The 1142810-nt window shown below is 44.3% G+C and overlaps 6 protein-coding genes and 3 long non-coding RNA genes across 15 annotated transcripts; 2 read left to right on the top strand and 7 right to left on the bottom strand.

The window, feature by feature from the left end:
- Positions 1 to 193321: 193321 nt before the first annotated feature.
- Positions 193322 to 194346, bottom strand: LOC115468155. The gene is made up of 2 exons (XR_003941829.1): positions 193737 to 194346; positions 193322 to 193651 (listed from the first exon to the last, which is right to left on the bottom strand). It is a non-coding gene; the product is annotated as an uncharacterized LOC115468155 (long non-coding RNA).
- Positions 194347 to 255911: 61565 nt separating this feature from the next.
- On the bottom strand, positions 255912 to 260658 carry LOC115468154. The gene is made up of 3 exons (XR_003941828.1): positions 260574 to 260658; positions 260124 to 260230; positions 255912 to 256195 (listed from the first exon to the last, which is right to left on the bottom strand). It is a non-coding gene; the product is annotated as an uncharacterized LOC115468154 (long non-coding RNA).
- A 90649-nt stretch (positions 260659 to 351307) lies between these two features.
- CASK (calcium/calmodulin dependent serine protein kinase) lies at positions 351308 to 893138 on the top strand. Of its 4 annotated transcripts, XM_030202347.1 has the most exons (26): positions 351308 to 351530; positions 405843 to 405955; positions 429998 to 430103; positions 460399 to 460476; positions 475564 to 475636; positions 566876 to 566978; positions 601381 to 601556; positions 608308 to 608430; positions 614090 to 614173; positions 618248 to 618347; positions 669699 to 669820; positions 736503 to 736580; positions 738487 to 738567; positions 755528 to 755716; positions 762610 to 762688; positions 769570 to 769655; positions 774553 to 774621; positions 775781 to 775849; positions 781966 to 782001; positions 787945 to 788141; positions 795682 to 795797; positions 845844 to 845924; positions 846030 to 846110; positions 863432 to 863634; positions 868674 to 868757; positions 891650 to 893138. In XM_030202347.1, the coding sequence occupies exons 1-26, from the start codon at positions 351472 to 351474 to the stop codon at positions 891824 to 891826; spliced, it is 2763 nt and encodes a 920-aa protein (XP_030058207.1). In that variant the 5' UTR covers positions 351308 to 351471; the 3' UTR covers positions 891827 to 893138. The 4 variants fall into 4 exon arrangements, with proteins under 4 accessions (XP_030058207.1, XP_030058209.1, XP_030058208.1 ...); XM_030202349.1 differs by lacking the exon at positions 775781 to 775849; XM_030202348.1 differs by lacking the exon at positions 781966 to 782001.
- Positions 484333 to 487137, bottom strand: GPR82 (G protein-coupled receptor 82). Its single transcript, XM_030202351.1, has 2 exons — positions 487060 to 487137; positions 484333 to 485505 (listed from the first exon to the last, which is right to left on the bottom strand). The coding sequence occupies exon 2, from the start codon at positions 485459 to 485461 to the stop codon at positions 484463 to 484465; it is 999 nt and encodes a 332-aa protein (XP_030058211.1). The 5' UTR covers positions 485462 to 485505; positions 487060 to 487137; the 3' UTR covers positions 484333 to 484462.
- Positions 520591 to 529324, bottom strand: GPR34 (G protein-coupled receptor 34). Its single transcript, XM_030199714.1, has 2 exons — positions 529255 to 529324; positions 520591 to 521947 (listed from the first exon to the last, which is right to left on the bottom strand). The coding sequence occupies exons 1-2, from the start codon at positions 529322 to 529324 to the stop codon at positions 520758 to 520760; spliced, it is 1260 nt and encodes a 419-aa protein (XP_030055574.1). The 3' UTR covers positions 520591 to 520757.
- On the bottom strand, positions 855074 to 855969 carry LOC115469567 (arpin-like). Its single transcript, XM_030202353.1, has one exon. The coding sequence runs from the start codon at positions 855955 to 855957 to the stop codon at positions 855565 to 855567; it is 393 nt and encodes a 130-aa protein (XP_030058213.1). The 5' UTR covers positions 855958 to 855969; the 3' UTR covers positions 855074 to 855564.
- Positions 893139 to 941727: 48589 nt separating the features above from the next.
- Positions 941728 to 944310, bottom strand: NYX (nyctalopin). Its single transcript, XM_030202532.1, has 2 exons — positions 944307 to 944310; positions 941728 to 943471 (listed from the first exon to the last, which is right to left on the bottom strand). Exons 1-2 carry the CDS (start codon positions 944308 to 944310, stop codon positions 942045 to 942047), a joined length of 1431 nt encoding a protein of 476 aa, XP_030058392.1. The 3' UTR covers positions 941728 to 942044.
- A 43655-nt stretch (positions 944311 to 987965) lies between these two features.
- LOC115469564 lies at positions 987966 to 989264 on the top strand. The gene is made up of 2 exons (XR_003942030.1): positions 987966 to 987996; positions 989177 to 989264. It is a non-coding gene; the product is annotated as an uncharacterized LOC115469564 (long non-coding RNA).
- A 104-nt stretch (positions 989265 to 989368) lies between these two features.
- On the bottom strand, positions 989369 to 1107639 carry DDX3X (DEAD-box helicase 3 X-linked). 4 transcript variants are annotated; one of them, XM_030202342.1, is made up of 19 exons: positions 1107487 to 1107639; positions 1091393 to 1091447; positions 1083512 to 1083562; positions 1066956 to 1067012; positions 1051039 to 1051143; positions 1050266 to 1050389; positions 1049019 to 1049165; positions 1048844 to 1048943; positions 1048585 to 1048720; positions 1047770 to 1047855; positions 1032604 to 1032702; positions 1032224 to 1032384; positions 1031735 to 1031879; positions 1031510 to 1031654; positions 1023513 to 1023694; positions 1014339 to 1014456; positions 998353 to 998506; positions 991996 to 992165; positions 989369 to 991789 (listed from the first exon to the last, which is right to left on the bottom strand). In XM_030202342.1, exons 1-19 carry the CDS (start codon positions 1107526 to 1107528, stop codon positions 991713 to 991715), a joined length of 2154 nt encoding a protein of 717 aa, XP_030058202.1. In that variant the 5' UTR covers positions 1107529 to 1107639; the 3' UTR covers positions 989369 to 991712. The 4 variants fall into 4 exon arrangements, with proteins under 4 accessions (XP_030058202.1, XP_030058203.1, XP_030058205.1 ...); XM_030202343.1 differs by having other exon boundaries at positions 1083512 to 1083559; XM_030202345.1 differs by lacking the exon at positions 1066956 to 1067012.
- Between the last annotated feature and the right edge of the window lie 35171 nt (positions 1107640 to 1142810).

Genomic DNA, 1142810 nt, shown 5'->3' with positions numbered 1-1142810 from the left:
TGCGGAGCCCTATGCGGCCGCCTCGGCTTAAGACCGGCCCTGCATATATCACAACACGCCTGGACTATTGTAATCGCCTGGACTATTGTAATAGTGTTTACGCAGGACTTACAAAGAAAAATATTAAACGTTTACAGATGATACAGAACACTGCAGCTCGAGTTATCTGCAGGGCCTCTAAATACGACAGAGTGATGCCACTTTTATATCAACTTCACTGGCTTCCAGTTGAAGCCAGAATAAAATTTAAAATCTTTACATTGACTCACAAAGCACTATATTCACTAATTCCATCGTATCTATCGAATCTATCCTGCCATATTCGCCCAGGCGAACTCTTCGTTCCAGTGGCGTAGCCATGGGCCTGGGTGGGCCAGGGCCCACCCTATTTGGACTCTGGCCCACCCAAAATTGTGCACTCTTGCTATGGCTTGCAGAGGTCCTCAAACCCCGTCAGCTGAAGATTTCCTCCTTCTCAGGCAGCACTTGCCTCGAGCTGAAACCAACACCAGCCCCTCTTCACATGCTTAGTTTTCATGCATGCACAGCCTGCTGGCCATGGCATCAGCTCAAGGAAAGTGCTGCTGGCTTGTTCGGAAGAGTGCTGACTGTCTGAATAGGAGGGGATCTACAAACCCCGCCAGCTGAAGATTTCCTCCTGTTCAGGTATTTAATATTGTGGGCTTGCAGGTGGAGGGAGGGATGAAGAGCAGAGCAGAGGAGGGCTAGGGACGGTGGGGAGGGCATGAATTCCATGCCCACCCACCTTGGACTGAGGCCCACCCAAAATTGGCTGTCTGGCTACGCCCCTGCTTCGTTCACTTACAGATAACAGATTGATTATCTCATCACCACAGAAGGCTAGATGAGAGTCCACTAGAAATTCAGCATTTTTTTTCTTGGCCCCTCTCTCCGGAATGTCTCCCAAAACATCTTAGATTGGAAGAGTCCTACATTCAATTTCAGAAATTTTTGAAAACGTATTTATTCCAGGAGATGGTCGAAAATAATCTGTGATAAAACGGCAACACTACGAGAGAAACTACACTGGCTTCCACTTAAGGTATGCACACTAGTCCACAAGATCATTCACGGTGAAGCCCCAGCCTACATGTCTGAGTTGATAGACCTACCACCCAGAAATGCTAAAAGATCATCCCGAACATACCTCAACCTCCATTTCCCTAATTGCAAGGGCGTGAAATACAAGACGCTACACGCGTCAACCTTTTCTCACATGAGCACGCAGCTTTGGAATACACTGCCGCGCAACTTAAGAACGATTTATGAACAAGCTTCCTTCCGCAAACAATTGAAGACCCATCTGTTCGAAACAATTTACGGAAAGAGCCAAAACACATAGAGTCCACACTCACTGTTCATCAAAGCATCATACATCCACTTCTGACCCTCATCCCCCGTAATTCCACATCACTCATACACTTACTCACAGAAATATGTACACCATATGTCTTTGTGTCTTAATACTGCCTTTTAAGCTTCCCATTGTCTCCTTCCAATGTTTCTATGTTGATGTCCCATTGTTAAATTCCTAACGATACTTCGATGGTCTCGCATAACTTGTACAATGTAACCCATAACCAAGTTGTAACAAATGTATTTCCATTATTCATATCTTATTGTAAGCCACACTGAGCCCACAAAGAGGTGGGAAAATGTGGGATACAAATGCAATAAATAAAACACTAGGTAGTATTGATTATGCAGTAAATGTATATGTTAGTCGTGTATTTATTATGAATGGCTGTTTAGCAAAATTGATGTTTTATCTTTTAAGGATGGTCTGTTTTAGTTTGCTTTCCTATCAATTTGATGGAGTTATTTTATGTTTTTTTTATTACTACTTTTATATGAATATGTAAACTGTTCTTGTCTTGTAACGGTATAGTAAAATGAATAAACGGTAAAATGTCCAAAATCCGAATAGGAAAGAAGGTCATTTTCGAAAAAGGAAACACATCTATCTTTTTTTTTTTTCAAAAGTACCATTTTGAACAAGGTTTTGTGCTTTGTACTTTTTATTTTTTTATTTTTGGACCATTTTTGAAAAGATAGGGATGGGCTGGAGTGTAAATTTTAAGGGGCTTCGATGTTAGCTTCAGAACTTAGTACAAGAACAGTGCTGGGCAGACTTCTACGGTCTGTGCCCTGAGAAACGCAAAGACATATCAAACTCGGAATAAAGTATCATACCATGTAAAATGAGTTTATTATTATTATTTGTTGCATTTGTATCCCACATTTTCCCACCTATTTGCAGGCTCAATGTGGCTTACGTGGAGGGGCATAATTGAACAAAAACGTCTATCTCCATGGGCGTTTATCTCCGAGAACGGGTCGTGAAGGGGCGGACCGAATCGTATTTTCGAAAAAAAATAGACGTCCATGTTTTATTCGACAATTTGTGAGCTGGGCGTTTTTGTTTTTCAGTGATAATGGAAAATGAAAGCGCCCAGCTCAAAAACAATAAATCCAAGCAATTTGTTCGTGGGAGGGGCTAGGAGTCGTAGTGCACTGGTCCCCCTCACATGCCAGGACACCAACCAGGCACCCTAGGGGCACTTTTACAAAACAAAAAAAAAAGGTAAAAGAGCTCCCAGGTGCATAGCACCCTTCCCTTGTGTGTTGAGTCCCCCAAATCCCCCTCAAAACCCACTGCCCACAAGTCTACACCATTACTATAGCCCTAAGGGGTGAAGGGGGGCACCTACATGTGGGTACAGTGGGTTTGGGGGGCGGTGTGGAGGGCTCCCATTTACCAGCACAAGTGTAACAGGTTGGGGGGGATGGGCCTGGGTCCACCTGCCTGAAGTCCACTGCACCCCCTAACAACTGTTCCAGGGACCTGCATACTGCTGCCAGGGAGGTGGGTATGACATTGAGGGTGAAAATAAAAAGTTGTGAAACATCATTTTTGTGGTGGGAGGGGGTTAGTGACCACTGGGGAGTCAGGGGAGGTCATCCCCAATTCCCTCTGGTGGTAATCTGGTCATTTAGGGCACTTTTTGGGGCCTTATTCGTGAAAAAACAGGGTCCAGGAAAAGTGCCCTAAATTCTAGCTACAAACGCATACTTTTTTTCCATTATCGGCGTAAGGCGCCCATCTCTGTTCGGGTGTTAACCACGCCCCAGTCCCGCCTTCACCACGCCTCCGACACGCCCCCGTCAACTTTGTACACTTCCGCGATGCAGTGCAGTTGAAAACGTCCAAGTTCGGCTTTCGATTATACCGCGTTATTCTTTTTGGGAGATAAATGCCTATCTCCCGATTTAGGTCGCAATATAGGCATTTTTGTCTTTCAATTATAAGCTGGATAGTACCGTAACGGCATTAGCCAGTTCTGGTATGAACAATTACAAGGTGATATTGTGGTAGAATGTTGGGCAGACTGGATGGACCGTTCAGGTCTTTATCTGCCGCCATTTACTATGTTACTATGTTACTCTTTGGGGTTCTACATGGAATGTTGCTACTAATTGGGATTCCGGAATCTTGTAACTCTTTAGGATTCCACAATCTTCAGAACTTTTAGTACAAGAACAGTGCTGGCCAGACTTCTACGGTCTGTGCCCTGGCAAGGACAAATCAAACTCGGGTATAAAGTATCACATACCACGTAAAATGAGGTTATCTTGTTGGGCAGACTGGCTGGACCATACAGGTCTTTATCTGCCATCATTTACTATTTTACTATGAAAAAGAAACGTCCAAATGAAAAACAGAGAAAATCAAGCATTTGGGATGAAGGAGGAGCCAGCATTTTTACTAGACTGGTCCGCCAGACATCCCTAGGGGGCACTGCAGTGGACTTCAAATAAATGCTCCCAGGTGCATATCTCACCATTGTTCCCTCGTCTGCTGAGCCCCCCCAAAAAAACATAATACCCCCACCTGTACTTCACTACAATAGCCCTAATGGGTGAAGGGGGCACCTATATGTGGGTACAGGGTTTCTGGTGAGTTTTGGAGGGATCACAGTTTCCACCACAAGTGTAACAGGTAGGGGGAGGTAGAAGCCTGGGTCCACCTGTCTACAGTGCACTGCACCCACCACTAGACTACTCCAGGGACCTGCATGCTGTTCTAATGGACCTGAGTATAGCATCGGAGGCTGCTAAGTAATCACTTTGGGGGGGGGGGGGATGGTAGAGGGGTCAGTAAGGAGAGGTCATCCCTGATTTTCTCCAGTAGTCATCTGATCATTTAGGTCACCTTTTTGTGCCTTATTTGTTATAAAATCAGGTGTAGCTCAAAATGTCTTATGGTTTTGATTTGTTCTATTACGGCTGAAAAATTTCCAAGTGTTAGGAACACTCAAATCCTGCCCTTAACATGCCCCTTGAGATTTGGATGCACTGCAGACAGACAGCATAGATAAACATCCGAAAAATGAGTTCGAAAATACAGACGTAGACATTTTTGTGAGAAAAACGTCCAAACGCTGATTTATGCCACTTTTTAGACATTTTTGTCTTTGAAAATGAGCCCCGTGGAGGGGCATAATCGAACGCAAATGCCCATCTCCATGGGCGTCTATGTCCAAAAACGGGTATGTGAAGAGGGGGACAGACCGTATTATCGAAAAAAATGGGCGTCCATCTTTTGTTTCGAAAATACGGTTTGGACGGACCAAATGCCATGGATTTGGTCCCTTCTGAGATGGGCGTTTTTTTTTTTTGTTCGATAATGGAAACTAAAAACGCCCATCTCAGAAGGGACCAAATCCAAGCCATTTGGTCGTGGGAGGGACAAATGTACAACACTACCATAGCTCTTAGGGGTGAAGGGGGCAACTACATGTGGGTACAGTGGGTTTTAGAGGCCTCCCATTTACCACCACAAGTGTTACGGGTGGGGGGGGGATGGGCTTGGGTCTGCCTGCCTGAAGTGCACTGCAGTACCCACTAAAAGTGCTCCAGGGACAGGAATTGTTGCTGGTGTATAACCTTGGCACAGCAGTTGACACCTGAAGCCTTCGGAAGGCGGTAGAACGAAGAGGACAGGGAAGGCGGTAGAACGAGAGGACATGAAATGAGATTGAAGGGGGACAGACTCAAGAAAATGGCAGGAAGTATTTTTTTCACGGAGAGAATGGTGAATGATTGGAATGCCCTCCCGCGGGAGGTGGTGGAGAGGAAAACGGTAACGGAATTCAAACATGCGTGGGATAAACATAAAAGAATCCTCCTCAGAAGAGAAGAGATCCCCAGAAGCTTAGCCGGCGGTGGGGAGGCAGAGCTGGTGGTTGGGAGGTGGGGATAGTGCTGGGCAGACTTATACGGTCTGTGCCAGAGCCGGTGGTGGGAGGCAGGGCTGGTGGTGGGAGGCGGGGATAGTGCTGGGCAGACTTATACGGTCTGTGCCCTGAAAAAGACAGGTACAAATCAAGGTAAGGTATACACAAAATATGACAAGTGAGTTTATCTTCTTGGGCAGACTGGGTGGACCGTGCAGGTCTTTTTCTGCCGTCATCTACTATGTTACTATGTTAATCTCGCTGAAAACGTCCTTTATTTGAATAAGCACCTTTACTCACAGTTAACTGCAGATCAGAGGTTGTGCCCTACTGGCAACGAGTCTCGCTAGTACTGAGATTAGCAGTAGGTCCCAGCTGGCAGAATGGTGTACAATGCCCTCTTTCAGCAACATTCAAGGTAAGAACTAAGTGCTGTAACGTGGCTAACACATGAAAGGGATCTAAAAGTGTCTTACACAAATGGCCATTACCTCATGGACTACCGGAAACAAAACAGGGCACACTCTGACCCAGTAAGCAGAGGGAAAAGCACCATGGGAGTAGAGCCTACCAAATACCAACATCGTGAGCATTTAACACAAGCTACTGGAATCACGGAGCCCAATACCCTACACCCACCACAATGCATTGCTGATGTGACTCTGCAGTGCCCTTAACAGAAAAGGTGTCACACTCACCCGAGAGCCACATCAGAACCAGGGAAAGGCTGTCAGAGGATAGAACACATTCTGCTGTCATGGAGGCAGGTACGGAATTTGAGGCTGGCATACAGGCTGGGAAAAAAAGTTTGTAAAGTGGGTTTTTTTTGGTGGGAGGGGGTTAGGGACCACTGGGGGAGTCAGGGGAGGTGATCCCCGATTCCCTCCGGTGGTCATCTGGTCAGTTGGGGCACTTTTTGGGACTTGGACCTGAAAAAAAAGGGTCCAAATAAAGCGGAGAAAATTCTTGTCAAAAACGCCCTTCTTGTTTCGATTATCAGCTAAAGACGCCCATCTCTCCTCGGCCGATAACCACGCCCCAGTCCCGCCTTAGCCACACCTTCGACATGCCCCCGTGATCTTTGTTCGTCTCCGTGACGGACTGCAGTTCAGGACGCCAAAAATCGGGTTTCATTATACCAATTTGGGCACCCACGGGAAACAGATGCCCATCTCCCAATTTGGGTCGAAATATGGGCGTCTTTCTCTTTCGAAAATAAGCTGGATAGTTTACTAGGAATCTTAGTGCTTTGATAGGAAAAGCCCGCAGTACAGTACTTACGGTCAGGGCCGCCAAGAGGGGGGGGGCAGAGGGGACAAAATTCCCCGGGCCTCCAAGGGGGGCCCAGCGCCGCAGTCCCACCGCCTGCCCTTGGCTCCGATCGTTCGCCTACGGGCCGGGCCCCCTCCATTCAAATCACAGATCGCCTCCCTTCGGGCCTTCCCTCCCTGTGTCTCACCCTCGTGGAAGTTACGCCAGATGAGGGTGGGACACAGGGAGGGAAGGCCCGAAGGGAGGCGATCTGCAGACTGCCGCTGCTGCGCTTTCACATGGAGTGAAGTGGTGAGGCGCAGTGATTTGAATTCAGGGGGCCCGGCCCAGTGGTGGAGCGGGGGTGGGGTGGGGGGGCGCGCGACGGCGACAACCCCGGGGGGGGGGCAGCGATGACTTCGGGGGTGGCCTTGCCCCAGGCCCGGCCCAGTCTCTCGGCGACCCTGCTTACGGTCTTCAAACCAACAATTAGCATGCACTCAAGTGAAAATGATGCACCACATGCAAATTACATTTCAACACATGCACATGACAGTCCATGGTATGCGTCATTCATACATCATATTGCATGCACCAATCACAACGCTCACTCCAGGGTGGGAATAAAAGGTTAATGTAAGGGAGGGTCTTGGGGCAGCCCATCACTGGATTCACACCACAGGGCCCCTACAAAACATATAACTCATCTTGGTCCTCTCCCTTAATCGCTCTCAGCATGCACACTCTTCTAAGGGAGCAGGTTCTACATGGGGACAGGGCCGCCGAGAGGGGGGGACAGGGGGGACAAAAGTCCCGGGGCCCGGGCCTCCAGGGGGGCCCAGTGCCACCACCGCCTGGCCCGCCCTCTGTCGCCGCCTGGCCCGCCCTCCATCAGTCCCAGAACTAACCTAAAGCCTCCTTTCACTTCGCAGCAAGCAGCAGCAGGTCAGGCCACTCCTTCCTTCCATGTCCCGCCCTCGCCTGACATAACGTCCGCGAGGGCGGGGCACGGAAGGAAGGAGGAGAGGTCTGCCCTGCCGCTGCTTGCTACGAAGTGAAAGGAGGCTTAAGGTTAGTTCCGAGGGCCCGTCCCGATAGCGGGTGGGGGGGCCCGGCGACCTCGGGTGGGGTGGGCGGCGGGGGGGGGACGATCTCGGGTGGGCGGCGACCTCGGGTGGGCGGGGCCCGGCAATCTCGGGTGGGCGGTGACCTCGGGTGGGGGGGCCCGGGGGCGGCCTTGTCCCAGGCCCGGCTCCGGCTCTCGGCGGCCCTGCATGGGGAAAAGGGATAAGATGATAAGAGTAGCTATACTGGGTCAGACCAATGGTCCATCTAGCCCAGTATCCTGTTTTCCAAACAGTGGCCAAGACAGGTCACAAGTACCTGGCAGAATCCCAAATCGTGGCAACCATAGGCGCCCCATATAAGAGGCTTGGGGAGGCTAAGCCTCCCAGCCCAATCGTCGACTTGCGCTTGTGGTGCAGCCCACCCTCCCGCCCCGCGCATTCTCATCTTTTATTTCCGTGGCAGCGACGTCAATGAAGAAAAAGACTACAGGCTCGCCGCCAGCTTCTCCCTTCTCTCTGCACACAGTGTCCCGCTCTCACGGAAACAGGAAATGCATCACCGCAGAAGGCGGGACACTGTGTGCAGAGAGAAGGGAGAAGCTGGCGGCGAGCCTGTAGTCTTTTCTTCATTGACGTCGTTGCCACGGAGCGTATGGAGGTAAGCTCTGCCCCCTTTAGCCTCCCCAAACAGTTGGGCTACCGACCGTCTATGGTGGCAACATTCCATGTAGGACCCCAAAGAATAGCAAGATTCTGGAATCCTAAAGAGTGACAAAATTCCATGCAGAATCTCAAAGACTAGCAACATTCCATGCAGAACCCCAAAGAATAGCAAGATTCTGGAATCCTAAAGAGTGACAAGATTCCATGCAGAATCTCACAGAGTAGCAACATTCCATATAGAACCCCAAAGAATAGCAAGATTCCATGTAGAATCCCAAAGAATAGCAAGATTCTGGAATCCTAAAGAGTGACAACAGCTTCCTCCCCTCCCCCTCAATGTTCTCTCCCTTCCCCCTCATTTTCTATTCATATTTTAGGATTCCAGAATCTTGCTATTCTTTGGGGTTTTGCATGGAATGTACTCTTATGTATGCAGGTGTCTATGACCCCTTTATTATAATCAGTAGATAAAATAAATGGGTTTCTGGTCTCTGGGACAAACCATTCGTGCATAATATGGTCTATCAGGGTCTGAGGTTAACCTGTTCCCTGCTGGAACCATACACGGGTGGGTGGGGGGGGGGGGGGGGTTGATCCAGAAAGCCATGTGGTAGAGCCACACATTGATGGCTGAGCGTGCAGCTTCTACTGTGAGATTAATCAGTGAGCTAATGAGACGCAAATTCAAAGCACACAGAACTTGCAAAGCTAATCAGGGAAAGCCTGCCGCATACATGCACTCAAAGGCTTTGCAGTAAGGGTGGCTTCACTGTGCGAATGAATTGCAGTGTTGTTCTCCACGAAAATATTAGCCTCACAAATTTCATGCACGTAACATTTTTTGCGAGGCTGCTGCTTATGCGCAGAACAACATTCCGGTTCATGCTCAGAAGTGTGCTGATACCTGTATTATTTATTTATTTATTCTTGACATTTGTACCCCGCATTAGTCTGAAATAGACTTAAACGCTATGTGCTTTATAAACAAACAATCTAGTATAATAATTTGCTCCTCCAACGTTCCAATGTCTCTCACTGCGTTCGTAACCATCTCCTGACGTCACTCTCCTGCAGTAGAAGCCTGCTTGCCTGAAGTCAGGAGATGGTTACGAACGCAACCAGAGACATTGGAACGTAGCAGGAGCAGCTCCAGCCCTTCCTCCACACGCACCAACATCTCCACCAGGGCCGCCGAGAGACTGGGCCGGGCCCGGGCAAGGCCGCCCCTCGCCACCACGTCCCCCCTCCGAGGTCGCCACCGCTCCCCCTCCACCCCACCCCCCATGAGGTCACCGCAGCCACTGCTCCCCCCTCCACCCCCCCCCGAGGTCACCACCGCCCCCCCCCCTCTGTCTGTCACCGGGCCGGGCCCCTTAGGCAGGGGCGTAGCCACGGGCGGGCCTAGGCCCAGTCACTTTCCCTCCAGGCCCGCCAACCCAACACAGACCTGCCAAGTCTCCCGCGAAACACGCGGCGCCAGCTCCCATTTCCGGCCACTGCTGCTTCTCCTGTTGAGCAGCAGCGGCCGCTACAAAATCAAAAAGAGCTGATTAAACCACCAAAAATGTTTTTTAAAAAGCAAGCGGGGGACCGCAGGCAGCCATCAGGCATTGGCTGTCGGCTCTGCAGCCGCTCCTCTCGCCTCTCATGTCACTGCCCCTGGAGCAGGACCCCAGAGGAGCACAGCAAATGTGCAGTAACTAACCAGGGATTTGGACTATCTCAAGGACAAACAGATAATTAAGGGTGGATAGATGAGAGCATAATTAGGTAGGACTAGATGGGAAACGAGATTAAGAAAATTCAAATAGAGTTCTTTGTATTTTATTTATATGGACAGAGAGTTACCTCCCATTCTGTCTTTTAAAGTTATGGTTGCAGTAAAAAAGAAAAAAAAAACTGACAATCAGTCCTAAAAACTAGCCTTAAATTGTCTCAACTGCCCTTTCTACATTGCCTCAAGCCAGTGGTAAATTTCTCGTCTTGTGCATGCATTAAAACCCCCTGTTTACCTCTGGTACTCATTACCATCCATTTAATGTACTGTGCACCACGGGCGTAGCCAGACCTCGATGGGGAGGGGGGGGGGCCAGAGTACAAAGTCGGGAGCGCCGCCTCCTTCACTGACGCTGCGCCTGTGCTGCTGGACGGAGGTAAATTTAAAAGAAAAAAAAGGAAAGGGATGTTGGGGGTGGGGGAGAGAGGGCGGGCAGTTGGGACATAGGAGGGGAGGGCAGGGGAGAGAGGAGCATGGATGCGAGGGCAGGGTTCATGGAAGGGAGAGAGGAGAAATTGCTTAATATGGATGGATGGAGGTGGGCAGTGGACAGAGGAGCATGGATGGACATGGATGGGATTCCACTACTACTACTTAACATTTCTATAGCACTACTAGGGTTACGCAGCGCTGTACAATTTAACATAGAAGGACAGTCCCTGCTCAAAGAGCTTACAATCTAAAAGACGCATGAGCAGTCAGACCGATAGGGGCAGTCAAATTGGGCAGTCTGGAGTTCCTGAAAGGTAAGAGTTAGGTGCCGAATGCAGCATTGAAGAGGTGGGTTTTAAGCAAAGACTTGAAGATGGGCAAGGAGGGGGCTTGGCGTAAGGACTCGGGGAGGTTGTTCCAAGCATAGGGTGAGGCGAGGCAGATGAGCGGAGCATGGAGTTTGGCGGTGGTAAGAAGGGTAATGAGAGAGGGATTTTTCCTTGAACGGAGGTTTCGGGCGGGAACATAAGGGGAGATGAGGGTAGAGAGGTTAGTGAGGGGCAGCAGAACTGAGTGCATTTGTAGGTAAGAAGGATAAGCTTGAACTGAATGTTGTACCTGATTGGAAGCCAGTGATGTGACCTGAGGAGAGGAGTGATATGAGTATATCGGTTCTGGCGGAATATAAGACGTGCAGCAGAGTTCTGAACAGATTGGAGAGTGGATATGTGCTAAGTGGAGGCCGGTGAGGAGTAAGTTGCAGTAGTCAGGCGAGAGGTAATGAGAGCGTGGACGAGAGTTCGGTGGTGTGTTCAGAGAGGAAAGGGCGAATTTTGCTGATGTTAAAGAGAAGAAGCAACAGGTCTTGGCTGTCTGCTGGATATGCACAGAGAAGGAGAGGGAGGAGTCAAAGATGACTCCAAGTTGGCGGGCAGATGAGACGGGGAGGATGAGGGTGCTATCAACTGAGATAGAAAGTGGAGGAAGAGGAGAAGTGAGTTTTGGTGGAAGACGATGAGCTCGGTCTTGGACATGTTCAGTTTCAGGTGGCGGTGGACATCCAGGCAGCTATGTCGGATAAGCAGGCTGATACCTTAGCCTGGGTCTCAGCGGTGATGTCTGGTGTGGAGAGATACAGTTGGGTGTCATCAGCATAGAGATGATACTGGAAACCGTGAGATGAGATCAGGGAGCCCAGGGAAGAGGTGTAGATTGAGAAGAGAAGGGTCCAAGGACAGATCCCTGGGGAACACCAACAGATAGCGGGATGGGGGTGGAGGAGGATCCATGAGAGTGAACTCTGAAGGTGCGGTGGGAGAGATAGGAGGAGAACCAGGAGAGGACAGAGCCCTGGAACCCAAATGAGGACAGTGTGGCAAGAAGTAAATCATGATTGACAGTGTCAAAAGCGCAGATAGATCGAGGCGGATGAGGATGGAGTAGTGGCCTCTGGATTGCAGGGCCCAGGGAGAGAGGAGAAATTGCTTAATATGGATGGATGGAGGTGGGCAGGGACAGAGGAGCATGGATGGACATGGATGGGATTGCAGGGCCCAGGGAGAGAGGAGAAATTGCTTAATATGGATGGTTGGAGGTGGGCAGGGGACAGAGAGCATTGATGGGAGGCAGGGCTCAGGGAGAGAGGGGAATTGCTGGATAGGAATGAATGAAGGGGGCAGGGGACAGAGGAGCATGGATGGGAGGGCAGGGCTCAGGGAGAGAGGAGAAATGCTGGACATAGAGGGGAGGGAAGAAAGATGAAGGGAGATGAAATGAGGGAAAAGGAAGAGAGGAGAAAAACTGCACATGGATGAAGAAAATAGGCAGAAGCTGAGGACAGAATGAAGAAAGAAAGGAGGAAAGGAAAGAAATAAATGGAAAGGAAGCCCTGGAAACGGAGTTAAGAGGACAGATAGCAGCAGAATCAGATACTGGGCCAGCATGATCAGAAAAAGAAAGTCACCAGACAACAAAGGTAGGAAAAAATCATTTTATTTTCATTTTAGTGTTTGGAATATGTCCACTTTGAGAATTTACATCTGCTATCTTATTTTGCAATGTATAGCAATTTGTTTCTAAGAATATTGCTGACAATTCCTGTCAGTGTGGCAAGTGGTGAGCGATCATTTTCACGGGGGGGGGGGGGGGGGGGGGCGCCAACTGATAGTCCTGCAGGGGGGCGCCAGAGACCCTAGGCACAGCCCTGCGTATGGTGGTACCTTGGCTGGCAGGGGTCCCCAACCCCCGCAAGCTGAAGCATTTGTCCCGCGCTGGTTTCACGTTGCCGCTCACCATCTCCTTTCTGAGATCCCCATCCACACACAGAAGTTTCCAGTTAGGAACAGTTTCAAACACGGCACCTCCTGTACTGTCCAGCTCTAGAGGGAGGCTTCTCACTCCTGGTCCCATCAGACTGAGAGTCAATATGCTACAGCAGGCAGTGGGGTGGGTGAAAAGTGTGATCTGTTACATTCACTTAAGACTTGACACAAAACAAACAAACAAAAAAGTCTTCACACAAGACAAAACCATAGAAAGGGGAAGCCATAGGCTGAGCCACACACACTCCAACTCTGATTAGGGGTCAGACTCCTCACAGTTTACATCACCGCTAGAGAATGACACGGGGACGGGGACCTGCAGTAACCACGGGGATGGGGACAGGGACAGAGCCCACAAGGACAGGGACAAACTTTGCCCTGTGTCATTTTCTACTTTGAAGCCTGTTAATGAACTGGACTGAGTGATGCAGACAACAATATTTGATTTTTTGGAAAAACAAGCAAACATACTGGCCACAACTAGCAAAATCTGCATGGGGGATCCTGTACAACCTGCTACCAGAACATCTTCTGAGAAGACATCTCCTCTTGCAGGAAGGACTGTGGAAGACAGGAGAGCCAGATTGAATCCTGAGATTGTTGATGATTTCTTATTCATCCACAGATTAAGAAATCATAACAGTGCTTCATAGGGCATATTTCTCCCCTCTAGGGCTTACAGAATGGGTTGTATTTTGTACCCCTGAACATTTTAACAGGGTGGATTAGGATTCCTTGGGGTAGTAGAAGTCCGCTATTGTTGGGGTTGGAAGGGTAGAGGGTGGTGGTGGGAGGGTTTATTATAGTTGCTCTCTGTTATTATTGTTTTCTATTTATAATTTATACACAATAGTTGCACAGCATATTGTTCCTTTTTATACTTTAATATAAAGATTTAATATGAAATCATAATTGTTTGAGGCTTCTGCAGATGAAGACAGAGCCGACGGGGACAGAACCTCTGGGGATGGGGCGGGGATGGAGACAGAACCCACGGGGATAGGGACAGAACCTGTGGGGACAGGGCGGGGATGGAGACGGGGCCTGCGGGGACGGAGACAGAACCTCCAGGGATAGGGCGGGGATGGAGACAGAACCCATGGGCATGGGGTGGAGATGGAGACAAACTTTGTCCCCGTGTCATTCTCTAATCACCACATTATCCCATACTACACCACACATGCTCACTAGGGTTTCTGACTTACAAAGGGGTGGGCAGTACCCTTCAGCCATCCCTGAAAGGCAAATGCTGTAATCAAGGAGATTTGATGAACAGGAGATGGGATGATGTCACAAAGCTGAACCCGGTCCACCCAAGGAGGTTTTCATTCTCCCCAGTGCAGCCACCGCCATCTTGGTAAACCCAAATAATGTAATTGATAGGGCAACAAGCTCCGCCTATTAGCTTCAGGCCAGATAACGGGCCAAGAACGCTCCTGCCGTCTCCTGTTCATCAAACCTCCTTGGCTGTAACCAGTGGAATGCACTTTCTCCCTTCGCTGCCTTGGTATAGTCCTGGGGGCAGGAACATACAGGATTAGTGAAGGTCCTGCAAGATTCTAATGGAAAAGGCCACAAGCGAGGAAGAGTGTAACACACTACGTACGAAAGCTCCAAAGGAAGGAGCAGTGTAGTCAGCAAAGCTCTTCCAGAAGAAAAACAGGAGGACAACTTTATTCCTTGAAAGATCAGACATGGCACCGTGTTTGGCTTAATGCCTGCCTCAGGGGTATAAAGACAAAAAATGAACATACACTACAAATGAACTTATCTACGTGGATAAACATAAAGGAATTCTGTTCAGAAGGAATGGATCCTCAGAAGCTTAGTGGATATTGGGTGGCAGCACTGGTGGTGGGAGGCGGGGCTAGTGCTGGACAGACTTCTACGGTCTGTGCCCTGAAAATGGCAGATACAATCAAGGTCAGGTATACACAAAAAGTAGCACATATGAGTTTATCTTGTTGGGCAGACTGGATGGACCATACAGGTCTTTCTCTGCCATCATCTACTATGTTACTATTACTATTGTCACGTCTGTGGCCGTGCCCACCCTCATACTTACCCTGTTTCTGGGAGTCAGTGGCTGGGCTGGCTTCTGCTTGTCTCTGTGTCTGTCTCTGTCTTAGTTTCTCTCTGGCTCTGTGTGCTGATTGCCCTACTGAACCTCACCTGTGTGGGCTATGCCTCTTCCAAGATGGCTTCCGCCTCCTCCTCTATGCCAGTATCCAAAATGGCTCCAGTGTCAAGCCTCTGTTTGGATGCAAGGTGATTGCTGCAGCTGTGCCTATGGTGTTTGAAGGGTTTTTATTAATCACTTAGAGACTGCAGCCCTTACCTTTGCATTTCGTCTAAGGGCCCTGGTATGTAGAGTGCTCTGTGCACTGCCACATTGTCCAGCTCAGTGTGAGTTCCTAGTGTTTGACTAGTTAGCTTGGGCACAGCTTTGCTTGTTAGCCTGTGTACAGCTTACTAGTTCTCCTATGCTTGCTCTGTGTGAGTTCCTAGTGTATGACTTGTTAGCTTGGGCACAGCTTTGCTTGTTAGCCTGTGTACAGCTTTACTAGTTCTCCTGTGCTTGCTCTGTGTGAGTTCCTAGTGTATGACTTGTTAGCTTGGGCACAGCTTTGCTTGTTAGCCTGTGTACAGCTTTACCATTTCTCCTGTGTTTGCTTAGCGTATTGCTTTGAACCTGCCTATTGCCGGAACCCGGACATTCCCTGCCTGTCTGCCTTGCTTTCGCCTAGGTGCCTGGGGGCACTTCTGTATCCTGATTCCTGCTGTTCCTGCTTGCAAGTTCCAGTTCTGGTTTTTCCTGTAAGCCCTGCCGGCTGCCCGAACCTGCGGGCTCAACCCTCGAGGAAAGGTGGCTAAGCATAGGTGAAGCCTAGGTCCAGTGTGTTCCTGTCCCGTGGGTTCCAGTCCAGCGGGTTCCGGTCCCGTGGGTTCCAGTCCAGTGGGTCCACTCCAGTGTGTTCCAGTCCAGCGGGCTCCACTCCAGTGCGCACCCGTCCGGTACGTTCCAGTCCCATGTATTCCTGTGTAGAACTCCGGTCCGGGGTTCCGGTCCCAGTCTTGTTTCGTCTCTACCTTGAAGGTGATCTTGCCTGCCGCTGCCGCTCCACGGTAGTGGCCCAAGGACTCACGAACCCAGTGCTTCCAGGGAAGAAGCCTGACCGTATGCCAAGGTCCTCGGAAACGCGACAACTATGTATAAAATAAAAAGATTATAAATTTAAAATATAAAAGAGATGTACAATAATATCCATGTATGCTTCCAACTTTACTTTTATAGGCCCACAATTGTGGAATGCTTTACCCAAATCAGTAAAATGTACCCAGATCTACCTAAATTTCAGAAAATTATTGAAGGCCGTACTGTTTAAAAAAGCTTATTCTCCAGGTTCAACATACTTTTGTTCAACTTTTAGTCTTAACAAGGTCCAAGGACACTAATTATCTTTATTATCTTTTACACAATGTTGTTTTAAATGATATTTACTATCTTACTATCAACTGTATAATTGTACTTCATGCACTGTAGCCTCCCTACAGATTAGTGTAAACCACATTGAGCCTGCAATTTAGTGGGAAAATGTGGGATATAAATGTATTAAATAAATAAATAATAGTCAAAGTATATTATGGGAAAGACAAATAAAACAAATATGAATACATCCATAATTTTGAAAAAAGTAATTGATGAATAGAATAAAACATTATATATTAATGTCAATTTCAATTATAATCTATACGGACAGAAACAACCAGGAGAAAAATATGAGAATATGTAAGTATTAAAATGTTCTATTACGTATCGTGTCGACTGTAAAAACAAAAAAAGGAGAAAGAAAATGGTGAGAGAAGACACACCAGTTCTGGAGGTCACAATAGTATAGTGCCAGAGCCTATGGGGGGAGGCGGGGATAATGCTGGGCAGACTTATACGGTCAGTGCCAGAGCCAGTGGTGGGAGGCGGGGCTGGTGGTTGGGAGGCGGGGATAGTGCTGGGCAGACTTGTACGGTCTGTGCCCTGAAAAAAACCAGGTACAAATCAAGGTAAGGTATACACAAAAAAGTGGCACATTTCTTGGGCAGACTGGATGGACCGTGCAGGTCTTTTTCTGCCGTCATCTACTATGTTACTATGACCTACGTATGCGGAAAAAACATGCCGTCTATAAAAGAAAACACACAGGAATTTGAATCTGAGAGAAAAACATGCCATATTATAATCCACCCACATATACATGTAATGTATGGGAGGGGACCGGAAAAAACACCGCTGGAACGCTAAAAGCACGAAACGAAATAGAAAAAGAAAAAAAAAACTGCCAAACGTAATAGAAAACATTAAAATCAACAATAGTGGGAACAGCAGCATACAATTCAAAAGGAAAAAGGAAAACCTTCGGCTAAACAGAAATGTGGTTACCAAAGATATACAGCAAGAGACCAACGACATGTGGTATAATGCAATCCCACGGAACCTCTCCCGTCTCCAAGGATTTATTAAACAAATCTTTAAGAGGACCCGCCAGAACCTCTCTGAGCTCCCTCAATATCCTGGGGTGGATCCCCTTCCCTCCTCTCTCCTGGTTTCCCTGGTCCTTCCGTCCCTTCCCCATCCTCCCCATTATTCCATATGTAGGTTTATTGTTGTATTAGCTTAAATTTACTGCATTGGCGTTCCGCCTCTGCGGTGCGATGTAAGCCACATTGAGTCTGAAGCAGTTGGGAAAATATGGGGTATATTTATTTATTTATTTATTGCATTTGTATCCCTACTACTACTACTGCTATTTAGCATTTCTATAGCGCTACAAGGCGTACGCAGCGCTGCACAAACATAGAAGAAAGACAGTCCCTGCTCAAAGAGCTATGTAATAAAAGTGAGCCAAGTATAGGACAATCAAGCCATTGTGACATCACTGATGAGGTTGGCTCTTATTGGTGGCCTGAGGCATTATGACATCACAATATTAGCTCTGGTTACAAGAGACTACTACTACTACTATTTAGCATTTCTATAGCGCTACAAGGCATACGCAGCGCTGCACAAACATAGAAGAAAGACAGTCCCTGCTCAAAGAGCTTACAATCTAATAGACAAAAAATAAAGTAAGCAAATCAAATCAATTAATGTGTACAGGAAGGAGGAGAAGAGGGTAGGTGGAGGCGAGTGGTTGCAAGTGGTTACGAGTCAATAGCAATGTTAAAGAGGTGGGCTTTCAGTCTAGATTTAAAGGTGGCCAAGGATGGGGCAAGACGTAGGGGCTCAGAAAGTTTATTCCAGGCGTAGGGTGCAGCGAGACAGAAGGCGCGAAGTCTGGAGTTGGCAGTAGTGGAGAAGGGAACAGATAAGAAGGATTTATCCATGGAGCGGAGTGCACGGGAAGGGGTGTAGGGAAGGACGAGTGTGGAGAGATACTGGGGAGCAGCAGAGTGAGTACATTTATAGGTTAGTAGAAGAAGTTTGAACAGGATGCGAAAACGGATAGGGAGCCAGTGAAGCCAGTGCAGGCTCAATGTGGCTTACAATACATTATGGATACTGGAAATGAGAAGAGAATCTACATTTGGTTTTACAGAAGGATTTTGGGTTACATGGTAGTGAAATACAAGACAGTGGTATAGCTGAAGACATTAGGCACTATAAGACATTTCTGGGTATATTAGGAGATTTTTACATTTGTTGATCTTGGTGGTTAATCGTGTCAAAGAGATGAGTCTTCAGTAGTTTACGGAAGTAGGTCAGTTCATAGGTCACTTTCAGATTGCGTGGTAACGCCTTCCAGAGTTAATAAATAAATAAATAATCAAAAAAAGGGGGAAGAGAAGAACCCGCCTGTGCACAAAACAGATATATAATTTGCTCAGGGAACGAAAGTGTCACGTGGTAAAATGGAAAGAAGCAAAAAGCATAGGGACTTGCCCAGAGTCACAAGGAGCTACAGTGGGAATCAAACCCAGTTCCCCAGTATCAACCACCAGCAGAACACTAGCCCATAGTGGCCGGCTCCTCGCTCTGTCTAGGCCCCGTCTTCAGCAGAGAAAAGCTGTAGTAACTGCATTGAGAAAACAGCCAACCCACATTTTTTATTTTGCTAACTATAAACGAGTTTTATGAAATTCCCTCTCGCCTCCCCTATTTTGCATAGCACAGCTGTGGCAGCTTTTTATAGCTCTCCTGTCTAATGCCGACAGAATTCGTTACAGTGAGATTCATTTGTCTTACAGCTGGCATAATTCCTGCTTGAAAAGGGCAATGACGGGTCAGTGTGTTCCTTCTGGGTTTGACGATACATAAGTACATAAGTAATGCCTCACTGGGAAAAGACCTAGGGTCCATCGAGCTCAGCATCCTGTCCACGACAGCGGCCAATCCAGGCCAAGGGCAGGCACCCAGAACCTCAGCAGCGTTCACTGTGCGTGCTAATGTACCTTTTAGGTGGGTTTGACTGAACTGTGTGGTCCAAGGTTCTGCCGTTTTGCTTTTTCGGCATGGCAGTTTATGGTAACCAGAGTAACCGGCAGTGGCATACCAAGGGCGGGAGGGTCGGGGCAGCCCACCCCGGGTGCACGCTGCAAGGGGGTGCAGGGAGCAGCCGTGTGGCTGTGGGCTCCGCCGGTTCCCTGCTCCCGTCTGATGTTACTTCCTGTTCCGGGGCAGGGAACCAGCAGAGCCAACAGCCACATGGCTGCTCCCTGCACCCCTAGGAGGTGATGCACTGGGGTGGGTGGAGCCGCCTGGAGGTGATGTGCTGCAGGGGAGGTGATGCGCCAGGGGGTTGCGCAGTGGCAGTACATTCCGGGTGGCTACTGACCTAGGAATGTCACTGGTAACCGGTCCCCCAATGCTCTGGCACTAAGAGTGATTCCAAGAGCTGTTAAACAAGTTATTTTTGGTGTCTGTGGCTCCAGAAAAAGGAGGACACATTGATCCAGTCCGGGTTTTGCTTCCATTGAAAGCAATAGAAGTAAAACCCAGACTGGCTCAATCTGTCCTCCTTTTTCTGGAGCCATATGGTAACTCTAGTCCAAAGTCAAAGTCTCCACTAAAACCCTCCCCATTAGGGGCATAGCCACAGGGGGTTGGACTTTGGGCTTAAGCCCCTTCCAAAATTGTGACACCAAATGCCCAAACCCTGCCAGCCAAAAAGGTTCTTAGCCGAGCCCTTCCTGTGCTGTCCGAGCAACAGGAAGATGATGGGATGTACCAGTCGCTGATGCCAGCACTTCCGCACATGCTCAGTTCATGCTTTTGAACTGAGAATGCATGGAAGTGCCAGTTAGAGCTGGGGGTGGGGTGGGGGAGTAAGTGCCTATTTTTGAAACCAGGGATAAGGTCGTTGCATTTTGGAAAATGGCTGTTCATTTTGGACGCTCTCAGCACAAAAACGTCCATCTCACAGCCATTTTGGACAAGAAGATCTGGATGTTTTTCCTATTTTATTTATTTATTTATTTGTAGCATTTATACCCCGCTCTTTCCCGCTCGATAGCAGGTTCTGTGCGGCTTACAGAGTATGGTACAAAGTATCACAGATACAATGCAAAGTATATTACAAAGTATCACAAAGACAGTGCAAAGTATGGTTCAATGTATCACAGAGAAACATAGTTATATAGAGTGGGACAATAGTAAAAGATGTGGGGAAAGGATTGGAGTGTGGGTAGTACTGGTGGTGTGGTCTAGGTTTGAGGATTAAGTTGGGTTGTTTGGGTAGGCTTGTTTGAAGAGGTAAGTCTTCAGCAGCTTACGGAAGGGTAGGTGTTCATTGGTTGAAATTGGCTATGAGATAGACATTTGTTCGGACAGGACGTCCAAATTCTGACTTAGATGACTTTTCGAAGAATGTCCCCCCATGTTAATATGTTCTGAATGTAAGGCACAAATTGGCCTACAGACTTTCAAGAATAAGAAAACAAGATGGCAACCGGTCCACTACATCCAACAGAAAAGGAAGCAGACCGTTTGAAGAAAAGTAGTCTTTCATTGGTTGTTCAGAGCGCCAAGAACTCACAAACAAGTGACCGATATGACCGTGTTTTGCCAGAAGTACAAGCTGCATCAGGAGCAATGAAACCAGCTGGAAACAGGATGCTGGGCTTGATGGACCTTTGGTCTTTCCCAGTATGGCAATACTTATGTAAAACTACAAACTTCACCAATGCTGTTTACAGATGTGACTCTTCCTGGCTTTCCATTGCCCCCTGACGCAGCCTATACTTCTGGGGAAACATGGCCATGTCGGGTACTTGTCTGTCAGCCCTAGGAGCTTTGAATAACCCATACAAGATTATTTTCTTCAAAAGTTCTGCTTCCTTTTCTGTTCCCACTGAAGATTTTCAATGCAGAGACTTGAGAAGTTTAGTAACCAGCTTACAGGCTGCACCTTAGCCAAAATTGGGTGGCGGAGCAGGTGGGGGGGGAAGAGGGGTTGGTGGTTGGGAGGCGAGGATAGTGGAGGGCAGACTTATACGGTCTGTGCCAGAGCCGGTGATGGGAGGCGGGACTTGTGGTTGGGAGGCGGGAAATACTGCTGGGCAGACTTGTACGGTCTGTGCCCTGAATAAGGCAGGTACAAATCAAGGTAAGGTTTACACATATGTTTGTCTTGTTGGGCAGACTGGATGGACCGTGCTGGTCTTTTTCTGCCGTCATCTACTATGTTACTATGTTACCTTTGCAGCCTGAGGAGTAAATTTTCCAGTTCTCGTTGGAGTTTGTTGAAGTCTTCCTAGTTCACATCCCTTTTGATTGGATGAACATAAAAATTCTTCCAAGATAATGAAGTGTATGACTTTCAGGACCACCTGGGTCTTTTCTTTACAATCTGCAAAGAATCCCCCCCCCCCCCCCTTCATACAGGACCTATATAGCCTCTGGACTCTGTAATATGCTTATTGGAGGTGAAAGATTTGGCTCTAATAAACACAGCGTCAATGGGAATGAAATGACTAAAACCAAAGCACCCCCTCCCCCAATTCCAAGATCATTTCCTCTAGGGACCTTCTTTGGGTGCTTTACTGAGTTTCTCCTTTTCTTTATTTTCTCTTTTATCATTAATTGTATTTTTTTCTCCCTCTCCTTGAGTAGATGCCATCTCCATTCAGCCTTTTGCTTTATCTCTCAGGGCTCTTCTGCAGCCAATTACTTTCACAGCAGGGAAAATTAGGAGGCCCTCTATGCCATAGGGCTTTCTGAAGCCAGTAAAAGTAAATGGGTATTTTTTTTTTTTGCAAGAGCTCTGTTAGACAATGTAAAGCAAGGGTTAGAGTTTAACGGCAAGGAGACTAAAAATGCCAGACTTGCAGAGCAGATTTGTTCTGGAAAGGCAACTGATGAAAAATCGCTTCAGCTGCTGATGGATGCTGTAACTGCTGAGAGGATGACAGTGAAAAGGGACCTTGCTCTCACAAAATGTAAAACTTAAACAGAAAAATGTCTCCTGGCTTTAGTCATCCTTACATAGTAACATAGTAGATGACGGCAGAAAAAGACCTGCACGGTCCATCCAGTCTGCCCAACAAGATAAACTCATATGTGCTACTTTTTGTGTATACCTGACCTTGATTTGTACCTGTCTTTTTCAGGGCACAGACCGTATAAGTCTGCCCAGCACTATCCCCGCCTCCCAACCACCATCCCCGCCTCCCAACCACCAGCCCTTCCTCCCACCACCGGCTCTGGCACAGACCGTATAAGTCTGCCCAGCACTATCCCTGCCTCCCAACCCCCGGCTCTGGGACAGACCGTATAGGTCTGCCCAGCACTATCCCCACCTTCCAACCACCAGCCCCGCCTCCCACCACCAGCTCTGGCACAGACCATATAAGTCTGCCCAGCACTATCCCCGCCTCCCGCCACCGGCTCTGCCACCCAATCTCGGCTAAGCTCCTTAGGATCCATTCCTTCTGAACAGGATTCCTTTATGTTTATCCCACGCGTGTTTGAATTCCGTTACCGTTTTCATTTCCACCACCTCCCGCGGGAGGGCATTCCAAGCATCCGCTACTCTCTCCGTGAAAAAATACTTCCTGACATTTTTCTTGAGTCTGCCCTTGGTTTGGATTCTTTTCTGATCCTACATGTTGACCAAAAAAAAAGAAGAAATGATATGGGAAGAAGAGGTAGGTTACCAGTTCCTGGAATGCTGATTCAATCCTGCTTTTACTCCCTTGCATCACTAGTCTCAGTGGCCTTGACCCTTCCTAATGAACAGACCTCTCGGATTCTACAAGAGTAATTTCTTTGTCTTCTTGTGTCTGTATTTAACGTGAGAAACTTTCTAGATCTGGGAGAACGTAAGAACGTAAGCTCAATAAGAACATTTCAGACGAATGAAGTAGGAGTGATGTAGTGAGAGAGGAGATGCATCCATCTCAGTAGCACAGAGGAAGGAGATTTAAAAAGGGACTGTGAGAGTGTACTATAAACCTGGTTCCCCTAAAGTACACTCTCTCAGAGAACCACCTTAAGAGAGACCTAGCTGCTTAGCCAGGAGGGCATAGTCTTGTCAAGGGGAAGTAAAAACCCAGAGCAAGCAACAAGACAGAGAGGCCCAGAGCAGGAAGGGACAGCCCCTTTGGGGCAGGTTTCCATGAGTTATAGACAAGGAACCAGATGAATGACCAAGGTAGGAAAGTTCTCAGTTAAAACATTGTGAAATGCTAACATCGTAACTTAACAGAAACCAAGACCTTCCTTGACTGTCGAACGTCGAGCTTTAAGTTGATACTCTTGTTTACACAGTGACTAACTGTAGCCTGGCAGGAGCCACTTCTTTTTTATTGGCTGAGTTGCAGGAGCTCGTCTGGATGTATAATTGATACATAACCCAATAAAAATGGTTTTCTTGCACTTTACACTGTGGCTTGGCTGTGTCTGTGGAGAATCTCTACCCTTCCAGTCCAACCTGGTCTATCTACACCACCCACACTCAGGCAGGATGATTGTTTTGTTCTTTGTGAAAAAGAAATCTGACGTTCCTCTCCATTTCTGCTTTTAATTTGAGACTTGACTATGGGTCTTCTCCATTACAGAATTTGTTTTCAGAAAACCATGGCATTAACATACGAGCCAACAAACTGTCTCTGCTCCCCCACATCCTTTCATAAAATAAAACAATAAGAGTCCTGGTGACCATAGGGCGGGAGGGAACATGGCAAAATACCATCTATTCCTCAATCCTTGAGCCAGCCCAGGTGGCACAGAAATCCGGTGGTCAGCTGGTCAGTTTGGGGCACCGTTTTTGAGGCTTGGTCCGTGAAAAAAAATGGACCAATGTCAAGTTGACCAAATGCTCATCAGGGACGCCCTTCTTTTTTTTTTTCCATTATCGGCCGAGGATGCCCATCTGTTAAGCACGACCCAGTCCCGCCTTCACTACGTCTCCGACACGCCCCCGTGAACTTGGGGTCGGACCCCAGCAACGGTGCAGCGTCGTCCCCGCCCCACCCACCCCCAGTGCATCACCTCCATACAGGTACATAACTGCCTGTGAGTCAGTTTTGTACCTGCCCCTGAAGTCACCCTCTGCAAATCAAGGTAAGAGCTACATATGATCTGCAGAAACTGTGTGACACAGGTCAGATTGTGATGTTCCTTGTGTGAAATCGTTAAGATTCCACATCCATTCATAAAGTACAGCTGCCCCTTCTCTCTCTCTCTCTCTCTCTCTCTCTCTCTCTGTCTCTGTCTCTTTCTGTGTCTAGAAAGGGAGCTACATTGACTTGACTGAGATATGCAGATTCACATTTGCATATTTAATATGCACATCCATATTTAATCAGTGCAGTTGAGCCCAAAGTCATCATAACCATCTTAACTCTGGTAGATTTTGCCAGGCAACCAATAGAGACTGAATGCTGTAATCAAGGCTTTTGTTTTTCTTTCTTCTTTGGGGGCTGCGATGGGATAATGGGGAATGAACTAAAGATTTGCCTGTGCCAGTCTGTCTCTGGGGCTACTGAAGGGCTTTTGGTAGGAGATGTAATTACAAGTTGTTTGAGAACTTAATATATATATTGTTCCGCCATTAACACAGCAGAATGCAGACAAATTCAGTCATTCCGGCCATAACCGGTCTCTAGTTTTACTCCTCCCTCCCCACCACCGAGGATCATAAGTACATAAGTATTGCCACACGGAGACAGACCAAAGGTCCATCAAGCCCAGTATCCTGTTTCCAACAGTGGCCAATCCAGGTCACAAATACCTGGCAAGATCCTGAAAAAGTTCAATACATTTTATGCTGCTTATCCCACAAATAAGCACTGGATTTTCCCCAAGTCAACTTAATAATGGTCTATGGACTTTTCCTTTACGAAGCTGTCCAGACCTTTTTTAAACCCCGCTAAGCTAACCGCCTTTACCACATTCTCTGGCAATGAATTCCAGAGTTTAATTACACGTTGAGTGAAGAAACATTTTCTCAAATTCGTATTAAATTTACTACTTTGTAGCTTCATCGCATGCCCCCTAGCCCTAGTATTTTTGGAAAGAGTAAACAAACGGTTCACGTCTACCCGTTCCACTCCAGCTCTTCCCAGGCTTCCTGCATTCTGAGTCTCTTCCAGGCATCCGTCGTGTTTTCTGTGCAAAATATGGTTGCTAATATTGGATGCACCCTCCGGGCCTCATATCGTGGCCTGCTAGGCACAGCCTTTTACACCTGCTCGAGAGCAAGTCTCAATGTCCATGCCTGCTAGATAGGCGTGATTTCCAATGCTTATGTTAGTATTTTATAAGGACCTCAAAAACGGCTGTTCACACTATCACAAAGGATACCCACAATCAAACTACATACGGCAGACAGTCCCAACTTCTTCGAAACTCAGATCTAAGTCACGGATTTTGCAACTTTTGCATCAATATTGCTGCTGCGCTGGGTTTTATGTCCGTGAAGCACGACTGAATTGATGTGTGTGAAACACAGTATACACTCAAACATTAAGTTGCACCAAAAAATATTTTAAAAGTTTTCTAGTTATTGGCAAGCAGTGTTTTGACTCATGATTAGAGTAGTCGCTAAAGGGGGATCCAAGATGGCTGCCTGAACGGACGCGCAGGAAAGAGTTCCAGACACCTTCTGAAAGTTGGCCCAATTAAGAAGCCACGGACCCGTTATGGGAAAGCGGAAGGGTAAACTCGGAGTGCCTACCTCCACAGGCAGGGTTGATCCCCCTCTCGTGCGGCAGCTGACGCTCGAGGAGTCGGGACTCCAAATGCAGGGAGCTGGAGCGAGCGCTTTGGGAGGTCCGGGAGAGCATGTTGACCTAAGCGCTGAGGGAGTGTCTTTGAGTCCTCCCCCGATAACGGCCCCTCCAAGACCGGGAAGAGAAGCCGCGGGAGCGAGTGAGCAGCCAGCTGAATCCAGAAGTCGGTCCCCAGCAGCTGCGTGTGGAGACCCCGCAGCCGCGTCGACGCCAGTGAGTGTACCAGCTCAGACAGTATCGTCTGAAAGAAACCCTAGCGACTCTTCCATGACTCTTGGAGTTTTGAATAAGCCATCGACCGTTACATTGGATTCTCTGTGGGAGGCAATGCAGGGACTGAATACCAACCTGCAACAAATGTCAGGTATTTTGCGAGGTGAGGTAACGGAGCTAAAGCGAGCGCAGAATGACTTAGTAATGAAAATTGCAGAACACTCAACAAAGATGGAACTATTTGATAAAGATCTTAAAATAGTGACCTCAACTACACAAGTATTATTTTTTTTTTTTTGTTACATTTGTACCCCTGTGCTTTCCCACTCATGGCAGGCTCAATGCAGCTTTCATGGGGCAATGGAGGGTTAAGTGACTTGCCCAGAGTCCCACTAGCAACATTCCATGTAGAAGTCGGCCCTTGCAGATCACCAATGTGGCCGCGCAGGCTTCTGCTTCTGTGAGTCTGACGTCCTGCATGTACGTGCAGGACGTCAGACTAACAGAAACAGAAGCTTGCGCAGCCTTCTACATGGAATGTTGCTAGTGGAATAGCAACATTCCATGTAGAATCTCCAATAGTATCTACTTTATTTTTGTTACATTTGTACCCTGCCCTTTCCCACTCATGGCAGGCTCAATGTGGCTTACTTTGGGCAATGGAGGGTTAAGTGACTTGCCCAGAGTCACAAGGAGCTGCCTGTGCCGGGCATCGAACTCAATTCCTCAGGACCAAAGTCCACCACCCTAACCACTAGGCCAGGATAGCAACCTCCAAAAGCGGAAGACAAAATACTTAGAAAATCAGATTAGGGGAAATAATTTACGTTTCCTTAATTTCCCTAAGTCTCCCTTCATTCCAGCACTAGGTAATGTTAAAAAAAGTATTTTAATGAAGTATTAGGTATCCCCCCCGAGGGATACCCACCTATTACTAAAGTATTGTATATTTCTTGAGCTGGAAAGAGAAGATTGCCTAATCCCCAATCTGATTTAAATGTAACGGAATTTTTCGAGACCTCATTGGAGGTTATAACTAGAAATCAAACAAAATAAAACATGGAAAAGAAAATAAGATGAAACCTTTTTTATTGGACATAACTTAATACATTTCTTTATTAGCTTTCGAAGGTTGCCCTTCTTCGTCAGATCGAAAATAAGCAAATGTGCTAGCTGACAGTGTTTATAAGTGAAAACATTCAAGCATTACTATGACAGTCTGACAGGGTGGGAGGATGGGGGTGGGTCGGAGGTATGCATGGGGACATCAAAGCATATCATTGATATTCTAACAGGATGGGTGTGGGTAGGTGAGGGGAGGGTGATCAATAGAGACATACAGTTTTATGGTTTATAATGGGCTAGGAACCCCAGATCCTTGTTAAGTCCTTTCTGTTGGGTGTTAAAATATTCAATCATTCTGACTTCAAAGGTCTTACGTTCTTGTATGGTTTTAAAGTTACCTTTCAGTATTCTCACTGTGAAATCACTGATACAGTGTCCTGGTTCTGTGAAGTGCTGTCCCACCGGGGTGGGGGCCCTACTGGCTGTATTGTTCATGTGATGTCTATGTAAATTGAATCTTGTCTTAAGCATCTGGCCTGTTTCTCCAATATAGCATCCTTCGTTACATTTTTTACACTGAATGATATATACCACATTGGAAGATGAGCAAGTGAAAGATTCCTTTATGTTGAATATCTTTCCTTTGTGGATGACTGTGGGGTCCTGTGAAATGTTTTGGCATAGTTTGCAACTGGATGAATTACAGGGACGTGTGCCCTTCTGTTCCTTTTCAGTCTGTGATGGAAGTTTACTTCTGATTAGCTTGTGTTTTAAGTTGGGTGGCTGTCGGAAGGCCAGTACTGGTGGGGATGGGAATATCTCTTTCAGTAATTCATCCTCCTGGAGTATAGGTTGTAGATCTCTTATGATTTTCCTCAGTTTTTCCAGCTCTGGATTGTATGTCACTACAAGGGGGATTCTGGTTATAACTGAAAGAACCACACTTTTGGTCACTTTTGCTCTGCAATTAGATCGGAATAATATTTTCAAGCTTTACTTTCGTCACACAAACTCACCCTTCCTGGGTTCAAAAATTCAGGTCTTTCCCGATTTTTGCGCGAGAAACTCAAAGAAAAAGAAAGACATTTTGATGTTGAAAGAAAGAGTACTGCATATAGTAGGGACTTTTACGTTAAGGTTCCCCTGTAAATGTTACATTTTCTTTGAACCAGAGAAGTTAACAGATTTTATTTCCTCTAAAGAATAATTTGCAGTAGTTCTTGATTGCCAGCGTGTAGCCCAGCTGAGTTCCTCCAGATCCTGTCTGCTTGAATTTGTATTCATTTACTTTTATTTATTGAATTAAGAATATTTCCTAGTTCTTGGATCAATATTATGTGGCCTAATTAGCTAAAGTTTTTCTTCCTTTTAAGGGAAGTAATTCCCATTTTCATGATATTTTTTTTTTTTGCTGAAAGGTGTATTTATGTTGTATTTATGTTGAAAGGTGTATTTACATTGCATAAATGTAAATTGAATAAAGTATTAAAAAAAAAAAGAGAGAAGTCGCTAAAAGCTAATTACCGTAACCTGTCCTTGGCAAAGGCGCCGCGGTAGGAATCCTTTGCGACGTCTGAGGTCTTTTCCTCCTGCCATTATAGATTTCGTTTTAATTTTAATTTTATTAATTTCCATTATTAAACTAGCAAAAATACTTGTACAGAAAAGTTCGGTTAAAGTAAAGTATTAATACAGATCTAATAAAAAAAAATAAGGAAAATATTTGGTTTTAACTTCACTTAAGTCCACAGTTTCAGTCCAAGATTCCTAATAAATGGAGTTAAGGAAATAACAAACAAAGCTTTTACGGGTGTGCAGTGGCGTACCAAGGGGGGGGGCGGTCCGCCCCGGGTACACGCCGCTGGGGGGGGGTGCCACGCACCTGTCGGCTCTTCGTTTTCATGCTCCCTTTGCCCCGGAACAGGTTACTTGCACCCGGGGGGGGGGGGGGTTCTTTCACTGGGGGGGGGGGCATCGCGCTGTTCTGGGGGTCACTGCACCCGTGGCGCGGGGCACATCGGCGATCCGCCCTGGGTGTCAGCCCCCCCTAGGAACACCACTGCGGGTGTGCAAGAATCTAGTTATTAACAAGAGTGAATGCCAGGTAGTTCAACTTCCAGCATCTCACCAGAGACTTAAACAAGGGCACTATCACCCCTTTTTTTTCTCCTGCTGGTCATCCCTTTCCTTATGCACCCAAGCATCCTCCTGGCTTTGAACATCACCTTTTCTACCTGTTTGGCCACATTAAGATCATCAGACACAATCACCCCCAAGTCCCGCTCTTCACCCCCTATACTGTACCGTTCCCTCAGATATTTGTGACCCAAGTGCAAGACCCTACATCAGGGCCACCGAGAGACTGAGCCGGGCCCAGGGCTGCCGCCCCCCCTCCCCCAGGATCGCCACCGCCGCTGTCACCCCCCCCCCCCGATCGCCACTGCCCCCCCCCCCCAGGATTGCTGCTGCTGCTACCCACCGCAACTGCAACTACCTTGCAGGGGCGTAGCCAGACAGCCAATTTTGGGTGGGCCTGAGTCCAAGGTGGGTGGGCATGGAATTCATGCCCTCCTCCCATCCCTAGCCCCCCTCTGCTCTTTATTCCTCCCTCCACCTGCAAGCCCACAATATTAAATACCTGAGAGCAGAACTCTTAAAAAAATATTTTCTGGAAGTTCTGGACATTCCTTTAGAAAGTCACCCTTTGGTGACTAGAATGCAATATCTCAAAAAACCTACACCAGCAACGACAGTTCCAGAAACTCCACAAGATAATCTAACTGATTTTCTAGAACGATCTGAAATTTCAGATCGAGCAACTTTACTTGTCACGTTTGCATTGGAGACGGACAAAAATTTAATTTTGCGTTCTTATTTCAGAAAAATGAATGCTATTTTCATGGGTGGGAAAATTCGAACCTTTCCAGATTTAGCCAAGGAAACTCAGGCCAGGAGAAGGGAATTATTGGTATTTAAACCAAGAATCCTTTCCCTGGGAGGTACTTTTATTCTTCGATACCAATGCAGATGTATGAGTTCTTTAAATGGAGTGAATTACCTCTTTTTCTGTCCTATGAAATTACGTGATTTCATTATAGCTAAGGAGAGTATGCAGGATGTCCCTGAGATGGCATCCCCCAGTTAATTGCACTGTCTAGGCTGCAGGCTCCCGACATCCTTCCAGTCTATATGTGAGAAAATTGTTAAATTCTTTTTAGTAAAATTTGTTTCCTATTCTTGGATCCTCCCATTGTGGACAAAATAATAAGGAATGTTTCATTGTATTAGAATTCTTTAAAATTTATGTTTCAAATTCTTATACATTTTGATGTATTATTATCATGATGCAAACTATTGAAAAGTCATAAATAAAATAAATAAATAAATAAATAAATACCTGAGCAGGAGGGGATCTAAAACCCTGACAGCTGAAGGTTTCCTCCTGCTCAGACAGTCAGCGCTCTTCCGAACAAGCCAGCAGCACTTTCCTTGAGCTGATGCCACGGCCAGCAGGCTGTGCATGCATGAAAACTAAGCATGTGAAGAGGGGCTGGTGTTGGTTTCAGCTCGAGGCAAGTGCTGCTGAGAAGGAGGAAATCTTCAGCTGACGGAGTTTGAGGACCTCTACAAGCCATAGCAAGAGTGCACAGTTTTGGGTGGGCCAGAGTCCAAATAGGCCCACCCATGGCTACGCCACTGCTACCTTGGCTGATGGGGATCCCAAGGCCCCGCCAGGAGAAGGCCTGCCCCTGTGGCTGCTTTTTCTCTGAAGTCGCACATGCTTGGTTTCAAAACCGAGCACATGAGGCCTGAAGGGAAAAGCTGCCACTTGGTAGGCAAGGCGGCAAAGACTGTGAAGAAGAGCAGCCCCCCCTCGGCGGCCCTGCCCTACATTTCTTAGCATTAAATCTTAGTTGCCAATTTTCGGACCGTTCTTCAAGCTTCGTCAGATCCTTCCTCATGCCATTCACACCCTCTGGGGTGTCTACTCTCTTACAGAGTTTGGTATCATCCGCAAAGAGACAAACCTTACCAAACAGTCGTCCCACAATATCGCTCACAAAGATGTTAAAAAGAGACGGCCCAAGGACTGACCCCTGCAGTACATCACTTGCAGCATCCTTTTCCTCAGAGCAAACTCCATTTACCACTACCTTCCGTCTCCTTCCATTTACCCAGTTTTTTTTTTTTTTTTTACACTGGCAAAACATTTTTATTTTATTTAAGGTTTTTTTTTTAAAGTTTAAAGTAATTTTATTGATAACTCAATGTTAAACAACACAACACACAACATACTCAATAGTGCCAACTTACAAACAATAAGATACAATGCATGAACCATACAGCTGGTAAACTACCCAGTCCCCCCCCACCCCACCCCTCCCCTTCCCATCCCCTCCATCCCAACCCCTGTACCACTCAATTACCAAAATCTCAGGAACCTTCCTGTTGCTATCTGGATTAATTCAAGGAAGTACAACAGTACCAATAATCCAGAACTGTTTGGCAGCCCACAGATTATGCAGTTACCTCTGTACTCTAGGAAAAGCAGCTTACTACAGGGCAGAGAGGAGGTGGAACCCCCCCCCCCCCCACACACACACACACACAACCACTACACATCCAAAATCAACAAGCATTAATAAGTAAACTCCGACTCCTTTGGCTTAGAATCTGAAGATAAGGCATCCATATCTGGAGAAATTGTTTTCTACGTTTTGGCGACATTTTGGAATCTGTAGCCTCCCAAGATGCTAAAAGGTGCACCTGATTACGCCAATGCCAGTAGGCGGGCGCTTCCAAAGAGGTCCAATATTGCATTATACACTTTCGAGCTACCAAACTCAGCTTTCTGCATAGCATAGTTGCAGGAGTGCTCAAAGAGGCAAAAGCCCTTGGATGGTCTAGCAAAAACTGTCCCTCCGTGCCCTCAATTTTATTCCCCAGCTTGATCAGAAACCCCCGGACCCGCTGCCAAAATGCTCTCACCCCTGGACACTGCCACAACGCGTGGTAGAAGGAACTATGACCCCCCCCCCCCCCCCCACACACACACACACACACACTTAGAACAAGCAGCATTAACCGTCTCTAACACATGAGCCAACTGCGCTTTAGACATGTAACTCCGAAGAACTATTCTATACCCGCATTCTCTCAACCGTTCATCCGTTACTAATAGGCGAATGCCTTTTAAAGTAGTCTCCACATTCCATGAAGTCAATGAGGACCCCAGATCCTGTTCCCATTTATGCTTAAGACCCTCATATGTTCTCCGAGGCCTACGCTCAACCAGTGCCCCATACAAATCAGAGACCGAATGTCTAGCGGTTTTCATCCCTTCAAAAAAACCTCGGACCCGGTCCCCCAATCGACCCCTCAAAGAGGCCTGATGCAAGGACTTCATATAGTGCGTGACCTTTATCACCTTTTTGTTTTGACATTGGATCCCCTTATAAGAGATATTATGGAGAATCCCATGGTCACGAGTGTACGTGTGGCTGTGGGTCTCAAACGTTCAAGGTCGCTGCTTTTGCAGATGATCTTTTGGTACACCTCACGAACCCGAAGGAATCGTTAGAGGCATTGTTGGAGACATTTCGAGAATATGGGGATTATGCTGGCTTTTGGTTAAATTTGGACAAGTCTGAAGTTTTGCCTCCCCAGAAGTACAACAGCGGGATTGAGGACCTGAGTTCCCACTGCGGTGGGCTGATGAATCTTTCGAATATTTACCCAGTTTTTAACCCAGTCAGTCACTTTAGGTCCCATACCGAGGGCATTCAGTTTACTTATCAATCGCCTGTGCGGAACCACGTCGAAGGCTTTGCTGAAATCTAAGTACACCGCATCTAGCGCCCCTCCCACATCCATGGGGGGGGGAGGGAACCCCGAGACAGTTGATAAACAGATTGTTTGCACAGGAAATAATCAGTTCCAACAGTGCTCTACTTTTCAGCAGTCAAAAATTTTGGTAACAGTAGCGGAGAGCAAACCTCTGTAGCTGAAGTTCTGTCAGCTTCAGTTTACTCCAGTGCACTCAGTTTTATAAACCCAGTTGCAAAATTATTCCACTGCTCTGCTGTACAGAAAGGAAATCCCACAGCACTCGTAGTTCCAGGTATAAGGAACTCAAATCGATTCTCCCGTCTTGCAGATTTCAGACCTCCCGGGAGCATCACTGAATTGGGTTGTCCTGCTCCACTCTGGCTGCTGTATCCTCCTCTGTCCTCACTGCTCTTGCATGCTGTGGAGAATTCTTTCTTCCCAGTTTGGTAGGACTCTCATTTTCTTCTTTCTTCGCCATTCCTCTCCTTCCCAGCGCTGACATGCACCTCCACCTCTCATTCAGGCAGGACTCAGGGCCTGCCCAGATCACACGCGGGGTCTAGAGAGGTTTTGGCAGAGGAATAGTGGAAGTGTAGCTCTGTTATCTTATGTAGCCGGTAGTGGGAGGCGGGACTGGAGGTTGGGAGGCGGGGATAGTGCTGGGCAGACTTATACGGTCTGTGCCAGAGCCGGTGGTGGGAGGCGGGGATAGTGCTGGGCAGACTTATACGGTCTGTGCCAGAGCCGGTGGTTGGGAGGCGGGGCTGGTGGTTGGGAGGCGGGGCTAGTGCTGGGCAGACTTATACAGTCTGTGCCCTGAAGAGGACAGGTACAAATCAAAGTAAGGTATACACAAAAAGCAGCAAATGAGTTATCTTGTTGGGCAGACTGGATGGACCGTGCAGGTCTTTTTCTGCCGTCATCTACTATGTTACTATGTTACCTCTTTTAGTATTTATTGTTAACTACCGGGAAAGCCTTGATCAAGTTGGCAATATAGAAGATTTTATTCATTTATCACATTTATACCCCACATTTTCCCACTTAGTTGCAGGCTCAATGTGGCTTACACAATACCGTAGAGGCAGGCTCCGGTTCGGTAAAATACAAATACACAATATAGTAGCAGGCATATAAGAAACATAAATAAAAGCAACTAAGAAATAAAGAGGGGGTGGTGATAAAAGTCCAATACGGTCCACAGTTTTGCTGTGTCGCAGGAAGTAGAAAGTTAATTTGGGTCAGGGGGGTTAGGCCTTCTTAAACAAGTTGGTTTTCAGTGACTTCCTGAAGTTAAGATGGTTATGGATAGATCTCACGGTTTTGGGCAAAGCGTTCCACAGTTGTGTACTTATGTAAGAAAAGCTGGATGCATAAATTGATTTGTATCTAAGTCCATTGCAGGACTTAAACACCTTTTTTTATTTGCTTTTATTAATTTTTCAGTATCTCCCAACAAATGAGATAAACCAGAAATTAAGAAATATGCATCACTTAATGTAAATTTTAACCAAAAAGGAGAAAAATAATATTCCTTCACCCACAATAAATGCAAAAAAGGATCCAAGAATTAGAAATTGAAAATTAACAGAATAAACTTCCAAAAATAAATCCCAAGACTGTCATATACTCGTAAAGCCCTCCCCACCCTGCTCCAACAATGTGCGATATGAGACTATACGGTGACATTTATTTCCTCTTTAGCCATAGGAAACTGCTCTAATTGTTTGGGTTCAAAAAATTGAAATTGTTTACCCTGAAATATCACAATATAAACACATATTAATTTAACCTGGGACATTATTAATTTACTGTATGCTGTGATGTCTCTGCCATATCTGTGGTAAAGTGCAAGCATTGACCTCACAGTGAATTAGCGCTATGTTAACATTGCTTGGATTATTGCAATTTACTTCTCACTGGTCTTCCTCTCAGCCATCTCTCTCCTCTCCAGTCTGTCCAAAATTCTGCGGCATGACTTATTTTCCGCCAAAATCGTTTTACCCACACTAGCCCACTCCTCAAGTCACTTCACTGGCTCCCTGTCCGCTTCCGCGTACTGTTCAAACTTCTCGTACTGACCTTTAAATGCATCCAATCTGCAGCCCCCCATTACCTCTCCACTCTCATCTCTCCCTACATTCCTCCCCGTGAACTCCGCTCGCTTGACAAATCTCTCTTGTCGTCCTCCTTCTCCTCCACTGCTAACTCCAGACTTCGTTCCTTTTCCCTCGCGGCACCTTATGCCTGGAATAGACTTCCTGAGCCTGTACGTCTAGCTCCATCTCTACCTGTTTTCAAGTCTATGCTGAAAACCCACCTTTTCACCACTGCTTTTGGCTCCTAGCCACTACTCAATTGCCTTGTTCCTTCTCACCCAGTACTCCCTTGCCCTTAATTGTCTTGTCTATCTGTCTTGTTTTTAGATTGTAAGCTCTATCGAGCAGGGACTGTCTCTCTGTGTCAGGTGTTCAGTGCTGCGTGTGTCTGGTAGCACTATACAAATGTTAATAATAATAATAATAATTGCATACGTCAACGACTTTGATTGAACTCAACTGCAACACATCCTGGGATCACAGCCCTTCACCACCAGGGGGCGCCTGGATATGAGGAACAAGGTGCAGAAATCCTGGATTTGGTTCTGTGCGTGGACATCCAAGAAGGCAAGACATTATCTGACCCCATTTCTTAGAGAGAATGCCGGTGCGTTAGGGCCCTGCTAGCTGCTTCCTTAACCCCCTCAAAACACCACATATGAACATTTCCATCATAGGAGCCAACTTTTCAAAATTATTGGGGGTGCTAAGCCCAGTGGAAATAATCCTTCCTTGGATACATACAAGGAATATTCTCAATATTGGGGGTGCTCAAGCACCCACAGAGTCGGTTCCTATGTTTCCAGTGATCAGCTGTCTAGTTGCTCTGTTTTGTGACATTTGGGGGATGAGCAGGGGCAGTAAGGTCAGCTGGTGAAGACGTTAACGCTTCAAATTTATCCCCCTGATTAATGACATGCAAAAAGCCCAAAATTCTTATTTCATGAATATTTTTGTGCATGTTACAGGAAGAATCTCCCTACAAAACTTGAAAAATGGCCAATTATGACACTTCAGAAACAAATTTTTAAAAAAAGAAACTTTTGATAGGTAGAGAATTTGTGCTTTCAGTTCTCTGGTGAAATTACCCTCAGAAGTCATCCTTTTAAGCTGTTCCCAGTGTGAATTTTCTTCCTCTTTTTAATTCAAACACCAGCTCTGGGGCAGCAGGTGGCAGAAAAGAGCCAGGACTGTGCAAGGCTTCACTCCTGCCGCATCCGCAGGGCCTGGAGAGAAAACCCTGGTTAATATCGGGGCTTAATTTGTAGACGAAAAGGTAGTGGAACTGTGGAGCCAGGGAGGGGAAGGGATGAGCCAGGGCAGGAGCAACAGCTGTTCTATAAAGGACCACAGGTGCCTTCATTCCTTTAAAGAATATTAGCACAGCAGAACTAAATAAAAAATAGATTGTGCAGCAGGTCGGATCATACAGCCATAGGATATAGGCGTGAGCACAGAGGGCTCCTAAGTGTTGGAGGTACATGTGAAAGATGGTATTCTGTAAGTTAGGCATGTAAGCATGAGTCCTGCCCATGCTCCGTCCCTATGTACGTTCACCCTGTCAATACACACTATGCAAGATACACATATATTTACAGAATAGTGCTGAGGTGTGTCTTCAGCATATAAGCTCATATAAAGCTCACATATGCACATATATTCTCAGTGGCGTTCCACCCGGGGCGGATCGCTGCTGCGCACCCCCCCCCCCCCCGGGTGCAACCCTGGCGCAATGACCCCCCCTCCCCAGTGCATCAAGCCCCTCCCCCATGCAATAACACCCCCGTCTCCGGCGCATCAAGCCCCCCCCCCCCCCCGGGTGCATTCTTGGCTGCTGGAGGGTGCAGAGAGTAGCCGGGCACCTGTCGGCTCCGCTGGCTCCCTGCTCCCTCTGCCCCAGAACAGGAAGTAACCTGTTCCAGAGCAGAAGGAGCAGGGAACCAGCGGAGCCGACAGGCGCGCGGCTGCTCTCTGCACCCTCCAGCAGCGTGCACCCGGGGTGGACCGCCCCGCCCTTGCTACGCCACTGTATATTCTAGGATTCTAAACATTTACACATCCACTGTTCCCTCTAAGCTGAGTGGGAGTCCGCCACCTACAGTTCTGCCAGGAGGTGGCGCTGTTTCACTATCACATTTTCAATTTGAAGGACAGGCAAGCTCTGCAGGACTCCAGGGAACCTGTCTGTTCCTAGCAATTGAAAACACAATATCAAAGCACTGCCCTCTACTGGCAGCAATGCAGTGGTAGGACTCCCATTCAGCCTAGAGAGACGTATACATGCCTTACTGGTGTGTAAATATTGTATATTGCCTTGTTCTATTCATCACTCTGCTTTTGCACCCTGGTTCATAAGATAATCCACGGTGAGGCTCCAGGATATATGTCAGACCTTATTGACGACCTACCAACCAGGAACTCTACCAGCTCATCACGAACATTCCTGAAGCTCCACTACCCAAACTGTAAGGGACTGAAATAGAAATTAACATATGCATCCAGCTTCTCTTACATGTGCACGTAAATTTGGAATGAATTACCAAAATCCATAAAAATAACACACGACATCGCGACCTTCCGTAAACTATTGAAAACGTATTTATTTAAGAAAGCGTACAATAACAACTCCTCATAAATTCAAATTAACAAAACGCAATTATACAACATGTATTCTCTATATCTCAACTGTTTTGCTAATTATCTTGATTTCCAGTTTAATGATCCTAATTGTTCAAGCTATTTTTTTTGTCATGATTGAAGTTTAACCTATTACCTTTAGCTCTTATCATAGGACAAACGTTCCTCTTGTAACCTTGTAACTGAGCCCCACCACCCCTACTCATAAATCTGGCCACTGTCTTGATCTCGTCCTCTCTTCCACTTGCTCTCCCTCCAATTTCTGCGTTTCAACTCTTCCTCTCTCTGACCATCACCTAATCACATTCACACTTCAGCACCCTCCCCCTCAACCTCGCCCCACACTAACTACTACGTCCAGAAATCTCCAGGCTGTTGACCCCCCCACCTTATCCTCTTGTGTCTCTGACCTCCTCCCTTCCATCTTGTCTTCCAAATCTGTTGACAAAGCTGTCTCCACTTACAATGCCACTCTCTCCTCTGCTCTTGACACCCTTGCACCGTCCATCTCCCGTCCCACAAGGCGTACCAATCCCCAGCCCTGGCTGACCCCTTGCACCCGATACTTTCACTCCTGTGCCTGTTCAGCTGAACGCCGCTGGAGGAAATCTCGCACCCATAATGACTTCATTCACTTCAAATTCATGCTATCCTCCTTCCAATCCTCCCTATTCCTCGCTAAACAGGACTATTACACCCAATTGACTAATTCCCTCAGCTCTAACCCTCGTCGTCTCTTCGCCACCCTCAACTCCCTCCTCAAAGTGCCCTCCGCTCCCACTCCCCCCTCACTCTCTCCGCAATCTCTGGCCGACTACTTCCGTGACAATGTCCAGAAGATCAACCTTGAATTCACCACTAAACCTTCTCCTCCTCTTCATCCTATAACCCACTCTCTCAACCAACCTACCCAGGCCTCCTTCTCCTCTTTTCCTGCTATCACCGAAGAGGAAACCGCCCATCTCCTCTCCTCCTCGAAATCCACCACCTGTTCCTCAGACCCCATCCCCACCAACTTACTTAACACCATCACTTCTACTATCACCCCCACCATCTGTCATATCCTCAACCTCTCTCTCTCCACTGCAACTGTCCCGGACACCTTCAAGCATGCCGTGGTCACACCACTCCTCAAAAAACCATCACTTGACCCTACCTGTCCCTCCAATTACCGCCCCATTTCCCTTCTACCCTTCCTCTCCAAGATACTTGAACGCGCCATTCACAGCCGCTGCATTGATTTCCTCTCCTCTCATGCCATCCTCGATCCGCTTCAATCCGGCTTCCGCCCCCTACACTCAACAGAAACAGCACTATCCAAAGTCTGCAATGACCTGTTCCTCGCCAAATCTAAAGGTCACTATTCAATCCTCATCCTCCTCGACCTATCCGCCGCTTTTGACACTGTCAATCACAACCTACTGTCCTCCTTTGGGTTCCAGGGCTCTGTCCTCTCCTGGTTCTCCTCTTATCTCTCCCATCGTACCTTCAGAGTACACTCTCATGGCTCATCCTCCTCCCCTATCCCGCTCTCTGTTGGAGTTCCCCAGGGTTCTGTCCTTGGGCCCCTTCTTTTTTCAATCTACACCTCTTCCTTAGGCTCCCTAATCTCTTCTCATGGTTTCCACTATCATCTTTATGCTGACGACACCCAGCTTTATCTCTCCACACCAGAAATCACTGCGGAAACCCAGGCCAAAGTACTGGCCTGCTTATCCGACATTGCTGCCTGGATGTCCAACTGTCACCTGAAACTAAACATGGCCAAGACGGAACTTATTGTGTTCCCACCCAAACCCACTTCTCCTCTCCCTTCACTCTCTATCTCAATTGATAACACCCTCATCGTCCCTGTCTCATCTGCCCGCAACCTTGGTGTCATCTTCGACTCCTCCCTCTCCTTCTCTGCGCATATCCAGCAGATAGCCAAGACCTGTCGCTTCTTCCTCTATAACATTAGCAAAATTCGCCCCCTCCTCTCTGAGCACACCACTCGAACTCTCATCCACTCTCTCATTACCTCTCGCCTTGACTACTGCAACCTACTCCTCACCGGCCTCCCACTTAGCCATCTATCCCCCCTTCAGTCCATCCAGAACTCGGCCGCACGTCTTATCTTCCGCCTCAACCGATATACTCATATCACCCCTCTCCTCAAGTCACTTCACTGGCTTCCGATCAGATACCGCATACAGTTGAAGCTTCTCCTACTCACCTACAAATGCACTCGATCTGCAGCCCCTCCTTATCTCTCTACTCTCATCTCCCCTTATGTCCCCACCCGTAACCTCCGCTCTCTTGACAAATCCCTCCTTTCAGTACCCTTCTCCACCACCGCCAACTCTAGGCTTCGCCCTTTCTACCTCACTTCACCTCATGCTTGGAACAAACTCCCTGAGCCCATACGCCGCGCCCCCTCCCTATCCATCTTCAAATCATTGCTCAAATCCCACCTCTTCAATGTCGCCTTCGGCACCTAATCACTACACCTCCTCTCAGGAAATCTAAACTACCCCAACTTGACATTTCGTCCTTTAGATTGTAAGCTCTTCTGAGCAGGGACTGTCCTTATTTGTTAATTTGTACAGCGCTGCGTAACCCTAGTAGCGCTCTAGAAATGTTAAGTAGTAGTAGTAACCTAACCTAATCTATGTATTTCTCCTATCCGGAACTGGTAATCACCACTTGCGGAATTATGTAAGCCACATTGAGCCTGCAAATAGGTGGGAAAATGTGGGATACAAATGTTATAAATAAATAAAGAAAAATATATTATATGTGCTTGGGAAAAGCCCAATAACGGGTACTTTCACACCACTCCCTACCAGCTCGTCTTAGTTTTGGTTTGTTTTTTTCCAGCAAGCGTCTCATGTGCCTGACCAGAGACTGTCCAGAGAATAGCCTGCAGGGACTCTTTATCTTTGTTCAATGTGCATAGGAAGAGACTGGTGGAGTTTCTCTTTCGCTCTTTAGTTGTTATACCGCTCAACGGCAAACCATCTAGGCGGTTTACAATATCTAATAACAGTCTAAAAATTATCAAAGAAAGAAATACAATCAAAACAGGACAGAACAGAAGGAGCAAAAACCAGGAGCACGTTATTCCTCTCATGCATCAGGTCTTCGGGCATCAACAAGGAAAAAAATCAACCGCCATTAGCTTCACGGAAAAGGCGAGTCTTCAAAAGTTCCCTCGATTTCTTAAAAGAAGGCTGTAAACGTAGCACTTAAAGGGAGCTTATTCCAAAAGTCTGGTCCAGCCAACGAGAACGTAGAATCTCTGAATTTGTTATGAAAACTTGAATGGAACAAAGGGACGTGTTGAGATGAACGAAGAGGACGGGCAGCAGCATAAGGCATTAATAGATAAGACCAAAAAGACAGTATACCAGAAGACCTAATGGTATGTATCAATGTGAGAACTTTATATTGTATACGGCACTGGATGGGCAACCAGTGCTTGGACATCAACAATGGAGTGACATGATCAAATGTGGACAAACGCACATTGGAAAGAATAATCCGAATCCTAGTTACCTGATGCTAGGGTCCACCTTGGAAGTCAGCGCTCAAGAAAAAGTTCTGGGTGTCTTTGTAGATAATACGCTGAAATCTTCGGCTCAGTGTGCGGCGGTGGCCAAAAAAGCAAATAGGATGCTAGGAATTATTAGGAAAGGGATGGTGAATAAGACCGAAAATACTATAATGCATTTGTATTGCTCCATGGTGCATCCGCACCTTGAGTTCAGTTCTGGTCGTCATATCTCAATGAAGATATAGCGGAATTAGAAAAGAAGAGCGACCAAAATGATAAAGGGGATGGAACTCCTCTCATTTGAGGAAAGGCTAAAGAGATTAGGGCTCTTCAGCTTGGAAAAGAGATGGATGAGGGGAAATATGACTGAGGTCTACAAAATCCTGAGTGGTTTAGAACGAGTAGAAATAAATCGATTTTTTACTCGTTCCAAAAGTACAAAGACTAGGGGACACTCAAGGAAGTTACATGGAAATACATAGGAGGAAATATTTTTTCACTCAATGAATAGTTAAGCTCTGGAACTCTTTGCTGGAGGATGTGGTAACAGCGGTTAGTGTATCTAGGTTTAAAAAAGGTTTGGACAAATTCCTGAAGGAAAAGTCCATAGTCTGCTATTGAGATAGACAAGGGAAGCAACTGCTTGCCCTGGGATTTGTAGTATGGAGTGATACCATGATTTGGGTTTCTGCCAGGTACTTGTGACCTGGCTTGGTCACTGTTTGGAAAATAGGATACTAGATGGACCATTGGTCTGACCCAGTATGGCTACTCTCATGTTCTTATGTAAATCGGCCCACACCCAAGATAAGTTTGACAGCCACAATCTGTATAGGAGATTCTGAGTTTATAGCTACAGATACCAAAAAAACATATGCACCCACCCCAGCGGACTCCTTCAGACCAGCTACATACAAGTTTATCAAACCCCTTTTGGGGATACTGAGGTAGCCCTGGAGGCCTACATAAGAGAGAAAAAAGGGGCAGTGGGGTCTTAAATGAAGAGGAACAGATATTGGGAGAGGAAAGGCTGAATTGAGAAAGATATAGGACTTTTTTTGAGGGGGGTACTCAGTACCGGCACCTTTTCTATTGTCTGCTAAAATTGACCCATGGTCCCCGAGTTTTAATGAAAGAACTCAGGCTCTACACACCAATTCTGCCTTGTCCTAGATTCTGTGACTGGTTGCAGGGGAACTGGCTATTGTGGGGTGGGTTCCTCAGTGATCACCCCACCCTTGAAGGGTGGCCTGGCATTTGAGTACCGGCACCTTTTCCATTGTCTGCTAAAATTGACCCACGATCCCCAAGTTTTAATGAAAGAGCTCAGGCTCTACACACCAATTCTGCCTTGTCCTAGATTCTGTGACTGGTTGCAGGGGTCCTGGCTATTGTGGGGTGGGTTCCTCAGTGATCACCCCACCCTTGAAGGGTGGCCTGGCATTTGAGTACCGGCACCTTTTCCATTGTCTGCTAAACTTGACCCACGGAACCAAGTTTTAATGAAAGAGCTCAGGCTCTACACACCAATTCTGCCTTGTCCTAGATTCTGTGACTGGTTGCAGGGGGCCTGGCTATTGTGCGGTGGGTCCCTCAGTGATCACCCCACCCATGGCCTGGCATTTGAGTACCGGCACCTTTTTCTATAAAATCTTGAGTGGTGTAGAACAGGCAGAAGTTAATCAATTTTTCACTCTTTCATAAAGTTCAAAGACCAAGGGCATTCAATAAAATTACATGGAAATACTTTTAAAACAAAAATAGGAGTAAATATTTTTCACTCAAAGAATAGTTAAGCTCTGGAACTCATTGCCAGAGGATGTGGTAATGGCGGTTAGCATATCTAGGTTTAAAAAAAAAGTTTGGACAAGTTCTCGGAGGAAAAGTCTGTAGTCTGTTATTGAGATGGATATGGGGGAAGCCACTGCTTGCCCTGGGATTGGAAGCATGGAATGTTGCTGCTAATTGGGTTTCTGTCAGATACTTGTGACCTGGATTGGCCACTGCTGGAAGCAGGATACTGGGCTAGATGGACCATTGGTCTGACTCACTATGGCTACTCTTATGTTCTTATGCTCACATGGGCGGAGCATAGGCATGTCGCCAAGCGATGCCCACAGCTGATAGAATACTAACTGCCATGTGCATTGTATGCCGCCCTTAGGCAATGTGCTAACTTACATCAGACATTGATACCTGTCATAAGTGGGCATCTATATTTTGGCATGCCAATGTGACTTTGTGTTAGTAGAGTATATCAGCTTAAGTGTGCCTAAAGGCCACGAAATGATTGGTGCAAAGCTGTGGTGTATTTATACAAGGTGCGTGTGTTGCATACACACTAGGGTTACCATATGTCCGGATTTACCCGGACGGGTTTTGCCAGTCCGCCCGTTTGTCCAGATTTCTGGACAAACGGGCAGGCGGGCGGGTGGCGATGGGCCTATCCTAGCCTCCCCTCCCCTTACTTACTATCTACTGCCCTGGTGGTCTAGTGACCTCTTCGGGGCAGGAAAGGCCCCCTCTTTCCTGCCCGGAGCACTGCCCTTGCCCTGCATCCTGTTGCTGTGACGGTCTGCTCCGCTGTAGTCTTCATCCGGGCAGTGGCACTCATAGGCTGCCTGCGTCCTACACTGGGGCTTCCTCTCTGAGCTGTCCTGCCCTTCACAAAATAGGAACTATTGTTAGAAGGGGCGGGACAATTCAGAAATGAAGTCCCAGTGGGGAAGTCCCGGAGCTGAACAGAAGGACTTTGGAGTGGCCGTCTGCTAGAATCCTCTGACAAGAGGGCAGAGGGAGCTTGAGGTGGACTGAGAGAAGGAAGGAGAAAGATACCCCAGTCGGGAGGGAAGTGGGTGTGGAGGAGTCAACTATTGTTGCCTAAGGTCCCACCTTACAGCCAAGAAATATGGCCGCCTCCTGCACTATCATAAAATTTGGGATGTTTATAAGCAATGGCAAGATGGATCGATATAGATGTACTAGTTTTTCTTTATGGTTTGGATAGAACTTGCATATGGACCCTGTTGGAACTCTGAGGGATTTGGGGAGGGTGGGAGATGATATAATGCCGTTGTATCGCTCCATGGTGCGACCGCACCTCGAGTATTGTGTCCAATTCTGGTGGCTGCATCTCAAAAAAGATATAGTGGAATTAGAAAAGGTGCAGAGAAGACGACGAAAATGATAAAGGGAATGGAACGACTTCCCTATGAGGAAAGACTGAGAAGGTTAGGGCTCTTCAGCTTGGAGAAAAGGCGGCTGAGGGATGATATGATAGAAGTCTACAAGATAAGGAGTGGAATACAGCGGACAGATGTGAAGCGTTTGTTTACACTTTCAAACAACAACAAAACCAGGGGACACAAGATGAAGCTAGAATATGGTAGATTTAAAACAAACAGGAGAAAGTTTTTCTTTACTCAGCGTGTAGTTAGACTCTGGAACTCGTTGCCGGAGAATGTAGTGACAGCAGCTGGCCTTACGGAATTTAAAGGGGGTTTGAACAGATTCCTGAGGGAAAAGTCCATTGAACATTATTAATTTTTTTTTTTTTTTTTTTTGGGGGGGGGGGGGGTTGCCGGGTTCTTGAAGCCTGGATTGGCCGCTGTCGGAGACAGGATGCTGGGCTTGATGGACCATTGGTCTTTTCCCAGTATGGCGGTACTTATGATGGGTTTGGGCTATCTGTTTTGAAACATTGTGTTATACTTATCCAATGCACATGTATACGATCTGGTTATTTTGGAAATCAATAAAACTTTATGAAGGAAAAAAATAAATTATAAATTCCCGAAAAAAAAAGCTCCCCATTAGAATTGCTTTAATTGTTGAAAGCCTTTTGCAAAATTTCTTCCGTTCACTGAACAGCCTTTGGTTCTGTTCCTGTTGTTATTAGCCCTCTCTTCAAGACAGAATTAGCTTTTTAATAGAGTCACACAAGAACACAAAGGACATATTTCAGCAATTTGAAATTAGTCTGCAGGATTAACACTGACGGCAAGCATTATCTGCACAGGTGGAACTAAGAGTTAGGTGCTACATTCTTCTCGCTTGTGCTAATCCTCCCGCATATGACAAAATCACACCGTGCATCCGTCCTAGGTCCATTTAAATCCTGCAAAGAAAGGGGTTTTCCCCTGGACCAATACGACCGTGAAGATGGTCTCCTTTATGTGCTATGTTATAATGGCAACATTTTAATGATGTGGACACCTGGCCAGCAGACGAAGGACAGATCCCCAACCAGAGGGGGAAGTGGGGGACGTGAAGGCGGAGTATATATCATATATGATTCATTTGTGTTCCACATCACTTTGTATTTATTTGGTAAAATGATTTCTGAGTGTAATACACAGAATGAATTTATTCTCTCCTTCTCCGGTCACTAAATTTTGACTCTACATAAGAACATAAGAGTAGCCATACTGGGTCAGACCAATGGTCCATCTAGCCCAGTATCCTGTTTTCCAAACAGTGGCCAAGTCAGGTCACAAGTACCTGGCAGGAACCCAAATTGTGGCAACACTCCATGTAGAACCTCAAAGAATAGAAACATTCTGGAATCCTAAAGAGTGACAAGATTCCATGCAGAACCCCAAAGAATAGCAACATTCCATGTAGAACCCCAAAGAATAGCAAGATTCTGGAATCCTAAAGAGTGACAAGATTCCATGCAGAACCCCAAAGAATAGCAAGATTCTGGAATCCTAAAGAGTGACAAGATTCCATGTTGAACCCCAAAGAATGGCAAGATTCTGGAATCCTAAAGAGTGACTAGATTCCGGGCAGAATCTCAGAGTAGCAACATTCCATACTACAAATCCCAGGGCAAGCAGTTGCTTCCCATGTCTGTCACAATAGCAGACTATGGACCTTTCCTCCAGGAATTTGTCCAAACCTTCCCAGCTTGGAATAGTCTCCCAGCCATGCGTGCCAGATTCAAATCCAGCCTAGGCACACACCTTTTTCAGCCTCCTGTTAAAACATGAACCCAACTGTTCCACACATGGCCCTCCTTAGCTCATCCACAGGTGCCTTCTTCAAACGGACACTATTTGCAGCTGGCCCCGCCCACTGGTTTAACTCTGACTCCTTCCCTTATACATTTTCTCTGTGCTTCTTGTCTGCCTAACTTTATTATATTCAAAATTAGCAGAGCACAAAGTATCCTAAATACGGTTTACTTGCAACCTGACCTGAACTTGCTGACCTGAACATGTATACCCTGGAGGAAAGGAGAAACAGGGGTGATATGATACAGACGTTCAAATATTTGAAAGGTATTAATCCGCAAACGAACCTTTTCCAGAGATACGAAGGCGGTAGAACGAGAGGACATGAAATGAGATTGAAGGGGGGCAGACTCAAGAAAAATGTCGGGAAGTATTTCTTCACAGAGAGGGTGGTGGATGCTTGGAATGCCCTCCCGCGGGAGGTGGTGGAGAGGAAAACGGTAACGGAATTCAAACATGCGTGGGATAAACATAAAGGAATCCTGTTCAGAAGGAAAGGATCCTCAGGAGCTTAACCGAGATTGGATAGCAGAGCCGGTAGTGGGAGGCGGGGCTGGAGGTTGGGAGGCGGGGATAGTGCGGGGCAGACTTATACGGTCTGTGCCAGAGCCAGTGGTGGGAGGCGGGACTGGAGGTTGGGAGGCAGGGATAGCGCTGGGCAGACTTATACGGTCTGTGCCAGAGCCGGTGGTTGGGAGGCGGGGCTGGTGGTTGGGAGGCGGGGATAGTGCTGGGCAGACTTATACGGTCTGTGCCAGAGCCGGTGGTGGGAGGCGGGGATAGTGCTGGGCAGACTTATACGGTCTGTGCCAGAGCCGGTGGTTGGGAGGCGGGGCTGGTGGTTGGGAGGCGGGGATAGTGCTGGGCAGACTTATACGGTCTGTGCCCTGAAGAGCACAGGTACAAATCAAAGTAGGGTATACACAAAAGTAGCACACATGAGTTGTCTTGTTGGGCAGACTGGATGGACCGTGCAGGTCTTTTCTGCCGTCATCTACTATGTTACTATGAGGGGCATTATCGAACGTCGCCGGCGAAATAGGTCGCTGGCGATCTATTTTGGCGGCAGTGCAACAGCTGACCGGAACCATATTTTCAAAAAAGATGGCCGGCCATCTTTTTTTTCGATAATACGGTGTGGGCCGGCGAAATGCCTTGGATTTCGCCGGGTTTGAGATCGCCAGTTTTGTTTTTCCGCGATAATGGAAAAAACTGCCGGCGATCTCAAACCCGGCAAAATCCAAGGCATTTGGCCGTGGGAGGAGCCAGCATTTGTAGTGCAATGGTCCCCCTCACATGCCAGGACACCAACCGGGCACCCTAGGGGGCACTTCAAACATCTTTTATAAACAACCAAATTAGCTTCCAGGTGCATAGCACCCTTCCCTTGTGTGCTGAGTCTCCCAAATCCCCCCCAAAACCCACTGCCCACAAGTGTGCACCATTACCCTAGCCCTAAGGGCTGAAGGGGGGCACCTACATGTGGGTACAGTGGGTTTTGGGGGGTTTGGGAGGGCTCAACATTACCCACCACAAGTGGAACAGGTAGGGGGGGATGGGCCTGGCTCTGCCTTTCTGCAGTCCACTGCAACCAACAACAACTGTTCCAGGGACCTGCATACTGCTGTCAGGGTGCTGGGTATGACATTTGAGGCTGGCATACAGGCTGGCAAAAAAGGTTTGTATTTTAATAATTTTAGTGTGGGAGGGGGTTGGCGACCACTGGGGGAGTAAGGGGAGGTCATCCCCCATTCCCTCCGGTGGTCATCTGGTCAGTTGGGGCACCTCTTTGAGGCTTGGTCGTGAAAATAAAAGGACCAAGTAAACCCGGCAAAATACTGCTTATCGCCGGGTTTTATTTTTCCATTATCCGCGAAAGCCGGCCATCTGGTATCCACGCCCAAGCCTGCCCATGTCCCGCCTTTGCTTCGCCGCCAACACGCCCCTTTGAACTTTCGCCGGCGAGGCGAAGGGAAAGCGGCGAAGCTATCACAAATGTAGCTTTCGAATATATGCTTTTCGCCGCTTTTGCGAAATCGCCGGCCATATCCCGATTTGTGTCTTGCGATTACTTTCGATTATAAGCTGGTATGTAACCTAACCTAAAGTTGATCTAACTACAATAATTTCCTCAGGGGAAGTAGCTTCTTGCAGCTCAAGAGGTTTTGAGGTCACAAAGGCAGACAAATGTTGAGGTTCATGAAAAATATAACGCACTCTCTGAAATTTAACTAAACATTTACAAGGATAACAAAGAAGGAATATTGCTCCTGATACCCGTTAATGAGTGACCTATTGGGGAGCACGCATATATTTTTTTTATCGACTGCTTTCGATCCCCCGAAGCAGGTCATGGAGACCGAAATTCCCTTTTGCCATTAGCGAGTGTCGGGAGCCTTTCAAGAATTTCTCACCGCTGTCACTGTGTCCTCAGAAGTGGTTTAAGCTAAGTGGTCGTTATGTGTATTGCGTTCTATATTTGTGTAGTTGTTTTTTCCTTTGAGTATTTTATATGCTAAAAGCACGGTCAAAGATTTGTCCAAAGTTCTGGAGGCAAATGGTGGATGACATTGAAAGGAGCTCATTTAAAAGTGTATCTGATGCTTCCAGGCTTTTTGTAATAAGTTGTTTGGTTCTGCTGCCTCATAAAAAGTAACGCCCCGGTGGTCTAGTGGCCCCTCACCCCCCCCCCCTCCACCTTGTAGTAGTGACAGAGTAGGGAATAGTACTCCCTCCTTCTTCCAGCTCCGCCTCCAAAATGGTGGCACCCTGCCTTGTCCAGTGTATCCTGGGATGTGGTTTGGTCTCCTGATGAAGCTGAGGTGAAACATGGTACAAGTACTACTACTACTACTTAACATTTCTAAAGCGCTGCTAGGGTTACGCAGCGCTGTACAATTTAACATAGAAAGACAATCCCTGCTCAAAGAGCTTACAATCTAAAGGACAAGTGAACAGTCAGTCCGATAGGGGCCATCAAATTGGGGCAGTCTGGATTTCCTGAAAGGTAAGAGTTAGATGCCGAAAGCAGCACTGAAGAGGTGGGGTTTAAGCAAAGACTTGAATATGGGTAGGGAGGGGGCTTGGCGTAAAGGCTCAGGAAGGTTGTTCCAAGCATAGGGTGAGGCGAGGCAGAATGAGCGGAGCCTGGAGTTGGCGGTGGTGGAGAAGGGCACTGAGAGGAGGGATTTGTCTTGTGAGCTGAGGTTTCGGGCGGGAACGTAAGGGTAGAGAGGTAGTGAGGGGCAGCAGACTGAGTGCATTTGTAGGTAAGAAGGAGGAGCTTGAATTGAATGCGGTATCTGATCGGAAGCCAGTGAAGTGACCTGAGGAGAGGGGTGATATGAGTATATCGGTTCTGGCGGAATATAAGACGTGCAGCAGAGTTCTGAACAGATTGAAGGGGGGATAGATGGCTAAGTGGGAGGCCGGTGAGGAGTAAGTTGCAGTAGTCAAGGTGAGAGGTAATGAGAGCATGGACTAGAGTTCGGGTGGTGTGTTCAGAGAGGAGAGAGCGAATTTTGCTGATGTTAAAGAGGAAGAAGCGACAGGTCTTGGCAGTCTGCTGGATAAGTTTGTTTGTTTATTTATTTATTTATTAGGATTTATTTCCCGCCTTTTTGAAGGAATTCACTCAAGGTGGTGTACAGTAAGAATAAATGAAACATGAGCGATAGACAATTACAGCAGTAAAAATATTCAAATAGCAAGCAGATGAAGGAAGTAATGTATTGGTGTAACATCATTAACTCATATTCCACTGGAAATATATCATCCCAGCAATAAAGAGGCGAACTTATGTGGAAGGAAAGAACTTTGAATCACAAAAAGGTGGATTGTATAGTATATTCAAGAGACACTGAATAGGAGTGGATGGGTTGCATATCCAGGTTAGGTGGTTTTTGCAGATTTTATGGTATGTAAGGGTTTCCCGGGGTTTGATTAATTTAGAGAATTTTCTGCTGTGCTTGATATTTGACACTGGTTTGGGACAACAGATCATTCCCGGGGTTTGTTTGTTTCTGTGTTGTTTTATGAATGGGGTTTTGAAAGGGCTATTTTAATGGCAATATTTGAAGTATAGATTGTATTGAGTAAAGGATATTAAAGTATACATTATATTTATTTATTACATTTGTACCCCACATTTTCCCACCTATTTGCAGGCTCAATGTGGCTTACATAGTGCCATGAGGCGATAACCACCTACGGTGAAGAAACAAATATAGATTGAAGTTATTTACAATGAAATAGATATAAACAGACACATCAAGGGATCATAAAATGGGAAGTTATATAACGAATATAAAGTTCAATACAAGTTTGGATTTCTTTGTGTTGTTGGATTTAGGTAATTAAGTTGGGTCAGTAGGAGATGCTCTTCCGAACAGGTAGGTCTTTAGTAATTTCCGGAAGTTGAGGTGGTCGTACGTAGTCCTCAGGGTTTTTGGGAGTACATTCCAGAGTCTTGTGCCTATAAATGAGAAGCTGGATCCTTGAATTGATTTATACTTGAGACCTTTACGACTAGGGTGGCGGAGATTTAAATAAGAACGTGATGATCTGATTATCAGAGTATTTCTATAAGCAAGTCAGCAATTGCCAGTATGGATTGATAGAACTGTTGTTCTATCAATCCATATGTTTGTTGTTAGAGTTTAAAGAAAACACATTGAGATATTATATATTTATCGCACTTGTATCCCACATTTTCCCACCTATTTGCAGGCTCAATGTGGCTTGCAGAGACCTGTTATGGTTTCGCCATACCAGGGTGAAGAATACAATTGGTGTTACAAAGAAGTCAAGGAAAACAAGAGGAATTGGTCAAGCGGTTATAGATAGGTACATTCTGAATGAAGGTGGATAGGTGTTGTGTTATAGTTAGTTATGGGTTCTCGTGGTAGGCCTTGTCAAAGAGAGAGGTTTTCCGAGATTTGCGGTAGTTGCTTAGTTCGTTGATCGTTTTCAAGTGGGTTGGAAGTGCATTCCACAGCTGCGCGCCCATATAAGAAAAGCTGGCTGCATGTGTTAGTTTGTATTTTAATCCTTTGCAGCCAGGGAAGTGTAAGTTAAGAAAGGTGCGGGAAGATCTTTTAGCATTTCTGGGTGTCAGGTCTACGAGATCTAGCATGTAGGTTGGGGCATCTCCGTGAATGATTTTATGAATAATCGTACAGATCTTGAACGCGATACGTTCTTTAAGTGGGAGCCAATGTAGTATCTTTCTTAGGGGTTTTGCACTTTCATATTTTGCTTTTCCAAATATGAGTCTGGCTGCAGTATTCTGGGCTGTTTGAAGTTTCTTGATGGTCTGTTCTTTACAGCCAGCGTAGAGTGCATTGCAATAGTCCAGGTGACTTAATACCATTGACTGTATCAGGTTCCTAAAAATGGCCCTTGGGAAGAAAGGTTTTACTCTTTTGAGTTTCCACATGGAGTGGAACACTTTCTTAGTTGTATTCTTCACATGATTTTCCAGCGTGAAATTTCGATTGATGGTAACTCCCAGAATTTTCAGATTGTTTGACATGGGGAGGGAAAAGTTTGGGGTGGTTATGGTGGTGAATTTATTTCTATTGTGTTGTGAGGTGAATATAAGACATTGTCGGTCCAGAGGCGGCTACTAAAATCTTTAAGTCTGTCCCCAATCGTTTTATGATGAAGACGACTGACCATTTTAGTAGCCGCCTCTGGACCGACTCCATCCTGTTTAAATCTTTTTGAAGGTGCGGCCTCCAGAATTGTACACAAGAGTCTAAATTTGGTCTCAGCAGAGTCTTATACAGGAGGAGCATCATCACCTTCTTTTTCCTACTGGCCATTCCTCTTTCTACGCCCCCCAAGCATCCATCTAGCTTTCATCGTTACCTTTTCTACCTGTTTGGTCACCTTAAGATCATCACATACGATCACACCCAAGCCCTGCTCCTCTTTCGTGCACAAAGGTTCTTCACCCCCTAAACCCCTTGGGTTTTTGCAGCCCGAATGCATAGCCCTCGTTTTTTAGCATTAAAATCTAAGCTGATATTCACCAGGTACCCAGGGTTACAATTGCATAGCTTTGCATTTGCAAGGGGGAGGACGGTTACAGAAGGGGGAAAGCGTGGGTGGGATGAAGACATGTGAGTAATTCATAGAATACTGTTCATTACGCTTGGACCTGTGGCTCTTAAGTGCAGACAGTTATACCTGCTCTATGTCTGGCATAAGCGCTCATGCCTAAAGGTTAAGCATGTTAATACCTGGCTAGGTTAGCATTCTGTAAAGGAAATTAGGTGTCCAAATTCCATTTTAGAATAGGCTCATACAAGGCACCCTCTGGGCATCTATTTGTAGGCGCCATGTAGGTGGGACCAGGGGCGTAGCTAGGTGGGGCCACGGGGGCATGGGCCCCCACAGATTTAGCCCTGGCCCCCTCTACTTTCGACCCCCCCCCCCACCGCTGACCCTCCCCTTCCACTTTCGACCCCCCCTCCTTCCGCTGCCGCCGACCCTCCCCCACCGCCGACCCTCCCCTTCCACTTTCGACCCCCCCCTCCTTCCGCTGCCGCCGACCCTCCCCCACCGCCGACCCTCCCCTTCCACTTTCGACCCCCCCCTCCTTCCGCTGCCACTGACCCTCCCCCTCCGCCACCAGGTACCTTTGCTGGCGGGGGTCCCCAACCCCCACCAGCCGAAGTCCTCTTCAGGCTCATTCGCTGATCTGTTTCTGTGAGTCTTGACTCCTGACGTCCTGCACGTAGGAACGTGCAGGACGTCAGGACTCACAGAATCAGATCAGCGAATGCGCCGGAGACCGGCGCTAAAGAGGACTTCGGCTGGCGGGGGTTGGGGACCCCTGCCATTAAAAAGGTACCTAGCGGGGTCGGCGGTGGCGGCAGAGGTGGTGGGGGGTCGGAAGTGGCGCAGAGGAGGGGCAGTGGCATTGGGGGTGGGCAAAAGTGCCCCCTCACCTCAGGCTCTGGATCCCCTTCCCGCCGAGGTCTGGCTACACCCCTGGGTGGAACTAGAAAATGTTCAAAGAAGAGAGACTAAAATGATAAAGGGGGTGAAACTCCTCTCATATGAGGAAAGGCTAAAGAGGTTAGGGCTCTCCAGCTTGGAAAATATCTTCCGCCAGAACCGATATACTCATATCACCCCTCTCCTCAAGTCACTTCACTGGCTTCCGATCAGATACCGCATACAATTCAAGATTCTCCTCCTTACCTACAAATGCACCCGGTCTGCGGCTCCTCACTACCTCTCTACCCTCATCTCCCCCTATGTTCCCGCCCGTAACCTCCGCTCACAGGACAAAGCCCTCCTTTCAGTACCCTTCTCCACCACTGCCAACTCCAGGCTCCGCTCATTCTGCCTTGCCTCACCCTTTGCCTGGAACAATCTTCCTCAACCCCTACGCCAAGCCCCCTCCCTACCCATCTTCAAATCTCTGCTTAAAACTCACCTCTTCAATGCTGCTTTCGGCACCTAACCTTTCGAGAAATATAGTATGCCTTATCAGATAGACTCTACACTTGTCTTTTAGATTGTATACTTGTCTCTAGATTTACACTTGTCTTTAGATTGTACACCTGTCTTTTAGATTGTAAGCTCCTTGAGCAGGGACTGTCCTTCCATGTTAAATTGTACAGCGCTGCGTAACCCTAGTAGCGCTTTAGAAATGTTAAGTAGTAGTAAGTAGTAGTAGTAGTTGGAAAAGAGACGGCTGAGGGGAGATATGATAGAGGTCTATAAAATACTTAGTGGTGTAGAACGGGTAAACATAAATCGATTTTTTACTCTGTCAAAAAGTACTAAGTCCAGGGGACACTCAATGAAGTTACATGGAAATACTTTTAAAATGAAAAGGAGGAAATATTTTTTTCACTCAAAGAATAGCTAAGCTCTGGAACTCGTTAGCCTAAGGGTTAGTGCAGTGAACTAAGATCCTGGTGACTCGAGTTCAATTCCCATTGCAGCTACTTGTGACCTTGGGCAAGTCACTTATCCTTCCATTGCCCCAGGTACAAAAAACTTAGATTGTGAGCCCACTAGGGACAGAGAAAGTACCTACATATGATGTGTACAGCGCTGCGTACATCTAGTAGCGCTATAGAAATGATTAGTAGTAGTAGCAGAGGATGCGATAACAGCGGTTAGCATATCTCAGTTTTAAAAAAAGGTTTGAACAAGTTCCTGGAGGAAAAGTCCATTGTCTGCTATTGAGATAGACACGGGGAAGCCACTCTTGCCCTGGGAATCTTGCTACTCTTTGGGGGTTCTGGAATCTTGCTACTCTGAGATTTTGCATGGAACCTTGCTATTCGCTAGGATTCCGGAATCTTGTTACTCTTTGAGGTTCTGGAATGTTGCAGCTCTTTGGGTTTCTGCCAGGTCCGTGTGACCCGGATTGGCCACTGTTGGAAACAGGATCCTGGGCCATTGGTCTGACCCAGTATGGCCATCCATCTATAGATGCTCCCCAGGACCTCCAGACTGTCCATCAGATCACTCGCTACGAGCTCCAAAAATTGCTCTTACTGTAAACTGGAAAAAAATCTCTCAGAAAATAAATACCCTGAAACCTAGAAAGCGGTGAATCATCTGCCGGGATTGTTTCAAGTGACAGAGCACCATCCGCTTTCCTCTGACGTTGACACAATGACGGGAGCTTCTTTGCCCTGGTTTTATGCTAACACAGCAAATGCCTATTTTAATTACACGAAAGGACGCGTGACTCAAGCCTTCTGTGTATCTGAGAAGCAAAGATAAAAGCCAAAGGATGCTGCAGGATTCTGCATCATTATTTCGTGCAGGTTTTTCAATTAACAGAATTAGATAAACTAAACTGAGCATTTCCAATTAAGTGTTTAGCTGGTGAACTCCATAAAATGGCAACAGAGAATGGAGGTGATGAAATAATGAATTTTAGCACTCATTTGTGCGTGTGATAGAAATATTTGTGCCCGGGCTGACACGGAGCCACCTGGGAATGTTCACCAGGAGGAAGACTAATGAAATTACTAAAATATCGAGCTGAGCAAAAAGAAAAAAAAAAAAAAGAACACTTAATGAGGCTTTAAGTGAATAAGCATGGTAAGCAATAATGTGAATGCCTCAGACTTGCCAAGGTCTGCCTCAGATTTCCTGGGGGTCCCCTCGGCGTCTAATAACACAGTGCAGTTTTATCTCCAATTATGAAAAACAGTCATAAACAGCCTTTCTCACTTGAAAAAAAAAATGTATTCTTGAGAGATTCAGCAGGGAGACAGTCCCGGATCTGTCTACCTGAGCTCGGTGCTCACAGTGTTCTCAACTTCATTCTGGCAAGTGGAATCCGGCTTTTCCATTATTTCTAGTTCCCTTTTTGAAACAATGTGACCTTCCGTAAAGTTGCCCGGCATTATTCCGAAGGCAGCCTTCCAAGACAACGGAAGGGGCCTTGAAGCGCTCTTTAAAAAATTATAGTTAATTAGCTTCTCTTTTCTCCTCCAGCGGTGCTGGTCCGGGGATCCCACGCTTGCTGCAGACTTCCTGAATGCTCGGGTTCTCTGCAGGCCTCTAGGGAAAGTGCTAAGCTGTAGTTCTAATTAAGGACAAAAATCCATCTCCATTGCAAGGTTTATCTGCCTTACAGGTTTAGGCACTGATCTTGGTTCTCTGTCCCCTGTTCTTACCATTGCAGGTGATACTCATTAGCTAATCTTTTAATCCTTCCTACTACTACTACTACTACTTAGCATTTCTATAGCGCTGCCAGGGTTACGCAGCGCTGTACAAGTTTAACATGGGGAAGGACAGTCCCTGCTCAGGAGAGCTTACAATCTAGAGGTTGCAAACTGTGTAGTCAGTGTAGGTAACATGAATGGGGAAGGTGGTTAGGCACCAAAGGCAAGGGAGAAGAGATGGGCTTTGAGTAAGGACTTGAAGATGGGCAGGGAGGATGCATGGCGTATGGGCTCTGGAAGTCTGTTCCTACCACACACTGAGTCCAGGTGAACCTATACTGACCTGATATGCAGATGATCAGAAGCCCTGCACTGTTCCAAATAGCGCTCTAAAATTAGCGCTAGAACAGCACAGGTCATTAACGCCCTATGCCAGATAATAGCATGCTAATTTAAGCACGCTATTAGCTCTGATCATAGGGGACTTTGCAGGAGGATTGTGCCTGGGCATGTGCCCAAGGCACAATCCTCCCACAGTTGTTTGACAGGTCCGGGCTGTCAAACAGTACTACTACTACTTATCATTTCTAAAGCGCTACTAGACGTACGCAGCGCTGTACACTTGAACATGAAGAGACAGTCCCTGCTCAACAGAGCTTACAATCTAATCAGAACAGACAAACAGGCCAGATAAGGGATAAGGACAAAGAGTAGCAAGATTCCGGAATCCCAAAGAGTAGCAAGATTCTGTGCAGAATCCCAAGAGTAGCAAGATTCCGGAATCCCAAAGACTACTACTACTTATCATTTCTAAAGCGCTACTAGACGTACGCAGCGCTGTACACTTGAACATGAAGAAACAGTCCCTGCTTGACAGAGCTTACCATCTAATCAGAACAGGCTAACAGGCCAGATAAGGGATAAGGACAAAGAGTAGCAAGATTCTGGAATCCCAAAGAGTAGCAACATTCCAGAATCCCAAAGAGTAGCAAGATTCCGGAATCCCAAAGACTACTACTACTTATCATTTCTAAAGCGCTACTAGACGTACACAGCGCTGTACACTTGAACATGAAGAAACAGTCCCTGCTTGACAGAGCTTACCATCTAATCAGAACAGGCTAACAGGCCAGATAAGGGATAAGGACAAAGAGTAGCAAGATTCTGGAATCCCAAAGAGTAGCAAGATTCCGGAATCCCAAAGAATACTACTACTTATTTCTATAGTGCTATTAGACGTACGCAGTGCTGTACACTTGAACATGAATAGACAGTCCCTGCTCGACAGAGCTTACAATCTAATCAGAACAGACAAACTGGCCAGGTAACGGATAAGGACAAAGAGTAGCAAGATTCCGGAATCCCAAAGAGTAGCAACATTCCAGAATCCCAAAGAGAGTAGCAAGATTCCAGAATCCCAAAGACTACTACTACTTATCATTTCTATAGTGCTACTAGATGTACGCAGTGCTGTACACTTGAACATGAAGAGACAGTCCCTGCTCGACAGAGCTTACAATCTAATCAGAACAGACAAACAGGCCAGGTAACGGATAAGGACAAAGCATAGCAAGATTCCAGAATCCCGAAGAGTAGTAAGATTCCGGAATCCCAAAGACTACTACTACTTATCATTTCTATAGCGCTACTAGATGTACGCAGCACTGTACACTTGAACATGAAGAGACAGTCCCTGCTCGACAGAGCTTACAATCTAATTAGGACAGACAAACAGGACAAACAAGAGCAGGGATGGAGGCCCCCCATCCCATCTTACACCAACACAAGGCCTGACAGCCCCAGCCTCCCCAACAGAGCACCTGACACCCCCCCCCCCCCCCGAGCAAAGCACCACACACTTCCAACCCCCGACACTTCCATGGTGGTCTAGCGCTTCCCAACCCCCCCCCCCCTCCCACTGACAGAGCAAACCGTACACCCCCCCCCCCCCACGACAGAGAGGGCTCGGGGGCAGCAGTCGGCTCTGCCGGTCCCCTGCCCCCTCCGACATCAACTTCCTGTTCCGGGGAAAGGGGACCAGCAGAGCCGACAGCTGTGTGACTACTCGGCAAACCCCCTTGCTCAGAGGAGGAAGGGTGGGGGGATGTTCCTGGAGGAGGAGGTGCTAGGTACACCACTAACCCCTTTGCATTTATGTGCTACGCAAATTGTGCGCATCAGTTATAGAATGGCAGATAGGACTAGATTCTATATATTACGCCTAAAAAATCGGCATGGAAATGAAATGCGTCTAGGCATACTTTATAGAATAAGTCTAAATTTCTGTGCATTTTGTAGATTAAGCCGAGCACCCGTCCGCATGACTACAGTTAGTTGCGAGCGGTTACGCCAAGTAAAACTTGGTGTGAATGCCGAGGCCTAAATTACATGCGGACCACACGTAACCACACGCATAGATTTTAGAAATGCCCATGACCCGCCCATTCCACACCCATGGCCACGCCCCCTTTCCAACTCTGCGCGGCTTCAAGTTTACACGCATCGCGTAATAGAATACGCTTAAGACAGTTCTGCACGTAAATTCTCATTCATGCCAATTCGTGTCAATAATTGCTTAAGTCGCAATTATCAGCACTGACTGGCTTGCTAAGTAATTAAGTTGTGCACGCGAATCCCAGAATATGACTGGATTTGTGCTCCCAACTTAAGTCACACTATATGGAATCCGTTGGTTAGTGACTAACTACTATTTACGCACATAATTATACATTCTATAACTTGGCCGTCCGATATTCAGCATGTGTCTGAACCACTGGCAGAAAACAGCATACTGAAGGCGGGGCGGTGGGGGCGGTCCGCCCCAGGTGCACGCTGCAGGTGGAGTGCAGGGAGCAGCTGCACGCCGGTTCCCTGCTCTGTCTGCTGTTACTTCCTGTTCCGGGGCAGAGGGAGAAGGAAACCGGTGGAGCCAACAGCCGTACGGCTGCTCCAAGCACCCCAGCAGGTAAGAAGAATGCACCCGGGGAGGGGGGAGGCTTGGAAATGATGCACTGGGGGGGTGGGACGACGCTGCAACCGGGGGGTGTCATGCTGCACCAGGCGGGGGGGGGGGGGGTGCACAGCAGCAATCTGCCCCAGGTGGCAGCCGACCAAGAAACACCACTGCTCACAGCTGCAGGCTGAACTGACCCTAGATATAGAATGCCAGGGCATGCGCAGCTCCCAGGTCTCAGCGGTCACCCAGAAGTTAACTGGACACATGGCCAATATTCAGATCGGTACCCGGTTAACTTCACCACATCCAAGTGTCCAAGTTAATAGATTTTTGAGATACCTCTAATGGTAATGCCTTGGTGGTGATTGTCAATAATAAATTACAAAAAAAAAAGTCTTAGAAAAAAAAATTACATCTAAATAACCCCCAAATTCTATAAATAGTGCTCAAAATTGTGCATGCAAATTTAATTGAATAACAGGCCAATTAGCGCAAATAATTGGATGCTAATTATCAATTATCGGTGTTAATTAGCAAAAATTTGAATTTATGCATGCATCTTGCTAGGCGGTATTCTATAAATATGCATATGTACATTTTTAGCGCATAACTGAAAAGGGGATGTGGTCTTGGGAGGGGCATCCATGTGTCGGAGCATTTTCTAAAGACGCGCGCAGAGTTACAGAATCTGCAGGATCTGCGCCTAATGCAGGTGTGAGGATTTATACCAGGTTTCAGTTGATGTAAATCCTTATGCCCAAAGTTGAAAGCAGGTCGCGGCGTTATGCGCTATTCTAAAAATTGGTACCCAAGTCAGAGCGCTGTTTATAGAATAGCGATCAGCGCTCACTTTTCCAGCCCTCAAATTTGGGCACCATTTGCTGAATTTAGTCCTAAAAGTTGCGCACTGCTTAAGTTCTCCAGCCCCGGTCTGAGCCACCAGAACTGCATTCGCCAAATAAACATTTTTTAACCATTAAATGCATCTGTAAATAAATACACTTTAAGTTGTCTTCTGAATGACAAACATTCTAATCGTAGCTATTGAGATAGTGAATTCCAAGGGGTTGGCCCTGTAACACTAAAAGCAGATGCACGAATAGTATCCAGAAATATAACAGGGAAGGAAGAGACAGCTAGATGATTTTGTTGTGATGAATATAAGGTATCAGAAGCCGCCAGGGGCGGCCCAAGACAATCTTCCACCTGAGGCAAGGAATGAGCTGCAGCTTCAGCTGTTTCGTTGCCGCTCCTCCCTTCCCCCGGCCACAATCTGACTTCTCTCCAGCGGCGTACCAAGGGCGGGGCGGTGGGGGCAGTCCACCCCGGGTGCACGCCACTGGAGGGGTGCAGAGAGCAGCCGCGTACCTGTCGGTTCTGTTGGTTCCCTGCTCCCTCTGCCCCGGAACAGGTTACTTCCTGTTCCGGGACAGAGGTTACTTCCTATTCCGGGTCAGAGGGAACAGGGAGCCAGCGGAGCCCAGAGCTAGGGGGGGGGGGTGCACATCGGTGATCCGCCCCAGGTGACAGCCGACCTAGGATCGTCACTGCTTCTCTCCCCTTCCTTCCCCAACCCTCTTCCCCTGTGGCGTTCCTAGCCTGTTTGTGTCCCGGGGTGAGTTGCTGCTGCATTCCCCCCCCCCCCCAAAACGAATCACACACACACCCAGTGGTGTGCTGGAGCAGGCTCTCACAGGCTCTCGAGAGCCGTTTGTTAAGTTTTTAAGAATTTTGGGAGCCGGTTCTCCATGGCTACTTTAACAAATGGATCCCAAAATGTGGGCTTGGGCCCCTCCTGAATTCTCTTTTACTTTGCTGGCAAGAGGGAGCTCCCTGTTAACAATTTACCAGCACACCCCTGCAACACACCCCTGTCGCGTCACCTCCCCCTCCTCCCAAAGCACATCACACACATACACACACCCCTGGCACGTCATCCCTCCCCTGAAGTGCATCACCAGACCTTTCCTCCCATCAAGAAAGTGTACGGAGCAGGCATTCCGCTGTTGGCTCTGCCGGTCTCCTGCCCAGGAACAGGAAGTAACGTTAGAGGGGGGCAGGGGGGACCGGCAGAGCCGACAGCCACGCACCTGCTCCACATACCCCCTTACTGTCTGCACCTGGGGCGGGGCGGCCCACCTCCACCCCCACCGCCCTGCCCTTCTTTCTTTTCACAAAAGGTGGCAGTGGCAGCTACTCCCATAGCCTGCCCTGCCGCCGGTCCCGGACCCTTCTCTGCACAATGAAGGGAGGACGCTGAACTTCCTCCCTGCAGAGCTAGCGCTGGAGCAATTCCAGCCACGGATCTCATCAGCTGGCGGGGATTGGACATCCCCGCCAGCAAAGGTAAGAAATGCAACAGTGGCGGCAGCTGTGGGTTGGGAGAGAGGAAATGTGTTCCCCCCACCCCTCATTCACCTCTCGGCCCACCCAGAAACCCAGTGCTGGCTACGCCCCTGGTTATGAGAGGTGAATTAGCTGATCTGAGTTGACAGCATTCACCTAATTGAATAAGCAGTTCTCTTGAGGTCTCACCACTTGGTCTACCTGCGTTTTGTTCGAGAGCTGGGCGACTGCAGCTATAATTTCTCCAGCGATCATGGAGGCACTCCTGAAAGTGGAATTTCATTATGCCATTCACCATAAATCGGAGCTGCTGTCATTAATTCTGATTGAATTTAAACGAGTGACTGATTTTAAACTGTTTCCTACTGCAATATCCATTATTTCAACCAAAGGTCAGAAGTAGAACTGTCATGTTCAGGTTGTAATCGAAAGTTGTGGCATAAAATGATGCACCAGGGCTAGACTTCTCCCCACAGTGGTCCTGTAAAAGGGGTTATAGATCTGTTGCAGTAGCAAAATGCTGAAAATGTCTTCCTCCTTTGGGAATATTTATTGTGTACCTCTAAAGCCCATTAGTAGACTTTGTGCTGATCACTTCTATAACAGGCATTAGAGGGAAAAGAACAGGCAAAGAATGAAACACGGCAAATTAGACAACAGTATAGCATGGGTCAAAATGTTTTGACAAGTGAGCGCCTAATGGTTTTACCAGTCTCTTGACATTTCAGGGCTGTAGGTTACGAGAGGAGTGTGTTGAATCACTAAGGTTCTCTCTGGGAAAGGGTGCGGCCTAGCGGTTACCACAAACAATTGAGCCTCAAGGAAGAAAGGGTTACCTAAGTACATAAGTAATGCCACACTGGGAAAGACCAAGGGTCCATCGAGCCCAGCTTCCTGTCCACGACAGCGGCCAATCCAGGCCAAGGGCACCTGGCAAGCTTCCCAAACGTACAAACATTCTATACATGTTATTCCTGGAATTGTGGATTTTTCCCAAGTACATTTAGTAGCGGTTTATGGACTTGTCCTTTAGGAAACCATCTAACCCTGTTTTAAACTCTGCCAAGCTAACCGCCTTCACCACGTTCTCCGGTAACGAATTCCAGAGTATAATTATGTGTTGGGTGAAGAAATATTTTCTCCGATTTGTTTTAAATTTACTACACTGTAGTTTCATCGCATGCCCCCTAGTACTAGTATTTTTGGAAAGCGTGAACAGATGCTTCACATCCACCTGTTCCACTCCACTCATTGTTTTATATACCTCTATCATGTCTCCCCTCAGCCGTCTCTTCTCCAAGCTGAAAAGCCCTAGCCTCCTTAATCTTTCTTCATAGGGAAGTCGTCCCTTCCCTGCTATCATTTTAGTTGCCCTTCGCTGCACCTTTTCCAATTCTACTATATCTTTCTTGAGATGCGGCGACCAGAATTGAACACAATACTCAAGGTGCAGTCGTACCATGGAGCGATACAATGTTATTATAACATCCTCACACTGGCACACACTGGGACAGACCAAAGGTCCATCAAGCCCAGCATCCTGTTTCCAACAGTGGTCAATCCAGGTCCCAAATACCCGGCAAGATCCCGAAAAAGTTCAATACGTTTCCATGCTGCTTATCCCAGAAATAAGCAGTGGATTTTCTCCAAGTCAATTTAATAACGGTCTATGGACTTTTCCTTTAGGAAGCCGGCCAGACCCTTTTTAAACCCCGCTAAGCTAACCGCCTTTACCACATTCTCTGACAATGAATTCCAGAGTTTAATTACACGTTAAGTGAAGAAAAATGTTCTCCAATTTGTATTAAATTTACTACTTTGTAGCTTTATCGCATGCCCCCTAGTCCTAGTATTTTTAGAAACAGAAAAACAAATGATTCACGTCTACCCATTCCACTCCAAACTTTGCTTTTTAACAAATGTAAATGCCTGATCAAGCAAACAGATAAATACTTTGAAGTCTTTTCCCCTTCCTCTGGCTCTACTGCTTTCCTCCCCCTTCTGATGCTGACAAAATAAAATTACCACAGTTTGGCATATTTCCTTCAACTTTGCTTTATAATAAATATACAGTATATGCCTTATTAAGCTGTATTAATAAAACAGGTACAATTTGGTAAATATTTCTTCCTCTTCTACCAACTGTGGAATCCTTAGCATACAAAACATAGTTAGAATATTTCTTTTTACAGCTTTTCATAGAAAAATGTATTCAAATCCTAGGAGCATCTCAATAATACGAACACAAAATCCCTTCACTGCCAGGTACTTTTTTGAAGTAACATTAAATCCTGCAAAGAAGCTCCTCAGAGCTTATGTTGCAAACCTTAACGCCAATTCAGAACACGAATACCAATATTTTTATAAAGGCAGCAGAGAATACGCATCCCCTTGGAAAAGCCAGACAAGTCAGACTCATAGATCCCCACACAAACCACATGCCAGCAGAATCTCCCACCTACTCCGTCACATGCAAAACGCATACCAACCCTCATCAATTACAGACCAGAGGACCAAAAAGTAGAAATTGGCCTATAGCCCGGCATCAGCCCTTCCCCCACCCCCAACCTATGCACGTAGCCAGAGGCATAGCTAAATGGGTCACCAGGGGAGTCGCCGCTCCCCCAAAACGGACTTCCGATGGTGACGGCACCTATTTTTCACTCAATCTGTCGCATTTAAAATACGTGCCGGTGCCATCGGCAGACCATTCTCCGCTCTCTCCCCTTGCCCTCAACCTGGCTACGCTTCTGCCCTTAGCCCTGCATCAGCTCTGACCATCCCTTCCCCACCCCCATCCATCTCCATTGCCCAGCATCAGCTCTTCCCTTCCCTACCCCCCCCCCCTCACCCCAATCCATCCCTGTTGCCCGGCATCAGCCCTTCTCTTCCTCTCTGTACCACCTCCATCCCCTTAGCCTGGCATCAGCTCTTCCATTCCCCACCATCCATCCCATAGCTAGGCATCAGCCCACCCCCCACCTCTCCCTGTAATCTAGCGTCAACCCTGTCATATCCCCTACCCAAACCCCCCTCCCCCGAAGCACATCAGCATTAAATACAAAACCTTTTGTTTTTTTAATATCCTGGGCACTGCAGAGTCCATCCCTACCCGGAAACTTGCCCACATTTAAAATAATAATTTGCTCCGCCAACATTCCAATGTGTCTCACTGGGATCGTAACCACCTGCTGACATCACTCCTCCTACATTCTCCATCCCCCTCCCTCCCAGTTCCATGGGACCCTGGAACTGGGAAGGAGGGACATAGGGAGGGGGGACCCTGGAAATGGGAGGGAGGGGGGCCTGGAACTCTGAGGGAGGTGGAGGGGGTAGGGGAGAGATGCTGCACATGGATGGATGGAGGGGGCAGGGCACAGAGGATGTTACCTGCATATGGATGAATGCAGGGGAGGGAGGGGACCCTGAAACTCGGAGGGAGGCAGGGAGGGGACGACTCTGGAACTCGGAGGCAGGGGGGACGACCCTGGAACTCAGAGGGTGGGAGGGAGGGGGGCCCTGGCACACACTCTCATGCTCACATACACAGACACACTCGCACCCAGTCTCACTCTCTGTCACACACACACACTCGCACATTCACTCTCTCTCTCTCTCTCTCACACAGTCACTCTCACACACACTCTCTCAAACATACACACTCCAAGGAAAACCTTGCTAGCGCCCGTTTCATTTGTGTCAGAATTGAGCCTTTTTTACTAGTTAAATATAAAGCGTTTTTTTAAATTATTATTTTAATCTGAGCTCTGCAGAGACCATCCCTACTCAAAAACTCACCAACATTAAAAAATATACAACTTTATTTTATTTTAACTTGGGCATTGAGCCCACCCTACTCCCACCCAGAAACCTAACAACGTTAAATGTACCTTTTATTCCTGGGCAGTGAAGAGTCCACCCCCACCCAGAAGCCCACCACCAGCATTATACTGTACATTAAAAAAAACATTGTTAACTGGGCAGCTGGGCTTGCGTTTCCAAAATTTCTGTGCATGTGGTGGCAGGTATCTCAGAGAGCTCTGCAGACTGTTGTGCTCCATGTGCTGGCCAGGTCCCGAGTCTGTTTGGGGCCACAAGGAAGTGTTGAGACTTTGGGGACTCAACTAAAGGCTGAGTGAGCTCAGCAAAGGCCCAGTGGAGGAGACCTGGCTGGGCCAAGCTGCAGCAGAAAGGTTCGTGTGGCTCCGGCCTGTGTGCCCCAGGGGCACTGGGGATAAGGCAAGGCAAGTGCTCCAACTGACGGTCAGCATTGGAGCAAGAGCAGCAGAGGACTCAACAGCTGCTGCAGCGGCGGTGGTGCGGCACTAGAGGGGCTGATTTCCTGACCCCGACCCACACAAGCTCTTGTTTTTGCCTAATGTACGTGTCTGAGCTGAGCAGCGGCAGATTTCCTGAAAGGCTACACACTCCCACTGCAGCCTAACCAAGACCGTGCTGATTGGAGGATCAGGAGAAACTGGGTGGGCCTGAGCCAAGCATAGGTGGGCCTAGGCCCACCTGTAGCTACGCCCCTGCATTGTACCATATTGGTTATTTTTTTCTTCCATTTGCATCTTTGCTTTCCTGACTACTCTCCCATCTTCTTTTAGCTTTTCCAGATATTGTCGCCTGTCTTCCTCGTTCTGCAATCTCTTGTAGCTTTGGCTGACCTCATTTTCCTTACCTTTTCAGCTACTACTTTTGAGAACCAAAGTGGCCTCCTTTTCCTCTTAATTTTATTTAATTTCTTTATAAAAAGGTGCGTTGCCCTCTACGACATATAGCCTGCCATTCTCAATGGCACTCATGTGCAAATCCAGAAATATACCAAACTACCTCATAGCTGTCAATTATCATATCTTAGTTGTATGCCTAAGTATTGCCACACTGGGACAGACCGAAGGTCCATCAAGCCCAGCATCCTGTTTCCAACAGTGGCCAATCCAGGTCACAAGTATCTGGCAGAAACCCAGATAGTAGCAACTAGCAACATTCCATGTAGAACCCCAAAGAGTAGCAAGATTCTAGAATTCTAAAGAATAACAAGATTCCAAGCAGAATTTCAAAGTGTGTCAACATTCCATTTAGAACCCCAAAGATTAGCAAGATTCCATTCCAAATCCTAAGTACATAAGTATTGCCGTACTGGGACAGACCAAAGGTCCATCAAGCCCAGCATCCTGTTTCCAACAGTGGCCAATCCAGGTCACAAATATCTGGCAAGATCCCGAAAAAGCTCAATACATTTTATACTGCTTATCCTAGAAATAGTGGATTTTCCCCAAGTCCAATTTAATAATGGTCTATAGACTTTTCCTTTAGGTAGCCGTCCAAACCTTTTTAAAACTCTGCTAAGCTAACCGCCTTTACCACATTCTCTGGCAACGAATTCCAGAGTTTAATTACACGTTGAGTGAAGAAAACATTTCTCCAATTCATTTTAAATTTACTACATTGTAGCTTCATCGCATGCCCCCTAGTCCTAGTATTTTTGGAAAGCGTAAACAGACGTTTCACATCTACCCGTTCAACTCCACTCATTATTTTATAGACCTCTATCATATCTCCCCTCAGCCGCCTTTTCTCCAAGCCTATAAAAAGCAGAAAGGTGTGGAAAGACTCTGAGAGAAAAACACACCTTCAGCTGCTTCCAGAAACTCACTGTCTACATAACAGACCGCAGTGAGTGTGTTTCAGAAAGTCCAAGGTGTCTGGAAGTGAATGATTCCAAATTTCCACCACCTCCTCGTAATTACTCCACATCGAAAGGGGCCTGTTGCATAAGCTGAACAGCAGGAGGGTCAAAGACAGAAGCAGCATGAAAACACTTGTAAAAGTAAAGTAATTAAAAAGTGATCTGGAATTTAAGATGTTATCCTAAAAAACCTGAGAGAGAAACCAGGTAGAAATTAAATGTAACATAAAGACCTGCTTGATGCAGGGGCGTAGCCAGACAACGGATTTTGGATGGGCATAGGCAAGAAGTGGGTGGGCACCAAGTGTTCTCCCCCCCCCCCCCCCAAAAAAAAAATAAACCACCACTAAAAAATATCTCAGCTGGCAGGAAAATGCTTCTTTCCACCTTGGCAGTCTGCGGCAGGCAGGTGCTGAAAACTGAGCATGTGCAGGTGCCAGTACCATGGACAGTAGCGTTTCCGTTACCATCAGGGGGAAGTCTTCAGCTGGCAGAGCTTAGGATCTCCACCAGCTACTGCTAAACGTGTTCTACTGTGGCCCACCCAGGCCCACCTGTGGCTACGCCACTGGCTTGATGGGATGGATGTATAACAAATTGAGGGAACCCTAAAACTGCCATAGCAGAAAGAAGCATTTTGAACAAAGGGTTCTCAGATTAATCTTTCCAAGCTGCAAAGGACGAAAATACAAATCTACTCACGCATCCAGTTTTTCCTACATCAGCACACAACTGTGGAACGTTCTACCAAAAGCCGTGAAAACCACGTACGATCACCTCCAATTCAGGAAAAAAAAACTAAAAACTCACCTGTTTCAAAAGGCTCCCGACCCAACATAAATGCCTGAACTACGCGACACCACAACACTACAGTTCGTAATGACCACCAAACCATTCCTTCTGTATCTTGTTCTCCTTCATGTGGTCCCCACCACATGAACCTTTTCCTACCATAACTTAACCTAATATTTTTATTTGTTTACTCCGGAGTCAACCAACACCTCTCCAGCCACATTGAGCCTGCAAGCAGGTGAGAAAATGTGGGGTACAAATGTAACAAATAATAGAAATAATAATAATAATCTATTTGAAGATTAAATCCACGACTCTACCTAGAAACCTAGAAAATGATGGTATATGGCCTATCCAGTCTGCCCATCCATATCATCTACTATCTTTTTCTACCCCTAAGAGATCCCCAGGGCCGCCGAGAGCCAGAGCCGTGCCCGGGACAAGGCTGCCCCCAGGCCCCCCCCACCCCCACCCGAGGTCGCCGCCCACTGGAGATCACCGGCCCCGCCCACCCGAGATCGCCGGGCCCCCCCGCCGCCCACCCACCCACCTGAGGTCGCCGGGCCCCCCTCCACCCACTATTGGGCCGGGCCCTCGGAACTAACCTTAAGCCTCCTTTCACTTCGCAGCAAGCAGCGGCAGGGCAGACCTCTCCGCCTTCCTTCTGTGCCCCGCCCTCGTGGACGTTACGTCAGGCGAGGGCGGGACATGGAAGGAAGGAGTGGCCTGACCTGCTGCTGCTTGCTGCGAAGTGAAAGGAGGCTTAAGGTTAGTTCTGGGAGTGACGGAGGGCGGGCCAAGCAGCGGCGACGCCGGGCCCCCCTGGAGGCCCGGGCCCCGGGACTTTTGTCCCCCCTGTCCCCCCCTCTCAGCGGCCCTGGAGATCCCACATCCCTGTTCCATGCTTTCTTGAATTCTGATACAGTCCTCAACTCCGCCACCTCCACCAGAAGGTCGTTCCACACACCCAGCACCTTTTCCATAAAGTATTTCCTTAGATTACTTTTGAGTTTATTCCCCTTCAACTTCATCTTATGCCCTCTCACTTCAGAGCTTCCTTTCAACTGAAAGAGACCTGTCTCCTGTGTTTTTATGCCGTGGAGATATTTAAATGTCTCGATCGTGTCTCCTCTCTCTTGTCTTTCTTCCAAATTGTACATATTGAGATGTTTAAGTCTGTCCTCGTATACATTATGATAAAGACCACTGACCCTTTTAGTAGCCACCTGTCACATCCATCGCTCCCTCTGGCTGCTCCTCCGCGGGAAGCAGGAGCCGGGGTCCACCCCGACATAGGCCAGCTTTCTTGAGGTCACGGAGGGGAGCCGGGGCTTACCGTGGTAATGGCCGCCCAGTCCGGGGCCGAGGCCGGAGGCCGGCGATCGCGGCTGCCGGTCTCTCGATCGCCGGCTACGGGGGCTGTGTTCGCGTCAGTAAGGGAAATGGCACCGAGGCGCGATGGCCGGCGTCTTCTTCATTCTCGGGCGCGGGATCCCAAAGCTCCGCCTCAGAGGAGTTAGACTGGAAGGCCAGCAGATAGATCCGCCTGGAAGATCGGTCAGAGCCAATCAGAAGGGTTCTGTCATTAACCAAGTTCTGATTGGCCGGCTCTGTCTACGGGGGCTGGGCAGCTGACTGCCGAACAGTATTTAAGGAATGAGCCTGAGATGGGATATTGCTTCAGGTTCTTTTACCCGAGGCCAGTCTCCGTGGTTCCTGTGTTCCGTTGATTTCCTGGTGTTGCTGTTTTTGGACTTTTGGACTGTTTCCTGGTTTACTCTGCTAGCTGCCTGCCTTGACCTCAGGCCTGACTTTGACTACTCTACTAGCCGCCTGCCTTGACCTCTTGCCTGACTCTGACTACGCTGTTAGCTGCCTGCCCTGATCTGCTGCCAGTTTGTGGACATCTCTTTTCCACCTGCCCGCTTCTCTCCCGGTTCCAGTCCAGGTCAGTCTGTCAACCCCGCAGTTCCTGAAGTCCCGTTGACTGCCTGCAGCTGGGGGCTCAACCCTTGGTGAACGGCGGTCGCCGCGGGTGAAGACTTGGGGTTGCACGGCTGTCCTTTGAGGTCCTTCGGGGCCTTACGGGACCTAAGGGCTCACCTTCCTTGTGGACAAGACACCACCCTCTGGACCGACTCCATCCTGTTTACATCTTTTTCAAGGTACGATCTGCAGAATTGTTCACAATATTTTAAGAAGTCTCACCAGAGACTTAAACAGGGGCATCATCACCTCCTTTTTCCTGCTGGCCATTCCAATTCCTATGAACCCAAGCATCCTTCGAAATTTGACTGTCGCCTTTTCTACCTGTTTGACCACCTTAAGATCGTCAGAAACAATCACCCCCCGAGACTTTCTCTTCTTTCGAGCACATAAGTACTTCTCCTAACATACCAGTGGCGTAGCCACAGGTGGGCCTGGGTGGGCTGGGGCCCACCCAATTAAGGCTCAAGCCCACCCAACAGTAGCACACATTTAGCGGTAGCTGGTGGGAATCCCAAGCTCCGCCAGCTGAAGACTTCCCCCTGATGGTAATGAAAACGCTATTCTCCACGATACTGGCACCTGCGCATGCTCAGTTTTCAGCGCATGCCTGCTGCAGGCTACTAAGGTGGAAAGAAGCGTTTTCCCACCAGCTGAGATTTTTTTTTTGGTGGTGGGTGAAGGGGAGAACACTTGATGCCCACCCACTTCTTGCCTAGGCCCACCCAAAATCTGTTGTCTGGCTACGCCCCTGTAACATACAGGAAATAATTTCCAGAAATCTTAACGGACTAAGGCCTAATGACCTTAGATCTCCATTTCTCTTCTCTTCCCTAAGATATACACATTGAAGTCCTGGCTTGAGTTTCATTTCATAGAGATTTCTGATCATAGGCGCAGTGTGTGTTTGCATGTGGGCTATTACTACTCCCCCCCCCCCCACCCCCACCCCTGGCTGAAGATCAGTTCTATAAAGGGCCACCTATTTTTATGCCTATCTGTTCTACAGAGTTTGTTTATTCGACTTGATCCATCGCCTTTACTCTGAGGAGGTCAAAGCAGTGGCGTAGCTATGTGGGGCCAGGGGGGCCTGGGCCCCCGTAGATTTGGCCCTGGACCCCCCCTGCCAATGACCCTCTCGACCCCCCTCCCACCATCAACCCTCCCCCGCCGTCGCCGTGGGCTACCTTTGCTGGCAGGGGACCCCAATCCCCGCCAGCCGAGGAGGTCCTTTTCTTCCTCCGAACGCTTCGTTCTGTTTCTGACGTCCTGCATGTTGTACGCGCAGGACGCCAGACTCACAAAAACAGAACGAAGCCTTGCAGCTCAGCCAGGCTTTGTTCTGTTTCCGTGAGTTATTCATCAGCGCATGTCAGAGAATCACAGCGTTGTACCGCACACGCCTTCTCTGTCAGCCGTTTATCGGCTGTATTTCATCTGACCAACAAGGTATTCTTTGCACCAGATATTATTAGACCCCCTGACGCAGGCCTTTGTGGCCAAAACACGTCACGTGTCGGGTCATTTGTGCAGATTTGAAAATAAAGACCTTGTTCAGGAAGACACTCATTGTGAGAGGCCTTTTTTGGATCCACTGTGTGTTCGCTTGTCTTTGTTCTCCTGTGGAGAAATCACCTTCTGTGGGTATTTGCTTAGATGTAGAACCTACATCACTTTAATAACGCTTTACCGGACTGTCTCTTTCCCTTGTCCTTCCAGAGGTTTGTCCCAGGAAACAAGTAGGGCAAGCAGTCCACTAATCCCAAAAGGATGCTAGTCGTAGAAGCAGACACGGTTATGCTATGGTTCTATTATGATTTTATGTGATTTTGTGAGACTTATTATGGTTCTGTTTGTTTTAACAGTAATGTTTTGCCCCTGAAGCGGCCCTTGCCGAGCGAAACGTGGCCACGTCGGGCTTGGTTTTATATTTGATTCTCCAGTAAAATTGATTTATTTATTTATTTATTGCATTTGTATCCCACATTTTCCCACCTCTTTGCAGGCTCAATGTGGCTTACAATACGTCATGGATAATGGAAGTAAGCAGAGAATAGATATTTGGTATAACAGAAGGATTTTGGGTTGCATGCTAATAGAGTACATGATTGTAAGATAACAGTAGGCAGTATTAAACATTTCTGGATATATGTGGGGAGTTTCCCATGTGTTGATCTCTGTGGTATATCTTGTCAAAGAGATGGGTCTTCAGTTGTTTTCGGAAGTTAGTCAGTTCATAAGTATCTTCTATCCTCCATTAACCATGCCTGCTTCTACCATCCTTCCAGATGTTCGACCATCAGAACTGGATGTAATACTCAAGGCGAGGTCTCATCGATGAATGACCCGAGTGAAAAACCAATAATTTTGTGATTCAAGAAAGTTGAGATGGAATTAAAGCATGGTTCATTCCCATAATAAATGAAACTCCCTAACGCCTTATTTGTCCTGTTTGTTTGACTTGAAAAGATTGTAAACTCTGTCAAGCAGGGGCGGTCTCTTACATGTTTGTGTACAGTGCTGTGTACATCTAGTAGTGCTACAGAAATGATAAGTAGTAGTAGAAATAGACCCTGAAGAGGTCATCAGAAGAGAGATAGCTTATTCAAAGAGCTCTTTCGTACCCTCATTCATTGGTTGGTCCTATCACATATAGACTATTGCAGAGGAATTTATGCAGGATGCCGTGATTACATTCTAAAAAAAACCTCCAGACCGCTCAAAACACTGCTGCCAGGCTAATCTTGGGCAAATCGCGCCTTGACCATGCTTGCCCTCTACGTTTTCTTCTACACTGGCTTCCCATTATAGACCGTATTACCTTTAAAATCTGTTCATTGACTCATAAGATAATATATGGGGAAGCCCCTGCCTATATGCTAGATTCGATAGATCTGCCATCCAGAAATGCTTCAGTGTCTTGGTTTTATATTTGATTCTCCAGTAAAATTGATTTATTTATTTATTTATTGCATTTGTATCCCACATTTTCCCACCTCTTTGCAGGCTCAATGTGGCTTACAATACGTCATGGATAATGGAAGTAAGCAGAGAATAGATATTTGGTATAACAGAAGGATTTTGGGTTGCATGCTAATAGAGTACATGATTGTAAGATAACAGTAGGAAGTATTAAACATTTCTGGATATATGTGGGGAGTTTCCCATGTGTTGATCTCTGTGGTATATCTTGTCAAAGAGATGGGTCTTCAGTTGTTTTCGGAAGTTAGTCAGTTCATAAGTATCTTCTATCCTCCATTAACCATGCCTGCTTCTACCATCCTTCCAGATGTTCGACCATCAGAACTGGATGTAATACTCAAGGCGAGGTCTCATCGATGAATGACCCGAGTGAAAAACCAATAATTTTGTGATTCAAGAAAGTTGAGATGGAATTAAAGCATGGTTCATTCCCATAATAAATGAAACTCCCTAACGCCTTATTTGTCCTGTTTGTTTGACTTGAAAAGATTGTAAACTCTGTCAAGCAGGGGCGGTCCTCTTACATGTTTGTGTACAGTGCTGTGTACATCTAGTAGTGCTACAGAAATGATAAGTAGTAGTAGAAATAGACCCTGAAGAGGTCATCAGAAGAGAGATAGCTTATTCAAAGAGCTCTTTCGTACCCTCATTCATTGGTTGGTCCTATCACATATAGACTATTGCAGAGGAATTTATGCAGGATGCCGTGATTACATTCTAAAAAAAACCTCCAGACCGCTCAAAACACTGCTGCCAGGCTAATCTTGGGCAAATCGCGCCTTGACCATGCTTGCCCTCTACGTTTTCTTCTACACTGGCTTCCCATTATAGACCGTATTACCTTTAAAATCTGTTCATTGACTCATAAGATAATATATGGGGAAGCCCCTGCCTATATGCTAGATTCGATAGATCTGCCATCCAGAAATGCTTCAGTGTCTGCTCGATCCTACCTTAATTTACACTATCCAAGTTGCAGGAATGTTAAATAGAAATTACTCTTCACATCAACCTTCTCCTACGTCAGCACGAAATCTTGGAATGTTCTACCCAGACATCTGAAAGAGACTGATGACCACCAGCTCTTCAAGAAATGTTTTAAGACATTTTTATTCGAGACAGCTTATCCCACTGACAATACTAAGCCCTAACTTTCCTCTTATCGACTGTACCCTCCTCACCACCGATTGCGTCAACCTTGTCATGCTCCCTTGTCTTATCCTCATGATCTTGTCTCTCCCCTTGAACTGTACCCTCCCTGAACTGCACCCTTTTGTAACATTGTACACCACATTGAGCCCGCTCTTGTGGGATAATGCGGGGTATAAATGTACCAAAATAAATAAATAAAGCAAATTCATGTACTTCTCTCATAACGAGCATCATGTCTTAGCACCAACCTGTCCTGTTATCAGCATATAAATTATTTTAAAAACTGGGAAAGCATAAGCCTGAAGGAAAATCCCCAAAGAGAGCATTTATAGATAATATTCTGCATGCAAAGTATTTCAACAACTTGTGAATAAAACCAAGAAATTGTTTAAAAGGCTTGGAAATCAGACCTAGAGCAATAATGGACTCTGAGAGAGAAGAAATGAAAAGACAACGCTCAAAGAGATATTTACTCGGAAATGTTGCTGTTAATGAGAGAAGGCAGGTGAACCAAACCATTTCTCAGAGCATCCCTAGGACACAGAGCCGGTGCTAAGACATGCTGGGACCCAGGGCAAAAATTTGTGAGGGGGGGACCCAAAGCTCACCACTAGGCCACGCCTCCTTCAGCTTTAGGCAGGAATGGGGCCCCCAGGGCGATTGCCATGGTTGCTTATCCCTTCCCCCACCTTTAACACCAGCCTTGCTAGGACAGGAGGCAGTCTGTCCCTCTCTAACAGGCAGATGAACAAAAGCCCCGCGCTGTTCCAAACAGCGCTCTAAAATAGCACTGGAACAGCGCGGGGTGCTATTAGGCCTATGATCATAGATAATGCATGCAAATTTAAGCAGCGCAATTATCTCTGCTCGTGGGGTAGAAGTGCGGGAGAATTGTGCCTGAGCATGCGCTCAGCACAATCCTCCTTCACTTGTTTGACAGGTCTGGGCTGGAGACCAATGAAAAGAGAAGGACGCCCATCTTTAAATCGGAAGATGGACAGCCTCAACTGTCCTCTTGCAGGGACGGCCAAATTTCAAGGGGGTGTCGGAGGTATAGCGACAGGGCAGTTGAGGACGTCCAAAATTGGATGTTTCTATGAGAAAGACGTCTTTCTCATAGAAACATCCAATTTTGGACATCCTTAACTGCCCATTGCAGAAAAGTCCAAAGTTTGGACGTCCTCAACTGCCCTCGCTGGCAGGTTTGCTGTAGGGGGGAATGGGGGCCTGCCAGCATGCAAATGCATGCTGGACAGCGCTCACCATTCCTCCCCAATGATTTGCAAATCCTAACGCCAGCTCGGAGCTGGCGTAGGGTTTGTCGCGGCCAGCGACCCAATCTTTGGTGCGCTGGTCACTGATCATTGGTGATGAATGCGTTAAGCGCTGATTAGCATGCATTTGCATGCTACTTGGGCTAAGAGCCCTCGAGCGCGTTGTTTCACATGCTCGAGGGCTCTGATCATGGGGCAGTAGCAAACGCCGGCACTAGTATGGCACTAACAGCCTCTAGTGTCGGCATTTGCTTTTGATCATTTGCCTGTAAAGGGGTGAGGGTGGCCCTGGAGGAGGGATGTAGAAGAGTTTGGAATGGAGTGGAGGAGTGGCCTAGTGGTTAGGGTGGTGGACTTTGGTCCTGGGGAACTGAGGAACTGAGTTTGATTCCCACTTCAGGCACAGGCAGCTCCTTGTGACTCTGGGCAAGTCATTTAACCCTCCATTGCCCCATGTAAGCCGCATTGAGCCTACCATGAGTGGGAAAGCGCAGCGTACAAATGTAACAAAAATAAAATAGATACTATTGGAGATTCTACATGGAATGTTGCTACTATTGGAGATTCTACATGGAATGTTGCTATTCCACTAGCAACATTCCATGTAGAAGGCTGCGCAGGCTTCTGTTTCTGTGAGTCTGACGTCCTGCATGTACGTGCAGGACGTCAGACTCACGGAAGCAGAAGCCTGCGCGGCCACATTGGTGATCTGCAAGGGCCGACTTCTACATGGAATGTTGCTAGTGAAATAGCAACATTCCATGTAGAATCTCCAATAGTAGCAACAGTGGAGGAGTGGCCTAGTGGTTAGGGTGGTGGACTTTGGTCCTGAGGAACTGAGTTGGATTCCCACTTCAGGCACAGGCAGCTCCTTGTGACTCTGGGGAAGTCAGTTAACCCTCCATTGCCCCATGTAAGCCGCATTGAGCCTGCCATGAGTGGGAAAGCGCAGGGTACAAATGTAACAAAAATAAAATAGATACTATTGGAGATTCTACATGGAATGTTGCTACTATTGGAGATTCTACATGGAATGTTGCTATTCCACTAGCAACATTCCATGTAGAAGCCTGCGCGGCCACATTGGTGATCTGCAAGGGCCGACTTCTACATGGAATGTTGCTAGTGAAATAGCAACATTCCATGTAGAATCTCCAATAGTAGCAACAGTGGAGGAGTGGCCTAGTGGTTAGGGTGGTGGACTTTGGTCCTGAGGAACTGAGTTGGATTCCCACTTCAGGCACAGGCAGCTCCTTGTGACTCTGGGGAAGTCAGTTAACCCTCCATTGCCCCATGTAAGCCGCATTGAGCCTGCCATGAGTGGGAAAGCGCAGGGTACAAATGTAACAAAAATAAAATAGATACTATTGGAGATTCTACATGGAATGTTGCTATTCCACTAGCAACATTCCATGTAGAAGCCTGCGCGGCCACATTGGTGATCTGCAAGGGCCGACTTCTACATGGAATGTTGCTAGTGAAATAGCAACATTCCATGTAGAATCTCCAATAGTAGCAACAGTGGAGGAGTGGCCTAGTGGTTAGGGTGGTGGACTTTGGTCCTGAGGAACTGAGTTCGATTCCCACTTCAGGCACAGGCAGCTCCTTGTGACTCTGGACTCTGGGCAAGTCACTTAACCCTCCATTGCTATGTTTTTTGATGAGCAATCGTTAAGTATCAGACTTTTCCTCCACTTTCTTGAGAAGAAAAAATTAGAACACTGGGTGTCGCAATCCACAATTTACTATGTTTTTCAGACTGAAAGCCCACCTCTTTAACATTGCTTTTGACTCGTAACCACTTGTAACCACTCGCCTCCACCTACCCTCCTCTCTTCCTTCCCGTTCACATTAATTGATTTGATTTGCTTACTTTATTTATTTTTTGTCTATTAGATTGTAAGCTCTTTGAGCAGGGACTGTCTTTCTTCTATGTTTGTGCAGCGCTGCGTACGCCTTGTAGCGCTATAGAAATGCTAAATAGTAGTAGTAGTAGTCTCTTGTAACCAGAGCTAATATTGTGATGTCATAATGCCTCAGGCCACCAATAAGAGCCAACCTCATCAGTGATGTCACAATGGCTTGATTGTCCTATACTTGGCTCACTTTTATTACATAGCTCTTTGAGCAGGGACTGTCTTTCTTCTATGTTTGTGCAGCGCTGCGTACGCCTTGTAGCGCTATAGAAATGCTAAATAGTAGTAGTAGTAGTAGTAGTACTAGCACTCTTCAAGAAAGGTACGTTCTATTAATGGTGAACAACATTCGTCTGCAACGACTGGCCGTCCTTACTTTCACCCACTGGCTGACCCTTCTCCGTGGTCCCAAACCTTTGACTTTTGCTCCAATAAAGCTGAACTGCTGTCAGCACATAAAGAAAAGCAACACCTCAGTCTCTCTGAAATGTCACTCCCCAAACAACCTATCAAACGTCACCCCCGAAATTCTCAAAGACCCCATTACCACAAGCTACATACACAGCGCACCTGTAGCCTGATTGCACTACAAGTATCTGTATCGCCGGCAAACGTATTCAGGACGAATCTATTGCAGGGTTTCTCGACCCAGTCCTCGAGACACCCCTAGCCAGTCAAGTTTTCAGGATACTCTTAATGAATATGCACGAGATAAATTTGCATACAATGGAAATAATGCATCATGAGTCAAGTTTTCATGAAAGACTGGCAAGGTATGTCCCGAAGACTGGGTTGGGAACCCCTGATCTAAAGCTATAAAAATGGTATGGGATTTGCGTTATAAGACGTATGAGGAGAGACTTGCTGACCTGAACATGTATACAGTGGCGTACCAAGGGGAGGGGTGGGGGGGCGGTCTGCCCCGGGTGCACACCGCTGGGGGGGTGTCGCGTGCCTGTTGGCCGAATCCGCTTGTTCCCTCCCTGCTGCTCCCTCTGTGCGGAACAGGCTACTTCCTGTTCCAGGGCAGAGGGAGCAGCAGGGAGGGAACGAGCGGACTCAGCCAACAGGCACGCGGCACCCCCCCCCCCCCCAGCAGGTAAAAATGCACCCGGGGGGAGGGTGTAATTTCGCCGGGGGGGGGGGGGGCGCATCAGCGATCCGCCCTGGGTGTCAGGCAGCCTAGGAATGCCACTGCAGGTATACCCTGGAGGAAAGGAGAAACAGGGGTGATATGATACAGACGTTCAAATATTTGAAAGGTATTAATCCGCAAACGAACCTTTTCCAGAGATGGGAAGATGGTAGAACGAGAGGACATGACATGAGATTGAAGGGGGGCAGACTCAAGAAAAATGTCAGGAAGTATTTTTTCACGGAGAGAGTAGTGGATGCTTGGAATGCCCTCCCGCGGGAGGTGGTGGAAACGAAAACGGTAACGGAATTCAAACATGCGTGGGATAAACATAAAGGAATCCTGTTCAGAAGGAATGGATCCTCAGAAGCTTAGCGGAGATTGGGTGGCAGAGTCGGTGGTGGGAGGCGGGGATAGTGGCTGGGAGGCGGGGCTAGTGCTGGGCAGACTTCTACAGTCTGTGCCCTGAAAATGGCGGCTACAAATCAAGGTCAGGTATACACATAAAGTAGCACATATGAGTTTATCTTGTTGGGCAGACTGGATGGACCGTACAGGTCTTTCTCTGCCATCATCTACTATGTTACTATCAGGCTTATTTTAAAAAGGGATCGCCGGCGATCTTCCGACACCAAATCGATATTATCGAAAGCCGATTTTGGTCGGCCCCAACTGCTTTTTCGTCATGGCGCCAGCCAACCTTCAAGAGGGCATGTTGGTAGGGTAGCGAAGGCAGGATGGGGGTGGGACCGGGGTGTGGGTACGGGATGGCCGGCTTCACCTTATAATTAAAAAAAAAATGGCTGGCTCGAACGAGCATTTTGCCGGCCGGACCTGGTCCATTTATTTTTAGGACCAAGTCTGAAAAAAGTGCCTCAACTGACCAGATGACCACCGGAGGGAAGCGGGGATCACCTCCCCTTACTCCCCCAGTGGTCACCAACCCCCTCCCACCCCCCAAAAAAAACCTAAAACGTTTTTGGCCAGCCTGTATGCCAGCCTGAAATGTCATACCCAGCTCCTTGACAGCAGTATGCAGGTCCCTGGAGCAGTTTTTAGTGGGTGCACTGCACTTCAGGCAGGTGGACCCAGGCTAGGGTTACCATATGGCGCAATGGAAGTAAAACCCGGCTGGCTCAATCCGTCCTCCTTTTTCTGGAGCCATATGGTAACCCTAACCCAGGCCCATCCCCCCCCCCCACCTGTTCCACTTGTGGTGGTTAATGTTGAGCCCTCCAAAAACCCCCAAAACCCACTGTACCCACATGTAGGTGCCCCCCCTTCACCCCTTAGGGCTATGGTAATGGTGTAGAGTTGTGACGAGTGGGTTTTGGGGGGGATTTGGGGGGGCTCAGCACCCAAGGTAAGAGTGCTACACACCTGGAAGCTATTTTTTTAAGTGCCCCCTAGGGTGCCCGGTTGGTGTCCTGGCATGTGAGGGGGGCCAGTGCACTACAAATGCTGGCTCCTGCCACGCCCAAATGCCTCGCATTTCGCCGGGTTTGAGATGACTGGGCCCGGTTTCCATGATGGCTGAAAAATGAAGCCGGCCATCTCATCTAAACCCGGTGATCCTGTTCTAAATTTGGCGAGCGATTTGGCCGGCGCCGAGCGTATTTCGAAAATATGCTTGGCTCCGCCCCCTCGCGGAGCCGGCCCCGAAGATGGCTGGAGTCGTTTGATTATGCCCCTCTATGTTACTATAATGTTCCTGTCTGTGCAGTTGTGCAGGAAACGTGAGAAGCTACAGTCCCAGCAGTGGCCACCAGGGGTCAGAATCTTCTGTAACGATAATAATAGAATGCTGTGACCTCATGGCCACAGACAGGTAGAGTCCAATAGATGCGGAAAAACAGATCTCATCATTTGAAACGCGAAACCCCTAGGTGAATGTGTGGGGGGGAGGTTTCAGCTTGCAGCTGTGGTGACACCAGCCTCTTTTCCTGACACAGCAGCTGTTTGCCACATTTAGTGAGAATTATTTTTATTCAGGTGTTGTGGTAGCTCTTCTTAGTGTCAAATTTATGAGTAGAGGCATTAAATGCTTTCCAAGACAGGTAAAAGTAGTTTCTGTGTTTATTCCCCCCCCCCCACCCCCACCCCGCCATCCTTTTTTGATTTGATTTATTAACTTGGGAGCCCTTTTGCTAATGCCGCATAAGCGTCTACACGTGTCCAACGCCCGCCAACTTGGAGTAACCGCCTGATTCCCGCGTGGCTTTTGCCGTAATTTAATTTTTGGCGCATGTCCGATACGCCCAGATTCTTTACCGCTAGGTCAATGGCTGGCCCAAAATGGACGCGCGACCATTTTGATTTTGCCGCACGTCCATTTTTGTCAAAAAAAATAAAAAGGACTTTTTTACAGGCACGCTAAAAAATGGATCGGCACACGCCCAAAACCCACGCCTACACTACCGCAAGCCATTTTTCAGCGTGCCTTTCTAAAAGGACCCCCTGGTGTATTGCATTAAAGCACTTTACAATCAACCATTCCCCAAATCTGGGTGATCTCAACCTCACCACAGGTCCTATGACCCTTCCTTGGAGGCCCCCAACCAGCTAATAGCCAGAAGTGACCGTCCCTGCTTCTGAGATCTAACCAGTACAGGCTCTACCAGGCACAGCTGGGGCAAGTGTAGAGGACGCCCTAGATAAACCTTGCACCCCGCCAGCAATATTTTGATAATTAAGCTCAACAAGCATGATTATCACACAAATATCTTATTAAAATTCAGGTTAAAGTATCTGCTGATGGCAGTGGCTTAGGAAGGGTGGGGCGGTGGGGGTGGTCTGCCCTGGATGCACACTGCTGGAGGGTGCAGAGAGCAGCCGCGCGCCTGTCGGCTCCGCTGGTTCCCTGCTCCCTCTGCCCCGGAACAGGTTACTTCCTGTTTCGGGGCAGAGGGAGCATGGAGCCAGTGGAGCCGACAGGCGCGCGGCTGCTCTCTGCACCCTCCAGCAGCCAAGAATGCACCCGGGGGGTGGGCTTGATGCGCCGGGGAGGGGGCGTCGTGTTGCACCCTGGGGGGACGGACGCCGCTGCACCCGGAGAGGGGGGTGCGCAGCGGCGATCCGCCCCGGGTGGCAGCCGACCTAGGATCGCCACTGGCTGATGGTTCTTTGAGTTTGTGGCTGTCAGGATCTATTCCTTTGCTTTGACTGCCTCTGCTCTTTAGTGCCCCACCCTCATGCTGGTGCCCTAGGTGACTGCCTAGTAATGCCTAACATTGGGCCAGCCCTACTACCAGGCTAGTATTGCCGGGGGTGGAGTAAGTGAAAATAGTACAGTAATACCTCGTTTTTCGCTGACTTCAGTTATCGTCGGTTTCGGTTTTCGTTGATTTTTTCCGTGAAAAATTTGTCTCGGATTTCGTCGGCGTGCCCACGTGACCTCGCTGCTAATTTTGCGAAAACAAAGGGCGACCCACGCGATCTCCTGCTCAATGATTCATATGGAAATAATTGCCTCGGTTTTCGTCGGTTTCGGATTTCGCCAATTGTTTTCGGACGGATTATCGACGAAAACCGAGGTATTACTGTAACTAGAACAGCTACAGACTCTCTCCTTCCCAACACACTTGTACGTACATGTTTGACAACCAAAACATACACAAAAAATATCAAGCCAGAAGAGATGGGAATCAGGCTTGTGACCAAGTCACCTGCAACCCACTCCTCCCATAGTGCTGGGCAGACTTATACGGTCTGTGCCAGAGCCGGTGGTTGGGAGGCGGGGATAGTGCTGGGCAGACTTATACAGTCTGTGCCAGAGCCGGTGGTTGGGAGGCGGGGCTGGTGGTTGGGAGGCGGGGATAGTGCTGGGCAGACTTATACGGTCTGTGCCAGAGCCGGTGGTGGGAGGTGGGGCTGGTGGTTGGGAGGCAGGGATAGTGCTGGGCAGACTTATACGGTCTGTGCCAGAGCCGGTGGTTGGGAGGCGGGGCTGGTGGTTGGGAGGCGGGGATAGTGCTGGGCAGACTTATACGGTCTGTGCCAGAGCCGGTGGTGGGAGACGGGGCTGGTGGTTGGGAGGCAGGGATAGTGCTGGGCAGACTTATACGGTCTGAGCCAGAGCCGGTGGTTGGGAGGCGGGGCTGGTGGTTGGGAGGCGGGGATAGTGCTGGGCAGACTTATACGGTCAGTGCCAGAGCCGGTGGTGGGAGGCGGGGATAGTGCTGGGCAGACTTATACGGTCTGTGCCCTGAAAAAGACAGGTACAAATCAAAGTAGGGTATACACAAAAAGTAGCACATATGAGTTTATCTTGTTGGGCAGACTGGATGGACCATGCAGGTCTTTTTCTGCCATCATCTACTATGTTACTATGTATACTGTTCCTGGCTCCTGAAAATCCAATCCTTTGGGTTTAAAAAACATACACTCACCTCCAGGGCCACCAAGAGACTGAGCCAGGCCCGGGGCAGGGCTGCCCCTCCTCCCCCCAGGATCACTGCCGCCACCGGATCTAAGGCATGACCGCTACCCCCCAGGATTGCTGCTGCTGCCACCGGACCTGGGGCAGGGCAGGGCCTCCCCCCCCCCCCCCCAGGATCACCGTCACTGATGTCCCACCCACCCGCCGGAACTGTAAATATCTTGGCTGGCAGGGATCCCGAGGCCCCGCCAGCAGAAGAGGTCTTCCTCCAGCGTTGCTCTTTCCTCTGCCGCATTCCTTGCCCCTGTGGCTGCTTTTTCTTTCACATGCGCATGCTCAGTTTCTAAACCAAGCATGCGCGGCCTGAGGGAAAAAGCAGCACTTGGCAGGCAATGCGGCAGAGTGAAGAACAACGCTGGAGGAAGACCTCTTCTGCTGGTGGGACCTGGGGGGGGGGGACCCCCTCCAGGCAAACCAGAGGACCTGCTGTGTCTGCTCCTTTGGTTCCTCCCCAGCCTCCAATGGAGGCCCAGCGCCGGAGTTTTCTCTCTCCTGCTCCTGTTGGGACGCGATCACCCAAGTCCCGTCAGAAGCGGGAGAGAGAGAGAGAAAGGGACCCCAGCGCAAGGCCTCCCTTGGAGGCCCGGGCCTGGGGAATTTTGCCCCCCCCCCCCCCCCCGCCCTCCCCTCTCAGTGGCCCTGCCCACGTCACTCTAAATCAGGGGTTCTCTCCATTGTGGATATCTTAAAAACCAGACTGGCTGGATGTGTCCCAAGGAACTGGGTTAAGAACCCTTGGCCTAGATATATTATAGATCAGGAGTGGGCAACCTCAGTCCTTGAGGGCCGCAACCCAGTTGGGTTTTCAAGATTTCCCAATGAATATACTTGAGATCTATTTGCATACCGCAGATAAGGCTTACCCTATCGACCCAACCTAAGTACCTAAATCCTGCAACACAACAAAACCAAAGCTTGTTACAGACTCTGCATAACTCTTCCTCATGTGTCTACAACCCATGAACCTCAATCGAGCACAACAACTCTTTGTATCTGTCTCTCTACCGGAAATGGCGAACGCCTCTCCGGTACTATGTAAGCCACATTGAGCCTGCAAATGGGTGGGAAAATGTGGGGATACGAATGTAACAAATAATAATTACATTGGCTCCCATTAAAAGATTGAATTGTATTCAAAACCCGTACCCTGGTTTATAAAACTATTCATGGCGAGGCCCCGTTATACATGTCAGATCTCACAGACCTACTGGCAAGGAACACAAAAAGATCATCACGCACTTTCTTGAACCTCCATTACCCCAATTGCAAAGGACTTAAATATAAATCATTTTATGTATCTAGCTTCTCCTACATCAGCACGCAACTGTCGCATGCACTACCGACCAGGGGCGTAGCCAGACACCTAATTTTGGGTGGGCCTGGGCCCAAGATGGGTGGGCAGAAGTACTCCACAAGTGATTTGGTCTCTCCCTCTCTCACCTGCATGCCATATGGTCTCTCAAACATCACCCCCTCCACTGCATACCTTTTAAATAGCAGATTTTCACCGACAGCGAGCAGCAACTAATACACATTGCTCATGTTGGCCCCACAGCCTTCCCTCTGATGTGGCCAAGAATTCCGAGACAAAGACGATAACCTAGAGAGAGTGAGGCAGGTGGTTTAGCAGTGAGAGGTGAGCATTTTCCTGACAAACGATAGAAAGCAAAGAGAAATCTGGTTAATTCTGCATTCATAAGTTTCGCACAGACAAAAAAAGCACCACTGGGCCTTCAAGAAAGAGATAATAGCCGTCCTTTTATTGTGAAAGAGACCCGACACGGGCCGTGTTTCGGCGCACAAACGCCTGCCTCAGGGGTCAAGGTGTATCTTCACAACGTATAAGCAGAAATCCTAAGTGAATTGCCAGCTACCGCTGGACGTACTTTCAATCACGCTGAGAGCTGGCTAGATTCCAAAACAGCCAAAAAGTTCGTCCAGCGGTAGCTGGCAATTCACTTAGGATTTCTGCTTATACGTTGTGAAGATACACCTTGGCCCCTGAGGCAGGCGTTTGTGCGCCGAAACACGGCCCGTGTCGGGTCTCTTTCACAATAAAAGGACGGCTATTATCTCTTTCTTGAAGGCCCAGTGGTGCTTTTTTGTCTGTGCTGCAGTGGCGTACCAAGGGGGGGTGGGGTGGGGGCGGTCGGCCCCAGGTGCACGCCGCTGGGGGGTGCCGCGGCGCGCGCCTGCTCTGAGTTCGCTGACTTCGCGCGTTCGCTGCAGCTCCCTCTGCCCTGGAACAGGTTACTTCCTGTTCTGGGTCAGAGGGAGCTGCAGCGAACGCGCGAAGTCAGGGAACTCTGAGCAGGCGCGCGCTGTGGCACCCCCCCCCCCCGCGGCGTGCACCCAGGGGGGGTCTGCGCTGCATCGGGGGGGGTGCTGCACCCAGGGGGGGTCTGCGCTGCATCGGGGGGGGGTGCTGCACCCAGGGGGGGGGGGTCTGCGCTGCATTGGGGGGGCGGGGCGCCGCCCCGGGTGTCCGCCCCCCTAGGAACGCCACTGCGGTGCCGTATATTTGTATGCTGTATTACCCTCTCTTTTGTTACTGCGCATTCATAAGTTTGCCATTGACCCTTCATGGTAGGCTGAGAATCTCATTATCTATCTTATCAGCTGTAAGACTGTCCAGTAGACTAGACTGAAATTTGTATTTCATTTTCAATGGAATGCAAAGTCGTTTCAGTTTGGGATTTCATGGCTTGCCGGTGACAGGTGCTCACTTCCATCTATCCTGCTATACCCTAAACACCGAGCTGTACGCTTTCTCATCCTCAAGACCTACTCTCATAACATCTGCTGGGCTAGTGATCCAGGCTAATGAGGCTCCAGGGAAAGGTCATCGGGTTGACAGGCGTAAGTCATTGTCTGTCCCCTTCCATGCACTGTAACATGTGAGGATAAGAAAAAGGCCAGGATTACTGACAGATTCCTTTGAAGCTGCCACCACAACACTTGGCTGAGGAGGGGTGGAAGAGACAACCCACTGCCCTTTTCAGGCCCAGTCACCGCAGTTTTCGAAAGCGGTATGTCTGAGATTAAATGAACACCTTCTGGATGGTAAGGCCTGAGTTTAAGTTGCTCAGAATTTCTTTCTTTTTCTAGATAAAGCTGATTTTATTTTATTTTACTACTACTACTACTTAGCATTTCTATAGCGCTGCCAGGGTTACGCAGCGCTGTACAAGTTTAAACATGGGGAAGGACAGTCCCTGCTCAAGAGAGCTTACAATCTAAAGGTGACAAACTATGTAGTCAGTGTAGGTATCAAGAATGGGGAAGGTGGTTAGGCGCCAAAAGCAAGGGAGAAGAGATGGGCTTTGAGTAAGGACTTGAAAATGGGCAGGGAGGGCGCATGGCGTATGGGCTCGAGAAGTCTGTTCAAGGCATAAGGTGATGCGAGGCAGAAGGGGCGGAGTCTGGAGTTAGCGGTGGTGGAGAAGGGTACAGATAGGAGTGATTTGTTCTGAGAGCGGAGGTTACGGGTGGGAACATACGGGGAGAGGAGGGTAGAGAGGTAATGGGGAGCTGCAGATTGAGTGCACTTGAAGGTCAATAGGAGAAGCTTGAACTGTATACGGTAGCGGATCGGGAGCCAGTGAAGCGACTTGAGGAGAGGGGTGATATGAGAGTATCGGTTCATGCAGTAGATAAGACGTGCAGCGGAATTTTGGACAGATTGAAGGGGGGATAGGTGGCTAAGCGGGAGGCCAGCGAGGAGAAGGTTGCAATAGTCAAGACGAGAGGTAACGAGCGAGTGGACGAGGGTTCGGGTGGTCTGTTCAGAGAAGTAGCAGTGAAGGTTTGTGGAGCTCTGTGTCACCAGCGGGAATGGATCAGAAAGGCATTTTTATACCTTGCATGGTTCTCAAAAATCTATATCGGGGTGGGCAACCTCAGTCCCCAAGGGCCACAATCCAGTCAGGTTTTCAGGATTTCCCCAATGAAATGCACGAGACCTATTTGCCTGCATTGACTCCATTGTATTGTATTTATTTGCAGCATTTGTATCCCACATTTTCCCACCTATTTGCAGGCTCAATGTGGCTTACATTATGCCGTAATAGCGATCGCCATTCCGGAATGAGAAATACAGAATATTATTACATTTAAAGTACAGAAAATATAAAATAAGTTAGAAGAAGTAGATATACAGTTCAATTCAGGCAGTGGCGTACCAAGGGGGGGGGCGGTGGGCGCGGTCCACACTGGGTGCACGCCGCCAGGGGTGCCGCGGCGCGCGCCTGCTCCGAGTTCGCTAAACTTCGTCGCTCGTTCGCTGCAGCTCCCTCTGCCCTGGAACAGGTTACTTCCTGTTCCGGGGCAGAGGGAGCTGCAGCGAAGCGAAGTTTAGCGAACTCGGAGCAGGCACGCACCGCGGCACCCCCCCCCCCCCAGCGGCATGCACCCGGGGGGGTGTCATTTCACCAGAGGGGGGGAATGTGTCATTTAGTGGGGGGGGCGCATCGGCGCTCCGCCCCGGGTGCCATCCAGGCCAGGAACGCCACTGAATTCAGGCATTAAAGATCAAGGGTAAATGTAAATCATTCAACAGTAACAATGTGAATAAAGTAAACAGATAAAAAGAGTTCAATGTTGTCTTGTTTTGGTAACGTTTTGATGTCTGGTCATTTATGAAGGATCCTTTAGGTAAGTCTCTTTGAACAGGTTAGCCTTTAGTCATTTACGGAAGTCTGTCAAAAAGTGCATAGTTTTTATGGCACAGTGGCGTAGCCAAGGGTGGGCTCGGGTGGGCCCAGGCCCACCCATTTTGGGCTCAGGCCCACCCAGTAGTAGCACATCTATGATGTGGCTGGCAAGGATTCCCCAAGCTCCACCAGCCGAAAACTCCCAACAACTGTCCCTCCTGCATACCTTGGAAATACCAGATCTTCGCCTGCAGTGAGCAGCGACTGATACATACTGCTCGCACCAGCCCCACAGCCTTCCCTCTGATGTATTCCCACCAGCAAATGTATTCATTTTTAAAAGGAAGCAAAACAAAATTCAAAATGTGATCTCCAGGAGAGGCCAAGCTGCCCTCCAAACCTCTTACCGTTCTGATCTTTAGCTAAGGAATCATTTGAATTCCAATAGCTGCCAGCTTTTTCCCCAACAACCACATATCAACTAATCAAAATGCAGGGTTTTTCTTTTAATATAGACAATTATTCAGAAATGCATTGTTCGGTATAAAGAAAGCATTAGAAGGGTCGGGTTGACACTGGTTTCTGCAGGTTCCTTAATGCTCCGGAGATTTAATCAGGCTCCGAAAAGGTACTTTGCATGTTTTACTGCTTCTAATCTTATTGGAAAATATCCCACTTAAGTCGTGTCATATAATAAAAGAGAGCAATTTTTTAACAAAAGTCAGAATAATAAAGCTTCTACTTTTATCACTTAACAGTTTAGGTTGCTCAAAAGAAAGTTAATAAAACAGGCGTGGGGGAGAAGGGGGGGGGGGTCAGCTCAATACGAACGTACCAAGTCACTAGGAGTTATTAACTACCTGTGCTTAAAAAAAAAGAGCTTTTGAAATTTCTCCTTCCACTTTTTCCACAATGTTGCCAGATGGAAAAAAAATTCCACGCCCAAAACCAGCCCCCAAACCACGCAAAGTCATTTGCATATGAATGACATTGTTAATGAATATTAATGATGTCAATTTGCATATGAATGACATCATTAATAAATATTAATGAGGCCATTTGCACACAAATGACGTCGTTAAGCACGCCTCCGTGGGGCTTCTATTGGCCGCGGCCATGCAAAAAAACCGTGGCTGGCGAAAAAATCACGGCGGGGCAAAAAAAAAACGCCCAAAATCCCGCAACCCGCACGCGACAAGAAAAAGCCGCAGCGGGTCGCAAAAACGAGCCCAATTGGGCGAGAAACCCGCAGCCCTGGCAACTTGCCTTGCTTGTTTCGTTATCTTTTATATCACAACTCCACACTTACTCACCTCTGCTAGGCACCAGCCCAATCCTACAGCCTTCTACACCAATGGCATAGCTAGGTGGGGCCACGGGGGCCTGGCCCCCCCCCCAAAAAAAAATTTACTCTGGGCCCCTGGTTGGTTGGCAGGGGTCCCCAAACCCCACCAGCTGAAGACTTTGTGCAGCGCTGGTCTGCAGCGGCGTCGACGCATTGCCTGCCTGCTCGCTCATTCCCTCACATTGGGCGCGCTCCTTTTAGTGAAATTGAGCATGCTCAGTTTCACTAAAAGGAACATGCTGGACGTGAAGGGAGGAGAGAGCAGGGCAGGCAATGTAGCGGCGCTGGAGACCACTGCTGGACAAAGTCTTCAGCTGGCGGGGGTTGGGGACCCCCGCCAGCCAAGGTATTTGCGGCGGTGGTGCGTCAGCTGGCGGGAGTTGGGGACCCCCGGCAGCCAAAATGTACAGGGGTGGCGGTGGTGGGGCAGTGACCAGAATGTGACCCCCCCCCCCCTTGGGCTCTAGCCCCCTCCCACCTTGAGGTCTGGCTACACCCTACACTGAGTCACTCTCCCTGTTTATCGAGCAGGCAGAAGAGCAAGAGACCAGAATGTGACCCCCCCCCCCCCCTTGGGCTCTGGCCCCCTCCCACCTCGAGGTCTGGCTACGCCCTACACTGAGTCACTCTCTGCTCCTCTCGCTTCCATTTTCAACCACCCCGTTTATCGGGCAGGCAGGAGAGCAAGAGACCAGATCACCTGTGGGGCAGGGTTCTTCTGTCCACCTAACGTGGTCCCAGGCCTACCCAAAACTGGGTGTCTGGCTACGCCCCTGGTACACCAGTTAGATCCACTGGTTTGGTGCATGCGGTATAGCAAGATTTTAATAAAAATAAACTTAAACATGACTCCATGCAGCAACCTTTGCAGAAATGACAGCATATCAGACCTCAAAAATATATCCACTCATAAGGTTAAACCAAAATAAAACCGCAATCTCCCAACACAGTGGCATTGCAAGAGTTTTTATGTTAGAAAACAGTGCAACTTCAATCGGGCATTAAGTCCAAAAGGCTCCACACAGTATTTAGCCAGAAAATCCATTGCTGCTCAAGACGTAAGAGCTGAGTTTTTCAAATCACCACCCCCGTCAGGAAGAGATCAAATGATTTTCTACATTCTGGCAACTTTGGTAGAATTACCTCCTTTAGAAATTTGCATCATCAGATGCATTTTTTTACAAAAATTTATTTTGAAATTTCAAAAGTATGCTCTCTTGTTCTTGGAGTGGAGGAGTAGCCTAGTGGTTAGTGCGGCGGACTTTGATCCTGGGGAACTGAGTTCCATTCCCACTGCAGCTCCTTGTGACTCTGGGCAAAGTCACTTAACCCTCCATTGCCCCAGGCACAAAATAAGTACCTTAATATATGTAAACTGCTTTGAATGTAGTTGCAAAATACCACAGAAAGGAGGTATATCAAGTCCCATTTCCCTTTCCCTATTTGAGATTCTACATGGAATGTTGCTACTATTGAGATTCTGTTGCTACTATTTGAGATTCTACATGGAATGTTGCTATTCCACTAGCAACATTCCATGTAGAAGCCTGCCCTTGCAGATCAGCAACGCAGCCGCACAGGCTTCTGTTTCTGTGAGTCTGACGTCCTGCACGTACTGGTAAGTTGAATACTGTCAGAAATACTTGGGGGCGATGTGTGCTTATAACTAAGACTCCATTATGTTTGGCTGCCTATATGTTTGGCATGGTGGCGACCTGACAACCAATGTTTAAGCATGGGTGGCCAGGGACCCACAAAGAGTGGCAGGCGTGGCTCTGGCCAACGTTTGGGCAGACTGGATGGACTGTGCGGGTCTTTATCTGCTGTCATTTACTGTGTTACAGTGTATGAGACAGGTCCCCGCTGGACAGAGCTTACAATCTATTCAAGACAGAAACAGAACAAATAAGGGATCAGAGAGTTATCTATTTTAAGAATGATTAAAGAAACATGGATACTGAACAGGTGAATAGGTAGTGAAGAGATAAAAGCAGCGTCTAAAAGATGGACTTTTAGCCTAGATTTGAATAGGGCCAGAGGCTAATACTGTTAATTACATAAGTACATAGGTAATGCCACACTGGGACAGACCAAAGGTCCATCAAGCCCAGCATTGTTTCCAACAGTGACCAATCCAGGTCCCCATAAAGTTCAATACATTTTATGCTGGTTATCACAGAAATAAGCAGTGGATTTTCCCCAAGTCATTTTAATAATGGGCTATGGACTTTTCCTTTAGGAAGCCGGCCAAACCTTTTTTTAAACCCTGCTAAGCTAACCGCCTTTACCACATTCTCTGGCAATGAATTCCAGAGTTTAATTACACGATGAGTGAAGAAAATTTTTCTCTGATTCGTATTAAATTTACTACTTTGTAGCTTCATCGCATGCCCAAGAGTAAACAAACAATTCACATCTACCTGTTCCACTCCACTCATTATTTTATAGACCTCTATCATATCTCCTCTCAGCCGCCTTTTCTCCAAGCTGAAGAGCCATAGCCATTTCAGCCTTTCCTCATAGGGAAGTCGTCCCATCCCCTTTATCATCTTCGTTGCCCTTCTCTGCACCTTTTCTAATTCCACTATATCTTTTTTGAGATATTACTAATTGTTTCTATAATGGACAAATAGCTTTGAATATTAGATTAGCTGCTATTTGTATAGGGACGGACTATCGGGCTGCAGAGATGCCTCCTCCAAGGTGATCCCTCTCAGTGCTGCTCTGCACGGCAAGTGCCACAGTAACGAGCCCCTGGCCGTAATCGAGAGCATCAGGTCTGCAGCAACTCCTGACCTCATCCAGCCCTGATGGATGGCAGACTCGAACCTGAACCTGCTACTAAACCACAGCGCCTTGAAATTCATTTTCTAGTACAGTTAGCGGCTCATGAAGAATTAATTTTCTTCAAGTAATTATCTGGCTCTGTGATCCGTGGCATGCTCAGCGTTTCAGATTACAAGTTATGAGTCCACCACACAGCACAGACAATGTGCTGAAGGTGCTTCTGTAACAAACAGAATGCACTACCAAAATCCACAAAAACAACACACGACATAAACAATTTCCGAAAACTACTAAAAACCAACCTATTCAACAAGACGATACCACAATGATCCATCCTCAATACCAGAGACCGAAATTCATACCAGAACTGTACAAAATGGAACTCTCTATTCCTGACTGCTTAAGCTAATCTATCACGATTGAACTTTAACCCAGTACCTCTTCTTTCTCATTACGAAAATGAATTCTCTTTAATGATTGCCTAATCCGCTCTGTCTCCTGCATTATAACTATGCATTTCTCATTCCGGAATTGGTGATCGCCATTACGGAACAATGTAAGCCACATTGAGCCCGCAAAAAGGTGGGAAAATGTGGGATACAAATGCTACAAATAAATAAATAAACTGCATGGGAGGTGTAAGATAGATCGGGAGTCTATCTTGTACCCTTTGCTCAGTGTGCTGCGGCAGCTAAGAAAGCAAATAGAATGTTAGGTATTATTAGGAAAGGAGTGGCCTAGTGGTTAGGGAGGTGGACTTTGCTCCTGGGGAACTGAGGAACTGAGTTCGATTCCCACTTCAGGCACAGGCAGCTCCTTGTGACTCTGGGCAAGTCACTTAACCCTCCATTGCCCCATGTAAGCCACATTGAGCCTGCCATGAGTGGGAAAGCGCAGGGTACAAATGTAACAAAAATCAAATAGATACTATTGGAGATTCTACATGGAATGTTGCTACTATTGGAGATTCTACATGGAATGTTGCTATTCCACTAGCAACATTCCATGTAGAAGGCTGCGCAGGCTTCTGTTTCTGTGAGTCTGACGTCCTGCACGTACGTGCAGGACGTCAGACTCACAGAAGCAGAAGCCTGCGCGGCCACATTGGTGATCTGCAAGGGCCGACTTCTACATGGAATGTTGCTAATGGAATAGCAACATTCCATGTAGAATCTCTAATAGTAGCAACAGTGGAGGAGTGGCCTAGTGGTTAGGGTGGTGGACTTTGGTCCTGGGGAACTGAGGAACTGAGTTCAATTCCCACTTCAGGCACAGGCAGCTCCTTGTGACTCTGGGCAAGTCACTTAACCCTCCATTGCCCCATGTAAGCCACATTGAGCCTGCCATGAGTGGGAAAGCGCAGGGTACAAATGTAACAAAAAAAAAGGAATGGAAAACAAAAATGAGGATGTTATAATGCCTTTGTATCGCTCCATGGTGCGACCGCACCTCGAATATTGTGTTCAATTCTGGTCACCGCATAAGATATATTGGAATTAGAAAAGGTGCCGAGAAGGGCAATAAAAATGATAAAGAGGATGGGACAACTTCCCTATAAGGAAAGGCTGAAGCAGCTAGGGGTCTTCAGCTTGGAGAAAAGGTGGCTGAAGGGATCTATGATAGAGGTCTATAAAATAGTGAGTGGAGTTTACACTTTCCAAAAATACTAGGACTAGGGGGCATGCAATGAAGCTACAATGTAGTCAATTTAAAATGAATCAGAGAAAATATTTCTTCACTCAATGCGTAATTAAACTCTGGAATTCGTTGCCAGAGAATGTGGTAAAGGCGGTTAGCTTAGCAGGGTTTAAAAAAAGGTTTGGGCAGCTTCCTAAAGGAAAAGTCCATAGACCATTATTAAAATGGACTTGGTGAAAACCCAGTGCTTATTTCTGGGATAAGTACTTTTTTGGGGATCTTGCCAGGTATTTGTGACCTGGATTGGCCACTCTTGGAAACAGGATGCTAGGCTTGATGGATCTTTGGTCTGTCCCAGTATGGCAATACTTATGTACTTATGTACTAACTAGAAAGCCACGTTTTCAGCTGGTTCTGCAAAGAAAGGAGGCTGGTTCACTGCATTCTTTTTATTTTTATATAGGGTAAGAAAAGTGAGAGCTTCTTGTTTCCCTGGAAGCAGAGAATGTCATGTCAAGTGCTCTGAGCACCCAGCTCTGTACTCAACCTTTGTCACTCAATGAGTCACATTAGCAGGGAGTCAAGTTTCGAAAAGTTCCATCTTAATGTCTCTTGGATAACTTCTAGTCGCTCATGATGCAGAACCATGGATGTTTTATAAGACAATTTACACAGTTACAATTTCCTTCCCTTAAAGAGTCAATAAGGAGACAGAGGACAGTTTCCTTAGATGTACTAAGGTTTTGTAGGTAATAGTAACATAGTAACATAATAAATGACAGCAGATAAAGACCTGAACAGTCCATCCAGCGTATTCAGCAGCGCTAGCTATACATACAACGATAGGAATGTTGCAATAGGAATGACCAGATTACCACCAGAGTGAATCGGGGATGACCTCCCCTGACTCCCCCAGTGGTCACTAACCCCCTCCCACCACAAAAAATGATGTTTCACAACTTTTTATTTTCACCCTCAAATGTCATACCCACCTCCCTGGCAGCAGTATGCAGGTCCCTGGAGCAGTTGTTAGGGGGTGCAGTGGACTTCAGGCAGGTGGACCCAGGCCCATTCCCCCCCCCCCCCCCCACCTGTTACAATTGTGCTGCTTAATGCTTAGTCGTCCAACCCCCCCAAACCCACTGTACCCACATGTAGGTGCCCCCCTTCACCCCTTAGGGCTATAGTAATGGTGTAGACTTGTGGGCAGTGGGTTTTGAGGGGGATTTGGGGGGCTCAACACACAAGGGAAGGGTGCTATGCACCTGGGAGCTCTTTTACCTTTTTTTTGGTTTTTGTAAAAGTGCCCCCTAGGGTGCCCGGTTGGTGTCCTGGCATGTGAGGGGGACCAGTGCACTACGAATCCTGGCCCCTCCCATGAACAAATGCCTTGGATTTATTCGTTTTTGAGCTGGGCGCTTTCATTTTCCATTATCACTGAAAAACAAAAACGCCCAGCTCACAAATTGTCGAATAAAACATGGACGTCTATTTTTTTCGAAAATACGGTTTGGTCCGCCCCTTCACGGACCTGTTCTCGGAGATAAACGCCCATGGAGATAGACGTTTTCATTCGATTATGCCCCTCCACATATTCCTTTATTTCCTTGTTCTTTTTTGTACCCTGTTCACTCCAACCCTTATTTTAAATTGTATTTGTTTAACATCTACCGGACTTGGCGATCGCCCTTACGGTATTATGTAAGCCACATTGAGCCTGCTAATGGGTGGGAAATGTGGGATATAAATGTTACAAATAAATAAATAAATATCTGGCTTTGTTTCAATTTCAGTCAAAAACCCTGACGTGTTTCCACCTGAAACCAAAACTTTATGCTGTGTCCCCTGGCTCTCTAGCTTCCTCCCTCCCTCAAACAACAGCAGCCCCGCTCCCAGACTCCCCAACAACTGTCTGCTATCCACATAAGGCCACCCACCCACCCCCAAGCCTACTTCTACTATTACTACTTATCATTTCTAAAGCGCTACTAGACGTACGCAGCGCTGTACACTTGAACATGAAGAGACAGTCCCTGCTCAACAGAGCTGACAATCTAATTAGGACAGACAAACAGGACAAACAAGAGATAAGGGAATTACTAAGGTGCGGATGATAAAATAAGGGTACTGAACAAGTGAATAAGGGTTAAAAGCAGCATCAAAAAGGTGGGCTTTTAGCCTAAATTTGAAGACGGCCAGAGATGGAGCTTGACGTACCGGCTCAGGCAGCCTATTCCAGGCATACAGTGCAGCAAGATAAAAGGAACAGAGTCTGGAGTTAACGGTGGAGGAGAAGGGTGCAGATAAGAGAGATTTACCCAGTGAACGGAGTTCCCGGGGAGGAATGTAGGGAGAGATGAGAGTGGAGAGGTACTGAGGAGCTGCAGAGTGAATGCACTTATAGGTCAATAAGAGGAGTTTGAACTGTATGCGGAAACGGATAGGGAGCCAGTGAAGTGACTTGAGGAGAGGGCTAATATGAGCATAACGACACTGGCGGAATATTAGTCGTGCAGCAGAATTTTGAAGAGGAGAGAGATGGCTAAGTGGGAGACTTACTCACTTGTGGTCTGGTGGTGTAGTCAGGGCAGGCATGATCCCCAGTCACAACCTCTAGCTGCAGTTTTGTGAGATGGCTGCTAAAAGTCATTGGCGGACATTTTGACAGGCTTTTAGTGCAAACATTGATTCTCCCAAGAACTGACTATTGTAGTCTCGCTATTATAGGCCTGCAGTAAAACATTTATTAGACAGCGTCAGATAATTCAAAACACAGCAACTCGACTGATATAAGTACATAAGTAATGCCACACTGGGAAAAGACCAAGGGTCCATTGAGCCCAGCATCTTGTCCACGACAGCGGCCAATCCAGGCCAAGGGCACCTGGCGAGCTTCCCAAACGTACAAACATTCTATACATGTTATTCCTGGGATTTTGGATTTTTCCAAGTCCGTTTAGTAGCGGTTTATGGACTTGTCCTTTAGGAAACTATCCAACCCCTTTTTAAACTCTGCTAAGCTAACCGCCTTCACCACATTTTCCGGCAATGAATTCCAGAGTTTAATTACATGTTGGGTGAAGAAACATTTTCTCCGATTTGTTTTAAATTTACTACACTGTAGTTTCATCGCATGCCCCCTAGTCCTAGTATTTTTGGAAAGCATGAACAGACACTTCACATCCACCTGTTCCACTCCACTCATTATTTTATATGCCTCTATCATGTCTGCCCTCAGCCGTCTCTTCTCCAAGCTGAATAGCCCTAGCCTCCTTAGTCTTTCTTCATAAATCTGATTCAGTAACTCCTTTTTTTTCTTAAGCTACACTGGTTACCTATTCAAGCTAGATGACATTTTAAATTGGGTAAAATGATCTTTGAAATCCTCCATGGAGAAACTGCGTCATTTATGAGTTGTGTTGCTACATTCTTTTTCTAACCCAAATCCCTATAATTGATGTGACCCTTTATTACTGCGTTATCCGACAGTTAAAGGGATATTACAAATTTTCACTGCCTTATCAAGCTGCAAATCTGTGGAATTCACTGTCTTGTTCTCTCCCACCCACTTTCCTATCAAATTTTATAGTTCACTCCCTGTTCTGCCTCCGGCAGCCTCTTACACTAGTTTTATAACTTAGCCCTAAAATATTATTCTCACTTCTGGGGATTTTCACTCACAGCAAAGATATATGAGCAATGCATTGTGCGTAATGTAGTCTCACATAGGGTTACCATATGTCCGGATTTACCCGGACATGTCCTCTTTTTGAGGGTATGTCCGGGCAACCGGGCGGGTTTTGCCAATCTGCCCATTTGTCCGGATTTCTGGACAAACAGGCAGATTGCTAGCCTACTACTACTACTAACAAACATTTCTAAAGCGCTACTAGGGTTACGCAGCGCTGTACAATTCAAACATAGAAGGACAGTCCCTGCTCAAAGAGCTTACAATCTAAAAGACAAGAGAACAAACTAAGGACAAGTGTACAATCTAGAGGACAAGTGAACAGTTAATCTGATAGGGTGGATAGATTGGGGCATTCTATATTTCACAAGCGGTTAGGCGCCGAAGGCAGCATTGAAGAGGTGAGTTTTAAGCAGAGATTTGAAGATGGGTAGGGAGGGGGCATGGCGTATGGGTAAAGGAAGATTGTTCCAGGCATAGGGTGAGGCAAGGCAGAATGAGCGGAGCCTGGAGTTGGCAGTGGTGGAGAAGGGTACAGAGAGAAGGGCTTTGTCCTGTGAGCGGAGGTTATGGGCGGGAACATAGGGGGAGATGAGGGTGGAGAGGTAGTGAGGAGCCGCAGACTGAGTGCATTTGTAGGTAAGGAGGAGGAGCTTGAATTGTATGCGATATCTGATCAGAAGCCAATGAAGTGATTTGAGGAGAGGGGTGATATGAGTATATTGGTTTTGGCGGACTATAAGACGTGCAGCAGCATTCTGAACGGATTGAAGGGGGGATAGATGGCTAAGTGGGAGGCCGGTGAAGAGTAAGTTGCAGTAGTCAAGGCGAGAGGTAATGAGAGCGTGGACGAGAGTTCGGGTGGTGTGTTCAGAGAGGAAAGGGCGAATTTTACTTACAAGTGCCCTGGTGGTCTAGTGACCTCTTCCACCTTCGGGACAGGAAAGAGCCCCCTCTTTCCTGCCCGGAGCGCTGCCCTGCACGCATCCTTCCTGTTGCTGATCCTCGGCGCCGATTCAAAATGGCCACCGAGAGTTGACGTGACCTCACGAAGCCCCGGGATACATGACCGACCTCATAGACGTACCAACCAGAAACACAGTCGTATCAACACGTACATACCTAAATCTCCACTACCCAAGCTGCAAAAGACTCAAATACAAATCAACTTATGCATCCAGTTTCTCCTACATAAGCACACAACTGTGGAACGCACTACCAAAAGCTGTGAAAACAACGTAAGACCATCTCAACTTCCGGAAACTACTAAAGACCAACCTGTTCAAAAAGGCTTACCCTACCGACCCAGCTTAAGTGCCTAAACCCTGCAACACAATGTAACTACAGCTCGTAATGAACACTATCTAGCTTATTTTCGAAAGGGAAGGACACCCATCTTGTGACACAAATCGGGAGACGGACGTCCTTCTCCCGAGGTCGCCCAAATCGGCATAATCGAAAGCCGATTTTTTTGCGTCCTCAACTACTTTCCGTCACGGTGATGACCAAAGTTCAAGGGGGCATGTCGGCAGTGTACCGAAGGCGGGACAGGGGCGTGGTTACGAGATGGGCGTCCTCGGCCAATAATGGAAAAAAGAACGGCGTCCATCACGAGCATTTGGTCGACTTTACTTGGTCCCTTTTTTTTCACGAACAAGCCTCGAAAAGGTGCCCGAACTGACCAGATGACCACCGGAGGGAATCGGGAATGACCTCCCCTTACTCCCCCAGTGGTCACCAACCCCCTCCCACCCTAAAAAAAATAATTAAAAAACATTTTTTCCAGCCTCTATGCCAGCCTCAAACGGCATAGAGCCTCACAGCAGTATGCAGGTCCCTGGAGCAGTTTTTAATAGGTGCAGTGCACTTCAGGCAGGTGGACCCAGGCCCTTCCCCCCCCCCCCCCCCCCACCTGTTACACTTGTGGTGGTAAATGTGAGCCCTCCAAAACCCACCCGAAACCCACTGTACCCACATGTAGGTGCCCCCTTCATCCCTAAGGGCTATGGTAGTGGTGTACTGTTGTGGGGAGTGGGTTTAGGGGGGATTGGGGTGGCTCAGAACCCAAGGTAAAGGAGCTATGCACCTGGGAGCAGTTTGTGAAGTCCACTGCAGTGCCTCCTAGGGTGCCCGGTTGGTGTCCTGGCATGTGAAGAGGACCAGTTCACTACGAATGCTGGCTCCTCCCACGACCAAAGGGCTTGGATTTGGTCATTTTTGAGATGGGCGTCCTCGGTTTCCATTATGGCTGAAAACCAGGGACAACCATCTCTAAGGTTGACCATCTCAACATTTAGGTCGACCATCTCTAAGGTTGACCTAAATGTTGAGATTTGGGCGTCCCCGACCGTATTATCGAAACGAAAGATGGACGTCCATCTTGTTTCAATAATACAGGTTTCCCCGCCCCGTCGCCGGAACGCCCTTAGAGATGGTCGTCCCCGTTCGATTATGCCCCTCCACATAACTCTTCTTCTCTACGATTCCCAATGTGTCTGTCGTTATGAACCTTATTCGACTATAACATCACTTTGTATTTGTTTCTCTACCGGAGCTGGCGAACGTCTTCATGGTACTATGTAAGCCATATTGAGCCTGCAAATAGGTGGGAAAATGTGGGATACAAAAGTAACAAATAAATAAATAAACTCTGTCAATCCAGTGTAGAATTTTCCATGGGATGACCTGCAGTCTGTTGAGATGGAGACATCAGTCTGTTCACCAAGAATTGCAATCAGCTTCAAAGTGACTCATCACTGTTCTGTTTGGGTGGAGACCAGTAACCAGTTCAAAAACACAGACAATTCCACTAAACAGCAAAATTTAAGATGAGATGATCCGCTGTCTGCGTGCCGAGGTTTGTAATCGCAAAATCTTGTTCCAGGTTTTGCATTTGATATAGCCATTGTCCTTTTTTGAATCCTTCTGACCTGGCTACAATTATTCATTCTCTGGTTACATGTAGAGGAGTGTGGTAGCCGTGTTAGTCCACTTTTAAAGGAAATCAATAGAAATCAAACATGGAAAAGAAAATAAGATGATACCTTTTTTATTGGACGTAACTTAATACATTTCTTGATTAGCTCTCGAAGGTTGCCCTTCTTCTTCAGACAAAGAAGGGCAACCTTCGAAAGCTAATCAAGAAATGTATTAAGTTATGTCCTATAAAAAAGGTATCATCTTATTTTCTTTTCCATGTTTTATTTTGTTTGATTTCTTCTGGTTACAAGTAAATTTGACAACAGGAATTTATTATGCATAGGCTTTGCCATTAGTGAGTCGAAAAAGACTCACTAATGTCTAAAATGTCAGGAAGTATTTTTTCACGGAGAAGAGTGGTGGATACTTGGAATGCCCTCCCACGGGAGGTGGTGGAAATGAAAACGGTAACAGAATTCAAGCACGCATGGGATAAACATAAAGGAATCCTGTCCAGAAGGAATGGATCCTAAGGAGCTTAGCCGAGATTGGGTGGCTCAGCCGGTGGCGGGAGGCGGGGACAGTGCTGAGCAGACTTATACGCTCTGTGCCAGAGCCGGTGGTGGGAGGCGGGGCTGGTGGTTGGGAGGCGGGGATAGTGCTAGGCAGACTTACACGGTCTGTGCCCTGAAAAGGACAGGTACAAAACAAGGTAAGGTATACACAAAAAGTAGCACATATGAGTTTATCTTGTTGGGCAGGCTGGATGGACCGTGCAGGTCTTTTTCTGCCGTCATCTACTATGTTACTATGTTAGTTGTTGCAAAATATGGACACTAGATTGTTGCCCCAGTTCTGATCTCTTTGTATTGGTTACCAATTAAGAAACATTTAATTTTAAGGTCACTTGTTTAGTATATAAGACATTGTATTGGGATGTTCCTAAAACTTTGGCTAATTGTATACAATGGTATCAACCTAAAAAGGAAGATCCATTCGTCTCAGCAGAAGATATTGATCTTCCTTCATTGTCGAAGGTTAAACTGTCTTCAGCTACAAAGAATGGTTTTAGCTATATGGCATCTGAGATCTGAAATGAATGCCCTTTGGCTGTTTGTTTACTGACTTCTTTTATTCTCTTTAGGAGATATTTTAAAACTTGGCTGTTTACCTTTCAGAATAAGCTTGGTGTACATCTTAACTGCTTATTCCTTCATGAGTGAGTTAATAAAAGGTAGATATTTGGAGTATTCCTGGAAAATTTTATTGAACTATGGATGTTTTGTTTTGAATTTGTATTTGTGTCCTATGGTGTATTTTTTATTATGCATTTTTAATTTTTGTGATTCACCCTGAGGTCCTTGGATTGAGAGTAAGCAATCACATTGTTTAATTGATCTCTCCATTTGCAACGCTCTCCCTGATTCAAGAGATTATCTAACCCTCCACTATCCCAGTTGCAAAAATGTGTTCTACGAGTCAATCTACAATGTCAGTATTCTCTTACCTCTCTACCAAATGGTGGAATTCCCTCCTGAAATTTATCAGACGGGAACTTATTCCGGAAATACCTTAAAGCCTCTCTGTGGATGATCATAATTAATTTAAAGCCCTAATTGTACAATTATTCAATTTCTCAGTTTCATTCTAATTGTTATTATACATGGATGACTATAGATTGTTACTGCGAGGACGCCCTCATGAAAACTTGGGCGCCCCATTCGATTATGCCCCTCCACATGGACGATCATAAAATGCTTCAATGTTCAGGTTAATCTTTGAGTTTTAAATTGACCACTTAAGGAAAAGGGATAAAATGCTTTTAATCCAGATCTAACACTATACAGATTGCTTTTCTTCTGCACTGATGGAAAAGTTTCTTTCTCAGTTGTGAGATGTGAAGGTGTGAGTGGCAGGAAGGATCTGGCTGCACTTCCACGGTCTAAGGGACAGAGACGCTGGGTTTACTAACCAGGTGTTGTGATACCGTTTGTAAGTGGGAGACGAGGAATTCAAAGATCTTACCATAGCTTGTGTAGAACAAGATCAAGTAGAAACTGTAAAAAGGTCTATAAAAATAATTGGGTGGAGTGGAACGGGTGGATGTGAATCATTTAATTACTTTTTCCAAAAATACTAGGACTAGGGGGTGTGCAATGAACCTACAAAGTAGTAAATTTAATACAAATCGGAGAAAATGTTTCTTCACTCAACATGTAATTAAACTCTGGAATTTGTTTTAGTTATTTATTTGCAGCATTTGTATCCCACATTTTCCCACACACAAGCAGGCTTAATGTGGCTTACAAGTCAATAAGAAATAGGGTCAGGTAAGGGAGTATAAGGTGCAAAATAATCTATATATATAAATCTCACCCTCAACGTTCTATTTGCACTGACGTCACTGAAGCCAGGTTCGTAAGTTCGAAGCTCTGAAGCCACACAAAATCACAGTCTGTGGGCCCCACCCTCGCGTCAAACGTTATGACGTTGAGGGCGGAGCACATTCTCAGCTCCAACGTTGTACTGCACTGTAGCTCTCGCACGGAGGCTGCAGGGGGGCTGGCGACACACGGAGACACAAAGGGACGGAGGGGAGCCTTGCTGGCGCCCGTTTCATTGCGATTTGAAACGGGCCTTCGTTACTAGTAAGGAATAAAATGGTCCTTTGAGGCAATATCTTTTATCAGAAAAGATTATCTTTCAACCAATTTGGCCCAATAAGGAACCCAGTTTTGGGGAAAAATGCCACCACCTGACAAAGTTACCCCTAAAGGGGCAGGCCATGCTCCTTCAGCAGTGTGTTTCATTCTTGGTGCACTTTTCAGCTTGAACACAGTGTTGCCAGGTGGGCGGTTTTCCGCGACCCGCCGCGGGAAATTTTTGCCCGCGGTGGGTTGCGGTTTTTTGGGCTTCTTTTGTGTCTTTTGGGCGATTTTTTAAGCAGTTTTTTCGGCCGCGGGGGGCGGGGTTAGTGACATTTTGGGTGGGGTTAGTGATGTTCTGGGCGAGGCCAATGACGGGGGAGGCAGGGCTGATGACGGGGGAGGCGGGGCCGATGACGTTGGGGTCGGGGTTGATGATGGCGGGGGCGGGGTGATGACACGGGGGTGGGGGTGTCAGGGGCGGGGTTTGAGTTTGGGCGGGTTTTGGGCTGGATTTGGGCTCGTTTGGGTGGGAAAACATTTTTCCACCTGGCAACCCTGCTTCAACAGTGATGACACAGAGTGGGTGGGTCTAAGCCGTGTTGCCGGAGATGCTGCTGAAATAAGATGTCGTTCCATTGTTTTGGAAAGAGCCAGCTCCCCCTTCTCCTCTTCCGTGCTGAAATAAAATGTTACCAACAATCAGGATGAAAAGCACAGTTTCAAAGGGACAGTAGACTGTTAAAAGCCTTCCTTAGTCTTGGCACACTTTTCAGCTTGAACAAGCAGGAAGTGATGACACAGAGTGGGTGGGGCCAAGCCACACTGCTGGAGACACCGCTGTTTTCTTGAGATGTGTGAAGCCAGTAGCTCCTGGGAACTGCCTTTTTTTGACACAAAGCACCACAACGCTCTGAAACGCACAGAGAAAATAGCCGCCATAGTTTGCCTCATTCGTGACTTTGTTGCCAGAGAATGTGGTAAAGGCGGTTAGCTTAGCGGAGTTTAAAAAAGGTTTGGTTGGCTTCCTAAAGGAAAAGTCCATAGACCGTTATTAAATGGACTTGGGGAAAATCCACTATTTCTGGGATAAGCAGTATAGAATGTTTTGTACTTTTTGGGATCTTGCCAGGTATTTGTGACCTGGATTGGCCACAGTTAGAAACAGGATGCTGGGCTTGATGGACCCTTGGTCTGTCCCAGTGTAGCAATACTTATGTACTTATTCTTGCAAGATTTATTCAGGTAGTGTGATACTTTGTAATACTGTTTTCTCCTTTGAACATATGAACAGGGTATTTTTTGAGCTTCTGAATTGTTCTCCTCTAGCCACTATTTCTATGGATTTTTGTGCTACCAGTACATATGTAAGCCCTGACCTTTTGGGATCACCCTAGGCGGCTGCTAAGTGTGTGCTCTGGAACATGAGAGCTGGTCAGATGTACAATGTTTTATTTTTAGGCCCAAGGTCGGGACTGGGGAAAACCCAGGAGGCCGAATAAGGATTACGCTCTAAACACAGTCACTCGGTTCTCAAAAATAAAAGCAGACTACAGGGTTGACGTGCCCTGAACTTCAAAATTTGACAGGATTTAAACAATCAGGGTAATTAAGGTAGAAGGAATAACAACGCAGAGGTTTTAAAAAATATTTACAATTCTTTTTTACGGTGTTTCACTTTACTCCCAGTAGATGAAAGCAGGGTCATGCCAACACAGTAAGCGCAGTAAGCGTGGTAAGCGCCGCAGGGGGGCACCTGCCTTCAAGGGCGCCGTGCCGTCAAGTTGTATTTTTTAAAAAAAACCTTACTCCTCCGCTCCATCCCCGATTCCCCGGCGCTTTAAATTTATCTCTCTCCGCCTCCGGCTCCGTCTGCGCAGCGTCAGTGAAAGCGCTGCCTGTCTGACGTCGCTCCACCAGCCTTCCCTTTGCTCGTTCGTTCCCTCTGTGTCCCGCCCTCAAGGAAATGACGTCAGAAGAAGGCGGGAGGGAACGAACGAGCGAAGGGAAGGCTGGTGGAGAGACGTCAGACAGGCAGCGCTTTCACTTATGCTGCGCAGATGGAGCCGGAGGCGGAGAGAGATAAATTTAAAGCGCCGGGGAATCGGGGATGGAGTGGAGAAGTAAGGTTTTTTTTAAAAATACAACTTGAGAGGTAAATTTAAAGCGGGGGGGAGGCACGCACGCACCAACTGATGGTCTGCAGGGGGTGCCAGAGACCCTAGGCACGGCCCTGGACGAAGCTCTGGGACGAGTTCTCTCCAGCTCTCTCACTCTCTCTAAAATGTCTCCTCTCCAATCTTACATACAGCCGACACAATTTGGGATTAGCGCTGTACAGAATAATCGTAATCGATTCGGCCCCAGATACATTATTCATATGCAGCCAAATAGTGATTTAAATTCAAATAAGAATAATCCAGGGCTCTACTCTGCTAAATCTTACTGAAATAAACACTTGATCGATGATTTCACATTGCTTCTTTTGTTATTTGTTATGTCATAAGAACATAAGAGCAGGCATATTGGGTCAGAACAATGGTCCATCTAGCCCAGTATCCTGTTTTCCAAACAGTGGCCAAGCCAGGTCACAAGTACCTGGCAGAAGCCCAAATCATGGCAACATTCCATGTAGAACCCCAAAGAATAGCAAGATTCTGGAATCCTAAAGAGTGACAAGATTCCATGCAGAATCTCAAAGAGTAGCAACATTCCATGTAGAACCCCAAAGAATAGCAACATTCTGGAATCCTAAAGAGTGACTAGATTCCAGGCAGAATCTCAGAGTAGCAACATTCCATGTAGAACCCCAAAGAATAGCAAGATTCTGGAATCCTAAAGAGTGACAAGATTCCATTCAGAATCTCAAAGAGTAGCAGCATTCCATGTAGAACCCCAAAGAATAGCAAGATTCTAGAATCCTAAAGAGTGACAAGATTCCATTCAGAATCTCAAAGAGTAGCAACATTCCATGCTACAAATCCCAGGGCAAGCAGTTGCTTTGCATGTCTGTCTCAATAGCAGACTATGGACTTTTCCTCCAGGAATTTGTCCAAACCTTTTTTAAACCCAGATACACTAACTGTTGTTACCACATCCTCTGGCAAAGAGTTCCAGATCTTAACTATTCATTGAGTGAAAAAAATATTTCCTCCTATTTGTTTTAAAAGTATTTCCATGTAACTTCCTTGAGGGTCCCTTAGTCTTTGTACTTTTGGAACGAGTAAAAAATCGATTCACTTCTACTTGTTCTATACCACTCAGGATTTTGTAGACCTTAATCATATCTCCCCTCATCCATCTCTTTTCCAAGCTGAAGAGCCCTAACCTCATTAGCCTTTCCTAATACAAGATGTTCCATCCCCTTTCTCATTTTGGTTACTCTTCTTCGAACCTTTTCTAATTCCGCTATATCTTTTTTGAGATATGACAACCAGAGCTAAACGCAATATTCAAGATGCGGACGCATCATGGAGCGATACAAAGGCATTATAGTATTTTGGGTTTTATTCACTATCCCTTTACTAATAGTTCCTAGCATCCTGTTTGCTTTTTTGGCCACTACTGAACACTGAGCAGAAGATTTCAGCGTATTATCTACAATGACACCCAGTTCTTTTTCTTGAGTGCTGACCCCTCAAGGTGGACCCTAGCATCAGGTAACTAGGATTCGGATTATGCTTTCCAATGTGCATCACCTTGCATTTGTCCACATTAAATTTCATCTGCCATTTGGATGCCCAGTCTTTCAGTTTCCTAAGGTCTTCCTGCAATATTTCACAGTCCGCATGTGTTTTAACAAACTTGAATAGTTTTGTATCATCTGCAAATCTGATCACCTCACTCACTCGTCATTCCAATTTCCATATCATTTATAAATATGTTAAATGGCACCGGTCCCAGTACAGATCCCTGTGGCACTCCACTGTTCACTCTCCTCCATTGAGAGAAATGACCGTTTAATCCTACCCTCTGTTTTCTGTCCAATAATCAATTCCTAATCCACACCAGAACCTTGCCTCCTATCCCATGACTCTTTAATTTTCTCAGGAGTCTCTCCTGAGAACTTTATCAAAAGCTTTCTGAAAATCTAGATACACTACGTCAACCGGCTCACCTTTATCCATATGCCTGGCTAAATCACTTTATTTATTTATTGCATTTGTATCCCACATTTTCCCACCTCTTTGCAGGCTCAATGTGGCTTACAATAATACACCATGGATAGTGGAAATATAATCGAAAAATAGGCATTTAGTGTTACAGAAAATTTTTGGTAACATGATAATGATAAGACATGATGGTAGTATTTGACTGTCAGGTTACATAACTATGTATGAGATAGATTTGCATACAAAAAATGTGGATCTCCTGAAAACCTGGCTAGCAGAGCCTGTCCTGTGAACTGGACTGAGAACCCCTGATCCACTATAACAATTCAGACTGGTCAATATCTGCAGTTTCTTATGAAAACACTGTCCATCACATATCCGGCCCATCACTCATTAGAGCTATCTTACTGTCTGATTAAGATTTTTTTTTTTTTTAAGTATTAACAAGGATCTGTTCAAGGAATCTCACAGGCAAGAAATTTGGATCCAGAGAAAAAGAAAGATTTCACTGATTTGGCTATTCTTACTGGACGCCATTTATCTTCCTAAGCTTTTGTTTTATATATTAGGGACCTGGCTTTAGCGTCTGTGATAAGCCTTGGAGAACAGGGAATTCAACTCTGGCCTGACTCTGCAGGCCAAGCTGCCACGGTCGCTAGTAAACTCAGCCATGGCAGACAGGGGACCTGTTAAAGGGAATGTGTTTTCTTCCAGCGCTTATCAAATGAAGGCTGCAGTTCAAGCAATATAAAAACAGGCAACAGTTGAGGTCTTGAGACACAAAATAAAAGCCAGGTCCATCAGCAAACTTCATAAATATTTCAAAAGTCTATCGACTCATCTCCTAATAACAACCCTGAATTATTAAAGCCATAAAAAGCATGAGGCATGACCATATGCCATCCTGTGGACATTACAGCCAGAACGTTGCCTTTTTAACCTGAGTGTCCCACCCCGCTAAGGACCATAGGTGTGCTTACAGCAGGAAGGAAGTGGGGGGGGGGGGGGTTTCAGGTGGATTTTTACCTCATGAAGGCACCAGACAGATTACAACCACTGGATTGTGACTTCAACTTCAGTCATAATTGAACACGTCCTAAAGAGAAGTGAGTGGGGTCACCACATTCAATTTTCGAAGCCCAGAATATTGTGTTCAATTCTGGTCGCCGCATCTCAAAAAAGATATAGTGGAATTAGAAAAGGTGCAGAGAAGGGCGACGAAAATGATAAAGGGGACGAGATGACTTCCCTATGAGGAAAGGCTAAAGCGGCTAGGGCTCTTCAGCTTGGAGAAAAGGCGGCTGAGGGGAGATATGATAGAGGTCTATAAAATAATGCGAGGAGTTGAACGGGTAGATGTGAAGCGTCTGTTCACGCTTTCCAAAAATACTAGGACTAGGGGGCATGCGATGAAGCTACAATGTAGTAAATTTAAAATGAATCGGAGAAAAGTTTTCTTCACTCAGCGTGTAATTAAACTCTGGAATTCGTTGACAGAGAATGTGGTAAAGGCGGTTAGCTTAGCGGAGTTTAAAAAAGGTTTGGACAGCTTCCTAAAGGAAAAGTCCATAGACCATTATTAAATGGACTTGGGGAAAATCCACTATTTCTGGGATAAGCAGTATAAAATGTTTTGTACATTTTTGGGATCTTGCCAGGTATTTGTTATGCGGATTGGCCACTGTTGGAAACAGGATGCTGGGCTCGATGGACCTTTGGTCTTTCCCAGTATGGCAATAGGGCATCCTAGAGGGCACTTCATGAAAAGGCTTCAAAGTGCACATCTCCCCTGTGCTCCCTTATCTTGTCCCCTGAACCCTCCAAAACCCATTGTCCCCAACTGTACACCACTACAATAGCCCTTATTAGTGAAAGGAACTTATATATGGGTACAGTAGGGCTTTGGTGAGTTTGGGAAGAGTCAGTTTCCACCACAAGTGTGACAGGTAACATGGAGGGGCATAATCGACCTGGGCGCCCATCTTTAAGGGCGCCCCGGCGAAGGGGCGGGGCATCCCATATTATCGAAACAAGATGGGCGTCCATCTTTCGTTTCGATAATACGGTTGGGGACGCCCAAATCTCAACATTTAGGTTGACCATCTTGACATTTAGGTCGACCTTAGAGATGGCCGACTTCGATTTTCGCCGATAATGGAAACCGAAAACGTCCATCTCAAAAACGAACAAATCCAAGCCATTTGGTCTTGGGAGGAGCCAGCATTCATAGTGCACTGGTCCTCTCTCACATGCCAGGACACCAACCGGGCACCCTAGGGGGCACTGCAGTGGACTTCACAAATTGATCCCAGGTGCATAGCTCCCTTACCTTGGGTGCTGAGCCCCCCCAAAACCCACTACTCACAACTGTTACAACACTACCATAGCCCTTAAAGGGTAACGGGGGGCACCTACATGTGGGTACAGTGGGTTTGGGGTGGGTTTTGGAGGGCTCCCATTTACCACCACACATGTAACAGGTAGGGGGGTGGGCCTGGGTCCGCCTGCCTGAAGTGCACTGCACCCACTAAAACCTGCTCCAGGGACCTGCATAGTGCTGTGATGGAGCTGGGTATGACATTTGAGGCTTGCATAGAGACTGGCAAAAAAATGTGTTTTAATTTTTTTGGAGGGTGGGAGGGGGTTGGTGACCACTGGGGGAGTAAGGGGAGGTGATCCCCGATTCCCTCCAGTGGTCATCTGGTCAGTTCAGGCAGTCCACCCCGGGTACACGCTGCTGGGAGGGGGTGCCACATGCCTGTCGGCTCCGCTGGTTCCCTGCTCTCTGTGCCCCGGAACAGGTTACTTCCTGTTCCGGGGCAGAGGGAGCAGGGAGCCAGTGGAGCCGACAGGCGCGCGGCTGCTCCCAGCAGCCAAGAAGGCACCCGGGAGGGGGGGTGTTGATGCACCGGAGGAGGGGTGTTTGATACGCCGGGGGGGAGTCGTGCTGCACCCTGGGGGGATGGACGCCATTGCACCCGGAGGGGGGGGGGTGCGCAGCGGCGATCCGCCCCGGGTGCCAGCCGACCTAGGATCACCACTGGGTGACTACTGGGAGGGTATTGGGAGGGGGGGGGGTCACCCCTGATTCCCTCCACTGGTCATCTGGTCATTTAAGGAACCTTTTTGTGCCTTATTCATTCTGAAAACAGGTCTAGACCAAAATGTCTTGGTTTTGGTCCTGGACATTTTTGTTTTGTTCCATTATAGCTGTAAAACATCCAAGTGTTAGTTAGGCATGCTCTAATCCCACCTTTGAAATGCCCCCCCCCCCCCCCCCCCCCCCCCCGACATGCCCCCTTGTGATTTGGATGCACTGCAGACGAATTGCTTAGATAAACATCTTCAGAATTGGTTTCGAAAATACCATTTGGGATGTTTTGAGAAGAAAAACGTCCAAATGGTGCTTTATGAAACTTTTTGCACATTTATCTCTTTTGAAAATGAGCCCCAAAGTACCTTAGGGACCACTACGCAAATGATTTGTGCTGTAAAACTGATTTTCAGCCACATAAATCTTAATAGAAGGGAAGCCAGAACAAATTTTTGGGTTGGCTAATGGAGTGAAGGAGTAGCCTGAGTGGTTAGTGCAGTGGACTTTGATCCTGGGAACTGGGTTCAATTCCCGCTGCAGCTCCTTGTGCCTCTGGGCAAGTCACTTAACCCTCCATTGCCCCAGGTACAAAATAAGTACCTGAATGTATGTAAACCGCTTTGAGTGTAGTTGCAAAAAACCTCAGGAAGGTGGTATATCAAGTCCCAGTTCCCTTTCCCTATTTGAGATTCTACATGGAATGTTGCTATTCCAGTTGCTATTCCACTAGCAACATTCCATGTAGAAGCCTGCCCTTGCAGCCGCGCAGGCTTCTGTTTCTGTGAGTCTGACGTCCTGCGTGGCCGCATTGCTGATCTGCAAGGGCAGGATTCTACATGGAATGTTGCTAGTGGAGGAGTAGCCTAGTGGTTAATGCAGCGGACTTTGATCCTAGGGAACTGAGTTCAATTCCCACTGCAGCTCCTTCTGACTCTGGGCAAGTCACTTAACCCTCCATTGCCCCTGGTACAAAATAAGTACCTGAATATATGTAAACCGCTTTGAATGTAGTTGCATAAATCTCAGAAAGGCAGTATATCAAGTCCCATTTCCCTTTCCCTTAATATGGGTGGGCACTAGCCACTCCATTTCCTCTTCCCTCCCATCCCTACCCCTCTTAAAAATTAAAATTTCAAATGCCTTATCTGGTGGAGATCCCCAAGCCCCGCCAGCTGAAAACATCTGGAACCACCCAGAGTCTGCTAAAGTATAGCAGTCAGAAGCAGCACTTTAACAGCTGATGTTGGCATCGCGAGCCTGTTCAGGTCATGAACTGAGCACAGGGCCAGCAGAACACGGTAAGCAGGGTAAGCAAGAGTCTATTGCTTGTGTCAACTGAGAAACAATCTCTGCCACCCAAGCCCAGCTTACTGTCAAAGGCCAGGTCCAACGCTCTCTGCCATCTTGTCCACCTCTCTTTGTCGCAATCTTTCCTATATCCATCCCTGAGGCCTGGACGCCATAAAATCACCCAAATCGAGCACCCTCTGCAAAGTAACCGGGATAACACCGTGCAGCAGTCTAGTCTGGATAACGCCAAAAGAAGAGAGAACCGTTAAAAGTGAGGGTTTGGGGATCGGGGTCCGGAAGCTTGTCTCACTTATGCCTGCTCACAAGCACGGCATCATGTGACCCCCCCCCCCTCCCACCCCCCAGAGACTTTTTAAAATGTGGAAACTCAACATTTCAGGGGACCTTTTGACAATTCTGTAAATTTGGGAGAAGAACTTCCAGAAATTTGGTGTTTACCGCCACAGATGCTTAAAATTGATGGTGTAGCTGCCTCTGGGGTCACCCTCAGCCCCAGTTCTCCGAGAGGTTCGCTACCAGTGCCACCCATTAGCCACACACCTATGATGTGGCTGGCAGGGATTCCCAAGCCCCACCAGCTGAAAACTCCCAACAGCTGTTCCTCCTGCATACCTTGTAAATAGCAGATCTTCACCTGCAGCAAGTAGACTGATATATACTGCTCGCACCAACCCCACAGCCTTCCCTCTGACATATTCTCCACACTCGTCCTTCCCTACACCCCTTCCCGTGCACTCCGCTCCATGGATAAATCCTTCTTATCTGTTCCCTTCTCCACTACTGCCAACTCCAGACTTCGCGCCTTCTGTCTCGCTGCACCCTACGCCTGGAATAAACTTCCTGAGCCCCTACGTCTTGCCCCATCCTTGGCCACCTTTAAATCTAGACTGAAAGCCCGCCTCTTTAACATTGCTTTTGACTCGTAACCACTTGTAACCACTCGCCTCCACCTACCCTCCTCTCTTCCTTCCCGTTCACATTAATTGATTTGATTTGCTTACTTTATTTATTTTTTGTCTATTAGATTGTAAGCTCTTTGAGCAGGGACTGTCTTTCTTCTATGTTTGTGCAGCGCTGCGTATGCCTTGTAGCGCTATAGAAATGCTAAATAGTAGTAGTAGTAATATTCCTGCGTATGCAGAAACAGGAAGTTGCATCAGTGGGAAGGCTGTGGGGCCAACATGAGCGGTGTGTATTAGTTGCTGCTCGCTGCCAGTGAAAATCTGCTATTTAAAAGGTATGCGGGAGAGGGGGGATGTTTGAGAGACCATATGGCATGCAGGCGAGAGGACAGACCAAATCACCTGTGGGACGGGGCGGGGTTCTTCTGCCCACCCATCATGGACACAGGCCCACCCAAAATTGGGTGTCTGGCTACGCCCTTGTTCGCTACCATTATTTCCAGAAAACGAATGTGCTCCATCACTACACAACACTCCCTTCAAGTAAAACCAGTTATCAGGCCCAGTTTAATTGCTCTGTGGTACACAGTAACGATCCATTAAATACACTTAAATTCAGATCTCCCTCTGAAAGAGATTTTCAATCACAGGTAATGAAGATTTAGTCACATGCCGCTTTGCTTACCAGAAGATTACAAAGAGCCCTAGAGAAACGCTAGCCCTGGGTCCTTCTGGCAAAATACATTGCTTTAGAAGTACTGCTACTACTTATCATTTTTATAGCGCTAGTAGACATACACAGTGCTGTACGCTTAACATGTAAGAGACAGTCCCTGATTGACAGAGCTTACAATCTAATCAAGCCAGACAAACAAGACAAATAAGGGATAAGGGAATTACTTAAGGTGGGAATGATAAAACAGACAAGGGTACTGAACAAGTGAATAGGCGTTAGGAGTCAATAGCAGCCTCAAAAAGGAACATGCATTGGAAGTCAAATCTAATGCATGTTCCTGCCATGCACCTCACTTTATTAAGCTGTTAAACTTTTCTGGCCCACACTGAGCTCTGAATCATTCTGCATTTCAAAATTACCATTCCCAGAGCAGAGATTTATCACCACTATCCCTTCAATAAAAAGAGAGAGGGAAGCCTGAATAAAGATCTGATTTCCTTTCCTACCCTTTGACTCCATGATGAAGTTGTTGGATGCAGTACAGGACACGGGGGAGGGGGGGTTATTTTAGAAAGATTTCAACATCTGAATGGCGTTATTTACACGATAGGGTTGTATAAATAAATGACGATTTCAGAAAGCTGCTATGTACATGTGGAGACCTTCCCCACACAGATTTCAAGGGGGCATGGTGAGCGTGTGGGTTTTCGGTGTTTCCAAGATGGACAAAATTCTACACATTTACTCTCCATTTTACAAAAGGAATACATATTTTTGGTTAAAAAAATGTCCCCATGGGCCAGTGTTAAGGAGTGCAAACAGGCCAGCAGCCATGGGCTCCACAGCTCCAGGGGCTCCCCTGGAGCTGTCTTCCCCTTCTCTCCACCCCCATCTGACATCTCCCTCACTTTCCTGGACTACCTTTAAAATGCATTGTTCTTCACAGGGTGTCACTGGCATGGTAGTGATTCTGATATGCTGCCCATGGTCTCCTTGGTGCTTACCCTCTGCTGCAGTCTGCCCCCCTCTGATGTAACTTTCTGTTTCCACCTAGGCGGACTGCGGCAGAGAGAAAGCACCAAGGAAGCCATGAGCAGCGTATCAGAATCGCTGCTGCACCGGTGACCCCCTAAGAAGAACAATGCATTTCACAAAAAACTACACTGGCTCCCAATCAAAGAACGCATTGCTCTCAAAATCTGCACTCTGGTTCACAAAATTATCTACGGTGAAGCTCCGGGATACATGACAGACTTGATCGACCTACCAACTAGAAACACATCCGAATCAACACGAACGTACCTAAACTACATTGGCTTCCAATCAAAGAACGCATTGCTTTCAAAATTTGCACCTTGGTCCACAAAATCATCTACGGCGTAGTCCCAGGATACATGACAGACCTCATTGATCTACCAACTAGAAACAGACTCGGATCAGCACGATCATACCTAAACCTACATTACCCAAACTGCAAAGTACAAAACAACTTATGCATCCAGCTTCTCCTACATTAGCGCAGAACTATGGAATGGACTCCCAAAAGTTGTGAAAATAATCCATGACTATTTAAACTTCAGGCAATCACTAAAAACCACCCTCTTCAAAAAGGCTTACCCCACCGATCCAGCGTAAATCCCCACACCCAGCAACACAACATAACCAATGATCGTACTGGACAATAAACAATCTTCATTCCCTTCGACCCTCATGGTGCCTGATACACACCTACCTCACTCGACCTTGTATTTATTATCAACCGACTGGCGAACGCCTTTATAGTACTATGTAAGCCACATTGAGCCTGCAAAAATGTGGGATATAAATGTAACAAATAAATAAAAAAAATAATAAATAAATCTGCACTACCCAAGCTGCAAAGGACTCAAATACAAATCAACTTACGCGTCCAGTTTTTTCTACATAAGCACACAACTGTGGAACGCATTACCAAAAGCCTTGAAAACTACGAACGACCACCTAAACTTCCGGAAAACACTAAAAACTGACCTGTTTAAAAAGGCATACCCTACCAACCCAACATAAATGCCTGATCTCTGCAACACAACAAAACTAAAGACCGTAATGGACATAACACAACTCTTCCGTTGTACGATTCCCTAGTGTGGCTGTGCCACATGAACTTGATCTTACCACAACATCACTTTGTATTTGTTCGCACCGGAGTCGGCAAAGGCCTCTCTGGTACTATGTAAGCCACATTGAGCCTACAAATAGGTGGGAAATAGGTGGGATATAAATGTAACAAATAAATAAATAAAGGTAGTCCGATAATTCAGCATGTGTGGAAAGTTCTAGGTGTTGAGAACAGATATCATATTGCTTGCCATCCTCAGTCCTCAGATCAGGTGGAAAACGTTAACCAAACAGTGATTAATATACTTAAAAAAATATGTCCCCACCTCTGATAGAGACTGGGATATGAAGTTACCGTTGGTCTTAATGGCTATTAGGTCAACACCTCACTGTTCCACAGGGTTGTCATCTTTGAAATGATGATGGGTAGGGAAATGACTCTACCGATCCACCCGCTATGCTGAACTCAGGATGTCAATCTCATTAGCGGCACCTCCGCACATGAATACATCCCCCATTTACACCAACACTTGCAGGCAGCAAACTTCTTTGCGCAAAGGAATTTGATACGGCCGCTAGAGGACAGTACAAATAAAAAAGTAGCACATATGAGTTTATCTTGTTGGGCAGACTGGATGGACCATGCAGGTCTTTTTCTGCCGTCATCTACTATGTTACTAGAAGCTGTAGTCCCATCCCCGGAGACTTATCAGCCTCATTGGGATTACTTCTCTCAATATGCTACTATATATTCGTCCCAGAGTTGTATTTTCTTTTCCGGAACCTTATCAGCTTCCTTACCTACTGTTACTCTATTTTCCACTCTGTATATATTCCCGGAGTTGGTTCTCTCCTCTCCGGAACCTGTAAGCCACATTGAGCCTACTGCTGTGCGGGAAAATGTGGGATACAAATGTAATAAATAAACGTGAAAGAGTGTCATGTCTAACAGTAACCTCTGGGTGGTCCCATGACTAACCAATTAATACCCAGTAAAACACTGTTAGTGCCGTACTTTTAAGGATGGTATTATTGTTTTTCCCTTGTGTTGTTTTTTTTTTTTTTTTTTTGGTTCTGTTCAGCTGGTTCCTAAACCATTCTGAAGCAACATTTTGACCTTTCATTTTAAGATAGTGTTTGTGTCATGGATCCTGACAATTAAAAAAAAACAACGCAAAGTCAGTTGTGCCAATTGGCACCTCTTTTACCATTTAACTTCCACTTTGCCGTGTCTGTAATCACTGATTTTGTTATGCTTTAGCAAAGAAATAAACCACAGTTCAGTATTTTGCTTTTGCCTATGGCCATAGCATCTTTTGCCCTGTGCATTACTTTTGGTTTTATGATTTTGCCAGCAAACATATCAAGTCATAACTATTTTTATATCTTAAGGTTCAAAAGTGATAACGTAAAATGCTTATGTTTAAAAACTGTGGTACACCTTTTGAAATTGAAATTCCAATTCAATTTCAAAATTATATACATGCATTTCAAATTTATCATATCCAGAACTTGTGGAAACAGATTTCTTATCCTAAATATGTATGTAAATACATACCTCCCACATAAAGGGAAAGGGAAATGGGACTTGCTATACTGCCTTTCTGAGGTTTTTGCAACTACATTCAAAGCAGTTTACATATATTCAGGTACTTATTTTGTACCAGGGGCAATGGAGGGTTAAGTGACTTGCCCAGAGTCACAAGGAGCTGCAGTGGGATCAAAGTCCACTGCACTAACCACTAGGCTACTCCTCCACTCATTCCACCAATAAGAGCCAACCTCATCAGTGATGTCACAATGGCTTGATTGCCCGATACTTGACTCACTTCTGATATTGTGATGTCATAAGGGAAAGGGGGAAAGGGAAATGGGACTTGATATACCACCTTTCTGTGGTAGTTTGCAACTCCATTCAAAGCGGTTTATATATATTCAGGTACTTATTTTGTACCAGGGGCAATGGAGGGTTAAGTGACTTGTCCAGAGTCACAAGGAGCTGCAGCGGGAATCGAACCCAGTTCCCCAGAATCAGAGTCCGCTGCACTAACCACTAGGCTACTCCTCCACTCCACCAAAGGAGGGCATAAGGTACCAGTTTCCTTTCTACATTACCCCTTTATACCTATTATCATAACAGGTTTAGCTAAGGTACACAAACCCTTTACACCTATCTTCCTTAGGTAATACAGACTTCTTCATTATACATATGGTATCTAAATTACCCCCCCCCCCCCCCCCCCCATATACTAAGCCGTGCTAGCGGCTGCTGTGTGCTAATGCCGACACAGCCCATTCACTTTGTGTCAGCATTGCCGCACAGCAGCTGCTAGCACGGCTTAGTAAACAGGGGGGGGGGGGATAGTTTTCCTAAATAAAGGGGGGGGGGCTTGTGTGTTGGGTCACTTATATGTAGTCAGTATTAGGTAGTAGAAAGGTCATTTACTTTCATATCACACATCTGAGTATTTTTATATCATATTGTATTTGCTGGTTGGTTCCAACACTAGTTTTTGCATTTATATCAACACTTATACATAATTGTTCACCGATTACTTCATAGTATTGTTTTACGTATTGCTTTCATATTATTTACATTGTCATATTACATATTAAGGTGAGTTACTACATTCCAATGATGTTTACTGTCATTTTAGTGCAAATAAACTCTGTGGGTTTTTTCCGTGATTAGGTTTTTTTTCCCCCACGCTTACATAGTTGCTTGCAATGCTTATACACTATTGATATTTTGCTGTACCTGTACTGACTTATGACAAACATTATACATTTCTTTTGTTGCTTGGGTTTCTTGCAATGCTATTTCGTGTAGTATAATTTTCCTCCACGAGCTAACTGCTTGTGTTGTCAACGACGTACAAGTCTGAGTATCTACGGTACTGTGGCATGGACTTTCTAACTCACTCAAAGAAGCGTGTTGTATGCCACACTCAACTTCTGATACAACATTGTTTATTCCTAGTTACAAGTTTTAAGCATTAATACCCAGCATGTTAAGGATTGCATTCAATGAACTGTTTCGTATGGACTGTTTGGACAGCCGTACACTGCCTGCAGCCCATGCTGTGAACATTAAAGGTCACTAAAGTGATGTATCAAACACCACCTGCAACGTTGTGACTCATCACTCAGTTGCTGCAATGCTTTGCTACAAAGTGACGTTTTCCCATGAACTTGTCTCTTTTATGGACATTGGCTTATGCATTTCTAAGTCATTTAACCACATTTTTTTATGAACATCATCACGTCCAATTTAATATGCTTTGTTTCATTGCATAATCCTATATTCAAATATAATACATTTCCATACTTGTATGTCTAGTATTATTTTAAGCTATTGTTTGACGCTTGATTACAATGTTGTCTGCTTAGATGCATGAATGTAGTCTACCATGCTCATTGAAACACTAGTAAAAAAAGGCCTGTTTCTGCCGCTGATGAAACGGGCCCTAGCCGGCACCGGACTCCCTTCCCCTCCCCTTACGCTTGTCTCCATGGTGGTCTAGAGGTACCTGTTCGGTCGGGGCAGGAAAGAAAGAGCCCCCTCTTTCCTGCCCATAGCGGTGCTGCTAGCTTCCTTGCTGCATCGTGTGGGAGTCCGACTCTCGGCATTTCAAAATGGCCGCCGAGAGTTGAAGTCTCGTGAGGCAGCTTCAACTCTCGGCGGCCATTTTGATTCGCCAAGAGCCGGACTCAGACACGATGCAGCCGGGCAGCTAGCAGCAGCACTCCGGGCAGGAAAGCGAAGGTTCCTTCGTTCCTGCCCGAGCGAACAGGTACCGCTAGACCACCAGAGATAGTGGCGTAAGGGGATGGGAGGTGACAGGGGGAGGGAAGGTGATGAGGGGAAGAGTGTGGTACCGGGGGCGGGCCGGTACCTAGAAAGGGGCGGGGCGATGTGGTGAAAGGGGCCGGGGTGATGGGCACATCGTCGTTTGCGGCTGGGATTTGTTGGAAGGGGAGGAGTAGGGAAACACTGCTCCCCGTGCGTTGATTTGCCTTGTTTTCGTGTTCTGCCCTCGACGTCATCACGTGTGACGTGAGGGCGGGGCATGCAGACATGGTGAGTGTTGTGGCTTCACCACCATGAAGTTACGAACCGGTGTGTGAGTGCCTGCAGTGACGTCAGTGTCCTCAGAACGTTGAGGGTGCGTTTTATTATAGTAGATAATGACATTTGTTATGATTGAGTAAATACACTGTTGTTTATTCAGCTAGTGTTTCAAGCTGCTCAGCTCTTCTTAGAGCTGAACCCTTGAAAGGGGAGGAAATGTAGGAGCACAACAAGCACTACATACAGCACTATATATTCCTATGTAAGGAATGTATATGGGATTATAATACATGGCACCATCCAGCATTAATAACCTGACTTCAAAAATGCAGACTTAAGCTTATTCCATCTTTCACTGCAAAGCCTATTGTTTAATGAACCTCGATCTTGCATACGGACAAAAGAATACTGCCAAGGACACCCGTGTACCAGAACAACATTGTTATCAGCACTGACATCATGACCAAGCCAGCCAAAGACTCTTGGAGTCTCCCATGTAGCCAAAGAAATGCCATAGCTGACAAAATTATGGGTTTGGTGAAAGTCCACCAAGGCGGGGGAACACCGAGATCCCACGGAGAAACAACAGCAGCAACAGTGAAGCAGACCTGTGTTGCATCTGACGGACCATCTAAAGACCATGCTGTCACCTACTAGAAGTCTGCATCAGGTTGTATGTGCCATGTGCTTTGTGTAGTGCTATGTGGGAATAGAGTAGCCAGACTGGATTAGAACTCCATCTAGGGTAATGTGTGTTTACTCTGAGCTGTTTCTATGATAAGAGTTCCTGTGTCTTTATTCTTGCCTTCTTTGAATATTATCTTTGCTGCTTTTGTAAATAAATAAGCACTCTATTTTATAATATTGGTTGTGGAGTGAATTCTGTTTATTATTTGGGCGTTGTGAGCTTTGACCTAAAGATAAGAGGGAACACATTTGCTTCTGACACTACATGCTTATGTTGGAATGTTGCTAGAGACCTTTTCTTTTTATAATTAATACTAAGTGTCAGGCTTCCCAAATAACACGAGTCATCAAAAGGTATTATAGAATTGCCCCCAGAACCTGAATTCTTTGATGGTATTTAGAAGATAATTTTGTAGAGAGTCACCTAGATTCAGGTGGCAAGAATGGGCATGAATGTTGGTGTTCTAGACATATTTGCACATTAACGACAATATTCCAGCTACATGTAATCTGTAAGGATGCATCAATCTCAAAGGTACATACTTTGCAAATGGGAATTCACATGGGCGGAGTTTGGGCAGAGCATGAGTGAAGTCTGGACAGAATATGGGTGAAGTTTGGGCATTCACACAGGCAGAGTTTGGGCAATCACATGGATGGAGTTTGGGCAGAGCATGGGCGGAGTTTGGGAAGAACCTAGGTGAAGTTTGGGCATTCATATGGACGGAGTTTGGTCAGAAACAAGTACAATGGTGCCTAAAATACATGTAACACCCCATGGTATGGCTATTACTAATACATGTAACACCCCATGGTATGGCTATTACTAAGACAAGCAGTGTTAGACGTTTCCAGAGGTCCTGAGGGGAGGGAGGTCCCTGCCAGTGGGTTGGAGTGTTGGGATGTCCCTGGGTAGGAGGAAGCCCAACCCAAGGGAGTGGTGTTGGAACAAGTTGCAGGGAGAAAGGGTTTCCCTGTAGAGAGTGACAGCAGGGGTGGAGATTGAGTTTATTAAAAGGAGTTGGAAGGAGGTACACAAGGTCTTTGGTTGCCTGTTCCCTTGCCAGGACCCTTAGCAGTATTAGGGGATCCTGGAGTGCAAGAAATAAGTATAGGCTGGATAAGAGTCATTGCTGCCCCGATAAATGGCAATAGAGAAGGAAGTTGAGCTTCATGTGAACAAGGGGAGTCCAGCCTGGAAGTGGAGTGTAGCCCTGAAAAGTGCACTGTTGGAAGGACAGCCTAAAGAAGCTTAGCTGAAATTGGGTGACGGGGGGGAAGAGGGGTTGGTGGTTGAGAGGCTAGGATGGGGGAGGGCAGACTTATACAGGGTCTGTGCCGGAGCCGGTGATGGGAGGCGGGACTGGTGGTTGGGAGGCGGGAAATACTGCTGGGCAGACTTGTACGGTCTGTGCCCTGAAAAAGACAGGTACAAATCAAGGTAAGGTATACACATATGAGTTTATCGTGGGCAGACTAGATGGACCGTGCAGGTCTTTTTCTGCCGTCATCTACTATGTTACTATGTAAAGGGTCTGCACCTGCAAGAGCTCGGGTTCATACCAGAAGGAGTGGAAACAGCCTCGGATTTATTCCTGTCACGAAAAGATGGGTAAAGGACAGGAGGGTAATAAATATCTACAGCTGTAAATTACCTGGAGAGGGAGGAAGAGAGGTCACGATTATCACAAATGATCTTGAATAAAACTGTGTATTGACTGCTGGTTGCAGAAGTTCCAGTAAAGCTGATGCTGGATTTGATAAAACTACCCGAGTACAACACGTTCATTTGAAAAGAGAGGAGAGCGGGTACTCCCGGACCAGGGGCATAGCCAGTGGTGTGCTGGAGCACTCTCTCACAGGCTCGCAAGAGCCGGTTGTTAAGTTTTTAAGAATTTTTGGAGCCGGTTGTTAAAGTAGGGCCCTCCATGGCTACTTTAACAACTGGCTCCCAAAATGTGGGCTTGGGCCCCCTGCTGAATTCTCTTTTACTTTGCTGGTGGGGATGCTGAGCCCTGCCAGCCAAGTAAATAGACTACTGCTGCTCCCCGCTCCTTGTTTCCAGCTCTGGGCAGCAGGCTGGGATTTCTCGAGCATGTGAGAGAAGTTCTAGCATGCTGCTCAGAGTAAGACGTTGGGAATGGTGGCAGTCCATTTATTGGCTGCCAGCAAAGGTATGCCTAGCATGCCCGCACGAAGGGAGGGAGGAGAGAGAGGCAAGTGTTGCTCCCCCACCCCCACCCCCTGGCTGCCCCTGGCCCTTCCAACTGCAGAGCTGGCTACGTCCGGAGAAAAAGCCTGTTGTTAAAAATTTACCAGCACACCCCTGGGCATAGCTAGACATCCAAATTTGGGTGGGCCTGGGCCCAAGATGGGTGGGCAGAAGAACTCCGCCTTGTCCTACAAGTGATTTGGTCTCTCCCTCTCTTGCCTGCATCCATATGGTCTCTCAAACATCCGCCCTTCCCTGAATACCTTTTAAATAGCAGATTTTCACCAACAGCGAGCAGCAACTAATACACACTGCTCATGCTGGCCCCACAGCCTTTCCTCTGATGCAACTTCCTGCTTCCGCATAGGCGGGAATACATCAGAGGGAAGGCTGCGGGGCCGGTGCGAACAGTATGTATCAGTCGCTGCTTGCTGCAGGCAAATATCTGCTTTTTAAAAGGTATGCAGGAGAGACAGTTGGAAGTTTTCGGCTGCTGGGGCTTGGGAATCCCTTCCAGCCACATTATAGATGTGCTGCTACTGGGTGGGCCTGAACCCAAAGTGGATGGGCCTGGGCCCACCCGAGCCCACCCTTGGCTACGCCACTGTCCCGGACTGAGAGAAGCAGTACCCCAAAGTTTTTTTGCTGCTCCCAAATCCCTGAGCTAGTAAGGGGCAAGACCCAGACTACATACAAGTGGACATTTGACCTGTTTTGCTAATTATTCTATAAGCAAGTGTCTATATTTCTTTACAGTAGAGGCTTCAAATAGGACCTCATTACAGAATTAAAAACCTCCATGCACTTTCCTCTCAATGGCTGATGAAATTCCTGACCCTAACATCACAGAATCTAGAGCCGACCACAATAATATCCAATTCCGTACAGTTTGTAAGACAGACTGAACATATTCCTAACACCAAGTTTACATCATTTTACAGTAACGAGCAAACCATCTTCCTTCCGTCCCGTGGATATTCACACAGTTTCGAAGCTGTTGATGAGTTTTTGCACTTTCCCAAGCTGAGAGAAATGAGAGCTGTACAGAGCAGAGAGCGGGGTGCAGTTTTATAGTGAAAAGAGCCTCTTCTGACCTTTGTGAAATAAATGCCTTTTTAATCTACAGCTATTATAGTCTCTAATAACAAAAAATACATTTCCGCATGACTAGTGTTATTTCATGCAAGAGTCTTAGAAAAGAGGAACTATTTCTTGGAACCTCCTTCAACATAGATCCATTTGTCATTCCCTAACGTGACTGCCCCTGCATTTGTTTCTGTACCGTGACACCTGCTGTACGATCTTTGCACCTATGACATATGTGACCCAGGTACGGCTTGTATGTGCCTTGTGGATAACGGTGCACATTCGTTTTAATGCTTTTGTACGGGTGGAACGGCCCTGTAAGCAGCGTGAAGGAATAAACACCAAGGAATTTTCTAGCTGGGTAGCTAAATGGGATGCGCTCAGGGGAGGAGCTGGCTCAGTTTCATTAGCTTATTTAAGGCTCAGTTTTGGAGATAGAAGGAGAAATTCTATATATGGTGCCTGAAAAACTGGTGCAGAAATCTATGCCGGCTATGCGTATTCCATAAGCGGCGCCTAGATTTAGACACGGTATACGGAATATGCGTAGTTGATACCCCAGCACCTAAAACTGCGCATCTCCATTTACACCAACAAAAATGTAGCGTAAATCCTGGTGCATAGATTTAGGTGCACTGGGCCATATTCTATAACTATGTAAATAGGCATGTGTTAGTTTTAATTTCAGCGCACGCCTGTTTCCCGATGGTGGGAGGCGGGGATAGTGCTTGGCAGACTTGTACGGTCTGTGCCCTGAAAAAGACAGGTACAAATCAAGGTAAGGTATACACAAAAAAGTGGCACATTTCTTGGGCAGACTGGATGGGCCGTGCAGGTCTTTGTCTGCCATCACCTACTATGTTACTATGTTACGTGCATAAATTTTGGAACGGCCACGAAATGCCCATTTCCCCGCTCATAACAATGCCCCTTTTTGCCTGCACGCATTAGAACTTAGGTGCACTGCATTACAGAATGCGCTTAGCGAGTTGTGTATGTAAATTATTGCCAATTAGTGCTTGTTAATAGCTGTTATCAATGTTAAGCCAATTAAGTTCCATGCATTGTTATACAATACGCTTTGTTTTGGCGCGGATCTCTAGGTGCTATATAGAATCCAGGGTGGGGGAGTGCCTTTTCTGGGTCTCTTTTCTGCAACAAGCACTCCTAAGACTTGGTAGGCAGGCGCTCTCTGAACCATCCAGGTCTCAGAGCAAAAGAATACACCTAGACCAGAGGCGGGTGGCAAATCCCAGATTCCCGCTCAGAAGTAGTCTGAGTTCTGACTGGGAAAGAGAGCTACAATATCTGTGAAGGGGTTACCCTGTGAATCCACAAAAGGAAAGAACCCAGAACCAGGTGCTATCCAGAAGGAGACTCCAGAGGGCCACCAAAAAAGGAATTGAAGAAAGGAAGGTTTTACCCCAGGATAAATTCTTGTTGCCAAGTTTCAGTGAGTTGCCCAGCAGGGCAGGACTGGAACCCAACTGGCAGGCGGAGCTAACATAGCAGTAGAACGGGAAGAACAGTTTCCTCTCCAAAGTTAAGAAAAGCGTTACAAAGGGAGTGGGAGAGATCACATTGGAGATACTCTAAAGGAAGCTGATGACCTGAATTATTCCAGTTGACTTCCTATATAATAATTCTCACCTCCAACAGGATGTGCTTGGGACCGTGCCTGCCAGAAGTGGTCTGCTAGGCAGGCATGCACTGACCTCAGTGACATCAGCGACAGACAATTTGGCAAAGCAAAACAATCTGAGTGCTGGCCATTAGGACACAGGGTTGATAGGAGAGTTTTAAAAGACTGAAGGAACGGAAAGTGTTAAATGGGGGGAGGGGGGGAGTTCCTAACAACTGACAGACATGAACCTTTGGGAAAGGAAAACAATCTGAATGCTGGCCATTAGCACACAGGGTTGATAGGAGAGTTTTAAAAGACTGAAGGAACCAAAAGTGTTCAGGGGGGGGGGGGGGGGGGGGGCAAGTTCTGAATGAATGAAAGAAATGAAAATTTACGAGAGGAACACAATCTGAATGCCGGGCATTTGTACACAGGGTAGATAGGACACTTTTTTAAAAAAAATGAAGGACGTGAAAGTATTACATCTTGGGGGAGGGGTGAGGAGGAAAGCAGTGGGGTATCCGGATACTGGGCGTTAGGGCCACGGGGGTACATAGGCTTTTGAAAGCCTTAAGGAACCCAAAGTGTGGGAAGGAGGAGGAAAAGGAGGGGAGGGAACGGGGTGAGGGGCATTAGGAACAGGGCAGGGGGCCCCGTCACACACACTCTCATTCTCACACACACTCTCATTCAGGGGCGTAGCTACGGGTGGGCCTGGGTGGGCCCAGGCCCACCCAATTTTGTCTCAGGCCCATCCAGAATCCCTCGCCGTGTCTCCTCGCCGGCTCATCTTCTCCCACCCCCACCGTAGCGCTTGTAATTTGCTCGGCGACGGCGCTGCCTGACAGCTACAGACGCGGCGTGATGTCCTGCTCCGGGGCCTTCCCTCTGCCGTGCTGATTCAACTTCCTGTTTATGCAGAACGGAACGCACGCGGCAAAGGGAAGGTCCCAGAGCAGGTCGGAGGAGGCGGGAAGATCGAAAGCGTCGAATTTGAAGGTAGGAGGACGCGGGAGCGCAGCGGGGAATTTGAAAATGAGGGAGAGACGTCGGATTGTGGCGGGAGCAGGGAAGGAAAGACGCTGGATTAAGAATGGGGAGATTTGATGGACTGGAGAATGGAAGAGGGATCGCTGAAGTATGTGCAAATTGCAAGTGCTGCAGCGGGGGTGGGAGACTATGAGGTGCAGGGGGATGCAGCACCGATAGTGTTGAATACAAGCAAGGGGGGGGGAGGAGAGTGAGGAAGACAGTGGTCTCTGCTGGCACTGCAAGGGAAGGGAGATTTCTGGATGTGTGTTGGGGGGGGGGGGGTAAGACAATGGGGAGCTAGCCCTGCAAGGGGAGGGGGCTGAAGGGAAAGCTGATGGCCCTGCAAGGGGAGTGGGCTGAAGGGAAGGGAGAGGTGCTAGACTTGTGAGGGGCAGGGGGTTGGAGAGAACGGAAGGGAGAGAGGTACTGGACTTGCAGGGGGGAGGTTGGAGGGAAGGGGAGAGGTGCTGGATTTGCAGGGGGAAGATTGGAGGGAAGGGGAGAGGTGGTGGAATTGCAGGGGGGGTTGGAGGGAAAGGGGAGATGTGCTGGATATGCTGAGAGTTGAAATGAAGGGGAGAGGTGCTGGACATGTAGGGGGGCTGGATGAAAGGGAGAGAGGTGCTGGGCATGTAGGGGGGGCTGGAAGAGAGGTGCTGGATATGCAGGGGATAGCTGAAGGGAAAGGAGAGAGATGTGGACCTGCAAGGAGGGTTGGAGCAAAGAGAGAAAGGTGCTAGACCTAAGGGAGGGGTTAGAGAGAAGGGAGAGAGATGCTGGCCAAGGGGATAAAGGAAGAGGGAGTCAAATGCTGAACCCACAATGGGAGAAAGAGCCAGATGCATAAGGGGAAGGAAAGAGAGAGAAAGAGAAGCTGGTTGGGGTGGGATCAGAGAGGAGAGGAACACATTGGTGTGGAGGAGGGAGAAAGGGGACATAGGGAGGTGTACAGATACAGAAGGGAGATGATGGGCATTAGGTGGGAGTATGGGGAAAGACACACAAATGTGAGATACTGTATGGGGATGGCCATGGCATATGGGCACAGAGGGGGCAATGCCTGACAAGGGGGGGAGGGGGATATGGAATAGAATACAATGCTGGACACAGAGAGGGGGAGAGATGGCAGATAAGGGTACACAGATAGGAACACAGAAGGGATATGCTGGGCATGGGGTGCATAGGTGCACAGAGGAATGATGAGGGGATATGAACACAGGGGAGATACTGGACAAGGAAATATAGGAAAACGGAGATGGATGATGGACATGGATAAAGAAGAAATGTCAAATGGACAGGAGACCCTGGCAAATGAGTTAAGAGAAGACAGAGGGAAGCAGAAATCAGACACTGGGACCAATATGATTTGAAAAATAAAATGACCAGACAACAAAAAGGTACAAAAATTATTTTATTTTTAATGTTGTGAATATAATATGTTGGATTTGCACTGCTACCCTCATTGAAGTTATGGGGAGCACGGTAGGGACAGAGCATGGGTGCATCAGGTTGCTGTTTTTTCTCTTTCAAAAAAGTTGTAGTGCCCACCCATCCAACCTGTTGGCCCACCCAAAAATTGCCTTCTGGCTACGCCACTGCTCTCATTCTCACACAGTCTCACTCTGTCACACACCCGCACATTCACTCTGCCTCTCTCAAACATACACACTCCCAGGAAAACCTTGCTAGCGCCCGTTTCATTCCTTCCAGAAACGGGCCTTTTTTACTAGTTGTAAATATTTTGCTCAGTTTCTTTCCAGAAGGCACTGTACCCAGTTCAAGTTTCCTGACATTTTGTTAAAGTTGGATTTCCAGTTACACTTCTGCAGGGGTGTGCTGGTAAATTTTTAACAACGGGCTCTCTCTCCGGACATAGCCGGCCCTGAAATTTGGGGGGAGGGGGGAATGCATGCCTCTCTCTCCCCTCCCTTGTGCGGGCACGCTAGGCATACCTTTGCTGAGCCCCACCAGCCAATAAATGGACTGCCACCATTCTCTGCTGCTTGTTTCTGGCTCTGAGCAGCATGATGGAAGCTTCTTGCGCTTGCATGAAAAGCCCCAGCCTGACGCTCAGAGTCAGAAACAAGGAGCAGGGAGCAGCAGCAGTCTATTTACTTGGCTGGTGGGGCCGAGCATCACTGCCAGCAAAGTAAAAGAGAATTCAGGAGGGGGCCCAAGCCTACATTTTGGGAGTCAGTCGTTAGAATAGCCATGGGGAGGCCTACTTTAACAACCGGCTCCCAAAATTCTTAAAATCTTAACAAACGGCTCTCGCGAGCCCGCTCCAGCACACCACTGCACTTCTGTAACTCATTCTGGACCCTTACAGCAGCTACTTTCAGCTGTACAGCAAGCGGGGGACATTACGGAGCTGCCTCCCTAAAGTTATCTTCAAATTTAACTCTCTGAGAAAATTCATGGTTCCAGGACAGGACTAGTTAAATTGGGAGGCCTTTGGCGGCACACGAAACACTTCCTCCTCTCTGCACACATCCGATTCCACTAAAATAAAGTCCAGCCCTGGGAGTGTTCTGAACCAATACTTAAAATGAAGTGGAATGCCAAATATGAACAAAATGTACGTAAATCATCAGACTAGGGAAAATATATAGGTACACTCACGTCTCCTGTCTTGGAATTTCCCTTATAGAGGAGAGGACTCCTTTCTCATGGTTGGCTTCCAAGTCTCTTCAGACCTCAGACTGACCTCAGATGCAGGGCAGTGCCAACACGGTAAGCGAGGTAAGCACGGCAGGAGGGCGCCGTCCTCTGGGGGGCGCCCCGCCGCACCATGCTTACCTCGCTCTCCCGCTCCCATGTCCCAACTGCCCACCCTCTTCTCCCCCCCAACGATCCATTTTAAATTTACCTCCGTCCAGCAGCGAAGGCGCAGCGTCAGTGAAGGAGGTGGCGCTCCCGACGTCTCTACTAGTCTTCCCTTCGCTCAATGTCCCGCCTTCTTCTGACGTCATTTCCTTGACGTCAGAAGAAGGCGTAACACTGAGCGAAGGGAAGACTAGTAGAGACATCGGGAGCGCCGCCTCCTTCACTGACGCTGCGCCTTCGCTGCCGGACGGAGGCAAATTTAAAAGGGATCTTGGGGGGGAGGAGAAGAGGGCGGGCAGTTGGGACATGGGAGCGGGAGGGCAGGGGAGAGAGGAGCGTGGATGGGGGGGCAGCGATCATTTTCACAGGGGGGGAGGGGGCGCGTGCGCACCAACTGTTCGTCTGCGGGGGGGGGGGCGCTGGGGGCGCCAACTGATCTTCTGCAGGGGGGTGCCACATACCCTTGGCACGGCCCTGCTCAGATGTGACTGCGGATTGTCCCGTGGAACTTGGCTCTCCTTGTATCAGCTTGCAGGGTCCTCCGTCGTGTCCTCTCCTTCTTCTGTCTGGAAACAGTGGAACCCTTTTCCTTCTGGATATTCTGAAGTTCCTGGGGGAGAAAAGAAGAGGATCAATCCCTACAATAGAGCAAAGAAACACAAAGCAGCAGTGATGACCAGGAAAGGAAAAAAGGACTACAGATAGTACATAAGTATTGCCATACTGGGAAAGACCAAAGGTCCATCAAGCCCAGCATCTTGTTTCCAACAGTGGCCAATCCAGGTCACAAGTACCGGGCAAGATCCCAAAAAGTACAAAACATTTTATACTGCTTATCCCAGAAATAGTGGATTTTCCCCGTCCATTTAATAATGGTCTATGGACTTTTCCTTTAGGAAGCCGCCCAAACCTTTTTTAAACTCTGCTAAGCTAACCGCCTTTACCACATTCTCTGGCAACGAATTCCAGAGTTTAATTACACGTTGAGTGAAGAAAGATTTTCTCCGATTCATTTTAAATTTACTACTTTGTAGCTTCATCGCATGCCACCTAGTCCTAGTATTTTTTTTTTTTATTTTATTTATTAAATTTCAAAATAATACATTCACAATAATAAATGTATAGAAATCAGGAAATACATCCAAAAGAATAAAGAACCATCCATTACATTTCCATGGATTTTCAAAAGAATATCTTTCTTACTTAGTCCACTATAAACGATCAAGATACAAGGTATTGATCATAGGAAACTAAAAGAGTAAAGAAACTCTTACGATAAACATAAGGAGGACAGAATCACAAGTTTGCCTGCGGTTTCAGCTCCCTACTGGTGCCTCCGAGGCTTGAAGATCCCTGCTTTCTTTACTTATTAATAGGAGCTTCAATTTTTCTGGATCAAAAAAAACATAATGAACATTACCAAAAGAAACAAGACATCTGCATGCAAATTTCAGCTTAAATGATCCTCCCAGGGAGAGAGTTCGAGGCCTAAGCCCCAAAAATTCTCGCCTTTTCTTTTGTGTAGGTTTGCTGACGTCAGGAAAAATCTGTATCTTTGAGCCAAAAAATTGAGCTTCCCTAAATTTGAAATAAAGGCGGCGTATATTATTACGATCAGTCTCGAATGCAAAGGATACCAGGAGAGTAGTGCGTTCAGTCATAGTCTCTAATGATGTTTCAAGAATTTGAGTGAGATTTAAATCTGGAGCAATCTCCAGATTTGTTTTAATTCCAGTAATATAATAAGCTTTGACGATCGGAGGAAAAGCTTCTTTTGGAATCTTTAAGATTTCTAGGAAATATTTCTGTAACATCTCTAATGGAGGTAATAGAGGGCTTTTAGGAAAGTTTAAGAATCGCAAGTTACTTCGTCTAAGTTGATTGTCCAAAAATTCTACTTTCCTTTGGTCCCTTTCTTTCTCCATAAGAACATTGTCAACTAGAGTTTGTAATTGTTTTTATTGCAATAGAATTTAACTCACTTTTCTCCTCTTGCTTCGCTATTCTCGACTCCATTAGTTGTTGAGAATTTTTAACTTCCTTCACTTCAGCAGTCAATTCAAATGAAATCTTTTGCAGGGAAGCATTCATTGTCTGGATGGCATCCCATAGGGTATCCAATGTAACAGTTGCTGGTCTAATTAGTTCACTGAGTCTCGCTGGTGAAGGCGTCTGAATGGAAGCGGGTACACTCTCCACTCTTCCCGCCTTGCGCTCAGACGTCGCCGCGTCTGGCGTCGAAAATCCCACAGGGCCGCTGCCAACTTCAAAACTATCCAGATGAAGTTCTCCTGTAGGGTCCGTCTCTCCACCCGGTCTCGGCGGCGCAACTCTATTAGGCGGGCTCAGCGATATCGCCTCCGCGCCAAGATCTCCGGTAAGCTGTTGTTTCGGAGATCCAACCTGGGCAGAAACTTGTGGTCCCAACGTTTGTAGCCCAAAGACTTCTAAGGTAGGCTGCTTTAGCGATGTGGTATCCCCGGTGCTAGGAACGGCTTTAGCACCGATCTTTCCTTTCCTCTTAAGCATAATTAAGGCAGGGAAAGGAAAAACGCCAGGCAAGCCTTCTCGTGTCTCAGAGCCTCAAGACGCAGCTCCTCCCATGGACGCCATCTTGATCTCTTCTAGTCCTAGTATTTTGTTCCCTTAATGACAAGTGATGGTTATAATAGACTGTAAGTGCGTCCTTGAAAGTAAACCATGTCAGGTTCTGATAAACCTCTCATGCCAAACTAAGCTGCTTCCCTCCAGCCTGGCTATTGTATAATTATACTACAGCAAGAGGCCCTCACTGGATGCCCACCGGAAGGGTGGAAGGCCAGATTTTAGGACTCAGGCTGTAAAAATACCAGCTAGGTTTAAAAATCTATGACTGGCTGAGCAAGGACTTGCTTTTCCTGCAGGTTAATATGCGTTCTAGTTTAAGACCTATCCACTGGAATAGTGGTGGGCCAAGCTACATAACTTTAAACAGCTGAAGAGCACTGATTAGGCCTGATATCCAGCTGATGGCCTTATAGCAGAGAGCCTGCAAGAGCAGGACTGCTTGGTGAGTTCTAATGAAACCTGGTGCAACTTCCAAATAGAGTGTAACACACATAATGAAGAAATTAAAGACAGTAATGATAAGAAGATTGGTTCATAACACATAAGACTGGTACTCAGATCACAAGATGATATGAACCTGATATATCCAAATTTAGATATCTTCATAAAAAAAAAAGTTGTTTTGTTCATGTTTGGATGTTTGGATACCCGTATCTAAGGAAGTGTTTACAAAAAGGGAAATTGCGCAATCATGTGCAATAGCTAAAGCAGATATTTTTGTACCAAAAAAAACAAAGTGTTTACAAAGACGGAAATGTCTCAATCTCTTGCAATAACTAGAACGGAAAGGTGAGGGTACAGATGGACACCTGCCGGAAATGATTCAGAGGTTGGGCAATATTGAGAAAAAAACAGGGTCTTGCCATTGACTTGTATTGAGATCTGCGCCTATAAAAGAGATGAGATTTTGGCAGATAGTTGGAACATCTTCCAACTCTTCTCGGAGGGCAGAGCTCTGTGCAGTTGAACCCAGATGTACTAAATTGAAGACTTTATTTTGGTAAGAATAAACAGAACCTTATATCTGAAAAATATCTTTGTCTTTATTTATATTTATATTTATACTCTTTATCTATCATCTCCTCTACCAAATAATTCACACACAAGTGACACTTACTCCCTGAACCAATTTGGGTAGATTTTAATAATATATATGTGGGAACATAAATGGCCCAAGATACACCTAGATCCTGAAAGACAGAAAGCTGTGGTCATGGGAATTAGATTCGAACTGCGGCTTCTGATGGCTCCCCAGAACAGACCCCCATGGGATTGGGTGACACTGGAGGTCAAGGAAATAATTCAGAAACTTTTGGATGAACTAAATCTCTTTACCCCTCCGTGTAGAGGAGTCCAGAAGGGGTCTATAAAAAGGGAGCCATTAAAACCTGGAAGCAGTCATGTGGACTACACTGGGCATAGCTCTGAGTCAGGAGGCCGTCACACAGTCAGAGAATTCATCAGCTAGCCTGCAAACCCATCACAAAGTGTCACACATATCGTCTGCAGTCCGACAGAGCTCAAGTCATGACATCTGTTCAACTTAACAAAATATTTAAACACCTCTAACATTATAGTTCCCCAGGGAACTCCGTCAAAAAAGGAATTGAAAATTCTTTTGACAGAAAGGTTTCACGTTGCGAGTGGTTTTTTTTTTTTTTTTTTTTAATTACTAACTCGGTTGTCAAAACAGCAGTTTCTTTCCACATGCTCGCTGCAAAATTTACTGGCGTTTGACAAAAAAAAGGCCTGTCACTCTTGCATGCTTGGCTGTTACTATTCAGAAATCTTACTAGTAATTACTCATAGGATTCATTTGAAAATATGAAAAGTCTTGCACAGCTTTCTGTCCCTCACACTGAGGGGCATGAAGGACTCACAGCTGTATCTGTGTGTCAGGTTACACACTCCCACCGATATCATCCTCATTGGGATGGCAGCTGGTCCATATTGCCAAATTATTAAGGAAGGCGTGTTCCATGCCATTTAATTCCCTGGCTGAAGGAGGCTCTGAACTTGAGGTCTTGAAGAGAGACTTTGACCTATCTGCAGATTAACAACAGTAACAACTCTCATCGTGAACTTTCGATAAGGATCCTTTCAGGACCAGTGGCAGTGGCGTACCAAGGGGAGGGTGGTGGGGGCAGTCTGCCCCGGGTGCACGCCGCTGGGGGGGGGGGGTACCACGCGCCAGTCAGCGTCATTCGTTTCCATGCACCCTCTGCCCCGGAACAGGAAGTAACCTGTTCCGGGGCAAAGGGAGCATGGAAAAGAACGACGCTGACCGGCTCGCGGCACCCCCCCAGTGGCGTGCACCCGGGGGGGAGTTCTTTCGCCAGGTTGGGGGGTGTCCCTTCACTGTGGGGGGTTCGCGCTGCACGGGGGGGGGGGGGGCGCTGCGCGCATCGGCGATCCGCCCCGGGTGTCAGCACCCCTTGGAACGCCACTGACCAGTGGTGTAGCTACAGGTGGGCCTGGGTGGGCACAGGCCCACCCATTCATGGCTCAGGCCCATCCAACGGCAGCACCACACTGCTCTCTCTCCTCTTTCCTCCGTGGCATCCCAGCATCTGCGCTTTTGTCGCTGAACCCCATCCTTCCCCGGTGTACCATACAGACATCTTTGGCGCCTGCAGCAATTGATTCTCACTGCTTGCGCCAGCCCCGCAGGCTTCCATCTGCCGCGTCCCATCAGACAGGAAATAGGCAATGAATCAGTGAGGGTGGGACAAGGGGCGGTAGAGAGAAGCCTGCAGGGCCAGTGCAAGCAGCGAGAGTGAATCGCTGCAGGCTCCGAGGATGCCTGTATGGTACACCGGGGAAGGATGGGGTTCAGAGACAGAAACATGGAATCAGGGAAACCGCGGAGAACAGAAGGGGAAATGCGGGGTAGGTGAAATAAAATCTGTATTTTAAAAAATATCTCTGTGACGATATTTGAGGGGGGGTGGAAGGGCCCATCCAAAATACTGAGTCTGCTTCAATAAATCTTTTAATTATCCTCCTTGTGGGTTTCTGCATCCTTTGTCTGTGGCACACTGCAATCTTTTGCAGCGCTGCGTACGACTTGTAGCGCTATAGAAATGCTAAATAGTAGTAGTAGTTGTGCCTTTGGTTTTGAGTTCCTGGTTTAGGAAGTGGTGTATTATTATTATTATTATTATTACATTTGTACCCCGCGCTTTCCCACTCAAAGCAGGTTCAATGCGGCTTACATAGTAATAGGAATTACAGGATATTGATAAAGAAAATAAAAGTTAAGTATAGCAGAATAACAAAAGTGATAGGTAGGTAGAGAAGGACAGGGGTGAAGGGAGTAGGAGAGGTGTGAGCAAGGGTAGAGGAGGCGGGAGGGGGATGGGTTACAGGATGAACATAGGGAATTTTGGTGGAAAAGATAGTCATGATCATTGTCGTTGTCTCCAGGATATGTGATGGGTAGTAGGATTCATAGTTTGGGTTTTTAGTGATTTCCGGAAGGCTAGATAGTCACTGATTGATCTGATAGGTCTTGGGAGGGCGTTCCAGAGTTGGCTACCTAAGAAGGAGAAATTGGATCCATAATAGATTTTATATCCGAGTCCTTTGCAATTGGGGTAATGCAGATTGAGGTAAGTGCGTGAAGTTTCAGACATGTTTCTGGTGGGAAGGTCAATCAGATTGAGCACACAGCTCGGAGATTCACCGTGGATAATCTTGTGGATTAATGTATGGACCTTGAAGTTGATACGTTCTCTGATAGGGAGCCAGTGAAGTTTTTCGCGAAGAGGTGTCGCGCATTCAAATCGAGATTTGCCCAAAATAAGTCTTGCTGCTGTGTTTTGGGCAGTTTGAAGTTTTTTCCGGGATGTGGGTCTCGCAGCCTAAGAAAATTCTATTACAGTAGTCAACGTGGGTGAGTACCATGGATTGTACCAAGTTCCGAAAAGTATTCAGGTGGAGATAAGGTTTGACACGTTTCAGTATCCACATCATGTGGAAAGGAGCAACCATGGGGGGAGAGGCCTTGGGAGTCTGAGCCCCCTCCAATTTTTCAGGGTCCCCCCCACCCCAAATGGATGCGGAGTCACCTAGTTTGATGTCCCTTTAAGAGCATCATTTCCAGGAATGCCCACAGCCAGCCACAAACCAAAGCTTAGGAATTAGCCTCTTATGGTGGAAAAAAGGGCCTAGCTTCATTAGGTGCTCACGCCTAAAGTTAGGCATAAAAAGCAGACTTACATTACTTTACATTGGACTTATATCCCACTAATACCATTTTTTATATTCTAGGGCAAATTTGGAAGTTAAATCATTTGAAAATTCTGGTCCCACCCAGAGAATTGCCTTAACTCAGTAGTTAGCTGGCACTTGGGACTAAATCATTACACAGCAGGAGGTAAGGGTTGAGCTCTGAATAGGGGTCAAACCATTTCTAAACTTTACTCAGGTGCTGACCTCTCTGTACCTGAAGCAAACTCCTCCAAAGTAATAACAAATTTGGACCTTTTAAATTCCAAACTTCTCAACCTGCTGGCTAAGGTGAGATTCCTGATATTCTCTTTAATTTAAAGCTTAGTGCTTAATTAATTTCTTGCCCTGTGAAACCTCTTATTTTCTTTCTTCTCTTCCTACCAAGCTCTGAGAGGGAGGCTGTATTGTATTGGGGCTCTAAAGTGCATTTTACATTGTTGAAACTGATATAATTATTGGGAATATCTGGATTTATAGTACAACAAGGAAAGCTTATTTTTTATATTCTAGGGCAAATTTGGAAGTTAAATCATTTGAAAATTCTGGTCCCACCCAGAGAATTGCCTTAACTCAGTAGTTAGCTGGCACTTGGGACGTGCTATGGACGTCATCTACTTAGATTTCAGCAAGGCTTTTGACACAGTTCCCCACAGGAGGCTCTTAAATAAACTAGACGGCCTGAAGATAGGACCCGAAGTGGTGAACTGGATTAGGAACTGGTTGACGGACAGACGCCAGAGGGTGGTGGTCAATGGAGTTCGCTCGGAGGAGGGAAAGGTGAGTAGTGGAGTGCCTCAGGGATCGGTGCTGGGGCCCATTCTGTTCAATATATTTGTGAGTGACATTGCCGAAGGGTTACAAGGTAAAGTTTGCCTTTTTGCGGATGACACCAAGATTTCCAACAGAGTGGACACCCCGGAGGGTGTGGAAAACATGAAAAAAGATCTGAAGAAGCTAGAAGAATGGTCTAACGTTTGGCAATTAAAATTCAATGCAAAGAAATGCAAAGTGATGCACTTAGGGAGTAGAAATCCAAGGGAGACATATGTGTTAGGCGGAGAGAGTCTGATAGGCACGGACGGGGAGAGGGATCTTGGGGTGATAGTATCTGAGGACTTGAAGTCGACGAAACAGTGCGACAAGGAGGTGGCAGTAGCTAGAAGATTGCTAGGCTGTATAGAGAGAGGAGTGATCAGCAGAAGAAAGGAGGTTTTAATGCCCCTGTATAAGACGTTGGTGAGGCCCCACCTGGAGTATTGTGTTCAGTTTTGGAGGCCGTATCTTGCGAAGGATGTTAAAAAAATGGAAGCGGTGCAAAGGAAAGCTACGAGGATGGTATGGGATTTACGTTCCAAGACTTATGAAGAGAGGCTTGCCGACCTGAACATGTACACCCTGGAGGAAAGGAGGAACAGGGGTGATATGATACAGACGTTCAAATATTTGAAAGGTATTAATCCGCAAACGAATCTTTTCCGGAGATGGGAAGGCGGTAGAATGAGAGGACATGAAATGAGATTGAAGGGGGGCAGACTCAGGAAAGATGTCAGGAAGTATTTTTTCACGGAGAGGGTGGTGGACGCTTGGAATGCCCTCCCGCGGGAGGTGGTGGAGATGAAAACGGTAACGGAGTTCAAACATGCGTGGGATATGCATAGAGGAATCCTGTGCAGAAGGAATGGATCCTCAGAAGCTTAGCTGAAATTGGGTGGTGGAGCAGTTGGGGGGAAGAGGGGGGTGGTTGGGAGGCGAGGATAGGGGAGGGCAGACTTATATGGTCTGTACCAGAGCCGGTGATGGGAGGCGGGACTGGTGGTTGGGAGGCGGGTAATACTGCTGGGCAGACTTATATGGTCTGTGCCCTGAAAAGGACAGGTACAAATTCAAGGTAATGTATACACATATGAGTTTGTCTTGGGCAGACTGGATGGACCATGCAGGTCTTTTTCTGCCGTCATCTACTATGTTACTATGTTACTATGTTACTATGTTACTATGTTAGTGCTAAGCGGGTCACAAAAGTCAAAAGTCAAGAGTGAACCATATATTCAGACAGTACAAATCAGTCGCATTTACAAATACAATAAACATGAATGAGTTTTTTAAAACCCCAGTAATTATTCATTAAAATATTTCTAAAATAAGAAAGTTATAACAGTTTCCTAAAAAGCAAATAATTATGTAGCCTTCAAAATTCTACTGCCGATGGATTCCAGAATGTTGCTCCTTTATATGAAACAGAAGTAGACAACTATTTCTTCTGTCTGATGTTGTGCGCTGGCGGGTAACACGAACCTTACGCGACCACAACATCACATTGTACCTGCTTCTCAACCGGTCTTGGCGAACACCCCCGGTACTATGTAAGCCACTTTGAGCCTGCAAATAGGTGGGAAAATGTGGGGTACAAATGCAACAAATAAATAAATTAATTAATAAACATTGTTCCCTTAAACGACCAGATTTATAACTACTAGAGATATTTACCAGTTTCACTAGATAATAAGGAGCCTCAGCATGTAAGGTCCTACAAATTAAAATCCCTAATTGAAACTGCACCCGCAGCTCCACCGGCAGCAAGTGTAAGTAAATCCGACAAATATAGTGTTATTGAAATGTATTGAGCTGGAGAATAAATTAGCCTGGCAGCAATGTTCTGAATTATTTGTAAGCTTTGCTAAGAAGCTTCAGAGCAGACCGAAACCACACTATTTTAATAGTCTAGTCTGGAAAGGACTGGAGACTGGACAAGTAATCTGAAAGTGGAAGTAGCAAAATATCTACTATAATAAAACTCACCCTCAACGTTCTGAGGACACTGACGTCAGTGAAGCCAAGCTCTGACTTCCTTCATAAAGGTTCGAAGGTTCGTGGTGGTGAAGCCACCAAAATCGCTCCGGGCCCCGCCCTCGAGGGCGGAGCAATGGCAGAACAACGAAGGGGTTGGCAGGGAGGGAGGCAGGGAGGCGGGGGGTGGGAAATCACTCTGGGCCCCGCCCTCGAGGGCGGAGCAATGGCAGAACAACGAAGGGGTTGGCAGGGAGGGAGGCAGGGAGGCGGGGGGGGTGGGAAATCGCTCCAGGCCCCGCCTTCGAGGGCGGAGCAATGGCAGAACAACGAATGGGTTGGCATGGAGGGAGGCAGGGAGGCGGGGGGGTGGGAAATCGCTCCAGGCCCCACCCTCGAGGGCGGAGCAATGGCAGAACAACGAAGGGGTTGGCAGGTAGGGAGGCAGGGAGGTGGGAAATCGCTCTGGGCCCCGCCCTCGCGTCAAACGTCATGACGTTGGGGGCGGAGCAATGCCAGAACAATGAAGGGGTTGGCCAGGGAGGGAGGGGGGTGTTGGCGACGAAAACCTTGCTAGCGCCCGTTTCATTTGCTCTGAAACGGGCTTCTTTTACTAGTTTCTTAATATAATGCAACTTTTTTCAGCAGATGAAGAGTCTTCTCGATCGCAAGATTGATATGAGATCGCATTGTAGGCACGCTGTCTGGCTCTCCACCAAGCACCCTAGTTGACTTTTCAAAATGAAAACGGTCTGTCCCAACCTTAAATTTTAACAGCTAAAAAAAGGGTGGTCTGCAGATCCCAAGCAAAGGAATTTTGTTTTTTCTTTGTTTAACATAAGTCTATGACTCGCAATCCAATTTTTTATTATGGTGAAAGCAAAGCTTACAAATAATTCAGAACATTGCTGCCAGGCTAATTTATTAACTCTACAACAACAAAAAAATGTTCCACTCAATGTGGAAACTCAAACGTGTGAAACCACTCTTCCCGAGGGAAACATTTCCCAATTTGATACAATCAATGGTACTAAGCTACGGAGACTACTGCAATGGAATATATGCGGGATGCAAAGAACAACTCATACAGAAACTTCAAACCGCTCAAAACACAGCAGCCAGGCTTATATTTGGGAAAACGCGATTCGAAAGCTCCAAACCCCTCCGAGAAAAACTACACTGGCTACCAATCAAAAATTCAGACAGAAGGGCAGATTGGTAAAACCCGTCCGCTTCCCAGACATGCCCTCAAAAAGAGGACATGTCCGGGTAAATCCGGACATACGGTAACCCTAAGTGGATCAGCCATGCAACAAGAAGCTTTAAGCATCTGCAATGCATTGGACAACATTCATTTGAGAGTTTGCTTCGAAGAACCCTAATGGAAATCCCTCAGATCCACTGCAGTCTGCTTCCAATCTTGTATTTTCCTGGCCTCTCTCTCTTCTTGGATACGGATTTGCAAAACAGAGGAATGAAACACAGTTTTCAGTTTTTGTTATTTTTGAGATTAACTCACGATCCTTCCATTTTGTTGCTCAGAAAAAGAGCTAAAATCCTGGGCTGAAATAAGCCAGGCCTGGTTTTTTTCTGTCCTAGTCTAAAGCAGAAGATGCTCGTTTACTGCAATGTCTGGGAGTGGGGGGGGGGGGGGGGGGGGGGGGACAGATGGGATCAAAGAAAGCCATTAGCCTTACAGAGTTCGTTTGGAGTTGGCGTCTTTAAAAAAAAAAAATCGGATGCTGGAGCTGAAGACAGAAAGTGCTGACAGAATATGCAAATTTGAGACTAGCAGTCGGAACATTTTGCATCGCTAGTGAAATATGTGTCACATCATTCATATACACTGCTGTGTTCAGTATTTGGCAGCGCAGGTATCTGCTTCACACATCCATCCTGTTTCCAAAATAAAAAGATAAGCTATATTCTCCGTGGTTCTTATTCTATTACCACTCATATTGTTCTCCCTCCCCCTCCACTCACCCCAGTTTATGGGCTGAGACTAGAGTTCATCAGCTCCCCCACATAATCCGTAATGGTAGATGTGAATCGCTTGTTTACTCTTTCCAAAAATACATGGAGGGGCATAATCCAATGCGAACGCCTATCTCCATGGGCGTCTATGTCCGAAAACGGGTACGTGAAGAGGCGGGACAGACCGTATTTTCGAAAAAAATGGACGTTTTTCAGCTGGGCGTTTGTTTTTTTAGCGATAATGGAAACTAAAAACGCCCAGCTCAAAAACGTCCTAATCCGAGCCATTTGGTCATGGGAGGGGCCACGATTCATAGTACACTCGCCCCCCTGACATGCCAGGACGCCAACTGGGCACCCTAGAGGTCAGTGCGGTGGACTTCAGACAATGCTCCCACATGCATAGCTCCCTTACCACGGGTGCTGAGCACCCAACCCCCCTCTCCCAAAACCCACTACCCACAAATGTACAACACCACCATAGCTCTTAGGGGTGAAGGGGACACCTACATATGGGTACAGTGGGTTTTGCAGACCTCCCATTTACCAGCACAAGTGTTACAGGTGGGGGGGGGGGATGGGCCTGGGTCCACCTGGCTGAAGTGCACTGCGGTACCCACTAAAAGTGCTCCAGGGACCTGCACTGCATACATGCAGGCCTCTAGGACTTGTTGCTGCTATATAACATTGGCACACCAGTGACACCTGAAGACTAATCTCTCTGAAAATGTCCTTTATTGGAATAAGCACCTTTACTCACAGTTAACTGCAGATCAGAGGTTGTGCCCCACTGGCAATGAGTCTCCCTGGTACTGAGATTAGCAGTAGGTCAGAGCTGGCAGAATGCTGTACAATGCCCTCTTTCAGCAACATTCAAGGTAAGAACTAAGTGCTGTAACGTGGCTAACACAGGAAAGGGATCTAAAACTGGCTTACAAAAATGGCCACTACCTCATGGACTGCCGGAAACAAAACAGGGCACACTCTGACCCAGTAAGCAGAGGGAAAAGCACCATGGGAGTAGATCCTACCAACTACCAACATTGTGAGCATTTAACACAAGCTACTGGAATCATGGAGCCCAGTACCCTACACCCACCACAATGCATTGCTGATGTGACTCTGCAGTGCCCTTAACAGAAAAGGTGTCACACTCACCCAAGAGCCACATCAGAACCAGGGAAAGGCTGTCAGAGGATAGAACACATTCTGCTGTCATGGAGGTGGGTACGACTTTTGAGGCTGGCATACAGGCTGGGAAAAAGTTTTTAAAGTGGGTTTTTTTTGGTGGGAGGGGGTTAGTGACCACTGGGGGAGTCCGGGGAGGTCATCCCCGATTCCCTCCAGTGGTCATCTGGTCAGTTGGGGCACTTTTTTGGGACCTGTTCGTGAAAAAAAAGGGTCCAAAAAAGTGACCCAAAATCGCGGTAAAAACGCCTTTTTTTCGATTATCAGCTAAAGATGCCCGTCTCTCCTCAGCCGATAACCACGCCCCAGTTCCGCCTTCACCACACCTCCAACACACCCCCGTCAACTTTACCCATTTCCGCGACGGATTGCAGTTGGAAACGCTCAAAATTGGCTTTCGGTTATACCAATTTGGGCGCCCACAGGAGAAAGACGCCCATCTCCCGATTTGGGTCGCAATATAGGCGTTTTTCTCTTTCGATTATAAGCTGACTAGTAACATAGTAAATGACGGCAGATAAAGACCTGTACGGTCCATCCAGTCTGCCCAACAAGACTACAAGGACGAAGGGGCACACAATGAAGCTACTAAATAGTAAATTTTGAACAAATCAGAGAAAATATTTCCTTACTCAACATGTAACTAAACTCTAGAAATCATTGCCAGAGATTGTGGTAAAAGCAGTTAGCTTAGCAGGGTTTAAAAAAGGTTTAGATACTTTCCTAAAAGAAAAGTCCATTAGCCATTATTACAATGGACTTGGGAAAATCCGTTGCTTATCTTGGGATAAGTAGCATAAAATCTTTTTTACTGTTTTGGGGTCTTGCCGATACTTGTGACCTGGATTACCAATGTTGGAACAGGATACTTCATATTAGTCCCAGTACGGTAATGCTTACGTTCTTATGTTTTTATTGCCGTCATCTAGTAAGAGGTTCTATAAATTCAATCTGCAAAAACCTCTGGCATTCTAGCAGCAAGGCTAATTACAATACACAAATTAACTCCAGTGCGAATGGAGAGAAATATAGCCTGATCTCTATTCATTGTGGATTTCCTGGTAAAGATTCTGGAAAAAGAGATTTGGGATCCGGTGATGAGGGTATCAAAGCGAATATTACTCTGTATTCATTCACATCCTTGAGACTTGAGAGGGTTTGGACGTCTGACACCAGCTTGTCTACCTAGGTAATTAGGGCTGAAACGGTGCTCTTCAATACACAAGGATGAGAAAATTATAAGTGTGGGTGATGGAAGATAGAAAAGACTAAAACATGAGTGAGAGAGATGAAAAAATAATAACCAAAGCCACCTTCAGTCTTGGTACATAAGTAATGCCATACTGGGAAAAGACCAAGGGTCCATCGAGCCCAGCATCTTGTCCACGACAGCGGCCAATCCAGGCCAAGGGCACCAGGCAAGCTTCCCAAACGTACAAACATTCTATACATGTTATTCCTGGAATTTTGGATTTTTCCAAGTCCATTTAGTAGCGGTTTATGGACTTGTCCTTTAGGAAACCGTCCAACCCCTTTTTAAACTCTGCTAAGCTAACCGCCTTCACCACTTTCTCCGGCAACGAATTCCAGAGTTTAATTACACGTTGGGTGAAGAAAAATTTTCTCCGATTTGTTTTAAATTTACTATACTGTAGTTTCATCGCATGCCCCCTAGTCCTAGTATTTTTGGAAAGCGTGAACAGAAGCTTCACATCCACCTGTTCCACTCCACTCATTATTTTATATACCTCTATCATGTCTCCCCTCAGCCGTCTCTTCTCCAAGCTGTATAGGCCTAGCCTCCTTAGTCTTTCTTCATAGGGAAGTCGTCCCATCCCCGCTATCATTTTAGTCGCCCTTCGCTGCACCTTTTCCAATTCTACTATATCTTTCTTGAGATGCGGCGACCAGAATTGAACACAATACTCAAGGTGCGGTCGCACCATGGAGCGATACAACGGCATTATAACATCCTCACACCTGTTTTCCATACCTTTCCTAATAATACCCAACATTCTATTCGCTTTCTTAGCGTGTGGCTGGTGAATGAAATAAGACTGCAGTCTAAGGACACAGGATAATGATTACAAGAAGAAGAGAACCTTAAGAGTTGTACTAAGGGATATTTATGCCAGAATGTTAAAATTCGGAATTTTCTGGAGAGGGGAGGTTCTTTGTTATATGTGTTTCTTTTCATTCAAGTTAATCGGCCTGATAGTCAGATCATGGGAGGAAGGCCAGCTAACACCGCGGTCGGCAGCGAACTGGGAAATTCAATGCTAGGGCCCTATCCAGCGACTGGCATTTAATTTTCCAGGGGGGGGGGTTGGCTGCTAAGAAAATAGCCGGTTAAGTCGATATTCATCAGCCAAAGATAGACCTGCTATTTACATGATGGATCTATCTGGCCACTAAACAGCTGGTCAGTCAATGAATATTGGCGCTAACCAACTATGTTTGGTGACATAGTCAGTGACTGGACTAGCCACAAACCCCCAGATTCTATATAGGGTGCCTATAGATCTGCGCCAAAATCAGCACAGATTCTATAACAATGCGCGTACCTTAACAAGCTAATGAGCGCTGATAACAGCACTTAACAAGCAATAATGAGCATTCAGTGGCGTTCCTAGGTCGGTTGCCACCCGGGGCGGATCGCCGCTGTGCACCCCCCCCCCCCGGGTGCAGCGGCATCCGTCCCCCCAGGGTGCAGCACGACAACCCCTCCTCCCCAGCGCAATGACCCCCCCCCGCGCAATGACACACCCTGGTGCAATGAACCCCCCCCCCCCACGAGTGCAGCAGTGTCTGTCCCCCCAGGGGGCAGCATGACACCCCTCCCCAGTGTGATGACACCCCGTAGCGCAATGACACCCCCCCCCCCCCGGGTGCATTCTTAGCTGCAGAGAGCAGCCGCATGGCTGTCGGCTCCACTGGCTCCCTCTGCCTGAGCGAATCCTTCCGCACTTGTTTCACAGGTCTAGGCTGTGTCCTAGTCACTCTCCTGGCCAAATTCAAGCAAGAAATAGCCACAGGTAAAAGTATACTTCTCCAATTCGACATGTTGAGCGCATTCGACATGGTGGCCTAGTGGTTAAGGTGGTGGACTTTGGTCCTGAGGAACTGAGTTCATTTCCTGGCACAGGCAGCTCCTTGTGACTCTGGGCAAGTCACTTAACCCTCCATTGCCCCATGTAAGCCGCATTGAGCCTGCCATGAGTGGGAAAGCGCAGGGTACAAATGTAACAAAAATAAAATAGATACTATTGGAGATTCTACATGGAATGTTGCTATTCCATGTAGAAGGCTGCGCAGGCTTCTGTTTCTGTGAGTCTGACGTCCTGCACGTACGTGCAGGACGTCAGACTCACAGAAGCAGAAGCCTGCGCGGCCACATTGGTGATCTGCAAGGGCTGACTTCTACATGGATAGTGGAATAGCAACATTCCATGTAGAATGTCAAATAGTAGCAACAGTGGAGGAGTGGCCTAGTGGTTAGGGTGGTGGACTTTGGTCCTGAGGAACTGAGTTCAATTCCCACTTCAGGCACAGGCAGTGCCTTGTGACTCTGGGCAAGTCACTTAACCCTCCATTGCCCCATGTAAGCTGCATTGAGCCTGCCATGAGTGGGAAAGCGCAGGGTACAAATGTAACAAAAATAAAAAAAAAATATACTACTAAGACTCCTCCTTGGCCACTTCGGGATTGATGGAAATGTACTTAACTGGATAAAGGGTTTTCTAACCACTAGAAATTACCAAGTAAAATCAAACTCAAACATATCACCCCTGTGGAAAACTACCTGTGGAGTACCTCAAGGATCACCAATACTCTTCAACATGATGATGATCCCACTGGCAAAGTCCCTATCCAACCGAGGCCTCAACCCGTTCATCTATGCAGATGACATCACAATCTACATTCCCTTTAGTCATGACTTAACAGAAATAACCAATGAAATCAATGACGGCCTGAACATCATGGACTCCTGGGCAAACTCATTCCAATTGAAACTGAACACTGAAAAAACACACTGCCTCATCCTCTCATCTCAACATAACAAGTACAAACCCACAACCATAAACACCCCTGGACACACCCTCCCTACCTCAGACAGCCTAAAATACTCAGCGTCACAATCGACCGTAACCTTACCCTTGAGAGCCAAGTAAACTCCGTAATAAAAAAAATGTTTTACTCAATGTGGAAACTCAAACGAATAAAACCTTTCTTCCCAAGGACAATTTTTCGAAACCTAATACAATCAATGGTCCTAAGCCATACAGACTACTGCAATGGAATCTATGCGGGATGTAAAGAACAACTCGCAAAAAAAACTCCAGACCGCCCAAAACACAGCTGCCAGGCTGATATTTGGTAAAACACGCATCAAAAGCGCTAAACCCCTCCGAGAAAAGCTACACTGGCTCCCAATCAGAGAACGGATCATCTTCAAAATCTGCACCTTTGTCCACAAAATTATCTATGGCGTAGTCCCAGGATACATGACAAACCTCATAGATCTACCAACCAGAAACAGATTCGGATCATCACGATCATGCCTGAACCTACATTAACCAAATAGCAAAGGACTGAAATACAAAACAATTTATGCATCCAGCTTCTCCTACTTAAGTGCACAACTATGGAATGGACTCCCAAAAACTGTGAAAATAATCCATGACCATCTAAACTTCAGGAAATCACTAAAAACCACCCTCTTCAAAAAGGCTTACCCCACCAATCCAACGTAAATCCCCACACCCAACAACACAACCAATGATAATACTGGACAATATACAATCTTCATCCCTTCCATCCTCATGGTGCCTGATACACACCTACCTCACTTCGACCACAATATAACCTTGTATTTGTTATCAACCGATTGGCGAACGCCTGTACGGTACCATGAAAGCCACACTGAGCCTGCAAATAGGTGGGAAAATGTGGGGTACAAATGTAACAAATAAATAAATAAAAGCCCAGACCTGTCAAACACATGGGACCACCAGACCCCAAGTACCCCCACCCTGAGCCAAGTGACATGGGGTCTGAAGGTCCAGTGGACCTCCAGTCCCCCAACCCCCCAATACAAGTTTGGGGGGCTGGAGATCCAGTGGGTCTCCAGTCCCCCTAACCCCCTTTGCATCCCCTCGAATAGAGCCCTGGTGGTCCAGTGGGCTGCAAGTCAAAAACCCCCGGCCCCCTGACCCTCCCCAACACAGGTTCAGAGGGGCTGGAAATCTGGTGGGTCTCCAGCCCCCCTAACCCCTCCACGGCATCCCCTCACATGGAGCCCTGGTGGCCCAGTGAGCCATGAGTCAATTCCCCCCCCCCCCCTCGACTTGGTGGTCTAGCGGCCCTTCCCCACCCCCTACCTTTGTTGGAGGGAGGTGGCCTCCCTCCTCTTCCATCGGCACCGCCTCGAAAATGACAGTGCCCAGCCCTGCCCAGTGCATCCTGGGATATGCTGGGTAAGGCTTCACACCATATAAGACCTAAATTGGTGAAGGCTGGTAAATTATAAGCTGGGTCACAGAATGACCCAGAATCACATAAGGCAACCCAACGAATAGCCTGATGTATGGCCCCCACCTCCTAAAGATCCAGATTGGTTCTCAGGGGATTGTTTAGGTATGTTAGGATGCCAGAAAGGCAGTCCCAATGTAGGGACCCCCAGGTGGTCTCCAGGGGCTGTCACAGGTGAAGACGACATTCTTCTTGCCTTCAGGGCTTATAAGAGATGGTAGAAAGGAATCACTCACTTTAGGGACCTATGTTCAGTAGACAGGTAAAGACACTAAGGTTCTGCTCCCTTAAGGACTTACAGAAAGTTCTAGTGGCTCAACCTGGGAATTGTTACTTGACTTTTTGAATTTGAAATAATCCCACCACAGCTTCTGAAACAAGGGGTTATTTCTCTTGCCTGTGATTGACCATGGTAGGAAGAGACCCCACCTGAAGGGAAACTGTGCTGGTATAAATACCCAACCCAGTGAGCTGTTGTCACGTTCTCAACACTGGAAACTAGGTTGTGAGCCCTTGGGCCACTGCCGAGGAGCGGCAGTGGCAGGCAAAACCACCCCACGCTAGAAACAGGGCAAATCTCAGGCAAGCAGTTAGGCTTCACCTGCACTTGGCCACTTTTAACCCAGAGTTGAGCTCTGGGCTTCAGGTGGCCGGCAGGACTTGCTGGACAAGGCAGGACTGAATAACAGCAAGGCAGCACAGGGACTGAGGGTCAAAGGGGAAAGGGAGGAACATGGGCAGCAAGGCAGGAGACTGGGCAAGGAAGGGAAAGCTAAAGGGCAGAACAGAAAGCTACAGAACAGCCACTAAACAGGGAGCAAACACTGACTAACAAGACACAGAACTAAGAGCTGCAAGCAGCCCCAAAGCCAGAACACAGACAAACAGAAACTAAACACAGAATTACAAACAAGAAACCAGGTAAGGAAAGCAAGAAAAACCTAAACTAAACTAAACATAGACTAACTAGAAACAGGCAAGAATCTCAGGCAAACAACCGGACTAGCAGAAGTCCACTAAGCATCAACATACCAGGGCCTTAGACGCAATGCAAAGGCAAAGCAGCAAGGTTTCAGAATGGCTAATAAGCCCAGCAGCACCTGGAGCTCAGCTGCAACCATCACCAGGAAACTACGGGTGCTGTGTAGGTTCAATCCAAGCAAGCAAGTCTGGCAGCCCAGAAGATCCGGACTGCACTGGGCTGAAATCTGGAACGGGTGATGGTCCACAGCAGCCACCGGTTCTGGCCACCAGAGGGCGAGTGAACACAGACGTGACAGCTGTCTTGGCCGCTGTTTGGAAAACAGGATATTGGGCTAGATGGACCATTGGTCTGACCCAGTATGGCTGCTCTTATGTTCTTATGTTCCCCGCAGTGGCGTTCCGAGGGGCGCTGACACCCGGGGCGGATCGCCGATGCGCCCCACCCCCCCCGGGTGCAGCGCCCCCCCCCCCCCGGCGAAGGGACACCCCCCCACCCCGGCGAAAAGACCCCCCCCCACCCGGGTTCACGCCGCTGAGGGGGTGCCACGCACCGGTCAGCGTCGTTCGTTTCCATGCTCCCTCTGCCCCGGAACATGGAAACGAACGACGCTGACCGGCGCACGGCACCTCCCCAGCGGCGTGCACCCGGGGCAGACCGCCCCCCCCCCCTTGGTACGCCACTGGTTCCCTGGGTTCTCAGGCCACTGCACTAACCATTAAGCTACTCCTCCACTAAACCAACCCTGAGACACAATTCTCAAGAGTGGCTTATCACTGTACCAGCTTTCAACCTCTTGACACACTCATGCATTGACTCTGAGAAGGCTGTGGTGTGATGAAAATGAGGTGTCCTCCCTCAGCTGCTCACTATTATGTTCTCAGGAACCCAGCATTCACATTTAAAATGCAAACCTGCATTTGCGGCCTCCCGAGGGCTTCAAAAGACATCCGAAAAGCAGTCATCCAGGAGCAGTTCTGCCAGATCCTGCATTCCTAAACTGCTCTCTTTGGCTCACAGCTATTACATCGTGAAGCTGCAGATGGTAACGCTGCTGAAACTGTCTGCTTTCAGCATCGAAAAGGAAGATTTCCAAAATATTAACAGTATGACAGTCAAAGAAAAAAGAAAAACCTTCCATTAGCGAGGGTGGTTGTTATGAAAGTTCACTGCAGAAGACATTTCAATGGAATATCAAATATAGCTTTTGTCACCGTGAATGGTAACTAGGCTGCAATATGGAACTGTAAAGCATGATAAAAGGTACCGAAGACAGCCGTCGTAATTAACAGGAAGTGCTGTATCCCTGTTCTGCCCCCATACCTGAACCTCCACTACCCAAACTGCTAAGGACTTAAATACAAAGCAACCTATGCACCCAACTTCTCCTATGTAAGCACACAACTATGGAACGCACTGCCAAAAGCCGTGAAAACAACCTACGACCATCTAAACTTCAGGAAATCACTAAAAACCCACCTGTTCAATAAGGCATACCCAACTCTGCAACACAGCAAAACCAAAGATTGTATTGGAATTTGGACACCACATAACCTCCCCTATCTTCGACCCCCTAATGTGCCAGAAACATACCTACCTTATCCGACCTTAACATCACATTGTATTTGTTTCTCTACCGGACTTGGCGAACGCCTCTACGGCACTATGTAAGCCACATTGAGCCTGCAAATAGGTGGGAAAATGTGGGATACAAATTTAACAAATAAATAAAAATAATCACGGAGGCAAGGTTATTATTTTTTTTACATTTATACCCCGCACTTTCCCACTCATAGCAGGTTCAATGCGACTTACATATTATATACAGGTACTTATTTGTACCTGGGGCAATGGAGGGTTAAGTGACTTGCCCAGAGTCCAGAGTCACAAGGAGCTGCCTGTGCCTGAAGTGGGAATCAAACTCAGTTCCTCAGGACCAAAGTCCACCACCCTAACCACTAGGCCACTCCTCCACTGTTGCTACTATTTGAGATTCTACATGGAATGTTGCTATTCCACTAGAAGTCGGCCCTTGCAGATCAGCAATGTGGCCGCGCAGGCTTCTGCTTCTGTGAGTCAGACTCACAGAAACAGAAGCCTGCGCAGCCTTCTACATGGAATGTTGTTAGTGGAATAGCAACATTCCATGTAGAATCTCCAATAGTATCTATTTTATTTTTGTTACTTTTGTACCCTGCGCTTTCCCACTCATGGCAGGCTCAATGCGGCTTACATGGGGCAATAGAGGGTTAAGTGACTTGCCCAGAGTCACAAGGAGCTGCCTATGCCTGAAGTGGGAATCGAACTCAGTTCCTCAGTTCCCCAGGGCCAAAGTCCACCACCCTAACCACTAGGCCACGCCTCCACTCCTTGTGAGTTTTCCCTATTGGCTGTTAGCTCTGAGCTAGTGCCAGCCCTCTCTCTCTCTCTCTCTTTGCCCCTGTGTGAGAGAGCCCAGTCTTCCTAGCATGCCTTTGTGATCAGCAGCAAAGCTGTCAATTCGGCTGCACAACTGGGCGTGTTTCACGCCACCGCCGCTGTTTTCTTTGAAAGCTGCGGGTCACTGGATATTGGATGGTTTTTTTGCTGCCGTGGCCGTGAATTGACTGTTTTTTTTCCCGCGGACCAATAGAAGCCCCACGGAAGCAGGCTGCAGGCTTGTCCAATTGGACCAATAGAGGCCCCGTGGAGGCAGGCTGCAGGCTTCTTTTAAATGCCTGAGCTCGCCTGCGTGGCAGCGTCTCACACAGAGTCACTCTGTACCTCTTCAGTCTGCCATGTGCAGTGAGTTCAGTAAGTTCTTTTCTTCGTGGGGGGGGGGGGGGGTCCGTTATGATTGTGGTTACTTTATTAATATTTATTTATAATGTATTAAATATAATATTCATATTTACCTTATTAATATTGGGCTGTTTTTTGGCTGGAAACATTTTTGTCATTTGCCAACACAGCAGCTGTTCTGGGGGCTGATCCCTCCTTAATCTACTGTAATTCCATCAAGACTTTTCACCATTGCCCCAAGGCATCTCCCAGATATTTCCCAAAGACACCTTATTCCAAGTCATTCCCCATTTATTTTCTCTGAGTTCTCGTTAAGCTAGTGTTCAGCCCTTTCCTAACAAAAATGTGTTTTGCCCTTAAATTAGCTTTTCTACTTCCCCTGGATGTTTCCATCCAGCTAACTACTCCTTGAGGTAATCCCCCATCTTGACAAAGTCTTTTAAAGTCTAGAACCTTCACATTTGAATAAATACTCTCCGCGAGTGTCTTAATATCAAACCACATCATCCAGTGATCACACACTATCAGGGGCAGATTGACCATATGGGCGACCAGAGTGTGAGGGCCCAGGACAGTGTGTGTGTGTGGGGGGGGCAAGTACTTCCCTGCCATGTGTCCGACATCCCTCTCCCCCTTCCAGGACCGGGACTCCTCCTCTGGTGCTCCCATCACCAACCCCCCCCTTTTTTCTCCGTGCAGACAGGGGCACCATCAGCTATACTGGCCATCTACTACTGATGCTGGAACTTCCCTCTGCCACAGCCTGCCCCACCTCCTCTGATGTAACTTCCTTCTTCCACAATGGCGGGCCACAGCAGATGAAAGTTCCAGCAGGGGGAGAGGGATAGGGGGCAGCAGGACCGGTGAGGCCCAATGATCTTTCTTCATTACTCGAAGGCCAAGATCACTATCAGTCTTCCCCTGGTTCAAACACAGCCAATGGACTGAACTCTGTTACAATTGGGAAGGGCTGAGACTGAGTCTGTTATTCAACTTCCTGTGGGTTTCAATGACCTGCTCCAAAGAAATCTACTCCAGTCTTTGTGGAGGAGTAGCTAGTGGTTAGTGCAGTGGACTTTGATCCTGGGGAACTGAGTTTGATTCCCACTGCAGCTCCTTGTGACTCTGGGCAAGTCACTTAACCCTCCATTGCCCCTGGTACAAAATAAGTACCTGAATATATGTAAACCGCTTTGAATGTAGTTGCAAAAACCTCAGAAAGGCAGTATATCAAGTCCCATTTCCCTTTCCCTTATGACATCACAATATCAGAAGTGAGGCAATCCATTGTGACATCACTGATGAGGTTGGCTCCTATTGGTGGAATGAGTTGAGGAGTAGCCTAGTGGTTAGTGCAGTGGACTTTGATCCTGGGGAACTGAGTTCAATTCCCACTGCAGCTCCTTGTGACTCTGGGCAAGTCACTTAACTCTCCATTGCACCTGGTACAAATAAGTATATGTAAACCGCTTTGAATGTAGTTGCAAAAACCTCAGAAAGGCAGTATATCAAGTCCCATTTCCCTTTCCTTATCTGCCTACTGGCTGTACTTAAATCATAAAGGAAAGAGCTTTGCCTCTGTTTTGGGTTTTCATCCAATGTCAAGCTCCATCTGTGGTCACCTTTTTGTTCCTGCTTTTAACTCCTATTCACTTCTTCACTACTCATGTCTGTTTTGTCATTCCCACCTTAAGCAATTTCCTTGTCCCTTATTTGTCCTGTTTGTCTTGATTAGTTTGTAAGCTCTGTCGAGCAAGAACGGTCTCTTTAGGTTCAGTGAACAGTGCTGCGTATGTCTAGTAGCGCTACAGAAATGATTAGTAGTAGTAGTAGTCTTTGAGATTCTGCATGGAATCTTGCTACTCTTTGGGGTTCCGGAATCTTGCTACTCTTTGGGGTTCTGGAATCTTGCTACTCTTTTGGATTCCAGAATCTTGCTATTCTTTGTCCTTATCTCTTATTTGTCCTGTTTGTCTGTCCTGATTAGATTGTAAGCTCTGTCGAGCAAGGACTGTCTCTGTCATGTTTAATGTACAGCACTGCGTACGTCTAGTAACGCTATAGAAATGATAAGTAGTAGTAGTGGTAGTAACAAGGACAGGAAAACTCCAGAAATCTGGTAAGCTTAATTCTGAGTTCTTTGTAAGCTCAAGGGGATGGGAACCTCTTTTTATTTAGGCCCTCCTTCCACCTGATATATGCAGTGTTGGACAGTGGCAATAAGTGAATTGCCAGGTCTGTGGTTTTCCGCCCAATTGGGCTGGTTTTTAGTTGGTTGTGGGTAATTCCCGGTGGTCGCTGGCTGGGTCACTTTTAGCGTCTGTATGGGGTTTTTTTTGGGTGGTGGTATTCAAACGAGGCTGTTCTTTCCAGTTCCAGCTCTATCGCCCTCTGCATTTCAAGCCTCATTCTGGGGCTCCAATAGCTTCCCTCATTGCCCAGTGCCATTCTGGGGCTCCAATAGGAGAGAATGTTATAGGTGAGTCACGTGAAGTCACCATCATCAGCAGATTTGGCAGACATGGAGGCGAGGGGGGAGGCAGAATGAGGGCCAGGCCAGCTGAGCAGCAACAGCACACGGGCATGGAGGAAGAGGAGGCAGAGCATATAGGTGAGCAGGCCGAGGGGGGATGGATGGGTGGACGGACAGGGGTGGAAACGGATGGACACCCCCTCCCATTGTGTCACTATTTTGGGGATACGTTTTGGGCATTAGTTGGGCTTGGAAGACTTATGCCATCCCTGAGGCAATGGGAGATTATAATTAACTGCCCAAAGTGCCAAGGATTGCCAGCCGCAGAACCGGGATTTGAACCCTGGCTTCTCTGGTTCTTACCACATTACCAATCGCTGTTCCACATGATATTCTAAAACCAGGATTATGCACTGACTGGACCACATCCCCCAACTGAGTGGTCTTTCTCGATGACCAGAGGCAGCTGGTCCTTGTGCAAGAATACTGAACTTTGTTCCTGTTCCAGGGTTATCCCATATCTCAGCTTTTTCTTGAATTCCACGTATAAATAAAGATAAAACGAGGCAGAAGATTCTCTCCAAGCTCCTCAGCGCTCCTGGCGTGATCAAAGAGCAGCTCCCAACTGGCAGAGTCGACAACCACTCAGGCTAAGGTCAGTCATCACTAGGGAAGAGAAAACATTTCTCACTGCCGACAATAAAAGGAAGGGGGGGTGGGGGTGGGGAATGGGTCCTTCAGAAGGCTCAGCTTAAATCACAAGTAGTTGCAACAGAAAAAGGTCAAACGGGAAATCAAACTTGATGCCATTTTAGCATTGGCCACTCGGCCTGAGCTGAGGCTTTGGAATGCAGAAGCATTTTGGAGGTCATTTTCCTGTATCAGCAAACTGTTAAATAAACCTATCAATTAAAAACAATGCAACTTTCACAGGCTCAGCTTCCAGAAATCTATTCCCGAGTGGTACTTGTTTAGTTGCCATGGAAACAAAGGATGTTGGGTTTACAAAAAAAACCTGTTTGCAGCAGTCTGATGCTTCTAAGGAGCATCTTCCTGCTCCCAAATCATGGCTGTGTCCCTTCCTCTGACCCCCCACCCCCACCCCACACACACACACACCCACACACCTTCTTGTCCTGAATTATTGGTAGACATAATTCCTCCCCGTTCAGGTTTGCTGACTTTGACTTTCTCTTTGACAGCGCTAGGATGCCAGCACAGCTCAGATAGCCCCTAAAAACACAGGCATGAAAGGAGCGATTTAAAAAAAGCAGAGAGTGACTCAATGCAATTCATTTCATTCACTTCCTTCCAGCTGATAATGGAGAAGACAAATTAGACCTACAGCTCTTACAAGTGAACTGTTGAAACCGGCAGTCAGAAAGCCAAACGGGTTCAGAATGGGCAAGAAACTGAATGTTTTTTTGGCATGGCCAAGTAGGATTGAGAGAATGAAGAGGCCCCAACCAACAGAGAAGGGACATTTGAGCTAATTTAACGTTGCAACTGGCAGCTACCCAGTCACAGGGCGGTAGGACAATTGGCAAATAATGAATGGGGTTCATTTTTCCATTCTCAGGAAACACACACTTGCTAAATACTTGGAGACCGGGCAAAAACTGCATATTTTGTGCCAGTTCTGTAGTGCCCAAAAGATGAAGTAAAAAAAAACAAACAAACAAACCCAAAATCCCATAGTAAAGCTCATTGAAGAGAGTTTGCCTTTTTTAAAACAGAAAGCCAGAAATACAGACACCTCTTTCAAAATAGAAACCTGCACAGGAATGTGGTTCGCAGCAGGGGTGTAGCCAGATACCCAATTTTGGGTGGGCCTGAGCCCAAGAGGGGTGGGCAGTAGAACTCCATCTTGTCCCACAAGTGATTTGTTGTTGTTTGTTACATTTGTACCCTGCGCTTTCCCACTCATGGCAGGCTCAATGCAGCTTCCATGGGGCAATGGAGGGTTAAGTGACTTGCCCAGAGTCACAAGGAGCTGCCTGTGCCTGAAGTGGGAATCAAACTCAGTTCCTCAGGACCAAAGTCCACCACCCTAACCACTAGGCCACTCCTCCACTGTTGCTACTATTGGAGATTCTACATGGAATGTTGCTATTCCACTAGCAACATTCAATGTAGAAGTCGGCCTTTGCAGATCACCAATGTGGCCGCGCAGGCTTCTGCTTCTGTGAGTCTGACGTCCTGCACGTACGTGCAGGACGTCAGACTCACAGAAACAGAAGCCTGCGCAGCCTTCTACATGGAACGTTGCTAGTGGAATAGCAACATTCCATGTAGAATCTCCAATGGTAGCAACATTCCACGTAGAATCTCCAATAATATCTATTTTATTTTTGTTACATTTGTACCTCGCGCTTTCCCACTCACGGCAGGCTCAATGCGGCTTACATGGGGCAATGGAGGGTTAAGTGACTTGCCCAGAGTCACAAGGAGCTGCCTGTGCCTGAAGTGGGAATGGAACTCAGTTCCTCAGTTCCCCAGGACCAAGGTCCACCACCCTATCCACTAGGCCACTCCGTCTCTCCCTCTCTCGTTTGCATGCCATATGGTCTCTCAAATATCCCCCCCTCCACTGCATACCTTTTAAATAGCAGATTTTCACCGGCAGCGAGCAGCAACTAATACACGCTGTTCATGTTGGCCCCACAGCCTTCCCTCTGATGCAACTTCCTGTTTCCGCTTCGGCAGGCTGTGGGGCTGTTGCGAGCAGTATGTATGAGTCGCTGCTCACTGCAGGCAAAGATCTGCTATTTACAAGGTATGCAGGGAATTTTCGACTGGTGGGGCTTGGCGATCCCTGCCAGCCACATGATAGGAATGCTGCTACTGAGCCCAAAGTAGATGCCTTGGCTATGTCACTGGTTCGTGGGAATCCCCTCCAGGACTGCAGGACTACTGCGGAGATGGAAGCAGCTTTGCACGGTTCCCGCAGGGACAGAAGCAGTTCCTGCTGGGTTTCCGTGAAAGTGTAAGCTGCACCTGTCCCAGCCTCTCACTTACCAAGTGCCAAGTTCTTTGAGTGCCTCCTCCTCCTCGCTTTAATAGCGCAGATGTGGAAAGTCTTCCATTAACCCTCTCTGCTCCCAGACTGATGCACAGGCCTCAGCATCTGGCTCATGCATCTGGTGACCTCTCAGCGCATAGTGCCAGCAAATCAGAGACGAGTCTTCCATGTGTGCGCCAGAGTGTTTCAAGTTCCAGCTTCCGTTCCTTCCTTGCTTGCAGTGCTGCGGCTGGAACCCAGAGAGAGATTGAGAGAGTCGACCGGAATTTGTTTTAGGTATCATTAAATTCTTGCAGGGATCGGTGCGGATGGGTTAAATTCTTGTGGGGACGGGTAAGATTCCAGCCTGGATGGGTGGGGATGGGTTAGATTCCAGCGGGGATGGGCGGGGACGGGTTAGATTTCTGTCCCCATGCAACTCTCTGTTTCAAAAGTTCACAAGATGCCGAATGGATGCCGCTGTCAGTCTCCCCACATGCTTTAAGGTTTAACGGTTTTTATTCAGGCTCAACAAAAACCCAACAGCACACAACTAAACAACAAATCTAGGCAAACACATCAAGCAGTTAGATATCAATGCGCAAGCATGACAGAAAAATAGGCAAAAACATAAGTGATGCCACACTGGAAAAAGACCAAAGGTCCATCGAGCCCAGCATCCTGTCCACGACAGCGGCCAATCCAGGCCAAGGGCACCTGGCGAGCTTCCCAAACGTACAAACATTCTATACATGTTATTCCTGGAATTGTGGATTTTTCCCAAGTCCATTTAGTAGCGGTTTATGGACTTGTCCTTTAGGAAACCATCTAACCCCTTTTTAAACTCTGCTAAGCTAACCGCCTTCACCACAGCAAAAACTAGGTATCACATGATCCCTTTTTTGTTTGTTTACGATAACCCTCCCACCTCACAGCCCCATTTTCCCTTCAAGTTTGCCGAGTGTTCAGAATCATTCACCCCCCCCCCCCCCTTCCTTACCTTATCCTTTACCTTATCAGACAACTAAGATGGCCGGCATCTGGACTCTTATGACCCCAGGCTATCTTGGAAAGGATGACATCCAATACTCCAATTCCTTCCTCCCCTACCCAAGCTAACAACCCCGAACAGTCCTTTATATAACAGTACCCACTCAGGAAACACTCTGAAACCTATTTAGTACAGCGCTCCTAGCTTTATGGGAGATAGTATGCAAATAACAGTTCCAGATAGATACGAAAGCCCTTCGTCCCTTTGGGGAGCTAGTCTCCCACATGCGTTAAAATCATTCCTGCACCACCTGATTTAAAGAAGTAAAGAGAAAAAAAGATAAATTATTATTATTATTAACATTTGTATAGCGCTACCAGACGCACATAGCGCTGAACACATGAAACAGATAGACAGTCCCTGCTCGATAGAGCTTACAATCTAAAAATACAGACAAGACAATTAAGGGCGAGGAAAGTACTGGGTGAGAAGGTACAAGGATAGGGGAATTGAGTAGTGGTTAGGAGCCAAAAGCAGTGGTGAAAAGGTGGGTTTTCAGCATAGACTTGAAAACAGGTAGAGATGGAGCTAGGCGTACAGGCTCAGGAAGTCCATTTCAGGCATAAGGTGCCGCTAGGGAAAAGGAACGAAGCCTGGAATTAGCAGTGGAGGAGAAGGGGGACGACAAGAGAGATTTGTCCAGTGAGCGGAGGTCACGGGGAGGAACGTAGGGAGAGATGAGAGTGGAGAGGTAAAGGGGGGCTGCAGAGTGGATGCATTTAAAGGTCAGTAAGAGAAGTTTGAACTGTACGCGGAAGCGGACAGGGAGCCAGTGAAGTGACTTGAGGAGTGGGCTAGTGTGGGTAAAACGATTTTGGCGGAAAGTAAGTCGTGCCGCAGAATTTTGGACAGACTGGAGAGGAGAGAGATGGCTGAGCGGAAGACCAGTGAGAAGCAAATTGCAATAATCCAAGCGAGAGGTGACAAGGGTTTGGATAAGGGTTCTGGTAGCGTATTCAGAGAGGAATACACCTGTTTTCTTTGATATGCATTTTGAATGCAAGTACGTAGTAACAGCTGCAATTCTTTTATTCCACGCTGAATGAAATTTTGGCTCGATTGCATACACCGGAATCTGGTTGTCTGCACAAATTCTATTCAACTTGTGGCCTGATCCTAGGCAAAGAAATGAACGTAATTTAGCAAGTCAGTGCAGCACTGATGAGTGTAAATTACTGAGGGGCTGCTTCTCTCTTTTGCAAATGAAACCCTTGTAGTCTGTTATCCATCACGTGACTTCAGTCCAAAGGATCCTGTACCTCTAGGCGAGACGTGCTCTTTTAATCCCAAATTTTGAAATGTTAAATGGTTATACAATCAGCTTTTACCGGCCATTTACGGAAAGTAGGGGAGAGACATGTTGCACATGAAGGGAAAGGAAAGGAAAGGTAGAGCGGGGAGGTGCTGCACAGGAAGGGAAAGAAGATAGAAAACTAAATAGCTTTGAAGCAGAAAAATGAAAGAAAGCTGAACATGAAAAATCAGTGCAGGAAGCGAAGAAGAATGGAAGAAAGACAAGAAATAGCAAATGAACAGGAGGCCCTGGAAACAGAATTAAGAGGGAAGCGAAACCCGAGCATGAGAACAAGATAATTAGAAAAAATAAAATCACCAGACAATAAAGGTAGGAAAAATGATTTTATTTTTAGTTTAGTGACTGAATGATGTCACTGTTAAGAATTTACATCTGTCGGCTTTATTTTGCACTGTACAGGAGGACATGCATTTCTTTCTATTTCTGTGGTACTGTACAACCTACAGAGTCAGTTATGTCTGCTTTCAGTTTTTGTCTCCATTGCAATTTTTCTCTGCATGTTTTTTAGCGGTTCCCTATTTCGTATCAGGCGAGAGTCACGTCCTGCATCTGTAACTGAGGCTAAGGATTCTGCTGTCCTGTAGTGTCTGTGTTGAAATCTGTAACAGTCCATCTTGTTCCAGTTCTCAGAAGCAGGTATATTGGTGCTCTAGGGCCAAGTGCAATATTTATAGGACTGTCTTTTCAGAGGTAGGTTAGGGATATTATGGTTGGGTAAGTTTCCTATATAGGTTTTAAGTGTCTTTTGCCAGGGTTTTATGTTACTTTGCAAAGGGTCTGGCCTGTTTGAAAATTAAAAATGCCCAGACCTAGTGATCTCAACATCCGATAGAGTCACCACACAAATGAAAATCCGTCTGCATAAACGAAGTGTCGGGCAGTGGAAGGAGCGTGTACTGTTCCTGAGGCGATATTCGCAATTTGAATATTTTTTTGTGCGGTGAATTGTAAGGGGCATGACTTCATTGTTGGAGAATATGGAGTTTGTTTTGTATTCCTTACATTAGCAGCCTGTAAAGTACACGAGAACAATAATTTGATACACTTTATTGAGGCACTTATTCATTCATCAGCCCTTAATATTTTGGTGCATTCTCCCTTGTCGTTTCTCACTTGGATAATTGTAATGCATTGTACAAAGGCTTATGGCAAAAAGATTTGCGTCATATGCAACTCATTCAAAACGCCTCTATTAAGTTAATCACAGGATCAAAGAAATATGACCACTTCTCAAAAACGCTGATTGGTTACTGTAGGCGGATTTCCCAGATAATAAATTACCTGAAACAAGGTTTCCCCACAGAACTATCCGCAAGCAAAATATTCTGTTCTCTGTCTAGGGGAAGGGGGAAAACCTTGGCTATGGCCCTACATGCCACTATTTCGGTCAGAGAGAGAACTGAGAAATCAGGCTGATATGTATATTAGCTTTATTATGGATAATATAAAAAAAAAGATATACAAAATAGAAATTTGGCAAAGCTTTGGCTGAACAAAAATACTGGCAGTAATTCTTACAACTATATTCTCACACTACACACATTTCTTACTGGTTGCTAGGTAAACTTGCACAACTGATTAGAATGCAATAACTATGTTACGAGGTAGTATGGTAATTAGCAGCTTCTTTCCCGACCAAGGGTATGACTAACACCAGCCTTATGCTCAGGTAATCACCACTCGCTAACCCAGACTAATAGGAAATAGATCACTGTGTCTCTCACCAGGCTGACCTCCGGGGACGCCTCTCAGGAGTAGCACAGGTTACTTCCCAGACTCAAGCTGAGAGATCAGCGAGTCTTCGTCAGAGCCACGACAGGCACTCTGCAGCAGTCAGCAAAGGCACAGGTCACACCTTGTAGGTAGCTGAATCACACGGTACTCTTCCAGATACACAGTTGGTGGACCTTCTTAGGTCACTGGTCTTCTTTCCACCTCCACCTTCTTCCAAGGATTCCGACTCACTAACTCCCCAACTCTTCCCGCTCTTCCAGCGCCTCTCGGTCAGGTGATACCAATTATCCTCTTGTACCGTCCTGTGCATGGGCAAGAAGAGTTCTTGTTTTTTTTCCTTTGTGACCTTGGAAATGGTAACTTCTGGTGCCATGCCTGCCTCCCTTCTCATCATCTCCGAGATAGAAGGGGAATAATTGGAGCACAGAGTGTTCTTGGCTTCAGCAAGCCTGTCAGTGATTTTCCACAAACTGAAGCTGACTCTGACACAGAGATGTGCAGGTCAGAGGTTTGCAGCAGCCATCTTCTAGTAACAAGATGTCATAGGCTTGTATAGGCCAAGACCAGCAAGGGAGACACAGGGACATACCCCTACATTACCTTTCACTCATAGAATTACATATAAAATTCTTCTTTTGGTTTTTAAAATTAAAAGCTCAGAAACCCCTTCTTTTTTGGCTCGTACATTAACCCCATATGTCTTTTCCCTCTGCTGCAGTTCTCTCTCTCACCACTAGAGAGAGTTTTGAACAGGAAAAGAAGTGCTACCAAATTTGGAAATCGGAATAAAATATGATTAGAGCTTCTAATTTTAATTTTTAGCTGATAGGCAGCAATAAAACACAATGATGCAACATAAGAACATAAGCACCGCCATACTGGGAAAAGACCAAAGGTCCATCAAGCCCAGCATCCTGTCTCCGACAGTGGCCAATCCAGGCCTCAAGAACCTGGCAAAAAAACCCAAAACAAAACAAGCATTTAAATCAATAATGTTCAATGGACTTTTCCTTCAGGAATCTGTCCAGACCCCCTTTGAACTCAGCAAGGCCAGTTGCCGTCACTACCTTCTCCGGCAATGAGTTCCAGAGTAGAGAGTTGCACGGGGACAGAAATCTTATCCATCCCCGCCCGTCCCTGCTGGAATCTTACCCGTCCCCACCCGTCCCCGCTGGAATCTTACCCATCCCCACCCATCCCCGCAAAAATTTAACCCATCCCAACCCGTCCCCGCAAGAATTTAACCCATCCCCACCCGTCCCCGTAAGAATTTTAATGGTACATAAAAGAAAATTCCAGTTAGCTCCCTCAGTCTCTCTCTGGATTTGAGCCACAGCACTGTAGGCAAGGAAGGAATGGAAGTTGGATGTTGGAAGTTGGAAAACTCTGGTGCGCACATGTAAGACTTGTCTCCAATTCACTTGCACTGTGTGCTGAGAGGTCGCCACATGCACGCGCCAGTAGGTCAGGTGACATCTGATTCTCGTGCCTGTGTCAGAGCTGAGGTCTGTGCACCAGCCTGGTAGCAAAGAGGATTAATAGTAACATAGTAAGTGACAGCAAATAGACCTGAACGGTCCATCCACTCTGCCCAATAGTCACACTCATGATCAAGTCATCATTAAATCAACGAGTGTGATATTATATACTTGATTATGGTCTTTCTTCCGTGTTTCTGGAACAAAGACCACAGAAGTCTATCTGGCCCTATCCTTATGTTCCAACTACTGGGGTTGCCGTTGAAGCCCACTCCAGTCTATCCGTCTTCTCATTTGTGGGACACAGACCGTAAAAGTCTGTCCAGCACTGTCCTCATGTTCCAGCCACTGAAGTTGCTGTCTAAGCCCTTTCCAGCCCATCCTACACCAGATTGCCATGTATGAGACACAGAACATACAAGTCTGCCAGGTATCAGCTCTAGTTCATCACAGCCAGAGTCGCCATCTAAGTGTCACTTGACATATCCACACACATGCAGCCATTTAAGGTTAGGTTTTATATAACTTCCATTTTCTAATTAGATATCCTCTGTGTTCATCCCACGCCTTTTTGAATTCCGACATCATTTGTGACTCTACCACCTCCTTAATGGAAGACTTTCCACATTTGTGCTGTTAAAGCAAGGAAGAAGAAGAGAAGGAGAAGACAGCACTCAAAGAAATTGGTATTCGGTAGATGAGAGGCTGGTGCAGGTGCAGCTTACACTTCTACGAGAAGACCGCAGAACTGCTTCCATCCCCGCGGGAACCCCGCAGAGCTGCTTCCATCCCCGCGGGAACCCCGCAGGAACTGCCTCCGTCCCCGCGGGAATCCCGTGGGTTCCGCGGGATTCCCGCGAACCCCGTTCCCGTGCAACTCTCTATTCCAGAGTCTAACTACGCGCTGAGTAAAGAAAATCTTTCTCCTATTTGTTTTAAATCTACCACATTCTAGCTTCATCTTATGTCCCCTGGTTCTATTATTGTTAGAAAGTGTAAACAAACGCTTCACGTCTGTCCGCTCCATTCCACTCATTATCTTGTAGACTTCTATCATATCACCCCTCTGCCGCCTCTTCTCCGAGCTGAAGAGCCCTAACCGTCTTAGCCTCTCCTCATAGTACGTGCAGCAGTCATTTTTTTTTTTTTGTTATTCTTGAATTATCTATTAACCAGTTAAGTGCCATCTGGCGACACATACCCTGATGTTCAATTCCAGTGGCCAGACACAGCTCGACATTGAATATTTGGTCATAAAGCTGGCAGCGGAGAAAATGATCACCGGCAGCCACTGGGTGAATATTTACCCTTAATTACCATCCCCCAATGCAGAGATATAATTGTACAAGTATACCTTGCTTTCATTAGACACCAGAGCATCTGCCTCTCTTCCCAACTGTATCATAGCTCCTAATAATATTTAGGACACTTCTGCTAACAGTCTGTATTAAATGTTAATGAAGATGCTGATGGCTAGGAAGAGTGGAATTAATAAACACAGGCCAGTTTGTAGAGGACGCCAGAGGTCATCAGGGTAAAACTATGGAGGAGAATTCCAAGCAGTGACGTCAGTTTCACCCAAACAGCTCTGGCAGTGCCGGGAAGCGGAAGGCAGAAGGGAACTCACTTCGGCCACGCCTGGATTTTCCCGCCCGCAGAGACAACTCCAGACTCATGTTCCCTCTATGCGGAGCGCATGAACGATTGCTCATACATTTCAGGAGCCTCACAAAAATGTTGCTGTTTTTTAATGCTATATACAGAAATGCACTGGTGCACAAAAACGGATGTTTTTTTTTTTTAATTTGTTGCTTGCATGAAAAAAAACCATTTGCACACACCAGGCCACTCCTTAGAGGAAACGTGGCTCCAGACTAACTGGTGGGTGATATAAAAGCTCAAATTGGCAGCCCCTCTCCCTTTAGCGGTACTGCATTCCTGCACCGCATCCCCCATCTCTCCCTCTGCCCATTATTTATTCATTCGTTCATTCTTATATCCCATAATTATCCAAAAACAAGTTTTGGTTCAATGTGGCTTACAATTTTAACTGTTAGGAGAAATTACTGTGTTATTATTCGGTTCCAAGCGGTATGGAACATTAATGGCATGCAGTGGTGTAGTTGTGGGTGGGCCTGGGTGGGCACAGGCCAGTGTGTTTTTTTCAAACAAAAAAAGGTGCCGGTACTCCAAATACCAGGCCAACCTTCAGGGGTGGGGTGATCACTGAGGGACCCACTCCACAATGGCCAGGCCCCCTGCAACCAGTCACAGAATCTATGACAAGGCAGAATTGGTGTGTGGTGCCTGAGTTCCTTCATTAAAACTTTGGGTCCATGGATCAATTTTAGCAGACAATGGAAAAGGTGCCGGTACTCAGTACCCCCAAGTACCCCCTCAAAAAAAGACCTGGCACAGGCCCACCCATTCTTGCCTCAGGCCCACCCAGTCTAGTGGCACCCAAAAGCACCTCATTGGTGGTGCCTCACGCCCCTCTCTCTTTCTCTCTCACCCTCATGGCAGCTGCCTGTCTCTCTCTGAACCCCTGCCCCCGCCCCCCCCCCCCCATCCACCTTTGAACCATTGCCGGCAGCGATTCCTGTAAGCACCCTGTGCCAGCCTTTCAGGCTTCCCTTTACTATGTCCCACCCTTAATGACATCACTTCCTCTTTCTTCACTGGTGGGGACGCACTAGAGGGAAGCTTGCAGGACTGGTGCAGGCTGCTTACTGCAATCGCTTCCGGTGATGGCCTAGAGGTAGACCAGGGAGGGAGAGAGGAGCAGATGCCGGGGGGGGGGGGAGAAACAGGAGCAGCAGGGGCAGAGGGAAAGCTTTTTAATTAATTTATTTATTTATTTATTTATTTATTTATTTTAACAAGCCTTACATCTTGTAAAAGTAACACAGATTTAGAAATTTGTTTTAAACAAAAAGTTTTCCACAATACAAACATCAATATTAATTAATCTCTTTCTTACACCTCAAAAAATGGGGGTCGTTTCACGTAGATAAGGAGATCACATGCAAAATCATAAAGGAATCGACTTAAGTCAAATTCACTTTCTTAATATATTAATCAGCTGTTAAACTATTCACTGGGATCCACTGGAGAGCCTTTTTTGATCTAAGAAACTTTTAAGTTGTTCATGTTCAAAGAAAACATATTTAACATTTAGATATTTTACAATACATTTACATGGATAGGACAAGAGAAATGACGCTCCCATTGCCCTAGTTTCCTCTCGAAGTGCAAGGAATAATTTCCTCCTGTCTTGAGTATTTTTAGTCACATCCGGGTATATCCAAACCCGGGACCCACAAAAGATTTTCTTAGAGTTTTTAAAGTATAGTTTTAATATAGCACTGAGATCTTGTTCAAAAACTAACGATATGATCAAAGTTTGACGCTGAGTAACCACTGAAAAAGATTGTTCCAGAAACATTGAGAGATCTTGTATTTCTTGTTCACTCCCTCCACAAACGGTCTGGTCTCCGGTTTCTTTCACTACCCCATCTTTTTTTTTAGAGATAGGAATATAGTAAATTTTATTTACTGGAGGAATATGAGATGGGGAGTATTGTAAATTTTCAGTCAAATACTTTCGAAATAATTCCATCGGGCTCAGGCCGTTTATTACAGGAAAGTTCAATATCCTTAAATTAAGACGTTTATTAAAATTTTCCATTTGTTCAATCTTCCTCAGTATCACCAGCTTATCTTTAATGAAAGCCGTGTTAATCGTTTTCAGTGTCGCTACTTCCGATTGAATCGAATCAATTCTTGTTCTTGTATCTGTTTTTAAATTTTCCACAGTTTCAGTTAAGGCATTAACTTTACTCACAAGTAATGTGGTCTCCCGGGCCGAGTTCGCTACCGTCTTTGTGAGATCTTGTATGGCTTTCCAGATCAATTCCAGCGTCACCACCCGGGGAGCTTATAGCTCCAAGAATGATTCCTCTGCTCTCGTTGGGGGGGAGCCGGCGAAATGCTCTACCAGCCTGGCTTTTTTTCTCATTATTGGTCGAAGCAGGCCATCTCGTGAGCACGCCCCCGTCCCTCCTTCACTACCCTGCCGACATGCCCCCTTGATATTTCGCCGGCTCCGCAACGGAAAGCAGTTGAACCTGGCCAAAATCGGCTTTCAATTATACTGATTTGGCTGGGTTCAGGAGATCGCCGGCCATCTCCCGATTTATGTCAGAAGATGGCCGGCGATCACTTTTGAAAATGAGCTGGATAGTAACATAGTAAATGACGGCAGATAAAGACCTGAACGGTCTTTCTGTAAGGAGGGGTGCCAGCTCTACCTCCAATATTGAGCAGACTCCATTGCTCTAACTAGAGAGCTTTCATTTCAGTTCAGTTTAGCAACTCCAATCATTACGAAAAGTTGGCTCCTATGGGTGCCAGCATGACAGTTCCCTTTGTACCCAACATCCTTTGCAGCAGCACAAACTGCAGGTCACAAAAGCTGCCCACTCAGGTGGCCCTTTCTGAAACTGTTGCTTAGAGATCCTTAATTCAAACTTATGCTACAGATACCATTTATTTATTTATTTTCTGTATTTATATCCCACATTTTCCCACCTCTTTGCAGGCTCAATGTGGCTTACAAATACCGTAGTGGCAATCGCCATTTCCAGAATAAGAAATACAGAAGAATGTTCCAATCAGAGTATATAGAGTACACAGTAAATTAGAATAAAATCGTTAATCAATACATTTCAGGTGCTGAAATCAAGGGTAGTGAAAAGCGTTCAATAATGACAATGTGATAAAGTAACCAAAATAAGAATAATTCAATGTTAACTAATTCTGGTACCGTTCTGATGTCCTGTTTTTTAAGTTTTTTGATAAATCTCTCTGAACAGGTTAGTCTTTAATAGTTTCCGGAAGGCTGCCAGATCGTGTGTTGTTTTTATGGCATTCAGCAGTGCATTCCAACGTTGCGTACAAATGCAGGAGAAACTAGGTGCATATATTGATTTAACTTTAAGTCCTCTGCAATTGGGATAATGGAGACTCAAGAAAGTACGTGACAAACTTTTTGTATTCCTTGCTGGTAAATCGACGAGGTCAAACATATATGTCGGGGCCTCACCATGAATAATTTTGTGGACCAGGGTACAGATTTTGAATGCAATTCGATCTTTTAATGGTAGCCAGTGTCATTTTTCTCTGAGGGGTTTGGCACTTTCATATTTCGCCTTTCCAAAGTATCCGTGGATACTTTTTTAAAGACTTTTGTCTTCAGAGATACCCCAAGAAGTCACCTCTGTCAAGAAATTCCTCTTCCACCGATTGTGGATCCTTGCTAACTTCGCCCTGACTGATGAATAAAGACTTTAGCGTGTACAAGCTATTAATGAGAGTAAACTTCCTGATCAACATTGCAAATAAATGGTTTATTGCTTATGCACTTGGCTCAGAGAGATGTAAATTTCCTTGATTAAAAGAAAACATTTTAAGCTGCTCACCAGATAATAAATAATAACTTTGCTCACCAGAGCAAAATATTTCAGCCTGTTTGATGCCTTAATTATTTCTCGCACATGAACTGGATAAGACCGGTTTCTGTTGCTGCAGCAGATGATCCCTAAATCAGGGGCTTAGCTGCCATTGAGTGACCACGGCCAAAAAACGAGGGCTGCTCAATGGTAGGGGCTGTCTCGTTCAATCATTCTAGCAAGAATCCACCCCTCCCCCCCCCGAACATACCATACTGGGTCAGACCAATGGTCCATCTAGCCCAGTATACTGCTTCCAACAGTGGCCAATTCAGATCACAAGTACCTGGCAGTAACCCACATAGTTGCAACATTCCAGAACCTCAAAGAGTAACAAGATTCCGGAATCATAATGAATAGCAAGATTCCATGCAGAATCTCAGAGTAGCAAGATTCCATGCTATCAATCCCAGAGCAAGCAGTGGCTTCCCCCATGTCCATCTCAATAACAGACTATGGACTTTACCTCCAGGAACTTGTCCAAACCTTTTTTAAACCCAGATACGCTAACGCTGTTACAATATCCTCCGACAACAAGTTCCTCAGCTTAACTATTCTTCGAGTGAAAAAATAATTCCTCTTATTTGTTTTTAAAATATTCCCAGCAATTTCATTGAGTGTCCCCTGGTCTTTGTAGTTTTTGACTGACAGAAAAACCAATTCACCTCCATCCATTCCACTCCACTCAGGATTTTGTAGACCTCAATCATATCTCCCCTCATCCGTCTCTTTTCCAAGCTGAAGAGCCCTAACCTCTTTAGCCTTTTCTCATACGAGAGGAGTTCCATCCCCTTTATCATTTCAGTCGCTTTTCTTTGAACCTTTTCTAATTCCACTAAATCATTTTTGTGATACGATGACCAGAAAGGCAGCAGAAACAAAATAACAGCACAGGGTCTCGGAGCTTATGCCCATGCTCAGTGTCTGCCACCCCTGCCCCTTCCAACTTAAGATGTTGTCTCAGAGGGGACAGAACCAAAAGATTGGGTGGCAACGCTGGTAATTGGGAAGCAAAACCTGTGCTGGGCAGACTTCTACGGTCTACACCCTGATTGTGACTGAATAGATAGGGTGGGCTTCAGTGTAAATTTTAAGGGGCTTCGACGTTAGCTTCAGAACTTTTAGTACAAGAAGAGTGCTTGGCAGACTTATACGATCTGTGCCCTGAGAATAGCAAGGACAAATCAAACTCGGGTATAAAGTATCACATACCATGTAAAATGAGTTTATCTTGTTGGGCAGACTGGATGGACCGTTCAGGTCTTTATCTGACGTCATTTACTATGTTACTATGTTACTCTTTGGGGTTCTACATGGAATGTTGCTACTAACTGGGGTTCCAGAATCTTGTAACTCTTTAGGATTCTAGAATCTTCAGAACGTTCAGTACAAGAAGAGTGCTGGGCAGACTTCTAGAGTCTGTGCCCTGAGAATGGCAGGAACAAATCAAACTCGGGTATATAAAATAAAAATTGGCATGCATCCGTTTTGGATCTGAGACCTTACCACCAGCCATTGACTTAGCAGTAAGGTCTCACGTGTTAACTAGGAGGTCACGACCTAAGCGTGTAGAATGCCGATTGATGCGCATCAGAAAATAAAAAAATGTTTGCAGACGGACGTAGTGGATGCGCGTCAAAAATGAAATTACCGCCCAGGCCACGGGGTCGCCAGGCAGTAAGTCCACATTGGCGCACATTGGGTGTCCATAGGTGCCTTCGTGGCTTTAGTAAAAGGACCTCTGAGTAAAGAAACTTTAAAATGAGAATTAAATTGCGATGAGAAATGCAGAAGACATTTGGTGCTGGTGAGGGGAGGGTAATGCTGTCTTGACATTTCGCCACCATACGCATCCCTCCCAGTCGCTCAGCTTTCTTTGAAAGAGAAGGCTGCAGCTTTACTCACCTATTGATTACGAATGATGCTTTAACGTAAATTCAGCTTCTGGCTTGTACAACATGAGCATTCAATGCTTATTACTTATGACCTCGTTCTGTTCTCACAATGCGTTTCCATGCATCGTTAAACAAAGCCAACGTCCAAAGGAAAAAACTCACTTTCTTCATTTCCAACTGTTCATTGCAAAGAAGTGAAACAGATAATTTACCGCTGTACATAGTTCAAAACAAGTGTTCTGCAAGGGCAGGATGAGTCATTGAAGGTAAATGGTGATCAATTGGACGACAGACTGCCAGCCTGACGGAGTGGATGTGGAGTGACTGGAGAGGTGGATTCTGAATTATTGAAGAGGTGGAAGTTAAACTTTAGTGGAAAGGGGGGCGATCTGTCTATTTCAGGAGTAGCCTAGTGGTTAGTGCAGCGGACTTTGATCCTGGGGAACTGAGTTCAACTCCCACTGTAGCTCCTTGTGACTCTGGGCAAGTCACTTAACCCTCCATTGCCCCTGGTACAAATAAGTACCTCTCTCTATATATATATTGTAAACTGTGGTATATCAAGTCCCATTTCCCTTTCCCTATTTGAGATTCTACATGGAATGTTGCTACTATTTATTTATTTATTTATTGCATTTGTATCCCACATTTTCCCACCTCTCTGCAGGCTCAATGTGGCTTACAATACATCATGAATAGTGGAAATATATAATAAGATAAACAATTAGTATTATGGAAGGATCTTGGGTAACATGATATTGAAAAAGTATGATATTAGTATAACAAGCAAATATAATAAGACAATACTGAATATATGAGATTCTACATGCAATGTTGCTATTCCACTAGCAACATTCCATGTAGCCTGCCCTTGCAGATCAGCAATGCAGCTGCGCAGGCTTCTGTTTCTGTGAGTCTGATGTCCTGCACTGGAAGGTCAAGTGACTTGCCCAGAGTCACAAGGAGCTGCAGTGGGAATTGAACTCAGTTCCCCAGGATCAAAGTCCGCTGCACTAACCACTAGGCAACTCCTCCACTGGAGCTGATACTGTGATGTCATAATGCCTCATTCCACCAATGCCTGAGCCAACCTCATCAGTGATGTCACAATGGCTTGATTGCCCAATACTTGGCTCACTTCTGATATTGTGATGTCATAAGGGAAAGGGGGAAAGGGAAATGGGACTTGATATACCGCCTTTCTGAGGTTTTTGCAACTACATTCAAAGCGGTTTACATATATTCAGGTACTTATTTTGTACCAGGGGCAATGGAGGGTTAAGTGACTTGCCCAGAGTCACAAGGAGCTACAGTGGGAATGGAACTCAGTTCCCCAGGATCAAAGTCCACTGCACTAACCACTAGGCAACTCCTCCACTGGAGCTGATACTGTGATGTCATAATGCCTCATTCCACCAATGCCTGAGCCAACCTCATCAGTGATGTCACAATGGCTTGATTGCCCAATACTTGGCTCACTTCTGATATTGTGATGTCATAAGGGAAAGGGGGAAAGGGAAATGGGACTTGATATACCGTCTTTCTGAGGTTTTTGCAACTACATTCAAAGTGGATTACATTATATACAGGTACTTATTTTGTACCAGGGGCAATGGAGGTTTAAGTGACTTGCCCAGAGTCACAAGGAGCTGCAGTGGGAATCGAACTCAGTTCCCCAGGATCAAAGTCCACTGCACTAACCACTAGGCTACTCCTCCACTCATTCCACCAATAAGAGCCAACCTCATCAGTGATGTCACAATGGCTTGATTGCCTGATACTTGGCTCACTTCTGATATTGTGATGTCATAAGGGAAAGGGGGAAAGGGAAAAGGGACTTGATATACCGCCTTTCTGAGGTTTTTGCAACTACATTCAAAGCGGTTTACATATATTCAGGTACTTATTTTGTACCAGGGGCAATGGAGGGTTAAGTGACTTGCCCAGAATCACGAACTGCAGTGGGAATTGAACTCAGTTCCCCAGGATCAAAGTCCACTGCACTAACCACTAGGCTACTCCTCCACTCATTCCACCAATAAGAGCCAACCTCATCAGTGATGTCACAATGGCTTGATTGCCCAATACAGTTCCCCAGGATCAAAGTCCACTGCACTAACCACTAGGCTACTCCTCCACTCATTCCACCAATAAGAGCCAACCTCATCAGTGATGTCACAATGGCTTGATTGCCCGATACTTGGCTCACTTCTGATATTGTGATGTCATAAGGGAAAGGGGGGAAGGGAAAGGGGACTTGATATACTGCCTTTCTGAGGTTTTTGCAACTACATTCAAAGCGGTTTACATATATTCAGGTACTTATTTTGTACCAGGGGCGTCAGACTCACAGAAACAGAAGCCTGCGCGGCTGCATTGCTGATCTGCAAGGGCAGGCTACATGGAATGTTGCTAGTGGAATAGCAACATTGCATGTAGAATCTCATATATTCAGTATTGTCTTATTATATTTGCTTGTTATACTAATATCATACTTTTTCAATATCATGTTACCCAAGATCCTTCCATAATACTAATTGTTTATCTTATTATATATTTCCACTATTCATGATGTATTGTAAGCCACATTGAGCCTGCAAAGAGGTGGGAAAATGTGGGATACAAATGCAATAAATAAATAAATAAATAAATAAACTGCTTTGAATGTAGCAAAAACCATAGAAAGGCAGTATATCAAGTCCCATTCCCTTTCCCTTCAGTCCTTGAGGGCTGCAAGCAGACCAGCTTTTCAGGATATCCCTAATGAATATGCATGAGTGGGATCTGCATACAATGGATGTACAAAATAAAGCCCAACAACTTAATTCAGCTATTATTTATTATCATTAAAGCGTCTTCAAAATTACACATGTTTGAATTCCGTTACCATTTTTGGAAATGAAAACGGTAACGAAATTCAAACATGCGTGGGATAAACATGAAGGAATCCTGTTCAGAAGGAATGGATCCTAAGGAGCTTAGCCGAGATTGGGTGGCAGAGCCGGTGGCGGGAGGCGGGGATAGTGCTGGGCAGACTTATACAGTCTGTGCCAGAGCCGGTGGTGGGAGGCGGGGCTGGTGGTTGGGAGGCGGGGATAGTGCTGGGCAGACTTATACAGTCTGTGCCCGGAAAAGGAGAGGTACAAAGCAAGGTAAGGTATACACACGAAGTAGCACATGTGAGTTTATCTTGTTGGGCAGACTGGATGGACCGCGCAGGTCTTTTTGTGCCGTCATCTACTATGTTACTATGTTCAAAATGAATATAGTGTGCCCATAGGTTTTCACAGGACTTTCACAGACCAGCGGGTCCAGCTGTGTCCATTTGTTTCAATCATCACACATGGAACGGCAAAACCTTTTTCCCCCCCAAATTTTTCTGTGCTATTAAAGTGATCCAAAGTGAAAATAAATTGATTTAGCTTTTAAAAAAAAAAGTTCTGGGTCTTGAGACAGCACGTTTTGCAAAACATGGTCCATTTCGGGACCCAAAACATTTTTTTTTAAAAGAGCTCAGTCGATTTATTTTCACGTTTAAATTGGAGCACTTTAATAGCACAGAAAAAGGTTTTGCAGTACCATGTGCAATGATTGGAACGAATGGACCCAGCTAGACCCGCTGGTCTGTGAAACCTATGAGCACACTATATTAATTTTGAAAACACTGTAATGATAATAAGTAACAGCTGAATTAAATTCTGTTGGGCTTTATTTTGCGCATATGTGACACAATTTTCCCTCATCAGCAAAATTTGGCTAATTTTTTTTCCCCTCCTTTTATGTTTCAACATTTTATTGATGAATCATCAGAACAAGGTCACATTCCATCTTTTAAACATACCAAACACAATACTGAACACTAAACAATAAAAAATTATGCTTATTCTAGTCATTCAACTTTTATCCATTTTCTCCCCCCCCCCCCAGAACCCCTCCCTCTCCTTGTACTGATATCTTCTCCCCCCCCCCCCTCCTTTTTGTTATATATCCTATCCATTGATATTTCTGATCATGTCCACCCTCCTAATCAGTGCTACTATGCCCGTTTCATCAATATAGACAAAGTTCCACTCCCTTCCCCATCCTCCCCCCCCCCCCAACCCCTCAGAGAGCCATTCCATCACATTTTCCCCTCCTTTTAATGGATGTAATGGCATGCAAATCTTTCTCATGCATATTCATTACAGATTAAGGGGCTGGATCTCCTCTCATATGAGGAAAGGTTTAAGAGGTTGGGGCTCTTCAGCTTGGAAAAGAGACAGTTGAGGGGTGTAGAATGGGTAGAAATGAATCGATTTTTCATGCTTTCAAAAAGTACAAAGACCAGGGGATGCTCAGTGAAATTAGATGGAAATACTTTTAAAACAAACAGGAGGAAATATTTTTTCACGTCCTTCTGATTTGTTCACATTGAGCCTAAAGTCCGAAAAGGTCCCATATTCTGCAAAACCTTCCAGTTGCATTGGCAGGGACTGAACTTGGGAAGTTAAGTACACTAAAAGATCATCGGCGAAGGCCGAGATCTTAAATTCATGTATCCCCATTGCTACACTAGTAACCTCCGGGTTTCCCACTATCTCCCAAATCACTGGGTGTTGCAACCCTACCTTGTTCTTCTGGCAGCGACCATATTGGAGGGATCATCTGAGCAGCAACCATCTTGGGAAGATCATCTGAAGGGCAGCCATCTTGGAAGGATCGTTTGAGGAGCAGCCATCTTAGGTAGCTCACTAGGAGGCAGCCATCTTGAGTTCTTTTGGGAGTGCCCTATGGGAGCTCTTGCCTCACAGCTGAGACCCTCTGATTGGAGGCCTATTTAACAGCTGGCCTGAGCCACCACCTTTGCTTCGGCTTCTATGATTATAGAGGTTTGGTGCTCACATCGTGTATTTCACTGCTTACTTGTCTGCTGATACCTGACTACTTGGACTGGACCTGACTACCCACTGTGTTGCTGCCTGCCTTGACCTTTGGACCATACCTGACTACCCGCTGTGTTGCTGCCTGCCTTGACCTTTTGACCATACCTGACTACCTGCTGTGTTGCTGCCTGCCTTGACCTTTGGGCCGGACCTGATTATCCACTGTAAAGCTGCCTGCCTTGATCTTTGGACTGTACCTGATTACCCGCTGAGTTACGCCCGCCTTTATCACTAGCCAGGTCATTGGCAGCCCAACCCCGTCCGGATCCCGAAGTCCTGGTGGCCACCTGCACCTGGGGGTTCAACTCCTGGGGAACGGTGGCCGCTTCCCAGGTGAAGCTAAGGGTTCTCTGGCTGCCTGACTGAGTGCGGCGCTGCTCTTCATCCACCGTGCTCAGTCGTGGCACAAGGGCTCACTACTCAAGTCCTAACACTGGGTCTAGTACTAAGGCAAATAGTAAAGGAGACAGCGGGCAATCCTAATGGAGTTCCACCAAGCACCGGGAATGTTGCCAAAACACCAACATTCACCAAGACTCCGGCCGTGGGTCCCTCATATAAGTACATAAGTAATGCCACACTGGGAAAAGACCAAGGGTCCATTGAGCCCAGCATCCTGTCCACGACAACGGCCAATCCAGGCCAAGGGCACCTGGTGAGCTTCCCAAACGTACAAACATTCTATACAATCAAGCCATTGTGACATCACTAATGAGGTTGGCTCTTATTGGTGGAATGAGCCACTATGACATCACAATAGGTTAAATCACTGCTCTATGTAATAAAAGTGAGTCAAGTAGAGAACATAAATACGTAAGTAATGCCACACTGGGAAAAGACCAAGGGTCCATCGAGCCCAGCATCCTGTCCACGACAGCGGCCAATCCAGGCCAAGGGCACCTGGCGAGCTTCCAAAACGTACAAACATTCTATACATGCTATTCCTGGAATTGTGGATTTTTCCCAAGTCCATTTAGTAGTGGTTTATGGACTTGTCCTTTAGGAAACCGTCTAGTATTTGAAGAAGATAGATCCTAAAATAAGAGAAGCATATGCAGGTTGGAACTCCTTGGGTAGTTAATAGACCCTAAAGCAGGGCCGCCGAGAGACTGTCGCCTCCCTCTCCTGCTCTCTGGCTGCCGGCGCTGCAGTCCCCAGTCTCCACCCACCCAGCCAGCCCCGTCGACAGCCCCCCTCCATCCGCCACTGAGCCTCCTGCATTCAAATCAGCAGCGGCTCACCTCCGTGTGAAAGTGGCAGATCGCCTCCCTTCGGGCCTTCCCTCACTATGTCCCACCAGGGCCGCCAAGAGGGGGGGACAGGGGGGACAAAATTCCCGGGGCCCGGGCCTCCAAGGGGAGCCCAGCGCCACAGTCCCACCTGCACGTGCAGGACATCAGACGCACAGAAGCTCTGCAGAGTACAGCGAAGATCAGCTGAGAGGAGCACGTCTGTGTGGGCCGCGCATGCCGGAGTCAGAAGACAGCACTTCTGCTGGCGGGGGTTTGGGTGGAAGGGGCCCGGCCTGGTGGCGGAGACAGGTGGGACTGTGGCGCCGGGCCCCCCTCGAGGGGGGGCGGCGAGCCGGTGACAACCTGGGGGTGGTAGTGGGGGCGGGGCCCAGGGGGCGGGGCCAGGGGCGGTCTTGTCCCAGGCCTGGCCCAGTCTCTCAGCGGTCCTGTGTCCCACCCTCGTCCGATGTAACTTCCTGTTTCCGCGAGGGCAGGACACAGGGAGGGCCCAAAGGGAGGTGATCTGCCGCTTTCACACGGAGGTGAGGCGCCGCTGAATTGAATGCAGGGGGCCCAGTGGCGGATGGAGGGGGTTTGTCGACGGAGCCGAGGGCAGGCAGGTGAGACTGGGGACTGCAGCGCCGGCAGCCTGGGAGCAGGAGAAGGAGAGAGACCCCTGCGCTGGGCCCCCCTTGGAGGCTCGGGCCCGGGGAATTTTGTCCCCCCCTGCCCCCCCCCCCCCCCCCCTCAGCGGCCCTGCCCTAAAGCATCAATCTACCAGGAAGGTAAAGAGGCTGGGAGAGAAAAGCCTTTGGGAAAGTTATTGCAGGCCTTGGAAGTGGGGGGCTGGGAGAGAAAATATAAAGGATTTTATTGCAGCCTGGAAAGAGAACCTGGAAGAAGGTTTGGGCTGGGGGGAAGCAAAGCTAAGCTATAGTTGAGAAGAACCCTCTGAACAGTACTGGTGGGCTGAACTGGGAAAAGGGTTTGAGAGCCTAGGTGGGGCTCATGTTATATACAAGAAAAGGTGGTTTAGAGGGGGCACTGTTAGGCTGAACCTGCCCTCACCATATATGTTTGATGCCCTAATGTTTGAAAAGAGGAATTTTTTTGTATATTCTAAAAACCCTATAAGCCAATGCCAAGAATAGATGCGAGGGCTCCGGAGCAAATCGCATGTTAGGTATTATTAGGAAAGGAATGGAAAACAAAAATGAGGACGTTATAATGCCTTTGTATCGCTCCATGTTGCAACCGAACCTTGAATATCGTGTTCAATTCTGGTCGCCGCATCTCAAAAAAGATATACTGGAATTAGAAAAGGTGCAGAGAAGGGCGACGGAAATGATAAAGGGGATGGGACGACTTAAAGACTAAAGCGGCTAGGGCTCTTTAGCTTGGAGAAAAGACGGCTGAGGGGAGATATGATAGAAGTCTATAAAATAATGAGTGGAGTGGAATGGGTAGACGTGAAGCGTCTGTTTACGCTTTCCAAAAATACTAGGACTAGGGGGCATGAGATGAAGCTTCAAAGTAGTAAATTTAAAATGAATAGGAGAAACTTTTTCTTCACTCAACGTGTAATTAAACTCTGGAATTTGTTGCTAGAGAATGTGGTAATGGCGGTTAGCTTAGCGGAGTTTTAAAAAGGTTTGGGCGGCTTCCTAAAGGAAAAGTCCATAGACCGTTATTAAATTGGACTTAGGGAAAATCCACTATTTCTGGGATAAGCAGTATAAAATGTTTTGTACTTTTTTGGGGATCTTGCCAGGTATTTGTGACCTGAATTGGCCACTGTTGGAAACAGGATGCTGGGCTTGATGGACCTTTGGCTTGCATTTTGTAGGTGGCAGCTTTAAGAAAGGCCCTGACTCTACCTGAGCCTCAGGATTGAGTTGTGCCCCCCCCCCCCCCCCCCCTCCAGAGGTTAAAAAAAAACCTCAGGTTACATATGGGAAGCTTTCAAATAAATTAAAAAAAAACACACATAGGCAGCTATAAACCTCTCGTTTAATATTGATTTCAATAGTGTCTGTGAATGTTTGGGGGGTCACACAATATGGCGGCTGTGCAGGGGAGACGGCTTCAACCTTTGGTGTCATGCCATTTCCTGTTATAAAACCTCCTTGAGGAAGACAGCCTTGAATTGAAGGCACAAAATCTGCACGACTGTTCACAAAATTATTTACGGCGAGGCACCGGGATACACAACAGACCTCATTGACCTGCCAACCAGAAACACCACAAAATCTGCACGATCATACCTAAACCTCCACTACCCAAGCAACAAAGAACTGAAATACAAATCCACCTATGCAACCAGCTTTTCCTACCTAAGCGCACAACTATGGAACGCATTGCCAAAAGAAGTAAAAACCACGCTCGACCACCTACATTTTCGGAAAGCTGTAGAGACAGACTTGTTCAGAAGAGAATAGCCCTCCGACCCAACATAAAAATATCTGGACACTTGCGACACAATGTAACCAAAGACTGTAACGGACATTACCTGACTCTTCTTCCCACTTTCCCTCTCTAAGTTCCCCCCAAATGTTTCCTACCATACATATACCTCATTATAACACAATATCACTTTGTATTCATTCATACTATGTATTTGTTCAAACCGTAACTGGCTAACGCCGTTAACGGTAATATATAAGACACATTGAGCCTGCAAAAGGTGGGAAAATGTGGGATACAAATGTAACAAATAATAATAATAATTCTCCAGATTCTATATATGGCACCCAGAATTGGACACCCAAACTTGTGTGTATGCCCAAGATGCACGTACAAATTAATTGCGTAATGGGCTAACCAATAATTAGGTGTTAACAACCAATTGTTAATTGGCATTCATTAAAATTTGCATGTTTATCTGGCTGCACACTATTCTGTAAGGCGTGGCTCCTAATTCTACTAGCGCGTAACTCAAAAGGGGGCGTGGCCATGGGCATTCTGAAAGGTTGGGCATGGAATTATAGAATATGGCCTCAGTGCGCCTAACTTTACACCATGTTTCAGCAGAGGTAAGTCTGGCACCTAAAGTTCGACACGGCAATTCACGCTAAAGCTGCACGCCCTGTATAGAATTGTGCTTAGCGCCCATTTTTATGCTGAATTTTGAGCGCCATTTAGTGAATGCAGGCCCAGTATCTGCTTCGCTCACTGTTCGCAATCCCATGCTGCAATGTTTGCTTAATTGTGTCGTTCTTTTATGAGGGAAAATTTCACACTGGTCACCTTGGGGCCATTTTGCTAAGCTGCGGTAAAAGGAGCCCTGCGCTAGCGACAGCGGCGGGGGGGGGGGTTCCCCACACACTGAGGCCCTCTTTACTGCAGCGGGTAAAAAGGCCAAAAAAAGAAATAGCCACGTGGTAAAATTGCACTTACCGCGTCGCCATGTGGGGGGGGGGGAAGAGCAGGGCCGCTAAGAGACTAGGCCGGGCCCGGGGCAAGGCCGCCCCGCCTCCGCTGCCCCCCGCTGCTGCAGTCCGCGGTCTCACCTGCCTGCCTCCACGGCTCCGGGCCCCCTGCATTCAAGGCGGCAGTCGCAGATCGCCTCTCTTCTGGCCTTCCCTCCCTGTGTCCCGCCCTCGTCTGATGTAGCTTCCAGTTTCTGCGAGGGCGGGACACAGGGAGGGAAGGCCAGAAGAGAGGCGATCTGCGACTGCCGCCTTGAATGCAGGGGGCCCGGAGCCGAGGAGGCAGGCAGGTGAGACCGGGAACTGCAGCGACGGCGGCCTGACCCCCCTTGGAGGCCCGGGGAATTTTGTCCCCCCCCCCTGCCCCCCCTCTCGGCGGCCCTGGGGAAGAGCACTTACCCCCCGCCCATTGAGGTGATGGTAACGGCTCCCAAGCTAACCTGGCGATAACTGCTGCCGTAAAAAAATAGGGACCTATTTTCTCTAGCGCCAGAAATGCCATGCACCAGGAGCGGAACTACCGCTGGTGCCCGCATTGGACCCTACTTCTGGATTGGCACTCGGCGTGCTTACCGTCGCTCAGTAAAATGGGCCCCCTTGTACGGTCTAGTCATTTGCACGGCTTCGACCACACAGGTGCTAATTAGACAAAGATCCTCCAGCGTTTTGAATGTTGGTTTGATCGCTCAGCTTACGTTTGCCATCTACAACACCCACTACTTGTCTCAGCCACAGCAATTCCTTCATTTAACTCAGCCTCCAGGACGGACTTCTAAGGTTAGCAAAACAGCAAAGTCCAGAGTAACCTACTGAAAGCTTCGGGCAAACACCTACACGATAAAAACAACCGTCTGCTCTTTCCAGCTTCCTCCGTTACCATTGCCAGTGTTTCCTGTATAAACTAACTCCTTAGTCTCACTCACACACACAAGGATTGACTCGGGCTGCACATACTGCAGCGGGACATGTTTATCCACTCCTACCCCAGCTGAGATAACATTTAACCATTTCTCTGACCTCATGTGCAACTTTCTTCAAATCAGTCACCTTACTTTCTAACTCTTCCTACTTTCATACCCTTCTATATGTTACATCTTTGCTTTACCCTTCGCTATCACCTATAATGTTCTATTACGTATTATGTTGACATTGTAAGTAGTCTACCATTCCATACTTTGTATTGTTTTTGAATCTTTTTACTGCTGTAATTGTCTATTGCTCATGTTTGATCTATTCTTACTGTACACCGCCTTGAGTGAATTCCTTCAAAAAGGCGGTAAATAAATCCTAATAAATAAATAAAATAAATCTAGAAATACTTTGGAGTAGTGGCAGGACGTTTACAGCAGTGTATGGCATTCATTCAAGCAGGATCAATTTATCAATTTAGTTTGACAATGATCATGTTTAAGCCATGGTGCTATTGAGTATCTGGTCAATAACCCCTCGTCTACATCGACTGATTCTAAAACCCCTTTGAAACTGCAGTGACAGTGAAGTACTGCTTGGGTCAGGGGAGCATCCCTGCTGTTCTCACATAGGATTTCTTGGAGTGTTGGTGGCCATCAGATAAATATTGTTCCTTTTTTAGCTGTACGTACAGGGATGTGCTCAGATTGTAAAAATGTGTCAATGTTACCCAGAGGAATAAGTGAGGGAACCACAAAGTGTACATAAGTAATGCCACACTGGGAAAAGACCAAGGGTCCATCGAGCCCAGCATCCTATCCACGACAGCGGCCAATCCAGGCCAAGGGCACCTGGCGAGCTTCCCAAACGTACAAACATTCTATACAATCAAGCCATTGTGACATCACTAATGAGGTTGGCTCTTATTGGTGGAATGAGCCACTATGACATCACAATAGGTTAAATCACTGCTCTATGTAATAAAAGTGAGCCAAGTAGAGGACATAAGTACATAAGTAATGCCACACTGGGAAAAGACCAAGGGTCCATCGAGCCCAGCATCCTGTCCACGACAGCGGCCAATCCAGGCCAAGGGCACCTGGTGAGCTTCCAAAACGTACAAACATTCTATACAATCAAGCCATTGTGACATCACTAATGAGGTTGGCTCTTATTGGTGGAATGAGCCACTATGACATCACAATAGGTTAAATCACTGCTCTATGTAATAAAAGTGAGCCAAGTAGAGGACATAAGTACATAAGTAATGCCACACTGGGAAAAGACCAAGGGTCCATCGAGCCCAGCATCCTGTCCACGACAGCGGCCAATCCAGGCCAAGGGCACCTGGCAAGCTTCCCAAACGTACAAACATTCTATACAATCAAGCCATTGTGACATCACTAATGAGGTTGGCTCTTATTGGTGGAATGAGCCACTATGACATCACAATAGGTTAAATCACTGCTCTATGTAATAAAAGTGAGCCAAGTAGAGGACATAAGTACATAAGTAATGCCACACTGGGAAAAGACCAAGGGTCCATCGAGCCCAGCATCCTGTCCATGACAGCGGCCAATCCAGGCCAAGGGCACCTGGTGAGCTTCCCAAACGTACAAACATTCTATACAATCAAGCCATTGTGACATCACTAATGAGGTTGGCTCTTATTGGTGGAATGAGCCACTATGACATCACAATAGCTTAAATCACTGCTCTATGTAATAAAAGTGAGCCAAGTAGAGGACATAAGTACATAAGTAATGCCACACTGGGAAAAGACCAAGGGTCCATCGAGCCCAGCATCCTGCCCACGACAGCGGCCAATCCAGGCCAAGGGCACCTGGCAATTTTCCCAAACATACAAACATTCTATACATGTTATTCCTGGAATTGTGGATTTTTCCCAAGTCCATTTAGTAGCGGTTTATAGACTTGTCCTCTAGGAAACCGTCTAACCCCTTTTTAAACTCTGCCAAGCTAACCGCCTTCACCACGTTCTCCGGCAACGAATTCCAGAGTTTAATTATGCGTTGGGTGAAGAAACATTTTCTCCGAACACCAGAATCCCACGGGGAAAACACAACAACAACAAAAAAAAGAGCGGGAACTGGATCGGGCTCTTCTAAACAGACCACTGAGCTTCAATGTGAAGTGAAACAGTTTTATTGAGGGTGAATCAACATGGTAACCATGTTTGATCATTTATATTTGTACAGGCTCTTGATGCAGGCACGTATGTCCCGAAACATGGTTACCATGTTGAGTCACTCTCAATAAAACTGTTTTAACTTCACACCGAGACTCATTGGTCTGTTTAAAAGAGTCGGCTTTGTTTTACCCAGAGGAATAACACACTTGTTAATTCTTATGAAATGTACAAGTGGAGGAGTGGCCTAGTGGTTAGAGCACCGCTCTTGCAATCCAGAGATGGCCGGTTCAAATCCCGCTGCTGCTCCTTGTGATCTTGGGCAAGTCACTTAACCCTCCATTGCCTCAGGTACAAACTTAGATTGTGAGCCAGTGGTGTTCCTAGGGGGGGGCTAACACCCAGGGCGGATCGCTGATGTGCCCTGCCCCCCTGGTGCAGCGTGACCCCCCCTGGTGAAAGAACCCCCCCCTCCCCAGGTCCACACTGCTGGGGGGGGTGCCACATGCCGGTCAGCTTAGTTTGTTTCCATGCTCCCTCTGCCCCGGAACAAGTTACTTCCTGTTCCGGGGCAGAGGGAGCATGGAAATGAACTAAGCTGACTGGTGCGCAGCACCCCCCAGCAGCATGCACCCGGGGTGGACTGCCCCCCCCCCCCCTTGGTACGCCACTGTTGTGAGCCCTCCTGAGACAGAGAAATATCCAGAGTACCTGAATGTAACTCACCTTGAGCTACTACTGAAAAAGGTGTGAGCAAAATGTAAATAAATAATAAGTATATCCATGAACCAGCCTTGTTTTGAAAAGTTATATGCTGCACTTACTGAGATGCTAAAGTTTCCTCAGGGTTTCCGAACAGCTGTCACTTGTATACTGACCCCTGGTTGTTCTCCTAATCTCCACTGAACCAAACAAGCAAAGTGAACATTATTTAACATAAATACCTGCCTTTTTTCTTTAAACATTCGGTTTTACAGACTTCAGCATCTTTCTCTTTGTCCTTTTCTACTGGGTTTAATTAATATCACCAGCAGACTTCTATCTGCTTAGATCCACTGGTATTAATTAACAATAATGAGGCATTAGACCATGCATGCAAAATAAATCTCGGGTGTAAGCAAAGGGTTTTCATTTTAACCGGAGATTCTCGCTCCGAGGTCTCAAACTGCCGGCTCGTCTCAGCAGCAGTGAACAAGACTGTTTTTCTAAAAACTTTTCAGTAAAATACGACTTTGCCTGATCTGCTTTCAGTTCATCAGTTTCTCTCTTGTAAATACTCTACTTATTCTCCTGCAGCAAGGGTGGACAACCACGGTCCTCAAGGGTCAAAACCCAGTCGGGTTTTCAAGATTTCCACAATGAATATGCATGATATCGATTTGCATACAATGGAAGCAGTACATGCAAATCAATCTCATGCACATTCATTGTGGAAATCTTGAAAACCCGACTGGGTTCTGGCCCTTGAGGACCATGATTGCTCACTCATGTCCAATCCCTTCTTTGCAGCAGTGGCGTAGCCACAGGTGGGCCCGGGTGGGCCGGGGCCCACCCACTTAGGGCTCAGGCCCATCCAACAGTAGCACATGGTAATGAAAATGCTGCTCTCCACAATTCTGGCACCTTTGCATGCTCAGTTTTCAGCGCATGCCTGCTGCAGACTACCAAGGTGGAGACTGGAGAGAAGCATTTTCCCACCATCTTAGATGGTTTTGGTGTGGGGGGTTGGGGAGAAAATATTTGGTGCCCACACACTTCTTGCCTAGGCCCACCCAAAATCTGTTGTCTGGCTACACCCCTGCTTTGCAGTAACAGGAGGAACATTCTGGATCCTTGCTGCAGATAAGTGTCAATCAAACTAATGAAGGAGTGGTCTAGTCTGGGTCAAAAAAAATCACATTAAAATAACTCCAGATTTTTGCTAGGGTTATGTCACCACCCAGGAACACTGGGCTGCAAAGCCATGGGCTGATGCTCTTGAACCGACAGAGCAGGGTTCCCCGGCTGAAGCCCCACCCAAGTCCAAGCCACCCACTTCCACTTCCCCCACCCCCATTTCTAAGATAGACCTCATCCCCTCAAAGAGCTACTTTTAGCGCATTGGTGGTTCGGGGGGGGGGGTCTTCGGGCAGGAGTGATGCCCAATTGTTCTTGCCCAGTCCGACGCCAGCCACAAAATGGTGCCAGATTTCAGATTGGTTTCAGTGCCAAATCGGAAACCAAAATTTGGTCGGTCTCTAGGGGCTTCTCCAAATTTTCAAAGGAAAATTGTTCATATGATACTGGCCCCGGCAAAGAAATAAGGGAATATTAAAGTGAGGATGATAAAATAAGGGTTCTGAACAAGTGAATAAGGGTTAGGAGTTAAAAGCAGCATCAACAAGGTGGGCTTTTAGCTTAGATTTGAAGACGGCCAGAGATGGAGCTTGACGTACCGGCTCAGGAAGTCTATTCTAGGCATATTGTGCAGCAAGATAAAAGGAATGGAGTCTGGAGTTAGCGGTGGAGGAGAAGGGTGCAGATAAGAGAGATTTACCCAGTGAACGGAGTTCCCGTGGAGGAATGTAGGGAGAGATGAGAATGGAGAGGTACTGAGGAGCTGCAGAGTGAATGCACTTATAGGTCAATAAGAGGAGTTTGAACTGTATGCGGAAACGGATAGGGAGCCAGTGAAGTGACTTGAGGAGAGGGCTAATATGAGCATAACGACACTGGTGGAATATTAGTCGTGCAGCAGAATTTTGAACAAATTGAAGAGGAGAGAGATGGCTAAGTGGGAGACCTGTGAGAAGCAAGTTGCAATAGTCTAAGCGAGAGGTGATGTGTGGATGAGGGTTCTGGTAGTGTGCTCAGAAAGGAAAGGGCGAATTTTGGTGATATTACAGAGAAAGAAACGACAGGTTTTAGAAGTCTGCTGAATATGTGCAGAGAAGGAGAGAGAGGAGTCGAAGATGACCCCAGGGTTACAAGCCGATGAGACAGGGAGGATGAGAGCGTTATCCACAGAAATAGAGAATGGAGGAAAAAAAAACAAACGTAGCAAGAGTCAGCAGCTTACAACAAGCCAGAGTTGTAACAACGAAACCCATGCATTGTGGTGTTCGCAAGCTGTTTCATTTTCCACTGGTGCTGAGAGAAATAAAGCATATTCTGTGCCCTGTGCAGTAGACGTGAGAACCGAACACACGATTCCAACTGTAAATATAATTATAGCTCACACCGTTTCTTGCTTTGCAAGCCTGCACTGAATAGCCATCTGTTTTGGTTGCACCATGCCCACTCGGGTGTTACACCGGTCTCAGCAGAACATAAACACACCTCGCGATTGCTTAGAGGGTCCGGTACTGACTGAAGAATATGAGAAATGCCATCGCTTCTGCCAGAGGATGCTTCTGTTTACAAGCAATGCCAGCCCACGGCAATATGTTTCATTAGATAAGATCTCGTTGTTAGATGCTTGTCGGTATCTCTGTGATCCACAAATCATTTTCTATCGTATGGTAATTATTTGTATAGTTGGAACTCTGTGCGTTATTGAAGAAAAATGCTGTCGGAATCTATCATTATCCAAGACTACTAAAGGCTTTTTTTTTTTTTTTACAATTTTCTGTGCTTTAGAGCAGGCACTTTGTCAAAACATGGTCATGTCAGGTCAGAGTGAGGCTGTAGTGACATCATTATCCCCCTGGCTGTCTCCGCTTTGTGATGTATTGTGTATACAGAAAGAGACAATAAAATAGCATTGCTCACTCGGGGGTCCTTTTACTAAGCCATGGTAAAAAGTGGCCTGCGCTAGTGTGAGTGCGTTCTTTGGGCATGCACTGGGCCATTTTATACTGCATCTAGGAAAAAGGGCCTTTTTTTAAGGGGCCACAGAATGGATGTGCGCTAAAATTGAAACCAGCATGCATCCGTTTTGACCTGAGACCTTACCACCACCCATTGACCTAGCAGTAAGGTCTCACGCGCTACCTGCACGGTAAGCACACAGCACACGCCAACTACTTTTACCACCGGGTAAGCAGCCCGCAGTAGAAAATCGAAAATTATTTTCTACTGCGGGATTCCAAGTACACCAAATTCAGAAGTACCGCCCAGCTCACTTGCTAGCCGTTCAGTAGTGCCGATTTGGTGGAGGCCCTTACGTGGTTTAGTAGAAAGGCCGATCATTGGAAGCTGTAAACACTTCAATCTCTAAACCAGAAAAAACACTGGGTTCAGCACCAAGGACAGAGGAACAGCTTTTGAATTGGAAGGGGCAGAACAACCGCCTCTCTCAACCCCTCTATTTGCTGATGCTGCATAAGACAAAATATTGGTCAGGCCATGGCCCCATTATCTGGCCTCATTCTGCTTCCTATGATCACACAGCCCTGACAGAATTGCACAGAACAAAGATGTTGTGATCACCTGTGGTATTCCCATTCCCATCAACAAAAACCTTGATGCAAAAAAAAAAAAAAAAAAAAAAAAAATATATATATATATATATATATTTTTTTTTTTTATTTTTTTTTTTTTTTTTGTGTTGTTGAGGTGAAGGAGAGGAGTGGCCTAGTGGTTAGGGTGGTGGACTTTGGTCCTGAGGAACTGAGTTCGATTCCCACTTCAGGCACAGGCAGCTCCTTGTGACTCTGGGCAAGTCACTTAACCCTCCATTGCCCCAGGTACAAATAAGTACCTGTATACAATATGTAAGCTGCATTGAGCCTGCCATGAGTGGGAAAGCGCGGGGTACAAATGTAACAAAAATAAAATAAACCCAAATGACATTATTTGTAGGAGTGTCAGGAGAAGGTCCTAAAGAAAAGATCCTAAGTACCAAAGTATGTAATCAGAAACCAAGAAAATATGACAGAACCTCTCCATTGGCTTGATTAAAAAGAATTTCCAAGCATATCTTATGACACAGTAGCAGCGTCAGGACCCCAGGAGTCACAGAGGTTAGGAAGTAACTAGCTGCTAATACCCAGTTAAAACCCAAAGGTACAGGAGAAGAGCAGAAACAAAGGTTAAAATAAATCCTTACCTGAGAAATATGCCAGCTGCTTCCAGCAAAAATCCCTTTGCCCAAGCACAGGAGTCTTGGGGGAGGGATAGCTGGAAACCAGACCTGACCAAGAGGTTTAGCAGACAGCCTGGGGAGGAAGCTGTATCTGCTGGGAGCTGAAGTGCTGAACCCTGTTGCTTTCCAGGTGGGAAAGGCACTAAGCTAATCAGCACAGCAGTTCCAGGATAGAGGCTCAGCGGGCAGCCTGAGGAGGAAGCTGTGTCTTCTGGGAGCTGTAGTACAGAAGCCTGTTGCTTCCCAGGTGAGAGAAGCACTACCCTAATCGGCACACCAGACCCAGGAAAAGGGTGTGGCTGCAAACATACTAGTGCCAAGCAGCCTCAAGAGGTCAGGATGGGCTGACAAGAATAGAACAAGAAGTGGGTAGGGGGTTCCGGATACATCCATATGGAGTGAGGACAGGCTGGAGCTCCATGGGCTACTGTGGGTCTCTAAAGGAGCAAAAGGAAGCTTGTACCTGGTAGACTGACTAGGAGTTAGAGTCACCCTGGTTGTGTAAAAGGGGGTTAGAGCTACCCTGGGTTATAAAGAGAGTGTGATACTGCCTTGGAGTGAAATAAATGGGTTTACAATTGCCCTGGGTTCTAATGGAAACCCAAGAACTACCCTTTGTTTGGAAAAGGGGAATGTGTTTAAAGGAAACTGATGTGTAATGTTATTTGTTGGTAACAAAGAGTAAAAGTTTGATTGTCTATTATGTAATTGCTTGAAAACCAAAGGATACCTTGTTGCATTCCTACTCTCCGAAAGGGGAAGAGAGCAGCATTGTTCAGCTGAATGAGACTTGTGATGTCCAGAATAAACAATGTTTTGTTTATTTTAAAACCTTGTGCAGCCTTGGCTATTGGTTAGGCAGTTGCCTAGGCCAGGAAGGGTGACTGATACCTGAGGGGTTAAAGAAGTGGGCAGGGTAGCTCAGCCCTAGTACAAAGGGACATCCCTCAGGGCCAGTCCTCTCCACAAGCCGTCCTTAGCGCCACTGGAAGAATTAGGACTAGGACAAACACCCACTAAGAGCGCCCCTAGTGGTGACAATCTGGATATATTACACTTGGGCTTCTGATTTTAGGGTTTCACTGATAAAAATACCTCAATGCAAAAATATTAAAATAGATATTTTTTTATAAACACAGGGCAGGATTAGGACATAAACAAATGACTAGGCACATGCCTAGGGCCCAAATGTTGAGAAGCTGTCCTTCTCAGATGGTGCTAATGCAATGAATTTCACGGCAAATTTTTGACCTGGTAAATTAGCTGCTGACGGAAAGAGAGGGGCCTGAGGGGAACCTAAGCCTCTGCTGCCCACAGAGCTCTATCTATTCTCACTTCACCTCTAAATTATCCTGATGCTTTCTCCTCTACTGGGTTTCCTCCAGCGGCATACCGAGGGAGGGCTGGTGGGGGCACTCTACAGGAGGGGTACTGGGAGCAGCCCCACAGCTGTTGGCTCTGCTGATTCCCTGCTCCCTCTGATGTTACTTCCTGTTTTGGGGGCAGAGAGAGCAGGGAACAGGCGGAGCCGATAGCAGCATGACTGCTCCCAGCACCCCAGGAGGTAAGAACAATGCAGCCGGGGGGATTGGGGTTCCCTTCCAGCAGAGGTGGCTGACAGCGGGGGAGGGTTGGCGGAGGGAGGGGGTCGAGAGGGTCATCGGCAGGGGGGTCCAGGGCCAAATCTAAGGGGGCCCAGGCCCCCCTTGGCCCCACGTTGCTACGCCACTGATCTGCATCCTTCTCCTCCACTGCTAAACCCAGACTCCGTTCCTTTTATCTTGCTGCACCATATGCCTGGAATAGACTTCCTAAGCCGGTACGTCAAGCTCCATCTCTGGCCGTCTTCAAATCTAAGCTAAAAGCCCACCTTTTTGATGCTGCTTTTAACTCCTAACCCTTATTCACTTGTTCAGAACCCTTATTTTATCATCCTCACTTTAATATTCCCTTATCTCTTGTTTGTCCTGTTTGTCTGTCCTAATTAGATTGTAAGCTCTGTCGAGCAGGGACTGTCTCTTCATGTTCAAGTGTACAGCGCTGCGTACATCTAGTAGTGCTACAGAAATGATAAGTAGTAGTGGTAGTCGTTGGGATTCTAGAATCTTGCTACTCTTTGGGATTCCGGAATCTTGTTACTCTTTGGGATTCTGAATGGAATCTTGCTACTCTTGGATTCCGGAATCTTGCTACTCTTTGGGATTCTGAATGGAATCTTGCTACTCTTGGATTCCGGAATCTTGCTACTCTTTGGGATTCTGAATGGAATCTTGCTACTCTTGGATTCCGGAATCTTGCTACTCTTTGTCATTATCCCTTATTTGTCCTGTTTCTCTGTCCTAATTAGATTGTAAGCTCTGTCGAGCAGGGACTATCTCTTCATGTTCAAGTGTACAGCACTGTGTATGTCTAGTAGCGCTACAGAAATGATAAGTAGTAGTAGTAGCCACCCTAGGTGGCAGCCGACCATGGAACACCACTGGTTTTCTCTACAGTCATAACATTTATAAAGCGCTACTAGGGTTATGCAGCGCTGTACAATTTAACATGGAAGGACAGTCCCCGCTCGAAGAGCTTACAATCTAAAAGATTTATGGGCGTTGTAGACTACTATAAGGAGCCTCCACCATGTTTGTTCGCCTAGGCCCCTCCAAAGATTTGCTTCTGCCCTGGATAAACGCTTCAAAACACTATTTGCCCTTGTCCTCTCTCCCCTCCCCTGGCTTGCCTTGTATCCTCCATTCAGTTGTCCCTTTCCTGTGATGACATCTAATTGACACAAACAGATCTGATTGCACTGGGGGGGGGGGGGGAACATCCAGCAATGCCACCTGTGGCGTGAAAATACTGATAAACACAGATGTTTTTGTATATGAGTACATATGTATTGCCATTCTGGGACAGACCAAAGGTCCATCAAGCCCAGCATCCTGTTTCCAACAGTGGCCAATCCAGGTCACAAATACCTGGCAAGATCCCAAAAAAGTTCAATACATTTTTATACTGCTTATCCCAGAAATTAGCAGTGGATTTTCCCAAGTCATTTTAATAATGGTCTATGGACTTTTCTTTTAGGAAGCCATTTAAACCTTTTTTAAACCCCGCTAAACTAACTGCCTTTACCACATTCTCTGGCAATGACTTCCAGAGTTTAATTACATTGAGTACCCTCACCAAAACCCTAATTAGCTGGAAAATAAACACCCATATACATTTACAATGTTATCAAAAAATAGATTTGTCTTGTCTTGCTCTTAATCCTAATCTAGGAACGGAAGTCCTAATTACATCCTACAAACTCCAGAAAGAAGATGTCTTTTGTATAATGCCAAATATCAAGACAAGCACTAGCAGTAAATCTGGGAGACTAAGATTATATCCAACATATTTTGACTTAAAAGTGAGGTTTCTTCCACTTATGGTATATAGAAAAGTAACTCATGTAGAAACACTACCTACGCATCACCTCTGACACATCTGAAAACCACAGCTAGCAAGAGAAAGGGGGGCACATCCATTGCCTCACTACCAGTTTAAATGCAAACAATGGTCAAGTACATTTAGGAATTTTACATATCATTCTTGTTTTAGTTTTCTTTTATTTATTAAATTTATTAATCACCTAAGTTCCCAGAAGTTCTAGGTGATGTACAATAATTTAAAAAAACATTATAAAAAGCATGAATGAATTTTAAAAAATCATACAATGAAACTTAAAAGTCAAACATGAATAAAATAAATACAACCACAGAAACAAGAATATCAAAAGCATTAATAACAGCAACAGGAAAGCCAAATACTAATGGAATCAGTATCTCAGTAGATGATGGATGTACAGTAACCCATCTTCTATTCCAAATGGGTAAAGAGTATCACTTCAAGGCCCTGTTGACCATCTCTCAGTGTTAAATGGAGCTCCTTACGGTGAAAAGATGACAAACAGGAATTTCAGAAAGGCACATATGTTTGTCCAAGACACAAACTCCAGGCTCTGCCGTTGTGCACATCTTAATTATATACAAGAACCAGCTGAACAGTGATTTAAGAAGCATTAGCACTAGGACATAAAATATCAAGAGTTTGCTGAGTAAGCCAAAGGCTCGAGAGACATAAACGAGAAAGAAAAATAGATTTATTGCCATTCTTGGTGTTTTTCATTCTTTTTTCATCTCTGAGCTCCTGAAAATAGACCTTTGAGAGCATTTGAGAGCATAACTCCTCTTATTGACCTATAAGTGCATTCACTCTGCAGCTCCTCAGTACCTCTCCACTCTCATCTCTCCCTACATTCCTCCCTGGGAACTCCGTTCACTGGGTAAATCTCTCTTATCTACACCCTTCTCCTCCACTGCTAACTCCAGACTCCATTCCTTTTAACTTCTGCACCATATGCCTGGAATAGACTTCCTGAGCCGGTACGTCAAGCTCCATCTCTGGCCGTCCTCAAATCTAAGCTAAAAGCCCACCTTTTTGATGCTGCTTTTAACTCCTAACCCTTGTTCAGAACCCTTATTTTATCACCCTCACTTTAATATTCCCGTATCTCTTATTTGTCCTGTTTGTCTGTCCTAATTAGATTGTAAGCTCTGTAGAGCAGGGACTGTCTCTTCATGTTCAAGTGTACAGTGCTGCGTACGTCTAGTAGCGCTATAGAAATGATAAGTAGTAGTAGTCTTTGGGATTCCGGAATCTTGCTACTCTTTGTCCTTATCTCTTATTTGTCCTGTTTGTCTCTCCTAATTAGATTGTAAGCTCTGTACAGTAGGGACTGTCTCTTCATGTTCAAGTGTGCAGCACTGTGTACATCTAGTGGTGCTTTAGAAATGATAAGTAGTAGTAGTAACATTTCCCTCATCACCTGATAAAGTAAGTAAGGCCTAATGGCTAGTGCAGTAGGTTAAAAGCCAGGAGACCTGGCTTCAGTCCCCCCTACAGCTCCTTGTGACTCTGGGCAAGTCACTTAACTCTCCATTGCCCCAGGTACAAATAAGTACCTGGATATACTATGTAAAACACTTTGAATGTAGTTGCAAAAAAATCCCACAGAAAAGCGGTATATGAAGTCCTATTAACAAGATTCTAGGCACAATCTCAAAGAGTAGCAGCATTCCATGTAGAACCCCAAAGAATAGCAAGATTCCGGAATCCCAAACAGAAGAATGGAGGAATAGCCTAGTGGTTATTGCAGTCGATTTTGATCCTGGGGAACTGGGTTCAATTCCCACTACAGCTCCTTGTGATTTTGGGCAAGTCACTCACTTAACCCTCCATTGCCCCATGTAAACTGCTTGCAAAAGCCACAGAAAGGTGGTATATCAAGTCCCATTCCCTATTTGAAATTCTTGCTACTAATTCAGATTCTATATAGAATGTTGCTAGTGGAGGAGTAGCCTAGTGGTTAGTGCAGCAGATCTTAATCCTGGGGAACCGGGTTTGATTCCCACTGTGGCTCCTTGTGACTCTGGGCAAGTCACTTAAATCTCCATTGCCATCACCCCAGATACAAAGTACCTGTATATACTACATAAACCACTTTGAATGTAGTTGCAAAAACCACAGAAAGGCAGTGTATCAAGTCCCATTTCCCTTTTTGAGATTCTACATGAAATGATGCTAGTGGAGAAGTAGCCTAGTGGCTAGCACAGCAGACCTTGATCCTGGGGATTCCCACTGCAGCTCCCTGTGACTCTAGGCAAGTCACTTAACCCTCAATTGCCCCAGGTACAAAATGAGTACCTGTATATAATACGTAAACCATTTTGATTGTAATCACAGAAAGGTGGTATATCCCATTCCCATCCCTTCCCCATTCTATTAAGGACCTTGTTACACCTTGAATTCATCACTGAAGTTAACAGTTACCTGTAATATCTGTCTGTTCTGAGCACTCGCTTCTCATTTTCCTCCAAATTCCTGCATTTAAATGTTCTTTCCCATGGAAGACACTAGTGTACAGTGCCCTAATTTATGTCGCTTGCTCTCAGGACTGGACTGGTCCACCAGAAATAAGATATGCTGAATACAAAACATTTTAAGGGAGCCACAGAACTACATATGCTATGAGGGTGGGTGCTGTGTATTTCAGTGGGGGAGGGGGGGACATCTTAAAGTTGAATTTAGTAATATTAGTAATATTGTTGGATTATTGGTCTAATCGTGAATTGGGAATGAATGTGACTGTTGGACAGACTGGTTGGACTGTGGAGGTCTTTACTGATCATCATCCGCTACGCTACCATGTTATTATCCAAATTTATTGGCTCGTGGTAATAGATCTTGGGACTAAAGGTATACATTTTTTAATCTACTTTATTTTGGTTTTGGCCCACAGTAAGATATAATAATTGATTGATTAAAATTTAAACAGTCAAATGCATGAGAATGTAGCTTTCCCGAGGAAGAAGGGAATATTTCATGTGAATCTGTTAAAACGTGTGCTAATGTTGTTAAGTTCAGAGTGATATATTATCACATCATATGCAGAATTTATTACATTCCAATATGTCTGTTGACACTGTCAATGGAGGTTTGTTACAGCCGTTCTCCCTGCGTAAAATGCTGTTAAAGCTGATGGAAGTAATGTTCACTAGAGAGCTAATACTTTGTTGCTTAAACTAGATACACAATGTTGTCTAAGGTATCATTCAATAAATAGTTGTACTAAATTCATACAATATACTCAACAACTATTGCATTTATTTTTATCTTTATTACATCAATTAATCTCATAAACCTAACAATTATTGTCTAAAATCCCCATATATCTATCATTCATTCAATCATCCATTCACTCTAATTCACATTTATAAAACTAATATCAAAATATCAAACTCTATAACAATATAACAATAGAACACCCGGAATAATAGAATCACTTATGATCTTATAACAAAAATGTTGCTTTCAATAGCAATATTGGTGTAAAACTTGTAAATTATACTGACATTCAAAAACATTTCTTCTTCATTACGATCCTCTCTTAATCTATTGGTAACCTGCTGTAAACTTTCTGTTGCCCTGTGGCAATTAGTCCATTGATTAAGTCAATTGTCCATCACAGCAGGTTAAAACAAAAGGTTACATTCCATCGTAACCCACAACTGATAACTCTGTGCTGTGGTATTGAATGACAGTAGTTCCATTCACCGTGACTCCATACTTCACGGGACTTTTCCTTGAATTTCAAACTGCTTCACTGCAGCAGTCCTCTCATTTGTGTGCTAAAACAGTTGTACACAGACCCTACACGATCGTGTTTCGCAAATTTTGCGTCTTCAGGGGTCAATAATCTATGTAAACAACAATAATAACATACATTTGTATTTCACAAACAATATTACAATCCTTCTAAAAACCAATATTATAAACTCTTACCGGCTCTACAGGTGGCCAAGCATTCACAATCCTGGATGTGCTGGTGGTAACGCCTCAAAAGACGCCCACACATGCGCATACCAAGGCTTCAAGGAGACTGAGTTTAAATACCCTCTCTCCAATTTAACAATCCTGGATGTGTCAAAAACAACGCCTCAAAAGACGCTGACACATGCGCATACCAAAGCTTCAAAGGAACTAACTTTAAATACCCTCTCACAAGTTTAACCACTCTACTTCTTTATTTAACCCATAAGGGCTTACAGTGTTCCAGAGGTAAATTAGCCTTTGTTCTTTACGCAATAGCATGCGAGGCACATTACCTCCTCTTTCAAAACTAATTTGACTCAAAACTACAAAGCGAAGATCCTGAACTTCATGTTTGACATCCACCCAATGTGAAACCAAAGGGGCTTCCATTCGTTTAGTACGGAGATTACTAAGGTGCTGTGCTATCCTAACTTTAATCTTTTTAGTAGTCAATCCAATGTACCATAGTTCACAAGGACATTTTATGCCATACACACAATTTGTAGTATTGCAGTCAGTGTGAGCCTGCAAACGATATATTTTCTCTGAATGAGGAACATTCACTTCATTAACTTGCATGGCATACCTGCAATATACACACCGATCGCACCTCCCATGGCCAAATTCCTCATGTCTTACATTACATGCAGTGTTATGTCTTGCCAGTTGTTCACCTAAATTTCTACCTCGAGAGAATGCAAACCGAGGAAATTGCTGAAAAACTTTATGTATACCTAATATAGACCAATGACGTTTCATAATTTGTATAATTTGACTAGATGACTTAGTGTAAGGTAACACACAAGTCAACGGATCTTTTTTTATAGATCTATATTTCTGGTTATCATATGATGGATGCCATTCATTGTGATTGTTGAATGCTCTCTTAGCCGCTTTTTTTAAAATTCTATCAGGATATCCTCTATGTTGAAAACGTGAAATCATTTGAAAAGCTTGATAAGTGTATTCTTCACGAGAACTGCACAACCTACGGACTCGAAGCAGTTGACTCGATGGTATACTGTTTTTTAACCCAGAAGGGTGATGGCTACGATAATGTAGTATTGTATTACGATCAGTTTCCTTACGGTAAATCTTAGTAATAAATCTACCGTCATACCATTGGATATTTACATCCAAAAAATTCACCTCTCGACGACCGATACAATGTACAAATTTTATATGAGGGCTCACTGTATTCAAAATTTCCAACAGTTTCAATAAATTATCTTCTGTCATTCAATACCACAGCACAGAGTTATCAGTTGTGGGTTACGATGGAATGTAACCTTTTGTTTTAACCTGCTGTGATGGACAATTGACTTAATCAATGGACTAATTGCCACAGGGCAACAGAAAGTTTACAGCAGGTTACCAATAGATTAAGAGAGGATCGTAATGAAGAAGAAATGTTTTTGAATGTCAGTATAATTTACAAGTTTTACACCAATATTGCTATTGAAAGCAACATTTTTGTTATAAGATCATAAGTGATTCTATTATTCCGGGTGTTCTATTGTTATATTGTTATAGAGTTTGATATTTTGATATTAGTTTTATAAATGTGAATTAGAGTGAATGGATGATTGAATGAATGATAGATATATGGGGATTTTAGACAATAATTGTTAGGTTTATGAGATTAATTGATGTAATAAAGATAAAAATAAATGCAATAGTTGTTGAGTATATTGTATTGTTTAAACTAGATACAGTGATACCTCGGTTTTCGTCGATAATCCGTCCGAAAACAATCGGCGAAATCCGAAACCGACGAAAACCGAGGCAATTATTTCCACATGAATTAAAAAAGCACAAAAACACTGGAAAGCAATAGAATTGTTTGGCTAGACGCGAGAAACAACGCCGCACTGAGCAGGAGAACGCGTTTTCGCAAAATCAGCAGCGAGGTCACGTGGGCACGCCGACGAAATCCGAGGCAACCGACGAAATCCGAGACAAATTTCTGGCAGAAAAAAAATCAACGAAAACCGAAACCGACGATAACCGAAGTCAACGAAAACCGAGGAATTACTGTAGATTGGAACTTATGAGGCACCAAAGTATAATTTGTCTCAGCCACCCTATTTACCACTCAGCACAGTGGAGCCCAGGAGCTCTGAACCTAGGTTTCATTGGGCTTTGGAATCTTATGTTGCTGAACAGTGGCGTAGCCAAGGGTGGGCCCGGGTGGGCCTAGGCCCACCCGCTTTGGGCTCAAGCCCACCCAGTAGCAGCACAGCTATGATGTGGCTGGCAGATATCCCCAAGTCCCACCAGCTGAAAACTCCTAACAGCTGTCCCTCCTGCATACCTTGTAAATAGTAGATCTTTGCCTGCAGCGAGAAGCTACTGATACATACTGCTCTCACCGGCCCCACAGCCTTCCCTCTGATGTGTTCCCGCCTATGCAGAAACAGGAAGTTGCATCAGAGGGAAGACTGTGGGGCCAACATGAGCAGTGTGTATTAGTTGCTGCTCGCTGCCAGTGAAAATCTGCTATTTAAAAGGTATGTGGGGGAGGGGGGATGTTTGAGAGACCATATGGCATGCAGCTGAGAGAGAAGAGACCAAATCACTTGTGGGACAAGGTGGAGTTCTTCTGCCCACCCATCTTGGACCCAGGCCCACCCAAAATTGAGTATCTGTCTACGCCCCTGTTGCTGAACCTACACTTTGAAATCTGGTAAGACTGTTTCATTATTCTCCTCTTTTTGGGTGTAATGGGGAAGAAGAGGAAGATAAAGCCTGACTCAGTAGTGGCATCAGTGGCGTAGGAAGGGGGGGGGCGGGGGGGCGGTCCGCCCTGGGTGCACGCCGCTGGGGGGGTGTCGTCGTCTCTGTTGGTTCCTTGCTCCCTCTGCCCTGGAACAGGTTACTTCCTGTTCCGGGGCAGAGAGAGCAAGGAACCAATGGAGCCGACGCAGGTCCCAGCGACGTGGACTCGGGCGCAGATCGGCCCTCCCGCCCGCCCCTCGCTTCTAGTAGTAACAATGCGCTCCGGGGGGGGAGGGTGCGCGCCGGAGGAGGGGTGCGCGCCGAGGGGGGCGCCGTGCTGCACCCGGGGGGGTGTGCAGCGGCGACCCACCCCAGGTGTCAGCCGCCCTCGCTACGGCACTGAGTGGCATCGACCCCCAAAGTAGCTGGTCCTATGGGTAAATATCTTGTTGCTGGTCCCGTTCCAGAGATTTTATTAGGGAACTCCCAATCAGAAGGTGCTTCCCTAAGTCTTCCTGCCAGAACTCCTCCAACTCAGCCGTCTACATTATCTATTTCTTTAGCTTCAGGGGAGCGAAGTCCAAAGGAAGAGAATGTTCCTCTGCTTTTCCCTAAAGAAGTAATGTTTCCAGTTGATATGACACACTTTCCTCCCATTTCTAATAAGGAAACAGCTTTGAAAGAGGAGTAGCCTAGTGGTTAGAGCGCCAGTTTTGCAATCCAGAGGTGGCCGGTTCAAATCCCACTGCTGCTCCTTGTGATCTTGGGTAAGTCACTTAACCCTCCATTGTCTCAGGTATAAACTTAGATCGTGAGCCCTCCTGGGACAGAGAAATATCCAGAGTAGCTGAATGTAACTCACCTTGAGCTACCACTGAAAAGGGTGTGAGCAAAATCCAAATAAATTATTTGAGATTCTATATGGAATGTTGCTACTATTTGAAATTCTGTTGCTACTATTTGAAATTCTACATGGAATGTTGCTATAGTGGAGGAGTGGCCTAGTGGTTAGAGCACCGGTCTTTTAATCCAGAGGTGGCTGGTTCAAATCCCACTGCTTCTCCTTGTGATCTTGGGCAAGTCACTTAACTTTCCATTGCCTTGGGTACAAATTTATGGGCTGATGATCAGAAGACCCGCACTGTTCCAATCAGTGCTCTATAAATACTGCCGAAACAGCATGGGGCTATAACGCCCCTATAATCAAAGCTAATATCATGCAAATTTATGTGCACTATTAGCTCTGATCATATGGGTACCTCTGCGGGAGGATTGTGCCTAGGCAGACACAAAGGAATCCTGTTTGGAAGGAACGTATCCAAAGAAGCTTAGTGGAGATTAAGTAGCAACACCACTAATTGGGAAGCAAAGCCATTGCTGGGCAAGATTTTTACGGCCTGTGCCTGATCATGGCTGGATAGATTTGGATGGGCTGCAGTGGATCTTTTCAGGGGCTTCAACAACTTCTGATCAAGTCACTTAACCCTCCATTGCCCCAGGTACAAAATAACCTGTATATAGTAAACTGCTTTGATTGCAACCACAGAAAGGTGGTATATCAAGTCCCTTTCCCTTTCCTTTTCCCCTTTGCGTCTATAGCTTGCTTTGTATCCTCAGCCTCTGCTGATTCTTGGTCTTCTCTTATGCGACCTCTCCACCTTCACGTTTCTTGTTTTTTATGAATTATTTTCCTTTATTTGATTTGTTTTTTACTCCATGTGTGAGTCTTTCCACAGACTGTCTCTCATCTCACTGCCTTCTATTGTCACCCACCCTCTCATCTTCATGTCTCTTCTGTTCTCTCTTTCACAACCTCTTTCCAATCACCTTTCTTTCAGCTCCTCTTTCCTCAGTAAGTTGTGTGCCCTCTGCCTACTCTTCTTTCTCTCTCCCACATCCTGTCTCCTCCTGTCAGCTTCCTTTCCTCATCACAGCCCATTTTTCCTCTGAGCTCCTCTCACCCTCAGAAGCTGTTTCTTCTTCACTTACACAGCTTCATTCACAATTTCTGTCCCCATCACTCAGCCTCTTTTCCCTTTAAAGGCGCATTCAGTGACTTCAGCTTCTTACAGCAACATTCTGTCTCCCAACTAGTAACCCCTTTCAATTCACATCAGCTCTCCCTTATGACATTCAAGGCTTCTGTTCCCATTACAGCTGCTTGTCAGCTCTCCTTATGAGATTCAAGGCTTCTGTTCCCATTACAGCTGCTTACCAGCTCTCCTTTTTGAGATTCAAGGCTTCTGTTCCCTTAACAGCTGCTTGTCAGCTCTCCCTTATGAGATTCAAGGCTTCTGTTCCCATTACAGCTGCTTGTCAGCCCTCCCTTACGAGATTCAAGGCTTCTGTTCCCATTACAGCTGCTTGTCAGCTCTCCCTTACAGGATTCAAGGCTTCTGTTCCCATTACAGTTGCTTGTCAGTTCTCCCTTATGAGATTCAAGGCTTCTATTCCCATTACAGCTGCTTGTCAGCTCTCCCTTATGAGATTCAAGACTTCTGTTCCCATTACAACTGCTTGTCAGCCCTCCCTTACAAGATTCAAGGCTTCTGTTCCCATTACAGCTGCTTGTCAGCTCTCCCTTACAGGATTCAAGGCTTCTGTTCCCATTACACTTGCTTGTCAGTTCTCCCTTATGAGATTCAAGGCTTCTATTCCCATTACAGCTGCTTGTGAGCTCTCCCTTACGAGATTCAAGGCTTCTGTTCCCATTACAGCTGCTTGTCAGCTCTCCCTTACAGGATTCAAGGCTTCTGTTCCTATTACAGCTGCTTGTCAGTTCTCCCTTACGAGATTCAAGGCTTCTATTCCATTACAGCTGCTTGTGAACTCTCCCTTACGAGATTCAAGGCTTCTGTTTCAATTACAGCTGCTTTCTGCTACCTCCAGCTTTTCTAGCAGAATTCTCTCCCCAACCAATTCAATCCTCTTTACCTCTCCTCACAATTCCATTCTGCTTCTCTTCCAGCCTTTCCCAGCAGAATTCTCTCTCCTAGCTTGTAAATACTCTCTATCCCTCCTCTTCACCCCTTCCTTTCCCCTTTATTCCTCTCCCAGTACTTCTCTGTCTTCTTTAACTTAACTGCTAAATATATTTATTTGGCAACACATGTAAAATTGTTATGCCAATAAAGTTTATCTGACTCTGTCTCCTTTCCTTTTCTAATGGCCCCATGCACTAAACTTACAGGGCCAGCTCCATACATTTTTGACCAGCTCCTGTCAGATTAGCGAGCATTGTCTTTAGCAAGTCATGCACACAGGGGTTTAGTGAACTTTTTACCATTCACGGCAGCACACAATGAGAATAGTAGGCAAATTAGATGATTATAATGTAAACGAGTATTTCCAGCGATCCACAGCCCTTTACAGGTGATGCACAAAATGCAGCCTCTATCTTTTACGGCAGGTCAGGAGCTGTTGTTAATGTGACAGTGGTTTCTCTTGGCAGTCTTGTGCTCTGTTCTTGCAGAGATCAGCCCTTCAAATCCCAACTAGGGGGAATCAGGATATGCAAGAGAGTTTCCTTTAGTGGAGAAACCCTTGCAGAGGATCCTGGGCCCTGGGAAACAGGTAACCGATCTGCCATCTCCTGCCCCACAACCCGGAAAGACCTGAGGTAGCAGCCAGAGCAGGACAGTAAGATCTGATGATTAGAGGCTTGCCTGCTTTGGGGTGGGGGGGGAGACTTGAGAGTCCCAGTAGCAGGTGAATGCAGCTGTTCCTGCTGCCCAGGACAACACACATGAAAAATGCAAACCATGGGCTGGACTGCAGTGATTACCGGAGCTCCCTAGCCATGCAGACAGAACCCCAGTGCCCCTGGACTTTGTCCCTCCTGCATAAAAAAGCTACCCACAGCTTTCATACACTCGGCTTGTATGCGTGTATGAAAGCCACGGGTAGCACACTGAGCAGGCGCAGAGCAGCCATGCCTAGCGATTGACTGGTCTGCACTTATGCAGCTTAGCGACTGGCTTTTTCCCTACGGAGGAGCTCGCTGATTTTGCGAGCAACTCATTTGCATGAGATTTTTTTTTTTTTTTAGCATTGCTCACTATTTCCACCTGGATAGAAATAGCGAGAAGTGCTTTGCAGGGACTTTTGTGCATCGGCCTCTATGTGTCTAGCTACTGCTCTTTCCCTCTCCATTGGCAGCTACAGGTATAAAGAGTTTCCACCCTTGGTTACTACAAACCCTCCTCCCCTGAAACCCATCAGTCAGACACAGGCAGCCAATCAGCTGCAATAGTTTGGGTTTTTTTGTTACATTTGTACCCCACACTTTCCCACTCAAGGCAGACTCAATGCAGCTTACATATTGTATACGGGTACTTATTTGTACCTGGGGCAATGGAGGGTTAAGTGACTTGCCCAGAGTCACAAGAGCTGCCTGTGCCGTCCTTTCTCCTCCTCCTCCTTCTGCAGCCCACTGGTCAAACATGCCAGCCAATAGGCTACAGAGGGAGGCGGGAGCAGTAACTGGGATACAGAAACACTTCCTTCCTGCTCCTGCCTAGCAGCATGGAGATTGATTGATTGATTGATTGATTTGTTGCATTTGTACCCCACATTTTCCCACCTATTTGCAGGCTCAATGTGGCTTACATAGTACCGTCAAAGGCGTTTGCCCAGTCGGTGGATAACAAATACAAAGTTATATAGTGATCGTATACTTTTGACTCCTAACCACTACTCACTTGCCCTGTACCCTTTTATCCCCACCTCTCTTTAATTCCCTTACCTCCTAGTTGTTCTATCTGTGTGTTTGTCTTATCTAGATTGTAAGCTCTTTGAGCAGGGACTGTCTTTTCATGTATGATGTACAGCGCTGTGTATGCCTTGTAGCGCTATAGAAGTGATAAGTAGTAGAGGGTCGGAATGGATGAAGATTGCGTGTTGTCCTGTTCAATCATAGTCGTGCTGTGTTGGTAGGTGAAGATGGTTACGTGGGGTCGTTGGGGTCAGAATGGATGAAGATTGCATAATGTCCTGTTCGATCATAGTCATGCTGTGTTGGTAGGTGAAGAGGGTTACGTGGGGTCGTTGGAGTAGGCCTTTTTGAAGAGGTTGGCTTTTAGTGATTTTTCTGAAGTTCAAGTGGTCGTGGATTGTTTTCACAGCTTTTGGGAGCCCATTCCATAGTTGTGCGCTTATGTAGGAGAAGCCGGCTGCGTAAGTTGTTTTATATTTCAGTCCTTTGCAATTTGGGTAGTGTAGGTTTAGGTAGGATCTTGACGATCTGACTTTGTTTTTATTGGTAAGTCAATGAGGTCTGTCGTGTAGCCTGTGACTACGCCGTATATGATTTTGTGGCCTAAGGGTCAGATTTGCCAATGCAACTTTTCTCGGAGGGGTTTGGCACTTTCGAAGCGTGTTTTGCTGAATATCAGCCTGGCTGCTGTATTTTGGGCAGTCTGGAGTTTTTTTATATGAGTTGTTCTTTGCAGCCCGCTTCAAACTGAATAAAGCATATCAGAAAATATTGGGGATGCCCACTGCCCGGGCACCCACAGAGCTGGCACATATGGCACGCAGTACGATAGGTCTGACGGTTCCACTCTTCAAAAGGGAGATTTCCAGCCATGTTGAGTGAGCTGTAAATCTGTTGGGCAAATGGTTTGGAGGGATTCCTAATAGATGTTGGCGCTAACCTTCCTTCATTCTGTCAAAGCCCCAGTAGCGTGAGGGTACAGAAGGCCAACCATTTATGAAAAACCTGAACACCTCCACATCCCTTCCTCTCTCCCCCCCTCCCCCCCCCCCTCAAACACGCAAGGAGGCCTTCTGGAATGGAGACTGCATCGTGAGTTCATCTGAATCTAGTCAAATTTCCAACAATGGATTAAATTAACTGTAACGTTTAGATTATTCACACTGTTTGATGAAGAAACTTGAGTATTCATGTGTTACCTCTGTAGCAAAGAAGCAGCTGGATGCATGCTTATAGCATTATTTTTTTAACACTTCTAAAAGGTAATTATATAAAAGGCCAGAATAGAAGCCAGTTCTCCATAATTAACAATTTCAGTTTAGCAAAGTCTCTTAAGAAAAATAGGTTCACGTCTTGCATTTTCAGGTTAGTTAATAACACAACAATGATTTGTTTTCGAATCAAGTGCATTAGATTTTGAATGGTCCTGGCACTTTTCTTAAAGCATTATAAATTAGGCTTAAATATTGAATTTCTTCTTCAGGGGCTTCTGCAAATTTCTCTGTTGATTGATTAAGTAATTAACTTCTTTGCCTATGCAGCTGAGATTTCCAAAGTAACTCCTGCAGCCAAAATAGAGAGAGAGCCAAAATTAGTTCCTGCTCGGTACAGATATATCTACAGCCTGACCCTTTATCAACAGACAGAAATCTCCACTGCTGTTCTATCCTCTTCCGATGGGGGGGGGGGGGGGGTGGTGAGGCTGCTGCCTATGGTATATACCTGGAGTCTGTATAAGCCCATTACAGAAACAGTATTCAGGGCTGCCGAGAGGGGGGGGGGCAGAAGGGACAAAATTCCCCGGGCCCGGGCCTCCAAGGGGGCCCGGTGCAGGGGGTCTCTTTCCTTCTCCTGCTCCCAGGACGCCGGCGCTGCAATCCCCGGTCTCACCTGCCTGCCCTCGGCTCCGTCGACAGCCCCCCACCCCCTACATTCAAATCCTCAGCGCCTCACCTCTGTGTGAAAGTGGCAGGTCGCCTCCCTTCGGGCCCTCCCTCACTGTGCCTCGCCCTAACGGAAACAGGAAGTTACATCAGACGAGGGCAGGACACAGTGGTAGGGACTGGGGGGGGGGCGACCTTGCCCCGGGCCCATCTCAGTCTCTCAGTGACCCTGACAGTATTTATTTGAGCAGGACCAGAGTTCTCTGGAAGGCTTAAGCAGCTTCTCTCACTGTTTCCTTGTCTCTCAATAATTCAGGCCATTCCAAAGCTGTGTTCTGAACCCAGTGGCGTACCAAGGAGGGGGCGGTGGGGGCGGTCTGCCCCGGGTGCACGCCGCTAGGGGGGTGCAGCAGCACGCGCCTGTTGCCCTGTTTCAGTCCGATTTCGCAATTCGCATGTGTTCACTGCTCCCTCTGAGTCTGCCCCGGAACAGGTTACCTCCAGCGGCGTGCACCAGGGGGGGTGTCATTTCGCCTGTGCCTGAAGTGGGAATCAAACTCAGTTCCTCAGTTCCCCAGGACCAAAGGCCACCACCCTAACCACTAGGCCACTCCTCCACTGTTGCTACTATTTGAGATTCTACATGGAATGTTGCTATTCCACTAGCAACATTCCATGTAGAAGTCGGCCCTTGCAGATCACCAATGTGGCGACGCAGGCTTCTGCTTCTGTGAGTCTGACGTCCTGCACGTACGTGCAGGACGTCAGACTCACAGAAACAGAAGCCTGCGCAGCCTTCTACACGGAATGTTGCTAGTGGAATAGCAACATTCCATGTAGAATCTCCAATAGTAGCAACATTCCATGTAGAATCTCCAATAGTATCTATTTTATTTTTGTTAAATTTGTACCCTGCGCTTTCCCACTCATGGCAGGCTCAATGCGGCTTACATGGGGGAATGGAGGGTTAAGTGACTTGCCCAGAGTCACAAGGAGCTGCCTGTGCCTGAAGTGGGAAACCAACTCAGTTCCTCAGTTCTCCAGGACCAAAGTCCACCACCCTAACCACTAGGCCACTCCTCCACCTGAAGTTATCATATGTTCTGACTTGTACATATCAATTTGTGTTTTCGAACTGTTTCCCAAGTTTTCATAAAGTAAAGCCAGTTGAAGTTTAACTCAACGAATGTTGGTTATTTCTTTGAATGAGAGCAGACTTAAGGGGGCCCCAAAGGAAACATTACCCTTCAAACTACTGGGATTTAGCCCGGCCCCGGCTTGCGCCCAGGTTATCTGAAGTACAATCCGTTTTGCGGACCCTGGGTGCCTGGCCCAGGGAGCTTAGCCAGCGGCTCCCAACGGTGGGGCAAACCAGGGTTACGTTTATTATATGCATGTACTTTCTCTATCACTAGTAGGGTTTACAATGTAAGATTTTGTATCTGGGGCAATGGAGGGTTAAGTGACTTGTCCAGAGTCAAAATAAGCCACAGTGGAAATTGAAGACAGATCCCCAGGTTCTCAGCCCACTGCTCTAACCATTAGGCTGCTCCTAATATCAGTGAAAGCGCTCAGAAATGCATGCTCCGTTTCTTATAATCAGATCATTTTAATACATAGATATAAGTACTTAAGTAATGCCATACTGGGAAAAGACCAAAGGTCCATCGAGCCCAGCATCCTGTCCCAGACAGCAGCCAATCCAGGTCAATGGCACCTGGCAAGCTACCCAAACATACAAACATTTTATACATGGTTATTCCCGAAATTGTGGATTTTTCCCAAGTCCATTTAGTAGCGGTCTATGGACTTGTCCTTCAGGAAACCGTCCAACCCCTTTTTAAACTCTGCTAAGCTAACCGCCTTCACCACATTTTCCGGCAATGAATTTCAGAGTTTAATTACACGTTGGGTGAAGAAACATTTTCTCCGATTTGTTTTAAATTTACTGCACTGTAGTTTAATCGCATGCCCCCTAGTCCTAGTATTTTTGGAAAGCATGAACAGACGCTTCACATCCACCTGTTCCACTCCACTCATTATTTTATATACCTCTATCATGTCTGCCCTCAGCCGTCTCTTCTCCAAGCTGAAAAGCCCTAGCCTCCTTAGTCTTTCTTCAGAGGGATTTCTCTGATCTAGGAAGTGGAGTAGCTTGGCAAGGTGTGGCATGCGGGGGGAGGGGGGAAAAATGGAATACTGTGGAGCACTTGACAAGGAAGGGTCATAGGTTGGTCAGAATCTGTTAGTACTATTCCCTTGTTGCACTTTATTATGAGAGAGCCAGACAACCAAACAGCAGAAGCGATCCAAGGAAAGACCAACACAGCAAGTTTATCCAAATGTCAACTTTCATGGAAACAGGACCCAACCTGGCCAAGTTTCAGGAAAACCTTTGTCAGGGGTCACGTAGGTTTGCACAATACATTCACAGATTCAAAGCATGTACTGCAATACCTGCGTTTAAGAAGGAAAATGAGGTCCAATATCAAAACTTGAAGAATGCAGCCGACAGCATCTGCATAGAAAAAGCTCTGGTCCAGTTCCAAAAGTCAATACCACCAATGCCCCAACCCAAATTCAAAAAGCACAGTTTTTAAAATATATATTTGTTTATTAAAAAGATTTTGTGATGGTTTATGTTTGTTCTTTTCAGGGCTAACTGCGGTGATATGATACAGACATTCAAATATTTGAAAGTATTAACCCGCAAACAAACCTTTTCCAGAGACGGGAAGGTGCTAGAACTAGGGGACATGAATTGAGGTTGAAGGGGGGGGGGGGGGGGCAGACTCAGGCTTGATGTCAGGAAGTATTTTTTCATGGAGAAGATGGTAGGTACCCGGAATGCCCTGCCGTAGGAGGTTGTGGAGATGAAAACGGTATTGGAATTCAAAAGTGTGTGGGATAAACGCATACTACCTTTCGCTTTAATACCATCATCTAACCCAACACTCTCTGTATGTTCCCTTCCATTTCCCACATCCATGATGAATTGTAAGCCACATAGAGCCCGTAAAGAGATGGGATAATGTGGGATACAAATGCAATAAATAAATAAATAAATAAAATAAACGCATAGGAATCCTGTTTAGAAGGAATGGATCCAAAGACGTTTAGCAGAGATTAGGAAGCAACACCGGTAATTGGGAAGCAAAACCAGTACTGGGCAGACTTCTAAGGTCTGTGGCCTGATCGTGGCTGAATAGATTTGGATGGGCTGCAGTGGAGCTTTCAGGGACTTCAACATTAGACCTACCAATAAGAAACAGAGTCGGGTCTGCAAGATCCTACCTAAACCTACACTACCCAAATTGCAAAGGATTGAAATACAAAACAACCTATGAATCCGGCTTCTCCTACATAAGCGCACAACTTTGCAATGGCCTCCCAAAAGCTGAGAAAACAATCCACGACCACTTGAACTTCAGGAAATCACTAAAAACCAACCTCTTCAAAAAGGCCTACCCCAACGATCGTACGAAAACCTCTTCACCCAAAACACAGTATGCCTAATGATCGTACTAAACAACACACAATCTTCATCCCTACCGACCCCTCCACACATACCTCATTCGATCACTATACTACCTTGTATTTGTTAACAACCGACTGGGCAAAGGCCTCTGACAGTACTATGTAAGCCACATTGAGCCTGCAAATAGGTGGGAAAATTTGGGGTACAAATGTAATAAATAAATAAATAAATAAGCGTTAGCTTCAGAAATTTTAAAACAAGGACAGTGCTGGGCAGACTTCTACAGTCTATGTCCTGAAAATGGGAAGGACAAATCAAGACCAGGTATGCATATGAATTATCACATAACATATGTAATGAGTTTATCTTGTTGGGCAGACTGGATGGACCGTACAGGCTTTTATCTGCCGTCATCTATATGTTACTATATATTCAGTAATCAACAAGTGGTTTGGAAAACTTAATATGAAAATAGGTGTGTCACCGCTCTCAACTTTAAGATCCAAAAGCAAGATCTGGATTAAATTTTAACAAAAGAACCTCAAACCACCTCATGGACACCCATTGCTAATTAAGCTTGGTTTGCCATTCAAGTGCGGAGTAAATTACTATCACTGGTTCAGGTGGGGAGAATAGGAGAAAAAAAGCCAACCGAAAAAACTCGCATATAGTCGAGAAAACCGGATGGTCTAAAAACTCCTAACCTCTCCACTATTAACAAAAGTTAAGATAGGTGCATCTCCCCAATCATATAGACCCCTCACCTATTCTTCTATACCACCGCCTGAACAATTGACTCTCTGCCTGCTTATATAATGCTCACCTAGAACGGTTTCTTACGACTAGAAGATCACATCAAATAGCATAGAACTCGTTCTCTATTAATCTTTAAAGTAAATATTTTATAGATTCAACAGTCACTTATCTGGTTGCTATTAACGCAGGACTCCTTGGAAACACTTTTTTCAGGCTGGAGGTAGTCGAAAGTGGAGCTGGTACTAGTGCTCTACTGTCCAGTTACACGAAACACCTTCCGTGTCTCTTCCAGAGTTAAGAAACACCCTCCGTGTCTCTCTTACAATCACTCTTCCCAATCTTCCGACAAGTGCGCCTTGTTTCGCCACTATCTGGCTGCTTCAGGAAAATTTCATAGCTGGGATCCTCCTATGGACCTCGAAAAAACCGGACCTGTTCACAGTTTAAATCCTCAAAATCTCCCCACCTGAACCAGTGATAGTAATTTACTCCTCACTTGAATGGCAAACCAAGCTTAATTAGCAATGGGTGTCCATGAGGTGGTTTGAGGTTCTTTTGTTAAAATTTAATCCAGATCTTGCTTTTGGATCTTAAAGTTGAGAGCGGTGACACACCTATTTTCATATTAAGTTTTCCAAACCACTTGTTGATTATAGAATTTTAAATAGACGGGTTTTGGTTGTTCCCTGTATTTGAGTTCTACTATATATTCAGTACCATTTAACTGGATACTGCCACCGAATATACCCAGTTAGCACCTAAGGCAGTCCGGGGGCAGATATACAGCACTTAACTGGATAAATCGGACCCCATAAACCAGGCCTATCTTGATCTGGTTTAACTCATGTAGGAAAAGTTAGACGCGTGTGTTAGTCTGTATTTTAGTCCTTTGCAGCTAGGGAAGTGAAGATTGAGGAATGTGCGAGTTGATCTTTTGCCACCCAGGAATGCTAAAAGATCAGCTCGCACATTCCTCAATCTTCCCTTCCCTAGCTGCAAAGGACTAAAATACAGACTAACACACGCGTCTAACTTTTTCTACATGAGTACGCAGTTGTGGAATGCACTGCCACTCAACTTAAAAACAATCTTTGAACGAACTAACTTTCGTAAATCTCTAAAGACCTATCTCTTCAACAAGGCTTACAACAATGATGAATAACTAAAACTGTAACATATCACCACTCTACTTTATATTCTAAATGCTTTCTCACTATATCTGTCTGCTTAATTCAATTATGACACCCATGTTTCTATGTAATACCAATTGTATCCTTCACCCTGGAATGGCGAATGTCATGACAGAACATTGTAAGCCACATTGAGCCTGCAAATAGGTGGGAAAATGTGGGATACAAATGCAACAAATAAATAAATAAATAAATAGATAGAACCCCATAAACCAGGCCTATCTTGATCTGGTTTAACTTATCGCACTTAACCGGATAAGTGTTTTCTGACTATGTATAACCAGACATTCGATGCTGGTTCCTGGACATGATCCAGCACTGAATATCTAGGACATTGCCACCAGCGGCCAAGAAAACACTGACCACCACTGGCTAAATATTGACCCCAAAGTTGCTCTTGTCTCTTGGGTTACATAGAGGGAAGCTATGACAGCTGCCTTTGGGGGTTAGTTTTCAAGACCCTCATGAAGGGTTAGGTTATTACATCAATTCGATGTAGGCCAAGGTCTTGTCTTTCCTCAAGGGTCAGCTTTGATCTGTGATGCCTAGAACTGGAAAGCAGCTCCTATGACAGCTCAGTGCTTCATGTGGATGCGTCAGAAGAAAGTGATATTCCTAATGAATATGCATGAGACAGATTTGCATGCCTCTCAACTCCACTATATGCAAAACCCAACTGACCGGTGGTCCCCCAGGACAGAGCGCCACCATGAGAGGATACAGTACAATGTATATCAGCTTTCTTTGCATCCAGAGCACGTTACAGAGACCTCCTTGCCTCTCTTTTTAATTTAATTTATTTGGATTTTTTTTTAAATTTGGATTTTGCTCACACCTTTTTCAGTAGTAGGTCAAGGTGAGTTATATTCATCTCTGATACAAGAGGCTCCAGGAAGAGCAGCAATTCTCGTCCCAGTCCTGAGGACATACCCAGACAGTCATACTTTCAGGATATGACATTAAAATGCCTTTGTATCGCTCCATGGTGCGAATGCACCTCAAATACTGTGTTCAATTCTGGTCGCCGCATCTCAAAAAAGATATAGTGGAATTAGAAAAGGTGCAGAGAAGGGCGACGAAAATGATAAAGGGGATGGGACGACTTCCCTATGAGGAAAGGCTAAAGCGTCTGGGGCTCTTCAGCTTGGAGAAGAGACGTCTGAGGCAGTGGCGTAGCCAAGGGTGGGCCCAGGTGGGCCTAGGCCCACCCACTTTGGTCTCAGGCCCCTCCAGTAGCAGCACACCTATGATGTGGCTGGCAGGCATTCTTCCCAAGCCCCACCGGCCGAAAACTCCCAACAACTGTCTCTCCTGCATACCTTGTAAATAGATCTTCACCTGCAGCAAGCAGCGACTGATACATGCTATAGGGCCATCATGAGCGGTGTGTATTAGTTGCTGCTCGCGGGGGGAGGATGTTTGAGAGACCATATGGCACGCAGGCGAGAGAGGGAGAGACCAAATCACTTGTGGGACAAGGCAGAGTTCTTCTGCCCACCCATCTTGGGCCCAGGCCCACCCAAAATTGGGTGTCTGACTACGCCCCTGGTCTGAGGGGAGATTTGATAGAGGTCTATAAAATAATGAGTGGAGTGGAACGGGTAGACGTGAATTGTTTGTTTGCTCTTTCCAAAAATACTAGGACTAGGGGGCATGTGATGAAGCTACAAAGTAGTAAATTTAATACGGATCGGAGAAAATGTTTCTTCACTCAACCTGTAATTAAACTCTGGAATTTGTTGCCAGAGAATATGGTAAAGGCGGTTAACTTAGCGGGGTTTAAAAAAGGTTTGGACAGCTTCCTAAAGGAAAAGTCCAAAGACCATTATTAAAATGGACTTGGGGAAAATCTATTGCTTATTTCTGAGATAAGCAGCATAAAATGTTTTGTATTTTGGGGGGATCTTGCCAGGTATTTGTGACCTGGATTGGCCACTGTTGGAAACAGGATGCTGGGCTTGATGGACCTTTGGTCTGTCCCAGTATGGCAATACTTATGTACTTATGCACAATGAATATAATTTAGATAGATTTGCTTGTGTTACCTGAAAACCTGACTGGCAGTGTTTCCCAAGTCGGTCCTGGAGGACCCCCTTGTCAGTCAGGTTTTCAGGATTACAATGAATGTGCATGAAAGAGATTTGCATACATTGGAGGCAGTGTGTACAAATCAATCTCATGTATATTCATTGTGGATATCCTGAAAACCTGACTGGCAAGAGAGTACTCTAGGGCCGACTTGGGAAAAACTGATGTAGAGGTTTAGAAAAGAACCTTGTTGTATTATTTTGTCATACTCCTGTCTACTTTTATTAGAACACTAGTAAAAAAAGGCCCGTTTCTGACACAAATGAAACGGGCGCTAGCAAGGTTTTCCTCGGCTCCCCTACAGCCACACATGTCCAGCGACCCTCCTCTTCCCCTGCAGCCACCCATGTCCAGCGACCCTCCTCTCCCCCTGCCCCCCCTCCTGCCACCCATGTCCAGCGACCCTCCTCTCTTCCCTGCCCCCCTCCTGCCACCCATGTCCAGCAACCCTCCTCTCTCCCATGCACCCCCAGCAGCCACCCATGTCCAGCGACCCTCCTCTCTCCCCTGCCCCCCCTCCAGCCACCCATGTCCAGCGACCCCCCCTGCAGCCATCCATGTCCAGCGACCCTCCTCTCTCCCCTGCCCCCCTTCCAGCTACCCATGTCGAGCGACCCTCCTCTCTTCCCTGCCCCCCTCCTGCCACCCATGTCCAGCAACCCTCCTCTCTCCCATGCACCCCCAGCAGCCACCCATGTCCAGCGACCCTCCTCTCTCCCCTGCCCCCCCTCCAGCCACCCATGTCCAGCGACCCCCCCTGCAGCCATCCATGTCCAGCGACCCTCCTCTCTCCCCTGCCCCCTTCCAGCCACCCATGTCGAGCGACCCTCCTCTCTCCCCTGCCCCTCCTCCAGCCACCCATGTCCAGTGACCCTCCTCTCTCCCCTGCCCCCCTTCCAGCCACCCATGTCCAGCAACCCTCCTTTCTCCCCTGCCCCCCTCCAGCCACCCATGTCCAGTGACCCTCCTCTGGACATGGATCAGCTGTGAGGCATGTTTTTTTCCCCCCGGGTTCTGAAGTTGACATCATCATGGCTACGGTGATGTCAGCCTGATCTACGGAGCCTAGCAGACCAACTCGAAATGAGCCACGGTCCCAGGCAGCAAGTCAGAACGTTGGAGGTGAGAATTATTATATAGGAAGGGTGGGAAACCTCAGTCCTTAAGGGCCACAACCCAGTCGGGTTTTCATTAGCAGAAGGGCCAGAACGTATTTGTGCTGCAGCCCCTTGGTCAGAGCAGATGGCGGCGATCATTCCTGCATACGAGGGCAACACCCTACAACACAGTTGGAACATCTAACTCCAGCACAGCAAGGGAACACTGTTTTGACAGCTGCTGTGCATGGAGTCTAAGGGAAAATTTGCTGCTTGAACAATTTTCTGCCTACAACATTAACGTAACAATGGGATGCATTTTGTAAAGAGAGCTGAAGGTATGAGGAAAGATTTAATTGAAATATTATATGCACTGTTCTGTATAAACCATGAAAGATCAAGACTGGAAAATGTGTATATACCTGTTTTCACTTGTACAATTAGCTTCATGCATTTAACTCACTGTATGATAAGGCTGCCAACTGGATCCAGATTTGTAGGAGAGGGTTGATCCAGTCCTGGGTTTACCCTGGTGCATGCAGGGACTTGATGTGGTTCTGATTTCCCCATTGCGTTCCCTAAGAAAAGCAAGATTAAAAGTCATAAGTACATAAGTAATGCCACACTGGGAAAAGACCAAGGGTCCATCAAGCCCAGCATCCTGTCCACGACAGTGGCCAATCCAGGTCAAGTGCACCTGGCAAACTACCCAAACGTACAAACATTCCATACAAGTTATTCCCGAAATTGTGGATTTTCCCCAAGTCCATTTAATAGCGGTCTATGGACTTGTCCTTTAGGAAACTGTCTAACCGCTTTTTAAACTCTGCCAAGCTAACCGCCTTCACCACGTTCTCCGGCAATGAATTCCAGAGTTTAATTATGCGTTGGGTGAAGAAAAACTTTCTCCGATTTGTTTTAAATTTACTACACTGCAGTTTCATCGCATGCCCCCTAGTCCTAGTATTTTTGGAAAGCGTGAACAGACGCTTCACATCCACCTGTTCCACTCCGCTCATTATTTTATAGACCTGGGGTAAATCCAGGAATGGGATCAACCCTATCCTGTGAATCTGGATCCAGTTGGCAGAAAAATTATGTTAAGACATACAACTATGTAAAGGACTTCTGATTTTCAGTTATAGCTGGGAAACACAAATTAAAACCCTCTGATGAGGAATTTGGGTTTTACCGGTTACAGCCGAAAAAAAATCCCCAACCTTGTACTTGCTCGGATGCTTCAGTCATATCATCATTTGCTGCATTTGCAGCTGGATGTTATCATCAGGGTGGGACCTGCCTGTTTCCCTTCCACTCTGGCTGCTGCAGTAACAAAAACCTAAGCACTTCTTTTCATGGCTTGGTTTTTAGTAGGTCTGGCCATCTCATGTCTTATGAGACTTGACATCGTGAGGCCACAGCTCAAACCTACTAAAAGCCCCTGGTGGAGGAAGGGAGAGAAACGTTCTTATATGTAGCAGCAGTAATCGCTGAAGAGAGAGAGTGGTGAACAGTAGAGGGAGTGGGAATGAGAGAAAGAGGATGGTGGGGAACAGAAGGGGGTGAGATGGAGAACAGCCTGATAGGAGCTAGAAGGGGTTAAGAGGGAGATCGCTGGGGGCAGAAGTGATTTAAAAAAAAAAGAGAGATACTTGATATGGAAGATTGTAAAAGGGAGACTGATGGAGAGAGGGTGGGGGATGAGACTGAGTGGGGACTGGGGAGTGTGACGCTGGGGATGATGGGAGGACTGAGAGAGAGATTGTGACTGCCAGGGACAATGGGGGAATGTGAGTGAGAGAGAGAGAAGGTGGAGAATGTGAGTGCTGGGAATGATGAGAGAATTGAGAGGCAGAGAGTGGGTGGCCTGCTGAGGATGATGGGGGATAGAGAGAGAGAGAGAGACAGTGACCACTGGGGATGATGAGGGAATGAGAGTGAGAAATACAGGGTGGAGAGTGTGACTGCAGGAAATGATGAGAGAATTGAGAGGCAGAGAGTGTGTGGCTGCTGAGGATGATGGGGGATTGAGAGAGAGACTGACTGGCTTCCTGGAGATGATGGGGAAATTGAGAAAGTGAGAGAGAAAGAGACAGCTGGAGATGATGGTGAGATTGAGAAGAACAGAAAGATAAAGTGACTGTTACTACTACTACTACTTATCATTTCTATAGCGCTACTAGACGTACGCAGCGCTGTACACTTGAACATGAAGGGACAGTCCCTGCTCGACAGAGCTTACAATCTAATTAGGAAAGACAAACAGGACAAATAAGGGATAAGGACAAAGAGTAGCAAGATTCCGGAATCCCAAAGAGTTGCAATATTCCGGAATCCCAAAGAGCAGCAAGATTCCATGCAGAATCTCAAATACTACTACTAGTTATCATTTCTATAGCGCTACTAGACGTACGCAGCGCTGTACACTTGAACTTGAAGAGACAGTCCCTGCTCGACAGAGCTTACAATTTAATTAGGACAAATAAGGGATAAGGACAAAGAGTAGCAAGATTCCGGAATCCCAAAGAGTAGCAAGATTCTACTACTTATCATTTCTATAGTGCTACTAGATGTATGCAGCGCTGTAATTAGGACAAATAAGGGATAAGAACAAAGAGTAGAAAGATTCTGACTACTACTTATCATTTCTATAGCGCTACTAGACGTACACAGCGCTGTACACTTGAACATGAAGAGACAGTCCCTGCTCAACAGAGTTTATGATCGAATTAGGACAGACAAACAGGACAAATAAGAGATAAGGGAATTACTAAGGTGGAAATGATAATAAAATACGGGTATTGAACAAGTGACTGTTGCAGATGATGAGAGGATTGGCAGAGAGCGACTGATGCAGGGAGTGAGAGAAAGTGTGAAACCTGGGACAACAACCATGCTTTAATTTTTGGCCCCGCTGCGCTCTGATGTTCTGAGCCAGTGCCTTGCTGGCTCATCCTTTAAGCCAGCCCTGGCGTCAACATATAATATTTGAGATTCACAGGATTTAAATTGCACTTACTGTAAATCCTCTTGAAACGTCTTCCTGCTGTGTGAATAAATTTTGTTAGGATGTCTTCATATTGAACCAAGAGAGTCATCGGTGGGAGCTTTCGGAAAGAAAGGCATTTTGCCAATATTTTCTCTTCATTGTCTAATGACGTCGGTATTCTACCGAGATCTGACAGCTCATAATTTGGAGGAAGTTCTATGTTTCATGATAAAACTGCCTTTGCTGATTAGATGCTGGTGTTAATTAAACAACCTGCATTGTCTGTTGCATCAGATACAAGATTTGGTGCACTGCTATTAATAAGGACTGTTGGTTTAATTTCAGTGATTTTATTTCATCAACCATATCACCAGACTATCGAATCTGAAACTGACTTTGAAACACGTAATTGATGAATATATTGGGGTATCTGTGTTTTAGAAGGCTAAAGGCCCCGAGTGGGAATAATTTCATCAAGCTGCAGTTCTAAGAAACTTTGTCGTGTTATAATATCGCTTTGTTTTTCATTAATTACATTTTTTTTTAATTCCTTTGATTCTGAATTCTTTGGTGCATGACGCCTCACTCTGTTTTTCTTTTTTCCCCCAAATAAATCTAGATCCTTGATCTAGCTATAACACAGATTAGGCTGTGCTGTAGGGCAAGGCAAGAGAAGTAGAAACGCTAGTTCACGCCACTGCCACCCCGGAAATTGTGCGCTCCAGGCAGCTGCCTATTTTGTCTGGTGTTTCCACGGTCATGACAAGGGAGGGAATCCTGCACAAGCCGATGATTACTTCAGGCCCTGTTTACTAAGGTGCGCTAGCGTTTTTTAGCGCCTGCTAAAAATTAGCATGCGCAAACCATGTACACACCCATAGGAATATCATAGGCATCTACATGATTGGTGCACGCTAAAAACGCTAACACGCCTCTAGCGCGGCGTAGTAAACAGGGCCCTTCATCTTTAAGGGTGTTCTTCCTCTCTAGAGAAACTCCTGCTGTACCCTTCTCTACCAGCAGGGCTTCCACAGCTTGCAGACACTCTATGCCCTCTGTTCCAACTCTATAAGCCACTGGAAAAGACATAAATCCCAGCAAAGAAACGTCTCATACGCTCCCTCTTTCTATGAATCCTCTCCAGATTCCTTGTGAAACACTCTCATGAGCAGCTTCTGGAATCGTCTCCTGGAAAAAACCAGAGAAAATGGAAAAGGATGGGATTGGACAGAGACAGCGCTAAAACATTCCGAGTACCTGCTTTTATGTACTAATCACCTCTCAAAGCGCCACCTAGTGACGTGTGTCTGTAATATACTACATCCACTATGCTTCCGGTAACCCTGTGTGCAATCTAGTGCAGACATACAGTTCGCTGGCAAGGGACCCGATTGTATCGTTACACAAAGTTTTGTCCCCAAGCCCTAGAAAATTAGACAAAGGAAAAAGCAAAGACTAAAAAAAAAAAAAAAATCACTTTAATACATTTTCCTGAATTATGTTCTTTTATTATCATAAATTAATTAACGTAAGTTCTGCTGTGCCAGTAAGTAATTTTACCTAATACAAATTAATTTATAGTGTTCCGTTTGGGGGGGAAATATTCTGCCTGAAGTGTCGTTGTACTAATCACTCTCTCCAGGCTGGTGATAATAAACACAGTTCTTACTCACAGGCCTCCAACCAGGTGTCTGTCCTCCGAGTACCAGAAAAGCATTTCTGTCATAGTTATTAGAAACAGAAGATGTAGAGTGGCCTAATTAAACAAAGGCATAAGGAAAATGGAAAAGGGTGGATTAGCCAGAGGAGAGACGTACATCTCTTCTCTCTCTCAGGGCCCCTTTTACTAAGCCTCATTAGCGTCTATGCGCAACAAAATTGACTTACCGGCCGACTACTGCGTGGTTCTTGAGGCAATTTCATTTTTGGTGCACATCCGATACACGCGTTTGAAAAATAATTTTTATTTTCTGGTGCGCATAGCGGACGCGTGCCAAGTGGCATCTGACACGCGTAGGTCATTACCGCCCCAAATTCTTTACCGCTAGGTCTACGGCTGGCAGTAAGGTCAGAGACCCAAAATGGACACGCGGAAAATTTTGATTTTGCCGCATGTCCATTTTCGGGGGGGGGGGGAGAGGCCTTTTTTACAGGTGCGCTGAAAAATGGATTTGTGCGTGCCCAAAACCCGCGCCCTACACTACCGCAAGCCACTTTTCACCGCACCTTTGCAAAAGGACCCCCTCAATCTTTCCCCTCCCCATCATAAGGGTTTTGCTGACCTTGGGGGCACAGAAAAGATTCTCTGGATGTCATCCCAGTACCTCCTTTTACAGCTTCCAGTTATAATGAGGAAGAGGAAAGGACCCAGCCAAAAAATTATTGGGAGGGTCCCAGAGCAGTGCAACTGAAAGTGATTCTCTCCACACCCTTAAGTACCCAAACTGTTGTTCATGGCAGTTATAGCCCTATCTTTAATTCCTCAGCTGACCAGAGGCAGTTCTTGCACTGCCTCAGCAGGAGAGTCAAAATCAAGGCCACTTCCCTCCTTGGTAAATAGAGAGGTAGAAAGGGAAAGGTTCAGAACTAGGCTGCTCAAAGTTAAATGATGCGGCATCAAATGAGGGGAAAGCCATCACCCCCTACTGAAAGGCCCATGAGGAGTGCCTGAAATAAATATGTTGAGATATTATTACGCATGTCTGGCTTTTGGCAAAAGTATGCGGAGCCTGGTCCTTCTGGCCACTAGAGGGGGTTGCAAGATACTCTGGCACAGAAGTAGCCTCAAGAATCTATTCTACAGTCACTTTGGTTTACAAAGGTTAGATTCTTCTAAATTAAAACAAAAAAACCAGCATTAGGTTGCACCTGACCTAGAGTCCAATGTTTTAACTTACAATATGAAACATGGTATCAAAAGTAAATCAATAACTGAAGAAAACATACAGTAACATAGTAAATGACGGCAGATAAAGACCTGTACGGTCCATCCAGTCTGCCCAACAAGATAAACTCATTTTACATGGTATGTGATTCTTTATACCCGAGTTTGATTTGTCCTTACCATTCTCAGGGCACAGATCGTATAAGTCTGGCCAGCACTGTTCTTGTACTAAAAGTTCTGGAATCCTAAAGAGTTACAGGATTCCGGAATCCCAATTAGTAGCAACATTCCATGTAGAACCCCAAAGAGTAACATAGTAACATAGTAAATGACTGCAGATAAAGACCTGAACGGTCCATCCAGTCTGCCCAACAAGATAAACTCATTTTATATGGTATGTGATACTTTATACCCGAGTTTGATTTGTCCTTGCCATTCTCAGGGCACAGATCGTATAAGTCTAGCCAGCACTGTTCTTGTACTAAACGTTCTGGAATCCTAAAGAGTTACAGAATTCCGGAATCCCAATAAGTAGCAACATTCCATGTAGAACCCCAAAGAGTAACATAGTAACATAGTAAATGATGGCAGATAAAGACCTTTACGGTCAATCCAGTCTGCCCAACAAGATAAACTCATTTTACATGGTATGTGATTCTTTATACCCGAGTTTGATTTGTCCTTGCCATTCTCAGGGCACAGATCGTATAAGTCTGGCCAGCACTGTTCTTGTACTAAACGTTCTGGAATCCTAAAGAGTTACAGGATTCCGGAATCCCAATTAGTAGCAACATTCCATGTAGAACCCCAAAGAGTAACATAGTAAATGACGGCAGATAAAGACCTGTACGGTCCATCCAGTCTGCCCAACAAGATAAACTCATTTTACATGGTAAGTGATACTTTATACCCGAGTTTGATTTGTCCTTACCATTCTCAGGGCACAGACTGTAAAAGTCTGCCCAGCACTGTTCTTGTACTAAAAATTCTGAAGCTAACGTCGAAGCCCCTTAAAATGTACATTCAAGCCCATCCATATCTATTCAGTCACGATCAGAGCATAGACCGTAGAAGTCTGCCCAGCACTGGTTGTGCTTTCATATTACTGGCGTTGCCACCCAATCTCTGCTAGGATTCTGTGGATCCATTCCTTCTAAACAGGATTCGTACGCGTTTATCCCACGCATGTTTGAATTCCGTTACCGTTTTCATCTCCACCACTTCCCGCGGAAGGGCATTCCACGTATCCACCACCCTCTCTGTGAAAAAATACTTCCTGACATTACTCCTGAGTCTGCCCCCCTTCAACCTCAATTCATGTCCTCTAGTTCTACCACCTTCCCATCTCCGGAAAAGGTTTGTTTGCAGATTAATACCCTTCAAATATTTGAACGTCTGTATCATGTCACCCCTGTTTCTCCTTTCCTCCAAGGTATACATGTTCAGGTTGGCAAGTCTCTCCTCTTACCGTTTGCAACGCAAATCCCAGACCATTTTCGTAGCTTTTCTTTGTACCACTTCCAGTCTTTTTACATCTTTAGCAAGATACGGCCTCCAAAACTGAACACAATACTGCAAAACTGATGAGGAACTTCAATAATACAGCAATTGGTTATGAATAGGGTTACCATATGTCCGGATTTACCCGGACATGTCCTCTTTTTGAGGGTTTTGCCAATCTGCCCGCTTGTCCAGAAATCCGGACAAACGGGCAGATTGCTAGCCTCCCCTCCCCTTACTTACTAGTGCCCTGGTGGTCTAGTGACCTCTTCCGCCTTCGGGACAGGAAAGAGCCCCCTCTTTCCTGCCCGGAGCGCTGCCCTGCATGCATCTTTCCTGTTGCTGATCCTCAGAGCCGATTCAAAATGTCTGCCGAGAGTTGAAGTGACCTCGCGAGACTTCAACTCTCGGCGGCCATTTTGACTCGGCACCGAGGATCAGCAACAGGAAAGATGCATGAAGGGCAGTGCTCCGGCCAGGAAAGAGGGGGCTCTTTCCTGCCCTGAAGAGGTCACTAGACCACCATGGCAGTAGTAAGGTAAGGGGAGGGGGGTGACGGGGAGGGGGGGCGACGGGGTATGTGACAGGGGGGAGGGGAAAATGTGACAGGGGCGGAGCGAGGGTGTGACAGGGGGCGGGGTGGGTGTGAAAGGGGGCGGGCGGTGTGTCTGGTGGGGGCAGAGCATGTGTCCTCTTTTTGGGGGGACAAAATATGGTAACCCTAGTTATGAATATTAGCAAGAAAGATATGAAAAAAAGTGACTGAGGCCTGCAACCAGGGACACTTTTACCTCTCAGCAAAAAGGCAGGACTGCCAAGTTACCCAGTTCCAGGCTGAAGACTTTTTGCCAAGTCCTGGTTTTGAATTCAGATCCCAAATCAGTGTGGGATTTGTATTGCCTGATCCTGCCCAGTGAAATCAGTGCTGCAAATCCCATAATCCATCAGGTTGGGTGGTCAGAAATCCAGGACTGTCCCGAAGACTCCAGCCTGGACCTGGGTAACTTGACATCTCTTAAAAGGGCAACTGACCCAGGCCCCTGCTAATAGGGGTCCAGCTGCCCATTGGTAAAATGTAGCCCTAAACGTACAGGTTTGCATGGTCTTCCTCTTCCTCTAGACCACAGCTCTGCAGCTGCTCTTTTATTTCCGTGCTGCTCTGCTGCACGAGCGAAACGAAACCAGCAGCCACTGCGCAATTGCTCCAGCTCCAGCTTCCCTCAAGAGACCGGTTGTGCACAATCCTCCCCTGCACCATGCTGAGAAGTGCCGCTCGCACATCTCATTAAGACTACTACTACTACTACTACTACTACTTAACATTTCTAGAGCGCTACTAGGGTTACGCAGCGCTGTACAAATTAACAATAAGGATGGTCCCTGCTCGGAAGAGCTTACAATCTAAAGGTTGCAAAAACAGCAGAGAGCTTTCGAGTCACTCAGTTCCAGGAGGAAAATTGTAGGTCAGCCCTGGATTTCCGCCAACCTCATCCTGATGCATTATGGGACCCGCAGCACTGATTTCAATGGATAGAATCAGGGACTGCAAATCCCACATTGCTTTGGGATATAAGTTCAAAACCGGGACTGGCCAAAGAAATCTCCAGCCTGGAACCTGGCGGCCCTGAGACTGCGCCACTGGCATTCCAGCTACAGCCTAGGTCTAGCCACATGTGGTGAAGCTAGTTGTGAGATGTGCTGCTCCCTCAATCAGGGGCGTAGCCAGACGGCCAATTTTGGGTGGGCCTGAGCCCAAGATGGATGGGCATGGCATTCAGCCCCCACTCTGCATTCTGCCTCTCCCCCTACCCTCAAACAGAAAATATTAAACACCTGAGCTGGTGGGGATCCCCAAACTGCACCAGCTGAAGATTTCCTCCTCCTCCTCGGGCCGCCAGTGCTCTTCCAAACAGCAGGTGGCAGCACTTGACTTGAGCTGACACCGCTGCCAGTAGTCCGTACGTGCTGAGTGCTTCTGCCTGGTGAAAACTGAGCATGTGCAGAGGGGCCGGTGGAAGAGCATTGGCTGCCTGACGAGGAGGAAATCTTTAGCTGGTGGGGTTTGGGGATTCCCACCAGCCATAGCAAGAGTGCCACAATTTTTTTTGGGGGGGGGCCTGAGTCCAAATTGGGGGGGGGCACAGCCCAACCAGGCCCACTTGTAGCTACGCCACACTCAGGCATGTGACGGCCAGTGAGGCATGTGGTTCAGGCAGCATGCAGAGGACAGTGGGTTGGAGCTGAGCATGCTGTGGCCACTCCATGTGTGTAGCATTAGCACAGCCTAGTGGTGGTAGAAGGTTATAGCACAGCACTGTGCATTATGCAGTACAGTGTGTGGATAATTGTGCTGGGACCAGCAGAGCAAGAATCATCTAAATGTCAGAGCTGCCAAGTTACCCATTCCAGGAGGGAGACAGTTTGACTGGTCCTGCATTTCTGCCAACCTCAACCTAGTGCATTATGGGACCTGCAGCACTGATTTCAATGGATAAAATCAAGGACTACAAATATTACATTGCTATCACCTCTTTTTTTTCCCCCTGCTGGCTATTCCTCTCCAGCAGGAAAAAAAAAGGGTCATAGTGCCCTTCTATATGTCTCTGGTGAAGCCCATTTAGAATACCGTGCGCAATTCTGGAGACCGCACCTACAAAAAGATATAAACGGGATGGAGTCGGTCCAGCAGACGGCTACAAAACTGGTCAGTGGTCTCTTTCATAAAGCGTGTGGGGACAGACTTAACGCTCTCAATATGTATATTCTGAAAGAGAGGCAGGTACTTCTTAGCCAGGATCAGGTGACCCTCAGGGGGAGGAATGCTGGCTTCGGCCTAACCCCTGGTAAGCCTTTTCTTGGTTGAGAGGTGCCCAGCTCTCCCACCGGTTGCCTTCTCAGGTGCCGTGGAGGACTTGCAGCTCATCTGCATATCCTCGGAGCCTTCGCCGGAGTGACTCCCAGGTCCGTTCCGATCCACTCGGGGCCTCTGCTCAAGGTGCCGCGCGCCGGAAAGCTTTCCTTCTAATAAGTTCTGGGAGAAGAGGATATTTCTCTGGTAAGTGAACAAATTTTGCTTGTGCTTTCGGAACTTGAAGATTGGGGTTTAAAGGAGGAACTGTAAGTTAGTGATAGGCTGATATCCTTAATACTTTAGCAAGTTTTAAATTACGGAAAAACTCAAAAAACACTAAGATGGAGTCAGCAGTCCAGCAGCGAGAGGGGTGCTATCCAGTCTTTTGCATTGAGTGTCACATGTATGATTATCTCCCAATTGGTGAGGTGTCATACGTATGTGTGTGCCCGATGCAAAGAGCTCCTAGCTCTCAGAGAACGTGTACGTTCTCTTGAGGCTAGAGTAGCAGACTTGATGGAGCTGAGGGAGACAGAGAGGTACATAGAGGAGACCTACAGGGATGTTGTAGAGAAGTCCCACCTCCAGTCAGGTAGCCCCTGTGCTACCTTGGAGGAGGGAGGTCTCCTAGAAGGAGAGCATCACCCTGGTGAAGTAGGAAGTACTCCTGTAGCCAGGACCTGCCCACCAGGGGATGTATTATCCTTTCGCACCGAGGATATATCTCCAAATGTTGCCCGGGAGGGAAAGGTTAGGACAGCTGTTGTACTGGGTGATTCGATCATTAGGCATATAGATAGCTGGGTGGCTGGTGGACGTGAGGATCGCCTGGTGACTTGCCTGCCTGGTGCGAAGGTGGCGGACCTCACGCGTCACCTAGATAGGATTTTATATAGTGCTGGGGAGGAGACAGCTGTCTTGGTACATGTGGGTACTAATGACATAGGAAAATGTGGGAGAGAGGTTCTGGAAGCAAAATTTAGGCTCTTAGGTAGAAAGCTGAAATCCAGATCCTCCAGGGTAGCATTTTCTGAAATGCTACCTGTGCCACGCGCAGGGCCCAAGAGACAGGCAGAGCTCCAGAGTCTCAATGCATGGATGAGACGATGGTGCAGGGAGGAGGGCTTTAGATTTGTTAGGAACTGGGCAACATTCTGGGGAAGGGGGAGCCTATTCCGAAAGGATGGGCTCCATCTTAACCAGAGTGGGACCAGGCTGCTGGCATCGGCGTTTAAGAAGGAGATAGAGCAGCTTTTAAACTAGAAATGGGGGGAAGGCCGACAGTCGCTCAAAAGAGCATGGTTCGGGATAAGGTATCTTTCAAAGATATCACCATAACAGGGAAGATAGAGTATCCTGATAGTGAGGTTGCAAAAGAGATTGTAGTAGATCGGGTATCTTTAAATAACAATAAAAATCAGACAAAAGATTGCCAATTAATACTGTCAAGTACTAAGCATGATGTACTTAGGAACAACAAACATAGTTTGAAATGTCTATATGCGAATGCCAGGAGCCTAAGAAATAAGATGGGGGAGTTGGAATATATTGCACTAAATGAAAAATTAGATATAATAGGCATCTCTGAGACCTGGTGGAAGGAGGATAACCAGTGGGACACTGTCATACCGGGGTACAAATTATATCGTAGTGATAGGGTGAATCGGATTGGTGGAGGGGTAGCATTGTATATTAACGAGAGCCTTGAATCAAATAGATTGAAAATTCTGCAGGAAACAAAACACTCCTTGGAATCACTGTGGATTGAAATTCCATGTGCAAAGGGGAAAAGGATAGTGATAGGAGTGTACTACCGTCCGCCTGGCCAGGACGAACAGACGGATGCGGAAATGTTAAAGGAAATCAGGGACGCAAACAAACTGGGCAACACAATAATAATGGGGGATTTCAATTACCCGCATATAGACTGGGTTAATGTAACATCTGTACACGCAAGGGACATAGGATTTCTTGATGAAATCAAGGACAGCTTCATGGAACAGCTAGTTCAGGAGCCGACAAGAGAAGGAAAAATACTAGACTTAGTCCTTAGTGGTGCTCATGATCTAGTGCAGGGGGTAACGATACGAGGGCCGCTTGATAACAGTGATCATAATATGATCGGTTTTGATATTGGCATTGAAGGAAGTGAAACTAGGAAATCAAGTACGCTAGCGTTTAACTATAGAAAAGGTGATTACGACAAAATGAGAAAAATGGTGAAAAAAAGACTGAAAGGAGCAGCTCGCAGAGTAAAAAACTTGCATCAGGCGTGGATGCTGTTTAAAAACACCATCCTGGAGGTTCAGGACAAATATATTCCACGTATTAGAAAAAAGGGAAAAAAGACTAAACGTCAGCCGGCATGGCTAAACAGTAAGATAAAGGAAATCATTAGAGCCAAAAAACAATCCTTCAGAAAGTGGAGAAGAGAACCAACTGAAAGTAACAGGATAGATCATAAGGAATGCCAAGCCAAATGCAAAGCGGAGATAAGGAGGGCAAAAAAGGACTTTGAGAAGAAATTAGCGTTGGAAGCAAAAATACATAGTAAAAATTTTTTTAGATACATTAAAAGCAGGAAACCGGCCAAAGAGTCGGTTGGGCCGCTGGACGAAAATGGTGTTAAAGGGGCGATCAAGGAGGACAAAGCCGTAGCGGAGAAATTAAATGAATTCTTTGCTTCGGTCTTCACCGAGGAGGATTTGGGGGGGACACCGGTGCCGGAAAGAATATTTGAAGCAGGGGAGTCGGAGAAACTAAACAAATTCTCTGTAACCTTGGAGGATGTAATGGGTCAGTTCAGCAAGCTGAAGAGTAGTAAATCACCGGGACCTGATGGCATTCATCCCAGAGTATTAATAGAACTAAAAAATGAACTTGCGGAGCTACTGTTAGAAATATGCAATCTGTCCCTAAAATCGAGTGTAGTACCGGAAGACTGGAGGGTAGCCAATGTTACTCCGATTTTTAAGAAGGGTTCCAGAGGAGATCCGGGAAATTATAGACCAGTGAGTCTGACGTCGGTGCCGGGCAAGATGGTGGAGGCTATTATTAAGAATAAAATTGCAGAGCATATACAAAAACATGGACTGATGAGACAAAGTCAGCACGGATTTAGTGAAGGGAAGTCTTGCCTCACCAATCTAATGCATTTTTTTGAGGGGGTAAGCAAACATGTGGACAATGGGGAGCCGGTTGATATTGTATATCTGGATTTTCAGAAGGCGTTTGACAAAGTGCCGCACGAAAGACTCCTGAAGAAATTGCAGAGTCATGGAATCGGAGGTAGGGTATTATTATGGATTAAGAACTGGTTGAAAGATAGGAAGCAGAGAGTAGGATTGCGTGGCCAGTATTCTCAGTGGAGGAGGGTAGTTAGTGGGGTCCCGCAGGGGTCTGTGCTGGGTCCGTTGCTTTTTAATGTATTTATAAATGACCTAGAGATGGGAATAACTAGTGAGGTAATTAAATTCGCCGATGACACAAAATTATTCAGGGTCGTCAAGTCGCAGGAGGAATGTGAACGATTACAGGAGGACCTTGCGAGACTGGGAGAATGGGCGTGCAAGTGGCAGATGAAGTTCAATGTTGACAAGTGCAAAGTGATGCATGTGGGTAAGAGGAACCCGAATTATAGCTACGTCTTGCAAGGTTCCGCGTTAGGAGTTACGGATCAAGAAAGGGATCTGGGTGTCGTCGTCGATGATACGCTGAAACCTTCTGCTCAGTGTGCTGCTGCGGCTAGGAAAGCGAATAGAATGTTGGGTGTTATTAGGAAGGGTATGGAGTCCAGGTGTGCGGATGTTATAATGCCGTTGTATCGCTCCATGGTGCGACCGCACCTGGAGTATTGTGTTCAGTACTGGTGTCCGTATCTCAAAAAAGATATAGTAGAATTGGAAAAGGTACAGCGAAGGGCGACGAAAATGATAGTGGGGATGGGATGACTTTCCTATGAAGAGAGGCTGAGAAGGCTAGGGCTTTTCAGCTTGGAGAAGAGACGGCTGAGGGGAGATATGATAGAAGTGTATAAAATAATGAGTGGAATGGATCGGGTGGATGTGAAGCGACTGTTCACGCTATCCAAAAATACTAGGACTAGAGGGCATGAGTTGAAGCTACAGTGTGGTAAATTTAAAACGAATCGGAGAAAATTTTTCTTCACCCAACGTGTAATTAGACTCTGGAATTCGTTGCCGGAGAACGTGGTACGGGCGGTTAGCTTGACGGAGTTTAAAAAGGGGTTAGATAGATTCCTAAAGGACAAGTCCATAGACCGCTATTAAATGGACTTGGAAAAATTCCGCATTTTTAGGTATAACTTGTCTGGAATGTTTTTACGTTTGGGGAGCGTGCCAGGTGCCCTTGACCTGGATTGGCCACTGTCGGTGACAGGATGCTGGGCTAGATGGACCTTTGGTCTTTCCCAGTATGGCACTACTTATGTACTTATGTACTTATGTACTTATGATATGATAGGGACGTTTAAATACCTCAGTGGCGTTAATGTACAGGAGGTGAACCTCTTTCAAATGAAGGAAACCTTTGGAACGAGAGGGTATAGGCTGAAGTTGAGAGGTTAAAGGCTCAGGAGTAATTATTATTATTATTATTAGCATTTGTATAGCGCTACCAGACGGACGCAGCACTGAACACCTGACACAGAGAGACAGTCCCTGCTCAATAGAGCTTACAATCTAAAACATCTAAGGCATACTTTTTCACGGAAGGGGTAGTGGACGCATGGAATACCCTCCTGGTGGAGGTGGTGGAGACAAGGACTGTGTCTGAATTTAAGAAAGCGTGGGGCAGGCAGGTGGGATCTGTTAGGGAAAGGAGGAGATAGTGGTTGCTGTGGATGGGCAGACTGGAAGGGTCATTTGGCTCTTATCTGCTGTCATGTTTCTATGTTTAAAACCAAGACTGGCCAAAAAGTCTCCCTCTTGGAATGAGTAACTTGGCACATGTGTGTATGTGTGGGGGGGGGGTGTTTGGGGGGGGGGGGTAATAATGGCTCGTAAGATACCACTTCAAAACAACATGTTGTATTCGTTGTGAATTTCCTGAAAACCTGATTGGCAGCTTGGATATGTGTTTCCTGAGGACTTGCTTTAAAATATAGGTGCTGGGGAGAACATGAAGCGTGAGGGGGAGAGTAAAGAGAGGAGAGAGCGATAGAGCAAACGAGTAAGGGGGGGGGGGGGGGGGGGGACAGGCAATGCAACAAGAGAAGATTGTGTGTAGCTGTGTATGAAAGGAAGACTGACAACACAAATGCATCAGAACACAGCTCCGTACTGAAAATAGGAAATATGACCGTGTTATACCCCCCCCCCCCCCCCAACGATACCTATTGAGTACCTGTGTTGTGTCTCATCACATTATGTTCAAGCTCCTTCTTTTAGTTTTCAAAATTTGTGGAACCAAATAGCACCAATATCATCCAGTTCTGCCATGTACATAATTGGACCATGAAGGATGATTACAGCAGTGGGGGGCCTTGGCAGCCTGTGCCCCCCCCCAATTTAGGTTTGGGGCCCCCAAGGTCTGCTGGTTTGGCTGGCGGGGGTCCCCAAGCCCCTCCAACAGAAGCTCTCCTGTGGCAACATTTGCCACCATGCTGCGTGCCCTGCTTTGCCCCTCCCCCGTGCGTAGGTAAGTGGGGTTACAGAGAGGGTGGCGAGCAGCCTCCCTTGCCGCCTTATACCTTACAGTCCAGTCAGGACATTATATTTACTTCAACAGAACAAACTTATTGTCCCCTCATTCCGTGACATTGTAAATGCCTCCATCAGATGCTCCATTTTTTCTGTCCAGAGTCCAGAACTCTGGAATGCTTTCCCCAATCATCTCAGGCTTCACACCTACCACCAACTTTTTAAGGCACACTTGAAAACCCATTCTTGTGTTTCCCCTCCCCCCGTTGCCTTTTTACTGTCTTCGTCCTATTCTTCTCTATATTAGACTATAAGCTGCCCAGATATTTCCTTCGTGAGCAGGAATGCAAATCTTTGAAGAAACTTGAAATGTGTATGAGAAAGGATAGAGAAGAGAAGAGAAAGCTGGAAGGTGTTTGTATGTGGGGGAGGGGGAGGGAGAAGGGGAGTGAGAACAGAAAGCAAAGAGTTAATGAGGGTGGGGTGCAGAGAAAACATAAGAACATAAGAGTAGGCATACTGGGTCAGACCAGTGGTCCGTCTAGCCCAGTATCCTCTTTTCCAAACAGTGGGCAACCCAGGTCACAAGTACCTGGCAGAAACCCAAATTGTGGCAACATTCCATGTAGAACCCCAAAGAACAGCAAGATTCTGGAATCCTAAAGAGTGACAAGATTCCATTGAGAATCTCACAGAGTAGCAACATTCCATGTAGAACCCCAAAGAACAGCAAGATTCTGGAATCCTAAAGAGTGACACGATTCCATGCAGAATGTCACAGAGTAGCAACATTCCATGTAGAACCCCAAAGAATAGCAAGATTCTGGAATCCTAAAGAGTGGCAAGATTCCATGCAGAATCTCAAAAAGTAGCAACATTCCATGTAGAACCCCAAAGAATAGCAAGATTCTGGAATCCTAAAGAGTGACAAGATTCCATGTAGAACCCCAAAGAATAGCAAGATTCTGGAATCCTAAAGTGACAAGATTTCATGCAGAATCTCAGACTAGCAACATTCCATGCTACAAATCCCAGAGCTAGAGACTCTGGATGTGTGTGAATGTCTTTGGGATAAGTCTGCCAACAGGATCCTTCCACATTCACAGGACAGGGTTCATCCAGTCCTGGGTTTACCCCGATGCATGCAGGGACTTGTAGTTCTGATTTCCCTATTGCATTCCCTAACAAAAGCAAGACTAGAAGCCCCAGAATGCACTGGGGTAAACCCAGGACTGGCGCAACCCTGTCCTGTGAATCTGAGTCCAGTTGGCAGCCTTAGTATTGGGAGACTGTGGCAGAGAGAGGAGAGAGCAGTAGAGTCTCTGTAAGTGGAGGAGTCATAAGTACATAAGTGATGCCACACTGGGAAAAGACCAAGGGTCCATCGAGCCCAGCATCCTGTCCACGACAGCGGCCAATCCAGGCCAAGGTCAGTGAGCGGAGAGCAAAGGAGTGAATGAGGCTGAGGCATAGAGAAGAGAGGAGATTGTGTGTGAGATAGAGGAGATCAAAGAACTCCAGGGGACAGAGCGAGGGCATGAGTAATAGGGAGAGGGGGAGCCGAGAGCAAGAAAGTGGTATGTGAGAGCAAAAGCACGTTTAAGTGAGGGTAGAGCGGGGACACAAAAGAAGCAGGAAATTGCATTGACAATCTTTCTAATCAACGAGTATTCAGATATATAATGCACATTGCTTTAAAATAAATCTTTTGGTAGCAATATAGTATAAGGTATCTCTGTTCCTTACATGGGGGCTGGGTTAATTTTGGAAAACTAAAAGGGGGGCTAATCCAGAGATATTTGCCCAGGCCCCCTTTAGTGATTAGAGGAACGAGGCAGTAAGCCATATCTGTGGAGCTGCTGAAACAAACTGAGGAGCTGAAATTGCAAGGTAATTTCAAAGAGTCCTGGGGAAAAGTCAGCAAGGGCTCCTTTTTGACCAAAGAGCAATAAAGGCACCCGGATGTGTAAAAGAAGCCAAAGATACCGAAATGTTTATTGCTTGCTATACTGCCATTTCTGAAACACAGGTCAAAATATAACATTAATCAATTTTCGGAAGCAAAGAGAATGTTGCTGCAGCGCTGAAAAAGTTTGAGAGCTCCTATGTTCCAGGAAACAAATGTGATAAATGAGAGGCAGGTGTTTGCTCCCCGGGAGCAGAAAAAAAGACAAAGCTATTGTACATTACAGAGCCGAAACGGAGGATTCAGTTGTGATTCTGGTGCCCTGTCCAGATTCACTGGTGAAAGACCAGCTACTAAACAATGCCAAGAGTGAAAGAAATGTCACTTATTCATTTACTTTTTAAAAACATTTGTTGGCCTATCAAACTTTGTAAGCAGGTAACAAAACACATCTGAGGTTAATCAAACACATACGTCACAAAACATAAACACTATAAAGTATAATTAGTTTAATAAACCCCTCCTTGTAGTGGTGGAGGGGCTTCTGTGTTTCAGTGACTCAGAGGGCTATGCTGAAGGGTTACCCATATCAGACAGGCCTCTTAGGAGAAACCAAAGAGTGTCCCGAACTGGGAGAGTGATAAGATGGCGACCTGAAGTTCGTATGCCCAACAGCCCAGCTGCCCTCTGAAATTTCATCTTCTTTATGTAAATTTCCTCTCTGCAATTGCTGTTACCTTAACTGAGAGGAAGGGGACAACTGGCGGTCAGCCGCCGATGGCCAGCGTTTTATCCCCTGAGCAGCAAGTGCGGGACCGCTGCACGACGAACTGCCCACAGATGAAAGGGTTGGCAAGTCCTCTGATTAGCGCTGGTGAAGGAGCGTCGACGCTCTTGGACCTAGAAAAAACGACTCCATCGGTCCCGAATTATTCAACCACCATGTCCAAAGGAGTGGAGGACTGAGTTAGAGGCATATGCTGAAACAGAGGATGTTTACAGCAGAACACGAATCGGCGGAACCACTCCTAAAACACCTAAGAGAAATCAACTTGGAGTTTTTGGCTCCCGTGGAGGTTACATTGAATACCATCTGGCAGGCGCTTTGGCACCTAACGGTGGCAGTATATAATTTTGTTTCAGATATAATTTTATTAGAGAGTTACATGGACAATTTAACTGAACCCTTTGAGTGAAAAATTGATATAACAAATGATTCTACACGAGCAAGAAGTGGTTATGATTTTGAAAATGATAATAGACCAGAAACTTTGAATAATAAAATGAACATTATTATAGATGATTAATATCGAGATTATTGTTTTTCCCAGAGTTCCGGGTATGACTCCTAAAGTTTTCCTCAGAAATATTTCCTCAATTATTACTTTAAAAGCAGTGAAGCCTGTGAAAACTGGGATTACTTTAATCAGTGGGATTTGAATTAGAGACTTAAGTATATCTATTGTTAAATGACTTCTGGTTGTTAAAAGAGAAAGAATGTAATCAGATGTATTATGTCTAACTAATATTGGACAATAAGTATGTTTTCAATGAAATGAATTGACTATACACCGTATTGGCCTTGAAGAAGCCAACCAGATGATCAATGTGGAATAATGAATTAGACGAGTAATATCTGGGGATAATCAGGTTAATACCACGTTTTGTTTTCTGTTTACTGTTTAATTGATCTCCTTGTCTTGTTTCACTCTCCCTATTTAGTGGTCTAGGGAAGAGAATAGAATTACCTGACTGAAATAATTCCTATATTTCCTATATTTCTCTGTATTTCTGGCAAGTTGTTTTATCGCTTGTAAAGGTTTAAATGGTTATAAATAAAATTTTAAAATAAAATTAGTTTAATAAATATAACATCATACAAATAATTGGAGACAGACCTTAACTCAGGTAAAGCAACTTGATCACTTCACAGGTAAGGACTCAGGCCCACCTAAAATTGGCTGACTGGCTGGCTATGCTCCTGCTTTAACCAAGCCTTGTTGCTTCAGAAAACAAGCTCAGACAGAGAGAGAGGGGCATTTTCGAACGGGGATGCCCATCTCCGAGGACAGTGCAGCAAAGGGGCGGGGCCAGCCGTATTTTCGAACGAGATGGGCGTCCATCTTTCGTTTCGAAAATACGGTTGGCCCCGCCCAAATCTCGACCTAAATGCTAAGATCGCCGGATGTAGAGATCAACGCCCTCGGTTTTCCCCCATAATGGAAACCGATGGCTCCCATCTCAAAAACGAACTAAATCAAGGCATTTGGTCGTGGGAGGGGCCAGGATTCGTAGTGCACTGGCCCCCTCACATGCCAGGGCACCAACCGGGCACCCTAGGGGGCACTACAGTGGACTTGGCAAATTGGTCCCAGGTGCATAGCTCCCTTACCTTGGGTGCTGAGCCCCCCAAAACCCACTCCTCACAACTATACACCACTACCATAGCCCTAAGGGGTGAAGGGGGGCACCTACATGTGGGTACAGTGGGTTTCTGGTGGGTTTTGAAGGGCTCCCATTTTCCACCACAAGTGTAACAGGTAGGGGGGATGGGCCTGGGTCCGCCTGCCTGAGGTATACTGCACCCACTAACCCTGATCCAGGGACCTGCATACTGCTGTCATGGACCGGAATATGACATTTGAGGCTGGCAAAAAAGTTCTTAAAGTTATTTTTTTGAGGGTGGGAGGGGGTTAGTGACCACAGGGGGAGTCAGGAGAGGTGATCCCCGATTCCCTTCGGTGGTCATCTGGGCAGTTCGGGCACTTTTTTGTGACTTGGACCTAAATAAAAAGGGACCAAAAAATGCGGACCAAATTCTAGCCAGGGACGCCCATTTGTTTCCATTATCGGCCGCAGCCGGCCATCTCTTAACCACGCCCCAGCATGCCCCTGTCCCACCTTCGCTACCCTTCCGACACGCCCCTGAGAACTTTGGCCTTCCCGGCAACGGAAAGCAGTTGGGGAAAGGCTGAAGCGGCTAGGGCTCTTTAGCTTGGAGAAAAGACGGCTGAGGGAAGATATGATAGAGGTCTATAAAATAATGAGTGGAGTTGAACGGGTAGATGTGAATCGTTTGTTTACTCTTTCCAAAAGTACTAGGACTAGGGGGCACGCAATGAAGCTACAAGATAGTAAATTTAAAATGAATCGGAGAAAATATTTGTTCACTCAACCTGTAATTAAATTCTGGAATTTGTTGCCAGAGAATGTAGTAACAGAGGTTAGCTTAGTGGGGTTTAAAAAAGGTTTGGATGGCTTCCTAAAGGAAAAGTCCATAGGCCATTATTAAAATGGACTTGGGGAAAATCCACTGCTCATTTCTAGGATAAGCAGCATAAAATGTACTGTTTTGGGATCTTGCCAGGTATTTGTGACCTGGATTGGCCACTGTTGGAAACAGGATGCTGGGCTTGATGGACCTTTGGCCTTTCCCAGTATGGCAATACTTATGTACTTATCCCTTGTGGAATAGAGGACCATTGGTGAACCACAGTAAGACACAAGAAAGGATGAAGTAAAATCCTAGGAATTTGGCTTCAAGATTCTGAAGATCACCAACTCTGACATGTCAACAGTAGATCCTAGCTGCAGATCTCACGGTATTTCACTGGCTTGGACAACAGGCAATGGAACCTTCACCATGGAAGATAGCATAAAAAAAGTAATTGTCAGCCCTGGGGTAGACCTAGTACAGGGGCGTAGCCAGACAACAGATTTTGGGTGGGCCTAGGCAAGAAGTGGGTGGGCACCAAGTGTTCTCCCCCATCCCAACCACCACCCAAAAAATATCTCAGCTGGCGGGAAAATGCTTCTTTCCATCTTGGCAGTCTACAGCAGGCAGGCGCTTAAAACTGAGCATGTGCAGGTGCTGGTATCGTGGAGAGTAGTGTTTTCATTACCATCAGGGGGAAGTCATCAGCTTGCTGAGCTTGGGATGCCCACCAGCTACCGTTAAACGTGTGCTACTGTTGGGTGGGTCTGAGCCCTAAGTGGGTGGGCCCTGGCCCACCCAGGCCCACCTGTGGCTACGCCACTGACCTAATATTAGATATACTGGGAGCAACAGCAGAAGCTAAGCAGTGGACTTGGCCACTTCCGGGCAGCCTGCAGCTCTGCCTCTGTGACATCTCTCAGCTTTGCCAAGGGCTCTCTTCCTGGAGACTGGGCAGTTGCTCCGTGTGCTCCCACTTCTGACACCAGTTGTGTCATTCTTTAGACCTCTCTAACTACTGCTGTAGCATAAGAAGGAGTTGAACCTATGACAGATCAGCCTTGCAAACAGTGGCGTAGCCAGACTTACCATTGTGGATGGGCCCATAGTCAACACGGGTGGGTCCTTCCAAAACTCCCCACCCCCACACACCTTTTTCCTGTATCTGCTCCTGCCCGCAACTCCCCCTCTCTCTGCACCCCCTCCCTCCCCACTCTACCTTCATATCCACTGCTTGAGCCGGCCCAGCAGGTTTCCCTTTGCCATGTCCCGCCCTGGCGACATCACTTCCTGTTTCCTCTCTGATGGCACATAGCAGAGGGAAGTCTTTGGGGCGGTGCAGGTAGAGCAGGAAGGAGAGGGAAAAAGGGGAGTTGCTGGGCCAGGAAAAGGAAGATGCAGGATCCGGGGAGACAGGGGGGAGTGAGGCGGCAGCCGCTGAGGGGGCCTCATTGACCATCAGACTGGGTGAGCCTGAGCCAAGAATGGGTGGGCCAGTGCCCACCCAGGCTCTCCCATAGCTACGCCACTGCTTGCAAAAGCAGTAACTTTGCTTTCCTGAATGGCTCCTTTACTAGTAAGAGCAGAAGACGAGAATTGAACTTGAAAGTGGAAATTAAAAAAAAAATTGTGCTAATTTGTCTGTTTATATAATTTGCCTGTAATTATTCTCTCTGCTAATATCTGCAGCAATGGGGAATTGTGGAAAGTGAAAAAGGCAAGTGAATTCTTCTCCAATTATAATGTTGAAAGGTTTGGAATACACTTGAATAAGTACTCAGGTTTTTAATAGAGTATGGGGTGGACCCTGTTCAGCTGTAGCAGCTCTTAAGGATCATGGTGGGGGTGGGAATGAGAGTGGGGGAGGAATAAGGGCAGTAGCTTGCTATTAAACATGATTTATACTTGTCAGCTCTGCCCTCTGAAATCAAACCTGAGTCATTTAGGCAGTGGAAGTATGCAGATGTTCTTCCACACCACATCTGGGATGCAGGGAGAGCTTCCAGACTTCCTGGGCTGTCAGAATGAGCCTTTTAACTCTGCACTGAAAGGAGGGCTTTGTTCAGAGATGGAAAATGGAATTACAGCAGAGTGGGTCTGAGGAGACATGTGAATGACGCCCCGTCTCTTCAAAGGGTGAAAATATGATTTCCTCCTCGCAAAACCAGGGGAGGGTGTTTGGGACCAGTGTGAAGCTCAGAGTCTTTTTCCATGACAGGTGGTTCAAAATTGTAACAGAGGCTTTTATTATTACATACAAATATGTCCAAGTCCAGTATGCTTGTAGTCTCTGTCCCACCTTATGACTGCCTGCAAAGGCTTCTGGGAGAGCTCAGGTGCCATTACATAGTAACATAGTAAATGACGGCAGATAAAGACCTGAACGGTCCATCCAGTCTGCCCAACAAGATAAACTCATTTTACATGGTATGTGATACTTTATACCCGAGTTTGATTTGTCCTTGCCTTTCTCAGGGCACAGACCATAAAAGTCTGCCCAGCACTCTTCTTGTACTAAGTTCTGAAGCTAACATCGAAGCCCCTTAAAATTTACACTGCAGCCCATCCCTATCTATTCATTCAAAAGGGCAGAGCTCGAGTCCCAGGGTCCTTTTCTGATGTGGAATGTAACACAGTGTTTCAGGGCCCCAGGGGGACCTTTTACTAAGGTGCGCTGAAAAATGACCTGCGCCGGTGTAGATGCATGTATTGGACGCGCGCAGGTCCATTTTTCAGCGCACTTGCAAAAAAAAGGCCTTTTTTTTGGCCCAAAATGGATGTCCTGCAAATCAAAAATCAGCACGCACCCATTTTGTGTCCGAGACCTTACCGCCACCCGTTGACTTAGCGGAAAAGGTCTCACGCGTTAACTGGGCGGTAATCGTCAGCACGCATACACTGCTGAATACTGCCGAGTTAGTGCCATAGAAAATAGAAATTATTTTCTGCCGCACGTTTTGGACACACATAGAAATTAGAATTACCACTAGGGGCAAGCGGTAGCCGAGCAGTAGTTCCAATTTGATGTGCATTGTACGCATGTAGGCGCCTACGCATCTTAGTAAAAGGGTCCCGAGGGCTTGTACAGTAACCTCAGGCACTTCCCAGTAGAACTCCCCCTCCCCAACAAACTCACATAATTATTCCACTTTGGGCTTAAACCTGAGAAAACAGTTTGCTTGGGTACCTGATGTAGATGTATCCATACAGAACATCAAAATATAATCTAAATTAATATACAGGCAATGAACCAGTGGCGTAGCCAAGGGTGGGCCCAGGCCCACCCAGTAACAGCACACCTATGATGTGGCTGGCAGGGATTCCCAAGCCCCACAAGCTGAAAATTCCCAATAACTGTCCCTCCTGCATACCTTGAAAATAGCAGATCTTCGCCTGCAGCGAGCAGCAGCTGATACATACTACTCACACCAGCCCCACAGCCTTCCCTCAGACACAGGGCCGCAGGCCCACCCCCCCCCCCCCCCCCCCCCCCCCCCCGAGGTCGCCACCGAGGTCGCCACAGCCACTGCTCCCCCCTCCACCCCCCGAGGTCGCCGCCGCCGCTTCCCCTCTCCATCCGCCACCGGGCCGGGCCCCCTGCGTTGAAATCGCAGTCTCACCTCTGTGAAAGCAGCGCTGCAGGCAGCAGAACGCCTCCCTTCGGCCCTCCTTCCCTCCTTGTGTCCCGCCCTCGCTGAAGTCCCATCTTGAAGGGCCCTGGTGCTCTAATGGCCTCTGTGAGGGCAGGAAAGAACCACACTCTTTCCTACCCACTGCCGCTATTCTGCCCGGCGCCTCCAAGTTTTAAACATGGCTGCCGAGACTCCCTGCGGCTGTCTTGCGAGACTGTCAAGACCTGAGAGACTACCACGGGAAGTCTGGGCACCCATTTTGAATACACGGTGGCGCCGGGTAGAATAGCGGTAGTGGGTAGGAAAGATTGGGGTTCTTTCCTGCCCCCAAAGAAACCACTTTACCATCAGGTGCCTTCAACGTACGACCATGAAGGGCCCACTGATGCTATGGGGACTGTAGTGTGCAGAGGGAGGGCCACAGCTGCGGAGGGAGGGGGCTGTAGTGTATGGGAGGGAGTGGTGATGGCAGTGCGCCATTGGGGGGGGGGGTGGCAGACAGCTGTTGGGGGGCCCAAGGACCTTTATTGCTTGTGGGATCAGGTCACTGTCTTTCTGCCCCTGCTGTTAAATGCCACTCTACAGCGATTGCAGTCCCAATCAGTCTATGAAATGGAAGACCCTGACCCAGAAATTGAACGCCACACTGCCATAAATCACCAGCCAGCCCAAAGTGGTTTTTAGTAGTCAGGCTTTCAGGAAAAAGGTACCGATTCTGATCACATTATTTCAATTGGTGAATGTTTCTATGTCATACTGCATTAATGTCAAGGTACTGGGATTACCTGAAACAGCAGATTATGAGGGATAAGCCAAGCTGGCCCTTTGAGAGACATAGAGAGACACCTTGTGGCTGACCAAAAAGCATCAACAGAAGTAGCTCTAAAGTGAGCTGCATTTTGCCATGTTGAGCTCATCGTATTATTGCAGGGAGAAGCACTGGAGACCTATCCTGGTAGCCCAGGAGAGGAATAATGGGTGACCTTTTGAAGCCCAGCAGGAGAAGGAAGCGCCGGTATTTTTGTTCTCAAATGTGTCAGTATTGTACAGTGTTAAGCGATGGGGACCTCAATTCCAGAACTGCAGCGTGCTAGGAAAATTCTGCTGCTGCGGTGTCCAATTATGAACGGAAGAGTGGCTCCATAAGCAGCGTCCCTGGCATGGCAAAGGCTTCTTCAGCCGGAATCAAGTCTTTTTTCTGCTGATACCGAAAAGGGACATAAAAGAGGGCATTAGTTGACAGTTTTCTTCTCTCAAATCTTTGCTACATTTACTGGTCCTGCTCTACCCAGCTTCGGCTCAGACTGAACTACAAGACTCGGAGTTACTGTCTGAGGAAAAATCAGTAATCCAATATTCCAGCAAATACCATTACATTCCCTAAAAGGGGCTGCAAACAAAGCAAGCAGCCCGAGATGTACCTGCTTGTATGCTATTTCTGCCATGCAAGGGTGTACTCCCTGCCCATCTTCAAATCCTTGCTCAAAGCCCAGCTCTTCAATGTCGCCTTCGGCACCTAACCACTACACCTCTATTCAGGAAATCTAGACTGCCCCAACTTGACATTTCGTCCTTTAGATTGTAAGCTCCTTTGAGCAGGGACTGTCCTTCTTTGTTAAACTGTACAGCGCTGCATAACCCTAGTAGCGCTCTAGAAATGTTAAGTAGTAGTACTTTAAGAGGGCAAAAATCACCCAGATCTTTACCTCTACCCTGCTAAAAGAACTTCCACAGTGCAAGAACTTGTAGTTGGATTAAAAAGAGAAGTTCTGGGGTGTTTTGGGTCGGAAGGAATAAAACAAAATAACAAAATTCTAGAACCTCAAAGAATAGCAAGATTCCTGAACCCTTGGTGTGTTTGGGATTTACGATACAGTGAACCCTGGGCAAGTCATTAGGGGAGTGACTGGAGGACCCAGGAGGAGCTCAGAGGTTATTAAAGGGAAGTTCAAGGGGAAAAGATTTGTCCTTGGTTGCCTGAGGTCTGAGCTACCTATAGCCCCCTGCCAAGTGGCCCATTAAGGGGGAGGGGGTTCCTGAAGTGCCAAACCCAATGGATTGGATTCACAGACAGTAAGCTGTCACACTGCATTAGCCCTTTGAGGAGCTAGAAATTCGGCAGCTTGGGGAGTCTGGCCATAACCGGGGCTCGGATGGAATGCAATCTACCCATGGCTGATGTGTGAGACTTTCGGGCTGGGTGGCAGCCCGAAAGGAGAAGACAGTTATAAGGAGTCTAACCCGGATGGTATTGAAGTACATCGGGAGCGTGAAATCCACTTTGGGGTTCAATTAGGCCGCAGGACAGGCATAAGGGTTTTGCACAAGTGTTAACCCAGAAAAGACTATTGCTTGTGATCATCTTGAAAAGCAATTATGAGTTAAACCCGGTTTGCATTAAGATCAACACAGTGAAAATCATCAGTTCAATAAATGTTCCAGTTATTCTTAATCCTCTGAATGTCGTGTGGTTCCTGATTAGATGAGCTGACGGCACCTGGACCTAAGTGAAAACCAGTCTCTTGAGCCCTCTAACCCGGTGACTGGCTCAGGCTACACATGCAAATCTTTTTCATGCATATTCATTGTAGATAAACCAAAAGAAAAAAAGCAAATCAAAAAAGACAAAAAAATGGAACAGGAGGGTAACAGAAGAAGTGGTTTATTACAAGTTACCCGACGTGGCCACGTTTCGCCCTCAGGCTGCGTCAGGGGTACAAAAAACTACAAAATAAAAATACTTAATGAATAAAACATAAACATCACATTGTATATTTTATAATAAAACATATCTAAAACCACAATCAAATCATATAAGATAAAAACAGATCAAATCTAAAAACATAATACAATAAAATGTAATATCAAATCAATATCAGTTAAAAACATTCAGATTAAATATGCATGCAATAAAATAATCATTTTAATACAAGACATAAGATATCAACAAAAAATAATATCAACACAAAATATATATCAACAGAACTGCATAAGACAAATAGGTGGAGATATACAACACTAAAATAACTGAATGACCGTACATACTAAATATTACCTACCTAGTAGGGGTAAAAAGCAAAGTGAACCCCTAAAAGTAGTCATGCAACCACCTAAAAAATGCAAAATAAAATAAAATCTCACAATGCTTAGTGCTGCACCCTGGGGGGACGGACGCTGCTGCACCAGGGGGTGGTGCGCAGCGGCGATCCGCCCCGGGTGGCAGCCAACCTAGGATCGCCACTGCCTCCAGGAATGGCTTCAGAAATTGTTTTAGGTTAATTAAAAGCGCTACTCCATTAGCATGCTCTAACACATATTAATGCATGATATGTACTGTGGGTTCCTTGTCATGCAAAGGGAGCTGTTGATGAGTTGTGCACATTAATGGTGTCACTGTGTGCTAATGTGGTAGCACACTTCCATAAGTTTAGCCCTGTGTGTACTGTTGATTTTCAGAGGTATGTGGTTCTCCCAAAAATATTTTCCTCTGTAGTCTGCTATCTGTTAGTACAGGGAACTCTCAGGCTCTGGAGGGTTCCAGGTGATGAGGTAGATGCAAAGGAGGGGCTTTCCATTCTCCAAAGGGAGGGCCCAAAAGAGGATGGGGTAGTGATCCTTTGAGATGTCATTGACCGGGAACAGCAGAGAGGAGCAGTAAGAGGGACTGTGCTTTTCGCCTGTTGGTTGCTTTGGAGAAATGGTGTCTTGCCTGATGTCTGGAGAGAAGTATTGCTGAGGAGTCTTCAGCTGAGTTGGTGTCACAAAGGGGGAGGAGCCAGACACAGGATGGAGTCTTGCACAGGGTGTCTACAAAAAGTGAGAGTAGAATGTAGAGAAGGACTTTCAAAAGCTTCCTTGGGGGTGAAGGATGGAGAAAACCTCAGAGGGACATTGGGAGGCCCAAGATTCAAGTCGGTGAATGTCCAAGAAGACTGGGTGTAGGAACTGTTTTGGTAACTCTGCAACATCTCTCCCCCTCCTTCTTGCGCTGGAATTCTCGCTCTCTCTCTCTTCCCTCTGCTCCCCCCTGGCATTTCTCTAGCACCCCTGGTCCCCACCGGTCCTCAAAATGAACAACAGCGGACTGGCAGCAGAAGCAGTTGTGTAAACAGGCTGTTTCCAGGTGGCCCCACAGTGGCCTTTCCGCCAATGCAATGTCTTGTGGGTAGAACATGGCAGAGGAAAGGCCATGGCAATGAGGTTTGCCTGGTAGGTTGCGGGTACTGTAATAACTACAAACTCTACTCATACAGACCAGGGGCATAGCCAGACACCCAATTTTGGGTGGGCCTGGGCCCAAGATGGGTGGGCAGAAGAACCCCGCCCCGTCCCACAGGTGATTTCGTCTCTTCTTCGATCACCTGCATGCCATATGGTCTCTCAAACATCCCCCCCTCTCCCGCATACCTTTTAAATAGCAGATTTTCACTGGCAGCGAGCAGCAACTAATACACACCGCTCATGTTGGCCCCACACATAGATGGGAATACATCAGAGGGAAGGCTGTGGGGTCAATGTGAGCAGTATGTATCAGTCACTGCTCGCTGCAGGCAAAGATCTGCTATTTACAAGGTATGCAGGAGGGACAGTTGTTGGGAGTTTTCGGATGGTGGGGCTTGGGGATCCCTGCCAGCCACAACATAGGTATGCTGCTACTGGGTGGGCATGAACCCAAAGAAGGTGGACCTGGACCCACCCGGGCCCACCCTTGGCTACGCCACTGATACAGACAGGTCTTGCTGATAGGCTTCACAGAATACTAAAGCTGCTACTACTACTTATCATTTCTATAGCACTACTAGATGTACACAGCACTGTACACTAAGCACATATGAAACAGTCCCTGCTCTGCTACTACTACTTATCATTTCTATAGCGCTACTAGACATACACAGCACTGAAGACTAAGCATATAAGAGACAGTCCTTGCTCAACAGAGCTTACATCAATTGAAGACAGACAACAGGACAAATAAGGGAATTACTTATTGTGGGACAGACTAAACAGACATGGGTAGTGAACAGGTGGAGAGGAGTTAAAAGCAGTCTCAAATAGGTGGCCTTTTAGCCTAGATTTGAATATGGCCAGAGATGAAGCTTGGTGTACTGATTCAAGAAGTCTATTCCAGGTGTATGGTGCAGTTGACAGTGGAGGAGAAGGGTATATATAAGAGAGATTTACCCAGTGAACGGAGTTCCCGTGGAGGAATGTAGGGAGAGATGAGAGTGGAGAGGTACTGAGGAGTTGCAGAGTGAATGCACTTATAGGTCAATAAGAAGAGTTTGAACTGTATGCGGAAACGGATAGGGAGCCAGTGAAGTGACTTGAGGAGAGGGCTAATATGAGCATAACGACACTGGTGGAATATTAGTCGTGCAGCAGAATTTTGAACAGATTGAAGAGGAGAGGGATGGCTAAGTGGGAGACCTATGAGAAGCAAGTTGCAATAGTCTAAGCGTGAGGTGATGAGTGTCGATAATGGTTTTGGTAGTGTGCTCAGAAAGGAAAGGATACATTGTAGAGAAATAAAAGACAGGTTTTAGCAGTCTGTTTGATTTGTGCATAGAAAGACAAAGATGACACCAAGGTTACAATCTGATGAGACAAGGAGGATGAGAGTGTTATCCACAGAAATAGAGAATGGGAGAAGAAAAGAGAGGCAAAAAAGAGAGAAGAGGTGGGTTTAGGGGGAAAGATAAGAAGCTCAGTTTAGGCCATGTTCACTTTCAGATGGTGATGAGACATCCAGACAGCTATGTTAGACAAGTAGGACGAGACTTGGGTCTGGATTCTGGTGTGGAGAGATAGATCTGTGAGTCGTCAACATAGAGATGATTCTGAAAACCATAGGAGGTTTTCAGCGCACCAAGAGAGTAATTATAGATAGAGGAAAGAAGAGGTCCCAAGACCGAACCCTGAGATACACCAACTGATAGTGTGATAGCAATGGAGGAGGATCCACCAGAGCATACGCTAAAAGTGCAATGTGAGAGATAAGAAGAAAACCAAGACAGAACAGAGCCCTGAAATCAGTGGCGTAGCCACAGGTGGGCCTGGGTGGACCAAGGCCCACCCAACAGTAGCACACGTTTAGCAGTAGCTGTTGGGGATCCCAAGCTCCGCCAGCTGAAGACTTCCCCCAAAAACTCTGCTCTCCATGATACTGGCAACTGCGCATGCTCAGTTTCAACGCATGCCTGCTGCAGACTGCCAAGGTGGACAGAACCATTTTCCTGTCAGCTGAGATATATTTTTGATGTGTGTATGGGGGAGGGGGGAGAGCAGATAGTGCCCACCCACTTCTTGCCTAGGCCCACCCAAAATCCATAGTCTGGCTACGCCCCTGCCTGAAATCCGAGTGAGGACAGGGTATCTAGGTGGTGATCAACAGTGTCAAAAGCAGCATATAGCTCGAGAAGGATGAGGATAGAATAGAGTTCCTTGGATCTGACCCAAAAGTCAGATGTGTGAGCTATGGCTACAATATAACGTGTAGCTATTTCGGTGATTGAAAAGCTTTGTGGTCAGATGTGAGAAGGCTTGTTTGCTGGGTATGAACAAAGCAGAAGATTTTTATGATGATCTGCCCAAGATGGTAGAGTAGAAAAATGAACCAATTTGCAAATCCTGAACTGTAGACCCGGCATCCTTCAATTATTAACAGAGCACTGAAAATGGACTGAGCCAGACGGCAACATTTAGGTTCCAATTATACTGTCATCCTTTTATAGCCTTTCTACAAGACAGAGAAGAATGAAATTGAAATAAAAAAATCTCAAACACGAGGGTGATGTGAGGAGTAAAACATCAGTTATATGCTACCTAGGTCCTGGGAAAAGAGAATTTGAGCTGTGCAGCTCTAACTGGCAACTGTTCCGAGAGAAGAATATCACTGCACAGCAGCAAAACTCAATACTGCAATGCATTATTAAACCTCACCACTTAGGACTCAATGAGCTCAGCTACAAAGTGGGCAGCGATAAAACAATCCTCTTAGACAGTAGATCCCACTTCTTAAAAAGTTATGTAAACAGCCACTAACGCCCTGCAGAGGATGATGCACAGTCGTAGCCTATGGAACCAGAATAAAAATGGACCGGTGCAAATTTCACACTTCCTGATAGGCGATTCACAGTCCAGAAACTCTGTCTCACCTGTTTTCCATTCAGCCCTTTGATTCAGGGGTGTCCAACCTCGGTGCTTGCCAGGTCAGGTCTTCAGGATTTCCCCAATGAATATGTGTGAGATCTATTTGCCTACAATGGAGACAGTGCATGTAAATAGTAACATAATAAATGACGGCTGATAAAGACCTGAACGGTCCATCCAGTCTGCCCAACAAGATAAACTCATTTTACATGGTATGTGGTACTTTATACCCGAGTTTGATTTGTCCTTGTCATTCTCAGGGCACAGACCATAGAAGTCTCTTGTACTAAAAGTTCTGAAGATTCTGGAATCCTAAAGAGTTACAAGATTCTGGAATCCCAATTAGTAGCAACATTCCATGTAGAACCCCAAAGAGTAACATAGTAACATAGTAAATGACTGCAGATAAAGACCTGAACGGTCCATCCAGTCTGCCCAACAAGATAAACTCATGTTACATGGTATGTCATACTTTATACCCGAGTTTGATTTGTCCTTGCCATTCTCAGGGCACACATCGTATAAGTCTGGCCAGCACTGTTCTTGTACTAAAAGTTCTGGAATCCTAAAGAGTTACAGGATTCCGGAATCCCAATTAGTAGCAACATTCCATGTAGAACCCCAAAGAGTAACATAGTAACATAGTAAATGACTGCAGATAAAGACCTGAACGGTCCATCCAGTCTGCCCAACAAGATAAACTCATTTTACATGGTATGTGATACTTTATATGTATACCTGAGTTTGATTTGTCCTTGCCACTCTCAGGGCACAGACCATAGAAGTCTGCCCAGCACTGTTCCTGTACTAAAAGTTCTGAAGATTCTGGAACCCTAAAGAGTTACAAGATTCTGGAATCCCAATTAGTAGCAACATTCCATGTAGAACCCCAAAGAGTAACATAGTAATATAGTAAATGAGGGCTGATAAAGACCCGAACGGTCCATCCAGTCTGTCCAACAAGATAAACTCATTTTACGTGGTATGTGATACTTTATACCCGAGTTTGATTTGTCATTGCCATTCTCAGGGCACAGATCCTAGAAGTCTGCCCAGTACTGTTCTTGTACTAAATGTTCTGCAGATTCTGGAATCCTAAAGAGTTACAAGATTCCAGAATCCCAATTAGTAGCAACATCCTCGATCCCCATAATAATGGACACTATTTAACCTTCCCCTCCTCTACCCCCATTGTACCTATCTACATCTATCTATAATCAACTCTATCACCTTGTATTTGATTTTCTACCGGACTAGGCAAATGCCTTTACGGTATTATGTAAGCCACATTGAGCCTGCAAATACGTGGGAAAATGTGGGATACAAATGAAACAAATAAAATAAATTCCATGTAGAACCCCAAAGAGTAACATAGTAAATGACGGCAGAGAAAGACCTGAACGGTCCATCCAGTCTGCCCAACAAGATAAACTCATTTTACATGGTATGTGATACTTTATACCCGAGTTTGATTTGTCCTTGCCTTTCTCAGGGCACAGACCCTAGAAGTCTGCGTTCTTATACTAAAAGTTCTGGAATCCTAATTAGTAGCAACATTCCATGTAGAACCCCAAAGAGTAACATAGTAACATAGTAAATGATGGCAGATAAAGACCTGAACGGTCCATCCAGTCTGCCCAACAAGATAAACTCATTTTACATGGTATGCGATACTTTATATGTATACCTGAGTTTGATTTGTCATCAACATAGAGATGATTCTGAAAACCATAGGAAGAGATCAGTGCACCAAGGGAATAATTAAAGATAGAGATACAGATAGATCTCATGCATATTCATTGGGTAAATCCTGAAAACCCAACTGGATTGCGGCCTTTGAGGACCAAAGGTGGACAACCCTGATTTTAAATGGTGGATCAGAGCCCACAATCCAGATAGCAGAGACAGATGAAAATACAATACAGTACACGCTACACTGTTATATTGCCAACAAGGGCCTACAATGAATATGCATGAGACAGATTTGCATTCAATAGAGGCTGTGCATGCAAACTTATCTCATGCATATTTATTGTGGGTATTGAATGAACAAAAAACCAAGGTCTTGTGGTTCCGAAATCAGGGAGTTGAGGTCCTACCATCAATATCCTGGACCAATGGTCAAATCTTTACAGTCAAATCTGAAACCAGAGTATTAGGGGTCTTTCTTGACTCTTCACTTACCTTCGCTTCCCATGTTAACCAGCTATGGAAGAAAACACTATTCAAAATGAGACAGCTACGTCTAGTCAGATCATTCTTCGACCAAAAAGCCTTCGCACTACTAGTCCAAAATGTTAGTCCTACCTCACTTGGATTACTGTAACGTTCTATTTCTTGGTATTAAGTGTCAATATCAGAAAAAAAATTGCAAATCATACAGAACACAGCGGCAAGACTAATATACAGATTGAATAGATATACTAGTTTTCAACTCATCTAAACAAACTGCACTGGCTTCCCATAGCGGAAAGACTCAGGTTCAAAGCTGCTCGTTTAGTCTTTCAAATCCTACAGGGCTTCACCCCTGAACTGCTGACTAAGGGGCTGGTGGTTGGGAGGCGGGGATAGTGCTGGGCAGACTTATATGGTCTGTGCCAAAGCCAGTGGTGGGAGGCGGGGCTGGTGGTTGGGAGGCGGGGATAGTGCTGGGCAGACTTATACGGTCTGTGCCCTGAAGAGGACAGGTACAAATCAAGGTAAGGTATACACAAAAAGTAGCACATATGAGTTTATCTTGTTGGGCAGACTGGATGGACCGTGCAGGTCTTTTTCTGCCGTCATCTACTATGTTATTATGTTACTATGTATGTAAGACCACTTCACTATATCTGGTCCAGTCTAACAGACTGAAACAACAACTGATGCTAGAATCACCATTTCAAAAGACAATTCGAAATCAGAAGATTTTCAGCTCTGTATTCCCCGTTCCCGGAGTCAAAATATGGAACTGTCTACCTATTCTCATCAGAACAGAAAACAGCAACTTCAGGAAGAGGCTAAAAACCTTTCACTTCCCAAAGACTGCTTCATAATAATCCATCATGACTTCTACTTCCTTGTATCATCCATTATCCTTTCCTTAATGTTTTTAGTCTCATGCATTAACTCCAATGTTTCTCATACCTCACACTAACACTATCTGCTTTTGTCTCACCTAGAATGTAAATCGCACTGAACCCTGGAAAGGGGATATTAATGGTATACAAGAATTGATTTTAATTGAATTGAATATCCTGAAAAGCTGACTGGCTAGGTGTGTGCTGAGAACTGGGTTGAGAAACCCCTGGCCCAGGAGGTCTTAGAACAGTCAGCTGAGACCCAGGAAAGTCAGGGTTCAAATCCTGCCTCTCTCACTGACCCTCCTTCTGACCTTGGTCAAGCCTCAGTTTAGATTGTAAGCTCTCCTGGGCAGGGGAATGCCTACTGTACTGGTATACAACTCAACCTGTGTGTTTACGCTTTCCAAAAATACTAGGACTAGGGGGCATGCGATGAAGCTACAATGTAGTAAATTTAAAACGAATCGGAGAAAATATTTCTTCACTCAACGTGTAATTAAACTCTGGAATTCGTTGCCAGAGAATGTGGTAAAGGCGGTTAGCTTAGCGGAGTTTTAAAAAGGTTTGGATGGCTTCCTAAAGGAAAAGTCCATTATTAAATGAACTTGGGGAAAATCCACTATTTCTTGGATAAGCAGTATAAAATATTTTGTACATTTTTGGGATCTTACCGGGTATTTGTGACCTGGATTGGCCACTGTTGGAAACAGGATGCTGGGCTCGATGGACCTTTGGTCTTTCCCAGTATGGCAATACTTATGTACTTATGTTCTTGAATTTGGAAGGGTAAGTGATGGAAGCCAAACCCCTTATTTGTGGGCTTGTAATTAATGGAACTAACCAAGAAAAGATAGCCTGGTGGAAAATGGCAGCCTGTAAACTGCTGTTTAGAAATGGTGTTGTACTGAGGGAGCTTACTTCTGTGGACTCCTCACAGGGGTGCTTGGTCATAAGAATTACAGTATCCAAGCAATCAGGGCTCACTTGCTTTGAAACTTCCAGACACAGCTGGGCTTCTGACTGTGCCTAAGTCTTCATCTTTTTGTATTTTTTTCAAAGGGTGATCCCATTTAAGAGAAGTAAACCTTTGGCTGTAAAGATGAGTTGTGGCTCAGCAAAACCACAGCCGTGACAGAGGAGAGCTATGGGTGGGCAGTGGAGAGACCCAGCCCGAGAGCCAGGGAGTGCCAACGCTAAGGTCAAGTTGGAAGGAGATCAGACCAGGAGGGTCTAGACCAGTGGCGTAGCTACAGGGGGCCATGGGGGCCTGGGCCCCCCAAATTGGCTCTGGGGCCCCCGGTTTGACTGCCGCCAGCTAAAGAGTTTGTCCCACGCTGGTCTCACATTGCCTGGCGCCCTGTCCTGTTTTCAATCACTGTGCACGCTCGTTTAATGAAACTGAGCATGCACAGTGACTGAAAACAGAACAGGGCGCCAGGCAATGTGAGACCTGCGCAGGACAAACGCTTTAGCCCCCGCCAGCCAAGGTACCTTCGCAGTGGCGGGGGGGGGGTGAGCAGCAGCCAGGGGTCAGAAGCGGCAGCAGGAAAGCAGTGGCGGCCACGGGGGGGGGGGGGGCGGAAGTGGCGGTGGGAGGGCAGCGGTGGGGAGACAGGCCAAAATGTGTCCCCCACCTTGGGCTCTGGCCCCCCCTCCCATCGAAGTCTGGCTATGCCCCTGGTCTAGACCAGTAAAAGTGAGGAGCATAGCCTTCAGGACACTATAATTTGGGGGTAGGCAAGGACAGGAGTCTGTAAAAAGTGTAAATAACCCTGTTTCAGAGTACCTTATAAAATATACCCTAAATGAGGAGAATACAGGAGTTCCCTCAGTGAGTGAGTGAGTGAGGGTACGATGTAGTCTACCCTATGGGGGAGCTCCAGCCCGCTTGGACCCCGGATGCAGAACAGGGCAGGGGCGTAGCCAGACTTCAGCGGGAGAGGGGTCCAGAGCCCGAGGTGAGGGGGCACATTTTAGCCCCCCCCCCCCCCCCCGCCGCCGCCAACCTCCCCGCCATTGCCAACCCCCCCGCCACCACCACCAACAACAACTTTGCCCCCCCTGCCAACGACCCTCTCAACTCCCCCTCCCACCGCCAACCCTCCCCCGCCGTCGCCTACCTTTGCTGGCGGAGGACCCCAACCCCCGCCAGCCAAGGTCCAGGATGTCAGACTCACAGAAACAGAACGAAGCCTTGTGCCGGAAGAAGAGGACCTCGGCTGGTGGGGTTGGAGTCCCCCACCAGCAAAGGTAGGCGACGGCGGGGGAGGGTTGCCGGCGGGAGGGGGGATCGAGAGGGTCATTGGCAGGGGGGTCCAGGGCCAAATCTACGGGGGCCCAGGCCCCCGTGGCCCCACGTAGCTATGCCACTGGTACAGGGGCATTACTACATGCAAAGCTTTTTGGAATGCCCCTCCCATGACCACACCCCCTTTTGGTATACACATTATGGGAGTTAGGCACCATGCTTTATAGTTAGATGCATACCCAGTTACTGATGGTTAAGAGCTTGTAAACCAATTAATCTGCGCACCGCGCTCAGATTTGGGAAAACAATTTGGGGCAACATCTATAGACTCTAGGGGCAAATATATGTGACACCAATATTTTTGTGCAGAATAACTAGCATTCCTGATGTGTGCACGTGCACTCTGGTGCTGACACTGTTTTTTGTGCACAGATCAGTACACAAATTCATGTCTTCTCACTACCCAGTACTTCTGCTCTTTGTACCAACACCTCCCACATGCTCTAAAAAGGTGACATATCCTTCTGCTCACAGTAAGGGGATTTCAAACTAGGTCTGAAATCCTCACAAACACTACCACAGAATTTCCAAGCTAACCTGTGACACTGCCTCAGATCTGGCATTAAAGACTTGGCATCATGCTCGGCCTTCTGGTCTTCTGTACACATCTGTGCAGGGCCGTCGATAGGGGGTGCAGGGGGGACAAAATTCCCCAGGCCCGGCACCACAGTCCCTGGTCTCACCCACCCGCCCTCGGCTCCGTCGACTGTCCGCCACCAGGCCGGGCCCACCTCCGTGTGAAAGCGCAACAGCGGCAGATCGCCTCCCTTCGGGCCTTCCCTCCCTGTGTCCCGCCCTCGCGGAAGTTACATCAGACGAGGGCGGCACACAGGGAGGGAAGGCCCGAAGGGAGGCAATCTGCCGCTGCTGCGCTTTCACACGGAGGTGAGGCGCTGTGATTTGAATGCAGGGGACCCGGCCCGGTGGTGGACGGAGGGGGGCTGTCGACGGGGCCGGGGGTGGGCGGGTGGAGACTGGGGACTACGGCGTGGCGGCCTCTGTGGGGGGCGGCGGTGGTGGCCTCATGGGGGGAGCAGCGACGGGGGCCTGGTCCAGTCTCTCGGTGGCCCTGCATCTGTGTATCTGTGCTGAACGCGGCCAGTAGCTTCATTGCCATGAATTTAAATGAGAGATGCACTGCTGCGCTATGCCCGTAACAATTGTAGGCTGAAGTCGCGCAGATCACTGCATAAAGCCTAGAGCACTTTACTGCATTGGCCACTGTGTGAGAAATTAAGCTCATAGTCCGTATCATGACCAGGTTCCTCAGGTCACCAACAATCCGTGATCTGCAAAGACTTTCTTTATGAAACTTACTCATGCATTTTTGTACTTTAATTATAATCCATGCTTTTATAGATGCCTTCTATGTTAACATATTTATAATATTCTTTTATGATTATTGTTGTTTACAGTTTATAGTTATGTTTTATGTTTTGCTTTGTAGACTCCTGAAGAAGGCGCTGCATCGCTGAAACATGGCTGTGTCGAGTCGACCTGTTATAATAAACATTATACCTTTTTCAAATATACAGTGGGGGAAATAAGTATTTGATCCCTTGCTGATTTTGTAAGTTTGCCCACTGACAAAGACATGAGCAGCCCATAATTGAAGGGTAGGTTATTGGTAACAGTGAGAGATAGCACATCACAAATTAAATCCGGAAAATCACATTGTGGAAAGTATATGAATTTATTTGCATTCTGCAGAGGGAAATAAGTATTTAATCCCTCTGGCAAACAAGACCTAATACTTGGTGGCAAAACCCTTGTTGGCAAGCACAGCGGTCAGACGTCTTCTGTAGTTGATGATGAGGTTTGCACACATGTCAGGAGGAATTTTGGTCCACTCCTCTTTGCAGATCATCTCTAAATCATTAAGAGTTCTGGGCTGTCGCTTGGCAACTCGCAGCTTCAGCTCCCTCCATAAGTTTTCAATGGGATTAAGGTCTGGTGACTGGCTAGGCCACTCCATGACCCTAATGTGCTTCTTCCTGAGCCACTCCTTTGTTGCCTTGGCTGTATGTTTTGGGTCATTGTCGTGCTGGAAGACCCAGCCACGACCCATTTTTAAGGCCCTGGCGGAGGGAAGGAGGTTGTCACTCAGAATTGTACGGTACATGGCCCCATCCATTCTCCCATTGATGCGGTGAAGTAGTCCTGTGCCCTTAGCAGAGAAACACCCCCAAAACATAACATTTCCACCTCCATGCTTGACAGTGGGGACGGTGTTCTTTGGGTCATAGGCAGCATTTCTCTTCCTCCAAACACGGCGAGTTGAGTTCATGCCAAAGAGCTCAATTTTTGTCTCATCTGACCACAGCACCTTCTCCCAATCACTCTCGGCATCATCCAGGTGTTCACTGGCAAACTTCAGACGGGCCGTCACATGTGCCTTCCGGAGCAGGGGGACCTTGCGGGCACTGCAGGATTGCAATCCGTTATGTCGTAATGTGTTACCAATGGTTTTCGTGGTGACAGTGGTCCCAGCTGCCTTGAGATCATTGACAAGTTCCCCCCTTGTAGTTGTAGGCTGATTTCTAACCTTCCTCATGATCAAGGATACCCCACGAGGTGAGATTTTGCGTGGAGCCCCAGATCTTTGTCGATTGACAGTCATTTTGTACTTCTTCCATTTTCTTACTATGGCACCAACAGTTGTCTCCTTCTCGCCCAGCGTCTTACTGATGGTTTTGTAGCCCATTCCAGCCTTGTGCAGGTGTATGATCTTGTCCCTGACATCCTTAGACAGCTCCTTGCTCTTGGCCATTTTGTAGAGGTTAGAGTCTGACTGATTCACTGAGTCTGTGGACAGGTGTCTTTCATACAGGTGACCATTGCCGACAGCTGTCTGTCATGCAGGTAACGAGTTGATTTGGAGCATCTACCTGGTCTGTAGGGGCCAGATCTCTTACTGGTTGGTGGGGGATCAAATACTTATTTCCCTCTGCAGAATGCAAATAAATTCATATACTTTCCACAATGTGATTTTCCGGATTTAATTTGTGATGTGCTATCTCTCACTGTTATCAATAACCTACCCTTCAATTATGGGCTGCTCATGTCTTTGTCAGTGGGCAAACTTACAAAATCAGCAAGGGATCAAATACTTATTTCCCCCACTGTACGTCTCCCTTATTGATTGGATAGAGCCTGAGCCTATCTTCCCCCACTCTTCTCTTTTTTTTCACTTATTCAGCCACAGGCATCAACATTTCCAAATGATTGGGGTGACAAACACAGTACAAATTACCCCTCCCTGAAGAAGGAGAGATATGATAGAGGTCTATAAAATAATGAGTGGAGTGGAGTGGAACGGTTTGTTTGCTCTTTCCAAAAATACTAGGACTAGGGGGCTTGGGATGAAGCTACAAAGTAGTAAATTTAATACAAGCCAGAGAAAACTTTTCTTCACTCAACATGTAATTAAACTCAGGAATTCATTGCCAGAGAATATGGTAAAGGCGGTTAGCTTAGCGGGGTTTAAAAAAAGGTCTGGCCTGCTTCCTAAAGGAAAAGTCCATAGACCATTATTAACATGGACTTGGGGAAAATCCATTCTGGGATAAGCAGCATAAAATGTAATGAACTTTTTGGAGATCTCGCCAGGTATTTGTGACCTGGATTGGCCACGGTTGGAAACAGGATGCTGGGCTTCAGTGGCGTTCCTAGGGGGGGCGGTGGGTGCGGTCCGCCCCAGGTGCACGCCGCCGGGGTGGTGCCGCGCGCGCCTGTCCTCCGTTGTTCCATGCTTCTTCTCTGCCCCGGAGCAGGTTACTTCCTGTTCCGGCCGGGGCAGAGAAGAAGCATGGAACGGAGGACAGGCGCGCGCGGCACCCCCCCGGCGGGGGGGGGTTCCTTCGCAGGGGTGTCCTTTCGCCAGGAGGGGGGTCCGTGCTGCATCGGGGGGGCACTGCACCCGGGGGGGCAGGGCGCATCAGCGATCCGCCCCGGGTGCCAGCCCCCCTTGGAACGCCACTGCTGGGCTTGATGGACCTTTGGTCTGTCCCAGTGTGGCAATACTTATGTACTTATAATATTGGGGGTGCTCAGCACCACAGAGCCGGCTCCTATGTCTTCAGACCTAGGAAATCAGACTTCTTTTTATCTCATTATTAGCATCTTCTTGTAACCTGTTAATCACAGCACTATTGCAGAGAAACTCTGCTCTTCTTATGACCCAGTTCCACAACGGCATAAGCGAAACCCTCTGCGCAGATGAACTCTGCCACTTGTACAGCGGCAAGAACAGGCGACTACGTCATCCGCAAGCTGAAAACGTTGCAGCTCAGTTGATTTTTTTAAGCAGTCTAGATGGGTTTCGGCACGGCCTTTGCTTAGTGGTCTGCACTGATTGCCGGTTCAGGCATAGATTAGGGTTAAATTGCTCTGTCTGGCATTTTAGGCCTTGTATGGTGAGTACCCTGTTTATATTTCGGACACAGGACTGAATAAACTCTGTATATTGGGCCCTAGGCAAAAGTGCACTTGTGGGGCCTCCTACCATCGGTCTCTATTTGCTTCCACCCTTCCCCCGATCTTCATTCATGGCCTCCCACATTTCACCTCTCCAGAAGTAGCAGGGAAAAATGCCGAGTCGTGCTGTGGGCGTGGTGGTGGTGGTGGTAATTGTTTCTGAGTCAGCACTGGGACTAGGCAAGCACATGCTTCTAATGGAGCAGCTTAATGATTACAGCTGGAGAGCTGCCAAGAGAGATTTTACGCCAGCCCTGGGTTTCTGCCAACTCTATCCTGGTGCATTATGGGACCTGCAATGCTGAGTTTAGTGGGTAGAGTCAGGGACTTCAAATAGCAGGGCTGAATTAAGATACGAGTTCAAAAACAGGGCTGGCCAAAGAGTCTCCCTCCTGGAACTGGGTAATTTGGCAGCTCCGACGCAGTAGGCTGAGAACCAGGGACATTGGACATGTCATTTTCACCCTCCGTTGCCGTTGGTACAAACCAGAGATACCAAGGGTGGGTATCTAAAGAGTGAGACTTACAGGCACTGGCCCTCATTTTAGAAGTCCTGTACATGATATACACATGTCAATACTGGCATTTACATGTGTGTAGATCAAACACGTGTAAACCTAATTTTATTATTGTAGTGGAGGAGTGGCCTAGTGGTTAGGGTGGTGGACTTTGGTCCTGGGGAACTAAGGAACTGAGTTTGATTCCCACTTCAGACAGAGGCAGCTCCTTGTGACTCTGGGCAAGTCACTTAACCCTCCATTGCCCCATGTAAGCCGCATTGAGTCTGCCACGAGTGGGAAAGTGCGGGGTACAAATGTAACAAAAGTAAAATAGATACTATTGGAGATTCTACATGGAATGTTGCTACTATTGGAGATTCTACATGGAATGTTGCTATTCCACTAGCAACATTCCATGTAGAAGCCTGCGCGGCCACATTGGTGATCTGCAAGGGCCGACTTCTACATGGAATGTTGGAATAGCAACATTCCAAGTAGAATCTCAAATAGTAGCAACAGTGGAGGAGTGGCCTAGTGGTTAGGGTGGTGGACTTTGATCCTGGGGAACCCACTGTAGCTCCCCCAGGTACAAATAAGTACATGTATACAATATGTAAGCCGCATTGAGCCTGCCATGAGTGGGAAAGCGCGGGGTACAAATGTAATAAAAATAAGTATCCTTTTATTAATAGACTATAAAGAAAAGCAATGTGGGATACAAAGGTTAATACAAACACATTGATATGTCAACTCCAATTACATGAAGGAAAACCATCTCCACATTGCAATGTTATCACCCCACCCCCATCCAAAAAAACTAGAAAATGTAGCTGAACCTATGTTAAGTGAACAAATGGGGACTGAGGTATCTGAGGCAGGAGTGATCCCCACTCCTGTCAGTTTCCTCTTCCCCCTCCCTGCCCCCAATGTCTCCAGTCTCCCTTTCGGGCTATATAAAAGCCTGACCTCTAGTGGTAGTAGTGCGAGAATACTCCCAGAGCTCAAGGCAGCCATTTTAGCCGCTGGAGCAGCTAGAGGCAGAAGCGAGTGGGGATCACTCCTGCCCCAGATACCTCAGTCCCCACTCGCTTCTGCCTGTAGCTGCTCCAGCGGCTAAAATGGCTGCCTTGAGCTCTGGGAGTATTCTCGCACTACTACCACTAGAGGTCAGGCTTTTATATAGCCCAAAAGGGAGACTGGACACATGGGGGCAGGGAGCGGGAAGAGGAAACTGATAGGTGCACTTATGCGGGTACCAGATGAATATCAGGCAAGACCCATGTAATTTGGGTGGTCACTCACAGTCCATTCATATTTAGATATTCAGTGTCAGTGCCTGGACAAGGCCCAGCACCGAGTATCAGTCAATGTTTAAAATGGTTAAAAACTCACTGAATATTAAGTGGGCTGATCCTCTTTCCAGGGCCACTGAGAGACTGAACCGGGCCTGGGGCAGGGGTGCCGCCGCCAGGCCCAGGGCAGGGCCGCTGCCACCACCACCCCCCCCCCCCCCCCACACACAATCGTCATCCACTGCCACCTCCCCTGATCACTGCCACCTCCCCCCCCCCAATCACTGCGGCCTGCCTCCCCCCAATCACTGCCGCTGCTGCAACAGGATTAAAATACCTTGGCTGGCGGGGATCCCGAAGCTCCGGCAGCAGAAGACGTCTTCCTCCAGTGCTGACTGCCTGCCCCTGCGGTTGCTTTTCCTCTTAGGGCATGCTCGGTTTCCAAACCGAGCATGCATGCCTGAAAGGAAAAGCAGCCACTCAGTAAAGGACAGAAGAGCAGCGCTGGAGGAAGCTCCGGGTCCTCCCCAGCCTCCAAGGGGGGGCCCAGCCTGGTTCTGGAGTCGGGTCGCGATCACTCGGGTTCCATCAGGAGCAGGACAGAAAGATAGACCCCAGCGTCAGGCCCCCCTTGGAGGCCCGGCCCCTGGGAAATTTGCCCCCCCCCCCCCTCTTGGCAGCCCTGCCTTTTTCTTAAATATGCCTTTATCGGTGAACTTTCAAATTTAAATTTTTGTACATCAGAAAACAGGAAAAAGGGAAAATAATTCAATCACAAGATTTATTGCCAGACTCCAGATATTTAAAGGTTCTGTCCTCTCACACGGTCATAGTTCTCTCCCATTCCTGCTCTCCTGTGATGCAGCCTGGCAGGTTAACCTGCTGGTCAGTTACCTAACCCTTGGCTAGACTAGTTCACGACCTCAATCCACCTTCTTCATCTTGAGAAATGAAGGTCCTCTGCCTGATTTTGTTGTGAAAATCCAACAGGGTTCACTTGAACTGGTTCTTCAGAGCTTTTTCCGGCTTGCAGCAATTTTCCAAAATTCAGAAAATAATTCCATTCTTTAAAATTTATACCTCTGGGGAAAAGCACAGGACAAGTTATTCAAAAACTCACGAAATTCCCTTCCAGGTGCATGAAGTGTTCCCGGGTCCAGTCCCACACCATTGAGGGGAGAAGTTTTCAAGCTGCGTTAGGGCCTTAAGTTGCATTATTTGCCTCTTATTGTGACATAAAGGGCTCTAACTCGGCCTGTCTTCCCCTACTGTGGTGATATTTAGGTCACTGTGGGTTACGTGGAGGGGCATATATCGAACGGGGCGCCCAAGTTTTCCTGAGGATGTCCTCGCAGGACGTCCCCGCGAAGGGGCGGGGAAACCCGTATTATTGAAACAAGATGGGTGTCCATCTTTCGTTTCGATAATACGGTCGGGGATGCCCAAATCTCAACATTTAGGTCGACCTTAGAGATGGCCGTCCCCGATTTTCAGCGATAATGGAAACCGAGGACGCCCATCTCAGTAACGACCAAATCCAAGGAATTTGGTCCTGGCAGGAGCCAGCATTCATAGTGCACTGGTCCCCCTCACATGCCAGGACACCAACTGGACACCCTAGGGGGCACTGCAATGGACTTCAGAAAAAGCTCCCAGGTGCACAGCTCCCTTACCTTGTGTGCTGTGCCCCCCAAACCCCACTCCCCACAACTGTACACCACTACCATAGCCCTTAGGGATGAAGGGGGGCACCTAGATGTGGGTACAGTGGGTTTCTGGGGGGTTTTGGAGGGCTCACATTTACCACCACAAGTGTAACAGGTGGGGGGGATGGGCCTGAAGTGCACTGCAGTACCCCCTAAAACTGCTCCTAGGACCTGCATACTGCTGTCATGAAGCTGGGTATGATATTTGAGGCTGGCATAGAGGATGGATAAAATATTTAATTTTTTTTTTAGGGTGGGAGGGAGTTAGTGACCATTGGGGGAGTAAGGGGAGGTCATCCCCGATTCCCTCCGGTGGTCATCTGGTCAGTTCAGGCACCTTTTTGAGGCTTGGACATAAGTAAAAATGGACCAAGTAAAGTTGCCCAAATGCTCATCATGGACGCCCTTCTTTTTTCCATTATCGGTCGAGGACGCCCATGTGTTAGGCATGCCCCAGTCCTGCCTTTGCTACGCTTCCGACACGCCCCCGTGAATTTTGGTCATCCCTGCGACAGAAAGCAGTTGAGGATGCCCAAAATCGGCTTTCGATTATGCCAATTTGGGCGACCCTGGGAGAAGGACGTCCATCTCCTGATTTGTGTGAAAGATGGGCGCCCTTCTCTTTCGAAAATAAGCCTGTTAGTAATGAGATGCAAAATATGGAAATACACATAAACCTGCAAAAAAACAGAATAGAGCTTACTCCAGCCCCCAATAACCACCACTGGATCACCAGGGATTACGGTAGACCCAGGGGGGCCTACCTGAAATACGTAAAGGTGAGGGGTTGGGTGGTTGAGATGGGTGGCATTTGGGGAATGGAGAGTGGCCTGAGGCCATGCGTTGGGAGGGGAGGGGATAGGATGTGACCCCTTGGGGGCTGGGGGGCTTCAATTTAAATTTAAAAAAAGGTTATGCGGGTCCAGGTCTGGCCTGATATTCATCTGGGACCTGCAGAAGAACTCTTATGCAGGCTGGGTCTGAATTTTGGCTGGGCCCACATAAGCCCCACTGCCCAGCCCACCCATGTGTAGCCTCCAATATTCAGTGCCACAGTGCCTAGACATTAAAAAATCACTGATCGTCACTGGCTGAATATCGAGGGGAGGGGGTTATCTAGATCAGATCGGTGCCTCCACTGGCTTCCAGTGGGATACTATTTAAATGTTATTGTTTCTTTTGTAAGATTTTACATGGTGATACCCCATCTTATAAGTACGCCTTGTTTGAATTTCCCCCTAACTCAAGATCTTGGTCTCTGAGAGATAACGATATGTTTGTGCATCAAAGCCCGAGAGGAATACGATTCTCTCATCTGTTTTGAGTCCTCTTTCTCTTTTCAGGCTGCAAAACTCTGGCAGATTCTTCCACCTGAATTTAGATCTACCTTGGACTATAAACAATTAAGAAAGCTCTTAAAGTCAATTTTATTTCAGAAATATGTTATAGGTTAAGGGTTTATTGCTTGTTTGTGATTTATTGTTCTAATTGTTTCTGTGTATTCCCTGGGATAAACCTGGTTAATTTTGTAATTGTGATCCGCGTTGAACTATTGGTCTGGTATATGCAGAATACAAGAATAAATACTATGCTATAAGAACATGAGTAGCCATACGGGGTCAGACCAATGGACCATCTAGCCCAGTATCCTCTTTTCCAAGCAGTGGTCAAGCCAGATCACAAGTACCTGGCAGGAACCCAAATCGTGGCAACATTCCATGTAGAACCCCCAAAGAACAGCAAGATTCTGGACTCCTAAAGAGTGACAAGATTCCAAGCAGAATCTCAAAGAGTAGCAACATTCCATGTAGAACCCCAAAGAATTGCAAGATTCTGGAATCCTAAAGAGTGACAAGATTCCATGAAGAATCTCAAAGAGTAGCAACATTCCATACTACAAATCCCAGGGCAAGCAGTTGCTTCCCATGTCTGTATCAATAGTAGACTATGGACTTTTCCTCCAGGAATTTGTCCAAACCTTTTTTAAACCCAGATACGCTAACCGCTGTTACCACCTGCTCCAGCAAAGAGTTCCAGAGCTTAACTATTCGTTGAGTGAAAAAATATCTCCTCCTATTTGTTTTAAAAGTATTTCCATGTAACTTCCTCGAGTGTCCCCTAGTCTTTGTACTTTTGGAACGAGTGAAAAATTAATTTACTTCTACTGGTTCTACACCACTCAGGATTTTGTAGACCTCAATCATATCTCCCCTCATTCGACTCTTTTCCAAACTGAAGAACCCTAACCTTTTAAGCCTTTCCTCATACTAGAGGTGTTCAATCCCCTTTATCATTTTGGTCGCTCTTCTTTGAACTTTTTCTAATTTGAGATGCTGAATATTACTGCCTAGTGGCTAGCCCGGTCACCAGCTATGTCGCTCAACATACCCGGTTAGTGCCAATTTTCATTGGCTGACCAACTAAGCTTAGCAGCCAGATAGACCTGCGTAACTAGCAGGTCTATCTTTGGCTGCTATAACTTAGCCGTTCATCTGATGAATATTGGCTTAACCGGCTACGTTTTAGCAGCCCCCCCCCCCCCCCCCAAAAAAAAATGGAAATTCAATGCTAGTGACTGGATTCAGCCTCAGCATTGAATTTCCAGCTTCAATGATGACCGCAAGAGTTTATTTATTTATTTATTTATTTGTTGCATTTGTATCCCACATTTTCCCACCTATTTGCAGGCTCAATGTGGCTTACATAGTACCGTGATGGCGATCGCCAATTCCGGTGTGAGAAATACAGAGTGGTATTGCGTTAGAGTTCATGAGTGACGTGGAGGGGCATAATCGAACTGGCACCCATCTTCACGGGCGCCCCGGCAAAGGGGCGGGGCATCTCATATTATCGAAACAAGATGGGCGTCCATCTTTCGTTTCCATAATACGGTCGGGGCCGGCCAAATCTCAACACTTAGGTCGACCGAAATGTTGAGATCGCCGACCTTAGAGATGGGCGGCCTCGGCTTTCACCTATAATGCAAACCGAGGACGCCCATCCGAGTTAGCCGGGCTCCCTCCTATGGTCTCAATATCGGACCCGTAGACTTTAGGGCTCCCTGGCACTCTTGGCTACTAAGGTTGACCCTGTTTACAGGATCCTCTAGCATAGTAGTTTCCAAACCTGTCCTAGTGGAACCCCAGCCAGTCAGGTTTTCTGAATAGCTGGAATGAATATGCAGTGCATGCAAATCTTTGTCATGCATATTCATTGTGGATCTACTGAAAACCCCCAGGACAGGTGAAGCACCGCTATTCTGAAAGATAACTTGGAACGAAATACAGTACATTAAAATGTTTACCCTGCCCGTCTCCTGCATGGAAGACATAACTGGCTTCTCTGGTGATTTCTGTGCCTCCGCAGTAGCTGAATACAATTCATCTATGTTTTATACCTCCCAGTCTGCCACTGCATGGAGACAAAAACAAGTTGCAAAAATAATAATATTTTTTGAAAGAGAATGCTGAGATACAAAAAAAAAAAACCTTTTCATTTGCACCCTGAAAATTCCCATGTTGACCCATGAAAAACTCTCTGCTGGCACACATGATGTTCTCTCCAGATTTTTACGTTCTAAAAGCCATCAACGAATGAAATGTTCCACCATAGCCAGAGTGTAGGGAGAGGCAGAAAGAATAAGGTCACAGCTCCGACTCAAGCCATGGCCAAATTGCCTGGCGCAGGGCAGGTAACCGGAGCAGGTCTGACTGCATGGCTTCCGCCTTGTTTCATCTGGAGAGTATCTCCTCACCCTGCCATCCTATTGAAGGATCCGGTTTCACATTCGCAAACAGCCTTTCAAAGTGCAGATACCTCATTCGGTTTCAGAGCAATGCCTGGAAGACATATATCATGATAACCAGACAGTAATTACAGAATTTGAAGCTATTATGACCACAAAGATACAGTGAAGCAGTTCTAGCAATATCGCTGTGCTATGCTTTCATGTATGTGTGAAAATAAATTGGGACCCATCTCTCTCTCGAAGGGGGGGAGTACCAGTGGCATTCCTTGGTCGGCTGCCACCTGGGGCGGATTGCGCTGCGTACCCCCCCCCCCCCAGGTGCAGCATCATGTGTCCCACCCCTGGGTGCAGCATAACACCCCCCCCCCCCCGGGTGCAGTGTCCACCCCTGGCACATCACTTCCAAGCCCCCAACCCCCAGGTGCATTCTGCTTACCTGCTGGGGTGCTGGGAGCAGGAAGTAACAGCAGAGGGAGCAGGGAACTGGCACTCCTCCTGCGGCATGTACCCGGGGCGGACCACCCTCACCGCCCCGCCCTCAGTACGCTACTGGGGAGAGGGCTAAAGCTTAAGATAGGTGGGCACTAGGTAGCAAGCAACCTATTTCCTTGCCTTCTCCCCAGCATCGGTCACTTGCTTTCCTTTTCCTCTCCCCCCTTGCCAAAATACAAATAAAAAATACCATAGCTGGTGGGGATCTCCAATCCGGAGAAATCCGGAGCCCAGATCAGCTGAAAAATGAAGAGGCATAGCAGTCAGTGGCCGCACTTTACCACTAGCATGTTGAGTACTGGCTGGCTACCAATGCCCCATCACATAGTGGTCCCACAAGAACTAAACACGCTCGTAGTGCCAGCATCAGTGGCTCAAAGTGCTGCATCTGACTGCTGGGCTTCTTCGTTTCTCAGCTGACTTGAGCTCTGGATTTCATCAGCTGATGAGGCTTGAGGATCCCCACCAGCTATGAGGCTGAAAGCTTAGGGTTACCATATGGCTCCAGAAAAAGGAGAGACAAAGCGGGGTTCACACTCTCCACAGCAATCGAACACAACAGAAATAGGGTGGAGAGGGCCCAATGTCAAGAGATCAGTCACCACACACAAGGGTAAGATGCTCCAAAAAACTTTAATCCTTGTGTGTGGTGACTGATCTCTTGACATTGGGCCCTCTCCACCCTATTTCTGTTGTGTCCAGAAAAAGGAGGACACGTTGATCCAGTCCGGGTTTTGCTTCCATTGAAAGCAATGGAAGTGAAAGCCAGACTGGCTCAATCTGTCCTTTTTCTGGAACAGGTTGGGGGCATAGTTGGGAAGAGGAGGGAATTGGAGTGTAGAGTTTGATGTATGTTGTTGTTAAGGTTAGGGAAAGACAAAAGAGGAAGGGTCATTGGCTATTCTACTACTGCTACAACAACCACCTCTACAACCTACTACTAGACATATATGAACACTGTACAAAAACATGTAAGAGACAGTCCTTGCTTGACAGAACTTACAATCTATTCAAGACAAACAGGAGAAATAAGGGATTAGGGATTTCACTTATAATGGGAATGATTAACAAATAGGTACTGAATAGGTGAATAAGGGGTTAAGAGTTAAAAGCAGCCTCAAAAGGTGGGCTTTTAGCTTGGATTTGAATAGGGCCAGAGATGGAGCATGAGGATACTGACTCAGTAAGTCTATTCCAGGTGTAGCAAAATGGAAGGAACAGAGTCTGGAGTTGGTGGTGGAGGAGAAGGGTACGGATAAGAGTGATGAATGGAGTTCCCGGGGAGCAGTGTAGGGACAGATATGATAGAAGAGATACTGAAGACCTTCAGAAAACTCATGTAGTGGAATTTTGAATAGACTGAAGGAGAAAGAAATGGTTTAGTGGAAGACTTGTGAGGACCAAGTTGCAGTAGTGTAAGCGGGAGGTGAAGAAAGTGTGGGCAAGGGTTTTGGGAGTTCGTTCAGAAATGAAGAGATGAATTTTGGTGATATCAGAAAGAAAGAAAATGACAAGTTTTAGCAGTCCGTTGGATGTGTGCAGACAACGAGAGAGAGGAGTCAAAGATGATCCCAAAATTACGAGCTGAGGAGATGGGAAGAAATGCAGTTCAGTGATGCCTTTGATTAATTTATCGTATTCCTTACAGGTCTAGCTATCATTCTATACTAGCTTATTGTTGGGGGGTACTCAAGCAATGCACAAATGGTCTGGAAGTTTGAGAACACAGCTATAATTTCTTTTTCCTGTTCTATGAAGAGAGGATTTCTTTTCTTTTCATTTAATATTTTTTTCAACCTATATGTTTATCCACGTTTACCCTATCTGAGATAACATTTTATCATCTCTCTGACTTCATGTGCAACTTTCTTTAAATTAGCCACCTTACTTTCTAACCCCTCTTACTCTCTTACTTATCTATATGTTCCATCTTTGCCTATACCCTATGCTGTCTATAAATTTGCATGCTATTATCTTTGATCATAGGGGCATTATAGCCTACGCTGTTCCGATGCTATTTTCAGAGTGCTGTTTGGAACAGCGCGGGACTTCTGTAGTCCTTTACATAAAAACATAAGCACTGCCATATTGGGACAGACTGAAGGTCCATCAAGCTCAGTATCCTGTTTCCAAGAGTGGCCAATCCAGGTCACAAGTACCTGGCAGAAACCCAAATGGTAGCAACATTCCATGTAGAACCCCAAAGAGTAGCAAGATTCTAGAATTCTAAAGAATAACAAGATTCCATGCAGAATTTCAAAGTGTAGCAACATTCCATGTAGAACCCCAAAGAGTAGCAAAATTCCATTCAGAATCCCAAGTACATAAGCACATAAATGTTGCCATACTGGGACAGACCAAAGGTCCATCAAGCCCAGCATCCTGTTTCCAAGAGTGGCCAATCCAGGTCACAAGTATCTGGCAGAAACCCAAAGAGTAGCAACATTCCATGTAGAACCCCAAAGAGTAGCAAGATTCTAGAATTCTAAAGAATAACAAGATTCCATGTAGAATCCCAAGTACACAAGCACATAAATGTTACCATACTGGGACAGACCAAAGGTCCATCAAGCCCAGCATCCTGTTTCCAACAGTGGCCAATCCAGGTCACAAGTACCTGGGAAGATCCTAAAAGAGTAAAACAGATTTTATGCTACTTATCCTAGAAATAAGCAGTGGATTTTCCCAAGTCCATCTTAATAATGACATATGGCCTTTTCTTTTAGGAAATTATCCAAACCCTTTTAAAACTCTGCTAATCTAACTGCTTTTACCACATTCTCTGGTAACCTCCACATCTGAGTTTCAAGCATATCTTGTCATAAAAGTAGAAATCTCCCCCCTTGTCTGTATATGAAAGGGAAAAGTAAGAGGTTCAACAAGAATCTACCAAGAATATTTTTCTTGCAATGCTGCCACAAGGAGCAGGCTGCATGAAACAGCCATGGAGGGGCATAATCGAATGGGAATGCCCATCTCCATGGGCGTTTATCTCCAAGGACGGGTCCGCGAAGGGGCGGGCCAGATCGTATTTTCGAAAAAGATGGGCGTCTATCTTTTGTTTCGATAATACGGTTGGTGCCGGGCAAATGCATCGCATTTGGGCGGATCTGAGCTGGGCGGTATCGGTTTTCAGCGATAATGGAAACCGAAGGCACCCAGCTGAAAAACGAACAAATCCAAGGCATTTGGTCGTGGGAGGGACCAGGATTCGTAGTGCACTGGTCCCCCTGACATGTCAAGACCAGTGTTGCCAGGTGGAAAATTTTTTTCCCACCCAATCCAGCACAAAAACCGCCCAAAACCCGCCCAAACTCAAACCCCGCCCCTGACACCCCCACCCCCGCGTCATCACCCCCGCCCCCGCCGTCATCAACCCCGCCCCCGCCGTCACCGGCCCCGCCTCCCCGTCACCAGCCCCGCCTCCCCCATCATCGGCCCCGCCTCCCACGTCATCGGCCCCCACCCAAAACGTCACTAACCCCGCCCAAAACGTCACTAACCCCGCCCAAAAGCGTCACTAACCCCGCCCCTCCCGCAGCCGAAAAAGCCGCCCAAAAAACCGCCCTGAAGCACAAAAAGCAGCCCAAAAAACCGCAACCCGCCGCGGGCAAAAATTTCCCGCGGTGGGTCGCGGAAAACCGCCCAATTGGGCGGTAAAACCGCCCACCTGGCAACACTGGTCAAGACACCAACCGGGCACCCTAGGGGGCACTTGTAACAATTAAAAAAACAAAGCAAAGTACCTCTGAAGTCCATAGCTCCCCTCCCTTGGGTGCTGAGCCCCCCAAATCCCCCCCAAAACCCACTCCCCACAACTCTACACCATTACCATAGCACTTATGGCTGAAGGGGGGCACCTAGATGTGAGTACAGTGGATTTTGGGGGCGGTTTGGAGGGCTCCCATTTACCAGCACAAGTGTAACAGGTGGGGGGGGGGGGAGATGGGCCTGAGTCCACCTGCCTGAAGTCCACTGCACCCACTAACAACTGCTCCAGGGACCTGCATACTGCTGTGATGGAGCTGGGTATGACATTTGAGGCTGGCATACAGGCTGGAAAAAAAAGTTTTTTTAATTCTTTTTTTTTTGGTGGGATGGGGTTAGTGACCACTGGGGGAGTCAGGGGAGGTCATCCCCGATTCCCTCCGGTGGTCATCTGGGCAGTTGGGGCACTTTTTGGGGACTTGTTCGTGAAAAAAAAAGGATCCAAAAAAAGTGGCCCAAATTGTTGCTTCTGCCGCCCTTCTTTTTTCCATTATCGGCCGAGCGTCGCTATCTCTCCTCAGCCGATAAACACGCCCCAGTCCTGCCTTCACCACGCCTCTGACACGCCCCCGTCAACTTTGTCCGTTCCCGCGACAGATTGCAGTTGGACGCGCCCAAAATCAGCTTTTGATTATACCGATTTGGGCGCCCACGGCAGTGTTGCCAGGTGGGCGGTTTTACCGCCCAATTGGGCGGTTTTCCGCGACCCGCCGCGGGAAATTTTTGCCCGCGGCGGGTTGCGGTTTTTTTGGGCTGTTTTTGGGCTTCAGGGCGGTTTTTTCGGCCGCGGGGGGGCGGGGTTAGTGATGTTTTTTGGGCGGGGTTAGTGACGTTTTGGGCGGGGTTAGTGACGTGGGAGGCGGGGCCGATGACGTAGGAGGCGGGGCCGATGACGGGGAGGCGGGGCCGATGACGTGGGAGGCGTGGCCGATGACGGGGAGGCGGGGCCGATGACGTGGGAGGCGGGGCCGGTGACGGCAGGGGCGGGGTTGATGACGGCAGGGGCGGGGGTGATGACGCGGGGGTGGGGGTGTCAGGGGCGGGGTTTGTGTTTGGGCGGGTTTTGGGCTGTTTTTTGGCCTGGATTGGGCTGGAAAAAAAATTTCCACATGGCAACCCTGGCCCACGGGAGAAAGGCGCCCATCTTCTGATTTGGGTCGAAATATGGGCGTCTTTCTCTTTCGAAAATAAGCTGGATAGTGACTTAAGCCATGTTTGAGCTGGTTCCCTGCCATACCCATCATAACCTTCAGGGACGGTAGCTGTGTCAGGAGCTAGCAAGTCTTACATTTAAAAACCCTGTTCTCATTGGTGCTCCTGGGACCCTCCATTGTCTTCACATTGAAGGTCCAGAGAATCCCTTTTTATGAGAAAGAGGCTTTAAATTAATCACTGCAGTCATGTAGAGAATAAAACAATGAAAAGCAGTTGTACTGTGCTGGTAATTACTAATAAGGTTGATTTTCTAAAGCACGGAGATAAGGGAGATTTAATATTCCAGTTCTTCTCTGCATTTCTGGGCTGTAAATCAATGAAATGCTATTGTAAAATAAATCACTGGTTAATAATGAAACACTCTACTCTATTATCTTTATACTCTACAAGAGTTTATCAGAAGCCCAGGATGGCTCTGGCATTTATTTCTGAAATTTCAGAGTCTCTTGTTTTCTCAGCGAGACATCGCTGCATTCCTGCCTCATCTTCGGTTTCTTCCCATAATTTATTTATTTAACCATTTCTAATCCACCTGTTATCTAGGCAAGGTACATACTTAATATAAAAACATAAAAACAAAAGTAAAAACATACTGAGATGCCCCACCCCCATACCAACCAATGAAGATGCTCAACTGCCCAGAATAATCTCATTGACTGTAAAAAAAAAGTTTGAGAAAACTCTGAAAAATGTTGCAATCGTTCCGGCAACTGGATCCATAGAAAAGGACCAACAACAGAAAACACAGCCTCTGTTAGGTCTCCACAGCAGGGACCAGGTTAGTGAGCCCTTGGGCTACTGCCGAGGAGCAGCAGTGGCAGACAGAACTCAGATAGGAACAGCAAGACTTCACCTGCACTAGCCGCCCTTCCCCAGGAGTTGAGCCCCTGACTGCAGGCAACCGTCAGGACTTACAGGACAGGGTAGGAACTGGAAGCTGCAAGCAGCCACTAAAACAGGGAACAAACACTGACAAACACGAGACAGAACTGAAAGCTGCCAAGCAGCCACTGAACAAGAAACACAGACAAACAGAACTAAACACAAAAGACAGACAAGGAACAAGTCTAGGTAACAAACAATAACCCTAAGCAAAACTACACACAGACTAACTAGCATCAGACAAGGAACTAGAATAAAAACCAAGCTAGGCAGAAGTGCAACAAGCACCAACAAACCAGGGCCTTAGGCAATGCAAAGGCAAAGCAGAGAGTTTCCAAATGGCTAATAAGCCCAGCAGCAGCTGAGATTCAGCTGCAGCAATCACCAGGCAGCTACGGGTGCTGTGCAGGCTCAAACAAGACAAGCAAGTCTGGCAGGCTGGAAGATCTGGACTGGACTAGACTGAAGTCTGGAACGGGAAACAGCACACAGACAGTCCAATGCAGCCACCGGGCCTGGCCACCAGGGGGCGAGATGACTGAGAGCCTGAAACCAGGGCACGACCGTGACAGCCTCCCTCGTAACTGCATAGATTGCTTTAGAATGATGTACAACAGCAACCCGCATTCCTCTGAGCGGGACACCCTAACAGGATGACAAAGTTCAAGAGCTTGCTTGACATACGATGGAGTCAATCCAAAGACCAACTTTAAGACAATAGTCAATACAATTAAACTGAATTTGAAAATAGATCTGGCTACCAAAGCAAAGATATTAACAGTAATATGCTCAAATTTTCCCCTGTCCTGCAATCAACCTAGTGGTAGGATCTTGCACTAACTGCAAGGCCAATCATCGCACTGCAATGATACCAACATACAAAGAGTTACAATAATTATCTAAGTTAGACAACACTAAACTCGATACTTCCACACACAAATCGGTCAAAGGGCAGCATCGGTTTAATCTTGCTAAGGAGAAGCTTGAGCAGTCTTCAAAACTTGAGCCCGCATCATCAGGTCAAGTTTAACACCTGATCCTTAATCAGAAATGCTCTCCTTGTCGTCTTTTAACCAGCTTTCACTTTGCCACTCTGTAAACATGTACTCCCAGCCACGCCTGTGACTGTATTCAGTCCAGACGTCAGTTCTCTCTAGGGAGGCCCTTGATGGAGGGTGGAGTCTAATGATCAGAACTGTCCTCTACTAAGGATTAGTGTAGTGGACTTTGATCTTGGCAATTTGGGTTCAATTCCCACTGCGGCTCCTTGTGACCTTGGGCAAGTCACATAACCCTCCATTGTCCCAGGTATAGATTGTGAGCCCTCTAGGGATAGAGAAAGTACCGGCATATAATGTATACAGTGCTGCATATGTCCAGTAGCACTGTAGAAATGATTAGTAGTAGGCTGAAAGATTGGGTAAAGTTACATGAAGAAAGACTAAGGAGGCTAGGGCTTTTCAGCTTGGAGAAGAGAGGGCTGAGGGGAGACATGATAGAGGTGTATAAAATAATGAGTGGAGTGGAACAGGTGGATGTGAAGTGTCTGTTAACTCTTTCCAAAAATACTAGGACTAGGGGGTATGCGATGAAATTACAGTGTAGTAAATTTAATACAAATTGGAGAAAATTTTTCTTCACCCAACGCGTAATTAAACTCTGGAATTCGTTGCCGGAGAACGTGGTGAAGGCGGTTAGCTTGGCAGAGTTTAAAAAGGGGTTAGACGGTTTCCTAAAGGACAAGTCCATAACCCACTACTAAATGGACTTGGGAAAAAATCCACAATTCCAGGAATAACATGTATAGAATGTTTGTACGTTTGGGAAGCTTGCCAGGTGCCCTTGACCTGGATTGACCGCTGTCGTGAACAGGATGCTGGGCTCGATGGACCCTTGGTCTTTTCCTACTGTGGCATTACTTATGTACTTAAGATATTTTCAATATGATGTCTAAATCCGATTTTGGACATTTCATGGAAAACATCCAAAAATCCAGTAGTGAATATGGCCACTTTCAAACTAGAAAAACGTCTAACTTTTTGTTTCAAAAATGGCCATTTACTAGCTGTTTTTGTTTTCAGTGCACCTTTCTTTTAGGACTATTTTCAGAAAATAAAAAAACGTCCAAGGGGAAAAAGCACAAAACAAGCCATGGGGATGTATAGGGGGCCAGCGTTCTTAGTAGACTGGCCACACAGACATCCCAGCCATCAGGTTCACCTCCATAGCTCCCTCCTCTATATCTTGGTAGCCTCTTGCTATATGACCTGAAGCAGAAAGGGGGAGTATTTATTTATTTATTTATTTGTTACATTTGTATCCCACGTTTTATTTTATTTATTTATTTATTTATTGCATTTGTATCCCACATTTTCCCACCTCTTTGCAGGCTCAATGTGGCTTACAATACATCATGAATGGTGGAAATATATAAGAAAATAGACATTTAGTGTTCCAGAAGGATCTTAGGCAACAAGATAATGATAGAACATGATAGTAGTATAACAAGCAGAAATTGTAAGACAGTTCTGAATATCTGTGGAGGAGTTGTGTATATTCACATTGGTTGATCTTTGTGGTATGCCTTGTTAAAGAGATGGGTCTTCAGTAGTTTGCGGAAGTTCGTTAGTTCGTAAATCGTTTTTAAGTTGCGCGGCAATGCGTTCCTTAACTGTGTACTCAAGTAGGTGAAGTTTGACGCGTGCATTAGTTTGTATTTTAGACCTTTGCAATTAGGGAAGTACAGATTAAGGAATGTGCGGGATGATCTTTTGGCATTCCTGGGTGGTAGGTCTATCAGGTCTGACATTTAGGCTGGTGCATCTCCGTGAATGATGTGAACTAGGGAGCATATTTTGAACGTGATGCGTTCTTTAAGTGGGAGCCAGTGTACTTTTTCTCGTAGGGGTTTAGCGCTTTCATATTTTGTTTTGCCGAATATGAGTCTAGCTGCGGTGTTCTGGGCTTTCTGAAGTTTCTTGATTATTTGCTCTTTACAGCCGGCGTAGAGTGCGTTGCAGTAGTCTAGGTGACTGAGCACCATTGATTGTACCAGGTTACGGAAAATAGTCCTTGGGAAGAAAGGTCTTATTCTTTTTAGTTTCCACATTGAGTGGAACATCTTCTTGGTTGTGTTTTCCCACCTATTTGCAGGCTCAGTATGGCTTACACAGTGCCTTAAAGGCGTTCGCCAATTCCGGTATGAACAAATACAGTAATGTTGTGGTAGAATAAGATTCGTGTGTACAGACACATTAGGGAATCGTAGAGAGGAAGAGTTATTATATGTCCATTACGAGCTTTGGTTTCGTTGTGTTGCAGGGTACAGGCATTTAAGTTGGCTCATGCACCTGGAAAAAAGGGCCATGCTAGGTCTGTAGGGATAAGGGCTTCCATCGCTCCGACTCCTTCCTTGACCCCAGGCTTAGAGGGCAGTTTCTGCTCCCTCAGGGTATGCGGTCCAGTTTTCTCTCTTTTCCTCCCAGGACTTCCAGGTTGCTTCTTCCCTTTATAGGATTTGGACTTTGGCTGTGCCTGGTAGAAGGCTTTGGCTGGTTCTAATGAACTCTCTGGGGTCAGTTTGGGGTGCTGTCACACCCACTGCTTCACAGGTAGTGGTAATCCTTCTAGGAACTGCTCCGGACCTGTCTTTCCTTCCGGTTGCAGCCATCTCCAGGCGACCTTCTTGAATCGGTAAAAGAAACTCCGTGGGATTTCTTTGACTTGCAGGGAGCCCTTCCGGAACCACTGCTGATAGGCCTCTGGGGTGCATCCTGCCCTCTCCATTTGACTGCTTTCAGCTCTGCATAGGTGGCTGTCCCAGTGGGATTAACATCCTGGAAAGTCGTCAATAAATTCCCCAAATAAGCAGTCCATGACGCCTTTGGCCAACCAGCATAGTGGGCGGTTCTCTTGAAGTTGATGAAATAGTCCGGGTCATGCTCCAGCACCATTTTCTTTTAATATGGAAACCGGCGAAGTCGCTGACAGGCTGGGTGACTGGGCAACTATCCCTGCTTGGGCCTGAGAGCCCTGTTGTAGCTCTACGAGCTTCTGCAACACTTGCTGCTGTAGCTATTGCCGCTGTTCGAGATGCACCTGCATAAACTGCTGTTGTTGCTCTTGCTGCTGGTTCTCCACCAAGGCATGGAGCAACCTCAACATGATTAGCAGCCCAGACCATGCAGCACACTGTAAACCAAAAAAAACCCCTGCCTGTCCAGCACTAGCTATATGTCCCCCCCCCTTGGGTTACCATATTTTGTCCCCTAAAAAGGAGGGCACATGCCCAGCCGCCTCTCACATTTTCCCCTCCCCCCTGTCACACACCCCGTCACTCCCCCCTCCCTGTCACAGCCCTCCCCTTACTTATTACTGCCCTGGTGGTTTAGTGACCTCTTCGGGGCAGGAAAGAGCCCCCTCTTTCCTGCCCGGAGCGCTGCCCTGCATGCATCCTTCCTGTTCGTGATCTCGGCGCCGATTCAAAAGGGCCGCCGAGAGTTGAAGTCTCGCAAGGTCACTTCAACTTTTGGCGGCCATTTTGAATCGGCGCCAAGATCACGAACAGGCTCTCTCCTGCCCCAAAGGCAGAAGAGGTCACAAGACCACCAGGGCAGTAGTAAGGGGAGGGGAGGCTAACAATCTGCCCTTGTCCAGATTTCTAGACAAACGGGCAGGCTGGCCGTCCTATAGAAATCCGGACAAACGGGCAGATTGGCAAAACCCTCCCGGTTGCCCAGACAAGTCCTCAAAAAGAGGACATGTCCGGGTAAATCCGGACATATGGTAACCCTACCCCCCCCCCCCAACTAGGGCAGGGCTAACCCATTTTGTCTGCTGTCCCAGCATTGACAGGCCCAGAGGCCCAGAGCCCCAGAGTTCACGGATCTGGTTTCCTTAGGCAGGACAAGCTTCAGATCCCATCACTGCCACCACATGTGAGACCTCGGGTGAGGGTTGGGAGTGGGCTGGAGCAATAACGCAGCCAGACTAAAGGGATGAACACAAAACTAGTATTTATTTAAAGAATTCCCTGGACCTGTTCCTTCATGGAGCCCGAGACACAGTGTGCTAAACCTCTGCAGTTTAGCAGTGGCGTAGCAAGGAGGGCTGCCACCCGGGTTGGTTTGCCGTTGCACCCCCCCCCCCCCCCCCGGGTGAAGCACGATGACACCCCCCCCCCCCCCGACCCAGTGCCTACCCTCCTCAGCTCCCTCCAACCAGCTGAGCACCCTACCTTAAAGAAATTTCGGAAGCCGTGGAGAGGCGAGGCGCAGCGCCTCGTGCCTGCAAGTAAAAGAACCAAGGATCATCATCGGGCCTTCCCTCACGCGGTCTGTCCCACCCTTGCGGAAATAGGAAGTTGCGTCAGCGGAGGGCGGGACAGACAGCGTGAGGGAAGGCCCAATGACGATCCACGCTTCTTTTACTTGCAGGCGTGAGGCGCTGCGCCTTGCCTCTCCACAGCTTCCGAAATTTCTTTAAAGGTAGGGTGCTCAGCTGGTTGGAGGGAGCTGAGGAGGGTAGGCACTGGGTCGGGGGGGGTGTTGATGCGCTGAGGGGGGGTGTCATCGTGCTTCACCTGGGGGGGGGGAGCTGGCAGGGAGCAACCCCCCCCCCCCCCGAGCTGACACCCGGGGCATACCGCCCCTCCCACCCCCCCTTGCTACGCCACTGCAGTTTAGGAAACACAGTTATTATGCAGGCCTCTAGCGGCAGGCCTAACACAAAGTTGTGGCTGCCGGGGTTGCCATGCCCCAAACACAACCTATAGTTCTTGTTTTCCCTCAGAGGTCCAGGTCTGGTTCCAGCCAGACCTCAGTAAAAATTGTGAGTCTTAACAAAAGCACAAGGTTGGCTTACCTCAGCCAGGTCACAGCAGCTAGACGTAGTCAGTCAAGGCATAGACTGGGGCTTCTGTTCTTCCAGCCCTGGGCCTCCTTAATCTCAGCCTGGCCCTGTCTTTTATACTCCCCAGTATGGGTTCTGTCCTCCAGGCTCACTTCCTCCAGGGGTGGGACCAATGCTCTTAAGGTGGCCCAGGCTATTGGAGGGACTGTTCTTAAGGTGGCCCAGGCTATCGGAGGGACTTTTCCTAAGGGGAGAGGCAGTGTTCTATAAACCCACTCACAGGTCCCTAAACCTAAATTTGAACACACAAGTTCATAGAATTAGGGGTTGTGCTCTTTGAAGCAGAAATCATCTATACATATACTGTAAAGCACAAAAAGCTAGTATAGATAATGCATTTAAAAATGTCACATTCTCTCCCCTCCAAACATCCTTCTTTCAATGCATCTCCCTGAAAGGAGAGGTCTCATGCTCTACAAAATAATGGCCTTCTACCCACATGGGGAAATATCTGAGTGGGCCGTGACAAACTGGATTCATATTGTGCTCAGTGAAAGTAACAGAGACATTTGCTTGTATGTCTTGTTCAGCTGAAGGGACCTAACCCAAAATGAACACATCCAGAAAATGGAGACAGCAGGATTTTTGTCTACTGGGCACGGTTTGAATGGACCTGCAGCTGTTTTTTGTTTGTTTTGTTTTAAATCTAGATAATAAATAGAAATAAAATAAAACAAAACAAGAAAATAAGATGATAGCTTATATCGAGGGAAAGGGAACTCAGAGTCTGGGTAAAAGAAATAACACACAGTGACCTTTTTTTTCACATGTTATTTCTAATACTATGCAACTAAAGGTCACATTTTGTGGCCTCTGATAAGACATGCACTGGGTCTTCTATATTTAACATCTTTTGTGGCTACTGACGCTCTTGCTCCTGGGCCCTGAAATGTTTTCTGAAGCTTCACAACTTTGTACTTGAATCTTGATCAGGCAGCTCTAGAAATATTCACCCGTTATCTGATGCCCCCCATAGCCTGAGACACGGAATCTGGCCTGTCCTTAGCCTGGCTGCATTATATGACAACTGCATTTTTGTTCTTTTTCGTTATTTTGCTGAGTCTATTTTCAGATCCCATCTCTTCTGAGGTTGTCACCTGACAAGCATTCAGCACTGAAGTCAATTTAAAACTGAAGATAACCAAGGTAGCTGCTACTCTTTCTACCTAAGATGCCTTGATTTGCAGTAAACATAAAAATCAGTGAATACAAACAAATCAAGAATGAATGAAACCTTTAGGATTACGTTCTATATATAAGCACATAAGCACCGCCATACTGGGAAAAGAATAAGGGTCCATCAAGCCCAGCATCCTGTCTCCGACAGCAGCCAATCCAGGCTTCAAGAACCTGGCAACCCCCCCCCCCCCCCCCCCCCCCACACACACACACAAAATTAATAATGTTCAATGGACTTTTCCTTCAGGAATCTGTCAAAACCCCCTTTAAACTCCGTAAGGCCAGCCGCTGCCACCACATTCTCCGGCAACGAGTTCCAGAGTCCAACTACACGCTGAGTAAAGAAAAAATTTCTCCTATTTGTTTTAAATCTACCATATTCTAGTTTCATCTTGCGTCCCCTGGTTTTGTTGTTGTTTGAAAGTGTAAACAAACGCTTCACATCTGTCCGCTCTACTCCGCTCATTATCTTGTAGACTTCTATCATATCACCCCTCAGCCGCCTTTTCTCCAAGCTGAAGAGCCCTAACCTTCTTAGCCTTTCCTCATAGGGAAGTCGTTCCATTCCCTTTATCATTTTCATCGCCCTTCTCTGCACCTTCTCTAACTCCTTTATATCTTTTGCGGCGACCAGAATTGGACACAATATTCGAGGTGCGGTCGCACCATGGAGCGATACAATGGCATTATAACATCCTCATGTTTGTTTTCCATCCCTTTCCTAATAATTCTGTGCGCTTTCTTAGCTGAAAAGTCAGCGCCGAAAATATTTCCGCCTAGGTGTATTCTGTAACCCATGCCTAGATTTAGGCATGATTTATAGAATAGTACATAAGTATTGCCACACTGGGAAAGACCAAAGGTCCACCGAGCCCAGCATCCTGTTTCCAACAGTGGCCAATCCAGGTCACAAATACCCGGCAAGATCCCAAAAAAGTACAAAACATTTTATACTGCTTATCCCAGAAATAGTGGATTTTCCCCAAGTCCATTTACTAACGGTGTATGGACTTTTCCTTTAGGAAGCCGTCCAAAGCTTTTTTAAACTCCGCTAAGCTAACCGCCTTTACCACATTCTCTGGCAACAAATTCCATAGTTTAATTACACGTTGAGTGAAGAAGAATTTTCTCTGATTCGTTTTAAATTTACTCCATTGTAGCTTCATCGCATGCCCCCTAGTCCTAGTATTTTTGGAAAGCGTGAACAGACGCTTCACATCTACCCGTTCAACTCCACTCATTATTTTATAGACCTCTACCTCACCACCTCTCCCTCCACTAGTCCGTTCCCCTCTCTCTCCTTCCCCTCATTCCCTTTCCTCCTTTCCTGAAGTTACTATTGAGGAAACTACACTTCTCCTTTCTTCCTCAAAATGTACCACCTGTTCCTCTGATCCCATTCCCACCCACCTTCTTAATGCCATCTCTCCTGCTCTTATTCCTTTTATCTGTCACATTCTCAACCTCTCACTTTCCACTGCGACTGTCCCTGCTGCCTTTAAACATGCTGTGGTCACACCTCTCCTTAAGAAGCCTTCACTCGACCCTACTTGTCCCTCTAATTACCGACCCATCTCCCTCCTTCCTTTTCTCTCCAAATTACTTGAGCGTGCTGTTCACCGCCGCTGCCTTGATTTTCTCTCCTCACATGCTATTCTTGACCCACTACAATCTGGTTTTCGCCCTCTCCACTCAACCGAAACTGCGCTTACTAAAGTCTCCAATGACCTATTACTGGCTAATCCAGAGGTCAATATTCCATCCTCATTCTTCTTGATCTTTCCGCTGCTTTTGACACTGTCGATCACAGCATACTTCTCGATACCCTGTCCTCACTTGGATTCCAGGGCTCTGTCCTTTCCTGGTTCTCTTCCTACCTCTCCCTCCGCACCTTTAGTGTTCACTCTGGTGGATCCTCTTCTACTTCTATCCCTCTGCCTGTTGGCGTACCTCAGGGTTCTGTTCTTGGTCCCCTCCTCTTTTCTATTTACACTTCTTCCCTTGGTTCATTAATCTCATCCCATGGCTTTTCCTACCATCTCTATGCTGATGACTCCCAAATCTACCTTTCTACCCCTGATATCTCACCTTGCATCCAAACCAAAGTTTCAGCGTGCTTGTCTGACATTGCTTCTCATTTTCCCCCCCAAACCCAGCTCCCCCCCCCCCCCCCCGTTTTCTATTTCTGTTGATGGCTCTCATTCTCCCCGTCTCCTCAGCTCGAAACCTTGGGGTCATCTTTGACTCTTCTCTCTCCTTCTCTGCTCATATCCAGCAGATTGCCAAGACCTGTCGTTTCTTTCTTTACAACATCCGTAAAATCTGCCCCTTTCTTTCCGAGCACTCTACCAAAACCCTCATCCACACCCTTGTCACCTCTCGTTTAGACTACTGCAATCTGCTTCTTGCTGGCCTCCCACTTAGTCACCTCTCCCCTCTCCAGTCGGTTCAAAACTCTGCTGCCCGTCTCATCTTCTGCCAGGGTCGCTTTACTCATACTACCCCTCTCCTCAAGACCCTTCACTGGCTCCCTATCCGTTTTCGCATCCTGTTCAAACTTCTTCTACTAACCTATAAATGTACTCACTCTGCTGCTCCCCAGTATCTCTCCACACTCGTCCTTCCCTACACCCCTTCCCGTGCACTCCGCTCCATGGATAAATCCTTCTTATCTGTTCCCTTCTCCACTACTGCCAACTCCAGACTTCGCGCCTTCTGTCTCGCTGCACCCTACGCCTGGAATAACTTCCTGAGCCCTACGTCTTGCCCCATCCTTGGCCACCTTTAAATCTAGACTGAAAGCCCACCTCTTTAACATTGCTTTTGACTCGTAACCACTTGTAACCACTCGCCTCCACCTACCCTCCTCTCTTCCTTCCCGTTCACATTAATTGATTTGATTTGCTTACTTTATTTATTTTTTATTGTCTATTAGATTGTAAGCTCTTTGAGCAGGGACTGTCTTTCTTCTATGTTTGTGCAGCGCTGCATACACCTTGTAGCGCTATAGAAATGCTAAATAGTAGTAATAGTAGTAGTACTCTATCATATCTCCCCTCAGCTGCCTTTTCTCCAAGCTGAAGAGCCCTAGCCGCTTTAGCATTTCCTCATAGGGAAGTCGTCCCATCCCCTCTATCGCCAAGATGAGTTTATAGAATATATCTAGAAGCCATGTCTGCACCTAACTCTAGGCGTGTCCATTTACGCCAAGTATAACTTGCCATAAATACTGGCGCCTAAGTTAGGCAAGGAGCAGGTGTATTGTATAACCCTGCATGTAGATTTTGGAACGCCTACAGCCTGCCCATTCCTTGCCCATAGCCACGCCCCTTTTTGGCAGCATGCATTAGAATTTACACGCACCACTTTATAGAATATGCCTAGCAAGTTGTGTGCGTAAACGCTAATTAATGCCAATTAGTGTCAATAGTTGCTTGTTAAGTGGTAATTATCGGTGCTGATTGGCTTGTAGAGCAATTAAATTGAACGCGCAAATCCAGAACACGACCAGATATGCTCCCACAATTTCAGTCACGATATATATATATATATATATATATATATATATATATATATATATATATATATATATATATTCAGTCACCTCTACTTCAGGAAGCAGGTGAAAACCTGGCTCTTCAACCAAGCCTTTAACGGAAGAAGTAACTAACTTGTTAGTCTCACTCACACACACAAGGATTGACTCGGGCTGCACATACTGCAGCGGGACATGTTTATCCACTCCTACCCCAGCTGAGATAATATTTAACCATCTCTCTGACCTCACGTGCAACTTTCTTCAAATCAGTCACCTTACTTTCTAATTCTTCCTACTTTCTTACTCAACTACAGTGGGGGAAATAAGTATTTGATCCCTTGCTGATTTTGTAAGTTTGCCCACTGACAAAGACATGAGCAGCCCATAATTGAAGGGTAGGTTATTGGTAACAGTGAGAGATAGCACATCACAAATTAAATCCGGAAAATCACATTTTGGAAAGTATATGAATTTATTTGCATTCTGCAGAGGGAAATAAGTATTTGATCCCTCTGGCAAACAAGACCTAATACTTGGTGGCAAAACCCTTGTTGGCAAGCACAGCGGTCAGACGTCTTCTGTAGTTGATGATGAGGTTTGCACACATGTCAGGAAGAATTTTGGTCCACTCCTCTTTGCAGATCATCTCTAAATCATTAAGAGTTCTGGGCTGTCGCTTGGCAACTCGCAGCTTCAGCTCCCTCCATAAGTTTTCAATGGGATTAAGGTCTGGTGACTGGCTAGGTCACTCCATGACCCTAATGTGCTTCTTCCTGAGCCACTCCTTTGTTGCCTTGGCTGTATGTTTTGGGTCATTGTCGTGCTGGAAGACCCAGCCACGACCCATTTTTAAGGCCCTGGCGGAGGGAAGGAGGTTGTCACTCAGAATTGTACGGTACATGGCCCCATCCATTCTCCCATTGATGCGGTGAAGTAGTCCTGTGCCCTTAGCAGAGAAACACCCCCAAAACATAACATTTCCACCTCCATGCTTGACAGTGGGGACGGTGTTCTTTGGGTCATAGGCAGCATTTCTCTTCCTCCAAACACGGCGAGTTGAGTTCATGCCAAAGAGCTCAATTTTTGTCTCATCTGACCACAGCACCTTCTCCCAATCACTCTCGGCATCATCCAGGTGTTCACTGGCAAACTTCAGACGGGCCGTCACATGTGCCTTCCGGAGCAGGGGGACCTTGCGGGCACTGCAGGATTGCAATCCGTTATGTCGTAATGTGTTACCAATGGTTTTCGTGGTGACAGTGGTCCCAGCTGCCTTGAGATCATTGACAAGTTCCCCCCTTGTAGTTGTAGGCTGATTTCTAACCTTCCTCATGATCAAGGATACCCCACGAGGTGAGATTTTGCGTGGAGCCCCAGATCTTTGTCGATTGACAGTCATTTTGTACTTCTTCCATTTTCTTACTATGGCACCAACAGTTGTCTCCTTCTCGCCCAGCGTCTTACTGATGGTTTTGTAGCCCATTCCAGCCTTGTGCAGGTGTATGATCTTGTCCCTGACATCCTTAGACAGCTCCTTGCTCTTGGCCATTTTGTAGAGGTTAGAGTCTGACTGATTCACTGAGTCTGTGGACAGGTGTCTTTCATACAGGTGACCATTGCCGACAGCTGTCTGTCATGCAGGTAACGAGTTGATTTGGAGCATCTACCTGGTCTGTAGGGGCCAGATCTCTTACTGGTTGGTGGGGGATCAAATACTTATTTCCCTCTGCAGAATGCAAATAAATTCATATACTTTCCACAATGTGATTTTCCGGATTTAATTTGTGATGTGCTATCTCTCACTGTTACCAATAACCTACCCTTCAATTATGGGCTGCTCATGTCTTTGTCAGTGGGCAAACTTACAAAATCAGCAAGGGATCAAATACTTATTTCCCCCACTGTATATGTTACAACTTTGCCTTACCCTTCACTACCAATTATAATGTTCTATTACGTATTGTGTTGTCATTGCAAGTAGTATACCATGCCATATTTTGTATTGTTGTTTGAATATTTTTACTAGTGTAATTGCCTATTGCTCATGTTTGTTCTATTCTTACTGTACACCGCCTTGAGTGAATTCCTTCAAAAGGCGGTAAATAAATCCTAATATATATATATATATATATATATATATATATATATATATATATATATATACAATCTGGGGGTTAGTGCGGAAACTTTTGCAAGATTATAGGGTACAGGGCATTGTGGTGGATATTTGAGTTTTGAAATTATCCCTCTTTGCAGATGATTTGCTAGTGATATCAGGAGAACCTCCAGGACTCTATTCTGTGTCTCTCTCACCTTTCAATACGGAGCACAAGTTTCAGGGTTGAAAGTGAATTGCAAGAAATCAATGGGTGGGAGAATTCCCCCTGATGTGGGCAGGGGATGCTTTCAAATACAGTATTAAGGTTTAATGATACCTAGACAACTATCCTGGCTATATGCATTTACTGTTTCCTTTCTGTTAAGCGCCATGCAACACTTACTGGAAGTCTGGAAAATGTTTCCCATGACATTTTGTGGTAGAATACAGCTGGTCAAAATGATTCTATTGCCTAAATGGTTTTACCCTCCTCCATTGAAACACTATTTAACCCTACCCTCTGTTTTCTGTCCAATAACCAATTTCTAATCCAAACCAGAACCTTGTCTCCTTTCCCATGACTCTTTAATTTTCTCAGGAGTCTCTCATGAGGAACTTTATCAACCGGCTCACTTTTATCCGCAATTTTATTCACGCCTTCAAAGAAATGAAGCAAGTTGGTGAGACAAGACTTCCCTCAGATGAACCCATGCTGACTCAGTCCCACTAAACAATATGTTCTGTAATTTTATTCTTTATAATAGTTTCCACTAGCTTGTCCGGCACTGACGTCAGGCTTACCAGTCTGTAATTTCCCGGATCACCCCTGGAACCTTTTTTAAAAATCAGCGTCACATTGGCCACCCTCCAATCTTCAGGTACTACGGACGATTTTAAAGACAGGTTTCATATTATTAACAGCAGTTCAGCAATTTCATGCTTGAGTTCTTTGAGTACCCTTGGATGTATGCCATCTGGTTCAAGTGATTTACTACTCTTTAATTTGTCAATTTGGCTCAGTACATCTTCCAGGTTCACTGAGATTTCTTTCAGTTTCTCCACATCATCACCCTTGAAAACCATTTTCTGGTACAGGCAGATCTCAGCCAGCCTGTCCGCAAAACTGGACAAAAGGGCAGACTGAAAAAACTCACCCAGATGCCCCGTGGTGCCTCCAAAAAGAGGAGATATCCGGAGAAATCCGGACATATGGTAACCCTAACTGGAATAAACTTCATAAGTTTGGCTTTGAGGTCTGGCTGGCGCCAGACCTGAACTTCAGGGACGAACTGAGGACTTATCAGCTATGCTTGGGGTGTATCAACCCCAGCAGTTACAGACTGTGTTTGGCCTACCGACAGAGGCCGCTGAGACTGAATATGTTGAACTGCAGAAGTTCCTTATCCTAGGCCCTGTGAAAGGAACAGGCCTCTACACACATTACAGGAATAAGCACACAGCACTGGTACTCCTAGGCGAAGGAGAAAATTTGTATACTCTTAAAGAGCCCAGATGGAAAGATGTCCTGATGGATTTGATCCTGTGGTGAGATTAAAGCACATCCATCCTTCAAAACCAAGAGCTGCTGACAAGAAACTCATCAGTCAAAGAAGCTGACAAGCCTGGGGCAACTGCAAGCCTGCCAACTCAACTGTTAGTGCAATGTGCCAAAGAGAGCATGCTGGGGTCAACAATTAGCTCTCAGGGCATGGCTATAGGGGCTTTGGATTTCCAGCCAGCACAGAAGGGTAAGAGCTAAATATAACATCATTTATCCTCACAGTATTTCACAAGTTGGCTTCGTGTCTGCTTTTCCATTGATACAATAACTAGAATCACAGAGTCAGGATCCAGTCGTCACTGGAAAGTGAGAAAGAAGGTTAGAAATTGAAGGCTAAGTGCATGAGGGTAACAGAACATTTTCTCTGTGCTTAACTTCTAAATGCAGATGTAATAGAAAGAGAAAAGTATGTGATTGGCTCTTAAGTGACCCACGAACTACTGGAAAATAGCATTGTTATTAGACAGATAATGGGAAAGAAGCAGTTTTCATAGAGAAGGACTAGCATAATGACTACAGCAAATCCTGCTCCCTTCCTCCACCACTAACTCTCCTTATAGGGAAGCCACTTTAATTCCAAACATTTATTTATTTAGGTTTTGCTCATACCCTTTTCACTAGTAGCTCAAGGTGAGTTACATTCGGGTACTCTGGATATTTATCTGTCACAGGAGGGCTCACAATCTAAGTTTGTACCTGAGGCAATGGAGGGTTAAGTGACTTGCCCAAGATCACAAGGAGCAGCAATGGGATTTGAGCTGGCCACTTCTGGATTGTAAGACCAGTGCTCTAACCACTAGGCCACTCCTCCACTAGCAACATTCTCTGTAGAATCTCCAATAGTAGCAACATTCCATGTTCCACTGCACTAACCACTAGGCTACTCCTCCACTAGCAACATTCCATGTAGAAGCCTGCCCTTGCAGATCAGCAGTGCGGCCACGTTGTTGATCTGCAAGGGCAGGCTTCTACATGGAATGTTGCTATGGAATAGCAACATTAGCATTCCATGTAGAATCTCAAATAGTAGCAACATTCCATGTAGAATCTTGCTCACACCTTTTTCAGTAATAGCTCAAGGTGAGCTACATTCAGGTACTCTGGATATTTCTCTGTCCCAGAAGGGCTCACAATCTAAGTTTGTACCTGAGGCAATGGAGGGTTAAGAGACTTGCCTAAGATCACAAGGATCAGCAGTGGGATTTGAACCGGCCACCTCTGGATTGCAAAACCGGTGCTCTAACCACTAGGCCACTCCTTCACTACATTCTTCAAACCCATGTAGCACCAATTCCGATCATGACTGTCCATGGTGGTTTACAACATCAAAATACATGTGGTATATGAATATTAGCTATAACTAAATGCATACCGTATGCTACATAAATATTATTGGAATTATTAGGAAAAGGATGGTGACTAAGACCGAAAATACTATAATGCCTCTGTATTGCTCCATGGTGCATCCACACCTTGAGTATTGCGTTCAGTTCTGGTCGCCATATCACAAAAAAGAAATAGCAGAATCAAAAAAGGTTCAAAAAAGAGCGACCAAAATGATAAAGAGGATGGAACTCCTCTAGTATGAGGAAAGGCTAAAGAGGTTAGGGTTCTTCAGCTTGGAAAAGAGTCGAATGAGGGGAGATATGATTGAGGTCTACGAAATCCTGAGTGGTATAGAACGAGTAGAGGTAAATCAATTTTTTACTCATTGCAAAAGTATGAAGACTAGGGGGACAATCGAGGAAGTTACATGGAAACACTTAAAAAAAACAGAAGAAAATATTTTTTCTCTCAAATGAATAGCTAAGCTCTGGAACTCTTTGCCGGAGGAGGTGGTAACAGTGGTTAGCATATCTGGGTTTAAAAAAGGTTTGGACAAATTCCTGGAGGAAAGGTTCATAGTCTGCTATTGATACAGACATAGGAAGCAACTGCTTGCCCTAGGATTTGTAGTATGGAATGTTGCTAATCTTTGAGATTCTGAATGGAATCTTGTCACTCTTTAGGATTCCAGAATCTTGCTATTCTTTGGAATTCTACATGGAATCTTGTCACTCTTTAGGATTCCAGAATCTTGCTATTCTTTGGGGTTCTACATGGAATGTTGCCACAATTTGGGTTTCGGCCAGGTACTTGTGACCTGGCTTGGCCACTGTTTGGAAAACAGGATTCTGGGCTAGATGGACCATTGGTCTGACCCAGTATGGCTACTCTTATGTTCTCTTCTGTTCTGATATTCAGCCAGCGGCCGCCGCTGGGATTATCCCTGGACACTCAATGCCGGGCAATTTCTGGGCTCTGGCATTGAATTTCTGGGTATACGAAGCTGGCTAGACTAGAGCTGGTTAAGTGCGATATTCAGCACTTAGCTGGCTATGAGGCACCACATAAAGATAGGAATGACTTTATGTGTTCCTATTTATATGGTTGCTGACTCGACCCCCAGAACACCCCCAAATTAACCGGTTTCACGTTGGGCACTAACCAGACATTTTCAGTGGCACCATCTGGTTTAGAGCCGCTCAATATGACTTGTAACCCCCTAACAAGCAATCGAACTGGCCAGGAAACTTTTCTGGATGATTAAATCACTTTGAATATCAATTTCTACATTAATTATAAGTAAGCCTCAATGTGAGACCCCGAGTGAGGGTTGGGGAGTGGACCGGTAAATAACACAGCCTGACAAAGAAGTGAAATCAAAATAAGTATTTGTTTAAGGGAATTCTCGGGCCTGTTCCTTTCACAGGGCCTGAGAAATAGGATAGGGAACTTCTGCAGTTCAATAGTCTCAGAGGCCTCTGGCGGTAGGCCAAACACAGTCCGTAACTGCTGGGGATGCTACGCCCTAAGTGCATCTGGTTAGGGTTACCATATGTCCGGGTTTCCCCGGACATGTCCTCTTTTTGGAGGCACCACAGGACATCTGGGTAAGTATTTTCAGCCTGCCCGTTTATCTGGGTCTGCGGGCAGGCTGGCTGACAGGTGGGCAGGCGTAGGGTTACCATATTTTGTCCCCAAAAAGAAGGACACATGCCCCGCCCCCACCACACACCCCACCCCGCCCCCTGTCACGCCCTCGCTTCGCCCCTGTCACATTTTCCGCTCCCCCCTGTCACACACCCCATCACCCCCTTCCCCTTACCTTACTACTGCCCTGGTGGTCTAGTGACCTCTTCAGGGCAGGAAAGACCTCCCTCTTTCCTGCCCGGAGCACTGCCCTGCATGCATCCTTCCTGTTCCTGATCTCAGCGCTGATTCAAAATGGCCGCCAAGAGTTGAAGTCTCGCGAGGTCACTTCAACTCTCGGCGGCCATTTTGAATCAGCACCGAGATCAGGAACACAACGGATGCATGCAGGGCAGCGCTCTGGGCAGGAAAGAGGGGGCTCTTTCCTGCCCGAAGGCAGAAGAGGTCACTAGACCACCAGGGTAGTAGTAAGGGGAGGGTAGGCTAGCAATCTGATTTCTGGACAAACGGGCAGGCTGGTGGGCGGGTAAGACGGCCTGCCCACCAGCCTGCCCGTTTGTCCAGAAATCCAGACAAACGGGCAGATTGGCAAAATCCGCCCGGTTGCCAGGACATGTCCTCAAAAAGAGGACATGTCCGGGTAAATCCAGACATATGGTAACCCTAGGCAGGCAGGCAGGCCTTGGGGTGCTCTCCCCTCATGTACCTTATCGAGCCCTGGTGGACTAGCAGCCTCTTCGGAGCAAGAAAGAGCCCCACTCTTTCCTGCCCTGTGCTGCCGCTGACCCGCTCGCTGCCGGCGCCGCTTCAAAATGGCTGCGGAGACTTCAAGTGGCAGCCTCAGAAGACTTCTGCTAAGGAATGCAAATTCAAAAGCAGGACTAGCCAAAAAGTCTCCAGCCTGGAACTGGGTCATTTGGCATATCTGCATGTATGTGCCTCATTCATGCACCGCATGCAGAAACCTCACTTATATATTGTAGTAACATAGTAACATAGTAGATGACGGCAGAAAAAGACCTGTACGGTCCATCCAGTCTGCCCAACAAGACAAACTCATATGTGCTACTTTTTGTGTATACCTTACCTTGATTTGTACCTGTCCTCTTCAGGGCACAGACCGTATAAGTCTGCCCAGCACTGTCCCCGCCTCCCAACCACCAGCCCCGCCTCCCACCACCAGCTCTGAACCTCCCCGCTACTTCCTCCCTTCCTGCGACTAGATCAGCCTTCCAGTGCTCTGCCCCACTGCCTTCCCACTGGCAGGATTCTACCCACAGCTTTTGCTGCTAGACACGGGCATAGCCAGACCTCACAGTGGGAGGGGGCCAGAGCCTGAGATGGGGGGGGCACATTTTGGTCTGCCGCCCCGCCGCCACCCTACCCCCCCCTGTTGCCGTGCTGCTCCCCCACACACACACACTGCCAGAGCCAATACCTTGGCTGGCGGGAGTCCCCAACCCCCGCCAGCTGACGCATTGTTCAGCGCTGGTCTCTGGCACTGCCGCAATGTCTGCCCTGTCTTTCCCTCACGTCCTGCAAGTTCCTTTTAGTGAAATTAAGCATGCTCAGTTTCACTAAAAGGAGCGTGCTGGACGAGAGGGGAAGACAGAGCAGGGCAGGCAATGCGGCGGTGCCGGAGACCGGTGCTGGACAATGCTTCAGCTGGTGGGGTTGTGGATTCCACAGGGGCCTACAGGAAATTTGGTGGGCCCAGGCCCCCATGGCCCCCATTTTTCTACGCCACTGGAAGTAAACAAGGCAGGCTAGCTTATATAGGTGGTGAGGTGGGGAAGGGACTGGACAGCTGCAGATAGAGGTTCAAACTCTGAAAAATGTCTGGACACATTAACCATCCATGTAGCTTTTTGGCATTAGTGCTACAAAATGCTGAATCCTGAAAAAAAAAAAAGCCAGATGATTGTTAATTGTAGCCTCTTGAGCCCTAAGCAGATCTCACAGGACTCCCTTCCCCTCTAAAAGCATTTGGGTCCACAGTATGTGGTAGTTTCTCAATGCCTTAATCTGGCCCTACTCACAGCAACAAATATTACTGGGCAATTCACAAAGCAACCAGTAAGAAAACTGTGTGGTTTAGTCAGTAGTTTCATACATTGCAAAGTACTTAATAATTCTAGATTCCTGTGAACTGCAAAAATGAGAGAAGGGAAAAAGCCTCTGTACCCACAGTTCCACCCAATATCTAATATTTATAGGGTAGGAGAGTGACTTGGGAGAGTGACTGGGAGGTCCCTGGGTGGGAGGGAACCCAGGCCAAGGGGAGTAGTCCTATATAATAATTCTCACCTCCAACAGGATGTGCCTTGGACCGTGCCTGCCCGAAGTGGTCTGCTAGGCAGGCACGCACTGACCTCAGTGACATCAGTGACAGACAATTTGGCAAAGCAAAACAATCTGAGTGCTGGTTGATAGGAGAGTTTTAAAAGACTGAAGGAAACGAAAGTGTTAAATGGGGGGAGGGGGGGAGTCCTGAACCACTGAAAGACATGAACATTTGGGAAAGGAAAACAATCTGAATGCTGGCCATTAGGACACAGGGTAGATAGCAGAGTTTTAAAAGACTGAAGGAAACGAAAGTGTTAAACTGGAGAAGGGGGGGGGGGAGTTGTGAATGACTGAAAGACATGCAAATTTGGGACAAGAAAACAATCTCAATGCTGGCCATTAGCACACAGGGTACATAGGACAGTTTTAAAAGACTGAAGGAACCAAAAGTGTTCGGGGGGGGGGGGGGAGTTCTGAATGAATGAAAGAAATGAAAATTTACGAGAGGAACACAATCTGAATGCCGGGCATTTGTACACAGAGTAGATAGGACACTTTTTTTTAAAAATGAAGGACGTGAAAGTATTACATCTTGGGGGAGGGGTGAGGAGGAAAGCGGTGGGGTATCCGGATACTGGGCGTTAGGGCCACGGGGGTACATAGACTTTTGAAAGCCTTAAGGAACCCAAAGTGTGGGAAGGAGGAGGAAAAGGAGGGGAGGGAACGGGGTGAGGAGCATTAGGAACAGGGGAGGGGGCCCTGTCACACACTCCCATTCTCACACACACACTGTCACACAGACAGTCTCACTCTGTCACACACCCGCACATTCACTCTGGCTCTCTCTCTCTCAAACATACACACTCCCAGGAAAACCTTGCTAGCGCCCGTTTCATTCGTTCCAGAAACGGGCCTTTTTTACTAGTTTTGAAATAAAATGCAGATAGTGCTCTGAGACAGAAGAGTGACAGGGGGGAAGACATTGGAAGGAGGTAAGGAGGAGTATTTGCCCTTGAGAAGGTGTCTTTGGTTGCCTACATGTTTAAGTTACCTGCACATCCCTTGCCATTGACCTGAAGGAGAGAAAGGGAGTCCTGGAAAGCAGAAAGATCCTTTAAGTGGCTCCAGAAAGTGGCAACCAGGAGTGGAGTGTGCTACCAGTGGATAGAGGAAGGCCCAGTCTGGAAGCAAGGGAGCAAAGCTAGGGAGAGCTCGTCCCAAGACCAGGGTGGATCCTGAGTGGGGTCGTCGCTGGAGGAGGGTCAGACTAAGGGGGTCTGAGCCCAAAACAGAGAATTTATACTGTGAGGAGGAGAGCATCCTTTGGAAATAAAATCTCTCTACAGGATAGGCATGGACAGGAGCCTTGTAGCCCCAAGCTCACCCTGTGAATAACCCAAGAGGGAGAGTGGTACGGGAGCTCTGAAGCAGAGCAACAGAAGAAAATGAATTAGACTGGTTTGACAATAAGCGGATGTTTGCTGCCTCTTGAACTATTTTTCCAATAAAAGTTTCTATAAAGCCCTCAGAGTACTGTGTGGTTCCTGGACCGAAGGGCTGAGTAGAAACTGGGAACAGAGCAAGATTCTCTCCCAATCCTAGGATCGCTATTCTGGACCATTGACCCACTCCCAAGCTCAACTGCATGTGTGCTGGAACTGATAAGTGAAGGGAGATTGCTCCCGAATGTGAAACTGAAGATCTATGTTGTGATCCAGGGGCTGAAGTTAGCGCACAGGTGAGACTAAGTGTGATTCTATAAAGGATACATATTCTTTATAGAATTGCGCTAAGCACATTACATTTTTGGCACTGATTTTTAGGTACTTGTTAAAGAATATACCCCAAAGTGTATTGCTTCTGGATACAGTGTCCAGGGAATACTTGCACTAATGTGCTTTTCAGTCCGTCCGTCCCCCCCCCCCCCCCCCCCCCCAGCCAGGAGTAGCTTTTTGCTGCAATAAAGAGAAGAGCCAGACTCTTTCACAGCTGTGAACTCTATTGCCCAGGATCAGGGTCCAGAGCGTAGGAAGCTATTGGGTTTGCCTGATGCACTACACGTTATATAACTCAGACCAGCCTGAGGAAAACAAAGGGCAAGGCTTGAATACCTGGTAAAAGACATTTGCGGCTGATGGGAAAATGAGCTGTGTCTGCAAACGTTTTAAGCAGACTTGCTGCATTGTCTGGGAAATGTCTTGTCTCCTATCAGCAGAGTTTAGCACTCAAGAGTATGAACTTTTACTCTGAAGACGGCAGGTCTTTATTCATCTTGATTTTCGAATTTCGAGGTGGTTTCCTGTTAATTTGAATATCCTAATCTCTGCCACACTACAGGCCTTACTTATCTACAATTTGGCTCTCTTCAGAGAGCTTAAAACACAGGACCAACTACCTAACATTCCGAAAACATCTGAAAGCCCACCTAGTCAGGAAATCCCTTTCCGAATAAATCACATAGCCAAGGAAACCCCATCTATCACACCACACAATATGATCAGTGACTGAACTGAACCAGGACAAATCACTCCTATCTGTACCCTTCTCCACCACCGCTAACTCCAGACTCCGCCCCTTCTGCCTCGCATCACCATATGCCTGGAACAGCCTTCCCGAGCCCATACATCATGTGCCCTCCCTGCCCATCTTCAAGTCCTTACTCAAAGCCCATCTCTTCTCCCTTGCTTTTGGCGCCTAACCACCTTCCCCATTCATGATACCTACACTGACTACATAGTTTGTAACCTTTAGATTGTAAGCTGTTTCGAGCAGGGACGGTCCTTCCCCATGTAAAACTTGTACAGCGCTGCGTAACCCTGGCAGCGCTATAGAAACTCTAAGTAGTAGTAGTAGTAGTAACCAGGCTTGCGTCGCCACCCCAGTCTCCGCTAAGATTCCGTGCATCCCATTCCTTCTTATTTCATTAGTGCGGTTTAGTAAAAGGGGGCCTTAAATCTTCATTTACCTCATCAGTGAGAAATCTGAGACTAATCTTCATATCTTACCCTTCATTATCCCAACTGCAACGGCATCAAGTACAAGTCCACGTATGCTACCTCTTTCTCTTTCGTTAGCACTGAGCTTTGGAATTCTTTGCCGAGGACCATAAAAACCATCACAGATCATCTAACTTTCAGGAAATCTCTGAAGACCATGTTATTTGGAAGGGTTTATCCTGCGGCCTCTTCATGTGTCTCCACTGCTGGAAGCGCATCGATCTAGAGACATTTGCACACTTCCCCCTTCCCTCTTCCCTCAAAGTTTGCCTTCTCCTTTCGTCCATTCCTGCTCTTCCCCAGTATCTCTTGTAGGTTTTCCGCTGTATTAGCTTCATTTTACTGCATTGGCATCTGCCTCTGTGGTGCATTGTAAGCCACATTGAGCCTGACACTGTTGGGAAAGTGTGGGGTACAAATGAGATAATAAATAAATAAATAAATAAATAAAAAATTAATGTCTGGGAACAATGGGTCAATTTTAGTATGCGATGGAAAAAGGTGCAAGTACTCAGTACCCCTGAGCAGTGCCGTAGCGAGGGCGGCTGACACCTGGGGTGGGTCGCCGCTGCGCACCCCCCCCAGGTGCAGCACGGCGCCCCCCCCCTCGACACGCACCCTCCCCCCCCCGGAGCGCATTCTTACTTGAATTAGGAAGCGAGGGGTGGGCGAGAGGGCCAATCCGCCCCCGAGTGCACGTCGCTGGGAGCTACGTCGGCTCCGCTGGTTCCTTGCTCTCTCTGCCCCGGAACAGGAAGTAACCTGTTCTGGGGCAGAGGGAGCAGGGAACCAGCGGAGCCGACACCCCTCCAGCGGCGTGCATCTGGGGCGGACCGCTCCCACCCTTCCTACGCCACTGCCCCTGAGCACTCTTCCCTCTAAGCTGTGTGGGAGTCCTCCACCTGCATTGCTGCCAGGGGGGGGGCTTCAATATTGCAAGTTCCCTGTCCCTCGCTATTGAAAATGTGATAGTCAAACAGCACCTCCTACTGGCAGGGCTATAGGCGGAGGACTCCTGCACAGCTTAGAGAGAACAGTGGCCTTGAGTAGCACTGAAAAAAAAAGCCCTGTTCGTATCTCCCCTTAGCTGTCTCTTCTCTAAGCTGACGAGCCCTAACAACCCAGTCCTCTGGATACACCAAGCCAATCTGCTTGTCATCATATCCACAATGAATATGCATATAGCTTCCAATTAAGTAATATTTTGCAAAACCTATGTTTATTTTCTATATAAATATATATCACATTAATTTTTATTAATGTTTAGCATATCCTACTTTCCAGTGGCGTTCCTAGGGGCGCTGACACCCGGGGCGGATCGCTGATGAACCCCCCCCCGGGTGCACGCCGCTGGGGGGGGTGCCGCGCGCCTGTCGGCTCTTCGTTTCCATGCTCCCTCTGCCCCGGAACAGGAAGTAACCTGTTCTGGGGCAGAGGGAGCATGAAAACGAAGAGCCGACAGGCGCGCGGCACCCCCCCCCCCAGCGGCGTGCACCCGGAGCGGACCACCCCCACCACCACCCCCCTTGGTATGCCACTGCTACTTTCCCTTACCACACATCATTCATACCATACTACCTCATACTTATTTTCATTTATATTCACAAAACTTCAAGACCGTAAATCTCTCATCGGGATGCAGTTATATCTAGTACATTATTTCACTATTATCTAGTGGTTTATTAAATCACATATGAACTTTGTGTCTGAATTCCTCAGTTCACGTCCTTAACTTCAGTCTTTCAGTTCCACCAGTAATGATGTTTAAAACTAGATATGTTGTTCCTATCCTCCGTTTCACCGTATCCGACTATGTCCACTCCTTAGTTGTTCCACAATGGTGTTCTCTTTTCAATTACAAACCCTGCATAACAGTCTTGTGTTGTGACGTTATCCTCGTGAGCTATATCCTTATAGACTCACTATACTGCGTGCGTAGCCCTATATTCAACTGATTTCTTCCCAGGTCACTGCTGTTAAACCCTACGCAATCGATGCATTTCACCGCACTGGCATCTTCAGGGGTTCAACTTCATTTTTATCAGCAGGTCTCCTCAGGAGTCTGCATAAAATGGCGCCGCTGATCAAACAACGAATATGCATGAGACAAATTTGGACACACTTCCTCCACTGTATGCAAATTTCTCTCACGCACAATCATTGTAGGTGTCCTGAAAAACTGACTAGCTGGATGTGTCCTGAGAACATAACAGAGCAATAAAATTTATAACACCATGAAGCTCTAAGTGGATTGTAATAATTTAGAAACTTTAATAAGTCTAGGAATCAGGTCGAGAAATTATTGTGTTATCTCTAAAATAAACTGGATTGAGAAGCCCTTGTGAAGAAAGATGGGGGGAAGAATGGAAAAGAGGGAATAGAGCTGGGTAAGAGGGCAGATAGGAAAGTAACATAGTAACATAGTAGATGACGGCAGAAAAAGACCTGCACGGTCCATCCAGTCTCCCCAACAAGATAACTCATATTTGCTGCTTTTTGTGTATACCCTACTTTGATTTGTACCTGTGCTCTTCAGGGCACAGACCGTATAAGTCTGCCCAGCACTATCCCCGCCTCCCAACCACCTGCCCCTCCTCCCAACCACCGGCTCTGGCACAGACCGTACAAGTCTGCCCAGCACTATCCCCGCCTCCCAACCACCAGCCCCACCTCCCAACCACCGGCTCTGGCACAGGCACAGACCGTATAAGTCTGCCCAGCACTATCCCCACCTCCCAACCACCAGCCCCACCTCCCAACCACCGGCTCTGGCACAGACCGTATAAGTCTGCCCAGCACTATCCTCACCTCCCAACCACCAGCCCTGCCTCCCAACCACCGGCTCTGCCACAGACCGTACAAGTCTGTCCAGCACTATCCCTGCCTCCCAACCACCAGTCCCGCTTCCCACCACTGGCTCTGGCACAGACCGTATAAGTCTGCCCAGCACTATCCCCGCCTCCCAACCACTGGAAATTTTCCAGAGGCTATTTACCTGGATAAATGGCTGTAAGGACATGTTCTTTCTCTCCCCCGTCCCCACCCCAAGAAGATGCACCCTAGGCAGCTGCCTGGTTTACCTAATGGTTACGCCTACTTTGGAGAGGGTAGGCTCCTGTAAGGAAACATGAGTACATAAGTATTGCCATACTGGGACAGACTGAGGGTCCATAAAGCCCAACATCCTGTTTCCGGGTTATAAGTACCTGGCAAGATTCCAAAATAGTACAATACATTTTATGCTGCTTATCCTAGAAATAAGCAGTGGATTTTCCCCAAGTCCATTTTAATAGTGGTCTATGGACTTTTCCTTTAAGAAGCCAGCCAAACCTTTTTTAAACCCCGCTAAGCTAACCGTTTTTACTACATTCTTTGGCAACGAATTCAGAGTTTAATTACATGTTGAGTAGAGAAATATTTTCTCCGATTCGTTTTAAATTTACTACTTTGTAGCTTCATCGCGTGCCCCCTAGTCCTAGTATTTTTGGAAAGAGTAAACAAGCGATTCACGTCTACCCGTTCCACTCCACTCATTATTTTATAGACCTCTACCATACCTTCCCTCAGCCATCTCTTCTCCAAGCTGAAGAGCCCTAGCTGCTTTAGCCTTTCCTCCTAGGGAAGTCGTCCCATCCCCTTTATCATTTTCCTCGCCCTTCTCTGTACCTTTTCTAATCCAACCATCATCACAGAAAGAGTGTGGGGTCAGCAGTGAGGATCCTTAGCTGTGAAGGGATTAGTTGGGGTCTGGGCCATTGCAACAGAAAGCACGTTGAGCTGATTATATGAGCCTTATGGTGCTTATCTGCTGTGAGAGTCAATGTTTCCATAATAGCAAGCCTGGGACTCTAGTTCACTGTTTCTAAATAATTGCTTCAGCTGGCTGCAGATTGAATTACATAATAACATTAAATCTCCTTTTTGATAGAGATGCATTTACAGGCTTTGATTAAACACTTTCATTTTTTCAGCGATCTGTGATGTTCCAGATGTGGACATGTGGAAAGATTACTCGGTAAACAGCACCTCCGGAAAGCTTCTGAGTCTTTGAAGCTGGGTTTCTTTCAGCGGTAGGCTGTGTGTGTTAATTTCTTTGTTCACTCGCTTGAAATTTGGAGTTTCGCATTGTCTGATGGAAAAGGCCTGGGACTATATGCTGTACTCCTAGAGAATTACTACAGTGTAGCAAATTTAAAACAAATCGCAGAAAATGTTTCTTCACCCAACGCATAATTAAACTCTGGAATTCGTTGCCGGAGAACGTGGTGAAGGTGGTTAGCTTGGCAGAGTTTAAAAAGGGGTTAGACAGTTTCCTTACGGACAAGTCCATAAACCACGACTAAAATGATAGCGGGGATGGGACGACTTCCCTATGAAGAAAGACTAAGGAGGCTAGGGCTTTTCAGCTTGGAGAAGAGACGGCTGAGGGGAGACATGATAGAGGTATATAAAATAATGAGTTGAGTGGAACAGGTGGATGTGAAGCGTCTGTTCACGCTTTCCAAAAATACTAGGACTAGGGGGCATGCGATGAAACTACAGTGTAGTAAATTTGAAACAAATCAGAGAAAATTCTTCTTCACCCAACATATAATTAAACTCTGGAATTCGTTGCCGGTGAAGGTGGTTAGCTTGGCAGAGTTTAAAAAGGGGTTAGACAGTTTCCTAAAGGACAAGTACTAAATGGACTTGGGAAAAATCCACAATTCCAGGAATAACATGTATAGAATGTTTGTACGTTTGGGAAGCTTGCCAGGTGCCCTTGGCCTGGATTGGCCGCTGTCGTGGATAGGATGCTGGGGTCGATGGACCCTTGGTCTTTTCCCAGTGTGGCATTACTTATGTACTTCACAACAAAAGAACCCAAAACAAAAAACAATAGCTTGTGTATCTCCATGGCTTTTTTTTTAGGGGGTACTTGCAGGTACTGAGTACCTGCACCTTTTCCACTGTCTGCTAAAATTGGCACATGGTTCCCAAGTTTTAATGAAAGAGCTCAGGCTCTGCACACCAATTCTGTCTTGTAATAGATTCTGTGACTGATTGCAGGGGGCCTGGCTATTATGGGGTGGGTACCTCATCACTCCGCTCCTGAAGAGTGTCCTAGCATTTGAGTACCGGCACCTTTTTCACTAAAAACAATGCACTGTGTATCTCCAAAGAGTTTTCTGATTGCACCAACGGGAAACCAAAAAATATACTTATCCAAACTAATGCACAATAGGCTTAAGTTAAATTGACAATTTATTTTGAAAGCAGTAGCTCTCGTTCAGCAACGTGGTCAGTTTTCAGGGTTAAAAATTAATTTTGAGAAATCAGAGGCCATGGCAGTATCTGTGAACTGTGAGTGTTAATAGGTCCCATCTTTTAATTAATTAATTAATTTCTTTAAAAAGAAAATAATTCCACACTATCCACTGTTCTAGGCAGATTACAAATTTACATACATAAAAAAAATCACATCACAAATTATACATAGAATATAAACAAACACCACCTGCAGATAGTACTTTCCATTGACATGGTCCAGGGGTTCCTTAAAACACCTGGGAGCGTATCTGCATTTGAATGCTGCCATTATTTATAAGAGAAATATTAGGGAGAAATTGGATTCAATCAAGACCCTCTGTCATATCTGGAAAAATTTGCCTTTCTCCTTTTCAGGATGAGTGGCTTTGGTTAAGATGGTTCTTCTTCCATAGCTGCTATATCCCTTCCACATAGTAACATAGTAGATGACGGCAGAAAAAGACCTGCATGGTCCATCCAGTCTGCCCAACAAGATAAACTCATATGTGTATACCTTACCTTGATTTGTACCTGCCTTTTTCAGGGCACAGACCGTACAAGTCTGCCCAGCAGTATTTCCCGCCTCCCATCACCAGCTCTGGCACAGACCGTACAAGTCTGCCCTCCACTATCTTCGCCTCCCAACCACCAACCTCTCCTCCCCCACCCGCTCCATGATGCCTCTTAGTGCCACCATTGCAGTGGGCATGTTAGACTAGATCAATTTTCTGTCTCTTTGATTGTTGCTAGGTCAGGAGTTCCTGAAGAAGAAGGTTTTCCGAAATGGAGCTCTATACAACCCCAAAGCATGGACAGAGACTTTCAGTGGCATTTTCGAAAGAGAAGGGCGCCCATCTTTCGACACAAATCAGGAGATGGGCATCCTTCTCTCAGGGTCCCCCCCCAATCGGAATAATCGAAAGCAGATTTTGGGCGTCCTCAACTGCAGTCCATCACGGGGACGACCAAAGTTCACGGAGGCGTGTCGAAGGCATAGCGAAGGCAGGACTGGGCAGTGCTTAAGAGATGGGCGTCCTCGGCCGATAATGGAAAAAAGAAGGGCGTCCATGACAAGCATTTGGTCGACTTGGTCCATTTTTTTTCACGACCAAGCCTCAAAAAGGTGCCCAAACTGACCAGATGACCACCAGAGAGAATTGGGGATGACCTCCCCTTACTCCCCCAGTGGTCACCAACCCCCTCCCACCCTAAAATAAAACTTAAATTTTTTTTTGCCAGTCTCTATGTCAGCCTCAAATGTCATACCCAGCTCCATGACAGCAGTATGCAGGTCCCTGGAGCAGTTTTAGCGGGTGCAATGCACTTCAGGCACGCGGACCCAGGCCCATCCCCCCTACCTGTTACACTTGTGCTGGTAAATGTGAGCCCTTCAAAACCCACCACAAACCCACTGTACCCACATGTAGGTGCCCCCCCTTCACCCCTTAGGGCAGAACCAAGTTTTCAAGACTTTAACTGCTCACTACCAGATAGGACAGGTGATCTTCCCTATTCCGATAGCCTTGTCAGTGTGGTCAGACAGGGTCCAGCAGTTGAATCATCCCTAATCAAAGAGAAATTTAACCGGACTCTACACCGTACCTTCCCCAAACACAAGAAAAAAAAGTTGGTCGAGGTTCCTCCCAGAACTAAATCAAATATCCGATAGCTTGACACATCATGCTACGGGTTTGACTGGAAACCTGGGAGATTGGATGAATTCACATCGGGAGAATTTGGAATGTGCACAGAAGTTGGCCAGAGAGACTGCAAGACTTCAAAATGAGAAGATGAGGAAGCAGTATGATAAGAGATCCAGAGCTGAAGTTCTCCAAGAGGGAGATTGGGTACGGCTCAGGAGACAGAGATTTACCGGGAGGCACAAGATTCAGGACATTTGGGAAGCACAACAATATAAAGTCATTGCACTTATGGGTGATAATTTGAATGTCATAAAGATACAAAATGATAGTGGGGTACATTGTATTTCTTAAGAGGAGAGTTAAACGGACAGAAGTGAAAATTGAATGTAACAGATTTTTGATGGATACTTCAAAAGTCTCAAAAGTCTGAATCTCTTAACTGTACACAATGTTATGAGGAAATGGTTGGTGAGAGAGTCGGTGTAGGGGTAATATTGGGGACAATATTAATTTTTAAGTATGGGCGAAATGTAATATTAGAAACAGGATACCGGGCTAGATGGAGCTTTGGTCTGACCCAGTAGGGCAACCGCATAACTTGCTGCAGAACCCAGTCTGGTTACGAGATGCCATTGAATGATAGCTGAGGTTTTCCCCCACTCCGCACCCAAGAAGCTGTCGAGCAGGGACTCTCTCTTCATGTTCAAGTGTACAGCGCTGCGTACGTCTAGTAGCGCTATAGAAATGATAAGTAGTAGCAGTCGTGTTTGGGATTCCAGAATCTTGCTACTCTTTGGGAATCTGCACAGAATGTTGCTACTCTTTAGGATTCCGGAATCTTTCTACTCTTTATCCTTATCCCTTATTTGTCCTGTTTGTCTGTCTTGATTAGATTGTAAGCTCTGTGGAGCAGGGACTGTCTCTTCATGTTCAAGTGTACAGCGCTGCGTACGTCTAGTAGCGCTATAGAAATGATAAGTAGTAGTAAGTAGTAGTAGTAGTGGTAGTGATGTACAGTTGTGGGGAGTGGGTTTTGGGGGGGTTGGGGGGCTCAGCACTCAAGGTAAGGGAGCTATGCACCTGGGATCAATTTGTGAAGTCCACTGCAGTGCCCCCTAGGGTGCCCGGTTGGTGTCCTGGCATGTGAGGGGGACCAGTGCACTATGAATGCTGGCTCCTCCCATGACCAAATGCCTTGGATTTGGTCATTTTTGAGATGGGCGTCCTCGCTTTCCACTGTCACCGAAAACCGGGGATGACCATCTCTAAGGACGACCTAAGGACGACCATCTCTAAGGTCAACCTAAATGTTGAGATTTGGGCGTCCCCGACCATATTATCAAAACGAAAGATGGACGCCCATCTTGTTTTCGATAATAGCTGTTTCCCCGCCCCTTTGCCGGGACGTCCTTAGAGATGGTCGTCCCCGTTCGATTATGCCCCTCCAAGTTTGAATTTCTGTGGACTTTTAAAAAGGGCTGTTCATGTAATGCGTTTTAACGCGATTAATCGCATTAAACTTTTTAGCTTGTGCTAATAATTTTATCTCGATTAATCACATCATGCTGCTCTCTCCTACCACTGCCCCCTCCCCCCCCCCCGGTGCTCCTGCTGCTTGTTCTCTCCTACCCGCCATCGTACACTGGCAGCTTTTTCTCTCCTGTCACCCCGCTGTCTGGCATCTCATCCCGCCCGCCCGCCACCCTCCGAACTTGCCTTGTACACACAGCAGCATTAAACACATGCTGCTCCACTCCTCTCTGTAACCGGAGCCCTCCCTCTCTAGCGTTCCGCCTTCTCTGATAAAACTTCCTGTTTCCTGCTGCAGGAGTCGGACGCTAGAGAGAAGAGAGGAGATGGTGCCCATGGGGTGGGAGGAGAGACCGGACGAGGGGAGTGGAAGAGAGACAGAAGGAGAGAGGAGATGGTGCCCATGGGTGAAAGGAAGGGATAGAAACAAGACAGATATAAGGAGGAAAAATGGCAGAAAGCTGAATGTGAAAAATGTTATAGGGGAAGAAGTGAAGAAGAGAGGAGGAGAGAAAAAAATGGTGAGGAGAGAGGAGGCCCTGAAAATAGAGTTCAGAGCACCAACAGAGGAACAGAACCAGAGACAGGGAATAAGATGATTAGAAAAATAAAATCACTGGACAACACAGGTAAGCAAAATGATTTTATTTTCAGTTTAGTAACTGAAGTACAATAAGTCAGTTTTGAGAATTGGCATCTGTAGTCTATATTTTGCACTATACAGGTGAAAATGTGAGGGGGACACTTTATGCGATTAATCATGTGATTAAACATTTTAATCGCGGTTAGTCATGTGGTTAAAAATTTTAATCGGTGAACAGCTCTAAGACTCTTTTGAATATACCAAGAAAGAGATTTAAACATAAAATTGACTTTTAAGATAAGTAGAAAAAAATGTTGAAAATGATTTATTCACTGAAATTGGGAACTGTCACATGGACTTTTTTGATTTGTTACCATGGTGTGTCATGAACACTTATTATGCCTTTGCATTTGAAATATAGAGGTAAGCTCGAGGATGTGTCATGGAGTGGAGTGGGTGCTATACCTGTAGCTCTATCATTCAATAATAACACTCCTACTGATTGAGGGCAGGGAAGCCCCTCGATAACTGACAAGTACCCCTTTAAACATAAATTATCAATTTCACTTGAGCATATTATGCATTGAGTTTGGATATCCTGAAATCCTGACTGGCAAGGGATACCAGCGACATAACATAACCGAGGACCGTAACTGGACATATCTTAATCCTTCCTCTCCCTCTCTAAGTTCCCCCCAATGGTTTTTACCATACCTGAATATCACCTTGTTCATACCGGAATCGGATAACGCCGTTTACGGTACTATGTAAGCCACATTGAGCCTGCAAAAAGGTGGGAAAATGTGGGATACAAATGTAACAAATAAATAAATAAATATATTTTTTCATCCCTTTGGAGAGGTAATCCTAGAGAATGACAGAAAACCTTCTCATGCAGTTCAGACCTCGACATTCAGTGATGGAACAATCAGATAATGTAGCTCGAAAGACGGACAGTGCTCCGTCTTCTAGAACTTTCAATTTTCCTCTTGAGCAAGAACACATTTTCCCTTGTTTATTATATGATTTTTTTTTTAACGTTCAAGGTGGTTATTGTCACAGCTTTGTATCACTTCAGAAGATTTGGGGTTCTGAGCAGATAGACACTATCAGAATCCATTGTGCTTCATTTAATTTAAACTTTCATCATAGGAGTAATTTGATTAATTTGGGAGCATGAGGTAGGGAGAGCAGATTGGAGGGGAGTATGAACTTTCCCTTTTCCTTCGCCCCATTCAGATGGACATGAATTACTTTAGCACTTGGAAGGGAGATTCTCTCTCTCTCTCCCGTCTTTCTCACACATTCACTGTTAAACTCTCCTCCCCCTCCCCAAGCTTGACCCCAACATTCTCCCCCTTTCATCATTCTTACTTCTGATGCTGTGGCCTGCAGGCCAAGTTAGACATCACAATAGCTTCCTGCTTCCTCCAGCTCTTGCAGGCCCCTGCCAGTGGCTTAGCCACAGGGGCCTGGGGCTCCCCAAATTTGCTCTGGGCCCCTGGTTTGGCTGGCAGGGGGTCCCCAACCCCTGCCAGCTGAAGTCTTCCTCCAGCACTGGGCTCTAGTGCTGCCGCATTGCCTGCCCTGCTCTCTCTTCCCCTTATGATCCGGCGCGCTCATTTTAGTGAAACCAAAATGTGCCCCCCCCCCACCTTGGGCTCTGGCTCCCTCCCACCTCGAGGTCTGGCTATGCCATGATGCAGCTCCTGCAACCCGGCCACCCCACAGATACCCTGCAACTACATCCAATACAACCACATCAAGCTTCTTAAGGCCTACAGGGCCCCATGCCAATTTATTTATTTATAGTACATTTCTACCCCACATTTTCCCACGCACGCAGGCAGAATGTGGCTAACATAGGATAAGTAAAAATGACAATACAATAAGAGAAAATGGTAAGAGACAAAGAGTAGGCAAGAAAGGGGCATAACAATTACAGGGTAGGTAAGTGGGACTATTAATCAGTAAGAGTGTGGGGGGAGTAGACCAGTCCAAATAGGTGGGTTTTCAGCAACCTCTTGAACAGTTGGTGATCATTTTGCAGTTTTAAGTACTTCGGCAATACATTCCAATTCTTGGCACAGGAGTATTGGAAAGACGAAGTGAAGATCTTCATGTATTTGACGCCTCTGCAATTCGGGAAGTGCAGGTTGAGATACAACCTCAAGGTGGCATGTAGGTCGATAAGGCGAAGCATGTATTCCGGAGCCTGCCCGTAAATGATTTTATGAGTTAGGGAGCAAATTTTGAAAAAGATAAGATAATTCCTTCATGCAGGGGTGGGGAGAGGCACTGCACCCCACACCCCCTCCAAACACTTCTCCATAGCTTCTGTTTGCACAAAACCAAACTATAGTTAATTGATAATATGTCAGCAGCCGCTAGAATTCTCCTTTTAACTTTCACCTGCTTTTTTACTAACTTTAAACGTAACAAATAGAATGAGTCTTGCTGCTGCTACCAGCTCACTCCTCCTTACGTTGGCTATTTCCTGTCAGACATTTGAATTGTCCCCCCAGAGCGCTGACTCTGCTCCTCTCATTCAACCCTCTGGAGAGCACACACCTTCTCATGCACACAGGGCGTCAGGGGGAACAGACCTTTTGTGAAATAGACACCAGTATGAGGCTGCAGGCCCAATCCGCACGGGCACTGTTTCATTCAAAATCCATTTCGCGGAGCGGTCGCTTCCCTTGCACCCCCCTAGCTTAGGGTTACCATATGGCTCCAGAAAAAGGAGGACGGATTGAGCCAGCCGGGTTTTACTTCCATTGCTTTCAAGCAATGGAAGTAAAACCCGGCTGGCTCAATTACTTCCATTGAAAGCAATGGAAGTAAAACCCAGCTGGCTCAATCCGTCCTCCTTTTTCTGGAGCCATATGGTAACCCTACCCTAGCTACGCCTCTGACCAGGGGCGTAGCCAGACACCCAATTTTGGGTGGGCCTGGGCCTAAGATGGGTGGGCAGAAGAACCCCACCCAGTCCTACAGGTGATTTGGTCTCTCCTTCTCTTGCCTGCATGCCAAATGGTCTCAAACACCCCCCCCCCCCCTCTCCCGCATACCTTTTAAATAGCAGATTTTCACTGGCAGTGAGAAGCAACTAGTACACACTGGTCATGTTGGCCCTAAAGCCTTCCCACTGATGCAACTTCCTGTTTCCACATAGGCGGGAATACGTCAGAGGGAAGGCTATGGGGCAGGTGTGAGCAGTATGTATCAGTCGCTGCTTGCTGCAGGTGAAACCTGTTATTTACAGGAGGGACAGTTGTTGGGAGTTTTCAGTTAGTGGGGCTTCGGAATCCCTGCCCACCACATCTTAGATGTGCTACTACTGGGTGGGCCTGAGTCCAAAGTGGGTGGGCCTAGGGCCACCCAGGCCCACCCTTGGCTACGCCACTGCCTCTGACACAGGGGCTGGTTGGAGTTTTTTGGGCCAATCTTTTATTTTACATGCTGATTCCAAAGCCATACTAGAGGAACAATATTAAGGCTAAGAAAGCAGGATAAGGAAGTAACAGGTGCATTGAAGAGCACTTAATTTAGATGATTATTATTGCTAAGTATTAATTACTGGAACTTTCCAAGCAGATGTTCCTCTGCGTCTCTTCGGAGGATTTTGCTGCCAGTGGCCTTCTGTAAAGCTCCACTCAGTGGCCTCAGTGACTCTGCAGAACATCCCTCCTATTCTTTACACAGTTTGCAAAGCTCCCCCTCCCCCCACCAGTACTCCATTATCTGCCTACATATGAACACAAACATTATAATAAATAGCAAGAAGCAAGCCACGTTTTCAGTAAAGTTAAACTCCAGACTCACAATTAAATATATAGAAGAATGTCCCTAGGGTAGAGGCAAAGGGTCCCTCTCTGATGATAATGCTTTTGTATCGGTCCATGGTGCGACCGCACCTCGAATATTGTGTGCAATTCTGGTCACCGCATTTCAAAAAAAGATATAGTGGAATCAGAAAAGGAACGGAGCAGGGCGACGAAAATGATAAAGGGGATGGGATGACTTCCCTATGAGGAAAGGCTAAAGCGGCTGGGGCTCTTCAGCTTGGAGAAAAGGCGGCTGAGGGGAGAGGTCTATAAAATAATGAGTGGAGTTGAACGGGTAGATGTGAAGCATCTGTTTACGCTTTCCAAAAATACTAGGACTAGGGGGCATGTGATGAAGCTCCAAAGTAGTAAATTTAATACGGATCAGAGAAAAATTTTCTTCACTCAACGTGTAATTAAATTCTGGAATTTGTTGCCAGAGAATGTGGTAAAGGCGGTTAGCTTAGTGGGATTTTAAAAAAAGGTCTGGGTGGCTTCCTAAAGGAAAAGTCCATAGACCATTATTGAATTGACTTGGGGAAAATCCACTGCTTATTTCTGGGATAAGCTGCATAAAATGTATTGAACTTTTGGGGATCTTGCCAGGTATTTGTGACCTGGATTGGCCACTGTTGGAAACAGGATGCTGGGCTTGATGGACCTTTGGTCTGTCCCAGTGTGGCAATATTTATGTACTTATATACTTATGATATAGCAGCAGCTAGAAAAGAGCCGGAGATCCCTACCTCCATACTGGATCCTGTTTCATCCCTCCCCCCCCCCCCCCCCCCCACCATGGCGAATAACAGGGTCCCCCTCTCATATCTGAAATATTCCCCTTATTTGGCTGGTCTCAGGTCTGGTGGAAGTGACCGTCTTCAGCCAGGGGCAGCAATTGCAATGGGGCAGAAACCATTACTAACCAGAAGTCCATGCAGGAGGAATAAGTCCGGCCACCAAGGGGTTTAAAAGTGCACAGCAGGTCACAGATCCCACGCTGATTTTTCTGCTGCTGTCTGAAGACCACTGTTGGCCCTTATCAGCTATTCAAAAGTGACAGGTCTCTCCGGGACCCTTCTTGCTTAGGACCCCAGCACAGTGGGCACTGTTCATTCATGCAGAATTTAAAAGATCTAGAATCTGCAAGAGAAATGTATTTAGTGGAGATGCTGGAAACACAGACCTGTGTAGACAGCAGGAGATGTTTCATATAAAGATAGGCACCTGCTTACCCACTTATCCTAGGTGTCCAATTATAGAATTATCCTCACTGTCTCAAATAGCAGCACTCAACCCTCACAGAACTTGCTTCCCTGGTTGTCTTTGTTTCTTTTCTAACAAACGTTTTTCATAAGAAAATAAGAATAGCCATACCATTTGGTCAGACCAATGATCAATCTAGCCCAGTATCCTGCTACCAATAGTGGGCAATCCAGGTCAACATTATCTGGCAGAATCCCAAAGAGTAGCAAGATTCCAGAATCCCAAACAGTAGCAAGATTCCGGAATCGCAAAGAGTAGCAAGATTCCGGAATCCCAAACAGTAGCAAGATTCCGGAATCCCAAAGAGTAGCACCATTCCATGCTACCAATCCTAGGGACAGCAGTGGCTTTCTCCATGCCTATCTCAATAGCATATTATGGACTTTTCCTCCAGGAACGCGTCCAAACCTTTTATAAAACCAGATATATTAACTGCTGTTACCACATCCTCTGGCAACGAGTTCCAGAGCATAACTATGTGCAGAGTGAAAAATATTTTCTCTTATTCATTTAAAAGTATTACCATGAAACATCATGGAGTGTCCCCTGGTAATACTTGCAGTTTCTGCTCTGACAGGTGTCTCTACTCTTGAATCCACCCTACTCCTATTGACATATGTCAACTTCTCCATCAGTAACACGCTAATAAGAATGAACATAATCCTTTCATGAGGATCAAGTATCACTGAGCTATGTCATGCTTTGAAGTTTGGTGCCAGAGGATGCTCAGAGATTTTGTTCTCCACCTCCTCTGTCACGTTACAATGTTTACTAGTGACTTCCAGACCAACCTCCCTTCTCAGTACATTTCGATTCCATGCTTTCCAAGTACTATGTGCAACCACCTGTATGAGAGGAAAGAGGTGTGGTGAATATAGATTCATGGATTTAACCATGAGCTAAGAACTGCATATACTGCTTCCAGACAGTGGTGTAGCTAGGGGTGGGGGGTGCCAGGGGAGCGGCTGCTCCCCCAAATTGAGTTCCGCCGGTGCTGGCGCCTATTTTTTCCCCGTGTTGCATTGAAAACACATGCTGGCGCTGGTGGAAGTCCGCTCTCGTGCCGCTTTTGCTCCCCCCCCCCCCTCAACCTGGCTCCGCTTCTGCTTCCAGAGTCACAGACTGACACACAGCTACTGCAGGGAACACAGACAAACAGAGAGCTGCTATGTTTGCAGTTAAAATACACTTGGGTTGGCTTCCAGAGACTGGAACTGCCATGTACATGCAAGGCTGAATACGTCCTCCACCTTTCTGCAAACTGCCAAAACACCATGGGAGCAGGGTGTTGTTTTCAGATCTAGTCTACAGTAAGGTGCAGATAATTTATTTTTGTTACATTTGTACCCCATGCTTTCCCACTCATGGCAGGCTCAATGTGGCTTACATATTATATACAGGTACTTATTTGTACCTGGGGCAATGGAGAGTTAAGTGACTTGCCCAGAGTCACAAGGAGCTGCCTGTGTCTGAAGTGAGAATTGAACTCAGTTCCCCAGGACCAAAGTCCACCACCCTAACCACTAGGCCACTCCTCCACTGTTGCTACTATTTGAGATTCTACATGGAATGTTGCTATTCCACTAGCAACATTCCATGTAGAAGTCGGCCCTTGCAGATCACCAATGTGGCCGCACAGGCTTCTGCTTCTGTGAGTCTGACGCGCAGGATGTCAGACTCACAGAAACAGAAGCCTGTGCAGCCTTCTACATGGAATGTTGCTAGTGGAATAGCAACATTCCTTGTAGAATCTCCAATAGTATCTATTTTATTTTTGTTCCATTTGTACCCTGCACTTTCCCACTCATGGCAGGCTCAATGCAGCTTACATGGGGCAATGGAGGGTTAAGTGACTTGCCCAGAGTCACAAGGAGCTGCCTGTGCCTGAAGTGGGAATTGAACTCAGTTCCTCATGACCAAAGTCCACCACCCTAACCACTAGGCCACTCCTCCATTTATTTATTTTAGAACATTTATACCCCACCTTTTGCCACTAAAAGCAGCCCCAAAGCGGTTTACAATGAACCAAGAAAACAAATTACAATGGCAGGAGAGGAGGTAGAGGAACAGAGGAAGGGAAGGGAAGGGAAAAGTAAAGTCCAAAATGGTCCATAGATATGTTGGCAGGAAGGCAGGCCACGTTGAGAAAGCCGGCAGCAGAAGTAGTGGAAAGCAGCTCCTCAATGGCCATCTCCAGCTCCCCAGCACCAGACCAGGCGACACAGTTCTAAAAGGCCCAACGGCCCAGCCGCAGAAACCAACGGATGTTGAACAAGGCCAGGGCCAACGGGCGGCAGGCGGAGTGTCCGCAGTCGCAACCAAAATGCGGCAGCAGCAGTAAGCGGTCCGGAGAGTGGGGTCTCATATAAATATTAGTCTTCAGTGGTGGACACTGCAAATAAATATTAAGAAACATACTGCTCTTTGAAAATTTAGGAAACCTGGAAGCTGGTGGATAGTTAGGTATTTATTACTACTAATCATTTCTACAGTGCTACTAGACTTATGCAGTGATGTACATATTTTATGCAGGTACTTTCTCTGTCTCTAGAGGGCTCACAATCTAAGTTTTGATACCTGGGGCAATGGAGGGTTAAGTGACTTGCCCAACCAAGGTCACAAGGAGCTGCAGTGGGAATTGAACCCAGTTCCCCAGGATCAAAGTCTACTCCTCCACTCTACTCTTTGGGATTCCAGAATCTCCCGCAAACTACTGAAGACCCATCTCTTTGACAAGATATACCACAAAGATCAACACATGTAAGACTCCACACATATATCCAGAAATGTTTAATAATGCCTTCTGTTATATTACTATCATGTATTCTACCACCATGTAACCCAAAATCCTTCTGTAACACCAAATGTCTATTCTCTTCTTATTTCCACTATCCACGATGTATTGTAAGCCACATTGAGCCTGCAAAGAGGTGGGAAAATGTGGGGTACAAATGCAATAAATAAATAAATTATAAATTATATTTGTACCCTACATTTTCCCACCTATTTGCAGGCTCAGTGTGGCTTACATAGTACCGTAAAGACGTTCACCAGTCAATTGATAACAAATACAATGTTATATTGTGGTCGAGTGAGGTAGGTGTGTATCAGGCACCATGAGGTTCGAAGGGAATGAAGATTGTATATTGACCAGTACGATCATTGGTTTTGTTGTGTTGCTGGGTGTGGGGATTTACGTTGGATCGGTGGGGTAGGCCTTTTTGAAGAGGGTGGTTTTTAGTGATTTCCTGAAGTTCAAGTGGTCGTGGATTGTTTTCACAGCTTTTGGGAGCCCATTCCATAGTTGTGCGCTTATGTAGGAGAAGCCGGCTGCGTAAGTTGTTTTGTATTTCAGTCCTTTGCAATTTGGGTAGTGTAGGTTTAGGTAGGATCTTGATGATCTGACTTTGTTTCTTATTGGTAAGTCTATGAGGTCTGTATGGCACTTAGTAGCTTGCCAGAGGAGTTACTGTTATGCTTGTTAAAAAAATTATCATACACCCAATAAAAATGAATGAATCTTTAACAAAAGAAACTAGTCCCTGGATTCTACATATGGCGCCTGGATGTGCGCACCAAAATTTGGGCACACTCCCAAGATGTGTGTGCAAATTGACTAACGAGCCAATTAACATCAAGAGTTGGGTGCTAACAACCAATTATTGAAGTTAATTGGCACACATTAAAATCTGCACAGGCATCTGACATGATGCCTAACTCTACACTAGTGCGTAACTCAAAAGAGGGTGAGGCCATGGGCGTGTCAGAGGCGTTCTGAAAAGCTGCAAGCTTACTTACAGAATACGGCCTCAGTGCACCTCATTGGGGCACCAGCATTTACACCAGGTTTCAGCAGGGCATAAGGCTGGCACCCAAAGGGCAACGGACTTGCCATGTGCCAATCTGCTAGCCCGACAGCAGTTCCCACCCCCAGCGCGCACCATTTCTGCCGCACTACAAAAATGTTTTCTCTCTTTGTTGCGCTGGTGCTTACCCGGTGGTAATCGGGTAGCACCGCACGCTGCCTGGTTACCGCCAGATTAGCGCAGGAGCCCTTACCGCCACCTCAACGGATGGCGGTAAGTGCTCCTCCCCCCCTGAAATGGCTGTGCGGTAAGTGCATAAGTACATAAGTATTGCCATACTGGGAAAGACCAAAGGTCCATCGAGCCCAACATCCTGTTTCCAACAGTGGCCAATCCAGGTCACAAATACCTGGCAAAACTGAAAAAGTTCAATACATTTTATGCTGCTTATCCCAGAAATAGTGGATTTTCCCCAAGTCCATTTAATAACGGTCTATGGACTTTTCCTTTAGGAAGCCGTCCAAACCTTTTTTAAACTCTTTGCATTTGCAACAGGTTCCTCGGTCTTGCTCAAGTATGTGTTTCAGTGTCTTCAGTACATCTGCTATGTTCAGTTCCAGCTGTCTCGAGTCTCCAGCTCCTGTACATCTCCAGTCTTCAATTCCGGCTCCAGTACATCTGCTATCATCAGTTCTGGCTCTCTCCAGTCTCTAGCTCCTTCACGTCTCTAGTCTTCAGTTCCAGTTCCAGTACATCTGCTATCATCAGTTCTGGCTCGCTCCAGTCTCTAGCTCCTTCACGTCTCTAGTCTTCAGTTCCAGTTACCTCCAGCCTCCAACTCCTGTTGGGGTGTGACTTGTTTGCTACCAGTCGGGGCCTGCCTAACCTCTGGATTGGGTGGCCAGCATCAACCTGACTGTGGCTCAAGGGCTCACCAACCCCTAGGTATAACACTTAAGAAGAGCATTAGCAGTAAACCTGTGAGACTAAGATCATATCCCACATAACCTAGGACATGAGTAAAGTTTATTATGTTTATTGTATGTATAAAATGAACAAAAACAGTAAAATGGTTAACAGTTTGTACAATTATGGTAAAAGAATTTTTGTTCATTTTGTACTTTACTGGCCTTATATGATTTTCCAATTTTTTGATAGTATGCACATGTGATGGGAAACCCTGGTCCCAATTATGCTCTCTCAGGGCTTACTATAAGCTGACTACTTGGGTATAGTTCACCCTAGGTTGATTAGGGTGAGTGACAATGACCAGCTTGGGTGATTGGAGCCTATCAGGGAAGATTACATGCACTTAAGAAAATAATGTACATACAACCAGCCTCTGACTTCCAGAGTGCCCTGGCTGTGAAGTCCTGGCCAGGCCCTCCTACTGCCTCAGGGTGAGTTAGGGGAGTCCTCCACCCCACCACCCCCCTTGGATCCTGTCTAGCCCAGGAAGTCCCAGGCGTCTACCTTGGGCCTCTTTGCCCTCTTCCAGGGCTAAAGACTCAGTCAAAAATCAAGTTCCTTGGTTCATGCAAATTGTATGTAAATTATCCTCTTAAGTTCACTTTTAAGTACTCAGTGTTCAGGGGGAAAAAATTCCACACTCTCCAAATGGGTCTGACGTAAGCAGCCACCTCCCATATAACGTTCCCTGATGGGCTACTACTACCCAAGCCAGTCTCTGTCGCTCACCCTAATCAACCTAGGGCAAACTATACCTAAGTAGTCAGCTTAGAGCAAGCTTTGATTGAGAGTGGGGTTTCTTCTTTTAACATGAAGTAAGCCCATTTGGAAACTCTGTGGGCAGTTCATTTTTAAAGTAGCTAGACCTGATCACCTTTATCTAAAGAGGTCTTTTGCTAAAGATTTATGTATGTAATCTGCAGCAGGTCCAATAGAATTAAATAATTATGATAAATAATGTATATTAATCTTTAATAAAAGACCCCCCTATACAGAGAAACTAAACTAAATTAGAGAAGTGCTAGTGCAGAGCAAACACACAATCATTGGTGTGTAAAATTTTCTGGTAACGTTTAACTAAATATTCTTGTGCTAATGATTTAAATGTCATGGTTCAGGGCTTCCCAGTATTTTCCACCGCCTCATAACTCATCTGGCGTTCGAATTTTCCAGATGTTAAGGCTTCATGACACGCTAGATCATTCAGAGAAGAATGTATCCTTTTTTTTTTTTTTGTCTGTCAGCAAAAAAATGAGAGAGAGAGGATGGAATCCAGTTGCAGGAAAGTTCTGAACAAGTAAATGAAAAGATTGATGGCATCTTTGTGATTGCTACTGATTGAATCATGTTTTTACTGTAATAAGCCCATTTTTGACAAAGAAAATAGTGAGCCATATAGCAACCAGCCATATTAAATATTTCATTAAGTGAAACAAGGGATAAATTTTTCAACCATGGCTGGCCCTATTCATGAGTGAGTGTGATTTTCACTCTGACCAGGAGCCTCTCCCCCACCTCACTGTCCATCAGCCCCCAAACAGACCTGCAAATCTTCAGTACTGCCATGAGCTACCTCTGTAAGCTGTTGCCAGGGTCGGTCTTAGCAATTGTGAGGCCCCTGTGCAGACCATTTTGGTCCCCGCCCCCCCCCCCCCTCCACCGCTCAGGACTTTAGCTTTCAAATAAGGTGTAAGAGATTTATTTATTTAAACAGAAATATTTAATCACAGAGTACTATTGTTACCATAGTTATCTACAAGCTTGGGAGTGAGAGGGAGGAGATGTAAGGGCTGGCCAGGTGGTGGAGTGGGTAGAGTATAGAGCGTCAGTCCTGAGGAGCATGATTATGGAGGGGGAGGGGGAGGGGGATGGAGAAAGGAGGAAATGGAGATGGAAAGGAAAAGAAGCTTTAACTTTTGGTCAGCCACCAACTGCATAAGTACATAAGTATTGCCATACTGGGGCAGACCAAAGGTCCATCAAGCCCTGCATCCTGTTTCCAACAGTGGCCAATCCAGGTCACAAATACCTGGCAGAAACCCAAAGAGTAGCAACATTCCATGTAGAACCCCAAAGAGTAGCAAGATTCTAGAATTCTAAAGAATAACAAGATTCCATGCAGAATTTCAAAGTGTAGCAACATTCCATTTAGAACCCCAAAGACTAGCAAGATTCCATTCCGAATCCTAAGTACATAAGTATTGCTGTACTGGGACAGACCAAAGGTCCATCAAGCCCATTATCCTGTTTCCAACAGTGGCCAATCCAGGTCAAAAATACCTGGCAAGATCCCCAAAATAGTACAAAACATTTTATACTGCTTATCCCAGAAATAGTGGGAATTCAGCCCAGGGTAGCAATTGTGATCAGACATTCTGTTGGACAGAAAATTTGCACAGAAAAGTTTCAAGAGTTTATTAACTCTTTCAGTTTAGCCACTGGTTTGAGAATGGTAGCTGGAGAAGAAGTTTATTTATTTATTGCATGTATTTAACAAAATTTATAGCCTGCACAAAGTAACATCTAAGTGGGTTACAATGAAACAAACATAATCATGATCACAAACAAGGTAATTTGTAAAGTTTTACATAAGCTTCACCAGAACCTCGAAGTAAACTGAACCCCTTGATCAGAAACAATGGATTCTGATAAATCATGCGGAGAAAAGATCTCTTTAAAGAAGTGTTGAGCCAGAGCAGATGCAGATGGTAACCCAGGTAGTGGAATGAAGTGGACCATCTTAGAAAAATGATCGATGACCACCCATATGGTGGTATACCCTTCAGAATCGGGGAGATCTGTCACAAAATCCATAGTTATATGGGCCGAAGGAACCTCTGGGACTGGGGAAAGGTTGCAGTAGCCCCCATGGGTGCGAATGAGAAGGCTTGTGGCAGGCACAGATGGGATAGAAGGCCACAAAGTCGTATACATCCTTTGACATCCTTGGCCACCAATATGGCCGGGATATGATCTCCAGCATCTTACAAATTCCGGGAAGTCCAGTGATCTTGGAATCATGTCTCCATCTTAGCACTGTGTCCCGAGACATTTGGGCACCACAGTCTTGCCGGGAGAAACAGGTACGGATGTAGCTTCAAGGATCTTAGCTGTTTCAGTTTTGTATAATGAGTAATGGGGTTTGGATAGGGAGGGAGGGGGAAAGAGGGGGGGAGACAATGTTCATAGTTTGATGATGGACTATATTTCTTCTGGTCTCTGATATGTGCGTTTTGGCATTTGACTTGTTACATACTCAATTGTTGGATGTATTTGTTTTGATGAGTCATCAATAAAAAATGTTGAAACATAAAACAAGCAAAATATAATGACCATATAGCCTGGCTGAGGTTAAGAACTGAAGACAGCAGATGTACTGTAGCTGGAACTGAAGATGCTGCAACACACACTTGAACAAGGCCAACGGGCATGTTGCAAAGGCAAAGAGGTGGTGAGTACAGCTCTCTTAAATATGTCCTGGACCCTAACACCACCACAGTGCGCATCAAGGACCTCCCACTGCTGGACTTTAAGTAATGGCTCCCCGGTTACACATGCACTTAGGAAATCTGGCAAGAGGGCAACCCGCCCAACTGCAGCAGGCCCCGAGATGCTGGAGGCGCCCACGTGAGCGGGCTGCCAAGCTGCAGGGGTGACCAGAAGAACTGAGAAATGCCGCGGGACACAGCCCCAATGCCAGACAGGGAAGGGACCGCACAACCATGACACTAAGATTTGCATTGTTCCCAGTGCTTCCTTCTGGGAGTCACAATATACAGAAGCAACATATCAAGGTGCACTTTTAATCAAGACAGTGGAAACCAATACAGTTGGGACAATTTATGTATCGTTCTGCCCATTTCTTGGTCTCTGATTGCATCTTTTGGTACTTCATTACCTTCTCTTTCTCCATACCTTGTACCTCATAGCCACTTTCTTCCTCCATGGACTGTAAGCAGGAAGACTCCCTGTGTCATCATGCACATAAGCAGGACCTTGTGAAAGTTGGTTATCAAATGTTTGCAGTTAATAGTAGCTAAGAACATTTTTACTGAGAAAAACATAAAAACATTATACATTGTGTAGAGAACAAGTCCCGAAAGACTGTGTATACGTCCGAAGCCACACTTTATACTTCCTTTAATTATTCTTACAGACAGAGCTTCTGCTGTTATTCTGTGTGTGTAGGGGGGAGGGGGGGAGAGCTCTGGACTCCCAGTATGCATTTTTCAGACTCTAGGTTTGATAGTATTTTTAGGTATCACATTGAACCCTGACCCATAAATATCCAGTGATATATGGTTGCGAAAGCTTGAGCATTCTGATGTTAGATATCTTGAAGTAATGCTATTGAACTCCGCTGATGCATAGTAAATGCTTTATGAGGCACTTACAAATGCTGATGCAGCTTTAACTGCATTAATGCCACTCAAATTTCAGCTTATCTGAACTGGTTAAGAGTACAGCATTTTTCAACAATTATAGAACCAAATTATGTCTTGAACTCCGATGTTAAGGCATTTTATAAATGCAGTGATGCTTTCTGGGTTCCTCGTTAAAGACTGATATCCTTTGTGGGTGGGTGGGTAGGGGGGGGGGGGTGTTGAAATCCTTTAAAGTGTTTAAACAGGACTAAAAATTACTTTGTAAAAATGAGATACTCACCTCCAAGTGCGCCACAGCTGCAGAACTTCTGCTCAGAATCACACATTCTACTATCCTCTCAGCTACTGCTCAGTGACCAGATTGACCATCACATCTCAGGATTTACGAAGGTGTGTTCCCCTACAATTTCAGCACCACGCTCTGGACAGCTCCCGGGACAAGCCCCAGAGCCACCTGCAACTTAACCGTATTTTTTAAATGTTTGAAAAGTAACATTGCAGAATATTTTTACTACTACTACTACTACTTATCATTTATATAGCGCTAAAAGGCTATATACACAAAAAGACAGTCCCTGCTCAGAGAGCTTACAATCTAGATAGAGATGTACATTTCCTGGAAATTTTGAATTGAAGAGAACAAGAGGGAAGAGTAGGAAGAAAGGGGGGGAATAATAATCAGTTGTACTTTAGTAGCAGCATACTGCTTGTTGTACATTGCTTGGACAATTATTAACAAACTAGTAAAAGACGCCCGTTTCAGAGCAAATGAAACGGGCGCTAGCAAGGTTTTCGTCGCCAAACACCCCCCCTCCCTCCCTGGCCAACCCCTTCGTTGTTCTGCCATTGCTCCACCCCCAACGTCATGATGTTTGACGCGAGGACGGGCCCCGAGCGATTTCCGACCCCCCTACCTCCCTCCCTGCCAACCCCTTCGTTGTTCTGCCATTGCTCCGCCCCCAACGTCATGACGTTTGACGCGAGGACGGGCCCCGAGCGATTTCCGACCCCCCTGCCTCCCTCCCTGCCAACCCCTTCGTTGTTCTGCCATTGCTCCGCCCTCGAGGGCGGGGCCCGGAGCGATTTTGGTGGCTTCACCACCACGAACCTTCGAACCTTTTTGAAGGAAGTCAGGGCTTGGCTTCACTGACGTCAGTGTCCTCAGAACGTTGAGGGTGAGTTTTATTATAGTAGATCTGATGAAGAAAATTATTTATATAAAAAGTAATCTTACAAAAATAAATATGCATAAAATATGTACATGTAATATGAGTCACAGCCTATGATATTATTGCAGTTGTAAAATCTGAAGCCATATGTTTCCTAGAGACACTGCTTACAGCTGTTTCTGTGCAGTAAAACACATCATACAAAACTGAGAATGTTATAATGCCTTTGTATCACTCCGTAGTGCAACTACACCTTGAATACTGTGTGCAATTTGGTCATTGCACCTCAAAAAAGATATAGAGGAATTAGAAAAGGTGCAGAGAAGGGCGATGAAAATGATAAAGGGGATGGGATGACTTCCCTATGAGGAAAGGCTAAAGCGGCTAGGGCTCTTCAGCTTGGAGAAGAGACGGCTGAATGGAGATATAATAGAGGTCTATAAAATACTGAGTGGAGTGGAATGATTAGACATAAATTGCTTGTTTACTCTTTCCAAAAATACAAGGACTTAGGTGCATGCAATGAAGCTACTAAGTAATAACTTTAAAACAAATCAGAGAAAATATTTATTCACTCAATGTGTAATTAAACTCTGGAATTTGTTGCCAGAGAATGTGGTAAAAGTAGTCAGCTTAACAGGGTTTTAAAAAGGTTTGGCTAATTTCTTAAAAGTCCATAAGCCATTATTAAGATGGACTTCAGAAAATCCACTGCTTATTTTTAGGATAACTGTCAAATTATTGTGGCATCAATCTACCAAAAATTCTCATACATACAAACCCAAAAATGGTAGAATATACCAAAATGTTTCAGGATAGGTTGTCACGAGGAAGTCTCATATGGTCACAGGGAATACTCTCTTTTCACCTGAAAGGTGTACCCCTATTTAGTGACGATTTTAATCATAGACTGCCCCAACCTTCCTCAGTGTGTGGTATGAAATTTTTTTTTTTTAATCTTTTTTGAGGGTCTTCTTAATTTTTATTTTATTACTTCAATCTTCTTTGTTACTGTTACTCACTGTATTCAAACAGTACTTCTTAAATTTCACACATATTTTCAAACTCTTGTCAGTTAACATCCAATACGGTAGAAATGCCTTATCGTTCCTTGCTAACAAAGATAACTTAACAACACTTATCTGTGTGCCCAGATATGGCTGCAATCCCGACAGGTGCCTGTTTCGCAATACTAGCTTTGTCAAGGAATAATTTACTACTACTTATCATTTCTATAGTGCTACTAGACATACGCAGCGCTGTACACTTGAACATGAAGAGACAGTCCCTGCTCGACAGAGCTTACAATCTAATTAGGACAGACAAACAGGACAAATAAGGGATAAGGACAAAGAGTAGCAAGATTCCAGAATCCCAAAGAGTAGCAACATTCCAGAATCCCAAAGAGTAGCAAGATTCCGGAATCCCAAAGACTACTACTACTTATCATCTCTATAGTGCTACTAGACGTACGCAGTGCTGTACACTTGAACATGAAGAGACAGTCCCTGCTCGACAGAGCTTACAATCTAATCAGAACAGACAAACAGGCCAGATAAGGGATAAGGAGAAAGAGTAGCAAGATTCCAGAATCCCAAAGAATAGCAAGATTCTGTGCGGAATCCCAAAGAGTAGCAAGATTCCAGAATCCCAAAGACTACTACTACTTATCATTTCTATAGTGCTACTAGACATACGCAGCACTGTACACTTGAACATGAAGAGACAGTCCCTGCTCGACAGAGCTTACATTCTAATCAGGACAAACAGGACAAACAAGAGATAAGGGAATGTTAAAGTGAGGATGATAAAATAAGGGTTCTGAACAAGTGAATAAGGGTTAGGAGTTAAAAGCAGCATCAACAAGGTGGACTTTTAGCTTAGATTTGAAGACGGCCAGAGATGGAGCTTGACGTACTGGCTCAGGAAGTCTATTCCAGGCATATGGAGCAGCAAGATAAAAGGAACGGAGTCTGGACCTGTGAAAGCAAGACAGAAGCATGTTAGCTTACTCTGTAAATGTTGCACTCCTGCTAATAAAATCCAGCTCATGGCTTACAGTCTCACTGCCTCTTCATAAGACTCCTACCATGGAACGAAAAACATGGTGGCAGCGTTCTTTATATATCATACCGGAAGCACCCAGCTCTTAATGGTACTTCCGGAAACCGCTGATGATCATCACATGAAACAGCCCCAATGTATATACGTATTCAACCCATTGGGTTCTGCAGTATCAAGGTGATGAATCCCAAGTTTCCCGCTGCAATAATCTTCTGTTCCGATCGCCTCCCCTAGAAATTGGAGTAACGTGGTCAATCACCATGCAGCGTAAGGTGTCTATTGTGTGGTTGTTTTTTTACACAATGCTGTACAAGTGGAGCACCTAGATTCTGTGCTGTGATTCGTGATCTGCGTTCAGTCATCCTGGCATTCAAAGACCTGCTCGACTTCCCAATGTAAACTTTGTTACACGGGCAAATGATGTAATATATGAGGTACGGCAGGTTGTGTAATGTCTTAATTGGTAAGACTGGCCATTATGACTAAAACTAGCAGCCTCTATAGTCAATTCACATGTCTTGCAACTAGTCTTGTTGCATTTAAAATGCCCAGTCCTCATCCCTCAGGTGTCTCGATTATCCATAGGTAACTCAGCAGGGCTTAGATTTCTTGCCCGCGGAAAAAGCCATCCTGACTTGATGATGCTTGAACAGTGGATGGGATCTTATTACATCTCAAAGCTGCCTAACCATCCTGGCTGCCATCTCCCCTCCAGGAACAAACCACATGACAAAAGTCATGCCTGGATCTTCCGGTTCACAATGCTGTTTAGTTTGTAAAAGCAAATCCCTGTTGTTATATTTCGCCCGGAGGAATGCACGTCTCAAAACCTTCTGCGGATATTTCCTCTGCATGAGATTCCTGGAGCCCCGGGCAGACACCATCACTGGAACCACATGCACTGGATCCGAAAACTGAACGTTATGATCACAATTATTGAGCTTTCTTATCAAAATACTGAAAGGAAGGGCTAGGAGCCCAAAAGTTATCTGAGGGATTGGGGAGGGACACAAGGCTGAAATTTACCTAGGGTGCTTAATAGCCTTGCACTAGCCCATAGGGGAGGGCTCTCAGAGGGTGCTGCTTTTGAACACTGCACCCGCTCTTACAGGGAGTAATTTTATAGGGGTTTTTCCATGTGTAAAGCTTTTTTTACACACAGAAAAGGCCTCTTATAAAACTGCATGGTAGCACACGTATGTAAGTACATGTTGCAGCAAGTTAACATGTACAGTACTTATCGTATGTATGTGTAGGTATTTCTGGGGTATAGTTTGGGCACTTACAATGTACATGTGCAGATACAGGTCCTCCACTACTACTACTATTTACTACTATTTAGCATTTCTATAGCGCTACAAGGCATACGCAGCGCTGTACAAACATAGAAGAAAGACAGTCCCTGCTCAAAGAGCTTACAATCTAATAGACAAAAAATAAATAAAGTAAGCAAATCAAATCAATTAATGTGAACGGGAAAGAAGAGAGGAGGGTAGGTGGAGGCGAGTGGTTACAAGTGGTTACGAGTCAAAATAAAGTATAATAAAGTATTTAAGAATTTCAAGACGCTGGGCTTATTTTTGATTGCTGAACTATTTTTGCCCCCATCTTTTGTGAGATGAACCTTTGAGTGGTTCCGTTTGAAGTTGATTTATCAAATTATAATTTGAGGCAAGCGTGAGCAAAGCTCAGGGCCGCACAGGAAGATACTGCTGGAGATTGCTTCGTACCACTCCAGTGGAAGAACAGAGGATCTTCCCCGTTACAGGTGTGATAGAAGATCCCTCGCACCTTTCTGGAGAAGTAAATATGCGCCCATCTGGCTCTTAGGCCTAACCAGCAACAAACTCACATCACAGATGAAGTGAAATTTTCCTTCCTACATGCTCCAACATGTTCTGCCCTGACAGCCCCCTCCCCCTCAGCCTGGGCACCCTCTGGTAGCCAAAGTGCAGGCACTGTGGCTGCTACCCTCCACTGCCTAAAAAATACATTTACATACAACCAACAAGTATCCCTAATGACACTTTCTCCAAAAGACATCAGACAATGTGATACCTGCCAGCAAGCCTTCTCCAGAACAGCACCCACACTCCGGAATATGGTCCCTGAAAGGCTTCACTCAACACAAGACTATCTCTACTTCAGGAAGCAGGTGAAGGCTTGGCTTTTCACGTTTGTCTACTCCTACCCCAGCTGAAATAATACTGAAGTACCTTTCTGACTTGGTGTGCAACTTTCTTCAGTTTGTCCCCTTATTTTCTTACTTCTGTTACTCTATCTTATCTATCTCTGTGTTTTATCTTTGCTTACACCCTATGCTGTCTATTAAAATGTTTTATTGCATATTGTGTTGATTTTGTAATGTACACTAACAAAAGACTGAAGGAAGTGAGGTACACACTACATCAAGCAAACGAATCCTCACTGAAGAAAATAATGTGCAGAAATCACGAGGAGGAAAAAGCCTCAGCAAGCTTCAACCATTCAAAACTTGGTCACTTCAAAGCTTAGTTGCAATCATAGGCATAAAAACACTCCCATGTCCATCAAGTGAACAGTATTTTTTACATTTTATATATTTAACTAGTAAAAAAGGCCCATTTCCGAAACCAATGAAACGGGCGCTAGCATGTGGTTTTTTTTGTGTGTGTATGTATGTGTCACAGAGTTATTTTGTGTGTGTGTGTGAGTGTGTGTGTGTGTGAGTGTGTGTGAGGGTGCGGTGTGTGTGCAGGTTGTTGATGTGTTTCTTTTTTTGTTTTGATTTTTGCTTGGGGGTTGGGGGATGTGCTGTGCTGGCAAAGTGGGTTGGATTGGTGTGTGGCTTTGAGGGTGTGTTTCTGTTGTATTGTGTGTGTGTGGTTTTGTCTGTCAAGGAGGTTTGTGGAGCGGGGTCTTTCTGTTGGTGAAATGTAAATGTGGTTGTAGGGGGGTCAGCCTTTGCTGAGTGGTGGGTTTTTTTTTTTGTGTTGTGCTGAGGCAGCAGTGTTGTTTTAGATAGGCGGAAGGTAGAGGAACATGTTCTTTGTCTGTCGGTATTTTTTGGCCATTTCAGGGCTGCTGTAGGGGAATGCTGGAAGAGAAATGTGCTGTTGGAAGCAGCGCCATCTTTTTCCATTGGGCTGGGGTTCTGGGCATCCTGGAGGTGGGTGACGGCTTGCCTAAGGACGGGGATGGTTGTTTTAAGTTGGCGGAAGGGAGAAGAGCACGGTCTCGGGCCGTCGGGGGTAATCCGGTATGTTTGGTCCATTTCAGGCCGGCTGCAGGGGAATGCTGGAACATTTATGCGCTGCAGGAATCAGCGCCGTCTTTTTCCTGGTGCTTGTGGAATCCCCGAGGTGGGAGACAGCTTGCCTGAGGCTGGGGATGGTTGGGCACGTCCTTGGCCGCTTCGGCAAAAGGGGAAGAGGAAGGGGGTGGGGAGTTACCTGCAGCCGCCTGAGAAACCATGTATTCTTTGTTTGTTTTGTATTATTAGTTTGCATTTCTGTTGAAGAAAGAGTGGATGCCTTTCGAATGATGGAGTTGGTGCGTCGGTGTGCGTTTGTTTCGATAGTTTGGCAGCCAGTCTCCAGCGATTCCTAGGCAGGGAAGGAGTACTCCTCCCCCTTCCTTGGTCGCTATTTGCTGCTGACTGGGTCATGGGTAATCCTTCCAGCTGGGCCGCAGCTTGTCCTGTTCGCCCATGTCCCAGATGGTGACGGGCACGTTGTTTTCCGGCTCCTCTGACTCCATGTCAAGTGATCCCAAATATAGTCTGTGCTATAGGCCCTCTGGCACTCTTCAGTACTGGCATTAGGCATTTAAAAATTTCTCCCCCCCCCCCTCCCGGTCTATTTTTGCACATACCCACAGCAGGAATATTCTTCTCTCGTTCCAGCGGTGTTTCTGTGCTCTCCGTGCTGCACAGATAATGAGCTATTCTGCTGGGGAATGCTCTTCCCTTATTGTCACGTAGTTTCCTCTGATTGGTCCGTCTTATGTTGCCTAGTGTTGCCTGGGAATGGTGTTGTGATGGTCCTTTGTGTTTCAGAATGTTGAGGGTGTTTTTTCTGATTGGTCCGTCATGCGAGGGCGGGGCAGAGAGACATGGTCAGTGTTGTGGCTTCACCACCATGAATCCATGAACCCTTCAGTGAGTGACTGAGTGACTTCAGAACGTTGTCTTCAGAACGTTGAGGGTGAGTTTTATTATAGTAGATTAGGAAATATTTAAGGCTAAGGCGGCTGAGGGGAGATATGATAGAGGTCTATAAAATGAGTGAACGGGTAGATGTGAAGCGTCTGTTCACGCTTTCCAAAAATACAAAGACTAGGGGGCATGCGATGAAGCTACAATGTAGTAAATTTAAAACGAATTGGATAAAATTTTTCTTCACTCAACATGTAATTAAACTCTGGAATTTGTTGCCAGAGAATGTGGTAAAGGCGGTTAGCTTAGCAGAGTTTAAAAAAAGGTTTGGACGGCTTCCTAAAGGAAAATGGACTGTTATTAAATGAACTTGGGGAAAAATCCACTATTTCTGGGATAAGCAGTATAAAATGTTTTGTACATTTCTGGGATGTTGCCGGGTATTTGTGACCTGGATTGGCCACTGTTGGAAACAGGATGCTGGGCCTGATGGATCTTTGGTCTTTCCCAGCATGGCAATACTTTTGTGCTTATGTAACTTATACTAGATACCCATCTTCATGTCAGCACTTCTTAAGCCAACCATCCACCTCTGATGATGGCTAGCATTTTGACACAGCGTCAGGGAATTGGCAGAATCACTTCACATCAGAGCACATTATGATCAGCTCAACAAACATCGCTGCTAAATCATTATAATGTAGCATACTATGCCATACCTTATGTTGTTATTTGAATAATTTTACTGCTGTAATTGCCTTGCTTATGTTTGACTTATTCTTGCTCTACATTGCCTTGACTGAATTTCTTCAAAAGGTGATAAATAAATCTTAATAAATAAATTATAGAATATCTGAGCATACACACACATTTAGACCAAAGATGGAGCAGGCGTACATGAGTGTGTCAGCATTTGCACATTACAGAGGCTGGATCTGGGTGCCTATTTTGCAAAGACATGTAAGGCAGCAATGTAGCCTCAGTAAAGAAGGGCTTCAAATAGATGTCCTGTTATAAAATGAAGCCCATAAGACCTAACCCATGAAAGTAAAACCCCGCAATATAGCAAATTCTGCAGGATGAATACAGGGAGGATTTTCCACTTCCGTCTCCATCCCCCATGAATTGAGGACAGAGCAGTGTGCAGCTGGTCTCCTGTGCAGCCTCTGCATGCAGCTGAGCAGCAGAACCAAGCTTTCCCAGAGATTTCAATGGCAAGTGACAATGAATTTATGCAAAGTGACAAATGACTTTAATTACTGTCACAGCAGTTCAGCAAACAACAACTTAAAGCAAAATTAGAGACGGGGTGAAGTTTGTAATGATAACAGTTGCTGCAAGCTTTGGCTGAATATGGATTCTTTGAAAATATTCAATTTTTTAAACATTTTTATCAATATTAAAACGTGCTTTATTTCTGTGGTGCAATTGGAATTATACGTTTGTTATGTTTATTTATTTATTGCATTTGTATCCCACATTTTCACACCTATTTGCAGGCTCAATGTGGCTTACATTGATCCGTCATGGCAATCGCCACTCCAGAAAGAAAGATACAAGTGGTATTACATAAAGAACATTAAGTGATAAAGTAGAATTAATCAAACAGCTATAGAGAGATCGAATTTGGAATAATAGATACAGTGGTAATGCATTACAGTTCATATAATACGTTAACGTTCAAAAGATGGGTCGATGCGGAATGCCTTTTGCCTTGTCTTTCTCCTTTATTTCCTCACTTGCTATTGGTTCTGTGGCCTGTGATCTAACAATAAGTTCCATGCAGAATTGACAGTCCATTTTGCAGGACATGAGTGTATGGGCATGTGTCTCTGGCTCCATACGGGTCCCCTTTTACCTCTGGCTACTGACATGTTCTGAAAATTCAGTCTGGATAGCGTATCAAACGTATTTGGTTGTGGACACACAGACAGACATAAACACATACATACACACACAGACATAGTAACATAGTAGATGACGGCAGAAAATGACCTGCACGGTCCATCCAGTCTGCCCAACAAGATAAACTCATATGTGCTACTTTTTGTGTATACCTTACCTTGATTTGTACCTGTCCTTTTCAGGGCACAGACCGTGTAAGTCTGCCCAGCACTATCCCCGCCTCCCAACCACCAGCCCCGCCTCCCACCACCGGCTCTGGCACTGACCGTATAAGTCTGCCCAGCACTGTCCCCGCCTCCCGCCACCAGCTCTGCCACCCAATCTCGGTTAAGTTCCTGAGGATCCATTCCTTCTGAACAGGATTCCTTTATGTTTATCCCACGTGTGCTTGAATTCCGTTACCGTTTTCATTTCCACCACCTCCCGCGGGAGGGCATTCCAAGCATCCATTACTCTCTCCGTGAAGAAATACTTCCTGACAATTTTCTTGAGTCTGCCCCCCTTCAATCTCATTTCATGTCCTCTCGTTCTACCATCTTCCCATCTCCAGAAAAGGTTCATTTGCGGATTAATACCTTTCAAATATTTGAATGTCTGTATCATATCACCCATGTTTCTCATTTCCTCCAGGGTATACATGTTCAGGTCAACAAGTGTCTCCTCATACGTCTTGTAACGCAAATCCCATACCATTCTCATAGCTTTTCTTTGCACCGCTTCCATTTTTTTAACATCCTTCGAAAGATACGGTCTCCAAAACTGAACACAATACTCCAGGTGGGGTCTCACCAACGTCTTATACAGGGGTATTAAAACCTGTTTTCCTCTCCTGGTCACACCTCTCTCTATACAGCCTAGCAATCTTCTAGCTACGGCCACCGCCTTGTCACACTGTTTCGTCGCCTTCAGGTCCTCAGATACTATCACCCCAAGATCCCTCTCCCCGTCCGTACCTATCAGACTCTCCCCACCTAACACATACGTCTCCCTTGGATTTCTACTCCCTAAATGCATCACTTTGCATTTCTTCGCATTGAATTTTAATTGCCAAACGTTAGACCATTCTTCTAGCTTCCGCAGATCTTTTTTCATGTTTTCCACTGCCTCCGGGGTGTCAACTCTGTTGCATATCTTGGTGTCATCCGCAAAAAGGCAAACTTTACCTTGTAACCCTTCGGCAATGTCACTCACAAATATATTGAATAGAATCGGCCCCAGAAACCGATCCCTGATGCACTCCACTACTTACCTTTCCCTCCTCCGAGCGAACTCCATTTACCACCACCCGTTAACCAGTTCCTAATCCAGTTCACCACTTCGGGTCCTATCTTTAGCCCATCTAGTTTATTCAAGAGCCTCCTGTGGGGAACCGTGTCAAAAGCTTTGCTGAAATCTAAGTAGATTACGTCCATAGCACGTCCTTGATTTAATTCTCCGGTCACCCAGTCAAAGAATTCAATGAGATTCGTTTGGCACGATTTCCCTTTGGTGAAACCATGTTGTCTCGGATCTTGCAACTTATTTGCTTCTAGGAAATTCACTATCCTTTCCTTCAGCATCGCTTCCATTACTTTTCCAATAATCGAAGTGAGGCTTACCGGCCTGTAGTTTCCGGCTTCTTCCCTATCACCACTTTTGTGAAGAGGGACCACCTCCGCCGTTCTCCAATCCCACGGAACCTGTCCCGTCTCCAAGGATTTATTAAACAAATCTTTTAGAGGACCCACCAGAACCTCTCTGAGCTCCCTCAATATCCTGGGTGGATCCCGTCCGGTCCCATGGCTTTGTCCACCTTTAGATTTTTAAGTTGTTCATACACACTCTCTTCCGTGAACGGTGCTATATCCACTCCATTCTCACATGTACTTTTGCCAGTCCATCGCGGTCCTGCTCCTGGATTTTCTTCTGTGAAAACAGAACAAAAGTATCTATTTAGCAAATTAGCTTTTTCTTCATCATTATCTACATAGTGGTTTGCCCTCTCTGACATGTCACGTTAGAGGCAGCAGGACCAAAAGATGCTGGCCTTGAAACTAAAGCACCACAATTATTACAGAGAATAAAAGTCATCCTGATGTGTTGGAATGGGTATGAACTGCATTATTAGAAGTTTTTTCTTTTTTTAGAATTTTTTTATTTTCTTTATGAAACACAAAATGACCACAATATAACAGTAAACATATAATCAAACATATAAATGGCGAGTGACCGTACTCACCGCAAATGCGCAGTAGAGACCTTCTCTGCCCTGCCCCCACGTCAATACATGATGACGGGGGGCGGAACACAGAGGGTCTGTACTGCGCATTGCTGAGGGAGGGACACCGCCGTCTAACGCTCCCCCCACCCGAGTCGCCGCCGCCACCCACCTTTACCCGGTCGGGCCCTCGCTCCACTATTGAAACAGCGAGGGTCCGGGAACGCAGCACTGAGCTCTGCTGAGCTGCCGACATCGCCCTTCCTTCTTCTTCTCTGCCTCTGTCCCGCCCTCGACGACGTTACGTCACACGAGGGTGGGACAGGCAGAGAAGAAGAACGAAGGCCGACGTCGGCAGCTCAGCAGAGCTCAGTGCTGCGTTCCCGGACCCTCGCTGTTTCAATAGCGGAGCGAGGGCCCGGCCAGGTGGAAGGTGGGTGGTGACGGCTCGGTGGGGGGGGCGCGAACTCGGAGGGGGAGGGGCAGCGGCAAACTCGGCGGTGGGGGCGGGCCTTTCAACCCCCCCTTCCTATAATAGCCCGTTTTTACGGGCTCAAAGTCTAGTATTTACAGAAAAGGAGAGAATCATAGGTTATAAAATGTTATGCATAGGAGGGAATATCTTAAACAGTTTTGAAGTAGGTTTAAAATCAGTTGACAATGAATATTGACAGATTCAAGCAGTATGTTTTACCAGGTTAACACAGTCATTTAAAGAGGACCAGATTGAGGGCCCTGTTTACTAAGCAGCGTTATATGCGCGTTAATGTTTCTAACCATGTGCGTGCCTACAATATCCCTATAGGCGCCTACATGGTTAGCACGCACGCTAGGTGTAGGTATGCTAAAGGGCCCTGAGTGTCTTTTAATAAGTGATCCTAAAAACTCAGCTGACGACAGTTCATATTTGTGATAAAGGAGAATAGACCTGACACCAAAAATGCTCATTCAGGAGCAATGAATTTTTCCAATTTGCCAATATCATATGTTGAGCAATAGTAATTAGAATGTCAAAAAGAGTATTCTGATGGTCTGGTAGATCAATGAGAAAGAAGCAAGATTTAAAAATTATTAGTGGCAGAGAAAGTGGGATATTATTTATTTATTTGTTACATTTGTATCCCACATTTTCCCACCTATTTGCAGGCTCAATGTACTACTACTACTACTACTACTTAACATTTCTAGAGCGCTACAAGGGTTACGCAGCGCTGTACAAATTAACGAATAAGGACCGTCCCTGCTCAGAAGAGCTTACACTCTAAAAGACGAAATGTCAAGTTGGGGTAGATGAGATTTCCTGAGAAGAGATGAAGTGATTAGGTGCCGAAGGCGACATTGAAGAGGTGGGCTTTGAGCAATGATTTGAAGATGGGTAGGGAGGGGGCCCGGCGTATGGGCTCAGGGAGTTTGTTCTAAGCATGGGGTGAGGCGAGGCAGAAAGGGCGAAGCCTAGAGTTGGCGGTGGTAGAGAAGGGTACTGAAAGGAGGGATTTGTCTTGAGAGCGGAGGTTACGGGTAGGGACGTAAGGGGAGATGAGGGTAGAGAGGTAAGGAGGGGCTGCAGATCGAGTGCATTTGTAGGTGAGTAGGAGAAGCTTGAACTGTATTCGGTATCTGATCGGAAGCCAGTGAAGTGACTTGAGGAGAGGGGTGATATATCGGTTAAGGCGGAAGATAAGACGTGCGGCAGAGTTCTGAATGGACTGAAGGGGGGATAGATGGCTAAGTGGGAGGCCAGTGAGGAGTAAGTTGCAGTAGTCAAGGCGAGAGGTAATGAGAGAGTGGATGAGAGTTCGGGTGGTGTGCTCGGAGAGGAAGGGGCGAATTTTGCTAATGTTATAGAGGAAGAAGCGACAGGTCTTGGCTATCTGCTGGATATGCGCAGAGAAGGAGAGGGAGGAGTCGAAGATGACACCGAGGTTGCAGGTAGATGAGACGGGGACGATGAGGGTGTTATCAACTGAAATAGAGAGTGAAGGGAGAGGAGAAGTGGGTTTGGGTGGGAAAACAATAAGTTCAGTCTTGGCCATGTTCAGTTTCAGGTGGCGGTTGGACATCCAGGCAGCAATGTCGGATAAGCAGGCCGATACCTTGGCCTGGGTTTCCGCAGTGATTTCTGGTGTGGAGAGATAAAGCTGGGTATCGTCGGCATAAAGATGATAGTGGAAACCATGAGAAGAGATCATGGAGCCTAAGGAAGAGGTGTAGATTGAGAAAAGAAGGGGCCCAAGGACAGAGCCTTGAGGAACTCCAACAGAGAGCGGGATAGGGGAGGAGGACGAACCATGAGAGTGTACTCTGAAGGTATGATGGGAGAGATAGGAGGAGAACCAGGAGAGGACAGAGCCCTGGAACCCAAAGGAGGACAGTGTGTCAAGAAGTAGGTTGTGATTGACAGTGTCGAAAGTGGCGGATAGGTCGAGGAGGATGAGGATGGAGTAGTGACCTTTGGATTTGACAAGGAACAGGTCATTGCAGACCTTAGATAGTGCCGTTTCTGTCGAGTGTAGGGGGCGAAAGCCGGATTGGAGCGGATCGAGGATGGCTTACATAGTACCGTTAGGCATTTGCCAAGACTGGTAGAGAAACAAATACACCTTGAAAATCTGGCCTTTAATGGGTATCATTAGAAAATCTAGTTTCCAGCACTCCGCTGACGACATTCAGGTTTTTCTCTTTACGAACCGAGACAGAACTGCACAAAGTGTAAATGACTGCCCTGCAGAGGTCTGGAACTGAGTTTCTGTTAACAATAAAATCCAGCTATTAATATAATAATTAACTTTAAAAATGTCAACAAATGGGAGGAGGAAGTGACGTCACGGAGGTGAATGGCTGCCTAGCCTGTTAGCTCCCGCACTCCCCCAACGTTAAGCAGCACCAAAAGCGCCATTCGCAAAAAAAAATAGACCAGCACCACATTTGGGGACGAGGTATAAATCGAGCTCCACAAAATGAGCAAAACCGCGGCGGCGGCACAGCGGGTAAGCGAAAAACCGCCGAAGAAACAAGCCGGGAAGAATCTCTCGCGCCCAGCTTCACCTGGCATGGCGGACTCGGAAGCGCCGGCTAAACACGTGGCGCCGAGTCCCGCGGCTAGAAGGGAGCATTCCCCAGCGGATTTGGCGAAATGCCTGGACGCGATTAGAGAGGAAATAAAGGCCTCCCGAGTTGAAATACTGGAACACGTCGACGCTATAAGCCTGGACCTTAGGGAGCTGGGTGGCAGAGTAGAGACCATAGAGGAAAGGCTTGATGAACAGGAAGAGCAGCACAGCTTGATGAACTCACGCATTCTAAAGCAGCAAGAACAATATGATGAACTTAAATATAAAATGGATGACCTTGAGAACAGAGGAAGAAGACACAATTTGAGGTTCCGGGGAGTCCCCGAAAGCGGAGATATGGAAGATATCCAACTGCTGGTGAGGAACCTATGTGAAAAAATTATGGGTGAGGCCTGGGACCCTAGTGCAGCAGCCATGGACAGAGCACACAGAGTGCAGGGCCAGAGACTTGAAAATAGACCCAGAGACATACTTGTGAGATTCACCTCTTATACATTTAAGGAGATGCTGTGGCAAAAAGCCCGGCAGCTTTCAACCCTGGAATACAATGAAGCCAGGATCTCAGTATTTCAAGACCTTTCGGTGTTTACACTGATGCAGAGAAGGGCTATGCGACCAGTGACTGAGGTACTGAACAAAGAAAAGATCGCTTACAGATGGGCCTTTCCATTTGCTATCTGCTTTGCGATCAAGGGGCAACAGTGCAGGATAAGGAAGGTGACAGATGCCTGGAAAAGCCTACATGAGGCTGGGTTGACAAAGTCGGAGACGGTGCCCACGGAGATGGCGGGGACAACAAAAGCACGCATGCAAAAGTGGAAGAGAGTTCCGGTGAATGAGAAGACAGCGAGACTTCAGACTTGAAAGCACAAAGAGGACTTTGGTTAAGAGTGGACTGTTCACAAGGTTTAACTTGAGGTTGAACGGAAGAGTGAATGCGTGAGAATGAAAGTTGCTTAATATGAGGTGAGCTGGTAGGGAGGAGGAGGAGGTGTTCAAATGCTGTATAATTGAATGGGGGGCACGTGTGAAGGAGGGGGATGGAACTGGGTGGGGCGTTGGCCTTCGCGGCCGCTTTCCTCTGGTTACCCATGCAATGCCAGAGGGTAGTAGTAGTAGTATTGTCTGGTGAGTGGATGTTAAAGGGGGGGGGAGGGAGGGAGGAAGAATGTCAGAGGGGAGGCTGGGGAGGGGGGGTTGGGTATACACCTTTCTTAGAACATGCTGACAGAACAGAATTGTTAAATGATGGGCTATAAATTTTTCACTTATAATATAAAGGGCTTAAATTCTCCTTATAAACGGCACGCCCTTTGGCGTGAACTGCGTCTCGCGCAACCACAAGTGGTGTTTTTACAAGAAACACACCTTTTAAAAAAGCATGAGAAACTATTGTACTCTAAATGCTATCCACAGGTGGTGTGTGCTTCAGATGCCCTAGGAGTAAAAAAAAGAGGGGTAGCCATAATGTTCCACAAAAATACTACAGTCCAGATCTTACACACTAGAAGAGATAGGGAGGGCAGATTCCTGTTTTTACATATTAGGTTGGAACAGGAGGAGTATACACTGGTTAGCGTATACGCGCCCAATGAAAGACAGGAGCGTTTTTTCCGGCACCTTCAGAAGGAGCTGCAGGCCTTTGCCAGAGGGAAGCTGATAGTGGCCGGGGATTTTAACGCGACCATGAAGCCTGGCCTGGATAGATCGACTCCTCCTTCCCAGATAGACTGTAGAATTGCTAGAGCATTAAATAACCTTGTTGAGGGGATGGGGCTGTACGATGGGTGGCGCTTGAGGAATCCTAGAGGGAGAGACTTTACTTTTTTTTCCCAAGTGCATCACACTTACTCCAGATTGGATTACATTTTTCTTGACAAAACGTTATCGGAAGGGGGGGAAGAATCTGAGATGGGTCATATCACAATATCGGACCATGCCCCGGTCTGGCTTGCTGTTCCTTCCCTGAAGGAGGAGGAGCGAGATAAAAGATGGACATTTAACAACAACTTGCTGCAGGATCCTGAAACAGTAGCTAGTTTTATCCCCTTACTTAGAGAGTACTTTGATATCAATCTGGACTCGGGGCCTACATTGGGTACCGTGTGGGATGCATTCAAGGCAGTCTCAAGAGGACATTTCATTAAGTGTGCCAGTCAGAATGCCAAGGTACATCGCCAGAGGCTGGTACGGTGCATGGATAGACTGGCTACACTGGAAGATAAGTACAAAATTTCAGGTTCAGTAGCTGATTATCGAAAATTACAGGAGGTGAGATTGGAAATAGCGGGGCTACATGAGGATAGTTTGAAGTTTGTGAGTGCAAGGATGAAACAGGTTCACTATGCTTGCACTGACAAACCTGGACGACTGCTAGCTAACAAATTGAGACAGCTGAGAGCAGATCGACATATTTTAAGAATTAGAGATGCAGGGGGGGGCATAACGCACAAATCAGCACAGATAAGGGATTGCTTTGCCCAATACTACGAGAACCTCTATAGAGAGGATGCCACAGTACAGACGGGGGAAATAGAGGGATACTTACAGGCTAGGGGGCTAGCGGCTCTCTCTGATACACAAAGGAGAGAGTTGGAGGACCCAGTGGCGGTAAAGGAGGTGATAGAAGTAGTCAAAGCATTACCAAGGGGGAAGGTGCCGGGATTAGATGGCTTCACGAATGAGTTCTTTAAGGCATACGTGACGGAATTGGCGCCATACCTGACGATGATAATCAATGCTGTCAGGGAGGGGGCACCGTTCCCCAGGTCTATGATGGAAGCATGGGTGGCGGTAATACCGAAACCAGGCAAGGATCATATTGAATGTGCCTCATATAGACCCATTTCGATCTTGAATACAGATGTCAAAATCCTGGCCAAGGTGCTGGCTAACCGTTTGGGGAGGGTGCTCCCCAGTTTGATCCATCCGGACCAAGTGGGATTCATAGCCAAGAGACAGGCCATGGATAATATACGCCGCACAATAGACCTTATATACACAACGCAGAAAAAAGCAAGGCCCGCAGTGCTACTCGGTCTGGATGCAGAGAAGGCGTTTGACCGGGTGCACTGGGGGTATTTGGATAGGGTCCTGCATGGAGTGGGAATTGGACAGCATTTTAGAGCCTGGATCCAGGCCTTATACTCCTTGCCGAGGGCTTGTGTGCGAGTAAACGGGGGGAATTCAGTGACATTCGCTTTGGGGCGCGGAACTAGACAGGGGTGTCCGCTGTCTCCATTACTGTTCGCCCTGGCGATGGAACCTCTGGCAGCAGCTATACGTGAGAATAACGATATTACTGGAGTGCAGGTAAGAGGGCAGGAGTATAAAATTGCGCTATTCGCAGACGATGTGCTGCTGTCACTTACCAACCCACTGGTCTCCTTGCCTAACTTAATGAAAGAAATAAGGGACTATACACGGGTCTCGGGTTACAAATTGAATGCCAGCAAGTCTATGGGCTTGGCTGTGGGGGTCCCACGGGGATTGATGGAGACATTGAAGACATCTTTTGCATTTAAATGGGAGAAGAAGGCAATATGTTACTTAGGAGTCAGGATTACGAATGACCTATCAGGCCTTTTTGAAGCTAATTACCCAGCTCTGAAGAGGGAGGTGCAAACAGACTTAGACAGATGGGCTAATATGGGATTGTCGTGGTTCGGGAGGATCGCGGCGATTAAGATGAACATCTTGCCCCGTCTTTTATATTTATTTCAGGTTCTTCCATTACAAATACCCCGAGCCTTTTTTTCTGGTCTCCAAGATAGGTTGATCCGCTTTATTTGGAATCAGAAAAGACCAAGGTTATCACGGGCTCTTCTTTACAAAAGTAGAAGGCTGGGGGGACTGGGTGTGCCAAATCTGTTCTGGTACTATTGTGCAGCACAGACCAGAGCGGCGGTGGACTGGTTTAGGAAAGATAGTTATAAATTGTGGATTGACATTGAACAGGATTTAGTGGGATCACGGAAATTAGCCCATTTAATGTGGCTACCTCAGAAATATAGGGGAAGAGTTGACATGTTCCCGCCCACAGTACAGGCCACGTTCTATTACTGGGATCTTATGTTCACAGAACGTCGACCACCGGTATCGGGCTTAGCTCCCATAGCAGAAAACCCAATGTTTGAGCCAGGTATAGGAAACAACACCTTCAGGAGATGGGCAGATCAGGGACTGGATTTGCTGGGACAGATGCATCAAGAGGAGAAAATAGTGCCTTTTGTACAGCTGGTGGACGATTTTGGGCTCAGGGAAACGGATCACTATGCTTACACACAAGTACAACACTTTTTGACAGCACAGGCATACAAAAGTAGTCTGAAGCGGGATACGCACCCACTGGAGGAAATATGTGTAGACTCTAAGATCGAACGAGGGCTGATATCCTTCTTATACGCACACTTGATGGCTACTGCCAGACCATATGTACAACATAGGAGGAGGTGGGAGCAAGAACTACATTTCACATTACCGGAGGCGGACTGGGTCACACTGGAGAAAAAGATTTTGAAATCAGCTCGAGCAGTGAATATGCAAGAGAACGCTATTAAAGTAATGTATAGATGGTATCTGACCCCGGTTCGATTGCACCACATGTATGCTAAAGTGCCTAAGGAATGTTGGAGAAACTGTGGGGGAGAGGGGACAATGGGGCACATTTGGTGGTCTTGTCCCAAAGCAAAGGCTTACTGGAAGGGGATACAAGCACGTACTCAGAAGTGGGTAGGTAAATCTGTGAGGTGGCATCCTCTAACCTTCTTATTTGGGCAGCGACCAATAGGTCTCACCTCAGATCAGTGGCTTCTGTTGAGAGGATCTCTGCATGCAGCCCGTTTGAATTTAGCACAACACTGGAAGTCACCTTTAGTACCCTCAATGGTGAGGTGGAACACTAAGGTGCGCTACATATGTGAAATGGAGAGATTGACTGCCCAGAGAGCTAAAACATTGCCTGCATGGGAAAGGGTGTGGGAACCCTTTCTAAAAAATTGTTCAGACTAATCAGTATGATGACAGAGCATTCGGGAAGGTGAGGGGGGAGGGGGTAGGGGGAGTAGAATAAGGGAAGTTATAAGTTTAAAAAATTAAAAAAACTTGGAGTAGAATTGGTGTTTATTCTAACATTGTCATTGATTGGATGGTATTACTGTTACACACTCATGTAAAGCTTGTTGGATACTGTACAATTGTATTGAGTCGTGCATTGAGTGATTATTGTATTGCTTTTGCAATGTTCAATAAAGACTTCTATAAAATCAAAAAAAAAAAAAATGTCAACAAATGATATTCCAAATTGAACACTAGAAAGATTGTATCTATGAGCATTCAAAAATCATATGCACAAGTGTTCCTGGCTGAGATTGACAGTGCCAACATGATAATTTTGCACTATCCAGCTTACATTCGGGTCCAAACAGTTATCCAGTGGAGTGGACGAGCAGCTTAGTGGTTAGAGCACCAGGTTTGACATCTGGGGGGTGCTTGGTTTAAATCCCACTGCTGCTTCCTGTGATCCTGAGCAGGTCACTGAGCCCTCCAGGGACACTAGTATACCTGAATGTAACTCACCTTGAGCTACTACTGGAAAAAGCTGTCAGCAAAATCCAAATAAATATCAAGGTAATGACAGCAGATAACAATCTGCACGGCAATATAGCCCCCAACAAAAAAAAGCCCATTCCTATTTTATTCATCATCCTGCTACTGCTGTGAGCCCAGGTTATGTCTCTCCCTCCCTTCTCCCCACCTCAAATCCAGCCTTTATTCCTCTCTCCTGGATCCTCTAAACTTTCCTCATCCCAGGCACCAGCAGCTATCAAGGTACAAGGCTGAAGGATGGCCCTGAAGCAAAGCCCCAGCAGTGTGCCTACATCACTGCCAGCTTTGGGGATAAGGAAAGTTTAGAGGATCCTGTAGGGAGGGAGGAACTGCCTTTGTTTCCTGCGTCACGTTAATAGCTTTAATGAATCCCAAGCGCTGCAAGTGCTTAGAGATTTGGGGGGCATCTTGGGACTTAGGCCCAGATGCATCAACCAAACGTTAAAAAATAAGAATCGTAAAAGTGCTTAACAATTTTAAAAAAAACGAGGCATGCACTACAAAAACACTCCAGAAATGTTCGGATCGGTATTGCAAAGTAGGATGTATTACAGAATCGTTAAACCCGTCGTTAATCAGCGCCTAAAGCATGCGCAGAGCAGCCCAAGCGTTATGCTGGCTGCTCTGCGCATGCCACAAAGGCCCAGCTGTCAAAACAAAAAAAAAAACCCCACAAACACATGTGTTTCGGGAGGGGGCAAAGGCACTCGTCATGAGCGTCCTGTATGGACGCCTTGCCCCCCCCCCCCCCGCACGAAAAATCTTCAATTTTAGCAGCCCCGGGCCGGCCCTCCTCCCTTCCTGTATTCTCCAACACTAGCTCCGCCTCCTGCCATGCTCCGGTCCCGTGCCCCGCCCTCGCCGACCCCCCTTTGGTCGTGGCTGCCGCTCCCCCCGTCTAACGACCCCCCCCCCTTTGCCTTACCGGCCCGTGCAGCGCCTCTCACCTCTGCTGCACGGGCAAGAACAGCTGATCGGCGAGTCAGAAGGCCTCTTCAGACGTCCCTTCTTTCTTCCTGGGCCCGCCCTCCTCTGATGTCAGGAAGAAAGAAGGGACGTCTGAGGAGGCCTTCTGACTCGCCGAACAGCTGTTCTTGCCCGTGCAGCAGAGGTGAGAGGCGCTGCACGGGCCGGTAAGGCAAAGGGGGGGGGGGGTTGTTGGACGGGGGGAGCGGCAGCCACGACCAAAGGGGGGCGGCGGGGGTGGGGCACGGGACCGGAGCATGGCAGGAGGCGGAGCTAGTGTGGGAGAATACAGGAAGGGAGGAGGGCCGGCCCGGGGCTGCTAAAATTGGAGATTTTTCATGCGGGGGGGAGGGGGAAGCGGGGAGCAGCGCGTGGGGGGGGGGGGGCAAGGCGTCCATACGGGACGCTCATGAGGAGTGCCTTTGCCCCCTCCTGATCCTTTTTTTTTTTTTTTGGTGCTGAGGGAGAGGGGAGCAGCGGCGACCTGGTGCGTCAATAAAGGACGCCCCTGATGCTTTTTCGTCCCCCCCCCCCCAGTTATTTTTTTTATTGGATTTTGTTAACTTCTAGCAGACAGACAGCCCTAACGAGAGGTACAGACTCTGGTTAGATTTCACGGTGTTCTCCTGCGTTAAACAAATCGGAAAAGGTTAGTGCATGTCATTTCAATGGGATTTGTAGAAGAATTGCTCATCTGCATTCAGTTTTCGTTAGCTGCTACTGTCGTCGGGAAAATAGGCTTTCGTGCATGGAAAGGATAGGAAATTCTTCCTTGAGGGCTCATTTCACGATGAAAAACGTTTAGTGCATCTGGGCCTTAGACACAGCATAGTGAAGTCAGAAGTGTTTCCACTGCATCGAGAATTGCTGGATGGGTGGTGAGTAGGTTTTTCGTCTTAAGTTGGGCAGCTGATTCTATTTAGTATTTGGAAGTATACTCCCAGCTGATTGTAAAATGTTGCAAGGAATGGACCTGACTCCACAGATTCAGTCTACCCAAAGTATCTTGCAGGCAAGGCAGCCTCTATCTGTCTCCTATTTAACAAAGCATGTGAGGCAAATATGTCAAGTGTTTTGTAAAATAGTACTACTACTACTACTACTACTATTTAGCATTTCTATAGCGCTACAAGGCATACACAGCGCTGCACAAACATAGAAGAAAGACAGTCCCTGCTCAAAGAGCTTACAATCTAATAGACAAAAAATAAATAAAGTAAGCAAATCAAATCAATTAATGTGAACGGGAAGGAAGAGAGGAGGGTAGGTGGAGGCGAGTGGTTACAAGTGGTTACGAGTCAAAAGCAATGTTAAAGAGGTGGGCTTTCAGTCTAGATTTAAAGGTGGCCAAGGATGGGGCAAGACGTAGGGGCTCAGGAAGTTTATTCCAGGCGTAGGGTGCAGCGAGACAGAAGGCGCGAAGTCTGGAGTTGGCAGTAGTGGAGAAGGGAACAGATAAGAAGGATTTATCCATGGAGCGGAGTGCACGGGAAGGGGTGTAGGGAAGGACGAGTGTGGAGAGATACTGGGGAGCAGCAGAGTGAGTACATTTATAGGTTAGTAGAAGAAGTTTGAACAGGATGCGAAAACGGATAGGGAGCCAGTGAAGAGTCTTGAGGAGAGGGGTAGTATGAGTAAAGCGACCCTGGCGGAAGATGAGACGGGCAGCAGAGTTTTGAACCGACTGGAGAGGGGAGAGGTGACTAAGTGGGAGGCCAGCAAGAAGCAGATTGCAGTAGTCTAGACGAGAGGTGACAAGGGTGTGGATGAGGGTTTTGGTAGAGTGCTCGGAAAGAAAGGGGCGGATTTTACGGATGTTGTAAAGAAAGAAACGACAGGTCTTGGCGGTCTGCTGGATATGAGCAGAGAAGGAGAGAGAAGAGTCAAAGATGACCCCAAGGTTTCGAGCTGAGGAGACAGGGAGAATGAGAGAACCATCAACAGAAATAGAAAACGGGGGGAGCGGGGAGGTGGGTTTGGGGGGGAAAATGAGAAGCTCGGTTTTGGTCATATTTAATTTCAGGTGGCGTTGAGACATCCAGGCAGCAATGTCAGACAAGCACGCTGAAACAAAATAGCCCAGGGAACATATATAGGATCTCGCCTCTACTGTCATTTGGCAGAATAAAGAGTTCCCAGTGGGTAAACAGCAGCGGGGTTTTAGAAACTGGGCAGGTAAGGCAATACAGATGCTTTATGATGTAACTGATGATCTCTTATGTACTTCCATATTTAATGTGGCAGGCACCTTTATACATTTCTTTCATGGAGTACCTATCCAGCTACCTTTAACCTCTTAGGAAGAGGTTGGTTACCTACATGGAGTCTTTGCTGATGGATAGTAGGCTGTGTGCAGAAGTGAAGGCCACCTCTATTGTAACACATCAGCAAAAGTGTCAGCATTTGCAGATATCACATGCATCCAGCTTTTCCTACATAGGTATGCAGCTATGGAATGCATTACCACTTGACGTGAAAAAACAAAGCGACCTAACCAACTTTCAGAAATTACTGAAAACCTGCCTCTTTAACAAGGCATACCGCAATGATCGTTCATATGAACTTTAACGCATTACCGCTTTACCTATTATCCTGAATGTGTCCTCTTTATACCTGTTTACTCAATTTTATTTTGTCATTCATGTTCTCTATGTAATACCACTTGTATCTCTCATTCTGGAATGGCGATTGCCATGACGGAACTATGTACAGTGGGGGAAATAAGTATTTGATCCCTTGCTGATTTTGTAAGTTTGCCCACTGACAAAGACATGAGCAGCCCATAATTGAAGGGTAGGTTATTGGTAACAGTGAGAGATAGCACATCACAAATTAAATCCGGAAAATCACATTGTGGAAAGTATATGAATTTATTTGCATTCTGCAGAGGGAAATAAGTATTTGATCCCCCACCAACCAGTAAGAGATCTGGCCCCTACAGACCAGGTAGATGCTCCAAATCAACTCGTTACCTGCATGACAGACAGCTGTCGGCAATGGTCACCTGTATGAAAGACACCTGTCCACAGACTCAGTGAATCAGTCAGACTCTAACCTCTACAAAATGGCCAAGAGCAAGGAGCTGTCTAAGGATGTCAGGGACAAGATCATACACCTGCACAAGGCTGGAATGGGCTACAAAACCATCAGTAAGACGCTGGGCGAGAAGGAGACAACTGTTGGTGCCATAGTAAGAAAATGGAAGAAGTACAAAATGACTGTCAATCGACAAAGATCTGGGGCTCCACGCAAAATCTCACCTCGTGGGGTATCCTTGATCATGAGGAAGGTTAGAAATCAGCTTACAACTACAAGGGGGAAACTTGTCAATGATCTCAAGGCAGCTGGGACCACTGTCACCACGAAAACCATTGGTAACACATTACGACATAACGGATTGCAATCCTGCAGTGCCCGCAAGGTCCCCCTGCTCCGGAAGGCACATGTGACGGCCCGTCTGAAGTTTGCCAGTGAACACCTGGATGATGCCGAGAGTGATTGGGAGAAGGTGCTGTGGTCAGATGAGACAAAAATTGAGCTCTTTGGCATGAACTCAACTCGCCGTGTTTGGAGGAAGAGAAATGCTGCCTATGACCCAAAGAACACCGTCCCCACTGTCAAGCATGGAGTCGGAAATGTTATGTTTTGGGGGGGTTTCTCTGCTAAGGGCACAGGACTACTTCACCGCATCAATGGGAGAATGGATGGGGCCATGTACCGTACAATTCTGAGTGACAACCTCCTTCCCTCCGCCAGGGCCTTAAAAATGGGTCGTGGCTGGGTCTTCCAGCACGACAATGACCCAAAACATACAGCCAAGGCAACAAAGGAGTGGCTCAGGAAGAAGCACATTAGGGTCATGGAGTGGCCTAGCCAGTCACCAGACCTTAATCCCATTGAAAACTTATGGAGGGAGCTGAAGCTGCGAGTTGCCAAGCGACAGCCCAGAACTCTTAATGATTTAGAGATGATCTGCAAAGAGGAGTGGACCAAAATTCCTCCTGACATGTGTGCAAACCTCATCATCAACTACAGAAGACGTCTGACCGCTGTGCTTGCCAACAAGGGTTTTGCCACCAAGTATTAGGTCTTGTTTGCCAGAGGGATCAAATACTTATTTCCCTCTGCAGAATGCAAATAAATTCATATACTTTCCACAATGTGATTTTCCGGATTTAATTTGTGATGTGCTATCTCTCACTGTTACCAATAACCTACCCTTCAATTATGGGCTGCTCATGTCTTTGTCAGTGGGCAAACTTACAAAATCAGCAAGGGATCAAATACTTATTTCCCCCACTGTAAGCCACACCGAGCCTGCAAATTGGTGGGAAAATGTGGGATACAAATGCAACAAATAAAATAAAATAAAAATAAATATCTTGGTACTACATTTAACAGCATGTAGGAAGGAACTCTGAAAACGAATAAGGAGGTGATGTGTAAGGGAAGTGCCCCTGTATCATTCCAAGAGGGACGTGATTCCTGTGTCAGGTCGTCCTTTTCCTGTGTTGTTGTCAGCTTTGGGAAATATGCATTTCTGGTATCTTGCATTTCCATTTCTGTTCCTCTAGTATTGCTCCATATGCAGAGTCTGACTCCTTGAGGTTTCCAGTTTAGTTTTTTGCCTTCATATTACTGGGCTGTGATTCTTCGTTTCATATTTGTAGTTTCTGTGTGCAGATCTGTAGCAGTCCTGTTTGTTCTGTTTTCTCACTGGATAGTGTATTGGGGTTTTAAGGTCTGGTGTAATATTTACAGTGCCGCCATTTCACAGATAAGGTTGATTCTCTTTGAGTCCTGAGAATTTGTTCTGTTATCGTACAGTAAAGCTCTGAGTATGTTTATGCACGAGTTTGTGCTTGGTGTTTTCACATACTTTCTGTAGATCAATATATAAGAACATAAGAGTAGCCATACTGGGTCAGACCAATTGTCCATCTAGTCCACTATCCTGTTTTCCAAACAGTGGCCAAGCCAGGTCACAAGTACCTGGCAGAAACCCAAATCGTGGCAACACACCATACTACAAGTCCCATGTCTGTCTCAATAGCAGACTATGGACTTTTCCTCCAGGAATTAATCCAAACCTTTTTTTAAATCCAGATGTGCTAACCGCTGTTACCATCTCCTCTGGCAAACAGTTCCAGAACTGGATTTTGCGGATCGTCTGCCTTGTTGTTTTTTGGGACCATTAGAGTAGCATGCAGATTCTTGGAGTAATGGAGTGGAGGGTGCACTGTATTGTAGACAGGTAGACCCAGGCCCATACTTCCCCCTACCTGTTGCACTTCTGGTTGAAACTGTGAGCCCCCCCCAAAACTCCCCAGAAACCCACTGTACCCACATATAGGTGCCCCCTTCACCCATAAGGTCTATTATAGTGGTATACAGTTGGGGGTAGTAGGTTTTGGAGGGCTGAACAGACAAGATAAGAGAGCAACGGTGAGATGTGTACCTGTGAGCATTTATATGAAGTCCTCAGCAGTGCCCCATAGGGTACCCCATTGCTCTCCTGGGATGTCTGGGGGGCAAGTCTGCTAAAAATGCTGGCCTCTCCTACATCACAATGGCTTGATTTTCTACATTTTTCACTTGCCTTTTTTTTTTTCCCAAAAACGGCCTGAAAAAATAAATGCACAGAGCACAAAACCTTGTTACTAATGGTATTTTTGAAAACAAAAATGACATTTTGCGGTTTTTAAAATGACCATCCTGCTTATAATCGAAATAGAAAAACGCCTATATTGTGACCCAAATCGGGAGATAGACGTTTATCTCACAAAAACGAATAAAGCGGTATAATCGAAAGCCGAATTTGGACGTTTTCAACTGCACTCCGTCGCGGATGCGGACAAAGTTGATGGGGGCGTGTCGAAGGCGGAACTGGGGCGTGGTTATCGGGCGATCAGAGATGGGCGCCTTTCGCCGATAATGGAAAAAAAATATGCGTTTTTAGCAAGAATTTAGGGCACTTTTCCTGGACCCTGTTTTTCCACGAATAAGGCCCCAAAAAGTGCCCTAAATGACCAGATGACCACTGGAGGGAATCGGGGATGACCTCCCCTGACTCCCCCAGTGGTCACATACCCCCTCCCACCACAAAATATGCTGTTTCACAACTTTTTATTTTCACCCTCAAATGTCATACCAACCTCCCTGGCAGCAGTATGCAGGTCACTGGAGCAGTTATTAGGGGGTGCAGTGGACTTCAGGCAGGTGGACCCAGGCCCATCCCCCCCCCCCCCACCTGTTACACTTGTGCTGGTAAATGGGAGCCCTCCAAACCGCCCCCCAAACCCACTGTACCCACATGTAGGTGCCCCCCTTCACCCCTTAGGGCTATAGTAATGGTGTAGACTTGTGGGCAGTGGGTTTTGAGGGGGATTTGGGGGGCTCAACACCCAAGGGAAGGGTGCTATGCATCTGGGAGCTGTTTTACCTTGTTTTTTGTTTTTGTAAAAGTGCCCCCTAGGGTGCCCGGTTGGTGTCCTGGCATGTGAGGGGGACCAGTGCACTACGAATCCTGGCCCCTCCCACGAATAAATGTCTTGGAGTTATTCGTTTTTGAGCTGGGCGTTTTCGGTTTCCATTATCGCTGAAAAACAAAAACGCCCAGCTCAAAAAAAGATAAACGTCCATGTTTTTCGAAAATACGGTTCGGTCCGCCCCTTCACGGACCCGTTCTCGGAGATAAACGCCCATGGAGATAGACGTTTCCGTTCGATTATGCCCCTCCATATTTCCTATTTGGATTCTGGATGATCAAAAATGCCCCTCTTAGAGGCATATTTTCAAAGCACTTAGACTTACAAAGTTGCGTGGAGGGGCATAATCGAATGGCGCCGGCCATCTATATGGTCGGCGCCGTAAAGCGGTGCCCGAACCGTATTATCGAAAAAGATAGCTGGCTATCTTTTGTTTCGATAATACGGTTGGAGCCGGCCAAATCTCAGCATTTGGGCTGGCTTTAGAGATGGCTGGCATTGGTTTCCGGAGATAATGGAAACTAATGCCGGCGATCTCAAACCCGGCCAAATGCAAGGTATTTGGTTGTGGGAGGAGCCAGCATTTGTAGTGCACTGGTCCCCCTGACATGCCTGGACACCAACCGGGCACCCTAGGGGGCACTGCAGTGGACTTCAAAAATTGCTCCCAGGTGCATAGCTCCCTTACCTTGGGTGCTGAGCCCCCCAAATCCCCCCCCAAAACCCACTCTCCACAACTACACCACTACCATATCCCTAAGGGGTGAAGGGGGCACCTACATGTGGGTACAATGGGTTTTGGGGGGGTTGGAGGGCTCCCATTTACCACCACAAGTCTAACAGGTAGGGGGAGGGATGGGCCTGGGTCCACCTGCCTGAATTGCACTGCACCCATAAAAAACTGTTCCAGGTACTTGCATATTGCTGCCAGGGAGCTGGGTATGATATTTCAGGCTGGCACAAAAATGTGGTTTGTTTTTTTTTTGGGTGGGAGGGGGTTGGTGACCACTGGGAGAGTAAGGGGGGGGGGGGTGATCCCCGATTCCCTCCAGTGGTCATCTGGTCAATTGGGGCACTTTTTTGAGGCTTGGTCCTAAAAATAAATGGATCAAGTGAAGCCGGCGAAATGCTTGTCAGAGCCGGCCATCTTTTTTCCATTATTGGGTGAAGCCGGCCATCTCGTAACCACGCCCCCGTCCCGCCTTCTGTACCCTGCCGAAACGCCCCCTTGAAGTTTGGCTGGCTCCGCGACGGAAAGCAGTTGGCGCCGGCCAAAATCGGCTTTCGATTATACCGATTTGGCCGGCGATCTCCTTCGAAAATAAGCAGGATAGTAACCTTTAGAACTTCGTAAGTCTAAGTGCTGTGAAAATGAGCCCCTTAGCATCCTATCTGACTTTGAGAAAGTGAGTCAGAATGTGGTGTCAAAAGTGTTTTCAGCCTTTCCTTTAACTATATGTCTATTTCTTTTAGGGCAGTGTCTTTGGAGGAAGGTGCAGGATAGCGGTTTATCACATGCTTAATGAGACAATAAAGTAATCCGGATTAACATAAAGATGCTGCTTGCATTGAGTTTCCAACCAATAGACAACATCCCAGTGGGGTTTGAGAACATCGTTGAAACTTGTCCTCCTGAGATAACTCTGGTAACTAATTACTGGGAGCGCACTTTCATTGGGCGGCAGCTGCGAAACCTCAGAGCGGAGCCTCACTATGATGCTGCAACTTGGAATGTACGTGACTGTATGTTGGATGGTTTACTTCATATGAACAGCTCTATAGAAGCATGGAATTGATGGTTTCAGGAAACCACTGACTGTCACCATCCCTCTATATTTAAACTTAAATCATTTTAGGAAGAAACAAGATCGCACTGAAATAGAACTGCCTCATTATCATGCTAGAATTCGGCAGTCAAAAGTCTTCTAAGTCCAAGTACATACAATTTGAAAAACATTTACAGGCACTTGTTCCAGCTCATAACGCTCATGATATTACTACCTTCCTTAAAAGTATGGCTCATAATCTGTCTAGAGAATTTTAGTATATCCTAGTTCTATAGTTTAGCATGAATTAAACTACATGTAAAGTACGACATGAATGAATTCTGATGGTAGATGGCATTTGCTTATGTTATTCAATAAAGTTTTTATGATACTTTTTATTTTTGTGAAGTTATTTTGTGTTATGACCCGGTAATAGTGAGCCCCTGTGCCCCGACTGAGCATGGCTGAGATGGAGTGATGCCACACTCGGTCAGGCAGCCAGACAACCTCTAGCTTCACCTGGGAAGCGACCACCGTTCACCGAGAGTTGAGCTCCCAGCTGCAGGTGGCCACCAGGACTTCTGGAACTGGCGGGGTTGCACAGCCGCTGACCAGGATGGCAGAGAATAGACACAGTCCAGAACCAGAACACCAAAAGGAAAGAATAATCAAAAGCAGTCCAGGGTCAAGGCAGGCAGCAAACAAGCAAAATCCAAGAAAACTAGCCAAGGTCCGGTACACAGGAAACCAGGGACAGACAATAGTCAATGAACAGCACTCAACAGCAACTCCTCAGAACAATTGAGGCCAAAGCAATGAAGGCCTGGAGGCAGTGCTTTAAATAGTGAAGCAATCTGAGCAAACCAAACTCAGGTGAATCCAACATGGCTGCCCCCATAGGAGATCCTCCCAAGACCAAATATGGAGTTCCTTCCTGTTCTCATTTATACAAGATGGCTGCCCCCTCCTGAGCTAGCCAAGATGGCTGCTGCCCTTGCTCCAAGCCGGATGATGGCTGCCAGACTTAGGAAACTGAAACAGACTTTCCTAAGACTGAACCTTGTCCCTTTTAGATGGAGCTGAGAAATGACTTAGCCGGGAGGAGCGTCGAACAGGTGAGGGACGTAACATTTTGTTACAGAGGCATATAATTATTATTATTTATTGCATTTGTACCCCACATTATCCCACCTTTTTGCAGGCTCAATGTGGCTTACAGAGTGTTGTTATGATGCAATCATTACATGATCTTAAATACAGTCGATAATAAGCTGAAGGTAAGTGATTTAGATGCAAGGTGCTAGAAAGGTGTTGTGAGAAGTGTTTTTAATGCACCTGAGTGATTTGAGGAATGATTTATTAAGGATGTCTTTCGTAGGCTTTGTTGAAGAGATGTGTCTTCAAAGATTTGCAAAAGCTGGTTAGGTTGTCCATATTTTTCAGGGTCATGGGTAATGCGTTCCAGATCTGTGTGCTTTTATACGCAAAAGTAGTAGCGCATGCCTGTTTGTATTTAATTCCTTTGCAGCTGGGGAAGTTCAGATTGAGGAATTTGCGGGCCAATCTTTTGGTGTTCTAGGTGGTAGGTCCACTAGGTTTAACATATAGAGTGGGGCGTCTGCGTGGATGATTTTGTGGACGGTCGTGCAGATCTTGAACTCGATTCGTTCCTTGAGTGGTAGCCAATGAAGTTTCTCTCTTAGAGGTTTCGCCCTCTCATATTTAGTTTTTCCAAAGATGAGTCTGGCTGCGGTGTTCTGGGCTGTTTGGAGTTTTTTAATGGTCTGTTCTTTACAGCCTGCATACAAAGTGTTACAGTAGTCCAGATGACTTATTACTAATGACTGTACTAGAGTACGGAAGATGTTTATTGGGAAAAAAGGTTTTATTCTCTTGAGTTTCCACATCGAGTAGAACATTTTTTTCGTTGTATTCTTCACGTGGGTATCGAGTGTGAGGTATCGATCAATAGTGACTAAAAGAATTTTCAGATTTCCTGAAATAGGGAGTGTGCAGTATGGTGTGGTTATGGTAGGGTAGTTGATTGTGTTGTATTGGGAAGTGAGAACTAGACATTAAGTTTTTTCTGCGTTCAGTTTTAACTGGAATGAGTCCGCCCAAGAGTGCATGATTTGGAGGCTCTGGTTGATCTCGTTGGTTATTTCGTTTGAGTTACTTTTGAACGGGATGTGGATCGTGACATCATCCGCGTATATGTAGGGGTTAAAGTTCTGGTTGGCTAGAAGTTTGGCCAGTGGTATCATCATAAGGTTGAAAATAGTTGGCGAAAGGGGGGATCCCTGAGGCTGAGGAACTCCACATTCCGGTGTCCAAGGTGGTGATCTGTCATTATTCGTTGTTACTTGGTAGGGTCTGGTGGTGAGGAATCCTTTGAACCATTTGAGAACTGGCCTCCGATTCCAAAGTATTCTAGCAGGTGTAGTAATATTCCATGATCTACCATGTCGAAAGCACTAGACATGTCGAATTGTAGTACGAGTATGTTTTTGCCGGTTGCAATTGTTTTTTTTAATGAATTCATTGCAGACACTAGTAGTTTCAGTACTATGATTTGATCTAAATCCTGATTGAGACTCATGTAGAATTGAGTGTTTGGTTAGGTATTCCGTGAATTGTTGCGTCACTATCTTGCTTATAATCGAACGAGAAAAACGCCCAAGTTCCGACCTAAATCGGGAGATGGACGTTTATCTCACAAAAACGAATAAAGCGGTATAATCGAAAGCCGATTTTTGGACGTTTTCAACTGCAATCCGTCGCGGATGCGGACAAAGTTGATGGGGGCGTGTCAGAGGTGTGGCGAAGGCGGAACTGGGGCGTGGTTATCTGCCGAACAGAGATGGGTGCATTTCACCGATAATGGGAAAAAAGTATGCGTTTTTAGCTAGAATTTAGGACACTTTTCCTGGACCCTGTTTTTTCACGAATAAGGCCCCAAAAAGTGCCCTAAATGACCAGATGACCACTGGAGGGAATCGGGGATGACCTCCCCTGACTCCCCCAGTGGTCACTAACCCCCTCCCACCACAAAAAATTAAGTTTCTCAACTTTTTATTTTCACCCTCAAATGTCATACCCAGCTCCCTGACAGCAGTATGCAGGTCACTGGAGGAGTTGTTAGGGGGTGCAGTGGACTTCAGGCAGGTGGACCCAGGCCCATCCCCCCTACCTGTTACAATTGTGCTGCTTAATGCTTATTAGTCGCCCAACCCCCCCAAACCCACTGTACCCACATGTAGGTGCCCCCTTCACCCCTTAGGGCTATAGTAATGGTATAGACTTGTGGGCAGTGGGTTTTGAGGGGGATTTGGGGGGCTCAACACACAAGGGAAGGGTGCTATGCACCTGGGAGCTCTTTTGCCTTTTTGTTTGGTTTTGTAAAAGTGCCCCCTAGGGTGCCCGGTTGATGTCCTGGCATGTGAGGGGGACCAGTGCACTACGAATCCTGGCCCCTCCCACGAACAAATGCCTTGGATTTATTCGTTTTTGAGCTGGGTGCTTTCATTTTCCATTATCGCTGAAAAACAAATACGCCCAGCTCACACATTGTTGAATAAAACATGGGCGTCTATTTTTTCCCAAAATATGGTTCGGTCCGCTCCTTCACGCACCCGTTCTTGGAGATAAACGCCCATGGAGATAGGCGTTTTCGTTCAATTATGCCCCTCTAAGCCTTCCATCAGTTTTGTTATGAGCGGAATCGAAGCAACTGGTCGGTAGTTGGTTAGGTCCATTGTGCTTTTCTTGGCATCTTTTGGCAGTGGAGTGAGAAGGATATTTCCTTTGTCCGTGGGGAAGAGACCGTTTAGGAGTCTGTAATTTACTTGGTTTGTGAGGTGTTTTGTGAATTGTTTGGGGGCGGCTTTTAGTAGGCTAGTAGGGCAGATGTCAAGTTTGCATTGAGATTTGGCATATTTTTCAAGCCAGTGTGTGAGTTGTCTACTGAAATCAAGTCAAAGTTGCTCCATGATCGATCAGCTGGATATTCCCCAGGTTTCGGGTCTAAGCATTCAAGGATGCTTGTGTGCTCAGTGGTATTGCTTGGTATCATGCGTTGGAGCTTTATAATTTTTTCCTTGAAATAGTTCGCTAGGTTGGTTGCCGATGTGTACAGCATTGCATATATCTAGTAGCGCTATAGAAATGATTAGTAGTAGTAGTAGTACTATTTTGTCAGGGGCCATTTTGTCCAGGCTATTATGTTAGGGTGCTGTGCAAAGCCTGTGCAGTAACTGTTGGGGATATGGCACAAGGCAGACACTTACCGCACAGTAAATGCATTGGCAGGAAGGGCAGCTCAAGGCAATCTGCTGCTTAAGACAAGGGATGAAGGTGGTGCCTGTCCCCCCAAGGCAGGGCACCCAAAATGGAAAGGCCTCCTTAGAGCTCCAGTCAGCGAGCAGGGGGTGCTCTCATTCAGAACACCAATCAGGTGATTACTCCAAGAGAAAAAAAAATAAAGCAACATATTTCCAGGCTATAAAAACAAACAAACAAAAAACCAACTAATCTTTGCAATGCTATTTATATGCAGCAAACATTGAAGCAATTTCAATATATAGCCTGAGACTCTAACATAAAACAATGCTCCTGATACAGCACAAAGGACCAGCATGGTGTTAAAATATATATTCTGGACACTTGATGCAATATGACAAATGAAAAGTCCTGGTTTAAAAGACAAAGGGCAGATCTGAAGAGACCTGGTACCCTTCATACAATAAATGGAGTGGGAGAATACTGACTGAATGTTTTAACATAATGTATGATTACAAAATATGGGTTGGGGTGGGCAAGAGAAAATTGGGGGGGATAGTTGTGGGGGACAGTGTTTGGTGCTAATGTTGTTCAGCATGTAGAGATGACTGTTGGATTAATATCCTGCAAGAAGGGTCTTACGGCCCTATTATTATTGTTATTGCATAATTTGGGTATCGTTATTAAGATTATAATGATATATTAGTGTATGTTTGGAAATGTTTTTTTGTTCAATAATGTTTATGAACTTTTTGAGTGACGTTATATAATTGTCTGAAATAAAAATGAAATTGCACAAAAAAATAACATATTCTGCAGGAAAAAAAAAAATGCAAGGCGCTCGCACTCCAAGCAACCACAAGAACAAGCAGGTGCCCAGGAAAACCATCTGGAACTTTTCTCGAACTTGGAATTTGTTCAGGGTCCTTAGGTCTAGGATGGAAGCATACTCCCTGTTTTCTTCTGCACAAGGAAGTACTTGGAATAGAATTCCTGCCCTTCTTCCCCTGGTGGAATGGGTTCGACCGCATGGGCATGTAGAAGGGCAGAGAGTTCCTCTGCAATACCTGCCTGTGCTGAGAGCTGAATGAATGAGCTTTCGGTGGGCAATTTGGAGGTTTTAGATGCCAACTGAGGGTGTATCTGAGATGGACTATTTGAAGAACCCACTGGTCGGAGGTTATAAGAGGCCACCTTTGGTGAAAAAATTTCAGCCTCTCCCTGACCGGCAAGTCATCTAGGACAGACACTTTTACTGTGGATATGCTCTGCTGGAGCCAGTCAAAAGCTCATCCCTTGCGAGAAGCAGGGGCCTTAGGCACACGCTGTTGACGTGAATGAGTGTGCTGCGGCTGAGCCTGAGTAGGCTGGCGAGCCAAAGGTTTGTACCTACACCCAGGATAGTAATAGGAACTCCTCCTTGGCTTGCCAAACGCCCTCCTAACTGAGAAGGTGGATGCAGAAGGCACCTGGCTGAAGACAGAACAGATGGTATTATTGTGTTTTTTGATTTGGTCAGCGACCTCTTCAACCTTCTCTCCAAAAAGGTTATCCCTCCAGCAAGGGGCATCCGCTAACCTCTGCTAAACAGAATGTTCCAAGTCAGAAACACGCAGCCATGAGAGTCTGTGCATTGCTATACTTTGCGCAGAGATCCTAGATACCACATCAAGTGTTTAAGTGCCCCTGGCCAAGAATTTTCAACATGCCTTCTGCTGCTTGACCAATTGGCAAAAAAGTTCAGCCTGCTCTGGAGGAAGCGTGGCAATCAAGTCCAACAGCTGGTGCAATGAGTTTTGCAAGTAAACACTCAAGAAGTGCTGGTAAGATTGTATATGGGAAGTGAGCATTGAAGGCTGGTACATCTTCCTCCCAAAAGAATCCAGGGTTCTAGCTTCTCTGCCTGGGGACGCAGAGGAATAGTCCCTGGAACTCCTAACTCTTTTGAGAGTGGATTCCACCACTATGGGATTGTGAAGCAACTGAGACCTATCAAAACCAGGTGTACTGTGGAGCCGATACTGGGTATCAATCTTCTTTGACAGGACAGGGACCGACAGAGGGAACTCCTAGTTCCTGATGAGGACTTCCTTGAGTACCTCATGGAGAGGTGCAGTCACAGCCTCCTTAGGAGGAGGTGCGTATTCCAGGACCTCGAGCATCTTGGCCCTGGGCTCATCCTCCACTTCCAAAGGAAATGGAATGGCATCAGCCATTTCCTTTACAAAAGATGGAAATGAAAGGCTCTCTGGAGGAGACTTTCTCCTTGCAGGTGGAGGGGAGGGTTCAGAGGGAATCCCATAAGACTCATCCGAGGAAAAATACCTGGGATCCTCTGAATCCCATGAGCACTCCTTTTCGGTATCAGACAGAATCTCCCAAAAGGATTGTCGAGGCCGAATCTGCTCGGTGCCGAGGAACCATGTCTTCAAGAGCAGTGTCGAGAAGTCGACTCTGGCGAAGCTTTCTCCACGGATGTCGAGGGAGTGCCAGCTTGGATGGCAGTCGACACCGGGGATACAAGTGGTGCCAGTGGCCGCATCGCAGAGAGCCAAGCAGGGCCGCAACGGGAGGCAGGGTAGTTGCAAGAACCCCTGATGCTGATGCACATCATTGCATAAGGCCATCTAGAAGCACGGAGTATAAGGCCTGGATGCGCTCATTGAGGGCCGACACCGGGAAAAGCTGGATCGCAGCTGCTAGGAGAAAGGCGAATCGGTACCTCCTGAATGAAGGGGGAACAGTCCTCCTGGCGCCGCTGCTTCTTGGGTGCGGAATCCTTCAACGCCCCTGAGCTCCAGCCCAAAGATTGTCACAAAGGCTCCTCGATGCTGAAGAGGATGACGTTGAATCCTCATGTCATCTCTGGGTCGGGTCCATCGATGGACGGTCCCAGGGGCCTTGAACAGCAGGAGGCCTCGAGGCAGGTGGAGACCCACTCGATGCTTCACTGCTCCCAGTTTGTATGGGTCTAGTAGCAGCCATGCTTACAGACGTGATGGCACCTGAAAAAGGGTAAGGCATGGATAAAAAAAAAAAAGGAAGAAAAAGTCCCCGCAGAAGTCAGGGTTTAAAAGTGGCCTGATGATGGAAAAACAAAGAAAACTTAAAACTGGACAAAAATAACTGTAAAGAAATTAAAGGAAAAGAAGAGGTTCCAACACCAGGAACACAACTAAGATCTGAAAAAATAACAAGCACAAAAAATAGCTAAGACCGAGTGAATGAGATGACAAAAGAAAACACCTTCTCCTCACGCGGAAAAAGAAAAACTGAGGAAACAACGTTCACATGCACAGTGGAGCGTGGCTCGCGCTACACAAAGCTTTCATTTAGCTTTGGTAAATACCAGACCAGGCAATGAGATTCAGAATCACCCACTTGTGAGAATATGTGAGCCTGCTTGTCCTCGGAGAATATAACTTACATGCCTTTAAGAAAATATAGGTAACCCTCCTTTCCAAACATAGAACTTCTACTAAACTGTGCTGAAAGAAATCTGGCCTTGGTGTGCGCAAATGCGGGACTTTCCCTGGTACTAAGACCAGATTTAATGCAGCACTTTTTTGTACATTTTCAGGTCATGCGCATGTTCGCAATAATAACTGGAGAAAGTTAATGTAGGTACACTTACCGCTTCCTATTTAGGAGGTGCTAAGTTCTCCCATATTAACTCTGCATTAACCAGTTAGTGCATGTTAATCCCAACACACACTAGCTGGTTAATACTTCCACACCCATTCTCTGCAGATGATGTGCGGCCTTCAAATAATATTTTTTTTAAATTGATGCATCATTAGCATGCGGTAAAGAGGAAAAATAGCACAAAATACACTCTAAATGTAGGGCCTAACTCACTTTAGAAGAGCCCTATTTTAAAGTGATACTGAATTTTGTGCTTTGTAGTTGTGTTATGATGTTAAAAATATTGGGGATTGTCAACCACCCACAAAGCTGGCACATGCTGTACCTGAGACTGCCACAGAATTTTCAGGTACAAACAAATGTCGGCAGGGAAAATCCAGGAGGATGGAATATGCTATTGCAGCAGGACAAGGTAAACCTTTCACCCCTTCTATGTTGCGATAGTTCAGGTTTCAATGGGCCTCATGCTCCTACATTCTCCACCACGATACACAACACAAAGAGCCACGTAGAGAAGAGAGAAGAACGGATCCTCGGAATACCAAACCACGCCTCTGCGCGATAACGTCACAAGCAGGACTCACGCTCTAGCTCTCTCTACGTGTATACCCCCACTCCCACTCCGCTATACTGTAATTCCACCGGTGGGCGGGGTGCAGGGAAGAAGGCGGGGCCAGCATCGCTTCAGTAGAGCCGCCGAAGAAACGGATTGGCCGGCTAGAGCGCGAGCGTAAACTGCCCTGCGCTTAGTGGCGGCGGAGCCGCCTCACCTGTCCTTTCTCGCGCCTGAATTGACGTTTTTTTTTTTTTTTCCTACTGACTGAGGAGGAGGAGGGATCCCGCAGTCACGCAGGGTGTGTGTGTGCGTGTCCGCGCGCGCCCCCCCCCCAAGCGGGACCAGTTGAATAGTGCACGCGCACGGCGCGAGCTGGCGCACCACTGTCCCTGCCCCTCAACGCGCTCCCGACCCCGGCCAGGGCGGGGAAGAGGAGCCGGTAGAGAGCGGCCGCCGCCGCCGCCTCTGCCCTCAACGCGCTCTCTGGGGTTTTTTTTTTTTGTGTGTTTCTGATTGGACCGCGGTGTTTGATTAATTTATTTTCTTTCTTCTTTGGGTGAATCCATGTCTTCGTTGCCACCCCGTTAACGAGCGACAGGAGGAATCCCTCTCTCTCCCCCTCCCCGCCGGAGCCTCGCTGGAATTAGGAGCCGGAGGGAGAGAGGGGGGAGGCGCGGCCCAGGAAGATCAACCCCCCCCCCCCCCCCCGGAGCCTTTCGCTGAGGAGAATAGAACGTTGCCTACAAACCACGGATTTAACCCTTTTTTTTTTTTGTCTTCTTCTTCTTCTCCACCAACCGAAACAAGGAAATATTTTCGTGCATTTTTTTTTTAATATCTCTGGCAATATCCCTCGCCTGGACCATGGCCGACGACGACGTGCTCTTCGAGGATGTGTATGAGCTATGCGAGGTGATTGGAAAGTAAGTTGCATGTGCGGTGCGCCGGGGGCTCGCGCGCCTGCCTGGCATCATCGTGTCACCGCCGCTCTCTCTCCCCCTCCGCGCGCCACCTCTGCCCACTGTGACTCACACGCACCTCACCTGAGCCTCTCTGCAGGTCTGCTGTGCACGCGGGGGTGAGAGAGTGGCCCCCACCCCCAATCCCTGGCTTGCAGAAATGACATGTGAATTTGAAGCACCAGGTCCCACATGGACGTAGGAGAGAATTCCTGCAATGTGTTTTGCATTTAAAAAAAAAAGCACGAGAAAATGAGAGTGCAAAAAGGTGCAAGTGCTATTGTTGCTCCAGTTTCACATTGATCTGAGCTGTGTTCTGGCCTTGTCACTCAATATATATATATTTTTTTTTTTCATTTGCATCGTAGACGTTATTTGCTACGTGTTATTTAATAGACTATCTTTATTTACACATCTAGCCTTCATCTGTCGTTGCTGAACCAGGGCTCAGGTAATAGTGATTCTGCAAATTCCCAGTGATGATGATGATGCAGGAGAAGGAGGGGGGAACAAGCTCGGTCCTGGGAATGAATGGTTGAGAGTCGCTGCTCGCATCAAATCCGAGTTGGGGGTTAGGCTGTTAACAAGGCGGTCAGCAGGCTGCAAGAAAATGACAACCTTTTTTTCCCCCTCTGTTGTGTAATTAAGCAAGGGATCAGGTTTAGTGGGAGGAGATTTATAGCTGAAGCCCCACTTTTGATCGCCTTTCCTGGTTCGTTTCTTTCAGGTGAAGAGAAGATACTAAGTATTGATTTTTCTTTTTTTTTTTCTGAAACGCAGGTTCGAAATTGATGATTAGTGGTGCTTCTGCTGAGATGTTGTCCTACATTGTAGCGTTTGACGACGAATTGATTCTGGAGTCTTGTTTCTTGTGTTTTGTTACTTGCTTCGTAACCTTTTCGTGGCATTTGGCTCTCGGAGCACGAGGAAAATTGAGGAGTTCATCACATTTAGCCAATGTGAATTATGACCCTTTGTGAGTGCTATTTAGGAATAAAAGGAGTAGGAATTGCAATGAAAACTCTGTTTTACAGGGAAAATGCGTTTTGGATCCTATATTTTGAATTGAACCGTCGAACTTATGGAGTCGTAGTGAAAATATTAATGTGACTATGTTGTGTGCTAGGTTAAACACATTTCTCCAGTGCATGATTTTGGAAATTTTGCTAGGATGTGAGATGACTGTTACCTTACTTGAGTGATCAAAGTAGCTGTACCTGTCTGGAAGCTCAATTAACTGATGCCTCGGAGAAACCCCAGGACGGTCTGTGCCCAGCTGAACTGGACATTCCTCAACTTTGTTTGCGGTGGGTACGGTTAACCTGCATGAAATAGGAAGGTGTAAACGTTTGCTTACTTCTCGGGCGAAGGAGCAAGGTGAAGAAAATCGGTGCTGAACTCCTGTGTGTACTGGGGCTGTGTGAAGGAGACTGACTTAAGCTGCTACTGTTAGAAAAGCTGACAAACTTTGGGGCCCTTTTACTAAGCCATGTAAGCGTCTACACGCGCCCCAAAATGGAGTTACCGCCCGGCTACCGTGTGGCTCTTGCAGTAATGTCATTTTTGCAGAGTCTGAAAAATAACTTTTATTTTTAGATGTGTGCATTTGACACATGCAAGTCATTAGCGCCAGGGCCACCGAGAGGGGGGTACGGGGGACAAAATTCCCCAGGCCCGGGCCTCTGGGGGGGGCACCGCCTGGCCCGCCCGCTCTCCGTCACTCCCTGGCATTGAACTTAAGCGCCTCACCTTCGAAAGCGCAGCAAGCAGCGGGGGACCACTCCTTCCTTTCGTGTCCCGCCCTCGCCTGACGTAACTTCCACGAGGGCGGGACACAGAAGGACGGAGTGGTCTGCCGCTGCTTGCTGCGCTTTCGAAGGTGAGGTGCTTAAGGTCAGTGCAGAGGGCCCGGCGGCATTGTCCCGGGCCTGGCCCAGTCTCTCGGCGGCCCTAATTACCGCCTGGTTACCGCGTGACACTTTTACCGCTAGATCGATGGCTGGCGGTAAGGTCTCAGACCCAAAATAGACGCAAGGCAATTTTCATTTTGCCTCACGTGCATTTTCGGCAAAAATTTTAAAAAGGCATTTTTTTTACTGGTGCGCTGAAAAAATGATTCTGCGCTCCCAAAACATGCATCTTCACTACTGCAGGCCGTATTTTCAGTGCATCTTTGTAAAAGGGCCCCTTTTTATCTTGTGGCCAGTGTGATTTTTATTTACTTCCCCAATGATTTAAATTCAGTTTTATTCTAGCCCTATATTAGTTAACAGATTCCAATCTAGTCTGATATCCTTATTTTCTTTGACTTTTTTTTTCAATGAAGAGGGAAGTGGTGAAGGAACTTAATTACTCGAGTATTCTTACTACCATAGTTAATTACTGGAAGTTTGTTTGGATTTAGTTGTGACAGTGTTAAATCTTCCATGAAGTAAACCCATGTAGATTGTATTTTTAGCATATTGGAATACGAGTTTACTTATCTGATTGTTCCTTGACCAAATTACTATATTTAATATGAAGGGTCTAATCCAAAAGCAGTGATTACTGGATTTTAAGTATTTTAACAATATGGAAACAAAATATTATTGTTACTGAGGCCTCAATTACTTAGGTCTTTTTCTGCTTGCATTTGTGGAGATCTTCAAGCTGACATCCAAGCACAAATCTGTGTTTTCATCATTGTACATTAGCATTAGGTGACTGTTTCCATAGAGCAGAATAAAAAGGAATACCAGAGTTTGAATTTTATTTTAAAAAACAGTTTTTGTTGGTGGTTAGTAAGAAAATGTCTACAAAATTACATAAGCCTAATACATAATAAACCAATTGAACTATAAACCTCAACAGTTTGGGATATGAAACAGAGTATCAATAAATCATCATTTTCTCCTTATTATATCATAATTATACCCCCCCCCCCCACATAACACCCTCTACATCCAGTGAGTACTTGAGTTTATAATTGGCATTTTTTAAGGATTTCTTTTTTTTAATTGAAGGAGGTTGGATCCTTAACATTGCTTAGGGTCCAAATAGTTTTGTGGGATTGAATGGTAGTACATCAGCTCTCCCTATTGTGCTGTTGTCAGTCCTTCAGATCAGACGTCAAGAAAGGGCTGAGTAATCTTAACCAGTAACAGGCCAAGAATAGTATTCCAGTTTGATCTGAAGAGGGAGGGGCTTTGCTTGTGTTCTTGTGGATGGAGGATCAATAATGGATACAGTTTTTAAGTGTGTTTTATTTTATAATAGATTTATTTTAATCTTTCTGTAATATTTGTTACTCTTTTAATATTGCATGTGTCCTGTAGAGTGGTTTTTGTTGTGTGTTTTTTGCTTTGCTGTTTTTTTTTATTTTTCAGAAGAGGATTAAACAAATTAATAAAACATACAGCAAAAATATTTGCACAGTTTTAGTAGTTCCAGTGGTGATCAGTTAGCAGATAAAAATTGTCAAATTATGCTTGCTTCCTTTAACTCCCATGCATGTGGAAGAAAATAGTTGTGTGGGTATTGCTTTAATTGGAAGAACAAAAATAGGATTAATGGACTATTTATGAGATGTTTGCCCAAATATGTGTGTTAAAAACAGCAAAAAAAAAAAAAAAATCTAATATTCTTGGAATTAGTTAATTATTTGCTCCTGCATGTAGTGTTATGTGCCTGAGTTGATAGTAAGGTTTTCCAAATCTCAGTAACGGAGCTGAAGTCTAGCGGTCACAGTTTGTGGTACACTTTCATGTGGTTTGTGGTACATTCTTATTCCTGTTAACAAGGCAAGATACAATATTTGGTTAGCTGGACTTCCTTCCTGCACCTTGTTAACTCTTGTTTCTACTGATTGTTGCTTTTCTCCTGCTTTTATACCCCCATTTAATTTTTTTGAAAAGGTGCTCGGAGTAAAGTTATGTTTTGGAAGTTGGGATAATGAATCTCTCTACTGTTCACTGTCAGTTGATGGCTTGGTTGCACTTTCTGACATATTTTATCTTGTCTATGCCTTATTTTAAACAGTAAGGGCAATACTTAATAAAGCGTAGTGGGCACTATGTTGCATGTTCCAATTTATTCCTATGGGCCATGGAGCACTTAGTGGTCCTTTTGCAAAGGTGTGCTAGTGTTTTTAGCATGCGCTAAATGTTAGAGATGCCCATGTGTTTTTATGAGTGTCTCTAGTGTTTAGTGTGTGCTAATCATTAGCACATACTAAAAACAGTAATATGCCTTTGTAAAAGGACCCCCTAGTGCATGCTTTCGTCTGCTAGTGGATGCTAAGTTTTAGTAAATATGGACATAAAGAGAGGAGAAAGTGTTCTAAGATCAGCTCGTGATATTTTATCCAGTAATGTAGGTATCTGTCTCCAGTTCTAACTTTCCTTTACAGTGTTATATTAGCCCCATGTTTGCTACTTTTATATGTTACATAGCACATATGAGCCTATTATTTCTCTGAGATCATACTTAATAATTATGATACTTTGAGAACTTGACACACACAAGTAATTAACTGTATTCTATGTCACTTTACTCCCATATTTCCACCTTCAGTTGGATTATTGCTGTTTATTGATGAAGCAATTATTTTTTTAGTTTTATGTATTTTGGGTATTTGTCTAAAATGACTATTTTATCTTGGTTTTTTTTTTAATGTTTTGGTTCTCTTAAATCGTGCAGATCATGTGGATTGTCACTCAGAGTGTCAATGGTAACTTATCACTGAAAATATTACCCCTGTTTATATTGTTTCATGTTAGGCTGAAGTAGTCATTCTTTATACTATTGCTACATGATTAAAAATATCTTGTATATTATTTCATTCGAATATCTATATCCAGGTGTGGCAGGTTTAGTTTGAATTAAACTGTAAAATTTATTTATTTGTGGCATTTATACCCCGCTCTTTCCCGCTCAATAGCAGGTTCAGTGCGGCTTACAAAGTATGGTACATAGTATCACAGAGATAATACAAAGTATGGTACATAGTATCACAGAGATAATACAAAGTATGGTACATAGTATCATGGCGATAACACAGTTAAAAAGAGTGGACAATAGTATGAGATTTGGGGAGAGGAATTGTGGTGTGGGTTAGGTACGAGACTTTGTAGGGTCGTTTGGGTAGGCTTGTTTGAATAGGTAAGTCTTCAGCAGCTTTCGAAAGGGTAGGTGTTTGCTGTTTTTTTGGATATGTCGAGGTAAGGCATTCCAGAGTTGGCTGCCTATGACAGAGAAGTTGGATGCGTAGTAGGTTTTGTATTTGAAGCCTTTACAGTTGGGAAGATGAAGATTGAGATATGTTCGAGAAGAGATGGACCGGTTCCTCGCTGGAAGATTGATCAGGTTGGACATATAGCTTGGAGATTCGCCATTGAGAATCTTGTGGATCATAGTGTGGGCTTTGAAGTTTATTCGTTCCTTGATAGGGAGCCAATGTAGCTTTACTCAAAGTGGTGTTGCGCTTTCGAATCGTGATTTTCCAAAAATAAGTCTTGCTGCTGTGTTTTGGGCAGTTTGGAGTTGTTTCATGATTTAGGCTTTGCAACCGATGAAGATGCTGTTGCAGTAGTCGGCATGGGTAAGTACTGTGGATTGCACTTGGTTGCGGAAAGTTTTCTGTGTGAGGAATGATTTCACTCTTTTCAGTACCCACATCATGTTGAACATCTTCTTTGTCGTGGCTTTTGCATGAGTGTCTAAGGTTAAGTGTTTGTCTAATGTTACTCCTAGGATTTTTAGATTGTCAGATATTGGGATTGTAACGTCTGGGGTGTTCAGGGTAGTTGGGAGCAGGGTAGAGTGTTGTGATGAAAGGATTAGACATTGAGTTTTTTCTTTGTTCAATTTCATCTTGAAAGCGTTGGCCCAGGATGTTAGGATGTTCATGGCAGTGATTATTTTATCCGAGATTTCTGTGAGGTTGGATTGTTTCGTTGTAATTGCATTAAAAATGATTATACCATAAATTAACAGCTATATTTTTGTTCAGACATGAGACTTCAATTAGCAACTTTGGAAGCCCATCCAAAAGCTCGAACTGATGCAGTTTAAAACGGAGGTTCTGTGGGATGTACTTGGGCATCTCAGGTATTTAGAGGTGATGAATGAATTTCGTCTTTCTGACCATCTCTTCGTCCTTTTTGTAGGCACTAAGAAGGGTCATATGGTGTCCAAGGACACCATAGCCCCCGTTGGTTGCGGGAAGCCTGCTCTTCGGCATACGTGGCATTGGGCAAGCAAGTCCCTTTGCAGGTTTGTGCTCATTCTACGCGAGCTCAAGCTTCCTCCTATGCAGAGTCCCGTTTGGTTTCTCTGGAAGATATCTGCAGGGCAGCTACATGGGCTTCGGTCAGTACATTAACTCATCATTATCGGGTGGATGTGGTAGCTCGTCAAGATGCATTGTTTGGCTCGTCGGTGATTTCTGCCAGGTTGGGGGTGTCTCGCCCTACTTGAGGACTGCTTGGGTACATCCCACAAGTCTCTGGATTGATCTGTGGGACGCCATGGAAGGAAAAATTAATTCTTACCTGATAATTTTCTTTCCATTAGTCCCAACAGATCAATCCAGAGGCCCCCCCTGGGTTTGCTGTCTGCGGTTTTGTTGCGGTTGGTTAGTTTTTTTCGTGTTCCGTTCTGAATAAAATAAATAAATATAGAAGTGGTGGAAGTATGTTGGGCAATTGGTCTGACATTGTCAGGAGAGTTTTCTATTGGCACAGTATAAGTCATCACAAACAAAATATAAGAAAACCAATGGACTGCATTAGGGGCTTATAGCCCATTTAGTTATGTTTAAACAAAAGAGATCTGCATGAAACAAAATATTATTTTATTTTCACTTATAATATAAAACCTGCCTCAGAGTCAGCACCTCTCCTGAAATCCAATGTGCAGCGTGCCACAATTTCCTTTTGAATTTGATAGTAGGTCTGGGAACACTAGTATTCAAGCTCAGACTTCAAAAATTCTTCAATATTTTAAGGAAAGGTCGCAGCAAATAACCTGGGTTTCTCAAAATAAATGACATATTTACTCACCTCTAACCTACTGCAAACCTTCAGATTTATAATTTGATCGCAAGACATCTCAGAAACATGTTCCTAGTCATTTATAACAATCTCTAGTCTCACATTTTCTTATTTTTTGTGAAACCGAAAATCAGAGCATATGCAGTTGAACACACCAGCAGGGAGCGATAAGAGGACTTACATGCCTTACCCCATGCTTGGAATAAACTCCCTGAGCCCATACGCCAGGCCCCTTCCCTGCCCATCTTCAAATCCTTGCTCAAAGCCCATCTCTTCAGTGTCACCTTTGGCACCTAACCACTATTCAAGAAACCTAGACTACCCTAACTTGTCTTTTCGCCCTCTTTTATTAAATTGTACAGCGCTGCGTAACCCTAGTAGCGCTATAGAAATGTCAAGTAGTAGTAGTAGTATTGACAGAACCAAAACAAACAAGGAAACTAACGCTCTCGAGTGAGGACAGGAGTACACACATGCGCTCCCTTTTCAGTAACAGGTTCAGGTACCATGGGAATTCGTGTGAGAAGAAAGGCTGCTCGCGCGGCATCGCACCCTCTCAAAGTTGTCGTTGCCCATAGGCCCCGCCCCTGCATGCGCACAGATTGTTTTGAGTTGATGGCGCCGATCGCTACGGCTACTGGTAGCGATTAAGGGAGCAGGAGGACTCGATGCCAGCCGCCCAGCCTGAAGTGAGTGTCGTGCGGGGGAGGGAAAGAGGAGAAACCGCGGGGCGCTGCGAAGAAGAGAGACTGGTCTGGAGGAGGAGAAAGACAGAGAAACTGCTGATCCTGCTGTTAACCTAAGCCTCCCCAAGCCTCTTATACTAGGCGCCTATGTTCTCTTGAGCGGTTTACCCATACAAACCCGTATGTGTCTGGATTAATTACTGGCACTGAAAATAAGTTACTTATTGAGCCAGTTTTAAAGATCAGTTGTAACTTTTGTAAATATAATGCTAATAATTAATGCCATACATGTCATCTATATAAAAACAGAGAAAACAAATGCCAATTGATTACAAACTAGTGTTCAGGGGAACAAAAATGCCAGGTAACCAGGAGAAAAATAAGGCAACTAGGTATGCCGCTTTCTGACTGGTAGATGTGGAGGCTGCTACTGTGTTGAGATTTTACTGTAAGTAACATGCAAGAGCTATTATTTAGCAATTTGCAGGGCCAGCCTATAGTTAAGTGACTAGCCGCCTTATTTTTGAAAGAGAAAGACGCCCATATTTCGACCCAAATCGGGAGATGGGCGTCTTTCTCCCATGGGCGGCCAAATCGGTATAATCGAGAGCCGATTTTGGGCGTCTTCAACTGCACTCCGTCGCGGAAACGGCCAAAGCTTATGGGGGCGTGTCCGAGGTGTGGTGAAGGCGGGACTGGGGCGTGGTTATCGGCCGAACAGAAATGAGCGGCTTTCGCCGATAATGGGAAAAAAATAGGGCACTTTTTTGGACCCTTTTTTTTTCACCACCAAGTCCCAAAAAAGTGCCCTAAATGACCAGATGACCACCGGAGGGAATCGGGGATGACCTCCCCTGACTCCCCCAGTGGTCACTAACCCCCTCCCACCAAAAAAACCCCAACTTTTAAAACTTTTTATTTCCAGCCTGTATGCCAGCCTCAAATGTCAAACCCAGCTCCCTGACAGCAGTATGCAGGTCCCTGGAGCAGTTGTTAGTGGGTGCAGTGGACTTCAGGCAGGCGGACCCAGGCCAATCCCCCCACTACTTGTTACACTTGTGCTGGTTAATGCTGAGCCCTCCAAAACCCCCCAAAACCCACTGTACCCACATGTAGGTGCCCCTTCACCCCTTAGGGTTATGGTAATGGTGTAGACTTGTGGGCAGTGGGATTTGGGGGGCTCAGCACACAAGGGAAGGGTGCTATGCACCTGGGAGCTCTTTTACTGTTTTTTATTTGTAAAAGTGCCCCCTAGGGTGCCCAGTTGGTGTCCTGGCGTGTGAGGGGGACCAGTGCACTACGAATCCTGGCCCCTCCCACGACCCAATGCCTTGGATTTGTTCTTTTTTGAGATGGGCGCCTTCAGTTTCCATTATCGCTGAAAACCAATAGCGTCCAGCTGAAAAACGGCCAACTCCTAGGCATTTGTCCCGCACAACCCGTATTATTGGAATAAAGATGGGCGCCCATCTTTTTTCAAAAATACGGTTTGTCCTGTTCATGGAAATAGGCGCCCATGGAGATGGGCGTTCGATTATGCCCCTCCACGTGTCTGCTGCCTAGGGTGGTAGGACAGCAGCACTTTAGTGCTGTATGGGGCTTTCTAGTACAGGCACTGCCATAGTTTGAGTCCATTTGACTAAACTGGAGGGGGGGAGGGGAGATGTGGCCCGCCACCCACCCTTAGCAAAACTCTTCATTTATAGTCTGTTATTGTAATTAGGATAACAAGTAAGGAGTGCTGTTACAGAGTTTTAATTACATTTCATTATTTTCTAAGAAGAAAACACTAAATAAATCAAACAATATACCATTTCTTCAGCATCCCTCTGGACTGGCCCAGAATGACTGATGGGTTGGGCACGCCTACCAGCAGGTGAGACTGAGAGAACTGATTTCGAGGCAGCCTGTTAGAGCTGTGCTCAGCCCCTTGGAAACCTGAGTATTCTCAGGGGAAGATGCACTAAAATAAATGAGCCAGTAACGTGGGTTTTAAACTGGTTCTAGCCAGTTCCACAAGCAATTAGTAAACCGTGCCATGCACAAAAGAGTTCTCCGAGCCTTTTTCCGATCACGGTAGCAACTAACGAAAACGGAATGCAGATGAGAAAATTAGTATTATAATGTGTACAAATCATATTATAATGAGATGCACTACCGTTTTCCGATCCCCTCACCATGGAAAACCTAACGGGAGGTCTGCACCTCTCGTTGGGGCTGCTGTGAGGGAATCGGAAGGAAAAAAAAATGTATTGCGAGCTCCAAAAACGCGACAGTCTGGAAAAAGAATGTCCTGCTAGTCAGGGACGTCCTTCTAAAGTGCCTAACATGGACGCCCTTCACGAACAAAACAAAAAAGGACATCCCTGACGAGCACTTGAACGTTTTCAGCTTTCTCCCGCAGGCCTTCTACAAATCAAAGGTCATTTGCCCTCCCATGCCCTAGGTTGGCAACTTCATAGACGTTACAAACAGAATTCTCAGTTGATGATCTAATTGATTTATGTCTTTTTGTTCCAGAGGCAACAGAACACGTTCTTGGGGTAATTTAATTATCTTATTGGGACCATATACAGTGGGGGAAATAAGTATTTGATCCCTTGCTGATTTTGTAAGTTTGCCCACTGACAAAGACATGAGCAGCCCATAATTGAAGGGTAGGTTATTGGTAACAGTGAGAGATAGCACATCACAAATTAAATCCGGAAAATCACATTGTGGAAAGTATATGAATTTATTTGCATTCTGCAGAGGGAAATAAGTATTTAATCCCTCTGGCAAACAAGACCTAATACTTGGTGGCAAAACCCTTGTTGGCAAGCACAGCGGTCAGACGTCTTCTGTAGTTGATGATGAGGTTTGCACACATGTCAGGAGGAATTTTGGTCCACTCCTCTTTGCAGATCATCTCTAAATCATTAAGAGTTCTGGGCTGTCGCTTGGCAACTCGCAGCTTCAGCTCCCTCCATAAGTTTTCAATGGGATTAAGGTCTGGTGACTGGCTAGGCCACTCCATGACCCTAATGTGCTTCTTCCTGAGCCACTCCTTTGTTGCCTTGGCTGTATGTTTTGGGTCATTGTCGTGCTGGAAGACCCAGCCACGACCCATTTTTAAGGCCCTGGCGGAGGGAAGGAGGTTGTCACTCAGAATTGTACGGTACATGGCCCCATCCATTCTCCCATTGATGCGATGAAGTAGTCCTGTGCCCTTAGCAGAGAAACACCCCCAAAACATAACATTTCCACCTCCATGCTTGACAGTGGGGACGGTGTTCTTTGGGTCAAAGGCAGCATTTCTCTTCCTCCAAACACGGCGAGTTGAGTTCATGCCAAAGAGCTCAATTTTTGTCTCATCTGACCACAGCACCTTCTCCCAATCACTCTCGGCATCATCCAGGTGTTCACTGGCAAACTTCAGACGGGCCGTCACATGTGCCTTCCGGAGCAGGGGGACCTTGCGGGCACTGCAGGATTGCAATCCGTTATGTCGTAATGTGTTACCAATGGTTTTCGTGGTGACAGTGGTCCCAGCTGCCTTGAGATCATTGACAAGTTCCCCCCTTGTAGTTGTAGGCTGATTTCTAACCTTCCTCATGATCAAGGATACCCCACGAGGTGAGATTTTGCGTGGAGCCCCAGATCTTTGTCGATTGACAGTCATTTTGTACTTCTTCCATTTTCTTACTATGGCACCAACAGTTGTCTCCTTCTCGCCCAGCGTCTTACTGATGGTTTTGTAGCCCATTCCAGCCTTGTGCAGGTGTATGATCTTGTCCCTGACATCCTTAGACAGCTCCTTGCTCTTGGCCATTTTGTAGAGGTTAGAGTCTGACTGATTCACTGAGTCTGTGGACAGGTGTCTTTCATACAGGTGACCATTGCCGACAGCTGTCTGTCATGCAGGTAACGAGTTGATTTGGAGCATCTACCTGGTCTGTAGGGGCCAGATCTCTTACTGGTTGGTGGGGGATCAAATACTTATTTCCCTCTGCAGAATGCAAATAAATTCATATACTTTCCACAATGTGATTTTCCGGATTTAATTTGTGATGTGCTATCTCTCACTGTTACCAATAACCTACCCTTCAATTATGGGCTGCTCATGTCTTTGTCAGTGGGCAAACTTACAAAATCAGCAAGGGATCAAATACTTATTTCCCCCACTGTACATAGGTAGAAACAGGTATAACTTTGGCAACAAAGTGCTTGTCCATCATTGTAGTAAACCAATGAAAAGAAGTTTGCTGACACCCAGGAAAGAACACCATAAACCATTGTAGTTTTTCTACAGAAGAGTCTGAGGCTAGGAGGGTATTTGAAATGTACTGCATTCACCAAAGGAACATCAAAGCACGGTATTTCATTGGGCTCAGCTTTACACCATCCTAGCACATAAAACCAAAACCCGTCTCCCAGGCAAACATCCATAAAAACACACGCTCCAAAAACGCAAGGGACATCCTTCTAAAGTGCCTAACATGGATGTCCTTCACGAACAAAACAAAAAAGGACTTCCTTGTCATCAAGCAGATGCAGCCATTACAGATGGGTTGTGTCCATCAACCAGCAGAGGGAGATAGAGAGCACACTTTTTTCAGTGCCTCATATCAGCTTGCTCCACTGCCTCTCTTCAGTATTCTCTATCTCCCCTTGCAGAGTAGCTACAGCTTCTTCAAGCTCCATCTAAAATCTGCCTGGAGGTTGCTCCTGTGCTTTTGCCAGTTGTTAGCAGGGGTGTTGGAGGCTATAGCAGCTTCACTTTAAAGGCACATAGGTTCGCCCTTTCCCTGCCTTACCCTGCCTTACCCATACCTCCGTGGATGTGGACACATTGCTTAGCTTTCCCTGTCCTTCCCCACCAACAGTGGATGCAGGCACATAGGTTCGCCATTTCCTTGCCTTTCCCACTCATCTGAGCCTCCGGAGTTCTATTTACCTCTGCTTTCCTCACAGCATTAAAAAAAAAAAAAGGAACAGAGGTTTTTCCTTGCCTTTTTCTGTGGGACCGGAGCTGTGATACTCGGTCCAGTGAGGTAAGAGTGTTTTCTGACTCCTCCGGGGTGGGCCCGCGATCGGGGCGATTTTGAATTTTACCACCGTTTTCGGCGATGGCTGCGGAGACAGTAAAGCGCTGTTCCAAGTGTGGCAAGAGCAGATCAGCAGCGGGGTCTGTAAATCGTGCTGTACAGACGTTAGAGCCGGCCCGAGAATGGCGAGCGACGATTCTTCGCGCTCTGAGCTGGCAGCGGGCGCCATTTTGAATTTACCACATGGTGCGACCTCCGCTGAGACGGAGAGTCTTGAGCCCGGGAGGAGGCCTCGGAGTGAGGCTGATAAGGGAACTACTAGCCCTGGCAGAGATCCGGGTGCCCAGGGTGAGTTTTTCTCTCCTGATTTTGCCTTATTAATGCATAAAGCATACATGCTTAAAAGAGCTCTCCCACAAAGCCCGGCATGGGCCTCTTCTAATGCCCCCCCGGTGGATTCTAGCCTGGGTATGCCCTCTGAGGTGTTATTCCCTGATAATTGGCAGAATATGAAGCGCAGAAGGGCTCATTCCCCTTCAGAGAGTGCTGCACGGTGAGGATTTTCCACCGTGATGAGCTGCCAGCACTTATTTCTGATGCCCTGCAGGCTCTCTCTATTGAGGACCCTGCCAGTGGCACAGCCTCCTCTGTGAATCCTAGGATGGCTAGTACCAAAAAGTCTGCTTGAGCCTTTCCTTTACATGACTCCATCCAAGAGCTTATTTCGGCTCAATGGGCTGACCCCGAGGGACCTTTGAAAGTTTCCAGGGCTATGGGGCAATTATACCCTCTGAGTGAGGAGCATATGGGTCGCTTTGCTATGCCTAAAGTGGATGCCCTAGTCACAGCTTTGACGAAGAGAACTACCTTCCCTGTTGAAGGAGGTGTTGCCCTGAAGGATATTCAAGACCGTAGACTGGAATCAGCATTTGAAATTGCAGGTCTCACTATTCGGGCGTTTGCATGCAGTTGTTATGCTGCTAGAGCCTGCCGGGCTTGGTTGCAACAGGCAGCGGAACAGCCCGGTGATGGAGTGGAGCCCTTTTCAGATGTGGCTCCGCGGATGCAGTTGGGCTTGTCCTTTCTTGCTGACGCCCTTTATGATATTGTCAGAGCTTCGGCTAAACACATGGCATTAGCAGTGGCGGCTCGCAGTCTTCTTTGGCTATGGCATTGGGCGGCGGACATGGCCTCTAAGCAAAGGTTGGTGAAGTTGCCCTTTCAAGGCCTTCTCCTGTTTGGTGAGGTGTTGGAGAAAATTGTGAAGGGCCTGGGTGAGGCTAAACCCCAGCGCTTGCCCGAAGATAGGCCTCTGCCTTCCTCTAAGGGTGCGGCGGTCCACTCCTCTTACAGACCTCGCTTCCGTGAAGCTCGAAGGTACCGCCCGGGGCGTTCTGCTGGGTTCACTTCTCGTGCCCGTTTTCAGCAGAGGAACTCCTTTCGCTCGGACAAACGTTCCACAGCCACTGGTTCAAGGCCTGGAGTTCAGGGGCGACCCTCTCAATGATGGTGCGCCGGCCCTCTCCTCGAGTCCTGTCATCGGAGGACATCTTTCCCTCTTTGCCGAGGAGTGGGCCAACATTTCCTCAGATCAGTGGGTCTTGGACCTGATCAGAGATGGTTACAGAATAGAATTCGACGCCCCTGTAAGAGACGTGTTTGTGGAGTCCCGATCCGGTCCTGCCGCCAAACGGGCGGCGGTAGAGGAGACTTTACAAGGTCTGATTCAGATAGGGGCCGTGTCTCCGGTACCTCCCGCCGAACATGGCTGCGGCCGCTACTCCATCTTCTTTGTGGTGCCGCAAAAAGGAGGGTCTTTTCACCCTGTTCTAGACTTAAAAGAATTAAACAAGTCCCTGAGAGTGCGGCATTTTCACATGGAAACCCTGCGCTCCGTCATTGCGGCGGTACAGCCAGGAGAGTTTCTCACGTCTCTCGACCTGAAAGAAGCTTACTTGCACATTCCAATTTGGCCCCCGCACCAGAAGTTTCTGAGGTTTGCGGTGATGGGAAAGGATTTCCATTTCCGGGCCTTGCCTTTTGGCCTCGCCACAGCTCCCCACACCTTTTCGAAGGTTATGGTGGTAGTAGCTGCCTTTCTAAGGCGAGAGGGTATTCGGGTTCACCCGTACCTGGACGACTGGCTCATTCGAGCAAACTCTGCTGCAGAGAGTTAGCATGTAACAGCCAGAGTGGTCTCAGTACTTCAATCTCTGGGCTGGGTCGTCAATTTGGCCAAAAGTCACCTGACCCCCTCGCAGTCTCTAGAATATTTGGGGGCCAGGTTCGACACAGCCTCGGGGTATGTGTACCTACCCGAGCAAAGGCGGTGCAAGCTTCAGAATCAGGTCCATCTGCTCCTGAGGATGCCCCGCCTGCGAGCTTGGGACATTGTCCAGATGCTTGGATTGATGACGGCCACCATTTATTTATTTATTTATTGCATTTGTATCCCACATTTTCCCACCTTTTTGCGGGCTCAGTGTGGTTTACAATAGGATATGAATAATAGAAATACATTTGTTACAATTTGGTTATGGATTACATTGTGCAAAGTTATACGAGACATTCAAATATCAAACTGGTGCCCTGGGCGAGAGCGCACCTGAGACCTCTACAGTATGCTCTACTCCAAAGATGGTCTCCAGTATCTCAGGATTACCAATGCAGACTCTCTTGGCTCCCTGCGGCCCGACTCAGCATGGAGTGGTGGCTCTCGGACAGCATGCTGCGGCGAGGAATGCCGCTTGCACTCCCCAATTGGTGCCTAGTGGTGACAGATGCCAGTCTGAAAGGCTGGGGCGCACATTGTAAGGGGAAGCATGCCCAGGGTCTATGGACACCCGAGGAGTCAGAGTGGTCCATCAACCGCCTAGAGTTGAAAACGGTGTTTCAGGCGCTTCTGGCCTTTCAAGTGACCCTGGAAGAATTGGCTGTCAGAGTGATGTCAGACAACACAACAGCAGTGGCCTACATAAATCGACAAGGCGGCACTCAGTGCAGAGCTCTAGCCGCGCAGGCCGAACAAATTTGCCACTGGGCCGAGCTGCATCTACAGTTTCTGTTGGCAGCTCACATTGCAGGTCAGAGCAACGTGCAAGCCGATTATCTAAGCAGGCATCAGATCGATCCAGCGGAGTGGGAACTTGCAGACGAAGTGTTCCTGCAGATATGTGCCAAGTGGGGCAAGCCTGTGATGGATCTAATGGCGACAGGCTCCAATGCTAAAGTCCTGTGCTTTTTCAGCAGACTGAGAGATCCTCGCTCGGCGGGGTTGGATGGCTTGGCTCAACCCTGGCCTCCGGGCCTACTGTATGTGTTCCTTCCGTGGCCCTTGATAGGGCGAGTTCTCCTGCGGATTCAGCTGCATCCAGGAGAAGTGGTTCTCGTCGCCCGATTGGCCCAGGAGGCCTTGGTATGCGGACCTCCGACAGATGCTCGTAGAGGATCCCCTTCAGTTACCTCTGGTTCCCAACCTGTTGTCACAGGGTCCGGTGACCATGGAGGACGCCGGCCGATTTGGTCTTATGGCTTGGCGATTGAGAGGGTGCAATTGAGAGGCAGAGGCTATTCCAATAAAGTAATTACCACTCTCCTGCAAGCCCACAAGCGTTCCACTTCCGTAGCTTATGCCAGGATTTGGCGCCAGTTTGAAGTCTGGTGTGCTTCCAGAGAGATCACACCCCTGCGGGCTCCTGTCTCGCCGATTCTGGACTTTTTGCAGGATGGTGTACAAAAAGGCTTGGCCTATAATTCCCTGCGGGTGCAAGTGGCAGCATTGGCCTCCCTGCGTGGCAAGGTTGAAGGCGTGTCTTTAGCTGCTCATCTGGATGTGGCACGGTTTCTTAGAGGGGTGCTTCGGCTCCATCCTCTCGTGCTTGCACCTTGTCCAGCTTGGAACCTGGGGCTAGTGCTGAAGGCCCTTCAGGGTGCTCCCTTTGGACCGCTTCGGCGTGCTTCAGAGAAAGATTTGACACTGAAGGCCGTCTTGTTAGTGGCCATTACTTGGGCGAGACGGGTGCCAGAGCTCCAGGCGCTGTCCTGTAGAGACCCTTTTCTGCAGTTTTCAGAGTCCGGGGTCACGGTTCGGACCGTGCCTTCCTTCTTGCCTAAGGTGGTTTCAGCGTTTCACCTAAACCAACCTATTTTCTTGCCCTCCTTTGTCGAGGAGGAGTTTCCAGAATCTTTTGGGCAATTGCACCTGTTGGACGTGCGCAGGACTCTGCTGCAGTATCTGCTAGTTACTAACTCTTTCAGGACCTCTGATCATCTGTTTGTTTTGCTATCAGGTCCTTGCAGAGGGTCTCCAGCGTCTAAAGCCACTATTGCCCGCTGGCTTAAAGAATCTATCTTTTCAGCTTATTTGCTTGCCGGCCGGCCTCCTCCTGATGCCTTTAAGGCGCATTCCACTAGAGGAATTTCCTCTTCTTGGGCTGAAACTGGAGCACTCTCTCTTCAAGAGATTTGTAGTGCAGCAACATGGGCTTCTAAGCTCTCTTTTGCCCGACATTACAGGCTGGATGTGGCTGCCAGGAGGGACGCACATTTTGGAGCGCAAGTGCTGGCGCATGGTGTGGCTTGTTCCCACCCTATCTAGGGATTGCTTTGATACATCCCATCTGTAATGGCTGCATCTGCTTGATGACAAGGAAGGGAAAATTAGGTTCTTACCGTGATAATTTTCTTTCCTTTAGTCATAGCAGATGCAGCCATGATCCCTCCCTGTCTGATGCTATCTGCTGTAAATCTATTTCAGGTTCTGTTCGTGTTTCCTGGAGATTCTGTTCTTGGGAGAAAGTCGGAAAACAGTCTTCAGGATTCTTGTTCAATTAAAGGAGGATGACTTAATTCCCTCCAGTTTCATGTTTTGGAGGATGAGTTTATTCCCTTCCGGAGGATGAGTTTATTCCCTCCAGTTATGTCTCAGTGGAGGATGTTTATGCCCTCCGGGAGGATGTTTCATTCCCTCCATTCTGAGTTAATGCCCTTTGTTGTAGGGCCATCGTTCGCTGTGAGGAAAGCTTATGTTATTCCCATTGCGGTTTGCCATACTGCTTTGGAAGCTTCAAATACTGAAGAGAGGCAGTGGAGCAAGCTGGTATGAGGCACTGAAAAAAGTGTGCTCTCTATCTCCCTCTGCTTGTTGATGGACACAACCCATCTGTAATGGCTGCATCTGCTATGACTAAAGGAAAGAAAATTATCACGGTAAGAACCTAATTTTCCCATTTTTTTATAGAATTGGAAAGCTGCAAGTTCATAACCTATTGGTTTTATACTAGTACAGTTTACTTGTTGACTGTGTCTCGTTTGCCTGCCGAAAGCTGACTAATGCAGACAAAAGTTTATATAGTATTTCTCTGGTATCTATATAATGCCAGGATCTGTTTCTCTGCATGGTTCAGGTTTCTATCCCTTTTGAATTCTCTTGGAATTTACACCCTTATTTATTTGAGGGTCTGTTTTTTCAGTCTGTTTTATCGTTTTTTTTCTGCTGTGCTATGATGTCTCTGGTATTCTACGGTTGTAGACGTGTGCCAGCCCTGATAATCTCTGGAACCGTGTTACCTTTTGCCCATCTGTCCTGCTATTTTCTCATGACTTTCAGGTTTGTGGCTGGTTGCTGCACTGGTACTGCCTGGTGGTTCAGCGCATACTTCTATCCTTGCTCATGTGAGGTTTCTTTCCGGAGGGCTGTCAGACTGGTTTGGTATGACTAGTGAGTTGTGCTCTTTTGGTGAGAGCAACTGTTTGGGCACCTGTCTTTGTGGGCTCACCTCCAACTATTGTATATTATGGTGTGCTCTGTTGGAAGATCCTTACTGTTGGAAGATCTCCTTACTTTCACTGGTCTGCTACATTAGGTGCTCATCTTTTCTTATCCCTGAGTTAGGTAGTGAAGCACTATCTGTTGAACTGTTACGTTCCCCGTAGCCCAGTGAATGGTTTGGGGATGATTCTCCCACTCTGTCACATTTGTTAAAAAAAAAAAAAAAGTACACTTTAGAAAAGGCATAATGTATATCCAGCAGAAATTGTTTCTGTTTCTGTGGGTCTGTTCTCGGGGAGACCTTCATTTAGCCTTGGGGAACCATATGATTTTTTTTCTCATTCAGTATTCCAGACTGCAAGGAATTTCTGTAATGTGTACTTGCTGTTATGTATATTTTGCATTGACAATTATCTATCCAAACAATCCTACTGAGATCATAGTTTACAGTTTATTTCTCTACATACCTAGTGTATCGGTGGTCTTTCCTCAGCCATTTGCAGGTTTATAATCATCATTTCGAGCCAGAGCATTTTTTTGTGGGCTCATGGTTTCCATTTGGTTTCTCTCCATACTTTGTGTAAGTATCCTTTTCCCAGGTGTTGGCACAAGTTTGATAGCTATCACAGCATGCATATATTGCCATTAGTGGATTTTGATTCACTTTCTCTCACTTTATTATTTTTTCTCCTTTGTGATGTCATTTCTCCTTGGTGACCTCATTTTCACTATTTGAAGCAGCTAGCTGCCTTGTTGTTCTTACTCTCTGAGATCCTCAAACTCTAAATTATTCTCGGCATGCTTCCTGCAGCCCTCACTAGATCGCCTATGGTGGTTATTGTGTTGCGCATGGCTTAGCCTTGCCAAGGGTTGCTATCTTCAGCATTTCTCTTACATCCTTCCTTTGCTCTGTTTAACCCTGTCTAGCTGAGAAATCCTATGGCGTGGGAATGATACACCAGGACTAACTGTTCTATCTCTCATTCCCTGAGTCAGATGCATTTTTGGTGGCTATACTGGATCATTTGTCTTTTTTTTCCCCTGACTCCTACAAGTTTCCTGGTGATTTCCTAATGGGAACTCATCAACATAAGATGTTGGGCACTTCTACAGATTTCCTTCTGTTGGATTCGCAGAGTAGTGAGTTGTTTTTTTCCTTTTGTATGGAGGCTGGTTGGCTTCATCTGTATCTGTTATTTTCCAGAAGTTGGGAGTCTTTTAAGAATGGCTTTGCTCCTAAGATCTGGGCTGCTTTCCCTCCAACAGCTCTATCGCTACTGAGCGGTTGTCGAGATGGAGTTCCAACTAGGCCTCACCCAGTCTTCTTTACTCTGTTATGCTTCCCATTTTGGCTGCTCGGCTTCTCTGTTGACAGTGGGAATTTTCTGGAACTCATTTTTCTCTCTGCTGCCAGTCTCTTACCTTGACTAGGCTGGGATGGTGGTTGTGGTTCCAGGATTGAAGTGATTGGCTTGTGACATTATGAGTGGTGCCTCCTCTCCAGGAACTCGGCACTGGTTAGTCATGGAGGCCCCTTTGTGTCTGTTCTCCTCTGTCAGAACGGTGAGATCGGTGGTCTCGATGAGCTGCGAGTCGTCTTGTGAGACAGATTCCTCTAGGTTTTTCTTGATAAGGCACATTTCCTGGATTTCCTCGTGTTTTTGGGTTCATCTCCAAGTATACAGATCATCGGTGATCTTTTGTACTTTTGAGAGGTACCTCTTCACCCAAACTTGGTTCAGTCTGCAGTTTGTAGAAGAGATTATTTATTATAGATTATTCAGTGGGCAGCATACATCTGGACTAGGAGTCACTCAGGTTTTGTGAATGGCAGTGCACATTATTTGATCCCAAGTTAGCTTTTGTCTTCACATTTTGCAGGCAGGGGTCCTGTGTGTTGCTTTTTTTTTTTTTTTTTTTTTGGTGTACATAGAAGTCTCTGAGGAAACAATTGTGTCTAAATTAGATTTAAAAAATTGTTTGCTATGTTTATGCTGAGTTTATAGAACTAAATCCTCAATAAGGTCTCTATCGTGTAGTAATAATTCAAAAGTGTTTTCTCAGCGTATGTTATCCCTTCTTACCAGCAGGTGGAGGTAGAGAAAAGGCTGAATTCTACTAGTGACATCACTGGGTAATAAGCTGTGGTGCCCCCTGGAAGATCCCAGTATTTTTCTCTACCGTGAGCGGCAGGTTGCTGTTTGGTACCCCTAAGTCCCCTGGCCTAGCTCCCTGTTTCAAGAAGGGCCCCAAGAAACAGCAAGGCAAACGATCCGCAAACTGCAAGATGGGAAACAGAAAAGCAGATCGGTAGTAGATATATATAAACTTTATTGGTGGTATTTTATACAAGAATATTGCTTGACATAATTTATATTTGTTATTTTATGTGTTTTATTATTTTATAGCCCCTGACGCAGCCCTGCTGGGCGAAACACAGGAGTGTTGGGCAATATTCTTGTATGAAACACCACCAATAAAGTTTATATGTACCTACTACTGATCTGCTTTTCAGCTTCCCATCTTGGAGTTTGTGGATCGTTTGCCTTGCTGTTTCTTGGGGACCCTCTTTGTTGGGCATTCTTGAACCTGCTTTGGCAGGTATCATGCTTTCTCACCGTGGAAGGACGTTTTGAGCTTCAATAAAGACTGTCTTAAAAGCATATTAACACCTGACCCTTTTTTTTTAAAGAACCTGAGGTATTGGAGGACTATATCAAACATTGGGAGGAAGCTGTTAAATTAAGCAAAAGATGGAAAAGAGTTGAATTACATGGATCATCTTTACTTGAATATGTTGTTCAAATAGGCCAGCTTTGGAAGAAGAGATCCACAACAGATAACTCTGTTACATAGTATCAGAGAGACTACATACCTTACAGAGGCAGAGGACGAAGTAGAGGAAGAGGAGGTTTTTCCCACTACAGACAAAGACAGGAAAACTAGGACAAGTATTAAATACAGTCTACAATATATCCAGCAGAACTCTAACAGATGTCGAAACAAGTGTTTTAAGTAAAGGTCTCTCCTTTATACCAACACCTAAATATAACGCTTTTAAAACAAGGGTAGAGCTTTTTAAATTCATTAGAAAATTAAAAATTATAGATGTTTTTTTATTAAAAATACTGACAGTATGACACATCCGTCAATAGTCAGAAAGGACATTAAATGACTCCTGCCTGGCAATACACACCATTTAATACAAGCATTTGAAACTGTGGTTCTTAATGACATTGTGTCACTTAAAAAGCAAGAGAATAAAATTTTTATAATATGACCAAAGAAGAGAACAGTTCAGGTAAAACATTACAGAATGACCGTAGTATTATCATTAAACCAACAGAGAAAGGGGGAGCAGTTGTCGTTAATGGGAAAATGTGGGATACAAATACGGCAAATAAATAAATAAACAAACTGAAGGAGGGCCTTACTTTGTCAATAAAGAAAGAAATCACTTCGTTGATATCACTAGGTAGAGAACCACGATATATTACACAAAAAGAAGCTGACTTTCTACTAGTTGAAGAGCCTGTCCTTCCAACACTGTACATTCTTCCTAAAATAAATAAATCCCTCTCCTCTCCACCTGGTAGGCCGATTGTATCTGCTTGTGGCTCACTTTTGGAACCACTTTCCATTTTTGTAGACCAGTTCTTAACGTCCATTCGTGAGTAAAATTCCATCATATGTTCATGATACAGCTGATGTGATAAATATACTTAACACCATGACATCCAGTAGTGATATGCTCTTAGTTACTTTAGACATAGAAAGTCTTTCTACTGACATACCCCAATTAGAGTCTATTTAAATCATTAGGAAAACTATTGCTAATAGAAATTTTCACCGTCGTATTCCTGCTGACTTCATAGTCGAATTGGCAATTATCGCACTCACAAGAAGTTTCTTCGCATTTAATGGTAAATATTACCAACAAGTGAAAGGCACCTCTATGGGTGCAACATTCTCACCCTCTATTGCTAACTTATATGTGGGTGATTTTGAAGAAAGATACCTTTTAGATAATATATGTCTTTGGAAGCGATACATTGATGATGTCTTTTTAGTTTGGAAAGGGACGGTAAGCGACCTAGAGAGATTCTTTACCTGGCTGAATACGTTGGACTCGTAATTCATTTGTTTTTTTTGTTACATTTGTACCCCGCACTTTCCCACTCATGGCAGGCTCAATGCGGCTTACATATTGTATACAGGTACTTATTTGGACCTGGGGAAATGGAGGGTTAAGTGACCTGCCCAGAGTCACAAGGAGCTGCCTGTGCCTGAAGTGGGAATCGAACTCAGTTCCCCAGGACCAAAGTCCATCACCCTAACCACTAGGCCATTGGAATTTGAGATTAAATACAGAGACTATACCTTTTTTAGATATTAATATAAGCATCAGTGGTGGCAGCTTTACAACTGACATCTATTGCAAACCGACTGATGTCAACAAATTCTTAAAATGTTTCACATTCTTGCACTTCAATAATAAAAAAAACAAGTTAATTTATCAATTTCACTACTTTAAATTAAACTATGTGCAGTTAGAGACCACTGGTAATTTAGAAGAGTTATGTTCCTTTAAGAAAAGGTAGCAGAGCCTTACCATAAATTCCAAATCAATTGTTCTGAATTTAAATGCATTTTAACCACTAAGCTGACATCACAGTCCACATTTATCTATTATTTTCTGGGGAGAAATAGATTTGGTAGGCACAGAATGTGCTGATCAATAGAGCTCAGGCTCTTGGTCTAATTACTGGAGTTAAGGTAGAATTACTTTAATTGGCATAGCAACAATCTGAAATGGTAAAGTAGTAGATATGAGTGCACATCAGCCACTTTAACAAGGCAAATAATGGTGTTGCCAACAGAATACAATTAATTTGACTGATACCAGCTGAAACTGATCAGCAAAAAAGATCCTGCAGAAGAACTTGCAATGAGAATGATTCACCCTGAGAACTGGCAAAGATCAAGCGTGGCAGAACTCACATTTCTTGATGCTTTTAATCACTGAAGAAAAAAAAAAAAAAAGGTTGTACTACTGTCTTCTGGTCTTCTTTCAACCTATCCATAACCTCACTGGGTGTACAGATTTGCACTCAGCTTTGGCTTTGTCAGGAATCAGTCAGATCTGACACGCTTTTCTATGTCACCATGCTCTCTCTCACCACAAAGGAATCCCCAATAATCTGTTACTCCACTCAAAAGAAAAATTGGCAATACATTTTATTCCAGCTAGCAACAAAAACAAAATATATTAAATCAGAGTACAAAACTCATTCACGCCAAAGCAGCCTGTACCCCAATCCCTCTTTGTAAGGGAGAAACCTAGCTTATGGTCCTTTAATCAAACACACAGTCACTTTAAAAGAAATGTAACACTCTTGGGAACTAATACAGTTCCAAGCTTGGATGCAAATTGAAAACAAAAACATACATAGTAACATTGTAAATGACTGCAAATAAAGGACCTGTACGGTCCATCCGGTCTGCCCAACAAGATAAACTCATTTTACATGGTATGTGATACGTTATATATATACCTGAGTTTGATTTGTCCTTGCCATTCTCAGGGCACAGACCGTACAAGTCTGCCCAGCACTCTTCTTGTACTAAAAGTTCTGAAGCTAAAGTCCGAAGCCCCTTAAAATTTACACTCAAGCCCATCCATATCTATTCAGTCACGATCAGGGCATAGACCATAGAAGTCTGCTCAGCACCGGTTTTGCTTCCCAATTACCAGTGTTGCCACCCAATCTCCGCTACGATTCCGTTCATCCACTCCTTCTAAACAGGATTGTTTGAATTCCATTACCGTTTTCATCTCCACCACCTCCCGCAGGAGGGCACTCAAGTATCCACCACTCTCTCCAACTCTCTCCATGAAAAATACTTCCTGACTGTACTCCTGAGTCTGCCCCCCTTTAACCTCAATTCATGTCCTCTAGTTCTACCGTCTTCCTGTCTTCTTACTTTTCCTTCACAAACAAAAGCACAAAGAGCATGCAAAAGGTAGGACAATTCTTACACTGTTCATTAAGTCCCCCAAACTCACTATCCACATCTGTTACTGAGTTCATATAGTACAACTAACTAATTCTGCAATACCCAGTTCCTTACCCCCTATATAGGTATCCTTGGGACAGGGGATACTCCCCTCCTTGCTACTGCTCAACACCAATGCCTTTAAATTCAGTAAACAGGAGAGGAAACACTTCCAGCAATCCCAGCTGCAGGCTGAATAAAAATCTTCCAGTGTCACACTGCTCCACCTCTTGTCTATCCTGGGGAAAATGAAAGGGCAAGGTGGGAAGGCTGCCACCCTCAGCAAACTCGCATGTCAGAATCCTACAGTGTATTCTTCACAGTTTTCCAAAACAAACTCCAAGAAGCACCTTCATTGTCACAACAGCAAGTGCAGATGACTTCCTTGTTTGCTTGTTTCATTGGAAATGTTTCATCATCGCTGCCTATTACTGTTTGTTTTTGGGTTTGTATTGTTTGTTTCCATGTCAAGTGGTCTGGTGGTCCCTGCGCGACCATCACGGATTTCGATGAAATTTTCTGTGAACATTCATACATGTCCCCAATGAACATTGGTAAAGTTTTATGTTTGCCGATGCAATACTTGCTGAGATATAATAATCTGTTTGACCCCATACTGCAGCCTTCTATGGTATGACTCAGAGATTTCGGCAACTTTGAGACACTGTATCTCCAGCAATATTTTGTTGAGAGAAACAAAACGTGGCCATCTTGTACAGCTTTTTGCGCTCTATTAAACAAAATAATAAAAAAAAATCTTCATAAGCGATTTCCATGAAGAAAACTTGGAGCAAACTTGGTCTGAAAAATTTGCAGCATGAAAAAATATGCCAGCGATGAAAAAAAAAAAACAACCCTACTTTTTTAAGGGGTTTGAAACATGCTCTTTCTAATGAAAATGATTAAAAAGAGTTTCCAGAAGGTCTTTTTTTGTAAAAGTGGGCTAAAAATACCCTATTTTTGGCGTTTTGCAAAAATCATCAACTTTACACTCAATTTGTGAACTAATGAAAAATATTAGGAGAATGAAATTTTATATTCGAAAACCTTGTGTTGATAAGTTGTTGTGTGCAAAGTTTCACGTTTATCACACCTTTAATTCCAGAGATATAAAAAGCCAAACTTTACAATTTTTTCGTGCCGCAAATTTTTCGGACCAAGTTTGCTTCAAGTTTTCTTCATGGAAATCGCTCATGAAGATTTTTTTATTATTTTGTTTAATAGAGCGCAAAAAGTTGTACAAGATGGCCAAGTTTTGTTTCTCTGAACAAAATATTGCCGGAGATACAGTGTCTCAAAGTTGCCGAAATCGCGGAGTCATACCATAAAAAGGCTGCAGTATTGGGGTCAAACAGATTACTATATCTCAGCAAGTATTGCATCGGCGAATGTAAAACTTTACCAATATTCATTGGGGACATGTATGAATGTTCACAGAAAATTTCATCAAAATCTGTGATGGTCGAGCAGGGCACTTCTCTGAAATCAGACCACTTGACATGGAATGAATTTACCAAATTAAAAGAATCAAGAAAACGTTTTCCAAAACAAAGAGTGAAAAGAAAAAAAATACAGCTCAAAGCTTCAGCAGCCTGTGGTTTCAATGCCCATGCCGATGTCCACAGCCAGACTCCAGGGCATTTCCCCATTTCCATTTTGCCAGGCTCTTCCTTTGTTTGTTTAAATAGAGGAACAAGAGAGTTCACAAGTAGCCCACACCCCCTTCCTGGGCTCCATAATATAGCATCTATGAACCCAGGGAGACATTCAACCACATCCTCTTCCTGGATTCCACTGAAACCGCAGAATCATAGGATCTCTTTCAACAATTAAAAAAATTTTTTTTTTACTAATGATTCAACAAAATAAACAAGCGTCATCTTCAATATACAATACGAAAACATTTGTAGGCAAAACCGTCTGAGAGTATACAAGATAATGTTATATCATCAAATATATTTAATCAATATCCCCTTCACCCCCCCCCCCCCACCTGTCCCTACTCCTATCCCACCCTCACATAATTATAGTTGAACAATGTTTTAAGATGATGCTCTTTCTAAATAACTCTTATCCCATATGGCTTCTCTAACAGATCTATCTTCTCAGTAAAACATCCAAGGTACTCCTTGAAGCCACATTGAACACAGTGTTTCATCCAATTTCCTTTTATATGTGGCCTACTTGCGTCCTTTCCCTTCCTCCCTCCCCCTCCCACTATCCCACCTGAACGTGAGACAAAAAAAAACCCCGAAGAAAAAAAAAAAAGGGGGTGAACACGGAGAGGGGGGCCTCCCACGGCCAGCGCCTTTACATGTATATTACTTATTCCAAGTGCCTCTTCTGATTGCCATGGAGCACCCCCACCCCGTCTCTCTGTGCCTTATATGGAGTTCAAAAGCAAACTTCTGGCCCTGTGCGGAAGAGACTCAATATATACATCCCACACTGCATGGAACAACTTTAATCGTTTAGGTATATGCTTAGTGTATTGACACTCTAAGAGCATCAAAGCATGCAATCTATTCCTCCATGTCCAGAAGGATGGCGCTTCGTCTCCTAGCCAGACCCCTAAAATCACCTTTTCCCCCACAATTCCCACTTTCCTAACAAGCAGGGTATTCTCTGTTACGTATGTGAAATGCTTCATACTTATCTAGTAACACTGCCTCCGGGGAAAGTGGTACCTCCCGCCCCAACAACTTCCCCACATAACCTAACACTGCCCTCCAGAACAACTGGGTCATTGGGTATTCCCTGTTTACAATTCTCACACACCGGGGTCTCTACATCTCCTATCTTAAATAATCGATCCTGAGTAAAGTATGCCCTATGTAAAATTTGAAATTGGCATTCCCGCAGGGCCGCATTTACCGAGATCTCAGGAGTTCTCCTGATTAATTTTAGTGGCTCCATATCTCTTCCTACGTTCCCTATATCTTGTCCCCACCGCATAATAAGCCCTTCAAATGTCCTCCCGTGAGAATTCAGCTGAATTGCTTTATGCAAGCCTGATCTCGAAGTCCACCTTCCCGAAATTTGTCAAAGAACGCCTGAATCTTCTCTCCCAAGGATGGGACTAAGGCACTCCTCTCCAGTGAGGCTACATAATGCCGTAATTGTATATATGCCAACCGATCTCTCTGCTCTACTTTCCCGGCCCCCTGAAGAGCTTCCCATGATAACATTCTACCCTCTGCATCCAACACATGCTGTAACAGTGGTATCCCTTTTGTGGCCCATTTTTTTCCGGCTGTGGTAGGAGCTGTGCTTTTCGGTATAGACCAGGCAGAGTAGTTCCATTTCAACAATCCAAGTTTTTTTCAGAGGACTTTCTCCTTTTGGGTGGTCGTAGAAGCGGTTGGGAAACATGAAATTCTTTCTCGTCTTCCTCCCGTCCTCAGCAATGAAGGTTTCTGGGCCCAGCCTCTGGTTCAGGTAGGAGCTCGGTTGGCGCAGTTTTATGGGCCCAAATTACTTCAAACCAGTGGGTTCTAGAGGTTATTCACGATGGGGTTCGCCTTAAAGTTTGCTCGTCCTTTGTCAGATGCTTTCGTGGAGTCTCCCTGCCGTTCTCTGCTCAAAACCAAGGCTGTCAGGGACATTCTATGCAGACTTCTCGACCTTCAAGCTATTTGTCCAGTTCCTTTGTCAGAGCAGCGTCCAGGACATTACTGCATAAACTTTCTGGTTCCCAAGCAAGAGGGTTCCTTCAGGACTATTTTAGATCTCCAGGTGGTCAATTGAGCCCTCAGGGTGCCCTCGTTTTGTATGGAGACTTTGTGGTCGGTCATTGTGGCGGTGCAGACCGTGGAGTTTCTGAAGTTGCTTGACCTCTCAGAAACCTACTTGAATATCCCTACTCGACCGGCACACCAACGTTTCCTTCAGTTTGCGGTGCTCGGCCAGCATTTTCATTTTCAGGCTCTTCCCTTCGGGCTTGTGACTGCTCCTCGGACGTTTACTAAAGTCATGGTCGTAGTAGCCGCAGCACTCAGAATGAAAGGCATTCTAGTCCATCCTTATTTAGACGATTGGTTGATCAGAGCAAAGTCTTACCAGGAGAGCATTTAGGTGACAGCTCGAGTAGTAGACTTCTTGAAGTCCCTAGGTTGGGTAGTCAGTGCACAAAAGATCCGTCTGCAGCCATCTCAGTAATTGGAGTACCTGGGAATCTGTTTTCACACATTGCAGGGCCGTGTTTTTCTTCCGCCGACTCATGTCCTCAAACTGCAATCTCAGATTCGTCACTTATTGCAGTCACCGAGGCGAGCGACCAAGGATTATCTTCAGGTCCTGGGTTCCATGGTGGCTGCGATTGAGGCAGTGCCCTGGGCCAGGGCTCACAGGCCGCTTCAGAGGTCGCTTCTTTCTCGGTGGTCGTCACAGAAGGATTCTCTACATCAGAAATTGTCACTTCCGGCTCAGTTGAAGAGCAGCCTACATTGGTGGCTGCGAGATGCCAGTATGACCAAGGGAATGCCTCTGGATCAGCCCAACTGGAGGGTGGTTACGACAGATGCCAGTCTCCAGGGATGGGGAGCTCACTGTCGGAGACAGTATGCTCAAGGCCTGTGGTCTCCTCAGGAGAGACCTTGTTCAATAAATCTATTAGAGACCAGGGCAGTTAGACTTGCAATCCAGACCTTTGTCCATCTGTTGAGGGGCGAGGCAGTTTGCGTGATGTCAGAAAATGCCACCGTGGTGGCTTACATCAATCGGCATGGAGGAACGAGGAGTCGGCAGTTGGAGCAAGAAGCGTCACAGCTGTTACAGTGGGCGGAGGTGCATCTGGTGGCGCTGTCAGCGGCTCATGTGGCAGGAGTTCAAAATGTTCAGGCAGACTTTCTCAGTCAAAACATGCTAGTTCCCGGGGAGTGGGCTCTAAGCGATGTGGCGTATCGGGCGGTGGTGAACCGTTGGGGGGTTCCCCAAGATGGACCTGTTTGCTCCCTGGCTGACCGGTCTTCTTTATGCCTTTCCTCGCTGGCCATTGATAGGGTGTCTACTTGAGAGTCGAGATGCATCGTCTGCATTGGCTGCCGGTTGAAGCAAGAATTAAGTTTAAAATTCTCGTTTTGACACACAAGGCTTTCCATACATTAAACCCTGATTACCTATCAAATTTGACAATTCTTTACACTGCCGTGTGAACTCTTAGATCTCTAACAGATAATAGGTTAGTTATTCCCTCTCTTGCTAAGGCTAGATAGGAATCTACACGGAGATCAGCTTTCTTCTACCTGTCCCCTTCTCTTTGGAACGGCCTTCCAAAAGAGATCAGACTAGAGAATTCTTACATCCATTTTCGGAAACTCTTGAAAACCTTTTTCTTTATAAATTATGTAGAACAGAATTTAGAATAAGAGATAAGGTCAAATAAAAGGGTAGCCTCACTGTATATTAAATATAATCCATCTTGGTTTGTACTATGTAGTTAATTCTGATTTGCTGTGCTTTCCTGTCATGAATGGAGTTCCTTGTCTGTCTATTTGTATATACAAATTGTATTTTTTATATTTTTAAACCGTTCTGGTTTGCAGTTGCAATAAGATACGGTGTATAAATTGATATAAATAAAATAAAAATCTTGGTGGTGCCGGATTGGCCTCGCAGACCATGGCACGCCGATCTTCAGCGGCTTCTAGTAGAGGATTCGTTCAAGCTCCCGGTCAGGCAGGATCTTTTGGCTCAGCTTCGCTCTCATCGGTGTTCTACCTCTTTGAATTATGTTCAGACCTGGAAGATTTTTGAGGCCTGGTGTGAGGAGCTCGGGATAGCTCTCTTTCATGCGTCCGTATTGCAGATTCTACAGTGTGGTTCGACAGAGGCCTTGTTTTGGCTTCTCTTAAAGTGCAGGTTGCAGCTCTATTGTGTTTTCGAGGTTGTGTTCAAGGAAGATTGCTGGCTAGCCACCTGGATGTGTTTGTTTTTTTAAGAGAGGTTAACCTCCTGCGTCCTCCGTCTCGCTGTTCTTTTCCCCGCTGGGATCTTAATTTGGTACTCTCGGTTCTTACCAAGCCTCCCTTTGAGCCTTTATCTTCTTGTACTTTGAAGGACTTAACCCTGAAGGCATTGTTTTTAGTGGCTATTGCATCAGCTAGGAGATTTTCGAAGTTGCAAGCTCTTTCGTGTAGGTCTCCGTTTTTTAAATTCATCTTGGATCGAGTGGTTTTAAGACCAGTTCCTTCTTTTCTGCCCAAGGTATTGACTCGTTTTCTTTCATCTCAGCCGGTGGTGTTGCCTGTTCTTGGTTCTTTCTCTGGGTCGGAGGAGCAGCGTCTCTTGAAGCTTTTGGATATCAAAAGAGTTCTGAAGCATTATGTCAAGTCTACGGAGGACATTTGTCGGTTCGATCGGAGGTTCATGCAAAGGGCTTATGGCTTTTAAGCCCACTATTTCTCGTTGGCTTAAGGAATTAAGGCTCAGTCTACCAGAGGTCAGGCTACTTCTTGGGCAGAGCGTTGTCTGGTGCCTCTGGAGGACATTTGTATGGCAGCGACTTGGTCTTCTTTGCATTCCTTTTCTAAGCACTATCGATTGGACCTCCTGAGTCATCAGCAAGTTGTTTTCAGGGCACACGTTTTGACGACGGGGCTGTTAGGGTCTCTTCCATTATCTTACTGATTTGTTACTTCCCATCAGTCACATTGTGGGCTGGTCCGGAGGGACGCTAAGATAGGAGAAATTAGACCTTACCTGCTAATTTGCTTTCCTTTAGTCCCTCCGGACCGGCCCAGATCCCTCCCTTTAGGTATTATGTGTTTTCAAGAGTTAAGTGATATTGTGAAGTCTTGGCTTTTCAGCCAGGAATCATTTCCCCAGGTGGGACCTTCCTAGCACGATTCCCTTGTAAGTGTTTTATTTTCCTTATTACTTATTTGTTTGAACCTAAGAAATTATAGAGTTTGTGGAAACAGATGAAGAATCCTCTGCAGCAACTTCCTTCAGTTACCACTGTACCGGCTGCAATAACTGATTAACCTTCCTCCCTCAGAAAATGTGAAGTGTAAGATTAACCATTTTGAGTTTTTCTTATTTTCTTTAAGATTGTTTTCCTGATCTTGGATCTTCCAATTGTGGACAATTATGTAAATATATATTGTTGAGAGAAAATGTTTTCCTTTTTATATTAATTTCTGTATTTCCTTACATTTATGTGATAAATGTGACTGTAATTAAGTAAAATGATAAATAAAATTAAAAAAAAAAAAAAAAAAAAAGAGTTAAGTGATATTGTTTTCTTGGGAGCTGTGTTGCTGGTTTCTGGTTTCATTCTTAAAAAAAAAAGAAAACACAAATTCTATGGTTCAGTATGTAACCTTTTATGCATGATATGCAGGGGCATTCATTGGTCACATTATTGTTGGTGGCACACACCCTGTGTTGGCAATGTGCCGGTGGCTGCTCAGGCTTTCGTATGCACAGACCATTTACTTATTGTTTTACTTCCTTCTGCTTTGGTACTTTGTTACTTTCTCTTTCTCTTGTTGCCAAGGGCTCTTATTGGCTCTCTCTAGAGTCACGCTTTTTGTTTTTAGTCTCCACCTGCTGGAAGGCGTGCACAACCCATTAGTCACATTCTGGGCCGGTCCGGAGGGACTAAAGGAAAGCAAATTAGCAGGTATGGTCTAATTTCTCCATGTTGATAGGTGCCATGGTAATAAGCCTGTGGCGTCTCACATCAAATAAAGATGGATGGAGCTTACACCCATGCCCTCTTTCTAGCATGCAGGGAAGAGGGAAAAGATGTCAAGCAAGCAGTTTCCTCTTCTTATACCAGAAGAGCAGTACTAGAGCTTACGAAGGTCTAGCTCCACATCCTTATCACAGCTCACCACAAGAGATACCTGTTCTTCTGTGTGTTGGGCAACATTTTCAGTTTTGGGCCTGTTGTTGCGTTCTCGAGGGCCTTGGCATCCTGTCAGGTCCTCGAGGCAGGACTGGAGTTCGTGAGCCCTTGGACCACTGCCGAGGAGCGGCAGCGGCAGGCAAGACCACCTTGGAACTGGATACCCCGAAGAGCAGTACTGGAACTCTGGACTGGAGTAGTACAAGGCAGGCAACTAGAACAGACGAAACAGTAAGCTTCACCGTTCCTCCGGAGTTGAGCTCCGAAGTGCAGGTGGCCGGCAGGACTTGCAGGATAAGGCAGGAACTGAAGATCCAGAGGACCCACCCTGGGTCTGGGATACACGAGGGAGACCAGACTAGGAACTAAACACAGACAGTAGCCAGCAGAGCTGCTGACCGCCAGAAAGAAGGTAAGGCTGAGGGTGGTCACGGCCACAGACATGACAGTACCTCCTCCTCAAGACCCCCCCTCCCGGTCTCCATGAGGGGGTTGAGGTGTCCAGGGGTAACTGTGGTGAAACCTCCTGATGGGTTTCAAAACCCAGACATGGATCACTGGACTGGAAGCAACAAAGAAGTCCAGCACTGGCAGGCAGGAACGGAGCTTGTAAACAGGAGGCTCCTTCGACTCACTGCTGGACCAACTCAGGAACTTGGATGCAGCAAGAGGAACAAAGTTCAAGAGGAACCCTTCTCTGAGGAAACCCAGACGGAACTCAGGAAGCAAACCGGAACTGGGACCCGGACTGGAGTCAAAAAGCAAACCGGGACTGGGACCCGGACTGGCGTCAGGAATCAAACCGGGGCTGGGACCCGGGCTGGCGTCAGGAGCTTGACTGGAACTGGAACTCAGCATGGCCTCAGCATTTTGGCTGGAACTGGAACTTGGAACGGACTCCACATCTTGGCTGGAACCGGAACTCGGAGCAGGCCAGCATCTTGGCTGGAACTGGAACTTGGAACGGACTCAGCATCTTGGCTGGAACTGGAACTTGGAAAGGACTCCGCATCTTGGCTGGAACTGGAACTTTGAACAGGAGCTGAACCGGGACTGGGACCCGGACTGGAATCAAAGTCTTGACTGGAACAGGAACTCGAGGCACCCTCTGCCTCCTGGCAGGGACAGAACTTTAACTGAGGCTTGGCAGCAAACACCCTTTGGACAGGAATCTGAGGCTCTATCTGAAGCGCCACTCGAACTGGCCTTAGGAGCTTGATTGGAGGTGCCCTCTGGACTGGAAGCGGAGGCTCCACCTGAACCACCCTTCGGACTGGCACCGGAGGCTTGGTTAGAAGCCCCCTCAAACTGGACTCAGTGGCTTGACTGGACGGGTCACTTGGACAAGAACCGGAGGCTCAACCCGGAGTGCCACTTGCATAGGCCTCGGAGACTCCGTCAGAAGCACCCCTCGGACTGGACTCAGGGGTTTCAAAGGGCGTGCCACTTGAATGAGGACTGGAGGCTCGGCCCGGAGCGCCACTCGAGCAGGAATCAGAGGCTCAATCGAAAGCTTCCCTCGGACTGGACTCGGAGGCTTAAGTGGAAGCGTTACTTGAACTGGAAGCAGGGACTCGGTATGAAGCACCCCCTGGACAGGACTCAGGCGCCAAGGTGGCGGCACTACTTGGACTGGAATCAGAGGCTTGGTCCGACGTCTCACTCGGCCTGACCTCCGAGACTGCTGAGGAGCCCTGAGCAGAGAAATCCCACAGCGCCTTCTTTCGGCCTTAGCCTCAGGAGCTGGACTGGAACTGGAACTCTGACCCGGAACTGGACTGGGACCACTCATCCACCTCCTTGCCGCATGGGCCTCAGGAGTATTCCGCAGAGCTGGATCCGAGAGAAGTTGGAAGCGGTAAAGGAAGAGCTTCGTAGAGGGATCCATAGCAGAAACTGGGTCTTCAAAAAACCCTCGCCCAGAAACGCACTCTCTCTCCGCTGCTGCCTCAGGAGTATCTTTCAGGGCTGGATCAGACAAAAATTGTACCCGGTAATCCTGGAGGGTCATTAACGAATCCAAAGAAAAAATCAGGTCGGAACTGAGATCTGAACTGGAATCAGGAGCTACACCGGGGTCGGAACCCAGATTGTCTATAGGGAACGAAGTCATGGGCAGGCAACCCACCTGGACCGATGATCTTGCCGGACTCATGGCCTTTGCATTCTGTTGCGTTCTCGAGGGCCTTGGCATCCTGTCAGGTCCTCGAGGCAGGACTGGAGTTCATGAGCCCTTGGGCCACTGCCGAGGAGCGGCAGCAGCAGGCAAGACCACCTTGGAACTGGATACCCCGAAGAGCAGTACTGGAACTCTGGACTGGAGTAGTACAAGGCAGGCAACTAGAACAGACGAAACAGGAACAGGTTCACCTGCACTTAGCCACCGTTCCTCCGGAGTTGAGCTCCGAAGTGCAGGTGGCCGGCAGGACTTGCAGGATAAGGCAGGAACTGAAGATCCAGAGGACCCACCCTGGGTCTGGGATACACGAGGGAGACCAGACTAGGAACTAAACACAGACAGTAGCCAACAGAGCTGCTGACCGCCAAAAAGAAGGTAAGGCTGAGGGTGGTCACGGCCACAGACGTGACACCTGTCTCGTTGGTGTGCCTGTGGTGCCCTGCATGTATTCCATGGTGATGGTGGCTGCATGCTTACGGTGGCTGCTGAAAGAGCATTGAAACTCATGAGTCTGATGGTCACTGCAGAAGAAATAGGCAATCATCGAGAGATGTTGGATCAGCGTTGGAACAGTATCGGGGCAATCTAGCACAAAACATATGCACTGTTTCATATCCACTGGCAAATATTGCATTATAAGCAATTGATATTCCAGTTATAATGACAAGTGTCACAAACATAATGAAGGGTGAAGCACAGAAAGATGAAGTGGCAGAGGAGTGAAATGAAGAAAGAAAAAAGAGGAAGATGGAAAACTGAGAAAAAAAGTAATGTTAATCAAGGAATATTTGTACTTGTCAAATACTGTATAAACAGATTTTACGTAGCTGTTTGCACCAGTGATGACACAGTGGATCTATGATTATGGCGTAAACAGAATCATACAGGGCATGTGTTTAATTTTCTTGACAAACACCACAGGAGTTGGGTTGAAAACTGTCAGGTTGTTGAGAAAGGGCAACACTAATTATTGATGCCTGGAACCACGTTCGCTTCGCATCACTAGTTGTTGTGAAGTGATTTATCATGTTGTAACGCACACCAGCAGCCCTCTTTGCTAGGTTTTACTTTAAAAAAAATATTCTGTAGCTTGAACATGATTGATAGCAGTTGTGGATTGGTCTTTTCAGTTGCTTAGAACATCAATTCAAACCAATGCATCTGTTTGTCATTCTGTTCTGAGGGAGAGGAGGAGGCATTGTATAGCTTAGTAGGTGATGTGGATGGACAGACTGAGGGGGGCTGATGCAGAAAGCCACATGGTAGAGCTGGCTCAGCCTGTGGGTTGTATTGCAGAATAAACGATAAACTCCATCGCTATGGAGTAAGCAGTGAAAATGTAAATTACTACTGCATTGAAAACGCATCACTACTGCATTGAAAACGCAGCAGTAATCTGCAGCTCATTGGCAAGGGTCCCTCTGTCTGTGTCTGTGCATTAGAGATGATTGGTGTGATAGGAAAGGTAAAATTAAAAACAAAACAAAAAACTAAACTGCTGGATCCGTACCCCTAGCCAGCTCTCTGCCCTGGACCCTACAATCCCTGGTAGTCTAGGGCCCCCTTCCACCCCTACCTGCCTCAGTCTGGTCCCCCTGCTCCAACAAGAAAATGAAAATCTTCTGGTAGTCTAGTGGTTCTCCCCTCTTCCTGCTAATTGGAAAAAAAAATCCCTGCTGTATAGTGGCACCCCATCAACCCTGATCCCTCCTCCTTCAGGCCCTCCAGAGCATACCTGAAAAAGAGGCATGAGCAAGACCCACTTCTCCTTCCTTGGGTGTCGAGTGGGATCAGTCTGCTGAATAAGGAACTTTTTCCCCTTATTTGGTAGTTTCCACCCAGGCTACCAAATAAGCTGAAATTCCCTTATTTGTCAGGATGCACAGTGTGGGGTCAGGCACTGCTATTTTCCAAGATGGCAGCATTAGAACAAGTGGCAGTACAGAAGCTAATGGGCATTGCTTCGGTCTCATTTTTTTTTTTTAAGGGTTGAAGGTGCCACTGGACACGGGGTTGGGGGGGGTTGATATGGGTCATAGGGGTGCCCTAGATTCCAGAGATGCTGTGGCCAATAAATAAAGTTGGGTGGGGGAGTCTTCTCTTTACCTTTCTATACCACCTCAGGCCTGGTGGTAGATTTCTGGTATTGTGCTGACATGGTAGGTGACAGTGCGTAGCTCTGTATTGCTGTGGCTTAAGTAAAAGACTCCTTACCATACATTTTAATGTGCTGTGCACTGTTGTCTACTGCACAAATTTATTTCCGTGCTGAAAAACCCTTCCTATATACAACAGCCAGTAAACAAACAGCTCATTATTTGTGTTCTGATGCCCATGCTAGCTTTCTACATCAGCTCCTGAATAGGCTGTATGATCTTCATCTATTTTCCTTTTTCTATTGATTTTTAAATCAGAATTGTAGTTCTCCGAGGACAAGCAGGCTGCTTGTTTTCACATGTGGGTCGATGTCTGCGTTGGCCCGGAAATCGGATGGCAATTTTGCAAGCAAAATATAAAAAAATCTTTCTAGAGTCTTCTGGCGCGTGTGCAGCGTGCACCGCACATGTGCGGCCCTTCCTGCCCATCGTGTGATTGTTCCCGCTCAATTATTTTTTCTCCGCGGTGAAGAGCGGTCGAGTTTTTCCCTGCTCCTCGCAGGCCCGGGAAAGAGTTTTCTGACTTACTTTTATGTCTTTTTGTCTTTTTTTTTTCTTCTTTTTTGTAGTAGAATTTACAGTTAAAAAAAACCTCCCATGGTTTTCTTTACTTTTTTGCCCCTTTTAAAGTTTCCTTTCTTTTTCGTCGCGGCCGAGTTGCTCTCTTCTTTTCATGCCCTCTTTCTTTTAACAGGCATGATCGCGTCTTTTGAGTTTGCTAAAGCTGTCTTTTCTTCCATGTCATCAAAGACACCCAGCTACTTCAAACGTTGTACTCGGTGCAACCGGACTAGCTAGGGTACCGATACCCACGCTTGGTGTATCCAGTGCCTTGGGCCTGACCACAGCCCAGCCGCTTGTAGTCTGTGTCTTCGCATGAAGAAACAGACCTAAGCGTCTCGAGAAGCCCAACGACAGAAGCTTTTTGGGCCTCAGTCCGGTCCTTCGATGTTGACATCGACATCGGTACCGAGGTCGGTGGCGTCGACATCGAGGGACGCATCGACATCGGGAGCTAAGGTAATGGCTGCGGAGTGACCAACTCGTGCTGGGAGCAGTGAGGCATCAAGTGGGTCTCCATCTGTCTCGAGGCCTCCTGTTATGCAGGCCCCCCAGGACCGACCTTCGTCGGCCCCGGCCCCGAGGAGACGTGAGGATTCCATGTCTTCCTCATCGGTACCGAGGAGTCTCGATGACGGGCGTCACGCGAAGGTGAGGAAGCACCGTCATCGTTCTCCTTCGACACGGTGCTGGGAGCTCCGGGGCGTCGAGGGATTCGGCACCCGAGCCGAGAGGATCGCTCTCCCTCTATTCAGAAGGTGCCGATGCGTCGGTCTAGCAGCCCGGTACCTGCTCCCGAGCCTCAACAGATTCTTCTCCTGAACCAACCCCGCAGCCTTGTCCGACGGCGGCTCTCGATGAGCGCATCAGGACCCTGCTTCCAGAGCTTCTGGAAGGGTTACTGCGCCAGTCTGCTTCGGTGTCTGGGGTGCTTGCGCCTTCTGTACTGTCTGCTGCAGCGGTATTTGGCCCTTCGCCTGTGATGAGGTCCCCGACCTCGGTGCCACCTGCGGCATCGGTGTCGGCTGCCATCCAGGTCGACTCTCCCTCAACGTTGGTGGAGGAATTCACCGGAGTCCAAGTGGGCGTCGACTTCTTGGCACCGCCATCGAGGACGTCGTTCCTCGGCGTCGAGGCAGGCTCAGTTTCGGACTGCTCTGAGAGATGTCTTGTCCGATACGGAAGATGAGCGTTTGTGGCAGGAAGAGGAGGATCCCTGGTACTTTTCTTCTGACGAGTCCTATGGGATTCCTTCTGAACCTTCCACTCCACCAGAAAGGAGACTGTCTCCACCTGAGAGTCTATGCTTTACCTTCTTTGTCCGGGAAATGGCTGCGGCTATTCCCTTCCCTATGGAGGTTGAGGACCCTGCTTGAATACCTTCTACACTTGTCAGAGTCTGGTCTTAAGACCAACTCTGTAAGGTTCACCTTAGTACGATTATCTCTGGACAGCCTTTAGTTGTTCGATTCATGAGAGGTTTGCTTTTGTGAAAGCCCCCTGTCAAACCTCCACCAGTGTCATGGGATCACAACGTCGTTCTCACCCAGCTGATGAAAGCTCCTTTTGAGCCACTGAATTCCTGCCATCTGAAGTACTTGACCTGGAAAGTTGTTTTCTTGGTGGCTGTTACTTCAGCTCGTAGAGTCAGTGAGCTTCAGGCCTTGGTAGTGCATGCACCTTATATCAAGTTTCATCACAAGAGAGAGGTCCTCCGCACGCACCCTAAGTTCCTGCCAAAGGTGGTGTCGGAGTTCCATCTGAACCAGTCAATTGTCTTGCCAACATTTTTTCCCCGTCTTCATACCTGCCCTGGCAAAAGCAGTTTGCACACCTTGGACTGCAAGAGAGCATTGGTCTTTTACGTGGAGTGGACAAAGCCCTTTAGACAGTGCGCCCAGTTGTTTGTTTCTTTTGATCCCAACAGGAGGGGAGTTGCCATCGGAAAATGTACAATCTCCAGTTGGCTAGCAGATTGCATCTCCTTCACTTATGCCTAAGCTGGGCTGACTCTGGAGGGCCATGTCATGGCTCATAATGTTAGAGCCATGGCTGCTTCAGTGGCTCACTTAGTGAGCCTCCACTGAGGAGATTTGCAAGACTGCAATGTGGTCAGCAGGATACCCAATGCGACAGTTGGTTTGGGCAGTTGGTGCTGCAGAATCTGTTCGGAGTTTAGAATCCAGCTCCACCACCCCCACCCCCCAGCCCCATTTTTGTTCAGTTCCAGGCTGCACTCTGTTAGTTGTTTGTTTTCAGGTCAGTCTATGTTATGTCCTCGTTGCGAGGCCCAATTGACCAATGTTCATTGTTTTGAGTGAGCCTGGGTGCTAGGGATACCCCCACATGTGAGAACAAGCAGCCTGCTTGTCCTCGGAGAAAGTGTACATACCTGTAGCAGGTATTCTCTGAGGACAGCAGGCTGATCTCACAAACCTGCCCACCTCCCCTTTGGAGTTGTTGTTTATTTGCTTTTTGTTTAAACTGAGCTGGAACGCTCACGCGACGGGCGGGAAGACGGCTGCGCATGCGCGGTGTGCGCTGCACGTGCTAGAAGACTGTGGAAAGATTTTTTTTAATATTTTGCTTGCAAAACTGCTGATTCCCAGGCCGACGCGGATGTCGACCCACATGTGAGAACAATCAGCCTGCTGTCTTTGGAGAGTACCTGCTACAGGTAGGTATCTTCGCTTTCCTTTTATGTTCTTAATGTATTTTTGCTTGAATGCTGCAATATCCTCTGATTACTACTACTACTAGGGACTACTGTGTACTACTAGGGACTGCTGTGTTAATGGCCCTCTCCCTCTAAAAAAAAAAAATCCCTTGCCAAACTCCCCTTAAGGGTTCTGGAAGGAAGAAAGATTCAGTTTGTACTTTTTTTTGGCACATATAGTTAGTAATACTACTCGATAGGGACACGGTAGAACTACTGGAGCTAACCTCAATATTAAATACAAACTCGCCCCAGTCTATTATTACAAATATCTTTATTGAAAAAATGTGCTCCAATATTAAGCACATATCATATTTAAAAACAATAATAACAACAATACTCATTCACTCATTCCACATTCATTCATAGTACCTGTCTAACAGTGTTTCATTTTATGTACTAATATGTATATATACACAAATACTCATATTATTCTCACTTATAATAAACTGTATCAGACTATTAGTATCCTCTTAAATATCATGTCCCAACTTTTCACATGGGTACTTAATACTTCACAATTCCAGGATTGTCTCCATAAAGTTGTTATAAGAGTCTCTAATGCAGTTCTCAATGTGAGTGAAACAACTTTCGATTATCCCCAGGTACTCAATGAGTGGAATGAGTTGCGGTGTTTGCGTAAGGAACAAGCTGACATCAAATGTGGGAGTGAAAAAGTTGTTTCACTCACATTGAGAACTGCATTAGAGACTCTTATAACAACTTTATGGAGGCAATCCTGGAATTGTGAAGTATTAAGTACCCATGTGAAAAGTTGGGACATGATATTTAAGAGGATACTAATAGTCTGATACAGTTTATTATAAGTGAGAATAATATGAGTGTGTATATATACATATTATTAGTACATAAAATGAAACACTGTTAGACAGGTACTATGAATGAATGTGGAATGAGTGAATGAGTATTGTTGTTATTATTGTTTTTAAATATATGTGCTTAATATTGGAGCACATTTTTTCAATAAAGATATTTGTAATAATAGACTGGGGCGAGTTTGTATTTAACATATAGTTAGTGCCATAAATTATTAGATGGCACCAACATGCTTGTAACACTGGTTCTGTTTAAAAAAAAAAAAGAGTAGAAAGATAAAGGAAATTGGGAAAGAGCCACCTGGACCCAGTATGCCAGGTGATTATTATCACAGTGACTGTTGCTCTTCTTATATAACTTTAGCTTTCTTCTGGCTGTGACCATCATCAGTGTCACTATTATTAGCTTCGATTCCCCCAGTAAACTGTTTTATTCTTCCATGTGTGCATTTGCCATCCTGTTTTTCCTGCCTTTTAAACTTTACCAGCTATTCTTCTTTTTGTTCCTCTTTTAGAGATCCTTTGCTAATATCTTTGCCCCTTCCAGCCACTTATTTAGAAAACCATATTAATCTAATTTTTCTTAGTTTTAGTTGTCTTTTCAACATAAAGATTTGTTGTTATTTCTGTAACTCCTTTTAGTTTAGCCTACTATTCTTTCTTTTTACCTTATTATTATTATTATTATTATTATTATTATTATTATATTTGTACCCCGCGCTTTCCCACATAATGCAGGCTCAATGCGGCTTACATAGTAATTTGAAATACAAAGTTAATAGAATTTTAATAAAACAGTAGTAAAACAATGTAAAGTTGGTCTTAGTAGTGTATGATAAGTTGAGCTAGATAATATATGACTAGGATAAAAGAGGGTAGATAGGATAGGATAGTGTAATTTGGGAGAAAGGGTAAGGAGGGATAAAATTAAGGAGAGATGGAAAGAAAAGGATGGGAGGTTGGTATTTAAGTCAGAACAGAATTGGGGGTGGAAGTTGGCGAGATTAGGTTGGGGCATTTGGGTAGGCTTGCTTAAAGAAATGAGCTTTCACCATTTTTCTAAAGGGCAAGAAGTCGTTTATTATTACATTCTCTCACCTTCCCAGCAGCTCCTTAAGATGGTCCCATTTTACTAAAGTTGATTTTTGAGAATCCAGGACTTTTGAGTGACTCCTTTCTGCCTTGACTGTTTGATCATGCTATTTTGCCCAGTGATAACTTTTACTTACTTTTGTTTACCTGGATATTAGAAATTCCTTCTTCATAAGTAGAAATGACACGGGGGTGGGGACAAATTCCATGGGTGCAGGGACAGGGACAAACTTTGTCCCCATGTCATTCTCTACTTTGAAGGCTGTTAATGAATTGGACAGTTATTTATGTTCGCGTGATGCAGACAATGATTTAACTTTTTGGAAAAACAAGCAAAATTCCTGGCCACAACTGGCAAAATTTGCATGGGGAATCCTGTATATGCCTGCTGCCAGCACATCCTTTGAGAAGACATTTTCTATTGCAGGGAAGGACTGTGGAGGAGTGGCCTAGTGGTTAGGGTGGTGGACTTTGGTCCTGGGGAACTGAGGAAGTGAGTTCAATTCCCGGCACAGGCAGCTCCTTGTGACTCTGGGTAAGTCACTTAACCCTCCATTGCCTGCCGCATTGAACCTGCCATGACTAGGAAAGCGCGGGGTACAAATGTAACAAAAAATAAATAAAATAAAAGACAGGAGAGCTAGACTGAATCCTGAGATTGCTGATTACTAATTATTCATCCACAGATTAAAAAATCATATCAGTGCTTCATAGGGCATATTTCTTCCACACTACAGCATACAGAACAGATTGTATTTTATACCCCACTAGTAAAGGCCCGTTTCTGGAGCCAATGAAACGGGCACTAGCAAGGCTTTCCTATGCCCCCCCCCCCCCCCACCGAACGCACCTTGGTTGTAAGTGAGGGCAATGCGCCACCGTGGCCGCCGTCGATGTGTGACTGTGGCCCCCCCACCCAACGCACCTTCGTCGTCAGTGGGTGGCCCATTGCGGCGCCCTGGCCGTCGTCGATGTGAATGAATTGCTCCGCCTCTGCCCTCAACGTCATAACGTTTGACGCGAGGGTAGGGCCCCAAGACTGTGATTTTGTTGGCTTCAGAGCTTCAAACTTACGAACCTTGGCTTCAGTGATGTCATCAGACAATAGAATGTTGAGGGTGAGTTTTATATATATATATATAGATACCCCTGGACATTTTAACAGGGTGGATTACAGTTCCTTGGGGTAGTAGAAGACAGCCATTGTTGGGGTTGGAAGGGTAGAGGGGGAATGGTGGTGGTGATGGTGGGGTTATTATAGTTGCTCGTTGTTGTTGTTTTCTATTCATTCAGCCCGTCATCTTCTTTAGGCACCAGTTAAAACCATAAGGATAGCTATACTGAGACCAATGTACAATCCAGCCCAGTATCCTGTTTCCAACAGTGGCCAATCCAGGTCACAAGTACGTTGCAGAAACCCAAATCGTAGGAACATTCCATGCTACCAGTCTCAGGGCAAGTAGTGGCTTCCCTCATTTCTGTCTCAATAACGGACTGTGGACTTTTCCTCCAGGAACTTGTCCAATCCTTTTTTAAACCCAGATACACTAACTGCTGATACCACATCCTCTGGCAATGAGTTCCACAGCTTACATGTTTGTCGATTGAAATACTTCCTCCTCTGAATTTTTTACCTGGAAGCCTTTCTTTGAAGTGCTGCTATTTTCCTCTCCTTGTAGCCTATCTGTTTTTAGTGGCTAGCATGACAGGGCAGCAGCACTCAAGAGATCCCACCACTCTGTCCACATGGACTGTAGTACCAGTGCTGAAGTTCCAGAATGTCTAGATTTACCAGCTCTGTTTATTTTGTCTTTTATGCACATGTCTTCAGTAAAGGCTTCTCAGAGTGTTCAAAATAAAATTACTACACACATATATAATATGTATGTAAAAGCATGTGTTGTCCAGTTGTTTCCTTTATTCTCAGAAGCCTTATTTTGGGTGGTTTTTGCTGTCACTGAGGTAGTTCCAAAGTGTTTATACTGTAAGGCTATTTTGAGCTTACTATAAATAGTTTCTGGAAGCATCTTCAAATGTAATATCCTTTGCTCCTGGTGTTTCTCAGTCCTTAAAGCCTTTGTGCTTGAATGACAGTTTCTATATATAGCTAATTAGCATGTTGTTTTTAGACTAAATTCCCAATCATCAACAAATCTGCAAACCTGCGTCTTGCCAATCAACATAATTTAACAGTTGGAGTAACTTTTGCTTAGTGTTATAAAAGTAGTTGCTATTTAAATAAAATGATTTTCCAAGGGAACTTTTATACAAATGAAACAGAAAATAAATAATGGACAATTAACATTATGTTTGTACCATCAATGCTTTTCAGAGAATTTAGATAAAACTTATGAGATGAAGTATTTTAAACTAGAATTACTTTTTCTAGTACCTTTGCTGTACGAAATAAAGGGCATAGTGCATTACCAAGGTTGATACTCAACCCAGCCTGCTTTGGTACTGATGTACTTTTAACATTTTTGTGATGCTGGGCTTTACTTTTTGTGTGCTGTGCTTGTATGAGTCCCTTGTTAACATTTGTGAGAAGTAGATTGGTTGGAAAAACAGTGCTTTGTTTATTGTTTATCAGGTCTTAATGTATCACTTCATTTGCTTTGCAAATCAGAGCAGTTTACAATAAAAAAAATCCTATATAATAAAAAGCACCTCCAACATTCTGAAGCTGCCTCTGTGGCAGTGTAGGGTTCGTAAGTCTGTAGTTCAGCGTTTCATTGGCTCTCACTGTCCCCGCCTTCACGTTGAGGAAACGAAATGCTGCATAGTTGCCAAACAAACGCACGTCACAGGAACGAAGAACCAATCAGACAGGAGGGAAGTGGAGTGGATTGAATCTCTAACAAACAATCATATACAGGGAGGTACGAACATCAGTGGAGGCAAGTGCACAGAACGGAAGGGAAGACAAACATTTAATCACTTTGTCACTCACAGACATCACACACACACACACTCAATCACTCTGTGCATCTCTCTCTTATACTGTCACTCTCAGTCTCTCACATGGGCAACTGTATGTTGCATTCTCACGAGTAAGGAGCTCTTCTGATGTGATTGTTAAACTGATTGAAGGGCCTGAACAAGGAAAACTTTTACCACATTGTAACACAGTTTACCCAAAAAATATTGTATACAAAGAAATCTTACACATGTAAACAACAATTATATTCAGAATACAACCGTGGAAACATTAATGGCAGGAACTCATTTCATTGCTAGCGCCCGTTTCATTGCGTTAAGAAACGGACCTTTTTTACTAGTGAGTAATAAAAAGGAAAATAACTTCACAAAACTAACAGGAAAGTACACAATCAATGGGTTAATATCACACTTTCATTCTAGATTCTGGGACAGAATCTCTGAGTCATCACTGTGTAAAGACGTTTTCAGCTCTGATCCCTCTTGTTTTTAGAGTTTGGGGGCAAGGAGGACAGAGGAGATGCTGATTGTTATAACCAAGGATAGGCTAGCATTAGAGAATGTTCTGAGGTACAATGGATCCAGTCAATGGTTTCTGTGGATACTGAGTCCTTTTTTGATTAAGCAGTCACTATTATTAGTCCCAAAGCCTGGTATAATTTCAAATTTTTGCATACATCATCTAACATCCTTTGTCTATTATTTTTTTTTCTCATCTGGCTTATGTAATGGAAAATATTCACCAAATAATGTGGAAACTACAGTGTGAAAGATGGTAAGCACTCTTCCAGATCATAGATTTTTATAAACCTTTTTAAAATATCTCCATTATCACATTTCTTGAAAGCCTTGCAGTGACTATATTACTGTCAACTCTTGATACTGAGATTGGTTTGGTTTCCCCAGCCCCCCCCCCCCCCCCCCCCCCACACATTTTCCTTCCAACCTCTCTTCTGTTCTGATAACCTGTTGGGTTCCTTCCATCTTTCTCAATTCCATATCTAGCTTGTTCTCTTCCTTAGTAGACAGGAGCTGGTCATGTTTTGGTTGATGTTGTGGGACATAGGCCTTCCACAGCAGCAGTGGTGGCCTTGGGTTCTTCCTAGTGCAGCTGTTTTTTGGCCAAGCCAGCCACAGCAGTTTCACATAGCTCTTGCTTCCCTGTTGCGGTAGAATTATACAGTTCCTTAGCGTCTGCAGCAGATGAATCCAGAGTCTGATGGATTGTGTCTGTCTACCAGCAGTTGGAGATACAGAGCACTGAATTGAACTGTGCTTTATAGGATGCAATGCTCCTTGGGCATTCAGTATTCTCTTTCTCTAGCAGGCGGATGGGTGGTCTTTGCCAAGTACCTGAATTCATCTATGTGCAGTCCTGTTTTTTTTTAGTTCAGTGTAGTGTGGGGTGTTTTGGCAAAGAGGTGCCATCTTTAGTGGGTACACCTGGTGATTCCAGGTCCCTCCCCCACCCTTAGCCCTCTCCAGCCCATTTTTCACCTTCTCCTTCCTCACAGGGATTCCTGAACAGCTTCAACTAAACTTAAAAAAAGAAAACAAAAAAAACAAACAGGTTGGCTATATAGCACTTCTTTGATTCTTGTGTGCTGTTCCAGCAGAGAGGAGCTTTACTTTAATCCACACAACATTTTTTTTTAATGGGATACAGCTTCTGGCTTCAGTGTAGCTGAGGGTAAGTGTTTCTTTAAATTTTCTTTTTCCTTCAGGTCCTCCTTGCAGTTTTTTCTTTTTGTTTTACGTAAGTACATAAGTATTGCCATACTGGGAAAGACCAAAGGTCCATCAAGCCCAGCATCCTGTTAGCAACAGTGGCCAATCCAGGTCACAAATACCTGGCAAGATCCCCAAAAAGTACAAAACATTCTATACTGCTTATCCCAGAAACAATGGATTTTCCATTTAATAATGGTCTATGGACTTTTTCTTTAGGAAGCCGTCCAAACCTTTTTAAAACTCTTCTAAGCTAACTGCCTTTACCGCATTCTCTGGCAACAAATTCCAGAGTTTAATTACACGTTGAGTGAAGAAAAATTTTCTCTGATTCATTTTAAATTTACTACATTGTAGCTTCATCGCATACCCCCTAGTCGTAGTATTTTTGGAAAGCGTAAATAGACACTTCACATCTACCCATTGATGGCAGCTGAGCTTGTGAAACTGTGGGAAGTGGAGAGCAGTGTCAGCAAGGTGCTCAGGGGGATGTTTAGGTTCCAAGGCCAAGGATAGCCCAGTAAGTGAGATCGGCTTGCTGGTTTTTCACGTAAAAGATGCTCGGCTGTCTTCTCCGAATTGAACCAGTGCTGGTGGCCATTTTGAAACATCGTGGTTCTGAGACTGTGGTGTCTGCCGATGGCTCTCTTCCTTGAACCTCTGTTCGTGAGTACAGTGCGCTGCAGGGGGTTTCTCTGGCTGGGGGGGGGGGTTATTTTATTGCATCATGTATATTTGTTAAAGCACTCTTCTCTGGGATCGGGCTCACTGGTGAATTGTCAAATCCCTCCCCCCGTGACTTAGATTGTAAGGTCTTTTGAGCAGGGACTGTCTTTTCTTCATGTTCAACTGTGAAGCGCTGCATACGACTGGTAGCGCTATAGAAATGATTTGTAATAGTAGTCTTAGCCTGTGCAGCCTTAGGCTAAGTGTCAGACTTGGGGTCTGGTGCCCCACCTTCCTGTCCCTTCTGAAGAGGATTGCTGTGCCCTCTTTGGCTTCTAATGTGATTGAGGCACTGGAGGAAGGTGAGTTTATTGCTGATGAGGTGGATGATCCCATGACTGTCTGCGTGCTTTGCAATCCTTAAATATTTCTTCCATTACGTTCATTCCCACTGTTCCAGGATGGGTAGTTATGTCCATCGACCAGCAGGTGGAGATAGAAAATACAGAACTGAGCATAGCTCCCTGCTAGCAGCTCAGCTCTCAGTATTATTATTATTATTTATTGCACTTGTATCCCACATTTTCCCACCTATTTGCAGGCTTCACCATTTCAGGGAGCAGAAATACATTTGGTGGTACAGAGCTATAATAATAACAAGGCTAGCTGTCGATCTACTCAAGCAGTTATAGAAAGAGAACGATCAAAGTGAGGGAGCGGTGTTGATGGGTTGTAGTTATTTATGGATTCTCGTGGTAAGTCTTGGTGAATAGATAAGTTTTCAATGATTTGCGAAAGTTTGTTATTTCTTTAATTGTTTTCAAGTGGTTTGGAAGAGCGTTCCACATCTTCGTGCTCTTGTAGGAAAAGCTAGACGCATGTGCATTACAGTAGTCCAGATGACTTAGTACCATTGATTGTACCAGGTTTTGAAAGATGGCCCTTGGGAAATATGGTTTTACTCTTTTGAGTTTCCACATGGAATGGAACATTTTCTTAGTTGTATTCTTCACATGGTTTTCGAGTGTGAGATTTCGATCAATGGTAACTCCAAGAATTTTCAGAGTGTTAGAGACGGGAAGGGAGAGGTTTGGGGTGGTTATGGTGGAGAATGTACTTGTGTTGTGAGGTAAGTATAAGGCATTGTGGGGGGGGGGGGGGCAGGAAGATTGGGAGAGTGACACCGAACTTGGGAGGGGGAGGGAGGGAAAGCGTCACAAGACTTTGTGGGGAGGGGGGCAGCAACACCAGACCTTGGAGGGAGGGAGAGTAACATAACCTTGTAAGGGGGGGGGGGGAGAGGAAGGAAGGGCATGGGGTATGGACCTTGGAAGCAAGGGAATGAAAGAGAGACAAGGATGGAGCTGGAGACTGATAGGGTGATGAGATCCAGTGCAGGGTAGATGAGGGCTAATAGGATGGGAATGGTGGCTAAGGAAGTGGGTGAAAGATGGGTAAAGATACGAGTTTAGGAGACTGGATATTAAGTGAGAGACAAGAGGAAGCAACAGTAAAAGCTAGTAGGTAAATGAGAAGTGAAATAGAGAGAAAGGGGGAGTAAACACAAATAAGGGGGGGGGGGGACATGAAATGAAAGGTCACTGCCAGACAGATATAGAGAAGGAAAGGAAGAAGCCAAGAGGGGAGAAGAAATGGAAACGCCAAAGTGGAAAAGAATTTAGAGAAGACTGACATGTGGAAAGTGGAAAAGAAACTGGGCCCAGCCCAATTAGAAAAATAAAGTGCTCGGACAACAAAGGTAGAAAAGAAATATTTTTATTTAATACTTTTTAAGGACTGAGATGTGCCTGCTTTGTGAAATGTACGTCTTTTCTATGTTTGTATTTTGCAGAGTGCAGGAGAAAAATTTCTGTTTCCCTTTTACAAGTGTTTACACAGCTTACAAGAGTCTGGCTTTTTTGAGAGAGATCTGTGGTTTTTCTGTGGTTCCCTGTTTTGTATAGTGAGAAAAGAATTAAATGTGCTTGGAGCTGTAGAAGGATTAGAAAAATCAGTGCTCATTATTGCTTGCTATGTGAATTAATATTCCATCACGGCTTTTTATTGCTTGCCAGACCAGTCCAGTATTATTTATTTTATTTGTTACATTTGTATCCCACATTTTCCCACCTATTTGCAGGCTCAATGTGGCTTCATATTACCGGAAAGGCGATTGCCGATTCTGGTAAGAAACAAATACAAAGTAGTGTCCTGTAAGAAAGACAAGTCTGGTGAGAAAAACAAATACAAAGTAATGTTGGGTAGTATAGATTGGAGTGAAACAAACACAGTTATGGCATCTTTGAGCGGAAGAGTTATGTCCGTTTCGTGCTTTGGGTTCATTGTGTTGCAGAGTCTGGGCTTTGGGTTTGTTGTGTTGCAGAGTCTGGGCAATTAGGTTGTGTCGGTAGGGTAGGCCTTTTTGAACAGGTTGGTTTTTAGTGATTTCTGTAAATTTAAGTGGTCTTACATTGTTTTCACGGCGTTTGGTAGTGCATTCTACAATTGTGTGCTTAAGTATGAAAAGCTGGATGCATAGGTAGATTTGTATTTAAGTCCTTTGCAGCTTGTGTAGTGGAGATTTAGGTATGTTCGTGTGGATCTGGATGTGTTTCTGGTTGGTAGGTCTATGAGGTCTGTCATGTATCCTGGGCTTCACCGTAGATTATTTTTATGCACTAGGGTGCAGACTTTGAAAGCAATACGTTCTTTTATAGGGAGCCAATGTAGTTTTTCCCAGAGGGGTTTTGTGTTTTCGAATCGAGTTTTTCCAAATATAAACCTGGCTTCCATGTTTTGAGCGGTCTGAAGTTTCTTTATGGTTTGTTCTGTGCATCCCGCGTAGATTCCATTGCAGTAGTCTGCATGGCTTAATACCATTGATTGTATCAGGTTGCGGAATGTTTCCCTCGGGAAGAATGGTTTCAGGCGTTTGAGTTTCCACATAGAATGGAACGTTTTCTTTGTTGTGGATTTCACTTGGCTCTCTAGTGTTAGGTTTCGGTCGATTATGACACCAAGGATTTTCAGGCTGTCTGAGATAGGGAGGGTGTAATCTGGGGTGTTTATAATTTTTGGGTTGTCCATATTGTGACGGGATGAGAGGATGAGACAGTGTGTTTTTTCTGCATTGAGTTTCAGTTGGAATGCATTTGCCCATGAGTTCATGATGTCCAGGCTGAGTTTGATTTAATTGGTGATTTCTGTCAGATCACGTTTGTAAGGGATGTATATTGTGACATCGTCTGCATAGATGAAAGGGTTAAGGCTTTGGGTGATTAATGACTTGGCTATTAAGTTGAAGAGGGTCAGTGATAGTGGTGAACCTTGGGGTACTCCGCAGTCTGCTTTTCATGGTGAAGACGTGTTTGAAGTTGATAGCACTCTGTATGTTCTGGAGGTTAGGAAACCCTTGATCCAGTTAAGGATGTTTCCACCAATCCCGAAGTACTTGAGTAGTCTTAGTAGTATATTGTGGTTTACCATGTCGAAAACACTCGACATGTTGAACTGGAGGAGGAGTATGCTTTTACCTGTTGCTATTTCCTGTTTGAATTTGGCTAAAAGTGTAATTAGTACTGTTTCAGTGCTATGGAGGGGGCGAAACCCTGATTGTGAGTCATGTAGTATTGAGAATTTATTTAAATATTCTGAGAGTTGTTTGGTTACCATGCTTTCCACCAGTTTGACTACCAGTGGAATAGATGCTACTGGGCGGTAGTTAGTGATTTCGTTTGGTTTTTTTTCTTGGTGTTCTTTGGTATTGGGGTGAGTAGGATATTACCTTTGTCCTTAGGGAAGTGGCCTTGCTGAAGCATGTAGTTTAGGTGGGTTGTGAGGTCTCTTATGAAGCGGTCAGGGGCGAATTTTAGTAGGTAGCTGGGACATGTGTCCAGTTTACAGTGAGTGTTGGAGAACTTTTTAATAGCCTGGGTGACTGTTTCTACGGTGAGAAGATCGAAGTTGGTCCAGGTTCGGTCAGCTGGGTATTCTCCATCGGTTGGATCCATGCCATTGATGGAGTTCTCGATGTCAGTATTGTTCTGGGGTAGCGTGTTGCATAGATTTACAATTTTTTCTTCAAAGTATTTGGCAAGTTTGTCTGCAGATGGGATGTCTGTATTGGTTGTGGTGACCAGGGTGGTGTCTAGTAGTTTGTTCACTAGTTGGTATAGTTTTTTCGTGTCTTTGTAATCTGGTCCTATTTTGGTTTAGTATGATCTTTTGGTCTGTCTTATTGCGTATTTGTATTTTCTTTGTGTTTGTTTCCAGGCATTGTGTATGTTCATCTTTTGTTTTTTTTCCATGCTCGGTCAAGTTTCCTGGTTTGTGTTTTTAGTTTTTTCAATTCGTCGTTAAACCATGGAATCATATTATGCCTGCGTGAAGTTTGTGTTTGTAAGGGTGCTATGTCGTCTAATATATTCTGCATCTGTTTTCCCATTCTGTGAGGTAATATATGGAGTCCATTTGTGTTGTCCATTCGTTATTATAGAACTGTTGCCAGAATGTTTTCGAGTCTACTCGGCCTCTTGTACTATAGGTTTTGTGTTCTTGTGAACAGTATGATCCCTTCTTCCGCCATTTTAGGGATAAGTTTAGTTTATAGTGATCGGTCCAGGGTGTTTCTATCCATTTGTTATCTGTTACTGTTAGATTCTGGTCTGTTGATATTTTGTATGAGATAAGGTCGAGTGTGTGCCCTTTGACGTGGGTTGCTTGCATGCGTGGTCATTTGAGATCACATAGTTGGAGGAATTCCTTGCATTCTCGTGCATTGATGGAATTAGGGTCTTCTAGGTGTAGGTTAATATCTCCTAGTACTAATATATTGGAGTTGGTTACGCAGTTGAGATCCATGAAGTTTGTCTGGCCTTCATTCCAGTTGCCTGGTGGTCTGTAGAACAGGACGCAGTTCAGGTAATCCTGGAGGGTTTTGTTATGTATTTTGATTGAGGCAATTTCGAGTTGGGGTGTTACGGACTCAGATTAGTTCTATGCCTCCGCCTCTTTTTTCCTTTCTAGTCCAGTGTAGGATTTTATATCCTGGGGGGCATAGGTCTAGGATTATAGGGTCCTTTTGATCATGGATCCAGGTTTCTGTGATGAAAAGTAGATTAAGGTGTTCTGACAGAATCCAATCTGTTACTATTGTTGTTTTATTTACTACAGATCTGGTGTTGATGTAGCCCACTTGGATTTTTTGGTATGGGTCTTCTATGTTTGGTGTTGTGTGGATTTTTGTTAGTTGTCGTTTCTTTGTTATTGGGAGTTTGTTTAGACCTTTCCCTTTGGTTGTGATTGCATGCTGATGTTCTTCCTTTGTTTAGGTTGTTGTCGGATTGGTGAGGTGTGGTGTGTCTGATCAGTCTTTGGTGATTATGTAGTGTGGGTATTATGTTACTTTCTGCGAGTGGGGTGGTTAGTGATTGGTGGATCATTGATAAGGAATGAATTATTAGGAGTAGTTTGACGGTATTCATTTGTATTCCAGGTGCAGATTTTGAGAGTCGTGCATTTTTTGTTTTGGGAGTCGGTGTTGTTTCCAGCGGAGGGTTTGCGCTTTGTAGTCGTGCAATGTTTCTTTGTTTTAGGGGTGTGTGTGTTAGGTGTATTGGTGTTTGTAGAGCATGCTTAATTTTGGCATGAGCTAGCTTTATGGGCCATCATGGAGTGGTGTGGGACTCCACAGTTCGTGCACAATGGGAAAGCTAGCACTCTTGGTGCTTGAGGTGGACCCCGGTGCACGGGACTCCGTCTGGTCCCTGTAGTTGGCTCCGGCTTTTGCCAGTGAGGTGGACGTGTGTACAGCTGTTCCCACCTTAACCTCCTTGGTCCTTATGATGTCGCTGCTTCTGTCCCTTCGGCGATGTAGTGGGTTAGCTCTGGCCATTATCGCCATCGGGGTCAGTCTCGTGTCCTCCGCCCAGACTCCCCAGCCTCGAGCAGTCTGCGCCCGTAGAGGCAGTCGGCTCATTTGGTGCGGAGCGGCACTGAGAAAGGTGCGAGCCTATCCGTTTCTCGTCTTGAGCGTCCCGTGCGCTGTCTCAGTGAATTACTTCTACTCCTTCCCTGCCCCGACCATTCTGCCTTGCGCGCGGTGCTCACCGCTCTCTCCTCACCTTTCACTCCGGGTGGGTGGCTGGTTGGTTGCGCATGGTGGAGGCCTTGGGCCACTTCTGTCCCTTTGGCGATGCAGTGGGGTGGGTGAGCGGCAGGCGGCGATTCGCTCCAATTGCCGCCGGGATCTGGGCGCCACTGTCCGCCCAGCGCCAATCACATGGGAAAACTGGCGTTGGGATCCGGGCTGGCCTCGCTGCAGCTCTGAGGGAGAGAAAGTTGTGATTGTCTCACAGGGATCGCGTGGCCCAGGTTGGATGTCCGGGGAATGTCTCGACCTCCATAGCACCACCCGGTCCGTTTCCCAGTTGAGGCCCTCGTTCTGGTCCTCAGTCTGGCCCAGCAGCCACCGAGTCTCGGTATTCAGGCTTCCGCGATCGTGCAGGGAGATGCTCTCGGAACTAGGTCTCTGTACCTAACTGCTCCGTGACCAGCAGGTCAGCGGCCATCTTTAAAGAGCATTTGTTAGGGGCATTTGTGTTAATTCGTTTATGCAGTCCTTACATGCACATGATTTTGCTTTTTAAACCCAAATCCTAAGGGTGGTTAAACAGTGAGGCTTCTGTGGATAGGGACAGAGTTTGCGGGGGCAGAGTTCGCGGGGATGGAGACATACTTTGTCCCTGCGTCATTCTGTATTATGAATCATGTTAGTACCTTGATTTTTGATAGTCATTGTCAATAGCTGTTTTCACTTATTAGATGTCTTGTCTGTAGCACAGCATTAATGCTTTTGTTTGGTTAAAACTTCATTTCAAGAAACTTCAAAATGATCCAGATTTACAGACATAGTTACAAATGGAGGAAAACTGTATTGTCAAGATAATATAATTCAAAACATTCTAATTTCTGTTCTTTTTAGGGGTCCATTCAGTGTTGTGCGAAGATGTATCAACAGAGAAACTGGACAACAATTTGCAGTGAAAATTGTGGATGTAGCAAAGTTCACTTCAAGCCCAGGGCTAAGTACAGAAGGTAACGGATGTCTTTTATAACTAAAGTTTTAATATGACTTGATTGTAAACTAAATGCTTAATTCACTTAAATTGTGTTCCATTTGATTAAAAGCTGTATTTCCATTTTTTTCTCTGCATTACTGAAACCCATGCGTGTATTTTCTGTTTTTATAGGGTGAGGCACAGCATTTTCCATAGTCAATCAAGATATAATCAGGCACACAAATGGGTGGTAACATTAAAGGACACTGGGATGAAACAGCTCAAATTCTGAGCATGTGTGGGCTTTGACATGTGCAGCGGTCCCTTCAGGTGTGTGTTTTCCACTCAGCTGAACAGACATGGAAAGAGAGTTATCCCAGTTTTTGAAGTTTCATTTCTGGTCTTGCAACAACTTTTTTTTGTCTTCAGTTTTCCCATTTCAATAATAAAAAAGACTAAAACTTTTTATTTTTGTTTTCATCTTTCCTGTGCAACATGGCATAAACCATGTTGGAATTTGGACCGTGCCCACAATGTGGTAGAAAGATCTACAACTTTGACACCTATTGTGGGTGTCTCATCTATATGGGCTCTGATCATATCCAAGTAGAGTGCAAGCACTGGGGGTGAATGTCTGTCTGGAAGCCTGAAATGATCTCCTTCATAACCACTACAAGATAAGAAAGGAGACTTCTTGTGCAAAAAGATCAGCTTCTGTGCAGAAATCAACCAACTGCATACCCAAGTTGATCCTCCTCTGTTGATGTTGCCTCTTGTTCCCTGCTCAGTGATATCAAAAATCCAGTTGTGAAGGGACAGCATCATGGATCCTTGGGCTTAGCATGGAACTTGGCTGAAACTTATTCCTCTAAAATGCAGACATGTTTGATACAGTTGCATAAGGTTCTGTTATCGTGTATTAAAATTTGCTAAATCCGCCTTTATCACCAACGCAAATCAAGGCGGAGTACAAGGCCATTCCTAAGTCACACTAATAAACTTGATATATGGATCTTTGAAAAAGAAACAAAAGCAGTATATGCATATCTGTACTGTGCTTACCTATGTCAAAGCAAGAAGCTTTAGCAAGAGCACAGTGCTGAAGTATACCCTGCATTGTTAGTATGGAAGGCTCCAGTGTCTAGTAGTTCAAAGCCATCTGTTGCAGTGCTGATAAGTGCACATCATTTGAAGTCTGCAACATAGTCTCTCTCTCTGCACAGCGATTCATCAGCACAGAGCTAGTGTGATAACAGGAAGTGATGTCAGAGAGGGCGGAATAGGTCAGAAGGAAAACTTTAGAGCAGACCACAGGCAGCATCTGTGCATTGCTGTCGTTGCCAGGGACCAACAGAAGACCAGATTTAAGGTAGACCTGGGGAGGAGGATTGAAAAAGGAGGGTAGATGAAAACCTCAAGTAGGGGGATGGGAGTGGAGGGAGAGATGCCAGACCATGCTGCACCAGGAGGGGGGAGAGTGTGAGAGATTTGTTGGATGATGGAAGTGGAGGGTTGGGGAGCGATGTTGGACCCAAATTTGAAGACACTAAAGAAATCAACTACATTAGCATATAACTTTCAGAAAGGCTACTATGATAAAATGAAACCTCCCCCCCCCCCCATATATATATATAGCAGCTGAAAGGTTAGAGTTTAAATCTAACGTGGAAGTTGAAAACTTAAACCAGATATATTCCATGTATTAAAAAAAAAGTGGAAGGAAGGCCAAATGGCAATTACCATGTTTAAAAGTGAGATTTAGGGTGCTATTCTTGTCAAAAGAACATATTAAAACAAAAAAAAAAGAAAGGAAAAATGATCCAAGTGAGGGAAACAGAAAGCAGCATAAACCCTGATAAATTAGATGCAAAGCATTTGATAAGGAAGACAAAAAAGTGAATTTGAAAAGAAGCTTGAAATAGGCACAAACTCATCTTTCCATACATTTTATTGAAAAATTTTAACAGTTAGAATAAATCACTTAACACAGATGCTTATAAATTTGGGTATACATTGTTATGCTGCAAAAGAATTGTTAGATGTGTATAAAGAAGAATGAAATAAGCAAACAGGATACTAGGAATTATTAGGAAAGGGATGGTGAATAAGATCGAAAATACTATAATGCCTTTGTATCGCTCCATGGTGCGTCCACACCTTAAGTATTGCGTTCAGTTCTGGTCGCCGTATCTCAAAAAAGATATAGCAGAATTAGAAAAGGTTTAAAGAAGAGCGACCAAATGATAAAGGAGATGGAACTCCTCTCATATGAGGAAAGACTAAAGAGGTTAGGGCTCTTCAGCTTAGAAAAGAGATGGATGAGTGGAGATATGATTGAGGTCTACAAAATCCTGAGTGGTGTAGCATGAGTAGAAGTAAATCGATTTTTTACCCGTTCCAAAAGTACAAAGACTAGTGGACACTTGAGGAAGTTACACTGAAATGCTTTTAAAACAAATAGGAGGAAATATTTTTTCACAATGAATAGTTAAGCTCTGGAACTCTTTGCCGGAGGAGGTGGAAACAGCGGTTAGTGTATCTGGGTTTAAAAAATGGTTTGGCCAAATTCCTGGAGGAAAGGTCCATAGTCTGCTATTGAGACAGACATGGGAAGCAACTGCTTGTGCTGGGATTTGTAGTATGGAATGTTGCTACTCTGAGATTCTGCATAGAATCTGTGACTCTTTAGGATTCCAGAAACTTGCTATTCTTTGGAGTTCTACATAGAATGTTGCTACTCTTTGAGATTCTGCATGGAATCTTGTCACTCTGTAGGATTCCAGAATCTTGCTATTGTTTGGGGTTCTACATGGAATGTTGCCACGGTTTGGGTTTCTGCCAGGTACTTGTGACCTGGCTTGGCCACTGTTTGGAAAACAGGATACTGGGCTAGATGGACCATTGGTCTGACCCAGTATGGCTACTGTTATGTTCTTATGTATATTACAGTAAATATCTAGTGGTGCCCATGATTTGAAAACACGAGAGAGTATGATTTTTTTTTTTTTTAAAGCAGCAGCTTCTTCATATTTTCTTATTTAACAAAAAGAACTTTTACCATTCGGCTATGTTTAATTTTGAATTATGTTAAATATTTTAGGTCTTTTTACCACCTCTCCAAAACTTCATATACCAGTTACCCACAATTTGTAGAGATAAAAGACCGAGGCTGCTGCTTATGAGAAAAGTAATTTATTTACTTACCAAGTATTGATACAATTAATATTTTCTCATGGGAGGATAGAACTGCTGCATAGATATGCTTTCGGTATCTATCACTCCAACGTACTGAACTGAAACAGCTATCTTTATACACTTGTATTTAACAATGATTTACAAGACTTCAGCAAGTTATCTTACTCGGGATCATCTGGTCTTTTTTCAAAACTATCTGGTTTCCCTCACCAGCTAGACCACATTCTCATGTTTGTTTATGCTTCCTCCTTTCCCAGGCCTGTTTGCCCGTAAGGATATCATATCAGATCATAAGTTCCTGGGCCTCACGATTTATGGCCTTTGCCCTTTGACTCTACTCCAGGGTGCATAACTTATTATCTGCAATTATCTTTCCAGTAGCAAATGATAAGGTGGGTGGCTAAGGAAATAAGAACATAAGAAGTTGTAGGAGGGAAGCTAAGAGGAAAATTATTTACTGAGAGGGAGATGCAAGTCTGGAATAATTTAGCGATGTGTATACAAATGCTGAATTAAATATTTTGAAGTATAGGGAAGATACCTCAAATGCAAGCCTTCAGTGCAGTGCAACTGCTCATATGATTTTCATATGGCAGTTTTTATTAGTAACGTTCTGTAAAACAGGCACCGATGTTGTTTTGATGTACTCATGTCCCCTTTGGTATTATATTTATACAGTGTTCATATTATATGCATCGTATTTTGACTACAACATTGCAGTCATTATCTACAGCGCTCTGCAAGTTTTCCAGTATAGTTCGGTATTCTATGTGTGGATTCCTTCTACAAAGAATTTTACATATAAAATGATACAATTAATTTCAACACATTGGGTTCTTTAAAGAACCTGCCATTGTATTTTTGTATTTATATTTAGTTGATTGTGCCTTGTATTGAGAGAGGCATTTGATTCTCTCCAACCCACGAAAAGGGTCACATACTAGACCTGGTTCTCTATAAAGGGATAGATATCCCAGAATTCTGGGATAACAGTATTGAAATAACACCCCTATCATGGTCAGACCATTTTCTAATTAAAATCTCCCTAAACGACCATCTGAAACAAATGGCACCTCCCAGAGTTTGGAAGGAGATCAGAGACAAAAAAAAGCTGACCGCTGAGAATTTCCTAGAGGCCTTGGACTATCCACATGTAGATGAAGATAATAATGTCAGAACAAGTTGACATCTGGAATACACACTTAGCCAAGACCTTAGAGAAAACAGCATCACTAAAAAAGGTCTTATGCCCCACTCAGAAACGCTCATCTTGGTTTTCTCCAGAAGTTCGGGTCCTTAAACGCGAAGGACGAAAACTGGAAAGGAGATGGCGCAAATCTCACCTGGATGAAGACAGGCTAAACTGCAGGAAGCACATGGCAAAGTACCGCCAAGCCTTAACAGCAACCAAAAAACAGTATTTCTCTCAATGCATTGAACAGGCTGCCAATTCAACCAAGCAGCTGTTCAGTATAGTAAACAGCCTACTGCAACCCCCGCAACAAAACCAGCCTCCCCAGTCTAAGCCCAAAAACACAACAGCCAGGCTTATATTTGGAAAAACGCATTTTGAAAGCGCCAAACCCCTCTGAGAAAAACTGCACTGGCTCCCAATCAAACAACGTATTGCCTTCAAAATCTGCACCATGGTTCACAAAGTTATCTACGGCGAAGCCCCGGGATACATGACAGATCTCATAGACCTACCAACCAGAAATACAATCGGATCAACAAGACCATACTTAAATCTTCAGTACCCAAGCTGCAAAGACCTCAAATACAAATCAACATTTATTATTATTATTAGCATTTGTATAGCGCTACCAGACGCACGCAGTGCTGGACACCTGACACAGAGAGACAGTCCCTGCTCAATAGAGCTTACAGTCTAAAGTAATACAGACATAGAGCTTACAATCTAAAGTAATACAGACAGACAAGACAATAAGGGCAAGTACTGGGTGAGAAGGAATAAGGGGAGGCAAATGAGTAGTGGCTAGGAGCCAAAAGCAGCAGTGAAAAGGTGGGTTATGCAACCAGCTTTTCCTATATTAGCACACAACTGTGGAACGCATTACCAAAAGGCATGAAAACAACATATGGCATCTAAACTTCAGGAAATCACTAAAAACCAACCTATTCAAAAAGGCATACCCTACTGACCCAACCTAATTTCCTGAACCCTGTTACACAAGTAACTAAAACTAGTAATGGACATAACACAACTCTTCCTCTCTACGATTCCCAAGTGTGTCTGTAACACATGAACCTTATTCTACCGGCTTGGCGAACGCCGACGGTACTATGTAAGCCACATTGAGCCCACAAATAGGTGAGAAAATGTGGGATACAAATGCAACAAATAAATAAGAATAGCCATACAGGGTCAGACCAATTGTCCATCTAGCCCAGTATCCTGCTTTTAACAGTGGCCAATTCAGGTCACAAGTACCTGGCAGAAACCCAATTAGTACACCAAGGTAAAAGGGGAAAAAAAGACAAATAATACACCCTCCCTTACGTAGGAATCATAAAAAAAAATAGGGAGAAATGTGACATGTAGCAGATCTTGAAAAACTCCCATGAATTTTCAACATGTGACAATAAAAATAGAGAGCACAATGGCATCAGGCATAAGTAAAAGAAAGCCGTATGACCTCTTATAGTACTCTATTTTGTAGCACCAGTTATCTGCCAAGGTGTCCCTATAGTTCATTTTACTATATTTTATTCAATATCAAAATATAAAAAATAACAGTATTATCAAAAATATCAATAATTCGACCAGAATTAACTATAGGGACACTGGCATTTGATTGATGCTATAACACAAGCTTTGACAGCTTTTTAAGGCATGAATAAATATGTGGATAAAGGTGAGCCAGATTTTCAGGAAGGGACTTTGTCAAAAGTTCATGTGAGCTCCTGAGGAAATTAAAAAGCCATGGGATAGGGAGTCATTGTTCTGTTGAGGATTGGGAACTGATTAAAAGATTAAAAAAAACAAACAAAACAACAGAGTAGTGTTAAATATCCAGTTCTCTCAATGGAAGTAGATGAACAGTGGAATACCATTAGAATCTATACTGTGGCCTGGTGCATCTTTTTTCTAATCTTTATTTTTATATTCATTGGTGTTTTTTAAAACATATTTGTAAGTGATCTGGAAATGAGACCGATGCGTAAAGTTACCAAGTAGCCCCCATACTCTTCTTTAAGCGACTTCACAAAGAAGGGTGAAGAACAGTCATGTTTAGGCTAAAGAAGCAAGAGGATATGGCTGTTCTGAACTAGAGGTCTGAACGGGGTTTGCGGGGATCCCACAGAGTCCGCAGGAATCCCCTCCGGGTCAGCGGGAGTGCCGCGGGGACGGAAACAGACATGCGGGAATCCCATGGGGATGGAGGATGTTCTGGCGGGATTCCCGTGGGGACGTGCCGCGCACATACCTTTGTTTGTGAGAGCCCGCTGCTTTTCTGCTGATCTGTGCCCCTATCGCATCAATCATGCTGCAGTGCTGGTTCGCAAATCGCCCCTTCTTCTTTTAGTGGGCGGAGACACCAAGCTCTCCTCCAGTGGGAAAAGAAGGACGCCCTCAACTGCCCCGTCGCAGGGACAGCCAAATTTCAAGGGGGGGGGGGGGTGTCTGGCATAGCAAAGGCGCGTGGATGTCTTTCTCAAAGAAACGTCCATTTTGGGCATCCTCAACTGCTCCGTCACAGGGACGGCCAAATATTTCAAGGGGGTGCCGGGCATAGCAAAGGCACGTGGATGTCCTTCTCAAAGAATCGTCCGTTTTAGGCGTCCTTAAGTGCTCCATCGCAGGGACTGCCAAATTTCAATGGGGTGTTAGGCACTCAAGTCCCACCTTCGCTAGGCCGCCAACACTTAGACGTCCTTCATCCATAATCTAAAAAAAAAAAAAAAAAAAAAAGACGTCCCTGACGAGTACTTGCACGTTTTCACCCGAGTCTCTGTTTGTCCCAACTCAAGTTCAACACGTGCAGGAGGTTTGCTCAAGTTGTATGTAGTGAGTCTTCCAGGCACTGCCAGACCTCAGTATCCACAGAAGAGAATTACACAGAGGTGAGCTCAGCTGACTACTTTTATGTTTTATATGTATATAGGCAGTTTATTTCTCTCATGGTGGGAAGTGGCTGTTTGTGAGCTGTTTTACTGCAGCTAAAGCATTAGCATACCCACTTGTTTCTTTTGTTGAGGGCGTTGTGCTGTTTGGGTGACCAATAATTCTCTCTATTTTAGTGTAGAAAAAACTTCAGTTTGTTTTATGTATTTATTGCCCTTTTTCTAAGATTCAGTATATTAATGAGTGAAGAAATGTATTTTAAATGTATTACTCTGCATTGTGTGCCCCCTGTCCACTCCACTCAGTACTTTATACTTCCTTTTTTTATGGGGACGGGCGGGGATGGAGGAGATCACTCTTGGGGACGGGCGGGGATGGAGGAGATTACTAGGGGGCATGCCACTGGACCCTCCAAGCTGGACAGTAATAACTATGGATGCCAGTCTCAGAGGCTGGGGTGCTCATTGCCTGGGGTGGTTGGCTCAAGGTCTATGGTCTCCGGAAACGGTCTTGTCGATCAACCTCCTGGAAACCAGGATGATCAGACTAGCACTGGAGGCATTTTCATCCCTAATAGAAGGCACGTCGGTTCGCATTCTTTTGGTGGCATATGTCAACTGGTAGGGAGGAACGAGGAGTCTGTTGTTACATCTGGAGACATCGAGTCTCATGTCATGGGTGGAGACTCATTTGGTCGCTTTCTCGGCATCGCATGTGGCAGGAACGGAAAACGTGCAAACAGATTTTCTCAGTCGGCATCTCCTAGACCCCTGGGAGTGGGTTCTCTGATCACAGGCCTTTCAGGTGATAGTAGATCAGTGGGGGTGGCCAGTCATGGATCTCTTAGCCACTCATGTCAACACCAAGGTAAGTCGTTTTTTCAGTCGCAGGAAAGATCCTCGAGTGGATGGGGTGGATGCTCTTCTTCAGCCTTGGCCTCTGGGTCTTCTATATGTGTTTCTTCCGTGGCCTCTCATGGGCAGACTTATTCAACGCATCGAGGCGCACAAGGGAAAGGTAGTACTGGTAGCTCCAGATTGACCTGACAGGCCATGGTACGCAGATCTATTGTGCCTTCTAGCTGCTGCTTCTCTCTGGCTGCCGGACCGCCCTGATCTGCTCCTTCAGGAGCCGATTGTTACTCCAGACCCAGCTCGATTTTGTGTTACGGCTTGGCTCTTGAGAGGGCGCGATTGACGAAGAGGGGCTACTCTTCGAAGGCCATCCCTACCATGCTTCGTTCTTGTTATTCAACGTCTCTGAATTATGTCAGAATTTGGTGGATTTTTGAGGCCTGGTATGCTGATCGAGACATTTCTCCTTTACGAGCCTCGGGGCTGGAGATGTTGGATTTTTTACAGCATGGCTTTGAAAGGGGCTTGGCTCTTGCTTCCCTTAAGGTACAAGTAGCGGCTTTGTCGTGTTTTCGGAGTTGCGTTCAGTGCAAGTCCTTAGCTAGTCTTCCAGATGTTTCTTGTTTTTTGAAAGGGGTAAGTCTACTGTGGCCTCCCTTGAGACTTATGTTGTCTACTTGAGATCTTAATTTGATCTTGTCTATTCTTACTCGGCCTCCCTTTGAACCTTTAGTGGCTTGTTCTCTTAAGGATTTAACACTCAAGATGGTATTTTTGGTGGCCATTGCCTCAGCCAGGCGAGTGTTGGAGTTACAGGCTCTTTCCTGTAGGCTGCCGTTTTTTGGAATTTTCTACTTGTGGTGTTGCGTCCGGTTCCTTCCTAAAGTTGTCTCCCGTTTTCATGTCTCTTAGTCTGTGGTTTTGCCAGTCTTAGGTTCTTCCTTGGGTTCTGAAGAACAGCGCAGACTGCGATCTCTTGATGTCAGAAGGGTTCTCAGACACTATCTGAAAGTTTCGGAAGATTTCAGGCGTTTGGACAGTCTGTTTCTCCTTATCAGGGGTTCCCGTAAGGGTCTCACGGCTTCTAAGCCAATATCTAGGTGGTTGAAGGAAACGATAGAGTCTGCTTACCTTCTTTCAGGCAAGCAAGTTTTGCAAGGGATCAAAGCTCATTCTACTAGTGGGCAAGTGGCTTCTTGGGCGGAACGTTTTTTGGTTCCTCCTTTGGACATTTGTAAGGCAGCAACGTTGTCGTCTTTACATTCGTTCTTGAAGCATTACAGATTGGATGTGCAGTGCCGTCAAGAAGCGGTGTTCGGGACAACGGTTCTCAAAGCAGAATTGCTGGGGTCCCTCCCTTAGGATTACTGCTTTGCTACTTCTCACCAGTCAGTTCCTGGACCGGTCTGGAGGGACGCTAAGAAAGGAGAAATTAGATCTTATTTGCTAATTTGCTTTCCTTTAGTCCCTCCGGATCGGTCCAGATCCCCCCAGGTCTGTGTACATAGTATGAAAGAGTGTATTCTGGTTGGCCAGGGCTCTTATTGGCTCTCTAGAGTCAGAGTTCTCAGTCTCCACCTGCTGGAAGGAGTGCACAGCCCACCAGTCAATTCCTGGACCGGTCCGGAGGGACTAAAGGAAAGCAAATTAGCAGGTAAGATCTAATTTCTCCTTGTGCAGAATTTCCCCAAGGGTATTCAATTAGAAATTTCATTAAGAGGAAGGGACATATCACTGGTATACCGGAAAGATATAGTTGCCTCTTGTTTCCAATTTATATTTTAAAAATCAGGGTAGTGTTTTGGATTTTGTTAAGACTGGAATTTATGACTACAGTGTAGTTTTATCAGAGTAGGTACCTACAGGAAGTATATTTTTAGAAGGAAAATATTAATATGATGAAAGACAAACATGTTCACGAATGACACAAATGGTGAAACTAGCAAAAACACGTAGGTTGGAATGGGAACTTGAATTCAGAATGCATATAATAGATTAAATCAGTTGACTTACAGACTCAGTGTTTAGTACTGTAGGCTGTCATGTAGGATTAGTTTCTGAGGATCTGAAGGCAATGAAACAATGTGACAAAGTAGTGGCTGTAGCCGGAAGGATGTTAGACTGCATAGATGGAGGCATAACCAGCAGGAGGTGCTGATGCCCCTGTACAAATCATTCACGAGGACCCACCTACAATATTATGTTCAGTTTTGGAGGCCATATCTTGCTAAGGATGTAAAAAGATTTGAAGTGGGGAAGAAGTGACGTCACGGTGTTGAATGGCCACCTAGCTCCTGAGCTCCCACTACAACTGCACAATATCTAGCATATATCCGAACCATCAGCTCTTTAATTTACCTTCAGGTAATGGTTTGATCTGTGGGAAGCGCTTAGCAACATGAGTAAGGCTTCAGCTTCCATGAGGAGAGATGGAGAACGCCAGTCGGCGTGACAGACTGGTAAGAGGGCCCTCTGCCTTGCTTCCCATTCTCCCACATGCCAAACTTTGGTGGAGGGGGGGTGTCATGCGAATTAAGGCAATGCCTGGCAGAGATCTAGGATGAAATGAAGGCCTCTAAGGAAGAGATCCTAGAGCACATGAATGTTTTGAATGCTGACCTCCACGAACTTGGTGGGCTTGTGGAAGATGTGGAGGCATGAATCAAGGAACATACAGACTGGATTTCTGTGTCTGACTCCTGACAGCAGCTCTCGACAGGATACAACGATTTATTATATAAATTGGTTGACATCTATAATAGAGGGTGATGCAAAAAGCTTCATTTCTGCAGTGTCCCAGAGTGGGTAGGGGGCACGGAAGACATCCTTGGTATTGTGCGCAACTTTTGGCTCGGAAGCTGTTGAATCTACTGGGGAACTGGAACGGGCCCTTTGTGCTCTTGGCCTCTATTCAGATAACTGCCTACTGGATTTCATAGTATGGGAATGCCTCTTGCAGTGTGCTGTAGAGGCCTAGCATGTGGATTACAGTGGTGCACTGATCTTTATCGTTCAAGATCTTTCTGAGGAACATGAAGCTTGTACTAGACATTTTACTCGAGAGAGGGAATGAGACTTGATATACCGGTCTTCTGTGGTTTTTGCAACTACATTCAAAGTGGTTTACATAGTATATACAGGTGCTTATTGTACTTGGGGCAATGGACGGTTAAGTGACTTGCCCAGAGTCACAAGGAGCTTCAGTGGGAATTGAACCTAGTTCCCCAGTCTGCTGCATTAACCACTAGGCTACTCCTCCAAAAGATTCAATATCGCTGGGCATTTCCTTTTGCTTTGTGGGGGTGGGGGCGGGGAAGAGATGCACAGAGTTCAGACCCCGATTTGGAAGATCATATGTATGAGGCAGGCTTCATCCTGACTGCATTGCCTCCCAGTTTGGTAGCTCCAGAGACCAAGGCTAAACTCCAGAAGTGCAGCGGATTCCTGGTAAAGCAAAGCATCCCCCGAAGCCTGCTACCACTGAGGCCCCTGTTTGACTTTGTGCCCAGTGTTGGCTTTGTAGGGCGTTGGCACATATTAGTTTCATATGGTTGGTTCTGGTGTGCTTGTGGGGGGGGGGGGGGGGATTGGTGTGGTGAGTCATGTCCTCCAGTTCCCATTCAGAGGGCTTCTGATTGGTGCGTGATGTATTTTTGGAAGGGGGAAGGGATAAGTGGGAAGTCATTAACAGTCTGTGGAATTGGGTTTGGGTCTTTGCTGCCTCTCATAGTAACTGTCATATCTCAGTTACATGTGTGGTGATGCAAAGGTTATGACTTACAATGTTAAAGGCACTCCCTGCAAAAGCACCATAGTCTTTTTAAGAGCTACTGCACCTTAAACCCCATGTGTGGGTTTTTTTTTTTTTTTTTTGCAGGAAACACATTGTAAACAGGAACATAAAAAATTCTTGTCATCCTCAGTAGCCTCACATTTTCTATGCCTCACCCACTGATGCCTCTAAAAAAAAAAAAAAAAAAAATACAGGGGGTGAGGGGTGTTGTCGATTCTGATCCACGCTTCAGGTCCAGATGCAAAACATCAAAAGGGATTTGGAGGGCAGATACATTTTTCTTCACCTTTTGCTCGATCAATCTGAGGTCACTCTGGCTTCGGTCTATGCTCCAGATGAACATCAGGATCCTTTTTTACCCACCTTAGATCTGGGTTACACACTTTTATGCATAGCAAATTGATTGTAGCTGGGGATTTTAACACAACTTTAAATCCATCCCTTGATCATTCCAGGGGAGTTCCCAGTTCTGATATTAGATTGTCAAAGTTGTTTTTTTTTTCTCTAATTGACGACTTGGGCTTGTATGACTCTTTGAGTTTTGTGCGTCCCTCTGATCAAGATTATACTTTCTTCTCACATTCTCATGTTTAGATTATATATTCCTGGATAAGTTGTTCCCGAACGAGGTGGGGGTAGGGGTGCTTCCACTATTGGGAACATTGCTATTTCTGACCATGCCCCTGTATGGTCCATTATTCCCTCTCTTCGTGAGGAGGAGAGGGATTGCAGGTGGACTTTTGAATACCATCTTGCTACAGGACTGTGAGATCATTTCGGGCTATTGGTCTCTGTTTAAGGAATATATTGAAAACAATCTTCACTTGGGTCATTTATTGGGCATTGTTTGGGGTGTTCTGAAAGTGGTGTCTCGGAGCTAGTTTCTTCAGAGGGCTAATAAGAGGGCCCAGGCTTTGTGTACTTGAGTGACCAACTGTTTGGCAAAACTTTGTTCTCTTGAGGAGCATCACAAGGTGACTAGCTCTGCCTCTGTTGAGAGAACTTCAGGCTATTCAGCTTCAGCTTGATGGTATTTATTATGAACAATTGCATTTTTTGAATCTTAAAACTAAACAAGTTCATTGTGAACATTGTAATAAACTGGGTCATTCTTTGGCTAGTAGACTTCGTAAGTTTCAAGTGGACCGTTTTCAGGAATATTATCAAGTTCTCTATACTCAGATTATCTTCAGATTATTAGGATTTAGAAACATAAACAGGAAATATGAATAAATGTGTGCAATCTATTTTTATATTTGAAAAAGACAATTTGTGCAATATGTTAAATGACACCAGATACATAACTCAAAACAGAATGTTTTTTTAAATGAGCAAATTGTTCTTGCACAAAGCCTTTACTGTTTTTGTGGCCTTTCAGACTAATGCCATTAGCAGACTTTTGGCCAACTGTAGAAAGGGCTTAATATATAGTACAGCTGTTGTCTTCTTCCATGAATGTTAAAATATGCTAACCTCACAGCATACCTAGTCTCTGCCAACAGCACAGTCTGTTCCCAACTTCCTTTGTCCTAAGAGAAAGTTCATCCCCTGTGTACAAGTTTACTGACTACATATAATTTTTGCAGTTCTACTTTCAGATGTATATAATGGTTGGACTTTGGCAGTTAACAGTGTTGTTCAAAGTACTAGATCAAAGTACTTAAGTAAAAGTAAAAATAAATGTTTCCTTGGCATTTGCAGCAGATGAATCCAGAAACTTGTGGGTTATGACCATCTACCAGCAAGTGGAGGTAGCACTGAATTGAACTCTGTCTTACAGGATGGTATGCTCCTTGGTCAGTTAGTATATCTCTGTCTCCAGCAGGTGGTGTACGGTCTCTCACAAGCTCCTGGTCTCATCTTTACCACAGCTCCTGTTCTGGGTTCCCTAGTCCAGTTGAGCTTGGGGGTGTCTTGACTGAGTTGTGCCAACTTTAGGGGGTACACTTGGTGGTGCCAGTTCCCTCCCCCACCCCTCGACCCCTATCCAGCCACTTGGCTTATTCTCCTTCCTCACAGATTAAAAAAAAAGAAAACGAGGAAAGAGGCACTATGGGCAGGCTTCCTGATTGGTTGTCAGCATTTACTCACAGAGAAGTGACTAATTTACTGCAAAAGGGTGAGAGTTCCTTTACATTTTCTTTAATTGTCAGGTTTATCTTACGGTTTCCCTTTTCTCTCTGTATCAGTGGCGGCAGAAGTGGTTAAACGCTGCTCTTGTTGTGGGAAGTGAAGAGCAGTGTTGGGGTTGTGTCCAGCGGGCTGTTCTTCCTTGGTTTCACCAGAGCCTGCTTGTCACTTGGCAGAGCCATTACTTTCCCGCGCAGGTGATCACAGCCTTGGTCTCCTCAGACGTGGTTTCTGCGGCCATCCTAAGTGAGCAGGATTGTGTTCCCGAGGTAGCAGTGTTATCTGTGCCAGCTCAGGCTTCCACTTTTTCTTTGTTGCCTTCTTCAGCTGCAGCCAATTCGGGGGTTCTGGAGCCCTTTTCTACAGAATTTGTAATTGTTCTCCATCAACCTTATTTACTTGACAGCTCCTGACTTCAGATGTTGGCTGTGCCACATGAACTTTATTTTACCACTACATCACCTTGTATTTGTTCTCACCGGAGTCTGCATAGGCCTCTCCGGTACTATGTAAGCCACATTGAGCCTACAAATAGGTGGGAAAATGTGGGATACAAATGTAACAAATAAATGTTTCTTAAGATGATCCTTGGGGATCAGCAACTAAAAAAAAGATCTAGGTGTCGTCGTAGATAATATACTGAAATCTTCTGCTCACTGTGCAGTGGCGGCCAAAAAAGCAAACAGGATGCTAGGAATTATTAGGAAAGGGATGGCGAATAAGACTGAAAATATTATAATGTCTCAGTATTGCTCCATGGTGCGACCGTACCTTGAGTATTGCATTCAGTTCTGGTTGCCGTATTGCAAAAAAGATATAGCTGAATTAGAAAAGGTTCAAAGAAGAATGACCAGAAGGGAATGGAACTCCTCTTGTATGAGGAAAGGCTAAAGAGGTTAGAGCTGTTCAGCCTGGAAAAGAGACAGATGAGGGGAGATATGATTGAGGTCTACAAAACCCTGAGTGGTGTAGAACAAGTAGTGAGGCAGCATGGGCAGAAAAATTCTATTAATTCTATTTTAACTCTTCAGTCCTGCAAGTGATGGAGGAATGCCATGTGGTTTAGATTATTTAGAAATCTAGCTTTTGCTAGGCTACAGGTTAGAAAGGTCAGAGAGAAATGGAACTTTCACTGTCCCTTTTTGGGGTTAATGTTAGTTCAAAGGTATTAGTTTACCACATCTGTATACCATTAGGCATACTGGACGGCTTTGTAGGCAGATTAAAGGATTAGTTTAAAGTGCTTAGAAGAAAATAGTTAGATTTTAGAAGTTCTTGATATTTAGAATTTGTCTTATAAGGAATTCTGATTTCTGCTTATTTTAGAATATGTTTTATTCTGTGTAATTAATAATTCTATGTAGAATATCTGTTCAACTCAGTGTTACTTTCAAGTAAGATTGCAGTTGAAAAGGTCATCGTCTGGTTTGAATTATCCACAGTCCTAGCGAGTTCAATGTATGAAGCTAATAGGTGAAAGAGGTCAGAAAAAGTCAACTTACTTCCTTGATGGATTATAGCAAAATGTAGGACTGTATGCCATTAAGCAAGACTGGCCCCTTAGCCCCTAAATGAACCCAGTTTAAGCTATGACTGGGATTATGTGAATAATAATAAAATGCCAAGAGATAGGAGCCACATTGTCTAGTGTGAGAGGCCCCAGGTCATAGGTCAGTTTAGGAAATGTCTGGAACCTATGTAACTGATATTTTGAACATATGTATAGAGATGATTGGTTCAGACAGGGTAATCAATCTATTCTTTACCATCTGGAAAGTAAGGGGGGCTAGAGGGGTTTAAAACTGTATATAACTGGGAGCAGAAGCAGCTTACGTCAGAAGAAGGAGAGAGCTAAGAAGAAGAGAGCTGAAGAGGACAGACAGAAGCCACAAGACACAGAGAGCTGAGAAAGAGAAGAAGAGAGCTAGAGCTGATGTCCTACTTTGTTTGCTGGAAAATAAAGAAGATTTCTCCCTCATTCTGGTGTGTGCTGTTTGACTTCTGAAGTACCACAGATTCTGCTAACAATAGTGGTAATTCCTGCAACAGTAGAAGTAAATCGATTTTTTTGCTGATTCCAAAAGTACAAAGATTAGGGGACACTCATGGAAATACTTTTAAAACAAATAGGAAGAAATATTTTTTCACTCAGTAATTAAGCTCTGGAACTCATTGCTGGAGGCTGTAGCAACAGCAGTTAGCGTGTCTGGGTTTGCAAAAGGTTTGGACAAATTCCTGGAGGAAAAGTCCATAGCCTTCTATTAAGACAGACTTGTGGAAGCCACTGCTTCCCCTGGGATTGATAGCTACTACTACTACTATTTAGCATTTTTATAGTGCTACAAAGCATACGCAGCGCTGCACAAACCTAGAAGAAGAAAGACAGTCCCTGCTCAAAGAGCTTACAGAGCTTACAATCTAATAGACAAAAAATAAAGCAAGCAAATCAATGTGTAGAGGAAAGAGGAGGGTAGGTGGAGGCGAGTGGCTACAAGTGGTTACAAGTCAAAAACAATGTTAAAGAGGTGGGCTTTCAATCTAGATTTAAAGATGGTCAAGGATGGGGCAAGACGTAGGGGCTCAGGAAGTTTATTCCAGGCGTAGGGTGCAGCGAGACAGAAGGAGCGAAGTCTGGAGTTGGCAGTAGTGGAGAAGGGAACAGATAAGAAGGATTTATCCATGGAACGGAGTACACGGGAAGGGGTGTAGGGAAGGACGAGTGTGAAGAGATACTGGGGAGCAGCAGAGTGAGTACATTTGTTTCTACTATTTGGGTTTCTGCCAGGTACTTTTGACGTGGATTGTCTACTGTTGGAAACAGGATACTGGGCTGGATGGACCATTGGTGTGACCTAGTATAGCTATTTTTATGTCCGCATACATTTGCAGTTGCTGATGTGCAGGTATGATCAGTAAGGTCTGGGTATGCTGAACATGCAGTTGTATAAAGTAGCATGTGACTTTTGTGTCACTTCTGAGAATGCCTGCAGGGTACATAGTGGTATTCTCTAATACAGGTGGAGGCACACCTTAAATCGCTGGCCCCAAGTTTCCTATTACAGTGTATGCAAGGTGTGTGCATCTGCCGTGGTTCTTTAATGTAGTGATTTAATAAGGTCATTGTGTCTTACATGTCAGTGGTTTGCAGATACTTAGGCTGTTACAGAGATTTGACACTTCTGATGACCATGGTAGGTAAGGCATATTTGGCATATTTGCCTGTGGAAAAGAGATGTTGAGTGTTGTAAGGCTGGCCTGGTGAGTCTGCATGTGTTGGCAGATGTGCCAATTGAGAAAGGGAGAACCTTGACATTTTTAACTATTTTAGAGACATTTCACCTGGCTAATAGGTATTTTATGCCTAACTTCAGTTGCACCGTTATGTGTAGTCACATCCTGTGGAGAGGTTAAGTAAGTAGATGAAAAAGACGCTACAAGACTGTTTTCAGCTGGTTGCAGAGGCAGTTAGTAGACTTCAGATTTTTTTTTTTTTTTTTTTTTAGAAATTTTTGGTTGCCCATAAATTGAATCTAGACTGGATCCCTTGGACAGATGGATGGGTTATGGAATTTGGTGTCTGATGATTTGGAGTGGTGTCTCGCTATTTACATGAAACATAAAATGAGCAGTACATGCTAAAATTACTGTAGATGGGCACTGCAAGCAATGTAGTAATAGGAAATGACCCTAGGTTTGTCCGATACAGGGATTTTAGATATTAGTTCATTGTTTGGCATCTTACATTTGTATCCCACATTTTCCCACCTATTTGCAGGCACAATGAAGTCCACAGCTTTCAGCTAAGGGGTCGAGTCCCTTGACCAGTATTGACTCAGAGGGTTTGGTCAAAATCCTTCCCCTGGTAGTCTGGAAGTTTTCTTCCCTCTGGCCCCGAGCATAGAGATAAGCAGCCAGAAAAATTTTGTTTCATGTTTTTTTTTTTAAATTGATTCAGAACAAATTATATTAATGGAGTGCACTGTGTGAAAATAGAACACGCTTATCTTGGAGTATGCAGTATTTTCACTGAATGTTCATTTCAAACAATAGCCCATCCCTACTTTACAATGAGGTGTATTTTCAAAGCACTTAGACTTACAAAGTTGTATAGTAACCAATGGAACTTTGTAAGTCTTAGTGCTTTGAAAATGAGACCCGATTTGTTTTACCATTATTTTTTTTTTAATGTTCACCAATTCACTGTGTATTGTGGAAGTTACAAATCCAATAAAAGGTTCCCATATTCTCAAAACATTCCGTTTTTTAAAAATTGATGTCTGCAACTGATAATTTTTCCATTCTCACCAAATTATGTATTTGCTCTTCCAAATTGTTAGGGTGGGAGAGAATTTGTCAGTACAATAAAGTAATATGCATTTTCTTGCAATTAATCAAGCTTTCCTTATACAGTGTAAAATATTGGAATCTGTAATTAGAAAATCATCTGTGACATTTAGGAAACGGAGTTCTTCCCTAATTTCTGTATCCTTCCCATCCAAATTAGGCACATACTGAAAAGGTTTATCTCAAATTGTTTTGTGTATGGTGTAAACGGGCCCGCTGTTCCAGTATGTGGTGGGGGGGGGGGGGGGAGGAAGCTGCCTCCCATGGATAGACAGATTGCCACAAATTGCCACCAGTGGATACTTTAAAATATTCTTTTATTTTTCAAGTTAATGACAAACACTTCAGTCCAGAGCCCTGGGTTAGGGCTTTCCCGGCAGGGCTGTTCTGCCTCTCTTAGTGTACAAGCCAGCAAACACAAAGTCTCTGCCCCTTTCTTGAAGGGCTGCAATAGTCCTTTGAAAATCCCTCCTTTTCAAAGTCAGTAGCAAAATCAGTACTTGCCTCCAAGCAGGGTTTCCCCCTCCTACCCAGACAAGTCTTTCAGATTCCACATAGTCCTTCCAAAATAATCAGGGTGCAGCTTGGGGGGAACCAGGCTTGTAATTCTTCCAGCAACCTCCCCCAACCGTCAGGGTTTCCCCACAGCACACAGGTCTAACCCAAAAGAAAACAGGCTTCTCCCTTTAAGCAGGTTTCAATCTACATAACTTTCAAAACAATATGGATTTTCAAACCTTCAGGTGCTGCTCTCCCCAGGCTCTCAAGCTCCCATTCCATTCTGGTTTCTTCTCCCTGCTCAGCTTGATTAACCCCCTCTTCCATACAATCCATCCAATCCTCCTCCTCCACCCCTCCCTATTACAGGTGGGTAGCATGATATACTGATTGCAGGTCCAGGGGAACTGGGCTCCTTCATTCTCCCTCGCTCTTGTGGTCAGAGACGGTATATGGCCAGCTTGCCTATCCCCTAGGCTCTCACTGCTGGGACTGGAAATGCATTCTGGGAGATGTAGTTTAGGGTTTTGCGGCTTCATTTTATACATCTGGGATGTAGCCTTGTCACAATGGGCACACAAATTTAACTTTCCACCAGATTCAGATTAAGCATTAATTTTTTGCTCTGTACATCTATTCCAGATATGTATGCCATCCATGCAATAATTTTATAACACACCAAGGCACTCTAGATTAATTTGATCATCTTCATTCTTTCATTTTGCCAGATCTTTTTGAATGTATTTTGGTCACTTTGTCTAATGTTGTGGGTTCCACTTTGTGGAATACCCTCCTTGTTGGTCTACATATTTTGTCACACCAAGAGTTTAAGGCAACCCTCAAGATCCACTTGTTTAGGCAAATGTATGAACAACCCAGTTGACAGTTTTTCTTATTTTTTTCTGCTTTTCTGGGGTGCTACGCTGAGGGCCATGTACATAAGTAATGCCACACTGGGAAAAGACCAAGGGTCCATCGAGCCCAGCATCCTGTCCACGACAGCGGCCAATCCAGGCCAAGGGCACCTGGCGAGCTTCCCAAACGTACAAACATTCTATACATGTTATTCCTGGAATTGTGGATTTTTCCCAAGTCCATTTAGTAGTGGTTTATGGACTTGTCCTTTAGGAAACCGTCTAACCCCTTTTTAAACTGTGCCTAGCTAACCGCCCACCACGTTCTCCGGCAACGAATTCCAGAGTTTAATTACGCGTTGGGTGAAGAAACATTTTCTCCGATTTGTTTTAAATTTACTACACTGTAGTTTCATCGCATGCCCCCTAGTCCCAGTTTTTTTGGAAAGAGTGAACAGACGCTTCACATCCACCTGTTCCACTCCACTCGTTATTTTATATATCTCTATCATGTCTCCCTTCAGCCATCTCTTCTCCAAGCTGAAAAGCCCTAGCCTCCTTAGTCTTTCTTCATAGGGAAGCCATCCCATCCCCGCTATCATTTTAGTCGCCCTTTGCAGCACCTTTTCCAATTCCACTATATCTTTCTTGAGATGTGGCGACCAGAATTGAACACAATACTCAAGGTGTGGTCGCACCATGGAGCAATATAACGGCATTTTCCTTGTCATCAAGCAGATGCAGCCATTACAGATGGGTTGTAGTAGTAGTAGTACAGATGGGTTGTGTCCATCAATCAGCAGAGGGAGATAGAGAGCACACTTTTTTCAGTGCCTCATATCAGCTTGCTCCACTGCCTCTCTTCAGTATTCTCTATCTCCCCTAGCAGAGTGGCTGCAGCTTCTTCGAGCTCCATCTAAAATCTGCCTGGAGGTTGCTCCTGTGCTTTTGCCAGTTGTTAGCAGGGGTGGAGGCTATAGCAGCTTCACTTTAAAGGCACATAGGTTCGCCCTTTCCCTGCCTTACCCTGCCTTACCCATACCTCCGTGGATGTGGACACATTGCTTAGCTTTCCCTGTCCTTCCCCACCAACAGTGGATGCAGGCACATAGGTTCGCCCTTTCCCTGCCTTTCCCACTCACCTGAGCCTCCGGAGTTCTATTTACCTCTGCTTTCCTCACAGCGTTTAAAAAAAAAAAAAAAGTTGCGTCGCGCTTTGGCGCTTAGACGCTGGAACAGAGGTTTTTCCTTGCCTTTTTCTGTGGGACCGGAGCTGTGATATTCGGTCCAGTGAGGTAAGAGTGTTTTCTGACTCCTCCGGGGTGGGCCCGCGATCGGGGCGATTTTGGCGCGAACCGCAATTTTGAATTTTACCGCCATTTTCGGCGATGGCTGCGGAGACAGTAAAGCGCTGTTCCAAGTGTGGCAAGCGCAGATCAGCAGCGGGGCTCTGTAAATCATGCTGTACAGACGTTAGAGCTGGCCCGAGCATGGCGAGCGACGATTCTTCGCGCTCTGAGCTGGCAGCGGGCGCCATTTTGAATTTACCACATGGCTCGACCTCCGCTGAGACGGAGAGTCCTGAACCCGGGGGGGGGAGGCCTCGGAGTGAGGCTGATATGGGAGCTACTAGCCGGCACGGGCCTCTTCTAATGTGTCCCCCCCCCCCCCCCCCCCCCCCCCCCGTTGGATTCTAGCCTGGGTATGCCCTCTGAGGCGTTATTCCCTGATAATTGGCAGAATATGAAGCGCAGAAGGGCTCATTCCCCTTCAGAGAGTGCTGCACCTCCATTTCCCCCCCCCCCCCCCCCCCCCCCCCCCCCCCGTGGTCGGGCTGCGAGGATTCGGAGGACTCTGGCAGGCCTTCATGGTCTGAGGAGCCAGAGTCTGGTGCAGAAGTGACTCAGAATCTGGATGATCCCTCCGCGGTGAGGATTTTCCACCGTGATGAGCTGCCAGCACTTATTTCTGATGCCCTGCAGGCTCTCTCTATTGAGGACCCTGCCAGTGGCACAGCCTCCTCTGTGAATCCTAGGATGGCTAGTACCAAAAAGTCTGCTTGAGCCTTTCCTTTACATGACTCCATCCAAGAGCTTATTTCGGCTCAATGGGCTGACCCCGAGGGACCTTTGAAAGTTTCCAGGGCTATGGGGCAATTATCAGTAAAATGAACCCATAATTTGATGTTATCTTGAAACAGACAGGAGTATACACATGTGAGAATTTATGGTTTATTAAAAATTTACTATGCCGCTATAGCTAACTAGCAGGTCACAGCTGTTTACAAAGTACATAAAAATATAGAAGGTGGAAGATGGAAAAGAACTACATTTTGAATAGGAAAGATCACATATACTGGCAAAGCCGTTCACTATTAAAACAGAGTAGGAGGAAAATAAAGTAGCTAGGCAAAATAATAAGGAGCTAAATGGTATAACATACTACCTTATGGGGCCCTTTTACAGAGCGGTGGTAAGCCCCCCCCTCCCGGAAATTGCTTGTGTGGCGGTAACCCAGCGGTAATTGGGCATCACTGCACGCTGCCAGGTTACTTCACCTCAATGGATAATGGTAAGGGCTTCCTGTCGCATGGCCATGTGGTAAGAGTTCTCTTGCGACATGGCCATGTGTGCCTGGGGTCTATTTACCCAATGTGGTAAAAATGGCCCTGGCATGCGGGAAAAATGGCCCTTGCTGCCAGCGCAGGGCCCTTTTTCCAACAGCTTGGAAAAAGGGCCCCTTGGTATCCATCTTTCTAGGGGGAGCATGCTTAGGGATTTCAAAGGCTTGTGCATAATAATAGCTAGAGCACCCTCCTGAGAACCAGGGCAGAGATCCAAAGGTTGCTGGTTCAAGTGTTTCTTCAGCTTTTTTTTTTTTTTTTTTTTAAATTGCAAGCTCTCCAGGAACAGGACAATATCTTCTGCGACCTCCCGTACTTACTCCATTCAGTGGAGAATTGCTCAATTGGAGCACCTTTTTCTAACCTGGATGCGCCAAGCACCAGGTCTAACTAAGAACATCTATCTTCTGGAACAAGGATGTCCCTTCCCCTTCTACAGTCAGAGCTTGATGTCCATTGTTTGGCCCTACCCTAGCCTTGCCCAAAACACGCCCAGACCACTCCCCCCTACTATATGGATGTACATCAGTTTTAGACGTCCATATTCTAAAACTGGCCTAGTGTTTAGAGCACCAGTCTTGCGATCCAGAGGTGGCCGGTTCAAATCCCACTGCTGCTCCTTGTGATCTTGGGCAAATCACTTAACCCTCCATTGCCTCAGGTACAAACTTAGATTGTGAGCCCTTCTGGGACAGAGAAATATCCAGTGTACCTGAATGTAATTCACCTTGAGCTACTACTGAAAAAGGTGTGAGCAAAATTTAAATTAATAATAATAAACGTCCAAAACATGATTAGACCTTCTGAAATAAGCACAATACTGATCATAGAAAAGAATGTAGGAGAGTGGAAACATCAGAATTTGTTATAGGAATTACATTGAACCTTTTCTGTTTGAGAAAATTCTTACTAGACTGATAAATAATTACTACTTTCAAGTGATACAGTAATTGCAGTCATAAAAATCTATAGAAGCTAATAATTGTGGGCCTGTAGGCTTCTTTCCTTGATATATAGCAACCAAACTTACTATTTCAGTGATGTTTTGTAGGTTGTTTTTTTCCAGAAAAGAGAATCTCAATCTGTTGTAATCAGGAATGTAAATTAAAGTTCATGTTTTTTTTCCTTTTTGTAATGAAATAAAATCAATTCTATATACTTAACCATCGCAATGCATGTTTTTCCTATTATAAAATCTTCAGTTTAAACTTAGAATGTCTATCACATCTGTATTAATGCTATGATAGGAAAAATCCTTAAAAATTTTCTATATTATTGAAGTGTTCCGGCACCCAATTAATTAATTTACACTTTTTCCCGCATTTTGATACCCCCCTAAAATGGTGAAAATGCTGTGCTTTGCCCTGACGTTTCGTTTTGCTTGCAGAGGTGATAATCATTGGGTCTTGGGAGTTTTTGTATAGGCACCACGTGAAACATTTTATTTCTTTAATTCATAGGATACTATTACAAAGCTGGCTGTGTCAAATGTATTTTCAGATACAAAACTACAAAAAAACATTTGTAGGCTTTTATCTAAAATGGATTTTGAGGAATAGGTTTCATATCATCTACAAATAATTTTCTGCCAAATTTTAAATTTTCTAAAATGATGCATGATGCAAATATGATGATGTTGCCATTCCAGGGGGAACCTTTTTATTTTATATTGTTACCATTTAATTTTCTCTCTTTTTGCAGATTTGAAGAGAGAAGCAAGCATTTGTCATATGCTGAAGCACCCACACATTGTGGAACTTCTGGAGACTTACAGCTCAGATGGGATGCTTTATATGGTCTTTGAATTGTAAGTTGTCTTTCTAGTCTATCAGCAAATCTGATCTGTTAATGATCAGAAAAAGAAAATGTGGCAGATATGAATAGCATTTCAACTGGTGCTTAAAAGTTTTGCTGGCAGCAGTAGAAAACTAAGAAGGTTATGTCCTTGTTTGTGTTCTCGAATTGGTTTGTAGGGAGCAATCATTATTTTGACCTAGATTATAATGTACTTTTCTGGCATTGTATCGTATAGCTATGAAAGGGGTTTCTTTTCTCTCTTCCTTCTTTTTCTCTTATATTTTGTATTTAGGTTTAAGCTGTTGGAAGGGGACCCAAGTTCTTTGCTGAGATTACATTGGATCTACAAATGCAGACCATAGATGAAAATCCAAAAAATCTATCCCCCTGGAAAACAAACCAGATAATACATGGTCTTTTTTATGACCAGTGTAATCAAAAAAATGTTCTCACCTCCGTCAGTCTGCCCCTTGACTACACCTAGGAAAGCAGATGCATATATATCTAGAAGAGATCCTAGTGTAAGCTCAAAAGTGCCTTTCAGCCCTTGCACTCGGTTAACTGCAGAATCCCAGTTCTCGAGTTGCTAAGCCATTAAGTATCAGAGCTATGTGATTCTACAAAACCAATCTTCTGTAGGGTAGTGACCTCTTGTGGACACATCTTGTTATTCTTCTCAGCAAATTTTATTTATTTAATTTTTACATACAGTAAGAAGAGGTAGTCAAACATTTTCAAACCACCTTCACTTCAAATTATTCAAATTTAATTAAGATCCAGTATTAAAAATATATTTATAAACTTTTTTAATGATTAAAGGAAACATGCAGAGCCTGACTCATATTCTTTCCAACTCTACATCTGTATGTGTGTGTATCTCTCATATGTTCTTTGTGTGCACAGCACATGTTATGTTTCTGGGGGTATCTGAGGGTGGTGATCTAATTTATAGGGTGTATATTTTGAGGGATTGGAGCAGATTTTGAGGACTAGTTTGGAGAGTGGGAGCATAGCTTTTAGGGGTGAAGCAATTTGCAGAGTGATAGTTTGGGGCGTAGCTGTTACAGGGGTAATTTTAGGGGATTGGGCAGTTTGAAAGGTGTTGGAGCAAGTTGCAAGGTAGTGGTGAAGTTGAGTGAAGGAATTTTTTTTTGGGGGGGGGGGGGTGGGCAGTTTGAAGTGGAGCAGTTGTGGGTATTTTGGTTTTGTGGGTGGGCTGTTAGGCGATGCCTAGGATAGATTTTTGAGGTGGGGTAGTTTGTTGGATGGTAGTGTTTGGGTTGTTTTGCTTTTGGCTTCTCTCTCCTGCCCGGCGCCTTCTGCTACCACCTCCTCAACTAGGAGGTATTTTGATGGGTCACGAAGTGCTCCCTAGTCCTACTCCAGGCGTAGGTACACTCCAGCATCTCGCCAGCCTACTCAGACTCAGTCCCAGCTTGCTCATTCCCATCAACAGTGTGCACCCAAGGCCCCTACTGCTCTCCAGCAAAAGCAAGGGACGGGCTTTTGACTGGCTCCAGCAGAGCATAGCCACAGTAAAAGTGTCTGTGCCGGATGCTTGACAGTCAGGGTGGGGGAGGTTAATGTTTTTTCACCAAAGGTGGCCTCTCATAACCGCTGACCGGTGGATTCTTCAAATAGTCCGGCTGGGATACACCCTCAATCTGGAATCCAAACCTCCAAATTGCCCACCGAGAGCTCATTCATTCAGCTCTTAGCACAGGCAGGTACTTGCAGAGGAACTCTCAGCTGTTCTATGGGCCCATGTAGTCAAACCCGTTCCACCAGGGGAAGAAGGGCTATGATTCTATTCCAGGTACTTCCTTGTGCAGAAGAAAATGGGGGATGCGTCCCATCCTAGACCTAAAGGTCCTGAACAAATTCATGGTATGAGAAAAGTTCTGGCTGGTTTCCCTGTGCACCCTTCTTTCCATGATTCAGGAAAATGACTGGCTATGCTCGCTGGACTTAAAAGACGCTTACACTCATATCCCGATACTTCCAGCTCACAGAGGAAGTATCTTCGATTTTGGCTGGGTACGCAGCACTTTCAGTACCGTGTCCTAGCGTCAGCTCACAGAGTATTCACAAAATGACTAGTAGTAGTTGCAGTGTCGCTACGCAGGCTGGGAGTGCATGTGTTCCCTTATCTCGACAATTGGCTGGTGAAGAGCACCTCGGAGGGCGGTGGTCAGGAGTCCATGTGGATGACTATTCAGGTGCTGGAACTACTAGGGTTCGTAATAAATTACCCTGTCCCATCTTGCTCCGGTTCAGAAATTGGAGTTCATTGGAGCATTGCTCGACATGAGAACGGTTTGAGTCTATCTTCCCATGGCACGGGCAGACAACCTTCTGTCCCTGGTGACTAAGGTTCGAGCATCACAGCAAGTCACAGCTCGGCAGATGTTGAGACTCTTGGGGCACGTGGCCTCCACAGTTCATGTTATGCCCATGGCACGTCTGTACATGAGATCTGCTGAATGTACCCTAGCTTCTCAGTTGCATCAGGCCACAGGGAATTTAGATGATGTCATCCATGTGTCCACTGACTTTGCACATTCTCTTCAATGGTGGACGACTCGATCAAATTTGACCATGGGACGTCCATTCCAAATTCCACAGCCGCAGAAAGTCCTGATGACGGATGCAGTTCTCCTAGGGTGGGGAGCTCACGTAGATGGGCTTTCACTACCAGGTAGCCCAGTCCCCCCAGGAAACAGGTCTTCAGATCAACCTCCTGGAGCTTTCAGAGATCGGCTGTCCAAACAAATTATCTTAATTCAAACAATCAGGTTGCGATGTAATACACCATCAAGCAGGGGAGCACTGGATCCTGCCCACTGTATCAGGAGGCTGTCCATATGTGGCTTTGGGCTCGCTGTCATGGCATGTTTCTCCAATCCACTTATCTGGTAGGCGTAAACAGCCTGGCCGACAGACTGAGCAGGGTAATGCAACCTCATGTGTGGTCGCTGACTGTGGGTGTGGCCCGCAAGATCTTCCGAGCATGGGGCACCTCTTGGTGGATCTCTTTGTCACTCAACTCAACCACAAGGTCTCTCAGTTCTGTTCCAGACTTCGTGCCCACGGCAGACTAGTGACAGATGCCTTTCTCCCACATTGGGGAACAGGCCTTCTGTATGTGTATCCTCCCATACCTCTAGTAGGGAAGACTTTGCTGAAACTCAGGCAAGACCATGGAACCATGATCCTGATTGTGCCCTACTGATTTGGTTCCCTCTTCTTCTGAAGTTGTCCTCCGAAGAACCGTGGAGATTGAAGTGTTTCCAGACCCTCATCACACAGAACGAGGGGGGGGGGGGTTGTTTCTGCATCCCAACCTCCAGTCTCTGGCTTTCACGGCCTAGATGTTGAGAGCCTAGAATTTGCTTCCTTGGGTCTTTCGGAGGGTGTCTCCCGAGTCTTTGCTTGCTTCCAGGAAAGATTCCTCTAAGAGATGTTATTCTTCCAAATGGCAGAGGTTTGCCGTCTGGTGTGACAGCAAGGCCGTAGATCCTCTTTCTTGTCCTACACAGACCCTGCTTGAATATGTTCTACACTTGTCAGAGTCTGGTCTCAAGACCAACTCCGTAAGGGTTCACCTTAGTGCAATTAGTGCTTATCAGCGCCTAGAAGGTAAGCCTATCTCTGGACAGCCTTTAGTTGTTCCCTTTATGAGAGGTTTGCTTTTGTCAGGCTTCTACCAGTGTCATGGAATCTCAAGGTCATTCTCACCCAGCTGATGAAAGCTCCTTTTGAGCCACTGAATTCCTGCCCTCTGAAGTAGTTGACCTGGAAGGTCGTTGTCAGCATTCGTTGTCTAGGTATGGTCCCGGGTCCAGTCCATAGAGGCAGTGGGTTTTCAATAATGCACAGTCCACACGGGTTTGGATTGAAAGTATATTTGCATTTATATAGGCTCACAGCACTTAGTTCAGGTAAATATTGCAATGCTGTATCTGGGTGTGTGTTTAGATGAGAATCAATGAGAGAAAAGTAAGAATGGGGGGGGGGGTGCAGAGAAAGAGAGAAGCCTTGGGGTAGGGCTGAAGATGTGTTGTGCAGAGAAAGAGCCTAAGAAAGCAGAGCCATGTGCTCTGAGAGAGAAAGCTTTGGGGTAGGGCTGAAGGAGAAAAGTGTGTGGGGGGAGGGGGGCAGAGCCAGGGGCTCTGGTGGCTGAAGATATGTGTATCCAGAGAGAGAGAGAGAAAGAGAGAACTGCTCCGAGCCATGTGCTCTGATTTATATATATATCTAACAGGAACAGAGAGGGATCAAATGACTTCTTCTCTTCCCAGCCTTTTGTTATCAGCTCTTTCCTCTACAAACTCCAGTTTAATTTCCTGATGCAAGGAAGGTGAGCATTTTCACAAGTTTTACTCTTTGAAGTCCCTAGTTTGGAGCTTATCTGTCTGGCTTTCTTTGTTCTCAGAGAGCCCTGCTCCCAGATGCCCAGAGAGGACAAAGGTATGTTAATTAGGGGTAATCAAGAAAACACAGGGCTAGCAGGCAGCTGGGCAACATTTGCCATCCTCAGGGCTTCCTGAGGGAGGGGGGAGTTATCAGGAGTTGGTTTCATAGCAATCCTGACATCCAGCAATCCTGACAGTCATTATCTTGGTGGCTGTTACTTCAGCTCGTAGGATCAGTAAGCTTCAGGCCTTAGTAGTGGATGCACCTTATACTAAGTTTCATCACAACAGAGTAGTCCTCCGCATGCACCCTAAGTTCCTGCCGGAGGTGGTGTCAGAGTTCCATCTGAACCAGTCGATTGTCTTGTCAACATTTCTTCCCCATCCTCATGGCCACCCTGGCGAAAGCAGCTTGCACACCTTGGACTGCAAGAGAGCGTTGACCTTTCACGTGGAGTGGACTAAGACCGTCAGACAGTCCGCCTAGTTGTTTGTTGCTTTTGATCCCAACAGGAGGGGAGTCGCAGTCGGAAAACGCACAGTCTCCAATTGACTAGCAGATTGCATTTCCTTCACTTATACCCAAGCTGGGCTGACTCTAGAGGGCCATGTCACAGCTGATAATATCAGAGCCATGGCTGCGTCGGTGGTTCATTTAAAGTCAGCCTGCATTGAAGAGATTTGCAAAGCTGCAACGTGGTCTTCAGTCCACACATTCACTTCACACTACTGCTTTGAGCAGGATACCTGACTTGACAGTCGGTTTGGGCAGTCTGTGCTGCATAATCTATTTGGGGTTTAGAATCCAACTCCTCCCTCTTAGGTCCATTTTGTTCTTTTCTAGACTTCACTCTCAGCTAGTTTGTATATAGTTTCAGGTTAATCTATGTTCTGTCCTTACTGTTGCGAGGCCCAGCTTACCACTGTTTATTGTTTTGAATGAGCCTGGATGCTAGGGGTATCCCAGCTGTGAGAACACTACAGCCTGCTTGTCCTCGGAGAAAGCGAAGATACTTACCTGTAGCAGGTATTCTCTGAGGACAGGAGGCTGAGTATTCTCACAAACCCGCCCACCTCCCCTTGGAGTTGTCTTCTCTATTTTCCTCTTCTCAGGACTCAACTGAGAAGTGCGGCCATGTGGTGGGCGGGAAGGCACTCTGCGCATTCGCAGTTGGATGTGCAGCATGCTAGAAGGCTCCAACAGACTTTTTTTTGCTATTCTAAATGCCGGTTCTCAGGCCGGCGCGGATCACCGATCCAGCTGTGAGAATACTCAGCCTTCTGTCCTCGGATATGGAGAAAGAGTATAATCAAGTGAGTACTGAGAAGGACCATTCAGAATATAATTTTTTAAAACATGTCCTGAGCCCCTCTTGACATTCATGATTAGAAGTGCCTTTCTACTATGTTTTACAAAACAAAAAAGAGGATATAAAGCTTTGTATGATATTTAATTTTGTTTGCTGCAAACATAAGAGTTAGAAATAGTACGTGGTCCGATCAGTCTTGCGGAGAAATCTGGGCATAATGATTTTGCCTGCTTCCATTTAATAACGTAAAGAGGATATTTTTAGTTTTAAAATTGCTGAAAGGTGTTTTACATGTGATCTAACTCTGAATGTTTTTTTTTTTTTTTTAAATAAATAATGGTAAATTGATCTTAGGGAAAACTGTCTTGCTGACAATAAGAGTAAATTCATTTTACATTTCTTGATAAACTAGGGAGTGAAAAGTTTCGACCAATAATGCAGGAGAGAAGGGAGGAGGTAAAAGTTTTAGCACTCACTTGTTAACTGTCATTTCTGAACTTCACCGCATGTCAGAGGGAAGGTGGCAGTGCAGCACTGCTGCATATGAAGAAATAAAACTCTGTATGATTAGAGAACAACTTCTCAGCCTACCTACCTCCTGATTGAAATGCCACTTGTGGGAGGATAGTGCTAAAAACATAGGGCCATACTCTCAGAGCAAGCAAAGAGCTCATTTATTAGTGCCCTTTAGACCCATGTTGGGCTGATGAGAGCTGCTATTACAGGTGTTAATCTTCCTAGCCCTCATATGTCCCAAGTACCGAATTAGATTTAAAAACAAAATACTTTTAATTCAAAATGTCCTGTATTAGAAGCTAGCCAACTGACTTATTAAGGTTGAAGTGCTCTTTTAAGGGCAAAAGGAAGGCACAGTAGTGATATTTCTTTGTGAAATGAGACCTGTGGATTGCCTGTCAGAGAATGCTGTGACTTGCAGGTAATTTATTCAGTTCACTGGGTTTTGCTTCTCTTGTGACCTGATTCAAACCTTGCCAAGGGTTTGCCAGTTTTGGACATACATCTAATTTTTTTTTGTGTAGCCAGCAGTGTGTGAATCTTGCTGTTTGTGTTTACGGGCAATAAAAGAGTTAAATTAGTACATTTACAAAATATTCACTGGATCCCCATTCATTGCCATTTGCCAAATGTCAGTTCTACAGATAACACACTATGGTGCTTGCAATTAAGATTCTTAACCAGTGAAGCCTATCATAATTTGTGAGAAAGAGTCACAGTAATTGTAAAAACATTCCTTTTGCAATGGTTATTGATCTCCCCAGAACTCTTTTGTTGTGACTTTTCAACACTACAAGAAACTGAAATTAGCTTTAACTTTATGCCTCTGGTGTTTGGGTTATGTGTACTGCCATTTTACATATTACAGATTGCTTTAATTATATTAAGTCCATGTATTTGTGAGTACAGTCGGGGGATGGTGGTAAACTCTCGGGAAATTCTCATCTTAAGGAAGGTAGGTAATGCATACTGTAAATTACAGCTGGTCAGACAGTTGATACCATTTTTGGATGGGGAAGCTATATGATCTATTATGCATATGTTGGTATTGATCTGTTATGCATATGTTGGTATTGACCATATCCAAACATTGTCAATACCAGCAAAATGACACGGATGATCACAACAAACACACAACATCCATTGAATGACAACTTACACAAATCCATACAACACCAAACCTAACAGCCCAATACCAAAATATCCAAATAGGCTACATTAATGCCAGGTCCGTAGTTAACAAAACAACAATATCAGACTGGATTAATTCAGAAAACCTTGCTCTTATCTTCCTTAGTGAAACCTGGATCCACAATCAAAAAGACCCCATAATACTCGAACTATGCCCTCAAGATTACAAAATCACCCACTGGACCAGACTGGAAAAGAGAGGTGGAGGCATTGCACTAATATATAGAGAACAATTTACTGCTGAAACCACCGCTTAGTCCATAACACCCCAACTAGAAATCGCCTCACTCAGAATCCAAAACAAATCTCTGATTGATCAGTTGAACTGCGTCCTGTTCTACAGACCACCTGGCAATTGGAATGAAAGCCAGCCAATCTTCACGGACTTCATCTCAAACACTTGTGTTATTAACTCCAGTACACTAATACTAGGCGACATAAACCTTCACCTAAAAGATCCCAACTCCGCCAATGCACGTGAATGTAAAGAATTCTTACAGTCCTGGGATCTCAAATGGCCTCACATACAAACTACCCACGCTAAGGGCCACACACTGGACCTCCTAGCACACAAACTGTACACAGATCATAACCTATCAATAACAAACATCAAATGGTCAGAAACACCTTGGACCGACCACTACAAATTGAACCTATCCCTAAACCGGTGAAAGAAGGGATTAACTTGCACATCAGAACAAACAACTTAACACTACGAGAGGGCAAATAGATCCACAAATATTCTGGCAACAGATATATGACAACGGATGGATAAGAAGATCTGATTCCATACATTACCTCAATCAGTGGGAGGATAGATGCAGAACCGTACTAAACGAAATAGCACCTTTAAAGACGAGAACATCAAGAAGACAAAACTCAATATCTTGGTACAATGACGAATTAAAAAAAAACTCAAAACTCAAACCAGAAAACTAGAACGAACATGGAAAAAAACAAAAGATGAACACACACTCAATTCATGGAAACAAATACACAGAAAATACAAATATGTAATTAGGCAAACCAAAAGGTCCTATTATAAAACCATACTAGAACCGAATAACAAAGATCTCAAGAAACTATTTCAACTCGCAAATAAGCTATTAGACACCACCCCTGTCACCACATCCAACACAGACATCCCACCTACAGACAAACTGGCCACCTACTTTAAAGACAAAATAACAAAACTATGTAACACCCTTGCTCATCACAACACCGATATCGAAAACTTCTTCAACAACCTGGACCTAATCCCAGGCAGATACCCAGCTGACCGAACCTGGTCAACATTCAATCCACTCACCACTGAATCAGTCACACAAGCGACTCATAGGTTCGCCAACACCCACTGCAAACTGGACACATGCCCCAGTCACCTACTTAAATACACCCCCAACCAATTGATAGAAGACCTCACATCCTACCTAAACTTCATGTTGCAACAAGGCTCCTTCCCCAAGGAATATAGCAACATCCTACTTACCCCAATACCTAAAGACACCAAGAAAAAAACAAATGATCTCACCAACTGTCGACCAGTTGTGTCTATCCCTCTAGTAGTAAAATTGATGGAGAGCTTGGTAACCAAACAGCTCACAGAATACTTGGACAAGTTCTCAATACTTCACGATTCAAACAGGAAATAGCTATAGGTAATAGCATACTTCTCCAATTTGACATGTCGAGCACATTCGACCTGGTAAACCACAACATACTACTGAGATTCCTTGTCCACTTTGGGATTGATGGAAACGTACTTAACTGGATCAAGGGTTTTCTTACCACCAGAACATACCAAGTAAAATCAAACTCAAATATATCGCCACCATGGAAAGCAACCTGCGGAGTACCTCAAGGATCACCATTATCACCAATACTCTTCAACATGATGATGATCCCACTGGCAAAGTCCTTGTCCAATCGAGGTCTCAACCCATTCATCTATGTAGATGACGTTACAATATATATTCCCTTCAGACAGGATTTGACAGAAATAACCAATGAAATTCATGATGGCCTTAACATCATGGACTCCTGGGCAAACTCATTCCAATTGAAACTGAATACTGAAAAAACACACTGCCTCATCCTCTCATCACAACACAACAAATACAAACCCGCAACTATAAGCACCCCAGGACACACACCCCCTACTTCAGATAGCTTAAAAATACTCGGCGTCACACTCGACCACAACCTCACACTCTAGAACCAAGTAAATACTGTAATAAAGAAAATGTTCTATGCAATGTGGAAACTCAAATGAATAAAACCTTTCTTCCCGAGGGAAACTTTTCGAAACCTAATACAATCAATGGTCCTAAGCCATGCAGATTACTGTAGCGGAATCTGCACGGGATGTAAAGCACAACTCACAAAAAAAAACTCCAGACCGCCCAAAATACAGCAGCCAGATTGATATATGGTAAAACACTATTCAAAAGTGCTAAACCCCTGCGAGAAAAGTTGCACTGGCTCCCAATCAAAGAACGGACCATCTTCAAAATGTGCACCTTGGTACACAAAGGGGCTCATTTTCAAAGCACTTAGACTTACAGAGTTCCATAGTAACCTATGGAACTTTGTAAGTCTAAGTGCTTTGAAAATGCAACTATGGAACGGACTCCCAAATGCTGTGAGAACAATCCATGACCACTTAAACTTCAGGAAATCACTCAAAGGTCACCTCTTCAAAAAGGCCTATCCCACCAATCCAACATAAATCCCAGCACCCAACAACTCAGCATAACTAATGATCGTACTGGACAATTTATAATCTTCACTTCCTTCGACCCCTTGATGCCTGATCCACACCTTCCTCATCTGACCACATTATATCTTTGTATCTGTTTTCAACCGAATTGGCAACAACCTCTATGGTACTATGTAAGCCACATTGAGCCTGCAAATAGGTGGGAAAATGTGGGGTACAAATGTAATAAATAAATATGGTAATTTTAAGTCCATTAGATTATAGAAATGTTTTGTATATTGGCCTTTTGGGGAAACTGAGACTTCAGGTAGTCCGTAATATTTTGGTAAATTGGTAACTGAGAGGGAGAAGAGAACAGGGGCTGTACTATTTGTAAAACCTCTTTGTTGGTTATTTGTGCTAGTATGCATTAATTTTAAGCTGCTGGTTTTAGGAATTCTGTGTTGCATTATGGTTGCCTATCATATTTGTTGGAGTTTCTGAAGGTGGTATACACCAGGTAGATTTATTTTTTAGTCAGGCTTGCTTATTAATAGGTCCTTTCTTAGCATCCACAACAGAACAGTGCAGGTCTTATGGGTTGTGTCCATTGACCATCAGGTGGAGATAGGGAACCTAGATCAGTAAGCTCTAGCCTCTAGGCACTATGCAGCTCCCTCAGATCAGTATTTCTCTATCTTTAATAGATGGAAGATGGTTCTTAATACATCTTCTGGACTACACAGCTGGCTCCTGAAGCAATATTTTACTGTTATACAAGTGAACTGGGAAAATACGTTCCTCCCTTCTAGTATGGTCGAGTTCTACTTAGTACACCCAGTGGTGCTGAGTCCCTCCCTGCTCCCCCTACTGCCCATTGGTGCTTCCTTCCTTCCTTCCTTCCTTGTCAGCAGCAAGAATAAGAAGGATTTAAAAAAAGAAAGATGTAGTCAACTGTAAAGGGAGCATTTTTCCAGTGGACCTTTTGGCTGAAGACTTGACAGGGCAGCCTTCCGACCTGAGTGTTTTACTCTCAGCTGTTTGCCAGTTTTTCTCCAAGTGGGGGGAGAGGGGAGCATAGGAGGGGAGATCAGTAGGCACCTTATTGATAAATATTCTCTCCTGTTAATTTTGTTGGCAGCACTGCTTGCACCCAAGGTACTACATCGTTGAGAGGAGTGCTATAACTGCAACATTTCATAAGAAAGGTTTGCATGTAGTGAAGGTAGTGCGTGCAGATCTCTCTCATGAATATTCTTTGTGGGTATCCTGAAACCCTGACTGCCTGGGGTGCCTCCCAGATCAGGTTTGGGAACCACTGAGTTAAAACAATGTTTCTGCTGTGGTGGTAAAAAGTCTGCTTTGGGGTCTTAGCATTTCAGCTGTCTCCTTTAGCTCAAATGGAACAGGTGTGCAGTATGAAGGGAAGGTCTGTATCCAGATGTGATTCAGGGTCCCGTGGAAAGCAGGCAGTTGTGGTGGGCTCAGCTTATGCAGTTTCCACAGAAAGAGTGTGGTAGTAGTCGCCATCTTGCCTTCCTGTGTTTCTGCTCTGTCTTCAGATTTCAGCTCTCCCTCTTATTTCTACAGATGCAGAGCTGCATCCGTTGGAGGTGGGTTCAACAGAGCATTGGAATTGTGCCTTTGTCTACCCCCTTCTCTCCAGATTTTGTTTTTTCAAGTATGTTTATTGAAGAGAACCCAGACTCTTAAGGATCTGTCCTGCCACCTCTAGAGAGCTTCAGGAGTGCTGGAGGGCAAAGCATAGTAGGCGCAATGGATCATCTGGATCCATGGTATTTAGAATCCCACCTTTCAGCTAATCTTCACATATAGTTCTTTAGCTTCCAGGACTTCATGTCTGAAGTACTCTGGAAGATGGAGCGATCCCAAGGGATGAGTGGTGAGGTTGTTTTATAAGAATGAGCTTTCCTTATTAATATCAGTCTTTGCAGATCGTCAGTATTTCTTCCCCATCAGATTCTGTTCCCCCTTGGTAGGGGATCCTGTTATGGCAAGTAACAAAGGTTGCCCAGATTCTTTTCTGTTCACTCATCTATGCAGGAATGAATCACAGTGTGGAGGACTTCTCCTGATACAGTGCTTTGCATAGGTCTGGCTAAACTCCTTAGCTCCTGAAGAGAAAGAAAAATTGGTGCAGCCCAAGGTGGATCCCTTGGTGACAGTGGTCACAAAGAAAACTGCAGTTCCAGTAGAAGGGGGTGCAGCACTTAAGAATCTTCAGTACCGTGAGTCATCTATGAAGCTTTCATTTGAAGTATCTTCTTTGAGTTTTCAAGCCTCTATTGGTGGTACTTTTGTTGCAAGAACCTTTCTCCGCTAGATTCAGCAAACCAGTGCTTGAGATCAGGACTTGGAGCTTCTATCTTCTTTAGAATGTACGCGCTTGAAGCAGGATTGACCTATTTACCAAAACTGTTCATGATGTCATTTGAGCTTTGGCTAAGGAAATGGCCTTGGTAGTGTCTGCCAGGTGTCCCTTGAGGCTCAGACACTGGGCTGCAGAAGCAGCTTCTAAGTCTCAGTTTTGCAAGCTATCCTTTCAGGGGAAGCTAATTTTTGGTGACAGTCTGGAGAAATTGGTGAAGGATCTGGGTATCTTCAATGACCAGCCTAAATATAGGTCTCAGCCCACTTTGACCCATTCAGTCTTTTGGGAGGCAAGACGTTAGACCGGGTCCTGTGTTCCCATGGCCAATCAAGGCAGTCTACCTTTTGAGGAGACAGAAGGGGTCAGGACAAGGCAATCATCCTCTTAATACTTCTTGAATTTCCCAGTGATGAGGTCCAAGTCCATTCTTTGAAGACCCTCATAGGTGGATGACTAGCTTTATTTCTTGAGGAATTGACAGGATAATGGCCAAAGAGAGAGAGTTGCAAGCTAGAGTTGTCCTGCCCTCTCACAGGTTTTTTTTTTTTTCTTTAGAGTCCCCTTGCAAAGCTCCCTCTAAGTTCCAGGCATTAAAATCCACCTTGCTGACTCTCCTAGTTTTTTGGAGCCTTACTTCTAGCTCCCAGAAGGGATTGGGAAAGGAAGATATTCCATCTACTTCGTGGTTCCCAAAAAAGTGGACACTTTTCACCCCATTCTGGATCTCAAAAATGTAAATCATGGCCTGTGAGTGACTCACTTTAGAATGGAGACTTTTCTGTCTGGGACAGTTTGTGGCCATGAGAATTTCCCACTTCTCTGGATCTCAGGGAGGCTTGTTTTCATATCCTGATTTGGCCATCTTAGCAATGCTTTCTTCGGTTTTCAGTGCTGAGCCAACATTAGTTTTAAGCTATGCCTTTCAGGCTTGCTGTGGCTCCCAGAACCTTTTCCAAAGTTATGGTAGTAATAGTTGCAACCTTCCTTCATTGTGAATGGATCATGTTCCAGTCTTATTTGGAGGATAGGTTGATCAGAGCCTCCACTCACCAGGAGAGTCTAAGTCACTTTCATAGTCCTCCGCTTCCTCCAGTTCCTGGAGTGGGTGGTGAACCTTTCCAAGAGCAAATTAGATTCCTTTCAATCACTAGAGTGCTTGGGAGCCTTTTGAGTACAAGAAGTGAGAAAGTTTTCTTTCTGGAGACCAGGAGGCTGAGCGTGCAATCACAAGTGACATCTGTGTTGGGGCAGCAGTGGCCTCGAGGATCAGACTGTGTAACATAAGAATAGGACAAGGAAAAAAACACAAAAAGGTGGAGATGCGTTGATTCCCTACGTGAGGACAGTCACAGCAGACAAGAAGTAGGGAGAGTTGGCTCTTCTCAAACAACGAAGGAGACGTATAGATGGATAAAGGTCTTTATTGCAAAATATCAACTCGACACAGCAGCTGTGTTTCGGCGCCTAACGCCTGCTTCAGGAGTCTTACAATATATGTGGTCATAATCCACAGGTTCTGGAATGGGTTAGGTTGATACCCCTTTATGTATAAAGTTTTGATAATATCTCTTTTCAAAATCAGCAATATATATCATAAGACTCCTGAAGCAGGTGCTTAGGCGCCTAAACACAGCTGCTGTGTTGAATCGATTTGGATATTTTGCAATAAAGACCTTTATCCATCTAAATGGCTCCTTCGTTGTTTAAGAAGAGCCAACTCTCCCTACTTCTTGTCTGCTGTAACATAAGAATAGCCATACAGAGTCAGACTAGTGGTCCATCTAGCCTAGTATCCTGCTTCCAACAGTGGCCAATCCAGGTCACAAGTACCAGGCAGAATCCCAAATAGTAGCAGGATTCTATGCTGCCAATCCCAGGTCAAGCAGTGGCTACCTCTGTGTCTATCTCAGTAGCAGACTATGAACGTTTCATCTAGGAACTTGTCCAAACCTTTTTAAAATTCTAACCGCTGTAACTTCATCCTCTGGCAACGGGTTCCAGAGCTTTAACTATCCTTTGAGTGAAAAAAATATTTCCTCATTCATTTTAACAATATTACCATGTCACTTCATTGAGTATCCCCTAGTCTTTGTACTTTTTGAAAGAGTAAAAATTGATTTACTTTTACCCATTCTACACCAGTCAGGATTTTGTAGACCTGCATCATATCCTTTCCCCCTCCTCCTAGTTTTCTCTTTTCCAACTGAAGAGCCCTAACCTCTTTAGCTTTTCCTCATATCATTTTGGTCACCCTTCTTTGAATCTTTTCTAATTCCACTATGTATGTTTTTGAGATACAGCAAACACTGGGTTCAGTGGTGGCTTCCTAGGATCTATTCGTTGGGCTAGGGCTCATATGAGACCATTAAAACACTCCCTTCTGAGTGGCTGGTCACAGGTAACTTCGAGTTATGACACCTGCCTGCCCTATACCAGTCAGACAAGTTCTAGTATGAGATAATGGCTGAGGTCTACCCTTGATGTAGACTACGTCATTGGTGTGCCCAGATTAGTTAGTTGTAACCTTGAACGCCAGCTGATTGGATGGGGAGTTCATTGCTTATACCGGATGACTCAAGGCAAGTGGACATCCAAGGAATGAATGTCCACTCTGGAATGCACTGCCTGAAAGGCTCCACTTAACACAAGACTATCTCTACGTCAGGAAGCAGGTGAAAGCTTGGCACTTCAACCAGGCCTTTAATGGAAGAAATAACTTGTTAGTCTCACTCACACACACAAGGAGTGACTCGGGCTGCACATACTGCAGTGGGACATGTTTATCCACTCCTACCCTAGCTGAGATAATATTTAACGATCTCTCTGACCTCATGTGCAACTTACTTCATATCAGTCACCTTACTTTCTAACTCTTCCTATTTTCTTACCAATGTTACAGCTTTGCCTTACCCTTCACTATCTACTATAATAAAACTCACCCTCAACGTTCTGAGGACACTGACGTCAGTGAAGCCAAGCCCTGACTTCCTTCAAAAAGGTTCGAAGGTTTGTGGTGGTGAAGCCACCAAAATCGCTCTGGGCCCCGCCCTCGAGGGCGGAGCAATGGCAGAACAACGAAGGGGTTGGCAGGGAGGGAGGCAGGGAGGCGGGGGGTGGGAAATCGCTCCGGGCCCTGCCCTCGCGTCAAACGTCATGACATTGGGGGCGGAGCAATGGCAGAACAAGGAAGGGGTTGGCCAGGGAGGGGGGGTGTTGACGACGAAAACCTTGCTAGCGCCCGTTTCATTTGCTGTGAAACGGGCCTCTTTTACTAGTCAATTATAATGTTCTATTACGTATTGTTGACATTGTAAATAGTATACCGTGCCGTATTGTTGTTCGAATATTTTTACTGCTGTAATTGCCTATTGCTCATGTTTGATCTATTCTTACTGTACACCTCCTTGAGTGAATTCCTTCAAAAAGGTAAATAAATCCTAATTAATGAAATGAATCAATGGATTTTTACAACTGACTTAATAACCAAGATATTAATTTACATTTTAAAATCCAATATAGTACTACTACTACTATTTAGCATTTCTATAGCGCTACAAGGCGTACGCAGCGCTGCACAAACATAGAAGAAAGACAGTCCCTGCTCAAAGAGCTTACAATCTAATAGACAAGAAATAAAGTAAGCAAATAAAATCAATTAATGTGAACGGGAAGGAAGAGAGGAGGGTAGGTGGAGGCGAGTGGTTACAAGTGGTTACGAGTCAAAAGCAATGTTAGAGGTGGGCTTTCAGTCTAGATTTAAAGGTGGCCAAGGATGGGACAAGACGTAGGGGCTCAGGAAGTTTATTCCAGGCGTAGGGTGCAGCGAGACAGAAGGCGCGAAGTCTGGAGTTGGCAGTAGTGGAGAAGGGAACAGATAAGAAGGATTTATCCATGGAGCGGAGTGCACGGGAAGGGGTGTAGGGAAGGACGAGTGTGGAGAGATACTGGGGAGCAGCAGAGTGAGTACATTTATAGGTTAGTAGAAGAAGTTTGAACAGGATGCGAAAACGGATAGGGAGCCAGTAAAGGGTCTTGAGGAGAGGGGTAGTATGAGTAAAGCGACCCTGGCGGAAGACGAGACGGGCAGCAGAGTTTTGAACCGACTGGAGAGGGGAGAGGTGACTAAGTGGGAGGCCAGCAAGAAGCAGATTGCAGTAGTCTAAACGAGAGGTGACAAGGGTGTGGATGAGGGTTTTGGTAGAGTGCTCGGAAAGAAAGGGGCGGATTTTATGGATGTTGTAAAGAAAGAAACGACAGGTCTTGGCAATCTGCTGGATATGAGCAGAGAAGGAGAGAGAAGAGTCAAAGATGATGACCCCAAGGTTTCGAGCTGAGGAGACAGGGAGAATGAGAGAGCCATCAACAGAAATAGAAAACGGGGGAAGCGGGGAGGTGGGTTTGGGGGGGGGGGGGGGGGAAATGAGAAGCTCGGTTTTGGTCATATTTAATTTCAGGTGGCGTTGAGACAGCCAGGCAGCAATGTCAGACAAGCTGAAACTTTGGTTTGGATGCAAGGTGGGATATCAGGGGTAGAAAGGTAGATTTGGGAGTCATCAGTATAGAGATGGTAGGAAAAGCCATGGGATGAGATTAATGAACCAAGGGAAGAAGTGTAGATAGAAAAGAGGAGGGGACCAAGAACAGAACCCTGAGGTACGCCAACAGGCAGAGGGATAGAAGTAGAAGAGGACCCACCAGAGTGAACACTAAAGGTGCGGAGGGAGAGGTAGGAAGAGAACCAGGAAAGGACAGAGCCCTGGAATCCAAGTGAGGACAGGGTATCGAGAAGTATGCTGTGATCGACAGTGTCAAAAGCAGCGGAAAGATCAAGAAGAATGAGGATGGAATACTGACCTCTGGATTTAGCCAGTAATAGGTCATTGGAGACTTTAGTAAGCGCAGTTTCGGTTGAGTGGAGAGGGCGAAAACCAGATTGTAGTGGGTCAAGAATGGCATGTGAGGAGAGAAACTCAAGGCAGCGGCGGTGAACCCATCCATGCTTCAAAAATAAGAAGCTGGTTATAGCGCATACTAGAAACAGAAATCTGAAAGCATGGCTTGTTCCTTTTACTTTACCTAGCCTTCCTATAGAGCAAGGACCTTATATAGGTTATATAATATGTGGGAAGTGTTCAATTTGTACGCATGCTTTAGTCATACAGAAATTCATACATCCTAGCACTAATAAAACATATTGGCTACAACAACCAACAGACTGTACTTCCTCTAATGTAATTTATACCATTGTTTGCCCTTGCAGGCTCCTCTATGTGGGCAAAACGAAAAGGATGGTCAAAACAAGGCTCATCGAGCATAGATCTTGCATTAGTAGAAACATTCAGTCTGCACTGTTAGTACCACATTGGTATGAAATGAACCACACGATTGATGATTTAAAATTTTTTGTATTTAAAAATAAAAAAGAAATTGAGAGGGGGAATACAGAAGAAATGATATTAAAAGAAGAGCAACATTATATTTTCAATCTCGATATAGTAACACCAAACGGTTTGAATGTAGAGCTAGATCTTGCATCATTTTTATAATCTACCCAAATTATATTTTACTGATTTGTTCGAAATATCCTCCAATCAAATATTTTGGTTTCAGGGTATTCAAAATTTGTCTATATAGTGTATCCATATGCTTATAATTACACTGTATTCCTATTCAGTTCATGTAATGAATTTAAATTTAAATGCTTTACTTTTTGTCTATTAGATTGTAAGCTCTTTGAGCAGGGACTGTCTTTCTTCTGTGTTTGTACAGCGCTGCGTACACTTTGTAGCGCTCTAGAAATGTTAAATAGTAGTAGTAATGTGTCTGTATATTCTACATTACTTTTTTATATTCTTTTAGTCTACAGGTTTTTTTTAATATATTCTACACCTTCAGTTCTATGCTTTTCGTTTTCACATTATACCACATATTTTGTTCTGTTTTAGTCCATTGCTTTTCATGTTTTATTTATATCATTTTATAACCTAAGTCCCATGATGTTCATAGTAAATCCATATATTGTCTCAGAATGTTTTATAATATGTGGTATCTATAGCTTGTTTTTACATTGTTTAAATTTATTACCTTTGAGGTTTTTTACATTTTTAAAACATCACATTAATACTCTCATATATACTGGTGCGTGCGAACACGATAGTCTGAAAATCTCAATATTTTATTGCTACAGCATTTTTTCCACTATTGTTCCTGTTCTGTTTTTTATTTTTTTTTTTTGGAAAAGCTATACTCATATGTGTCACCATCATACTCATTTACAATGTTTGGGGCCATTATCTTCCCTTACAGTAGACGATACTGACCATTAGTAAAAGATCCTCTTTACATTCTAACCAATTCTATTATTCCTTTTTATTTGTTTACTTTTATTTAGAAACACGGTGTCTTTATTTGTACACAGCCCTTCTTCTCTTATTACTATACATAAGATAATTTACTTAGTGGCATAGTTGAGGACATCACTACATGATACTTTAGCTTGCTTCCGTTTGACGTTTCCAATAGGCGACGTGTACTGCTGACTGTATACAACGCATTTCTCAAGTAGTAGTAAGTTCGCACATTTATTCTTGTATTACTATGGGTGTTTTATGACTGTTCTGGTGATGTTGGCGTACCTTATAATTTCCTGCCAAACTTCTGGCGATTTGTAGTTGCTGTGCTGCACATTTTACAACTTTTATTAAGACTACCTTGTACTACTACTTTTTTTTTTTTTCTGTGGACTGTGTAAAACGTTTTTGATTTACACCTCTCTCTGTTTATAATTCACGCTGTTGGTGTCCGGGATGGTTTGATTAAGAGACACAGCATACTTTCTCTCCTGGCGTTGACCTCAAGGATATGCTATTTAACTTCGTTTTTTAAGCTACCTTTTCTTGCAGAGATCACATAATAAAGCAGGTGTAAGTATATGTCTTATCTCCCCTTACGTTCCTACCCGTAACCTCCGCTCTCAAGACAAATCCCTCCTTTCAGTACCCTTCTCCACCACCAACTCCAGGCTCCGCCCTTTCTGCCTCGCCTCACCCCATGCGTGGAATAATCTCCCTGAGCCTATACGCCAGGCCCCTTCCCTGCCCATCTTCAAATCCCTACTAAAAGCCCATCTCTTCAATGTCGCCTTTGGCACCTAACCACTATTCAAGAAATCTAGACTACCCCAACTTGTCATTTCGTCCTTAAGATTGTAAGCTCTTTTGAGCAGGGACTGCCCCTTTTTTGTTAAATTGTACAGCACTGCGTAACCCTAGTAGCGCTATAGAAATGTCAAGTAGTAGTATATGTGAGGTCACATAGTATTGTAGTTGTGAGTATATGTGGAATTGCATGTTTTTCCATAAAGTCTACAACACTAGATTCTGTCCTGCTTCTTGCTGAACATAATGTTCCTGTTGAGAGTTCACCCTGTCTGTTGCATGCGCTGGCACTTTAGATTGCATAATGTCTGAAGCCTTCCATGTTTTTTAGACCAATAGACATTTTTTATCCTTTCTTTGTCAGAACTACAATCGAGGTCTTTGTTAGAAAACAGTTCGATTGACACATTTAACCTCCACAGACCACTGTAAAAGGTACATACTCATATAGGTATATTTTAATCACAAATTTTGGTGAACACAACATAAACTGTTTTCTGTATTTAATGAAGTCCAAGTTCCATTGCAAGATATTGCACTTTCCTTTTTTTAATTCTTAATGTGTTGCCCTAGTATCGTTTTGATTTTGTGTATTTCCAGCATACATCTGTCCTATTCTAGCTTAATATTTGTCACAAGTTTGCTAGTTGAGAGCTAGTACATACACAAATATAGCAATGAATTTTTAAATTTTTAATTCGTAAGATCAATATTTTCTACAGTGCACATTTTTAATGTAATGCAAACACTGTTATATTCATTGTGGTTATTACTGTGGTTTTTGTACATTTGTTCCCATAAATGTTTATTAATTGATTTGGAACAAAATTAGAAACTTAAGTTTTTAAGGTATGTATTAACATTTTCACCTCTTCTAGACTTCGTGAGTCATTTGTATTTGTTATGTACCGTTTCGTTAGCATGTTTTATGATTGTCAGTTTAGTTTAATCAGTTAAATATTTATTTGGGTGTGTCTTTTTATCAAAATCTTTATATATGTAATGTTTTTAGTAATGTTTATTTATATGTTTTTTAATCTTGAACATTAAGACTCCTGAGGCGGGGCCGATTGGCCGTATCGAGTCATTTTGAATTACAACATTGATTTGGACTCATTTATGTCCAAGAATTTTATTGGTTTTAGAAAAAGATAAACAATTTATCAAGCAATAACATCAACTGTAATACAGAATTCAAACAAAAAAAAAAAACCTGCAAATCAAAATAATAAAATCTTAAACAAGTTACCTAAAATTATAAGATTTCAGATAATTATCCACATGAGACCAAATTTTAGCAGTAGAACATCTCACCCATTTTGTCTGCAACAGAGGTTTCAAATTTATGAATCTGTAAAATTGAATGCCACCAAAAAGTAGAATTGAGAATAGAATTATCTTTCCAATGCATAAGAACCAGTTTCAGCACAGCAACAACTAAAATGTTCAGTAATTTTTGTTTGGAAACATCCAATTGATCTTGGAATAGCACAGAGCCTAACATAACAATTGAAAGAGTAATTGGACCCTGTACAGGAAGAATATTTGAGATAAAAGACCACACCTGACACCAAAAGTCATAACTTATTCTACAATCAAAGATCATATGAAGCAAGGTACCAGTGTGCGAGCCACAGGACTGTTGTTATTTGAAATACCAGCTACCGCCAATTTATGAGGAGTCCAAATCGCCCTATGACGAAATATGACTGCAAGTAGCTGGCCAAAGCTATAGGACTCATTTAATAAAATGGACTTTCCTACTTCATCTGAGACTATTTTTGTCATCTTTGCTGTGTTCCTGACTGCTTTGAGCTTGCGAAGATAGTGTTTTTCTGTGTTTATATCGGCCTGTGTCAGGCAAAGTGATTCACAGGACTGCCATTCATATGTGTCTAGTAATTCTGATAGCACTTGATTGGCTGAAAAGACCATGATATGCAGACTTGGTTTGTCTTCAGATGTACCTGCTGCTGTATCTCCTGTGTCTCAGGGATCTATTAATTCAAGGTCCATTGGTCATGGAGGATCCATCTCCCTTTTGTGTTCTGGCCTTGCCCTTGAAAGGTCAAGACTGAGATGTAAGAGGTACACCAAAGAGGTTGTTACTACCTTGTTGCAGCCTAGGAAGTGTTCTACATCCATAATGCATGCTAGAATCTGGAGAGTATTTGAGGGCTTCATTTCTCCTTTCTGATCATCTGTGACCCTTATCTTGAAGTTAATTCAGGAGGGTTTTAAAAAGGGACTTGCCATAAGTTTCTCAAAGATCCAAGTAGCAGCATTAGCGTATGTCAGGGGCCGGCTGCAAAATTCATCCTTAGCATCTCATCCAGTTGTGGTATGTTTGTTTGTTTTTTTTCTCAGAGGAGTGGGCAGATTGAAATCTCCAATTTGGACCATTTATCTTGAATGGAATTGTAATTTGGTCCTTGTCTCTTCAGCAGGAGCACTGAGCCTTAAAAAAAAAAAAAAAAAAAAAGCCTACCCTGCCCTTAAAGATCTTACCCTAAATACAATGTTCTTAGTGTTCATTTCATCAGCCAGAAGGGTATCAGATATTCAGGCTTTCAGGCTTTATCCTATAAAGATCTTTTTCTCTGGTTTATGAAGATAGGACTTTCTAACATGCGTGGGATAAACATGCGTGGGATAAACACAAAGGAATCCTGTGCAGAAGGAAGGGATCCTCAGGAGCTTAGCCTAGAATGGGTGGCAGAGCTGGTGGTTGGTAGGCGGGGCTAGTGCTGGGCAGACTTATACGGTCTGTGCCGGGGCTGGTGGTTGGGCGGCGGGGATAGTGCTGGGCAGACTTATACGGTCTGTGCCAGAGCCGGTGGTGGGAGGCAGGGATAGTGCTGGGCAGACTTATACGATCTGTACCAGAGCTGATGGTGGGAGGCGGGACTGGTAGTTGGGAGGTGGGGATAGTGCTGGGCAGACTTATAGGGTCTGTGCCAGAGCTGGTGGTTGGGAGGCGGGGATAGGGCTGGCCAGACTTATACGGTCTGTGCACTGAAGAGGACAGTACAAATAAAAAAGTAGCACATATGAATTTATCTTCTTGGGCAGACTGGATGGACCGTGCAGGTCTTTTTCTGCCGTCGTCTACTATGTTTACTATGTATTTACACTGTCCCTTCCTTTCACCTTAAAGTGGTCTGGTCCTTTCATTTTATTCAACCACTCCTTCCATCCTTTTGGAGGGAGGATCATGGGAAAGGCTTTGAAATTAGTGAATGTAAGGTGAACTTTGTTCAGATATTTGAACGTCACCAATGAATTTCATAGAGTAAGACAGGTTATTTGTTGTTCTTGGGTCCCAGGAAAGTTGAAGCAGCCTCTAAGGCTACAATTGCTCATTGTTTAAGAGATTATTTCTTTAGTGTATCTTCTGGCAGGGTAAGTGTCTGCCTCTAGCTTTAAAGGCTCATTTACAAGAAGACTTGCAGTATCATGGGTGGAACTACATGTGGTTTCCCTGGAGGAGATCTGCAGGTTGGTGACATGGTCCTCCCATCATACATTAACTAAGCTTTTCAGATTGGATGTAGGGGCTTAGCAGGATGCTTTCCTTGGAACTTCTGTGCTTGCAGTAGGGGTTGGTGAATTCCCCCCCCCCCCCCCCCCCCCCCCCCAGTGTGAGAACTACTTTGAAATGTTCCACAAGCCCTGGACTGCTCAGTTGTGGATGCTAAGGATGGGGAAGTTAGATCTTACCTGCTAAAATTTTCCTTTAGTCTGAACAGAGCAGTCCAGATTCCCATCCTGGTTTGTTTTGCTGTGAGTTCACCAGATTTGGCTCATTACCTTCTTTGTTTGGTATCATTTTTTTTTTTCTTCAGTGTAAAAAAAAAAAAAGAGAAAAATAACATAAAGAAAAGTCTGACATTTTCTTGGACAAAAAAGAGAGAAGAATATTCATTAGCAGTATCTTGTTTGTGGAATAAGACTTTGGTGTGGATTAGAACTTTACAAAAAAAAAAAACCCAGAAGCAAAACACAATGCAAACACACCACAAGTAGCAAAGCAAAGCAGAGGTAGTTCAGAGAAGGAGAAGATTCAAGTTTCACAAATACTTTTATTGAGAATTGACCCAACTTGGCCACGTTTTGGCACTTACGCCTTCGTCAGGGGTCTGTAAACATTCATAAAACAAGGGTCCTGCTTACTAATCCGCGCTAGAGGCATGTTAGTATTTTTAGCGAGTGCACTAAGCATTAGCGTGATCTAACCGTGTAGATGCCCATAATATTCTTATGGATGTCTATACAGTTAGCACGCGCTAAAAATACTATCGCACCTAACACTTGAGAATCACGCGAAAAACACAACCAAAAAGATGTTCCAATCAATGTGGAAATTTAAAAAGAGTAAGACCATTCTTCCCGAGGACCGTCTTCCGTAATCTGGTTCATTCGTTAGTCCTCAGTCATCTAGATTACTGCAACTCACTCTACGCTGGCTGCAAGGAGCAAATACTCAAAAGACTCCAAACAGCCCAGAACACGGCAGCCAGACTCATATTTGGCAAACCAAAATATGAGAGTGCAAAACCCCTACGAGAGAAGTTACACTGGCTCCCACTCAAAGAGCGCATCACGTTCAAAGTATGTACCCTAGTACATAAATAAAATCATCCATGGTGATGCCCCAGCATACATGTCAGACTTGATAGACCCACCATCCAGGAATGCTAAAAAATCTTCTCGCACATTCCTCAATCTTCATTTCACCAACTGCAAAGGTCTAAAGTACAAACTAATGCACGCATCAACCTTTTCTTACATGAGCGCACAGCTCTGGAACGCATTACCATGGAACCTGAAAACGGTCCATGAACTAACCAAGTTCTGGAAACTACTAAAGACCCATCTCTTCGACAAGACGTATCACAAAGACCAAGTCATGTGAAACTCACACTTATACCATGAATGTAAATCAGTGCCTTCTGTCTCTACTTTTATGCATTCCATCACCTTCCAACACAAACCCAGCTGTAACTCCAAATGCTTAACATCTTCTCATTTCCACTATCCATGTATGAATATCCATTTCCAGTATCCATGTATGTATTGTAAGCCACATTGAGCCTGCAAAGAGGTGGGATAATGTGGGATACAAATGCAATAAATAAATAAAATAAATAAACAGGGCCATAAATAACTAAAAAATTGACATACAAGAATAAGAAAAAATATATTTTTAAAAAGTATATACGTTTATAAATAGCCAATATCAAATCTTCACCAATACATTACCAAAAACAAACTTCTCCTTGATACACGTGGCATAAGTATACATGCATCCTACAAATAAACATAAATGTATTTATATTAATATATATATATATATATATATATATGTGCTGCTTTATACTTTATGAAGAAGACTTCAAGAGTGTTCCTACCATTGTTGTTGTCTCAGCTGAATGCAGGAGTACTCGCACTCCTGCTGCTAGTGTTGTCAGGATCATGAATGAAGAGCGAAGCGCTGGTGCCACTGGAGCTGACCCTTCTGCCGTGCTTCAGCAGCAGACCAACGCACTACTCTTCAACCACGATTCTAGCAACACCAGCAGCAGGCATGCTCCTGTACTCTGCCAAGGCACAGAGAACAATGTATGCTGCTGGTCTGCATCATAGCCCCTTGGTTAAGAATCATTGGTCTAGGCACATGCAGAAACACACGCTTCCAAAATGATGGAAACAAACTTCTTGAGTGGGTAAAATCACAAAAACTACAGGCCCTTTTCTATGTATACTTCCCATGGCCTCACGTCATGCACAAAATTCAATGTGCCCACCCTGGGATAGTATCTCAGTATAAACCTTGCATCTCCAGTTCTATATCCCCCTTACAACTCAACATACAAAAATTATTCACCAATATACCTACTGCTGGGAAACTAGAACAAGCTGTACTGTTACAGATTCCTATACAGCCATGCTAGTACAATCTTCATCTTAGTTGCTCAAACAATACAGAACAAGGATAGATCCTCACCGGATACAAAATAGGGGAAAACCATAAAAAACATGCACGAAAACTGAAATGGTGACCCGCGCCTCCCCTCTGTCCAAGAAAGCTAGACTCTATAAGCAATGCAATATCGGTAAATGAGAAACACAAATGCATTTTCTCCTGTACTCTGAAAAATACAAAAACAGAAAAGACATACATTTCCCAGAATGGACACACTTCAATCTTAAATATGTATTAAATAATATTTTTTCTACCTTTGTTGTCTGGGTATTTTTCCCCTAATTTTGGGCTGGTCTCAGTCTCTTTTCCACTTTATTGTGCCATTCTTCTCCAAAATATTGTCCAGGTTTGCCCGGCAGCTGCAGGAACAGTGGAGGACTGCTGAGGGGGAAGGAGGGAAGGTCCGAGAGAGATACTGGACCTCCAGGCCAGGGGGAAGGAGGAGAAATACTGGCACGGGGAGGAGCTGGACAGGGAGTAATGCATCTTGTTCTGCTCCTCCCTACTTCCAAAGTATGTGATGTACTGAAACCAGTTGGTGCAGCTTCAATGTGTGTCTAGCATTTTCTTCATGATCTCACCCCCCCCCCCCCCCCCGAGATCTGGTATTTCCTCGTTTCCCTTGCAGCCTCCTATCCCATCAAGTCCAACTCTCCCCTTTGGTTCCCTGGCCCTCCTCACCTCCCTTCTGGGTCTCCCTTGCTCCCCCCCCCCCCCCCCCCCCCAAGTATGAAATCTCACTCTTGCGTTCCTTGATGACACCCCCTTGTCTTGACCATCTTATTTTATGGGCTGAATAAAAAGAAGGCTGTGTATTTGTGTGTGTGTGCACACTGTGCAGTCCCCCACCCCCTCTACTTTTTTAATGTTTTTGTTTTATGGGCTGAAGAAAAGGCTGAGTGTACCTCGCCCACCCCTTTCTCCCTTTTTTGTTAGAGATGCAAAAGAAGGCTGTGTGTGTGTGTATATTTTATTTTTATTTTAATTACATTTGTACCCCGCGCTTTCACACTCATGGCAGGCTCAATGCGACTTACATATTATATACAGGTACTTATTTGTACCTGGGGCAATGGAGGGTTAAGTGACTTGCCCAGAGTCACAAGGAGCTGCCTGTGCCTGAAGTGGGAATCAAACCCAGTTCCCCAAGACCAAAGTCCACCACTCTAACCACTAGGCAACTATATGCTTCTCTCCACCTCTCCCCTTTATCTTTTTTTTTTTTATGGGCTGCAGAAGAAGGCTGTGTGTGTGTGCTTCGCTCCCACCCTCCCCTTTGTTTTTAAAATTGTTTGGACTGCAAAAGAAGACTGTGTGTGTGCCTCCCCACCCCTCCCCTTTTTTTATTTTTTATTTTATGGGCTGAAAAAAAAAGTGTGTGTGTTCCTTTTCCCCCCTTCCCCGTTTTCCTTCTGCAAGGTCTAGGAAGACGACTTGACTGCTGTACAGCATAAAAGACTGTCCATTTCACACTGTACCCTCGCTCCCCCCCCCCCCCCCCAGATATTTTACATGCAAAAACTTAAGCCAAGCAACCAGCTAGCATCACAGAACCCTTCCTTGCTACAGTAGAGTACACAGCATTGTGGAGCACAGCCAGAACAAGAAGCTGAAGAGTACACATAGCCAGCCGCGCTGAACAGCGGGGGCTGCAGCTGCACCAGGCTGTGCAGTGCCTGAGGAGGATGAAGACCCTGCTTGTCCTGGGGCCCCACACAGTGAAGGAGAAGATCGGACTCGTCAAGAAGAGACGCCAATGCCAACCTGCCCTACCACCAGTTATTCTGGCTCCTTTTCTTGTGGTAAGGAGTGCTGTGGGTGGCTGGGGCTGAACAACTTTGAGGCTTGGGCTGGCTCACTGCAATCGTGTTAGGGCAGGCAGACGATGCCAGTGCATTCATGGCTGCTGTGGCACCTCATGCAGGCAGGAAGGTGGCGCATGTGCATAGGTTCTGTTTTTTTTTTTTTTTTAATTTATTTATTTATAATTTCACAAATAATTACAAGATACACTTGTTAAGGAAAGCTCAGAAATAAAACATCTAACAAAAGAAATTACAATAATATTTCCATATCAAAAAGAAACAATATTTTCCTATCTTAGACCACCAACACTTTAAGAGGGAGTAAAAAAAAAGTTGAAGGAGAACAAAATCGAATTATTTATCATTTTTTTTTTAGGCAATAGGACCTAGACCACCCCACAGGTAGTCAATACTTCATTATTTCCCTTAATCCAAGAGGTCATTTGACAATCTTCTTTGATCCAACAAAGCTTTTCAATTGATCAGGTTCATAAAAAATGTACTTATTATCCAAGTATTTGATTAGACATTTACATGGATAGGCTAGCAAAAAGCTAGCACCCAAAGCTTTAACTTCATCTCTCAATAATAAAAACTCTCTTCTTTTTTGCTGAGTGAATCTAGTTACATCCGGATAGATCCACAAACGAGATCCCAAGAAAGTTTTTTGAGCATTTTTGAAGTATAGTTTCATAATTAAATTGAGGTCTCGCTCAAAGACCAAAGAAACTAACAAAGTTGAACGAGTATAAATTTCAGGCAGTGAGTTTTCAAGAAAAGCTGTTAAGTTTTGTAGTCCATCCTCTTGCATTCCCTGCTCTTCTGATTTTCTCCTTTGTTCCTCCATTTTCTTCTGTGGAATTGGTAGATAATATAGTTTATTTATAGGAGGAATCATCTCGGGGGAACAATTAAGAACCTCAGTAAGATATTTCTTAAATCTAAACCACTCAGTTCAACCATTTTCGGGAAGTTTAATACTCTCAAATTAAGTCTCCTATTATAGTTCTCCAGCTGATTTATTTTACTATGAATAAGAGTTTTATCCTTTATCAAGGAGACAGTTGTATTTTTTAAAGAGGAAATGTCTTGTTGAAAAATATCATTCTGTTTGATAGTATCTTGTTTTATTTTTTCGCGAGAGTCTTGCAAAGAATCTACTTTAATCACTAGTGAAGCTGTGTCTGCTGCAGCCTTTAGAACTGTTTGATTCAAAGTTTTTAACATTGCCCATATGGCCTCGAGGGTTACCTCCGTGCGAGCTTCCTGCTCTTGTTGTCGAAAAACTCCCCCGCTCGCTGCCTCCGCAGTGCCAACCACCGAATAATCCTCAACGTCTACCTCGGACGCCGCCGGAGAATCCACCGCGTCTCGGCAGTTCGCGGGACACGGGGGTGGGGAAATATTCGGTGAGGATAGAGTGATGGTATCCTGTTCCAGGGAGGTAATCGCTCCTCCGATCCCTTCCACAGCGGAACTCCTCACCTCTATCACACGTGGCGTGCTTGTGGCGAAAGCGTCGAGGGTCGATTGGACCGATCGAGTGGTCGCCGCTGCGGGTGGTAAGCTCTTGACCACCCCTTTCCTTTTAGTATGGGGCATTTTAAATGAAGGAATTTTGTTTTAAAACAGAAAAAGGAGAAAGGTCCAAGGAGACTCGACGAACGCTCTCAAGCAGCGTCCGCCATCTTGAAACTCCCAGGTTCTGTTTTTTTTTTTTTTTTTTTTTTAAATCCATTTGAAGGAGTTACTGCTTCCCCTGCGCCCCTCCTAGCTATACCTCTGGGCAGGAGGTGAGAAAAGAAATTGTAAATGGAAAGGAGACCCTAGAAACAGAGTTAAGAGCACAGATGGAGGAAAGTGGAACCAAAGATCGGACACAAGATGATTGGAATAATAAATTCACCAGACTACAAAGATAGGAAAAACGATTTTATTTTCAGTTTAGTGATGAAATTATGTTGGTATTGAGAATTTGCATGTGTCGGTTTTATTTTGCACTGTACAGGGGGACACACATTTCTTTGTTTCTCTGCTATTGCAGAGGCCAGTATCCTTCCTTTCAGTTTGCATGTTTTTTTTGCAGTTTGTATTTTGTATCAGGTGAGAGTCAAGTTCTGTACTTGCTGCTGCGATAAATGATTCTGCTGGTATGTGGTGTCTGTAACAGTCCATTTTGTTTCAGTTTCCCAGTAACAGGTATATTGGTGCTGTAATGTATTTCAGTGGCATATTTAAATGAAATAACTACTTCAGAAGGTTACAGGTACGGGTGGGGATGGAATGGATTTTATCAGGGACAGGTGGGTATGGGTTAGAGTACAGTGGTGCGCCTCGACATTGTTTGCGTCTTGTAAGTGTGCCATGAGATGAAAAGGTTGAAAATCACTGTTTTAGATAAAGGCAACAGAACTTAGATGTGAAAATAAGGATTGGATGTTGTACATAGAAAAAGCCCTGCTATCTACACTTTTCTTTACTTTTGTCTAGGCCACGCTTCACACAGCAGCACTGAGGTTAGGCCATGTCAAGGAATTTGCTAATAATTCCTAGGTCTTTCTCTGTTTTTCTTCATTTAATCATGTAATTTTTTTTTTTAGTTTTAAATATTTTGTGAAGGGAGCTGTTGGAATATGAAGCTAGGAGGAGGAGAGAAAAAAACTTTAAAATGCTATTGTTGTTTGAAATGTACCAATGAGATTTTTAAATTCCTGTTATTACAAGACCACTTGTTGAGCCAAAAGATTGACCCTAACTGTGAAAGGTGCAATTCATACTAGCAGCCCAGTTGTTCTCAACCCAGTGATTACATTTTTTTTTCTCCTTTCCCCACAGTATGGATGGCGCAGATCTTTGCTTTGAAATAGTGAAGAGAGCAGATGCTGGTTTTGTGTACAGTGAAGCTGTTGCCAGGTATGTGGCTCTTAACACCTGAGAGAATGAAGATGCAAATTACTTTGACATTTACTGCTTGCAATGTTAACAAAAACAATTGTTACATTTCTTGTATGTACTATTTTTAATCACTAAGTGGGCCTTGTACAAAGGCACGCTAGCGTTTTTAGCACAAGCTAAAAATAAGCATGCACTAAACGCTACCGGAAATTACCTGGGAACCGTTTCTGAAAGCATTGTTCAGCTTGAATCTTAGCACTGGTTTCTTTCTGTTTGTTTCTTTTTTCCTGGACACTTGACTGTGGGGATTGTGGGTTGGTTTGGTGGTGGTGGTGGGGGGTTATATATGATACACTATTTAAAAAATGTGAAAATGTATTGAGGTTCACTGCTTACTATTCTCTAACTGATTAAGGTAGGGATGGAGTGCTCTCCTTTACATATATAATGGATTGTATCTTTAACTTGGTTGTAATGTCCCCAGTTTGCTTGTTTGGATATTAATAAAGACCTCTTTCAAAATTAAAAACAAGCAAAAAACGGGTATCCAAGATTTTATCAAAGTGGGCCACTAGTTCAGAAATCCATGTTTGTGCAGGCCGCCTCATGTACACTGATACACCACTATTTGGACATACCAGCATAGCAGATTACAATGATAAGACAGATTTATAGGCAAGAAAAAAAAACTTATATAGTAGAAAAGAGAATCAAATGTTGTTATGCATCCATGTCCGCTCAGCTGCACCAACTCCCACAGTAAACGTATCAACATTCGGCAACAAAAGAATCCCTAAAAAGAAACGTTTTAATACCTCCGTTTTGATGGTCCAGTAAGGTGACTCCATCATTAAATGGTATGATAAAGTATTTCAGAGTGTGGAACTTACCACACCCAAAAAAGTAAGTTATGAATAGTGTCAAGGTGAATATGTCTAAAAGTTGGGATATTTGCCAAGTGTTGCTGTGAGGATTATACTACTGTGAGTAAAGCCGGTAGCATAAGTACATAAGTATTGCCACACTGGGACAGACCAAAGGTCCATCAAGCCCAGCATCCTGTTCCAAAGGAGGCCAATCCAGGTAACAAGTACCTGGCAAGATCCCAGAAAAACTCAATACATTTTATGCTGCTTATCCCAGAAATAAGCAGTGGATTTTCCCCAAGTCCATTTAATAATGGTCTATGGACTTTTCCTTTAGGAAGCCTTCAAAGTCCCTCTTTGCCTTCCTTATCAATGCTTTTCATTGGACTTGACATTCCTTATGCTGTTTCTTATTATTTTCGGTTGGTTCCTTCCATTTTCTGAAGGATTTTCTTTTAGCTCTAATAGCTTTCATCACCTCACTTTTTAACCATGCCGGCTGTCGTTTAGTCTTCCTCCCTCCTTTTTTAATACACAGAATATATTTGGACTGGGCTTCCAGGATGGTGTTTTTGAACAGCATCCAAACCTGATGTAAATTTTTACCCTCACACCCGCTCCTCTAATTTTTTTTTCACCGTTCTTCTCATTTTATCATAGTCTCCTTTTTGAAATTTAAACGCTAACGTATTGGATTTGCTGTGTATACTTACTCCAAAGCTAATATCAAATCTGATCATACTGTGATCACTGTTATCAAGTGGCCCCATCACCATTACCTCCCGCACCAGATCAAGCGCTCCACTAAGTACTAGGTCTAAAACTTTTCCTTCTCTTTTCGGCTCCTGTACCAGCTGCTCCATACAGCAGCCCTTGATTTCGCCATGGAATTTTACCTCCCTAGCATGCCCTGATGTTACATTTACCCAGTCAGTATCAGGGTAATTGAAACCACCCATTATTATTGTGTTGCCCAGTTTGTTAGCCTCCCTAATTTTTGATAACATTTCTGATCCATTCGTTCATCCAGGTTAGGCGGATGGTAGTACTCTCCTATCACTATCCTTTTCCACTTTACACATGGAATTTTAATCCATAGGGATTCTATGATGTATTTTGTTTCCTGCTGAATTTTCAATCTATTTGATTCAAGGCCATCCTTAACATACAATGCTACCTCTCGACCAATTCGATCCACACTATCACTACGATATAATTTTGTACCTTGGTATGACAGTGTCCCACTGGTTATCCTCCTTCCACCAGGTCTCAGAGATGCCTATTATATCTAATTTTTCATTTAGTGCAATATATTCTAACTCTCCCATCTTATTTCTTAGGCTTCTGGCATTCGCATTTGCATATAGTCATTTCATACTATGTTCCTATTTAAATCATGCTGAGTACTTGACAGTATTAATTTGCAATCTTTTGTCTGATTTTTATTTAAGGACACCTGATCTAGTACAGTCTCTTTTAGAAAAGGGGTTATGTTTCCTTATTTCTTTACATCTTTAATACATTTAACTGTTGTATTCTGTAGAATTTGAAGATTTCTAAGCTTATTTATAGCATCATTTATTATTATCAGAATACTCAATCTCTTCTGAAATCATGACTTTATGTTGTGTAAAGCTTCAAAAATGTGTGGGCTACATAATTGAGGTATTTAGTAAAATAATTTTTTAACCTAAGTGGATTGCATCCTAAGGTCAGGCTGGCTCCTTTGGCCCACAGGTTACATGTTGAACAACTCTGCTCTACGCATTATCTGTTGTTTTCCAAAGAGGCACTCGGTTAAGAACCATAACAGAATCTGAACACACTCAAAATCCAAATCGTTCTAAAGTACAGGAAATGTATAAAACTACCTAAGGGGTAGACAGTTTGACAGATTTCTAATGCCCAGACTGCAAGAAAATTCCAAGAGTTGAAAGGAAAAGGAAAGTTAAAATTGTTATTAAGGTTTACTTAGGATTAGGGAAAAACTCAGATATGCGAGGATAGTGATTTTGCTCAGTATCAAGGCAGCCCTTTTAGTGTCTTTCTCTTAACCTGGACTGCAGTGTTAGTTAAGGAAGATCATGTGACATTTCTCCTGTTACAGGAGTTTTAAATTTGTGTTCCAAGTCTTCCGCATATTTGTAATTCAGCACTCTTAACTAATGGATCATCCCTCTTGTCAAATACCAAATCATTCTTTCTTAATTATAGCATAGTTTTAAGCATTTTTATTAGGCTTTTAAACAATAGTATAGCAAAAATCAAATCATTCTCTAGAATTCGTTGCCAGAGAATGTGGTAAAGGTGGTTAGCAGGGTTTAAAAAAAGGTCTGGACAGCTTCCTAAAGGAAAAGTCCATAGACCATTATTAAATTGACTTGGAGAAAATCCACTGCTTATTTCTGTGATAAGCAGCATAAAATGTATTGAACTTTTTCGGGATCTTTCCAGGTATTTGTGGCCTGGATTGGCCACTGTTGGAAACAGAATGCTGGGCTTGATAGGGTCTGTCCCAGTGTGGCAATACCTATGTACTTATATAACACCTCTAGGCTGACAAATTGACTAATGGGTAACTTGGAACATAAAATAAAATGGGCCCGATATTCAGCTGACAATTATCAGTGTTTTGCTGACTGCTGTTTGTGTTAAACCAGGAAAATCAGTGCTAGGCCATGTCTTGGCACCGACATTGAATTTTCAGATTTACAGAGCCAGTTAACACATAGCCGATTAAGTGTGGTATTTAGCACTAAAACCGCCTGTGGGTTACTGGGTAAAGAAAAGACTGACATTTTTGCAGTCCTATTTATATGATTATCCTGGCTAGATACATGCTGAATAAATTGGCACTTAACTGACCAAGTGCCGATTCTACCCTGGAACCAGCCCCAAAATTGCTGGTTTTCAGTTTGGCACTAACTGGTTATTTTCAGCAGCACTAACCGGTTAAATGGTTAGCCCAGAACAGGCGATTTAACTGGCCAGGAGCCTTCTGTGGCTGGTTAAATCACTTGGAACATCAACCACAATGTTTTTTTTCCTCATAAGTCCCTATCCATTCAACCTTTCATCCCCCAGCTGTGCACAGTCTGGATCATAGGACTACGATTCACTGTTATAACTATAAAAATCAAATTTTATAATTCATAAAAAAATACACAAGCATTTTGTCACAAGTATCTCATAAATCACTATAAGATATTCTGACTTAGGGCCCTGTTTACTAAGGTGTGTTAGTGTTTTTAGCTTGCACGCTAACCATGTAGGCGCCTATAGGGATATTGTAGGCACGCACATGGTTAACGAGCGTTAAAAATGTTAACGCACCTATAACAGTGCTTAGTAAACAGGGACCTTAGTAAGATATCATATTTCTTGCAGTTAGGAATATGTCACACAAGTGGGTCAGTTCGGTGTGTTTGGGTCCTGGATACCTCTGAAATTTGATATACGGGAAATAACATTCAGCTGATTTCCTCTTGAAGTTTTTTTCAACACACACCTTATGATGTATAAATAGTTAGTAAAGAAGTAGCATACATTATCTGCTAATAACGTGAATGTGTGGTTTTACTTTAAATATTGTATACAATGAAACCTTGTTACTTCTAATGTGTTTCAGAGGTTTTTGTGCACATAGTAGCTGTAGCTGATAGTATCATAATAGGGAAACAAAAAACCTATTCCATTCATCGTTATCTTTTCTGCACTGCAAAGGAATTATCCTAGCTGCTAGCCACAGAGCATCACAACCCTCAAGATTTCTCCTCAACTGGGACAATTATTTTTGGTGTCCTTTGCACTCTGTAATCTTGGTTAGAAAATCCCATTTAGAACTTTCATCTGACATGAAGAGTACTTCCTTGTACCCACCTTGGGGGGGGGGGGGGGTAGTGGGTGTTGGTGTGGGGAATAGTGGGGGTTTGCAATTCAGGGGGTTCTTGCTATACTCAAACGAAAGTGTTTGGGGGTTTCTCCCCTTGTTTTTGTATTATGTACTTTGCTGTATGGTGTTATATTTGATTGGGTCATGTTGGCTTGTGTGTTGCTCATTTTGACTGTGTTTACTAAAACGTCATTAAAAAAAAAAAAAAAAGAAAGAAAATCCCATTGAGTTCCCTCCAGCATATATGTTTCCTAACAGAAAATTCTGTAATAATCTAAACAACCAGCAGTATTAGTGGGGGCTACCATAGCTATTTGGTATTGCAGACTTGGGGATGCTAATCCTCCCCAGCCCCAACCATGACCACAACCTCTTTGTTCCTCTCGCTACCAATGCCACCACTATTACTGTTTTTAAAGACCCTGCTGCTGCTTTTAAAGACCCACAGCAGCAGCAAAACACAGGAAAGCCAAGGAGCTGCATCCTGTATGTGTAGGGCTGCTAGCTCTGCCTGTCCTATCCTCCTCCAGCATCACTTCTTGTTCCACAGAGGGAGAGGGTTTCAGCAGCAGAGTGGCAGAGTTAGGTAGGTGCACATTTATAGGATGTGACTCCGCAGCTGGTCCCGGAAAGCAGCGGCCACTGGGTTCCAGGGGAGCAAGGGTGGGAGAAACGGAAGATGCTGGGGGAAGGGGTGGGGGAGAGGAGAGAAGAGACACTGATTGAAAGGGGAGGGAAAGAGAGAGTATGTGTTAGATGGAAGTGTAGCGGGAAGGGAGTGAGACATAGAAATATGTTGAAGGGAAGAGAGTGATGGGGACATTGGATGGAAGTAGGAAGAGAAGGGAAATGCTGAATGGAAGTGAGGAGAAAGGGGGTATGTTGCATGGAAGGGGGAGAGAGAGAGGAAAGAGAGAGAGGGGAAACATGCTAGATGGAAGCAGGGAAGGGATAGTGAAAGACTGCGGAATAAGAGGAACTGGAGGACTGAGGTGAAGGAAAAGAAATGAAAACTATAGGTAGACACAGTTAAAAAAGGAAAATTGAAGATTATATGAAGACTGAATGAAGAGACGGAGAAAAATAAATGGAAGAAAGTTTGGGGGAATAAACCAATGTTGGGGATGTATATAGTGGAGGATGTTGAGAAGATAGGAGGAGAGAGAAAAATGACAGAAAACCCTAGCTATAGTAAATATCCATAAATATCTGATGTATATGTTTAAATAGAGGAAAAGCCTCAAAATCTAGAGGAACACTATTGTTGATTATATCAACATAAAGGAGGTCCTCTAAATCATCATAGGCAAAAACCTCTTTTTACAAAAGTATGGCTAATCTGCTCAAATACTTCTCACAAAAAAAACGTGTGAATATTCACTAATCGGTTACTTATTTTTTGTATTCAGCAGTCAAAAGAACACCATCCACGGCCCAACTTCGGCCCAAGTTTCGAAATACTGCCTCAGGGTCCGTGGTGTTTGACTGAAAAGATCTGAAAAGAAAAGAAATCATATATCAGTATAGTTTCCCCGAACTTTCAAAAGCTATTAAAGCACTTCTTTTCCGGCTCTTACAAAGCAGTTTCTCTATCTGAGTTCATTTGCCAAATGATCACAAAATGGCTGTGGTTTATATATATTGACATCAGACACCTTCATTAATTCCACCCCTAAAAATGTCAATCAAAAGATGTGAAATCTGTACACATCATCTTTACAAAAAGCAGGGGGGGGGGGGGGGAGTTTCTCATAATGTTCAAAAAAATTGATTCCATTCTATTCTAGAATTTAGACCAAATGGATGCAAAGTATGTAAACAGAAGATCCAGCGTTGTTCCAATCTCAGTAGGAGGAAACAAAACCCTGGCATAAGAGTTAAGAGGAGACAGATGAAAGCAGAGATTGAGACCAACATGATTAAAATATTAAATGGCCGGCAACAGAGGCAGTAAAAATAATTTTATTTTTTAATGTTGGATAAAGTAGTGTGATAGCCATGTTTTTACAATGCAATACAATTTAATATTTCTAACCCTCAAATTAGCCCCAAAGGGTTCAGTGTGGTTTACAAAAGAGAAAACTAGGCATACCTAGAAAAATACATTGTCAAAGAGAAGACGTTAGACTAATCATTCAAAAACATTCTAGCAACAAAAAGGATTTCCTATAACCGTTATTTATTGTATAAACTTGCTAAATAGAAAAGTCTTAAACATTTTTTCAGAATCAATTGTGATTCTGCTCAGATCTTAAAGTCAAAGGTAATGCAGAAGGTAGCTTGATGTGAAAACAAGATGCAAATGTTCTTTTATATCTAACCTTCTTACAATGAGGATAATGCAACACCTTGAAAGACCTTGCAAGAAATTAGGAATTTCTTGCAGGTAAATAATCAGTTGAAACATACAGTTAGGGGCTAAGCCAAATACTATCCGGTGAACCAATGAGCAAGCTTTAAAAATAACTCAGTCCCTAACTGGCAACCAGTGGAGCTTCAAATACAATGGTGTCACCCTTTCAGACTTGGAAGATCTGTAAATCAAATGCACAGCTGTATTCTGCAACATTTGCAGTTTTTTAAGAATTTAAGAAATGAAGCAAATTGGTGAGGCACGACCTTGCTTAGCTGAGTCTATCTCATTAAACCGTGTTTGTCGTTGTGTTCCGTAATTTTATTCTTTATAATAGTTTCCACTATTTTGCTCAGCACTGAAGTCAGACTGATCGATCTGTAATTTCCCGGATCACCCCTGGAACCCTTTTTAAAAATTGCTATCATATTGGCCTCCTTCCAGTCTTCAGGTACTATGGACGATTTTAACAGTAGGTTGCAGATCACAAGCAGCAGATCAGCAATTTCATGTTTGAGTTCTTTCAATACCTTGAGGTGTATATACCATCCGGTCCAGGTGATTTATCACTCTTTAACTTGTCAATTTGGCTAGGTACATCACCGAGATTTCTTTAAGTTCCTCCACATCGTTACCCCTGAAAACCATTTCCTGTACAGGTAGATCTGTTACATCTTCTTACATAAAGACCGAAGCAAAGAATTCATTCTTTCTCTCCACTATGCCCATTTGCACCCCGAGTGCTCATTTTGCTCCTTCCTGATGTAACGGTCCCACAGATTCCTTCATAGGCTTCCTGCTTCTGATATGCCTGAAAAAAAGTCTTACTATGAGTTTTCGTCTCTGCAGCAAGTTTTTCTTCATATTCTGTTTTACATAGTAACATAGTAAATGACGACAGATAAAGACCTGAACGGTCCATCCAGTCTGCCCAACAAGATAAACTCATTTTACATGGTCGTTTGCACCTTTTTCCACCTATGTTAATATGTGGAATACATGTAGTCTGGTCTTCCACGATGATATTTTTAAACAACTTCCACTCCTGATTTAATGTCCTAACCTTTGTGGCCGAACCTTTCTTTTTCTTTTTAACCATTTTCCTCATTTTATCATGGTCACCCTTTTGAAAATTAAAAGCTACTACAGTAGATTTCCTTAGTGACTTCACTCCAGATATCAGCTCAAATTTGATGATGATGATATGATTGTTTCCCAGCGGATCCAGCACCATTACCTCTCGTACTGTGCCCCACATTCCATGACTCATTAGATCCAAAACTGCTCCCCCTCTCATTGGCTCCTGGACCTGTTGCTCCAAGAAGCGGTCATTTATTACATCTAGAAATTTTAACTCCCTAACACTTCTAGATATAACATTTATCCAGTCAACATTAGGATAATTGAAATCACCCGTTATTATAATTTTGGCCAATTTGCCAGCTTTCATCATTTCTGTAAACATTTGTTCATCTGTCTGTCCTGTCCTGGTGGACGATAGTACAGCCCTACCAGTATACTCCTTCCTTTTTGTAATTTCTATCCATAAAGATTCCATGCTATCTGTTTCATGTAGAATGTTTATTTTGTTTGACTCAATTCCCTCTTTAACATATAGAGCAACCTTTCCTCCAATTTAATCCATTCTACCATTGCGTTATAATTTGTACCCTTCTAAACTAGTGTCCCATTGATTGTCCTCTTTCCACCAAACCTCTGAAATGCCTATTATATCTACCTGTCATTCAGTGCTATATACCGTATTTTTCGGACTATAAGACGCACCGAACCATAAGACGCACCTAGGTTTTAGAGGAGGGAAATAGGAAAAAAAAAATTTGGACTATAAGACGCACTTTTTCCCTCCTCTAAAACCTAGGTGCTACTACTACTACTTAACATTTCTAGAGCGCTACTAGGGTTACGCAGCGCTGTACAATTTAACAAAGAGAGACAGTCCCTGCTCAAAGAGCTTACAATCTAATAGACACGTGAACGGTGCTCCGGTGCGTTTTGTCCGAATCCCTCCCTCCGAGTTCGGGATCGCCCTCCCTAGAATTGAAGTCTCGGCGGCCATTTTGAATCTCGCCAAGACCGTCATCACAGGCAGCATACAGGAGGATGCAGAGCAGCGCGCTGGGCAGGAAAGAGGGGGCTCTTTCCTGCCCCGACGTCACTAGACCACCAGGGAAGATCGCGTGAGTAAGGGGAGAGGTGGTGACAGGGCCGGGGGGAGGGGAGGTAACCCTAGGGAGGGCGATCCCGAACTCGGAGGGAGGGCGGGCAGGCGGCCTGCCAAATCTCTACCTTCGGACTATAAGACGCACCCCCCATTTTCCTCCCAAATTTGGGGGGGAAAAGTGCGTCTTATAGTCCGAAAAATACGGTACTCCAGTTCTCTTATCTTATTTTTTTAAGGCTTCTAGAATTTGTATATAGACACTTAAAACTGTCATTTTTCCTTGCATCTACAGGCTGCTTTAAAGTTAATGGGGATAATTTGCATCCTTTACTCTGTTCTCCCATTGAACATCCCTGGGTTTTTTTCACCATTATTGAAACCTCTCTATCAGGATTCTGTATAGATCCTGTTTCATTAGTATCCTTCATGTGCTCCTGGGCGACTTTTGGCTTTCCTCACCATTTTAGTTAAAAGCTGCTCATCTCCTTTTTAAATGATAGTGCCAACATTCTGGTTCCATCCCAGTTAATGAGGAGGCCATCCTTTCGGAACAGGCTTCCCCTTCCCCAGAATGTTGCCCAGTTTCTAACAAATCTAAATCTCTCATCCCAGGTTTTTAGGGTATCCATAATGAATATTCATGAGAGAGATTTGTATGCAGAGGAGGCAGTGCATGCAGATATCTCTCATGAATATTCATTGTGGTTATCCTATAAACCTGACCGGCTGGGGTGCTTTCTGGACCTGGTTTAAGAACCTCTGCAATAAGGGAATGGAAGCTATTGGGCAGTAATTACTTATGATGTCCCGATACAACTCGTGGTTTTTTGAAATGGGGGTTAAGATGATATCCCTTTCCTTAAAAAAAAAAAATCTCATTCTGGAAAGCATTCATTATACATTTTCCATAGTAGTTCAGAAACTCACATGAAACATCCGTAGTCCACTCTTAATAATAAAAAAAACATACAAATAAAAAGGAAATAAGGTGATAGCTTTTTATTGGACTAATGTACTACATTTTTCAGTTGCCTTTCAGAAGCCAAAACCACCTTTCTCAGATTAGAACAGTATGCTGCTGTTTTGCTCTTTGAATTGTAATTGAAAAATGTAGTACATTAGCTTTTTATTGAGCTGTCACCTTTTTTTCTCAGTTTTTAAATTTTTATTTTTATTTGTTAATTTGTAATGTGATTGGAATATGTTGTTTTTGAAATTTACACCTGCCATCTTTTTATTTTGAAAAATACAGGTAGCCTCATGTCACTGTTTTGTCTTTCCCTAATATTGCATTATATGCAGAGTCTGGCTTCTTGGGGGGGTTCAGTTTAATTTCAGAAATTCATAAAATCATAATGTGTTTTAAAGAGCATAGGTTGAAGAAAATTTGATTTTCTTTATATTTGACTTTACATCCTAGGTATGCCTAGTGTTATTGTAATTCACCTTGAACCTTTAAGGTATGGGTGGAATATAAGTATTTGTATCTTTGTCTAAGTGTTTCTGTTTTTAGTTTGTGGTTGCTTACTCTGTACTTGGTGATGGATCTGTGTTCTGCTTGTGTGAAAGAGGCCAGGCATTCTGTTAGCATTGAATATCTGTGTAGGATCATTCTTTCCTTAACCTCTGCAGCAGATGAATCCAGAAACTTGTGGGTTGTGTCCATCTACAGGTGGAGATAAAGATTTAAGAAACTGAAAGCATTGATACCAGGTGGCCACTCCGCCTTTACTCAGTATATCTCTATCTCCAGCAGGTGGTAGACTGCTTCTCAGTAGCTCCTTGATTCTTCTTTTGGGGCAACTCCTGAGCCTTTTTTTTTCCAGTTGAGATTGGAGGTGTTTAGCCCATGGAGCTGACTTGGGGGGCATACCTAGTGGCCTGGGGCCCTGCCTCAGCCCATAGACCCCTGCCTCCCAGGCTGTAAAGGCTGTAGCCTTCCTCACCATAATAAAAAAACAAAACAGCATCTGTACAACCGGGGATAAAAAACAATAGAATTGGCAGTAGGGAGGATCCACTTTGTGGGGCGTGTTCTGGAGTTGCTACCCTGAGCCTGGTCAGCCAGTTGGGTGGTAGGCTTTTCCTGGGAGGTCACGCTTCTGTGTCTGAGACTATGCTGCCTCTTTCAGGTGAGTGCTCCGACTTTGGTTTTGGTGCCAGTGTGGTGCGGTATGGCGGCTGAAACCATGAAAAGATGTTCCTGCTGTGGCAAGAGTCGGTCAGCAGTGGGAATTTGTGGCGCGGTGTTGAGGCCTTGATGGGGACTGGCGAATTCCTTTCCCCTGAGCACTCTGTTGCCCACTCTGACACATCGGGTGTACACACCATTTTGCAAGCACCCACCAACGTGGTTCCCAACTTTCAGCTCATTGCAGCTTTTGATTCTTCATGGCCAAGTGCGGATTTGAATGCTTCTCCAGCAGGGGATCCTGCTCTGCCTTTGGAGCAACTCCGGGGTTGGCTGCTGGGTGTACTGGCCCTGGTGATCTTTTTTCCTGGATTTTATTCTTCTGCTATACCAGGCCTATTTATTGAAATGGGCTTTGCCTCAACAGCCTTCCCAGGTGGTGGTCTCACCTGATTTGGGACTAGTTTTCCAGCCTTCCGTGGATGATCTGGCTCAAAGGGGTCACTGGGGCCTATCTCTGTCTTTCCTTCGTTGGCTGCACTTTCTTTGGAGTCCTTGTGTACTGGCCCTGGTGGTCTTTTCTCCCTGGATTTTATTCTTCTGCTGTACCAGGCCTATTTATTGAAACAAGCTTTTCCTCAGCAGCCTTCCCAGGTGGTCTCCTCCCCTGATTTGGGACTAGTTTTCCAGCCTTCCGCGGATGATCCGGCTCAGTGGGGTCACTGGGGCCTGTCTCTGTCTCTCCTTCGTTAGCTGCACTTTCTGTGGAGTCCTTGTGTCATTGCCTTCCCTCATCTCTGGTGCCTTGGAGGCCTTGAACATTGCTGACCCGGAGGCACAGAGTGCGGCCGTGGTGAATCCCAAGATGGCTAGCACGAGGAAGCTGTCTTAAGGTTTTTCCTGCGCATGAGGCCATTCAGGAGCGTATTTCAGCCCAATGGTCCCCAACCCTGAAGGGGGTTTGAAGGTGGCTAATTCTGTGTCTTGCTTTTATCCTATAGCTGCAGACCATCCATAAAAGTGTGTCCTTCCTAAGGTGGCTGCCTTGGTAGCAGCGGTTACTAAGACTACCATCCTCCTGGTGGAGGGAGGGTTAGTGCTGAAGGACATGCAGGATCGACGTTTGGAAGCTTTCATAAAGTGCTCCCTTGGGGTGTCTGTATTGTCCCTGCAGGCCTCTATTTGTAGTACTTATGCAGCCAGACCGTGTCTTAGCTGGTTGCAGCAAGCTCAGGAACAGGACCAGGATTCAGTTCCTGCCTTGTGGGGCTCCTTGTCCCACATGGAGTCTGGACTAGCTTATTTAGCAGACTCCCTTTATGAACTGGTACATGCCTCAGCCAAGCAGATGGCTCTGGCGGTCTCCTCCCGGCATGCGTTATGGCTTTGTCATTGGGCTGTGGATATGGCGTCTAAGCAGCTCCTAATGCAGCTGCCTTTTCGAGACAAGCTCCTCTTTGGGGAGGATCTGGAGAAGATTAAGGATTTGGGTGACTGTCACTGAGGCTTCCTGAGAAAACACCCAAGCTCTCCTCGCGAATGGGGTCTGCTAGACCTCGCCTTCGAGACGCTTGGCAGTACAGGCCAGGCCAAGTGGTGGGGCATTCCAATACTCTTGGTTTCAGCAGCGCTGTTTTTTTCGAGGGGATAATTGGGGTGCCGGTCTGCTCTTTATTGCTCAGGATAGGGGGTCGGCTAACTCACGTCTGTTGAGTGGACCAGTATTATTTCAGACCAGTGGGTCTTAGATTATTAGAGAAGGTTACAAACTCATGTTGCACCACAGCTTCCAAATGAGCGGTGGTCGAGGCCACGTTGTGATCGCTCGTGGACCTGGGGGCAGTGATGCCCGTGCTCCTCCTCAAGATCCACTCAAGTTGATATTTGATTTATTTTGTGGTGCCTTGCAAGGGGGGCCCCTTCCATTCCATTCTCGATTTCTGGAGGGTGGACCATTGTCTCATGATCTGACATTTCTGCATGAAGATTGCAGTCCGTAGTGGCAGCGTTACAGCTGGGGGAGTTTCTGACTGCTCTAGACCTCAAGGAGACATACTTGTACATCCCTATTTGGCTTCCATCTCAGCCATATCTCCGTTTTGCCATTCTAGTGCATCATTTCCAATTTCGGGCCTTGCCTTTTTGCCTCTCTACTGCTCTCTGCACCATTGTAGAGTGCATGTGGCTGAAAAGCTACTTACACTCCTTTTGCTGTTGTTTGCAGAAAGAAGGAAGAGCAGTGGTGGGGGGGGGGGGGGGCAGGGAAGGAGGGACCCAGAGACTTCTAAGTATATCCTCTGTAATCCTCTTCACCCTTTGTTCGATTGGGAACCAGTTGGTTAACTGGACCAGGACAAATCTGCTTGACTAGACCACGAACTGCAGAGAGAGCATTTACCACCTTCTGGAGACGGAAACATATTGAATTGTGGGAGCTGCACACGACACTTCCATATTCACCTGGTTAATGGACATCAGCATGTTCTGGAATAGTTTGGGGGACACTAAGGAAACAGTGAAATCTTATCTGCAATGGAAAAAAGACAAACTGCTGGAATGCCCAAGTGGTCTTCAAGCTCCGCCAGTGCGATCAGATCACACCACCCATCAGATGTCACTTTTTACCAAGACAGTCACTGATATATAAGAACTATGTATGTCTTATGTGCTTCCCTTTCCCTCTTTTCTTGCTTAAATTGTAGGGTCTCCCTCTCCCAACTTCTGGTGTTGACATGCATTCCTCATCTCTCCTCACTCTATTTTAGATTGTAAGCGGCTCAGACATTTACTTTATAGGCAGGATAGAAAGTTCTGAATAAACTTGAAACAAGATCTATTCTATCTTATTGCAAATTGTGAAACTTAACAAGTTCTACACTGATTCATAAACATAGTTTATGCAGGAATATAATATCAAACACAAACTTTGCAGAAAGTAGCACTTAGTGTAGTTGTGAGTATTTGTACGTATGATATTATTACTCTTTTCTTTAAGAAGTATATCTGTCAAATTTAGAATTTTAAAATCCTTATGATCACCCACAAAGCCTATTATGAGCAGCTGCAACCTTACCCACACCCACTGGGGCTCTCACATTGCTGAAGCACTGTAGAATAGTTTTACCACATTTCTAGGGTGTGATGTGAGTCCACACTTGCAAGAGCATTTTTCTGGCTAGCTCCAGTGCCCTGAAATAGACTCCCAAAATTAATGCAGAAATGACTTTGTAAAGTTTTAAAGTTCTGTTAAACCTCACTTTTTTTCTTGGCTTTTGCTATTCAGCCTGAATGGAAGTAGAACATATACTGATGCAGATGGCTAACACGCACATGTGCCCCAAAATTGGAAGGGAGAGAGAGAGATTAAGTATACCAGTGTTTAATCATGAAGAAGTGAAACCTATGCAGAGTGCCAGATTCAACTCTGGCCACCTTGTTGGGTTGACTGGATGGACTGTGCAGGTCTTTCTTTGCCAACGTTTATTGTGTTATGTTGTTATGATTTATGGAGTTCTTTTCCGATTCTTTGTGTGCCTTTTATTGTAAGCTGCCATGATCCAGTGAGACGGGGCAGTATATCAAATTTTATTAAATGATAAACAGTAAACTAATGGGAAACCAGGAAACTGGTTTGTTGATGTACCTATTGAAAGCTTTATGATTCTGTTTTGTATTTTGCAGTCATTATATGCGACAGATACTGGAAGCACTGCGTTACTGTCATGATAATAATATAATTCACAGAGATGTGAAGGTAAGACTTTTATCATTTCACCCTGTTTCAGTTTTACATTGACTTGTATTTCTTTAAATAATAAGAGACAGTTACTGTGCCTTGACCTCCAAGACTGTAGACTCTGCATTAGGGAAAAAATGATGTATGCATAGAACTCCCTCCATGAAGGGTGATGGATGCTAAAATGATAGAGGATTTTAAGACAGCACGGACACAATTGGACATTTTGTGTCAATACAGTAAGCTGTACTACCTATTAGTGCAGTGGTTTATGCCTGATTTTCCTATGCTAACTTACTCTTGATGGAAGGAGGAAGATTAGCATGAGAAAATTAGCATAAAAACACCGTGCTAAAGAGTAGTACGGGGGGCAAGTAAAACATATGCAAATCATTTATGCCAGCTCAAGGCTGGCATAAAGATGCAACGAGAGCAGAAAGGACCCCCAGAAACGTCCCTGGTGGTCCAGGTGCCCTTACCTGACCCCACAAATGTTCCCTGGTGTTCCAAATAGGTCCCCCCCTCCAAAGTTGGGAGGCAGGAATGATGCCCACTTTCTCCTGCCTCTGTGCCACCATCTTAAAAAATGAGTGTCTTGACACTACATGGCGTATCGTTCTTGGAGAGTTGTAGTTGCTGTTTGCAGACTGACCCTGCGCAGTGCATTCATGGATCCTCTGCATAGTGTTAGTCTGCCAAAATAAGGCAACTCCAACATCATTGTTCCTGAGATGGCAATTATTGCCTTATCTGGCAGGCTGACCTTTGTGGTGTGTCCTGAGATGAACTGTGCAGCGCCAGGTGCCACCATTTTCATGATGGTATCATGGAGACAGGAGTGAGTATCACTCCTGCCTTCTAACTTAAAGTGAGGGGTCTAGGGAGTCTACTTGGACCCCAAGGGTATTCTGGGGGAGGGGTCCAGAGGAGTCCTACTTGGGCCACCAGAGATGTTTTTGGAGTCAGGAAGTTTTCTCTGCCCACCAGGAATATTTTTCAGGATGTTGACTGAGTGGTATACTCAGGCCACCAGAGATATTTTTAGGGGGGAGGGGGTTGGGAAGGGGAGGACTGGAGAATTAGGTCTGCAAGACCTCCAGTTGACACTATTGCAGACCCATGTGCACATGTACCTGGTGTGTTCTCCTATCTTGCGCACTTTTTTTTGTGCCAGGCTTAATTGCATTCTATTTGGTTACTGCATTTGAGAGCTAAGTTTTGCATTAGGCTTTCATTAGGAAGCTGTATGCCAAGCATTAGCACATGGCTCTAATACAAGCTTACTGCATTGGCCCCTGAATAGCTATTTGATTGAGAGATGGATGCAGTTTGCACATCGTGTTCTCATTCATTCAAACTTGATTTAAATACCATACAAAGGAGGTAGTACATGCAAATCTATCTCATGCATATTCATTGTGGATATCCTGAAGGCCTGACTGGCTGGGTGTGCCCTGAGGGCTGACTTGAGAAGCATTGATCTAGGTGACATATGAAGTCCTCCACCTTTGCACCAGGCAGGCAATTGACTAAGACATCCTCACATCTACCAGCCACCCAGCACTGTATATGCCTAATAATCTCCAACTAAAATTACCTATTCTAATCCTTCCCTTCCTGGGCAGATCCCTCCTGGAGAGACATCCTCAGTGCAAGAGGATATTATATTCCCTGGAGGGCAGGTCCTGGCTACAAGATAACTTCCTGTCACACCAAGGTGACGCTTGCTTTTCTTCTCCATGGCATTATAGAGATTGCCAGACAGGAGATGGAATTTCTTTACTGTGTCCCCCTGAAGGTCTCCTTTATATACCTTTCTGTCTACTTCAGCTCTTCTAAGTTTGGTACTCTAACCTCCAGGGTTTGGACGTATTCCCTGATTGCTGTATGCTCTTCACACCAAGTACATACACAGTGACCTCTAACCAACTGTGACACTCAGTGGAAAAGATTAGATAGCCCCCCTCTCACTTCTGGACTGATTCTTACATCTTAGTATTAGTGAGTTGTTAATTAAGTTGCTAATAGAATAGAGCAGGTGGGGGAAGAGAGGTTGGTGGTTGGGAGGCGAGGATAGTGGAGGGCAGACTTATACGATATAGGATTTGAATCCTGCAAATACTATCCCAATGATACCCATTTCTGCCATCCGTGAAAGCATAAAATTATGGTCCAGAGTGCTGAAGACTGCTGATAAATCCAGCAGTGCTGGAATTGAGGTGGGTACCCTATCACTGTTTCTCTGTTCAGATGGTCAAGAACTCTCTTTCTTCCATACTTGGGTCTGAAGACAGACTGACATGGGTCTAACCAGTTTCTTTTATTTAGGCAGTCGCTGAGTTAAATGCAGACTGTTTGTTCTATATGTTTTCCCAGGAAAAGGATGTTAGATACTGGCTGGTAGTTTTCCAGCTTGTCCTGGTCGAGGGAGCTCTTTTTCAGTAAGGGCTGCATTACAGCCCTTTCTAGTCCTGTTGACAGCTGCCGTTTGACAATTTTAGTGAACCCCTTCAATGAAGCTTCTGCTTGCCAGCTGTACCTACATTTGCTGTCCCCACCGATATCTGTTTCTGTCAGCAGTGCATGAACTGGTGAGCCTGTCGTCAGTGCTAGGCAAAATGGTAGAAACTAATATAAAGAATAAAATTATTCAACATATAGATAAGAACGTACGAGTTGCACTACAGGGTCAGATTAAGGGTCTATGTAGCCCACTATCCTATCTCCAACAGAGGCAAGTCCAGATGCAAGTATTTGATAGATTCCCAAAAAGTAGCAAGATTACATGCTACTTAACCTCAAGGATAAACTAGTGGTGAGACAGAAGCTGCTGAGGGGAGAAAAACTTCACTGATGAGTTTATCTTGTTGGGCAGACTGGATGGACCATGCAGGTCTTTTTCTGCCGTCATCTACTATGTTACTATGTTACTATATGTCAGATGGATAACAGTGAGTTCAGTTCAGCAGCAGCATATCATCAGCTTGAGCACTGAACTGTGGGGTGCCACAGGGAATCCATATGTCACCTATTTTATTTAATACCTGCCTCTAGCTGAGCTCTTTTTTTTTTTTTTTTTTGATGGTCACAAAATTCTGTATCCGTTATGATGATGTACAACTTTAATATGCGTTGAACCTGATTGAACCATAGCTTTGAGTAAATTGACTGCTTGTCTAACTTCAACTCTGGAATGGGCAAAAAAAAAACGAGCTGTGTGTATCCAAGTAAAACAGATTGGTGATTTTCCTTACACAAGTGGACAAGTACCTGACTTCAAAATCCCAATTGGGAACTATGAGCTCCCCATAAAATCAGTTAGGACATCTTAGGATACTGCTAGACTCATCACTTTGATCCTGCAAATTCAGGCAAACTTTAAGAACAACCTGTATTGCCTGCAGCAACAAAGATCTCTCTTCATATACTGAAAAGACATGTCTGTTCACAGTAGTCCGTGTCATAACATCACGGCTAGACTACTGTAATGTCTTGTAAACTCATCAGACCACAAAAACTTTGCATCATCTACTGCTTGGTTGTTGTCTTATATCCACCAGCTCCAACTAATTCAAAACGTGCAGCATGGCTGATAGAACATTGCAAGCAGTGTGACCACATCATGCCCTTCCTGCAAAAACTGCAATGGCTACCAGTACCCTACAGATCCAAATTTAAAACTCTGATTTTCAAGGTCCTCAGACAAAATGGGCCAGATTATCAAAAGAATAACTTAGTCCCCTACACAATTTGAGGCCTCTAAGATCTTCTCAGGGAGCATATCTAAACTATACCTTTGTCATAGGAAGTTACATGATGTGACATCTGCTCGAGTACCTTTTTCATAGTAGCCCACATATTATGAAACTCACTTTTAGAGCAGCTATGCGTAACTCAAGACTGCCTCTACGTCAGGAAGAAGGCAAAAGTCTGGTTCTGCTCCCAAGCCTTCAATTTCTTTGGCGACCGGTCGACTATCCATTTATTCCACATCCGAATTAGCTTGCTGTGTACCATGTAACTGGGACCAGTTCCACATACCTTATTCAACTGTACATATAATTTGCCTTTAGTCTAGTTGATCATTCAGTTATCCCAATTCCTTTGTCTTACCCATCATGTCTGTCTTATTAAGATGTTACATTCTGACTTTCTCAATATCGTATCTATGTTGTGAATATTCTACCATTCTGCCTATTATGGTGTATCATTTATATTCTGCTGAAATTCTGTACTGTTTAGTGTGGGCATTTCTGACTCTTCATCATATTATTGCAATTACTAGTATTTAATTTGCCATTCTCCAAGTTTACCTCATTGTTTTAATTGTGCTATAGAATGACAGTGGGCCATTTTACTGTTATGCTGTTAACCTGTTGTACACTAACTCAGATGACTCTCTTCATAAAGGTGGTTAGTAAATTCTATTAAATAAAAGCAGAAAGCTGTTTCAAAAGGTGTTTTTTTAAAAGGAATAATCTGAGTTTCACTACAGAGATTGAAATGCACTTATTCCTGGAAAATCATTCCAGGCAATTGGCAAAATGGAATACATGAAGCTGGGGTTTGACACTGGAGGAGAAGTGCTGAAGTGGGGAGGCATCTGCTTGGTTTACCTCTGGATAAGATTATAAAAAGATTCTCCTGTTGTAGGAGATAAAACTACCAAGGCCTTCAATTTTAGAGAGGCTATTGAGAAATACATGTGTATATAAGGGTAACTTTATAACAGAGCACCTGTAAAAAGAATTCTAAAAATTCTTATTTTTTTTTTAACAAAGGGCAACATAGGCATTTGTGTACCTTTTATTAAACGGAACTATCCCCAATATCTCGGGTGGGGGGAGGGGAAGGGTGGGATGGAAGTATGGCTGAATATATGGAACTGAAAAGTGGCAGGTGGCAAATAGGTGAGGTTGTATTGTTACTGATTGCTGCTTAATATTAAGTTATTGATCTTGTAACTTATATTGGTGAGGTGTTTGGATCAAATGCGCAAATAAAAATAGCAACCTTGATGATGAGGACAAACTTGAAAGTTACTGGCCAGTATCATACATCCCATTTCTGTGGAAGCTTATGGAACAAACTTCAGTGTTCAAATCAGTGATTGGCTAGAAGAGAGAAACTGCCTCGATCCATGTCAATCCAGATTCAGACCCAGTTATGAACAGAAGTGGTCCTCATATCCGTACTAGATGATCTTCACAGAAACTGAGACAGGAGATTCGCTTTGGTGTTTGTACTGCTAGATTTCTCAGCAGCTTTTGACACTGTGGATCATGATATCATGCTAGCACGATGGAACAGTACTTTCTTTGTTCAGATCCTGTCTGTCAGGCAATAATCTATAATGTGTGGTAGCAACTCATCGCGACCATGGACACTGGCCTGCCAGGTTACCACAAGGATCGATACTGTCACCTATTCTGTTCAATATCTACCTCAAGTCACTAGCTGAGCTGATTCGATCAATGGACACTCAGTTCTGTATCTACGTTGTTGATGTGCAGATACCCATTGAACCTGACTTACCTACAGCCCTAAATAAACTGATTACCAGTCTAACATCAATTCAAGAATCAGCTAAGCACAACAAACTTTGCCTGAACTCAAGTAAAACCAAGCTTCACTGGGTCCCTAACACAAGTGGATACATACCTGCCATCAAAATCTATTTTGGGAAGTACGAACTCCCCCTCAAATCACAAGTCAGGAACCTTGGAATACAATTAGATTCAATACTTAACGCTGATTCCCCAAATCCAAGCAACCTTCAAGAGCTGTTTCTACTGTTTGCAACAGTTATGCTGCCTCTCTCCTTACATCGAGAAGGTAAATCTTATCTCAGTTGTGCATGCCATGATAACATGGATTACTGTAATGCAATTTACAACGGTCTGACTACAAAGGACCTGCACCAGCTCCAATTGATTCAGAATGCCTCAGCAAGACTAATAGAAGGTTGCAAGCGACATGACATCATCACCCCATTTTTTAAAAACTTCATTGGCTACCAGTACAATACAGGGCTAAATTTAAAACTCTTATGTCTGATCTTCAAGGCCATTAAAGGAAATGGCACCAAGTACCTAAAGAAAAGGATGATCCTCTACACCTCCAAGGACACTAAGGTCCTCTCAAGGACTATCACTAACCACACCGTCTCCTAAAGACATTACATGATGTGATACCCGCAAGTGAGCCTTCTCCGGAGTAGCCCCCACACTCTGGAATACATTCTCTGAAAAGCTCCACATAGTACAAGAATATCTCTACTTCAGGAAGCAGGTGAAAAAAGCTTGGCTGTTCAACCTGGCCTTTAATGGAAGAAGTAACTAACTTATTAGTCTCACTCACACACACAAGGAGTGACACTGGCTAAACATACTGCAGCAGGACATGTTTATCTACTTCTACCCTATCTGATATATTTAATCATCTCTCTGACCTCATGTGCACCTTTCTTTAAATTAGTCACCTTATTTTCTAAATCCTCTTACTCCCTTACCTATCTATATGTTAACTATCTCTTTGACCTCTTGTGTATCGTGCTTTAAATTAGTCACTTTGTTTTCTAACTCCTCTTACTCTCTTACCTATCTATATGTTCCATCTTTGCTTATACCCTAACACTGTCAATTAAAATGTTCTATTACATATTGTGTTGACATTGTAGGTAGCATACTATGCTGTACTTTGTATTTATTTGAATGTTTACTTTTTTCCAAAAAAAAATGGTCCAATTCAAATTTACATATGCTCTATGGCAGGTACAAATACTTGTTTATTTTATTTGTTTAAAGTATGTATATACTACCTACTTATAGATTTCTAGGCAGGTCATAATATAACAATAACATGGCATATAGCAGTAATAAAACCAATAAGAATACATAAAAACAAAAACTGTTATATCCAGAACCCCTGCATGTGCACGCTAAGAGGCTGTGTAGTACGCCTTCCTGCTCATAGGTTCTTTACAATAGCCAAGATCTGTAAGGGATTTGTATTTTGTTGCTTGTCAGCAGCGTCTAGTTTTACAGTTCGTCTTACACTCACTCCAAAGGTCTTTTTCAAGACCAGCACCTCATTTATTAGCGACTCTATTCAGTACGCCTCGCTTTGCCAACTTTTCCATACATAACTTTCAGACTCATGAGGAAGGCACTTGCGGTGCCGAAACAGGGTACCTTGTAGAACATAACTTTCAGACTCATGAGGAAGGCACTTGCAGTGTCGAAACAGGGTACCTTGTAGAGTCTTTATTAAAAATATTGTTCTAACTTTGAACGTCTCAGGCTTGATCATTGAAGAGCCTTTTTCCGTTCCCGCTCCTTTTTTGTTCTTGAGATTATCCATGGGACCTTGTTGTTCTCTCCACCTTGATGGATTTTAAATCCAATGTCAAGTTAAAGTTAAGACATTGTAGCTATTTTAGCCATTTAGTTTGACTTCTTGACATATTCCCATTCTGAAGAGAGCTTGCAGTCTAGTGGCTAGATTTATTAAAGAGCGATATCACATTTGCACATGCTGATACCATTCACGCATATTATTAGTAAATGAGTTTTGTTGCATAAAGTGAATAATTCATTCCTTGAATTAGTTTTCACTAATGCAGCAGCAAACTCTAGAGAATCTAGCACTAATTTTGTACCTGAGGCAGTGGAGGATGAAAATAACTTGCCCAAAGTTATCAGAAGTCGGATTCAAAGTCTGACTATTCTTGTTCTGAAACCATTCACTAATCATTGGGCTGCTCCTCCATTCCGTCTCTTCAGGATAGGGGAATTAATGGGAAAGACAGCCTGAGAAGAAAGGCCATGAAACTTCGACTAAGTTGCAGTCCTGCAGGTGGTTTATATTTAAGTTGTGTGGTTTGTTAAAGATGATTTAAAAAAAAAAAAAAAACCCAGAAGGTTTGTGTTCTTACCAGTAAGCTGAGCACATGCCATAAGTATGTTAGAGCATACATCCTTAAGTCCCAAGAATCTACTCAAACTTTTGTAATTGTGACTTGAAGTTAACAAATTTGCAGAGAGAAAAGAGAACGGAGGCTTCTGAATTTTGGCATCAAGGGGAAACAGAGACATATTAATCGTATCTTTCAGTTGTTATAGATAATGGGTAGTTTTAGATGGAAAGAGGTTTTATGAATTCCATCGTTAATTTAGGCTGGTAGCTCATATTCCTGGTAGGAATTCAATGATTATACTTTCAGCAAGAATAACCGTGTCTTCAATTAGGTTAATCATGTGCTTGATATTTAAAAGTCTTATTTAATCTGGTTTGAAGATCTGGTCTCTAATCTGTGGAAAATAATTTTGTTAACTTGCAAAGGATGTGATTCTCAGAATGTGATTGCTCATAAGGTGTTAACCTTTATTAAAATTTTTAGGTGGTAAGCCAGCAGTATCCTGAATGAAGTAGTATTTGGAACTGCCAGTACTCCTTGTTGAGGTTTTGGTTAGATTGAGACGCTGCATTAAATGCCGGGCCATTGTATTAACCTTGTGCATTGTGGGTGGACAATTTGGAAGTTAAATACTTGTTTCAACATTATTTTTTCATGTTTGTATTTTCTGACTTGCTCTTTTTTTTTTTTTTTTTTTTTTTTTGGAAGAGTGTAGTAGTGATTTGTATTTTATTTAGGATAGCACTCGCCAATCTTCTTGGAGCGCCCATCAAGGTCAACACCCAGTTTGGGAAGCTCCGATTTAGGAATAATTTCTTTGCAATTTCTATAAGATGGCAAGCAAATATCATGTTTTTACTTTTTGTTGGGTAGATCCTTTTGAGTCATAGTCTTGTCTTGTTTTTCATGTGTGATAAGCTCGAGTGCTATACAGATACAGACCTTCTACAGAAGTTGAGGAGATGCTTCTTAAATGTTTTATCTAAATATATATATACAAGGGGATCTGTGCTACTTCTGGAGAGAGCAAGACATGAAAAGAAACTTTTAATTTCTACCAGATAGTTCAGTGTATAGCAATCTTGGGTTTGATGTAGAACGTAGAAGGCCACCTTAAAAATATGGTATGGGACAAAGCATATCGTCAGAACTGTCAGAATGATGATAATATTTCTTTTCACTTTGCTGTAAATGAGATATTCCTTCCTGATGCAAGTGTTTGTCTGTATCTTGTTCAGCTGGTCAGTCATCAGACGGTAGGATAACAGTACAATTGTAAAGAACAGAAAAAAAATTCCAGTAGCAACCAGACCAGAGATTTGGTAAAGGTTTCCACCCACTTCTGCTTTTTTATTGTAACAAATGTGTTCTTGATTTAGGCTGTACTCGGTCACCGAGTAATACGTTATAATAGGAGTAATTATAAACATCATAGTTATCCACGAACCACTGCACAGGTATTTAGCAAATTTTGGCTGGTGAAATTTCTTTAGTATGCGTCCATAGAAGATTTTTACATAGGAACCCTGAAGGGCATCTTTTTTGCTGTCACCGAGTTTCATTAGGGTTGCGTACCGGCTGATGGCAATCCAGCACAGAATTGTAATGCTGAAGTACATGTTACTTTGCATGATTAACTGTACTCCACTAATTATGGTCTTACATGGTATGGAATTGGCTGCCCACTGGTTTCCTTTTATATAATAGGCAATTAGTAAAGGCATAGTACCACATACAAGCAAATTTGAAAGCACCAAGTTTGTCAAGTAAATATGTGTTGATGTTCTTCTCTTCATTTGCCTCAAAAACAGCCACAGAGAGATGCTGTTCCCACATATACCTATAGTTAACAATAAGGAATAGATGACTGGCAGGGCAATTGTGGAAGCGGATGATGGTTGAAGACATTCTGCGCTGCTGTTCATTTAACTGTTGTTGTTTTTTTTTTCTTCGTACAATGTTTGTGTGCCTGAAAAAGAAGTACAGTATGTATTTAAAATTTAATTTGACTGAATCTAGCATATATCATAGGATCCTACAACTACCCACATAGAAAAGAAATGCTTCTCCACGAATCCAGTGTAAAGAAAAATATGAAGGACGGTAGATTGATACATGCCATTTTTTAACTTCTCACCAGACCTCACAGACATATGAAATATTACATGACTGCTCAGTAGGTGAACATTTCTGAAAACAGGATCATTACCTCCAACAGCCTTAACAATTAAGGTACTTAAAGAAAACATCAACAGTACACAAGAAGGAATATATTTTAAATTAGAATGATCAAGCACTTTGTAAGTATCCCAAAATTAGCTCACTAGAGACTTTGGCTTCGTTCGACCTTTATCAGGTATAGGACCTTTCAGCTGTAAAATGTTACTATCTTATAACCGCTGAGTGAGGTTTTCTAGCGATATATCTGGCATATAAATTTAGAAAGATCAGTATGTTTTACTTTCTAAATGTTGCTGATGCTCTGTAGTCTAAGAGAGAGTGCAGGGGGGGGGGGGGGGGGGGGAGAGGAACATTCCAGACTGCTGGTGGGGAGGGAGGGAGAGGAGCTCAAACAGACTGCAGATGGGAGTGTGAGGGGGTAGATGGAGAGATGCCAGGAAGTGTGTGAAAAGGAGTGCTCAGTATGTGAGTGTGTGAGTGACGTTTGGAATCTGTTTAATCTCCACTCCCTCTTATTGAGCCCTATTGGTGCATGCAGACAGTTTAGGACCTAGATGAGACTCGACTATTTAAATTGTTTGTGACAGTCTTGTTCCTTTACTTGCTTGAAGAGGAGAGAAACTATTGGAAACCATTCTCACTCTTGAGACTATTCCCATGCAGGAAGGTGCATTAAGCACTGCTATTCTGTTGGCTGGGGAAGAGCATTGAGTAGGCCTGGTACACTGGGGTTGGAATGAGTCAGTATTAGACTTCTGTGCAGAGGGTTTGAACGCCATCAAGAACAGTAAGCATAATTTACTGCTCAGCCATTCTGAGGTATCAGTCTATTGAGTGTCAAAAAAAGTTTCACAAATGGAAGAAGCAATAGAAAATGATATGTGGCTTTCTTTTATACTACTACTACTACTACTTAACATTTCTAGAGCGCTACTAGGGTTACGCAGCGCTGTACAATTTAACAAAGAGAGACAGTCCCTGCTCAAAGAGCTTACAATCTAATAGACAAGTGAACGGTCGGTCCGATCGGGGCAGTCAAATTGGGGCAGTCTGGATTCACTGAACGGTAAGGGTTAGGTGCCGAACGCAGCATTGAAGAGGTGGGCTTTAAGCCTCCATTCTGTTGCTGCTTCCAATACAGGAGACATTATTCCTACCAGAGAAGAAATTATCAATAATATCCTAGACAAACAACAAACCCAGTAACAGTAGCTGAACAAAAGCTGGCAGTAACTCAGGGGGCAGCAAATCAATGTAAACAACCATTGCTTTTTTTTTTTTTTTTTTTTTTTTGAAGTGTGATATCCGGAGGTAACCACATGACCTATACAATCCAACATACCTTGCCTGTGGGAAGATGATTAATAATGTTCTCCAAGAACTGGGTTAACATCAACCTCAGCATACAAAGGTAACAGGGACGCTGAAATTAATAAAGAACCAATATTGGTTAAGATTTCTCACCATTCCACCAGATCTTTGACTGCAGCTGAATTAATCATAGAAATGGCAATCAGATTTACTTGAAAAGAAATGCAGAACCTTAGGGTTGCTAGAGGGAGGTCAAATTAAATCAAGGTATTTTCATTTCTGTGCACCAAAGAAATTGGAAAGGTTATGGTAATCCTGGATCTTAGAGACCTGAGCTTGTTCCTTTTGAAAAAGGAATTCCCAAATGAACTCCTCAGCAACTGTTCTCCCCTTCTTTTAAACCCTGGGGTCATTGTATCTGAAGGATGCTTTTACACAAAACAATCTATCCAAGCCAGTACTGATTGTCAATACAAAATATGGCCTTTTCAGCCTGTCAGCACCACCCTGGGTCTTCACAAAGTGTCTAGCTGTAGTTGCAGCATACCTCCACAGATAGGGAATTCATATCTTCCCCTACCTGGTTATTGGCATTTAACTGGTCATACCAAGTCAAGAGTAAATCGAGCCAATCATGTTTGCTCCAAATTCTGGAAAAGTTGGGTTTGTTACATAAGAACATAAGCATTCCCATACTGGGACAGGGCAAAGATCCATCAAGCCCCAGTAGCCTGTTTCCAACAGTGGCCACTCCACGTCACAAGTACCTAGCAAGATCCCAAAACAGTAAAACAGATTTTAACCTGCTTATCCTAGAAATAAGCAGTGGATTTTCCCAAGACCATCTTAATAATAGCTTATGGACTTTTCTTTTAGGAAATTATCCAAACTTTTTTTAAACCCTGCTAAGCTAAGTGCTTTTACCACATTCTCTTGCAACGAATTCCAGAGTTCAATTACACATTTCATAGTGAATAGAATTTGTAGGCGGATAAGGCAAAAGCTCTTTTACATCAAAAACAATCTGAGCATCATCAAACTTTCCAGGGACTCGAAGAGGGTAATAGCAAGGATTTATAAAGATGTTGGGACATCAGCAATCATTGTTCTTTTTAACTTGTCTTCATATGAAAAGAGCTCTGTGGGAACTGAAATTTCCATGAATAAGTCCACACAGGCCCTTTTAAACAGGGTTGCTCCTTCAACTCATCTAATAAATTCATTCCGTTGGTGGCCATCTCCCTCCAGCTTATTGTGTGGTTCTTCCTTCCAGTATCCCAATTTGATGTGAGCTGGAGTAAATATTGTGTGATAGTCAACAGATTGTTCCAAAAATTGGTGTTGTTTTTGATATTGGTAACAGTTTATGATTTCAACTGTTGCATCCTTAATGTGACCTATCTTTTTATAAAATCATAGTCCTGCCTATCGGTCAGGTGACTGCTGTAATTTTAGAGGGAAGATTTATGTATCTTCTTTCCACAAAAGTGGTCCATGGAAGCTGGAGATGCTACAGGAGCCCATATGGAGTGGGACCAAGATGGCTGCTCATACCTGACAAGGGTTGTGTCTTTCTGAGCGGTCCTCCTGTTTGCTTTTCCTGCCGAAGTTAAGGTCTGATCAGCGGCTGGTACTTCTCAGTGACTGAGGCTCCCTTCTGTGGTCGGCTCCATGGACTCATATGTTCAGGGAACTGGGATTTTAACGAGGCTGGTGAGCAAGCCCGCTGGAGCAGCATGGGGCAAATGGAGACTCCAGAGCGTTCCTTGGATGACAGTCAGCCCTGACCTAAGAGCTCCTCCCTCTCAGCGGTGAGGTAGCAGCTCTACAACGCTAGTGCCACTTGTTCCGCATCCAGGAAGTGTCGCGGTAGGTGAGCAGCAAGAGGCCCTGGATCATCCTGAGGGTGAAGAGGAAACCCCGGAGCCATTAGATTTACCCGTAGGGGCTGCAGCAGCTTTAGTTTCTATCTCTGAGAAGGTTGAAGCTGTGAGAATTGAATATTGATATAAAAAATAAAAGGAGCTTTCACGGAGCTGCCTCTTTGATGACTAGTTAGGTCACTAGCTAGGAATGCTGCTGTCCCATAATCCATCTATGTTTAACCAAATCTGCAAACTTAACCAAAGGAGAAAGAGGTGGAGTAGCCTAGTGGTTAGTGCAGTGGACTTTGATCCTGTGGAGCCGGGTTTGATTCCCACTGCATCTCCTTGTGACTCTGGGCAAGTCACTTAACCCTCCATTGCCCCTGGTACAAAATAAGTACCTGAATATATGCAAACCACGTTAAATGTAGTTGCAAAAACGTCAGAAAGAGGGTAAATCAAGTCCCATTTCCCTTTCCCTTCCAGTGAGAAAATCTGCCTGCAGTCCAGTGGCAGAGGAGCCCAGAACTGATAGAGGAGCTTAGGTGTTCCAGCTTCCTGGAAGGGGGAAATCCGAGTGTGATGAGTGGGACCTGTGTCCCAGGTGCATCCCTTTTCACATATGATGATGCTATGATGGATGGGATCTACCTCCACGATGCATTCCTCACCGTCCAAACTAGGGGTATTTTATATATATTTTTCTGAAATGTTTTTAAATTTGCCCCCTTGGGGAGAATAGCCAATATTTCCTTAATTCGGTCTCCATGGATGAGGTAAAAATTAATGTACTGTAGAATTTAAAGGAATATTTTTTATTTTAAACTGAAATGCAGTGCACTATTCAATGGTGATGCCTGCTTAAGGTTGCAAGTTGTTTGGAGCTATGAATTTTGTAACTGTATTGCAGAAATAAACTAACAATTAGAGAAGCTGACACGTTGAGGTAACCAGTTTAGGACATCGAACGTAGACAAGAGAAAGGTAACATAATAAGAACAGTGCTACAGGCCCAAGGACTTTTGAAACTCTGCAGTGAATTGAGCTACTTTGCTACCTGTTGATTTTTTTTTTTTTTTTCCTTTTCCAGTCTGTAAATACGTTTTGTGGAGATCATCAATAAAGGTACTTTATAAATATACTCACAGTGTCACTAGTTTTTTTTTACATGACGTGGCCATTTTTTCTCAATTTTTCCCCATTTGTTTTTTTTTATGTAGGACTTCTGGGGCTACTTGACCACCTCATGAGGTGTCAGCTACATTTATAAGAGGGTGCCTATAAAAAGAAGGTGCCTGTTTAATGAAGGTGTCATAAGTAATCTTTGTGCCTTAATAAAATCGGTACCTACTACAGTCCCAATGGTGTACAAATGCTCATGTACAAATTTACATCTGTTCCAAAGGTGTAGATGTGTATATGTACTAGAACACACGTGTGGTGCATGTATATGTCTGCGACAGATTTTCTAGTATACGTACTTATACACATGTATAGAACAATCCATATAGAAAAGCTCTTTTACTTGGGTAAAACAGGCTATTCATGCAGAAAAAGCTTTATCAAATTACTCACAATATGATCAAGAAACAATCTGAAGCAGATGGTGGACTAGTGGCCAACCCACTCCCACTGTACCTCTGCGTTGGAAGAGGGAGTAGCAACCCTCCTCTTCAGTGCCATCTTCAGAATGGCGGCACCCTACTTAATGCATGCTGTCCCGGGGGTGGTGTGGGGGCTGCGAGGGGCACTAGGCCACCAGGGCCTTGCTATTGTAGGGAGGTCCGGGGATCCCATGGACCTCCAGTTCCTGTGTTTGACAGATCCAGGCTTTTGATAGCCCGGACAAGTGTGGCAGGATGCGCTCAGGCACAGTCCTGCACAGTACTCCTATGACCAAAGCTATAATAGCATCTTAAATTTGCTGCTTTTAGCTCTGATCATAGGGGCAGTATAGTCCTGCGCTGTTCTGGTGCTAATTTTAGAGTGCTATTTGGAACAGGGTGGGGGGCTTCTGATCTGGTCCTTAGATTTTTAGTATCATGTACAGACACTGCGTGGTTCTGCTGTTAATATAATATGAGTACTTTTATACCACAATTACCAAAATCACTTGACTCAATGTGGATTTACAATTAAATAAACCAGATATTTCTGGGATGTCACAGATCAATTCTAATTCCACATAGAATAAAGTTAAACATTATAGAATTTCCTAAATAAGAGCCTTCAGCTGCCTACAAAATTACTTGTACTTGTTTTCAGCTCTTATATTTAAAGGTAAGGTATTCCAAAATTTAGTTGCTTGAAAAAGATGATGTAAGTAAGATATATTTATTATTTTGAATAATGGGAAAGTCAAAGCTAGACGATAAATCGAGTGGGTTAGTCTGTTTATGGTACTTATGCAAATTAATTTAAACATAAATTGAGGCGCTTTCCTAGTTAATGATCTTATGCACTAGTAATCCCAGTTTGAAAAGTATTGGAGCTCTAACCAGCAGCTAATGCAGTTTGACCAACTGAGGCATTACGTGGTCAATCTAGCGGCGGTATTTTACAATGACTGAATTCTTTGTAATTGTTTGTCTAGACATCCTGAGTACACTACATTACAGTAATCTAGTTGCTGTAAAATAAGGGCCTGAGTTAATATTCTAAAATACTCTGAAGAAAAATATTTTCTAATGCAGTGTAGTTGACAGTTTCCAAATAACTTTTTTTTTTTTAATCAACTGAATTATTGTAGTTCAAAAGCAGGACTACTTGAACCCACCATTTGTGGATGGGAGCCCCCCCCCCCCCAGTTCAGCAGCACAGCTTCCTTAGTCTCCTGCCGAAAAACAAAATGCAAAGCAAAACAAATAGGCCTTCACGAGCAGGACGAAAGAACCCAACACAGGCTGTGTTTCAGCGACTATTGGCCTGCATCATGGGTCACAAGAGTATTACAGAATTCTTAGTAAAATCAATACAGATTTCCACTGAACATAGTGCAGTTCTACTTATAATATCAAATGGTGCACTCTGAAAGTTTATAACTGGAGTAAATGCCTTAGTCCTGCAGACACATAAAATGCTGTTGGAAGAAAACCGCCATTGCCCCTCTGGGTCCTTCTCTTACCCTTTTTCCAGCATCGCTCCTTTGGGTCCTCTCACCCCTTTTCCAGCATCACCCCCCTGGATCTTTCACCCCTTTTTCCAGCATCGCTCCTTTGGGTCCTCTCACCCCTTTTCCAGCATCACCCCCCTGGATCTTTCACCCCTTTTTCCAGCATCGCTCCTTTGGGTCCTCTCACCCCTTTTCCAGCATCACCCCCCCTGGATCTTTCACCCCTTTTCCAGCATCGCTCCTTTGGGTCCTCTCACCCCTTTTCCAGCATCACCCCCCTGGATCTTTCACCCCTTTTCCAGCATCGCTCCTTTGGGTCCTCTCACCCCTTTTCCAGCATCTCCCCCCTGGATCTTTCACCCCTTTTCCAGCGGCTACGTCTGTGTCCCTGTCCTCCCCCCCCCCCCCCCCCCCCCCCATGTTTACTACCTGACTTCTTAGTGTCCTGTCTTCCCTCTTTTAAGCTTTGCTCCCTCTGTATCTCCCCTCCCCTCTTTCATCATCTCCCTTCTCATTTTTAAACATTGCCCCCCTATTCCTATGTACTCCCTTTCAGCACTGCTTTCCTCCTAACTTTCAGCACTGCCCCCTCCCCCCGTGTCCCTATGTACCCCTCTTTCAGCATTGCCCCCTGTGTCCCTATTTACCTCCTCATTCAGCATTGCCACCCCCTCTGTGTCCCTGTCTCCCCCCCGCTTCAGAATTGCCCTTCCACATCCCTTCCTCTTGCTCCCCCTTCCCCTTGGTCCTCCATTTTTTTTAACCCATTGTTGGTGACTCGGCAGCAATTACGACAAGCTGCTGGCATCACTGCTTTCCCCATCCTCTCTCTTTCATCCCATCCAATCCCCAAATCTCAAAATGAACAGTGAGTTATAAAAGGCCCCCAAATATCCTCCCACTTAGACAAAGTGTGATGACTTATAGCCCACAATCTTTCCATTTCACAAATATACCACAGCTTATTCAACCATGAAATCAAAGAAGGAACTTGAGGAGACTTCCAATGAGCAGCTAGCGTAACTAGCAGCTGACAATACATGTCAAACCAATACACCTTGAGATGTGGTTAGGCCTGGAGGAGTTCCTGGAAACAAGAAAAATTCTGCTGACCATTTAATAGATTTAGAAAGCCATTTCTGGAGTCTATATTGAATTGCTTTCCAAAATGCTCGTACCATAGAACAGGTCCACCAGAGATGACCCATGGTACCCCTCTGGCCACAACCCCTCCAGCATAAAGGCGAAACTGCCTTAAACATATGATGCAGACAAACAGGAGTCAAATACCACCGGTACAAAACTTTTACTGCATTCCCTTTAAAAGGAACTGAAACAGACGTCTTTAATAACGCATGTTCCATATGTGATCAGACATCATCGCCCAATGTCAATCCCAGCTCCCGATGCCAATGCGTACGATGCTGAACAGGACGGTGCCCCATACCACGTAAGTAAGCATATAAACAAGAGATAAAAACCCCGCGTAGTTCCTGAATCTTCACAAAGACTTTCCAAAAAAGAAGCCTCCCTAGTCATCAGCGGCTTGATTACACAAGAAGTAAGAAAATGCTTCACTTTCACATAAGCATAAGTATCCATGGGAGAAATAGAGTAAGTGTCAACCAAGGTTTGAAAAGATACAAATTTGTCTCCTTCAAAAAACTGACCCCAAGTCTCTAAACCCGCTAAGAACCAGCTCAAAAAAGGGCCCGCACCAAGACCAGGCGAAAACAGTGGATTATATAACAAGGGCGTGTGTCTGGAAAGAACCAAATTAGGCTTGTCAAATAAACCATCCCAATAATAAAACCTGTAAGATTTTAAGTGAAGCCTCGATTTTCAGATCTTTCCCTTAAAATATTGTATTCTATCTAACATATCTATTTTCTGATCCAGCCAGAGGATTTTAGTTTTATCTATAATTGCTTTGTATCTGAATAACCTGTATTTTTCCTTTAGAATGTCTTTTATTGTCTCTGTGAGCTGTATAAACACAGAGCAAAGTTAGTTCATAAATACTATATGTGCCAGCTCCATAGTGTCATCTTCCATATGCAAGGTAATATATGAGAATCCCTACTTCGTTGGTATTATTAAATAAGTATCATTCAACAAGTCCCTTCTGCTCTAAGACAGACATTCTCAGACTAAAAAAAGAAGCATACAGTACCTTGATTTTCTTCAGTCTATAAAAAGGTTAATACTCGTTTTGTTTCCTGTGCTGCAACTTGCTGGTGCTCTTTGAGAGAGATCTCATAAAGCTAGTTTTACGAATGCAAGTGAATCATTTTCGTCTATTCCCCCTGATTGGTTGGTTCTAAGCACTGCCCCTTGCCAATATTGTTTCTAAAACTTGAGATATCATCTGAAGCTACCATTCTGACTTTATTCCTTGCCTAAGAATCATTCTGCTGTTGCAGTGTACTTTGTTCCTTTTTGGAGCAGAATGGAAATTAAGACATCACTTTGAGGTGAGGGTACAAATTTGAAGAAGAGATTTATAGAATATAAATGCTTTCTTTCTTTTTCTTTCTTTCTTTTTTTTTTTCACACATTTGCCACATTTTTCTGACATTACACTTGATTACTGTATATACTGGTATATAGGTCACACAATTTATGACCATTTTTAAGTCAAAAGTTGGGGGACCTGTACATGAGTCCCTTTGTCTCCCTACCAACTCACACTAGTTTCCAGCATCTCTCCTTCTCCTCCCTATCCCCCCAGGGTCCTGCGTCTTAATTCCTGGGCTCTCCCGCCCTGGTGCAGTGCCTTCCCCTGTAGGCCCACTGCTATGTTCTCCCTTTCCCTTCTGCCCAACAGGAAATGTATCACAGGTCCAGTAACATGCTTCTGTCAGGCAGAAGGAAGGACATAGCAGTGTGCTTGAGCATAGGCCTCTATAGAAAGGCGTCATGCCAGCGCAAAAAACAACTGTTGGGGGGGGGGGGGGGGGGAGAGGAGAATCTGCTGTTGGCTGCTTCTTCTGTACTTCTGTACTTATTTTCACAAACATGTACTTCCTTAGTATATTGAATGTAATCATATATCTAACAACAATCACCTATGCTGATTCCGGAACTCACTCACTCCAAACCTTTCACTTCCCCCATGTGGGGATATAACCAATATTGTATGTAAATTAATGTTTGTTCTTTAAGGGGTATGTGATTGTAGGGGGAGGGGGGAAGTGAAAGGTTTGGATGAGTGAGTTCCGGAATCAGCATAGGTGATTGTTGTTAGATATACGATTACATTCGATAAAAAGAATGAAATACTAAGGAAGTAGGTGTTTGTGAAAATAAGTACGGGATTTGTACTTCTTGTAACATAGTAGATGACGGCAGAAAAAGACCTGCATGGTCCATCCAGTCTGCCCAAGACAAACTCATATGTGTATACCTTACCTTGAATTTGTACCTGTCCTTTTCAGGGCACAGACCATATAAGTCTGCCCAGCAGTATTTCCCGCCTCCCAACCACCAGTCCCGCCTCCCATCACCGGCTCTGGTACAGACCGTATAAGTCTGCCCTCCCCTATCCTCGCCTCCCAACCACCACCCCCTCTTCCCCCCAACTGCTCCGCCACCCAATTTCAGCTAATTGAAATACTAAGGAAGTAGGTGTTTGTGAAAATAAGTACGGGATTTGTACTTCTTGTTATAAGAGATTTACCCCTGTTGGTGTTTATATGCTTCTTCTGAACCACAGGAGAGCTCAGAAGATAAGATGCTGCATAGGGAGAGAAAGGGGAGACATGCTGGCCACACGATCTATACACAAGTCACAGGATGGGGGTAAAAGGGTACAACTTATACACAAGGCCAATAAGTATAAATGGTAACTGAAAATTGCAGTATTTGATTTTAAAAAGAATAGTCATAAAAAAATTGAAAACTACAGCTAGGGTAAACATATTGGGCTTTTTCTTGACATTCTAGCTTTATTGTTTTTTTTTATTTTCAAAAATTTATAGCCCACTTGAAATCAAATCAGGTAACAGTGAAAATATACAGAAAAGATCACAAACAGTAACAAACAATAACAATTTCATACTGTCAATACATCATTAACTTAGGCTTGTAGAAAGAGCTGCTAAGACAAATCAATCCCTAATCATCCATATATTATGCTTTTATAAAATAAAAAGTTTTCAACTATTTTTTAAAATTCTGAAAATCTGCACAAAGTCTTAAATAGCTTGGCAAACAATCCCACAAACAAGCCCCAGCTATAGAAATGTAGAATTTTTTATTTCAGACAAATGGAGAACACTAATTTGCAGTTGTTTCTTCACCACAGAAAGTAATTCTCTTTGCGGTTCATACATGAATAAAGAATCCACAAAATATTGTGGAACCTTACCATATATATGTTGATGTATCAAAGTCAGAATCTTATATTGTATGCAAAATCTCACTGGTAACCAGTATAAGCATTTGGGAGAAATCTGCTCAAACATTTTTACTCCCCCAATCAAATGTGCTGCTGTGTTCTGAACAATATGTGAAGCTTGAATTTTAGTCATGTTCAGACCTAAGTAAAGTGAATGACAAATATCCAATCGCAAAAGTGCCAGATGTTGCACTACTGTACGAAAATCGTATGCTGGACTCATTCCTTTTAATTTACTCAGTACTCGTAATTGAAACTAAAAAAAGCAGTAGAAATAACATGATTCAATTCACAATCCAACAATACACCCAAATTTCGAATGACAGACTTCATGTGTATATCCTTACCCTTGATAAAACTGTAGGTTAAAACGTGGGGGAAATCTGTCCAGCTGTGCAGTTCAGAATGTGTGCAGAATTCCTCACACCCATAGAACATGCAGAATTGTGCGAAGTGTCAGCATCGTGTATCTCCTTCCCGTGCAATGATTATGGGGATGGCAGAGTAAGGCGAGAGTGTGCCATTGGAAGAGGGGGGGATGGAACAAGGTAAGAATTGTGCCCTAGAGATTGAGGGGGAGGCAATGAAAGCTGAGTGTGTGCCGTGGGGATTTGGGGGGGAGGGAAGAAAATGGTGTACCATGGGGATGGGAGATTGTGCCATGGGGGTGGAGGCAGAACAAACAGAGCGTGCCATTGGTGGGTGGGGGTGGGGAGATCAAACTTGAGGGTGTGCCATGGGGAGGGTAGATAAATACAGTGATAGCTGGGGAGAGGAGAAGCAAGATTGAAACATAGAAACATGATGGCAGATAAAGGCCATATGGCCCATCCTCTGTAACCCCTAACTCTTCCTTTTCCTAAGCGATCCTATGTGCTTATCCCATGCCTTTTTAAATTCTGGAACAGTCCTCGACTGCACAACCTCCACCGGGAGGCCATTCCACGCCTCCACAACACTTTCTGTGAAATAATACTTCCTTAGATTACTCCTAAGCATATTCCCACTTAACTTCGTCATATGCTTCCTCGTTCCAGAGCTCTCTTTCAGTTGAAAAAGCCTCTTTTCCTGTATATAAATGCGCCTGAGATATTTAAACGTCTCTATCATGTCTCCTCTCTCCCTCCTCTTTTCCAGCGTATACATGTTGAGATTCATAAGCCTGTCTCAATAATTTTTGCGTTCAAGAATTTTGTAGCCACCCTCTGGACCAACTCCATCCTGTTTATATCTTTCCGTAGATGCGGTCTCCAGAACTGCACACAGTACTCTAAATGAGGCTCACTAGAGACTTATACAATGGCACTATCAGCTCCTTTTTCCTGCTGGTCATGCCTCTCTTTATGCACCCAAGCATCCTTCTGGCTTTGACCGTCACTTTTTCTACCTGTTTGAAAGCTTTACGGTCATCAGACACAATCACCCCCAAGTCCTGCTCTTCCTTCGTACACTGAAACACTTCACCCTTTATACTGTACCGTTCCCTCAGATTCTTGCGACCCAAGTGCATGACCCTGCATTTTTTGGGATTAAACCTTAGTTGCCAAATATTGAGAGGTGGGGAGTCTGACTGGGGGAGGAAGAATAAGAGGTAGGGGTGCATAGTGGGAGATAGAATTACAAGTTTTGAGGGGACAGACAGAATTTGGGGTCTTGCTGGACATTAGAGGGACAGAGAACTTCAGTTAGTGAGCGAGATGGAACTGGGGAGGCTGAAGCCTGAGGAGAGAAAAGGCATGAGGTCTTATGATGGGGGAATTCTTCACAGAAACACTACAAATAATGCAGAATTTTCAAAACTTTTGCACAGAATTCCCTCAGGAATAGATTATGCACTCAGCCCTTTAAATAGAGGCACAGAATATGACAGCAGGTGATGACTGTAAGATGTTTTGGGACTCATTTACTAAGATCTACTAAAGTTTTCAAGTTATTGTGTGGTAATATCCAAAATTACTGGTCAGGTTGCTGGTTGTATGAGAGATCATGCTTTGAGATTCACAAATTCAGAAATGGTAGGATTCTGGCTTACCAGATTGTTTTTGCTACTGGCCATTGAATTTTATTTTTTTTATTTTTGTTACATTTGTACCCCGCGCTTTCCCACTCATGGCAGGCTCAATGCGGCTTACATGGGGCAATGGAGGGTTAAGTGACTTGCCCAGAGTCACAAGGAGCTGCCTGTGCCTGAAGTGGGAATCAAACTCAGTTCCTCAGGACCAATGTCCACCACCCTAACCACTAGGCCACTCCTCCACTGTTGCTACTATTTGAGATTCTACATGGAATGTTGCTATTCCACTAGCAACATTCCATGTACAAGTTGGCCCTTGCAGATCAGCAATGTGGCCGCGCAGGCTTCTGCTTCTGTGAGTCTGACGTCCTGCACGTACGTGCAGGACGTCAGACTCACAGAAACAGAAGCCTGCGCAGCCTTCTACATGGAATGTTGCTAGTGGAATAGCAACATTCCATGTAGAATCTCCAATAGTAGCAACATTCCATGTAGAATGTCCAATAGTAGCAACATTCCGTGTAGAATCTCCAATAGTATCTATTTTATTTTTGTTACAATTGTACCCTGCGCTTTCCCACTCATGGCAGGCTCAATGCGGCTTACATGGGGCAATGGGGGGTTAAGTGACTTGCCCAGAGTCACAAGGAGCTGCCTGTGCCTGAAGTGGGAATCGAACTCAGTTTCCCAGGACCAAAGTCCACCACCCTAACCACTAGGCCACTCCTCCACTCCCCAGCTTATGATTTTTTTTGTTGTTGTTTCTTTTGCTGACTTCTGTGATTGTGTGGAGACGTTCCATGAGTTTTCTAAGACAAGTTGCTTTTTTCTCCACTATGAACATGTCTCATTCATACTCCTGTCACATGTGTAAGCCTGATTAGGCACCTGCTTTTCTTCATATTTTTTTCACATGCCACTTTCTCTCTTACGTCCAGCAAATAAATTGGACAGACTCATTTTATTCTCCTGATAGCATTGCTGCTGTTTGACTAGGCATTTTAAAAATAGTTTTTTCAGTACATGCACAACAAATCCACAAACGTTGTTGCCAGAAAATGTGGTTATAGTTATAGCTGATTCAGAATTTAAAGTGTTTGGCAGGTTTCTTAAGTAATTATTCACAGGTAGTCTCTTTGGCTGGCTTTTCTGCATACTTGGAAAGAATTACCTGTTGTTTTCTGGGTAAAGCTCAGCAGATTTCAGTGGATGGCGTGATTGGTGTCTCCATATGTGGGCCCTAGCGGGTCAAGGATCTTTTCAAGCCACGCCAACAATACCACACCCAAATTGCACAGGAAAAAACACTGCGTCTCAGCTCCACAGATCATAGTGGGTGGTGTAGCCAGTGCCATAAGTGGGCCCTGGGGCTGAGGATCATCTTCTTCAGCTCGGCTGGTTGCAGTGGCGTGTCCACAGGTGGGCCCAAGTGGACTTGGGGCCCCGTGCTCAGGGCCAAAGTATGGTACACACTCAACAGTGGCACGGGTACACTCTTTGCTCTGCTCAGCTGTACTAGTTGGCAGGGATCCCAGTCCGTGCCAGCTGAGGATGACACTGCAAGCACTGCTCTTCACTGTTTGCAGTCTGCAGCACAGGTAGGAGGGCTGGAAAACACAATCTACATCCCTTACAATTTTCATTCCACTTTAAGTAGAGGAGTGTGGTAGCCGTGTTAGTCCACTTTTAAGGTTATCAATAGAAATCAAACAAAATAAAAGATGGAAAAGAAAATAAGATGATACCTTTTTTATTGGACATAACTTAATACATTTCTTGATTAGCTTTCGAAGGTTGCCCTTCTTCCTCAGATCGGAAATAAGCAAATGTGCTAGCTGACAGTGTATATAAGTGAAAACATTCAAGCATTACTATGACAGTCTGACAAGGTGGGAGGATGGGGGTGGGTTGGAGAAATTCCACTTTAAGAAATTTTTGTTAATGGAAACTATTATAGTTCTTATTCTATTGAGGTCAATATTATTTTTATTCTTATCCAATTTTTGTTATAGAAAAAAATTGTAGTTTTAGTTCTTGTTCTCGAGAACTGATAGCCAAAAATTTTCATTCTGATGATTATTCTTGTTAACGAAAGTATTCCTATTTGTGCTGAAAGATGTGTGAGAAGACACTTGAAGACCTTAATATATATACCCTAGAGGAAAGGAGAGATGGGGGGGCTATGATGCAGGCATTTAAATACTTACAAGGTATTAATATGCAAGCTAATCTTTTTCAGAGACAAGGAACCATTAGAACTAGAGGTCATGACTTGAGTTTGCAGGGTGAGAGACTTAGAAGCAATGTCAGGAAATACTTTTTCATGAAAAGGGTGGTGTGGATGGAGGAGCAGTGGCGTAGGAAGGGGGGGGGGGCGGTGGGGCGGACCGCCCCGGGTGCACACCGCTGGGGGGTGTCGGCGCCTCGCTGGTTCCTTGCTCTCTGTGCCCCAGAACAGGTTACTTCCTGTTCCGGGGCAGAGCGAGCAAGGAACCAGCGAGGCGCCGACACCCCCCCAGCGGCGTGCTCTCGGCGGATTGGCCCGCCCACCCGCCCCTCACCACCTTCCAGGTATGTTTTCGCGGGGGGGGGGGGGGGGTGCGCAGCGGCGACCCACCCCGGGTGTCAGCTGCCCTCGCGACGCCACTGTGGAGGAGTTAGCTAATAGTTAGAGCAGCAGTCTGTAAACCAGTTTGTCCTCTGGAAACAGGCAAATAATATATTTTGTATCTAAATATTCTTGAGCTGCTACTCAAAAAAATATGAGTTAAATCAAAATCCCATTTGACTCTATAAAATGCACATCTCCAAGCATCTCTCCTGGAAGGTGCTTTTTCTTGTAGATGTTTCGGCTGTCTGCGTTCCATTCAGTTTCATTATAACAAAATAGTTCTATGTACTCATTCTAAATTCTAACCACACTTTTTTCCATGTGAATGAGGAAATAATGCTTCCTACCCATTACCCTAAACCTCACAAAACACCCAGGCAGGAAGTCCCTGTGCACTATAGAAAAAAAAAAAAAACAAACCTCTCGCTTACTGTCTGCAAACAAATAGAACCTGCTAGAATGTTTCCTTCAAACTAAAGGCCAACCAAAACCAGAGTTTTCAGTTTTAGGCAAAACTGAATCTGTGGACAAAACTTCTCGCTTGGATTCGGCTGAAACCGGCCCTGTCCCCTTTAACAGCACCTACTCCCTCCCCCTTGACTGGAACAGTGCCTCTCCCTCCCTTCGATCAGACAGAGCCTCCCTTCTGGAACCAACTGTGATTCCTCCCCTGCCCCCCCCCCCCCCCCCCCCCCCCCGGGCCTACCTTAAACCCTGGTGGTATAGTGGCCTAAACAGGAAAGGAGTGAAACCCCAGTTGCTCCTGCCTCCATCATCAAATGACTGTCAAGACTTTCAGTGACATTTTCAGAGAAAACCGAAATATGTCTGTATCAGAATTTTGGCCAGTTTTACTGCCAAAATCAAAATTCAGTCAGCCTCTACTTCAAACCCAATTAGTAAAAATAAAATCTCAACAAATTAAAGTCTGCTTCATTGCACAATATATGCAGAGTAGCTAAGCGGTCCTCATTTTATATTTTCACTTCGTACTACAGGTCAGACCAGATTTCAATAAGGCGGTGTTTTTGGTTGAGCTGTACTGATCAAACTGTCTCTAAGTTTAGCATCTCTCATTTTATTACCTGTGAACAAGCTGTTCAGACTAATGGAGAAGTTAGCAATAAAATTGTGCAGCCAGGTGATTACCTTCTGTTGTTGCTGATTCAGGCCTGCTTGTTGATAGAAAAAGGAAAGTTGCTTACCTATTTCATGTGCCTTCCTTAGATAAAGGGATTAATCTGGTACATAATCCTTCCCACCTCTTTTAATGAAACATACTGTATGTTATGTATTTTTAATATGCTTTATCATAATTAATTTTTGTAAACTGCCTTGATGGATGGAGAAAGGGATTTGTTATACCGCCTTTCTGTGATACAATCAAAGTGGTTTAAATAGTATATAGAGGTACATAAGTATTTCCACACTGGGACAGACCAAAGGTCCATCAAGCCTAGTATCCTGTTTCCAATAGTGGCCAATCCAGGTCACAAATACCTGGCAAGATCCCAGAAAAGCTCAATACATTTTATGATGCTTATCCCACAAATAAGCAGTGGATTTTCCCAAGTCAATTTAATAAAGGTCTATGGACTTTTCCTTTAGGAAGCTGGCCAAACCTTTTTAAAACCCTGCTAAGCTAACCGCCTTCTGGCAACGAATTCCAGAGTTTAATTACATGTTAAGTGAAGAAAAATTTTCTGTGATTCTTTTTAAATTTACTACTTTGTAGCTTCATCGCATGCCCCCAAGTCCTAGTATTTTTGGAAAGAGTAAAACGATTCACGTCTACCCATTCCACTCCACTCATTATTTTATAGACCTCTATCATATCTCCCCTCAGCTGTCTCTTCTCCAAGCTGAAGAGCTGTAGCCACTTTAGCCTTTTCTCATAGGGAAGTTGTCCCATCCCCTGTATCATTTTTGTCACACTTCTCTGTACCTTTTCTAATTCCACTATATCTTTTTTGAGGTACGTTTTCCTGTCCCTAATAGATAAGGCACTGGCATCCTTAACCTGGTTTGTTGGTTCAAGTCCCACCTGAGCCATCAAGAGAAATAAAGCGTTGTGCACAGGATAGGGAAAGGAAAGGGGATGGGACTTTGATATACCACCATTCTGTTGTTACAATGAGTAAAATGTTGTGCTAATCAACTTTTAAAGGTAATAAATACAAATAAAACAAAAACATAGACAAGAAAATAAGATGATACCTTTTTTATTGGACTAACTTAATACATGTTTTGATTAGCTTTCGAAAGTAACCTTCAGATCAGAAATTTCTGATCTGAAGAGGGGTTATCTTTGAAAGCTAATCAAAAAATGAATTAAGTTCAATAAAAAAAAAAAAAGGTATCGTATTTTCTTTTCTCTGTTTTTGTTTTATTTCTATTATCTGTTACAATCAAAGTGGTTTACATATTATATACAGGTACTTATTTTGTGCCTGGGGCAATGGAGGGTTAAGTGACTTGCTCAGAGTCACAAGGAGTGTTACAGTAGGAATCGAGTGCAGTTCTGGTTCTCAGGCCACTGCACTAACCGTTAGGCTTCTTCTCCACATGTGGGCTGCACTAAGTGGTGCCTATAAGGGAAGACAGTTCTTTTTTTGAAGCATGTTTTGTTTTCTCTCACAGGCACCACCTGGGGCAGCCCATATTTGCCACGGCTGCAGCAGCAAGCAGGCACAGGCCCCGATCCTGACCAGTAGCAATGTGTTGGGGAGGAGGGGAGAGAAAGAGAAATTTTAGATGCTACTATTTGGGTGTCCAAAATTCCTGTGACCAACGCCTTAACAACGGTGCTGAAATGGTGGTGCCAAAAACAGCAATGCTCAAATGTCTTACCTCGGGGAGGGGGCCTTTCCTCAGTGTCATGAGCAGATGAATCCAGAAACTTGTGGGTTGTGTCTATCTGCTTGCAGGTGGAGGTAGAGAGCGCTGAACTTTAGTGTCTTCTTGAATGGAATGCTCCTTGGTCTTTCAGTATTCTCTGTCTCCAGCAAGGGGGATGGATGGTCTCTCACAAACTCCTGGTCTCATGTGATGGTGGCTCCTGTTCTGGGTCTCTCAGTTCAGTAGAGCTTTGGGGTGTGTGGCTGAGTGGTGCTATCTTTAGGGGGTACACCTGGTCACCCCAGGTCCATCCCCCACCCTTCTCCCCTCTCCAGCCCTTCCTCCATTCTCCTTCCTCACTGAAAAAAAAAATAAAAAAGGGGGCATAATTCTTTAAAGCCCACAGCCTTGGCTGCAGGAGAAATACTGGTTTGGGCCAGTATAAAGGGCTTAGTGATGGAGAGGATGTGAGTGTGCTTCCAGCAGCACTGAGTTCGACAGGCAGGACTCCCAATAGCTGGCTCTCCCAGGGTGAGTGTATCAGTACATTTTCTTTCAACTTTGGGTCAGTTGTGGTTTTTCTTTGAAATGGCTGCTGAAGTTGTTAAAAGCTGCTCCCACTGTGGTAAGCAGAGAGCAGCATTGGGACAGTGTCTGGATGGCTGTGCAGTCTGTCCTCTGGTAAAGGGGGCCGTGTTTGGGGAGGCCTCGTTAGTTTCTCGTGTGGGAGAGATGAGGGCTCATTATCCTCATGGGGCTGAAAGTGGTCCGGCAGCCTTTTATACAGCACCGTGATTCAGGAGCTGGGCTGCCGGTGCCTCCTTTCCTGGCAGTGCTTCAGAGGGGGGTTTTCCGGTGCTGGGGTCTTCTGACCTTCCCTCCCCTCCCCCAAAGTTCATTTTGCTGCTCCATAATGGCTATTTCCTTAGCGTATACAACAGATGAATCCAAGAACTGGTAGATGGACACAACCCCACCAGTTCTTGGATTCATCTGTTGTATACGCTAAGGAAATAGCCATTATGGAGCAGCAAAATGAACTTTAGGGGAGGGAAGATCCTGGTCCTGTGGGCCAGTTGAGTTTAGGAGTGTCTGGCTAGTGGTGCCGACTTTGGGGGCATACTCATTCTGGGTCCCTGCTTCACCCTTTCTCCCTTTTCCTCCCGGTCTTTAGAGCTCTAGCCTTCCTCACCAGTTAAAAAAAAAAAACCCCAAGAGAGCTCCTTTGCCTTCATTTGGTGTTTAAAAAAAAACCAAAACAAAAACAGAAGATTTCTGACAGGACCGGGCAGTACAGGGTTTCCCTGTCTTAGTGCTGTGCTTTCAGTCTGTGTGCTGGTTAGGCAGCAGGCTGCTGTTTCTGTGGCACTCTGCTTCTCCTCCGGAGACACCTGCTGTTCTGTGAGTCCCTGCCTTTCTCTTTTCAGTGCGGGGGTACAGTGCTTTAATGTGGGTGATGCTGGCATTTGAAAGCTGTTCCCGCTGCTGTAGCAGATGCTCCGCAGCTGGACTCTGTGTGGTGACATGTTTGAACTCTGGGGAGGGAAGTGCTGTAGTTCCCCTTTCCCGAGCAGCCTTTTCCCATGCTAAAATGGTGGGAATGCGCGCCTTTTTGCTGGCGCAGCCCTCTGTTTTCTCCTGATATCAGCTCTGATCCTTTCCCGCCCTGCGGCCTTGATGTGGGCAGGGGGAGGGGCGGCTTCTCCTGTAGGACCCCGTGTTCCATTAGAGACTGCTGGTACAGGGGATTCCCCTTTATGTTCTCCAGCCTTTGGTTTCCTTTACCAAAATCACTGTTGAGTCAGGAACAGTTTGCGTGTAGCTGGGGCAGTGGGACAAATTCTTCTCAAACTGCCCCCACTGTGCAAGGGGATCCAAGGGAAAAACAGAACTACTTTAAGCTGTTTCTATATCTTCTGAGCAGGATCTGTGGGACATGTTATATATTGTTATTTTCTGGGGCAAGTGATCTGGTTTCCATGGTAACCCTGGAACTTCAGTGCTGTCAAGGAGGCATTTGCTCCACGTGCAGTAGTTTTAGCAAAATAGTTTTCTTTTTCTGGAACATGGCTTTCAGCCTGAAGGTCACAGGTTTAAGGCTGGTTTGTGCATCTTATTTGAATCTGTGGCCCTTGGCTCCTTTTCTATGGGGCATATACTTCCCTCTTTCATATTGCTTGCCTTGAGAAGCAGTTCTTTCCATAGCTTGGACAGTTTACACTATGCTACAGTGCCAAAGGTTAGCTGTGGTTGTTTCCCACAGCAGCTCTGCTCTTCTAGTTTTGCTCTCTGACACTGATCAAACTATTGCATTCCAGTTCCAGCTTCTACTGTATCTGTGGCACCTCTAGCTAGCTATTTGTTGCAGTGTCTCTAAGGCTTTTATTGCATTTTTGCACTTTTTCTTTATATTGGACAGCTACCTATATTCAGAGCTGCTTCAGTTTAGCCTGCACTTCAATTTTCCCTGCTCTTCTCCCTTAGGAAGCGTTTCTTTTCTTTCCTCTTTGGCCCCCTCATCTGCAGTTTTTTGTTCATTTCCAGGCTTTGCCTGTCAACTTGGCTATGGCTCCATTCACCCTTCTCCTAGGTTTGGGAGTTTTGCAGCATTCTCCGCAAGGACAGCATCAGAGTGCACCTCGCTCTAGACGAGGTCCGAGAGTTTATCTTCCCGGGTTTTCTCGGAATCCTTGAGCTGGGTGGTCACCCTTCAAATGAGCCACCTCGTCCCATTCCTGACAGCTCTGGTACAATTTTTTTCTTGACCAAGAACTGGAGGATCTAGGTTCAGACTTGGGTGCACAGTCTGCTCAGGGCTCTGAGTCCTCCGACCTGGCTATGCATTCATATCTTGGGCTCTGTGGCAGACACTTTGGAGGTAGTGCTGTGGGTGGCAATTCTGAATGTTCTGAGGGCTCTGCGGTATTTGCAGATGTTGCATATCTTTCAGTTTTCAGATCTCTTTGTCTTTGTCGCTGGTTCTTGCTCTGGGACGGCAGCCTCTGATCTGATTTTTTTTTTCTTGTTGGATTGCAGATACTTTGTGGATTTTTTGGAAAGGTTGTGTCCCGTCGGTGGCATTCCAGGCTCATTTCACGAGTTTGCTATCTACTTCTTGGTGGAATGGGTGTGCTTTCACTATTCAGATGCTGCCTTTGCAGCAGCGATTCTGTCTCGGGGAACGGCGACGTCCCACCCTACTTAGGGACCCACCAGTTCTTGGATTCATCTGCTGCATACGCTAAGGAAGGTAAAAATTATGCCTTACCTGCTGATAATTTTCTTTCCTTTAGTAGCAGCAGATGAATCCAGGATCCCGCCCTTTGTCAGCTGCACTTGTTTTGCCTATCTGTTCTTGTCCTGGTCTTTAGTTTCAAAAAAAAAAAAAGGAGAAGAGGAAAGAGAACAGAAACCACTGAAGAGGACTCCATTGCAGTCGTGGTTTCTCTTAAGTCAGACTGACAAGTTTATGTTTTGTATGGTTGGTGAGGAAGGCTTCCTGGTTTCTTGTCTGATTCTGCTTGGTGATGAGACATGTACTGAGGTGAAGGAGGAGCTGGCCGTCTGGTATCACTGCCTTCAGCCTTGTAATCTCTATCTCCACCTGCTGGTAGATGGACACAACCCCACCAGTTCTTGGATTCATCTGCTGCTACTAAAGGAAAGAAACTTATCAGCAGGTAAGGCATAATCTCTCTATATAAAAGGCACCACCAACGTTCTATGAAGCCTCCAGCCGGATGTGTGAATGGGGAGAGATATCCGGTTTCCCCATGAGTGTCTGCCCCGCCCTCGCTCTCTCTGTAACACAAACAGTGAAGGAAAACACAGCAAAGCACGAAATCAAATCGCTGTCTCTGTAACAGTGAAGGACTCAGAGGGGGGAGGGGAGAGAGGGCAGGGACAGAGATATCCGGTTTCCCCATGAGTGTCTGCCCCGCCCTCGCTCTCTCTGTAACACAAACAGTGAAGGAAAACACAGCAAAGCACAAAATCAAATCGCTCTCTCTGTAACAGTGAAGGACTCAGAGGGGGGAGGGGAGAGAGGGCAGGGACACACACACTCCCACATGCACACAGAAGAAAACCTTGCTAGCCCCCGTTTCATTTGCATCAGAAACGGGGCTTTTTTTTACTAGTTTTACCATGTTGCAGAAGTCTGATAGGGGAACTGACCGTTCCTTGTAGCTCAGCCTTGGAGATTTGTGGCTTGTTCCATGCCTCAGTCTCCACTGATGGACCCTGCCCTGAAGAGGAGATGTTTGCACTCCAGCACAGAAGTAGGTTCTATGGTTCCCCCGTCTCCCTATCATTCTGAGGGCAGCCCCTTTCTCCACAGATGCAGGAGGAATTGGAGGAGGGGGAGCTATTTACAGAGGACTCTGATGATCCCACCCCAGTATAGGGTGTTTCATAAGGAGGAGTTGCCTTCCTTTATACCTAAGGCACAAAAGGTTCTTAATCTGCAAATCTTAAAATGGTGAGCACTAGAAAACCGCGTCAGTCTTCCCCAGTGCATGAGGCTATGCAGGAAATCATTTCAACTCACCCCAGCCCAGACATTGCCCTTCAATTGGTGGTGATTATGTTGAGTCTTTACCCCATTTCCATGCCTGTGCTGGAAAAGCTATATTTGCCTAATGTGGATTCGTTAGTGGACAGCAGTCACCAAAAGCACATACTGTCTGTGGGGAGTTAAGATTTTACTTCTAGTTCTAGAGTTAGTGTGTGGGAGCCAGTGAACAGCATCAGGGCAGTGCACCATGTGTTTTAGGTTCTCTGAAAGGGCCTGTTTAGTGTTCTCATATTCTTACATACCTTTCATTTAAAGATCTTTGAGCCCCCTCAGTTTTTTTAACCAGGGGTGTATCTGCGTGGGGCCACAGGGGCCTGGGCCCCCGCAGATTTCGCCCTGGACCCCCCTACTGCCGCCGTTGGTACCTTTGCTGGTGGGGGACCCCAACCCCCACCAGCCGAGGTCCGCTTCCTCCTGCCGCTGCGAGTTTTTTAAAGTTCTTCATCGGGATTCGTCCTCCGTCACTCTGTGCTGCTGTTCAAAGAAGCTGCTAGCTGAATGCAGTTTCGGACTGAGTCTGACGTCGCTGCTGCACGTTGTACATGAGTCTAACGTGCAGCAGCGACGTCAGACTCAGTCCGAAACTGCATTCAGCTAGCAGCTTCTTTGAACAGCAGCACAGAGTGACGGAGGACGAATCCCGATGAAGAACTTAAAAAACCTCGCAGCGGCAGGAGGAAGCGGACTTCGGCTGGTGGAGGTTGGGGGTCCCCCACCAGCAAAGGTACCCACGGCGGCGGGGGGGGGGGGGGGTCGGAAATGGCGGCGGCTGGGGGGGGGGGCTATAATGTGCCCCCTCACTCTGGCTTCGGCCCCCGCTACCAGCGACTTTCAGATACGCCCCTGACTTTAACACCCTGAAAGTTTTTCTCACTTCTTTTGTAGAACTTTCTTTTTCTTACCAGAACTCTATTTATATTGTCAGTACCGGAATTCTTTTGTTCTGCACCTTTAGAAAGGAGTTTACTTAGGCTTAGTGCTGTTGGCTCCATGCTTCTGTGAGAAATGTATGTTACATATTGTTATTTTCTAAGGGTTGTGCACTGGTCTCCATGGTAACCGTGGAACCTCAGTGCTGCCATGGGGGCATTTTCTCCAGGTGCAGAATAGTTTTATTCTGGAAGGTGGCTGGCTTTCAGCCTGAAAGTCACAGATTCAAGGCTGGTTTTTGTGCATCATATTAAAAGCTCTGGAATTCAACTCTGTTTCAAGTGGGGCATATTTTACTTCTCTGTCCCTTTTTGCTTGCCTTGACAAGCAGTTCTTTGCATGGCTGGGACAGCTAACACTACACTACAGTGCTAAAGATTAGCTATGTTGGTTTGCCACAGCTGCTCTGTTCTGTGTAATTGCGCTCTGACCCTGGCCAAAACTATTATGTACCAGCTCCAGCCACCACTAGCTGTATGCTGTAGTGTCTCTAAATGCTTCTGTTGCACTTTTGCACCTTTTCATTGTATTGGACTGCTAGCAATTATTACATAGCTACTTCACTGTAGAGGAATAGCTTTCTGGTTAAAGCAACCAACTGAGAGTGAGCACAGAGATCTAGAAGTTGCTGGTTCAGGTCCCTTCACCTTGCCATCAATAGTGCACAATGGTACAAATAGCCATATTCTGCTACACCATCTAGTTCTGGCTCTCAGCCACACTAGTTAACTGCAATGAACAGCCAGTTGTAATGCACAGCCACACAAGCCATTCTTGACTCTCTCAGCAAGAAGATAGCTGTGGCTTAAGGCACTGGACAGCTGATTTGGCTTCTAAGCCACATTTAGCAAGCTACTTTTTTAAAGGTCAACTTTTGTTTGGAGAAGATCTAGAGAAGTTGAGTAAAGACCTAGGGGACGTCAAGTCTCGGAGATTGCCAGAGGACAAGTATGAAGATTCGTTTAAATCCTCTGTCTCATCTTAGGTTTTGTGAGGCCAAGTGCAGGCCAGGCAAATCTAACTTTTAGGCTTCCCACTTCAACAAAGACAAGCCGTCTTTCATTATGCTAGAAAGAACTTTGCTTCAAACTCCAGGTCTACCAGTTACTTCCGCATCACCCAATCATGGGTTCTCCGTTCACTCCTTGGGTTTCATAATAGCAGAACTCCTCTCCAGGTTCTATGAGGAGTGGACCAAAATTACCTCAGACCAATGTGTCTTGGAAATACTAAAGCAAGGTTACAAACTGGAGTTCTTCCATTCCACTGCAGATTTTTTCTTGGAATCTCCATGCAAGCTCCAGCCCAAATATCAAGCAGTTCAAACCACCGTGCAAATACTTCTTCATTTAGATACAGTCGAGACTGTCCCCAGTTGCAATTGGGGAATAGGACGTTATTCTATTTACTTTGTAGTTCCAAAGAAGTAAGCTTTCTTCTACTTGAGTTTGGACTTCAAAAAAGTCAGAGTTCTTTGCTTCGGTCTTCACCGAAGAAGATTTGGGTTGGATACTGGTGCCAGAAATGGTATTCAAAGCTGACGAGTCAGAGAAACTTAATGAATTCTCTGTAAACCTGGAGGATGTAATGGGGCAGTTCTACAAACTGGAGTAGCAAATTTACTGGATCGGCTGGTATTCATCCCAGAGTACTGATAGAACTGAAAAATGAGCTTGCGGAGCTATTAATAATATGTAATTTATCCTTAAAATCGAGCGTGGTACCAGAAAATTAGAGGGTGACAAATGTAACGCTGATTTTTAAAAAAAGGTTCCAGAGGAGATCTGGGAAATTATAGACCGGTGAGTCTGATGTCGGTGCCGGGCAAAATGGCAGAGACTATTATTTAGAACAAAATTACAGAGCATATTCAAAAGCATGGATTGAGAGAAAGTCAACATGGATTTAGTGAAGGGAAATCTTGCCTCACCTATCTACTACATTTCTTTGAAGGGGTGAACAAACATGTGGATATAGGTGAGCCAGTTGATATTGTGTATCTGGATTTTCAGAAGGCGTTTGACAAAGTCCCTCATGAAAGACTCCAGAGGAAATTGGAGAGTCATGGGATAGGAGGTAGCGTTCTATTGTGGATTAAAAACTGGTTAAAAGATAGAAAGCAGAGAGTATTTTAAATGGTCAGTATTCTCAATGGAGAAGGGTAGTTAGTGGGGTTCCCCAGGGGTGTGTGCTGGGACCGCTGCTTTTTAACATATTTATAAATGACCTAGAGATGGGAGTAACTAGTGAGGTAATTAAATTTGCTGATGACACAAAGTTATTCAAAGTCATTAAATCTCGGGAGGATTGTGAAAAATTACAAGAGGACATTACGAGACTGGGAGACTGGGCATCTAAATGGCAGATGACATTTAATGTGAGCAAGTGCAAAGTGATGCATCTGGGAAAGAGGAACCCAAATTATAGCTACGTCATGCAAGGTTCCACGTTAGGAGTCAGGGACCAAGAAAGGGATCTAGGTGTCATCGTTGATGATACGTTGAAACCTTCTGCTCGGTGTGCTGCTGCGGCTAAGAAAGCAAATAGAATGTTAGGTATTATTAGGAAAGGAATGGAAAACAAAAATGAGGATGTTATAATGCCTTTGTATCGCTCCATGGTGCGACTGCACCTTGAATATTGTGTTCAATTCTGGTCGCCGCATCTCAAAAAAGATATAGTGGAATTAGAAAAGGTGCAGAAAAGGGCGGCGAAAGTGATAAAGGGGATGGGATGACTTCCCTATGAGGAAAGGCTAAAGCGGCTAGGGCTCTTCAGCTTGGAGAAAAGGCGGCTGAGGGGAGATATGATCGAGTTCTATAAAATAATGAGTGGAGTTGAACGGGTAGATATGAAGCGTCGGTTCACGCTTTCCAAAAATACTAGGACTAGGGGGCATGCGATGAAGCTACAATGTAGTAAATTTAAAACAAATCGTAGAAACTTTTTCTTCACTCAACGTGAAATTAAACTCTGGAATTCATTGCCAGAGAATGTGGTAAAGGCGGTTAGCTTAGGGGTTTTTTAAAAAGGTTTGGACGGCTTCCTAAAGGAAAAGTCCATAGACCATTATTAAATGGACTTGGGGAAAATCCACTATTTCTGGAATAAGCAGTATAAAATGTTTTGTACTTTTTTGGGATCTTGCCAGGTATTTGTGACCTGGATTGGTTACTGTTGGAAACAGGATGCTGGCCTCGATGGACCTTTGGTCTTTCCCAGTATGGCAATACTTATGTACTTATGTAACAGAATGGGGGTCTCCATCGGGAAACGCACCATATCCAGTTGGCTAGCAGATTGCATCTCCTTCGCTTATGCCCAGACTTGGTTGACTTGGTGGGTCATGTCACGGCTCATAATGTCAGAGTGATGGCTGCATCGGAAGCCCATTTGAAATCAGCCTCCATTTAAGAGATTTGCATGGCTGCGACGTGGTCTTCAGTCCACACATTCACATCTTACTACTGCCTTGAGCAGGATCCCCTCAGTGTTGCAGAATCTTTTTGGGGTCTAGAATCCAACTTCATCCTCCTAGGCCTGTTTTATTCTGTTCCAGGCTTCACTCTCATCTAGTTTGTATATAGTTTCAGGTTAATCTACGTTAAGTCCTCACCATTGTGAGGCCCAGTTGACCACTGTTTGCTGTTTTGGGTGAGCCTGGTTGCTAGGGATTCCCCATCTGTGAGAATAAGCAAGCCTGTTTGTCCTCGGAGCAAGCGAAGATACTTACCTGTAGCAGGTATTCTCCAAGGACCTCAGGCTTCTTATTCTCACAATCCCACCCACCTCCCCTTGTAGTTGTCTTTTAGACATTTTTTAATTAATTTTTTAGCTTTTGTGTTAAACTGAACCTGCTTGTTCATTCGACGGGCGGGAAGGCACTGGTGCATGTGTACTGGAGCACAGCTCGCGCTTCTCAAATCTTTATCTTTTACTATTGCAATTTTGCTGGGCCGGGAGACATAGGAATGGTGTCTACCCATCTGTGAGAATAAGAAGCCTGCTGTCCTTGGAGAATGCCTGCTACAGGTAAGTATCTTCATTTTACTTACTTGTAGCAGATATTCTCTGAACACAGCAGGCATATATTCTCTCATCGTTGCTGCCTCTCCTTGGACTTGTCATCTTAGCTTTAGTACTGTACTGCTTTTCTTGTGCTCGAGCATCAGTGGGAAGGCAAAGGTGCGTGAGCAGTGAGAGCACTGCCTCAAAGATTTAGTGACTGCACATGGCAGTGTCCGCTCCAGGCTCCATGGATGATGTCACCCACATATGAGAATATATGCCTACAGTCCTCGTAGAAAACTTGCTTACAAGTAAGTAACTTAGCTTTACAGTATAGCCTTTTGTTTTTTCTATATATTTCCTATGTATTTAAAACATCTTGTTGATTCCTATTTTTGAGCCACTTATTGTTCTCTGTATGATGTTCCTCCTCTCCCTTTCTGTGGGCAGGGAGTACTACTGAAAAAGCTACAGTCTGTACTAAAGACATTAGCCCTTCCCCAAGCTTCTGGCAATCTCTGTGCTACAGATGTGCTCTTTTTGGCCAGGTCATTTGTCCTTAGGTGTATTACATCATCAATTTTAGAATCCTTACGGAGTGGCAGGTAAAACTAGCAACCTTACAGGGCAGACTAGATGAACCACATTAGTCTTTATCTGCTGCCATTAAGTATGTTACTATGTTAAACGGCAGATGAAAAATCGAATCCCAACTACTAAGTTTTGAATTAGGAGTCACTGCCCTTCTCACTTATCTTAAGTTAGTGAAAGAGAGGGAAGCTGCTCATCAAACAGTATAACCATTCCCACACTTTGTCCGCATGATGTTTAGCAAAAAAAGGTAAAACCACAAGGGGAAGCTTGTAACTATTATTCTACCCTTCCTAGGTTTAAGGCAGTTTTCAGTAATAAGGAAGCTAGAGAACTGATTAGAGTCTATTAAATTGGCAGCTAGTGAGACTTTTTGCTTAAGGGATCTAACATTTAATATACCAAGTAAATATGTTGAAAGTGCATAAAATGTTGGATTCCTCTGCTCTCAAAGCCCTGCTGGTGTAGACTGTAACAAGATTGGACTTACCCTGATACAGCAGCATTATTTGGAGAGTGAAGTAGGTCGATGACCAATTTCAGCCCTAATAGGGGAGTGTGGTAGCCGTGTTAGTCCACTCTTAAGGTTATCAATAGAAATCAAACAAAATAAAACATGGAAAAGAAAATAAGATGATACCTTTTTTATTGGACATAACTTAATACATTTCTTGATTAGCTTTCGAAGGTTGCCCTTCTTCGTCAGATTTCCGATCTGACGAAGAAGGGCAACCTTGGAAAGCTAATCAAGAAATGTATTAAGTTATGTCCAATAAAAAAGGTATCATCTTATTTTCTTTTCCATGTTTTATTTTGTTTGATTTCTATTGATAGCCCTAATAGGAAAAGCTTGTATCATGTGGAACACTACAGCAAAGTTGAGGAGGTCGAGAAGCAAGTAGCTTAAAACTGGCATTGTAAACCACCCCCATGCTTTCAACTGCTTTTGGAAAAAGGGCATCCAGACTAGAGTGTGCATTTAATTAAGAAAAAATATCTTATATTCATTGTGGACAATACATTAAAATTTTCAGCCTAGTGTATCTCAGCTGCTACAAAAGCAAGTTTAGCAGTACAGTAGATGATGGCAGATGGACCTGAACGGCCATCCAGTCTGCCCAACCGTCACACTCATTAGTTTATGATTAAACCACCAATGAATGTGGTATAAGATACTTGATCCTGGTCTTTCTTTTCCATTTCTGGGACATAGCCAGAAGTTCACCCGGCACTGTCCTCATGTTGAAGGTGCTGGAATTGCCTTCGGGACACAGACCGTAGAAGTTTACCCAGCACTAGCATTACTTCAAAGCCAGAGTTGCAGTCTGAGCACCGCTCAACATACCAGTCATTTAAGTTTTGGTTTTTTATACCTGTCACGTCTGTGGCCGTGACCACCCTCAGCCTTACCTTGTCTCTGGGGGTTAGCATCTGTGCTGGCTTTTGTGTGTCTCTGTGTTAGTGTTGTCTCTGGTTCTGTGTGCTGATTTACTAGACCTCACCTGTGTGGGCTATGCCTCTTCTAAGATGGCTACCGCCTCCTATGTGCCAGTTTCCAAGATGGCTCCTGCTTGTCTTTCCTATGTGTGTCAAGCCTCTCTCTGGTGGGAGTGTTCCCTGCTCCTGTCCTGCAGTGGATGACATCATCAGGGAGAGCCTTCATAAGGAAGTGCTATGCTGGCATGCAGGGCCTTTTGCATGGTGTTATGCCTTTAGGCCAGGTCAGGTTAGTTAGTGTTCTGCTGCATTACTGCTTAGCCTTTCTCTGGGTTCTGGCCCAGCTTCTCTTTGTGTCTGTGGACTGCTAATCTTTCTGTGTGGGCTCTGCCCTTCTGTTGTGTCTGTGGACTGCTAGTCCTTCCATGGGGGGCTCTGCCCTGCTACTCTTTGCCTGTGGACTGCTTGTCCTTCCGTGGGGGGCTCTGCCCTGCTACTCTGTGTCTGTGGACTGCTAGTCCTTCCGTGGGGTGCTCTGCCCTGCTACTCTTTGCCTCTGGACTGCTTGTCCTTCTACTCCCTTGCTCTGTGTTTGGAGTCTGAAGCCTGCAGCCATTGCCCCTCTGCTTGTGGTTGGAGTCTGTAACTTCAGCCCTGACTCTTCTAGTTCCTGGTGTAATCTCTTGTCTGCTGCCAGCCCCATATACTCTGCTAGTTCCTGGTTCTTCTTCTGTTTGCCTGACGAGTTTGACTCCTGCTTGTTCCTGACCTTCCTCGCTTGCTGCCAGCCCTGACCACTGCTCGTTCTTGACTTTCCTCGCTTGCTGCCTAGCTAGGGCGTTTACCCTGAGGGTTATCCTGAACCCTGCCTCTGCCTAGCTATGGCGTTTACCCTGAGTGTATATCCTGAACCCTGCTTGTATATCCTGAGGGTATACCCTGAACCCTGCTGGTATATCCAGAGGGTATATCCTGAACCCTGCTTCTGCCAAGCTAGGGTGTTTACCCTGAGGGTTATCCTGAACCCTGCCTCTGCCTAGCTAGGGCATTTACCCTGAGTGTATATCCTGTACCCTGCTTGTATATCCTGGGTGTTTATCCTGTATCCTGCCTCTACCTAGCTAGTGGGTTTACCCTATGGGTATTCCCTGAACCCCATTCTGCCTAGCTTGCTGCGTGCCCTAGTCCTTGCTCCTGTTACGCTTTTGTTCGTCTTGTCTCCTTGGTCTGTCTTGTGTTTCTTGCTATTGGCAGCGCAGCAGTTTTCAGTCTGACTCTAGTAGTTAGTCTAGCTTCCTCGTGTTTTCCAGACCCAGGGTGGGTCCTCTAGATCTCCAGTTCCGGCCTCGTCCTGCAAGTCCTGCCGGCCACCCACACGCTGGAGCTCTACTGCAGGGGAACGGTGGTCAAGTGCAGGTGAAGCTGTTCCTGTTCTGCCAGTTCCAGTTGCCTGCCTCAGTCCCGACTCCAGTCCAGAGGTCCAGCCCTGTCCTTCCGTGTATCCAGTTCCAGGGTGGTCTTGCCTGCCACTCCTCGGCAGTGGTCCAAGGGCTCACGTATTCCGGTTCTGCCTCGAGGACCTGACAGAATGCAAAGGCCCTGACAATACCATCCATTTTCTAATTAGGGTTTCTCTGTGTTCATCCCACGCCTTTTTGAAAATAGAATTTTAGGGTTTATTCCAAAAGGGATAGTGAAGAAAACTGAGAATATCATGTCTTTTGTGTAAGTCCCTGGTACAACTGCATCTTAAGTATTGTATGCAGTTGTGTTCGCTTTGTTTTAAAAAGGATATAGAAGAAGAAGAAAAGGTTCAGAAAAGAGTGACAAAATGATAAAGAGAACACCTTCCTTATAAAAAAAAAAAAAAAAAAGTCTAAAAAGGTTAGAACTTTTCACCTTGAAGAGGGTGGTCCATTGCTGGATTTACATCCCAGATCCCCCCACATGACATATATTTCTTCCTGATATTCTCCCTTAATTGCTTTCCGCACACAGATACTCTTCTCCAAGGGAGCAAGTTCTTCTTGGGGAGAAGGGATTTCCCTTCAAGTCCCTAGCAAAACAATCCTTCAAAAGATAACTCATGGGCAGATAATCAAAAGCCCCATGCTGTTCCAAACAGCGCTCTAAAAATAGCACTGGAGCAGCGCAGGACTTTACTGCACCTATGATCAGAGATAATTGCATGCAGATTTAAGCAAGCAATTCTCTCTGATCATGGGGTAGAAGTGCGGGAGGATTGTGCCTGAGCAATCCTCCTGCTCAGCACAGGGACTGGAGGTCCATGGGATCATCAGAGCCCAACTACCCCTGCTTGGGGGCTGGAGGTCCCGTGGACCTCCGGTTACCCCGACCCCCCCACCCCCGACACAGGTTCAAGGGAGGCTGGAGATCGATGGGTCTCCAGTCCCCCCCATCTGGTGGTCTAGTGGTCCTTTCCCACCCCCCTACTTTGTTAGAGGAGAGAGGTGGTCTCCCTCCTCTTCCATAAGCGCCGCCTGCAAAATGGCGGCGCCCAGTCCTGCCCAGTGCATCCTGGGATGCGCTCGTCGGGGCTTCACACTATACTGAACCACCCATGCTCACTCAGGTCTCTGACTTATATGGAGATAGGGGTTACTATTTCAGCCATCACCGAAGGAGGGATGTGGTAACCTGATAGTAGGAACCTTCTCTTTAACTTGGTATGGTCCTGAAAAGATCATACATTTATCAATCATGAATGATATGGAAGAGTTAAACAGAAAATGGTTGTTTAAGCTTTCAAACAACACAAAAACAAGAAACCATGACATTTTTTTTCTCCCACAAGCCTCTTTCCTGTTCTCAGTGCGATCCACTCAACGTGCAAATTTGGCAGTAAATGCAGCTATTCAGCCATGACAAGTGAGGCTATAACACATGTTGCCTGAGGTTCTGGGTTTTTATTTGCTACTCAAAACTTCTTAACCACATAGATGACTAAGATAGAAAGTACCAATGTTTCCTGTAAGCTGCAGTTATATTTTCTATTTTTGTGGTGATTCAAGCACATTTCTAAAACATGGCCATGTCTGGTACCTTTTAATGTTTGTCATATAATTTTCTTTCATTGATAATATAATTGAATTATCCATCAAAAACTATTATTAAATATTCTTTTGTATAAAATTGAAAAGTTTAAAAAAAATAATTTATGAATTTATGTTGCTCAGCCCTTCTCGCTTTTATTGTAGTCATTCTCTGAATCAGGCCCACAATACTATTAAAATGAAACTTCGTTTCCTCTATACAGCATAAAAATGCAAACAATATATGTATAATTCCTTGGTAGTGGATTCAGTTTAGTATCAGTTTAGTTTTTTTTTTTTTTTTTTACAAAGGGTTACTGTTCCTTTCTATTTCCAATCAAGTAAAAGGAGAAAAAAACATTTCTATATTTATTTATTTATTGCATCTGTATCCCACATTTTCCCACCTATTTGCAGGCTCAATGTGGCTTACAAAAACCTGTTATGACATCGCCGTTCCAGGGTAGTAGATACAATTGGTGTTACAACAAGATCAAGGATAAGAAAAACGATCTATACAGACAGTTATAGAAAGATGACTATCAGAATAGGGTGAAGTGGTGAAGTGTTATGATTAAGTTATGGATTCCCATTGTAGGCTTTGTTGAAGAGAGAGGTTTTCAGAGATTTGCGAAAGTTAGTTATTTCGTTAATCGTTTTCAGGTCAGTTGGTAGTGCATTCCATAGCTGTGTGCTCATGTAGGAGAAGCTAGTCGCATGTGTTAGCTTGTATTTTACTCCTTTACAGTTGAGGAAGTGTAGATTAAGGAATTTGCAGGCTGTTCTTTTCGCGTTTCTGGGAGGCAGGTCCATGAGGTCTAGCATGTAGCTCGGGGCATCTCCGTGGATGATTTTGTGAACCATCATGCAGATATTGAACGCGATGCTCTCTTTCAGTGGGAGCCAGTGAAGTTTCTGTCTTAGGGGTTTTGCACGTTCATATTTTGTTTTGCCAAATATGAGTCTGGCTGCGGTATTTTGGGCTGTTTGCAGTTTCTTGATAGTTTGTTCCTTGCAGCCAACGTACAGTGCATTATAGTAGTCCAGGTGACTTAACACCATTGACTGTATCAGGTTGCGGAAAATGGATCTCGGGAAGAAAGGTTTTACTCGTTTGAGTTTCCACATGGAGTGGAACATCTTTTTCGTTGTGTTCTTCACGTTGGTTTAAAGTGTGAGATTTCGATCAATGGTGACTCCAAGAATGTTCAGATTGTTTGAGACTGAAAGAGAAAAGTTTGGTGGTGTTATAGTGGTGAAGTTACTTGTGTTATGTTGTGAGGTGAGTATAAGACATTGTGTTTTCTCTGCGTTGAGTTTTAGCTGGAATGCATCAGCCCAGGAGTACATGATTTGGAGGCTTTGATTGATCTCGTTGGGGATTTCCTTTAGATCGTGTTTGAACGGGATATAAATCGTGACATCGTCTGCATATGTATAGGGGTTGAGGTTATGATTGGCTAGTAGCTTGGCTAAGGGTATCATCATTAGGTTGAAGAGGGTTGGTGAGAGGGGGGATCCTTGGGGGACTCCACATTCAGGTGTCCATGGGGCTGAAATGTCCGCGTTCGCTATTACTTGGTATGATCTTGTGGTCAAGAATCCTCTGAACCAGTTAAGAACGTTACCTCCAACTCCAAAGTATTCTAGAATATTTAGTAATATTCCATGTTTGACCATGCTATCTTTTTCAAAATATTATACTGGTTATTTACAAACACAGGTGAATAAAATGCATGAAGCTATATTATTATAAAGAGATTTTTTAAAATGTATTATTTGGTAACTTGTTTGATAAATTTGTTTCAGAATTTATACTAAGGGACCTGTTTACTAAGTTGTGCTATGGGCGTGCTAGCGTTTTTAGTGCGCACTAATACTAGAGACACCCATAGGAATATATAGATGTCTCTAGTGTTTAGCGTGTGCTAAAAACACTAGTACGCCTTAGTAAACAGACCCCCTTAGTGACATAGTGATAGTCAGTGAGGTCAAGAAAATACCAGTTGGCCCATTCAGTCAGCCTAGTATTTCCTCTTATCACATATCCCAGTTTCCAGCCATAGATCACAACTATAGAATATCACTCCTTAGCCAAGGCAGTGAAATGATGAAAGAAGGGACTTGTATTTTATGACTATGCATTTTTATTTCATCTGTGTAATGCCAGCAAAATTAATCGTTAGTCCAAATTCATCTGCAAGAATCAAAACAATTTAAAATACATCTCTATCAGTGCATCTAGTATTCTTCAGTACAGAACATGGGATGGTTGCTGTGTGTCTTATTTCTGAACTAGAGAGGGGGGTGGAAGGGCTTTATTGAACCACTCGGACTACTACTTGTAAAACTGACAGCGTGAATGGGTGTAGCACTATTTTGGCCATCTATTTGAGCATGTCCGCGTGCAAATTCTGAAGTGTGACTTTCATTTCTGTCTTCATGATGACCTTGATAAAGGAGGTGCAATACAGTCTTGCGCACACAGCTGGATAAGAAAAAATACATAAGTGGGTCTAAGCAGCTGTTGCAAGCTGAGAGCACAAGCATGACCTCGTTGCTTTTGTGCATTGTCTCCTTCCAGTAGCAGGGTGTGTTTTGCAGCTGAGATGTAATATAGATAAATCGCAAAGTGTGATAAGGAACAAAACATATGGTAAAGATGAAGAGTACAATGAATGATTTCTGAGCTGTGATGTTATACTTTTCAGAGTTAGGAAAATGTGATCTTTTCTTGGAGATACTCAAAAGGTTCTTGGCAATTTTAACATAGGAAAGGATTAGCAAGATGAAAACTATCCAAAAAACAATTACAAGAAGATAGTTAAAACTTGCTTTCCATTTTGCTTTCTGTTTGCCTTGGTAGTGGAAGCACAAGTAAGGATGATGCTCTTCAGTCCGAATCATTACTATGACTGCTATAATTGCCATTGCCCACAATATGCAACAGATATAAACGCTCCTTTTGGGCTTTGATGCTCTCTTTTGTTGATAGCATGTGAGTTTTGTGTAACGATCAATGCTAATCAGACCTAGCAGTATTATGCTGATGTACATATTCATGTAAAATAAATTTCCGACAACTTTGCAGAAAACTGGATGCAGCAGCCATTTGTTTCGGGCAATATGATACATGACTCTGAAAGGAAGACAGAAAATGAGCAAGAGGTCTGCAATGGCTACATTAAACAAATAAACTTGAATGGAATTCCACTTGTTCAAGTGTAGAAACACATACAGTGCTAGCATATTGCCTATCAGCCCAATGATGAAAATAATGGAGTATGACACAGCTAACATGCCGGTTAATGATCCTTCATTTATGGAGCATGCACTTTCGTTGAAGATTTTTGAAGTGGCTCCAATTAAGTCACTGGTGTTTCTTGTGATTGTGAGTTCATTTCTGTAATCAGATATTGACGTAGTTAAAGGTAGGGAGTTGGGAGAAGTGGTATCCATGTTGCGTTGGATTTTCCTTTTGAGTTCTGCAATGGTAATGCAAAAGGAATATGATTATTAGGATGTCTCGCACATTTTAAAGCAATTAAACATCATCAACTGTGAGTTGTGTGCTTGATGGAAGAAATCTTCAAGACTTACATAACTTTATAGTGTTGTTGTTAATGAATATAATAAATTGTGCATTCACAAAGAGGTCAGTTTTCACTAGCCAATGTAGATGTAAATTATGCTCACACTTTAAAGCTAATTTTCAAAGGGAAATAGGCTGCTTAATTTCCCTTTGAAATGAACCAACTTAAAGTTAATTTGCATGTATTTGTATGACTAGCCAATTGTGGCAAAAATCACATACATATTTGAAAATTGAATGCACACATGCTGTTTTCTTCTCCTGTCCTAAATGCATTCCTGGAAGACCTCTTTCTACAAGGACGAGCTCTATAGCAGTTCTCACTCTTCTGTTGTCAGAGCAATGCTTTCAAAGTTTGTTTGCTTGGGTTTTCTTTTAGGGTGGGGGTGGGGGGCTCCACCACACTTGCTGGTGCTGAGTGACACTTGGTTTCCTATTCTTCCAATAACTGTGACATGCAGGTTAGAATCATTTTCAGTTAGGAGACACTTGTACATTATTTTTTTCCGTATAAATGGATAGCCCTTTTTATTTATTTATTTATTTATTTGTTGTTGCATTTGTATTCCACATTTTCCCACCTGTTTGCAGGCTCAATGTGGCTTACAATTTCCATCATGACATTCCATGTCAGAGTACAGATACAATTGGTAATATATATAGAAACATGGATGATATAATGAACAATAAGGTAAAAAAGGGGGAGAAAATGCAATTGGTATCACATATTGAACATGAATTACAAGATAAATTAGGCAGTACTATATAGGGAGAAAATATTCTAATTGTTAAGTAGATGGTGAAGAATTATGGTTCCAGTTATGAGTCGTCATGGTATGTCATGTTAAAGAGATGTGTTTTCAGTGCTTTATGGAAATTAATTAGATTGTGAATTATTTTCAGGTCAAGTGGTAAAGCATTCTACATTTGCGAACTCAAATGTATGAATGCACCTTAATGTAATACCCTTTAGTAGCTATGTAAACAGACCAAGCTATCACACACGAACCTATATGCAATATCATAATGTATTCTTCTTTACCATGTATGCATACACCTTAATGCAATACCATTTGTAATTTTGTTAACCGGAAATGGCAATCGCCACTACGGCAAATGTAAGCCACATTGAGCCTGCAGACTGGTGGGAAAATGTGGGATACAAATGCTACAAATAAATAAAGTATGAAAAGCTGGACACATGTATTACTCTTTATTTTAGACCTTTACAGCTGGGGAAATGAAGATTTAGGAATGTGCGTGCTGATCTTTTAGCATTCCTGGGTGGTAGGTCAATGAGGTCTAACATGTAGGTTGGGGCATCACCGTGAATTATTTTATGCACCAGAATGCATATTTTGAAAGTTATACGTTCTTTAAGAGGAAGCCAGTGTAAGTTTTCTCTTAGGGGCTTAGCACTTTTGTATTTTGATTTTCCAAATATAAGTCTGGCTGCGGTGTTTTGGCCAGTTTGAAGTTTTTTTAATTAAGTTTTTTTATAAGTGAGGTGCCAAATAAATGTTCAGGGCTCAAAATGTAAATAGGACATGGTCCTGGTTGAAATTTGTGGGTTCTGTTACACACAACTCTAGGTCCAGTAGATTGAGTAAATAAAATTTGCAAATTAGTTTTCAAGATTTTACTGTTAATTCTATGGTACATTTGCATACATGTATATACTGCATTTCATAAGCAGAAAAAAAACAAGTATATTGAATCACTTTCAAATCTGGTTTTTTTTTTCTTGGGGAAAGCATTATTTAATCTTTGAATACCTGAATATTTTTTTTTTTTTTTATGATTTTATATTTTAATAATCTTGCGCTTCTTTCATTTAACTTCCCTCCAGTCCTCTGGTTGTTCCATTTTTTTCTTCCTAGCATCCTTTCTACTGCTTATTTTTCCTTACTTCTCTAAGTCTCCTTCTTACCCCAAGTTTTTTCCAGTCCATTCCTTTGCCGGTCTCTTTCCTTCTCATTCTCTCCCCCAATATTTTTCCCTGTAAGTCTGTAGTTCTGGGGTAGCAAGCTCCATACTGCAGAGCTACAGGAAGAGGAAGGAAGTGTTCCTGTATACTGGCTCAAGGAGGTTACATTGAGAACAGGAGACCCGACTGAGGTTATCTAGCCCATTATATGGGTTGAAGCCAGTAGGCGTAGTGACAAGTACGCCCAAAACAATAGCAAACGCTATTGAAAGCAATAGTAAAAGATTATTAGAAATAATGGACTGCCTATGCGTGGTCCACTTATAGCAAGTCAAAAGCTTTTCCGGTTGAATAGGCAGTGCCTTAACAGATGGAGGACAAAATGTTTTTTAAATTTTTTCTTTTTTTGTAAGCTTTTTAATTTGTTTGAAAGCGTCCCATAGTAGGTATAAACATCATGAAATCAAAATTGAATATAAAACAGCTTCAGGAACTATTGTAGCTGGTGGGAACAATATTTCCACCAGCTACAATAAAGGCTGTATTTTGTGCTCATTTTTTACACAGTTCTATACAATACAGAAATACTTGGCCAAATTTCAGTGAGAATATCTTGTGTACTGATGGGTTCATCTTAACTGTTGTTGTAATCTGCCTTGGGAAGCTTGGTGTTATAAAGATTGAAAGTAAAAATAAATTCTCCTTTCATTGGGGTATATGGTCACATCTTCAACTCATCTCATTTGTATAAACGGATTATTCTGTTTTGAGCATTTTTCAGGGACAAGTGGTTTTCATAAGCCAAAATAATGAAAATAAATATTTTCTTTCATACAGATCTCTCATTTGTTTAAGTAAGGGGCCTTTTTAAAGAGTGATAGTAATGCCAACGTGGGCTTACCACCGCTCTTACAGGATTACCGCCAGCCCAATGCTGCCACTGGCAGTAGTCCTGCCCTGAGCGCACACCATTTCCAGGTGAAAAAGAAAACCCCCAGTAATGGCTTGCACGGCGGTAATCTGGCAACATTGCGCGCTGCCGGTTAGAGTGGGAGCCCTTATTGCCACATAGCCATGTGTGCCTGGGGTCTTTTTAACTGCTGTGGTAAAAAGGGCCCTAGCACATGGGGAAAAACGGCCTTTTTTCCCCGCAGCTTGGTAAAAGGGCCCCTAAATGGGATATAAGCCCCAAATCAGTCCATTGGTTTTCTTATATTTTGCCCTTGTGATGACTTATACGGTGCCAGAACTGGAAATACAGTGAGACAGAATTATAGAATTCAGTGACAGTCAAAACTTAATTAACATTATAGTTATGTTTCCATTTGGGTAATAACTGAGAAAATGCGATTGAAAACTGACTTAAAGAAGAAATTAATATATATCATAGAACTGGAAAATGTAGTCATATTTAGACTGACTCTGGACTTGTGCATGAAGGTAGCTCTTCCCGCATTATTTAAGATCTTTCTTTTAAATAGTAGTAATAACCAATATTAAATGCATTTTTATAATATACCACTGCATTCCACAAAACAAAAGGAACAAGTTACCACAAACCATCTTTCTCTTTTGATCTAGGCACAGGAAAAAAAAGATTTTAAATGCTCTCAGGTTTCAACCTATTTCATGTTTAATGTGAGATATAACTGCCATAAATAAGTAAATAAATAATGTTGAACACCTGATTCTTTTAACATGCTGTTGGTTTTAGTGATCCTTTACCAGGAGAAAAAAAAATCTCTGCACGAATAACACATGCTAGGGTGTCCCATCCAAATGACACACTGATTACAAATTACTACTCTACCTATGAAAAGTTATTCCATTATTATACTTCCTCTGTGTACATCTGTATGCTGCACAAGTTGGCATGTTTGAAAATATAAGTGAGATTAAATTAAAATGCTACCAACAAAGAATGAGAACATGGATGCAACAGCTCATGGTTGTTTGCTTTGTTTTGAGTGTACGCAGAACAGTGGCTTTGCGGGGAAGGGAAAACATAAGAGTGGCTTCACCTTTTTCACGTCATGCCATCTCCTGTCCTAGCCAAGGAGGTTTAATAGGAGACCATGTGACGTCAAAACGTTGAAACCAATTAGGAGTCTGTTTCCCCTTCCCAGGGCAGCCATCATCACAGTGCTCTCAAATCAAAGCAAGCAAACCTATGAGCTGCTGCATTCCAACTAAAACTCAATACAGAAAAAAACACACTGTCTCATCATCTCATCCCAATACAATACATACAAACCCACAAAAATCAACACCCCAGGATACACCCTCCCTATCTCAGACAGCCTGAAAATTCTCGGAGTAACAATCGACCGAAACCTATCACTTGAGACCCAAGCTAAATCCACCATAAAGAAAATGTTTCTCTCAATGTGGAAACTCAAACGAGTGAAACCATTCTTCCCGAGGGAAATATTTCGCAACCTGGTACAGTCAATGGTACTAAGCCACCAGACTACTGTAATGGAATCTATGCGTGATGCAAAGAACAAATTATAAAGAAACTTCAGACCGCCCAAAACACAGCAGCAAGGCTTATATGTCGAGTGCATTCAATATGTCGAGCGCATTCGACATGGTAAATCACATTATACTATTAAGACTCCTTGGCCACTGTGGGATTGATGGAAATGTACTTAACTGGTTAAAGGGTTTTCTAACCACCAGAACATACCAAGTAAAATCAAACTCAAACATATCACCACCGTGGAAAGCAACCTGCGGAGTACCTCAAGGATCACCATTATCACCAATACTCTTCAGCATGATGATGACTCCACTGGCAAAGTCCCTATCCAATCGAGGCCTCAACCCATTCATATATGCAGATGACATTACAATCTACATTCCCTTCAGACATGACTTAACAGAAATAACCAATTAAATCAATGATGACCTGAACATCATGGACTCCTGGGCAAACTCATTCCAACTGAACACTGAAAAAACACACTGCCTTATTCTCTCATCTCAATATAACAAATACAAACCCACAACCATAAACACCCCAGTTCACACCCTCCCTACCTCAGACAGCCTAAAAATACTCGGAGTCACAATCGACTACAACCTTTCCCTCGAGAGCCAAGTAAACTCCGTAATAAAGAAAATGTTCTATTCAATGTGGAAATGTAAACAATTAAAACCTTTCTTCCCGAGAGAAAGCTTCTGCAACCTAGTACAATCAATGGTCCTAAGCCATGCAGATTACTGCAATGGAATCTACGTGGGCTGCAAAGAACAACTCACAAAAAAAACTCCAGACCGCCCAAAACACAGCAGCCAGGCTGATATTTGGTAAAACACGATTCAACAGTGCTAAACCCCTCCGAGAAAAGCTGCACTGGCTCCCAATCAAAGAAAGAATCATCTTCAAAATCTGCACTTTGGTCCACAAAATTATCTACGGAGTAGTCCCAGGATATATGATAGACCTCATAGATCTACCAACCAGAAACAGATTCGGATCAGCACGATCATACCTAAACCTACATTACCCAAATTGCAAAGGACTTAAGTACAAAACAACTTATGCATCCTGCTTCTCCTACATAAGCGCACAACTATGGAATAGACTCCCAAAAGCTGTGAAAACAATCCATAGCCATCTAAACTTCAGGAAATCATTAAAAACCAACCTCTTCAAAAAGGCTTACCCCACCGACCCACCTTAAATCCCCACCCCCAGCAACACATCCTAACCAGTGATAGTACTGGACAATATACAATCTTCACTCCCTCTGATCCTCATGGTGCCTAATACACACCTACCTCTTTCGACCACAATGTCACCTGTATTTGTTATCAACCGAATTGGCAAACGCCATTACGGTACTATGTAAGCCACATTGAGCCTGCAAATAGGTGGGGAAATGTGGGGTACAAATGTAACAAATAAAAATATTTGGAAAAACGTGTTTTGACAGTGCCAAAGCACTCCGAGAAAAACTACACTGGCTTCCAATTAAGGAACGTATCGTTTTCAAAATCTGCACGACAGTTCATAAAATCATTTACGGTGAGGCACCCGGGATACATGACAGACCTCATCGACCTGCCAATCAGAAACACCACAAAATCAGCACGATCATACCTAAACCTCCACTACCCAAGCAACAAAGGCCTCAAATACAAATCCACTTATGCATCCAGCTTTTCCTACTTGAGCGCACAACTGTGGAACGCACTACTAAAAGTAATAAAAACTACGCTCGGCCACCTGAATTTCCGGAAAGCACTAAAAACAGATCTGTTCAGAAGGGTATATCCCACCGACCCAACATAAAAAACCTGGACACTTGCGACACAATGTAACCAATGGCGAGCGCCATTTTGGCATAATGTAAGCCACATTGAGCCTGCAAATTGGTGGGAAAATGTGGGATACAAATGCAACAAATAAATAAAAATCCTGGACACTTGCGACACAACGTAACCAATGACCGTAATGGACATATCCTAACTCTTCCTCTCCACCTCTAAGTTCTCCCCAATTGTCTTTAGCATACATGTACCTCATTCTACCATAAAATCACCTTGTAATTGTTCATACCTTGTATTTGTTCATAACGGAATCAGTTAACGCTGTTTACGGTACTATGTAAGCCAAATTGAGCCTGCAAAGAGGTGGGAAAATGTGGGATACAAATGTAACAAAATAATAAAGGAATAACTTTTTCATAAGTAGAGTAGTAATATATTATAAATCATAATCAGTGTGTCATTTGGAGGGGCTAGTTACAGGGATACCCTAGCACATGTTATATTCTGTCACTAAAACGGATATCATGTTATGAGAATCAGGTGCTCAACAGTTTCTATCCATTTATTTATGACATTTATGTCCCACAATAAACATGAATTAGGTTGAAACCTGGGAGCATTTTTTTTCTTGTGCCTAGATTAAAAAAAAAACATGGCATGTGGGAACTTACTCCTTTTGTTTTGAGATTGCAGAGCTATATTATAAAAATGCACTTGATATTTTTATTACTATCTTTTAAAAGACAGATATTGAATAACGAGGGCAGAGCTACCTTCATGCAGAAGTCCAGAGTCAGTCTAAATGTGCCAGCATTGTCCAGTTCAGCATACTATTGGCCGCCAAGTTCATACAAATTATGTTCACTGGAAAATAAATCTTTTGGCTCAGGCTGCTTGCTATGTGAATATTCCATCATTGTTTCATTATTGCTGCCACGTATTACATATGACTATTCTCTAGGCTCTACTAATTTACATATGCCAGAATCAATTACCTATGAAACTAAAAGGAAGAATAAGGCGCATGCTAACAGTTACTTTTTTTGTATTGAAGACCTCCGTCATCGGAGTTGTAGGGCACTCAGTGATTCTTGGCCACCACGTCTCTTTATCGTCAACGGTCTTCCTGAAATTTTCTTCTTTGTTCTACTTTTATTATATTTTTTTGTGTTTTGCTTGATATTTCATTTCATTCAACCCTACTAAACTTTTTGTTCTTTTTTTTAGCCTTTTTCTTAAAACTGACCATATCTAAAAACAAACTTGTAATGCACTTAACTTAGATGTGCTGCTTCCAAGGGGAATATACTGTCCTCTGACATGACATCATGTTTCGCCGCTCAGCTGTTTCAAGGAGATTTCCCCTGTAAAAATAACATATATTAGAGTCCTGTGCTAATAGTATTCATTAAAATTTAACTCTTCATCATTTCTTTTTAACAAGAGCATGTAGTTACCAACCGTATCAGCAATGTATAATTCTTAGCCAATAAAGATGGCGGCAGCATTTTTTAACAGCTGATTTATATACTTCAATCAAAACACCCATCAGTCAGGACATCCCGTCTAAATTAATGTCATCCATTCTAACTCCGCATTAAGCCCTTGCGGAGTGACTGTATTTAATGTAAAAATCCCAAATTGTTCCTTATAATTTAATCATTGTTCAAGGTTTCCTCCCTCCCACCCTTCAAAGATAACATCGATTATCCGCCATTTCAAATCACTCCACTGATGTTGTCTTTCCTTCCAATGGCAAGATAATGGTGCCTGTAAATTCTTGGTGAGAATACGAGACTTACGTTCATTTAATCTAGTTCTTATGGGTCTGCTGCTGCGTCCTATATAAAATAGATTGCAAGGGCATTCAAGTAAATACACTACATTGCTCGTGGTGCAAGATACATTCCCTTTTACCCTTATAACAAGCTCAGTCTTAGGGTTAGTCCAAACAAAATGAAATATCAAACAAAACACAAAAAAATCCTATATAATAAAAAGCACCTCCAACATTCTGAAGCCAGCAGTGAAGCCTGAGGAGTTCGTAGGCATCATAATAGCTCCACCCACATTCTCAGCTGATTCCATAAAAAGCACCTCCAACGTTCTGAAGCCAGCAGCCTTGCAGTGAAGCCTGAGGTGTTCGTAGGCATCATAATAGCTCCGCCCACATTCTCAGCTGATTCCAAGGCAAGGGGAGGACCCTACTCCTCCCCCTGCCTGGGAAACAGCTGTCACTGTGCCGCTCCCTGCCACTTCACCACTTCAGAGCAAGTGGCAGGGAGTAGCGCAACAACCCCCCCCCCCCTTGCTCGGCGCATCAACAAAGCCGTCAAGTACCTCTGCTGAGCTGACGGATCTGAAGTTCTGTTCTTGGCTGCAGGGCGTGGCTTCGTGATTGAACATCAGTGGAAGTTTCTGTGCGTGCGTCTGATGTCAGACGCATGTACATAGACTTCAACAGATGCTCAATCATGAAGCCACGCTCCACAGCCGAGAAAGAACAGAACTTCATCCGTCAGCTCAGCAGAGGTACGTGACGGCTTCAGGGGAGGTATTTCGGAGGAAAGGGTGGTGTACAAAGGGTCGCGGTAGGGGGGTGCAGGGGACATTAAAGCAGAGGGGGGGTTTTTGAATGTGAGGGGGGAGGTAGTCTGGAACATGGTGGGAGGGGCTAGACGGTCCTTGAACTGGGAGGGAGGGACATATGTGTTGGTGGGTGTGTGGATGTGCTTCGGGTGGGGCCCTTGAACTGGGAGGGAGGGGGGTCTGCAACTCGGGAGGGAGGGAGTTCTGCAACTCATCAAGGAAGGAAGGGAGGGAGGGGGAAAGGTATGGAACTCGGGAGGGAAGGAAGGGAGGATGGGTGGGAATTTACCTTGCTAGCGCCCGTTTCATAGCGTTTCTAAACGGGCCTTTTTTTTACTAGTATATAATAAAAGTAGAACAAAGAAGAAAATTTCAGGAAGACTGATGACTATAAGGAGAAGTGGTGGCCAAGAATCACTGAGTGCCCCACAACTCAGATGACTGAGGTCTTCAATACAGAAAAAAGTAAATGTTAGCACGAGCCTTATTTTTCCTTTTAGTTTCATACGTATTACATATGGACATTTGCTTTAAACTTTGATTGTTTTAATTTGTTTATCTAGACCATACATACACATGGTTTGCTTTTTAAAACCAAAGGTGAATCCTAAGGGTGGCCGAACAATTAGGTATAAATTGTGTTGTTTCTGACTTCAATGCTGCGTTCGGCACCTAACTCTTTCAGGAAATCCAGACTGCCCCGATTTGACTGCCCCTATCAGACTGACTGTTCACGTGTCCTTTAGATTGTAAGCTCTTTGAGCAGGGACTGTCCTTCTATATTAAATTGTACAGCGCTGCGTAACCCTAGTAGCGCTTTAGAAGTGTTAAGTAGTAGTACTTTATTTGCTTTGGAGTGCTTTGGGTCCTGTTGATCTTTACATCTGCTGTCTGGAATTTTGAAAGTGGAAATATGGAAATAAAAATTACATTTTGTATGTTTGTTCCAGTGAAGACGGGTGAGACAATTATATTTTTGGAAAGACTTATTCCTTTCATTATTACGAGTGTACGTCATAATTCGGTGAGTCTTGGGGTCAGACCTCTAGCGCTTGTTTCTCTCAGGGTCAAGCAGGCGATGGGAATTCTTCCCACCTAGATTTTGTATTCTGTGCTTTTCAAACCACACAGTTCTGCGGACAGTTTCTTTTCGCTTCCTGGCCACTGGTGCATATGCTGGTAATCTTGCTGTTCGATGCGGGTGTTAGCAAGTTGGCAGGCTTTCTTTCCCTTCAGTGCTTTTTTTTTAACCTCCTGCAGTTGCTATCCTACTGCGTTCCTTTTTGTGCAGCACGGATATTCCTGGAGAGATTTTAAAAGCTTTATGCTTCTGTTGGATCTGCCTTTGAAAGGCAGTAATCCACTAGTCAACAAACAAAAAAAACGTACAGCACAATTGCTAGTCAGCTTTCTCTCTTCTGTACCCTTGATGAGCTTTTTTTTTTCTTTTCTTTTCTCAGACCTATTTTCAGTACATCTGAGTTTGGTTGCTACTATATCCGTCCTGGTACATTGCAATCTCTTGTTTGCCTGTGCTACGGGCATAGTTATGCTGGATGTCTCTTATGGCAAGTTCATATATCAGGTCTACTCTGAGGCATGATATGCTGTTTGGCTCTGAGGAAAAAAAAATGGAGCTACTCTGCTTTTCCTAAACTGGAGTATCTTACAGTGCAGCAGAACTGAACTCCTTCCTCGTGTACTTCAAAAGTCCGATTCGTTCTGAGGCTGAGAGTGCAACTGAACTCTTTTGTTTATTCTATGGCTGAGTTGCTGACTGAAACATTTCTTTATATGGCGCTCTCTTAATTCTTGCTACTCTGACTCCAAGTTGGGTTATTGTTTGACTATCACACGCAGCTAATTGGGCATATTCATGAGGCAGGATTCTTCTGTAGGGCATGCTTGCAGTGTTACTGGGCGCTTCAACTCCCTTATCTCTAAACAGGGTAGTTTTACATTCTCTGAGGACAAGCAGGCTGCTTGTTCTCACATGTGCAAGCAAAAGAACACAGTTTTCTAGAGAGATCCGTTGCATGAGTAGCGTGGACCACGCACGCACGAGCATGGTTCCTCAGTTCTTTTTTCTCCGTAGTGAGGTGCGGTTCAGTTTTCTGCTCGCTCCTCTCTCAGGCCCAGGAAGAACTTCGTTTTTGACTTTGGCTTTCGCCTTGTTTTATTCTTTTACTTTCGTAAAAAAAAAATAGAGTGGAGGAGTGGCCTAGTCGTTAGGGTGGTGGACTTTGGTCCTGAGGAACTGAGTTCAATTCCCACTTCAGGCACAGGCAGCTCCTGTAGGCCGCATTGAGCCTGTCATGAGTGGGAAAGCGCGGGGTACAAATGTAACAAAAATAAAAAATAAATATATAGTTTCCCGTACTTTCTTTTGCTTTTATTCCCCTTTTTAAGTTTCCGTTCTTTTTCGACATGGCCGGGTTTCCCCCTTTTTGTGCTCCTTTCTTTTTTTGGCACAGTCGCGTCGTTTGATTTTGCTGAAGCCATTTTTCCTTCCATGTTATCGAAGACACCCAGTGGCTTCAAGTGTTGTACTTGGTCCAACCGGACCATCTCAGGTACCGATACCCACGCCTGCAACCAGACCATCTCAGGTACCGATACCCACGCCTGGTGTATTCAGTGCCTTGGGCCCGACCATAGTCCAGCCGCTTGTAGTCTGTGTCTTCATATGAAGAAACGGACTCAAGCGTCTTGAGAGGTCCAGCGAGAGAAGCTTTTTGGGGCCTGGTCCGATCCCTCGACATCGACATCAGTACCAAGGTCATCGGCGTCGACATTGAGAGGAGCATTGACGTCAGGAGTTAAGGTAATGGTTGCTGAGAGACCAACTTGCGCTGGGAGCAGTGAGGCTTCGAGTGGTTCTCCACCTGCCTCAAGGCCTCCTGTTATGCAGGCCCCAGGGACCGACCTTCGTCGGACCCGGCCCCGAGGAGACGTCAGGATTCCACGTCCTTCTCATCGGTACTGAGGAGTCTCGACGGGCGTCGAGCAAAGGTGAAGAAGCACCATCATCATTCTCCTTCGACACACGGTGCTGGGAGCTCCCGGGCGTCGAGAGAATCGGCACCTGAGAAGTGTCGGCGCTGAGAGGAGCGCTCCCCCTCGATACAGGAGGTGCCGATGCGACTGTCTCCTAGCAGCCCGGTATCTGCTCCTAAGCCTCCACAGGTTCTGACACCGCCTGTTCCACCGTCCCCGCAGCCTTCTCCGATGGCAGCTCTCAATGCGCGAATCCGGGCCTTGTTTTCAGAGCTTCTGGAAGGACTACTGCAACAGTTTTGGTGTGGGGGTGCTTGCGCCTACTGTACCATCTGCTGCAGGTGTGTCTGGCCCTTCTCCTGTGGTGAGATCTCTGACTGCGGTGCCACCTGCGGCATCGGCGTCGGCTGCCACCCAGGTCGACTCCCCTTCGGTGGAGGGAGCTTCGCCACAGTCAGATCAGTGTCGACTTCTCGACATCGCCACAGAGGACATCATTCCTCGGTGTCGAGGCAGGTCCAGTGTCGGAGTACCTTGACACAGGTTGTATCCGAAATTGAGCAGGAGCGCTCGTGGGAGTCGGAGGAAGATCCCCGGTACTTCTTTTCTGATGAGACTTTTGGGATTCCTTCTGACCCTTCCCCTCCACTTGAAAGAAAACTATCTCCACCCGAGAGTCTGTCTTTTTCCTCTTTTGTCCGGGAAATGGTTACTGCTATTCTCTTCCCTGTGGAGGTTGAGGATGAGCCCAGGACTGAGATGCTCGAGTTTCTGGATTATTCTTCTCCACCTAAAAAGGCTGTGACAGTCCCTCTGCATAAGGTACTGACGGAAGTCCTTATCCGAAACTGGTCCGCCACTCTGGCCCTGTGGTTCCCAAGAAAGCTGAATTCCAATATCGGCTCCACGGTGAACCTGTACTAGAGACTATGCTTCCGCGCCCCCAGGCAGAGAAGCTAGGACTCTTGACTCTTTTGGGAGGAGGACGTACCAGGCCGCTATGCTCGCTGCCAAGATCCAATCTTACCAGCTCTTCAAAGGCGTGCACTTGCAGGACTCGATACAACAACTGTCGGGTTTAGTGGATGCACACCCTATGGAGCTGGCCGAGCCTTTTCGCCAGGTGGTCAGGCAGCAGAAGGCATGTCGAAAGTTCCTGACCAGGGGTACGTTCGACACTTTTGATGTAGCATCCAGAATCGCTTCTCAGGGTATAGTGATGCTCAGACTCTCATGGCTGCGTGTCTCTGACCTGGATCATTCTGTCCAGCAGTGAATGGCGGATGTTCCTTGCCGGGGGGATAATCTTTTTGGTGAAAAAGTAGAGGATCTGGTTGATCAGATCAATAAGCATAATGATGCTTTTGGATACTACTACTACTACTACTTAACATTTCTAGAGCGCTACTAGGGTTACGCAGCGCTGTACAGTTTAACAAAGAAGGACAGACCCTGCTCAAAAGAGCTTACAATCTAAAGGACGAAATGTCAAGTTGGGGCAGTCTAGATTTCCTGCGTAGAGGTATAGTGGTTTCAGGATGGTTATACTTCTGAGTTGAGGTCTTGTTCTTCTCCCTCCCTCCCTCCCTCCCTTCCTTCCTCTTTGGACATTGCTATCATACATCCCAATAGTCTGAACTGATCTGTTAGAATGAAACGAAAGAAAATGATCAGATAAGACAAAATTTCTCCTTCCTTTTCATACATACCAGACCAGTCCAGAAGCCCACCCTAAGTTAATTTTTCGACTCTTTATTTGTGGCATTTTCTGGATTTCTTAGCTCCGTGTCATGTCTCCTGCATCAGTCAGTCTCGTTCACCTCCTGACTCAGGGGAGTACAACTTGTCGGTAAAGGTTGCCTATTTTGGTTCACACGCTTCCAGGCTCAGAGAAAGTGATGACTTTTAGAAGCTAGATCTTTTTCATTTCATGCTCCTACAGACTTGGTGGTAGTGCCACATGTCAGTTCACAATCAACACAGTTTCTCATGCCTCCTGACTTGCTGGAAGTGCTACGTGTTAGTTGTGGTTCCATCTGCTGTGCCTCACACTTCTGTCTCACAGAAGTGCTAGATGACTGTGGAAGTTCATTCTGATACATCTCACTCACCTTCTGACTCTCTGGAAGTGCTACCTGTCATGCTTCCTAATGTGGATGTGCTCCTGTCACTTGAGATCAGCTGGTAAGAAAATGTCCAAGTAGCAGAGAGCAGTAAGTTCCCATTGTAATGGAAAGTCTCCCCTTGGTCATGCACCTCATTGGAGAGGGGTATTGCCTTAGACTTTGATAAGAGAAAAGACTATGGTATTAAATCACATCCATACCTGATTTAAAATACTAACCTCTACGGCCAATCCATCCAGCTTCTTTTTAACTATTTTCCTCATTTTGTCAAACCATTTACAGCCAGCCAATCTGCTACCAAATCCAAACAGTCATTCATGGACAATAAATCAGGCGAACGTGGGTCACAATAGATCACTAAAAAAATATTGCCCACGTAGACATAGACCTCAACAGGAGAGGCCAGAATCTTCCGAATCAATTATAAAACAGGTGACCAGGAAGACCCTTGGGTAACCCCCACTGAAAACTCTGTACTCAGTCAAATGTCCCCCCCCCTTCTTAGATTAAAAAAATAATGGCCACACCACTAAAGAAGAAACGAACCACGCAAACACCTGATCCCTCGACCCCAAGGCAACCAACCTGCTTATACCTGATGGAATGAATGCAGTATGAATGGAGGGAGAAGAGATCAGAGCAAACTTATCCATTAGGCACAATAGGCACAGTGTCTAAGGCCCACAAAAATTTGTTAATTTTTATTTTGTTTTTAAATCTAAAAGAATAAAAATGAATGTTATTTATTTTCATGCCTTGCCTTTCGGCCTTGAAAATATGCACAATAAATAGACTACTAAAACAGAAAATACAAATCAAATAAAATATACAATTCAAATCAAAAGTTTGATCATGTATTAAATACCACCAAGGGAGGGGCCCACAAAGGCTAAAGTGCCTAGGGTCCACAAAAGTCATAGGGGCCCTTTTACTAAGCCGCGTGTCTACACGTGCCAACGTGCGCCAAAATGGAGTTACCACCTAGCTACCACATGGCTCTTGTGGTAATTTCATTTTTGGCTCGCATCTGAAAAATAATTTTTATTTTCGGATGCACGTATCGGATATGCGCAGGTCATTAACACCCAGTTACCGCGTGAGATTTTACCGCTAAGTCAGTGGCTAGTGGTAAGGTCTCAGACCTTAAAATGGATGCACGACAATTTTCATTTTGCCACACGTTCATTTTCGGCAAAAATTCTGTGCGTACCCACAACATGCGCCTACACTACTGCAGGCCATTTTTCAGCGCACCTTAGTAAAAGGACCCCATAATGCGGCCCTGGAGAGATCAAAGAAAGGTAGGGAGATTGAAAAAAAAAGAGAGAGAGAGGAGAAAATGGATGTCTCTATCAGAGGTAAATGGGTTAGAGGCACATTAATCGGGGAAACACTTGAGGACCCGCAAACATGGTTAATGAGTTAAGAGGCAAATATGCTGAAGGACTGTCATGTATTTCATAAACCAGTCTATTCTGATGAATTATTCTGAGATATATGCAATAAAGGTTTTTGATTAAAAAGAGTTTATAGTTTACTTGCTACTTATCCATTTTGAATCTATAAATTAAGTAAATGTGAGATAGTGTCCATTTTAAATAGATTTTGTTAAGATAATAGAAATGATATACGAATGTGTATGAAAGGTGTGAATGGACAGTAATAAGGATTACTCACTATAGTTCACAAGTTTCAAACCTGTGCTAATCAACCCCTTTTTGTGTCATAAAAAATAAAATCAGGACATAAGGTGTTAATGTAGGTGATATATCAAGCAGCAGGGAAAAAAGTTCTATATTTTGTACCTTTTAAAGAAGTTGTTTTGCTCTGTTCTTAGTGTGATGAATGCACGTGAACACTAGGGGGAGCATGGGAAGGGGATTTTTGGCATCTCATTTTGTTTCATGTAGTAGGGCTTTTTTTTTTTTATTGACTTCTGTTTTAGGGAATGAGATGAAAATGCACATCCCTAATGGACACCTCCCATGCTGTCTCCCAAGGATCACAGGAACACAAAATGTATTCGAGGAGACTCATAAAGTAGTACTGACCAGCATGTTGTATGGATAGTTCGAAAGGTAAAAAGAACATTTCTCCCTCAATCTGGAATGAAATGCTCAGCATAGTTTTTTAAAAATAAATAAATCATAAAACAAAGAAGGGCATATGGGACTGGATTTGTACCTTCACCTGGAAATTACTCATTGAGGATACTTCTTCCTAAATGCATCCCATCTTAATTGATCTTAGCACTAACAGTCCACAATAAACTATGTAATAAAATAGGGTCAGAATGCTTGTAGTGAAGCATGTAACAATGAACTTTGATTTTACATAAAAGTTTAAGAAAATCTGTTTAAATGTGACTCTTTGAAAGTTATGACTTTAAAATACAATTGGGAATTGACATCTTAACTGACAGTCCTATTGTGAGGTTCCATTATATTGTCTTCTAGTGTATTACTCTTATTCTGTTCATAACTATATCTTTTGCAATATAATGCAAGCCACATTGAGCCTGCAAATAGGTGGGAAAATGTGGGGTACAAATGTAGCAAATAAATATATAAATAGAAGTTGAGGTGGTGGTTTGCTTTGGTTGAAATAGCTCAACAGAAAATTTATAGTTAACCAAAACCATAAACTTTACTTTGTATGTAGAATAATATCCTGCAACAGCCTGAAATTGTAAAGACTTTGCATATATGTATGTTAGAGCCAAATAAAAACTAATGTTAATATTGCCCACATTTGATACGTGGTGATTCATTGTACAGTGCTCAGATGTTAGACTGCAAGCCAGGGTATATTCACTGGATGTGAAGCGTTTTAGTTTGTTGCTTCTTTATTTAAATGCAACGCATGCATTACAGATTCACTATTTCTCATTAGAAATACTAACAATTCACAGACTAAAGATTAAAGTTAACTAGATTAGTTGTTAATTATGAGAAATATGCATAATATGTGCAGTTAATACCCACCTTAATTTTGTCACCCACGGAAGCCTCTGCAGATAGTTGTTTAATGACCGCTAACAAAAATACAGCATGGTCTTAGATGTGGTAATGATTCTGCTTTACTGTGAGAGAGAAATCAGCTAAATGAGCTTCCTGTATCTGATAAGGAAGCTAAGGTCCTGCCTGTGATCCACTGTTAAAAGGAAACAAGCACATGAGAACAGCCATACTGGGTCCATCTAGCCCAGCAGTATCCTGCTTCCAATACTACCTGGCAGAAACCCAATTAATAACACTACTGTTGCCACATCCTCTGGCAATGAGTTCCAGAGCTTAACTATTCTTTGAGTGAAAAAATATTTCTTCCTATTTGTTTTAAAAGTATTTTCTATGCAATTGCCTTGAGTTCCCCCATGAGTGAAAAATCGATTCACCTCCACCCGCTTCACACTACTTCAGGATTTTGTAGACCTCAATCATATCACTCCTTAGCCATCTCTTTTCCTAGCTGAAGAGCCCTAACCTTTTTAGCCTTTCCTCATATAGGAGCAGTTCCATCCCACTTTGGTCGCTCTTCTTTGAACCTTTTCTAATTCCGCTATATGTTTTTTTAAATACGGCAGTCAGAATTGAACACAACACTCAAGGTGAGATTGCACTATGGAGTGATAGAGGCATTATAATATTTTTGGTGTTATTTTGTATTCCTCTCCTAATAATTCCTAGCATCCTTCTTGCTTTTTTGGCTGCCTCTACACACGCTGGGCAGAAGATTTCAGTGTATTGTCTACGATGACCTAGATCTTTTTCTTGAGTGCTGATTCCTAAAGTGGACCCTAGCGTCACTACTAGACATACGCAGCACTATACACATTATATACAGGTACTTTCTCTGTCCCTAGAGGGCTCACAATCTAAGTTTTTGTGCCTGGGACATTGGAGGGTTAAGTTGGATCAGAGCCTGCTGCACTAACTGTTAGGCCACTCCTCAGATTATTCTTCACAATTAGTATCACTTTGCATTTGTCTACATTAAATTTCATCTGCCATCTGGATGGCCCAGCCTTCCAGTTTCCTACGGTCTTCCTGCATGTGTTTTAACAACTTTGAATAGTTTTATTTCATCTGTAAATATAATTGTCTCACTCATTTATAAATATGTTAAATAGCACCGGTCCCAGTACAGATCCCTGTGGCACTCCATTATTCACCATCCTTCAATGAGAAAATGGCGATTTAACCCTACCCACTGTTTTCTGTCCAATAACCAATTTTTAATCAACAGAAGGACATTGCCTTCTATCCCACAACTCCTTAATATTCTCAGGAGTCTCTCATGAGATACTTTGTTGAAAGAGTTCTGAAAATCTAGATACAGTACATCAACCGGCTCACCTTTATTGACATGTTTATTCATGCCTTCAGAGAAATGAAGCAAATTGGTGAGACAAGACCTCTCTTGTCTGAATCCATACTGTCTCTGTCCCACTAAACTGTGTTTGTCTACTCTTTCTGTAATTTTTTGTTTATAATAGTTTCCACTATTTTGCCTGGCATGGAAATCAGTCTTACCGGTCTGTAATTTCCTGGCTCACCCCTGGAACCCTTCTTAAAAATCAGCATCACATTGGCCACCCTCCAGTCTTCAGGTAGTATGGACAGTTTTAACGACAGGTTACAGATCACTAGAAGCAGATCAGCAATTTCAATACCCTGGGTTGCATACCATCTGGTCCATGTGATTTATCACTCTTTAACTTGTCAATTTGGCTCAATACATCTTCCAAGTTCCTCGACATCATCACCCTTGAAGACCAGTTCCAGTACAGTTAGATCTCTTACATCTTATTTCGTAAAGACCAAAGCAAAGAATTCATTCAATCTGCCCGCTATGGCCTTGTCCTCCCTGAGTGCTTCTTTTGCTCCTTCCTGATCTAACTGTTCCACAGATTCCCTCACAGGCTTTCTGCTTCTGATATACCTGCGTTTTCGTCTCAGCGGCAAATTTTTCTTCTTATTCTTTTGTAGCTTTCTTTATTAGTGCTTTGTATGTGGCTTGACAGTGCTTATGTTGCTTCTTATTTTCTTCATTTGGATCCTTTTTCCATTTTTGAAGGATGTTCTTTTGGCTCTAATAGCCTCTTTCACCTCACCTTATAACCATGCTGGCTGTCGTTTGCTCTTTTTTCCACCTTTGTTAATATGTGGAATACGTACATCTAGTCTGGGCTTCCACGATGGTATTTTTAAGCAATGTCCATTCCTGATTTAAAGTCCTAACCTTTGTGGCTGTTTCCTCTGAGTTTCCAGCTCTGTCAGAACAGGGATGGGTTCCTGGTGCCATGAGCCTTTGCTTTGTATTTTTCCCCTTATTTTATGGCCCTTTTAAACTCGGTAGTCACAGTAAGGGGGAAGTATGCCAGTACTCCTTCCAGAATTATGCAGTCATGGGTCCTATAGCTGGCCACTTGATGTTGCCATTGCACAGTCTATTGCCAAAATAGATGAAAAGCTGCATAGACTAATGGGTGTTGCCACTGTATCCTCAGTCCTGGCTGACCCAGATGATCTGACCTTTAGATCAAACCCAGGTCCCGTCCACATTGCAGCATATAGCACTTCCACTGAGCCGGCTCTTGATCTTTTCTTTCCAATAGAATCTCCAGTTTACTGGTACATTGGTCATGTTGGCATACACGATGACCAGTAACTCAGTGGTTCAGAGATAAGAACAGCCAATAACTTTTCACGGGGCAAAATAACTGTCAGAAGATTTAACAGATTGGGTCCAAATTTGGCATGGGGGAAACGCCAGTGAAAACACACACTGATATCAAACATAGGTCAGATTAGACTAAGGGTTCTAGAGAGATAAGCTAAAGCTCCTCAAAATATGGACCAGTGCATTTCTATGGGAGAAGCAGCTCCAACTTTTGCAGCACAGAAAATTGGATACAGTGAAAAAGCACTTAGGTAACTGCTGTTTTCAAACTGTCTCTCCCGCTCCCCTTTCTCTACTCTTCTGGTCACACGCAGGCATTGCAAATAATTCAAGCTCTGAAGATCAGAAGCCCCACGCTGTTCCAGGCAGAATGCTCCCGCACTTGTTTAAGAGGTCTGGGCTGTCAAAAGACTGGACCTGTCAAACACAGGAAATGAAGATTTGTGGGACCCCTGGATCCCTACTATTGCTTCGGTCCTAGTGGTCTAGTGCCCCACCAAGCCCCCTCACTCCCTCCAAAAAATCCCTGATGGCCTATTGGGCTGCAAACCCAACCCACCCACCCACCCCCGCCGCCCTGGTTGTCTTGAACTTCCTGGAATGCGCTTGGCACGGCTTCCCTACCATTTCTCCCTTATATGGTAAGGAAGCCCTGGTCATTGCATCCCAGGATGCACTGGGCAGGGTTCCACCATTTTGAAGGCGGTGCTGGAAGAGGAGGGAGTGTGATAGTCCCTCCCTCTTCCATCACGGAGGTACAGTGGGAGGGGTCACTAGACCACCAGGGCATGGGGGAGCCTAGGTTTGCGGCCCACTGGGTCACCAGGGAATTTTTTTGGGTGGGGGGGTTAGGGATCTGGAGATCCACCGGATACCCAGCCCCCCATGCCCCTTTGTTGGGGTTGGGGGGCCTGGAGGTCAACTGGAACTCCAGCCCTCGTGTCGTTGTCGGGAGGGGAGCTTGGGAGGCACTAGGCTCACACTGACAGCCCAGGCTGCCTGACTGACTGGGGGGATGGGGAACAGAGCCTTAACCCTAATGCCAACTGTGAGCTGGCGTAGGGTTAAGGGCCTATTCTGCCCCTATGTTCAGAGCGCTGTTATATGATCATAGGGGTGGAATACCGCAGAGCTCATTTAAATCTAATTTAAATGAACTCTGCGCTATTGTCTGGCACGGGTGCTGTTTGCTTGATGATCATGAGTGCAAAGGTAAATGCAGCCACTAGTGGCATCTAGCTCCCGCATTTACCTTTGGTCATCGGGCTGTCAATGAGGATGGTCCACGTGATATTGCCACTACACACCTCCTCCAGTGTTGCCACACCCCTGTCATTGATGGCTGCCTTATGCCTAGATGATAGAAAGCCCCGCACTGTTCCAAATAGCGCTCTAAAAATAGCACTGGAACTGCGCGGGGCTTTACCGCCCCTATGATCAAAGACATTAGCATGCAAATTTATGCACGTTGTCATCGCTGATCATAGGATAAAGTGCAAGATGATTGTCCCTGAGTGCATGCTCAGGCACAATCCTCCCGCACTTGTTTGACTGGTCCGGGCTGTCAAAAGCCCAGGTCTATCAAACAGAAGGGCTTGAGGTCCATGGGACCACCAGACCCCAAATAACAAGGCCCTGGTGGCCTAGTGCCCCCACCAAACACCCACCCCATGCCAGTGACACGGGAGCTGGAGGTCTGGCGGACTCCCAGTCCCTCCAACCCCCCCCCCCCCCAACACAAACACAAGATCCGGTGGCTCTCCAGCCCCCCTAACCTCCCCTTGCTTCCCCCCAAAAGCCCTGGTGGCCCAATGGGCTGTAAATCAAGCCCCCCCCCCCCAACCTGGTGGTCTAGTGGCCCTGTTTGCCACCCCTTCCCGTGCCTTTGTTGGAGGAGGATGGTAGTACATTCCCTCCTCTTCCAATGCTGCCTTAAAAATGGCGGCGCCCTACCAAGTGCATCCTGTATCTAGTTCTGAGCTGGTGTAGGGTTTGCAGCGGACAGCGTGCTAATATTTGGCATGCTGCCTGTTGATCATTGAGGAGGAATATGTTTTAGCATGTATTTGCATGCTACTTGCGGCAAGAACCCTGTGACGTTTCACACGCTCGGGGTCTTTGATCATGGGGCATTAGTATGGCGCTAATAGCCTCTAGCACCTGTGTTTGCTTCTGATCATCAGCCCTTTAGTGATTCCAGTGTGCATTTTCTTTTATTTTTTTTTATAAATTATACTATGAAACTAACAACTGAACCTTACAGCTTTCTTAATGGTTGTCCTTTGTTTACTGCCAGTTAATAGCTGTTGCTCTGGGCAAGAATGGATTAAGTCATAGGCAACAAAAGGCTCATGCCTAGGGCCCAGATGTTTATGGGGACTCTGACAGATTGGTTAAGGACTCAAGGGGTTAGGATTGCCAGCTGTCCTTTTCAGGATTGTATTGATTTTTGCTTTAATATCTGCAAGCTAGAAGGATGGGTAATTTGTCTAGACATTTTTCAGCCTTTAAAACCTCTATCTGCATATCTCCAATTCCTATTCCCCCACCCCACATGGTGAGACTGTTCTGTTTCTAGTATCTCTAGCAGCAGATACTTGGGGTAAGATCCAGCAAAATGGTAAGACACTTGGGGTGGGAACAGTGGAAGGGAGGGGGTGACCAGTGGGGAGGGGGGGGGAGGTTCTTTGCAGTACAAGTGAAGCTAATGCATGAGGTAGAGAGTGGGAGGAATGAGCTCTGCACAAAGCACTAGGTTGATCTTGGAGAGAGAACATAGTAACATAGTAGATGACGGCAGAAAAAGACCTGTATGGTCCATCCAGTCTGCTCAACAAGATAACTCATATTTGCTGCTTTTTGTGTATACCCTACTTTGATTTGTTCCTGTGCTCTTCAGGGCACAGACCGTATAAGTCTGCCCAGCACTATCCCCGCCTCCCAACCACCAGCACTGCCTCCCACCACTGGCTCTGGCACAGACCATATAAGTCTGCCCAGCATTATCCCCGCCTCCCAACCACCAGCCCTGCCTCCTAACCACTGGCTCTGGCACAGACCATATAAGTCTGCCCAGCACTATCCTTGCCTCCCACCACCAGCTCTGGCACAGTGAATGTCCAGTGGGGTCGGAAGGGGTGCTGAGAAAACGTACGAATTGGAGAGCAATAATGGGAAGAGGAGTCTAATGCAAGATGAGAAAACAGCTGTCAGCAACTGCAGAAACTCTGTATGAGCATGGGAAGAGCTACTGTTGATGGTGGTGGTTGGGGGGGGGGGGGGGGGGAGAATCTTGAATGAGCACATGAGTGGCTACCAGCAGCACAGCAGAAGAGAGTGTGTGTGTGTGTGTGTGTTTCTGTATTCTTTGGTGGGGTCGATGTCATATAAATAGTTTACTTTTAAAATTTGGGCTGGACAAGTGCATACTAAGTAGAAGGAATTTTTCATCCTTGGGAATCTTACCCAGGTAACTGTGACCATCTCTAGGGAAAGGTGACTAAAGTCACCAGAAACAAAAGAAAAAAGAGGTTTTAGTGAAGTCTGTTACAGCAAACAGTTTGCAATACAACAATTATAGAAGTTCAGACATTTTGACCCGAGACTTTAGTCATCTTTTCCCAGAAACGGTCACATTTTACTACCTGGACAAATTCTTTAGAAAACTGTCCTAATACTGCCTTTACTGTGTCTATAAACTGAGAGGCATGAAAGAAAACTGTTTTCATTTTCTTCCATTTATGAAGTCTTTCTGACACATGGATCTGTTTAGATTTACACTTCACTCCTTTTCCTTTAATCTTCCCCTGTGGAGTGGTCCACCCTTGGAAGCTCTCTGGTTTTCGTTAAAGGCCATGGGGAGTGAAAATGACTGGCCCAGCTTCCTTGGTTCTCAGCCCTCTAAGCCTTCAGAGTATTTCCTTGCATAGACTCCACTTCACTCACAACCTGCTGCTGCTGCCACCACCACCACACCCAAAACTGAACCCTGCACTTTTGTCTGTGTTGCTTCTGGAATATGTGAAAGAAAAGCTGTGACTAAAGATCCTGGCAAGAAAAGAGTAAATGAGAGTTGGAGGAAGTGAAAGACTTCAGAAAGGAAATAAATGCAGGTCCATAGTAGGGACCCACAGGTGTATGTTTGCTTAGGACCCAAAATAGAACTAATGTGATCCTGACCGTGGAACCCTTTGTTAAAACTGTAAAATACATCCTTTCAAATCTGTTGTCGGTGTGATGTCTAATAGTTTGATATACTATAACACTTTATTTTTATTACTCTTTTGCAGTAGCATAGTCAAATCTCAATTTCTGTGTGGGCCTGGGGGTGGTAGACTGGGTGAGCATTTCCTCTCCACCTACTACTCCCCCTCCTCCCCCTCCCCCTCACACATTACCAAAGCAGTAAAGAAAATTAATACCTTGCCTAGCAGGGATCCACAAGCCCCGCCAGCTGAAGAGCCCTCATGCCCCTGAGCTTTCTCAACTCTGGGGCAGTTGGGTGGCCTATTTCCAGCTGCAAAAGCTGGCACCTCCTCAGCTCAACCGGCATTCCCCCCCCCCCCCCCCCCCCCCCCCCATATGCCACTGACAGCCCCGTGGTTGAGAAAAGTTTGAGGGCAGGGGCTCAGGTGAGGATTCTTCAGTTGGTAGGGCTTTGGGGATCCCCACCAGCTACACTAATGAGGTGCACCACTAGTGGGTGGGTCTGAACTGAAATAATCCCCCCCCACACACACACACGCACGCTGTGGTTTAAAAGAGTTCCATGAGCCATGCTCTTCATACTTTCTACACTTGTTTAGCAGACAAAGTAGGGCCTGCTTAACTATTAGCCCAGGTGAGGCTCTGGTCTAGGGTGCCAAAATAACCATTCTCTGTTCTTGAGTGATCTACAGCTTAAGCCTTTTTCTTCCCCTTCCCAGTCCAGTCTCTTCCTTTCTCTCTCCCTCTTCCCCGCAGGTCCTGCACTGCTCCCTTACCTCTCTCATTCACCTGTAGACCTGTCAGTGGCGACCAACATAAACTTTACAGGACTGTGGAGAGTGAAAGAGGTGAGGGGGAAAGAGAGCCTAGACTTGTAGGAAGGGGGGGGGGGGGGGATGTCAAGCCTGCTAGGGGAGAGGGGGCCTCCAAAAGCAAGTTGGCTCAGGATACCAATTTCCCTTGAGCTGGCATGAAGCAGCATATTCTTGTTGGTAAAACTCTGAGGCTAGATGATTAGGCTCTTTCAGATGAAATAGTTTGTGCAACTTAATCTAGAGCATCTGTATCATTGCATACAAACAAGATATGATCAGATGTGTTTTTCCTTTTGCAAGTTGTCTGCCAGGCATTTTCTCTGACTTTCCCAGAACTGTCAGCTTGCCACCTTTTTTCACAAAATGATACTACTGCTAGAAGTATGACTTTCTATTGTGTGATAAGCTGTACATAGTACTGTACTGATATAAGTGAGAGCCCCTACTTGGTGGAGCTTACTGTGTAAATCACATAAGAAAGGCTTGTTTTCTAACTAAATGGTAGGTGTGTGAGCCATGTTAGTCCACTTTTAAAGGTAATCACTAGAAATAAAACAAAACATGGAAAAGAAAATAAGATGACACCTTTTTTATTGGACATAACTTAATACGTTTCTTGATTAGCTTTCGAAGGTTGCCCTTTGTCAGATCGGAAATAAGCAAATGTTGGTAGATGACAGTATATATGAGCGAAACATCAAAGCATTTCAGTGACAGTCTATATGCATGGAGACAGGGGATGAGTGAAACATCAAAGCATTTCAGTGACAGTCTAACAGGATGGGGGGGTGGATAGGTGAAAGTCAGGGAGACAGGAGAGCAATACAGTTTACAAAGCAATACAATTTTATGCTTTGTAATGGGCTAGAAAACCCAGATCTTTAAGTCCTGTCTGGTGGGAGTCAAAATATTTAATCATTTTTATTTATTTATTTATTTGCTTGTTGCATTTGTATCCCACATTTTCCCACCTATTTGCAGGCTCAGTGTGGCTTACATTCTCCGAAGACAAGCAGGCTGCTTGTTCTCACTGATGGGTGACGTCCACGGCAGCCCCTCCAATCGGAAACTTCACTAGCAAAGTCCTTTGCTAGTCCTCGCGCGCCCGCGCGGCCGTCTTCCCGCCCGAAACCGGCTCGAGCCGGCCAGTCTTCTTTTGTCCGCACTCGGTACGGTCGTGTTTTCGCCGTGTCGAGCCCCGGAAAGTCGACCTCGCGCGTCCAATTTATTTTGACGTGTTCTTTTTCTTCGGAAAAGTTCTTTTCAGTCGGGAAGTGCTCCGGAAACCCTCTCCCGGGTTTCGTGTTAATCCTCCCCGTACTTCCAGCTTTTTGCCCCGATAAGTTTTCTTTCGTCGTCGGGGTAGGCCTCTTTTCGGCCTCGGTCGAGATTTTCTCCCTTACAAATTTTTTGGTACTCTTTTTCCGTCATTTCGGACTTTGATTTCGCCGGCGCGATTTTTCCGCCCATGACATCGAAGCCTTCCAGCGGCTTCAAGAAGTGCACCCAGTGCGCCTGGGTTATCTCGCTCACTGATCGACACTCGTCGTGTCTTCAGTGTCTGGGGGCCGAGCACCGCCCTCAGAACTGCAGTCTGTGTTCCCTGCTTCAAAGGCGGACTCAGGTAGCAAGACTAGCCCAGTGAAACGTGTTGTTCTCGGGCTCTTCGTCGGCATCGGCACCGGGATCTTCGAGTGCATCGACGTCGTCAGCGTCCAGACCATCTTCCTCGGCCGCCCCTGCATCGAGTGCATCGAGGCATCGGGCCTCTGCATCGGCGCCGAGACATCGGATAGCTGCATCGACGTCGGTGGTACCGGGACCTCGTCTGCTGATGTCGTCGGACGGTGGTGCATCGTCAGGAGTGCAGGTGAGGGCTGTCCATTCCCCTGCTGGTGGCGGTGAGCCTTCGGGTGGGTCTCCTCCTACCCTGAGGGCTCCTGCGGTACAGCCCCCCCGAGACCGACCTCCTTCGGCCTCGGCCCCGAGGAAGCGACGGCTGGATTCTACGTCCTCCTCGTCGGTGCCGGGGAGCTCCGGTGACATGCTTCGGAAGAAATCGAAGAAGCATCGACACCGGTCACCTCCCCGCGTCGGCACCGAGAGCTCTGGGTCGCCGAGGGAGTCGGCACCCAGCAGGCATCGGCACCGAGAGGACCGCTCACCCTCTGTTCAAGAGGTGTCGATGCGCTCCACTCTGGACAGCCCGGAACAGCCTCCTCGCCCGGAACAGGTTCTGACGTCGACGCCTGCATCGACCTCCATGCCTTTCTCTGCAGCCGCTCTGAACGAGAGCCTCCGGGCCGTTCTCCCAGAGATCCTGGGAGAGCTGTTGCGCCCTACCCCTCCGGTACCGGCGGTGCTTGCGCCTCCGGTACCGTCGAGCGTGGCGCCGGCTGGCCCATCGCCCGGGGTGAGGTCCCCGACGTCGGTACCGCGTGCGGTGCCGACTGCGGCCACCTCCCAGGAGGGCTCCCCCACTACGTCGGCGGAGGGAGCTTCGCCGATGCGGGCCAGGGAGTCTACCTCTCGACGCCCCCATCGTGGACGTGGCTCCACTGAGTCGAGCCGGGCGAGGTTGCAGACACAGGTTCGTGAACTTGTGTCTGACACCGAGGGTGAGGCCTCGTGGGAGGAAGAAGAAGACCCCAGATATTTCTCTGACGAGGAGTCTGAGGGTCTTCCTTCTGATCCCACTCCCTCTCCTGAAAGACAGCTTTCTCCTCCTGAGAGTCTGTCTTTCGCTTCCTTTGTCCGGGAGATGTCTACGGCCATCCCCTTCCCGGTGGTTGTGGAGGACGAGCCCAGGGCTGAAATGTTTGAGCTCCTGGACTATCCTTCTCCACCTAAGGAAGCGTCCACTGTTCCCTTGCACCATGTCCTCAAAAAGACATTGCTTGCGAACTGGACAAAACCATTAACTAATCCCCACTTCCCCAAGAAGATCGAGTCCCAGTACCGGATCCATGGGGACCCAGATCTGATGCGCACCCAGTTGCCTCATGATTCTGGAGTTGTGGATCTGGCCCTAAAGAAGGCTAAGAGTTCTAGGGAGCATGCTTCGGCGCCCCCGGGCAAGGACTCTAGAACCTTAGACTCCTTTGGGAGGAAGGCCTACCATTCTTCTATGCTCGTGGCCAAAATCCAGTCTTACCAGCTCTACACGAGCATACACATGCGGAACAATGTGCGGCAGTTGGCGGGCTTGGTGGATGCTCTCCCCCCCGTGCAGGCCAAGCCTTTTCAGGAGGTGGTCAGGCAGCTGAAGGCGTGCAGAAAATTCCTGGCCAGAGGGGTGTATGACACCTTTGATGTTGCGTCCAGGGCCGCTGCTCAAGGTGTGGTGATGCGCAGGCTCTCATGGCTGCGTGCCGCCGACCTGGAGAATAGACTCCAGCAGCGGATTGCGGACTCGCCTTGCCGTGCGGATAACATTTTTGGAGAGAAAGTCGAACAGGTGGTAGAGTCTCTCCACCAGCGGGACACCGCATTTGACAAGTTCTCCCGCCGGCAGCCTTCAGCTTCTACCTCTACAGGTAGACGATTTTTCGGGGGAAGGAAGACTGTTCCCTATGCTTCTGGTAAGCGTAGGTACAATCCTCCTTCCCGACAGCCTGCGGCCCAGGCTAAGCCCCAGCGCGCTCGCTCTCGTCAGCAGCGTGCGCCTCAGCAAGGCCCCGCGGCTCCCCAGCAAAAGCAAGGGGCGAGCTTTTGACTGGCTCCAGCAGAGCATAGCCGCAGTACAAGTATCAGTGCCGGGCGACCTACCAGTCGGGGGGAGGTTAAAAGCTTTTCACCAAAGGTGGCCTCTAATAACCTCCGACCAGTGGGTTCTGCAAATAGTCCGGCAAGGATACACCCTCAATTTGACTGCAAAACCTCCAAATTGCCCACCGGGAGCTCAGTCGTACAGCTTCCAGCACAAGCAGGTACTTGCAGAGGAACTCTCCGCCCTTCTCAGCGCCAATGCGGTCGAGCCCGTGCCATCCGGGCAAGAAGGGCTGGGATTCTATTCCAGGTACTTCCTTGTGGAAAAGAAAACAGGGGGGATGCGTCCCATCCTAGACCTAAGGGCCCTGAACAAGTATCTCGTAAAAGAAAAGTTCAGGATGCTTTCCCTGGGCACCCTTCTCCCCATGATTCAGCAAAACGATTGGCTATGCTCTCTGGACTTGAAGGATGCCTACACTCACATCCCGATACTGCCAGCTCACAGACAGTATCTGCGATTTCAGTTGGGCACACGCCACTTCCAGTACTGTGTGCTACCCTTTGGGCTCGCCTCTGCGCCCAGGGTGTTCACAAAGTGCCTAGCTGTGGTAGCAGCGGCACTTCGCAGGCTGGGGGTGCATGTGTTCCCATATCTCGACGATTGGCTGGTGAAGAACACATCCGAGGCAGGAGCCCTGCAGTCCATGCAGATGACTATTCGCCTCCTGGAGCTACTGGGGTTTGTGATAAATTACCCAAAGTCCCATCTTCTCCCAGTGCAGAAACTCGAATTCATAGGAGCTCTGCTGGATTCTCGGACGGCTCGCGCCTATCTCCCAGAGGCGAGAGCCAACAACTTGTTGTCCCTCATCTCGCGGGTGCGAGCGTCCCAGCAGATCACAGCTCGGCAGATGTTGAGATTGCTGGGCCACATGGCCTCCACAGTTCATGTGACTCCCATGGCCCGTCTTCACATGAGATCTGCTCAATGGACCCTAGCCTCCCAGTGGTATCAGGCTGCTGGGGGTCTAGAAGACGTGATCCACCTGTCCACGAGTTTTCTCGAATCCCTGTATTGGTGGACAATCTGGTCCAATTTGACTCTGGGACGTCCTTTCCAAATTCCTCAGCCACAAAAAGTGCTGACCACGGATGCGTCTCTCCTGGGATGGGGAGCTCATGTCGATGGGCTTCACACCCAAGAAAGCTGGTCCCTCCAGGAACGCGATCTACAGATCAATCTCCTGGAGTTGCGAGCGATCTGGAACGCTCTGAAGGCTTTCAGAGATCGGCTGTCCCATCAAATTATCCAAATTCAGACAGACAACCAGGTTGCTATGTACTATGTCAACAAGCAGGGGGGCACCGGATCTCGCCCCCTGTGTCAGGAAGCCGTCAGCATGTGGCTTTGGGCTCGCCGTCTCGGCATGGTGCTCCAAGCCACATATCTGGCAGGCGTAAACAACAGTCTGGCCGACAGGTTGAGCAGGATTATGCAACCTCACGAGTGGTCGCTCAACTCCAGAGTGGTGCGCCAGATCTTCCAAGCGTGGGGCACCCCCTTGGTGGATCTCTTCGCATCTCGAGTGAACCACAAAGTCCCTCAGTTCTGTTCCAGGCTTCAGGCCCCCGGCAGACTGGCATCGGATGCCTTCCTCCTGGATTGGGGGGAGGGCCTGCTGTATGCTTATCCTCCCATTCCTCTGGTGGGGAAGACTTTGTTGAAACTCAAGCAAGACCGAGGCACCATGATTCTGATTGCTCCCTTTTGGCCACGTCAGATCTGGTTCCCTCTTCTTCTGGAGTTATCCTCCGAAGAACCGTGGAGATTGGAGTGTTTTCCGACCCTCATCACGCAGGACGAAGGGGCTCTTCTGCATCCCAGCCTCCGGTCCCTGGCTCTCACGGCCTGGATGTTGAGAGCGTAGACTTTGCCTCTTTGGGTCTGTCAGAGGGTGTCTCCCGTGTCTTGCTTGCTTCCAGGAAAGATTCCACTAAGAGGAGTTACTTCTTTCAATGGAGGAGGTTTTGCCGTCTGGTGTGACAGCAAGGCCCTAGATCCTCGCTCTTGTCCTACACAGACCCTGCTTGAATACCTTCTGCACTTGTCTGAGTCTGGTCTCAAGACCAACTCTGTAAGGGTTCACCTTAGTGCGATCAGTGCATACCATTATCGTGTGGAAGGTAAGCCGATCTCGGGACAGCCTTTAGTTGTTCGCTTCATGAGAGGTTTGCTTTTGTCAAAGCCCCCTGTCAAGCCTCCTACAGTGTCATGGGATCTCAATGTCGTTCTCACCCAGCTGATGAAACCTCCTTTTGAGCCACTGAATTCCTGCCATCTGAAGTACTTGACCTGGAAGGTCATTTTCTTGGTGGCAGTTACTTCAGCTCGTAGAGTCAGTGAGCTTCAGGCCCTGGTAGCCCAGGCCCCTTACACTAAATTTCATCATAACAGAGTAGTCCTCCGCACTCACCCTAAGTTTCTGCCGAAGGTTGTGTCGGAGTTCCATCTGAACCAGTCAATTGTCTTGCCAACATTTTTTCCCCGTCCTCATTCCTGCCCTGCTGAACGTCAGCTGCACACATTGGACTGCAAGAGAGCATTGGCCTTCTATCTGGAGCGGACACAGCCCCACAGACAGTCCGCCCAATTGTTTGTTTCTTTTGATCCCAACAAGAGGGGAGTGGCTGTAGGGAAACGCACCATATCCAATTGGCTAGCAGATTGCATTTCCTTCTCTTACGCCCAGGCTGGGCTGGCTCTTGAGGGTCATGTCACGGCTCATAATGTTAGAGCCATGGCTGCGTCGGTAGCCCACTTGAAGTCAGCCACCATGGAGGAAATTTGCAAAGCTGCGACGTGGTCTTCTGTCCACACATTCACATCTCATTACTGCCTGCAGCAGGATACCCGACGCGACAGTCGGTTCGGGCAGTCAGTTCTTCAGAACCTGTTTGGGCTTTAGGATCCAACTCCACCCCCCGAGGGCCCTGTTTGTTCTGTTCCAGGCTGCACTCTCAGTTAGTTGGTAAATTTTTTAGGTCAATCTCAGTTATGTCCTCGCCGTTGCGAGGCCCAATTGACCATGGTTGTTGTTTTGAGTGAGCCTGGGGGCTAGGGATACCCCATCAGTGAGAACAAGCAGCCTGCTTGTCCTCGGAGAAAGCGAATGCTACATACCTGTAGAAGGTATTCTCCGAGGACAGCAGGCTGATTGTTCTCACAAACCCGCCCGCCTCCCCTTTGGAGTTGTGTCTTCCCTTGAAGTGTATTGTCTTGCTACATACTGGACTGGCCGGCTCGAGCCGGTTTCGGGCGGGAAGACGGCCGCGCATGCGCGGTGCGCGCGGGCGCGCGAGGACTAGCAAAGGACTTTGCTAGTGAAGTTTCCGATTGGAGGGGCTGCCGTGGACGTCACCCATCAGTGAGAACAATCAGCCTGCTGTCCTCGGAGAATACCTTCTACAGGTATGTAGCATTCGCTTTATGCCATAATGGCGATCGCCATTTCCGGAATGAGAAATACGAAGTGGTATTGCATTAAAGTTCATAAGTGACAGAGTAAATTAAGCAGTCACGTATAGAGAGTTCATTTCCGGAATGAGAAATAAAGGGGTATTGCGTTAAAGTTCATTAGTAACAAAGTAAATGAAGCAGTCAAGTATAGAGAGTTCGGTTTTGTCCAGTTCTAGTATAAGTTTTGTTGTCTGGTATTTAGGATGGATCATTGTGGTATGCCTTTTTGAACAGGTTGGTTTGTAGTGATTTTCGGAAGTTTTTTAGGCCGTGCATTGTTTTTATGACGTTTGGTAGTGCATTCCATAGTTTCGTGCTTATGTAGTCCTTTGCAGCTGGGGTAGTGGAGATTCAGGAATGTGCATGCTGACCTTTTTATGTTCCTGGTTGGTAAGTCTATGAGGTCTGTCATGTAGACCGGGGCCTCGCCGTGAATGGTTTTATGAACCAGGGTGCAAATTTTGAACACAATACATTCTTTAAGTGGGAGCCAGTGTAGTTTTTCTCTTAGGGGTTTGGCGCTTTTGTATTTCATTTTTCCAAATATGAGTCTGGCTGCTGTGTTTTGGGCAGTTTGGAGTTTAATAATGATTTGTTCTTTGCATCAGGCATAGATGGCATTGCTGTAATCTAGGTGACTTAGCACCATTGATTGTACCAGGCTGCAGAATATTTCCCTTGGGAAGAAAGGTTTTAACTCTTTTGAGTTTCCACATTATAGCTATGTCATGCAAGGTTCCACGTTAGGAGTCACGGATCAAGAAAGGGATCTAGGTATCGTCATTAATGATACGTTGAAACCTTCTGCTCAGTGTGCTGCTGCAGCTAAGAAAGCAAATAGAATGTTAGGTATTAGGAAAGGAATAGAAAACAAAAATGAGTATGTTATAATGCCTTTGTATCGCTCCATTGTGTGACCGCACCTCGAATATTGTGTTCAATTCTGGTCTCTGCATCTCAAAAAAGATATAGTGGCATTAGAAAAGGTGCAGAAAAGGGCGACAAAAATGGTAAAGGGGATGGGACGACTTCCCTATGAGGAAAGGCTAAAGCGGCTAGGGCTTTTCAGCTTAGAGAAAAGGCGGCTGAGGGGAGATATGATAGAGGTCTATAAAATAATGAGTGGAGTGGAGCGGGTAGATGTGAAGGGTCTGTTTACACTTTCCAAAAATACTAGGACTAGGGGGCATGCGATGAAGCTACAATGTAGTAAATTTAAAACGAATCAGAGAAACGTTTTCTTCACTCAACGTGTAATTAAACTCTGGAATTCGTTGCCCGAGAATGTGGTAAAGGCGGTTAGCTTAGCAGAGTTTAAAAAAGGGTTGTGGTCTTTCCCAGTATGGCAATACTTATGTACTTATGCACATTGAATGGAACATTTTCTTTGTTGTATTTTTCACATGGCTTTCTAGTGTGAGATTTCGGTCAATTGTAACTTCGAGAATTTTCAGGCTATCTGAAACAGGGAGGGTGTAGTCTGGGGTGTTTATAGTGGTGGGTTTGTTCGTGTTATATTGTGATGAGAGGATGAGACATTGTGTTTTTCTGCGTTGAGTTTTAGTTGAAATGCATCCTGCCTATGAGTTCATGATTTGGAAGCTGTGTTTGATTTCATTTGTGATTTCTGTTAGATCAAGTTTGAACGGGATGTAGATCGTGACACCGTCAGCGTAGATGTAAGGATTAAGGCCTTGGTTGGATTAGCGATTTGGCTAGAGGTGTCATTGGGTTGAAAAGGGTTGGTGAAAGCGGTGATCCTTGGGGTACTCCACATTCTGGTTTCCATGGTGATGATGTATTCGAATTTGATATCACTTGGTACGTTCTTTTGGTTAGGAAGCCTTTGATCCAATTAAGTACGCTTCCTCTAATCCAGAAGTATTCTAGGATGTTCAATAGTATTTTATGGTTTACAATGTCGAACGCGCTGGACATGTCGAATTGTAGAAGTACACTATTGCCAGTTGCAATTGCTTGTTTGAATTTGGTTAGGAGAGTGATTAGTACTGTTTCAGTGCTGTGGTTGGATCAAAATCCCATTGTGATTCATGTAGTATTGAGAATTTGTCTAAGTAGTCAGTAAGCTGCTTGGGTTACCATACTTTCCATTAATTTGACTGCCAGAGGGATGGATGCTACCGGGCGGTAGTTGGTTATGTCATTTGCTTTTTTCTTTGAATCTTTAGGTATTGGGGTGAGTAGTATGTTTCCTTTATCCGTAGGGAAGAGTCCATGTTGTAACAAAGTTTAGGTGTAACGTGAGGTCTGCTATGAAGCGTTGAGGGGCAGATTTTATTAGGTTGTTGGGACATATGTCCAGTTTGCAGTGAGATTTGGCGAACCTGTTGATCGCTTGGGTGACGGTTTCATCGGTAAGTAGAGCGAAATTTATCCAGAAGTTTGTCTGCTGGATATTCATCGGAGATTAGGTCCAGACAGTCAGTGAAGTTTTCGTGGTCGGTGGTATTAAGTGGTAACGTGATTCGTACCTTTATAATTTTCTTGTTGAAGTATTTAGCAAGGTTATCTGCTGATGGGGTGTCTGTGTTGGTTGTGGTAACCGGTGTGGTATCTAGTAGTTTGTTCACGAGTTTGGAAAAGTTTATGCATGTCTTTGTAGTCTGGCCCTATTTTGGTTTTCTAGTATGACCTTTTGGTTTGTCTTATTGCATATTTGTATTTTCTTTGCATCTGTTTCCATGCGTTGTGTGTATTCATCTTTTATTTTATTCCATGCTTGTTCGAGTCTCCTAACCTGTGTTTTTAATTTTTTCAGTTCTTCGTTAAACCATGGTATTGAGTTGTGTCTTCGTGAGGTTCTTATTTGTAGTGGTGCCATTTTGTCTAATATGCTTCTGTATCTGTTGTCCCAATCTAGGAGATAATGTTTCGAGTCTGTTTGTGCTATCCATTCGTTCTTGTAGATCTGTTGCCAGAATGTTACAGGGTCGATTTGGCCTCTCGTGGTGTAGGTTGTGCATTCTTGATGGTGATATGAGCCTTTTTTTCGCCATTGCAGGGATAGGTTTAATTTGTGGTGGTCTGACCATTTTGTATCTGTTAGTTTTAGGTTTAAGTCTAAGGATAGTTTGTGTGTGACGAGGTCGAGTGTGTGTCCTTTCACATGGGTTGCTTGCATATTTGGCCGTTAAGGTCCCATAGTTGGAGGAAATCCTTGCATTCACGTGCATTGGTTGAGTTAGGGTCTTCTAGGTGTAGGTTTATATCCCCTATTATAAGTAGATTGGAGTTAGATACATAGGTATTCGATATGAAATCCATGAAGTGTGGTTGGCATTCATGCCAGTTACCTGGTGGTCTATAAAACAAGACAATGTTTAGGTGGTCAAGCAAGGTTGTATGGTGGATTCTAACTGAGGCGATTTCAAGTTGGGGTGTTATGGACTCAACTGTTGTTGTTATGGTGAAGTGGGATCTGTGGATTAGTGCTATGCCTCCTCCTCTTTTTTCTTGTCCAGTGAGTGATTTTGTAGCCTGGAGGGCATAGATCTAAAATTATGGGGTCCTAATGATCGTGGATCCAGGTTTCACTGATGAATAGTAGGTTGAGGTTTTCTGCCGTGATCCAGTCTGTTGTTGTTGTTTTGTTGACTACTGATCTGGCGTTTATGTATCCCACTTGAATTGTTTGGTAAGGGTCAGCTAGGTTCGAAGTTGTGTTCATTTTTGATAGTTGTCTATTCTCTTGTAGTATGGGTTTGTTGTGTCCTTTCCCTTGTATTGATTTTGTCCGCGTATAGTAGTTCTTCCGTTGTTTTGGTTGTTGTTATTTTGGTGAAATGTATTGTATCTGGGTAGTCTGTTGAGCTTGTGTATTGTGGGTATGTTGTTGGTATCTGTGAGAGGGGTGGTTAGTGTGTAGTGAATTAAGGATAAGGAGTAAATTATTAGGAGCAGTTTGGCAGTGTTCATTTTGACTTCAAAGGTCTTACGTTCCTGTATTGTTTTAAAGTTCCCTATCAGGATCCTTACCATGAAATCACTGGTACAGTGTTCTCGTTTTGTAAAGTGCTGTCCCACAGGCGTGAAATCTTTGTTTGTACTGGCATTTTTCATATGATTATGTAAATTAAATCTCTTCTTTAGCATCTGACTTGTTTCTCCAATGTAGTAGCCTTCATTGCTCTTTTTACACTGAATGATACAGTGGGGGAAATAAGTATTTGATCCCTTGCTGATTTTGTAAGTTTGCCCACTGACAAAGACATGAGCAGCCCATAATTGAAGGGTAGGTTATTGGTAACAGTGAGAGATAGCACATCACAAATTAAATCCGGAAAATCACATTGTGGAAAGTATATGAATTTATTTGCATTCTGCAGAGGGAAATAAGTATTTGATCCCCCACCAACCAGTAAGAGATCTGGCCCCTACAGACCAGGTAGATGCTCCAAATCAACTCGTTACCTCCATGACAGACAGCTGTCGGCAATGGTCACCTGTATGAAAGACACCTGTCCACAGACTCAGTGAATCAGTCAGACTCTAACCTCTACAAAATGGCCAAGAGCAAGGAGCTGTCTAAGGATGTCAGGGACAAGATCATACACCTGCACAAGGCTGGAATGGGCTACAAAACCATCAGTAAGACGCTGGGCGAGAAGGAGACAACTGTTGGTGCCATAGTAAGAAAATGGAAGAAGTACAAAATGACTGTCAATCGACAAAGATCTGGGGCTCCACGCAAAATCTCACCTCGTGGGGTATCCTTGATCATGAGGAAGGTTAGAAATCAGCCTACAACTACAAGGGGGGAACTTGTCAATGATCTCAAGGCAGCTGGGACCACTGTCACCACGAAAACCATTGGTAACATATTACGACATAACGGATTGCAATCCTGCAGTGCCCGCAAGGTCCCCCTGCTCCGGAAGGCACATGTGACGGCCCGTCTGAAGTTTGCCAGTGAACACCTGGATGATGCCGAGAGTGATTGGGAGAAGGTGCTGTGGTCAGATGAGACAAAAATTGAGCTCTTTGGCATGAACTCAACTTGCCGTGTTTGGAGGAAGAGAAATGCTGCCTATGACCCAAAGAACACCGTCCCCACTGTCAAGCATGGAGGTGGAAATGTTATGTTTTGGGGGTGTTTCTCTGCTAAGGGCACAGGACTACTTCACCGCATCAATGGGAGAATGGATGGGGCCATGTACCGTACAATTCTGAGTGACAACCTCCTTCCCTCCGCCAGGGCCTTAAAAATGGGTCGTGGCTGGGTCTTCCAGCACGACAATGACCCAAAACATACAGCCAAGGCAACAAAGGAGTGGCTCAGGAAGAAGCACATTAGGGTCATGGAGTGGCCTAGCCAGTCACCAGACCTTAATCCCATTGAAAACTTATGGAGGGAGCTGAAGCTGCGAGTTGCCAAGCGACAGCCCAGAACTCTTAATGATTTAGAGATGATCTGCAAAGAGGAGTGGACCAAAATTCCTCCTGACATGTGTGCAAACCTCATCATCAACTACAGAAGACGTCTGACCGCTGTGCTTGCCAACAAGGGTTTTGCCACCAAGTATTAGGTCTTGTTTGCCAGAGGGATTAAATACTTATTTCCCTCTGCAGAATGCAAATAAATTCATATACTTTCCACAATGTGATTTTCCGGATTTAATTTGTGATGTGCTATCTCTCACTGTTACCAATAACCTACCCTTCAATTATGGGCTGCTCATGTCTTTGTCAGTGGGCAAACTTACAAAATCAGCAAGGGATCAAATACTTATTTCCCCCACTGTATATAACACATTGGAAGATGAGCATGTGAAAGATTCCTTAATGTTGAATATTTTTCCTTTGTAAATGATCTTGGGGTCCTGTGAGATATTTTGCATAGTGTGCAACTGGATATATTGCAAAGATGTGTGCCATTCTTTTCTTTTTGAGTCTGTGTTGGTAGCTTACTTCTAATTAGCTTGTGTTTTAAGTTGGGTGGCTGTCGGAAAGCCAGCACTGGTGGGGATGGAAGTATCTCTTTCAGTAATTCATCCTCCTGGAGTAGAGGCTGCAGATCTCTTATGATTTTTCTTAATTTTTCCAGCTCTGGGTTGTATGCCACTATAAGGGGGATTCTGTTTGTGGCTTTTTTTTCTTTGTACTGTAGCAGATTTTCCCTGGGTGTTTTGAGGGAGGAGGCAATATTCTTGGAGATTATTTTGGGGTTGTAGCCTTTCTGTTCGAAGGATGCAGTCAGGGTTTCGAGGTGTCTGTCTCTGCCCTTTGGGTCAGAGCAGATAGGTGGTATCTTGTGGTTTGGCTGTAAATAATGGATCTTTCTGTATGTGAAGGGTGGAAGCTGGAGTTGTGGAGGTAACTGCATTTGTCTGTGGGTTTCTTGTATATGGATGTTTGTATATAGCCATCATTGATTGAGACTGTGGTGTCCAAAAAATTGACTTTTTCTAGGGAGTAGTCAATTTTGAATCTGATTGTAGGATGGTATGTATTGAAGGAATTGTAAAATTGTTTGAGTTTCTTTCCCCCCCCCCCCCCCCCCCCCCCCCAGTCCAAATCATAAAAGTGTCATCGATGTACCGGTAGTATTTTAGGGGTTTGGTCTGGTATGTATTCAGAAATGTCTTTTCTAGCTCAGCCATAAAGAGGTTGGCATATTGGGGTGCTGTCCTGGTGCCCATTATTTGTAGATAGATATCATTGTTAAAGTGTAGGAGTGTGGTAGCCATGTTAGTCCACTCTTAAGGTTATCAATGGAAATCAAACAAAATAAAACATGGAAAAGAAAATAAGATGATACCTTTTTTATTGGACATAACTTAATACATTTCTTGATTAGCTTTCGAAGGTTGCCCTTCTTCCTCAGATCGGAAATAAGCAAATGTGCTAGCTGACAGTGTATATAAGTGAAAACATTCAAGCATTACTATGACAGTCTGACAGGGTGGGAGGAGGGGGGTGGGTAGGAAGTATGCATGGAGACATCAAAGCATATCATTGATATTCTAACAGGATGGGTGTGGATAGGTGGAAATAGTTGCGAGTTAAAATAAATTTGATTCGTTTTGCAATGGTTTCTGGTGAGTATTGATGGTCCAGTGTGGATGTTTTTAGGAATTTCTCACATGCAGCTATGCCATCCGCATGGGGAATGTTGCTGTATAGTGATTCTACATCCATCATAACCATAAGGGTGCTTGGTGGTAATTACTTGATATTTTTAAATTTATTCAGAAAGTCTGTGGTGTCTTGTATGAAGCTGTTTTGTGCACAAGAGGTTTCAGAATTCTTTCTTGAGTCCAGATATTTCCTCCGTGAGTGTGCCAGTACCCGATATGATTGGTATGCCAGGGTTTCCAGGTTTGTGGATTTTGGATAGCATGTAGAATGTGCCCACAGCAGGCTGGTTTGGTATGAGTTTCTTCAGATGTGGCTGTACTTGTTTAGGAAATGTTCTGATCAGGTCTTTCAGCTGTTTTGTATAATCCTGTGTGGGATCCTCACTTAGTTTCCTGTAGTATGTATTATCTAAGAGCTGTCTGTGCCGTTCTTCAATGTATTTTTTTGTGTCCATAATTACCACTGAGCCACCTTTGTCTGCGGGTTTGATGGTGATGTGTGGGTTAGTTTGTAGACTTCTTATGGCCGCTCTTTCTGGTGGAGTAAGATTATACAGAATTCTCTTTTGTTTGTTGGAAAGCTGTGATTTTACTCTATGCCTGAAGCTTTCTATGTAGTGTCCAGTTGGTAGTTTTGTCCATCCTGTGTGGTGAAATAAGTGTTCTTTTGTTTAAAACTATTCCGGTCTGTTGGGGGTCCCTTTGTTGTGGAAATGTGCCTTCAGGCGCATTTTTCTAAAGAATTCTTCCAGGTCTGAATATAATTGGATTTCGTCCAGCTTGCTGGATGGGCAAAATGAAAGTCCTTTGGAGAGTACAGAGACTTCATGCTGTGATAATTGATGGTTTATTATCCCCATCTGATCTGCATCTCCAAAGGTGTGATCAGTGTTTCTTGGTTTGTTTGGGCTCTGATTTTCACATGCCTTAGAGGTATAAGTGTCTCTAATGTGTCTGGGGATGTTGGTTTTGCAGAGCTGTTTCTGTTCCAGGATAAGCTGTTTTTCTCTCTGTGATTCTGCAGGAGACAAGACAGCTTTATTTCATTTTTGCAGATAGTGATGTATTTTTCTCCTTGGATGTTGCGCAGGTCCTCCTTAAGTTGGCTAAATTAAGTAAATGGTTAAATCAAGAGGGCTTTGCTCAGGGAGAACCAGGATTTGTTTTAAAAACAACCTGAAATAGGTGGGTTTTTAGACAGGACTAGCTGTCCCTGCTGGCGTTGCTCAGTGATAGGTTAGTACTTTGTAATTGAGAAAAGCAAGGTTTATTTGTGTGTAATAACACTGTATAAGTATGTATTTTTAATGCAAAAAAATGAAACAAAGACTAGGTATAGATATATGTATATAGATATTTTTATTTGTACAAATGGAAATAGAACATACAGGAGTAGATACATTTTAAATGTGTAATATAATTTGTATGAGTTCTCATTTGAGTGCATTTTGATAGACATATTTTGTTCTTGGAGCAAATATGTGTAAAAACTTATTTGTTCCAACTCATGAACAGGCAACATATAATTAGCCATGTGAAAAACATTGGTTTTGTAAGTTGACACACGTGACTTTTAACGTTTGATTTTATTTATTGAGATAGCAAAGGCTAGTTGAACTGGAACTGCACCCTTTGGTGCTCAAGTCGCCTTTGATTTTCAACTGGCATTTCATCAAGTCTTAGTTTTGCCTGGCTTTTTCGCTGATCTACAAGATATATTTCATTTTCCATTGTAGTTCCAATTGCCCTGGATAGAAAAGACACTATTTAGTATCTGGTTCTATGATTGGCCCCAAAACTATGGTCTGCTTTAAATATATTCTGCTTTAAGTGAGCCTGTAACATTGACAGTGCTGAGGGGTATGTGAAAATGGCTAAGTGGGGGTGTACTGCTGAGGTGTGAATGGGTATGTTAGAACATGTGACTCTGGGTGAGGGTTTGTTACTGAGGAGTTGTACTGTTGAGGGGAGGTGTGAGAATGGGGGTGTAGTACTGAGGGTGGTGAGAATGTGTGAGTGGGGGTGTACTGCTGAGGGGTGAGTGAGAATGAGTGTGAATGGGGGTGTGTACTGGTGAGGGTTTGAGTGAGAGTTTTCTGCTGATGGGTGTATGAGAATGGATGAGTTTGAATGGGGTTGTGCTATTCTGTGGTATGTGTGGGAGTGTACTGCTCAGGGGTGTGAGAACGAGTGAGTGTCAGTGGGGGTGTGGTATTGAATGGTGAGGGGTGTGCTATTCTGGGGTGTGTGATTGGGGTTGTTTTGCTGAGAGGTGTGTGAGAACAGGTGAGTGGGAGTGGGGTGTTTTGCTGAATGCTGTATTAGAATGTGTGAGAGGGTGTGAGAATGCCTGAGTGTGAGTGTTTTGCTTAGGGCGTGTGAGAAAGGGTGACATTGACATTGAGTTTAATACTCCCTTAAATCAGAGAATGTGGAGACTGGATCCCTACCTACCACTAACTTTTCTTTTCCAATCAATTTGTTTAGGTTGATGTTGTTTCTTTCAATCTAGCAAGTGCCTGCCATTTGGCTTTCATTGTTTTCCTGTCAAAACACAGCCTTCTTTTCAAGGGCATATTGAAATTCAGTTCCTGCCCTTTTCGAGGAGCATTCCCCTGGCGGGTAGTGAAGTCATGCGCACATACACACTTCCCAGCCTGACCCCAATACTTTCTCCCTACCCTGTTCCCAGCAGTCTCTGAACCTCCCTTGTACTGAAATTGTTAGGGAAGAGGGTATTAGAAAGTGAAAGAGGGACAACTGCACAGCTGCTGTCCGTGTTTCTCCCAACCAGTCTCTGAGCCCTCACCTTGTCCCAAGTAGCTTGTCACTTAGCAATAGCAAGAAAGAACTTTCCGATCTGCAGTCTTTTCAGTTAATGGATGGAGGTATTGCTCCCCCTCCCCTAAATGCCCCCGTGAACCGAATTGCTTCAAATTATATATATATAATTTGTGTATATATATATGTGTATATATATATACACAGTGTGTGTGTGTGTTAAGGAACATGGAAAAATGAAGATAGATAAAGATCATATGACCAGTCTGCCAATCTGCTCCAACTTCTGTCGAGATAATCTCAGATCCTATATGCTTGTCCCATCAATTCATGAAAACTGATATTGTCCTTATCTCTATCCTCATACGGTCCCTTGTCCAAGAGCCTCCTTTTCATTTGAAGAGGTCTGTCTCTTGTGTGTTTATACTTTGAAGGTATTAAAATGTCTCTACCATTTCTCCAAGGGCAAGTGGGACAGTTTATTCTCACATATGGGTGATGTCATCCAATAGAACCCCAGTGCGGAGATGCTTCACAGTATTCTCTTTTATTGTAGAAGCATTTGGCAGCGACCCTTGCACATGTGAGCACCTTCCCGCCTGCTGTCACTGCTTGGGTCCAAGGTCGTCTTTGCTTTGCCGTGGAGCAGAGGGGATGCATTTGCTCAGTTTTTTTTTTTTGTTTTTGTTACATTTGTACCCCGCGCTTTCCCACTCATGGCAGGCTCAATGCGGCTTACATGGGGCAATGGAGGGTTAAGTGACTTGCCCAGAGTCACAAGAAGCTGCCTGTGCCTGAAGTGGGAATTGAACTCAGTTCCTCAGTTCCCCAGGACCAAAGTCCACCACCCTAACCACTAGGCCACTCCTCCTAGTGAGGCCTTCCCTCAGCTCATGCCGCCTTGTTTTTTTCCCCCTGAGTGAGTGGCCCTTTTTTGTGCTTTTGCTCACATGGGACCAGATATCCTCTTCCCATTAGTTTCTCTTAGAATTTTTGCACTTTTAAAGTTTCCTTAGGCCTTCAGCAACCCAATTAGTTAAATCTATTTTTTTCATTCTTTGTATAGTCGGATTCAGTTTCTGCTTTTTTCCGAAGGTCCCAGAAAACTCCCAATGTTTTTAAGAAGTGTTCCAGGTGTAGCAGCTCCATGTCCCATATGGATACTCATTTATAGTGCCTGTCATGTCTGGGACCCAACCATAATCCTTCCCTGTGATGCTCAGATCTGCTTTCAAGAGAGTTGAGCGCTCCAAGATTCACTCTCTTGTACCTCCTGGGAGAGAGGCTCAGACTTTGGAGTCTTTTGGAAGGAAGATTTTTCAGAATGCTATTCTTGCCTTCCACATAAGTTCTTCTTCTTTTTTTTTCAATGTGTTTTTATTGAAACTAAGACAACGCATAAACTACAACACTTCTGCAAATACATAACTAGGAAAAAAACAGAACACAAACCTCCTTCAAACTCTGCTCTCCACTAGAAACCCCCACCTCACCCACCATTTCGCATAGACCACGCACCCAATAAAGGTATGCCATTGACTCTTGACCCCCCCACACACAACTTCTTGAAGAACCTTTTATAAATGAAACCATTCCTCATGAGCTGGGTCATTGGCTTCTGTCAGTAAGTGTCTCCATCTCCCTAATGAATCTCGGTAGCAAAGAGATCAGACTGTAGGTGGGACTTTCCTGTTACTGCAGGTCTCCTCTATATATTTCTCAGCCTATCTCAGCTCCTCCAAGTCTGCTACTCTAGCCCCCAAGGATCACACTCATTCCCTGAAAGCTAGGAGCTCTTTGAACCAAGTGTGCACATACGACCTATCACCAACTGAAAAATAATCATACATGTGACAAACAAATACTGGGTAGCCTCCATCATGCGGCTGGACTGCCATTTGCATCTTAGTATTGGTGAGTTAGATAGTTGCTAATTCAGCAGAGATACTTAAACTAATATAAACTCCCTAAACCTTATTATTTGTTTATTTATTTGTAGCATTTATACCCCACTCGATAGCAGGTTCAGTGCGGCTTACAATGTTTGTGTACAAAATATCCCAGAGATAACACAATGTATGGGTACAAAGTATCCCATAGATAACACAGTTGTATAGAGAGGGATGAGAGGAAGAGATGTGGGGGGAGGAATTGGTTATGGTTAATGTTAGTGGTGTGGATTAGGTTCGTGAATTAAGTTGGGTCGTTTGGGTAGGCTTGTTTGAAGAGGTATGTTTTCAGCAGCTTTCGGAAGGGTAGATGTCCGTTTGTTGTTCGGATGTATCTTGGTATGGCGTTCCAGAGTTGGCTGCCTATAATGGAGAAGTTGGATGCCTAGTAGGTATACTCTATGCAGTTTATTTTGTGTTTGATTCAGGATGAATTGCAAGGACCTAGAACTAATCTATTCCTAAGCGCTAATATCTTACTGATGGTTAATTAAGTCTTCTGGTGAAAATTTTTCCTGACCTTTTCTTGATTGGCTTAACAGTCTATAAATCAAAGATTGAGCTTGGAATGGGTAAGGGTTGGGTTGGGAAGCAAACACTGGACAGAAAGTTGTGGCAGCTAAGCTATGCCTGAACTAATCTTAACAACCAGTTTTAAGAAGAGACAAAACTTATCAGTTTAATCCAGCTCTTCGTTTTCCTCAGTTTTAAGACAATTTCTTTGCCCAAGGCTACAAGGAGTGGGGTCTCTGGTTCACAGTCTGCTGCTCTAATCATTGGGTTGCTCCTTCACTCAGTGTAGATGCCTTCCCAGCAGTAGCAAGTCTTGTCTTAGCATTCCATCAAGATTGCTGAAACCTAAGAGATGAGAGCAGCTGTGTTATGATGGTCATCAGTAAAATGGTTATATAAAACTTTTAAATAAATACATTGTGGTGAGGCAACATAATCAGCTGTACATTCCTGACCACAGGAAGGGCAGTAGAAGATTTATTTCTAGGAGTTGTACTATTTAATGGAGCAAAAAAAGTTTTAGCCTACACATGATCTTCAAATATCCCGTTTGTTTAATTTGCCATCAGTGCTGTAGCAGGGTGTACTCTGTTTTCTTTGTCCTTAAAGTACATTTCTCCCTCTCTTTTCCAGCCACACTGTGTACTGCTTGCCTCCAAGGAGAACTCAGCCCCTGTAAAGCTTGGAGGCTTTGGGGTAGCTATTCAGTTAGGAGAATCGGGACTAGTTGCTGGAGGTAAGATGTGCTAGATCTTGTTTGTGATCAATCTGTGTGTCTCCCTAATAACATTTGTATTTAGTGGCACATCCACATCACATTTTCATGACATGTCAAGTGGGGGACAAGAGGGGTGAGGGATCATGGACCATATAGATTTTTGAACTGTAGATGTGTACTTACCTCCTGTAAAGTTAGCTCCTTTACTTATGGGCAAAATTTCTTGTTTCAGCATGGGGTGGGCTAAGCCTGGTTTTATACTATTGCATGTATAGACTTGTGGAACTGCCTCCTTAGGGAAATCAGAAGTCCATACATATGCTGAGTAAAATAGGACTGTATCAACCTAACCCGAAACTATGAAGCCAGTGGGCACCCCATTAAATGATGCATACCTTATAATCCAAAAAATGTAAAATTATGACTGTAAGAATAGCAGTCTCTCTCTCTCTCTCTATTTATTTATCAGTGGAGGAGACACAAAACACAACTTGTACACTAATGGTGCCTCAAAAGTTCTTTATTGTAGGCAGAGCTAGACTCGACATGGGCCATGTTTCGGCCTTCGTCAGGAGTCTGAAGAACAAATCAATAGACATCAAAATCAAAGTTATATAACAACATAATGATGCACATAAAAACACAATATACAAACATCCAGATCCTATGTCATAAATATACTGCATTATTAAAACAATAACATATTAGAATTTACCATGTTACCAATCTGAAAAGAGGAGGAAACAATCTCCCAATTGTATATGAAAAAATGTAAAGATCTGAATGAGTACATGTATATAAATATTTTTAAAAATTCATATATATGAAAATGTATATAGAAAATATATATAAAAAAAAAATAAAGGCTTTACACACATGCAAGTATCTTATTATTAAAATAGCAACATGAGAGCAGAAATGCAAGAGAACTCACCTATTACCCATCCAAGATATTGGTTACAAATTAAAAGGAATTTCTTTTAAGAGATTTTTCATATATCATTCTAATAATAAAATCATGAAAAAGTGATGTCGTAAATAAACAGAAGTATTATATTAAACAATGGCATGCAAATAGTATTACACAATGTACACAAGTGTGTAGATAATGCATTGTCTGTAATATAATGTTTCTATTTATCTACATCACTTCTTTTTTCACGATATCACATTATTAGTATTTATTTTAAAGAGACCACAACACAGTTTGGATGGTGATTGTCTCGTCTCACTATACTGTCCTGCTGCTTGTATGCACTCACATGGGATCATCGGCACATTTTGAAATGTGATATTCTTGCGACGCTGCTCTGTGACTAGTATGAGTCCATTTTTGTGCGGATATCATCAGTCTTTTCAAGTGACATTTACACATTTTTGAAATATTCTTTGACTCAAAATTCAATTGTCCTTATGTAGGGTTATATAAGGTTTAAAGAAGAGCAACCAAAATGATAAAAGGGATGGAACTAGTCCTGTATGAGGAAAGGATAAAGAGGTTAGGCCACTCCTGAATGGTGTAGAACAGGTAAAAGTGAATTGATTTTTCACTCTTTCAAAAACTACAAAGACAGGCGAAACTCAATGAAATTACATGGAAATACTTTTAAAACAAATAGGAGGAAATATTTTTTCACTCAAAGAATAGTTAAGCTCTGAAATGCATTGCCAAAGAATGTGGTAACAGTGGTTAGCGTATCTGGGTTTTGAAAAGTCTGTTCTTGAGATGAACATGGGGAAGCCACTGCTTGCCCCAGGATTGGTAGCATGGAATGTTGCTACTAGTTGGGTTTCTTCCAGGTACTTGTGACCTGGGGTTGGCCACTGTTGGAAGCAGGATACTGAGCTACATGGACCATTGGTCTGACCCAGTATGGCTATTCTTATGTACTTATGACCTGGATCGGCCACTATTGGAAACAGTATACTGGGCTTGATGGACCTTCGGTCTGTCCCAGTATGGCAACGCTGATGAACTAATCAGATTTTATAGATCCGTTGACACATCTTCCCAGATATATTTTCTGTGCTCTTGAAGAAATTCCTTTAAATTTGTAACCAGTATCTTGGTTGGGTCATAGATTAGTTTTCTTGCATTACTGCTCTCATGTTGTATTTCAGTAATAAGATACTTGTAGGCATATAAAACCTGTCTATTTTTATTATATATTTTCTATATCCATTTTCTTATATATGTATTTTTTAAAATATTTTATATACATGTACTCATTCAGATCTTTAAATTTTTTTATATACAACTGGGAAGATTGTTTCCTCCTTTTCTTCAGATTGATAACATGGTAAATTCTATTATGCTATTATTTTAATAATGCAGTGTATTCATGTCATAGGATTTGGATGTTTATATATTGTGTGTTTATGTGTATCATTATGTTATATAACTTTGATTTTAATATCTTTTGATTTGTTCTTTAGACTCCTGAAGCCAGCCTATAGGCCAAAGCATGGCCCAAGTCGAGTCTAGCCCCACCTACAATAAAGGATTTTGAGGCACTATTAGTGTACAAGTTGTGTTTTGTCTCCTCTGCTGTTTTTTGCTATTCTGACCCACCAAGAATTGTGGAGGACTGTTCTACTGTTGTTTCTTTCCAAAGTACGACTGCCAACATATATTAGGACAAATAAGAAAGTAAGTCTAGGGGCCAGATGCAGTAAACTTAACGAGCCAGCAACGTGGTTTTTAAACCAGTTCTAGCCAGTCTAGCGAGCAAGTAGTAAAACAAGACATGCACAAAAGGGTTCTCAGAGCCATTTTCCTGTCACAGTAGCAGCTAACGAAAATGGAATGCAAATGAGCTAATTAGTATTATAATGCGCATGCAAGGCAGATGCATAGCTGTTTTCTGACCCCCATGCACCGTGGAAAACCTAACGGGAGGTCTGCACCTTTCGTTGGGGCTGCTGTGAGCGGGACCCATGCAGAGGAGGACGCCCATCGCAAAACTCGGAAGAAAAAATAACGTCCAAGTGCTCGTCAGGGACGTCCTTTCATGTGACGAACACTTGGATGTCCTTCACGCAAAAAAAAAAAAAAAAGAGGACGTCCCTGACGAACACTTGGACATTTTTTTCTTCAGATTTTGTGATGGGCGTCCTTCTCTTGGACGCGTTTTTCTTACAACTAAGGTGCCTGAACCGAAATGACCACCACCGGAGAGAATCGGTGATTGGGACATGCGAGGATGTCCAAATCAAAACTATTTGGACGTCCCTTTCGATTATGCCCCTCCAGGTCTCTCTGTCGTGTCAGCTAAACGCGCTGTGATTGGCTGAGAGAGACCTGGAGGGGCATAATTGAAAGGGACGTCCAAATAGTTTTGATTTCGGCGTCCTCCCACGTCCTGATCCCCAATTCTCTCTCCTGCTCTCTCCCTCTGCTGCACAAAATGCCCGGCAATTTATTAACGGCTATTATACACGCAGCTTGTCTGCGTGTATGAAGCCGTCTTTGGCATGCGCAGAGCAGCCAGCATAACGCTTGACTGCTCTGCGCATGCGTAGCTGGCCGACTGGCTTCCCCTCCTTAGGATGGAAATCGTGTGCAAATGAGCTAACAGCGAGCAGCTCATTTGCATGCGATTTCCTTCATGCATGCCCATTTTTTTATCGATTTGCTAAGGGAGCGGTAAGGGAAGGGCTATTTCCGTGGAGTTAGTGCATCTGGCTGTAGGAATTTACAAAATCTACCTTGTACTGGTTCTTTCAAATTGTTGAGCTGCATGAGGACTGAGCAAACATTCTGAGACTATTTAACTTATTCATGCTTCTCTGTAGTTTGCTCTTCATATTTTCAATCCCCTAGATTTCCCGACTCAAAAACATTTCCCAGTTGTATAAACAGAAGTAAACTTTAGTTTTTTGGATGAAAGTCAGAAACGTTTTTTAAATGGCATAGTTATTGGCACTATATGGTGTGTGTCACTGTTGCCTTGGAGATAGTTATTTGGATCATTTTCTACAATTCCTCTAAATGTATATTTTTCAGCAATTTCTCAGTGTATTTTTTGTGATTATTATGGGATTTGCTCTCTTTGCATAATCTGCAGACTGCTGAATATTCTGGGCCTTTTGTACATTTTTCTTAAACCTGTTACCTTATCATACATCTGACTTATAAAAGAGGCCTTCTGCCCGCCCCCCTCCATTTTCATCCCCTTACTGTGAGCACCAAAGGAGCCTCTGGACCTGTACTCACAATCACCCACCCAGTACACAAAAGAGACATTAACTGATTTGTTTTCTTTACTTAAAGATGTGTTTTTAATGCCTAACTATAAAAACATATGTAAAATGCACATCTCATCTCTTAGTTATCTGCTCACCTGCTAGTGCTGCAGTAGACTGCACTCTCCTTGGGGCAGGATAAAACCTTATATATTCATTTTAGCAGTTGAAAACAATCGAGCACATAGTGCAGTGGAATAAATGTACTTGAGCTTGTATTGTACTAGATGCCAATTAGTTCTTGTAGTCTCATGATATTTAACTATGGAAGATTACGCAGAGGCATATTTTCAAAGCACTTAGCCTTCCAAAGTTCCATAGGTTTCTATGGAACTTGGAAGGCTAAGTGCTTTGAAAATATGCCTCTCAGTATTCCAACATAACTTCTACATGTAAAACACTTTAGTTTAAGGTTGTAATTTCATTACTGAGTCTTCTAAACCTCAACCAGATCACCTAAACAATTTCCATTAAAACAAATTTAAGACTTTTAAAGGCAAATTGGCTGTTGAAAGTAACAAAGGTGAAAGCTTGCGGATCCAAGACTCATGGAACTCTTTTCAGCTCATCAGGAGGCATAAGTGTTGGAGGGGAGAGAGGTAGGACAGTTTGAATGGAGTGGTACCCCAAATAAAATGAGGCCAAGAAGCCCAATCCAGTCTTGCCATGTATTTGAATTCTTTAAGCTGTTTTTAAGAACATACAATTCTCCATGTCTTTTATTTAGACAAAGACTTGTAGCTAAAATGTGAGTTCTGGATGCCATTGTTGAATAGAGATGCTCATTGTGCTGCATTGGGGCACCTAAAAAGAGATGCCCACTTATAGGATTGCCACCATAGGTAGAAGTACTGAACATGTGTAGCTCCACAGACACTGTTAAGTTTAGGCTCCCTATTCAGCAGGCCTGACTAAATGTATAATTTATCCGTATGGTGAATGATGGTTTAGCAAATGGACTTCCTGAGCCCCTACGTCTTGCCCCATCCTTGACCATCTTTAAATCTAGATTGAAAGCCCACCTCTTTAACATTGCTTTTGACTCGTAACCACTTGTATCCACTCGCCTCCAGCTACCCTCCTCTCCTCTTTCCTCTCGCCTCCACCTACCCTCCTCTTTCCTCTACACATTGATTTGTTTACTTTATTTTTTGTCTACTAGATTGTAAGCTCTTTGAGCAGGGACTGTCTTTCTTCTATGTTTGTGCAGCGCTGCGTACGCTTTGTAGCGCTATAGAAATGCTAAATAGTAGTAGTAGTAAATTGCCCAGTACTGTCTGTATAATTTTGAAAATAAATAGGTAAGCAAATTGTGTTCACTAGCCCCCAGTGAACATATTACTTTCCTTTTGAATATAGACCTGATAATGTTTACCTTAGAACCTTTTCTGATACTCCTGCCTAGAGAGAATCTCTCTATCATGTGAAACTGTTTACAGTACTAATATTTGTGTTACCTGATTGGTCAGATTTTCATTGGTCATACTACAGATTTCTTTGGAAAGTAATGAAAGGAATAAGTAGAATAGTTAGTTCTCCTTAGTTCTGAGTGCTGTAAGAATGATATGTATTTGTAGCAGTAACAAAGGAGGACCATGAAAAGTGATGCCTAGCCTGCATTATAAACCATACGCAGACTGGCTGAAGGAACTAAAGATGTACTTCCTTGAAATTAAAAGGAAAGATACTGAAGCCTGCTAGAAATCCAACTTTGTTGAACTTAAAACAAATCTGAAAAAAGTGTTCAGTCAACAGACAAACTCCAATTCATTGTAAGAGGATGTTGTAAAAGCTGTTAGTGTAGCTGATTTAAAAAAAAAAAAAAAAAAGCTTTGGACGTGTTCATAGTGAAAGTGTTCATAAAACATTAATAAAAGGCATTTGGGGAAATACCTGGAAGAAGAGGCATGGAATCTACTTTTTTGGGATACTGACAGGTGCTTCTGACTTGGATTGGCCACTGTGAGAAATGGGGATTTGAGGGTCCGTTGGTCTGATTCAGTATGGTAATTCTTATGGTGCCATGGGCTACCATTGAGTGAGCCCAGCAAAATGCCCAGGGCTGCCTAAGGTTGCACTTCCTTCCCTTCCCCCATATGCTTGGGTCTGGCATTGTACCAGCTCTCTCCTGCTGCTGGTCCTCCACATGCAGCAGGGAGAGCACTGAAACCTGTCTCTGGCTGGTGGGGCCTTTCCTGTGTGTGTCCCACCTCTCTGATGCAACTCCTGTGAGCAGGACACACACAGAAAAGGCCCTGCGAATCACAGAGGCAGATTTCAGTGTTCTCCCTGCCGCATGTTGAGGGAGCTAGAGCAATACTGGACCCACGTGGCCATGGGAGGGAGGGGAGGGGGTTGTGGGACAGGAAAGGAAATATGCTGATCCCAGGTAATTGGAGGGGGGTGTTGGCGATAGAGAGATGCTCAACTGGCCAGTGGGGGAGGGAGCAGGTGCTGGATTGTGGTGGTGGGGAGTAGATTCAGAGAGAGAGAGACTGGACCAGGAGAAGAGAGCAAATAGATGCTGGATCAACAATGGGAGGGGAGAGAAACATCAGACCACAGAGGATCAGGGGTGCAGAATGAAGGGAAACTGGACATAGGGAGGGACAGGGACGCAAGAGGTTTTAGCCCTAGAGGGAACATAGGGACAGAGACACACAGGGGCAATGCTGGACACAGAGAAAAGATACTTAACATTGGGGGGGGGGGGGGGGGGGATAGGGACAAGAACATAGAGAGGAGTTGTTGGACAGGATGGATAGGGACACTCAGTAAAGATAAGTGTTGGTTACATGGAGAGAAATGCCAAAGACGCACAGTAGGACCAAAGTAATGCTCAAACAATTTGGGAAATATGTATCATTCCACCCATTCACCCCTCCCCCCCCCCCCCCCCAGGTCCCCACTACTTTGTGAACAATAGGGTTATAGGGGGCCCATCTCAAGTTTTCTGCCAAGGGCCCATTCAGTCTTAGCTATGCCACTATATAGTGCAGTAATGTACCAAAATAAAACATTTTTCATTAAAAAACAAATTTATCATTGAAGCATGGTGGGTGTGGAGGGGGAGCTCCAAAGCAGTTTGAGAATACACTTTTTCACCAAGAGGATAGTGGTGGCTACCTGGAACAAACATTCATGAGGTGAAGGAGTAGCAGTATTAAAATATATATGAGAGAGACACAGAAAGTCCTCTGTAGCATGATACTGGAGGATGAAGACCGCAGATGAAGTAAGGCATGTGACAGTATACTAGGTAGTACAAGTCAGCAGACTAGGTGGATATTTCTGCCATCATATGTATTGTGGTGGTAAAAGTTGAATTCTCAGGGCATACAGAAGTCAGAACTGTTAAGCTTGTGCTAGAAAATACTGCTGAGACAATTTCAAAAGAAAACATTTCATGCAGGAAATAGACAAAAGACGTATTCTGAGGTTCAGCTCTGTATTTTAGTACCATGCTTTGGTTCAACATGCTGTTTCCTGTGTCCCCTGCCCCACAGCATATTAAACAATAAAATCTGAAGATCAGTGAACATTTCAGGGTAATGTCTATAAATGAGTTGGTTTTATGAATACATTGACAGGATCCTCACTCCTACGCCAGGGTATGTGAAGTGTGTTCTCAGACTCTGAAATTCACTGCTAACCTGTAGTCCTTGCATTGTGCCAAAGAGAATTTCCTTCTGGAGTTCATAAGATATTAGTTGTATAGGCCATGGTTGCCAGTACTATGGGTGCTGTGGGTGCTTGAGTACCCCCAGTATTGAGCAAACTGTGTCCAGTGAGGAGTAAAATCCATTGGGTTTAGCACCTTCAATCATTTTGAAAAGCTGGCTCCTTTGTAGAGGTAAGCTAACAAGGTGTGCCTGAAAATTACTTTTAATCAGGCCTGTGGCATCCTGTACAGTGGGAAATTTTTCTGTATCCTGCTACGTTTATTTGGCCACACATCTTGATATTTTGGGATCTTCTCATTCTCTACCCTATTCAAAGAAGAATCGCTTGCAATTGGCAGTCCTATAAACAATGTCATTGTGGTGTTTTTCTCCTTTACCACCATCTCTGGTTTTCTTTCAACAAGCTTTCAGTTGGTTGAAACTGGAATATTCCAGATGGTTGTAACCTCTTCCTTCCCCATAATTCTTTTGAAGTAGTGATCCCAATGCAGTTCTGCTAACAGTGATGATATAGTGTTTATAAAGTTTTCAATGAATTAAACATTTCTTGGGATGTGTGTTTCTTTATATGTTTAGTTAATGTGCGTTTCCTCTCCTGTTTTCATTTGTTGTATCTAGAGGATACTGTTTTCTGGATCATTTTTGGCTCAATCAAATTAAACCTTTAAATAGTGCTAGAGAGGACCCAGCTATCATGATACATGTGGTGTCAGGGATGCAGAAAGGTTCCAGAAGCCACATTTTCAGGTAGAAAGCTGAAATCCCTCCAGGGTAGCTGTCACGAAACGCCCAGCCACATGCTTGGGGTTACCCCACGGCCACTTAGAAGGTCTATTCCCAGCACAACTCAGGTCTGCCAGAACTGGTGCTTGTGCTCTACACTAGCACCCTCCTCCCACCGACTGAGTCACAACTACCTCTGGACAAGTGTCCTGCTCTCGAATTATCCCCAGTGATTTCTAGGTTACTGGAGCTACACTCCCAGTAGTCCCGCAGTTCCCAGAAAGCACTCACAGACCCAACACACAAACCCCAGGATTCTTTATCAGTCCAGACAGGCAGAACGAACAAACAAATGTGTTTATTCTCAGCACTTGGACAAAAAATGTGCAAACAGTAACAAGTAACTGAAAAATGGATCAGTTAGAAAACTAACTAAACATTTGCATACTTCCTAGAAAGTACCTGGGGAGATCAGGACATATATAGCTGTTTACCAGTTATCAAATATAACTGTTTTATACAGGGCTTCAGCAGAGATCTCTCTCTCTCTCTCTCTCTCTCTCTCTCTCTCTCTCTCTCTCTCTCTCTCTCTCTCTCTCTCTCTCTCTCCCCTCCTGGGCTGAACCTGAAGCAACAACTGCTGGGTAATTTCAAACTCCAGCCCAATCAGAGCCCAGTCAACAAGTTTTAGTAGTATGCTTCTTGCATGTGTTAGAGAACTGAATTTGCTTTTTCTTTAACAGCTTTACAGCAAAGAAACACCACGTGCTGGCCAAATAGGAGAAATACACTAAGAAAACATACTTTCCTTCATTTATTTAGTTATTAGGGTTTATTTACCGCCTTTTTGAAGGAATTCACTTAAGGCGGTGTACAATAAGAATAGATCAAACATGAGCAAGAGGCAATTACAACAAATAACAATACAAAGTATAGTGTAGTATACTACCTACAATGTCAACACAATATGTAGTAGAACATTATAATTGATAGTGAAGGGTAAAGCAAAGATTGTGTCTGATGATCTTAAAGCTTTCAAACAGGTAGAAAAAGCGACGGCCAAAGCCAGAAGGATGCTTGGGTGCATAAAGAGAGGCATGACCAGCAGGAAAAAGGAGGTGAAAGTGCCGTTGTATAAGTCTCTGGTGAGGCCTCATTTGGAGTACTGCGTGCAGTTTTGGAGACCCCACCTACGGAAAGATATAAACAGGATGGAGTCGGTTCAGAGGGCGGCTACGAAATTAGTAAGCGGTCTTGAATGCAAAAATTATAGGGACAGGCTTATGAACCTCAACATACATAGTAACATAGTAGATGACGGCAGAAAAAGACCTGCACGGTCCATCCAGTCTGCCCAACAAGATAAACTCATATGTGCTACTTTTTGTGTATACCCTACCTTGATTTGTACCTGTCCTCTTCAGGGCACAGACCGTATAAGTCTGCCCAGCACTATCCCCGCCTCCCAACCACCAGCACCGCCTCCCACCACTGTCTCTGACACAGACCATATAAGTCTGCCCAGCATTATCCCCGCCTCCCAACCACCAGCCTCTGCCTATACACCCAAACATCTTTCTAGCTTTTCCTGTTAACTTTTCTTCCTGTTGACTACTTTACAATAATCATATATGATCACCCTCAAATCCTGCACTTTAGTGCACAGAACAGCCTCACACTTTATAGTGTACTGCTTCCTTGAGTCTTGGAAACTCATTCCCCAAGTTGTCCAGCAAATGCCCAAAATAGGGTCATCTGCCCTTCAAATGGGCTTGCATGGGTTTCCCAAATGACAGGAAACCTGTGTAGGAGTCAGTGAAAGAACTCCAACAGGGCCTATGAGCACATGCAGGCTCAGGGTTGTATACGCTGGAAGAGAGGAGGGAGAGCGGAGACATGATTTAAACCTTTAAATATCTCAAGGGCATTTATGTACAGGAAGAGAGCCTTTTTCAAATGAAAGAAAGCTCTGGAATGAGGGGGCATATGACAGTTAAGAGGGAATAAGCTTAGGAGTAACCTAAGGAAGTATTATTTCACAGAAAGGGTGGTGGAGGCGTGGAATGGCCTCTCGGTGGAGGTGGTGGAGTCGAGGACTGTTCCAGAATTTAAAAAGGCATGGGATAAGCTTGTGGGATCGCTTAGGAACAGGTAGAATTAGGGGTTACAGAGGATGGGCAGACTGGATGGGTCATATGGCCTTTATCTGCCGTCATGTTTCTATGTTTCTATATGGATAGGTAAGAAAGTAGGAAGAATTAGAAAGTAAGGTGACTGATTTAAAGAAAGTTGCACGTGAGGTCAGAGAGATGGTTAAATATTATCTCAGCTAGGGTAGGAGTGGATAAACCCGCTGCAGTATGTGCAGCCTGAGTCAATCCTTGTGTGTGTGAGTGCGACTAACGAGTTAGTTACTTCTTCCGTTAAAGGCCTGGTTGAAGAGCCAAGCTTTCACCTGCTTCCTGAAGTAGAGAGAGTTGTATTTAATTTGTTTTCTTTGGAGAAAAGCAACTTTTTGCCTTCCCTGCACATTACAAGCAAAAAAAAAAGTACCTTCTGTTTTCTCGTGATCTGAGCTGGATCTACATCTAAACCCCCACCCCCCCAAGATGACAAAGCAAAAATCCTCCAGTGACTTGTATCAGCGGGGACCATCCAAGGATATCAGAAACAAAAACTGCAACCTGAACACTAATTACAATCTATAAGTTGAAACTTAAATCTTTAACTATGTAACTATCTCTTAGTTTCTGATATACTGTTTAAACTGCATTAACCTTTGAGAAAGTTCACACAGGAATGTAAAATAGTCATTTCATTTACGATAACAGAAAGCCTTTCTCGCAGGCCTGGTTTGATTTACAACAAAGAAATTACTTTGTTCTCTCAGACCTGTGTACCTACAGTCTTGTCCTGTGGTGCAACTGGTAAAAATCGCATAATAGTACTCAGCCCATTGAAAGGACAGGATTTTTTAGGGCTATAGTGCACCTAGTGAAATTTGCTTAAGAAGTATCCAACACCAAGAATGTACCTTGGCCCAGTGTAGACGAAGAGACCTTGGGGATCCCAGTGGTGTGCAGAAATAGGACTCATAATGTCCATCCCCACCAAAGAGAAGTCAAAAGTGAAAGATGTCAGACACCTGCTTAACAGTTCCCAAATGATCTCCTCACTACCATACCCAAGCTAGGCCTGGTGAATACCAGATCTTCTGCTTAGAAATCTCCAGTGATCCATGATGTTATCAGTGACCAGCATCTACACATTTTAGGAATAACTGGTCAGATGAGACTGGGGGATTACCATTGCCTGAACTATGTCCAACAGGTTTCAACATCCAACATCAACCAAGACCAGTGAGATGGAGTGAAGTAGCAGTCCTGACTTGGGACACAGTCAAACTATGCCACATCACCATCTCCAATCTAACAGAATCAGAATTCCTTTTAATTCAGCTAGAAAAGAGAAATCAATCTGGCTACTCATGGTATACTGAACACCTTATAATACATCTATGTAAGAGTTCCTTGGTCTGATTGGATGTGACCCTAAGTTTCCCTAGGTTGGTGATCATGGGAGACTTTAATTTACTTGTCAGAACCCAAAATACCACCACAGCCATCTTCCTGGACGCAATGACAGAACTAGGATTCACTCAGTGATACAAATCTCCAACCATTGAAAAAGGTCACATACTAGACTTGGTGTTCTACAAGGGGGTTGATATCCCAGAACACCAAGATGGTAGTGTTGAAATAGTACCTCCAACTTAGACAGACTTCTTTCTAATCAAATTTTCTCTATTTGACCACCTGAAGTTAGATGGTGCCTTCCAGAGTTTGGAAGGAAATCGAAGACAAGAAAAAGTCGACTGCTGAGAATAATAGCTTTGGACTACCACATGTGAATGAAACGGCAGCTACAGTGTCAGAGCAGGTTGATATTTGAAATACACATTTAGCTAAGGCTGTAAAGAAAACTACACCACTGAAAAAAGTTTTATGCCCCCCACACACATGTTCTTAGTTCTCTCCAGAATTTTGGTCCCTAAAGCGCAAATGATGTGTAATTAAACTCTGGAATTCATTGTCAGAGAATGTGGTAAAAGCAGTTAAGCTTAGTGAGGTTTAAAAAAGGTTTGGATATCTTCCTAAAAGACCATAAGCCATTATTAAAATGGACTTGGGAAAATCCACTGCTTATTTCAATATAAAATGTATTGTACTGTTTTGGAATCTTGCCAGGTACTTGTGACTGGATTGGCCACTGTTGGAAACAGGATACTTGGCTTGATGGACCTTTGGTCTGTCCCAGTATAGCAATAACTTATGTTCTTATGACAGAATTTTAAGAAAGGAGATAGGGTAAATCTTACACAACAGAACTAGCCTGCCCAATCAAAATAGAACTCCACAATATATCCCAGCTCTTATTAAAAAAAAATTACAATTAAATTATTCAAATTAATTTCAAAACACTTGGCCACTCTCAATTATCTGACAGTCGGAAGCATCTATTTTCATTAATGCTAATTTAACAATTTTTCAGAAACCTCAGCTGGTGACTCATTTCACACGAGGAATCACAGCCTCGTGACTCAACAAAATCATCACTGGTTTCCTTTTGATCATCCACTCAAGTAATTCCTTTCAATCATCTTTTCAAATATTTTTTTATACATATGTATCTTTTTTATATAGTGTACTTAGCTTAAAAGGATCTTTGCCGACATAAGAGATGTTTCGCAACAGTGCGTGCTGCTTCAGAGCGTGGTCCTCATAAACTTATCCTGTAATTTCACTCTTGTTAATTCAGACATTAAATGATGGCCAAGTGCAATCAAAACTGAATGGCAATCATTTTGCTGCATACTTTGCCAACAAAATTGTCTATGCCAGGATTTATAGGCAGTCTCACCCAGTCTCCTGTCAATCTGGAGCACACAAACTTGTCCTCTCCTTACACAGACATATGGGACTCTCTTAACCCAATAACAGTGGAAGGCCTTGAGAAAATCCTGAGAGGACTCAACCCCTGCCCTTCAAAGACAGTGCAGCAGGCAAGTAGGAGACTCATAGAATAGGCCACAAAAATTATGAACTCCTATCTAATGGTTAACCACCAACAGTGTTAAAAAGGACTGTGGTACATCCTGTGCTAAAGAAAGACAAGCTTGATCAGGGCAGGCACGAAAATTACCAGCCAGTACCTTACGTCCCAATTTTTGGAAAAAGTATAGAACAAAGTCTGAATTCAACTCAGAATGATTAGCTAAGGGAAAAATCCAAGATGGCGACGGTATGAGATGTGTTACCAGACGCGTCTCACTCTTCTTTGCAAACGCCAGCAAGTTGCTCCTTACCTGAACCCCGGAATGGGGAAAAGGAGAGGCAAAGTCAGAGAGATTCCCTCTCTCTCTGACGGGACAAGTAAACTTCGGCAGGCTAAGATGGAAGATTTTGCAGTCGCACTGGGTCCCGGGCAGATTTCTTCTCCGGTAGCTGAGGCTGGGGCTTCTGCGTCGGCCGACAGTGTAGATGGGGCCTCTCTCAGCCCCATCGAATGTGCAGCTCCTCCACAACCAGGAAGCCAGGGTCTCCAGAGGAGCCCTGCAGGTCCAACCCCTAGTGGAGAGCAGAGTCTGCAGGGAGGGAGCCCTTTGGAGACAAGGGGAGATCAGAGGGATGACAGTTTGGGAGCTCCAGAAGCGACATCAGCTCCTGTACTGCTTGCAGAGACAGTGAGTATTCTGGAAAATGCTGCTAAAGCACCCCTTCCTGAACTAACATTGGAGAAAATGGAAAAACCAGCTGTAGTGACGCTAGAGTCACTATGGGACTTAACCTTTACTGCACATTCCTCCCTACAATCTGTGGTAACAAAAAATGCTACAATCATTAAGACTTTATCAGAAACTGCATTAATTCAATTGCAAAAGACTGAAAAACAAGCTGTAGAAGTAAAATCTCTTACTAAAAGAACTCAAAAAATGGAACTTGTGGGTCAAACATTGATTAAAGATAAGAACTTTACTTCCCGAAGGCTGGAATATCTGGAAAATCAGTCTAAGAGACTTAATTTGAGACTAATAAACTTTCCTAGTTCACCTCTTATTACCCCTGTACAAATGGTAAAAAAATATCTTGTGGAAATATTGGGTATGCCAGAAAATTCACTACCACCAACTGATTCTAGAATGGAATCAGAAAAATTTCCTCAAGGTGGTCCAGTGATGAATCTGACTACCTTTTTGGAGTCATCATTAGACGTTATAACGAAAAGAGCAACATTATTAGTCTCATTTGCCTTGGAGATGGATCGGGATGCAGTACTGAGACTTTCTTTAAGACATTTGGATTTAGTTTTTTTTGGGTCAAAAATAAGAATATACCCAGACTTATCAAGAGAGACTCAGAAGAGGCGTAAAGCCTTTTTGGCTTTACGCACAAGAACTGTGGCAATAGGAGCTACCTTCCTGTTGAAATTTCCTTGTGTATGTAGAATAGTGTTTCAGTCTAAACAGTTTCAATTTTTTGACCCCAAACAGCTAGAGGAATTTCTAATCAGTAGGGAAGAGGTTAATGTAGTGGTTTAATCCCATGTGCACACTGTTTAACAGCCTTGGAGTGAATCACTCGGGGACGTGACGCTTCATTATTATAATTTACAATGTATGTTTATTTCCTTTAGATTATATTATTAATCTTACATCTTGGATTGATTTCTTATTCTTGTGGTCGATAACTATTTGAAACTTAAAAAAATATTTGCTTGTCTATATAATTTTTATTTCCAAATTGTGTATTATCATTCATAAATGTGAAATTATGTTTGTTAAAAAGCTTAATAAAGATAAAGTTTAAAAAAAAAAAAAGAATGATTAGCTAAAAAGAATTGGGTGGACCCATGTCAATCTGGACTCAGATCCAGTTACAGAGTGGAGACAGTCCTCATATCCAACCATAGTACAGAAACAGTGATAACCACCCTCATAACTAAATTCAAACAACTAATAGCAACAGGACACAGTGTGCTGCTACTCCAATTTGACATGTCCAGCGCATTCGACATGGTTAGCCACCAAATACTCTCGAACATCTTAGACTACTTCGGGATTGGAGGAAATGTACTAAAGTGGTTCCAAGGATTCCTAAAAGCTAGAACCTACCAAGTGATCTCAAAATCAAAAACGTCAGTACCATGGACACCAGAATGTGGTGTCCCACAAGGATCACCGTTGTCACCAACCTTATTCAACCTAATGATGACACCTCTAACTAAATCGCTATCCAACCATGGTCTTAATCAGTATATTTATGCAGATGATGTCACGATATACATCCCGTTCAATCATGACCTAACAGAAATTGCAAAAGAAATCCAACAGAGCCTCCAAATAATGAATTCATGGGCGGATGCATTTCAACTGAAACTAAACGCAGAAAAGACACAGTGTCTCATCCTATCCTCACAATACAACTCAAACAACAACAACACTATATACACCCCAGACTACATTCTTACGGTCTCCGATAGCTTGATAATCCTGGGAGTAACGATTGATCGAAACCTTGCACTAGAAGACCATGCGAAAAATACAACAAAGAAAATGTTCTACGCCATGTGGAAACTTAAAAGAATCAAACCCTACTTCCCAAGAGACACATTCCGCAGCCTAGTACAGTCAATGGTGTTAAGCCACCTAGACTACTGCAACGCAATATACGCGGGTTGTAAAGAACAAGTCATTAAGAAGCTTCAGACAGCCCAAAATACGGCAGCCAGACTTATATTCGGGAAAGCAAAATACGAAAGCGCCAAAGCGCTAAGAGAGAAACTACACTGGCTTCCACTAAAGGAACAAATTGCGTTCAAAGTATGCACCATGGTCCATAAACTTATACATGGAGAAGCTCCGGCATACATGTCAGACCTCATAGACCTACCTGCTAGGAATGCTAAAAGATCAGCACGTACATTCCTCAACCTCCATTACCCCAACTGCAAAGGATTAAAATATAAGTCCACATACGCAACCAGCTTCTCCTACATTTGCACACAGCTATGGAACGCACTCCCGAAGACCATAAAGACAATGCAAGATCTAACCATCTTTTGTAAACTACTGAAAATGGACCTATTCAAAAAAGCATACAACAAACAATCGTCCTAACTTCTAAACAACAACAACGAAGAATAAGACCGAAACAACATAACCACTGCCCAACACTGTTACTCTCACCATAATACCATCATCTGAGCAACTACATAAAGCCGACACCTACACAAGACCACAATGTATTCTTCTACCACATACATACGCACTTGATTGCAAAAACACGTGTTAACAAGTACGCAAGCACATAATGCATTCTTCTACCATGTATGTACGCACTTGATTGCAAAATCATGTGCATATCTAAAGTCTGGAAATGGCAATCGCCATAACGGCAAATGTAAGCCACATTGAGCCTGCAAATGGGTGGGAAAATGTGGGGTACAAATGCTACAAATAATAATATCAGTAACTAAATAATCTTCACAGAAACTGAGATATGGGATTTGCCTCAGTGTTAGTACTGCTGATTTTCTCAGCAGCTCTTCATACTGTGGACCATAATATCATGCTAGCAGGACTGACAAGCAGGTATCAGTGGCACAGTACTTGCCATGTTCAGATCCTACCTAACACTGAGGCAAATCCAGTGTCTCAGTTTCTGTGAAGATTATGTAGTTACGGATATGAGGAATGTGGAGTGTATAGCTGTAAATGAAGAGGTAGATATAATAAACATTTCAGAAACCTGAACGTAGGAGGACTGTCAATGGGGCACTGTTATCAGGGTACAAATTATATCCCAATGATAGTGGATCAAATTGGAGGGGGAGTTGTGCTATATGTTGAAGAGGGAATTGAATCAAACAAAATAAACATTCTACATGAAACAGCAACGTGGAATCTTTATAGATAGAAATTCCATGTGTGAAGGGAAGGAGTATACTGGTAGGGCTTTACTACCTTCCGCCAGGACAAAACAAACAGACAGATGAAGAAATGTTTACAGAAGGTAGGGAAGCTGGCAAATTGGGCAACAGTATAAACTGAGACTGATCTATTGCCTTATTTATGAGTAGTGGAGTTTTTTTCTGAGCAATGATTAATGTGAGCTATTATTTAACGTATTGCAGCAGTGTTTATGGCTCTGTATATTCTGAGGTCTTTTTTTTTCTCCACTATTTGAAGTTTTCTTGGTTGATCAGTCTTGGACCCACAGTGGAAGAGAGTATATTCTGTTTAATATTTTGATTTCAGTTACCCCACTGTTGACTGGATAAATGCTACATCAGGAAGCACTAGGGAGATAAAATTCCTGGATGTAATAAATGACTGCTTCTTGAACTGACAAGAGGGGGAGCTATTTTAGATTTAATCCTTAGTGGAATGCAGGGCATAGTATGAGAGGTAACAATGTTGGGTCTGCTGGGAAATAGTGATCATAACATGATCAAATTTGAGCTGATATCTGGTGATCAAATTTGAGCTGATATCTGGAGTGAAGTCACTAAGGGTGACTATGATAAATTGAGGAACATGGTTAATAAGAAGCTAAAAGAATTGGCTGCAAAAGTTAGGACATAAAGTACTTAGACTTACAGAGTTCCATAGGTTACTATTGAGCTCATTTTCGAAAGAGAAGGATGTCCATCTTTCAACATAAATCGTGCCCCTAGTCCTAATATTTTTCCATTCCACTCATTATTTTATAGACTTCCATCATATCTCCCCTGTACCCTGTTCCCCCACCCACCCAGTATTATCCATCACCAAATTTAATGTTAGATTGAAGTCTCCCCCTGCTTTCCCCTTCCCTTCACAAAAAGTCTCAGTTGCTTTCCATAATTCCTCAAAAAAAGACCACCTTGATCTGTGTTGAGGACATGTATTAATGTGTACAATGAGCTATAAATTAATTAAAACTTAAACATGTTGTACCTCCCATAACAGTCATATTTCACACTCTGTACTTCACAGTGTAAATTATGAGCTCTAAGTATTCCTACACCATTAGCTTTCTTCCCTGCTTATTAAATGCTAATAATGTCCTTGGGAATCCCTTGTGACTTTATAACCTTTCAGAAACAACAACAGCAAAGGTGAGAAAATAGTCCCAAAGCAAGTGGTGTGTTGCGGAAACTTTATTGGTAGGTGACAAAGACTTGGCATAAATCGTGTTTTGGCCAGATTGCTCGCTTACACTAGTATCAGCATTTCAGTGAGATTTCTGATGCAGGCCTTGTGGCCGAAACACGGTTCGTGTTGAGTCTGTCACCTACCAATAAAGCTACCGCATCATACCACTAGCTTTGGTACTATTTTGTCGTCTTTGCTGCTGGTGTTTTTGTTTGCTAGTTGCAAAGGTTTGTTGTTTTTTTTTTTGTGTCTGTTAATAACTTCTACCCACCGTCAAGAAGTGGGTCTTGTATGAAACCAATAGCTGCTTGTATCCATAACATTTCTCTAAAACAACATTTTCTCTTGTGAGGAGTTCAAACCCGTAATAATAAAAGACACTAATTGAAGATTACTTCCCACAGACATTGTTGGTATCTGTAATCTTATTTTCCCCATTATCACCCTTTCACTCATATCCTACGCCCCCCCCCCCCCCCCCCCTCTGCATAATCATTCCAAATCGACCACGCTCACCTACACAACAATCCCCTAACCTTCTCATAATTCTACATGGCATTTCCCTTCCAATCCTCCTAAGTTCATACTGATTCCTATCCTCCAATCCTCTCTTCAGTCATCAAGCCCAAATGTCTGACCTGTGTAATGGAAGTGATCATCCCTACAAGCCCCCCCCCCCCCCTCACCTTTACTATGAGGTCCCAGTACAAAAAAGGAACAGCAATCAACAAGAGCACAGTTCTTCTCTGTGCTCTTTCAACCAACAAGAACACAATCAGAACAAATGGAGAAAAGAAATCTGTATGTGCAGTCCTCAGAGTTTGATATTATGGGCTCTCCAGTACCCTTTATTTCTGCAATGGGTATAACGTTTATCAGCTTAATTTGTGCTGAGTCAGTTTCTCAGTCAGCCATGCCATTCAATCCAGGTGTTCTGCCAATTCTGGAGAGCCTCCTGGCCCTCTCAGCAGATGAGAGCTATTTCAAGTGGGCCATCACTTCAATTTGTCTTTTGGTGAGGCAGCAAACTTACAACCAAAGAAGTAGAAGATAGAGCAAATAACAGCCCTGCTGATAGTGCCATAGAATCAATCTATGCACCCTTTTATTTATAGTGACTAGGAGGCAAAATGGAATACCCATCTGTACCAAATGATGTTCTCCTTCAAGCACTATATAATTTCTCGAAACTCTCGCCACTTCTGTGGGGTAATTGTCAAAAGATGTGAAAAGGTTTCCACTTGAGCACTCTCCCAGTCTATATTTCCAACTCGTGCTGCTTGCAAATTTATTTTTCTTTACTGGGAATCTCAAAATACAAGCGAGAATATCCTGCAGCTTATTCGCCTGCTTCAGTTCCAACACTGTGCACACTTTCTATCTCAATATTTGTTAGCAAATCCTGATAACCCACGGTTTCTAAAAATAAAAATAAAAAAAATTTCAGATCTTCTAAAACAAGATCACAAGGTTGTCCTCCTGTGGTGATTAGGAACACCCTGCACCCATAAGTTATTACGCCGTGAGAGGTTTTCATAGCCATAAGGCTTCATTAAAAGCTCCTCTTTATCAGTTGCAAGATCCTGGTGGCATTTTTGCAACCCTACTAGCTGTTCATGATCAAGTAACATCTCAGTGTCGTGAATGCTCTAACCCATGTTAGCGGAACGGGTTTCAGAGAAACTAGTGTGAAGCTCAGTTTTCACTCCTAATATTGACGTTTTTACCTTCTCAACCCATTTTTGGCCTGATTGAGAGCCAAAGAATCCTCTCCCATAGAGATGCTAACCAAACTAGAATGCAGTTCCAACTGGGTCTCTTAACATAGTAACCTAGTAGATGACGGCAGAGAAAGACCTGTACGATCCATCCAGTCTGCCCAACAAGATAAACTCATATGTGCTACTTTATGTGTATACCTGACCTTGATTTGCATCTGCCATTTTCAGGGCACAGACTGTAGAAGTCTGCCCAGCACTAGCCCCGCCTCCCACCACCGGCTCTGCCACCCAATCTCCGCTAAGCTTCTGAGGATCCATTCCTTCTGAACAGGATTCCTTTATGTTTATCTCACGTATTTTTGAGCTCCGTTACCCTTTTCATCTCCACCACCTCCCGCGGGCATCAGCCACCATTTCGGTCCTTCATGGTTCACTGGTTCAACTGCAGTACATGCATATGTCCAAATGTTGGTACCATGTTTCTTCATTATCATATGCAGTAAAGCAGCTTATCTCAACCAATTTGTGAGTAGTAAACAGAAGGATGAGGCATTGCACTCTAATTTCTACTTTTGACACAAGGCAGAGAGGAGCATCAGCATCGATTATCTTAATTCCTCTCCACCTAACTTATTTTTGAGCATAAGTGAACTTGCTTTCTTCTACAATTGCAGCACAGAATTGCCCCATACTCTATAACGCAGTTCCTGATAGGCTTTGTTTAATGTAAGACTATCTCTATCTTTTCTCACGTCTTTAATGGAAGAAGCAATTAACTAGCTAGTCTCACACTCAGTGACTGACAGATGCTGCACATACTGTAGCAGAACTTGCTTATCCACTCCTACTCTAGCTGAGACCATTTTCATGCATCTTTTCTGACTTCATATGCAATTTTCCATGTTACCCTTATTTTATATCTAATTTTATCTGTCTATATGTTCAGCTTATACCCTATGCTGTCTATTAAGATGTACTGTACCATAATGAGTCCAGTTATTTAAATATTTTAGCCTAATGGCTAGTGCAGCCGCCTGAGAATGAGGGGAACCAGGTTTGATTCACACTGCAGCTCTTTGTGACTCAGGGCAAGTCACTTAACTCTACTATTACTTATCATTTCTATAGCTCTACAAGGCATACGCAGTGCTGTACATCATACACAAAAAAAGACAGTCCCTGCTCAAAGAGCTTACAATCTATATAAGACAGGTAAAACAAACAGAACAATTAAGGGTAAGGGAATAAAGAGGTGAGGATAAAAGGACAGGGCAAGTGAGTAGTGGTTAGGAGTCAAAAGCAGTGGTAAAGAGGTGGGCTTTAAGTTTGGACTTGAAAACGGCCAAAGACGGGGCTAGACGTACATGCTCGGGAAGTCTGTTCCAGGCGTGAGGTGCAGCAAGATAAAAGGAACAAAGTCTGTGGAATTAGCAGTAGAGGAGAAGGGGACAGATAAGAGAGATTTATCTACAGAACGGAGTAGAACTCTCCATTACCCCAGGTACAAAATAAGTTTCTGCATATAATATAAGTAGAGGAGTGTGGTAGCCGTGTTAGTCCACTCTTGAGGTTATCAATAGAAATCAAACAGGGGACAGAGACAGACACCTTAAAAGCCTGAGTGCATCCTTCAAACAGAAAGGCTACAACCCCAAAATAATCTCCAAGAATATTGCCTCCTCCCTCAAAACACCCAGGGAGAATCTGCTACAGTACAAGGAGAAAAAATCCACAGACAGAATTCCCCTTGTAGTGACATACAATCCAGAGCTGGAAAAACTGAGGAAAATCATAAGAGATCTACAACCTATACTCCAGGAGGATGAATTACTGAAAGAGATATTCCCATCCCCACCAGTACTGGCCTTCCGACAACCACCCAACTTAAAACACAAGCTAATCAGAAGTAAACTTCCATCACAGACTGAAAAGGAACAGAAGGGCACACGTCCCTGTAATTTATCCAGTTGCAAACTATGCCAAAATATTTCACAGGACCCCACAGTTACCCACAAAGGAAAGATATTCAACATAAAAGGATCTTTCATTTGCTCATCTTCCAATGTGGTATATATCATTCAGTGTAAAAAATGTAACGAAGGATGCTATATTGGAGAAACAGGCCAGATGCTTAAGACAAGATTCAATTTACATAGACATCACATGAACAATACAGCCAGTAGGGCCCCCACCAGTGATTTCACAGTGAGAATACTGAAAGGTAACTTTAAAACCATACAAGAACATAAGACCTTTGAAGTCAGAATGATTGAATATTTTAACACCCAACAGAAAGGACTTAACAAGGATCTGGGGTTCCTAGCCCATTATAAACCATAAAGCTGTATGTCTCTGTTGATCACCCTCCCCTCACCTATCCACACCCATCCTGTTAGAATATCAATGATATGCTTTGATGTCCCCATGCATACCTCCGACCCACCCCATCCTCCCACCCTCTCAGACTGTCATAGTAATGCTTGAATGTTTTCACTTATATACACTGTCAGCTAGCACATTTGCTTATTTCCGATCTGACGAAGAAGGGCAACCTTCGAAAGCTAATCAAGAAATGTATTAAGTTATGTCCAATAAAAAAGGTATCATCTTATTTTCTTTTCCATGTTTTATTTTGTTTATATATTATATGCAATAGAAATCAAACTGCTTTGATTGTAACCACAGAAAGGCGATATCTGACATGCCATCTCCTTTCCCTTTCTACTGTAATTGTTGCCTATCTCTAGCTTATTCTTGCTGTACATCACACTGAGTGAATTTCTTCAAAAAGGCTCATAAATACTGTGCTAGCATTTAACTTTCAGTTGCAGACTATGATAAAATGAGAATAGTGGTTAGAAAAAAATCTAAAAGTAGCAGCTCAAATATTAAGAGTTTATTTTATGCTTACTGTGGAAATTGCTGAGAATCTATAATTATATTAACTGAAATTAAATGAAAATCAGGTATGGATTTTAAAAATATTATCTTGGAAGCCAAGCGCAGATGTATTCCATGCAGAATGAACAGTCAGATGTTGAAATGTTAACAGAAATTAGGGAAGCTACAAAATTGGCAACACTATATCATAATGCATGACTTTAGTTGCCCTGATATTGACTGGATAAATGTCATGTCATGAAATGCTGGGACATAAAATTTCTAGATGAAATCAATTGTTCATGGAGCAGCTAGATCAGGATCCAACAAGAGGGGGATCTGTTTTAGATATAGTCCATAGTACAATTTGATATGAGAAGTAACAGTGTTGGTTCCACTTGGCAACAATAATCATAATATGATCAAATTTGAGTTAATAACTGGAGTGAAAACAACAAGGAAATCTGTATCGGTATTTAACTTTCAAAAAGGCAGCTATGATAAAATGAGGAAAATGTTTTCAAATAAAGCTACCAGATGCAACTTCAATGGTTAGGAGTTTAAATCAGGTGTGGACGTTGTTTAAAAATACCATCCTGGAATCCCAGACATAGACATTTAACAATACATGCTGGAGGCCCAGACCAGTTGTATTTCACATACAAAGAAAGGTCGAAGAAAGGCCAAACAGCTGGCGTGGTTAAAAGGTGAAGTAAGAGCTATTCTAGCCAAGAGCGTCCTTCAAAAAATGCAAAAGGATGCACATGAAGAAAACAGGAAGCAGCATAAGCACTGGCAAGTTAGATATGAAGGCTAAAAGACATTTTGAAAAGGTTGCCTTAAGGCAAAAACTTATAGTGAAAATGTTTTCAGGTACATTAGAAGCAGAAAGCCTGTGAGGGTGTCAGTGCAACTATTAGATCATCAAGGAATAAACAGGACACTCAGGGAACACAGAATCATAGTGGAGAGGCTAAATGAATTCTTTGCATCAGTCTTCACAGAGGAAACTGTAAGGGTACTAGTAATTGTATTTAAGGCTGATGATATGGAGGAACGAAAACAATCTTGGTGAACCTGGAAGTAGTAGTAAGCCAAATCAACAAGTTAAGAGCAGTTAATCGCTTGGACCAGATGGTATACATCCCAAAGTACTGAAATAACTAAAGAATGAAATTGCACATCTATTAATAGTAATCTGTAACCTGTCATTAAAATCGTCCATGGAAGGTGGCCAATGTGTGCTAGTTTTTAAAAAGGGTTCCAGGGTGATCAGGGAAATTACAGACTTTAAGCCTGCTATCATTGCCAGACAAAATGGTGGAAATTATTATAAAGAACAAAATGTTTGAATATATAGACAAACATGGTTTAATGGGACAGAGACCACATAGATTCAGCCAAGGGAATTCTTGCCTCACCAATCTGCTATTAACTGGCTATGTTTACGCTGGCTCTGTGCATCTGGAAATTCAGTACTGGAGCCAGACGTAGCCCAGCACTGAACTTCCAGGTATAACGCCAACAGCAGTCAGCAAAATGCTGATTGCCACTGGCTGAATATCGGGCCCATGGTCTTTAAAGGGAAATCAACTCTCAGGAGGACTCAAAGGGTGTGGTAGAATTATTGTCTGGTCCTTTTACAGTTAATACTAGAAACTTCAGCTTGTGAAGCACAGTTCTAACTCAGCTAAAGGGCCTCATCGGAAGCTTTGACATGACAGCTTAAAGAAAAGCTTCAACAAGGACTTTTGCTGGAACATCACGCTCCGGGTACTGTGAGAGGAGTCAGATGCTACCCTGTGATGTCATCAACATGGACCATTAAAGAAATCCGACTCCTGAGGCAGGTCACTGGGCTATTATCCACTTATATTCTTTCTTGTGAGACCACTGCATCTTCTTTTTCCGCTGAGTGGCTGACATCGAAACTTCTATTTTTTTTTTTTTCACATTTTGCTGGAGCATCACACTCCCGGTACTGTGGGAGGAGTCAGGCGCTATCCCTGTGATGTCAACAACAGGGGCCATTAAAAGAAACCAGGAGTTGGCCTGGTTTCCTTTAATGGCCATTGCCATTTTAGTGAGATTGATTTTCTACTAATTGGGTTTGTGCCAGGAACTTGTGACCTGGATTGGCCACTGCTGGAAGCAGGATACTGGGTTAGATGGACCATTGGTCTGACCCATTATGGCTATTATGTTCTTATGATTTTTAATGGGACTTTTTATGGACTGAATCACGACCTATTAATATGGAGATATGGTTTAAGGTTTTTTTTTTTTTTTTTTTGGGGGGGGGGGGGGGGTTAGAGATTCATATTGTTTTTTAATGTCCGAATTGAATTAGTGGGAAAAAATGGTTGATAAGTATTTTTACCTTTTGTTTGACTGTTGAACTGATTGGTGGGTATGATTTGACTAATACTTGGTCACCTTCAATGATCCCTGTAGTTTCCTTCTCTCAGCGGTGTCTCAAGGACAGGGTTGCTGCCAAGAGGAGGACAGGCAATTTGATTATCAATCATACTCTTCAAGTATTCCTTGTATTATTAGTCATAGACATTTTTTTTAAACTAGGAGGACTGAATGCTAGAGAACTTGATTCCAATCTCACTTGAAGTAATTGAAACAGATTCAGATGATTAGTACAATGCTGCTATTTCAATACTCATTCCGTATGCAACAAAGCCTTAGTAATGAGAGATTTAATAGGCGATACTCAAGCTGGACTTTCTTTTTTAGTTGAAACCTGGATTCCTGATTTAAATTCACCTATTGTATTGGACTTTTGCCCTGTTGGGTATAAGATGATTCACTGCCTTCATAGGGAGAAAAGAGGAGGGGGGTTTGGCTCTAATTTATAAAGATTTTTATTCAATTAAGTTACTTGATTAACTGATAGAGCCTAATTTGGAATTAATGATAATGTCAAATTTTAGATACAGTACCTATGAGAAATCTTGGGATAATTTTAGTATATAGGCCTCCAAGTAACTGGTCACTAGTTTGCTAAAAATTGTTTGATGATGATCTACATTATGCAACAAATTTTTCCAATTTAATAATATTAGGAGACCTAAATATACATTTAGAATATGTAAGTGAGGTATTAACTTTACAATATATACCGTTTTTAGATTCTTTGAATTTTGTATTAGGCTCAATTGTTACAACACACAGGGTCATCCATTAGCTTTTGTTGCTTAATCTGTCTGGGTTGCAAGCATGCTGTTTAGGTGATCAGGTTATGTAGTCAGATCATTATCTATTAGACTTTTATATCAAGGTTCCTAAATTATTGAAGAATCAAAATCAGGTAGATAAAAAAAATTATTGGGGCGTGGTAAGGTTGATTCTTATCAGTTTTGGCAAGGTGATAAGAGAAAATCTTAATTTAGAAGTTGCTACTTCTAGGTCTAGGATACAAGGATATACTAGGATATAATGTCTTTTGCTTTAATACAACCATGTACTTCACCACCATGTAACCCAAACCCTCTATAAACCAAATGTATATTTTCTATTTCCTATTTCCAATATCCACGATGAATTGTAAACCACATTGAGCCTGCAAAGAGGTGGGATACAAATGCAATAAATAATAATAAAAGATTGGAATGTGTCAATTACAAAAGTTTTAAAGGATGTGCCTCCCTTGATAGAAAGACAAAGGCTCCACCTTAACCAGGGTGGGACCGGGCTGCTGGCATCAGCATTTGTAAAGGAGATAGAGCAGCTTTTAAACTAGATCCTGGGGGAAGGCTGACAGTCATTCAAAAACGCATGGTTCAGAACAAGGTATCTTTCAAAGATGTCGCCAAAACAGGGAAGATAGTGTATCTCCATTTTGAGGTTGCAATAGAGACCATATAGACCAGGTGTCTTTAAATAAAAAGCAGACAAAAGATTGCAAATTAACACTGTCAACTGCTGAGCAAGATGTAAATAGGAGCAACAAACTTAGAAATGTCTATATGCGAATGCCAAAAGCCTAAGAAATAAGATGGGAGAGTTAGAATATATTGTACTAAATAAAAAATTAGATATAATAGGCTTTTCTGAGACCTGGTGGAAGGAGGATAACCAGTGGGACACTGTCATAATGGGGTACAAATTATATCGTAGTGATAGGGTGGATCAAATTCATGGAAGGGTAGCATTATATGTAAGGAGAGACTTGAATCAAATAGATTGAAAATTCTGCAGGAAAAAAAACACATCTGAGAATCCCTATGGATTGAAATTCCATGTATAAAGTGGAAAAGAATAGTGATAGGCGTGTACTACCGTCCACCTGGCCAGGATGAACAGACAGATGTAGAAATGTAATCAGAAATTAGGGAGGCTAACAAACTGGGGAGCATAATAATGGTGATTTCAATTACCCTGGTATTGATTGGGTTAATGTAACATTAGGGCACGCTAGGGAGGTAAAATGTTTTGACAAAATCAATGACTGCTTTATGAAGCAGCTGATATAGGAGCCAACAAGAGGAGGAAACATTCTGGACATAGTCCTTAGTTGAGCGCATGATCTGGTGCAGGACATAATGGTGCTGGGGCCACTTGATAACAGTGATCTTGATATCGGCTTTGGAGTAAGTACACACAGGAAATCCAATATGTTAGCATTTAATTTTCGTAAAGGAGATTATGATAAAATGAGAAGAACAGTGGAAAAAAAAACTTTGAGGAGCAGCTGCAAAGGTCAAACATTTATATCAGGTATGGATGCTGTTCAAAAATACCATCCTGGAAGTCCAAGCCAAATATATTCCATGTATTAAAAAAGGAGGAAGGAAGACCAAACAGCCAGCATGGTTAAAAATTGAGGTGAAGGAAACTATTAGAGCTAAAAGAAAATCCTTTAGAAAATGGAATAAGGATCTGACTGAAAATAAGAGGAAGCAGCATAAGGAATGGCAAGTCAAATACAAAGCACTGATAAGGAAAGCAAAGAAGGACTTTGAAAAAAAGATTGTGTTGGAGGAAAAGCACATAGTAACATTTTTTTTTTTTTTTGTATATTAGAAGCAAAAAGCTGGCAAAAGAATCAGTTGGACTGCGGTGGTAGGAAAAATAATGGAGTAGCTGCTGAAAGAAAGGATAGTTAACTTTCTAGAAGCCAATGGGTTATAGGACCTGGGGCAACATGGATTTACCAAAGGAAAATCCTGCCAAATGAATCTTATTGACTTCTTTGACTGGGTGACCAAAGAACTGGATGAAGGGCGTGCGCTAGATGTGATCTACTTGGATTTCAGCAAAGCATTTGTATGGTCCCCCACAGAAGACTTGTGAATAAGCTGAAAGGACTGAACTTAGGACCAAAAGTGGTGAACTGGATAGGAAACTGGTTGACCGACAGGTGGCAGAGGGTGTTGGTAAATGGAATCCACTCGGAGGAAAAGACAGTGAGCAGTGGAGTTCCTTAGGGGTCTGTGCTGAGGCCTATTCTGTTTAACATATTTGTGAGAGGTATTGCTGAAGGTTTGGAAGGAAAGGTGTGCCTTTTTGCGGATGACACAAAGGTAGCCAGCAGAGTGGATACCCTTGAGGGAGTAGAAACAATGAGAAGATATCTCCAAAAGTTAGAAGAGTAGTCGAGGGTCTGGCACTTAAGAAGTGCAGACTGATGCACTTGGGTTGCAGAAACCCAAAAGAGAGATACCGAATAGGAGGGGAGAGATTAGTAAGCTTGACTCAGGAGAGAGACCTTGGTGTTGGTGACAGAGGATATGAAAGTGAAGAAACAATGTGAAAAGGCGATGGCTGTGGCCAGAATGATCCTAGGCTGCATAGAGAGGGGCATAACCAGCAGAAGAAAGGAGGTGTTGATACCCCTCTACAAGTCGTTGGTAAGGCCCTACTTGGAGTATTGTGTTCAGTTTTGGAGGTCGTATCTTGCTAAAGATGTAAAAAGACTGGAAGCGGTGCAAAGAAAAGCAACAAAAATGGTATGGGATTTGTGTTGCAAACCGTACGAGGAGAGACTTGCTGACCTGAACATGATGTATACCTTGGAGGAAAGGAGAAACAGGGGTGATATGATACAGACGTTCAAATATTTGAAAACTATTAATCCGCAAGTGAACCTTTTCCGGAGACGGGAAGGCAGTAGAACTAGGGGGCATGACTTGAGGTTGAAGGGGGGCAAGGTTCCACGTTAGGAGTCACCTACCAGGAAAGCGATCTAGGCAACGTCATTGATGTTACTTTGAATCCCTCTGCCCAGTATGGGTGGCAGCTAAGGAAGTAAATAGAATGTTAGGTATTATTAGTAAAGAAATGGTAAATAAATATTAGGACGATATAATGCCTTTGTATTACTCATAATGCTACCGCACATCGAATATTGTGTGTAATTCTGGTCACCGCATTTCAAAAAAGATATAGTGGAATTAGAAAAGGTACAGAGAAGGGCAACGAAAATGATAATGGGGATGGGACGACTTCCTTATCAGGAAAGGCTAAAACGGCTAGGGCTCTTCAGCTTGGAGAAAAGATGACTAAAGGGAGATATGATAGAGGTCTATAAAATGGGTGGAGTGAATCACTTGTTTACTCTTTCCAAACATACTAGGACTAGTGGGCACACAATGAAGCTTCAAAGTAGTAAATTTAAAACGAATCGGAGAAAATTTTTCTTCACTCAACATGTAATTAAGTTCTGGAATTCGTTACCAGAGAATGTAGTAAAATCAGTTAGCGAGATTTTAAAAAGGTTTGGATAGTTTCCTAAAACAAAACTCCATAAGCCATTATTAAAATGAACTTGGGGAAAATCCACTGTTTATTTCTAGGATAAATTGCATAATATGTATTTTCCTGTTTTGGGATTTTGCCAGGTACTTACTTGTATCCTGGATTGGCCACTGTTGGAAACAGGATGTTGGGCTTGATGGACCTTCGGTAATACTTATGTTCTCCTTGGTTCATTGTGGAATTATTGACTCTTAAAAGAGCTTGCAGAAAGTTGGAGAAGTGGAGAAAATATGATCAATCTTTTATGGATTGGAAGAAACAAATTGAACAATACAAGTTAGTGACTAATATGGCAAAAAGATTGTATTTTTGAGGACAAAGTAAAACAGGTAATTCAATAAAAAATTCTTAATATTTTTCTGCCTTGACTAATTTAGAATCAGTATCCTCATTACCAAATTCTCTGCAATCTTCAGCCAATAATTTGGCTACTGTTTTTTTTTTTCAGTCCAAGGTAGATAAGATACGACAAACTGTCAGTCCACATATACCAACGATATTGCCTGTCTGAGGTGTTGTCAAGGCCATAGGTACTGGGAGGTATTTTCACTAATCTAGTGGGTTTCCAGGATGCTACAAAGACTGTCCCGTAAATCTTGTCACTTAGATATATGTCCATCTTTTCTGTTTAAGCAATTACCAAGTGACATTTCCCATTGGCTTAATTTCATTAATACAACATTACATCCTACGTTGATATAATACCTACTCTAATTTCTAAAACAATAGAATTAGATCTTATTAGGGTAGAAAATTATTTTCTAGTAGCCAGCATTTCCTGGCAATCTAAACTTTTAGAATTTGCAGTTTCTCAGCAGCTCTCAGATTGCATATTCTCTAAGGATTGTTTGAGTTTTACGGAACATGGTTTCCGCCCATTTCATAGCATAGAGACATTACTGTTGATATTAACATTAGAGATCAGACAAATCTTATTCCGTGGTAAACAAACCATGTTTCAGATTCACATATCTGTGACTTTTGATGCCATTGATCACTATCAAATGTTACGTAAACTTAGTGCTTTGGGCATGGAAGATAATGTTCTGAAACAGTTTTCAGAAATTTTGAAGAAAAGGAGATATCTTACTAAGGGTCAAAATTCAGTTTCTGCAACATGGGAGGCTGGACCTTAAGTAATAAATCGAAGCTGAATTTCCAAAAAACTAAGATACTGTGGTTTAGAAATCAAGGTATTGAACTATCTACCTCTTTGATTTTGTCTACTGATAAAGTTCTGAAGGTGGAAACAGAATCTAGGGTGTTGGGGTTTTTTTTTCGTGATTCCTCTTTAACCTGTGAACCACACATTAATCAACTTTGGCAGGCAACAGTCTTTAAAATGAGGCAGTTATGTTTAGTAAGGTCTTTCTATGACCAGCTGTTAGTTCAAATGCTTATACTACTACTACTTAACATTTCTAAAGCGCTACTAGGGTTACGCAGCGCTGTACAATTTAACATAGAGGGACAGTCCCTGCTCAAAGAGCTTACAATCTAATAGATAAGAGTGAGACAAATATAGGACAATCAAGCCATTGTGACATCACTGATGAGGTTGGCTCTTAGGCATTGGTGGAATGAAGCATTATGACATCACAATCTCAGCTCTGGTTAAATCACTGCTATATGTAATACTACTACTTAACATTTCTAGAGCGCTACTAGGGTTACGCAGCGCTGTACAATTTAACATAGAGGGACAGTCCCTGCTCAAAGAGCTTACAATCTAATAGAGAAGTGGACGATCAGTCTGATAGGGGCAGTCAAAATGGGGCCGTCTGGATTTGCTGAACGGTAGGAGTTAGGTGCCGAACGCAGCATTGAAGAGGTGGGTTTTAAGCAAAGACTTGAAGATGGGCAGGGAGGGGGCTCTACTGCCTCATTAGACTGTTGCAATGTCCTGTTTTGTGGCTTGCTTTCTAAAAATCTTTTAAAAAATTGCAGTTGATACAGATCACAGTGGTAAGACTAATTTTTAAACTTAACAGATATAGCAGTATTACACTATACTTTTGGCTCCCTGTTAATGAGAGAATTAAGTTTAAAGTAGTTTAATTTTTCAGATTTTATATGGGTCCACTTCAGTCAACATAGCATTGCTAAGACTGCTGAGTAGGCTTGGGAAGCACTTATGTAAGGTGGTTGTGTGACTACTTTTAGGGGTTCAATTTGCTTTTTACCCCTACTAGTTTTTTGTACTCCTGACGCAGCCTGAGGGCGAAACGTGGCCACGTCAGGCAACTTGTAATAAACCACTTGTTCTGTTACCCTCCTGTTCCATTTTTTTTTGTCTTTTTTGATCTGCTTTTTTTCTTCTGGTTTTCACTCATAATTGGACATTCTCTGCGTCTTCGAGATCAATGAGTTTATCATGGGCAGACTAGATGGACCGTGCAGGTCTTTTTCTGCCGTCATCTACTATGTTACTATGTTACTATGTAATTCATTTTTGCCCACCTTTTTATAAAAATGCCAGGTTTTTGAAATAGTAAATTCCATATTTTCAGCATTGGGAATATCATTGTGGAATGCTCTTCCTTCTTATTTTAGGACTGGATATAACTATGCTACTTTTAGGAAGAAGGTGAAAACCTTTTTATTTCCTATAATTAGTAGTATTTTTTATGTTTGTGATTTGAACTAAATTTGTACTTCATCATGTACTTTTTACACCTCATTGAGCTCCGAAGTGCCTCAGAATTTGTGGTCTTAATGGGACAGTTCTGGCTGCCAGTTTTATAAAGGCACATAGAGATGCTTATATTGTCTTTTTAAAATAGATGCCGTTTTGAAACTTTAGTAGATGCCTATTATAAAATTATCCCCTTTATGTGTACATTCAGCCAAAAGACAGTAAACCTCTTAAGACCCAAAGGGAAGCTGCATGGTAGTCAGTATGTCCTGGACAGCTGCTAATGGAACTGGCGATCTGAGCAGTTTTTTGCCCATTAAACATTTACTCCTGCCAAAATTCTGCACAAAAGCATAAAAAATTTGCAAATTCTGCACACAAAATTTGTAAAGTCTGCAAGTTGTCATAATTTAACCAATATTTATTTATTTATTTATAGCATTTATATCCCACACTTTCCCACCCATGGGCAGGCTCAATGTGGCTTACATTAGTTCAAAAAGGCTAACATCAGTGTAAAAAGGCTTACATCAATCTAGTAACAAACAATCAGATACATTAAGGGTGAAGTAGTTGGTGAGAAAAGACAGCCCCTCCCCCCCCCATACAAAGATACCATCTATATTTTCTCAGCCCTCTCCCAGCACCCATAGTATCCATATTTTTTTCCAGCTGCCTCCCTGCACTCACATATAGCATCCTCCTTTTCAGCCCCCTCTCACACACACACCTACACACAAAAAACACTTTTTTTTTTTAAACAACCCCACCCTCCACCCACAGCATTCACCTTTTTATAGCTCCCTCTCTGCCTGCACCCACAGGAGCTGCATGGGAGTGCCTCTTCGGAGCAGGAAAGAACCCCACTCTTTCCAGCCCTGGGCCTTTGCCGCCAAGGAGGTTAGAGGTGCTGCAACTTTTTTCAAATGGCTGCCAAGACTTCCTGCAGCAGACTCACAAGATTACCACTTGAAGTTTTGGTGTCCATTTTGAAAAAGTGGTGGTTCGAGCCAGACAGTGGCAGCAGTGGGCAGGAACGAGTAGGACTCTTTGCTGCCCCCAAACAGGCTACTAGACCACCAAGGTGTACTCAAGTAGGTCTGGAAGGGTGGCAGGGGAGCCAGCCAGCCTGCTTGCTTTTGCCGCAGGCTGGGAAGGGCCCACTAAGGTTTGGGGGGGCAGCGGGGAGGCTATCCTTCCAACCTCGGAGTGCAGATTCTGTGCAAAAATGTGGAATTCTGCACAAATTCTGCGCTCCACAGTCGCACAGAATTCTGGCAGGAGTAAACATTTCAATGAACTATTTTACAAGAATCATGAATTTTATCTGATTTACTGCCTTGCCACAAATCCTAAAACTATTATACTGAATATCGATTGACAGTCCCAAGAGGAGTTTGTAATATCATTTTCCTTATGATAAATCAAGAGACTCTGTAAGTAATCTGATTGGTCTGTTACACCTTGTTTGCTTTGTGACTTTGAATATTTACTTTGTTGTTTTCTCAAGTGTTTGTTTTCAGAGAAGTGACTAGTCACTGAAATGTTTTTTTCTTGTATTCCCATATAGGTCGTGTAGGTACACCACATTTTATGGCCCCAGAAGTAGTAAAGAGAGAACCATATGGGAAGCCAGTAGATGTTTGGGGCTGTGGAGTGATCCTTTTTATCTTGCTGAGTGGTTGTTTGCCTTTTTATGGAACCAAGGAAAGATTATTTGAAGGCATTATTAAAGGAAAATATAAGGTAAATGTGATTGTTTTTTTCCTTCCGCTGTAAAGCAGCTACAGTGAAGATGATGGAAGGTGTTTTCTTCATGGTGACTGTTTCCTTATCGGATATTTCATGCCACCTAGAGAACTCAATGTCTCACCTTTTTCACTGCTGTACTTTCAAATGTAACAGAAGTCAGATTCATTTTTTTCAGTCTGCATTTGATCTCTATAGGACTGCAGCACCATAAGTCTTCATGCATAATTACTAGGGATTTTCACTTTTAAATTCCTTCCACCTAGTGATAGGCCTTGGCCAGGGACCATAGACTGTTGTTCTGTCTGTACGCTGGTTTACTTTCACCCAGAATCTGGCCACTGGTTATCATCATTGTGCAATGGCTGAAACACCTCCCAAGGGGCAGTGATGCTTCTTCTGCAGAATCAGTGGCTGACTCAAGAAGCTGAAGCCAGGCTTGGGAATCAAACCAGGGTCCCTACGTGGCAGTGCTAAGCTACATGGTCAGCCTTAACAGTCAAATTTTTGAATCTATATTGTGAATTTTTTATTGCAGTTTTCAAAATAATATCAAAAATCCTCCTCATTTAGAAAGCGAAGTATATCGCATTAAAAGCATATAGGTAACTTTATTTTTACATGCTGTAAGTGTTGACTGACTGATAAAGGTCATTTGCCTCCCTGTTTTCTTAAGTGTGTTTTGGCACAATGGAACATTGAATAGGACTCAAATGTCGAAAACTCCTCAGAACAATCTAGGGAAAACAGGACGGTGCAGAAAAATTGCAAAAAGTGAAGCAATAAAAACAATGTGGCATGTAATCAAACAATTAAAACAATGGACGACCCAGTCCTGCGTTGTTTTAAGAACCGGGTCTTCCATTATTTTAATAAATAAATAAATGATAACACCCCACATTAATAAACTAATGGAAATGCTTTTAAAGCAGAGATCGTTAGGTTTCTAGAATCGAATGAACTGTAGGACCCAAAGCAACATGGTTTTCACTAGAGGCAGGTCTTGTCAGACAAATCTGATTGATTTTCTTCAACTTGGTGACCAAACAGTTGGACATGGGAGGGGCACTAGACGTGGTGTACTTGGATTTTACTAAAGCCTTTGGCATGGTTCCAAAAAGGCGACTGATAAATAAATTGAGTGCCCTTTCTATGGGCCCTAAAGTGACTGGGTTAAAAACTGGTTAAATGGAAAGAGACAGAGGATAGTGGTAAATGGAGGTTGCTCCGAGGAAAGGGATGCTATCAGTGGTGTACTGCAGGGATCAGTCCTTGGGCCGACTCTTTTTAACATCTTTGTGAGTGATATTGCGGAAGTACTGTCTGGTAAGTTTTGTCTCTTTGCGGATGATACCAAACTCTGTAATAGGGTGGATTCCCCAGAGGGTGTGGATAGCATGAGAGATCTAGCAAAGCTTGAAGGATGGTCCAGAAATTGGCAACTAAGATTTAATTCTAAAAAATGCAGGGACATGCACTTGGGCCACAAAAATCCAAGGGAACGGTATAGTATAGGGGGTGAAGAAGTACTGTGTACGAGAAGAGTGGGACTTGGGGGTTATCGTAACTGATGATCTTAAGGTGGCCAAACTGGTAGAAAAGTCGATGGTCAAAGCCAGAATGATGCTCTGGTGCATAAGGAGAGGAATGGCCAGAAGGAAAAATGAGGTGTAGTGCCCTTTTATAAGTCTCTGATGAGGCCCCATATAGATTACTGTATGCAATTCTGGGGACCATACCTACAAAAAGATATAAACAGGATTGGAGTCAGTCCAGAGGGTGGCTACAAAGTTGGTCACTGTTGTAAAGAGTACAGGGATAGACTTATAGACCTCAATATGTATATTCTGGAAGAAAGGTGGGAAAGAGGGGACATTAATGTTCAGGAGGTGAGCCTCTTTCAAATGAAGAAAAACTCTGGAATGAGAGGGTATAGGATGAAGTTAAGAGGTTATAGGCTCAGGCGTAATCTAAGGAAATACTTTTTCACTGAAAGGGTGGTGGATGCGTGGCATCGCTTCCCAGTGGAGGTGGTGGAAACAAGAACGATGTGTGAATTTAAGAAAGTGTGGGACAAGCACATGGGATCTCTTAGGGAAAGAGGGAGATAGTGGTCTCTGAGGACGGGCAGACTGGATGGGCCATTTGGCCCTTATCTGTTGTCATGTTTCTATTTTTATTATTATTATTGCTTCACCTTTTGGTGTTTTTCTTCACTGCCTGTTTGCCATACTTTTCCTTTTCATGCCTTTGAGGAATAAAAGTTTCAGGATGGATGTGGTTCAGAAGGGAAAGGGAATGGGACTTGATATACTGCCTTTCTGTGGTTTTTGCAACTACAAGTCACTTAACCCTCTATTGCCCCAGGTACAAATAAGTACCTGTATACAATATGTAAGCCACATTGAGCCTGCCATGAGTGGGAAAGCGCGGGGTACAAATGTAACAAAAACAAAACATTCAAAGCGGTTTACATAGTATATACAGGTACTTACCGCTCCCCAGTACCTCTCCACTCTTGTCTCTCCCTACGCCCCCCCCCCCCCCCTCGGATACTCCGCTCTGTAGATAAATCTCTCTTGTCTGTTCCCTTCTCCTCTACTGCTAATTCCAGACTCCGTTCCTTTTATCTCGCTGCACCTCACGCCTGGAATAGACTTCCCGAGCCTGTACGTCTAGCCCCATCTTTCGCCGTTTTCAAGTCCAGGCTTAAAAGCCCACCTCTTTGACACTGCTTTTGACTCCTAACCCTCTAATCACTTGCCCTGTACCCCACCTCTTTAATCCCCTACCTCTTAGTTGTTCTGTCTGTTTACCTCTTATTTAGATTGTAAGCTCTTTGAGCAGGGACTGTTTTTTTTGTGTATGGTGTACAGCGCTGCGTATGCCTTGTAGCGCTACAGAAGTGATAAGTAGTAGCAGTAAATGACTTTCCCAGAGTCACAAGGAGCTGCAGTGGAAATTGAACCCAGTTCCCCAGGATCAAAGTCCGCTGCACTAACTACTTGGCTTCTTGTCAGACTGATCTAATTCTCGTAGTCTTATTGTTAGATTATTTCCCTAAGAAAATTAGAACTTCAAATCCATGTAATCCATTTGTCTGCATTAGCTTATTCACATCACATGAGCCAGGTGTCTGTGAGACAGAGTTAAGAATGAGGTTATGTTTATTTGCCAGTAGACACTTTCAGGTTATACATGGATATTCAGTAGCACAAAATAAAGGGCATCACTGAAAAACAGGTATGATTTGAAAATGCATAGATTAGACATTTCAGATTATATGTTGACCACATGTGATATGCATGACTCCTTCATGCACATAAATATGACCATGTTACCCCCCTCCTTAAACAACACCATTGGTTTGTTGTGTTCAGCATAATATTTTTCTTGCCCATAAGGTTTTGCATAACAGGCATTCCTTCTTATCTTGCTTCCTTTATTATGCCTTATATTCCTGCACATATATTGCAGTCTCTAGTTGGTCATCGTTTGACTACTCCAGCTGATCAGTGTACCGGTTTGGAATCAACTCATCTTTCTGCCTTTTTTCCCAACACTCTGGAATTCCATGCCCTCAGAAATCCATTCAGAACAATCTTATAGTAAGTTTAGGCCTTTGTTGAAAGCTTTTCTCATCATGCAGGCTTTTTCTGAGGGGCCTGGGACCTGACGAGACTGGCAGATCATTTATTATTTGAAAGTAAATTTTTTTGTCTCCTTTCCCATCAGAATTGTAGTTCCTTTCTTGTTTCTTGTGCTTGCTTTTAGAATTTTGTAAGCCAGTTTGATATTATTTTGAAAGGCGGTATATCAAGTTTTTAATAAACATGGTTGAATATTGATTTCAGTATTCCACTGGCTCACCCTTTCTTGCATGTTTATTAGCATCCTTAAAAGAATAACAGATTAATAAACCATGTACTGCCATTTCCCTTTCCTGGGGCTACACTTTTAAGTAAAATTTCATTTTGCTACCTTTATCCTGACAATAATTTGGATGAATGTAAATATTTTTTATGCTGTGAATGGCAAAGCTGCCTATTCATTATGGCAGTGGTTCCCAAACCTGGTCCTGGAGGCACCCCAGCCAGTCAGGTTTTCAGGATATCCACAATGAATATTCATGATAGAGATTTGCCTGCAGTGGAGGCAGTGCATACAAATGTCTTCATGAATATTCATTGTGGATAGCCTGAAAACCTGACTGGCTGGGGTGCCTCCAGGACCAGGTTTGGGAACCACTGCATTCCTGCTGACGTGACCTGGGAAAAGTCACTTAACCTTGTACTGCCTCAGGTAGAAACTTAGATTCTTAAGCTCTTTGGGGAAAGGAAAATACCAACTGAACCTGACTGTAACTCACTTTGAGCTACTACTAAAAAGACGTGAGCTAAACCCGAAATCCCTTCTCTTAATTTTTCAGACCTTTGTAGATTTCTGTCCTCCCTCCTCCCCCCTCCCCTCCAAGACCTCACCACCTGCACTTCCACCTCCAGCCTATTTCCAAGCTCTGTTCACTGTTCTGCATTCTGACTTCTCTATGGAAACCAAGGGGACTTCAGCTACATTTATTAAGCAACTACCTAAATATGAATTTCCCAAAACGCCAATTGCAGTTCCATACCTACAAGAAATTCATTTATAAGAATATTTGTACATGTCCTGGTTTCCTGCCATGTTTATCAACATATCATTAAGCATTAACTCTGTTTAGAATGAAATTTGTAGGCTGTTTTATTTTTAGCAGTTAACTTCCGTTTGCTACTTTGTTCTGGTACTGAATTGATGGGCTGTTCTTCGTGATCTGTCCCTGAAATTCATGCTTAGCATCATTATTAACAGCATGGCAGATGTGCAAACTTTGGAACACACCAACCTTTTAATAGACTTCATTACACTATTCGCTAGATATTGTTTAACTGCAAGTCTTGCTGCCATAAATCCTTATCAGAATTTCAGTGTCAATATAAATCTTCCTCTACTTTCTTAGGAGCATTATCTGAAAACTATGATATTGGGTGCTTAGTGTATTTCAGTTTTAGTTTTCTAATCATTGAACAGACTTAAAATGAATTCACGGGGTCTTATTCAAAATGAACTTTTCCCAATGTTATGTCTGTGGCTAAAGTCTTCATTGAATAAGGTTTATAATTGATTTCCCTAGTTTTCAGCTTACATATAGTTGCTATGTTAGTGCTTACTTTCTGCCACTGAATTTGCTTCTAACCATGGATTTCTAGAAAATCCTTTGCCAAGTGTTGGTACTGGTAGTGGCTACAAAGGAACTTCAGCCTTGCACACTCAGCTGTTGCTGGCCTCTGTACACTCTCCATCTTTATCTGCAGGACCATTGCCATCTTTCTCCCTTCCTGACTCACAAAGCTTATACAATCATTCCCCTGTACTTGTAGGGAATGCAATCTGGTTTCAATACTATTCTTTCCACCATGTTGAGCATACTATTATCTTGCCAGGTACTTGTGACCTGAATTGGCCACTGTTAGAAACAGGATGCTGGGTTTAATGGACCTTCGGTCTGACCCAGTATGGCAATACTTATGTACTTAAGCTGTTCTGTAGATACTTATGAGGCCTACAGCAGTGCTTCTCAACCCAGTCCTCGAAGCACACCTTGTCTCATCAGGTTTTCAGGATATCCATGATGAATATGCACGAGATAGATTTGCATGCCCTGCCTCCGTGGTATGTAAATCTATCTCATGCATATTCATTGTGGATATCCTAAAAAACTGATGGGACTAGATGTGCCTCAAGGACTGCGTTGAGAAGCAGTGGCCTACAGTGATAACCACAATGAAAATGCATGAAACAGATTTGCATACAATGGAGGCAGTGTATGCAGATCAATCTCATATATATTTATTGTGGATATTCTGAAAACCTGAATGGCAAGGGGGTACTTCAGGACCAACTTGGGAAACACTGCATTAAAAGTATTTTGGACCTATGATTAAAGCACCAGCTGTATCAGTTGTTTGTGGTCTGGTTTAAGCAGTGGTGATTTATGATTACTCCAGCTTTTCCATTTAATAATCTACATTATGAGGGTAATTTTATTAATCATTTAAATGTGTAAAACACATTTACATATTTGACTGGCAAAGGGGTATTCCAGGTCCAACTTGGGAAACGCTGATTTAATGTGTCCACCAAATGTTTCTAAAAATTTCTCAGAAAGGCAATGTGTTTAGAGACATTTGATGGACACATTAAAGCTTTTTGGAGCTATGATTAAAACTATACTACCTGCACCAGTTATCTGTGTTTATGGTTGCTGCATTTTCCCCTCTTAACACACCTGTATGATATGTGGTGATTGCTTTTGTTCATAATTGTTCTTTATCAACTGATTTTAACTTGGATGAATAATAAACAGCCTCCATCTTTGTTGCTATGACATAGAAGATTTACTATGATTACAGATAAACATAAAATAAACTTTTATTTAAGCATGTTAAAGGTTTCTAGTTTATAAGAAGATGCTTTTTGCCCAAACAGCATCAGCACCAGATTGAGAAAGCATCTTTTAATAAGCTTTTATTTTTAAAAGTGTCTTCCAATTCAGATTTGCCAAATTAAAGAATGCCTATCTTGTTATGTAAGTTTATATAATCAACATAACTACAGCTTGATTGATCAGCCAGCAAATCAAAGTTAGTAAAACTGTGTGTGTATTAGTCTCTCTGTAGTTTATTTGCATGCTTTTATATCTTGTAATCAGATGAACCCAAGGCAATGGAGCCATATCTCTGAAAGTGCCAAAGACCTGGTGCGCCGTATGCTTATGCTGGATCCAGCAGAAAGGATAACTGTGTATGAGGCACTAAATCACCCTTGGCTTAAGGTAAATCTAGAAAAAAAGGGGGAAAAAAGCTCTTTCACCTTTTTCAGTAGTGCCCACAAATAGGAACATTTGGTAAAGTGTACATATATTGTTTGATTTGTCCTTAGAAGAGTGAGAGTTAAGTATTAATTGAATCTTTGTACTTTGTTGCTGTTCAGATTTTGTATTGGTTAAGTTTTTCCACCTGTGATGGAAGTCTGTGGATAATACTGGTATGGATGGACGTTCCACCTTCTTTTCCCAGACACCTTGCTTTTCAAGTGCTTTATAGTGAACAAAAACAAAGTACAAGTAAGTAGCTGGGAAATACCTTGCCAAAAACAGTCAAAAACAGGCGAGTACATATATTGGTGGTTCATAATTGTCAATATCTTCCTGGAATGACCACCATATTTTTTGAAATTCTAAGACTATTAAGTTTTTTAGTACATATAGAAGGGCATTCTTAAAAGAATGTCCAAGTCAGGATTGGGACGTCCTGTTTATGCCATCCCAAGAAACGTCCATCTCGCAGCTTTTCAAACAGGAAAAACGTTGGGATTTCCTGTTGGAAAATACTTGAGAAAGAGGTTCATGCACTGAAAATGTCCAAAATGAACAGGCAATCTCATTCCCTTCACGAGAGAGCCTCAACAGATGTAGCTTCCTACTTTAAGCCCTGCCAGCAAGAGAGAGGCTCAACAAAGCAGACCATACCTGTATAACCAAAGCTGTAGACTGTGACTATTCCCTACACTAATAGCCTTTGATTGTGCCCACTGTAAAGAACCAAATAAACAACAGTCAGTGTGCCTCCACAATATGCAACCTGCCTTACTTGTCAGGGATTGGGTGCACTTTCTTCAGAGATTCTTCACCCTGTCACCAGATCAACCTCAAGGTCTCACCCAGGGGTGTGCTGGTACATTTTTAACAATGGGCTCTCGCTCTCTGGGTGTAGCCAACCATGCAATTTGGGGAAGGGGAGGGGTGGACTGGCAGAAGCTATGCATGCCTCTCTCTCCCCCCTCCTCCTCACGCGGGCACGCTTGGCATACCTTTGCTTGCAGGGATGCCAAGCCCCACCAGCCAATAAACGGACTACCAACACGCCCCGCTGCCTGTTTCTGGCTCTGAGCAGCAGGCTTGGACTTCTCTTGCACACAAGACAAGTCCATGCTGTTGTTCAGAGCTAGAAACAAGGAGCAGGAAGCAGCAGTAACATAGTAGATGATGGCAGATAAAGACCAGTACAGTAGTCATCTGGTAGGGCTCATCATCCCTGCCAGCAAAGTAAAAGAGAATTCAGGAGGGGGCCGTGCCCACGTTTTGGGAGCCAGTTGTTAAAGTACCCATTGGGGGGGGGGGTCTACTTTAACAACCGGCTCCCAAAATTCTAAAAAACTTAACAAACGGCTCTTGCGAGCCTGTGAGAGCCCACTCCAGCACATCACTGGTCTCACCTATGGAAACTCCATACCCACTTTTCTGCAGAAAAAGTTTCTCTTCTTGCAGTCCAGTACAACAGAGCCAGTTCTGTCCCAGAAAAGGAACCAGAGCTGCTGCAGCTATTTTTCTGATCACTAAAAAGACCCTAAAGTTGTAAGATGGGCACCCTTCTTTCTTTCCTTAAAATTTCCTAGCTGTTCACACTGGATCTCATATATGCTTTCATATACATTCTGATTCATCTACACTGTAGGAAGTACCCATTTCCTTCTATACATGGACCATTATCAATACAAAGATCTTCTTTTTATCGGCCCACAGTGTTTTTACTAAATTTCATTTAGGGATGACTACTCATTTACACAAGTGAGATTACCTAATATTTCCATGCCTTAATAATTGGCTTCCACAAGCTTCCTTGGAGAACCTATTTCTAACCCTCAGAGATGAAACAACTACTTCAGAGCTAAGATTTCACCAGGTTTATGAAGTCATCCCTTTGGCTGTGATAGCGTGTGCTCCTGTTAAGTGTGAGGACTCACAGATACAGGCATACAAGGATATAAAAGAAAAACCAGATTGTTATTAGCACTCAGTAAAATATTCTGAAGCCTGTTACTTCACAGGTATAGTAAACTAGAAGAGCAGAAGTGTCTTGGGATTCAGGTGCAATCTTATACAGGCTTTTCACACCATCACAGCAGCCGACAAACAAGATTTCATTCACAGGAGATATTCTAGACACTTAGCAACATTCCTTTTTTGCCATTGGACAGACTGTAAACCCTAATGCTTCTTGTCCACAGTATTCAGACTTCTATCATCACAGCCAAAGCCTTATTACAGATGTTGTACCATATGGCCACTGTGGTACATATTGTATTCTATGTTTGCCTAAATATACGAGAACCTCAGTGGAATCTCAAGTTCCAATGAAACTAGTATACCTAGCCTCCATGTACCATTCTTCGCCAAACTATGGATACAGCCTAACCAAATGTGTCCCATTTGCACCAGTGGAAGTTCATTTGGTTCTAACAGAGAGCCTGTCATAGCCCAAAACACTGCTCCCCATAAATCTCCTGGAGCTCCAAGCCATATTTTACTCCCTTTGAATATCATCCATCTTGTTCAAGATAATTCAGTATTAGTTCAAACCGAGTTGCCATGTTTTATATCAACAAATAGGGGAGGGGCAGGATCCCTCAGTCTGTACCAGAAAGCAGCAACAGTTTGAGACTTTCATTACCAGTCACATATAAATCCAGGTTGTTTATTTCCCTGGCATTCAGAATTGGATGGCTGACAGGCTCGGCAGAGTTTTAGTTCTATGGACCAGCAAACTCTGCAGATATTTCATTTGCAATATTCCTCCCCCTCCCCCCCACAAATATAGGCCTCTTTGCCAGTAATGAGAATGCAAAGCGGCCTCTGTTCAGTATTTGGAATTATAAATTCAAGTGGAAGAGGTTCTTCATCTGGTATGTTGCAAATGGTCATGATCCCATTTAGTGTCTTCGTGATACCATACTACACTATCTATTTGATCTTTATGACTTAGGACTGCGGACATGCTGTTTCAGAGTATGTTTCCATTCTCTCTCAACCTATCATACCCCTGTCCTGTCTGTCCTAACCCTTATCCCTTACTTGTCCTGTCTGTCTGTCATAATTAGATTGTAAGCTCTATCGAGCAAGGACTGTCTCTCCATGTTCAAGTGTGAAGCGCTGCGTACGTCCGGTAGCGCTATAGAAATAATAAGTAGTAGTAGTATCAATAGGCTACCTGCTTCACGGTATCCTATGATTTCTTGATTTTTATGATGAACCTTCTTCAGCTCAAGCAACCATTGTGGAAAACTTGTATACTTCAGACCTGAACATCATCTTTATATCTTTGATGAAGCTTCCGTTTGAGCCAATGGAATCAGCTTCACTCAAGCATTTTGCCTGGAAAGTTCTGTTTGTAGTAGTGGTCACGTTGGCTAGAATAATAATTGAACTTTAAACATTAGTTACACATGAACCATATACTCCATTTAATCACAACAAGTACCACTTTGCAGTCATCCCAAGTTCTTACCAAAGATAGTAAAATCTTTCCATATTATTTGAGGAGATAGTGCTCCCCTACTTTTACCCAAAACCTGATAAAAATTCATGCAAGAAACACATATTCTTGGTTGCAGATGGGCTTTTGCTTATTCCCTCAAAAGAACTGAATCCTTCAGAAAATCTACACAACTGTTTGCCTCCTTCAGCCCCAACAGGATTGGATTCCAATAGCAGAGTCCATTTTGGAAAATTCGCTAGCATTCTACATCCAACTCTGTTATCAACAAACTAATTAACCAGGGAAGTGAAATGTCATCAAATCGGTGCCGTGGGAGCTACACTGGCCTTGAAATCTGCTTCATGGGATTCCATATGCAAAATGACTTGGTTCTCCCTTCATACCTTCACTTCACACTACTGAAGAGGGTGGCAAACAGCTTATATGCCAAACCTCACCCATGGGTGTCTAAATTTTTCCTTCTCTGCACCACAAATCTTTAGAGTCCCTCAAGCCCCCACTATGCATGCCAGTGTTTCCTTTTCTACTGCTGTTGCTGAGAGGAAGCAGAGGTAGGAGCAGCTGATGCCCCTGCCTGTCACTCTGCCATCATTGCCCCTCCAAGCTCTCAATGTCTCCCTTTAATGATGTGCTAATATTCATGCATCTAAAGGTAGATATGCAGGGTTCTGACAGTAAAGCGACCAACAGGAGCACTGGCATTCTCTTGCTTCTGCTTTCCTTTTGGTGTTGTCATTGGAAGCAGTAATGGCAACTATAGGGCTCAATTGGAAAGGGTAGGGGAATCCACTGGGGTCAGGAGGTAGGATACTGGGGGAAGCGTACAGTGAGGCAACAACCACCAGTAAAGAAGAATAGGTTTTCTCAAATTGCCATGCCACATGTATTCACTTTTACAGTGATAGACCTATTATTTTGCAATTAGTTATCAAGCATCAGGAGCCATTAATTAAATTCCAAAGTCTATCATTTATGAATACATATGTCACTGGTAATTTGAGAAAACCAACTCTTGCATAACAGCGTGTCGATGATATGGTCAGAGGTTCCTCTTATTCCAAAAAAGGCAAAATAGTCTTCCACAAATCTCAAAACAGAAACTATAACTTCAACAGTGGAAGAAAGTCCATTCAAATATTCTCACAGCAATGATAAATGTTCACAGGCAATATGGTGGGAGGAAAAACCTCAGACATCGCAAAGAGTTTTCTGCCATGAACTGAAAAGTGGACCACAAATAACTACTTTTAGCGATGACTCGGTCAAGGTCTAAAACACCTCCATTTCCATCAACCATTTTAAACTTCAATCACTCTGGTTAACTTATAATAAATATTCAATATTTTTATTTATTCTATTTTAATTTGAATTTTTCAAAACTTCATATGCTTCGTAAACTTCAAAAACTTCAATTGAAAGCAGCAAATGATTTTCAGTGACAGCTTATCTATGAAAAATGCTGGATCCCAACAGGCACCCATTTTACTGAGGCTTCTTCAGGGGATTCTATCCAGTTGTCATCTGAAAAAGAAAAAAATAGAAAGCCCAGCTTCGTGCAAAGTGGAACGTCAACAAATCATACTATAACAGTGAGCCACAGTACTCTGAAAATTGTATAGCTGTTATAAAAAGATTTTAAGTTAACCAGCATGATTAAAGTTAAAAATGGCTGGTGGCAATCGAGGTACTTTATACCAGTGGTTGAGTCATCGCTAAAAGTAGTTGTTTGTGGTCCACATTTCAGTTCGTGGCAAAAAACCTCTTAGCGATTTCTGAGGTCTTTTTCTCCCTCCATATTGCCTGTGAACATTTATGATTGCTGTGAGAACTTTTTGGGTGAGTTACAGAGGTTCTGGTTCCCCTCCCATTCATCAAACCACAGGCACCACATAGGTCTCCCAGCCTAGTTATATCTCCCCTCAGCAACTAGTGTTACAGTTAAATAGCACCTTTTTTTCTTGCATAGTTGATAGGCCTTACAGGTTTTTCCTAGTCTTTTTTTAAAAAAAATAGCAGGCACAGTATTTCAGCTTTGCATCAATTTGACAAGCCCTAAATAGTCTTGAAGATAATATTCTGCTATCATGGTTTATTGCATAAAAATCTGTTTCTTATAATGACACCTGTGTGTTTTTCTTTCACTGCTGTTTCTTCTAGGAAAGGGACCGCTATGCATACAAAATTCACCTTCCAGAAACAGTAGAACAACTGAGGAAGTTCAATGCAAGAAGGAAACTAAAGGTAACACTATTGTCCCAGTGTTTTAATACCATGTTTTATTTTTTTGTTTTGTTTTTTATTACATAGAAAAAATGTATTTACTGTATTACCAGAGTTTTGTAGTCCTATAAACAAAACTCCCAGTGGTTTTAAGAAGTGTTCTTGGCACAACGAGATCACATCCGTACTCACAACTGGTACTTGCCGTTCATTAGACCCAACCACAAGGGCTCTAACTGTAAGCTCTGTCCTCAAATGCAGAAAAGCACCCTAAAGTGTTCAGAAGTACTGTGCGAGAGACTTTTAGTTCTTCTAAGTCTAGTCCATCGACATTGGAATTGGAGGTATCAGTCCCCAAGCTCCCAGAGCTGCATCAGACACTGAAGACGAACCAACACTGAGGAGGTCTCTGCCTGCCTCAACGTCTGGCATCAGTAGCTCCCATCTGAGCTGTGCATCCTCAGACCCGACACCGGCAACCCAGAAAGATTCAACATTGTCCACGTTGGCACCGAGGGACCCTGATGCCAAGTATGGAGCAGAATCAAAGAAGTACTAGCATCTGACCTCCTTGAAGCACTGTTCCATGGGCTTCAGGATGCCAGCGTCTCCAGTACCCCAATGAGCATCTGCCCCAAGAAAACAGTTCCCTCTCCACAGAGTCTGTACTGACACAACAGCCTCTCCAGAGCCAGAACCAGATCTACAATTCAGGCCCTTCATTATCTTAGGCTGTCACCGCACTGGCACTTCTGGGCCATGCTGCAGGAGGAGCTGGAGCATAAATTGGCTCGGTGTGATGCTAAAGCATCGAGGACGTGGTCCTGCTCAATCCGATACTGGAGGCTCATGCTCTTGTCATCAATACCGATGCCCTGCTGGGTGTCGGAGCTGTTGCCAGCCAAAGCAGTGATTCTCTCCAGCCCATTAGGTGGGTGAAATGAGTAATTAGGATACTCCTTGCTCTGTACAGCCCATACATAAGAAGGTGGATTATATGTATATCGTTTAGAAGGCTCCCAGACTTGGGAAGCAGGAGCTTCCTCACCATTCCATGAGGGTTGAATCTGCCCTCAAAAGACCCAGAAGTTCCAAGGCAAAGCCATAGCAGAGAGATTAAATGAATTCTTTGCTTCGGTCTTCACAAAGGAAGATTTGGGAGAGGTACTGGAGCCAGAAATGGTATTCAAAGCTGACAAGTCAAAGGAACTGAATGAAATCTTTATAAACCTGGAGGATGTAATGGTGCAATTTGACAAATTGAAGAGTAGCAAATCACCTGGACTGGATAGTATTCATCCCTGAGTTCTAATAGAATTGAAAAATAAACTTGCAGAACTATTGTTAGTAAAATGTGATTTGTCTTTAATAATTAAGCATGGTACCAGAACATTGGAAGGTTTCCAATGTAACGCCAATTTTTTAAAAACAGGTTCCAGAGGTGATCCAGGAAATTATAGACCGGTGAGCCTGACGTTGGTGCCAGGCAAAATGGTAGAGACTATTATAAAGAACAAAATTACAGAGCCTATTCAAAAGCATGGATTAATGAGACAAAGCCAACATGGATTTAGTGAAGGGAAGTCTTGCCTCACCAATTACATTTCTTTGAAGGGGTGGACAAACACGTGGATAAAGGTGAGCAGGTCGATATTGTATATCTGGATTTTCAAAAGGCATTTGAGAAAACTACCCCCAGCACCCCCAGACCACCCTTGGGAACTAAAGGACTGGTGAATGCCAGATCAGCTGCAAAGAAATCCTTAGTGATCCATGATGCCATAAATGAACAGCATCTTGACATTAGGAGTAGTGAAACATGGCTAGATGAAAGTGAGAGTTTACCACTGGCTGAACTATGCCCAACAGGTTTCAACATCCAACATCAACCAATACCAGGAAGACGGGGTGGAGGGGTAGCAGTCTTGATTCGGGATACAATCAAACTGCGCAGAATATCCATCCCCCAGCTACATGAATCAGAATCTCTTTTAATCCAACTTGAAGAGGAGAAACCAATCTGGCTGCTCATGGTATACCGAGCACCTTGTAACAACACAATTCACATCCACCCATTCCACTCCACTCAATGTTTTATAGACCTCTATCATATCTCCCTCAGCCGTCTATTCTCCATGCTGAAGGACCCTAGCCACTTTAGCTTTTCCTCATAGAGATGCCCCATCCCTTTTATCATTTGCATTGCTTTTCTCTGTACCTTTTCTAATTTTGCTATATCTTTTTTGTATTGCGGTGACCAGAACTTTAGTGCACAGTGTTCAATGTGCATTTGCACCATGGAGAGATACAAGGGAATTATAACATTCTTGTTTTTGTTTTCTATTCTTTTCCTAATAATTCCTTTCTGTTTACTTTCTTAGCCACTGCTCACGCTGAACAGAGGGTTTCAACATATCAACGATGACACTTAGATCCTTTTCTTGGGTGGTGACTCCTAATGTGGAACCTTGCATCACGTAGCTATGATTTGGGTTTCTCTTTCCCACATGCATCACTTTGCACTTGCTCACATTAAGCGTCATCTGCCATTTGGATTAGCAGTCTCGTAAGGTCCTCTTTCAATTTTTCACAGTCCTCTTGTGGTTTTACAACTTTGATTAACTTTGTGTCATCAATAAATTTAATTACCTCACTAGTTGTTTCCATCTCTAGGTCATTTATAAATATGTTAAAAAGCAGCGCTCCCAGCACAGACCCCTGGGGAACACCTCTGTCTACTGTTCTCCATTGAGAATACGGATCTTTTGACCCTACTCTGTTTTCTCTCTCCTAACCAGATTTTAATCCACAATAAGACATTACCTCCTATCCCATGACTTTCTAATTTCCTCAGGAGTCATCATGAGGTACTTTGCCAAATTCCTTTTGAAATTTCAGGTAAACAATATTAACCAGCTCGCCTTTATCCACGTGTCTGTTCACCCCCTTCAAAGAAATATTGTAGATTGGTGAGGCAAGATTTCCCGTGATTAAATTCATGTTAGAAATATTGTTATGCTGGGCAGCATCTGCACTGGTCTTCATTGGTGATGTCACCCAACTGTAGTGATATGGTTCCCGCTGTCCTTGGAGAACACCTGCTATAGGAGAGTAACTTTGCGTTATGGAGCAGTAACCTGTAACCGTTGTATTTATCTTACAGAATGCTGAATACACTGACTTCTCTTTTATAAGTAATGTATTGCATTATTTTGAGTAGCCTTTTTTTTTTTTTTTTACAGTAGGTGCCTATTTATTTATTTAACACATTTGTATCCCACATTATCCCACTTAGTTGCAGGCTCAATGTGGCTAACACAATACCGTAGAGGTAGACTCCGGTTCAATAATACAAATATATAGTACAGTAGAAAGCATGTAACAAACATCAGTATAAAACAACAAGGAAATAAAGAGAGGGTAGATTGTAGAAATCTAGTACAGTCCATATTTTGTTGTGTTGCATGAAGTAGGAAGTTAATTTGGTATGTGAAAGCAACGATACATGTGTCTGGAGGATGGTTCAGCAATAATTTTTCATGCTGCCATAATTAAGGTTAAATTCCTTAATTATATATGTCAGACTACTGTTCTTTAGGTAGTTTCGAAATAAATGTCAGTTTTCTGTAGTGAAGGAAGTGAAAGTAATGTGACAGTACTGTTCAAATAGCAAACCTGTCTGCCTAGCTGTCAGCCCTGAAAATACTGCTATAAGTCTAAAAGGGACTTCACATTCAGCCAGCCAAACACCATTATTGTACTCTTCTGCCTGAGTAAGAAGAAAAAAAGAAGTACAAGTTTGGAGAAAAATTGGGAAAATTCTAAGGTTTCCATTGTGACTTCAAACACAATGTAAGATTGCTGTACTCTGTAACTAGGCAGATTAGTCAGATGGCAAACAAAATACCTTCCAGCCAGTATATAGCTATAAGAGGTAAACTGATATCCCAGTGAAAAGACTTATGTGCATTTAATTACAAACCCGTCCCCACCCCAATAAAAAAAAAGTTGAAAAAGGCCTATTTACTTTATTAATATGCATTTATGTTTAGAATGCTTTACTTTGCAAATTAGACTGAGTGTTCTTTCCAACAGGGTGCTGTTCTGGCAGCTGTCTCAAGCCACAAATTTAATTGCTTTTATGGGGACCCTCCTGAGGAACTGCCTGATTTCTCTGAGGATCCTACCTCCTCAGGTAATTGTTTTTGTTTTTTGTTTTTTTATCTAACTATACTTTGGATTCATTCATTTTCACCTCCCTCACCTTTTCATTACATTAGCATGTTAATTACAAATTAGGTTTGTAATTTGTAGAAAATGGTTGAGATTTTAGGCTTGTGATGGAGAGGAGGGTTTCTATTGAACAGAAAGAAAGATGAGTAAAATGACTCAAATAGATGCTGACACGCAAGAACAGTGATACACCTTCATAACTCTGCTGTTGCGTGTCAACATCTATTTGAGTCATTTTATTCGTGGTGGTTTCTAACTTTGTGCGTGAGAAGATGCTCATCTTTCTTTCTACAAATTCAAAGTCACTGGGTGGCACAATTGTGTGCATTGATAACAAGGAATATCTAGTAGCCCCTGATGCAGCCCTCCTGGGCGAAACACGGCCTGTGTCGGGCTTATTTCATCTCACCAATTTTTTATTAAACTTTGATTTTATCTGTACTGTTCTGTTTTGTTTCCATCTTGGAGTTTGCGGATCGGTTACCCTGTTGTTTTCTTACACCTGCAATCACATGCTGACATCCAATAAGAAGATTCTTATTGTCTGCAAACAAATATTTGCCTTCAATTTTTACTGAGATATGAATCCTATTCTAGGACTTAAATTTTTCAAATCTGGCATCAAACCCAGATTTGAAAAATTTAAACCCTAGAAGGGAAGCTGGAAAGGGAATTGTGACTGAGGATTATTACAGCAATGGACATGAGTTTATCACTCGACAGCTGAAGGAAATTGATGGTTACTGAATTACCATATGGACAAGCAAGTTACTATGAACATTTAGTCAACCTGTTGTTATAGTCAGTTTAATAATTTAATACGGGCTAAAATTGGCTCAAAAATAGAATTATCACATGAGTAACAGAAAGTATGTAGCAAGAATGTAAAGGAACAATTATAAATTGTTAAATTGAGAGCTTTTTGCAAACATCATTACCTCGGGAGAAAGAGTGAAGAATAGTTTTAATACTTGGATATATGTATGTATGGTGAGAGAGTTGATAGAGTGGGTAATATGAGTTTTTATGTTCAGAAGGTTGAGAGTGAGTGAATATAACAGGAGGAGGCGTAGTTAGATCTATCTCTCAGAATATATTTCAGAAGTGTTTTGTAATAAAATAAAGTTGAATATGGAAGTATTATATATAGCTATTTTACAATGAGGCATTAATTTTGTAACTAGATTGAAATTAATCTACTCAATATGAAGTAAGTTTTTACATATTCTTTGGAGATATTCTGAAAACCTGACCTACCTGTGTCACTCAAGGACCGGAGTTGCCCGATCTCTGTCCTATACCATCCATTATCTTCTCCGTTAAAAAATATATATGTTTCTCCTATGCAAAGTTGAATTCAGATGCAGTCTTGGAAGGCCAGTCCACACATTCACCTCCCTTTCCATAAAGAGGTGTTAGCTTATATTACTCCTGAATCTATCCCCTTTCACCTTCATCCCATTCTCCCTTGTTTCCAAGATTTCTTTCAAGGGGAAGAGACTTGCTTCCTGTGCATTTATGCCATGGAGGTATGTAAATCTCTCTCTTATCTCCCTATTGCCTCCTTTCTTCTAAAGTATACATATTGAGATCTTTGTCTGTCCTTGTTCACTTTTCGATGAAGACTGCTCACCATTTTAGTAGCTGCCCTCTGGACCGACTCCATCCTGTTATTTCCTTTTGAAGGTATGGTCTCTAGAATTGTACACAGTACTCTAATGGGGTCTCGCTAGAGATTTATACAAAAGCAATATCACTTTTTTTCTTTCTGGCCATTTCTCTCCATGTGCAACCAAGCATCCTTTTGGCTTTTGTCATCCCCTTTTAGAAATATAAAAACATGTCGGCAGATAAAGGCCAAATGGTCCATCCACAGCATCCACTATTTCCTCCTCTCCCTAAGAGATCTCATATGTTTGTCCCATGCTTTCTTGAATTCAGACACACTTTGTCTCATCAACATCAGTCCCTTTCTCACACCACACCATCTGCAAGCATAGTGCCCTTCTGCTATCCTCATCCATGTGTCAGACCCAACATCAACATCACACTTCCCCTACTCTCCAGTACCTTTACATCAGCTGCAGAGCGGTAGGAGTTTGCTTCTTCGTTCCTGCTCTCTTCCTGTTCTCTGTCAGCTCTGTTAGCACTGTGCGGCAGTTAAAATGAGTAAGTACTTCCTATATGATATAGCAAGTACTTGCTCTCCCATTTCATTAGCTCCACGATGCTGGCAGTCAGAGCCAGTAGAGGACAGTTAGAGTGGTGGGAATAAAGAAGCAAACACCTGCAGCTCTGCAGCTGATTTAGAGAACAGGAATATTTCAGAGATGCCAAGTGTGGCCCATTTCAAAGAGTGAGATTTACCACCCCAATGAGAGGAGGTTAAATGTGTTTAGCTCATACTTTTTCAAAGTGAGTTATATTCAACTACATTACTTATTTCCCTGTTCCCAGAGGTCTTGCATTTTAGCTGTATATTTGAGGCAATGGAGGGTGAAGTGACTTCCCTGAGGTCACAAGGATTGTCAGCAGATTCTCCATATAGTTGTTTATTTTATTGCTATACATAGTTTCAAAGCCTGAGTGGAGGAGTGGCCTAGTGGTTAGGGTGGTAGACTTTGGTCCTGGGGAACTGAGGAACTGAGTTTGATTCCCGGCACAGGCAGCTCCTTGTGACTCTGGGCAAGTCACTTAACCCTCCATTGCCCCATGTAAGCCGCATTGAGCCTGCCATGAGTGGGAAAGCGCGGGGTACAAATGTAACAAAAAAAATATATATATCAACCTAGCCAATATTTTGAGTACACTACTAGGTTAAAATCTTTCCCTGTCACATGGATGCTTGGAATGCCCTCTCGCCGGAGGTGGTGGAAATGAAAACGGTAGCGGAATTCAAACATGCTTGGGACAAACATAAAGGAATCCTGTTCAGAAGGAATGGCTCCTCAGGAGCTTAGCCGAGATTGGGTGGCAGAGCCGGTGGTGGGAGGCGGGGCTGGTGGTTGGGAGGCGGGGATAGTGCTGAGCAGACTTATACGGTCTGTGCCAGAGCCGGTGGTGGGAGACGGGGATAGTGCTGGGCAGACTTATACGGTCTGTGCCCTGAAGAGGACAGGTACAAATCAAAGTAGGGTATACACAAAAAGTAGCACATATGAGTTTATCTTGTTGGGCAGACTGGATGGACCGTGCAGGTCTTTTTCTGCCGTCATCTACTATGTTACTATTTACAATCCTTATCTATTTTTTGCAGTTTTTTTACTTTTTTAGTAATGCAGTACTCTAATTGCCCACTACCAGCCGTGCCCTTTGTAGTCAGACCATTGTATAGTGCATTGCAGTAATCCAGTCTTGATGTTACCATGGCATGCACAACTGGGATAAGATTTACCTTCTCAATGTAAGGAGAGAGGCAGCGTAGCTGTCACAAATTGTAGAAGCAGCTCTTGAAGGTTGCTTGGATTTGGGGAATCAGAGTAAGTGTTGAATCTAACTGTATTCCAAGATTCCTGACTTGTGATTTGAGGGGCAGTTCATATTTCCCAAATGGGATTTTGATGTCCGGTATGTATCCACTGGTGTTAGGGACCCAGAGAAGCTCGATTGTGTTTTAAATTGTTCTGCTTAGCCCATTCTTGAATTGATGTTAGACAGGTACTCAGTTTATTCAAGGCTGTGGGTAAGTCAGGTTCAATGGGTATGAGTAGCTGCACATCATCCGCATAGATGTAGAACTGAGTGTCCATTGACCGAATCAGCTCAGCTAGTGGCTTGAGGTAGATATTGAACAGAATAGGTGACAGTATCGATCCTTGTGGTACCCTGCAGGTCAGTGTCCATTGTGGTGATGAGTTATTATGAATTGTTTCTTGTCTGATAGATCTGAGCCAGGCAAGTACTGTTCCATTGATACCTGTTTCTGTCAGTCGTGCTAGCAAGATACCATGATCCACAGTGTCAAAAGCTGCTGAGAAATCTAGCAGTACTAACATTGAGGCGAATCCCTCGTCTCGGTTTCTGTGAAGATCTAGCAGGGATACGAGGACTGCTTCTGTTCTATAACCTGGTCTGAATCCAGATTGACATGGATCTTGCCAGTTACTCTTTTCTAGCTATTCATTAAGTTGAACACAGACTGTTTGTTCTTTCCCTAGAAATGGGATGTTGGATACTGACCTGTAACTTTCAAGTTTGTCCTGGTCAAGGTTGTTTTTCTGCAACAGAGGGCGAACCAATGCCCTTTTTAATTCTGTTGGTAGTTGCTCATTAGAAAGAGAGGTGTTCACAATTTTTGTGGCGCCTTCTATTAGGCCCATACTTGCCTTCTGCTCTATCTTTGATGGGCAGGGATCAAGGGAGCAGGTCGTTGGTCGAAGGTCTCTTAGGATTTTGTCAAGGCTCTTCTCTGTCATTGGGTTAAAAGTGTCCCATTTGACTCTGTCAGGAGGAGGCTAGTTTGTGCACCCCTGGTTGACTGGTTGGGGACTGTGTGGGATCAGGGCCGCCGAGAGGGGGGGACAGGGGGGGCGCCACCGCAGTCAGGCCCGCCCGCTGTCGCTCCCGAACTAACTAACCTTAAACGCCTCCTTCCTTTCCTTTCACCACCTTCGCGGCAAGCAGCAGCAGGGCAGGCCACTCCTTCCTTCCGTGCCCTCGCCTGACGTAACGCCCGTGAGGGCGGAGCACGGAAGGAAGGAGAGGTCTGCCCTGCTGCTGCTTGCCGCGAAGGTGGTGAAAGGAAAGGAAGGAGGCGTTTAAGGTTAGTTCAGGGCCCGGTAGCGGGTGGAGGGGGGCCCGGCGACCTCGGGTGGGGGGGCCCGGCGGCGACGATGACCTCAGGTGGGGTGGGTGGGGGGGCCCGGGGGCGGCCTTGTCCCGGGCCCGGCTCTGGCTCTCGGCGGCCCTGTGTGGGATTGCCTGTGAATCCTGGCGCAGACTCTTAATTTTGTTGGCAAAGTATGCATCAAAATCATTGCAGTTCAGTTTAGACTGGGCAGGCTGATTCTGTTGTGGGGGTTGCAGTAGGCTGTTTACTGTACTGAACAGCTGCTTGGTTGAATTGGCAGCCTGTTCAATGCATTGAGAGAAATACTGTTTTTTGGTTGATGTTAAGGCTTGGCGGTACTTTGCCATGTTCTTCCTGTAGTTTAGCCTGTCTTCATCCAGGTGAGATTTGCGCCATCTCCTTTCCATTTTTCGTCCTTCACGTTTAAGGATCCAAAGTTGTGGAGAAAACCAAGGTCAGCGTTTGTGAGTAGGGCATAAAACCTTTTTTACTGGTGCTGTTTCTCTAAGGTCTTGGCTAAGTGTGTATTCCAGATGTCAACTTGTTCTGACACTGTTGTCTTTTCATCTACATGTGCATAGTCCAAGACCTGTAGGAAATTCTCAGCGGTCAGCTTTTTTTTGTCTCTGGTCTCCTTGCAAACTCTGGGAGGTGCCATTTGTTTCAGGTGATCACTTAGGGAGAATTTAATTAGAAAATGGTCTGACCATGATAGGGGTTGACTCCCAAGGTGGACCCTAGCATCAGGTAACTATGATTTGGATTATTCTTTCCAATGTGCATCACTTTGCATTTGTCCACATTAAATTTCATCTGCCATTTGGATGCCCAGTCTTCCAATTTCCTAAGGTCTTCCTGCAATATTTCACAGTCCGCTCGTGTTTTAACAGCCTTCAATAATTTTGTATCATCTGCAAATTTGATCACCTCACTCGTTCTGATTTCCATATCATATATAAATATGTTAAATATTACCGGTCCCAGTACTGATCCCTGCAGCGCTCCACTGTTCACCCTACTCCATTGAGAGAAATGACCTTTAACCCTATCCTCTGTTTTCTGTCCAATAACCAATTCCTAAACCACACCAGAACTTTGCCTTCTATTCCATGACTCTTTAATTTTCTCAGGAGTCTCTCATGATGAACTTTATCAAAAACTTTCTGAAAATCTAGATACACTATATGAACCGGCTCACTTTTATCCACATGTTTATTCATGCCTTCAAAGAAATGAAGCAAATTGGTAAGGCAGTACTTCCTTCTGATGAACCCATTATGACTCTGTCTCATTAAACCATGTTTGTGAATGTGTTCTGTAATTTTATTGTTTATAATAGTTTCCACTATTTTGCCCAACACCGACATCAGGCTTACTGGTCTATAATTTCCCAGATCACCCCTAGAACCCTTTTTAAAAACCAGCATCACATTGCCCACCCTCCAATCTTCAGGTACTATGGACAGTTCATAGACCTTCATAATATACCTACTATAGATACTGTAATCGTATGCATTCTGGACAGCAGGGGAAAAAAAGACAGACACTCATGGTGAAATAAAGCAAAATGTATTCAGCGCAGATACATAAAATAAGCATACAGCTTTCCTCCAACTGCACCACATAAAACCAACAGGAACAGTCCAATGTGTTTTCCCTGTCTGGTTAGTGCAATGCAACACAAAAAATAAGGCAGATAAAACAGTAAGCTGACTATTTCAAGTAGTTGAGGCCTGACAGGCTGCTCACAAATGCAGCATTTTCTACTGTTCAGGATCTGTCAGACAGCTTGCCTGTGTGCTGTTTGGGATCATACATTCTCCCATTTCAAAGTGCATGTGACAGTTACTGTATTTTTTACAAAGTAGTTCCCCACCCCCACCCCAAAACTTTGAAGTGGAAGTGGTAACATGCACTGTGTTAAGAGGTAGAATAAAGAAAGCGCACCAAAATTTAGGCACCAGGATGATGTGCACTAAGCGTGAATTCTATAATGGCAATTCTGTGCAGAACTACCATTATAGATTACTAGCATGTGTGCATTCTTGTGCCTAACTTTAGGTGCAAGAACTTAACACTTTATTAAAAACTGGCATAGATGTTCATGCCTAACCCTCAAATTCCATAATCTGCGTGCATAACTCCAGACCTTGCCCCTGCCCCTCCCACATCCACACCTGCTCCCTTGGAAGTTGTGTGAGAAATTGCACATGCAGCTTCTACAATAGCGACTAAGGGCAGTTGCATGCGCTACTGCTAATTATGCTAATTACTGCCAATTAACACTGATTTGAGCCAATGATCGGCACCTCCAATGAACAGCTAGTTATTAAATTAAGTAGTGTGCGCAACTGACCGTATTCTCTAAATTTCGCATGCAGTTTTCCATACTAAGCATAAAGTTGGGTACCCAATTTTATAGAATAAGGGGTAAGAGTCCACCAGGCACTTAACTGCATTCCACTGTCTCAAACAGCACTGAAAACATGGCAAGCATTAAGTGCAGCTGTAATCTTCATCATGACACTCTCAAATGAGAAATAAATGGAGCGCTTTCTTTTTAAAAATTATCTCACGCACTTGTCTTTATACTCTGTACTTATGCAGCCATTTTTGTGGTCCTCCAACACCTGACCCCGAGCCGAGTTTCATTGCAAAACTGCTGAGATGGGGATTCAAGGGCGGTCATGTAGCGGAGGGTGGGCTTCCACTGATGGCATTGAGAATTGGAGAGAATGTCAGGAGAGATTGTATGACACTCTAGAGTTCAGGCAGAAGGAGAGAGGGATGCCAGAGGGTAGGGAATGAAATCAGTTGGCTATATTTAGTTCACAGAGGCCAGTGTTTAGACCCAGCAATCTAGCTAAATAACTCCTTAGTTACCTGACTAGCTTCAAAAACTGTTGTCCTTATTCATAGGACCTGTATTAGGGGGGATGCAAACAGGGCAATTGACCTACTCAAAGCTGAAGGAAGGTACAGCCTCCTGACAGGCTTTGGAACCCCTTCCAATTTCTGCCCTGGGCCCCAGCATAATCAGTATTTGACTGTGATTCTCTGGTTAGGTAAGTGTGTAAAATATATAACTGGTACCTGGTTTTTTGATTCAAATGGATGTGGAAGGTTTTATTGGTGGCGATAAATCCGCTGCTCCTTGTTCTCCTGAATTAGTTCTTTATTTTAAAAATAAGGTTGATTAAGTAATAAATGTTGTAATTGTTGAGGAGGATGTGGATGTTTACCTATGCATGAATAGTATAGAGATTCCAACGGATAGGATCTAGGATCGATTTGATATGATTACCTGTAAGGATGTTGTGAGGTTGCTAATATATATATACACCACTTCTAACTGTTCACTAGATGTCTACTTTGCCTATGTTCTGAGATCACCAAGTCTGGTTTTTTTTTTATTTGTGAACTTACTACTTGGCTTAACTTGCAGTTTCCATCAGGCAACTTTCCTATATCTAGTTGGGATATTGTTCTTACTCCTATTTTGAAAAATCCAAAAAAGTAGTACTCAAGAGCTAAACAGTTACAGACTGGTGGTGTCTATTACGCTGTTTGTTAAAGTTATGGAAGGTTGGGTAACAAAACAATTGGTGTCTCATCTGGAGAAATTTCTTATTGCATAAATCCCAATCAGGCTTTTGTAAAAGTTTGAGCACAGAGACAGTGATCAGTTCTCTGATCGCCTCAGGTCAGAAGCTGCTGAGTCAGGGTCAGAACTCTCTCATGTTCAGTTCAACCTGTCCAGCACTTTTGACCTGTTGGGTCATGAGATTCTGTTGTATGTTTGGATACATTTGGTATTCATGGAACTGCCCTTTCTTGGATTTGTGGGTTCTTATTGAACAGGTCCTGTAAGGTAAAGGTGCATGGAAGTGTCTGATCCATGGAAAGTTGTTTGTGGAATAACACAAAGTTCTCCCCTCTCACCCACATTTAATATCTTCATGCAACCTTTGGTTCAATGCCTTGAAAATTCTAAGGTACAATCTTTTATTTACGCAGACGATATTACTGTTTTGCTATCTTTCTCCCTGGGAAATGTGGATCATGAATTCAGTCTTTCTCCATGTTTGTCTTAGACAGGGAGAGGATGTATTCACATCAAGGTCCTACAATCCAGGTTAAATAATACACTATTCGCTTATTTACTGCTCAGTGTACATACATTTGCTCTGTCTACGTCAGCGAACCAGTCCTGAGTGCTATTTTTATTTTGAGTTTCCTTCCTTCGCTTAGTTAATTTCATTTGTGTTGTTTGGACAAATGCAACTTTTTGCCTCCCTGCATTTTTCTAGCAAGCAACCCTTTCTCTTTGCTTGTGATATGAGCTGGATCTACAATTAAAAAAGCCTCCAGAGATCTGCATCAATTGGAACAAAGGACATGGATCAGAAACTTCAAATTGAAACCAACACTACAACTTGTGAGTTTTAAGTTCATATCTATAACTTATATTATCTCTAAATTTCTGGTATCCCACTGAAGCTTCCTCAGCATTAAAACTTCCAAACAGTTTTACAAAAGTGAAACACAGCCATTTGATGTATGTCTCTAGTGAACAGAAGTGCCTGTTAAATATTAAAAACCAAATTATTAATAACCAATTAAAATATTTTGTTTTAAAAGTACAAAATATAAGTAGAATTAGCTGTCTGACTTCATATTTCATTCTAAAATCCTACCCAAATGAACCAAACTAATCCTACGAACCCAATTACCCAACACTTACACATCTCCACCCACCTAAATCTTCTACTGCTCTGCTATACTCAACTTATATTTTCCTTGTCAAGCTTCACTATCAATAATCTGTAATCCCTATTATTACTATGTAAGCCGCATTGAACCTGCTTTGAGTGGGAAAGCGTGAGGTACAAATGTAATAAATAAAGTAAAAAATCTTTATTGAAGCAACAACAAAGCACCTCTTCCTAGGAATCTGATACTTCAGAGGGACTCAGACCCACAGCAACCACTATCTGCATAATTAATACACCATTGACAACTGCTGCTAAAGACAGACTGTCTTTTGCTGTACTCTGAAACCCTAAAGTCTGCATGCAGTGAACTCTTAACCAAGAAAAGCAATATTTCTGACTTAAGTAAAACTGTTTAAGTGAATTTTAGAAAAAGAGCTAAACATCCCCAAGTACTGATAGAATTGAAAAATGAACTTGCGGAACTATTCTTAGTAATATGTAGTTTTTTAAAAATCAAGCATGGTTCCGGAAGATTGGAGGGTGGCCAGTGTAACTCTGATTTTTCAAGAAGGTTCCAGAGGAGATCTGGGAAATTATAGACCGGTGAGCCTGACATCGGTGCCATGCAAAATGATAGAGACTATTTTAAAGAACAGAATTACAGAGCATATTCAAAAGCATGGATTAATGAGACAAAGCCAACATAGATTTAGTGAAGGGAAATCTTTCCTTACCAATCTATTACATTTCTTTGAAGGGGTGAGCAAACGTTTGGGTAAAGGTGAGCCAGTCGATATTGTGTATCTGGATTTTCAAAAAGCATTTGACAAAGTACCTCATGCAAGACTCCAGAGGAAATTGGAGAGTCATGGGATAGGAGATAGTGTCCTATGGTGGATTAAAAACTGATTAAAAGATAGAAAACAGAGTAGGGTTAAATGGTCAGTATTCTCAGTAGAGAAGGGTAGATAGTGGGGTTCCCTAGGGTCTGTGCTGTGACCACTGCTTTTTAACATATTTATAAATGATCTATAGATGGGAGTAACTAATGAGGTAATTAAATTTGCTGACCAAACAAAGTTATTCAAAGTTGTTAAATCGTAAGAGGACCTTACAAGACTGGGAGACTGGGCATCTAAATGGCAGCTGACGTTTAATGTGAGCAAGTGCAAAGTGATGTATGTGGGAAAGAGGAGCCCGAATTATAGCTACATAATGCAAGATTCCATTTTAGAAGTCACTGACTAGGAAAGGGATCTAGGCATCATCGTTGATGATACGTTGAAACCCTCTCTGCTCAGTGTTTGGCGGTGGCTAAGAAAGCAAATAGAATGTTAGGTATTATTAGGAAAGGAATGGAAAACAAAATTGAGAACGTTATAATGCCTTTGTATCACTCCATTGTTCGACTGCACTTCAAATATTGCGTTCAATTCTGGTTGCCGCATCAAAAAAAAGATAAAATGGAATTATAAAAGATACAGAGAAGGGTGACAAAAATGATTAATGGGTTGGGACAACTTCCCTATGAGGAAAGGCTGAAGTGGCTAGGGCTCTTCAGCTTGGAGAAAAGAGGGCTGAGGGGAAGGTATGATAGAGGGCTATAAAATGAGTGGAATGGGTAGACGTGAATCGCTTGTTTACTCTTTCCAAAAATACTAGGACTAGGGTGCACGCGATGAAGCTACAAAGTAATAAATTTAAAACAAATCAGAAAATATTTCTTCACTCAATGTGTATTCGTTGCTAGAGAATGTAGTAAAAGCAGTTAGCTTAGCGGGGTTTAAAAAGGTTTGGATAGCTTCCTAAAAGAAAAGTCCATAAGCCATTACTAAAATAGACTTGGGGAAAATTCCCAGCTTATTTCTGGGATAAACAGCATAAAATGTATTGTACTGTTTTGGGATCTTGCCAGGTACTTGTGACCTGGATCAGCCACTGTTGGAAACAGGATGCTGGGTTTGATGGACCTTCGGTCTGTCCCTTTATGACAATACTTATGTACTTAAGTATATTGAAGCAACATTTTTAACCGAATAAAGATAATCTAAAGATAAATATCTAATTTTGTGCAGATCTAAAAACAGTACTGCCTTAGCATTGCTCTTAGGTGCATTCCGAGGATTACTTAAGGTCAATTACTTCCCTTTGTCTTTCAGTTACCTGAACTGCTCCTCTTCCCCTCTCCATTGCCTGCAGTAATTCCAAGCCTGCATCTTGAATAAAGAGAATTATCTGGATTTGTAACCATGAGAGCTACACTGTGGCCTGTTGCCCACCCTTCACTCTCCTTTCACAGCTGTACGACTAGTTATGGAAGAATGGCAGCTTGAAAGAGGAACTCAAGGAGTGCTTAAGGTCATTTACTCTCCTCTGTCATACAAATACCTGTCCTGCTTAGCTTTGTCCTTGTATCCATAATTCAAATAGCAGGCAAAGGAAATTAACAATTCTATAACATGATATCTACACTGTGGCCTCTCACACACTCTAAACTTTCCCTTACTTCTGCATGACTATGGGAGAATGGCAGCTTGAAAGAGGAACCCTACCTAATAATAACAGTGAGTCATAGCATCATTTTGGAGTGTGCCACAATGGCACATCCATGCTTCCCCACCTTATGAGCTCCTGAGACACCATGACCTCTCCTCACTATTGGTGGCTTCTACCCTCAGGGAGGACTCTGTTCTAAATTCTTTAACAGTTCACATTTGGGACTGATAAAGAGCGCTAAACCTGAGTGACTTAAATTAGCTCTGAAAGCTATCACAATGAAGTGGCTCACATGGATTTTCTTTATACCTTTTGAGCACATTGGGTGGCAACCTACCAGATAACTTACTGTCTAATCCTGTCCCCATAATCTACAATCCATCTAGAAAACACTGAAATAAGAAACACCCTAACTGTAATGTCAGATACCTGCTAGTCAATACCAATATATACCATCAGAACACTACTGTGGTTTCAGACCACAACCAAATGGCTAACCTTTGAGGGCCTAAAAAAATGTTACCTTTTGAAATTACCTAAACAAGTCTCCCTTTTGGAACACAAGTCCCAACTCGCTCCTGTCCCCGCAATTTATATCAGCACTAGGTCTGTGGGGAACAAGGCTCTCTTACTCAGGGATCTGCTAGAATCTTCAGATCTGAGTTTTCTAGCTCATAGTCCAATATTGCCTGACATCTATCCACTCAGTTATGGTATTCTTCACTCTCCAAGAAAGGGTAAAAAAAGGTGGCAAGAGATTTTTGCACGTCTTTAATTAGTTTTGGGGTTTTTCCTGAACTGGAATATATGCTGTGCAAATTCTGCAATGATTCAAAAGAGGCGAATCAAATCGCCCTACTCCTCATTTACCGTCCTCCGGGAGCTTGGTCCAAGGCAGAACCTCGACTTGTAGAGATTAGTTTCTCTGCCATGTCCCAATTTTTTAGGATTATTTTCCTGGGAGACTTAAACCTACACTTGGAAAATGATGTGGACACCAGTGTCCACAGCTTCAAATCTTTCCTGAAGGACTGCGAACTAACTACATTCTCCGAGGTTACACATCATGAGAAAGGCCATGTTAGACTTCAAGACTTCCTATCCTAATAGCTTGATCATTTCATTCAAATGGAAGCCAGTACAATGGTCTGATCACTTCCGTCTGGATTTCATCATTGATATCTGTATATCAAGCTTAACAAGGCACAAGTCCTCCAAACTCAACTCCACTAGAAGTAAAATCAATGAGGTCACTTTCTGGTCTGAGCTAACAGATTCCCTCGCTACCTCATTTCCTACACATGGTTCAATCAAATCCTGCTGGGATACCAAGGTGAAAGCCATACTAGAGAAAATTGCTCAATTTGCCATTAAAAAGGACAAGACGTCCAGAAATTCACCATGGTTTACAGAGGAACTATCCATCCTAAAAAGGGAATGTCAACACCTTGTAAAGCAATGGAGAAAGAACAAAGATACTAGTAAATCCTAACGGAAATCAGTGTTCCAGTGCTACAAAAAGAAGGTAGCTAATTCAAAATGTCAGTACTATAGCAGCCTAATAGGTCAAGATGATCTTGACAACAAAACACTTTTCTCCTTAGTTAAAAAACTAGCTTCCACTAATGATGAAGGAACATCACAGAAACATGTCCCACTGCCCAAGACCTAGCTGATCATTTCGCCAATAAGATCCTCCAAATTAGGTCTGAACTATGTAAGCCTACTCCTACAGAGGAAAATAGTCAAACCTGTAGTTCAGCCTCAAACACCGGAGATTCTACAATTCAAGGATTCAAAACTGACCAAAACTGGGACTCTTTTCAAACACTAACAGTTGAGGATGTAAGATTACTGCTGTTGAAATGCTCCCGAGCCAACTTCTCCCTGGATCAATCCCCAAAATAGCTACTCAAATCCATCCCTATGGAAGCAGTAAACTGATTACTCGATGATCTTAATGAGCTGTTAAAAACTGGCTCTTCTTCCTGATATGGACAAAATTGTTCTCACTCTGCTGTTGTAGGGATCTGGGCTAGATGTAACATTGCATGGAAACTACCGTCCAGTGGCAGGCATACCCGTTTTTACTAAATTATTAGAAACCTACATCAGTAAACAACTCTCTATATCTGGAAAATTTTTCTGTATCACACTGGTCACAATTTGGCTTTAGATCAACACATAGTACAGAAACATTGCTGGTAGTTCTAACTACATATGTCAACACCTATGCAAAGACAACCAAGTAATTCTTCAATTTGATATATCGTTGACATTCGATGCAGTTGACCACACATTGCTGCTTGAATGCTTGGGCCAGATAGGAATAACAGGGACTGTGATCAAATGGTTCAGTGATTTCCTTTCAAATCAAAGCTATTCTGTTAAGCAAAACAACCAACTTTCCAGCTACTGGTCTCCAAATTGCAGGGTCCCGCTGGGATCTCCCCTCTCACCTATCCTGTTCAATCTCTTTATATCATCCTTTGCCTTAATACACCTGGGTTTTAATGAACTACTATTATCCTATGTGGATGACATCCTGCTTCTCTTTCCAGTGACAGCATCAAACAAAGATACAACTCAGTCTATTGCGAATGGCATGACTGCTGTTAGCACCTGGGCTCTGACCAATAAACTGAAACTGAATACGCAAAAAACCAAAGTCCTGTGGTTCCGAAATCAGGGAGTTGAGGTCCCATCATGAATATCTTTGTCCAGTGGTCAAAGCTTTACGGTCAAGTCTGAAACCATATTAACCAGCCATGGAAGAAAACACTATTCAAAATGAGACTGCTATGTCTAGTCAGATCGTTCTTTGACCAAAATTGCACTACTAGTCCAAATGTTAGTCCTACCTCACTTGGATTACTGTAGCATTCTATTTCTTGGTATAAAGGGTCAGTATCAGAAAAAACGCCAAATCATGCAGAATACAGCTGCTGCTAGACTAATATACGGATTGAATAGATATATTGTATTTCAACTCATTTTATCAAACTGCACTGGCTTCCCAGGTTTAAAGCTGCTTGTTTAGTTTTTCAAATCTTACAGGACTTCACCTCTGAACTGCTAACTAAATCCACTGCTACATTTGGCCTAGTCTAACATACTGAAAGAACAATTGTTGGTAGCGTCACCGTTTCAAAAGATAATTCAAAATCAGAAGATTTTCAGCTCTCTATTCCCAGTACTTGGAGTTAAAATATGGAACTCTCTACCTATTGCCATCGGAACAGAAAACAACTACCTTAGCTTCAGGAAGAAGCTAAAAAACCTTTCTCTACCCAAAGACTGCTTCATAACAAGGGATGGATCTACAGAATCTTAGCAGATATTGGGTGGCGATGCCAGTAATTGGGAAGCAAAACCAGTGCTGGGCAGACTTCTACGGTCTACGCCCTGATCGTAACTGAATAGATATGGAAAGTTCAAGTGCTGGGCAAACTTTTACGGTCTGTGCCCTGAGAATGGCAAGGACAAATCAAACTCAGGTATAAAGTATCACATACCATGTAAAATGAGTTTATCTTGTTGGGCAGACTGGATGGACCGTTCAGGTCTTTATCTGCCGTCATTTACTATGTTACTCTTTGGGGTTCTACATGGAATGTTGCTACTAATTGGGATTCCGGAATCCTGTAACTCTTTAGGATTCCAGAACTTTTAGTATAAGAACAGTGCTGGGGAGACTTTTACGGTCTGTGCCCTGAGAATGGCAAGGACAAATCAAACTCGGGTATAAAGTATCACATACCATGTAAAATGAGTTTATCTTGTTGGGCAGACTGGATGGACCGTATAGGTCTTTATCTGCCGTCATTTACTATGTTACTATAAGAAAGCAATATCTGTTAGGCTTTCTTTCTACTCAGAAAATTAAAGCAGTGCAACCATTTAAGGCTTCTCTGTCCTATCAGGCAGCATCATATTGGAATCTTTTACCACTCTCTCTTACACAAACAGCCAACTGCTGTCAATTTAGAGAGTTGCTGAAGATGTTTTTGTTTAAAAAGTTCTTTGTGAGCCTAAATCAATGATCTTCTTACGTTGATTTAAGTGAGTTTGTTTTGGGGTTATATTAATCATTGTAAATCCCTGGAGAATTCTCATTGTTACCTGCATTGAACTTGGTAGTTTTTGTGGGCTATAAGATTGTAATGTGTTGTAATGTAATGCTTAGTAATGTTGTACTCTGTCTACTACAGTGTTTTGTCTGTGTGTATTATAATTTTTTTTTCTCTGGAAATACCTTGGGTGTTAGTGCTTTACGCTTAGTAAACATGTATTTTTCCCCTTGGCTCAAGTACTGCAAAAACAACATGCTAACAAGCTGTTTACATAAAAATAGGCTTCAATTTAACTTCCAAAGGTACATGGTTAAGTTTTTAACTGCTGTTTTTGTAACGTTATTGGGTTCTTTTTGCATGCCTAACATGTTTATCATCTGAAAGGAGTTCAGAAAGCGGAAGGAAACAAGAGCACAAGGGACATTAAGTAACAAGTCATGAGCTTGTTTTCTGGCAGTAGTGGACATGATTTCTGAATGACTGTGTGCCTCTCTCCCATTTTTGTTTTTCCAATGCTTTTCTCTGATTCTAGTGATGCCTTTAGTAGTGAAATGAAGTTGACTATTCAAGGTATAGATAAAAGAGGTCTCCATTTATTGAGAATGTTTTATTTTTCCATTAATAAAGAAGACTTTATAATGCTGTGCAAGGTTTTCATCTTTATAGTCCGTAAGACTTTGTCTTATTTACTATAAAAGTGTCTTGTGTGATATTTGTACTGATGTCTTGTCATCATATGAAGCACCACTGTGCATTAAAGAACTTGCTGAAAATCCCCATGAAATGGAGCAAGAGCATTATCAAAACCATCCTTTTTGCAGCGTGTAGCATTCCAAAACAAAAGTGACTGAAGTGTTTTAACGTACCTGCCAATTTTCTTTTTATTGGCAGCCATGCCTATATACTGTTATGAAATATAAAATAGTATAAAAATGTGCATAATTTATTCCAGGATCTGGTTATGCAGAGAGCTCTCCATAAAATCATATTTGTTTTTTTCCTAACCCTGTTCTAATTGAATTTGCTCAGTTAGTGTCAAGGGGAGCTCCCATTCTTAAAGTTAGGACTACTGCCTGTCCTCAGAAAAGTCATCCTCGGAAAGTAATTTTCAAAAATTATTTAATTTATTATATTAAAAGGAGGAAAAGACCTCAGAATGAAAATAGTCCATTAAGAAGGACAGGCAAATAAATGACCTTCTATTCCTATAATCATCAATCAGAAAACTACCTTTACTATTAAATTCCAAAATGTTCTCACATAATCATTGACTGTTAAATAACAATTCTTTTCACAAGTACATAAGCAGCGCCATACTGGCAGTATGTCATGTCCATGCTTGTCCATAAGTGACTTTTTCAGATAAACTTCAAAATATTAAAAACTTATATTTTAAACCAATTTTCCCTATATAGCCTATTCAAGTGTGTGACTAATCGCCCCATGTTGGCCAGCATTTCACATATGAGCTGTTTCAGAGTTCACAGTATCTCATCCTGAGAAGGAAGAAAAAAAAAGAAATGAAGGTCAGAGCACAAAAAAGGTTTACATTTACTAATTACATTTAAATTCAGTATACATATCTCTGAAGCTAAATCATCATCTACTACTTTAAAATGGTAGAAACCCAGTTAAAGAATGCCATCAAAACCACATGACTCGAGGTATTCAATCAAAACATTCAAATACCGGCAGTGCTATATTTACCTTTTACCTCAAACCCAACTTGATTGAATCTTATCTTCCCTATCCCACTATAACATTTTGTACTACTCCCATACCGGACTTCGCGAATGCCTTCACAGTATTATGTAAGCCACATTGAGCCTGCAAATGTGTGGGAAAATGTGGGATACAAATGTAACAAACAAATAATAAATAATCTGCAAATTCAGAAATAATGAAAAGAAACAATTCCATGAGGCGCTATACTCTTTGGAAAAAAGATCCATTTTTTTCTTGATATCCTCCTTTGGACTGTCCCCCACTCCCAGAATGTATACTGAAAGCCTGCTAGTCATAAGTACATAAGTAATGCCACACTGGGAAAAGACCAAGGGTCCATCGAGCCCAGCATCCTGTCCACGACAGCGGCCAATCCAGGCCAAGGGCACCTGGCAAGCTTCCCAAACGTACAAACATTCCACACATGTTATTCCTGGAATCTTGGATCTTTCCAAGTCCGTTTAGTAGCGGTTTATGGACTTGTCCTTTAGGAAACCGTCCAACCCCTTTTAAAACTCTGCTAAGCTAACCGCCTTCACCACTTTCTCCGGCAACGAATTCCAGAGTTTAATTACACGTTGGGTGAAGAAAAATTTTCTCCGATTTGTTTTAAATTTACTACACTGTAGTTTCATCGCATGCCCCCTAGTCCTAGTATTTTTGGAAAGCGTGAACAGAAGCTTCACATCCACCTGTTCCACTCCACTCATTATTTTATATACCTCTATCATGTCTCCCCTCAGCCATCTCTTCTCCAAGCTGTATAGCCCTAGCCTCCTTAGTCTTTCTTCATAGGGAAGTCGTCCCATCCCCACTATCATTTTAGTCGCCCTTCGCTGCACCTTTTCCAATTCTACTATATCTTTCTTGAGATGCGGCGACCAGAATTGAACACAATACTCAAGGTGCGGTCGCACTATGGAGCGATACAACGGCATTATAACATCCTCACACCTGTTTTCCATACCTTTCCTAATAATACCCAACATTCTATTCGCTTTCTTAGCCGCAGCAGCACACTGAGCAGAAGGTTTCAGTGTGTTATCGACGACGACACCCAGATCCCTTTCTTGGTCCGTAACTCCTAATGTGGAACCTTGCATGACGTAGCTATAATTCGGGTTCTTTTTTCCCACATGCATCACCTTGCACTTGCTCACATTAAACGTCATCTGCCATGTAGCCGCCCAGTCTCCCAGTCTCGTAAGGTCCTCTTGTAATTTTTCACAATCCTGTCGCGAGTTAACGACTTTGAATAACTTTGTGTCATCAGCAAATTTAATTACCTCGCTAGTTACTCCCATCTCTAAATCATTTATAAATATATTAAAAAGCAGCGGTCCTAGCACGGACCCCTGAGGAACCCCACTAACTACCCTTCTCCATTGTGAATACTGCCCATGGCAGCCCACCTACATAGACATGGTCTCCTTATTTATGTATATCCAGATGCTTGGTGATTGGCTTCTGGCTGCGTCATCCCCATCTGACAGTCTTGTTGAGAAAACAAGGTTTTAGTATTACTTCAGTCCTTGAGGTTCCTAAGAAACTTTGATAAATGTAACTTCCTCCAGTGTGATAGCTTCCCTTCTGGTCACAGATCAAGCTTAAACCTTTTGTTCTATAATATTTTCCATAGAGGCTTGTCAAGATTTTTCAAACTCTTCAGCATTCTTCTCGAGTAACAGCCAGAACTTATTTAGAAGTGTGGGTCATTTGGCATCTAAAGTGCATATAATCGCTCTTTGTCAAAACTTTAAATCTCCCATACAAAATAATTATGCCACAAACCTCAGCGGTGTCACTGATTCATGTCTTAATTCAGCAAGAATTACATATCTGCCGCCTCATTGGTGTATGATAATAATGAAAAATATTTCAACTTTAATCCATTCTTATAATTTCAATAGATGCTTAAATTGCAATACTCATCTCAAAGATGTATTTCATCTGGGTTTTGTTTTTGTCCAACGTAGACTGTTTTGCTTTTGCTAGGACAAACAGGGTAATGACTGGGTCTCACTCCTGATTGGCCATGTCAGGTATTGGGCTGACGTCTGAGGCAGCTGACATCAGATGCCAGACCCTAAAGCATACCTCTGCCTGCATAGAACACTCTAGCGTTATCTCCGTCAGCTGTGAGCTTACCTTGCTTTTGCATAGTCTGTGTGTGTGGCACAGTATGCATCCTCTGTTGTATGGTAGCTGTTATTCTCTGGGTCTGTGTTTGTTCTGTGAGTCTGTAGGAGTCAGCTCCCCCTCTGATTACTTTGCTGCTGTTTGGCTTCTCTGTGTGCACTGCTTCCCTGTGTACCTTCCTTTCCCTTGTCTAAGTTGTGTTGCTTGAGCAGTCTCTCTTAACCCTTTACCTGCTGTATCTGTTACTTGGTTCTTGTGAGCTCTGCTCCTTGTCTGAGCTGTGTAGCTAGAAGTAGTCTCTCTGTGTAGCCTGCCCCAACCCTTTACCTGCTGTTTGCGTATATTGAGGAGTGTTCCTTATCTAGCTGTGTTGCTCTTGTTGTCTTTTTGTGTGGTTTCCCTTTTACCCTATTCTTGCTGTAGCTGTTGTTTGGATGCTGTGTAGGCCACTCTGTTTAGCTGTGTGGCACAGCTTCGGTGGCCTCTTCTGAGTTCCGTTATTCTGGTTAGTGTCTGTATCTGTGTGTTTAGTCTGGTGACCTTTCGTTGGTGTCTGTGTGTGGCGCTGTGTGTGCTGCCTGAGTGCCAGTCCCTTCTGGGACCTCTCTGTTCTTCTTCCCTTCCCTTTGCCATATTTGGGTTCCAGTTCGGCTTTGCGGCCCGTACACTTGGACTCTGTATGCGTGGGTTCCAGTTTGGCGTTGCGGCCCATATGAATGGTGTATTCCCCTTTCTGGTGGTGCTCGCTGGTCTCCCTGAGTGTGCTGGGCTCCGTAGCCCGTTGTTTCTGTGTAGTGTAAGCTTGGTCTGCCCTAGGCCTCAGCCTAGGTCCAAGGGCTCATGGTCAACCTAACAGCTTTTCAGCTGTATCAAGGCATACCCCTTAAAAAACAACAAAAGTATGGAATAATGTTAAAAACTACCTATGTCTATCTAACTTAACTCTAAGGTCTTAATAGAAACCTGCTTAGAACGACGCCAACATTAATAAATCCATACATCTTCCTGGCTTCAAAATGGCAGCGGCGTTCTAACACTATCTTATATACTTCTCAAATATGTGTCACATGATGTGGGTAAAAGCCAATCACAGAGCTCAGGATCATAACAATGTCACGCATTCAATTTCTAAATTTAAACCCCCTTGGAGAAACAGAATGTAATCTGAATATCCAGTTTTGTTCACGATAGTTCAATACTTTTTCTAAGTCACCACCCTCCCACCCAACTTGATGTTGATCTATCAAGTGCCACCTGATGTCCTGCTCTGAATGCTATTTCTCTACTCAATGTTGAACCAGGGGAGCTTTTAAAGATCTTGTATGAATGCGTGATTTATGTTCATTGAGTCTAACTTTCACAGAGAAACAGCATTCAGAACAGGACATCAGGTGGCGCATGATAGATCAACTTCAAGTTGGTTGGGAGGGTGGTGACTTAGAAAAAGTATTGAACTATCATGAACAAAACTGGATATTTATATTACATACCGCTGAGGTTTGTGGTATATTTATTGTTTATGGGAGATCAGAAGTTTTGACATATTGTGAGAGCTCCCTAAAAGAATTTAGTGTCTTTAGGAGGTATATAATCCCTCTTTGTTCATCTCAAGATAAGAACACAATAGTGGGGCCTTCCAGTGCTTATCCTACAAGGCCTTTCTTTATGCACATTTACAAGCCATGTTGCTGTGGTGAACCATGGAATTCTACCTGCTCAAATGATTCCCCTTTATGTCTCAGCAGCATCATTGTGTACCCACCAAAGAAGATCCAAGTATCAGTTGGAGAGCTCAGCTTGGCCTTCAATATACACAGGACATCTGGTCAAGAGCCAGGCTTCTCCACATCAATCTAGAGCTAAAAGCAATATTCTACAGTTCTCTGTGGGTGTTTACACGTCTTTGTACACAGTCAGTGCTGATCCGAATGGACAACCAGGAGACACTGCTTTATGTCAAGAAACAGGAAGGGATGAGATTCCTATAACTTAGATAAGAAGTAACAGGTATATGGGATTTGTGATTCTCAACCACATAGCCATCCAGATCAAAATTAGCTAGCAGACAGAGTCAATGGAATCCTTCAGCATCATGAGTGGTCCCTGGATCTAGAACAGGTCCGATAAATCTTCTGATAGTGAGAAACACCACAAATAAACGTGTTCACAGTAGGAAGAATGCCAAGCTTCCCCTCTTGTGCTCAAGGCAAACATCTCAGGGTAACCTTGCAAGCCATAGGCTGGATTTAGTCCTTCCTCTACTTTTATCTCCCCATACTCCTAATAACCAGACTCCAGAAATTTAATAGACGCTTGGCACAGTGATTCTCAAAGTGCCATACTGGCCATGGCAAATCAGATTTACCCTCCTCAAGAGGCTTGGTTCAATCTCCACAAAGGCTGAAAAGATTTCCATACTTAATATTGCGGAATCAAGATGCTCCCTCATCAAATCAGAACTTCCGCTGCCATGATAGCTCTCTTGAAATCTTGATCACTAAGGTGCAGATGATCAGAAGCCCCGTGTTGTTCCAAACAGTGCTCTAAAATTAGCGCTGGAACAATCTGCTGCCCCCCATTACCTCTCTACCCTCCTCTCCCCGTATGTTCCCACCCGTAACCTCCGCTCTCAGGACAAATCACTCCTATCTGTACCCTTCTCCACCACCGCTAACTCCAGACTCCGCCCCTTCTGCCTCGCAGCACCTTATGCCTGGAACAGACTTCCTGAGCCCATACGCCATGCGCCCTCCCTGCCCATCTTCAAGTCCTTACTCAAGGCCCATCTCTTCTCCCTTGCTTTTGGCGCCTAACCACCTTCCCCATTCCTGTTACCTATACTGACTGCGTAGTCTGTTACCGTTAGATTGTAAGCTCTCTTGAGCAGGGACTGTCCCTCCTCGTGTTTAAACTTGTACAGCGCTGCGTAACCCTGGCAGCGCTATAGAAATGCTAAGTAGTAGTAGTAGTAGTAATGTCCCTATGATCTGAGCTAATAGCATGCAAATTTAGGCGTCCTATTAGCTCTGATCATAGGGATCCTTCTGTGGGAGGATTGTGCACAATCCTACCCCAGAAGTTGTTTGACAGGTTCAGGCTGTCAAAAAACCCCAGACCTTTCAAAAATTCCAAGGGGCTGGAGGTCCCATACCCCTGACAGAGGAGTGGCCTGGCCAGACCCAACCCAATGCCCCCCCCCCCCCCTTGACGGGAGATGACCCAACCCCCCCAACAGAAGAAACCTCCCCAGGTGGTCTAGCACCCCACTTACCCTGACCCAATCCCCCCATTCCAACAGAAGAAAGGACTTCCAGCTCGGTAGTCTAGTGGTGTCTCCCCCCCCCCCCCCCCCCCCCCCAATATCTTCCAATGACGTCTTTCCAGTACCATGTCAAAATGGCAGCTCCCTGCCCTGCCCACTGCATCTTGGGATGCGCTGGGAAGGGCTTCCCTACCATATTTGACCGGGTGGCCAGAGAATTAAATTGAAGGAGAGCAGTAGATGTGGTGTACTATGCAGAAAGGCTTTTGGTATGGTTCCACATACTGAGTGCCTTCATATGAGCCCAAACGTAACTGAGTTAGGAGCTAGTTGAGTGAGAGGCAACAAAAGGTAGGGTAAATGGAGTTCACTGTGAGGAAAGGAACATTACTGGTGATGTGCTGCAGAGATCGGACTTTGGTCTGGTTGTTCTCAATAATTTTGGAAGCAGTATTGCATAAGGGCTATTGGGAAAGGTGTGACTTGTTTGTGAAAGATACCTAAATCTTCATCAAGGTAGGTACCTTGGAAGGTATGGAAAACATGAGGGATGAAATAGTGAAGCTTATGTGACAGCTAAGATTTAATGCTAAAAAAAAGTTCAGGGTCATGAATTTGGGCTGCAAAAAGCTATGGGAGTATTGGTAATGCAGGTGATAAAGTTCTGTACTTCAAAAAAGAGGGATATTGGGGTGACTGTATCTGATGATCATAAATTGGAGAAACAGGTAGATATGATGATGGCAAAAGCCAGAAAGAATGGCCAGCAGGGAAATGGTAATATATGTCTATGGTGAGACTTAATTTGGAGTATTATGTATAATTCTGGAGACTGTACCTTCAAAAGATATCAAATGGATGGAGTCTGTCCAGAGGATAAGTATTCAAATGATCAATGCCTTCATCATAAAGCATATAGACATAGAGACATTGAAACGTGTATATTTTGAAAGAAAGATGCAATAGGGAGATATGATATAGATATTTAAATACCGTATTTTTCGGACTATAAGACGCACCGGACCATAAGACGCACCTAGGTTTTAGAGGAGGGAAATAGGAAAAAAAAAATTTTCCTCTTTCCCTCCTCTAAAACCTAGGTGCTCTGCTCCGGTGCGTCTTGTCCGGGTTTCGGACCTCCGTTCCAGTACTTACATGATTCCATGTGCCCTGGTGGTCTAGTGATGTCGGGGCAGGAAAGAGCCCCCTCTTTCCTGCCCATCGCGCTGCTCTCCGTGCTCCTCAATGCTTTCTGACGGTCTCGGCGAGATTCAAAATGGCCGCCGAGAATCTCAGCGGCCATTTTGAATATCGCCGAGACCATCAGAAAGCATTGAGAAGCACGGAGAGCAGCGCGATGGGCAGGAAAGAGGGGGCTCTTTCCTGCCCCGACGTCACTAGACCACCAGGGCACATGGAATCATGTAAGTACTGGAACGGAGGTCCGAAAACGCTACCTTCGGACTATAAGACGCACCCCCCATTTTCCTCCCAAATTTTGGGGGAAAAAAGTGCGTCTTATAGTCCGAAAAATACGGTACCTCCAAGGTATAAATGCACAGGAGATAGGCCTCTTTCAATTAAAAGAGAGCTCTGAAAGAGGGATCATAGGATAAGGGTGGAAGGGTTCAGATTCAGGAGTAGTTTAAGGAAATATGTCTTTACCAGAAGGGGTGGTCAGTGGGTGGGTCAGCCTTCCAGTAGAGTGGTAGAGACAAAAACACTTAGAGTTTAGGAAAGCATGGGACTAACACGTAGATGATCTCTGAAGGAAAGAAAAGGATTGTAGAGCTTAATAGTTGGTGTGAATGTTGAGACTGGATAGGCTGTATGATCTTATCTGCCATCATTTTTCTGTGTTTTTGTTTTTATCTGTAAAAGGGAAAGCAGCTTTTAAACTAGATCATAAGGGAAAGCCAAAAGTCATTTGGGAGCACGTGGTTAGAAGTAAAAAAATCTTTGAAGGATACTAACAAAACAGGAAAGTAGGGGCATTCTGTAAGTTGCAATAAAGAAAAAAATGTCTATATGCCAGTGCTATAAGTCTGAAAATGGGAGAGTTAGAAAGTACAGCACTGAATGAAGATATAATTGGCATCTCAAGAGATCTTGTGGAAGGAGAATAACTATTGGGACACTGGGAAAAGGGAAAGGGAATTGGATTTAGCTCATTCCTTTCTCAGAAGGTAAATGCAAGTTAAATTCAGTTACAGGCAGTAGTTCCTGTTCCCCCAGGGCTTACAGTCTAGGTTTGTACAGGTATGTGAAGCAATAGAGGATTAAGTGACTTGCCCAAGATCACAAGGAGCAGCAGTGGGATTTGAAATGAGCTTCCCTGGTTCTCAGCCCACTGCCTAACCAGTAGGCCAACACTCTACTCCTTGTGATCTTTGGCTCCTCCACTATGATACCAGGGTTCAAATTATATTGCAATGATAGGGTGAATCAGATTAGCAAAGGAGGTCACTATGGGGTCCTTTTACTAAGGTGTTCCATACAATGTCCTGCGCTGTTGTAGACACGTGTATTGGATGCGCGTAGGTCCATTTTTCAGCGCGCCTGCAAAAAGGCTTTTTTTTTTGGGGGGGGGGGGGGGGACGAAAATGGATGTGTAGCAAAATGAAATTTCGCACGCGTCCATTTTGGGCCTGAGACCTTACCACCACCCATTGACTTAGCGGTAAGGTCTCGCACGTTAACTGGTCAGTAATCGTCAGCATGTGTACAATGCCGATTACCGCCTGGTTAGCGCCATACGCCGGAAAATAAAATATATATCCTGGCGCACGTATTGAATGTACATAAAATGAAATTACCACCCAGGCCACACAAATTGGCGCATGTAGGCACTTACGCGGCTTAGTAACAGGGGCCCCTATATGTTAGATGATATTGAGTCAAACAAGATAAAACTCATTGGGTATTAGCGGAATACAAGAACAGAATGTAATGTAATAAAAGGTCTTCAGAAAAAATGCACTGTGCAGTCTTTATGGATTGAAATTTCTTATGTGAAGGGGAAGAAAATGTCGGTGGAGGGTATAGTATCGTTCTGGCCAGGTAGTGAAATGCTAATAGAAATTAGGGAAGGTAACATGCTTGACAACACAGTAATAATGTGTGATTTAAATTACCCACTTATATAACCAAATAATTCTACTAGGATACAACAGAGTATTGGAGGTGTACTATCACTAGCATATGTGAAATGTGGAGAAAAAAAGACTTCAGAAATCCTAAAGAGTGCTATTTATGTGGAAACCACCTTTCAATTTTCTGGCACTCTAGTTCTTCAATCACTAGTCTTCACAAAAAAAACTCCACTCTTCTTATTCAAATAATGCATGCGTCTACACCTTTTCACAATACTCTGTGTTGAAGGCTTACAACTTAATACACAACCGGTGACCCAAATGTTACTTAGCTAAAATGTTCTTAAAGCTGTCCATGCTTCAACCGCAAATACTGTTCCATAAAGCCCAACAGGAGACCCTGTTTCGCCACTCTTAGGCTGTTTCAAGGGCCAGAACTTTTTAATACAGACAGTCCTTTCTCATCTTCCAACTTCACCGCATTCAACTGCCTTCATCGGCGTCCTAAATTCGAGTCCTACTTCCTTCTTCTATATATACGTCATTTCCTTCATCCTTAATCCATTGAATCCACATCAACAACTTTATTGGCAAGAGGATAATTCACAAAAAGGCTTTCCATTCAATTGAAATATTCAATCCCTTGGGTATAACCGTCTGCAGCATATATATCCATCGTTGCTCACGCTGTCTTAACTTTTTCCTTATGTCTCCTCTACGCTCCGAGACCTGACTTTGCTCTAAAAATAAAGTTGTTGATGTGGATTCAATGGATTAAGGATGAAGGAAATGACGTATATATAGAAGAAGGAAGTAGGACTCGAATTTAGGACGCCGATGAAGGCAGTTGAATGCGGTGAAGTTGGAAGATGAGAAAGGACTGTCTGTATTAAAAAGTTCTGGCCCTTGAAACAGCCTAAGAGTGGCGAAACAGGGTCTCCTGTTGGGCTTTATGGAACAGTATTTGCGGTTGAAGCATGGACAGCTTTAAGAACATTTCAGCTAAGTAACATTTGGGTCACCGGTTGTGTATTAAGTTGTAAGCCTTCAACACAGAGTATTGTGAAAAGGTGTAGACGCATGCATTATTTGAATAAGAAGAGTGGAGTTTTTTTTGTGAAGACTAGTGATTGAAGAACTAGAGTGCCAGAAAATTGAAAGGTGGTTTCCACATAAATAGCACTCTTTAGGATTTCTGAAGTCTTTTTTTTCTCCACATTTCACATATGCTAGTGATAGTACACCTCCAATACTCTGTTGTATCCTAGTAGAATTATTTGGTTATATAAGTGAGTATTATTCTACTACCCCTTTGGGAATTATCAGTGTTACTGATTTAAATTACCCCCATATTGACCGTGTCAATGTCACATGCCAGCATTCTAGAGAGTTAAAGTTTCTGGATGAAATAAATGACTACTTCATGAAGCAGATAAAAAAGGAGCTTTTGTAGACCTACACCATAGTGAAACACTGTATATTTTTGTGAGAGGCAGCAATGTTGGGAGTCACTGTGGCAGTAGAGATCATAAGATGATTTAGTAACTGAAGGGAGAACACAAATGAAATCTACTGCGCTAACATTTAACTTTCAAAAGAGAGTCTATGTCAAAATTAGGAAAATGGTTACAAACTTAAAAGATCAGTTACAGTGGCTAAGAGTTTGTCAGATGTAGATGTTTGAAAAATTCCATCTTGGAAGTCCAGACCAGATGCATTCTGTGCTCAGGTACTAAAATGAATAGAAGGAAGGCCAAACAATGGCTGGCATGTTTAGAAAGTAAAGTAAAAGAGGCTATTATAACCAAAATTAATGTGATTGTCGTTGTAATATAATGTAAGCCACATTGAGCCTGCAAATAGGTGGGAAAATGTGGGATACAAATGCAGTAAATAAATAAAAAAAGATCATGTTTGGGGAAAAAAAATGGAAAGTGGATCCAAATAAAGAAAACAGGAAAAAGTACTAGCACGGCAAGCAAAGAGAATTTGAAAAGAACTTTTGTGGCTTCCCCTCTACCCTTGATTCAAGCAGCTTCCCTTTTTCCTCCTACCTAACTTTCTTCTTCCCTCAGTGCCCCATGGTCCTGCACCCTTTCTCCTCCAGAATCATACTGCCTTCCAACTCCGCATTTGTAGAATGTTCACTACATAGTGCAAGGCTGTCCCAAGGCTTTGCCAACATGTCTCGAGCCAAGCGTATTACATATAGGGTAGAAATAATGCGAGTGAGCAAGCTTGCATTTCAGAACAGCATGCCTTAAGTCAGCAGTTTGCACTGACTTGAATGTCATCCCAGTCATGTTTTCATTTCACAAAGTCATTCTTGTATTGCCCATATTTAGAGGTACATTTTTTTGAGTGGCATTTGGTTCAGATTAATGATTGGAAGAAAGTATAGTGTTTGTGACCTCATTAGTACTGAATTGCTGCTTTATAACATGTATATTCTGAAATCTCCATACTGTTTGTTTGTCCTAATGCTGCCTTCTTGCTAGGACTTCTAGCTGCAGAAAGTAGGTATCACTTTGTTTTTCCTTTAAGGTTTATTGTGTGTGTAGTGTGTGCTGTTGCATGTTGAAAATATACCTTTTTTAATCCTTTAGTGCTTTAAAGTTCTAATATCCTAATAACAGACTCACTGTTTTAAAGACTTTCTTGCCATCAGGTGCCATGGAAGCATGCAAAAACAGATGTCATTGCATTTGCAAATTTTTAAACATGATATTTATTGGAGTCTTTTATTTCTTTTTGGTGTGTGCATAATGTTGCATTCATGCAAATATACTCATTAATAATTTGCTTCTAGCAGAAAATCACACAAATGGGCAATTTTCTATACTTTAGCTACACCTCAAGAAGATACATTAATTTTTTAAAAAAGTTAAAACAAGGAAATAGCTGCAACTATCATATGCATATCACTTAAATGGCTTCATATCATGAGAAAAAATGTCTTAAGTACCATGACAGTTCTGAGGTCTTTGTAGTAGTTTAGTGCATTAGCATCTTAGTTGCAGTTTGAGAGCTTATCTTGAGTGCCTTACACTTTTTCTGGTTAGCCTTGCTAAGTACTATTTATTAATCTACCGGACATCTGAAGAAAAAACTTGTAAGCTCTATAAGTGGAGTGGAGGAGTAGCCTAGTGGTTAGTGCAGTGGACTTTGATCCTGGGGAACTGAGTTCAATTCCCACTGCAGCTCCTTGTGACTCTGGGCAAGTCACTTAACCCTTCGTTGCCCCTGGTACAAAATAAGTACCTGAATGTATGTAAACCGCTTTGAATGTAGTTGCAAAAACCTCAGAAAGGCGGTATATCAAGTCCCATTTCCCTTTCCCTTTCTTTTTCCCTTAAGCTCAGGTACTACAATCACTGTTTGCTGGTGGAATCATTTGTGTGTCTTTGACATTTTTTAAGCTGTGGGTTATGGATTTTTAATGTATCCCACTTGGAATCACTTCTTATAGAAGCAGACTATAAATACCAGTTTAAATTAAAATTAAAAACCAATGACCTATACAGACACATCACCTCTTTTTGGTTATACCTCTATGTGTGCAGCACAATATTCATCTAGCTTTGACTATTGCTTCGTCAATCTGTTTTGCTACCTTGAGACAGTATCACTCCAAGGTCTCTCTCCTGGTCCAGGAACATCAGCCTCTCTGCTATTGCATATAGCTCCTTTTGTATTTTTGCATCCCAAATGCATTGCTCTGCATTTCTTTGAATTGAAGTTTAATACCAAACATTTGATGAATTCTGAATTTTGTATAATCTACATTTAGTCTCTATTAATGTGTGGGGCCTTTAGACTTCAGTAAAGAGACTTATAGTCTTGAGCGAGGTGGAAGAAATGGCTACTGATGTGTTTTTATTGTGGGAGACTCACCTTAAAGCTGACCAAATTGAGAAACTTAAAAGTCCAATGGATGTGAAACTTTATATTTCACCAGGTAGTAGGAGTATGGGATCTCTAAGGGAGAGCAAGGAATGGTATAGATAGACTGGATAGGCCACATGGTGTTTATCTACCTTCATTTTTTTTCTCTGTTTGTATGGATATTATGTATTTCGTAAACTGATACAATCATTGGTACTAAGCCATTTGGATTACTGCAATGGAATCTATGCAGGTTGTAAAGAGCAACTAACAAAGAAACTTCAGACTGCACAAAATACAGCAGCCAGATTGATATTCGGAAAACCAAAATTTGAAAGTGCCAAACCCCTTCATGAAAAACTACATTGGCCCCCCCACCAAGGAACGTATTGCCTTTCAGGTTTGTACTCTTGTCCACAGGATTATTAATGGAGATGTTCCTGGTTACATGTTGGACCTTATAAGTTTACCACCTAGAAACAGTACCAGCCTATCCCGTACTTATTTAAATCTACATTCCTTAGCGTCCCTCCGGACCAGACCAGGATTGGACTGTTGGGTTGTGCCCGCCTACCAGCAGGTGGAGACTGAGAAAAACTCTCTGTAGAGAGCCAATAGGAGCCCTGGCCATGTGACCTTAGCCTCAGTATTTTCTCAGTCTCTCAGCAGGTAGGAAGTGAGCCCATTAGTCTCTCTCTCTCTCTCTCTCTCTCTCTCTCTCTCTCTCTCTTTAAGATATTACAGATCTCTCTATATAAAAAGCAACACCAACGTTCTATGAAGCCTCCAGCCGGAAGTGTGAAGGGGTCGAGATATCCGGTTTCCCTATGAGTGTCTGCCCCGCCCTCTCTGTAACACAGTCAGTGAAGGAAAACAGCAGAGCACGAAATCAAATCGCTGGCTCTGTAACAGTGAAGGACTGAGAGGGGGGAGGGGAGAGAGGCCAGAGGGCAGGGACACACACACTCCCACATGCACACAGAAGAAAACATTGCTAGCCCCCGTTTCATTTGCATCAGAAACGGGGCTTTTTTACTAGTATATTTATAATACTTCTTCTGTGCCTGGAATCGTAATTAGAGGCTTGACAGTCCACCCCCTTTCCTCCCCATCTCCCTGGCTTAGCAGGGAAGGGCCGTCCCTTTCTCTGGAAAGGTGTACCGTCTTTGGGAGAGGCAGCCACTTTTAATAGTCAGCTGTTTTTAAAGAATTAAATCAAGTAAAAGAAAATTAAAAGAATTAATTCAATTGAGAGGAATTTAAAGGAAGTAGTTTTTGCTTTCCCCAGGCTTATAACGAGCAGGTAGCTCTTCTGTCTTATTCTGTTTGAAGAGTCTTTATTTTCTTTTCTGGCGGAGCTATTTAAAAAAAAAAAAGTGATAAGTCAGCGTCTGTGACTTTAATCGGCGGTTTTTTGTTATCTTAATTATTTTTCCTCTGCTATCCGGCGTTGTTAGCGGCGGTAGTTGTAAAAAAAAAAAAAAGAGGCGTGAACTGTTAAGCGCGTGCTCACTCTTAGACGGGTCTGTATAGCTTGGGAGCTGTATTGACGGTTCCTGTTCGGGCCAGAGGCTAAACCATGTTTTGTGCGGCATCGGAGGCTATCTGTTTTTCGGCGGCACGGATTTCCTGCTTCTTCGTCGGTCCGGTCAGTGGTTTTCTCCCCCGAACTTTATTCTTCTCATTTTGACGCGCTTGGCCGCCATTGTTTTGCTTGCAGCTGCAGTTTCCCTTGACGCGGCAGCGTTTTACTGTGTTTGGCTGTTTGTGCAATGGAAAGGAGATATTGTTTCTCCGGTAGTTGGGGCAATTGGTAGTATATTTGCCCCGAAATTAATTTTTACATGTATTTTTCAAGCTATTAAAAAAAAAAAAAAAAAAAGAAATGCTACGATGCGAATGGCGCTCATTTTGTTTTTCCCTCTGTTTTTTCTCCGTCGGGGACTTTTTGGTTGCTAGCAATGTTGTGAATTAAAGTGCAGCTCAGTTGGCGATTTCTTTGTTCTTGGCAAGACTCCGATTCAAAGTGCAGCTCAGTCTGGAATTCTCTGTTTTTGACAATGGGGCGAATTAAATTGTATCTCAGCTCCAAAATAACCATTTTCCTATTCCTTTCCCTTGTGTGTGATGTTTGGAGGAAAGGTCTTCGCTATTGTCTAGCGCAGTTTTTATGGGGGTCCAGTGTACGTCACTCTGTGTCTTTCTCATTTCCTGGTGAATAGGACTACATTTTCTAATAGTCAATTGATTAGTACTTTACAAATCTGGCCATAATATCTTAGTTTCTTTCAAGCATTTCCCTTCATGGCTATGATGTTATACAGTGTTTTTAAGAACTTAACAAACATTTTCTATGGCATAGGCTATCTGGTTCAGGTGCCATGTGGATAGAACTACATTGCCGGATAGTCTATTGTTTGGTACTTTACAATGCTGGATATAAGATCTTAATTCCTTTCAGGAAATCTTCCTCCGTGGCTATGTTCTTATACAGTGTTTTAAGATCTTAACAAACGTTCTCTAGAGTGTAGGCTGTATGGTTCAGATGCCATGTGCAATGAAATACATTGTCTGATACTGAATTGTTGCGTACTTTGCAATTCTGGACATAAGGTCTTACTTCCTTTCAGCAATTTTCTTTCATGGCTATGCTTTCTCTTTGACATAGCAGATGACAGCTGCATAGGCTACATGGTTCAGATGGTTCTCATATTCTAGTAGAGTCAGTCCTGTCTACCGAGCACCCAGTTTTCTCAGCTGCTTTAGAAGGCATGTTTTATTCACGTCTTCTCTACTTTCCAACTGTCTTGGCATTTCTCATTTGTTATCTCAGTTTTCTTCTAGGACTTACAAGATATATGTCCACTTAGGGAGTAAAGTTATCCGGTCAATTTGCATTTTCTCCCACTTAAGGATATTGGGAGGTCCTCACGCCATCTACTTGTATTTTTGTTTCCTGTGTCTATTCAGCCTGGGCACATGGTAAACATTCTGGTTTTGTCCAGTATGACCATCCATAATATCTGCTATCCCTTTCTCTTCCTTACAGATTTTAGGGTCTTGTTTCAAGCTTTCTTGACGTCAGGTACAGTCTTGTCTCCTGTGGCACAAATTCACCACCTTTTCCGTAATAGGTATTTTCCAAGTCTATTCCTTTTCATTTTCATTTTATTCTTCCTCTCTCCAGAGTTTTTTTCTCTTGGAAGGAGATTCACTCATTTTCTGTGCATTTTTTGCCATAAGGGCATAAGTGTTGCCATAATGGGAAAGGCCAAGAGTCCCCATCCTGTTTTCAGATGGGGTCAATCCAGATTGCAAATACCACATTCATATCTCGTGAGTGTGCGTCTGTTCATCTCTGTACATCTCAGTGAGGAAGGAGGCATGACATGATACGAGGTTTGGGGAGATCCGGTAAAATTAAAGGCCAGTGTGTCTCAGTCCACGCTCAACATATGGTGATCCTTTCATTTTCGTTCTATATGTCCTCACTCCAGACCTTCCTTTCAATTGGAAGGGGATTCTTTCACTTCCTGTGCATTTTTGCTATTAGTATATGAGTATTGTCATACGGGGAAAGTCTAAGAGTCCATTAAGCCCAGCATCCTGTCCTCAGTTGTGGTCAATCCAGGTTGCAAGTACCACATTCATTTCTTATGGGTGTGGGTCGGTACATCTTAGTACATCTCAGTATAGGAGGAGTAATGTCCACGATACGAGGATGATGAGAAGGTCCTCATTACCAGTTTTCTTGCCCTGCTCTTCGGTCTCTCGTTGGCTCCGCGCACTTTTTTCTTAAGTTATGGTCATAGTAGCGGCGCTCATAAAACAACGTCTCCTCGTTTCATCCTTTCCTAGATGTCTGGTTCATTACAGACAGTCTTATTGGCAGAGTTGTCAGGTCAAGCAACGGGTGGTGCATTTCGGGCACACTCTAGGTTACGGGGTGCATGTAGCCAGGTCTCTCATTTGATCTCTCTTTTGAGCTCTTGTGTGATCTCATTAGATTTCGTAGCATGTCTCTATTTTTCTCTCTTTGTTTAGTCAAGTTGGCGCAGACTGTTTTTGTCTTCTCTACAAGTGTCCCACTTTCTGTTTTCTCTGGATGTTCTTGGGCCTTCGGCCATTACCTTGCTCTATTTTGCAGAGTAAAATTTTACTTTCTAGCTCCCAAGAAGGAATTTTTTCTTCATTCTCTTTGGAGTCTCGGTAGTCTTTTTTTGGCAGCTTTTCACTCCGTCAATTTCGTGACCATTGAAAAAAAAAAAAAAAACTTCTGGGAGTTCTCAATGGATAGTACCTTAAGGGGAGGTCCCAGTTCTAGAACTACTTCTTTTCGCTCTGACCTTCCATGTGCCTTGCTTACTCTCTTGCTAAAAAGACTTGTCAGCGGCAGAGATAGATGCCCTCTCGTATCCAGATATTTATCTCGGATGGAATTCCCTCCGCTCAGTTGGCCTCTGTATTCTCACTAGTGCAGCACTTGGGTCTGGTGGTTGAGATTGAGCATTCTTCCTGCAAGTATGCCTGGAGCATATACACAGTGAGCAGTTTTTTGATGGCTGCATCTGTGAAAATATATATGTATATTTATAGTTCTACTACATAAGTACATATTTAATTCCACACTGGGAAAAGCTCAAAGGTCCTATCGAGCCCACCTTTCGGTCCACAGCCAATCCAGACCATGAGCACCTGGCTAGATTCCTAAACGTACAAACATTCTATACATGTTATTCCTGGAACTGTGTAGTGTTTTATGGACTTCTATATGTATCTAACAGATGAAAGGTACTAACAAGTGTCTACTGTTGATTTATTCCCGTTTTCACTAATTGGGGTCTACGACAAGAGTCTCAGGTGATCTGCTTACAGAGGCAACAGCTACAGATGATTCTTTCTCTCTCATTTGAATTGCGCTCTGAGATATGTTTTCTTCATGTTGGGTAACTGCAGCGGCTGTCAGTTTATTTGGACCTTCAGTCTAGTTTGCAGCAGGGATTTAGGTACCTTCTTCTTCTGCATAGTATTTAACTGCATTCTTGTTTTTACCTATTTAGCTTCTAGTGATCAGGTACTTTCTCACTGACAGGCTTTACATACTTCCAATCTGTTGCTAGGTCAGCAATAGTCTATGATATCTGGAGTATTGTACTTCAGGATCTCGGTTTCCACTTTCTCAGCTGAGGTAGATTCATTGCAGTTTTTTGTTTACAGGCGGCTCTGCTTCTACCTTTGCCATCTTTCTTTCAGTCGTTTTTTTTTCTCGAGTCTCTCTGTCCTTTGCGCTGCACTGATAGTGCGGTAGGGGACCTTATATAGCGGCCACTTGGTAGGGGACAATGTTCAGCGTCGCTTGAACTTTTCAGCTTTTTTGCTTTGTAGTCATTCTATTTAGTTTATTGGCGGTTCTTGGATCATCAAGCTTTTGGCTTCGTATTCATCCTAGTTTGGGTGTTTTCAGGGACTCTACCGCATTCTCAATGTCTGTCCCTCCCGTAAGATTACTGCTTTGGTACTTCCCAACAGTCCAATCCTGGTCCGGTCCGGAGGGACGCTAAGGAAGGAGAAATTAGATCTTACCTGCTAATTTGCTTTCCTTTAGTCCCTCCGGACCGGACCAGGCCCCTCCCATGTTCTATCAACTCTTTAGATTCTTTTATTAAGTTTGGAAGTGGAATGTTTAAAAAAAAAAACAACAGATGATACTGTATATATATAAAAAAAAAAAATGACTTTGCGTGGTCCATACCACTTCTCTGGTGGTTGCTGGTGAGCTCGGTTGCTGGAATATATACAAAACCTTAATGGGTCATACCCTTCTCTGGTGAGAGTTGCTGGTGAGCTCAGTTGCTGGAATATATATAAAACCTTAATGGGTCATACCACTTCTCTGTTGAGAGTTGCTGGTGAGCTCAGTTGATGGAATATATATAAAGCCTTGAATATGTTATACCACTTCTCTGTTGAGAGTTGCTGGTGAGCTCAGTTGCTGGAATATATATAAAGCCTTGAATATGTTATACCACTTCTCTGTTGAGAGTTGCTGGTGAGCTCAGTTGATGGAATATATATGAAACCTTAAGTGAGTCATACTACTTCTCTGGTGAGAGTTGCTGGTGAGCTCTAATATGAATGGGCCATGCCACTTCTCTGGTGAGAGTTGCTGGCGAGCTCTAATACAAATGGGCCATACCACTTCTCTGGTGAGAGTTGCTGGTGAACTCTAGTACTCGGTTTTGCCGAGGAATTTGTGGCTGCTAGGATTCCATATGGCACAGAAGTTCTTTCTTTCTTTCTTTCCTGCTTTGTTATTCAAATACTGAGGCTAAGGTCACATGGCCAGTGCTCCTATTGGCTCTCTAGAGTCAGAGTTTTTCTCAGTCTCCACCTGCTGGTAGGCGGGCACAACCCAACAGTCCAATCCTGGTCCGGTCCGGAGGGACTAAAGGAAAGCAAATTAGTAGGTAAGATCTAATTTCTCCTTATCCTGACTGCAATGGACTTAGATACAAATCTACTTATACTTCCAGCTTTTCTTACATAAGTACACAACTGTGGAACGCTTTGCCCAAAACCGTAAGATCTATACATAACCATCTTAATTTCAGGAAAATACTGAAAACCATCCTGTTCAAGAAGGCCTATCCCCCTGACCCAAATTAACTTTCTACTTCCTGTGACACTGCTAAATATGAACCATATCAGACTTTTATTAATACCCCATCTTTATTTTTATTATTATTATTTATTGCATTTGTGTCCCACATTATCCCACCTCTTTGCAGGCTCAATGTGGCTAACAATACATCTTTGATTGGGAGCCAATGTAACTTTTCTCGTAGGGGTTTAGCACTTTCATATTTTGTTTTACCGAATATGAGTCTAGCTGCAGTGTTCTGGGCTGTTTGGAGTTTCTTGATTATTTGTTCTTTGCAGCCAGCGTATAGTGCGTTGCAATAGTCTAGATGACTGAGTACCATTGATTGCACCAGGTTACGGAAGACGGACCTTGGGAAGAAAGGTCTTATTCTTTTTAATTTCCACATTGATTGGAACATTTGCTTGGTTATATTTTTCATATGGTTCTCAAGTGTTAGGTGTCGGTCAATGGTGACTCCAAGAATTTTTAAGGTGTCTGAGATTGGAAGATTCAGTTTAGGTGTGTTTATGTTGGTGAATTTGTTTGTGTTATGTTGAGAGGTGAGTATTAGGCATTGGGTTTTTTCTGCATTGAGTTTCATCTGAAATGCATCCGCCCATGAGTGCATGATTTGTAGACTTTGGTTGATTTCATTGGAGATTTCCTTTAAATCTTGATTAAATGGGATGTAGATCGTTACGTCGTCTGTGTATATGTATGGGTTGAGATTTTGGTTTGATAGTAGTTTGGCCAATGGAATCATCATTAAGTTGAATAGAGTCGGTGAGAGGGGGGATCCCTGTGGGACTCTGCATTCAGGTATCCATGTGGCTGATGTGGTCGATTTGGATGTCATTTGGTATGATCTTGTGGTTAGGAACCCCTTGAACCAGTTGAGAACGTTGCCTCCGATTCCGAAGTACTTGAGGATATGTAGTAGTATTCCATGGTCAACCATGTCGAATTGTAGAAGTAGTATGTTCTTGCCAGTTGCAATCATTTGTTTGAATTTAGTCATGAGAGTAACTAGTACTGTTTCTGTGCTGTGGTTTGAACGAAATCCTGACTGGGAGTCGTGTAATATTGAGAATTTGTTTAGGGTATTGTGTGAATTGTTTAGTCACCATCCCTTCCGTTATTTTGGTTCTTAAGGGAATGGATGCTACTGGTCTGTAGTTGGTTATTTCACTAGCACTTTTCTTCGCATCTTTGGGTATAGGGTTAAGTAGAATGTTTCCTTTCTCCTTCGGGAAGAGTCCATTTTGTAACATATAGTTCAAGTGATTCGTTAGGTCCGTTATAAATTGTTGAGGGGCATATGTCATAAGGTTGTTTGGGCATGTGTCTAATTTGCAATGAGATTTGGCAAATCTTTTGAGCGTTTGGAAGATGTTTTCCTCCGATAATGTCTCGAAGTTGGTCCAGGTTCTGTCTGCTGGGTATACACCAGGGTCTGGGTCTAGGTGGTCAAGGAGTTCGGCATAGTCGATGTTGCTGGCAGGTATTTTTTTTTCGCAATTGTACAATTTTCTCGTTAAAGTATTTCTTGATGTTTATACTTAAGTTTCTTATCATGCTTTCTACTATATTATGCATTTGTATTTTTGAACCGGAGCTTATCTTTACAGTTTGTGTAAGCCACATTGAGCCTGCAACTAAGTAGGAAAATGTGGGATATAAATGTGTTTAAATAAATAAAATTATCAACTGATTGGGTTATTAAATGGAATCACTAATTAGACTAGACCACATTTGCCTTGCCAGTTGGTGGGCAGCATTGAGTATAAAGTTTTGGTTCCACAATTTCACTATATGTCCGCCTGAGGACATAAAAAAAAGGTCAGAAAAGTCAAGGTCAATGATAGAGGTTAAGTTAGTTACATAGTGAAAGGTTACCAATTGAATAAGGATTCAGCATTTTTTTCCTCGGGTTAGACAGATCTCAAAAATTGTCCCAGAGACTGGTGGTCTGAATACCGGGGGTGTTTTCGCTCCCTTAGGTAAGTCGGGGAACGATAGACTGAAGGAAAGTCAATGTGGTTCGATAGTTTTACTGGAACCCTGGAGCAATTTTAACATGCACATGGTTTCATTTGTAATCATTTACAAAATTTAAGGCAAAAGGGACTGCCTGAGGCTCAGGGTGCGAAGCAGGACAAACATAAGGGATTATATTATGATGTAAGGGATTATTCCAAGCCAATTGGTTTGTTGTATTTTTTTTTTTTAGGATAGTTGAGTCCAGTATACCACCATACATTAGCGCAGTTAAAATGAGGGGATGCATGATGACTCATTTCAATATAAGTACACAAATAAACATGATATTGACAATACCATCGTTAAGATCCACAATTGGCTATGTTACAAACATCCAATTGTAATGTGACTATCTCATCAGTTAAATTTATGTTCATTGTGGTCTTGACCAGTTTATCTTCCCAAATCGTAGAACCTATTCACGTCTTGGGAATCTAAGTAATTATTGCCAAAAAAAGTCCTGAGGATTAAAGACATGTGTGCTGATAGAAGTAAAACTAAAAATAATGGAAAGCCAATAGATGGAATACATATTAATGGTTACTCTAAACAAAAATAATTCAGTTCCTTTCTAATAACGATAATATTATGGCTAATAAGAATGTGAATAATAAATCCTATAACAGTGAGTCCCTAATCATAAACAGAAACATTAACAAAAGATAATACAATGTGTTTCTTGCAGTATTAATACTAGCGTGAGCACAGCTATGCTCACAAACAGTAGTCCCCAAATAGTAAACTTAAGAGTCTCCGACTCCAAGCACTGTTGTTTCAGGGTTGGGGGCTGCATGAGGCAAGGGTGTCTGTGTAGGAGACTGGTTGTCAGTTTGCTACTGTGGCTGACAGGGCCTCAATTCGGAAAGGTCCAACATAAACAGGATCCTTCCAAGTTTTTTGGGTGTAGTGTTTGCGGTGTACTAGATCTCCTATTTTCAAGGCCTTGGTATTTGGTGTACCATCCCCCCCCCCCCCCCCCCCCCCCCCCCCTTCTGTCTGGCAGTTCCTGTGAAATGCAAGACAGAAATATGATTAGAAAGTTGTAGTGCAGTGTAGGGATTATGCCATGGGGTGGCTCACACAGGCAGGCATCATGTTGCATCTAGAAGACTTCCATTTAGAGAGCCGCATGGTGTCCAGGAAGGTAAATAGTTCATATAATAGTTGTCCAATTCATGAAGAACATGTCATTAACTTAAAGATGTTCTCAGATTTCATTCTTTGTACAGTTCAAGGTATATGTAGGATATAATAAAAATCTTATGTGAACAGAAACATTATCAAACATGAAACAATCAGTTACTGTAGCAATATTAAAACTAATTGTGTTAACGTATGAGTTTACACCTAGTAAGGATTTAGAGTCAAAAGAAGAGAACCAAAGAAAGAAATCATTACAACTGAAAATGTAACATAAGTAATTAAAGATTATACAAAAAGTGTAATATTCTGTCAAGTCAAACCAACAGTTTAAATGCTGGAGTTCACCCAATAAATGGAGTAGGTCTTTAAAGCACACAAATGAATCCAACTAAAAATCTCCTTCCAACAATGCAGCTGTCCATGTCACTGTTGGGATACTATACAGTCCCATATAGATTGGCTCTTGCCTCGTTTTATGGGTGATATTCTTCTTTTATACCAGCTAGTCAGGCTAATAATTTGTAAACAGGATGACATGATGCTTTTGAAAGGTGTCAACTTTAGAGTAAATAAGGGTACTTTGAATGAAAACAATTAAACAGAGCAATGTACTTAATATCTGCCCAGTTTCTTTCAATGCTGTTTTCAGGTTTTATACTTTATGCAATTCTGGTTATAGTTAATTTAGAATAAAATCAATTGCTATTCTGGTCTTAACTAAAAGAATATATCATAATTCATATACATATCCCTGTTCAAAAGACTTCCATATATATTCATGTTGCTCATTCTTTCTAGCTGACTTGCAATATCTTTTCTATACATGCTGTTCCACTAGCCTGCACTCCCTCTAAGTGACCACCCACAGCATGCACCGTTAAACAGTTCACACAACTGGCCCATTTCTAGTTCACTACAAATAGACCGCAAACATTTCTGTAACTTTCTACATAAAAATTTCCAAAATTAATTGGGAAATTGATCAAAATATCTTAACTTCTTAATCTAAACATTCGTTTAAATTCACTTGTCCTGTGGGGCAATTTCTCTGGAATCCCAACTATCTGAGGTAAAGTAACACAGCAATGAACTAAACAGATGAAGTACTTCAGCAGACAAACGTCTCCTTGCACAAATCACAGCCAGCAATACAAAACGTTCAGCAGGACTGTGTTAAATCCGGTGTTGATAAATCTAGGAACCTTCACAGTTAAGGTAAAATTGTGAATGCAATGCAACAAAAAGCAAAGTTAAAAAAGAAAAATCCTAATGAAACAGACAAAAGACATCACATATAGCTGTACAATCAAGATGGGGCAAAGGAATCTCTAAGGGTTGTACCTAAAGAGAAAGAAAGACCCTAAATTCTGTACTGAATGTGAAAATGGTACACTTTAGTTGTAACTAATACATTAAAAATATTGATAAGAGACAGAATATAAGTAGTGAACATATCTACTATGGAATTCAAAAAAGAAATATTTTGTTATAGTGCATACACAATTAATTTGTATTCAGAAGAGAAATGTTTTATATGTACTAATTGTATTACCCACGACAAACTAACAAATGAAAAACAAAGAATGAAGAGATTGCAAATTAGAGCATGTTACTGGAATTCAGTACGGGGCTTGAATAAGCTTGGTGTTATTCACAATTATATATGATAAATTACCAAACAGTGTCCTAGGGTGAGAAGTACTTCTTATGTGCACAAATAAATGACATTGCAAAACCACTGTTTAAATGCTCCATTGAGATTCTGTATCTCTGCAGCTGTTCAGAAATCTCGGTGGAGTGCATTTGAAATAATTAAAAAGAAAATATTTCCATATATTACACTGGTCAAGCCATGTCATTGTTTTTCACATGTACATGTTTGATTATAGTGTCTCAAAAGAAGCAGGAGAAAAATACCATAAATTTTTATAATGAAATGTGGACACATTTAAACATCCTGAAAATAAAACTGTAGAATTCTGAGCAAGCCTAGCAGAGAAACAAAATTATTATCTAGAAATCATATACACAAAATAAAACACTGGAATATAATTGTACACAAAAGAAAACACTGAAATAAAATTGTAAGCTGTAAGACAAACTTAGGAAATGCCAGGGCAGCAGTTAACCGCTTCAGGCCAAGAACAAAAGGCAAACCAATCCCCATCAGTACGGCGGGATTTCAAAGCTCACACAAAGACAGCCAGACTGGGAAAACCAGTTTAACATTGAACTGAAGACAAAGTTATTTACAAAAGAATGTTACTAAGTAAACTTGAAACCATTCTTTCTAGATAAAAGAGACAATTCATCTATACTCTCAGAAATATTCCCTCTAAGCAGGAAAAGAAAAAATGTGTTAAAAAAAAAAAAAGAAGAATTAATGACAGTAAAAAGTACAAATCCTGTAGTGTATTGTAAATATAAATCACTTTCCTCCTCTGCATTGTGAATCGGGCCCTGAAACACAAAGCAGTGGGAAAGAATTATATTCCACATACTGGAAAAGGAAAACAAATTTAATGTAATTTAAATATAAAAATAATTCCATAAGACTTGAGTAAGAAAAAAATCATAACGGAATCAAGGGCACTGTCCCAGAGAAAGTTCAATACAGGACATAACTGATGAGCAAAACGAATGTGCACAGCTCAAAGAAAATAGCAAAAAAGCAATACAAGAAAACAGTTTATTTCAAAGAAAAAGTCTCTGTACAATAAAGTTCAGGAATCTCTCATAACGCTAAAAGTTAGTGCTCTCAAACAAAGTGAAGTTTCTGTCACGTAACTTAAAAAAAAGGTAATTAATAAAAGAACATGGCTAAATATAAAGGCAGCTGATATCTCCCTGAAAACAATCTGGACTTCACTCATGCCCACACATACTTATGAAGGATAGCAAAAGAAAGAAATGGTCGCTGCTTTCAATCCAGACAACCTCTTCTGGGAAGCAAGGAAAAGAATGTTATGCCCAGATCAACTGCCAAAAAATAAATATTTTAGTACACAAAACAACTCTCTTTTATCAAGTTAAACTCTCCAGCACTGTTTCTCACTTTATTCCAAAGCTCAAACAGTAGTAAAGGCTTTAACAAGCTGTTAGCCCTCTCATAAAATATCTAAGGCTCTCGACAAGAGTACAAGATAATGAGGCAGGAAAGATCCCTCCTTAAACCAGGACAAAAAGAGGTAGACTTTAGCAATTTATGGCATTTTACATTGTACAGTTTAATATCCTGAACCTTTAAGGGAAGAACAGTACAATCGCAAACTACAGATACTGACTTTTTATCATGCTCCCTCTTCCACAAAGTAGTTACAAGTTCTTTCTCTAATAAAGAATTACTCAAAATCTAAATAAAAAAAACATAGCAATACTTACAGTAGCCGGCTTCAAACTTATGTCCACGCACACTTTCAAGTATTACTGCGACATCTGTACCTCTCACCGCTTTATTCCTGTGAACTTTATTAGGATCCCTTCTCTGAGCTATCGATAAGTCTCCACAGACCAGCTGCAGGGATAGCCCAGGCTTCTTTTATTGGGGCAATCATGTGTAATCCTATCGATGTGGTGGTGGAAATTTAGAGGAGTCAGGTAGACTCTGGGATTCAGGCAGCGTTTCACCCACCAAAATCCATTGATCAATAGCTTGTAAATGTTTCATTCTGGATTTTCCCTTATTCTGTTTCTCAATTAATTGTTTCAATAGGGAACCCACAAATGAGCCATTTGGTATCCAGCAAAAATTAGTTTGCTGATGGTTCCACTTAAACCATTTTTGATTTAATTTAGTAAGTTCTTTTTTCTCTAAAGGAAAGTATTTAATTAGCATAGCCATTATATTAAAAACCTAGTATTTTAAAACACCTATTCTGTTGAAAATTTTAACAGACGTCTCAATTTAAGGATCTTAAACTTTCCAATCATGACAGAGTTGGGCCCAATGGAACTATTTAAAAAATACCTAAGTGAAGTCCTCGGTTACTCTTCTGACTGTATTCCTCCGATAAATAAAATTTATTACCTCCCAATTCCACGGAAAAATGAGGAACAAAGAAGAACAAATGCTCAACAGGATTTACAACCTTTAGGGTTACAGGACTTGACTGCATTTCTTGAAAACTCATTGACTGAGATTCAATCTCGTGCCACCCTATTGGTGTCATTTATTTTTGAACCCGATGTTAACTCTATCATGAAATTATTCTTTAAGAATTCTCAAAAATTATTCTATGGTGCTCGAATATGGATTTTTCCGGATGTCATAAAATCTACTCAAGAAAAGAGATGAAAGTTTTTGCTATTGAGAGAGGAAGTTAAAAAATTGGGAGCTAGTTTTTTACTAGCTTATCCTTGTAAATGCCTTATAAAATATCAGGATAATAAGTATACCTTTTTCGAACCGGAACAATTGACTAGTTTTGTTGAACTAAAGAAATTAGCAAAATGACTTTCCAAGAAAAGGGTTTAAATATAAAAGTTTAATGTAACCGTGGCTGCTCCATGCCTAATTTTCCTTATATATGAATGATTTAAATATCTCCTCAATTATATTTGACCCTCCTTTTCTTAAAATGGTGGTCTAAGAAAGGGATAACTTATCTTTTTAGTTAGCATCTATCAGATGTTATATGATTTATTTCTTTTCCCTGTATTACCTACACAAGGATATCTTGTATATTATTGTTTGAAATCATAAATAAATAATAATAATAAAAAAAAAAAACACCTATTCTGATAAACGAGACTTAGGACCAACTAGGACTTGTTTTCTAAACCTGGTATTTTACTCACACCTAAGACGGATCAGACCCTAGGACCTACCAGAAGTTTCTGCTATTTTAAAGCACCTAGTCAGACAATAGTGACATAGGACCTAGCAATGCTATTTTAAATACACCTAGTCAGACAAAAGTGACATAGGACCTAGCAATGCTATTTTAAATACACATAACCTGCGTGCAAAGTTCAGACCTAGGACCTAGCAGTAATAACAGGAAATAATTTAAAGATGTCGCTTACTAATCTCGTGTTAACACAGTCGGTGTGTCGGGATTCCTGCAGCTTGAATACGAGCACCATAAAGCTCCCCTCTAATCAACAGCGAGAAGTCACCAATTAATTAAACCCATGTAAATGTTAGGTCTTTTTACTACCTCTCCAAATCGCCATGTATCAGTTACTCACGATTTGTAGAGATAAAACACCAAGGCTACGTGCTTATGAGAAAGTATTTTTACTTACTTACTAAGTATATTGATACAATTAATATTTTCTCATGGGAGGATAAAACTACTGCATAAATATGCTGGCTGTATATATCGCTCCAACATACTGGACTAAAATAGCTATTTTTATACACTTGAGTTTAACAGTGATTTACAGTGCTTCAACAAGTTATCTTACCCAGGATCATCCAGTCTTCTTTCAAAGCCATCTGGTTTCTCTCACCTGCTAAACCACATTCCCATATTTGTTTATGCTGCCTCCTTTCCCAGGTCTGTTTTGGCCGTAAGGATATCATATCAGATCATAAGTTCCTGGGCCTCACGATTTATGGCCTTTGCCCTTTGACTGTACTCCAGAGTGCATCACTGTGTTTATTATCTACAGTGGGACCTATCTCGATGCCATTCCAGACGAGAACTTGGTGCCTCACACTCGAGGCAGGCTTGATCTCAGCCCTTCTATGAGTAGTTCTTTGCTGACACCGATACGGAGTGCTCATGGGCGTCTAATGAAGATACAAGGTACTTCTCGGAGGAGTCCTATGACGTCCCATCAGCCCTTCCCCACCAGAGGAGAGATGAAAATCTCTACCTCAGAGCCCTTCCCAGCTTTTGTGAAGAAAATGGCGACTTTCATTCCAGTTCATTTGGCGACGGAAGACAAGCCCAGGGCTGAGATGTTCAAGGTCCTGAACTACGACTCTCCTCCTAGATAGGCTGTGACTGTCCCACTTTACAAGATCATCTGTAATGTTCAGATGAAGAACTAAGAGTCCCCTCTGTTGGTCCCTGCCCTCCCGAAGAAGATTGACATCATGTATCTGATCCAGAGTTCCCCTGGGTTTGATAAGCCACAGTTGCATCATCATTCCCTGGTGGTGGAATCCACACTCAAACGGGACAGAAGTTACAGAGACTTTGCTTTGGTGCTCCCAGGAAGAGAAGCTCAAACTCTAGATTCCTTTGGGCGGAAAATGTATCAGGCCTCAATGCCCATATCCCTATACAGTCATACCAGCTCTACATGAACCTGTACATGTGGAACCTGGTGCACAGTATGACCGATTTGGTGAATTCTCACCCATGGAAACAAGCTGAATCTTTTCGCCAGCTGGCCAAATAGCAGAAGGTGTGTCGTAAATTCCTGGCCAGGGTGATTACAATACTTTTGATGTGGCTTCCTGGATTTCTGCCCAAAGTATAGCAATGCACAGACTCCCATGGCTGCGTGAATGTCTCTGACTTGGACCCCATGGCCCAACAGAGATAGCAGATGCCACATGCTGGGGAGATAATCTTTTTGGAGAGAAGCTGGAGGCGGTCGTAGACTTCATCAAAAACACACTGATACCATCAACACTCTCTCCCACCGGACAACTTCTTCACCCTCCTCAACCAGGAGGTTTTCACAAGTCGAAGAGGGGTCCCTACTACTCAGAGGCGTAGTTACATGTTGTCTTCTCATCCTCCTGGCATGTGCCTAAGGCCCAGCCAGCTCCCCATTCAAAACAGGGGATGAGATTTTGACTGGCTGTGGCCATAGCATAGCCGTAATAAAAGTGACTGTTGCAGACAACCTACCAGTGGGGGAGGGAAGCTGAGTTTTTTCCAAGAAAGGTGACCCCTTGTACTTCTGACCAGTGGATTCTTCAAATAGTCTGTCTAAGTTACGCCTTACATTGGCATCAGAGACCACCAAATTGCCCCCCGAGAGCATCTTGTTTCAGCTCGGCATAGGGAGATACTTGCAGAAGAACTCTCCGCCCTTTTAACCATGCAGTCCAGCCCGTTCCACCAAGGAAAGAAGAGGAGGGAATCTATTCCAGTAACTTCCTTGTCTCAAGGAAGACAGGACTGATGTGTCCCATCCTAGACCTAAGGGTCCTGAACGAATTCTTGGTCAAAAAAGTTTGGGATGGTTTCCCTGGGTACCCTTCTTCCAATGATTCAGGCTCAAGATTGGCTATGCTTTCTAGACTTAAAGAATGCCTGCAAGCATATCCCGATACTTCCAGGTCACAAGAGGTATCTTAAGTGTCGGCTGGGAAGACATCACTTTCAGTACCGCATGCTGCCTTTTGGCCTTGCTTCAGCTCGCAGGGTTTTCATCAAATGTCTAGCAGTTGTTGTAGCGTTGCTATGCAGACTTGGGAGTTCATGAGTTTTCCTACCTGAACAATTAGCTGGTGGAGAGCACGTTGAAGGACAGTGCTCAGGAGTCCATGTGGAGAACTGTTTGAGTGCTAGAGCTACTAGGGTTGGTTTCAAACTACCCCAGGTCTCTCACAATTGGAGTTCATTGGAGCCCTGCTAGAGAGACAGCAGGTACAAATTTTTCTCCCTATGCCGAGGGCGGACTCTCTTGTTGCACTCACCACTCAAGTGTGAGCCAGCCATCAGGTCATAACCCAGCAGATGTTGAAGTTGCTAGGCCATATGGCCTTCACTGTGCATGTCATTCCCAGGGCACACCTCCACATGAGAACTACCAGTGAACCCTAGCTTCCCAGTGTTGTCAAGCCTCGGGGAACCTAGCGGATGTTATCCAAGTGACACCTGAGTTGGTACAATCCCAACTCTGGTGGACAAATTGATCCAATTTGACGATAGAACTCCCATTCTACATTCCTCATCTCCTGAAGGGGCTGAAAATAGTTGGGGTGGGGATCTCATTTAGATGGGCTTCACACTTGGTGCTTAGTCAGTTTAGGAGACAAATCTTCACATTAACCTTCTGGAGCTATGTGCAATCTGGGACGCTCTAAAGGCTTTCAGCGATCAGCTGTCCAACCAAATGGTACTTGTTTAAAAGGACAATCAGGTTGCAGTGTATTACATCAAAAAGCAGGGGGAGTGGATCATACCTTGTGTGTCAGAAGGCCACCCAGATGTGGCAATGGGCTGTCCACAACAGGATAGTTCTTAGAGCCACATACCTGGCAGACAAATCCAACAGCCTGCCAAACAGACTGAGCAGGGTCATGCAACCATACAAATAGTCACTTAGCATGGGAATTGCCAGCGAGATTTTCCGAGTGTGGGGCACCCCTTCAGTGGATCTCTTTGCCACTCCATACAATCACAAAGTCTCTTAGTTTTGTTCCAGACTCAGAGCAAATGTCAGACTAGCATTGGATTTCTTCCTCCTACATTGGGCGAACAGCCTTCTGTATGCGTATCCTCCCATCCTTATCATGGGGAAGACTTTAGTGAAACTCAGGCAAGACCGGAGAACCATCCTGATTGCCCCATATTGACCAAGACAGATCTGGTTCACTCTTTTTGGGGGTTTTCGTCCGAAGAACCTTGGAGATTGGAGTGTTTCCCGACCCTCATAACGCAGAATGAGGGATCTCTTCTATATCCCAACCTCCAGTCTCTGGCCCTCACAACCTGGATGTTGAGAACTTAGAATTTGCTTACTTGCATCTTCCAGAGGGTGTCTCCAGGGACTTGCTGGCTTCCTGGACAGCCTCTAGTTGTTCACTTCATGAGAGGTTTTCTTTTGACAAAGCCCCTTGTCAAACCTTCGCTTGTGTCATGGAACCTCAACATCATTCTCACCCAGCTGATGAAAGCTCCTTTTGAGCCACTAGATTCCTGTTCACTGAAGTACTTGACCTGGAAGGTCTTGTTTTTTTATGACTGATACTTCAGCTTGCAGTCAGTGAGCTTCAGGCCTTAGTAGTGGATCCACCGTACACAAAATTTCATCGTTAGAGTAGTTCTCAACACACACCCTAAGTTCTTGCCTAAGGTTGTGTAAGAGTTCCATCTGAATTAGTCTGTCGTCCTTCTAACATTCTTTCCCAAACCTCACGTCCAACCTGACTATTTTAGTGTTGCTGTTTTCTCTAAGGTGTTGGCTAAGGTGTATTCCAGATGTCAACTTGTTCTGACATTTGTTGTCTTCTCATCCACATGTGGATAAGTCCAAGGCCTCTAGGAATTTCTCAGCGGTCAGCTTTTTTTGTCTCTGATCTCCTTCCAAACTCTGGGCGGTGCCATTTGTTTTAGGTGGTCTCTTAGGGAGAATTTGATTAGAAAATGGTCTAACCATGATAGGGGTGTTATTTCAATACTGTTATCCAAGAATTCTGGGATATCCACCCCTTTGTAGAATACCAGGTCTAGTATGTGACCCTTTTCGTGGGTTGGAGAATTGATCACCTGTGTAAATCCTAGTGCTGTCATCCTGTCCAAGAATACGATACACACATTAATTGGTCCAGATCTACTCCCCATTTAACCACACATATCTATCAAGTTGTAATCACATCTTTATTCTATCTTGCCTCATTAGTGCTTGATTATCCCTCAATGATGTCTAGGGTATAACTCCCGTCAAGACATGTTCCAGTTGGGGCATGTTCCAGTTGAGGTGAAAGTTAGAAATAGATGAATTAATGATGTTCAATGATTAGTAACTTAAAATTATGTTATAAAATGGAATGGATTAAGAGTACATAAGTAATGCCATACTGGGAGTCAAGACGGGAGTTGTACCCTAGACATGTTGGTTGAGCTGGCGCTGGGACGGCGTATGGGAAGTCCTTGAGAAAGCCTAGTGGCGAAACATGCGTGTCGGACAACGTATCCCCCTTTTGTCCGAGTAAAGTGGTGAAGATAAGTACTTTGTAGAATTTCACTTATAAAGAATATTAATAAGCCGATGAAGATGTTAGTGCCATGTGGATTACCCTAAGAAATCATTGAGGGATAATCAAGCACTACTGAGGCAAGATGGAATAAAGATGTGATTACAACTTGATAGATATGTGTGGTTAAGTGGGGAGTAGATCTGGACCAATTAATGTGTGTATCGTATTAAGGAAAGGGTCTTGGTGAAGTACAGTGCTGCCTTTTAAAGCACGATATCCTGTCCAAGAAGGCAGCTGTGGTGGTATCTGGAGTTTTGATGTGTAAATTGAAGTCTCCCATGATCACCTGCCTAGGGTAATTCAGGGTCACTTGAGTAATCAGGTCTAGGAGTTCTTGTACAGATGATGTGTTGTTACGAGGTGCTCTGTAAACCATGAGCAGCCAGATTGGTTTCTCCTCTTCAAGTTGGATTAAAATAGATTCAGATTCATGTAGCTGGGGGATGGATATTCTGTGCAGTTTGATTGTATCCCGAATCAAGACTGCTACCCCTCCACCCCGTCTTCCTGGTCTTGGTTGATGTTGGATGTTGAAACCTGTTGGGCATAGTTCAGCCAGTGGTAAACCTCCACTTTCATCTAGCCAGGTTTCGCTTATTCCTAGGATGTCAAGATGCTGTTCATTTATGGCATCATGGATCACTAAGGATTTCTTTGCAGCTGATCTGGCATTCACCAGTCCTATAACTCCCAGAGGTGGTCTGGGGGTAGCTTTGGTGTGGCAATGAGGTGATCTTTTAATTACTGTTATGTAGGTGTTTGACCTCTTGCACTTTTGCCTTCTCTTTGGTTTATTTTTTTTTGGGGGGGGGGGGGGTTCCCCAATGCTTTTGATGTGGGATATTGAACACAAGATTTGGAATAATATTCTAATATTCAAAGTTTTTTTTTCCAGGTTCAACAATTACAACTGAATAAATGACCTGTTAATATAAGGGTTACTGTTATGTTCTGAGCATGCAGATTTTCCTTCTATTTGTGTTCAAATTAAATATTTATTTGCTTGCATACTTTGTATTTTTTAATATATACAAATTTTTTGAATGATTTTCTCCTAGTTATTTGTGCCAGGAAACGCAGTGTCCTTCCAGCTTTAGCAGTGTCCATTCATGCTGTGGTTACTTGAGCTTATCTTTGGCAGCCCTGAATAATTGTATTTTAAGTGCAGGTGGTGGGGGATTTAGAAAGCCTGATAGTGTTTTGACAACACCAAAAGGTGATTTTGTAAGGTATTTCAGGAGAAATGAAACTTTATGGGTTTATTAAAACAGCCTGAAGTAGTAGATCATTATGCCTTCAAGAAAGATGGTAGAATTCCTGTTTTAATTAATCACAATGAAAAGAGGAATTTCTGTTCCAAAGGTCATTTTACCATAAGCCCTTGCTCACCTCACTTTTGTTCTGTTTGTTTGCCCACAGGAGCAGTCTCACAAGTACTGGATAGCCTAGAGGAAATTCATGCGCTTACAGACTGCAGTGAAAAAGACCTCGATTTTCTTCACAGTGTTTTCCAGGATCAGCATCTTCATACATTATTAGATGTAAGTCCCCTTTCTGCTTATATTTAATTGAAACCTGTTTCTCTTTTCGTTGTCCTTGGAAGATCCTTCTTTAAAGTTTTACACAACTGAAAGCTCTTCCCATAAACCTGCTTCAACTATGTGAACCAATATGTAAGAAATATAAATGCTTCAGAGAGGTTTGATATTCAGAAAGACAGTAGATTAAAGTGTAAAAGCATCAGGACTGTGTGTACTAAATATATATTTTCCAACAGTTTTTAAACATTTCTTTTGTGTTTTCTAATTGACTTCTTCCTGCCTTTCAAATGTAATTCATCCACTTCTTCATTTGTAGTTTAAATATAGATATGATCATTTAATAACAAAATATACTGAAAACATGAACCACTCAAGGACAGTAGGCAGTGAAGGTGAGTTTGTGAAAACTAGGGAAATAGCTCTGTGAAGATGTGGACAAAGAGGAGAAGGCACCTGTCATATTATTTGCAAGGGAAGTGAGTGCCAGATAAGGGGCAGGAAGAGAGAAGGCTAAAGCCCGAAGACCTGGGGAAAACTTGGTGCTGAAAGAGGAGAGAACTGTACTTAGAGTCAATAGAATACAGAGTTTAATGATGGCCAGGATCAGATGAACAAATGGTAAAAGAACATAAGGACAGAGGAGCCAGGGATAGATTTAAGGGAAAGTAAATAAAATTCTATTGCATTAAGAATGACTTGCAGAAAAGCAGTGTGTGGGGAAAGGGGGGTGTAGACCAGGGAGTTGAGAATTAAAAAGGCAGCACCAAGCTTATTTTTCACCTTTTGAGGGTCCATTTTAAAGTATCTCAGTGTGACCAAAAAGAGTTGTTGAAATAAGTTTTGATGAAAGTAAGAAACTTTGAGCTGGTGGGATTAGTGCTCTTTGAAGAGTGAGCATGGGCCAGGACTAATGCACTGTTGCTTTATATAAGTTTTGATTCATCTAAATTTGTACCAACAGTGGCTCCGTCTACTATGCTGTTTCAGTTCAAATTGGAGGTTTAACTATATGTCTGCCACTTTCTTTGACTGTACATAAAATTAAACTTCCTGATCATAAATAGACCAGTTAACTTTCCTTTCTAGAGTGTATATTGGGTATTATATCTATTATGTAGATCTATTGTAAATACAACACACTTAAAGGGTCTGTACATACTAGTATTCATGTCTGTTGTGGTCGATTGTGTGGTGGTATTGACAGAATTAATTTTCAGTTTGCTTCACACTTTGTTTTAATAAACCTTAGCACAAAAAATATTGCATCGAAAGAGATCACAACTATCCAGAGAGACTTGCACCAATAAAAACAATCAGCATGAAATAGTACAGAACGAAAGGCAGGGTGCCGTAGTGGACATGAGCTACATCATACTACCAAAAACAAAATAGCTGCTCACTTCAGTTTTGTAACGCAAAGAAGGTTTAATGCATGTGAACCTTAGAACTCCTGTAAATTATAAAATTGATGTGCTTAGTTATTGTGTTTGTATGATATGGGAAATACGCTAATCTTTTATTTTTTTTCCTTAAATAAGTGTAGCTGTCCTCCCCAAATACCTAAACTGAACAAATGCATCCCCCCTCCCCCAGCTAAATAGCCTGCTAGCTTCCCCATTCCCTTGTCTAGCCTTTCCAGCCTGCCTCTTCCCCATTCCATTTTCCAAAACGTTTGTCTATTCCTTTCTCTCTTACTTCGCATTGTTACTTCTGCTCTATAACACATTTCCTTCTAGAACTGCATAGCTGTCAGTGAGTTTGAAAATAAAGTACCTTGACCTGCAAATTGTTCTCACAGTCTCACGAGAAGAGTACATGAGCTTAGAAACCATGCTGATCATACACACTGAACTCTTTGGGTGCTGGAAAGAAACAGCTATTTCTGAGACTACCATTGTAAGCAATGAATGAGACAGATCTGGGAACTTGAGCCCATGTCCTGGTGCTTAATGACACCGCTGTTGAAGTGTTGCAGTCTGTGTCCTTGTGTATGCTGGGCTAAGAGCGGTTTGGAGTGAGACTGAATCAAGATAGAAAAATCAGAGTAGCTATAATGAAAGCCCTGTTCAACTTTCAGGACCTTTTAAGTAGAGTTGGGGCATGTTCCAGTTGAGGTGAAAGTTAGAAATAGATGAATTAATGATGTTCAATGATTAGTAACTTAAAATTACGTTATAAAATGGAATGGATTAAGAGTACATAAGTAATGCCATACTGGGAGTTAAGACCAAGGGTCCATCGAGCCTAGCATCCTGTCCACGACAGCGGCCAATCCAAGCCAAGGGCACCTGGCAAGCTTCCCAAACGTACAAACATTCTATACATGTTATTCCTGGAATTGTGGATTTTTCCCAAGTCCATTTAGTAGCGGTTTATGGACTTGTCCTTTAGGAAACCGTCCAACCCCTTTTTAAACTCTGCTAAGCTAACCGCCTTCACCACTTTCGCCGGCAACAAATTCCAGAGTTTAATTATACGTTGAGTGAAGAAAACTTTTCTCCGATTTGTTTTAAATTTACTACACTGTAGTTTCATCGCATGCCCCCTAGTCCTAGTATTTTTGGAAAGCGTGAACAGACGTTTCACATCCACCTGTTCCACTCCACTCATTATTTTGTATACCTCTATCATGTCTCCTCTCAGCCGTCTCTTCTCCAAGCTGAATAGCCCTAGCCTCCTTAATCTTTCTTCATAGGGAAGTCGTCCCATCCCCGCTATCATTTTAGTCGCCCTTCTCTGCACCTTTTCCAATTCTACTATATATTTGCTTAGATCATTGAGCAAAATAGTTCATACCAAGATTTGATTTGTCAAGGTCCCCTCCTATTTACATATATATTGAGGGAAGGAAAATCTCTGTTAAAAGCAACTGTCAATCTACTTAATCAAAAATTCTTTTATAGAATTTTTCATGGTCATCTTGAAAAAACACTTTAAAATTAATTTCTATGGGCAAGCGCTGGGGTGAAGTGGCTACTATACCACACAAGCAAAAACCATGAGAGAGGGAATCCAAAGCACACCTGAAGGAGCAACAAGCCAACAAAAGCACAAGAAGCCTTCAAGAGTGGGAGCGTCGGCATCAGAGGTCTTGCAATGGTCACAAAATCCAAGATTGTCAAACAATCGTAGTAGAATGTTAAATACACAGAAAAGATGCCGACAAATGGTGTGGATACAGAGATAAACATGGCAAAAATGCTCCTGCATTGTAAAACGCTCTGCTGTAGCGCTGCAAACGAATGCTAGGAAATAAAATACTGAGTTGATGCCCCACTCTTCAAGGCTCCTTGTACTGTGATACGCAAGTCAGTGCAGAATGGAATGTTTTGGGGTGACTTGCTGACTTTCATTCCTTGCAGCAGCATTAAAGGAAAGCTTCCTGGGAGAGGGAGAGGAGTACTCTAAGAGCCATTAGGCCTTTGCCTGGTCAGTGCTAGCTGTCATGGTGTAAAGGTCCAAACAAGTGAAAAAAGATGAATCAACTTTTCAGTAACTTGGCTTCTAATTTATAGTCGAACATATAAAGAGGAATCCAATAAAATTTATATGGAAATATAATGTTTGATTTTAACAAAATATTTCTAAAAAGCAAGGAAAAGACCTCAAAATGCCCGACCGCTTACTTTCAGTTTTCAGCGGCTTTAACTGGGGGTGTGGTGTTCATCACTGGTCATAAAAACCTTGCTTGGAAAGAATTATTTTAACTTTTAATTTATTTCCAAATAGATTTTAACAATTTTGCTCTTTTTGCAAGAAACGTTTTTTAAATATATTGACAATATCAATGCTAACTTCAAATTTTCTTTGGTTCATGAAAACCTTCACTGATTCTCATGAAGAGCTCTAAAGCAGCTTTACAAAGATAAAGTAAAGTCGAGCACTTATCTGTTGCCCGATGGTGGCCCCATCCGTTTCGCTTGTGGGCTTTTTCAAAGCAGCACTAAGTCATTGTCAGATCAAGAGAGAGGAAAAACATTTTCTCAATGTTTTCTCTGTCGAAGCACAGCCCTTGAAAAAGCCCATAAGCGAAACGGATGGGGCCACCGTCGGGCAACAGATAAGTGCTCGACTTTATTTTTGTAAAGCTGCTTTAGAGCACTTCATGAGAATCAGTGAAGGTTTTCATGAACCAAAGAAAATTTGAAGTTAGCATTGATATTGTCAATATATTTAAAAAAGTTTCTTTAAAAAAAGTTTCTTGCAAAAAGAGCAAAATTGTTAAACTCTATTTGGAAATAAATTAAAAGTTAAAATAATTCTTTCCAAGCAAGGTTTTTATGACCAGTGATGAACACCACACCCCCAGTTAAAGCCGCTGAAAACTGAAAGTAAGCGGTCGGGCGTTTTGAGGTCTTTTCCTTGCTTTTTAGAAACATTTTGTTAAAATCAAACATTATATTTCCATATAAATTTTATTGGTTTCCTCTTTATATGTTCAGTGATCTTACATCTTGGAGTCCTGTATGGTAATCCTCTTACTATTGTTTTCTAATTTATAGTAACATAGCAAATGACAACAGATAAAGACCAAAGTGGTCCATCTAGTCTGCCCTGTAATGTAGTTAGGGTTATAACTGCTGCCCCATGCAAGTTGCCCCTGTGGCTTCATTTGGGGTTACCATTCCACACAAGTTACCATCCATGTCTTCTTAAATATATAAAGTTCGCTATGTCTTTGATGGTGTTACTTTTAGCTACAGCTATGTTGGATGTCTTTACCTAATCTGATTTTTAGTAGGCTGGTGATAGTACTCCCATTACATAAGATTCACACTTTTAAAATTTACAAAAATGGCCGGCTGGTCATTTTATCTAACAGAGCTCATGAATAATCTTGGTTATATGATAACAAATTTCTACATTAGAAAAGAGTGTGGGAGCATCTATTGCTTTGTGCACTTGGCACTTGATAGTGTTGCAATTCCTTTTGAGCCAACTTTTGAAAATTCTTGCCTTTGTTTTAGATTCTTTGTAGACGATGGAAGCCCAGGTTAATGTAGTGGTTTGTAAAGTGTTCTGGAAACCATGTCAACTTAGATGCATTCATCCTTATTATTATGTGGAGCATTTTATGATTTTAATTCATTCATTTATTCTAAGCCAGTAGGATTACTGCAGATGTTTATATGCAGGTATCCCTATTAAAGTAACAGACTCCAGTTATTGGAGAGCGCCCAAATTGCATTTAAGATCTGTTTTGTTTTGTTCTACATTTAGGGCTTCTTTTTTCTTTTTTATTTTTTTATTTATTTTTTTACAAAGCCGTGCAGCAAATGAGAGGAAGCCCATAGCAATTTGATGGGCTTCCTCTTGTTGCCACACAGAAATCACTAGCGCAAATTTGTAAAAGAAGCCCTTAGTTATTTTCTCTTCTCAAGTTTTGCAATTTATGTTTTCCTGATGGTAGAGATGTTAAACTGAAATGGATGCTGGCTTCAACTCTTTAGAATAAGATTCCTTTTATCTGGTTACTAATAAATAGGGCCCATTTCTGAGAGAAATGAAACGGGCGCTAGCAAGGTTTTCCTCGGAGTGTGTATGTTTGAGAGAGTGTGTGTGATAGTGACTGTGTGAGAGAGAGAGAGTGAATGTGTGTGTGAGTATGTGTGTGTGTGTGTGACAGAGAGTGAGTGAGTCTGGGCGCGAGTGTGTGAGAGAGTGTGTGTGTGAGAGAGACTGTGTTTCACACAGATACACTGTGTGAGAGAGAGAGACGTGTGTGTGTGACAGAGATACCTTCCTCTCCCTCTGTGGTGTCAGCAGCCCCTGCTGTGCTGTGAAGAGCAAATATGGTTTGCAGGGCAGTTGGGAAAGCAAAAGTGAAATGTGGTCAGCCTGTAAATCCCAGCATGGTAAAAGCGCAAGTTTTGAACCTGGTGACTCTGCAGCTGTTGATGCCTGTGCAAGGGGCCACTTTGGCATTCATCTTCCTTATGCAGCTGTTAGAGGGGGTGGAGTTGCATCGTTTTTGTGCTGTACCGTGTAGATCAGGTGTTGTAGCGTCAAGGCTCTTTGGATCAATAAAGCCCTGCAGCCTCGGTTAGCTTCCTGGTGTAGCCACTTTGATATTGCTTTACACAGTATTTCGTGCAGTGGCTGTGCTGTGGCAGCACTCCCAGCAGTTTCCCGTTCCGTTTGAATGCGGCAAGGGGGAGGGACCGTGACAACTGGGTGCCTGGCAGTTGAGAAGCGATCTGTCGATCGCGTTTCCTGGAGTGCTCCGCCCTCGCCATCATGACGACGTGACGCAAGGGCGGACCAGCTCCGTGGATCGCGTTGCCTGCTTTCCTGGATGGCTCGGGCCTCGTGTCAGTGCTCCGCCGTCGTCGATCGCGTACCAGCTCCGTGGATCGCGTTGCCTGATTTCCTGAATGGCTCGAGCCTCGTGTCAGTGCTCCGCCATCGTCGATTGCGTTTGCTCGTTTTGCTGGAGTGCTCCGGCCTCATCGATCGCGTTTCCTGGTATGCTGGAGTGCTCCGCCCTCGTCGTCGTCACGTTGTGACGCGAGGGCGGGGCACACAGTAATGGGCAAAAAGTGGTCTCAACGCCTCAACTTCCGGTTGGAGGCTTCATTTAGAACGTTGGGGTTGCGAATTATGTCCGGAAGGGGCGTGGCCGAGGGCGGGTCTATGAGTGACAGTGAGTGGTGCATGAGTGAGAGTGAGTGTTGCTGACAGCCTAGCCTTCAGTGTTTCCCTCCCACAGAGTGAGCTTCAGAATGTTGTAGGTGAGAATTATTTATATAGATATGCAATTTCAACAAGACTTATCTGTTTGTTAATTTAAAAAAATAATGTAGTTGCATCTTGATTGCAGAAATATGATATCACAGTAAGGACTATTCTATTTTGTTTTTTGTAATTTACATTGAACCTTGTTGGTAAATAGAATATAAATTCCTCTAGATTAGGTTAGATTAACTGTAGCTATTGTTGTATGCTGCCTTATTAAGAACACTTCCAATCCAGTCTCCCTAGCAGACTGGACACTACATTTTCAAAAGAGTTTCTCCTAAGCTTGGTTTGCGAGAGGAATATCTTTAAAATGGGTCACTGTGTCTTGATGTAGCCTTTGGCCTTTTTTGGCCTAAGTTATTTGGGGGGTGGGTATTTTTTGTAAATGTCTAGCAGACTATATTTATGAAAAACAAATCTGGAGCAAAGGATCATCAGAAACTTCCATTGCCACCTGTCAGCAGTGTAGGCAATAGGGAAAGCTTTCTCTGGTGGTCCCCTCTTAGTGTACAGCTTCTATGAGTGATTCTGAATACAGATGTCATTCCATTTACAAGGGAAATTTCTACAGCGGGAGAACAATATCGGCTTTTGTGTGCTGGGGCCAGAATGCCCTAGCCTGTCTGAATCTGGCTCATAAAAGTTTCTCCTCTTGCAAGCTTGGAGACTTGTACTCTATAGTCAGTTCACAGTAGAGTTTAAGGGGCAGAAATTTCAGTCTTATCATGGGAAATGTTTGAATTCTGACCCTTCATCTACGGACACGAGGGTGAGTAGTAATAGACTTTCTATGCATAGATTGAGAAATGTAAATCGTAAACAGGCTTTAGTTGAGAAGCTGGTCTGTTACCATGTTCATTAGGACATGCAAGCTAATTGATTAGGCTGTAGAAAGTCTGCTGATAAAAAGGTTTGAAAATAAAAACCTGTCATATCTGAATCATTTTTGATACTGAATTCTTGTTTTAGATGGTGTTGATCATATTGAGTTGGATATAATTGAGTCCTCAATTCTGTCTGTATTCAGTAACTGGTTAATATCAGTTGTAATATAAAGGAGATAAACATCCAGAAATGGACTGGACCTGATGAAAAAAATTAATGGAAGCAATTTTCAGACAGTTTTTACCCCAGGCTTTGCACCAGTTCCTGAAGTGCATATATGTGGGTACGTTCATTTTGACCCTTGCTGTGGATGCAGAGTACTTGCAGTCCCTTGCACCTGCTTTATCTGTGGTTAGAATACCACTGGGAAAATACTGGTGAACATTTGAAAATCCATCTCCTATACATTCACTTTTCCTCCCCCAATCTAAAAATGCCTGTGGGAATGCCTGCATCGAATTTGACTAAAAGTCAATACATGCACAATTTTAGCCACGTTGAGGGTGAACAATTTCCAGATAGCTCGTTAATACAAGTGATCCTTGCAGCTTTACTTGCTTAGCCCTTCCTCATTATTCCCAGCTATAATTTACATGCGTTAGTGTTTTCCCTGTCATGGCCTCACTGTTAACTCAAAGCATTTATTGGTGTTCGTTGTGTCCTGTCTTTCTGCCTTGACTAGATTTTAAGTTCCAAGAAGCAGGAAGTGTTCATTATTTTTGTCTCTACAGTGCTGTATATATCTGGAATGAACTATACAAATGATTAGTGGTAATAAAACACTTCCTAGGCATGTAAATTATTTTGAAATTTATCCTTGGTGTTCAAGGGTTTCTTCATTGAACAAAGAATTGTATCTGCTTTCTTTTGTGACACTTGTGGGGAAAAAAAAACCAAAAACTCGATTGAAGGTTTAAAATTAAACTCAATTAGACTGTGCTTATATTGTTTGATAAAGGCCATACTATTGTGAATCAGCAGAGCTGCTTTTCTCTTTGGCTGTCAACCGTGCTGGTTTTAGCATTCACTTAGCATCTGGTGTACCTCACAGCATCTGCTCCTGCCCTCCCACCTCTTATTGTAAAGGCAGAAATGCCAATGGTAGACCATCCCAAAGAATGAGATTTACTGCTTTCAAGAATGAGATTGAAAATCAAAGAGTGAAATTGTTAGAAAGGTGTGGCCAGCATAAATCTAGGAAAATTTGTGTCACATTGTTTTGCAAATTAGGAAAAGCAGCATAAACTATTTGCTTTTCTTTAGTGCCTCTGAATGGAGATAGAGTGGAGGCATTAGGAGACAATTTTCAATGTAATTTGCCCAGGTAATTCTTGGTACTGAAAATTTCCCTCCACTCAGTGGCTATCTTTATGTACGTAGGTTTCACAGAATGTGTTTCTTGGGAAAGGGAAGGCAAGTACGCAAGAAGGTGTTCTCCAATTTCTTCCAGCTGGTAGATCCAGTTGGCTTTTCTTCTCTTAGTCTTCCCTCTCATGAAAGTAATGATCAGGATTTGTGCTCTGGCACTGAGGTCCTAATGAGTAAGAAAAGGAGCTGAAAAGTAAGAGTGCCTTCAAATTTGAGTGTGACATACTCCTAGTGAGTTTGCCTTGCTATCGCTGTGATCAAATACAAAATTTAGGAACTCTTTTACTAAGCTATGTTAAACAGCTACTGCGGGTTTTACTATATGATAAGACGTTAGCATGGACCTGCGTTAATGTCTACTCTGAACACTGGGTAGAGGCTGGAACGGTCTTTTCTTAACAGTTTATTATTTGTTTATTACATTTGTGCCCCACACTTTCCCACTCAAAGCAGGTTCAATGCGACTTACATAGTAATAGGGATTACAGATTATTGATAGTGAAGCTTGATAGGGAAAATATAAGTTGAGTATAGCAGAGCAGTAGAAAGATATAGGTGGGTGGAGATGTGTAGTTCTTACTCCAAGGTTCCACTATTCATTTTTATTGGTCCACCCCTAATTCCTTGTCTTTTGGCATTCCTTTCGTAGGGGACCTTTCTCCTTTTTTGTTTCCTAGAGGCTGGAACAGATATATCATGGACAGGTTGGGGGAGTGGCCCAGCTGTGACATCACATGGTCAGTACTGTGTGCTAGCTATCACAACTGCCAGTAGCTTGGCTGTGGTTACTGCCATGGCCCTGACCCAGATCCAGTTACTCCCACTTGGATCCTTCCCTCTCCCACCTCCAGGACTTGCTTTGGTTGTCCTGTGGCATGGAGCAGGAGTGGTCACCCTCTGCTACTGCTGCTCCATCCAGCTCCAAGTTCAAAATAGTGTTGCTGACGCCTAGTGGTAGCCTCATGGTACTACCACTAAGGATCAGCCTTCCATATAAGGGCAAGTGGAGAGTGGCTTGTACTATGTGGGAGGGGCTTGGGGAGGTCAGAGGATCTGATTGAGAGGAAGCAGGGGAATCGGAAGGGGGCATCTGATCGAGGGGAGTGAGAGGATCGGGAATGGTGTGTTGGGATCGGGTGATCAGGGATTTGATCTGGGAGTGACTGGAATTGGTGACAATGCCCTCGGTGGCTATCATGTTAACAGTTAGGACCTAGGCCACATTAATTGCATAGGCCGATAACACAGAGGGCCTGCATTATTGTCTTAGGTGTTTAATGGGGTGCTTGTTTGGTAAATGCAGGGTACAGTCTTTGTACTTACTATTCATTAATATCATGAAGAGTTTTCAAGCTGAGATGGACCAGGACAGATCTTGTGACTTCATAAAGCTTACTTTCTGCATTACAGTTTTTAACCAACCAGTCAAAAACATTCAGTAAACTAGTCATTCCCCCAACAAAATAGCTGAGCAGAGAGCTGGTTGACATCTTTGATGGGGCATTCTAGAAAGAGCACAAGAAAAAAATACCAAGTTATTCAAACTAATCTCTGGTATGCCATGTTTGATCACTCTACTTAGAATTACGCACTGTGGGCCAACTTTGCCAAAAGCATTTTAACTCCACGAACACCAAACCAACAAAATGAAGTGTGCCTGGTGTGTGTACAGTACTTACATATTGAAGTGCTTTTCAGTGTTCTCCTGGAGGCACACCTAGCTAATCAGGTTTTCAGAATTATCCCAATGAATATGCATGAGAGAGATTTGCATACAATGGGTATCTGTTGTTTGCAGATTTATCTTATGCATAAGGTGAAACCTGACAAGCTAGATGTGCCTCCAGGAAAGAGTTTAGAAGTGCTGACATAATGTGATGTACAGCCTTAGTAAAAACCTGGGTTTCTGCTAGGTACTTGTGACATGGAAACAGAATCAGTGGTGTAGTTATGGGGGACCCCGGGGGCCCAGGGCCTCCATCCCTCTCTCAGGCCCTCCTTCGCTGGTGGCCAAAAAGGTGCCTGCATAGGTGCCCCATATAAAAGGTGTGCGGGTCATCTCCCACACTCCCGCTGGGGAGCTAAAACACCCACTGAAGGGCAGTTCTCTCCTTCCCCCTACAGGTGGTCCATCATGATCGTCACTTCTCACCACCTTCCTGTTGTCTTCCCTTCCCCTCCCCACTCAAACCTTCCTCTCAGCTGTACCATGTTTCTGCTGCGACAGCTTCTGTCAGACAGGTAAATAGCAATCCACCGTGAAGCACTGCATTTCGCTGCTAAGTTTCACTCCCATCTGACATAGCTTCCCGTTGCTGTATGGGCGGGACCCAGCAGCAACGTGCAGGGTGCCTGAGTTCGAGGCTCCAGAGTGGATTACAGTTTACCCAGCTGGCAGACACTGTCGCAGCAGAAACATCTGAGAAGAAGGTTTGAGTGGAGGGGGCAGACCACAGAGAGGTGGCGAGAAGTGAAGATCATGATGGACCACCTGTAGGGTTGGGGAAAGAAAGGAAAGATCATACTGGACCATATAGGAGGGGAAGGAAGGAAACAGGAGAGACAGAGGCAGAAGTGGTGTTCCACTTGGGGTAGGGGTGGGGAGAGGAATAATGCCAGACTATATTTTCAGGTGAAGGGGGGACAGGAGAAGGGGAGTAGTGGAATAGAGGGGAAATGATGGATTGGGGAGGGGAAAGGAAAAGGAGAAAGAAGCACAAGGAAACTGATGCTGGCAAGAGATAGGGTAGGAGAGGATCCAATGCTAGAGATGAGAAAAGAGGACATTTTGAGGCTGGATATTGAGTTGGGAGAAGGGTCTCATGATCAGCTAGATGAAGAGGGATGAGAGAAGGGGTTCTGATGGTGGCAGGTGATGGGACTGGGGGTTGAGTTGGGAGAAGGTCTAAGAAGAGGAGGACAGGTGGGGGGGAGTGATTCAAGGGCAGTGGAAGCTGGAGAACAGAAAGATAAATGCTGGAGGCAAGAAGGATAAAAATCAGGGAAAGTGAATATTAGAGAAAGGTGGATAGATGCAAGAAAGAAGGGACTAAGGAGCAAGAAAGGAAGGGGGGAAACCTTCAGAGGGACTGAAAGAAGAGCAGGATGGAGAAATACAGGGATGGAATGGATGTACTGTTAGAAATATGCAATCTGTCCCTAAAATCGAGTGTAATACCGGAAGACTGGAGGGTAGCCAATGTTACTCCGATTTTTAAGAAAGGTTCCAGAGGAGATCCGGGAAATTATAGACCGGTGAGTCTGACGTCGGTGCCGGGCAAGATGGTGGAGGCTATTATTAAGAATAAAATTGCAGAGCATATACAAAAACATGGACTGATGAGACAAAGTCAGCACGGATTTAGTGAAGGGAAGTCTTGCCTCACCAATCTAATGCATTTTTTTGAGGGGGTAAGCAAACATGTGGACAATGGGGAGCCGGTTGATATTGTATATCTGGATTTTCAGAAGGCGTTTGACAAAGTGCCGCACGAAAGACTCCTGAAGAAATTGCAGAGTCATGGAATCGGAGGTAGGGTATTATTATGGATTAAGAACTGGTTGAAAGATAGGAAGCAGAGAGTAGGATTGCGTGGCCAGTATTCTCAGTGGAGGAGGGTAGTTAGTGGGGTCCCGCAGGGGTCTGTGCTGGGTCCGTTGCTTTTTAATGTATTTATAAATGACCTAGAGATGGGAATAACTAGTGAGGTAATTAAATTCGCCGATGACACAAAATTATTCAGGGTCGTCAAGTCGCAGGAGGAATGTGAACGATTACAGGAGGACCTTGCGAGACTGGGAGAATGGGCGTGCAAGTGGCAGATGAAGTTCAATGTTGACAAGTGCAAAGTGATGCATGTGGGTAAGAGGAACCCGAATTATAGCTACGTCTTGCAAGGTTCCGCGTTAGGAGTTACGGATCAAGAAAGGGATCTGGGTGTCGTCGTCGATGATACGCTGAAACCTTCTGCTCAGTGTGCTGCTGCGGCTAGGAAAGCGAATAGAATGTTGGGTGTTATTAAGAAGGGTATGGAGTCCAGGTGTGCGGATGTTATAATGCCGTTGTATCGCTCCATGGTGCGACCGCACCTGGAGTATTGTGTTCAGTACTGGTCTCCGTATCTCAAAAAAGATATAGTAGAATTGGAAAAGGTACAGCGAAGGGCGACGAAAATGATAGTGGGGATGGGACGACTTTCCTATGAAGAGAGGCTGAGAAGGCTAGGGCTTTTCAGCTTGGAGAAGAGACGGCTGAGGGGAGATATGATAGAAGTGTATAAAATAATGAGTGGAATGGATCGGGTGGATGTGAAGCGACTGTTCACGCTATCCAAAAATACTAGGACTAGAGGGCATGAGTTGAAGCTACAGTGTGGTAAATTTAAAACGAATCGGAGAAAATTTTTCTTCACCCAACGTGTAATTAGACTCTGGAATTCATTGCCGGAGAACGTGGTACGGGCGGTTAGCTTGACGGAGTTTAAAAAGGGGTTAGATAGATTCCTAAAGGACAAGTCCATAGACCGCTATTAAATGGACTGGAAAAATTCCTCATTTTTAGGTATAACTTGTCTGGAATGTTTTTACGTTTGGGGAGCGTGCCAGGTGCCCTTGACCTGGATTGGCCACTGTCGGTGACAGGATGCTGGGCTAGATGGACCTTTGGTCTTTCCCAGTATGGCACTACTTATGTACTTATGTACTTATGTGAAGGGAGAAGGAAGCACCCCTGAGGAGGGAGTGAAATGCCTCTAATGGGTTGGGAATAAATATGGGAGTGAGTAAGAATGGTGGAAAGAACGTCAAGTGGGTGAGTGAGTAGTAAGGAGAGGGTGCAAGAAAGAGAAGAGCCTACAGTGAGAGAGAGGGAAAAGAAAACAAGCATCTCTAGAGAGAGGGTGATGAGCCTGTAGCGAGTGAGTCAGAAGGAGTCAGAATGGAGAGATGGTGTGAAAGATCAGGGGGATGGTGGGGTCTAGGAAGCAGTGTTTAGAGATGGGACTATGGAAATGGAGAGAAGCTGAAAAGGAGAATGGGAAACTGGGTAGGTGATGTGGGTAACAGAGGAAATTGCATAGTTGTCAGGAGGAAGGGTTGCTGGAACTGGTGAGGAATGACAGAGTTTAGTTTATTATTTATAGAGAAACCCCCAAATTCTATATATGGTGCCTTAAGTTGTGTGCACTATCAGCCAGTCGGCAATGATAATTGGTTCTTAATAACCAATTAGTGGCCCTAATTGACTTTAATTAGAATTTACGCATACAACTTTCTAGACGTATTCTGTAGTGCGGTGCATGTAAATTCTAATATACACAGTCAAAAAGGGTGTGGCTATGGGTATGGAATGGACGGGTTGTGGGTGTTTCAAAAATTATGTACACTGTTATGGAGTACACCCAATCAGCACCTAAGTTAAGCGCAGGTATTTAAGCCTGGTTTTAGGTGTCCTAAATGTGTTTCCTAACTTGCAAGGATGGTATGTGAATATCCTATATAATAAAACGCACCTCCAACATTCTGAAGCTGACTGCATGGCTGAGGCATTCCTGCTCTCTATATCCATCTCCTGAATTGGCATCACGTACTTCCGGGTTCGTCACAAGCAGAAGTGACCAACCACACGAGGTTTCTCGGCTTCAGAATGTTGGAGGTGCATTCTCTTAAATAGGATTGGTCAGTTCCTTGAAGCACAGCCAGAGCTCAGCGTCCTGCACAGTAACGCTCAGACACCAGAGAGAGAGGGGGAGGCCTGACCCAAGAGGGGGGGGGAGGTATCTCTGTCACACACACACTCTCACTCTCTCTCTCTCTCTCTCTCACAGTCAATGTCTTTCTCTCACACACTGTCTCTCACACACACTCTCTTGGTCTCATACACTCAGTCTCACAGAGAGTCGGTGTCTCACACACACTCTCTCTCGCACACACTGTATCTGTGTGAAACACACTCTCTGTATCTCACACTTTGTCTCACTTACGCACTTGCACACACTCTCATTCTCACACACACACACACTCTCACAGACACACTCACACCCAGACTCACTCTCTCGCTCTCACACACACACACTCACACCCAGACTCACTCTCTCGCTCTCACACACACACACTCGCACATTCACTCTCTCTCTCACACACAGTCACTCTCACATACACTCTCTCAAACATACACACTCCGAGGAAAACCTTGCTAGCACTCGTTTTATTTGTGTCAGAAACGGGCCTTTTTTTACTAGTATTCTATAAACAATGCCTAACTTTAGGTGTAGTTCATAGAATTACGCTAACCGCATGGTTTTACAGTGCCAATTTTTAAGACACCATATATAGAATGTCCCCTAAAGTAGATAAGTGCTTGGTAAGGAGTGACTATAGAGGACGGAAAGGAGGAACTAGGGATTGAGTGAAACACAAAAGAAAAGTCTGGAAAAGAAAAGAGAGAAACAGGGAAGAATGGGAAGACAGGAAGAGAGAGAAGAAATGGAAAGGAGGTGGCTGAAAGGAGAATTAATTAAAAGAACCACAAGGAAAGTGGGAAAGAGACTGGATCCAAGACAAAGGTAGGAAAAAAAATTAATTTTAAAATGTTTGGAATTGGAATACATCAGCTTTGAAAAAAGTGCATCTTTTTCTATTTTTCTATTTTGTAGCCTAGAGAAAGAAAGGCATATCTGTTTCTCATTTACCAGTACTACACTGCTTATAGAGTCTGGCTTGCTTAGACATTTCCATGCCAGTTTTTGCCTTCCTGTTTCTTTCTAATTTATGGTCTCTTATTTTACTTTGCTTTATTTGGTATTTCTAGACCACTTATGCTATGGTAAGTTCTGCATGTGTGACTGAGATGATGGATTCTATTAATGGTTATTTCCTGTGTAGGGATCTGTAGCACTCCGGCTTGTTCTAATTTCCCAACAGTAGCTGTATTGGTGCTCTAGGTCCCGGTGTAATATTTATAATATTGTCCTACTACATCCTAAGACAGGGAAAGTGACTAATAGGAAAGCTAAAGTAAAAGAAGAGTTGTGAGAGGAGATGACAGGAAGAATAGAGGAAATGGTTGTTACGGGGTAAATAAGGTATTTTCTGGAATGGTTGTGAGATTAAGATGTGCCAGATGGTGGAGCAGAAATCAACGACTGGGACCAACACAATTAGAAAAATTAAATGGCCAGACCACAATTGTAGAAAAAAAAAAATTTATTTTTATTATAGGATAAAGTAGTGTGGTAGCTGTGTTAATCTACTCTAGAAGTTGTTAAATTTTTTTTTAATGGAAAATAAACAATTGCATTGGACTAACTTAACATTTTTGACTATCTTTCGGAGGCCAAAAACCTCCTTCCTCAAGAAAGGATAGTATAATATACTATTAATCCAATAAAAAGGTAGCACCTTATTTCCTTCTTTTTTGTTGTTGTCGTTTCTGTTTCTTAATTTGAAGTTTGATTGGAATATATCAATTCTTGAAATTTACACCTGCTCTCTTTGTGTTTTGCACAGTGCAGGAGGACATGCCTCACTGCTTCTCTTTATCTAGTTGTATTGTGTCCAGTGTCTGGCTTCTTGGGAGTTCAGTTTAATTTTTATCTATATATTTCTGTCTTTAGTTTGTGATTACTAGTCTTGGTGAGGTTCTGCGTCTGTGAAAGAGTTCGGGTATTCTTTTAGCTCTGAATGTCTGTAGTTATTAGGTTTTTTAGTTTTCCATTAGGTGCACTGATATTTTAGTACCCACTGCAGTATTTACAGCGCTAGCTTTGGTATCAGTGCCAGCAATGGTATTATTTTTAATGTATTGAGGGGGGGATATGTTACCCCCTCGGTCCACCTCTGGGCCTCCCCTCCCCCCCAAAAAATAAAAATTGGATGGCTTAACAGGATACTGAGCTAGACGGACCATTGGTCTATGGCTATTCTTCTTATGCTGTGGACAGCTTTCTTCTGTTTCTTTGTACCTTCTGCTCTATGATACTGCAAGTCTTCATTCACAGCTTGCCTGGGTATTGTTCAGCGCTGCGTGTGTCTGGTAGCGCTATACAAATGCTAATAATAATAATATTATATCCCCTCTTTTTAAAATCTCTCCTGCCCCTTTTCAATCCATTGTAATGATAATTGCAGCCCAGAGGCCGCATATTACTCTCTCTGAAACTTGATATGCATGTACCGTGATCTTGGCCAAGGAGTGTTACTGGTACATAATTAATGGGGCGCTCTTTCCCGGGTGGGAGAAGAGGACCATGTATGCTTTATTCCTAACCCTGATTTGCCCAATGAGTGGATCTGCTATATGGCAACTCACAGCACTGCCACCGAGTTATATATGTCAGCTAGAAAAATGTCACGGTCCTACCATGACTTGGCGACGTCCAAGAACTAAGCAGACCTGCAGGAGCATTGATGAGTGTGGAGTAGGAGTCTGCAGCTGCATCCACCGGCACACTGCTGGCACACATAGAGCCGGTTTCGGGGATTGGATGGGCCGGCGTCTATTTTGGATGATGTCAGATGCTGGACCCAATTTAACCTCGCCAGTATTTCAGATGCTGTAGCATCAAAGCTGCCCTAGGTTACTGTTTTTCAGTCAGCTGTGGGTCTTGAGACATGTTGCTGCTTGTGTCTGTGTGGGCTTGCCTTTAGCCTGTGCTTTGTGTGTGATTCCATCACAGTATCTTGCTGCTTGTGTCTGTGTGGGCTTGCCTTTAGCCTGTGCTTTGTGTGTGATTCCATCACAGTATCTTGCTGCTTGTGTCTGTGTGGGCTTGCCTTTAGCCTTCTGCTTGTGAGTGATACTAACGCAGCATCTTGCTGCTTGTGTCTGTATGGGCTCGCCTTTAGCCTTCTGCTTGTGAGTGATACCAGCGCAGCGTCTTGCTGCTTGTGTCTGTGTGGGCTTGCCTTTAGCCTGTGCTTGTGAGCGATACCTATGCAGTGTATTGCTATTTGTGTCTGAGTGGGCTTGCCTTTAGCCTTGTGCTTACTGAGTGATTCCAGTGCAGCATGTTGCTGTTTGTGTGGGCTTGTCTTTCACCTATTTACTTCAGTCCGCTTCCTTTACGCTTCTTTCCTTTCTTGCTTGCTGAATGGGTTCCAGATGGGCCTTGCGGCCCCGTATGAGTGTTTTGGCTCTTCCTCCTGTATCTTGCTTTGTGGCCCTGTTGTGCATGTGGGGGCTTTGCGGCCTTTTAGTTTCCTTTTGCTGGCGTGGGTTAAGTCTGACATAGGCCTCAGCCTTTGTCCATGGGCTCACTTGCAACCATAACAAATGAACTGCAAGGACGTGTAATGATATAGTGAAATGAGAGAAAATTTGGTTGCCACAAAGATATAAGTTTTATTTAAAACATGAAGAGAATTCACTGTATGGGCTGTTTCCTTCCCCTCCCCCCCCCCCCCCTTTTTTTTTTTTCTTAGTCTCGCTTTTTTTCTTCTAGATGGTGTGGTTCATAAAATGACAAAACAGTAATGTTAGAAATTTATTTTGTTAATGTATCAGTTATCGAAGTTTTACAATCAGTGTTTTTTCTCGCTCTGAGATTGTTACTTAGTTTATTTTTGTTGGAGCACAAACAAGGCAGCTGGCACTGAATACTTTCTAACTTCTCCCCCTCACATATCACTATTACCTTTCTACATTTAAGTCAATGAGACTTCACTTAATAATTTAACAAATAGATGATGCTTTTATTATGGCTGCCTCATTGCACAACTCAACAGTAGTAATAAATGCACAATACTTTAAATGCAATCTCAAACCTATTTCAAGATGGGGTGGCCAGCATTAGAGACACACATCTCTTGATCCTTTTCACAAAGCCTTTTATTTCAAGCCTTTAATTCTAACACTTGGTGATTAAAGTGTTAGAATTAAAAGCTTGAAAAGGCCACTACATCCCAGAGAGCTGCTCGAATTTGGGGCTGCTGTAAAAGCTCCTTTGCCCCATATATCTTTGCAAGCCGGTCTTTTCTATAAAGCCCCATTCTATCAAAGTCTTGGGGTTGGCAATGAGCTATATAGCCCTCATTACTCAGGTCCCCGCCATAAAAGGTGGAGACTGGATACTCTTTGCAATCACCTGCTAATAAGCGTGACCTGAATTCATGCTTACAGCCAGATTTTGCGCTTTCTTGCTTGCCTACACACCTGTTTGCGCTGTAGGGGGAATGACCTCCTGCCAGTGCTGTGACATGGTATGGTTTCAAATAAAACCCTGTCTTGTGTGGGCTGGGAGGGAGCTGGCAAGGTCGGCTAAAATGGCACCCAACCTGTACTAGCCCCTCTTGAACCATCCCAGAATTCTGTCCCTAGCTCCACCCCATAGCTATTGGATTCGTCCACCCATACTAGCCTCCTCCCTCATCTTTCTTACATGCTCTACCCTACCTGCAAAATGCCCCCTCCCTACATTATCTCTCCTACCCTAGTTGCTTGCCCAGCCTCTACCCAGGTCTATTCATAAGTGCCCTAGACCATTGCCCATTTGTGTCCAACCACCTTACTTGGCCGTGGTCGGCCCCTGATTGCATGGCATATTCCTGAATTTAATTTGTTACATTTGGATATTGTACCTTTATACTGTTAGTATTTAAATAAAGGATCTCTTAAATTAAAAAGAAAATTGTGCTTTATTTGCATAATGACCAGTAATATGAACCCTGAATCTTTGCCAAATTCTATGAATTATTTCTTTTTTTACTTTCTCTAAGCTACTTTCTTACAATTCCCTAAATAACCTGTTGACACACACTATATTTGATTGGCTTATATTGCACACATGACATGTTCTAAACATGACTGTTTCTATGACTTTAAAAAACTAAAACAAATGTACAGAAAAAAAGCCCAAATTAACTGTAATAATAAAAAGGTGATCCAAGTGGTTATCATCACTTATTAGGTGAACAGTACATAAGTATTTTTGTTGCCTGGATTTTAGTGTGTCTGATGACACTCGTTCTGTTGCTGTGCCGTTCCAGGTTCACTTTTACAGCACTAGAGCATGTCACCATGGTCTTGTGTAGACTCTGCAGTGCTTATGTGCTGGGAAAATGTGCCATAAATTTTTACTTGTTTTGCTTTTTTAAGGCTTACAAATCATTTCAAAGATGTTCAGTCTAGCTTATTTCAGACTCGGTTCTAATCTGCTAAACAAGATTTTGTTTATTTCTCTGTTCTGCTTCACAGTAAAATCACAGCATTTGTACACTTGTTAAAAGTATAAATTTCATCCTTACTCTTTTCCTTCCTAATGACTTTGAAAGTTGATGTTTGTGCTGGGAGAAGTGGTAGGTAAATAGGGCTTGTCTCTGAAGGGAGCTACTATGTGTTTTGAGCTCTGAAGAGAAGGAGAGTAATTCTGCTTTTTGGCAGTTGGGTGTCCGGGTTTCCCTCCCCCCCCCCCCCCCCCCCCATTGGTACAGTTCTGGACTGGTAGATTGGGCAGATTGTGATATTTGGAACATTTGAGCACACTGCCTCATTTATCAGCACATATCTATATCCTGTGTCCTTTCGTCACCTAATTAGGAAATAGAAAGTTGAGAAAGAAGAAATGCTGTGAGGAAAATGGCATCTCAAGATAAGGAGAGAACATATTAGCCCATCAAAAGGCTTCTGAATTTTTTTAAAACTCAGCACACAAAAAAAAGGAAAGGTGCTAACATTTTAGGCATAAGAATAAACCAAAGACTTCCTTTCAAGTGTGAGTTTCACAAGACAGTAGATTTGTTCTGATGTCGCTCCTGACTATATTTTGAGCTATGGACTGGGCCCAGTGTTTCTGCTGGATTGTGCAGGAGCACACAGATCATAAACCCTGTGCACATGAATACATAATTCCGCAACAAATTTTGTTATAACGCAGCACAAAAAAAAAAATCAAACAACAGAATATATATGTGAAACTTACAAGCATTTCAATCAGAACCTCTAAGGGAAAAGTAGGGGGTGGGTGGAGAAGAAGAGAGAGGTTTTGATGAGTGATCAGACTGTTAACTGTTTTATATTTTTATTTCCTAACCTTTAAAATGGACTAACACAACTATCGTATCCAAAGTTCTAAGAGAATTTCTACAGAAAAATACGGGATGATATATGTAAGCTAGGTTTATTAAAGCATCACCTCACAAGTCTAATACAGATGATGTATAAGGCTTAGACTTAGAGAGGGAAGGATCCAAGATGGCATCTGAGTAGTATGTGTGCTCTGGAGCTCCTATTTTTTTGTTGCCTTTTTTTCATGGTTTACTTTTTTGGAGCATACTAAAGGGATCGCTCCCCCAGAAGCCAAAGGTCTTTTCAGCAAGCCAGCATTTTAATCTTTGTGCACCCAACATACCCTTCAGGTGTTCCTGCTATACTTGGGGCAGGGAAGAGTTATGAGTTGGAGAACGAGACTTTGCTCAGCCTGCAAGGCCCTTTGACTCTTCCAGACCCTTGAAGCATGGCTGATTCTGCATAGGCGGGCAAAGCTGGGGTTGCTGCTGCCAGACCTGCAGTAGAGGGACAGCAGATGCCAGTGCTTGCACGTGTGCAGTTACCTGCGCCTGGAAATTACCAGACACCAATACTGGAGGGGGATCTGGCGGATCGATCTGGTGTAAGATGAAAGCAGAGACATCTTCCCTGGGCATTGTCACCAGTGTCATATAGTAACTAAGTAAATGTAACTAGTTACTATACTTAAGTAAACGTTTTGTCACTTTTACTTGTAAAGAACTACATGATACATTTTTTACTTCTACTGAAGTAATAATTTCACCAATTTTTACTACTTTTACAGAGTTACACTTGATTGAAATTAAAAATAAAAGTGGAAGCAAGACGTGAGAATACCCCCAGTAAACCAAATAAATGGCAAAACCAAGAACAGGATTTTGCTATTGCAAACGTCGTCACGCAAACAGTGGGACATCTCATCTTAAATGCTCCTGTTCAATGAATATAGCCTATGAGGACAGTGGAGTTGCCTGTGTTTGAATTGGTTACTGGTCTCCAGCCACACAGAACAGTGATGAGTTGGGTTACTTTGATGTGCAAGTGAAGCTAAAGTTGGTAGCAGTTCTTAATGATCAAGATCTGTGTTTGTACCACAACAGACTGCTGGTCATTCAGTGGAAATTTTTACATTGGGGTGACTGTCCACTGGATTGATAGTCTCTGGATATGAAGTCTGTTTGTCTGGCCTAAAGACTGAAGGGTTCCCACTCATTTAACATTCTTGCATCAGTTCTTGAAGATACTCAAAAGCGTTTGCCATCAGACGAAAAATTGTTAGAACAACAGCAGACAATGATTCCAGCTTGACAATGATGACAAAGATGAAGATACAAGTGATGAATTAGCACTGTTTCTAATGCAGATGATGATGATAAGGTATTCTTTGCTATATGGAAGTCAAATGTTTCAGTCAGAGATTCCCATGATTAATACCTGCAGACCCAGTCATAAGATAACAGTACTGCAGCCTGGCCTGATTTGAAGGAACTTTTTTTTTTATCAAACTGAACAATCCACTTCCTGAAGTTGTTGAGCACCTGTGCTGGATTAATGACTCACAAGCATTATATTACATTACATTATGTGCTTATATCCCACTAACACCTTTTCAGTTCTAAGTGGTTTACAAGTATCCTAGGGGATAAAGAGATCAGAACATTCCTCTTAGAATTGCAATGGTTATTTTGTGACAGTCAGAAATCTAGTTAAAGTACCTTTACAACAAGACTCAAGCCACTTATTGAATTCCTCTGTTTTGCATAGTCTTTCCTCTCCCCTCCCCAACCTAGGAATTACTTCCGAAAAAGCCACAGTCTGAACCAAAGATTTCAGTCCCTCCCCAAACTTCTGGAACGCTCTCTGTGCTGTAAACTTGCTATTGTTGGTCAGGTCATTTGTCCCCAGGTGAATTACAACATCAGTGTTAGAAGCCTTGCTCTCTTCTTGGATCACTTTCAGTATTTGGTCTGTACATCTTGTAGCTGAAGATCTGGCCAACAATAGCCCGTACCGGGCTATAATCTTTTTAGGAAGGATAGAGAGGGCCGAAGAGGTGGAGGAGTGGCTCTATGTGAGAGAGAATATCAGAGCGGCTGAAATGCGGGGAACCTGAGGAAAAGAAGAAGCTTTATGGATCATCCTGGAAAGAGAAGATGGAACCTGTATCCACTCAGGAGTTATCTACGGACCTGCTGCGCAAACGGAGAAGTTAGATAAGGATCTGATAGAAGATATTCAAAAGATTGGTTTGAAAGGGGAGGTGCTACTGTTGGGAGATTTCAATTTGTCTGATGTGGATTGGAACATCCCGTCTGCAGAATCGGAAAGAAGTAGGGAGATTGTGGATGCCTGTCAAAGTGCCTTGCTCAGACAAATGGTGACGGAACCCACGAGGGAAGGGACGATTCTGGATCTAGTGCTCACTAATGGAGGTAGTGTTTCCGATATCCGGGTGGGTGCCCACCTATGTAATAGTGATCATCACACCATATAGTTTGATTCAAGGGCGAAGGCAGAGTGCGGACGCACAAAACTCAAAGTACTGGATTTCAGATATACTGATTTTGATAAAATGGAGGAATATCTGAAGAAGGAGCTGTTGGTGTGGGAAGGCGTAGGAGAAGTGGAAAAACAGTGGTCCAAGCTTATGGCGAATGATCTTTTTGTGAGGAAAGTAAACAAAAACAAGAGAAGCAGGAAGCCTATATGGTTCTCCAAACAAGTAGCTGAAAAAATAAGAGCAAAAGAGGCTTTGTTCAAGAAATACAAAAGAACGCAACAAGAGGATCACAGAAAAGATTATCGGATTAAACTGAAAGAAGCGAAGAGGGAAACACGGCTAGCAAGCGCGAGCGGAAGAAAAAATGGCTAAAGATGTAAAGAGAGGTGACGACTTTTTTCAGATATATTGGGGAAAGGAGAAGAGATAGGAATGGAATTGCAAGACTGAAAGATAATGAGAATGGCTATGTGGAGAGTGATGAAGATAAAGCGAAGATGCTAAACAATTATTTCTCTTCGGTGTTCACGGAGGAAAATACCGGAGAAGGATCGCGGTTGGCTGCCAAGGGAACATCTGGGAATGGAGTGGATACTGCGCCGTTTACGGAAGGGTTTATAAACAGCTGGAGAATCTGAAGGTGAACAAAGCTATGGGGCCAGATGGGATACATCCCAGGATACTGAAGGAGCTCAGAGAGGTCCTGGCGGGACCTCTTAAAGATTTATTTAATAGATCTTTAGAGAAGGGAGAGGTTCCGCAAGATTGGAGACGAGCTGATGTGGTCCCTCTTCACAAAAGTGGAGAAAGGGAATAAGTGGGAAACTACAGACCGGTAAGTCTCATGTCGATGGTTGGAAAAATAATGGAGTTGCTGCTGCTGAAAGAAAGGATAGTTAACTTTCTAGAAACCGACGGGTTACAGGACCCGAGGCAACATGGCTTTACCAAAGGAAAATCCTGCCAAACGAATCTTATTGACTTTTTTTGACAGGGTGACCAAAGAACTGGATGAGGGACGTGCACTAGATGTAATCTACTTGGACTTCAGCAAAGCCTTTGATACGGTCCCCCACAGAAGACTCGTGAATAAGCTGAAAGGGTTGAACTTAGGACCAAAAGTGGTGAACTGGATAAGAAACTGGTTGACAGGTGGCAGAGGGTGGTGGTAAATGGAATCCGCTCGGAGGAAAGGAAAGCGAGCAGTGGAGTTCCTCAGGGGTCGGTGCTGGGGCCTATTCTGTTTAATATATTTGTGGGAGATATTGCTGAAGGGTTGGAAGGAAGGGTGTGCCTTTTTGCAGATGACACGAAAATAGCCAATAGAGTGGATACTCTGGAGGGAGTAGAAACGATGAGAAGGGATCTCTGAACATTAGAAGAATGGTCGAGTGTCTGGCAGTTAAAATTTAATGCCAAGAAATGTAGAGTGATGCACTTGGGGTACGGAAACCCAAAAGAGAGATACCGGATAGGAGGGGAGAGATTAGTAAGCTCGACTCAGGAGAGAGACCTTGGGGTGTTGGTGTCAGAGGATCTGAAGGTGAAGAAACAATGTGACAAAGCGACGGCCATGGCCAGAAGGATGCTAGGCTGCGTAGAGAGGGGCATAACCAGCAGAAGAAAAGAGGTGTTGATGCTCCTCTACCAGTCGTTGGTGAGGCCCCACTTGGAGTATTGTGTTCAGTTTTGGAGGCCATATCTTGCTAAAGATGTAAAAAGACTGGAAGCGGTACAAAGAAAAGCTACAAAAATGGTATGGGATTTGCGTTGCAAACCGTACGAGGAGAGACTTGCTGACCTGAACATGTATACCTTGGAGGAAAGGAGAAACAGGGGTGATACAGACTTTCAAATATTTGAAAGATATTAATCAACAAGTGAACCTTTTCCGGAGACGGGAAGGTGGTAGAACTAGAGGACATGAATTGAGGTTGAAGGGGGGCACACTCAGGACTAATGTCAGGAAGTATTTTTTCACAGAGAGGGGGTGGTGGATATGTGGAATGCCCTCCCGCAGGAGGTGGTGGAGATGAAAACGGTAATGGAATTCAAACATGCGTGGGATAAACACAAAGGAATCCTGTTTGGAAGGATTGGTTCCGTGGAATCTTAGCGGAGATTGGGTGGCGACGCCAGTAATTGGAAACAAAACGGGAGCTGGGCAGACTTATACGGTCTAGGCCCTGATCGTGACTGAATATGTAGGGATGGGCTGAAGTGTAAATTTTAAGGGGCTTTGATGTTAGCTTCAGAACTTAGTACAAGAACAGTACTGGGCAGACCTCTACGGTCTGTGCCCTGAGCAAGGCAAGGACAAATCAAACCCTGGTATACATATAAAGTATCACATACCATGTAAAATGAGTTTATCTTGTTGGGCAGACTAGATGGACCGTACAGGTGTTTATCTGCCGTCATTTACTATGTTACTATATATGTCTTGAATTTGAAAGTTTTTGTTTTCCTTCACACTCGCATGAGTGACAGTCATTTACAAAATTTAGTTTTACTAAAAGCAAAGTGGATTGAATTGTAGAGCAATAAAGTTGTTGGGATAAAAATGGTAACAATAGTTGTATTCATTGTAGTTGTGGTACTTTTACTTTTTACTTAAAAAGTATTATATTAGGCAATAACGTTTTTCACATAAATACATTTTTAATCTGCCCTTCACTGTACTTTTACTTTTACTGAAGTGTTTATTAAAATATATATTTTTACTTTTACTTAAGTACTTTGACCTAGTACTTTAAACAACACTGTCTTTTGTGGAATTAATTACGTAGAGTGAATGAGAGGCCAAAGAAAAAATTCCAGCCATATTTAATACTGTGCTCAGTAAGTCAGCTCATTATCTCTCTGACCTCCCAGTGCTTATGCAGAGTCTGGGCTGAAATATCAGTAAATATCTCCTAGCGCCATGCCACAGAATATAGCCCACTTTGATGCATATTTTCAAAGCACTTAGCCTTCCAAAGTTCCATAGAAACATATTTTCAAGGCTAAGTGCTTTGAAAATATGCCTCTTTGCTTACTTCTTGCAGACTGCTCCTTGACAGGGAACCTTAGAAAACAGGCCACAATATCAATCATCTGACTTAGGGCCCAGGGATCTATTCACTTGCTCAAACTGTATGATGGGGAGCTCAATCGCAAGTTCCATTGCTAACAAGAATTTACTGCAAATGTTACCTCGTGAGCTTCTCTAAGCTTTGTTCCTGCTGTGCCTCAGGAACACCGCAACCCCTTAAATTATTCCTGCATGCCCAATTCTCTATATCCTCCAGCTTTATAAGTAAGTCTTCCTGTTTACTCTCCAAATCAGAGCACTTTTTCTGGAGTTCGACATTGTCCATATTGTGCTCAATTACTTTATTTTCAGAATTGTCCGTAGTACGTGAAGACTGGAGGGAGGCCAATGTGACACCAATTGTGTTCCGGGAAATTACAGACCAGTAAGCCTGACTTCAGCGCCGGGCAAAATAGTGGAAACTATTACAGAGAATGAAATTACAGAACACGTAGACAAACATGGTTTAATGGGACAGAGTCAGCATGGACTCGGCCAAGGGAGGTGTTGCCTCACCAATTTGCTTCATTTTTTGAAGACATGAATAAACGTGGATAAAGGTGAGCCAGTTGATGTAGTGTATCTAGATTTTCAGAAAGCTTTTGACAAAGTATCTCATGAGAGACTTCTGAGGAAATTAAGGAGTCGAGAGGCAATATCCTTCTGTGGATTAAGAATTGGTTACTGGACAGAAAACAGAGGGTAGGGTTAAGTGGCCATTTTTCTCAATGGAGGAGGGTGAATAGTGAAGTGCCGCAGGGATCTGTACTGGCACCGGTGCTTTTTAACATATTTATGTTTAAATCTGTTTTATTGATGATAAGATCAACACAATTATTATCGATATGTACATACAATAAATCGTAGTATCAGAACATTCAGTCGACATTTGTATACGTCAATAGTTTCTTTTTGTTGTTCCCTCCTCCCATGTAACCCTTCCCTTTCTTACATGGTACACACAGAGAAAAACTACCACTCTAATAGGAACTTTTTTTAACTGAAACAACCTCTGCTTTTCTATTTAATGTCTTAAGAACCAGAATCCCATCCCAATTTATCCCCCCCTCCATACACTACCTAGCGCAGTATAGGTCTAAGTTGCCTTGTTTGATGGACCTAACTAGGAGAAACCGCCATCTATCCACGGCAGTTCATAGTCTGACATACCTTCTAAGGGGTGTCTTGATTCTTATGACATCCCCGGTTGTTTGCCAAGGACAGATGGTAAAATCCAGGACTGTCCACCTCCCTCCCCAGTGTGCAGCCCTCCCTCTCCCAGCCAACACTCCCTCTTTCTCGACTGTGTGCCCTTCCCGTGGTAAAACAAAACAGTTTTAAGGCGCCCCAGTTACTGCCTGTCTTCATATGTTTCATACGATCCAGTCCTCCTCCCTATTTCCAAAACCTTCCCGTATTCTTTACCCCTCCATACATGTAGTCCCTCTACAAGTTAAAGGAGTTCAAGATTAAGCTGCGGGCCCTATTGAGCAGAGATTGGAGATAATTTATCCCGAGTGGCCATGAATATTTGCTTCCGCTTGTACGAGGAACGTGCATATTGCTGCTTCATTAACTTCAGATTATGTAATTTACTCCTCCATTGCCAGTAAGAGGGTGCTTGATCGCCGATCCATACTTCCAGGATAGTACGTTTACCCAACATTCCTTCTTTACGTAGCAGTAGTTTAAAATGTCTCTCTCGTACCCCAAAGTCCTCATACCCAGGGCCGGTCTTAGCAACTGCAGGGCCCTGTGCAGACCAGTTCACTGGGACCCCCACTCAGCCCCACCCCTTGTTGATAAGATATGTTTTAAACATTTTCATTTGTTTTAAATAAAGACAAATCAAGCAAAACTTGTATACAAAAACTAATTCAAACATGAAAAATGCTATACTAGGAAACCTTTGGGTTTAAAAAGCAAAACCATGTGCACGTAAGGACTAGATAAATGAATTAAAATGAATCCCCTTAATATGTAATACTTGGTAGCGATAATGTAACAGTGATTGAATATTCAGATAACAAGCAGCCCTCCATAACGGGAAGGTCCCTTGTCACCTCTGTTCCAAGCCTACCCTCGTAGTTAAGGAGAGGTCCTGATAGATCTCTATCTTGGCGCCAAGATATTGTAAGGACAAGGATCATTGTGCTGCTACCATAAGGTAATCTTTCACTGAATAGTGATGGAGAAAGAAAATGATGTCTCATGTTGCATCAGTTATTCAAGAGCCAAGGGCCCAATGCGCTGTCTCAATTTTCAAATCTCGCACATTTTGAGGAAGGTTCATGAAATCTCTTACTATTTCTTCACACACCGCTCTGGCGATCTCCAAGCAGTTTTCTTCTTCTGTGTGCTCAAGAACACCTCTAATTCAGAGATTTACTCTGGGCGAGGAGCGATTTTCCAGATCTTCCATTTTATCATTTAAATCAGTTATTGCCTGGTCAAACTGCTTAGTTTTCACTTTATAATTCGCATCTGCCTGCTCCTCCATTTGCTTCTCCACATCTTCCACACGTTGATTTAGATCTTCCAAACCACTGCGGAGATCCCCAGTCAGCTTCTTTAATTCTGTCCTTCGTTCTGCAGCATCAGTCTTCAACACTGTTTGGTCTCGAATCCCTCTTAGTTAGCAGGCCCTGGTAGTCAGAGTATGAGTCAGCCAACAAAAGGTCCTCCTGCGGTTCTCCCTTTAAAATTTCAGCCACCATTACTCGACCACACGCTTCTCCCTTTGCGCTCTGAGACTCTCGATCCGACGCTGTAAGTATTGTGAAATCTTGCCAGTTCTGCGCCTGGACTTCTGCATTCAACTTTGGAGTAATTGCCCCAAACTCATCAGCAATCCCTGGGGTATTTTCTCGCCAAAAGATGCCTATTTCGCAGAATTATCTTGGAGGTCCACCAGAGCTTCAGGCAGAAGCAGCCATCTCGTGGAGATGTCACTGGATGCTCTTGTGTTGACATTTTAATATAGCATACTATGCCATACTTTGTATTGTTTTAATATTTTTACTGCTGTAATTGTTGCTTATGTTTGACTTATTCTTGCTGTACACCTCCTTGAGTGAATTCCTTTAAAAAGGTGGTAAATAAATCCTAATGAATAAAGAAATTTCTCTATAAAAATGTTAAATCAAATGTAAGTTATTTGATGATTTTGAATTATTTAAAATAGGCAATATGCTTTATTGCTTTCATTAAATAACACATTTGAAATCTTATTAGCATTTGACTTGCCAAGGTACACTTGGCTTGTGCACAATGTTGAATTCACGTTATAAAAAGAAAACATTTGCTCACATAGCCCATCAAAATGTAGAGGAAACACTGACTGGGCCTCCACTTTTTTAACCTGGAATTAATCTGTATCCACAGTTCTGCACAAACACATATCTGTTAGTCTGAACTATTCATTTTTTGTTTAAAGTTGTAAGAATACAAAGCTTCAGGCAGTCCTGCAATATGGCTTCCATGTTGTAGTTCCTGTGTGACCTAGTACTGCACTAAGTTAATTATTTACTAGATTGCAAAGATTTGTTTTTGGACATGTTAAGCAGATAATTAACTTTTTTGAGATTGAGAACACCAACATTAAATGACCTGGAAGGTACATACTGACTGAAGCAAATCCAAGGCCAGTTTGCCTTGGACATTGTTTCTAGTAGCAATTAATATTCACTGGAACAAGTCAGCCTTGTTCAGCAAATCCTACTAGGCTTTGCAAATCCTGGAAACTTTAAAAAAAAATGGTAAAACTCATGTTGCCTGTATCAGCTATGGTCCTGTTGATGAAGAACTGTTTTTCTTCATAAATCTGCAGAGACATTCTCAAACAGAGTTGAAATGTAGCAGACTTCTCACTTGTTCTGGAAGCTTAGATGAGTCAATTTTAGGTGCTGTTGGGACCATCAGCCAAGAACAGCAGCAAAGTATCACTTAAAAAAAGGCTTGACAGATTTCATGTGCCAGGTCACCATGGTGCATAGAAATTGCACCTAGGTTTCTTGCCCACAAATGGGTTTTTTTCAATTGTTTTTCTTTGTACTTCCACAGAAAACTGCTTCCTTCCCTGCTGCAATTTGGCTTACTGAATGCAGAAGCCACACAGTGCAGGAGGTTCGGGTAGTCTCACAGTTTGAAATCTCATGAGACTTCAAACTGCGAGACCAGCATGAACTTCCTGTATCACGTGGCTCAAGCTTTTGGTCAACCAAATCAAAGCGAGGAAACTGGAAATATGCTGTTACTGGTGTTGCCAACCTAGCTTATTACCTGCGAGGTTTTTTTGAAGTTCTGGGAGGATTTTCTGAACTCATGGGTAGCTTGTGTTTGGGCTTGTTCTTTTTTTCTTTTATTTGACTTGATATACTGCCAATTGCCCACAATGATAACATTGCAAGTAAGGGTCTCAGCTGGTGCTCAGTCCCACCTTTTTGCTGTCATTTCCTCATTGGCTATGGAAGGAGTTAATCACAACATGCACCACCCCTGTATTAGGCTGCCTTCTGACATCTAGGACATACTTTTAAGACACAAAAAAATGGGCTTATTTTTAGGAAGTGATATCACTTGATTTTTAAGCAAAATGTTCTTATTTTTCCACAACTACCTGGCAACACTGGCTGTTGTGCACTTAGCAAGGTGAGGGGAATAGTTGGCAGGCTTAGAGAGACTAGGTGAAGGGTGTTGAAGGTGAAATACGAGAGAGAGAATAGGAGAAAGCTGAGGAAGTGGTATATGAAACAGAGGCAATTACCTCAATGGCTGACACCATGCTTCTGGAAGGGAGACTGCTGCTTTTTGGCTGTGATGTACACCTTGGGGTCATAACCTTGGGGTCATCGTCGACTCCTCTCTCTCCTTCTCTGCACATGTTCAACAGACTGCTAAAACCTTTCATTTCTTCCCATATAATATCACCAAAATTCGTCCTTTCCTTTCTGAGCACACTACCAGAACCCTTACCCACACTCATATCACCTCTTGCTTAGACTACAGTTCTCCCGCTAAGCCGTCTCTCTCCCCTTCAATCTGTTCAAAATTCTGCTGCACGATTTATATTCCGCCAGTGTTGCTAGGCTTGTATTAGCCTTCTCCTCAAGTCACTTCATTGGCTCCCTGTCTGTTTCCACATACAGTTCAAACTCCTCTTATCGACTTACAAGTACATTCACGCTGCAGCTCCTCAGTACCCCTCCACTGTAATCTGACCCTACACTCCTCCCCGGGAACTCCGTTCACTGGGTAAATCTCTCTTATCTGCACCCTTCTCCACTGCTAACTCCAGACTCCGTTCCCTTTATCTTTCTGTACCATATGCCTGGAATAAACTTAGAGCCAGTACGTCAAGCTCCATCTCTGTCCGTCTTCAAATCTAGGCTAAAAAGCCCACCTTTTTGATGCTGCTTTTAACTCCTAACCCTTACTCACTTGTTCAACACCCATGTTCTATCATTCCCACCTTAGTAATTCCCTTATCTCTTTGTCCTGTTTGTCTGTCCTAATTCGATCATAAGCTCTGTTGAGCAGGAACTGTCTCTTCATGTTCAATGTACAGTGCTGCGTATGTCTAGTAGCACTATAGAATTGATAAGTAGTGGTAAGGAACCGATTTACCTAACTTTCAGACACAAAATGAGAAAAGAGCCTTAGTAAATTAGCTTCTTTAAGAGCTGATACTGATCTTGGAGGGGATTCCCCTCCCGCTCCCTCCACTGTGGACAGCGTTGGATGTGAGATGCCATGCCTCTTAAGTTTTGAAACTGGGTCCTAGATTCTGAGAAATTTAGCAAGGCCTGTCTTAAAATTATTTTAACATTGCAGTGCTACATTAACATTATTAGCATCATGGAAACTATTTGGATTTAGATTTGGAAACATTGATTTTGTGGTGGGTCCCTTGAGCCCATCAGAGATCTTAGATGTTAAAGTTTGGGAGCCCTCTGGAGTCCAGTGTTTAAGTACTCCTCTCCCCTTCCCCAGCAATAGCCAGATTCATTTAAATATCAGTGAGCCAGGCTTGTCGTACTAGTTGGCAGTCTCTCAAACCGTATTCATTACAGCTTAATAAAATACAGATATTCTCAGTGAGTTTGCCTTTCACTTAAATGTTTGACATATATGCAACATGCAGTGGCGGTCCGCCCTGGGTGCACGCCGCTGGAGGGGTGCCGCGCGCCTGTTGGCTCTTTTTTTTTATGCTCCCTCTGCCCCAGAACAGGTTACTTCCTGTTCCGGGGCAGAGGGAGCATGAAAACGAAGAGCCGGCAGGCACGCGGCACCCCCCTCCCCCCCCCCCCCCCCCAGCGGTGTGCACCCGGGGAGGGGGGGTTCTTTCGCCGGGGGGGGGGCATCGGCGATCCGCCCCAGGTGTCAGCCCCCCTTAGGAACGCCACTGGCAACATGACTGAAATGTAACTTGTTACAAGTTCCTAGGAGAATGCAAGGATTTGTTCAGGCTGGTTTACAAGATATAAAAGTGGAACAGGGAGAGAGCTGCAGCTGGAACACATCTGGACTCTGGGCTTAATATCTTAGCTGTTAGAAGTCATTGCAGTGTGTCAGCTTTTATAGAATGTGTAACTGTGAAATTGCACAGGAAATCTGTGGGCACAGCAGAGACCTCTGTTACTTACAGGGGAGCTGGGCTGCCTGCAAACTTACCACAGAAAACTACTATGTGTTTGCCCTCTATGAAGCACTATCTGGCTGAAACAAGGAGTTATGCATAGAAATATTTTAAATGTGAGCCAATATATAATAAATATTACTTATTGGCTCACATTTAAAATACTTACATGCATAGCTCCTTGTTCCAGTTCTTATATAATAAGAAGAACTGCAAGTACATAAAGAGCTGTACAGGAGCCATATAGTCTGCTATTCTCCGAGCATACAGCCTGAGCGCCATCAGTGGTTACCAAATCTGGGACCCCTAATCCATCAGAGTGTATTTGCATGCATTCAATCATATACAAATATGATTCAGTGGGGGGTAAATTGTTTTAAGTTCCATGCTGAGGGGTTATACATGTGTAAAAGTTATCATTCAGAAAACACTGGACCTATTTTATAAGATGAATCCAATGGCAGGATCAGCACTTGTGTGCATGTGCACCAGTTCTTACACATGTATATGCATAAAGTTATTTCTGCATTGGAGTAACTTACTTTGTTCTGGAGCTTTTGGGAAAGCTATTTTACAAAGACAAATAGGTGCATACATGGCATTTACAAAACAGGCACAACGTGCACTTGGACCATCTAGGTTCCCTTTTATATTAAATTACACCCCATGTGGCTATCTTGAAAACCTATAAGGCTTTATGAGTCCCTGAAGACTGTTGCAAAAGCTGTTGTGTTAAGTGACTCGCTGAAGGTCATTCAGTGAATGGTTAATGAGAAAATGATATTGAAAGCTCCAGGTTTGAAGTTCTGCACTTTGACTATTCAACTGATCACTGATGAGGGACATCTGGAGGGGAAGGGGGGGATCTTATAGGAAAAGATTGATTGAAAACAAAGAAACGATGAAGCTCAAATTAACTAATGTAACAGTTAACTCAAACTTTATTTCTGTGGTGCTACATGTACTGTCAGCATGCAGTGTTAATTTTGAAATGGAAAAACTCGCCCTTTGTATTCCTTCTCTGAGCTTACATTTTATTGTGTATGAGGTAGAGAAAATACAGACTGCAGAATAGATAGAGCTGCCTACTACAGCTGTTTACAGATAGGATCTGCAGCATGTTTACTGTACTTCAAGCTGGAAGTGAAACTGCATGCAATCTCTTCCTCTGCTGCTTCCTGGCATGACAAGCTCAGGCTTCTATTCTAATATGATTCTATTTATTTATCTATTTATTTATATTTGTTTGGTTTTATATAGATAGATAAATAGATAAGCATTTTTGTGTTTCTAATTTTTCGTCTCTTGAAAAATTAAGCATAGATACTTTTAGCTATCATTGGTAAATGTATCAGATTAAAGACCCCCCCCCCCCTTTTTTTCCCAGGCTTTTTCCTGATTTGACTGGCTGGTGGCCCTTGGCCTTTCATATGAATTGAGCATTGAGACATTTGACTTTTTTTCTGTTTTTGTAATGTTTTTATTATTATGTATATAATCCCCCATTATAATGGGGATTACTAGAGTGATCTGAGAGAATTCTCCAGAATCTCTGAGGGGAGTTGCAGGAAGTCATCTGAGACTGGGTGATAAAATAATCAACCCCAAGAAGGTGAGTTCCCGGGATAAGTTGCAGAGGGAAATGTTTCTGGTAAATGATTGACTGTAGAGGTGGAATTCGAAAATAATAATAGTTCTTTCTTGTTTGTGCATGTAATCTTTAGTTGCTAGGATCCTTGGAGGAGAGGGAGGTATCCCTGAAAAGCCAGATAACCTAAGGCTGAGTTAAGGGGAAGTTATTGTGACCAAAGTCAGTAATGAAGAAGTGGACAAGACACGGGGAAGAGCCTGTTCACGGCCAGAGGGTGCAGCTCAGTGAAGTGCAACTGTGGAGGGGAGGACAGACAAGGAGGTCTGATCCTGGAGGAGTTTGCTGGTGACAGCCAATGCTACCAGCACAGCCTTGGATTCTACAGCCCAAAGGGCGTTGAACTGGAGGAGTTGTAAATTTATATATTCTTCAGGATTTGCTATAAAAAAAAAAGCCATTTGACTAGTGGTTAAAACTGTACCAAATAGTCTTGGATGGATAGAGAACCTCTTAAACCAAATGTCGACTGTACATAAGAATTTATGGAGTTTGGATTTACTGCCTGTTGCAGAGTTAGTAAAGTTTTGCATAAAAGATTCTTCTTTGGTGTGGTGCATATTCCTTGGAGGGGGAGAGAGAGTGAAGAGCTTGCTCCTGGACTGCTAAAGGATACTCAAGACACAGCCCAATTTAACGTATTATGGCCTTCCGGTTCTTTATCCGGTCCCAGCCTGCACCCAGTCTTGAATGAGAGAGACTGAACTGTGTGGGAAGATTGAGTGGAAAAAGTTAAGGATTCTTCTTTTTGTGGTCCTGCTCAGTTGGAGAAAACAAAATGGCACCCATAACATGTGGCAATGGGGTTTAAACTGGAGAGACTTACTTTTTAACCAAGGATTACAATTAGATTTTCCAGTGATGGAAAAGTGTGGCATGGGGCAATAAAAAGCCCAGAAAGACTGTGGATACAGATCTGAGATTTACAGAGTATTATGTGTAGCGGAGAAGGACTACTTATTTGAGAACTGTGTTAAACTATCCCATCCAGAAAGAACCATGCAAACTCCCCCTCTCCTTTGCTTCCCCACCTCTTAGCAAGCGCCTCCGCTGCAACTAAGCCTTCAGGTCTCAAGCTGGTGTGTGGGCTCTCCGGCTTCGGTAGATCCAACCCAGCCACATCCATCACCTCATTGCATTGCATTGTTGGACCCTAGATACGTCTATTTTGAGAATTGATTATATGGGGGTTAACACTGAGATGTTATTGGCGTAAGCATAGTGGAGAGAGCTATTTTTATCTAGGAGTGATATTAAGGATCCGAGATAGGGGGGACCCTTATGGGACCACGCATCTGTTGCTCCAGTTTGAGGATGTCTTCATTTACTTTAACCCTGTATTATCTACTTTCCAAGAAGCCTCTGAACCATTTTAGAACATTATATATGATTCCCATTTCTTTGAGGTTTTATAGTAGGAGAGTATGGTCTACTAGGTCAAACTCTGAGGACAGATCAAATTGAAATAGTGCGCTTTTTCCTTCACTTAACAGTAGTTGGACATGGTCTAACATGGAGCTCAGGACTATTTCTGTGCTAAAAAGTGCACAGAATCCTGATTGAGATGGTGGAAGAATATCATGCAAGTCCAAGAAGTGAGTGAGCTGTAGGGCTACCATTCCCTCCATTAATTTTGTAAATAATGGAATGGAGACTATCAGTTTTTAGCTAGAAACCAGTTGACTAGGTTGATTGTGTTCTTTTGGTATTAGTGTAATGATTATTTCGTCTAAGATTTGGGGAAATATTCCTAGTGACAGTTGCTGATCAATCCATGATAGGACATTAGCGTAGAATGTTGGTGAGGTGGTGGTCATTAAGTGGGGAGGGCAGGTGTCTAGTATGCAGTAGGAAGTAGCATATCTTGAGAATAATTTGGTAAAGGTAGGCCATTTTGTGTTATCAAATTTCTTCCAGGTTCTGTTTATTAGGAAGGGTATGGAGTCCAGGTGTGCGGATGTTATAATGCCGTTGTATCGCTCCATGGTGCGACCGCACCTGGAGTATTGTGTTCAGTACTGGTCTCCGTATCTCAAAAAAGATATAGTAGAATTGGAAAAGGTACAGCGAAGGGCGACGAAAATGATAGTGGGGATGGGACGACTTTCCTATGAAGAGAGGCTGAGAAGGCTAGGGCTTTTCAGCTTGGAGAAGAGACGGCTGAGGGGAGATATGATAGAAGTGTATAAAATAATGAGTGGAATGGATCGGGTGGATGTGAAGCGACTGTTCACGCTATCCAAAAATACTAGGACTAGAGGGCATGAGTTAAAGCTACAGTGTGGTAAATTTAAAACGAATCGGAGAAAATTTTTCTTCACCCAACGTGTAATTAGACTCTGGAATTCGTTGCCGGAGAACGTGGTACGGGCGGTTAGCTTGACGGAGTTTAAAAAGGGGTTAGATAGATTCCTAAAGGACAAGTCCATAGACCGCTATTAAATGGACTTGGAAAAATTCCGCATTTTTAGGTATAACTTGTCTGGAATGTTTTTACGTTTAGGGAGCGTGCCAGGTGCCCTTGACCTGGATTGGCCACTGTCGGTGACAGGATGCTGGGCTAGATGGACCTTTGGTCTTTCCCAGTATGGCACTACTTATGTACTTATGTACTTATGTTTGCAGGGGTGCTTTCTTTGGGAGACAGGGACGCTAGTGGGTCAAAATCTTTGTTGGTGGTGGAGCGGAGTCCGGTTCTATTCACCTTATCTTGGAAATATGTGGCTAGTTGGTTTCTCTTTTGTATGCTCTTCAGGTTTGGAAGGTGTAGTAAGTGAGTTGACAAAGAACAGTTGTTTCATGTTACATCCCCCTTTTTGGATCAGCTCCGAGTAATACTTTTTCTGGCTAAAGTTGTAGCTTTTTTTGTATATGTGGACTGGTGCTCACCAGGTGGCCCTGGATAGATTGGATTTCTCTTTAATCCATTTGCTTCAAGTTTTCTGCTTTCATGTTTTAGTTTCAGAAGGTCTGGAGTGAACATCTATCACTCTTCTGTATCAACTTAGTTTTGGAACGGAGGGGTGCTATCTCATCCAGGATCACAAGGCCGATTTTTGGCCATTTGATTTGTAAATTGAGTATTCTATCTTCAGGCAGTTTTAGCAGTACTGCATCCCAGAAAGGATTGGATTCTATTCTCTGTCTGGATGTAACGTGTTGTCGTTATAGTTTGGAGTTTTTCTTGAAGTGGTTCCAGTTGATTGTGGTGGGGTGGAAAAGGGAAACATCATGGGTTGATAATAGTGAGGATTGAATACTCTGTTCCCTGAAAAAGGAAAATAAGTAAAGGTAAAGGCTGAGCAGGTTGCTACTTTTGCTACATTCAAGGTATCCTGGTTCAAGCTAGAGAATAAAATAAAGGTATGCAGCAATGCAAAAGTTTAAGCAGGTCGCCTCCCTTGAAATTATCTGGATGTCCAGATTTAAATACTGGGTGTTGAAGGTTGAATTCCAATGAAGAAAATGCTGAAGGTACAGGAAAAAGAAAAAGATTGTAGACAATCTGGGCATCCTGACTTAAGTGATATAGGAGGAATGTCTTTGATAGGAACAAAGAAAAAAAGAGGAACCTGAGTTATCTGGAAGTTGTGGGAAGTTCAATGTATGTTCATGGTGTTATGGTAAAGAGCATTTGAATAAGAGTTTAAAAGTGGCGAGAGAAAGTATTGAGAATAATAGTGATTATGGTGTGAATAAAATGTAGATGCTTGTGAACATGTGTTGATGACCCCTAAGGAATAACAGAGGAGGAAAGTAAAGTTGGCCCTTGAGGACAAGGGTAGATGATTTCCTGGGATGGAACCAGGAAAATCATCTTTTCTTTGCTGTGGGGAGAGTGTATTCCTCCATTATAATGGGGATTACAGAGTCATCTGAGAGAATTGTCCAGAGTCTTTGAGGGGAGAGTTCTGGAGTTGTGGGAAGTCATTTGAGATTGTGGGTGGTGAAAGGATCCAGCCCAAGGAGGGTGGGTTACTGGGATAAGTTGCAGAGGGGAAATGTTTCTGGTAAATGATTGATAAATAGAGGTGGAGTTTGAAGGTGATAAAAGTTCTTGCTTGTTTTGTGCACGGGGTCTTTGGTTGCCTTCACCTCCACTATGTCCCTTGGAGGAGAAGGGGCATCCTGGAAAGGCCATATAACCTAAGGCTAAGTTAAGGGGAGTTATTGTCGGCCAAAGGCAGTAATTATTGGAGAGGAGTGCTCTGAGTAGGCTAGGGGAGTCCAGCTCATGAGCAAGGACAGGAAAGAGCCTGTTCACAGCCAGTTGTAGTCTGTTCTCTGCTTTATCTTGCTTCTTCTTTACTGCTTTTGAGGATAGTTTTTGAATTCATGTAAGTTTATTCATCAGTTGTTAGAAACTTGCCTTCCCTCAATACAGCTAAAAGTGTGTGTGCATTGTTCACGTTTTTAGCTTTATTTAAAGGAGGTGACAATTATTGTAGTAATATTTAATATTCACTTACATATGTTTAAGGGACAATTTTTGGTTACATACAGAAAGTAGAGATGTAACTAGAGCTTTTATTCTTAGGGTTTGTTGTCCAGCTGCCTAGGGGTTCTTTGTGGGTACAAACATTAGTGTGTGGAGGTGCTTTTTATCATGGGTATACTCAATGGAGTCTTCAATACAGAAAAAAAAAATGAGTGGAGGATACAAAAAAAGAGAGCAGAAGTGTCCCCCTAGTAGCAGGCCACAACACAAAAACAAAAAGGGGGCAGACATGTGGTTCCAAAACAGGTGGTTTATTGAAGGATGACAACTAAAATTCATTGCTAGCAGTAATGTACTCAAATAGATAATCTGTTGTTCTGATCATCAACTTCTGTCCAACATTTGACTAACAATTAATGGGCTCTTTTACTAAAGTGCTGTTTTGCACTTACCCACACAGCAGCAGCAAAGATTAATGTTCAGCAACTGCAAAGCCTTTGTGGTGACTGCAGGGGGTGTGCCCAGCTTCTGAGGATAGTTGTTTGGCACTGCCTTAGGTGCCACAGAAAGATGAGCTGATAGGGGGAGGGGTGATCGGAAAGGTGTGCTGATGTGGTGAAGGGGGTCGTAAAAGTGCATTGATGGGGGGAGGGCAATTAGAAAGGTGCACTGATGAGGAGAGGGAGAATTGGAAAGGTGCACTGTTGGGGGGATATCGGAAAGGTGCACTGATGTCTGAGGGGGGATCAGAAGTTGCTTTGGACTGGAGGGGGTCAAAAGAGTGATGACACCTTACTACCCTTATCAGGTCCTTCCACTACCAACTTACCAATACCACCTCCTCTTGAGATCGTGGAGCTGCACTTACACCTCCTCTTGAGGTGACAATAAGTACAGCTGCACTATCGGTGATTATGACAGCCACTCCTCTGCTTGTCCATGCTATATATATTGTATTTCAGTTTGTTTCTCTAGTATTGCAAGTGGGATGTGTAGTATTTTGTACATGCAGAGTCTGACTTCTTGAGGTTTCCATTTCAGTTTTTGTCTTTCATATCTCTAATAGTGGTCTGTTGCCCCTTGTCTGTATTTGTGTGTGTGGCCAAGGTGCAGTATTTTGCTAACATGTACGCTAGTTTCAGTTCATAGATTTTGTTGCAGGTCCATTTATTCTGTTTTCTAAGTTTCTGCTGTGTTCAAAAGGGCTCCCCACTATCCCTTCACTAATGACATGAATGTTTACCCTAAAAAACAAGTTGTAGTTCTGCCTCAACTCCCTCACCTCGTTCCCCTCTCTGTGATTCATATCCAGTTGAGACAAGAGTGGTACTATGACCCGCCACTTCTATAACTTTCACCCAGACTTCTGCCCTTGGGTTCTGTCTCTCTCCTGTATGAGTCAAATAATCACAAATTTGAGCTACATGGGCAAATGGGAGGTGAGAGAGAGAAAGAGAGGGGCAGACAGACTGAGGGCGGATGAAGTGATTGTAAGCTCTCTTGAGCAGGGACTCTCTTCTTCATGTTCAATTGTGAAGCGCTGTGTACAACTGGTAGCGCTATAGAAATGGTTTGTAGTAGAAGTGAGAGAGAGAAAGACGTAGATTGACTACAGGTTTCTATGGAGGCATAGATTTCATCTATGAACACTTTTTTCAATCTGCTTTAATTCAGTTGCCTAAAAGTCCTCTCCCTCTCCCTCACCCTCTCTCTCTCCCTCTCCCTCACCCTCTCTCTCTCCCTCTCCCTCACCCTCTCTCTCTCCCCCCCCCCTCTCTCTCTCTCTCTCTCCCTCTCTCCCTCTCTCTCTCTCTCTCTCTCTCTCTCTCTCTGCACCCCACATTTTCCTTCCTAGTGGAAGGTTCAGTGTGGCTTATAGTTAGAAAGAGGATAGCAGGTTCAAAGGCATAAATGGAAAAGATGAGATGTGTTTTCTTTAGGGGGGAGGTCAAGTATTCTGGGTCTTCCGGTGTGATGTCTGGTCTAGTTTCACTTCTTCTTTGCTCATTCCCTTTTTTTTTTTTTTTTTTTTTTTTTTTATGGTCATGATTGTAAGGGTGTTCCCTAATTAGTTGCATGGTTGTATACACTGAAGTTTGCACTGTTTCATTTTCTTGCCATGTAATTTGACATTTGATACCTTATATTAATTGTAAATTTTGAATATATATTGCCTGTAACTATTATGCTGACCTTTCTTTCTAACATCAGACAGTTATGGACCTGGCCCCATCCACGTTTAAACCAGTTTATAGTATGTTCCAGCCCCCAACCGATACAATGCAGCTTAGAACGGGAACAGTCCTTTACTAGAATAAGTTGTTTACTAGTTATAAGTTATATATAACTTTCACATACCAACCGTCTGATACCCCCCACCCCCTTTAAAGGTTGTAAAAAAATATTGAACAGCAGGGACGAGCACTGATCCTGGAGAACATCTGTCTCCCAAGCTCTCTACTTAGAATCCTTCCCACTAACCTCCACCCTAAAATCTAATTTTTCTAAAAGAGATTAGATTCACTTCAAAACTACTCCATGCAGTGCTACCTGGGCGCATCTCCTAAAGATACAATAACAACTCATTCCTTTCGCAAAGTGTCTTAGAACAGAGTCTTCAACTGCCACTGAAACATTTTCTAAAACCTGAATGTACAATATCTAAATGAGCAAAATCTTCACAAAAAAAATCCATACTCTGCAGACACTTTTGTCCATTAGGTTTGGTAATTATTTGGCACATATCTTAGGATCCTTATCTTTTCCTTTCAGTATAGGTTTAATAATTTATTTCTTCCAGCACTGTGGAACACCACCCTCTTTCGGTGATAAATTCACTAAAGATTTTAAGCAGGGTCCCTTAAGCAAGGTCCCTCCAGCGCCCATGTTCTGAAAAATAATAATTATCAAGAAAAGGTTGCCTTGGTTTTGTCTTTCCTAACAGAGACTGAACCTGAGAATCTAAAACTACACTAAACTCTTAACTTATGTAACTCATTCCAAGAAATTTCTTCTTCTATCACTTTACTCAGAAGGATCTAAAAAACACTCTTTTGCAAAATAGGCAAATTTGCATAAAAAGTCATAGTCTCACTAGTAGCAAACCCTCTAAGGGACCTTTTTACTAAGCCGCGTAGGCACCTTTGCGCACCCAACGCACATCAATTTTGAGTTACTACCCAGTTACCGTGTTGCCCTTGCGGTAATTTCATTTTTGACGCACGTCCGCTAGGCGTGCTGGAAAATACTTTTATCATCATTTGAACCTTAGTGCATTACTGCTTTAACTGTTATTACATTTTTGATCTCGTTATACCTAATGCTTTATCCCATTACGTTACTCATGTTCTTATGTAATTATTAATTGTATCTTTACTCCACTACTACTACTATTTAGCATTTCTATAGCGCTACAAAGCGTACGCAGCGCTGCACAAACATAGAAGAAAGACAGTCCCTGCTCAAAGAGCTTACAATCTAATAGACAAAAATAAAGCAAGCAAATCAATTAATGTGTAGAGGAAAGAGGAGAGGGAGGGTAGGTGGGGCGAGTGGTTACAGGTCAAAAGCAATGTTAAAGAGGTGGGCTTTCAATCTAGATTTAAAGATGGTCAGGGATGGGGCAAGACGTAGGGGCTCAGGAAGTCTATTCCAGGCGTAGGGTGCAGCGAGACAGAAAGAGCGAAGTCTGGAGTTGGCAGTAGTGGAAAAGGGAACAGATAAGAAGGATTTATCCATGGAACGGAGTGCACGGGAAGGGGTGTATGGGAGGACGAGTGTGGAAAGATACTGGGGAGCAGCAGAGTGAGTACATTTATAGGTTAGTAGAAGAAGTTTGAACAGGATGTGAAAACGGATAGGGAGCCAGTGAAGCAACTTGAGGAGAGGGGTAGTATGAGTAAAACGACCCTGGCGGAAGACGAGACGGGCAGCAGAGTTTTGAACCGACTGGAGAGGGGAGAGGTGACTAAGTGGGAGGCCAGCAAGAAGTAGATTGCAGTAGTCCAAACGAGAGGTGACAAGGGTGTGGATGAGGGTTTTGGTAGAGTGCTCGGAAAGAAAGGGGCGGATTTTACGGATGTTGTGGTGATGAGTGGGAAAGCGCGGGGTACAAATGTAACAAAAATAAAATAACCAGAGCGGAATACTGTAAGCCACATTGAGCCTGCAAATAAGTGGGAAAATGTGGGATACAAATGCAATAAATAAATTTTCTGGTGTGTGGGCGGTAATCGTCATTCTGCGTATGTAGACAATTACCGCCAGGTCAGTGGCTGACAGTAAGGTCTCAGACCCAAATTGGACGCGCGGCAATTTTGATTTTGCCACATGTCCATTTTCAGCAAAAATTTTAAAAAGGCATTTTTTACAGGATTGCTGACAAATGGATCTGCGTGCGCCCAAAACACTCAGCCACACTATTGCAGGCCATTTTTCAGCGCACCTTTGTAAAAGGGCCCCTAAATTTACTACCTGATATTTTATCCCTAATAAATGCTTCACCATGGAGTACAATTCCTTTGATGGGTTTGTAGCTGATAAAATCTTAATTAAAAAAAACCCTGCTTTTTCTCCCTATATAACTTTCAAATATTTACAATGTACTGCATTCCATGCTTTTTTTACGCCTTCATTCTGCCTTTTCCTCTATTTCTTCTCTAGCCTCCTTTTTTCTTGTTTCACAATTTAAGCTGAAGACCTATACCACCCTTTTTTTTTTTTATTTGCTTTCAGTGTGAGCAAAATCTAAATAAATAAAACACATGCGGACTGTGAAAAATTGCAGGAAGACCTTAGGAAACTGGAAGACTGAGCATCCAAATGGCAGATGAAATTTAATGTGGACAAATGCGAAGTGATGCATGTTGGGAAGAATAATCCAAATCATAGTTACCTGATGCTAGGGTCAGAAGTGTAGCCAGGTTGAGGCGTTGAGGGGAGCAGAGTGCAGACTGTTGCCAGCGCTAGCACCGTCAGAAGTCCATTTGGGGGAGAAGTTGCTCCCCTGGTGACCCACCTAGCTATGCCTCTGGCTAGGGTCCACCTTAGGAGTCAGCATGAAAAAGATCTAGGTGTCATTGTAGACAGTACACTGAAATATTCTGCTCACTGTGTGGCGGCAGCTAAAAAAGCAAACAGGATGCTAGGAATTACTAGGAAAGGGATACAAAATAAGAATATTATAATCCTTCTATATTGCTCTGTGGTGCAACCTTTTCTTGAGTATTGTGTTCAATTCTGGTTGCCATATCTCAAAAAAGATATAGTAGAATTAGAAAAGGTTCAAAGAAGAGCAACCAAAATGATAAGGGGATGGAATTCCTCCCGTATGAGGAAAGGCTAAAGAGGTTAGGGCTCTTCAGCTTCGAAAAGAGATGGTGAGGGGTGATATAATTGTGGTCTACAAAATCCTGAGTGGTGTAGGATGAGTAAAAGTGAATTGATTTTTGATTCAAAAGTACAGAGACTCGGGCACACTGAATGAAACTACATGGAAATACTTTTAAAACAAATAGGAGGAAATTTTTTTTCACTCAAAGAATAGTTAAGCTCTGGAACTTGTTGCCAGAGGATGTGGTAACAGCAGGTAGCGTATCTGGGTTTAAAAAAATATTTGGACAATTTCCTGGAGGAAAGGTTCATAGTCTGCTATTGAGAGAGACATGGGGAAAGCCACTTCTTGCCCTGGAATTGCTAACATGGAATATTGCTACTGTTTGGGTTTCTACCAGGAACTTGTGACCTTGATTGGCCACTGTTGGAAGCAGGATACTGGGCTAGGTAGACCATTGGTCTGACCCAGTGTGGCTATTCTTATGTTCCCTTAAACTCTTTTCCCAAATCCACCTTATCCATAGTACTAATCAGTACCTGATCCCCAATCCCCACTAAATCCTCCAGTTTTCTATCAAGAGTAGGAATTCTCAACCCAGTCCTTAGGACACACCTAGACTCACAAGTGAATATGGATGTAGTGATTGTAAATTTATCTCATATATATTCACTGTGGCTATTCTGAAAACCTTGACTGGGTTGAGAACCCCTGATCTAGAGGGAACTCTGCATCGGTATAATGCTCTAATGCCTGAGTCATTCTACCACTATCTCTTCTAATGATATCTCATCAACCACCACCTTCTCTAAACTCACAGAAAAACCTACGATGTCGTGATCAGGCCATAGTAGGAGTGAACTCGTAGGTAAAACACAATTATCATCTTCCGCAGGCCTATTGCTAAAGCTGAATTATGGCCCTTTTTATATGTGGAAAAATGAATACATTTGTGCAACCCTAAGGTATCGAGATGCCTTAATAAAGCCTCCATTTTAGATCAAGTGGGGTCTTCTACGTGTAAGTTTAAAATTCCCACAAATCCATAACTTTTTTTTTTAATTCAAATTATCTCTACAGTTAAATCCAGTACTTTAGTCCATCCCTCATTGTACCACCCTAGTGGAATATATGCAATCAACATTCCCCCTCCATGAGACCTATCAATAAACATCCTAGTTTTTCTTTATCACTTACGTAACATCAATCCCTTCTTTCCCATTCAACTTTGGAAAAAATATCTGATTACCAGTTAGATGCATTCCAGACAGGACCACACCTCCAATCTTTGTTAGCCAGGTCTCCACCATAACTAAAAAAATATATAATGACTTTTCCAATTTCCCTTCTTAATAACTGACCTTGCATTTAACAAATGCCCCTCAAATTTAATAACCAAAGTCAATGACTTGTTTTATGTATTTTATGTTTTTAGATGTTTCTTTGCCCCTGGTGCAGGCATTAGCCAAAATGTGACCACATAGGGCTAGTTTGTAAATAAAATTGATTACCACCATATTGCTGTGGATTGTGCATTTGTTATCCAACTGTGCTCTACCCTCTATGGTTTTTTGTTGGATTTTGCCTCTGTTTCTTGATGACCTGAAGTTTTACAGTTCGGTGACCAACAATTATTGAAACAATTCCAAGTAGTGAAAAGATTCTTCGATGACTTTTGGTATAGACAAATGTGCTAAGGAAAGTCGAACAAAACTGAAAACATCCCTCTTACTGATGACTGTGAGATAAAGGTACAGGAACAGGAAGGTGTATATTAATACATAGGAGTGGAGGAAGGAGCAACAATTGAGCAGAAATCACTGAATATTTGTAGACTGGCCTCTTAAAGACCTTGAAGAACTGGATGTACAAATAAAAACTCCTCTATGCCCACCAGCTTTTAAACTAGAGACTGGAGGAAGGCCGACAGTCGCTCAGAAGCACATGGTTTGGAATAAGGTATCTTTTAAAGATATCACCAAAACAGGGAAGATAGGGTAGCCCGATAATGAGGTTGCAAAAGAGACCGTAGTAGATAGGTGTCCTTAAATAAAAATAAGAATCAGACAAAAGATTGCAATTTAATACAGTCAAGTACTGAGTATGATGTAAATAGGAACAACAAACATAGTTTGAAATGTCTATATGCGAATGCCAAAAGCCTAAGAAATAAAATGGGAGAGTTAGAATATATTGCACTAAATGAAAAATTAGATATAATGGGAATCTCTGAGACCTGGTATATGGAGGATAGCCAGTGGAACACTGTCATACCGGGGTACAAATTGTATCGTAGTGATAGGGTGGATCGAATTGGTGGAGGGGGTAGCATTGTATGTTAAGGATGGCCTTGAATCAAATAGATTGAAAATTCTGCAGGAAACAAAACACATCTTGGAATCCCTGTGGATTGAAGTTCCGTGTGAAAAGGGGAAAAGGATAGTGATAGGAGTGTACTACCGCCCGCCTGGCCAAGATGAACAGATGGATGTAGAAATGTTATCGGAAATTAGGGAGGCTAATAAACTGGGCAACACAATAATAATGGGTGATTTCAATTAACCCAATATTGACTGGGTAACTGTAACATCAGGGCATGCTAGGGAGGTAAAATTCCTTGATGAAATCAAGGATTGCTTTATGGAGCAGCTGGTACAGGAGCCGACAAGAGAAGGAAAAATTCTAGACCTAGTCCTTAGTGGATCACATGATCTGGTGCAGGAGGTAAAGGTGATGGGGCCGCTTGATAATGGTGATCATAATATGATCAGATTTGATATTAGCTCTGGAGTAAGTATATACAGGATATCCAATACGTTAGCGTTTAACTTTCAAAAAGGAGACTATAATAAAATGAGAAGAATGGTGAAAACAAAACTTGAGGAGTGTCTGCGAGGGTCAAAAATTTACATCAGACGTAGATGCTGTTCTAAAATACCATCCTGGAAGCCCTGGACAAATATATTCTGTGTATTAAAAAAGGAGGGAGGAAGACCAAATGACAGCCGGCATGGTTAAAAAGTGAGGTGAAGGAAGTTATTAGAGCTAAAAGAAAATCCTTCAGAAAATGGAAGAAGGAACCGACTGAAAATAATAAGAAACAGCATAAGGAATGTCAAGTCAAATGCAAAGCGCTGATAAGGAAGGCAAAGAGGGACTTTGAAAAAAAAGATTGCGTTGGAGGCAGAAACACTTTGTAAGAATTTTTTTTAGGTATATTAAAAGCAAGAAGCTGGCAAAAGAATCGGTTCGACCGCTAGATGACCGATAGCAGAGAGATTAAATGAATTCTTTGCTTTAGTCTTCACCGAGGAAGATTTGGGAGTGATACTGGTGCCGGAAATGGTATTCGAAGCTGACGAGTCGGAGAAACTGAATGAAATCTCTATAAACCTAGAGGATGTAATGGGGCAATTTGACAAATTGAAGAGTAGCAGATCTCCTGGACTGGATGGTATTCATCCCAGAGTACTGATAGAATTGAAAAATGAACTGGCAGAACTATTGTTAGTAATATGTAAATTATCTTTAAAATCGAGCGTGGTACCGGAAGATTGGAGGGTAGCCCATGTGTCGCCGATATTTAAAAAAGGTTCCAGAGGGGATCCAGAAAATTATAGACCGGTAGCCTGACGTCGGTGCCTGGCAAAATGGTAGAGACTATTATGAAGAACAAAATTACAGAGCATATTCAAAAGCATGGATTAATGAGACAAAGCCAACATGGATTTAGTGAAGGAAAACCTTGCCTCACCAATCTATTTCATTTCTTTGAAGGGGTGAACAAACATGTGGATAAAGGCAAGCTGGTTGATATTGTGTATTGGGATTTTCAAAAGGCTTTTGACAAAGTACCTCATGAAAGACTCCAGAGGAAATTGGAGAATCAGAGGATAGGAGGTAGTGTCCTATTGTGGATTAAAAACTGGTTAAAGGATAGAAAAGAGAGAGTAGGTCAGTATTCTCATAGTAACATACTAGATGACGGCAGAGAAAGACCTGCACAGTCCATCCAGTCTGCGCAACAAGATAAACTCATATGTGCTACTTTTTGTATATACCTGACCTTGATTTGCATCTGCCATTTTCAGGGCACAGACCGTAGAAGTCTGCCCACCACTAGCCCCGCCTCCCACCACTGGCTCTGCCACCCAATCTCCGCTAAGCTTCTGAGGATCCAAACAGGATTCCTTTATGTTTATCCCACACATTTTTGAATTCCGTTACCGTTTTCATCTCCACCACCTCCCGCGGGAGGGCATTCCAAGTATCCACCACTCTCTCCGTGAAAAAAGGAAAAGGGTAGATAGTGGGGTTCCTCAGGGGTCTGTGCTGGGACTGCTGCTTTTTAACGTATTTATAATTGATTTAGAGATGGGAGTAACTAGTGAGGCAATTAAATTTGCTGACGACACAAAGTTATTCAAAGTTGTTAAATCGTGAAAGGATTGTGAAAAATTACAAGAGGACCTTACGAGACTAGGAGACCGGGTGTCTAAATGACAGATGACGTTTGATGTAAGCAAGTGCAAAGTGATGCATGTGGGAAAGAGGAACCCGAACTGTAGCTACGTAATGCAAGGTTCCACGTTAAGAGTCACTGACCAAGAAAGGGGTCTCGGTGTCATTGTTGATATGTTCAAATGCTCTGTTCAGTGTGCTACGGCGGCTAGGAAAGCAAATAGAATGTTAGGTAGTATTAGGAAAGGAATGGAAAACAAAAGTGAAGACATTATAATGCCTTTGTTTCAGTCCATGGTGCGACTGCACCTCGAATATTGTGTTCAATTCTGGTCGCCACATCTCAAAAAATATATAGTAGAATTAGAAAAGGTACAGAGAAGGGTGACGAAAATGATAAAGGGGATGGGACAACTTCCCTTTGAGGAAAGGCTGTTGTGTCTAGGGCTCTTCAGCTTGGAGAAGAGACGGCTGAGGGGAGATATGATAGAGGTCTATAAAATAATGAGTGGCGTGGAACGAGTAGATGTGAATCGTTTGTTTACTCTTTCCAAAAGTACTAGGACTAGGGGGCAGGCGATAAAACTTCAAGTAGTGAATTTAATATGAATCGGAGAAAATGTTGCTTCACACAATGTGTAATTAAACTCTGGAATTCGTTGCCAGAGAATGTGGTAAAGGCAGTTAGCTTAGCGGGGTTTAAAAAAGGTCTGGGTGGCTTCCTAAAGGAAAAGTCCATAGACCATTATTAAATTGACTTGGGAAAATCCATTGCTTATTTCTGGAATAAGCATCATAAAATGTATTGAGGTTTTCTGGGATCTTGCCTGGTATTTGTGACGTGGATTGGCCACTGTTGGAAACAGGATACTGTGCTTGATGGACCTTTTGTCTGTCCCAGTGTGGCAATACTTATGTACTTAAGAATCAGTTTATGCCAAGATTATACATTCCCCAAGCTTAGAGGAGGAATGGGTCTCATAGAAATAGATTATGCCTATCAAGCTACTGTCATAGGCCCCCCCCCCCCCCCTCCGGTATGATCAGGTCCAAATGTGGAAAAGATGTTGAAATATTCCAGTAAAGATCCATCATCCATTTCCATTATTAAACATGGTCAAGCGTTCTGAGAAATAAAGTGCATCCCAGTGGCGTAGCCAGAAATCAATTTTTAGGTGGGCCAACAGGTTGGATGGGTGGGCACTAGACAGTGGTTTACTGGTAAATGTTTAACAACAGGCTCTGTCCCTGGTCCACCTCTGCGCCCCCCCCCCCCTCCCCCGGTCCACCTCCCCTCAAAATTGCAGAGCTGGCTATAGCCGGGGAGAGAGCCTAGGGGTGGAGGCAATGCATTACTCTCTCCAGGAAAAAAAATTAAATGATCCCAGGTGCCAATCTAATTCATGTTTAATGTGGGATAAAATGCCATAAATAAATAAATAAATATAAATTTTTAATGTTGAGCACCTGATTCTCAAAGTGGACATATTCTAAACACTATAATGAAAATAAAATGATTTTTTTCTACCTTTGTTGTCTGGTGACTTTGTTTTTCTGATCATGCTGGCCCAGTATCCGATTCTGCTGCTATCTGTTCCCTTGACTCCGTTTCCAGGGCTTCCTTTCCATTTATTTCTTTCCTTTCCTCCTTTCTTCTTCATTTCTGGTCCTCTGCAGACTTGACTGTCCAGTGGATCCAGCTTCTGCCTATTTTCTCCATCCATGTGCAGTTTTCCTCCTCTCTTCTTTTCCCCTCATATCATCTCCTTCCTCTCTTTTCCCTCCCCTCCATCCATGTCAGCATTTCTTCTCTCTCCCTTCCGCTCCATCCATGTGAATCTCCTTTCTCTGTCTTCCCTCCCCTCCATCCATGTCCAGAATTTCTTCTTTCTCCCCTCCATCCATGTGCATCTCCTTCCTGTCTTTCCTTCCTTCACGTCCATCTCAGACCAACAATTCTCTCCCTGCCCTCTCCTCCATCCACCCATGTCCAGCAACCCTCCTCTCTCCCTGCCCTCCCCTCCATGTCCAGCAATTTCTCCTCTCTCCCTGGGCCCTGTCCTCCCATCCATGTCCATCGATGCTCCTCTCTCCCCTTTGACCATCTCCCTCTCATTCCCTTTCCAGCACTCCTAGTCCCCCCTCTGTCTCTCCCTTACCCAGTCTCCTAAATTCCTCCCCCCCTCTTTCACCCACTTCATTAGTCCCCCATTCCCCATACTCTGTACTCACCACCCCTCCCAATCCCATCCTTCCCTCTGCTCACCAACAATAAAGAACGACAACGTGGACGCAGGCAGCAGCTCACAGGTTTGCTTCCTGTGATTTGAGTGAACGACGATGGCTGCGCGGGGGAGTAGAAAAATATTTTCTAAATGGCTTCCAGTTCCTTCCCTCCTCTAGTCGCAGCGGCGAACTGGCACGGGCAGCCAATAAAAGCAGAAAGCACCCAGGCTCTTCAACTCCGTCCGTCCTTCGCTTCCCTCTTCCCTGCCCTCTCAGCACGTCCCGCCCACCCGAAAGGAAATGACATCAGAGAAAGGCGGGACGCACTGAGAGGGCAGGGAAGCGAAGGACGGACGGAGTTGAAGAGCCTGGATGCTTTCTGCTTTTACTGGCGCCGACCGCGCCAGTTCGCCGCTGCGAGTCTGGAGCAATCAGATGAGCCAGAGCGGGTACTGTTTCTGATGCAGTGTGTGTGCGCTTGGGTGGGCGGCCGGCCGGGCGGGCCTGAGCTGAAATTGGGTGGGCCTGGGCCCACCCAGGCCCACCCGTAGCTACGCCCCTGGTGCATCCACCGGTACCAAAAGGGATGGAAGCTGCAGAGTCTGCAAAGGAAGATAAAAATATCTTCAAGGAATTAGTTCAGCAAATAAGGATTAACAAGTGGCAAATGTATAAGTACAGTGGGAAATAAAGTGTTATTCCAGGAACCATTTGTTGATCACAGCAAGGCATATGAATGATTAAGGAGAGATATAGTAACATAGTAGATGACGGCAAAAAAAAAGACCTGCACGGTCCATCCAGTCTGCCCAACAAGATAAACTCATATGTGCTACTTTTTGTGTATACCTTACCTTGATTTGTATCTGCCATTTTCAGGGCACAGACCGTATAAGTCTGCTCAGCACTATCCCTGCCTCCCATCCACCAGCCCCGCCTCCCACCACCGGCTCTGTCACCCAATCTCGGCTAAGCTCCTGAGGATCCATTCCTTCTGAACAGGATTCCTTTATGTTTATCCCACGCATGTTTGAATTCTGTTACCGTTTTCATTTCCACCACCTCCCGCGGTGAATTGAAACCTAAGTATGAACAATTAATAGTTTCAGTCCAGGACAGCAAATTACAGATGAGATGGTTTACAACAAGTTTAGAAAGAACTGGTGTAACAGTCATCTGTAAATTCTGTAAGAAAGAGCTGTGACGTTCTAATGGCAAAAAATTTATATACAGAAGGGCACAGTAAGATGGCATATCTACATCTCATCCAATGGAAACTGCAAACATTAAAATATCAGTGTACTGAGAACACTGGGATCATGGCCCCAAGAGAATTATGGAGAGTGAAGAGGTTTTGATCACATGGGTTCACCCACATTACAACTGATAAAAAGCAGAATGCAAGGAAACTGGACATAGTGGTGGAAAAGCAAAACACCAAAACAGCATTGATCATAGAGGTGTCTGTCCCAAGCGATTGTTCTGTGATTCCTGTAGAGAGAGAAAAGATCCTCAATACCAAGAAAATATGGCAGAAGAATACAGATATATATTTAATAGTTTTGGGTGCCACAGGTCTGATTAAAAGGAATTATCAAGCACCCCTGGATGAATTACCTATACATATAACATCTTTTAAACACCAGAAGGAAACTTTGGCACAATGCAGGTCTTCAGCAAACATTAGCAGTAAATTTCAGAAACTGAAATCATGCATTTTTCTTTCTGGCATCCTACCTTTGGAATAGTTTGGCTCTGTTCGCTCTGTTGTATAAATCCTTCAGATCTTTGATTTTGGCCTGGCATTCATGGGCAGATGATCGAAAGCCCTGCATTGTTCCAAACAGCTGTAGCTCTAAAAATAGTGCTGCAACAGTGCAGGACTTTACCCCCCACACACACACACACCCATGACCAGAGATGATGATAGTATACAAATTTAAGCACGTTATTATCTCTGATCATAGGGTAAAGTGAAACCCCAAGCCAAATGACACCTCCCCTCCCCAAAACACGTTTGTGGGGGCTGGAGATCCGGTGGGCATGGGAGAAAATGAGAGAGCGAGAGGGAGACTGTTGGGCATTGGGGAAGAAATAGAGACTTGAGCATGAGGGAAGAATCGGAAAGATAGCTGGACATGAGGAGGGAATAGAGAGTGGGACACTACTAGGCAAGAAGGGGAAATGAGAGAGAGAGAAACTGCTGGCCATGAAGAAAGAGACGGTGGGTGTGTGTGTGTGTTCTTGGGCATAAGTGGTAGGAGATAAGAAAAAGAAGGAGAGTGTGACAGAAAAAAAGCAGTAAAATGATGGTTCTGGTTTTAGAGGCAGATGCAGCAACCAAACGTAAAAAAATCTAAATCGTTAAAGTCCCTAACGATTTAAGAATGCACCAAAAAAAAAAGTCACACATGCTCAGATCGGTATTGAAACGTACAATGTATCAAAGAATCACAATACACATCGGTAATCGGCCCCTAAATCATGCGCAGAGCAGCCAAGCGTTTTGCTGGCTGCTCTGCGCATGCTGCAAACGTCAAAACAAACAACAAAAAAAAGCCACAACACATGCACGTGGCTACCCGGTCAGCAAAATACAAAAACAAAGGATCAGGAGGGGGCAAGGGCGCTCGTCCGGAGCGTCCTGTATGGATGGCCTTGCCCCCCCCCCGCTGCTCCCCACTTTCCGCCGCTTCCCCCCCTCCCCCCCCCACGGAAAAGCAAAATTCTAGCAGCCCCGGTCCCCCTCCCTTCCTGTTCTGCTTTGCAAAAGCTAACTCCGCCTCCCGTCATTCTTGTGCCCCGCCCCCGCTTCCCCCCCTGAGGTCGACTACGCCGCTCCCCCCCTCCACCGAGACCCCCCTCCCTATTACCGACCCGAGCAGCGCCTCTCACCTCTTTCTGAAGCGCTGCACGGGCAGGAAGATCTGTTGTGTTGGTCGCAGAGTCTCCATAACGTCTCTTCTTCCCTGGCCTAGGCCCCGCCTCCTTCTGACAAAAGTAACCTACGTCAGAAGGAGGCGGGCCTAGGCCAGGGAAGAAGAGACGTCATGGAGACTCTGCGACCAACACAACAGGTCTTCCTGCCTGTGCAGCGCTTCAGAAAGAGGTGAGAGGCGCTGCTTGGGTCGGTAATAGGGAGGGGGGTCTCGGTGGAGGGGGGGAGCGGCGTAGTCGACCTCAGGGGGGGGCAGCGGGGGCGGGGCACGGGGCGGAAGAATGACGGGAGGCGGAGTTAGCTTTTGCAAAGCAGAAGAACAGGAAGGGAGGGGGACCGGGGCTGCTAGAATTTCGCTTTCTCGTGTGGGGGGGGGGGAGTGGCGGACAGTGGGGAGCAGCGGGGGGGGGGCACGGGGCAGAAGAATGACGGGAAGCGGAGTTAGCTTTTGCAAAGCAGAAGAACAGGATGGGAGGGGGACCGGGGCTGCTAGAATTTTGCTTTCTCGTGTGGGGGGGGGAAGTGGCGGACAGTGGGGAGCAGCGGGGGGGGGGGGCATGGCCGTCCATACAGGACGCTTCTGATGAGCGCCCTTGCCCCCTCCCGATCCTTTTTTATTTTTTTTTTATTTGATGTGTTTTCTGACACGTTTTCTTTAAGCTTAAACACAGCTCTTTTGGACATGTGTAATGCTACGTCCTTTGGACCAATCACAGCGCTTTTAGCTCTGCTAATGCGCTGGGATTGGCTCAAAGTTTGTTTACTTTTTCACTTTACGATTTTTCCTGGCACAGAGCTGTCCTAACGAGAGGTCCAGACCTCTCGTTAGATTTCCTGCCTTTTTCCTGCGTAAAGGCAATCGGAAAAGGTTAGTGCATCTCGTTTCAGTGGGGTTTTTACACTAATTGCTCATCTCCATTCCATTTTCGTTAGCTGCTAGCTTCCTCGGTAAAAGCCCTTTGATGCATGCAACGGATCAAAATTTCCTCATTGGAGGGTCATTAAAGGCTCATTAAGCTTTAGTGCATCTGCCTCTTAGTGGTTATAACCCTCCCCCCTTTTTTTTTTTATATGATGCTGTGTTTGTAGATAAGGCAACTTTCCTCTTTTGAATTGGTTTGAGAAATCTCTAAAAATTTTGAGCATGCTGGAATATAATTTTTGCCACAGTTGAAGTCCTGCTATTTGTGTCTCTTAAATAAATCAGCATCTGAATACAGAGCTGAAATTTCTTAAATAAGTAAATAACTGCTTTTGATTGGCTATCCCATAGGCCAGTAGAAAAAATAAATCACCTACACTGGTATTTCCCTGCAATTTGCCAATGAGCACCTAGGAAACAAGAGACAAAGTAAAATACTTAAAAAAAAAAAAAAATATATATATATATATATAGTTTGATTTGGTTTGATTTTCTTTTTTTTCATACAAGCTTCTAATTATGCATTTCTTGCTCAATACAGAATAAAGCTGCTGACCTAACTTAATCTTCAAACCACAGGTTTACACAATAAGACTTACTGTTAGTGTTTTTTATGAGGCTGTCTGACGTATCTGTATGTTACTAAAAGCACAAAAAGGGCTTGTATTATTGCACGCTTTAAACAATATTACCAGTTGCTGAGGCTTCACCCTTGGTGATTAGCACTACTGCTCACAAACTTCTAACCAGTGCTAATTCATCTCCTTTTTATTTCATACTAGTAAATAAGGCCCGTTTCTGACACAAATGAAACGGGCGCTAGCAAGGTTTTCCTCGGAGTGTGTATGTTTAAGAGAGTGTGTGTGAGAGTGTCTGTGTGACAGAGAGAGAGAGAGAATGTGCGAGTGTGTGTGTGTGTGACAGAGAGAGTGAGTCTGGGTGCGAGTGTGTGTGTTTGAATGAGAGTGTGTGCGAGTTCTTATGTGAGACACAGTGACTGTGAGAGAGTATGTTTCACACAGATACACTGTATGTGAGAGAGTGTGTGTGTGAGACGAGTGTGAGAGAGTATGTGTGCGATACACAGACTCTCTATGAGACCGAGTGTGTGAGACCAAGAGTATGTGTGAGACGGAGAGTGTGCGAGTGTGACTGTGTGACACATAGAGAGTGAATGTGATACAGTGTGAGACATAGTGTGAGAGACTGTGTGAGAGAGAGAAAGACACTGACTGTGAGAGAGTGTGTGTGTGACAGAGATACCTCCCCCCTTCCTCTGTGGTCTCAGGACCCCCTCCCCCCTCTGGTCTCAGGATCCCCTCTCAGGTCTGAGGACCCCCCTCTGTGTTCCCCTCCCCTCCCCTGTTGTCTCAGGACCCTCTGCCTCTCCCTCCCCTCTGCGTGGTTGGCAGCACCGTGTGTGTGTGTGACACAGAGTGAGTGAGACTGGGTGCGAGTGTGTCTGAGAGATAGAGTGTGTGTGATTGTCCTCTCTCCCCTGCCCCCCTGCAGCCACCCAGCAATTCTCCTATCTCCCCTGCCCCCCTCCAGCCACCCAGCTATTCTCCTGTCTCCCCTGCCCCCTCCAGCCACCCAGCAATTATCCTGTATCCCTACCCCCCTTGAGCCACCCAGCGATTGTCCTGTGTCCCCTGCCCCCCCTCAAGCCACCCTTCGATTCTCCTCTGTCCCCTGCCCCCCTCTCCAGCCACCCTGCGATTGTAGTGTGTCCCCAGATTAGCTCCGTCGAAGCGGCGGCGTTATTGAAAGCCCTGGCCATCCACAGAGTCAGCTTCAGAACATTGGAGGTGAGTTTGTTCCCTCAGTCCTGCCTTCTGATTACCCGCCCTCGACGTCATCATGTTTTGACGCGAGGGTGGGGCAGAGAGATGTGACAGACTTACGAATGTTACAAACCCTTCACTGAAGCCACGGAGTCAGCTTCAGAACGTTGGAGGTGCTTTTTATTATAGTAGATGTGTCCAATATATGTTTATGTAATCTGTTGCCTGCCTTTAGGAAGTAACATTAAATTGCCAAAGCTGAAAATATGAAAGTACAATTATTTGATGATTAAGTTTAAAACCTTGCCCTATTATATAAAAGGCAGTTGTCTCCTTGGGATTTTTTGGTAGTCTGCATATTACGAAGATAAATGCGAAGGACATTGATGTAACTGACCAGTGCCATAGGCAGGGAACACAGGCAGTGCAGCGGAGGCTGTGCAATACAGCAGGTGGAGAGTTTCGGCCATGTTAGCAATATAAGAAACGGAATAAAAGAAACCAAATACGTAAGCACAGAGGCCCCACTGACTGTCCCACAGTACTGCACTGTCAGAAGTGCAGATGGCATAAAGGGTGGGAATGAAATAGCAGTCCCTTCCCCCTCACACAACTGCTCCACTATAAACACGGCAACATTCAATTAGTGGTTTTTATTTGTGAGAATCAGAGAAATACTATATCATGTTTGTCAAAAATTGATCACCCTAAATAGTTGGCTTTGTGTTCCTGATTTGAATTTAGATAAAATCTCTACTATGTGTATTTCAAGAAACAAATAGGACCCTCATGGTACAACCAATGATTCAGGGCAAATCTCTGCCATTGCTGTTTGAGGTAGTAACTTTAGGATTTCGTTGTGATAATTCTCTGTCTTGCTTTTTTCATCTAAGGCTGTAAGATAAGGCATCAACTGAAGCCTTATCTTACCTTGCCAGATCTGATTAAAGTAGTATGTGTGTTAATTACCAGCTGGCTACTACTGTCTGTATCAGAGGTTAACTAGTAATAGTTTGAAGAGGCTGCTGTTAATTTAGAATATGGTTACTGGTCATAGAAAGTATGATCATATCTCACCATTATTTATTTAGTTAAATTGTATTCCTGTCACTACTCAGATCTCTTTTAAATTGTTTGTTTAGTTTACAAAGCCTTTCATATGAATGTTCCTGCTTATCTCTCTAATAACATAGTAACATAGTAGATGACGGCAGAAAAAGACCTGCATGGTCCATCCAGTCTGCCCAACAAGATAAACTCATATGTGCTACTTTTTGTGTATACCCTACTTTGATTTGCACCTGTCCTCTTCAGGGCACAGACCATATAAGTCTGCCCAGCAGTATCCCCGCTTCCCAACCACCAGCTCCGCCTCCCACCACCAGCTCTGACACAGACCGTATAAGTCTGCCCAGCACTATCCCCGCCTCCCAACCACCAGCCCCGCCTCCCACCACCAGCTCTGGCACAGACCGTATAAGTCTGCCCAGCACTATCCCAGCCTCCCAACCACCAGTTCCGCCTCCCACCACCGGCTCTGCCACCCAATCTCGGCTAAGCTCCTGAGGATCCATTCCTTCTGAACAGGATTCCTAAATTGTGAAAATATGAGCCTCAATATATGCTACATTCTTTGCAAAAGAGCTTGATTCAGTTCACCTCTCGAGTTCCATTAGATTGATTGGTACCATACAAGATCTAAGAAGTCAATGGGCCATCCAAAATAAGAGATGAAAAAATGTGTCGGTAATAACTGTGGGCAAAGTACTTATAAAAGGTGAATCTTAAAAGAAAATTGTGGAACTCATAGATTCACTATATATGTTAAAGGGATGAACGTGAGGTAATCTGAAATGGTGCAACCGGAATGATAGTTACTGATACAACAGAAAAGAGTGGACAAATCGAACATATGATTAAACAAATAAATAAGTGAAAATAATATATGAAACCCACTTCCAAACATTTGTAGTTTTACTCTTCAACTTCAACAGTACGGTCACTCACTTTTACTTTGGCCAAACCGTTGATACTAAAATCTCAAAAACAAAGTTGTAGAGTAAAACTACAAATGTCAGGTGTGCTGATAGTACTATATTGTAAAAAAAAAAAAAAAAAAAAAGGAGTTTAGACTAGAGAGAGAGACCAAGTCACCAAATGTCACTGCACAAAAACACCCTGACGCCAGAAACACCACTCCTCAGGATACAAAAAAAAAGGAAATACATCATAACAGTGATGTATTTAAATGCAGATGTATGAATAATGCATATGATGATGTATAGCCTACAAGAACTGGCAGATTCAAAACGGTCTAAAAAGATAACTGGCTGTGTAAGAAACTGGTTATGCAAAAAAAGTTTTAAAATGCCTGGTTACAAAGAAGTACAAGCATAATGAATATCCTTACAAAAATGTGTGATAAAATTAGGTTAAAAAAACAACAACAATAAAAGAGTAACAAATATGAACAAACATCTTGGAACACAAAGGTGAGGATCCACCTATGTTATACTTCAGTAGTGTGTAAGATGGCAAGTGACCTTGAAACTCACTGAGGTAACAAACATCAGCCAGATGGTACGTGAGGAGGGATCTATCTAATACTAATCCTTAGATAAAATGATCTGAGAGATGTACGGTGAGGATGTTGAAACTCCAGTAAAAGAAATCCTATGAAAATGGAGTGGGTGATGCTGATCCACATTGCCTCGTCCAGTATTTACCACAGCTAAATGAGAGCTTTGTAGAGCACGGAATGCGCTCCCCTGCAGATGCACAAGTGCCTTCCTACCTGCCGCGAGAACACAGTCTCCTCGGTTATTCTTTTTCCACATGAGTTATTCATTTTGCCCATCCAGCAAACTAGATGAAATCCAACTATATTCAGACCTAGAAGAATTCTTTAGAAAAATGCGCCTTAAAACACATTTCTATAATAAAGGGACACCAAACAGACCGGAATACAGTCTTAAACAAAACAACACTTATTTCACCCCACAGGAGGGACAAAACTACAAGCTGGATAATTACATAGAAAGTTTCAGACATAGGGTGAAATCCCAACTTTCCAACAAACAAAAGAGAATCCTGTACAATCTTACCCCACCAGAAAGAGCAGCCATAAGAACCCTACAAACTAACGAACGCATTATCATCAAACCGGCAGACAAAGTGGTAATTATGGACATACAAAAATACATTGAAGAGGGGCACAGACAGCTCTCAGACAATAAATACTACAGGAAACTAACTGAGGACCCCATACAGGATTATACAAAACAGCTGAAAGACCTTATCAAAACATTTCCTACACAAGCGCAACCTCACCTGAAGAAACTCATACCAAACCAGCCTTCTGTGGGCACATTCTACATGCTACCCAAGATCCACAAACCGGGAAACCCTGGCAGACCAATCATATCAGGTATTGGCACACTCACGGAAGAAATATCTGGATTCATAGAGGGAATTCTGAAACCTCTCGTACACAAAACTAACAGCTTCATACAAGACACCACAGACTTTCTGAATAAATTGAAAAATGTCAAGCAACTACCACCTAACACCCTTCTGGTCACGATGGATGTAGAATCACTATACAGCAACATTCCACATGCGGATGGCATAGCTGCATGTGGAAGACTCCTAAAAAAATCCACACTGGACCATCAATACTCACCAGAAACTATTACAAAATTAATCAAATTCATTTTAACTCACAACTACTTCCGCTTTAACAATGATATCTATCTACAAATAATGAGCACTGCGATGGGCACCAGGACAGCACCCCAATATGCCAACCTTTTTATGGCTGAGCTGGAAGAGACATTTCTGAATACACACCAGACCAAACCTCTAAAATACTACCGGTACATCTATGACATTTTTATGATTTGGACGGAGGGTGAAGAAACTCTGAAACAATTTTATTCTTCCTTCAATACATACCATCCTACAATCAGATTCAAAATTGACTGCTCCCCAGAAAAAGTCAATTTTTTGGACACAACGGTCTCAATCAGTGATGGCTATATACAAACATCTATATACAAGAAACCCACAGACAGATGCAGCTACCTCCACAACTCCAGCTTCCATCCTTCACTTACAAAAAGATCCATCATTTACAGCCAAGCCACAAGATACCACCGTATCTGCTCTGACCCAGGGGACAGAGACAGACACCTTAAAAGCCTGACTGCATCCTTCAAACAGAAAGGCTACAACCCCAAAATAATCTCCAAGAATATTGCCGCCTCCCTCAAAACACCCAGGGAGAATCTGCTACAGTACAAGGAGAAAAAAGCCACAGACAGAATCCCCCTTGTAGTGACATACAATCCAGAGCTGGAAAAACTGAGGAAAATCATAAGAGATCTACAACCTATACTCCAGGAGGATGAATTACTGAAAGAGATATTCCCATCCCCACCAGTACTGGCCTTCCGACAGCCACCCAACTTAAAACACAAGCTAATCAGAAGTAAACTTCCATCACAGACTGAAAAGGAACAGAAGGGCACACTTCCCTGTAATTTATCCAGTTGCAAACTATGCCAAAACATTTCACAGGACCCCACAGTCATCCACAAAGGAAAGATATTCAACATAAAGGAATCTTTCACTTGCTCATCTTCCAATGTGGTATATATCATTCAGTGTAAAAAATGTAACGAAGGATGCTATATTGGAGAAACAGGCCAGATGCTTAAGACAAGATTCAATTTACATAGACATCACATGAACAATACTGGTGCCAGTAGGGCTCCCACCCCTGTTGGTCAGCATTTTATAGGACCAGGACACTGTACCAGTGACTTCACAGTGAGAATCCTGAAAGGCAACTTTAAAACCATTCAAGAACGTAAGACCTTTGAAGTCAGAATGATTGAATATTTTAACACCCAACAGAAAGGACTTAACAAGGATCTGGGTTTCCTAGCCCATTATAAACCATAAAGCTGTATTTCTCTGTTGATCACCCTCCCCTCACCTATCCACACCTATCCTGTTAGAATATCAATGATATGCTTTGATGTCCCCATGCATACCTCCTACCCACCCCCATCCTCCCACCCTGTCAGACTGTCATAGTAATGCTTGAATGTTTTCACTTATATACACTGTCAGCTAGCACATTTGCTTATTTCGGATCTGACGAAGAAGGGCAACCTTCGAAAGCTAATCAAGAAATGTATTAAGTTATGTCTAATAAAAAAGGTATCATCTTATTTTCTTTTCCATGTTTTATTTTGTTTGATTTCTATTGATAACCTTAAGAGTGGACTAACACGGCTACCACACTCCTCCACATGAGCAGAAAGTGTTTTTTCTTAACATCTCCTCACGTTGCTCAGTGTGAGGGAGCTATTTTTTATTTCCGTTCTTTTTCGCCCTTTGATTGTGTTCCTGTTTTTGGAACCTTCATTTTGTTCTTCCTTTAATTTCCGTAGTTTATTGCCCAGTTTTAAGTTTTCTTTGTTTTTTCCGTCGTCATCAGGCCACTTTTTAGACCTTGACTTTGGCTGGGACTTTTCTCTTTCTTTTTTACCGTGCCTTTGTCCCTTTTTCAGGCATCATCATGTCATTTAATTTAGCTCACATAGTTTTTCCATCAATGTCCACAAAGATTCCCATTGGCTTCAAGCGCTGTACCCGATGCAATGGGACAATCTCTGAGAAAGACACCCATTCTTGGTGTCTGCAGTGTCTTGGGCCCGACCATAGCCCTGCTAACTGTGTTCTCTGTCTTTGCCTGAAGAAGAGGACCCAGGTTTCCAGAGAGGCTCACCGAGAGAGGATTTTTGGAGCCAAGTCCAATTGATGTCGGCATCAAGGTTGAGCATCGTACCAGCAAGCATGGCTGTTACTAGACCCTTAGACACTGGCTGCATTGAAGCATCGAGTGGGTCTCCACCTGCATTGAGGCCTCCTGCTGTGCAGAGTCCCCGGGACCATCTGTCATCAGACCTGACCCTGAGGCAATGTATGGCTTCAACATTATCCTCGTAGGCACCTCGCCGGGCAAAGGACAAGAAGCATCACCATCGGTCACCCGTGACACATGGTGCCAGGAGCTCCGGGACATTGAAGGATTCAGCACCCGAAAAGCATTGGCGCCAGAAGGACTTCTCCCCCTCCATACAGGAGGTACCAATAGGCCTGTCTCCTAGCAGCCAGGTTCTGGCTCCCATGTCAACCCCAGCGGTTCTGCAACCTGTGCCTCTACCGGCACCCCAGTTTTCCCGGTGTCGGCCCTCTGAGCAAATCCGGGCCTTGCTCCCTGTGCATTTGGATCGCCTTATGCAATGGTGTGCATCGGCATCGGGGGTGCTTGCACCTACCTTCTTTGAGCCCAGGGCCAAGATGCTCGAGGTCCTGAAATACAGTCTTCATCAGGAACTGAGAGTCTTCCTATGTCTGTCCCTGTCATGCCCAAGAAGATTTACACCCAGTATCTGCTCCACAGTGCACCTGGTTTTGCTAGGCCTCAGTTGTCTCACAATTCCATGGTGGTGGAATCCACTCTCAAAAGAGCCAGGAGTTCCCAGGTACTATGCCTCGGCACCCCTAGGCAGAGAAGCTAGAACTCTGGATTTTTTTGGGAGGAAGATGTACCAAGCTTCAATGCTCTTTTCCCGTATACAATCTTACCAGCTCTTCATGAGCGTTTACTTGCAAAACTCAGTGCGCCAGCTGTCAGACTTTGTTGACAAGCTCCCTCCAGAGCAGGCCGAGCCTTTTCGTCACTTGTTCAAGCAGCATAAGGCACAAACTCTGCTGCCCGTCTCATCTTCCGCCAGGGTCGCTTTACTCATACTACCCCTCTCCTCAAGACCCTTCACTGGCTCCCTATCCGTTTTCGCATCCTGTTCAAACTTCTTCTACTAACCTATAAATGTATTCACTCTGCTGCTCCCCAGTATCTCTCCACACTCGTCCTTCCCTACACCCCTTCCCGTGCACTCCGCTCCATGGATAAATCCTTCTTATCTGTTCCCTTCTCCACTACTGCCAACTCCAGACTTCGCGCCTTCTGTCTCGCTGCACCCTACGCCTGGAATAAACTTCCTGAGCCCCTACGTCTTGCCCCATCCTTGGCCACCTTTAAATCTAGACTGAAAGCCCACCTCTTTAACATTGCTTTTGACTCGTAACCACTTGTAACCACTCGCCTCCACCTACCCTCTTCCTTCCTTCCCGTTCACATTAATTGATTTGATTGCTTACTTTATTTATTTTTTGTCTATTAGATTGTAAGCTCTTTGAGCAGGGACTGTCTTTCTTCTATGTTTGTGCAGCGCTGCGTATGCCTTGTATCGCTATAGAAATGCTAAATAGTAGTAGTAGTAATGTCGAAAGTTCTTGGCCAGGGGCACTTTTGATGTAGCATCCAGGATCTCTGCTCAAAGTATAGCAATGCCCAGACTCTCATGGCTGCTTGTTTCTGAGTTGGAACGTTCTGTTCAGCAGAGGTGGTGGATGCCCCTTGCCGTGGGGATAATCTTTTTGGAGAGAATGTTGAAGAGGTCACTGACCAAATGAAAAAACACACTGATACCATCTCTTCTCTCTCCCGCCTGGCGCCTTCTGCATCCACCTCCTTAGCTAGGAGGACTTTTGGCAAGCCAAGGAGGAGTTCCTATTATTATACTAGGCGTAAGTACAACCATTCGGCTCGCCAGCCTACCCAGGCTCAGTCCCAGCATGCCCATTCACATCAACAGCATGAGCCTAAGGCCCCTGCTGCTCCCCGAGCAAAGCAAGGGACGAGTTTTTGACTGGCTCCAGCAGAGCATAGCTGCAGTAAAAGTGTCCGTCCCGGATGACTTACCGGTCAGGTGGAGCCTGAACATTTTTCGCCAAAGGTGGCCTCTTGTAGCCTCCGACCATTGGGATCTTCCAATAGTCTGTCTTGGATATGCCCACAATTGGCATCTAAAACCTTCAAATTGCTCATTCATTCAGCTCTCAACACAGGCAGGTATTTACAGATGAACTCTTTGCCCTTCTGAAGGCCCATGTTGTTGAACCTCTTCCACTTGGGGAAGAAGGGCAGGGATTCTATTCCAGGTACTTCCTCGTAAAGAAGAAAACAAGAGGGATGCGTCCCATGCTAGACCTAAAGACCCTGAACAAATTCCTAGTCCGAGAGAAGTTCAGGATGGTTTCTTTGGGCACCCTTCTCCCAATGATTTAGAAAAACGGTTGGCTAAATTCTCTGGACTTAGAGGATGCATATACTCACAAACAATATCCTGGCTGACAGACTGAGCAGGATAATGCAACCGCACAAGTGGTCTCTCAATATGGGCATAGCCCACAAGATCTTCCAGGCGTGGGGGGACCCCCTTGGTTAATCATTTTGCCACTCGGATCAACCACAAGGTCCCTTAGGTCTGTTGCAGCCTTCAGGCCTATGACAGACTTGCGTGAGATGCCTTCCTCTTCAGTTGGGGGACAGGTCTTCTGTCATGGCTATCTGTGCACATTTTACAACTGCATGGAGTTTTTTTTCCAATAGTGTAGTTTTTCTGGAAGCGGGATTTGTCATTTTCATTCAGGTAGAACTACTGTATATTTGTTGTGATTTCTCATCTAGTACAGCACGTTGATTTTTTGTACAGTGAAATGTTACAGCCTGTTGATGCACAGTCATTTGTGTGCTTTTCATCTGTGGAAAGAGTTTTTTTTGCCTCTTTCTCAAGATGTGTTTATCTTTCTGTAGCCCTTCCCTTTAATCCCTAGTTCATCTTGTACTACTGAATATTATGTTTTCTTCTTTAAAGTGACAGTAGTAACAAAAAATTATTTCAGGTAATTTAGCAGGCAGCAGGGGCATAGATTTTGGGTGGGCCTGAGCCCAAAGTGGGTGGGTATGAGAACCCCTCCCCCTTCCCAAAATCTCTCCTTCCATTCTTTACCTTTTTAAATTTTTCAGTTCTTCACTGGCAGGGAGCAGCGACTCATACCCTCATGCTGGTGCAAGCCCCAAGCCTTCCCTCTGACACAACTTCTTATTTCCTCATAGGTGGGACCAGGAAGTTGCATTAGAGAGAAGGCTCTGCTGGCGGAAGCAGTGGGTATGAATCACTGCTCACTGCCGGCAAAGAATCGAAGGGTTTAGAAATTACAGGAGATTGAGAAGGGGTGAATTTGTGGGACCTCAGAATGTCTTTGGGGGGGGGGGGGGGCAAGAGGAGAGAGATGCTGGTATCTTCAGTTGGTGGGGTTTGGGGAGCCCTGTCAGCCACATCAGAGCTTTGCCACTGCTAGGTGGGCCAGTGCCCATCCAGGCCCACCTGTGGATACACCGCTGCCAGGCAGTTAAAGCAAATGAAATCATCAATATCTCATTCAGGGTTTTTTTGTGTGTGTGCTAGAGAGGGAAAAAAAATTTAAGGTTGTTGAAACCTTCCCCTGCAGCTATGCTGATGCCAAAGCCCATGCCAGCATTGCACTAAGACTGGGAATGGAAGAACAAACACAGGTAAGTGCAGTTTTCAAAATGAGGGATATGTATACATAGCAAATCTGCTTTTAAAGAGAAAAATACAAAAATATGAAGAATAAAATAGGATGCCTAGGAACATGACCAAATGAGGAAAATGGGAGAACAGTTACTTTTGCCAGTCTACGTAGAGTTGTGTCTCTTCTAAGTAATTGCATAAATTAGTAAAACACCGCATATAATTACAATATCTTGTCCTCTTTGATTTCAGCTATATGACAAAATTAACACAAAATCTTCACCACAAATCAGGAATCCTCCAAGTGATGCTGTACAGAGAGCCAAGGAGGTACAGTAATTGCTTCTTATTTTTGATTGTATTACAGTTTGATTCCAAATAAACTCATGAGGTATACAATTTAGATATTCTGGGCCAGTCAACAAACATATGTGGAAAACGTATAGAGGAGATTAGGCTATAGTAGGGGTTTGTTTTGTTTTGTTTTTTTGTTACATTTGTACCCCGCGCTTTCCCACTCATGGCAGGCTCAATGCGGCTTACATGGAGCAATGGAGGGTTAAGTGACTTGCCCAGAGTCACAAGGAGCTGCCTGTGCCTGAAGTGGGAATCGAACTCAGTTCTTCAGTTCCCCAGGACCAAAGTCCACCACCCTAACCACTAGGCCACTCCTCCACTGTTGCTACTATTTAAGATTCCATGTAGAAGTCGGCCCTTGCAGATCACCAATGTGGCCGCGCAGGCTTCTGCTTCGTGCAGGACGTCAGACTCACAGAAACAGAAGCCTGCGCAGCCTTGTACATGGAATGTTGCTAGTGGAATAGCAACATTCCATGTAGAATCTCCAATAGTAGCAACATTCCATGTAGAATCTCCAATAGTATCTATTTTATTTTTGTTATATTTGTATCCCGCACTTTCCCACTCATGGCAGGCTCAATGCGGCTTACATGGGGTACATGGGGCAATGGAGGGTTAAGTGACTTGCCCAGAGTCACAAGGAGCTGCCTGTGCCTGAAGTGGGAATCAAACTCAATTCCTCAGTTCCCCAGGACCAAAGTCCACCACCCTAACCACTAGGCCACTCCTCCACTGTTGCTACTATTTGAGATTCTACATGGAATGTTGCTATTCCACTAGCAACATTCCATGTAGAAGTCGGCCCTTGCAGATCACCAATGTGGCCGCGCAGGCTTCTGTGAGTCTGACGTCCTGCACGTACGTGCAGGACGTCAGACTCACAGAAACAGAAGCCTGCGCAGCCTTCTACATGGAATGTTGCTAGTGGAATAGCAACATTCCATGTAGAATCTCCAATAGTAGCAACATTCCATGTAGAATCTCCAATAATAGCAACATTCCATGTAGAATCTCCAATAGTATCTATTTTATTTTTGTTACATTTGTACCCTGCGCTTTCCAACTCATGGCAGGCTCAATGCGGCTTACATGGGGCAATGGAGGGTTAAGTGACTTGCCCAGAGTCACAAGGAGCTGCCTGTGCCTGAAGTGGGAATCAAACTCAGTTCCTCAGTTCCCCAGGACCAAAGTCCACCACCCTAACCACTAGGCCACTCCTCCACTACATTCTTTACCTTTTTAAATTTTTGCATTGTTCTGTGCAGTATTTTGTCTGTAGTGATGCACATAGTAAAACATGCTGGCTGCAGGCTCAGCCTACAGAAGGGCTATCCTGAAAACCCAACAGGCTGTGTGGTCACTAGGACATGTTTGGGAAGCTCTTGACTATACTATATTTTTGTTGGAGAGACACTTGAACTGGAGAAGCAACAGCAGGAAAGATCCTGAGAAAGAAGCATCGTGAAAACCCCTTTTGGACACGACTCTTTTAAAAGCACTCCTCAGAGCGAATCCCTTTTAACATAATGTCCACATGTCCCCAGTTGTCATTGTGATACAAGAAATGCTAAAAGCAACATAAATTACCTTGGCAAAAGTTCATGCAAATAATTTAGATGTCGAAATAGGGTTTTATGTTTTTTAGGGGTTTTTTTTTTGGGGGGGGGGGGGGGGTTACAGTATAACCTTCAATTTGTATTCATAAGAAAGCTTTATGCATTAAAATCTCTGACATTGCTTTGATTATATTTCTGCCTCTGTTAAGATATTTTTCTTAGCAATAATATACAGAACAAAGTATAGTATATTTCTGGAGTTTCATGGACTATCAAGTGAGAATGTAATTAAACTGATATTTGTATGGTTTGTTTTGCAGGTATTGGAAGAAATTTCATGTTACCCAGAGAACAATGACGCAAAAGAGCTAAAGCGTATTTTAACACAACCTCATTTCATGGTAAGTGTTCCATAAGCATCCTTTAAGGTAAGTGGCCTGGCTAATTTTTTTTAATCTATCTGAAACAGTATCAGAAAAAAGAAAATGACTGTTCTCGGAAGACAAGCATGTTCATTTAGTTGTACGCGAGTGTCATGTGACTATGCATAGTGCCAAATGGACATTTGTTCCAGCAATTTTCTGTAAATATCTACAGGGCATGTGCAGAAGTACCCCATACTGCCTGAATCATGCCGGTTTCCCAATTATTCTAATTCCTCTAGAGAAAAAGACTCCTGTACTTTACTAAGTCATGTTTTCAGCACTTAAGTTTTCTTAATTTTTTGATCAATGTTAATCGGCACATGACATTTGTTTATTCCCCCGTTGTGGGTACTTAGCAGTTTGTTCAGACAATTTTTTTTCTAATCCTTCATTTGATGTCAGGGGAATAGACCAGTGACTTCAAGTTCTGTCTCAAACTGTGAGAACTTACATTTGGGCAAGAGTATGCAAGGTCCAGGGCATGGTCAAGCAAGTCGAAACCAAGGCAGGATTAGGAAACTAGTATGAAATAGAAACCACAGGTAGAGCAGGAAGCTACTGTGGAATAGAATTCAGTCATGAAACAGGAACCAAAAGTAAAGCAGAAACCAAATAATGTATTAAGTAGAAGAACTAAAGCAGCACAAGATGCTGAGACAGCAGTAGACGCAGGACAAGGCCACCAAAAACTGTTGAACCAGCAACGGTGTTTGGCTGGGCTTCATTATTTGCTGTCTCCAGGCATTGGCCCCCGTGGCCACAGGTTCAATTCCTGGTAAAACCTTACAAAAATGCAAACAGAGGATGTCCATCACTGATCTTCATGAAGTTTACTAGGTAGAGCAGATTAGTTGTCTAGTAGTTAGAGCAATGATTTGGAGAAAGCATTTAACCCTCCACTACCTCAGGTACAGACCTAGATTGTAAGTCTCTTATGAATAGGAAGATACGAAATGTGCCTGAATATAACTTGCCTTGAAAGGTATGAGCTAAATGCCAAATATTTGAGGCAACATCAGAGTGCATTGGGTTGTAGTATTTTTGAGCAGGTGTCGCCATAAGCAATTTAGACTCCTGCTGCTGCCTGATGGTCAGCAGTGGGTTGAGATCCTGGGGAACCAGTTCAATTCCCTCTGCAGCTCTTTGTGACCCTGGGCCAATCACTTGGCCCACCATTGCCCCAGGTACAATATGCTACTTAGATTGTGAGCCAATTAGGGACAGTGCCAGTACATGTTAAGAAATTGTAAACCGCTTAGGTCTAGGTGGTATATAAATACTGAAAATAAATTATAAAAATAAGTCAGGCTACAAGCATGGTTTGGGGTTTGTGTCAAAAGACATATGAGGAGAGACGAGGACCTGGAAAACGGAGGAGGGGTGGGGAAGATAGGCTCTTTCCAAACAATGGAGAAGACGTATGATTGTAAGTAAAAAGTAATGTTTATTACAACAACTTGACTCAACACAGCCGTGATTACATGTCCAAAAAAACTGCTATAGTCTTTGGAGAGAAGGAATTGTGTACTTTTCAGTGCATAGTTTTTTTATGTTTTAAATGTTGAAGCACCGTTTAAACATTTGGTGTGTTAACCATTCAAGCACCGGTCAAAACCTTTGGAAGACTCCTGAAGAAGGCACTACGGCGCCGAAACACGGCTGTGTTGGGTCAAGTTGTTGTAATAAACATTACTTTTTACTTACAATCATACGTCTTCTCCATTGTTTGGAAAGAGCCTATCTTCCCCACCCCTCCTCTGTTTTCCTTGACTTTGTTTCGTGGGGATTAAGTGCACCTCCACACTCTGTGTGGTACCTCCACACCTAATGCGGTATCTTTTTGGATTGAGACGAGGACCTGAACATATATACCCTGGAGGAAAGGAAAGGCAGGGGTGATATGATACATACATTCAAATATTTGGATATAGTGGGATTAGAAAAGGGACCTGGTTTTGCGACTTTTCTTCAAGTCTAAGGAAATACTGTTTATGAACAGTAAAATTAGGGTACATCCTGACCTTTTGAGAGATACCCAAAAACGATGAAGAGACTTTCTTTTGTTGAGACCTGGGTTAGGAGCCCTTTTCTTTTAAAAATTTCCTTGCAAATGCATAATTAAATAGTCTGTTAAATATATTTTCTTTCATCCTGGTCAGATCTCTTTTTTGGCTATTTTTCTTGTTTGTGATCCGCTTTGAACTCATTGGGTATTAGCAGAATACAAGAACAGATTGTAATGTAATAAGAATATTATGTGCAGTTCTGGTCACCCTATGTCAGAGAGGATATAACAGAACTAGGAAGGGTTGAGAAAAGGAGAAAAATGTTAAAGGAAATTGAACACATCCTTTTTAAAGAAAAGCTAAACAGCCTAGGGCTCTTCAGCTTGGAAAAGAGACAACTGAGAGGAAATATAGTCAAAAGGATCGATATTCAAAGTGATTTAAACAGCCGGAAACAGCTCCTAGCCATTTAAATCACTTAACGGACTAACCAGGCATATTCAGTGGCACCTGACCAGATAGTGCTGCTGAAAATACCTGGTTAGCGCCTAAACTGAAACCATCTACTTTGCAGGTGTTCTTGGGACAAAGTCGGTACTTAACTAGTTAAGTGCCAATATTCGACAGTTAATTGGCAAGGATAACTGCATAAATAAGACCACATAAAACACAGTCCTGTTTTTATGCAGTTCATTGTGACCAGTTAAGTACTGAATATCGCACTTAACGGGCTATGTTTTATCTGGCTGCATATGCACAAATAGATTGTAAGCTCTTTTGAGCAGGGACTGTCTCTTTGTATCAGGTGTTCAGCGCTACGTGTGTCTGTTACAAATGCTAATAATAATAATAATAGTTAAATAGAGAATGGTTATTTAACCTTTCAAACAACATTAAAACAAGAGAACACTCAACGCCTGACTGAAAACAATTCATAGAAAGTATTTTTCATACAGTACAAGATTGGGTTGTAGAATTTGTTGCTGGAGGACAGGTGACTAACGTAGCAGGGTTCAAAAGCAGTCTGAATGAGTTCCTGGAGGAAAAGTCCATAAAAAATTATTAGCCATGTAGGTTTAGGAGAGCCATTGTTTATACTGGAAATGAGATGTGAGAAATAGGTGTACCTTTTGGGATCTGTCAGATACTTGTGACCCAGACTGTGTACTGTCGGAGACAGGATGCTGGGCTCAATGGAACAATGACCCAACTGTGCTTATCATAGGAAAAGTTAGTAAATTTGTGGAAATGCCCTTGGTAGTTTAGAATAAAGTTTCATGGTGCTGTAGCCAGTTTGTTTGATGTATTTATTGATCTTTATTAATTCCTTTATGAACAGATTCACTCAAGGCATGGTACAGCAAGTCTAGTTTAACATAAAACTTACAATTTTGTTAACAACATAACAATAGTAAAATGACCAAATATAAATGCAATAAATAATCAAAACTTGGAAATATGATGTCAGTGCAATACAAACAATAACATAATAGACAGTATGGAAGAATATTCAAATAACAAAGATATAATATGATGTCAGTATGATACCAATGAAACACCTAATAAGCAACACAATAGAACATCCAAATAGCATAGATATGGTAAGGCTTTTCTATGTAGCTGAGGAGCCAAATGCATATACATAGATTGGGACAAGATGGGTAGTATAGTGTCAATTGGGATAAATAGATGGTTGGCTAAACTCAAGGCAAAATCTTTGTACAGTTAAACAAGATATGAAGAACTGGTCTAAGTTACAGGGTTGTGCAGCAAGCTAGTCCAGGTGCGGAGTGAGTGTATAGTCGGTCGCCACATATATTAAAGGCATATATTAAAGGCAGAGCTGGTGGTGGGAAGCGAGGCTGGTGATTGGGAGGCGGGGATAGTGCTGGCCAGACTTATACGGTCTGTGCCAGAGCCTGTGGTGGGAGGCGGGGGTAGTGTTGGGCAGACTTATACGGTCTGTGCCCTGAAGAGCACAGGTACAAATCAAAGTAGGGTATACACAAAAAGTAGCACATATGAGTTTGTCTTGTTGGGCAGACTGGATGGACCATGCAGGTCTTTTTCTGCCGTCATCTACTATGTTACTATGCTTGTGAGAAGAGCCAGGCTTCCTGAAGTAGAAGTAGTCTCGAGTTCGACGTAGTCCCTCTGAGAGTAAGTTCCTGAGTGTGGGTGCTAGTCCTGAAAATGTTTACTGGCAGATATCACATCGTGCTATTTCTTTTGATCAGTGTACAGATAATGATGCTTCTTAAGAGGACCTTTGAGGTCTGAAAGGTGTGTAGAGGGCTAACTTATTCTTTAAGTACTCTGGCCCATTTTGTCAGTGGACCTTGAAAATCAAACACACAGTTTTAAGTTTAGACCTATAAGCTACTAGTAGCCAGTGTAGTTCTTGCAGGAAGGGTGGGTGTGGTGCGATCACGCGGCTTGCAGCCTTCTATTAGTCGGACTGCAGCATTCTGAATTAGTTAGAACTGATGCAAACTCTTTTTGGTGTGACCAGTGCACAGGGCACTGCAGTAGTCTAGTCGTGATGTTATCATAGTGTGGACCACTGTGGTCAGACTTGTCTTTTTAATATATGGAGAGAGATTTGTAGTTACCCCAAGTGATAGAGTCAATTTTTAAAGATAGTTTGAATTTGTGAGATCAGAGTGAATGATGAGTCCAGCTGTATCCCAAGATTCCTGACCTGTGATTTTAGAGGGAGTTCATATTTCCCAAAAGGTATTGTGAAATCCGATATTTGTCCACTTATATTAGAAACCCAAAGAATCTCTCTTTTTTACTTGGGTTTAGGCAGAGTTTGTTGTTGTTTTTTTTGCCTGAATTGCTGTTAGGCAGCCAGTTTATTCAAAGCTGTGGGTAGATCTGGCTGAATGGGCATGAATAGTTGCACATCATCAGCATAAATTTTGTGCCAGTCAACAGAAGCAGCTCATCAAGAGGCTTGAGGTAGATATTAAATAAAATGGGATTCAGTATAGATCCCGGTGGCATCCCCAAGGTAATGATGTTCTGCTGTTGAAGAGAACTGATTGTTGTCTGTCTGATGAATAGGATTTGAACCATGTAAATACCATGCCACTGATACCAGTTGAGCTGCAACACTAAAGAAACAGGGGAAAACTGCTGTTCCATAAATGCAATTTAAAAAGTTATAGGTGACTATAAGTTTATACATTTTCTTTTGTGGTCAGACTAATTTATCATCAGAACTACTGAATTCTTGGTTACCATAATAAATGATGGGATAGAAAGACCTAGTGGCCTACTTAGTCTGCCCAGTTATTTCTGTTCACAAAGGAGGTATCCCAGGTACCAGCCATACTGCATAAACACGCAAGTTACCTTACCATATCCAGGGCAGTTTTTGTTGTCTCTTTTTGTACTCCCATCCCCAGGGCTGATAAGCATACAAGATCCCCACTTATTTCACACCTAGCACCTTTCCTTTTCCATGTCTAAGCACAAAGGTTTGTAGTGATCTGAATAGCATGAGTATTATTTGAACGAACAGTCTCCTCTCTGTAGCCTGACAGACTGATTCAGCTATATGTGCTTGTGCATCTATTAGGACTTTTAGTTATTACTGAATTTGCAGCGTGCCAGACTGACTTGTCTTCTAGTTTAATTCTGTCATTGCTAACATCCAGATTCCCCCATTCATTCTGCCAGTTAGACTTACCAGTAGCTACATAAAAACCCTCATTTCCATTAGGACTTCTTTGTTTCCCTCTTTGCCATTTAGTCACTTTTCACTGAATTGTACAAGCATTGTATTGTATATACCTTACTGGTATTTCTTAATTTGTTGCAGCTAGGGATCCTCTGTGCTTATGTCATGCCTTCTTAATGTTCATTGATTCTTTTAGCCTCTATCACTTGCACACATGCACCACCCTTTTTGTGGAATATTTCTCGATGTTGCTTCTAAGATCTCTTCCTTAGAGCCCCATATCATGCCCCTTATTCTAAACCTCCATTTGAAAAGTACTTTCTTCCTTTTCATCATGAATAACCTTTAAGGTATTTGAATATATCTTGTCATATCTCCCTTGTCTTGTCTTTCCTCTTCTCTAGGGTATACTTATTTAGATTCTTAAATCTTATTGGGTTTTTGGTGCAGACCCCGCACCATTTTGGAAGCCTGTCTTCTGGATCATCTTCACTTTGTTCTTTCAGAGGTATGGCTTCCAGATTTAGACATAATATTCCAATGACTTATACAACAACCTGAGTATTTATTTTTTATATTTTTGCTTTTTCCTAGTAGTCATGCTGCTCCCTATGCACACTAATGCCCGTTTGGCTCTAGCAACCACTGTTTTGCTACAAATCTTTGGGTATAGTTGCCCCAAGATTATATGATGATTTCAAGATAGTAAATTGTGATTAATACATTTAGATTTCTCTAAGTAGTTAGGGTTAATGTGATACTTAGAAATATGGCACTGAAATGTTTAGAAGACCACTCAGCATCAGATTTGTTCTGCTTAATAAGCTCCCCATTCCAACCCATATGCCAAGTTTTTGTTTTCCTGAATATCTGTTCAAGCAACAAAATATACCCTCCAGTAGTTATTCTCACTTCTCTAGCCTCCCAATTCTCTTAGTCAGTGGCTTCTTTATTTGTGCTTCCCTAGTGCTTCAGATGAAATGATGTGCAGCATAATGTTCTGATTGGTTTTTTTGTTTGTTTGGGGTTTTTTTTTTGGGTGGGGGGGGGAGCTCTGTACTTTACCATCAATATATCCTGGATGGTGCCTTACAATGCTGAAAAACCAATCTTCTGCCTATCAAAACGTGGTGGATTTAAAAGGACAAATGCTATTTGGGCAGTATAAACCAGAGATTCCTGTGGATCCCACAACCAGCTAGATTTTCAGCGTATCCACAATGAATTTATATGAATTCAAAATGTAATATGCATAGTCATGAATATCTTTAAAACCTAATTGGCCATGTAGACTATGGATTATAGGCAGTTCAGATATTGTATTGAACTGCACAGGAGGAGAGAAGCACCGAAACTATCTGTGAGAAGAAACAGATGCTTTTGATTACACAGGTCTTCATTAAAGAAGGGGAATGGACTGCCCAGATTTTTACATAAGTATGGGACAGACCAAAGGGTCCATCAAGCCCAGCATCCTGTTTCCAACAGTGGCCAATCCAGGTTACAAATACCTGGCAATTATGCACTGTTTTTCAGTCCTTGCAGGCAGCCCTCATTTCCTGGTTGTGGGGGAGCCGCTAGCATAACAGGGCTCAAGGAAGCCCCGTCAACACTGCTGGCTAATGCTGATGCGGCAGCGCCGATAGAAGGAGAGGACGCCTGTGTGTGTTTCCAGCAGTCAACCCAGGGTCGTCTGTTTCGGAGCCTGGGTCCTGGTGGGGGTCAAGGGAAACTTCCGCACCTTCTCTCTCCTTTTCCCCATAATCAAGGGAACAAAGAGCTGCTACGGACAGCGAAACAAGGAGCAGCTGTTGCAACGTCTCTTTATGGTGCCATCATGGATCCTCTGTCAGTCGGGGTTTTGATTTTTAACACAGTATCCCAAAGATAAAACAGTTTTCAACAGCTTCACTTTCTTTGTTTGCAATGTGCTCCTTGAACAGTGGTTGCTGCTGCTTTCACTCATTCAAAGCAGTTTACATAATATATACAAGTACTTATTTGTACCTGGGACAATGGAGGGTTAAGGGGTCCTTTTACTAAGCTGCGTAAGCGTCTATGCGCGCCCAACGTATTCCAAAATGGAGTTACCTCATGGTTCTTGTGGCAATTTCATTTTTGGCGCGCATCCAATATGCGTGGCCGAAAAATTATTTTCAGAAGTGCGCCAAGTGGCATTTGATGTGCATAGGTCATTACCGCCCGGTTACCGTGTGAGCCTTTACCGCTATGTCCATTTTTTTTTGTTTCATTTGTACCCCGCGCTTTCCCACTCATGGCAGGCTCAATGGGGCTTACATGGGGCAATGGAGGGTTAAGTGACTTGCCCAGAGTCACAAGGAGCTGCCTGTGCCTGAAGTGGGAATTGAACTCAGTTCCTCAGTTCCCCAGGACCAAAGTCCACCACCCTAACCACTAGGCCGCCACTCCACCTTTTTTACAGGTGCGCTGAAAATGGATTGGCGTGCGCCCAAAACCCACACCTACACTTGCACTACTGCAACCCATTTTTCAGCGCACCTTAGTAAAAGGACCCCAAAGTGACTTGCCCAGAGTCACAAGGAGCTGCAGTGGGAATCAAACCCAGTTCCCCAGGATCAAAGTTTTTTTTGCCAACATCCACAGTAATTTGGTCAAAGTTTTTACTGTTTCTGAAGTTTACCACAGCTTACTGCACATCCCCATCCCCATGTCATTCTCTAATATGGAGAAAATAATTACATTCATAGCCGCCGAGAGGTGGGGGCAGGGGGGACAAAATTCCCTGTGCCCGGGCCTCCAAGGGGAGCCCAGTGCCGCAGTCCCACCCGCCCTCCGTCGTCGACCGTCTGCCCCCTGCATTGAAATCACAGTCTCACCTTGTGAAAGCAGCGCTGCAGGCAGTAGAATGCCTCCCTTCGGCCCTCCTGCAGCGCTGCTTTCACGGAGGTGAGACTGCGATTTCAATGCAGGGAGCCTGGCCCGCTGGCGGACGGAGGGGGGGAGCGGCGGCGACCTTGGGAGGAGGTGGAGGGGGGAGCGGCAGCGGCAACCTCGGGGGATGGAGAGGGAGCAATGGCTGCGGCGATCTTGGGAGGAGCAGTGGCGACTTCGGGGGTGGAGGGGGGAGCGGCGGCGACCTCAGGGGGCGGTGCGGCGAGGGCGGCAGGGGTGGGGCCCTGGAGGCGGCCTTGCCCCGGGCCCGGCCCAGTCTCTCGGCGGCCCTGAGTACATTATTTTGTTTTGTACGACTGTTTATAAAGCACCTTCAATATAAGTCTGACTCTTAGCATGTACATCACTTGAACTCTTCAAATAGTGTTTTGTAGGAATGAGAGAACTACATCAGAGGAAAGCATCCAGTGAAATTGGTTTTACAGTAGCAGAGCAGTAAGCAAGCTCCTGCATTCAGCTAACCGACATGTATTTATGTAGACACAGCTGCAAGTGTTAAAAGAGAGCAATAAACCCTTAATATAATTGGAACCCTATTTCTCTTCCTGACACATATATGGCTGTGTTGTGTTAATGTGATGATTAAAAGCTGTGGTGGTTTGAGCAGAATACTATTAACTTGTGATATAATGGTTTAATGGTTTACTATAGAACAGAAATAAAATGTGGAATCTGTCAAGAAAGTGCTCTGATCAAATGCAATTGGTTTCTCAGTATGTAGTACATACAACAAGAAGCTGAAGGTGATGGACACTTGTAGATAAATTAGGAGGTCATTTGAGAAGGCTTGCATGATGTTTGAATGTGTAAACAGTGGGTTTTAGGAAAGCTGCCTGGAAACTATGGATGTATTTCCAATTTTTCAGAAGCAATATATGCATATTTTAAAATATCTAGACATTGGCATCTGCACTTGCTTCAAGACATGCTTATCACCTAACTCAGGGGTGCCCAAACCAGTCATGGAGGAACACCAGCCAGTCAAGTTTTCAGGATATCCACAATGAATATGCATGAGATAGTTTTGCATACCAAGGCAGTTTTATATGCAAATTGATCTCATCAATATTCATTTTGGGTATCTTGAAAACTTGACTGGCTGAGTTTCCACCAAGACAAGTTTGGGAATCACTGACCTAACTACTCATTTGGATCTGGGGTTTGCTTTGCCTTTCTGTTTTTTAAAACCACCTCCACAATCTTAAAAAAACGAGCATTTTCTAGCATGACTTCTTAGTTAACGTTGGATGTTCAGTTGTAAAATTTAGCATTTATGTATGTAAGTCATGATGCTTATATGCATAGTAAGCAAAATTGCTTCTAACATGTGTCTGTGTGTACATGTTCAGAACACCAGATGATGCTGGCCTTATATTAAATATATTTCTTATGTGTACTTTACAAAAGACTCTTCAGCTAACCTTTTCTAAAGTACTCAGAAAACTGTTCATGTCCTGACTTGGACATCCCTTCTCCTATCTAGATGACCCATGTACAGTCATCCTTATAACATAGTAAATGATAGCCAATTGGTCTGCCCGCATTGAGACTCCTCCTTTCTGGTTTTCTACCACTTTGAGTATGTTAGCATTAAAAATTCACATTGCCAATGCCAACACCAACTCCCTTTCCCCTCCTCGCCAAATATTTCGTTCTTGACCTCTCAACTCTGCTCATAAGTACATAAGTATTAACACACTGGGACAGACCAAAGGTCCATCAAGCCCAGCATCCTGTTTCCAACAGTGGCCAATCCAGGTCACAAGTACCTGGCAAAATCCCCCCAAAAAGTACAAAACATTTTATGATGTTTATCCCAGAAATAGTGGATTTTCCCCAAGTCCAATTGTCTATGGACTTTTCGCTTAGGAAGCCATCCAAACCTTTTTTAAACTCTGCTAAGCTAACTGCTTTTACCACATTTTCTGGCAACAAATTCCAGAGTTGAATTACACGTTGAGTGAAGAAACAGTTTCTCCGATTCGTTTTAAATTTACTACTTTGTAGCTTCATCACATGCCCCCTAGTCCTAGTATTTTTGGAAAGCGTAAACAGATGCTTCACTTCTACCCATTCAACTCCACTCATTTTATAGACCTCTATCATATCTCCCCTCAGCCGTCTTTTCTCCAAGCTGAAGAGCCCTAGCCGCTTTAGCCTTTCCTCATAGGGAAGTCGTCCCATCCCCTTTATCATTTTCGTCGCCCTTCTGTGCACCTTTTCTAATTCCACTATATCTTGAGATGCGGCGACCAAAATTGAACACAATAATCGAGGTGCAGTCGCACCATAGAGAGATGCAAAGGCATTATAACATCCTCATTTTTGTTTTCCATTTCTTTCCTAATAATACCTAACATTCTATTTGCTTTCTTAGCCGCCGTAGCACACTTAGGAGAAGGTTTCAACGTATCATCGACGATGACACCTAGATCCCTTTCTTGGTCGGTGACTCCTAATATGGAACCTTGCATGATGTAGGAATAATTTGGGTCCTCTTTCCCACATGCATCACTTTGCACTTGCTCACATTAAACATCATCTGCCATTTAGACACCCAGTCTCCCAGTCCCATGATTTAACTACTTTGAATAACTTTGTGTCTGTTATGACCTGGTGAATGTGAGCCCTTGTGCCCCGACTGAGCACGGCAGAGATGGAGTGGCACTGCACTTGGTCAGGCAGCCAGACAATCCCTAGCTTCACCTGGGAAGCGACCACCGTTCCCTGGGAGTTGAGCCCCCAGGTGCAAGCGGCCACTAGGACTTCTGGAACCGGCGGGGTTGCACAACCGCTGACCAGGCTGGCGGGCAAGCAGACACAGTCCAATAGCCAAGTAATCCATAGGGCAAAGAATAGTCAAATCAGTCCAAGGTCTAGGCAAGCAGCAAACAATCGTGGTCAGGAAAACAAGCCAAGGTCTGGTACACAGCAGGAATACAGGAATTGAGGAAAGCCGGTGAACAGAACTCCGGCGTGGACCTCTGAGACAATTGAGGCCGAAGCAACGAAGGACTGGAGGTAGGACTTTAAGTAGTGTAGGAATCAGTCTCAAGCATGTTCAGCTGATCCAAGATGGCTGCCCCCATCAGCAGAGAAGCACAACGCCCAAAAATGGGCTTCCTTCCTGCAGCCAGCCAACCCCAAGATGGCCGCCATAAGCTGAGATACCCATCCCAAGATGGCCGACCTATCCTGGAGAAACACCACCAAGGTAGCCGGCTATCTGCCGGACCGCGCCTCGCCGGCGACTCGGCCGCGCAGGCCTGGAACCAGGTGAAGAACGTAACAGTGTCATCAACAAATTTAATTACTTCACTAGTTACTTCCATCTGTAGGTCATTTAAATACGTTAAAAAGCAGCGGTCCCAGCATAGACCCCTGGGGAACTCCACTAACATCCCTTCTCCATTGAGAATACTCTCTGTTTTCTGTCTTTTAACCAGTTTTTAATCCACAATAGGACACTACCTCCTATCTCATGACTCTCCAATTTCCTCTGGAGTCTTTCATGAGGTACTTTGTCAAATGCCTTCTGAAAATCCAGATACACAGTCAGGCTTATTTTCGAAAGAGAAGGGCGCCCATCTTTTGACACAAATCGCAAAATGGGCGTCCTTCGCCCAGGGTCGCCCAAATCGGCATAATCGAAAGCCAATTTTGGGCGTCCTCAACTGCTTTCCATTGCGGGGACAACCAAAGTTCACGGGGGCGTGTCGGAAGCATAACGAAGGCAGGACTGGGGCGTGCTTAACACATGGGCATCCTTGGCCGATAATGGAAAAAAGAAGGGCATCCCTGACGAGCACTTGGCCTCAAAAAGGTGCCCAAATTGACCAGATGACCTCCCCTTACTCCCCCCAGTGGTCATTAACCCCCTCCCACCCTCAAAAAATACTTTAAAAATATTTTTTGCCAGCCTTTATGCCAGCCTCAAATGTCATACCCAGCTCCCTGACAGCAGTATGCAGGTCCCTGGAGCAGTTTTAGTGGGTGAAGTGCCCTTCAGGCAGGCGGACCCAGGCCCATCCCCCCCTGCCTGTTACACTTGTGGTGGTAAATGTGAGCCCTTCAAAACCCACCCGAAACCCACTGTACCCACATGTAGGTGCCCCCCTTCACCCCTTAGGGCTATGGTAGTGTTGTACAGTTGTGGGTAGGGGGTTTTGGGGGGCTCAGCACCCAGGGTAAGGGAGCTATGCACCTGGGAGCAATTTGTGAAGTCCACTGCAGTGCCCCCTAGGGTGCCCGGTTGGTGTCCTGGCATGTGAGGGGGACCAGTGCACTACGAATGCTGGCTCCTCCCATGACCAAATGGCTTGGATTTGGTCGTTTCTGAGATGGGCGTCCTTAGTTTCCATTATCGCTGAAAACCAGGGACGACCATCTCTAAGGGCGACCTAAATGTTGAGATTTGGGTGTGCCCGACCATATTATCGAAATGAAAGATGGATGCATAATATGGGTTTTCCCGCCCCTTCGCGAGGACTTGGGCGCCCCATTCAATTATGCCCCTCAATATCAGCCAGCTCACCTTTATCCAAATGTTTGTTCACCCCTTCAAAAAAATGTAATAGATTGGTGAGGCAAGATTTCCCTTCACTAAATCCATGTTGGCATTGTCTCATTAATCCATACTTTTGAATATGCTCTGTAATTTTGTTCTTTATAATAGTCTCTACCATTTTTCCTTTCACTGACGTAAGCCTCACCGGTCTGTAATTTCCCAGATCTCCCCTGGAACCTTTTTTAAAAATCAGCGTTACATGGGCCACCCTCCAATCTTCCGGTACCACGCTCAATTTTAAGGATAAATTACATATTACTAACAATAGTTCCGCAAGTTCATTTTTCAGTTCTATCAGTACTCTGGGATGAATACCATCCGGTCCAGGAGATTTGCTACTTTTCAATTTGTCAAATTGCCCCATTACATCCTCTAGGTCTATAGAGATTTAGTTTCTCCGACTCGTCAACTTTGAATACCATTTCTGGCACCGGTATCTCTCCCAAATTTTCCTTGGTGCAAACCAAAGCAAAGAATTCATTTAATCTCTCCGCTACGGCTTTGTCTTCCCTGATCGCCCCTTTTACCCCTTGGTCATCTCGCGGTCCAACTGATTCTTTTGCTGGCTTTCTGCTTTTAATATACCTAAAAAAATGTTTACTATGTGTTTTTGCCTCCAACGCAATCTTTTTTACAAAGTCCCTCTGTTTCTTATTATTTTCAGTTGGTTCCTTCTTCCAGTTTCTGAATTCTGTCGTTTGGTCTTCTGTCCTTTTTTAATTTGCGGAATATATTTGGCCTGGGCTTCCAGGATGGTGTTTTTGAACAGCATCCAGGCCTGATGTAAATTTTTGACCCTCAAAGCTGTTCCTCTTAAGTTATTTTTTTTCACCGTTCTTCTCATTTTATCATAGCCTCCTTTTTTTAAGTTAAACGCTAATGTATTGAATTTCCTGTGTATACTTACTTCAAAGTTAATATCATATTTGATCATATGTTATCAGGCGACCCCAGCACCATTACCTCCCGCACCAGATCATGCACTCCACTAAGGACTAGGTCTTGAATTTTTCCTTCTCTCATCGGCTCCTATACCAGCTGCTCCATAAAGCAGTCCTTGATTTCGTCAAGAACTTTTACCTCCCTAGTATGCCCCAATGTTACATTTACCCAGTCAATATCAGGGTATTGTGTTGCCCAGTATGTTTGCTTCCCTAATTTCCTTTAACATTTCTACAGCCGTCTGTTCATCCTGGCGAGGTGGACGGTAGTACACTCTTATCACTATCCTTTTCCCCTTTACACGTGGAATTTCAATCATATTACTACGCTTTACCACCATGCTCTGTGTCTGTCCCAAGCATATTTTGACCATTGGGCTTCTAACTCATTCAAAACCAAGGCTGGGATCTGATAATATGAGGTTTCATATGCAATTCCTCTTAATTTTTTTCATCCTTTTTCTATTTTTCACAAGTTATTGCTGTGGCGATTCTTGACTGGGGGCATGCCTCAGATGTCCCTCTGGAATTCTTTAATGCCCCCTCCTCCCCCCCCCCCCCCCAATATACCAAATCATGAACTCATGGTAATTGATATTTTTATATACTGTAAGATAAATAGGATGATGACCTGATCATACTTTTGAAGTATAGAAAATCATTTAAAAGTATTGCCTATTGTACATAATCCAGCTCATAATCGAAAGTGATCGCCGGCCATTTCCCGACACAAATCGGGAGATGGCCGGCGATCTCGGAAAAGCGGTGAAATCAGTATAATCGAAAGCTGCTTTTTTTTTTTTTACATCACCGCTTTCCCGTCGCCTCGCCGGCAAAAGTTCAAAGGGGCGTGTCGGTGGCGAAGCGAAGGCGGGACATGGGTGGATATGGGCGTGGCTACCAGATAGCCGGCTTTCGCCGATAATGGAAACAAATACGGCGTTAAGCAGTATTTCACCGGGTTTACTTGGTCCTTTTACTTTCACGACCAAGCCTCAAAAAGGTGCCCAAACTGACCACATGACCACCGGAAGGAAGCGGAGATGACCTCCCTGTACTCCCCCAGTGGTCACTAACCCCCTCCCACCAAAAAAACCCACTTTAAACACTTTTGTTTCCAGCCTGTATGCCAGCCTCAAATGCCGTACCCACCTCCATGACAGCAGAATGTGTTCTGTCCTCCAACAGCCTTTTCCTGCTTGTGATGTGGCTCTGGGGTGAGTGTGACATGTTTTCTGTTATTTGCACTGCAGAGTCACATCAGCAATGCATTGTGGTGGGTGTAGGTATTGGTAGTTGGTAGGCTCTACTCCCCTGGTGCTTTCCCCCTGCTTACCGGGTCAGAGTGTGCCCTGTTTTGTTTCCTGTTGTAGTCCATGCAGTAGTGGCCATTTTTGTAACCCAGTTTTAGTTCCCTTTCCTGTCTTACCCACGTTAAAGAACGTAGTTCTTACCTTGAATGGTGCTGAAAGAGAGCATTGTTACACCATTGTGCCAGCTCTGACCTACTGCTAATATTAGTACCAGGAGACTCTTTGCCAGTGGGGCACAACCTCTGATCTGCAGTTAACTGTGAGTAAACGTGCTTATTTCAAGAAAGGACTTTTTCAGAGAGGTTAGTCTTCAGGTGTGAACTGGTGTGCCAAAGTTATACAGCAGCAATAAGTCCTAGAGGCTGTATGCAGGTCCCTGGAGCAGTTTTAGTGGGTGCAGTACATTTGTGGGTAGTGGGTTTTGGGGGGGGGGGGGGGGGGGTTGGGGGACTCAGCTCCCAAAGTAAGGGAGCTACGCACGTGGGAGCTTTTCTGAAGTCCACGCAGTGACCCCTAGGGAGCCCGGTTGGTGTCCTGCCATGTCAGGGGGGCCAGTGCACTAAAAATGCTGGCTCCTCCCATGGCCAAATGCCTTGGATTTGGCCGGGGTTTGAGATGACCGACATAACTTTCCATTATCGCTAAAAAACGAAGCCGCCCATCTCAAACCCCGGCCAAATCCAAGGCATTTGGCTGGCCGGAACCGTATTATCAAAACAAAAGATGGCCGGCCATCTTTTTCGAAAATACGGGTCTGGCCAGCTGTTTGCGACACCGCCAAAATACATCGCCGGCCATGTATTTCGCCGGCGCTGTTCGATTATTCCCCTCAATGGTATTTACATGTATATATATATTTTTTTCTGTCTTACAATAGGAAATACAAACAAATTTCACCTGGCTTTACATGAAGCATTAAAGGAATAATTTTCCTTAACATATTTTTTAAAAACTTTTTACCTCCAAATTAAAGAGTTGTGGCACTTATACATGTAAGTTGTAGAATGGCTCCCACTACACTATACTACAACATTTATATGTAGAAGGTGCAAAATCCTTGACTCCATATATGTTTTTTGAGCAATTCAACATGAATGCACCCTGATGCCACTGTCTTTGTGCATGTTTATTTTTGCAAAATGATTGCTCCTGCTGTGCTGTATGGCAAATATATATGTACTTCTGCATATCCTCATATGTATTTTACAAAAGACTGCATTCAGCAGAGCCTTTTGTGAAATACAAGAGGAGGCAAGCATGACCTGGATGTCCCAATTCCAACTTCAACAGCCTTTCTAAAATGGGCTTTAATCTCTCAGTAAACTGATTATATTTTCTGAATCTGTCAACATGTTCAATGTTTCTCTGTTCTTTTTATTAGTATGCTAACTTATTGCTGCAATGTAGAGCATGATACATAATTTTACTAGAATAAGAGCAGAGAGAAGGATGAAACAGTCTTTCTACATTTCTTGAAATTCTTTCAGGCCTTACTGCAAACGCATGATGTAGTGGCTCATGAAGTTTACAGTGACGAAGCGTTGAGAGTCACACCTCCTCCCACATCTCCATACCTAAACGGAGATTCTCCAGAAAGCGCCAACGGGGACATGGATATGGAGAACGTTACACGGGTCCGTCTGGTTCAATTCCAGAAAAACACAGATGAACCAATGGTATGTAAATAGCCACAGAGCATGCTTCTATTTGTCAGGAGATAACAGGAAGGTGTTTAAAAGTTTGTAGATGGACAAGTAGTTATTATGTCTTATTACTTTTGGAACTGAGTTCCACCATTTTATGCCCAAGTATGAAAAACCACAATTAAATATAGATTTGTACCTTATATTCTTACAGTTAAGAAAATGAAGGATGAGATCATCTGTAGCACCTATGGAACTTTGTAAGTCTATGTGCTTTGAAAATGAGCCCCTTTGTGTATCTGGTTGGGCTTCTTTGTATAATCATTCAGCGGCCACGGTACAGATTTTCCTGTGACCTTCGTGGTTTGGGACCTCAGACTACCTCACTCCACAACCCACTGCGCAACTCTCCCCCCCCCCCCCCCCCCCCCCCAAAGCAGATCATCCAGATGACCCAAAGAACTGAAGGCTGCAATGATCAGGGCAGACACGCTGACTGCTAGTGCTGACAGTGGGAACTAAAAACCTAAGCAGAAGGTGGAATCAGGAGAAGGCAAGATGAAAGAGAATGACAGCAACTGAGCAGGCAAGTGATGAATAATTGCAGGCAATCTAGCCTGGAATGGGAAGACCTAGCAGAAGATGTCCAAATGGAAGTAGCGGAGGCGTTTTCACTCAACTCCCAACAGAAGGTGCCTTTGAAATACCACCACAGACATATTAAAGATCATAAATTGGAGCTGGACTATGCAAAATATGCTGGGGAATGGGAGAAAGACTTGAACGCAGCAGTAACGACCGACGTGTTTAAAAATCATGTCCTGATCATCCATCGAACTTCTCTGCTGTCGGCGCACTGGGAGATGCAATATCGCTTTGCCCTCAGACTCCATGTTCCCCCACGGCGAGCGTTCCATATGGGAGCTTCCCCAGATGGGGCATGCCCCAAATGCGGGAGAGAGGGAGCGACTTTGGGACATATGTTCTGGCGCTGTGCACAGGTGGAGAAATTCTGGAAGAGCATTTTGGAACAGGTCTCTAAGCTGTGGGCCATAGTCTGGCGTTATTCTCCATTGCTGTTGTTTGGTAAACCTGAACTGAGCCCCCCGGTCCCAGGGGGATGCATAGCCTTTATAAAACGAGCTACAGTCATAGCAAAGGCAACTATTCTTACAGATTGGCTTTCTCCTGATGGTCCCTCAGCACAGAAGTGGAGAATGCAAATGGTGGCTTTGATGCGTTTGGAAAGACAGATGTGTCAGGGTAAATCTGAGCCGGTCTTACAGCAATTCTTAAAGAGATGGAGTCCATTCATACAGACATTGCCCCATGCTTCTAGGAGTCATCTGTTGAACCTCTAATACTAGTAGCTTTCAGGTCAACTAACTGAGTATATCCTAGAACTTGAGGAATAGGGGGAGGATAGGGAGGGATGGGTGGGTAGTCAAGGAAGGGTAGGGGAATAGATGGATACACAGGGGTTAAGGGGTTATAATATGGTCTCATGAGGAATGTATAATGAAAATATGTGGACCCAGTGGTATATGACTGCTAATTATTGTACGTTCTGAAAGAACATATGTTGTTTCTGTTAATGACAATAAAAAACGATTTAAATATAGTTGCAGGCAAAAGGAACTGAGGGATATGACTTTTTAAAAATCTGAAAGCAGAAATGACTGTGGCGAACAAGCTAACTACAGGTGCGGAGAAAAAAAAAATAAAAACCCGTACTGGAGGTGGATTCAGGAGGAGGCAAGATGAACATGAATGGCAGTGGCTGAGAGAGTAGCAAAAGGTCAGAATGGCTAATAAAGCAAGTTAAAAAATAAAAAGGGCAGAGGGACGCAATCATATACAAAAAATAATAATAATACAAAAAATGTAATAATAGATTAAAAAAATATTTAAAGAAACCAACACACATACAGAGGAGGCAGACTCAACTGCATGAACTGTAAACCCATATATACTCAGCCTTACCATCAAATACTGCCACCACAAAACTAGAGGAAAAATAAATACTCCATCAACAACATCTCTGCCTTTAATACTCCATCAACAACATCTCTGGCTGTAATAGGCCTCCAACTGGTCAGACTACTCAAGGAGGAAATGGACAGTCCCAGCTCCAGTAGATGGGAAAATATGGGAAAAGGATAAATAAATGCTCTTGGATCAACTGTAGTAGTACTGAGGACTCAAACCTCCCACATGATAGTCTTGGAAAAAAGTGGAACTACACCATCACCATGATTAATTCTGGAGCTTTGGTGTGTTTTGTGGACCTCAGGTTTGCCCAACAACATGCGATGATGTTGACGATAGAGATTATCAATTGCACTCTCTTGTCAAGATCTGGTGACTCTAGAATTTGAGCTACTGATAATGACAAGAGTGATCACCAGGAAATGATGCACTTTGATCTTATCCATGCCTCTCACTTTGTAGTCATTCTAAGATTGCTGTGGTTGGAAAATCATAATCCATATGCACAACAAAAAATGTAGCCGAGGACCTATATTTCCATCTTCTGTCAGCAGAATTGTATGCCAAATTTAGAGCAGAAGGATGGTGATCAGAAGAAAATGACCAGAAGTTCAGATTTTATTTGGCAACCGGTATGGAATTTGGAGAATTATCTGAGAAGTATCCAGCATTTTGGGAACTAATCAGCAAAGCGGCTACAAATACATTACCTTCTCAGAGATCTCAGAACTGCTCAATGGACTTGCAGCCAGGGGCAGAGATCCCATTTGAGAGAATTTACTCCATGTATGAAGCAAAGTTAAAGGCATTGTAAAGAAGGCACCAACATTTATTTGCATATTCATATATAAATGCTTAGTATATTACCATATATGTGCATGTGTGTATATATAAGCCTGTATATGCCAGAATTCTGCTTAAGCACTATTCTGAAAATAGGTGTATATCATACATGGCACATATTTGATAGGTTGCCATTCATGTGAATGGAATCTGGGCAGAGCATGGGCAGGACTAAAATGTACACATGTGTATATCTTATAGTATTCTATAAGATATACACATATCTCCAGCACTTAGATGTGGTCAGTTAATGCTGTTCGGTGAGTTCCGATAGCCTAGGGGCTGGAAACAACAGTCATCTTTATCTATGGCATCCACCACGCTGACAGGTTTCAGGAGAAAGAACCAGGTTCAGGAATAAAACCCAAACTCCATGCAACAAAACAACTGGGGGAGTTCACTACGTTTTGCACCATGGACAGGGTGCAGAGGCGAGATCTATGCTGTTGCTTTTTGATTAATGGAGACTACTGTATTTGTTCCTAGGACCTAATGTATGAAGGGTTTTTTTTTTCTCCCAATACATAGAATGGCCTGGGTGAAAAAAATAAGGACTGGGGAGAGTTTATTTTGTCTGTGTCTGATCTATGCCTTGGCCTCAGAAACAGGCCTTCCTTACTAGTAAATAGATAAAAAAATATTTAAAGAAACCAACACACACAGAGGAGGCAGACTCAACTGCATGAACTGTAAACCCATATATACTCAGCCTCACCATCAAATACTGCCACCACAAAACAAGCATCGAAATATAAAATATTTTTTTAAAATAGGAAAGACACCAGGGAATGAACTGGCTCCCATCGACGACATCGCAAAATGAACAAAAGCATCACCTGAGCAAACCATTGTGACCTCACTCAAAATCATAATACTAATAATACACCTACTCCTCAGAATCAGCACCCACTCTCTTCTACATGGGGAGAAGAAGACAATCCCTATATTCACACGTACCAGAAGGAGACTGGAAAAACACATAGGAGATGAAGCAATATACACCAAACACAACCTGTCTGACTTCACCAGGAGAAACACCCCATCAGAGAACCAATGTAATAGGGGAAACAGGAGATACCGGAACAAACATAAAGACTGCAACCAAAGACAACTTAAGGTACACTGGAACCCTTGCGTGAGGAAAGCTATTTACCCATCCCCGTAGGCTACATTAACGCATGATCGGTACTAAACAAGACAAAAATTATTAAAGCCTGGATTGAAGAAGAAAAATTAGGGTTAATCTTTATCATAGAAATCTGACTACGCTCTAAAGATGCCCTACAGGTTACAAAATATTACATTTTTTTTTTTGTTACATTTGTACCCCGCACTTTCCCACTCATGGCAGGCTCAATGCGGCTTACATGGGGCAATGGAGGGTTAAGTGACTTGCCGAGAGTCACAAGGAGCTGCCTGTGCCTGAAGTGGGAATTGAACTCAGTTCCTCAGTTCCCCAGGACCAAAGTCCACCACCCTAACCACTAGGCCACTCCTCATCCTACCAGAGATAAGAAAAGGGGTGGAGGAATGAAAGTAATATACAAATCCTTTTTCAAAACAGAGACAGTATCAGAACTTACAGCTCCACGGCTAGAAATAGCCAGTCTCAAAATAACAGATAAAACACTAATAAGTGGTCTTTGCGTTCTTCTATTCTACAGGCCACCAGATATCTCAGAGACTTGGTGGAAAGAGGACAATCAATGGGACATTGTGTTAACAGGGTACAAATTGTATCGCAATGATAGGATCAAATTGGGAGGGGGTGGTTGCGCTATATGTTAAAGAGGGAATTGAGTCAAATAAAATTAACATTCCACATGACACAGATAGCAAAGTGGAATCATTATGGATAGAAATTCCGTGAGTGAAGGGAAGGATTATTCTTGTAGGGCTGTACTTCCATCCACCGGGACAGAACAAACAGATGAAGAAATGTTTACAGAGATTAGGAAAGTGGCAAATTGGGCAACCCTATAATAATGGGTGATTTCAATTACCCCAATATTGACTGTATAAATGTTACATCAGGGAGATAAAATTTCTAGATGTAATAAAAGACTGCTTCTTGGAGCAGCTGGTCCAGGAACAGACGAGGGGGAGCCATTTTGGATCTGGTCCTTGGTGGCATGCAAGACATAGTGCAAAAGGTGGCAATGTTGGTTCCCCTGGGGAACAGTGATCATAACATAGTCAAGTTTGAGCTACTATCCGGGATGAACCTGCAAAGGAAATCTACTGTAGCTGCATTTAGTTTTCCGCCAAAACACAGTCCCGTGTCGGGTCCATTTTATGTAAATTGCTTTTCCAATAAACAATTCATTTTCATCCATTTTCTGGCTACTGGAGGGTCATTTGGTTCACCTGTACTCTTTTGTTTCCCTGATTAAATCACCCATCCAATTTCTGTCCCCTGCTTTGGGATTGGCTAAAGGCTGCAACCAGCAGAATCTGTCAAAATAGAGATTGGATTTGGGAATACTCTGCCCTCGGATGAGCACTTCACTGTTTGACATGACTCTCCCTAATTGAAGATATATCTGGTTTTGCTGAATTTTACTAATCAAATCATTAAAAATACATCCACTTCATCTAACATTCATTTCATGAACTTCAATGTCCAGAAGAATCATTTTTGTTAACTTTTAGATTATTAAAAAAAAACATACAATGTATTTCTGAACAGAGCATGTACTATCAGCCAGTGGCGTAGGAAGGGAGGGGCGGTCCACCCCGGGTGCACGCGCTCAGGGGGGTCCTGGCCCCGCTGCTTCCCTGCTCCCTCTGCCCCGGAACAGGTTACTTCCTGTTCCGGGGCAGAGAGAGCAGGGAACCAGCGGGGCCGACGCAGCTCCTAGTGACGTGCACTCGGGGCGGATCGGCCCTCCCGCAGGTGAGAATGCGGTCCGGGGGGGGGGGGTCGCGCCGTGCTGCACCCGGGGGGGTGCGCGCAGCGGCGACCCGCCCCGGGTGCCATTAGCCCTCGCTACGGCACTGCTATCAGCATTGTTCCCTGACGCCCCAATGCTCAAAGTTCAGGTACTGTTCCAAATAGCGTTGGAACAATGCAGAAGAACAGCGCCCTAATGCTCAACACTAATGAGATGCAAATATAGGCATTGAGCATTAGGGAGTTTGGCAGGAGGATTGTGCTTTGGCGCATGTACAGAAGAGTTCCTTAGTGAGCCTGGTAAAACCCGAACGTGAAGCACACATTGGTGTCTGTTTTCTGCAGCCTAAATACAAGCATTTTTCATTTTTTTATTGGCTTGTGTCCTTGTATTTAGACCAGGGGTTCTCAACCCAGTCCTCGGGACACACCTAGCCAGTCAGAATTTCAGGATACCCACAATGAGTATGCATGAGAGATTTGCATACAGTGGAAGAAGTGCATTCAAATTTATATCATGCATATTCATTGTGAATATCTTACACACCTGACTGTCTAGGTGTGTCCCAAGGATTGGGTTGAGAACCCCTGATTTAGATGCAGGAAACAGACATCAAGTGTGCTTTTGCTTGGGTCTGCTGTTTCTCACAGCCAGCACTTAAGGGCTTGCACAGGCTTTCTTCTGCTTCCAAAAGCAATCAAACCCAGCAGATTTTGCAGAGAGAATCATGAGAAATCCTCCCTTCCAACAGCTTAACGCCTGCTCTGACCTGTTGTTATTTTTTGCAGCGGTAAGGCAGTTTTGTGTCAGGCACTCTTCTGAGCATTGGGGAGGAATACAAAATGACCTCATTAACATGAGCTTGACTACATTAGCATGTTGCTTGTGCTGGCCGTTTGCAATCTCATTTGTTCCCACTCTCCGAGCCTCTGAACATTCTGCGCAAGTAAATGTGGGCGCTGTTATGGCACTAATAGCCTCTAGCACCCACATTTACTTTTGAGCTTTGGGACCTGAGTTAGAGGCCTGGGAAGGACTCTATCAACACAGGGCATTAGAGAAGGCTTAGTGCATATACGTAGTTTGTCCAAGAAAATGATAATGAAGTGCATGTCTTACTAACTGTGCATTAAAAGAATTCAAAAATGCATTAAGAAAAAAAATCTTGTATATGTGTGTAAAATCCATTTATTTTTGCAGGGCATTACTTTAAAAATGAATGAGTTGAACCATTGCATTGTGGCGAGGATTATGCATGGAGGGATGATTCACAGGCAAGGTAACACCGTGCAAACTTCTTTATTCAGTAATTTTGTTTTTTTTTCTTTTTTGCTCTTTTCTCCACTGAGTAAAACTACAGTATATCTAGTATATCTTATCCTGCTGAATCACTTATCAGTGAGCAATTTTCCATATCTCTCAACCTGCTGACATGCTGATTAGCATTTGTCATAATCTTTTGATCCAGAACTTGGTAATAATTATTTACAATGTCATTCAACTCATTGTGTCACAGCCAGTGGCGTTCCTAGGGGGGCTGACACCCGGGGCGGATCGCTGATGCGCCCCGCCCCCTCCCCCCCCCCCCCCCCGGGTGCACGCCACTGGGGGAGGGGGTGCCGCGTGCCCGTCCGCTTCGTTCATTTCCATGCTCCCTCTGCCCCGGAACAGGAAGTAACCTGTTTCAGGGCAGAGGGAGCACAGAACGAACGTAGCAGACAGGCGCGCTGCACCCCCCCCCCCCAGCGGCGTGCACCCAGGGCGGACCGCACCCACCGCCCCCCCCCCCCCCTTGGTACACCACTGGTCACAGCTGAGTAGATGTATGATGTCAGAATGTATGTGTATCAATCTAATCAGTTACTAATTAGCAGGAATTTGTGGCTTCCAGTATTTAGTTTGTTTATTCAAATATTTGAGTTATATCACTAGGTCAATGGACATAACTAGTATAAGAAATCTCCACCAAGCTAATAGAATCTTACATAAGCAAACAATTCTTGAAATGTCTAGATCAGTGGTTCCCAAACCTGATCCTGGAGGCACCCCAACGAGTCAGGTTTTCGGAATACCTACAATGAACATTAATGAGAGAGATTTGCATGCACTGACTCCACTGCATGCAGATCTATCTCATGAATAATCATTGTGGGTATCCTAAAAACTTGACTGCCTGAGATGCCTCCAGGACCTGGTTTGGGAACCACTGACCTAGATGATCACTCATACCTCCTTCCCATCCAATTAGGCTTCAGAACAGCCCATAGCATGGAAACTGTATTGTTAATCCTAACTTTGTATGTCAGATCTCAGTTATCACTGGGTAAGTAAACCATACTGCTGTAATTTGACATTTCTGCAGCCTTCGGACAACGATCTTTTATTAGAAAAGTTGAGTGAAATCGTGCAGTCAGAAACAGTATTCAACTGGTTCCAAGACTTCCTAGTTAATAGGAGCTACTCTGTCCATAAAAATAACAAGCTGTCTCAATTCTGGGCGCCACCTTATGGGGTACCTTAGGGCTCCCCACTCCTCTTTAACGTTTTAATGTCATCTCTTGGAAACATCAGGTTGTTGAAAGACGAACTCCTAATATCATATGCATATGACATCTTCATGTTGATACCAGTTTGTAGCAGTCTGGCAGACACTACTTCTTCACTGTCAAACTGCTTGGAACACAGTCAACACTTGGCCACCAAGACCAAACTGAAGCTGATCTTGAATAAAACCAAACTACCAAGTAGATTAACCTTACCTACAGGCTTATCTTTACTGGTGGAGAAAAAATCAAAAATGAGTGATTCTGGATTCCATACTATTCTTCAAACCACAAATCAATCATTTACGACAAAAGACATTCTACAAGCTCAAACAGCTCAAATTGATCAGATCCTACTTTGACTAATCTTCTTTCGCCTTGCTAGTTCAATCACTTGTTCTCTCTCACACAGATTACTGTAATCCTCTGTACTTAGGCCTACCCACAAATTTGATGTCCAAACTCCAACTTATACAGAACACTTTGGCCAGGCTGATCTTCAGATTACGAAAATTTAACCAAGTCACACCCTGATTGAAACTACTACACTGGCTTCCAACCCGAAAGAGTGCAATTCACAGCTACTCGTCTATTTTTTTCAAATCGTATGGATCAACATTAGCATTGCTGACCGACATCTTTCACGGCTTTCTATTCGGGCACTCCACTCGACTACAACACCTCCTGAAACTCAGTACTCCAAGTGCAAAAAATGTTCACTTCAAATACTTTAATGATTTATTCTCCTTCAAGATCATTTCCTATGGAATTCCATACCTACCTCAATCTGTCTAGAACTCTCTTATCTTACCTTTAGAAAAAAACTGAAAACCTACTTATTCGACAATTAACAACCAATAAGAAACCATGTAGCAGCCTACCTGGGACAGTTTGAAAATACTCGGTGTCATACTCGATCGCAACCTTACCCTCGAGAGCCAAGTAAACTCTGTAACAAAGAAAATGTTCTATGCAATGTGGAAGCTCAAACGATTAAAACCTTTCTTCCCAAGAGCAGCTTTTCGATACCTAATACAATCAATGGTCCTAAACCATGCAGATTATTGCAATGGAATCTACGTGGGATGCAAAGAACAACTCATTAAAAAAAACTCCAGACCGCCCAAAATACAGCAGCCAGGTTGATATTCAGCAAAACACGCTTCGAAAGTGCTAAACCCTCCGAGAAAAGCTGAATTGGCTTCCAATCAAAGAACGGATCATCTTCAAAATCTGCACCTTAGTCCACAAAATCATGTACGGCGTAGTCCCAGGATACATGACAGACCTTATAGACTTACCAATAAGAAACAGAATCAGATCATCACGATCATACCTAAACCTACACTACCCAAATTGCAAAGGACTGAAATACAAAACAACCTACTCAGCCGGCTTCTCCTACATAAGCGCACAACTATGGAATGGCCTCCCAAAAGCTGTGAAAACAATCCACGACCACTTGAACTTCAGGAAATCACTAAAAACCAACCTCTTCAAAAAGGCTTACCCCAACGATCCTATGTAAACCTCTTCACCTACCAACACAGCATGACTATGATCAAACAGGACATCACGCAATCTTCATCCATTCCAACCCTCCACTTATACCTCATACGATCACTATACAACTTTGTATTTGTTATCCACCGACTAGGCAAACGCCTTTGACGGTACCATGTAAGCCACATTGAGCCTGCAAATAGGTGGGGAAAATGTGGGGTACAAATGTAATAAATAAATCCTTTCCTTTCTGAGCACTGTGCCAAAACCCTTGTCCACACTATTATCACCTCTCGCTTAGGCTATTGCAACTTGCTTCTCACAGGTCTCCCACTAAGCCATCTGTCTCCCCTTCAGAATTCTGTTGCACGACTTATATTCCGCCACTGTCGCTATGCTCATATTAGCTCTCTCCTCAAGTCACTTCATTGGCTCCCTATCTGTTTGCACATACAGTTCAAACTCCTCTTATTGGACTTACAAGTGCACTTACTCTGCAGCTCCTCAGTACCTCTCCACTCATTGGGTAAATCTCTCTTAGTGTACCCTACTCCTTCACTGCCAACTCCAGGCTCCGTTCCTTTTATCTTGCTGAACCATATGCCTGGAATAGACTTCCTGAGTCAGTATGTCAATCTCCATCTCTGGCTGTCTTCAAATCTAGGCTAAAAGCCCAACTTTTTGATGCTGCTTTTTACTCCCAAACCCATATTCACTTATACAGTTCCCATGTATGCTTTATGATTCCCACCTTAGCAATTCCCTTGTTCCTTATTTGTCCTGTTTGTCTGTCCTGATTAGATTGTAAGCTGTTTCGAGCAGGGACTGGCTCTTCTTGTTCAAGTGTACTGTGCTGTGTACTTCTAGTAGTGCTATAGAAATGATAAGTAGTAGTTTATTCCAAGGACCTCCACCAAGAGAGTTGGTCCATAAGGAAACCTAATAAAGACTTTAAGTGGTTTAAACATTTTTTCTCTTTACTTTTGTCTGTATATAGTTAATGTTGAAAATACTCAAACCACCACCAGGGAAGGAATAAAATTTCAAAGAAGAAAAAAGATCTCACACAGCTGCAGCAATCACAGAAAACACTCTGCTCATTTTAGCGGTTCTTCTGCCCCCTGTGCAAAAAGTAATCATGGATCAAAAACCCCCTTAAAAGATTTTGTAATAAGTTTTAAAGTTTTGTGTTTCATATTATGAAGACAAGAAATAAAGAAGTGAATATTCAGAAACATGTTCCACGAAATGTTAGACCTAGCTCAGATTCATTTTGTCCTAACATGTAGATTACTCAGATATGGTCAATTTTTTATTTTATTTTTTTTATTTTTTTTAGCTGCATCAATTATTTGGTACTGATTATTATGTATGTCCCTAGTCATGTGTGAACACATTCATGTTTGAGAGTACAGTTATGATAAACTCTATATAGTATCTGGTATATATTGCAAGACTGAAACTGGAAGCACTTACTAGAAATTTAAATAAAAACTAATTGTTAAGAGTCATTCTAGTGAGTGAATGGTAGTACTTAACTCTGCACTAGTTCGTTTCCTAGGTCAGGTCTTCCATTCCCTTGTCTAGCCAGGATACAGGAAACTGTGGAAGCAGCATTCAAAGCCCTTTGAGGGTGACTCTGGGCAAGTCACTTAACCCTCCATTGCCCCATGTAAGCCGCATTGAGCCCGCCATGAGTGGGAAAGCGCGGGGTACAAATGTAACAAAAAAAAATGCCAGTCTTTGTGCAATGAGCTAACACCTACAGGGCTTAGCAAGGAATCTGGTCAATAATTGTTACTGCAGTGACTGCACTCAGTGAGCTGGAAGAGAATGTGAAATATGTAGAAGAAATGATTAGTTGTGGATGAAGGCTTATGGCACTGTCTCTCAAAAGGAGGCTAGTTCTGATTGAGCTAGAAAACCAAAGGACTAAGAGAAGTGCTAGGGAAAAATTCATTAAACAGTACAAATTTGGAAAGCATTTGTTGATATTGGGTTGTTGAAAGTTAATGGTTTAGTAAGATAGAATAGTATGGCAAAGAGGGACTATAGGAGCCAATCATGGTGCCCAACTTACTTTCTTCAACTTGCCAAGAGATCCTCTTTGCTTATTTTAAACTTTTTCAAATTCTGTTATACTTTTTGCCTCTACCTTTTCACTGAGTCTTTTCCTCACTGGAGCTTTGTATAAAAGCATCTTGTTTTGAAACATCATTTTGACTGAAAGGTTTGCTGTGTATGCATTATTTATACTATTCAGGTATTTGAGTTTCTCTACCCTGTCCTCCCCTGTTGGGTAGGATTTGTTGATATCTTGGATTGATGACCCAAGATTTAATGGTTTTATAATAGTTATGTAGAAACATAGTTCTCATTATTCTGCTGCAGCATCTCCTACACAGATAAATGCAACTGACCAGATAAGGCTGCTGAAAATCTATCCAGGTAGTACCTGGGCAAAGCTGGGAGGTGCCCAGCGACTGGTGGTATTCAGTGCTGGAATTCAAATAACAGGAGAAGAAAAAGACCTGTCCTAAGTTATTCAGGTGAATCCTGAGTTACTGCGTTGAATATCGCTGTTACTAGAATAATCATGGCTATACCCGTTATGTCAAGATATTCAATAACAGTATCAGGATGGCAATTTGATCTGAATATACAAGTATAACTTCAATCATAGTGCCTGGCAATTAAATTAAATACCAACGCAGAGTTTGAATTTTGACCCAATAGAAAGTAATGGCAGATAAAGTCCATACAGCCTATGCAGTCTGCCCATCAAGACCAACTACTAAATTGTACAATACTTTTCTTCTCCCTCAGATATCTTCTGTACTTGCCCCATGCTTGAAATTGCAAATCTATAAACTTTATGAATTACTGTACTTCAGAAGACATTTCCTAGTTGATTTTCCTTTTAAATAGCACCTTCAAGGTCTGTGTAATGAGTGTTTTGTTTTGAGTGATATCTCAGGGAGTATTTAAACTGTATTGTCCTGAGTCACTCCTTGTGAGAAAAAGCACTTTGCTTGAAACAACACTGGCAAGCATTTTTCCAGAATGGATGATATTTGGGTTTTTGTTGGTTTTAATCTCCACCAGTAAACAAAGGAAATTACTTTTACTTGGTCTTCTGGTTCTTGGTGTGTGGAAGAGTGACCTAGTGGTAAGAGCAGCAGACTGAGAAACAGGGAAGCCAGGGTTCAAATCTTAATTCTCCCACTGGCACACATTGTGACCTTGATTGTAAGTCATCTGGAGCAGGGAAAATACCTACTGTGCCCAAATATAACTCACATTGAGAGCTTAGATTTTGAAAACTGTTTAAGTAAATTCAGGACCAACCCTACCACTAGGTAGACAAGGTGTCCACCTAAGGTGGCAGGTTTCGGGGGGACAAAGACAGCAAAAGGGTTTCCTTTTAAAGCTACTGTCAGTGGCAAATCTTTGAGAATCTGCACATGCATATTCAAGGCCTGACATCCTAACCTCTCAAAGAGGACTTTGGAGGGATGGCCTCAGCTTGGCTCCAGCAGTGGTGGAAGGGGAAAGATGCTGGACACTGGGAAGCAATGATGCTGGACACCTGCAGGACAGCAAAGGAAGGAGAGAGATGCTGACACCTGATGGGCAAGAAAAGGAGAGAGATGCTGGACTTCTAGGGGAGAGGGTAGATAAAGGAAGGGGAGATGCAGAATTATGGGTAGGGAGGGGTGAGAGCATATGTTTAATGGTTTGCCTGGGGTATCAGATATCCTTAGGCTAGCCCTGATTAAATTTTTAAAATTATTGTTTGAACTTTTTGGTCAGGTAGTACCAAAAATATTCATCTTTTGCCAACGTCATTTAGTAGAATGAGGTTTTTTGAAGTATGGAGGTAGGTACTACAGTTTATTCCTTTCTGAAAACCAGAAGGTTGGCATCACTGTTGTATTTTAATTCTGTGAATACCATAGAAGAAATATTTTATTGTTCCAAAAATAGTTTTTTTTAATATTTTTTTTTTCAGTCTCCTCTCAATTTTTTGCCTCTGTTGTTATTATAACCATTGTTTTAATGATCTGTTGTATGTTTCTCATTTTATATATGAATACTTTTATTAACTCTACAGGAACACTCCATGTAGGTGATGAAATCAGAGAAATAAATGGAATTAGTGTAGCAAACCAGACAGTGGAACAACTACAAAAGATGCTAGTAAGTGTATGATTGTTACTTTTTTGTCTTTCCCATGCTTAAAAGTATCCCCAAGAAGAGCCAACTGGCTTGGAGGTTATACCAGCCAAAAGCTGGAAGCTTGCTCAAAAGCACTAAACTCCTCCCCAAATTCCTCAAGCACATATTGTAATTGTGTTTTGATAAAAGCATGCCAGAGTGTTTCATAAGTTTCTATCCCATGCCAGGAAGAATTAGTGAGGATTTCAGAGTTTAGCACAATTTAACAAGTGACTCGTGCCTGTTGGATTCAGTGTGGCTTATTCTGGCTCTGAAAGGTGCAAAATGTAGCCCTAATCATGTGAGCTGAGAACAGAAGGGAACATAAGCAAAGGGATCCTGGGGAATAGAAAAGCAGCATTATTCCAGGTCCTATCCTTTGCCCCTTCCCCACCATCTGTCTTTGCTTCAGTGATGTTTCTAATGAGGTACAGGGATTAAATTTAACTTTTCCTGTCTTCTGTTTCTTTCCATGTATAATTTTATAGTTATTTTAAAGGTACATTAACTGGCATTATTTTTCTATATTCATAGACACAAATTTATTTTATTTAGTTAGTTATGCTTTCTTGTATCCCACTGTTATCCAGAAACAAGTTTTGGTTCAAAGTGGCTTACAATTTACATCTTAGGTGAGATTACAATGGTATTTAACAGTTATGACATCGAGAGGGCATCGATAGTTTATGAAGTTATCTATAGAATCTTTGAAGAGGAAGAACGATAGTTTTTGTAGTTTGAAGATATTTGAAGAGGTAGGACCGGCGGTAGCTTATGTAGTTAGTTATAGAATGTTTTGAAGAGGTAGGTTTTCATTTCTTTCCTGAATAGTTCCGATGATTCTTAGAAAGCAAGATTACTTACCAGGTAGTGGGGTGGGGAGGGTTTCTCCATGAACAGCAGGGGGATGCTGATACAGGCATGGGTGACATCTTCCATAGTAGCTCCCACATCAGGCTGCAGGTCTCTTCTCAAAACTCGGGTAAATCGATGCAAAGTCCTCCTGAGCAGCGCTTTTTGTCTAGGAAAAAAGGTGCTGGTACACATGCAGAGCCAACCTTAGGGAGCCCGGTAACCATGGATTTTTTTTCAGTCTGTACAATGTATGCCACTATGTGGCCCAGAGTTGCACTATCTGGAAGACAGCTGCCTCTGAATCTAAGGGTCACAGGTTCAAGGCTGACTGGTACACCAACGGGGAAAAAAAAGAAACAAGCTGGGAGATTTTGAGTGAGAAATGTAATAGGGTGGGTAGGACACTTTTGGAAGGCAGAAGAAAAGAAGCACTGCTTCTGAGCATGCTTGGGTGTTCTGGACTAGCAACTGCTTCCTCTCAGTCAGGGAATCATGAAGTGGAGGATAGTGTGGTTGCATTCCCCTTCTGCAGAAAACCCGTATTACAGGTAATCAATCTTGCCTTTTCCATGGGCAGTTGGGGGATATGCCACCACACACAAGTAGGCTGCATTGGCTTTTAATACTGCTGTGAAATCTATTTTTAATCTGGGTGAATGAAGATACAATAAATTCTTAAAGCAAAAGGGTGTGAGAGTGCAGGTGAAAGGGGATCCGGGAAGGCATGAAGAAAGGGGGGTACAGAGAGCCGGGGAATCCCAACAGGGCAGATTTCATGTGCACAACACCCACATCCAGAAAGCTGGGCTACCGGAGGCAGAGAGGTTGGCTGGGTTAAGGAAGAAGGGGAGGAACTACCAGTCCCAGAATCCTTCTCTTCCCCACCTGGCTGTGCAAGAGTTAGGGGAGGAGATAGAAGATTGGGAAATGGTCTCTGAGGAAGGTGATGAGGGCCAGCTGGAGAGATTGGGGGCGGGGGAAGTTGGAGAGGAGGATAAAATGGAGATTACTGAAGGGCTAGGGGAGGAACAGATGGAGATTGGAGCCCTGGCTCAAACCCAAAAAGCTGCTGTAAGAGGGTGGCTAGCTGTACCTTGGAGAGACTGGTGGAAGACCGGAGGAGAGAGGCTGAGGCACTGGGGAAAATCTCTACTAAAGAGGAAACAGGTGCAGCCTGTGGGAGAGAAAGAGAGCTGGGCACAATTGAAACCCCAGCCTGAACCAGGTGGGAATAAAGCTGTGTTACCGTGCTGTAAGAAGGTACAAGAAAGACTGTGTAAACTGTTTCATACTAAAAAGGTCTGGGCTGCAACCTACCAAGCTATTGGGTTTTTCCCTCTGATAATGTACTGTTCCCTAAGTGAAGTAATCTGAGCTAAAGTGAAGTTATATGGACTGTTTTTGAACCTGAGTTTGAAGTTATATGGACTGTTTTTGAGCCTGAAAATGACTGTGTTGAGCCTGAATTGTGCTCTGGGCTGCTAGCCTAAACAACCTGGAGTGAAGGGTGTTTTGTTGATTTGAAGCAAGAAAATAAAAGCTCTTACTTATAAACATTGGGCTTTGAATGTGCCTCTGTGAAAGGAACGGAGAGAGGAGGAAGTCCTGGGAGTTCGCAGGGCCTGGAGCCAAGGCTCAGAGGAGCCAGATTGCTGTGGAGTGAAGGCAACAGTCGTGTGGAGGAAGAGGCAGCTAAGCAGGGTCAAGCCTGGCTGGGTCCTGGATGGGTGACCCAGCTACAAGGGTTTCACAGGATGTTTTGATCAAAAACACTGTCCAACCAAGAAGCTGAGTCCAGGTAGTAGTGCTTAGTGAATGTGTAGGTTGAAGACCACATTGCTGCTTTGTATATCTCCAATAAGGAAGCCTCTTGGAGGCTAGCTATGGATGTGAATTTTGCTCAGAGTTGATGGGTAGTGACATGATCTGGAAACAGGTAATGTTTTGTTTTATAACAAAAGCCAATACATTCTGCTACCCAGTTGGATAAGGTACCCTTGATCACCAGAGTGCCTAGATTGTTCAAATAGGAGACAAACAACTGATAATATTTTCTTATTCATTGTGCTGCATTTAAGTACTCTGGTCTATTAATGCACATCTACTGTACAATGTGACCAGAAAGCCCATATGCTGGATGAGAGAAGTTCATAAAAAAGATCAGAAGGACAATTGATTGAGTCAGATGAAATTCTGATTCCATCTTGGGGAGAAATTTTGGGTGAATATGTAGTACTGTATTCAGGAAGACTTGAGTGTACAGAGGGTAATGGGCAAGAGCTTGTATTTCAGTGGCTCAGCTAGCTGATGTTGTGGCTATAAGAACATAAGAGTAGCCATTACTGGGTCAGACCACTGGTCCACCTAGCCCACTATCCTGTTTTCCAACAGTGGCCAAGCCAGATCACAAGTACCTGGCAGGAACCCAAATCGTGGCAACCCTCCATACTACAAATCCCAGGGCAAGCAGTTGCTTCTCATGTCTGTCTCAGTTGCAGACTATGGACTTTTCTTCCAGGAATTTGTCCAAACCTCTTTTTTTTTTTTGTCCTGATTCTCAGATGACATCAGAATATTCTTTTGTTTGGTGACTTCCAAGGAGAAATTTTCTACATGTTGGGAAGAGGTTGGATTTAACTCATAAGAACTGCTATACTGTGTCTTTGGAAATTTAAGCATTCCTCTGCCCCAACTCAGCTACTCTGCCTACAATGACAAATGTAAGCAAGTGCTTCAGTAAAGATAGGTACTTGCTTCCTTTTGCCATTGCAGGGCATTACTCTTTCATGCCACCTGGCTGCCAAATATTTCTGAGAACAGTGTGGTATCAAATGTGTAAATGTTGAGAAAAACACTGATTAGTCTGAGATTTTGTTAATAAGGTAGCAAATTCGTACCTCTGTGGGTGATACTGCTTAATAACATTTTTAAAATTAAATATATGAATTTTCCAAGTATATATGTGAACCAGCTTCCTTTTAATCCACAAGTGAAGTATTGTGTATGTAGGGGTAAGTTCACTTCCAGTCCTGGCCTCACCCCCAGGACTGCTTCCTTTTTGTCTACAAATTAAGCCCTGCTTGTAGCTACATATTGTACCCATAATTCCACTATTTGGACCATCTAGAGAATATCATAGGTTTGTGGGTGCCATATGGCTCCAGGTGTCTTGAGATCATAAAGCTGCGAGTCCTCAATCTGTGTCTCACCCTGCCCTCTTATATTACAATGCGTCTTCTACTGGAGTGCTAGAGCCAGAGCTGTGGCCACAATCACCAGTTTGAAATGGCAGCTACTCTAGAATGAAAATTGGATTAAACCATTTTACGCCTTTCTGAAAAGTAGGAAATTTGTACCCTGTTTCCCCGAAAGTAAGACATCCCCCGAAAATAAGACCTAGTAGAGGTTTTCCTGAATTGGTAGATATAAGGCCTCCCCCAAAAGTAAGACCTAGCAAATTTTTGTTTGAAAGCAGGGCCGCCCCCCAACCGAGGTCGCCGGGGGCCCCCCCCCCCCCGTCGCTCCCGGAACTAACCTTAAATGCCTCCTTTCACCTTCGCAGCAAGCAGCAGCAGGGCAGACCTCGCCTTCCTTCCGTGCCCCGCCCTCACGGATGTTATGTCAGGCAAGGGCGGGACACGGAAGGAAGGAGTGGCCTGCCCTGCTGCTGCTTGCTGCGAAGGTGAAAGGAGGCGTTTAAGGTTAGTTCCGGGAGCGACGGAGGGCGGGCCAACCCTGATGCTTCCTGAAAAATAAGACAGCCCCTGAAAATAAGACCTAGCGCATTTTTGGGGGCAAAAATTAATATAAGACAGTGTCTTATTTTCGGGGAAACACGGTAAGTGGAAATCAGCTTAAAGCAAAAAACAAAAGTCCCTAAATAGAAGTAAATTCAATATGCTGAGTCAGTTGAGTTTGGAAGTGAAAAATCATTTCCACTGGTTTCTCTACCCATGCTTTAACAGTTTTCTTAGCATTTATTTTTTACATTTTAATTAAAAGAAGCTACTTTTTTTCTCTCTAGAGGGAGATGAGGGGGAGTATCACGTTCAAGATTGTGCCGAGCTACCGCACTCAGTCTTCGTCGTGTGAGGTAATGAATTGGTTGGACCTATGTTACTAACTGCCTGCTGATGGCTGGGTGTTACAGCTTTCTGCCCATGCTGTTAGGTCATGCACACCAATTTTAAGATAAAGATAACGGAACAGTGGGAGTAGATCTTGCCTCAGCCTCATCATCATACACTTCCAAGGTACATCATCTGTGGTCCATTTTGTCTGCCAACCAGCATGCAAGTTAAGCCTTATTGCTTGCTTACAAGTATGGCATTTATTTAAAAAAAAAAAGTCACCAGTCATCAAGGGCCTCATGGGGTCCCTTTGTAGCTCATAGAGAACAATTCGTAAAGATTCTGGTTTCACAAAGTGCAAAAATGCTGCCACTTAACTGTAAAGGGCTAACAGAAGAGTGGTTATATGAAGTGCTTGAGGGAAATGTCTAAAATAAAGCAAATTCTTGTTTTCTAGTTACATAGTTGGTAATTATATGAGAAGAAAAACTATTAATAGTTGGCAGATCGCATTGTAAGGCTAATCCAACTAATGGCTTGAAATTTATGGTGTCCAAAAAACAGTTGATTCTCTTGAGGCACATTTTCAAGTAAACTGTAAGCATAAAACTGGGTTCCTAGGTATACAGCCATGCTGTATGACATCCTCACTGGAAGTAGGTTGGAAGGCTATAGAGACTGGCAGAATTCCTGCAGAAGTGGCGGCATTCTCTCTGTGCATTCCAGTATTGCATTCCTTTCATGCAAATGTACAACAGGCTTCCATGCACAAATCAAATATGAAGGAGTCCCTGGAAAGGTCCTAACTTAATGAAATTTGAAATCCTGCTGTTGCAATGACTCTGTCATTGTCAATAAAATTAGTTAACGAGTCTAAAGCTCTATCCAGAAATATGCAAGTTGCAGTATTTTTTCAGTTGATATCTCATGAAGTTATGACTTGTATGTAAGTGTCTGAAGCTCCATAGGGTGGTATCCCTCAGAACTACAATGACAGGTTCAAGCAAAGCTCTTCAGATGCTGACTAAATGAAAGGCTCTTCCAATTTGTAAGATTTATATTGTAGATCACAACGCAGGAGAACTGTTTTATACACTTGGAGCTAAAATTGTTCATGTAAAAATGCGGTGAATGTGTTCTTTGCTAGTGTTGTGTGTTAATGAACCTTGTGTCTTATTACAGAGAGATTCCCCCTCTACATCCAGACAGTCCCCAGCTAATGGTCATAGCAGCATTAACAATTCCATTTCGGTAAGACTACCAGTTACACACACACACAAACAAAAAGAAGTTAAAACAATGTTCAGGTTTTATTATGCTCACCAGTTACTGTTCACATACATTTAGTGAAAAATTGTTAAGTCATCATGTATTTATTTAAAGAGCCTTCACTGTGAGGAAGTCCAATATTTTAAAGATTTAAAATTATTCTGACTTTTCAACAGATATATCATTAAGGATGGAAGGTTAGCCGTTTGTTAAAACTCAATTTAAAAAAAAATCAAACCTTTACATTATCAATGTTGTTTAGATACTAGGCTTTTAAAAATACGGATCTAAAACCCTGTGGAGCAGACTTTCCCCATCTTAATAGTGTTTTCATTTTGTGAGAGTAAGATAAAGAGCATGCATTGTTTCCGCTATCTGAGTTGAGGAATTGGTGTGCCACCTGCTGCTGTTGTGATGCGTTACCCATATTTCATGAAGTATCAGCTTGGCCTGAAGAGAAAACCTTCTGTAAAATTTAAAGCCAGCTGCAGGCAACTTCAAACTGCAACTACACTGCATCCCTTTTCCATGACATCTTTAACACAAAGTATTTGCTGCTCAGTTCGCTGCTGTCCTTTTTAAGATGTGGGAAAAACTTTATTACAGAATGTTTTTCTTAATTTTTTGGAATATCTGTGACTGCAAATTTCCAGGAACATTTTTTTCTGTGCCTTCAAATCTTCTCTTCTATCTATAATGTGATTAGATTCTGGAGAGAATTGTCATCTTTTCCTGAGCAAGCACACCAGGCTATCTGTGCTTGTAGTTCACTCCATCAATCTGTCTTCATAGAGACTTTTGATTAAAGTGTAATTTACTGATTTTACTTAAAAGAATACATCCACCTTAGACTTGGATTTTTTTCCCCCCAAATTATTCTGAAATTTAACACACACATTGCTGACACTAATCCTCGTTACCCATTAGATGATTTTTGTGGTAAAGAGCAACAAATCAAGTAAGACTCCATATTTTTCTTGTCTAGCTCAAATATGGTTTGGAATTTTAAAACAATGAACAAGTTGTAGATGCCTCTTTTATAGTACTAAATTAACGTATATGTGACTGGTCTTTGAGATCTCTGCTTCCTTCAGCAGTTCACTGCAGAATGAATCAAATTTTATTACCATATTTTACACCATCAGCAGTTAAACTGAGATCAGCTGACAGTAGTAAAACTAGAATTTGGAGTTTGAGGATTTTACTCTAACTTAAAAATCTAGTTATTCACAGATTTATTTTTAAGTTTGAAAAAGTCATCTGTTTGAACATTGACATGGCATAAGGGCAGATAACAATGCATGTTTCAGCATGTAAACCATCCTGGGTATCAATATCTTGAGAAGGGCATTAGGCAAATGTGTTAAGATATCTATTAATGTACAGTTCATGGACTAGCAATGGTCCTTTATACAAACAATCGTAACACAATGGTATCACTGTAAACCGATGCCAATTCATGCAAATGGTTATAGCACTCTAGCATTGGTAGGAGATATTAAAGAAAACTTTCATTGTAAATTTAATTTGAAAAGGTGAGAAATGATCAACATACAACATTTAAGATATACAAGTTAAGAGAGTCAAAGTTATAGGTACTTAGCAACTCATAATTCTGTGTCCTTATGCATAGACGATGTGCATCACATGTGGATTCTCTGGTGTCCTTTCAGTTGTCTGAAGTATACAAGGATTTAATTTGTACCTGAGCTGTGACCTCTCTGACATGTTCAATTCTTTTAGGAACTGAAGATATTTGTATTTTCCTATTGTCACCTCCTGAAAAGAAGATTGGTATTAACAATTTTTCTTTGGGATGTCACATTATAAATAAAAACTGCAGGGTCCAGCTGGTGTTTCAATAGCTGCACTGCCATGTTGCAGGTCCCTGATTTGGATTACAGTTTGTTTACCACCTTGGGTACTGGCAATTTATTTAAATGTACTAAAATACCATTTCTGACTGATAACCATCCTGTACAGTTTACAATGTAATGTAACCATAGAAACTTAAAACAGAAACATAACTAAAAAGAAACAAGCATGTAAAACAAAAATAGAATAAAATATGAACTTTAAAAAAAAAACCACAATGTGAAAAATTCTACAAAAGTAATCTCTTGTCTGAAAAGCCCATCCATTTACACTAAAAAGACAACACACACAATTCATATGTAAGACTCAAAAAATGAAAGCCTTTTCAAAGAACAAGGCCTTCAACATTTTCCCAAAAACTCTTTCATCAGTGTCATGATAATCCAAATGCAGCATTCACAGTTCTTGGAGAAGGAGGGAGTCCCGGCCAATGTCAGGGTGACCACTTGGAGCCCTGGTCCTTGGCTTCTGGCCTCAGGATGATTGCTGCAGTGAATGAACTAGGACGGGGGGGGGGGGTTAAATAAGGGGGAAATCTCTGGGTAGTTGCAAATGAAGGCTCGTGATGCCAGGGTCATAGCACTGGTTCCTAATGAGTTGGAAGGAAGAAGGGGTAGGAGGAATAGCTGAGTCCCTGTGGTCAGGTGCCAAAAGGTGCTGTCCCACAACATACAGCATACTGTCCTGCTCTATATCAGAACAGCTTTCTGTATGTGTACATAATGCACAGTCATCAGGCATTAGATATTTTTTAAATGATTTGTTTGTATTTGAGTTATCAACATATAAGAGCCGGTTCTGTGGTTATAGTAGATTCTTGAGCACAGGGCTGGTGCTAGGGTTTCTGGCACCCCCCTGCAGCTTATAGGTCGGTGCCCCCTACCCATCCAGCATATCCTCTCTGCATTCTCCTCCCAACCCCCTCCCCCGTCTAGCACATTCTCTCTCCCCTCCCCTCAGTGAGAGCAACACAAACTCCTCCTGTACCAGACACCTGCCCCCCCCCCCCCCCCCCCCCAGTGCTTTATTTGTAGGAAATAAGGTATTGGTACTCATGGGTAACCTTAGGGGTGGGATCACTATGGCTCTGTCTCTAAAGTATACAAGACTAAAAAAGCAACACTGGGCCTTCAAGACTGGGACAATAAAAGTTCTTTATTGATGACCCGGCACGGGCCGTGTTTCGGCGCTAAACAGTGCCTGCTTCAGGGGTCAAGAAGATACACAGTAAGATGTGCTTGAAGTCAGTTCAATGCCCCAGCATATACTAAGAAAATCGCCATTTGCCGCAGTAGCCATGGTGCATATAAACAGGCATCATTGAAAATATTACACCAGTATAGAAAAAGAAAAATAACTTGTGATTTTTTTCCCATTATAAATAATTTCTGTAAGCTGTTACACCTCTAGTATACCCAAAATGAAACAAACCAAATTAGCACATAGACCAAGAATTAGGAGAACAGTCTTGCCAAATCTGAAACACAATATGTTATCAGAATCTCAGAACCTAACAAACAGATCCCTATTCAGACACTTGGCCTTGCAGTCACACATGCAGAACAGAGATAGCCCTCTTCAAATTCTTCAAAAATTAACCTGAAATCCTAAGAAATTAGACTCTGCAAGCACCACAATACCAGAACAACAGAAAGAAACACGTTTCCTCCTATACAGTGCAAAATAAGACAACAGATGTAAATTCTCAAATTGGACATATTTCAACACTAAAATGAAAATAATATAATTTTTTCTACCTTTGTTGTCTGGTGACTTTGTTTTTCTGTTGGTCCCAGTCTCTGACTCTGCTGCTCTCTATCTGTTCTCTTAACTCTCTTTCCAGGGCTTCCTTTCCATTTATTTCTTTACTTTCTTCCTTTCTTTCCATTTATTTCTTTACTTTCTTCCTTTCTTTTTCATTTCTTACCCTACATCCATAAAGAAAAGCTGGGTCATCCACGGACTTGACTGGAGGAGGTATAGAATGCATCCAGCTTTTGCCTATTTTCTCCATCTATATGCAGTTTTTTTTTTCCTCTCTTCCCTTTCCCTCATCTCCATCCATATGCATCTCCTTCCTCTCTCTTCCCTCCCCTTCATCCACACTCAGCATTTTTCCTCTCCTACCACCTTCCATATCCAGCACTTATCCTCCCCTCCATCCATGGTCATCTCACTTACTCTCTGTTGTCTCCCCTCCATCCATGTCCAGCATTTTTCCTCTCTCCCCTACCCTCCATCCATGTTCATCTCCTTCCTCTGCCCTCCCTTCCATCCATGTCCAATTTCTCCTCTCTCCTCACCCCTCCGTCCATGTTCATGTCCTTCCTCTGTTTTCTCTCCCCTCCATCCATATCCAGCATTTCTCCTCTCTCCCCTCCCCTCCATCCATGTCCAATGATTCTCCGCTCACCCCTGCCATTCCCTCCATCCATGCCCAGCGATTCTCCTCTCTCTCCCCTGCCATCCCCTCCATCCATGCCCAGCGATTCTCCTCTCTCTCCCCTGCCATCCCCTCCATCCATGCCCAGCGATTCTCCTCTCTCTCCCCTGCCATCCCCTCCATCCATGCCCAGCGATTCTCCTCTCTCCCCTGCCGTCCCCTCACATCCATGTCCAGCAATTCTCCTTTGCCCTCTATCCTCCCCTTCCATCCATGTCCAGTGATTCACCCCACCTGTCCCCGAGTTCCAGCCTTAACCCCCTTCTTAGCTGCTGCTGGTTCCAGTTCCAACTCCAATCCCCCCACCCACCCACCCACCTGCCCGCCATCTTCTCCCACAATAGCCCCATTTTGTTCCTGCTGCCCTGTGTTTAAATCTGTTTTACCTCAAAGTCAAAGCAGGAAGGCAGGAACAAAAAGGGGTCTGTCACGGGAGCTGAAGGACGGGCAGGTGGGGGCTGGGGCTGTAACTGTGAGCTGGCGGCAGTAAGCATGGTTTGTGGCTCCCTGCAGAGGTCTCCCTCACCCCCCCCCCCCCCCCCCCCCCCCCCCCCCGCCATGCTTACTGGGTTGTGCCAGCCCTGCTTGAGCACCCTTAATGTCTGGCAGACTCATAGTAACATAATAAATGACAGCAGATAGATTCTTGTATGGTCCATCCAGTCTGTCTATCAAGGCAGCCAAGCCACACCCGCCACTCTGTGCAGTTTATACGCCTTCATGCTTAAACACTAGATCACAAGCAGGGCAGTCAGCAGTTTGCCACAGTGTCAACCACATATAGGTAGTTATATATGATACAGTCTTGAGAGGTTTTGTATTTTGTCTGCAGAATAGTCACATTCATTGTCAATTCATGATTAAACCAAAAATCCAACAATGTTGCTAACTATCAACAATTTATTTGCTAATTTACAATAGCACGTGAGGTGTATTTTCAAAGCACTTAGACTTACAAAGTGCCATAATTTACTATGGAATTTTAAATGCTTTGAAAATGAGCCCCTTGGTTATCAGACTCAGATGATCATGTTTTACAAAATAATTCTTGGTTCAAACTCACTCTGTGTTTCACCAGACCTCAGCGGTACCAATCCAGCAGCTCACAATCTCATCTATGTCTAAGCTTTATGCACCACATCATCACTGGTCTGTTGTTTACTGAACAATTTCTAACAGCTTATCTAATATTTTATTAAGTGCAAATTACTGCTCTTCAATAAGTAAGATACTTTCACTTAGCTTATTCTGATCCAAAACTTCATAATCCAAGTAAATACGGGGACTTCTAGCCGACATGAATCATGTTTCACCTGAGAATCCTTAAGGATATAAAATATGCATACTTGATCCTGATTTGTCTTTGCCATTTTCAGGACACAGACCTTAGGAAGGGATAGTTTGTTTTGAGTTAAGCACTCTCAGTTATTTTAAAAAGTTGTCTCCCATGTGTCTGCACGTATCTATGTTAAGAAGAGCATTCATAATATAAAGGCGATGTGATTTGCAGCAACTTTTGTGTTGAAGATGCTGAATTGTTTATGAAAGCAAGCTTTGTATCTGCTTAGACTGGTCTGCTTTCTTCAGCTTGCTACTAACACAGCCTGGGCTTGACTTTCTGAGCATTTTGTGATGAGATGAAATGTTAATTTTTGTTTAAACCATGGAGAAAACGTATCTTCTGCTATTATATAATAATTGTGCAAACAACGAAGCAAAATGTGACTTACTGTTAAAAATATGAAATGAAACTATCTTCTGGGTTGGCTTTATTCTGCAGGACTTGCCATCAACTACCCAACCAAAAGGAAGACAGGTGAATAGACCCCATACAGACATTTTGCTAATAGTCCCTTTGTTTTGCCATCCCACTCATCCGTCATACATGCTATTCATAACATTACAGCTTTCCTTGTTCCTGTAGGTTGTGAACTGTATGTGTTAAACCAGCAATGCTCCATACTGAAATGTGAGAAAAGTTTGCAGTGGCCTTGGGCCCTTTTGCTTCGTAATCCATCATTTTGGTCATTCAGATAGTTTTAATAATTAAACCAAAAAAAACCAGAATGAATTTGGAAGATCTGCTGCTTCACATTCCAGACGTGTATTGATGTGCCTCTCCACAAACAGTGTGGCTTTCTGTTTACTAAGCAGAAGACATGTGGAGAGTGGCATGGGACTATTACAGGGGGAAGAGAGGCAGCCCCAGATCTTAGAGGGATAGGGAAAGAAACGTAAAAGCTATCTTAAGAATGAAGCACTGCTGCTTTAATGTGGTAACTGATATAATTTCACCCTACCATTTTGTGTTACTGATCCCATCTTTTAACCTCAACTTAGTTTTTCATGCCTTCAGAATGTGAAGAAACCCCAATTTATTGACATTCTAATGGCAATTATGAAATCTAGGTCTTGCAGTTGTCTAGAATACTAGCTCTAGCGCATATGTGTGCACACATACCTGCGTAAATGCTAGCAGGGTGCCTAGGCGCATTAAAATACCTGTTTAACTTTCGTAGCATGTATTTGCAAGGGGGATTTACACAGGGCGCAGCGTGGACAGGTCATAGGCAGGTATCCCAATGCAATACTGTAAGTTATATGCGTCCCTACCGCATTTAGGCACTCCCACTTACGCCAGCTCTATGGCTGGTGTAGGCCACCTAAATGCTAGGCATGCCAATGTCAGTTTAATCCTTGTATTCTATAATGGAACAGGCTCAAACCACACACAGTTATAGAATCACCTCCTCTGTTATTACCATCCCAAAACAGAATTCTAAACTTGGACACGTTGAATATCCAGCATTCTCAAACTTGCAGTTTAACTGAGACAATCAAGTTACCTGTCATGAAGCTGCTACTTGCTACATCCAGTGGCGTAGGAAGAGGGGGCGGACCGCCCCGGGTGCACGCCGCTGTGGGGTGTCGGCTCCGCGCTGGTGCACAGCCCTCTCTGCCCCGGAACAGGTTACTTCCTGTTCCGGGACAGAGAGAGCAGTGAACCAGCGCGGAGCCGACACACTCCAGCAACGTGCAGTCGGGGCGGATCGGCCCTCCCGCCCATCCCTCGCCGCAGGTATGCGCTCCGGGGGGGTGCGCTCCAGCGGGAGGAGGGTGCGCCGTGCTGCACCCGGGGGGGGGGGGGTGCGCAGCGGCGACCCACCCCGGGTGTCAGCTCCCCTCGCTCTGGCTACATCTTGAGCATTTTAGAAACAATTGTGGATTATATCCTGTTTATCTCAACTTTATAGTCATACTAACAGTGAATAGTGATAGGAGAGTAACAAAAGCTTAGTGCATGCTAACGGAATTAGCATGCGCTAAATACTAAGAAGCCCATAGGTATAAAATGGCCGCCTTAGCATTTAGCACACGCTAAGCTTTCATAAAAGGGCCCCTAAGAACATAAGTCTCTCTGCTGATTGGGCTGTTTGTTAGATTTGCAACAGAAGATCAAACTCTTCCCCAACTACTTCTTTCCTTACATCAGAGGTTAGACACTAGTGAGTGCATTTGGCTCTCTGCCTCTTTCCTGTTGGAGTTTCTAACAATGTCATCAGTAGAATCTCACCTTTTTTCTCCAGTATCCTTTTTCCAATATTCTTTGTATGCAGTTAAACTGCAGGAAGGTCTGAACTAATTATTCATTTCAGATTAATGAGGTTTTCCAAACTCCCAAAACATGAGATTATAATAAATTAGTGTCATGTGAGTTTTATGATAGCTGGCTCAAGTTTTTACCCTGGAACTCAGGCTTAAAGTCTGGCCATTAAAATGTTGTAGTGGCATAAGTTCAAATTCTGGGATCCTAAGAGTGCCTACCATAGTAGCAAGGTCATCCCCATCTGATCAGGGAGGAGGGAAACCTGTAATCAACTACTTAATGCTTGTAAATAGAGAGAACCCCCCTCCTCCACCATACATATAATCCTACACATGTCCAAACACATGCAACTTTCAAACCTTAAAATAAATATTCCACACACAATCCCTCACTACCACATCCACTGCCAATGAAAAATAACAGCTCCTATCATGTTGAAAAAATTGCTTTGAATGTATTATTTTTAGTAGCACTATTGACTCTATCGGATGCGCATGACACCACTACTCTGGCTCAATCTATTGAGCCAAGCATTGCTTAGAGTGGGCATGTATTTGTCATTGATCCAAAAATTTTTATACTTTTTTATATTTTGCTTATAAATTATTTTTTATCAAAAAAACTCTCATCTTTCAAAATCAAATTACTTAGCTTGAAAACTTGGAAGTTTCTTCCTCTTTAGTTCATAATTCTCTATATATTATAATGGAACTTCTCGATAAATTGAGCCAGAGTAGTGGTGTCATGCGCATCCGATAGATCCAATGGTGCTACTAAAAATAATTGTATTATTCAAAGCAATTTTTTCAGTGTGATAGAGGCTGGGTATTTTGGTTCAGAGTTATAAGATCCCCCTTCGCTGAAAGAAGTTAACGATACTGTTAATAATGAAAAATAACAACCATACTAAAACATACAACCCACATCCCCCATATACTCACACCTCCAAAAAGCTGTCCTATCCATAAACCGCTTTCCCATTCAGAAACATACCCCACACACATCCATTCTCCAAATGTTGTCCTATAGCTCTCATATATACACACACATACTCCTTACCCAAAAACACATCCACATAACCCCAAGCACATACTTCCTCCTGCATGCATCCTACCTAATCCACCTATCTTCCCACATACTTTCACAATCTCAGTTCCCCAAAACACACCCTTATCACCATTCCCTGCTTGGCCACACCTACAAATCTGTCGTGGAGAACATTTCTGAAACTGTCACTCTTGTATACTTTGTCATCCTTATTTGTCTTTTTGGTTGGCTGTCCTGTGAAAAGATATTCAGCAGAGGAGAGTTTCACAATTGAGCCACTGTACCCCTTCTAGTGAAGCTATCAGACTACTCTTTTGCTATCCATTACTCTGCCAACATAATCCTAGCTTTGCATAAAGGAGGAAATTAAAAGTTAACTTTAAGTAAATGGTTGTGGAAGTTAGAGGTTCAGGTCCTCATAGCCAGACACTAGGGAATCCAGTGGTAGATTTTATTTCAGTGTTTTAAATATCTGAAACTTTGAAAATAAAATGGCCTGGCTGGCTAGGGATGGGCTTCTAGATGTTGACATAGTGGTTGTAACTTACAAAAGAGAATCATATTCATCATACCTCATCAGCCACACTTGAAAACCAACCAAATAAAACTTCTATTGCTTTATAGATTGGATCTGTGCTCTGCTGTGCCCAAAGCTGCAAATAAGAGCAATATCCCCAACCTTGATGGAAAGCCCATGAAGCCTAAGCTTTGCTCCCCCATAGCAAATAGAGTATAATAAGGTTCTGCTTACTTCAGTGTTGCTATGCAATCTCTCAAGTCCCAAACCTGACCTTCAGTCTGTGGCTCTGCAAACTGGAAAACTTGTCTTCTCCTGCTGCAGAGCCACAAGGACCAAAGAAACATGGGTCAGAAACTGTCAATAAGAATATAAGAATAGCCATACTGGGACGGACCAATGGTCCATCTAGCCCAGTATCCTGTTTCCAACAGTGACCAATCCATGTCAGGTCACAAGTACCTGGCAAAAACCCAAATAGTAGCAACATTCCATTCTACCAATCCCAGAGCAAACAGTGGCTTCCCCATCTCTGTCCCAGTAGCAGATTATGGACTTTTCCTCCAGGAACGTGTCAAATTTTTTAAAACCCAGATATGCTAACCACTGTTACCACATCCTTTGGCAAAGAGTTCTAGAGCTTAACTGTTTGCTGAGTGGAAAAAATATTTCCTTCTATTTGTTTTTAAAGTATTTCCATGTAACTTAATTGAGTGGCCTGTAGTCGTGCTTTTTGAAAGAGTAAAAAAATGATTCGCTTCTATCGTTCTATCATATCTCCCCTTAGCTGTCTCTTTTCCAAGCTGAAGAGCCTCTTTAATGTTTCCTCATATGAGAGGAGTTCCATCCCCTTTATCATTTTGGTCTCTCTTCTTTGAACCTTGTTTAATTCCGCTATATCTTTTTTGAGATACGGTGACCAGAAATGAACGTAATACTCAAGGTGAGGTTGCACCATGCAACGATACAGAGGCATTATAATATTCTTAGTCCTATTTACCATCCCTTTCCTAATAATTCCTAGCATCCTGTTTGCTTTCTTGGCCACTTCAGTGTATTGTCTACGACACCTAAAAAATTGGCATAACATGGGCCACCCTCCAGTTTGTAGGTACTATGGATTATTTTAATGACAGGTTACAGATCACTAACAGCTGATCAGCAATTCCATATTTGAGTTCTTTCAGTACCCTTGGATGAATGCCATCTGGTCCAGGTGATTTACTACTGTTTAATTTGTCGATCTTCCAGGTTCACCAAGATTTCTTTCATTTCCTCTGCATCATTACCTTTGAAAACCATTTCCGGTACAGGCAGATCTCTTACATCTTCTTCCATAAAGACTGAAGCAGAGAATTCATTCAGTTTCTCTGCTATGGCCGTGTCCTCCCTAAGTGCCCCTTTTGTTCCACCATGATCTAACTGTCCAGTGGATTCCCGCGTAGGCTTTCTGCTTCTGATGTACCTGAAAAAGTTGTTATTGTGAGTTTTTGCCTCTTCAGCAAGTTTCTCTTCATATTCTCTTTTAGCCTTCTTTATCAATGCTTTGCATCTGACTTGCGAGTGCTTATGTTGCTTCTTCTTTTCTTCAGGGTCCAGGACATACATGTGAACTACATTCTGAATTTGGATGTGGAACATTACCGGTCAATGGGTCCCTTCTTTATTGGGTCCCACTGCATTGCTGTTGCTGCTTTCACTGTATTTATGTTACTGAAATACCAGCAATATGGTTCAAAAAGAGTAATATCCATTATGGTTGCCCTTTGGTAGTAGAAGAGGCTTCTTGTCCTATGCCGCACATGGTGCTTATCCAGCCCTCCCTTTCAAACTGTTTTGTACACATACCACTTAATTAGATAACACCAGTGGAGAGATGAGGCGCCAATAACCAATGGTGTACCAGTGCAGACACCTCTCTCTTTTTAATATTTCTTTACTATTTATATTTATCAATAATAACTGTTATAGGAATGTTCTACTCTGTTGGATTATTTTATTGCTATTACAATAATTCAGTTTGCCTAGTAACAAGTTTACTTCACTGTTCTGGGTGTATATTACACTGACATTTGATCATTTTGTTATGATTATGCTGTTACTATACTATATCCAGCGACACCTGCTCTACACCCCATTGAGTGAATCACTTCATAAAAGTGATTAATAAAATATCAATGAAGCTCATTGTAGACTGATTGTGACATGCTTTCTGTTCTCTTGGTGGCGTATTATTTAATGGTTTGCCCTGTGTAGTTGTAGGCTACTGGTTAATACTGAGATTTACTGGGCCACCTCTTAATTCACAGCACTGCTCTTATTTTTGGATCGCTATTAGATGCTGGAGTCTTACGCAAGTGTTTTAGATTATAACTGTTCATTTTTTCCATGTCGTAAGTTACCATTGACGTGACTGCCCTGCCTCCTGTTTGCATTTTTAGCTTTCACTCTTGCCCATTCTTTTTGCCATTTTGGTTTCTTTACCTGTGCTGTACGCTGATGCAGGAAGTCATATTTACACAATGATTATTTACTGCTCTCATTGTCATTGGTAAATGTGATGGGTCTATTCCAATTTGTTTTTCCAGATCTATGTAAGAGCACAATTTGAATATGATCCAGCTAAAGATGACCTCATCCCTTGCAAAGAAGCTGGCATCAGATTTCGAATTGGTGACATCATCCAGATCATTAGTAAAGATGACCATAACTGGTGGCAGGGGAAGCTGGAGAATTCTAAAAATGGTACTGCTGGTCTCATCCCTTCTCCTGAACTTCAGGAATGGTACGTTGGCTTGCTTGCTTTTTCACATAGTGCAACTCATCTTCTGTCACCATCTCAGTTTATGTGATATCACTTTTCAGAACAGCATGATCTTTGTAGCATAAAATCAGCACAGTTCTGTGGAGTCTCCATATATTATGTAATGCTTATACAGATTTTGCAACGTCGACATCAATACATTAAACAGGGTTGCAGCCTGAGATCCTGAGCCAATAATTGCAGTCATATCTTGCTGCTTTACTTCTGTTGGGCTCCATTGTTCTGACTGCAGTGACTTCTGAAGACCGTTACGGAAGGGGAATTACTAGGCCACATCTCAAGGAAAAAAACCAGAAAGTCTACCCATCAGTAGGTTATACAGATGAGGTGGTTATTTATATAGGGAGCAGTTTTCAAGTAGAACAAGTATAAAGTCTGTGGGTATATTTAACCTGCAAACCTTTCATCAGTTTTTTTTTTTTTTTTTTTTTTAAGGGGGAAAGTTTTTTTTATTTTCAACATTTTTATTGATGACAATCAAAATTAGACATAGACCATATCTGGCCTAAATAACATAGCCACTTCATAGTATACATAACAAAAAGCTAGTGAAGAAGTCTGTCATCCATTTTTTGCTTTCTCCTTTTCACCCCCCCCCCCCCCCCCCACCATCCTCCCCCCTCCCTGCCCCTCTCCCCTCCCTCTCGTATCCCAGGACTTGGACTCTGATAGTCCTAGGGCACCCCCCCCCCTTCCCCTAGTGGAGCCATATATATCGTATGGACGCTCTCTGGGGCTCCTGATAGTATCCTCTTACCCCTTATTCAGAAGCAAGCTTCGCCCCTTTGGACTCAATGCCTGTAAATAAGGGCCCCAAATCTGCGTAAAACACGCTAAACACTTCGGGGACCCCTTAGCCCCCCTGGCCTCCCATGTAGCCAGCAAATGTACTTGATTTCTCCAGTGCCAGTAGGCTGGCACCTCCGGTACAGTCCAGTATTGTAAGATGCTTTTCTGGGCCACCAAGCACAATTTACGGCTCAGGAGTTGAGCTGTCTTAGAGCACCTACCAAATGCCCCTTGTGTATTCAGCACAAAGTGGTCCCAGGATCCTGTCACAGGGGTCCCCAACAGTTGAGTTAAGAATTTAGTAATCTCCCCCCCAGAAAGCCTTCACTCCGGGGCATGCACAAAAAGCATGGTATAATGTGTGTGGGTAGTGGCCGCACTTAACACATGTGGCCCCTTGCAGGAAATCTACATGAGCCAATTGCTGCCCCGACATATATGCCCGTAAAATGACTCTATACCCACTTTCCCGGAGCCTCTCGTCCAGGCTACCTTTCATCAGTTTTAACAAGGAATGCTTTCCCTTTGTAAATTAACTTTGGAAAAGTATGCATATGGATTTACACCTTCTATTAGTATGGGCACTTTATCTGAAAAGTTGTATATACTTTTGGAAATCCAAAAGTATATATGTAAGTACTGTGTCTGCCTCATCTTGCTCCCTGATATGCATAAACTTATTTGTATAAGAACAAGAAAACCATACTGGGTCAGACCAATGGTCCATCTAGCCCAGTATCCTGCTTCCAATAATGGCCAATTCAGGTCAAATACCTGACAGAATCCCACATAGTAACAAGATTCCATTCTACTGATCCCAGGGACAATCAGTGGCTTTCCTCATGTCTATCTCAATAGCAGAGTGTGGACGTTTTATTTGACTCGTATGAGGAAAGTCAAAATAGGTTAGAGCTGTTCCGCTTGGAAAAGAGACAGATGAAGGGAGATATGATGGAGGTCTACAAAATCCTGAGTGGTATAGAACGAGTAGAAGTAAATCGATGTTTTATTCGTTCCAAAATACAAAGACTAGGGGACACTCGTGAAAGTTACATATAAATACTTTTAAAACAAGAGGAAATATTTTTTCACTCAACGCATAGTTAAGCTCTGGAACTCTTTGCTGGAGGATATGGTAACAGCGGTTAGCGTTTCTGCGTTTAAAAAAAGGTTCCTGGAGGAAAAGTCCGTAGTCTACTATTGAGACAGACCTGGGGAAGCAACTGCTTGTCCTGGAATTGGTACCCTGGTATGTCGCCACGATTTGGGTTTTGGCCAGGTACTTGTGACTTGGCTTGGCCACTGTTGGAAACAGGATACTGGGCTAGATAGACCATTGGTCTGACCCAGTATGGCTACTCTTATGTTTCCTCCAGGACCTTGTCCAAATGTTTTTTTAAACCCAGGTACACAAACTGCTGATACCACGTTCTCTGGCAACAAGTTCCAGAGCTTAACTATTTTTTGAGTGAAAAAATATTTCCTCCTGTTCATTTTAAAACTAGTACCATGTAACTTCCCCATCCTTGAGTGTCCCCTAGTCTTTGTAATTTTTGAAAGAGTAAAAAATCGATTTACATCTACCTATTCTGCACCACTCAATTCACTGTACATGTACGTATGTTAAGCAATTTTCAAAAGCCTCATTTCTGCACAAATGCCTTTGAAAATTACCCTGATGGAGGTGATGTAATAGGGCACATATGTTAAAAGTTCAAAAAGGCACCTATATCTTCCATGTACAAAATTGTAAAAAAAAATCAGCACTTAGTTTAAATTATCAAACCCCAGGCTATCAGAAAGGCGTGTTTTAAACAGTAGAAACCACTGGCTACACTCGCAAGACACCATACCACAGTTTCGTAGCTTCATATAATTACCCCCAGTAAGACACCCATTCACATGCACAAATTTATATCTATTGCCAAAGTACTGTGTGGATGTGCTCTTGTGTTTTATAAAATTCAGGTGTACATGACAGCTCTACCCACGCTATGCTCCAGATCACATAAAGTAGACTCTTTGGACATTATACCAGCTTACTGTTTTTGTTCACTTACATTTTATATGTGTACACTCCTAGTCAATTTTACAAGAGCCTGTTTCCACCTGTGAAACAGGCTTTACATGCGGAAGAAGGTTTACTAAATTATCCCCAGAGGTGCCCCATTCACTACTCCAGATAAAGATAAGAAAAAGGTTAATAACGAATGGCACAAAGCCAAATGAGTAAGCTGGGTGATTAACTTAGGAGTAGGAATTAAAGTGCACCAACTGCAAAAACTCTTCAGTTTAGACTAAAAATGAAAAATGAGGCGTATTTTTTCTCTGAGGGTGATTTGATGCAGAGGGAGGGTGCTAGTAAACAGAAGACACAGAAGCAAGAGGTTGTGTTAGAGCAGAATCATGCACAAGAGCAAAGAGGTATTGAGATGCCAACCTTAGCTTTTCTTTGAACTGTCTTTTTTTTTAATAAGGAGCCTCAGAAAAACAGACCAGCATCTTGTATCCCACATTCTCATCTGTTTCCTCTCACATAGGAGACATCCAGTTGACTCATGTTGAGTGTGTAATGCCATTTCATCACGGCAAAAAATTTGAACCAGTTTTTTGGGAGATTAATTTCTGTTTTTAACTAGGGCTGCACATTAATCGCGTTTATCTGCCCCCATTTACTATGAAAGACTATTTAAAAATTTAATTGTGATTAATAATTAACTGGCCTCCCTTCCCTGCCTGCCCACACACATTCATACACAGTCAGTCTGGCATCTCTGTTTCCCCTCCTATTCCGTTAGCGGCTCTCTCTCCCTTCCCTTCCCCTCTCCTCTCCTCCCAGTTTGCCTTCTCTTTTTCAGTAAGTCTTCACCCTGCAGCAGCACCCATATTGAAATGCTGCTCTGCCTTCACTGGGCCTTTCCTTCTGACCTGTCCTGCCCCCTTCTGAAAACAGGGAGCGGCGTCAGAAGGAGGCGGGACAGGTCAGAGAGAAAGGCCCAGTGTAGGCTGAGGTAGCATTTCAATAGGGCTGCCACTGCAGGTAGAAGGCTTACTGAAAGAGGAAAGGTAAACCGGAGGTGAGGGGAAGAGAGCCACTGGCAGTCCGGGAGAGATGCCTGGCTGACCGTGGGGGGGGAGGGCATTGGGAAAGAACCTCAGAAGGGGAGAGGAATGGCACAGCACATTTGACAGAGCGAGAGTAGATGAAGGCACAGGGGGGCACATGAGAGAGAAAGAATAGCAGGGCCGCCAAGGAGGGGCAAGATTTCCTCGGGCCCGTCCTCCAAGGGGGGCCCGGCACCGGGGTCTCTCTCTCTCCCCTCTGCTCCTGACGGGACCCGGGTGATCGTGTCCCGACAGGAGCAGAAGACCGAAAACTGCAGCGCCAGGCCCCCCTTAGAGGCTAGGGTCCCCAGGCCCCTCCAGTGCTGTTCTTCACTCCACCTCATTGCCTGCCCAGCAGCTTCTTTTCCCCTCACATCACACATGCTCAGTTTTGATGAAATTGAGCATGCACGACGTAAGGGAAAAAGAAGCCAGAGGGGCAGGCAATTTGGCGGAGTGAAGAACAGTGCTAGAAGAAGGCTTCTGCTCGTGGGGCTTGGGGACCCACACCAGCCAAGGTATGTGGAATTGAGGCGAGGGGCAGAAGCAGCGATCCTGAGGGGAGTAGCGATCCTGGGCAGGCAGCGGTGGTGGTGATCCAGGGTGGGGGGGAGGAGCGGTGACCCGGGCCCAGCTCAATGTCTCGGCCCTGAGAATAGGTGGAGGTACGGGGGGCACAGAGAGAGAATAGATGAAGGCACGGGGGGGGGGGGGGACACATGAAAGAGAAAATGGGTGAAGGCACAGGGGGGCACATATGAGAAAGAGAGAATGGGTGATGGCAGGGTGTATGTAAAAGAGAGAGAATGGGCTCAGGCCCCCTCCAAAGCTGCAGTACCAGTTTAATGGCTGTTGGAATAGTTGAAGGTCCTGTCAGCTGAAGAAATCTGCTGAGTGAATCACCCCCTTCCTTCTCATACTGCCTCAGGTGTGAGGAAGTCAGCAGGGTGCCTCTAGCCACCAATGCTTGCACTTCCCAACCATGCTTGGGAAATCACCAGAAATCACTGCGGAAACCCAGGCCAAAGTACTGGCCTGCCTATCCGACATTGCTGCCTGGATGTCCAACCGTCACCTGAAACTAAACATGGCCAAGACGGAACTTATTGTGTTCCCACCCAAACCCACTTCTCCTCTCCCTTCACTCTCTATCTCAATTGATAACACCCTCATCGTCCCTGTCTCATCTGCCCGCAACCTTGGTGTCATCTTTGATTCCTCCCTCTCCTTCTCTGCGCATATCCAGCAGATAGCCAAGACCTGTCGCTTCTTCCTCTAGAACATTAGCAAAATTCGCCCCCTCCTCTCCGAGCACACCACTCGAACTCTCATCCACTCTCTCATTACCTCTCGCCTTGACTACTGCAACCTACTCCTCACCGGCCTCCCACTTAGCCATCTATCCCCCCTTCAGTCCATCCAGAACTCTGCCGCACGTCTTATCTTCCGCCTCAACCGATATACTCATATCACCCCTCTCCTCAAGTCACTTCACTGGCTTCCGATCAGATACCGCATACAGTTCAAGCTTCTCCTACTCACCTACAAATGCACTCGATCTGCAGCCCCTCCTTATCTCTCTACGCTCATCTCCCCTTATGTCCCCACCCGTAACCTCCGCTCTCTTGACAAATCCCTCCTTTCAGTACCCTTCTCCACCTCGCCAACTCCAGGCTTCGCCCTTTCTGCCTCGCTTCACCCCATGCTTGGAACAAACTCCCTGAGCCCATACGCCGGGCCCCCTCCCTACCCATCTTCAAATCATTGCTCAAAGCCCACCTCTTCAATGTCGCCTTCGGCACCTAATCACTACACCTTTTCTCAGGAAATCTAAACTACCCCAACGACATTTTGTCCTTTAGATTGTAAGCTCTTCTGAGCAGGGACTGTCCTTATTTGTTAATTTGTACAGCGCTGCGTAACCCTAGTAGCGCTCTAGAAATGTTAAGTAGTAGTGGAGTGCCTTCATCAGCAGCTGGAGGCACCCTGCTGACTTCCTCGCTCTTGAGGCAGCACAAGGAGGAAGGGGGGGCCACTTTGGCAGTGGATTTCTTAGACTGGAAGGGCTTCTGCATCCCCACCAGCAAAGATATGATATCTAATGTGGGGAGGGAAAGGAAATGCATGTTCCCTCCCCCAATGGACTGCTGGCTATTTTATTTTATTTATTTATTTGGATTTTGCTCACACCTTTTTCAGTTGTTGCTCAAGGTGAGTTACATTCAGGTACACTGGATGTTTCGCTGTCCCAGGAGGGCTCACAATCTAAGTAAATATCTGGAATCTGTTGGCAGTCTATTGCTTAAGGGAAGGGAAGAGAAATGCCAGACTGTTTGGAGTGAGGCAAAGCTATAAAGCCATAGGATGGTTTCAGGAGGGGCTATGCCCTGCAATTAATCGCGATTAAACATTTTCATCGCGCTGCAGCCCTACTTTTAACATCAAACAACATAATTGAAAAAGGGTTCTTCAGAATACATTGCACAGCCTTTCAAGTCGCAGTACTCGCTGGATCCTTCAAAGTACTAGTATGCATTTACTTTGCTTTTTAGATGTGCAAACTGCAATCCTCGCCCATTACACACCCCAAAGTAGACCTTCTGTTAGTTGTTTGGCAAACTACATTAACTTCCACATTAAATAGGAAGTACACCTTAGTAAATAGGGGTTTGTGAGACCCTGAGTGGGGTTTAAGCGTGCCGGAGAAAATAATACAGCTGATCAAAAGGTAGAATTGAAAAATAAGTATTTATTTACAAGAACAGGAATTCCCGGGCCTGTTTTCTTCACATGGCAAGAGTCGTAGCAAAAGTAAACCTGTGAGGTTCAAGAACACAGTTATTAGTATTTATGTTCAGGTACCCTTGGGCCTATTTCTTCATAGAACCTGAGGAATAGAATGGGAAAAGCCCGGCGGTTTCAGCAAACAGCAGTAAGCTGCCTCTGGCAGTAGTCTCAAACACAGTCCTGCTCCGGCCAGACCTCCAGCAAACTTGCAAAAGTTTAGTCAGTCAGAAGCAAGGACTTACCTTAGCCCGATCACAGTACTGGGATGTAAGGCATTCACTGGAGCCTGGCCCTGTCTTTTAAACTCCCTGGTTGTGTCTCCGCCCCTCCCGGGGTGGGATCTGCTCTCTTAAGGTGGCCTGGGCTCATTAGAGAGAGTCTTCTCTTAAAAGTGAGGGGCAGTGTCCTATACACCCCGTCACAGGGCTTTTGTTTTGCTTATATTTGTGCACCTTTTAATATATCCAGCCTTCTGCTTTTAAATATCTCCTCCGCTTTTCATGCTGAGTTCCTACTTTACATGCATCATATTATGCCCTCGTGTGGTCTTGAATAAGCATCGCAATTTAATGACATTCTTAATGGCTAAAGTTAGCAAGCAGGGGAGGAGAACTTGCAAAATCTTTAAACACTAAGATCACAGAAATGAAATACAAATTAGATTTAATAAAATGGTTATACTGCCAGTTGAATTAAATATGAAAACTTTTTTGTAGTACTGCTGCTTGTCTCATTTGCTGTTGCTGGTTTATTTATTTCTTTATCAGAGTAAGAGTGTTTGCATTGTTTTCTGTCTTTTCACCCTTTTTTTTTTTACTAGGCGAGTAGCTTGTATTGCCATGGAGAAAACAAAACAAGAGCAGCAGGCCAGCTGTACCTGGTTTGGAAAGAAGAAAAAACAGTATAAGGACAAATATTTGGCAAAGCACAATGCAGGTATGGAGGACAGCTAACATGGCAGAGACAACCTGCTCTGGATGGTTCATCACGCTCTCTTCTTACTTATGAGCCACATATGCCAGAAACATATTTTATAAAATTCCAGGTGACTTATAGCCTTGTTCCCTGAAAGAGCACCCAGGGCATTAACTTTGAGAGAATGGCACACTGTCACCTAATTTACATAGAAGGAGCTCATGTTTTCTCCTCTTCCTACTCCAGCTGCTTCAGAGCTTCTGTTTGTGCAGCAGCAGAGGGATGATGTTGTGGGAAATGGGAGGTTTCTGCCTGTGTATTCCATTCAGAGTACAATACCACTTACTGGCTTGGCAGACCAATGTCTATCATCTTGAGTTCCCTTGAAGGTGTGCTCCTCCCTCAGTCAATCACATTGGCGAGTTGGTGTGCAGAAGTACGATCATCATGCTACAGGCTTCTGTTCTGCTTTCTGTATATGTGCGGCAGAAACCTGTCTGAAGAGCCATGGTGATTGCGCAGACACTTGGGTGACATAGGGGAATGTACTGAAACTTGAAATAGGGCCACTGACCTAGGCTGGGCCTGAGCCACTTTCTTCTGCACTGTAAAATAGCAGTCTGTGGCCAGCTTGTCTGTCTTGTGGCGCACTCCTGTTTGGATACAAGAAGGAGCCAGGTATCCAGTGCCAAGTTCTTCCATACCAGCTGCTGGTTTTTGTTACAAGAGCTCCTTGTTGCTCATGGATAAGAAACGAGAGCAGAAAAAATCTAGGGGTCATTCAAGACCAAATGTTGTTATGCAATGAATATACCCTAATAATGCCAGCATGCCTAGCCCGTGAAGAACCAGATTCAAGCAGTGAGTAGTGACCGCAGAGAGGGGAGCAGGCAAAAGCAGATTAGACTCCCAAGATAATCAGAGAGGGTGCAGAGAAAGATCTTTGACCCCACTATTGTAAACTGTCTTACTAAGCATTCAAAGCAAACTGGGAGGCGGGGCTGGTGGTTAGGAGGCAGGGATAGTGCTGGGCAGACTTATACGGTCTGTGCCAGAGCTGGTGGTGGGAGGCGGGGCTGGTGGTTGGGAGGCGGAGATGGTGCTGGGCAGACTTATACGGTCTGTGCCAGAGCCGATGGTGGGAGGCGGGGATAGTGCTGGGCAGACTTATATGGTCTGTGCCAGAGCCGATGGTGGGAGGCGGGGATAGTGCTGGGCAGACTTATACGGTCTGTGCCCTGAAGAGCATAGGTACAAATCAAAGTAGGGTATACACAAAAAGTAGCACACATGAGTTGTCTTGTTGGGCAGACTGGATGGACTGTGCAGGTCTTTTTCTGCCGTCATCTACTATGTTACTATGTGTTTAAAAAAAAAAAAACGTGTTTTTCTACAACAGGAAACAGGTCTGGGCCTCTTAGTTACTCCACCTAAATTCCTTGCAGACTCAAACTATCCAAAATGGGATCTTTGGTGCTCCTTTATTTAGGTTTGTAACTGCTGCTCATGCTTTTTTTTGTTTTTGTAGTGTGATAGCCTTTAGAATAGCCACACTGGGTCAGACCAATGGTCCATCTTGCCCAGTTTCCTGCTTCCAACAGTGGCTAGTTCAGGTCACAAGTACCTGGCAGAAACCCAGATAGTAGCAACATTCCATGCTACCAGTCCCAGGACAAAAAGTGGTTTCCCCATGTCCATCTCAATAACAGATTATGGACCTTTCTTCCAGGAACATGTCCAAGCCTTTTTTAAACCCAGATAGCTAACCGCTGTTATCACATCCTCTTGCAACCAGTTGAGTTTAACTCAGTGAAAAAATATTTCCTCCTATTTGTTTTTAAATTATTTCCACAACATAAAAGCATAGAGGTGGTAACCTGCATGGCACACCTGGAGCAGCAGCCATAGTCCTAAACAAAAGAGGGGGTAGCTTGCTCAAAGCAGCAATTAACCCTAAGAACCTTAGTGGGCCGTACTGGTCTTTATCTGCCCCTATTTATTATGCCACTATGAAAGACTGGTTATTCTCAGAACAAGAAATAGGACTAAGAAAGATTGCTGTTAGAAGCAAAAAAACCTGAAGACAAGAAGGCAGATGTCGTTTTGGGAAGGCCTTTCAGATCCAGTTGTTGTAATCGTGATTTTATTCCAGAGGAGATTTTAGAGAAGAGTGGAGCACCCCCAGATCATAAGGAAATTATTTTATTCCAAAGTATTTTTCCAAAGCTGTTAGGCTAAACTGAAGACAAAAATGGACAGTGGAGCTTTATCCTTAAGGTGACTACTGTTCAATGAAGATTATTAAAGTACTAGTAGAAAAGGCCCGTTTCAGACACAAATGAAACGGGCGCTAGCAAGGTTTTCCTCAGAGTGTGTATGTTCGAGAGAGACTGTGTGAGAGAGAGAGAGTGAATTTGCATGTGACAGAGTGAGTGAGACTGTGTGCGAGTGTGTGTCTGTGAGAGAGAGAGTGTGTGTGCCAGAGAGAGTGTGTGTGCTTGGGGCCCCACCCACCCAGTTCCAGTGTCCCCCCTTCCTCCATGTTCCAGGGTCGTCATCGTCCCCCCCCCCCCTCCCTCCCTCTGTGTTCCAGGGTCATCACCCCCCCCCCCACCCCCCCCCCCCCCGTGTTCCAGGGTCATCGTCACCCCCTCCCCGTGTTCCAGGGTCGTCGTCCGCTGGGTCCACCCTGTTTTGTGCTGATTTGCTGCTCCCTGCATCGCGGCTCCTCCCCCTCTCCCTTCTATTGGCCAATCTGATGTCTCTTCTCCGGGCTTACGTCATAATGCGACGTCATCTGATCTACACAGCCTAGCAGACCACCTCTCAATGTGCCACGGTCCCAGGCACAGAATGTTGGAAGTGAGAATTATTATATAGGATATGTGGAAGGAGCAGTATCCCTGAAGTATACATGTACAGATGCAGACCCCCTTCTGTAATGGGTCATATTACATGTTAAGATGTCTTTTCAGCATCTATTCTAATATAATATAGAGCTCAAGAGCTGAAAAGAAGAGGACCTAAGAGCAGGAATAGACAAGCATAGGTTTAGGTTTCCTGTGGCCCTTTTAACAGGCACAGAGTATGATACACTTCACTACCAATTATAATGTTCTAGTACATATTGTGTTGTCATTGCAAGTAGTATACCATGACATACTTTGTATTGTTACTTGAATATTTTTACTGCTGTAATTGTCTATTGCTCATGTTTGATCTATTCTTACTGTACACCGCCTTCAGTGAATTCCTTCAAAAAGGCGGTAAATAAATCCTAATAAATAAATAAAATAAAACTAGCAGTATGTCAGCTAAGGAGTTCCCAGCCAGACGAGAGGTCATGATTCTAGACATAGTTGCTACACAAATTCTTTGGCATTTAAAGTGTTTAGGTCTCAAATGCAAACAAACACCATGAGTGAAAAGAAGAAAACATTGTTTCAATTTTTGGAGCAATGGTTCTCAAGTTTTTCCATACGAAAGCCCAACTTTAAGCCCACCACAAAAGGAAACAGTTGATACAGTGAAACACTGATTGCTCTCCTAAAGTGCAACCAGCAGGTACAAGGAGTCAGCAAGCCAGGCCTCTGCATTCCAAACCATTTTCAAGTGCATTTTTTATTTTCCAGTTTTAAAATTCATGTATTCTGCAGATGCAAGAGTCTTTGGCCACTACTAGACTACCTGCAGAAAGGTAATCAAGTCCTGATCTGTGCTGACGTCTTTCTGCAGGACACCATCAAGGCCTTGATGGACATCATCTTGTTTATATACTGTATTTGCCCAGTTATAGAGGCAGCCTTGAATATCAGGCAATGTCTCATTTCAGTTGCTGAGAAAAGAAAAAATTAAATTAGGAGGCACTCAATTCAAAGGTGGCCATTTTAGAACACAAAATAAGTGGGGAAAAAAAGCAATAATCCTAGAATCGGGTAAATACAGTAATGATGTCCAAAATGTTTACATTTTTTTAAATTAACAATCCTTACAAAATGAGTCTTTTCAAATCACAAATTGCTAATGTAAGAAATTCAATTCTTTCTATAAATACCATATTAACACAGTAATTATTTGGCAGGGAAGGCAGATCAGCATATATGTTGTGCCTGTTATATAAAGGCAAAATATACATCTAACTATTCTTCAACAGCATACTTCCAATAAAGCTTTATCATCAGACCATCGGAGGTGCCAACCCATTTCAAATATTCATTTGTCATTCACCAATACTTGTCAGTGCAGTGAATATTGGGGAGGGGGGGGGGTCCAAATTCATCAGATGTCAAACCTATCCAAATTATTTTATCAAAAGCATTCCAGAATTCTTTAGATATAAAGTGTGGTCCAATTAAGCACATAAGTAGTGCCACACTGGGAAAAGACCAAGGGTCCATCGAGCCCAGCATCCTGTCCATGACAGCGGCCAATCCAGGCCAAGGGCACCTGGTGAGCTTCCCAAACGTACATACAATTAGGAACCTCTATATAATTTGTCAATCCAATTTTTTATTTTTTTTGTTACATTTGTACCCTGCGCTTTCCCACTCATGGCAGGCTCAATGCGGCTTACATGGGGCAATGGAGGGTTAAGTGACTTGCCCAGAGTCACAAGGAGCTGCCTGTGCCTGAAGTGGGAATGGAACTCAGTTCCTCAGTTCCCCAGGACCAAAGTCCACCACCCTAACCACTAGGCCACTCCTCCACTGTTGCTACTATTTGAGATTCTACATGGAATGTTGCTATTCCACTAGCAACATTCCATGTAGAAGTCGGCCTTTGCAGATCACCAATGTGGCCGCGCAGGCTTCTGCTTCTGTGAGTCTGACGTCCTGCACGTACGTGCAGGACGTCAGACTCACAGAAACAGAAGCCTGCGCAGCCTTCTACATGGAATGTTGCTAGTGGAATAGCAACATTCCATGTAGAATCTCCAATAGTATCTATTTTATTTTTGTTACATTTGTACCCTGCGCTTTCCCACTCATGTGCGGCTTACATGGGGCAATGGAGTGTTAAGGGAGTTGCCCAGAGTCACAAGGAGCTGCCTGTGCCTGAAGTGGGAATCGAACTCAGTTCTTCAGTTCCCCAGGACCAAAGTCCACCACCCTAACCACTAGGCCACTCCTCCACTTAGTTAAATTGTAAGATAAAATATATCTGTACAAATTTAAAGAGTAACTTCTGCAGATATGCAAAGGAAACATTAGTTCAAGAGACAAACACCTGACATGAATCCATGTTTCACCTCAGGTTGTGTCAAGGGAAACGGTGACCTAAAAATAAAAAAATGCAGTGTTAGACTTCATATAAGACAGAGATACATCAAAAAAAGCTCTGTCCAATATACCTAGCTCTCTTCAGTAACAGTTTGTCACAACATGTTAAATAAAAATGGCAAATGTGTTTTTTAATTATTTAAATATGCTCATATGATTCATAAGAATAGCCATACTGGGTCATACTGATGGGCCATCTAGCCCAGTATCCTGCTTCTGACAGCGGTCAGTCCAAGTCAAGTGTACCTGGCAGAATCCCAAATAGTAGCAAGAGTCCATGCTAACAATCCCAGGGCAAGCAGTGGCTTTTCTTGTGTCTGTCTCAATAGTAGACTATGGACTTTTCCTCCAGTAACATGTCCAAACCTTTATTAAACCCAGATATGCTAACCACTTTAACCCCATCCTCCAGAAGCGAGTTCTAGAACTTAACTACTCATTGAGTGAAAAAATGCTTTCTCTTATTTGTTTTAAAAGTATTACTATGTAACTTCACTGAGTGACCTAGTCTTCGTACTTTTTGAAAGTGCAAAAAATCGATTCACTTTTACCCGTTCTATACCACTCAGGACTTTGTAGACCTCAGTCTTATCTGTCTCTTTTCCATGAAGAGCCCTAACCTCTTTAGCCCTTCTTTGAACCTTAATTCCACTATTTCTTTTTTGAGATATGGTGACCAGAATTGCACACAATGCTCAGTATGAGGTTGTACAGTGGAGCAATAGCGAGGCATTATAATATTCTTGGTCTTATTTTCACTCCCTTTCCTAATAATTCCTAGCATCCTGTTTACCTTTTTGGCTTCCACTGCACACTGGGCAGAAGATTTCAACGTTCTGTCTTCAGTGATGCCTAGATCTTTTTCTTGGGTGCTGTCTCCAAGCATCAAGAAACTATGATTTGGATTATTCTTCCCAATGTGCATCACGTTGCATTTGTCCACATTAAATTTCATCTGCCATTTGGATGCCCAGTCTTCCAATTTCCTAAGGTCTTCCTGCGATTTTTCACAGTTAGTATATGTTTTAACAACTTTGAATAGTTTTGGTTTTTCTGGTCGTTGTATCAGTTATTAACCCTGAATCGAGTTTATTGTGTTTGATGTTTGGCTGTTCAAACAAACTGTGATGCAGGCACTGTGTGCTGAAACACAGCCTTTGTCAGGTCCACAAATTAAAAAATTGTCCCTATTTTGAAGGCTCTTGGTGCTTTTGGTTCGTTTTGTATGGCTTGAACTTTGACCCTCTCCATGTTGTGATAGAAAGAAGGTTGAATATAATAAGTATTTACGTTTTCATAGCTTTCACCCATATAAAGTGAAAGCCATTCTGCCAATAAGACAGTTTTTAAAATTATAAATTATGCTGGATTTGTTCTTTCATTTTTGAATTTAAAAAGAAATCCAAAATTCTGAAGGAAAGATTTTCTGCAAGAGGTTATCAGCTAGGATTATTAGACACACCTGTTTAAGAGCTTGAATTGAGCAGAGAGTTTGTTGTTGCAAAATAGAATTCCTTTCCAAATGGGGTGAGGTTAGACATGAACGATTTGAGATTCAGGAAGAAGTCGAAAACATTTATATTTGCCCAATATCTGAACAATTACATTATAAATTAAGTCTTTCTCTAATTTCAATTTTAAATCAACTGATTGCTTTTGTTATTTTCCGCAGCGAACCTGATAGATATTTGCAGAATATAAACGTAAAGTAATATAAAAATCTACACCTACCTGAGCCTTTTTCAACTGGAGGAACACTCTGGAATGAGGGGGTATATGATGAAGTTAAGAGGGAATAGGCTTAGGAGTAATCTAAGAAAGTATTAAAGGATGGTGGAAGCATGGAATGGCCTCCCGGTGGAGTCGAGGACTGTGTGAATTTAAGAAGGCATGGGATAAGCACATGGGATCGCTTAGGAAGAGTTTGGGGTTACAGAGGATGGGCAGACTGGATGGGCCATATGGCCTTTATCTGCCGTCATGTTTCTATATACTTTCTCCGAGGACAAGCAGGTATAATATTCTCACATATGAGTGACGTGATCCACGGATCATGGTACGGACACTGCCAAATGCACTGTCACTTTAAATCTTTAAGGCAGTGCCCCCACCACTCATGCACAGGTACCTTTCCACCCATTGTGCGAGCGACAGGAGCATCAATCTTTCATTTTCCATGGAGCAAAGAAGTTGTATTTTTAATGTCTTCTCAGCATGAAAAACCTTTGTCTTTTTGTGCCTTCTCTTTTTTAGGATCTATTTCCTTTGTATTTTATCTTTTTCTGTCATAATTTGTTTACTTATTTTTTTTATACCATTTTTTATTTTTTGACCCAAGAGGCCTTTGAGCCCTTTTTCCTACCCGGGGACCATCGACCTTTTTCAGGTACAGAATCACTTGAGCTCCCCGGGCCATGGAGCCTTTTGACCTTGTGTTGGCTGTTTTTCCTTCAGTGTCATCAAGGGTACCGAGTAGCTTTAAGAAGTATACTTGATGCAATAGGACTGTTTCAGGCAAAGACCTTCGCATTGGCCATTTTTCTCTCCATTTCATCGAGTGTACCAAGTGGCTTTAAGAAGCGTACTTGATGCAGTAAGACTATTTTAGGCAAAGACCTCCATAATAGATGTGTTCAATGCCTAGGTTCAGATCACCGAGACATTCACTGTAACCTCTGCCAACATATGCAGGTGAAGTCCCTTAAAGCCCGAAGACTCCAGTGTGAAAACCTTTTGGTTCTGTATTGAGCATGGTAGGAGACTGTACTCAATTCGGAGCCTGCATCGGGTGCACCCATTCAACATCGAGAGGGTGCTACATCCGGCTCGATACCCTGATCACATCAGGATGCTGCATACATCGAGGGACCTGCAGCCCAAAAAGCCTAAGAAGCATTGCCATCATTCTCCCTCCAGACACTCAGCCCATGCCTCCCCTGCATCGATGTCCTCGATGCACTGGAAGCGTCCATGTCGCAGTGACTGCTCTCATTCTCTCAAACTCGTATAACGTTAAGAGCCTTCAAGGTCTTCCAGATCTCCTACACCTGCACAGGCTATCAGGCTGCGTCCACACCGTGTTCGCACCCAGTACCGATACCTCCCCATCAGTGCTTATCACACTAAAATTGTTAATCCAGTTTTAGTTCATCCCTTGATGGTTAGATTCATGAAGGGTTTATTTCACACCAAACCTCCTGTCAAACCACTTCCAGTGGCATGGGATCTCAATGTTGTCCTCGCTTCTGTTAGGAAACCTCCATTTGAACCACTTCTGGAACTCACCCTAAATTCCTACAAAAGTGGTTTCAAAGTTCCATCTCAACTAGTCTATTGTACTACCTGTTTTCTTTCCTAAACCACATTCTCATCCTGGAAAAGCAGCACTGCATACCTTAGACTGCAAGCATGCTATACTATCTAGAAAATACAAAACCTCATTAGAAATCCTCACAACATTTTGTATCCTTTAATCCTAACAGGTTGGGAATTCCCATCACCAAGCGTACAATCTCTACTTGGTTGGCTGACTGTATCTCCTGTACATATACTCAAACTGGGCTGACCCTCCATGGCTGGGTCACCGCTCATAATGTGAGAGCAATGGAGCCCATTTCCACTCTGCCTCAAGACATTTACAATGCAGCTACGTGGTCTTCAGTCCACACCTTCACTACTCATACTGTCTAGAGCAGTATTCCAGGTGGGTTAGCCAGTTTGGACAGGCAGTCCTGCAGAATTGTTTTACTGTTTAAAATAACTCTGCCCTCCGGCACATTATTTCCACCAGGCTCACTATCTACTCAGTTGAAAAAATTGATCTTTCCTGTGAGCCTGGTAGCTAGAGAGCCCCATATGTGAGAATATTATGCCTGCTTGTCTTCGGAGAAAGCTAAGTTACTTACCTGTAGCAGATGTTCTCTGAGAACAGAAGGCATATATTCTCACATCCCTCCCGCCTTCCCTTGGAGTCTTCTTAGCTTTAACACTGTACTGCTGGTCCCGCACTTACGCGGTGGGCAGGAAGGCAGCCGCACATGTGCAGTGGGAGTACAGCCTCAAAGATTTAAAGTGACAGTGCACTAGGCAGTGTCCACATCGGGCTCCATGGATCACATCGCCCATATTTGAGAATATATGGCTGCTGTCATCGGAGAACCCCTGCTACATTTAAGTAACTTAGCTTTATCTGCACAGCTAGCTAAATCTGTTCTTTTTCATTGGCATGTATTGCAATTATAGCAGATTTTTTTTTGGCTTCTGATTGTGGCTTTCCAAAGAGGCAAGACATTGGGAGAGTGTTTATGTTATTAAAATTAGGACCATTCTGATCCATCTGTGTTAGCTGGTCATAGCAGTTGTGGGCGCTATCAGTGGTTTTCAGTTACAATTTCAGGATCTTATGGGAGGACCCTCAAAGAAAATGGAGAAAACAGTCTTGAAGGAATATCTCATGTCCGACTTTACATGTGGTTTACATTATCATTGCCCATGTGATCTGGTATATGTTGGGAGGAGTTTAACTGCATTGAAATGAAAATAATTCTCATATTACTACTACTACTACTATTTAGCATTTCTATAGCGCTACAAGGCATACGCAGCGCTGCACAAACATATCACTGATAACCGCCAAGTGCCTTTGGTTTAACAGTGGTAGGATAAAAATCATGCAGTATCTGAAATTTGCTGGCAGATCATTGATCAAGTGACTGGGCAGTGGGAGGCTGGTAATTGCAGACAGCAGTACAGTAACACCTTAGAGAACTAGAATGGATGACGTTAATCTAGTCAGACTCTGGGATTGGTCCTCAGGAAATACAGTGATCAAATTTAAATTATCAAAAAAACATCACAATTGTTATTTAACATGTGAAGAGCTGTTACTGAAGAAAGTTAGGTATATTATATACCCGTAACCTATGTTCCTACCCGTAACCTCCGCTCTCAAGACAAATCCCTCCTTTCAGTACCCTTCTCCACCACCGCCAACTCCAGGCTCCGCCCTTTCTGCCTCGCCTTACCTCACGCGTGGAACAAACTCCCCGAGCCCATACGCCGGGCCCCCTCCCTGCCCATCTTCAAATCTCTGCTTAAAGCCCACCTCTTCAACGTCGCCTTCGGCACCTAACCTCTACACCTCTACCCAGGAAATCTAAACTGCCCAACTTGACATTTTGTTCTTTAGATTGTAAGCTCCTTTGAGCAGGGACCGTCCTTCTTTGTTTATTTTGTACAGCGCTGTGTAACCCTAGTAGCGCTCTAGAAATGTTAAGTAGTAGTAGTAGTAGTAGTTTTACATATAGCAGTGATTTAACCAGAGCTGAGATTGTGATGTCATAATGCCTCATTCCACCAATGCCTAAGAGCCAACCTCATCAGTGATGTCACAATGGCTTGATTGTCCTATATTTGTCTCACTCTTATCTATTAGATTGTAAGCTCTTTGAGCAGGGACTGTCTCTCTTTGTTAAATTGTACAGCGCTGCGTAACCTTAGTAGCGCTCTAGAAATGTTAAGTAGTAGTAGTAGTATATTGGCCAGAGGGGTTTTCATGGAAGTGAGCCTGGCATTGTATTTTTTATTTTTAGGAGATCATTTCCTTTGATACAACCTGAGGTTCATGTTCGGTGTTTGTCTCCTGAATAGATGTTTTATAAAGGAATTATTAGGTAAGGGATGGTGAATAAGACCGCAAATACTATATTGCCTTTGTATTACTCCATGGTGTGACCGCGCCTTGTGTTCAGTTCTGGTCGCCATATCTCGCAGAATTAGAAAAGGTTCAACGAAGAGCAACCAAAATGATAAAGGAGATGAAACTCCTCTTGTATGAGGAAAAGCTAAAGAGGTTAGGGCTCTTCAGCTTGGAAAAGAGATGGATGAGGGGACACATGATTTTGAGGTCTACAAAATCCTGAGTGGTGTAGAACGAGTAGAAGTAAAATAATTGTTTACTCATTCCAAAAGTACAAAGACTAGGGAGCATTCAAGGAAGTTACATGAAAATACTTTTAAAACAAATAGGAGGAAATAGTTAAGCTCTGGAACTCTTTGCTGGAGGATGTGGTAAGGGCGGTTAGCATATCTGGTTTTTAAAAAAGGTTTGGACAAATTCCTGGAGGAAAAGTCCATAGTCTGCTATTGAGACAGACACGGGGAAGCCACTGCTTGCCCCGAGATTGGAAGCATGGAATGTTGCTGCCAACTGGGTTTCTGCCAGGTACTTGTGACCTGACTTGGCCACTGTTTGGAAAACAGGATACTGGGCTAAATGGACCATTGGTCTCGCCCAGTATGGCTACTCTTATGTTCATATGCGCCTATGTGCTTTTATAAAATGATCTATCCAAAAACTGCTACACAGTTACACCTGTTCTGATGCGGGTGAAGTTTGTGCGTGTATATGCTCATAGATATTGGCACGTATTGGTGTATTTTATAAAATATATGCAAAAGTTCCATCCCGCCCCCAGGAACACTTTGCATAAAAGCAGGTACTCTGCTTTCTGAGTTCCTATCCCCCAAAGCCGTTTTATAAGTACATACTTAAGCATGCAAAATGCTGCTTTATATGATCGGGATATATATAAAATTACCCTAAAAGGGCCTATTCACTACATTTTTTTTAAACTGACATTTTAATGTGCCATTCTACCACATGAAAATTACTATGAGATTCAGTAAACTGTGGTACCAGATTACCACAGTTTAGTAAATGCTACATTGATTTTCTGTGTTAGATCCCCTAAAAAATAAATCTGATGTGATGCTCTTAAATCCCACCCCCAATGCCTAATTATTCTGCCCCTTCCTTGCCCCCAGGTCTTCAGACATACCTAAGGTTAGTACCGCTTTAAATTTTTGCACTAGAGGTGCATAAACAATTGGGCATCTCACCTACCTCTGAAGACCCTGAGAGTTACTTTAAGAATGGAGGCAAGAAGTTAGGTTGGGGGGGGGGGGGGGGCAATCTGATAGGACATTGGGGAAATTGAAATATAAATACAGGGGTTGTGGGATGAGGTTTAGAATGAGCAGGATTTCAGATTTACTCTTTTTGGGAGGGGCCACTAGGAGTAGGGAGACTGAGCACCCACCAATCCGCCACCAGATATTTTTCTTTTCTTTTTTTCATTACACAGTTGAACAGTTAGATGATGGAGTTGGGGGACGGGCTGGAATTCACAGGGCTATATGACCCTTTGTTTGCTTGGGGTTTCTCAATATCATCACCTTTAAATTTGGTGGCTGAGACCATCCGCATGCATGTTAACCTGCTGATGCTCTGAGGGGAGTTAACTATAGCCCATATTGTTTGCAAAATTGAAGCAAGTTACATCACATTGTTTCTTAACATAGTAATGGTCTGATTTGCATTCAGTACAGTTCATTACTTTTTTGTATTAGACTGATTTTTGGCACAGTAAGGCAAATACTACTCAGGTAATCTACTAATGATGCCCATTATGTGCAATAGCGCAGCTTAGTAAATATGGTATCTGACTAGTTGCTATCCAGACAGTTCCCACCCACTAATTCCCATCTGGACAATTCCCTTCTAGGACTTTTTCCCCAGATGGACAATTCCCTCCTAGGATTGCTCCCCCTGGCTGTTTCTTACTGGCATGTAGTTTTCGTTTTTCTTGTGTTGGTATTCTGTTTGGGGATTTTTTTTTCTTATGCATCATATTTTTTTAATGAGAAGTGTCGCATGGCGTGGATGTGTTGATAATTTGTGTAAGTTTTTATATATATATATATTATATTTTATGCTCTTTATTAAGTTGGATTTTGGTTTTGTTTAGTTTTTTTTTTGTGTGTGTGTAATGTAGCGTGCTAAAGGTAATGTTTGGGGGAATGTGGGGGGCATTGCCCCCCCCCCAAACAATATGGAAGGGAAAAGGGTAGGAGATAAATTTCATACTATTATGCTTCATGATTGTTAAGGGTGGGAATTGTCCTCCCTGGAGCAGTGGAAATTGGTTAGGTGGTAATTGTCCTAGATGGCAATTTTCCAGATGGGAATTATTGAGTGGGAACTGTCCAGTGGGAACTGACCTAGAACCATAAATAGGCCTCTCAGAGAAGTAAAAAGTTCTACAAATTAACTGATTGATGAACCTCTTTCACAAATCTTGTATTTATTTTTCAATTACAGTCATCCATTTCATCATTTGTGATCGGTGTTCTGTTTGATTCACTCTACCAAAACCCTCATCCACACCCTTGTCACCTCTCGTTTAGACTACTGCAATCTGCTTCTTGCTGGCCTCCCACTAGTCACCTCTCACCTCTCCAATCGGTTCAAAACTCTGCTGCCTGTCTCGTCTTCCGCCAGGGTCACTTTACTTATACTACCCCTCTCCTCAAGTCGCTTCACTGGCTCCCTATCCGTTTTCGCATCCTGTTCAAACTTCTTCTACTAACCTATAAATGTACTCACTCTGCTGCTCCCCAGTATCTCTCCACACTCGTCCTTCCCTACACCCCTTCCCGTGCACTCCGCTCCATGGATAAATCCTTCTTATCTGTTCCCTTCTCCACTACTGCCAACTCCAGACTTCGCGCCTTCTGTCTCGCTGCACCCTACGCCTGGAATAAACTTCCTGAGCCCCTACGTCTTGCCCCTTCCTTGGCCACCTTTAAATCTAGACTGAAAGCCCACCTCTTTAACATTGCTTTTGACTCGTAACTACTTGTAACCACTTGCCTCCACCTACCCTCCTCCTTCCTGTACACAATAATTGATTTGATTTGCTTACTTTATTTTTTATCTATTAGATTGTAAGCTCTTTGAGCAGGGACTGTCTTCTATGTTTGTGCAGCGCTGCGTATGCCTTGTAGCACTGTAGAAATGCTAAATAGTAGTAGCAGTTTTCATGGAATGTATCCATTCATTGATGTTAGTCAGAACAGGCAAATTCAGTATTTTTAATATATTTTTGCTTCTTTTAATACATGTCTGCAAAAGAAAAATTGTGCTTGAAAATTAATGATCATTTTAAATTGAATTTTCCTAGATGTAATCCTCAGTGATATTTTTAATCCATTTTCAACTCTGAAATCCTCAACATCATTCAGACACACAGTTGTAAACCACTAATTTATTTATTCATCTTTTCCTGTTCAATGTATTCCCAATATCTATTCATTAAATCAGAGTTCTACAAATAGAAGGATTAGAATTCAGCTAAGACATTCTGTTTCTTCTGTTTTAATCATTCTTACATGTTCCTGTGTTCTACCTTTAAATTTTATGATGGTGAGCACATTCATAAATGGCAGAAAGTCTCTGCTCTTGGGAACACTGTAGTTAGTTTAGTCCCCATAACAGACTACAGTTTGTAACATATATCCTGCAAGAGGTGTTATACTTTCCATATGTACCTGTAGCGACTCTCCATGTCCAGTCTGAAAATGAAAAATTAGCAAGTAGATTTAGACTTGTTTTCAAAGCACATAGACTTACAAAGTTGCATAACACCCCAGAGTACTGAAAACTCAACATAAAATTGCTGATGATCTGTTAGTGATCTGTAACCTGTCGTTAAAATCATCCGTAGTACCTGAAGATTGGAGAGTGGCCAATGTAACGCCAATTTTTTTTAAAGGGTTCCAGAGGTGATAGGGAAATTACAGACTGGTAAGCCTGACTTCAGTGCTAGGGGAAATAGTGGAAACTATCAGGCTTATTTTCGAAAAAGAAGGGCACCCATCTTTCGACACAAATCGGGAGATAGGCGTCCTTCTCTCAGGGTTGCCCAAATCGGCATAATCGAAAGCTGATTTTGGGCGTCCCCAACTGCTTGCCGTCGTGGGGACGACCAAAGTTCCCGTGGGCGTGTCGGAGGCGTAGCGAAGGCGGGACTGGGGCGTGCCTAACAGATGGGCGTCCTCAAGCGATAATGGAAAAAAGAAGGGCATCCCTGATGACCACTTGGCCAACTTTACTTGGTCCTTTTTCTTTTTTATGACCAAGCCACAAAAGTGTGCCATAAATGACCAGATGACCACCGGAGGGAATCGGGGATGACCTCCCCTGACTCCCCCAGTGGTCACTAACCACCTCCCACCCCGAAAAAAACAACTTTAAAAACTTTCATCTTTTTTTTTTTTTTTTTTTTTTGAGTATGGGTGAAGGACCTCCTTCGCTATGCCTCCGTCCCTGTGACAGCAATTGAGGATCTGCTTCGCTATTTATTTATTTAGATTTTGCTCACACCTTTTTCAGTAGTAGCTCAAGGTGAGTTACATTCAGGTACACTGGATATTTCTATGCCTCCGTCCCTGCAACGGCAGTTGAGGATGTCCTTCGATATGCCTGCGTCCCTGTGACGGCAGTTGAAGACGTCCTTCGCTATGCCTCTGTCCCTGCGATGGCAGTTGAGGACATCCAAAATATGGATGTTTGTGAGAAGGATGTCCATGCCTGGATGCTTCTGTGAGAAGGACGTCTATGCCTGCTGTGCATCCCTGTGGGGGGGGGGGGGCAGTATGCAGGCCTCTGGGGGGGGGGGTATGTGTGTGTCAGCGGAGGCATAAGGAAGGTGTGGACGTCCTTCTTTCAAACATTTTGGACGTCCTCAACTGCCCCCCCCCTCCCCCCACAGGGACGGCCAAAATTTCAAGGGAGTGGAGTGGAGGAGTGGCCTAGATGTTAGAGCACTGGTCTTGCAATCCAGAGGTGGCCGGTTCAAATCCCACTGTTGCTATTTGTGATCCAAAATCCAAATAAATAAAGGGGGTGTCGGAGGCGTAGCAGGCATGGACGTCCTTCTCACAGAAACATCCAGGCATGGACGTCCTTCTCGCAAACATCCATATTTTGGACGTCCTCAACTGCCGTCGCAGGGACGCAGGCATATCAAAGGACGTCCTCAACTGCCGTTGCAGGGACGGAGGCATAGAAATATCCAGTGTACCTGAATGTAACTCACCTTGAGCTACTACTGAAAAAGCTGTGAGCAAAATCTAAATAAATAAATAGTGAAGGACGTCCTCAACTGCTGTCACAGGGACAGAAGCATAGCGAAGGAGGTCCTTCACCCATACGCTTAAAAAAAAAAAAAAAAAGACGAAAGTTTTTAAAGTTGTTTTTTTCGGGGTGGGAGGTGGTTAGTGACCACTGCATGCCTTTTTCCATTCAGTTAGTGCATCAGTTCACTGCAGTGCCCCCTAGGGTGCCCAGTTGGTGTCCTGGCATGTCAGGGGGACCAGTGCACTACGAATGCTGGCTCCTCCCATGACCAAATGACTTGGATTTGGTCGTTTTTAAGATGGGCGTCCTCGGTTTCCATTATCGCCGAAAAATGGGGAGGACCATCTCTAGGGACGACCATCTCTAAGGTCGACCTAAATGTTGAGATTTGGGCGTCCCTGACCGTATTATCGAAACGAAAGATGGACGCCCATCTTGTTTCGATAATACGGGTTTCCCCGCCCTTTTGTGGGGACGCCTTGCGAGGATGCCCTCAGGAAAACTTGGGCGCCCCGTTCGATTATGCCCCTCCACGTTATAAAGAATGAAATTACAAAATACATAGACAAACATGGTTTATTGGGACAGAGTCAACATGGGTTCAGCCAAGGGAAGTCTTGCCTCACCAACTTGCTTCATTTCTTTGAAGGCATAAATAAACATGTGGATAAAGGTGAGCCGGTTGATGTAGTGTATCTGCATTTGCAGAAAGCTTTTGACAAAGTTCCTCATGAGAGACTCCTGAGAAAATTAAAAAGTCATGGGATAGGAGGCAGTGTTCTGTTGTGGATTAGAGATTGATTATTGGACAGAAAACAGAGGGTAGGGTGAAATGGTCATTTTTCTCAGTGGAGGAGGGTGAATAGTGAATTGCTGCAGTGATCTGTTCTGGAACCATTTCTATTTAACATATTTATAAATGATCTGGAAAATGGAATGACAAGTGAGGTGATCAAATTTTAAGATGAGACAAGACTATTCAAAGTTGTTAAAACACATGTGGATTGTGAAGAACTGCAGGAAGACCTTAGGAAACTGGAAGACGGGCATCCAAATGGCAGATGAAATTTAATGTGGACAAATGCAAAGTGATGCACATTGGGGGAAGAATAATCTGAATCAGTTACCTGATGCTAGGGTCTGCCCTTAAGAGTCAGCACTAGAAAAAGATCTAGGTGTCATTGTAGACAATATGCTGAAATCTGCCCACTGTGCGGCGACGGCCAAAAAAGCAAACAGGATGTTAGGATAAGGATGCAAAACAGGACCAAAAATATTTTAATGCCTTTGTATCACACCATGGTACGACCTCAACTTGAGTATTGTGTTCAATTCTGGTTGCCATATCTCAAAAAAGATGTAACGGAATTAGAAAAGGTTCAAAGAAGAGCGACCAGAATGATAAAGGGGATGGAACTCCTCCATATGAAGAAAGACTAAAGAGGTTAGGGCTCTTCAGCTTGGAAAAGAGACAGCTGAGGGGGGATATGATTGAGATCTATAAAATTCTGAGTGGTGTAGAACAGGTAGAAGTGAAAAGATTTTTCACTCTTTCAAGTTTATCAATAGAAATCAAACAAAATAAAACATGGAAAAGAAAATAAGATGATACTTACTTTATTGGACATAACTTAATACATTTCTTGATTAGCTTTCGAAGGTTGCCCTTCTTCCTCAGATCGGAAATAAGCAAATGTGCTAGCTGACAGTGTTTATAAGTGAAAACATTCAAGCATTACTATGACAGTAAAATAGATACCATTGGAGATTCTACATGGAATGTTGCTATTCCACTGCACGTATGTGCAGGACGTCAGACTCGCAGAAGCCTGCGCGGCCACATTGGTGATCCGCAAGGGCCGACTTCTACATGGAATGTTGCTAGTGGAATAGCAACATTCCATGTAGAATCTATAGAAATCAAACAAAATAAAACATGGAAAAGAAAATAAGATGATACCTTTTTTATTGGACATAACTTAATACATTTCTTGATTAGCTTTTGAAGGTTGCCCTTCTTCATCAGATCGGAAATAAGCAAATGTGGTAGCAGATAGTATATATAAGAGAACCATCAAAGCATTACTCTCTTATATATACTATCTGCTACCACATTTGCTTATTTCCGATCTGACGAAGAAGGGCAACCTTCAAAAGCTAATCAAGAAATGTATTAAGTTATGTCCAATAAAAAAGGTATCATCTTATTTTCTTTTCCATGTTTTATTTTGTTTGATTTCTATTGATAACCTTTAAGAGTGGACTAACACGGCTACCACACCTCACTCTTTTAAAAAAATACAAAGACTAGGGGACACTCGCTGAAATTACATGAAATACTTTTAAAACAAATAGGAGGAAATATTTTTTCACTGAAAAAATAGTTAAGTTCTGGAACTCACTGCTGGAGGATGTGGTAACAGCGGTTAGCGTATCTGGGTTTAAAAAAAAGGTTTGGACAAGTTCCTGGAGGAACAGTCCATCATAGTCTGTTATTGAGATGGATGTGGGGGAAGCCACTGCTTGCCCCGGGATTGGTTGTATGGCATGTTGCTACTAATTGGGTTTCTAAATTCAAAATAGGGGCTATAATAATCAAACTCCCTCAGTACATATTGAAACACAAAAAGAGGAATGAAATAAAAATATATATAACAAGACTGTTGGATCTCTTAGAACGCACAGCTGTGCCAAATCCGAGTTCTTTTTTATTTCTTATCAATCATTTGCCTCTACAGCTTTAATTTTTAACTTTCATAATAAAATCAGCTTCAAATAAATTTCTATAATAAACATATCATCCGTGTTATAGTAAATAGCAAAAGTGATAGCAAAAACAAAAATAACCACTTAACTTCATGCCATTTAATGTGGATACAGTGCTGTGTAGAACTAAACCGCCGTAGAGGCAAATGATCAAAAAGAAATAAAAAAGAACTCTGATTTTGAGCAGCTGTTCGCTGTATTAGATCCAGTAGTTCTTGTTATATATATTTTTATCTGATGCCTCTCGGCGTTATCATCACTCCTACTACTGTGTTATGTTCACTGTGCTTTTTGTGTTTGACTAATTGGTTTCTGCCAGGTACTTGTGACCTAGATTTGCCACTGCTGGAAACAGGATACTGTGCTAGATGAACCATTGGTCTGACCCAGTATGGCTACTTTTACTCTTATGTTCTTATCTACATAGGTTACTATGTAAGTTTGTAAATCTGTGTCCTTTGAAAATGAGCCCCCAAATGTTCTACAAATGATACCATGGAGAAGTGTGCAACCGTGTAGATGCATAGACACCAGGCAGCAAAATTACTTCTTAAAATTCCTTCATATCTATTGTCATGCAACACCTTAGCGCTGTCCTTAACACCCACTCATAGCTATACCTATGGACACCTGGAGGATTCTGCCACACAATGCTCAGTCTGTACCTTCACCTGTGTATTTACCTCTACACTGGCGACTTCCCATCTACCAGTTGAGTTTGTGTTTGTTTCTAGGCAAATACTCTGCTCCACAAAACCCAGAGGGTCACGCTGTTCCCAGAAATACACCTATGAATCAGACACAAAAAGAATGTTAATATTACCAAGTGACTCACTACTGTGGATCTCTGATCTGTCACAAATACAGGGCTAACAAACCACACAGTTTATTAGAAACAAGTAGAGAAAACATGTGGAGCATGGCTCATGAAATGCTTTTCAACCCCTGTGCGCACGTGTGTATATTTGGGTTAGTTTCTGTGTGTGTGTTTAACCTAGAGGGAAGGGGCAGTTAGAATGGGATTAATGCCCAAACATTCCTTTGGTTTGGAAAGAATAATAAAAATTAAATGAAGTATAGTAATGTAGTATCTTTTCGATGCCACTGTAAACAAATTTCTAAAGATTGATTTTACAGTTTCACCATAGAGTGCCACTATCGCACGACATCCAGAAGAACCTGTTGTTTTGTCCATGTAAAAGAAAGTCTCTCCTTTTTTTAGCAAAGTAGCATTTCCAAACAAAGCTTTATCTTTTTGGTGAAAAAAGTGACCATGGTGGCCCAATTTAAAATCCAATCGTGAGAATCTTCAAGGAAACCAATTAAGTTCGGTCTACCTGAAGGAATCCATTCCACCCTTAGTCTCCTCCTCCACATAAACTTGCCTAGATATATAAAAGCATATAGAAATAATTGCCTCATCGATATGACTAAGCCAGTTAAGACTCCCTTCAAATATTTCTTTATCAAAATTTCAGCAGAAAGCAAACGAGTTACAGTTTCTCACTCCCAGTGTTCTGTACTGCTTCCAGCTTGTGGTGAAGACTGTTTTTAATCCCCAAAACACGTACTGCCTGAAGTGAGAGTACATGGAACACCAAACCAGCAAGTCATATAGAAATATTTAGAGTCCAGCTCTCCCAATTTTTCTGTAGTCTTTTTTGATAACGGCACATTAATTGCATGACACTTCCTTGGAGCATCTCTTCAGTTCTGTTTAGTGTCCACTCTCCAAATGTCGCATCAGGGAAACATCCCAGACAGAAGCAGAGTCAACTTGCCAGAGTCCTTTATAACAGGTGCAGGCACTGAAACCAGGTGTAGCTAGAAAACTTGATTCAGACAGAAACTTTCCTTTCACCAAGGAGGAGCTAGTCAATGAATCCTTTAAGTTGAAAGACTAGGGGACACTCCATGAAGTTACATAGTAGTACTTTTTTTTAACTAAAGGTTATTATGATTTTCATCATATAATCAAACTAAAAAGAACAAAGCTGAATGGAGGCACATTTTTTTTCTTCAGTGCCTCCACCCGATCAACCTGAAAACAAACAGCAGCATCACCCCACCCCACCCCATCCCCGTAGCTGCCACCTCCCCTAATCAGTCTGAACTATCCAGTCCCAAATAAATTCCTAATGCAGGAGTAGTGCTACACCACTGCTGAAAAATTGCTGGTTAAATGATTTACACCTGTGTATGTATGCACCTCCTTTGTACACATATATATCCCTGAACTATAGCTATGTAATGCAAGGTTCCACGTTAGGAGTCACCGACCAAGAAAGGGATCTCGACGGCGGCGGCGGTGGTGATACGTTGAAACCATCTGCTCAGAGTGCTGCGGCAGGTAGTTCAACCCCCCCCCCCCCCCAAGTTGATCCTCTCTAAGCAATTAGCTTAGCGGGTTTAAAAAAGGTTTGAATAGCTTCCTAAAAGAAAAGTCCATAAGCCATTAATAAATGGACTTGGGGAAAATCCACTGCTTATCTTGCTAAGGATGTAAAAAAAAAATTGAAACCGTGCTTTTCAAAAATGGTATGGGATTTGCGTTACAACACGTATGAGGAGAGACTTGCTGACCTGAACATGTATACCCTGGAGGAAAGGAGAAACGGGTGATATCTTACAGACGTTCAAATATTTGAAAAGTATTAATCCACAAACGAATCTGTTCTGGAGACGGGAAGGCGGTAGAACTAGAGGACATGAAATGGGGTTGAAGGGGGGCAGTCTCAAGAAAAATGTCAGGAAGTATTTTTTCACAGAGAGAGTGGCGGATGCTTGTAATGACCTCCCGCGGGAGGTGGTAGAGATAGTAACGGAATTCAAAAATGCATGGGATAAACATAAAGGAATCCTGTTCAGAAGGATTAGATCCTCAGAAGCTTAGCGGAGATTGGAAGCACCAGTGGTTGGGAGGCGGGGCTGGTTGGGAGGCAGAGCTAGTACTGGGCAGACTTCTACGGTCTGTGACCTGAAAATGGTAGATACAAATCAAGGTCAGGTATACATATAAAGTAGTGCATATGAGTTTATCTTGTTGGGCAGACTGGATGGACTGTACAGGTCTTTTTCTGCCGTCACCTACTATGTTACTATGAAAGCAAATAGAATGTTAGGTATTATTAGGAAAGGATTGGAAAACAAAAGTGAGGATGTTATAATGCCTTTGTATCAGTCCATGGTGCAACCGCACCTCGAATATTGTGTTCAATTCTGGTCACCGCATCTCAAAAAAGATATAGTGGAATTAGAAAAGGTACAGAGAAGGGCGATGAAAATGATAAAGGGGATGTGATGACTTCTCTATGAGGAAAGACTGAAGTCTAGGGCTCTTCAGCTTGGAGAAAAGATGGCTGAGGGGGAGATATGTTAGAGGTCTATAAAATAATGAGTGAAGTGGAACGGTTAGATGTGAGTTGTTTACTCTTTCCAAAAATACTAGGACTAGGGGCCGTACGATAACGCTATAAAGTAGTAAATTTAATACGAATCGGAGAAGCTATTTCTTCACTCAGCATGTAATTAAACTCTGAAATTCGTTGCCAGAGAATGTGGTAAAGGTAGTTAGCTTAGCGGGGTTTAAAATGGACTGGATAGCTTCCTAAAGGAAAAGTCCATAGACCATTATTAAACTGACTTGGGAAAATCCACTGCTTATTTCTTGGATAAGCAGCATAAAATGTATTGAACTTTTTCGGGATCTTGCCAGGTTTTGTGACCTGGATTGGCCACTGTTGGAAACAGGATGCTGGGCTTGATGGACCCTTGGTCTGTCCCAGTGTGGCAAAGTTGTCTATTTTTTATTCCATTTGCATCTTTGCTTTCCTGACTACTCTACTAGCTTCTCTTAGTTTTTCCAGATATTGTCACCTTTCTTCTTTCTGCGATCTCTTGTAGTTTATAAAGGCTAACCTTTTTTCATTAACTTTTCAGCTACTACTTTTGAGAATCAAATCGTCCTCCTTTATTTACTTTCCTTACAAAAAGGTTTATTACCCTTACAGTAGCTCCTTTGTTTTGCCCACTGCTTTTCAACCTTTTCCAGATGTTCCCATCCAGACAGTAGTTCTTTGATGTATTCAATTCCTTGAGGTAATTATTTGAATTTGTCAATCACTCTGAAGGCCTTGCCCTAGGGCAGTATATCAAGCCTTAAATAAACTTGAAACTTAATCCCCTATCTGAACAAAGTTAGGTTTTTTTGAAGTCTAGAATCTTCACTTTTGAATGAACCCTTTCCACACCTATCTTAATTTTAAACCACACCTTCTAATCACTGGATGCCAGATGATCACCTACTGTAGCAGCAGAAACACTCTCTCAATTAGTAAGCACTAAGTCCAGTATGGCCCACCCTGCATGGGTTCTATTACCAACTGCTAGAATAATTCCCCCTGTAGAGAATCCAGAATCTCCCTGCAGGCAGGTAAGCAAAGAAGGGAGCGGGTGGGCGACAGGGAGAGGAAGATTGGGTTCCTGCTTCCTGCACTTTTTCTATTGGCTGTGCTGTCACTGGCTACAGACATCACATGATCATTCTACAATACTCTGGTTGCTCTGGGTTGTGGGTTTTTGTGGGGGGTTTTTAAGCTTTGGGCCATGTGAGGACTTGGGGAAGTGCAACTACAACATTTCTATTGGGGCTGGCAGCCATAGTTCCAATGCATTCTGGTTGGGTCCCAAAATATTGGTGGGCGCCTATGTTCCTAGCTATTTTGTGGATGGCTTCAATTAAGTTTCTGTCCGTTTATTCCGACTGAGAGGATGATCTGTATATTACACCAATGTAAATGTATTTTCCTTTCCCTCTTAGCAGTTTAACCCACAGCTCTTCTTCCTTACCCTGTATGTCCTGCATTTCTGTCACCTGAATTATTATTCCTAGCATATAATGCCATTCCACCCTTTTTCCTTACCCTGTCCCTCCTGAATAGATTACAGCCAGGTATAACTATATCCCAGTCATGGTCTCCATGACCGCTACTCTATCCAAGTTGGCTTCTATCATTGCAGTCTCTAGATCTAGAAACTTGTTTCCCATACTACGGGCATTGGTAAACAAGGCTCTTCAGATGTTACTCTTTTTTCCCTTTACAGTAAGGGTATTTGGTGTTTTACCTTCCTGAGAGTTTTTTTTTTTTTTAATATTTTTATTGAAGTTTTTACATATTTATCACAAATGCTGATAATCACAACTTAACCATACTTCTATTACATTGCCCCCCTCCCCCCCATCCTCCCCCTAATATGGCTAATAACCGGTATAGGTTCATGATATATCTTTCCTCTATAACCAAGTCATGGAGCTGTCAACAGTCTGGGTGCATCCAAGTCCACTCCATCCTTCAACCTCCAGGCTGTGTATTTGTCCCATTGTTTGTAGAATTGTGTAATCCTTCCTGTCTTTATTGCTGTCATCTTAGTCATTTGGTAGACATAGTCCATTTTATGTACCACCCTTATCACCGGTGGCAACCGAGGTTGTTTCCATGCTGAAGCTAGTACGATTTTCCCTGCTACTAGCCACATCGACGCCAAGCGATGTGTTATTGAATTTATGCCTGTCGGTTGGAATTGCAATAGACATGTCTCCATCCTCAGTGGATAATGGCTCCCCAAGAATTTCTCTAATGTCTTAATTATTTCTTGCCAGTATGCCTGCGCTTTAGGGCATATCCACCAAATATGTGCCATATCTCCAGTCTCTTTACATCCTCTCCAGCACCAGCTACTTTCTTTCTTATACATTTTTGCTACCTTATTGGGTGTCAGATACCATTGGTACAACATCTTATAACCATTCTCAATTAAAGAGCTAGAAATAGATATTTTAAGCAGGTAACTCAATGCTTTTTCCCAATTGTTACTGTCATACTTTTGTTGCATGACCTTTTCCCATTTCTGGGTATAGCGCTTTAGTGGATTTAAATGGGATCCCAGTGCTCTATATAGACGGGAAATACACCCTCTCTGACTTCCCCCTCCTATAGCCTTTTCTAGGGCCGTTTCCTCTAGGGTGAGCTCTCTTTTAGCTTTTCGTTGTATGTAATCCCTAATCCTCTGGTAGTGATATAGATGGGACACAGGGAGTTCGAATTCTTCTTGGAGGTCTGCAAATGGTACCATGTTCCCCTCTTCCCAAACTTGATGTATTGCTATCAGCCCTTTCTGCTTCCAGATTCGGAACACATTGTCTGTTGCTCCTATGGGACATCCCATAGCTGTCTGTATTTTCATTCGCCTAAAGTGTTTCCTGCCCGGAAGGAGTTTCTGTCGCAACGTATTCCAACTCTGAAGGGGAAATCGTATTGCGGGGGGCGCTCGTCTAATGCATGTTAGCAATTGATTCTGTGGAGCCCACAATATAGCATCTGGTCTCTCTATCTTCAACCAGTATTTCTCAATTTGCATCCAAGGAGTTGGGAGATTGGAACCCCACCCCGCCAATAACCTCAGCTGAGCCGCTTGATAATATTGTTTAAAGTTGGGTACCCCCATACCCCCTCTATCCTTTGGCTGATACATGATGTCTGCTCTCACCCTAGGCGGTTTGTGTTGCCAAATATATGCGAATACTTTGCGCTGCAGGTGACGAAAGAAGTGGTTTGGTATCGGTAGGGGCAGTGCTATAAATAGATATAAGATCTTTGGTAGGAGCATCATTTTTATTGCCGAAATCCTTCCTATCCATGATAGTTCTAGCCCTTCCCATCTCTCTAATTCCCCTAGCAATTCCCTAATTTTTTGTGGGAAATTAGCCTCATACAAATCTACTAATTTAGCTGTGAGATTAACCCCTAAATATCGCAAATATCGATTGACCCATCGAAAGGGATACTTTTGGCTTAACGCCCGTGTCATCTCATTGGTGAGGCCTACCCCCATGATCTCTGACTTATCCATGTTCACCCGGAATCCTGCCATCGTCCCATATTGTTGTAAACACTGCATTACCCATGGCAGTGATTCTTGTGGAGATGTCAGTGTAAGCAAGATGTCGTCTGCAAACAACATAATCTTGTGTGTCTCCTCCCCTACGGTCAGGCCATGTATGCCTACGTGCTGTCTAATATGTTGAGCCAGCGGTTCCATGGTAAGTGCAAATAGTAATGGGGACAACGCACATCCCTGACGAGTACCCCTCTCAAGGTGGATTAAATCAGATCTAGATCCATTAATTCGTAGAAAAGCTATAGGGTTCAAATATAGTAATGTCAGCCATGAAATGAATCTTCCTGCAATACCTATCTTTTCCAAAACTGAAAACATGAATTGCCACTGAACCCGATCAAACGCCTTTTCGGCGTCGAGAGATAATATCAACATCGGCTGTTCTGTGTCTCCTGCCTCATAGATCAAGTGTATGGCTCTACGAATATTATCAAAAGTCTGTCTCCCGCTTATGAAACCCGTTTGGTCCCCATGCACCAATTTCGGCATAACCCGTTGCAGTCGGTGGGCTAGGATTTTTGTGAAAATTTTATAGTCCGTCCCCAGGAGAGAAATCGGACGGTATGACTCACATCTATGGGGATCTTTGCCTGGCTTCAAGATAAGCGTTATGCCTGCTAGCCGCCATGAATATGGCAACTCCAAATGGGGATCCATTTCATTAAATACTCGGACTAATAGCGGGGCCAGAATTTTACTATATTTTTTATAAAACTTATTTGTGTAGCCATCGGGCCCCGGGGCTTTCCCATCTTCCTGAGAGTTTTTAATGACCGGTCTTTTCTCACCCTTCCCCAGTGAATCTAATTTAAAGCCCTCTTTAATACTTTAGCCAGTTTGTTTATGAAGACACTTTGTCCCTTCCTTGTAAGATGGACAGGGCTTGTTCTTTTCTGAGGGCTTTGATCACCCTGCCCCGACGATTCTAGTTTAAAGCCCTTTTCAATAGGTTAGCCAGACAGCTGCTGAAAACACTTTACCACCTTTGATTGATGGACACCATCTCTGCTCAACAGCCCTTGGAAAAGCATCCCATGGTCCAGGAAGCCAAAATGCTCTTGATGACACCATTTGTGCAGCCACATATTTATCTCCAGGATTCGAGCTTCTCTGCCTTGGACTTTACCCTGAATAGGGATGATCGACAAGAACACCACCTGTGCATCTGTCTACTTCAGCGTCTCTCCCAGAGCCATGAGGTCACTTTTGATACATTCCAAGAGTTACCTATCAGTATCATTTGTGCCAACATGGATAAGGAGCATTGGCTAATAGTCCTTAGGCTTGATGAGGTTCAGCAAGCTTTCTGTAACATTTTAATGTCTGTAAAACACAGTGTAAGTTGGTAATTGTCTAACATTCATTAGAATCATGTTCCAGTAATGAACTGCTAAGTGAGCAAGAGAACTATTCAACATTTTCTTAAAGCATATCCCTCTACAATGTGGAAAGCCTAATGTAAGGCAGATTTTTTAACACAAGATTTTCTTACCTGTCAAAATATAAATTATATTCATTAGCTGTAAAGGATTCTCCTCATTATGAATCTTAAAAATAAATCAGGATATTTTAAAATTATACATGCCTCCAGCAGCAACTAATGCAGTTGGAGTAATATGGTCAAACTTACGTAATCTAAAAATCAGTCTGAAACTGTATTCTGAAGCACTTTGTTTTTCTCATCTTCACTGAAACCCCAGCATAAACTGAATTGCAATAATCCAATTGTGTCAAAATTATATTCTGTATCACAAAAAACGTTCTTCCTTTAAAATATTTAATTTCTTTTATTACAATACATATATCACATAAAACCACTTATGCTGTGTAAGTTCCAGAACTTGCCCAGTCACTTCACCACCCATTCACATAAACCTTGTGTGGGCACATTTCTATATATCCATAATCTGTGTACATGCTCCCCAATTGTTGTTTCCTCAATTTCAAATCTTCCACTTGTGTCTTAGATATCGTCCTTAAAGGTCCAAATTATAGTCCTTATAAATCATAAAAATCTTCTAAATCACATCAAGCAGGAGCACAGTGTTCACAACAAAGTCTCTCCAGCACTCTTCTTGGAGTAGTGTTAGTTCAGCAGAGTGAATCAGTGCATTGTGTCAAGGGCTTCCTGGAATTTACATACTATTTCCAGACTTTAAGCACCTTCTAACTCTTCACACCTTCTCTCTTTTGTTACTCGATGCGAGACCGCATTTCGAACACTCCTTCTTCAGGAGGAACATTTCCCTTAGGAATCATGAGTCCAGCACAGGACCCTCTGTGAGCGTCTCAGCAACTTAAATGACTTAAATTATATTCTGAACAAGAAGACAAAAATGTTCTTCACTGAAATAATGACGCACTATTCTTAACTGCCTAATGTCCATTGACTTTCACATTCACTTTTGGGAGCGACTGGCGGGAGCATTTCTCTCGCAGGCACCTGCTGCCATTTTGACCTCTCTACTAACATCTTTAGCCAAATTTCTTTCCCCTCCTGTTGCTTTGACAAGTTATTAAAGCCCATATTTTACAAGGTTCTCCACACCACAAAATTCTTTATCTTTCTAGTTGTTCCACAGAATCTTAACGGAGATTAGGTGGCGACGCCGATAATTGGGAAGCAAAACCGGTGCTGGGCAGACTTCTACGGTCTGTGCCCTGATCGTGACTGAATAGATATGGATGGGCTTGAGTGTAAATTTTAAGGGGTTTTGACGTTAGCTTCAGAACTTAGTACAAGAACAGTGCTGGGCAGACTTCTACGGTCTGTGCCCTGAGAAAGGCAAGGACAAATCAAACTCGGTATAAAGTATCACATACCATGTAAAATGAGTTTATCTTGTTGGGCAGACTGGATGGACTGTACAGGTATTTATCTGTCATCATTTACTATGTTACTCACTGTAAATTTTAGAGTGAGTAAAGTGATTTATAGCATATATTTTCTCTCTGAAGAAAACTTATGTCACTTAGCGCCACTGTTTGACTGCCTGATATGGGAATGACAAGTTTGACATATTCTTATACTGTACCCTCTTGGAGTTTGGAAAATGAAGATCTAAATAATGTTTGGATGAACAGCCACAATTTCTGCTTGAAAAAACTATTAAAGTATAAATGTTTTGAGGGACTTGTCCCTGAAATAAGAGAAGCACCAACGTGCATTATTTAAAAATAACCCTGGCTTTTATTCGAATCCAATGAAGTTTGATAAATAACAATGTTCTTTTGTCACATTTATGTGCTGAGCACAGTAACCGCACTGCTGTGTTTTGGAGAGTGCAATTTTTTTCTTAAGATCTCTTGGTAGCTTACATTTAAGATGTCACACAGTAATCTTAACTGTGATGGAGTAAGGGACTGAACCACTAATCTAAATTGGTGCTTCAATTTTCTTAGCATCCAGCAGACTTTCACAATAATTGCTCGTACCTATGGTTCAAATGTTAATGTGTTACCCACTATTAAGTTGGGATTCCAGAACATAACTAATTCCTTCTATCAATTCTGAAGTTGGAATAGCGTTATATAGGGTACTCAACACCATACAGTTTGTTTTTCACTTATTCAATTTTAAGCTATAGGGGAGCACCCAATTTTCCACTAGATGTAGACAACTCTGTATAATAGGTTGTATTGCTGTATCACATGAAAAGGCATACTTAGTATAATATCGTCTGCATAGATAATACCAATAGCAGATAATAATTCACCAAATGAGACCATCAAGATATTGAACAATATTGGTGAAATAAGTGAACCCTGAGGGACTCCACAAGTAAGATTCCAAGGATTGGAGAGCTTACCGGACATTTTTATAGGTTCTGTATAAAAATGCTACAGCTATGAGCCTTGGTCCCCTGCCTAGACTTTGTGATTTAAAAATTTTTTTTAAAACTTTGAACCATCGCCATACTTTTCCAGTGATATCATAATTACTCAAAATTTCCATTAACAGATTGTGGCCAACTATATCAAATTGCATGACTAACACCTAATTACCAGTGCTAACCAATGTTCTAGCTTCTGATACTAGAGTGTTATGCAAGATGTAAAAAAAAAAAAATTCCAAGTATTCTGCTAGTTGTTTCACCACCAATACCTCCATGACCTTTATTAAAAATGGTATGGATGCAACTGGTCTATAATTCAATATATCATCCATAGGCGCCCAATATAAGAGGTTTGGGGATGCTAAGCCTACCCGAGCCACAAATGCAACCTGCCTTCACAAGTGAAAGAGTGGCAGCAGCCCAACACAGGACTCAGCTGCAGGGGACTTGAGAGGATCTCTCTTTGGATCAGTTTCTCCTGCCCCCCACCCCCCCGGGCTGCTGGCATCTCACATCTCTCCCGCTCCCTTGACCACTGCCGGTAGTGGCACTGCAACGATTATAGCAGTCTGCCTTGGAGCCTCAGCCTTCCTTGCCATACATCCAGTGGTGTGCTGGAGCCGGCTCACATCGGCTCGCAAGAGCTGGTTGTTAAATTTTTAAAGCTCTTGCGAGCCGGTTGCTCCGGCAGGCGAGCCGGCTCCCAGGGGCGGCGCAGCACAGCGTTAATGCGTTACTCTCCCTGTCCTAGTACTGTGTTGTGTTACTTCCAGCGGGGGGATCTGTCTGCCGGATGCACTCTCCCTACCAAGCACTTCCTGCTGCCAAGAAGGGGGCGGGTATCCTGTACACCATCGACATGGAGAACTCCACTGTGGCCCTGGCAAAGGGTGAGTTTGGCGGAGGCTTTGCGACGATCCGGTTCCAGTCCTGTATGCTTTCACTGAGCGTGGCTGTCACTGTGGAATGGGGTGCGGACCTTGGCCGCCCTTGTATATGTGGATGTTGGGGAGGTTCTGGGAGCTTTCTGCAGTATTCGAGCTCTGGGTTTGGTGGCGGCTGGGGTTGAAGCTCCCCCACTTCTCCCCACAAGGGCTCCCCCGTTGGGTAGGGGGTTTACCGCCTATAAGTGTGTAGGTATGCTCAATCCACTTTGTCAGGGTCTCCGACATATTAGTGAGCCCCTGTCTTGCCTCGATCCCTAAGTGTTATTTCCAGGAGTGTGCGAAGATCCTTCGATCGTTGTTGTCTCCCTGGGACTGTGCTGCTGCCTATACGGGCGATTCCCAAAGCTTAATTTTATGCAGCTGGGCTAAAAGCTCTATTACAATTTATTTTTAGTGCTGCAGACTTTATAGCTGGATAGTAATATTTGGTTTATCTTGTTCAATGTGATGTTTTTCTTTACAATTTCGAAAATAATAATAATAATTTTAAAAAAAATAGGTTTGTGAATGAGTAGCAAACTTGAACTCAGAGCAGCAGGATTAGAAATTAGCATGTAGGGAGCAGTGGTGTCTCTCGATAGAAATATTTGAGATGGTGATAGGAAGGGAGGACAAGCAAGGTATGAAAGAAGGCAAAGCAAAGAGAGAACATTTTCGTACATCAGGCCCACCCCTACCTGCCTTTAAAATAGCTGGCTAAGGTGTAAGAAAAAGTTCCTAGGGCCCTCCCAGCCAGTTTCGGCGTGTAGTAATACTGCTATCATAACTAATAGTTCTTATTCAGCATTGGATTATCTACTGGACTGGATAGAATTGTAAAACAAACCCTGTAAACGCTAGTTATGTAACATACTACATTCATAGTAAGAACTTGTCCCTGATTTTCCTCTTTAGCCCCTATCCCAGTCTCCCTTTCCTTCAACTCTCACTTAGCTACTAATTTTCAATCTTCCTTTTACTCCTTCCAAGTCTTCCCTTTATCCGATTTCTTTTTGTAGCCTGTTCTTCCCTCTCACTCACTCCTTTGACCCTCACTTCCATCGTCTGTACTCATCACATCCCAGATCTTTATCTTACAACAAATTATTTTCTTATGCATTATTCATGTACCCTATACTGTTTATTGTAAGCCACATTGAACTCAAACTTGTTTGGGATAATGTGGGATATAAATGTCAGAAATAATAACTTTGTTCCGGCTGCATTCACAACAGCACGAGGCTCCACACCCGTCGTTTGCACTGGGAAAGATCCATCCACGAGACTAGCGTTTGAGGTGAGGGAGCGGGGGAAGAGCGCATGAAGGGACAAAGCAGAACAGGGGAGGGGAGTAGAAGAGAGAGATTGATCCTGCAACACGTTGGGCAGGGGCAGTCCAGCAACGGGACGAGAACAGGATTGGGGGGGGGAATAGATAAAGCTGGACATGAAAGGAGTGAGGGGGGATGCTGGAGTATGTGGGGCAAGGGAGGGTTGGGATATGCATTGCAGGATACCAGGAAGAAGGGAATAGGGGGGGCAAGAAGGGGCAATGCTGGATGGGGAAGGAGGAGAGAAAGACAGACAGAGAAGGGAAATGTAGTAATACATGGGAAAGGGGAGGGAGAAGAAAAATGACAGACCTTCTTGGCTTGGGAAATGGGATATGCTGGACTCTGGGAGGAAAAGAATAGGGAAACTGGGCTTAGAGGGCTCAAGTGTAGGGGCACCTAAAGCTTGCTGCACTGGATTGCCCCTTCACAGCTGCCACCATGTCCACCCCACCCCGGCATGTAGGATACAAGCATCTAATACCTCCTTCCCTCCCCCATTCCACCCTCTACCCAAATGGGATAGCGGGTGGAAGGAAACATTGGGGAAATGCTGGAGAGGAGGCAGGTAGACGCTAGAGAGAGGTGGATGGAAGGAGAGATTGGCAGAAGATGCTGGAGAGGAGGCCATCGCGGCCATATGAAAAGAGACATCAAGAGAAGATGCTGGAGAGGAGGCCAAGTGGAAGGGGAGATCAGGGGAAGACACTGGATATGCTGGAAAAGTAGATGGAGGATATACTGGCCACAGAAGAAGGTGGAAGGGGAGATCCTGGAAAAATAAAGTAAAGAAATAAATGGAAAAGAAGCCCTGGAAACGGAGTTAAGAGGACAGATAGCAGCAGAATCGGATACTGGGCCGGCATGATCAGAAAAACAGTCACCAGACAACAAAGGTAGAAAAAAATAATTTTATTTTCATTATAGTGTTTAGAATATGTCCACTTTGAGAATCATGTGCTCAACATTAAAAGTTTATATTTATTTACTTATTTATGGCATTTTGTCCCACATTAAACATGAATTAGATTGGAACCTGGGATCATTTAATTTTTTTTCCTGGAGTAATGCATCCCCCCCCCCCCCCCAGGCTCTCTACCTGGCTATAGCCAGCTCTGCAATTTGGGGGGGGGGGGGGGCGCAGAGGTGGATGAGGGGTGCAGAGGTGGACCGGGGAGAGAGCCTGTTGTTAAACATTTACCAGCACACCACTCCATACATCCCACCTATGCTAAATTATGGAACAGCTTGCCTATTAAACTTTGGTCCTTGCAAAACATTGTTCAGTTTAAGAGAAAATTAAAAACCTATATGTTCATTCAAGCATATGGATCATTAGTCTAATACTGTATTGTATATTTTTAAGTTGTAGTATGATATGGTTTGCTATTACTTTTATATTACATGTTTTTATTTGTATTATTGTATTTTATTTTGTATTTAATTTTGTTCCCAACTTAGAATGACTCAGATATAGCAGGCTAGAAATAAAGTTTTATTATTATTATGCAGGACAGGAAGTAGCATCAGAGGAGGCGGGATGTGTGGCAGGGAAGGCAGAGGCTCCGAGGCAGACTACTAGAATCGCTGCTGCTACCAGCAGCAGTTAAGGCAAGTGTGAGGAATCACCAAACCGTGGGGAGAGAGGGAAAGGGAGAGACACGAGCTGTGCCGGGTGGGGAAGAAGGGAAGAGAATCAGAACCAGCAGGATGGAGGGAGAGAGGTGCAGGTACTACTCTGCTGGACCTTTGGGGGGGGGGGATTGATAGAGAAGAAGAGGTGCTAGACCTGGGGGGGGAGAGGATTGTTATATGTGGACTAGCTGGTGGGAGAGAGAGAGAGACTGGATTTGGGGAAAGGGTGAGAGTCACTGGACCATGAAGGGGTGGTGGGAATTGAGAGGGAGAGATTTTGGCCCCATGGTAGAGAATGCAGGAGGAAGGGAAGAGAAAGAGAAGTGTCAGACAGAGAAGAGATGCTGGGCATTAAAGGAGCATAGGGCAGGACCCAAAGGGACAATGCTGGGCAGAGAGGGGATAGAGACACACGGGGACAGTGCTTAGCACAGAGGGAGCAATGCTGATTCCGGGGTAAAGAACAGGGTCATAGGGGCAGTGCTGATCATGTGGGTGAGAGATAGCAATACCGAAGAAATTCTGATCACAGGAGACGTTTAGAGACATAAGGGGAAATGAAGGATAGGTCAAGGTAGGAGTGCAGAGGGGAGATGCTGAACATAGGGACAGAGACACAGAGGGGAGGTGCGAACAGAATGGATAAGGGACTCAGAGAAACAGTGGACATGGCTAGAGAGGAAATGTCAAATGGACAGGAGATCCTGCAAAGACATGAAAAAAAGAGAAAAGCTGACAAGATACTGGGGCCAAAGTGAATAGAAAAAATGTTCAGACAACTAAGGTAGAAAAAAGTATTTTATTTTGAATTTATTAATTGGAATGTGTTAGCTTTTGGAAATGTGCATCTCTGATATTTTACATTTAAGTTTCTGTTTCTCTGTTAGCCCTATGTGCAGAGTCTGACCTTGAGGTTTCTAGATTTTTGGAGAGGTTTTTTTTGTTGTTGTTGTTTTGTTGTTGTTGGTTTTTTTATTTTTTATTTTTTTACTTTGATATCTTTATTACTGATCTGTGGATCCTTGTTCTTATTTGTTGAGAGTCTGTGTTTTGTGTATGTGCCCAAGATGTGGTATCCTGCTATTATGTAGGATCTATGTAGAGATCTTGTTGCAATCATGGTTGTTTTGTTTGTTTGAGGTTTTTTTTCACTAGGTAATGCATTGGCGTTTTAGGCCCCAGTGTAATATTACAGTACTGCCTTTTCATGTGTAAGGTTATTTCTCTTTCAGTCCTGGGAGTTAGTGCTGTTGTTTGTATGGTAAGGTTCTAAATGTATATTTGCACAAAATTTGTGTATAATGTTTTACAGACAGGATCTGATGGCTGAGGGAAAGTGAGATGTGTAAGAGAGTAAAGAAGCAGACTGGCTGAAGGCATCTGTGGAGCCTTAGGCATCATTTATGAACACATTTTTCAATCTGTTTTAATTCAGTTCCCTAAGAAATAGATAAATAGAGAGATATGTATATACTGAAATTTGAACTTTAATTTTTTTTTACTCTTTATTCTTTGGCATTTGATACATATTTAAAATTCTTTCTGCTTGTTGTCAGATAATTATGGACTCAGGTCCCACCTCAGCCCCACCCACTTTAGCCTCCCTAAACAGCTGAGCCACGACCCCCTATGATATCATCCCCTTTCAAACTTGTATTTATTGTGATTGATGTTACTATGGGCTCATTTTCGAAAGATGACACCCATCTTTCGACATAAATCGGAAAATGGGCGTCGTCCTCACAGGGTCGTCCAAATCGGTATAATCAAAACCCGATTTTGGACGTCCCCAACTACTTTCCGTCGCAAGGACGGCCATAGTTCAAGGGGGCGTATCGGAGGCGTAGCGAAGGCGGGACAGGCGTGCCTAACACTTGGACATCCTCGATCCATAATTGAAAGAAGCAAGGACGTCCCTGACGAACACTTGGACGACTTTACCTGGTCGTGTTTTTCTTACGACCAAGGCACAAAAAGGTACCAGAAATGACCAGATGACCACCAGAGAGAATCAGGGATGACCTGCCCTTACTCCCCCAGTGGTCACTAACCCCCCTTACCCTCAAAAAATATCTTTCAAAATATTGATTGTCAGTCTCTGTGCCAACCTCAGATATCATACTCAGGTCCGTGACAGCAGTATGCAGGTCAATGGAGCAGTTTTAGTGGGAGCAGTGCACTTCAGGCAGGCGGACCCAGCTCCATCCCCTCCCTACCTGTTACATTTGTGGAGGAAACAGCGAACCCTCCAAAACCCACCACAAACCCACTGTACCCACATCTAGGTGCCCCCCTTCACCCGTAAGGGCTATGGTAGTGGTGTACAGTTGTGTGTAGTGGGTTTTGGGGGCTCAGCACACAAGGTAAGGGAGCTATGTACCTGGGAGCAATTTATGAAGTCCACTGCAGTGCCCCCTAGGGTGCCCGGTTGGTGTCCTGGCATGTTAGGGGGACCAGTGCACTACAAATGCTGGCTCCTCCCACGACTAAAGGGCTTGCATATGGTCATTTCTGAGATGGACGTCCTTGGTTTCCATTATTGCCGAAAATCAGAAACGACCAAATCTAGGGACAACCAAATTTACGGATTTGGACGTCGCTGACGGTATTTTCGAAACGAAAGATGGACGTCCATCTTGTTTCGAAAATTCGGGTTTCCCCGCCCCTGGATCAGGACATTTTGCGAGGACATCCATATCAAACATGGGCGTCCCTTTCGAACATGCCCCTCAATGTCACCCAGCAATTTTGGAAATTCACCTGTACTAAACAAGTTCTCCAACTACAAAGAGAGGAACGTTATAAATTCTCTAGAAGCTTCCTTCATCAAATAAGATGGACAGTTGTCCAGCAAACAATGGCAAGAAGCATACTTTCATATTATCACTTGAATATCTTCAAATGGAAGTTAAATAAAAACTCATCCCAAATCCTATTAGTTGGAATGTCCGAGTCCTGCACCACAGAGTAGGAATGATTATCAGTAAATGTAGAGGTACTGACTACTACATATTTCCGAACATTTTTAAGTTTATCTCTAAAATATGTAGTCAATTTTTCTTCACTAAGGATAATCGGATTATTATCAGCCAGCAGATCTAACATAAATGTTAAAAAGTCTATAAGTTTTCTATTATCTACAACCTCTTTACCCACTAAATTTGATTAGTATTTTCTTTTGACTGTTTTGAACAGAGATTTATATTGGGGGATAACTTTTATCTAGTAATTTTTTGTTTGTTTCTTCACCACGTGCCCTATTCTGTCTATTAAAATGTTTTATTGCATATTGTGTTGACATTGAAATGTAACATACTATGCCATACCTTGTATTGTTTGGATATTTTTATAATTTTCTATTGCCTATGTTTGACTTATTCATGCTGTTCACTGCCTTGATCGAATTCCTTCAAAAAGGTGGTAAATAAATCCTAATTAATAAATACTTTACCCCATATCCTTTCAAGCCTCCTACAAACAGAACATGGAGCAGACCAACAGTTTTTTTTTGTTTGTTTGTTTGTTTTTTGAAATTTTATAAAGTATAAAGCAGAGCAATCCAACATGTAAAACAGAAAATAGACACACATGAGAGGAATACCCATACTGTTTGGTGTACAGCAGTAAAATCATTGAACACGGCAAAGGATGCTCAACCCCAAACCCTCCCAACCACCCCAACCCAACCCTCCCAACCACCCCAACCCCCAGGTGAAATGCAAGCAGAATATATAGCTGTCAGTCCAGAGATAAGAACAAGAAAAGCAGTAACTACCCCTCCGCCTTCTCCCGCTATATAGTATAAGGCTCCCATACTTTGTGGAAGGTGCGTAGATGATTGCAGAGAAGACCAACAGTTTGAAGATATATGCAGCTTATCAAAGGCTGTGTCAGGGGTTAAAGCTGTAGTATAAACATCAAAACTAATTAGAATCATACAAATAATAAATATCTAAATCATAACAATGAAACAGAGAAGTGAAAAACAAGAATAATATATATCATCCAGAATAAGAGTCATGCAGTCAAAATCATTACTTAGATAAAACAACTATATAGCAGACAAAAATATATAAAATCATGACGTCAAAATCATAAATAACTGTGTAGCAGGCATAGAAAGTAGCATGAATAAGTGTGACAAAATACATGATTAAAAATATATCCAAACAAACTGAAGTGAGAATAGTGCATAAATCATTCTATATTACTGACAAGGCAAAGCAGTACCAAAAGTGCAAAAAGTACAGACTGGGTAATCAACATGTAAATATCAAAACCACACATGAAGGATATTATGATTACATGGTCATTACTTCAAAGATAGTGACCTTTTTGGTAATTACAGAATCAGATAGGTCTGATTTCTGATAAAGACCTCTGCCCGGGATTCTATATATCATTCGGAAATCAAAGCATGTTCTGTAACAGTGCGAGTAACTTAACTGGTTACCTAGCCAATCAGTGCTGTCAATTGGATGTTAATGAGCAATTAGCACTAATTGACATTAATCAAGCTTTATGCGCACAACTTGCTAAGCGTATTCTGTAATGTGGTGTGCATAAATTCTAAATCATATAGTTGAAAAGGGACGTGGGCATTTCTAAAATCTGTGCAGGTTGTTATAGAATACACCCGCTCTGCACCCAATTTAGGTGTTGGGATTTATGCCAAGTAAAACATGGCTTAAATGGCCCTGACTAAATTTGGGCACAGAGCGGATGTATTCTATAACAATGTGCACAGATTTTAGAAATGCCCACGCCCCTTTTCAACTATGTAACTTAGAATTAAAGCACACCACGTTACAGAATACGCTTAGCAAGTTGTGCACATAGATTTAAATTTCTGCGCGGTATATAGAATATGCCAAGTAGATACAGCTATTTACGCCGTGTTTACTATATGCAGGTGCTTTTCTGTCCCTAGTGAGCTTACAATCTAAGTTTGTACCTGGGGCAATGGCAGGTTAAGTGACTTGCCCAGGGTCACAAGGAGCTGCATTGGGAATCAAACCCAGTTCCCCAGGTTCTCAGCCCACTGTTAGTCTGCTCCATGTTCTGCTGTTCTTCCTTTGCAGATCATCACCTCTTATCGTTTGTTTAAGCCTCTTATTTTAAATCCAGCAAAACAGGGATTTATTCATTTGAAGTGACATCTACGTTTCACTAAAGGAGGTATATTAGTACTTTGATTCCATTTCATTATCAGTATCTGCATAAGTATCTCTGTCATGCTCAATTCCTAGTTCACTTCTGCCCAAAAAAATGTTTTTATCAATTTTTACTGCTCATTTCATAATCCTTCCTCTGTTAGTGTAATATTTTTATTCTGCTCTCTCCAGTGGGCTGTAATATGTAATGATCTGACCATACCACTGGGTGCCAACCTTGATCTGTAACCATAAAGTTTTGTGGGAATTTATTGGTGTAAGCAAATCTAAATGGTTGTTCTTTTCATGTGTAGAATACAGAGAGAAAAATAGCAGAAGAAAAGCACTAAGAGCCTTCAAAATAGGGACACAGAACCTTTTAATCATGTAGCTTGAGCACCAATCTTGTATTAAGGCTCTTAGTGGTTTTTATATGAACAAGTGTTTTTGACCGGGTTGGACGGGGTCCCTCCCTGGCTTTGCTGTGAACAATCAATTCCCCTGAAGACGCCGATTTACTGGCGAAACATGGCCTATGTTGGGAACAGGGAATTTTGAAAATTCACCTTTACACAGATTCAGATGAAAAAGTGTTTCCGCAACCATTGACTCAGTGCAGCGTCCGCAAACTATGATCTATTGTGGCGCTGTATTCACTTATTGGGAATTGAGTGAAGTCCAGTAGTTCCGTCCACACCCAATCTAAGCTAAGTAGTTTTAACACTTGTTCATGTTGAGGCATATTTTCAAAGCACTTAGCCTTCCAAAGTTCCATAGGTTTCTAAGTGCTTTGAAAATATGCCTCATAGTGTTTGAAAGGTTTGCTACTAAATGACAATATTTGGCTGGAGGCAGGGTGTGCGATGATGTGAGCAATGTGTGTATATGCTTCTCAGTTCTTTGGGTTACTGTAACACACCAAAAAAACTGAGCACAAAATTATTCATTTAAATAGTGGTTATTTTTTGGTTAATTTTTTATTTTTTGAGTTTGTACAAATTTATATATTTTTAGTATGTTGTTTTGAATTATGGTTTCGGGATATATTCATCAATTGTGATAATTGAAACCGATCTACTTTGGATACCTAGTACTTGGACTGTTAAATTTTAACTGCCAGACATTTGACCATTCCTCTAATTTTTGGAAATCTCATCTCATGGTTTCTTCTTGGTTTCTCCCTCCAGGGTATCCACTCTATTGTCTGTCTTTGTGTCATCTGCAAAAAGGCAAACTTTTCCTTCTAACCCTTCAGCAATATATTAAACAGAATCGACCCCAGTACTGACCCCTGTGGCACTCCACTACTCTTCCTTTTCTCCGAGGGGATTCCATTTACCACCACTCTATCGCCTCTTGGTCAACCATCCCATCTTATTCAAGAGTCTTCTGTGAGAAACTATATCAAAGGCTTTGCTGAAATCCAAGTAGATTATATCTAGCGCATGCCCTTTATTCATTTCTTTTGGTCACCCAGTCAAAGAAATCAACCTGATTCATTTGACAGAATTTTTCTTTGTTAAAGCCATGTTGCCTCAGATCCTACAACCCATTGTATTCTAGAGAGTTGACTATCTTTTGCTTCAGCAGCAACTCCATTATTTTTCCTACCACAGACATGAGGCTTACAGGCCTGTAGTTTTCCACTTCTTCCCTGTCCCATCTTTTATGAAGAGGGACTACATCCGCTTGTCTCCAATCCTGTGGAACTTCTCCTTTCTCTAAAGATCTATTAAATCTTTAGGAGGTCCCACCAGGATTTCTCTAAACGTCCTCAGTATCCTAGAATGTATCCTATCCAGCCCCATAGCTTTGTCCACTTTCAGATTTTCAAGTTGTTTATAAACACTTCCGTGAAGGATGCAATATCCACTCCATTCCCAGATATACCCTCGGCAGCCGACTGTGGTCCTTCTCCATGATTTTCTTCCATGAACACCGAAGAGAAGTACTTGTTTAGCATGTTCACTTTATCCTCCTCAATTTCCATATAGCCATTCTTGGCATCTTTCAGTTTTCTAATTCCATTCTTAGCTTTCCTCCTTTCCCCAGTATATCTGAAAAAATCTTATCACCTCGTTTTATACCTTTAGCCAGTTTTCTTCCACTTGCACTTTCACTAGTGGTATTTCCCTCTTCACTTCTCAGAGTTTAATCTAGTAATCGTTTCCATGATCCTCTTGTTGCATTCTTCTGTATTTCTTGAACGCAGCCTCTCTTGCTCTTATTTATTTATTTATTTATTTATTTTGCCCGCTTGTTTGGAGAACCATATAGGCTTCCTGTTTCTGCATTCTTTGTTTACTTCCCCTATATAAAGGTCTGTTGCCATATATATAGCAACTTTCAGCTTGGATCACTGGACTTCCACTTATCCTGTGTCTACCCATGCCATCAGCTTTTTTTTTTTTTTCAGGTATTCCTCCCATTTTATGAAAATCATCATGTCTGAAATCCAGTACTTCGAGTTTTGTGCATCTGCACTCTGTTTTCACTCTTATCTCAAGCCATATCATATACGTTGGAAACGCTTCCTCCATTTGTGAGCACTAGATCCAGCGTCGACCCTTCCCTCATAGTTTCACCATTTGTCTGAACAAAGCACTTTGACAGGCATCCACAATCTCTCTGCTTCTTTCCAATCCACATCAGGCAAATTGAAATCTCCCAGCAACTAGTTTCTCTGTTTGTGCCTGGGTCTGTAGTTAACACCGGTGTGGATACAGGTTCCATCTTCTTTTTCCAGGATGATCCATATACTTCCTTTCCCCAGCTTCCCTGCATTTCAGTCACTCTGATATTATTTTTACACACACAGTGCCACTCCAACTTTTCGGCCCTCCCTATCCTTCCTAAAAAACATTTTTGCTCGGTGGTCACATCCCATGCATGGGAATCATTGAAACCATGCCTGTGTAATAGCAACAATATCCAAGTGTTCCGCAAACATCAGGGCTTGCAAATCCTGAACTTCTTTACTTAAACTATGAGCATTTGTGCTCATTGCTTTCCTGTGTTAAGTGAGTTGTTCAGATGTTTTCCTATATTAACATTGCTTTCCCATCTACTGTCTTGTTTTTCCTGGAGGTGACTTTCTGGATTTCCATGCTACTTCTACCATACTGTCTGAATTTGTGCCCAGTGATTCTTTTTCCTGTCACAGAAAGATGTAGCCCATCATTACAGTACAGCCTGTTATTTTTCATTGTACTACCCCATCTCCTTATGTTTCTAAAACCATCTTCTTTACACCAAGCTTCAAGCCACTTACTGAATTCCTCTGTTTTACATAGTCTTTCCTCTCCCTTCCCATATGTAGGAATAACTCCAGAAAAGCTGTGGTCCGAACCAAAGATTTTAGTCCCTTCCCAGGTTTCTGGAATGCTCTCTATGCTCCAGATTTATTATATTTGGCCAGATTATTTGTCCCTAGGTGGATTACAGTATCTGTATTAGAATCCTTACTCTCTTCTCAGATCACATTCAGTATTTGGTTGGTACATCTGGTAGCTGAGGATCCTGGAAAATATTTCACTTGGGACCTTTGAACTGTGTTCCTAAGTTAATGCCTCTTATAATAGTCTCCTAGCAGTAAGAATTTTCTGCTTTGAGCCGATGTGTCATTGTTTTGAGGATGTCTGTTGGATTGAGTTACATTCCTTGCCTCTGACTCCACCTCCGTACTTTTCTGGGCATCCTGACTTAGGAAAATGTGGGGGGGGGGGGGGGGGGGAGATTCTGGAAGCTAAATTTAGGCTCTTGGGTAGAAAGTTGAAGTCCAGATCCTCCAGGGTTACGTTTTCAGAAATGCTCCCCATTCCACGTGCAGGACCCAAGAGGCAGGCATTGTTGAAATGATTGTGCAGGCATGAGGGATTTAGATTTGCTAGGAACTGGGCAACATTCTTGGAAAGGGGGAGCCTGTACCAAAAGGATGGACTCCACCTGAACCAGAATGGAACCAGGCTGTTGGCACTAACTTTTAAAAATGAGAAACTAAATGGGGGGAAAGCCGACAGTCACGTAGGGGCACATGGTTCAATGTGAAGTATCCTTGAAGGATACTTTTGAAACGGGAGCTTTAGGGAATCCCAACAGAGATATTTCAACAATGGTAAAAGAAAGCCAGGAGTGTCTAATGGGAGAACAGAGTAAAGGATGAAAATTATCCCCATCAACTTCAAAGCAGCTTGTAGATTCATGGAAGAAAATCACAATTTGAAATGCCTGTATACAAATGCTAGAAGCCTAAAAAAATATGATGGGAGAGTTGGAGTATATAGCACTAAATGATGAGGTAGATATAGTAGGCATCTCTGAGACTTGGTGGAAGGAGGACAATCAATGGGACACTTTTAACAGGGTACAAATTATATATAGAAGGGAGTAAATTGGAGGGGGGTTGTGCTATATGTTAAAGAGGGAATTGAATCAAACAAAATACACATTCTACATGAAACAGATAGCAATGTGGAATCATTATGGATAGAAATTCCATGTGTGAAGGGATAGCAGAGCTGGTAGTGGGAGGTGGGGCTGGAGGTTGGGAGGCAGGGCTAGTGCAGGGCAGACTATACGGTCTGTGCCAGAGCCGGTGGTGAGAGGCGGGGATAGTGCTGGGCAGACTTATACGGTCTGTGCCCCGAAGAGCATAGGTGCAAATCAAAGTAGGGTATACACAAAAAGTAGCACACATGAGTTGTCTTGTTGGGCAGACTGGATGGACCGTGCAGGTCTTTTTCTGCCGTCATCTACTATGTTACTGTGTTACTGTGTTACTATATGGTTAATTGTAGTCGTAGAATTTATTAAAAGTGGTCCTCTCCAAGCAGACACACAAGCACGAAATCATGTATGCCCCTGTTTTATTGCATCATCGATCATACGTTGATAAGTTCTTCCCAGGTAGCCACTACTCTGCCAATATTCTGTTGTATCAGTTTCATCAATCTTTTTCAAATGCTTATTTAAGCCTCCCAGTGTCCACTTCTTTGTTGGAAATTAAGCAGTAAGTTGTTTCACACCATGGTGTTTGTCTCAAAAACTTGATAATGACTTTATCTTTTTCAGTAAATACTATTTTCACAGTTAGCGTAAATAATTACATCACACATGTCAATTTTGAACAGCAGAAAAAAGTAAGTAAGCAGGCAAGTTCTGACAGTGAATAATGCAAAGTGTTGCTTGATGATTATTTTGGTCAAATTACCCAAATTTGCTTGAATTACACTGTTAAACAGCAAAATTAGATGACAGAATCTAGGGGTTCCCTCTTTTTTTTTTACTAATCACGTAGTTAAAACAGTGACATCGTACTGATACCACTTTTGCACAGTAGAAAAAGTAAGCAAGCAGTGAGTTCTGACAGTTAATTATGCAAAGTGTTCCTTGACGTTTATTTTGGTACAAATTAGTCAAATTTGCTAAAATTACACTGGTGATCAGTAAAGTTAAATGGGTGCTCCTTTTTATTTCCAGTCACAATGTATGTGTGTGTAGATGTAGATCTATATAGATATATCACTCTACAATGGATCTGTTTTGGGTGGTGGAGCAGGTGGGGGAAGAGGGGTTGGTGGTTGGGAGGTGAGGATAGTGGAGGGCAGACTTATACGGTCTGTGCCAGAGCCGGTGATGGGAGGCGGGAAATACTGCTGGGCAGACTTGTACGGTCTATGCCCTGAAAAAGGCAGGTACAAATCAAGGTAAGGATACACATATGAGTTTATCTTGTTGGGCAGACTGGATAGACTGTGCAGGTCTTTTTCTGCCGTCATCTACTATGTTACTATATAATGGATCTGTTTAACTGTCCCAGAGCTTTTTTACGTCATTGATCTGTCAAAATCCATTTTTATAGTTTTTCCGAGTGTTTTTTTTTTTTTTTGTATTGAGGTCCCACTTTCTTGCAAATCAACCCTCCAAAATTGAGAATAGCTCTATCCAGTCTGATGATGAGAAGCACTGCAGGTTCTCTAAAGTGTTAAAGAATTAAAGGCTTAAAGGCAATGTTCTTTGTTGTTGAATATGATTTACTTGCCTTGTGTTTAGAATATTGCATGATAACCTTTTTCTGTGCATATTATACTTTTTCGCTGATATTATTGCAAATCATATCTCAATGACCCCTGTACATTTTTCATGCTGTCTTACTCCCAATGGCCTCTGTGCATGTAAGTAACCTGTCAAGTGACAAAGCTTTTATTTTTTTTTTTTACCCTTTTCAGCTAGCAGCATGAAACTGTTTTCCATTGCTTTCTTTGTGCCTTAGAAATATCAGAAAAAGTAAAAATGCCTAAGCTTTGAGTGTTGCCTGTGAACTGAATTGGCATGATGTTTTCTTCTGTAGACCCATGCATGTCCTTTCCATATCATATGTCATCAGACATCCTCTGTCATTTAGTGTTTTGGTCCTTAGGGAAAGGAGGAAACAGTGGTTGCTATGGATGGGCCATTTAGTTCTTACCTGCCATCATGTTTCTATGTTCTATCACTCATACATGTTAGTCATGGTTAAAGGGTAGGTGGGTTTTTTATTTGGAAAATATGTTTGTCTGCTTTGACTTTTGTCTGACTTAACCTCTTCTATCTACCCCATCACTGTCGCAAAAAATTGCAAGGTAATGTCAGTCCCTTTGTCTGTGAAGGCTGAATCTATCAGGCCACTCATGCCATGTCCCTACAAATATTAAGTGTGCTGGCATTCTGCCTTTTCACTCCTAAAGCACACAGGGCACCAAATCAGGTCTTCTTTTGAGTGGCACATGGAGCTAGGCTGAGCTACAAAGGTAGCTAAAATCGCACAAACACAAATAATTGAGTGTGACATCACTTACGATGCTGTACATTCTTACACATTGCAATAGCATGTGCTCAGTATTGTTTCCTTAAAACCAGAAGCTGACTTGACTCATGTTGGGACCTGATGATGTCCTCCAGATTGGGTAGGGTAAAAGTGACAGCACAGCATGCAACCAACAAGGTACACCCTAACCCTTAATCCTGTCTCCATCACTGTGCATGATAAGGCCAGCTGTCACTTCTCCCCCCAAATAATTGTCAGAAGTATCACATTTCTACAGTTAAATGATGCTGTGTTAAAATGAGACTCTCAAAATGTACCCCAGCCTGTTGTATAAGATTCTTCTTCTATGCTCTGGTACTGGAAAACTCAGTCTGTTCCTCCCTAGCCTTATACATGTTTTCAGGGTCAGTTTTAGGGTAAAGTGAGCAGGATGGTTTTCCAAGGCATTTTGCTACTAAGAGCCCTGACATTGTGCAGCCTCCTGCCAATCTATCCATTCTCACCTTGAACATACTTACTCTAAAGGTGTTGTGTGGCTCCCCTCCCCACTACCAAAAAAAAACCCCAGAAGAAAACACCCTCTGCAGAAAAGGACCTGTGCTCATAATTCTACAATTTCCCCACCTATTGGTAGGTTCAATAAAATAACATACAAAATGTGAATCAAAAACATGCATTATTTAAAATAAATGATATAAATATATTATAAATTAATGGCCTAATGGTTAGTGCAGCAGGTTGTGGACCTAGGAAACCAGGTTTGATTCCCGCTGCTGCCTGACAGCAGTGGGTTGAGATCCTGTGAACCCAGGTTCAATTCCCTCTGCAGCTCCGTGTGACCCTGGGTAAGTCACTTAGGACCCTGTTTACTAAGCCATGTTAGCACGTTAGCGTCTTTAACACACATTAGCCATGTATACACGTAAACTGTGTACATGTCTACAATATCCCTATAGGCACCTATATGGTTAGCGCGTGCGCTAATTGTAGGCACATTAAAAACACTAACACACCTTAGAAAACAGGGCCCTAAGTCCTCCATTGCCCTAGGTACAATGTATAACTTAGATTGTGAGCCCATTAGGGACAGTGCAAAGTACCTGTAATTGAAATTGTAAACCGCATAGTCGCCTCAGGGATCACTTGCAGCATATCAAGTGCTGAAAATAAAATAAACATCAAAACAACAGAGATGTACATTCTAAACAGATATACCATCTACCTTCTAACTTCCTATGTGCATTTTAAATGTATTTCATTCTGTTTTTTTGTATTATAGGGTTTTTTTTTATGTTAAGGGTAGCTTGCTTATTTCCAGTTTTCTATTTATAGTTATTCATCTATCTCCTTATGATTAAAAGGAAATGCATCTAAAACATGTGTGAGGACTCTGTGATTATAATTAATAATTAAAACAGACATTTATACAAAAAATAGTATCCAAGTACACAAAAACGCATACAAAAACATATAAATTAACAGGGCCTTTTACTAAACTGTAATAAAAAGTTGTTGAAAGACATCAGGAGATTTTTTTTGTGCCTATGATGAAGCAGTCCTGCTCCCGTTGCCTAACACAGCCAGGAGCTTCTTGAGGCTTTTTCCTCCTGTGACATTCACAACACTCCGTATTTTCTCGGTCAGATCTCAATTGAGCATCCCTACTACGTATATTTTTTATAGATTTTGACTATATTTTTTATAGATTTGGACTATTTTTAGGGATATCTCCCTTGTTTATTGGTGTACTAGTAAAAAAGGCCCGTTTCTGACACAAATGAAACAGGCGCTAGCAAGGTTTTCCTCGGAGTGTGTATGTTTTAGAGAGTGTGTGAGAGTGACTGTGCGAGTATGTGTGTGTGACAGAGAGTGAGACTGGGTGCGAGTGTGTCTGTGAGAGAGAGAGAGTGTGTGCGAGTGCGTATGTGAGACACAGTGAGTGTGTTTCACACAGATACAGTGTGTGTGAGAGAGAGAGAGAGTGTGTTTCACACAGATACAGTGTGTGTGAGAGAGAGCAAGTGTGAGAGTATGTGTGCGATACACAGACTCTTTGTGAGACCGAGAGTGTATGAGACCGAGATTTTGCAGAACCCCCTTCCCCTCTTCTTCCCCCCTTCCCTCCCCTTCCACCCCTGTCCGAGTTCCAGAACCCCTCCCACTTCCCATCCGAGTTCCAGAACCCGCTCCTCCCCTTCTAGTGGATTTCCAGTAATCCCCTCCCCCCCGTGTTGTTTCAGGACCCCCTTCCCCCCCCCCCTCTGTCGTTTCAGGACCCCCCCCCTCGTGTCGTTCTTGACTCCCCTCCCACTCCCCACCTGTCTGGCCCTCCCCTTCTTAAGAGCTGTCTGCTTAAAAGTTTTTACCTCCTGCACGCAGGGACGCCGCTTCCGACAGCTTTTTCTTTCACTTGTGTTTCAGCTGTTCCTGTGGTCCCGCCCTCTTCTGAGCATGGGGCACCCCCTCAGTGGATATGTTTGCCACTCAACTAAACCACAAGGTCCCTCAGTTCTGTTTCAGGCTCACGGCAGACTACCATCAGATGCCTGTCTCCTACATTGGGGAACAGGCCTTCTTTATGCATATCCTCCCATACCTCTGGTGGGGAATACTTTGCTGAAACGAAAGCAAGACCGCGGAACCATGATCCTGATTGCGCCATATTTGCCACTTCAGATTTGGTTCCCTCTTCTTCTGTACTTGTCCTCCAAAGAACCGTGGAGATTGGAGTGTTTTCCGACCTTCATCACTCAGAACGAGGGATCAATTCTACATCCCAACCAGTCTCTGGCTCTCATGGCTTGGATGTTGAGAGCCTAGAATTCGCTTCCTGGGTCTTTCGGAGGGTGTCTCCCGAGTCTTGCTTGCTTCCAGGAAAGATTCCACTAAGAGGTGTTATTCTTTTAAATGGAGGAAGTTTGCCGTCTGGTGTGACAGCAAGGCCATAGATCCCCTTTCTTATCCCTCAAAGACCCTGCTTGAATAACTTCTACACTTATCAGAGTCTGGTCTGAAGACCAACTCCGTAAGGGTTCATCTCAGTGCAATTAGTGTTTATCTTCAACTTGTAGAAGGTAAGCCTACCTCTGGACAGCCTTTAGTTGTTCGCTTCATGAGAGGTTTGCTCTTGTCAAAGCCCCCGGTCAAACCTCCACCAGTGTCATGGGATCTCAACGTCGTTCTCACACAGCTGATGAAAGCTCCTTTTGAACCACTGAATTCTTGCCATCTGAAGTACTTGACCTGGAAGGTCATTTTCTTGGTGACTCTTACTTAAGCTCATAGAGTCAGTGAGCTTCAGGCCTTAGTAGTGGAAGCACTTTATACTAAGTTTCATCACAACAGAGTAGTCCTCCGCACGCACCCTAAGTTCTTACCGAAGGTGGTGTCGGAGTTCCATCTGAACCAGTCAGTTGTCTTGCCAACATTTTTTCCCCATCCTCATGCCCACCCTGGCGAAAGCAGCTTGCACACCTTAGACTGCAAGAGAATATTACGTTTTACATGGAGCAGACGAAGCCCTTCAGACAGTGCGCCCAGTTTGTTGCTTTTGATCCCAACAGGAGGGGAGTCGCCATCGGTAAACTCGCCATCTCCAATTGGCTAGCAGATTGCAGTTTTGCAATTCTGGAACATCACAGGTGCAATTTAAGACATGAGGAAACTCTTAGTCTCACCCAAATATTTTTAAAGAACTCCCCAATCTAGCTTGCTATCTATATAGGGAAGGGAAACGGGACTTGATATACCGCCTTTCTGTGGTATTTTGCAACTACATTCAAAGCGGTTTACATATATACAGGTACTTATTTTGTACCTGGGGTAATGGAGGGTTAAGTGACTTGCCCAGAGTCACAAGGAGCTGCAGTGGGAATCAAACCCAGTTCCCCAGGATGTTTTAGAGAGTATGTGTGAGAGTCCGCTGCACTAACCACTAGGCTACTCCTCCACTCTATTGTGCCCAGAAATATGTAAGCCTTTTTCTAAATGTTTTTCATTTTCTTTCACCCTTTCCTGTAGAGTTGTTCTCATGTCTTTTGCTCTCTGTTGTAACCAATCTATCTCTTTTTTTTCCTACTTTTGTGATTATATAAACAGCATGCCATTTACTGAACAGTGCATGAAAGGGCATGCAGATTTGTCAATAATAATGCATAGATCATGAATGTGAAATACATTTAGAGAAACTTAGTTGTCAGAATCAAAATATTTTTGCAAATGACAGTGAAGTGAATTGGGTAGTATCAGGACATTCGAACTGTTACTGGTTGTTCCCGGAAAGTTATTGTGCATAAGGGAAACAGCTTTGGCTCCTAAAACTGTACTTTTATATTAGATTTGAGCACAAGTTAAGAGCTTGTATGTGCATGAAATTAACATGAACACTTTTCTTTTTAGTTTTTGATCAATTAGATCTGGTCACATATGAAGAAGTTGTGAAACTACCTGCTTTCAAAAGGAAAACACTCGTTTTGCTAGGTAAAATTAAATATGTCTTCTGCAAAAGTGAAAATGTGGCTTGCAAATTCTGAGTCGTGCTCAAATTGTGGTTATTTTACTTTTCTACCTGTTTCATTAAACCAGGTGCACATGGAGTAGGAAGAAGACACATAAAAAACACGCTCATCACCAAACATCCAGACAGATTTGCATACCCTATCCCACGTAAGTAACTTCTTGCTCTTTGGCTACCATTTCCTGGAAAGTGCTGCACAGATTTCACAGGAAATAAATTTGGTTGCAGAGGAAATGGAACTATGCAAGTACTCCAGAAAAACTATTTGTATAAACATTTATAGATATGTGATGATATTATTAATGCGAGGGTCACTTTTCCAAAATGAGCTTGAGTGTGAGAGCAGGACCATCACTGGATCAAAGTGGTTCGTGTCCTGGTTACTGGAACTAAAGGGGAATCCCTCTCCAGCGACATAGGCAACTGGCTGCTGAAGTGCACGTGTAATTTGCAGGCGCATATAAAGTCACATAGAGGGGCATAATTGAACGACAGTGGCCATCTCCAGGGCCGGCCTCATAAGTGGGCGGAGCCAACCGTATTTTCGAAAAAGATGGCCGGCTATCTTTTTCTTCGCTAATACGGTTGGGCCTGGCCAAATGTCAGAGCTCGCCGGGTTTGAGATGGCCAGCATCGGTTTTCGGCCATAATGGAAAATAATGCCGGTGATCTCAAACCCGGCCATGGCATGAGAGGAGAGAAAATCAAGGCAGCGGCTGTGAACGGCGCATTCAAGTATCTTGGAGAGGAAGGGAGATGGGGCGGTAGTTGGAAGGACAGGTAGGGTCTAGTGATGGTTTTTTGAGGAGTGGTGTGACTACAGCATGCTTGAAGGTGTCAGGGACAGTTGCAGTGGAGAGAGAGAGGTTGAGGATATGACAGATGGGGGGATGACAGTAGGAGAGATGGTGTTTAGTAAGTTGGTGGGGATGGGATCAGAGGAGCAGGTGGTGCATTTCGAGGAGGAAAGAAGGTGGGCAATTTCCTCCTCGGTGATATCAGGAAAAGAAGAGAAGGAGGCCTGGGTTGGTTGGTTGAGGGAGTGGGTTAAAGGGTGAAGAGGAGGAGGTGGCTTGGTAGTGAATTCGAGCTTGATCTTCTGCACCTTGTCACGGAAGTAGTCAGCCAGTGATTGAGGAAGAGAGTGAGGGGGGGTGGGAGCGGAGGGCACTTTGAGGAGGGAGTTGAGGGTGGCGAACAGACGAGGGTTGGAGCCAAGAGAATTAGTCGATTGGGTATAATAGTCCTGTTTGGCAAGGAATAGGGAGGACTGGAAGGAGGATAGCATGAATTTGTAATGAATGAAGTCGGTATGGGTGTGAGATTTCCTCCAGAGGTGTTCAGCAGATCGGGCGCAGGAGCGAAGGTATCAGATGCAAGGTGTCAGCCAGGGCTGGGGATTAGTATGCCTTGTGGGACGGGGGATGGATGGTGCAAGGGTGTCCAGAGGAGAGAGTGGCATTGTAAGCAGACACAGCCTTGTCGACAGACTCGGAGGACATGATGGAAGGGAGGAGATTAGAGATACTAGAGGATAAGGTGGGAGGGTCGACAGCCTTGGAGATTCCTGAAAGTAGTGGTTAGTGTTGTACGGGACTGAGAGGGAAGGTGATGAAGTGCCTTCCTTATTAACACTTTGCATTTGACTTGCCATTCCTTATGCTGTTTTCTATTACTTTCAGTTGGATCCTTCTTCCAATTTCTGAAAGATTTTCTTTTAGCTCTAATAGCTTCCTTCATCTCACTTTTTAACTATGCTGGCTGTCATTTGCCCTTCCTTCCTTCCTTCCTTCCTTCCTTCCTCGTTTTTTTAATACATGGAATATGTCTAGTCTGGGCTTCCAGGGTGGTATTTTTGAACAGCATCCATGCCTTACATAAATTGTTTTACCTTTTGCAGCTTCTCCCCTGTTTTTTTTTTAACCATTCTTCTCATTTTATCATAGTCTCCTTTCTGAAAGTTAAACGCTAACATATTGGATTTCCTGTGTGTACTTGCTCCAGAGCTGATATCAAATCTGATTATATTATGATCACTTTATCAAGCAGCCCCAGCACTGTCCTTTACCCCCTTACACATAGGGATTCTAAGATGTGTTTTGCGTCCTATAGAAATTTTAGTCTGTTTGGTTCAAGGCCCTCTTTAACATATAATGCTACTCCTCCAGGAGTTCACATGATGCAGTGAGCATCTCAAGACATGCGTTAGAAGAGCTGCTCCAAGATACTCCTTTGCCTTCGCCCCAACTCTGTTAAAATTACAAAAATAGCCCTGCCGACGCCAAAAGATTATCTAGGAAGGAGCAAAGAACCTATGGACAAATTCTTGGTGCTCAATGCCAGGTTCATCAACTAAACCTCAAAGACATGACACCCTGAGAGGCTGGGAAATGATCAGACATGGCGGTCTCTCCAGAATCTCAAGTCTCCGCCTCAATGCTCTTTTTGCGGAAATAACTGCGGCGGTGGTAAAAGCACTAGATGTCCATTTTACTCAGCTGTCAGAACAGATAAGCGGGGATGTCGCAACTTACCAAAGAACTCTCCTGAGAGGCCGGCGAGCTGGACTGTAGAGTGTCCGAGGTCAAGGACATTTCGCAATTATATACCTCCGATGTGGCGAGGCTAAAAAGTCTTGTGCAGGCTCAGCAGGAAAAACTTGATGACCTGGAAAAGGTTGAGACGAGACAATCTGTGTGTTATCTGCTTCCCAGAATCGGTGGGTGATGCCACACTCGCTGAAACGCTGGAAACGTGGTTACAGTTTACATATCCCCAAGCAGAAGGTGGTAGCCCGATACATCTCAAGAGGGCATATGGGGTGGGGCAAGTGAGAGCCGGAGACCGCGACCTTAGAATAATTATGGTTGTTTCGTCAATATAAACAAAAGAGGGCGATTCTCAGATCTTACAAATCTCAACAAGACCTCAAATTCGATGGGCAGATTGTCTGCCTATTCCAGGATTACTCGACCTCACTATCTGCCCAAAGACGGGCATTCTCCCCCATGTGCTCCAGCTTGATAGAAAGAAAAATCAAGTTTCAATTACAATACCCAGTAATTTTTAAAATCTTCTATGGGGGGGGGAAATAGAGCGCCTATGCAACGGCTCAGTTGGCACAGGATTGGTTAAATACCACAAGTACTTCATAATGTGGCCACAATGATATAATACATTTATTTATTTATTTATTTATTTATTTGTAGCATTTGTATCCCACATTTTCCCACCAATTTGCAGGCTCAATGTGGCTTACATTTGCCGTAATGGCGGTTGCCATTTCCGGGTCACAGAATTACAAGTGGTATTGCGTTAAGGTGCATCCGTACATTTTAACATACATGGAACAAAATATAAATGGAACAGATCATGGTATATATATATATACCATGTGCATACATACATGGTGAAGAAGAATACATTATGGTATTGCATGAAGGTTCCTGAGTAATACATTGGATTGTAACATACATTAGATCATCGACTATAGAGAGATTCTATTCGACATAAGGTTTAAAGTGGTAGTGCTTGATCATTGAAAGTAAAGAGGTTAAGAGTCACTCGATAAAAGTTCGGTTTTGTATAGATCGTGTATAATGTTATTATTTGGTATTTAAGACATAGAAATCATGCACTGAAAAACGTGGCCACGACGCCATACTTTAGAACTAGGCCATGACTGTAAAGTAAGTGGTATAAATAGTGTACACTACTAAAATAGTTGCAGCTGCAACTACAAGTAATTGCCAGTTGGACAGAACTTATAATACAAGGTGACGGAAAGGAGGAACCCTAGGCACAACAGTGTCTCCATGGTCGTTGTCCTAAGGGAGACCAATGCAGTTATGGTAGAGATGAATGTTATGGGTAAGGGGTGGGTTGGAGATAGGGTGGGGAGGGAGGGATTTGTGATCCTGGGAATCTTTTCCTTGCACCGGGAGTTTCTGTTTCTTTTTTTCTTTTTCTCTTCTGGCTGTGGTGTGTTCTTCCAATCCGGATCTGAATATTATGACAGTTTGGGTGGGGGGGGGGGGGGGGGGTGAGCCTCAGGGCTGGACTGGCTGCCTTGGGACTCTTCTGGCTACTTGTTCACTCATTTCTCTCTTATCCCTCAGATAATGGCTGGTCTTCTATAGGTTAGCATCTTGGAATGTGGGAGGGATTACCTCCCCATAAAGCATGCCAAACTGTTGCAAGTGCTAGGCTGCAATAAGTTGGATGTATTATGCCTGCAGAAGACCAGACTGACAGATGAAGAACACAGGATGCTTAATCAGAAGTGGATGAGGGAAAAGAAAAAAACAGAGGAGGAGCTGCTACAGCTATCTAATGAATACCACCAAGCGCGAAGACAGCACATGGGTAGCGGGGACCTCGACCACAAGGGTAAAATGGTAGAGATTCGGAAGCGCATTGACCACCTGCTTAACTCGCGGGCTGAGCGCGACATATATTTCCAGAGATTCAAGCTATTCCAATGGGGTAACAGGGCTGGGCGGCTCATGGCTAATTTAGTGAGGCCATACAGAAAGAAACAGATAGTTACATCTATACGCGATAGCACAGGCCGCACATACCATCAAGAGGCTCAAATACAAAAGCAGTTTGTCCACTATTATAAATCTTTATATGCCGCAAGGGAACTTGACCCAAAACAGAGAGATGCCTTCTTTGAGAATCTCACTGTGCCCACCTTTACGGATGACCAGCGGCAGAGGTTGAGTGCCCCCATCTCTGCACAGGAGATAAGACAAGGAATTAAGTCATTGAAATTGGCTAAAGCCCCGGGCCCGGACGGGTACGGACCGGAATACTACAAAATATTAGTGGACGAGATAACCAACCCCCTAGCGAACATGTTTAACAAACTGACAGGGGAGGGGGGAGAGGGGACAAATGAGTACCACAATGATAACCTGGCGCATATTATATTGTTACCTAAACCAGGTAAAGACCCTGGGCAAGTGGGATCTTATAGGCCAATCTCCTTACTAAACCAGGATGTAAAGCTTTTGGCGGCTATCTTGGCAAAAAGAATGAACCTCTCACTATCTGGGGTCATCCAGGAAGACCAGGCAGGTTTTGTACCAGGCCGGTATGCATCGATGAACCTCATTAGGGCTTTAGCAGCAATTCATACCTATAAAAGAACAGGGGGGAAAGAAGCCATAGCGGGGTTAGATATGGAAAAAGCCTTCGACAGCATATCGTGGCAATACCTATTTTGGGTAATGGAAAAGTATGGGATAAGCGGTCGCTTTCTGGGATGGGTTAGAGCCTTGTACACCAGGCCACAAGCTAGGTTAATAGTAAACGATTCATTGACAGAAAGATTCGAATTACAGAGAGGAATGAGACAGGGGTGCCCATTGTCGCCACTCTTGTTTCTCCTGGCAATCGAACCATTGGCGATTAAAATAAGACAGAGCAATAAGATCAGGGGTCTAACGGTGGGAGGGAGGGAGATACGCATTAATCTATTTGCGGACGATATTTTACTATATATGCAAGACGCCTCCATACATCTGGCCCAGGCACTCCTTTTAGTACAGGACTTTGGGGGGCTGTCGGGCCTGAGAGTAAATTGCGATAAATCTGAATTACTTCTTTTGTCAAATAACCCGACCAACCACGGGGATGGGGGGTTTCCTATACCACCAGTACAACAGGCTATGCGATATTTAGGTATTTACTTGAGCACTAACCCCGTAGTGATGTACAAGAGAAATATATTGGATCACATAGACAAGATAAAACAAACATGTGAGAGGTGGAGAGACCTCCCACTGTCGCTGTATGGGAGGATAGCTTTGGTCAAGATGGTACTATTGCCCAAACTATTATACCCGCTACAAGCAATACCTATATGGATAAAGAGACAAGACGAAAGGGCATTCCGCTCCACTATCCGAGCTTTTGTATGGCGAAAAAAACAGGCTAGGATAGGGCACTATGTGCTCATGCGCAATAAGGAAAAGGGGGGTCTTAATTTACCAGATCTCCGGCTGTATAACATGGCGGCATTGATGCGCCTGATCCATGAAGGTATTACAGGAAAGGCAAAATATCTGCCAGCTCAATGGTGGGAGGGCTGGTGCTCCCCGCATACATTTATAAATTTATTGCACTTGCCTCCGGGGTTGGGCACTATAGCAAACAGACAGTATAGTTTCCTCACCCCGATCCGAGCCGCTTGGAAATGGTGGAGAAACAGACAGGCCAGAAGCTCGAAGGCATCGCCTTTTATGAGGATGGTGGGATTGGTAGATTTCCCGGCAGGTATGGGACCCTCAATATTTGCGAGATGGGCAAAGAACGGATGTGGGACATGGGGGGATCTGGTGTCTCCAGAAGGAAGTGGTTTTCTATCTTTCCAACGGGTGAAGGAGAAATGGGGAATTGCCAACAACCACATGTTACAATATATGCAAGCTCGACATTATTGGCAGACGATGTGGGGGAAGTATGGAGACACGTGGTCATATGGTGGTCTGGATAAGATGCTGATGAGTTTGCCCCCGGAGGGTAATAGATTATCTAATTGGTATAAGATAGTGAAAATGACCATACCAGAGAAGGGAGAGGAGGGATTTGTCTCTAGCTGGAATAAGGAACTGGGAACACAATATACTCCGTCCCAATTCACCGCACTATTTGTGACACTGAATGAAATGGTCAAATCTGCAGACTGGCAGGAATCTCAGTTCAAATTACTACACAGGGCTTACATAACTAGAGAGAGAGGGACACTAATGAAGTTGTGGGATTCGGATAGGTGCTCCAAATGCCAGGTAGGAGTGGGGACCTTCGTTCACACATTCCTAGAGTGCCCTAAACTGACCCTGTGGAATGAGATCTTTCAGCTACTTAACAAGGTACTTCAGACTACAGTACAGTGGTCCCATCAGGTGTTATTGTTGGGAGATCAAGCAGAGCTTATTGAACAGGGGCTCTCCCAGCCACAACGGAGATTTCTATACATGACCACATTGGCAGCAAAAAAGGTAATCTTGCAGTTTTGGATAAGTGTGGAGCCCGCGCATTACAACTGCTGGCTGACTAAAACATTAGAACTGGCAAAACACGAACACTCCTTGTACAGACAAGCTTCCAATATAGATAACAGGCAATATGCAATGTTGTGGAAGAAACTTATAGACTTAGCTTAAATAGCTCTTGCTCTTCCAAATTAACTGAACATGCAGATGGGCGGGGGGGGGAGGGGTAGGGGGTCATTAGGGTGCTACTGGAGGGGCGGGTGGGCAGCATGTGCAAATGTCCTTATGTTCTTATGTGTTTATTATGTTTACCTCATTCTTTATGGTTGGACTACAATTTAGGGAATTGGAGGGAAGGATAGAGGGGGATTTAGGGTGGGGGGGATAACATCGAAAATGTCAGAGTGGTACTGAATGATGGAAGACAATGTGTTTACATGGGATCAGAGTGTAATTGCTTCTTTCTCACATATCAGAGAGAAAAACTGTTTATTTGTACTGCACTGATGCTAATAAAGATAATTAAAAAAAAAAAAGAAGTGGATGAGGGAGGTGTTTTATGCCTCTTCAGGAGGAAGGACAGGAGGGGTGGCGGTGCTCCTAAATAAACAGCTTAATTTTCAATCCATATTAGTCCTCAAGGATGGGGGAGGGGCTGTTATTTGCTGTTGAGGTTGTGGATACACAGCTCTTGGCATCTCTTGCTAGTATTATATGATTCCACTCCTTATGACCCCCAGTTTTACCCTGTACTATTACAGAGAATACTTCCCTATGGCCAAGACAATCTAATGGTGGTGGGGGACATAAATTTGGTCCTAGATAAAACTATGGACTGTTCAGACAAAACTGGGAGGCTGCAGGCCCGAAGTCCTGGAGAAAGGGTCTTAAATCAGTTCACTAAAGACCTAGAATTAGTGGATCCCTGGCACCTTCCCCACCCTGGGGAATGGGATTATACACACATTGCGGGCACACAGCCCTATGTCTTACTATATTTTGATACATTGAAACCTTTTTCCACGAGTTATAGCAGCCACAGTGCTTTCAGGAGGGTTTCAGACCATAGTGTAGTGCGGGTTGACATCGAGTCCCAACAATCATTTCATCTACAGTACCACTGGCACTTCCCACCATATTTAACATCAAACCAAGAATTTCAGAACCATTTAAAAGACAGATAGGAGATATTTGTCTCTACTAGTGGCCAGCATAAAGATCAACCGGGACTATTTTGGGATATGGCAAAGGTCGTAATGAGAGGGGAAATAATAGCGTACATAAGTGCAAGGAAATAGCAGATATCAGTTGGCATTGCACTTAGAAGAACAATAAGCTCCCTAAAAAAAAGTGTATGCTCAAACACCAACGGCAGAGAATAAGGAAGCCTACTACTCAGCTCAAATAGCATTAAATACTCTTATCCATGAGCACACTAAGCGTTCGTTATTGTACCATAAACTTCATTTCTTCAAATATGACAATAGGTCAGGGAAGTTGATGGCGTGGCTGGTTAAAACCCTAGGGGGCTCACAGGCAGTACCGGCATTGAGGGATGAGACAGAGGTCATTACTGGGAATCACAAAATAATCCTGCAATTCTTCAGAAGAGTATTTTGCCACACTATATGGTTCTCCTACAGTGGACGACCAAAAGCAATCTCTGTATCAGTTTTTAGACTCAGGAACCCTACCCAAGCTAACATTGGATGCTATCCAAGCCAAGGAATTGCAAAACGCGATTCAATCCTTAAAAATATACTCTGCTCCAGGTCCAGGTGGATTCTCAGGGGACTTGTACAAGAGCCTAGAGGCCCAGCTTATAGGACCCTTACACTCGTACCTTACAGGTGGTGAATAGGGGCACTTTCCCTTTACACGCCAATACGGCCCTAATTTCACTCATACCTAAACCACAAAAGCCCAAGGACAGGGTCGAGTCCTATAGACCTATATCTTTGCTTAACATCGACATAAAACTGCTAGCTAAAATCATGGCCACTAGACTGGCTTTATGAGAGGTAGGCAGTCATAGTAGATGACGGCAGAAAAAGACCTGCATGGTCTATCTAGTCTGCCCAACAAGATAAACTCACATGATGGCTGTTTTTTCTGTACTAAAGCAGGATCGGTATGAATTGCTTCTGCCTGCTTAAAATTCACCTCATCTGCACAAAGTATAAATAATATTTTGGAGATGGAAGCAGGAAATCTTTTAGGTTTCCAATTAAGTTTTAAATCTTCGTAAATTGTGATAAAATAGGGGGGAAATATGATTTAAAATAGCAAAAGTAACATAAAAAAACAGCTGATATGCAAAATAATGATTAAGCAGTATAGCTGATAATAAATTGAAGAAAAAAAAACAAACAGATGAGGCAAAACCTTTACATATCTCTGCGGAGATGATCCTTAGGAGATTGGCAGACTATGGGGACTAGATTTGATGAGTTTTTCAACCATTGTCCTTTGTTCATGCTCAAGTGATACTTCAATAGGAAAACCTTTTCTTAGTGTTCCCATCACAGCACTGCCAAGCCACGGCAACGTCAACAGAGAAGTATGCAAGACCCTGGTTTCTTCTCAATATATACCACCACTCTCAGTCTTCCCATTCATCATCTTCTGCTCCATCACCTTGTCCCCGGAGCTCAGTTTCTGCCGCTCCTTGGGTTTTCACAGCCATGATGCTGTCGGTCCAGAAAGCTCCTGCCTGCGCATCACCAGCAAAGTTGCATTTGGTCACTGTCCCAGCATTTATTTTAGCTAGAGATGCTATGAAAGGACTATCTCCCTGGGTCTTTACGCGAAGCTCCTCCTCCATCTCCAGCTCACTCTTTTCCACCTCTGCTTCTGCTAACCAGAGGGCCACGGTCCCAGTGGGGGTGTGCTTCTCAGTTACTTTCAACAGCTCAGCTTTATTCACCAAGCTCTTGAGCTCCTCTGGAGACAGTCTGTCTGTCTCGCCTTTGGCTTCCACCTTGAAGGAGGACATGAGGAAGCCAGTCAGTTCTTAACATCTTGAAAATACTACTATCAATGGAGCATTGTCAAGCACATGGGATCCCAGCCCTGGTGGCAAGTTTAGATGCCGATAAGGCATTCGATAAGGTTGGTTGGACCTATATGTTTGAGGTTTTGACACGATATGGGATCCAAGGGTGGTTCCTGCATACAATTCAGACCCTCTATGCCGAATCTCAAGCACATCTTATGGTGAATGGGACATGTTCCCCGCCCTTTCATATTTCTAGGAGGGCGAGACAAGGATGCCCTTTATCAGCATTGCTTTTTATTCTTTCATTGGAACCCCTTCTTCTTACCTTGATCAAAAACCGGGCCATAGCTGGAGTGAACTGGTTAAGAATACTCTAATTAAGGGCCTAGCATTTGCAGACAACCTATTGGTAGTAATGTCTAACCCCCAAGATTCAAAGAGAGCACTCCTGGCCCTGATCTGTGATTATGGAAAATTTTCAGGGTTTACACTAAATTTGCTGATTATTGGAGGAGTTCGGGAACACTGGGTGGGGCCTTTTCTGTTAATTTGGTAAGAGGTGCAAATACTTGGGGGTCCGTCTGCCATCAGATCTCTTCACCTTGTACACTAGTAATGTATCCCCCCTAATGACAGAGACATGGCTGAAACTGGTGATGTGGGGGGATTATCCGCTGGCCTTATGGGGCATAATCCGCCTTTCTAACATAGTTCTGACACCCAAGTGGTTATACTTATTCCAGATGCTACCTCTATTCCTGCAAGAACATGATGAGAGAGAACTGGGAAGGGCTCTGTAGCACTATCTTTGCAGGGTAAGAAACTGAGGCTGTCACTTAGGGTGCTGCATAATCTCATTAGCCATAGAGGAATGGGCCTCCTAAATGTAAAGTATTTCTCGGTGGCGAGTCAAATGAGACACACAAATGTCTGGTATAGAAATGCTAAATCTTTCTCTTGTACAGACTTGGAAACTGAATTGATTCCTGGGATTCATATTTGCAGTATTCTCCGTGGACTGACCACTTTACCAAAAGGCATATACAAATGTCATCATCTTAACAGAGCAGCAAAAGAGGCCTGGAAGTGGATTTGCCGCCGCTGTTCTTTTGCAACTAATACGATGCCATATTTAACTTTTTGCGTAAATCCTGACTTCCTAGCGGGAATGGATAAGAGTGTTATCATCCGCTGGCAGCAGAATGGCCTCTACTATTTCTTACACTTTATTGACCCAGAAGGGAAGCCAAAATCCTTTTCAAGACTGCAACAAGACTAACAAATCCCTTCCTCAGGAGGTCCTAGGGGAGATCTTCACCCTGGGAACTCAAAAAGAGGTCCCTATGAGATTCCATCATAGGGCACTACTTGACACCATCCCGGACATTGACTACGTAGGTCTAGCTCAACAATGGATGCAGGACTTAAACCATTCAATTAGGGGAGCACAATTACAGGACTTCCTATTACATTGTTCTGCTTACTCTGACTGTGTGCTTCACAGATATAATGTTTCAATTATATAATTGAACTTATATAATAAGTTTGCCATGTGTCTCTATATATCTCTTTATAAAGCCTGTTGGATAGACTTTGGCACCACTGGAGAATTCCCCAAATGTGGGGTCCCTACTGCACATCTGGGACACATGTTTTGGGTCCAAAGATACAAGACATTTGGATATGTTTTCTTAAATACTTTGTCAAGTTGTGGGTAATATCTGTGGCAAGCACCCCACTCCTCTTGTTTGGGACCAACACTAGAAACCCCATACGGCGAGGGAGCAACCAATTCTTGAGATTGGTACTGTTTGAAGTCAAATCTATACTCCAAGACTGGCAGTCGAAAAATGGGCCTACCGTCCAACAGTGGCACCTCCTAATGATTCAGAACATTCACGTGGAGCACATGCAAATCCAAGATATAACAAAAGACCCGAGTTTGCAATTCCAGGCTACCTGGTCACTTTTTTGGGACACAACACCACACACCAGAAGTTGCCTTCTTAATTTGTGAACTATTGTGAGGATTTTTCCTACTTATATATCTCAGGTGCAAGGTGGTTACGAGGTGGGTAGAAGTTGGGGGAGGGCGAGGGTCAATAAGTGAGTATTGTTTGATGATGATAAAGTTTGAATCATTCACATTGTTAAAGAGATATGTTGGACAGTTGTCGAGCTTTTGTGTATGGAACTTTGATGATAATAATAAGAAGAAAAGATTCAAACACATAATGCTACCCCTCCACCAATTCGATCCATCCTATCACTGTGATATAATTTGTACCTCAGGATGACAGTGTCCTACTGATTATCTTCCTTCCACCAGGTCTCAGAGATGCCTATTATATCTGTCTTTTTCGTTGTCTATAATTTTTAGCTATAGGCTATAAAGTTTTACTTCAGGTATACTGCATTATTTCCCATCCCCCGTTTACTGCAATATATTCTAACTCCCCCATCTTATTTCTAAGGCTTCTAGCATTTACATATAAACATTTCAAACAATGCTGCTTGTTCCTATTCACAACTTGCTCAGCAGTTGATAGTGTTAATTTGCAATCTTGAAAATCTGTTTGCTGTTTATTTAAAGACACTGTGGTTTCAATTTCAACCTTGCTATCCGGATGCCCTACCTTCACTGTTTTGGTGATATCTTTTAATGATACCTTGTTCCAAACCATGCACTTTTGAATGACTGTTGGCCTTCCCCCAATTTCTAGTGTAAAAGCTGCTCTATTTCCTTGATGCCAGCATTAACATAGGATCTCTAAGGGAATGATAGAGTAGATGGCATGGATGGGCAGACTGGATAGGCCATATGGTCTTTATCTGCTTACATTTTTCTCTGTGTCTATGTCCTCCCAACTCTGTATCACTTCAGCCCTATCAACCCAGGATTGCCTGCTTTTAAGCACACTATCCAGCTTATAATTGAAAAAGAAAAACGCCTATATTGCGACCCAAATCGGGAGATAGACGTTTATCTCACAAAAACGAATAAAGCGGTATAATCGAAAGCCGAATTTGGACGTTTTCAACTGCACTCCGTCGCGGATGCAGACAAAGTTGATGGGGGCGTGTCGAAGGCTTGGTGAAGGCGGAACTGGGGCGTGGTTATCGGGCGATCAGAGATGGGCGCCTTTCACCGATAATGGAAGAAAAATATGCGTTTGTAGCGAGAATTTAGGGCACTTTTCCTGGACCCTGTTTTTTCACGAATAAGGCCCCAAAAAGTGCCCTAAATGACCAGATTACCACCAGAGGGAATCGGGGATGACCTCCCCTGACTCCCCCAGTGGTCACTAACCCCCTCCCACCACAAAACATGATGTTTCACAACTTTTTATTTTCACCCTCAAATGTCATACCCACCTCCCTGGCAGCAGTATGCAGGTCCCTGGAGCAGTTGTTAGGGGGTGCAGTGGACTTCAGGCAGGTGGACCCAGGCCCATCCCCCCCCCTACCTGTTACAATTGTGCTGCTTAATGCTTAGTTGTCCAACCCCCCCAAACCCACTGTACCCACATGTAGGTGCCCCCCTTCACCCCTTAGGGCTATAGTAATGGTGTAGACTTGTGGACGGTGGGTTTTGAGGGGGATTTGGGGGGCTCAACACCCAAGGGAAGGGTGCTATGCACTTGGGAGCTCTTTTACCTTTTTTTTTTTTTGTTTTTGTAAAAGTGCCCCCTAGGGTGCCCAGTTGGTGTCCTGGCATGTGAGGGGGACCAGTGCACTACGAATCCTGGCCCCTCCCACGAACAAATGCCTTGGATTTATTCGTTTTTGAGCTGGGCAATTTCATTGTCCATTATCGCTGAAAAGCAAAAACGCCCAGCTCACAAATTGTCGAATAAAACATGGACGTCTATTTTTTTCGAAAATACGGTTCGGTCCGCCCCTTCACGGACCCGTTCTCGGAGATAAACGCCCATGGAGATAGACGTTTTCGTTCAATTATGCCCCTCCATGTTACATTTGATATTGAACTGTGTCATCTTTTGTTATCAGCAGGCTGCAATGACTCCATCGCACAAGGTTGTTGCAATAGCAACCTCCATAACTAACCATAGAGCAACTTCTTTCATTGATATTTGCAAAGCTGCCGTCTGGTCTTTGGTGCACAGTTTCACTGGGCACTATTGCCTAGAGTCCCAGTCCATGCAAGACACTGCCTTTGGCCAGTAAATCATCCATAACCTCTATACATATTAACTGTACCTCCTCCCATATCCTTGGGTTGCAGTCAAACTACTGCACACTACAGCAACCTGCAGCTAGGGCAGTGGCGTAGCCAAGGGTGGGCTGGGGTGGGCCCAGGCCCACCCACTTTAGGTTCAGGCCCACCAAGTAGCAGCACACCTATAATGTGGCTGGCAGCGACCCCAAGCCCCACTAGCCAAAAACTCCCAACAACTGTTTGCTGCCGGTGAAAATCTGCTATTTAAAAGGTATATGGGGGAGAGGGGATGTTTGAAAGACCATATGAGAGAGGGAGAAACCAAATCACTTGTAGGACAAGGCGGAGTTCTGCCCACCCACCTTGGGTCCTGGCCCACCCAAATTTGGGTGTCTGGCTACGCCCCTGAGCTAGGGAATTATATACTAGTGTGTCTGCTTTTCTCCAGTTGCTTACCTGTAATGGATGTCAAACACATCAAGGGCGACAAATGGTTGAACAGCAGACAATGTCCAATATATTGTAGCTTTATTGCAATCATCCGAGACTCAATAAAGCAACAATATATTGAACATCATATGCTGTTCAATCATTTGTCACCCTCACTGTGTTTGACTTGTTTGTTTGACTGCAAGGGGTTCTGTTCTGTTTTTTGCCATGTTCTGTGTAAACAACAGGGGAATGCAGCTACATTATCCCACCCACCTACTCTGCTGGCAACCTATATCCAACCCTTTAAACTTAGCTTTAGGAAAAATACTGATACCTCAGGCAGGCATGTTTTGAACCTACCTAAAATTTACTATTGGCTATGGAAGAGCTCCAGCACATTGGTTCCATTGGTGTTATCATCGGCTAGTGTGGCTGCATTCCCTTGCTGTCTGTGGAGAACATCCATTACAGGTAAGCAGCATTGCTTTATATGAGGAAAGGAAAGATGTCAGGGTATTCAGCTTGGAGAAAAGACAACTGAGGGGATATATTATAGAGGTCTGTACAATTCTGAGTAGAGTGGAACAGGTAAACACAAATCTATGGCTCATCTTTCAACAAGTTCAAAGAGTAGGGGACACACCATGACGTTACTTAGTACGTTTAAAACAAGTCACAGAAAATATTTTTTTCACTCAACTCATAGCTCCGGTATTCATTGCCAAAGGGAAGTAGTGGTAAAAGTAGTTAGTGTTGCTGGGTTTAAAAAAGATTTGGAATAAATGTTTATAACCTATTATTAAGGTAGACCTGAGGATAGCCACTGTTTATCACTGGAGGAAATACATAGAATCTTTCTTCTTTTTAGGATTCTGCCAGATACTTATGAACTAGGCTAGATAGGCCAATGGTCTGACAATATGACAAGTCTTATGTTTTTATATTTAGTAAAATTAAGCTACATTAGCGTTACTTTCTGTATTTTGCTTTCAATTTTTCAGTAGAATTCAGCAGTAATATCCCACACTTCTATAAGCCAGGAGCAGTCCTCTCATCTCTGAAAGATTTTTCCCCTTTGAATGAGTTTCACATACAGGGTTGACTATGAGACTTTGTAGCAGTTGCATAGCTATGTGGGGCCACGGAGGCCTGGGCCCTCTCAAATTTCTCTGGGCCCCTGGTTTTGCTGGCAGGAATCCCCAACCCCCGCCACCTGAAGCCTTGTCCAGCACCGGCCTGCCCTGCTCTATCTTCCCCCTCACGTCCTGCACGCTCCTTTTAGTGAAATTAAGCATGCTCAGTTTCACTAAAAGGAGCATGCAGAACATGAGGAGGAAGAGAGAGCAGGGCAGGCAACACGGCGGCGCCAGAGACTAGCACTGGAGAAGGCTTCAGCTGGCGGGGGTTGAGGACCCCCTCCAGCCAAGGTATTTGGTGCAGCAGTGGGGGGGGGGGGCAGCAGCAGACCAAAATTCCCCCCCTCCCACCACGATGTCTTGCTACGCCCCTGCTTTGTAGGGCAGAACATAGATTCATTCCTCTTAAATTTGCACCTCATGATGAAAACATTACTTTTAATCTGTAACTAACTATATATGTAAAAAATTGAAAGACCATTGTGTAATTTCTTTCCATTTTCTAAACTTGAAGCATTCTGTGCATATACTTGTTTTATTTTAATTTGTAATGCATTCAAAAAAAATCATTTTAGAAGCATTTACATGTGTAAATAGTGATTTGAAAAAGTTGCTATTTACACATATAGATGCTTGGAATGCAGAGATTTTAAGGAGGTGCGTCTTGAGCATGGTTTGGGTGTACTAAAATATCATATTTAATACATGTATATCAAACATAATTTCTCCATCAGCTTTTGCACCTTCACTAAAGCAAGCTTCATAAAATTGCTTGTTTTGGCCAGGGCTTACCACAAGGGATTGAGGAGGTTATTGCCCTTAATACCTCCCCCCCCCCCCCCCCCCCCCCAAATAAAAGCCCATATTTAATTTTTGCCCTCCAAATGAAAAAAAAATCTCTACCTGCTTAATTGGTTCCATTTACACGTGTAATTTTCTAAGATGGAGTCACTATAAATATAATCACTGACATTTATACATGCAGGTTGTAAAATTGCCACTTCCACATACAAGTACTAACATGAGGGAACCTGCCAAGTGATGCCGCTCATGTTTTCTGCATATACTTTTGCAAATTTGCTGCTTCCACTGTATACACCAGCAAATACACATATATTTGCTATCATCCTTACACATATTTTACAAAAGCTCCATATTTGGCAGAGCCTTTTGTAAAATGCCAGTAAAATGTAAACTCCCCACCCTAGACATCTCATTTCCCACACAGAGCCCCTTGGCCCTTTGTATAACATAATAAATTCACACTGAAGGTTAATTACCGGAACATCTCTGTTTTGGTAAGAGTTTTGGTTCTGTTTATGTGACTGTTGTATCTCCTCTAGTTGGTACCTACTCAGTTTTCTCTTGTATTTCCCTTTTCTTCAACTCCTCTTCTGCATTGTGAAGATGGATTACTAAGCTCAGATTTTATTTTTTTCTGCTTATAACTTTATTAAACAGTGACCAGCTTCATCCAGAAGACTAAATGAAGGTAGAATTTTGAAACCTTTACTTTGCAGTAGCTGATGGAATTAAGAAAATATAGAAAGCTGAATAGGTACAGCAGGCACACACCTGCGTGCATAACCAGTGGCCTCATTCTTTGCCTGACTTCTAGCAGTGCAGAAACAGTGAGAACTTTAAGAGAAACACATTGAATACTGACCAGATAAAATATTTCAATCTTGGCTTTCATTGTTCTCTTTATTCACCGAAACTTCAGACACAACCAGACCTCCAAAGAAAGATGAAGATAATGGGAAGAACTACTACTTTGTATCACATGACCAAATGATGCAAGACATATCCAATAATGAGTATCTGGAATATGGCAGTCATGAGGATGCAATGTACGGAACTAAACTGGAAACAATACGCAAGATCCACGAGCAAGGATTAATTGCAATACTTGACGTAGAACCACAGGTATTTGCCTAAACACCTTAGCAGTAGAGGATGACACGGGGACAGATTTTGTCCCGGTCCCCGTCCCGTGGGTTCTGTCTCCGTTCCCACCCCGTCCCCGCGGGTTCTGTCCCCGCTCCATCCTCATGGGCGCTGTCCTCATCTTCAGAAGCCTCAAACAATTATGATTTTATATTTAAATCTTTTTATTAAAGTATAAAAAGGAGCAATGGGCTATGCAACTATTGTATATAAATTACAAATAGAAAACAATAATAACAGTGAGCAGTGATGATAACCCTCCTCACCACCACCCTCTACCCTTCCAACCCCAACAATAGCTGATTTCTACTACCCCAAGGAATCCTAATCCACCCTGTTAAATTGTCCACGGGTACAAAATACAACCTGTTCTCTATGACCTAGAGGGGAGAAATATGCCCTATGTAGCACTGTTATGATTTTTTAATCTGTGGATGAATAAGAAGTCATCAACAATCTCAGGATTCAGTCTAGCTCTCCTGTCTTCCACAGTCCTTCCTGCAATAGAAGATGTCTTCTTAGAAGATGTGCTGGTAGCAGGATGTACAGGATCTCCCATGCAAATTTTGCTAGTTGTGGCCAGCATGTTTGCTTGTTTTTCCAAAAAATCAAAATATCATTGCATCACTAAAACATAAGTAACAGTCTAGTTCATTAACAGGCTTCAAAGTAGAAAACGACACAGGGACAAAGTTTGTGCCCGTCCTCGTGGGCTCTGTCCCCATCCCTGCCCCGCCCCTGTGGGCACTGCCCCGTCCCCGTCCGCATCCCTGCGGTTACTGTGGATCCCTGTCCCCGTGTCATTCTCTACTTAGCAGGATTCAATGTTTTTTTTGTGCAATATGTGCCATCTTCTGCTTTGTAAATGGATTGAATGCTGTGAAGGTTTCTTAAGCTTTATACAGTGTATGATAATGAGGAGTTCATTGCACTAACCAAAGCGCTATCCCACATAGTCTCTGTTAGAGCACCCCAGTTCTGGCTTGGACTTGTATGAGAAATCACAGGAATCCTTTTGTATTCACTACAGTGCTGGAAAGAAGTTTAAATGGAGTGTTGGGCTTCTGGGTCACATAGGCGCCCCATATAAGAGGTTTGCCCAGCTGTGACCTTCCCCGCCTGCCTCCTCCTCCAAATGTAGTCCCGATAAGCATACCTGCCAAGACTCCTGCTGAATTCTGCCGCTACCGCTGCTTCTGTTGAGCAGCGGCAGGAACAAGCATTGCATAAGGCGCTGCCACCGCTTCTCTCCACAGCCATCATTAGAGCAAAAAGAAGCGTGGGGCCGCAGCAGCCTTCAGGCATGCGCTGTCGGCTGTGCCGTCCTCTGCCCACGCTGATGTCAATTTCCCGTTCCAGGGGCAGAGGACCGGCAGAGCCGATAGTGCATGACTTGAAGGCTGCTGCGGCCCCGTGCTTCTTTTTGTTCTTGTGTCAGCACTACTGTAAAGAGGCCTGGAGGGAGAGAACATGACTGGAAACGGTAGGAAAGTAAGGACACTGGAGAAGAGAGAGAGTGTATAAAAGAGCAGGGGAGAGCCAGGGACATGGAAGAGAGCCAGAGAGAGATGGGCAGAGAAAGAGGGGACATGGAAAAGAGCAGGGGAGAGCCAGGGACATGGAAAAGAGCAGGGGAGAGCCAGAGAGAGATGGGCAGAGAAAGAGGGGACATGGAAAAGAGCAGTGGAGAGCCAGGGACATTTAAAAGTGCAGGGGAGAGCCAGAGAGAGATGGGGAGAGAAAGAGGGGACATGGAAAAGAGCAGGGGAGAGCCAGAGAGAAGATGCTGGATGGAAGAGGGGTACAGAGAGAGAGAGATGAGTGGAAAGATGGGGAGAGAAAGAGGGGACATGGGCAGGAGAGAGAGAGAAGCTGCTGGGGAGAAACTGAGGGAGACCCTAGCTGTCAGACGGAGAAATGCTGAATAATAGGAGGGAGAAAGAGGGGAAAATGCTGGAAGGAGGGGGCAGAAAGAGGGAAGACACTGGATGGAAGGGTAGGGATGGAAAGAGGAAAGACACTGGAAGGATGGGGAGAGAGAGGACATGCTGAATGGAAAAGGGTTGAGAGAGAACTGTCTAGAAGGAAGGGGAGATAGAGGGAGACAATGGACGGAAGGATTGGGAGAGGGTAATGGGTGGAAGGATGGAGAGAGAAAGAGGGATGACACTGGATGGAAGGGTAGGAGAGAAAGAGGGAAGGTGCTGGACATGGATGGATGGAGGGGAGGAAAGACTGGAAGGAGAGGCACACGGATGAAGGGAAGAGAGGAGAAATCTGGACATGGATGGAGTGGAGGGCAGGGAAGAGAGAAGAAATGTTGGACAGGGATGGAGGGAAGGAAAGACAAAGGAAGGAGATGCACACGGATGGAGAGGAAGGGAGAGAGGAGAAATGTTGGACAGGGATGGAGAGAAGGAAAGACAAAGGAAGGAGATGCACACGCATGGAGGGGAAGGGAGAGAGGAGAAATGCTGGACTTGGATGGAGGGGAGGGAAGTAGATGTACATGAATGGAGGAGAGAGAAGAGAAATGCTGGATATGGATGGAGGGGAAACTGCTGAATTTAAGAGCTGGATCGGAACACTGAAAGATAGGGACAGGGCTTCAGATGGTAGAAGGACGTATAAGGACACATAGCATGTCTATAAGGTGGAAAGATGGTATATACAGCCAAATGGTTACAAAATAAAACATATAACAACACGGAATGGCCATTACAATCCATGCACCTCAGCAGAACTTGTGAGAGACCTTAAGAAGGGGCCCAGATCTTCAGGAATTGTTAACCGCCTTCTGTCCAGCAATAGTTCATGCATCTGGTATCTCCACATTATAACTCTTGGTTGGTCTGGATATATTCCTCTGAATCATAATACAGTTTTTTGCAATAAGACATGTTTTGCAAACCAAAAATTCACCAAACTCTAAATCATCTATATTATCCAAGAGACACACATCTCTAGTAGTCATGGTAATGGTTCTCTGACCAAATGTTCGTAGTGTAGAAAACCGTTGATTTAAACGAATGTGCTTATTATCAAACAACAAGAGAGGAAGGCCAGGAGAGGTCAAAGATGGCAGCAAGCAGAGGTGCAGGAGGGAATTCAGCTGTACCATGTGGGTCAGAAAGGGAGACAAGCAATAAGTGAGATCTGCTGCCTCCAAGAGAGGATTTCCATGGATAGTGTGAAGCAGGATTCTGCACTAGTGAAAGCAGATCTAATAGAGATAATGGTGATGGGGGAAATTAAAGCAGACGTTGCAGTTCTTGGGAGGCATGTGGAGAAGGTGGAAGGTAAATGCGGTGAGTAGGAGGAGGCAGTAGCATTAGTGAGCAACCTTATCAAAGAGTTGACAAGCCAAGAGCCAAGTGGTTGAAAAGCTTGAGGAATATGGAAAATCACTTGATCCACAATAATTTGCGCATTCGGGAATTGCCAGAAACTGAAGCCTACAATGAGTGCAAGGCTAAAGGTTTGCTACCAGGTCCTGGCAGCAGATGAGAAGTCCAACATTGGTGTGGACTTGAAAATAGACAAGGTCCACAGAGCTCTGGGAAGACTGTGATGAATGTGCCAAGGGACAGTGTCTTCTGTATTCCTATTCTAAAGTATTATGTAGACTGACAAAGCAAATACACTAGAAAATAATTTTAGGGGAAAAAAAAATACTAACAATAGGTGGGGGAAGGGGGAATCAGGAATTCCAGTTAGTTGTGAATGAAGGCTTGTGATACTGTTGCCACGAAACAGAGAAACAGCAAAATGTAGGCAGATAAAGACCATTTAGCTTATCCAGTCTGTCCATCCATGCCATCAGCTCTCCCTCATCCCTTCTCTTATGTACTTATCCCAAGCTCTTCACCACTTCCACCAGGAGGTTGTTCCACGAATTCACCACGCTTTCTGTGAAGAGCAGCTAGAAATTGCTGTTTTGCAGTCACCTAATTACACCTTCTCCCAGTCAAAAAAAGCACACTCTGAAGTGTTTTTTCTTACTTCCAGCTAGGTCAGAACTGGATGCTCCCACTGGTTTCATCCTCAGCACCATCACATTCACTCGGGCCAGTGCAGTAAAGTGCAGTAGACTTTGTGCAGCAGTTAGCGCAGTTTTAACACAGTTCAAAAACGAGTTTTGTGCAGAAAGCCTTGTGTAGACACCAGTACACAGCACATTTGAATCCATGGTAATGAAGCTATTAGGTATTCACTGCAATGCAGGAGACCAAAAGGCTGAGCTCAGCACTGGGGCTTTAACACAAGGTCTGAGGAGGGTGTAAAAGATAATTGTTCTTCAGTGGTCAGTATTAGTGAAATTTTCATTCCTTCCATTCTTTCCTTTCACAACTCTTTAAGAAGAGGATGTCTCAACTATTGCTCAGTGGTACTGGCATGACTCCTGAGGTTCCAGAAGGAGCTGCGATGTCTGGACCTGGTCAACAGCAGTTACTGTAATGGCTGGGCTGGATGGGAAACTATATTAAAATAAGGAAAAATCCCAGAATAGGTGTGACTAGAAGCTCATAGCACCATATTTATTTTCATAAAATTTCTGTCTTGCCATTCTGCAGAATCTGTTTATAACCAAGCTGGAAGCCCAAAGAAGAAGGAATAACCTGTTAGGTTAACAAATAATAAAAATAAATAATTATATAATCAACCTTGGATTATTTTATTTTTCCAGACTTGTTTCATTAAATTTCATTCTCTGGTCCACCTAATTTGGAATCATTTTATCTCCTAATGATGCCATGGATGGCATACCCTTCTATCTAATCTTGGTATTAGCTAATTTTACTAATAGCATTTCAAATTCAATCTTCCTAATATGATTTCTTTTAACTGGATCATTTAGCTGCTGTTTTGTACTTAATGCACAGCAAGTGCTATAATGTTGGTGTGTCAGAAGAAAAGAAACTTTAAATCTCTGTTACAGGTTCTCATGTGTACTTCTGTTGTTAAACTTGTGTAATTAGTTGCTTTTGTATAGTCATTCTTGTTTATCCATCCTCCAGGCTTTGAAGGTCCTGAGGACATCAGAGTTCGCGCCCTTTGTTGTTTTTATTGCTGCACCTACGATTACCCCAGGCGTTTATGAGGTAAGGACTCCTAAAATTATATTGCCACCTCATCTGTGTGTTCCATCCCTTTCCTTTTCTTAAATAAATGGATTTCCTCCCGTGTTACCTCACTCTCTGATTATTTGTCTGTGTGCACAACTATTACCTTCTCTTATATTTGAAGAGTTTGTAATCCACCTAGATGGCACATCCAGCTAATGGATTAGTAAATTGAAATAAACTTGAACTCGAACATGATGATTATATATTACTAGTAAAAAAGCCCCGTTTCTGATGCAAATGAAACGGGGGGGCTAGCAATGTTTTCTTCTGTGTGCATGTGGGAGTGTGTGTGTCCCTGCCCTCTGGCCTCTCTCCCCTCCCCCCTCCGAGTCCTTCAGTGTTACAGAGCCAGCGATTTGATTTCGTGCTCTAAAAAGCCCCGTTTCTGATGCAAATGAAACGGGGGCTAGCAATGTTTTCTTCTGTGTGCATGTGGGAGTGTGTGTGTCCCTGCCCTCTGGCCTCTCTCCCCTCCCCCCTCTGAGTCCTTCACTGTTACAGAGCCAGCGATTTGATTTCGTGCTCTGCTGTTTTCCTTCACTGACTGTGTTACAGAGAGGGCGGGGCAGACACTCATAGGGAAACCGGATATCTCGCCCCCTTCACACTTCCGGCTGGAGGCTTCATAGAACGTTGGTGTTGCCTTTTATATAGAGAGATAGTAAAAAAGCCCAGTTTCTGATGCAAATGAAACGGGGGCTAGCAATGTTTTCTTCTGTGTGCATGTGGGAGTGTGTGTGTCCCTGCCCTCTGGCCTCTCTCCCCTCCCCCCTCTGAGTCCTTCACTGTTACAGAGCCAGCGATTTGATTTCGTGCTCTGCTGTTTTTCTTCACTGACTGTGTTACAGAGAGGGCGGGGCAGACACTCATAGGGAAACCGGATATCTCGCCCCCTTCACACTTCCGGCTGGAGGCTTCATAGAACGTTGGTGTTGCCTTTTATATAGAGAGATTCGTACAGTGCATTAAACTAATATATTTTATATTTGTAGAATAACCAGAAGATATACAATATGCAATTGTACTGTTAGGGTTCTGGTAAATGATACTTTCTCCATGGATAAGCAAGATGAGCCAACCATACACTGATGCCATCATCCAATAGTGCCATGGACATATTAGCTTTCCTAGGGCTCAAAAAAACATAGAAGGCTTGTCTGAGCATGTGTTTAGCCACCCCTCACCACCACAGCCCCCACCCATTTCTGTCTCAATCTATTTTATCTGCCCAGCTAGATGGACAGATCCTCCTCTTCTCCTAATCTTCTCTTCTTTAGTCTTTAGTTAAGTCATCTTTTATATTTTGTTTTTCCCTACAATACTTCCAAAACCCCTTCCACAATGGCTGAAACCACCTCAAGAGGTGGTATTGTATTCAGTACAGTACAATACAATATGCAGGTTTATATACTGTTTCTACCTGTCACTCTAAACAGTTCACAAAAAAGCAGTCAAATGACAGTTTTGGCACAATACAATATAAACTTATGCCACACTAACTGTGCATTTTAAAATTATTTTGAAATCAAACTCCAGTACTGCCTCAGGCTTCAAGGAAGGAGCACGCAACGCATTCACATATGCAATAGAGAGATCATCTGCCTCTGAAAGTGAGCTTCCCTGGGCCAGTCTCCACCCAAAATGTCCCATGGGATTTCTGACATCCAGCCCCTTTGGGGCCATTTCTCTCCACTTAGGGAATTACTGAGGAAGTATGCTGGGTGAAGAGCCTGTTTCCCCTCCCATCGTGTCTGATAAAACATAATTTCTATGAATAAACAGCATGTTGAATGATCCTGCTGCTTGTGCTTTCAAGCCCCTGTAATTCATGGTGTTTTTACCACACAATATAGAATTTATAGCATTGTCAGCTAGCCTGTGGCTGACTTTCCAAGCCCCCTGCCTGTTTGAGGGGCTGATTAAAATACAGACTTAGATTTGCATCGGTAGACCCTAATTCCAGTACATCTTCATAGAGGCAGTGCTACAGCGAGCTCCTGAGACCAAAGCTGGTTCAACCAAGCCCAGCCACAAAGGGGAGCACAGAACTGCAGGTCTGAAGTGTGGAAAAGCAGACTTATTGCTAACCTGAACCAGAAGAAACCTGTCTGAACAGCAAACGGAGGAACCGACAGCTTCAGACTGCACATGAATCCAGGTTGGGCCTATCTTGGGCTGTCTTCAAACCCAGGTTAGGCCATAGGCTCAGAGCAGTAGCATCAACTGAGGATCAGTGCAGTAGCATTGCCTGAGGGTCCCTGGGAGAAAAGACCAAGGAACTTAGACGAATTCCCACCTGCATGCTGGGAAGCTGAGATGACTCACTTTCATCGAGCTGTACTGAGGTAAGTCAGACAGAGGAACTTGGAAAAAGTTGACCCCCAGATATCAGATGAGAGAGAACCAGCCCACCCATAACGAGGAGAACTCCCTTACACACCATGGAACTAGTTGGAATCCGGCACCCAGGTACCTGATGAGTGAATCTGTGGTAAGAGAGGCTCCTCAGCATAGTGAAATCCATCAGATGTGAGAGAGAAAGCTGGGTTCCCCGCAGTGAGGAGAACTCCCGCCATACACCATGGCACTAGGTCAGAATCTGGCACCCTGGTACCTGACAGGTGAACCCACAGTAAGAGAGGCTCCCAGTGTGGTGAAATCTGACAATGACGCAGCAGGACCCCGCCAGTCCACAGGATGCAAAACCCACTCCAGAGGATTGAACAGAACGAGACATGAACAGCAAAACAAGCTCCTAGGGCCCTACCTAATCATGGCACTCAGCCAATAACAATAGTCTATAAATGAGGCCACCAGTTAAAGAGAGGACTGAAGAACCACCCAACCAAGTTTTGAGGCACCAGATCGAGCAATAACCAAAGGAACCAGAGCCCCATCCATCGCGATGCGGCCAGGACAGCACCAGTGGCCTGGACCTGATAGGAGAAGGACAGCTCCCACCTACAATGATCATGAGTACAGGTGCTCAGCAGTCCCTCGTGACTATCTCCAATAGCTCTCTAAATTCCTAACCGCGTCTGCGGCCCAAATTCCTAAACAACAACCTTAGGCATACAGTAAATTGTAACGGCATCAGCAGCCTCAAAGCCAAGGGGAGAAACTGTTCAGACCTCCAGGTATCCACACATACGAAGAGCGGCGAGTACGGCACTTCCCCACACCAAACCCTCACGACCCCAGTGTAGAGCTCTACTAAGCCCAAACTCAGTCACCACTGAATTTGGAGGACGGAAGACCATCATCCTACCCACAGCGAGGACCCCCCCTTGAGTCGAGAGACTAAGACCACACTTTGTGAACAGAGACTAACTTCAGAGAAAGAGACCCCACCCTAGCAGCTGAAAACCCCACTGCATCTGCAGACACCAGAAAAAACACCAACATCTAACCACTCTAAACTAACTTATTTATTTTATTTATTTATTTATTCCATTTGTATCCCACATTTTCCCACCTATTTGTAGGCTCAATGTGGCTTACATAGTACCGGAGAGGCTTTTGCAGTCTCCGGTGTGAACAAATACAAAGTGATGTTGTGGTAAGATAAAGTTCATGTGGCACAGCCACATTAGGGCATCGTATAATGGAAGAGTTGTGTTATGTTCATTACGTACTTTAGTTTTGTTATGTTGCAGATATCAGGCATTTATGTTTCGGCAGGTTATGCCTTTTTAAACAGGTTAGTTTTTAGTGTTTTCCGGAAGTTTAGGTGATCGTACGTAGTTTTCAAGGCTTTTGGTAATGCGTTCCACAGTTGTGTGCTAATGTAGGAAAAACTGGATGCGTAAGTTGATTTGTATTTGAGTTTTTTGCAGCTTGGGTAGTGCAGATTTAGGTACGTTCGTGTTGATTCGGATGTGTTTCTAGTTGGTAGGTCAATCAAGTCTGTCATGTATACCAGGGCTTCACCGTAGATAATTTTGTGGACCAGAGTGCAGATTTTGAAAGCAATGCGTTCTTTGATTGGGAACCAGTGTAGTTTTTCACTTAGATAGGTTACTAAGATAGGTTAGGTCACAAAACCAACAACGTTTTCAGAAACCAGAAAAAAGCTGACATCTAACCATGCAAACCTAACTTACTAAGTCATCCACCCGAACCTGAACATACACCAAAATGAACCTTTTACGAAATATACCGATTCTGAGACACTTCAGGTCTGCAGCTACACACAAAGCAACACACACACCAAACTGTAACACAACCACTAACCACCACAGACTAATTTACTGCAACGTGGTAACCACCCCACACCCAATGATCTTAACAAAAATATCCAAAGTCAAGACACAATACACCCAAGACCTATAGGTTCATCAAACCAATCCAAACAACTAACAAGAAACAACCGACCATAGCTCAAACTGATCAAGTGATTCTTGAATTAGGATACTTCAATGCTAGATCCACCAAAAACAAAATCAAAACCATCAGCAACCTCATCGAAGAAAAACCTACAACATAATCTGCATAGTTGAAACATGTCTAGCATCAGAAGACGTAACGATCCAATGACAGCTACATTCACTCGATACACAGAAGCAAAAAAACATGGAAGAGGAATCTCTGTAATACACTGCTCCTCCATTAAACTCGAACTAATAGATAGTCTAATGGGTAAAGGCCTAGAAGAAATCTTCTTGGAAGTACTACCCCCATCCCACACACACATCCACACCTAAGGCCTAATAGTGCTATACAGACCCCTGGGTCACTGGCAAGTGGTCATAGAGGATCTTCCCTATCTTTGACCATCATCTTAGGAGTCTTCAACATACATCTGGAAGACACTGAGAATGATGAGATCCAAGCACTCTTCACCTTCCTACGAGACCTCAAGGTAGTCAGCATGGTCCAATCCCACATAGGAGGACACTTGATCAATGCTATTTTCACTCCAACACAACTGTAGGAACAAATAAAATCTGTTTGGACTAAAATCACCTCTCATCTGGTCCAACCACTACTTCCAAAAATTCTCCATTCCTATAAGACAAGACAAGAAATAACCAAAGAGAAAATTTCCTCTCCAGAAGCAAGATAGATGAAACGAAACAGAAAAACAACTTGATCTCTCAAAAAATCTAACCCCCCCCCCCCTCAAATGATATCCACCTGGAACCAAACAGTAACTAACATTCTAGATTCGCCAGGTGTCCTTGGCCTGGATTGGTCACCGGGTGCCCTTGGCCTGGATTGGCCGCTGTCGTGGACAGGATGCTGGGCTCGATGGTCCTTTGGTCTTTTCCCAGTGTGGCATTACATATGTACTTATGTAGATGACATAGCACCACAAAAGCTGAGAAAAGTTCGAAGATCAACTATCAACCCTTGGTACAACCAAGAAATATTATAACGTGTAAAGTCATGCATACATCTGGAACGAACCTGTCTACATACACAAACCCACAAGATAAAGCCACATGGAGAACCCTCATCGGCCAATACAAAGAGAGGATACAACAAGAGAAGCAAAAATACTACACACAGAAAATCACCAAGAGCAAAAACATCTTCTGCACCCTATTTCAACTAGTCAAATCTCTCACAAAACCAATGCAATCACACGTAGAAATAAACTTAAGCATCGAGGATCTATCCAACTTCTTTTAATCCAAACCAGAAAAATTAATAACGATGGTCCTTCTGACAGATGACATCCCAGCAGATTGCTTCTGGTCCACCTTCACAGAACCCACTACTGCGCAACTCACGACAACCATTTTTAGACTCGTGAAAGGAAACTCTGCACTAGACCCTTGTAAAACTGACTTCCTCAAAACAGCAACCCCAAAAGCTATAGCCTATATCATTGTCGTGATACATATAACTTGTTGAAGTTTAACACAGAATAATAGACATAACTTTGTTAAATATACAAGAAAAACATATTATTTATTAACAAGGACTGCGAGAAAACAATCATTTCAAACTATGTAAAAATAATAAACCATCTACAGAGCCAGAGTTCTGTTCCATTTTACGTTTTCAATTGTTCATCCTGAAACTGAAAAGAACATTTTGATGATGTGCTGTGACAGGAGTTTCAAGCACAGAGTTGACACCTTGTCAGTTTAGGCCTCACAGGGGACCTCTGTTGCCAGTAGGTAGTAAGAGACAAGCAGAATTCCTTTTCTGAGTTCAATCATAGAAGCCATTTCCTGGCTCTTGAATAAGTCTCAAAAAAATCTGCCTCCAAGTCTTCTTGTTTTGGATGTTTTTTTGATGGTCCAGCAATTGGCTGCACCTCAACTAGAGCTTTGCAGTCTATTTAGGGCACTGTTTCACCTTTCGTTTTAACAATTTTGTAAGCAATATTGCTGAAATCAACTTAGGTTTTTGATGACTGCAGTCCAGACCTCATCTCGAAAAGCTGCTTTCATATTAGCTGCATTATCAGTCATAAAGATGAGACTAGCTCGATGGAGATTATACGCTGTCAAAACTCTTGAAACAAATCAGTGAGTGTTCTCACCAGTTTATCAGTGGTCTCCCTCGTTGCCACAATTAGTGAACACATGCATTAGTTTTCATCAGAGCGAGCTCCTCTTTCAACTTTTAAGCTGAGGTGTTGGTGTCAAGTTTCCGAGACAAGGTGTACCCAGGGACATAATCTGGGTCCCCATCCCCTCCCACCTCCATTCCTTTCCAATCCATCCCCTCCCATCCCTGCAGTAGTAATGACTTTATTTGTCCCCATCCCTATGGATTTCCTGTTGCACCCATCCCCGTACACACCTCTGCTCAGGAGACAACAAGAATAATCACATGTCAGGCTATCATGGTAACATCTTAAACACCATAAAGACCAAGTCTCCCCCCACCCCACCACCGTTCACATCTCAACATCTCAATTGTCCCTGACATGTGGGAGTGTGGGGTATGATAGAAACGTATACGGATTATGGGTACCCTTACATGGGATCAGTGAACTCTCCCAATTGTCCAGAGCCCTTCTCCAAGCACCTTTCATTCATCTCTCATACGGAAGAAAATCTGGACCCTCCTGTCCTTGGTGAAAGTACAGAGGGGTTTTTTCAGTGAATGACAGAGAGGCCCCCTCCAGTTACTTACTTACTAACCTCACAATGCCTATCCCATTTCAGGTCCCCTTCCTATACCAGAGCTCTCCAGGCTCTACCTAATCTTCTTTAAAGTTCCAAAGGATTATACTAACCACTTCACATTCCACTGAACTGGCAACCACATACCAGTTCTTCCATATCCCTATTCCTGTCATCATATGGTCAGCATTTTATCTTTGTACATAAGCATCAGGTTGACTGTTCTAACTGCAGTATGAAAACAAAGATTCCAAGTCTCCTCATTCTGCTAAATAACAAACTGTCTCCATCTTGTACATGACTGTTTCCACCTTCTTAAAACTCACTGAGAATCTCTTAAGGTTGTCTTCAGTTCCTCCCGCTAGATTGGTGCTTTATCATAGCACTTATTTCTCTCTGTGGGGACAGGGTCAGCATTCCTGTCATATGACAGAAGGTAGACTCTGATACAAAAGACTGAAGTCACATCTCTTCTCAACCATGAGGCACCCACAGTTTTAAGTACTTTTCTTCACCTCACTCAACCTACTTGCAAGTTAAGAAATTCATTTGAGCATCAGTAGTTAGTGATTCAGATGTTTGGGGAGGCTAAAAGGAGGCAGGGCTGGGATGGGTCTAGGGTAGGGTATGGTGAGCCAATTTAAAATGCTTGTGATAGTGACACTTGTGTCAGCAGTAAAGGGAAAGTGAAGCTGACTCCCCCACCTAGTATCTCTGTTACTTACTACTACTACTTATCATTTCTGTAGCGCTACTAGATGTACGCAGCGCTGTACACTTGAACATGAAAAGACTTTCCCTGCTCGATAGAGCTTACAATCTAATTAGAACAGACAAACAGGACAAACAAGAGTTACGGGAATATTAAAAGTGAGGATGATAAAATAAGGGTTCTTAACAAGTGAATAAGGGTTAGGAGTTAAAAGCTGCATCAAAAAGGTGGGCTTTTAGCTTAGATTTGAAGAAGGACAGAGATGGAGCTTGACGTACCAGCTCAGGAAGTCTATTCCAGGCATATGGTGCAGCAAGATAAAAGGAACGGAGTCTGGAGTTAGCGGTGGAGGAGAAGGGTGCAGATAAGACAGATTTACCCAGTGAACAGAGTTCCCGAGGAGGAGTGTAGGGAGAGTGGAGAGGTACTGAAGAGCTGCAGAGTGAATGCACTTATAAGTCAATAAGAGGAGTTTGAACTGTATGCGGAAACGAATAGGGAGCCAGTGAAGTGACTTGAGAGGGCTAATATGAGCATAGCGACACTGGTGGAATATTAATCGTGCAGCAGAATTTTGAACAGATTGAAGAGGAGAGAGATGGCTAAGTGGGAGACCTGTGAGAAGCAAGTTGCAATAGTCTAAGCGAGAGGTGATAAGAGTGTGGATGAGAGGGTTCTGGTAGTGTGCTCAGAAAGGAAAGGGCGAATTTTGGTGATATTGTAGAGAAAGAAATGGCAGGTTTTAGCAGTCTGCTGAATATGTGCAGAGAAGGAAAGGGAGGAGTCGAAGATGACCCCATGGTTACGAGCTGATGAGACAGGAAGGATGAGAGTGTTATCCACAGAAACAGAGAATGGGGGAAGAGGAGAGGTTGGTTTAGGGGGAAAGATAAGAAGCTCAGTCTTGGTCATGTTTAGTTTCAGATAGCAGTGAGACATCCAGGCAGCAATGTCAGACAGGCAGGCTGATACTTTGACCTGGATTCCTGCTGAGATTTGTGGTGTGGAGAGGTAGATCTGGGAATCATCAGCGTAAAGATTTATTTATTTTATTATTTATTTATTTGTTGTATTTGTATCCCACATTTTCCCACCTATTTGCAGGCTCAATGTGGCTTACAATATTCTGTTATGGCTTTCGCCATTCCAGAGTGAAAGAAACAATTGGTGATACATGAAATACATGGATTACAATATCAAATTAACTTACAAAGTTCCGTTATGGCAATCGCCATTCTGGAGTAAGTGATGATACTGAAAACCATGGGATGAGATCAGAGTACCAAAGGAAAAGAAGTATAGATGGAGAAAAGAAGAGGTCCCAGGACAGATCCCTGAGGTACACCAACTGACAGTGGGATAGAAGTAGAGGAGGATCCACCAGAGTAGACACTAAAAGTGCGCTGGGAGAAGAAGAAAATCAGGAAAGCCCTGAAATCCAAGTGAGGACAGCGTATCAAGGAGTAGGCTGTGATCAACAGTGTCAAAAGCAGCATATAGGTCGAGAAGGTGAGGATAGAATAGAGACCTTTGGATCTGGCCAGGAACAGGTCATTGGAGACTTTAGTCATTGAAGATTTGTACGCACAGAACACACTCCAGGGAATTATGTACCAAAAAAATTGAAGTAATGCATCAGAGTAACGCAACACATGAACAGAACAATATTTTCAGCATTCTGAAAATATATGCAGATATTTTAACTAGAGGTCAACTGAAACCGAAATTTGCAATTGGGTTTCAGTTAAAAACGAAACCCCCCTCCCTCCGCAATCACTCTGTGGCCCCCACCTCTCCCCTCCTGCCCCCCTCCATAGTCAGTCTTGGCGGTCCCTGCCTCTCCCCCTCCACAGTCACTCTCGGCGGTCCCTGCCTCTCCCCCTCCACAGTCACTCTCGGTGGCCCCCTCCCCCCGCAATCACTCTTGGCGGCCCTGCTACTCTGACAATCATTTTTTGCGGCCCCTGCCTCTCCTCCCCTTCTGCAATCGCTCAGCACCCCCCCCCCCCCTCTCCTTCCCTCCCTCCCACCACCCAAAGGCCCTCCCCAGATCTAAAACCTCCTACTGGTCTAGTGGGTCTTCAGGGCACGAGTGATCCTCAAACAGGAAGTTTGGGGATCACAGGAAGCACACAACTGTGGAACACATTACCAAAAGCCTTGAAAACTATGAACGACCACCTAAAATTCCGGAAAAGACTAAAAACTAACCTGTTTAAAAAGGCATACCCTACCGATCCAACATAAATGCCAGATCTCTGCAACACAACAAAACTAAAGAACGTAATGGACATAACAGAACTCTTCCGTTGTACGATTCCCTAGTATAGCTGTGCCATATGAACTTTATCTTATCACAACATCACTTTTTATTTGTTTACACCAGAGTCTGTAACGCCTCTCCGGTACTGTGTAAGCCACATTGAGCCTACAAATAGGTGGGAAAATGTGGGGTATAAATGTAACAAATAAATAAATAAAAAGTTACATCATGGATGGGGGGAGCAGGTAGACAGGCAGAGCCAGCAGTAGCACACTCAGCATTATGGCCTTTGTGTGGTTGCATTTTGTTTGCTGCCGAATCAGGGAGGTAGCAGTGAGAACCTGAGAGTGAAAGGATGGGAAGGAAAGCTTGCGGTTCTGTTTTTTGTATTTTTAGGTGCATTTGTCCCTCCCAATATGGTGGTTCACCCACCAATACCTAGGAAGAAATAAATCACCCAAGGCTGCATCAGTTAGGAGTTTAATTAGATACCTTATTTCTTATCAAGTATTTGTACAATTAGCAGATCAGTGATATCTCACTGGGAGTACAGAACATTGCTATACAAAAGTACTGCTATATCTGAGACTCCAAATTATATATAGGCAATCAAATACTTTTATTTATTATTCTCCAAGTATATGTACAATCAATTGCTTATGGAACTACAGTACCACAGCTACACATAACTGTTCTCTGGGTCTGAGTCTCTAATGTTTTATTTAGGGTCTTTTTCACCCTCACCCCAAATTACCAGCTAAAGCCAATTTGCAGATATAAAAGACTCAAGGCTACTTATGAGAAAGCAATAGGATTTATTCCAATTGATTGGTTTCTCATGGGAGAGCAGCCCTGCTTGCACAAAGGTACTGGCTGTGACTGTCTCTCCATTGAAGTAAGAAGTACAATCACTTATATACATTCATTAACATAACAGGTCATACATAGGTAATCTGACAATCCCATTTATTGGATATATGCTAATATAATGGTTAACACTGATTGGTTATGGTAATGAGTTGGTTAGTATTTACTGGAAAAGCTAATAATAGACTAGCTCTTCCTGGAAGACTAAGTCATCTTCCTGAAGAGTTATCTTGTTCAGTTTTTCACTAAAACATCTGTGACCACCATGTTGCTAAACGATGTTACTCTGTTTTTCCACTTACGCCCATTCCTATTCCTCATTCTGCTGCTTGAGAATGTCACAACAGATCATGAGTTCTGCAGTCACACTGAAGTTCAGGTTAGAGTCATGGGCCTGTAAGGTTTTCTCTCATTGTAGATCCTGAACCAAAGTCAGGCCTTGAATCAAAGCTCTTGTAGCAGACTTCAGAAGACAGCAGCAGGGGAGGGGAAGGTAGCCATGTGGACTCTGGAAAATAGCCGCAGGGAGGGAAGGTAGCGGTTAGGAGACTTAGCCTCTTATACAGAGCGCCTATGCTTATGGGTCACCAGTACACTTGAGGTTGCTGGTCCACTAGGGAACACTCCCCTCTCTGTAACCTGTCCTTAACTTTCATAGCAGTTCACACAACAGGCTTACTCTTACTTCCTTCCCAGCTCATAAACCCTGTCCTTAAAACGGCTGTTCCTTTACAGCTTCCAGCTCAATTAAACAGACCATGGAGTGCTGCTTGTTCTGTGCACCCAGTTTCATGAGAAATATGGTGTTATCTCCACCCATCTGTAATTTTACCAATGGGTTTACTGCAGTTTACGGTGATGTTTCTTTACTTGCCTTTGATCTTGTGGATCTGAAACCCCAAATATACAATGGTTAAAGGATAGAAAGCAGAGAGTAGGGTTAAATGGTCAGTATTCTCAATGGAGAAGGGTAGATACTGGGGTTCCTCAGGGGTCTGTGTGTCACCAGTATGTGACTGACTTATCCTGCTGTCTACAGAGAACTCTTGTTATAGGTAAGTAATTTTGCTTCTGAAATATTTGATCAACAATTCACAGAAAGCACTTGCTACCCCCCCCCCCCCCCCCAAAAAAAAAAAAAAAAAAATTCACCTTTAATTGAACATTGAAAGTCATATTTGTATCATATCAAATATTTTTTATGTTCTTTTTTTCAGATTTTTTAAATCTTTGTATCTCAATATAGACTTATCTGATAAGCTTGTATACATAAACACTCATAGCGTAACATAAAGTTGATACATTATAACAATAAATTATATCCTTCATTGCTCAGATACAGACTTAGATTGTAAGCCTTCCAGGGACAAGAAAATAACCTACTGCACCTGAATGTAGCTCACCTCAAATTACTGTCTCAAATGACTGCCAAAAAAGTTTCATGTAAGATGTTTATTTTCTTCCAACCTCATGCTACTTTTGCATAATTTGTTGGAATATTATCATATCCTCATATTCCTCTTCTCTTCTAGAGGATATATATTTAGGCTCTCAAAGTTCACCCACAGACCCTAAACCTCCATCATAACCCTTCATTGGCTTCCTTCTACTGTACATTCCTGCTGAACTGAACAGAATGCCAGAAACAAAGTCCCCGCATTGATCTGAATAGAAGTATTACCTACTTTTTATTTTCTCTACTTCCTCATCATTCAGCAGCTCATATGAAATTAACCATATGTTAGGACTGGTTATGTCATCTTAATGGTGATGATAATTGTAGTAGTGAGTTATGTAATACCTCTGTTAATGCCTAGGTCCAAACACATGTTGTTATTGAATTTATATGTATGTATAGTCAGTTCTGGGGTGGCTAGCCTAGCAGAACTTTGCATACAATCATTTGCAGGCAGTGGTGTGCTGAAGCCAGTGCGCACTGGTTCACAAGAGCTGTTCGTTAAGTTTTTAAGAATTTTGGGATCCAGTTGTTAAAGTAGGCCCCGCTATTTATTTTTTTATTTTTGTTACATTTGTACCCCGCGCTTTCCCATTCATGGCAGGCTCAGTGCGGCTTACATGGGGCAATGGAGGGTTAAGTGACTTGCCCAGAGTCACAAGGAGCTGCCTGTGCCTGAAGTGGGAATCAAACTCAGTTCCTCAGTTCCCCAGGACCAAAGTCCACCACCCTAATCACTAGGCCACTCCTCCACTGTTGCTTCTATTTGAGATTCTACATGGAATGTTGCTATTCCACTAGCAACATTCCATGTAGAAGTCGGCCCTTGCAGATCACCAATGTGGCCGCGCAGGCTTCTACATGGAATGTTGCTAGTGGAATAGCAACATTCCATGTAGAATCTCCAATAGTAGCAACATTCCATGTAGAATCTCTAATAGTATGTATTTTATTTTTGTTACATTTGTACCCTGTGCTTTCCCACTCATGGCAGGCTCAATGCGGCTTACATGGGGCAATGGAGGGTTAAGTGACTTGCCCAGAGGTCACAAGGAGCTGCCTGTGCCTGAAGTGGGAATCGAACTCAGGTCCTCATGGCCGCGCAGGCTTCTGCTTCTGTGAGTCTGACGTCCTGCACGTACGTGCAGGACGTCAGATTCACAGAAACAGAAGCCTGCGCAGCCTTCTACATGGAATGTTGCTAGTGGAATAGCAACATTCCATGCAGAATCTCCAATAGTAGCAACATTCCATGTAGAATCTCCAATAGTATCTATTTTACTTTTGTTACATTTGTACCCTGCGCTTTCCCACTCATGGCAGGCTCAATGCGGCTTACATGGGGCAATGGAGGGTTAAGTGACTTGCCCAGAGTCACAAGGAGCTGCCTGTGCCTGAAGTGGGAATCGAACTCAGTTCCTCAGTTCCCCAGGACCAAAGTCCACCACCCTAACCACTAGGCCACTCCTCCACTGTTGCTACTATTTGAGATTCTACATGGAATGTTGCTATTCCACTAGCAACATTCCATGTAGAAGTCGGCCCTTGCAGATCACCAATGTGGCCGCGCAGGCTTCTGCTTCTGTGAGTCTGACGTCCTGCACGTACGTGCAGGACGTCAGACTCACAGAAACAGAAGCCTGCGCAGCCTTCTACATGGAATGTTGCTAGTGGAATAGCAACATTCCATGTAGAATCTCCAATAGTAGCAACATTCCATGTAGAATCTCCAATAGTATCTATTTTACTTTTGTTACATTTGTACCCTGCGCTTTCCCACTCATGGCAGGCTCAATGCGGCTTACATGGGGCAATGGAGGGTTAAGTGACTTGCCCAGAGTCACAAGGAGCTGCCTGTGCCTGAAGTGGGAATCGAACTCAGTTCCTCAGTTCCCCAGGACCAAAGTCCACCACCCTAACCACTAGGCCACTCCTCCACTGTTGCTACTATTTGAGATTCTACATGGAATGTTGCTATTCCACTAGCAACATTCCATGTAGAAGTCGGCCCTTGCAGATCACCAATGTGGCCGCGCAGGCTTCTGCTTCTGTGAGTCTGACGTCCTGCACGTACGTGCAGGACGTCAGACTCACAGAAACAGAAGCCTGCGCAGCCTTCTACATGGAATGTTGCTAGTGGAATAGCAACATTCCATGTAGAATCTCCAATAGTAGCAACATTCCATGTAGAATCTCCAATAGTAGCAACGTTCCATGTAGAATCTCCAATAGTATCTATTTTATTTTTGTTACATTTGTACCCTGCGCTTTCCCACTCATGGCAGGCTCAATGTGGCTTACATGGGGCAATGGAGGGTTAAGTGACTTGCCCAGAGGTCACAAGGAGCTGCCTGTGCCTGAAGTGGGAATCCAACTCAGTTCCTCAGGACCAAAGTCCACCACCCTAACCACTAGGCCACTCCTCCACTCATGGTTACTTTAACAACCAACTCCCAAAATGTGGGCTCAGACCTCCTCCAGAACTCCCTTTTACTTTGCTGGCAGGGGTGCCGAACCGCTCCCCGCTGCTTCTTTCCAGCTCTGAGCAGCATGCCGGGACTTCCCTGCCAGCAAAGGTATGCCTAGAGCAGCCGCACCAGGGTGGTGGCAGGAGGAATGCATTGTCTACCGATGGGCCCATCCCCCCCCCCCAACAAAATTGTAGGGCTGGCTACGCCTATAGAAGACAGTACGTTGTTAAAAATTTACCATCACATGCATGAAGCCTTATAAAGAGGAGGAGAAGGAGAAATGTTTCTATAGCCAATAGTTACTGCTTGGTGGCAGCACCAACACTCAGGCTACTTATGGCAGTTCCTACCAAAGTCTTTTCACCCAGGTCCCCATTTCACAGGAGCCCTACCTCTTTCTTCCAATCAACACCAACTTGTAGCATTAGTTGACATTGCCGCTGCAGGCCCCACCTCTCACTGTGACCCCCTTTGGGAACCACTGGCTTGAACCCATTTCAGGGAGGAAAGGGAGGATTCGGATATAGCTCATGTCTTTTGCAGTCATACTTCAAGGCACGTTACACAAATACAGTGGGCACTTTCCTGTCCCCAGAGGACTTTACAATCTAAGTGTACCTTATGTACTCAAAGTCACAAGGACCTTTTGCTGTATTGTCCATGTGAAAGTGTATGGGGGGCATGAAAAGAAACTATCTCAACAGCCCAATAGAGAGAAAGACCCCAACCCAATTGGATAATATATAATATATAATATATGAATTGGGTCAGTCTCTTTCTCTGTCTCCCATCTTTCTGGAGGCAAATGCCTGGTGGAGGTATCTATCTCATATTAGATAAATGTCAAGTTATGCCCTCCCTATGTGGGGCCACCCACATGGTGGATTTAAACCCTGACTTCCCCACCGCTGTAATCATTAAGCTACTCCTTCACTCGAGTGTGGTAACTTCACATTTATAAGTGCACACATACAACCACTCCCAACTTTTGGTGCTGATAGGCCATGCACTCCTTGTAGCAAGTGTTATGACTATAAGAAAATGATGAGCTGGAAATAGTGATTTACACAAGGAAAGGCTTGGTTATAAAGGACTTTTAAGCCAGTGTTCTAGGTATTTTTCTTTAGATGAGTGTAATGCTGCATCTCATGTAAAAACACCAAATGCTAGTTAGACAGTGTTTCAATAAACTAAATGATGAGGAAAAAGAGGTTAGCATTACATTTATTTCTTTATATAGATAGATCCACTTTGCATACATATGCTTTTCTATTCATCAGCTCCTCTGCCTTGTTTTATTCTGTTTAATCTGAAAATAGCATCTTTTATTTTACTTCAATGATCATCTTTTATTTTTCTTTTCATGTTTCTGCTTGCTTAATAAACTAATTTAGCTGCCAAGGTGGTGTAGAAAAATACCTGTGAGTACAAACTAGGAACTTAAATTTTAGAGGATTCAATGTGTAGTTCTATTTCTGACCTATCTAATGTTAACTGTTAATTTAGATTTTATAATTTCTTTCATATGTTCTTCCTAGATTTGTGTGTTGTTATTCAGAAGATCTAATTTAGTTTAAAAAAAAAAGAATAAAGCAAAATTTTAGTGTCTAAACAATGAAAAGGGTTTTTTTATGCTGTCAAATTTCCTTATTGCAAATGAACAATTTGAGAAATATGTCCCACAGCACAAGAAATGTTAGCACAAGAATTGTTGTATTGCCTGTATGATTATAATAACTGAAAAATTAGGCTGAGCTGTTTTCCTCAGACTTTCATAAGGGCATAAATACATAGACTAACAGCTGTTTGGCCTTAATAAAAGATTTGATAAACAGCAGGTGCCTGACATTTTGGAGAAGTATTGGGCACGATGTCTTAGAAGATAGGTATTTTTTGTTTTGATTCGTGTCCTCACCCTCCCTTCAGCCCTTTGACATAAACAAATGTGCTTTTCTGTTACACAACGGGTGTACCATGAGAATAGAGGTAGGTAACTCAGGTCCCTATGAGAGAGAAGCAAATCAGGTATCACTATATCCACAATGAATATGCATGAGATGCTTTGAAAGAACAATCGAGGCAGTATGCATGCACATGCATTTCATGCTTATTCACTGTGGATATTTTGAAGATCCAACCGTTTTGCAGCATTTACCTACTCATTAACCAAGCTACAACTAGCAAAGCGCTAAAGAGCATGCTGCTTCTGCTTCCTATCTAAACCACAGGCTTTTTCTTCCCTCCACATTTTACTCTGGTTTCATTAGATGAGAACCATACTGCTACAACAGCCATTTTGAAGTTTTAAAATTCTTCCTCTGTTTTGGCAATTCATCACAATTGTGAAAGCAACAGATTCCTATGGAATGCAAGGGCACATGTATCACCACCTTGTTATCTGATGGTATCAGGAGCGTAGCCAGACTTTGCGTTGGGGGGGGGGGGGCACATTTTGTTCTGCCGCCCCGCAGCCGCACACCTTGCCTCCTCACCACGCCCCCTGCCGCCTCGCCACTCCCCACCCACTGCTGCAGCAAATACCTTGGCTAGCAGGGGTCCCCAACTTCTGCTAGCTGAAGTATTGTCCAGCGCCAGTCTCCGGCACCACCGTGTTGCCTGCCCTGCTCTGTCTTCCTCTCACATCCTGCACGCTCCTTTTAGTGAAATTGAGCATGCTTGGGACCCCCACCAGCAAAACCAGGGGCCCAGAGGAAATGTGGGGGGGCCCAGGCCCCTGTAGCCCCACATAGCTACTCCACTGGATGGTACCAGACTCATCTCTGAAGACAAGATGTCAGGTTCTCAGAGGAGGGTGATGTCATCTGATGGAACCTGATGCAAAAAAATCTTTCTTAGCTCAGATTCCTCTGAAAGCTTTGGAGAAGCCTTACCATGCATGCATGTTGTCTCTTGCTTGTTGCAGTTGCGCAGGACCTTCCTCAGCTGTCTTTTTTATGTTTGTTTATTTGGGTGCTTGATATACCACCTTTCACAACAAATCAAAGCAGTGTACAACACTAAATAGGAATCGGAAAGGAATGCCAATTTTTTGATAGGATAGAAGAAATAAAATAGGTGAAAAAGGGGAATGAATCAAGAAAGGGGCAGAGAGACAGCTGACTGCCTGCTTAAACCTGCAACATGAGACCCACACAGTGGGCATGAAAATTAAAGAAATGCCAAAGAAAACAAATGGGCTTTATGGAGACAGCAGAAATGAGGGAACGAAAGCTCAGATCTCAGGGCAGAGGGTAAAGAATTCCAGAATAAAAGAAAGCAGAATGATGAGTGGAGTCGAGACGTTTCACAGTGAAAGGGTGGCACAGAAAGGTGGGAGACAAATGCTGAATGGAGAGTATACACAGGCAGTAGGGGGTAATAAGGTTGGCCAAATGAGCAGGGTATTTAGATTCAAGGCCTTATAAGTGATGGTCAAAACCTTATAAATGATACAATACTGTATTGGGAGCCAGTGATGTTCTTTCAGAAATGGGGTTACAGGATTGTAACACCGGGCATGAGAGAGAATACGAACGGCAGTGTTTTGTACTGTCTGGAGTTTACAAAGTGAAATATCAGGAATGCTGGCATGTTCACTCTCCGTACAAGCTTGAACAAGTTTAAGTGGACTGAAAGATTGATACTGACTTATTGGACTGTTGCTATCACAATTGCAAGTTGCTGATTACCGTGCACAAATTTGGGAATGTGAAATAAGATTTTTTTTTGATCATCACCACCACCACGATTTGAATTATCCTCCATCTGGATATAAGAGAACATTTGCTTTGTGTCTATGTGCTATTTTGGACTCATATGCTCAACTATAAAGGGTTAAGTTATATCATTTGTGCAAATATGTATCTCTTCAGGGGGATTTTTGTGATTTATCCTAGTCAGCATTTGAATATTGAGTTGGGTTGTTATGACATTTTAATCTGTTAAATATTTTGATATTATTAATAAAGAATTGTAAGAATTTTGTAGTAGTTTAGTGGGTACTTTCGGGTTTTTTAATGAATATGCATGAGACAGATTTGCATGCCTGTCACGACCATAGTATGCAAATATCCTGAAAACCCAACTGGCTGGTGGACCCCCCAGGACAGGTTTGAGAACCACTAGTCTAGACAGCAACCAAGTTGCCATTCCTTTCATCAGCAAGCAATTTTTAATTTATTTATTTGTTACATTTGTATCCCACATTTTCCCACCCATTTGCAGGCTCAATGTGGCTTACATAGTTCCGTAACGGCATTAGCCAGTTCTGGTATGAACAAATACAAGGTGATATTTTGGTAAAATGAGGTTCATGTATGGTAGGTACATTAGGGGAGCTTAGAGAGAAAGAGTTAGGATGTGTCCATTATGGTCTTTGGTTACGTTATGTCGCAGGTAACCAGGTTTTTTATGTTGGGTCGGTGGGGTATGCCTTACTGAACAGATTTGTTTTTAGTGCTTTCCGGAAATTAAGGTGGTCTGGCATAGTTTTTACTACTTTTGGCAGTGTGTTCCATAGTTGTGTGCTTATGTAGGAAAAGCTGGATGCATAAGTAGATTTGTATTTAAGTCCTTTGCTGCTTGGGTAGTGGAGGTTTAGGTATGATTGTGCTGATTTTGTAGTGTTTTTTTTTTTTTTTTTTTGTTACATTTGTACCCCGCGCTTTCCCACTCATGGCAGGCTCAATGTGGCTTACATGGGGCAATGAAGGGTTAAGTGACTTGCCCAGAGTCACAAAGAGCTGCCTGTGCCTGAGGTGGGAATCGAACTCAGTTCCCCAGGACCAAAGTCCACCACCCTAACCACTAGGCCACTCCTCCTCCACAGGTTGACAGGTCGATGAGGTCTGTCATGTATCTCGGGGCTTCGCCGTAAATAATTTTGTAAACTGTCGTGCAGATTTTGAATGCAATATGCTCTTTGATTGGAAGCCAGTGCAGTTTTTCTTGGAGGGGTTTGGTGCTGTCAGAACGCTTTTTTCCAAATATGAGCCTAGCTGCTGTGTTTTGGGCGGTCTGAAGTTTCTTTACGATTTGTTCTTTGCATCCCTTGTAGATTCTATTGCAGTACCACCTGTTTTAGGAAACTTAGGATGTGAAACTGGGCTGTCTCACAAGATAACTCTGAGTCATGTACAGTGACTTAGCAGACAAGCTGGGTCGTGTTCTACAAACACACGAGTGGTCTGTGGACTTGAAAGTGCCTCAGATGATCTCTTCACCTCGCCTCAGAACCAGAACACAAGCAATCTTCCTCCTAGATTGTGGGGGAGGGAGGGGAAGAGATAATCTTCTGTATACATATTCTCCGATGCCCCTAATAGTGAATACTCTTCTAACATCAGACCACGATTCTCATAGCTCCCTGTTGGAGCCACTTTTCATAAGAACCACCAACAAACAGGGTTATTCCCCAACACAGATAAAGGGGACATTGTTGCACTCCATCATCAAATCCGTCACCCTCACAGCTTGGACATTGAGTAGGTAACCCTGGATTTTCTGAATCTGCAATAGAGTGGATACTCTTGTGAGTGTAGACAAAGTGAGAAGAAATCTAAAAAAGAAAACTAAGTCAAATGTTTGTCACTTAAGTTTCATAGCTTTTATATATTTGCAACACGTTTATACCCTAAAACCATTCTATGTGGTTTACACAGCTAACAAAAAATAATTCTAATAATAAGTAGCAAAATTATAAATCACATAGAAAAGAGGCATAAGCAGCAGAAAAAAGGCGATAATGTGCTATCTAAGTCATTGCTGAGGCTTCATTTAGAGTACTGTGTTCAGTTTTGGAGGCTGTACGGGGTCAGCACCAGTAGATATCCATTTTACATTTAAATACCTTAAAGAAAAGGAGGGACAGGGGAACTATGAGGCAGATGTTCAACTACCTGAAAGGTATTAAAGTACAAGAAATGAACTCTTTGAAAAGGAAAGGAAGCTGTAGAACTTACAATAGGTGATGTGATATGAAGCTAAATGGAGATCAGAAAATGTTTTTCACAGAAGGTTTGGTAAATGTCTGGAAAGTCCTTACTGGGGAAAGTAGTGGAGACAAAAAAAAACAGAATTCTCAGTGAGTCATGGGATAAACAGAGGATCCCTAAGCACGGACCAAAACAGCAGCATAATTACTTTTTTGAGCTTCCAAGAAGACATGGAGACAACCTGTACGGAGCAGCAGTTACAACCCTAAATGAATGCATGGAGTGCACTGAATGGACTAGATGGGCCATTTCTGCCCTTATCTGCCATCATCTACCGTGGTTCTGTGTACGTATGGCAGCTATTTGGCCCTCTCAGTTCATACTTTCATATGAGGACCCAAAACAATGAAGTGCTGTTGAGATGGTGACTGTTGGAGGAGTGTAATAGAAGTCTTGTTGCATATTAGTTTCCGTTTTATCAGCACCAGTCAGTCAGTACTTCAATATTTAGATGAGGTGCTTCTTTCTGTATGTCACATGAAAGCATATGCATTGTTTTAGAACAGTGGGGGGGAAACAATTTCCTTTTTTAGTATGTGCCAGATAGAGGTCAGTTCAAGAAAATGCCAGACTGTTGTGCCCTAAGCTTGAATTCTGTAACGGCATCATTGCCTTTATAGATTATTAGTGTAAGTTGGCATTTCTATGACAGGTGTAAATGTGCACCTTAATGTGACATCTTGCATGTGTAACTGATAGCGTTCTATAAAGTGCACACTAGTATGATCAGAACAACCAAAATCCTCACTCGTGAATGCAGTAGACAGTTTACACATGCACTTTATACTCTTCTTATCTCTTTAAATCTCGCTTATCTGTACCCTTCTCTTCCACTGCCAACTCCAGACTCTGTTCTTTATACCTTGCTGCACCATATGCCTGGAATAGACTTCCTGAGCCAGTACATCAAGCTCTATCTCTGGCTGGCTTCACATTTAGGCAGAAAGCCCACCTTTTTGAGACTGCTTTTAACTCCTAACCTCTATTCACTTGTACAGTTTTATCTTTCCCACCTTATTAATTCCCTTATTTGTCCTGATTAGATTGTAAGCTCTTTCGAGCAGGGACTGTCTCTTCATGTTCAAGTGTACAACGCTGCGTACGTCTAGTAGCGCTATAGAAATGATAAGTAGTAGTAGTTTATACTGCAATGGCAAAAGGAAGAAGTGCTTCAGTATAAAGAAGCACTTTGCAGGGCAGTATAAAACAGGGTCATAACTCACCTGCACAACTGCAAATTACTGTCAAGTGGTGCTAGTTAAGCCCAATTATTGATAGTACCATCAAAGTGCCAATTGAGCAGCAATTAAATAAGTTACGTACATAATTATGTATCATTACAGAATTAGGGGGATTTTCCTTTTTGTTATATCTGCTGTCAACTGTGCGCTTTCTCTGTTCAGGCAATCTTTCTGTTGTTTGTTTAACTGAGGGAATCAACTCTGCACTGCTATGAGGGGCCTGTAGTTTAATTCCCTGCCCAGTGTGCAGCCATCGGTACCAACTGCTGTTGGAGCTGATAGTAAAATGGTAGCGGATTAAATTATTTATACTGTAGATAATGGTAGAGGATTGAATTGCTGTATGATAAAATCATAAGCATTAAATATAAAATTTCAGCAATTGCTAGAAGAGGGTAGAGGAAAAAAAACTATTTAGAGAGCAAGACAAATCTGAATGAAGCAAGGAACTGGTAGGGTGTGAAAAGCCAGAGAAGAGAAAAGCAGAGGGGATTTGAGAGCTGATGTGATAGTGAAACCACTTCAGATTGTGGAGGGAGGTATTAATAGTGCAAGTAAGCTGGTGCTACATGGAAGGTGAATTCAAGATAGGTGCTGGTATGGTGGGTTTCAGTTTTTGACATTGTGCAGTTCCAAGAGTAAGATGCATTGTGTAGTGTCTTCATCAGATATGGAGACTAGGAGGAGAAGCCCCATTCACTTGCAGCAAATACTTGTACACAAATTTGACACAGTCATAAATGCTGATGAATTTTCTTCTGTTCTCTAAAATGCTTACAGGATGAATCTCTCCAGCGCCTTCAGAAGGAATCTGAAATCTTACAGAGAACGTATGCACACTACTTTGATTTAACAATTATCAACAATGAAATTGACGAAACAATCAGGCACCTGGAAGAAGCCATTGAGCTGGTGTGCACTGCACCACAGTGGGTTCCAGTTTCCTGGGTCTATTAGAGCTGCTCACCAGACAACTGAAGAAGTTTACCGTCTTGTACAGTGATCAGAAAATCCTCTTTGTTATTGACCTTGTGTCAACAGGTCTTGGCCCCTAGAAACTACCTAGAAGTAGTGTGACCTAAATTTATAATTGTCATGTCACAGTACATGGGGAAGGGGAAACGAGTGCAAATTTTAAACACAAATTTAAAGAGACAGTATCTTTACCTTTTGTTTAATCAGTTCTCCTAGAGTTTATTAAAATGTATCTTTCAAACATATATATTATTTAGTCCTTTGAAATGGTATTTAAAAAATAGCTTTTCATTTCAAAGGCCCCCCCTCCCCCCCCCCCCCCCCCCCCCCAAAACCCTGCACAATGGAAATGCTGCTTTCTGTAATCATATTTTAATAATTAAAAGAATTATTTTACTTTTACTGGGGGGTGGAGCGGTCAATTCTTTTAGAGTCTTATTTCATGGATCAACAATCTCTGCTTTCCATTATTTATTTGAAATAATTAGTGTAGAAAGGCCTTCTTTTTCTTTTCACTATATAGTAACGTCCTTTTTTACGTTTTTTTAATGCTTTTTATGTATCATCCTTATGTGGATACTGTCTTTTTGAAGCACTCTGTACATGGTTTACAGATTTTGGAAGTTGGGTCTTAATGCATGTAGACAGTCGCAAGCGTTCATGCTGTTGGTGTATCTGTGTTGAACAACCTGTAACCTACAACATACATTCCGCGTTCATAAATGAAAAAATACCCAAGGGAATTAAATAAAATTATAATGACTTAAGTTGTGAACCTATGCACATCCCTTGCATTTTGGGCAACTTTGTAAAAGAAAACTAACTTTTATTATTAATAATCATATAGTGAAATGTGTTTGTAATTTTGTCTCGGCTTACTTTCTTGTAAATGGGGGAGGGGGACCAACTGGTTTTGCCATTTTCAGATGTGTTGTCTGAAAGTATTAAACATTTTACTTAAGTTAAAGCAGGGAAATGCTGATTTTTAATATGTATGGAATTGTTCAAGTGAATACAGTACCATGAAGAAACCGGGTTGGGCCCTGCTGTAAAGTGAATATTACAAAACGTTTACTTACAGACAGCCCTGTAAAGTTCTCCACACAATGGCAAGTAATGCTGCAATCTGACCAAGTTTTTTAAAAATATAATTCCTTTTATGTGTTCAACAATTAAATGAGTTTGGGTTCTTCATTTCTTTGCCAACATTACATTGAAAGTGAGCTGCTACACTCCTTGTGAAAGCAAAGGAATGTTTGGACTGTCCCATTCCCCCCCCCCCCCCCCCCCACAAAATATAATAATAATAATAAACACACTTACTTTGAACCAGAAAGTACAAACTAGGAACTGCACCATCAGCTGTTCCTAACCAGTGATGTAATACAGAAAATGAACTCTCAACTCTACAGTACAGTTTCTTAACTGCCCATTTTTTGCCCTTGCAGGTTCCATGCAAGCAAAATGAGCTTTATTTTATTAAAATTTCATTTGGAGGTTAAAACATTAAGATCTCACTTGGTTCATTTGATTTTTATTTTATGACTGAGGAGATATTAAGCTTGGTGAAAGCTCTTCCTACGGAGCCAACTCCCACCTTTTTGGATCCTTAAGTAAATTAAGGCACTTCATGCTGATTCCCTTAATATCCTCTGTAAATACCGCACTGATACATTTAACACATGGAAAGTGTGGATGCAGAACAAATAGCTGAAGAGGAGACTTGGGAACGGAGATTTGGAAAAAAAATGGACTAAAGCTCAAAGATGTTTTAAATTACAAAATGTTTTCAGAATCCTTAAAAGTACTTTTGCTTTGCTAGAAATGACCTTCCAAAAACTTGTCTAAAATAAAGGTCTCTGCCCTGTGCCCCACACCTGAAATTCTACCACAGAGGGCATGGGCAGAGCTTTCTGGTGCTAAAGCGCAAGGGCACCGTTTAAGTGATGAGCAAAGCCTTGCATTTACTAACATCCCATAAAATACATACTCTCAAAACCGAACTTCATTAAAATACAACTGTTGCAATGATGTAGTTTGAATTTAGTTTAGTAATTTGTCTTTTAATGGAAGATAGATCAGGTTTATAGGCCATTTCCACCACACACTCCTCCCCTGGGGATTTTTTCCCATTTAAATGGTGCCCTTGCTGAAGCAAATCAGTGACTGTGTGTGCTGGTGCTAGAGAGTGATTTTTAAAGAGACACCCATCCTGGTTTGTTTGTTTGTTTGTTTCATTCCATTGTGGCAGTCTTATTTTTTTTTTTCAAAAAAAAAATTGATCAGTGCCTAAAAATAAATTGGGTGCTGATTTGACCCTTGTCAGGGTCATTTGTCCTTTCCCGTTTTTTTCCCCTCATTGTTTCACTGATAATTTTAGTGCACACATCACGAGAATGGTGCACTGTGTTGTGGATTATTTTGCTGCTTGTACATTCCTCATATTATCCAGGTCTGTGGTGCAGATGCACATTCTCAGTAGTGCCCTCAGGTGAAAGAAGACTCAAAAATATTAAGCATTATTGTAACATTATTTTGTCATTTATCTAATTTATGCAGGAAAAAATTGAACTATACTGGGCATGAATATTCCTTTAAAATCCTGTTATGATATTTGGGAATAATTAATTGAGCCAGCAGGAAGTGGTGATGTGTCTCTTTAATTGTGAGAAAGCATCACAGTCACATACTGATGACAGGGTGGATCTTTTTGTAGAGTTAGTGGTGTTTGTTTACTCTGTATGCCGTTGCCTTTTCATAAAGACTTTTGAGTATTGTCTCAGTAACAAAAGGAAGCATTGTCCTATGAATATTGTAAATTTCCTGACAATTGTTTGTAAATATGAAGACGATATTTGTCCTTCATGTCTAGACTATGAAGGAGCTTACAACTGTGTCTTGTTCAGAACTGTAAATTACATTTGCTCTTAACTGAGTTTGTCCGCTGACTTGTCTTCACAAGCCAGCTTATCCACGTTTCCTGTGACCATCTGTTGAAATGAGCATAAAAGGATGAGTTTTTAAAACTGAGCAAGCCATGGAAGAAAAAGTGATGGAAGATGCAGCCTTTATTGTATGAAAACCTAAACACAGTGATATGTATTAGGAAGTCCAAAATTGGCTTTGTATCTCTAGAACTGGAGAACGTTTGTGGTATGATATAAATAAAATTATATATTGACATGAAAAGCAAATCATTACCCAAGGAAAGACATTCCATTAGGACACAACATATGTCGCATTTGTGCTTTTTTTTAGGAAAAAGTAAGTAATGTGAAATTTAAGCATGTACAAAATATGCCTTAATCTGTTATCCCTTCTCCCTGTGAAGCATCACTGCTGAAATACAAATATGGAAAAGTCCTAGAAATGTAATAAGTGCTTGAGGTTAATTTTTTTATTTTATTTTTATTACATTTGTACCCCGTGCTTTCCCACTCATGGCAGGCTCAATGCGGTGGGCAATGGAGGGTTAAGTGACTTGCCCAGAGTCACAAGGAGCTGCCTGTGCTGGGAATCAAACTCAGTTCCTCAGTTCCCCAGGACCAAAGTCCACCACCCTAACCACTAGGCCACTCCTCCACTCCAATGTTCTGTTCTCTTTAAATTGAGTCCTCTGGTTTTTAAATTACCTGTTGTTAGCCTTCCTTCTAGTGCATCATGCTCTAAGCATGTTACCTTAGAAGGCCAAATGTGTCATTGTTACCTTAGTGATGAGGTGAAGGATTTTCATATATCTACGTACTGATGATCTCCTGAAGGCATTGTTATTTGAGAAAGCTGATGAAACACTTAGTCCTGCGCTGAGCAAAATCAAGTAAAACATGAGACATATTCATTTCTTGGCCATATTGCAAAATAGGATGCATGGAGTTATAAAATATGATATTCTGGGACTTTTGCTCTGTGATGACAGGTTGCTATGTTCAAATATATGCATAGCTACATGAACCAAGCCACTCTATAAGTCCTTGGTTAGAACCATTAGAATAATTGTGAACTTCCTTAAGCTTCAACGTTTTCCTGAGGTAGTAAGATTTTTATGTCAATATAAAACTAATACAATAGAGGGCTTAGCACATGGAAATAGGCTCCAATGGAAATATTTAGGGGAGATCACCTGAAAAGGGGGGTGGCAGCAGCCAGCCCGAGGATCTTATCTAAAGTTGTGAATGGACTAGTAAGGTTAGAATATAAAGATGTAAACTCATTTGGAGCTGTGAGGGGAGGAAATAATTCACACAGATTATTGCTAAGTAGGAAATTTTTAGACAGTGGGGTCTGTTTACCAAACTGTGTTATAGCAATAATCATGCACATTAAATTGCAATAACGTTTTATTTGCCAATAGCACACCTTACAGTTTTTGGGTTGTTGTTTTCTTTTTTTTACCTCAATGCACATTAACTTCTGGATTCTATAAGGGGCACCCAAAATTGGGCACAGATCCCAGATTGGCACCCAAAATAATTATTTAAGGGCTCCAATGATTTAATTATTGGAGTTAGCAGGCACTTGGCACTAATTATGATTTGGGCACCAATCTGGCTGTGCGCTGGATCATGTACACCTCAAAAGGAGGTGTGGCCATTGGTGGGTCTGAGGCATTCACAAAATACGTACGTGGGGGATCCTTGCCAAACTTGCATGCCAGGATTTACACCAGATTTCAGCTGGCATAAGTCTTCGTGCCCAAAGTTGAGCGTGGAACTTGGCGCTCAACACTTACCTGTAAAGAGCACTCATCCTGGAGCACCCTTTATAGAACATTGTGTGCTAATTTTTATCAATACCTAATTTTTGATGCCATTTATAGAACTTCCCCCTAAATAATAATGAGCTGCAAAATAAATAATGTAGTTTGTGGTAACCCTTTTATGCTGTGTTTATTCATGGAAGCATAAAACCTCAAGAGGCGGTGGTGTCTGTCCTCCCCAGGAGCATTGGGCCACTAACAGGTAACCCTTTTCTCTTGGGGAACAATTTTAATGGGTCAGTGCTTTGAGAAAAAAAATCCCATCTTTTTTGACAAATCCATACCCCTACCCCTGATTGCTTCATTGCAGCACCTACAGGGTTCATTGTTGTGGGTATTAGGGGAGGGTGCAGAACAATCCCCTGGACACTTTTGCCCCGGTGACTCCCTGCCTCAAAATGGCAGTCTCAGCTCCATAGCTCTAGTCTTGGGGTACCACCACTGGGGGGTCAGACCACCATGGCAGATACATTTGTTTTAACTAACTTTAATATATCACCTACAACTTGTATGTTGACTCATATTTCCATATATTCAAATTGTAGTACATTTTTACAGACATAATACAGATCCAAATGTGTAATGCTATGTCACACCAGAAATCCATCAAGCCCAGCATCCTATCTCTCACAGTGGCCAGTCCAGCTCATTAAGAGGGACCTACCAGATCCCAAAGACTAGATCTGTGCCTTGCGGTTTCATCCCAAGGATGAGCAGGAACCTTCTGACATCTACTTGGCTAATAGTTGTTTATGGACTTTTCTTATAGAAAGTGGTCCAAATCCCTTTTAAATCCATCTATGCTAGGTGCCTTGACTACATCAGCTAGCAACAAATTCCATAGCATGATATTTCTCTGAAGACAAACAGGTCATCGTATTCTCACAGGTGGGTGACATCATCCAGTGCAGATGTTGACTAGTGAAAGTAAGAACTTTTCTAGTAGCGTCCCACCACATGTGTGCTGGTGCCTTCCCACCCGATGCGCAGGTTCTTCAGTCTTTGTTTTTCTGCAGAGTAGGAAGGATGTGTCGTGTTGTTCCCATGCATGTCTGTTTCCAATCCATTTGGATCATTTTTTCTTTACTTCTTCAGTTTCACTTTAATTTCTTTTAGGTTTTTTTTTTTTTAATTCTTAAAATTTCCTTTATTTTTTCCTGTATTGCTAGGCCCATTTAGGCTGGAGCCCCCACAATTTGAATATTGCTTTTTCTAGTTCAAAATTGAGAAGCTTAATTTGGCTGCAATTCTCAATGTCTGAGATGATCCCCAGTGGCTTCAAAAGGTGTACCCAAAGGTGCGCAGATCTGTCAGGGAAAACTGGTGCATCAGGTGCCTTGGACCTGATCATGAGCCTAATTCTTGTTCTCTCTGTGCAAATGTGGTTGTGGACACAAAAGGAACAACAGGTTCAACAGAAGAAGCTTTTTGACTCCTCAAAGACAGATACATCGACACTAGCACTGTAAGCATCAACTTCAATGGCTGGCAAGACTTTAGCATCCACTGGGAGTGCACTGGTATCAAGGAAGTCTCCACCTCTCTCAACATCAGGCACTGAGAGTAGGGCCCAGAACCCAGTCAACATCAGACCTGATGCTGAGGGCACATACAGGTTCAACATCGTCAGCACCGCAAGGACTGTTATGCTGTGCATCAGGGGAAGCCCAAAAAGTATAAGCATCAGTCCTTGATGCATGGTGCTCGGAGCACTGGGACATTGGCATTGCTGACATGAGAAGGAGCGTGCCCCCTCCTTGGAAGAGGTGCCAGTACACAAGTCTCCCAGCAGACAGATCCCCACTGCCAGTCTGACACCAACACCACAGGCTGCCTCTCTCCTGGCTCTGATGCCTTCCTTCAATGAGTAGTTCCAAGCCGTGCTCAGGGAGGAGCTGGTGCAGATGCTGCAGTTGTAAATATCAAGGGTACTTGCACCAACTGCAGATCAGCCCCAGATTCTTCCTGAGGCTCCTTCCATGCTAATGCAAAGGTCCTCGACAACGGCACCTCAAAGACCTGAACGCATATAGTACCAATCCCAATGTCGGGGGAGTAAGCTTACCCGGAGTCTGAGAGTAGGGCTGTACCTCACTCTTTGGGGCATGGATATGGATCCACTGAGTCGAGGCAAGCACAGATTTGTTCAATACACCCTGGGTACAGTGAAGAGTCTGGTTCTGCTCATGGGATTCAGAGAAGGACCCACATTATTTCTCACAGGAGGAATGTTATAGGATACCTTCTGATCCCTCCCTACCTCAAGAGAGACTTAAATCTCCACCTAAGGGTCTCTCTTTCACTGGTTTTATCAGAGAGATGGTTTCTGCCATCCCATTTAAGTTAGAAATTAAGGAAGAGCCCAGGGTAGAGATGTTGATTGTCCTGGACTACGAGTCTCCTAAGGAAGGGGTCATTGCACCCTATCTTTAAAGATGCACTGATGAAGAACTGGGAATCTCTCTCAGTGCAGGCTACATCTAAGAAGGTGGATATGCAGTGTTATATCCAAAAGGCTTCTGGATTGGAGAGGGCTAAACTACTACACCACTATCTGGTGTTCAAATCCACTCTCAAATTAGGAGCTCCAGGGCTCATGCTGTGGTGCCCAGGATTGGTCTTAGCAATTGCTGGGCCCTGTGCAGACCAGTTTGGTGGGGTCCCCACCTAGCCCAGACCCTTGACAAAATGTGTTTTACATTTTTTTTATTTCAAATTAAGACAAATCAAGCAAAACTTGTACAGAAAAACTAATTCATATAAGCACAATGCTATCATAGGAAACCTTTGGGTTTGAAAAGCAAAACCATGTGTATGTAAGGACTGGATAAATGAATTAAAACAAATGCCCTTAATATGTAATATTTGGTAGCAGTAATGAAATGACTGAATATTCACATAGCTAGCAGCCTGAGCCAACATTTATTTTCCACTGAGCATAATTAACTTTGTATAAACTTGGCTGCTAATAGTGTGCTGAACTGGATAATGTTGGCACATTTAGACTTACTCTGGACAGTTCTGCATGAAGGAAACCCCTTATTATTCAATATCTTCTCTTTTAAATAGTAGTAATAAAAAAAGGCAAGTGCATTTTTATAATATACCACTGCATTCCACAAAGCAAAAGGAGCAAGTTCCCACATGCCATCTTTTTTTTCTTTTGATGTAGGCACAAGAAAAAAAAAAGATTTTAAATGTGCCCAGGTTTCAACCTAATGCATGTTTAATGTGGGATATAAATGCCAAAAATAAGTAAATAGAAACTCTGAATGTTAAGCACCTGATTCTCATAACATGGTGTCTGTTTAGCAGCTCATAGGTTTACTTGCTTGTTTTTGAGTGCACGGGGATCTGGCTGCCCGAGGAAGGGGAAAGATAAGTTACCTTGTGTTTTGTTTTTTACAGTACCCTCCTTCTCTCCTTCCCACATATTCCAAACCTCACCAGTCCCCTGAGCTGCAGGATGCACTCCCGGCAAATACCTCAAACCACCCTGGTGGTCCAGTGGATTCTTTGGGGCAGGAAAGATCACCAGTCCTTCCTGCCCGCTGCCGCTGACCCTCTTGCTGCCGCATCGTCTTTAAAATGGTTGTCGAGACTTCCAACAGCGGCCTCGCAAGACTTCAGCGGAAGGCTCGGCAGCCATTTTTAAAAAGCGATGCGGCGGCGGGCAGGAACGACTGGGGACCTTTCCTGCCCCGAATAATCCACTAGACCACCAGGGTGGCTTGCGGTATGTGCTGGGAGAGCACCCTGCAGCTCGGGGGAAGAGAGGAAAAGCTTAGATCACCGTGCATTCTCCCTGCTCCCGTGCAGCTCTGTAAACAGGAGAGAAGACAGCAATACAGTTGCAAACTATGCCAAAATATTTCACAGGACCCCAAAGTCATCCACAAAGGAAAGATATTCAACATAAAGGGATCTTTCACTTGCTCATCTTCCAATGTGGTATATATCATTCAGTGTAAAAAATGTAACGAAGGATGCTATATTGGAGAAACAGGCCAGATGCTTAAGACAAGATTCAATTTACATAGACATCACATGAACAATACAGCCAGTAGGGCCCCCACCCCGGTGGGACAGCACTTCACAGAACCAGGACACTGTATCAGTGATTTCACAGTGAGAATACTGAAAGGTAACTTTAAAACCATACAAGAACGTAAGACCTTTGAAGTCAGAATGATTGAATATTTTAACACCCAACAGAAAGGACTTAACAAGGACCTGGGGTTCCTAGCCCATTATAAACCATAAAACTGTATGTCTCTGTTGATCACCCTCCCCTCACCTACCCACACCCATCCTGTTAGAATATCAATGATATGCTTTGATGTCCCCATGCATACCTCCGACCCACCCCCATCCTCCCACCCTGTCAGACTGTCATAGTAATGCTTGAAGGTTTTCACTTATATACACTGTCAGCTAGCACATTTGCTTATTTCTGATCTGAGGAAGAAGGGCAACCTTCGAAAGCTAATCAAGAAATGTATTAAGTTATGTCCAATAAAAAAGGTATCATCTTATTTTCTTTTCCATGTTTTATTTTGTTTGATTTCTATTGATAACCTTAAGAGTGGACTAACACGGCTACCACACTCCTCTACTTAGGGTTTGTCATAAACTACCCCATGTTCCACCAATCAAGCAATTGAAATACATAGGAGCCCTGCTAGATACATTGCAGGCTCGGGTTTTATTTCTTCAAGCAAGAGCAGAGACCTTATCAACATTCGCCTCGCAAGTCCGAAGCAGCAAGCAAGTCACAGCTTGGCAAATGTTGAGATTGATGGGCCATAAGGCCTCAACGATACATGTCACTCACATGGCACATCTCCACTTGAGAGAAGCCCAGTGGTCTCGGGCAACTGGGAACCTAGAGGATGTCCAGATTCTTCCACAGTTGACTCATGCCCTTCTCTGGTGGACAATTCATATGAATTTGACTGTGGGACTACAATTCCAAATTCCACCTCCTCAGAAGGTGTATCCAGCCTATGATGGGAGCTCATGTAGATGGGCTTCACACCCAAGAGACATGGTCTGCTCAGGAAAGAGATCTCCATATCAATCTCCTCAAGCTCAGGGCCATTTGGAACGCTCTGAAGTCTTCCAGAAATTGGCTGCAAAACCAAATTTTTCTAATCCAAACAGATAGCCATGTTCCAGTGTTTTATGTAAACGAACAGGGGGGGGGGTATGGGATCCTACCCTCTTGTGTCAGCATCCATACCAGGCTCTGTTGGATGACATCACCCAGCTGTGAGAATACTTGGCCTGCTGTCCTTAGAGAACACCTGCTGTAGGTGAGTAACTTTGCTTTTCTCCAATTTATTTTGAAATTGCTGTCTGATTCATGCAGGATCTTGTAGTCATAATGTGAAGTTATAAATAACTGCTTCCTATTAACCCCTGTTCCTGTTCCACCCCACGTATATCATTTTATAAGCCTTTAGCATATTCTTCTCAGACATCTCTGTGCTGAATAGCATTAATTATTTGGCCTTTTTTCGTAAGAGAGATGTTCCATCCATCAATTTTGTACTTCATTGTCCTTTACCAGTTCCTCTATATCCTCTTTGAAATAGAGCAATAAGAACGGCACATATTATTCACCATAGAGTCACACCAAATACAGAGACGCTATGATAGTCTCATACTCCATTCTTTTCTAGATAATGTTTTAAATTTCGGGGTTCAGGGACCCCCAAGAAGGCTGGAGTGACCCTAAATCTGACTCCATCTCTAAATAGCACTAATACTGAGGCAATCAAGAAATTGTGAAGTTCTGAAAGGCATTGCCACTAAGAGAGATGTTAGGTCTAAGGAAAAGATACCAGCCTTATGACAAACTGGATTTATGTCACAGGTTATACAATGCAGTGAAAGATAGCCTGATACAGCAAAAGCATTTATACTTACAGCCTTTCATCATTAAGTGAAGCCCACAAATCATCATTTGGAATGATGAGTTTATTTGCCAAGGTATAAGTCAAATCAGTGATTGACAACAGGCACGTACAATCAATTAGTTATAGGAATATAATAATCCAGCTGCAAACAGGTGTTAATTAGTTCCTAATCTTTTATAATTTCTTTTACCAATTAGAGGTTTTACAAGGGAAAGCAATTAGGTAATTTGTCAATTCTGCTGGACACATTGGTTTCCCTTGGAGAGAGAGAGTGACAACCCTTCTCTCTAACTTAAACCAGGAAATACCCTGATTTTTATAGGTGCCCTCAGGATATGGATATATGACAGTAGATATACCTGATTGGATCTATGCTAATGTCATGGTTGTCACTGATTGGCTCATGCTAATGAGTAGCTTTTATCTTGCTAACATGGTTTTGTCTTTAGCTCACTTGACCACAAATCTTAAGCAAGACCCTGCATCCAGCTACACCTTTCCTTTCTCACACCATGGCTGACCACAATCCTGCTCACAGGAAAGTCTCCCTCCTCTCTTGGACAGCTAGTTCCCTATTTTCTTTGCACCTGGCATGACTCACTCATTTCTCAACTTGTTTTTCTAACTTACATTAGAGAAAATTCCACTTTGTAACAGATACGGCTTCCATTTTGTGCTGAAATCCTCCATTTTGTTTCCATATCTATTGACCTAACTTTTCCTAATTTAGGCCTCAATCCGGGCTACAAACTAGGCCATACTTTTCCAGTAAGCTCCCAGTTATGTCAGCCATCAGATTTCTGACTCAGCCAAGGTCTGTAATGGCCTGAGCTCTATGACTGGGCCCGCCACCATTCCAGTGGGGGGGGTCTCTGGCTGTACCATAATTATACAATAATTCCTAACATATTTGCTTTTTTGGCTGCCACTGTATGCTAAACTCGAACTTTCAGTGTATTTTTTCACGGAGAGAGTAGTGGATGCTTGGAATGCCCTCCCGCGGGAGGTGGTGGAAATGAAAACGGTAACGGAATTCAAACATGCGTGGGATAAACATAAAGGAATCCTGTTCAGAAGGAATGGATCCTCTGGAGCTTAGTCAAGATCGGGAGGCAGGGCTGGTGGTTGGGAGGCGGGGGTAGTGCTGGGCAGACTTATACGGTCTGTGCCAGAGCCGGTGGTGGGCAGCGGGACTGGTGGTTGGGAGGCGGGGATAGTGCTGGACAGACTAATACGGTCTGTGCCAGAGCCAGTGGTTGGGAGGCAGGGCTGGTGGTTGGGAGGTGAGGATAGTGCTGGGCAGACTTATACGGTCTGTGCCAGAGCCGGTGGTTGGGAGGAGGGGCTGGTGGTTGGGAGGCGGGGATAGTGCTGGGCAGACTTATACGGTATGTGCCCTGAAGAGCACAGGAACAAATCAAAGTAGGGTATACACAAAAAGCAGCAAATATGAGTTATCTTGTTGGGCAGACTGGATGGACCATGCAGGTCTTATTCTGCCGTCATCTACTATGTTACTATGTATCCACAGTAACTCTGAGATTCTTTTCCTGGATGGTGATTCCTAAATAGCCATCTGCCATTTTGACAACCACTTCTCAAATCTAGCAAGGTCCTTCTGTAGTTCCTCAAAGTCTGCTTCTGTTTTAACTAATTTGGGGATTTTTTGTGTGTCATCTGCAGATTTGTTAAGTTCACTTGTTGCTCTGTTTTCCAGATCGTTAATGAATGTTAAGCAACAGTGATCCTAGTACAGATCCCTTAGGTACAAGATAGAAAGTTGAAATCCAAAACCTTCTGGTTAACATTCTCAGAAATGCTCCCTTCTCCATGTGCAAGACCCAGGCAGAGCTCTGGTGTCTCAATGCATGGATGAGACGGTGAAGGAAAAAGTGATTTATATTGCTAGGAATTGGGCGACCTATTTCAAAAAAAATTAGCCCCACCTTAAGCATTGGCAAAGTGATAGAGCAGCTTTAATACTAAAATCTGGGCTAAAGTCGACATTTGCTCAGAAGCACATGGTTCGGAGTACAGCATACTTGAAGGATACTATCAAAACAGAGAAGATAGGGCATCCTAACAAAAAGATTGCAACAAAGGCAAACTAAGCCAGGTGCCTTTAAGGGAGAAGGAAAGGGTGAGTAAAGACTGCAAATTATCCGTGGCAATTGCTAAACTGGTTGTAGATACAAAGGAAAAAGCACAACTTGAAATTTGCACATACAAATTTATTTATTAATTTATTTATTTACTTATTAGGATTTATTTACCGCCTTTTTGAAGGAATTCACTCAAGGCGGTGTACAGTAAGAATAGATCAAACATGAGCAATAGACAATTACAGCAGTAGAAATATTAAAAAACAATACAAAGTATGGCATGGTATACTACTTACAATGTCAACACTATACATAGTAGACGTAGGGTATAAGCAAAGATGGAACATATAGATGGGTAAGAAAGTAGGAAGAGTTAGAAAGTAAGGTGATTGATTTAACGAAAGTTGCACATGAGGTCAGAGAAATGGTTAAATATTATCTCAGCTAGGGTAGGAGTGGATAAACATGTCCCGCTGCAGTATGTGCAGTCTGAGACACTCCTTGGGTGTGTGAGTGAGACTAATGAGTTAGTTACTTCTTCCAGTAAAGAGCCAAGCTTTCACAAAGGCTAGAAGTCTAAAAAAAAATTCAGATGAAAGAGTGTTCGAATACAAAGCATTAAATGAAAAGGTAGATATAGGCAACTCCAGAGACCTAGTGGAAGGAGAATAATGGGACACTGTGATACATGGGTACAAATTATATCACAGTAATAGGGTAGATCAAATTAAAAGGGGATGACACTATATGTGAGCATCTATGGGAAAAGGTGAATAAAGTAGCGGATTGAAAATGTTGGGAATGGCCAATTTTTCATGTCGTGAGTCCATAAGCAGTCTGTAAAGGTTACGTTTGAACTTCAGTAACTTTTTTATTTTTTTCACAAAAAAAGGATATGTTTTGGACTGTTAAAATTGTTCTAACGGAATTAAGTAAAACCTATCTTGTTGGGCAGACTGGATGGACCATGCAGGTCTTTTTCTGCCGTCATCTACTATGTTACTATCCAGCTTATAATCGAAAGACAAAAACGCCTATATTGCGACCTAAATCGGGAGATAGGCGTTTATCTCCCAAAAACGAATAACTCGGTATAATCGAAAGCCGAACTTGGACGTTTTCAACTGCACTCCATCGCGGAAGCATACAAAGTTGACGGGGGCGTGTCAGAGGCGTGGTGAAGGCGGGACTGGGGCTTGGTTATCACCCGAACAGAGATGGGCGCCTTTCGCCGATAATGGAAAAAAAGTATGCTTTTGTAGCTAGAATTTAGGGCACTTTTCCTGGACCCTGTTTTTTCACGAATAAGGCCCCAAAAAGTGCCCTAAATTACCAGATTACCACCAGAGGGAATTGGGGATGATCTCCCCTGACTCCTCCAGTGGTCACTAACCCCCTCCCACCACAAAAAATGATGTTTCACAACTTTTTATTTTCACCCTCAAATGTCATACCCACCTCCCTGGCAGCAGTATGCAGGTCCCTGGAGCAGTTGTTAGGGGGTGCAGTGGACTTCAGGCAGGTGGACCCAGGCCCATCCCCCCCCTACCTGTTACAATTGTGCTGCTTAATGCTTACTCGTCCAACCCCCCCAAACCCACTGTACCCACATGTAGGTGCCCCCCTTCACCCCTTAGGGCTATAGTAATGGTGTAGACTTGTGGGCAGTGGGTTTTGAGGGGGATTGGGGGGGGGGCTCAACACACAAGGGAAGGGTGCCATGCACCTGGGAGCTCTTTTACCTTTTTTTTTTGTTTTTGTAAAAGTGCTCCCTAGGGTGCCCGGTTGGTGTCCTGGCATGTGAGGGGGACCAGTCCACTACAACTCCTGGCCCCTCCCACTAACAAATGCCTTGGATTTATTCGTTTTTGAGCTGGGCGCTTTCATTTTCCATTATCACTGAAAAACAAAAACGCCCAGCTCACAAATTGTCGAATAAAACATGGACGTCTATTTTTTTCGAAAATACGGTTTGGTCCGCCCCTTCATGGACCTGTTCTCGGAGATAAACGCCCATGGAGATAGATGTTTTTGTTCAATTATGCCCCTCCACGTTACTTAGTTTTTGGCTTCTTGTGACTTTAGTCACCTTTTCCCAGAGATTTTAAAGAGGAAATTGAGTCAAACAATAAAAATTCAGCAGTAAACATTTCAATGTGATGAACATTTTAAAGGAGGCAATCGTGTAAGTCTAGTGCAAAAAAAAGAGTGACTGCTCAAGATCTCAAGGAGCTGCAATGGGATTTGGACTGGGTTCTCCTGGTTCTCATCCTGCTTGTCTAACCCTTAGCAATAGTGAGGATAGTGACTAGGTGCATGTCTCATCAAGCCATGCATGAAAAATAAAAATTCTAGATGGTTCTCAGTCTGAGTTTCCACATTTTTGTAGCCTCTAGTTTCTATTAGTTTCATCGTTCTGGTCAGGTGGATGGTAGTAAACCCTACTATTATATTCTTCCACATCATATACGAAATTTCTATTCATAGAGATTCCAAAATACAGTTTGTTTCCTTCAGAATTTGTGACCTTGAATCCACCACCACCTCTGTCTACTCGTATCATTTAAATAATGTTTTACTCTAATATCATTGTGTCTCACTTTTCCTACCTGTTAACTGAGATGCCTGTTTTGCCAGAACCCGAACAGAACTGTAAAGAATAAAGAAGCTGTGATCATAAGGGACATTCCTATTCATGTAGATAACAAGTTTAATGCAAGAAAACCAGATCTTGTGGTAAAAGAGAAAAGCACATTATTTATTAATAGAAGTGTGAGTGCCAAGTGAATATTCTGTATTATACAGTATATGGAGAAAGAGAAGATCTTCAAGTACCAACAAATGCAAGCAGGGACCTGAAAATGTTGCAGAAAGAGAAAGTGTCCTGGATGATCTGGGTAGCGTCGGCTGGATTTAAAAGAATTTCAAAGTGTATGTTGAAATGTTGCCCGTGCATGTAATTTTGTACGTCTATGTGCTTTGAAAAATGAGCATCTTTATGAACTCTAGAAAGTGGTTCTGTTTGGAACAATGCAAATCTACTTTTCTATTTTGTTAAAATGAAATTTCTCAATTGGTCCTTCAAATGTGCCTGTATCTTCAGTGGTGGCTGAAGCTATGAGCCTTGGTCCCATGCCTAGCTTTGGTTCAGGCTCCGAAATGAGAGAAAAGCTTGCAGGACTGTGTAACTCTGACTTGACCTCCAGTGTTGGAGCACTGCAGAGAACAACAGGAAATCACAAGGGTGGGGGGGTCTAACTGACGGAGTAACATTGTTTAGCAACATGGTGGGAAAGGAAAGGTTTGTGGTTAGTGGACCAGGTGCAAGGGAATTGCAAATGTTTGCGGTTAAGCAAGCTAAAGATGAGAACATGTTCACGAGATAAAGCTACTCATTAACATAGCCAATCAGTGTAAACCATGACATAACATAGATCCTATCAGTATCCTGTATGAACATATAAAAGTTAGGGTACTTCCTGCTTCAAGTTAGAGAGAGGGGTGGTCACTCTCTCTCTGGGAAACCAATATATTGCATCAGAATTGGCAAATTACCCAATTACTTTCCCATGAATACCTTTGAGTGATAAGATATGTCACATAAGACTAAAACCCAGATAGCACCTGTGCAGCTGAGGTATTATATTCCTATAACCAATTGATTGTACATGCCACTTGTATATTCTTTAGTGTCTTTGGTAAGTAAATAAATTTATAACCTTCAGAACTATACTATCTCTCCTTCTCTTCATTAATATCTGTTAATAATCCCTTGGTTTGGTTAAAGAATAAGTGCACTGTTCTATCCAGTGATGGAGTCAGTTTTGAGATGCAATCAGCCTTCTTGAGGTTCTCTCTGGTACCAGACAGCTGAACTGCAGTACCAGGTAGAACCTAGGGGACACTGAACCCCAAATTAAATCAAGCAATAGCAATTAACGAACACTCTCCCATGGTCCTCAAAGCCTTTCTTCTCTATCGCCCTTCTGACTCAACTTCCTGTTTTAATTGTGGGCAGGATGGGCAGAGGACAATCTTCAGTACCCATGGGAGAAGGAAAAAAAAAAGAGGGAAAGATGCTAGACTGGGGGTTGGGGGGGGGGGGGGAAGGAATATGTTTATGTATATGTTTACTTAAAAGATTTATTCTACTAAAAAAAAGGAATAATTCACAGAAATATGTTACAACTTTGAACTTCCACTGTGGAACCCCATGGACTCAACATATCTATATATATAAAACTCACCCTCAACGTTCTATTGGCTGCTGACGTCACTGAAGCCAAGGTTCGTATGTTCGAAGCTCTGAAGCCTCGAAAATCACAGTCTCTGGGCCCCGCCCTCGCGTCAAACGTTATGACGTTGACGGCGGAGGCGGAGCAATTCACTGCCCTCGCGTCAAACGTTATGACGTTGAGGGCGGAGGCGGAGCAATTCACCCACATCGATGATGGGTGGGGGGGAGCCACAAGAAAGCCTTGCTAGTGCCCGTTTCATTGGCTCCAGAAACGGGCTTTTTTTTACTAGTAGTCAATATTATCAAAGAAAATAATGGAGGAAAAGACCTCAGAAGCCTGTGGCTCAGCAACTCAATATCGTGCTACTTTCCTGTTATTCAAAGACCAACATTTGTGGATTGCATTTACAAGAGGAATTACTGAGCCCAACCATGCTGTCTTTGGTTGAGGATCCTCTGTCAAGAGTCGAGATGAAGGTTATATTGGCCATTGTAAATGTGAATGTTACAAAAGCATGTTCTATCACATTGGAATGTAGGGATTTCATTAATCCTGTGGATGAGAAAACTTATGGCATAAAGGTCAGCATAGATTGTAAGTCAGACCGTGTAGCATGTGTATTGAAATGTGCCTGCAACAAACGTTGGCTTTTTTTTTTTTTACAAAGTCATGCTATCAATTCTCGTGAGGCAAATGAGAGGAAGCCCCTAGGAATTGAATGATGTTTCTCTCATTTACCACACAGGAATCGCTAGTGTGGCTTTATAAAACAGGCTCTTTATATGGGGAAAAGCACCAGATTTTGCATTTATGCATGAATGAACACAGATCACGGAGGCAAGTATCCCCCCCCCCCCCCCCCCCCCCCCCCCATCGGTGGCACATTGTGCAGCTTTTAAACCAATTTGATAAATTCAAATGTTTTGCCATTGTCCACAGATTAAGATATTATGAGTAACATTGAATGGGCAGCTTTTTCATGAAAGAGGCTTGGTACAGCGACCTTTAGGAAGTGTGATGATGCTGTGACTTTTTTTTAATCATTTGATACGTACAAGTTGGTGTCCTGGGTTTATTAACATAGTAACATAGTAGATGACGGCAGAAAAAGACCTGCATGGTCCATCCAGTCTGCCCAAGACAAACTCATATGTGTATACCTTACCTTGAATTTGTACCTGTCCTTTTCAGGGCACAGACCATATAAGTCTGCCCAGCAGTATTTCCCGCCTCCCAACCACCAGTCCCGCCTCCCATCACCGGCTCTGGTACAGACCGTATAAGTCTGCCCTCCCCTATCCTCGCCTCCCAACCACCACCCCCTCTTCCCCCCAACTGCTCCGCCACCCAATTTCAGCTAAGCTTCTGAGGATCCATTCCTTCTGCACAGGATTCCTCTATGCATATCCCACGCATGTTTGAACTCCGTTACCGTTTTCATCTCCACCACCTCCCGCGGGAGGGCATTCCAAGCGTCCACCACCCTCTCCGTGAAAAAATACTTCCTGATATCTTTCCTGAGTCTGCCCCCCTTCAATCTCATTTCATGTCCTCTCGTTCTACCGCCTTCCCATCCCCGGAAAAGATTCGTTTGCGGATTAATACCTTTCAAATATTTGAACGTCTGTATCATATCACCCCTGTTCCTCCTTTCCTCCAGGGTGTACATGTTCAGGTCAGCAAGCCTCTCTTCATACGTCTTGGAACGTAAATCCCATACCATCCTCGTAGCTTTTCTTTGCACCGCTTCCATTTTTTTAACATCCTTCGCAAGATACATTTTTTAGATACATTAAAAGCAGGAAACCGGCCAAAGAGTCGGTTGGGCCGCTGGACGAAAATGGTGTTAAAGGGGCGATCAAGGAGGACAAAGCCGTAGCGGAGAAATTAAATGAATTCTTTGCTTCGGTCTTCACCGAGGAGGATTTGGGGGGGACACCGGTGCCGGAAAGAATATTTGAAGCGGGGGAGTCGGAGAAACTAAACAAATTCTCTGTAACCTTGGAGGATGTAATGGGTCAGTTCAGCAAGCTGAAGAGTAGTAAATCACCGGGACCTGATGGTATTCATCCCAGAGTATTAATAGAACTAAAAAATGAACTTGCGGAGCTACTGTTAGAAATATGCAATCTGTCCCTAAAATCGAGTGTAGTACCGGAAGACTGGAGGGTAGCCAATGTTACTCCGATTTTTAAGAAGGGTTCCAGAGGAGATCCGGGAAATTATAGACCGGTGAGTCTGACGTCGGTGCCGGGCAAGATGGTGGAGGCTATTATTAAGAATAAAATTGCAGAGCATATACAAAAACATGGACTGATGAGACAAAGTCAGCACGGATTTAGTGAAGGGAAGTCTTGCCTCACCAATCTAATGCATTTTTTGAGGGGGTAAGCAAACATGTGGACAATGGGGAGCCGGTTGATATTGTATATCTGGATTTTCAGAAGGCGTTTGACAAAGTGCCGCACGAAAGACTCCTGAAGAAATTGCAGAGTCATGGAATCGGAGGTAGGGTATTATTATGGATTAAGAACTGGTTGAAAGATAGGAAGCAGAGAGTAGGATTGCGTGGCCAGTATTCTCAGTGGAGGAGGGTAGTTAGTGGGGTCCCGCAGGGGTCTGTGCTGGGTCCGTTGCTTTTTAATGTATTTATAAATGACCTAGAGATGGGAATAACTAGTGAGGTAATTAAATTCGCCGATGACACAAAATTATTCAGGGTCGTCAAGTCGCAGGAGGAATGTGAACGATTACAGGAGGACCTTGCGAGACTGGGAGAATGGGCGTGCAAGTGGCAGATGAAGTTCAATGTTGACAAGTGCAAAGTGATGCATGTGGGTAAGAGGAACCCGAATTATAGCTACGTCTTGCAAGGTTCCGCGTTAGGAGTTACAGATCAAGAAAGGGATCTGGGTGTCGTCATCGATGATACGCTGAAACCTTCTGCTCAGTGTGCTGCTGCGGCTAGGAAAGCGAATAGAATGTTGGGTGTTATTAGGAAGGGTATGGAGTCCAGGTGTGCGGATGTTATAATGCCGTTGTATCGCTCCATGGTGCGACCGCACCTGGAGTATTGTGTTCAGTACTGGTCTCCGTATCTCAAAAAAGATATAGTAGAATTGGAAAAGGTACAGCGAAGGGCGACGAAAATGATAGTGGGGATGGGACGACTTTCCTATGAAGAGAGGCTGAGAAGGCTAGGGCTTTTCAGCTTGGAGAAGAGACAGCTGAGGGGAGATATGATAGAAGTGTATAAAATAATGAGTGGAATGGATCGGGTGGATGTGAAGCGACTGTTCACGCTATCCAAAAATACTAGGACTAGAGGGCATGAGTTGAAGCTACAGTGTGGTAAATTTAAAACGAATCGGAGAAAATTTTTCTTCACCCAACGTGTAATTAGACTCTGGAATTCGTTGCCGGAGAACGTGGTACGGGCGGTTAGCTTGACGGAGTTTAAAAAGGGGTTAGATAGATTCCTAAAGGACAAGTCCATAGACCGCTATTAAATGGACTTGGAAAAATTCCGCATTTTTAGGTATAACTTGTCTGGAATGTTTTTACGTTTGGGGAGCGTGCCAGGTGCCCTTGACCTGGATTGGCCACTGTCGGTGACAGGATGCTGGGCTAGATGGACCTTTGGTCTTTCCCAGTATGGCACTACTTATGTACTTATGTACTTATGTAAGATACGGCCTCCAAAACTGAACACAATACTCCAGGTGGGGCCTCACCAACGTCTTATACAGGGGCATTAAAACCTCCTTTCTTCTGCTGGTCACTCCTCTCTCTATACAGCCTAGCAATCTTCTAGCTACTGCCACCGTCTTGTCGCACTGTTTTGTTGCCTTCAGGTCCTCAGATACTATCACCCCAAGATCCCTCTCCCCGTCCGTGCCTATCAGACTCTCCCCGCCTAACACATACATCTCCCTTGAATTTCTACTCCCTAAGTGCATCACTTTGCATTTCTTCGCATTGAATTTTAATTGCCAAACGTTAGACCATTCTTCTAGCTTTTTCAGATCTTTTTTCATGTTTTCCACACCCTCCGGGGTATCCACTCTGTTGGAAATCTTGGTGTCATCCACAAAAAGGTAAACTTTACCTTGTAACCCTTCAGCAATGTCACTCACAAATATATTGAACAGAATCGGCCCCAGCACCGATCCCTGAGGCACTCCACTACTCACCTTTCCCTCCTCCGAGCGAACTCCATTCACCACCACCCTCTGGCGTCTGTCCGTCAACCAGTTCCTAATCCAGTTCACCACTTCGGGTCCTATCTTCAGGCCGTCTAGTTTATTTAAGAGCCTCCTGTGGGGAACCGTGTCAAAAGCCTTGCTGAAATCTAAGTAGATGACGTCCATAGCACATCCTTGATTTAATTCTCCTGTCACCCAGTCAAAGAATTCAATGAGATTCGTTTGGCACGATTTCCCTTTGGTGAAACCATGTTGTCTCGGATCTTGCAACTTATTGGCTTCCAGGAAATTCACTATCCTTTCCTTCAGCATGGCTTCCATTACTTTTCCAATAACCGAAGTGAGGCTTACTGGCCTGTAGTTTCCAGCTTCTTCCCTATCACCACTTTTGTGAAGAGGGACCACCTCCGCCGTTCTCCAATCCCTCGGAACCTCTCCCGTCTCCAAGGATTTATTAAACAAATCTTTAAGAGGACCTCTCTGAGCTCCCTCAATATTCTGGGGTGGATCCCGTCCGGTCCCATGGCTTTGTCCACCTTTAGCTTTCCAAGTTGTTGATACACACTCTCTTCTGTGAACGGTGCTATATCCATTCCATTCTCAGGTGTACTTTTGCCAGTCCCTCGCGGTCCTTCTCCAGGATTTTCTTCAGTGAAAACCGAACAAAAGTAGCTATTTAGTAAATTGGCTTTTTCTTCATCATTATCTACATAGCGGTTCGCTGTATCTTTTAGTCTCACAATTCCCTTTTTAGTCCTTCTTCTTTCACTAATATATCTGAAGAAATTTTTGTCGCCCCTCCTTACATTTCTAGCCATTTGTTCTTCCGCTTGCGCCTTCGCCAGACGTACCTCTCTCTTGGCTTCTTTCAGTTTCATCCGGTATTCCTCCCCGTGTTCCTCTTCTTGAGATTTTCTATATTTCTGCAACGCCAACTCTTTAGCCTTTATTTTCTCAGCCACTTGCTTGGAGAACCATATCGGTTTCCTTTTCCTCTTGCTTTTATTTACTCTCCTTACATAAAGGTCTGTGGCCCTATTTATTGCTTCTTTCAGCCTGGACCACTGCCCTTCCACTTCCTGTTCGCCCTCCCAGCCCATCATCTCCTTCCTCAGGTATTTCCCCATTTTACTAAAGTCAGCATGCTTGAAATCCAGGACTTTGAGTTTAGAGTGGCCGCCCTCCACTTCAGCCGTTATATCAAACCAAACTGTTTGATGGTCATTGTTTCCCAGATGTGCACACACTCGCACATTTGACACACTATCCCCATTTGTGAGCACCAGATCCAGCATCGCTCCCTCCCTCGTGGGTTCCGTCACCATCTGTCTGAGCAGAGCACTTTGGAAAGCATCCACGATCTCTCTACTTCTTTCCGATTTGGCAGATGGAACCTTCCAATCTACATCCGGCAGATTGAAATCTCCCATCAACAGAACCTCTTTTGCCTTGTTCTAGGTCCTGAGTAACAATATGCTTGGTATTGAGGGGGTCTGTTTTGCTGTTATATAATAAGTTTTATATGGAAATGTCTTAGCTGTATTCTGCACTTATTGTTAAAAGGATGAGCCAGGGAGTTTCTGTGACTATAGAATAGATGTTTGGATTTGATATCAAGGGAGCATATGTGTGTTGGGGAACTGAGGATGGGACTGTGACTCATGAAGAGTGCAGTTCCTTTGTATGCCCCCTCCCCTCCTCAATGTGGCCTACATGTACTGATGCCTGTATTGGAGAGGGGCAGAAGCAGTGTGTGGATAACTTCAGGTGGCAGGATTTTCTCTTTCAAAACATTTGCAACCCTGCTGTAGACACACTGCTACCAGCAACTACAAGTGAGAAAGGTAAGAGTAGCTGATAGACACTAAGAAAGAAAAAAGGTCAGGTGCCATCTGGGACTCTGGGAGAGGACTAGAGGGCAGTGGCATAGTCAGAAGTTAATTTTGGAAGGGGGGCAGTAGTTAACATAGGGAACACTAGGCACCAAGTACCTGATTTCTTCTGCATCCCGTTGCTTTCCCTTTCCCCCTTCCTCTTCCTTCCCTTCCTCTGTTTCCTGCCCCCCACCAAAATTAAGATTTAAAAAGATACATTAGCTCTAGCAGCTGAAGACGTCTGGAGCCAACTCCGAGTCAATGAAGAAGTCAGCAGACAGTGGCGGCATTTTCAGACGCTGTTGCAGGCACTACCTGCACTGTCCAATGCTGATCTCACAGCGCTACTCATACCCCCTCAGTCCATCACTTAGTCCCCTACTCGGTTTCTTAATCCACACTATCCCCTACCCAATCCCAAAGTCCCAACTCTTCCACTCTACTCAATCCCAAAATCCTCACTCGCAGTCTTACTAAAGCCTTGTCTCTTTATTATCTTTAACAAAGAAGTAACATGGACAGAGACAACTCTACCTCCACCCCTCCCCACTCATATACATTCCTTAGTATCCCATGTAATCATTCTCATCCCATCAGTACTTTCCCTCCTGCCTATCTCTCCCCTTTCCTAGTGTCTTTTCCTGCATATGTCCTTACTTTACCCTACAATATGTCCTCTCCTCCCAGCCTCAAGCACCAGCAAGAGCCCCCAGACCCCCTCCCATTCCCCAGTGTCAGCCTCCAGGTCCTTTTTCCCATTCTCCAGTCCCAGCAGTATCTTCCAGTCCCCAGTCTCCGACCCAGCATCAATCTCCTGCCCTTTCTCCCAGTCCACACCAGCTCTCTTCTCTCATTCCCTAGCACCTGTTTCCAGTCCCTTTATCCCATTCCCCAGCATCAGCCTCCATCTCTCTTCTCAGTCCCTGGCCCAAGCCTCTGCCTCCAGCTTTCTTCTCTCAGTCTTCTGTTCCAGTCTGACACCAAATCCTGCATTCCACCAAGGACTAGATCTACAATAGCTCCCGTATTTTTGGTTTCCTGAGCTAGTTGTTCCATGAAGCAGTCTTTTATTCTGTTTAGGAATTTTACCTCTCTAGCATGTCCAGATGTGACAGTTATCCAGTCAATATTCAGTTACTAAAAATCTCTCATTATTATAGTGTTGCCAAATGTGTTTGCTTCTCTAATTTCTGTTAGTTCTTCATCCATTTGTTCATTTTGGCCATGTGGATGGTAGTATAGCCCAACCACTATTCTCCTCCCATTTATACATGGAATTTCTAACCATCTATTTTCTGATGAATTTCTATTGTTACAAGACGTATGAGGAGAGACATGTTGACCTGAACATGTATACCCTGGAGGAAAGAAGAAACAGGGGTGATATGATACAGACGTCCAAATATTTGAAAGGTATGAATCCGCAAACGAACCTTTTCCAGAGATGGGAAGGCGGTAGAACAAGAGGACATGAAATGAGATTGAAGGGGGGCAGACTCAAGAAAAATGTCAGGAAGTATTTTTTCATGGAGAGAGTGGTGGATGCTTGGAATGCCCTCCCGCGGGAGGTGGTGGAGAGGAAAACGGTAACGGAATTCAAACATGCGTGGGATAAACATAAAGGAATCCTGCTCAGAAGGAAGGGATCCCCAGAAGCTTAGCCGGTGGTGGGAGGCAGGGCTGGTGGTTGGGAGGTGGGGATAGTGCTGGGCAGACTTATACGGTCTGTGCCAGAGCCGGTGGTGGGAGGCGGGGCTGGTGGTTGGGAGGCGGGGATAGTACTGAGCAGACTTATATGGTCTGTGCCAGAGCCGGTGGTGGGAGGCGGGGCTGGTGGTTGGGAGGCGGGGATAGTGCTGGACAGACTTATACAGTCTGTGCCCTGAAAAAAACAGGTACAAATCAAGGTAAGGTATACACAAAAAATGGCACATGTGAGTTTATCTTGTTGGGCAGACTGGGTGGACCATGCAGGTCTTTTTCTGCCGTCATCTACTATGTTACTATGACTCAATTTTCTTTTTAACATATAGTACCACTCACCCTCCAATTTGATCCACCTTATCATTGCAAAATGATTTGTTTCCTGGTATCAGTGTCCCATTGATTCTCTTCCTTCCACCAGGTCTCTGAGATGCCTATTATATCGACCTCTTCATTATGTGCTATATTCCATCTTATTTTTAGGCTCCTACCATTTCATAAAGACATTTCAAAGTGTGAAGGTTTTTTTTTTTCTTTTGTATCCACAACCTGTTTAGCAGTCAAAAGGGATAATTTGCATTCTTTACTCTCTTTCCGCTCTTCCCTTAAAGGCACTTGGCTTACTTTTGCCTTTGTTTCAGCTTCTCTATCGGGAAACCCTAACATTCTTCAAAGCTACCTCACTCTGAACCATGCAATCCTGAGCAACTGTTGGCTTTCCCTCAGGTCGTAGCTAAAAAAGCTGCTCTATCTCCTTTTTAAACATTAGTTCTAGCTGCCTACTTCCACACACCCTGGTTAGGGGGGAACCCATCTTTCAAAATAGATGCCCCCTTCTCCAGAATGTTACCCAGTTGCTAATAAATCTAAATCCTTCTTCCCTGTACCATCATCTCATCTATGCATTGATATTCTACCTGTCTCTTGGGGCCTGTGTGTGGAATGGGGAGCATTTCTGAGAACGCTATCTTGGAGATTCTGGGTTTCAATTTTCTATCTAAGAATCTAAATTTAGTTTCTAGGACCTCCCTCCTATGATTTTCTATGTAATTGGTACCTCCATGTACCAAGCCAGCTCTAACATCTTATCTAGGTTACACATGAGGTCCACCATCTTTGCCCTAGGCAGGCAAATGATGAAGCAATCCTCACACCCACCAGCTACAACATTCCTAATAACCAAACCTCCAACTAAAATGACCATCCTAACTCTTCCCTGCTGGGCAGAAAGTACTAAGATAAATCGGCATGAGATGATATTGCATCCCCTGAAGGCCAGTTCTTGGCTACATGATCTGCCTCACAAAGGCTGCCAGACTGGAGGTAGGATTTCTCCACTACGTCCCTGAGGCAGAGGCAGACTGACCATGGAGACAATAGGGCAGCACCTGAAAGCTCACAGCAGTAGTGGTCCCACTTTCCCCTAGCTTCCATCTAGTTTATGTTTTATAGGTGGTTAGGGGCCCATGATCTTTAGTGCCTGGAGTCCCAGATCATGTCAGTCTGCCCCTGCCCTGAGGTCTTCTCTATTTACCTCTCTGTCTGCAACTCTAGCCTCAAAAGATTGCACTTATTCTCTGAGAGCTAGGAGCTTTCTCCAGTATGTGCATACATACAACCTTTTATCATCTGGAAGATAATCATACATGGTTACATAGTAACATAGTAGATGACGGCAGAAAAAGACCTGCACGGTCCATCCAGTCTGCCCAACAAGATAACTCATATTTGCTACTTTTTGTGTATACCCTACTTTGATTTGTACCTGTCCTCTTCAGGGCACAGACCGTGTAAGTCTGCCCAGCACTATCCCCGCCTCCCAACCACCAGTCCCGCCTCCCACCACCGGCTCTGGCACAGACCGTATAAATCTGCCCAGCACTATCCCCACCTCCCAACCACCAGCCCCGCCTCCCGATCTTGACTAAGCTCCTGAGGATCCATTCCTTCGGCACAGGATTCCTTTATGCTTATCCCACGCATGTTTGAATTCTGTTACCGTTTTCATTTCCTCCACCACCCGCGGGAGGGCATTCCAAGCATCCACTACTCTCTCCGTGAAAAAATACTTCCTGACATTTTTCTTGAGTCTGCCCCCCTTCAATCTAATTTCATGTCCTCTCGTTCTACCATCTTCCCATCTCCGGAAAAGGTTCGTTTGTGGATTAATACCTTTCAAATATTTGAACGTCTGTATCATGTCACCCCTGTTTCTCCTTTCCTCCAGAGTATACATGTTCAGCAAGTCTCTCCTCATACGTCTTGTAACGCAAATCCCATACCATTCTCGTAGCTTTTCTTTGCACCGCTTCAATTCTTTTTACATCCTTAACAAGATACGGCCTCCAAAACTGAACACAATACTCCAGGTGGGGCCACACCAATGACTTATACAGGGGCATCAACACCCCCTTTCTTTTGCTGGTCACACCTCTCTCTATACAGCCTAACAACCTTCTAGCTATGGCCACCGCCTTGTCACACTGTTTCGTTGCCTTCAAATCCTCAGATACTATCACCCCAAGATCCCTCTCTCCGCCTGTACCTATCAGACTCTCCCCGCCTAACACATACGTCTCCCGTGGATTTCTATTCCCTAAGTGCATCACTTTGCATTTCTTCGCATTGAATTTTAATTGCCAAACCTTAGACCATTCTTCTAGCTTCCTCAGGTCCTTTTTCATGTTTTCCACTCCCTCCCGGGTGATGTGACTCTCAATGCAACAGGCTGAATAGCATCTTTCTCACTGCTGGACTGCTCTCTGTATGTTAGTATTAGCGAGTTTAGTAATTTAAACTTGTTTAAGGATTCCTAAACTAAATTAACATGATAATTTGATATATTTTATGCATTAAATTTGTTTGCTTCTCACTTTGCTGATTAGGGCAAATCACTTGTTGATGAAAATACTCTGTAGAGACAAATTTCTCTATTGTCCTCTTAACTGGGAAAATTAACTATAAATGAAGAGATGTGCCTGGGTGGGTGGGAAAGAATACTAAATTAATTTAGACTTGATAAGCTATCTAACCCCCCCCCCCCCCCCTGTTTATTAAGCTGCACGGCAATGCCGACACAGCCGTTCAAAGCGCCCGGCAGCCGCTAGCACAGCTTAGTAAACATGGGGAGTAATACTTTATTTGTGGCTGTTCTAGGGCTCTAAAAATTAAATCTAAACTACAGCAAAATAATTTTAGACTATTTTAACAAACTAATAACTAAAGTTTGCTTTTCTTTGAATGAGATGAAAACAGATTTTTATCAATAAACCTACAGATTCTCTTCTATCTCAAGCTTAAATCACCAAGTGCCCCAGCAAAGGCTTCCTCTTCTCTCAACTCCATCTTTCAGCATCTCTCCCCTTTCCATCCCCATTCTCCCTCACTTGGACTGGAGGAGTAGCCTAGTGGTTAGTGCAGTGGACTTTGATCCTGGGGAACTGCGTTCAATTCCCACTGCAGCTCCTTGTGACTCTGGGCAAGTCACTTAACCCTCCATTGCCCCTGGTACAAAATAAGTAACCCCTAATATATGTAAACCACTTTGAATGTAGTTGTATAAAACCTCAGAAAGGTAGTATATCAAGTCTCATTTCCTTTCCCTTATGACATCACAATATCAGAAGTGAGCCAAGTATCGGGCAATCAAGCCATTGTGACATCACTGATGAGGTTGACTCTTATTGGTGGAATGAGTGGAGGAGTAGCCTAATGGTTAGTGCAGTGAACTTTGATCCTGGGGAACTGAGTTCAATTCCCACTGCAGCTCCTTGTGACTCTGGGCAAGTCACCTAACCCTCTGTTGCCCCTGGTACAAAATAAGTACCTGAATATATGTAAACTGCTTTCAATGTAGTTGCAAAAAAACTCAGAAAGGCGGTATAACAAGTCCCATTCCCCCCCCTTCTCTCTCGCTTCCCCCAGCATTCCTCATCCATTCCTTCACCTCCTGTTATGATGAGTTCACCCCAGGCCTTTTTCTTCACACTGTCAAATGACACCAGGGTTTCTATCCTCATGCCATCAGTGATGCTGAGACCTGTCTCCACACATCTTTGGCAACAGCCAGGCATTTTTCTTCAGATGATATGCTTGCACTAACATCTCCCTTTGAGGACATGCGGGTCCTGGCCAGCTCTCTTTGGAAGATGACTATATGGAAAACTGTAGGAGGAAGGTTCTAGAAGCCAAATTTAGGTTCTTAGAAAGTTGAAACCTAAAACCTTCAAGAAAGCATTCTCAGAAATTAGGATCCAAGAGGCAGGCAGCTCAATTAATAAATGAGATAATGGTGCAGGGAAGAGGGATTTAAATTTGTTAGAAATTGGGTAACTGTCTAGAGAAAGAGATACCTGTTCTGAAGGGTGAGCCTTACCCAGGGTCACCGAAAGGGGGACGTGGGGGGGGGGGGGGGCCCGGCGCCAGGGTCTCTCTCTCTCTCCTGCTCCTGAAAGGACCTGAGTGATCGCATCCCGACAGGAGCAGGAGAGAGAAAACTGTGGCGCTGGACCCCCCTTGGAGGCTGGGGAGGACCCGGAGCTTCCTCCAGCGTTGCTCTTCTATCCTTTGCTTATCGGCTGCTTTTCCTCTCAGGCGTGCATGCTTGGTTTTGAAACTGAGCATACCCTGAGAGGAAAAGCAGCCGCAGGGGTAGGCAGTCAGTCAGAGCTGGAGGAAGAAAGCAGGGCCTTGGGATCCCCGCTAGTCAAGGTATTTCAATTGTCAATCCTGTTGCAGCAGTAATGGAGGGGGGGGGGGGGGGAGCGGCAGTGGATGATGACTTGGGGGAGGGGCAGCAGCAGCAGCCCTGTCCCAGGCCCGGTTCTGTCTTTCGGTGACCCTATCTAACCAACGCGGAACTATGCTGCTGGTGCTAATGTTTAAAAAGGCGATAGAGCAGCTTTTATTTGGTGGTGAAAGATTTATGTCCTGCTATTCCTGACCTGGTCCTGTGATGCTAAATGTTTTATTCTTGAAAGTAAGCTGGCCAGAGATAGAGCCCCAATGTGCACATTGTCTGTAGCTTGAGACCCCTGATTCAGGTCTTCCCCACAGCCAAATAAAGCAACAGGTACTTAGTTATTCAATTAGGGTAGATCAAAAAATAACAACAGTGTCAGAAATATGTTTTTATTGTAATTTACATAGATCATCTCTAGCTTGAATGAGAGGAATACAAATATAAACAAACAAATCAATAAATATCTAAGCAAAGCATATTGAATACATATTTAGTAACTAATTATGAAAAGAAACTACTTGGGAATAAAGAAATGTAGCATGACACAAGCTTCTCATCAGTTTCACGACAGGCTGTTCTCTTTTGTGGCCTCTGTGAGAACTTTGCAGTATTGATACAGCCCTTGGTTTCAGCTTTCCTACTTTCTAAAAGGTTCACAGTGTCCTGATACAGTTAATAATACTGCCAAAAATGTTTTGAAAATAGTTTAGTTACCTATAAAGAGATGACACTGTTGTGACTGAAGCAAAATCACAATAAAGATTTGTGGAAACTCAACCCATCTTAGCCTCCACCACCATCACAATGAATGATGGTAAATAGGAGTTCTGCTGTACTGTTTGTAGCTATGACTATAGAAAGAAACATGCAACCAATGTTATCTTGGAGGAGAATTTTAAGTGCCCCATGTTAGATAGAAAGAAACATAGAAACATGACAGCAGATAAAGGCCATATGACCCATCCAGTCTGCCCATCCTCTGTAACCCCTAATTCTTTCTGTTCCTAAGCGATCCCATATGCTTATCCCATGAACAGTCCTCGACTGCACCATCTCCACCGGGAGGCCATTCCACGCCTCCACCACCCTTTCTGTGAAATAATACTTCCTTAGGTTACTCCTAAGCCTATTTCCTCTTAACTTTGTCATATGCCCCCTCATTCCAGAGCTCTCCTTCTTTTGAAAAAGGCTCTCTTCCTGTACATAAATGCCCTTGAGATATTTAAACGTTTCTATCATGTCTCCTCTCTCCCTCCTCTCTTCCAGTGTATACATGTTGAGGTTCATAAGCCTGTCCCTAGAATTTTTGTATTCAAGACCGCTTACTAATTTTGTAGCCACCCTCTGGACCGACTCCATCCTGTTTATATCTTTCTGTAGGTGCGGTCAGGGCCGTGCCGATGCGGTAAGCGGGGTAAGCGCCGCAGGGGGGCGCCCACCTCTGGAGGGCGCCGCCGCGGTGCTTACTCTCGCCCCGCGCCGCCGAGGCCTTTAAATCTTTTACCTGGTCGCAGCAGCGTCAGTGAAAGCGCTGCCGACGTCTCCCTTCCCTTGCACTCATTGGTTCCCTCAGTGTCCCGCCTTCTAGAAGAAGGCGGACACTGAGGGAACCAAGAGCGCGAAGGGAGATGTCGGCAGCGCTCCGCTTTCACTGACGCTGCTGCGACCGGAAGTAAAAGATTTAAAGGCCCCAGGGTGCGGAGGAAAGAGCAGAGGCATAGGCGCCCCGTATAAGAGGCTTGGGGAGGCTAAGCCTCCCCAGCCCAACCATGACCTTTAAAACCGGCTCCGGTCCCCACCTGGCAGTGTTGACGGCGTCCCCTGTGCCTTTGAGCAGCTTACCGGCACACGCAGCACTTCTCTTGTTTCTCCTCTTCGTTGCCGTCGCGTCGTCCCACCCCCCCACCCCCCCTTCACGCGATTCGCGAACCGCTTAGCACTGCTTAAAAAAAAAATTTACACGTCAGCAGGAACAGGCTGCTTCAGCCAATCCCAGGAGCCTTCCTTCAGCCCTTGGGCGGAACACGCTGAAGGAAGGCCCCTGGGATTGGCTGAAGCAGCCTGTTCCTGCTGATGTGTAATTTTTTTTTTAAGCAGTGCTAAGCGGTTCGCGAATCGCGTGAAGGGAGAGGACAATTTGCTGGAAATGGAGGGGAGGGGAGAGAGGAGGATTGCTGGCTATGGATGGAGGAGGGAAGGGCAGAGGGGGACAAGGATGGACATGGGGGCCCAGGGAGAGGACAATTTGCTGGAAATGGAGGGGAGGGGAGAGAGGAGGATTGCTGGCTATGGATGGAGGAGGGAAGGGCAGAGAGGGACAAGGATGGACATGGGGGCCCACGGAGAGGACAATTTGCTGGAAATGGAGGGGAGGGGAAGAGGAGGATTGCTGGCTATGGATGGAGGAGGGAAGGGCAGAGGGGGACAAGGATGGACATGGGGGCCCAGGGAGAGGACAATTTGCTGGAAATGGAGGGGAGGGGAGAGAGGAGGATTGCTGGCTATGGATGGAGGAGGGAAGGGCAGAGGGGGACAAGGATGGACATGGGGGCCCAGGGAGAGGACAATTTGCTGGAAATGGAGGGGAGGGGAGAGAGGAGGATTGCTGGTTATGGATGGAGGAGGGAAGGGCAGAGAGGGACAAGGATGGACATGGGGGCCCACGGAGAGGACAAATTGCTGGAAATGGAGGGGAGGGGAGAGAGGAGGATTGCTGGCTATGGATGGAGGAGGGAAGGGCAGAGAGGGGACAAGGATGGACATGGGGGCCCACGGAGAGGACAATTTGCTGGAAATGGAGGGGAGGGGAGAGGAGGAGGATTGCTGGCTATGGATGGAGGAGGGAAGGGCAGAGGGGGACAAGGATGGACATGGGGGCCCACGGAGAGGACAATTTGCTGGAAATGGAGGGGAGGGGAGAGAGGAGGATTGCTGGCTATGGATGGAGGAGGGAAGGGCAGAGAGGGACAAGGATGGACATGGGGGCCCACGGAGAGGACAATTTGCTGGAAATGGAGGGGAGGGGAGAGAGGAGGATTGCTGGCTATGGATGGAGGAGGGAAGGGCAGAGAGGGGACAAGGATGGACATGGGGGCCCAGGGAGAGGACAATTTGCTGGAAATGGAGGGGAGGGGAGAGAGGAGGATTGCTGGCTATGGATGGAGGAGGGAAGGGCAGAGGGGGACAAGGATGGACATGGGGGCCCAGGGAGAGGACAATTTGCTGGAAATGGAGGGGAGGGGAGAGAGGAGGATTGCTGGCTATGGATGGAGGAGGGAAGGGCAGAGGGGGACAAGGATGGACATGGGGGCCCACGGAGAGGACAATTTGCTGGAAATGGAGGGGAGGGGAGAGAGGAGGATTGCTGGCTATGGATGGAGGAGGGAAGGGCAGAGAGGGACAAGGATGGACATGGGGGCCCACGGAGAGGACAATTTGCTGGAAATGGAGGGGAGGGGAGAGAGGAGGATTGCTGGCTATGGATGGAGGAGGGAAGGGCAGAGGGGGACAAGGATGGACATGGGGGCCCACGGAGAGGACAATTTGCTGGAAATGGAGGGGAGGGGAGAGAGGAGGATTGCTGGCTATGGATGGAGGAGGGAAGGGCAGAGGGGGACAAGGATGGACATGGGGGCCCAGGGAGAGGACAATTTGCTGGAAATGGAGGGGAGGGGAGAGAGGAGGATTGCTGGCTATGGATGGAGGAGGGAAGGGCAGAGAGGGACAAGGATGGACATGGGGGCCCACGGAGAGGACAATTTGCTGGAAATGGAGGGGAGGGGAGAGAGGAGGATTGCTGGCTATGGATGGAGGAGGGAAGGGCAGAGGGGGACAAGGATGGACATGGGGGCCCAGGGAGAGGACAATTTGCTGGAAATGGAGGGGAGGGGAGAGAGGAGGATTGCTGGCTATGGATGGAGGAGGGAAGGGCAGAGGGGGACAAGGATGGACATGGGGGCCCAGGGAGAGGACAATTTGCTGGAAATGGAGGGGAGGGGAGAGAGGAGGATTGCTGGCTATGGATGGAGGAGGGAAGGGCAGAGAGGGACAAGGATGGACATGGGGGCCCACGGAGAGGACAATTTGCTGGAAATGGAGGGGAGGGGAGAGAGGAGGATTGCTGGCTATGGATGGAGGAGGGAAGGGCAGAGGGGGACAAGGATGGACATGGGGGCCCAGGGAGAGGACAATTTGCTGGAAATGGAGGGGAGGGGAGAGAGGAGGATTGCTGGCTATGGATGGAGGGAAGGGCAGAGGGGGACAAGGATGGACATGGGGGCCCAGGGAGAGGACAATTTGCTGGAAATGGAGGGGAGGGGAGAGAGGAGGATTGCTGGCTATGGATGGAGGAGGGAAGGGCAGAGAGGGACAAGGATGGACATGGGGGCCCAAGGAGAGGACAAATTGCTGAAAATGGAGGGGAGGGGAGGAGGATTGCTGGCTATGGATGGAGGAGGGAAGGGCAGAGAGGGACAAGGATGGACATGGGGGCCCACGGAGAGGACAAATTGCTGGAAATGGAGGGGAGGGGAGGAGGATTGCTGGCTATGGATGGAGGAGGGAAGGGCAGAGAGGGACAAGGATGGACATGGGGGCCCACGGAGAGGACAATTTGCTGGAAATGGAGGGGAGGGGAGGGAGGAGGATTGCTGGCTATGGATGGAGGAGGGAAGGGCAGAGGGGGACAAGGATGGACATGGGGGCCCACGGAGAGGACAATTTGCTGGAAATGGAGGGGAGGGGAGAGAGGAGGATTGCTGGCTATGGATGGAGGAGGGAAGGGCAGAGAGGGACAAGGATGGACATGGGGGCCCACGGAGAGGACAATTTGCTGGAAATGGAGGGGAGGGGAGAGAGGAGGATTGCTGGCTATGGATGGAGGAGGGAAGGGCAGAGGGGGACAAGGATGGACATGGGGGCCCAGGGAGAGGACAATTTGCTGGAAATGGAGGGGAGGGGAGAGAGGAGGATTGCTGGCTATGGATGGAGGAGGGAAGGGCAGAGGGGGACAAGGATGGACATGGGGGCCCAGGGAGAGGACAATTTGCTGGAAATGGAGGGGAGGGGAGAGAGGAGGATTGCTGGCTATGGATGGAGGAGGGAAGGGCAGAGAGGGGACAAGGATGGACATGGGGGCCCACGGAGAGGACAATTTGCTGGAAATGGAGGGGAGGGGAGAGAGGAGGATTGCTGGCTATGGATGGAGGAGGGAAGGGCAGAGAGGGACAAGGATGGACATGGGGGCCCACGGAGAGGACAATTTGCGGGAAATGGAGGGGAGGGGAGAGAGGAGGATTGCTGGCTATGGATGGAGGAGGGAAGGGCAGAGGGGGACAAGGATGGACATGGGGGCCCACGGAGAGGACAATTTGCTGGAAATGGAGGGGAGGGGAGAGAGGAGGATTGCTGGCTATGGATGGAGGAGGGAAGGGCAGAGGGGGACAAGGATGGACATGGGGGCCCAGGGAGAGGACAATTTGCTGGAAATGGAGGGGAGGGGAGAGAGGAGGATTGCTGGCTATGGATGGAGGAGGGAAGGGCAGAGAGGGACAAGGATGGACATGGGGGCCCACGGAGAGGACAATTTGCTGGAAATGGAGGGGAGGGGAGAGAGGAGGATTGCTGGCTATGGATGGAGGAGGGAAGGGCAGAGGGGGACAAGGATGGACATGGGGGCCCAGGGAGAGGACAATTTGCTGGAAATGGAGGGGAGGGGAGAGAGGAGGATTGCTGGCTATGGATGGAGGAGGGAAGGGCAGAGGGGGACAAGGATGGACATGGGGGCCCAGGGAGAGGACAATTTGCTGGAAATGGAGGGGAGGGGAGAGAGGAGGATTGCTGGCTATGGATGGAGGAGGGAAGGGCAGAGAGGGACAAGGATGGACATGGGGGCCCACGGAGAGGACAATTTGCTGGAAATGGAGGGGAGGGGAGAGAGGAGGATTGCTGGCTATGGATGGAGGAGGGAAGGGCAGAGAGGGACAAGGATGGACATGGGGGCCCAGGGAGAGGACAATTTGCTGGAAATGGAGGGGAGGGGAGAGAGGAGGATTGCTGGCTATGGATGGAGGAGGGAAGGGCAGAGGGGGACAAGGATGGACATGGGGGCCCAGGGAGAGGACAATTTGCTGGAAATGGAGGGGAGGGGAGAGAGGAGGATTGCTGGCTATGGATGGAGGAGGGAAGGGCAGAGAGGGACAAGGATGGACATGGGGGCCCAAGGAGAGGACAATTGCTGGAAATGGAGGGGAGGGGAGAGGAGGATTGCTGGCTATGGATGGAGGAGGGAAGGGCAGAGAGGGGACAAGGATGGACATGGGGGCCCAGGGAGAGGACAATTTGCTGGAAATGGAGGGGAGGGGAGAGAGGAGGATTGCTGGCTATGGATGGAGGAGGGAAGGGCAGAGGGGGACAAGGATGGACATGGGGGCCCAGGGAGAGGACAATTTGCTGGAAATGGAGGGGAGGGGAGAGAGGAGGATTGCTGGCTATGGATGGAGGAGGGAAGGGCAGAGAGGGACAAGGATGGACATGGGGGCCCACGGAGAGGACAATTTGCTGGAAATGGAGGGGAGGGGAGAGAGGAGGATTGCTGGCTATGGATGGAGGAGGGAAGGGCAGAGGGGGACAAGGATGGACATGGGGGCCCAGGGAGAGGACAATTTGCTGGAAATGGAGGGGAGGGGAGAGAGGAGGATTGCTGGCTATGGATGGAGGAGGGAAGGGCAGAGGGGGACAAGGATGGACATGGGGGCCCAGGGAGAGGACAATTTGCTGGAAATGGAGGGGAGGGGAGAGAGGAGGATTGCTGGCTATGGATGGAGGAGGGAAGGGCAGAGAGGGACAAGGATGGACATGGGGGCCCAAGGAGAGGACAAATTGCTGAAAATGGAGGGGAGGGGAGGAGGATTGCTGGCTATGGATGGAGGAAGGAAGGGCAGAGAGGGACAAGGATGGACATGGGGGCCCAAGGAGAGGACAAATTGCTGGAAATGGAGGGGAGGGGAGAGGAGGATTGCTGGCTATGGATGGAGGAGGGAAGGGCAGAGAGGGACAAGGATGGACATGGGGGCCCAGGGAGAGGACAATTTGCTGGAAATGGAGGGGAGGGGAGAGAGGAGGATTGCTGGCTATGTATGGAGGAGGGAAGGGCAGAGGGGGACAAGGATGGACATGGGGGCCCAGGGAGAGGACAATTTGCTGGAAATGGAGGGGAGGGGAGAGAGGAGGATTGCTGGCTATGGATGGAGGAGGGAAGGGCAGAGGGGGACAAGGATGGACATGGGGGCCCAGGGAGAGGACAATTTGCTGGAAATGGAGGGGAGGGGAGAGAGGAGGATTGCTGGCTATGGATGGAGGAGGGAAGGGCAGAGGGGGACAAGGATGGACATGGGGGCCCAGGGAGAGGACAATTTGCTGGAAATGGAGGGGAGGGGAGAGAGGAGGATTGCTGGCTATGGATGGAGGAGGGAAGGGCAGAGGGGGACAAGGATGGACATGGGGGCCCAGGGAGAGGACAATTTGCTGGAAATGGAGGGGAGGGGAGAGAGGAGGATTGCTGGCTATGGATGGAGGAGGGAAGGGCAGAGAGGGACAAGGATGGACATGGGGGCCCACGGAGAGGACAATTTGCTGGAAATGGAGGGGAGGGGAGAGAGGAGGATTGCTGGCTATGGATGGAGGAGGGAAGGGCAGAGGGGGACAAGGATGGACATGGGGGCCCAGGGAGAGGACAATTTGCTGGAAATGGAGGGGAGGGGAGAGAGGAGGATTGCTGGCTATGGATGGAGGAGGGAAGGGCAGAGGGGGACAAGGATGGACATGGGGGCCCACGGAGAGGACAATTTGCTGGAAATGGAGGGGAGGGGAGAGAGGAGGATTGCTGGCTATGGATGGAGGAGGGAAGGGCAGAGGGGGACAAGGATGGACATGGGGGCCCAGGGAGAGGACAAATTGCTGGAAATGGAGGGGAGGGGAGGAGGATTGCTGGCTATGGATGGAGGAGGGAAGGGCAGAGAGGGACAAGGATGGACATGGGGGCCCACGGAGAGGACAATTTGCTGGAAATGGAGGGGAGGGGAGGGAGGAGGATTGCTGGCTATGGATGGAGGAGGGAAGGGCAGAGGGGGACAAGGATGGACATGGGGGCCCACGGAGAGGACAATTTGCTGGAAATGGAGGGGAGGGGAGAGAGGAGGATTGCTGGCTATGGATGGAGGAGGGAAGGGCAGAGGGGGACAAGGATGGACATGGGGGCCCAGGGAGAGGACAAATTGCTGGAAATGGAGGGGAGGAGGATTGCTGGCTATGGATGGAGGAGGGAAGGGCAGAGAGGGACAAGGATGGACATGGGGGCCCAGGGAGAGGACAATTTGCTGGAAATGGAGGGGAGGGGAGAGAGGAGGATTGCTGGCTATGGATGGAGGAGGGAAGGGCAGAGGGGGACAAGGATGGACATGGGGGCCCAGGGAGAGGACAATTTGCTGGAAATGGAGGGGAGAGGAGAGAGGAGGATTGCTGGCTATGGATGGAGGAGGGAAGGGCAGAGAGGGACAAGGATGGACATGGATGGGAGGACAGGACCCAGGGAGAGAGAAGAAATTGCTGGAAATGGATCTAGAGCAAGAAATGAAGAAGAAAGGAGGAAAGTAAAGAAATAAATGGAAAGGAAGCCCTGGAAATGGAGTTAAGAGGACAGATAGCAGCAGACTCAGATACTGGGCCAGCATGATCGGAAAAAGAAAGTCACCAGACAACAAGGTAGAAAAAAATCATTTTATTTTCATTTTAGCGTTTGGAATATGTCTACTTTGAGAATTTACATCTGCTATCTTATTTTGCAATGTATAGCAATTTGTTTCTAAGAATATTGCTGACAATTCCTGTCAGTGTAGCAAGTGGTGAGCGATCATTTTCACCGGGGGGGGGGGGGGGGGGGGGCGCCAACTGATAGTCTGCAGGGGGGCGCCAGAGACCCTAGGCACGGCCCTGGGTGCGGTCTCCAGAACTGCTCGCAGTACTCGAAATAAGGCCTCACCAGAGACTTATACAACGGCACTATCGCCTCCTTTTTCCTGCTGGTCATGCCTCTCTTTATGCACCCAAGCATCCTTCTGGCTTTGGCCGTCGCTTTTTCTACCTGTTTGAAAGCTTTAAGGTCGTCAGACACAATCACCCCTAAGTCCCGCTCTTCCTTCGCACACTGAAGCACTTCACCCCCTATACTGTACCGTTCCCTCAGATTTTTGCGACCCAAGTGCATGACCCTGCATTTTTTGGGATTAAACCTTAGTTGCCAAATATCGGTGCATTCCTCTAGCTTCGCTAGGTCTTTCCTCATGTCATTCTCACTGTATTGTGAGAGCTGTGGAAAGCTTTCTTTCTTTCTTTTTTTTTTTTCCAACGCAAAGCCAAAAAATCAGTAAGACCAGCCATCAAGAGACAATTATATTTTCACATATTTACAGAATGATGCAGCCACCCAGCCAGTATCATTTTTTGAACTTTCCCATTTGGTTTCTCATCTAGTTTCCTTAATCTTTATTTTCCTCAGAGAAATGCCTACTTTAATCTAATGCATATGACTGGATGTCCTTGGACAGATGTCCCTTTATAATACAGAAGCTGGTGTGTAAGACTATTAATGTATTCATAAATAGCCTAAAAACCCAAAGTCACTGAATTCAGTGCATGAAACAGATTAAGGATTTATTAGACCATCTGCATCAACAATGGATAACATGGGGGTGGGGAGGGAGGAGAAGAGTCAAGGGCATCTTAATTCAAGCACACACCGATTTTACATGTGGTCTTACAGTAACCTCTAACCAAGGATGCTGGTGGAACCAGTATAGCAGTCAATGTGCATAATACTGAGGATAGACTCCAAGACCATTGACGGAGGTAAATAATGACTGGCTGAATACAAACTGAACTCCTTCACTCTTCCTATAACTATGTACACTGTTCCACAACACACATGCTTTTAACTGTAATCAATAGAAATAAAACATGGAAAAGAAAAGATTATACCTTTTTTATTGGACATAACTTAATACATTTCTTGATTAGCTTTCAAAGGTTGCCCTTCTTTGTCAGATCGGAAATAAGCAAATGTGGTAGATGTATATATAAGTGAAACATCAAAGCATTTCAGTGACAGTCTAACAGGGTGGGGGTGGATAGGAGATATGCATGGGAACATCAAAGCATTTCAGTGATAGTCTAACAGGATGGGGTGGATAGGTGAGAGGAGGGTGAAAAAACAGAGCAATACAACTTTATGGTTTATAATGGGCTAGAAAACCCAGATCCTTGTTAAGTCCTGTCTGTTGGGTGTCAAAATATGCTTTTAACAGTATTTAGGTCAGGTGTTTGAGAGAGAGGGGAGAGGAGAAGACTGAGTGAAACTGTGACAATACAATCTACATGTGTAATTTTAGAAACAAGATGGCAGATAAGGGCCAAATGACCCATCCAGTCTGCCCAAACTCAGTAACCACTAACTCCTCCTTTCCCTAAGGGATCCCACAGGCCTGCCCCATGCTTTCTTAAATTCTGTCTCCGTGACCTCCACTGGGAAGCTATTCCACGCATCCAGTACACTTTCCATGAAAGAGTATTTTCTTAGATTCCTCTTAAGTGTATTTCCTCTTAACTTCATCCTATGCCCTCTCATTCCAGAGGTTTCCTTCATTTGAAAAAGGTTTACCTCCTGTACATTACCGCCACTGAGGTATTTAAACGTCTCTATCATATCCCCTCTCTCTTGCCTCTCTTCCAGTGTATACAAATAACACTTAAATACCATCTTCCTCAAATAAAAGTTCAACATAAAACTATTTACAACAATAATAAATGCATTCATAAAATACACTAACATCAACAATCTACAATATGTCACTTTAAAAAAATACATGAAAAATATTGCCACTAATTTCATTTCAATTTTTTTACTTTTGACTTGGGTAGGTTTCTCCTATTCCTGTTTCTTTTAGCTCAGTCAGAACTAGGTTAAGATCTGGCACCTTGAGCCTTAATTTCTATTACTTTCAGATTTTTTACCCTCCCCACCCACACTTAAGTTTTGGGGGGGGGGGGGTCAGTGCATGGAGTTCCCCAGGAGATTAGAGGGGGGAGGGTGGGTCATTTCAGTAAACATCTGAGCAGAGTAAGTATGTAGCCTGTTTTCCTTCACAACTTGACAACTATGAACCTGTAACTCAGTCATCCATATGTCATACCACACAATGGCCGTAACTCCATCCACCCCCCTGGCACTGTGTGTTTGAAACATCTGCAGCCTAAACTGAATCAAACTAGGGACCTTCCACACGGAAGACTAATTTCTGTAGCTCTATTAGACGTATGCAGTGCTGTATAAATACGAGTCATGTCTTCCTCCACACATAACAATCAAAAATTATAAATTAAACCAACCACACTCTCACTATCAATTGTATTTTTTAGGGTGGATTTATCCCTCCCAATATGGTGATTCACCCACCAATACCTAGGAAGAAATAAATCACCCAAGGCTGCATCAGTTAGGAGTTTAATTAGATACCTTATTTCTTATCAAGTATTTGTACAATTAGCAGATCAGTGATATCTCACTGGGAGTACAGAACATTGCTATACAAAAGTACTGCTATATCTGAGATTTCAAATTATATATAGGCAATCAAATACTTTTATTTATTATTCTCCAAGTATATGTACAATCAATTGCTTATGGAACTACAGTACCACAGCTACACATAACTGTTCTCTGGGTCTGAGTCTCTAATGTTTTATTTAGGGTCTTTTTCACCCTCACCCTGAATTACCAGCTAAAGCCAATTTGCAGATATAAGACTCAAGGCTACTTATGAGAAAGCAATAGGATTACTTGCCAATTAATTGGTTTCTCATGGGAGAGCAGCCCTGCTTAACAAAGGTACTGGCTGTGACTGTCTCTCTCCATTGAAGTAGGAAGTACACTCATTTTTATATGTCCATTCAGGATACAGATAATATGACAGTAAGCACACCTTATTGGATCTATGTTAATGTCATAGTTAACACTGATTTAATGAGTTGGTTAGTATTTACTGGAAAAGCTAATAATAGATTAGCTATTCCTGGAAGGCTAAGTCATCTTCCTGAGGAGTTATCTTGTTCTGTTTTTCACTAAAACACCTGTGACCACCATGTTGGTAAACGATGTTACTCTGTTTTTCCACCTACGCCCATTCCACATTCTGCTGCATGAACAGATCATGAGTTCTGCAGTCACACTGGAGTTCAGGTTAGAGTCATGGGCCTGTAAGGTTTTCTCTCATTTTAAATCCTGAACCAAAGTCAGGCCTTGAAACAAAGCTCATAGCTGTAATGATAATAGACACAATCCAGCTCCTTAAACAATTCACAGAGCTAGAATAATAGCTAAACAAACCCTCAATATTCCTAGATAGCTTCTAAAACCCCCAATCCTTCAATCACTCCCAAAGGGACAAAGTATCTACTGTACCTGAATGTAACTTATCTTAAATTAATGAGAAATGTGGAAGCAAAATCCAAATCCTTTTATCCTTTACCCCTTAGTTGGTTGCTTTCCAAGGGACAAACCTATCATGGTAAGGGTCTCTTGAAATGGCTTGCTTAGGGCTCTTGTGGGGTATGTGAGTATGTGTATGCAGAAGAAAATAAGAAGAAAGGAACAAACTTAATAATTTCTGGGTATTTCTATGAGCTGCTGCATCTTCATTGTCGTTCTTTATTGTTGGTAGCATTTTAATTTTATCTCACTTATATTTTCAAACATGCCAGCTTGTGCAGCATACGGATGTACACAGAGGAAGTATAATAACGGAATAACTTTTCATAGGCAGAGTAGTAATTTGTTATAAATTCTAATCTGTGTGTCATTTGGAGGGGCTGGTTATATGGAACCCTAGCACTGTTATATTCGTGCAGAGATTTTTTTTTCTCCTGGTAAAGGGCCACTAAAGCAGACATCATGTTATGAGAATCAGCTGCTCAACATTCAGAGTTTCTCTCTCTCTAGATATATATATATTTACTTATTTATGACATTTATATCCCACATTAAACATGAATTAGGTTGAAACCTAAGAGCATTGAAATTTATTTTTTCCTGGATGAGTACCCGCTATATAGGAGATATACTATGGAGAAAGGGGACTGAAATTATATCTCTAACTAAAAGGGTACCAGTGGGGATTGGTCTCTTACTGGAGACATGGCTACGGATACGACGCAAGCTGTTTCCGGAGAGGAGATATTTTCTACAAATGGCGATATGTGGGGCCCCGGGGTTTCCGCTAGGAGAATCAGACAATGTATATAAAAGTTGGGCCCGTAAGGGGCTATATATGTTAGGCCAAGTATGGAATAATGGAGAAATCAAAAATTTTGAAGAATTAAAAGAGGAATATGAGTTGGAAGAACGGGACATGGCCTATTACCATAGCCTGCGGAACTATATAAAAAGGCGGGCAGTAGAAGAGTTGGAACTTACAGAAACAGCGCTAGAAAGGGCAATTAAGGGAGGAGGGGGCAAAGGGGGAGTGACAAGACTATATAGGGCACTATTAAAAATGTCCAACCCTCAAGATCATTATATTAGACGATGGGAGGGAGCCTTACAACAAACCTATACAAGAGAATGCTGGATGAAGGGAATTAGATATTTGTTGAAGACCTCTATCACTCAATCAGTGGCTGAGAATGGTTATAAAATATGGTACTGGTGGTATTATACACCAGTTAGACTACAAAAAATATACCATAAGATTTCACCGAACTGCTGGAGGGAATGTGGTAATAGAGGTACATTTATGCATATATGGTGGGAATGTCCCAAGATACAGGCATTTTGGACTCAGATTAGAGCAATGGTACACCAAGTTACAAAGATAGAATACCCAAATCGGGCGGAATATTGCCTTTTCCACTTCCGACCGGGAAAATGTAAGATACACCAACATAAAATGGCTAGCCAGATCTTTGCAGCAGCCAAAATGACAGTGGCAAGGGCTTGGAAACAGATAGAGGTGCCACATATTCAAGTAGTAAAGCATAAACTTTAATATTTACATCAGATGGCGAAATTGACTGCATTGAGAAAAGGCCAGTTACATAGATTTCAACAAATTTGGCAACCTTATGAACAGATGAGAGAAACATGTAAATCATCAACACATTAAGAAAGGGGGGAGGGGGGAGAGGAACGGGGGAAGGATTGTTAAGAATTTATATGCAAATATTGTTATAGAAGAAGAGATAAATATGTTACACGTATGTTACACGTATGTTGAACATTGCAAATATAATAAAGAAATTAAAAAAAAAAAAAGAAATTTATTTTTTCCTGTACCTACATCAAAAGAAAAAGATGGTATGTGGGAACTTGCTCCTTCACAAAAGAAAAGGAGGTAATCCTTTTGTTTTGTGGATTACGGTGGTGTATTATGAAAATGCACTGGTCTTTTTTATTACTACTTTTTCACAGAGAGGTATTGAATAATGAGGGAAGGGCTTCCTTCATGCAGAAGTTTTGTCCAGTATCACTCTAAATGTGCCAACATTGTCCAGTTCAGCACACTATTAGCTTCCAAGTTCATACAAATTTAATTATGTTCAGTAGAAAATAAATCTATTGCATCAGGCCTCTTGCTATGTGAATATTTCATCCTTGCTACCATGTATTACATATTAAGGGCATTTGCTTTAAACTTTGTTTAAATTCATTTTATGCACTCCTTACCTGCACATGGTTTTGCTTTTTAAACCCAAAGGTGAATTTTATTTATTGTTTGTTACATTTGTACCCCACACTTTCCCACTCATAGCAGGCTCAATGCGGCTTACATGGGGCAATGGAGGGTTAAGTGACTTGCCCAGAGTCACAAGGAGCTGCCTGTGCCTGAAGTGGGAATTGAACTCAGTTCCTCAGGACCAAAGTCCACCACCCTAACCACTAGGCCACTCCTAAGGGTGGCTGAACAATTAGGTATAAACTGTTGTTTCTGACTTTATTTGTTTTGGAATTTGGACTGCTTTGGGTCCTGTGCTGATCTGAACATCTGCTGTCTTAGTAGAGTATGTAAGGAAATGATTTATGTTACTTTTACTAGTATTTTTACTGATTATAGAATCTGGCTTTCTTGGAGGGGAGGGTAATCAAGGTGACTGTGGCACGGCAAGAGCGGGCGGGGAACTAGGATGGATAAAGGTGAGCTGGTCGATATTGTGTATCTGGATTTTCAGAAGGCGTTTGACAAAGTATCTCATGAAAGACTCCAGAGGAAATTGGAGAGTCATGGGATAGGAGGTAGTGTCCTATGGTGTATTAAAAACTGGTTAAAAAATAGAGAGTAGGGTTAAATGGTCAGTATTCTCAATGGGGAAGGGTAGTAAGTGGGGTTCCCCAGGAGTCTGTGCTGGGACTGCTGCTTTTTAACATATTTATAAATGACATAGAGATGGGAATAACTAGTGAAGTAATTAATTTTGCTGATGACAGAAAATTATTAAAAGTAGTTAAATCACGGGAGGATTGTGAAAAATTGCAAGATGACCTTAAGAGACTGGGAGACTGGGCATCGAAATGGCAGATGATGTTCAATGTGAGTAAGTGCAAAGTGATGCATGTGGGAAATAGGAACCCAAAATATAGCTACGTAATGCAAGGTTCCATGTTAGGAGTCACCGACCAGGAAAAGGATCTAGGAGTCATCATTGGATATACTTTGAAGCCCTCTGGCTCAGTGTGAGGCTGCGGCTAAGAAAGCAAATAAAATGTTAGGTATTAGGAAAGGAATGGAAAACAAAAATAAGGATGTCATAATGCCTTTGTATAGCTCCATTGTGCGACCGCACCTCAAATATTGTGTTCAATTCTGGTCGCTGCATCTCAAAAAAGATATAGTGGAATTAGAAAAGGTGCAGAGAAGGGCGACGAAAATGATAAAGGGGATGGGACGACTTCCCTATGAGGAAATTTGTTACATTTACTTTTACTGAAGTAATAATTTCATCAATCTTTACTACTTTTACTCAGTAACATATGATGCTTGCAGTAAAAAGTAAAAGCAGAAGCAAGACATAAATGATGATTCCTTGGTAAATGAAATGAAACAGCAAAACCTAGAATAGGGATTTTTGGTACCTCATCACGCAAACAGTGGATCATCTCATCTTAAGTTGTGCTGTTCAGTGAATATAGCCTACGATAACAGCGGAGTTGGCTGTGTTTGTTGAATTGGTTACTGGTCTCCATCCAAACTGAACAGTGATGAATTGGGTCACTTTGAAGTGGAGATGAAACTGAAGCTGGTTGCAATTCTTGGTGTAAATACAAACACTCAAAAAACGGCAATAACTACAAGAGTTATTCTAATTGAGTTTGTTCTTCTTTATGTACAGTGAATTGACTAATAAGAAAAAGGACCTGAGACAGAGCTCCATGATATAAGTACATAAGTAATGCCACACTGGGAAAAGACCAAGGGTCCATCGAGCCCAGCATCCTGTCCACGACAGCAGCCAATCCAGGCCAAGGGCACCTGGCAAGCTTCCCAAACGTACATAAGTACATAAGTGATGCCACACTGGGAAAAGACCAAGGGTCCATCGAGCCCAGCATCCTGTCCACGACAGCGGCCAATCCAGGCCAAGGGCACCTGGCGAGCTTCCCAAACGTACAAACATTCTATACATGTTATTCCTGGAACTGTGGATTTTTCCCAAGACCATTTAGTAGTGGGTTATGGACTTGTCCTTTAGAAAACCGTCTAACCCCTTTTTAAACTCTGCCAAGCTAACCGCCTTCACCACGTTCTCTGACAACGAATTCCAGAGTTTAATTACACGTTGGGTGAAGAAACATTTTCTCCGATTTGTTTTAAATTTACTACACTGTAGTTTCATCGCATGCCCCCTAGTCCTAGTATTTTTGGAAAGCGTGAACAGACGCTTCACATCCACCTGTTCCACTCCACTCATTATTTTATATACCTCTATCATGTCTCCCCTCAGCCGTCTCTGTGTGACTTTCTTTTATAACATGAGCAATCACTGGTCCAGAAACCCTATTTCATAATTATTTATCTCTTGAAAACTATTACCTATTTTTTTCTTGCTTTAAAATTTGAACCTTTTGTCTTCTGTTTAATATTTCCGTATTACTTTCATTTTGCACATTTGGCCCATCAAATGCAGCTTTATTAATACAACGCAACTTATCTTAAAGAGGGTCCTTTTTTTATCTCACAATGCAACTTGGTTTAAAGACCATCCTGACAGGCACCTGTTTCGCCTGACTAGCTTCATCAGGAGATCTCCAATTTAATTGCGGAACAAGACTGTCCATTCATCTTGCGTTGTTGAATTGTAGAGCAATAAAGTTGTTGGGATAACAACGTTAACATTAGTTGAATTCATTGTAATTGTGGTACTTTTACTTTTTACTCAAAAAGTATTATATTAGGCAATAACTTTAGTGTTTTCACTTACATACATTTTTTAATGTTTTTCATTATACTTTTTACTTAAGTACTTTAAACAACAAAGGACACAGGATACTGGTCTTGATGGACCTTCAGTTGATTCTGCTGGCTGCCAACCTCCCTTTAAAAAAAAAAAAACAGTCAGGCCAGCTAAATACTGGCTGGTTGGCAACCTCAGGCTTGCTTGATGTCACTGCAGCATGTATGGAAAACTCATTGGTCACAGTACCACGTTACACCTCTTGTGGGGTACGTGAGCATGTGTATGTGGAAGGAAAGAAGAGAATGGAACAAACGTAATAATTTCTGGGTATCTCTAAAATGCTTCTACCCACTTCACGTTCAGGATTCACCTCCATAGGAGATTTTAGGAAACCATAGCAACAGCTGCCAGGTATTACAGTGTAAATGTATTAAATATCAACCAGTTTCCAGATTATTTCATATGAGAAAAATATATATGTTAAAGGTGCTAATGTTACTTCTGGTGCCCTTCTGAGTTTTGGGAAAGTGTGTGTGTGTGTAGGGGGGGGGGTCTTAATGGTGGTTTTTGCATTCTAAGAAGTGAAATGTTGCAATTCTGTTGTTTTCACTGTGTCTTGTAAGGTTAATAAAAATATATTGAAATAAAGGTGCTAATGTTACAATTGGGGGGGGGGGGGAAGGAGTAGAGGAGGGAGTTGGATGACTTGGAGGGGGAAATGCTACAGCTCAAACGGCATTGTATAGAGATTTATGAGCCTGATGTTTATGCTAGGCTGCAAAAGGTTAAATATACATAAATTCTAAATTCTACATATGGGTGCTAAGCTTAAACATCATGAACTCATGGGCAAATGCATTCCAACTAAAACTCAATACAGAAAAAACACAATGTCCTGTCTCATCATCTCATCCCAATACAATACATACAAACCCACAAACATTAACACCCCAGGATACACCCTCCCTGTCTCAGACAGCCTGAAAATTCTCGGGGTAACAATCGACCATAACCTATTACTAGAGACCCAAGCGAAATCCACCATAAAGAAAATGTTTTTTCTCAATGTGGAAACTCCATTTTCGGAAAGCACTAAAGACAGACCTGTTCAGAAGAGCATACCCTACCGACCCAACATAAAAATACCCGGTCACCTGTGACACAATGCAACCAAAGACCGTAACGGACATTACGTGACTCTTCTTCCCCCTTTCCCTCTCTAAGTTCCCCTCAACTATACCTACCATACATGTACCTCATTATACCACAATATCACTTTGTATTCATTCATACCATGTATTTGTTCAGACCGTAATCGGTTAATGCCGTTAACGGTTATATGTAAGCCACATTGAGCCTGCAAAAGGTGGGAAAATGTGGGATACAAATGTAACAAATAAGAAGAAGAAGAATAAACCCTGCAAGACAACGAAACCAAAGCTTGTAATAAGACTATACATAACTCTTCCTCTCTATGATTGCACGTGTCTCTGACACATGAACCTTATCCGACCACATCAACTCCTTGCATTTGTTCTCTACCGGAGATGGTGAATGCCTCTATGGTACAATGTAAGCCACATTGAGCCTGCAAATAGGTGGGAAAATGTGGGATACAAATGTAACAAATAATAATAATAATAAATCACCTGATAAAATAATCTGTAGTACCTGAAGATCGGAGGGTGGCCCATTTAACACTGATTTGTTTAAAGGGTTCCAGGGATGATCCGGGAAATTAGAGACTGGTAAGGCAGACGTCAGTGCTGGGGAAAATAGTGGAAACTATTATAAAGAATAATATTATGGAACACATAGACAAGCATGGTTTAGTAGGACAGAATCCGCATGGGTTCAGCCAAGGGAAGCCTTCCTTCACCAATTTGCTTCATTTCTCTGAAGGCACAAAATAAACATATGGATAAAGGTGAGCCAGTTGATGTAGTGTATCTGGATTTTCAGAAAGCTTTCGACAAAGTTCCTCATGAGAGACTCCTGAGAAAATTAAAGAGTCACGGGATAGGAGGCAATATCCTTCTGTGACTTAGGAATTGGTTCTTGAACAGGTTATCAATAGAAATCAAACAAAATAAAACATGGAAAAGAAAATAAGATGATACCATTTTTTATTGGACATAACTTAATACATTTCTTGATTAGCTTTCGAAGGTTGCCCTTCTTCCTCAGATCGGAAATAAGCTGACAGTGTACATAAGTGAAAACATTCAAGCATTACTATGACAGTCTGACAGGGTGGGAGGAGGGGGGTGGGTAGGAAGTATGCATGGGGACATCAAAGCATATCATTGATATTCTAACAGGATGGGTGTGGATAGGTGAGGGGAGGGTGATCAACAGAGACATACAGCTTTATGGTTTATAACGGGCTAGGAACCCCAGATCCTTGTTAAGTCCTTTCTGTTGGGTGTTAAAATATTCAATCATTCTGACTTCAAAGGTCTTGAACAGAAAACAGAGGCTAGGGTTAGATGGTAATTTTTCTCAATGGAGGAGGGTGAATAGTGGAGTGCTGCAGGGATCTGTACTGGGACTGGTTACTCATTTGAAATCTCATTTGGTAACTAGGCAAGTTACTATTTATTACAGTCCATTTCAAACAATATGCATGCACTTCTGCATTTTCTTTTCTTTAAGCTCATGTCGGTATTTTATTACCTGGTTGTTGGAAGATAAACGTTTCCTTGAGTTAGGAACAGAAGTTTTTTTGTTTTGTTTTTTTACATCATCTTCTCTACAGACTGTATAGCAAAAGTTGTGTTGGCCCCTCAAACATTTTGAAGAGGTCCAAACATGGCTATGTGCAGCACATTTGTGACCATCTCTTGGAAAATGTGATTAAATACACCAGAAACACAAAATGAGGTTTTATTGAATTGTGTTAGAAGAAACAATTTATAATAGAATAGTCCAAACCTCATCCTTACATGTGAAAAAGTTTTTAAAAAGTTACAGAAGTTCAAACATGCAAGTTTTCAGACACATGATAAATCGGCCTCTCTCAACGTTTTGGATCCGTTAGTTCTTGTGGTTTAATTTTCTTAACTTACCATCGATGGTCAAAGTTCATTATTCAGTCAGTTACTTTAATACTATTTCACTATATTGTGCTAATAATCTAAAGAGTAATCCTTTTATTTCAAGATCATCTTTTGCTCAAACGAATAGTTACTATATGTGCCATAATACATATAATATGAAGATAATTTGTGAGATTTGTCCTACCATGTTCCTCAACCCCTGATGACATACCATCATCCACTCCTTCCATGCCAGTGAAATTGCTAAATGTACTGGAAGAATTTCTGCTATCTGGAAGATTTCCCCTATGGAGAAGCAACTTAGAAAGGAAGCTGTTGAGTTTGCGCTCTATGGTAAAATGAAGCCCTGCCGTAGGGGTGGGGGTGACCGAGGTTGTATTATGCTCAGATGGATCAAGGCAGACACCTTCAGGTGATTTATGAAAAATTACTTTGCTGAGATCAACACCAGCTACTGTGTTTGGCGATGAACAGGGAATGTCCCGTACCAGCCTGTAATTCTCCATCCACTCCTTCAGCCATTCAATCTCACAGTCACATTCCCAGGGGTTCCTGAAGAGATAAAGCCTTCCTAGGAAGTAAATGGGTTTAAAGATTGAATAGGGCAAAGACGTTAAGTTGTTGCTGTTTAAATGCAAGGACACAAGACTGCTCAGATTTTCAAAGGTCCCTTCTTCTATGTAACTGATCCTGTTCCGGTCCAAATACAGCAGCTCTAGTTCGACCAAGTCCTGAAACCAAGCATTGGACACATTTCTTATAAAATTTCCACCAAGATTCAATGTCTTCAAGTGCCTTAGTTCTTTAAATGACCCTTCAGGAAGTTGACTTAGCAGGTTGTCGTTCAGATAAAGGTCTTCCATTTTCTTACAGCCTTGAAAAGATTTAGCGTGAATAACACTAATTTTATTAGCTTGGAGATTCAGATACTTCAGGTTGCCAAGGTTCTGGAGGGAATTGTAGGCTACAGCTTCTATCTTGTTTCTCTCTAAGTAAAGGTGAGTTAGACTCGTCATTCCTCTGATTGCCCCAGGGATCCTTCGGAAGTTATTTTGAAAGAAGAGCAGCTCTTGCAGAAAGGGAAGATCTATAAAAATCCTATCAGGCACATTAAAGAGATTGCAGTCGGCGAGATCCAGTTTAATGAGTTTCGTTAGAGCTGTAAAGGTTCGAGTGTGCAGATACCGAATGTACCTGTTGTGTGCCATTTTAAGCTCTGCCAAATTGGGCAAACCTTTGAAGGTCCCAGGGGTAATGAAGGAGAGGTTGTTGTGATTAAGTGAAAGGCATTGGAGAGATGGCAAGGTACCAAAGGCCTTCTCGGACAGGAACTTTATCTTATTTTTATCCAGGTTGATTAAGGAAGCCTCACAGGGGAACCCATTAGGGACTTGAGAGAGTCGAAGGCGGTCGCATAAAACAGAGCAGCTTTTCTCTTGAGTGCACAGACAGTGAGGTGGGCAGGAGCGAGCACAGGCCCACACAGCACCGATGGGTCGTATAAAAAAAAGAACTATGGTGAGCACAGACACTAGCGTGGTCCAGTGAGAGAGGATGGGATAAGAGAAGACAGAAAAGAGGTTTTATTAAATATCATCTGAAAAAAAAAAAATTAAGCATTTAGCAAAATGCATAAACAAAAATACATGCAGCAAATTGTATTACACATTCTTGCAAACATTCAATAAAACAATGTTTGAAGAAAAAAAAAAGGCAATATTTGGACCTTTATTAAACCAAGTTGTAAAGAAATACTATTCAGGGGGTTCTCAACTCTCGCCTAGATAGTCACAAATCAGTTCAGTTTCCAGAGTAACACACCTATGCAAATTACCCTTATTATTAGATTATATGCAAATATGTTTGCTGAATATCCATCCTGAAGCTGGACAGCTTTTATAGTACCCTCTGAAGGTCTGATCCTGTGACATGCCTCAGTAGCTTTTGGTGCTACATATACCTTTCAGAAGCTCATTAGATTTAGAAAGTAGTTTTCTGTAGGTTACCTAGGTGCAAAGTCCATAGGTACTTTTGAATTCATAGATCTTAGAGACTGACCGAATTTCAGTTTTGGTTTTTTTGGCTACGGCTCCAAAACTGACCCCCAAATCCTTTTTCTGCTCAGTTTCGGCTGAAAAGCTATTTTAATTTTCGGCCACATTTTCAGTTTTACCTGAAAAATGACCAGATGGTTTCAGTAGAAGCTAAAAATTTGCACTTTGTTCCATTTGTCTCCCTCCCTCCCTTCCCCAAACAGGAGTTGCCCTTCTTCCCCGATCCCCTTGAGTGCCTCCCCCTCCTTTGTAGGCCCATCTGGGCCTACCTTACAAATCCTGGTGGTCTAGGGATGTAATTGGGTCAGTTACTCATGCCCGTTCTGGCATGGCTGTCAAAATGGCTGTCGTGACAAGGGCACTGCTCCTGCCCTGACGATACCACTAGACCACCAGGAATATAAAGCAGTTTCTAATGCAGATACTTGATCTTGTACACTAGTTTATATGGTAAATAGCAGTGGCGTAGGAAGGGGGGGCGGGAGGGGCGGTCCGCCCCGGGTGTACACGCTCGGGGGGTGCCGGCCCCGCTGGTTCCCTGCTCCCTCTGCCTCGGAACAGGTTACTTCCTGTTCCGGGGCAGAGAGAGCAGGGAACCAGCGGGGCCAACGCAGCTTCAAGTGACGTGCACTCGGGGCAGATCGGCCCTCCCGCAGGTAAGAATGCAGTCCGGGGGGGGGGGGGTTTCGCTCCGGGGGGGGGGGGGGTGCGCCACAGAGAGGGGAGGTTGTTTTGCTCGGAAGTAAAATACGTTCTTTCATTATTTAAGTTATATTCTGGCTTGGATGCTGTGGGTTTAGCAGAGGGATACAGACTGACAATTCCCAGCAGCCTTCACTGGTTGACATTCACACAACCAAACGTGAGTTTTCGGTTTCAGCTTCAGCCAAAAGCAGCTGATGAGTTTTGGCTGCAATTTTGGGTTTGGCCAAAAACTTGCTGACAGTTTTGGTGGCAGTTTCAGCCAAAATTTTAAAAAAGCTGTTTCGGTCAGGCCCTGTTTTCCTTTTAAAAATTCACTTTCTACGTCCATGGAAAACACATATGTAACTTTGTAAGTTTAAGTGCTTTGAAAATACGCCTCACAAACCTTTCAAAATGTTATCCAGCTATGTACTCTAGTTACTAGGGAGTTGAAACCCTCACGTGTACGTTTTAACTGTTCAACAGAGGGCAATTTTCAAAGAGGTCAATTTATGCAGGTAAATTACTTTGAAAATGATCCTCTTAAACGTGAATCTTAACATTGTTGACTTGGCTATGTTGAAATGCTCAGGTGAAGGTGACTTGCAACATTATAGAGCACAACATAACTGATTAAGAAAAAAAAGGGCTTAATATAAAAATATATTTGGGGCAATTCTATAATTTGGTGTCAAGTAGTAGACACCACAATGGAATGTGCTTAGCAGCAAATCTATAATGATACGAGTACCTATGTCATTATAGAATTCTACTGTAAACCAGCTTTGGCGTACCAAAAGTTAGGTGCAATCAGGACTGCTGAGGGGGGTGGGGGTGGGGGCAATAGAAAAGCCACTTTCTTCAGGCTTCTGGTGGAAGACACAGGCAGAAGACTGGATTGATCTCCTACTCCTGTGTGCCAAGTTATTATTTCCACATAGGCGGGAGGGGACATGACAGGAAGGACCCGTGGCCTGCAGAGCAGAGTTAATGCGATAACCCGGCACACAGGAGCAGGAGACCAACCAAGGAAGCAGTAAGCTACTGCCAGGTGGGGCAGTTGGGGCTGTGGGGGGCCCAGGGGAAGCCACAGAAGCGGAGCCAGGATGAGGTAGGTTGACGGCTCAGGGGGGGAGCGAGAGCAGACTTCCTCCGGCACCGGCGCACATTTCCAGTGCAACAGGACGAAAAAAACAGGCACCGGCGCAACTCCATTTGGGGGAGCGGCCGCTCCCCTGGCGCCCCACCTAGCTACACCACTGGGAAGCCACCCTCAAAACTGTCCCAGGCCTGGCTTGGTGGTCCTGGGTGCGATCACTTATGCCAGGTGAATGGCTGGGATGGGTGGGTGCCCCTACGTGCACCAATCAACACGCAGAACTGACAGTATTCTATAAATTGTGCACATTGACAACAGGCTCATGTTGTTCCCTTGAAGCCTAGTGCATATGTGCGCATCGCTGACGATTATTGGTGCCAATGATGCTTACAAGTGGCTTATGGAATTGCCTGAAAAGTTATTTTATCTGCAACTTGCAGGAAGAGTTTTAATTCTCGGTACCAGCTCAGGATAGGTCTTGCAACAGGGCCCGAAAAGAGCACCAGAAATCACTTCCACACTGTACTAACCCCACACATAATCAGTTTAGGTTAAACACAAAAACATTAGTCTGGTATATGTAATTTTGCGAAGGTGAAATCTAACCGTCCTGTTGACTGGTAGGATTGCATAGTTTGCAACGATGGTAAGACTCAAAATTATATTAAAAAAAATATATACATGTTCAAAAAAATGCTCAGCTCCTAAATTTGTTCTCTATTTTCAGCCAGACTTAGAAGCTTACGTTTTCTGATAAAAATTCACTTAAATATATACAGCTTGTTATTCATGTACCTAGATTTAAGAGCCTAAGTTGCTAGTGCTGAAAATTACTACTGCGCTCCTAACATTTCTTTCCCACTTTTTAGGATCCTTAATCTAGATGCCCTAGTAAAGGGGAAGGGATTTGATGTACTGCCTTTCCGTGGTTACAATCAAAGCAGTTTACAGATTATACAGTGTACAGGTACTTTTTCTGTCCCTAGTGGGCTCATAATCTACGCTGATTTTTTTTTTTTGTACCAAGGGCAATGAAGAGTTAAGTGACTTCTCCAAGGTCACGAGGAGCTGCAACAGCAATCAAGCCTGGTTTCCAGGCCACTGCACGAACCATTAGGCTACTCCAACTCTCAAAGTTGAATATCAGCCTATTTTTTTTTTTTTAATGCTATGTTTTGACTATCGTTCAACTCTGGGTTGCACTGAACTTTCTTAAGAACAGCAGCAAAGCACAGTTAGACCAAACCCAGATCTTTCTCCCTTCAGGAAATTATACATTATTTCTTCTAGTGATACAATTTTACATTGACAAATGCTTTGTACCACATTCCTCTGTGGGCTTCTAGTCTGATTGTTACAGAGAAGGACCCAGTGCTGAAGCAAGAGAACTTTGCCGTGTCCCCAGCTTTCTAGCGGAAATAATAATCAAGAGAGCAAAGAAAACCACCCCAAAGGGGTGGAGGTACACTGGTTCCTACGTAAAAGGTTGCGGAAGCAAGAAGTAGGAAAGGTAGGCTCTTCTAAAAAACGGAGGAGACGTCTATAAAGAAGCAATTCTTTATTGCAAGCGAAGTGACAACGACTCAACACAGCTGTGTTTCGGCGCTAGATCGCGCCTTCTTCAGGAGTCTAAAACACAAGATTTATAAAAACACAAAAAACAAATAATCAAAGTATGCCTAATACCATAGATCGAAAAAACATATCTTTGGAATAAAAATGTATAGGAATTAAAAACATATATATCAAAACATCAACAGAAATAATGTTTTAAATATAAACAAATCAATATAAATTTATCCACAAATGTATAAAATGATATTTAAAACACTAAAAACTAACCTGTTTAAAAAAGCATACCCTACCGATCCAACATAAATGCCCGCTCTCTGCAACACAACAAAACTAAAGAACGTAATGGACATAACACAACTCTTCCGTTGTACGATTCACTAGTGTGGCTGTGCCATATGAACTTTATCTTATCACAACATCACTTTCTATTTGTTTACACCAGAGTCTGTAACACCTCTCCGGTACTGTGTAAGCCACATTGAGCCTACAAATAGGTGGAAAAATGTGGGATATAAATGTAACAAATAAATAAGTGCTTTGAAAATGAGCCCCTTAATGTTTTACCTGACGTATATTCCTGGTTATGTCCAGTCGCTTACTGATGTGATCTGCATAGAACCGTATGGTAAATGGCGGAATATAAGAACATAAAAGTAGCCCTACTGGATCAGACCAATGGTCCATTTTCTCAGTATCCTGTTTTCCAAACAGTGGCCAAGCCAAGTCACAAAACACAATGTCTCGTACTCACCTCACAACACAACAAAAACAACTACTCCACAATAACCACACCATACTGTTCTCTCCCCGTCGCACAAAATCTAAAAATTCTTGGAGTCACCATCGACCGCAACCTCACACTTGATACTCACGTGAAGAACACAACGAAAAAGATGTTCCACGCCATGTAGAAACTCAAAAGAGTAAAACCTTTCTTCCCGAGATATATCTTCCGTACCTTGGTATAGTCAATGGTAATAAGTCATCTGGACTACTGCAATGCACTATACGCTGGCTGCAAAGAACAAACCATCAAAAAACTCCAAACAGACCAGAATACCGCTGCCAGACTCATATTTGGAAAAACCAAATATGAAAATGCAAAACCCCTAAGAGAGAAACTTCACTGGCTCCCACTCAAGGAAAGAATTGTATTTAAAATCTGCACAATTGTACACAAAATCATTCACACAGATGCCCCAATCTACATGATAAACCTTGTGGACTTGCCTCCCAGAAACGCCACAAGATCATCCCACAAATTTCTCAATCTGCACTTCCCCAGCTGCAAAGGATTAAAATACAAGCTGATACATGCCACCACCTTCTCTTACATGAGCACGCAATTGTGGAATGCATTACCTACAGCCCTGAAAGCTATTGATGAAATGACTAACTTCTGTAAATCTCTGAAGACACATCTATTCAACAAGGCTTACAAAGAGAACCCATAGCCTCATAAATTACCTCACCAACTCACCCAATCATTACAGTCCACCTATACCTTGCTTAACACCTTCCTTTTCTCTTCCCTCTCCTAATCTTTGAACATTACTAATTGTATCTGTTATCATGGAACGATTATGTCATAACCAAACTCTGTAAGCCACATTGAGCCTGCAAATAGGTGGGAAAATGTGGGATACAAATGCAATAAATACAAGTACCTGGCAGAAACCCAAATTGTGGCAACATTCCATGTAGAACCCCACAGAATAGCAAGATTCTGGAATCCTAGAGTGACAAGATTCCATGCAGAAACTCTAATGTAGCAACATTCCATGTAGAACCCCAGAGAATAGCAAGATTCTGGAATCCTAAAGAGTGACAAGATTCCATACAGAATCTGAGAGTAGCAACATTCCATTCTAGAAATTCCAGAGCAAGCAGTTTCTTCCCATGCCTGTCTCAATAGCAGACTATGGATTTTTCCTTCAGGAACTTGTCCAAACCTTTTTTAAACCCAGATACGTTAACCACTGTTACCACATCCTCCAGCAAAGAGTTCCAGCGCTTAACTATTCATTGAGTGAAAAAATATTTCCTATTTGTTTTAAAAGAATTTCCATGTAACTACCTCTTGTTCTACACCACTCAGGATGTTGTAGATGTACTGTTATGTGAAAAGCAGAATACTCACACTGTAAGATAGTCACAAACATCTCTGTCCCTGTCCACTTGTGGCATTTCAAAGCAGGCTTGTGATTTTTCTGTTGTAATCTCTAAAGTGGAGAAAGGAAAGCCTGTTATATCGGGACAAATGCAGGACATACCAGTGGATGGTTCAGCCTTACTACACACACAGTTTTTTTCCACTAACAACCAATTTAGAACAATGAAAAACATGACATTAATGTCTTGCAATATTACTTACCTAACAGGGACCTTTTGGGTTCTGTCTTGCTCTGGGAAACCACAGCTCACTGTATTATTCCATCTCAGAGGAGTTGGTCTGCTTTGTTTTGTTTTGTTATTTTAATTTCCAAAAAGCTAACATACAAACACGTATCAAATAAGGATTAGCAGGGCTGGATGAATATGATTGTGCCTGTCAGCTGAAAAGGAAAAAGCAGATTACTGAGAAACAAATCTGCTTTATGCCCACTGAAATCTCTACCTGGCCCCCTGCCACCTCAGTGGCAGTTTGCCAGTCTTCAATATGAGATAGTACCAACAAATGTAATAAACCATGGGTTTATGATTGAAATAGTGATGGAATAATGCTGAATCATTCTTTGTAGGCAAGGTTTTGGATGTAATAGAACAAACTTTCAAACTAAAATGTAGCAAATCACTGGAATCTGACTGTATTCACACCACACCTAAGTTCTAATGGAACCCAAATGCAAAAGTAGATTTGTGTCTGTATCATCTGATTGAAACGAACAAATGTAACATCAGTTTTCAAAAAGAGTTCCAGGGTGTCCCAAATAACTACAGATCAATGAGCCTAGTGGTGATGCTGGGTAAAACAGTAGAGGCTATTTAGAAAACCAAAATGACCAGTCCTATAGCTTAATGGGGAAGAGCTAGTATGGTTTTAGCAAAATCTGGACAGTCCAGTTTAGGAAATCTCAGTGGATTGCAGGATTTGAGGCAGCAAGGTTTTATCAGAGGTAGATCATGTCAGATGGATTTGCTCAAATTTTGTGACTCAGGCCCTCATGATCAAAAGCAAACTCCGGCGCTAGAGGCTGTTAACGCCATACTAGCGGCGGAGTTTGCTGCCGACCCAAGATCAGAGCCCTCGAGCGCCTGAAACAACGCACTCGAGGGCTCTTAGCGCAAGTAGCTTGCAAATGCATGCTAATCAGCGCTTAACGCATTCATCCCCAATGATCAGCGTCCAGCGCGCCAAAGATTGGGTCGCTGGCCGTGGCAAAATCAACGCCAGCTCCGAGCTGGCGTTAGATTTTGCGGATCATTGGGGAGGAATGGTGAGCCCTGTGCAGTTGCATGCTGGCAGGCCCCCGTTCCCCCCCCCCAAGCAAACGCGATCAGGGGGCTAGAGGTCCGTCAGCCCCCCCCGATGATCCCACCCCTCCATGTTCAGGGAGGGCTGGAGATCCGGTGGGTCTCAAGCCCCCCCCCCCCCAAAAAAATCGAGAAGTGGCCGCCTCCGGCCAAAGGCTCTCCCACCCTCCCACCCAGCGATGGGGGGGGGGGGGCTGGAGGTCCGGTGGGCCTCCAGCCCCCCAAACCCCCAGAAACCATTGAGTGGCTGCCTCCGGCCAAAGGTTCTCCCACCCTCCCATCCATCGACTGGGGAGTTGGGGGCTGGAGGTCCGGTGGACCTCCAGCCCACCCCAACTCCTCCCCCCCAGCGTTCTACTTCGAATACCTGGTGGTCCGTGGTGACAACACCCCCTCTTGGCCCTCCTCCAGGCCCCCTACCTTTCGTTGGAGAAGGGACACAGCATGCCTGCCTCCCTCCTCTTCCAGTCGACGCCGATGCAAAATGGCGGTGCCCAGCACCGCCCATTGCATCCTGGGATGCAATGGGCGGGGCTACAGACCATGTAAGGGAAGAGGAGGGAGACAGGCATGCTGCGTCCCTCCAACGAAAGGTAGGGGGCCTGGAGGGGGGCCAAGAGAGGGTGTTGTCACCACGGACCACCAGGTATTGGAAGTAGAACGCTGGGGGGGGGGGGGGGGGAGGAGTTGGGGTGGGCTGGAGGTCGATGGATGGGAGGGTGGGAGAACCTTTGGCCGGAGGCGGCCACTCAACGGTTTCTGGGGGCTTGGGGGGCTGGAGACCCACCGGACCTCCAGCCCCCCCCCCCCCCCGTCGCTGGGTTGGAGAGCCTTTGGCCGGAGGTGGCCACCTCGATTTCTGGGGGTTTGGGGGGGCTGGAGACCCACCGAATCTCCAGCCTTCCCTGTACATGGAGGGGGTGGGATTGTCGGGGGGACCCGAGGTCCACCGGACCTCCAGCCCCCCCCCCCCATCACTGGGTGGGAGGGTGGTAGAGGGTTTGGCCACGACATTTTCTGGGGCTGGGGGTTTGGGGGGGGGGGGCTGGAGACACACCGGAGCTCCAGCCCTCATTGTTCAGGCCTCGGCAGGCTGTTTGACAGGTTTGGGCTTTTGACAGCACAGACCTGTCAAACAAGTGCGGGAGGATTGTGTTGAGTGCATGCTCAAGCGCAATTCTCCCGCACGCAAACATGATAATCAAAGATAATAGCGCTGCTTAGATTTGCATGCATTATCTTTGATCATCGATGCAGAAAAGCCCTGCGCTGTCCTGGTGCTATTTTTAGGGCGCTGTTTGGAACTGCGCGGGGCTTTTGATCATGAGGGCCTCAGTAACCAGATAGTTGGACCAGGGGAGAGCATCTCTATATAATAACTGGTCAATGTGCCTCCCTGGATGGCTGTTGGCTGGGTTCGTAAGTTTGCAAATGAGCTGACACCAGCTCGCCTCCAGCGTTCTCTTCCCTCTGTGTCACACCCTCACGGAAAGATGAAATGATGTCAGAGGAGGGCGGGACAGTGAGAAGGAAAGCAAGGGAATGCTGGAGGCGACGCGAGCCGAGCCTGCTGCCGCTGCGCCCTGAGCTAACATGAGCGACTTAAAGGCAGGGCGGCAGGAAGGACATGTGGGAGACGATGGCAGGCAGGTGAGGGCTGGGGTTCAACTCCACCTTGGGTGCTTAAAATGGAGGAAGATGGGGGCTGGGGCACCTCACTGGACATGGTTTGGAGGGGAATTGCTGGACATCGATGGGATGGAAGGGGAGACTCGCTCGACTTGGAGGGCAGGGGAGAGAGGAGAAATCACTTAGACGAGAGTCACTGGCCATGGATGAGATGGGCAGAGAAGAATCGCTCGACATGGATAGGATGGGAGGGCAGGGCAGAGGAGAATTGCAGGACACGGATGGGACGGCAGAGGAGAATTGCTGGACATGGATGGGATGGGAGGGCAGAAAAAAGTCATGGAGGGGAGGGGAGGGGAGAGGAGAAATTGCTTAGACGAGAGCCTTCCTAGGGCATGTTTCATTTTTCACGAAAAGGGCTTTGTTGCTTGTTAGATATAATATACTTGGAGTTCAACAAGGCCATTGCTTGTTTCACTTATAAATAAAGTTTCAACCTAAAAGGACTGACTAGGTAAAAATTGGCTGAATAGGAAGCAACAAAGGGTGGTGGTATATGGCACTCACTCTGAGGATAAGGATATTACCAGTGGTGCCCTACAGAGATCAGTCCTTAGGAACATAAACGATGCCATACGGGGACAGACCAAAGGTCCATCAAGCCCAGCATCCTGTTTCCAACAGTGGCCAATCCAGGTTACAAGTACCTGGCAAGATCCCAAGACAATACAATACATTTTATGCTGCATATCCTAGAAATAAGCAGTGGATTTTCCTCAAGTCTATCTTAATAACGGCTTATGGACTTTACTTTTAGGAGGGTATCCAAACCTTTTTAAACCCCAAGCAGCTAACTGCTTTTACCACATTCTCAGGCAATGAATGTCAGAGTTTAATTACATGTTGAATGAAGATATATTTTCTCTGATTTGTTTTAAATTTACTACTTTGTAGCTTCATTGCATGCCTCCTAGTCCTAGTATTTTGGAAACAAACAAGTGATTTACATCTACCCGTTCCACTCCACTCATTATTTTATAGACCTCTATCATATCTCCCTTCAGCAGTCTTTTCTCCTAGCCGCTTTAGCCTTTCCTCATAGGGAAGACGTCCCATCGTCTTTATAATTTTTTGTCACCCTTCTCTATTCTAATGCCACTATATCTTTTTTGAGATGCGCTGACCAGAATTGAACACAATATTCGAGGTGCGGTCGCATCATGGAGCGATACAAAGGAATTATAACGTCATTTTTGTTTTCCATTCCTTTCCTAATAATACCTAACATTCTATCTGCTTTCTTAGCGGCCGCTGCACACTGAGCAGAGAGTTTCAATGTATCATCATTGATGACGCCTAGATCCCTTTCCTGGTCAGTAACTCTTAATGTGGAACCTTGCATTATGTAACTATAATTTGAGTTCCTCTTTCCCACATGCATCACTTTGTACTTGCTCACATTAAACGTCATCTGCCATTTAGATGCCCAGTCTCATAAGGTCCTCTTGTAATTTTTCACAACTTTGTGTCTTCAGCAAATTTAATTAACTCACTAGCTAGTTCCATCTAGACCCCTGGGGAACCCCACTATCTATCCTTCTCCATTGAGAATACTGACCATTTAACCCTACTCCCCTTTTTCTATTTTTTAACCAGTTTTTAATCCACAATAGGACACCTTTATCCACCTCTTCAAAGAAATGTACTTGATTGCTGAGGCAAGATTTCCCTTCACTAAATCCATGTTGGCTTTGTCTCATTAATCCATGCTTTTGAATATGCTCAGTAGTTTTGTTCTTTATAATAGTCTCTACCATTTTGCCTGGCACTGACATCAGGCTCACCGGTCTATAATTTTCCAGATCACCTGTGGAACCTTTTTTTAAAAATCGGGATTCCAATGGCCACCCTCCAATCTTCTGGAACCACGCTCGTTTTTAGAGAAATTACATATTACTAACAATAGGTCTGCAAGTTCATTTTTCAATTATCTCAGGATTTGTGGATTTCTGGTCCAGAAGATTTGCTACTCTTTAATTTGTCAAGTTACACCATTACATCCTCTAGGTTTATAGAGATTTAGTTCAGTTTCTCTGATTCGTCAGCTTTGAATACCATTTATGGCACCGGTATCTTCCTTGGTAAAGACCGAAGCAAAGAATTCATTTAATCTCTCCTCTATGGCTTTGTATTCCGATACCCCTCAAGTCATCTAGCAATCCAACCAATTCTTTTGCCGGCTTCTTGCTTTTAATATACCTAAAAAAAATTTACTATGTGTTTTTGCCTCCAATGCACTCTTTTTCAAAGTCTCTATTTGCCTTCTTTAGCTTTGCATTTGACTTGCCATTCCTTATGCTGTTTCTTATTTTCAGTCGGTTCCTTCTTTCATTTTCTGAAAGGTTTTCTTTTAGCTCTAATAAATGTTTCTGGATAAATATGTTAAACTGGTTGCAAATGGTACAGTAAATATTAAAATGAAAAAGTTATGATGAATAAAACTGCGGTAATCTGTGCTCTTTAATCACCTAAAGTGAAGGGGAGTACAATGGATTGAATGGATGTGGGGAAAATAAAAGTGTGTTCCTTCAGAAAAGTGTATGTAACGCTGAGTAGGTTGTCACCTTTATTAAAGCCCAGGTGTCCTGATTTACACCCACAATAAATGAGCATGAAGAATGAAAACAAGCAGACTGCCACCCTTACCAATATCTGGGTGTCTCAATTTAAAGAAAAAAAAAATGGAAGTTGGGATCTACATAGTAACATATAGTAACATAGTAGATGACGGCAGAAAAAGACCTGCATGGTCCATCCAGTCTGCCCAACAAGATAAACGCATATGTGTATACCTTACCTTGATTTGTACCTGCCTTTTTCTGGGCACAGACCGTACAAGTCTGTCCAGCAGTATTTCCCGCCTCCCAACCACCAGTCCCGCCTCCCATCTCCGGCTCTGGCACAGACCGTATAAGTCTGCCCTCCACTATCCTCGCCTCCCAACTACCAACCTCTCTTCCCCCACCTGCTCCGCCACCCAATTTTGGCTAAGCTTCTGAGGATCCATTCCTACTGCACAGGATTCCTTTATGCACATCCCACGCATGTTTGAATTCCGTTACCGTTTTCATCTCCACCACCTCCCGCGGGAGGGCATTCCAAGCATCCACCACCCTCTCTGTGAAAAAGTACTTCCTGACATCTTTTTTGAGTCTGCCCCCCTTCAATCTCATTTCATGTCCTCTCGTTCTACCACCTTCCCATCTCCGGAAAAGATTTTTTTGCGGATTAATACTTTTCAAGTATTTGAACTTCTGTATCATATCACCCCTGTTCCTCCTTTCCTCCAGCGTATACAAGTTCAGGTCAGCAAGTCTCTGCTCATACGTCTTGGAACGCAAATCCAGTACCATTCTCGTAGCTTATCTTTGCACTGCTTCCATTTTTTTTTTACATCCTTCGCAAGGTACAGCCTCCAAAACTGAACACAATACTCCAGGTGGGGCCTCACCAACGACTTGTACAGAGGCATCAACACTTCCTTTCTTCTGCTGATCACACCTCTCTCTATACAGCCTAGCAACCTTCTTGCTACGGCCACCGCCTTGTCACACTGTTTCGTCGCCTTCATATCCTCGGATACTATCACCCCAAGATCCCTCTCCCCCTCAGTACCTATCAGACTCTCCCCGCCTAACACAAGTCTCTCGTGGGTTTCTACTCCCTAAATGCATCACTTTGCATTTCTTCGCATTGAATTTTAATTGCCAAACCTTAGACCATTCTTCTAGCTTCCTCAGATCCCTTTTCATGCTTTCCACTCCCTCCCGGGTGTCCACTCTGTTGCAAATCTTAGTATCATCCGCAAATAGGCAAACTTTTACCTTCTAACCCTTCGGCAATGTCACTCACAAATATATTGAACAGGCCCCAGCACCGATCCCTGAGGCATCGCACTACTCACCTTTCCCTCCTCCGAGCGAACTCCATTTACCACCACCCTCTGTCGTCTGTCCGTCAACCAGTTCCTAATCCAGTTCACCACTCCGGGACCTATCTTCAGCCCATCTAGTTTATTTAAGAGCCTCCTGTGGGGAACCGTGTCAAAAGCTTTGCTAAAATCTAAGTAGATTACATCTATAGCACGTTGATGATTCAGTTCTCCAGTTACCCAATCAAAGAATTCAATGAGATTCGTTTGGCACGAATTCCCTCTGGTAAAACCATGTTGTCTCGGATCTTGCAACTTATTGGCTTCTAGGAAATTCACTATCCTTTCCTTCAGCATGGCTTCCATTACTTTTCCAATAACCGAAGTGAGGCTTACCGGCCTGTAGTTTCCAGCTTCTTCCCTATCACCACTTTTGTGAAGAGGGACCACCTCCGTCGTTCTCCAGTCCCTCGGAACCTCTCCCGTCTCCAAGGATTTATTAAACAAATCTTTAAGAGGACCCGCCAGAACCTCTCTGAGCTCCCTCAATATTCTGGGGTGGATCCCGTTCGGTCCCATGGCTTTGTCCACCTTTAGCTTTCCAAGTTGTTGATACACACTCTCTTTCATGAACGGTGCTCTATCCATTCCATTCTCAGGTGTACTTTTGCCAGTCCCTCGCGGTCCTTCTCCAGGATTTTCTTCAGTGAAAACCGAACAAAAGTATCTATTTAGCAAATTGGCTTTTTCTTCATCATTATCTACATAGCGGTTCGCTGTATCTTTTAGTCTCACAATTCCCTTTTTAGTCCTTCTTCTTTCACTAATATATCTGAAGAAATTTTTGTCGCCCCTCCTTACATTTCTAGCCATTTGTTCTTCCGCTTGCGCCTTCGCCAGACGTACCTCTCTTGGCTTCTTTCAATTTCATCCGGTATTCCTCCCCGTGTTCTTGTTCTTGAGATTTTCTATATTTCTGGAACGCTAACTCTTTAGCCTTTATTTTCTCAGCCACTTGCTTGGAGAACCATATCGGTTTCCTTTTTCTCTTGCTTTTATTTACTCTCCTTACATAAAGGTCTGTGGCCCTATTTATTACTTCTTTTAGCCTGGACCACTGCCCTTCCACTTCATGTACGTCCTCCCAGCCCATCATCTCCTCCCTCAGGTATTCCCCCATTTTACTAGTCAGCACGCTTGAAATCCAGGACTTTGAGTTTAGAGTGGCTGCCCTCCACTTCAGCTGTTATATCAAACCAAACAGTTTGATGGTCACTGCTTCCCAGGTGTGCACCCACTCAGACATTTGACACACTATCCCCATTTGTGAGCACCAGATCCAGCATCGCTCCCTCCCTCGTGGGTTCCGTCACCATCTGTCTGAGCAGAGCACTTTGGAAAGCATCCACAATCTTTCTACTTCTTTCCGATTTGGCAGACTGAACCTTCCAATCTACATCCGGCAGATTGAAATCTCCCATCAACAGAACCTCTTTTTTCTTTCCTAATTTTTGAATATCCGCGATCAGATCTTTATCTAGTTCCTCTAATTGTGTCGGGGGTCTGTAGACAACACCCACTTGGACTGAGGTTCTATCCTCTCTTTTTAAGGTGATCCATATCGCTTCTTCTTTTCCCCAGGTACCTGTCATTTCAGTCGCCATATCATTCCTCACATACAGAGCTACTCCTCCACCTTTACAACCCTCTCTATCCTTCCTAAATAGATTATAACCTGGTATGCTTGTATCCCACAAATGGGAACCGTTGAGCCACGTCTCTGTGATTGCAACAACATCTAAGTCTGCCTCCAACATCAGGGCTTGAAGGTCATGAACTTTATTGCTTAGACTACGAGCATTTGTGGCCATCGCTTTCCATCTATATTTCTTGGTGTTTCAACATTAGTGATTTGGGGGTGTCTTTTCACTTTGGGTACCTTCATGTCTTTTTGTTCCAACTCTATTGCTTTTTCCTCTGCCTCAGTTCTATTTTCAGGAGCATTACAGTGCTGTAATGGAGCAAAAGAATTCTTTAGTGGCAACACTTGTGCGGGTGGATGCTTCTGTGTCACATGACAAAGTCTGCCTGAGCCTACTGTGAACCATCTGTTCTTGTGTGGTTTTATTCTTTGAGGGAGTGGTGAGAAGCTATTTTTCTGTGCAGTCCTAGAAGCTGCTTTAATTGTATCCAATTCTTGCATTACTTTACTGAGCTCTTGTTGTAAACTAGATAGCTGAAGACTGATAGGACAAGCTTTAAGTCTCCAGCTGATTGGCCTTGAAACTAAAGCACCACAATTATTGCAAAGAATAAGTCATCCTGATTGGTTGAAATGGGTATGAACAGGTGTACTTTGTTGGGTTAACAGTCTGCAAGACTGCCTTTGTATGATTGAGTAAGGTAATGAGGTTTGGTTTGTCTATAAATGAGTGGAAAACCCTAGGGTGAGTGGGATTATAAGTCCCAGTGTGTCAGCTAACTGCTGTTATCAAGTGTTAATATGTGTTGTAGCTTGAGGCCTATCCACTGGAATGGTGGTAGGCCAAGTTACAGGGCTTTGGCCAGCTGAGAAGTCCTGAATAGGCCTGATAACCCATTGATGGCCTTGTAGTAGAGAACCTGCAGAAGCAGGATTGCAGGAAGAGTGTTAATAAAACCTGGTACAACTTACAAATTGAATGTAGCACATATGATGGTTGAATAATGGATTAGAATGGATAAAATCTGGTTTTTAAAATGAAGTTTGTGCTTCTATGAGATGATACTCAGATCATAAGATGTTATGAAAGCTGATATGTTAATAATAGGAGAGAAAGAGAAAAAACAAGTGTTGACGAAAACGGAAGTTTCACAATCATTTGCAATAGCTAAAATAGATATTTTGGTATCAAGAAAAAAACAAGATGTTTACGAGAACGGAAATGTTTTGAAATAGCTAGAACCGGAAAAGAGATAGTACAGATGGTACAGATGTACACCTGCCGGAAAGAGTTGGGCAAGAATAAAAAAAAACAGGGTCTTGCCATTAATTTGTATAGAGGTCTTCGCCTATAAAAGGAGATGAGATTTAGACAGAAAGTGGGAAGTTTCCTCCAACACTTGACCGACAGCAGAGCTCTGTCCAGTTGAACTCAGGATCTGTTTGATGATTGTACTGTCCTGAAGACCTTATATTGGTGAGAATAAATACTTTATCTCTGGAAACTATCTTTGTCTTCATTTCTATATTTCTATCTGCCTTCTATTTATCACCTGATCTACTAAGTAATCCACACACCAATAATACTGATTCCCTGAACTAATTTGGGTTGATCTTCAATATAATATATGTGGGAAAATAAAAGGTTAAAGATTTACTTTGATCCTAATGGACAGAAAGCTGTGGTCATGGGAATAAGCTTTGAACTCCGCCTTCTGATGCCTCCCCAGAACAGACCCCCATGGGACTGGGTAACCCTTGAGGTCAGGGAAACAATTCAAACCCTTTTGGATGAACTAACGCTCTTTAACCTTCCGTGTAGAGGGGACAAAAAGGGGTCTAAAAGGGGGGGCATTTAAACAGTGGTGACCCCGACGTGTCCTTACTCTGTTTGGTTTCTTTTATAAATATATTAAGGGAATATATAATTTGTTTCCACCATTAGGTCTCTGCCTATAATTAATGTGGTTTTACCTCTAGTTTCTTTCTTTCTCAATATGCTTTAGATGGGGGAAGTGCCTGTTTCCTCAGTCGTTTATGACTGAGATTTCTCGCTCTATCTTTGTTCAACGCCTGTACTAAACCACCTGTCGTTATTTATCGTCCCATTTATTTTTCTGTATTTTTGCCTTCTCCATTTACAACTGCATAATTACTCTCTGGCCGCTGTCCTTGTTTCCCTTTTCTGCCATAGTCGGACTTCCACAAATCTTTTTGTTAATCTCAGAATATGTCTTTTAGATACTTTTTTTGGTTATCTTCTCTATTAACCTTTATAAATATCTGTTCCTGACACGGTATCCTGTACCCCCCCCCCCCCCCCCCCCCCCGTAGCATGTCCGATACAGTTCCTCTACTCTGTCAGTGGTTAAAATTTATAGTTTCAGCCAGAAAAAGGTTTTTTTCCTATTAGCCCTTTTTACTCCCTTGTTAAAATTTATTGTGTATGTCTTGGATATGCTTTGGGCTCTCACTTTGACGTTCCATACTCCCTGCCCTCCTCTCTGATGCTCTACCGACTCTTGCACCTTTTTATTTTCTTCCCTGCCCTCCTTTCTGATGCTCTCCTCTTACATAATTTTATTTATTTTCCTCCTTCCGACTGCCCCTCATTTTAGAATTGATATTTTTAACAATAATTGTGTGTGTCCGTTTTTGGATTTTGGATTAGGACAAACATATGCTGCATTTGGTTAGCTGTGAGGGGATAATTGACGTGACAAGCCGTTATGTAGTTTCATGATAACATGACTTAGAAGCAATTTCGGTATCTTTAGCCTTGTTAGCGTATTATTTTTGACTCCGGAATTCAGCTCACGGCATTGTTTCTGAACGGCATGATTAATATGCACTTATTTCCTGTAGAACTACTTGCCCGTAACTTTTCAGGATACAAGTTACATTGTAAACTACTGATTTGCTCTACTGTGGGAAGCTGGAGTTTTTATTTTACTTAAGGCTGTGATCCTGTGTTCGAGTTCTATAAATAAATGGTGTGCACCATTGTTTTCAGTTCAATCATATCTTCAGTTTTCTGCAAGTTTAATCTTGTTTTATGGCTCATTTTCTCAGCATGCATAATGATATTCCTATGTAATGGTACATATTTCTTTTAAATCACTTATCTTTTGATAATTCAGTTGCCGGTTCTCTCGTTTTTTTGTATGTGTCCTCTTCCACGAACAGCAGTGTTTTGAATGCTTTCGGTTTCATTTTTTGCGGTGGCAGCGCTGGTTTGTTGCTGGTCTAGAATGGCTTTTGTTTCTGCAGTGTAATATTGCAAGTTCCATAATAATGATTTACAGTCTGTTTGTCCAGGTTGTTTTTTGTTCATTTACTTGATATTCCAATTTTGTTGTACAGTTTTTTTTTTCCTCTGATATGGGGAACATACGAAGTCGTTTGTTCATTGGTTTGCTCTGCTTGTCCATCAAAATCATTTTTTTCTCCCTCCAAGTCCCACCTACTCTCCTATTTTGCGTGTGTCACTCTTGTTTCAGACTTTAATGCATTTTTATGCAGTACAACAGTGTGAATGATTTTATTTTGTATTGTTTTGTCCTGGTTTTGCGGGCTTCCTTACTGTCGGCTGTTTTATTTTAATGCCTTTTGAGTTCCCTTCTTATGAATTATTTAATAGAAAATCTATTGTCTAGTGACTCTTTTATGGTACCATCCCCCAAGAGCTTACATGTGTTCAGTGTTACAAATCTTTCTTTCAATTTCCTTTTTTTTATTATATCTACTTTATTTTTACTACCTTTGCAGTTTGTTTCAGGGGCTCTTCCCTGGGATATGCTATATTTTTATTTCTATTTTATTTTTATTATTATTTATTTCTATTTTTTTTTATTATTTTTATTTTCTTATATACCAGTGTCCTGCTATAACCATTGGGTTTGATACCGATGCCTGGGGCTTACACCCATTGGAGGTGATCCTTCAATGGATGACGGTATCTCAATTTGTAGGAGCAGACTTCCATTCCATTTTCGGAGTGGCCTGCGGATTCGGCCTTATTGCCCACATATGAGTTACCTAGTACAGATGAGCGTGGGGGCAATATAGAGACGTCTGACGCTTTTCGTTGCGAGTTTGGACTAGGTGACGAGGGCTTTTACATATTTTTGGATGGTTGGTGGTAGACGAGAGGACTCCTAACCTTTCAATGTTTCAGGATGGTTAGTGGTAGACGAGAGGACTCCTAACTATAAAATTTTGGGTGGTGTGTTAGACCACTGCAGGTCCATTGGGGTGCTTAGTTGTAGACGCGAGGACTCCTAATCAGCGGAAACCCATCGGACCGCTGCTCCCCGACTCAGGAGACCTTATTCGCTGGTTTTTTTGGGTTCTTTTTGGGAGTGTTTGCAATGTCCCTTTTTGGGGGCTCTATCATGGGTTGGAACCCATGGCCAATCGTAGCAGGGATAACTCTTGGCAGGCAGTAGAAGCAGGCATTACTCCTGTCTTTAGAAGCACACTCTGGAGAGTAGTTTTCATTAATTAAGGGTAGAGTAGTATAGATCTATAATAGCTGACACCAATCACTTCTTGCACTATTTTCTTAAACTCTCCTTTCACCTTTGTGTCTTTCATTTGTCTGTTAACCTAACATGCGGCAAAAGCATTGAGCTTTCCGCCAATTAGTAATCTCTGTTCTAGGTTCCGTGGCTGGAACGCTCTTGAAGACGCGTGAGTATAAAGGTGTTTTGTGTACGCATGATGCATGTTTTTGTTTAGATAATATCCCTTTGCACGTTTATTGTACATATATTTTACAGGTGCCCCTACTATAAATATTTGAGTTAGGATCCAGATTGAGATTTATTTTTGCATCACCTGTGAATCTTGCCCTTTAAATACCACTTTACATTGCACACATTTCCCTATGAGGATTGTTTTCCCTTTATTTCTGATCCCACTATGTCCACTCCCTCATCCCCTACTCCCTTGGAAAGAGTCCTCAACTTTTTCCCTGCAGATAGAAAAGAACTTACCCGTTTATGTCAGACCTGGCATACCGTTTGGTCCGCCAAAGATCAAGGACTGGAATGGCCATCAAAGGGCTCATTTGATCAGGGCAAGCTCCAAGCCTTGGTCTGCTACAATGAGTCCAACAAAACAGGAAAATCTAGGGATAAACATTTAGCTGCTATTAATAAGTTCATACTTATTGCACGAAACCAACACGATAGGGATCTAGGTAAGTCTGATTGCGATCAAGCTCCTTACCAAGATCCAGTGACACCTACCGCCCCACCACCTTATGATGCAGCTACTGCCAGCTCTACCAAGCTGCTACCATGTGCAGTGGGATATACCCCAATACCCCCAGGATATTGTGATAAACTTGTCACAGCTCCTCAGTTACAGAATTCCCAGGGATCTCAGACGGAGACCTCCTCATCTCAGGGATCACAGACAGTGACAACTCCGCTACCTGCGGGATCTCCTGCCCCTATGATCTTTGACCCACCTACCACCATGCACATCGCTGGTGTTGTCGATATATCTCCTGTTTCATCTCAAAAGAACCCTATCCCTATGTCCCAGGGGTCGGCACAAACTCAGCCACCCATAATCCCTCCAACCATACCAGTGGCTCAGACTATCGCCCAGTCACCCACGGTCACCACTGCTCCAATGATGCAAGCAACTACCCAGACCCAGACTCTTACCCCACAGACACGTCATGTCTATCGTACTATCGACGGTTATGAGATTGAGATACCCCCTCCCATTATTGAACAATATCCTTGTGTCCAGAACCCACCGGTTCCGGTCAACATCCAACGCCCAGCTACCAGTCAAACTGACGCGGCTGCCCAGACCTCCCTCTGTCCAGCACTTGGATCAGGATTGACCTCACACATGACCACCCAAACGACTACCTACCCACACATGGGACATACAACTCAAACATCACCTCCACCACCACGTTGGGACACCTCTGCCCAAACTGCATCCCTACCTTGCCCCACCCTGTCTCACTTACGACGGATGGGCTTTATTCCATGTAGTCCTGCTACACAGACACGGGCTATTTGTCAGGAACTCTATGATCGGGGTTTCATTAAAGGGCCCCCTGTTCCGATGAACCCTTCCATGCCTACTCTAGAACCTGAATGCTCTACTCCTCCAAAATGGGATAACTTGGGTGCGCGACCAAAAGTTAGACCCTCCCCATTAGAAGAAGCATGGGAAGTTTTACAACGACAACTCCCAACTCAGTCTGACATGGAGGATATTCGCAACGAACCCCCCCCGGTGCTAAGTTTTTCCTCCTCTGCGGATGGTGAAGCAATCACTTCCTTTCTTGAGGAAGATTCTCCTCACCTTACACTGCCAAAGACCCTTCCCCTTGACACTCCGATTCCTTCAGGGGCATGCCGTTTGCCACAATATGGCCATGCATTGGCCAGCATGGGAGACGGCCTTGCGTTCGTTTCAGAAGGACTTCGTACTTTACGCAAGTCCCTTTCAGCACACCCGCGTCCTGATATCCCGGACACTGTTGCATCTGCTGCACCAAAATTCGAATTACCCCAACAACATGATGTTATTTCTCACCACACCAGACAACGTCACCCGGGAGGCTATCTTACTGCTGAGGGTACCAGCAGGTGCCTTGCAGTCATTGACAGTCCTCGTAACCCTACAGTTTTTACTGCCCTAGATGCCAGTGCAGAGCATGCTCTACCTAGCCCACCTAGTACACCCGCCCAATATGTGGCATTACATGAGAATTCATGGCATTATGTTCAGCCATGGATTGATAATCTTGCAGGATGGTCTGAGGCTCTCCAGCCCCAGTCCGCCCTTTTCCCACGTGAAGGATCCTTGCAGTCTGATAAGCTCTCGTTAGTGCGAAACCTTATTTATGACCACCCTGACCCCCATTGGGATCAGAAAACAACCCTTTACCTAATCCAGGGTCTTCAAGTTTGGAAAAAGTACGAAAATCAATTCCCCCCACCTGCCGCAATAGCGACCCTTCCATCCTCAAATGCTAAACTCTTACCCCTACTGAACAAGATGTCAGGTGGTGTCCCTCATACGGAGTACACCCCACTTTCGGCTGTTGAACTAAATAGCCTTATACTGCAGCTCCCAGATATTGCAATGGGAGGCAACCGATGGTTAAAGAAATTGCAGGACATTACACTAGGCTCCACCTTGTCAGTTGGTGACATGAAAGCGTTATTGGGCAGAACCCCACACGCCAGTGTCACTGATATATTCACTCAAGCGGGCTATGCCAAATTTGTAACTGATACTCAATATGATGGTAACCCTTTAACAGAGATTCAGACCAAAGTATTTCAGGAAATCCGGACCATGTATCCGGCCCTTAAAGATTTTTCAGTTATCACTTCCCAAAGATGGGAAATGGACTCAGAGCCTATTGAGGCTTACTTGCTCAGACTCCAAGATCTCTTTAAAGAAGAGACGGAGGAAAAATTTGACTCCGATAATGCCCTTCCAGTGTTCTACCATTTACTTAAGGGAACCTTACCTGCAGAGATTAAAAATAAATTGGAGAACACAGTTGGCCTCCAATTGGAAAAATGGCCAAAAATTCGCGAACACATTCTACATCATTGTAGAAGGCTTATTAAAAGCAAACAAGATGAAGCTCAACATCGCAAGACAGTACGCACTAACTTAGAAGTGCTACAAACTGAAGATCTCAAAGAGAAAAGAGCCTCCAAGAGCTCTGACACAGACCCCAATACCCCCGAGACCTCTCCCCCTGTTATTGTTATGTATGCTGACCAACGCTATGACAATAACACCCGAAATCAGGGCCCACGGCCCTACCGCCCAGACCGTAGAACTGATTACCCTGAAGAACGTGGTCGCCGTTCTCAACCTCAAAGAGGCCCCCCAAGGGGCCCGTCTGATTCCAATAGAAGACCCAGAGACTACCGTTCCCGACCTAGTCCGGATCGATATCTAGATGTCCAGTGCTATCGTTGTCATCAATACGGTCATTATGCACGCGAATGTTCACAACCATTACAACACACTCCCAGAAATCAAAATCGCCGCGATCCTCCAGAACGGCAGTCTTTCCCTTTGTGGAATCCAGATCAACGCCGCCCACAGTGACTAGGCGTGGTCCACACTACAGCAGGACTGGATGATCCTATGATCACCCTGTTAATCTGTGATGTTCCCGTCCCCTTTTTAATTGACACAGGTGCTTCCCGCTCTGTGCTAGCCCACGTTCCGCATAAACTACAGAAACTTCTCAAAGTATCCCCAGATAATATTACCACCACTGGTTTTGATGGTGTGCCAACGGACACACCATTACTTGAGCCTTTGCCCATCAAATATGCCAATCTCCAGCTCTCGGCCCCTTTTCTGTATGCCCCACTATGCCCTGTCAATTTACTTGGAAGAGATTTGTTAACATTGTTTCACTTTGAAATTCATTTTGATCCTTCCCCTAATGAAAGCACTTCACTCATGATGGCTGTCACCTCTATGGTTGAGAAACAAATAGAGGTAGCGCTGAATTATTTGCCGGGTTTCCTTTGGGCCACACCTGATAAACCCTATGGTGAAGTTACAGGCCCTCCCCATCGTATCCAGCTCTTACCTGGCTGTAAAGGCCCCAAAATCGCCCAATATCCACTGAAGCCTGAAGTTATTGCTGGAGCTCAGGAACAAATTGATTCCTTATTACAGCAAGGCATCATTGAAAAATGTAATTCACCATATAATACTCCATTATTCCCTGTTCCAAAGAAAGAACCTGGCGCCTTCCGTATAGTACAAGACTTACGAGCGCTAAATGACCTCACTTACGCTGTATTTCCGAACGTTGAAAACCCGACTACACTTCTCAATAGTATCTCCTTGCAGACATATCATTCCACCATTGATCTGTCCAACGCCTTCTTCTCCATCACTCTTGACCCTGTAAGCCGTCCGTTAACGGCTTTTCAATTCAATAACACAACATATCAGTGGACTCGTCTTCCCCAGGGATTCACCGACAGTCCTACCATCTTTTCCCAAACTTTAGCAGGACACATACAGGAATTTAAACATGACAGATATGTTCTCCCACCACACACTTCTATTGTCCAGTATGTGGATGACATGCTCATCACATGCCCTGACTTCGACACTTGTGTTCAAGTCACCTGTGACTTTCTTGGCTTTCTTGCTACCAAGGGCTATAAAGTTAACAGGAAGAAATTAAAAGTTGCTCAAACACATGTTACCTTCCTTGGCCATCACATCGGCCCTCATCAGAAAGGTCTAGGTCCTGATACACTGCAACATGTCTCCTCCTTGCGTATGCCCACAACCGTTTCTGATCTCAGAGGTGTCCTTGGCATGCTAAATTTCTGTCGCCTTTGGATACCCAATTATTCAGCCCGGACTCAGCCATTTTACCTGAAACTACAAGGTAAACAGAAAGTAAAACATGAATCATTACATTTTACGACAGAAGAAACAGCTGATCTTATGGCCCTTGTGAAGGATGTTATGCTTTCCTCACCATTGGCAACCATTGATGTTTCTCGGGATGTGCACCTTTGGGTTGTGCATACCGAGGATACTTGGTCTTGCCTAATCACACAAGAACATGATGATCTTGCATGTGGTTACCTTTCAGGTACTTTCTCGCCGGTTGAAAGAGCTTTTGCTACTTGTGAGAAAGACCTTGTTGCTGCCAGCACTGCTGTCACTAAATTATACAGCTACATTCCTCACCTTCCGGTGATTCTTCACACGTCCCATGATGTTAAATATCTGCTGGACAAACAGATTAGTCACATGACTGTCTGCCGGTTACAAAAGTATCAAGTGCTTTTGTTCAGTGTAGTGCACTCTATTCATCCATTAACTTTAACTGACCTTCAACGCCTAGATCCACTGCTCACTGTAACAGAGACAGCACAGAATGCTATCTTTCCCCATGAGTGCACTACCCAATTGTCTGTACCCGCATCTCTCCATCTGCATTCAGAAATCTTGCAGAGTGGCGAGGTTTGGTTTACAGACGGTTCTCAGCAAAACGGAGTTGCCGATTTTGCCGCCCTCCGTTATACTCCAGAAGAAGATATACTGGATCCTGTACAATTCAGGTTACCAGATGCATTCACAGCCCAAACCGCAGAACTTGCAGCGGTTTTGTACGTCCTACTGTTTAAAGCACTACACTCAGATTTAAGTATTGTCACTGATTCAGACTATGTTTTTGCTTCCTTGCATTCCCATGTTCGCAAATGGAACCAGAGGGGTATGATTTCCTCTACTGGGCAACCTCTCAGTCACTTACCTTTGTGGACTGCACTTTTTGATGCACTGGAAAAGCGCCATCAAAAAGGTCTCCGCACCAGTATCTCCTGGATTAAAGCACATCAGGTGACGGTTTTTTCTTTCGCCATTAATGGCAACCATGCTGCTGATGAACTAGCCCGTGAAGTCACTTCCTTTTCCAGCCTTCCTTCCGGGTCCGCAGCTGATGTTACACTTCCGGTTATTGCGTCCGAAGCACCTCCCTTTGACACGCCTCCTTCTACTCCTTCGGACTCCACACACTCTGAATCCTCCTCTCCAAACACCCCTCCTATTTTTCAAGCCCCTCCTGTCATTACCTCCTTGCTATCTCCTGAACCTGAGCCCCCTGTGACGTCCCCTCCCTCTGAATCCCTAACCTCAGACTTCTCTACTACCCTTATTTCCTCACTTACACAAGCAGAACTCACCTTGTGGAAGCAAGCTGGATGTTTTCTTAATCCGAATGGTATTTGGACCCATCCTAATGGTCAATTATGTGTTTCACAGCATGTTTTATCACTCCTTCTGCATGCTCTTCATTACCCTTTACATTTAAATGCTAATACACTGTATGATCAATTGTCCTCCAAATTATGGGCTCCTCAATTGATGCCCATGTGTCACACTGTGGTTCATAATTGTTATAAATGTTTTCTGTACACACCTAAACGAGGACCTGTCATTCCTTCAGGTCATTTGCCTGTTGTCCAGGGACCTGGCCAACATTGGTACATTGATTTTACTGATATGCAGACACCTGTTCGTGGTAAACGGTATCTGCTTGTCTGCGTGGACGCTTTCTCTAAGTGGGTGGAAGCTTACCCTTGCTCTAGAGAAACCGCACAAACCATGGCACAGTCACTTTGTACTGAGATAATCCCACGATTTGGCATCCCTGCTAAGATCACCACAGATAATGGTACACACTTTGTGAATGAACTTTTGCAGAACCTCCTCCCAGCACTTGGCATTACTCACAGAACTGTCTGTGTCTACAAACCCACCAGTAATGGTTTGGTCGAAAGATACAATGGATTGCTTAAAGCCAAATTGCGTCAGCTTATGGCAAATGGGATTAAGAATTGGCTTGATGCCCTCCCATTGGCACTCTTATCTCTTCGTGCTACTCCATCCATGACGCCTTTTCAACTATGTACAGGTCGCCGTATGCGACTTCTACCCGGCAATCCAGCCACTTTAGTACCCGATCAAATACTCTGTATATTGGGATATTTTACAAACTATTGTAAGTTCTCTGTCCTCAATTCCACAGGCTATTTCGGACAGAAGAGGGGATTGTGATGTCAATAGACCCCCCCCTTTTAAAGTTGGTGATCTGGTGCATCGGCGTTATTATACGCACAAGACCTGGCGAGATCCCATCTACATTGGGCCCTTCAAGATAGAGGCTTTGTCAGCTACAGCTGCCAAGCTTGAGGACCACACATCCTGGGTCCATCTGAAAGATATACGAGCCTATCCGAATACCGAATCAGGCCTCCTTGATGTTTCCAGTTCAGCAGCCACTGCAGAAACCTGCCCCACCGCGGACCCCATCTCCACCGCCACTGAGCCCAAGACCACCAACACCGCACCCAGCATCACTGTGTAATCATTTGGATCAACTAGATCAGAAACTTAATCAACTAGTTGCACAAGACCGACCATCTCCCGAATCGCACCTGCTAGATCTCGCTGATATCACCATCAAAACAATTGCTGAGTCACCTGAGTCACCACCTGAACAACCACCAGTACTTGAACCTGCATTTGAGTGGCCATCCTCACCTCCACCTTCCAGTGTTCCTGAATTTCCACTTCCCTACGTTGATCTTCGTATCCGTCTCATCCGAATCCGCAACTTTGCAGCAGATTTGAATCTGGGTGAACCAGAGTCTGAGCACTTTTTAACACTGCAGAATTTGTACAGCAACATCAGTGAGCTACTCGACATTTTACACTTGTACTTCCCGAATCAGGCCAGATAAATGCCACGCCAAGTCCGGTCACAGTCCACTCCAGAAGAAACCATCCCCTTACAGACTATTCCCTTACAGAAAGTTCCAACCCCCTTACCACCTCCCTCCGCCTCTTCAGTTGCTATACTCCTCCGCAGGGAATCAACCCTCCGTAGGGAACCAACATCAGAGAACCTTGCTGCCCTTGAGGACATCAAGGAACCAGATCCACAAAGAACCGAGCTTTACCCTGTTGACAAGTGTGACTCTGAGCAGTTATCTGAAACCAATACCCATTGGTCCAACGACTTTGACGAACCTTATCTGGAAGACGACACCATTCCAGACGACACGGACGCAAACAGCACCGTTGCAAGTGTTGTTTCAGCAGCAGTTACGGTGTTACATCAGTACACCCTCTTCTTCTGCTTTCCATCTGCTCGATTGTTTGCTGTTGGACTCTTGTGTTTTATCATACTTTGTATAGGTTTGGTGTTGTTTCTCACTACCCTGTTTACCTATACTGCTGACAGAAACCTCTTTGATCTTTGGATCACACTCAGTGCCTTTCCCACTGGCAAAGAGAAATTAGATCTTACCTGCTAATTTGCTTTCCTTTAGTCCCTCCGGACCGGACCAGGATTGGACTGATGGGTTGTGCTCGCCTACCAGCAGGTGGAGACTGAGAAAAAACTCTGACTCTAGAGAGCCAATAGGAGCCCTGGCCATGTGACCTTAGCCTCAGTATTTGAATAACAAAGCAGGAAAGAAAGAAAGACCTTCTGTGCTGTATGGAATCCTAGCAGCCACAAAGCACTCGGCAATGCCAAGTATCAGAGCTCACCAGCAACTCTCACCAGAGAAGTGGTATGGCTCACTTGTACTATAGCTCACCAGCAACTCTCACCAGAGAAGCGATATGGCTCACATGTAATATAGCTCACCAGCAACTCTCCCCAGAGAAGTGGTATGGCTCACGTATAATATAGCTCACCCGCAACTCTCACCACAGAAGTGGTATGGCTCACTTGTCTTATAGCTCACCAGCAACTCTCACCAGAGAAGTGGTATGGCCCACTTAAGATTTTATATATATTCCATCAACTGAGCTTACCAGCAACTCTCACCAGAAAAGTGGTAAATCATATTTAAGATTTTATAGATATTCCAGCAACTGAGCTCAGCCACAACTCTCACCAGAGAAGTGGTATGGCGTATTTAAGGTTTTATAGATAGATTCCAGCAATTGAGCTCACCAGCAACCACCAGAGAAGTGGTATAGACCACGTAAAGTTCTGTATATATATAGTATTGTTCCACGAATCGTAAAGGAATGAATACACTTCCTACTTAATAAAAGAAGCTAAAGAGTAGAGAGAACATGGGAGGGGCCTGGTCCGGTCCGGAGGGACTAAAGGAAAGCAAATTAGCAGGTAAGATCTAATTTCTCTTTCCTTAGCATCCCTCCGGACCGGACCAGGATTGGACTGATGGGAAGTACCAAAGCAGTAATCTGAAGGGAGGGACCCTATGAAAACTGCAGAGAAATGTTCATGCTGCATAGGCCACCTGGCGACAACTAACATGTAGTGTGTCCCAATGAGCAAAATAAAATGAAACTAGGACTAAGTTGCCAACTTACCAATGTGCACCGAGAGCACCAAAAATCGCCGTAGTAAGAATAGAGCCCGCTTCTGAAGTTGTGGAATATGTTGTAATACGCTGTGGAACTGCCCTCTCAGCGAGAAGAGAAATAGACATTCTCATTTCCTTGATCCTTCGCGATATAGCGGGTTAGAAACAATGAAAAACTTTTACGTCTACTGGCTAGAAGGACAAAACCAATAAGAAAAAACCGATTGGGAAAGGTGAAAACTTTAAACTACAGCAGACCGAAAAGAAGTTACCAACCGTAGAAGTATTCCACACATAGATCTACTTGCTGCAATGGCTACTGGGAAACACTGCTTGAAGAGGAAAACTTTATAGAAAAAGTTATGGCTACTAGAAAACAGAACTTTAAGAGTCTGTTCACCTAGTTCACCTAGCTGGTGGACGAAGCGGGAGGTACAGGTGCAGGACTCCTTTAAGAAACCGCTTTGACAGTGGATGCTGCATAAGCGTGCGGTTGTCAACAGTATCATGCATCACTGATAGAGCTGCCAAATGAACTCTAATGGATGAGTAAGACAGACAAGATTTCGCAAGATGCAGAAGATATTCCAAAACATGCAAAATGGATACTGTTTGTGGAATGAAGTGGCGAGAGGAGTACCACAGAGTGAACCGTCGCCACTTTGATTCATAGGACTTTAATGTAGATTTCTGTCTGGAAGCAATTAAAACTTGAAGTACTTCCTGCGAAAATATCAAAGATGTTGCAGACCCAGTAACCACGCCATAAGTTTGAGTGACTGGGGGTCCGGATGTAGAAGGGTGCCTTGGTTCTGCGTAAACACCTAGTGAGATGATGGAAGAAACGCATAAAGAAGGCTGAAAAACCCCTGCTGGATGTTGGCATCTGTCCCTGTCTCCGTCAAGACTGTTGCTGAACGGAAGAAGCAAGAAATGTTCGTGAGCCTGAAGGCAAAAAGAGATAGCCCTGAAGTGTCGCAGTGAGGAAGTAAGGCTGAAAAAATGAGAGTCCATTCACCTAAATGCAGGGTGACACAACTAAGAAAAAATGAGTACAAACTCAAGAGTATACTCTTAACTCCTCCTTGGCGGATGACATAACCCATTGCCATGGCAAGGACCAACATAGCTCTCTCCGCCTTGTTTGTCAGTAGGGAAAACAAAATTCACTCGAAGGTAAAACGAATTGCTGAGGTCCCCCAGAAAAAAAAAATATACAAACAAGCTTCTGCCAAAAAGTGTACTGCACGAAGCATCCCAATGACAGAACTAAGGTTCTTGAGATAACTAGATGACACTTAAATAGTGCGATTGATGACCCTGAGATTCGCAATAGGATGAAGGAAAATTCCTTCTTGGGCATTAGAAAGTAAAATTGCATTCTGCAGAATAGAGCGAGGAAATGGCCGAAGGCCCAAGGTCACCAAGAAAAATATAAACTGGGATGTTTGCAGAGGAGACAAAAGACTGTGCGCCAACCTGACTAAACAAAGAGAAAATCAGAGATATCTGATGAGAGATCAAATGAGAGATTAAATGAGAGGCCTGGCTACAACCACCACCCAACCTAGAGACTGTAAGAAATGCAACACCCGGTGCGTGACCTGAGAACTCTGCTGATAAGACTTTCTCCAATTAGGCAGTCGTCTAGGTAAGAATGAAATGACCCTAAGAGCGCAATGAACATCCTCTTAGATCTATAAAAGAACGGAAGAGAGAGTACTGCTGAAAATGACCGGTTAATGCATAAGCAAAAAACTAGCCATTCTCTGGATCCTGAGGAGAAGAGGAAGGGTGACCAAGGACACCAGTTAAATAGGGCTACAAACTCCAACCCTATCTCTATGGCGTTCCATAGTTGGGTAAGTTCTGAATATAGAAAGTTCTGAATATAGGAGTCCACCAGCTATGGTAGTACGCTCCGGACAGAAAAAAATTGTCCCAGTATGAACGTCTGATTCACCGGCCTGTAATTTCTTGGATCTCCCTAATCCACATACCACTAATCCACGTACCACGGTCATGCGTCCTCCCTCACTGAGATGTAGATTGTAAGCTCCTTTGAGCAGGGAACGTCCTTCTTTGTTAATTTGTACAGCGCTGCGTAATCCTAGTAGCGCTCTAGAAATGTTAAGTAGTAGTAGTAGTACCAGACTCACACCCAATAGATATGAATGTTGAGCTTGTTTCAGGTTAAAACACCGAACCTAGGCCCAGGGTCCCCGGTGTTCCTAGTGGTGAACAGCCATGGCAAATATTGTATGCGTTAGTTTGCAGAATTACTGCAAAGCCTTGCTTTTGGAGCAGAGATTTCTGTTCGATACTCTCGTGAGAGGTTTTTTTTTTTCTTTTCTTTAATGCTGTTCTGGCTGTAGAAAGGTGGACATTTGAGTTTCCCCAGAATGGCAAAACTTATGTACCTATGCCCATTAGATATGAATGCTGGACTTGATGGACTTTAGGCCTTACCCAGCATAACCATACTTATGTACCTATGGTATAAATACACAGGAAGTGAGTGAATCCCCTTCCAATTGAAAGAACACTCTGGAGTGAAGGCGCATAGAATGAAAATGAAAAAGGACAAACTTGGAAATTACCTGTAACGAAAAAAGTGAAGTTGTGCCACAGCCACTTGGTGAAGGCAGTGTAGACAAGACTGTATCTGAATTCAAGAAAGCTTGATATAACATCAGGTCTCTAAGGAAGAGGAAGACATAGCAGATGGTATGTATAGGCATACTGGACCAAACCAGGATGTTTATAATCTGCCAATGCTGAACTGATAGAGTAGAGATAAACACGAGTAGATGGTTTGAGGACCGTCCACTATCTTTAAGTGAAAGGATGACTTTATTCTCTAAGTGACCATATGTCCTGTAAAAACCAGAAGAAAGCTAAAATGAAAAATGAGAGGCTTCAAGGCAGTTGGAAAAGAAGGGAAGACATGAATAAAGCATGCCTGCTAAGGCAGCTGAGTGACTGGGAGCTTGGTAGACAGGACTGTCCCTCAGAGAATATGAAAGAGCTGATATATCCCCATGGCATCTGAACAATATACTGTATGCCTCTAGAGAAGGCTTCTTAAAGTCGGAAAAAGAAAACACTGTATAACACTACAGCCATTGAGAGTGTCTGTTAAGTTCTTAAAACACTATATAACATCATACGCATGGAGTAAAATGCTTGAAAGGAACTAAGATATTATGGTCAGAATTGCAAAGTACCAATCAATTGACTCTTAGACAATGTAGTCCTATTCACCAGGGAATGAGAAAGACAGAAATTTACTCTATGCCTATAGAGAAAGTTTCTAAAGTTCTTAAAACACTGTATAATACTACAGCTATTGAGGAAAATGCTTGAAATGAATTATGATATTATGATAAGATGTAGATTTTCCACCAGGCAATGAAAAATGACTGAGCACCAGAAAAAACTAGTGTTAACAGCCCCGTGATACATAGAAATTTAAAAGAAGAAAGGCTTGTTATATATCCATATATGAAAGGAGCCCCCTTTCAACCAAATATTGCCTGCTGATGTGAAGAGCATTTTAGAATACGCCGTTCAGCACATACAAAAGTGTACACATCTTGGAGCCGAACTGCTCTATGAACTGCAGCCTTACCTTCAGCAGAGAGATCCCCGACTGATAAGATGGAGGGAGAAACAAAATGGCTGCCGTTCGCTCCACTGGCCCTGTGGCGATCGTCGACAGCGCGCCCGACACCTCCGAACAAGCGGAGCCCAGTGGAACGGCGAAGAAACAACAGCCGGCGAAAAAGGCCCCGAAAAAACTGGAGGCAGCACCGGACCCGAAGAAACCTTGAAGGGAGAGCAAAATTTACATGTTCCGGCTGCGTGAACTGCGCGACGCTGACCGACAGCAGCTGTTTGAACTTTTAAGCCATATCGGAAAAAACAGGTGGCCGCGCTTACGCGGTTCGCACCTTTCTTTTTTTTTTTTTTTTTTCATTTGTTTAAACTGCCGCCGCCAAAACGCAAGAAAATGGAGGAAATTAAATCTGACGAGAAAAATCGCTGTTTAAAGTCACAGATACTGAATTATTTTCTTCTGTTTTTTTTTTTTTTTTTTTTTTTTATAACCCCTCAATCATAATAAAACACTGGAGCTGCCTGCTTGTTAGAAGTCTGGGGAAAGAAAGGCTGCTTCTTTGAATTTCCTTTTATTTGATTTAATTCTTTTAAAGCAGCTACCTGTTAAAAGTGGCTGCCTCTCCCAAAGACGGTACACCTTTCCAGAGAAAGGGACGGCCCTTCCCTGCTAAGCCAGGGAGATGGGGAGGAAGGGGGGTGGACTCGAGACACCCGAGTTTAACACCCCAGAGGCTGTCAAAGAAAGAAGAGAAAGGAAACCCTGTCAAGCCTCTAAATAAGATTCCAGGCACAGAAGAATTATCACAAATATCTAAAGAGAAAAGGAGAGAGACTAATGGGCTCACTTCCTACCTGCTGGGAGACTGAGAAAATACTGAGGCTAAGGTCACATGGCCAGGGCTCCTATTGGCTCTCTAGAGTCAGAGTTTTTTCTCAGTCTCCACCTGCTGGTAGGCGAGCACAACCCATCAGTCCAATCCTGGTCCGGTCCGGAGGGATGCTAAGGAACGTTACTTTGCCCGTTGGAAACGCCACGGTACTTGCAACTACCCCAGCAGTACTTGCAACTACTTCTGTATTTGCAACTCCTCCTGTTCCAACAACTACAACAGCAGCCTACACAGAACCCCAACAGTATACCACATTCACACGCTTGTTTGGACACACATCCCTCCAAACAATCAAAAAGATCAGTCCCCTTGCCACCAGGAATCCCACCCCCTGGGCAGACACATCTGCCACAACAGACTTTTCAACTGGCAATCCTACAGTGCCTATTGAGAACTCTGCAACTACTCCTGTCCTCACTAATTCTCCTATTTTGCATTCTACAAGTGTTCCCTCTAATATCAGTAGCTCGGTTCATATTGTCCCCAATCGTGCAACTACTTTTGAGGATAATATTACCTTGTCTGTATTACGAACCACCCCTCCTCCTTATCCTTTGGTGCCTAATACTGACGCTCCTCCTCCCACGAATACTACCTTAACCACTCCAAGTACCAGAGTCCCAGCTACACGTCCTCCCAGATAGCCCAACACCCCTCATTGACTGTTACACCCGTGACATAATATATGTCCCATAGCAGACTAAACAACCAGCCTTCACCGCCGCAAACAGTTCCTTCCCTTGAATCTCCACTACCGTTGCCTAATTTAGATGATCAAGTAATCCCAGAGTACCTTTTAGATCCTCGAGAATTAAGATTTCCCCATTGGGACCCAGCTCCAGAAGACAATCCCAATTGGGATCCCCTCACTCGATATCAGACACTGTGTGAACCCTTACTTGAGAGTGGGACACTCGGTCCCAGTCGAACAGTTACTCATACTCTGGCATTATTTGGAGGAAGCTTGGGTTTACAGGTTGAACAGACTGATGAGCTCCTAATAAGACCAGAAACTGGTGACGTGGTGGATTTTTGGTTATTCACATACGCCATACTTGGCACTGACTGGATACCTTTTTTGTTTTTCAGAGAGGTTGGATTGGGACCTTTGGAAATATATAGTCTTTTTGAAGTACCCGATCCCACTGAGAAAGGGGCTATCAGAGTTTACCCCCCTTACCCAAGTCATACCCAATGATATATCAAGCCTTGATATATTTTGGGATATTGATTATTGTCATTGCAGCTCTTGCTAAAACCCTAGGGTTGATTCTGTTACTCATTTTTATTCTTAGCCGCCAATTGCCTTTTGTACAGTCCAGATCTAACATCTAATCATGAAAACTACCAACATGAAGTGCCTGGCCCTTTTCTTGTGTGTGCTCACCATGCCCATTGTACATGGAGCACAGGATTTAGAAACATTTCTGCAAAAATTTACGACCACTTACGAAATAACATTACCCACCACAAAAGACACGACCACAATAACCCTTGATGTGTGTGCCTACACTATGTGTGGTGAACATCCTGTGCAGCAATATTTGTCAGCTTTTGAAATATACCTGTGTCCCTTCTCCAATTGCGGAAGTTGGGCGCAAGTATGGTGGTACACAGGTTCATGGGTTCCCTACTCAGGTAGCGAAATTCCAGATCTCAAAAAGAGCATTTCCATTATGAAATTGCGAGTGACTGGCCTTTGTTCAATGACCAAATGTAATCAAGTGGCTATCACTTTCAGAGGAGTAACGGCTGTTACATACAGAACTTATTCCTTAGGAATTGATGCCACAGGTAGAGACCCCATTGGCAAATTTAAGATTGTTCCACCCCCAGCCCAACCAGAAAAGAATCCTTTGATGCCAACAAAGATCCCAGAAGTAAAGATTCCTTACCAGATCGTGCCAATTAATAATTCAAAAGATTTAATGGCATTAGAAACAGGATTTGGAGAGACAAACTTGTGGCTCGAATGGGCACATTATACTACAAAGAGTTTGAATGTCTCTAATTGTTATTTTTGTTCCCATGCAAGAGCAGAACCAACAGTAGTTCCCTTTCCTTTAGATCTTAACAATGATCCGGATGGGTTTTGGTGTATGTTAGAGCTATTGCAGGTAAAAGAAGAAACCAATCAATCTTGTAAACATCTTGACGAACACCACCCCTATTTACCCCCTCGGATGAGGGTTCCACCTGCATTCAGGATTCCAGATCCTGCTACCAGATATCATACATGTCTGGAACGATATGGGGTGAAAAATACACGATTTCTAGGAAATTTGACCAATTGTAACACAACCCTAGAAAAAGGGACTCTGCGAAATCTGAACCTCACAGAGTTTTCACAGGCTAGAGCAGACATATGGTGGTACTGTGGAACCCATACTATCCACCATACACTTCACAGAAGTTGGACAGGCAGATGTGCTTTAGTCAAATTGGTAATTCCAATCATTATAGCATCCTTGCTCCCTCCTCATAGCAGTTCTTCCTCACGAGTGAAGAGAGATGCAATGGCTGGATCCTTTGATGATCGGGTATATATAGATGCAATTGGAGTTCCAAGAGGGGTACCTGATGAGTTCAAAGCCAGAAACCAGATAGCCGCAGGGTTCGAATCAGTTTTCTTTTGGTGGGCTACTATAAATAAAAATTTAGACTGGATTAACTATATATACTACAACCAGCAGAGATTTGTCAATTACACCAGAGACGCGGTCCAAGGAATTGCAACACAATTAGATGCCACCAGCAGAATGACGTTAGAAAACAGATTAGTGCTTGACCAGATTTTGGCAGCGGATGGCGGGGTGTGCCAAAAGATAGGTACACAGTGTTGCACTTTTATCCCCAACAATACTGCTCCAGATGGATCGATCACCAGAGCTTTACAAGGCTTAACCTCACTGTCACAAGAATTGGCAGAGAACTCTGGTGTCGACACTTCTTGGACTGGTTGGATGGATAAAGCATTTGGTAAATGGAAGACATTTATAATTTCTGCAGCTACTACCATAATCATAGTGGTAGCAATTTTTGTACTAGTAGGATGTTGCATAATCCCTTGTGCTAGAGGCTTAGTAGAACGCTTGATTGAAACTGCAATAACAAAAAAGACAACAGCAGGACAATATGTCCTGTATGAAAATCTCCTTCCCAACACCACTGGAGATAACACATTGGACTATCTCCCTTTGAGACGGACCAATCGCTATGCGAATGCTAGAGACACTATAGAAATGTCTGCAACTGTATAATCAGGTAATAGCACACAGGGATACAATATAATAACGTAATGCTTTATGGAACAAGGTAATCAATATTCAATATGATTATTTAATCTATGCAAATATATACTCAAGATATAATCAGCATATAACCAAAGAACTAATGATTGTTAACAGTATATACATATATAGGTAGAAGTAAGATAGAACCTGCATATTAATAGGTTGGAAAATATAGTTGTTAGTGCTTTCATTCAACTGCAGATAAGAGTAAGTCCCAAGAAGAATTGAAATAATAGAGTTCGGTAATTTAATCTCAATTCAAACAAGTTGGACTATACAGGTTTTTGATTAGACTCTCCAAATGCAATAAACCGATAGAATACCTTCTGGAATGGATGGTACCATGGTATGTTAACCCTGGTGTCACCCTATGGGATAGGGTGAAGAGGGGAATGTTAATATGTGTTGTAGCTTGAGGCCTATCCACTGGAATGGTGGTAGGCCAAGTTACAGGGCTTTGGCCAGCTGAGAAGTCCTGAATAGGCCTGATAACCCATTGATGGCCTTGTAGTAGAGAACCTGCAGAAGCAGGATTGCAGGAAGAGTGTTAATAAAACCTGGTACAACTTACAAATTGAATGTAGCACATATGATGGTTGAATAATGGATTAGAATGGATAAAATCTGGTTTTTAAAATGAAGTCTGTGCTTCTATGAGATGATACTCAGATCATAAGATGTTATGAAAGCTGATATGTTAATAATAGGAGAGAAAGAGAAAAAACAAGTGTTGACGAAAACGGAAGTTTCACAATCATTTGCAATAGCTAAAATAGATATTTTGGTATCAAGAAAAAAACAAGATGTTTACGAGAACGGAAATGTTTTGAAATAGCTAGAACCGGAAAAGAGATAGTACAGATGGTACAGATGTACACCTGCCGGAAAGAGTTGGGCAAGAATAAAAAAAAACAGGGTCTTGCCATTAATTTGTATAGAGGTCTTCGCCTATAAAAGGAGATGAGATTTAGACAGAAAGTGGGAAGTTTCCTCCAACACTTGACCGACAGCAGAGCTCTGTCCAGTTGAACTCAGGATCTGTTTGAAGATTGTACTGTCCTGAAGACCTTATATTGGTGAGAATAAATACTTTATCTCTGGAAACTATCTTTGTCTTCATTTCTATATTTCTATCTGCCTTCTATTTATCACCTGATCTACTAAGTAATCCACACACCAAGGTGAAATTAGATCTTACCTGCTAATTTTCTTTCCTCTAGACCCTCCAGACCGGTCAAGACGCGTGGGTTATGTCCTCCTACCAGCAGAGGGAGACTGAGAAAACACTAAGCTTTTGAAGCCTGTATATATAACCTGTGCAGAACCTCCACTAGCCAGTATAACCCTGACAAAGCAGAGAAACAAAAAACACTAACAACAACTAGCAACCCTGTACGTAGTCACAGTAAACTGCAAAAACAAGAAACATCTTCCGCTTGCTCTTACGGAAACATGTTCCTTTGCCTTTGATAAAACAGTTGGGCTTCTACAGGTGGACTATCAAAGAAGAGCCCCACCTGTCCCGGACTCCTATCACAAAACAGAAATAAACAGTCTGCAATTAGAGAAACAACAATCTACAGCAGCCAAGAATTATCCAACAAACACACCTCCTGGCCTCCAATACAGACAGGGCGGGCTCTTGACCGGTCTGGAGGGTCTAGAGGAAAGAAAATTAGCAGGTAAGATCTAATTTCACCTTCCTCAGCGACCCTCCAGACCGGTCAAGACGCGTGGGACGTACCAGAGCAGTAACTAACTTACGGGAGGGACCTACTAAGGCCAGAGGTCAAAACTGCTGCCCCAAAGCGCACCTCGTCCTTTGCATGCACAGGAATCCTATAATGCTTCACAAAGGAATGCAACGAAAACCAAACCGCAGCCCAACAAATATCTAACAGAGAAATCATACTATTCTCCGCCCACGAGGCTGCCATTCCCCTAGTGGAATGAGCAGACCAGCCCCTAGGCACCACAGGACCCTTCACCAAGTAAGCAGATGCAACCGCCTCCTTCAACCACCGTGCTATGGTCACCTTAGGAGCCGCTGCACCCTTCTTTGGGCCACCATGAAGAACGAACAAACGGTCAGAGGCTCTGAAGTCCTGAGTTCCAGAGAGATAACAACTCAAAACTCTCCTGACATCCAGCTTGGCAATACCACGCTGCTCCGAATCTCCAGCCATATCACCCAACACTGGCAGAGAGATGACCTGATTAACATGGAACTCGGAAACCACCTTGGGCAAAAAAAAGGAAAGCACCGTCCGCAACGAAACCTTTCCCTCAGAAAGGACAAAAATGGTTCCCTACAAGACAAAGCCTGAAGCTCTGAAACACTCCGTGCTGAAGTAATCGCCACCAACAAGACCGTCTTTAAAGATAAATCCTTACAAGATGCCGATACCAGCGGCACAAACGGAGGCCTGATCAAAGCATCCAAAACTAGCTTCAAATCCCACGGAGGCACCATCCGTCACTGAGGTGGACGCAGCAACTTAACACCCTTCAAAAAACGCACTACCTCAGGCATAGACGCGAAGGACTTTCACTGAAGCTTCCCACGAAAACATGACAAAGCTGCCACCTGAACCTTCAGTGTAGACAAGGCCAGACCCCTATCAACACCATCGTGCAAAACTTCCAAAACTTCCGCCACCGAAGAGCGAAACGGCCGAACTCGATGGTCTTCACACCAGTGCTCAAAGATTCTCCAAACCCGGACATACGCCAAGGAAGTGGATCGTCTACGGCAACTCAACATCGTAGCAAAGCCACTGGACGAAAGCCCCTTCTTCTTCAACTTGTGCCGCTCAAGAGCCAAGCCATAAGCGAAAACCGAGCCGGATCCGGCATGATTATCGGGCTTTGACACAGAACTGATCCCAACAAAGGCAGGGCCGCCGCCCCTGCCAACCGCACCAGGTCTCCGTACCATGGTCGATGCTGCCAATCCGGAGCTACCAGAATCACCCGACCGAAGTGATGTTCGATGCGCTATATTACTCGACCGACTAACAGCCACGGAGGAAACACATAGAGTCACTCCCGAGGCCAAGGCAACAGAAGAGCGTCGATTCCCTCCGCTCAAGGGTCTCTTCAGCTACTGAAAAAAAAAAAAAAAATCTCTGAACTTGCGCATAGCGAGCCGTTGCCCTAAGATCACCGAAAGTCCCCAGACCGACACAACTCACTGGAAACACTGACCGAAGAAAAGACCACTCTCTGGGATCTAGAGTGTGCCTGCTGAGATAATCTGCATCTATGTGACCTACCCCGGCCACATGCGCTGCCAAGAGAGCCTGAAGATGAGTTCAACTGCACCGCCAAGGCTCTTCGTCCCCCCTTGACGGTTGACATATGCTACTGCCATGGCATTGTCACAGAGCACTCGGACTGCCTTGTGGCGAACCACCGACGTCAAGGCCTGGAGCACCACCCGAATGGCCCGAGTTTCCAGCCGGTTGATGGACCACTCTGCTTCTGCCCGAGACCACCGGCCTTGAGCTACCTGACCGAGACAATGTGCCCCCCAACCTTGCAGACTGGCATCCGTGACCATTACCAGCCCCTGTGGGGACTCCAACGGCATTCCTGTTCCCAAATTGCGCGGGTTGAGCCACCAGCGGAGACTGAGACGAGGGGCCACCGACAGCGGACAACACATTCCAAGTCCTGCGACAGAGGGGACCAACGACTGAACAGAGCTGACTGTACCTGACGCATGTGCGCCCTGGCCCACGGAACTACCTCTATGGTCGCCGCCATCAGGCCCAGGACCTGACGATAAGTACGGGCCGTCGGCGCCTTCTCTGCAAGGAACCGACAAATCGGACCCTGTAACTTGGAACCAAAAGGCTGCACGAAGGAAAGTGAAGATAAGCTTCCGTCAAATCCAGGGAAGTGAGAAACTCTCCTTTCCGGACCGCACCAGTGACCGACCGCAACGTCTCCATCCAGAAAGAGGGCACCTTGAGTGCCGCATTGACCCTTTTGAGATCTAAAATGGGACGAAAAGTGTCCTCTTTCTTGTGGACCACAAAATAGATCAAATAGCACCCTGAGCGTTGCTGATCTGAAGGAACAGGAACCACGGCTCCCAATGCGAGCAGCCACCGCAGAGTGTCCCTCACTGCTGCCCTCTTGCTCCAAGACCGACAGAGGGATTCCAGAAACACTTCGGGAGAACAGCGCATATCCGCCTCGAAACACCTTGAGAACCCACTGATCTGACCTGATTTGGGCCCAGCTCTGGTAAAACAGACTCAGCCGAGCCCCAACATGCACCAGAGCCTGAGCCCGCACACCTTCATTGGGAATTGCGGCGTGAATACTAACCTCCTACGGAAAAGCCACGCCCTCCGCGACGATTCTCACGAAAGAACTGTGCGCGCTGGAAAAACCGACCCCTAGAGGTCCTACTACTATTAAACATTTCTATAGCACTACTAGACTTATACAGCGCTGTCCAAATTAACATGAAAAGACAGTCCCTGCTCAACAGAGCTCACAATCTAAATTGGACAGACAGACAGACAGCTAGGGGTAGGTCCCACTCGATCTGCCCGGCCTATACCGCTGAGCCTCCCTAAACCGTCCCCGAGAGGAACTAGTTCTGGCCCCTGCCTTGAACCGAAAATCTGGAAGCCATAGAACCTTGGTATCACTAAGACCTCACACTAACTTGTCCAAATCTTCTCCAAAGAGCATAGCTCCCTTAAGTGGCAGAGACCCACAACCATAGCCATATTTTTTGTCTGAAGTAGGCAACAAATCATAAAAGCCTCAGACAAAAAGGATGAACCCATGTCCAAGTCGGCTAACTCCTGACCCCCAGAAGAACCAACATCTACCGAATCATCCAGGAGCTTCTCGGCCCAACGAAAACATGCCCGAGCTACCAGACCCCCACAAACCGAGGCCTGCAGGGCTAGAGCCGACAAAACAAAACTACGCTTGAGAAAAGATCCCAACTTCCTATCCTGAGGATCACGGAGGGCCGTTCCTCCATCAACCGGGATAGCCGTAGCTATAATTACTGCCGTCACTACTGCATCTACCGTGGGAGCCTTAAAGGAATCCCTATCGTCCTGAGGGAGGGGATAAAGCCTCGCCATTGCCTTTGCCACCTTACACGGCAAATCCCATTCCTGACAAATCATCTCCCGGAGATCCTTGTTCATAGGGAAGGATCACGCCTGACGCTGAATGCCCTTCACCAACGGATCCTGGACAGTTTCCCCCAAAGCCACCTCAGGACCAAACTGAAGGGTGGACGACACCTGATCTATGAGTTCTGACAGCTCATCTCTATGGAAAATCCGCACTATTGAAGGATCCTCCAGGAATCCACCAATCCTGCTCCTGAGAGCCGTCAATTCCATCTGACTCCCCCAGATCACTAAGCACAGCTTCTGCAGCTACAGGAGAAAAACATTGCCTGTCCTCTGACCACTCTAACCGTGGTCTCTCAGCCAAGACGGAAATAGCCCCCTCTTCCAATTAGGGGGGGGGGGGTCCCGATCTCCAGGCCTGATACCGCGTCCAGACAAAATCTGGAGGAAAGCCCACCATTCCTGGACCGTCATTAGGCCCTTTTGTGCCAAAAACGGAGGCCACAGGCCCAAAAACAGCTGGCTCCACGGGCCGCGTCAGACTCAAGATGGCGGCTGTTCCCGCCAAAACTGTTCCCGCTGACAACGGCCCTGCCTACGCTCCCGCTGACCTGGAGACTCCCGACACCATCGATCCCTCCGCGGTCAAGTCGGGGGGTGCCGCAGCCACCTTTATAGGTGCACCGCAAAGCTACACTGAGCACCCGGCGCCTCTACCCCTCGCCATGAGCACGCGCGACATCGGAGGAGCTGGGCCGCCATAAACCATGAGGGAAGGGAAAAGCTGTTCCGCAAACGCGCCAAACCAAAAACTCCCTCACACTGCAAAAGCACTGAAGAAAGCGCTGCTCTCTCGTTCCAGCAAGGAATCGAAACCCCCGTTCGGTCCGCTGAAAATAAAGAAATAACTGCCCTTAAAGGCACAGTACTCCAACTCTGGCAGCTGGAAATTGTAAGGCACTCAAGGCTACAATACTGAGAAAGCAGCCGAGGCACAAAGCTGCCAAGCAAAATGAAATAGAATAACTGACCTTAAAGGCACAGTACTCTAATTCTGGCATCTGGAAATTGTAAGGCACTCAAGGCTACAATACTGAGAAAGCAGCCGAGGCACAAAGCTGCCAAGCAAACAGAAATAGAGAGCAGCACAGGGGGAGGGACCCAAACATAGGTGTAACACCCCAGGGGGAAAAACTGGGCCCCACCAGACCCAGGGCCCCAAAGCACTTTTTTTTTTTTTTTACACACACGTACAGGGTACTGCAACAGAATAAAGTTTGGAAGGAAAAAATCCTACGACCCAATGACAAACTACCTCACCAGATTATTGGAGACTGCACAGGCTGTCAACTGCTACCTCTGCTGAGACTGAGAAAATACTGGCTAGTGGAGGTTCTGCACAGGTTATATATACAGGCTTCAAAAGCTTAGTGTTTTCTCAGTCTCCCTCTGCTGGTAGGAGGACATAACCCACGCGTCTTGACCGGTCTGGAGGGTCGCTGAGGAATAATACTGATTCCCTGAACTAATTTGGGTTGATCTTCAATATAATATATGTGGGAAAATAAAAGGTTAAAGATTTACTTTGATCCTAATGGACAGAAAGCTGTGGTCATGGGAATAAGCTTTGAACTCCGCCTTCTGATGCCTCCCCAGAACAGACCCCCATGGGACTGGGTAACCCTTGAGGTCAGGGAAACAATTCAAACCCTTTTGGATGAACTAACGCTCTTTAACCTTCCGTGTAGAGGGGACAAAAAGGGGTCTAAAAGGGGGGGCATTTAAACACAAGGCAATTCTCTAGATGGGGACCAGAATTGGTACAGTCTAATCAAAGAATTTTCAATTGATTTAACTTTCAAAATTGCCCTAGAATATAAAACTTTCCTTCTTGTGATATAAATCTAAATATTCCCAATTATAATAGCAGTTTCAGCAATGTAAAATGCAACTTCAGAGCCTCAATTGAGTGCTATGCAGTTTAAAACAGCCTCTCCTCTCTATCAGAGCTATAGCCAGAAAGTTGAGAAGTTTGGAATTTAAAGGTCAGAATTTACTTTACTGTGCAAGAGTTAGGTTCAGGGGTCCAGTACCTGGAAATTTACAAACACAATTGGTTTGTCTCCCCTTCAGAGCCAACACCCACTTCTTACTCTGTGTCACCTTAATGGCTGGTGAGAATATGGGTTATATAGTGCAACGTTAGGGTGAGTTGGTATCAGTGGTGTAGCCAAATCTCAACAGGGTGGGTGTCCAGAGCCCAAGGTAGGGGTATATATTTTGTCCTGCCTGCCTCCCCCTCCCCCCACATACCTTGGTTAGTGGGGATCCCCAACCCTTGCCAGCTGAAACATTTGTCCAGCTCTGGTCTCAACTGCATTGCATGCCCTGCTCTTACCGTCATGTCAACATGCATGCTCATTTTAGTGAGTTTCACTAAAATGTGCATGCACGCTGACATGAGGGTAAGAGCAGGCAATGCAGCAGAGAGATGGAGATCAGCGCTGGCAAACGTTTCAGTTGGCGGAGGTAGGGGACCACCACCAGTCAAACCAGGGGCCAGAGCCAATTTTGGGGGCCCCAGACCTCCATATAGCTACACCACTGGTTGGTAACACAAGTGTTACAGGTAACAAAGAAATATGTTGGGGGGAAAAATGATTGTTTGTGAAAAATGTTGATGTTATTGAGATGTACTTACTGACCCAAGGGAAGAAAAGAGGGTAGTAAAGTTGGCACCCAAGGACAAGAGAAGATGATTCCCGGTGATGGAACCAGGGAAATCATTTTTCTTTTCTGGGGGAAGAGCATAATCCCCCATTATAACAGATTACTAAACTGATGGGAAACCCCTCCCTAGAGTTACTGGGGGGGGGGGGGGGGGGGGGGAGCTGGATGGAAAGGGAGAGTGAGAAACCCAGCCCCAAGGGGAGTGTTTGTGGGAAAGTGAGGGAAATATTTCTGGTTACTGAATGACAGTATAGGTGGAATTTGGAGTTTATAAAAGTGGTTATGCAGTGTTTTTTGAAGCGTAGTATTGCCATACTGGGAAAGACCAAAAGTCCATCGAGCCCAGCATCCTGTTTCCAACAGTGGTCAACCCAGGTCACAAATACCCGGCAAGATCCCAAAAATGTACAAAACATTTATACTGCATATCCCAGAAAGCGGATTTCCCCCAAGTCCATTTAATAACAGTCTATGGTCTTTTCCTTTAAGAAGCCATCCAAACCTTTTTTTAAACTCCGCTAAGCTAACCGCCTTTACCACATTCTCTGGCAATGAATTCCAGAGTTTAACTACACTCTGAGTGAAGAAATATTTTCTCAGATCGTTTTAAATTTACTACATTGTAGCTTCATCGCATGCCCCCTAGTCCAAGTATTTTTGGAAAGCGTGAACAGACGCTTCACATCTACCCATTCAACTCCACTCATTTTATAGACCTCTATATCTCCCCTCAGTCTTTTCTCCAAGCTGAAGAGCCCTAGCCGCTTTAGCCTTCCTCATAGGGAAGTTGTCCCATCCCCTTTATCATTTTCGTCACCCTTCCCTACACCTTTTCTAATTCCTCTGTATCTTTTTTGAGATGTGGCGACCAGAATTGAACACAATATTTGAGGTGCAGTCGCACCATGGAGTGATACAAAGGCATTATAACATCCTCATTTTTGTTTTCCATTCCTTTCCTAATACCATCTAACATTCTGACTTGTATAGTTGGGAAACATTTCCTCCTGTATGTCCACAAACAATAGAACTTGACCCCTGATGCAGGCGCTTGCACGCCAAAACACGGCCCGTCGGGTTTTTGTTTGAATTAAAGTTCAACATTTTTTTCATTCCTGAAGGCCCAGTGTTTGCTTTTTTGTGCTTCTGTTTATATTTGTACGCTGTTTCCCTCTTTTGTGACACAGCATTTATAGTTCTGCCATAAGGCTAAACAATCTAATTCTCACTACAGCCTATTACTATCCATTTACATCTCACATTTTCCCCACTTAATGATAGACTCAATGTGCCTTACAGTACTGGTATGTGTAGTCTTGAAGTTATAAAAAGTTCAGCAAGCCTTCCAGAAATCCCCACCTGATGGACCAGAGAACAAGCATGCACCTAAATTAAACATCTAGAGCAAGTTAAAAAAAAATGTGTCAGACAATTCAGAATAGAGAAGTTTATTGCATCCAATGTTCCTGAACATTCTGGTACACTGGGTGCACTAAATGTAAACTGAAAATGTACACAGGTACGACTGCAATAAGGATCAAGGCATGTTGACCAGCTGCAACTGGGCCTACAGCAAGCTGGATGTTGGAGAACAGCTATTTCATGAGAACGCATACAAAAAGGGCATGTGCAAATAAAAGTCCCAGAAATGTTTTACTAAATAAAATTTTTAATCTGGCTAACTTAATTGTGCCAAGATTCCATATTACTGCAGCAATGAAAAACAAGACAGAATGCATTCTAACTTTTTATTTTCATAAAATCAGAGCAATGCACTGCACATGCAGTGCGGGTATCTAACTAGTACAAGAAGCAATTCTAACCCTACAGTGACTTCAAGTTCAGTCTCTACACTTAGCAAGTTTCAATCCGTGTTGCATATGATTTTAGAAACCTTATTTTTGAATTGAAAGTATTGCCAATAAAACTTGCTAAAATGTTCCAACTGAATACTTAAGTCACTGATTATACAAATACAAAGATAACCACATGTTTGAAGATTGCAATGTGCCAGACATTCCATGAAAATAAAAAAACACAACTAAACAAAACTCACACAAACATCGAAGAATCTGGACACTTCACATCAGTGGTAAGAAGTGTATCATTAATATCTTAAGACAAGTATCAAAACCTTGGCATGTTTCATTTTAAATTGCCAATTTTCTCTTAAATTACACCAGAAAGTTATGGCTACACTGCCAATACCGGGTCTGCTTAATTTGACTTAAGAGTTTCATAGGACTTAACATTAAAAGCTCACACTACCCCGAAATATATAATTTCACGCATACGGTGACATTCAACATTCAAGTGCCAGTGTTTTTGTACTGTCTTTTGGTCAAGTTCTTTAAACTTTCAAAGAATCATTTTTAGGCTTACAAAAATAAATATTTGTCAAAATGTTCAATAAATATTACACAAAACTAGCAGCAAAAAGTATCTAGAAATCTGTTGTGTGCAAATAGTTTCCTTCCCATGGTCCCAAATGAAACTTGAGTTCTAGCCTCTCCTCAAACAAGCTGCGTTCAATCTCCAAGAGACAAGATTGGAAGTTAAGGACACGCACACAAGACATATAAAATTCTCTGAATGTGCAATAAAAAGAAGTATTTCGTAAAAAGTTATGGGCAAAAATGTACAAGGGCCTAAACCTAGACTATCTGAAATAGCACCATAACAAAATGACCTTAATACTGTCAAGTGCATCTATGTAAAAGGTTGGAGAACAAGGCACAATACACTTGAAAATCTATTGCACTTTAGAGTTAACGTTTTCCTATGCCACTAATTAAGTTTTGATCACAACCACAAAGTTAGTTAACTCCCTGTGGCAGAGGCATTTTACTGGTGGACAATACTCATCTTTGGCCAGATTTAGCACAAACCGACTAATACTATGGAAACCTATGCAACTAAAACTGGACTTGCTGCACATAGCAGAATTGATACCTTGTGCAGTTATATACATTTCCAACCTCTGTGATCTCAAAATTTTAAATTTATTCTTCTGGAGCCATTTTACAGTAAGCCAAGTATGTTTAACCTTTCAACGCAGCTTGAACGGAGTAATGTGATCTGCAGTAAAATAAAGCCTGCTGCATAATTCTTCCTGTTCATACCCTCTTGACCAAAAAACATCAACACTAGCATGCGTTATTAGACCAAGCAGCCAGGTCCAGAAGCAGGACCACCTGCTGCTGCAGTCAGCCATTCTACCATTTCAATTTCATATGACAGGCATTTAAGTCTAAATAGATGAGTTCTCCTAAAAACTATTTCAAGTTATTGGATTCTTAAAACTTTCCCTGTAATAGTTTGCCCACGTCTGGCTAGCTCCTTAGAAATGATCTGCCTAAACACTGAAGAGGAATTGCTGTATTTGCTTACATTAACTTTGAAAACAGTGCTTTGAATGTATGCATGTGTCCATACATAATCATGACTGGAATGGCTTATTAAAAAGACTCAGGTTTGAAGTACCTATCCAGGATAGAGTGAGCAAATCAGAACTTTGTGCAGTTTGCCACATTAGGAACTAACATTCTACTAAAATGCTTCAAAAGATGTTTTTAATGTGGACATTAGAAATCCCTAATGCAGTTCACTGCCCAAAAGATTCCTTATGTATGGATGAACCAACGATTCCTGTTTTAAGTTGTATCACACCTGTGTGCCAAGGTTTGATTTAGCCCAAGTTTTCAATAAATTTATTCTTCAAAACAATTGATATCTTGAGCATTACTGAGCCAACAGGACATCAAAAAAAAAAAAGTTGTCTAAAGTTAAAGGCACAGTACATTAACAAACAAATGATCCTCATTCAAAATTATAAATGCAGTTTGGGGGAGTTAATCCATAACTACAGCAATGAAGTCTTCAAACACCTTCTGCGCAGGGCTTCTTAATCCTTGTTGGTTCTCTTGTGACCTTGAGCTCCCTTAAAATAAATGGAGTGGAGAATCACAGCTGGTAATGTACTGCAAGTTCTTGAAGCTACACAAGGTATAGTCTGGCTAAGTTACATGTGGTTTCCATATTAGCTTGTTTGATAGAGTAATTTTTGCTGCAAGCAGCTTCAGTTTCCCCACCAATCAACCTGGGAGTTGTAGTTTCCTCCATACCCATCGCTGTTATAGAAGCCTCCATAACCACCTGGAATTGCAAAAGGAAAGGAAACGCGCATTACACCAAACTTTAGGGCTGTATTCAGAGGACCTGAGCAGACAAAGAAAATCAAGCTTGCAGCTTAAAGAACATTTGCATCTCAGGTCCCCTCCAAGAAATTTCTGGAATTTCAACTTGACAATTTAGACTATTGGAAAGGTTGCAGATACGAATGGGAAGAAATGTGGTCTTACCGCCAAATCCTCTGTTGCCTCCGTGGCCACTGCTACGACTTCCTCTGCTACTGTTACTATTGCTGCTACCACCTCCGAAACCACTGCCACCAAAACTGCTGCCACCAAAGCTGCTGCCACCACTGCTCTGCCTGTAGTCTCTGGCACCAAACCCACCACTGAAGCGGCTACTGCATAAAAAAAAAAAAACAGCAGAATTTGAGTTTAAAATTACTCATTTAAAGAATAAAAACACCTTAGATATCTATTTTTGTCTACAATATACATTTCTGCTTCTGTCACAGTAGCATCATTGACCAGTACAAACATCTGTAGCAAGTTTGAAATTAGATGAGCCCCTGAAAGGGACCTTTTGAAAGCTGATGCTTTAGTCAGGACCCCAAGATTCAAAATTGTGATTTTTTTTTTTGTAAGGTATTATGGGCAGTACATTGCGTGCTGGGGTCTCTACCCCCCCCCAAACCAAGGATACAGTTGTGCATGCCAAACCATGGGAATTTCCAGTGTCGTGCAGCACCAATCCAGAAGCTGTAAACATTGGCTAGTCCAATGCCATACCATTCAGTACAGATACCACTGGGAAAGGTAAATTCTGTCCACCTGTTGGTTAGGGAACAAATCCACATTATCTCGGCAGGTCTAGCAAGATAAGGAAGAACAATTTAGCTAATAAGTCTAACTTGATCCTTCTGCCTCAAGATACTCAATTACAAATCTGGATCAAGTGGATTAATGATGATTCCATTGATCCTTCTCTCAGAACAGAGTAGAATTGGGATGGGGTCTAAACTTATCTTGCTTGACTCATCTCCCTTGAAAAGTTGCTGACTTAGGAGGTGAATATGCAAAACTGCTGGAGGGGATGGTTCCTATCTGCAACTGCTCAGCTAAGGTTGATTTCAAAGGTTCCATTGCAAACCTTTTACATCAAAACTTGTGGCATAACTTCAAGGTGAATTAAGACTGATGCTTTGGCCGGTCCACAGCACTGAAAACGGTCCTGGTGGAAATTGTTACAATCTGCTCCTCTCCCCTATCAAGATGTAAGGTCCTCCTAGATAGTTCATCTATGTTTGGCAAGGTAAGTAATTCAAATTCAGTCACACAGATGTAGTTCATTGGGGCTACATAAACTGTATTAGACACCCTCTTGAAACTTTACTGTGGCTTGTCCTCAGAACTTTATATTGCCATCTATCCCTATTTTTCGGAAAGGGATCTCCAATTAGGACTGAAGTTTTCTACTGATGTCCCTTTTCACTGATTTGATATACTCCTTAGTACCACAAAGTTTAAAAGCAGTTCACAATAAAGCGATGTTGCTTACCTGTAACCGGAGTTCTCGCTAGATGGAAATGCACCCACACTGACAGATCCTCTGGGTGCCAAAATAGTTCCTCAGCTTACAGATGTCAGATGCCTTCCTCCTCAATTGGGGGGACAGGTCTTCAGGTATGCCTATCTTCCCATACCTCTAGTAGGAAAAACTTTGTTGAAACTCAAGACCAAGGAACCATGATTCTAATTGTGCTGAACTGGCCATAGCAGATATGGTTCCCTCTTCTGGCATTAATCACTAAATGAAGATTGGAGTGTTTTCCAATCCTCATCACGCAGAACAAGGGGTCTCTTCTACATTCCAACATCCAGTCTGACCAATTTACTTCAAATCTTTGAAGGTGTAAACATGTGGACAAAGGGGAACCGGTTGATATTGTGTATGGAGGAAATTAAATCTGACGAGAAAAATCGCTGTTTAAAGTCACAGACACTGAATTATTTTCTTCTGTTTTTTTTTTTTTTTTTTTTAATAACCCCTCAATCATAATAAAACACTGGAGCTGCCTGCTCGTTAGAAGTCTGGGGAAAGAAAGGCTGCTTCTTTGAATTTCCTTTTATTTGATTTAATTCTTTTAAAGCAGCTACCTGTTAAAAGTGGCTGCCTCTCCCAAAGACGGTACACCTTTCTAGAGAAAGGGACGGCCCTTCCCTGCTAAGCCAGGGAGATGGGGAGGAAGGGGGGTGGACTCGAGACACCAGAGTTTAACACCCCCGAGGCTGTCAAAGAAAGAAGAGAAAGGAAACCCTGTCAAGCCTCTAAATAAGATTCCAGGCACAGAAGAATTATCACAAATATCTGTAATATCTAAAGAGAAAAGGAGAGAGACTAATGGGCTCACTTCCTACCTGCTGGGAGACTGAGAAAATACTGGGGCTAAGGTCACATGGCCAGGGCTCCTATTGGCTCTCTAGAGTCAGAGTTTTTTCTCAGTCTCCACCTGCTGGTAGGCGAGCACAACCCATCAGTCCAATCCTGGTCCGGTCCGGAGGGACGCTAAGGAATGTCCTATTGTGGATTAAAAACTGGTTGAAGGATAGAAAACAGAGAGTGGGGTTAAATGGGCAGTATTCACAATGGAGAAGGGTAGTTAGTGGGGTTCCTCAGGGGTCTGTGCTAGGACCGCTGCTTAATATATTTATAAATGATTTAGAGATGGGAGTAACTAGTGAGGTAATTAAATTTGCTGATGACACAAAGTTATTCAAAGTTGTTAAATCGCAACAGGATTGTGAAAAATTACAAGAGGACCTTACGAGACTGGGCGGCTAAATGGCAGATGACGTTTAATGTGAGCAAGTGTAAGGTGATGCATGTGGGAAAAAAGAACCCGAATTACAGCTACGTCATGCAAGGTTCCACGTTAGGAGTTACGGACCAAGAAAGGGATCTGGGTGTCTTCGTCGATAATACACTGAAACCTTCTGCTCAGTGTACTGCTGCGGCTAGGAAAGCGAATAGAATGTTGGGTATTATTAGGAAAGGTATGGAAAACAGGTGTGAGGATGTTATAATTCATTTGTATCGCTCCATGGTGCGACCGCACCTTGAGTATTGTGTTCAATTCTGGTCGCCACATCTCAAGAAAGACATAGTAGAATTGGAAAAGGTGCAGCGAAGGGCGACAAATGATAGCGGGGATGGAACGACTTCCCTATGCAGAAAGATTAAGGAGGCTAGGGCTATTCAGCTTGGAGAAGAGATGGCTGAGGGGAGACATGATAGAGGTATATAAAATAATGAGTGGAGTGGAACAGGTGGATGTGAAGCGTCTGTTCACGCTTTCCAAAAATACTAGGACTAGGGGGCATGCGATGAAGCTACAATGTAGTAAATTTAAAACGATCGGAGAAACTTTTTCTTCACCAAACGTATAATTAAACTCTGGAATTCGTTGTCGGAGAAAGTGGTGAAGGCGGTTAGCTTTAGCAGAGTTTCAAAAAAGGGGTTGGACGGTTTCCTAAAGGACAAGTCCATAAACCGCTACTAAATGGAATTGGGAAAAATCAACAATTCCAGGAACATGTATAGAATGTTTGTACGTTTGGGAAGCTTGCCAGGTGCCCTTGGCCTGGATTGGCCGCTGTCGTGGACAGGATGCTGGGCTCGATGGACCCTTGGTCTTTTCCCAGTATGGCATTACTTATGTACAGTCTCTGGGGCTCACAGCTTGGATGTTGAGAGCCTAACAGCTTGGATGTTGAAAGCCTAGAATTGCTGCATTGGGTCTTTGAGGGTGTCTCCCGGGTCTTACTGGCTTCCAGGAAAGATTGTTTAATTACACATTGAGTGAAAAAGTGTAGATACATACCTGTAGCAGGTATTCTCCGAGGACAGCAGGCTGATTGTTCTCACGAATGGGTCCTCGTCCGCAACGGCCCGGGAGACAGGCAAATCCATAAAAAACCCAAAAACTTCTAAAACGCACCGGCGTGTGGGCAGACCGAACTGCACATGCGCGAACGGCTTCCCGCCCGTGGCGCGAGCGTGTCCTCAGTTTAATAAAAAGCAAACAGAATAGAACTCCAAATGGGAGGAGGGAGGGTTTGTGAGAACAATCAGCCTGATGTCCTCGGAGAATACCTGCTACAGGTATGTATCTACACTTTCTCCGAGGACAAGCAGGCTGCTTGTTCTCACGATTGGGGTATCCCTAGCCCCCAGGCTCACTCAAAACAATGAACATTGGTCAATTGGACCTCACAACAGCGAGGACATAACAGATTGACCGGAAAATAAACAAGTGAGAGTGCAGCCTGGAACAGCTAAATAGTAGTAGTAGTAGAACAGAAATGGGCCTAGGAGGGTGGAGTTGGATTCTAAACCCCAAACAGATTCTGCTGCACCGTCTGCCCAAACTGACTGTCGTGTCAGGTATCCTGCTGACGTTGCAGCCTTGCAAATCTCTTCAATGGAGGCTAAGTGAGCCACGGACACAGCCATGGCTCTAACATTATGAGCTGTGACATGGCCCTCCAGCTTGGGCATAAGTGAAGGAAATGCAATCTGCTAGCCAATTGGAGATTGTGCGTTTTCCGATGGTGACTCCCTTCCTGTTAGGGTCAAAAGAAAAACAACTGGGCGGTCTATAGGGCTTTGTCCACTCCATGTAAAAGGCCAATGTTTTTACAGTCCAAGGTGTGCAACTTGTCCTCACCAGGGCGGGTGTGTGGACAGGGAAAAAAAATGTTGGCAAGACAATTGACTGTTTCAAATGGAACTCTGACACCACCTTCGGCAAGAACTTAGGGTGTGTGCTGGCTGAGCTTGAACAAGCTGGCAAGCCGAGGGGTTGTACCTACGCCTCTGATAGCAATAGGTACTTCTCCTTGGTTTGCCAAAAGTCCTCCTAGCTAAGAAGGGTAGATGCAGAAGGTGCCTGGAAGGAGAGAGGAGATGGTATCGGTATGTTTGATTTGGTCAGCTACCTCCTCAACCTTCTCTACACAAAGGTTATCCCCTCGGCATGGGGCATCCACCAACCTCTGCTGAACAGAATGTTCCAAGTCAGAAACACACAGCCATGAGTTTGTGCATTGTTATACTCCGAGCAGAGATCCTGGATGCCACATCAAAAGTGTCTTAAGTGCCCCTGGCCAAGAAGTTTTGAAACGCCTTCTGCTGCTTGACCAACTGGCAAAGTGACTGTCTGCTCCGGAGGGAGTGTCTCAGCTGGGTCTGACAACTTGTGCACCGGGTTTCACAAGTGGATGTTCATGACGAGCTGGTATGGTTGTATTCGGTAGATGAGCATTGCCTGGTACATCTTTTTCCCAAAAGAATCCAGGGTTCTAGTTTCTCTATCTGGGGCAGTGATACCAGACATCAGCCCTTTCTTCACTTCATCGCTTAACAAAACAAAACAAAAAACCTCTAGTCCACAACAGACCTCTGCTGCTATTAGCTGTTGCCATTAGAGAACACGCAGTATTGGAGGCAGCATAGGAAGCTCACGTTGTGAGCAAGTGTTGAAGGCAGAATGGGGGGGGGGGGGGGGGGGGGGGGGTGGTGTTGCTGGGTGCACGGAGGCACCAGACACTTCCTTTCTCCCAAGCAAGATTCCCTATCTGAGGTGTCAGGTGTGCACTCCATTTTCTTTTGGCACCTCCCACTTTACGGATGTTGGCTGCTTCAGTCAGTTGGACTGCAGAGTTCATCTTGGGGGAAGGGGGCCTGCCTCTGCTATGATGTCCCCTTCAGGCATTGTACCAACCTCTCCTGATTTGAGGGGAATTTTGTGCCTAGATTTCATCTTTTTCGTCAACCCACATCTTCTCTTGTTCACAGCATATTTATTTATTATTAGGATTTATTTACCACCTTTTTGAAGAAATTCACTCAAGGCAGTGTACAGTAAGAATAGATCATGCATGAGCATGACCTATTATTTCTATAGCGCTACTAGACATATGCAGCGCTGTAAACTTTATGCGGGCACTCTCTCGAGGGCTCACAATTTAAATGTAATTCTGGCTGACAGGCCAGGCAAGAGCTACTTTTGCACACTATAGTGATAGGCTGGGGAGTGCCTTATGGGTTGCAATAATCTAGATGTTGGTAAACGGTGCCTGAGCAAACTTTCATTGGTGCCCCCCCCCCCCCAAAAAAAAAAAAAAAACTGGCATCCATCTCTACTCTGCTCCCACCCCTGCCTGTGATCCAGTAGGTCTCTCCCCCTCCCCCAAACGCTTTGACACTGGCTCATGGCTCTAGTGATAAAGAGTGCCAAAATCCCAGTCCAGTATCCCTCTAGGAGTTTTAAGGTAGACTGAACTGGGATTTTGACACTTATCACCGGCACCCTGGGCCACTGCCTCACCTGGTCTACAGGCTGAGCAGGCCCTGAATGGATATTAGTAATATTTGCAACACAATAGCTGCTGATAAGGCACAAAAAACCCTCTGATTTGACGACAGATGTATAAAGTCAAAAGGATCCCAGTAGCCTACCTGACCAGCTGCCACTAGTAGCAATATGTAATTTTGTGGGAGTATCACAAGGTTGAAATTATACTAACCTCTTTGATCGTCCACGGCTACTACTTCTGTGGTGATGTTCATAAGCCATGCTTTCTAACCAAGATGGTACCTCCTGTTTGGCTTCTACAAGGAGATCCAACAGGTCCTTTGTAATGTTGACATTCTTTTCATTGAAGAATGATGTGGCAAGGCCTGAAACAGAAACAAAACGATTGAGCACACAGGAAAAATCTCTTCTTACCCAAATGTAACTAGATTTGGAAAAATGTGAGAGTTAATGCATGATTTCAGTACCTTAAGGTTGGCAGAGTTGCTTGCCTATAATGGGGACTCTCCAGACAGAATGCAGCCATATAAATGGTGTGGATGTCAGGCAGAACCACAAATAAGACGTGGCAGCACAGAGGCTATGCTAGTATACCACCCCACTACTCTTTAGTCAGTAATAACTGGTATGCACACTGTTAAGAAGGGTCGGACAGTGACTACATTACCCTGTTGCCTACAGCAAAACCCCACCACAGGTACACTTTATTGCTGACAAGAAAAATGCAGCCAAATGGTGACTACAAAGTAGAATGTTTGCAGTAAGCAGGCTAAGATCAGGATATTGTAAGGATGAGCTAAGGCATGACTTTTTTAAAACTCAACGTCTCTTCAGACCAGTACAGCCAAAGAATTAATTTACAATCAAAGCTCTGTACAAGATAAACAGCAGCACAGATTCTCTCCCTCTTCCATCAGTGTGCCCTACCCAGTTAGCAATACACAGGGAAGTACACATTCACTTTTTTTAATCTTAAAAACCCATCCCCATTCTGCAATTCCAGGTACTCTAACACCCCCCCCCCCCCCCAAAAAAAAAAAAAAAACTTTTAAAAAGCATGATGCAGTTCAGTTCAGTCATGTGAAATCCTGATCTTAGCTGGCTTGCTGCAAACAATGAAAAGGTCAGCACCTTTCAACTTTTGTAGTCACCACTTGTTTGCATTCATTCTTGACAGATCAAGGCAGTAGTGTTTTGTGCATGTGTAACCTGATGACTTGTAGGGTGCCACACTGCACACACCTGCAAACATACTTTAAATTGGCAATGGAGGTTACTATGGCAGTTTGGGGGTGAAATGTTTATTATTTCCAGGCAGATATCAAGTTGGAGATGTAGCTAACAAGCCTGTGGATATCAAAATATGAACAGATGGGAGCATTTCTTACACTGCACTCAGCTCCACTCAGGAGATAAACCAGATGCTGAAGGGGACTCCCATCACAGCCCAATACTTACAAGCACCAGCTGCATCCAAACACTTGAAAGACCATGCCAAAGCGGCCCTTCTGAGCTGCTGTGGAAGGAATATATGTGTATGTATGTATTTATATATCTATATATGTATAGAACTTTGAGGTCCTTAGCACTTCTGTGCTGAGAGTTGCTGGTGAGTTCTAATTCAAGTGAGCCATACCACTTCTCTGGTAGGAGTTGCTGGTGAGCTTTCCTACAAAAGGGACATACCACTTCTCTGGTGAGAGTTGCTGGGGTACCCAATGGCTGGTATATATATATGTGAACTTTTAAGTAAGCCATGCTAGTATATATATGTGAAACTAAGTAAGCCATACCACTCGCCATGAGTGAAGAAGAATCTCCCCTTTTCTGAGGGGTAGCATAACTATGATGAACTTTTAGAGACTGGAAAACAGTGTTGTGAAGGGACATTATTGCGCATTGTGAGCTGGTCACCCTTCCAGGACCCAGCCCGGGCGGACCCTGCTTAGCTTCCTTCACACCGGGCTCTATCCTTCTCAGAAACTCTCCTAAGAGAAATATGCAGAAAAGTTTGTATCAAAAAATGTGCTGCACGAAGCTTCACTATGGATCGAAGGCTTTCATGAAAAAGACTTGAGACTTTGAGAGCGCTCTTGACAGCATTTAGAATTGAAATAGGAGGAAGGAAAATTCCTTCTTAGGAACTAGGTTCTTGTGATAAAGATTTGAGACATTGAGAGTGCGCATGACGGCAGTGAGATTCCAAATAGGAGGAAGGGAGATCCATTCTTAGGAACTAGAAATTAAAATTGCATTCGGAAGAATCAAGAGAGAAAATGGTCTAAGATCCAAGAGTCTATGTAGGGAGACCCCTACTTCACATGCCTTGCCGTGAGAGCGATAGAGAAAGGAGGCGAAATGAAAAGCATAACCATCTAAAAATAAAACCGCAAGAACTCCTGGACAGAGGAAATAAGAAGATGACTGTCGTGTAAGAGTAGCCTGCAACTATGATTTCATGACACAAAGTTAAACAGGTGAGAGTGGCATGTACCTATGATAACATCCTTACTGCCCCTATGCCTGTGGAAGAACAAATGTACAGCTAACATATAGGAAATATCCTGGTATGGAAAGCAACCTAAGTGCAAAGGCATAAAGTATAAAGTACTACATGCATCAACCTTCTCCTACAAGAGCACGCAACTCTGGAACGCACTGCCACGCGGCAGTGGGATACAAATGCAAATAAATAAATAAATAAACCTTTTCGAAAAATGCTATAACAAAAAAAAACACAACTGTGAACTACCTTCCCACAGTCACATTGGAGCCGACTCTGTGGGTGCTTGAGCACCCCCGATATTGAGAAAAACTCATGTATATGTCCAGGGAGGGGTCATTTTCATTGGACTTAGCACCCCCAATAATTTTGAAAAGTTGGCTCCTAGCCCACAGACAAACGCCACCCGAGATTATAAAGAAACAAACATCAAACAGGCTGGCCAAGTAATGTATCTATAGTGGGACACAGACATACAGGAGTCCCAGAAAGAGAAATAAATTACTAAAACTGGGACCTGCACCCAGTTCTGTAGCCCACCTTTTGATGCTGCTTTTAACTCCTAACCCTTATTCACTCTGTTCAGGACCCTTATTTTAAACCTGCTCACTTTAAAATCTCCTTATCTCTTGTTTGTTTTGTCTGTCCTAATGAGATTGTAAGATCTGAGGAGCAGGGACTGTCTCTTCATATTCAAGTGTACAGCGCTGTGTTTTTCTAGTAGCGCTTTAGAAATGATAAACAGTAGTAGCAGCAGCTTCAGAGACTGTAGTGCTGACTATTAGGCTACAGCAACCAGCTACTCAACATTAAAAACATAAAAAGCAAAGAAATGACCTCCCTAAAGAACATAGGCGACTCCTGAGAAAGATCAGCCCCAAACGGCCCGAAGACGGCGAAAAAGAAAGTCCCGACGCACCCCCCAGCGGCGCACAATATTTACAGGAGCCGGAAGAGGAGATCCCCGACGCTGGCATACAGCGCGTATCAGCTTCTCGGACATGACGGTACCGCGCGTGCACGCGCGTACCCGATTCGCGCCAAAATCTCTCTTTTTTTTTTTTTTTTAAGCCCTGCTCCGCCGAACAAACCGCTAAGGGAAGAACACAAACGGCAGTGCTAAATAAAATACAGCTCAACTCAAAGAGGGCTGAAAAAATGCTGCCGCTTACTCTTTTTTTTTTTTTTTACACAGCTGACTCACAGCATTCCCATGCAAACAGAGCTGTCTGCTCATTCAGTCAGTGGGGACAAGTTGTCTTTAATTTTTTTTTTTTTTTTACACCTAAACTCCTCCAAATTACTGCTGCTTCTTTTTTTTTTTTTTTTTTTTTTTTTTTTTAACCAGCTAGATAATATAGACACCTAAAACAGCAACCACAGCTGCCTGCTCGTTAAAGTAATGGGGAAAACTCCGCTGAAGAGTAATAGAACAACACATAGCTGTCTGCTCGTTAGAAGCCGGGGGATGTAGCTTATCAGATTTAATTTTCTATAGTGGCTGCCTCTCCCAAAGACATACACCTTTCTAAACAAAGGGTAGTCCTTCCCAGCTATGTATGGGAGATGGGGAGGAAGGGGGGAGGGACCCGGAGACATCCGAGTTTGACACCCCCAGAGGCTGTAAAAGAAAGGAAAAGAAGTCCCTACCTGACCAGCGTCTAACAGAGAATTCCTAGGCACAGAAGAAGAGGTAGCAATGCTGTTCTTATTGTAAACCTCTAAAAGAGAAAGAGAGAGACTAATGGGCTCGCTTCCTACCTGCTGGGAGACTGAGAAAATACTGAGGCTAAGGTCACATGGCCAGGGCTCCTATTGGCTCTCTAGAGTCAGAGTTTTTCTCAGTCTCCACCTGCTGGTAGGCGAGCACAACCCATCAGTCCAATCCTGGTCCGGAGGGACGCTAAGGAATTAGGCCTTACTGCTAAAATTTGCTTTCCATTAGTCCATAGGTGCCCCCGTACAAGACCGTGACCTTCCCCTGGCTGCTGCCTCCTCAACAAAACTGTATCTTCATCTCCTTGCCGGCGTCCCCCCCCCCCCCCACTTGTGGCGCCAGCTCCTCACTTCGTCAACGGTCAACCTGTAATAATGGCTCTCCGTCCCTTCCTGCCCCCTCTCCCCGCGTACTTAACCCTTTTATTTTCAGTGGTTGCAATGGCAGAAGCAAGCACTGTGGGCTTGCCTCCAGCTTCTCCCTTCCCTCACAGTGTCCCGCCTTCTGTGATGTATTTCCTGTTTCTGCAAGGGCGGGACACTGAGGGAAGGGAGAAGCTGGAGGCGAGCCCGCAGTGCTTTCTTCACTGCCACTGAAAATAAAAGGTTAAACGCGCATTGGGGGGGGGGGGGGGGCAGGAAGGAACGAAGAGCTGTCGGGGAGGGGAGAGAATTGCTGGACATGGATGGATGGAGGGGAGGGCAGGGGAGAATGGAGAGTTGATGGACATGGATGGATGGAGGGAAGTCAGTAAGGAAATGCATGAAGGGAGGGAAGAGAAGCGTTGGACACGGACGGAGTGGAGGACAGGGAAGAGAGGAGAAGTGTTGGACACGGATGGAGTGGAAGGGAGAGAGGAGAAATGCTGGACACGGATGGAGGGGAGGGAAGACAGAGGAAGTAGATGCACATGGATGGAGGGAAGCGAGGAGAAATGCTGGATATGGATGGAGGTGAAATTGCTGAATTTAACGGCTGGATCGGAACACTTGAGGGCAGATGCTGAAACTGGAGAAAGAATACAGACAGGATGGTAGGATGCATAATGACACAGGAGGATGGTAGACATGATGAGTGAAAAAAATATCAAATGGAAAAAAGACACTGCATAAAACAGAAGACACTGGGACCAAAGTGAATAGAAAAACTAAATGATCACACAACAAAGGTAGAAAAAAGTATTTTATTCAGAATTGGAATACATCTTCTTCTGGAAATGTGCATCTGTGATATTTTGCATGTAAGTTTCAATTTTTCTAGTATTGCTGCATGCTGAGTGACTTCTTGAGGTAACTTTCCAGTTCAGTATTTTGCCTTCATATATATTTTTTTTATTTCTAGTTCTTTGTGTCTTATCTGTTGTGTCATGCGTTTTTCATGTGTGATCAAGGCGCAGTATTCTGCTAGTGTGTAGTATTTGCAGCCAGTAGCGTAGCCACAGGTGGGCCAGGGCCCACCCATTTAGGGCTCAGGCCCACCCATCAGTAACACGTTTAGCAGTAGCTGGTGGGGATCCCAAGCTCCACGAGCTGAAGACTTTCCACTGAGGTAATGAAAATGCTACTCTCCATGATACGAGCACCTGCACATGCTCAGTTTTCAGCGTAAGCCTGCTGCAGACTGCCAAGGTGGAAAGAAGTGTTTTCCCGCCAGCTGAGATATTTTTTTCATGTTGGGGGGGGGGGGGGGGGGGGGGGGGGAAAGAGGGCGAACACTTGGTGCCTACCCACTTCTTGCCCAGGCCCACCCAAAATCTGTTGTCTGGCTACGCCCCTGTTTGCAGCCCCCTTTTGATTTTGTTTCACTAAGTTGTGTACTGGTGTTTTAGAGCCTGATGTAATTACAGTGCTGTCTTTCCATGCATAAGGTTGTAGCTCGTCCTGTCCTTGGAATTAGTGCTGTTATGGTTTGGTAAGGTTATGAATGTGTTTTTGCACAAGTTTGTGTATAGAGTTTTGCAGAGGAGAGATTGTGTTGGCCTTACTGAGGTGGCACCATCAGAAAGGGTGTAGAGCATAAATCATGACACTACCTCTTGAAGGATTTACATGGGAAAATTAGGTTCTTACCATGATAATTTTCTTTCCTTGAGTCATAGCAGATGAAGTCATTACGTATGGGTTGTGTCCAACCAGCAGGGGGAGATAGAGCGCACGCAACTTTTCACAGTGCCTCATGGCCAGCTAGCTCCACTGCCTCTTCAGTATTTGAAGCTTCCAAAGCAGTATGGCAAACCGCAATGGGAATAACATGAACTTTCCTCACAGCGAACGATGGCCCCTTAACAAGGGCATAAACTCAAAAAAGGAGGGAATGAACTCATCCTCCTGGACAGAATAAACTCGTCCTCCACTTTGTATAAACGGAGGGACTACTTGCATCCTCCTGGAGGGAATAAACTCATCCTCTCAAAACATGAACTGGAGGGAATGAACTCATCCTCCTATAACTGTAACAAGAATCCTGAAGACTGTTTTCCGACTCCCCAAGGAAGGAATATAACTTCAGGAAACAGCAGCACCTAAAATCAGAATCACTGCAATACAGACAGACAATCATACAGGGAGGGCTCATGGCTTCATCTGCTATGACTAAAGGAAAGAAAATTATCACGGTAAGAACCTAATTTTCCCTTCCTTGTCATCAAGCAGATGAAGCCATTACGTATGGGATGTAACAAAGCAATCCCTAAATAGGGTGGGAACAAGCCACACCACACGCTAGCACCTGTGCTCCAAAACGCGCATCCCTCCTGGCAGCCACATCCAGCCTGTAATGTCGGGCAAAAGAGAGCTTAGAAGCCCATGTTGCAGCACTGCAAATCTCATGAAGAGATAGTGCTCCAGTTTCCGCCCAGGAAGAGGAAAATCGCTCTTGTGGAATGTGCCTTAAAGGCTTCAGGCGGAGCCCGGCCAGACAGCAGATATGCTGAAACGATAGCTTCTTTGAGCCAACGGGCAATAGTGGCTTTAGACGCTGAAGACCCTCTGCAAGGACCTGCAAACAGCACAAAAAGATGATCAGAGGTCCTGAAAGAATTTGTAATTTGCAGATACTGCAACAGAGTCCTGCGCACATCCAAAAGGTGCAACTGCCCAAATGAATCTGGAAACTCCTCCTCAACAAAGGAGGGAAGAAAAACAGGCTGGTTTAGGTGAAACGCTGAAACCACCTTAGGCATGAAGGAAGGCACGGTCCGAACTGTGACCCCTGACTTTTAGAATTGCAGAAAAGGGTCTCTACAGGACAGCGCCCAGAGCTCTGACACCCGTCTCGCCGAGGTAATGGCCACTAAAAAGACGGCCTTCAGTGTCAAATCTTTCTCTGAAGCATGCCGAAGTGTTTCAAAGGGAGCCCCCTGAAGGGCCTTCAATACTAACCCCAGGTTCCAAGCTGGACAAGGTGCCCGCACGGGAGGACGGAGCCGAAGCATCCCTCTAAGAAACCGTGCCACATCTGGATGAGCAGCTAAGGACACGCCTTCAACCTTGCCACGCAGGGAGGCCAATGCTGCCACTTGCACCCGCAGGAAAACACACCAGACTTCAAACTGGCGCCAAATCCTGGCATAAGCCACGGAAGTGGAGCGCTTACGGGCTTGCAGGAGAGTGGAAATTACCTTATTTGAGTAACCTTTATCTCTCAATTGCGCCCTCTCAATCGCCATGCCATAAGACCAAAGCGGCAGGCGTCCTCCATGGCCACTGGACCCTGTGACAACAGGTGTGGAACCCGAGGTAACGGAAAGGGAGCCTCCTACAGCATCTGTCGGAGGTCCGCATACCAAGGCCTCCTGGGCCAATCCAGGGCGATGAGCACCACTTCTCCTGGATGCAGCCGAATCCGCAGGAGCACTCGCCCTATCAAGGGCCACGGAGGGAAGACATACAGCAAGCCCAGGGGCCAGGGTTGAGCCAAGGCATCCAACCCAGCAGAGCGAGGATCCCTCCGTCTGCTGAAGAAGCACGGGACTTTGGCATTGGAACTGGTCGCTATAAGATCCATCACTGGCTTGCCTCATTTGACATCACTCGGACAGCCAATCCTTCCAGGGTCACTTGAAAGGCCAGAAGAGCCAGAAACACCGCTTTCAACTCCAGGCGGTTGATAGACCACTCCGACTCGTCGGGCGTCCACAGACCCTGGGCATGCTTCCCCTGGCAATGTGTGCCCCAGCCCTTCAGGCTGGCATCTGTCACCACTAGGCACCAATCGGGGAGCGCCAGTGGCATTCCCCGCCACAACATGCTGTCCGAGAGCCACCACTCCATACTGAGGCGGGCCGCAGGGAGCCAAGGAAGTCTGCACTGATAATCCTGAGATACTGGAGACCATCGTTGAAGTAGAGAATACTGTAGAGGTCTCAGGTGCGCTCTCGCCCATGGCACCACTTCCAAGGTGGCCGTCATCGATCCCAACAGCTGGACAATGTCCCAAGCTCGCGGGCGGGGCATCCTCAGCAGATGGACCTGATTCTGAAGCTTGTACCGCCTTTGCTCGGGAAGAAACATAGCCCGAGGCTGTGTCGAACCTGGCTCCCAAATACTCTAGAGATTGCGAGGAGGTCAGGTAACTTTTGGCCATATTGACGACCCAGCCCAGAGATTGAAGGCCTGAAACCACTCTGGCTGTAGCTAGATGACTCTTTTTCTGAGTCTGCTCTGATGAGCCAGTCGTCTAGGTACGGGTGAACCCGGATACCCTCTCGCCTGAGAAAGGCAGCTACTACCACCATTACCTTGGAGAAGGTTCGGGGAGCTGTGGCGAGGCCAAAAGGCAAGGCCCAAAACTGGAAATGTTTTCCCAACACTGCAAACCGCAGAAACTTCTGGTGCGGGGGCCAAATTGGTATGTGCAAGTAAGCTTCTTTCAGGTCCAGAGATGTGAGAAACTCTCCTGGCTGTACTGCCGCAATGACGGAGCGCAGGGTTTCCATGTGAAAATGCCGCACTCTTAAGGACTTGTTTAGCTCTTTTAAGTCCAGGATCGAGCGAAAAGACCTGCCTTTTCGTGGCACCACAAAGTAAATGGAGTAGCGGCCTAAACCTTGTTCGACGGGAGGCACCGGGGTCACAGCCCCTATCTGGCACAGACTGTACAAAATCTCCTCTACCGCCGCCCGTTTGGCGGCAGAACCGCACCGGGACTCCACAAACACATCTCTCACTGGGGCATTGAATTCTATTCGGTATCCGTCTCTGATCAGGTCCAAGACTCACTGATCTGCGAAGATTTTGGCCCACTCCTTGAAAAAGAGGGAAAGTCTTCGTCCGATGACAGGAAACGAGGAGGGGGCCGGCGCACCATCATTGAGAGGGTCGTCCCTGAACTCCAGGCCTTGAACCGGCAGCTGTGGAACATTTGTCCGAGCGAAAGGAGTTTCTCTGCTGAAAGCGGGCACAAGTGAACCCAGCAGCATGCCCCGGGCGGTACCTTCTAGCTTCACGGAAGCGAGGTAAGAGGAGCGGACCGCCTGACCCTTAGAGGAAGGCTTCGGCCTATCTTCGGGCAAGCGCTGAGGTTTGGAATCCCCCAGGCCTTTAACAATGTTTTCCAGCTCCTCACCAAACAGGAGAAGGCCTTGAAAGGGCAACTTCACCAACCTTTGCTTAGAGGCCATGGCCGCCGCCCAATGTCGTAGCCAAAGAGTGCGGCGAGCCGCCACTGCTACAGCCATTTGTTTAGCCGAAGCTCTGACCATATCATAAAGGGCGTCAGCCAAAAAGGACAAGGCCGACTCCATCAGCGGAGCCACTTCAGATAAGGTCTCCGCTCCATCACCGGGCTGTTCCACTGCCTGCTGTAACCAAGCCAGGCAGGCTCTAACAGCATAACAACTGCATGCAGACGCCCAAACAGTGAGACCTGCCAAATCAAAGGACCGCTTCAGAGCTAAATCAAGCCTGCAGTCTTGAATATCCTTCAGGGCAACACCTCCTTCAACAGGGAGGGTAGTTCTCTTTGTCACAGCTGTGACCAGGGCATCCACTTTAGGCATTGCAAAGCGAGCCAAATGTTCCTCACTCAGAGGGTATAATTGCCCCATAGCCCTGGCAACCTTCAAAGGTCCCTTGGGGTCAGCCCATTGAGCCGAAATAAGCTCTTGGATGGAGTCATGCAAAGGAAAGGCTCGAGCAGGCTTTCTGGTACTAGCCATCCTTGGATTAACAGAGGAGGCTGTGCCACTCCCAGGATCTTCAATCGAGAGGGCTTGTAAGGCATCTGAAATAAGCGCTGGTAGCTCCTCGCGGTGGAAAATCCTCACCGCAGACGGATCAAGCTCCTGTGGCAATTCTGCACCCGACTCTGGCTCCTCAGCCCAAGAAGTTCTGCCAGACCCCTCAGAATCCTCATAGCCCGACCACGGGGGGGAAAAGGGGGGTGTGCACCACACTCAGAAGGGGAATAGCCCTTCTGCGTTTATCAGGAGGATAAGAAACAGGCAAAGCCAACTCCAAAAGGCCAGGATCCACCGGGGGGGGGGGGGGGGGGGGGGGGGGGCAGAGGGTCCGAAGATCCCTGTGGAAGAGCTCTTTTAAGCATGTACGCCTTATGCAGCATTAAAACAAAATCAGGGGAGAAACCGCTCGCTGACCGCCCGGATCCTGCCCAGGGCTCTATTAGCCTCACTCAGATGACTCCCCCCCCCCCCCCCCCCCCCCCCCCGGATTCAGGGCTCTGTCGCAACGGAGGCTGCGCCATGTGGAAAATCCAAAATGGCATCCGCTGCCAGCTCAGAGCGCAATAGATCGCCGCTCGCCATGCTCTGGCCGGCTCCACCGTCTGTACAGCACGAATTAGAGCCCCGCTTCTGATTTGCGCTTGCCACATTTAGAACAGCGCCATCGCCAAAAACGGCGGTAAAATTCAAAAATGGCGGTTCACGCCAAAAACGTCCCGATCGCGGGCCCACCCCAGAGGAGTCAGAAAACACTCTTACCTCACTAGACCCGAGTATCATAGCTCCGGTCCTGCAGAAGAATCTCAAGAAAAAAACCTCTTTTCCAAGATTGCTGCGCTAAAGCGCGACGCGACTTTATTTTTTATTATTATTATTTTCTAACGCTGTGAGGAAAGCAGAGGCAAAAGAGGTAAATAAAAACACTCCGGAGGCTCAGATAAGTGGGAAAGGCAGGGAAAGGCGAACCAATGTGCCTGCATCCACTGAATGGGAAAGGACAGGGAAAAGCAAGCTAATATGTCCACATCCACGGGGGCATGGGTAAGGCAGGGAAAGGGCTGACCTATGCGCCTTCAAAGTGAAGCTGCTATAGCCTCTAATACCCCGGCTAACAACTGGCAAGCCAGGAGCCACCCCCAGGCAGATTTTTGAATGAGCTCGAAGAAGCTGCAGCCACCCTGCTTGGGGAGATAGAGAATACTGAAGAGGCAGTGGAGCTAGCTGGCCATGAGGCACTGTGAAAAGTTGAGTGCTATCTCCCCCTGCTGGTTGATGGGCACAACTCATATGTAATGGCTTCATCTGCTTGATGACAAGGAAATGGTTAATAAAAGGAGCTCATTGTGAACACTATCTACCCTAAAAGGGTGTTTTGTGGCTCTACGTGAGAATTGCGATATGATCCCTTGTTTCATATTGTTGACTGTCCAAGAAAACACGAAGGCAGACGGTCTGCAAACTCCAAGATGGAAAACAAAAAAAGCAGATCGTGTAGAAATGAAATGCAATTTATTTAAACAATACAACAATATTTATATGAGTACAAACAGCCCGACACAGGCCGTGTTTCGCCCAACTGGGCTGCTTCAGGGGCTGCTTTTTTTGTTTTCCATATTGTTGACTGTCTACATTTTCCGTAAGGGTGGTATATTGGTGTATTAGGGTCTGCCCAGTGTAATATTTATAGTACAGTAAGGTTCTGAGTGTGTTTTTGCACAAATTTGTGCATAGTGTTTTGCAGTTGAGTGATTGTGGTTAGTATATGCTTTGAGCAACCACCAACCACTTTATTCTTTGACATATGATACATATCCAATATCTAAATTTAATAAAAGGTATTGTGACTTATTTTTACTTATTTTTTTTCTGTTAGACAATTATGGATATAAGCTCCACCCCTGTCCCCACCCCTTTAGCCTCCCCAAACAGTTGGGCCACCAACCGCCTATGCTTTAGTCCCTCTGGACCAGCCCAGAATGTGACTGATGGGGGTGCATGCCTTCCAGCAGGTGAAGACAGAAAAAAAAAAAAAAAGAGAGACTACTCCTAGAGAGCCAATAAGAGCCCTTGCCATCTAGAGAAAGATCCAGTAACAAAGTACCAAACCAGAAATAAGCCAAAACAGTAAGAAAATGGTCTGTGCATCAAAAGCCTGAGCAGCCGCTAACACATCACAGCTCTGCAGAAAGAAACATCACTTAACCATTGGAGAGAATACCTAAAGGGAGGGATCTGGGCCGGTCCGGAGGGACTAAAGGAAAGCAAATTAGCAGGTAAGGCCTAATTTCTCCTTCCTTAGTGTCCCTCCGGACTGGCCCAGAATGTGACTGATGGGAAGTAACAAAGCAGTAAGATTATGGGAGGGACCCTAGTAGCCCCACCATCAAAATGTGTGGCCCAAAGACAACTTGCTGACGACTCAGGACGTCCAATCGATAGTGCTTAGAAAAGGAATGCAAAGAAGACCAAGTCGCCACCCAACAAATGTCCTCCGGAGGCACCAATGCTCTGCCCAAGAAGCTGCCTGACCTCTGGCAGAGTGGGCCTTAACCCCTTCTGGAACAGGCTTCCCGAGAAGTGGAGTGGCCTAGTGGTTAGAGTGGTGGACTTTGGTCCTGGGGAACTGGGTTCGATTCCCACTGCAGGCACAGGCAGCTCCTTGTGACTCTGGGCAAGTCACTTAACCCCTCCATTGCCCCAGGTACAAATAAGTACCTAAGCCAAATTGAGCCTACCATGAGTGGGAAAGCGCGGGGGTACAAAAAAAAAAAAAAAAAGGGTATGCTGAGGCAATCATGTCTTTATGCCAACGGGAAATAATAGGCTTAAAAGCCGTAAGCCCTTTGATTGAACCTCCGATGAGAATAAACAATCGGATCAACGAATCTCCTCCGTAGACTCGACATGCTTCAAATCCGTCCCGGAGAAAGAAACCTAGTACAGGCAACACCACCGGTGAGATACATGAAAACAAGCCAACACCTTGGGAAGAAAGGAAAGGTAGCAGTCATAAAACTACCTGATCCGAGCTGAACTCCAAAAACAGAGATCTACACGACACCTGCAACTCCGAAACTCGCCTAGCTGAAGCAACAGTCACCAAAAACAAAACAGTCTTCAAAGTCAAGTCCTTCAAAGTACAAGACGACGAAGGCTCAAAGGGAGACTTAGTAAGAACCAAAAGCACTAAATTAAGATCCCAACAAGGAAAGGAACATCGAAACGGAGGACGGAGGTGGTTACCCCCCCCCTGAAAAAACGGAGCACATCTGGATGACTAGATAAAGATCATCCATGGACATGGCCTCAAAACACGCAAGAGCTGCAATCTGCACCTTAAGAAAAGCCAAAGCAAGACCTGTGTCCTGTGTCAAAACCATGCTACAAAAAATCCCAATTTGCAGAACACAAGCACGAAAGGGAGATATACCGATTCCTCACACCAAGCCTCGAAAATCAGGTCCGAACATAATTCAGAGGTAGAATGCCGATGCGAGCGAAGCATAGTAGCAATTACATTAGCAAAGAAACCTTTGTCAGCTTCGCCCCCTCAAGAGCCAGGTCACAAGACAGAATCGACCCGGATCCGGATGAAACACCGGACCCTGCACCAACAGACAATGCACATATCGGCATCAGCTGTTATCTTGGCTGGTGTGACATTACCAGTACTTGGGTGGCTGCCATTTATACTACTGAAAAGTTTCATGTATCCAAATAAGGAAGCTATGGGGAAAGAGCTCTAAAGGAAATCCACAGCCAACAAGGCACTGACATACTGTTGTCTGTACTGGAGACAGGAGACTATGTAAGCAAGCTTGGTATAATTACGGCAACTGCAGTTCAATATTTTCTCAAGGCCTGTACGTTCTCCTCAAACCAGATTTCAAACCAAGTGTCATATGGTGTAAAATCTCTGCTTTACCCTTAGAATCACAGCAGTAGATGTTTCTAGTGATAGTCATGCATTTTGTTCAAATGCTGTTGGTTAGACTTCCTACTTATGCAATGTTATACCTCCAACACTTATGAGTGCAGCATCCTCTGCTAAGTGCACTAAATATGCCAGCGTTCTCCATCACTGTCCATGGACTACTGGAGGCCCTCAGTAGCAAAATCTGCATCTCACCTTAACACTTCCTCCCTGTGACAAGAACTGATGGATGGAGGATAAGGCCATCAGCAAGAATAGGTAGCATGAAACAATGACTAGCAAAGAGAAAGCAGTTCAAATGTTGGGTAAGACTTCCTACTTATGCAATGTTATGCCTGCAAGACTTGAGTGAAGCACCCTCCGCTAAGTGCACTAAATATGCCATCACTGTCCATGGACTACTGGCAGCCCTATCCGTAGTAAAATCTGCACCTCACCCTTCCTCACTGTGACAAGAAAAGTGATGGATGGGGGATAAGGCCACCAGTAATAGGCAGCATGAAACAATGACTAGCAAAGAAAGCAGTATAGAGAAAAATCAGTAGCAGGAGCCCAGAGCCCACTAACAAAGACCCAGCACCAGTCAGCATTATTTCTCTTACGTCTCTTCTGTGCTGCTTTAATGTCTACAAAGCACATGGTAAACCACTATAAAATCACACACCAAAGTTGCTGGAGAGAACAAGGGATTTAATTTTAAAAAGGGTTGGCTAAACACAATCAGGCTCATCTGAACCCTGGACCAACTCATCCATATTCTAGGACAGGGGTTCTCAACCCAGACCTCAGGACACCAAGCCAGTCTGGTTTAAGATATTCACAATGAATATGCATAAAAGATGTGCATACAATGGAGGTAGTGCATGCAAAATTTTCAAATATACTCATTGTAGGTACCCTGAAACCGTGACTGGCCAGTTATGTTAGAAGACTGGACAGATACCCTGCTCTAGGTGGAGTGGCCTAGTGGTTAGGGTGGTGGACTTTGGTCCTGGGGAACTGAGTTCGATTCCCGGCACAGGCAGCTCCTTGTGACTCTGGGCAAGTCACTTAACCCTCCATTGCCCCATGTAAGCCGCATTGAGCCTGCCATGAGTGGGAAAGCGCGGGGTACAAATGTAACAAAAAAAAAAAAAAAGACAATTCCTGAAGTACCCCACCCCACATCCCAACAAATCCACATGGTTTAGACAACTGGTCCCTGTCATCAAAAGTTAAAACTACTGTATCTCTAAATCACTGCCTGGATTATCAAATCCATTTTTGCCACTTTAGCAGCCCAATTTGTCTACACTCATCTGTCAAGTAGAAGTAGATATCGAGCACTAATAGTTGCCTATTTAATCAGCCTCCACACTGGGGCTAGTGCTAGGATATTAGATGCCCAAGGCAAAACCTTCAAAGCCTTGTGCACTGCCACCTCCATCCCTCTCAAATCAACTTTGAAGCTCCTTTACTGCAAGATCGTTATCACCTTAGCACTATCCTTCCCAGAAAAATCTAAGTTGGCTATTTTGTGAATTACCCACCTCCTAATATGAGTATTGTCCCTTTAATATTTTGAGCATGTATTGTAACTTGACTCGAGAAGCCTGAAGCAAAGGTCTCTGCCATAAAATGGATCCTGTGTCAGACCTACACTGTATTGCACGTTTGTGACAACTACCTGCAGGTAAAAATACTTGTATATGGTTGTCAAGACATTTTCGTGTTTTTACCAAAGATGTTTTGGCATGCTATGGGACCTCCCCCTCTGCCCTAATGGTTGACCGAACTGCTCCGCATTTACGTATTACTACAGACTAGGAATGACTGGTTCTCGAGATTTATGTTTTTAAGTTTTAAAAAAGGAATCCACTTACCAAGATTACCAACACGGCCAGTACGGCCAATCCGATGGACATATTCTTCAATGTCACTTGGCAAGTCAAAGTTTATAACATGTTTCACATTTGAAATGTCTAGCCCTCGAGCTGCAACCTGTTGAGAAAAGTGTGTGTTAAAAAGCAGCAAACAAACTTTCTGGGATGTCTGACTAGTGCTGTACAAAACCGTGGGGTGACAAAGACAGCTATGGCGCTAAAGCCCAATAAAAAGATAAGTCCCTGCTACAGTAAATAATGAATAAAGTAGGCCAAAGGAAAAAGTTTACCCTTACCTAAATTTCCTTTCCTTGAGTTCTGATAAGGGTACATATACCCATCAGTCTGGACTGGTCTGTCAGCAAATGGACACTTGATTTTGATGACATTAGTACAACAGGTGGTGCAGCAAGGAATATTCCAGTATGCTAATGTCAAAGTTAAAAATTAAAGGAACCTATATGCACATGAAACCTTTTATCAAACAGGGAACCCTCTGAAGGCCCCAGAAGAAAACTATGCAAACCAAACAGGAAAGAGCAGTCCAAAAGGTGAAATTAGGCATTACCTGATTTCCTTTCCTCTAGATCCTCCAGACTGTTCAAGACGCTTGGGTTATGCACTCCTACCAGCAGAGGGAGACTGAGAACACAAACTTCTTATACAAGTAGCCTGTGCAGACCTTCTGCTAACCAGTAAAACAGTAACAAAGCAGAGGAACAAAACACCTCCACCTAAACAAAACCACTGAATCCACACACAGATCGCCTCCCCTTAAGACGAGGGAATTCAACAGCAGATGGGCACAAACTACCCTTAGTAAACACCAGGACCCAAACCACAGGAGCTACTAGAAATATCAGCAACTGAAGTCTAAAAAAAATATCATACTGAACTGTCCGATACACTGGGTAGGCTCTTGAACGGTCTGGAGGATCTAGAGGAAAGAAAATTAGCAGGTAAGGCCTAATTTCACCTTCCTCAGCAATCCTCCAGACCGTTCAAGACGCTTGGAATGTACCAAAGCAGTAAACACATCTAAGGGTGGGACCTGCAAAGCCCAGAGGACAGGACTGCAGCTCCAAAACTGGCATCCTCCCTTGCCTATACATCCACTCTGTAATGTTTGACAAAAGAATGCAGGGAGGACCACACCGCCGCTCTACAAATGTCCACCAGTGGAACAAAACTACTCTCTGCCCAAGAAGCCGCCATCCCCCTAGTGGAATGTGCCTTGAGCCCCACCGGCACCATATAGCCATGCAATATGTAAGCCGAAGAGATGGCATCCTTCAACCACCGAGCTATAGATGCCTTAGAAGCAGCCGCTCCCTTCTTGGGCCCCCCATGAAGGACAAAACCTGTCCAAAGACCTGAATTCCTCCGACCTGCACAAGTAAACCTTCAACACTCTGCGCACATCCAATTTCGCCAAACGACGCTGAGAAGCATCCCCCGTCCGGTCCCCCAAGACCGGCAACGAAATCACCTGACATGAAAGGAGGATACCACCTTAGGCAAAAACGGACTGGACGCAGTGAAACCTTTTCCTTAGAAAACCACAGAAATGGAGGCCTACATGAAAGAGCCTGAAGTTCCGAAATCCTACGAGCCGATGATATAGCTAAAAATAAGACCACCTTCATAGTAAGGTCTTTTATCAAACAAGACTCCAAGGGCTCAAAAGGAGAACCCGTCAAAGAGTCAAGAACGATATTAAGATCCCACTGAGGAACTACCAGCCGCTGAGGAGGACGAAGCAACTTCACCCCCCTCAAAAAAACAGACCACGTCCGGGGAAGACGCAACCAACCTGCCCTGCACCTTACCCCAAAAACATGCCAAAGCAGCCAGCTGCACCTTCAAATATGACAATGAAAGGCCCGTCTCAAAACCATCCTGCAAGAAATCTAAAATGCACGACACAGAAGCTGTCAAAGGGACACACGCCCGGTCCCCACACCAATCTTCAAATATGCGCCACACACGCACATAGGCCCAAAGATGTTGAACGTTTGCGAGACTGCAGCATCGTCTGAATCACCCGAGGGGAATACCCTTTTCTTCTCAACCGTTCCCTCTCAAGGGCCACACCGTAAAAGAGAACCAATCCGGACCCGGCATGACAACTGGACCCTGACACAACAGCACTGAGCCCCCTAGCTGCAGAGGCTCGCCTTCTAACAAGCGCATCAGATCCCCAAACCACGGCCGACGCGGCCAATTCGGAGCCACCAACACTGGACCCGCATGACATTCTACCCTCTGTAGGACTCAACCTATCAAGGGCCACGGGGGAAACACGTACAGCAATACCCGCTGAAGCCACGGAAGGACCAACGCCGACAAATACCGAGGAACCTGAGCATTCTGTGCCAACGCCATGAGATCCACTACTGGCATTCCCCACTTTAGAACTATCTGGTTGAGCACCGACCGGTGCAGAGACCATTTTCCGGGGTCCAACATGTGTCTGCTTAGAAAATCTGTGATCACGTTGTCCACCCTGGACACGTGCGCCGCCGAAATCTGTACTAGATGCCTTTCCGCCCAACTCATGAGCAGAGCCATTTCGACTGCCAACCGCGGACCCTTTGTACCGCCCTGCTGGTTGACATACACTACCGCTGTCGCGTTGTTCGACATGACTTACCGCCTTTCCGACCACACTTGAGCAAAACGCCAACAGAGCTGGCCGAATTGCCCTCATCTCCAACCAGTTGATAGACCACTGAGCTTCCTCCGTCGACCACCACACCTGCGCGGACCGACCGAGACACTGAGCTCCCCAGCCGGCTGGCATCCGTTACCAGAATCACCCACTGAAGAGGTTCCAACGGCATGCTCTTTTTCAGAAGGGCCGAGCACAGCCACCACTGGAGACTGCACCGAGAAGCCCCCCTCAATGGCAACTGCAATTCCAAACTGTGTACCTGAGGAGACCACCTGGACAACAGAGCTGCCTGAAGCTGACGCATATGCGCCCTGGTCCATGGTACTACCTCTATTGCCGCTGCCATGAGGCCCAGAACCCTAAGGTACATTCGAACCGTCGCATTCTGAACGGACATTAACAGCCAGACCTGCCGCTGAAGAAAGGAGAATCCAGCACGACCCACTGCCGTGTCGAACCACTCTCCCAAGTACTCGACTCTGCGATGGGATCAACTGACTTTTGACTACATTCACTACCCATCCGAACGATTCCAGAAACGCGACCACCTGAGCTGTCGCCGCCACACTGTGAGCCCGAGACTTTGCCTGGATCAACCAGTCTAGATACGGATGCACCAGAATTCCCTGCCTCTGCAAAGCCGCTGCTACCACCACCATTATCTTGGAGAAGGTGCATGGAGCTGTTGCCAGACCAAAAGGCAGAGCACAGAACTGAAAGTGCCTCCCTAAACAGCAAAACGAAGGAAACGCTGATGGGCCTCTCGAAAATTCTCCCTGACGAACAGCCACTATGACCGAGCGCAGTCTCTCCATGCGGAAGGATGGCACCTTGAGCGCCCCATTGACTCTCTTGAGATCTAAAATGGGTAGAAACTGGTCCTCCTTCTTCGGCACCACAAAGTAAATCGAACAACCCATTCCCAGCTCGTGCCGAGGAACGGGTACCACAGCTCCCAACTGCATTAAGCGACCCAGGGCTAGATGCATCAACCAAACGTTAAAAAATCTAAATCGTAAAAGTGCTTAACGAATTTGAAACAATGAAGAATGCACAAAAAAAAAAAAAAAAAAACAGGTCAGAAATGTTCGGTGCGGTATTGAAAAGTACAATGTATCATACATTCGTAATTCCCGTCGTTAATTTGCACCTTAAGCATGCGCAGAGCAGCCAAGCGTTATGCTCGCTGCTCTGAGCATGCCACAAACGTATTAAACCTACATAGGTTGCTTACGTCAGACTAGGGCGTGCGAGGGGGGGGGATCGGATCTAGCTCTCCTGCTAGATCAGAGAGCATAAAGGCTTGCAGGTCCCGGACCTAGCAGGAGAGTGCAGTTGAAGATGACTCTAAAAAGAACGACCCTCGTAAACCCCCTTTTGTAACAAAAGACCTCTTTCACTGTGATGGAACAAGAAGGGAGGGGGAAGGGGCAGCTTGTTTACAGTACTGGGAAATTGGCTTCAGGGGATAGCAAAGAGTGTTAATTTTCAAAGCTGTGGGAGAAGGAGAGAGAGACAGGAATTTTAAGCTGAAGGGAGAAGTGGGGAGCAGTGTCTGTATGATCTGGGGTGGGGGGCGGGGAAAGCCATCCATACAGGACGCCTCTGACAAGCGCCTTTGCCCCCTCCCGATCCTTTTTTGAGGTATGTTTAGTTTTGTAGTGATGCAGGGGGGAGCGGAGAGCCACGTGTTTGTATCTCACTTTTCTTTTTAAACATGCCGGCTTGGATTTTTTATGGTGCAGGGGGCAGCGGGGAGATGACAGCTCAGGACTTAACGACAGGTCTGAGCTCATGTAAAATTTCTGACTGTAAATGATTCGTTGCAATCGTCGGTATGGTTAGTGCATTCCGAATTGTCCACATTTCAATGGTAGTTTCTCGTTTGCATTCCGTTTTCGTTAGCTGCTTGCTTCGTAGGAAAAAGGCCTTTAATGCATGCAACAGTTAGGAATTTCCTTCGTTAAAGGGTTGTTAGAGGGTCGTTAAGGTTTAGTGCATCTAGCCCCCAGAGTCTCTTGAATAGCCTTTAACTTGACTCGAGAGTGACAAGGAGAGGGAACAGATCCGGCAGAAGGTGCTCAAGCTCGAGCCCATAACCGTCGTGAACGACCTCCAGCACCCACTGATCTGAAGTAATTTGGGTCCACCCCTGATGAAACAGACAGTTGCGCCCCAACCTTCACCAGAGGCTGGACCTGCACACCTTCATAAGGAGAACTTATTACCATTTCCGGCACCTCCGCAGTCCCGACCTCCTCGACGACCCCCTCGAAAGGACTGCGTCCACTGGAAAAACCGGCTTTTAGAAGGAGACACAAATCTGCCCGGCCTGTACCGCCTCGCGTCCTTAAACCGACCTCTAGCCGAATCACCTCGACTAGCCGCCTTAGGCCGTAACTCCGGCAACCGTGAGACCTTGGTATCCCCAAGACCACTCATCTGTTTATCCAAGTCCTCTCCAAACAACATAGAACCTTTGAAAGGTAGAGAACGCAACTTTGCTTTAGAGGCCGCATCTGCCACCCAGCCCCTAAGCCAAAGAGCCCTGCGAGCCATCACCGCCAGAGTCATATTCTTAGCCGAAGCCCTTAGCAAATCAAAGGGTGTCTGCCAAAAGCGAAGACCCCCCATCTCCAATTTGGCCAGGTCCTGAACCAAACCAGTCCTATCTAATGCAGGCTCATCCAAGAGCTTCTCCGCCCAATGGAAAACAAGCTCTGGCTACCAAGCCCCCACACAGAGGCTTGCAAGGCCAAAGCTGACAAATCAAAGCTCTGCTTCAGAAAGGACTCTAGCTTCCAAAAGGCTGTACCGCCATCCACCGGAATGGCCGTAGCCTTAGTAAACACTGCATCCACAGTAGGTGGTTTCAGCAGGGCTAAATCTTCCGGAGGCAAGGGATACAGCCGCGCCATAGCCCTAGACACCTTACAAGCAGCCTCCGGCACAGACCATTCCTGAAAAACCATGTCCCTAATGCCTGAATTCATGGGAAAGGAACAGGAGGCTCTCCGAATCCCCTTAACCAAGGAATCTACCTGGGTCCCTCCGCAGAGGGAGGGGCCGCCGGAGCAAACTTCAAAGTAGAGATCACCTGATCAATGAGCTCTAACTCCTCCTCCTTATGAAACATGCGAACCACTGAAGACCAGGCCTCAGCCCATCCTGATCCTCAGACACATCTAAGAGATCCTCCTCTCCTGGGTCACTCCAAACGTCCGACCCAGGCAGAGAAAGTACCTCCATAGGCTCCAAAATATCCACCCGTGGGCGCTTAACTCCCACTGAGCTAGCAGCCTCCAGGGAACAAACAGCCTGAGAGGGGCCAGCTCTCCAGGCATTATACAGAGACCAAACAAACTCAGGGGGAAAGCCAGACCCCCCGCCCCGATGCTGAAGCCCCAACAACACTTCCCGCACTCTGCGACGGACCCCCCTTGCTCCCGAAGCGGCAGGTCCATCACGTGATCCGTGGCTAAACTAGGCGCGCTTCCCACCACACACGGGTCCCTCGGCGCCGGTATGGAATGTGCGGCCTTCCCGCCAAAATCGGCTCTGTCAAGGCCGACCCAGGATGCGCAGCCAAAATGGCTGCGTTTCCCGCCAAAACCGGCCCTGTTGCTGGCCCGGAATGTGCGGTCAAATCGCCGCCCAACACCTCCCCCAACTCAGGGGAAAGCACAGGGGGGGCAAGAGCGCTGACAACGTAGGCTCCCCACAAAATTTACATTGGCCACCTTTCAGTTCAACGCTGCGCAAAACAGACACCTCGCCGGCTTAGACATAATGGCCATGAACACAATAAAAACAGTTGCTTTGTGCTCTTGACAGACTAATAGGCAAAACTGCCTAAGGCAAGAACGCCCTTGAAGACGTTTTATCTCTGGACTGCCACAAGCGCCGCCTTTTAAAAACATTTTTTATTTTTTTTTAAACCTTGTTGCTGATGCCTAAACGCCTCAAGGGTACAGAACGAGGTCTGTAGCAGAGGTCAAGCAGTCCTCCAGAGGAAGAGCACAGGGGGAGGGACCTGGCCACCCGGGTGTGACACCCCGCAGGGAATAAGAAGCCCCTTAGGTCTTACACCCTGTAAGAGAGATCCAAGTGTGGGTTCTCTAACATTTACAACCCAACCTAGAAACCCCAAACGGGCCTACAAGACTGAGTACACTGCACAGGCTGCATACATCTACCCTCTGCAGAGACTGAGAAAATACTGGTTAGTAGAAGGTCTGCACAGGCTACTTGTATAAGACGTTTTAGTGTAGAGAGCTGCACGGGAACGGGGTTTGCGGGGGAAGCAGTTGTGGGTTTCCCACAGGGATGGAAGCAGTTCTGCGGTGTTCCTGTGGAAGTGTAAACAACACCTGCACCAGCCTCTCATCTACCAAGTACTAAGTTCTTTGAGTGCTGTCTCCTCCTCGCTTTAACAGCACAAATGTGGAAAATTTTCCATTAAGGAGGTGGTAGACACAAATGATGGAATTCAAAAAGGCGTGGGATGAACACAGAGGATCTCTAAGAAAATGGAAGTTATAAAAAAAACTTAATCTTAAATGGCTGCATGTGTGTGGCTATATGAAGTAATGCTTAGATGGCGACTCTAGCTGTGATTAACTAGGGCCAATACCGGGCAGACTTGTATGGTCTGTGTCTAATATATGGAATTCTGGTTTAGGATGGGCTGGAAAGGGCTTAGACAGCAACTTCAGTGGCTGGAACATAAGGACAGATTTTTACGATCTGTGTCCCACAAATAAGACGCATAGACTGGAGTGGGCTTCAACGACAACTCCAGCAGTTGGAACATAAGGATAGGGCCAGATAGACTTCTATGGTCTATGTTCCAGAAACACAAAAGAAAGACCATAATCAAGTATATAATATCACACTCATTGATTTAATCATGACTCGATGAGTGTGACTATTGGGCAGACTGGATGGACCATTCAGGTCTATTTGCTGTCACTTACTATGTTACAATTAATCCTCTTTGCTCCCGGGCTGATGGGCAGACCTCAGCTCTGACACAGGCATGACCATCAGATGTCACCTGACCTACTGGCACGTGCATGTGGTGACCTCTCAGCACAAAGTGCCAGTAAATCAGACACAAATCTTACATGTGCACAGAGTGTTCTAAGTTTCAGCTTCCATTCCTTCCCTGCCTACAGTGCTGTGTCTCAAATCCAGAGAGAGACTGAGGGAGCTGACTGGAATTTTCTTTTATGTATCATTAAATTCTTGCGGGGACGGGCAGGAATGGGTTACATTCCAGCGGGACGGGTTACATTTTTTTTTATTTATTTATGTTGATTTATATACCGTGTCTTATTGCAACTGCAAAACAGAACGGTTTACATATATATAAAAAAAATTAGTGTATACAAATAAACAAACATAGGAATTCCATTCATGACAGGAAAGCACAGCAACCAGGATAAACTACATAAATCAATACAAATTAAAAATCTAATATACAGTTAAGCTACCCCATTTTTCTTTTTCCCCCCCAGCGGGGACGGGCGGGGATGGATAAGATTCCTGTCCCCTATTTTAGTGTTCTCAGTCTCCCTCTGCTGGTAGGAGTGCATAACCCAAGCGTCTTGAAAGGTCTGGAGGATGGCTGAGGAAATGTACATTTAAAAAAATAAAAAAGATATTTCAATACAAATAAAAAAAATAGAAAATATACCTATTTTATTGGGACTAAATACATTTTCTAGTTAGCTTTCAAAGGCAAAAACCTCCATCCCTCAGATCAGAACAGTACACTGCTGTTATAGTGATCTGAGAAAGGAGGTTTTGGTTAGTCAAAAAAGTATAAAATTAGTTAAGATACCACCTTATTTCATATTCTACTTATGAGGTCTTTTTACTAAACTGCAGTAAGTGCTAATATGTGTTTACCATGAGACAAGGGAATGTGGTTAAGTTCATATGCTGCTCATGTGCTAAAAATTTTTTTTTGATGGAGGCAGCATGTCTGGCGGCGGAGAGTAAGCAATCCAGCGCTAATCACTTAGTACATCCACATTACCATGTGCTAACTGGTACTGGATACCATGGGAAATATCTACTGTACCTAAATGTAACTTCCCTTGAGCTACAACAGAAAATGGTGCAAGCCTAATCCTAGACACTTCTCACCCCACAGCATAAGGCCTCTTAGGGTCAATGCCTACTAGCCTTTAATGAAGCTTGTAGGCTACAGCTGGGGGCCCTGAGGGAAAGACACCACCATGCTTGACCAGAGGAAAGTCAGTGACCAGTCCCTAGGAGCAGTGCCTAGGCCATGGCTCAACCTCAAAGCTGCAGGTCATGAACTGCACACTGTTGGGAGAAGCGCCTGTTCAGAAAAAAATCCTGCTGCACCATCATCTGTTGTACTATTATTGGAATCTTCGTCTATGCCTCCATCTGCAGAGAGGGGGCCAAACCATCAGCTTGAAGTGGTCTAACAGAATAAGGTAAAGTTATTGCTTTAAATGACTTACTGCTGTGGCAACAAGGATTGGACATTTTCCTGAACGGAACTGGTGCAGGGCCTCTTCTCTGTCTCTCTGGGAGCGGTCTCCATGAATACTTGTGCAGGCATAGCCTTCATGGTACAGAAAGTCTTCAAGTGCATCTGCTCCCTTCTTAGTCTCCACAAATACCAAGGTCAGTGAATCCTTGCCTAAAATTGAGACCAGAACAGGTTTGGTACCAAGTGGCAAAAACAGTTCCATTTCTCTATGCCACAAAAGCCTATCTACTTTTCCCTCAAAAGAACATTCTTCTCTTACTGTAACTTTTGGCCTCTTATGTTCACACCATTAAGAGTTTATTCTGGCTGTGATAAATCACATTTAAGTATTGGTGAAGCTTGCAACAGGGTCTTAAAAAGCACTTCTGGAAGGCGTGCACAACCCATCAGTCAAGATCTGGGCCGGTCTGGAGAGATGCTAAGGAAATTAAAGTATTTATACCCTCCAGGACTAATATTCTACCAATCATGGGTACGGGGCTTAACTAAAGTAATGAACCACGTCAGCCCTTCACCTTGAAAAAAAGGTTTGTCATTACCAAATAGCATGTAAAAAGTAAGAACATACAGGCTGAAGTGTGGAGACAGGGACAATGAAGGAAAGTAGAAATTAGACCTTACCTGCTAATTTGCTTTCCTTTAATCCCTCCGGACCGGCCCAGGATTCGACTGATGGGTTGTGCTCGCCTTCCAGCAGGTTGGAGACTGAGAAAAAAATTCTGACTAGCGAGCCAATAGAAGCCCTGGTCACATGACCCTAGCCTCAGTATTTGAACAAAGCAGAAAGAACAATACATTCTGTGCCCCAAAGAAGTCCAGCAACCAGGGAGCACTATTGAAAACGTGCTCTAATAAAGGCTCACTGACAACTCTCACCAGAGCAGCAGTATGGCCTCACTGTAATGGCTCACCACGTACCCTCACCAGAGCAGCGGTATGGCCTCACTGTAATGGCTCACCACGTACCCTTACCAGAGCAGCGGTATGGCCTTAACAGAAGATCAGTAATTTTTTTTTTTTTTTTTTTTTAACTAAACTAGCAACAAACAGCTCTGCAAACAAATATAACATGCAAACCTAGACAGAAAGCTAGAACAGGGCGGGGCCTGGGCCGGTCCGGAGGGATTAAAGGAAAGCAAATTAGCAGGTAAGGTCTAATTTCTACTTCCTTAGCATCCCACCGGACCGGCCCAGGATTTGACTGATGGGACGTAACAAAGCAGTAGTCCTACGGGAGGGACCCCAGCAAACCCGCTGTGAGCACTCGGGATGCAAAGACCGCCTCCTGCTTAGACTGAACATCGAGTCTGTAATGTTTAGAAAAAGAATGGAGAGAGGACCAAGTCGCTGCCTTACAAATCTCCGCTGGCGGTACCAAGGAACACTCGGCCCAGGACGCTGCTTGACCTCTAGTCGAATGAGCTTTAACAGCTTCTGGAACTACTTTACCTGCCAAAAGGTAGGCCGACGCTATCATCTCTTTAATCCACCTTGACAACGTGGGTTTAGAAGCAGACAACCCCTTACGGTGACCAGCTACGAGCAGAAAAAGGCGGTCCGTGCGACGAAAGCCCTCAGTAACTGAAAGATAGCGTTTAAGCACTCTCTTAACATCCAGAGTATGGAGCCGTCTCTGCTCCTGCGTCCCTGAGGCTGATCCCAGAACCGGAAGAAAAACGGACTGGGACAGATGAAACCGAGAATACCTTAGGCACAAAGGTAGGAACAGGACGAAGGACCACTCGCTCCTTAGAAAATTCCAGAAATGGAGCCCTACAGGAAAAAGCCTGCAACTCAGAGACCCTCCTAGCTGATGCAATAGCCACCAAAAACGCTGTCTTAAGCGTCAAATCCTTCAAAGAACATGCTTGCAACGGTTCAAATGGAGGCTTCGTCAGAGCCGAACCAGATTAAGATCCCAAGATGGAAACACCGATCTTACCGGAGGACGAAGTAGACTGACTCCCTTCAAAAAACGGGCCACATCAGGAAGACTGGTGAAAGATTTTCCCCCAATCCGACCTCTGAAACAGGAAAGAGCTGCCGCTTGCACCTTAAGAGAGGAAAGAGATAGCCCTTTATCAAAACCTCGTTGAAGAAAATCTAACATCTGAGGCACGGACGCCCGAAATGGAAGAATGCTAGCCTCAGCACACCAGGCCTCAAAAATTCTCCAAGTGCGAATATAGTTTAGAGAAGTGGAACGCCGACGAGACCGAAGCATGGTGGAAATCACTGGTGCTGAAAAACCTCACTTAGCTAAATGGGCTCGTTCAAGAGCCAAGCCGTAAGACAAAATTGAGCCGGATCTGGATGTAGAACTGGCCCTTGTACCAGCAGATCCCTGTAAACTGGGAGCCGAAGAGGAGACGCCACCGACAGACGTTGCAGATCCGCATACCACGGACGTCGAGGCCAGTCCGGTGCCACCAAAATTACCGGTCCTCCGTGTTCCTCGATCTTCTGCAGGAGACGACCTATTAGCGGCCAAGGAGGAAACGCGTAAAGAAGATCGGAGGGCCACTGCTGCAAGAGAGCGTCTACCCCTGCTGCCCTTGCATCCCTTCGGCGACTGAAGAATCGAGGGACCTTCGAGTTTAGACTGGTGGAGAACAGATCTAGAACTGGAGTACCCCAGCGGTCCACTATCAACTGAAACGCCTGAGCACTGAGAGCCCATTCTCCCGGATCGCGAGTGTGGCGACTGAGGAAGTCGGCTTGAACGTTCTCCACTCCTGCTACATGTGAAGCCGAAATGGCCGTGAGATGAACCTCTGCCCAGGCGAGGAGAGTCTCCGCCTCCCGACACAAGAGACGGCATCTCATTCCACCGAAGGTTGACATAGGCCACTGCCGAGGCATTGTCCGAAAGAACTCGCACCGCTTTGCCTATCAGGAGAGGAGTAAAGTGCTGCAGAGCTAAGCGTATCACTCTTGTCTCCAAAAAGTTGATTGACTGAACTGCTTCCAGACGAGACCAGAGTCCCTGGGTCCACTTGCCTAGGCAATGCGCCCCCCCAGCCTCGGAGACTGGCATCTGTCGTCAACGGTATCCACAGAGGCGATTCCAAAGGCATTCCTACTGTTAGATTCTTCATCCGCAGCCACCAAAACAGACAGTTGCGTTCTCTGTTGCGGAGAGGCAGACATCTTAGTAGCGAGTCCCTCTGAGAGGACCATCGGGATAGAAGGGACCACTGAAGAGGTCTCATATGAAGCCTGGCCCAGGGTACTACCTCTAGTGGCTGCCATGGAACCAAGAACCTGAAAATCCCGAGCACAGAGATGCTGCTGCTGAAGAAAGTCCCGTATCTGAGTCCAGAGCTTTACAATCCTGGCCTGCGGTAGAAAGACTCGACCGATGTCTGTGTTGAAGTTGACCCCCAAATACTCCAGAGACTGAGATGGAACGACTCTTGGCGACATTTACCACCCAACGTAGAGACTGCAAGAACTGCATCACTTGACCCGTGACGCGACAACTCTTGATAAGACTTCGCTCTGATTAACCAGTCGTCTAAGTATGGATGAACAAGAATCCCTTCTTCTGAGGGCCGCGGCCACCACGACCATAACCTTGGTAAAAGTGCGTGGAGCCACCCAAGACCGAAGGGTAGAGCGCGAAACTGGAAATGTTGTCCCAGAATTGCAAAGCGCAAGAACTTGTGATGTGCCGGAACAATAGGAATATGCAAATAGGCCTCTGCGAGATCTAAGGCTGTCAAATACTCTCCCTAGCGGACAGCCACTATGACTGATCTTAGGGTCTCCATGCGAAAGCTTGTGACTCAGAGCGCGATTGACCGCTTTGAGATCCAAAATAGGGCGATAGGAGTCTTCCTTCTTGGGAACCACAAAATAAATGGAATACCGGCCTTGCCTGTACTTGGAAGGAGGGACCGGACAGATAGCCTGAAGATCTAAGAGCCTCTGAAGAGTGTCCCAAACAGCCCTCGCCTTGAGAGGAGAGCGACAGGGAGACTCTAGAAAGCCGTCAAATAGGCCTTAGGAACTCTAAGGCATAACCGTCTCGAACAACCTCCAAGACCCACTGATCTGAAGTGATGTGGGCCCACCTCTGATAGAACTGAGAAAGACGAGCTCCGACAGGGACCAGAGGAGAGGCCCTCGCACCTTCATTGGGTAGGACGGGTCTGGGATCTAAAACCTGGATTGGAGAAACCCGCTCCTCTGCGAGAACCCTGAAAGGACTGAACCCTATTGTAAAAACGAGACCTGAGAGGTTGAAAACCCCGACCAGCCTGAAACCTACGGAACACTCTCCCCGAACCTCGGCCGGACAGACGAGGCCTATCTTGCGGTAGGCGAGGAACCTTAGCATCTCCTAAAGAATTAACTCATCCAATTCTTCTCCAAACAAGAACGATCCTTTAAAAGGAAACTTACTCAACTTTGATTTGGAGGCCGTGTCCGCCGACCAACCTTTCAACCACAGAGATCGGCGAGCAGCGACTCCCAAAGCCAAAGACTTAGAAGATGCTCGCAGCAAATCATATAGGGCATCCGCTAGAAAAGCCGTCCCCGTCTCTATCTTAGCCACTTCTACATCGATAGCTAAGATCATCCGAAGGCCTGTCCAGGACTCTCTGCCCACCTAAAACATGCTCTAGCCACTAAGGACCCGCAAATGGCAGCCTGCACTGCCAATGAAGAAACATCAAAACTATTCCTGAGCAGAGAATCTAGTCTTCTGTCCTTAACATCCTGAAGAGCCGTTCCGCCATCCAAGGGGACCGTATTACGTTTGGTAACCGCCAACACCACTGCATCCACTACCGGCACCTTAAGCATAGCCCTATCCTCTTCTGGAATCTGATAGAGACGAGACATAGATCTAGTCAGACAAAAAGCCGCATCTGGAATCTCCCATTGCGCTTTAATAACATCCCAAATGTCCTGATGCATGGGAAAAGTTTTGGCTGCGGATCTAGACCCCTTAATCAAGAAGTCTACCTTACGGGTTTGAGCAACTGGCGGAAGATCATCAAAGTTCAAAGTAGAGGAGACCATAGAAATGAGCTCCTGCAAGTCATCCTTATGAAAGATTCTAGCCACTGAAGGATCATCCCCCTGGGCAAAAGATGCAGCCTCAGGATCTGTAGAGGAGAGATTAGGATCATTCCAGATATTTTCTTCCATCTCCTCCTCCAACCAAAAATCTAATTGCAAATCACCTTCTCTAGGCTTCTTAGCAGGGGGAACAGCTTTTTGAATTTCCCCTGAGACCCCTGCTCCTGAGCCACCCTTCTGCATAAGAAAAGCCTGGTACATCTGGAGAACAAACTCAGGAGGAAATCCCCCTGAGTGGTTCCCGACTGCACCAAAGCTTCTGAAATAGGATCTCCTGCATTATCAGTCCGAGAATCAGAGTGCTGATGCGACGGCGGAGCAACATTCAAAATGGCCGCCGTCCGCGACACTTTCGTTGTGCCGGCCTGTGGAGGCGCGCCTGACCCCTCTGCAACCGCTGAAGCAGACCACGACGGCAAAGAAGCAGCAGCGTTGGAACTAGTAGTGGTAATCGGAGGAAGAGCCGGCCCGGAAGCAACGTCTAGTGCTGTACAAAACTTACACACGCCGGAGGGAGAGGGACCCGAGACACCCGAGTATAACACCCCTGAGGCTGACAAACAAAACAAAAAAAGGTTAACAAATAAGCCTCTAGAAAATCCTTGTGGCACAGAATAAACACAGAGCAAATAGAAAAAATTCTATAACCTTAGCAAGAGAGTCTAATGGGCTCACTTCCTACCTGCTAGGAGAATGAGAAAATACTGGGGCTAGGGTCATGTGACCAGGGCTCCTATTGGCTCGCTAGAGTCAGAGTTTTTTTTCTCGGTCTCCAACCTGCTGGAAGGCGAGCACAACCCATCAGTCCAATCCTGGGCCGGTCCGGAGGGATGCTAAGGAAAATTAGTTATCCAATTCCCAGATCTATCCCATCTACCAGCAGGTGGAGAGAGCACCAGAGCTGTCATATCACCTACCATCAATGGGCTGTAAACAACCCCCCATCCTGGTTGTCTAGTGGCTCTCACCCCCCCCCCCCAAGTACCTCCCATGTGATGTGTAGCACTCCCTCCTCTGGCAGCGTTTCCCTACCATACAAGGAGTTACATAGTAACAAGGAGTTACATAGTAACATATACATAGTAGATGACGGCAGAAAAATACCTGCACGGTCCATCCAGTCTGCCCAACAAGATAAACTCATATGTGCTACTTTTTATGTATACCTTACCTTGATTTGTACCTGTCCTTTTCAGGGCACAGACAGTATAAGTCTGCCCAGCACTATCCCCGCCTCCCACCACTGGCTCTGGTACAGACTGTATAAGTCTGCCCAGCACTATCCCCGCCTCCCACCACTGGCTCTGGCACAGACTGTATAAGTCTGCCCAGCACCATCCCCGCCTCCTGCCACCGGCTCTGCCACCCAATCTCGGCTAAGCTCCTTAGGATCCATTCCTTCTGAAAAGGATTCCTTTATGTTTATCCCACGCATGTTTGAATGCTAATATCCCCTGATTAGGGTTCAGTGCAGCATTAGTGGAACAGTTTTATAAGTAGGACATTGGGTGAATACATTCTATTGGCTGGCTATAATGTTATCATCTTAAATTTGAAATTTAAGAGTGATTATATAGCTATCGTCTTAAATTTGAAATTTAAGAGTGATTATATAGCAATCTTTGAGAAGGTGGTTTTTAGCTTCTTTCGGAAGCTGAGGTAGTTATTCTCTACTTTGATGGCCAGAGGAAGCGAGCTCCATAATGCAATCCCTGCCACTAAGAGCGAGTTAAAGACCTTCTGAGAGCGGATTCCCCTGTGAAATGGTGGTGCTAGGATCAATTGTTCTTTTAGTCTGTTGGACTGAACAATGCATACAGCAGAGACTGAACTCCAGGGCCAAGCAGAGCTCAGGACACCAACTTTTGAAAGTATCTGGCCAATGGTATTGCAGCCTGCCTTCCCACAAGCTTAAAATGGAAAAAAAACAGCTTTAAAACAAAACGCCATCTGGTTAAGAGAAACACACTTCATGAAAACATTTACAATTCACAGGCTTGAAACCCCACTGTTTCGCCACCGCACCCCAGATTGAGAGACATGGAAAAGGGTACTTAGGACTTGTCCTCTGGCAATCACTGGCCCTTATTTGACAAGATCTTTAACAATCTTCGCCAAAAGAGCAGCCGACCCAGAAAGGGCAGCCATGCAAGCCTTGATTTGGAGGCTGAGGCTGCAGCCCAATGCCAAACCAAAGCCAGCACTTAGCTTTGACCACCAAGGCAGAGGCTCTAAGGAAATCATACAGAAAGTCAGCCAAATAAGCCAACCCAGACGCCAAGGACAGCAAAGACTGGACCATGTCCTCAGCAAAAGGTACATTCTGGTCCCAACTCAAGCAAGACTGTGCTGCATAGAAGCCACACACAGTGGCCTGCAAATATAGAGACATCGAAGGCCAACTTTAAGGAGGCTTCCAATTTACGATACTGAACATCCTTGGAGAGCAGTCCTTTTCACAGGCAGCAATCTTGGAGACACCCTAGTGAGTCCACCTTGGGCAGCTGCAAGGAGTCCAATTCCTCAAACGGAAAATGATACAGCTGAGACATAGCTGGCCATCCCTATAAGCCTACATCCAGGGTGTCCCAAAGTCCAAAAATGGATACTGCTCAACCCCCAAGCTCAACTAAGCCTTCGAGGCAGGCCAAGAACCAGCACCAGAGTAGCACAGGCTGCTATACAGGGAGCTATATGGCAGCGCTCTGGCATTCTCTATCGCCACCTTCTGGTAGATAAGCATAAACCCACACACATCTGGATTGATCTGCAGGATGACAGGGGAGCTTAGTTCTATACATAGTAAATCACACCTGTGTGTCATCAGCATTGGTCACAAGCCTGTTGTACCAAATCTGTTTAGTCAAATCATACCTGTAGCATTCAGCAGGTCAAGCAGAAATGAGCGCTTGTCCAACTCTTCCACCCAGACTACTTTCTGGGTGATGTTCTCAGAAGTAGAGCCAACTCTACCAACTGCTAAGAAGATGTACTCATCCAGGAAGTCACGAGCAAGTATCTGGGAAGATACAGAAAGTTTCCAGTGTATTTCTTAGAAAGGGTAGGGGAAAATGCTTTCTTTAGGTGGATACTTCATACCTGGATTTCCTTGGGGAAAGTGGCACTGAACATCATGGTGTGGCGTACACCCTTTGGTGGCATTGTGTCCTGCTCAACTATACGTCGAATTTGAGGCTCAAATCCCATATCAAGCATACGATCTGCTTCATCCAAAACCAGGTACCTGAAATAGTGAGAAATACTTTTAATAAGTAGTCCTTAAACATTCAAATGAATATGTGAAAGTTATAGCTGAGCTTTAGCTCTCAAGCAGCTGCGATATCAGATGAGCTAAATATGTTACATACTATAATTTCTATTAAACACCAAGAGAGCCACTAGGTCAGACAATGTAAAGAGTAGATGTTTCTAATGGCAGTCATATTTGACTCAGATGCTATTGAGATAAGCAAACCCATATTACCTATACTATGAAATTAACTTCCAAACAGGGAAAATGAAATTTAATCAAGGGATCAATTGTACATAAATTCTGAAGATTTTAAAATGTCAGAATGGACAACATACTTGCAGAAGTCTAATCCAATCTTTCCCCTCTCCATCATGTCAACTAGACGCCCAGGAGTTGCTACAAGCAGGTGACATCCACGTTCTAAATCCCGGATCTGTTGACCAATGTCAGCACCACCGTAGACCACACATGGACGAACCCTGGAACGGTATGCAAACTGCAAACAGGAATGGAAAGCTTTAGAGCATATCCTTTGCACATGCTTGATAAGCATTGCAGAATTCATAAGCGGTGAACAAACAGCTCCCAACAGTATGAGCATAACACCCAGGCAGAATTCCTAGAGAACATTTCAAAAGTAAGTCTGCATGACTAAATAACAACCAGCCACTATTAGTTTTCCAATTCATATGCAAGGTCTTAAGACAGTACATACCTTCCTGGCCTCTTCGTAGATCTGGACTGCCAGCTCTCTAGTTGGAGCCAAAACTAAGGAGATTGGATATTGTTTGCGTCTACCATACCTTCCATTTTCCTATTAAAAAAAATTTTGTTTTAAGTATACTAGAAGTGCTGCTCAAAGCACATACAAGTGTGATACAGCTTTTGCTAGAAAATATGTAAAGATCAGAATTTAACAGAAAAATTTACAAGTATATCAGTGGCTCTTTCTTTTAACAAGCATTCTACATGCTACCCAAAATCCACAAACCTGGAAACCCTGGCAGACCAATCATATCAGGTATTGGCACACTCACGGAGGAAATATCTGGATTCATAGAGGGAATTCTGAAACCTCTCGTATACAAAACTAACAGCTTCATACAAGACACCACAGACTTTCTGAATAAATTGAAAAATATGGTGAAATTAGGCCTTACCTGCTAATTTTCTTTCCTCTAGACCCTCCAGACCGGTCAAGACGCTTGGGTTATGCATGCCTACCAGCAGAGGGAGACTGAGAACACTAACTTCAAACTGAGTACATATAACCTGTGCTAGCCCTCTATCTCCAGTATACACTTAGCAAAGCAGAGAAACAAATCCCTGGAACAGTACTCTGAAACTAATAAAACCCCTGTACCTGGAAAACTAATAAACACCAACAGTGTGCTTAAACAGATGAAACGCCCAGGCGTCCCACTCTGCAGAATATTAGAGTCAAAGAAAGTTCTCCGACCATACTGAATATAAAATGAACAGACATAGCAGAACATGGCTCAAAATACTTCTGATAATTGACACGGCTGAAAAATACTTCTGATAAGAGACAGGGCGGGCTCTTGACCGGTCTGGAGGGTCTAGAGGAAAGAAAATTAGCAGGTAAGGCCTAATTTCACCTTCCTCAGCAACCCTCCAGACCGGTCAAGACGCTTGGGAAGTACCAAAGCAGTAGACACATTAAGGGTGGGACCCACGAAAAGCAGAAGACAACACAGCCGCTCCAAACCGAGCATCCTCTTTTGCCTGCACATCAATCCTATAATGCTTTACAAAAGAATGAATGGACGACCACGCCGCCGCCTTACAAATGTCCTGCGGAGGAATAAAACTACTTTCCGCCCAAGAGGCGGCTACCCCCCGAGTCGAGTGTGCCTTCAGTACCGAGGGAACTGCCCGACGCTTCAACAAATACGCCGAGGCAATAGTCTCCTTCAACCATCTAGCCAGAGTAGCCTTGGAAGCCGCTTCCCCCTTTCTGGGACCTCCAAACAAAATGAACAAACGATCCGACGCTCGGAAGTCCTGCGTTCTGCTCAAATACGACCGCAAAATGCGTCGAACATCCAACTTAGCCAAACGACGTTGAGAGAGATCACCAGACCTATCCCCCAACACTGGTAACGAGATCACCTGATTTACATGAAAGGAGGATACCACCTTAGGAACAAACGAAGGAACTGTCCGCAAAGTCACTTTCTCCTTAGCCAAGGAGAGAAAAGGCTCTCTACAAGACAAAGCCTGAAGCTCCGAAATTCTACGCGCCGAAGTAATGGCCACCAGAAACACTGTCTTTAAAGTAAGATCTTTACACGAGATGGAAGCCAACGGCTCAAACGGAGGGCCTACCAGAGCCTCCAAGACCAAATTCAAATCCCAAGGCGGAACCGTCGGCCGACGGGGCGGACGAAGCAACTTGACAGCTTTCAAGGACCGTCCCACGTCCGGCGAAGCCGCCAAGGAAAACCCCTGAATCTTTCCACGGAAACAAGACAACGCTGAAACCTGCACTTTCAGGGAAGAGAGCGAGAGCCCCCTGTCAAGACCGTCCTGCAGGAACTCCAAAACTTCCGCGACCGAAACCCGTAGAGGAACATAATCCCGCTCTTGACACCAGTTCTCAAAAATGCGCCACACCCGCACATAAGCCAAAGAAGTAGACCTCTTACGAGAGCGCAACATGGTATCAATTACCCTGGCCGAAAAACCTTTCTTCCTTAATCTGAGCCTCTCAAGAGCCAGGCCGTAAGCGAGAATGGAGCAGGGTCGGCCATCTCGATCGGGCCCTGAACCAATCTCACCCTGGGCCCCAACGGAATCGGCGCCTGCACTAATAACCGAACCAGGTCTCCGTACCACGGACGACGAGGCCAATTGGGCGCAATCAGAACCACTAGACCTGCATGGCGCCCGATCCGCTGCACCACGCGGCCCACCAGCGGCCACGGCGGAAATACATAGAGCAACTGTTGAGTCGGCCACGGGAGCACTAACGCATCGATGCCCTCGGCCCGAGGATCTCTTCGACGACTGAAGAAGCGAGCGACCTGAGCATTGTCGGCCGATGCCATGAGATCCAGCACCGGCCGACCCCATTCCAACACCAGACGATTGAACACTTGAGGGATGGAGGGACCACTCCCCGGGGTCTAACGTGTGCCTGCTTAGAAAATCCGCGCTCACGTTGTCCACCCCTGCCACGTGGCCCGCCGAGAGACCCTGAAGATGAGCTTCTGCCCACAACATTAACTCCGCCGCCTCCACAGCTAACGCTTGGCTCTTCGTTCCCCCCTGCCGATTTACATATGCGACGGCCGTGGCATTGTCGGAAAGAACCCCGACTGCCTTGCCTTCTAACAGGCTGTGAAAGGCCCGAAGAGCCAACCGAATTGCTCGAGTCTCCAGGCGATTGATGGACCAAGATGCTTCCTCCAACGTCCAACGTCCCTGGGCTACCTGACCCAGGCAATGCGCTCCCCAGCCCGAGAGACTCGCATCCGTGGTCAGCACCGTCCAATTGGGAGCGTCCAGCGGCATACCCTTCGCTAGATTCGGAGAGTGGAGCCACCAGCGAAGGCTGCGACGGGCAACCCCCGACAGAGGGAAACTCTCCTCCAGGTCCTGGGACTGAGGGGACCAACGAGACAACAAAGCTCTCTGTAATTCTCTCATATGGGCCCTGGCCCAAGGAACCACCTCTATTGTTGCTGCCATCAGCCCTAACACCTGAAGATACGCCCGAGCCGAAGGCGCTCTCTGCGCTCGGAGCCGACGGATCTGTCCCTGCAGCTTGGAGATGCGAGGAGCTGTCAAAAACACCCGGCCCTTCTTCGTGTCGAAGCGAACTCCCAGATACTCCAGGGACTGGGAAGGCACCAGGTGACACTTTGCCAGATTGACCACCCAACCGAGCGACTGCAAGAAGGCCACCACACGGCCGGTGGCCTCCTCGCTCTCTGACCTTGATTTGGCCCGAATCAACCAGTCGTCCAGATACGGATGAACCAAAATTCCCTGCAAGCGCAGCGCCGCTGCCACCACCACCATCACCTTGGAGAAGGTGCGAGGCGCCGTCGCCAGGCCGAAAGGAAGCGCACAAAACTGAAAATGTCTCCCTAAGACCACAAAGCGAAGAAAACGCTGATGCGCCTCTAGAATGGGAATGTGTAAGTATGCCTCTGTCAGGTCTAGCGACGTCAGAAACTCTCCTTCTTGCACCGCTACAATAACTGAGCGCAATGTCTCCATCCGAAAGGAGGGAACCTTTAGAGCTGCATTGACCTTCTTGAGGTCTAAAATGGGCCGGAAGGCACCCTCTTCCTTCTTGGGCACCACGAAGTAAATGGAATAACAGCCCGTACCTCTTTCTAACCTGGGAACAAGTACCACCGCCCCTAAACCGATTAGACGCGACAGAGTGGTCTGTACTGCTCTTGCCTTGTATCTTGAATGACAGGGAGACACGAGAAAGAAATCGGAGAGGGGACTGTCGAATTCTAGGGCGTACCCGTCTCGCACTATCTGCAGGACCCACTGGTCTGACGTGATCTGGACCCACCTCTGGTAAAACAAGCGCAAGCGAGCCCCCACGCGAACCAGAGGCTGGGTCCCCAAACCATCATTGAGACACACGGGACGTACCGGACGCTCCCGAGGAGGAGCCTCGCCCCCCGCGACGGCCACCTCGAAAGGGCTGGGTTCTCTGGAAAAACCGACCCCTAGTCCCCCCAGAATACCTACCGGGCCGATAACGCCAAGCTTCCTGAAAACGCCCCCGCCCTGCTGCCCCCTTAGACACCTTGGGATGAAGCTCAGGAAGCCGAGGGGCCTTAGCATCACCAAGACCCTTCACCAACTTATCCAATTCCTCCCCGAAAAGCAGAGAGCCCCTAAAAGGGAGGGAACAAAGTTTAGTCTTGGAGGCGGCATCGGCCACCCAGCCCCGCAACCACAGGGCCCGCCTAGCCGCCACCGCAAAGGTCATGTTCTTAGCAGAGGCCCTCAACAAATCGTACAGCGCATCCGCCAAGAACGACGACCCCATCTCCAACTTGGCCAGATCTTGAACAAGAGAAGCCCTATCAGCCTGCGGGCTATCCAGGAGCCTCTCAGCCCAGCGAAAACACGCCCGAGCCACCAGACCTCCACAAACCGACGCTTGCAGCGCCAAGGCAGACAGATCAAAACTCCGCTTTAGGAAGGTCTCCAATTTCCTATCCTGAGGGTCCCGCAACGCGGCCCCCCCATCCACTGGAATAGCAGTAGCCTTAGTCACTGCCGTCACCACGGCATCCACCGTCGGGGGCCTGAGAGACTCTCTGTCCTCCTGAGGAATAGGATAGAGCTTGGTCATAGCCCGAGCCACCTTACACTGAGCCTCCGGCGAATGCCACTCCTGCGTGATCATATCTCTCAAGTCCGCATTCATAGGGAAAGAACGAGAGACCCGCCTGATCCCCTTAACCAAAGGATCCACCTGCTTCCCATCCCCAATGGGAGCCACCGCAGGATCAAACCTTAAAGTGGCGGACACCTGCTCAATGAGTTCAGATAATTCATCCCTGTGAAAAATCCTAACCACAGAGGGGTCTTCCCCAGGCAAGGACAGGTCCCCATCCTGCCCTGCAACCGACCCCTCCTCCTCTTCCAGGGGGCTAAAATCACCCTCAGAATCCGGAGGAGAAAAGACCTCTGCATCTTCAGAGCACTCCACTCGTGGTCTTTTAGCGGTAGCCCCCCCCAATCTTGGAGTAAGGGACTCCGCACCCGATGGGCCCGCCTTCCAAGCCTGAAACAAACTCCAAACAAACTCTGGAGGGAACCCCATGCTGCCCGAGGCCTCCCCCCCAGCGGGACTCGAAATCGGGAGAGACTGAGGCCCCACGACCGCCTCAGCGCCCGAAAGACCCGAATCCAAGATGGCGGCGGTTCCCGCCAAAATCGGGACCGCCGCTGCAGCGCCAAACTGAGCCGCACAAACCTCCTGCGAACCCGCAGAAGGAACCTCCGCTGCTAACACCGGTGGCGCGAGGGATAGGGCCTTGGGCTCTCCACAAAACCGGCAGGGACCGCCAGCCGAGTCAACACCCCGACGCGCGCACAGCCGGCAACGAAGCAACTTCCCCGACATACTCGCGCCTCAGAAAACAGCTGATCCCAACAACCGGCGAAAACAAAAGAAAGGAAACAACACTCACCGGCGCCTAATTACTGGCTCAGCTCTCCCAGACCGGCTGAACAACTCCGGAGACACCGGAGTGCAGCTATCCACACGAGGTGTTTTTTTTTTTTTAAACTTTGAGCCCTGCTGCTATAATCTGAAGGCACTCAAGGCTGCAGGATTAACACTGCAGCCGAGGCACAACGCTGCCCAAAACGGGAGAGCCAGTCGGGGGGAGGGACCCGGCCACCCGGGTGTGACACCCCAGAGGGGACAATGGCAGGCCCCACCGGACCTACCAACCCCTTACACACCACAGAGTTCCAGGCACAGGGATTAACTGTTCTTTCACCAACTTATCCCCAGAAAATAACTGAAAAATTAACTAGTCTCACAAACGGAACCTAAATCCTACCAGACCGGACAAGCTGCATGTCTACCCTCTGCTGAGACTGAGAAAATACTGGAGATAGAGGGCTAGCACAGGTTATATGTACTCAGTTTGAAGTTAGTGTTCTCAGTCTCCCTCTGCTGGTAGGCATGCATAACCCAAGCGTCTTGACCGGTCTGGAGGGTTGCTGAGGAACAAGCAATTACCAAACACCCTTCTGGTCACGATGTATGTAGAATCACTATACAGCAACATTCCACATGCGGATGGCATAGCTGCATGTGGGAGACTCCTAAAAATATCCACACTGAACCATCAATACTCACCAGAAACTTACAAAATTAATCAAATTTATTTTAACTCAACCACTTCTGCTTTAACAATGATATCTATCTATATACAAATAATGGGCACTGCGATGGGCACCAGGACAATATGCAAACCTTTTTATGGCTGAGCTGGAAGAGATTTCTGAATACATGCCAGACCAAACCTATAAAATACTGCCGGTACATCGATGACTTATGATTTGGACGGAAGGGGAAGAAACAAACAATTTTACTATTCCTTCAATACATACCATCAGATTCAAAATGGACTACTCCCCAGAAAAAGTCAAATTTTTTTTGGACACCACAGTCTCAATGATGGCTGTATACAAACATCTATATAAAAGAAACCCACAGACAGATGCAGCTACCTCCACAACTCCAGCTTCCATCCTTCACATACAAAAAGATCCATTGTTTACAGCCAAGCCACAAGATACCACCATATCTGCTCGGACCCAGGGGATAGAGACAGACACCTTGAAACCCTGACTGCATCCTTCAAACAGAAAGGCTACAACCCCAAAATAATCTCCAAGAATATTGCCTCCTCCCTCAAAACACCCAGGGAAAATCTGCTACAGTACAAAGAAAACAAAAGCCAGACAGAATCCCCCTTGTAGTGACATACAACCCAGAGCTGGAGAAACTGAGGAAAATCATAAGAGACCTACAGCCTCTACTCCAGTAAGATGAATTACTAAAAAAAAAGAGATATATTCCCATCACCACCAGTACTGGCCTTCCGACAGCCACCCAACTTAAAACACAAGCTAATCAGACGTAAACTCGCAACACAGACTGAAAAGGAAAAGGGCACATTTCCCTGTAATATATCCAACTGCAAGCTATGCCAAAACATTTCACAGGACCCCACAGTCATTCACAAAGGAAAAATATTCAACATAAAGGAATCTTTCACATGCTCATCTTCCAATGTGGTATATATCATTCAGTGTAAAAAATGTAACGAAGGATGCTATATTGGAGAAACAGGCCAGATGCTTAAGACAAGATTTAATCTGCACAGACATCAAATGAAGATAGCTGGTGCAAGTCAGGTTCCCACCCCGGTGGGCCAGCATTTTACAAGACCAGGACACTGCACCAGTGATTTCATAGTAAGGATCTTGAAAGGTAACTTTAAAACAATACAGGAACGCAAGACCTTTGAAGTCAGAATGACAATATTTTGACACCCAACAGACAGGACTTAACAAGGATCTGGGTTTTCTAGCCCATTATAAACCATAAAATTGTATTTCTCTGTTTATCACCCTCCTCTCACCTGTCCACACCCATCCTGTTAGAATATCAATGAAATGCTTTGATGTCCCCATGCATACCCTCCTACCCACCCCCACCCTGTCAAAATAATGCTTGGACTTCTCTTATATATACTGCTACCACATTTGCTTATTTCCGATCTGACGAAGGGCAACCTTCGAAAGCTAATCAAGAAATGTATTACGTTATGTCCAATAAAAAAAAGTCTCATTTTCTTTTCCATGTTTTATTTTGATTTCTATTGATAACCTTAACAGTGGACTAAAACGGCTACCACACCTCTCTACTTTTAACAAGCAGGAATTAATGCTTTCAAGATCTATACCAAGACAGACAAGTGACAGTGCCTACTCCTTGAAGCCTATAATCTAAGCAAGATGGGGACAGGACAAACCGAGGATAATGATTCGATAGTGGATGCCTATCCTGAATCATGCCGGGCTGTAACAAGATCTCTGATACAACAGGCCAGGGGGTTCTCAACTCAGTCCTCAGGACACATCTAGCCAGTCAGGTTTTCAGGATAGTCACAATGAATGTGACAAGAGACGTCATTTGTGCAAACGTATCTCATGCATATTCATTGCAAATAACCTGAAAACCATACTGGCTAGGTGTCTCAAGGACTGGGTTAAGAACCCCTGGTTTTTGTGTAAGAATGTGTACAGTGCCTTGCAAAGTCTCCACACCACTGATACATCTCAAATTTCTGCTTGAAAGAAACATTTTTTTTCTAAGAGCTCCATCTAAGTACAAATCAGAATCCTAAGCAATTTAAATATTCCTAAAATAATGGCTCAAGTTCTATGAAACAAAAAGGTCTCAAATGTCATAAGTGGAGCTACTAAATACAAAATGGGGAGAGGCTGTAAGAAAACTCCAGTGTGAGGATGTTATAATGCTCTCCAGGCATTATACAGAGACCAAACTCAGGGGAGAAGCCAGGACCCCCCCCCCCCCCCCCCCCGAAGCCCCAACAACACTTCCCACAGTTTCCGCGACGGATCCCCCTCGCTCCCGAGGTGGCAGGTCCATCGCGTGATCTGCGACTGAACTAGTCACGCTTCCCACCACACACGGGTCCCCTGGCGCCGGTACGGAATGCGTGGCCAAAAGGGCTGCGCTTCCTGCCAAAAATGGCTCCATCGAGGCCGACCCAGGACACGCAGCCAAAATGGCAGTGTTTCCCGCCAAAACCGGCCCCGCAGTTGGCCCGGAATGTGCGGTCAAATTGGCGCCCAACACCTCCACCAACTCAGGGGAAAGCAAGGGGAGCAAGAGCGTTGACAACGTAGGCTCCCCACACAGGAGAAATTAGACCTTACCTGCTAATTTGCTTTCCTTTAATCCCTCCGGACCGGCCCAGGATTGGACTGATAGGTTGTGCTCGCCTTCCAGCAGGTTGGAGACTGAGAAAAAACTCTGACTCTAGCGAGCCAATAGGAGCCCTGGTCACGTGACCCTAGCCTCAGTATTTGAATAACAAAGCACCAAGAAGAAGAACAAGACATTCTGTGCCCCAAGGAATTCTAGCAACCAGGGAGCACTATTGAGAACGTGCTCTAATAAAGGCTCACCGACAACTCTCACCAGAGCAGCGGTATGGCCTCACTGTACTGGCTCACCACGTACCCTTACCAGAGCAGCGGTATGGCCTCACTGTAATGGCTCACCACGTACCCTTACCAGAGCAGCGGTATGGCCTTATCTTAATGGCTCACCGACTACCCTCACCAGAGCAACGGTATGGCCTCACTGTAATGGCTCACCACGTACCCTTACCAGGGCAGCGGTATGGCCTCACTGTAATGGCTCACCACGTACCCTTACCAGAGCAGCGGTATGGCTTCACTATAATGGCTCACCACGTACCCTTACCAGAGCAGCGGTATGGCCTCACCGTAATGGCTCACCACATACCCTTACCAGAGCAGCGGTATGGCCATAACAGAAGATCAATGTTTGTCTTTTTTTTTTTATATTTGTCTAACTAGCAAAAAACTGCTCTGCAAACAGAACATACAAACCTAGACAGAAAACTGGAACAGGGAGGGGCCTGGGCCGGTCCGGAGGGATTAAAGGAAAGCAAATTAGCAGGTAAGGTCTAATTTCTCCTTCCTTAGCATCCCTCCGGACCAGCCCAGGATTGGACTGATGGGACGTAACAAAGCAGTAGTTCTATGGGTGGAACCCCAGCAAGCCCGCAGTGAGTACCCGCGATGCAAAGACCGCCTCCTGCCAACAATGAACATCAAGTCTGTAATGTGTAGAAAAAGAATGGATAGAGAACCAAGTCGCCGCCTTACAAATCTCTGCAGGAGGCACCAAGGAATACTCCGCGCACAACGCTGCCTGCGCTCTAGTAGAATGAGCATAAATAACCTCCAGGACTGCCTTGCTTGCCAAGAGGTAGGCTGAAGCTATCATCTCTTTAATCCACCTAGATAACATAGGCTTAAAAGCTGACAAACTCTTACAGTGACCAGCAAAAAGCCAAAGACAATCCGAGTGGCGAAAAACCTCAGTGATTGCGAGATATCGTTTAAGCACTCTCTTACCATCCAAAGTACACAATTTCTTCTGCTCGTGCGTACCTGAGACCAATCCCAGAACAGGAAGAAAACCGACTGGGACAGATGAAACCGAGAGAGAACCTTAGGCAAAAAAGAAGGAACCGGATGAAGGACCACTTGCTCTTTAGAAAACTGTAGAAATGGAGGCCTGCAGGAAAAAACTTGCAACTCCGAAACTCTCCTAGCGGACGCAATAGCCACCAAAAAAACTGTCTTTAGGGTTAAGTCCTTCAGAAAACAAGTTTGCAATGGTTCAAACAGAGGCCCCGTGAGAGCTGAAAACACCAGATTAAGGTCCCAACATGGAAAGATCGATCTGACCGGTGGCCGAAGGCTAACTCCTTTTAAGAAACAGGCGACCTCGGGAAGACTAGCCACCGACTTACCCCGAATCCGACCTCTGAAACCGGACAGAGCCGCAGTCTGCATTTTAAGTGAAGAAAGAGACAGTCCTTCATCAAATCCTCGCTGCAGAAAAACATCTGAGCCATGGAAACTTGAAAAGGAGCAATCTCATCATCTGCACATCAAGTCTCAAAAATTCTGCAGGTGCGAAAAATAGCTGAGAGAGGTGGAGCGACGACGAGACCGAAGCATGGTGGAAATTAAAAAAAAAAAAACCCCTGTGAGCTAAACGGGCTCGTTCAAGAATCAAGTCGTAAGACAAAATCGAGCCAGGGAAAGCCGGCCCTTGAATCAGCAAGGACTTGTATAGCGGAAGTCGAAGAGAAGACATCACCTTCAGCCGCTGCAGACTCGCATATCAAGAGCGTCAAGGGTAATCTGGGAGCACCAGAATTACTAGCTTCCCATGTTCCCATCTTCTGAAGGAGATGACCTAATAGAGGCTACGCAGGAAGCACGCAAAGAAATTCGGAGGACCCCCGCCGCAAGAGGACGTCTACCCCTTCTGCTGTTGCCTCTCTTCAGCAACTGAAAAAAAATGGAGGAACTTTGAGTTGAGTCTGTAAGCAAACAGAAGGAAAACTGGAGTGCCCCAATGACGTACTAGCAACTAAAACGCTCGATTGCTGAGAGCCCATTCGCCTGGATAGAGTGTGCGACGACTGGGAAAGTCCGCTTGAATATTGTCAACTCCTGCAACATGCGAGGCTGATATGGCAGTGAGATGAGCTTCTGCCCATACCAGGAAACTCTCCGCCTCTTGCCAGCAGAGATGGCACCTTGTTACCCTCTGCCGATTGATATAGGCTACAGTCGAGGCGTTGTCCAGAACCACCAGGTTCATAACCGGCAGAAAGGCAAAAGAGCTGAATACTACGCCAGTAAAGAAGAAAGAAAGAGGACATGGATATAGTCAATCTGCAGTTGCATGGCAGCCCATGCAAAATGGGGGAAATTGATATTGTCTTATAACAAGGTCATATCCACTGTTAAATTGTCAGTCCAACCAGAGTTATGCTGGGGTCCAATTTAGTGAACCCCCTTCCCCTAGTGCTCTTCTCAGGCCACAAAGCCACTGGGTACCTCTTACATTTATCCCACGTAAGAGAGAAATAATGAGTTGCCAACTAAAAACCTTGCTAAAAATCCAGGCCTGAATTGTAGTGTTTATATGAATTGCTATTTGTTTACAAGATTTCAAATATGAAATTTTTATAGCAGATTTAACAAGTTCTAAAGCTTTAACCTGCATATCTGTGTGGAAAATTGGCTTCAAAATTGGTTAAATGTGAGGGTTCCATAAGGGATGGGCAGACTCCTCTTAATGTTCTCATAGCACCTACATCTCATTAACCTTCTTGCGCTGTGCGCATTGCCCTGAAAAGTTGTACTTGCAGTAGCAAGGTCAGTGAAACCAAGTGTATGATGATCCACAATGCTTACACTTAATGTAGTAGAAGTAACATTTTTAGAATGTCTCAAATTTTGTGGAGGCATAGGGCATTTTAAATAGAACACTTATAAATGCTACAGGTTTACTAGTTATGTGGATCATTCTTGCCTGGAAATAAGTAGGCTAAAATATAATGCAGCTGACTAGAATGTCTTGTACCAGAGTACATTTTTTTTTCCCCCCGTCGGTCAGCATGCAGAGTTGAAGAGATGTGCAGAATTATACAAGAAAACCGCTTTTAATTTTCATAGATCTAGAAGCCTGGTTGCATAGACAACATTAAGTTGCAGCTATACTGCTCAACAAAATCCCTTTGAGTATTTCAAGCTGAAAAGTGGTACAGAATTTCCCTCAACTGCCTATACCCGATCCAAGGATACTTTTGCTTTTTGAATAAAACAGAATTATGAGTAGCTTGACATTCTGATGAGGGGAGGGGAACAAAAGATGGCTTAAGCTTGAAGTAAAGTTGGAAATGTGCCAACAAATAGTGAATTGCACAAAAGCTGCTGTGTTCAATTGGTTTGCACTGAGTGGTTTATGAAAAGCAGTTTCTGTATTTTCTTTGTATTCAAAGAACTATGAACATGTAAAAAGAGTAGACTAGTATTACCATTAAGACGTTGTAAACAGCTGTTGGAAGTAGCAGTGCTACTCTCCCTTCTGTTCCTAAAGCTTTCCAGTGGGAATGTCCAGTAAAATAATAAACTTGGGGGGGGGGGGGGGGGGGGGGGGGGGGGGGGGGGGGTGGAGGAGGAGAATGGGAGATGTGAGGTTTTGTTAAGATGCATTGAAAAGAAAATAATAAACTCTCCCCTCCTTCCTTGACCAAGTTGTACCTTAGCTTTAAGTTTATAGGAAAAATTAGAAGATTGACACACAGGATAGAAAAATTGTCCACATGTACAGATCTCCATTATTCTAAAATGACTCTCTTTACTACTTTGGTGGGCATGGGCCTGTGAAGTTCCAACAGAAAAAACATTCTTGTACCAGCTTCGTCCCAGTGGTGCTTTAAAACCATGTCAATTTACGCAGGGCTTTCCTGCAAAAAGAAAGCATTTCTTGTAGAAAAAATGCTGAATGTAAAGCTATGCAAAGTATATGGCTTGATATTTTAAGCAAGCACAAAGATGCTTAAACCTATGCCCTAAATATAGGTGAATAGACATGCTTGGAGCTATTATGGCGCTTATGTTGGACGTCTGAAAATGGATATTTAGAGATCCACATTGCATAAACGGCCAGATAACTCTATGAAGCCCGAATGGAAAGAGACGGCCTAGGAGTGCTTTGGGCAGGACTAGGGGAGAAGGAAAAAAAATGGATATCTGTGATAACAGGAAGGCCTGGTACATCCGGAGAACAAACACAGGGGAAAATCCCCCTGCCTGAGTGAGTGACTCCGGAGTGTACCAGAGCTCCTGAATCAGGATCGTCTGGACTTGCAGCCTTGTCTACAGCAGAGCGATCACCCGACTGAAAAAACGGAGGGTGATTGAAAATGGCCACCGTTCGCGCCACTTTTGCTGTCCCCGAGAGCGCGCCTGACACCTCCGCAACAAGCGGAGTAGAGCGGGACAGCGAAGACCTAACAGCTGGCGAAACAGACTTGTGAACCGGAAGAAGCACAGGCCCCGAAGCCACATCGAAAAAATAAACAACAAGAGCCAAATGTAGAAGAGCCAGCGGCGTTAAGTCCGCGACGCCGACAGACAGCAGAGCTCTGGAGCTTTTCAGCGATATCGGGAAAACGCGTGCATGCGCGTCAGCGATTCGCGCCTTTTTTTTTTTTCTTTTTAAACTAAAGCCCCGCTCGTACAACAACCGGCAAGAAAAAGAATAAAAATCTACTATATATTGACAGATGAGAGGCTTAATTCTGCCCTTGAATGACATACAGAACAGCTAATCAGCTACAAGAAAGCACTCACAGAGAACTAAACAGAGCTACCTGCTCCTTAGGTCACTGGGGAAAGCACTGCTTCTCTTCTCTCTCTTTGTATTTATTTATTTATTTAATACTGGCTGCCTCCCCCAAAGGCAATACCCCCTTCTAGCAACAAGGGTAGCCCTTCTTCCCTTTTTCTTTCTTTCTTTTATTTATTTATTTTTTTCAAAGGGAGATGGGGAGGAAAAAAGGGGGAGGGACTCGGGACACCCAAGTTTAACACCCCAGAGGCTGAAATGTAACATTGCTAAATACCTAACAAGCCTCTAAAGAATTCCTCTGGCACAGAATAAAGAGAAAACAGAAAAAGTTATAGACCAACCAAGAGAGACTAACGGGCTCACTTCCTACCTGCTGGGAGACTGAGAAAATACTGAGGCTAGGGTCACGTGACCAGGGCTCCCATTGGCTCGCTAGAGTCAGAGTTTTTTCTCAGTCTCCAACCTGCTGGAAGGCGAGCACAACCCATCAGTCCAATCCTGGGCCGGTCCGGAGGGATGCTAAGGAAATTTACATTGGCTTCACGCAAAACAGACACCTCGCCAGCTTAGACAATGGCCGCGAACACAATAAAAACAAACCGTTGCTTTGTGCTCTGACAGACTAATAGGCAAAACCGCCTAAGGCAAGAACGCCCTTGAAGACATTTTATCTCTGGACTGCCACAAAAATAGCCGCCTTTATTTTATTTATTTATTAAACCTTGTTGCTGATGCCTAAACGCCTCAAGGGTACAGAACGAGGTCTGTAGCAGAGGTCAAGCAGTCCTCCAGAGGAAGAGCACAGGGGGAAGGACCCGGCCACCCGGGTGTGACACCCCACAGGGAATAAGAAGCCCCTTAGGATTTACACCCTGTAATAGAGATCCAAGTGTGGGTTCTCCAACATTTACAACCCAACCTAGAAACCCCAAACGGGCCTACCAGACTGAGTACACCGCACACATCTACCCTCTGCTGAGACTTGAGAAAATACTGTTAGTAGAAGGCCTGCACAGGCTACTTGTAGAAGAAGTTTTAGTGTTGTCTCCCTCTGCTGGTAGGAGTGCATAACCCAAGCATCTTGAACAGTCTGGAGGATTGCTGAGGAATGACAACTTTATTACCCTTGATGTGTTACAGCCTTCAACACAAATTTACAACATTTCAATGACTGTACATTTGAGGTCTTTTCCACCATTTGAATATGACGCATTAGTTACTGAGCTGAAGGACAGACACCCCGATTCCTGAATATCCTGTAGCTCAAATACAGAAACTTGCTACCTCCATTGGATTGACTTAATGATTTCAAAGGACAGAAGGGACAGTAGCAGAATCTAGATATACTTACTTTTGCCATGGTTAAAGCTTCTCCAGGGCCATCTGCATAGATCTGGCTCAAGATTGGCAGAAGAAATGCAGCAGTTTTACCAGAACCTATTAATTGAATTGTGGTATGTTAGTGTGCGTAGCTTTGTTTCTGAAAATAAGAAGTCATGTGCAACTCAAGGTTTTGGCAGGGAATGAGGTAAAATTAATCTCTCCAGACCAGTCCAGACATGAATATTTATTGGGATTAACCACTTTTATGAAGATTCACCCAAAGCAGTGTACAGCGGGTATAGTAACATAAAACTTACAATTTTGTTAACAGCATATAAACATCTACCATTTGCTGGAAATGTTCACTGGTTGTGGGCTGCACAGGATGTTTATAGGCTCAAGTCTGAAGCCAATGGTTCTCATACTTCTGGACTGGTTGTGAGGGATGTCGAGGAGTTTACTATTGAATGCACTGATTCAACATGAAAATCAGTATTAAAGCCTTCCACCTCTCCCATCAAAACTGGATGCCAGGGAAAGCTACCAGCTACCAAACAGTAGAAGTTTAGACATGCTTTGAATAAGACATACTAACACACCCTAGTGAACTTAATTTGTAGAAGTAGCTATTACAACTAACATGCTTCCTTTCAAAACTGGTCAGCTATACGCCACATAATTAACTTGATGGCACTAGTTCATGTTGGTCATTAAGGCAGTACAAACATTAAGTGTATTTGAGTTACTGAATTGCCGTTCACTGCTGCTTTAGTTATTTCACACTGTTCTGATTGAATCTTCAAGGAAAGGAGAGATGCAGTGAAATGCGGGAAGTCAGCCTACCAGTCTGGGCACAAGCCATCAGGTCTCTCTTCTGCTTTATAATAGGGATGGCATGCTTCTGTACTGGAGTAGGACGAGTGTAGCGAGTCAACTCAATATTGCCCATGATTATTTCTCCCATGTCAACATCATGAAACTGGAGAGAGAGCAGGAGGATATTAAATAGTCTGATTTTATGGATGAGCAGATTTTTAATAAAATATTCAAAGTGCAGAACAAAATATTCCTTTCTAGCCACCCTTCCAAATAGGATACATACACTTTCTATGTGAGGAGGGCAGTTGGAGCCCGTTGCTTCAACAGGAATGTCGTCATATTTCTCAAAGTTAATGCCTGTATTCCCTCCGGAGAAGAGCTCTCTGAGAAAAGAAAATAAATCATTTACCTAAAGAAACTCCTTTAAATTACTCTGATTATACCTAAATGTCACTCACTGTTCAATTCTATCATTAGGTGCAAGAGGCTTTGACCAGTCATCTTCATCACATTTGTCTTCAGACCAACGACTGCTTCTACTGAAGCCACCTCTGTCACCACGGCTTCCAAATCCATCCAAGCCATCTCTTCCACGGTCATCAAATCTAGACAAGGCACAAGTCCAATGTGAAGACTGTATACATGCATAATTCATGAAAAGTTTACTACGTTAGTATCACTAACATTGGCTGCATTCAAAAAAAAAAAAAAAAAAAAAAAAGACATTCCCACTAGTAATGCAGCAAAATTAGTGTGTCTGCTGTATTGTCTGTTACTGGACCATAGCTAAAAATGTACAAGTAGGAAATAGAAATTAAAAGAGGGATCTAACTGTTCAGGAAAATGACTGCTTGGCCAATCCAGACACTACAACACTTAAGGTAACGTCAGAAGTCTTGAAATGTACAAAAACGATCTCTACTCCAACTGCAATTCACAGCAAAAATGAGTGCAATCTCCTAAGTCTCGCCTAATAGTACCAACTGTTTAAAATGAACTGCTTCCATGCAGGAATAAGGATTTTACCCACCACCCTTACATTTCAACAATTTATCTGAAGTGCGGTGTAATCTTCCATACTTAAGGCTGCATGAACCAGTGAATGCACCTGTACCTACCTTGAACAATGGCATAAAAGTATGAACACAGTCTTACCTGAAGAGGTGAGGGGTTAGTTTTAGATCTGGGAAACCGGGGTTTGAATAAATTCAGGATACAGGACTAACAGCATTATTAGCCAGGGAAAAGGGCAGTCACCTTACTTGTGTACAAAACACAAGGGGTTTAACATCACATTATAAAAGACCTCTAAAATCTTGATTACTGAAAACTGCATCTAAAACGGTCAACTTCATTTACTTCTGACACTGAAAAGTGCATGACTGCAGCTGAATAAAAATGTAGCTAATGCATATTGTAAAATGGCAGACAAACTAGAAATGTATTCTGCACCTCATCCAGGAGGTCCTTGGTCACAAGTGACATCTGGATTTTAGGCCTTTAAACTGTTGTCCATAGTGACATACCCATAAAGCTGCCTACTTACATCTGTGTGTACCTTTACCTACCAATCCTAAAAATGCTAAACATTTCCAGATCTAAGGTTACACTCTCAAACAGCATGTTAACTAAAATATACAGCAGAAGATTAGCATGAATTAGCCAACCTCTTCCTACTTGTTTACAATTCAAGAAAAAAACCTACCTCCCTCTTGACCCATTGCCACGATCAAAACAGCTGGGCTTTCCACCTCTTTCACTACGAGGGCCAAAACTACTGTAAGCATCTCTGTCTCTACCAGAACTCCATCCATCTCTGTCATACAATCCTGGGAAAAAAAAAAATTAGATGGCAGGACAGTACAGCAAATTGTAATAAGTGAAGTGATAAACTTGGCATGCTGTCCAATCTGACCAAGTGACAAGAATAAAGATATAGCTAAAAAACTAGCAGGGATGTGCATCTGTTACACCAACTTAAGTTACAATACATAATAGATTTAATATGCATCAGAAAAATCCAAACGTGACGTTTTGTGCATATCCATACCTTCCAGGATATACTTGGGTGCCTCTAAATAATCCATAGACTACAATCTAATCAAAATAATGCAGTCAAATTTTTTTCATTAAAGACAAACATAGAATTTCATGTTTTGTTGAACTCTATTGGTTGCCTATAGAGGCAAGGATTCTGTTTAAATTTTCTTCTCTATTTTATATAATATTTTAAGAGGTGAATGTTCCGTTTATATTATAGATCATTTGGAATTTATAACTAAGAGAAAGATCTGGTCATAATTTTTTTATTTTTATTCCTCTAATTAGACATTCAAATTTCATGATAGTACTTGCAGTACAGGCTCCTAGAGCCTGGAATTTTTTCACATTAAAATTAAGCAAATCATCCTAAGAACTTGAAAACTACGCTTTTCAAAGAACTTGAGGTAATTTAAAATCTCTTTGCTAATTCCCAACCTCTGTCATTGCGCCCCGATCCTCTGGTGCCAAAGCCATTCATCCGGCTATCACGGTCATCATGATATCCATTCATGTATCCATTACCTCCACGTCCAGAGTCATCTTCAAAAGAAAATTATGGATTAGTACAAAAATTAAAGTAATTTATGTTTAACAGGAGAGAAAATGAAATACCAGTACTTGCTGGTACCAATGGAACAATCTACATCAAAATATATTCTACCAAATGGAAAAGTGGGGCCACTAAAAACAGAACCCATGAATTCTACTGGACATTAGGCTAACAGAAGAGCTGATTAATCTTTCAAAAAAGGAATATAGCAAAGTTCAACTCCAAGCCAAATTCTCATAAGCCACAATTGTTAACATCTAGTGGCCAGACGGTGCATATATCAGAAAGAGCAATGTCTAGGGCCTTAATTCAGATTTCATGGCATTTCTAAAGTTAAGCAGCAAATGTTTTTATACCCTTCCCCCTCAGTAGGCAGAACTCTGTAGTTTTAGGATAAGCAATTACTGGTATACTGATTATGTACAGAAGACTATACATAATCCCAGCTGGCTAGGCACTGCATAAGCACTATGCTGTGAAAAGGTTGGGAAGGCAGTGCTGGAGGGCAGACCAAGGGCCAAAGACAGCAAGGAAATGTACCATTTAAATTCTAGTATGGTCCTTGAGTTCCTGGAATCCTGACAACCCTTAAAAAGTTCTATATGACTAGAGCTCATTTTCTTAACTAAATCTGTAACTGAACCAATAGTTCAGTTCATGCAACCATGTCAAGATGATTCCAGTCTTAAAGCAGTATTAATTCAGTCTTCAAATGAGTTTGCCTCACTCTTAAGACCATCCTGCATCGCTTAACCAAGCCTTACACCACATACTTTTAAAATCCTGTTTTCAAGAATAGCTAGAGAAATCACAGAAGAACAAAATACCCAAAGTATACATTTAAGCAATGCAGGTTTCAGATTTAGTGAAGCTGGCTAGACACAAGACTCATTTCTACACAAAAGCATTATTAGTGTCCATTACCAAGGAATAAGCCAGACATGCTTCAAATGGTTAAGTCAGGTTAGCCAACATAAGGCAAAAATAATTCCTTCATACTGCTGTAACCACCACAGAAAAGTTGACTTTACAGCAGCTACTTTCAGTTCTTTAAGGTCACTGAATACCCTGAAAACCAGGCTGGCTGGGTGTTTCCAGAAAGCTGTCAAGAGCCAATGATCTGAGTGATCTTGAATTAAGGTCAATAAATTAAATTTGAAACACTGAGTAAAGCAGTGTGAATCTTACATTATCTACTTAAGATGGTACAGAGTACAAATATGAAAGACAAGCTCTTGTAAGATCTTACAAGTGTCATTCTATGCCTAGGTGTGTGGACAGGAATAATGTAGACAATGTGGTATTTTGTTAACATACTTTACTAAAGTGGATGGGAAATAGCTGAATGAAAAAGCATGGCAGTATGTTTTTCTGAAACACTTGTCTGTATATTTGGGTAAGATTAGATTTGTTTGCATTAGCAATGGAAGTTGTGCTCAACACCAAAAAAAAAGTTGCTTACATTCTCTAGCAGAATGAAAAGGAATGATTAACTTTAAAGTTATTCACACCAAAAAAATCCCCCTATGAGAACTCAACCCAAAGGCCCCATGGAAGACATGGTAGTCATGAACATGCCAAGTGACCACCCTAAACCTTAAATCTACACTTCTCCATGTTATGATCTGTCCACACTTGAGGGCAATGGAATCCTACCTGGGAGGTTAACATTTAATTCCAATTTGCAAACTAAGCTTACTGTAGAGCTAGGGGGTGAAAAAAAAAAACAAAAAACTTCACCCAGCTCACCTTGGTATTTGTTCTGGCATTACTGCAACATCTGATAATTGGGACTTCATGAAAACCAGCTGTGGTTTTTTTTTTTTTTTTTTTAATTGTGCTCTGCAACCTCCATTGCTAGTTTCATGAGATTTGAATACTAGAGGAATTTGGGTTCTGTATGTCTTAAGACCTGTGTGGTGCTGAATGAAGGGCACTTATTCCAGAGGCTGTGGTGAGAAGGCAGCTGCAATCACCATGATGTAACCATAGGGACACTGCTGAGATGGATGGTAGTGAAGACTGGCTGTCTGGGGAATGTAAATGTGATACCTGCATTATACTGAAATGTCCCGAGTCATTCCAATTGGACAGAATGGGAAAGCCTTTGCAAATCAGGCCGCAAACAGGGCTACTACATAAGTTCATAGAAGGCACTTAGAAACATGACAGCAGATAAAGGCCATATGACCCATCCAGTCTGCAACCCCAAATTCTTCCTGTTTCTAAGCGATCCCACATGCTTATCCCATGCCTTTTAAAATTCTGGAACAGTCTTCGACTCCACCACCTCCACCGGAAGGTCATTCCATGCCTCCACCACCCTTTCTGTGAAAGGAGAAATTAGATCTTACCTGCTAATTTGCTTTCCTTTAGTCCCTCCGGACCGGACCAGGATTGGACTGTTGGGTTGTGCCCGCCTACCAGCAGGTGGAGACTGAGAAAAAACTCTGACTCTAGAGAGCCAATAGGAGCCCTGGCCATGTGACCTTAGCCTCAGTATTTGAATAACAAAGCAGAAAAGAAAGAAAGAACTTCTGTGCCGTATGGAATCCTAGCAGCCACAAATTCCTCGGCAAAACCGAGTACTAGAGCTCGCCAGCAACTCTCACCAGAGAAGTGGCATGGCCCATTCGTATTAGAGCTCGCCAGCAACTCTCACCAGAGAAGTGGCATGGCCCATTCATATTAGAGCTCGCCAGCAACTCTCACCAGAGAAGTGGCATGACCCATTCATATTAGAGCTCACCAGCAACTCTCACCAGAGAAGTGGTATGACTCACTTAAGGTTTCATATATATTCCATCAACTGAGCTCACCAGCAACTCTCACCAGAGAAGTGGTATGACATATTTAAGGCTTTATATATATTCCAGCAACTGAACTCACCAGCAACGTGGTATGACCTATTGAAGGCTTTATATATATTCCAGCAACTGAACTCACCAGCAACTCTCACCAGAGAAGTAGTATGACCCATTAAGGTTTTATATATATTCCAGCAACCGAGCTCACCAGCAACCACCAGAGAAGTGGTATGGACCACGCAAAGTCTTTTTTTTTTTTTTTAAACATTCCACGTGTGGTAAAGGAACGAATACACTTCCAAACTTAATAAAAGAATCTAAAGAGTTGATAGAACATGGGAGGGGCCTGGTCCGGTCCGGAGGGACTAAAGGAAAGCAAATTAGCAGGTAAGATCTAATTTCTCCTTCCTTAGCATCCCTCCGGACCGGACCAGGATTGGACTGTTGGGAAGTACCAAAGCAGTAATCTTACGGGAGGGACAGACATTGAGAATGTGGTAGAGTCCCTGAAGACACCCAAACTAGGATGAATACGAAGCCAAAGCTTGACGATCCAAGAACCGCCAATAAACTAAATAGAATGACTACAAAGCAAAAAAGCTGAAGCTGAAAAGTCCAAGCGACGCTGAACATTGTCCCCTACCAAGTGACCGCTATATATTGTCCCCTACCGCATCAGTGCAGCGCAAAGGACAGAGAGACTCGAGAAAAAACGACTGAAAGAAGGATGACAAAGGTAGAAGCAGAGCCGCCTGGCAACAAAAAACTGCAATGAATCTACCTCAGCTGAGAAAGTGGAAACCGAAATCCTGAAGTACAATACTCCAGATATTGTAGACTATTGCTGACCTAGCAACAGATTGGAAGTATGTAAAGCCTGTCAGTGAGAAAGTACCTGATCACTAGAAGCTAAATAGGTAAAAACAAGAATGCAGTTAAATACTATGCAGAAGAAGAAGGTACCTAAATCCTTGCTGCAAACTAGACTGAAGGTCCAAATAAACTGACAGCCGCTGCAGTTACCCAACATGAAAAAAAAAAAAAAATATCTCAGCGCAATTCAACTGAGAGAGAAAGAATCATCTGTAGCTGTTGCCTCTGCAAGCCAATCACCTGAGACTCTTGTCGTAGACCCCAATTAGTGAAAACGGGAATAAATCAACAGTAGACACTTGTTAGTACCTTTCATCTGTTAGAAACATATAGAAGTCCATAAAACACTACACAGTTCCAGGAACAACATGTATAGAATGTTTGTACGTTTAGGAATCTAGCCAGGTGCTCATGGTCTGGATTGGCCGTGGACAGAAAGGTGGGCTCAATAGGACCTTTGAGCTTTTCCCAGTGTGGAATTACATATGTACTTATGTAGTAGAACTATAAATATACATATATATTTTCACAGATGCAGCGATCAAAAAACTGGTCACTGTGTATATGCTCCCGGCATACCTGCAGGAAGAATGCTCAATCTCAACCACCAGACCACTAGTGAGAATACAGAGGCCAACTGAGCGGAGGGATTCCATCAGAGATAAATATCTGGATACGAGAGGGCATCTATCTCTGCCGCTGACAAGTCTTTTTAGCAAGAGAGTAAGCGAGGCACATGGAAGGTCAGAGTGAAAAGAAATAGTTGTAGAACTGGGACCTCCCCTTAAGGTACTATCCACTGAACTCTTTTTTTTTTTTTTTCAATGGTCACGAAATTGACAGAGTGAAAAGCTGCCCAAAAAAGACTACCGAGACTCCAAAGCGAATGAAGAAAAATTCCTTCTTGGGAGCTAGAGAGTAAAATTTTACTCTGCAAAATAGAGCAAGGTAATGGCCGAAGGCCCAAGAACATCCAGAGAAAACAGAAAGTGGGACGCTTGTAGAGAAGACAAAAACAGTCTGCGCCAACTTGACTAAACAAAGAGAGAAAAAATAGAAACATGCTATGAAATCTAATGAGATCACACGAGAGCTCAAAAGAGAGCTCAAATGAGAGACCTGGCTACATGCACCCCATAACCTAGGGTGTGCCCGAAATGCACCACCCATTGCTTGACCTGACAACTCTGCCAATAAGACTGTCTGTAATGAACCAGACATCTATGGAAAGGATGAAACAACGAGACGTAGTTTAATGAGCGCCGCTGCTACTACGACCATAACTTAAGGAAAAAGTGCGCGGAGCTGACGCAAGACCGAAGAGCAGGGCAAGAAAACTGGTAATGAGGACCTTATCATCCTCGTATCACGGACATTACTCCTCCTATACTGAGATGTACTAAGATGTACCGACCCACATCCATAAGAAATGAATGTGGTACTTGCAACCTGGATTGACCACAACTGAGAACAGGATGCTGGGCTTAATGGACTCTTAGACTTTCCCCTTATGACCATACTCATATACTAATAGCAAAAATGCACAGGAAGTGAAAGAATCCCCTTCCAATTGAAAGGAAGGTCTGGAATGAGAACATATAGAATGAAAATGAAAGTATCACCATATGTTGAGCGTGGACTGAGACACACTGGCCTTTCATTTTACCGGATCTCCCCAAACCTCGTATCATGTCATGCCTCCTTCCTCACTGAGATGTACAGAGATGAACAGACGCACACTCACGAGATATGAATGTGGTATTTGCAATCTGGATTGACCCCATCTGCAAACAGGATGGGGACTCTTGGCCTTTCCCATTATGGCAACACTTATGGCCTTATGGCAAAAAATGCACAGAAAATGAGTGAATCTCCTTCCAAGAGAAAAAAACTCTGGAGAGAGGAAGAATAAAATGAAAATGAAAAGGAATAGACTTGGAAAATACCTATTACGGAAAAGGTGGTGAATTTGTGCCACAGGAGACAAGACTGTACCTGACGTCAAGAAAGCTTGAAACAAGACCCTAAAATCTGTAAGGAAGAGAAAGGGATAGCAGATGTTATGGATGGTCATACTGGACAAAACCAGAATGTTTACCATGTGCCCAGGCTGAATAGATAGAGGAAACAAAAATACAAGTAGATGGCATGAGGACCTCCCACTATCCTTAAGTGGGAGAAAATGCAAATTGACCTGATAACTTTACTCCCTAAGTGGACATATATCTTGTAAGTCCTAGAAGAAAACTAAGATAACACATGAGAAACTCCAAGACAGTTGGAAAGTAGAGAAAATGTGAATAAAACATGCCTTCTAAAGCATCTGAGAAAACTGGGTGCTCGGTAGACAGGACTGAGTCTCCTAGAATATGAGAACCATCTGAACCATGTAGCCTATGCAGCTGTCATCTGCTATGCCAAAGAGAACGCATAGCCATGAAAGAAAATTGCTGAAAGGAAGTAAGACCTTATGTCCAGAATTGCAAAGTACACAACAATTGAGTATCAGACAATGTATTTCATTGCACATGGCATCTGAACCATATAGCCTACGCTCTAGAGAACGTTTGTTAAGATCTTAAAACACTGTATAAGAACATAGCCACGGAGGAAAATTTCCTGAAAGGAATTAAGATCTTATGTCCAGCATTGTAAAGTACCAAACAATGGCACCTGAACCAGTTAGCCTATGCCATACAAAATGTTTGTTAAGTTCTTAAAACACTGTATAACATCATAGCCATGAAGGGAAATGCTTGAAAGGAACTAAGATATTATGGCCAGATTTGTAAAGTACTAATCAATTGACTATTAGACAATGTAGTCCTATTCACCAGGAAATGAGGAAGACACAGAGTGACACACACTGGACCTCCATAAAAACTGCGCTAGACAATAGCAAAGACCTTTCCTCCAAACATCACACACAAGGGAAAGGAATAGGAAAATGGTTATTTTGGAGCTGAGATATAATTTAATTCGCCCCAATGTCTAAAACAGAGAATTCCCGACTGAGCTGCACTTTGAATCGGAGTCTTGCCAAGAACAAAGAAATCGCCAACTGAGCTGCACTTTAATTCACAACATTGCTAGCAACCAAAAAGTCCCCGGCGGAGAAAAAACAGAGGGAAAAACAAAATGAGCGCCATTCACATCGTAACATTTCGTTTTTTTTTTTTTTTTTTTTTTTAATAGCTTGAAAAATACATGTAAAAATTAATTGCGGGGAAAATATACTACCAATTGCCCCAACTACCGGAGAAACAATATCTCCTTTCCATTGCACAAACAGCCAAACACAGTAAAAGCAGAAAAACGCTGCCGCATCAAGGGAAATTGCAGCTGCAGGCAAAACAATGGCGGCCAAGCACGCCAAAATGAGAAGAATAAAGTTTGGGGGAGAAAACCACTGACCAGACTGACGAAGAAGCAGGAAATCCGTGCCGCTGAAAAACAGATAACCTCCGATGCCGCACAAAGGAGAAATTAGATCTTACCTGCTAATTTGCTTTCCTTTAGTCCCTCCGGACCGGACCAGGATTGGACTGATGGGTTGTGCTCGCCTACCAGCAGGTGGAGACTGAGAAAAACTCTGACTCTTGAGAGCCAATAGGAGCCCTGGCCATGTGACCTTAGCCTCAGTATTTGAATAACAAAGCAGGAAAGAAAGACCTTCTGTGCCGTATGGAATCCTAGCAGCCACAAAGCACTTGGCAATGCCAAGTATCAGAGCTCACCAGCAACTCTCACCAGAGAAGTGGTATGGCCCGATATGTATTACAGCTCACCAGCAACTCTCACCAGAGAAGTGGTATGGCTCACTTGTACTATAGCTCGCCAGCAACTCTCACCAGAGAAGTGGTATGGCTCACTTGTACTATAGCTCACCAGCAACTCTCGCCAGAGAAGTGGTATGGCTCACGTATAATATAGCTCACCCGCAACTCTCACCAGAGAAGTGGTATGGCTCACTTGTCTTATAGCTCACCAGCAACTCTCACCAGAGAAGTGGTATGGCCCACTTAAGATTTTATATATATTCCATCAACTGAGCTTACCAGCAACTCTCACCAGAAAAGTGGTAAATCATATTTAAGGTTTTATAGATATTCCAGCAACTGAGCTCAGCCACAACTCTCACCAGAGAAGTGGTATGGCGTATTTAAGGTTTTATAGATAGATTCCAGCAATTGAGCTCACCAGCAATATAAACCAGGTAAAGTTCTGTATATATATAGTATTGTTCCACGAATCGTAAAGGAATGAATACTCTTCCTACTGAATACACTTTCTACTTAATAAAAGAAGCTAAAGAGTAGAGAGAACATGGGAGGGGCCTGGTCCGGTCCGGAGGGACTAAAGGAAAGCAAATTAGCAGGTAAGATCTAATTTCTCCTTCCTTAGCGTCCCTCCGGACCGGACCAGGATTGGACTGATGGGAAGTACCAAAGCAGTAATCTGAAGGGAGGGACCCTATGAAAACTGCAGAGAAATGCTCATGCTGCATAGGCCACCTGGCGACAACTAACATGTAGTGTGACCCAATGAGAAAAATAAAATGAAACTAGGACTAAGTTGCCAACTTATCAATGTGCACCGAGAGCACCAAAAATCGCCATAGTAAGAATAGAGCCCGCTTCTGAAGTTGTGGAATATGTTGTAATACGCTGTGGAACTGCCCTCTCAGCGAGAAGAGAAATAGACATTCTCATTTCCTTGATCCTTCGCGATATAGCGGGTTAGAAACAATGAAAGACTTTTACTCCTACTGGCTAGAAGGACAAAACCAATAAGAAAAAACCAATTGGGAAAGGTGAAAACTTTAAACTACAGCAGACCAAAAAGAAGTTACCAACCGTAGAAGTATTCCACACATAGATCTACTTGCTGCAATGGTTACTAGGAAACCCTGCTTGAAGAGGAAAACTTTATAGAAAAAATTATGGCTACTAGAAAACAGAACTTTAAGAGTCTGTTCACCTAGTTCACCTAGCTGGTGGACGAAGCGGGGGGTACAGGTGCAGGACTCCTTTAAGAAACCGCTTTGACAGTGGATGCTGCATAAGCGTGCGGTTGTCAACAGTATCATGCATCACTGATAGAGCTGCCAAATGAACTCTAATGGAGGAGTAAGACAGACAAGGTTTCGCAAGATGCAGAAGACATTCCAAAACATGCAAAATGGTACTGTTTGTGGTATGAAGTGGCGAGAGGAGCACCACAGAGTGAACTGTCGCCACTTTGATTCATAGGACTTTAATGTAGATTTCTGTCTGGAAGCAATTAAAACTTGAAGTACTTCCTGCGAAAATATCAAAGATGTTGCGGACCCAGTAACCACGCCCTAAGTTTGAGTGACTGGGGGTCCGGATGTAGAAGGGCGCCTTGGTTCTGCTAGTGAGATGACGGAAGAAACGCATAAAGAAGGTTGAAAAACCCCTGCTGGACGTTGGCATCTGTCCCTGTCTCCGTCAAGACTGTTGCTGAACGGAAGAAGCAAGAAATGTTCGTGAGCCTGAAGGCAAAAAGAGATAGCCCTGAAGTGTCGCAGTAAGGAAGTAAGGCTGAAAAAATGAGAGTCCATTCACCTAAATGCAGGGTGACACAACTAAGAAAAAATGTGTACAAACTCAAGAGTATACTCTTAACTCCTCCTTGGCGGAAGACATAACCCATTGCCATGGCAAGGACCAACATAGCTCTCTCCGCCTTGTTTGTCAGTAGGGAAAACAAAATTCACCCGAAGGTAAAAAGAATTGCTGAGGCCAAGCTTCTGCCAAAAAGTGTACTGCACGAAGCATCTCAATGACAGAACTAAGGTTCTTGAGATAACTAGATGACACTTAAATAGCGCAATAGGATGAAGGAAAATTCCTTCTTGTGCATTAGAAAGTAAAATTGCATTCCGCAGAATAGAGTGAGGAAATGGCCGAAGGCCCAAGGTCACCAAGAAAAATATAAACTGGGATGTTTCCAGAGGAGACAAAAGACTGTGCGCCAACCTGACTAAACAAAGAGAAAATCAGAGATATCTGATGAGAGATCAAATGAGAGGCCTGGCTACAATCACCACCCAACCTAGAGACTGTAAGAAATGCAACACCCGGTGCGTGACCTGAGAACTCTGCTGATAAGACTTTCTCCAATTAGGCAGTCGTCTAGGTAAGAATGAAATGACCCTAAGAGCGCAATGAACATCCTCTTAGATCTATAAAAACGGAAGAGAGAGTACTGCTGAAAATGACCGGTTAATGCATAAGCAAAAAAAATTAACCATTCTCTGGATCCTGAGGAGAAGAGGAAGGGTGACCAAGGACACCAGTGAAATAGGGCTACAAACTCCAACCCTATCTCTATGGCGTTCCATAGTTGGGTAAGTTCTGAATATAGAAAGTTCTGAATACAGGAGTCCACCAGCTATGGTAGTACGCTCCGGACAGAAAAACATTGTCCCAGTATGAACATCTGAGACACCGGCCTGTAATTTCTTGGATCTCCCTAATCCACATATCACTAATCCACGTACCACGGTCATGCGTCCTCCCTCACTGAGATGTAGATTGTAAGCTCCTCTGAGCCGGGAACGTCCCTCTCCGCTAACTTGTACAGCGCTGCGTAACCCTAGTAGCGCTCTAGAAATGTTAAGTAGTAGTAGTAGTAGTACCAGACTCACACCCAATAGATATGAATGTTGAGCTTGTTTCAGGTTAAAACACCGAACCTAGGCCCAGGGTCCCCAGTATTCCTAGTGGTGAACAGCCATGACAAATATTGTATGCATTAGTTTGCAGAATTACTGCACAGCCTTGCTTTTGGAGCAGAGATTTCTGTTCGATACTCTCGTGAGAGGTTTTTTTTTTTTTTTTTTAATGCTGTTCTGGCTGTAGAAAGGTGGACATTTGAGCTTCCCCAGAATGGCAAAACTTATGTACCTATGCCCATTAGATATGAATGCTGGACTTGATGGACTTTAGGCCTTACCCAGCATAACCATACTTATGTACCTATGGCCTAAATACACAGGAAGTGATTGAATCCCCTTCCAATTGAAAGAACACTCTGGAGTGAAGGCGCATAGAATGAAAATGAAAAAAGTGAAGTTGTGCCACAGCCACTTGGTGAAGGCAATGTAGACAAGACTGTATCTGAATTCAAGAAAGCTTGATATAACATCAGGTCTCTAAGGAAAAGGAAGAGATAGCAGATGGTATATATAGGCATACTGGACCAAACCAGGATGTTTATAATCTGCCAATGCTGAACTGATAGAGTAGAGAAAAACACGAGTAGATGGTTTGAGGACCGTCCACTATCTTTAAGTGAAAGGATGACTTTATTCTCTAAGTGACCATATGTCCTGTAAAAACCAGAAGAAAGCTAAAATGAAATATGAGAGGCTTCAAGGCAGTTGGAAAAGAAGGGAAGACATGAATAAAGCATGCCTGCTAAGGCAGCTGAATGATTGGGAGCTTGGTAGACAGGACTGTAGCAAGTGCAGCTACCTGAATTGCCACAAAAATCAAATACCTGACATGAGAAAAGGCAAAAAAATACTGTGAAAGAGGTCCTCACTGTGCTCTATCCTCACTGTGCTCTATCTACTCACACACAAATATCAAACAGTCTGACCAAATACAAAAGCAAAAGATATCGACACCAAAACATACAGGTATCTCCTAAAGGGTGACCTGACATTAAGAACATAAGGGACAAGCAAAATATTATTATAATTATTATTAACATTTGTATAGCGGTACCAGATGCCCGCAGCGCAGAACACCTCACACAGAAAGACAATCCCTGCTCCAAAGAGCCCACATGAGTCTTTATGTAACATATAGTATAGAGAAGCAGTCATTGACCCATGGCCAGACCCTGGGCCAAAGAAGAAAAGACCCGAGGGAAATACCCGTCTGCTGCAAATCCCCAGACTACCCCAGAAACAACATCTCCGTTTCCTTCTACACTCCCGAGAAAAACAAAACCGAACCGGAGAAACGCTGCCTCATAAAGGGAACTGCAGATGGAGGCAAACATGGCTACCTAGCGCGCCCAAAGTAAAAGAACGAGGATCAAAGAAGAAAAAACACGGAGGACATGAAAGGAGATGCGATCGCAAACGAAGAAGCCGGAAATCGCTGCCGCTGGTAGAGGAAGCAAAAAGTTACCCTCCAGTGCCGAGCAAAAACATGCTTTAGCCTCTCCTCCGACGCTAACAGACAGCGCAGCACATCCTGAGCTTTTCAGACCGATCGGAGAAGAGCGGGCGCACGCCGAAGCGGTTCGCGCCATTTTTTTTTTTTTTAAATTTCAATTCACAGCTACTAAAACGCCAGAAAAACGGAGGAACATAATTGTGAAAATAAAAAATCGCCCTTTAAAGTCTAAAACACTAAATTGTTCCAATCTTTTATTTATTTATTTATTTTTTCACAGCTGAAGTAGAAAAGAAAAAAACTCCGCAAGCATAATAAATCACAACCGGGCTGACTGCCAGGAAAAATCTGGGGAAAGAAAAAAAGGGCTTCTCTTCGTAATTTCCTTCTATTTGTTTTAACTCTTTTAAAGTACAATCCCCAAAGAGAAATATTCTCTTAAGTTTCTTTTTTTTTTTTTTTTCCCCGAGTTAGAAAAGACAGTGCTGAAGAGAAGTAGACTAGCACAGAGCTGCCTGTTCGTTAACAGCCTGGGTATATACATTTTTTTTTTTTTTTTTTTTAAACAGTTGAGCTTGCACATTAAAATTGTGACTTTCTAGAGTGGCTGCCTCTCCCAAAGACATACACCTTTCTAAACAAAGGGTAGCCCTTCCCAGCTACATGTGGGAGATGGGGAGGAAGGGGGGAGGGACCCGGGGACACCCGAGTTTAACACCCCCAGAGGCTGTAAAAAAAAGGAAAAAGAAATTCCTACCTGCCCAGCGTCTAATAGAGAATTCCTAGGCACAGAAGAAGAGGTAGTATTATTGTTGTTGTAATTATGAACCTCTAAAAGAGAAAGAGATAGAGAGAGACTAAAGGGCTCACTTCCTACCTGCTGGGAGACTGAGAAAATACTGAGGCTAAGGTCACATGGCCAGGGCTCCTATTGGCTCTCAAGAGTCAGAGTTTTTCTCAGTCTCCACCTGCTGGTAGGCGAGCACAACCCATCAGTCCAATCCTGGTCCGGTCCGGAGGGACGCTAAGGAAACATGGTTTAGCCTCTGGCCCGACAGGAACCGTCAATACAGCTCCCAAGCTATACAGACCTGTCCAAGAGCGAGCACGCGCTTAACAGTTCGCGCCTCTCTTTTATTTTTTTTACAACTACCGCCGCTAACAACGCCGGATAGCAGAGGAAAAATAATGAAGATAACAAAAAACCACCGATTAAAGTCACAGACGCTGACTTTTCACTTTTTTTTTTTTTTTTTTTTAAATAGCTCCGCCAGAAAAGAAAATAAAGACTCTTCAAACAGAATAAGACAGAAGAGCTACCTGCTCGTTATAAGACTGGGGAAAGCAAAAACTACTTCCTTTAAATTCCTTTCATTTGAATTAATTTTTTAAATTTTCTTTTACTTGATTTAATTCTTTAAAAACAGCTGCCTATTAAAAGTGGCTGCCTCTCCCAAAGACGGTACACCTTTCCAGAGAAAGGGACGGCCCTTCCCTGCTAAGCCAGGGAGATGGGGAGGAAGGGGGGTGGACTCGAGACACCCGAGTTTAACACCCCAGAGGCTGTCAAAGAAAGAAAAGAAACCCTGTCAAGCCTCTAATTAAGATTCCAGGCACAGAAGAAGTATTATAAATATATCTGTAATATCTTATAGAGAAAAAGAGAGAGAGAGAGAGACTTCCTACCTGCTGGGAGACTGAGAAAATACTGAGGCTAAGGTTTTTTCTCAGTCTCCACCTGCTGGTAGGCGGGCACAACCCAACAATCCAATCCTGGTCCGGTCCGGAGGGATGCTAAGGAATACTTCTTTAGGTTGCTCCTAAGCCTATTCCCTCTTAACTTTGTCATATGCCCCCTCAATCCAGAACTCTCCATTTGAAAAAGGATCTCTTCCTGTACATAAATGCCCTTGAGATATGTAAACATTTCTATCGTTGTCTCCTCTCTCCCTTGCTACCGTCTTAACTATAGAAGAGTTCCTAAATCCAATATCTGATTTGAAAATAGGTTTGGATAGCTGAGTTTGGACTAATGAGCAGATCAGGACTAAACCAAAACCTATTGGCTACCTCATTCATAGCAAGATTGCCCAGAGGACCAGTGGTGGCACAAGTGTGGCCCCCTGGCAGTTTTGTTTTCTACCTGTACCACATGTTGCCTTAACTTCACCACTCTCATGAGAGCAGCATACGAGATAAGTCACTGAGCAACTCACCAAGTTATGTGGTGCCAGAAAAAAGGCAGCAACTCAAATATATGGAGCAAACATAGAATACAATTTTTGTGGCAGGAGACAGCGGGGTATTGTGGAGCATAACAACGCCAATTTTTCTTGGCCATCATTGAACAAAGCAGCCATCTAAATTGATTTCAGACTGCTACAGCCTTTCTGGCTTATAAAACCAAGACTAACAGACACACTGTACTGCTGTTTTTGTGTACTGGCTTAATCCAGTTGGAGACTGTGCCAAAACCAGCCACTATTGTGCAGTGCCAGTAACCAAGTTGAAACACTGTATTGCAGGATGCACTGTCATGGATACAGACAGTACCTTGGACACCTGTCTAGTGATTCTCTTGATGCTGACAGAACCAGACTTTACAGAGCTGGTACCACCCTCTCCAGGACTAAACTTGCTAGGTGCTAAACAGAAAAAGTCTGGGGATTCTTCCTTCTCACTTTCAAGCATGTTGCTTTGCCTGACAAGTTGCTTTTTATTTTTTTTTTTAATATATAAACAGGCTTACAGGTGCCAATGAGGCCTGCTGGGGATCGTGTAGCTGTTCTCCTGCTTCCTATACAACACTGTAATTCCCTTTTTCACTTTATTTGCAGCTCTCCTCGATTCCCTTTTTCTGTGCTTAAGATTGTAAGATGTTCAGATATTCAATGAGTGTTGAAAGTACCAAATAAATTTAAATCTTGACCCACTGCCTAAGACATTAAACAGTATAGAAATTAATTGGTAGCCCATCTGTAATGAATTCACACTGCTTCCATGATCAGCTCCTCTGCATAAGGAGACATTCCAGACCACCTTGGAAACATTCCTGACCACGGAGTTCATTAGCAGGTCATGACTCTTGGAAACGCAGAAAAATCAGGAAAGTTAGCTAAAATCATTATTTTATGACATGCCGAGTCAAACCAATTTAGTACTGGAATGAGGTCACAGAATGAAGATGAAAGGGAAGTGTAACCAAGGGTGGTGAACTCATGGAACAGCCTCCCAGTAGAGACTCACTGAACTCAAGTACATAGGATCTCTAAGGGAGGAATAGCACATGGCATGGATGGGCAAACAAGGAAATACAGAAAAAGCTTTTTTCTATGGTCATATTTTATTAGAGAATTGTGTGTACGAGTTGTAACTGAACTACTTCTAGGAAGTTGACTTTTTTTTTTTTTTTTGGCTGTAAAGCATTTTTCCAGAAGCCCAGTTTTATCATGCAGGAGTATCAAGTCTAGCTGACAGGGATTGAATGCATTTACTACTCTGGACATATAGGAATACACTAGGACATAAAAGCCAATTCATTCACTCCAGACTGCCCCACAGCAGCTTGAAGCGGTTTCAAGTGGAGACAGACTAAAGGTTGACTGGTGGAAATAAGATAGGGATGGCGATTTAAGATTAGCTGGAATGGAATTAGATGAGCATATGTGGGGAAGATAAGCTGTGGAATAGGGAGAGAATGTGTGTGGGCAGGGGAGGAAACTATTTTAGTTACACAAAATTACTCAATGCACCTGAGCAGCCAGGCCAACAGTATCAGGCTGTCTACTTTGACCAGCAATGATCTTTGCTCTCACTTTTTTGTCAACATGACCCCTTCGGTATAAAAAGTTTTTTTTTTTTTTTTTTTTAAGAGGAGTTAGTGAACACTGCAAAGCATGGGAAGTAACCTGCACAACTCAATTTTCATGCTTAGGGATTCTAGCCCTCTAGCATCACTCCACTTACAACTTCTTGCTGGTGGCACTGAATGGCAATGGATGCTCATGTGGTCACAGACACTACCTGTTGCAAAGAAAGGAGCAATTCTGCAGTCAAAGCTGGCTTCAAAACTGCTGCAAGCATGTTATATCTGCTCATGTTACAACTAATACCAATTACATTTGGCAGACTTCATACCAGCAACATCTGGTAGGAAACTCTTGGGTCCATGACTGGTGTTATGAAGGCAGCCTGCTGCACTGACCCTTGCTGAGATCACTGCAGCAAGCCAAGCTGGAAAAGGATATAAAATAAGAAAAATGTCCAAGTAGTTGCAATTTAAGTTACCTGGCTCAGACCCTGATTTCAGAGTTAGTCATTAAAAAGAAAAAAAAAGAACCTCCTATCTCAAATATTCAGACATCTGAAGGAACCCACTACCAGATATTTACCAGTGTTATACAAAAATTCATTGTTTGCTACTGTGAAAAATGAAATCAAATGCGAGTACTAATCATTGTCAATTTACCCCATGGCATTTAGGGCAAATATTTTTATTTTAGGACATTTAGTTTTAGAATAAAGTTAGAATACCCATTGATGTTGCAGTACAGTAGGGCTAAAGCAACCTAGGTGCTGAAGGTTTTGAGGGGGAGAAACTCCTAATTCATCTTTGGAATTTTAGGTTTCTTGCTGTCACTATTCCGTACAGCCTTTTCTTCCATCTGTCTCGGGTCTTTCATATAAGGAACCCAATATTCTCTATCCCTACTACAGAAAAATATAGGGCAGTGGTTGGTTCACAGAACCCTTAAGTGTGAGCAATTTTTCACAGCACCCCCCCCCCACACACACAGGTCTCTATCGCCCATCTCCCCACACCAAACATGTCTCCCTCTCTCCCCCCCCCATGCACCATCTCTTCCTTCACCCTTATGTCCAACATTTCTCCCTCTCCACGCAGCATCTCCTCCTCCCCTCGACCCATATATATGTATATCTCTCCCACTTACCACCAGAGCTTAGCTGGGGAGAGCAGGATGAAGAGCCTGGAGCATAGTAACATAGTAAATGGCAGCAGATAAAGACATGTATGGTCCATCCAGATGTCCTGCAGCCCGGCCTCCCTCTCTGTGAGCAGAGTAGTGAGCAGCCAGAGTCCAGTGGCAGGAGCAGGCCTCCAAACTTCCAGGCCACCAGCATTAGCAGCAATGTGTAAGTGCTGCCTTCAGCCTGCCCCAGAAGCCTTTTGTAAAGCCACTTATTCCCACATAGGCGGGACGCTGTACAGAGGCAGCTTCGGGGGCAGGCCACACTTACATCACGGCTGGAAGCCCACAGTGAGCAAGCAGGGGCAGGAGGTGGAGAGAGGAAGGTGAATACCACACCAATTGGGGGGGACGGGCGCCCATAGCAGCACCCCTTCAACTTCTGGCACTCAGCATGTGAGCTCCCATCTGCCCTGCAGCACCCCTGAGAGTTCACCAGGGTGCCGTGGAGCAGTTTGGGAAACACTGATGTGGGGGCAATTCTCTAACTGGATGCCACAAGTTAGGCACCTAGATGCAGCATGCTAAGCACCACTTTGTTAGACACATTGAACCTGATTATCATAATGTGGGATATAAAAATAAAACGAACAGCATTTGGGCATCAAAATTTCATTATCACACTAATATGTCAACATCTAAACACTTTCATTTAAGTGTGCGCCCTTTTTGCCATGTCAATAGCTATGCCACCTACATGACACTTTAGTGCATAACTTAAAGAAGGCCTTGATAATTTTCACTGAATCTAGAAGCTAGCAGCTGAAACCTTGTTTCTTCTCTACCCCATCCCAAATATTGTTCATATGAAATTCAAGTGTGAAGAGGGGGAGGAAAGAGAATCCCCTCTGATCAGCTTTACTAAACACTTTTCCCATTTTGTGACAAAGTTTAATAAATATGCCCCTTAAGGTACTACTACACATCAACCAAAACCAAAAAATTAGGGCTGCGACATGATCTTCCTTACATACCTCTCCAGATACTACTGCTTGACGGTGTTCTGTTGGATGCATCTTTTGGAATATTGGTGCTATCAGTGGGGGCTCAAGGTTCCCACCCTACTTACAGACTGCTTTGTTACATCGCACAAGTCTCTAGATTCATCTGCTGCAGATACTAAGGAATAAAAATTCTTACCAGATAAGTTTTTTTTTTAGTCACAGATGAATCCAAAGACTTGTGTTGTGGGCATCAGCAGATGGAGGACCTGCTGGAAAAAAACAGGGTGGGCCTCTGTATTCATCTGCTGTGACTCAAGGAAAGAAAATCATGTAAAACTCATTTCTTAGCATATGCAGCAGATGAATCCAGAGACTCTTAGGATCTAGCAAAACAATCTAAGTATGGTGGGAAACTTAAGCTCACGCTGATAGTGCCAATATTCCAAAAGATGCATCCAACAGAACAGACATCAACAGTACCTAAAGAAGGTATGCAAGACGACCATATAACAGCCTTACAACAGCTCAGGTAGAATGCACCTGGAACATGGTCGAAGTGGTTTACCTGCTAGTAAATATACAGACAATAGCATCCTTGACCCAACGAGCAATTGTGGCTTTGAAAGCCACAGGTCCTGAGCAAAGCACTAACAAATGAAATGACCAACAGAACTCAGTCACTTCCAAATAGATAGTGCAGGAGTACACAGCAAATGTCAAAGCAGGAATAAAAAGGCAGAAACCACTACAGGAAGTAAAGGCAGGATGTGCACACTGCCCCTCCTCAAGAGAAATCCATAGGATTGACAGTACAAAGCCTGGAGGTCCGAAACCTTGCTTGGACTGACACCTGGAACTCTGAATAAAATATGGCCGCCCCGGACGAGAATACCTGGTAACTAAAACCAGGGCGAGCATGACCCTAATACTTACTTGACTCCAAGGACAGCAGACCTTATATTCTTAGAACTGTGTACCACCATCAGAGCTTGTGGAAAGCAAGATACTCAACCGCTCATGCCTGGATGCCTTGCCGCCCGCCGCAAAGGCGTGGCTACCACAGTTAAATACTACAGCATAAAAAAGAAAAAAATAGGAGACAACTCCTAGGGGAGGTAGGAGGGTTTGTGAGAATATAAGACCTGCTGTCCTCTGAGAATACCTGCTGCAGGTATCTTTGCTTTCTCTGAGAACAAGCATGCCATTAATTCTTACAACAGGAGTAACCCTAGCATCCAGGCTCAGCGAAAACAAGAAAACACTGGTCAATAAGGCCTCGCAACAGTGAGGACATAACTCAGACTAACATGAAACTATATACAAACTGAGCGCAGCCTTGAACAGAGTAACTCCAGGGGGGTGGAGTTGAATTCTAGACCCCAAACAGATTCTACAACACTACCTGCCCGAACTGTCGCTTCAGGTATCATACTCAAGGCAGTAATGAGATGTGAACGCGTGGACTAGACATCACAGCCTCTTCAATGGAGGCTGACTGCAAGTGGGCTACTGACAACCATGGCTCTGACATTGTGAGCCTTTACATGACCCTCCAGGGTCAGCCCAACCTTGGCATAAGTGAAAAATGCAATCACAACAAATCAGGCAATTCTTTTTGTGTGTCGGATTCATGTTCTGTAATATTTAAGGCTTTGAGATCAGATATTGCAGACTATGGTTCTGGTTATTAACCAGATGTTGGCCAAGGCCAAGTTCCTGAAACTGAAGAAAGCAGTTGTGCATCCTTTATTGAAGAAGCCATTGTTGTGTGTGGATCAGGTTAGTAGTTTGTCAACTCAATGATTTTGTACAGCAACGGGTCTTGTTGGCTTCTGATCTAAACATAATATGGAAGCTTTACTTCTTACAGTGACTAATGAAATTCATCTTGGTCTTGAGCAGGGGGCAGCAGTATTTGTTGATACCATTTGTTAATACAGTCAATCATGCTATGCTGGTTAGAATGCCTCTCTTTAGGGATGGGAGGTAAGGTTCTGGGACTGGTTTTGGTCCTTTACGACAGATCTTTCAGGTGACTCGGCATACTTCTGTTTTGTGGTGGATACTTGTAGTTTCTGGAGTGCCACAAGGCTCCTGGTTTATCAGCAATTTTGTTTAATTTGTATATGCGTCCTGTGTCAGGTGCTGGTTGGTATGAGGGTTAGTTATTGTCTATGCGGATCATATTCAATTTTTTTTTTCCAGTTTCTTCCAAGAAAGATGGCATTGCATTGGTGAGGACTTTCAGGGAGTGCAAATCTGGATGCATGCAAATGGTCTCTTTCGTTGAACATAGCGAAGACGTTAATTTTGCAGTTGTACAATTTAGGAGAACCATGTCCTGTTTCTGGATGAGTTAGATACTGTCTTTGTGCCAGTGGTTCTCACTTTGTAGTCTAGGGGTGATTTTGGACACGAGGCTGTCTTTTAGACCACAGGTGGCTGCTAAGGTCAAGGTTATTTTCTTTAAACTGCAGATTATATCTAGACATTCCTCCCCCCTCCCCCCCGAGAATTTCTGTACTGTGCTGCAGTTGTGTCACCTCATTATTGTAATGCTTTATTGTGCAGTTTGCCGCATACAACTTTGCAGGCCTTGCAGGTTGAACAGAAGTGTACTGTACGGGTTCGAGTTTGTGTCAGGAGGCGCATATCACGCCTCAGTTGAGGTTGTTGCATTGGTTGCCTGTGGCGCAGCGTATTGAAGAATTTAAACTTGTTATTGGTGTTCCAAGTGTGGCAGGGTGTTGTTCCTGAGGCCTTAGTGCTCAGTTTGCAGTCTTGTCCTTATCAGGAGTAGTCTCAATCGTTCGTTTTTTTTTTTTTTTTTTTATTTGCTGTCCTTCGTTTGTAGACTTCATTACCAGTGGTTATGCGTCAGTCAGGCTCTGCTCCCCAGTTCAAGAAATTGCTAAAAACCTGGCTATTTTCTAGGGCATTTGACTGATGGGAGGTGGTTCCGAGTTTTTGGGGTTTTTTTTTTTTGAATGTTTTATTGTACCTCACCTAGATGTTTGGATAGGCGGGTTACAAGTGTAAAATAAATCAGCCAGCCAATTAGAAATTGTGTGTTCCCTGATGGTGACCCCCCATCCTGTTGGGATCAAAACAAAAAGTTGGGCGGACTGTCTGTATGGCCTTGTCTGCTCCACAGTATAGGCCAATGTTCACTTGCAGTCCAAGGTGTGCAAGGTGCAATTGCCAGGATGGACATGAGGTCAGGGAAAGAATGTTGGCAAGACAACTGACTGGTTCAGATGGAACTCCAACATGACCTTAGGTAGGAAATTAAGGTACGTGCGAAAGACTACTCTGTTGTGATAAAACTCCGTACAAGGTGTGTCACAAAACACCTAGCCACCCACCGGGGGTTACCCCACAGCCACAGACTATACCCAGCACAGGTGAGGTCCACCTGCACCTGTGCTCTACACTAGCACCCTCCTCCCACTAAGTCACAACCGCCTCTGGGTGAGTCTCCTGCTCTCAAATTAACCCCAGTGATTTCTAGGTTACTTGAGCCACACTCCCAGTGGTCCTACAGTTCCCAGAAAGCATTCACATATCCAACACAAACCACAGGGATTCTCTCTCAGTCCGGACAGGCAGAACGAACAAATGTGTTTTCTCAGAACTTAGAACAGTGGACAAAAAAAGTGTGTAAATAGAAAACAGTAACAAGTAACTGAAAAATGGATCAATTTAGAAAAATTAAACATTTGCATACTTCCTAGAAAGTACTTGGGGAGATCAGAACATATCTGTTCACAAAGCTTCAAGCATATGCTGGTTAATTTCAAACTCCAGCCAATCAGAGCCCAGAACAATCAAGTTTCAAATCAAAACTGGTTACATCACTACAGACACTTCCTATTATCTGTGTGCCAACTATAAAGAGAAGTCAATCTTAGTTTTAAGCATAAATATGCAACATCTGCAGGCCAAACGCTTCAGATATATTTAAGATAGGAAAAACAGTTTCTTCACAAGGTGCATCCACTACTAGAGCCTGAATGAAGCTCACTGCCTCTACGAGCTGAAGTAAGCTACCAAGAAAGTGACCTTGCAGGACAAGTACTCCAGATGGCAAGAAGTCAATGGCTCAAAGAGCTTTCATCAGCTGGGTGAGAATGATATCAAGGTCCCATGACACAGGAGGAGGGTTGACAGGGGGCTCTGACAAAAGCAAACCCCTCTACAGCACTGCTCAGATGTGAACCCTTATGGAGGTTGGTCTTGAGACCAGACAGATGTGTAGAAGGTATTCAAGAAGAGTTTATGCAGGGCAGGACAGGATCTAGGGCCTTGCCCTCACACCAGACAGCAAACCCATTTGAAACACCACCGCAGTGGAATCTTTTAAGACTCAGGAGACACCGTCCAACAGACCCAAGGAAGCAAATTCTAGGCTCTCAACATCCAGGCTGTAAGGGCCTTAGACTGAAGGCTGAGATTCAGAAGAGATCTCTAGTTCTGTGTGATGAGGATCAGAAAACAGTCCAATATCAACGGTTTTTCGGAGGATAATGCCAGAAAAAGAGGGAACCAGATCTGCCGTGGCCAGTAAGGTGCCATCAAGATCGTCCCATGGTCTTGCTCAAGTTTCAGCAAAGTCTTCCCCACAAGAGGTAGGAGAGGATACGCTTACAGAAGGCATCTAACGCTATTCTGCCATGAGCCTGAAACTTTGTGATTCAGATGAGTGGCAGAGATCCATTGAGGGTGTGCCCCACACTTGGAAGATCTCGCAATCTCTCATGCTAAGAGACAGCTTGTGCCGTTGCATAATTGTTCAGCCTGTCGGGCGGACTATTTTTGCCCACCAGATAAATGGCTTGAAGGAACGTGCCGTGCTGGCAAGTCCAGCACCACATCTGGATGACCTGACAAAGGGCATGATCTGGTGTCCACCTGCTTGTTGGTGTAATATATTGCAACATGGCTGTGAGCACAATTTAGTACATAAGTAATGCCACACTGGGAAAAGACCAAGGGTCCATCGAGCTGATCCCTGAAAGGATTTAGAGCGTTCCAATCGCCTGGAGATCCTGAAGGTTGATCAAGACCCGTTTCCTCGAAGGACCAGGCTCCTTGAGTGTGAATAACATCTAAGTGAGCTCCCCAACCCAGGAGACATCTGCTTTCAGAACTTTTTAAGGCTGAGGAATTTGGAATGGTAGTCCCAGAATCAAAATGGATTGAAAAGTCCACCAGAGCAGAGACTGAACAAGCTCTGGAGACACATGAATGACATCTGCTAGATCACCCATAGCTTGACACCCCTGGGGGGCTACGGTCCACTGGGCTAATCTCATGTGAAGGCCATTGAGTCAAACTGTGGAAGTTATGTGGCCCAACAGCGTCAACATCTGAACCGTGACTTGAGAGACTCGAACCTTAATAAGTGTCTACTCTAGGGCCTGGAAGAAAAGCTCAAACCTTCTGCATATTGAGCAGCGCTCCAATGAATTCCAATTGCTGGGCAGGATGAAGATGGGACTTGGGGTAGTTTAAAGTGAACCCCAGTAGCTCTTCCACCCAAATAATCCTCCGCATGGACTCCCGAGCACAGTCATCCGATGTGCTCTTTAACCAGCTAATCGTGGAGGTAAGGGAACACATGCATCCCCAAACTTGCAGAGATGTGCAACTACTGCTAGGCATTTGGTAAGACAATGGGTGCCAACGCAAGGCCAAAGGGCAACAGTACTGGAAGTAGTGTTCCCAGTCGAAACACAAGATACTTCTGATGAGAAGGAAGTATCGGGGGGGGGGGGGGGGGGGGGGGGGTGCACATCCTTTAAGTCCAAAGACCATAGCCAATCGTTTTCCTGAATAAAATCAGAAGGATGCCCAGACAGGGAGACCATCCTGAGCTTCCCCCCCCACCCCCCCAACTTTAAAATGTTTTATTGAGTTTTATAATATAAAGCCAACATCGTATGTTTGATTGCACTGCATTGCAATTATGCCTTGAGCACCAGACCTGGGCCAGTTAGCTCATGAAATACATAGCTTATTAATACTCTCCAACGTCACTTCAGTGATGGTCTACTTACACTTTTTATGCTCCATGGGTTTTATATTAATGCTTATATATAAAGTCAGATGCTTCAAACTGTCACCAAGCTCAAGTCATAACAAGTCATTACAAAAGTTGGGCTAAGCAGTCGAAATTGGGATCACCCCCTCTTGCGCCATGAGGAATTCCATCACTATAAATTGTCCCAGACCAGCTGAAAACCAATTCAGAAATGGCCCTAGCTCAAGACCAGGTGGAAAAAGGGGGTTATTTGTTACTGGACTAAGCTTAGAAAAGACCTGATCAGGCTTAGCAAATAAACCATCCCAATAATGAAGAGTTGACAAAATCGAAGGACATGTCCCCGCCCAAAGAACGGTGTCTCCGAGGAAGCCACATTAAGGAACGCAGAGGACATAAGCCTATCGAATCCTGCTCCAAATCGATCCATCGTTTTCGGGAACTTGCATGAAACCATTCTATTGCAGCCTGAGTTGCCTTATAATACCAATACACATTCGGAACACCCAAACCACCCTTTTTCTGACCCTATATAACAAAGTTCTCAAGACGCGCCCTTTATTCGACCAAATTGAAAAAAATAAAAAATAAAGCAATCCTGAACACCCGACAGAAAATTACGAGACAAACTAAGAGGGAGGACCTAAAATAGATACAGCAAATGGGGCAACAAATTCATTTTCAATGAGGCAATCCGACCAAACCATGACAGCTCAATAGAGCTTCAAGCCTCCAAATCCTTATATATTTCCTGCAAAAGAGGGGGGTAGTTAGCCTAAAATAAACCCGAAAAATTCTGGCTAAGAAGAATCCCCAAATATTTAATACCACGGGTTACCCACCAGAAAGAAAAAGCTTGCTGTAGAGCCTGTAAGTTTGGGCTGGGAATACCAATGGCCATAGCTTCTGACAGCCATATTAAGCTTAAATCCCGACACTGCAGAATATTCCACCAGGAGCTTAAGCAAGTTAGGCATAGAAAGTAATGCTTTGGTTAAGGAAAGCAAGGTATCAGCAAACATTGCAGCTTATATTCCTGACCACCACTACAATGCCCAATATATTAAGATTAGACCTAATGGCAATAGCGAGAGGTTCCATAACCAAAGCAAATAGCATTGGCGAAAGAGAGCATCCCTGCCTCATCCCCCTAAACAAAGAGAACAGAGAAGAATTACCACCATTAATTCGCACACACACTCTAGGAGAATTATAAAGGGCTGGAGTCCAATCCCTAAATCCCGAACTGAATCCCATTTGCGCCATAACACTAAACATAAAAGGCCAGTGAACACGATCAACACAGGAATTTTAGACTTTGTAGCTACATGAAGCAAATTAACCAAAGAACATTATCTTTCGCTTGCCTTTGAGGAACAAACCCAACTTGATCTGGATGTATCAGGAAGGACTTTAGCTAATCGATTTGCAGGACCTTTGCTATAATCTTTAGGTTGGTATGAGGCGCATTCCGTCTTGTCTTTGCCAGGTTTCGGAATTTTTTTTTTAATTTTTATTACATTTGTACCCCGCGCTTTCCCACTCATGGCAGGCTCAATGCGGCTTACATGGGGCAATGGAGGGTTAAGTGACTTGCCCAGATCACCGCTATCCAAGCTTCCATCATAGAGGGAAGGAGAGCCTCCCCCTCCCGAATACCATTAAGAATCTCCACCAGGAGAGGAGCAAGCTCTCCTCTAAACATCCTATAAAAATCATTTGGTAAGCCATCCAATCCTGGAGCCTTCCCAATGGGTAAATCCCTAATAACTAACTTCTTCTACCTGAATAGCACCATCTAACATACAATGCTGCTCCTCTGTCAAGGAAGGTAAGTTCTGAGAGGGTAAGAAGGACCCAATAGAATCCTGGCGAATTGCAGAATTGGCAAGAGTATAAAGACTTAAAGGACAGGAACTGCTGACGAATCAAAGAAGATTTAGACAACATTGTATTCTTGCCATCCCCAATACTGAGAATTGTATGCTCAAATCTACGCTGCCTCAATTTAAGGGCCAATGAACGACCCGGTTTATTATGATTAAAGTACTGAAGATGCCGTTGATGGCCCCGAATAAATTGCAGTTGGTCTGAGTAAATATTGTCTAATCTCAGCCGGAGAGCTTAAATCTGCCTCAAGATAGCAATCAAACGTGAGGACTTATGAAGATCCTCCAAATGAGACAGTTGAGAAATACAATCGGCAACATCCTTTCACCGGGCCCAAGCCCGACCACTAGCCTGTTGTAAGATATACCCCGCGTCACTGCCTTCAACGCATCCCAAACGATCCCCAAAGACGGTCCAGAAGCCAAATTTATATCAAGGTACTCCTTCAGGAGTGTACAATAATTAGCTACAATACTATCCCTTCAACAGGGAAACCCAAACCGGGGAATGATCCGAAATAGTAATGGGACTAATTCCAGACAGACAACTCCCCTAAGCCAAAGAAACGTCCACTAGCACATAATCAATGCGAGAATAAGAGTCATGTGAATGGGAGTAAAAAGAATAGTCCCAAACCCCACACATCACATACTGCTAAGGTCTGAGCCAAGTCTCCCAGGGCCTTAGAATTTTTATGAAGCGTCAACACAGCCCAAGACCTATCAAAGGCCGGGTCAAAAGATGCATTAAAATCACCTCCCAAGACCAGTTTACCATAGGGATCAGATTGAACAGATTTACCAAGCCTAGCAAAAAATCCCCCCCCCCCCCCCCGAGAATTGTTGGGCGCATACACTGCAACCAAAGAGAAAGCAAAATCTATATATATAAAAGGCAACCCCAACGTTCTGAAGCCTCCACGGAAGTTGAGGCGCCCGAGATATCCGGTGTGCCCTGGAGTGTCTGCACCGCCCTCGCGTCAAAACGTCATGACGTCGAGGGCGGAGCTATTGACACTCGAGGGCCGAAACGGCCCACAGCGAACAGCTTCGAGGGACGGAGGGAGGGGGCCCCTTGCTAGCGCCCGTTTCATTCCGCTCAGAAACGGGCATTTTTTCCTAGTTATTCAATAAAACCTGTAAGCAAAAAAAAAAAAAAAAAAAAAAAGCTAACCAAAGAGTCACGCCGAACTTTCACTACTTGTACCTGCAAAGATGAATGAAGTAGGATTGCAACTCCCTGCTTCCTCGATGCATCAGCAGCAGATGCACAAAAGACATATGGGTAATGATGATGGGATGAGAATTTTTCATGTTCTTGCTTTAAGCGAGTCTCCAGAAGAAATATAAAACATGTGCTTTATGGAATGATAGTTCCTTAAATTGTTTCCGACGCTTTTGTGGAGAGTTCAGACCCTTAACATTATATGTCAAACTTTTAAATCCCCCACACATTTAATCTTCAATATAATAGCAAACAAACAAAAAAGCTGACAAACCAGAGCATGAAGGAAGGCGGAGAGAGAGAAAAGAACCCCCCAAACCCCCCCCCCCTCACACCCAGACCGAATCCCCCCCCCCCACCACCTGCCTTCCCCCACCAACAAAATAACCGACAGTAAACCCAGTACTACTATCTGGGAAAACAGAAGGAAGAGCCCACCACAAACAGACCACCATCCTCACCCAAACACGTTCACCTCCCCTCTTCCCAAAACACCCATAACCCTCAAACACCCCACCCCCCTCACCCCCCCTTGCATTCTCCAGATACATTCCCAAACAGCAAATAACCAATATTTATATATCAGAGTGACTCTCTTAGCCCCTGCACATAAGCAAATGACTGAACCAGACATATAGTGCATTTAGCTGCTTAATTTTCTTAGAATTGCTGGCAACTCGCTTCCATTGTTGGAGCTTGGCTCTGGCAGTAGAACTCATGTCGACCGGAGAAGCTTCAGTGGTCAGACCCGTCTCCTTTAATATCTTCCAAACACCTGCTATAAGACGAAGACGATGCATCTTCCCCTCAGCTGTAAAACAAAGTGCAAAGGGAAAGCCCAGCGGTATGGAATCTTGTTCTTGATGAACACATCTAATGCAGGCTTCATTGCACACCTTTGAATCAAAGTGAGACAGGTCCTGAAACACCGTGACTCTTGCCTCATTATAATCCACACTGGTCAGCTGACGAGCCTGCTGCAACACCTGCTCTTTTACAAACCAGAGACAAAGCAGACTATAATGTCCCGGGGTCGATTGTTTGCCGGATTACCCAGCACCCTGTGTGCTCTATCACCATGTCCTCAGACACCAGCAGCTTCCCACAGATCAGCCGGACAATAGTAGGCACATCTTTATCACCCGATTCAGGGACCCCACGTAAAAAGAGATGGTTGCGCTGCCTACGATTCTCCAAATCATCCAATTTGTTGCATTTCCTCATATGAAGCCAATAGATTCGTGAAGCGGGCATCCGTCACATTCAAAAGCTCATCCTGGGCCTCAACACGTGTCTAGTTCCTCCATGCAGCCACCGAGTTCCCGCAAATCAACACAGAGAACGTCCATACGATCCAGTATCTACTCTTTGGACGCCTTGATCTCGTCCCAAATCTCGGTAAGGCAACTGGTCAAATCTTTAGACAACCCCCGAGAAGATGTCGCAGTACATGCCTCCGTTGTAGACAGCGCAGAGTCAGAATCAAGAGCGCGAAATACGCTCGGACGAAACATGGCATCTGAGCTTTACCAGCCGACACGCTCTCTTTACGCACCGCCAACATGACCACTGCTCAGCCAGCGGATTCTATTCAGGAAGTCTTAAATATAACCCACTTAGGTTTAAAACCCCAAAATCAAGGCAGATGGACGCTGATGTCGCTAATTAATGGTGAAGATGCCTCGGAGCTATGGATTCAGGCAGCCATCAGGGATCGTGACGTCACTTCCCATATTCCCTCTTTTCTCAGAAAATGTTCTGGGCACAGTAGCTAACCCAAACAGCATCACTTGAAACTGAAAGATACCCTAGACTTGCAAGATGAAGAACATGCCAGTGATAGGGCTAAAGAGATGCTAGTAAGTAGGCCTCCTTGAAGTCCAGAACCACTGGATATACCCACAGCAGCACTCTCCAGGGACAGGTCTAGTTGGGGGGAGGGGGGGGGGGAGAAGAGAAGCAATCTGGTTTCACTCTCCAGCGAGGGCTGGGTGTTATGCCTTCCTACCAGCATGGAATTTATGTTTTATTTCTCTGTTCCTGCTAGGACAAATTGACAATTAGAATCCTCTCTTACTCAAAGTGAGAGCAATGTATCCATTTTTGTGCTGAAGGGAGGGGAAGGGAACAGCATCTATAAAATGCTCACTTGAGAGAAAGGCAGAAGACAGACAATGACCCACATTTACACACTAGAAAAATAATCCAGTACCCCTGCTCAGCTGCTGGCTCTAAGGCTGCGCAGCATGTGCTGACAGCATGCCCTACCCCGTGGCAGATGCACACTGGCCTGCATGACTGTCCCAGCCTACCATGACCCATTGCTCCAGCATCTCTGTCCCTGGCCGCGCCTAGAGGCAAGTTCTCTACTGTGTACATTACAATAGCATTAGCCCCTAACAAAGGCCATGAAGCTAGTCAGGTCATGTGAATTATTAGAGTTACTAGTAAAAAAGGCCCGTTTTTAACACAAATGAAATGGGCACTAGCAAGGTTTTCTTCGGCTCCCCCACAGCCACCCACGTCCAGCAACCCTCCTCTCTCCCTGCAGCCACCCATGTCCAGCGACCCTCCTCTCTCCCTGCAGCCACCCATGTCCAGCGACCCTCTTCTGGACATGGATCAGCTGTGAGGCATGCCCCCCCCCCCCCCCCCGGGTTCTGAAATTGACATCATAATGGCTACGGTGATGTCAGCCTGACCTACGGAGCCTAGCAGACCAACTCAGAAGCAGCCACGGTCCCAGGCAGCAAGACAGAACGTTGAAGATGAGAATTATTATATAGGATGATTTGGTATATGTGCTTCTGAAGGGAGCACTTTTGAAAAGCCTGGGAGCTGCAGGGGGAGCCTATGGAGAACACACCCAGAGTGAACAGGCAAGAGGGGTGGGCAGGGGATAGAGACCTGCACCCCTCAGGCAAGGCCCTGCAGGACCGAGCCAAAGTTTCACAGTGGGACCAAGTGTGACTGGGGACTGCGAAGCTAAGCTCTGGGCTCAACTAGGCTTGACAATCTATGGCCAGCAGAACAGGGAGCAAGATCAGTGACATGTCAAGATGACCCCAAACATCCCATCCTGCACATCCCTTAAGGCCATTCCACCCTTCCGGTATTTTTTTTTTTGGGGGGGGGGGGGGGGGGGGGAGGGGGAGGGGGGTTGTGTCTCCAGCCACCAATCAACTTAAGGTAATGTAAGCCTCCCAAGCTCGTCCTAAGTAATAGAAGGTGAGTTGTGGCCCAGGCCACCCCAAGACTGGAATATGGGGTGGTCCAAGTCAAATCACGATCACACTTAAACCTACACAACCCAAATTGCAAAGGACTTAAATACAAAACAACCTATGCATTCAGCTTCTCCTACATAAGCGCATAACTATGGAATGGACTCCCAAAAGCTGAGAGAACAATCCATAACCACCTAACCTTCAGGAAATCATTAAAAAACACTCTCTTCAAAAAGGCTTACCCCACTGATCCAACGTAAATCCCCACACCCAGCAACACAGCATAACCAATGATCGTACCGGACAATCTACAACCTTCATTCCTTTGACCCTCATGGAACCTGACACACATCCACATCATTTGTCCACAATATAACCTTGTATTTGTTATCAACCGACTTGGTAAACACCTTTACGGTACTATGTAAGCCACATTGAGCCGACAAACAGGTGGGAAAATGTGGGGTACAAATGTAACAAATAAATAGAGCACGTGCATAGCCTCGTGTACAGGGAACGCTTTAGGTGGTTTCCAGTGTGCTAGCTAGCCCAGGAGTAGAGACTAAGGGGTTTAGTGACTGAGTTATGATCATTCAGAGCCTCACCCACAATGGAAGTTAAGTCCTCCTTGGAGGAAAAAGAAATGTTAACAGCTATAGGAATAGCTTCCTCTATCAGCCTTAATCTCACCTTAACTCCCACAGAAAAACCAGAAGGTAGTGAAGCTACTGCCAAGCCTGATGCACACCGAGGGGACGATGGAGGAACCCAAGAACCTACCTCAGACATGTTCAGAACATCTTCCTTCACTCACAGTATTCAACTGCAGAGGCCAAGAAGCTTACAAGGACCCAGAAACCTTCGACTGCCACTGAGAGGCAGATGGCGTATGCAGAGAAAACCTTTGCAGAATATAGGCTTGATGGACTGAAAAACCAAACGCCGGGGGAAAAAAAGGCTCTATCAGGGTACACAATGCTGCCCTCAATGCTGTCATTACATCTGCCAAGAAAATAACCATACTAGGTCAGACCAATGGTCCACCTAGCCCACTATCCTGCTTTTAAAAGTGGCCACAAAGTGTTCTGGTAGCCTGATCTGGCCCTTCAGGTCTAGTACCTGTCAGAGCTGGGGCCTAGCCAGTTGGGTCTTATCCTCAGATTTCAGGGCCCAAATCAAAGTCTGGTCCAGGCTCTAGTGTCCAGAAGAATGATCTCTCGGCACAGGGGCTTCTCAGGTATGAGCATGTCAGTGCTTGAAAGAAGGACTGATGCCGGTTTCTTGGCCTCCATCCAATGAACATCAGAGCTTGTCAATATGAGTCCCTGGTGCAGAATCGAAGATGCCCAATGCAGCTTCAAGAGTCATAGGGACTGATGCCTCATTGATAGATCAGATTATGTCAGTCTCATACTTGACAGGCACCAAGAATGAGTGGCTTTGAGGGATATTGTCCCGCCACAGAACTGGGTGAACATTCTGAAAAAAAAGAGCTGACAAAATGACATGCGAGGGAGAGACTACAAGCAGCATCCTCTGAGCTGTGCAGAAAATGACTGCCAGGTCCCATGTGACAATGGTACGTGGGAACATGCATGCATGGATACCCAAAAGTCTTCTAGAAATAGAACACTGGGGGCATCTCTGCCAAGGGCTGTGTCAAAGGACATCATGATGGGAAAATATGCTATCTTGCTTGTCCTCTGGAATAATAGTTCAGTATCTACCCCCACCTGCTGACAGTGGACTCAATCCATTGGTCTGGCCTGGTTTAGAAAATGAAATGGAATTAGGACTTCACAAAAAGGCAGCATTTTGCAAAAAAAAATTTTTTTTTTTTTTTTTTGGGGGGGGGGGGGGGGGGCGTGGGGGTTAGCAGTAAAACTAAATCAAACCTCTGCTTCAACTGTATACTAGTATGGTACCATCTTAGAGCCATGTACATCCTATTTAACAATACCTAGCATTAATTTTAAGAATACACTTAGTATGCTAAGGCAAGTATTGCTCTTACTGTAATGTGTAAGGGGGGCACAGGTAAAAAGTTCTTCCCTCTTCCAGATTTACCTTTTCAACACCTAAACCTTATCCATTCAGAGGGATATTCAAATTAGGCTCCTGCACCATGACATCATAGCTCATGTCTTCAAGCTCTTCAGATGTGAATTTAGAGATAATTATATTTTACTTAAAGAAAAATATTTACCATGTCTTGAAGCTTCTTTGTTTCTTAAATGAGGAGGAATATACCGCCCTTCTAGGAAAAAAAAAAAAATTTTTGAAAGATCACCAAGTCATCCTAGTAGTTGATTTTTAAAAACAAGGCAACCTAAACTATATATCATTACTTACAGAGTTGCAGAGCCTAAACACAACCTTATACTGACTCATTGAAGGTCTCATTCTGCATCATGCTTACATTATATCCTGCATTTGAGTATTGGCTAAGGTATGTACATAATTCTAAATTTTTTTTTTTTAACAGAACAGCGATAGGAAACCCATTTGAGTAATTAGATTAATTTTCTGTATCTCAATGAAAGAACAGACCACATCATCATGTTAGTCCCCATCAAATCAGGGGCAAGTTACAACACAAAAACTATTAGACTTGCTAGACTAGCAATAGAAAAACATTCATATATATGTATGCTTAGGAGTCAATTGTTGGAATCCATGGCTGAGGTGGGTGCTACTAGGCATGTGCATAGAAAATTCAGTTTCTGGATCACCAACTTCCCTTGACATTCTGATATACTGCAGTGTACAGGCCTACAAACTTGGCACCTCAACTATTTGTATCATGCTGGGGATAGGATAAAGGTTAAGTCAGTCAATGAAGAACTGACATCAGAATATGAACAGCAGCTCCCTGACTAAACCTGTATCTTTTAGATCTAATATGACAGCTGCATAGGGAAACATTTTAAGAGGAAGGAGAGCCTATTTCTAGCTGTTAAACAAGTTTCAAAGAAAATCCTTTATTGCTACAAGGGAAAATTAGTCCTTACCTGATAATTTTCTTTCCATTAGTCCCAACAGATCAATCCAGAGACTTGTGGGTTACGTACCTCTACCAGCAGGTGGCGATAGAGAAGAGGTTTACTATATGTGGTCATGAGCAGCCACCTTAAATTCAGTATTGTCAATACCAAAGCAGTGGAAGGAAGAGGAGGAATTAACAGGCCTCTGGATTGATCTGTTGAGACCATTGGGGGGAAAAAAAAAAAATCAGGTAAGGACTAATTACACTTGCTAGCTTAGTTGACAGCGTCCCACAGATCAATCCAGAGACTTGTGGGATGTACCAAAGCAGTCCTTAAGTGGGGTGGGGTACTACAACCTCAGCAGACTGGAGCAATGCTCCACAGGCCACAGCTACATGCGCTGTCACAACAAGCATACAAAACCTAGAAAGGGAAGAACAGATGTGGACGATCTGCAAAACCCATCCACGGCAGGAGAGGACCAAGTGGCTGAAATGCAATGGGTAGCCACAAAAGCCGGACGGGACTCTGAAAAGGAAGTCAACTGATCTGGAAGAAAAACGCTGCCACACGCAATGGTAGATACTGCCCCATATACAAGCCAGCCGAAGAAACTGCCCCTCAGCGCCAACAACCCCCGTGGCTCTTGAAACCAGAGGACAGCATGAGGCTATGCCTGAAGGCATTTCTGCTCAGGTCAGGAATCTGATCTCACCACAGTGTGTTTCATAAGGAGAAGTCACCTTCTTATACATCCAAGGCTCTCCAGGTTCTGAATGTGTCTGCTTCTGATCCTTCCACCGCTGCATCTAACCTTAAAATGGCAAGCACCAGAAGACCACTTCAGTCTTTAGCAGTGCACGAGGCTACATAGAAAATTCACTTCTGCTCACTGTCACCCCACATAGCTAGGTGGGGTGCGATGGGAGCAGCAGATCCCCTAAATGGATTTTGAATAAAATGGAACCTATGTGGATCAGCCCTTCAGCTTCACACTGATGCCTATTTTACAAGAGATCTTCTCCCACTAACATCAAAACCCTGCTATCCCCACCATCTGCCAATCTAAAAATGGTGAGCCAGTGTGGCTTTGGAAACTGCATTACCTTCCTAATGTCCCGAGCAAAATATGAAGCAAAGATTTGACCAAGGAACTCGCTTGGTCACGTCTAAATACTATAGGAGTACATGGGGAATGTCCAAGAAGCGAGAAAAGAAAAAGGTGGAATGGGATGGAAGGCAGAAACCACAGCACTGTGAACCCAAGCTTCTCCATGCTGAAGAGCCCCAGCCGTTTTAGCCTTTCCTCATAGGGAAGTCGTCCCACCCCCTTTATCATTTTTGTTGCCCTTCTCTGTAACTTTCCTAATTCCACTATATCTTTGAGATGCAGCGACCAGAATTGAACACAGTATTTGAAGTGCAGTCGCACCATGATGTTATACAAAGGCATAACGTCCTCATTTTTGTTTTCCATTCCTTTCCTAATACCTAACATTCTATTTGCTTTCTTAGCCGCCGCAGTACAGAGTTTTCAGAGTATCAACAACACCTAGATCCCTTTTCTTGGTCGGTGGAACCTTGCATGACGTAGCTATAATTCGGGCTCCTCTTTCCCATATGCATCACTTTGCACTTGCTCACAGTAAATGTCATCTGCCATTTAGACGCCCAGTCTCGTAAGGTCCTCTTGTAGTTTTTCACAATCCTCCTGTAATTTAACTACTTTGAATAACTGTGTAGTCAGCAAAATTACCTCACTAGTTACTCCCATGTCTAGGTCATTTATAAATATGTTAAAAAGCAGTGGTCCCAGCACAGACCCCTGAGGAATCCCACTAACTACCCCTTCTACATTGAGAATACTGACCATTTAACCCTACTCTTTTAACCAGTTTTAATCCACAATAGAACCCTACCTCCTATACTATGACTCTCCAATTTCCTCTGGAGTCTTTCATGAGGTACTGTCAAATGCCTTCTGAAAATCCAGATACACAATATCAACCAGCTCACCTTTATCCACATGTTTGTTCACCCCTTCAAAGAAATGTAATAGATTGGTGAGGCAAGATTTCCCTTCACTAAATCCATGTTGGCTTTGTCTCAATCCATGCTTTTGAATATGCTCTAATTTTGTTCTTTATAATAGTCTCTACCATTTTGCCTGGCACTGATGCATTTCCCGGATCTCCCCTGAAACCTTAAAAATCAGTGTTACATTGGCCACTCTCCAATATTCCGATACCATGCTCGATTTTAAGGATAAATTACATATTACTAACGATAGTTCCACCAGTTCATTTTTCAGTTCTATCAGTACTCTGGAATGAATACCATCTGGTCCAGGACATTTGCTACTCTTCAATTTGTCAAGTTGCCCTATTACATCCTCTATGTCTATAGAGATTTCATTATTTCTCCAACTCGTCAGCTTTGAATACCATTTCTGGCACCGGTATCGCTCCCAAATCTTCCTCAGTGAAGATAGAAGCAAATAATTTCTCTCTCCGCTATGGCTTTGTCTTCCCCTATCGCCCCTTTTACCCCTCGGTCATCTAGCGGTCCAACTGATTCTTTTGCAGACTTCCTGCTTTTAATATACCTAAAAAATATTTTACTTTGTGTTTTTGCCTCCAACGCAATCTTTTTTTTTTTTTAAGTCCCTCTTAGCCTTCCTTACCTCCCTGTCACCCCTTCAGCAGAAATCCAGAGGACCTCAAACAAATGAAATCGGGAGTTCTGAGACCCTGCCTGGACCGCTGAAGAAAACTAGGCTGCCCTGGACAATAGTCCAGGTGTCCTAAAGATAAGGGTGAGCCTGACCCAAACAAAAAGAATATGTAGACATGTCCTCAGGAAGATGCAGAGTCACCCAGATCTTCCACCAACTTCACCGAGTCCTCAAATAGCTTGCCCTGAAAAGGGAGCTGAACCAGCTGCCGTTAGAAGCTGCATCTGCCGCCCAGCAGCACAACTACAAACAGGCTGTGACCACCAAAAACGTTTGCTTATTCAACGCTTGAAACAAATCACAGAAGAAAACTGTCAACTAAGCCCAGCAAGTGAGGAGGTGGTTGACTGTCTGCCTTCTGGAAGGGATCCAAAATCTGCTACCACCAGCTATGGCACACCCTAGAAGCCTACAAGCTGAAGATAGCCACCTCCAGAGACAGAACTTCTGAAGTGTTAGTGGATGGCTGTGTTGAAATCACCCACTAAGACTAAGCTGGCTTGAAGGAAACCATAGAAATGGGGACCAAAGCAGAAAAGGAACTCCTGAAATGGTGTGATACTGAACCAGTCCCATGGGGTGGGTGGGGGGGGGGGGGGGTCCAAGAAAGAGACCCTTGTGCCCATAACTTGAACCTATTCCCAGATCTCTGGACCTGGTAAGGAAAGTAGAACCTGACTTGGGTTGGTACCTGTAGCTGAGGGGCAAAAGGAAGAAAGGACTTCCCAAGCCTATATGGAACATCACTCCCTGATAAGCCAAGATCTGTGCTGGAAACCGACTTGGTGACATTGATTACCAATCCTAAGAACTGAGGGGTAGGTATTTTGCTTGACATTTGTAGTCTCTTGATATAAAGCCACAAATCACCCAGTCACAAGGTATGGATGAACCTGCAATCCATCCTCTCGAAGGAAAGCTGCCACTACCACGACCTTGAAAAAAATGTAACGTGGAAAGGCTGAATGACATGGTCAAATTGCTAAGGTCCCTCAGCAGGAAAGAGCACTGGCAATATGAAAAGTACATTTCCTCGAGGTCCAGGGAGGCTAGAACTTCTTCCCATCAGACTGAACTATTACACGCTGAAGGCTCCCCATTGTGAAAACTCTAGGGTGTTTACGGTTCAAGTTATCACATCCAAACTCAGTTGGAAGGAAGCTCCCTGGTTGGAACTAGAAGCAAAAGGAACTTATCACCCCCCCCCCCCCCCAACTGTAGACAGACTCAACTGTGCCTAAAGGCAGAAACGTTGGCAAGAACTGCTCGATATTAGCATTGCAAGTAGACTCCAAGAAAAATCTGTAGTGAAGTCCAGGTTGTAACTATGCGATAGAAAAAGTAAGACATTGAGCTGAGGCAATCTTGGTCCACTCCTCCTGAAACCTGTAGAGAAGTCCTGCAGGCATAGGTAGACCTGGAGTTGAAACCGAGCTCATTCTACCAGCAGCCAGGTGGTTTCTCATAGTGGAAGCTGAAACCCTGAAAGTGGTTTTCCTGGCCCCATGAAACCTACGACAAAACCGAGGGGATTAAAAATCCTCAGGCTCATCCCCTGGCAATCTCCGAGATTTGAGAGTCCCTCGGGTCTTTACTCAACTGCTCCAGATCTTCTCCAGTACCAAGATTACTTCCAAAAGGCAGGTTGCCAAATGACTTGGAAGCCACAGCAGTGGACAGGGTCAAGAATTGAACTAGAAATTCACATTGGAACTAAGTGTGGCTGAGAACAAGAGCCAGATGGTATAACAGAATATGGCTGTTCACATCATTGTGCACTACAGATAGAAAGCTGCAGCACCTCTAGAACTCTGTGCTCACTCTCAGCTGGTTGCAACAACTATCAAGCTACCTCTGCACTGAAGTAGTTCCTGGACCACCACTCATGAAATCTAGGTGCCCCATACCATAGTGGAGGAGTGGCCTAGTGGTTAGAGTGGTGGACTTTGGTCCTGGGGAACTGGGTTCAATTCCCACTGCAGGCACAGGCAGCTCCTTGTGACTCTGGGCAAGTCACTTAACCCTCCATTGCCCCAGGTACAAATAAGTACCTAAGCTGCATTGAGCCTGCCATGAGTGGGAAAGCGCAGTGTACAAAAAAAAAACCTCATAAAAACATGCCTAAAATGCCATAGAAGCAATGAGGTACCAGGTACGCTGCAGATACCAGGCTAGCTGGGGCTAGTATGCAGATGTGTGGCCAGTATCTGTGTGCAAAAAGAGAGAGGCTAGTCTGTAGTACAATAGTGTAGTGATAACTGTTCCAGCCAGGCAAGCAGTAAGAATGAAATAAAATATGCCCAATTGGAAATCTAGCTGAGCCCGCAGTTTCTAATAGGAAGGATAAACCAGCCTTGAATCTGTAACCTTCAGGCAGAATGCTGAATAAAACTAATTTGATGTAAACAGTGCACACAGAGCAAATGCCTCCAGGGCAGAACACAGTGCAGGATTACCATGGAGACAGAGAGAAACCTCAGGAGTGAACTAGCCTCAAAATGTAAACTTTCTCACAAAAACAAGGAGTCAACAGCCCCAAGCCTAACTAAACTATCTGTACTGCCATGCTCTGAGAAAGGGAAAGAGTGAAAAACCTAGAGTAGGATCCCTAATCCTGATCCCTTTCTCCCCTCCATTAATGATGTACACACTCCCTGAACCACCTTGAGAAGGGTCCAGAAATATTCTTAGTACAACTATAAGAGGGTGTACCCAAACCATAAATCACCTAGTGAGGCACAGGCATGTCCACCAGTACTTTCTAAGCTGCAGCTTAAGGCTCTCACTGCCACAGAACAGCCACATGGGTCTACTGGGCCTCAGACTTCACCCTTCGGAAGCTGCAGGAGACAAACCTGTGGGAGAACCGAGGACACCCACAGGAGTTTGCAAAGTGCCCTAGACCTCCTTCTCAGAAGCCCTTAGATACTAAATATGAAGAAACTGGGAGCGATCCACCCCAGTTCCCCAGTCACATCTTCTGAAAGGCCTGCACATAAAACTGATGAAACAGCAGGCGAATCAGACCCCAAGGGAGTACCAATGCTTCAGCCTTGCCATGTAGCGCGGCAGGAAAGATGGCACACCCAAGAAAAACTGCTGCCCTGCACCCGCCAAAATGAGCCAGGAAGGAGCACAATGCTCCATGGCGTCTGGCAGTACAGTGGAGCTCCGGCACAGGAAACAGCCACGGTCCAGTGGCTCCAACACTGGGAGAGGCTTTTGCTCTCCCCCACTAGCGCAGGTACGGTAATAACTACTCACCCCCTCAGCCGGTACTGCAATGAATCAGATCGAGGTTTTTTTTTTGTGTTGTTTTTATACAGTGCTCAAATGGCTTTTTTTTTTTTTTTTTTTTTTTTTTTTTAAAGGCAGGAGAGGATGCCGGAGCAAAAGAAACCTCAGTCTCTTTAAAGTCAGGAGATTGAGAACCACAAACCCTGGTCAGGTAGAGAGGAGGGGGTAATGGGGGAGGAACAGAGTGACTTGGCAGCACCAGGTGTGCACCCAAGTTCTGGGACCAGGCACCAATTAATCCAGAGCTGCACAGTTATGATCATCCACCAGCTAGATAGAGAATACTGGTTAAGGTGGCTGCCCATGACCACATAGTAAACCTGTGACGCTATCTCCACCTGCTGGTAGAGGGACATAACCCACGTCTCTGGATTGATCTGTGGGATGTTATGGAATGTGCAATTTCTCTACAAAAACCATTTAGCCAAGTGAATTCAACCTTTAATAGAGCTGCATTAGTTTTTCATTGGGACTGAACAAAATTTTATGGATGAAGCATTAGATGTAAATTTTTGCCTGCAAACAAGGTAGCAGAGTAAGCTCTGGCTGTTACTGCTATAATTGGGAACAAACAATTTTAGCTTCAGCCCTTCTTGACCAAGAGTCCCATCTCCATTTACCTCATATTGGGTTACCATTGGCCCTTCTGCCATAGCATTAACGCTGCATGCCTGGTAATGCCCTTGACGAGTATGTATTTCCCTGTTTCACTGTAGCATTAGGGCTATGTAATCTGGCAGGAAGTATACCATATATAGTAGGATAAAGCTTGGCCATCAATTCTTTCCTGGCATCCTACCTGTGCAGTTACTTCTACAAACTAATGAGGAGGTTTGAACAACCTCCCTGCCCCCTCGAGCTGCAGCAGACATTTGACAGATGCAATAAGAGTGAAAAGGTGTACTTGTCAAATGGGTTTGGTTACAGTTGGGACAGTGATGAGCCATCTGGATACATCACCTAGTTAAAACTGGTCCACCAGCCTTTAATAACAAACTGTTCAGGCTGCACTGAACTGTTCACCATGTAATGAACCGATTGAAATACATGAAAAATCTTAAATACTCACTGCTTGCAGTTCCTCCACTCTGAGAATCTGACGAGTTCAAATCTAGGCCAGCAAACTAAAAGGGAAAAAAAAAAAAAAAAAAAAAAGACTTAGAAGGGCTCACTGCAACTTAAGGTAATTTAACAAATTTTATATCCTGCACTTTCCTAATCTAGACAGTGTACAAGTTTACATGGGAAAATTAGGTTCTTACCTTGGTAATTTTCTTTCCTTTAGTCATAGCAGATGAATCCATTACAAGTGGGTTGTGTCCATCAACAAGCAGGGGGATATGGAGAGCACTGAAAAACCATAGTGCCTCATGGCCAGCTAGCTCCATCTGCCTCTTCAGTATTTGAAGCTTCCAAAGCAGTGTGACACCACCACATATAACATGAACTTTCCTCACAGCGGATGAATGCCCCAGACAGGAGCAAAGACTCAAAGGAGGGACGAAATCAACCTCCTATAACAGGACAGCAATCCTGAAGACTGTTTTCCAACTTCTCCCAATGAGGGAACATATCTACAGGAAAAACTGAACATAAACCCAAGATCAATCACATAATGAACCACTGAGGGAGGGCTCATGGATTCATCTGCTATGACTAAAGGAAAGAAAATTACCAAGGTAAGAACCTAACTTTCCCTTCCTTGTCATCAAGCAGATGAATCCATTAGAAGTGGGATGTAACAAAGCAATCCCTAGATAGGGTGGGAACAAGCCACACCACGCACCAGCTGTGCTTTCCTCCTGGCAGCCACATCCAGCCTGTAATGTCGGGCAAAAGAGAGTTTAGAAGCCCAAGTAGCTGCACTACATATCTCTTAAAGAGAGAGTGCTTCAGTTTCAGCCCAGGAAGAGGAAATCGCTCCTGTGGAATGCGCCTTAAAGGCTTCAGGCGGAGGCCGGCCAAACAGCAGATATGCTGAAAAAATAACTTCCTTGAGCCAACGGGCTATAGTGGCTTTAGACGCTGGAGACCCTCTGCGTGGACCTGATAACAGAAGAAAAAGGTGATCAGAGGTCCAAAAGGCATTTGACATGCGCAGATACTGCAACAGAGCCCTTCGCACATCTAGGAGGTGCAATTGCCCAAAGGATTCTGGAAACTCCTCTTTAGAAAAGGAGGGCAGGAAAATAGGCTGGTTTAGGTGAAACGCTGAAACCACCTTAGGCATGAAGGACGGCACTGTACCTACCATAACTCCGGACTGAGAATTGCAGAAATGGGACTCGACAGGATAGCGCCTGGAACTTACACACCCGTCTTGCCGATGCAATGGCCACCAAAAAGACCGTCTTTAGGATCAAATCCTTCTCCGAAGTTCGCCTGAGCGACTCGAAGGCAAACACTGAAGGGCCTTTAAAACTAACCCCAGGGTCCAGGCTGGGCACAGAGTTCACACAGGACAGAGCCGAAGCACCCCTCTGAGAAATTGTGCCATACCCGGACAAGCAGCCAGAGAGGCCAGCGACCTTCCCTCGAAAACATGCTAAGGCTGCCACTTGAACACGCAGGGAATTATAGGCAAAGCCTTTTTGTAAACCATCCTGCAAAAAGTCAAGTATCGGCGAGACAGAAGCCTGCATGGGTGTGACCGCTTTAGAAGCACACCAAGCCTCAAATTGGCGCCAAATCCTGGCATAAGCCACGGAAGTAAAACGCTTGCAGGCCTCTAGGAGAGTGGAAATGACTTTACTGGAATAACCCTGATCTCTCAACTGCGCCCTCTCAATAGCCATGCCGTAAGACCAAAGCGGCAGGCGTCCTCCATGGTTACCGGGCCCTGTGAGAACATATTCGGTACCAGAGGTAACGGCAGGGGAGCCTCCACCAGCATCCGCCGGAGGTCCGCATACCACAGCCTCCTGGGCCAATCCGGGGCGATGAGAACCACCTCTCCTTGGTGGAGCCGAATCCGCAGGAGTACTCACCCTATCAAGAGCCACGGAGGGAACACATACAGGAGGCCCTGAGGCCAGGGTTGAACCAAGGCATCCAACCCCGCCGAGCGAGGATCTCTCCGTCTGCTGTAAAAGCACGGGATTTTGGCATTTGCACTGGAGGCCACAAGATCCGCTAAGGGCGTCCCCCATTTGGCACAGATCTGCAGGAATACTTCATCTGCAAGTTCCCACTCCGCTGGGTCGATTTGATTCCTGCTGAGATAATCGGCTTGCATGTTGCTCTGACCTGTAATGTGAGCTGTTGACAAACTGCAGATGTAGCTCGTCCCAGTGGCATATCTGAGCGGCCTCTGCCTGACACTGAGTGCCACCTTGTTGATTTATGTAGGCCACTGCTGTCGTGTTGTCCGACAGAACTTGACAGCCAATCCTTCCAGGGTCAATTGAAAGGCCAGAAGCGCCTGGAATATCGCTTTCAACTCCAAGCGATTGATGGATCAGACTCGGGTGTCCAGAGACCCTGGGCATGCCTTCCTCGGCAACGTGCACCCCAGCCCTTCAGGCTGGCATCTGTTACCACCAGGCACCAATCGGGGAGCGCTAGCGGCATTCCTCGCCGCAGCATACTGAGAGCCACCACTCAATACTGAGCCAGGCTGCAGGGAGCCACGCGAGTCTACATTGATAATCCTGAGATATGGGAGACCATCGTTGAAGCAGGGAACACTGCAGAGGTCTCGGGTGCGCTCTCGCACATGGCACCACTTCCAAAGTGGCCGTCATCGACCCCAACAGCTGGACTATGTCCCAAGCTCGCGGGAGAGGCATCCTCAGTAGCAGATGGACCTGGTTCTGAAGCTTGCACCGCCTTTGCTCGGGTAGGAATACATACCCCGAGGCTGTGTCGAACCGGGGGGTCAGGTGACTTTTGGCCAAATTGACAACCCAGCCCAGAGATTGAAGTACTGAGACCACCCTGGCTGTTATATGATGACTCTCCACTGCCAAGTCCGTTCTGATGAACCAGTCGTCTAGGTACGGGTGAACCCGGATACCCTCTCGCCTGAGAAAAGCAGCTACTACCACCATTACCTTCGAAAAGGTTCGGGGAGCTGTGGCGAGGCCAAAAGGCAAGGCCCGAAACTGAAAATGTTTTCCCATCACCACAAACCGCAGAAACCTCTGGTGCGGGGGCCAAATAGGAATGTGCAAGTAAGCTTCTTTCAGGTCCAGAAACGTGAGAAATGCTCCTGGCTGTACCGCCGCAATGACGGAGCGCAGGGTTTCCATGTGAAAATGCCGCACTCAGGGACCCTCCTTTTCGCGGCACCGTAAATGAAGTAACGGCCAGAGCCGTGTTCGGCGGGAGGCACCGGGGACACCGCCCCTATGTGAATCAAGCCTTGCAAGGACTCCTCCTCTACCGCCGTCCTTTTGGCGGCAGAACCGCATCGGGACTCCACAAACACGTTTCTCAGGGGGGCATTGAATTCTATTCTGTAGCCATCTCTGATCAGGTCCAAACCCCATTGATCTGCGAAATCTTGGCCCACTCCTCATGAAAGAGGGAACGTCGTCTTTCAATAACAGTGAGCGAGGAGAGGGCCGGCGCATCGAGAGTCACCCTTGAACTCCAGGCCTTGATCCTGTTGCTGCGGAACGCTTGTCCGAGAGAAAGGAGTTCCTCTGCCGAAAACAGGCACGTGAAGTAAACACAGCAGAACGTCCCGGGTGGTACCTTCGAGCTTCACGGAAGCGAGGTCTGTAAGAGGAAGGAACCGCCTGACCCTTGGAGGAAGGCCACGACCTATCCTCGAGTAAGTGCTGGGGTTTAGAATCCCCCAAGCCTTTAACTATGTTCTCCAACTCCTCACCAAACAGGAGAAGGCCTTAAAAGGGCAACTTCACCAACCTTTGCTTAGAGACCATGTCAGCCGCCCAATGTCGTAGCCACAACAGGCGGTGAGCCGCCACAGCCATCTGCTTAGCCGAAGCTCTGACCAGATCATAAAGGGCATCAGCCAAGAAAGACAAGGCCGACTCCATCCGCGGTGCCACCTCCACAAGGGTCTCCGCTCCATCTCCTGGCTGTCCCACTGCCTGTTGTCACCAAGCTAGGCAGGCTCAGGCAGCGTGACAGCTTATTGCAGAAGCCCCTTAAGGATAGGCCTGAAATCTCAAAGAACCGCTTTATAGCTGATTCAAGGCGTCGGTCCTGCATGTCCTTCAGGGCAACTCCTCCAACAGGGAAGGTAGTTCTCTGTCAAAGCCGTGACTAGGGTATCCACTTTAGGCACAGCTAGGCGCGCCAAATGCTCCTCACTTAGAGAGTATAATTGCCCCATAGCCCTGGCAATTTTCAAAGGCCCCTCGGGGTCAGCCCATTGAGCCCAAATAAGCTCTTGGATGGAGTCATGCAAAGGAAAGGCTCGAGCAGGCTTCTTAGTACTTGTCATCCTCGGATTAGCAGAGGAGACTTCAGCACTCGCAGAATCTTCAATAGAGGGCCTGCAATGCATTAGAAATAAGCGCTGGCAGCTCATCGCGGTGGAAAATCCTCACTGCGGAAGGATCATCTGGATCCAATGGCAATCCTGCACCTTCTTCTGGCTCTCCAGACCACGAGGGCCTTCCAGACCCCTCACATCCCGACCACGGGGGGAGGGGGTGCGCCACTCTCTGAAGGGGAATCCACCCTTCTGCGCTTGTCCTGTCAGGGGAAAATGCACTTGACGACAATTCAAGGCCAGGCTCCACTGGAGGGGACACAGGCAGCCGGGCCGATTGAGACCCCTGCGGGAGAGCTCTTTTTAACATAAATGCTTTATGCAGCAGCAAAACAAACTCAGGGGACAATGGCTCACCCTGGCCTCCCGGTTCCAGTCCGGGGGTAATGGCTCTCAAATTAGCCTCCATACGAGGCTCCCCTCCAGGCTCAAACCCCTCCACCTCAGCGGGGGTCACGCCATGCCGTTCCAAAATGGCGCACACTGCCAGCTCCACGGAGCAGGAAGAAACCTTGCTCGCCATGCTCGGGCCGGCTCTGACGTCACAAGAGCACGATTTACAGAGCCCTGCTGCAGATCTGCGCTTGTCACAACGGGAACAGCGCTTAACCTCCGTAGCCATTGCCAAAAACGGTATGAAATTCAAAATGGCAGATTCACAGCAAAATCGTCCCGACCACAGGCCCTCCCCGGAGGAGCTACATAATGCTCTTACCTCCCCGGACCAAGTCCACAGAGCTCTGATCCACTGCACAATCAGAAGAAAACCTCTTTTCTGGGTTCACAGCGCAACAGTGCGACGCAACTTTTTTTTTTTTAACGCTGTGAGGAAAGTTAGAGGTAACAGCGCAAGAGGCAAATTATTTCCACTCTGGACTATCAGTTGCGTGGGAAAGGCAGTGAAAGGGCGAACCTATGTGCCTGCATCCACAGCGTGGGCAAAGACAGGGACAGGGCTAGCCTATGTGTCTACCTCCACATCGGGGGCCGGAGTAAGGCAGGGAAAGGTCGTACCTATGTGCCTTTAAAGTGGGCACCACCAGCCACAACACCCCTGCTACAACTGGCAACAGCACAGGAGCCACCCCAGGCAGATTTTCTGAAGGAGCTGAATAAGCTGCGTCCACCCTGCTGGGGAGATAGAGAATACTGAAGAGGCCGATGGAGCTAGCTGGCCATGAGGCATTATGGATTTTCAGTGCTATCTCCCCTTGCTGGTTGATGGACACAACCCACTCGTAATGGATTCATCTGCTTGATGACAAGGAAGTAACATTTTCAAGAAGTTCAATCACACAGAAAGTAACATAGCAGAACATGCTGCATTGTAACCAATTACTATGTATCACCCAAAATTTTATCATTTTCTCCCTTCTCCACCCTACCACCCCTCTTCCCCCCTCCCAAATAACAGAACTGAAATATTAGATAGCAAAAATACTGCATACTGGCCACAACTTATCTGTAACTCCAAAGTTATAATGAAACCAGAATATCCTGTTGAGTACTAACCTACCCCAACCGTGAAAATTCCCCCTCCCCTACTACCCCCCCCCCCCCCATATGTGCCCCAGGAGGCCTGTACTCTTATAACCTGCCGGGTCACTGGACAGCTATTGCCCTGACCACACAATGAACCACTGCGCATAACATACAGGCAATCGTGAATAAAACAGATCAATGTCTGCCTAAAATTAACACTCCTATCCTAAGCCTCAACCAATATTACCCCTCCCCAACTTCCCACCATCCCTCAAACTCCTACACACCTACCCGCATTATCCCATACTCTCGAAACTCCCCATCCCCAAAGAACTGCTCACTACACCCCCTACTTACTCCCTATCTATGGCCGCTGACCCATCTAACTGGAACCCATGCAGGGAATCTCCGACGCACGCCTTACCAATGCCTCAAGAGCCTCCAGGACTGCACACCCTACAGAACAAAGTTCCCACCGATGCTCATCACTTCCCTTAGTGGGAGCAGCATTTAACCAACTCAGCCGCCTAACAAGAAAGGAATCACTCACCAAGGGAGGGGCGAAAGAGGAAGAAATGCCATAAAGAATGCTGTACGGAGAGGCACTTTCCTCAATGTCCAGTAGCACAAAGCGCCAGAGCCCACCAAACAGAGCCTGATCCCCTGGATTTTTTTTTTTAAATCAACGATGCAGACGATCTGTGAGGAAGGAGGCAATGGGAGACAGAAAAAGAGGGCCATGGGGTTGGAAACTGGGGTGACTAGGCACACCTCCCAAAGCTGGCACCGAAAAGCCAGTCACCCCCAACTCCACTGAACCAGCCAAGCCTGGAGCATCCAGGAGCCTGTGAAACATCTGTTCAGCTGTGGGAGATGGTGTACAGATTTGCACTGTAGGACATGTCATGCTCACTTGGCAAGTCAGTATTCTCAATCTCCATTTGCTGGTAGACTAACAACCCACAGGTTTCTGGATTCATCTGCTGTTGACACTAAGGAATGGGGATTGCTCCAGCCACAATGCAGCACTAGACCACCAGAGAGGTATGGGGAAGGAGTCTAAGAACTCTGCCAGTTCAAAGGGCTGGCAGTGGAGGAGGGAGGGTGGAAGGGGATGAATACTGGAATATAAACTTGGTTTATATTTACTCTCACATCCTTCCCCTAAAAAGGGAGATAAATGTACTTTATAGGGGTTTCCAGGCTCAGTAATGCAGGAGCAGACTGCCATCTGTAAGGGGCAGTCCCGCACCTCGAGTACTTGTGCTCCCAACACAAAGGCAGGCTGAACACACGCGATGCTGCTCTCCGGTTCCCACACCAGGAGCAGTGCTTCATAATCTCAGAGGGAGCTGCCATGTGCCTCAGCTCCAAAAACAAAGCCTCCACAGTCCCCCTTTCCAGCCATGAGGAACAGCACTTCTACCGTTCACTGAGAGAAGTCCTTCTTACTGCGAGTACCAACAAAAGGTTTTTTATTTTTTAAAGACAGAAGACGTACGTGAAACTAAGAAGTCTAGCAGGAGATGGGAGGGACCTGGCCCCACCAGGTGTACATTGCTCACCACCGAGGCGAGCCCCCAGCCCCTTAAGGGAAACCCAACTCAGCTCGAGGGAACAAGTGAGGAGCCCAGAATCCAAAGCTTCCACCTGCTACAGAGAATACAGAGGTATGAGTGGCTGCACATGACCACAGATAGCGAACTGGAAGTTCTCTATCTCCACCTACTGGCAGAGGAACATAACCCATCAATCTCAGGGGAAAGCAAGGAGCCACGTTTGTGATTTTTTTTTTTTGGTTTTGACGTTTGTGGCATTCGCAGAGCAGCCAGCATAACGCTTGGCTGCTCTGCGCATGCTTTGGGGGCCGATTACCGACGAGGATTACACCAATTTAACGTTATCTTTAATGCATGGTACTTTACAATACCATACCGAGCATTAAAGACTTGTTTTTTGGTGCATTCTTCATTCTTTAAAATTCGTTAAGGACTTTTACGTTTCACTTTTTTTACGTTTGGTTGATGCATCTGGGCCCGAGATGGAACCAAATGACGTTTCCAAGTCAACGATCCTTCCCAAAGACTGCAGTAAAGCGACAACCTTGTCTGTCGCCTGAATGCTTTCCCGAAAGGACGGAGCTCGTTATCAACCAGACATCGAGAAACGGATGCACTTGCACCCCGTCTTTTCGCAGAAAAGCTTCGACCACTACCATTACCTTGGAAAATGTCTGAAGAGCCGTAGCCAGGCCGAATGGAAGCGCCTAGAACTGAAAGTGTTGACCCAATACAGCAAAAATTGAAGAAACCAATGAGAAGGCCAAATGGGAATGTGCAAGTAAGCTTCTTTGAGATTGAGGGAAGCGAGAAATTCCCCAGGCTGAACTGCTATCACTGTATGCAGTTTCCATGCAAAAGTGACGTACTCGCAGCGCCTTGTTTACTCCCTTGAGATCCAGCACTGGACGATAGGAGCCTCCTTTCCTAGGCCGCGCTGCGATACCGGAGCAGGAACCACCGTTCCCAAGCGAATTAGATTGCCCGTCTCCCTGACCGCCGCTCGCTTCCTTGGAGATTTGCAAGAAGATTCTACGAAGAAATCTGATTCCGAACCAGTTCTAGCCTGTAACAGCCACTCGTCTGACGTTACCCTGGCCCATTCTTCCAGAAAGAGGAACAGCTGTCCTCCTATTGACCCTGGAAGATGGACCAAGGTCCCATCATTGGAAACGCGGGCCCGTGGGGAGTCAAAAGGCTGCGCCGCCAGAGCAGCATAATGCAGCCACTTCGAAGGAAGCCTTGAAAGAAGACTCCAACTTCCTACCCTGCGGATCTGTCCTGCCTTCCACCAGCAACGTAGTTCTCTTAGTCACTGCCGTGATCAAAAAATCCACCACAGGTAAACGCAACTCGTCTCGTTCTCCTTCTGGAAGCGGATATAACCGCGTCATGGCCCTTGCCACGCGTAAACCCGCCTCCGGAGTGTCCCATTGTGCTGCAGTGAGTACCTTCATAGCATTATGAATGTGAAAGGTACGGGCCAGCCGCTTAGTCCCTGACATAATAGAAGGGGCCGCTGAAGAGCGACCACTGCTGTCCAGAGCAGATATATTGAGGATCTCCAATGCGCTGACAATTAAGTTCGTCAATTCGTCTTGATGAAACAACCAAGCCGCCGTGGGATCATCACCCCCTTCATACTGCGACTCCCTCCAACAATACTGACCGGGTCAGATGGGAAACATCTGACAACCGACTGTCATCTACGTCACATCCGAAGGACATCGCCTCTGACTCCTGTACATCCAAGCAATGTCTTTTAGGCGAAAAAGGGGGAGAGGCCGAGGGATCCTCATGAGGGCCCCCCCTGACCTTTTCAACAAAAAAGCCCTGTGTAAAAGGAGGACAAACTCAGGAGAAAAAAAAGGCACTCCCAATTCCCAGTATCCCCCATCTGCAAACCTGCCCTGGGTAGGGATACCTGCCGCTGACCCTCGGCAACGGGCGGCCCCGGAATCGGATCCGTCCCCGATTCCAAGATGGCGCCCGCAACACATCCGCGCTAGGACTGTGCGGGAAAACTGATTCGGCACAGGCATCGCCTCTGTACCCCCTGAAACTGTACTCGGCATTCCGGCTGCAGCCAATCGAGAATCAGCTGATTTCCGCGCCCCCTGAGCCAATGCTGACTCTGTCGCCTCTCGCCCTTTCAAAGGCACGACGGCGGCAAAATCATCTGCCGCCAGGCGGGAAGAAGGATGCCCGGAGGACAATGGGGCTCACTGCCCTGTGACCCGTTCCGGCCGCTCCCATCGCAATGCCGACGCTCCCTGCCCCGTAGAGACCTGAGGGCAGGCATCACACATGCCCGACGCTGCTTTCCGGTTCCCACACCGGGAGCAGTGTTTCACTGACTCGGACGGGGCTGCCTTGTGCCCAGAAGCCCAAATACCCGTTACCTGAAGCACAATGTGCTTACTGCAAGTGCCTTATCCAGCAGTTACTACTACTACTACTTGACATTTCTAAAGCGCTACTAGGGTTACGCAGCGCTGTACAATTTAACATAGGACAGTCCCTGCTCAAGGAGCTTACAATCTAAAGATACACTGCACTTTTCTTTTTTAAACAGGAGAGTACCACTCACAGTCACGGAACCAGATGGTGAGGGGGAAAAAGGGAGGGACCTGGCACCACCAGGTATCCCTGCTCAGAAGAAGAGAGCGCTCAACCCCCTGGGCACCTCAACTCATCCCGAGGGAACGAGCGAGGAGTCCCAATCCAGAAAGCTGCAGAGTTATGACCTCCACCTGCTAGATAGAATACGGAGTTTGAGCTGGTGGCACGGCACATGTTCACATATAGAGCCTCAGAAGTTCTCTCCCCGCCTGTTGGCAGAGGGACATAACCCACCAGTCTCTGGATTGATCTGTGGGACGCCATGGAAACAAGCATTCAAATGACAGCCTTGCTGAATCATTCCCCCAAGCTTATCTTTCTAGCTTTTTCGCCCTGCATGTGTCAGAGGTCCCGGACTAAGAAAAGCCACCCAACAACTCAGTGAATTGGCCACTGTTGGAAAAAGGATACTGGGCTATATGGACAATTGGTCTGACCCAGTAATGTATGTACTATTTAAGCAAAATAGAGGTGAACGATGTAAGTTGATTTGACTCCAAGTTGGTGTTCAGTATACCAAGATTCTCAACAGAGTCCTTAGGACAAAACCAGCCCAGCCAGTTGGGTTTTCAGGATATGCATGAGATTTGCACAGAAGGGGGGCAATGCATGCAAACTCTCTCATGCATATTAACTGTGGATATCTTCTAATTTTAACTGCCTCCCAGAGGAGGTAGACAAAAATTGTATCTGAAATCAAGGAAGCTTGGGATAAATACATAGGTCCTGGAGGTACCCTAGAATGCCAACCTCATGAATATTCATTGTGGATATTCCAAAAAACCTGACTGGCTCAGATGCCTCCAGGACCACGGTTTGAGAACTGCCATATGGTTTTTATCTGCCTTCATTTTTCTCTGTTTCTATGAAAGAAATGCACCAAGCCAGAAGAAATTGGTTGAGAACCCCCAGTGAATGGGTTGACCAGATTTGAGATTAAAGCTTTCCCTAAAATTCTTAGTGACCCGAGATAGTAATGTACATCTGCTGTCCAGGTGCAGTCCAGTTTTTGCAATCTCTTCACCTGTGTGTGAACATTTAGGGAACACTGGTAAGACTAGAGTTTGATGTGAACTTCACACCACTTTCAGAAAAAAAAAGTCAGCATGCATACAGCCTAATTCCTATGGGGGGAGGGGCGATGACTTGGACTACACCAACACTAAGAATCCAATGCAACAAGAGTGGTTTGGGTGGAGTGGAATAATGAGGATAGAGGGGCCAGAGGACTGAAGAATAGGGAAGGTTGAGGAGAAGACAAATGGTTTGCCATAATGATAAAATGGAACAAGGCTAACGAGGTTAGGGCTCTTCCGCTTGGAAAAAAGACAGCTGAGGTGAAATGATTGAGGTCTACAAAATCCTGTGTGGTGTAGAACGAGTATAACTTTTCAAAAAGTCACTCAAGTTACATGGAAATAACTTCACTCAACGAATAGTTAAACTTGAACTCATTGGCTGGAGGATGTGGTTACAGCAGTTACCGTATCTGGGTTTAAAAATGGTTTGCAGATGTTCCTGGAGGAAAAGTCCATAGTTTGCTATTGACACTGCTTGCCCTGAGATCGGTAGCATGGAATGTTTGGTTTTGTGCCAGGTACTTGTCACCTGGATTGACTACTGTTAGACACAGGATACTGGGCTAGATGGACCATTGATCTGATCAGATATATGGCTATTATGTTCTTATAAGCTTTGGGGTGGGGCAATAGGTATTTAGAGCTATTGATTTGAGATGTACAGTATGGCCAACAGAGATCTATTTCTGAAAGATTGCATGGAGCGTGTTAATTTTGATAAGCTTCCAAAGCTCCCCGCCAAGTTCCTTGCAGGCTACTTAAAATGGAGTCCAAGCAGAGGAATCATCTCACTGCTGTTATCTGGAGAAGTTTTAATCTTACATCCATGACCACCCTTCACTTAACTGTTAATTTGAGGAAGCAATTAGTTCTCTGGTTCCTGTTCTTCCACATTGTTAGGCATTTCAAAAAATAGTTTACCTCCATTCTTCCTCTCCCAAGGTCCCTCAAGAATGGAAAACTGCAACCATTTGGCCTGTTCTGAAGCATCCAACTCTTGATGTTACTTCGGTTGAGATTTACAGGCCTATTTCCAGCCTCATTTCTCTCAAAATTGAAAGTGATTTTTTCAACTTTTCTAGCATACCTCTTAATATTTCTAGCAGGCCTCTTAATATTCTCCATCCATTAGAATCTGGCCTTAGGTCTGGCCATTCAAAGAAACTACAGTAACCTCCCCTCCTTAATGACCACACTGCTTTTGACCAATGCAGTTCTTTGGGTATCTCTGGGCTTTACTGCAGATTCTGACTTGGTAAATTTTCTTCACAGACTTTCATAAATTGGCATCTCTGGAAGTTTTAAAATGGTTTACATTCTACCTTTTATTTCTTAGTGGCAATTTTATCCTCTTAGTACTCTCTACCTACTCTTCATGTCCCCCCTAGGAACTGTTCATGCTTCTTTGCTCTTCAGTATTTCTTGGTCCCCCTTTGCTTCCTTGATTCAAGAACATGCAATTTCTATACAGGCAATATACTACTAATCTAAATTATAACCTTGTAACCTGTACATGTCCTGTCTACAATGCAGTCTAAATTCTGTCAGTAACTGGTTTAACTTCTCATCACTTATTACTTCAATCCTTCTAAATTCATTGCCTCTTGGCTAACAGGTTACCAATGAAGCTGACAGCTACCCTACCCTTTTGTGTGGCTCTTCCATTAGCCCTGATTTAAATATGCTCAAGTGCTCTGTAGTCTGCTTTAGTTCTTGCTCTGCACTATATATGCTGTCCATAGCTATCCAGACAATTCTGTTTGTGCCACACTACTCTACTACACAGTAGCTTCTAAGCTTGACTATAACATCTATACTCCCTCTTATTGAAACACTGCAGTCAGGCCAGAACACATCTATTTGACTTCTTACGCATGAACATTAGCCATGTCGTCACCTCCTACATATGTCAATTTAGACTACAGCATAAGATTTCGGCCTTAACTCATAAGACACACACTGCATCTGTCAAGCCATCTTTAATATCCTCTTACACACCATCTTGTTCATTACATTCATGTCTGGTCTTCATCTTGCTAACCCCCCCCCCGAGTTTTTTTTTGTTTGTTTGTTTTCAACTTGAGCCTGACATTCTGCATTCTTTCGTACTGCCTCTAACCTATGGAATCCACTTCCATAAGTTTATGGCCCATCTGAAGGCTCATCTATTTAGTTTGGCATTTCCAGGTACATCAGCATGATAGTCACTCCCACTGTCAGCATTCCCTGCTCCCAAGCCTATCCCTTACCTTGATTCCTTTTTGTGTTAAGAATTTATCACTATATGGATAGAGTTCTGTTCTTTAACCTGAATTTGACTACTACTACTTTCTTTAACCTGAATTTGACTGCAAACCATTTGATTTAATGTGAAAGGGAGTGCATCAAGATCCTAACAAAGTAGGCCCTGAACATGCAGAGGAAAACCGGATTAAAATTGAGTAAACAGAGGACAATGTAAAAGGGCTTGCAGTTCACTTACTCTGAAGCTGAGGTTGCTACAATTGTTTGCCATAAGAGATCTTTAAATAATGCTTGCTCCAATAGTTGAAAGGGAGCCTCTATCAGGGACAAGCAACCTGCAGCTCTCCACTGAATTCTATGTGGCCCATGAGACTATGGGAAATGCACAGAAGACACTAACCAGAGTTTTGGTGATTAGAATATTTCAGAAGTTTCCATCATTTTTAATTAAAATGATATCACAGGTCATCTATTGAGTTCTGTGCCTGTTTTACAAATTAAGTTGCAGCCAATTAGGGATAGCACTAATTCATGCAGCTCTGTGTATAAAAGTTGCCCATTCTGCTCTAGAAGCTGGATAAGGATGTTTAGATTTTAGACACTGCATTCAAGGCCAAATGTGTCTGAAAGCTAGAGGATGAACTGACCTATCAGCAGTAGGCCAGTAAATGTTATGTAACCAGATGTCCTATGTGGCACTTCCATCTTTAGGACAGAGGTCTCTAATTTAAGATGAAAGTTTTTTTTAGTCCACAAAGCTGCACACAAGTCCACAAAATGTGTCACTAATTCTGCAAGAACCTGTTACCGTTGCATTTCCTTTCCTAACTGAAGTCAAATATGCAACCACTGCTTTTCCCATTGAAAAATAATGGAACTGCAACAAGACTTATTAGTGATACTACAGAAAAAACAGGTGCTCTAAACTCCTTGGAAATAATAAGGTCCAGAATTAACAGAGAGGGCTGGAAGACCAAAAAAAAGCTGTCAATTGAGACAGGCCATTGTAGCCATTTCTGAAATGAAGGAAGACAGGCAAGGAAACGGTGGCAAAACAAAGTTAAACAAATGAAACACTAGTGAATCTCAGCAGCAACTCAGTTTTAACTCACGTCTAAATTAAGGATTTGACTTCTGGTTAAATCATGCTGCTTTGAATTAGGTTTTTCCAAGTACAATAAAGCATGAACCAGATTCAGAGTTAATCCATGGCTCAATCATCTGTATTGTGGTTTTCAGTCCCCAGGCTAAAGCTAATGTAGTATTCTAGACAAGAAGCATTTAGATGTGTAAAACCAGCAGAGCTGGGGAAGGGAAAAGAGGAATCTAAAAGTAGGGATGGGATGATCCATGTAGTTGACGTCATAGCCCAGACGTCAAGTACAAGTAAACTGCAAGTCCAAGCATGTAGCAGGAAGTTACCAGACCAACCAGATGTAAAGTGTGTTAATGATGATGCTGAACTGTGTTATAAGCGAGGTTCACGGTTCTGTTCGCGTTGTAAACTACAAATGAAGTGTGTCAGCTGCTTTTTTTTCCTAGTTTGTAACAACCCACATCTCTTTTCGAAAAAAAAAAAAAAAAAAAACCCATATTCGCTTTTGACGTTTTCGTGGCTTCATAGGTATTGTCTTTAATCCGACACTGGATATTGCGATGTCCAAAACCAAGCTCACTAATGGGCTTCTCCCTGTAATTCATTCACATATCGCTATATCGATTTGTTACGGACCACACATTCACCCCAAACGAATAGCGTGAACTGGACTTTTTGAACACCCATCATCGCCAATGCAACGGAATTTTTAAGTTACCGGGAGCACCGTGGGATCCGGGGGGGAGTTAGAACACGAGACGATTCGGCAACAAACAAACACCAGCCCCGGGGGATGAACCTGAGGCCCTGCCTCTTACGAGAGATAAAGGGAAAAAAAATAAAGGGGGGGGGGGGAGGAGACAAGGGCGAGGTGGGCCTTCGGGAGCGCACACGCCACTGCAACGCCAGAAACCCGGCACAGCCACCGTCTATGGAACCCTCCCAGGGCCCTCCTCCTCCTCCCCGACGTGGAGCCCCTCTGCCGGCAGCCGCATCAATAAGCAGCTGCGTCACCAGCCCTGCCGGCCAGGCCCCGCGCCAACAAAGAACGAAGGGGAGGGGGAAGGAGGGGGAGGGGGACGAACAAAGCCAGTCAGCGCCGACAACAAAGAAAAAAAAAAAAAAAAGAACCAGCACGAGCTCGGGCTTGATCGAAGCCTCCGGCAGGCGAAGAGCGAATGAAACAAGCCGGGGAGGGGGGGGGAACAACCAAGCAGAACCCGCCCCTCCCCCACACTTCCCCTCAGCCAGCCTGAAAACAAAAGCCGCCATTATAGACGCCGCGGCGCCGCGTCGCCGGTCCCTCGTCCGCACAGCTGCGTCCTCGCTCGCCACCGAGTTATTCGCAGATAAAACACCCCCTCCCCCCCCCGCGCCACCATTTTATATTTATTAATCCTTCACAGCATTCTGTCCCCTCCCCCCCACACACCCCGCGCGCGACTATAAAGCGTCACCTCTTCACAAAACTAGGCCAAAGGCCCTCAGTTACCACAGCTCTGGCGGGGGGGGGGGGGGGGGTGAGAGGAAGCGATCCCGGGCCGTTACAGAGCAGCCTCTCCTCCCCCCCCCACCCCAACGCCCGCATGCCACCGCGCGCGCGTTCTCCCTTACCTGCTGATCTAGGAGGACATTATCCACGACCACATGACTCATAACTAAAGAATTAAAGGGAACCGGTTTTCCAGCGATTAAAGAAAGATCCGCTCGCGCTCTCCGTCAGCGAAACGCTCCGTGAGAGGTCTGCTTCCAACTGAACGCCCGGCTCTTATGCGTCTCCTTAAACGAGCCCACGCACGTGACGTCAGCGCGCAACATCCTCCCTGCTTCGCGGCCCGCCCGCTCTTCCTTTCGCCACTATTTCCACCCCCAAGCCTAGGCCACACCCCTTCCCCCCTCCCCAGTCCCTCTCGTCAGGCTCTGCGAGGCAAGCCTTGACAATTATAAGGCCGAGAAGGCACCTTACTCTTGACGGGAGTTCGCCTGGGCCCGGAAGTGGCTCCATTGCCATGGCGGGCGGCGAGTCTTGCGCCCTGCGTGACTTCCGCCTTTATGACGTCAGGACAGGGCTCTTGAACGTGCCGGAATGGTGTTGAAGATGTGCTGCCAAGTTTGTGTTTGTTGTAGGTAATGTAGAAAGCTGCGGACTGGTTTGTTTATGTCATCAAACATGTAGCTCCTGAAGCACAGGCCAGGCCAAAAAAAAGTTATTGTCTGGACTAAGCACGGAGGGTGAAAAAAAAAATACATGTTCAAGGTCAGATTGGCAGAGGCAAACCTTAAACTCGGCTTAATTACTAGTCTGATCCTTTTATTAACAGCCTGCAGCCTTCAAAAACCATTCCTGCCCTTTCTAGGCACATTTTAGAACAAAGATAACGTGCCTGCCCGAACACGTCTGCAGAGACGCCGAGGATGAACCATTCCTAGAGTGAAATTTAATACCCCAAAGCATCCAAGCTTGTTCACGACTTGATGTACCACCCTGCTGGGGACTCCTTTTAGAGCAGTTCATAAATAAATACATTCTTATAGAATCGGAGGCAGGGCTTTTTTTGAGGGGGGGGGGGTGCTGAGTATCTGCACCTTTTCCATTGTCTGCTAAAATTGACCCACATGGTCCCCAAGAGCTCAGGCTCGACACACTAATGTTGCCTTGTCATAGATTCTGTGACTGGTTGCAGGGGGCCTCACTGCTCACCCCACCACTAAAGGGTGGCCTAGCATTTGAGTACTGGCACCATTTTTGCTAGAAAAAAACGCTTTGATCGGAGGAGAAAAGAAGTACAATCATGTTTTCCCACATGGGGGAAGGGAGAGGAAAGACTACGCAAAAACAGTGGATTTCAATAAGTGGCTTGACTCTTGGTGTAAAGAAGAAGGTCTTAGATACATAGAAACATGGAGTAATATGTGGAAAAATAACAGGCTGCATATTTCTGTGATGGAGAAAAAGGAGCCTTGGGGAGAAATTCAGACAATATGTTTCTAGACATTTAACTAGAAGGCGGGGGTGACAAAAGGAAACAAGGGAATTCAGATAATCACCCCCAGAATAAACATGATGGCAGAGGGAAAGGTCATCTAAATATAGAAAGCCACCTAAACTCACTAAGCACATGGAAAGCAATGAGCACAAATGCTCGTAGTCTAGCTAAAAAGGTTCAAGACTTGCAAGCCCTGGTGTTTTAAGAAAACTTGGATATTGATGCTATTACAGAGAAGTGGTTCAATGATTTCCATGAATGGGATGTGACTATACTGGGCTATAATCTTGTTAGGAAAGATAGAAAGGGCCGAAGAGGTGGAGGAGTGGCACTGTATGTGACAGATGATAGAGCGGCTGAAATGAGGGGAACCTGGGGAAAGGAAGAAGCTTTATGGATCGTCCTGGAAAGAGAAGACGAAACCTGTATCCACACAGGGGTTATATACATACCTCAAGCACAAACAGAGAAGCTAGACAAGGATCTGATAGAAGATATTCAAAAGCAATTGGTATGAAAGGGGAGGTGCTACTGTTGGGAGATTTCAACTTGTCTGATGTGGATTGGAACGTCCCGTCTGCGGAATCGGAAAGAAGTAGGGAGATTGTGTACGCCTGTCAAAGTATCTTGCTCAGACAAATGGTGACGGAACCCATGAAGGAAGGTTCGATGCTGGATCTAGTGCTCATGAATGGAGGAAGTGTTTCCAATATCCGGGTGGGTACCCACCTGTGCAATAGTGATCATCACACGATATGGTTTGATATAAGGGCAAAGGCGGAGTGCGGATGCACAAAACTCAAAGTACTAGATTTCAGACATACTGGTTTTGATAAAATGGGGGAATACCTGTTCGCTTGGGAAGGCGTAGGAGAACTGGAAAATCAGTGGTCAACAACAACAACAATCATTTCTAAAGCGCTACTAGGGTTACGCAGCGCTGTACAATTCAAACATAGAAGGACAATCCCTGCTCAAAGAGCTTACAATCTAAAAGACAAGAGAACAAACTAAGGACAAGTGAACAATCTAGAGGACGAGTGAACAGTTAATCTGATAGGGTGGATAGATTGGGGTATTTTATATTTCTCGAGCGGTCAAAGCTAAAGGCTGCTATAAATATGGCAACTGATCTTTACACAAGGAAAGTAAACAAAAACAAGAGAAGCAAGAAGCCTATATGGTTCTCCAAACAAGTAGCTGAAAAAATAAGAAAAAAAAAGGCTTTGTTCAAGAAATACAAAACAACGTAATGAGAGGATCACAGAAAAGATTATCGGATTAAACTCAAAGAAGCAAAGAGGGAAATATGGCTAGCGGAAGAAAAAATAGCTAAAGACCCTTCACTATCAATTATAATGTTACTAGTAAAAAAGCCCTGTTTCTGATGCAAATGAAATGGGGGCTAGCAAGGTTTTCTTCTGTGTGCATGTGGGAGTGTGTGTGTCCCTGCCCTCTGCCTTCTCTCCCCTCCCCCCTCTGAGTCCTTCACTGCTTTGCTGTGTTTTCCTTCACTGACTGTTTGTGTTACAGAGAGGGCGGGGCAGACACTCATGGGGAAACCGGATATCTCTCCCCCTTCACACTTCCGGCTGGAGGCTTCATAGAACGTTGGTGTTGCCTTTTATATAGAGAGATGTTACGTATTGTGTTGTCATTGTAAGTAGTATACCATATCATACTTTGTAGTGTTATTTGAATATTTTACTGTTGTAATTGCCTATTGCTCATGTTTGATCTATTCTTACTGTACACCATCTTGAGTGAATTCCTTAAAAAAGGCAGTAAATAAATCCTAATAGATGAATAAAGATGTAAAGAGAGGTGACAAGACCTTTTTCAAGATAGGAATGGAATCGCAAGACTGAAAGTTAATGAGAATGGCTATGTGGAGAGTGAGGATAAAGCGAACGTACTAAAAAATTACTTCTCTTCGGTGTTCACGGAGGAAAATCTTGGTGAAGGACCGTGATCGGCTGCTAAGGGAGCATCTGGTAATGGAGTGGATACTGCGTCGTTTACAGAAGAAAGAGTTTATAAACTGCTTCGCAATCTGAAGGTGGGCAAAGCTATGGGGCCAGATGGGATACATCCCAGGATACTGAGGGAGCTCAGAGAGGTCCTGGTGGCACCTCTTAAAGATCTTTAGAGACTGGAGAGGTTCCGTGAGATTGGAGATGAGGGAGGGGAGGAAGGGGGTGGGAAAGGGGGAAGCTGAAGTAAAGACATAAAACTAGTAGATATTTTAAAAGTAATGTGTGTGTTTATGGAGAAGTGAAATAGAGAGGCATCCTCACCTGGCTGTTTGTATCTTGACTAGTGTCTACATAAGTACATAAGTAATGCCACACTGGGAAAAGACCAAGGGTCCATCGAGCCCAGCATCTTGTCCACAACAGCAGCCAATCCAGGCCAAGGGCACCTGGCGAGCTTCCCAAATGTACAAACATTCTATACATGTTGTTCCTGGAATTGTGGGTTTTTTCCAAGTCCATTTAGTAATGGTTTATGGATTTGTCCTTTAGGAAACCATCTAACCCCTTTTTAAACTCTGCCAAGCTAACCGCCTTCACCACATTCTCCGGAAACGAATTCCAGAGTTTAATTATGCGTTGGGTGAAGAAACATTTTCTCCGATTTGTTTTAAATTTACTACACTGTAGTTTCATTGCATGCCCCTTAGTCCTAGTATTTTTGGAAAGCGTGAACAGACGCTTCACATCCACCTGTTCCACTCCACTCATTATTTTATATACCTCTATCATGTCTCCCCTCAGCCGTCTCTTCAAGCTGAAAATCTGTAGCCTCCTTAGTCTTTCTTCATAGGGAAGTCGTCCCATCCCCACTATCATTTTAGTCGCCCTTCGCTGCACCTTTTCCAATTCTACTATATCTTTCTTGAGAGGCGGCAACCAGAATTGAACACAATACTCAAGGTGCGGTCGCACCATGGAGCAATAGAACGGCATTATAACATCCTCACACCTGTTTTCCATACCTTTCCTAATAATACCCAACATTCTATTCGCTTTCCTAGCCGCAGCAGCACACTGAGCAGAAGGTTTCAGTGTATTATCGACGACGACACCCAGATCTCTTTCTTGGTCCGTAACTCCTAACGTGGAACCTTGCATGACTTAGCGATAATACGGGTTCTTTTTTCCCACATGCATCACCTTGCACTTGTTCACATTAAATGTCATCTGCCATTTAGCCGCCCAGTCTCCCAGTCTCGTAAGGTCCTTCTGTAATTTTTCACAATCCTGTTGCAAGTTAACGACTTTGAATAACTTTGGAAACGATTATTGGAACCATGAGAGGTGACTTGAGTGTTATCATATTGAAAAAATACGAACCGCAGTGGTCAGAGAGCATCTGATGCACTCGTTATATAGAGTCAGTGAAGTCAATCTGTAACAATATTGACATTTCGATATTAAAAAATGCAGTATTTAAAAAAAATAATAAAAAAAGTGTAGGCAAAGTCATTGACAATCGACGTTACCTTAGGGTGTGTTATTTTAATTTTTCTTCGGCTATGTAGGGCACATACAACCCATTAAAACCATGGCAGTTGAATTTTGAGCTACCTGAAGTTCTTTTAACTGATTTCTTCATATCCCAATGAAATAATCAAAGCATGGGGTTATAGTACTCTGGATTATCAATCAGAAATTGGAGTGGATAACAAGAGAAGTGATCTAAAAAGATTAGAAAAATGGTCTAATTTTGGCAGTTTAAATTTTATGCGAAGAAGTGTAGAGTGATGCACATGGGGTGTAGAAACCCAAAAGAGCTGTATTTGATGGGGACTGAGAGGCTGATAAGCACAGACTGGAAGTTGGGGCCTTGGGGTCTTGGGGTAATAATGTTGGAAGATCTAAAGGTAGCAAAACAATGTGACGAGGAGGTGGCCATAACTAGAAGGATGCTAGGCTGCATACAGAGAGGTATAGCCAATAGAAGAAAAGACATGTTATAATACCCCTGTACAAGTCGTTGTTGAGGCCCCATTTGGAGTATTATATTCAATTTTGGAGGCCATGTCTCGCTAAGGATAACAAAAGAGTTGAGACGGTTCAGAGGAAGGTGACAAAAGTGATATGGAGCTTGTTCCAAAAGACATATGAGAAGAGACTTGAAGACCTGAATATGTATACCGTAGAGCAGTTGTGGTCAACCTCTGTCCTCAAGGGCCGCAACACAGTTGGGTTTTCAGGATTTCCCCAATGAATATGCATTAGATCTGTTTGCATGCACTGCATCCATTGTATGCAAATAGATTTCATGCATATTCATTGGGGAAATCCTGAAAACTGGGTTGCGTCCCTTGAAGATTGAGGTTGCCCACCCCTGCCCTAGAGGAAAGTAAGGATAATGGGGATTTGATAGAGTCATTTAAATACTTAAAAGGTATTAATATGCGAAGTAATTTTTTTAGAGATGGGGAAGCAGTAGAACTAGAGGTCAAGAGATGAAGTTGCAGAGTAGGAGACTTAGGAGCAACATCAGGAAATATGTTTTCACACAAAGGATGGTAAATGCTTGAAATGTCCTCCAAGGGGAGATTGTGAAGACAAAAACAATGATGGAATCCAAGAAAGCGTAGGATAAACACAGAGGAGAGAGCGTTGCCTTTGTGGGATCTGTATGATGATGTGTGGTTTCCTTTTATATTGTTTTTATTATGTATGTTATTTGTACTCTACGTGGTTGTAGGCAGAGTAGACATTTTTTAATAACTAAATAAAATATATAGAGGGGGATCACGTGATGCAATCAGCTGAACGGACATGTTTCAGTTCAGCTCCTGGGTTCTCCTGACCAAACAGAATTTTACAGCACGCTTTTGATGGCAATTATAAGAAGAACGAGAAAAAAACACCTACTACTGGTGTATGGACAAATTTTTGTCCAGTCCCTCCAGCCAAATGTCCTCAAAACCGGAAAGAAAAGACACAGGCAGGGCCTTCAGAGGCGAGGACAAGATGGCACCCATGCAGCAAGTGTTGGAATCTCAGCAGCAGTTACTAAAGCACTGGAACCACAAATAGCAAAACTGTCGGGACAATTTCAACAATTTGAGCATTTGCTAGAAGAGGCATTATCTCTGTTTCCAGCTCTTGGAGATAAGGGGATATGATCAGTGACAACACATTTCAAATCATTAAACTTATGTCCTTTTTCCATGCTATGTGCAACCACTGGTGCTTCTGTACGGGGAATATTTTAAGTTGTGCTTATGATCGCTAAGCCTTTGTTTTAGTGAACGTGTTGTCTTGCCGACGTAGCTCTTAGGGCAAGTACATTTCAAGATATAAACCACATGTGTGGTCTCGCAATTAGTGTTAAATTTAAGATGATATTCTCTGCTATCGACCGGATTGATGAATTTCTTTGTGATCATCAAGAGTTGGAAACAGAGACAGACGACTTATACAAAAAGAGCAACGCTGGATTTACAGATTAAAATCGTTAGTCCCACATGGATTAAATAACAGGGTAGAGTGGAAAGCTTTTTTGTAAGGGTATTACATCACATTTTTTTGTAAAGGTATTTTTGAAGGTATAGTCTTAAGAATGCATTTTACGATGAACAGTTCCCTTTAAATCCATAGTGTTCTCTGATTGGCTGTCAATATTGGCGTCTGGTTTAAAATGCCGTCGCCATTTTAGAAGGCAGACAAAAAGACTGCACACATAGATATCAGGTAGGAGAACAGCAAGGCAACACGGGTCCACGGATTTCTTAATCTCTTTAGATTCTTGATCTCTCAAGAAACTTAATGCTGTTTATTTAATTTCAGGACGATATAGAAGGCTTTGGGTTCAGCTCCTTAAGAAGCTTTCAGCGAAACAGGAGCTCACTGTTGGGCATATCCATTGATATCAAAGCTAAACAGCAGCTAAGTATACGTTCATCTGCATGATAAAACATGCTATGAAAATAATAGAAAAATTAGTAAATAACGAGGTTTTTTTGACTTGTGAGGATACTCGCCAGCAGTTTTACTTAAAGAAAAGAAACATTTCAGTGTAAACGCTGAGCGACCCGGTCTAGGTGGCTGTTAAATCAGCTAGTACCGAGTATCTGACGTCTTTTCCTTGTAATAAGCAAGATACTAATGAGAGAGTTTTTACTTGCAAATAGTGGATTTATATTAGATATTGTTTGATAGCAAGTACCAGGTATTAGATTTTCCTTATACTGAAATTTAGACTCGTATAAATAAGAATTCAATTTTCTGTAATTCTGGGATAAAAGAAGAATTTTTTGTACTCATTTATTTATTCTAAAAAACTTAAGCATTATTATAAAAGAGAAAAACTAAACTCTGGAGTGTGTTTCCTTTGCCAGAAGGGCTTTCAGTCTCTTCTGAAGTGTTTAGCTCCCTTTTAGAGGCAAGAGTGGGGGGGCCGTGTTGTACCATGCAGTGTACATAGCATGTAGAATTCTAGTATGCATGCATAAGTAGGAGACACGCCCATGCTTCACCCATGTGTGCACCCTCATGCATTTACATTTTCCCTTATAGCATAACGCTCGATGCACTTACATGCATAAGTGCCAATTAAGGTGCCCTTTGCGTGCCCAGTTATAGAATTGCCCTTTTTTTTGGGGGGGGGGGGGTGGAGGATTGTATAAATGGCACCGAAACTTGGGTAATAAAAAAAATTCAGCACTAACTGCCGGAAGTAGTTCGCCAAGCATTCCGCACTGAAATTCCATCCATATTCTGTAACAATGCGCGTAACTTCAATCAGTGTTTTTAACAGTGCTTAACAAGCAATAATGAGCACTAATTGGCAATAATTCGAATTTATGCGCCCAACTCACTAAGCATATTCTTTAACGTAAATCTGCACTACCCAAGCTGCAAAGGACTCAAATACAAATCAACTTACGCATCCAGTTTTTCCTACATAAGCACACAACTGTGGAACGCATTACCAAAAGCCTTGCAAACTACGAACGACCACCTAAACTTCCGGAAAACACTAAAAACTAACCTGTTTAAAAAGGCATACCCTACCAACCCTACATAAATGCCTGAACTTTGCAACACAACAAAACTAAAGAACGTAATGGACATAACACAACTCTTCCGTTGTACGATTCCCTAATGTGGCTGTGCCACATGAACTTTATCATACCACAACATCACATTGTATTTGTTTACACCGGAGTCTGTAACGCCTCTCCGGTACTATGTAAGCCACATTGAGCCTACAAATAGGTGGGAAAGTGTGGGATATAAATGTAACAAATAAATAAAATAAAATAGAGCACCTACATTCTAATGCGCGCAGCCAGAAAAGGGCATGGTTATGGGCGGGGAAATGGGGGTTTTGTGGGCATTCCAAAATTTATGTTCACTGTTATAGAATATGTCCCTCTGCGCCTAAATCTACACACCGGGATTTATGCCACGTGGTTCCTTGGTGTAAACGGATGTGCGGACTTCTAGGCACTGGGATATCAACTAAGCGTATCCTGTATACTAAATCTAGGCGCCACGTATAGAATACACTTAGGTGTGTAGATTTTTTAGGTGCCATATATAGAATCCCCCCCCCCCCCCCAAACACTATTCTATAAAGGATGTGCACCTTGAATAGAGCTTAGGCAAGGATCCCACACCTAGCTTTTAGGCACTTGACTTAACGCCTGCTGAAACCAGGTGTAAATGCCAGCGACCAAGTTGGGCATGCTTAGGCCAGTTTCTGTAATCCTGCACGAAACCTTTCAAAATGCCCTGACACCCCCTTTTTAGATACGCGCTATGAAAGTTAGTTGCCGAGCCTTGTAGAATAATGTGCAGCCAGTTTGCATGCACAAATCCTAATTTGCTGCCAATTAGTGTAATAATTGGTTGTTATTGCCCAATTATTGCTAGTTAAGGGCTCGTTGATCAATTAAGTTCTGCACACGACTTGGGCACCATATATTGAAATCCCCCATTTATGTGTGAAAAAATCTTCATAATGGCAGGAGCAATAGAAAATATTTCATTTGATGCCTGTGACAGGATACAGACAAGAGTTAGTCAGTGTTAGAACAGCTGTCAAGAGCAATGAGAGTGGGAAGCCACAGGGGGTGTATCTCTCGCATATATGCTACACTGCTTAATGACAAGGGACCCATACTATATTATCTACAACGATGGGAACGAAACTTGCAGGTTACCATAGATTACACACAATGGGAAAAGGCATTGAGCCACTTGCTGCGGGTTTCCATATCTAGCTCAATGATTGAAAATAGTTATAAGATACTGTATCAGTGGTACTACACACCACAGAGACTGGTTAAAATGTATGGACAGGGGTCTGCACAGTGTTGGAGAAACTGTTCAATGGTGGGGGATATGCTACACATCTGGTGGTCTTGTCCTAAGATTCAAGCATACTGGACAGAACTGTTGGACCTATTTGCTATAGTGACCGGGGTAAGATACCCTACTAAACCGGAGATTTGTCTGCTGCATATCAGACCCCCGGGAGTGCGGCTGTCTGTTCACAGGCTTACAGCAGTTTGGTTGGTAGCTGGGAAAATCACACTGGCATCGGCGTGGAAAAGCCAGCTGGCTCCACCAGCGATAAAGGTGACACACAAGATGGACTACCTCTACCAAATGTCCAAAATGACAGCTATACGATCGGGACATGTAACAAAATTTAACTTGCAATGGGAACAATATCGAGTTTGGCGATCACAAAATGGGATAGACTTGGATGCACCTCAATTGATTATACCAAGACTATGACTAATATAACACAGTCCTCATATTATGATACTCCACTGGTAACAAGGGGGGAGGGGGGTTTGTGGTAAGGGATAGGGGGGAGGGGAGGATTGGGGATACGCCGCTTTCTGTTTTTGAAGTTTAAACATTCTGTATGTGTGATACATGACTGTTATGAGGATGTTGTCAATATGTTATTGTTCAAAAACCTTAATAAATAAATATATAAAAAAAAAAAGAACAGCTGTCAAAGGAATTTTCCCAGGTAACTTCATTTAGCACGTGAACATGTACATTTGTACCAGTGGCCTTAAGAACATAAGTGTTGCCGTACTGGAACAGACTGAAGGTCCATCGAGCCCAGTATCCTGTTTCCAACAGTGGCCAATCCAGGAGGAGGGCTCAGTCTGTCGAGGATAACCAGACATCCTTGCTCTCTTAGCAAAGTTAAGTCTTAAGATACGAAAGCTGTACGTACAAAGCGCAATGTGATTTTGTTGTTTGTAAGTTCATTCTGGACATGAGCAAACTTCTGGGGGATTTTATTTTCTCTGATGAGCTCTGTGTATCCCTTTTTATTCTCATTCTCCCTGTCTCAATCCGCCCTGGTTAGAAGTTGTTAAGTAAGTGTGTCCTGACTTCTGACTAGTGGGTTAATGCTCAAAACCTAACACTGGTGCTAGAGACAATTAGCGCTGGACTTACGCCAGCATTAGTGAGCGCAGAATTCTCAAAGGGCTCCGATGCAGGAGACAATGTGTATGCCAAAGATTAGTGCAAATAGCATGCTGATGTAGTCAATCGGTACAGTCTTGACTCTACAGTTTCTCTCTAAATTAACCGAGAAGTTAAGTCTTTGAACTGCTTCTCATTTGTGCCGAATCAACCTTTACTTTACACCTTCAACAGTCTGGTTTCCATATTGGCCATAGTACAGAAACCATCATCACATCTCTTCTCGGTGAACCTCACTCTCACTTGCAAAAGGGTTCTGTTGCTTTATTGGTTTCACTAGATCTATCTGCTGCCTTTGACTTGGTGAATTATTCACTTCTATTACAAAGACTATTTATCTCTGGGAATTTCAAGTCAATTTTACAACTGGTTCTCTTCCTTCTTTTCAGGACGGTCTTTCTATGTCAGGTAACTCTTCCTCTCAGCTTCCTTTATCTTACGGTGTTCCACAAGGTTCAGCTCTGTCACCCCTTTTAATCAATATCTTTCTTAGTCCCCTTGCTGCATTAATTCAATCCCTGAGTATCTCTTCAGATGATATCTTTCTTGTCTTTTATACTAGGCCTTCCACAATCGACCTTTCTCCTCTATAAGCCTGTCTCAGCGAGGTAGTACCTTGGTTAAAGGTTATTCATTTAGTATTGAACCCAGATAAGACTGTAGCATGTTAGATCACCACTCGTACCCAATGCCTTCCAATTCTATTGCCTTTTCAGGCATTTTGGTATCTCCATTTTGGTATCTCCATATCTCCATTGGAGGAGTGGCCTAGTACCTTGGTTAAAGGGAGAAGAGGGCGAGGTGAGCATGGTGCGGCGGGGCGCCCCCCAGAGGATGGCGCCCTCCTGCCATGCTTGCCTCACTTACCATGTTGGCACGGCCCTGTTCTGCTCAACCGCCAACTCCAGGCTTCGCCCTTTCTGCCTCACCTCACCCTATGCTTGGAATAAACTCCCCGAGTCCATATGTCAAGCCCCCTCCTTGCCCATCTTCAAATCCTTGCTCAAAGCACACCTCTTCAATGTCGCATTTGGCACCTAACCATTATACCTGTATTCAGGAAATCTTGACTGCCCCAACTTGACATTTCGTCCTTTAGATTGTAAGCTCCTTCGCGCAGGGACTGGCCTTCTTTGTTAAACTGTACAGCGCTGCGTAACCCTAGTAGCGCTCTAGAAATGTTAAGTAGTAGTAGTAGTTATAGGTTATTCATTTAGTATTGAACCCAGATAAGACTGTAGCATGTTAGATCACCACTCGTGCCCCAGTGTTTTCCAATTCTATTGCCTTTTCAGGCATTTTGGTATCTCCATATCTCCATTGGAGGAGTGGCCTAGTGGTTAGGGTGGTGGACTTTGGTCCTGGGGAACTGAGGAACTGAGTTCGATTCCCACTTCAGGCACAGGCAGCTCCTTGTGACTCTGGGCAAGTCACTTAACCCTCCATTGCCCCATGTAAGCCGCATTGAGCCTGCCATGAGTGGGAAAGCGCAGGGTACAAATGTAACAAAAATAAAATAGATACTATTGGAGATTCTACATGGAATGTTGCTACTATTGGAGATTCTACATGGAATGTTGCTATTCCACTAGCAACATTCCATGTAGAAGGCTGCGCAGGCTTCTGTTTCTGTGAGTCTGACGTCCTGCACGTACGTGCAGGACATCAGACTCGCAGAAGCAGAAGCCTGCGCGGCCACATTGGTGATCTGCAAGGGCCGACTTCTAGATGGAATGTTGCTATTGGCAACATTCCATGTAGAATCTCAAATAGTAGCAACAGTGGAGGAGTGGCCTAGTGGTTAGGGTGGTGGACTTTGGTCCTGGGGAACTGAGGAACTGAGTTTGATTCCTACTTCAGGCACAGGCAGCTCCTTGTGACTGGGCAAGTCACTTAACCCTCCATTGCCCCATGGAAGCCGCATTGAGCCTGCCATGAGAGGGAAAGCGCAGGGTACAAATGTAACAAAAATAAAATAGATACTATTGGAGATTCTAGATGGAATGTTGCTACTATTGGAGATTCTACATGGAATGTTGCTATTCCACTAGCAACATTCCATGTAGAAGGCTGCGCAGGCTTCTGTTTCTGTGAGTCTGACGTCCTGCACGTATGTGCAGGACGTCAGACTCACAGAAGCAGAAGCCTGCGTAGCCACATTGGTGATCTGCAAGGGCCGACTTCTACATGGAATGTTGCTAGTGTAATAGCAACATTCCATGTAGAATCTCCAATAGTAGCAATAGTGGAGGAGTGGCCTAGTGGTTAGGGTGGTGGACTTTGGTCCTGAGGAACTGAGTTCAATTCCCACTTCAGGCACAGGCAGCTCCTTGTGACTCTGGGCAAGTCACTTAACCCTCCATTGCCCCATGTAAGCCGCAATGAGCCTGCCATGAGTGGGAAAGCGCAGGGTACAAATGTAACAAAAATAAAATAGATACTATTGGAGATTCTACATGGAATGTTGCTATTCCACTAGCAACATTCCATGTAGAAGGCTGTACGTGCAGGACGTCAGACTCACAGAGGCCAGAAGCAGAAGCCTGCGCGGCCACATTGGTGATCTGCAAGGGCCAACTTCTACATGGAACGTTGCTAGTGGAATAGCAACATTCCATGTAGAATCTCAAATAGTAGCAACAGTGGAGGAGTGGCCTAGTGGTTAGGGTGGTGGACTTTGGTCCTGGGGAACTGAGGAACTGAGTTCGATTCCCACTTCAGGCACAGGCAGCTCCTTGTGACTCTGGGCAAGTCACTTAACCCTCCATTGCCCCATGTAAGCCGCATTGAGCCTGCCATGAGTGGGAAAGTGCAGGGTACAAATGTAACAAGAATAAAATAAACTGCAGTCTTGAAGAGCTGCAAACCCGGGCTTTAACCAGACATCAGGTTTCGTGGGGGAAGGGCACAAAAGTTTACCCCTCCCCATGTGAGCCCACATAATTGAGTTAGTGGGGGCCCCAAGCCCTGCCAGCAGAAGCCCTCCACCAACCGAAGCCTGGCAGTTTCTTCAGTTGCTACCTCACAAGGCCCCCATTTATTTATTTATTTATTTGTAGCATTTGTAGCCCACATTTTCCCACCAATTTGCAGGCTCAATGTGGCTTACGTTTTCCGTAATGGCGGTTGCCATTTCCGGGTAACAGAATTACAAATGGTATTGCGTTAAGTTGCGTACATACATGGAACATAACATACGTGGAACAGATCATGGTATAGATATATTTCATGTGCATATACATGGTAAGGAAGAATAAATGATGGTAATTCATGAAGGTTCCTGAGTAATGAATTGTGTGGTAGCATACTTTAGGTCATTGAATATGGAGAGATCATATTCGACATAAAGATTGAAGTGGTAGTGCTTATTCATTAATGGCAAAGAAGTTAATCAGTCAAGTGGTAAGATTTCAGTTATGTCTAGGTCGTGTAAAGTCTTATTATTTGGTATTTAAGATGGATGTTTGTGGTATGCCTTCTTGAACAGATCTGTTTTCAGTAGCCTTCGGAAGATGGATAGGTCTTGGGTTATTTTTATGGCCTTCGGTAGTGTGTTCCATAGCTGCGTGCAGATGTATGAGAAACTGGTCGCGTATGTGGATTTATATTTTAGCCCTTTGCAGTTAGGGTAATGGAGATTGAGGAATGTGTGTGCTGATCTTTTTGCGTTCCATGCATGCTTGGTTTTCAGAAAACTGAGTGTACATGGAAAGTCCAACCTCCTGCATAAGCTTGGTTTTCGCACATGCGCGGGGGGGGGGGGGGGGCAGGTCTCCATCAGGCATGTTCAGTTTTACAAAAAAACAAGCATGTGCAGGGGGAGGGAGCGGCCGGTGTGGCGGTGGTGCAGGAAATGCGGCAGTCTTCGACTGGAGGAAGGCTTCTGCTGGCAGAGTTTGGGGACCCCCCCGCCAGCCAAAGCAGAAGATAGTACCTCAATTTGGGGGTGGGGAACAAACCCAAATTGGGGGGGGAGCACAGACCCCCCTATGGCTACACCACTGCTGCAAACCCATTGAGTTTTCAGGATAATGAATATGTATATGATATATTTGCATACAGAGGAGGCAGTATATAGTTCATGTTTATTCATTAGGGATACCCTGAATACCTGACTGGATGTACTTTGACCCCCATGGCGTGGAGGGTAGCAGCCCACGTTGCATGGAAGAGATGGTACAAGTGCTTCTCAGTCCTCTCCTGCAGGCACACCCATCCAATCAGGTATCTAGGATACCCACAATGAATATGCATGAGAGAGAGCTTCATACAGTTGGTCTCCAGTATATGCAAATATCTCACGCATTTTCATTGCAGTAATACTGAAAACTGGACTGGCTCAGTTTTGTTCCTGGAGAGGTCTGCTCTGTGTTCTTACCTACAACTTCTTGACCTTTATTTCTTCATGAGCACAAATTTATAAATAGAAACATGCAGATGAAAACGGACATGGAAAATCCCAAGAAGCCAGAATCAGCATGCAGTGCAACACTGGAGAAACAGAGACAGGCATGAATTCCTCCCGTTTTCTGCAAAACACAAAAGAGAAACATATTTCCACAGGAACAGAGAAAATCAAAGATTTCCCACCAAGAATAAATGGAAAAAGCCCGGATCTAACCTTGCGGAAAACAAGAAAAATATGCATAAAATCAGTTTTATCCTGCCACCAAGGCAGGACAAATGTGTTCAAACCACATATATTTCTTTGGGCGCCACGTGCAGATGTCCTGCCTTTAAGCTTTGTGGCAACTGTGTGGACCTGAGAGAGAGAGAGAAATAGGAGAGAAGCTGGTGTTCGCAAGGAGATGCAAACGCTGCTCGTAGCAGAGCTTCTCCTCCACCGCTAACTCCAGACTCCGTTCCTTTTATCTTGCTGCACCATATGCCTGGAATAGACTTCCTGAGCCGGTACGTCAAGCTCCATCTCTGGCCGTCTTCAAATCTAAGCTAAAAGCCCACCTTTTTGATGCTGCTTTTAACTCCTAACCCTCGTTCACTTGTTCAGAACCCTTATTTTATCATCCTCACTTTAACATTCCCTTATCTCTTGTTTGTCCTTGGTTGTCTGTCCTAATTAGATTGTAAGCTCTGTCGAGCTGGGACTGTCTCTTCATGTTCAAGTGTACAGCGCTGCGTACGTCTAGTAGCGCTATAGAAATAAGTAGTAGTACTTTTTGGGATTCCGGAATCTTGCTACTCTTTGGGATTTCAGAATCTTATTACTTTTTGTCCTTTTCCCTTATTTGCTACTCTTTGGGATTCCGGAATCTTGCTACTCTTTGTCCATTTCCCATATTCGCTACTCTTTGGGATTCCGGAATCTTGCTACTCTTTGTCCTTTTCCCTTATTGGCTACTCTTTGGGATTCCGGAATCTTGCTACTCTTTGGGATTCCACATGGAATCTTGCTACCCTTTGTCCTTATCCCTTATTTGTCCTGTTTGTCTGTCCTAATTAGATTGTAAGCTCTGTCGAGCAGGGACTGTCTCTTCATGTTCAAGTGTACAGCACTGCGTACGTCTAGTAGCGCTATAGAAATGATAAGTAGTAGTAGAGCAATACATGTTTAGAAGCATAGTCAGAAATTACAGGCAGAATGGTCCCAGCAACAGTCAATAGTCCAGGGAATCATGCGAGGGCTCAGCTATTGGGATGGAAGAATCTGAACTCCCTTCTCCCACTCCATAACAGAAAGAAACCTCCAGAAGGGATAGCTGGAGTGTGTATTTCCAACATTTACAGAGCTTCTGAGAGCAGCCAGCAGCAGGACTACCCTTAGTACCCCAAAGATCCAGAAAGAACCCCTTCTGGGAGTGGAGGAAGTAGAATCACTAGTGGGGTGTTGCAGGGGGAGGGGTTGATGTCCTCCAGTAGGTCTCTTTGCTTTTTCAGCACCTCAGGTCATCCAAGATTCCCAAGTCCCTGGAAGAATTTGCCGGACATTTTTCTAGTACCAGGTGACCCAGCTAAACTTCAGACCATGCCTGTTTTTTTAATCAGTGCGTTGTGGGATTTGTAATCCTGCTGCTTCTATATGAAATTAACATTGCAGGTACCAGGAGCCAGGGTGAAAGGAGATTCAAAAGGTCAGCAGTGGCTCCTTCCAGGTCCCAGAAGAAAGAGCCTCGCTCCATCTGCTTCAGGACCATTCAGCTAGAAGAATGCCGAAAGCCTTATGAGAGTATTTACAAACTAAGGAGGTCTTTTACTAAGGTACGCTAACATTGTTAACTCGCTCTACAAATCAGCTGGTGGGCATCTCAGCCTTGAGTGGAGGAGTAGCCTAGTGGTTAGTGCAGTAGACGTTGATCCTGGGGAACTGGGTTTGATTCCCACTGCAGCTCCTTGTGACTCTGGGCAAGTTATTCCCTTTCCCTGTAGCATGAGCTAAAAATGCTAGTGCCCCTTTGCATAAGAACCCCTAAATTTGTTTGTGAAAAATTCACTTAACCCTCCATTGCACCTGGTACAAATAAGTACCTGAATATATGTAAACCACTTTGAATGTAGTTGCAAAAACCTCAGAAAGGCGGTATATCAAGTCCCATTTCCCTTTCCTTATTTGAGATTCTACATGGAATGTTGCTACTATTTGAGATTCTACATGGAATGTTGCTGTTGCTACTATTTGAGATTCTGGAATGTTGCTACTATTTGAGATTCTACATAGAATGTTGCTAGTGGAGGATGAGATTCTACATGGATTGTTGCTACTATTTGAGATTCTACATGGAATGTTGCTACTATTTGAGATTCTGTTGCTACTATTTGAGATTCTACATGGAATGTTGCTATTCCACTAGCAACATTCCATGTAGAAGCCTGCCCTTGCAGATCAGCAATGCGGCCGCGCAGGCTTCTGTTTCTGTGAGTCTGACTTGCAGGACATCAGACTCACAGAAACAGAAGCTTGCGTGGCTGCATTGCTGATCTGCAAGGGCAGGCTTCTACATGGAATGTTGCTAGTGGAAGAGTAGCCTAGTGTTTAGTGCAGTAGACATTGATCCTGGGGAACTGGGTTTGATTCCCACTGCAGCTCCTTGTGACTCTGGGCAAGTTATTCCCTTTCCCTGTAGCATGAGCTAAAAATGCTAGTGCCCCTTTGCATAAGAACCCCTAAATTTGTTTGTGAAAAATTCACCGCGCAGCGAGATTAGTTCATGCCCAATGCCAGTAATCTCTTCCTAGCAGCACAGTGTTCTGGTTCCCAGAGAGGTAATATCTCAGTACTGAAGGAGAGCTATCACTGCAGGCCTGTTTTGGTGCTTGGTACCTAAGATCTGGCTTACAGCGTAGCAACAAAGAGCCTGGAAGTAATTTAAGCAACATGTAAGTAAACAAAAACAGACAATACGTACAACTCAGCCACTAATATCATTACATCACTGTTCAACAGCTAATTACAATCATGGCCATAAGGCAATACAAAAAATGTTGTCAGAAAACGTCTTCAAGAGTTTTTTTTTTAAACTGTGAGATGTTACCACAGTGACGAAACTGACCAGGTGGTGCATTCACCAAGAAACGCCAGCCGGAACAAAAGCTGAAGCTGTTATATCAGCAGGACATATCTGCACCACTATATCCATGGAAAGCCACATGGCGATCTCAGACCTCAATGTCCACCCTGGTTGATAAGTAGGATGGGGCATCAAATAGCGTTTGATGTACAATCACTGGTACCTTCAATTGAATTCTTTGTAAAATGGGTAACCAATGTAATTGTTTAAGGACAGGTGTCGTAGCCAGACTTCGACGGGAGGGGGCACATTTTAGCCCCCCTCAGTGCCGCCAAGCCCCCCCCTGCCCGCCCACCGACGCCAACTTTCACCCCCCCCCCCCCACAGCTGCAACCCTCTCGACCCCCCCCCCCCTTCCTGCCGCCAACCCTCTCCTGCCGTGTACCTTTGCTGGCGGGGGACCCCACCACTGCCGCAACCTTTCAACCCCCCTTCCTGCCGCCAACCCCCTCCTGCCGCGTACCTACATACAAGGTGGTTTACATGGTATATACAAGTACTAATTTGTACCTGGGGCAATGGAAGGTTAGGTGACTTGCCCAGAGTCACAAGGAGCTGCAGTGGGAATTGAACCTAGTTTCACAGGATCAAAGTCCACTGCAATAACCACTAGGCTACTCCTCAGGCCAACACCATTGAGACCAAAATGATATGTGTTTGTGTCCCAAAATTCAGCCTGCAGCAGTCAAAGGACCATTTATTGTGTCTGGCTTACTATGGACCTAATCTAAATTGACACTTTTAGCCCACTTATTCCATATATAGGTCAGAAGTGGTTTACAAAGTCCACTGCACTAACCACTAGGCTACTCCACTAGCAACATTCCATCTAGAATCTCAAACTGGGAACCGGGACAAGATTCCGCCTTCAAAGCAGTTTACATAGTATGTACAGGTACTTATTTGTACCTGCGGGGGCAATGGAGGGTTGAGGGTTAAGTAACTTGCCCAGAGTTACAAGGAGCTGCAGTGGGAATCAAACCCAGTTCCCCAGAATCAAGGTCTGCTGCTGCACTAACGTAGTAGATGACGGCAGAAAAATACCTGCACGGTCCATTCAGTCTGCCCAACAAGATAAATTCATATGTGCTACTTTTTGTGTATACCCTACCTTGATTTGTACCTGCCCTCTTCAGGGCACAGACCATATAAGTCTGCCCAGCACTATCCCCGCCTCCCAACCACCAGCCCCGCCTCCCACCACTGGCTCTGGCACAGACCTAACCACTAGGCTACTCCTCCACTAGCAATACTCCATGTAGAATCTCAACTAGTAGCAACAGAATCTCAACTAGTAGCAACAGAATCTCAATAGTAGCAACATTCCATCTAGAATCTCCAATGGTAGCAACATTCCATCTAGAATCTCAAATAGGGAAAGGGAAATGGGACTTGATATACCGCCTTTCTGAGGTTTTTGCAACTACATTCAAAGCGGTTTACATATATTCAGGTACTTATTTTGTACCAGGGGCAATGGAGGGTTAAGTGACTTGCCCAGAGTTACAAGGAGCTGCAGTAGGAATCAAACCCAGTTCCCCAGAATCAAGATCTACTGCACTAAAGTAGTAGATGACGGCAGAAAAATACCTGCACGGTCCATCCAGTCTGCCCAACAAGATAAATTCATATGTGCTACTTTTTGTGTATACCCTACTTTGATTTGTACCTGCCCTCTTCAGGGCACAGACCATATAAGTCTGCCCAGCACTATCCCTGCCTCCCAACCACCAGCCCCGCCTCCCACCACCGGCTCTGGCACAGACCTAACCACTAGGCTACTCCTCCACTAGCAACACTCCATGTAGAATCTCAACTAGTAGCAACAGAATCTCAACTAGTAGCAACAGTCCATGTAGAATCTCAAATAAGGAAAGGGAAATGAGACTTGATATATCACCTTTCTGTGGTTTTTGCAACTACATTCAAAGCAGTTTACATGGTGTATACAGGTACTTATTTGCCCAGAGTCACAAGGAGAAGCAGTGGGGTTTGAACCAAGTTCCCCAGGCTCAAAGTCTGCTGCACTAACCAGGAGGCTAAGCAGTGGTGTGGCCATGGGGAGGAGGGGCCTTGCCCCCCCCCATTTGGGTTCAGGCCCCCCCCCAAAATTGATGGGCTGTGTGCTGATTTGGCTGCTAGCAGAAGCCCTTCTAATGCCAATTCTTGTTTTCCTAAGTCGTCACACTGCCTGCCTTACCTCCCTCCCCCCCCCCCCTCGTGCACATGCTTGGTTTTAGTGAAATCCGGCATGAAAACTGAGCATGCACAGGGGGTGGGCCTCCCTCTTGCATGCTCAGTTTCACTAAAACCAAGCATGTATTTTTGGGGAGGTTGCGGATGAAGGGCAGGCAGCGTAGCAACTCAGGAAAACAGGAGGAGGAGAGCTTCCACTGGCGGGGCTTGGAGACTCCCACCAGCCTAGGTATGTGGGGTTGCAGCAGGGCAGAGAGCATCAGGAGGCAGGACAAAGCTTTGAGCCTCCCCCATCTTAGTCTCAGCTCCTCCCCCCAACCTGAGGTGTGGCTACACGCCTGAAAGCCCCCTCTTGAAAAAAAACAAAGCACACGTGGATATGGTAAAAAAGCAGAGAACAGATGTGATTTGGGGGTCCCTCGGGATCAGGGTCATGGTTCCCTTTCTGGTCAGGCCCAGTCATACATAATCACTTACACAGTAGCATGTATACATCCAAAAGCATAATTATTTATAGCCAGAGTTGATCATCCTGTCTCCATTCATACAGTAATATCCATATGTACACCGTTTTGTCCCGTTCTTGGGAGTTAGTGGTCTGTAAATGCTGAGAATAGAAGAGAATCTACAATTATACATCAGCTACTCCAGTAATTACATGCATTCAGAAGACATCATATCAGTTGAAAGACTGACTTTCTCTTGCTCCGGTTCTTGCAGTTTTCTGTGTCACGGTTTCCCTGACTGTGGCCTGAGAGAGGCAGTGAGCAGCGGACTAATCAGCATTGAGGGAGCAGGCCAGTCCCAGATGTGTGGAGCTGCTCTGCCCAGCTGCCAGCACAGGGAGAGCAGAGGAGAAAACCAGGAAAAAGCTTGTGTCTCTTCTTTATTTCATTTCAGACATGGCATTGAGTGAAGCAACATTTCTTTTGCAATCTGCACTGGGAAAAGTCCTTCCTAGCATTCTCCTCATGTCTGTTTCAGCTCACTGCCCCCAGCTCAAGGCTGACAGCTCCCTGTTCTGCCCTGCACCAACCCTGGCAGCCCGTGGCGGCTGCTGCCACATTCCCCAGCCACGCAGCCACTGCAGCACCTTCCTGGGGCATTAATTCATTCATTTATCAGGACTTACCTCATGGGACAAAAGGGCAAACACTAAAATAAAAATATTCTAATGGTCACTGTCCATCAGATTCAAATTACAACTGCAAACCAGACTTCAGTAGCGCAGGTCGACAGGTTCCATTTCAGACAAATATATGTAAAGATAATACCAAGTAAGGAACAAAGCCCCAAAAGATAACATTTAACATTTTGAATTCCATAGTAACATAGTAGATGACGGCAGAAAAACACCTGCACGGTCCATCCAGTCTGCCCAACAAGATAAACTCATATGTGCTACTTCGTGTGTATACCTTACCTTGATTTGTATCTGCCATTGTCAGGGCACAGACCGTAGAAGTCTGCCCATCACTAGCCCCGCCTCCCAACCACTAGCCACGCCTCCCAACCACCAGCTCTACTACTACTCAACATTTCCAAGGCGCTACCAGACTCACGCAGCGCTATACTGCCACCCAATCTCGGCTAAGCTTCTGAGGATCCTTTCCTTCTGAGCAGGATTCCTTTATGTTTATCTCACGCATGTTTGAATTCCGTTACCGTTTTCATCTCCACCACCTCCCGCGGGAGGGCATTCCAAGCATCCACCACCCTCTCCGTGAAAAAAATACTTCCTGACATTTTTCCTGAGTCTGCCCCCCTTCAATCTCATTTCATGTCCTCTCGTTCTACCGCCCTCCCATCTCCGGAAAAGATTCGTTTGCGGATTTATACCTTTCAAATATTTGAACGTCTGTATCGTATCACCCCTGTTTATCCTTTCCTCCAGGGTATACATGTTCAGGTCAGCAAGTCTCTCCTCATACGTCTTGTAACGCAAATCCCATACCATCCTCGTAGCTTTTCTTTGCACCGCTTCAATTCTTTTTACATCCTTAGCAAGATACGGCCTCCAAAACTGAACACAATACTCTAGGTGGGGCCTCATCAACGACTTATACAGGGGCATTAAAACCTCTTTTCTTCTGCTGGTCACACCTCTCTCTATACAACCTAGCAACCTTCTGGCTATGGCCACCGCCTTGTCACACTGTTTCGTCGCCTTCAAATCCTCAGATACTATCACCCCAAGATCCCTCTCCCCGTCCATACATATCAGACTCTCACCGCCTAACACATACGTCTCCCGTGGATTTCTACTCCCTAATGCCAGATAAATAAATAAAATTGTGCAGGAACTTAAGTGCAAATACTCCCTCTTTCTCTCTGTTCAGTGCCTGGCTGAAATGACTACTTCGATGAAACCTTCGTCTTGGTGCTGGTGTGAATGCTAAGGAAGACTTTTTTAAAAAAATGTATGTGTATTCTCATAATAGAATCGGAAATACATACATACTTGCTTAATCCACCTAAACACTCCCTTGAAATATCCATGTCTTGGCCATCTACATAGTAACATAGTAGATGACAACAGAGAAAGACCTGTACAGCCCATCCAGTCTGCCCAACAAAATAAACTCATATGTGCTACTTTATATGTATACCTGACCTTGATTTGTCCCTGCCATTTTCAGGGCCCAGACCGTAAAAGTCTGCCCAGCACCATCCCCGCCTCCCAACCACCGGTGCTGCCACCCAATCTCTGCTAAGCTTCTGAGGATCCCTTCCTTCTGAACAGGATTCCTTTATGTTTATCCCACGCATTTTTCAATTCCGTTACCATTTTCATCTCCACCACCTCTTGCGGGAGGGCATTCCAAGTATCCACCACTCTCTCCGGGAAAAAAATACTTCCTGACGTTTTTCTTGAGTCAGGCATAAATACCGGCTTTCTGAAACTGCTGTTTCCACTTGCTGATGCTTTTAAACGACTGAGGAAATAGATGGAAAAACCAAAGGCTGTACAATAATGATGACAGGATAAAGGATCGTATGTGAAAAATTCAGACAATATGTTGTCAGGTGTTTAAGCTAGATGGGGGTGGCACATTGAAGAGGATGAATTTGGAACATAACCCCTGGTAAAAGCAGGAGGACGCTGGAGGAAATAAAAAAGAAACTACCTTAGTCATTTGCTCATCTGCATCAGAGCAGATTTCGTTTCTTTCTGAATAATATCACCAAAATTCACCATTTCCTTTCTGAGCACGCTACCAGAACCCTTATCCACACTCTTATCACCTCTCGCTTAGACTATTGCAACTTGCTTCTCACAGGTCTCCCACTTAGCCATCTCTCTCCTCTTCAAAATTCTGCTGCACGACTTCTATTCCACCAGTGTCGCTATGCTCATATTAGCCCTCTCCTCAAGTCAAGTCCGCATACAGTTCAAACTCCTCTTATTGACCTATAAGTGCATTCACTCTGCAGCTCCTCAGTACCTCTCCACTCTCATCTCTCCCTACACTCCTCCCCGGGAACTCCGTTCACTGGGTAAATCTCTGTTATCTGCACCCTTCTCCTCCACTGCTAACTCCAGACTCCGTTCCTTTTATCTTGCTGCACCATATGCCTGGAATAGACTTTCTGAGCCGGTACGTCAAGCTCCATCTCTGGCCGTCTTCAAATTTAAGCTAAAAGCCCACCTTTTTGATGCTGCTTTTAACTCCTAAGTCTTATTCACTTGTTCAGTACCCTTATTTTATCATCCTCACCTTATTAATTCCCTTATCCACTTATTTGTCCTGTTTGTCTGTCATAATTAGATTGTAAGCTCTATGGAGCAGGGCCTGTCTCTTCATGTTCAAGTGTACAGTGTTGCGTACATCTAGTAGCGCTATAGAAATGATTAGTAGTAGTAGAAAAGGAGACCAGGCACAAGGCTAGACAGGATACCAGGAAGCAGTGAACACAAATATTTGCAGTCTAAACATGAAATCGCAGACCTGCACGTCCTTATGGTGGGGGTGGACTTAAATAATGTTGCTATTTTGCTATTTGCTATGATGGAGACATGGTTCAATGAGTACCATTAATTGAATATGACATATTGTATATAAATAAAGAGAGAGATGTTATAGCTGTGTGTGTGTCTCTATGCAAACAAACATTTTAGACAGGTTGTAGAAAATGAACATGTGTAGGTCAGTTGTGTCCCAAGTTTCACCAGTATTTTAGAAAAGAATCTGCTAAAATACAGGAGAAATGGATCTTTGTGTGCCAGCGGGTTGTGGCATAAACAGACTTTACAGAAAAAGAAACATATTGAAAAAAAAAAAATCAGCAGCTTGAAAGCCGGCACAAAACTGGTTATGTTGTGCAACAGGTTAGCTTTGTGACCTTGAAAACTTAACTGGTTATTCTAGTGTTGTCATATTGACTAGTTTCTTTTGCTAGTGTTTTGCCTACCTTGTTTGCCTGCTGCCTTCAGTGTTGTAGGTAGTGCCGAATTTGGGGTGATGACTTCTTGTTGTTGTATACACGCAGTGGTTTCTAAATTATTTCCAGTTAGCTCCTACCTCTTTTGTTTGTCGTATGTCCTGCAGATGCTTGATTGTTGGTCTGCGTTGATGCTGGGGTACAGAGAGCTGGTTTTCCTTGTCGGCGGCCTGGAGGGGTCAGTTGCTGTTTGTTCTGTGGTGCTGAGAGAGTGGGGTGTACTGCTATGGATTTACAGCCTGTCTCACTGACACAGACTACTCAATAATTATTGTGGGTTCTTTTGGATTCGTATTAGATAAAGTAAACCTTTATCAGAGGTGTTAAAATCTACAATGATTAAGATATATACACAATGGTTAAATCATCTAACTGAAAGGAGACAATACCTATCTATAAGCAATCATTACATCACTGGTCTCTACATCTAAGCAATGCTAAGATTTCTTAGACCAGGAAAAGAAGCAATAATACAGATATACATACAATCATCACTGGTCCTTACATCATCCAGGCTCTTAACATCAGCTGGGGGGGGGCCCCTTACAGCGAAAGCCAGGAGCTTTTTAGACCAGGAACAGATCCTCTGCGCAGTACATACATTACTCACAGATGAGCTCCCGGTTTCACTGAAAGAAACTCCCCTTTTTATTAGGCTCAGAACTCATGTTCAGAGCTAGGGAAAATTACAGAATGCTTCTCTGTCTAGGTAAACAAGCCATACTGTGGGAACGTGGTCACATGTTTTCCCAAGTCCAGGTGGCCAGGCCGAACCTTCGAAAACAAGAGCCATCTTTCCCTTCACATAACAAATTAATTAGAGCTGTGTCTTATCTTCCACATTCCAACTTGTTTTCACACAATCAAAAATAAAACAACCATTTTTAAACAGGATTACTTCTAATCAACAATACAGACCCCGAGTGCACTGGTCGGTCAAGACAGAGATGAAAAACAATCTTTAAAATTCACTTCCATTACATGGGGTCAGCTGGTCCTACTTGTTAATGGCTTCTACTGCTGTTCACTCCGAGCTCGTCCCAGAGCTCTCCCTCAATCCAGTAAAAGGAAAGCGTGGAAAAGTGGTGTGAGGATGGTTTGAGCTCCTTTGATAGTGGTCTCAGTGGTCGCACGTCCCGTGTTCGCTCAGGAGCTCTTCTCATGTAGAGTCCCACTGTGCTCCCTGGGGTACTTAGCTTAGTATGAGCTGGAGGCCATGTCTGGTAGGCCTGCAGACCCGATCCAGAAGTTCCCTAAGGTCTGTGAGAATGGTGGATTGCGGTCCGGTGGTGTCGCTACTCGGAGCGCCCATAAAATGTTTATGGGGTTTTTTTCTCCAGGAACTTGTCCATATCTTTTTTTTATGGCGGACAGAAACAAAAAAAGTAATGAGTACTGGATTGTCTGTGAGTTGTAATCAGTTTTTTTCATGGCCACTGTGGAGTTCTTTTTAATGATATCATCATCAGGATATATGTGATTGTCACAGAATAGTATGATGTTTTTAGGTACTTTGTATTGATTTCTATTGATTTGAGTTGGTATCTATTAGAACATGGAAACCCACTGATTCTTACTTTTTAACAAAGTGAATATTAATTTCAATATTTTATATCATTGAATGTGCGTAAAAGACGGCAATTGAGGCCAAGCATTGTGAGATTTTATTTAGTTATTTTATTTTGTATTTTTTAGGTGGTTGTATGACTACTTTTAGGGGTTCGCTTTGCTTTTTACCCCTATTAGGTAGGCGATATTTAGTATGTACGGTCATTCAGTTATTTTAGTGTTGTATATCTCCACCTACCTGTTCTATACAGTTCTGTTGATATACATTTAGTGTTGATATTATTATTTTTTGTTGATATTATGTCTTGTATAAAAAATTATTATTTTATTGCATGCATATTTAATCTGAATGTTTTTAATTCATATTGATTTGATATTATATTTTATTGTATTATATTTTTAGATTTGATCTGTTTTTATTTTATATGATGTGATAGTGTTTTTAAATATGTTTTATTATCAAATATACAATGTGATGTTTATGTTTTATTCATTATGTATTTTTATTTTGTAGTTTTGTTTTACCCCTGACGCAGCCTGAGGGCGAAACGTGACCACGTCGGGTAACTTGTAATAAACCACTTCTTCTGTTACCCTCCTGTTCTATTTTTCTGTCTTTTTTGATCTGCTTTTTTTTCTTTTGATTTGCATATCTTTTTTATTACATCCTCTGGCAACCAATTCCAGAGCTTAACTACATGTTCAGTGAAAATAAACAAATTTTCCTATTTGTTTTAAATGTACAACTTAGTCATTTCATTGTGTGTCCTCTAGTCTTTGTATTTTTAGAAAGAGTAAAAAACCGATTTACATTTACCTGTGCAATCCACTTATGTTTTTATAGGATAAGGCATGATCCATCCAGTAGGTCTCCTCTAGAGGACGTTTCACTAGATTTTTTTTTTTTTTTTTCAAAATCTATATGTCCTGTCACATTCTTGCTACAGGTAACAGAATTGTACTTCTAGTATTTATCTGACAAATTCTGGGACAGAACTGTATTCAAACATCAGCTACAATGCAAAGCCTGTGATTACATTTTTGTATGTTAAGTGCTGTGAAGCCCTGATGCACAGCTCCTGTTCTTCGGAGTGGAGGAGGCTGAGAACCAGGGAAGTAGTCACTTATTATTATTTATTGCATTTGTACCCCACATTATCCCACCTTTTTGCAGGCTCAATGTGGCTTACAGAGTAGGGTTATGATAAAGTCGATACATGATTTAAATACAGTTGATCATAAGCTGAGGAAAAAGAGGATTTAGATGGGCGGATGTTGGGTATGTTGTGTGAGAAGTGTTTTAGGTGTGCTTGGGTGGTTTGGGGGATGATTTGTATCATTGAGGGTGACTTTTGTAAGCTTTGTTAAAGAGGTGTGTTTTCAGAGCTTTGCGGAAGCTGGTTAGCTCCATTGTCTCAGATGCAAATTTAGGGGTCCATTTACTAAGGTGCACTGAGAAATGGCCTGTGGTAGTGTAGACACCTGTTTTGGGCGTGCGCGGAATCATTTTTTAGCACATCTGTAAAAAAAAAAAGCCTTTTTTTTAAATTCCTGAAGCGCGCAAGAAAATCCTATATAATAAAACTCACCCTGAACGTTCTGAAGACACTGACGTCAGTGAAGCCAAGCCACTGACGTCACTTCCTTCAAGACGGGTTCGAAGGGTTCGTGGTGGCGAAGCCACCGAAATCGCCAAGTCTCGGGGCCCTGCCCTCGCGTCAAACGTGATGATGTCGAGGGCGGAGCAATGGCATCACACACCGAGGGCGGAGCAATGGTGTACGTGCGTTCAGGAGGTACGGAGCAATGGCGTCAGAACGAGGAAGGGGTCGGTAGGGAGGGAGGGAGGGAGAAGGGGGGGTGTTGGGGAGGAAAACCTTGCTAGCGCCAGTTTCATTTGCTCCAGAAACGGCCTCTTTTACTAGTAAACAATATTTTTCGGACGTGCATATCGGACGCGTGCCAAAAATGAAATTGCCGCAAGGGCCACGTAACTCGGAATTGGCGTGAGTAAGCGCTTACGTGGCTTAGTAAAAGGGCCCCTTAAGTTGTAAGCCCTTCGGGGACAGGAAAATACCTTCTGTACCGGAATGTAACTCTCCTTCAACCAGTGGCGTAGCCACAGGTGGGCTTGGGTGGGCCCATTTATGGCTCAGGCCCACCCAACAGTAGCACATGTTTAGTGGTAACTGATGGGAATCCCAAGCTCCGCCAGCTGAAGATTTCCCCCTGATGGTAATGAAAACGCTACTTTCCACAACATCGGCACCTGCGCATGCTCAGTTTTCAGTGCATTCCTGCTGCCAAGGTGGAAAGAAGCGTTTTCCCACCAGCTGAGATTTTATTTGGGAGGGGGGGAGGGGGGACATTTGGTGCCCACCCAATTCTTGCCTAGGCCCGCCCAAAATCTGTTGTCTGGCTACGCCCCTGCCTTCAACTGCAACAAAATAGGTGTGAGTTGAATTAAAAATCCTTTCCCTTTCCAACTATAATGTATGAAAAACCCTGTTGTACCAGTGGCTTTCGTATTACATAGGGAAACCTAAACCTCCCTGACTGCTCCCTGCCCGGATCTTACTCAGACACTTCCTGAATATCCCAACAGGGGTTAGTGAACCATTGCAAAAGCTCCAGCCCAAAATAACTCCTGCTGCAGGCAGTGTTACAAACAGCAGTCTGGAATCGTCCCTCAGTATAAAAGCTCTTTTCTTCTCTTGAGATTCCAGAGTTATGAAATCCACGTACGATAAAATCCAGAATCCAGGTGAGGACAGTTCGACTGTCGCTGGCAGCCTCTGGCAAAATAAAAAGTTCCCGCCCCCCAATGCAAGTTAGGGCAGCCCCAGCACTTTAGTGTCAGAAGCTCCAGCTCAGTCTCCCTCTTCTCTAAACTTCCCCCTCTCTCCTCAGACCCCACAGCTAGGACTCACTTAACCACTGTGGGGGGGGGGGGGGGAGCAGACAAAGTTCAATATTTAAAGTACGATGTCCAATGTAGTGACAGCAGCTGGCCTTACGGAATTTAAAGGGGGTTTGGACAGATTCCTGAGGGAAAAGTCCATTGAACATTATTAAAATTTTTTTTTTTTTGGGGGGGGGGGGGGGGGGGGGTTGCCGGGTTCTTGAAGCCTGGATTGGCCGCTGTCAGAGACAGGATGCTGGGCTCGATGGACCCTTGGTCTTTTGCCAGTATGGCTATGCTTATGTACTTATGTACTAATTATGTGGTTTTTACAGGCTAATTTTTGGAAGGTGGTGGTAATATTGACTGTGGATTATAATTATCAAAATCTTGGTGGGAGAACCTTAGGGACTTGACAGTTAACTGGGGGGGGGGGGGGGGGGGGGGGGTATCCTCTTCTCCATCTCAACCACCTAGCAGCATGTCTCTCTTTCCTCCAACCTAGCATTTCATTATCCATCTTTCTGCCCAGCAGACTGTTATTCCTCCTTTTCTCCCCTACCCCTGGTCCAGCATCCCCTCTCTCTTTCTCCACCCATCAGCATGCCTCAATGAACTCCCCCCCCCCCCCCCCCCCCCCGCCACCGCAACATTTTCTTTCTCTTCCAGAATCATTCTCACTCTCCTTCTCTGCTAGAACCAGCATCCCCTCTCTCGTTCTCCCTTCTACCCGGAATCTTCTTCACCTTCATTCATCCCAGTAACATTCACCCTGCTTTCTCTCTTCAGACTACTGGCTATAGTACTAGACTGAAAACCAGGGAAGCCAGGGTTCAGTTCCTGTTTCTCTCACGGTCGCTCCTTGTGACCGTAGGCAAATCGCTTCACCTTCCATTGTCTCAGGAACTACTGAGGTTGTAAGCCCTCTGGGGCAGGTACAGTACCCAAACTGATTTTGAACTCAAAGTTGGAAAGGTGAGTAATTAAATCAAAAATTCAAATTCATCCCTTCCCACCATCCTTCTTTCTCTCTTTCCCTCCCACCTGATGGAATCCCCCACCCATCTTCCCCTTTTTCTTTCCAACATCCTCTGCCCAGTATTGTTCTGTACATCATACCAGCCCAGTAACCCTTCCTCCATCCAGCCTTCTCTTTTTCTCTTCTCCTTTTCCTCCTCCATTTACCCTTTCCTCAACATCCTTTTCTTGAAATGTTGCTATTCTTTGAGATTCTGCATGGAATCTTGTCACCCTTTAGGATTCCAGAATCTTGCTATTCTTTGGGGTTCTACATGGAATGTTGCTACTCTTTGTGATTCTACATGGAATCTTGTCACTCATTAGGATTCCAGAATTTTGCTATTCTTTGGGGTTCTACATGGAATGTTGCTACTATGAGATTCTGCATGGAATCTTGTCATTCTTTAGGATTCCAGAATCTTGCTATTCTTTGGGATTCTACATGGAATGTTGCTACTCTTTGAGATTCTGCTTGGAATCTTGTCACTTTTTAGAATTCCAGAATCTTGCTAGTCTTTGGGGTTCTACATGGAATGTTGCTACTCTTTGAGATTCTGCATGGAATCTTGTCACCCTTTAGGATTCCAGAATCTTGCTATTCTTTGGGGTTCTACATGGAATGTTGCTACTCTTTGAGATTCTGCATGGAATCTTGTTATTCTTTGGGGTTCTACATGGCATGTTGCTACTCTTTGAGATTCTGCATGGAATCATGTCACTCTTTAGGATTCCAGAATCTTGCTATTCTTTGGGGTTCTACATGGAATGTTGCTACTCTTTGAGATTCTGCATGGAATCTTGTTATTCTTTGGGGTTCTACATGGCATGTTGCTACTCTTTGAGATTCTGCATGAAATCTTATTCTTGTTATTCTTTGCAGGGGCGTAACCAGACAACAGATTTTGGGTGGGCCTAGGCAAGAAGTGGGTGGGCACCAAGTATTCTCCCCCTCCCCCACCACCAAAAAAAATATCTCAGCTGGCGAGAAAATGCTTCTTTCCTCCTTGGCAGTCTGCAGCAGGCATGCGCTGAAAACTGAGCATGTGCAGATGCCGGTATCATGGAGAGTAGTGTTTTCATTACCAACAGGGGGGAAGTCTTCAGCTGGCGTAGCTTGGGATCCCCACCAGCTACCGTTAAACATGTGCTACTGTTGGGTGGGCCTGAACCCTAAGTGGGTAGGCCCTGGCCCACCCAGGCCCACCTGTGGCTACGCCACTGATTTTTTGGGATTCTACATGTTTGAATTCCATTACCGTTTTCATCTCCACCACCACCCACGGGAGGGCATTCCATGTATCCACCACCCTCTCTGTGAAAAAATACTTCCTGACATTACCCCTGAGTCTGCCCCCCTTCAACCTCAATTCATGTCCTCTAGTTCTACCACCTTCCCGTCTCCAGAAAAGGTTTGTTTGCGGATTAATACCTTTCAAATATTTGAACGTCTTTATTATGTCACCCCTCTTTCCAGGTCGGCAAGTATTTAGTTCTACATTTACACAGATGATGTGCAGCTACTTATACCTATTGAATCAGACTTACCTACAGCCCTGAATAAACTGACTACGTGATTAACAACAATTCAAGAGTGAGCTAAAAATAACAAACTCTGCCTGAACCCAAGTAAAATCGAGCTCCTGAAGGTTCCTAACACATGGTCGTATCAAAGTCTATTTTGGGAGCTACAAACTCCCCCTTAAATGACAAGTCAGAAACCTTGGGGTATCACTAGACTTAACGCACTGATCCCTCAAATTCAAGCCAACTTCAAGAGCTGCCTCTATCATCTGTGACAACTAGACTGTCTCTCTCCATACATCAAGAAGGCCAAGTCTTGTCACAATGGTTTGGGCTGCGCCCCCCCCCCCCGTTTGGCTTCAGGCCCAAAATGGAACCGCAGTCTGCTGCTTTGGCTGGTGGGGATCCTGTAGTGATAATTAGGTAGTAAAGTACAGAAAATCGCAGGATATAGTAAATAATCCAAACAGATAGAAATTCACCCGGTATAGCAACTCTGGACTCATGTCTAGGGTTTGGTACTACAGAAACCAAACAGGATTTGTTTCCCACTGGTAATACCCAATGAAGAAATATGCCAAAGTGGAAATATATATATACTAGTAAAAAAGCCCTATTTCTGATGCAAATGAAACGGGGGCTAGCAATGTTTTCTTCTGTGTGCATGTGGGAGTGTGTGTGTCGCCGCTGTGTACCCCCCCCCCCCCCCGGGTGCAGCACGGCGCACCCCCCCCCCTCGGCGCACATTCTTACCACTGACATAGGAAAGGGGACGGGTGGGAGGGCCGCTCCACTCCGAGTGCACATCGCTGGGAGCTGCGTCGGCTCCGCTGGGTCCCTGCTCTCTGTGCACCGGAACAGGAAGTAATCTGTTCCGGGGCAGAGAGAGCAGTGAACCAGCGGAGCCGACACCCCCCCAGCGGCGTGCACCCGGGGCAGACCGCCCCACCGCCCCCCCCTTCCTACGCCACTGGTTGTAACTGGATTATAGAAATTGAACGCACAAAATCCGTACCGTGCAGCTGCAAGGGGGGGGGGGGGTATGGGTTGTTGAATACGCATCTAACATCCCTGCAGGTTGCCTGGAAGGGAGTGATGGGAGAAAAACATCACCTGCTGTTCTGGAATCTGAAAAGAAGTGGCGGAACTGCATTCCAAGCTGTTACCCCAGAATTAAGCCCTGGTTCCTTAATTAGCTGTAATTTGCAATAAACACCTCTAGAGGCCACTATAGCTTCATAAAGAAGGAAGGAAATGAACTTAGATGAAATTGAAGTCCCAGTATCAACAAAAACCTCCCATAAATTCCTTAATTGCTTTGGAAACAGCACCCAAACGTCATCCTTTTCACAAATGTGCAGAGAAATTCAAGACAGTTTATTAATAAAAAAAGATTGCTGAGACTGTAAAACGTTCCTCCGGTTAATTTGAAAGTTTACAGGGAGGGAGAGGGAGAAAAATAGTGCAACAACCTTTCTCACTCCATTAGTTGTACTGATTTTTCAGAGTTTTATTTCGAGCAAAAGATAAAAACAGTGCAACCGCTGGTGTGAAAAGAGTCTCTTCTCAGACACCATCAGTTGCACTATTTTTATTGACATCTGATCCTCGGGATAGTATGGATAGAGGAACTGAATTACGGTATTAGGACTCAAGATACAGGAGTTGAACAGGGAAGTGGGGGGATCTACGTGTCGAGTGGACATTTTAGCCCAGAGACAGGCTACTTAGACTGGAGTACATTTCAGCCTTTCTTAAGCTTGGCTGCAGTTAAAGCCTTGGAGACTATAACATCCTCTGTTTGCCAGATGGATAGGTTACCGGTTAATCCTTTGGGGTGTAGTACAGGATGTGTCATTTTCTATGAGTCATGCCATTAATCAGTTCTTATGGTGTGACTTGAAGACAGTTGATTACATCAGTTTTACAGAGAGCGAGAGTGAAGGGGAGACGTGAAAAGTCGGTGACACTGTTCACTCTAAGCTGAGTGAGAGCCAACTGCATTGCTGCCATGGGGGGGGGGGGGGGGGGGGGGGGGTGCTGCTACTATGTTTTCAATGGCTAGGAACAGGCAGGTTTCATGGACTCCTACAAAGCTTGCCTATGCCTCGCTGTTGAAGATGCAATAGTGAAACAGCATCCCGCATTGGCAGGGCTGTAGGTGGAGGGACTCCCGCTCAGCTTAGAGGGAACAGCTGTAGATTTAACTCATTAATGGATTTTCTAGAGGAGACTGTCACTGTACCCCATTGCAATTTGGCTTCTAGCCAGGTCAAAATACCAACACAGTTTTATAGGCCATGATTAATAGTGTCAGAGTACAGGCTGGTCGGGGCTGGGATGCATTATGGGTTTGGTTAGATCTTTTGGCAGCCTTCAACACTGTCCTTCACAACCTGCTTAGTTGCAAGACCTGGGTATTCAGGAGGAGAAGTACTAAAGTGGTTTAGGGTCTTTTTTTTTTTTTTTTTTTATCTCTGGGAGATCCCAAGCAGTATTTTGGATGAATTATCTGTCAGATGTACACCCCTAGGACAACTCTTCATTTATAGTTATTGTAATTAGGGTAACAAGCAAGGAGTGCTCTTACAGAGTTTTAACTACATTTCATTACCATCTAAGATGGAAACACTAAATAAATCATACATTATACTATATAAACTAATAGACACTTTTATATTAGGCTAATATCCTTAATACTGTAGCAAGTTTTAAATTATTGAAAAACTCAAAAACACTAAGTCCAGCAGCGAGAGGGGTGCTATCCAGTCTTTTGCATTGAGTGTCACATGTATGATTATCTCCCAGTTGATGAGATGTCATAGGTGTGTGCCCGATGCAGAGCTCCTAGCTATCAGAGAACATGTGATGGTAGAGATTTTGTTAGACTACTCTGCTTTGATAACTAAGCCAAATATCAACTTTTTTTGGGGGGTGGGGGGAGGCAAGGAGACAACTTAGGAGAGAGCTGCACAACACGTAAAGCAGTAACATAACCTTCAATACCCCAGATTCAGCACAGAAGTACAAACATAAACCAGAAACAAGATTTTCACAAATATGGCAACTGCTCCACGAACACTGTGAAGGAAGACTTGTTGACCTAAATTCCAATAACTCGTGAAAACAAAGCTGGCTACTGTAATAGCTGCTCAGTGAAGAGAGCAGCTCACCAATACCCCAACAGTGCTCGGCACTAAATGGCCATCTTTTCCAGCACTTTCTGGAAAGGCCTAATAGCCTTTATCATGGATGGATGGAGTTCCCTTCAGTCATAAGAACATAAAAACTGCCA

This window comes from Microcaecilia unicolor, chromosome 4 (assembly GCF_901765095.1).
Source record: "Microcaecilia unicolor chromosome 4, aMicUni1.1, whole genome shotgun sequence".
NCBI classification, from domain to species: Eukaryota; Metazoa; Chordata; class Amphibia; order Gymnophiona; family Siphonopidae; genus Microcaecilia; species Microcaecilia unicolor.
Note: the sequence above shows the minus strand (reverse complement) of the source record. Positions and strands in the feature narration are given on the sequence as shown.

Excerpts from the sequence above, each read along its gene's own strand:
- GPR82 (XM_030202351.1), bottom strand. The coding sequence starts at position 485,461 with ATGAACAGCAGCGCAGAATGTCTTCAACCATCATCCGCTTCCACAATT.
- CASK (XM_030202347.1), top strand. The coding sequence starts at position 351,472 with ATGGCCGACGACGACGTGCTCTTCGAGGATGTGTATGAGCTATGCGAG. Across the intron at positions 736,581-738,486 it reads CTGTACAGAGAGCCAAGGAG|GTATTGGAAGAAATTTCATG; the intron begins GTACAGTAATTG and ends TTTGTTTTGCAG. Across the intron at positions 788,142-795,681 it reads TCTCCTGAACTTCAGGAATG|GCGAGTAGCTTGTATTGCCA; the intron begins GTACGTTGGCTT and ends TTTTTTTACTAG.
- GPR34 (XM_030199714.1), bottom strand. The coding sequence starts at position 529,324 with ATGACGGAGGTCTTCAATACAAAAAAAGTAACTGTTAGCATGCGCCTT. Across the intron at positions 521,948-529,254 it reads TCTTCCTTTTAGTTTCATAG|AACTCAAAAGGAAAATCCAA; the intron begins GTAATTGATTCT and ends TTACCATTGCAG.
- DDX3X (XM_030202342.1), bottom strand. The coding sequence starts at position 1,107,528 with ATGAGTCATGTGGTCGTGGATAATGTCCTCCTAGATCAGCAG. Across the intron at positions 1,050,390-1,051,038 it reads ATCGGGGCGCAATGACAGAG|GATTGTATGACAGAGATGGA; the intron begins GTTGGGAATTAG and ends TTTTTTTCCCAG. Across the intron at positions 1,031,880-1,032,223 it reads ATTGGATTAGACTTCTGCAA|GTACCTGGTTTTGGATGAAG; the intron begins GTATGTTGTCCA and ends TCACTATTTCAG.
- LOC115469567 (XM_030202353.1), bottom strand. The coding sequence starts at position 855,957 with ATGTCCTCCTTCAAGGTGGAAGCCAAAGGCGAGACAGACAGACTGTCT.